The following is a 1,125,820-nucleotide window of genomic DNA, read 5'->3' as shown; positions in this document are numbered from 1 at the left end:
TGGCTATGTCACAGATGATTGACAGAGTGAGAAATCCTCTCTTCCATTACCTTTCTCAAACACATCCCAAGTCGATCCCCGTACTTCCACATCGGCTGCCCAACCGTAGTCCAAACCATCATCACCTCCCGCCTGGACTCCTGCAGTGTCCTCCTAACCAATCACCCTGCTCTCAGTGTTGCCTCCATATGTAATATATTCTCTACATCCAACAGCCAGAGTGATATTTATATATATTTTACTTTGAGAGAGAGAGAGAGAGAATCTCAAGAGGCTCCATGCCCAGCGCAGAGCTGACCTAGGGCTCGAACTCAAGACCTGAGATCACGACCTCAGCAGAAATCAAGAGTCAGCGCTTAAGCAACTGAGCTACCCAGGTGCTCCCAGAGTGATATTTTTGATACATAGATCATATCCTAATATTTTCCTATTAAACCCTATCATACTCAGAATAAAATCCAAATGATACTCTGTTTAAAAAGCCCTGCTTACTCCAGTCCCTGCTCATTTTCTTCTACTGTGTGCCTGTCTCCCCCCTGCTCCTCATGGTGCTCAGAGAGGCCCTTCCTGACTACTCAAGCTAATGGAGCTATCTGGGATTTCTCTACCAGAGAAAATGGTGGGGTTTTTCAAGTATATTAATAGAATTTAATTTTTAGAGAAGTTTTAGGCTTACAGAAAACTTGAGCAAAACGTATAGAGAATTCCCATATATCTCTGAGCACCCCACAACACACATAGTTTTTCCTATTATTAACATCCTCCTTTTGTTGTGGTACATGTGTTAGAATTGATGAGCCAATACTGATACAATATTATTAACTAAAGTCCATAGTTTACATTAGGGATCACTCTTTGTGCTCTGTATTCTATGGGTTTTTGACAAATACATAATGTCATTTATATGGCATTTCTAATTCTATGGCACACGTGCATCTGCCATTACAGTGTCATACAGAATAGTTTCACTGCTCTAAAAATCACCTGTGCTCCACTTATTCATCCCTCCATCCCCCTGAATCCCTGGCAAACCACTGATCTTTTTACTCTTTCCCTGTTTTTGCCTTTTCAATAATGTCATATTGTTGGAATTATATGGTATATAGCTTTTTCAGATTGGCTTCTTTCATTTAGAAATATACATTTAGGTTTCCTTCATGTCTTTTAGTGGCTTAATATCTCCTTTCTTTTTATTGCTGGAATAATGGAATATTTTAACAGTATTCCATTATATTCTGAGTTGAATGGTACCCCTCCCCCCAAATATTGAAGTCCCGATGCCCTGTGAATGTGACCTTATGTGGAAAAAGGGTCTTCACAGATGATCAAGTTAACATGAGATCCTTGGGGTGGGCCTACTACAATATGACTGCATTCTTATTTTTTTTTAATGGAAAATTTAGACACAGAGACAGAGGCACAGGGAGATTGCCACGTGAAGACTGGAATTATGCTTCCACAGGCCAAAGAATGTAGAAGATCACCAGCACACCACCATCAAGGAGAGAGACATGGAACAGATTCTCCCTCACGGCACTCAGAAGGAACCAATCCTGCCAACATCTTGATTTGAAACCTCTAGCTTCAGAACTGTGTGACAATTCTTGTTGTTGAAGCAACCCCACCTGCTCTGTGATAGCAGCTTTAGGAAACTAACACACATTGTAGAGATGTGCCGCAGTTTGTTAATCCATTCACTGGTTGAAGGACATCTTGGTGGCTTCCAAGTTTGGGCAATTATGAATAAAGCTGCCATAAACATTCATGAGCAGGTTTTTGTGTGGACAAAACTTTTCCACTCCTTTGGATAAATACCAAGGAATGCAACCACTGGATCTTATATTCAATTTTGTCAGAAACTGCCAAACCACTTCCAGACTGTTCCACCATCTAGCATCGCCGCCAACAATGGATGATGGTTTCTGGTGCTCCATGTCCTCACCACATCTGGTGTGGTCAAGTGTTTTGTCTTTTTAGCCATTCTAATAGGTGTGTAGTGGCATCTCACTATTGTTTTAATTTGTAACTCTCTAATGACATACGATGGAACGTCTTCTCATACGCTTCTTTGCCATCTGCATATTTTCTTTGGTTAGGTGTCTGTTCACATCATTTGCCCATATTTTAATTGAGTTACTTACTTTCTTTTTGTTGAGTTTTAAGAGCTCTTTGTATACTTTGGATACCACTCCATTATCAGATATATGTTTGCAAATGTTTTCTCCCAATATGTGGCTTTTCTTGTCATTTCTTACCAGTGTCTTTGGCAGAGCAGAGGTTTTAATTTTAATATTGTCCAATTTATTATTTTTTTCTTTCATGGATTGTGCTTTCAGTGTTGTACCTAAAAAGTCACCACCAAACCTGAAGTCACCTAGATTTTCCTCCATCTTATCTTCCAAGAGTGTTATGGTTTTAGACTTTACATTTAGGTCATGGACCATCTTAAGCTAATTTTTGTGGAAGATGTAAGGTCTTTGTCTAGATTCATTTTTTTTCTTTTTTGCGTGTCGAAGTCCAGTTGTTCCAGCACCAGCTGTTGAAAAGAACTGAATTATTTTTTCTCCTTTGTCAAAGATTGGTTGGCTGTTTTTGCATGGGTCTATTTCTGGGTTTTCTAGTCTGTTCCACTGATCTATTTGTCTATCCTTTCACCAATACCACACTGTTTTGATTACTATAAGAACCTATTTTTAACATGTTAAGCTTTTATATACTTTAATATTTTATTGTGTATCTACATTTTGATTATTTCTCATTTTTGAATGACAGCTATGAAAGCAGGGAACTCCTCTATTTTGTCTGTTCTGTGGTTCTAACACTTAAATACCTGGCGAATACAGAAGCTCTTAATTGGTATGTGGGAAGTAAATGAATAAGTGTTTTCTATTTTAACCTGCTAATTACCACAGTTATTTCCATAGTAATATATTGTGTGTGTACACACACACATACATGAGAAATTCTGAAATTTGGTTGCAATATTTTTGTTTCTTTAGGTCTAAGACACATTTGGTCAAATTCCACTAATTCTTCTACTTAAACTAAAATAATGCCACTATTATTAAACACTATTTGAACTCTTAGCTTCTCCCAAATTCCATGCATTGTATTCTGATTCTTGAAAAACTAACTATTGTAGAACCTATGGACTTAATTGCACTAAAGTATTTATTATTTGGTGGCCAGAGATTTGGCATTCTTAAGGATGGGACCCTCAAAAGACATTTGTTATCCCTCACACTGATTAAGTCTATCAAGCCAAAAGAGGTCTGGTTAGCAGAACTCAGGTTTTTCTGGTGCAGAAAACAACAGGGACCATGGTGGGCATCTCATATGGGCAGTTCCTATAGAGCCTTAGGTATATGAAATCCTCAAGTAGGATGCTGCAGAATCCTTGTAGTATTTTAAAAGAAATATGAAATCCATATTTTTATATAAAATCTAGTATTTAAATATTGGCAACTAATAGAATGTATTTTTTTCTAGACTATGAGAATTTTCAACAAGAGCACCATATTATGAGTGAAAGACAAATGGGAGAAGATATAGACAATACAGAGACACAATAAAGAACTCCCACCTACAATATATAAAGAACTCATATAAATCAATAATAAAGAATTAGAAAGTAAGAGAGGGACTTCAGAGACACTACACCAAGAAAGGTATTATATAGTCAATAAACATAAAAAATGGTCAATATAATTACTCATCATAGCAATTCAAATTAAAACAGCAATGACATATCGCTATACACCCTCCAGAATGACTAAAATTCAACACTGAGTATAATAACACTGATTAATATTACAGACATAAAAAATGAGCAAATGAATTGAGAGACAAGTGACTAGAAATTGATTCCTTTTACATAAAATTCAGGAACAGGCAGAAGTAGTCTACCATGGAAGTTAGATAGTGATTGTTTCTTGGGCAGAGTATATTCACTGAGAATGGATACGAGAGAGCCTTCTAGAGTCTTGCCAATCCCATCTTGATCTGGGAAGTGATTATGTGTGTGCAAATTTGTTTGTAAATATTCTTTGAGTTGTATACTGAAGATTCAATGAGATACTAGGACACGCCCACCCAAATGGCTAAAATTAAGGAGACTCCCAGTACCAAGAATTGGTAAGGCTAAGGAATAAGTGTAACTTGAATATATTATATGTTGAAATTAATTTAACAACTCTAGAAAACTGTTGGTAACATCTCCTAGAGTTGAGTGTTCATATAATTTACGACTAGCAATTCCATGGCACATACACATATATCACCAAAATACACAATGGACATCCAGTTGAACAAAAGCAGCCAAACCAAAGAAGTACCTAACATTTGGCACTATTTATGTAAATTCAAAAACTAGCAAAAACTAATTTATGATGTTGGAAGTCAGCTTGGTGATTACCTTTGGAGATTAGTAAGGGAAGGGAAACAAAGTTGGATCCTGGGGGGCAAGTATTATTCATCATGTGACGCTCACTGCCTCAGTGTAGGTTACAAAAATCAATCTTTAAAGTATATTCTAAAAATTAACACGTTTATTTTACAGATGAAGATACCAGGGCTCCGGGAAGCTTAAAAATAGGCAAGTCACACAAATTGGAAAGAGAGTTAGTCTCCCACTGCCTGGCTCTCTGGTGGGTTTTTTGTTTGTTTCTTGGGGTTTCCTCTCCTGTGACTAAGTTAGCTAGTTAGTTTATTTATTTAGGCTATTCTTCTGCCACAAGCAAATGGATGGAAGATCAGTACACTGCCCATGATTTGATACAAGTAAAACCGGTGAGCTTACAGTCCCCTGCACTTTTCTGATCCGTGCGCAGACCCGTGCTGTGGTCTCTTGTGCCTGGGCGGCCGTCCCTGGTTCTCTGTATTCACCTTCATCGCCATTGGGAAGTGGATTCACATGAGGGTTAGGAATAGAATATGGTTACCATCTCCCCAGCAAAGGGGCTGGACCTGATGTGAAAAGGGAGGTGAGGTGATGAACGTGGATGTCTCCTGCTCTTCAGGGAAGCGTTCATCATGCTCAACCCCAGCCCGAGAAGAAGGATGAAGCAGGTGAGGGACTTCCTCCTGGGAGCTGAGCCCTCCTCCCAGGGGACACCACTCAGCACAGGCTGTCCCCGCTGTGGCCAGACCAAGCTAGCAGCCCAGAAACCCAGGACCCAGGCGCTGGCGCCATGCTGACCCGGACCACTGCAGAGCCAGAAAGGAAAGCAGCTCTGCATTTCCTGGTTTCATCGTATGTGTACGTGAAAGAGACTACAGATACATTGTGCTTGTCTTTCATTAAAATAAATTATCATGGTAATAGAACTATGAAAAGCTATAAAATCTTTAAAACAAATTCTTCAAGCAAAACACTTTTTGAGAAAGTCTTCAGAAAGTACAAATTGTAATATAGCTTTTTGTTTCCAAAACATGCCTCCGACTAATTTCTTTCATTCTAAATTATCTTATTTGGTTTGCTAATTGCATTGCTTCTCTCATACTGGTCTTTTTTCACTTTTATAGGTCTGTTCCACTTTACCTCAATATTTAGCTTAATAGAGGTTTAAGGTTTTGAAATTTAAAAAAGAGAAAAGCAACATTTTTCAACCAGTTAATATCTAACTCAGCTCATGTCTCCAAATACAGCTAGTTATTCTTTGTATTTGCCTCTAATCAGTACGTGATTCTAACTCCAACCACAACCCCAGGGAACTGGCCGACCCATGGCCGGGCCAAGCTCACTGAAGGGCTCCAATGAGAAGTTTGAGAATCACCGAGTGCCTGATTCCAAGGTGCCCCAACTACATAGACCTCTTTTATCAGTCTCTTTTTTCCTAGGTCTTAACTGTTAGTGACATTTTCTACTAAGGATAACTGTTTCAAACTAGTTTCTTGCAGGCATAGTTTACCCGCAAGGCATAGGAAGTCACGGTAAACAGATGAAGACCTTTAGCATTTTCGCAGTCGTAAACCTGAGAGTAAATACAAACGTTCAGATGTGAAGTTCTATTTGTGCTTAAAGCATACCAAAAAAAGAAAGAGGGAAAGATTAGAAGGGAAGGAGGGAGGGAGGAAAGGAGGTGAAGAGAGAGAAAGAAAGAGAGCATTCTTTCCTTAGCAGCATCTTTAAAATCCTTATGATTGTAATATGCTCCCACTTAAAATGAACCCTACAGGGTTACAAAGTGGGTTGTGACTAAGTAAAGGATCCTGTAGTCCCTGAAGAAGAAGTTGTACTGTTTTCAGGACTGCCTCCTAGCAGATCAAATAACAAATACAGGGATGATTACTTAATCAGTCAAAAAAACAAATTAGGGGAAGCTTCCTTCAGACTTAGATTCCATAACTAATTTTGCAAAAAGACACCAGTAAGTCAGAGACTCTAAATTTATCCCATGAATTATGAGAATACAGGTCAAATGATAAGAAATCAAACTGACCCCACAGATTTATTTAAAAAGTATTACCAAGATATGCCTTCAGATGAAGAAAAAAAAAAAAAAAAGTGTCAGTTCAGAGCTTGGACTAATGAAAACCACAGCATGGAGAAACCCCACTGATACTGTTGTTGCCCCGAGTCATCAAAAGAAAGACACAGCATTCCCACAGTAATCCTGAAACTCATAACCAATCGAGTAAGACCTATCCATAAATGTCCCACTGTAAAGTCCCCAGTCCCGTTCGTTCCACACTCCTCCTCCTCCTCCTCCTCCTCGAGGAAGAGTCCCAGAAGCCCAGGAGGTGGAGAAAGATTCAGATGACAGAATCCAAAAGAAAGAGAAACCAGAGTCCCTGCTGTTTCCTTAGCATTTGGGTGTTCTCATTTCCCTAGTTCCAGAACGATGGTCCGGTTTGACAAAGCAGTGGAGAGAGAGGAGAACCTTGCTGCCAGCAAATGCCAAGAAATGTGGTCACCATCATGTCTGTTGACACTCAGAATCCCAGAAGAGTCTGGAAGGATGGTAGGGCAATTCACCGTAGCTGAGACCCTTTTCCAGCTTTTTCTGAAATTTTGCCATGTCACATTCAAGGACAGGAACCATTTATTTAAACATAAGGTGCCTTTTCTAAACTTTATTCTTTCTGATTTCCAGGGGCCACACTTTTAAAATACAACCTTATTGTGTGTACCCTTCAAATTTAAAATGAATCTCAGTACACCTGAAATGCTATAAAATCTGTTCTTACCACTTTGGAGATGATACTAGACAAAAAGATTTTTAAGACCAGCAGACAGAACAGTTCCCTTTTTTTCTTCCTCTCATTCTCACTCTGCATATTGAAAAAAAAAATAGCAAAAACTCACTATCAGCACAAATTGAGGGAAGGATGGAAAGAGAAAATATTTGTGGGAGTGCCACCCACAGGCCAGGTACTTTACATTCATTCAATCATTTCATCTCTATAACAATTGCTTTAATGTGGGTAATATGGCTATTTTTTTTTTTAGAGAGAAGGAGAGTGAAGCTCAGAAAATTTAAAGAGAATATTTAAGGTCACAGAACGAAGTGGTAGAGCTGGGATTCATGCACATGACGCTAAGTCTAGACTCTTTACGCCACATTGCCTTTTATCCTATATCACTCAGCCTCCTTGGAGGATCAAAGAAGGATAAGCCACAGGGGTTCCTGCTTTCATCAAGCTTGAAATCCTCTGGAGGAAAAATAGCAAATACAGACGTTTTTGCTAAATTAGAAGCATGAGAACCAAATGTAATGCATTATTCTGGACTGGATGCTAAGTTTTAAAAAATCTGTAAAAGATACTCCAGAATAACTAGAGAAATTTCCGTTAGAATCATATCGGATAATATTATTGTATCAAGTTAAAATATCTTGGATGGTACCCAGGTTATACAGGGGAATGTTTTTAGGACACACAAGCTGAATCATTTCAGGGTGAAATGACAAAATGTCTGTGACTTATTTTCAAATAATTCATAAGAAAAATGTATGTGCCTGTATGAATATACAGACAAAGCAAATGGTGTAAAATGGTAATGGTCACTAAATCTAGGTGAACTCTGTAAGAGTACTGACTGTATTTTTTTCTGTTTGGGGGGTTAATAGGAGATTATGTAAAATGGCTTGCAGTTGCAACAGCATTCACGCAGTTTCTAAAAGGAAAAAACTGCAAGAGTTGTAATCTAAAATAAGTGATGGGGATTAAGGAGTGCACTTCTTGTGATGAGCACCCGGTGTTGTATGTAAGTGTGGAATCGCTAAATTGTACACCTGAAACCAATATTACACTGTGTGTTAACTAACTGGAGTTTATTTATTTTTTTTTAAAAAGATTTTATTTATTTGAGAGAGAGAGGGCACAGAGGGATAGAAGGAGAGGGAGAAGCAGACTCCCTACTGAGCAGGGAGCCTAATGCGGGACCCGATCCCAGGACCCTGAGATCATGACCTGAGCCGAAGGCAGACGCTTAATAGACTGAGCCATCCAGGTGTCCCTAACTGAAGTTTAAATAAAAAACTGTAAAAAAAAAAATTATATTTCACCAAGAAAATAAAATAAATTAAAAGTCATAAGACCAGTAGAAAACCAAGCCAGTCTCACGCTTGATAATTTCTGTTTGTGAACCTTAAGGATAAGAAAGGAGAGAAGGAATAATAAATCATATATTTTCGCAGAGGACTGAAGTTTTTGGATTGAAGGTAACTGATAATCTTAATACAAGAGAGTCCTGGATACAGTATTTGGTTACAGGCAGGACAGCTCCATAATTTGCAGGGCCCAGAGCACAATGAAAAGGAGAGAACTCTTGTTCAAATATTATTAGTACTATGGCATTATTAATACCAGAACATTAAACCAAGTGTGGGACCGTTCATAGTGGGGAACCTGTGTGACCACACAGGTCTCATGTCCATGAAGCCCACCCTTATTACCTTAAAAAAAAATGCTAAATATGTCACAGCTTTCTTCCCATAATTATAAAAAATCCAGTCACTCAACCAGAATAAAGATTGTATTGAACCACTATACCTTGTGTCAAGAACTATAGTTGAAACAAATGAGCTCTACAATGCATTCCTTCCACATATAAGTTCCATATTTTATTAATATTATTTTGCATTAATAGTATTTATTATATTTTGTATTCCAAATATAAACTCATATGTTAATCATTCATATCACATGATCTGGGGCTCTTGTGTCTTATATTATATGGAGGATATATGAAAGCAGTTACATAACATAAGCCACATAAAAAGTCCTTTGTGAAGGCGCCTGGGTGGCTCAGTTGGTGAATCGTCTGCCTTTGGCTCAGGTCATGATCTCAGGGTCCTGGGATCGAGCCCCGGATAAGGCTCTCTGCTCAGCGTGGAGTCTGCTTCTCCCTCTCACTCTCCCACTGTGTTCTCTCTCAAATAAATAAACAAAAATCTTAAAAAAAAAAAAAAAAAGTCCTGTGTGAGTTATAAAATGGATCTGGTCTTCTCAAATGTGTCAATGAGAATGTAATCTAGCAATTGAGTAATAAATATACCAGAAGACATAGGTTTTTATTATGTTTATTTCCACATTTTCAGTTGTTCACAGATGAATTGGTTAGTAATGTTTGCATTTGTGCTGTCAAATTGTGCTGAACTGGTTATTGGTCTGTTACTTTGGGCAGTTTTTAGAAAGAAACGCAACTGCAAGTCTTTGTCTTAGAAAACTCATGCCAGAGATAAACAAATCAAACCAATGAACACTGGCTAATAAGTTTAGCTTATTACCATTTCACATAGTTATGTCATGTCACAAACTTCCAGTGAATAGGGGTTTCTGTGGTTGAAATGCTTACCCCAAAAAATGTTCTTTCATTAGGATAATTTTTCATCTTCTACCTGTTAGACTATTTCTTTAGTTATCATTAATCATGCTTTATGCAAATCAACTGCACAGGCAAACTGCCAACACAAAAAGGTCTTAATGAAAATTTTAATCTTTATTTTTTCATAAAATACTTTCATTATGAATTAGACCATATTGGTTGTAAGGCATAATATCTAATTAACGTCCCGATATAAATATAGTTCCACTCCTCAAAAAAAAAAAAAAAAAAGCTGCATTTCCTGACTTCTTGCAATATCAAACATTTCATGTTAACCCTTGAGCTTTGTAAGACATTGTATCAAATCTTAAAGGTTTCTGGACTTCCATATTAAAGGAAATGCAGGATATAAGACAAAACAGTTATCAGGGATGATGGGCATATATCTGGTGATATTTCAAGTAAAGCAAAATCCCACAATGTGTATGTATATTTGAATTTAAAAAAAAAGGCGAGCCTATTCATTTTAATTTTGTTTTAAGCAATAAATAATCATGTTTCTTAGTTTTCATTTAAAAAATACCTATTTTTCAAAAACAAAGAATATCAAGCTCATGGGTACAGAGAACAGATTGGTGGTTGCTTGAGGTGGGGGGTGGGAGAAGGGGGTCAAAAGTACAAATTTCCAGTTATAAAATGAGTAAATCGTGGGAGGGACCATAGGTAATAATACTATATTGCATATTTGAAAGTAGTAAGGAGAACAGATCTTGAAAGTTCTATCACAAGAAAAATAATTTTTAACTATGTATGATGATGGATGTTAACTGGACTTACTGGGATCATTTTGCAATATGTACAAATATAAAATCATTAGTCATACATCTGAAACATATAATGTCAATTATGTGTCAGTTAAAAAAAAAAAACCTGTTTTTAAGCAAAATACTCCTTGAAATTTTATGATTCTTCTATAATGGAAATAGTGATCTATTGACTAATATTTTTTAAAAGGTGCTTTTACGTAAGTCGTTCTGGGGAGTTGGTACAATGCCCACTAAATAAAATAGTTCCCAATTATTTTCTTGCCATTTAACAAAACTTTTTTTTAAATGAAAAAAAAAAAAAGAAAAAAGATTATCAAAAATATTTTTAGTAGAAAAACTGTGAGGCAGGACTGCCAACCCAATCAAATATCAAGTCACATTTTAAAACAGTGATAATCAAAACAGTATGCTACTAGAACAAAAAGTATGAAGATAAATAGAACATAGTGAAAATGTCTGAAAAAAGCTTTAACAAACATTTGTATTTGACATAGGCAACATCTGGAAATTACAGAGAAGAGAATATTCATTAATAAATAAATGAGAAAAATTCATTAGAATTTGTGGAAAAATTAATTTAGATACACAGTTCACACAGTCCACATCAATCTAGTTCCTGATGGATTGTTGAATTAGGTAAAAACAAATCTTAGAAAATTTAATTAAGTACAGATCACTAGAAGGATGACCTGCCTATAATATATACAATTTATTCAAATCAAGACCCTGACAGATAAGTGAACAAAGATAATAAATAATTTACATTACAGGAATTAGAAGCTCATATAAACTTCTGACAGAGAAGAAATGCAGTTAAATTAAAATTAAGGTAATATCTTATTTCCTTTATAATGAAAAAAACTAATGTTAATATCAAAACATAATGAGAGTGACTTTGGGGTCAAACTAGCTTATTCTGACGAGATGGTCTGTACAGATTCTTTATGAGAAGCAAACTACGATCTGTAGAACAACTGTAGGTTTATTGCTACCATTTCTCTGAATGCCCACATTTCCAAGAAATTCCTGTCAGAAAATAAATTAACTTTGGAAATATCTACGTACAAACTAGTTTATAACAGCAATATAACAATAAATAATTAGAACTATACATAAGGTTGAGCATCGGAGCGCCTGGGTGGCTCAGTCGGTAAGCGACTGCCTTCAGCTCAGGTCATGGTCCCAGCGTCCTGGGATCGAGCCCCACATCGGGCTCCCTGCTCTGCGGGAAGCCTGTTTCTCCCTCTCCCACTCCCTCTGCTTGTGTTCCTGATCTCGGTATCTCTCTCTCTGTCAAATAAATACATAAAATCTTTAAAAAAAAAAAAAAGAAGTATACAAATATACATAAGGTTTAATGATGAAAGAATGCTACAATTACTAATTTTACATCAGGTGCAGGCTTAACCATCTCCCTTAAGACTTTAGGAAAATTGGCAACATGATTGAAATGGTCATGTGGAAGAATGAATGTAGGAGAATCTCTAGAAAGTATTAGCAGACCTTTTCTAGTAAATATCAAAATTGACTGTAAATATTTGAGTATAGTCTTGTTTAGAAAGCATATGTGGAATATAAAACAAATAAAAACCCACAAATAAACACACAAAAAGCAGAATCAGCCCTGTAAGCACAAACTAATGGTTGCCAGGAAGGAGTGTGTGGTGGGCAACATGGGTGAAGGGCAGTGAGAGACACAGGCTTCCCATGGTGGAATGAGGAAGTCATGGGGATAAAAGGCACAGTATAAGGAACACAGTCAATGATACTGTAATAGTGTCCCATGGTGACGGATGGTAGCTACACTGTGGTGAGCATAGCATCATGTATAAACTTACCAAATCACTATGCTATACACCTGAAACTAATGTAACATTGTATGTCAGCTATACTCAAATAAAAATTTTTTTAAAAACAAAAGAAAAATAAAGTATCAGGGATATCCTCACTGCTTAGACTCTTAGAAATATACTTTAACAGTATGTATCAATGCTTCTAAAAAGTGTATCACTTAGCATAAAACAGCATTTATTAAAAGACCCTAAAATATGTCATGGCTCAAAACCAGTATTTTTCACTCTACTAACGCCTGAGATGAATGTTCCTGGTTCAGTCAAAGGGTAGCTCCCTCCACACGGTGGCTAAGGGGCACCGGTTTCTTCTGTCCTTCAGACCTCTTCCTCTCTGGCAGCCCAGAAGAAAGAGGACCGCGATGAAGTAGATTTGCTTGTTAATGATCTTAGCCCAGAGATGGGACAAATGAGTCCCACTCTTCTATGCCGCTGGCTAGGGAGCTCAGTTCCGTGGCCACCCCCAGCTGCAGGTGAGGCTGGGAAAGGACGCTCCTGGTTCTTAGGAAGCAGAGAACAGAGATCTAGGAGATGACTAGCAGTCTCTGCCCCAGCATATACATTTTATGAGCCAGCAGATTCATCTTTGAGAATTAATCCTGAAGAAATAACGATACACATTTATAACAATGTATGACAAAGTATGTTCATTAACGGTGCTCATTTTAATAGTGAAAATAATCTCCAATGATAATAATTTATAGAACATCAAAACAATGATATACTACACAGACATATATAATATATAGAATAATGACCCTAGTATAAAATAATGGAAAATGAAAAGTGCAACATAATATTAATTGGAGAAATGAAAAAGTCAAGTATAGAACAATACAGTATGGTTCAAGATTTGTTATAATCAAAACTAGAAATAAATGTGGATGTAGTTACAGGAATATAGATTCACATATACATATGGACATAATCACATGAGAAAAATTAAGGATGTGGCCCCAAACTGGTTGTTTTTTTTTTTTTTTTGGTCTGGTAGAACCAGGCAATTAATTTTTTCTTTAAGTTTGTGTTTTCTACAATGACAAAGCACTGCATTTCTTAAATACACTAAAAAACAAAAAAAATCATAAATTTAAATAATATGTTAAAATATTAAACAGAGTTTATTAGATATTAAGACTAAGCACAGTATAGACAGTTGTAAATCCATCATGATTACAAATATGTATTTTTACATATTCACATATATACAAAAAGACATAAAGGCATTCATGTAAATATGTACAAATTTGTATTTAAGTTTCTGTTGTAATTTTCCCTTATTTATTTATTTTTAAAGATTTTATTTATTTATTTGAGAGAGAGCAAGAACGTGAATGGGGGGCGGGGAGGGAAGGGGTAGAGGGAGAAGCAGACTCCCCACTGAGCACAGAGCCTGAAGCGGGGCTCCATCCCAGGACCCTGAGACCAGAGCCTGAGCCGAAGGCAGACGCTTAACTGATGGACCCAGCCAGGCGTCCCTAATTTTCCCATATTTAAAATGTTACATTACTTCAACCATTTATGATGGGTTGGGTCTTTTAATGAGAAGAAAAATATCACTTAAAAGCTAACTGTAATTTGCTCTAAAAGACCTAGAATTATTCTGGGGGGACAGAATCACTTTTGTCCTTTAAACTAAATTGGGAAAATACTTTCATTGCCTGCCTCTCATCGTGGAAGTTAAGGAAACAGGGAGTTTGCTCAGATCCAGCCTGTGCATCCGGATGAATGACAGGGCCTCCCCATCCCCACCAAAAAAAATAAGACCGTATCTTAATTCCTGGAACCTGTGAATGTTCCCTTGTTCAGACAAAGCGTCTTTGCCGACGTAATTAAGTTAAGAATCCTGAGATGAGTTCATCATCCCAGATCACCTACGGGTCCTATAACCGATGACAGTCTCCTTTATATAAGAGACAGAAGAGAAGACACAGAGAAGAGAAGGTGGCATGACGAAGGAGGCAAAGATGCAGTGATGCAGCCACAAACCAAGAACCGCCCAGAACCATTGGAAGCTCGGAAGAGGCAAGGCGAGGAATTTCCCCCGGCACCTTGGAGGGAGCGTGGCCTTGCTGACACCCTGATTTCTAACTTCTGGTCTCAAGAACTGCGAGAGAATAAAGTTCTGTTGCTTTAAGCCTCACAGTTTATGACGTTATTATAGCAGCCATGGGGAGCTAATCCAGAGTGGTTAGACAAAATGAAATAAATCACCCTGTGTAATCAAGTAGCAAGAACATAGAATATTCTGATCCTGGGAGAACATGCTTGGGGGTACCTGCATGGGGAGACGAGGAGGATGTGGGGGAAAATCTCCAGATAGAAAATAATCTGGCACAGAGTGGCCCACAGAACTGAGGTGGGTATGACCAAGAAGCCGTCAAACTAAATAACTTGGTTTCACTGTGATGTTATTATCTATGCTGTGCTGTTCTCTAGCTTAATCTCTATCCTTCATCCCTCCTTCTTTAGTGAAAGTGTTCTCTTAAAAGAATGGTGCTATGGGGACTGAGCAGGGTTTGTCTCGTATGCTACGGAGAAGTAGGGCGGGGAGGGAGCAGGACAGGGAAGGGGAGAAACAAAGAAGGACCCCAGAATTCAGCAGCAGCATAGGGACAGTAATGAGTAGTGAGCCGGAAACAAAAACCCGACAACCTGCAGGGCCCTGGAGGAGGCAGGGGACCTTCCATAGCAAGGCACCGGATCCAGGGAGTGTATTTAGACAGTCAAGTAGACATGACCGCAGAACTGCTCAGGGCAGCAGGAGTACAGAACAGCCACACAGAGAAGGCGAGGTCAAGGTCAATTTCAGCCAGAGTTAAATTCCAAGTTTCTTTCAAAACCAACCACTTGCGGCCCCAGCTCTGACCTTCTCTTTCCCTCTCTTCCCCCTCCATCTCTTCCCATGTTATGTTTGGGATTTTTCTTACTATGGTGTATGGCAGGAAGAGTCAAGTTCAGTTCAATAGAGTCAACACCAACGATGTGGTACCCCACTGCAGGACTGATACCGTGAACAAACAATCAAAGCACAGAGAGATCGTGAGGACTCCACACGAGGAAGAGTAATGAATTAAAATGCTGGTCTTTGAAACATCAAAGAGGGGAGGAAAAGATGACAAGGGAAAGAGAGGCAAGCAGAAGAGAACAGAAAAGTAACAGAAGCTTCTGGAGATGGGTGGAGAGATGAAAAGGTAGTATGATTCAGGAGTGAAATAGTAAATAGAAGTGTTGTAAAAATCAAAACAACAATGAGGTAAGGAAAGGTCATAAGAGACAGAGAAAGGAGCTCAGCAGGAATAAAAAGTAGGAGTGAAGAGGCAGAAAGAGAGCTTTGAATACAGAACACCATATCATCATAATAAGGCAGTTTATATTAAACAGGAATATTTTTAGAGCCTATATAAAATCATTTCAACTTTCTGGCTTTTAATGAGAAGTGTAGTCAATTTAAATTTTAATTTAAATAACACTTTCCAAAGACCATAAAATTTTGGACTCCATCAGGATTTATTACCCTCTAGGAGAAGTTAGGTACTTTAGAAATGCATTAATTCCCTTATGACATTTGGCTTTTGCCACAGAACCAGTTGCTGGCTAAATGACTCTGTGACCTAAAAGAGCTCATTTATTTCTCACAGTGAATATTCACTCTTAGGGAGCATCTTTCATATTAGGAGGCTCCAGCTCAGGTTTGTGGAGAAAGACTAATGATGAAACAGAACTTGACTGCTCCTATCTTGAATAAATTATTAGTCTTTTCTAGTTTCAGCATTAATTTTGTTATTTATGAGAATTAATATAAACTCTGAAAAACAAACTATTCCACATTATGAAGTTTGAAAAAAGTGACTTTGGAAAACTTACAGTCATCCATTTTAGTTTTATAGGAAAGAAGTTCTTTTCAAAATGATGAGATGTGAAGGTGATAAATATGTAATAATGTTTTCATACACTTGCCAATTTAATGTGTTTGCATAAATATTTAATACATCAATCTTTTCAAGAAGAACATGTTCTGCATTTCAATGTGTCTTTTCTTTTTCATTAGATTGACCTATTTCTAAAGTCCCCAGAGTAAATTCTATTATTTGGTGGACATTTCCAAGACAATGATCAATTCTCCTTGTTTTGTGAGTGTACAAGAAAATTATAATTTGTTTAGATTCTATGTGAAATCATCATTACATATATGCATATGTGGTTTATAAGAGTTAAATCTGTTCCCGTGGATTTGTATTATAAAAAGTATGAAGAACATAATTTGAATCAAAAATTTTAAATGAAGAAAATATGTTGAAATTATTTTAATTTTGAGTCAAAAGAAGGAAAATTTCTGGTAAATGCTGACACCACAATTTTGTCCAAGTTTGAGATACGTGTATAAAACAAACTTTTTTCATGAAATTTAGTATAGCTCCATTAAAATTATTATCTTTTTAAGGTCTGTTCAGCTAAACACAATTCCTCATTAAACCAATCTCTCTAAATCTCATTCACATTCAGTTTTTTTCCAGTGTGCCTTCTCAAATCATACATATGCCTGATTACTCTACAGATAGCTCCTCTCAACACCACCTTGCATGTGCTAGTTTATTTCTTTACATGTACTCTTTGAAGCTATATTTTATACATATGTGCTTGCTGCTTCATAAGACTATCTACCTTATCCCATGGTGTTGCTATTCTTATTTCTTTTTTCTCCATACATCTTCTACTGGGGTATTTAATTTTGAAACAATACTAAAAAGGTGTGTACAACAAAACCACAGACAGATATCAACTACTGAGCATCTGTCCAGATGTTCTTAAGCTTAAGAGGCAGTTCTCTCTCACGTTCAAGTTTTCTGCAAGTCCTAAAGGTCAGCAAGACACAGCCAACTCTCCCAGGACTCTGCACAGGTAGGTAGGCTTTACCTTCCCTCTGGGGAATTAATTCGCTGGTCTATAAGGCTGAGCCCCTCCCAGTGGCAGAGCATCCTTGCTGTCTCCTTCAACAAAGAAACAATTGAGGGGTGCCTGGGTGGCTCAGTTGTTAAGCATCTGCCTTTGGCTCAGGTCATGATCCCAGTGTCCTGGGATCAAGCCCCGCATTGGGCTCCCTGCTCAGTGGGAAGCATGCTTCTCCCTCTCCCTCTCCCACTCCCCCTGCTTGTGTTCCCTCTCTCACTGTCTCTCTCTCTGTCAAATAAATCAAATCTTTAAAAAAAGAAAAAACAAAGAAACAATTGAGAGGTGGAGAATTGAAAAACATTCAGGCTGCCATTTTCCTCAGAATCCCCTAGTAAAAGGGTTAGCTTAGACATTGTAATATTTGAAGATATGAACAGGGGAGGAAGGAAGGGAGGCAGGGAGAAAACTAACAAGAACATCTACATTTGAATGTAGAACATAAGCTTCGCTGGAGACAAAGATTTAGTCTAGTTTACTATTCCTCTGTGGTTAGAAATGAGCCTCGTGCATGCTAAATGCTTAATTGTTAGTGGTAAAATAAACGAATTAGAGGAAGACGATCATTTTAAAGGGAAAAAAAAATGACCAGTTCTGTAATGTACCATTTTTAAAATCAAATAATAAAATGCATCGCTAATGAATAAAGTGGATCGGGATTCAACAAGCCTAACTCTGAGGCAGGTTTGGTAAAACTCCAGAGGCTTGGTCTTCTCTGCGAAGATGATGCTACCACGCAACGACAATCTCCTTTTCTTTGTATTCAGGGAGCTTTGGTTTCCTATCGGTCTATTCAACAAACACTTCAATGTGAGATCAGAAGAAAATACCCAATTAAAGTAATTAAAGTTTACAAAATGCCTCTTTCTGACAGACTTTCTGTTAAGAAATACGTTGTGAGATACCTTTGAAACATTGAGGCGGGAAGGGGAGCAGTTCATAAAAAATAATAGACTTTTAAAGCAACTGCACAACCTAAACTATGTGTTACAAATGTGGTCTTCTGTAAATCACTTGGGATTTCAGGAAGATCCTGTAATTTAAATTAGTCATGTATTTTTTGAGTAAACATGGGAGTTCTGTTTCTAGAACTTAATGAGCACTGTATTGCAGGGACAGGTAAGACACACTCTCCAAAACTAGTAAGCACCCTGGTCACCATGAATTCTATGTATATTTATGGAAAGGGGCAGCAGTAAATTACTTTTTATTTTACTTTTACATTTTATATTACTTCTAAAGAATCAGGAGATGAAAGCCCCAAGCACTCAAACATGGCTTTGTAAACAAGGACAATTTACTGAATAGAAAAGTTTCAATTGTTTAGTTGAAAGGCTGCTAACTTTCCCACAGATTGCTTTTAAGTCACTCAAAAATGCTAAAATACGACTCTTGGAATTAATCAATGACTTTCATTAAATATGATAGAAAATGCTAGTGGCCAAAATAGCCATTAATGTATAATTCAACAATTGAGTAAGGTAATTCAACCCAATAGGAAATAGTTGTTCTCAAATATAATTAAAATATTCCATTGCTTATAGCAGATAGCGGAAGCCCATAAACGTTTTCTATAAATGATTAGATAGTTAATATTTTAGGATTTTGCGTCTTACAGCTTCTGTTGCAACTACTCAATTCTGTCCTTGTCGGGTGAAAACAGCCACAGCCATGCATAAAAGATTGACTGTAGCCATGTTTCCAAAAAAACTTTATTTACAAAGGCAATCAACAGTCCAGATTTGGCCCATAGATCACTGTTTGCCAAACCCATAATATGGCATATAAGACTCTTCAAAATAGAGCAAAACCTTACATTAAGATTCCACATTTGAAACACATGCAGCCACTCCCAAATTTACTACTTGTTCATATTCTCTCTTCCTCTTCCTGCCCTCCCCCTTCTTACGTTTCATTCCTCTCACCTTCTGCAGTAGTTCATCAACGGCAGGGGTCATAGTGTACAAAGGGACTAACCTTCCTCGAAGGGGAAGTGTATTTTTTGACTGATACTGTTTAAACTGCCAGCTCATGGTAATAATAAAAAGCAGACTGACTTTCAGTTGATTTTATTTTTTTAATTTATTTTATTTAAATTCAATTAATTAGCATATACCATATTATTAGTTTCAGAGGTAGAGGTCAGTGATTCATCATTTGCATATAATACCGAGTGCTCATTACATCACATGCCCTCCTTAATGTTCATCACCCAGTTACCCCATCCCCTCACCCACCTCCCCTCCAGCAACCCTTTGTTTGTTCCCTATAGGTCAGAGTTTCTTAGTTGATTTTACTCTTGCACTGAAAATTCCCTATCATTTTTACTGCCCATGTTGCCCGCTCTCAAGGCAGTCTGCGCCAGCATACCCAATGTTCTTCTGTATCTTAAATGGAAAATACAACTGCATATGTTGGACTTCTTTCTGAATTAATAAATGTTCTTTAACTGTTGTCTCGAGGTAATAGGATGCATCATAACTTAATAAAGCCTATATTGATACATATTTAAGCTATTTCCAATGTTCCCTGGTACAAATAATGCTTCACTGCATATATTTGAACACCCATCTTTGCACACTTGTGAGAGAGTTTTGTTTGAGTAAATTCCTAGCAAGTAAGTTCATGACACATTTAAAATTCTAACATATATTGTCACATTGCTCTTCAAAAATTGTGTCAATTTAAACTCTATCCAAGAATAATTGAGTACTATGAATAAATCCATACTCTCTCCAATACAGAATAAAATCAGTGTTTGTAATTTTTGCCAATTTTTAACTCAAATGTGATCTCATTTTATTTCAAATTGTATTTCTTTTCATAAATTATCAAGCATTTTTTTAAATTTTTTCCTCTGAAAATGCTCTTCAGTATATAATGCTGTGTAATTTGGGTTCAGTTAAAGGGAATGTCCACAAAGACAGTTTTACCAACGCATAAATAAAGTTTAATATATTCAAGCAGAATATGTTAAAATTGCACAGCTTGTTAACTTGGATTAGTCTTGTTAAGATTGATTATTTAGCCTCATTAGTTAAATGTGTTTGGACATTTCTGTCTTGTTACACTTAAAATCTTTCACAGGCTTCTCAATAAATTATTTGTATTCTTATCAATAAGAAATAGTCATCGATATTTTTGTTTGGCGTGTAGTGTTAGTAATTCCACTCTAATATGGGTATGATATTTCCAAAGACATATGTCCTCTTCAGGAAGCCATAGTTCTTTTCTTTGACTTACGAATGAGGACGGGGTAGATTCATACATGATCATCCATAATATTTAATAATAAAATATAAAATTTCTAATCTAATTTCATAGGTGTATAGTTTACTGTCTGTTTGTTATGAAATGACAACCTTAAACAAATATATGATGATCTTGAAACCCTTTTAGATGCTTGACTTTTAGGGGGAGAATGTTGAGCTGTTTTTAAGTTTTAAAGTACTACCTAAACAAGATATGTGCACTCAGCCTTCCTACTTTTTGGCAGTGGTACACCCCTCATCCTGGTTTCTTCCTTGTGGCCCTCCCCCTTAGCTTCTAGCCACGGCCCATCCCTATCCACTTAAAGAGGAAGCTTTATCTCTCTTTTCTATTTCCTCCCTGTCCCTGTCAAAAAATAGGGGCCTATTATTTTCCTAATTATTATGCATAAAAAGATAATATTTTATACCAGAAAAAAAGTTCTCTGTCCATATTATACCAACTCAGGCAAAACTCTTACACCCAGATAGTATACTCTGCCTTCTCCCTTGTTAGAATGAGTGAACTGTCCATGCTCTTATCTAAACTCAGGTGTTGCACTCATTCACTGGAGGCCATCTACTGTTGTCTACTCAAAGAAATAACTTCTGCAGTCATTCTTTCTCTCCCTCTTGTATCACTGTATGCAATGTTACCATGCCCAGGGCTCTGCCCTTGTAATCTTGGCATGTTGATCTACCTCCAACCCCTAAATGTTTTCATACAAACTCATGACTTCAAATACTCTTAACCTCCTGAAAGATTCCTCACTTATATCTCAAAGCCAAACCACACTCCTAAACTCTAAATTAATATATTCAAGCTGCTTATTTAACATCTCCAGCCACATTTAAACTAAGAGGCATCTTTGATATATTTTAAAACTGAGTTTTGACCTTCCCTGTATCTTTCCCTCTTATGGTTCCACATCACTGAAAATGACAATTCCATTGTTCCCAGGTGCTCTAATCAAAACACTGAAGGCAAAATTGAGTTTTCTCTTTTCTTTATAAATACATATAACCAACAACAAAGAGTCTCAACTTTTTCTTCAAAATATATCCATATCTAATAATTCTGGATAATGTAATTCTAATTATCACCATGGCTACAACTCTAGTTGAAACCACTCTTGTCAATCACTTCAACTATATGGACTCTCTCCTTCCACCTTTGTTTCCAGGCAGTCTGTTCTTCACACAGTAGCCATAGACAGATTATGACATGTCTCTCCTTAAGAATATCCCTTGGCTTTCCAGCTCCCTTGGAGTAAAAGCCAAAGTCCTTGCCATGGTTTACAAGGCATTGTGTGATCTAGTCCAACAAGATCTCTCTCTGATCTCATCTCTTACAATTCTCCACCTTGTTCGCTTCTAGTCTCTTACCATTCTCCACCTTGTTCGTTTCTATTTTCTAGAACATATCTGGCCCTCACTCATCCTAAGAGCCTGTGTTCCCTTGCTTGTGAATCTCCTTTCCATGTAGATCAACAATGCAGACTTCCTCACTTTCTTCAATTTTCTGTTAATTTATCATAGGGGTCGGATATAAAATAGAATATTAATAAAGACTAGACCACGCATAATAGTAAATGCTTGCTAAATCCATCATTAGATATTGTATGGAATCAGAGGTTACATATGATTGGAGAAACATAGTTTCAATGTATGATCGAAATCAAGAAAATTTAAAACAGAAGAAATATCTTTTATGTAACAGTGAAAGAGAAATACTAATAGCTAACACTTACTGAACGCTATTCTCCTGGACATCGTGTTCCTTATGCATATTAAATCACTTAATCATTAAAACTGCCCTGGGGAATAGGTAATATTATTTCCATTTTACAGATGAGACACATGCAGAGAGAAGTAACTTGCCCCAAATCACATAGAACAGGAGCTGTGATTTCCACCTAAGTGGTGCCTTCAGAACTATGCCCTTCACCACCACACTCTTAGCCATTTTCCAAACTATTTCCATAATTTCAGGTTTCTTTACAAAGTAAAATTCCTTAGGTTCATCCTTGGTAAAACCAACAAACAAAAAGTACCACCCCGAGGAGTGATGTTGTAATAAGGGGGGCCAAGCATGTGTGGCGGCAGGGGTTTTATGAGAAGTCGCTGTACCTTCCTCTCAAGTTTGCTGCAAATCCCTAACTGCTCTAAAAAACTCTTTTAAAAATTCTTTAGGAAAAAAAAGTTAAAAAGCCCAAATAAGTTGTAATATAAGATTACAAAAGTAAAAACAAGTATGGTAGGCACAATTCTAATACAGTGCCAAGATTCCTGCCCCTGGGTGTACACTTTTGCAGAACCCTCTCTATTCAGGGTAGGCAGGCTTTGTAAATACAATGGGATAGTCACTCCCATGACTGGGTAACACTACTTTGCACAATTGACCTTAAGGAAGAGAGATGATTCTCAATGGGCCTGAGCATAAGTGAGCATAAGTCAGGTGAGCCCTCTTGCTGGAAAAGAGATTCAAATTCTGGAACACAAACTTGATGTGCAGGAATTTTTCCATTGTGGCTTTGAAGATGGAGAGGGCTGCAAGGCATGAGCCTGAGAGTATGAGAGTGACCTTCCAGTGGGTTTCTATCAAGGAACTGAATTCTGCCAACAACTTGAAACATCTTGGAGGCGGATTCTGAGCTTCAGATGAAAACACAGTCAGCTGAGAACCTAGGCTCTCTGTGCTTGGATTTATGACCTACAGAATTATAAGATTATATATTGGTATTATTTGAAGTCATTATGTTTGCCATATTGAAATAGAAAACGAAGACAACAGGCATCATATAATTCATTCAAATTCATTCAGAAAAATAAACTAATTTCTCTGATTCAGTTTAAAGAAATAAAGAGGGCACCTGATGTGATGAGTGTTGGGTGTTCTATACAACTGATGAATTATTGAACACTACATCTGAAACTAATATGTTGGCTAATTGAATTTAAATTAAAAAAAGTAAAGAAAAAAATTAAATATATTTTGCCTTGAAGAAATAAATCTAAAACAAAATGCTATAGAAATGTTAAAAATATAAAAAAATAAGTTTCCCAAATTAAAGAAATAATAAAAAAATAAAAGTGCCAACATTAACAGAGTAGATTGAAAAAAAATTGCAGACGCAATAGGATTATTTATATTGACCAAAGGGTTATAATCTCCCATAATAGCTATAACAGCCATATAATTCAACGTGTTTGCTACATAAAATACCAAAATGAAACATGAGAAGTACAAGGTGAATTTGACAGAAAGATGTTTGTGAGAGTTTTCAATACATCTTTGTCAAGCTCAGACAAGGTTCACAGAGTTTGTGTGCTTAAGGGATCATGGAGGTTGGCGGCAGCAAGATAAGGGATCATGGAGGTTGGCGGCAGCAAGAACAGATGAGAAGCAGCATGGATAAGAATTACTGCTGATAATTTTTGCTTAATTTCAGTTATGGCCTTTGTTTAAGGGCAACCTTGGGGTGAGAGCCTGAAGGGACACCAACTTCTTGCTCTTTTCCCCATATCTGGTTAAAATATATTGAAAAACTTGAGTGTTTAAACTATATTCAGAACCTTATATTTCTTTGACTTAATTGTATACTTTATCCTGGCTATCATACAGCTATGTCAGTGTTTGGATGAACATTACTGACAAAATATTGAATGAAAAATATATACAGTGTGATTACTATTAATATGAAATGGTATTGTGACATTTGGTTTATTTTGGACTTAACCTACTTTTATTAAAATATGTATTCTTGTCCTGAAATTAAATACCTCACCTGTTAACTCGTTTTAACTGGACTGCAAAGTCCACAGTGTGGCATGGAGCTGTGATCTCCACACTAGGTTGGGTAAAAATACACCAGAAGGTACACAAAGACTTTCCAAAGGGTTAAAGTTTCCAAAGGACAATGCTGCTTTTTAGACCCTTAACTTCTGTGTGGCTTCTTTTCTAATACTTAACTGAGAAAGAATAGATTTTGCTGATTCTTCACTGCCAACTCCCCTTTCATAACCCTTTGTCCTACTTCACACAGGAAATTATTCTCTCTCATTATCTAGAAACTTGCTATGCAGTGTGTCCCTACCCAGTAAAAGTATCCCAGGCATCAGGAGAAGAGTCAGTTTGAGTGAAACACTGGTGTGGATGTTGACAAAGTGAAGGACTTTAGTGACTGTTTTAACCCCTTGTTTTGCAAGTCAGTTGGATTTAAATTCTTTGTTTTCAACAAAATTGATGGAATACCCAATAAAATCAATAACTATATTACTAAAAATAATTTTTGTGACTTTTGGCATATTTCTATAAAAACTTCAGGGAAACTGAATAATATTAATACTCCCACTCCCGTGCAGTTAAAAATGTGGAAAGGATTTTACATTCATAAAAACAGAAGCCAACAGACTTGACTGAACTCTGATTCTCTAACAATTCTTATTATTCATCCAGAGATAGATTAAAAGTTTACTCTCTCATTTAAAAATGTAAGACTGATCAATTTTGCCATATTTAATAATTATTTATCAGCCTCTTAACATGTTTATATTGTTCTGATCACATAAGAATAAAAACTTCATTGACAAATTAATTATGAAGACATGCCTTAGTACTTAGAGCCTTTTTATAGGAAATTTAAAAAATTAATTTGAATTATATACACATATTTGTTGTAGAGAACTATAATAGGGTGATCAATAAAAGATATCAAATATAAAAAATATTACATTAGGATAAAATTTTATGAAAGTTGTATAATAAAACTCAGAGATCTAGGATAAAAAATGTATTATGTAAAATTCCTAAACATAACAAGAATGTCTAAGTACTTTTTAAAAAATACATGATTGTGATCATCAAATCACTGTGTTATTTAGGTTCAATTGGACATTTTTAAGAGAGTTATCTGGCTATTAATTGTTCAATGAAAATATTTGCAGTATATCAAATTACTGACTATTTAAAATTTTGATTAAAAATTTTAGCTTTCAAAAAAAATTATCCATCAGTTTAAACATGCATGATGAGAAGCATATTTTTCACAGTTCAGTAAAGAGAATAGAGCAAAAAAGTTTGAAGGCATTACCATAGAGCAAGGGATTTTGGATTCGGCCATTCCTGGTATGTAATAATTTTCTGTACTACTTTCTAATCAAGAGCCTGTTTCATCAGCAATAAAATAGGATTAATACCACTTTCAGGATTGGTGGGAATAAACAAAATACTATTTATAACTGACTAACTCAGTACTTAGTACCAGTACCTTCCTCATATCTTCCACTACAGATAACATGGTATCTAACCTATGGTACTATTCAGTAAATGTATTGATTTAATTTCAAATAATCACCTTTAGCCATAACAATATCCATAGAGAAAGTTTCCTGCAATAACAAGAACTCTAGTCTCTCACCAATAGCTGAAGAGATGGATGTCATTAAAACAGATTAAAGCAAGATATTGCAAATTTCAGAAACATGGATAAAATTTTAAATTAAGGGTTTCAGTTTGTTTCCTGAGATTAAGAATTCCTCATATCAGTGAGGTCATATGATACATGTCTTTCTCTGATTGACTTATTTTGCTCAGCATAATACCCTCCAGTTCCATCCACGTCGTTGCAAATGGCAAGAGTTCATTCCTTTTGATGGCTGCATAATATTCCATTGTATATATATACCACCTCTTCTTTATCCATTCATCTGTCGATGGACATCTTGATTCTTTCCACAGTTTGGCTATTGTGGACATTGCTGCTATAAACATTGGGGTGCATGTACCCCTTCAGATCCCTACATTTGTATCTTTGGGGTAAATACCCAGTAGTGCAATTGCTGGGTCATAGGGTAGCTCTATTTTCAACTTTTTGAGGAAACTCCATACTGTTTTCCAGAGTGGCTGCACCAGCTTGCATTCCCACCAACAGTGTAGGAGGGTTCCCCTTCCTCCACATCTCTGCCAACTTCTGTCGTTTCCTGACTTGTTAATTTTAGCCATTCTTACTGGTGTGAGCTGATATCTCATTGAAGTTTTGATTTGGATTTCCCTCATGCCAAGAGATACTGAGCACTTTTTCATGTGTCTGAGGGTTGCTGGAGTGGTGGGGGGTGGGAGGGATGCAGTGGCTGGGTAATAGACATTGGGGAAGGTATGTGCTATGGTGAGTGCTGTGAATTGTGTAAGACTGTTGAATCACAGACCTGTACCTCTGAACCAAATAATACATTATATGTTTAAAAAAAAAAAAAAAAAGGAAAAAGATAGCAGGAGGGGAAGAATGAAGTGGGGGAAATTAGAGGGGGAGATGAACCATGAGAGACTATGGACTCTGAAAAACAAAATGAGGGTTCTAGAGGGGAGGGGGGTGGGAGGATGGGTTAGCCTGGTGATGGGTATTAAGGAGGGGATGTTCTGCATGGAGCACTGGGTGTTATACACAAACAATGAATCATGGAACACTACATCAAAAACTAATGATGTAATGTATGGTGATTAACATAACATAATAATAAAAAAAAAGAAAGAAAAAAATAAATTAAGGTTTCAGCAGGTCTTTCTAACCCAGGAATGACAGTGAGAGACAGATCATGCTTCTCTGGACCTTATCCCTCATGTTAGGAGGAAGAATAAAGAAATTTGTAACCCTGAGGAATGAAATAAAAGGAGTCAAATCTGTGGCAAAAAGGACTAAAATCATATACATAAACTGGCAGACTTATCGAATAGTGATTTTGGTCATAACAATCAACTATAATTTATTAGTTTCTGTAAATTAGGGCCCTTTGTAAATTAATCAATCTAAAACATAACCTCTGGAAATGGTTCATAGATTAGATTTCTGATTCATTATGACAGCTGAATGCCTGGGTCTATTTTTGATTCTCGTAGAATCCTTAAATACTTCTTGTTAAATATACTCTTGGCAAATAGGAATGAAAGTTTCCTAAGTACAATTGTGGCTTAAGCAGACAAAAGACAAGAGAAGACTATCCCTGCACCTATCCCCACACAAACAGAACAATACAAAATAATTTCCACTATCCTCCTAAAGTTTTTTTTTTAATGTAGACAAATAAAATTGGCCTAGAACTGTGGAGTTAAATATTTGGAAACAGATATATATATTTCTTTGATGAATCTGATTAATTATGATTCAATCTTAGTGAGGAGATTTATACTCTGCTTATGTCTAATTTTATTTAATCACCTTTATTCATGAATACATCTCTTTATTATCTTTGTCTTTAGGATTTTTATAAGAACTAACTGCTTATGCAAAAACGCAAACTTTTTTGAAAGCAGTCATTTAAAACTAAGCACTGGCAATCGAGAGAGTCAAGTGAACCATTCAGTACAAGCAAAAGGTTTATGCCCAAAGATTTTACAGTATTCATTTCTATGAAAATAAGTAAAATATATGTTAGAATATATATTCAGACTTGACTTTATGCACATGATGTGTTCTAATTATAACAATCTACTTTATAAACAATACATACTGTGGTTCTAACAGTAAGACTGTGATGAAACACAGAGTACAAATTTTAATTACACACAGTTCTAATACAGTGAGCACCGCAGCATTTCTGTCATCTTTGAAATGGTAACAGAATGAAAAAAAGTTTTTGAAATATGAGCATGAAGGTAATGAGATCAATAAATGTCAGCTAGAAAAAGTAATCACAACTCCTGAGACTCACTGACCTTTCTACAAATTCCAGAAATAATAGAGTAGCTTGGGATGAGGAATTCTTTAACAATGAGAAACTGATACAATTATAAAAAGAAAGGGAAGCATAGATTGCCCTAAGACAGCAAAAACATTGCCTATAAAGGTAATTTTGACACAATAATTTATTCCCTTGATTTTTCTTCTAAGGTCACCACCAACATTGATCACAAATCTTTGGTCTTTACAGAGACAAAATTCCCATTGAAGTCTTCTGAATACTGATATACCTGCTTCATAAACTTTTAGTTTGCTTTGTAATATTTAGCATCTTAATACAGGTTAATCATACAGTTAGTTAATTTAAATGCCCAAAGTGAAAAACATTCTATTTTGGTAGTTTTAAAATCACTCTATTAGTATCTGAATATAATTTGGAAAAATCCAGTTTTGGAAAGTGTTTGAAGGAGTCTTTGGAAAGATTTAATCATTACTAAATATTCAGCATTTGAATATAAAATGAAATGATATTATAAAACTCTGAACTATGATATTAAAATATTTTTAAAGTCCACAAAATTTTAGATCATATGATAAAATAAGGCTTCCAGAATGGCTAAGTTTCTACAGAACCAGAAGGGCCCAGAAAGGAGTAAATTTTCATTTATTGTGGCTTTTATCCCGAGGGCAGACTGGAGATGGCACTGTAAAAGTGGCTAAAATTTCAAGAGAAAATCTATAGTCTTTTTACACTAGGAGATTAGAGAAAAGTTCAGGGAAACCACAGATATTTAAAAGTGAAGGTGAAATCAAGGAAATAAGAAAGCCAGAGATATGAGCCACAGATTCTGCTCATATACTTGCCCATATGTTTTGCTGACCCCCTGAACTACATATACACTGGAAAAACTCAAAGAAGTATGGCTAAACACAAAATAACTGAGATTTAAACTGCCAGTCAAGAGGCAGAGTTTGCAACTTGATTCCAACCAAATTAATTACCTGCTAAAACAAGTCATCCACACACCTCTAAGAAATATAACAAAATCCAGAGATTCCACAACATGAAATTGATGATGCTCAGGGCATAATTAAAAATTAATTGACTCATAAAGAATCAGGAATCCAAAAATGAACAAACAAAATCATCTGAGACCCAACCCAAAAAAGAACCAGGTCTTGAAATTATCAGAAAGGATTTTAAAATAGCTGTTATAATTATACTTAATAGAAATATGATCACAGGGCACCTGGGTGGCTCAGTTGGTTAAGCGACTGCCTTCGGCTCAGGTCATGATCCTGGAGTCCCTGGATCGAGTCCCACATCAGGCTCCCTGCTTGGCAGGGAGTCTGCTTCTCCCTCTGATCCTCTCCCTCTCATGTGCTCTCTCTCTCTCATTCCCTCTCTCATTCTCCCTCTCTCAAATAAATAAATAAAATCTTAAAAAAAAAAGAAATATGCTCACAATGGAAAAAAGAAAACAAATCTTGGAGATAAAATAAAAAGCTATAAAAGAGAACTAAATGGGACAGTATTCTGAGAAGATGGTTAGATAGGAAATACCAGGAATCTGTTTCCCCAACTAGACAAAACTTATACTGGCAGAATCTGTCTAATATAACTATTTAGGAACTCTAGAGGCTATTGAAGGTTGCAACTTTCAAAGGAAGGCTTGAATACTAAACTGGAATTAATTTTAGTTATTCGCACAATAGCAGGTACCCATTCCACACCCCTAGCCCCATGGAAGGTACACACTTCCTAAAGCAGCCAGCAAACAGCTTGTGGGACCCGGAGTGAGCACATATATGGGATCTTTAATGAGTTTATCACCAGATTTCTCATCAGAAACTTTGGAGGCCGAGTCAAACTGCTAAAAGAAAAAAAAAAAAAATGTCAGCCACGAATCCCATATCCAAAAAAACTGTCCTTCAAGAGTGAGGGAGACATTAAGACATTCCCAGATAAACAAAAGCTGAGGGAATCCATTACCAATAGATCTGGCCTACAAGAAATATTGAAGGAAGTCTTGTGGGGTGACATGAAAGGACACTAGACAGTAACTCAAAGCCATATGTAAAAATAAATATCTCAATAAAAGTAAGTAAGTGGGCAATTATAAAAGCTAGTATTATCATAACAATGGTTTGTAACTCTACTTTTTGTTTTCTACATGATTTAAGAGACAAATATTTTTTTAATTACTAGTTTTAAAAGCTTGTATTATTGTTAACTTTGGTTTGTAACTCCACATGTTGTCTTCTACATAATTTAAAAGACCGATGCATTTAAAAGAACTATTAGTTTATGTTTTGGGACACACAATATATAAAGATATAATTTTGTGACATAAACAACCGAAAGGGGTAGGGATAGAGCCAGAAAGGAACAGAGGTTTTGTATGTTATTGAAGTCAAGCTGGTATAAATTCAATTTATAAAGTTATTAAAGTTATAACTTTAGGATGTTAATTGTAATTCCCATAATAATCACAAAGAAAATAGCTATAGAATATACGCAAAAGGAAATGAAAAAGGAATTTAAACAATTCACCACAAAAAAATCATCTAACCACACAAGAAGACGGTAACACAAGAAATGAGGAACAAAAATATGAGGCATATAGAAGCCAGATAGAAAAATGACATATATCTCTCCTTATCAGTAATTATTTCAAATGAAATGGATTACACTCTCTAGTCAAAAGATAAAGATTGGCAGAATGGATAAAATCATAATACAACTATATGCTATCACTTTACATCTAAAGACACAAATAGATTGAAAGTAAAAGGATGGAAAATGGTATTGCATGGAAATAATAACCAAAGGGGAATAGAGGTAGTCATACTAATATCAGACAAAATAGACTTTAAATCAAAAAAGTTTACAAGAGACAAAGAAGGACATTATATACTAGTTAAATGTTCAATATAGCAAGAAGTTATAACATTTATAAACATTTACATACCTAATAACAGACCAAAAAAATATATAAAGCAAAAACTGACAGAACTGAAGGAAGAAATAGAAAGCTCTATGAGAATATTTGGAGATGTCAATAACTCAATCTCACAAATGGATATAACAACCAGACATAAGTTAAGAAACAGAGGACTTAAAAATACAATAAGCCAACTAGGTCTAATAGACTATAGAGAACTCTACCAAACAACAACAGCATACATATTCTTCTCAAGTACACATGGGACATTTTCTAGGACAGCCCATATGTTAGGCCACAAAGTAAGTCTCAATAGATTTTAAAAGATAAATATCATAGAAATTATCTCCTCTGACTATAGTGGGATGAATTTAGAAATCAAGAACAAAAGTAAAACTGGAAAATTCACAAATTTTAGAAATTAAATAGCACACTATTAAACAACCACTGGATTAAAGAAGAAATCACAAGAGAAATTAGAAAATACTTACAGAAAAATGAAAATGAAAACATAATATACCAAAACTTAAGGGATGCAGTGAAAATGGTGTAAGGGAGAATTTTAAAGCTTTAAATGCAGAGATTAAGAGAGTTCCAGGTCAAGATGGTGATATAGGAAGATCCTGAAAGTTCCTCTTCCCATGGACACATAGAATCTACAGCTATATATGCAACAGTTTCTGCTGGGGAAAAAAAAAAAAAACTAAACTAAAAGCTTGTGAAGCAACCCCTTTATATCAAACAAACAAGAAGGAAACCACATCAAAGAGGGTAGGAAAAGCTGAGACACAATCTTACCAGAAACCCCACTCACAGTGCAGCAGCTCACAATCGGGAGGGAACACAAAACCTAGAGCTTCTCCCTGAGGACTGACGGATTCATACCCCACATTAGGCACCCCAACTTATAAGACCAGCATATGAGAGACAAGCCCCAAAACAACTGCCTTTAAAGACCAATGGAACCCACACCCATGAGAAATGTAGGGCTGTGGTGAACTGAGAAATAGCTCTTGAAAGACTCATCCACAGATTCAGCCACCCCAGGGCCCAACACAGAAGCAGCCCTTTGAAAACTGCCCAGACTTTATGTGAAAGGCTCATTTGCTAATTTTAAAACATTGGCCTGAGGCGCAGAGGCCTGCTGGGATACTATCCAGGGACAGAGGCTGGTGGGTGCCATCTTCTTGCTCGTAGCTTGCTAAAACCAACAGGTGCCATCTTTTTTTCCTTTTCTTTTATTTCTTTTTATTTATTTATTTATTCTTACCTTTTTCTTTTTATTTTTTGGGGCGCTGTCATCTTTGTATTCCCCTTCCGCCTCACTCCAGCCAGTGGGTACCACCCTCACACCCTCCCTCTGTCACACCTTAGAGTGCTGGTATCTCCTGGGGGGAGCTTCTACAAATGTCTACAAATGTCTGACTTTCTAGGTTTTATGTCTGGTTACCCAGTATCTATGGCTTCCATCCAGGGGATACCTCTTAATTGGCTCCAAAGACCAGGGAGGGACCTCTGTTCCTCGGTCCCATGAGACTATAACAATTGCAGAGATAATTCTTGGCAGACTACCAGTTCCAAGCATTGCACAGACAGCAGACTGAAACGTAATACCCCCGGATCTTTCTGGGAAAAGGTCTATTTTCTTGTGCAGAAGCTTCAGCCTAAGGGGGAAATTCTGCTTTGGCACACTTACAGGGGCTTATAGAGGTCCTCTCGGGGAACGTAAGCTGGCCCACACCATATTTTTAGTCTTCCTTGGCCTTATTCTAACTCACTGGTATCTTCCAGAGAGGAGCTTATACCCTTAACTGGTGCCATGATGTTTATGGCTGCTGTCAGGAGACACATCTACATTGCCTGGCTCTGGTGCCCAGCAGGGCTTACACTCACAGGTCCCACCGGATTGTAGCCAATGGAAAAAGAACTTTTGAACAGCTATCACCCTAAGGACAGAGCAAAAAGCAACAGACCCAGAAGCTCAGTCTTTATGTAAAAGAGGCCTTATTAGTTTATCATAATAGCTACCACCTGAGGGCACGCTTCTAATTAAACATACATTTAAGAACTGATTGTAAGCCCTTCTGAGACCTCAGAGGGCAGGTGCTATTCTGCCTTTTCCCTCTACTACATTACAGAACACCAGCATCTCTTGAAAGAGACCTCTTACAGGGGTCTGGTGCACCAGTCTTTACATCTGGTGCCTTGATTTTTGAAGTTGCCACCCAGGAGATGGTACCCCTTGATCACTTGGATCTGGTGGCCAAGAAGGCTTGTGTCCCTGGGGCCCATGGAATTGCAACAATGAGAAAGAGTTGTGGCAGGCTACCAATCCAGGGTACTGCACAGACAGCAGACTGAAACACATCTCAACCTTTCTGTAAAAACCGCCTACCTGATAATCCTAGAGCTTCAGCTATAGAGACAGGCTTCACAGATGGCACACATTCGGGGTTATGAAAGTACTGTAAGGGACCATAGGTTGGGGGATGCCATCACTGTGCTTCCCTTTGCCTCTCTTTGCTATGAGTATCTCCCACAAAAAAGCTTATGAACTCATCTGGAGTTCTGATTTTTGCAACTGCTGTTCAGGGGACACCTCCAGATTGCCTGGCTCTGATGTCCAGTGGGGCTTACACTGTGATCTCAGAGGACTAAATACATTTTCATTCTTTAAAAGCTGCTGCCAGGTTTGGCCTCCAATCAGCCGAGGTGCTGACAGAAATCTACCACTTTGGAATATTGACTGGCCTTGCACAGTCGCAATTACTGGGAGCTATTAAAAATTAAATAAGCTGCCTAGACAATCAAAGAGGTTAGAAATACAATCAAGATCTAGGGCAGGGTTGAACAGTAAGTTTCATCTCTTACATAAGGCCAACCCATCAAGACTCAGAGAGATGGGTGCTTCATCTAATACATAGAAACCAAAGAGAATCAAGCAAAACAATGAAACAGAGGAATACATTCCAAATGAAAGAAAAAAATTAAAGGTCAGGAAAAAAAAAACTTAAAACAGAGATAAGTAATTTACCTGTTAAAGAGTTCAAAATATGGTCATAAAGATGCTCACCAAACTCAGAAGAAGAACAGATGAACATAGTAGGAACTTCAACAAAGAGATGGAAAATATAAGAAAGTATCAAACAGAAGTCACAAAGCTGAATACAACAAATGAACTGTAAAACACACTAGAGGGATTCAACAGCAGATTGGATGAGGCAGAAGAAAGGATCAGTGAACTCAAAGGCAAGGCAGAGGAGCTCACCCAATCAGAGCAGCAAAAACAAAAAAGAATGAAAACAGTGACGATAGTTTAAGGGACTTGTAGCACAACATCAAGAGGAATAACATTCACATTATAGAAATCCCAAAAGGAAAAGAGAGAGAAAGGAAAGAAAATGTATTTGAGGAAATAATGGCTAAAAACTTCCCTAAGTTGGGGAAGGAAACAGACACCCAGATCCAGAAACCCAGAAAGGTCCAAAAAAGATGAACCCAAAGAGACCCACACCAAGACACGCTATAATTAAATGTCAAAACTTAAAAACAAGGAAAGAATCTTAAAAGCAGCAAGAGAAAAAAACAATTTGTTCTGTAGAAGGGAACCCCTATAAAACTAACAGCAAATTTTTCAGCAGAGGGGCGCCTGGGTGGCTCAGTTCTTAAGTGTCTGCCTTCAGCTCAGGTCATGATCCCAGGGTCCTGGGATCGAACCCCACATCAGGCTCCCTGCTCAGAAGGAAGCCTGATTCTCCCTCTCCCACTCCCCCGGCTTGTGTTCCCTCTCTTGCTGTGTCTCTCTCTGTCAAATAAATAAATAAAATCTTAAAAAAAATTTTTTTCAGCAGGAATTTTGCAGGCCAGAATAAAGTGGCATGTTATAGTCAAAGTACTGAAAAGAAAAACTTCCAACCAAGAATATTTCTACCTACCAAAGTTATCATTCAGATTTGAAGGACAGAGAAAGTTTTCCAGACAAGCAAAAGCTAAAGGAGTTCATAAACAGTCCTATAAGAAATGCTAAAGGGACTTCTCAGGCTGACAAGAAAGGGTGCTAATTAGTAACAAGAAAACATATGAAAGTATAAATCTCATTGGTAAAGGTAAATATATTGTAAAGTTAATGGATTAATCACCTACAAAGCCAGGATGAAGTTTAAAGGTAAAAGGGATAAAATTAACTGTAACTACAATAATTAAGGGATGTACAAGATAAAATTATCTAAAATGTGATATCAAAAACATAACATGGGAAGGGGTAAAAATGTAGAGCTTTAGAATGTGTCCAAACTTAAGCTGTTAGCAACTAAAATAAACTGTCATAAATATAAGTTGTTATACGTAAACCAAATGGTAACCACAAAGAAAAAACCTATAGTAGTTACACGAAAGATAATGAGAAAGGAATCTAAGCATACCACTAAAGAAAGTCATCAAACTACAAAAGAAGTGAGCAAGAGGAAAAGAAAAAAGAAAAGAGAAACAGAATAAATACAGAACAGGAAGAAAACAATTAACAAAATGGCAATAAGTACATACCTATAAAAAATTACTTTAAATGTAAATGGACTAAATTCTCCAATCAAAAGACACAGAGTGGCTGAATAGATTTAAAAAAAAAATAATAAGATACATCTATATGCTGCCTACAAGAGACTCACTTCAGATGGAAGAAATCATATCAACATCTTTTCTGACCATGAAGGTATGAAACTAGAAATCAATTAAAAAAAGAAAATGGAAAAAAATCAAAAATAGGTAGAGATTAAACAACATGCTACTGAACAATCAAAAGGTTGACAAATCCAAACCAGAAATCAAAAAATACCTTCAGACAATGAGAATAAAAATAAAACATACCAACAGTCATGGGATACATCAAAAGCAGTTCTAAAAGGAAAGTTCATAGAGATAAATGCCTATCTCAAGAAACAACAACAACAAAAATCTCAAATAAAAACCTACCTTTACACCTTCAGGAAATAGAAAAAGAAGAACCAATGAAGCCCAAAGTTAGCAGAAGTAAGGAAATAACAAAAATCAGAGCAGAAATAAATGAAATAAAGATGACAAAGAAAATAAAAAAGACCAATAAAACCAAGAGCTGGTTTTTAAAAGATAAACAAAATTAACAAACTTTTAGTTAGATTCGCCAAGAGAAAAAGAGAGAGGACATAAACAAATCAAATCAGAAATAAAAGACGAATTGTTACAACTAATACTACAGAAATACAAAGTATCATAAAAAACTAATATGAACAGTTATACACCAGCAAACTGGACAACCTAGAAGAAATGGAAAAATTCGTACATAATACAAACTTCCAAGACCAAACCATGAAGAAACAGAAAATCTAAACAGACTGATTTAAGACCTAAGGAGATGGGAGGGAGGGAGGAGCAAGATGGCGGAGGAGTAGATCTAAATTTCATCTGGTCCCAGGAATTCAGCTAGATAGGTATCAAACCATTCTGAACAACTACGAACTCAACAGGAGATTGAAGAAAAGAATAGCAGCAACTCTCTGAACAGAAAAGCGACCACTTTCTGGAAGGTCTCTTCTGATTTGTTTAGTGTATAATTTTCTGGGGTCATTGTTACCCTGTTAGCATTTTGTTTTCTCATTCATCTGTTCTCCTCTGGGCAAAATGATACGAAGGAAAACTCACCTCAAAAAAAAAGAACAAGAGACAGTACCATCTGCCAGGGACCTAATCAATACGGACATCAGTAAGATGTCAGAACTAGAGTTCAGAATGACAATTATAAAGATACTAGCTGGGCTTGAAAAAAGCATGGAAGATACTAGAGAAACCCTTTCTGGAGAAATAAAAGAACTAAAATCTAACCAAGTCGAAATCAAAAAGGCTATTAATGAGGTGCAATCAAAATTGGAGGCTCTAGCTGCTAGGATAAATGAGGCAGAAGAGAGAATTAGTGATATACAAGACCAAATGATGGAGAATAAAGAAGTTGAGAAAAAGAGAGATAGAAAACTATTGGATCACAAGGGCAGAATTCGAGAGATAAGTGATACCATAAGACGAAACACTATTAGAATAATTGGGATCCCAGAAGAAGAAGAAAGAGAGGGAGGGGCAGAAGGTATAGTGGAGCAAATTATAGCAGAGAACTTCCCTAATTTGGGGAAGGAAACAGGCATCAAAATCCAGGAGGCACAGAGAACCCCCCTCAAAATCAATAAAAATAGGTCAACACCCCAACATCTAATAGTAAAATTTACAAGTCTCAGAGACAAAGAGACCATCCTGAAAGAAGCACGGGACAAGAGGTCTGTAACCTACAATGCTAGAAACATTAGATTGGCAACAGACCTATCCACAGAGACCTGACAGGCCAGAAAGAACTGGCAGGATATATTCAGAGCACTAAATGAGAAAAATATGCAGCCAAGAATACTCTATCCAGCTAGGCTGTCATTGAAAATAGAAGGAGAGATAAAAAGCTTCCAGGACAAACAAACACTAAAGGAATTTGCAAACACGAAACCAGCCATACAAGAAATATTGAAAGGGGTCCTCTAAGCAAAGAGAGAGCCTAAAAGTAACACAGACTGAAAGGAACAGAGACAATATACAGTAACAGTCCCCTTACAGGAAATACAATGGCACTAAATTCATATCTTTCAATAGTTACCCTGAATGTAAATGGGCTAAATGCCCCAATCAAAAGACACAGGCTATCAGATTGGATAAAAAACAAGACCCATCGATATGCTGTCTGCAAGAGACTCATTTTAGACCCAAAGACACATCCAGATTGAAAGTGACAGGGTGGAAAACCATTTACCATGCTAATGGACACCAAAAGAAAGCTGGAGTGGCAATCCTTATATCAGACAAATTAGATTTTAAACCAAAGACTATAATAAGAGATGAGGAAGGACACTATATCCTACTTAAAGGGTCTATCCAACAAGAAGATCTAACAATTGTAAATATCTATGCCCCTAACATGGGAATAGCCAATTATATAAGCCAATTAATAACAAAAGCAAAGAAACACTTTGACAACAATACAATAATAGTAGGGGACTTTAACACCCCCCCTCACTGAAATGGAGAGATCATCTAAGCAAAAGATCAACAAGGAAATAAAGACTTTAAATGACACACTGGACCAAACGGACTTCACAGATATATTCAGAACATTCCATCCCAAAGCAACAGAATACACATTCTTCTCTAGTGCCCATGGAACATTCTCCAGAAGAGATCACATCCTAGGTCACAAATCAGATCTCAACTGGTACTCAAAGACTGGGATCATTCCCTGCATATTTTCGGATCACAATGCTTTGAAACTAGAACTCAATCACAAGTGGAAAGTTGGAAAGAACTCAAATACATGAAGGCAAAAAAGCATCGTACTAAAGAGTGAATGGGTAATCAGGAAATTAAAGAAGAATTAAAAATATTCATGGAGGAGGCGCCTGGGTGGCTCAGATGGTTAAGCGTCTGCCTTCGGCTCAGGTCATGATCTCAGGGTCCTGGGATCGAGCCCCACATCAGGCTCCCTGCTTGGCGGGGAGCCTGCTTCTCCCTCTCCCTCTACTGTTCCCCCTGCTTGTGCTCTCTTGCTCTGTCAAATAAATAAATAAAAAATCTTTAAAAAAAAAAAAAAAATATTCATGGAAACAAATGGAAAGGAAAACTCAACAGTTCGAAATCTTTGGGATTCAGCAAAGGCAGTCATAAGAGGAAAGTATATAGCAATACAAGCCTTTCTCAAGAAACAAGAAAGGTCTCAAGTACACAACCTAATCCTACACCTAAAGGAGCTGGAGAAAGAACAGCAAATAAAGCCTAAACCCAGCAGGAGAAGAGAAATAATAAAGATCAGAGCAGGAATCAACGAAACAGAACCAAAAGAACAGTAGAACAGATCAACGAAACCAGGAGCTGGTTCTTTGAAAGAATTAACAAGATTGATAAACCCCTGGCCTGACTTATCAAAAAAAAGGAGAAATGACCCATATAAAAAAAATCACGAATGAAAGAGGAGAGATCACAACCAGCACCAAAGAAATACGAACAATTATAAGAACATATTATGAGCAACCATATGTCAGCAAATTAGATAACGTGGAAGAAATGGATGCATTCCTAGAGATGTATCAACTGCCAAAACTGAACCAGGAAGAAATAGAAACCCTTAACAGACCCATAAGCACGAAGGAAATTGAAGCAGTCATCAAAAATCTCCCAACAAACAAGAGCCCAGGGACAGATGGCTGCCCAGGGGATTTCTACCAAACATTTAAAGAAGAATGAATACCTATTCTGAAACTGTTCCAAAAAATAGAAATGGAAGGAAAACTTCCAAACGCATTTTATGAGGCCAGCATTACCTTGATCCCCAAATCAGACAAAGACCCATCAAAAAGGAGAATTACAAACCAATATCCCTGATGAACATGGATGCAAAAATTCTCACCAAAATACTAGCCAATAGGATCCAACAGTACATTAAAAGAATTATTCACCATGACCAAGTGGGATTTATTCCTGAGCTGCAAGGTTGGTTCAACATCCGCAAATCAATCAGTGTGATACAATACATTAATAAAAGAAAGAACAAGAACCAGATGATCCTCTCAATAGATGCAGAAAAAGCATTTGACAAAGTACAGCATCCTTTCTTGATCAAAACTCTTCAGAGTGTAGGGATAGAGGGTACATACTTCAATATCATAAAAGCCATCTACGAAAAATGCATAGCAAATATCATTCTCAATGGGGTAAAACTGAGAGCTTTCCCCCTAAGGTCTGGAACATGGCAGGGATGTCCACAATCACCACTGCTATTCAACATAGTCCCAGAAGTCCTAGCCACAGCACTCAGACAACAAAAAGAAATAAAAGGCATCCGAATCAGCAAAGAAGATGTCAAACTTTCACTCTTTGCAGATGATATGATACTTTATGTGGAAAACCCAAAAGACTCCACCCCAAAACTGCTAGAACTCATACAGGAATTCAGTAAAGTGGCAGGATATAAAATCAATGCACAGAATTCAGTGGCATTTCTATACACCAATAAGAGGGACAGAAGAAAGAGAAATTAAGGAGTCAATCCCATTTACAATTGCACCTAAAACCATAAGATACCTAGGAATAAATCTAACCAAAGAGGCAAAGCATCTGTACTCAGAAAACTATAAAATATTCATGAAAGAAATTGAGGAAGATACAAAGAAATGGAAAAACGTTCCATGCTCATGGATTGAAAGAACAAATATTGTGAAGATGTCAATCCTACCTAGAGCAATCTACACATTTAATGCAATCCCTATCAAAATACCATCTACTTTTTTCAAAGAAATGGTACAAAGAATCCTAAAATTTGTATGGAACCAGAAAAGACCCCAAATAGCCAGAGGAATGTTGAAAAAGAAAAGCAAAGCTGGTGGCATCACAATTCCGGACTTCAAGCTCTATTACAAAGCTGTCATCATCAAGACAGTATGGTACTGGCACAAACACAGACACATAGATCAATGGAACAGAATAGACAGCCCAGAAATGGACCCTCAACTCTATGATCACCTAATCTTCGACAAAGCAGGAAAGAATGTCCAGTGGAAAAAAGACAGTCTCTTCAACAAACGATGTTGGGAAAATTGGACGGCCACATGCAGAAGAATGAAACTGGACCATTTCCTTACACCACACACAAAAATAAACTCAAAATGGATGATAGACCTCAATGTGAGGCAGGAATTCATCAAAATCCTAAAGGAGAACACAGGCAGCAACCTCTTCGACCTCAGCCACAGCAACTTCTTCCTAGAAACATTAGCAAAGGCAAGGGAAGCAAGGGCAAAAATGAGCTATTGGTATTTCATCAAGATAAAAAGCTTTTGCACAGCAAAAGAAACAGTCAACAAAACCAAAGACAATCGACAGAATGGGAGAAGATATTTGCAAATGACATATCAGATAAAGGGCTAGTATCCCAAATCTATAAAGAGCTTATCAAACTCAACACCCAAAGAACAAAGAATCCAATCAAGAAATGGGCAGAAGACATGAACAGACATTTTTCTAAAGAAGACATCCAAATGGCCAACAGATACATGAAAAAGTGCTCAACATCACTAGGCATCAGAGAAATCCAAATCAAAACCTCAATGAGATACCACCTCATACCAGTCAGAATGGCTAAAATTAACAAGTCAGGAAACGACAGATGTGGCGGGGATGCGGAGAAAGGGGAACCCTCCTACACTATTGGTGGGAATGCAAGCTGGTGCAGCCACTCTGGAAAACAGTATGGAGTTTCCTCAAAAAGTTGAAAACAGAGCTAGCCTACAACCCAGCAATTGCACTACTGGGTATTAACCCCAAAGACACAAATGTAGTGAGCCGAAGGGGTACATGCACCCCAACACTTATAGCAGCAATGTCCACAATAGCCAAACTATGGATAGAGCCAAGATGTCCATCAACAGATGAATGGATAAAGAAGATGTGGTATATATATACACAATGGAATATTATGCAGCCATCAAAAAAACAACAAAAAAAACACGAAATCTTGCCATTTGCAACGACGTGGTTGGAACTAGAGGGTATTATGCTATGTGAAATAAGTCAATCAGAGAAAGACATGTATCATATGACCTCACTGATATGAGGAATTCTTAATCTCAGGAAACAAACTGAGTGTTGCTGGAGTGGTGGGGGTTGGGAGGGATGGGGTGGCTGTGTGATAGACGTTGGAGAGGGTATGTGCTATGGTAAGCGCTGTGAATTGTGTAAGACTGATGAATCAGAGACCTGTACCTCTGAAACAAATAATACATTATATGTTAAAAAAAAAAAGAGAGAGAGAGAAGATAATAGGAAGGGAAAAATGAAGGGGGGAAAATCGGAGGGGGAGATGAACCATGAGAGACTATGGACTCTGAGAAACAAACTGCAGGGTTCTGGGGTTGGGGGTAGGGGGATAGGTTAGACTGGTGATGGGTATTAAAGACTGCATGTATTGAATGGAGCACTGGGTGTTATACACAAGCAATGAATCATGGAACACTACATGAAAAACTAATGATGTCATGTATGGTGATTAACATAATAAAATAAAATTTAAAATATATATATATAAAATAAAGTCACGCTTGTGAAAGAAAAAAAAAATTTCCCTTGGGGCTCCTGTCTAGCTCAGTCAGTAGAACATGCATCTCTTGATCTCAGGGTTGTAAGTTCAAGCCCCAAGTTGGGTATAGAGATTACTTAAAAACAAAATCTTTAGGGGCACCTGGGTGGGTTAGTTGGTTAAGCATCTGACTCTTAATTTTGGCTCAGGTCATGATTTCAGGGTCATGAGACTGAGCCCCCAGGTAGGCTTCACACTCAACACAGAGTCTGCTTGAGATTCTCTTTCTCTCCCTCTCCTCCTCTTCCTCTCTCTCTCTCTAAAATAAATAAATAAATAAATCTTTAAAAAGAAAATCAAAAACTCCCCAACAAACAAAAGTCCAGGACCAAATGGCTTCACTGATGAATTCTACCAAACTTTCAAAGAAGGAGAAGAACAATCCTTCTCAAACTCTTCCAAAAAACGTAAGAAGGGACACTTCAAACTGATTTTACAAGGTCAGCATTATGCTGATATCAAAACCAAACAAGGACAACATGAGAAAAAACAAATCATAGGCCAATATGCTGATAAACATAGGTGCAAAAATCCCCAACAAAGTATTAGCAACCAGATTTCAACAATACATTAGAAGGATCAGAAACCATGATCAAGTGGGATTTATTCCTGGAATACAAGAATGGCTCAACATCCACAAATCAATCATTGTGATATACCACATTAACAAAAGGAGAGAAATCATTGATTATCTCAATATATGCAGAAAAAGCATTTGATAAAATTCAACATCCATTTATGACAAAAACTCTCAATAATGTGTATATTGAGGAAATATATCTCAACATAATAAAGGCTCGCTATGAAAATCCCACAGCTAACATCATATTCAATGGTGAAAAGCTGAATGTTATTCCTCTAAGATTAGGAATAAGACAAGGATGCCCAGTCTCACTAATTTTATTCAACACAGTATTGGAAATTCCAGCTAGAAGCAATTAGACGAGATAAAGAAAAAAAAGGATCCAAATTGGAAAGAAAAAAGTTAAAACTGTCACTATTTGCAGATGACACGATACTATATATAGAAAACTTTAAAGTCCAACAAAAAACTATTATAAGTAATGAACAAATTCAGTAAAGTAGAAGAATGCAAAATTAACAATATATACAAATATCAAATTGTTACATTGTATACCCAAAAGTAATATAATGTTGTATGTGAATTGATCTCAATAAAAAATATGAAAAAATGACATTACAAAACAAGATCTCAAATCAACAATCTGCCTTTACAACTTAAGACTAGGTAAGGAAGAACAAACTAAACCCAAAGCTATCATAATTAAGGAAATAATAAGAACTAGAGCAGAGTTAAACAAAATAGAAAATAGAAAAATAGGGAAAATCAACGAAACCAAAAGTTTTATTTCCAAAAAGATCAGTACAATTGACAAACATTTAGCTAGATGGACTAAGGGAAAAAGAAGAGAGAAGATTCAAATTACTAAAATCAGAATTGAAAGTGTACATTTTTATTGATTCTACAGAAATGAAAAGAATTATAAGAGAGTATTATGAACACCTATATGCCAACAAATTGGATAAACTTGATGAAATGGACAAATTCTTAGGAATATAAAACCTATCAAGACTAAATCATGAGGAAATAGAAAATGCGAATAGACCTATAATTAATAAGGACCTGAATTAGTAATCAAAAATCTCCTGACAAAGAAAAGCCCTCAGCCAAATAGCTGCACTGGTGAATTCTATCAAACTTTAAAAAAATTAATACTAGTTCTTTTCAAACTTTTTCCAAAAACTGAAAAGGAGGGAACATTTTCTAACTCATTCTATGAGGGCTAGCATTACTCTGATGCCAAAGCCAGACAAAGACAATACAAGAAAACTGCAGACCAATAACTCTTCTGAACATGGATATGAAAATCCTCACCAACATACTAGAGAAAACCAAATTCAGCCTCATATTAAAAAGATTATACACAATGATCAAGTGGAGTGTGTTCTGGAATGTAAGGATGGTTCAACAAATGAAAATCTATCACTGTAATACACCACATTAACAGAATGAAGGGAAAATAACACATAATCATCTGATGCAGAAAAAGAATTTAACAAAATTCAATCCCCTTTCATGATAAAAACACTCAACAAACTAAAAGGAGAAAGAAACTTTTCCTACATAAAAAGCAATATACTTAAAATCCACAGCAAACGTCATACTAAATGGCAAAAGACCGAGAGCTTTTCCTCTAATATCAGGAACAAGGAAAGAATGCCCACTTTTATCACTTCCATTCAACATAGCACTGGAAGCTCTAGCCCAAATAATTAGGCAAGAAAGAGAAATAAAAGGCATCCAAATTGGAAGGGAAGAGGTAAAATTATCTCTATTCACAGATGATATGATCTTATCTGCAGAAAACCCTAAAAATTCCATACATAAACAAAAACTATTAGAACTAATAAATAAATTCAGCAAAGTAGCAGGATACAAGTTAACACACAAATATCAGTTGCATTTCTATACACTAACAATAAAAAATCAGAAAACGAAATTACAAAGACAATTCCATTTACATAGCATTAAAAAGAGTAAAATGCTTAGTAATTAGACAAGAAGGTGAAAAACTTGTACAATGAAAACACTGATTTAAAAAATTAAAGAAGATATAAATAAATGAAAACATATCCCATATTCATGGATTGGAAGACTTAATATTGTTAAGATGTGCATACTACCTAAAGCAATCTAAAAATTCAGTGCAACTGCTATCAAAATCCCAATGACACCTTTTGCAGAAATAGAAAAACCCATCCTAAAATTCATATGGAATCTCAAGGGATCCTGAATAGACAAAACAATTTTGGAAAAGACAAACAAAGCTGGGTGACTCATACTTCCTGACTTTAAATCTTACTACAAGGCTACAGTAATCAAGAGTGTGGTAGTGGCATAAAGACAGATAAATACACTAATGAAATAGAATAGAGAGCCCATAAATAAAGCACATATATGTTCAAATGATTTTTATCAAAGTTGCCAAGACCACTCAATGAAGAAAGGATAGTCTTTTCAAAAATGGTGCTGGAAAAATTAGAAATCCACATGCAAAATAATGAAACTGGACCCTTACCTAACACCACATACAAAAATTAACTAAAAATGGATCAGACTTAAATGTAAGACCTAAAACTATAAAACTCTTAGGAGAAAACAGGGCAAAATCTTCACAACACTGGATTTGGCAGTGATTTGTTTTGGATATGACACCAAAGGCACAGGCAACAAAAGAAAAAACAAGCAAATTGGACTTCGTGTAAACTTTTTTTTTTTAAGATTTTATTTATTTATTTGAAAGAGAGAGAGCATGCACATGAGTGGTGGGTGGAAGGGAACAGGTAGAGGGAGAAGCAGACTCCCCACTGAGCAGGGATCCTGATGCAGGGCTCAATCCCAGGACCCTGAGATCATGACCTGAGCTGAATGCAGATGCTTAACTGACTGAGCCACCCAGGTACCCCAGAACTTTTGAAATTTGTACATCCAAAGACACAATCAACAAAGTAAATTGGCAATCCACAGAATGGGAGAAATTATTTGCAAACCATATATCTGATAAAGGATTAATATCCAGAATATATAGATAACTCCTAAAACTCAATAACAACAACAACAACAACAAACAACCCAATTCAAAAATAGGAAAACGAATTGAATAGACATTTCTCCAAAAAAGATACACAAATGGCCAGTAAGTACATGTAAAGATGGTCAATACCACTAATCATTTGGGAAATGAAGTATCTAAATTACAATGAAATACCACCTCACACCAGTTAGGATAGCTACTATCAAAAAAAACCCACAAAACAACAAATGTTGGCAATTAGATCCTGTGCGCACTGTTGGTAGGAATGTAAAACAATACAGCTCCTGTGAGAAACAATATAGTAATTCCTCAAAAAAGTAAAAATAGAATTGCCATATGATCAGCAATTCCACTTCAGGGCATATATTCAAAAGAACTGAAAGCAGGGTCTCAAAGATATATTTGTACACTCATATTCATAGCAGCATTATTCATAACAGCTAAACATGGAAGTAACCCAGATGTCACTGAACGATAAAAAAAAATAAGCAAAGTGTGGTATATACATACAATGCAATATCTTTCAACCTTAAAAATTCTGTCATGCTACAATATGCATGAAACTTGAGGAAATAATGCCAAGTGAAATAAACCAGTCACAAAAAGATAAAAACTATATGATCCCATTTATATGAATTTCCTAGAGTAGTTAAAATCACAGAGATAGAGAGTAGAATTGTAGTTGCCAGGAGCAAGTAGCAGAAAGGAATGGGAAGCTATTATTTAATGGGTATAGAGTTTTGCTTTCACCAGACAAAAAGAGCTATATAGATGGATGGTGATTGCTGGTGACTGTTGCCCAACATTATGAATGTATTAATATACACTTAAAAATGGTTATGATGATAAATTTCAATTAGGTATATTTTACCATAGGAAAAAAAAAAATTAAAGAACCAAATGAAAATTCTAGAACTGAAAAGCACAACATCTGAGATTTTTCTTAAGAACTAGATTTACTGAAAAGCAGAATAGAGAGGACATAAAAATCATTGAACTTATAGACAATTACATCAATGATTATGATCTAATTATCAAATGTGAAGAAGAGAAACAAAAAAGATTGAAAAAAAAATGAACAGTATCTTAGGGAACTCTTGGACAAAAGGTAAAGGTCAAACATATGTGTAATTGCAGTCCCAGAAGAAAAGGTGATAAAAAAATGAAGCAGTATTTAAAGAAATAATTGCTCACAATTTTCCAAATTTAGTAAAAGACAAATTTACAGCTTCAAAATGTTCAGTGAAGCACAAATAGGATAAATATGAAGAGAACCATGCCCAAGCACCTCATAGCCAAACTTCTGAAAGAGAAAGGCTTGAAAGCAATCAGAGAAAACTGATAGAAGATCAAAAACTTGAATGGCCTATAATTCATCAGAAACCACTGAGGCCAAAAAAACCTTAAAAAGTACTGAAAGAGAAAACTACCAACCCAGAATTCTATGTTCAGTGAAACTATTCTTCAGGAATATAAAAGTAAAATAAAAATAATCAAAGATAAAATAAAACTAAGATAAATTCATTGCCAGCAGAAATTCACTACTATCAAAAATGTTAAAGGGATTCCTTCAGGCTGAATGGAAATGACACGATATGAAAACTCAGATCTTTGAGAAGGAATGCAAAACCTTGAAAAGGTTTTTAGAAAAAGCAAAGGAAGCAAATATAAAAGGCTGTACTTCCTCTTAATTTTTCATTAAAATCCAAAGGACCATTTAAAGCAAATATTACATTACCTTGTGAGGTTATCATGAGTATAAATGTAATACATATAATAGCTATAGCATAGATGATGGACAGGAAAGGGAGACCTACACAGTTACAGTTTACTACATTTGACATTAAATGATACAACATTATTTATAAGAAAATGCATATGTTAATCTCTAGAGAAACTTCAGAAAAATAATGCAAGAAGGATAGCTAAAAAGTCAATAGTCAAACTAAAATAGTATGAAAAAAACTATTCGAATAATCTAAGAGAAGGCAGGAAACAGGATAGAGGAACAAAAAAAGGGGGGGACAAAAAAGAAACAAATGGACTAAATATGCCAATTAAAAGGCAGATAGCAGAACAAATTTTTTAAGAGCAAGACTCAAGTATTCACTATCTATAAGAGATCCACTTTAATATAAGAACATAGATAAGCTGAAGATAAATAGATGGAAAAGACATACTATGTAAAAAGTAAACATAAGAAAGCTGATGTGGCTATATTAATATCAGACAAAATAAACCACAAGAATATTACCAGACACAGAGTCACATTTTGTAACAATGGAAAGGTCAACTCATCATGAAGACATAACAGTCATATATATGCATGTGCCGAAAAACAAAGCTTCAAGATACATGAAGCCAAAAGCCATAAAACAAGTCTCAAATTTTGCAAAATAATATGCCATTGAACTGGGAGTCAGGACACCTAAATTTAGCCATTTATCAGCCGACTGACCTAGGGCAATTCATATTATCTGAGACATTGTTTATTCCTCTCAGAGATAACAATAACACCTATCATCAAGATTTGTTTGGGGGTTTGAAATAATGAAAGTGAATGACCTAGGATAGCATCCAGCAAACAACTGGAACCTACAAAATGCTTATCACAGGTCTTGAATCAGAATTATTTTCCTTTCTTTTTTTAAGATTTTTATTTATTTATTTGAGACAGAGAGAGAGAGAGCGAGCACAAGGAAGGGCAGAGGGAGAAGCAGACTCCCCACTGAGCAGGGAGTCCAACGCGGGGCTCGATCCCAGGACCTGAGCCAAAGGCAGACGCTTAACCGAGTGAGCCACCCAGGCATCCCTTGAATCAGAATTATTTTCTATTCTCACCACTGCCTAAATCAAGGTAATAAATGAAGACTGAATAAGGAGTAAGTAAAATATTAAACAGTAACGCTATTGAAACACTTTTGCTAGGGCAGAGGGATAAAGGGCTTTAATAGTATTATTGCAGAAGCAACATGGCCCTTTTTACCTATTTCTCAGCTGAGATCCTAACCTAAAAGGGGCTTTTCCCAAGAAAAGGATCTTCCTGGTCACATCTGTCTGTCAGGAGCTAACAAAAGAGCACATATTTCAAATAAAATGAAAGCTGCAGGGCCTGACAGAAGCCAGTCGGGAGGTTAATAAACAAACAAGGGGGTTAATAAACCAGGCAGCCAGCATTTTCTAGGTCATATTAGCAGGAAGGAAAATCACCATAGAATTTACCTAAGTTATAGTATTTGGAGTCAATTTTGAATACTTGTTAATAAAAAATGAGAATTTTTGACAACTAATAATATAAATAATGACTATCACAGTATCAAAATGGAGTACAAGAATGATATGGGACACATATAAGTGGGAAGGAAAAGACAGAATTTCACGAGGAGAAATGCCACCTAAAAAAAATAAAGTTAAAAAATATTAAGTTACCTCCATAGCAGTATCATATTGAAAAGCTAAGAGGATACATGGGTACTGACGTCAGAAAGTGCCCTATAATATTCAAAGTTTGTTGCATATGTTTTCATATATATCAATGAATATTAAAGATTACATGTGTTTATTCCTACATACACATTCACTCTCAACACTATTTTTGTTCTCTTAATAAAGTCCCAAGATAGATAACTGAGCCTATTATTGATATATCTGGATGACCCTCTACCTGAAAACAGTAGGTAGATGTCTGACGCTCCGAGTATTCAAAGACAGTATTTTCACAGTGCTTGCTTCTTTCTGGGGGTGCTACACATGAATTTCCCCCCAAAAAAATATCTTTTTAACACAAGCTAGGATATTCCTATTCCACAGTCATGTCTGATATTTCTTATACTAGTAAAATGATGAAAATTTAGCATTCATAATGTGTAATAGCTTACACATTAACCAAATGTTCCTAGTGTTTCTAGACACTTAAAAGTTGTTATAAGGCAATCTCTACTTTTCTGTGGAAAAGATAATTACCTGATTAGATGCAACCTCTGAAAGACCTTGGGGACAAAAACACATACATCAACCTGTCACACTGTGATTTCCTGATAGGTCAAATTTCACTCCCAATGGCTTGCCAAGTGCTGAGCATATTACCACTTGCTATATAAGTATACAATAACATTAGTTTCAGTAATAACTCAGGCTCTACCTATGACTTTATAGAAAATCAAGCCCATGAAAACTTTCTCATGAATCTGAGTTACTAATTCAACGGGAAAATTGTAATTCTACCATAATAATTTATATACAATATATATTAATATTAATGATTCATTTCCCAGTAGTTAAACAATACTGCTTAAGTGAATGGTCATAAGCAAAAGAACAATGTAGTTCTGTCATTCATGCTGGTATTGTGTATCTTCTGTATGTCAGTAACTTAAAATCGTCTGAAAATAATGTATTTCCATATAATATACACATAGGCCACTGTGATTTTCTGCATCAGATATAGATACAAAATTACAAAATCCCTTAGAGATATTAATGTAAGACAAAAGGAACATAATGTGATGGTGCTCACCTGCTGAGTGATGAACTAAAGAGGGTGAACTAAAGAGGATATCCTAAATGTGGCCAACAGAGAAAATTTGTATTTTTCCTTAAGCTTAAAGTCCACCAATGAATCACTTGATCTCATTAACATTGTTGCTAGAAATTTTGTAAAAGTGGTACTAATAGACTATACTGGCAAACAGTAACCACAGATATGGTGGTTCTGTCTGAGTCTAAATATCAGGCAACCTAAGGGGCAGAATCAGTAGCACGTTAATAAGAACTCCACAGGTGCGAGTGAGGGTCTGTAAGCAAAGTGCTAGATTATACGTCACTCACTGAACACTTGAGGCCAACCTGCAGGAAGTATCAAAAACAGGGGCATTTCTATATGGACTAGCACCGTGTATGCATAGTTAAAATGTTACAGAGTTTTATAATTGCCATTTATAACATGGAGGAATAAGGTCAAGAAGAATTAAATGATTGTCCAATTTCACACAGCAAGGCAGTTATGAAGCTGAAACTAGCCAACAGGAGAGAAAATTTATAGCTTTCAAATACCCGAAATATATCTGACGTGGTATATAGTTGTTGCTTCATGCTGAGCTACTATTTGTTCTTTACTGTAGGACAGTAAAAAAACAAATAAATAAAAATTCAAAAAATGAAAAGGCAAAAGAAAAACATGCACAAACCTCCACCAAATGCATTATCGCCTTTGGATTTTAAGACATAACCACTGGAAATGTTTATTTCTACTACTTTCCTTCCATGTTCCCACTGCTTTTGTTTTGAAAAAGCTCTACATTTCACCATGGAAGAACCCTTAATTAAAGGAAATGCACACATTTTCCTTTGATACTTTAGTTCAAGTAGCATTAGGTATATAATTATTGTTTTTGCACATACTCCAGTAAATGTTCTCTTAAAATTTGCCTGAAAAAAACTATGTAGCATTTCATATTTCAAAAACGAAAGTTCTTTTTTTAAGAAGCCAACTAATAGTCTTTTACCTATAATGCCCGTGGGCAAATCACTTAGATTTAGAACTGAATTACGGTACTCTGACACTCTAAACTCACTTTTTTATATTGCTTTAATTCACTACATTTTAAAAATAGAGTAGCCAAAAGAAATATAGTTAGAAAATAAAGGGAAAAAACAACTTTCTTATAGCAACATTGTGTTTAATGATTGGATGATTTTTGGCATAAAAATAAGACTTTATAACCTTTACCTTCCATATAAACTATAAACATTATATATTTATTATATATATATAAACTATAAATATATATAAAATAGTTGCTATTCTTTAATTCACTAGCCAGTAGAGCATCCTATTATACTACTTCCTCCTTAAATTAGTACCTTAATGAAAATTATTTGCAATTTTTTATCCTATCTGATATAGCAAAGAACCACATTTATATATATGCAAAATGGAAATCGATTGTTTTCAAAGAAAATCATTTTGATAAAGGTGCATAATAGAAGCATGCATTAGTTTTTTTTTTTTTTATTTCTGACTAGCCACTTAAAATAGGTTTTCTCAATTACCAGGAATTATTTATTATATATCTATATTTGTAATTATAATTTCCAGGTTGAATATGTAACCCAGATTCTTTTTTTTTATAACCCAGATTCTTGAAAAATTTGTCATTAACTTGGTATCTCTAAAAATTATGTTTAAATCTTGAAAAATAACCGACGAGTAATTATTGATGAAAACATTATTTTATATACAAAGATGATGGACATATGCTTAGCACTTTGCAAACCATTAGTAGTAAAGTTTGACCTAGTAAGAAATCAAAATCTGACAGTTCAACGTATATCATCATTTCTTGAGCCATGTGGTATTTATTTTATTACAAATTAGGTAAATGCTATTCATGACTGATCTACATAGTATACTATACCTATTTTTCCTTTCTTGCACAAAACATTATTTTTTGGCCTAATAATCTATGTATTTATCACCCTTAGTCGTTAAACAATGCCTCAACTATGTAAATCTTCAGTCAATATATCTAAACACATCAGGAATCCTAACAATTCCATCTTCACAGAGACATCTCTGCCAGACACCTCTGACTTGCTCCATCTGGTCAAGTTGCTCTGCAGTTATCCTCCTCATATATTTCTTCTCTCCCATCCTGAGATTCCCTTCACCTCTCCTTGACTTAGGTCCCCCATTTACTGGATCCTAAATATTCTCTTTTCCTCAGTTTACTCCCTGCTTGGGGCAGAGCACATACTTCAGTAGTTTCCTAGAAAAAGATGCATGTAAGATTTTTTTTTTACATATCTTGCATGTCTGAAATGTCCTATTTTTACTTTTACATCTGATTCATAGTATAGAATTCTAGCTTGGAAATAATTTTCACTGGACATTTCCAAGATAGTCTTCTGGCTTCCAGCATTGCTGAGAAGTCCAATATAATTTTGCTCCTTAATCTCTTGAAGGAAACATATATTCTTTCTCTCTCTGAAATCTGTACAGTTCTCTTCATGGATCACGTGCTTTCCCTTGAACAGAAAAAAACAAGAAGCATATTGTGATCAATTGTCCCTCTAGCCTATGATTTACCTGTTTTGGCTCTCTCAAATTGCTTGTGTACTTAAAGGGAGAAGCCAAAGGAGTTAATTCATGTCTTAAATATCTCATAAATCAAAAAAGGAACAATCTCAGAAGGAACACATCCTGGCTAAGGCTCTAATTAGTATTTGTCCCAATTCTCCTCACCATCACAAACAGGGACTATTCTTCACTGGGCAGGCAAACTCCCACTAGGTTGTTACCTTGGGATTTCATACTCATTGGCTCATTTAATCCTAAAATCCAATCAGAGGAACAGAGGTCTATTTTGGGAGTAATGAACATTTCACTGTGCTTAGAAACACAAAGCTTAATAATACTGAAAGCCAACATTTTATTTCAGTGGCCAGGTCATGGTGACCAACTAAAAATAATCTCTAAATCACTCTAATAACAGTATGTTGATGATGACTTTCAGGGCCCCTTTTCCCACAGAGAAATATTCAGAAAGATTTTTCTTTCACTTTGCACATTATTTTTTATTGAAGTGTTGTTGACATACAATATTTTATTAGTTTCAAGTGTACAACATAGTGATTCGACATTTATAAACATTATGAAATGATCCCCATGATAAATCTAGCTACCATCTGTTACCAAAGTTGTTACATATTATTACACATTATCAAAAAGATTTTTAAAAACACACAGAGAGAAATTATAAAGAGCACCTAGATGAAGGCCCAGGATATTAGTCTGTACTATCCTTTCCTCCATTTTATCTCCAAAATTATGGATTTTTTACAGGGTTTCAGAAACTGCAAAAAATAAATCAATGTTCAGGGTAATGAACCAGAAGTTAAACTAGGCATGTCTTTGAGATTCAATATATTTCATTTGCTTTATTGACAATATTCTTTTTTAAAATTCCAGAGGTCTGAAATACATACCTGAGCCTTAATCCAGTGTTTTTATTATTAAGCATAATTTAAAGATATTAAACCATATTATCTTCTGTATATATTATCATGTTGACTTTGGGAGCGAAACAATGAACGCTGTTCTCTTAACAGTTTTGTGCAGAACTTTCTATATACTTGGTTTTCCTTATGTTTCACTGAAATCTTTATGTTCATGAGGTAATAGTAAAGGAACTCATCTGTGGTATTTTTTTCCAATTATCCAAAGAAAGAAGATCATTTTTCTTTTTTCTTAGTTGAACAAATAATACACAGTAGGCACACATCTTCATTTGTCTACCTCATAATATTTAGTTCTCACTTGACTACTGCACAATAAATATTTTTATTCACATTTTGACAAATTCAAAAACCTGAAGCTCAGAGAGATTAAGTAACATGACCTACATGCCAAAGTTAGAAGTAGCAATGTTAAGATTTGCATGCAAGTTTTCTTTTAACTCAAACTCTTATGCTTTTCCAGTTTTGATGAATAGATTTAAATGGAGTTTGATGATGTTTGCTTGGCTTTCACTAATAGAACATTCAAATGTTCAAGACATTTTCTCTCTAATGGGAAAAAAGGTGTAAGTTTAAAAAAAGGCTTGAAAAACTTTACAAGTATTATGAAAGTGTGGAAAGGTCCTTAATAATATTATATGGCCAAATATATCACTTTTATGAGAGAATGCATTTGTTTTAACTTCTGCTTCTAAAACTGATGAACCAGGTAATTTCGATAAGACCCTGGCTAAAGATCCAGACTGAGAACAAGCATCTTCTCCAGAGATTCTAATGAAATACAAGTATGGAAATAATCATCAGGAATATGGGTATGGGGTATCAGCAGTAGGTCAAGAAATTTAACACATTTCTGGGAGATGGAAAGCATACTGGAGCGTTTCCTTTTGATAAAAAACATGAGAGAGAATACACCATATAATGACCATAGGGCCAGAGTCACTTCCTTTATCTGGTGAAACCCCAAAGGCAGCCGATGCAATGGAGGGGTGTGGGGGGGGGAAATATGGGTCTGAAAACAGTGAAATTAAGTGAAGGTATGTACACAGAACAACTGGGGCAGATATCCCCTCATTCTTCTCCTCTATCCCAACTCAGGACACAGGCATCTGACACTTACCCCAGTCTTATCCCAATCCTAAATGGCTCCTTTCTAAAGAAATGATCAAAAAAGCTAGTGCATATACCAGCCCCCTAGAATAATATTCTCTTCATTCTCACATCTCAGGGCCTAAAGCCTGATCCCCAACTCTCCACTTGTTCATTCTGTCTGTCTAGAGTCAGTACAGGAAAGAGAAATCATTCTGGATTAGCTTTTTTTGGGGGGGGAGGATTAAATAAAAGAAATTTGGTGATTATAAAATCAATGGAAGTTATAGAGTAGCAAGTACAATCAGCTTTCAGATAGGACTGATACATAAGAACAGCTGTTACTTCTGCAAAAAGCAGAACTATGAAAACTATTGGGCTCGTGAACATACAGATCAGAAAATGGGAATCGGGAAAGAACTACTGCTTATTCCAACAAGCTCCAGAAAGCTGCAGATGAGAGCCTGGAATATTCCTGTGGAGGTGCACCTCCAGCACCTCAATGGCCAGCAGAAAATAGCTAAAAATACAGCAGGAAGAAGGTTTTTTTAATCTAATGTGCAGAACCAACTTTGCTCCCAGAATCCTGGCCGCTGGGGAGTCTCAGGGAAGAGATAGTTTCTTGGTTTCCAGTCAGTGCAAAAAGTAAGACTCCCTAGAAGAAGGTGCAACTAGACCATATCCCCCAAACTCATGCCCCAGAAGAACTTGTGAACACTGGCACTCCATGCCTTAGCCAACGGGAGCTCCCAGTCAGGATACCGATCACAGCAGAGACCTGAAAGGAAACCATACCTATTGCCACAATAGCAAAGAAACCCCCGCACCATCCACTCCTCCCTTCATGGAATCAGCATTAAGAACAGCCAAAGATCATGAGGCCTAAGAGGACAACCAACACTGTAAAAGAAAATGATGACCAAAATAAGAAAATAGGAAATTTAACATCACTCAGGAAGCAGAAAAGACAACTCTAACATGATCAAGGAGATTAACTAAAGCTAGGATTCTTGGGAAAAGGCTCAAGTAGAGAACATGAAACCATTCTTCGAGATTTATGTTTAAACTGCTAACATTGAATGGCATAAAATATTTTAAAGTGTAGAGAGGAAAATATGGACAGAAAATATAAATGAAAAGCAGTAAATAAAAGACCAGTCCAAGAGATACAGCCTCCAAGGAGCAGGGGTTCGAGAATAAGAGAACACCCTCAAATGTAGCCTACCCAGAGAATATCCAGTCCAGACTAGAGCAGGAGGATAGAGGGTCTTCAGGAGGAGAAAATTCTGGGAAAAGGAGAACTCCTCACACTAGGTAGTATAATATAAAACTAGAGAAGCTAGAAACACTTCTAAGAGCCATACAATTTTAGTAACATTGTTCCTATAGAAATCTCATCCCAGCACACTAGTTAACAATAAACAACAATATAAATGCTGCTTACTGATTCCTCACTTTTAGAGTCAACCCAAAATTACCCAGTTTTTAAATGTCAGCTCAGATGTATAAAATGGTACATGGGCCAAATAAAACACACATATGGGATGAGTCCAGGCCCCAGGCCCCAGCCAGCAACCATTACAGTCGTCAGTTGACAAAACCTTCAAAATGGTGGTCTTCAGCCAAAAGTTTTCTGAAGTTTTATTTAATTTGAGAAGTTTGTAGCTATTACTATGTTTGATCCAGAAAGTCAGGTGGGAGAGGAAAAGCATAGATAACATGGTTGTGGTTTCAGAAAAAGAATATAAATGTCAACACATTGAACAAAATAAAAATAAACCTATAGGTGACTGATCATGGAAGACAGAAGTGGGGAAAGGTGAAAGAAAGGGTAGGGACATTGGAGTCCTTGTCTTGTGAGTGGAAAGCCAGGAGATGCTGTTGATAAATTGAGAGCATACACACAAAAAATGCAAGTGTAAACATAGCATTAGAATTGCAGAAAAGATCAACAGAAGAATTTAAAATAATTAAACTATAAATATTTGAAAGGAAGAGGACAAAATGTGAGCCAAATCCTCATTTTTCGGAGAAGGTGTCAATAGATGCATATTAAACACCTACTCTGTGGGCTCCTAGCAGGCTCAGTCAGAAGACCACATGACTCTTGCTCTTGGGGTCTGTTGAGTTCAAGCCCCGTGTTGGGTGTAGAAATTACTAAAAATAAATAAACTTAAAAAAAAAAAAAAAATACCACTCTATGCCAGGCACTAGGCCAGGTGCTGAGGACACAGGAATGCACACAGGAGCAGGAGGGGGAATCTGAGCACGACTGAAGAAACAGAGGTAAAAATATATCATCTAGTGTTACGGAGGTAACCATTAAGAAAAATAAAACAAGCACAGTAGAACAAAGTTGCCTACGGGTCATGGTATTAGCAATGGGGGTATGGGGTTGTGGAGGAGGAGGCTGTTCCTTTCCTTGAAATGCTCTGTGTACTATCTAAGAGGCCATTGTGGCTGAAACTGCAATGTGGCCCCTTCAGTGACAGACTTGTACCCTGGCTGCTGGGAGTGCTGCTCACAGACCGCCTTTGGCCATTAGCCCCTTCGGCAACTGTCTCAGTTGCAGAAAGCCAATCCTCCCAGGTAGCCACACTTAATGACCGACTGATCCTGAAGTTGGGCTTGGCCCTCTAAACCCAACTTGGAACCGATAACTCTTCAGAGCCACTCTAGCTCCTGAGAGTCAGGGGATACTGCCATTGGGCCTTCCCTTCTACATGTTTCTGCTTCTCATCATTCCCTTCCACAAGGGTTAATCCAATGGTGTTCAGTAATAATCTATACACTACCCTCTGTCTCAGAACCCACTTCCCAGGAAACCTATCTCTATGACAACCATTTGGTGGAGGTACTATGTTGATAAATACAAGTTTAAATGCCAGCAGAGTACCAGTGATGGCTTATTCACTGTAATGTACAACAAATGAATAATTAGCCAGTAAAACAATATTTGTGACAATAGAATTTGTTTTCACTTTTATTAACATAAGTTTCACTTTGTCTTATTCCACTTTGTTCTCTTTTGTATTTTTGTCAAGGATGGACTCCTTTTTATCTAATATCTAACCCCAAATATGAAATTGGAGTATTATTTTGGATACACAGAAAACATTACTAGTTTTTAATTACTGTGCCTTTCCTTTCTATTATACACTTTAATTTCATCAATACTTTTCCTCATGACAAGATATTGTTACTGATTGGGCAAAAAAAAAACACATTTCAGTTATGAAATCTGTTAACTCATATGTATGTATGTAACTTTGTCACCGAATGATAGTAAATTCTTTTTTGCAGTGTATCTCTGCAAGGCAAAGATTGTATCTCCATTATTTATGTATCTGATTCCTAAATATTTCATATAAGGCAGATGGCCAATAAATTTTTAAAGCATGAGTGAATGAATGAATGAATGAATGGACTTGCTTCATACAATATTTCATCCAGAAATCTTTATACAATTATTAGCATATCTGACTTCCTGCTATGTAACTCATGACAGTCTAAGTTCTAGGTATGTCAATCTCCTTGCAGTTCCTACACACAAGTCTCAGCTTCTCAATCATTAAATTCCTAAGTACTTATTAAATAACTACTCTGGGCCAGGCAGTATGCCAGGTGCTGGTTTTGAGGATATAATAATGCTCGTGGGGTGGAAAGAGCAATGCTTGACCTGTATCTTGTTGTTGTTCACTCTCTCCCTTCTGCCTGGACTACTTTACGGTTTTGATTTTCAGGCAAATTTTTATTCTTGCAACATGAAGTGGTGGTTAAGAGCATGGATTCAGACCACCAGCATTCAAAGCCTTGTTCCACAGTTACTAGTTATGTGACTTTGAGCAAGTTCCTTAACCACTAAGTCTGCAATTTTCTCATGTTTAAAACATGGATAATAATTATATCTACCTCATACAGTTGTTGAAAGGATTAAGTGATGTAATCTAAGTAAAGGTCTCAGGTTAGTTCCTGGTTCATAATTGTTTAATAAATGTTAGTTATTATTGCCAATATTACTGTGTCCTGCTGCTAGAAAAGGTTGAATGCTGACAACAAATTCTAAGATGTATCAGCTGCCACTGAAGTAGAGTGACTTTAGATCATCAACAAATCTTTTACTATTTTTTATAAAAAAAATTTAATCTGAAAAAATAAAATATTATCTGGTATGTACAACAGAGCATTAATAATCAAGCTATCCTACCATATTATCCAGAAATCACTACAATGTTGTGGAAGCAGTGGGAAGAACAGCAAAATTTGGAAAGGAGCAAAGGAAGAGAACCCACATTGTTCTAGGTTTAAGGATGCAAGTGTTTCAAAGCATATCCATGTTGCTTTAATTGCTTCTTTCATCACTTCTGTGAAGCAAGCAAAGCTTCCACAATTTTCCTCATTGGAACTCTGAAGACCCAAGAGTTAGAAACATTACATAGGTCTCATGGTTTCCTTTTATTATGGAATAAAACCAGTACTAGAAACCAGAATGTATAGCTTTTTGTCAAATGTTCTTTCTACTATCCAAAGTTCTTACATAGGCACACACAGGATTTTAAATCAAAACTTTAAAAGGTTCTTTCATGGGTCAAACTTAAATGATCTAGATGGTGGGATGCCTGGGTGTCTCAGTTGGTTAAGCATCTGCCTTCGGCTCAGGTCATGATTCCAGGGTCAGGTCCTTCCTCAGCAAGGAGCCTGCTTCTCCCTCTGCCTGCCATTCCCCCTGTTTGCGCTCTCTGTCTCTCTGACAAATAAATAAATAAATAAAATCTTTAAAAATATGATCTAGATGGTTGGTCACCGTGGTATCACTTATGTGGAGTGCAGATGTGCAGACTCTCCACCAACACACCACAGATTTCCACAGGAGGGATGATGTGGGAACATGTGCTGTCAAGAAGACAGTGGATTGCTACTCCTTTCTGCCTCCTCTTCCAATCAGGCAATCGATCAGCAGCACCAATAATATGCTCATTCTGTAGGTAATCTAAGATGTTGAACCTGATCTTAATTTACCTGCAATTTAACTCAAGGCCAAAACTCTTCCCACGAAACAGTGAGTATTGTTTGGATGAATAATAGTTTTTCTACTCGGGGGTCTTGGATTCAAGTGCCTTACCTATAGGAACATCTAACTTTCAGAGTTGTTATGAGGATCAGTAGAGATACTATATGAAAGTCACCAGAGCACTGTCCAGCACATAACAAGAGCTTAGGAAATAGTAGCTAGTAGCATGGGTAATGTGGGTACCTGTAGTAGTGGACAGCTAAATTTTGAATAGTTTAAGCCTGTGGGTTCGAATGGTAATGACATGCTCATGGAAGCATTAATGTACATTAGTTTGATGTCCATTTTCAGAGGAAGAGCTAGCATCAGATTTTTTTTTTTCCTGAAAGAGCCTTCTGTATTCCTTTTTAGGGCCACCATTACAAAATACCACAGACTGAGTGGTTTAAAAAACAGAAATTTATTTTCTCACAGTTCTGGGGATTAGGAGTCAAAGATCAAGGTGTCAGCAGGTTTGATTTCTTCTGAGGCCTCTCTCCTTGGCTTACAGATGGCTGCATTCTTGTGTGTTCCCTTGGTTTTCTCTCTGTGCATGCATGTTTCTGGTGTCTGTGTGTCCACATTTCTTCTTCTTATAAGGACTCCAGTCATACTGGATTATGGCTCACCCTCAAGACCTCACTGTAACTTAATCACCTCTTGAAACACCTTACTTTCAAATATGGTTACATTCTGAGGTACTTGGGGTTAGGACTTCAATATATGAATGTGGGGAGGACACAATTCAGACCATAACATCTTTGCAAGGTAGAACAGCTTCACAGAGACAGATTATGTACAACAAGCATTATGATTGCCTTATCAAAGGACCCCAGTGGAAAAGAAAGGATAAGGGAGATAAGGGATCAGTCTCTGACCATTGCAGAAGAATGTGGCACACACCTAAAGTACGAAAGAGTACACTGACACTCTATGGATGGATCTGCAGGAGATTTAGTCCAGAATTTCCCTCAGTAGTTCTCAGTAGGTGTAACTGCAGGGCACAGAATGCAAACATGTCCTCATACCTCAGTGTCTGGAGAGATGATCATTAGAACAAGCCATCTCCTTCTTACAGGCCAGTACTGCTTTCTTTTCAGAGTTACCAGGCAACAGAGAAGAGGGTGCCTAATAGCATTTGTGGTGTCCATGCACTCAGGGTCTAGAAATGCCCCCATAAGATAACTATGCCAATACTTTAAAAATACACGTACATTGCTAAGAATGAACAATTCTGAAAGTGTCACAGCAGGTGTCACCATCAAATGCTATTTTCTGGAGCAACCTTAGGCACCAGCAACATGGTGGTGCTCCACAGAAGCTGTAATATGTAATGGTTAAGACTCCAGGCTCTTGCTCCGATGTTGCTGGCTCACTGTCAGAAGGAACACTTACTACTGGGTAGCTTTGGGCAAATTCCTTGACCACCGCTTCCCAACACCTTCATATCTAAAATGGGAATAATACAGATTCTTTCATCAATGGGTAGCCTAAGAATTACATAAGTTAAACTGTGTGAAGTGCTAAGAATATTTCATTACCAAGAAATCCAGAGCAAAGAACTCGATCTCACTAGAGGAGGGGAAAGTTCCCAAATGTTCATTGTCAGATACAGCAAGTAAAAATACTGGATGCCCAGTGAAAGTTTATTGTCATATAATAATGACTATTTTTAGAATAACCATGTCCCAAATATTGCAGGGACACTCTTATACTAACCATTTGTTTGTTGTTACCTGAAATTCCAACTAACTGGGCATCTTGTATTTTTTTATCAGACAACCCTAAAGGAAACATACTGAGTGATAATGGGAAAGAATATCAAAGAGCACAATACCTTGAATGTCATAGCTGTTTAAAACACACATGCCTTAGGGCTGCCTGAATGTTTTAGTAGAGCCAAGGGGCTGTCACATAGAGAACCTGTGATAGAAACAGAACATTTGGATTGACGATGCATTAGGAAAACTCAGTAGCTACTTAAGAGTCAAGGAGAAAAATGAATTAGTAAGCATCATGAAAGTATCCACTGAATTATTGTCTCAGTTCTCCACTAGAAGTTATGCATTTAGAAGGCATTCAATAAAAGCTCGATACATGAAATATTAGTGAATGATTAAACAAATAAAGAACAAATACTTGAATGAATGAAATTTTTGAGAATAGTGAATTAGAAAGTATAGAGTAAATGAAAGGAACCACGGATTTAGGGAGATAAGTTAGGAATGGCTTGAGGGAATCTAGCTGGAGGGGATGAAGAACAATCTAGAATAGATGGAGTTGAAATGGAGAGAAAAGATTCTAAAAACATTTCAAGATAAAAGTCACAGGACAGGGGAACTATGCACAAGCGTTATTATCATCATCCAGCTGTGAATACTCTCCTCAGAAATATGTTGGTTCAGTTGCTTCTGTAAGATACATTCTTGTGGGAAAAACATTTCATGTGAATCCCTCAAGGTTTTCCATTCCAAGGATTCTGGGAAGAGAATAATAACAAAACAAAACAAAACAAAAGTTGTTGCTGTTGTTGTTTGCTTTTTTTAAGCACAAAAGAAGTTTAATCATAATCAAAAGTAAATATTCATTAGACAATGAAGAGTCACACTGTCTCCAAAAGTATCGGTAGGATGTGTGTACATTAGCATTTGAGAGTCCCAATGTAAATAAGCTTCATCTAAGACTGTTGTTCCAGTATTCTGATCTGTATGCATACCAGACACTTCCAAACACTGTCTCCTCTTGAATATAATACAAGAGAAAAATATAATTCAACCTATTCGAAGTGGCAAATCACAAAGGATTTTCTCTTCTAACAGGTACACACTTAGTACTTATTGATGCTATATCATCACAACTGCTAATGCACAAACCAACAAAGGAATAAAAAGAATTGAAAGAAAGTAAAGTTGTCATAAGGCTTCTTTATATAAATGAAGTATGTCTCTCATTAGCACAGAGAGGTGTTGAATTTTTCAAATTGGTCAGAAATTAGTTGACATTTCTTTAAACTTGACAGCTATGGAAAATGTGCAACAGGAATAATTTTTATATTTATTAAAAATAAGTATTATCATTAATAGGATTGAGTGTTCTAGAATTCATGGAGAAATTACTGTGGTTTATTTTTTAAAAGATTTGATGGTTTTGGTATATCACAAAACAATTTTTAAAAGCATTGTTCTATAATCTTCAAGCTCATTTATTTAAAAAAAATGTAATCATGTTTCTGATGCAATTAACCCTAGCTCAAATTTTGAACACTAATTGGTCTCATTAGCACAGATTTTTTACTTCTAACTCAGAGGGGGACAAAAGCTTTTCCAAAAACTCCCAAATAGTTATAGGGTTGAACTTTGAAATTTTCTCTGTGGAACTTCTCACAGAAAAGCAGGTTGTCTGATACCACACATTTAGTTGGATGGCATGAAAGTATTGCTACAATCCCCAAAATGATCAGGCTTGACATTCACACTGTCCCACTTTCATCCCCCTCACAGTTTTGCCAAAGGATGTTGTTCTCTGACTGTCGCATATTTAGAAATCCAGTTTCATATTTCCTGAGTATTTTATAATCCAACAATTTAGGAGTACAAATGCAGCAAGGACAGAACAGAACTAGAGCTGAGAGCCAAATGGAAACACCAAGAAGAGTGTTCCCACCACTATTTCTCCCTCAAAAGCAGGGACCAATTAAGTCTCTAGCAGTGACATGAAAGTGGAACATTCAAGTTCAGCCCATATTCTACAATGAAATTAAGTATTGGCTGCTAATATCAGCCAACTAACAATAGCAATACTCAAAATGAAGATCTAATAATCAAAGGAATGCAAAGAAAAAATTCCTTTCAAATCCTTAGTCTTATAATCTCACACCTAATTAGACCCCACAAAATGTTGAGTTCCCTCAAAAAGGACTGATAATACTATTACAAGAGAGTCAGAAAGCGATAATAGCAATAAACCAAACTTTGTTTTTATTCACTCAATATTTATTAAACCATAATTCAATGTGCTAGAAATATATTAAGTATATTAATAGAAGTATATTAATTAATATATTAAGTATGGCACATAAATACATCTTAATGTGGTTTCAAGAAGCTATTAACATAACAACTAGTTAGAAGTACACACATAAGAGGCTCCTGGGTGCCTCAGTTGGTTAAGCGACTGACTCTTGATTTCAGCTCAGGTCATGATCTCAGGGTTGTGAGATGGAGCCCCGGATCGGGCTCCACGCTTGGCATGAAGTTGGCTTGGGATTCTCTCTCTCCCTCTCCTGCCCCACCCCTGTTTTCTCTCCCTCTCTTAAAAAAAAAAAAAAAGAAGAAGAAAAGAAGAAGTACACACACAGTGGTGGTCATGGTGCCACACCGTGAGTGCAGATGCTAAGTACTTCAACAAAGTTTAGTTCTTAGCCTGTGAAAACATCAGCATTAGTTATCTAAGTTAATATATCTTCCCAAATTAAACAATTTATTTTCTAATAGAAGTATTAGGTTCCTATGATATTAAGGACAATCAAACATAACAAGTCACAGGAAAAAATAAAGAATGAGACATTTTAGCTTGAAAAGAAAAAAAAAAGCTAATATTCCATATACCTGAAATCAGAATCATAAGTCTTGCTTCAAATGACTGTACAGTTCATCAGGGAAAATGACTGGTATCTAAAAAGCCACAATACAAGCTAGAACACGATTAAATGCCATAAAAGAGGACCAGAGTATGAGATGGTAGTTCAAAGAAGGGAGAGAAGGTATCCAGTTAGGAAATGTGCCATATTACATGGGAAGAAAGTATCTGACCCTTTGGGAGGGTTAGGACCCACTGGACTGAGAGGGAGTTCTATGTAGAGGAAATGACATAAGCAAAGCTGCAGAAGTGAGAAATTCTGAGACATATACCACCAGGTCCAGAGAACAGTTCCATTGGCAAAATTTGCTATATATAAAGGGGAAATATGAGTAATAATAGTAGGGAAATAGAACATATAGAAAAATAAAATTTCTCTGATTTCTCAGTGCTCCTATAAAAAAGCCTACCCTCTTGAGACATAGAAATTAAAAAAAAAAAATGTTTGTTTTCACTTTCCCTAGAAACATTTTACCTTCCATATACCATTAAGATTAGATCACCACTTATTTGTACAGTTAATTGCCCTGATCCATAATTATGATAGAACTTCTCGTACCTCCCCCCTAGAGAGCCAAATGGTTACGATGTAGATTAGGTCCCTAGATTAAATAATCAAGGTATCAAGAAGACTGTTTCCCTAGGAATTTATAATTCAAAGGGAGGAAGCTCAGAATTTGGATACATCCTTAGGTCATAAAAGCTGTGGAGTCCAGGGTTTACATGTTCTTTGGAAAGATGTATTTACATTCTAAAAGGTTGTGACAACCCAGAGTCCTTTCCATGCCATTTAAAGAACAAGGGTTGGTTTGGGTTTTTTTTTTTTTTTTCTCTCCTTTCAGAAGGGGAAAGGAGCAGCTGTCTTTCCCCTGAACAAATCCATTTTTCTCCATCTCTCCTCTAGAGAATGAAACTCATCACTTGCCTTGAAAGTGTCCATAGGAGCTTATGTTGCCTACAGTCTAGCTGTGGGGAAGCAATGTCACAATGTTACTGCTGATCTGGTTTTGAGCATCAGTACAGAACTCTTTTCCCTCAGCCAGATGCCTTGTGCTTCTGTACTAACATACATAATACACATGCATACATGTATATATGTCTATACACATACACAAATATGTAGATATGCACTATTCATGTATACACATACACACACAAGAGAGAATATCTCAGAACCTTCACAGTTTTTGACAAAACAGAGTCAGATCGTGAAGAACATTCACTGGCAAACCAAAAGTTTTAATTTTAAAATGCTTCCTTTTGAACTGCAGGAAACACCTTCCAAAAGCTGCAGGAAAGTGGTGCCTTATCCCCACAGACATTACAACTGCTTCCAGCATAACATCATTTCAGTGATGTTATAAAATGTCGCTGCAGCCCACAACAGAGAACGTAGAGACAGGTGAAAATCAAAACAGCAGTTGCAACCTAAGACAATTTAGTTCAACGAAACTCAATTCTATTTAGTTAACTCTCCTCTTGGGAATTTGAGGATACTAAAAAAAGATACTTTTCAAGATGGCTTCCTTCAAGGAATTGACATTTTTTTTTTTCTTTTGAGATAAGACAAATACACACTTGAACTAGACCAGTGCTAAGATTTTTAGTTTAGACAGTAGTTGCTAAAAATACTTAGGGAAGGAGAACTCAGTGCAGTTAAGAGACCATATTTCTGAAGGAGGTGTGTTCAGAAAGACTCTTCCTTCCCTACTTCGTAATGAGTCATTTCCTTATATTGTAGTTCCCCAAATGGAACTGGTAATTCTATACCTACCTGCCTGCAACCCTCTACATTCTCCCAAAGCACCAGACATCAATGAACATAAAGATAGGAAAGGCAGTTGACCAGATTCAGAAATCATTTATAAGAGCATCTAGAATTTGCTTGATTTTTCTCATTCAAGATCTTTGTACCTCTTGGCTTTGGAGTGAGATAAGTTTGAGTTTGATCTTGGACAGTTTACTTAATCTTTCTGAGATAGAGTTTCTCTTCTGTGCAATAATGAAGCCATGCAGATAAAATGAGATACCTGGGATAAAATGACCATCATATCATCTGACTCATAGACAATAAATATTGTTCTCTGCTTTCCTGAAGCCACTCCTCCCAGATATCCTTGATTCTAGAAATATCTTTCAAGTGAAATGTGAGACAACAGGGGTGTCATTGTGTTGGGCAGAGGTGGACAGTCAGCAGTATATAAGGACATAAAACTGCTTATGATTTTCAGCTTTAGTCATAAATATGAATGGTGACAGACATAAGAAAAATATTAAGAGAGAGTTCCCTATGGTATTACAAGCTGCAAAAATCAGGGAAAACATGGAAAGCAAGTGTTTGAATTTTTTCTGCTCAATGAAAAAGCAATAGAAATGACACATATAAGTGGGGAAAAACATGGATCTAAATGAATTTTTAAAATATGTAAACAAACAGGATTGTATTCAGTTATAGGAAAAGTATTAACATCACATAGGGTGATCAAAAATGTTTATAACTTAAAGGGCAAAAAAAATTAAGAATAAATTCATGATCTATTTTTGAAAATTTTAATAATGTAATTGGCTCAGATTTTCAATAAATTGCAAGGTTTTCTCAAGAGGAAAGAATAAAGAATAGAAATTAATCAGCTACCAAAAAGTGAAAATTACATTTAGTTGAATAACAAAAATGAATCTGAAAATGTGCTGGAAACTCAGGGAAGTTGATCCACTGTCGAGTTTCTTGAATGACTGCATCTGGATCACTCATCTTTTCTGATAATACTCCTTGTGTCTTTTACTTTTCAGTGTGTGATTGTTGCCCTCATTTGATAAAGAGCAATTTTTTAACTGGAGTAAATCAGTGTGTTTTCATGCTGCTACCTGGCTGCAAATCTGAGATGACATCAGGCAAAGGCTCTCTTTACTAATCCTAAAGTTTGGAGAAGGCAAACATCTAATTTGGTCTGAATATTGTGCCTTTGTTTTTTAAGAGAGACTATTGCTGTTTGAGTTTGTTTTATATAGTTTTCTTCTCAAAATGTGCTGATTTTACGCAAAGATTTTGCTTTCTAAATAGGGAATTCTGAAGCTTTTCCTTTCTCATCCGATGACAGCTTCACCCGTTGAGGACAGGAATTTCATGGCTCACAATTTTTCCCTACATACCATATATTCAATTCAATAAGATTCTTGGTCAATTTCCCTTCTAAGACTTCAAGTCCCCTTAATACCTGGAATGCATTCACTGCTTCCCTCTATCTTGAAAAAAATAGAAATAACAAATTCACTGTGTTAATGACTTTCTCAAGTATATCTACCAATTTGCATAAATTTCTCAAAAAAAATAAATTTTGCATTTTTTAAAATAAGCTTGCAAAGTTCCACTTAGAAACAATTTGCCAAAAATGACACTAGGCTGCTTTTAAATGCTGTGATTAAGGAGCAAAGGGGGACCTGTCCATTGAACCTGCTTCAAATGAAGTAATAAAATTACGATTAGATGAAATCAATGCCAAGGGAGGCTATGAGAGATCTTAGAACACCTGCTCCCACCTCAGGCACTTTTTTAACCTTTTTATTGAAATATAACATGTATACAGAGAAATATACAAGTTATTAGTATATCACTCAAAGAAATGCTACAAATTTAATCTGCCTGTGCAATAAATAGCCTCTTGTGACTGTTCTGGTCACTACTTCTCCCCAAAAGAAGAACCACTATTCAAACTTTTAAACCATAGATTTTGGACTTTATATAAACTGTTTTGAAGTTTATATAAATGGAATCAAAGACTATATGCTCTTGTGTACCATTTATTTTGCTCCATATTAGGTTTATGAGATTTATCTATGTCATTGAATATGGTCAATCCACCTCTTAGGCATGAAACTAGGTGTGGGCAAATCTGTATTTTCTGCCTCCCCAATCTGCCATATTTACATAGAATGCTTAAACCATTAAAGTAATAGTTTTAAATTCTGTGAAATTGTCAACTTACTGTGAAAATTATTAAGCATATACAAAAGTAGAAAGAAGAACAAAATGAACCCATATGTAGCTATCATCTAGTGTCAACAATTTCATCAACTCAGGAATTTTTTTCTTTAATATTTATTTATTTGAGAGAGAGAGAAAGAGAGAGTGTGGAGGGCGAGGGGCAGAGGGAAAGGGTGAGAAAGTCTTGAGCAGACTCCATACTGAGTGCTGAGCCCCACTGGGGGCTCCACGCAGGGCTCTAACTCACGACCTGAGCCAAAACCAACAGTTGGTGGCTTAATCTACTGTGCCAGCCAGGTGACCCTAGGAATTCTTGTTTCTTTCTTTTTTTTTTTTAATGTTATGCTTGTCTCTTTTTTCTATTTTTTTTAAGATTTTATTTATTTATTTGACAGAGATACAGCGAGAGAGAGAACACAAGCAGGGGGAGTGGGAGAAGGAGAAGCAGGCTTCCTGCTGAGCAGGGAGCCCGATGCGGGGCTCGATCCCAGCACCCTGGGATCATGACCTGAGCCGAAGGCAGACGCTTAACGACTGAGCCACCCAGGTGCCCCGGAATTCTTGTTTCATCTGCAATTCCACTTGCTTCCCCCTCTTCAATTCACAATATGGGATTATTTTTTAAATACCCAGTATCATTTCATCTATAAACATTTCAGTGTACAACTCAGAAAGGCAGGACTCATTTTAAAATTTAAATACTATTATCATACCTAAAAATAATTTCTTACTCAGTGTTCTGGTTAGCATTCAAATGTTCCAATTTTGTCATTTTCCCCATTTTTGTTTGTTTGTCTGGTTGGTTGCTTAAAGCAGCGTCCAAATGAAGTCCATGTGCTTTAAATGGTTAATATGTCCCATTTGATCCCTAGTCACCCCCATCCTGTTTTTTTCATTTTTTCCTTGCAACTCATTTTTTAAAAAATTTTAGAACTTATTTATTCTAAGTTTTCTCCCTTGGCAAGAGTGGTCTTGAAAATTTTACCACAGTACGAATTTTAATGCTTGCCTTCCCTTGGTGTATTTTTTTTTTCTTTCCTGGATAAGCTAGTGGTTTATTTTGTATATTTTTCTCCCAAGGAAATTAGCTTTTACATTTATTCATTACTTCCATTGTTTTTATGTTTTTCAACTTATTAACTTCTGTTTTATCTTTATTAATCTACTCTCTTTTAGTTTACTATTTTTCTAGTTTATTGAGCTGAGTGTTTAATTAATCTAGTTCCTTTTTGTCTTATGTATATAGGCATTTGTACTCTACTTTTTCCTTTGATACTCTACTGTTGTCCTATAGATTTTTATATGTTATACTGCATCATTGTGAAAGAATTTTGTAATTTTATTTTTTAAACTTGACCCAAAAGTTCCTTAACATTCTTTTTTCTTTCCTTTCTAAGTTGAACAACCTACTTGGTTTCCATTTTCTGGGTGGGTTGTTTTTGCCATTATTCTTTTGTTTTATAAGTGTGTCCCTGTATATTCTCCTTTGAATCTCTTGCATTTTATGCTTTATGAGTTATTGCTGTGTTAGCATACACATAAATATTAATAACTCTTAAATTTACTGTGATTTATAGCCTTTAATATTATAAAATATACTTATCTATCTCTGATGATTTTTGGTCTGACTTCTGCCTTGAAAGGTATGATTGTGAGCCCTTCTTTTGATTTGTATTCACCTAGCATATCTTTGCCCATCTTTTATTATTTTTAAGGCTTGCTGAGACATAATTTACATACACTAAAATTCACCCTTTTAGGTGTACAGTTCTATGAATTTGGACAACCATAAATAATCATGTTGCTGCCACCACAATCCAAACATAAAATGGTTCTATCACCACAAAAAGTTGTTGTTTTTAGTCAATTGTCAACCCACCTCCAACCTCTGCCAATTACTGATCTGATTTTACCTCTACCAAGTTTTCTTTAGCCTTTTTTAAAAAGTTTTTATTTAAATTCTAATTAGTTAACATACGGTGTTATATTAGTTTCATATGTATAATACAGTGATTTAACACTTCCGTACATCACCTGGTGCTCATCACAGCAAGTGCGCTCCTTAATCCCCATCACTTACTTCACCCATCCCCCACCCACCTCCCCTCTGGTAACCATCAGTTCTCTATAGTTAAGAGTCTGTTTCTTGGTTTGCCTCTCTCTCTCTCTTTTTCCCTCCTTTATACCCATTTGTTTTGTTTCTTAACTTCCACATATGAGTGAAATCATATGGTATGTATTTTTCTATGATTGACTTGTTTCACTTAGCTTTACCCTTGCTTCTATAATTTAGCATAAAGCTTTTGAAAGCTATCCATGTTGTTATATGGATCATTAGTTCATTCATTTCTGGTGTTGTGTACTATCTGTTTTGTGGCTATACATTTACCAGTTGAAGGACATTTGTGTTGTTTCCATAACTGGGCAAATAGTGAAAAAAGCTGCTATAAATATTCCCATTAAAGTTTTTGTGTGAATATCTTCGTTTTCCTTTAGTAATTACCTAGGAGTGGAATAGCTGGGTCATATGGTAAACATATATTTGGTTTTATGAGAAACTGCCGACTGTTTTCTAGAGTGGTTGCACTACTTTGCATTATCAGCAATGTATCAGATTTTCAGCTGCTATCAATTATGTGTTTTTCCTCTTTTTCCTTTGCTTTTCTTTATTTCCCTTCCTTGCCCTTTCCTCCCTCCTTTCCTTTCACAACTCTAATAGATGTACTGTGTTATTGAATTATGGCTTTAGTTGGCATTTCTTATTGATTAATAACACTGGTAATCTTTTCATGTACTTACTGGCCATCTGTAATTCTTCTCTGATAAATGTATGTTCAAATTTGAGGTCCTCTGTCATTTACTTTATATGGAGTTGTGAGAGTTCTTCATGTATTTCAGGTATCAGATCTTAGATGTGTGTTTTGCAAATATTTTCTTCAAGTCTGTGGCTTATCTTAATTTCTTAACAAAGAAATTAGAACAGCAGATGCTTTTAATTTTGATGTCCAATTTATCACTTTATTTTATGGTGTTTTTGTGCATGTGTGTTATATCCAAAAAATCTTTGCCAAATCTAAAGTCACAAAGACTTCCTCCTGTTTTCTTTTAGAAATTTTATAACTTAATTTTTACATATAGTTCTAAAATTCATTTGAGTTACTTTTTGTGTATGGGTGTGAAGTATGGTCAAGGTTCAATATTTTTGCATATGGATGTCAGGTTGCTCCAGCACAACTTATTAAAAGACCATTCCTTCTCCACTGAACTGCCTTGGAAATTTGTCAGTTAATTGACCATATTTGTGTGGGTCTATTTCTGGATACTCTAATCTCTTCCATTGTGTCTATCTTTTCACTAATACCACATTCTAATGATTACTGTTGCTTTCTCATAGGTATTGAAATCAAGTACAAACTGCTTGTTCTTCTTTGGGATTGGGATTGCATTCAATCTACAGATCAGTTTGGGGACAATTGATATATTAGTAATAATGAATTTTCCAATCCAGGAACACATTAATTTGTTCACTTACTGAAGTCTTCTTTGATGGCTATGATCAAAGCTTTATACTATTTAGTATAAAAAATTTCACATATTTTGATAGATTTTATCCCTATTTTATGTTTTTGGTGCAATTGTAAATGGTACTTTTTACTTCATTTTTTTATTGTTCATTGCTAGGATATAGATTTGATTTTTGCCTACTGTGCTTATATCCCATGACCCCACCCAAGTAGTAGCTTTTTTCAACATCCTTTGGAATTTTCTAACTCAACGATCACATTGTTTGCAAAGATAGTTTGATTTCTTCCTTTGTGTCCTTTGTTTCTCCTTCTTGCTTTACGACACTGGCTAGGAGCACTATGGGATGTGAATAGAAATGGTGAAAGAAGACATTCCTGCTTTATTCCCAATCTTGGGTGGAAAACATTCACAACTGAATATGATGTTAGCTGTAAGACTTTTGTAGAGGCTCTTTTTCAGGTTGAAGAAGTTCTCTTTTTCTCCTAGTATAATTCCATTATGGTCATAGGTCATATTTTGTAGGATTATAATCCTTCCATAACTATTTTTAGTGGCTCATAATATGGTCCATCTTGTTTAACATTCCATCATATATTTGAAGAGAGTCTGTATTCTCTTGATATTTGTTATTCTATAAGTACTGACTAGGTTAAGTTGATTGATAGTATTTTTCCACATCCTTAGTGATTTTCTGTCTGTTTGGTCTACTGATTACAGAAAGAGGAATATTACATCCTCCAAGTATAATTGTGGATTTGTTTATTTTCCCTGGTGAGTGCTATCAGTTTTTGCTTCATGTAGTTTGAAGCATTGTTGTTAGGTGCAAACACATGTAGCGTTATTACGTCTTTTTGGTGAATTAGTGCACTTGGTGAATTATTCCCCCTTTATCTCTGGTAATATTCCTTGTTCTGAAGTCTACTTAGTCTTAAATAAATATAGCCCTCCAGCCTTCTTTTTATTAGAGTTTGCATAGTACATCTTTTCCACACCTTTCAAAAATTCTTATTTTGAAATACTTTTAGATTTACAGAAAAAAAATGTTAAAAGAGTACAGTTTCCTTCCCCACCCATAATGTTAATACCATACAGAACCATAGAATATTTATGAAAGAACAGGAAATTAATGTTTTACAAAACTAACAACTAATACACAGCTCTATTCTTTTTTGGCTTTCATTTTTCCTAGTAATGTTCTTTTCTCTGGTACAGGATTCCATTCAGGATCTCAGATTTCAATTAAATGCTGTCTCCTCATTCTTCAATCTGTGGTCTTGCTTAGCCTTTTTTTTTTTCCTGTGTGACACTGACACTATTGCAAAGTACTGACCACTTATTTTGTAAAATTCCCCTCAATTTGACCGTGTAATATTTTCTCATGATTAGAATGAGGTCACTTATTTTTGCCAAAAACAAAACACACAGAAATCATGTTTGGCCCTTCTCTAACAATATCAAGTGATAAATGACGCTGGTATGATTTATTACCAATGACGTTAACATTGATCACTTAGTTGAGATGGTGGCTCTCATGTTTCCGCACTGTAAAGTATCCCTTTTCGTTTTTATATTTTTAAGAATCTTGTGGGAAGATATTTCAAGTTTATGCAAATTTCCTGTGTCTCATCCTATTTTGGCCACTAATTTTAGATTCTGTCTGTTACTATTACTACTACGGTGTTTTGTCTAATGGTGGTTTTCTATGTCCATCATTCCATCCACACTTATTAATTATATTCTACTATAAAAAATGTACCAGTTATTTATTTATTTATTTATTTAGTGAGTCATTTCTTTGTACCTGTATGGACTTACGTATATGTATTTTCTTCTGAGTTACAATCTAGATTTTTTTTCTCAACTTGTCCCAGATTTAGGCACTGGAAGTTGGAAACTTTATCCTATACAAATTCCCTCATTATTTTTCAGTCCTTTTTTATTTTCTGAAAATACAAAATGTTCCAGATTCATCTTATAATTTATACCATTCATATTTAAAATCTTCAAGGGGCCCTGTCCCTTTTATCAGGAAATGATATTTAGAAACCATGTCCTGCATGTAAGATTTGCTTGCTATTATTTTAATTAAGTGAATTTTGGTAATCACAATTTCTTTAGGAAATTATCCATTTCATCTGCATTTTCAATTCTTTTTTCATAGATGGCTGCAATAGTAATCTCATGATTTTTAAAAAATTTCTTCGGATACAATGCTTACCTCTTATTTTGTCTTAGTTTCTACCTTCATACTTCCTTTCTTCATCAAGTTAATGAGTGATATGTCTTTTTTGTTCACTTTTTTGAAAAAATAAGATTTTTGAATTACTAACTAGGTCCACTGTTTTCCTCCTCTTGACCTTGTTACCTTTTTATCCTTATTTTCCTTGACATTTGTGGTAGGGAGAATAATGTCCCCATCAAAGATGTACACATCCAAATACCAGGAACCTGTTACATAGCAGAAGGGAATTCAGGTTGTAGATGTCATTAAGGTTGCTAATCAACTGATCTTAAAATAGGGAAATTTTTCCTGGCTTATCTGAGATCAAGGTTTCTGCAAGGTTGATTCCTTCTGAAGACTTCTGGTGTCCTGCTGACATCTTTGACATTCCCCAACTCAGCCTTCATCTTCACTTGGTACTCTCCCAGTGTACCTCAATTTCTCCAAATTTTCCCTTTTTATAAGAACACTAGCCATACTTACTTAGGGACCTACCTTACTTCACTATGCCCTCATCCTAACTTAAGTAGTTACATCTACAAAGACCTCATTTTCAAATAAGTTCATATTCTGAGGTATGGAGGGTTAGGATTTCAACATATGAAGTGAGGTGTGGGGGAGGAGGCACCACTGAACACATGACAAGGGCAATCTTTTGTTTCAGATCTAGTCCATTTCTGAAGTTTTACCAAATGCATTACTTTCAGGGTGATTGCCAACTGATGGCTATAAATTTGAGGAGCTGATTTTGTTCTTTATTAAGCACCAATTTGATCTTGAGATGCATTCTGCTTTTTTTTTTTCAAAAATATTCAAATTCTAAAATTAAAGGATCAAGCTGATTCATAAAATTCATAATGCTATGTTGATTTGTTCTCATGACCTTGGAGATACTGATATAAATCTTAAGGAAGATTTGCCTAACGTATAGCCTAAGAAACAATATGCATAATAACTGGCATAATACCAGGCATCCAGAGTTAAAAATAAACATTAAATAAATTGTATTAAATACATTTAAATTATTTTGATTGCAATATAAATATGAATTTTATGTAAATATTAAGCAAATCATTGTACATATAATTAAACTGAATTAATTTAAAATTTTGATAATTACTTAAATTCTAATTAACACGTTATAAATTAATATTATAAATATTTATACAACTCTATATTGTCCATAAATATCTGAAAAGGGGGTCTGGGAATCAATAGGATTAGCTGGGGTTTCCCCAAATGATTTATTAAAAAATGTGGGTAGAAATGCCCAAATTGCATTCCCCTGTCAAGGAAGAGTAAATTTCTGTCATGAAATATAATATTCTGTCTTGGTTCTCTGTAATATATATTTCTCCAAGCCACTGTTCCCTGTGTAAGTGAAGATTCAGGATGTAAATTAATTACCTAATGGTCATTATATATTTCACTTTCTCAAAAATATCCTCCTCCTGTCTCAAAAGTTACATATGTGTATAAGGGTTGGTTATGAAATTCCTCCCATTTTAAGTGGTTGATTACTATATGGAAGTAACACAAGTAAAGAAGGATACAGTGGGGTCCTTTGTTCATTTTATTACGTTGCCTTCTATCTATGAAGCAAGATCTGGTTCAAACAGAACATGTGGCCTCTCCAGTTATAAGCAACCCCACTTAATTGTCAAAGAAACATGCTTGCCATGTACTTTGAGTCTTGTTGAACTCCCATGAATCATTTATCCATTGCAATTCTGTATTCATGCGGCATGGTGAACACTATATGAAAATGGAGAAGCAAGGAACACTACACATGTTAACTTGTGTGCATGCTCCCATCATTCTCTTACAAATCACAAATTCAAAGATAAAATTAAGAATGTCAAGATGGCAACAGTAAAGCATTAAGCCAAGCATAGGGTCCTTCTGACTGTGGAGTCCTGTGTAGCTGCTTAGGTCATATGCCCACGAAGTCATCTCTACTCTCAAGTTGGTTGTAATATACCCCTGACATAAAGTGATGAAAAAGGCACATCATCTGTATATTTTCTAAAAGCTCATAATCCCAGTCTAATGGTGAAAAATATACCAGACAAACGCATATTGAAGGAAACTCTACAAAATACCTGACTGGCACTGTCAAAACTATCAAAGCCATTGAATACAAGAAAAATCTGAAAAACTATCAAAGATCAGAGACACTAAGAGATAAGATGACTAAATGGGATATGACAGACTAGACTAGATTGTGGAAGAGAAAAAAAGGCATTAATTAAAAAACTGGTAAAATCCAACTAAAGTGAAGTATTTAATTAAAAATAATGTCCCAATGCTGGTTTCTTAGTTTTGACAAATGCAGGTGACAGTGGAAGCTGATAACACTGGGGGAAGCTGAAACTGGATGAGGGTTTTTAGCAACTCTCTGTAAATCTTAAATTATCCCCAAATGAAAAGTTTATTTTTAAAAGTTACTTTATCCCACTTTCCTTGCTAGCCATTATCCTCCCTCTTCATCTGACAAATAAATAATGATAATGATAATATTATGTTTTAAAAAAAATGAACTTTTCTCAGAAGAATTTTAATGGCAACTAAGCTACCAAATGGGAATATAAATTATAAATATTTAAAGATATTATTAAATTATGCAGAAAAGATAATATGTCACTGAAAGAAACTGTCCAAAACTTTAGTCTCCAAGACCCCTTAAATAAAGTCTATCAAATTCCTGGTTACAGAAAAAAATAACATTCATACAAGAAGCAATAGGTTCTGTTTAGGTAATAACTTCAGATCTGCAACACGTATAGGAAATTCACATTACATCTTATTTAGCATTCTCCCTCTTTGAAATGGCAAATTTCATGTTAATATCAAAATGTAGTAACAGTTCCTTAGACCATTTTCATCTATTTTTCAACAAAAGCTATTGAGAGAACTGTAATACACAAAGTACTGTTCAAGGTTAAGAAGAAAAATGTGGGATGAGGATAAAACCTTTGTGTCACCAAGTTTTATAGCTGATAGCAGATAGAAAAATACTGTGCAGACTTTCTCAAACTGGCATCTCAGAAATCCCTTGTGTGTGACTAACTGCCTTGATAAACTGCAATTACATTTGTAGCAAAAGGTCCTGGAGAGGAAAGGTATTGACCCAGGGAAAATGAAAAAATCCCAAGGCACTCTTTGAAGGCCATTTGTAGCCATACTTAAATAATTACAGTATAAGCCCAGCCTTTTTAACCATGTACCCTCTTACCTCTCGAATTCATGAGCCGAACCACAGGTGTGTAACATAGGTTAATACATCTTTTACTTAGTAAGAGTATAGCAAACAATTCAGTAAATGAAAATCAAACTGTTATGTAAAGATATTTTACTCATGCAAATTTTAAGGTCAATATAATTATTTGGATAATGCAAAATAGTTTCCCTTCTTGTGGGAAAATGGCATTTACAGGTGATCATTTAAAATTTTAGTTCAAAGTTTACTAATATCAACCTTACATGCGCACATAGTTTCAAGAGTCAAATAGATTATCCAAGGCTTCTCATACGAAACAGCAGGTCTGTGCTTGACTCCATCCCTTTTTCCCAATCTTGAAATAACCAAATTCAATTTTTTTTCAGATGATTCATTAGTATGTAATTCTGGTAAGGTTTTATATCTATATGCATTTATTTTATCTTAACGGTAATGTTAGGTTTCTGTATCAGAGGCAGACCAACTGTTTACTCACAGAATACCCTGTCTCAGTTCTCCATATTCCGTTTTATCCACAGAGCAATGATTTCTCAAGTTTTTGTTGCAGGCCATTTTGAGGAAACCCAATATAAAACAGGCTCTCCCTTGACTTCACTTGCAAGGGGTCTGTATTTCTGAATTCAGAAATTCTGAAATTGGGAGATTATACGGTGCTGTCACATCTGCCCCTCTCCCCTGCAGTAAGAGACACAGAGACAGAGACTGAAAGCCTTTCTTAGAGGAACAGGGGAAGGTATCTTCCCTCAAGTGTTAAGTATTTGGCTCTGGGGGAGATAAGAAGGTTTTATTAATTAATTAATTTATTTATTACCCTCTGAATGGTAGCAGATGGCTACTTGAAGGACAAGTAGTTATGGGTCCAACAGCCTTAGTGGTGTGAAGAACAAATGGGTCTGGCGGGGAAGAAGAGACATTCTCTCTCTTTATAGCATACTGATTTCCATTGTTCAGAAAGCCTCTACCATGCAAAAACATGAAATTTTTCATTTTGCTTCCTGATGTATTCTACATGTGTAACTACTACACTTGTATTGCTATTTCTAACTTTTAAAATTGTAGGCACTAGTTTTGGCATCTTATTCTTTCACACACACCCCCAATGAATATTCCCTGCCCCGACAACTCTCAATGTAGTTTTATCATAATCTTGGTTAGCTCAGTATTCAACATTTTTATTATTACTACCATGTAAATGATACTATTGCGGCACCAAACTATGATAGCTTTCCTTTATTGTTCAATAATAGTCTTCCTTGCAGCTAATAATGTATTTTTTCCCCTATTACTGAGTATTCTGTTCCCTTATCCACTCATCTAGGCTGACGCTTTCCCCTCACCCGTCCTTACTTATGTTAAAAAACCAAGAGATTCTCTCCAGTCCACCTTGTTGAGGAACTCTTCTGAAGAATTACGACTTGCAGAGAACGGCGCTGTAGGCATGACAGTTCGGGACCTGCAGCAGCCACTTGCGCTTTCTCACCTCAAATTGTCTCCACTTCTCTGATTTCAGCGGCAGCTGGGGTAGACTGTGCCCCGTGATCTCAGACTTACCTTGTTCTGGCATCATCCCATCTCAAGCTCTCTTTGTATGACTTTCTGCCCTCCCACTTGGTGCCTAGCCCACCCCCAAACATGGCCCAGGAGAGAGGAAGAGTTAACCTTCAGGCGTAAGTTCAAACAACTGGGATGGCAGCCATTGAATGAGAGGTGCGGCCTCCTCTCTTGCAAGGGAACAATCCTTGGGGCCACTACAGATGCTTCTCACAGTGGTCCTCTAGAATTGAGTCTTAGTTGCTCACTGTGGCCCTAATAAGGGTATTTTTATATTGCCTTTTCCTCTTTCTTTTTCTCACTCCCCCTGCCCCCCCACCGCATTCCCTCACTCCTGCTCCCTGGGATTATCTCCCACATGAACCATTACCAAGTTCTTGTTCTGAGGGAACCCAATATAAAACAGGATCTCCCTTCACCATCACCCTGGCAATTTTCTTCTCCTTTCCCTTGGGTTGGCATTCCAGCTCTATGGATCCTCCTCTTTCTCTTACCTTCTTTTTTGTGGAATACGTCCTTCAATAGTCTCCTGAGAAAGTATTTTCCTTAGAATTTTGAAGACATTCTCCAGTGTTTTCTGGCTTCCAATCATGCCGCTAAGACATTGAATGCTTTATATTAGATATTGTATTAAATTTATTTTCCTCTCTGGAAAGTTGCAGGATCTTCCTTTTTTTTTTTTCCATTAGTGTACTGGAATGTCAGTTATGTGGTTGTGGCTGTCATCCCTTCAGTTAGGAAACTAATAGAAAATTCTGCAATCTCATATTCCTATTCTAGAAAATCTACTTGCATTTGTTAATGATTTCCTTTCCTCCATTTCTTTTTCCCCCTTTCTAGAAATCCTATTTCACAAATGCTGGGCTTCCTGGAATAGTCTTCTAGTTTCTTTATAGTTCTCTTTATAGTGCTCTTCTATTGCTCATATCTTAAAAAAAAAAAAAAAAAAAATTACGTCCTGGAGAGTTCTTCAACTTTATCTTGCAATTCTTTCATTGAAGTTTTAGTTTTTACTGCATATTTAAAATTTCTAGAGCTCTTTTTGTTCCCTGAATTATCCTTTTTTATTTCACCATTGAATAAAGGTCTTATTTATGGACTCTGTCATCTTTCATTTCATTGCATATAATAATAACGGGAGCAGAGTGGTTTGTTTTTTCCTCCCTGATATTGCTTCCTTAAAGCTACTTTTTTTTTTACTTTCTCTCTCTTTCATATTTAATTTTGAAGCACTAGAAAGCTGACTGGGTCCTTCTGTTGGTTGCTCACAAAATTTTCTGTAAGGTCACCAAGTTGGTCATTTTGTGAGGGCATCACTCCTCTGGCTGACCCATGCCAGCACTGGAGTGTTGACCCTCTCCTGCCTGGAAGGGTAAGTCTGTCTGCCAATGTTCTGGGCTAGAGTAGGAGAAGAAACCTGGAAGTCTCAGACAATGCAGAAATTCTTCGTTTTACTATCTCAGGAGACTAAAACTACTCTGTTCTGCTAGAATGGAGAGTAGTAAGCCCGTCAGTGAAATGGGAGAAGGGAGCTTGTGTACCCAACTGTCTGTTAAAGAATCTTTTGAATAATCATTTTAGCCCCTCATTTATCTTTATCTCTATGGGTAACAAGAAGTAACCAAAGCTTGAGCCTCTTGGGAAATTGTATTTTTAAGTCAGTGACCTCACCACTGCTGATAGAATTCAGCATTCTCACATCTGCTAGGTCATTTGCCACATTATCTGCTTTCCAGTTAATAAAATTTTTATTACTTTCTCCTCTCTCCTCTCCAAATTCTTTGTCCATGTACCTTACACCATTTTAAAAGTCCTATTACTACCATTTTAGAGGTATTTTAGGAGGTGGTGATATACAACTGTGTGGAAAATGTTAGTTTCAATTGGATAGTCTATAGGTTCTCAAAGTTAATAAAATGTTCTTATACAGAAATATCTACTCTCTTTTCTTTTTTTTCTTAAACAGGGTTTATCATAAATAATTTTACCTTTTTTTGCTATTTTCTGGCAATGTGATTTATCAATTATATGATTTAGGTACAACAAATGAGATCCTCAAGATTTTATTTTGTAATATCTGAGGCTACTTATCCTAAATTAAGTAGCTCCCAAGTTTTTCTAATTTTTCTTAAGTTTTATACTTTTATTCTATGATTCTTTGGTTTATTTTTTTTTTTAAGATTTTATTTATTTATTTGACAGAGAGAGAGAGAGACAAGAGCGAGAGAGGGAATACAAGCAGGGGAGTTGGAGGGAGAGAAGCAGGTTTCCCGCCGAGCAGGGAGCCCAATGAGGGTCTTGATCCCAGGACCCTGGAATCATGACCTGAGCCAAAGGCAGACGCTTAATGACTGAGCCACCCAGGCACCCCTCTTTGGTTTATTTTTAACTAATCTTTGTATCTCAGTACTGACAGGATGAATTAGTGGCTTCTGTTCTACCTATTTTACACAAAATATGGAAGGCTAGAGTGGTTCTACTTTACAAAGGCGTAAAGTATTAAAAAAAAAAGGTTTTTTGACAGGTACTTTGTTGGAGGTCCTAGCCCTCAATTTTTCCCCTCTTGCTTACATTTTTAATATGACTGGTATTATTATAATAGAGTCTTTGAATAAATGAGGCCTTGTTGTACCTTAATAACAATAATAAAGATGATGATGATAATGCTAGTAATAATAATAATTTCTAAAATTTATGGAGGGCTTACTCTCAAGTACTATTTTAAGTGCCTTACATACATGTCTCATTACAATCTTACAAAGTACTAGTATTATCTGTACTACTGTACTGAAAAGAAAACAAGGACTAGAGAAATGATATTTCCTGTTACTAGAGTGAAAAAAAATGTGAATCTGGGATTTTACTTCCAGTCTGACTGACTCTAAGATCTCTGTTGTCCCATTTCCATGCTATCCTGACTCTGCAAAGCAGCTTAATAGATGCCACAAATGGACAATAGATATCACAAATGCATTTTTATATAATTTATAAAGTTTACATTGCAGGCTAAGATTAAATCAAGGACAAGCAGCTCAATAAGAATAGACATTGCGGTCACAGGTGAATACATGCGTAATGGCTGTGAATCCCCAACCCTGGAAGTCACAAGCTGGCTCCTGAGTGTTATATAGAATTTGATATAAAAGATGTATGGGGCGCCTGGGTGGCTCAGTCAGTTAAGCATCTGCCTTCAGCTCAGGTCATGATCCAGGATCAGGTCCTAGGATTGAATCCTGCATCGGGCTCCCTGCTTAACAGGGAGTCTGCTTCTCCCTCTCCCTCTGCACCTCCCCCACACTCATGCTCTCTCTCTCTCTCTCTCTCAAATAAATAAAATCTTTAAAAAATATTAAAAAATTAAAAATTAAAAAAAAAGATGTTTAACATCCACCATGATACTTCTTAGATCAAGGCAATATGCACTTATTAACAATTCACAGTATATGAAACTATGTGAGATAACTGAAAAATTAGGGACATAAAGAAAAGAAGATATATACCCTCTGCCTACAAGGGAATTATAACAGTCTAGTTGGAAATATAAAATTCATATGAAAATGTGAAGAATTTTACAATACAAGAAAAATTTGTGAAATGCATGCGGTACAGTGTTACTTCAGAAGAGAGAGCTCGGGTGGGGAGAGCTGGAGCTGACAGGTGGTGTGCAGGAGGGATGCTCAGGTAGGTTACGCAGCTTTCCCACTGACAATAAGGAGTTACAAGGTATGCTCATCATCAGATGAAAGGCAGAAATGAGAATTATACAGAGAGTTGCAATACAGAGAGGAAGGGAAACAGCACAGAGGATTCTCTACCTAGGGAGGGAAGTGTGAGCAATACAGTGAGAGAACAAAGGCAAGGTGATATAGTGTCATGTCTCACACAGGGAGCCATTCCATAAATACTAGTCAGAATTGAAGATACCTGGCAAATCAGGCTGAGGAATCTGGGCAGTAGCTTTTGGCTAAAGGGGAGATTTCTTAAAGTCTTTCTAAGAAGAATGACATAATGAATCCTTAGGAAGAATCATCAAAGTGGTAAATAACATGGAAAGAGGAAGAAGGGCAGGAGCCTCGCATGGCTGATAAGATATCGGTTAGAAGAAAACCACAGAAATCTGGGCTTGAGGTTATAATTGCTTAGATACACGAGAATGACGAAATGCAGAATGGGGGCCTACTTATCTATAAAGGAAGAACTGTCATGGCTAGTAAAAAAAAAAAAAAAAAGAAAAGAAAAGAAAAGAAAAAGTTAAAAATAGTTTTCAGGTTTTCAGATCCAGTTATCAGAAATATTTATGAAGCTCCCAATACCCAGGAATATAACATCTTAGTCATCCCCACTGAACAGGCTCCGTGCCCCTCTGAACTGAAGTAGTATTTTTGATTAGGGCCCAGCTGGTGGTTCCGGGACACTTGCCAGAGGATCTGGTGACCAGCTTAATAATTACATGTTGATTAGAATATGTAATTTATGAAAACAATTTGAAAAATGAAACCCAAAACTGCCTGGAATAAAAGAAACCTTATTACACACATAAACACATTTAATTTATTAATTTTATTCTACCCTGAAAAGGAAAGAGAATAAATTGTCATGACTATACAGAAAATCCAATAATTATTTACTCATTTAATTAATCACTCAATTAAGTGAGTAATATATCCATTCAACAAATATTACATGGAGCACCTACTACATGCCAGGCACTGTACCAGGTATTGAAGATAAAAATAATAGTAGGATAATATCCTTCCCCAAGAGGCTCACAGATTGGTCAAAAGAATAACTCAGGGTGTTGGGGAATCACAAAGGCATGGCAGTTCCCCATGTTACCTCAGAAAATGGCAGGACAAGGGGCACCTGGGTGGCTCAGTTGGTTAAGCAACTGCCTTCGGCTCAGGTCATGATCCTGGAGTCCCTGGATCGAGTCCCGCATCGGGCTCCCTGCTCGGCAGGGAGTCTGCTTCTCCCTCTGACCCTCCCCCCTCTCATGTGCTCTCTCTCATTCTCTCTCTCTCAAATAAATAAATAAAATCTTTAAAAAAAAAAAAAAGAAAAGAAAATGGCAGGACTAAAAATGGGCTGGACTGATGTGGAAGGGCAAGAGGTGTTGCATCATTTAAGTGAAATTAGCTTTGTTCTTTTACTCCAAGAGTCTTTTTTTTCTCTTACTCTAGAGTCATTTTTGATCTCCCTCTTTCTTTACACCCAACATTGATTCCATTGGCAAATTTTATTAAGTCTACCTTCACAACGTATCCCAAATTTGATTGTTCCGCATATGATCCACTACTATGTACGCAACTAATTCAAGTTCCACTTATCTCACATGTAAACTACTGCAATAGTCTTCTCACTGGTCTTCATGCCTCTATCCTGGCCCCTAGCGTCTCTTCACCCAACATTCACAGTAAGCCTTTTGAAGTTAAGTCAGATGGCATTACTCCATTGGTTAAACCTATACTCATTTAGAGTATAATGCAAAGTTCTAACAGTGCCCCATAGAACCCTACACAGACTATATTTGTCTCCAACCTCCTCCCCATTCTCCAGTCCAACTTCCCATGTGCTATATGGCCTCCTTGCTGCTCTCCAGCAAACCTAGTGCACTCCCACCCCAGGCTTTCATGTTAACTGTTCTCTCTGCATGAAATGCTCTTCCTTAGATACCTTCTTCTCATACTTCTTTTTGTCTTTGCATAAATATCACTTAATGTAGCACCTTCCATAAATCTTTAATGCTATTACTCTTTTATTCTTCTTGTTTATCACGTATGTTTATTGTTTGTCCCTCCCTGCTGAAATGAAAATGCCACAAGTGCAGAATAGTTGATATATTTTTGTTTGCTGCAGTATCCCTAAAATACGTGTAGCACAAAGAATGCCCACAAACAGTATTTGTTGAATTAGTGAGTCAAATGTAACTGTCATGGCTTAGGGCTTTTTCCTCTTTTCAGCCTACTTAAGTGGGCAAATAAACAAAGGATAAGTATTGAACAGATAACCCTCTTTTATAGTCTTTAACCTGTAACCCCTGTAAGGTTTAAGGAGCCCACAGGTTACTATTTTTTTATTTTAACATTTAGATAGGATTTTATAGAGATTTTGGACTATAGGTCATTTTATTTTATTTTTTTAAAGATTTTATTTATTTATTTGACAGAGACACAGCGAAAGAGAGAACACAAGCAGGGGGAGGGAGAGAGGGAGAAGCAGGCTTCCCGCTGAGCAGGAAGCCTGATGCGGGGCTCAATCCCAGGACTCTGGGATCATGACCTGAGACGAAGGCAGATGCTTAACGACTGAGCCACCCAGGTGCCCCGATATACAGGTCATTTTAGGAAATTTTTAAAAATAGGAAAGTATGCTTTAAAAAAATCACCTAGAAACTTATTTCCCCATGTTATCCATGGCTGACATCTTCATGTGGGTCTCATACTGTATGGACAATTTTACGCTCTGATTTTCATTATCTAATATTTAGGTTTTTCTTAGCATTAAGCAATTAAAGTTCTTTGAAACTATGATATGTGTGTGCATTTGTGTGTGTTTACACACAAATTGCTTTCCAGAAAGTATGTATCAGTATACACCTCAATGAGCAGACTTGGTGTCTATCCCTCCTTACCCATGCTGAGAACTCAGAGGCAAGGTAGTAGCATGGCTGAGAGCTCAAAAGCCAGGGGCATCTGGGTGGCTCAGTCAGTTGAGCATACGACTCTTGATTTCAGATCAGGTCATGATCTCAGGGTCCTGGGATCATCAAACCCCACCTTGGAGTCCACCCTTAATGTGGAGTCTGCTTAAGGTTCTCTCTCTCTCTCTGCCCCTCCCTACTTACTCTTTCTCTAAAATTAAATAAATAAAATCTGAAAAAAAAAAAAGCCAAAAAAAAAAAAAAAAAGCATACTGCCCAAGTTCCAATTCTAGTTTCACCATTTGCTAGCTTTGTGATGTTGGGAAACCTGTATCACCTCTTATTGCCTCAGTTTTCCTATCTATCAAGAGCAGACAACAATGATCCCAAGCTCATAGGTTTATCATGAGAATTAAGTTGAGTAAACATATGCAAAGTGCTTAAAAGATTAAGGTTACTTACTTACAAAGTGCTTAAAAGAACTATTGGGACTTCATTAAGATAAAAAGCTTTTGCACAGCAAAAGAAACAGTCAACAAAGCCAAAAGACAACTGACAGAATGGGAGAAGATATTTGCAAATGACATATGAGATAAAGGGCTAGTATCCCAAATCTATAAAGAACTTATCAAACTCAACACCCAAAGAACAAATGATCCAATCAAGAAATGGGCAGAAGGCATGAACAGACATTTTTCCAAAGAAGACATCCAAATGGCCAACAGACACATGAAAAAGCGCTCAACATCGCTCGGCATCAGGGAAATCCAAATCGAAACCTCAATGAGATACCACCTCACACCAGTCAGAATGGCTAAAATTAATAAGTCAGGAAACAACAGATGTTGGCGGGGATGCGGAGAAAGGGGAACCCTCCTACATGGTTGGTGGGAATGCAAGCTGGTGCAGCCACTCTGGAAAACAATATGGAGTTTCCTCAAAAAGTTGAAAATAGAGCTACCCTACAACCCAGCAATTGCACTACTGGGTATTTAGCCCAAAGATACAAATGTAGGGATCTGAAGGGGTATGTGCACCCCGATGTTTATAGCAGCAATGTCCACAATAGCCAAACTGTGGAAAGAGCCAAGATGTCCATCGACAGATGAATGGATAAAGAAGAGGTGGTGTATATATATACAATGAAATATTATGCAGCCATCAAAAGGAATGAAATCTTGCCATTTGCAACGACGTGAATAGAACTGGAGGGTATTATGCTGAGCGAAATAAGTCAATCAGAGAAAGACATGTATCATATGACCTCACTGATATGAGGAATTCTTAATCTCAGGAAACAAACTGAGGGTTGCTGGAGTGGTGGGGGGTGGGAGGGATGGGGTGGCCAGGTGATAGACATTGGGGAGGGTATGTGCTATGGTGAGCATCATGAATTGTGTAAGACTGTTGAATCACAGACCTGTACCTCTGAAACAATACATTATATGTTAAAAAAAAAAGAAGAAGAAGAAGATAGCAGGAAGGGAAAAATGAAGGGGGGCGGAAATCAGAGGGGGAGATGAACCATGAGAGACTATAGACTCTGAGAAACAAACTGAGAGTTCTAAAGGGGAGGGGGGTGGGGGGATGGGTTAGCCTGGTGATGGGTATTAAAGAGGACACGTTCTGCATGGAGCACTGGGTGTTATACGCAAACAATGAATCATGGAACATTACATCAAAAACTAAAGATGTAATAATGTATGGTGATTAACATAACATAATAAAATAAAAAAAAGAACAAACATAAAGATAGAAAAGAGAAAAAAAGAGTAAGCAGATACTTAGCATATATAAATGTTAGCTGGGACGGGACGCCTGGGTGGCTCAGTCGTTAAGCGTCTGCCTTCGGCTCAGGTCATGACCCCAGGGTCCTGGGATCGAGCCCCACATCGGGCTCCCTGCTCTGCGGGAAGCCTGCTTCTCTCTCTCCCACTCCCCCTGCTTGTGTTCCCTCTCTCGCTGTGTCTCTCTCTGTCAAATAAATAAATAAAATCTTTAAAAAAAAAAAAATAATAAATGTTAGCTGGGAATATGAAAGAATCAAAATTCAATATTGTATATGAACATTTAAAATGTGAGGGAAAAGTGATAATATCCCATGTATCTTTGATTATAAATATATTGACTAATTTTTGACTTCTTGACCATGTTTTCTTTTTGTAATTAGTCTACTTAAGTCCTTTTCTCATAATTTATTCATTTGTTTTATTTAGATATTGAGATGAACTTTTCACATATTTATTGAAAATATTCCTCTAATGAGTTATATCGTTGGTTCATTATTATGTATTATATTTCTAATGTACAGAAAATTTTTAACTTATATTGTCAAGTCTATCAGTTTATGCTTATGCTTCTATATTTTCTCCAGTATTTTATGACTTAAAATTTATATTTAGCTCTTTAATTCATCTGGAACTTAGTGTATGGTAGGATGTGAGAATTTACCTTAAAGTTTCTATGAAGCAAATTTTCTCAATATCATTTATTAAAAAAATTCATCCATACCCACTCTTTTATAATACTTCCTTTATATTATGTTTATATGTATGATATATATATTTATAGACACACACCTATATATATATATACACATATCATATCAAAATTAAATTCCATATCTTAAAGATTAGTTTACATTTTCTGTCAGTATTTATAGAATAAATAAATGAATCTGAGTTGAGTGGATAGTAAGGATAAAAATTGCATTGGCAGAGTTTTCCTTTGTTCTGTCCAAGTAAGGCTAAATATTTCCTTCATAGGGAACTTTTCATACTAAATTCCAGTTAAAGGTAAAAAGCAATGTGTGAGAACTTCCTGCAACTTTTGCTGCATGCAGATGATCTGTGTAACGCTAATAGCTTCATATACTCAATGTGATTGTGCATGAGCCTGTTACTAATAAGCCCACTCAAATAAGCTGGCTAATGTATAACACAATAAATAGAACAATTAGAAATGCCACAGTGTCAACCAAAGCATTTGTGAAATTCTAATCTTTGTTTCTAACCATTTGGGCTTGTTTCCCTGCTGTTGTTTCTAAAGCTCCCACTCTCATTAACACTAAAAAGAACAGAGGCTTTCAAGAGTTATGTAGAAGGCCTGCTGCTGATCACTTGCCCTCATCTTTTTAATGAGCCTGAGCATCTGAAATTAAATGAATTTTAAGTGCAGTGTCTTGAACTCACTTCAAAATGAGTACGCAGATCTCGTTTCTAGTCCTTCAGTTATTAGAAGTAAATAAATGAATGATTGAATGGATAGATCAATCAATCAATCAATCAATTAAAAGGCCTTCCATTGCCTGCCTTGTACTGTCGGACTAGATGACTGCAAGTAACTGTCTGAGGCCCCTCCACTAGGCAGGAAGTACAGCCTTCCTCTGGGTACACTGCAGGACAGATGCTGGGACTAAGGCTGGAATGTTTTGGATCACAACTGCGACCTCAGTGAGATAAACAATAAAATTAAGGACACTTGCATCCAAAATACTTTATCCTTTTCGATTTATTTTTCGCCAATCTTTCCTGGTCAGTGTTGCTATAGTAAGATGAGCCTGCCTCCTACATGATTTCTTTATGAGGTATAAAAGCCAATCCTAATGCTTGTTTTCATTTTATGGTGAAACATCCTTAGTGTTTTCAGTAGATTTAAGCATGTTGATAGGCATTATTGCTTGCTTGCTTCCTTAGTTTCACTTGTTTTTTTGCAAAGGTTTGTGACCAATTTGTCCAAAAGAAATGTAGCAATAAAGGACTTTACTTTGTTAAAATCTTCTTCGGCTTTTTTTGGTTTTCGTTTAATTCAACATATCATCATCTGATAACGTAAATAGACTCCAATTAGGGAAAAACATAGAGATTCTGTGTTAGAAAATAAGCATATACTGTATAAACCGATGCTAATATCCACCTTGCTAATCAGGAATACAGAGTCTCAAAGGTCAACTTAGAGAAATACATGTCATTCAAAACTCCCTACAAAATAAAGAAACTGCCATAGCATTGTGTCACATTTAATCATCAGATGATGAAGTCTATAGACAGCAGAGTGAGGTCCGTAATATTGCTACATTATATTCAAAGGGTCCATAGAAAGTTATGATGGAAAACTGGGACATTTGCAGATGTGTCAAATAGCTAGGAGAAAAAGATCAAAGTCTTTCAAGGTTGTGGTTGTGGAGACTCCTAATCCTGTGTTCCTTCCAAGTACAATCATATCATAGCTACAATGTGAGAATATTGGGAAGGCTTGGAGTGAACTTCAGATAAGGCTCTTACATATGAATCGTGTCCACAGGCTATAATCAATCAAGTATTTCATTTTCCCAGGAGAAATGTATTTAAATTATTAATCCTGCCCAACCTATGAAGGACTGGTCATCAAGACTGCTTCTACACATACTAAATTATCTCTCACCAAAGAATATTCCAAATTTAAATACCTCACAACTGAAAATCTGTTATCTTTTGCATGTTCTGATTTGTCATCAAGGCTTTCTAGGATTCTGAATATGATTGATTGTTTCAGTGAGGTGCTAATCATCAGAGTAACAAAAATAGAGAATGTAAGAATCATTCACAGAATCCTTCTGCACTTGACTACATCAGAAATCCAAGTGAGAAGAAAGAAATAGGAAATCAGACCTTGCAAGGGAATCTTTTTAATTAACTTCATCAGTGCTGCTGTGGTTCAGAAAATGTGGAAGATACACAGTTCCTTTAACATGTTTGCCATATTAAATATTTAAAACAATGATGAAGAGACTTCCAAGACCAGCTATGAAAAGCAAAGAGGTTAAAAGTTATCACACTCATCCTTAACAAGAGAAAGCTGGTCAAACTGAAAATCAATGACTTATTTTGGACCCATCAGAGAACTGACATCACAATACAAACTAAAACCCCATCATCTAAAGAGATATATACACCTAGAGACACAGGCTGAACCTGCTTAATTCAAGCAGAAGCCTCTGGAGCCATAGGTCACTAATTCTGATGACTTGCTAGAGGTTTAATACTCCTAACTTGTCAACTAATACACAGGGTTAGCTGTCATAAAATTCACTAATAACTCAAGTTTGCACATAAGGATCCCCTCGTCCTTCACTGATATTCCTTAGAGAGAGGTGCTTGGACTACAGAGCTAGACTTGCTGGTGGAAGGAACACAGCTCCATTCCACTTTACATGATAATAGGCTAGCTCAGGAGTGGGAAGAAAACATCCAATTTTCTGTGTAACAAGAGATCTCTTACCTCCTGACCCAGGAAATCGCCTTACAGTACTCAGGATCTCAATGTCTACACTGCTGACATAAGTCAGAAGCCTTGTTTTCCTTCCTAAACACAACTGTCAAGCCAACAAAATAAAATGATGGGAAGAGGGACCCATGGCCAAAGAGATCAAGAATGAACCTCTCCACAGGAACTTAAAAATGCATATCCATAACTTTCCTATCCCAATTAAACACACACACACACACACACACACACACACACACAGTGCTCAGGATCCTTGGTTCCAACAATGATGAACTGCTTTACTAACCACCCAAAAAGTTATTTCTTGATATTGGTCCCTCATAAAGAAAGACATTTTTTTCAAAATGCCAAGAGGTTGGGGCACCTGGGTGGATCACTCAGTTGTCTGCCTTCAGCTCAGGTCATGATCCCAGGACCCTGGATGAACCCTGTGTAGGGCGCCCTGCTTAGCAGAAAGTCTGCTTCTCCCTCTGCCCTCCCCCTGCTCATGCTCTTTCTCTCAAATAAATAAATAAAAAATCCTAAAAAAAAAAAACAACCAAGAGGTTATAAACTTTTCAGTCTATGCATACTACAATATATAATGACCACAAACAATTTTGCTTCATGGCACACAGAGAAAATCATAATACCTACACTATAAACTGGACTAAATTGGAGTATTTTTTGGAATAAGAAGAGGGAGCTTGGTTTAAGAAAATAATTATATGTTCTTTATATTATATAATTATAAAAATACATTATAAAGAATTAACAAAGAATCTTTGAATTTATATAAAACTTGCAAAGAAAATCTTAAATTCAAATTTAATGAGGAACATGAGGTTTTCTCATGTTAATAACTTTTTTAATGCTTGGAATGTCTACACACAATTCTTGATTAAATATTTTAATAATGATACCTTTAAATCCTAGGTAGTAAAGACTGATGAGAAACTTTTTTGCACACATGATACAAACTGCAGAAGTATATATATATATATTTTTTTTTTAAGATTTTATTTATTTGTCAGAGAGAGAGAGAGAGAGCGCGAGTACAGGCAGGGGGAGAGGAAGAGGGAGAAGCAGGCTCCCTACCGAGCAGAGAGCCCGACGCGGGACTCGATCCCAGGACCCCGGGATCATGACCTGAGCCGAAGGCAGCCGTTTAACCGACTGAGCCACCCAGGCGTCCCAACTGCAGAAGTATATTTATTGCTTTACTGTTTTATTGATGTATACTTCTTTTTTTCCATTAACATGATTTTGGATAATCCCAACTCTTGTCATTGTACTTTAGAGTATGATCATTCTTCCAATTTAAGAGTTCTTCCTTGTTTTTCATTTATATATAATGTTAGAAAATCTTGAGACAATTAAAAATAGATTTAAATTCCAATAGAAATTTTCCATATTGAATATTTAAAACAATGATGAAGAGACTTTCAGGATCAGCTATGACATGCAAAGAGATTAGAAGTTACCACTCTCATCCTTAACAAGAAAAAGCCAGGCAAACTGAAAATCACAATACTAACAAAAACCCATCATCTAAAGAGATATATATATACTCAGAGCCACAAGCTAGTTCTGTTTAATTCAAGCAGAAGCCTCTGGAGCAATATGTCAGTAATTTTGATGACTCGCTAGAGGTTGAATAGTCCTAGTTTGTCCATTATCCTAGTTAGTCCATTAAGATAACAATAAAAAATAAAATAAAATTATACAGTTTGGAAATTAAGAAACAAAACCATTTTTATTCAAATACATCATGATTATTCATGTAGAACATCCCAAAGAATCCCCAAAGAAACTCCTGGAACTAATAAGCAAGAATGCAAAATTTTAGGATACAAAGTCAAAATACAGAAGTCAGTTGCTTTCCTGTATATTAGGATTAAACAATTGGAATTTGAAATTTGAAAAGCAATTCCTTTTACAATAGCATCCAAAAACTGAAGTACTTTGGTATAAATCTAATACAGTATGTACAGGATATAGAGAGAAAACTAAAACAAACAAACAAACAAACAAAAAACTGAAGAAAGAAATCAAAGGGTCTAGCATAGACAATACGAAACTGAAGAATAGGGTTGGAAAACATACACTACTTGATTTCAATACTCACTATGAAGCCATAGAAATCAAGATAGCACATTACTGGAGGAACAATAGATAAATATCAGTGGAACAGAAAAAAAAGTCCAGAAATAAAACAGCAATTGAATGGAGAAAAGATAGTCTTTCCAACAAAGGGGCTGGAACAATTAGACATCCATAAATAAATAAACAAATTCTTAAGATTTTATAAAACTCTAGACCCAGACCTCACATTGTATACACAAAAAAGTAACTCAAAATAAATTTTAAACCTAAATGTAAAACACAAAACTATAAAAATTCTAGAAGAAACATAGAAGAAAATCTGCTACCTCAGGTTTGGTAGTGAGTTTTTGTTTTGTTTTGTTTTGTTTTTTAAAGATTTTATTTATTTATTTGAGAGAGAGAGAGAGCACATGAGAGAGAGAGAGAGAGATCATGAGCAGGGGGAGAAGTAAAGGGAGAAGCAGACTCCCAGCTGAGCAGGGAGCCCGACATGGGACTCGATCCCAGGACCCTGGGATCACAACCCGAGCTGAAGACAGACGCTTAACCGACTGAGCCATCCAGGCACCCTGGTAGTGAGTTTTTAGATAAAATACCAAAAGCACAATCCAATTAAGTAAAACTTGCTAAACTGGACTTTATTAAAACTAAAGCTTCTGCTGCATAAAATACACTAGTCAGAGAATGAAAAAGCAACTCATAGACTAGGAGAAAATTCCTGCAAAACACATATCTGATAAAAGACTTCTATACAAAATACACAAGAACACCTAAAACTCAACAATAAGAAAGCAAGCAATGCAATTAAAAAACAGCCAGAGATCTGAACAGACACCTCTCCAAAGAGGAAACACAAACAACAACAAAAGATCATCTGTCATTAAAGAAATGCAAACTAAAATAACAAGAGGTCACTAAACAACTATTCAACTAGCTAAAATACAAATTTTGACAACACCAACTGCTGAAGAGAATGTAGAGCAACAAGAACTCTCATTCCTTGTTGGTGGAATGCAAAATGGTACAGCTACTTTGTAAGATCATTTAATAGTTTCCTACCAAACTAAGTATACTCTTTACCATACAATCAAGCAATTGTGCTCCTACTTATTTACCCAAATGGTTTGAAAAAGTTATTTCCACATAAAAATCTGTACTAGAATATTTATAGCAGCTTTATTCACAGTTGCCAAAAATTCGGAACAGTCATGATATTCTTCAATAGATGAATGGATAAACAAACTGGTACATCCATATAAAGGAATATTAGTCAGTGATTAAAATAAATGAGCTATCAAGCAATGTAAATAATAAGGATGACCCTTATCTGCATATTTCTAGTGCAAAAAGCCAGTCTGAAAAGGCTATATACTGTAAGATTTAATTTACAAGATGTCCTGAAAAAGGCAAAACAATAGCATTGGTAAATAGATCACTGTTTGCAAAGGTTCAGTGGAAGAGGGTGCTGAATAGGTAGAACACAGGAAATTTTTTAGGATGATGAAACTCTTCTGTGTTTTCTGTAGTGTTATCTACACGATACTATGGATTTGTCAAAACTTACAGAACTTCACAGTCTGAAGACTGACCCCTAACAAGTATATATTTTTTTAAAAAAAATCATTTAGGAGGGATCTCCGGATGGAGTGCATCTGATGACAAAATAATCTAACTGTATCACAAGTGTATGAAACAATGTCACTGAAGTTGATGGGGAAAAACAATGTCTACCGAAGTAATTCTGGAAATGAGTGGAGACTGTAAGACTAAAGTCAAAAGAGATAGTACATAAGTACTATACCATAATTGATAGTTTTTTTCCCCCCACAGGAATACAGATTAACAATTTTAAAACTACTATACATATATACTTCACTTTAATAATTAGGTAAATAGATGGCAGATGGTGGGAGACAGGTTTCTCAAGGCTGAAATGGACAATTACAAATAAGCAAGAATGAAGACTAGAACTATCCATGTTATATTGGATTAGAGTTGGAGACATCAGTAAAATTCATGCCTAACTTCATAAAGATACAGATAAGAAACACATAGAAATATAGAAATGTAGATACTTGTAAATACATGGGCTAGGAAGGAAAATACAATGAAGGTATGTCAATGTACATGGGAGCCAAGTAAAAGAGCTCCTCATTACCAAAGATGGAACATTTTTTGCTACAAATAATGTGGTATTCATACTGTTAAATTATAACTCTTAAGTATAAAATAAGTATCTGTAAGCCCATACTAATAAAAATAAATTATTGACTAAAGAAATAAAATGGAAAGAATAGTTTCTATAGATAAATCCAAATAACTTATGTAGACACTGTGTGCTCAAGGAGCTGGAGCTTAACTTCCTACTCCTTAAGTGTGGGTGGTAAGTGACTTCTTTCCAAAGAGTAAAGTATGAAAAAGGCGGAAAAATAACTTTTACTGCAGAGAAATTTGACAAACACTACCTCAACTGGGTGATCAAAGATAACACTAATAATGAAAAGTCATCATGATAGTATGTACCCTTGAAATGATGTGATGATAACAGCGCTTTACCTCTGTTCTTCCTCCTAAAAACCCATACCCCAATCTAATCAGAAAAAGTTGATTAAGAAAGTTTCTATGAAATATCTGGCTAGTAATCCTCAGAACTGTCAAGGTCTTCAAAAATAAGTCAAGCTTAAGAAATTGTCACAGCCAAAAGGGCCTAAGGAGACATAACTACATATTATGTGGTATCCTGCCTGAGATCCTGGAACAAAAAGAGGACATGAAGTAAAAGGTAAGAAAATGTGAATAAATGTGGACTTTAGTGAATAATAATGCACAATATGGTGACAGATGGTAACTACACTTATTGTGGGAGCATAGCATAATGTATAGAATTGTCAAATCACTATGTTGTACATCTAAAACTAGTAAAACAATGTAAGCCAACTATACTTCAATAAAAAACACTCAAATATCTTTAAAATAGAAAAACACATATGAATGTACAACAAAAAATAATGAATTTCCAAAAAATAATAAGGTACAATCCTGGTTCATTAATTGTGGCAAATATACCATACTAATTTAAGATGTTATTAATAAAGGAAACTGGGTATGAGGTATATGAGAATTCTCTATACCATTTCACAAGTTTTCTATAAATCTATAACTATTTTAAAATTTGTAAAGTATTAATATATTTTAGATCTAAGATTAACTCCTTACTCAATTTATGGTCTGCAAATATTTTCCCCCATTCAGTACATTGCCTTTTCATTTGGTTGACTGGTTTTTCTTACTGTGTAGAAGCTTCTCAGTTTGATGTAGTCCCACTTGCTAATTTTTTCCTTTGTTGCTTGTGCTCTTGGTGTCATATCCAAAAAATCATTGCCAAGACCAATATCAAGGAGTTTCTTCCCTATGTTTTCTTTTAGGAGTTTTACAGTATAAAGTCTTATATTTAAGTCATATAAAGATTTAATACAACTCAATAATAAAAAATAAATAATCTGATTATAAAATGAACAGAGGAAATGAATAGATATTTTTCAAGAAGATATCCAAATGACCAACAGATACATGAAAAGATGCTTAACATCACTAATCATCAGGGAAATGCAGATCAAAACCACAATGATGTTATACGCAAACAATGAATCATGGAACACTACATCAAAAACTAATGATGTAATGTATGGTGATTAACATAACAATAAAAATAGAGTTTTAGGGAAAAAAAACACAATGAGATACCACTTCACACCTGTTAGAATGGTTATCATCCAGAAGACAAAAGATAACAAATGTTGGCAAGAATGTGGAAAAAGGAAACCCTCATGCTCTACTGGTGGGAATGTAAATTGGTGCAGCCACTAAGGAAAATAGTATGGAGGTTTCTCAGAAAATTTTAAATGGAACTACTGAAGGCTTTCATGCAGATGGTTTGGAGGGAACAAGGGCCTAAGCACCAAGCCTCAGCAGGTTCCTGTTTTTAAATGTGTTTCTTGACTATCTCAGTTTCTAACTTAAGTCTAGAGCAGCAACTACTTCATTGGTAATTATTTTGAGTAGAAGCACCTGAGTCTTGTCCCATGCATGGGTATTGGCCATCCCTCTCAGAAAGAAATATCAGCACAAACAATTCAGATTACAAAATGAGAAAATCCAAAACAAAAGCACGTGAACAAATCTCCCAAGTGTACAAAGTGGGAGGACATAGGATGGATGAGAAACATCATGAACAATGATTCAAAACATACATGAAATGACATGTTTGGAGGTTGAAAAGTCAAAGATCAAGGTGCCTGCAGACTGGTATGTCTGGTGAAGGCCACTTCCTGGTTCACAGATGGCCTTTTCACTGCGTTCTCCTCACTTAGATATTTCTTGGGTCTCTTCCATTTCTTCTCATGGGTTACAGACATGGTGATGAGCATGATCAGTGGGAAAACTCAACTATTTTTCTCTGAATTTGAAGAAGTTATCTATTGTGTTCTCTGTTATCTCCCCTAAATACTGTCCATGAATGAATACAACTCTCTACCCCTCAGAAATTGAGAACAGGAATATTATTATCTTTATGACTAATCCCTCCTTTAATTCTAAATATAGGCATCAAAAAGCTTATTACCATCAATGGTTTGGACTATAATCTATGCACAGTTTAAATCATTCCATATGAGGCAGAAGTACAATAATCACCCGCTGATACTAAGAATGATCTTAGAAAGCAATCAGATTTAAAAATGAGACTTAGCATCGCCTGGGTGGCTCAATCGTTAAGTGTCTGTCTTCAGCTCAGGTCATGATCCAAGGGTCCTGGGATCGAGTCCCACATCCGGTTCCCTGCTTGGCAGAAAGCCTGCTTCTCCCTCTTGTGTTCCCTCCTCACTGTGTCTCTCTCTGTCAAATAAATAAAATCTTTTAAAAAAATAATTAAAAAAAATAAAAATGAGACTTAATGGAAAAGAAAAAAAAAAGAACTACCATTGATCTAGCAATCCTACTTCTGGGTATGTATCCAAAGGAAATGAAAACTGAATTATCAAAAAAATATCTGCACTCCTAGGTTCACTGCAGCATTATTTGCAATAGCCAAGATATGGAAAAAACCTAACCATCAACAAATGAATGGATCAAGAAGATGTGTGATATTGTGATATATATATATATCTCACATATATATATATATATTTATATTTATATATAATGAAAAAGAAGGAAATCCTACCATTTGCAATAACACAGATGGATCTTGAGGGCATTATGCTCAGTGAAATAAGTCAAAGAGAGAAAGACAAATACTGTATGAAATCACTTACATGAGGAATCTAAAAAATCTGAACTTGTAGAAACTGAGATTAGAATGGTGGTTACCAGGGGCTGGGGGGATAGGGAACTGAGAAGATATTGGTCCAAGATTGTAAACTTGCAAGTAGAAGATGAATAAGTTCTAGAGATCTAAGGCATAACACAGTGATTATAATCAAAATACTATATTATTTACTTCAAAGTTGCTAATAGATCTTAAATATTCTAACCACAAAAAATAAATATTTATGTGACATGATAGAGGTGTTAGCTAACGCTATGGTGGTAATCACACTGCAACCAACACATCACATACCTTAAACTTATACAATTATATGTCAGTAAAAAGGTATTAATAAAATGCAGACAATATTGAAACTTTCCATGTAGCTTACATAGGTTTTTTTCCCCTCTAAATTTTCATAATGAGTCTTCAGGATTCAAATTCTAACCCAAATTAAATATTATTAGAAAGCATTTTAACTTCATTTTTCTGAAGTTTAATTTTGACTATGAAAACACAAACATTTTCAGTATGTATGTAGTATGTGTGTGTGTGTGTGTGTGTGTGTGCGTGTGTATAAAATTGTCTGTACTTTTCTGTTAATTTGGATGTTCCCACATTTCCATTAGGTAACTCATTTCTGGAAGCCAATAGATCTCTTTCAATAATATCTCTTAAAGTGAGAATCACACAGATGCATTTGCCCCCAACACAAACTCACAACAGTTCTTCTTTTAATTTACAAACTCTTGATGAATTTCTTTCTTTTTATAATCAGCATTATTTCAGTAGGAAATAGTAGACTATAGTATTCTGATCCTATTTCTTTAAGTAAAACTGAAAAGAGAATTGGAATGTTGAGACTTGAATTTTAATAGATTTATCATTTTGACATTATTTAATGTGGATTCCAGAACTCCAGGCAAACCTTTACATTAAGAGATTCTCTGTGAATAGAAAAATGTATTACTTCAATTTCAAAGTTTTCAAATTGAACTTAATGTGTAAAGCTTTTACACCTTCCTATCATTGCTGCAACACCATCGATATATAAACCTCTGCTGTGTTTCAATATGATTTTATTTTTTACAAAGAGTTCATCTCCCATGTGAATATGCTATCTCCGAAGTTTGTTTGTTCTTTCTTTCAAATCACTTAATGTTTCTCAGCATTTCTCTTAGGAGAGTCTAAATGAGAGGTAGGAAGAGTTAACTTTTTCTAGGCTGATCTCCTACAGACTGGTCTTTCTGAGAGGGTGGTGGCTGCCTGCTGAGGGACCAATTGGAAATGCAAACCACTCCACAGAAAAGAAAAACAAGTACTAAGGTATTCAATTCTGTGAGAATGCTAAGTCAGTAGTGGAGCAGGGTTGGAAGTCAATGATTTGTTCTGTCACAGAACTACAAGTTCAAGGCATGGACCCAAGTCCCTGATCATGGCAGAGAGGCTTGTGCTCTCCTAACCAAAAATACTGTGGCAAATCAGTGCTGATGGCTAAAGTTCTAACACATCATCGAACTGTGACTACAATACTCAGCCCACAGTCTAGGTCTAGCACTTAGAACCTGATATCTAGCTGTCTTATATTCCTGGGTGCTTCTGAGTGCCCTTTCAGGGAGAACTGCAAATCTACTAATCCTCCTGTATCAGAAGTTTCTCTCTATAAACATCATCCAGGTCTGATTTGTGTGTTATCGGGCCATTTATCCTAATTTGTTTGACAATTTGGTGCAGAAAGCTAGACATCTTGCCCCCAAACTCACCATAGCCTCCAAAGAGTGAACCAAGGGATTCGAGATCAAGAACATATGCAAGGAAGGTTAAGAAAGTAGTGTTCCAGGGATAATGGAGTCCATCAATGATAAGGATTTGAACTGCAGGTTACTAATTTGTTACTTATCTCTTGTACTGACTGGAGCACAAACCAGGGACCAAAGATAACATTCTTTTGTTATTATTAATGATCTTGAAGGGATTTTTCAAGAAGTGAGGAAGCTCCTTGAAGGGGAGAGGGAGATTAGAGCTACAATTTGCTAACCCATATGGGAGAAATGATGCTCTTCTGATTTCATTCTTGATTTTCTTCCCAAACCAAGTACATTAGTCCAAGACAGGATAGTACTGCTAGGGTGCTACATGTTCTGTTAAAGTAGAAATGAAAATAAAAAAGACCTAAAATACACAGCCTGCATGACTATCCCTCCCACTAGAAAAATAGGCACTATCCAAAGGTACCAAGTAAACCTAACAGGGTCCAAATATACTTTTTTAAGGAGTCTCCTTGTTGTAAGGGTGTAACATAACTTGTAGATAAAGAAGCCAAGTATGATGAGATTGATGATGTTCCCAACCCTAATATACATAAAATAAAATAATAAAATACTGGGAGGTGAGAATGGGGGCTTCCTTCAACTGACAAGAGAACTGGTGGAATTGCACTATCTACTTAACACCTAAGATATGGGATATCTAAAAACAGGACTCAGAACTTCCCAAAAATGGAGACAAAATTGTAGCCTCTCCCTATGAAATTAAGCTTATAAAGTGATTGGTCCAACCGAGTGGCCCCTGAAGAGTCACTAATCAGGGGCCTCTGATTTGCAGAAGCATTGCCTATCCAACTATGGATACACCCATATAGGTCAAGCACTGGAGATATTGGTCAATTTACCACTGACCTATCCAGATATCATCCAAACAAACAACAAAACACTCTTCAATGACGGGGAAACACAAGAGTCTAGCTCTGGTATGGATCTAGTATCATGCTCCATTTTAGTCACGGAGTGCAGCGCACAGGAGAAACTTACTCCAAAATCCTAGGAGTCTGTATTATGTTCTCTTTGGGAAGAAGGAGAGGCTCCATGCAGCATCCCTTTCTATCCTTTAAGTGCAATTGGATCTACTCAGTCAAAGCTCCGAAACCTCAACCTGTTGCAGATCCTTCTCTTATTCTGGGCCCCTTTCAAAATCTGCAATTTACACAGTAAATGAATTGAAAGAGCATCTCCAAATATGAAATATGTTCACTTTAATATCCAAAGAAGCCCACCAATTGTGATTCTTTCTTTTTATGGAGAAGTACAAGGTAGAACAACCTCTTTCATTTAAGGAACTATCCTGACATTTTTGAGACCATTCAATGATTAGAGACTTTACCAATGTGGCTGCCCCTGAAGTTTTATTTCCCATCCTCTGGTTTAGATGTTTCTTACTGAGATGCCTAGGTACTTGCTCATTTCCTGGTCACCAAATCCCATTAGCATAATGTCATATATGTAATGGACCATAGTGAGGATCTATAGGATGATTAAAGTCCCTTTATGATTATATTATGAACAAAATCAGGAGCATTGGCTACTTGGGGACAAAATAATAAATGTGTACTATTGATCGTGGGCAAAGGCAAATTGCTCCTGATTATTCTTACTAGTTGGAATGAAACAGCAAGTTTTTAGTAAGATAATATTTGTGTAAATCTGCCTTGGGCTGTATTGATTTGATATAATAAATATCATAAGAAACTACAATTGTGATTGGAGTCACCACTGGATCAATAAAATACAGACATTCTACAGGACTTAGGTGGCTTTTCAACAAACAAACAGACCTAAATATGGATATTTTAAAAATGACCACCTCTACATCTTTCAAGTATTAAGCCCATTATTCCTACTGAAATTAGGGAACTCAATCCATGGTAGTATCTTCCACAATATTTTTATTTACCCTCTGCAGTGAGTAACCAGGGCAAAATTTTTCAAGAATTATGGTACTCCATTCACCAATGTATTTCTTAATTCCTCAGTGAAGGGCATGTCTGCCAGACCTTCCTAGATATGTAGTTAGGGAATGACTGAACTAGTTGTATACTCCAATATTTCTATTTCACTAATCCCTGAGACTTGGTCCTCTAAAATATATAAAGAGAGCCCTTTCGTCTCACCTCACTCAACTGTGGGCAACAATTGTGTCCAAGCTTCAGTGAACCAACCCAATACACATAATCCCACTCCCAATTGCTAGATCCAACAAATCCTAAGTTCCAGGGAATATACTCACTGATAAATTCAACCTGGTACAGCTTCATGTTTTATACTCTTTAGTTTTTGTCTAAGACTATTAAAATCTATCTCCATATGTGTTCCCAAGTTACAATACTGTTGGCAGGAATCTATAACTCTTTTGGTATGTAGGCTACCTTTGCACAAATAGGCTTTATAATTATTCCTGTGAGATACAATGGTATTAAATACTTGCCATTGGCCCAGCAAGGAATGAAATACCAAAAACAAATAAGAAACAAATAACTTTTTGTTAAATCTAATTAATATTTGACTATAAAATTATATTAAATGAAAGGACTAATATTTTAGAAATAAAAAAGAAAAAATGAAAAGGCTTAATGAAAAATTAAAGTATACCTAAATTCTCATTTTCTTGGGAGGAATGGTGATATTGTAGGCAAATGTAGAATTTAAGAGAAAATATTATTTTTAAATCTGAGTGTTCAAAGAATGTAAGTATAACTATGAAAAAAATTCAACCTGTAACATCTAAACCAGCAGACGAAACAGAGTTTAAATAAGGAAAAGATCACCAGATTCACTTAACAGAATATTGGAAAGATGAAAACAACTTAAGAAAGAGCATGGTAAACAAGGAAAAAAAAAAACCTGGTGGATATAAGTCCATGTATATAAGTATAGTCATCCCTTGGAGATATTGTTAGTTCAGTTCCAAACCACCACAATAAAGCAAATATTGCAATAAAGTCAAATGATTTTTTTGATTTCTCAGAGCACATAAAAGTTATGTTTACACATACTATAGTCTATTAAGTATGCAATAGTATTTTGTCAAAAAAGCAAAAAAAAATTTATTGCTAAAAATGCTAACCATCATTTGAGTTTTTAAGTCATAATCACTGATGACATATAACCATAACAAATAAAATAATAAAGGTATTTGGAATATTGCAAGAATTACAAAATGTGGCACACACATGAAGTGACAGATTTGCAAGACACAGGGTTGCCACAAACCTTCAATCTGCAAAAAACATAATATCTGCAAAGCACAATAAAGCAAACACAATCAAATGAGGTATGACTGTAATAAAGATAAATGTAAATGAACTAATACTAGTTATGAAAGAACAAAGATCATTAGAGTGGAAAATTAATTAAATTATATCAGCTAGGAGGGAGGGCTATGTGCTATTCATGTCACTGCCATTAGGGTACAGTATAAATAACAAATATAAGTTGCAATGTTCAAAGTTAAGTTTGTCCAGAGAAACATTTTCAGGAGGTAAAAGAAGAGGAGGAGGAAGGGGAGAGGAGGAGGAAGAGGAGAGGAGGAAGAAGGGGAGAGGAGGAGGAAGGGGAGAGGAGAGGAGGAGGAAGGGGAAAGGAGAGGAGGAGGAAGGGGATAGGAGAGGAGGAGGAAGGGGAGAGGAGGAGGAAGAGGAGAGGAGGAAGAAGGGAAGAGGAGGAGGAAGGGGAGAGGAGAGGAGGAGGAAGGGGAGGAGAGGAGGAGGAAGGGGAGAGGAGGAGGAAGGGGAGAGGAGAGGAGGAGGAAGTGGAGAGGAGGAAGAAGAGAGGAAGAGGAGAACTATTAATCAAAGCCTCATTATCTCCTTCCCAATTAGTGGCAGTCAATATAATTCATAATTAAATTATTAAATTGAAATGCTGTTTAATAGCAGTTGCTACATAAATTTGAGTGTTGTACTAATTTGATTACAAATCTTAGCAAATAATAATTTCCTGGATCCAGTTACAGTGTTGTTGTTTTTTTTAAACCATCCACCCATTCTTCATCTTTCATACCTCCCCAGTTGTTGAGCCTTGTAGTTGGTTGTCTGTGTGTTAAAGTTTATAAATATCTACACATTAGCCTCTTTTGCCCATTTTATGTTATGTTCCTTGGAGTCGTAAAACATACATTGTTTTTTTTTATTCTTTCTAGTGCAGAGCTTTGTTAATAATGGATGCCTTTTTGCTGCTTGTAGAAGTGAGTAATAACAGCAACACTAACATTTGTGGTGGATGTCCACTAGAAAGCTTCATGCTCTGTAAGAATTGCCTTACTTTGTATGAGCAAGTACCACCATCACAATGATTTACTTACCTTGCCTCTACATGGGATTATACCCTGTGGGAATAAATATGCATTTAAAATCCTAAATAATGGCAGCGAATTTGCCTAGAAATTATGCATGTGGGTTGTATAATGTTTTGGCATGCCTCAAATTCATCATAATAGGTTTGTATACCTCTTCAGAATAATTTACTTAGAAAAATGCATTCAAATTTTCACACCCTTGGATAATGCAATTCATGTCAAGAAAAGGATTACTAATTCCCTTAATGATTCATTCTATACTCAACTCCAGAGAATGCAGGAGTCTAGAAGAAGGTATCATTTGCAATAAATGTCAAAAACATGTTTTATCTAAATAGCTCAACATACAGTACTAACAAAATTTAGTTAGAGATAATTTATACCCTTCAGTGGCCAGAGTAATCTATGGGTTTCTTCAAATTGCTTTTGTCTATAAAATAAACTCAATTTGCTTTACCACATGAAGCACAAATTTAAAGCATATTTCATAAATCTCTGTCACTGAAGATTAAAGTAATCTTTAATTTACAAATACTGCCATCAGCCTATGAGCTTTATGTTGCTGGGGTTTGAAAATTGAGTTACACAACATAAAACTGATTTTCAACCTCACCTGCTAGTAAAGGCAAGATATCTAATAAAATAGGAAGAGATAAGCCACTATTAATTGTCCCTAAAGATATCATATGTGCACTAATATGGTTCTAAACTCTTGTTTGCCTGAACAGGATTTTTTTTTATTATGTTACGTCAATCACCATACATTACATCATTAGTTTTTGATGTAGTGGTCCATGATTCATTGTTTGCGTATAAGACCCAGTGCTCCATTCAGTACATGCCCTCTTTTGTTTTAATAGAGCACTAGGGATAAGGCATTTAAGATGCATCCACAGTATCTGTCATAGTTACTCCACATGGTTTACATCTGCTTCATCAAGTCAAGGACCTACATAAGGTCTTTTAGCCCTTGTAGGAAAACACATATTACCAACAGACTCTCTGATCTAAAATGTTGGTTCAACAGTATATATCAGTCACAAGCCCAGTGTGAAATGTAATAAAATAAACTTTATACTAATATATATATATAAAATTTCCAGCAGGCTAGGGTCTAGCTACTTCAAAAACTTCTATTTCAAAAACAAATGCAAGAAAATAGTTCAAGATGGCAGCATAGGAAGATCCTGAACTCATCTCCTACCACAGACATATCAAATCCATAGCTACTTATGAAATAATTTCCTCTAAAATAGACCTAAAATGTAGCAGAACAGCTCCTTCACAATAAATAGTAAAAGGTCCATATCAAGAGAGGTATGAGCATCAGAGATATGGTTTCATCAAAAATCCAACCCCTGGCATGGTAATGCTAATCAAGGGAGAATCTCACAAATCTGGAGCTTCTCCCTGAAGAGTAAGAGTAAGGGGTTGTGTCCCATATCAGGGACCTACCTCAACTCTTAGGACCTATATGAGAGATGAGCCCCCAAAATGTCTAGCTTTGAAAACCAATGGGGCTCACAACCAGGAAACCCAAAAGGCTGTAAGGAACTGAGATACTTCTCTTGAAGGGTTCATGTACAAATTCACTTGCCCCAAGGACCAGCACAAAAGCAGCAGCTTGAGAGTACCTAGATTCTATGAGGAAATTCATTTGCTAATCTCAAAGCATCTGTGGAGGGGAAAGGGCAGGGATTTGTTGAGATGGAGGTGCTGGTGGGAATATTTCTGCATTCTCGCCCTACTTTGATGGTGCTGGCAGGAATATGCTGGCCCTGTCTGAGCTCTACACTGTCACACTAAAACTGGAAGGCACACCTCAGGCCTATGCTCTTCCACTACCTTGCTAAAGCCAGCAGGCATATGTAATCCAAACAGGAGATGCTCCTTAATCACCTGGCTTTGGTGGACAGAAGAGCTTGAGTTCCTGGGTCCCAAAGGACTATAACAATTAGAAAGACAGTTATTGGAACACAACCACCAACAGGGCAATGCACAAATAGCAGAATGAAACACATCCCCAGTTTTTCAGTAAAAAAGAAAGATCTTCAGCCTGAGGGTCAGACTTCTTGTCTGCCACACATCTACAGAGGAACTCTCATGGAATATAGGCAGGGAGACACCATCCTTGTACTTAGTCCCACTGTAGACTGTAGCTCACTAGTACCTCCCAGAAAGGAGCTTATACTCTCTTCTGAAGCTCTAATTATTGATATGTCTCCCACTGGATATCTCCAGATCACCTGGTCTGGAAGCCAGCAGGGTTATGATGTGGTCCCACAGGAACATATATATTTGCATACTTTAAAAGCTGCTGCTTGAGGGTGTGCCTTCCAATTAGCCTAAAACTAGGAACTGACTAAGAGCCTCCTTTTGTAACACTGACAGATCTCAGCACACCATCAACAACTGGGACCTATCCAGAATAAATAGGGATGCTTAGACAATCACAAAGGTTTGAGAGACAACCAAGAACTAGAGAAAGGTTGAAAGATAAGGTTCATCTCCTACACAAGGCCACTCCTTCAAGACTAGGAGAGAAAGCTATTTTGCCCAATATACAGAAACACAGAGAGTCAAGCAAAATGAAAAAGCAGAGGAATACATCCCAAACAAAAGAACAAGACAAAACCTCAGAAAAAAAACTTTAAAGAAACAGAGGTAAGTAATTTACCTGATAAAGAGTTCAAAGTAATTGTTATAAAGATGTTTACTGAACTTGGGAGAAGAATGGATGAACACAGTGGGAACTTCAATAAAGAGCTGAAAAATCTAAGAAAGTACCAAGCAGAAGTCACAGACCTGAGGAATACAATAACTGAACTGAAAAAAACAAAAAACAAAAAACACAAAAGGGGTTCAACAGCAGACTAGATAAAGCAGAAGAAAGGATCAGTGACCTAGAATACAGGTCAGTGGACCTTACCCAAACAGAGTAGCAAAAAGAAAAAAGAATTAAAATTGTAAAGATAGTTTAAGGGACTTATGGGACAACATGAAGCAAGAATAATACTTGCATTATAGGGGTCATTTAAGGAAAACAGAGAGAAAAGGGAAAAACTTATTTGAAAAAATACTGGCTGAAAACTTCTCTAACTTGGGAAGGAAACAGACATCCAGATCCAAAATCTCAGGGAGTTCCAAATAAAATGAACCTAAGAATGACCCACACCAAGACACATTAGAATTAAAATATCAAAAGTTAAAAACAAAGAGAGAATTTTAAAAGTAACAAGAGAAAAACAATGTGTTACATATGAGAAAACACCATAAGCCAACAAGATTTTTTAGAAGAAACTTTGCAGGCCAGAAGGGAGTGGAATGATATATTCAAAGTGCTGAAAGAAAGAAAAAAACAAAACAAAAACTTCCAACCAAGAATACTATACCTAGCAAGTTATCATTCAGAATTAAAAGAGAAATAAAAAGTTCTCCAGACAAGCAAAGACTAAAGCAGCTCATCACCTCTAAACTGGCCTTACAAGAAATGTTAAAGGACCTTCTTTAGGCTAAAAAGAAAAGGCAACAAAAAAACATGAAAGTGTAGATCTCACTGGTCAAGGTAAAATAAAGTAAAGGTAGTAGATAATCACTCATAAAGCTAGAATAAAAGTTAAAAGTAACAATAACTAACTACAATACTCAGTTAAAGAACATCCAAAATTTTTAAAAATGTAAAATGTGACATCAAAAACATAAAACAGAGCAGGGAGTAAAAATGCTGAGTTTAGAATGTGTTCAAACTTAAGTTGCTATCAACTTAAAAAAGGCTGTTTTGGGGTGCCTGGGTGGCTCAGTCGTTAAGCGTCTGCCTTCGGCTCAGGTCATGGTCCCAGGGTCCTGGGATCGAGCCCCACATTGGGCTCCCTGCTCCGCGGGAAGCCTGCTTCTCCCTCTCCCACTCCCCTTGCCTGTGTTCCTTCTCTCGCTGTGTCTCTCTCTGTCAAATAAATAAATAAAATAAAATAAAAAAGACTGTTTTATTCATATATATACATTTGAGCCTCATTGCAACCACAAGGCAAAAACCTCTAATAAATAAACAAAAGATAATAAGAAAGGAATCTAAGCAGAACACTAAAGAAAGTCATCATACCACAAAGGGAGAGAGCAAGAAAAGAAGGAACACAGAACTGCAAAATGGAAAACAATTAACAAATGGCAACAAGTACATACCTATCAACAATTACTTTAAATGTAAATGAACTAAATTCTCTAATCAAAAAATACAGAACGGCTTAATGGATTAAACAAACAAACAAACATAAAAACAAGATTCATCTATATACTGCCCAGAAGACACTCATTTCAGACATAAGGACACATAAAGACTAAAAATGAAGGAATAGAAAAAGATATTCCATGCAAATGGAAACCAAAGGAATGCTGGGGTGGCTAAACTTACATCATACAAAATAAACTCTGAAACAAAGACTGTGATAAGAGACAAAAAAAAAGTATTATGTAATGATAAGGGGATCAATCCAACAAAAGCTTCTATTTGTAAATATTTATGCATCCAAAAGAGGAGCACCTAAAATATAAAGCAAATATTACGAGACAAAAACAGAGAAATTGAGAATGATATAGTAATAGTAGGGGACTTTAATATACCACTTACATCAAGGGATAGAACATCCACACAGGAAATCAATAAGGAAATATCAAACTTAAATGACACATAAGACCAGATGAACTTAATAGGTATATACAAAGCATTTCCTCCAAAAGCAGCAGAATATACATTTCTCTCAAATGCACATGGAATATTCTTCAGGATAGATCATATATTAGGCCACTAAATAAGTTTCAATAAATTTAAGAAGAATGAAATCAAGCATCTTTTCTGACCACAGTAGTAAGAATATAGAAATCAATTACAATATAGGAAAAATCAAAAATATGTGGAGATTAAGTTCCATGCTACTGAACAACAAATGGGTCAATGAAAAATTAAAGGGGAGATCAAAAAATACTCTGAGACAAATGAAAATGGAAATACACCTTACCAAAATCTATGAGACGTAGCAAAAGCAGTGCTAAGACAGAAGTTCATAGCAATACAGGCCTATCTCAAGGGACAAGAAACATCTCAATAAGCATTCTAAAGGACAATTGAAAGAACAAATGAAGTCCAAAATTTGCAGAAGGAAAAGAATAATAAAGATCAGAGCAGAAATAAATGAAACTGAGGCTAAAAAGACAATAGAAAATATCAATGAAACTAAGAACTGGTTCTTTGAAAATTTAAACAAAATTGACAAACTTTTAGCTACACTCACCACAAAAAAAGGAGAACTTTAATAAATAAAATCAGAAATGGAAGACAAGTTACAACTAATACCACAGAAATACAAAGGATTAGGGGCCTCTGAGTGGTGCGGTCACTGGAGAGTCTGACTCTTGATTTTGGCTCAAGTCATGATCTCAGGGTGGTAGGATCGAGCCCTACGTCAGACTCCACATTCAGTGCAGAGTCTGCTTGGGACTCTCTCTCTCTCTCTCTCCCTCTTCCCCTCCCCTCCATGCATGCTCAATCTCTCTAAAATAAATAAATAAAATAAATCTTTAAAAAAAAAGAAATACAAAGGATTATAAGCCACTATTATGAACAGTTAGACCAACAAATTGGACAACCTAGAAGAAATGGATAAATTCCTAAAACATAAAATCTTCCAAGACTGACTTATGAAGAAGTAGAAAATCTGAATAAACTGATTACTATTAAGGAGATTGAATCAATAATCAAAGCCTCCCAACAAAAAAATGAAACTGCCAGACTAGACAGTTTTACTGGTGATTTCTACCAAGCATTTAAAGATGACTTAATACTTACCTTTCTCCAACTCTCCCAGAAAATGAGAGGGGAAAATACTTCTAAACTCATTTTATGAGGTCAACATTACCCTAATACAAAAACCAGACAACGACACCACAAATAAAAAAAAATTACAGGCCAATATCCCTGATGAACATAGATGAAAAAATCCCCAACAAAATATTAGAAAACCAATTTAACCATTCATTAAAAGTAACATACAATGATAGTAAATTGTATCACTATAGTGATAAAAAGATGGATTAACTTCCATTAATTTACCACATTAACAAATGAAGGATAGGGGTGCCTGGGTGGCTCAGTCATTAAGCATCTGCCTTCGACTCAGGTCACGGTCCCAGGGTCCTGGGATTGAGCCCCACATCGGGCTCCCTGCTCCGCAGGAAGCCTGCTACTCCCTTTCCCACTCCCTCTGCTTGTGTTCCCTCTCTCACTGTGTCTCTCTCTGTCAAATAAATAAATAAAATCTTAAAAAACAAAAAACAAAAAAACAAATGAAGGATAAAAATCATATGATAATCTCAATAGATGCAAAAAAAGCATTTGACAAATTTAACGTCATTTACGATTTAAAAATCTCGACAAAGTGGGTGAATGTACCTCAACATAATAAAGGCAATATATGACAGGCCTACAGCTAACATCACACTCAAAGGTAAAAAGCTGAAACATTTTACTCTAAGAAAAGGAAAAAGACAAGGATACTCACTCTTGCCACTTTTATTCAACAAAGTACTGTAAGTCTTAGCCAGAGCAATGAGGCAAGAAAAATAAATAGAAGGCATCCAAATTTGAAAAGAAGAAATAAACTGTCACTATCTGTGAACAACATGATTTTATATGTAAAAAAGCCAAAAGACTGTGCCAAAAACCTGTTAGAATGAATAAACAAATTAGGTAAAACTACAGAGTATAAGATCAACATGCAAAAATCTGTTGCATTTCTATACACTAGCAACAAACTACCATAATGAGAAATTAAGAAAACAATTCTGTTTACAAATGCATCAAACAGAATAAAATACATAGGAATATTTTTAACTAAAAAGTTGAAAGACCAATACACTGAAAACTGTAAGATACTGATGAAAGAAATTAAAGAAGACACAAATAAATGGAAAGATATTCTGTGCTCCTTGACCGGAAGAATTAATATTGTTAAAATGTCCATATTACCCAAAACAATATTCAGATTAAATGCAATCTTTATCAAAATCCCAATGGCATTTTTCACAAAATTACAACAACCATAAAATTTGTATGGAACCAGAAAGGTCCCAAATAGCCACAGCAATCTTAAGCAAGAACAACAAAGCTGAAAGCAGCATGCTCCTTGATTTCAAACTATATTACAAACCTCTAGTAATCAAAACAATATGGTGTTGGCACAAAAACAGACACATAGTTCTATGGGACAGAATAGAGAGCCTAGAAATAAATGTATCCATATATGGCCAATTAACTTACAACAAGGCAGCCAAGAATATATAATGGGGAAAGGGCAGTTTCTTTAATAATTGGTATTTTGAAAAATGGGCAGCCACATGCAAAAGAATAAAATTCGACTAACATCTTACACCACACACAAAAATTAACTCAAAATGGATATAGACTTGAATTTAAGACCTGAAACTATAAGAATCCTAGAAGAAAACATAAGCAGTAAGGTCCTTGACATCAATATTGGCGATTTTTTAATAATCTGACTCCAAAAGTAAAGGCAACTAAAGCAAAAATAAACAAATGGGACTACATTAAACTAAAACCTTCTGCACAGCAAAGTAAATCATCACTAAAATTAAAAGGCAACCAACTTGAATGGGAGAAAATATTTGTAAATCATATATCTGGTAAGAGTTAATATTCAAAATATATAAAGAACTCATACAACTCAACACTAAAACGATCTGATTTTAAAATGGGCAGGGGATCTGAATAGACATTTTTCCAAAGAAACCATAGAGATGACTAACAAGCAAATGAAAAGATGCTCAATTTCACTAATTATCATCAGAGAAATACAAATGAAAAGCACAGTGAGATTTAATCCCACACCTATTAGAATGGCTATCATTAAGAAGAGAAGAGATAACAAGTGTTGGTGAAGATGTGGAGAAAAGGGAACCTTCATACACCGTTGGGAATGTAAATTGGTGCAGCCACCATGAAAAACAGTATGGAGTTACTTCAAAAAATTAAAAATAACACTACCATATGATCCAGCAATTCTACTTCTGGATATTTATCCAAAGAAATTGAAAACACTAATTCAAAAAGATATGCACCCCTATTTTCATTGCAGCATTATTTACAATACACCAGATATGGAAACAACCTAAGTGTCCATCAATGGATGAACGGATAAGGATGTGCTATATATATATAATGGAAAACTACTCAGCCATAAGAAAGATGGAATCCTGCCATTTGCTACCACATGGATGGATCCTAAAGGTACATGAGGTTATGCTAAGTGTAATAAGTCAGACAGAAAAAGATAAATACCATATGATTTCACTCATATGTGGAATTTAAGACACAAAACAAATGAGCAAAGGGAAAAAAGAGAGAGAGAGAGAGGCAAACCAGGAAACAGACTCTTGACCATAGAGAACAAACTGATTACTAGAGGGGAGGGGAGGATGGGTTAAATAGATGATGGGGATTAAGGAGTGCTCTTGTTGTGATGAGCACTGGATGTCATATGGAAGTACTGAATCACTATATTGTACATGAAACTAATATTACAATGTGTGTTAACTAACTGGAATTTAAATAAAAACTTAAAAAAAAATGGTTGTACCATTTTTTATTCCCACTAGCAAAGAGTTAGAGGTTCTTTGGTTCCACATACTCCCCAGCATTTGGTGTTGTCTTAGATTTTAGTCGTTCTAATAGGTGGATAGTAGTATCTTATTGTTTTAATTTGCAATTCCCTGATGAAATATGATGTTGAGCATCTTTTTATAAGCTTATTTGCCATCTGTCTTTCTTCTTTGCTGAGATGTTTGTTCATGAGGTTTGCCTGTTTTTCATTTGGGTTGTTCATTTTCTTAATATTGAGTTTTTAAGTGTTTCTTTTATACTTTGGAGAAAATTCCTTTATTATATATGTGTATTGTGAAGATTTTCTCCATTCTGTGGCTTGTATTCTCATTTTCTTAAAAGAGTCTTTCACAGAGCAGAAGCTTTTAATTTTTAATGAACTCCAACTTACCATTTTTTTCTTTCTTGACTTTGGTTTGTGTATAAAAAGTCATTACTAAACCCAAGGTCACCTCCTATGTATCTTCTTTAAGTGTTATACTTTTCTATTGTATATTTAGGTTTATGATTAATTTTTAGTAAACTTTTGTTCAAAGTGTAAAATTCTGTTGTTCTTGTTGTTTGCATGAGAATGTCCAGTAGTTCCAGCACCATTTACTGAGACTAACCTTTCTCCATCAAATTTTTGTCATGAATGGGTGTAAGATTTTTTCATTGTCTTAGCTCCTCTGTCAAAAATAAGTTGACTAATTTTTGTGGCTCTCTATTCTGTTTCATTATTCTATTTGTTCTTCCACCGATACCATGCAATCTTGTTCATAATAGCTCTTCAATAAGTCTTGAAGTCAGGTAGTGTCAATCCTTTGAATTAATTCTTCTTCAATATTGTCTGGCTATTCTGGGTTTTTACATTTACATATAACTTTCACATCAATTTATCAATATCCCTAAAATAATTTGCTGGGGTTTTAATTGGGATTGTATTGAATCTATACATAACGTTAGGAAGAACTGACAACAGTATTGAATTTTCCTATCCATGAATGTAGAATATCTTTCCATCTTTAGATCTTCTTTGATTTTCTACATCAGCTTTCTAGTTTTTCTCTTGTAAATCTGGTATAATTTTGTTAGATTTATACAAGTATTTCATTTTTGAAATACAATTCGTGTTGTATTTTTAATTTCCATATAAACAATGTTTACTTTTTAATTTCAAATACAGTTGGTTCGCTGCTGATATATAGGAAAGCAACTGACTTTTGTATATTAACCTTGTGTCCTGCAACTTTGCTGTAATCACTTATTAGATTTAAGAGTTGTTTTGTTGATTCTCTGTGATTTTCTACATAACCAATTATGTCATCTATAAACAAAGATAATTTTATTTCTTTCCCAATCTGTATACTTTTTATTTCATTTTCTTGTTTTATTGCATTAACTAGAAATCCCTAGTTAATGTTGAATAGGAGTAGTGAGAGGAAACAACTTGCTTTTTTCTCATCTTAGGGAGGAAGTTTCTAGTTTCTAGTTATTAAATGTGATGTTAGTTGTAGGCTTTTTGAGACATTGTTTATCAAGTTGAAAAATTTCCTCTATCTTCCTAGTTTGTTCAGTTTTTGTCATAAAGGGATGTTATATTTTTTCAAATACTCTCTCTGCATCTATTGGTATAATTATATGATTTTTCTTTTCTAGCCTATTGATGTGATAAGTAATATTAATCAATTTTGGAATTTTGAACCAGTCTTGTATACCTAGGATAAATCCCACTTGATCATGGTAGATAATTCTTTTTATACATTATTGGGTTTAATTTGCTAATATTTTGTTGAGAATATTTGCACATAAAGTTCATAAGACATATTGGTCTAGAGTGTTCCTCCCTTTTAATGTCTTTGGGTTTGGTACTGGAGTATATCTTAAAACCATAATCTGACTTCAGAACCCATGGTTTAAACTACTATAGTCTAGTATCTGAATGGGTTAGCTACTATATTCTACTATCCCACTAAGGAAATGGATTTTAATCGCATTTAATTTTAATTACTTCAAATTTAAGTACCATATTCTACTATCTGAATGGGTTGTTTTGACACTTGACTTTCTACCATGAACAAGGCATTGTTAGGTATTTTCACACATATTGTCACATTTTGCTGAATCACATAGGAGGAGAAAAGATAATCCCAGCAAAAATAAGCAAATTTGTCTTATTTCTAAAATGAGTATAATAATAGTGTCCATCTCATGAGGTTTTTATGAGGAATAAACTATGCAATGAATGATAAACACTTAAAGTACTTAAACACTTCACATAAATGTGTTCTTGAAGTGACAGTGATGTCACAATTGAATTCTTTTGTGCTCTAAACCAGTATCTATACTATTATTAGGCATTTCTGCTTAGATGATGGATTAGTTCTTCAGAATCAGTCTTTCCAAAATTAAATCTCTACTTCCATTCCTAAAACCATGTTACCTTTCTCTTTTAACAGTTTATAAGCTGACCTAGATGCCAAGCCATAAAATATGGAGTTATTTTCTTTATTTCTCCTTTACCCAAAACAAATGATGAAATCCTGCCTTGGTTTCTTCCCCAGTTTTCTAGAACACTACTCACATCCTCTACTGTGGTACCATTTGATTTAATTAATTTTATTTATTTATTTTGATTTAATTAAATCTAATTTCTCCATACTGTTTCCCTTAACTATGGAAAGGGCTACCTAGGGCATCTCACTACCTTCATTGTTTCATTCAACTGATTTTATACCCTGCTGTTAGAATCGTATTTCTGACTAAGGTCAAGACTATATTTTAATAGTATAGTAATTTAATAGGTCATCTCATGACCTATTTTATTATAGCATTCAACAGATTTAGCAAGCTACACAGATTAGCCATACATCTATCCACATATCTTAACATCTTACAACTTCTACTCAAGCCAAACTATAATACCAGTCTTTCTCATTCCAAGTATATACTCCATATATGTATTCATGCTATTTGTTTTATACAGCATGCCTTAGCTTTCTCTCTCACTTTTAAAATATCCCATTCAGGGGCACCTGGGTAGTGCAGTTAGTTAAGCCTCCAACTCTCGATTTCAGCTCAGGTTGTGATCTCAGGGTCATGGGATCAAGCCCTACACCAAGCCCTGTGCTCAGCATGGAGTCTGCTTATGACTCTCTCTCCCTGTCCCTCTACCCCTCCCCTCCCTCTTTAAATTAAATAAATCAATCTTCATAAATAAATAAATAAATAAATATTATATCCCATTCATCCATAAAAGCCTGAGATGTCTCCTCTTTCCTAAAGATTTTATAGACATTAATATAGCTCTTTGCTCCAGGCTTCTATATATTTTCTTAAACAATACAGCATTTAGTACTCTGTTTTACAGGTTTATGTGCCTGCCTTCCTGCTACACATGAGTTTCGTGGTATCAGGAATTGCATAAATGATTTTTGTATCCACAGTGCTTAGCATAGTTATTGGCACAGCTGATACTCAACAAATCTTGTTAAATTGAAGGCATAAATATTGTAAATAATACTGTTAAATTTTATTTTCCTTTTTTAAAGGAAGTTAAGATTTTAAAATTAACTATTACTATTACAAATGGAGATGGCTAAAGGAGAAATAAAAAATCAATTATTTTAAGATGTAAAAAGAAAAGAGATGATCACATTTTCATGAAGCAAAATATGTACATGAATTTCAGTTGTCACCGTAAACATCAAATAAGATACCTTTTTTAAAGGAATATAAAGACCCTATAATCAATTCCACTTCACCATATTAAAGATGTAGAGGATGTCTCTTCAGATTAATTACAATGAGACTGCAACAGAGCATAGAAACTTTTCATCAATACATATCTTCAGTAATGTATTGATAAATGCCATGGATGAAAAGACTGATGCTTCTAGAGCAGTCATATTATAATATTATAATACATTTTTCTCAAATTCTGCCATCTCTGAAATAAAAGGATATGGCACTGCTCGCCAGTGCACTGTAAAGGAACTCTGCAGACCCAATCACATTCTTTAGTAGAAGCAGAAGGGGACCATGCCACTCACAGTTCTTGCTCAAGTTTCAACACGAGACGTAAGTACCTATTTTAGGACCAAACAAAAATTTTTACCCATGAACTAATTCTAACCTCCAGTCTTGCTATTCATAAGAAAAAAAGAAATGAGATACTCTAGAGCAGCAAGAGCAGAAGTAAACCAACTGTGTCCAGACTGTAGCCTATTACTGTATAATAATGCATGAGCTAAGAATGCTTTTGTATTTTTAAAAGTTTGTAAAACAAAGAAGAAGAAGAGGAGGAGGAGAGAAGGAGGGGGAGGAGGAGAGTTTAAGACATAGACCATGCATGGCCCACTAAGCCTAGAATATTTACTATGTGGCCCTATGAAAAATGTTTGCCAACCCTTCTTTTTGAGCAGCAGTGTCTAATAAAACTTCCTGTGATGGTGGTTATGCTCTATATGTTTGCTGTCCCAATATGGTAGTCACAAAACTCATATAGCTACTGAGTACTTGAAATGTTGTTAGAGCCATATCTGTCTGGGGGTTACCACACTGGACAGCCCAGCTCTAGAGCACACATCTTCCTGTTCCAATTGGTTTGAGCCTTCAAGTGCCATGAACAATGAATGGAATAGAATCCAAGCTGCTATCACCTGATCAGCTGATCAGTATTTAGTTATTTAGATAATCTAACTCCTCCCAAAACATTTTCCTTTCCTTTCATTTCATATCCTCGATTATTCTAATTCACCTATTTCCTTCCAATGCATCTCCGGCAACCTTGCTATCCCATTCTCTTGTTTTAAATTGGAAAGTAGAACACAAGAACAACCTAGGATCCTACTTCAAAAGCCAGATATACTTCTGTGAGACTAAATCAAAACTCGAAATCATTGTCCTTAAAGGAGTATCGTAGATGAAGGTTGGTTTTTTTTTTTTTTTTTTGATACTTGGCTGAATGATACAAATCTGACAGACACATTATGAACTGGCCTAAAGACCCAACCACAATGTATAATGTAATCCCTGTGGGAAATTTGATTCTGAGTTCCGAACACCTGACCTAAAAATTTACCACAAATTTTATGACAAATCAGGAATAAATTGTGTATAGTGTAACAATAAAAATCACTTACCAGTTGTGCAGTTCTATAAGTCATGAAGTGTTTTTACTTAAGTCCTATGGAAATTTTTACATGACTTCATATATAATACATATACTCTGCATTTAGAACTACCTAATGTCTTAGTACATACTCGCCCTCGACAGTCACCTCTATTCCAGGCAGTTTTATTCTATCAGAGTGACATTTCCAAAATCAAACAAATCCTCCTCAGCCTAACAGGTAAAAACATTTATTGAAAAAAGAACTGGAACATAATACCACCCTTAAAACATTTTCCAAAGCTGCATTCTTTTTAATATTTTACTTTATTAATCACAAGGCTCAGGACAAGATTCTCTGTGTAATATATGTGCATTATTTCTTAGAACTTAGAATTACAGTTTCAGTTTGCTGGTTCCCAAATTAATTCATTCAGAAAGTGAAAATTAATTTTGTGTTTTTGTTAGATTTTCTTTTGTATTGTAAGTTAGCCTATTTTCAAGGCACTTTGTTAGGCAAAAACATAAAGTGGGCAATAGATAAATGTTGAGAATATCATTCAATCATTTTTTTTAAAGATTTTATTTATTTATTTGACAGAGAGAGAGGGACAGCAGGAGACGGAACACAAGGAAGGGGAGTGGGAGAGGGAGAAGCAGGCTTCTCGCGGAGCAGGGAGCCAGACGTGGGGCTCGATCCCAGGAGCCTGGGATCATGATTTGAGCCGAAGGCAGACGCTTAACGACTGAGCCACCCAGGCGCCCCTCAATCATTTTTTTCTAAGTAGCTGTCAAAAGCTCTCTTTAGAAAGCTTCTGAAGGGGAAATGGCTATGTCTAGAGTAAATGATACCAAGCATCATAAAAATATGCCAAATGATTCTTATCTGTCAAAAATGGCTAGTAAAGGAAAAGTATAATTTCTGTCGGCGGGGGGGCAGGGGGGAAGATCTATTCCTCATAATCCTTTAAATGAGAGGTTTTTGTGCAGTCCAATTATAAGGGAAAATGAAGTGTGTACCAACATGAATGTCTGGGAACTCCAGAGTCTTTTTCGTTAGAAAGACAATGTACCCAGACAACTGGCTGATTTTTTTTTCAGGATATTATACTATCAATATTTAGCCAACTTGTGCAAAAAATGCTTAACAAAAGAAAATATTAAAAACCCAATACAAAATCTCTGACAGATGTAAAGAACTACTAATCTCTGGCAAATTATTGGGGAAAACCTCGTATATAGAAACATATCAATGATAATTTTGAGTTTAAAATTTTCTTATGGTCATGATCCCAGAGTTCCGGGATGGAGTCCTGCATCAGGCTCCCTGCTCAGCCAGGAGTCTGCTTCCCCCTCTCCCTCTGCTGTGCGCGCTCTCTCTCTGTCAAATAAATAAATAAAATCTTTAAAATAAAATAAATAAAATAAAATAAAATTTTCTTGAGGAACCTAAAATCCTTCAAAGTTCCCATGGTTTTACATTACCTGACATTTAGGAGATTTCATTAAACTGTGTACTATTTGGGTGAATAGAAGAATTCTTATTTTTGTTTTGCATATGCTCTGGACAAGGAAATTCAAGGCATGATACTTCATTTAATATTCTCTCACAGATTTTGTTCTATAAAAATGAGAAATTCAAATGAATTATAACTAGCATTCAAGGAATAATAATTGAATGGAAAAGCAGTAATAACTTTGGTTGGACAGATGGCAAATCTAAATACTCTGAGATTAAGAAGAGAATTAAAAAGGACCTCAGAGATCAAATAATCTGTTGTTTTACACCAGTACATTGATTTCTTCCATTTTATCTTATATACAGTTTCATTTCCAATACTTCAATTGACAGGGAATTTTCTACCTCCCAAGTCAGTCAATTCTACCTTTGGAACATTCTAAATGTTAGAAAAGTCTTTTGGCAAAAATATAAACTACCCATAATTTTCTCCTTATGTTTCTCTCTTTGAATTCTGGTTTGGCTCTATCAGGTGCCAGTAGTAATTCAAAGAATTAACCTGAAGCCTGAAATGGAGTGTCATATAGGTCTACCAGGAGGCCTAAAAGTCCACCATGAAAATGATGGGTTCTGAGGACTGGGGATACAAATATGGTTCATTTCATGACAGATAAAACCAATAAAAAGTATGAAAACACATTCAATGGATAAGCTTTCTTCTGTGTCTATAATTGTAGTTTTGACTTTAATTTTCACTTACAAAGTTTTCTGAGGAAGTTATTTTCTTCCCTCACACAATGTTATTATAAGGATTTGAGAAGATTAAAATTATTTTGAAAAATAGGTACTATAAAACCACTGACATTGTTATTTACTAAGTTACAGTAGTAGTGGCAGTGATGGGTTTGCTTTCTTAATGAAGATTTTCAGAAGAATAGAAAACATATTAATCAAGATATGGGGTTGGGAGAAATAAAAAACTGGGACCAGTGTATGTTAAATCAAAAAGTACACAGAATTATTTGGGACCTTCCTTAAATGCAGATTTTTTGTATGCCCCCACCCCTGACTGACCCTCACTCATTAATATGTATTTCTGTATTTTACTCCCAGTAATAGACCACATTTTGGGAATTATAAGTTTGGCTCCAAAATAAGAGTCTAACTCTAATGTAAAACAAAAATGTTACTGATGAAATATTATTTTGTAAACATTAGAAATAAAGAAGGAATAGGTGTCTGGGTGGCTCAGTCAGTTGTGTCCGACTCTTACTTTTATCTCAAGTCATGATCTCAGGGTCCTGAGATGGAGCCCCAGTGGGCTCCACGCTCAGTGGGGAGTCTGCTTGAAGATTCTCACCCTCTACCTCTCCCCCTGACTTAGTCATACTTTCTCCCCACCCCATATAAATAAATCTTTAAAAAAAAAAAAGAAAGAGAGGAGCAATTTGGGAAACATAAAAGTCTATTGATAAGAATAAATTTATACATATGGATGTATAAGAATATAAAGAAATATAAGCTTGTCTACCCATTTACAGATTATAACAATATATAAAGAGATCAAATGTCCCTTTAATGATCTTAATATTTGACAGGGATTTTGAAAAACCAAGTACACAAACAATTAGGGGGAATATCCAAAAGAGAGGAAGGACAACATCAGTAAAGCTAATGCTGGCTCATTTACTTGGACAGTATCACTTCAATAATAGGACAGATTTTTTCTCAAAGGCCCTCAAAAAACAAAAACAATCCATGTGCTTCAAAAATCACACTTCAGCTGAATTACAAGTAGAGAATCAGAGTAGTAGTACTTGGGAAAAATTTATATCCAAGGCTGGATATAGTTGTAGAAGTTAGTACTACTATTTGCTATCTATGTGACCATGGGCAAGTTGCTTAGCTCCCAGGAACCTCAATTTTCTGTCTTGTAAAAAGGGGATCATAGTATCTGTCCTTTTCTGCTTCAAGATGTTGTTGTATGGATCAAAAATGAGTGTACTTTTGAAATTTATAAACACTACCACATGGATGGTATATGGGTATATTCAAAGTCTTACTATATAAGCACAGATAAATCCATAGAGAGGCAATGGCTTTGGAAGAAATAATGGCAGGTTTTGGAGACACCTTTAATCTCATACATTTCTGTAAGAGGGGTGGGAACCAATGAGAAGTATCACTTAAGACATACAGGCACAAAATAAATTTTCACCTTCTGAATGGGTTTTGTAGTGACTTCTCAAGTGCAGTTAATGAGTATATCACCATAACTGTAACTGAGTCTGGGAAGAACAAACACTGGGGCACCTTGGCTACTAAATTCTGAAATGTATCCCAACCATCTGCCATTAGTATGAGGTTCTCATTATTCTTATCAGTTCTTACGACAGAGTCCTAGTAATACTTTTGGTGAACACAGCCTTAAAGTTCTCAGCTTAATTAAACTTTAGACAGGCTTATTTCTGACCCTAGTACTTTGGTCTTCCTTTTCTTGGAGCATTTACTTTAAAGACTTTGTAACTGCAAATTCCTTCGCTGCCCCCTTTGAGATGTAAATTTTTTTTAAAAGTTATTGTCAGTGTTACAATCCAGGACTACCTGTCTCCAGGATCTGACAGCCATCCCTTTGACATGTCAACATCAAGGAAGATAGTTCTCCTATCTCCCAATCTCTGTGGGAGGACAGGAGCTGAACTTTAGTGGATGCCCTACTCCAAGTTGTAAAATTACCTCCTATCACAAAAATAGGAGAAAATTTACTTTTCTTTTGGAAAAAGCAAATTAGCAAACACAGATGGCCTGTGTTTTCTCTCACCCCAGTGCTTACAAATCTCCTTACCCTTTGTTTCAGATGAAATGAATTCAGACTTTAGTCTGATCTCCCTCTTGACTATAATAAATAAAATCTTGAATAAAATCTTCCTTACCTCTTTAACTTCGTCAGGTGAAATTTTTGCTTCGACACTCAGGGACCTGTTTAGGACAGAAAAAAGACTTGTAATTTGCAATCATGGAAACAGCAGACCAGAAGGAGTGGTACCATTTGATAAAGATATAATGTAAACAAACTCTACTTTGTGAAAAGGTTGCTGTCAGTCATAGGAATTTGCATGAAGCTTGGAATCATACATTTAAACAAGTTCTAAATATAATTGGTCTTGGGCAAGGAAAATTTTTGTGCAAAATTACAGCACTGTTTAATAGAACCCGGACTGTATTTTCCAGATTGCCGAAACTCACTCAACACATGGCTGATAGCTGGAGCTTTGGCAAACATGAAAGAATGCTAAAGAAAATGTTGCCATCTGGTAAAAGAGAGAAAGGTGGTGGGCTGCAGTCTTTTTCTATTTTTTTATGAGACTTTACATATTCTGTTAGACCAAAATGAGCATATCCGGATAGGAAAAAAAAAAAAAAAAACCTACATTTTTATTTTAATAAATTTAAATATGAAGGAATTCATTAGGTTACTATGGTCTTACCACTCTTCCATTACTATTTTTAACAAGTTACATTTCCATGTAATATGTTAATGAAGACATGATCTGGCATATGCACTGGTCTGTGTGAGCACCGAGGGTAGCTGTAACTATTCATGAAGCATGTTGCCTTTCCATTACTGTAATTGTAGATGATCCTTCAATGAATGTATTCATGTATTACATGGCTGATGAGTTTTAACTAAGCCTAAATATACATCTCAAGTCACTTTAAAATTATCTTGTAAAACATCTATCCCTTTTTTTAAATTAGTGCCATACTGTTCAATCTCATTACTAAATAATGGCAGTTTGTCCACTTGAAAGTCATTTCACTTTGCCTCCTTCTGTCATGTTTGACGGCTAGGGAGAGTCCTATTTTGCAGTTAAAGACTGTGTGTGATTAATATCCATAATCATAAGATATGACTGAATTAAAATCAATAACCCTTTTATTTGCAATAGATCTCTCTTAAGCCTTAATTGCTGATTTAGTAGTTAATTGAGAAAATCCTTGTTAATGATCTGATGTAGCTCTGAGGGAATGTTGAATGAGTAAGAAATTGCTCTCCAGGAGGCATAATTTTCCCAACTGTGTATGGCTGACCCTGGAGAGAGATGAACAGAACAGGCCTTAGAATGAGCGGTTCAATTTCTCTCAGCACACAGTAACACATGACACACACACTAAAAATAATTAGGAATTACTCATCTTCGTGAGAATCCTGATCAGTAGCACTCAAATATACAGGAAAAAAAAAAAAAAAACAGAAAGAATAATATTCCCTAGAACTTATTTTTTTAGGAGCCCATGGAACGTACTTTATTACAGATGCCTCTTAGTTTGTATTTTTTAAATTCATCTGTCTTTTGCTTGTCTACTTCCTGCATGTGTGTCCCTCAGTGCTTACTTTGCTGCTGAGATAATTGCTCCTGGAAAGGAGATTGTTAATGGTTCTGGCGGCATAAATTCTCCAGAATTAAACATCTCATCTCATCTGCGTTAGCCTCCTTCTGCTAATTTAAAAATCATTGCCCTTCACAGCCTTTACAGAAGGATCTCTCATTTTAAGTATGTGTTATTTAGAAAAGAAATACAGTCAATTCCATGAGACAATCTCCTTTTAGAGAGGAAGAAGGGAAAAAAACAATATTCGGCGAAGCCCAAAAGGCACCACGTGTAGTCCTAGGTATTTCCAATACAACATTTACTCTAATTCTGACAGGCACAACGAAAGTGCTTATGACTATGTCCACATTATAGATTAAAAAACAGGAAGACACTAAGGCTCACAGATGTTGGGTAACTTGCCCAGAGACCAACTGCCAGTGAATAATGAAATAAGGATTTGAAACATGACTTCAAATTTGTGCTTTCTTCTTTGTTTTTCTCCCAGCAACAGGATGCATCGATAAAATAATCCGTATTTGGAATAAAAACATCAGTGTTGAAAAACATGTTTTGAATTAAGTACGCTTAGATGCAAATTGTAATGTGTTCAGGTCAAAACTCTTGGTATGTGTCAAATAACGTAAATGCATGTTTCCCAAACTATGCAGCTGCGCCCTGGGATGTCACAGCAAATTCACCAGGCACTGGGGTATACCTTAAATTCTTAAGAGAAACACGGCGATACTTGACATTTGTCAGATTGCCACAAACTAGTAGTTTGAGGTAGTTCGGTTTCAGGAGTACATTGTGCTAAAAGCCCTTCAATGGCATCTCTTTGCATAGCTGGATTTTCAGTGACTGCTGGGAAGAAAACCAAGTACTAAGCAAAAAAACGATGTGGAACACAGGTTAAATGAGGGTCCCAGTGGTGTCTAGGGTGGTGCTAATATCTTAGAGGTGTGCCATACTCAATAGATACATATATCCCATTTGTAATGGTGCTTATGTAAAAATTAAAATTCTCTTTTATAATTTATGTGTATTATTTTCTTCAGACATTTAATAAGTTGTTAGGACAAAAGTATTGACGGAGTTATTTGGACTTCACTGTGTAATAAATGGAACTTTTAACTATTTCTTTTGGTCTGAGGACACAGTGACAACATGAGTGAGGACTAAGGAAAGCGTGGGAATCTCAGAAAACATTTAGTATCTTCTTCCTCTGTAATAAAGAGGTATTGTACATGTAACTTAATCATATGAGCAAGCCAGAAATCAATGAAGATTTCTCTACTCATGCTCATCTGTCATACTTTAGAGCTAAAGTCAAGGTAATGTCAGAGAAGACCATGTTTCAAAGGCATATTTATTTCAAAACCTGTCTCAAGTTGAGCATGTGGCCACACCTTCGGAGGCTTTGTGACTGGCAAGTTTACCTTGTGAACTGGGTACGCCATAGGTGCTGTACAGTGTAAGGGACAGAAGACTTGAAACCCAAGTCCAGTTCTGTCATTTGCTGACAAAACTAGTCAAAAATTGGTCATGCTGTCCTCATCTGAGAATGAACAGAATTCAGTGAGAAGCCCTACTTCCTATACTTCTGTTGTGAGAATTAAAAATAATATGAGCCAATGTTAGTTCTAGGTAAAAACTAGATGCTTAATAAACATTACTGCCTTCCTTCTGAGTTCACCTTTCCATTGCAGAGAGGATCAGTAATTAATATTTATACCTCATACCAAAGAATTGCCAATATTTCTTTCAATTTTCTTCTACCCTGAATATGCACTACAACAGATTAGAAAAACTAGTCTCAGAGAATCTCTCAAGGCTTTATTCATTATTCATTATTCATTGAATAATGAAAATAATAGTTTATATTGATTCTCGCTGGGTCATTTCTAGCATCTCCCAAATGACACCCCATTCTTAGTCTACTTAATGATGTCCATCCCACAAATATTAAACCAATATCCCCAAAACACAAATTCAAATATATCATCTAACTCTACTCAAAACTCTTTAGTAGCTCCCTATTGTCTATAGAATTAAGTCCAAATTATTGAGTACAACATCATGGCCCTCCATTAGAGATCTCCCTATTTTAAAGCAACATAGTCCAAAGGTTAAGAGCAGACTCAGAGTTAAACTTCCTAAAATCAGAGCTTTGTGAGTTTAAGCAAGTTATTTATCCTTTCCATGCCTCAAATTCCTCATCTGAAAATGGGAAAAGTAACAGAACCTACCTGAAATGGTGGTTGTGGAAAGTAAATGAGTAAATGTAAGTACTTAGAACAGTGCTTGGCACAGAATAAATTCTGAGTGTTAGATTATTCCTTCTACTGCTCATACACACTTAATTTCAACAAACAAAACTGCATGATAGCCTCTGAACAAAGCCCACATTTTTGGATGTCTGTGATTTTTATGTTTTCCCTGTATTTAAATTCCCTTTCTAAGCTTATCTCCAGCCCAAATCTTTGCAAATTATATCCGCTTATCAAAAGCCTCTCTATGAAGCGTTCCCATATTTCTTTCTTTTGCTTCTTAAGGGAATTAATTTCTAACACTCATTTTACTGATCATATTCCCCCTTGTATTGTTATCTATTTATTTTCTTCACAGCTCTAATCATAATTTATAAGCAAATATTTCCTTGTTGACTAACTATAATTATATTATTGGTATATTATTAAAATTCCAGAAATCCATGTGTGTGTTTTGTTCACCTTGTACATACAGCTATCTTGCAGCAATACCGAAGTAGCCCTGTGCGTTCTGGTCAATGGAATGTCAACAGAATCAAGTGTAAAGCTTCTAGAACACGCCCTTTCTGCTGGCTGAAATGGGGATGCAGTGTTATAACTGGAGCAATCATCTCTTTCCATGAGATTATTTTGGGAACTGAGGTCTCTGCAGAGGAAAAAGAGAAGTACGTGGTTTTCAGACTCTGGAGTACCATAGTATATTTCAACTGACTACTTCCAGACTCTAAGAAAGAAGTAAATTTCTTTTTTTTTAAAGATTTTATTTATTTATTTGACAGAGAAAGACAGCGAGAGAGGGAACACAAGCAGGGGGAGTGTGAGAGGGAGAAGCAGGCTTCCCGCTGAGCAGTGAGCCCGATGCAGGACCCTGGGATCATGACCTAAACCAAAGGCAGACATTTAATGACTGAGCCACCCAGGTGCCCCAAAATAAATTTCTTATTCTTATTAAAACCAAGGTTGTTTAAGGAGGGCACATGATGTGATGAGCACTGGGCGTTATACGCAACTGATAAATCATTGTACACTACATCTGAAACTAATGATGTACTATATGTGAGCTAATTGAATTTAAATAAAAAAAAAAGAAAAGCAAGGCTCTGTTGGATTTTCTGCTATTTGTAATCAAACCTAATTCAATTAATACACATTCATAATCAATCAGATTGTTTTATTTTCTTTTACTTAGAACTTTGTAAATCTAAGATCAAGAGAGATACAAAGTCCCCTAAATACTTACTCATGATGCAGTTATTACATGACCTCCCAAAATATAATACAGTTGACCCTTAAACAATTGTGGAGATTCAAGGTGCCAATCCCTTGCACAGTTGAAAATCTGCATATAACTTTCTGACTCCCCCAAAATAGCCTACTATGGATTCGAAGCCTTCAATAACATAAAGAGTCAACTAACACAAATTTTCTGAGTTATATGCATATTTTACTTTGTTCTTACAATAAAATAAGCTAGAGGAAAGAAAATATTAAGGAAGAGAACATACATTTATAGTACTATACTGAATTTATTTTTAAAAAATCCACATATAAGTGGTCCCATGCAGTTCAAATACATGTTATTCAAGGTCCACTGTATTTTAAGATTTTATTTTGTTTTAAACTTGGAATATATTACCAACTGCCTGAATTAAATGAGATTACTTTGTGTTTTATTTAGTATATTTTAGACGTATTTTGCCTATTTCACAGTTGCATCTAGCAATTTTATTCAGAAGAAATATTGACTCCTGGTGATCTAAGCTGGACCAATAATAGTCTTTTCCCCAGCAACTAGAAGGTTGAGCAAAGGAGCACAAAGTTGGAAAGGGGTAGCTGAGTCATGCCAGGGCAGCACTGTAGCAAAGGGCCCCAGGTTCCTGCTGCTGTGACCCCAGGATGTTTATGTCCCTGTTGGTGGCAGAAATTTTTAGTTGCCTTTCTAGAATTCACCTTCCCTTCCCCAGTCCCAACAGTACCCTAATGTTCTATTCATGTAATTGGAATGGTATTATCTGATCTCTAGTCCAAGATGTGTCCTAATTTGCTGAAGGCAACAACATAATTCATCCCCATACCACAGTTTCAGAATTAGGGGTGCGTATGTAACCTAGACCCCAGCTTAGGCGTGCTGGAGCTAGCTCATAGCAGCTCCCCAGAGCCAACTGCTAAATTTCTTCAAAGTCTGCAAGTCAGTAGTCAAGACTACTACACAGAGTCATTATTAAAAATTAAATTATGAACTCATACTTAAATTATATGGAAATACTTAAAATACATCAATTCCTAATCATTTTATATTTTTTTACTACACTTTATTAGAATTGATATTCTTCAGATTTTGACATTTATTCTACCTGTATGGTGGAAATTCTATGTAATGGTGTGCTACTACATACTTTTTCCCAACTCTGTGGTCAGTGACAGCATGCTGGTAGCTAAATAACATATATTCTTCCAATACTTTCAAAACTATTGTCCAAATGAGCAAGTAATTCACTCACATCATCAATGAATGAATTGGTGAGGTTTCCCAACAGCTAGGATGTTTTCAAATCATTACTGGATTGCAACCATAGGTGGGCTATAGATATGAGAGTTCAGCAAAAGTTAATAAAAATATTCTGAGAGAATTAATTGGTCATACGGAATTTACATTGAAGAGTATTGTGTATTTTTTTTATTTGTGAATTGTGGGCTAGACATCCTTTCCATGAGTAAAATTTATAATGATCTTATGTACATAGATACATGGTTATATTTTTTCAGAGAGCCGATTTTAATCATTTAGCAGCAAACCAATGCCTAAGCCAAGTAGTTAGTGTATGACTTTCCATGAATGAACAAGTGCTAAAATTAGTCCAGTCACAGGGAAGCTTGGGACTTTTATTCAATGATAAAATAGACATATTTCTCTCTCTTTCTCCCTCCCTCAAACACACACACACACACACACACACAAACCACACACTCTCTCTCTTTCTCTCTCTCTCGGTATAAACCAGGAAGAATGTACCCTCAGGAGCCTATGGCTGCAGTCCTATGACACAGTAGAAGGAGTCAACTTTAGAGTGCTACAAAGGCAGGAGAGAAATCGAAAGAAGCTAATTTCTTGGTGAAGGTTTTGAGGTGCTGGATCAAACCAACACTGTAGCAGCCATATTAGTCAATGACTTTCCTCTTTAAGGCAGTTTGAGTTGGAATTTCTGTCCTTCACGAGACCTAATTAGCTAGCTATTTAATTTTATAAATGATGTCATTCTCCTTTCAAGAAACATTCCATTTTACCTCATTTTTTTTTTACCAAAAAAATTTTTTAACCAAAGTTTGTGACTCAGTCTTCTAAAAGATTAGGTAGGAGTTTTAGAGAAGGAAAGAACTGTGATATAGTGTTCTTATAGAAGGTACAATTATTGTGAAACATACAGAAGATACATTCTCAAGAGAACGTACTGGGAGGCACAAAGGTAAAAGATTCGGAGCTAGTGCTGCTTTTGAAGACCCTCCAGGTTGTTGTGGACAATATACTTAGGTTGGTAGAGATGGTATTCTCCTCCTCAGGCCCTAGATCCCAATGGGTCTTGGGTAGCCACAGGAAGGCTTCCCAGCCTTTTTTACCATCAACTTTATGTCCCTGAAATTATAGCATAATAATATTTTATGATTGTGAAATCACTTAGCAAGCCAGGTCACCTGTATCTAATACCCACGTTTCATGTACAATTTTACATTATGCCACTGTCTGCAGATTACAACGTAATTAAAATGCGTATTATTGTGTTTACCTTATATACAACATAGCTACATCATGATGGCCAGTCTGTGGGAATGTTACCTCAAAAGGCCCAGTCAGGTACCATCACAACTGCGTCTATTGCTGTCATCCACAGACACCTTAACAAACATGGAACTAGATACCGGAGTAGGGCAAGGGCCACAGATCCTTTGAGAAATTTATCTTTTTGAAATATGTTATATGGTTAACATGGAACAAAAGCACTGGGATACTTTCCCATTTTCCAGGATAGAAAAGTTCTAGCCCATAATGGTACAGAGCAGTGAATTAGCCAATCAAGTTACTGGTTTTGGTTACCAAAGAAACAACAAAGGATGAAAAATTCTAGAGCTACTACAGTATCTTTACTATATCTAATGGTACAGAACAATTTAAAGTGAGAATACCTTAAGAACAACCCTTGAAAACCCTACTACAAGACTTGGATTGATACTCAGTTCCTGTATGTTACAATGCTGAAAGAAAGAAAAGAAAAGAAAGAAAAGGAAAGAAAAGAAAAAGAGCCTTCTATCTTTTGTCACCATAGAGCTGAAGCTACTAAATATCAAATATAGAAATTGATTCTGTGGGGTGCTTAACTAAAGGACCCATTAAATTCACAACCTCACTAATTCTTTTATATGGAATATATACTAATAGGAAATTAAGGAACCGTGATCATTGAAATAAGGGTATCCAGAGCATTCAAAGGATCTGGAGCCTCCCAATTCCTCAAACTGCTCTGTAATGTTTCCATTGTGTTTTTCTTGCTGTACAGATCTAAAAATTTACCCAATTCAAACATTTATAACTTCTCAACTGCTTCAATTAGTGAAACACAAAATCAGAATAGAGAATAAAAGCATTATTCCCCAAATTTTGCAAACACTCAATCATGAAGAGCAGAGTATGATTTTGGATCAGGCTTAAGTCTTTGCTACGGGTGAACACACAACAATTTGGAATTCAACAGCTTGCGGTAACTAACTGTGATTCTAATAATTTGTTGGTTTAGTCAAAGCAAACCAAGATCAAAAGGTGACTCGTGCTAAGTAATATTAAAAAGCCAGAAGTCTGATATAAAAGAAGGAAGTCAAAGACTACAGGAGAAAGTAATGTTAGATTAGATCCATCCTGTACTTTTCACCCACATATCTCCTCCCTATTTTCATTGCCAGGGTCCAGACAACTCTTAAATATTCTTTCCAATTAGGAACAGACTAATGATGGAAGTCCTAGTTTCTCTGAAAAGTGCTTCACTGGGCTGAGAATTCTAGGGAACAAGGATAGAATAAGACTGTGATCCACGATCTCACTAGGGATGGAATAAGCCATGCCCAGCAGGGCCAAGTCTGTGTTATTACCCTCCAGAAACAAAATATCACCTGCCATAAGATTACACTGTTCCTATGACCTCCAATCTTCCAGATGTCTCAGTTCAAATTAAATCCCAGTGACAGTAAATTTGATTATTCAAATGTGGCCCTTGAGAATTAATCATTCAGTCATGGCTAGAAATAGGGCTTGGTTACAGTCACTGAGGCATCACTTTGAACATGATGGATCACTGTACTTTGATCTATTTTGTTCTTTTTTACTTGATTCTTAACCCATACACATACACACACACACACACACACACACACACACACACACACACACACACACACACACCTTGTTCCCTTAATCCAAAATGTCCCCACCTAATAAGATCTAAACTGTCCCATGCACATGTCCTTCCTCCCCACCAGAGCACAATTTCCAGTTATATCCTGCAACCCAACCAGAGTTCTTTGCCCTATAGAAATAACCCAAACCTTCCACTTTGCCTTCCCAGTGTAATAACTCATGAAAAATTAAAGGGAGCCAGTATAGGGATTTGTTATTGTCCTTGTGCTGGTAAATTGTTAACAACAGCTTTCTGGGGGAAAAATATATCTTGATTTGTAGTGTTTGTCAATTTCCATAAACACTTCCACTATGGCCACCTCTGAGCTACCAAAGTCAAGTTACTGAACTGCAGAGAGAAAGAAATGTACACCATCAACTCTGTAAGTAGATACAAAATGGCTCCAACACACCTATATAATTTTACAATCAGGAATTGGGGAGATCCTGGAGTTAGACACCCTACTGATTCTTGCCTTAGGCATATTTAGCTCATTTTCATTTATCCCCTTACCCTCAAACTCTCCCTTACTAATATAATTCACTGAGGTTCTGTAACATCAGGAATTAGTGCAAGTATTGAGCCAGGATCCAACAGTCTCCCCCAAACTTTTTTATCTCTCTTTCCCTATATATTTACTAAATTAACCCATCCCATTTGATGAAAGATTGGAACAATTTTCATAGTATATACATTTAGTGTTATAATAGCATCATTTTCTTAAGCTTCCCCTTTTTCAAGGGGGGGTGTTCTGCTCTGTTCAGAAACATAGGTAATATAGGAGTATCTGGTGGAGTCTCAGATCTCTCTGTCAGACTGTAATTCTTAACAGTTTTTCTGAAAATCCAGTAAAGCTTAGTTAATTCAATCAACTAGGGATAGTCAATTTTATTCCCTTTGACCATATGATTAACTGACTGCAGCAGACCTCTCTTGTCAGACCACGCACTACTCTGGGAGTATTGCACTGATCTTACTCCCCATCCCCATTATATAACCATATACTTATTTTCTTCAACTTATGATCAATATAACATAAGCTCCATAAAGGCAGAGGTGTTATATGTTTTGTTCCAAGAATAGTTTCTGGCATCAAAAGGAAGGATGAAAGTAAAAAGAGAGAGAAAAGAGAGGGAGAAATGTTAAAAGAAGATCTAATATGATAGAATCATTTAAACCTTAAAAGCATCTGATGTTATCTCATCCAACAGCTTCATTTAGAGATTAGGAAATGGAATCCTGGAGAGGTCAAAATATTTGTTCATGGATAATCATCTATAATTGCCAAATCAGAACACAAGTTTCCTAGAACATAGGTATCCTTATCTTATAAAAGGCAGGCTACTCTTGGGAAAGGCTTTAACACTGAGATTAAAAATGGACAATTGCCATGGAGATATACAGATAGATATATAGACAGGACAAGGAAAAGCAGAAGAGATTATTTTCTTACACATCCCGATTGTATAAAAAGCACTTTTTTAATTATGTTCAGTTAGCCACTGTATATAGCACATAATTAGTTTTTGATGTAGTGTTCAATGATTCATTAGTTAAGTATAACACCCAGTGCTCATCACAGCACGTGCCCTCAATACTCATCACCCTGTTATCCCCTCCCCCGCCCTCCTCCCCTCTGAAACCCCCAGATTGTTTCTTGGGGTCCATAGTCTCTCATAGCTCATCTCCCTCTCTGATTTCTCCCCCTTTGGATTTCCCTCCCTTCCCCTATAGTCCTCCGTGCTATTGTTATGTTCCACATATGAGTGAAACCATATGATAATTGTCTTTCTCTGCTTGACTTACTTCACTTAACATAATTCCCTCCAGTTCCATCCATGTTGATGCAAATGGTGGGTATTCATCTGATGTCTGAGTAATATTCCATTGTATATATGTACCTCATCTTCTTTATCCATTCTTCTGTTGAAGGGCATCTCAGCTCCTTCCACAGTTTGGCTATTGTGGACATTGCTGCTATGAACATTGGGGTGCACATGCCCCTTTTTTTCACTACGTCTGTGTCTTTGGGGTAAATACCCAGTAGTGTAATTGCTGGGTCATAGGGTAGCTCTATTCTTTTTTTTTTCTTTTCTTTTTATTAACATATAATGTATTATTTGTTTCAGGGGTACAGGTTTGTGATTCATCAGTCTTAATACAATTCACAGCGCTCACCACAGCACATAGGGTAGCTCTATTCTTAACATCTTGAGGAACCTCCATACTGTTTTCCAGAGTGGCTGTACCAGCTTGCATTCCCACCAACAGTGTAAGAGGGTTCTCCTTTCTCCACATCCTCGCCAACATTTATTGTTTCCTGTTTTGTTAATTTTTGCCATTCGAACTGGTGTAAGGTGGTATCTCATTGTGGTTTTGATTTGTATTTCCCTGATGGCTAGTGATGTTGAACATTTGTTCATGTGTCTGTTAGCCATTTGTATGTCTTCTTCGGAGAAGTGTCTGTTCATGTCTTCTGCCCATTTTTTGACTGGGTTATTAGTTTTTTGAGGGTTGAGCTTGAGAAGTTCTTTATAGACCTTGGATATCAGCCCTTCATCTGTAATGTCATTTGCAAATATCTTCTCCCATTCCGTGGGCTGCCTCTTAGTTGACTGTTTCCTTTGCTGTGCAGAAGGTTTTTATCTTGATGAAGTCCCAAAAGTTCATTTTTGCTTTTGTTTCACTTGTCTTTGGAGACATGTCTTGAAAGAAGTTACTGTGGCCGATGTCAAAGAGGTAATTGTCTATGTTCTCCTCTAGGATTTTGATGGATTCCTGTCTCACATTGAGGTCTTTCATCCATTTTGAGTTTATCTTTGTGTATGATGTAAGGGAATGGTCCAGTTTCATTCTTCTATATGTAGCTGTCCAACATGACAGGGATGCCCACTCTCACCACTATGTTCAACATAGTACTACAAGCCCTAGCCTCAGCAATCAGAAAACAAAAAGAAATAAAAGGCATCCAAATTGGCAAAGAAGAAGTCAAATCTCCCTCCTCACAGATGATATGATACTTTATGTGGAAAACCCAAAACACTCCACCCCCAAATTTTACTAGAACTCATACAGCAATTCAGCAATGTGGCAGGATACAAAATCAATGCACAGAAATCAGTTGCTTTTGTTTACACTAGCAATGTAACTGTAGAAAGAGAAATTAAGGAATCAGTTCCATTCATAATAGCAACAAAAACCATAAGATACCTAGGAACAAACCTAACTAAAGAGGTAAAAGATCTATACTCTAGAAACTACAGAACACTTATGAAAGAAATTGAGGAAGACACAAAAAGATGGAAAAATATTCCATGCTCATGGATTGGAAGAATAAACATTATTAAAATGTCTATCCTCCCCAGAGCAATTTACACTTTCAATGCCATCCCCATTAAAATACCATTGGCATTTTTCAAAGAGCTGGAACAAAAAAATCCTAAAATTTGTATGGAACCAGAAAAGACCCCAAATCGCCAAGGGAATGATGAAAAAGAAAAACAAAGCTGGGGGCATCACGTTCCCTGACTTCAAGCTGTGATCACCAAAACAGCATGGTATTGGCACAAAAAGAGACACACAGACCAATGGAACAGAATAGAGACTCCAGAAATGGACCCTCAACTCTATAGTCAACTAATCTTTGACAAATCAGGAAAAAATATCCAATGGAAAAAAGCATATTATTTTTTTAATTAGAATAGATAAAATGCACCAAAAACTCTTGGATTATTGCTTTCAGCTTCCTTATTCTGAGTAGACCTTAAAGTGATGAAGTTGACAACAAAGCTTCTTTTATCAAAAACACAGATGACGTTCCTCCATGTGGCTTCCAGCACATTCTGTGGGGAAAGCCCATTCCAATCCATGTTATTTTGGTATTGCTCTGTTTGGAGGGTCACAAACCATTCACAGAAGCAGGCAGATTCTACATGTGTGAAAGGCATGTAGTGAAAAGTTTTTTTATTATCTCTGTTATCTTCTCCTGCACTGCTCCTACATAATCCAAATTTGTATACCCCAATGGAAAGAAGAATGAATCATCTGATTCTATTCAGCAAGATCATTTTTTGAAACACGAATAATCTAATACTAAAACATCACTAAGAATATACTATAATAATAATAAAATAAAATAAATTTTGTTCCTGTATTTTGGTATGAATCAAAATCTTTATCTCAATGTATAAATTGATCTCTGAAGTATAAATCTTGCTTTATCAAAATGCTAAATTAAAGGAAAACAACCATGTGACTTTGAATATCAGAAAAGACTCAACTCTCTCAATCTCATCTGATCATGAAATGAACCATATTATCATTGCCGGGTAGAACATCCAATTAAGCTTTCTTAGAATTTGGAAGCTTCTGTTCTGGGGCATAGTTCTGTAATGACACTCAGTAGATGAAGCTTTCACTTTCCCTAGCTGAAAGCTGCTTTTTCTTAGAGAAGAAAATTGTGCCAATCAAATTTGAATTTTTCTAGAACAAGTAGGTGATTTAGGAAAAGGCCAATGTGTATCATTTGTAGCACTTAAAAAAATTATGTTATTTCAGTCATCCTTTCAATATAACTTTAGCTGCAAATGTACAAAAAGGGTCTAAAAAAAAAGTTACTAAAAGGGGTGGTTGGATAAGCCCAGGGAAGGAGTGAGTTATGGCTAATAAAGGTGACACACTGGAAGGAGTTTGAAAATTTGGGTAATAATTCACCCAGTCTTTCTGTGATCCAGGTAATCCAGTTTCTCATTTATGGAATGATGATGAAGAGAAGGAATGAGAAAGACTTATTAACCAAGCACATACTCTGCAAGGCGCTGGTAAGTTACAAATCTCTCTGACATTAATACATTATTATTGAGAAGATAGGTCAGAAAGACAAGATGCTAACAAAGAAGGAGCTTTGTAGGATGAAGTGTTTAGACAAACCTTAACAAGATATGTAGGATTGAACTAATCCTTGAAAGTTCAGCAGGGTATTTAAAACCAGTGAAGCAAAGGGAAAGGGTCATAATATTACAGCTTGGAGAAAAATAAAAGGGACACTATAGATCACACTTACATGGATTTGGAATCAGATGCAACTAACTTTGCCCTAACACAAGATACAGGAACCTAGGTACTTAACCTCAAAGTAAAATAATAACAATAATAATACCAGTTAATAAATACTAAGTGCTCATTACCTGCCAGTGATTGTTTTAAAGGTCTTTACATGCCTGAATTCATGAAATCTGTGAAGTTATTAGTGTATGATTATCTCCTTTTTGCAAATGCTGGAATTGAGACATACAGATGTTAAAAAATTTTGCCCAAAGCCCATTCAGCTAGGTAGTGGTGCATCAGGGATTCCAACACTCAATAAATGGAAACAGTTTTTTTTTTTACTTAAAATATTTTAAAATAGGGACGCCTGGGTGGCTCAGTCAGTTGGGCGACTGCCTTCGGCTCAGGTCATGATCCCGGGGTCCTGGGATCGAGCCCCGCATCGGGCTCCCTGCTCAGTGGGGAGTCTGCTTCTCCCTCTCCCACTCCCCCTGCTTGTGTTCCCTCTCTCACTGTGTCTCTCTCTGTTAAAAAATAAATAAAATCTTTAAAAATATATATTTTAAAATAGACTATAAAGCTCTATAAAACACTAGATACAACAACTTTCAAATTGAACAAACTTTGTAAACTCATCATGTTTTTATTGCAGTTTTCCCATTTTCTTCATTGAGATTAGTGTATTATATATCTTTTATATAACAACTATTCAAAGTCAGAGCAGGTTACATAGAAATGGAAATCAGCCGAAAATATTTGTTAGGCAGGAGTCATTGTTCTACTTGAAATTACTTGATATAGTAAATTAACCCAGGGCAGTATTGTACTGCTGTATTGAAATGATAAAAAATGTGAGTAATTTCATGAGTCATTTATCAAATGCAGCTGAATAAATTACTGAGAGTTCAAACAAACTATAGGCAACATATGTTAGGAAAAAATTAACAAATGCTTAAGAAAGAAAAGGTTCAATATTATATGTACATATATTGGTAGGGGGTAGGTACATGTGTGTGTGTAAATTCACAGCAATCTATATGTCCATTATGGACTGTCTGTAAATTTTCATATTTTAAATTCATTATAACTTACAGTGTTTGTGTGCTTGCTTCTGAAGTGCTATTTTGTTATTTTCCACCACATAAACTAGGAACATCAAGAGAAAGCAACTTATAACTCAATTAGATAAAAGTATGCAGAAAATATTCAGGAATATCCTAGTTATCTTCATCAGTTCTGAACAAGAGTTCCAAAAGTAGCAGTCTGCTCTTTTAACTTTCAAGTTTTATTCCTAACAAAGCTAAAATTTGTCTCTTCATTTAGGACACTTTTTCAAATTTAAGGCAAGGCTTACAGTAATTTCCTAGACATGTCAACTATCGTAGAACAGAATAGAGGTTATTTCCTTACTTGATGAGGTCTAAAAAGGATTTCAGTGTCTCTCTATAGCTTTCAGGGTAAAATGTGTCATCTTTATCTATAACTAATACCCCTCCAGGATCTGGTCTTCTGACGACCTCTCTTAGTTGCAGCTTCCGATACTCTCCCACCGTCATTTAGAGCACCTGCTTTGATGTATTATTTATACCTTCAAGTGTGCATGAGTATGGCACAAGCTCTTAGGACATTCTAAAAATTCTAAGCTTCTCCTTCTTATTAATCTAGCTAAGTCATTCTCATCCCTTTACCAGGGTCACCTTTTCCCAAAAGCCTTTCTTCATCAGTACAGTAGGATTCTGTCTATAACTCTAAAGAGTTTTATGGATCATACCACCTGTACTATGTGGCACCATAGTAGTTGATTTCTTTTCTTTTGGGGGGGGTCACCTTTGCAGAACTAAACTATTCAAGGACTTATGTCAAGGACTTTTATCTTACTTGACTTTGCCCTATAGGGCACCTGGCTGTTGAAGAATGACTTATTTACCTATTTTGATAATTCACTGTCTGGTTTAGTTTTTTTTTTTTTTTTTTATGTTCAGTTAGCCAACATATAGTAAGTATATCATTAGTTTTCGATGTAGTGTTCAATGATTCATTAGTTGCATATAACACCCAGCGCTCATCACAACACATGCCCTCCTTACTACCCATCACCCAGTTTAGTTCTTTATAACCAATCTACAGGGTTCAAGTTTTCTATGCATGTTTTTTAAATGGAGCCTTAGATGTCCATTAACTGGGTATGTGCACAAAAAGGGAAAGAGAGAAATGGTACCACATCAATTCCTCAGTCCTTGCTTCTCCACCATAACTCCATTTCACCCCTCCCATCCCTGATCGCATTCTTTGAGACACTAATGAGCCTGAGCATGCTGTCTGAGGAAAAGTTGTAACTAACAGGGGAAGTGACGTCAGTGGCTCATTCTTGGTATGAGGACCGATCTTCCTAATTGTAAAGAGAGTAAAGTTCTTTCATGAAGTATCACCATAATGGAATAAATGTAATGCCAAAGGCAGCTGACTTTTCTTAGGACACCTCAGAACTCTTACACATAAAAGTAGAATCTCAACCAGCCTCTCAACCGAATATTGTTACCTCAGAAGTAGCAGCTGAAATGCTTATTACTTTTTGATGCATTTCCTTTTAAGATCTATTGGTTCAAAAACTTTATCAGTGACTTTGAGAGACAGATTTAATAAATGGGAACATTCTTCCAGCTGGGATCTTTTGAAACAGCATAGTTATATTTAGTTCCTGAACACACTGAGTCAAAATATCCTTATTATTTAAATGTTAATATCATTTCTTCTGTCTTTCCTTTCTATCTTCTATCTTTTTATCTTCCAGAAAGAGATCCCTTACACAGGCTGATCACTGTCAACTTTTTCTCTGTAACCCCCAGAGTAAGATAATCAAAAACAAAATACACAGAAATATTATTTACCCTACACATATTAGATACCATTACTTTCCTAGATAATTTCTTCAGCTGTGGATGGGATCATAATACCTTCTGGAAAATCGTATCAATTTGGCATCCATATGGTTCTTGAATCAGTGCTTAATCCTCCTATGCCCTAAAAAAATCATTCTGGAACAATTTTTAAAACAAGTCTCACAACAGTTCCTTGTCAGTAATGTTGATATGGTTAGTATTAAATAATGCCTCCCCAAGTAGAGGAAGTGTATTTGCTCAAAAGGTGTATTATAAAAGATGCACTCAATAAATATTTCTTGAGTAAAACCTGAGTAAACTACCAGATAAATTATAAAGTAATTGCACTGTAATTCCAAATCCAATATATACAATTTTATATATTAGTTCTTAAAAATGTTTGTGATTAAATTTAACCATGCTTTGTTAAAGAAAATAAGGGCTTTTCAAAATTAAATGAATGTCTTTATGAAGCCAATAACTACTCTCCAATTTGTTTTCTTCATATAACTTCTATTCTCCATTCTTACATTTATGATTACTCATTCCCTCTGCTCAATACTAGGGCATAAGTAAACCCACAGGGAAAATAATTTCTGTTTGTCTTGTATAATTAGGTCAAGGATAGAAAGGTCATGAAGTTTTGGAAGATGGCAAAGAAAATATATATTAACATGGGCACTGTTTTTCTTTAGTGCTTGAGGACATGAAAAAGGAATTTATTGTATTTGGGTTGTGGATCAGGACATCTTTTTTCTGAATAGGTCACCATGCATCTTTGAAAGAGTTATAAAATTCTGGCACTTGAATGTCTCCCAAATGTCAGAATATTATCATCTGTTTCAAGCTTTATATACTATAAAACTTTTTCTTTTACATAATTTTTACAAGATAAAATTCTGTTACAACGCTGTCAATCACTTTAAATTTCAGTGATTATCATTCAGTCTCAGATTCTTACAGGAAATTTAGGCAAAGGTTAACTCTTGCCTGTCTAAAAATTTGTTATTCAGAAATGCCATAAAGCACACATAATGTTTTAGATAATTTACTTCAGAATAAGAGAAGAAAGGACCTCACTAATTAAAAGCTAACAGATCACAATTACATTGCTTAAGTGTAAATACTTCTAGTGGCTACCCAGCGACAGAAGGCTATGGATAACTTTTATTTTTTCTTATTTTTTTATTTATGTAGAAAATTACACCATTCTTATTATTCCTCCTCTTTAATAAAATTATTTCATTTCATTCTTTAATGAAAATTTGAAAATGTATGTTTTAAACAATGATCTCTTGCACTTAGATGATGAAAAGCAAACACAGGATTAGTGCATAATTTTTATGAGAGATGACATATTTTGAATCTGCAATAGGAATATTCGCATAGGTCTTTATCACGACTTTGATACTATATACACTGAGACACTAGAAACCATGTGGCAGATACTTGCATTAAGAAACCATCGAGTGGTCGAAAAACAGCAATAAGAAAACAGAATATTCAAGTGAAAAGTGAGTGTCCTTTGCAAATGTGTCAAGGTGACAATTATGTAGCCAAAATGCTAGATCTCAGTAGTTCGGAGAAATGTTGGGATCATTATGGCCACTCTAATCACTTTAACTCATATAAACTATAAAGAATTAATGCAGCAATCATGATAACTTTATTTTTAAAAATTGTTCAAATTACCAATTCCTCACTCTTAGGTTTTGGTTGTTTTATGTAAAGGTACATAGCTAAGGATTTAAAGACATTAATAAGAAAGGAAAGTATCATTTTAAGGGACATCCATGGGTCTTGGTTTCTGAACTGAAAAATCAAAAGCAAACATGGAGTTCAGAAGAAATGGTAAGGCTAAAAAACTTTAAAAGCAATCAACTCTGGGAAGAACATAAAGAATCCATAAGGGTATGAAGACTATGTTTTTAAAAGAGAAGAGAAAGTTGGGGGAAAAAAAGTCCTAAACAAAAATTAAACATTTTCTCTGGTAAACAGAGAGGATAAGATACTCCAAAACTGTTTACTCATATAATAATGGAATACAATGATGAAATTAATTTTCCCAACATGTTCAAATGGAGTGAAAGATCGTAACATTAGCTAGTCTTACAGCAAGTACAGATTTCCAAGGGGGGGTGAGTTATGGCTCTATTCCACAAAAATGTCTATCTATTAAACTTATGCTGTCAAAGCTGTTTTATCACCTTTTTCTCTCCAAAATTAAACTCTTCTGGCACAACTAAACCCAACTGGCACACATAGAAAGTGATTGATTTTAGTGTCAGTTCATATCTAAATATATAGAAGCAATGAAAATAGATGAAGAAACAACATATAGAAGGTTGCCTGATAGTTATAATAATGCTAATTATCACCTCTCCCTAAAAATAAGTAGCACCTGGAAACCTCATACAAACCCCCCCACATTAAGTAGTATGTGTGATAACCGTAACAGAAGATTTTCTTTCTTCAGACCCCACTTAGCATGATGTAGGCTTAATCTAACAAAATCAGTGGGATCCTTGAATGTTTAATTCGTGCTGTCAGAAATTTATTAGAAAATAAATGGCGTGTGATCATAGTTTTTAAAGTAAATTTGACAGGTATCAAAGAGAAAAGGTAAGATCATTTAATTAATGAATTAAACATCTCAAAATTATAGAATCATGAATTTTAGAGCTCAGGGGCTTTAAAAATAACTTGGAGCCAGTGTCCCCATTTTCTCAATGGGATAAAAACCAGAGAGGTAAATTTACCTTAACCCAATCACACAGTAACATTTTGTGCTTCCTTTTTTTTTAATTTTTTTTTATTATGTTATGTTAGTCACGGTACAGTACATCATTAGTTTTTGATGTAGTCTTCAATGATTCATTGTTTGCATATAGTACCCAGTGTGCTTCCTATACACTAAGACATAGTGATAATCAAAAAGAAACTAATCATATGGAAGAATCCCTTCAGATTTATCGCATTTGTTAGTTTACCTCTTTTTTAAGTTGAAGTCACATTTATGAACATCTACTTGATGGTGGCAATTGATATCACACAGATCATAATTAGAAAATTCAGAATGACCTAAGAGTAGATCTTAGAAGAAAGAACCTCTAACAGGAAAATCCGTGTGACCTAAGATCAAGACACTTCTAATCTGAAGACATCCTTCCTCATGTTACCTGTCTCTTCTGTTTATTCAAGAGGACCAAAGCTAATCATTGCAGGATGTATTATGCACTGCTTTAAAATATTAATTCCCACCAAAAAGTGTTTGTAAAAGTATAGGCAAAGAGAAGCCTTTACTGGGGCCCAAACTGAGATTACTTTTGTGGAGTCAACAACTTCTCAGGAATCTAGACACATCAACAATTTGCTTAAGAGGAAAAAGGATCTGTGATAAGATTAAGGCACGGGTTCTGTGGCCAGAGAAGAAAAAAGAGAAATGGAGACGACATCCCAGCCTCTACCCACAGTTCAGTCCCATGGACTGTGTCTGAAGTCTCAGGAGAAAAAGGCATGTATAAACTGGTTCTGATGCAGGAACTTGCAGGAAACGCAGCACAAGTTTTGCATCTCAAAGGTCTACAGCTTGGGAGTTGCAGGAGACCGTATCTGGACGGAGGGGCAACTGGTCAAGAGAAATAGCAAAGTTCTGTTGGATATGGTGGAGCTGAGGGTCCATGAGAGAGGTGTGGTGAGGAGCTCTGGCCATGGGACAGACCCAGGAACTTCCAGAAATACATGGGTAAAATTTTCAAAGAGCTGAGATCTGTTGTGGAAAAGTGGAAGAAATATGTTCAGTGAAATCGGGGTAGAAATACTAAAACAACCTTATCTGGTGAGGCTGGTGAAGGAGTCATATCCGAATAATACTAAAAAATGCAGGTTTATGACGACAGGTTATTAGAGCTGCAATGGGATTTACATGTTACCCAGTCCAGCCCCATCTGACTGCAGATGAGGGAACTGAGGTCTGGAGACATTATTTCCTCCTCAAGTTCACACAACTTGACAGAGCCAGAGCTTGTGATGGCTGCTTCCAGTGATCACGCTGCAGCTTTCTTTCACTGTTGGTCTGTTTCCTTTATTTAAAATAGCTCTGCATTTAGCATCTAGGGGTTCTTTAAATTTCTGAGAAGTGAGGATTTTTTTAATAGAATGTGAGCTTTGCAGTTTTAGAAATACTAGTTATTGTAAATACCAAATGTTTTCCCGAACTAGCTCTTTGAAAGAGCTTTGATATAAAAAGTTCTTTCTAAAATAACTCCTTTGTAATACCACAAAGGGCATCTGAGGATAATTTATCTTTTCTATGCCATTCATCTAATATCTTTACATTTAAAGTGCCAGTACAGAGTTTTGATTATAAGACAAAAATGTTAAAATCAAATGCATAATTGAGTTGAAAATGTGTCCAGTTCAATCTTGCTGCTGCCGCGGGCCTTTTTTTATACTTTCAGAATGAAAGCGTTTAAAGTTAGAAAGAGGAATGCCACATGCCGACTGGGAAGTTAATAATAATTTCAAATTAAGTATCATATGCTTATGTGTAGTTAAATATTGAATTGAGAAAGATGTGACCACCACTTATATATAGAAGCTCAGACTTCCTCTGTAATATATAATTAGCAGAGACCATCTTCCTTATCACTATTAGAATAAAAGAAAGAATTTTGAGATTTAATTTTAGCTCACTTTCTAACTGCTTGGTTTTCTAGGAGAGTATGTATGTAGAATTTCTTATCTAATATAAAATACAGTGCCACCGATATTGGTCCTGATTTACAAAGGCGACAGATGAGTTACTGACATCCAATATAATATGGAGTGGTATCATTCTCATACAGATTAAGAGCTGTTTTAGGTAACCAGGCAATGAGTAGTAGGTGTACCTTTCTTAACATTTATATTTACTTCACAGTTCAGGAGATGTGTTAACATCAAATCAAATAATATAATATATGTGGATGCTCCCTTTAAATTTTAAAATTCCATTGAGATGTAAATTGTTGCTGTTATTATTCTTATTAGCTACTGAATAAATGTTCCCATATAGCTTTTGAGGCTACTCTACTAGCAATCCCCTCCATCAGTGTGCTGTGACTTGCAGTTTGATAGCATTGCTCTGAGAGTAAATGAAAGGATAAGTTATTTCTATTTCATACTCAGTTAAGGGTTGCTGATAATTTGGCCAGTTTTATCTTGACTGAGAGACATTACTCCACTCTCAAAGGATCAATTCTGTGGTCACTTCTTCTCCAAATCCTAAAATCTGCAGCGGGGGTTTGAATTTTTAAAATTCTATTTTGCCCAACTCAGGTACCCACAGGGGAAGGGAAGGAAAACTGAATGGGAAGAAATCAGAGAGGGAAACAAATCTTGAGAGACTCTGGACTCTGGGAACCAAACTGAGGGTTACAGAAGGCGGGGAGGATGGGGTAACTGGGTGATGGGTATTAAGGAGGGCACATGTGGTGATGAGCACTGGGTGTTATACTCAACTAATGAATCATTGAACATTACATCAAAAACTAATGATGTACTATAGGCTGCTAGTTGAACATAATAAAAAAAATTTGTAAAAGCAAAAAAAAAAATTCTATTTTGGATAAATAACTAATAATTTTATCTCAAGACTACTTAAGAGCCAGGAGCAAAGGCAAAGATGGACCCCTCTAAAAGGAATGCACCAGACCCTATTGAGCGGGAGAACAACAATACCCCAACACAACACAAGGCTATAAGAAGAGAGAGGAAGAAGATATATCATCTTTTTTTTTCTAATTACTGGTTCAGAGGAAAGATAACCCATCCTAACTCCCAACACACACACACATACACACAATATGGTAAATCCAAACAATCATCAGCCCATGGCCTCCAAAGAGCTGACGAGAGAAGTTAAGAACTCTCCGGACAGAATTCCAAACTGACTATGATCCGCGTTTCTGCTCCATTTTGGAGTTGCTCTTCCTTCATTGGTCATCACCTGATACCTAAAGTACAGTTGGGAGTCCAGACCATTAATATCACTCTACAGACAGATGGTGTGCCTTGCCCATCTTCAAGGAGGGCATTTTCTCAATCTAAGTCTTCCTTGTCTTGACGGATGGTTTTTATTATGTACTACAAACAATTTTTTATCTGGCAATATATCAATATCCTCTTCATGCTTAACATTTTAGCCAACACCATGTTCTATCACCATTTGAGCAGTTTAGAAGACACCATATGCATAACACTTCCCATTCTGTATGGTATGTGCAGTCATGTTTTCTACAAGCATCGACTTGTTATCTTTAGTATAGTCCCAATGAGCCAGCCTGATTATCCTAAATTAATTTTCCTTCTTCATTTATTTTTTTAAGCAGGAGGGATGAAAAGTGGATGACAAGGAACAGTTAGCAGGCATTCTGCAATCTGTTGTCTATGGAAGAGAAGACTAGAAGAGTTTGAGCTAGATCTGGGTAGTGAGAGTAGAGAGAAGTTTACAGATTTTACAAATATTTAAAAGATAAGGTTCAGGGGTCAGTATCCTTAGCATCTCTTATCTCAAGTACCTGGGTAAAGTCCTCTTTGGGGATGCTCCCCAGCCCCAACCTGCTAGAGCTGGTGGACTATTTTTTAAATTAAAATATAATTAATGTACAGTATTATATTAATTTCAGGAATACAATATAGTGATTCAACAATTCTATACATTACTCAGTGCTCATCAAGATAAGTGTACACTTAATCCCCTTCATCTATTTTATTCATCTCCCCCACCCACCTCCCCTCTGGTAACCACCAGTTTGTTATCTGTATTTATGAATCCTTTCTTGTTTCTTTTTTTTCTTTGTTCGTTCATTTGTTTTGTTTCTTAAATTCCACATATGAGTGACATTATAGGGTATTTCTCTTTCTCCGACTGACATTTCACTTAGCATTTTACCCTCTAGGTCCATCTATATTTTTGCAAATGGCAAGATTCCGTTATATACATATTCCATTATACACATGCATACACACACACATATACAAACACATGCACACACATCTTCTTTACCCATTCATCAATGGACAGACATTGGAATTGCTTCCATATCTTAACTATTGTAAATAATGCAGCAATAAACACAGGGGTGCATATATTTTCTCAAATTAGTGTTTCCATTTTCTTTGGGTAAATACCCAGTAGTGGAATTACTGGATCATATGGTAATTTTATTTTTAAATTTTTGAGGAAATTCCATATTATTTTCCACAGTGGCTGCACCAATTTACATTCTCAGCTAGAGTTCACAAGGGTTCCTTTTTCTCCACATCCTCACCAACACTTATTTCCTGTGTTGTTTTTTTTTTATTTTAGCCGTTCTGTCAAGTGCAAAGTGATATCTTATTGTGGATTTAATTTGTATCACCACCCTGTGACACAAATATATAAAGGATAAATAACATGCTACTTAGCAATGAATCAGTCAGCAAAGAAATCAAAGAGAAAATCAAAAAGTACAGGGAGATAAATGAAAATGAAAACACCATGGTCCAAAGTCTCTGGAATGCAGCAAAGGCAGTTCTAAGAGGGAAGATTATAGCAATACAGGTTTACTTTAAGAAACAAGAAAAATCTGGGGGGCGGAGCAAGATGGCGGAGGAGTAGGAGACCTGGATTTCGTCTCCTCTCAGGAATTCAGCTGGATAGGGATTAAACCATTCTGAACACCTACAAACTCAACAGGAGATCGAAGAAAAGAATAGCAACAACTCTCTGAACAGAAAAGCGACCACTTTCTGGAAGGTAGGACGTGCGGAGAAGTGAATCCGAGACGATATTCGGGAGGATAGACGGCGGGGGAGGGGCCTCCGTCGGCCGCTTCTGGCAAGTGATAGGGCCGCGGAGCACAAAATCGGAACTTTTAGAAGTCGGCTCCGCTGAGGGACGTCACTCTGGTGGCGAAGTGGGGGGTGGAACCCTCGCGGGACAGTGTGGTCTCAGGACCCTCGGGGTCACAGAAAGACCGGGGGTGCCTGAGTGCGGCAGAGCTCCCAGGTATCTGAGCAGGGAAGCCGGCTGCAGAGACGGAGCTGAGGCGTGGGCTCTCAGCTCGGGGTTGCCATAAACCGTGATCCGCGGCACAGTCGGGCCACTGCTCCTCCAGCAGGGACCCAACAAGCGGCAGATCCGGGGAGACTCACCTTCTTCCCCCGGGAGGAGCGGCGCGGGAGCGCACCGTGGGGATCTGCTGGGTTTGGAGACTCCACCCGGGGTCGGGTGCCAGAGATAGAAACGCGCGGTCACAGGCCGGGTGAGTACCGAGTGCGGCCGGAGACCGGGGAGACGGGAGTGACTGACTGTTTTCTCTGGAGGCTCACTGAGGAGCGGGGCCCTGAGTTCTCGGCTCCTCCGGGCGGAGATTGGGAGGCCGCCATTTTCACTCTCCACCTCCAAAGCTGTACGGAAAGCTTTCAGGGAACAAAAGCTCCCGAGAGCAAACCCGAACAGATTACTTAGCCCGGACCGGGCAAGGGCGGGGCAATTCTGCCTCCAGCAAAGACATTTGGGAACCACGGCAACAGGCCCCTCCCCCAGAAGATCAGCGAGAACAGCCAGCCAAGACCAGGTTTACCGATCAGTGAGAACGGCAGAACTCCAGCGCTAGGGGAATACTGCACATAGAATTCATGGCCTTTTTACCATGATTCTTTAGTCTTTCAAAGTAAATTATTTTTTTCTAACTTTTTTTCTTTTTTATTTTTTTTTGAATTTTTCTTTTTCCCTTTTCAACCAACATCTTATCAATCCCTTTTTTAAAAAAACATTTTTATTTTTCATTTTTAGAGTCATATTCTATCCCTTCATAGTAGTTACCCGTATTTTTGGCATATATATATATAAGTTGTTCTCTCTTTAAAATTTTGAGATAGTTTCTTCTAACAGATCAAAATATACTCTAAATCTCTAGTGTATGGTTTTTTTCTACTCCCCTGCCTGATCACATTCTCTCCCTTTTTTCTTTTCTTTTTTTTTTTTAATCCTCTTCTTTCTTTTTTCAAACAACTTATCAATTCCTTTTATAAAATTTTTTATAATTTCCATCTTTACAGTCATATTCCATCCCTTCATCATATCAACCCTTATTTTTGTACATATATAAGTTTTTCTTTCTTTAAAATTTTGGGAGGCACTTTCTTTTAACAGACCAAAATACACCCAAATCTAGTGTGTGGCACTGATCTATAAACCAGCCTGATCATATTTGATCACATTCTGTTTTTGTTTTGCTTTGTTTTGTTCTGTTTTTGTTTGTTTTTATCTTTATATTTATCTTTTTCTTTTTTCTTTTTTTCTTTCTTTTTCTTTTTTCTCTCTTTCCCTTTCTTTTCCCACTGCTTCAGGTCTTTTCTGATTTGTTTAGAGTATATTTTCTGGGGACGTTGTTACCCTGCTAGCATTTTGTTCTCTCATTAATCTATTCTCCTCTGCACAAAATGACAAGACGGAAAAAATCACCTCAACAAAAAGAACAAGAGGTAGTACCGACTGCCAGGGACCTACTCAATACGGACATTAGTACGATGTCAGATCTAGAGTTCAGAATCATCACTTTAAAGATACTAGCTGGGCTTGAAAAAAGCATGGAAGTTATTAGAGAAACCCTTTCTGGAGAAGTAAAAGAACTAAAATCTAACCAAGTCGAAATCAAAAAGGCTATTAATGAGGTGCAATCAAATATGGGGGCGCTAACTGCTAGGATAAATGAGGCAGAAGAAAGAATCAGTGAGATAGAAGACCAAATGATGGAAAATAAAGAAGCTGAGAAAAAAAGAGATAAACAACTACTGGATCACGAGGGCAGAATTCGAGAGATAAACGATACCATAAGACGAAACAACATTAGAATAGTTGGGATCCCAGAAGAAGAAGAAAGAGAGAGAGGGGCAGAAGGTATAATGGAGCAAATTATAATGGAGAACTTCCCTAATTTGGGGAAGGAAACAGGCATCAAAATCCAGGAAGCACAGAGAACCCCTCTCAAAATCAATAAAAATAGGTCAACACCCCGACATCTAATAGTAAAACTTACGAGTCTCAGAGACAAAGAGAAAATCCTGAAAGCAGCTCGGGAGAAGAGATATGTAACCTACAATGGTAGAAACATTAGATTGGCAACAGACCTATCCACAGAGACGTGGCAGGCCAGAAAGGACTGGCAGGACATATTCAGAGCACTAAATGAGAAAAATATGCAGCCAAGAATACTATATCCAGCTAGGCTGTCATTGAAAATTGAAGGAGAGAGAAAAAGCTTCCAGGACAAAAAAAAAAAACTAAAGGAATTTGCAAACACGAAACCAGCCCTACAAGAAACATTGAAAGGGGTCCTCTAAGCAAAGAGAGAGCCTAAAAGCAACATAGACCAGAAAGGAACACAAACAATATACAGTAACAGTCACCTTACAGGCAATACAATGGCACTAAATTCCTATCTTTCAATAGTTACCCTGAATGTAAATGGGCTAAATGCCCCAATCAAAAGACACAGGCTATCAGATTGGATTAAAAAACAAGACCCATCAATATGCTGTCTGCAAGAGACTCATTTTAGACCCAAAGACACCCCCAGATTGAAAGTGAGGGGGTGGAAAACCATTTACCATGCTAATGGACACCAAAAGAAAGCTGGGGTGGCAATCCTTATATCAGACAAATTAGATTTTAAACCAAAGACTGTAATAAGAGATGAGGAAGGACACTATATCCTACTTAAAGGGTCTATCCAACAAGAAGATCTAACAATTGTAAATATCTATGCCCCTTACATGGGAGCAGCCAATTATATAAGGCAATTAATAACAAAAGCAAAGAAACACATCGGCAACAATACAATAATAGTGGGGGACTTTAACACCCCCCTCACTGAAATGGACAGATCGTCTAAGCAAAAGATCAACAAGGAAATAAAGACTTTAAATGACACACTGGACCAAATGGACTTCACAGACATATTCAGAACATTCCATCCCAAAGCAACAGAATACACATTCTTCTCTAGTGCCCATGGAACATTCTCCAGAATAGATCACATCCTAGGTCATAAATCAGGTCTCAACTGGTACCAAAAGATTGGGATCATTCCCTGCATATTTTCAGACCACAATGCTTTGAAACTAGAACTCAATCACAAGAGGAAAGTCGGAATGAACTCAAATACATGGAGGCTAAAGAGCATCCTACTGAAGAATGAATGGGTCAACCAGGAAACTAAAGAATAATTTAAAAAATTCATGGAAACCAATGAAAATGACAACACAACTATTCAAAATCTTTGGGATACAGCAAAGGCAGTCCTAAGAGGAAAGTATATAGCAATACAAGCCTTTCTCAAGAGACAAGAAAGGTCTCAAGTACACAACCTAACCCTACACCTAAAGGAGCTGGAGAAAGAACAGCAAGTAAAGCCTAAACCCAGCAGGAGAAGAGAAATAATAAAGATCAGAGCAGAAATCAATGAAATAGAAACCAAAAGAACAGTAGAACAGATCAACAAAACTAGGAGCTGGTTCTTTGAAAGAATTAACAAGATTGATAAACCCCTGGCCTGACTTACCAAAAAGAAAAGAGAAATGACCCAAATCAACAAAATCATGAATGAAAGAGGAGAGATCACAACCAACACCAAAGAAATACAAACAATTATAAGAACGTATTATGAGCAACTCTATGCCAGCAAATTAGGTAACCTGGAAGAAATGGATGCATTCCTAGAGATGTATCAACTACCAAAACTGAACCAGGAAGAAATAGAAAACCTGAACAGACCTATAACCACTAAGGAAATTGAATCAGTAATATAAAATCTCCCAAAACACAAAAGCCCAGGGCCAGATGGCTTCCCAGGGGAATTCTACCAAACATTTCAAGAAGAATTAATACCTATTCTTCTGAAACTGTTCCAAAAAATAGAAATGGAAGGAAAACTTCCAAACTCATTTTATGAGGCCAGCATTACCTTGATCCCAAAACCAGACAAAGACCCCATCAAAAAGGAGAATTACAGACCAATATCCCTGATGAACATGGATGCAAAAATTCTCACCAAAATACTAGCCAATAGGATCCAACAGTACATTAAAAGGATTATTCACCACAACCAAGTGGGATTTATCCCTGGGCTGCAAGGTTGGTTCAACATCTGCAAATCAATCAACGTGATACAATACATTAACAAAAGAAAGAACAAGAATCATATGATCCTCTCAATAGATGCAGAAAAAGCATTTGACAAAGTACAGCATCCTTTCTTGATCAAAACTCTTCAGAGTATAGGGATAGAGGGTACATACCTCAATATCATAAAAGCCATCTATGAAAAACCTACAGCGAAGATCATTCTCAATGGGGAAAAACAGAGCTTCCCCCCTAAGGTCAGGAACGCGGCAGGGATGTCCACTATCACCACTGCTATTCAACATAGTATTGGAAGTCCTAGCCACAGCAATCAGACAACAAAAAGAAATCAAAGGCATCCAAATTGGCAAAGAAGAAGTCAAACTCTCACTCTTTGCAGATGATATGATACTTTATGTGGAAAATCCCAAAGACTCCACCCCAAAACTGCTAGAACTCATACAGGAATTCAGTCAAGTGGCAGGATATAAAATCAATGCACAGAAGTCAGTGGCATTCCTATACACCAACAACAAGTCAGAAGAAAGAGAAATTAAGGAGTCGATCCCATTTACAATTGCACCCAAAACCATAAGATACCTAGGAATAAATCTAACCAAAGAGGCAAAGGATCTGTACTCAGAAAACTATAAAATACTCATGAAAGAAATTGAGGAAGACACAAAGAAATGGAAAAACGTTCCATGCTCATGGATTGGAAGAACAAATATTGTGAAGATGTCAATCCTACCTAGAGCAATCTACACATTCAATGCAATCCCCATCAAAATACCATCCACTTTTTTCAAAGAAATGGGACAAAGAATCCTAAAATTTGTATGGAACCAGAAAAGACCCCGCATAGCCAGAGGAATGTTGAAAAAGAAAAGCAAAGCTGGCGGCATCACAATTCCGGACTTCCAGCTCTACTACAAAGCTGTCATCATCAAGACAGTATGGTACTGGCACAAACACAGACACATAGATCAATGGAACAGAATAGAGAGCCCAGAAATGGACCCTCAACTCTATGGTCAACGAATCTTTGACAAAGCAGGAAAGAATGTCCAATGGAAAAAAGACAGTCTCTTCAACAAATGGTGTTGGGAAAATTGGACAGCCACATGCAGAAGAATGAAACTGGACCATTTCCTTACACCACACACAAAAATAGACTCCAAATGGTTGAAAGATCTCAATGTGAGACAGGAGTCCATCAAAATCCTAAAGGAGAACACAGGCAGCAACCTCTTCGACCTCAGCCACAGCAACTTCTTCCTAGAAACATTGCCAAAGGCAAGGGAAGCAAGGGCAAAAATGAACTATTGGGATTTCATCAAGATAAAAAGCTTTTGCAAAGCAAAGGAAACAGTCAACAAAACCAAAAGACAACTGACAGAATGGGAGAAGATATTTGCAAATGACCTATCAGATAAAGGGCTAGTATCCAAAATCTATAAAGAACTCATCAAACTCAACACCCAAAGAACAAAGAATCCAATCAAGAAATGGGCAGAAGACATGAACAGACATTTTTCCAAAGAAGACATCCAAATGGCCAACAGACACATGAAAAAGTGTTCAATATCGCCTGGCATCAGGGAAATCCAAATCAAAACCTCAATGAGATACCACCTCACACCAGTCAGAATGGCTAAAATTAACAAGTCAGGAAATGACAGATGTTGGCGGGGATGCGGAGAAAGGGGAACCCTCCTACACTGTTGGTGGGAATGCAAGCTGGTGCAGCCACTCTGGAAAACAGTATGGAGGTTCCTCAAAAAGTTGAAAATAGAGCTACCCTATGATCCAGCAATTGCACTACTGGGTATTTACCCCAAAGATACAAAAGTAGGGACCCAAAAGGGTACGTGCACCCCGATGTTTATAGCAGCAATGTCCACAGTGGCCAAACTGTGGAAAGAGCCAAGATGTCCATCGACAGATGAATGGATAAAGAAGAAGTGGTATATATATACAATGGAATATTATGCAGCCATCAAAAGGAATGAGATCTTGCCATGTGCAACGACGTGGATGGAACTGGAGGGTATTATGCTGAGCGAAATAAGTCAAACAGAGAAAGACATGTATCATATGACCTCACTGATATGAGGAATTCTTAATCTCAGGAAACAAACTGAGGGTTGCTGGAGTGGGGGGTGGGGTGGGAGGGATGGGGTGACTGGGTGATGGACACTGGAGAGGGTAGGTGCTCTGGTAAGCGCTGTGAATTGTGCAAGACTGTTGAATCTCAGATCTGTACCTCTGAAACAATGCAATATATGTTAAGAAAGAAAAAAAGAAGAAGAAGAATGTAGCAGGAGGGGAAGAATGAAGGGGGGGAAATCGGAGGGGGAGAAGAACCATGAGAGACGATGGACTCTGAAAAATAAACTGAGGGTTCTAGAGGGGAGGGGGGTGGGATGATGGGTTAGCGTGGTGATGGGTATTGAGGAGGGCACGTTCTGCATGGAGCACTGGGTGTTATGCACAAACAATGCATCATGGAACACTATATCTAAAACTAATGATGTAATGTATGGGGATTAACATAACAATAAAAAAATTAAAACAAAACAAAACAAAACAAAAAAAAAACAAACAAATAAAAGAGATTAAATTTGTATAAAGGCATACATGAGAATGACTTAAAAAAATTGTCTTTGTTCGGGCGCCTCAGTGGCTCAGATGGTTAAGCGTCTGCCTTCGGCTCAGGTCATGATCCCAGCGTCCTGGGATCGAGTCCCGCATCGGGCTCCCTGCTCCTTGGGAGCCTGCTTCTCCCTCTGCCTCTCTCTCTCTCTCTCTGTCTCTCATGAATAAATAAATATAATCTTTAAAAAAAAAAAAGAAAGAAAAGAAAAGAAAAGAAACAAGAAAAATCTCAAATAAACAACGTAACCTTACACCTCAAGGAGCTAGGAACAACAAACAAAAAAGGCTAAAGCTAGCAGAAGAAAGGAAATAATAAAGACTAGAGCAGAAATAAATAAAATAGTGACTAAAAAAACCCAACAGAAGAGATCAATGAAACCAAGAGCTTATTCTTTGAAAAGATAAACAAAAGTGATAAACTTTCAGTCAGACCCCCATCATCAAAAAAGAGGGAGAGGACTCAAATAAAATCAGAAACAAAGGAGAGGAAATAATAACTACCACCACAAATGCAGAGGATTATAAGAGAATATTATGAAAACTTCTTGTCAACAAATTGGACATTGTAGAAGAAATGGATCAACTCCTAAGAACATAACTTTCCCAAACTGAAACAGGAAGAAACAGAGAATTTGAACAGACTATTTATTAGCAATGAAATTGAATCAGTAATCAGAAAATTCCCTACGAACAAAAGTCCCAGACCAGATGGCTTTGCAGGTGAATTCTACCAGACATTTAAAGAAGAATTAATACCTATTCTTCTCAAATTACTCCAGAAAATAGAAGAGGAAAGGAAGCTTCCAAACTCATTCTATAAGGCCAGCATTACCCAGATACCAAAACCAAATAAAGACACTACAACTAAATCTGCAGGCCAATATCTCTGTTGAGCACAGATGCAAAAATCCTCAACAAATTATTAGCAAACTGTATCCAACAATAAACCAGAAACCAGAAAATTCCTAGAACATGGAGAATAATTTCTTTGACATCATCAGTAGATACATTTTTCTAGGAAACAAAAGCAAACATAGTTATTGGGACTACACCAAAATAAATACTCAAGTGGGATTTATTCCTGGGATGCAAGGGTGGTTCAATAATTGCAAATCAATGTGGTACATGACAATAACAAGAAAAAGGATAAAAACCATATGATCATCTCAAGAGACAGAGAAAAGGCATTTGACAAAAATACAATATCTGTTCATAATAAAAACTCTCAACAAAGTTCGTTTCAAGAGAATATACCTCAACATAATAAAGCTCATATATGAAAACTGACAGTGAGAATCATACTGAGAGCTTTTCCTCTAAGATCAGGAACAAAAGAAAAATGTCCACCCGCTCTGCTTTTAGCCACAGCCATCAGAAAAGAAAAAGAAATAAAAAGCACCCAAATTGGTAAGGAAGAAGTAAAACTCTTACTATATGCAAAGTACATGATATATAGATAGAAAACCCTAAAGATTCTACCAAAAACTACTAGAACTAATTAATGAATGCAGGATACAAAATTAATCCACAGTAATCTGTTGCATTTCTATACACTAAAAATAAGTGGCAGAAAGAGAAATTAAGAAAACAGTCCCATTTACAATTGCACCAAAAGTAATAAAATACCTAGGAATAAACTTAACCAAAGATGTGAAAGACATGCACTCTGAAAACTATAAAACAGTGATGAAAGAAGTTGAAGATGACACACAAAAAATGGAAAGATATTCCATGCTCATGGATTGAAGGAACAAATACTGTGGTCCATACAAACCAAAGCAGTTTTTCAAAGAACTAGAACAAATGATCCTAAAATTTGTAGGGAACTACAAAAGACCCCAAATAGCCAAGGCAATCTCGAGAAAGAAAAACAAAGCTACAAGTATCACAATCCCAGATTTCAAGATATACTACAAAGCTATAGTGTTCAAAACACTATGATACTGGCACAAAAACAGACACATAGATCATATGGTTAAATAATCTATGACAAAGGAGGCAAGAATATACAATGGGGAAAAGACAGTCTGATCAATAAATGGTGCTGGAAAACCGGACAGCTACATTCGAAAGAATGAAACTGGACCACTTTCTTACACCACAGACAAAAACAAACTCAAAATGGATTAAAGACCCAAATGTGAGACCTGAAACCAGAAAACTCCTAAAACATGGAGAATAATTTCTTTGCCATCATCAGTAGATACATTTTTCTAGGAAACAAAAGCAAACATAGTTATTGGGACTACACCAAAATAAATTTTAAAAAATTAAAAAAAAAAACTTTTGTACAGCAAAGGAAACCATCAACAAAACAAAAAGGCAACTCACTAAATGGGAGAAGATATTTGCAAATGATGTAACTGATAAGGGTTAATCTCCAAAACACATAAAGGACTTCCTTCACCTATTCTTAATGAATGCAAGCTGATCACAATCTTCAAAAAAAAGCAAATGAGAGATAGGAGATATCTCTATCATGGAGAAAGCAGGAAAATTGAAATTCTCCAAAATGGGTATTATAACTCTAATAGAGCAAAGGATCAGCTTGAATTCACCCTCTGAACTCTCTTGACACTCATTCTTCTGCTGTCCAATGTATTCTTTAAGGCTCAGTTCCTTGTGTACTTACTGTGTCTCATTTACCCGCCTCATGGACAGAGAGCAGATGTCTGTCATCTGGGTAAGCCTGCACAGAACCCAGCAGGCCAGGGCACAGGGTACTTGTTTGATAATTACAAATTTAACCTTTTGCACTTACAGTGAGTTCATGGATAAACAACTCCTTATATTGGACTTAACAACAAGGTCGCATATAAAATTATCCAGTAAAGTCTCTTATTAAATAAACAATATATAATAACTCAGGTTAGCCATATTTCCATTTGAAACGGCCATTTTATACGTTTCCAACTGTGAGTTTGGGTGAAGAATGAGATAATCTGCATTCAACTAGTGAGCCATTCTATCCCGCTTCTCATCCACACAATCAGTGGCAATGGAATATCCCAGGGGGGAAAACATAAAGCATGTTTGGATCCTGCAATAAATTCGATTACATTCACACCAAATTAAGCCTATTTTCATTTTGATATTATAAAAAAGCAGCAGGAGGTTTGACTAGATAACCTGCTTTTACTTTATTAAATTCCTTATGTTACAGTCAGCTGGATTGAGTGCTCCCTAGGAGTGAATTAAGAACATTTGGGCCTTGTCTTATTCAAAACAGTGTGGCTCCAAGTCGGGATTTTACAATTCACTTTCCTGGGGCCACCAGAGAGAAATTAAGGCGAGCTCCCTAGTTCCTTGGCTGTTTATTGCCTTCTTTATGCAGGAGGGATTTCCTCCTACTTTAGGGCATGAAATATCATGTGTCAGCATTAGGCAACAGAAGACTGACTTGTCCCAACAGGACCATCTTGGTTGTCCAGGACAAATGTTTTACAAGTATGAGTTGTCCGCATCTCTGGCCCTTTTAGAGGGTCCTAAAACCCAAAAGCCCTACCTCCTTTCAGTTAACACAATTTATGGCTGTTTTGCTCCACCTTAACAATGCTAATTAATTAAATGTTTGTTTAGTGGCCTAGAAGAGTTAGTGTACCTTCCAAAGCTTCAGACCAACACTAAAAGGATTTAGAGTCTGGTTATAAAGGAAAAAGTCATTTCTAAAATGTCAGAATCCTTCTTTATAATGCGATGCTGGTAAAAGGGCGGGGCGGGGGGGGGAGACACCTAAATAAAACCAAGTCAACTTTGAGCAGTCCTTAAACAGTTCATCCAGCTAACATCAAGCGTATCTCCATCGTCAGCCAAGTCTAATGAAAGCTCAAATGTGCAGCTTTCTAATGATTCTGCCACTTTCCCTTCTTGGCTTCTTGTTTCTCCTCACATTGTGGTGTTCAAAATCTATTTCTGTAGTTGGTTTAGGACATTTCGTTTCAGAGCAGTTGGCACGTTCTGCCTGACTGCAACCATGTTATGAAGTCAGCCACACATTATCCTGTCATCAATTGCCAGGGATGTGAATCTTCTCGTCTTTTGTTAAGGAATTGATTTCCTCTAGTAAAATGTGCTTTCCTGTGGCAGCTGCGTAAGCGCCTTCATTACAGCTGAAAAGGGAAGGCTGGGAGGCAGGATCACCTACCAGCTGTAAAGCAAAGGGAACACTAGCGAGTCCAATGGGGCACCCATCTTCCTTACCGAGGCACAAACAACATTTTTCTCCATGTGTTCCCTCTCGGTGCATGCCTTCTAGATTTTCTATAGGGCCAAATTCTGGCCTGAAGAAGAGGAAGGGGTACCTTCCTGCTCAAGAACAAGGCAAGAACAAATTTCTAAAATCATTGGTCAAACTGTAGAGAAAAGTCTCTTGACACCTAGTAAGACAGTCCATAAACTTATATTGAAAGAAGCACAGAAAAAGCAACCTTCAATTCTTCATAGCATATTTTATATGTTTGCAGATGGGATGCATTTAACCAGGAAAAGGAAACATCACTGATTTCAATATACATCAAAAAACGATTATGCATTGATGGGATACTTTGGATATATTATAAACTGTGTGGTGTAAGAATATTGATTGACATGAAATATTTTCACATTACACAAGAAAGTAGAATGTTCACTGTAATTGCTAATCACTCCTTTTCATGTCCCCTCCACTCTCTTGTTCTCTCTCACACCCGCTTGACATCACGTTAGCCCTGCTTACATCCACCTGTCTGCCTAATGCATGCCTGCCCCTGGGCATCAGAGAATTGCTAATAAGAAGCACTCAACCCAGCTGACAGATTTCCCCTAATATTTTTAAGCACAAATCTCAAGTAAACCGTCGGCATGTCTCCAGTTATTTGGTTCTCCCACAAACCAAGATGTTATTTCAGATCTCGTTCTTCAAATTGCCAATATTCCCTCCCCATTCTTTCCTCCCTCTTAGTTAAAGACCATCTTTCCATCACCGAATCTGCCTGTTGGCCTCTCTGCATGTGTATGTAAATGCTCTCCTTTCTCTCTGATTCTAATAAAAACTTACTTTCGCTAATCTTGTGTAAGTCCAAATACACTTCACCTGCCTGGATGCTCGCCTGTCCTTCCTTTCATTCCAGGACTTTGCTCCTGCATTTGACCTCTCATCCTCCACCATCATTCTCTCTTTCTCCATCTCTTTATTACCCACTCCCATGGTTTCAGTGTATCTATTCAATGACAATACAAAACACGATTACACAATTTCTGTCTTCAGCTCTGATTTCGCGCCTCAACTATACAGATTTGTCTAAATAAATAAGAGTCGTATTAGCTGTATTAACTAAGCACCTTTTATATGCAATGGGCAACTCGCAAGTATTATAACCAAAAGAAAATTATGTATTCTCCACTTCCCCCCAGACAACCTCCCCACTACTACTTCTTCTCAGAAGATGGTACTGTCATTGTTCCTGTGGCTCACACTAGAAAACCTGGAGTCATTCTTTACAATCCTCTTTTCCTCAAAGCCTAAGTCCAATTTGCTAGCAAGAATTGTATAGTTATGCAAAATATAGTCTAACAGCAGCCGCTCCTTACCTACCACTTAAGTTCAATTTATCATCATTTTCGTCTAGAATAACTTTCTCACTGGTCAAGCTTTTCTGCTTTTGTTCCCAAAGGTCACTTCTGCACATCCAAAGCAGTCTTTTTGTACAATGTAATTCAAGTTCTATCACTCACATGGCCATATTGTCCGATGACTTCATACTTGTCGAAATGTTAACCATTTAGTTGTACTTTTTCTTTTTAATAGAGTCATGGTCCTATGATACATATTGCTCTGCAGTGGTTTTTAAGATTAATTAAGTCATCCATTTAGCAAATATTTGTTGAATGTCTACAATGTTCCAGGTACTATTCCAGCCTCTGGAGATACAGGGATGGAGAAGAAAAGAATCCTGTAAGAAGTTACCCTATTTCCTTGGATGTCCCATAGCACATAAACATTTACTTTTCCTGTTGACAAAAATAGTGCATGTTCACCATATAAAATTTGAAAAATACAGAAAAACAAGTGGAAGAAATGCACTATACTACAGACTTCTAATATTATGTTCATTTTCCTCTCATGCTTTTCTGTATTTCACTTACTATATTATCCCTGTGGGCATAGCCTATGTTCTCTTTATTCTTTAGTATCCAGGTCAGGACACTTCATCCCTTTTGGGTTTTAGAAGTTACTGCACCCCTGAGCTGGCTTCTAAATGTCTAGATCATTCTTTCCTCATCAAGGTCCCCTACTCTGAAGGCCAAGCACATGTTTCTGCCCATCTTTCTAGAGAACCTGCCCTTGAGGTATGTATCACATCAAGCATCCAGTGGCCACACTGGATGTATCTCTACCTCTCCATCAGAAAAGCAAGAGCATCTCCAAACCTCATGACTGTATCTTATAGGTCTATTCATGTAACCTCCAGAGTAAGCAAAAGGAAGGACTTGGTAGTGGTCGTTTCTTTTGGGGGGGGGTGGAACAGCCCAATCAGAGATCCTAGGGAATTTTTTGGCTGATTCTAATAGTCAGCAAGTTTGTGGTGCCATTCATAAATAAGAAGAAATAGAAAAATCAAGCAAAAGCATGAAAGCTTCAAATAAAATCAAAAGCCCTATGAGCATGTCATTTTACCACAGAACTACTGCACAGCCTGGAATCATAAAGAGAAGCACCAGGGAGCTGATTAACTAGGACCATGGTGACAGTGAGCTAGAAAATACGTTTCTCTTCAAATGCAGAGCACCTGATGGTCCTGCAAGATACAGTACAATGCCACATACTTCAGGGACACCAATTTAAATCCAAGCAGGGACATTTGTCAGAGCAAAAGTCATTTGTGCCTAATAGCATTTTATTAGTCCATGTGAAATGTTTCAAAGTTCTGAACCTCGTTCTTAGGGGACGTGACTACATTATCAAGTGGACTACTCCATTTGCTCCCACTTCGTATCTCCAGCGATAAACCATGCCCACGCCACACAAGAGAACACAGGAGCAAATAACGGGTATCAGAGCAGTTCGGGTATCAGAGCAGTTCAATTTTATAATAATTATCACAGCAACAGCAACTGAAACACCTGGTATTTAGGTAGCACTTCACATTTCACAAAGCACTTTGATGTTTACCATTCATCTCTTTTAACAACCTTATGAAATTAACTAATTTACAAGGTATCGCCACTTTTGTTTTACTGAGGTGGAAAATTGAACTTCTGATTTGCTAAGTAACTTGCACCTTGATTTATCACTGGAACTCAAATCCTAACCATCAATAGAAGTGAACAAGGACTCTAAACCGGGCTTTCGGATTTCAAGTCTACCATCATCTCTTGGATAGCATGTGGTCTCTTTGTAAGAGTCTCTGTAATACTAAATTCTTTAGAACAAAGTAATTTCATCAGTGAACGATTTAGAGAATAAATGGTTGTCCAGATGTTTTTCCTGAGTGTAGAAATATATTATTTTATAGTAGAGCAATTATGTGGTACTTTTAGAATAATCAGTTGCGCATGCTAAGATTATTCACAGTGGAAGACTATTTGTTCTTTCTTCAAGTTTATAATAAAGCTAATAATTTAATAGCAGCCAACATTTATTGATTGCCTGACATGTGACAATCTTTCTTCTTCTTTTTTTAAGATTTTATTTATTTATTTGACAGAGAGAGTGACAGACGAGAGAGGGAACACAAACAGAGGGAATGGGAGAGGGAGAAGCAGACTCCTGGCTGAGCAGGGAGCCCGATGTGGGGCTCGATCGAAGGACCCTGGGATCATGACCTGAGCCAAAGGCAGACCCTTAACGACTGAGCCACCCAGGCGCCCCGACAATCTTTCTTCTTAAACCTTATACCAACTTAACAAAATGAGCATTATCCCCTATTTTTCAGATAGAAACTCAGGTATAAAAAGGTTAAGAAACGGGAACAAACCCAGAGAAAGAGTGGAACCGCTGGGATACAATTCCTATCAATCTGGCTTTGAAGCTTGCACTAAATCATTACACTTTTGCCAAGAGGATAAGCACACAGCAGAATCATTAAGGAACTTTCTCTGAGGAAGGTACAAGGCAAAGCAGACGTCGAAAACCTGCATGACTTTTTTAGGGTTCACTTGATCTAGAAAAAATACACAATACTGTTTTCTCAAGTACTATACTATTGTCCCAGGAAAATTATCAAAGGGTATATATTTTACAAACACAATTACTGTGATATGCTAACTCACAGAATTCAAGCGTGATACCCATTTAACAGCAAATATTCAATGAGTTAGTATTGACTGCCAAACACTGTGAATTCTGTGGTCTCAGCAGTACAAGGAATTCAGGATTTTAAAAAAGAGAAGAATAGACATACCTGCAGTCTTGGAAATCCCTCCATGGAATCATTGCAACTTACAACAAACTGCAAATAAAATACAAGTAGTGAGATCCATGGTTCTCAAACTTTAGTGGGCACTGGAATCACCTGGAGAACTTGTTAACAAGTAGATTCTTGGACCCCAACCCCTGAGTTTCTGATTCAGAAGGTCTGGGGAGGGTGTGAGTATTTGCATTTCTAACAAACTTCCAGGTGATGCTGATGTTGCTGGTCTAGGGACCACACTCTGAGAACTACTGTGATTTAGGTTCAACAGAATTCTAAGAGAGCATAGAGGAAGGTGTAATAAGCCTTCCAAAGCAGAAAAAAAAAAAAAATTCATGCAAAGCTTAGCCTTTTTTTTTTTCTTTTAAGGTTTATTTATTTATTTGAGAGAGAGAGAGAATGTGTGCGTGCACACACACCCTCCTTGGAGAGGGGGACCAAAGGAGAAGGGGAGAGAATCTCAAGCAAACTCTGCGCTGAGTGCAGAGTCCGACATGGGGCTCGATTTTACGACCTTGGGATCATGACCCTGAGATCACAACCTGAGCCCAAACCAAGAGTCAGGCTCTTAACTGACTGAGCCACCCAGGCATCCAAAGAGCTTAGCCTTTGAACTGTGCTTTGACAAAGGAGGAGAATTTCAGATATCAAGGGATAATGTACTTCTGTCTCAAAAGGAGACGTAATTCTTCAGACTCATCCTTCTCTCATCTTAGTGATTTGGTGGCCTCACTCTACTCTTGCAGAATGGAATGAAAATTATGAATCCATCTCTCTTTGCCCAACAGCTCAATATACATTGATATTTTCTTGGCTTCAACTGGGGTCCTGACATTTCAGAAAGGAATGAAAGAATAGTTTTAACACATTTTAAGCCCTATTAAATTCCTTCTTTGTTCCATTTCAAATGATTTCAATTTCCTCTGAAATCTTCACCTAATCTGACTTTCACATTTTAGTGATGATCAAGAATGTGAATGAGATGTTGGTCAAGTTTTCTTTTGTAGATTTGTTTGATTGATTGTAATGGCTGAAATAAGTCACAACTTCCTGAGTAAGTATCCTTCCTATTCTTATCCCAAAAGGCAAAAGAATAAATGGAAACAATTCTAAAACGCCTTTTAACTGTATGCTGGAGCTGGAGAATAATCAAAGGGATAATGTACTGACTCATGAGAATAGTTCTATTCCCCATTCCTCCAATCATTTTACCACATGACCCTAAAGAAGTCATTTAAATTCTCACTGCTTTAATTTTTGCATTTATAAAATGGAGATAATATTTGCCATGAGGTTTAGTTAATGCTTGAAAATGCTTTTGAGATCACTGGAAAAGGAGAGAATAAAATACTATTACTCTACATTGAACTTTGGAACTCAAACTATAAAACAAGAAGAATCTACAATCCTGCAGCAACCAACCAGTTGAGAAGGAATTTTCCTACAACTAAGCTGCTCACTGTCGTGACAAATGTATATTGGACTCCAATATTGTCAAGTGCTTTACGATCATTCCTTCTAATGGTTTTTCTTCATTGCTCTTGCAGATGGAACAACTAATGGGAAGATAATTCAAATGCTATCTGTCAGTCTAAGAGGAGAAAACCTTTTCGATAAGGGCCAGGTAGTAAATATTATACACTGCAGGCCACATATGAGCATGCAATCACATACGATCATGATTATGAGTCATGCTTACAACTGGGACAAATAATGATCACTAATCATTATCATTTTAAATTTTCCCCTTAAAAGCACTAGCATTCCTTTCCTCTTTCATTTTAGTTTATTATTCATTCAGATTGGGTCAGTAATACAGAGTTAGGGAAAATCTACTACCTAAATATTTGGGTTTTTAGTTTGAAAATGGACCATTTTTTCAAATAATACTGTTGCTTTCAAGTTCTATTTTCCCAAAAATAATTTATTAAATCAAGCTAGTTGATTTTAGGACCCCAAACACAAGCCATTCTGTTTCATTCACATTTTCTCTTTTGTTTTGCCTGCTGCTTCATTACTTGTGTTTCCTCATGAGCCTTTAGGGAAAATAATGTTATTCCTTTGGTCGTGCAAACTGAAAACCTATTTTTAAAGAGCTGTGCTCCAGCCATTTTGATTATCCTACATTCCATTCTCCTCTTCATTTATTTAAAAAAAAAAAAGAGACTATCTATAAGTCCCATGTCTCTCCTGGGAGTTGTAGAAGCCTGTTTTATTCTTATTAACACGTTTACACATATTTTGTTTTCTTATTGCAGTGACAGTTTACCTTCCTGTTTACTTTTCTGTTTATGTCTCCTTTAAGAAGTTTTGTCTAAAGTGCTCTATATAAAGATTCGTAATCAGGTCTCCTTTTAAAACTACATAAAGTAGAAACAACGAGTTTTACATCTTAAGTTACCAGAGTTTATAAAATGGAAAGTAGTTTAAAGATTTTTGCTTCCTTGTGGTTATAATTAAAATTTTTAATATTAGGAGTTTCTCCTTTAACTGAGATGAACTTCCACATAAAGTTCCTCATAAATCCATGTTAAGTCAATCAAACGTTTCTTATTATAGGTTACTATAGTTTCTTCTTATAGGTTAATAAAGCAATTATATTTAGTCTTATGTGATAGAAAATGAGAAAGGCACTTATTTTTAATCTATGACTATAATCTCACAACTTAATATATTTAAAGCCATTTTTTCTGGTTTTTCTTTCCCTGCGGTATGCACTTCTGAAATAAGCTTATCAGTCTTGACACATGGAAGTCGCACTATCCTGTTTTCCTCAGATTCATGCCATAATTAGAAATCAATCAATTGTAGAAATGTCTTCACAGCACTATGATTTAGCATTATGTCCTCAGCTTTTATTGAGGGCTGATATAATAAAGGACTCTATGAGGAAATTCTCTGTGGTTTTGATAAAACTGCTACTAAAGACACCACCCATTATATTATTCAATATCCCAACATGAATGCTCACATTTTATGTTTTTCTCAAGGTTCCAAGCAAGGAAAAAAATGTTTCCTCTTGATTCTATTTGCTCTCTTATAATTTAAAAAGAGTTTTAAACTAATAAATTCAGCACTAAGTCACAGTATACAAAATCAATATACAAAAATTAGTTGTATTTCTCTATGTTAACAATAAATAATCTGGAAATGAGGAATTTGAGAAACAAGACAGAGGATCATAGGGGAAGGGAGGAAAAAACAAGACGAAACAAGATGAAACCAGAGAGGGAGACAAACCATAAGACACTCTTAATCTCAGGAAACAAACTGAGGGTTGCTGGAGTGGTGGGGGGTGGGAGGGATGGGGTGGCTGGGTGATGGACATTGGGGAGGGTATGTGCTATGGTGAGTGCTGTGAACTGTGTAAGACTGATGAATCAGAGACCTGTACCTCTGAAACAAATAATACATTATATGTTTAAAAAAAAAGAAGATAGTAGGAAGGGAAAAATAAGGGGGGGAATCAGAGGGGGAGAAGAACCATGAGAGACTATGGACTCTGAGAAACAAACTGAGGGTTTTAGAGGGGAGGGGGATGGGGTGATGGGTTAGCCCAGTGATGGGTATTAAGGAGGGCACGTATTGCATGGAGCACTGGGTGTTATACGCAAACAACGAATCATGGAACACTACATCAAAAACTAATGATGTAATATATGGTGACTAACATAACATAATAAAATAAAATTAAAAAATAAAAAATAAATAATCTGGAAAAAAATTAAGAAAACATCCCTAGGGAACTACAATTCAAAACCACAATGATATATCACCTCACACTTGTTATGACTGCCATTACTCCCAAAAAGCAGAAAATAGCAAGTGTTGGAAGGATGGGGAGAAATGGAAACATGTGCACTGTTGGTGGGAATGTGAAATGGTGCAGCCACTCTGGAAAACAGTATGGAGATTCCTCCAACACTTAAAAATAGAACTACCACATTATCTAGCAATCCCACTTCTGGATAGATATCTAACAGAATTGAAAATAGGACTTGGAAGAGATATTTGCCCTCCCATGTTCAGTGAGGCATTATTCACAATAGCCAAAATGTAAATGACCTAAATATCCATCAGTGGATGAGTGGATAATAAGAATGTGGTGTACACATACAATGAAATATTATCAAGCCATAAAAAAAGGAAACCCTATCATATGTTTCAACATGGAAGAACCTTCAGGACATTATGTTAAGTGAAATAAATCAGTCAAAGAAGGACAAATATCGCATGATTTCACTTACACAAGTTATCTGTAAGAGTCAAACTCAGAAGCAGAGTAGAATGATGGTTGTCAGAGGCTGAAGGGAGAAGAAAGAAGGTGTTGTTAAATAGGTATCGATTTTTAGTCACACAGGATGGAAAATTCCTAGACACTAGCTATACAACATTGTGCTCATAGTTAACAATACTGTACTGGACATTTAAAAATTTGAGAGGGTAAATCTCATGTGTTTTTTACCACAATAAAAAAATTAAACTACAAAACTTCTAGAGGAAAACATAAGAGAAAATCTTTGTGACCAAGAATTAAGAAAATATTTCTTAGATATAACACCAAAAGCATGATTCATAAAACAAAAAATTGATCATTGAATTCCATCAAAATTATGTACTTCTACTCTTTCAAAGACACTGTTAAGGGGATTAATAGACAAATTGCCAACTGGGAGAAAATATTTGCAAATCTAATAAAAGATTTGTATTCTGAATATATAAAGAATTCTGAAAATATAAAAAAAAATGGGAAAAAAGTTTGAATAGACAGTCTACCAAACAAAATATACAGGTTACAGTGGAAAGTACACCAATCCACTGTACACACACACACATGCAAAATAAGCTCATAAATATATACTCAATAGCATTAGTCACCAAGGCAATGAAACACCACTATACACTTACTAGAATTCCTTAAATTAAAAATTTCCACTCTACAAAGTGATGGTGAGGCTGTAAAGTAACTAGAGAAGTAACTAGAACTCTCATATGCTGCTGGTCAGGATGTAAAATGTCACAAACACTTTTGAAAACAGTTGGGTAGTTTCGAAAATAGTTAAATATATACACACCACATGACCTAGCTATTCCAGTCCTTGTATTCACCTAAGAGAAGTGAAAAGAAGTTCATATAAAGACTTGTATCTCATTCAAAGAAGCTTTATTAAATCAAAACTCAAAACACCCCAAACGTCCATCAACAGGTCAATGGATAAACAAAACTGGGCATATTCATAGAATGAAATACGACTCAGCAATAAAAACGAATAGACTCCTGGACGAATCTTGATAAAATTATGGTAAGTGAAAGAAGTCAGAAAAAAAAAGACTATATACTGTATCATTCCGTCTATACAAAACTCTATGAAATGCAAACTAATCTAGGAAGCAAAGCAGTGGTTGCCTGGGAATGGGGCTGGTGTGCAATGGGGTGAGAAGGGCTAGAAGTGATTATAAGGGGGCACATAGGGGAACCCTTTGTCAAAGGGTTATTGGAGGTAGTGGTTATGTTCATTATCCACATTCTAGAAGAATCTGCAGATGTATACATATGTCAAAACTCATCAAACCTCACACTTCAAATATGTTTAGTGTGTTGTTTATCAATTACACATCAATAAAACTGTTAAAAATGTTCCTCATGCGGCTCTGAAGTGATCTGAGTCACACTTTGAAAGGGTGACCAAGAGGCAACATTCTCTAAGATAAAAGAAAGGCTGAGGCTAGGACTTTCACGAGGAGGTAATCTGCAATAGTCCTACAAGCGTTAATAAGAGACTGGGTTGGATAAATCGTGTGGGAACGGAGAACAGAGAAGAATGGACAATTCAATACTTGTTGGCTCACCTATGACAGTATTCCCCTACTCCAAAAGCAAAACCTGAAAACTATTTGGCCTCCAAAAGTCCATTGTAGTTTTATGAAGCATAACTATTTTTCTCCTTCAAGTTCAGTCTCAAGTTTAAGATAATTCTCAGAGTCCAGAAAGGCAGAGGAATACTGCATAAATTTCATCATATTTATTAGATTGACTATCATGTATTCAACCAACAAGTATCTTTTGATCACCTTCTAACTCTGTGCAAGGCTCCTGACTAGGCATCAAGATATAGGGAGTTCCACATACACGTGCTGGCAGATAGGGACTGCCAATACATTTAGCAGGATGAACAACAATTGAACGATTGCCTTTCAGAGTCAGAAGTGACTTACTGGCCTGGTGTTAACGCCCAAGGTCCAGATTTGACTTTTAATTCGTGTCCTATATGATTACACATATAATTTTTAGGGTATCATGCATGTACCAATTACTGTGTTGAGAGGTGTAGTCCAAAAGTCCAACATCTGTCTTGAGCTAAAGCTTTGTGCCCTACATCAACCTTTGTTCCTCATAGTCAGGCTGGCCTCGGGACAAATAAAATTACATATAAATGCACCCTGACTTTTATTTCCCCCATAGGTTCTAAATAATTTGGCTGTAACTCTTTGCAGATGGCATTCATGAAAAACCCTATAATCTTCGTTACTGTGTTTCTCAGCTGCAGGTACTTCCAAAGCTGTGATTTATCTAAATTGTATTTTTGTCAAAGGGGTTATAAAGGGGATAATGTGAAAAGTCTATTGGGATATTGTTAGTAAATTTATAAAATTACTTTCTGTATCCAGTTAGACCAAGTAATTTTTTCACTCGTTGCTTTTAGAGCAGGCTTATGTATCACTGAAGACTTCAAGGGAATAAAAATTAAGCACCCAAACTAAAGATTCTTTGTCTAAAACCATGTGTTAGAACAAGTTTATCATTTACGAAGCTCAAGGATAGTCTTTAGATGAATGAACTATCTGAGCCTAAAGCTACAAAACTGCATACAGATATTTTCAGAACTCTTCCTCTTGCCCACTTTATACTGTTCTTTCAGATCTATGAGTGAATTACTGGTCCCAGTGCCATATACCCACCACAGGAGCACATTCTCACTGCTGCTTGATCCAACCAAGGCGGCAGTCCCTACGCTGGGCTTGACTCCAAAGAGGTTTGTCTAATGTAATGGATGCTTCTGAGCACGGCTATGCCCTTCTGTAGTTGAAAGGAGCTGATGGTACAAAACGCTAAGGAGGGTCTGACCTCCTCTGGTCTTGTGCAGGTGAAGTCCTACTGTATTTGCAATGCCAGAGGGCCAAAGAATTTTGGAATCTCACCTGACTCCTTGATGGTGTTAGGTTGAGCAGTCAGTGAATATGAAACATTTTAGCTCCTTAGTTCTGTAACCTTTAACCATATGTCTGGAACCTTTTCATCTTAACCATCTGGTTAATTTCTATGGATCCAAGAGAAATGTAAAGGGCCTATGAGCCAGAAGTAGCTAGCATGAAGTCCAAAGTGAAAGCTAGCTGGGACTAGCGGCCAGATAACAGCGCACTGCAAAGCAACAAAGTTTTAGCAACAGTTAGAACATCAAGCTGGGAAAATAGCAACATGAGCGAGCAGAAGAACTATCAAAACCCAGCCTAATATCTAAGTTATATCAGTTTAGTCCATTTAGCTGCTGGGTTACAAATTTGAATAAGAGAAACAAGGAAAATAGTAACTTGTCCCAGCTCAGCAGAGACTAAGGTGACAAAGAACTAAATGCAATGTGGTGTCCTGGACTGATTCTGGAACAGAAGGAAATTCATGGGAAAACTGGCGAAATCTGAATAAAGTTTGAAGTTTAGTTCACAGTAATGTGTCAATGTTGATTTCTTAGATCTGCCAAATATACCACAGTAATGGAAGATAATACCCTTAGGGAAACTAAAATAGGTGGGAGCTTTATAGGGATTCTCTGCTCTGTCTGCAACTTTTCTGTGAATCTAACATTATTTCAAAATAAAGTTTATGTAAAAATGAGTAAGACAAGATTCTTATCCTGGAGTAGAGCATAATTGGAAAGATATTATAGTAAAGAGACCAGCTCCATTCTAACACTAAATGATTTAATAAAAAAAAATTCACAAGGCTCAATGGTCCATAGGACCAGCAGAGCTCCTCGTCCAAGCTAGAGTTTAATGAGAATACCTGAGATCGATTCTAAAGGCCTGGCAGGAAAAGGAAAGGGTAGCCAGAATTGCAGGTAGGAGGAAGGGCATGAGGCATATAGAGAACAGATAATTTGGAAGGGCAAAGGGTAAGATTAGAGATGGGACCAGATCCGACCGTGCGAGGCCAAGTGCCTGGATAAGGACCTGGAATCCACCTGGGGATGATGGTGAATAACATCATCAGATCTGCAACAGCATGCACATATATTTTTGGAGGCAGAGCTGAAAGTAGGGAGACAAATTAGGAATCTTTTGTAATGCAGTGAATTGAGAATTACATAGGAAGTAAAACAAGCAGTATTTAGTGAACCTGACCTGAGGCCATTGAGTGCAGAGGGAAATGACCTAGCAGACAAAAAATGTCTCTGGATTATCACTGTACAACAACATGATACAATAATTAATTGTCAAACACTAATAGCTGACTTGTGAAAAACAGTTGAAACTCTGCTTAGTATACAACTTCACTGTGGGTACGACACAAAAACTTTCAGTCAACGAGGCAACAAGGCATCAGTTCATGCTTTTAAAGCCCATACACCTGAAACAGAATAGTAATTGATAAAATATTAAAAGGGAAACCAAAACACACAGCTAGCTTGAAAATGTTAGGATCTCTGTGAACCAGAACGAAGACCCAAAAACTTTTCTTTTTTGTAAAAAACAAAACATTTCTAAAATACAAAGTTTATATTTTAAGAAAAGAAATAGGAACATGAGTTTCAGAGAAAACAATAAATCAGAATATGGGAACCAAAATCACAATATGCATTTTTAAAAGTAATAAATGAAAGAAGAAATTTTCAAATTTCAAACAACACAACATTTGACAAAAGCAAATAGAGCACCCGGGTAGAAAATGTTAGCTAGCGTTGTCTAACTGCAATTTTATATGTGAGCGGTCATATCCTTGTCTGCGTATCTCTTTGGGAAACTGGCCATTTCCATATGTGATCATTCTTTTAGGATACCATTGGTACTGGGATGTCTAACCGATAATAAATAAATGACTTCAGCAATAAGTCTCCTATTCCTTCTCTTGAAGTAAATAGTGCCATAAACCTAAGAATGCTACTATATGGGCATTTAAAGCATTTCCATAGTGCCTGGCATACAGTTAGTCCATTACTATTCCCGCAAGCATCAATGATATAATTTATTACTAGTATTACTATCATCATTATTCAGCACTCTCAGATAGTGTTAGAGATGATACAAGTTGTATCATCCCCTCTCCCTCCCTTCTATGAAGACCTACCTGCTCTTCTTTGTTCTGATTTCCAAAGACCTCTGAATAGTTCCCTTCTCATTATTTCACTTTCCAAAACACATTCTTTTTTTTCCCTTTTATTTATTTTCCTAATAATGGAAACCCTTTTGATTACTCTGTTTCTGTAAATAGTGCCACCATTATTCCAGGCTTAAAACCTCAAACTAATCTTTTAATCTTCTATCTTCTTGTTCAATTCAATTAGCCATCATCTAAAAAAAAAAAGAAGAAGAAGAAGAAAAAATGCGTCCTTTAAATCTCTCACATCTGTCCATTTCTTTCTGTCATCATCACCAGCTTTAAGGTTTTAGAAGTTCAGGGCTAGCTAGCTGTTATTACATCCCATCTGATTTGATTCCCCTTGTCTCCTCATACTAAACTTTCCCCTTTGCACAACAATATGTAAATACTGTATTCAGGGAGCTGGACTCAATAGGGTGCAAATGGAAAACAGCATTATTCCTTCTTCTACATTCAAACGTGCTCATGCACTAATTCTCTCCCTGCATCTGCCACAAGTCACAGGCAGATCAGAAAATTTTCTAGGCCCTTTGGTCACAAACAGTCTCAATCTGGTCCAAAACAATTTAAAAATCTTCCTCTCCGTTCTCCCACCTCCCCACCCCTGATAGGGTCTGTATCAGATGTAAGCCTGCAATGGAGGGTGGGGACTTCTTTGCTTCTCCTCTATTCCTCTGTCACTTTCTCCTCCACTTACGGCTGTTCTAACGGACACCTCAAGAGCCAGGACCCGGAAAAAATGTAATGAGAGATAGAAAGAATTGTGACAGGTGGTTAACAAAAGGCATTCCTCCTTTTGGATGTGATGGATGCACAAATACTGTTTTATTTCCATTCATTTCCCATTTGGGGAGCACTTTTTTTTTTAAGAGAGAGCATGCAAGCAGAGAGGGGCAGAGGGAGAGAGGGAATCTTAAGCAAGCTCCACGCCCAGCATGGAGCCTGATGCAGGGCTTGCTCTCACAACCCTGAAATCATGACCTGAGCCTAAATCAAGAGTCTGACACTTAACTGACTGAGCCACCCAGGCGCCCCTCCTTTGGGGAGCACTTTTGTAGGTTTTCCAAAGTGTCTCTCTCAGGACTGCTGACTGCAGTTATCAGGACACTGTCCATAGCGCCCCCTGTAAGGGCGATAAATAGACCCACAGGCACCCCTGTTCAGAGAAACTCCCTCGGGTCTGTTCACCCCCACACACTTAAGAGATGGAAGTGAGCATTCACGAGACTAAAAGCAATAGGTTTCCAATCTGCTAGCATGCTTTGCATAGTCCTGCAGGATCCAAAGTACATATTCAACCCCTATTAAAGTATTCTCAATTTCCACTGAAATTATGGTAAGAAAAGTTCCATTTTTATAGTCTGTTAAAACTAATGTTTTCAACTCACACTTTTATGAAAAGTCCTCATATGCTCATAAAGCCCATAGGCTATTTTCTTAGCCTAAGATTCTTAACCTAAAGCCCTCTCTAATCTTCTCTGACTGGTCATTCTAATCTATTCCCTACTACTGAGTGAATCCAGACATCCTGTGCTGCCCCAGATCTAATCACTGTTCTCTGAATTCTGGCCTTGTTGCATCTCTATTTACTCCACTTTCCAGCCCCAGTCAGGACTCTTTTTCAATCTCCATTTTCAATGAAACTGTAAATTTGATTAATTCACACAGTAAAGGAACTAATTGGAGGGATAGTGGAGTGTTCACAGAATCAACTGGAAAGCCAGAGAACTCTATGTGGAAGGAAATTAAGAAAGGAAGAAATCTATGCCTTAAACTTATGAGTAAGTAAAATAACAATTCGGGGTGACACCTGAGTCCTCACCGCTAATGTGAGATGAATTTGTGAGTGGATACAGGTTGCCCCTCAGGTGATCCGCCTACTTGGTAGGATGCCTGGGAGTCATGATCTGCCCGTCCCCCTTTAACACTGAAAGAGTAGACTGGTAATAAATTAATAATCGAGATTGAGAAGGTGCTTGTTTCCTACAAGTAATAAACAGGGTTAATCCAAGGAAGGAAGGAAGGAAGGAAGGAAGGAAGGAAGGAAGGAAGGAAGGAAGGAAGGAGGAAGGAAGGGAAGGAAGGAATCCAAGATTATTTCATAGGAATGATCTGTTGGGGAGACCCTCAATGTTATCAGTCATCATTACACTACTTGGCCCTCCAGTCTTCTGCAACCACAGCAAATGATCTCTCTCCCTGTCCTTTCCCATTTTTTTTTATTTCCACAAGATTTAAAGTCCCAGGCAAGAACACACACTTACCCATGGCTGACTCACGTGCGCACAACTCAAAAACCATGGGGCAAGGGAAAGTTACTTAGCATTAGAAATTAGTCAAATGTATTACTTGGGGCACATAATATCATTGTTTTTATAAAATCCCAAGAGACTATATTAAAAATAATTAGAATTCAAGGGAGATATCCACAAAGCAACTGCGCACAGACATATATGCAAAAACTCAATGTCTCCCTTATACAAAAACAAAGAAAACTGCAATGCCGAAGACATCAATCACTTAAAAGGGAAAAACAAATATAGATCCTTATGAAGAAAACTATAGAGGCGCCTGGTGGTTCAGTCAGTTAAGCATCCAACTTTTGCTTTCGGCTCAGGTCATGATCTCAGGGTCCTGGAATTGAGCCCTGCGTAGGGCTACACTCAGTGGGGAGTCAGCATGAGGGTTCTCTCTCTCTCTCTCTCTGCCCCTCCCCCCCCACTCATGGACACACTTTCTCTCTCAAATAAATAAATCTTCATTTTTTTTATTTAAATTCAATTAGCCAACATATAATACATCATTAGTTTCAGATGTAGTGTTCAATAAATAAATCTTTTAAAAAGAAGAAAACTATAAACACTAATTTAGATGTGTAACAGAAGAATTGAATAAATAAAAACATTCATTATTTTTGGATGGAGAGATTGAGTATTTTAAAATAACTCTTTGTTACTTTACCTATAATCCAGGATGAATCTGGATTAAGATTTGTAACCATGCCCCTCCTTACTGAACAACAGGTATTTAGTGTGTGAATTAAATTTAGTTAATTTGATTGAGCTTATTTATCTTTTATGTGGAGAAGGAGTGGGGTGTGTGTGTGTGTGTGTGTGTGTGTGTGTGTTCTGGAAATGATTTGAAATTGGCCTACAGACATAGATAAATAGAGAATTTACAGTTACTTAGACTAACATATTTGATATTAAACATGAAGTAATTAAACAGAAAAAAATATCTAAGTTCATGGCAGAGTCACAACATCCACATTTCTACCCAAAGAAGTGTTCATATTTTAAATCTGAAATCTCTCTAAGGAAATCATATTAACTTTTAGCTTATCTTCCAGACTGTCAACCATTAAATACGGTCACTTACTCATGGAAAGATCCCACTGTATCTTCCATCTTATCCAGAAACTAGAAAGTTAGATTATTCTTAGCTTTTTTGTGTCCCTTTGTCCTGCTATTAGGGGTCTGGGCAGATGGGAAGATAGGATCTAAGATTGTTAAATCTCATGTTAAAGAATCCCCCATCTAATTATCATGTTATACTCCAGACACAATGCCATTACTGATGGAGATTTGATGAAGGTTGGGAATTAAAGCAAAAATAAATAAAGTTGAGAACAATTAGGGAATTATCATCAAATTGCTGGCCAATACAGAGTATCCAGTTGATGTCTAGAACAAGACTTATTTTTTACTCCTCTGATACTAACAGCTTTCCTTTACCAACTCCTGTGACTGAAGAATATCAGAAGGTCAAAAGTCCTGTGTAATCATATGAAACCCTTAATCCTTGCCTGGTATCAATGTTCCTGTTCAGGTGCTTTTGCTGTACCTCCAAATCCTCACACAGTGTCCGCTTGATCTAGAGCCATTGGGGGAGGCTAACTAACCTTGTTCCACCCCAGTACGACCCAGTCCTCATGTGCTCTGAAGAACATGTCAGTGCACTCTCACCATTCATTTTTTATCTTGATATAGTGGTACGGATTTGTTTACAGAAAAATGAAAACAAAACAAAGAGACAAAACGGGAGCGTTATTCACCTAAACATTTCTCCCTCAGATACAGATAGACTCAAGTGGATCCATTGGTTACTTAGATCCTTCCTGGTAATCCCTCTCGACTGAAAAGATAATTCCTACATTAACTAAGAATGTTTAAGCTCCTTTTGTTTGGAGAGAGAATATAATGTAAAAAGCTATCAGAGCCAAGTCCCTTTCCAGTATTTCATGGTGGTCGAAGTAGTCCTTCATATAGAAAGGATGTCCCCCCACCCACCCACCCATCCAGAAAGACAAGGCATTCATTCACTCATTCAACAAATATTTACCGAACAAGTACTAGTGCCAAACACTTGGGGACTCAGGGGTGATAAAAAAAAAGACAAAAATTCATGTCCATGGACTTTTACACTCCAGTGGGGAGAGACAGACAATAAGCAAAATAAATAATAAGCCCTTCTCTGGCTCTACATCAGCCTATTTCAACCACATTGCTCCCTGAGGCCACAAAGATTATGGTGTCTACTGACGTTGGGCTGGTTGGGATCTTGTTTCTAGTCATTTTCTCTGCTACTTTTCCTTCTTACTGGTTATCTCTGCTCCAAGCGTTTTTCTTTGCTACTACATCCAACTCCAGAAATGTCTGCAATATAATGAGTTTCTGCTAAAAACAGTACTAACCCCAGCAAGGCCCATTAAACACACAGAGATGCAGAGACTGGAAAAGAGTCACTGTTTATTACATTTCTTTTCTTTTTTTTTTTAAAGATTTTATTTATTTATTTATTTGAGAGAGAGAGAGAAACAGCATGAGAGGGGATAGTGTCAGAGGGAGAAGCAGGCTCCCTGCTGAGCCAGGAGCCCGATGCAGGGCTCGATCCCAGGACTCCGGGATCACGACCTGAGCCGAAGGCAGTCGCTTAACCAACTGAGCCACCCAGGCGCCCTGTTTATTACATTTCAAGAAGAAATAAGCTGGGGTTGTACATTATTTATGAACTGTTTATGATGTCATCCAACACTACCATAAACACAGACTGACAAAACCTAATAAACACTCTTCCCTCCACCACTTCATTGTTCAACTCTTCTAATTGAGAGTTCAGGTTTTCAGTTTTTCACTCTTTAACCTTTTATGATACTGATTGACCCAGTAATATGCTAATCAATCCTCATGCCAGATCTCATTACATAGCCAGTTAAATACAATAAATCATACATTCAATATGTAAAAAGATAACACCTATTTTTGAAACAACTTTGTTAGGAAGCAAAGTTATTAAACTTTATTGGGCTCTGCAAATAAATTTGGTGGGGGTGAAGGCTCTAAGCTCTGAACTCCAAAGCTAAATTTCTAATTTGGCTTTTTTTTGAAGTGCTGGAGTTCCTGTCTATTTTAACACGCCTGGTGTGAAGATAAGTCTTTGCAGATTTAGAGATAAGTGAACATTGCTTTGGAAGTATTTGCACTTTATCTTTTTGATAAGTGTCTTTTAAGAACAATAAAGAGATTTATTTCTGTCAGGTAGTAGTGAAAATATTATGAAGGCCCTTACCGCTTTGATATTTCATGAAAGGCATGGTGTATCTATGGCAGTTGAAGCCCGAAAAAAGAGGAACTGGACAATGTCTATTGAGTTGAGCAACAGCTAGTAGGGCAAGGAGGGGAGCAGAAGGGAGATGACGTATCCTCTGTTTAGCTTTTCCTAATAGACAACGTATTTAGGAAAATCAAAATAACCATATATGCAAGAGAATGTCTATTTAAAAGAATTCATTGATTATGGTATTTTTTATAGTTCTAGCAGAAAGGGCAACCGTTTTTCAGGTTATAATTCTGTACTAAGAACTCTGCTTTATTGAAAATATGAGCTTGTCATAAAATGTTAACTGTAAATTTATCCTGACTATAAAATTAAGCATGTTATTTATTTATGATAGAGAAGCCACCAATGGCCAGTTAACTATTTAGGAGTTGGAAATGGGAGAGTAAATGTCATTCTAAAGAATGAATTTGGGGGCGCCTGGGTGGCTCAGTCGGTTAAGTGTCTGCCTTCGGCTCAGGTCATGATCTCAGGGTCCTGGGACCAAGCCCCACATCCGGCTCCCTGCTCAGCGGGGAGTCTGCTTCTCCCTCTCCCTCTGCCTCCCCCCTCTCCTGCTCTCTCGCTCATTCTGTCTCTCCCTCTCCCTCAAATAAATAAATAAAATCTTTTTATAAAAAAAAGAATGAACTTGTTCAAAATTATCTCTCTCTTCTGGGACACGAATTTTCAAAACACAGTAAGAGTTGATGTAAGTCAGCGCTGTCCACCCTGCTGCCCATGACTATGAGGTACAAGTCCACAACAGGATAGAAGAGGAACTGAGACGATGTGTTTCTAAACTTCTATAGTTATTTGAAAGTGTAATTTAATATCTATTTAATCTAATAAAAACTATGGACTTGTATTATTTATTTTGTACATTTCATTTTTCTATTAATTTATTTTACAAAAGTATCTCTCTGAAGAGTACAGAAATTAAAAATGAAGAAAATGAAGAGAAAGGACACACCTTCACCAAAGTTAGAAAACAAACAGAAAAATACCAAAGAAACAAAAAGAGTAGCTGTGGGAAAATGGAGTTTTGGCTTTGTTTCCTTTAATCTGTAAAGGAAAGTTTTTGACAAAAATTCTGTCACAGAGGTTAAGACAACTTCTTGGAGGACTTTTTTTTTTTATTTCCTTCCTCCTCTCCAGTCCCTGATATCCTTTAGAGTATAGGTATCTCGCTCTAGCATTGATTCGACTGGGTCAAATATATTGCTTCCATCAGCTTCAATAAAGCAGTGGGGTTTTTTTTTTCATTTTATTTCATTTGTTAATAATCTCAACAACTTTAATTTTTTCACATAGGCACATATTTCTAATAGAAGTTTAGGACTTAACTAGAGCCAATTTCATATCCTTGGTATTACAGTAGGTAATTGGTTGTTTATCTCTCTTTTTCACTCCTGCCACACATTTATCCATACTCAGTGAGTATCAGTTGCAAAACGTGGCTGCTCTTTGTCAAGCTTTCTTTTCATAGGCTTTCGGTGGGTTAGCATTGGAACTAATGGAAAAATTCTTACAGTCAAAGGACGATACTCCCACCACTATCACATCAGCTTCCTGACAGAGGCAAACAGTTATACATGTTGTTCGCACCTCTTCATCCTTGTGTATTGCCACAGCTGTCTGGACGTGGCAAGTATATTCAGGGAGCAAAGGAAAACAAGTGAGGAAGGCTAAATATTTCCCACCCCGTGAAATAATCAAGTTCTTTACCTAATGAGCAAATTCCTATTGTAGAAAGGACAAGTAGAAGTTAAAAGTCTGAAGGACAACTAAGAAAAACACCCTGACACAGCAGATCCTAATATACGAAAACTCAGGGAAAAAATCTACCCATAGTTTTTCCCCACTTTGTTTAAAAAATGCTCTAGATTGGCTTTACTCCTTTTTTCTGTTTTAAAACCTATTTTTGTTTTTTATTTTTTATGTATTTTTTCAAGTTTTTGTTTTAATTCCAGTTAGTTAACATACAGTGTTATATTAGTTTCAGGTGTATTATAGTGATTCAACACTTCCATATAACACCTGGGTATTCATCACCCAAGTGCACTCCTTAATCCCCATCACCTGATTCACCCATTCCCCCCACACACACACCTCCCCTCTGGTAACCAACCATCAGTTTGTTCTCTATAGTTAAGAGTCAGTATCATGATTTGTCCCTCTCTCTTTTTCCCCTTTGCTTGTTTGTTTTGTTTCTTAAATGGTTGGCTTTACTCCTGAGCACAGGAAGAATTACACAGGCTTTCAAAAGGCAATTCTTTAGTATTGGCAATAAAGAAGACTGAACTGCTGATACAACAACATGGATGAATTTCAGAAATATTATGCAAGTGAAAGAAGCCAGACACAAAAGAGTATACATGGATTGAATTCATCTATATGAAGATCAAAAAACCAAAACTGATCTCAGTAGTGAAACACATCACCATAATGAGTACGTCCTGAATGTGAGGGGTATAAGTAGGTGCTGACTTAGAACAGAACTTTTTGGAGTCATGGTAATATTCAATATCTTGATAGGAGTTTGGATCATGCCTGTGCATGCATTTGTCAAACCTCATCAATTGGTATGCTTGAGATGTATGCATTTCCCTGTGTATAAAATGCACCTTAAAAATAGGAACATAACAAGTATAAAACCCATTAATTATATGCATGGTGAAGTGTCTAGAATTAAGTGTACAAACGTCTATAACTCCCTTTGAAATTTCATTCAAAATCTGAGATAGATTGATGGGTAGATAGAGATAGGGACAGATGGATAGATAATGTGATTAAGTAAACATAGCAAAATATTAATTGTAGAATCAAGATGAGGACTATGGGTACTCACCATACAATCCTTTCAACCCTTCTGTATATTTGAAATTTTTTCATAATAAAAGGTTTGTTGGCAGAAAAGCAATATTTTCCTCTCTGAGCCCAAATGTATCTCCCCAAAACTCTGTCAGGTCCTCTGAAATGGCCCCCATTAAGTATTACAAGACTTGTTAGATCATTTTCCAGTATCTTGAAATGAAAACTTCAGGTGGGATGTAAAAAAAAAAAAAAAGAAAAATACTGAGAAGAAGAAACCCCACGATTAAACAACCATTCATATACCTGGTACTGGCAATATCTCATTTAATTCTTGAGAGAACTTCTTAAATCAGGTATTGTTTTGTAAGATCATGTTTTTAGTAACAGTAGCCACTTAAGTTCTATGGTCACTTAAAAGAAAACAGAAATTAGTGTTTCATACAACACTATAGATTTTATTAATGTCTTGATGGCTTTGGGGACAATAGGGACAAAAAAAAATTAAAAAGCTCCCAAATAAACATTCTGAAGAATCATTTTAAAAAGAGAAAAACACCTTCCCCTCATAATGCAATCCCTTCTCTTTGACAGGTAACGTCTTTTTTTTTTTTTTTTTTTTAAAGATTTTATTTATTTATTTGACAGAGACAGACACAGCGAGAGAGGGAACACAAGCAGGGGGAGTCGGAGAGGGAGAAGCAGGCTTCCTCCAGAGCAGGGAGCCCGATGCGGGGCTCGATCTCAGGACTCTGGGATCGTGACCTGAGCCGAAGGCAGACGCTTAACGACTGAGCCACCCAGGCGCCCCTGACAGGTAACGTCTTAAGAGGCCCTCTTCTGTCTGCTGGTGAGCCTCAGCAATGAACAACAGTTAAGCCAACATCTTGGTGCTCAACGATCCTAGTCAAGCCAAGTATTGATCTTTAAGATACAGAATTGCAATTGTACGATGTCTTTCCTCTGTCCCTATCTTAGACCCTGGAGAACTGCAACTGGCTCCAAGCAAAGGAGCAAAAGGAATGGAAGGAGTGATGTTCTGTGAAAAAACAATTTGGTTTGGGAGATAAAATGTCACATTCTTGGCTTAAGCTACTAAAACTGGGGTAAAGGATAGATTCTGAAGTTCATAGCTCTCCAAGTTGGATCTCTAAGGGTTCACCTCCTTCCACTTTAAGCCCATAAAGAGGTTTCACACAGAAATTTACAGAGAAAGCACAGTTTAGAGAGCTTATGGACTTGCCCAAAGCCACATAGCTAGCGTAGGGAACCAAAGCCCAAACACTGAACGGTTTCCTCTGCACCAAGTCTGGAGCTACACAGTGTGAACTGGTTTACTAGAGCAGTTTCTAGATATGTTACTGAAAATTGAGCACTGAGAACAAAAGCGACCTTCCCCTGAAGAAAAACAACAACAACAACATGGGAACGTGAAGCCCTCCCTGGAGATGGCAGGACCACATGGAGTGTCCAGAGAGCCAGGAGCACAGTGAGAGAGAAAACATCAGAAAAGGCCTAAATAGGAAAAGAGGAAGGCATCAAAAATCAACGTCACCCATTTTCCAGTTACACATTATTCTAACTGGTTATTTCCACAGCAGAAATGGGGTTACCATATACCGCAGTTTGTCCAGGATGGTCCTGGTGTGTTCCTCTTGTCCTGTGGATTATAAATTTCAGGAACACCTTCTTTAGAAAGCAGAGATTTATACTGAGAAATGATTCATTAGAAAAAAAATGTGTCTTATGAAAAGGGGCCTTTTTTAAGTTGAATGTGATTGTAATTAAATTGTAGCCAAAACTATTTTGTGTGGCTACCTTCCTAGTAACCCCACTGTTGACTCATTGGCATATTACCTTTTAGAGAATCAATACAATTCGGATGACGTTTTATGGAGAAGCTTTGAGTTCACAGAAATTTTGCTATTCTTCTTTCAAAAAGTAGACTCTGTGGTCTAAGCATATTGCCCAGATTCCCAGGTAGTTTTTCCCCATCTATCATACTTACATTATTATATGAATGTCTATTTCATGTTCAATATGAATTTTCATTTATACTTTCAAATATGATATGAAATCTGTTTAAAGAATGGGAAACCATCATCTCTGGTTCTTAAATTTTAGTCCCCAATTTACTTTGTACTTACATCTTATGTTATATATGTGGTGAAATAAATAGTCACGATGTTTTAAAGATGCAATAGACTGAAGGAAATCTCATTTAACTCCCTGCAAAAGCTGGATAACATTTCTAAGTTTGTTGAACTATTACATAGTGACAGTTTATTACAAGCCATTTATACTTCGTCCAACTGCTACAAAGATGTGTGTTATCTGCATCATGCAAAAGGATTCCTCTGGCAGAGTTCAAAATAAATTCGGATTGTGTATGCCATGTCACTGATAAGACTGATAGATGGAGGAAAGAAATGTGGGTGTGTCTCCCCCTAAGGAATCTTAGTAGGAACTGGAGCCTCTCTCCTGTGTACATCACAGCATCCTAACTATATAACCTCGGACACATCATCTCATGTCTCTAGACCTCAGTTCCCTTATTTGTAGAATTAAGAGGTTGGGTTTAAGACCTTCCCAGCTGTGAAACAATGTAATATTTGGATCACAATTTGGAAAAAAAAAAATCATTCACATATCTCAAACCTTTTGAATCTTAAACAACAAAAAAAGTAAATATAACCTTAGGACATACTGAATGCTCACTGTGATCAAACATTATGTAAGTACTTTCCTTATGTTGCAGCATTTGATATTTAAACTAATCCTGTGAAGAAGCTGAGGAGGAAAGACATACCTAAGGATAAGATGCTGAAGAACAAAATAGAACAAAGAGATTTAGAAAATCATCCAAGACCATATAATCACTAAGTGGCAGCACCAAGGGTCAAGGCCAGGCCTCTCAACTCTACACCACATATTACTAATCAAAATGATATCCTGCCTCCCCTCTCCTCCAACCCCCAATTGGGGCTCCAAAGAACAGCTATCTGTTGCTTTGACACTAAATAACTAAATTAACATTGACAAGACTTTTCCACCTGGGCCCCAGTTTCCTAATTTTTAAGTGACAGACTTAACAAGATGGCTTCCAAGATTTAACCATTTTTTTATTCCGTGGCTATCATTTGACTGCCTACCATGTCTAACCTCAAGTCCTTCTCTGATTCCCATAAAAACATGACTTAAGAAGTTACATAAATCAGGGCACATGGGTGGCTCCCTCAGTTAAGCGTTCAACTCTTGATTTCAGCTCAGGTCATAATCTCAGGGTCATGGGATCAAGCCCCATGTAGGGCTCCGCACTGAGCTTGTCCCTCTCCTTCTCCCCACTTGCTCTCACTCTCTCAAATAAATAAATAAAATCTTAAAAAAAAAGTTGTATAAATCACTTCCTTATTACAATGACCCACGCAAATAAGTAATAGTAGTTCAAAACTGGTTATCTATAGGCAAGATGGAGAAGAGTGAAGAAATTTGAGAGATCCAGGAAAAACAAAGTCTACAGAATTCAGTTACAGATTGGCTATAGAGCCTGAGAGAAATGAGAGGAGGACCCTTGGGTTTCTTGCTTTTATAAAAGGCTGATATAGTGTGATTCACAGTTGGCCAAGAGTATTTGGTAAAGGGACAAGAGTATTTAGTATAGACCTAATTTTCAATTTCATAGTTAAAAATTTGCATCTAATACAAGATTTGCTACTGGTCCTTCACAGTGAAAGAACAGCAGTTCTCATGGGAAAATACACTTGCATAAAAATCTACAGAAATAGAGCAGTAACGGGACCTATGAAATAAGAAAGAAAAGGTGTCTTAGTCCTTTCTCCTCTATCCATAGACATGATTATATAAATAGATATAGATCACATATACATGTCAGAGATCCATGACCGGAACCCTATGCACATGGTCCCTGCTCTCAATCTATATTCTCTCTACACCTCAGCCATCCTCATGTGCTGAGTATGTTCTTTGAATCTGGCACAGCCTCAGGCCCAGGCTGTCATGAAAGAAATGGGATTAAAATTTCACTAATGATGGGCACTTACTGGTGCTTGCCTTTTCTTCCACACAGCTCAGCTTACATGTTTCAGATGTCAGTTCATAATCTCAAATCTGTTTTCATGGGATGATGTTCTGCTGAGGAATATGCAAGAGGAATAAGATGGTTGGCCCACTATGACACGCAAAAAATAGGAAAAATCTCATAATAATGATAATACTGTCAAAATCCCTAAGTATCTATTTCAGAATTTCTCCATAAAATTCCCCATGAACATTTTTCTTCAATTCCATTCTCTTACTACATCCTTTATTTGGGCCAGGCATAATATAATAATTAATATTCAAACTTTGCAGCTGCTTGGGAAGGAAGGAGGATTTCACTCTGTAATTCGACAGCTGATATAATTGCTGCTACAGCAGTTCACTATTCCTGATTTTCAGCAAAATAAAGATTCATTACATAGATCATTGTCTCTTAGTTTTCAAATGTCACTTTTGATGGTGTCTAGAGAATATTTTTGAATTACACTTTTTAGAAGTTGTTAATGGGCAGAACCTAGTGGCTTATGATTCTCTTTTCTATAACTGCCAAGGGAGCATTAATACCAGTAGTGGGAAACAACACATAATGTTAACACACACAGTGTCATCGATACAGACACATTATTTTCCAAATGTATGTAAATTTATACCATCATCTTGTTTTTTTGCAATATTCATGTATACCTTTATTATTAATTTTTCTTTGACATAATATATTTATTCAATACATTTATTTATAAAGAAAACTATCACTATAGTTTAAGTGAAAACATGAGTTTTTTTCAAATATGTACTAAAATAAATTTATATCTACTTGTGTTAGACTGCCTTTAAAGATGGCCCTCATTGATCCCCACCTCCTGACATTCAAGCCCTTGTATAATCCCCTCCTCTTGAGTATGGATTGGACCTAGTGACTTGCTCCTATGAACAGAATACAGCCAAAGTGATGTGATGTCACTTCCATGACACCCAGGCTGAACCCTGACCAGCACAATTAAACCTGAACTTTAGGGGTGGGACCCAGGGATCAGTACTTCTTTTTAAGGTCCCTCAGTAATTCTACTTGCAGCGAAAGTTGAGAAACACTACCTGAAATTTAAGATTGTGCCAAGGAATGGCCTCTGAGCCTTCTCTTTTCTCTATCAACCATTATTCTTTTGGTGATCTCACCAGAGAGTTTCACTGCTCTAAGAACCACATAGGTGCCTAAGACTCATATTCTATACATCTGTATCTCCAGCACAGATTTCTCCCTTGAAATCCAGGCTCCTGTACCCAACTACCAACTCAAATGAATACCATTCCAAATAAGCATTTTAAAACTGTGCTCTTGACCTCACCTCCAAATTTGTTCCTCCATTTTCTTCCCCTCAATAATTAACAATCCCACCCTTCAAATACTCAGGGGGGTGGAAATGTGTACCTCATACGTAATCAGCAAATCCTGTAGGTTCTATTTTTTTTTTTAAGAGGGATTGAGGGAATGGGGGGAGAGGGGCTGAGACAGAATCTTAAGCAGGCTCTAGGACCAGCACAGAGCTCAACACCTAGCTTGATCTCACAACCTTGAGATCATGACCTGAGCTGAAATCAAGAGTCAAAGGCTTAACTGACTGAGCCACCCAGGTGCCCCAATGTAGGTTCCATTTTTAAAATATATCCATAATTCAACCTTCTCCTGTCAACTCCACTACTATCACCCAGGTCCAAACCACTGTTATATATCTCTTGATATACAGCAAAAGTCTCTTACCTGCCTCCATTGCTTCCTTTCTTTCTCCTTACACTCTGTGATCCACACTGCAACCACAGCAATCCCTTTAAAATATGTTAAATCATTTTACTTATGAGATCAATTGTTTCTACTCTCACTAAGAGTAAGTCAAAACCATTACAGTAAGGTATAAGAACCTATAAGATCTACTTTTCCCAACTGTGACCTCCGTGACCTCATCTTCTATTACATAACTCCAGCCACACTGGCCAACTTGACATTTACCACACACTCCAGGTCTACTGCCACCTCATCGCCTTTGCATTCTACGGTCATACTGCCTGAAACGCTCATCCTTCAGAAATCTGTGGGGATGTCCTTATTGTCTTCTAATCTCTGCTCAAGTGTCACCTTCTTGGTGAAGACTTCACAGACCCTATTTAAAGGTGCAAACCCCCCATATGATCCTTTCTCACTTACTTTTTCTTAATAGTTCTTATCACTATTTAAACATGCATACACACATACAAACACACGCTGTGTGTGTATATGTATACACGCTGTTGGGGAGAAATAATTTTCTCTACCCTTGAAGGTTTTTTTGCCTGGTCTAAAAATTAAACTGACACAAGACAGATTAACTGGAGAAAATCACATTTAATTACTTATATATGGGGAAGCCACATAAACACGAGAGATTCTGAAGACAGGCAAAATGAGGTATGTATGTTATTCTAGACTAAGGGGTAGGGGGTGGGGGTCTGGGACTTCAAAGAGAAGAAAGGAAATTCATAGGAAGATGAAAGAGAAACATTTGGGAAACAAATGTTCACTGGGCCATCCAGAAACAATGGGACATAGGACTTTGATCAAACTAGGTTCCTTCCTGTTTATCACACCTAGTTCATATTATACTGTCATTATCTATGGTGACAGCTCCTGCCTTGGAGCAGTTCCTCTGTCTAAATACTTTTAGGCAGTTAGATGGGGAGGCAAAAAAAAAAAAATCTTGAGTCTTCTGTTTCTTAAAAATAATCAGCCTAAAATAAGCCACAAGCCAAAGAGGCACATTTTGGGGTAACAGATTTTGCTCCCTTACAACACACATACAGACATACCCATCAATATTGTCTGCCTCTGTCCACAAGAATGTAGAGTCCTTAAGATAAAAGAGATTTCTGTCTGCTTTGTTCACTGTCCGTTTTGTTCACCAGAACAGTGCTTGACATACAGTAAGCACTTTATTAGTATTTGCTGTATTTTTAGTGATAAATCTTGTTTGCTGCAGGAAAAAAATATGTGATAAACATAATTTTGCCATTCCCCTAAAGAATGGCAATTACACAAACCTGGGTGGGGAGGTATTTTAGAATTTACAGATAGATTGGCTATGGTTGGCTGGCCCCTACTTTAAATCACTTTTGCAGTCTCCTTACAAATAGTAAGATTTTGAAAGACACCAGAGATGTCATTCCGAATACAATGAGAGTCACCCAAACATGCGGTTGTTTTGGGGGTTTTTGGTAAGAAATGACATACAGAAAGTAGAGCCATTTAAACCACAGAGTCGTGAAAAATGAACGAGGCAAGGAGCAAAGAGGTGGTAAAAATGAGAGGAAGAATTCTGGTGTCCACTTAACCAGCAGGAACTATGTCATTTATAAGATAATGAGAGAGACAAGAGGACACTTATTTTAAGCATCAGACACATTCAGAAACAGATCAGAAAGATAACATCGGTCACCTAAGGCCTAACTAGACTCCTTCAGCCAAGATGGCAATTAAATGATCCTTTTCAAATGAGCTAATTCAAATTCTTCATGCTTGGTCGTTAAAATGTACCTCAATAGTTAAAATGTACATAAGAAGAAAGACTACAGATCTGGGTGTTCTATTTTCCATCTACATCAGAAGACTGAAGAGGCCTCCATTTCTGGCAAGCCAGATTTTTCTCCCCTTCTTTTCAAAAGAATTTCTGCACCCAGCCCAGATGGCTGACAAGAGCAGAGGAAACCGCCCTTGCCCTCCCCACCCCCCAGGTAGGACCGAGGCAAAACCTTTTAACCTATCCACCACCTCACCCCCCCCCCCACTCCCCATCCACCTGCCAGATCCTTCTCCCTGTCCTCACAAAAGCTAACCAAGCCCCTCCCTCTCTCCAGCTTTCCTCTCTGTTGATGACCTTGTTGCTGTTTCACAGAGAAACTGAAGCTGTCAGGAGGAAGAGCCTTTAACTTCTTGCCCTCTCAGGGACGAACCTCAGGATCTAGTGCTTGCTCCTCCTTTCAAGTCTCAGAAGCTGAGATGTTCCTTTGTCTTGTTTCAGGCTAGTCCGTCCCCTGAGACCTCCCCCCATCCACCCCTCCCATCTGGAACAAGGACTTTGTTCCATCTCTCCTACCCTGTCTTCTATATTTGCAAATGTCCCCTCTTTCCCTGCTCCTTGCGCACAGTCTGTAAACACACCTGGCTCTCTCCGGTTGTAAACAAATTCATAAACCCGGATCCTCAGCACTGGTGTTGGCCTCCAGCTTCCCTCTTACCGTGCATAGCTAGCCTTCACACCCAGTCCCTCAGAACATTCAACCTTCTGTCCACATCCTCACCTCCCATTCACTCACCAGGTCCCCCACAGTCCGGGCCTACCATGGCACAGAAACATCTAGGGCAAATATCTCCAAGAACCTTTCCTCCTCTGCATGAAAGGTATAATTTCATTGTTATGTTCATGGAAAACTGTAAACATAATCCCCTATATTTTTAATTCTTAGGTTTAGTTTTACTATTTTTAAATTCTCATTAAATAATTTCAAACTGAAAATTATGTTTTCAAGGGGTCCTCATAAAACCTCTACTAAAATGTTATCCAATGAGAATGCAGTAAGTCCATTTCCATGTGTTTAAGATAAGTTGGGGTCTAAGTTGATCACTAGTTTTACCATAAGAGACACTCAAGCACTCATAAAAGCAGTGCTTCAAACATAACGCAAACAAAACACATTGGTTTATTTTCTCCTTTTTTTGAATTCTTCATTTTTCTGGGTTTTTTTCAGTAATAATTATAATTCATAAATGCAGGAAGTAAAAGCCTTTCCATACTCTTACCTCCACAAAACAGCTCTTATTATAATTGCCACAAAGCTGCCTAGACCTTCATCCATAAAGAACATATGTATATGTATGCATGCATAACCTGGTTAAAAATTCTAATTCTTTTCGGGTCTCATTTTATCTAACATCTTCTTAACATCTGACACAATTGATTCTTCTCTTTTCTTGCCACACTCCTCTTATTCAATGGAATTAATCTTAAACTATTAAACTCCTTCTTTACTTTAGTCCCATATTTCAAACACTGACCAAAATCTGCCAGTGCTACCACCTGACTATTCCTCTTACGTACCATATCCCAAGAGATTAGTTTAGGCAGTCACGTTATCTCAGCCAGACAGCTTCATTGAAATTCTCACTGGTCTCCCTGCTTCTGCTCTTGTCCCTAATATATATTTCAAACTGCCACGAACACAATATTTTTCCAATGAAATATGATCATGTCACTTCTCCAGTTGAAGTGCTCCTATGACTTCCTCATACCTACAGGATGAAGTTCATACTTCCCAACACAAAATGTCAGATCATATGTGATCCGGCCCCCATCTACCTTGTCAACGTTAGCTTTCACCAAGCCACCCTCTCATTAATCATGATCTAGCAAAATGAAACTGTAGTTCTTTGAACTTGCTCCTTCTACCTGGACTGCCACGATCATATCCTCCCCTAGCTCTACAGCCTGTGCAAGACAACTTATCATTCTTTTCTTTTTATTATGTTATGTTAGTCACCATACATTACATCATTAGTTTTTGATATAGTGTTCCATGATTCATTGTTTGCATATAACACCCAGTGCTCCATGCAATACGTGCCCTCCTTAATACCCATCACTGGGCTAACCCATCCCCACACCCTCCTCCCCTCTAAAACTGTGAGTTTGTTTCTCAGAGTCCATAGTCTCTCATGATTCGTCTCCCCCCCCCAACTTCCCCCCTTTCATTTTTTCCTTCCTCCTATCTTCTTTTTTTAAACATATAACGTATTATTTGTTTCAGAGGTACAGGTCTGTGATTCATCAGTCTTATACACTTCACAGTACTCACCATAGCACATACCCTTCCAAATGTCCATCACCCAGCCACCCATCCCTCCCACCCCACACCACTCCAGCAACCCTCAGATTGTTTCCTGAGATTAAGAGTGTCTTATGGTTTGTCTCCTTCTCTGGTTTCATCTTCTTTCATTGTTTCCTCCTTCCCCTATGATCCTGTCTTGTTTCTCAAATTCCTTATATCAGTGAGATCATATGATACTTGTGTTCCTCTGATTGACTTATTTCACTTAGCATAATACCCTCTCATTCCATCCACGTCGCTGCAAATGGCAAGATGTCGTTTTTTGTGATGGCTGCATAATATTCCATTGTATATATATACCACCTCTTCTTTATCCATTCATCTGTTGATGGACATCTTGGCTCTTTCCATAGTTTGGCTATTGTGGACATTGCTGCTATAAACATTGGGATGCACGTACCCCTTCGCATCACTACATTTGTATCTTTGGGATAAATACCAGTAGTGCAATTGCTGGGTCATAGGGTAGCTCTGTTTTCAACTTTTTGAGGAACCTCCATACTGTTTCCCAGAGTGGCTGCACCAGCTTGCATTCCACCAACCATGTAGGAGGGTCCCCCTTTCTCCGCATCTTCGCCAACATCTGTCATTTACTGACTTGTTAATTTTAGCCATTCTGACTGGTGTGAGGTGGTATCTCATTGAGGTTTTGATTTGGATTTCCCTGATGCCGAGCGATGTTGAGCACTTTTTGATGTGTCTGTTGGCCATTTGGATGTCTTCTTTGCAGAAATGTCTGTTCATGTCTTCTGCCCATTTCTTGATTGGATTATTTTTTCTTTGGGTGTTGAGTTTGATAAGTTCTTTATAGATTTGGGATACTAGCCCTTTATCTGATATGTCATGTGCAATTATCTTCTCCCATTCTGTCAGTTGTCTTTTGGTTTTGTTGACTGTTTCCTTTGCTTTGCAAAAGCTTTTTATCTTGATGAAGTCCCAATAGTTCATTTTTGCCCTTGCTTCCCTTGCCTTTGGCGATATGTCTAGGAAGAAGTTCCTGCAGCTGAGGTCGAAGAGGTTGCTGCCTGTGTTCTCCTCTAGGATTTTGATGGATTCTTGTCTCACATTTAGGTCTTTCATCCATTTGGAGTCTATTTTTGTATGTGGTGTAAGGAAACGGTCCAGGTTCATTCTTCTGCATGTTGCTGTCCAATTTTCCCAAAATCACTTGTTGAAGAGACTGTCTTTTTTCTATTGGACATTCTTTCCTGCTTTGTCAAAGATTAGTTGATGATAGAGTTGAGGGTCCATTTCTGGGCTCTGTATTCTGTTACATTGACCTATGTGCCTGTTTTTATGCCAGTACCATACTGTCTTGATGATTACAGCTTTGTAATAGAGCTGGAAGTCCGGAATTGTGATGCCCCCAGCTTTGCTTTTCATTTCAACATTCCTCTGGCTATTCGGGGTCTTTTCTGGTTCCATACAAATTTTAGGATTCTTTGTTCAATTGCTTTGAAAAAAGTTGATGGTGTTTTGATAGGGATTGCATTAAATGTGTAGATTGCTCTAGGTAGCATAGACATTGTCACAATATTTGTTCTTCCAATCCATGAGCATGGAACGTTTTTCCATTTCTTTGTGTCTTCCTCAATTTCTTTCATGAGTATTTTATAGTTTTCTGAGTACAGCCTCTTTGGTTAGATTTATTCCTAGGTATCTTATGGTTTTGGGTGCAATTGTAAATGGGATCAACTCCTTAATTTCTTTCTTCTGTCTTGTTGTTGGTGTATAGGAATGCCACTGATTTCTGTGCATTGGTTTTATATCCTGCCACTTTACTGAATTCCTGTATGACTTCTAACAGTTTTGGGGTGGAGTCTTTTGGGTTTTCCACATAAAGTACCATATCATCTGCAAACAGTGAGAGTTTGACTTCTTCTTTGCCAATTTGGATGCCTTTTATTTCTTTTTGTTGTCTGACTGCTGTAGCTAGGATGTAGTGTACATCCTAGTACTATGTTGAATAGCAGTGGTGATAGTGGACATCCCTGCCGTGTTCCAGACCTTAGGGGGAAAGCTCTCAGTTCTTCCCCATTGAGAATGATATTCACTGTAGGTTTTTCATAGATGGCTTTTATGATATTGAGGTATGTACCATCTATCCCTACACTCTGAAGAGTTTTGATCAAGAAAGGATGCTGTACTTTGTCAAATGCTTTTTCTGCATCTATTGAGAGGATCATACGGTTCTTGTTCTTCCTTTTATTAATGTATTGTATCACACTGATTGATTTATGGATGTTGAACCAACCTTGCAGCCCAGGAATAAATCCCACTTGGTCGTGGTGAATAATCCCTTTAATGTACTGTTGGATCCTATTGGCTAGTATTTTGGTGAGAATCTTTACATCCCTGTTCATCAGGGATATTGGTCTGTATTTCTCCTTTGTGATGGGGTCTTTGTCTGGTCTTGGAATCAAGGTAATGCTGGCCTCATAAAATGAGTTTGGAAGTTTTCCTTCCATTTCTATTTTTTGGAACAGTTTCAGAAGAATGAGTATTGATTCTTCTTTAAATGTTTGGTAGAAATCCCCTGGGAAGCCATCTGGCCCTGGGATCTTGTTTGTCGGGAGATTTTTGATTACTGATTCAATTTCCTTACCGCTTATGGGTCTGTTCAGGTTTTCTATTTCTTCCTGGTTCAGTTCTGGTACTTTATACTTCTCTAGGAATATATCCATTTCTTCCAGATTGTCTAATTTCCTGGCATATAGTTGCTCACAATATGTTCTTATAATTGTTTGTATTTCTTTGGTGTTGGCTGTGATCTCTCCTCTTTCATTCGTGATTTTATTTCTTTGGGTCATTTCTCCTTTCTTTTTGATAAGTCTGGCCAGGGGTTTATCAATCTTATTCTTTCAAAGAACCAGCTCCTAGTTTCATTGATCTGTTCTACTGTTCTTTTGGTTTCTATTTCATTGATTTCTGCTCTGATCTTTATTATTTCTCTTCTCCTGCTGGGTTAGGCTTTATTTGCTGTTCTTTCTCCAGCTCCTTTAGGTGTAGGATTAGGTTGTGTATTTGAGACCTTTCTTGTTTCTTGAGAAAGGCTTGTATTGCTATATACTTTCCTCTTAGGACTGCCTTTCCTGAATCCCAAAGATTTTGAACTGTTGTGTTTTCCTTTTCATTTGTTTCCATGAATATTTTTAATTCTTCTTTAATTTCCTGGTTGACCCATTCACTCTTTAGTAGGATGCTCTTTAGCCTCCATGTATTTGAGTTCTTTCCGACTTTCCTCTTGTGATTGAGTTCCAGTTTCAAAGCATTGTGGTCCAAAAACATGCAGGGAATGATCCCAATATTTTGGTACTGGTTGAGACCTGATTTGCGACCTAGGATGTGATCTATTCTGGAGAATATTCCATGGGCACTAGAGAAGAATGTGTATTCTGTTGCTTTGGGATGGAATGTTCTGAATATATCTGTGAAGTCCATCTGGTTCAGTGTGTCATTTAAAGCCCCTATTTCCTTGTTGATCTTTTGCTTAGATGATCTGTCCATTTCAGCGAGGGGGGTGTTAAAGTCCCCTACTATTATTGTATTGTTGTCGATGTGTTTCTTTGCTTTTGTTATTAATTGCCTTATATAATTGGCTGCTCCCTATTTAGGGGCATAGATATTTACAATTGTTAGATCTTCTAGTTGGATAGACCCTTTAAGTAGGATATAGTGTCCTTCCTCATCTCTTATTATGGTCTTTGGTTTAAAATCTAATTTGTCTGATATAAGGATTGCCACCCCAGCTTTCTTTTCATGTCCATTAGCATAGTAAATAGTTTTCTACCCCCTCACTTTCAATCTGGAGGTGTCTTTGGGTCTAAAATGAGTCTTGCAGCAGCATATCGATGGGTCTTGTTTTTTTAGCCAATCTGATACCCTGTGTCTTTTGATTGGGGCATTTAGCCCATTTACATTCAGGGTAACTATTGAAAGATAGGAATTTAGTGTCATTGTATTGTCTGTAAGATGACTATTACTGTATATTGTCTCTATTCCTTTCTGGTTTATGTTACTTTTAGGCTCTTTCTTTGCTTAGAGGACCCCTTTCAAGATTTCTTGCAGGGCTGGTTTGGTGCAAATTCTTTTACTTTTTGTTTGTCCTGGAAGCTTTTTATCTCTCCTTCTATTTTCAGTGACACCCTAGCTGGATATAGTATTCTTGGCTGCATATTTTTCTCATTTAGTGCTCTGAATATATCATGCCAGTCCTTTCTGGCCTGCCAGGTCTCTGTGTATAGGTCTGTTGCCAATCTAATGTTTCTACCATTGTAGGTTACAGATCTCTTGTCCCGAGCTGCTTTCAGGATTTTCTCTTTGTCTCTGAGACTTGTATGTTTTACTATTAGATGTCAGGGTGCTGACCTATTTTTATTGATTTTCAGGGGGGTTCTCTGTGCCTCCTGGATTTTGATGCCTGTTTCCTTCCCCAAATTAGGGAAGTTCTCTGCTATAATTTTCTCCAATATACCTTCTGCCCCCCTCTCTCTTTCTTCTTCTTCCGGGATCCCAATTATCCTAATATTGTTTTGTCTTATGGTATTACTTATGTCTTGAATTCTGCCCTCATGATCCAGTAGTTGTTTACCTCTCTTTTTCTCAGCTTCTTTATTCTCCATCATTTGGTCTTCTATATCACTGATTCTCTCTTCTGCCTCATTTATTCTAGCAGTTAGAGCCTCCATTTTTTATTGCACTTCATTAATAGCCTTTCTGATTTCGACTTGGTTAGATTTTAGTTCTTTTATTTCTCCAGAAAGGGTTTCTCTAGTATCTTCCATGCTTTTTTCAAGCCCAGCTAGTATATTTATAATCGTCATTCTGAACTCTTGTTCCTATATCTTACTAATGTCCATATTGATTAGGTCCTTGGCAGTCTTGTTCTTTTTTTTTTGAGGTGAGTTTTTCTGTCTTGTCATTTTGTCCAGAGGAGAACAGATGAATGAGAGAACAAAATGCTAAAAGGGTGACAACGACCCAAGAAGAATATACACTAAACAAATCAAGAGAGACCCAAACCAGAGGGAAAAGAAAGGGAAAGAAAAATAAAAGAATATGATCAGGCTGGTGAATAGATCAGAGCCACGCACTAGATTTCAGGCATATTTTGGTCTGTTAGAGGAAACTGCCTCCCAAAATTTTAAAGAAAGAAAAACTAAATGTATGTACAAAAATCAGGGTAAATACGATGAAGGGATGGAATATGACTGTAACTGAAAATTATAAAAGATTTTATAAAAGGAATTGATAAGGTAAGAAGTTGGTTGAAAAAAGAAAGAAGAAAAATTTAAAAAAACAAAAGAAAAAAAGGGGGGAGAGAATGCGATCAGGTAGGAGACTAGAACAAAGCTATACACTAGAGATTTAGGGTATATTTTGGTCTGTTAGAAAAAGCTGTATCCCAAAAATTTTAAAGAGAGAAAAACTTATATATATACAAAAAATAAGGTTAACTACAATGAAGGGATAGAATATGACTCTAAAAATGAAAATTAAAAATTTTTTTTCCAAAAAGGATTGATAAAATAAGATGTTGGTTGAAAGGGGGAAAAAGAAAAATTCCAAAAAAAATAGAAAAAGAAAAAGAATAAAGAAAATTTTAAAAATTAACTTTGAAAGACTAAAGAATCAAGGGGGGAAAAGCCATGAATTCTATGTGCTGTATTCCCCTAACATTCTCCGAGGAGCCGAGAACTTGGGGCCCCACTTCTCAGTGCACCCCCAGAGAAAAGCAGTCAATCACTCCTGTCTCCCCGGTCTCTGGCCGCACTCCGTGCTCACCCAACCTGTCACTGAGCATTTCTATCTCTGGCACACGACCCCGTTTGGAGTCTCCAAACCCAGCAGATTCCTGCAGCAGGCTCCCATGCCACTCCTCCCGGGGGAGGAAGGGGAGTCTCCCCTGATCTGCTGCTTGTTGGGTCCCTGCTGGAAGAGCAGTGGCCCAAATGTGCCGCAGATCATGGTTTATGGCAACCCCGAGCTGAGAGCCCACTCCTCAGCTCTGTCTTTGCAGCCGGCTTCCCCGCTCTGATACCTGGGAGCTCTGCCGCACTCAGGCACCCCCGGGCTTTCTGTGACCCCAAGGGTCCTGAGACCACACTGTCCCACCTAGGGTTCCACCCCCCCCCCCCCGCTTAGCCACTGGAGCAACGTCCCTCAGAGGCGCAGACTTCTAAAAGTTCTGATTTTGTGCTCCGCTGCTCTACCACTTGCCGGTAGCGGCTGACAGAGGCTCCCTCCCCCGCCGTCTGTCTTCCCGAATATCACCTCAGATTCACTTCTCTGCATGTCCTACCTTCCAGAAAGTGGTTGCTTTTCTGTTCAGAGAGTTGTTGCTATTCTTTTCTTCGATCTCCTGTTGAGTTCGTAAGTGTTCAGAATGGTTTGATCCCTATCTAGCTGAATTCCTGGGACCAGACAAAATTTAGGTCTCCTACTCCTCCACCATCTTCCTCCTCTGCTCAAGACAACTTACCTTTCAACACTCATCACCATTTTGAGGAATGCTTCCTTTTCCCCTAAACTCTCAGGTAAAATTCGTCATTCTTGTTCTGCAGTTTCTTATAATTTTCTAAAATTTTTAAGCCATCTACACCTAATGAATTGTAAGCTACTTGAAGGAAAAGACTGAGCCTGAGTTGTTGCTATATCCCTAACAAATTTTTTAGGGATACTGTGTTCATCTCTCTCATAATGGAGACTATTTATTGGGCATCTAGAATGATTTAGATATTATTCTAGACATTTTATATTCATTATCCCACCTAATGTTCACAATAATCCCCATCTCTACTTTACAGAATTTAAAGCTGAGGGATTATGTAGTCTAAATAACTCCACCAAAGTTACACAGCTAGTAAATGGGGAGCCAGAATTCAAGTATGTCAGCGCCAACATGCTTTCTTCTCCCACAAAATAGTTCTGACTTAGCATTTAATACTATTAGTATTTATTCTGTCCTATGTGATTTATTCCGAATTTATGCCCCATGTCAGTAAGAGACAATGGAGCCTTTGGCTCTCCTCTTTTGGCTTGAGAGATTACTCAATATACAATCTTTCTTTTTACCACATCTGCCTACATAGAAATCAAGAGAGATGAGTACTTCCTTTATAAATGCAAGACTGTAAATTACCATGTTCAAATTATAATTCTAAGGTTCTACCTTTGTCCTGGTTTGGCTCTAGTCTGTTCACTATTATTTTATGAGAAGAGTAGCTAAGTTTCTGGTACATGAAATATTTGTATTCAATTCATGTCATAATTTTGAACACTTTGAGGTTTGGATGTAGAGTAACTGAAACCATAGAAACTTCTCTTTACAACCTTCTTGGTGGTTTCTCTAAAATTATGTATTATCTCATCATTCTTTCTATCCCATTTAAATCATTCATAACATTGTCTACACATGTACATTTCCATGTTGGACTGTGATACTCCAGTATGGACATTAAATGTATTCATATTTATGGTACCAAAAAAAGATAAAGAAAGTATTTTTAGGGGCACCTGGGTGGCTCAGTCAGTTAAGCATCCGACTCTTGATTTCAGCTCAGGTCATGACCTCAGGTTCGTGAGATCAAGCCCTGAGTTGGGCTCCATGCTCAGCTCTGCACTCAGCGTGGAGTCTGCTTAAGATTATCTCTCTCCCTCTGCCCCTCCCCCCACCCTCTCTCTCTCTCTCCTTCCCTCTAAAAATAAATAAATAATAAATAAATAAAATCTTTTTTAAAAAGAAAGTATTTATATTTGCAAATGGGAATTACATACAGAATTGCCCATTTCCAATACTATGTAATATCAATGTGTCAAGAGAGCACCAATTAAGATCTAAGTATAAAATATACTCTGAGTTGGGCATTAAAACAATCCACCTTATTAATAAATATATAGTGAAGTAATTTTCTTTAAAATATAAAATTAAAAAGAAATTAGCAACTGTTCTTTTATTCATAAGAGAAGTTAACTATGTTGTGTGTGAATAAGAAGTTTAAGACAATGTAAACTCCATAGTATAAAGAGGGAAAATACTACCACCAGACACAGTGGATCTGGTCAAGCCTTACAAAACAATAGTTGTTTATATGTTATGTATGTTATATGTATCAATAAGTTGCGTATATGTAACCTCTTTGCCTCAGGAGTAGCCATTTTATTCTAGAGAGGCAATATATTTTGCCAGAATAATCTGTTTTCCATTATTGATCTAAAGAGATCATTAAAAATTCCTTATCCTTAAAACTTGGGCTTCCACATTCACTGAATAGTTTTTTATGTACATTTGACTTGTTACCCAACACATTACATCCACAACAATGACTACTGAATGCCCACTAAGCGTCTGGAATTTCTAAACCAATGTTTCTGTGTATTTCCAATAACTTTATGTTGAGTTCTGATTTTCTTTGATGTTGACTGAATGTCATCTCAATAGAAGACAACATAGTCAAAAGGTCCTTGCAGCTAAAACACTGGGGTCAAAATATCCTGCTTTGATCAACCACTGTGCACAGGCTAAAGTCACCATATATTATAAATCTTACTATCCCAGAGCCTTTAGTGTTGTGGGAGTGGAGAAGTAAGGAATTATGGAAGGTGACTATTACACAAAGAAAGAAGCAATCCAGATGTTGCTGGGGTCCTCTAGAATCATTAACCATTAATTTGACTGAGCAAGAAATTCTGAGCTATAATAAGAAAAATATGAAATAAAACAATTTTAAAAGCCACAATTATAGTCTCAAGCAGCCCTTTCATAGTAGTCTATTTCATGAGTTTCATTCAGCATCTACCATCAAATAATTCATTTACAAATCAAGAATTCTGGAAAAACTTTCTTAGTGTGTGGTATAAAAAAATTCTACTTTTTTAATAATCTAATTTTAAGAAAGTATTTTACATGCTGAGTAGAAAACATTTACTTCTCCTATGTGTTGCTCTTTTTCTTTCAAACTACTAACACACTCAAAACACTTCTGACACCAGATGTGTGGGATTTTTTTCCCCACACTAAGCAGTTCTCTGTGACACCAGCTGGGTATCCCACAATTTAATTCAATTCTGACACCAAAAAGAACTAGTGCAAACCCCACAGGTTAAGGGCTCAGTCACACAAAGCTGCCTGCCCCGCCCCCACTTCAGATGTCAATCGCAAGTAGTATGTCCCCAAATTATGCACAATTTCTGTCCAACTTGGTTCCGATGACCCTCCCCTTGGATTTGATTATTTGCTAGAACAGCTCACAACTCAGAAACCCTCCCTTATTTACATTTACAAGTTCATTACATAGTAAAGAATATGATAAAGGATACAAGTGGATGTCAGATGAAGCTAGATGAAGAGATATATAGAGTACAGGAGCTTTTGTCCCTGTGGTGTTGGGATGCACCACCATCCCAGCACATAGATGTGTTCACCAACCCAAAAGCTGTCTGAACCTCCTACTTTGGGGATTTTTATGGAGGCTTCACCATGTAGGCCTGATCAAACATTAACTCCATTTTCAGTCCCTCTGCCCTCTCTGGAGAATGCGGGATTGGAGGAAAATTCCAAGCTTCTGATTTGGCTTGGTCTTTCTGGTGACCAGCTCACATCTAGGAGCCCACCAAAAGTCACCTCATTAGAACAAAAGACACTGTTATCACCCAGGACATTCCAAGGGATTTAGGAGCTCTGTGTCAGGAACCAGGAGCAAGGAACACTATGTATAACTATTTCTTATTATTTCACACATGCCTAAACAAATTATTTTTAAGTCCCAAATCCATCAGCTAACAGATATACAATTCATACAAAGTCTTAATCACAGCTTTAAAAATAATGTAAAGAATACTCATTCTGTTCCTGGCACTGTGCTATGAGCTTTAGCTCTAACTGCATCTTTGAAACCCTGTAAGAACCGTATGAATTGATACCAGTACAACCCCAATTTTACAGGTAAGTAAACTGAGTCAAAAGGCAAAAAATGGTCTAAATTTGAAATTTGAACACAAGAAATCTCACTCTCAAAGCCCATGCTGTTAATCCAACATCCAAATGAGGAATACATAGAATGAATGAGTTATATGATGATAGATAGATAGAGAGATAGATAAATAGATAGGTAGGTAGATAGATAGATGATAGATGGATAGATAGATAAATAGATAGATAGATGATAGATAGATAGACATAGACAGACAGACATGCCTTCCAGGCCTTTAAATTTATTTATGAATTTCTATCATAGATACTGAGTTGCCAAGACCTATCAAATACTAGCTCCATACTTTATGATTAATAATATACTTGAGGAAATATTCAGTTTCTGCTTTTCTGAAAAAATCCAAAGATGTTCTGTTCTGTGTATTGTTCACGTGGTCAAAATTAATATTGCAAATGGAAATGTTAGTAACTATGTTTAAATCTATTTATATTTATTACTTAATAAATGTAAAACTCTACATTTCAAATATTCATTCACAAAAAAAAAGCTCTTTTTCAAATCTAGTATTTTGTGGAAAGAAGAATAAAAGAAGCTAGTCTCCCCCATATTAAATTGTTAGAGAATTATAATAACCAATGTTAGAAGCTATCTGAAAGTTATCAAAAATTAGCAATAAATGTGAGTTTTGGCTCGCTCTTAACAATGCCCCAAATTTATTTAAGGACCTAATGGAACAACTGAAATTTTGTTCTATTTCTTAGAGTCCTGTTTCATAACCCTGTTGCCACAGCTGAAATTAACAAAAGCCCTTCTAAACCTCATAGCCGTCATCACAGCAACTCTCAGAGTATGCTCTTGAGACCCCCATGACTGTATGTGGGGGTCGAGAACTCAAAACTATTTTCAAAATAATACTAAGACATTATTTGCATTTTTCACTCTCATTCTCTTCCAAATGAACAATGGAGTTTCCCAGAGGGCTACATAATGTGTGCTACCATTACAAACTAGCGTAGAAGGTAATGTGAAAATTCAGCTATCTTCCGTTAGCCAGAGACATTAAAGAGAGCCACAAAAATCTAAAACAATACCTCCATTATCACTATTTTTTGCTTTGAAAACTATACTTCTTTTTAATAAAAATGTTATTTATGTTAACAATGAATACATTATCATTTTAAAATTAATGAACAGGGGAGCCGGGGTGGTTCAGTCGGTTAAGCATCCAACTCTTGATTTTGGTTCAGGTCATGATCTCAGGGTCGTGAGATTGAGCCCCACGTCAAGCTCCATGCTGGGTGTGGAGCCTGCTTAAGATTCTTTCTCTACCTCTCCCTCTGTCCCTCCCTCCCCTTGCTTGCATGCTCTCACTCTCTCTCTCTCTCTCAAAAACAAAATAAATAAATATTAAATTATATTAAATTAATGAACATATAAATATGTGTTAAATTTTCTGTTTCAATTACCAATACAGCAAATATAGATAGATATTATAAATAAAAACTCTTTGGCATCTTCAATAATTGTTAAAGGGGGTCTTGAGAACCACTGATCTAAAGCACCCATCATTTGTCCTACTCAAATTCCTCACTCTTTATATTCTCTGAGTTTAGCTTATTGACTATGATCATCCCTGGTGTGTTGTTCCATTTTTGGTTGTCTATTACCTTACAAAATCTAAGACAGTACAGGGGCGCCTGGGTGGCTCAGTCATTAAGCGTCTGCCTTCGGTTCAGGTCCTGATCCCAGGGTCCTGGGATCGAGCCCTGCATCGGGCTCCCTGCTCAGCGGGAAGGCTGCTTCTCCTTCTCCCTCTCCCCCTGCTTGTGTTCCCCTCTCCCTATGTATCTCTCTGTCAAATAAATGAAAATCTTTAAAAAAAAAAAAAAATCTAAGACAGTACAAAGTCTTCTGATTCCAACTTTTGAACAAATTAGTCTCAGTCAATAACTCCATCTGAGAGTACGATACATCAGATGGTGCTATTCCATAGACAGACTTGACAGAATCTGTTCTGAACAACATCATGCTTTATCTGGAATACACCATGCCATCATGGAAGTCTGGGAACTTATTGTTGAAGAGAAATTGATTAAACTTCACTGTTAAACTTCTTGATGTCTGAGAATTTTCATGTTGCCATTGTGTAAGGTAATGAATTGTATTAAAATTGTGTAGACCCTCAGCATATCAGACTCCATACTGGGCCTTCCACAGGTTCAACAGGAGCTAAGGACCACTCCAGACCATCCATATGCCCTGCTTAAAGCCTGGCCTGAGTGGCTCAGAACAGAGGTAAAGGAACATCTCTCAGCAGCTCTGAATATTTTCTGCCAGTCTCTCCATTTTAAAACATTCTCTCCGTTGGGGTGCCTGGGTGGCTCAGTTGGTTGGGCGGCTGCCTTTGGCTTAGGTCATGATCCCAGGGTCCTGGGATCGAGCCCCGCATTGGGCTCCCTGTTCCGCAGGAAGCCTGCTTCTCCCTCTCCCACTCCACCTGCTTGTGTTCCCTCTCTCGCTGTGTCTCTCTCTGTCAAATAAATAAAATCTTTAAAAAAAAAAAAATTCTCTCCATTTATGATTATCCCACTATATCCCTCTGGTTCTACTCCTATCTCTAATTATAACCATCCATGCTCTAAACAAAAGTCTTTCATGGTGATTTCTCCTTAGCCTTTTTCTCTGCTCAACTCACAGGAGGAGACCTTCTATACCCAAGTGTGCAGGTATCATCTATATACAAGTGACCCTCAAATCACAAGTCTAACCTTGACTTTGCTTATGACTGCAAGGCCTCAATTCCTAATGGACTGTTAAATAACTCCAGATGGATGTTTTGCTAGCTCCTCGCATAACATACGAAACCCAACTCATTATTTTCCCCAACAAACAACAAAACTTAAAATTGCTCCTCTCCCTCTGTTTTACTAGTTCTCAGCCATAGTGATTTTTCCCCTCTAAGGAACATTTGCCAATGTCTGGAAACATTTTTTGGTTGTCACAACTGGGGAAGGGGGTACCACTTGCATCTAGTGGATAGGGCCACTGATGTTACGAGGTACCCTACAATGCATAGGACAGCACCCACAAAAAGGAATTATCTGGCCCCAATGTTAACAGTGCTGAAGTTGAGACATACTGCTCTATTTCCATCACTTGTCCATCCTCCCTCCAGCCAAGGAAGTTGACCCATGGCTCTGGCACAGATGGGGCTACCAGGAGCCTCACAGCTGAATTTGAAACAGAGCAGCTGGAGGTCATGGAGAAACAAGGGCCTGAATACAGTAGGATGGTCTCTAAGGTGAAGGTGGGTTCAAAAATCGAGTGGACGGTAACTGAAAGCAGTGTTAAGTTGGAAAGTTCATCTGAAATATCAGTATCTAATAAATGCTTGCATTGGAAAGGGGATGCTAGACTATATGACATTTTTCAAAAGATTGAGTTAATTATTGATCTCATGATTCTTTCAAAATATCTCAGCCATTTTAAAGGTTAAGAATAAGCATGACAGCAGAAATAAAGAGCATTTTGGTGTGGAAGATATCTTGAGGAGCAAGGTGGGTCCCACCTCTTGAGTAGCAAGGTGAAGGTGGGTTCAAAAATCCAATGGATGGCAGACTGGCAGATCCCTGCTCCTCATCTCAAGCTGGTGAGAGGGAGTTCATAGGGATCACTCAGAGTTCTACGCATCTTCTGTATTTGTGGAGATGCAGTAGCCTACCTTTTGACTTCTACTTGGGCAATCAAGACGTTGAAATGAGCCGGACAGCAGTTTTAGAAGCAGCACGCTGCTGAGTTAGGATAAATTTGTTCTCTTACAGCCTGTCTGGGTCAAGAATGTGTTCATGTTTCCCATCGACCAGATTAAGGTCAGGCAGCGTGCTAGCTGTAGTAGAGCCTCTCCTGTAAAGACTTCCTGTGATGAGCTCTCAGCAGACACATGCTCAAGATGCACCAGGGAAGTGCTAAGAGTTGTACAAAGTAAGTCACTAGCTGAAATAGGGAAACTTGCCTCTGCATCAGGGGAATTATAGGTGAGACACTCATAGATATGCAAAGGTCTCCAAAGACCCCAAGGCACTTACAAGAGAATCAACTTTAATCATCTGACAGGCTGCAAAGGCAGAGTGATATTATAAGGGTAGCAAAAAGTAACAACTTTTGCATCTCCCTGGTATCTCCTCCCTCCCATGGGTCTAACAAATTAAAGGAAGGGAAGCATGCCAGGGGTGAAGCTGCCAGCCGCCATTGCAAAGCAGGCCCCTGGCTTGGCAAGGGAGAGTGGGAGAAGGTTTTTACTTTCAATCACTTTCTGAGTCTTGCCACAATTTGACTGCACATGCTCCTTACTGAATTGGGACAAATTACTTAAAGCAATTATAATTTTTCCTCTTACCTAAGAATGAACAGAAAAGTTATGCAGTCTGCCCATGTTTGTATCCAGAGACAGGGAGAGTACTATCCCTACTGAGCAGTATAAAAAGATCAGTGGGACACTGCCTTTTAATGGGGTTACTATTACGATTACAGTTCCTACATGTAAATCAATTCTGAGGTATGGGCAGTGAGGCAAAACCTAGATTTGCCTGAAGTATCTGGCACCAGTCAGTCCAACAATATGGGTGCATTTGAAAGGAGAAAACTAAAGAAGGTATCAGGGACCTTCCCTGTATTTATGGGAGTCATTGAGCAACTACTAGATGAGGGGAATATAACCTTAAAATGCAAAGATTTAGACATCACCCAAGTTAAATCACCCAGTCTCCCCCTCACACTCCATATGTAATAAGCCACCAATCAAATCTACCTCCACAATATTCGACAACCACTCCTCTCCATTCCCACTATGCTGGTTTCACTTCCCAAGTTCTCATTCCTGGATCTCCCAGCTGGTCTTTCTTCCACAGGATCTAACCACAACCATTTTTGAGTCAGATTCAGAAGAGTAGAAATGTGGTTACCAGGGGGGCAGGGAGACAGAGGAAACGGGGAAATGCTAGTCAAAGGGTCCAAAGTTGCTGTTATGTAGGATGAATAAGTCTAGAGTTCTAATGTACAGTATGAGGACTATAGTGTATAATATTGTATTGCACTGGAAATTTGCCAAGAGAGTAGATTTCAGGTGCTCTCACCACACACACACTCAAAAAATGTGAGTAAATGAAATGCTAATTAGTGAGGTACCAGGGTGGCTTAGTCGGGCTGAGTCAGCTCAGGTCATGATGTCAGGGTCTCTCTCTCTCTCTCAAATAAATAAATAAAATCTTTTTTAAAAAAGAAATGCTAATTAGCTTGACTGTAGTAGTCATTTCACTATGTATATCAAAACATCAGGTACACCTTACATATATACAATTTTACTAAAAAAATAAAAGAGTTATATTCTTAAAGCACAGGTTTGAACATACCATTTTCCAACTTGACAACATTTTTGGGGTATTTATTTTGGAGAATAAAATCTAAACACCTTAGCATGACATTCAGGGCTCTCCATGGTGTAGCCTCAATCTCCTCTGCTGTACTCATCTCCTATTATACACACACAAACATACACACTGCGATGCCCTATCATTCTGGACTGTTTGCCATGGCCCAAATAGATCATACATTTTCCTGTCACTATGCTTCTTTTCATATTTTGACTTCAATCCCAAATACTCTTTCCCCAGCCCTACCTTCCACTGTCTTTCTCTCCTCCAGCTTTTGAAACCCTATGCGTTGTTCTGAGTCCAGCTTATGGTAGAGCTAGTGAAGCATTATCTGGCCTCCTTCCTCTGTGCCCCAGCTTTTTTTTTTTTTTACTACACTTATTTGTACCATTTGTTTTGACTCTAGCTTGTAATATAGATCACTTTTGTTTGTCTATCTCCCCCACCAGTTAGTAAATCTCTTGATGGCTTACATACAACAGACAATCAATAGATACTTGTTGAACTGAATTAAATGCTACGGACCAAAGTAGTTTCCTCCACACTTTTAATTTTTCTAGAATATACCATTCTCAGGTTTTATTATCTACTGGTCCTTCCTGTTTCAGCAAAAATAACCTAGAAGAAGCAATACATTTCTTTTGTAAAGAAGTCAGGACTATTTTTTTTTTTTTAAATGCATGGAGGTGAAACAGAATTGTTTAAACGAACCTTTTTAAATCAAGTACTGCTAATGGTAAATAGATGAATTTCTAAAAACAGTGACGTGCTTCACAATTTGAAACAAAGGTCTGTTCTTAGGGAAAAACAGCTTAAAAATAAATTATCTAAACCTGGTTTTAAAGATACCCAATAATTCTGACAGCACAGCAAAACAATTTCTTTCCCTTAATAGAATGAGCACATAGTCTTCTTTTGTTTCATCTTTTTTTTTTTTAATGGCTGACTTAGTTGTTACCTGTTAAGTGGATGAGGCAAAGATTATGTGATTAAAAAAACTCGGGCGCCTGGGTGGCTCAGTTGGTTAAACGACTGCCTTCGGCTCAGGTCATGATCCTGGAGTCCCGGGATCGAGTCCCGCATCGGGCTCCCTGCTCAGCAGGGAGTCTGCTTCTCCCTCTGACCCTCTTCCCTCTCGTGCTCTCTGTCTCTTATTCTCTCTCTCAAATAAATAAATAAATAAATAATCTTAAAAAAAAAAAAAAAAACTCAGTGACTTGAGAACTCCAAAAGACTCATAATCTACAGACCATTTCATATGTGCTATTTTCATTCTACCCCAGCCCTATCTTCTGTGGCAAGCATGGAACTAATCTCATCATAGTAGAGTTCTGTGTTCTTTTTCTCTACTGAATTGTGGATGCCTTGAGGACAAAGACTTCTCTATTCATAGTTGTACCTCTAGCTCAGTGATTAGCATTTTATAAGCACTCAAAATATAAGTGCTAATTAAATGAAAGAACAAAATGATGACAATGAAGTTGACCAGCAATCTGACATCATGGATAAAAGAGGGTCTTTGGAGTCAAAAGATTTGAGTATAAATATGACTTCAAAGTTTACAAAGCTTTTTTATATACAAAGCCCAAGAATCCTATGAAGTGATAGTATAGCCATTAGTACTTGTTGGCAAAATACTTCCCTCTCCTATATTTATAATAGAATTGCATTTCCTGGCACTCTTGGGGTTGAGTAGGACCATATGACCAGCCAATGAGTTGAACATGTAAGTGACATTTGTCATCTCCATACCAGAGCCCTTAGTTGACAATGCAAGATTTCTGAACCCTCTCTTTTTCTTCTGGCAGAGAAACAGGTAGCATTCCATATGCTCTGTGAGCTCAAGTCCCTGAGTGACTATGACAAGAACAACCCCACCCTCTCCAGCCAATCTTTAAAGAACATGTTGCTTAGGTGAGCAAAAATTTTAAAAAAGTTCTTGAAAGCCACTGAGATTTGTAGGTCATTTGCTAGCACAGCATAACCTACCCTATCTGACTGATACAGGCAGGCAAAACAATCACTGGTCTCCACATTTAATAGATAACAAAACTGAGCTGCAGAGAAACCAAGGGACATTTTTAAGATTGTATTAGTCAATAGCTAGAAGGGTAGTAAGTAGCAGAAATAGAATTCATTACAAGCACAAATAGAATTCATTGCCTATAAATGTAGGTAGGGCATTTGTATACCAGTTTTTAAGGGAAAAAATGTTTAATGTATTTATTTAATTGAATACAATTGTGTATGTATGTATGTGTGTGTGTTACATATATAAACACACATATACATAATTTTAGAACAGACGTAAGATAAAATAGAAGTAATCATGGCACCTGGGTGGCTCAGTCAGTTAAGCATCTGCCTTCAGCTCAGGTCATGATCCCAGGGTCCTGGGATCGAGCCCCGTGTAAGGCTCCCTGCTCACCTGGGAGCCTGTTTCTCCCTCTCCTCCCTGTTCATGCTCTCTCTCAGTGTCTCTGTCACTATCTATGCCTCTCTCTTTCTCTCTCTCTCAAATAAATAAAATCTTTTTTTAAAAAGTATCAAAATAATAAATTCTAGAATTACATTAAAATATTTTTTAGTTTTAGTCTTCTTTAGTGAAAACTTTTAAATTTATTATTAAACCTAAAATTGTTTATAATTTTAATTTACAAAAAAGCCTAAAATTTTAGAATTGTGTGTTCACACCACTATCTTGAGTTTTTGAAATTATGTCCTTGTTTAGAAAAAAATACAGATTTTTTTGTTTATTTGGAAAATGAACTTGATTTCTAATTAAGCTATCTTCAGATACTTTCTAGTAATTAGACACCTTATAATTATATATTCTTGTCAAAGTTGCTTGCATCTTTTGGAATTATTACCAGAATAACAAGAAATATTTTATATATTTAAATTATTAAACTGAGTATTGTGTGGATTATGAGCTAAAATATACTTTTCTGTTTTTGTTATATAATCAGAATTTGCATTTCTGTTGCTGAAATTCATTGTGCCTTTTCTTACTCTCATTAACTGTGACAAATATAAACAAGCTAATCTTTCTCTTGAACAATAAAAAGTATTTTCAAGAATGTTACTTAAATATCATTTGTACTGTGCTGCATAGGCTACCATCAATGTCCTTCCTTTTTCCATCAGCAATTACTATCTTTAGGCAACTGAAAACATTTCCTCTAGTTTTCATCTTACTCTTCAAGTACATTATACAAATGGACTGGGGAACAATGTACATCACTGAGAAGCCATTTCAATTCAAATATATCCATACACAAAACCTGAACCCCTGACTGGTTTTCATGATTACTGTATTCCCCTGAAAAATTTAACTACTTCATGATCTAGGATCAACTGACAAAGTACATGTTCAGATGCTTCAGAGAGGTAAAAATATCTACAAAACAATAATTATCAAATAAGGAATTTATTTCTCTACTACCATAATCATCCCCAGATAGACCAACGTCATAATGCTAGAAAAGTGTAACACTAGAAAAGGATGGTAGGCTGAATCAGTTAAGGATCTGTGACTGAATGCAAGAGAAAACAACCCTTGTTAACTTAAGAAAACTGAATGCATTGGAAGGATACTAAGCATCTCACAGAATCCCAAGGACAAGTAAGGTCTTGGGTAAAACAAGGACAGGTAGTTTGGGGTGCTTCTAGCCCATAACAAAAGGAGTTGTTACCACCACCGGAACGAATTGGTTCAAAATGTTTGCTTCCTTGTGATAAGGTCAAGACTCCTACAAGGAAAAATCTAATTCTTCTAGCCTCAATCACATGCACAAACTCTGGCCAGGGAGCAGGGCATGGCTCCTCCACTGACTGTCCTACCAAGACCAAGCCGGATGCGGTGGGGGGGGGGGGGGGAGTGGGCAGCGGATCCTTTTTCAGGGGACAATTGGCACGTTATTAGCAAAATAAGAGGGGATGGATGCTGAGCATTCAAAAAATCAGATGTCCTGCTGTTTTAGAGTTGAAAGCTGAAAGATGGGGGCGTTATTTTTGCTCCCATCTTAATCCCTTTGAGATACCAACAAAGTTTTGACAAATAAGACAGGGTAACAGATATGATTCAGGTACAGAGCAGGCTTATTTTCACACACACCTGCCTGATAAGATTCTACCTTCAGGATTCTGTAAAAAGTTAACAAAAGATATGATGAGTATCTTCTTTTCACTGGGTCAGTTTATCTAGTAAACTCTGGGATCCCAGCTGAGGAAGCACCTTAGCTTACGGGCAATGATCCTATTTCCAAGCAAGATCACATTCTGAAAACCTGAGAGTTGGGGGCACTTGGGTGGCTCAGTCGGTTAAGCATCCAACTCTTGATTTCGACTCGGGTCATAACCTCAGTGTCATGGGATCCAGCCCCGCATTGGGCTCGTTGCTCAGCGGGGAGTCTGCTTGAGATTCTCTCTCTTCCTCACCCTCTGCCCCTCCCTTCCACAAATAATAAATAAATAAATCTTTTTTAAAAATAAATAAATAAATAACCAAGAGTTAGGACTTCAACACATGAATGGGGGGGCATATACATTTGAACCCATAACAGCAGGATTCTGGCCTCATGATGTACCAAAGCTTATTTTGCTCATTATCCAACTTGCAGCAACTAACCTATCCTGACAGCAGATGATCTGTGGGTTCCGGTTCCTTGTATTTTTGACTGGGCATGAGCCAAGTATTAACATTTTACTCTTTCTAGCATTCCCACTTTATAAACCAGCTACCTCCCACAGCACTTTGCTGGTGTACATATACTGATACCCCTTAACTGCACCAGTTAAAAGCAAAGAGAAGGGTTAGGACTAGACTCAAGGAAAAGTATTCAAATTCTTAAGTGATGCTGAGAGAGATGTGACGTCTTGCCTATGAAAAATGTCTTAATTCTCCACAGTCACACAACATAGACATCAGGTGCTCACTCCTCTATTCATGTACAAAAACTACAGGCCCTCTCTGCTCAGAAATGCCCTGTTTCCCTGTCATAGCTGATGCTGTCACAGACTTCATAATCTCTCAGGGCTGTTCAGAGTCATAAAAATTACTGGGCCTTCATGCCAGTCTATAAACTATTAGAGTCGCTGCTCTAGAAAACAGCATATTAATATGGAAGAACATCATGAACACAGACATAAGTATACTCCATTTTTATTGATATTGACTTCATTGGAGAGAAAATTCCTCGCAAGTCCATACTTTGCTGTTTGATTCCTTTACTTGGCTCTTCATATAGTCTCTGACTTCATAACATGTGAATCTCTCTACTGGTATTAGGATGGTATCTCTAACAATATTGTTTAATTTATTCCAGTTGCTTAGAAATGGTTTCAGTGACCAATCATATTGGGAGAAAAAAAATTAATTTCTATTTTAATGTGTCGAATATCTTCTAGAACTTCTCCCTCCAATTTTTTAAATGTAATCTTATAAAATCACTTTTGAACTCCTTCGTGTGTAATTAATATTATGTTCAAAATTTGTGTGGCCTCTTCTAGGATTAGAAGAAAAAGGAGAAACACAACGAAGAAAATATTCTACTTATAATTAGATCCCAGGGAAACCCTTGCACTAAAACTCAGATTACTTGAAAAGATCCTTGCTTCGGCTTTGTAGCTGAATTTGAAATCAGGAAGACAGCTTCTGATTAGTTTTAAAATAGAACTGCAGGAATAATTGTTATATTCGCTAGAGTTTTCAAATGGGAAAAGTTCCACCAAATTATTCGAAAATGGAAAAGTATGGGAAATAGCATTTATTCTACAGGTGCCATTTATGGGGCAGTAATTGTAAGTCATCCTTGTCAAACACAAACATGAAAGATATTGGGGTCAGCTCAAACTGGGAATAATTTCATCCAGAGGCAATAAGAATTAAATCACCTAAATATATGTATATAACTTGGTTAATCAAATACTTTATTTTTGTGAGGTCACAGAGAGGTAAAGTGTATATTTAAACCTAATACCTACTTCATTTTATATTTTTTGAAGTATCTTGAATAATTTTCCTTAGTTATTTCTTCCCATTCAACCGTATAGAATTTAAATGCTTTCAACTTTACCTTTTCTTAAAATAAATAAGGTTGACAACATAATCATGGAATAAATTAATATAAGTTTCATCTTCCTCTCCAGATCCACTCTCTATTCATTTTCACTCTGTTCTGTGCAGGTAGGGGTGTGGGAGAGGGGTCACTGCCCTGGATCACTGCATTAGCATCTTCTTGTGGACTTGAGTGACATTAGGCACCATCAGCAGATGGCAGGAGGGAGTGGAATCGGTCACAGTACTTATTCCCCTAGTTCCCTCCTGCACGGTTGCTAAGGGCTGGCTGTATCTGCCCAACAAAAACCCAGTTCCTGTCAAGCAGCTCCCTCCATACTTGTACAGCTGTCTTCATCTCCAGGTGCTGGTAATCATATCCTCTCTTCACACTTCCAGGTCTAGGATTAGTAAAGAATCTTCTTGTTCCTAGCTCCAGCATGCTGTCCTCTTCCTTGTGGTGTACCTACATCCTTTCCATATCTTTGAAAATAGCCCTTTATGGGGCGCCTGGGTGGCTCAGTCAGTTAAGCATCCGACTCTTGATTTCAGCTCAGGTCATGATCTCAGGGTCCTGGGATTGAGCCCCAGTTGAGCTCTGTGCTCAGTGGGGAGTCTGCTTGAGATTCTCTCTCTCCTCTCCCTCTCCCTCTGCCCCTCCCCCCACTCGCACCCGTGCACTCTCTCTCTCTAAGATAAATAAATACATCTTTTTTAAAAAGATTTTATTTATGGGGCGCCTGGGTGGCTCAGTTGTTAAGCATCTGCCTTCGGCTCAGGTCATGATCCCAGGGTCCTGGGATCAAGCCCCACATCGGGCTCCCTGCTCGGCGGGAAGCCTGCTTCTCCCTCACCCTCTCCCACTCCCCCTGCTTGTGTTCCCTCTCTCGCTGTCTCTCTCTCTGTCAAATAAATAAATAAAATCTTTAAAAAAAAAAGATTTTATTTATTTATTTGACAGAGAGAGAGAGAGTACAAGTAGGCAGAGAGGTAGGCAGAGGGAGAGGGAGAAGCTGGCTCCCCTCCGAGCAGGGAGCCTGATGAGGGGCTCAATCCCAGGACCCTGGGATCATGACCCGAGCCGAAGGCAGCCGCTTAACAGACTGAGCCACCCAGGAGTCCTACATCTTTTAAAAAAGAGAAAATAGCCCTTTATTAATCTCTATTCAAAATATCCTAATGTGAGTATCCCATCCAATTCCTGCTGGAACCAGGACCGTATACTGTAATTCTGTAATCAATCTAACAAGATACATATACTGAAAAACTAGAGGAGGAATGGTTACTCGTTTAGGAAAGCTGAGAAAACTGAATCGTGAGCTGACAGTTGCGTAAACAACAACAACAACAAAAGATTTACATAGCAGAATCTTGAAATGTAGATGTAAAGATGACCAAAACTAGGAAGAAAATTTGACAAATTTGAGAAAGAACCATTTGGACTGCCAGATCCCATCCTCCCTCTCCAGGTAGCCTGGTAGCTGCCCCTCCTCAGCCAGACAGACCAGGGGTTTATGGAGATCACAGAGTCTCACTTAAAAGCATGTAGCACTTCATAGCAAACATAAGAATTTAGGGAAGATTAAGGGGCGCCTGGGTGGTTCAGTTGGTTAAGGGTCTGTCTTCGGCTCAGGTCATGATCCCAGGGTCCTGGGATCGAGCCGCATCAGGCTTCCTGCTCAGCCGGAAGCCTGCTTCTCCCTCTCCCACTCCCCCTGCTTGTGTTCCTTCTCTCGCTGTGTCTCTCTCTGTCAAATAATAAATAGAATCTTTAAAAAAAAAAAAAAAAAAGAATTAAGGGAAGATTAATACCCTGAATAATTAGGGTATTTCTTCTCCAATTTGGGTCCCAGAACCCTTCAGGCAAGAGTTTAGAAAATCACCTAGAGAATCCAAAAAGCTCCAGACACAAGAACCCAAAGACACTGAAAGCAAGAATTTCTTAAGGAAAAGGTAAATCTAGGATTATCCTATAGAGAATTCCATAAATGCCAAGCCCCATCCATGAGAACAGAGCTACCAATGTTTTTTAATGTCCCATTATTAAATATGAATATATCTAGTAAGCAAAACCAGATTTGATAAATGTCTCTACTGTGAAAAGCAAAGATCAAAACAACCTACAGAAATAAGCAATATGGAGATGACAAAAATGATGCATAGAAGTAAACTTTAAGAAAGCCTAGCAGTAATATCTTCCAATAGGTAAGAAAAGATCTTACATCCCTGAACAAGAACAGAATGCTATAAAGAAACATTTGGGAAACAAAAATATGAACACTTGGACATTTAAAATACAATAGCAGAAATAAAAACTCATTTGGAGAGTGTTAGAGGATGAAATTGATGAATTCCCCCTAAAAATATAGCAAAACACAAAGTGATTAAAAATAGGAGAGGAGGGACGCCTGGGTGGCTCAGTTAGTTATGCATTTGACTCTTGATTTCAACTCAGGTCATGATTTCAGGGTTATGAGATCGAGCTCTGTGTCAGCTGTCAGCGTGGAACCTGCTTAAAAGATTCTCTCTCTCCCTCTCCTTCTCCCTCTCCCTCTGCCCCTCCCCAATCCCACTCGTGCTCTCTTTCCCTCTCTCTCTCTAAAAAAAGAGAGAAAGAGGAAAAATTAAAAAGAAAACAAAGAGAGGACCAATGCAATAAGTCTAATATCTGCATAGTAATAGTTACAGAAAACAAAAAAAAATGCAAAAGCAGAAATTATCAGAGAAATAATGTAAGAAAATTCTCCATAACTGAAAGATACGAGTTTTCATACTAAAAGGAACACATTGAGTAACAAGATCAGTGGATCAGAAAGAGACCAAAGAACATTTAGAACACCAGGGATAAAGGGAAATCACTACAAACTTACAAAGCGGGGGTAAAGCAGTTATAAAGATCTCAAAAATTATGTCCTAAAACTCCTCAACAGCAATCCTGGATACCTGAATATAAAAACCAATTCTTTGAACAACATACAGGAAAATATTGTACAACTCATATTACTCAGCCATCAAAAAGAATGAAATCTTGCCATTTGCAGCAACGTGGATAGAATCAGAGGGTATTATGCTAAGCAAAATAAGTCAGTCAGAGAAAGACAAATACCGTATGATTTCACTCGTATGGGAATTTAAGAAGCAAAACAGATGAACATAGGGGAAGGGAAGGAAAAATAAAATAAGACAAAAACTGAGAGGGAGGCAATATAAGAGACTTAAATATAGAGAACAAACAGGCTTGCTGGAGGGGAGGTTGGTGGGAGGATGGGGCAATTGACTGACGGAGATTAAGGAGGGCACTTGATGTTTTTAAGCACTGGGTGTTATATGCAACGGAGGAATCACTAAACTCTACCTCTGAAACTAAATAATAAATAAATAAATAAATAAATAAATAAATAAATAAATAAATTTCTATATCTAGCCAAATTCAGACATTCAACTGTCTATAGAGGTGAACCAGTCTGGGTAGAAGCAGTACAGAATACTCTGAGAAAAACTTCAACAGGTGTTGCTGATGATATACCTGAAGGGAATGAATACCTCGAAAAGAGGATTAGATATTTGGCAAAGAATTTGAGATTGAATTATTGATCAATATGTTCTTCAAAAACTAAGCACAAACGATAGAATCATTAATACTATAGAATAGGTGAGGTTGTATTAGTGATATATATGTTTTAAAATTAAGCAAAAACAATACAATTAACTACAAATAAGCAAAAAATACTAAAGAGTAATCATAATTTACTACATGGCTCCACTCTAAATAATTTGCATATTCTAGGAAGATACACATGAATATTAATATAACAAAAATAATGACAGAAATATATTGGGCCACTGGAGAAATGGGAGGTGTGTATGTGAGTAGTGGCAGAATACAGGAGAATTTGGTAAAACAGAGTTAAATCCTTAGTGGAAAGTCAGAAGAGCCTACAATATTAAAAACAATAAAATAGCACTCTAAACATGTTATTTTATTTAGAGATATAGAGGTTACTACCAAAAATAGCAACTAATAAATCATTAAAATTTCAATAGCTGATTCATTATTCCCACTTTGAAATCCTGAATTAATTACTGTCTCAGCCTCTCTCATGCCTTCAGCCTACTCTACCACCTTTCCATCCTTCAGAACAAGCAATGGTTAATTCAACCCATGCTTTCCAACCCAAGTTTTATGAGCCTACATCCACAATGAAAGTGATTTAATTGAATTTATTCATTCATTAATATATTTGAATTATGAAAATGTATTTCTTCAACCTAAATTAGTCTCCGTGGTAGTCAAATATGGAGAATCCAGCCATGATTTCTGCCCTTTCCCAAGCTCTCTGCCCTCAGACTTTTCAGAGTTAGTATGATGTTATTTGGGAGTTGGCCTTGTTAACACGCTTTTCAAAATGTCCTAAGTTGTGAGAAAAACTTACAGCAGTCTTTCTTTCAATGCTAAGGGTTGGGTTTTTGTGTAAACATTTTTTGATGTTTGGCAAAGTTCTATCACCCTTCATTAAAAAAGTTTCAATATCAGAACAAGAACAGGATTATTCCTAATTCCCATACTAAATAGGATATTCTGTCATCTTTGAAGGGTTTTAACCAATAGTTAAAGATGAGAGGTTTCTTAAGAGGCCAAATGTCTCGGTCGTACACAAGTTACTCAATTCCCTGTCATCAGGTAGGAGTGTTACAGTGTCAGACTTCGTGAGCAGAAGATGAACAGCCAGGAATAAGCAATGCATAAGAACTTTCCCAGATGTATAGTCAACCCACTTTCTGCCTGCCCCTAATTCTACATATCTTTCCATAACTCTAAGACCTGGATGTAAAATGCAGAAGTCAGGGATATTGCCAAGATTTATGGTCTTTTCTGGAGCACTGGGGGACTCATGCCCTGGCCAAGGATTATAATCATTCATATATGTAGGGTTTCTTTTTCTCCCTCTGTGGCAGATGTAACACTGACTTCTTATTTCAGGAAGTCACTTAAACATGTTTCAAGCCAAAGATATACGTGAGAAACCTATTTAACTGTTTCTTAGCCCAAGTACAAAAAATACACTGAATGAAATGGGGGACATAAGATGGCTTTTGTAGGAGGTGGCAAAGCCTTTAATGAAGCAGCAACACCATAGTTTCCCTGGGGGCAATTACTACCAATGAATACTTTAACGTGGGGTTATATGCTTTAACTCCTAACAGTAACACGGAAGCTAGTGGAGGTGGGAGGAGGCAAAAGGGAGGGGGAGGTGGTAACTTTAGTGTTTGCCAGCTTCAAGTTCAAACCAAACATTCCACATTTCATGATATTCCCCTAAAAATCCCTGGGGCCACATTTATGGCACTTGTACATTCATGATACAGTGATCTGCAAAGAAAGCAAACACTGTATTGTTTAGTCCATTACGACTGATTCCAATTCCTCAACTGACATATCAATGACAGGCTCTGGTCTGGGCATTTCACATACATTATCTCAAGTAATCTCCACAAAAACCTTTGAGGTAGAAACTGTTGATACTTCTTCTACGTATGGGAAAAATCAGTTTTGTAGAGTTGAGTACCTTGCTTGTAAGTGTCATAGCCATGATCAGAAATCACTTTGTGGGCTGCCTGGGTAGTTCAGTCAAAGTGTCCAACTCTTGATTTAGGCTCAGGTCATGATCTCAGGAGTACCCAGTACTCCTCGCTGGGCGGGGAGCCTGCTTAAGATTCTTTTTCTCTCTCTCTCTTCCCCTCTTCCCTCTCCCCCAACCAAAATAAATAAATAAATAAATAAATACTTAAAAAAAGGAAAGAAATCACTTTGTTATATTGCCGACTCCTCACACACTCAGGATTTTTGTTTTCCTGAGTGAAGTCACATCTCCTCAGATTGCTGCCTTAGAAACCCACCTTAGAAAGAGATCTTCTTTCATCCCTGAATACCATCCCTCTTTTATCTTACAACCACCAGGAACATAGGATATGAGAAATAGAGGGGAAAATAAGGTTGACTGATACTAAGGACAGGGAAAAGGAGATGAGGGAGTAGGGTTTTAGGTTTTACTTAAAAATATGTACATAAAATAAAAATATGAAGCTAATATGGGAAACATTAACAAATGTTAATTCTAAACAGGTGGCATGTTGGTTTCTGTTATATAATCTTTGTACTTGCCTATATGTTTAAAATGCTTTATAATAAATTTTAGAAAACATTTATTTAAAATGAAAAGTAGATCTGGGCTAAATTTGGACCAAAATGTTAACACCGCACTGATGATTTAGACTGTGGTCTAAAAGAGGTAGTCACTGAAGTTTTTTTAGAAGGAAATGACAGTCTTGGGACTGTGATCACTCTCACAGCTGAGTGAAGAATGTATTGAAAAGGGGAAAGATGAGGGCCAGGGGAATAAGTGGCCAAAGCCACCAGCACAGTTATGAAAGAAGCTGAAAATGTGAGGCATGGAGAGGGCAGAAGGAATTGAGAGGGAAGGACAGAAGTGAGAAGTTTCTGGTAGTGAGTGCCCTGTGATTTTGTGACTAATGGGCTATCAAGGCCAGGGGTAGACAGAAGACTCAGACAGAATCCAAGCTTCCCAGGATAGTTGGTTAAACTGACATAAAACCAAGGAAAAAGTGGCACAGGTCAGGAAGGAAAAGTTATGACTTCAGTTTGGCACTCCTATTTAGAAATACTGACAGGATATCAGAAGTGAGACGTCCACAGGCAATTAGGAATGGGGGCCTAGAGCTCTAGAGAAAGATCAGGGCTGAAGACAGATAATCAAGGATCTTCTGCACAGATATGCTCATCTGGGCCATGAGGTAAATACAGCTGTTCAAAAAAGAGAGCAGAGCAGAGGAAAAAAAGCAAAATGATAGGGAATGGGGGAACAGTACTATACGGGTAAGAAATACCTGCCTCATGTGAACACACCCTCAGCAAGGAAACTCTCTACTGCCTTGAACACATCCTCAGGGAGCCAGGGCAGGAGAGAATTGCCAGTATATCCATTATGTCCCAGGAACAACTCTAAGTGTTCAATAGGATGTTACTTTTCCCTCACTACAGCCCTCCAAGGTGATAAGACAATGCCAGTTTTAGAAAAGAAAAACCTGAAGTTCAGAGATGGGTCAGAATTTACCCAAGTTCACACAGGAAACAAGGGGCAAAGCTGGGGTTCAAATCCACATTTGAATGATTCCAAAGCAGATATTCTTTCCTATGAATTCTGAAATAATCCACCTGGGGAGCAATTTATGTGTCTGATAGGTCATAACTCAGGTGTGCTAAACATATAGCATGGTTAAAATACTTTATTATTACTTCAGATAACCATTTATTTGGGTTTCAATTGAGCCTATGACTTAGTCATTTTTCTCTGTTGTTTTTTTTTTAAGAGGTGGCCTTTTATACAAAAAAAAAATGTTTGCATTTGGTCCAGATATTTGTTTCTCTAACAAGAGAATCACAGCAAAATATTTGTTTCAAGTAAGTTTTTCTTACATGCTGAAGTGTTCAGTCAAAGCAGTAAGTTAGCCACAAACTTTGGAAGCCTTAGCTCAGTCCGTACTGAGCTAAGCTCCATGCTTGCTGGCTGCGCAAAAGTAAGTGATGAGTAAGAAAATGAAAACGAAGGTCTCTGAATCGGGAGAAGGAAGTGGATGGACTGTGGTATAACCTGATCTTTAGCAGGTGCCCACCAAGGTTGCCAGCCACTTTAACATGCCCTCAACATGCTCTGCAATCCTTAGCACAGAGAACTGATGAGAAATATGCTTTAGAAACAGCAGTGTTAAGAGCTGTTTCTCACAAATAGAACCCATGAGTGCCTAGGCTTAAGCCAACAACTACCATTTACAATTTTGAGTCTCAACTCATTCCAGGTGGCTCACTGGTAGCTTCATAGTGCAGCAAAGGAGGTAAAACAAAAACCAAAATCAAAATCAGGACTATTGCTACCATGCTGTCAGTAGGGAAGGTATACCGAGGATCGAGGCTCTGAACAATCAAAAGACATAATGGAATGAGTTACACTCCAAATCTGTGGTTGGTTCATGGTACTGCCCAAGAGATGGGATAATATGGACCAGGTCTGAGCTCTCCACATCAGCACTCAATCAGTAACATTGTTTTTTAAACCCCAAATTTAAAAGAGTCCACTAAAGGATGTCCTTTTAAAAATCTGCCATACTCTGACAATGACTCCTTGATACTGCTTTGTGCTAAATATCCTGAAATACTGTAGTCACCTGTGTGGCTCAAGAAAACTATGACCCTTAGCCGACGTAGGCACAGAATGCATTTTGCATACAGAAGCAGAAAATATCCTGTACCTTGGTCGTTGACCTTGAAGGATGGAAGTTATGAGAAAACTAATGTATTCCATGGATTGCTACCAATCTATATTTGTTTACTGCCATTCTAAGTCAGCCTCATCACAAATAGCCTAGAAAATATTTAAAGGACATAGAATGGATCTAGCAGAAGACTATAAGACTGAACTGTTGCCAACACGATGTTAGTAAAGTACACAAATCTTTCCAGACAGACTAAAGAACTATGCAAACGTCAAGTCATTCTTTTCTCTCATCTGGTGTGGAAGTGATAAACAGACCGAAAATCAACCTTGTGTTGATTCCTCGCTTTAATGCACTGACTTGTTAATCTAATAGCTTAGTTTTATGGGCCAGCTATTTCAAATCAAGAGTTGCACTCCATGAGCCCATATTTCACAATACTAACTGTGCACCCGATATAAACAAGTACAGTAAGCACATGAATCAACGAGACACATGAATAAACATGTCCATGTGGCAGGAGACTACTGTTAAAAGAAAAGGAAACAGTAGTTGAAGAAAAAAAATAACTCTGCTTAGGAGAATTTATATTCAATCTTCCTCTCTTTAATGGTTTTGAAAATTGAAAGCAGAAAGATATGACACATTACCAAAATAGTAAATATTCCTGTGTGATGTTTTGCATAAAGTGTGTCTATTCATTTTGGTTCCCTTCAATCTCTTACTGTTATAAACACTGGCTCTAATCAAAGGAAATACCGACCCATTTGAGGTGTTTTGAAGAGCTTATTTTAATGTTTTAGCTTTACATTAATTACTTTCTGTAAACTATATGTTCTGTTTGAAGCCAATTCAGTAAACTATTGTGCACACATAGCCATGAGCACATGTTTTGAATATTAAAAAAAAAGTTCTGACTTGCCAGTGCCTTAGAAAAACATCAGAATTTGAATGTGGCTTGAAATTCAGCAACTTAATAGTGGTTTAGTTTCAGGACATAGTTCATGTCCATGATCAAGGAACACTTCTGAGGAATGCACAAGTCCATACTAATTTTCCAGATTTGGCTGATTTGAAGCAGAAGCCTATTGGTACTGCCAAGTAGGTCTGGGAAATCATTAATACAGCTCAGAAATATAGATGGTCTTGCCTGCTGCCTTTCTGGTTTAATCTCAAACTATCCCAACTCACGGGTGAAGGAAAAAATCAGACTCATCGATTTTATTACCATATTTCATCAATTCCAAGACATTTTTACATATTTAGCCTCCTGAAATTGTGATGTATCTTTAATCTACAGCATCTCAGAATTAATTAGAAACATTTTTCTTTCTTAATGGCATATAAAATAAATGTGTATGCTACTACTGTTGTCATTTTGGATTAGATGAAATGTGATATAGTTACATCTTACTATTTCCTAGTATAATAAATATCATTTCAAATTAATGAAAGCAAAAGATCTGAATTGTAGAGTGTTTTTAAAATACAGTTTTATTACTTTTAACTAGTCTTAATAGCAGTTTGCGACCTAAAAACCTTAGAGGAATTTTAAAGTATGAATTTGCTAGAGGGATTATATTTAAGTAATAACAGTAAATACAATAAGTGTTTCATATTTACCAAAGTCTATATTATAACCTTTCCAAATGCATTTTTCTTGTTTAGCCCTCTTAGCAACACTACTTGTCAAGGGATTTGAAGCGGACAAAAACCTCTCCCATGACTAAGTTATGAACCAAATGAAAAGCAAAACGAACAGTAAGAGAGATGGGCGATCCAAATACTACCTTGCTGTTGATAGAGCCAACGGGTGAGAACATGGCCTACCGGCAGATAACACAACTGATACAGAAGGAAACAGCAGGGCAGGAAAATACTCACCAACACGTATGAGGCAGGAATAATCGTATTCCCATGATAGAAAGGACAGTTGGGGGACAGTGATGTCTGACAGTCAGATGGTTAATGTGAAAACAAGAGTGACTTCGACGGGCTCTCCAGTCATTAATTTGTTCTTTTTCTTCACAAGGATGACTTTCATGCCTGCCCTCCTAATCGCTGAGAACACTGGGCAAGTTGCTTAACCTCTCTGTGCCTCCTTTCCTCATCTATGAAATGAAGAATAACAATAGGATCTACCGTCAAGGGATGTTATGAAGAAGATGAGGGATAACAGATGACATGCTTGGAAGAGTCTGACGGGAGTAAGCACTCAGTACCTACTGGCCACTAGTAAGTTAAACCATATAAACTTGCCTTTTTCAAGTCAAAAATGGCCAACCATGAGCAACGTCTTAGGTTTCAACCCACTGTCATCTGAAGGAACCACATTTGGCTAACATTTCAGGGTTAAACATGGACTCACTGGGGAATCTTTAACAGAAGTATGTCATATTTATGAAAACACTTCCGTTCTCTACAGTTCTTCAGAATAGAAACTGGCAAAGCCAGAGTTCAAACAAAATGAAAGAAGTTATTCTAATATAATACAGTCCCAGCCAAACACCTCACCAGATCATAAAGCTATTGTGATGATTAAGGGGACTGGCAGGAAGAGATGTGCAAGGAAGCCACTGTCCATACTGTGTTGTAAACCCTAACAACTTAATTAAACCACTAACAAGCAAGCATCACCTTTCCACTGAAAATTTTTTAGTGCTTCAAGTTTGGAAAAAAATCAAATATAAATGAGAATTTAATTTATTTTGCTCATCATCCTCAAATGTTCAGAAATAAAGTAGTAGAAAAAAAAAATTTTTTAAATGCTAAGAATGTACTTAAAGACCCCTCCCCTCAACTGCCCTTTTTGTGCAAATAGTGTTTGATTTTTAAAAATTTACTAATGTCCATTTCCATCTTCCAGGTATTTGTATTTCTTGTTTTGTTAGAATCTTAGAGACTGAAAACAACTCTCTTTTGACTATAGTGATCATTTGCATCTTTGACTGCTCAAGACAAGGTTACGCTCACATCACTTTCTTTGTCACAATATCTTTACCTGATTTTGTTATTTTCATTAATTCCTTCCCCCATTTCATTCATTTCATTTGTTGGTGTGGGGTGAAGTGTATTATAAATTTAAATACTGAAATACACAATGAATTTTTAAAATTTTTTTATTTAAATTAAATTTAATTTACATATACTGTATTATTAGTTTCAGAGGTAGAATTCCGTGATTCATCAGTTACATATAACACCCAGTGCTCATTACATCACGTGCCGTCCTTAATGCCCATCACCCAGTTACCCAATCCCCCGACGCACCTCCCCTCCAGCAACCCAGTTTGTTTCCTATAGTTAAGAGCCTCTTATGGTGTGCCTCCCTCTCTGACTTTGTCTTATTTTATTTTTCCTTCCCTTCCCCTGTGTTCATCTGTTTTGCTTCCTAAATTCCACATGAGTGAAATCATATGGTATTTGTCTTTCTCTGACTGACTTATTTCACTTGGCATAATACCTCTAGTTCTATCCACGTCATTGCAAATGGCAAGATTTCATTCTTTTTGGTGGCTAACACAACAACAAAATTTTTTAAGTATCCATTTCTTTGTGACTAGTAAATTCAGTATTAACTTAATGGAAAGGGATTCCATTTTATTTTATGCCTCGCTCCTTGTCATTCTGGTTGTCATTAGCCATATTTAGGTATCTGAGAGTAAGTGCCAAGGAAAATATTACACTAATACTCCCCCTTTTCAGTCCTCTAGATAAGTACATATTTCTTATTTTCTCTCCCAATATTTATCACTATTCATTATGGAAATATTTAAAAGTGGAGGCCTTAGAAAATTTATATTCCCCATGGAATGAGCACAGTTGCAGCATATTATATATGCTCAATGCATAGTTATATGTTCAATGCATAGCTGGTGAATGAATCCTCTCTCAAAAGATTCCGTACAGCTGAATCTGTGGGGGAATTTCACCCAATCTCAGTTCTGACTTTACAAGGTGACTTGAGGGTTGCTTTCCTGGTGGAAATGACCTTTCAGTGGTATTCCGAGTACCTGAAGAAGAAACTGAAAGCCAAACGTGGGAAAAAGAGGAGAAAACCATCTAACAAAAAAGTAACGAGAAAGACAATAGAGGCGTGAAAAAGTAAAAAATGATACTGGAATGAGATGGCTGGCTAAAAGGGTTAAAGCCAGGGCCATTATTTAGGAACAAATGATAAGGGGCCATGGAAGATGATGGGACAGGATCAGACAAGCTTACCAGATACCTAGAGGACTTAACACTTAGCAAGCACTAACATTCTTCCAGCAGCAGCATCCATACACTGAATGAATGCTGGGCTGCTTGGAATAAACACCCATCCATTTTACTGGAGCAACAACATGGCATTGATGACATAGTATGATTGATGGGCGCTGCCATCTGGACTTTACCACCGTCCTTTTGTTGTATATTTCTATTAGTATCTGTGTTTTTCTGCTGAACCCTCTCACACATTTTCTGTTGTGGAAGCTGTTTACAGGGGAAATTTTAGGAGAGGACTACTTCTGTCAGTTAAGTAACAAATTAGCTTTCCATATAGGGCTTTTTTAGATACAAAAATGCAAACCAGATTCTTTGGAAAAATTCTAGATATTAAGGCACTTACTGGTGTTGTAAAAGAAAACTCTTCAAGTTCCAACTTGAAACCAGGTTTTCCTATAGAGGATAGATATAGCCAAAGAACTTCTTATAATCAATTATCTAGAATGTCTAACATGTCCTTAGAGAAGCAATATGAAAAGACACATTCGATAAATACTTATAAATCATACAGTCTCATAAATTTGAGACATTTTACATAGGAAGTTTCTCTATACTAGGAAGAATAGTGCTTGAAGTATTCAAGAAAAAGGCTGTCTATTGAGAGCATTTTTTCTTCTTGTTGTATAACTCTAAATAACATGCAAAGTAGTGAGAAGTGTTGCTTACATAATGAATTGAACCAAAGACCTTCAGAAGCCAACTAAATTTTGAACCTCCCTCCACGTTAATGCATTTGGCTTTGAGGACAACGCGTATGTCTATATACCAACTATGTCCCCTAAATTTCATAAGGGAACTCATATGTCTAAATACATATAATAACTTAGCATGACAGCATGGTTCTTCATTATTTGTTTATAATTTAAATATAGTAATCCAACATGATATGAGACTAAGACAACAGAATTTTGAATGTGGCTGAGACGGTAAATTTGTGAGCCAAAACCCTTATGTATTATTTTATTTTTGTCAAACACAAAAATAGGAGAAGTAAAGTTACTCATGGCCTAAAGAGATGTTTAAGGTTGGCAAAGGAAACAGGATTTTGTAAAAATCACATCATTGTTCAACATCTATTTCCGTCTTTGTACTTAGTTTGCTATATAACTTGGCCAAGTTATTTAAGTTCCTTTCACTTTGGCTCTTTCTCCACCAAACAGAAAATTGGCAATTACCCTGTGAGCTAGTACTATGTGTTCAGCAAAAGAATTTGGGTTAATAAGTGGAATTTTAATCCTAGCTAATCCAGGGACCCTATCTCTGTGTATGGAGATTTTGCATTAGTATACGGAAGAACAACTAACTTTCAAAAGACAGATGGCATTAGATTACAAATAACACCAGACTCCTCTAAATAATGCATGGAGGTTAAATGAAAGGACAGCACTGTTTTAACTCTGATATCTTAAAAAGTCTCTGGAAATTAAGTGGCCAGAAAAAAATACCAGACACTTGTTTGAAATTTATATATTTCAGGAAACCTCAAAATACACTAGACTTCAGAGTTACTCACCTTGGTGTTATTTATTCAGAGACACTATGCTGTTTGTCTTTCTGATTGACCCTGTTTCTACTGATTCCAGGTGCCAAGCCTTGGCATGGATGAGTGTCACCATGGGATGCAAGCTCCAAATGAGCCTGTTGTGAGCTCCACCCATAAGGACATGATCTTATGGCTCCCTACCCAAATGCAAATTAAGAACCCACAATTTGCCAGGCCCTAGAGATGACACAGTCAATAAGGAGCTCACGTTTCAATACTTTCCTATATATTATTTAAGACAGTACTTGCCCTCAGCGAAGTGGCATGAAGAGGCTAGTCTGATAGCTGAGTGCAGACAGATATGAAATCATCTGAAACAGCTAAATCAAAATAGGCTCACTAATCACTGCCAATGAGAAAGGGGTCTCTCTGTATGGCCCCCCTTCCATGGGGTCATGCTACAACTTGGGGCTCTCCATGGCGAAATTGCACTGAAGATTCCTATTACATTATAGGCTCCTTTTATATCGAAACTGTGTCCTCTGTAATTTAATAAGTTTCTGCCCAGCCACATAAAATGCTGCTAACACTAGATGCTCCACACAGTCATTTTATAAACATCCACGGAGAGACTATGTGCAAAGCATAGTGCATATGCCAGGTTTGAGGACAGGGGATGCAATAAGGAGTAAAAGAGAGACCCCGAATCCTAAGGGAGTTACACTTAAAAGGGGAGAGACAGATAAACAATTATGTAATACAAGCTATTCATTATGGGATTATAGAGGAGAAAGCAATTATATTTACTTGCAGGGATTTATTTGTGGGGCAGGTTTATGAAAGCAACAGCACTGAACTGAACATAGGAGAAAGGGCAGAATTTTGCTAAGTAAATGAAGAAGGAGGACGTTCCAGGCAAAGAGAATGTCATAATTATATTCGTGGAGGTAGGACAGCACCAGATGTTTCCAGAGAATAAGAAATACCATATTTCCTTCTGGCTGGTTAGCAGCAAGAAAAGAATGAGATAATGCTGGGAATGCAGTTTGGAAGCAAAGCAGGAAAATCTGTGAATGTCATGCTTAGGCATATGTATTACACTGTACGGGCATTGGGAAATCAAAGCTAGAATCAATCTTTTTGCTGGGAGCATTCAGCCCTACCCCTCGTGGTAGAGACGAGGACACTAAAATCAGAGAGGGATCTGGCTGACATCACACAAATGATTAATAGTGGAACCACCGAACATTTTTTAGTACAAGGCCATAATGATCTGGTTCTGCTTCTGGAATGTTATTTTAGAACATATTATAGAATGAGGTAGAATAGGGAGAGATTGAGAATGGGAGAAACCAGTTAGAGAGATCTATCAGCCACTAAACAAGACATAATGAGAACCTGAAATAGGATATACATGAAAACAGAAAGGAGAATACAGATGACAGTGATGATGATGATAGTAGTGATTACTGGGCACTATTTGAAATCTGTTACATGTTAACACATTTCGTTGTCATCACAACCCGACAGGTGATGCTATTATTACCCTATTTTACAGAAGAGGGAATATAATCACAAGAAATAAAGTGATTGCCAAAAATGACAGGAATTCATTGGAGGATGGAGGATTCAAACCTGGCATTCTGGCTCTAAAGTCTAATTTCCAAGCTAATGGATGTGAGAAACCCCATGGACTACAGTCCACAGACAGAACTAGGTACTGATATTGGAGTCAAAAGAGGAGGATTCAAAAGCATGATAAATAAGGTTCAAATTTGGATGTGAGAAACCCCATGGACTACAGTCCACAGACAGAACTAGGTACTGATATTGGAGTCAAAAGAGGAGGATTCAAAAGCATGATAAATAAGGTTCAAATTTGGACGACTAGAAAAATCGTATCTCTTTAAAAATGAAAATAGGGTTGTCCCTAAAAGAGTATTTGAGATATGTTTGGTTTTAGATGCTGGTGTGATATCAAGGGAGAAAGGCAGGCATTAAGAAATGTAAGAGTTGGGGCACCTGGGTGGTTCAGTCAGTTAAGTGTCCAACTTTTGATCGCGACTCAAGTCATGATTTCAGGGTTGTGAGATTGAACCCCATGGCGGGCTCAGCAGGGCGTCAACTTCTCTCTCCCTCTCCCCCTCTGCCCCTCCCCATGCTCACACCCTCTCTCTCTCTAAAATAAATAAATCTTTAATTAAAAAAAAAAAGAAATGTAAGAGTAAAGCGTAAGAGAGTGATTTAAGAAGAGTATACACTGGAAGTGGCAGAGATAAACATTGGAAGTCAACCTTGGAGAGGTGAGAGTTCAAATCCCAGGCATGAGTGAAATCCTCAAGGAAAACGAACTGAAAAGAACTTATCACTAAGGAGTGAATGGAAAATGAGGTCATGAAAGATTCTGAGACCTTTTTAGAGAGTTGGGGAAACGAAGCAAGTGTGGTGTAATGGAATCCAGGAGTAGAACATTTTGAGAAAGGTCTTGTGCTGAGCAAAGACCAATCAAAGAAGGGGGGGATGAGAAAAGGTGATGTGATTGGTAACCAGAAGTCACTGGCGACCTATAATGGGGCTAGTATAGGACAGCTGTGGAGGTAGAAGTCCGTTAGGGACTGTTTAGAAGGGATAGGGAGACCATGATATTGGGTACCCTGATGATAAAGGGAAGACAAGGAGGAGGCTGATAACTTGAGAGCAGCAGAGAACGATGTGAGGTTTCAGAAACTGCTGAGAGCCACTCATTATCTGTAGACAAAAGATGTCTATATTGGCCATGTGATTTTTTTAATATCAGCATTAATATAAATCCTAAAGAAGGGACCCAAATTACTGAAAGAATTCAGAGAGAACCTAACATATCCAGAAAATTAAATAATTGTTCAATAAAACCACCAATGAAGTGATGACGATATTAATGCATTGCTTAAATGCAGAGTCCCTAAAGGAATTTTAATTCTGGGTCAATCAGTATTGTTTCTGCACAAAACAGGACATCAAGGAATATAATAGAACATGAAAATATTTAAGGAAGCAAAACTAAAATGGCAAATCATTGTACCGTCATCATCAGCAATATCACACCCAACACCAATCTAGGAAACTGTGTCATCTTTCCTCTCCACCTTGGACATTCTTCTAATACTGCACTCACCAACAATTCTACTTCTATTAGATTCTTGCTTCAAGCAAAAATATCTTCATTCCCATTTAGATACTTAAAGAATGTTTGCTAGATTAAATCGTGCAAATTACGGCAGACTAAGAAAAGACCAGCTCGGTGTTTGGGATAGAAAAGGTAAGAACCACAATTCCACCCTGCTGAGGGCTTTTATCCCATGGAAAGAAAAGATAGTACATAGCATTTAGGGGCATCAGCTACGGTATCAGAAAGACCTGGCCGCAAATCGCACCTCTCTTGTGCCTGTATAAGCAACCCTGGAAAAGTTATTTAACTTCAATAAGCCCCCAGTTTCCTTCTCTATAAAATAAGGCTAATGCAGTTAATGATAATGTCTTTTTTTTTTAAAGATTTTATTTATTTATTTGAGAGAGAGAGAGAATGAGAGAGAGAGAGCATGAGGGGCGGAGGGTCAGAGGAAGAAGCAGACTCCCCGCTGAGCAGGGAGCCCGATGTGGGACTCGATCCTGGGACTCCAGGATCATGACCTGAGCCGAAGGCAGTCGCTTAACCAACTGAGCCACCCAGGCGCCCCATGATAATGTCTTCTTGACAGGACTTCTGTGAGGACTCTATGAGGTAGTGCATACAGAGTGTTTAGCACAGATCCTCACACATTTTAAACTCTATCACCGTTAACTATTACGTTTTCCCCTTTGGCCTGAGAGTAATACTGGAACATACCCTGCATACCACTTCGATGAACCATCTCATCATATTTTTAAGGTTGTATTTATTTATTTACTTACTTACTTATTTATTTATTGAGAGAGAATATTTATTTATTTATTTATTTATTTATCTATCTATCTATTGAGAGAGAGAGAACATGCGAACCAGGGAAGGGGCAAAGGGAGAGGAAGAGAATCTCAAGCAGACCTTCCCCCCACAACCCTGCTGCTGAGCACCGAGCCTGATTTGGGGCTCCATCTCATGACCTTAAGATTATGACCTGAGACAAAATTAAGAGTCAGACACTTAAGCAACTGAGCCACCCAGGTGCCCTTCGTCATGGCTTCTTCTATCCTCTTCCTCCTCGTCCTCCTCCTCTTCATGCTCATCCTTCATTCTTTCTCCCCCACACCCCCACCCCCATTTTTCAAAAGGAATGAGTATCATAAGGTCTGGTTAAAGGAATAAAACAAAGTGCATTTGTTTGCTCAGGCTACTATAACAAAAAAAACACAGACTGAATGGCTTCAATGAGAAATCCATTTTCTCACAGTTCTGGAGGCTAGAAATACAAGAACAAGGTGTTGGCAGATGTGTTTTCTTCTGGGGCCTCTCTCCTTGGTTTGCAGATGACTGGGCCTTACAGCAATGTGGCCTTCCCTCTCTGCATGCCTCCCATGCCTCTCCCCTTTCTTAGCAGGACATTAATCATATTAAATTAGAGCCCACTCCTAGGACCTCATTTAACCTTCATCTCCTTTCTACAGACCCCATTTCTAAATATACTCACATTCTGAGTACTGGGAGTTAGGACTTCAACATACGAATTTTGGGGGCACACACAATTCAGTCCATTACAAAGAGGAAAAATATTTTCCATTCTTTAGGTCTATAGATTGCTTGAACTAACTTAGCTAAGACGAATGCCACTTTTAAGAAATAATGTTGGGGGCGCCTGGGTGGCTCAGTCGGTTGAGCATCTGACCTGATTTTGGCTCAGGTCATGATCTCAGGCCTGGGATCGAGCCCTGGGTCAGTCTCCATGCTCAGTGGGGAGTCTGCTTGAGATTCTCTCTCTCTCCCTCTCCTCTGCCCCTCCCCCTGCATTCCCTCTCTCTCTCTCTAAAATAAAAGTAAATAAATCTTTAAAAAGATAATGTTGAATATTGTTAAATAGATCATTTGTTTCCCTTTGGTCAATATCATTGTTTATAATATAAAATATACATACAAAGAGATGGAATATAATTTCTCTATTGTAAAAAAGTATCCATTTTATAAAATATGTTTTAATTTACTCTAGTATTTATTTGGAAAAAAGTTAGAATGGCATTAGCATATTTAGAACTATAACAAAGATATTGAGATGAATTCCTAAGAACATTGACTAGATAGATGCATTTCAATTCTACGTTGTTGATTAGTGGAAAGAAAATGCCAGTGTAAATACATTGTTTAAATATAAAGCATCAAAAAGGATTTTTTTATGTACAACAACTGGCAAAGTGTAAACACAGAATGTTGATGTTTTTCATGTTTCTCTTAAAATGCTGAATCAAGCTCCGTGCCAGAGGCAGAGGGCCAGGCTATCGGCTTTGACAAGCTCAGCTGAAGTAAAGCCTGCCTTCCAAATGTGAAGGGCAAGGAGCCCAGAAAAAGACCTCATTCCCGCAACTCATGAACACTTTAAGCACTTGACTTTTTCTTTATACTCATCAGCTTTGCAGCATATCTAGAGAAATTATTTTAATATATGAATATGCTTCTGTGAATCTTATAAATGTTCTTTGTATTTAGTAAAGACCAGGCATTAAGTCAGCGGGGACTATCCTTCTCACCTGAATGGGAAAAAAGAGATCTCCAATCCAACTGTTAAACTCTTCCACTATTTAATCAAAATTAAGTTTTTAATGCATAGTTTTCTTTAAATTCTACCTTGACTTTATTTAGTACTATATTTTGAAGAACATCTGAAAACAAATACTGGGATACTGTAGAGGATAAGGAGAAATCACAGAATATGTTAATCTTGATGGCTGCTTATTAATGTCAAAAGAGAATTTGGCACACAATTACAAGAACAACAACAAAAGAGAATTTGGCACAAAGCAAATTTAAAAAAGCAAATGTAAAGATGGTATTTTTGATGGTAGATTTTTTAAAAAATTGAACATCCACCAAGAATCTTTTTTAAAAAGTAGAAAGGTCTTAATTTGATCAGTTTCCCATATAAGTAAAATCATTCTACATTCAAGTGAAAAAATTGAAGAATAACATTAAATGACATAAGATAAAACTCAGCTGGGAATTAACAGTTTGCTGCAATAAAGCTACTACTATTAATTTAACTGTACCAAGTTAGGAAATTCAACTAGGCTACACATCTCCAAATAATTGAATATTGAAAGCTCAATTAGCAAAACAGATCAATTATTTAGTAGAAGAGTCATAACCTCATAACCACATTATCTCATCTCTCCATTTCCTTCACTAAAGCACTGAAGCTTTTCAAAGTAATTGGACTCTCCAAATGAGGAACAGAAGAAGCCACCTTTACTGACAGGTAGTAATCAGCCCAAATGGGATTTCCAGGTAAAAGTTTATCTGCCTCAATCACGTCCTTGATGGAGGCATGTAGTCTTGCAGTTTGTTTCACAGACCCAGCTATTGGGCCAGTAAAAAATGGAAAAGGAAACCAGACTGGGAGGTAAAGACAGGAACAGAAGGAAGAGGAGAGAAAAGCTAAGGCCAATCAACTCCAGATACCCAGAGCGAAATGACATGTTGAAAGAGCCTGAGTCATCCCCAGACTTTGATTTGTATATTCTCCAGGCTTGCTATGGTTAACATTTATAGAAATGGCATAGGATTCCCACTCGTGTGTTGCCAAAAGGCAAAACTGAGCCTCCTGGAAGCAATCTCTAATCAGCAATTATGCTCAGGAATGTAAAGAGGAGGGTATGTTAAAGCAACCTAGCTAATAACATGCACTCGCTCAATGATTTATAATAGACCAGTAACAAACAACACCAATTCAATTTGTTTAACTGTCTGTGTAGCTCCTCAGGGAAGGGAAGACTTACAAATTTTGGTAGGCTGATAAATGATTTGTACTTACTTGGAAGGCTGTGTTCAGTTGTGCATCATTATTTCCTCAGCTATTCGAATAGAAACGCCCTAAGCAAGTGCAATGCCTAGAATATTCTTCCCATCTTACACATATGAATTCAGGCTAGCTTGAAATTTGGCAAGGATGGTAAAGTAGATTAAACCATACGAGAATCACCGGAGCAGTGACCCTGATATACTAAATTTAACAACGTTATAGTTCCAAATAAATTTTCTAAATATCTGCCTATACACATTTATATTAGACATTTAAATAAAAACATACTTTCTTCATTCAACAAGCATCTATTAAACATCTCCTCGGTGTCACAGGAAGTACTGCTTGCTAGGAATAAATAAACATGATTCTTGTCTTCAGAGAAGGCGAAAGAGAAAGGAAACTATAATTTTCGTGCCCGATGTATATGAACACAACACTGTTGTGAAGTTGGTACTATTTTCCCCATTTTACTGATAAACTAAGGTTCAAGGAAACTGCTTGTTTATTATTAATTACCCAGTTAAATAACAAAGTATTTCAACCAAGATCTGTCAAACTGCAAATTCCAAGCTGTCTGCCAAGTTTCAGCAGAGAAGATGGGAAAGTAAACTCTTGTAATAAAAAAATTATAGTATAATGAAATGTGTTCAATATAAAGTAATAGCAAAAATAAGGTAGTAAATTGTGCTTGGGGTAAAGGAAAAGGATAAATGTCTAGCAGACAATATTTGAACTTTGTCTTTTAAAACATTATCTGCCACTATTGGAGCATGCACAGCTATGCCCCTATTAAACCTCTGCAATCCCCAAAATACACCATATTCTTCACCCTATTTTCTCTTGGCCCATACTGTGTGCTTTACAAGAAATATCTCATCTTTGTCTACCTGGTGAACTCCTACAGTGAAATCTAATCATCTACAGAAGTGAAAATTCGTAGAAAATTGCCCAACAATTTATTCATTCAGCAGATATTTATGAGTCCTTACTTATATACTGAACATTTAGAGACAAGAACCAACAAATGCTGACCTGCTGAAAATCTAGTCAGGGATATGGGAAATTAAAATGATGATAATAAAATACTCGCTACCTTAAAAGGAAGCACAAGAGATAGGACAGAACAGTGGAGGCCACCAAGGGAGTTTCCCCAGAGAACACCCTGGTCTGCATCTTAAAGCCTAAGTATTTGTTGATATGCAGAGAAAGAGAATTAAAACAAAAGAAACCTAACTTCTTGGTGTGTTTGTCTTGTTGGAAAATATCATGAAAGTCTTGGCAGCACTGCATTGAATTGTTAATTATGTAATGAACAAAAGAGTTGATTAAATGCATGAGACCAGCAATGCGACATACAATAACAGTCCCATAGTGTAATTCATGTCTTCCCTATTCACCAGCCAGGAGACATCTGACAATGATGTGTTCATTGGAGGAAAGAGAATTCTGAACATAAGACTCTATCATGCTCAATTTGCTAGCAATATCGATTTCCTGATATAATCTGCAAATGAAGGGAAATTTAGTTGATTGGCATCAAAGAGAAGAAATAATCATGACTACATTGACAAATGGAAAGATAACCTCATTCTCACCTGAAACACATGTCTATGGGAAGAACTTTTCTAGAACAGGTTAGCCCAACAAGAGGACATTTATTCTAGGTTCTGTGTTTTTCTCTCCCTCTCCTTCTCTCTCTCTCCCTCCCCTCTCTCGTTTTAATGCATATTATATAACATGCATATTATATATTGATATGTGCGTGCACAAATACACACACACACACAGACACACACCTTTCTTCTTCATATTCACTGAATCACTGCAATGAATCGTGACTGGTGTTGAACTATCTCAAGGTGGAACTGAGCTGGCATTTCCTCACTTTCCAATTTTCCCAACCAGAGATGTTAGCATTCACCTTACAGCTAAAAGGTCCACTTTAATATCTAGTGTATATGTTTTTAAAACTACTGATGCCTCTTATTTTAAAATTCAATAGTAAATAATAAGAAACATTTGGGAGGCACTACCTTGTTCTATAACTTTACTTTTGTTAATTATTTTAATCCACACAACGACCCTATTAGGTAAGTACCACTATGATCCCCATTTTACAAATAAGGACCTGAGCTACAGAGAGGTTAAGTGACTTGCCAAAAGTCACACAGCATTCACAAAGGAAAAAAAAATGGTAAAAAAAAATTGGCCATGGTGCTCATTGCCTTTCCCAAGCACTAAGTTCACCGAAGAGAAGTATAAGGACTTTGTGCTTTTTAAGGGGTTAAAAAGGAAAATGACAAACCGTGTTCTAGAAAGATAAACAATGTGTATCCTAACAACGATAATCTCCTTTGGACTTTTCTTATCACAACCTTATGTTAAGCATTTTAATTTTCAACATGCTCAGTCCCAAATAGCTTCTGGCTCCTACATCTGAACTATAAGAACAAGCCTGTGATTCACCTACCTTTGCAGTGAAGCATAGCTTAGCTTTGAGGTTTCTCACCTTTGGGTTTAGATTTTCAAATATGAGGATCTTACTTCCATTTTTTAGTGTTTTTTTTACTATCAATGAACACTATATTATTTTTCTGATCAAGCACTTTTCTAAATAAGTTTGCAAATTTATTTGCAAAAATACCAGTGTGTTATGACTATGGTAATGCCATTTCAATTATATTATAAATATCTTCATCAATTAATGATTCTGTATTCAGGTCTATGCTAACAAAGTAAGGTACAGTTATTTTTTTTTTTTTTAAGATTTTATTTATTTATTTGACACAGAGAGAGAGACAGCAAGAGAGGGAACACAAGCAGGGGGAGTGGGAGAGGGAGAAGCAGGCTTCCTGCCTAGCAGGGAACCCGATGTGGCACTCGATCCCAGGACCCTGGAATCATGACCTGAGCCGAAGGCAGACGCTTAACGACTGAGCCACCCAGGCACCCAGTAAAGTACAGTCATAAATCAATTAGTACAATTCAAAAAAGGGAAGGGAATGAATAGCATATAAGTGCTAGAAGGATCTTAAAGAAATACTTACAAAAAATGCATATTCTGCTTAAGATATCTGGATAATTGCTTCAAATCTTTGTTTTCATTGCTGACATAGACCTGCCCCATATAAGATCACTTCATATGATTTTTCATGAAACATCAATGATAAAATCCTCATTATTATGCATATTTTTTAGATATTTAAGCAAAAGGTAAAAATAAAAAGCCTCAATTTTAGGATTTCAGAAGGAAAAATTAGCTAAGTCGTCCAATTAAACAAGAAGTTTATTTTACATTGTTATATTTTAATAATGTGACACCTTGTTTGTTTAGAGAAAAATGTTCCATTATCAACTAGGCATTGAGGAACCAGTACAGAATTTAAAATCTGGGAGAATTTTCATAGGAAACTCAATCTTAATAAAGTGCTGGTATAGTTTCCCTTATAATTTTAGCACCAAAGTATATTATATACTCCCCAACATCTTCTATCTGAGCACTTAGACCCACATTCCTACTGATGTTCTTCAGAAAGACAAACTGAGACATGGGCTGACAGCTTCCTGGAAAGATGAAAGAGGCTTTGGAGCCCAAGCTGTGCACTGGCCAGATTCCAGATGAGTGATTTCTTCCTGAGATGAGGCTGAGTCAGCCAGGAATAGCCCAGAGGCAGGAACCGTGAATGGCAAATAAATAAAATGCAGTAAAATGACAGAAGATTAAGGGAAAACATAATATTTGATCTCTGATTTTATTAACAAAGACTGTTAATTATGAAAATCTGGTCCTTTGATTGTGTTTGTTGAATTTATGTTCTGAAGTGGTCCAAGGGAATGAGAAATGTGTGTTACACAGCAAAACTCAATGAGTTTTCTTCATTTCTTCAACATCCTTTCCTCTCAAAATGAAAAGATACTCATTCTGAGAAGCAAACATAAAACTGGTTTATAGGAGTAGGCCCATGGTGCCAGAAAAGAGTTTGCCTTCATTTTCCAAGATAGCTGTTAAAAAATCATCAGCATGTGTATTAGTCAGAGTTCTCCAGAGAAACAGAGTGGTACATATATACATATATATGTATAAAGAGCTTTATTATAAGGAATTGGCTCACACAATTAAGGAGGCTGACAAGTCCCAAGATGTGCAGTCAGCAAGCTGGAGACCCAGGAGAGACAATAATGGAAGTCCTTTCCGTAGGCCTGCAGACTTGAGACTCAGGAAGAGCTAATGCTTCAATCCAAGTCCACAGGCAGGGGGAAAAAAAAAAGTTCCAGCTCAAGGAAGACAGGAAGGAGGAAATTCCTTCATATTTGCAGGAGAATCAGTTTTTTTCTTCTATTCGGGCCTTCAACTGATTGGATGAGGCCCACCCACATTAGGGAGAGCAATCTGCTTTACTCAATCTACTGATTCAAATGTTAATATCATCCAAAATACCCTTACAGATATACCCAGAATAATGTCTGACCAAATGTCTGGACAGTCCACAGTCCCAGTCAAGTTGACAAATAAAATCAACCATTATATCATGGTAAGACACAGGAAGAAAATAAGACAATATCTCACTTAGTCAAACCTTTTTTTTTTTAATTTCTGAAAGCGAAGTCACTAGCTTATCAAAGGATTGAAGCTAGAATCAGATCACATATATGCCTTGACTCATAGAACTATGTAAATTACACCACACTAGCTTTCAGAAAAAAGTATACTCAAAACTCGAAATGTTCCCTTTTTCTTTCCTTTTTGATTTGTTCTCATTAAACACCAGAATACTTTCTCTAGCAATTTGAAACAATTTTAATCTGCTTTCTAAATTCACATTGACCATCTTTTAAAACTCAGAAAATGAAAACTATTGACAAGCAATCTCATTAGATCACTCCCAAACATCTCCTCTCACTAAGAAAGATAAAGTGCACTCTGACGCTACATATAACAAATGCTTGAGTTTAGTCTGCGGTGGTCTGTTATTCCAAAGAGATCAAGTAGCTCACAAGAGACAGAAAACCAATTTCAATATTTGTCTTTTGCAGACAAAAAACAAATGATGCAAACCCATGTGAACAAATGTCTTTATCCAAGCCTCAGCCCTTTCTCTTCCCTGGACGATAACAGTAAGCTATCTTACGAGAGGCATGGCCATGCTGACTTGAAGGAACAGGCCCACAACTCAGATTGCATATGGTTGAAATGTTACCCTCATGTGTTCAGTCTTTTCCTTTCTGCTGTCTACAGAGACAATAATCAGTTCCCAATACTGCCTAAAAATGACTGGCAGGCCTAAAGCACCCTTGCACAATCTGGACCTGGGATCTGCTACCCCCCTTCTACATGCACTAGCAACGGTGACACTGAATAGAAAAGAGTAAGCATATCTCCAACCCAGTAACCCCCACCCCATAAATTCCCTCATGTTCACCCAGGGCTGACCGTGCACGGGCTCCCGTATCAGCATTCATTCTGTACTTACTGCATAGAAACCTGAACGGTATCAGCTCTTAGGATGAAATAAAGTGAAACAGGATGCCCAAAAGAGGAGGATGTTTTTGCGACTGTTTGTATATTTTGAAGAATCAGAAGGCACAGCCTTATTCCTTACCTGGACATGAAAAACATTTTCAACAAAATCCCCTTCACATGGTCTAGGGGGCTCTTCATCATCTGGCCTGCGTCAGCTCCAGCCCCATTTCTTAGGAATCTCACCATCCCCTTCTCCTCTCCCACCACACCGGCCTCACCCGTTCCCACCTCAGGGACTCAACATGCTGCGCCTTCTGCCCAGAATGTCTGTCCCTCCACTCTGTAGCAGGGTGATATATTTTTAAATATTCCCTGATGGTATTTTTCCTTGTCTGCAATTTGAATTTTTCTCTGCAGCTTCTGTTATTAGGACAAATATGACTTTAGCACTTTTTCTATTGGGAGTGGAGGGCAAATACTTTCCTGGGAATCAGAAAGAGATGATTTAGGATCATCCCTGCCTGACAGGAAGAGAAAATGAAAAGAGAAGTCTGAGGGGAAGAGGGAAAACCCTACACAACCCTCCAACAGAGCTCCAGAGTCAAACAGGGAGATGGGGAGGGGGGGAGGAGAAAAAGTTGTGATTGTAAAATTTGCAAAGAGTTCAATAGAATTCTAGAATAAGGGAGTTTGCTTACATACCCCAACACAATCTCCAAAGACACACGTCTTTCAGAGGAACCTTGAGGGTGTCATGGGGACACTGTGTGGAACATGGTGCCTGAATGACAAGAACAGAAATGACTGAGGGAGGGGCCAGGTGGATGGGCCTGAAATAGCTCTCCATTTCCTCTCAGCCTGTGCATGGCAACAGAAATCCCTCTGTGACCTATTGATGGATTCAGAAGACAGGTGAAGCTCCAAGTTCCCTATGAAAGCTGTGATCTTCTAGCAGAATGACACATGCTCAGTTCCCCAAACCAGGAGCCGAAAGAGACTTCAACAATACTGTATTATGTACTTCAAAGTTGCTAAGAGATTAGAACATAAATGTTCTCACCACAAAAAAGAAATGATAATTATTTCAGGGGATGGAAGTGTTAGCTAATGCTTTGGTGGTAATTTTATTACAAAATATAAATGTATATCAACACATTACATACCTTAAACTTAGCATTGTACATGAATTCTATCTTAATAAAAAAATGAAAACATGGTAAGTAATCGGGCTGCACTATTAGCCATCCAAAACCTAAAACCTGTTCCGTGTCTGAGAAAATGAAGTTCCCTCAGTTTAAGCAATGTTTTGAGTTTCTGTTACCTGCAGATGAACTCATGTCTTACCCAACACAATAGCATGGACCTCTCATTGACTTTTTTTTTTTGTAGTGTTCCATGATTCATTATTTGCGTATAACACCCAGTGCTCCATGCAGAACATGCCCTCTTTAATACCCATCACCAGGCTAACTCATCCTCCCAGGCCCCTCCCCTCTAGAACCCTCAGTTTGTTTTTCAGAGTCCATGATCTCTCATGGTTCATCTCTCCCTCCAATTTCCCCCCCTTCATTCTTCCCCTCCAGCTAGCTTTTTTTTTTTTAACATATATTGTATTATTTGTTTCAGAGGTACAGATCTGTGATTCAACAGTCTTGCACAATTCACAGCGCTCACCATAGCACATACCCTCCCCAATGTCTATTACCCAGCCGCCCTATCCCTCCCACCCCCACCACTCCAGCAACCCTCAGTTTGTTTCCTGAGATTAAGAATTCTTCATATCACTGAGGTCATATGATACATGTCTTTTTCTGGTTGACTTATGTCGCTCAGAATAACACTCTCCAGTTCTATCCACGTCGCTGCAAATGGCAAGATTTCATTCCTTTTGATGGCTGCATAGTATTCCATTGTATATATATACCACCTCTTCTTTATCCATTCATCTGTTGATGGACACCTTGGCTCTTTCCACACTTTGGCTATTGTGGACATTGCTGCTATAAACATTGGGATGCACGTACCCCTTCAGATCCCTACATTTGTATCTTTGGGGTAAATACCCAGGAGTGCAATTGCTGGGTCATAGGGTAGCTCTGTTTTCAACTTTTTGAAGAACCTCCATACTGTTTTCCAGAGTGGCTGCACCAGCTTGCATTCCCACCAACAGTGTAGGAGGGTTCCTCTTTCTCCGCATCCCTGCCAACATCTGTCATTTACTGACTTGTTGATTTTAGCCATTCTGACTGGTGTGAGGTGATAGCTCATTGAGGTTTTGATTTGGATTTCCCTGATGCCGAGCGATGCTGAGCGCTTTTTCATGTGTCTGTTGGCCATTTGGATGTCTTCTTTGTAGAAATGTCTGTTCATGTCTTCTGCCCATTTCTTGATTGGATCATTTGTTCTTTGGGTGTTGAGTTTAAGAAGTTCTTTATAGATTTTGGATACTAGCCCTTTATCTGATATGTCATTTGCAAATATCTTCTCCCATTCTGTCGGTTGTCTTTTGGTTTTGTGGACTGTTTCTTTTGCTATGCGAAATCTTTTTATCTTGATGAAGTCCCAATAGTTCATTTTTGCCCTTGCTTCCCTTGCCTTTGGCAATGTTTCTAGGAAGAAGTTGCTGTGGCTGAGGTCGAAGAGGTTGCTGCCTTTGTTCTCCTTTAGGATTTTAATGGACTCCTGTCTCACATTTAGGTCTTTCAACCATTTGGAGTCTATTTTTGTGTGTGGTGTAAGGGAATGGTCCAGTTTCATTCTTCTGCATGTGACTGTCCAATTTTCCCAACATCATTTGTTGAAGAGACTGTCTTTTTTCCATTGGACATTCTTTCCTGCTTTGTCAAAGATTAGTTGACCATAGAGTTGAGGGTCCATTTCTGGGCTCTCTATTCTGTTCCATTGATCTATGTGTCTGTGTTTGTGCCAGTACCATACTGTCTTGATGATGACAGCTTTGTAATAGAGCTGGAAGTCCGGAATTGTGAAGCCACTGGCTTTGCTTTTCGTTTCAACATTCCTCTGGCTATTCAGGGTCTTTTCTGGTTCCATACAAATTTTAGAATTCTTTGTTCCATTTCTTTGAAAAAAGTGGATGGTATTTTGATGGGGATTGCACTGAATGTGTAGATTGCTCTAGGTAGCATTGACATCTTCACAATATTTGTTCTTCCAATCCATGAGCATGGAATGTTTTTCCATTTCTTTGTGTCTTCCTTAAATTCTTTCATGAGTATTTTATGGTTTTCTGAGTACAGATTCTTTGCCTCTTTGGTTAGATTTATTCCTAGGTATCTTATGGTTTGGGGCACAATTGTAAATGGGATCGACTCCTTAATTTCTCTTTCTTCTGTCTTGTTGTTGGTGTATAGGAATGCCACTGATTTCTGTGCATTGATTTTATATCCTGCCACTTTACTGAATTCCTGTACGAGTTCTAGCAGTTTTGGGGTGGAGTCTTTTGGGTTTTCCACATAAAGTATCATATCATCTGCAAACAGTGAGAGTTTGACTTCTTCTTTGCCAATTCGGATGCCTTTTATTTCTTTCTGTTGTCTGACTGCTGTGGCTAGGACTTCCAATACTATGTTGAATCGCAGTGGTGATAGTGGACATCCCTGCCGCGTTCCTGACCTTAGGGGGAAAGCTCTCAGTTTTTCCCCATTGAGAATGATATTTGCTGTGGGTTTTTCATGGATGGCTTTTATGATATTGAAGTATGTACCCTCTATGCCTATACTCTGAAGAGTTTTGATCAAGAAAGGATGCTGTACTTTGTCAAATGCTTTTTCTGCATCTATTGAGAGGATCATATGGTTCTTGTTCTTTCTCTTATTAACGTATTGTATCACATTGATTGATTTGCCGATGTTGAACCAACCTTGCAGCCCAGGGATAAATCCCACTTGGTCGTGGTGAATAATCCTTTTAATGTACTGTTGGATCCTACTGCCTAGTATTTTGGTGAGAATTTTTGCATCCATGTTCATCAGGGATATTGGTCTGTAATTCTCCTTTTTGATGAGTGTTTGTCTCATTTGGGGATCAAGGTAATGGTGGCCTCATAAAACGAGTTTGGAAGTTATCCTTCCATTTCTATTTTTTGGAACAGTTTCAGAAGAATAGGTATTAATTCTTCTTGAAATGTTTGGTAGAATTCCCCTGGGAAGCCATCTGGCCCTGGGCTTTTGTTTATTGGGAGATTTTATATTACTGATTCAATTTCCTTAGTGGTTATAGGTCTGTTCAGGTTTTCTATTTCTTCTTGGTTCAGTTTTGGTAGTTGATACATCTCTAGGAATGCATCCATTTCTTCCAGATTACCTAATTTGCTGGCATAGAGTTGCTCATAATACGTTCTTATAATTGTTTGTATTTCTTTGGTGTTGGTTGTGATCTCTCCTCTTTCATTCATGATTTTGTTGATTTGGGTCATTTCTCTTTTCTTTTTGGTAAGTCAGGCCAGGGGTTTATCAATCTTGTTAATTCTTTCAAAGAACCAGCTCCTAGTTTTGTTGATCTGTTCTACTGTTCTTTTGGTTTCTATTTCATTGATTTCTGCTCTGATCTTTATTATTTCTCTTCTCCTGCTGGGTTTAGGCTTTATTTGCTGTTCTTTCTCCAGCTCCTTTAGCTGTAGGGTTAGGTTGTGTATTTGAGACCTTTCTTGTTTCTTGAGAAAGGCTTGTATTGCTATATACTTTCCTCTTAGGACTGCCTTTGCTGTATCCCAAAGATTTTGAACAGTTGTGTTTTCATTTTCATTGGTTTCCATGAATTTTTTTAATTCTTCTTCAATTTCCTGGTTGACCCATTCATTCTTTAGTAGGATACTCTTTAGCCTCCATGTATTTGAGTTCTTTCCGACTTTCCTCTTGTGATTGAGTTCAGTTTCAAAGCATTGTGGTCTGAAAATATGCAAGGAATGATCCCAATCTTTTGGTACCAGTTGAGACCTGATTTGTGACCTAGGATGTGATCTATTCTGGAGAATGTTCCATGGGCACTAGAGAAGAATGTGTATTCTGTTGCTTTGGGATGGAATGTTCTGAATATATCTGTGAAGTCCATTTGGTCCAGTGTGTCATTTAAGGTCTTTATTTCCATGTTGATCTTTTGCTTAGACGATCTGTCCATTTCAGTGAGGGGGGTGTTAAAGTCCCCCACTATTATTGTATTGTTGTCGATGTGTTTCTTTGATTTTGTTATTAATTGGCTTATATAATTGGCTGCTCCCATGCTTGGGGCATAGATATTTACAATTGCTAGATCTTCTTGTTGGATAGACCCTTTAAGTAGGATATAGTGCCCTTCCTCATCTCTTATTACAGTCTTTGGTTTAAAATCTAATTTGTCTGATATAAGGATTGTCACCCCAGCTTTCTTTTGGTGTCCATTAGCATGATAAATGGTTTTCCACCCCCTCACTTTCAATCTGGGGGTGTCTTTGAGTCTAAAATGAGTCTCTTGCAGACAGCATATCGATGGGTCTTGTTTTTTTTATCCAATCTGATAGCCTGTGTCTTTTGATTGGGGCATTTAGCCCATTTACATTCAGGGTAACTATTGAAAGATATGAATTTAGTGTCATTGTATTGCCTGTAAGGTGACTGTTACTGTATATTGTCTGTGTTCCTTTCTGGTCTATGTTGCTTTTAGGATCTCTCTTTGCTTAGAGGACCCCTTTCAATGTTTCTTGTAGGGCTGGTTTCATGTTTGCAAATTCCTTTAGGTTTCATTTGTCCTGGAAGCTTTTTATCTCTCCTTCTATTTTCAATGACAACCTAGCTGGATAAAGTATTCTTGGCTACATATTTTTCTCATTTAGTGCTCTGAATATATCATGCCAGTCCTTTCTGGCCTGCCAGGTCTCTGTGGATAGGTCTGTTACCAATCTAATGTTTCTACTGTTGTTGGTTACAGATCTTTTGTCCCGAGCTGCTTTCAGGATTTTCTCTTTGTCTCTGAGACTCGTAAGTTTTACTATTAGATGGCGGGGTGTTGACCTATTTTTATTGATTTTGACGTTCTCTGTGCCTCCTGGATTTTGGTGCCTGTTTCCTTCCCCAAATTAGGGAAGTTTTCTGCTATAATTTGCTCCAATTTACCTTCTACCCCTCTCTCTCTTTCTTCTTCTTCTGGGATCCCAATTATTCTAGTATTGTTTCGTCTTATGGTATCACTTATCTCTTGAATTCTGCCCTCACGATCCAGTATTTTTTTATCTCTTTTTCTCAGCTTCTTTATTTTCCATCATTTGGTCTTTACATCATGAATTCTCTCTTCTGCCTCATTTATCCTAGCAGTTAGTGCCCCCATTTTTTATTGCACCTCATTAATAGCCTTTTTGATTTCGACTTGGTTAGATTTTAATTCTTTTATTTCTCCAGAAAGGGTTTCTCTAATAACTTCCATGTTTTTTCAAGCCCAGCTAGTATCTTTAAAATCATCATTCTGAACTCTAGTTCTGACATCATACTAATGTCTGTATTGAGTAGATCCCTGGCAGTCGGTACTGCCTCTTGTTCTTTTTGTTGAGGTGATTTTTTCCATCTTGTCATTTTGTCCAGAGGAGAACAGATGAATGAGAGAACAAACTGCTAACAGGGTAACAACGTACCCAGAGAATATACACTAAACAAATCAGAAAAGACCTGAAAGCGGGGGAAAAGAAAGGGAAAGAAAGAAAAAAGAAAAAAGAAAAAGATAAAAACAAACCAAAAAAAATAGAATGTGGGGCGCCTGGGTGGCTCAGTCGTTAAGCGTCTGCCTTCGGCTCAGGTCACGATCCCAGAGTCCTGGGATCGAGTCCCACATCGGGCTCCCTGCTCCGCGGGAAGCCTGCTTCTCCCTCTGCCGCTCCCTGCCACTCTGCCTGCTTGTGATTCCTCTCTCTCTCTCTCTGTGTCAAATAAATAAATAAAAAAATCTTTAAAAAAAAAAAAAAAAAACAGAATGTGATAAATATGATCAGGCTGGTGCACAGATCAGTGCCACACACTAGATTTTGGGCGTATTTTGGTCTGTTAGAAGAAAGTGCCTCCAAAAATTTTAACGAAAGAAAAACTTATGTATGTACAAAAATGAGGGTTAATATGATGAAGGAATGGAATATGACTGTAAAGATGAAAATTATAAAAGATTTTATAAAATGAATTGATAAGAAGGTTGAAAAAAGAAAGAAGAGGATTAAAAAAAAAAGAGAGAGAATGTGATCAGGCAGGAGACTAGAACAAAGCCATACACTAGAGATTTAGGGTATACTTTGATCTGTTAGAAGAAACTGTATCTCAAAATTTTAAAGAGAGAACAACTTATATATATATACCAAAAATAAGGGTCACTACTCTGAAGGGATAGAATATGGCTCTAAAAATGAAAAATAAAAAATATTTTTTACAAAAGGGATTGATAAGATGTCAGTTGAAAAAGGGAAAAAGAAAAATTCAAAAAAAAAAGAAAGAAAGAAAAGACAGTTAAAAAAAAATTAACTTTGAAAGACTAAAGAATCATGGTAAAAAAGCCATGAATTCTATATGCAGTATTCCCCTAGCTCTGGAGTTCTGCCGTTCTCATTGATCAGTAAACTTGGACTTGGCTGGCTGTTCTTGCTGATCTCCTGGGGGAGGGGCCTGTTGCTGTGGTTCCCAAATGTCTTTGCAGGAGGCGGAATTGCCCCGCCCTTGCCGGTCGGGGCTAAGTAATCTGCTCAGGTTTGCTCTCAGGAGCTTTTGTTCCCTGCAAGCTTTCCCTACAGCTTTGGAGGACAAGAGTGAAAATGGCGGCCTCCCAATCTGCGCCCCAGAGGAGCCGAGAACTCGGGGCCCCGTTCCTCAATGAGCCCCCAGAGAAAAGCAGTTAGTCACTCCCGTCTCTCGATCTCCGGCCGCACTCCATGCTCACCCGGCCTGTGACCAAGTGTTTCTATCTCTGGCACCCGACCCCGTGTGGAGTCCCCAAACCCAGCAGATCCCTGCGGTGCGCTCCCGCGCCGTTCCTCCTGGGGGAGGCAGGGGAGTCTCCCCGGATCTGCCACTTGTTGCGTCCCTGCTGGAGGAGCAGTGGCCCGACTGTGCCGTGGATCACAGTCTATGGCAACCCCGAGCTGAGAGCCCACTCCTCGGCTCCGTCTCTGCAGCCGGCTTCCCTGCTCCGATACCTGGGAGCTCTGCCGCACTCAGGCACCCCCGGTCTTTCTGTGACCCCGAGGGCCCTGAGACCACGCTGTCCCACGAAGATTCCACCCCCCGCTTAGCCACCGGAGCGACATCCCTCAGCAGAGCAGACTTTTAAAAGTTCCAATTTTGTGCTCCGCTGCTCTATCACTTGCCAGAAGCGGCCGATGGAGGCCCCCTCCCCCGCCGTCTATCCTCCCGAATATCACCTCAGATTCACTTCTCCACATGTCCTACCTTCCAGAAAGTGGTCGCTTTTCTGTTCAGAGAGTTGCTGCTATTCTTTTCTTCGATCTCCTGTTGAGTTCGTAGGTGTTCAGAATGGTTTGATCCCTATCCAGCTGAATTCCTGGGACCAGACGAAATGCAGGTCTCCTACTCCTCCGCCATCTTCCTCCGCCCTTCTTCTCTCATTGACTTTTTAACCAATCAAGAGTTTCATCAGTGTCAGCCGGCACTCTTGGCACTCGGGTGTGTGTGGATTTTATCAGTCCTGGGGGGCGCAACAGAAAGCAAAGTACAAGGATTTAAATACAACATCTGAGCCTGAACTCACTGAACGACGAGTTTTATTCTATCATTTTCCCATATTAGTGAAGCCAGATCATTTTAGGGGTTTTTATGTTCTTTCTAGATGCTATATAATTCTTTAGAGGAAGAACGCAAAATAATTTAACAGTCCACTAACTCTCTGACTTTCTCCAAGCAGTTGGTCATTTCCTTTCTTGTTACTATTATTATGACTATTATTACTATTAAGATATAAAGTTCTTATTAAATTTAATATGTTTCAAATGTTAAAACTATGCACTTTCAATTATCACCATCATTTAACAGATTTTTCTAATTGAGACTCAAAGAAGCTAAATTGTATCTAAGCTCATCTCTTCGAAAATTTCAAATGTGTTCAAAACACAAGACTTTTGGTGGCGCCTGGGTGGCTCAGTCGTTAAACATCTGCCTTCGGCTCAGGTCATGATCCCAGGGTCCTGGGATCGAGCCCCGCATCGGGCTCCCTGCTCTGTGGGAAGCCTGCTTCTCCCTCTCCCACTCCCCCTGCTTGTGTTCTCTCTCTCGCTGTGTATCTCTCTCTGTCAAATAAATAAACAAAATCTTTAAAAAAAAAAAAAAAAACACAAGACTTTTGGATCCTGGTTCCTGGATCCTGGGTTTTCCTTATTCCAAAGAATGCCTTAAAAGATCTTTTTAAAATATATTTTAAACAATTTGTATGAGGCTCAGTTCAGTCTGAGCATTTTCCCCATTATTACTAGTCATTGGTGGATATGCCTTTTACATTTATTGAACATGATTTTTTTACTTTGTTTTTTTGTTTTTTGTTTTTGTTTTTTGAGAGAGACAAAGAGAGTGGGGTGGGTGAAGGGACAGAAGGAGAGGGAGGGAGAAAATCTTAAATAGACTCCACACAGAGTACAAAGCCTGACACGGGGCTTGACCTCACAACCCTGAGATCATGACCTGAGCCAAAATCAAGAATGGGATGCTTAACCAACTAAGCCACCCAGGCGCCCGCCCCTTCACTTTCTGTTTATTAGGATGCTCACCACACATATATATCTTATATATTTAAGTGATTCAAATTTCTCCTGTCCGTGACCTGCTCCGACCCTAGAACTTTCTAAGCTTAAAAGTAACAGAGGACATCACAATGGAAATGGTAGATACAATTATCTACATTGAAAGTCTAAAATTATTTTATTCATTAACAACATATGAAAAGCAAGCAAAAAAATGAGAAAAATATCCTTATTTTAATATTCACATTAAAATATTTATATTAACATAGCAGGAAACATGGCATTATCCATAACAGACAAATAACTCATAAAATCAATTTAAAAAACACAAAGACCACACGGGATAAGCAGGCAAAAGAAAGAACAGATGCCTCATAAAATAGGACATCGGTTTGTGAAAAAAATATTTACTCAACATAGTAGGAACTTCTGGTTCCTGCCCATATGGCAACTTAACATGGGGCTTCTGGTTCCCTCTGTAAAATTAACCCTGGAATAACTATAGAAGTAAGAGGGAAAAGTATTTCAGAAACTAACCTTTCCATAGTGATACTAAGCCGATTTCAATGATGTGTTGAGGGAAAGTAGTTGTCTAAAGCTTCGGACAGAGGACAGCTGAAGGAGACATGGGAGGGTATGTTAAAATACAACTCTCTAAGTACTACGTTGGCCTTTGCTGGGCTGTGTTTGGGACAATCATTTCCTATGCCTGCACCATAAAAATCACTGGCAACCTTCCAGATGTCAATACACCCATGTTCCAAGATATTATCTATCATAAGATTGCAAATGTCCCATCAGGGTGTGTATTATATATAAACAGGTGCCCACAGAGCTGCTGCCCCCCACCAGACATTCACTTTTACCCCCTCCCTGCCCAATCCCCCGGAGCAGATGAGTTACAAATGAAGGAGGCAGCCTCCTATCGCTGTTTCTCCTTGAGGCCTTATAGGAGGCAAATGGGAGAAATCGGGAGTAATCATGACTGGGTCTGCTGTGCCTGAGGCTCTCCACACTGGGGTTCATCCCCTCCACCCTCCTCAAGTCCACCAAACCAGCAAACACTGGAAGCCGGTCTTCAACCCTTTCTTAACTCATATTACTAAACACAATAACTCATCTTCCAAGGGATGATGGATTCTCAGGTCAAAGTAAGAAGTGTAAGTATCTCAATGAATTTTTTTTTAACTGGATAAAATATGCCAAGTGAATTTTTTTCAAAAAAGTAGGCCAAAAACTTAAAATAAACTTGAACATGTATTGAGAAGCTACAGAAAGTGTCACCCAAATTTAAATAAAAGACTGTGGATTGAAAGGCCCTCCAGGTGAGAGAGAAGGGAAAGTGCTACAGAGACATATCAAAGTCAATGAGGCAACTCTAACCGTTTCCAGAAAGGGTAGATCTTTTACAAAGAAACAAGATTCACCTCGCCATCAGACTTCTCAACCACCTTCTCTGGATGCAAGAACACAATTGAGAAATAAATTATTAAATATTAAAAGAAGTTTAAACCTAAAATTCTATATGTATTATATCATTTACATGTAAGAGTTAAAAAAAAAAAACAGTATGAGAGCAAAATAAAAATAAGTTCAGGTATACGCCCTCAGATTTACTACCAAAAGCCCATACTGAAAATATTTTTGAAGGAAGTATTCAAATAAAACACACACACACACACACACACAAATCCAGCAGAGGCTGCAAAATGTATAGAAATTAGAGTTTCAATATCTTCATAAATTGAGTGCTATGTTTTTAAAGCTAAGATCAAAGAACAGGAAAAGAGAATATGTAAATAATAGCCACCAAATTGATTGAGATAGGGTTGGAGAATAATTGGGAAAATAATAATCATCTTCCAAAAAACTCCAATAGATATGAATAGGTAATTAAAAATGCACACATGCATACAAAAAGCTAGCAAGCATATCACGAGATGCTAAAAATCACTGATATTCAGAGAAATGCAAATTAAATCAATGAGACAATACATATTTTACCCTGGAAAAATTAGAACACCAAGTGTTGATGAAGATGTAAGTATACAGAAAACCTATTGTATTCCTTTTAGAAACAAATTCTATGGTTCTATTTAGTCAAAGTAACTACAGCAAACACAACACTCAAAAATTCCAGAGAAATTTTCAAAAAGGTCCATCTGGAACCAATATAAACAGGGTCATATCAAAGACACACGGGAGCTAACTTAAAGGAATTCCACTGATGAAAGATGGGCAATTGGATTATCAAAAAGAATATAAATTGTAGTATGAAAATGCATTCATGCATAGTGAAATTAGAAAAAGCAAAACACCTCTTTGGTCACCATTAGAGATTATTCAGGCATTAACTCATCAGAAAAAGTGAGAAATAAAGGGAAAGAATCAGAACTCATCTGTACAAACTATTGTCTGGAAAAACCAAACTGTTAGTGAGGGAAAGTTCTTGGTCGGTCACCAATGCAGAAGGGAAGGTAGAATTTGAAAATTAACATTTTGCAAACCCTAATGAAGTTATGGATCTAGCCAATCCTCATCAATGGATGTTAAAAGGATTTAAAAAGAAAGATTGAGGGCGCCTGGGTGGCTCAGTCAGTTAAGCGGCTGCCTTTGGCTCAGGTCGTGATCCCAGGGTCCCGGGATTGAGCCCCACATCGGGCTCCCTGCTCAGCGCGGAGCCTGCTTCTCCCTCTCCCTCTGCCTGCCTCTCTGCCTACTTGTTCTCTCTCTCTCTCTCTCTCTGTCTGTCAAATAAATAAAATCTTTAAAATAAATAAATAAATAAATAAAATAAAAAAATAAAAAAAATAAAAAGAAAGATTGAGGGAAGTTCTATTGGGCTGACAACACATGATCTATCTTAACATCACTAAATGGGGGCAACCAGATGGTCTGGGCTTCTGGCTGCAATGCAGTAAGGAGGAAACAACACAAACTATGACATATCCTTGACAAAAAGAAATTGAACCTGACTCCAATCAAGTCTCTAGATATAACTATTAGTTTACAGTAAATATAGGGGTGAGGGGAAGAAAAATCATGATGAATCAATCAGTCAAATCAAGAATGTGAAACACACTATGGGACAAATAACCTAGTCTCTTTCCAAATAAATGACATAAGAAGTGGGGGGCTAGGAGCTTGTTAGAAATAAAATGAGGTTTGACAAACGTAACAACCAAATTCAGTGCTGGCTTCTATTTTAAAAACCAACTGTTAAAAAAAGTATTTATTGAGACAGTTGGAGATATTAGAATATAAACTGAGTACTGCATAAATTAAAAAATTACTGCCACCTTTTTTAGATATGATAATGGTATTTTAGTTACATAAAAAACATTTATCAGATATATAGTGTGATTAGTTCCAAAACTTGGGCATTTGTTATACTGTTTCCTCTATTTCTATGTGTGTTGGAAAATAAACATTAAACTTTTTTTTTTTTTAATAATAAAATCAAAGGGGCGCCTGGGTGGCTCCGTCAAGTAAGTGTTTGTCTGCCTTTGGCTCAGGTCATGATCCCAGGGTCCTCATATCGAGCCCCGCCCATGTCAAGCTCCCCACTTAGCGGGCAGCCTGCTTCTCCCTCTCCCTCTGCCACTCCCCCTGCTTGTGCTCTCTCGCTCTCTCGTTCTCTTTCAAATAAATAAGTAGAATCTTAAAATAATAAAATTAAAAATAGTACATTAATTTAATAGCTCCATATTGCTATCCAAAAATGGCATTTTTATCAACTTTAATTATATGGTGAAATGTGTTTTCTATAATGCTATGCCTTTTAAAAAGGCTGAAAATAAAATTTTAGTATGTTCTCATGTATTTAACAAACAAATTCACATAGGAAAAAACGGCGAGCCCAAAAAGAAATCTAAAAAGTATTCCACCTTAAAATAGTAGGATAATGAGTAATATTTTTTACTTTTCTATATAATTCTCTATAGTTTCCATATTTCCAAATTTCTAACTTTTATCATCAGGAAACACTTTTAAGAATATCCTCCTTTTTTTTTTTTTTTCCTTATTGGAATGAATGAAGAATGTCCAATCAGGATTTTACTTCTAGAATTTCCTATCCCTCAAGAGCCATACACTTTTAAAAAAATCCTCATCACGGCAAAATACCTGTGTCTCTCAGACCTTTTTGGAACAGGATTTTCTAACGTCTCAGCTACAAGTCAAAGCACCTTTTAAAATCCTTTACTCAGTATACTGAGCTTCAAAATTGCCTGCTCATTCTCCCACATTTCTATTACTTCATAGAGCAAACCAGTTTTCCATAATAAGTGACTGAGCTACTGAAACACAATTTCTATACATTAATACCTGAGACACCAAAATTGCAATACAGTCGACCCTTGAATACATGTTTGAGCTGCACAGGTCCACTTAAACCTGGATTTGGGGGGCGCCTGGGTGGCTCGGTTGGTTAAGCATCTGCCTTCGGTTCAGGTCATGATCCCAGGCTCCTGGGATCGAGCCCCGCATCAGGCTCCCTGCTCAGCGGAGGGTCTGCTTTTCCCTCTCCCTCTGCCTGCCGCTCCCCCTGCTTGTACTCACTCTCTCTCTCTCTTTCTGTCAAATAAATAAATAAAATCTTTAAAAAAATAAAATTAAAATTAAATTAAATAAACCCGGATTTTTTTTCCATACATGGAGTGCAGTACTATAAGTATGTTTTCTCTTCCTTATAATTTTCCTAACAAAATTTCCTTTCTCTAACTTACTTTATTGTAAAAATATAGTATATAACACACATAACATACAAAATATGTGTTAACTGTTAATGTTATCAGTAAGGCTTTCAGTCAACAGTAGACTACTGGTTAAATGTGGGGAGAGCCAAATGTTATATGTGGATTTTCAACAGTGTGGGTGTTGGCACCCCAACCCCAGCACTCTTCAAAGGGGTCAATTATAATTTTTTTAGTTAGTATCATCTTTTGAGTCCTGGCTATATAACTAATATACAATGATTAAAATGTTATGTCAAGATAGTAAACATGACATCTGATAGAAATCCATTCCTGATCAACTGTCCTTCATCAAGAAATCATGTCAAGGGGTGCCTGGGTGGCTCAGTCGTTAAGCGTCTGCCTTCGGCTCAGGTCATGATCCCAGGCTCCTGGGATCGAGCCCCACATCGGGCTCCCTGCTCGGCGGGAAGCCTGCTTCTCCCTGCTTCTCCCTCATCCATTCCCCCTGTTTGTGTTCCCTCTCTCTCTGTGTCTCTCTCTGTCAAATAAATAAATAAAATCTTAAAAAAAAAAAAAAAAAAGAAAAGAAATCCTGTCAATTAAAACTTAAAATATATCTCAGGAGGGAGCGCTTTTATTTAGTTGTCTGAAGACCTTTCAGCAATGTTGGAACAGCACTAGTGAGAGAATCTGCACGATGAAAACCCTGCCATTCCCTTAGCCAAAAAAGTCCGGCCTTCAACAATTCTTTTCTTTTGCTAATAACTTCCTTGCCCCACCTCCTTTCCAATGAACACCTTCCATTTTGTGCGACTCTACTCAAGCATCTCTCTAATTGCTAGATGGGATGCTGCCCAATTCGTGAATCACTTAATAAAGCCAATTAGATCTTCAAATGTACTCATTTGAATTTTTGTTCTCTAACAGACTGTAGATGGCAGTGAGTGTGTGAAAATTTAAAATAGGATATTGTTTATGTTAGTCAAAACATACACATTTTACCTGTACTATATAAATTCTCCTTTCTGGGCTGCCAGAGAATAGCAAGAAAGGCATTAGCTAAAATACTACGTGAAAATATTAAGGCACTAGCTAAAATATTATACTATGATAAAAATGTTATTTAATAATATATATTATGTTATATATATAAAACATACATATAAATGTTAAGGAAACAATGAGCTTAGGAGAGAATGAGGGAAAGAAGTACCTAGAATACTGAGAAAATAGTAGGTTCAGCCCTTAAGTCAGAGAGGGAAAAAAGAGCAAAACAATTCTTGTTACTCGGTTGGTTCTGTCTCACAATATAGGCTCCTGGTTTTCATTTCATGTGCCAAATGATGTCTTTGGAGGGGTCTATTAGGATGTTCTGAGACCTAATTTCCAATTGGCAGGTGGGGGGGGCGGGGGATGCCTACACCAAAAAGTAATGTTCTGACATCAGCTGGGTGTCCTACAGTCCAACTCAATTCTGACACTATCTACCCAGAAGTAGCATCAGATCCCACAGATGAAGCGTTCAATCCTACAAGACTGTTCCCCCACTTCAGACACTAGTTGCAAGTCCAGGTTACCTGCACATAAATCAGAGGTTCCCACAAGCCCCTCCTCAATTTCCATTAATTTGCTAGAGCAGCTCATAGAACTCAGAGAAACATTTTACTTACTGGATTACTGGTTTATTACAAAAGGACATAATTCAGGAACTCCTAGATGTAAGAGAAGGGTAAGGTATGGAGCTTTCATGCCCTTTCAAGGTACCTTTCTCTCTCCACATCTCCATGTGATCACCTATTATTATTTACATATTTTTTATAATATATGTGTTATTTATATACTATTATTTGCTACCCAGAAGCTCTCTGAAACCTGTCTTTTTGGGTTCTGATGGAGGCTCCATTACCTAGGTCTGATTGATTAATCCTTGCCCATTGGACATAGAACTCAACTTCCAGCTTCCAACCCCTCTCCACTCCCCAGAGGTTCAGGGTGGAACTGAAGTTCCAACCCTCTAATCACTGGCAACCAGCCCCCATTCTTAGGTACATTCTAAAAATCACCTCATTCACCCAGCAAAAGGCTTTACTGCTCTCATCACATAGAAAATTCCAAGAGTTTTAGAAACCCTGTGCCAGAAATGGGAACGAAGACCAAATATATAATTCTAACTATAAATCACAAATATCACAGGGGATATAAAAACCATAAGCGATTCAACTCGGTGAGATCACTTTGAGACATTTTTACCTGCCTCCTTCCCTCCCAGAATTGTTCTACAATTTTTGTAGTTTCTGCGGCCTTTGAGCCCAAGATTAAGGAACACACACGCAGATATCTTGCCCTTCCACTCCCTATTTTTATTACCCTTCTCTATAAAAAGAAGAATGGAAGGGGGATATTACAGGGCTTAAAAATGCTTAAAGAAGGCTGAATCTTCATTCCCAAGTAGTAGAGGAGCAAAGGGTCATTTAGAAAGGAAACTGTATGCCCTATTTGGGATTACAGATTTTGAATTCAAATCCAGTTCAGGGGGACATAGAATATCTTTAAGTCAAAAGAGATGGGCAACCCAAGAAATCATATATCTTGCTTATAAGTATGTACTTTGATATGGTTTGAGATGTTTTGTTTTTGTCTGTCATTTAATTTGGTTTGATGTCCATGTGGGAAACAAAGGCAAAAGAAAAATTAAATTTCCTTACAGCTTACACCCCACTGACAAGTCCTTGAAACAAGCAGAGTGACCTTCCTCTAGGAACACAGCTGCCTAGATGTTCAGACTTTGATAGGGGCGAGAGGCAATCTTAGCCAGACCCCCATGATCCTATAAGTTTTTTTTAACATATAAAAAGTCCTTTGGAAACTTTCTTCATCTCTACCCTCACCCTCACCCCCACCCCCAGAGATATATGTTGGCACTCTGATGGCCCCAAGCGTATGGCCCACTGATATACATCTGAAGGGTGTCATGACCAGGGTTTTATTAGACAGTAATAAATGACCTTCTGCTAACAATAGCTAGCCCCCTCAGGATCCTGGAAACCTTGTTTCCAAAGTTCCTTAGAGATTTACATTATCCCTAACCCCTTCCCAACTTGAAAGTATATAATCAGTCACCTGTCACAACCCCAGAGCAGCTCTTTTTGCCCACGGGTCCTGTCCCCTTTAATAAAACCACCTTTGTGTACCAAAGACATCTCAAGAATTTTTTCTTGGCTGTCAGCTCTGAACCCCAACATTTTCCTACAAAGGTGTGACACTGTATAATGTTTAATAAGAGGTTTATTCTTTATCATGGGAATGGTCACTTAAGTTTATATACAAATTTAGAATAAACACACATCCACTTCTCTGAATTAGGGTATACCTGAGGGATGTTACTACCTGTAACTTTTGTACTCAGAAAATACCAATAAGGCAAAATAAGGCCAATCTGTGGGACCCAAGAATCTTTTAGAATTAAAAAGCATTTAAAGCCTAATTCCTACTTTCCAAAATTTTAAAGCAGGGCAATTTTTTCAGGGTATATTAGTTAAACCTGATCATAGTTTGGAATCAGTGTATGGTTATGGGATCCTTAAAATAATATGACCATCTAGGCTGGTGACACTGGTTTCATACTAAGATTACAGGGGAATGGCTGATTTCTGAACAGTGCATTTCTAATGCTGGAAAACCTTCAGGGTACAGCCAGCCTGGTGCGGTGACTGGGAACAATGAGGGAAAATGGCTAAACATGGTGGGTAAACTAAAGAACTGTGGTCCTGGGACAATGAATGCCGAGGCCCTTAGGTGGTGCTTAGCATGGTTGGGGGTGGAGGGGGGAGGGTCCGGGTGGATGGGTGGAGTTCAAGCTTTCCCCACAGAAAAACCACACCTGGACCAGTGTCCATGGGACCATAGAAACTAGCATCAGCAGTGACACTGTGATTAAGTGAGTTCTCAGGTTCCTGGAACAATATGGCAAAGGAAACTGTGCTCCTGATGGAAATGCTAGACACCCTGCTAGTATAAAGGTCAGGGGTCAATGAAGCATCTGTGACAATAAGAGGAGTGACTGTATTTGTTTCATAAGTTTGAGAAGCATTGATCATACACATAATTTTGACTCTTCAGGACTATTCAGGAGTCCTCAGAATTATTTTTTGGACACAACTGAGACTATCTTTGACTATAATTATCAGATCACAACTACTGGGACATGAATTCTATATATGATCACATAATTTATAGTATAATACACCAGCTGATTCAAATGAATCAATATTGGTAAAGACTGGAAATGTGCCAACACCTAGTAAGTCCTATATAAGTGTTCATTATTATTTGCTACATTTGTTTTTTCATGGTGTTATGGGTTAAAAGAAAACTGCCCACAATGCTCAATTAAGTCTTTGATGTGTTTTAAAATAGAAAGTCATAGAAAACCATCCATTGTGCCCTCCTTTTCATGTGCTGGTGAATATTTTTATGACTGATACAAGTGGAATTGAATGTGATATATATTCTGATACATCAGTACCCCTTAATAAAGTTTCATTCCATGAACTATTTGATAATGGGCACTGAAAAAAGTACAAAAGATTTTCAAATGATTACCTAGGCTACTTATGCTTTCAAAATGCACTAAAAATGTGTAAGAGAAGTGAGAAGCAAGCTTCTTACAAATTTTAAATAACTTACCCCAGAAAAAGAAAATCATCTTTGGACTATTACACATATGAACCACCTGTAAGAATCCTAAATGGATGTAACATCTGTGGTTCTAGATAAAAGGTTTCATCATTTATTGAAGTCCTAAAATGTCATGCACAGACCTAGTTTTTAAATGGTTTTCCATTGACAGAAGAATATTATTTCTCAGAAGTTTCTAAATGTTTGATAATTTTAAATAAGGCCCGGTCTAGTTATTTTGAAATGCTACTCCAATCTAAGAAAAATAGTCCTGGAGTATTAGAGATTCCTACAGTCATACACACAAGAAGAAATGTTCAGTATTTTCAGTAAAAATAAAAGAATTTTATTTTTCTTAACTAAAAAATATCTGCTATTACCACAGCTTGTCTTCAGCTTGAATTTGTAAGGTTGATCTTAAAACTAAAGTCCATACACAGGGTCAAGAATGCTATCTACATAACAATTAGTAAGATATATTTGAGAATAAAGAAACATTTCCAACCAAGATAAATTAACTTTATGTTCCTACCCAGAAGATACACATTTCTACCAAGAAGAATGTCACCAAAACCAATCAACAGTTCTTAATTTTCTCTAACTGGAGGGACAGCGGGTGCTACTCTCCTGCATGAACTTCTATAGAGTCCCCTTCTAGGCTCCCTGCCCTTATTTGTGTCCCCTGAAAAACCCCTTAGCTACACAGGTAAAGCGTCTAAAATGATAATCTGATCATGTCTCTCCTATTTCTAGGACGTCACTGGATTCCACTCCCCTGCAAACCAAAATCCAAATTCTTTAGCATTACATGTGGAGCCCATCACGATACAGACGGATGGATGGATTTTCCAAACTTAGCTCTGCACCCTTTTCTCACACTTTCAGCTCTAGCAATTCAGAACAGCGTACAGCATCTCAGGCATACCATGCTGTTTACACGTCCACATCATCAGGCAGTTCCGTCATTTACAAATCATGTTGCCTCTCCTGGAATGCTCCCCTGTTCGTGCTCTTGCCCCAAGCCACCCTCATACACGCCCCTGTGTTCTATCTGGATCATTCCTTTTCCAATTTCAAAATCCAAGAGCAGCCTCCTTCCAAAAGGGCTTTACTGTCAACTGCCTTCCTGGTAACTCAGAGGAGAAATAATCATTCCCTGCTCTATGTAACTTTGTTTTCTCTAGATACATTTCTTATTGCAGTTTTTTATGCGCTAATGAGTATATTCTTTCTCCTGCATTAGATCCTGAGCTGCCTGCAGGCAGGGCCTGTGCCTGATTTGTATTTACCCAGGACCTAGCTCAGAAGCACGGGGAAGGGCCCCGTCACGTGTCTGCTTGATTGACTAGATACAAAGGAACCTTGAAAGAATATTTTCTTGCTTTTGTTGGCTTCCGAGTCACAAAAGAACTTGGAGCCCTCAGCAGGCCCTGTTGTTCTGTAATTGATGATAGGCCTTTATCAATACTGAGCCATTGAACAAAGAAGCTCTTTCTGAAAATATTAGAACCGTCTTCACTTACTTAAATTTCCAGAAACTTGCAGTAGCTAGCCTACCAGCGGCCTCTGAGCAAATTACGCAAACTTATTTCCATTTCCGAACTTTCGTAATTTCTAAGGGCAGATGCAAGGAGAGAAATACAAATGCTTCTTCAGATAAAGGTTGCGAGCCTGCTTTAAATCACTTAGAAGCTCTGCTCTATGGGGCAAAAAATCACATTGAAACAAAATATTTTTACCAAGAATGGAATTTCTAAGATACTACATCCTTCAAAGTGACAACATAATGGCAAATTATGACCCACCAAACTCAGAGGAGGAATTTTATGTCTGAAGAAATACAGATCAAATCAATGCTAAGCAGTGAGTCTTTTTCATGGAAAATTAACAAGGTAATCACCCAGGCTTCTGGGTGCTGAATCACTTGCTACCTGATGGAGGACCAATAGTAACGAAGAGCAGTGAATTATCTTAGAAAGCCCCAGGCCAACCATGAGTTGGTGTATTGTGACAGGAGTCATCAATAACCAATATATAGGTGTTTGTGTATATATATGCTGAGGACTGCAGAAGAAAGGTCTCATGAATAATACCCAAATGATATAAAACCTAATCCCTGCTTTCAATGAGTTTATAGTCTGGAAAGGGAAATAAGGCTTAAACAGAGAAAATCAAATAACATGCAAAGGATGTGATTTTCAAACACAATGCAAGGTAACAAAAGATTAAGTTTCTGCTTGATTCATTCCACCAACATAGATTGAGTGAAACTGAATACCTAATACTTTGTGTCAGAGTGATACAGACCATAGGAACAATGAGATTTCAGAGGAAAGAGATGTCTATATGTGCACCTGTTGTCAGGAAACTCCAGGGAGAGATTTGAACTGAGGATTCAGAAGTAGGTAATATTTAGATTTGCAGAGAAAAAAAGGGAAATGGCCCAAAAGTAGGAAAACAGGTGTGAATCAAAGCACATTACCAGGTCATATTTTTAATTTTTATTCAAATTCTATAATGACTTGGGTTTGCTGTGTTTCAATTCCTGGACGCATGTATCTATACCCCGTACGACTCTCCATTCCTTCATGCTTAACACTGATTCTTCAACATTACTGTGCTCTCTAATTTCACCCACTTTCTTGCCTCCCTAACAACAGAAAAGGGACAGAAGAAACCTCTCCTGAATTAAGAGAAGATGCACCCTATAAATGACTCATGTGTGTGTTCATGGAGTATGTCAAGAGAGATGGACGCATGAAAATAATCTGGCTTGAATGCTTATTTACTGAAAATTTTAAACATCCTCTGTGGCTAATAGGCTCATCTAATAAACATATTCAACACCTCAATAAATAGCATATTTTCTATTTGCTTCTTGGCAATTGCTTTCATCCAACTTGCTCAAAGCTCGTCAAAGACAGGAAGCCAGACTTTCCACAGTTCTAAGTCACTCCCTGAGGTAATTTGGGTGGTTAAGGAGGCACATTAATTCTTTCAGGCCACAAGGGGTCCATTTACTGAATATATAGTGAAAAACCAAAAGAGAAACAAAATTCCCCTGAGCCCCAACAATGGGTAAGAACTCTTCTCCAAGCTTTTTGGCCACATCACGCTCCCCACAGCACGATGATTAGCACAGAGGAAGTAGAATTTTGCACTTTGGTTTTAGAAAACCCAAGGAGAATGTCCACCGATGACTGACTCTCTTATTCTGAAATAATTTCTTCACTATTTAAATCTTGTGTAAGAAGAACTTCCAGCTATGACTGTAGCAGCCTTTCAAAAACATCAACAATAAAGATGAATCAATACAACAATTTCAATGATAAATTGTATCCAAAGTTTAGAGATATCAATTTTTTGTTAATTGTATTGTTCCTACACATAGATTTTATTTTGCCTTGCTTAAATATGAGGCAGTTTGCAAAGACAATGACCTACCCCAAAGGCCTCCTACAGACATGTCAAGGGTTTAGAGACTTACTCAATTCTGATCTTGAAAACACCTTGGAGTATCATTTAGCCTTGAGAAAGCAGATCCCGACAAGTACCCACTGAGAGGCTAAAAAATTAAGATCCTCTTCTCCAGCTGGATTTGTGCATAACTCCTGCTAAAGCCAGGGCAAATTTGAATCATAATGAGAAGATCATGTCCTTCAACTAGTTTCCGGGGGCAGAAAAAAACATTAAGATTTATGCTTCAGCCTAGCCCACACCCTTGTCTTGTCAGATCTATTTTTAAAACTCAAATCATTAGAAAATGGCTATTAAGAATCTTTTCACTTAACTGCTTCAAATATTTATAAGCATTGGTGAAACTGCATGTAACTAGGGAGAATAAGGCAAGAATATGGAGAAAATTATGGGTTTGCACCTACTTTTTGTGATTTGTGATTCCACAGCATTTGGTTATCAAAAATCACTCTGAGTTTCTTAGCATTAAACTGTTCCATTTTGGAAAATATAATTTTGTCAAAATAACCAGTGACAAGACTCATAATTTATTTTCTATAAAGGTGATTAAAAGGCAGCTACAAATTAGGCTGATACAGTATATCATTAGGTTAAGATGAGGAAAAAGTAATTTAACCCAGGTAGCTCAAGAGAGGGTAACCACTTACAGAGATGTGGGAAGAGCTGAAAACAAGAAAAGTTAAGGCAACCAGAAAACAGGAAGTTGCTACCATTTTTAGGGCAGATGAGCAAAGAGAGCAGATGGTATTATCAGAAGCAGGGAGAGAAAGCCTGCACGCGTGAGCTGGAACCAGGCAGAAGCAACAGGAGGGAGAGGCTTTGTGACTGGATCTAGAACCTTGCAGGAGATGCAGCCTCAGTCTTAAGCACCACTAGAAGCAGGGCGGACTTCTTCCCGACCCCACTTGCCAATGTCCTGGCACTTCCTGCCTTTGGCCAAACTTAATCGGAAACCAGTGGGCAATGTGGCTTCCAGAAATTAGGCTCCTTTGTGAACCAGAGCAGTGTAGAGGAAGAAAGGGGAATGGATCAGAGAGTGACAGGCAGATGTTTAGCACCATGTATCCTGTCTGCTCTCCAGCAACCATCCTCACTCTGCTCTTGTATTGAAGAACTGCTCATTTCTGCCTATCATGGAGCCACCATCCTTCATACAAATGAAGATACCCTCACCCTCTGCAGAAAGAGAGAGAAGGTCTCCACCAGTGTTCATTTCTCATCTAACTCAATCAAAATCCTACCAGGGTATTCTGTAACCTAAAAACCAATTATAAAATTAAGTACAACACTCCTTTTTTTTTAAGATTTTATTTATTTAGAAAGAGAGCGCACGCATGCACATGAGTGGGGCGAGGGGTAGAGGGAGAGAGAGAATCTCAAGCAGACTCCACACTGCACACAGAGCCCAATGAGGGGCTCAATCTCAGGACCCGAGATCAGGACCTGAGCCAAAGTCAAGAGTCAGACACTAAACTGACTGAGTCTCCTGGGTGCCCCAAGGACAACATTCCTTGTGTGAAATAGTAGAAGAAGGGAAAAGAGGAAAAGAGGAATGGTTAATATTGTCCATGTCCTTCAGCCAAACACCACCAGTAAAACAAGTTAAATCGGGTTTATTACTCCCCGCATTGAGGGAGACACCAAGAGGTGTCTCAGTTAAGAGGATGTTAAAAAAAAATTTTTTTTGGACAGGATTTGAGTTTAGCTGGGTAATTTGGGGAGGGCTGAGGAAGCAGGAATTTACCTTAGATGGAGTGCTGTTAGAAAACAGCGGCAATTCCATGACCTAGTGTCTCAATAAATAGTATCTACAGGGAGGGCAAACTAGGATGAGGATAAATCTATAATGGAAAAAGCAGCAGTACTCACTCTTATTATCTGGGAGAGAGGCATGTGTGGTGGTTTGTGGCTTGATGAGTGTCCTTACTTTGATTATGGTCTCACAGTGACCATAATCTGACATTAACTTTCTGTGAGATTATATGCAACTGGAGAACAACATGGTTTCGCTATGAGCATCAGACCAGTTACCAGACGTCAGAAGCTCCTCTTTTCCTTTCTCAGTATACACAGAACTTATATTCATAATATATTTTTAAAGATGTAAGTAAAATATGTATTTATACCTAATATATATAATATGCATATTTTTTCTGTTCTTTCTTCTAGTATGTGATCATGAGTAGTAATTAATATTTTAACACATCCGTCTTCTAACACACATACCATGTTCATTCCCTTTGATCTTAGCTACCACCTTGACAGTAGAGATTCTCTACCTGGTACAGTGACCTATACATTATGCCCTGAAGAGGCTAAACTTTTGGCGGTCCAGCCTTTATTGGCTTGTCCTAATCTCCCATTAACTTTCACTATTGTGTGTGAAAGTACTAAGTCCCCAGTGAATCCTCTAAGTCCCATTAGTCTCCGTTGTAAGAGCAATCCAACTTTCCTTCATCAACTGGAATCAGTCATCTCACCCAGGTTAACAACCTCTTTCTCTATCTATTGTATTGGTTCAGTGGTATGAGGAGCCCCAAATGACCAGGTATTAATCTCAACTCCAATTCAACTCAAGAAAACCATCTTCACAGCACCTCCCACAACTCCAGTAGAAGCCTACTCTCTTGGTAACAAAATCCTCTGAGACATCTAAAACCAAGGTTGTGGGAACGAGAGCAAAAGTCACTAGAGACCAAAATTGTGAGGGAGGGAGTTCTTAGAAATAATAGTGAAAGGAACCATTCCTATGCTTCCCTCTTTGGCTATGGGAGAAAGGGCACTGGATATTAATGACCAATTCAAAGCACATATGGCATCTTGTAGGACAGCATCACCAACACACAGGCAGCTGGAGACATACTGGGTTTTCAGTAGGCCAGTTTATAATTCTATGAAGCCAACTTCTTCTGAGTGACAAGGTAAATGTATGACTAGAGGATTCTGTGGCCCTCCGGCTCACTTCTGCTGTGAATTATTTCCTTGGTCACGTACACAATTGTGTGGAATAGCTTTATTCTGAATGAGTCTACCAATGGAATACTGTCAGAAGCATTTTTCACAGAGAGACTGGATGATGTGCACAAGGAACTCCTTGTATTATTTTTGTAATCTTCAGTAGGCCTGAAATTAATTTGGAATAAAAAGTTTAAAAATAAAGAAGCCTAGGTAGGAGAAGAGGAGTTGTTCCTGCCAACAAGAAGACTCAGGAGGAAACAGAACTCAATGTTTAGCAGATTCAGGGAGAAATATGTTATATTAATCAAAATTGCATACCCTCTTTATGTTCAAAATAAGTAATTATTAAACACACTGATACAACATAGCATTTTAACTTATGTGAAATTATCTTGAATTACAGAATTTTTTCTTCCCAATCAGGCCTATTCAAAATATTATTTCAAGTATTTGGTTTTTTTTTTTTTTACTTATTTGGTTTATTCTTTTATTACCAGGGAACATCTTATCTATAGATTTAGTTCTGCATGCAGGTTTTTCTTAAACTTTTGAGAAGGATTATTTTTGACAGGGGCATATATTTTCCAAAAAGAGCTTAAAATTTAAATACCAAAACAAACTCACTCATTCCTAATGAATTCTTAAGGAACTTGTATTTTTTTCCCTTTTTAAAAATATTTATTTATTTATTTATTGTTAGTTAGTTATTTTTTTGTAGTTCGCTGTATTTCAGCTAACTGCTTGTCTGGTTGTTCTCTGGGTTGGTAATCTGCCCTATCACTTCAACTTGCAACTTGAATCTGATCTACCCATGAAAAAGTGCTAAGTGGATAAACCAGTGTGTAGTACCTGTGCTCTGTTATATTTTTATTTTCACACAAAGGCACTATCTCCTTTTGACAGAAGGAGAAACATTTTTTTTATTTTTGCCCACCTATGAAAGGAATTACACTTAGATACCTGAATTAACTGGTTCCCTATTTCTAATTTATTCTAATCACATTTTAGTATCTTCAATTGACTGGTACCTGGACTAGCCACCCAACTGACCTGCTCCTTAATTTGGCATTAGTGAAGAAGGAATCTAATTATGAGACTGAGACAGTCTAGTCCCTGATACCACTTGTCCATTTTTAAAAAATAATGCAATGCTCAGCTTGTGTTCACTTGAGGTTTCTTGGCAATCCAATTCTTAAGCTACAGAAGGATCATTGGTGAGTGAGGAGGAAGGTAGAACAAGAAAGCCAAGATGACCACATGATGAAACAGCCAGGAGACAATGCTAAATGCCTTGAGGAATTTAGATTTGAATTTGACGCACCGAGGAGCCAGGAAAGGACATCAGGCAGGGGAGTGGTTTGAACAGATTGGCATTTTCAAAACTTATTCAAAATGACAAGGTTCTTTTCAATATGCAAATATACTTCAGAAGTTAAGTCTCTGTCATTCAAACTTGCAGTGAGCTATTTTGATCTGCTAATCAGAGGGCAGCTGGAGAGGACTAGGTTTTGAGGATGTGGAGATGGACAGTGCCAAGAACAGATTTTGTCTAGAGATTGCTGTCTACAGCACATCACTCCAGAAAATTGTCCCCAGTCACCTGCAGCAAATGCTAGAAGTCGTATATATCTATGAGTTTAAGGCCGGTATGCACAATATTGCCCCAGGATATGGTCCTAGAAAAAGGCTTCATTTTGTTTAATCAAACTAATCTTGGGATTAGACTGATTGGAATGTGATTCAACCACGAAATATTATGAGTGAGGGGCCCTAGACATCCAACCTGTCTCAGAACAATACCTAATCTGACCAGCTCACACCACCTCTTCAAAAAAGTAAACCCTTCCCTGATAAAAAGCTACTAAATATACTACCAGTGTTCTTTAAAAGCAGGATTTCAAAGAACAAAGCCAGAACATGTGGAAGCCAGGTCTGAGGTCTTTTCAATCAGTTACTTTGCTGAACTTTAGGAAGGTGTAACTTACAACGGCGCCTGCCTGGCTCAGTCAGTAGAGGGTCTGACTCTTGGGTTTTGGGTTTTGGCTCAGGTCATGATCTCATGACACTGCATTGGGCTTCATGCTGGGTGGGGAGTCTGAGATTCTCTCTATCCCCGTACCCCTCCCCACCGCTTGCACTCTCTCTCTCAAATAAATAAATAAATAAATCTTAAAAAAAATTAAAAAAGAATCTGTAACTTACATTCAAAAAAAAAAACTTTCTTTTTTTAGCCTTTCTCTTTTTTTTTTTTTTAAAGATTTTATTTATTTATTTGACAGAAAGAGACACAGCAAGAGAGGGAACACAAGCAAGGGGAGCAGGAGAGGGAGAAGCAGGCTTCCCGAGGAGCAGGGAGCCCAATGCGGGGCTCAATCCCAGGACCCTGGGATCATGACCTGAGCTGAAGGCAGACACTGAACGACTGAGCCACCCAGGAGCCCCAGCCTTTCTCTTTCCGCCATCTTATGAGAATAGTGACAGACAGGCTAAAGGACAGAGGGAAAGGATGCTTGAGGGAAGGGCACAACGAGACAGAAAGGGTTTTTGAAGCTGTGTTTGGAAGCCTGTGCAGGGTGCCCACCTGTGGAGGCCTCACGGGAACACGACTCCTACCTAAAACAACAACTATGTCTGGAAGGCTGTGGTCCAAAGCCATTTTTGCTGGCTATACGCGGGCTGTCTGGAACCAGAGGGAGCACACAGCTCTTCTTAAGACTGAGGGGTTTTATGCTCTAGATGAAACTGAATTCCATCTAGGCAAGAGATGTGCTTCTGTGTACAAAGTAAAGAACAACACAGTGACTCCTGGTGGCAAACAGAGCAAAGCTAGAGTAAACTGGGGAAAAGGAACTCGTGCTCATGGAAACCGTGGCACGGTTCATGCCGAATTCCAAAGAAACCTTCCAGCTAAAGCCACTGGCCACAGAATCCATGTGATGCTGTACCCCTCAAGGATTTAAACTTACTGAAAAAATAAATAAATAAAGGTGTAGATTTGTTCTTTTGTTAAAAAAATATGTTCTTTTTTAATTTACTTCCATATATATATATCATTTCCTGAAAAAAGTAAAATGTCTCTGTGATACCTTTATAAGCAACTCTAATTTTGAACTGGTAATTTGGGCATCCAGATTATGCTCAGCAAAGCATGAATCATATAGATCCCATTATGTGATTATGCAAATGCACACTAAATATACAATTACAAGCATATATGGGCAGTGAGATTTAATTAATTATTATGACCTAGCTCACTTGCCCAACGTAGTTTTATTAACTAACAGTCCACAGATGTGTTTCCTCTCTTGATTCATTTACATTTTAATACCATGTAGAAATGATAAATTATCGTAACAGCAGATGATAAAAACAGATGGAATAAACATAATTGAACCCAAAATGATTTACATAGGTTTGAATTGAACAGTTTGTGTATTTAAGTCAGTATTAAATGCTTTATTCTTGTATTGTGGCTATTTAGGAAGAATTTCACAAACACAAACACACACAGAGGCATTCAAGCCAGCCAAGGGCATTTAAAAATGCATATTTAAAGGCTTTAAATAGCTTTTAAATTGAAGAGCAATCACTAATTATACTTAAAGGTATAAATATTAAAAGAAAAATGTGATCAAAAGGATCAGACAGAGTAACCTAGGGATTATAAAAATTATCAATAAACACTAATGCTAAGTGAAGTGAACATTTGACAAATTACCAGATATAATTGAAAATCTCAGCCACTTATAGATTACATTGTCCCCTGGAGGGCTTCATTCCAAACTTAAATAATTGATTATCTTCCTGAAGATGAAATCTAAAACCATCAGAATCACTTCATTCCATTCCAAAATAGTATTTGTATGTGTGTACGTGTGTATACATCCCCGAGTCTCTTAATGGGCATACATTTGAATTGACATACAAAACTATTACTTCTCTTTCTTTGAAATCCCATCCAATAAAACTGCAATTACATTAAAAAGTCAATATTTGGGGCATCAAATTTCTCTGATGTCAAAAAAGTGAAGAAAACTTGTTCTCATTTGTCAAAAAAAGATTACAGGAATAGCATAGGACAGGAACCGGTTACCAGAAAATGACTGCTCAGTGGTCCATGGAAAGCCATCCTTCCCCCGTTTATATCATATGATATTCCTGGCAGAATCCTCCTTTGGTGGGAAATAGAGGATTATAAATGTGTGGACTTCAAACTACCTTCACTCTCCTTGAACAGTTATTTTCACCATAATTCATCTCTCAGGAGGTATCCTCAACCTTAATACTTTACTTCTAGCTTTATGTGCATAGTGCTAAAAGAAAGAGCCTAAAATTGTGTCAAAAGAGAAGAGCATTTTCTTCTCCTTTTTTTTTTAAAGATTTTATTTATTTATTTGCCAGAAAGAGAGGGGGGGAGAGAGAGAGAGAGAGAGAGAGAGAGAGAGAGAGAGAGCAAAGGAGGGGGAGGGGCAGGCAGAGGGAAAAGCAGGCTCCCTGCTGAGCAAGGAGCCCGATGTAGGACTGGATCCCAGGACCCTGGGATCATGACCTGAGCTGAAAGCAGATGCTTAACGACTGAGCCACCCAGGTGTCCCAAGAAGAACCTTTTCTAAAATCGAATTATCTTAGAGTCAAATATGGAAATTTTTTTTTAACTTTAAGGATAGGTATTTCTATTCAGAGCTTCATCTTGCCATATTGCAGAAAAGAATTTTTTTTAGCCCTGGACTGCCCTTGGGATTCAGAGGTATTTGAGAAGTGGGTTGACCCCTTCAGGTTAAAAAGGCCAAGTTTATATGCCACAAAGTCATTAAGGCTGATCAATATTGCATTGCCAAGAAGTGGGCCTCGAAAGCTACACCATCTCAGGAACAAAGGACGAGTTGGAGACGAATCAGCTGTAAAGCATGAAGATCAAGATTCATCAGAAGAAGCAGAACTAAAGTGGGTGAGAACCAACCACTTGGCTGTCAAAAGAGGGATTTTTTTTGTTTTATGTTGAAACTTCCAAGAAATTAGAAAGCCAAGCAGGTACAGTAAAATAGTCGCACTAAAAAGAGAATGATAATTACTACTTACACAAGGAAATCACATATTGTTCTTTGGCCACAGTCATTGTTGCTGCCTGAGGTTAAGTATCGTGGCTTATTTTTTATTTCTAATTCTCTATCTGAAATAAAAAGATACAATGGGCTGTGGAACATGGATGCCCCGTCTCTCTCCATACCCACACCTCAATCTGCATTCACTGCCACAACCCCTTCCTGCACCATTTGTATGTTCTCAGCACTGTCAAGGAGCGTCTTCAATGGTTAAAAATAAAACAAAATAGTTGTGATGAATCAAGATACAAAAACTAGCTAACTTAGACCCTCACGAACAACTTAAAACCTGGTTATGTCTAGGCTTTATCTCTACCCTGCGTTCTTGCAAATACACGTTTATTAGCTTACCTTTCCTTGAATAACCATAAGAAGGTCTTAAAATCCTGATAACATTTTCTGGGAATTATAATACTTTTCAGTATTGTATACTATTAAGCCACTTAACGGTAGAGATGGAAATTTTGAATTTTCATAAATAAAAAATATTTTCACCACAGCAAGTCCTTTCTCTCTACAGTCATGCTTGATTTCTAGAAACTTTGATACCCATAATGAAGTAAGTAAATTACATTTGATAGTGATATCACACCACCTTTGTGCCACGGCTCAAAAGCTGGGCAAAGACCTCAAGCCAATGGCCTGTATGACTGGTGATGCTCGGAAGGGAATCATCAGAGTCACATTCTACCTGTACTGTCAACTCTGCCTGCATTTGCAGTAACAATAGCCATCCCCATTTTACATCGTAAAGAGCTGTGTTCAAAATGGTTTCAATGTCAATAGACCTACCCTATGACCCAGCAATTGCACTCCTGGGTATTTACCCCAAAGATACAAATGCAGTGATCTGAAGGGGCACATGCACCCCAATGTTTATGGCAGCAATGTCCACAATAGCCAAACTATGGAAAGAGCCGAGATGTCCATCGACAGATGAATGGATAAAGAAGATGTGGTGTATATATACAATGGAATATTATGTAGCCATCAAAAGGAATGAAAGCTTGCCATTTGCAACGACGTTGGATGGAACTGGAGGGTATTATGCTGAGCGAAATAAGTCAATCAGAGAAAGACATGTATCATATGACCTCACTGATTGAGGAATTCTTAATCTCAGGAAACAAACTGAGGGTTGCTGGAGTGGTGGGGGATGGGAGGGATGGGGTGGCTGGGTGATAGACATTGGGGAGGGTATGTGCTATGGTGAGCGCTGTGAATCATGTAAGACTGATGAATCACAGACCTGCACCTCTGAAACAAATAATACATTATATGTTAAAAAAAAAAAAAGAAGAAGAAGAAGAAGCTAGCAGGAGGGGAAGAATGAAGGGGGGGAAATTGGAGGGAGAGACAAACCATGAGAGACTATGGACTCTGAAAAACAAACTCAAGGTTCTAGAGGGGAGGGGGGTGGGGGGATGGGTTAGCCTGGTGATGGGTATTGAGGAGGGCACATTCTGCATGGAGCACGGGGTGTTATATGCAAACAATGAATCATGGAACACTACATCTAAAACTAATGATGTAATGTATGGTGATTAACATAACATAATAAAAAAAAAGACAAGAGTAACAAATGCTGGCGAGGATGTGAAGGAAAGATAACATTGTGCACTGTTGGTGCGAATGTAAATTGGCACAGCCACTATAGAGATTCCTCAAAAAATTAAAAATAGAACTACCATGTGATCCAGCAATTCCACTTCTGGGTATATATCCAAAGGAAATGAAAACAGGATATCAAAGAAATATCGATACCCCCATGTTCATTGCACCGTTATCCACAATAGCCAACACATGGAAACAACCTAAGTGTCCACTGATGGATGAATGGATAAAGAAAATGTGATATAAATACATAATAGACTATTATTCAGCCATGACAAGAAGGAAATCCTGCTATTTGCAACAACATATATGGACCTTGATGGCATTATGCTAAGTGAAATACATTAGGGAAAGACAAATACCGTATGATCTCACTTACATGTGGAATCTAAGACCACTGAACTCATAGAAACAGAGTGTAACAGTGGTTACCAGGGGCTGAAGCTGGGAGAAATGGAGAGTTGTTGGTTGAAGGGTACAGACTTTTAGTTATAAGATGAATAATTTCCAGGAAGCTAAGGTACAGCATGGTGACTAGAATTAATGCTATATTGTATACCTGAAAGTTGATTTGAGAGTAGAATTTTAATGTTCTCCTATAACAACTACAAAATAGTAATCACGTGAGGTGGATAATGTGTTAACTAAAACTTAAACTTACAATGTTATGTCAGTTATATCTCAATAAAGCCGGGGGGAAAAGATTTATTGCATTAAAGGTAAAAAAAAAGATGTGGTATATATATACAATGCAATATTATGCAACCACCAAAAAAAAAAAAAAAAAAACTGAAATCTTGCCATTTGCAACAATGTGGATGGAACTAGAGGGTATTATGCTGAGCAAAATATGTCAATCAGAGAAAGACAAGTATCATACGATCTCATTGATAGGAGGAATTTGAGAAACAAGACAGAGGATCATAGGGGAAGGGAGGGAAAAATGAAACAAGACAAAACCAGAGAGGGAGACAAACCATAAGAGACTTTTAATCTCAGGAAACAAACTGAGGGTTGCTGGAGTGGAGGCGGGATGGGAGGGATGGGGTAGCTTTGTGATGGACACTGGGGAGGGTATGTGCTATGGTGAGCACTGTGAATTGTGTAAGACTGATGAATCACAGACCTGTACCCCTGAAACAAATAATACATTATATGTTGAGTGAAAAAAAAAATGGTTTGGATGTCAACCATGGAAAATACTACCTTGCAAAGTCCCTGTTCATAGGTATATTTCCAAACATTATTAGTGAGGTAAATGAATGATCTCTATCACAGAATCCTGCTTTTGCCTACATTCATAGAAATTTAAAATACTGTCATTGCAGCACCTCTACAAATTTGATTTGAAACCTTGGTAGCCATGCCAGGATCCAGCAATCAAGCAATCAGACTACAGACGATATTGCATATACAGGGATGTCTGGGTGGCTCAGTTGGTTAAGCGTCTGCCTTGGGCTCAGGTCATGATCCCAGGGTCCTGGGACTGAGTCCCACATCGGGCTCCTTGCTCAGCAGGGAGCCTGCTTCTCCCTCTGCCTGTCGCTCCCCCCTCCGACAAATAAATAAATAAAATATTTAATATATATTGCATATACAGGTTCTCTGAGGCTCCATAGGTTTAATAACTTTGATAATTTGTTCAATCAGTTTTGTTGCTGTTTTACCTTCTAGTTCTTTGGAATCTTTGTTGATTTCTGCTCAGAGCAAACTGCTTTTTTGTTAGATATCTTAGCTCTACCTCTTCTATGATTTAATATGCTAGTTTCTCTTGGTTGTCTGAGCCCTTCAATTTATCAGCATTTTGAGACTTTTTTTTAAATCCCAAAAGGACCAAAAGAGATCCAACTCATCCATAGTTAGAGGTTTCTGGATTATATCCGCCTGCTGAGTTCGACATTAGGCATTTCCTTCTGAACTACTTGGTCCAAAATACCTTGAGGGAAACTAGGGACATAATTCTACCAACCTATTTTCTGTTTCAATTGGATGCATGTTCATTGGCTAATTCTTCACCTTCAACTCAGCCATAAACAAACAGTCCTGCCTCCAAAGTCAGTGATGTAATTGTTGTGTACAGTGTGCTAAAATGAGGTACCTTCCAGATCTGTGCTGAGTGTTTAACACGCCTCATTTTATGATCTGATCATAGACCATCTCCAGAATCCACCCCTCAGTGCCCTCCTACTGTGTTATGCTCCAAATCTCTGCGGCTGCTTTTCCTTCCTTTAACAAAGGAAGTTCATTCCTGCTCTAGAATCCCTGCAGCCACTCTTTCTAGAGCAGAGGCTCCAAAATCTTCCTGACTTGCACCTTCCTACGGTTTAAGCCTCAGATGGAATGTCAGTGGTGCCTTACCTGATTTATCATTCAGAATGAGTGTCCCCACCTCCTCATACACACAGTACACGAATAAGGAAGTTTCCAGGTGGTTCCCAAGTAGAAGGCAAGGATGACTAGCAGCCTAAGTTGATAAACAAGCCATTACTTTGTAGGGTCAAAGCTCTGAAAGTTAAACTTTTTCAGAGTTTCAGAAGTTGATATAAGGTTAAAGTCTTAGCCTTTTCATAATATAGTCTTGAAGTGCCTTCTGTAACAGAATGATAATCCATATTATTTTCATGAGGAGGCCGTTTGATTTCATTTTAATTGTTTGCAAAACAGCATTCTGTGTGAGAACTTTCATGAGATGAAGGATAAATCTGAAACGATTTGTGAAGGCACTTAGCCCTGTGCTAAGGACATAGCAGATGCTTAATAACACTTGTTGACTGATTACACATGTAGCATATTTAAAAATGACAATGACATTCTCTGACAGGTTACACAAGTCAACACTGTAATATGAACTAAGGACTGCTGAAATGAGGTACAGTGACAGACTCTCTCTCCCACTCTGCTGCTACCAAGAGTATGTCATTTTGAAGTCATTCCTTTCCTTTTCCATTAGGGAGCTCTTTTTGAAAGGCAAAGACTTCAGGAGATTATAGCAAACCACTGTTGGATTGTATATTCAGGCTCTCTTTGGCAAGAAATCCCCCCCCAACTTGACCCCACCAATAATGGGGTTCCTGAAGCCAAGCGTCTATGTGATTTTGCCCTAACTAGGCCAGTCAGACTTCTTCCAGGTACTTAAATTTCTGATGTAAAAGATAAAAAAACTGAGAGTTCCAAATACTGGTAACATAAACAGTGGAGTTCTACTTCTGTCCAACATAGGAGCCCCTGGTTGCAGGTGACTACTTAAAATTAAATTTCAATTTCTTTTTTTTTTTTTTAAGATTTTTTAAATTTATTTATTTGACAGAGAGAGAGAGACAGGGAAAGAGGGAACACAAGCAGGGGGAGTGGGAGAAGGAGAAGCAGGCTTCCCGCTGAGCAGAGAGCCCGATGCGGGGCTCGATCCCAGGACCCTGGGATCGTGATCTGAGCTGAAGGCAGACGTTTAACGACTGAGCCACCCAGGCGCCCCAAATTTCAATTTCAATTAATTAAAATTAAAAATTCATTTCCTCAGTTGCATTAGCCACATTTCAAGGGCTCAATATTACAGGTCATCTCCATCACAGATGATTCTATTAGACAGATTTGCTCTAGAAGAAGACTCAACAAAGTACATCCCACAGGTCAAGTCTTTTTGTATAAACCATGAGATAAGGTTTTGGTTTTGTTTTGTTTTGTTTTGTTTTCACTTTAAAATGGTTAGAAAAAAATTTTTAAAGAATATTTTCAGACGTGAAAATTATGTGAAATTCAAATATCAGAGTTCACAAATAAAGTTTTATTGGAACAGAGCCATGCACATTCATTTACATATTATAGATGGCTGCCTTCATGCTACAGTGGCAGAATTAAGTATGTGCAACAGAGATCATACAACCAGCAAAGTCTAAAATATTTATTATCTGGTCCTTTATAGAAAAAGTTTGCTAACTCCTGCTCTGGAGAGACATGCTAAGGTCTGTAAAGCTTTCTCAGATTCTGAGAATTTATGAAAAGACCAGATAATACTTACCCTGGCGTGCTAATGACTTTCAGATCTGTGGAAAGTCTTTTCATTTCTGTGATGGAGACTGGAAAGGAGAAGGACCACTGTTAAGAAGTGGGGTTGGAGGGAATAAAGGAGAAGAAGTGTCTTCTTCCCCAATACCAACAGACAGGTGCTAGAGCATTGTTATTTTACTGTGCTTACTTCAGTGTACCCAGGCCCCCCACTGCCTAAAAAGGAATGGAAAAAAAAAAGAAGAAGCCTTCACATTTCCCTCGTCTAAACCAGGGGCTCCTAGATCTCCCCTGTGAGAGTCCTGCTAAGTTCCCTTCAAGTGAACACAGCACCAATTCTCCCTGCAGCTGCACAGCTAGACATGCAGGCCAGAGCTGATGGGCATAATTAGGCCTCAAGCTGGGTGTAAGTGCAATCAGAGTGGAAAATACGCCACAGCATCCTTGGTGAACTGTGAACTCCTCCCTACACCGAAAGGAGGCACACTGGTTATGTGTGAGTGTTTCTTAAAAAGATGTCATTACATCAGGGTAATCACAAGTCAAGAAATGTCCAGGGTCATCACAGTGTATGAGTTATACTTTACAGGGACATGCCATAAATTGACAGAAGAAAAAGAATCCTAGGCAGAAGAATATAAGAGATCAAGACAGAATTCCTGAAATGGGTACAGATATGAAAGTGTCTAGGGGTTCGGAAGAAAGGCTGAGCTTCACAGAAATTCTGGGTCACTTGCTGTGACAAGTAATTCTCGACTCAGGACTCTCACAATAGGAGGCTTCAAAGATTCTTCTCTCTAATAATGAGCCTGACAAATCATGTTTCATTTTCTCAAGGAGGTGCCAGGTAATCATTTTGCCTCTAGTCTAATATAATCACTATGGGAAAGTGGGTTAGAGGACCAGCATGACATCAGATGACCTGAATTTGAATCCTGTCCCTACCACTAAGTAGCTGCCTCATTGATCTCAACTGTAAAATAAGATACCTACTTATGAATTTGTTTGGATGAATAACCAAGATATAGTTCAAGTGAAAGTGTTTACCACTGAAATAGGCAAGAGCAGTAAATATGGATGCTGATTTGGAAGATATTGCTAATGGCCTAGCCAATGCCCATCACTGCCACCACCTTCTTTGCAGATTCCTGAGAATATTCGGTCACTGCCTAGTTCCAAGCAATAGATCACGATCTGTTTAAATCCAATTTGACAACCTTATGCCACACTTTCCCAGCCTCCCTTGTAGTTAGGGCTTGTCAGGTGTTCCAATTCTAGCGAATGAGACCTTACTAGAAAGTGCCTGGATGAGGGATGGGATGGGGGCGGGGCAGGGGATGGGGGGAGGCAGGTCCGGGAAAGCTTTGGTTTTCTCAGATGGAAGGGGGCACACAATGAAGTAATACCTATGAAGAAAAGGCCACAAGAATTCCAGAGCCACAACCATAACATCCCACAGCCACCGGACCAGTAACCAATACTCCAGACTCCCCGTGCTGTTGAGAAAAATAAACCCCTAACCTATTAGGCATCATCTAACTTTCACCCATTCTTAAAAATGGATGAGATAGAATAAAGGTACCCAAAATGCCCTGATAAAATTTTTTTATTTCCCTAGAAATTTGCCAGTCACCAATATGGAAATGGGAAAAGAAAGAAGTGAAAAGTGTTAACTAGGATTTCTGTCCCTTGCAATTACCTCCTAGGGAGTGTGTCTTTAAGTCCTGATCCTCTCCTACCCCATTAGCAATCTACAATGCCACGGAGAGGTCACCGTGGATACCACAACCATCTAATGCTACTGGGAGACAGACACAAGGATGACAAAAAGTAGCTGACACCTTTCCAGTACTTACCAGATGTAAGGGACTATTCTGAGACTGTTATACATATTGACTCATCTAATACAATTATCCACTGACATCAGTGCTATTATTAACCCCATTTTAGAAAATGGAGAAACTGAGGCACAGAAGAGTTGAAGGACTTGCCTAAGGCACCACAGCCAAAAGACAATGGAACCAGGATCCAAACTCAAGCAAAATTTAAGCGCTACGTGCTAGCACCTCTCCCGCTGAGGTGGCAGTAAGCCTGAGGTTCCGCAAGGTAAGGATTTAGAAGGATTTGGTGAACTGATCTGGCAGACCTTTGGAAAACCTCCATCTCTTATTTTGCCAAGTCATCTCTTTACCAAGCTCTTCTCCCTAGAAGAGGTAATAGGGTAAAATAGGGTAAAAACAGGTCAGCTGGTTTAGAAAGTTAGCCAACCCAAAACGCCTACCAACGACTAGAAGAGACTAGAAGGTGTTTAGCTTTAAAAACAATGGCGAAGAGAGGCACCTAAGGGGGGAGGAGCTCCCCAGAATAGAGATATAAACGTAACGTTCCAGAATTTCGAAGGTAGGATGCCGTGAATCCCCTCCTGTATCAGCGCTCAGGCTGTCGGGATGTAGCTCTTACTCTCCCATCTCCCTTGACCCTGACACCAAGCTGACATCTGTCCAGCACATCTGTGTAGCATCTCAGCACCTAACCTGGGGAACTGCCTTCGGCCTGCTTACGCAACAGTCTTGAGGAAGGGCGATCGATAGCTTGTCTAATTTGACCCAGGCCTATCCCAGGGCAGCAGAGACAAAACGTTCGTTTTGAGCTAAGCCGTCCTTTTTGGGATGAATAACTCAGCTGAACAAGACAACTGTGACATTTTCTTTGCATATCATACCTGAAGTAAATTATATATAATTTCATTTTAAGAGAAAGGAATGGTTTAAGCGACCAGCAAAAGCACCTTTTGTTTCTACTGGTTTTGTTTCTACTGTAGCATTTCTAATAGAGCCCAAATTCATGTTTGCTTACGTACTCATCTGTTTAAGACACAAAGGACTGAGTTCTTGCAATGTGACAGGCATAATGTAAAATCATACTAACAAAGCAAGAGATGTGCCCCATACCCCTTCTATTTCTTTCTAGAGATTTTAGGAGGGGAAACTACATTTTATGCCAGTACATTAATGTATCTTGGATTTGCCTGTACCCCTAAAACAGAACTTTGAATTCTCTGATAAGCCTGATGGTAGCAGAGTACAGATAGGCAGCTCTTCTGGAGAGGGTCTATTTGGAAAGTGATTAGCATTTGAATTGAGAAATGATTGATGACTGAGGACAATAAAATGTTTAAGGCAGGCGTTCCAAAAGAGGAAGCCTGACTTTTAAAGCATTTGATAAATGCCTGACAGATTTTACCTCACAGATCCACTCTTTGTTATTCTAAAACATCTATTTCTTTCGTTATTCCAGGTCATCCCAACACTGTCTACTGTCCCCAGGGACACACACACACACACACACACACACACACACACACACACTCACTCTCAAACAAAAACTGTCACCCTCCACCCTCACCCCTTCCCCAAAAAAACACAGATTTAGGGAATTAAAAACTCTTTTCTCCTCACTTACACAAAACAAGTCTGCTGAATTCATGTCATCACGAAATTGCCTGTTTTGATGGGTGGTAATTGTTCTGAAGGAAACTGTCTGTATTTTATTGATCTTTAAGGAGCCCAGGAACCTACAGAATTTCAGCTACTTTTTCAGGAAAAGAAATAGGTCCTGATTTTGCAAATTATAAAAGGCCACACTCGGGCTATTTAAAGGGGGAAAAAAAAACACACTGCATACTTTAAAAAAAGGGAGACACCATCCAAGGTTATGTTTCAATTAGATAAAAACAGACAAATTAAACTCAGATTACCCCCTCCTCCTTTTTTAAGAGACAGAGAGAGAAGCAGGGGGAGTGGCAGGCAGAGGGAGAAGAAGATTCCTGACTAAGCAGGGAGCCCGATGCTCCATCCCAGGATCCCAGGATCGTGACCTGAGTCAAAGGCAGACGCTTAACCGACTGAGCCACTCAGGCGCCCTACCCCCCTTTTTTGGATATCAAGAAAAGGAAAAGAGTCTAGGGCCACGAACAGCACAATTACCGCCCTAGCCTGGAAGAATGACACCGGATGAGATGTGAAGAGACCATGTGGTAAGTCAGAATGCAAGTTTATCCTTAATCTGGGATGGATATGGATGTTGTCTTCACGGCAGCTCTGTGACCATTACTTAGTCCAAAAGCCTTACGATCAGGGATCACTTCCTAGAAGCACAGTGTAAAATGTTTTTTATACCAACTCAGTAGATTCTCTCCAGCACTCATGGAAATGAAGGAGGCAATTCAGGAAGAATGCTATAGGTGGTTACGTGGTTCACCTCTCCTCCAGATTTACAACAATTGCTTTGTGTTTAGGTTTTCAACCCCTTTGGCAGTTCCACTTGCCAGAAATCCTTAATAAAGCTGAAGAGAAGCAAAACTGTCAGCTGCAATAGAAGGCCGCAACAGATGAATAATATATTTCCAAATTAATTGAGTATGAACAGTTGGCCATGTCTGCCAGGTTTATTTTATTGTATGATTTGCAGGCTAATAATGAAGACTGAGTTCTTAATTATAAGATTTGCATTCCTCCACTCCATCATAAAGGCTCACATAAAGGCTGTTTTTTCCTTTAATGAAATAAGGATTTGAATGCATGATAAGGAAGGGATAGGGTTGGCAAACCAAAAGCCTTCCTAACTAGTATTTAAGGTCTAAAGGTCCCTCTCAAGTTACCAAAAATATCAGTAATAAAATTCAGCTCCTGGTCTCACAATTCTAGATGTTCCATTTTTTATACTACGGGCAGGAAAGAAAAAGTGGTATACTTTTTTTTAATATATCAAGAAACCCATGTTGGGGGAAGATGATGGAGTAGGAGGACCCTAAGCTCATCTTGTCCCATGGGTACAACTAGATAACACCCACATCAGTGTAAATAACCCAGAAAGTAACCCAAAGACTAGCAGAACAGACTCTCTGCAGCTAAATGTAGAGAAGAGGCCACATCCAAGAGGGTAGGAAGGGCAGAGACAGGGTCAGGACCTAAAGGGACTTGTGCGACCACCCATGGGAGGGAGGGACACTGCAGGAGCCAAGAAGGAAAAGAAACAGATCTTAATGCCACGTATCCAAGGCATGGGGAATCCCCACAACATTTGGCTTTGAAAACCAGTGGGGCATAATTTCAAGAGTTCTTACAATCAGCAGGTCTTCACACCTGGAACTTTAAAACTCAGCAGGCTCGGCTCTGGGAGAGCCAGAAGAGTGACAGGAAACTGAGTCCTTGCCCTTAAAGAGACAGCACAGGAAGCAGCCCTGCTGGGATACAGCAGACAAGCCACAGTTTGAAAAATGCCTGAGGTACCCCAAGAGGAGATTTGTTTACCAATGTCAGAGTCTGTGTTGGGGGGGGCAGGGATCACTGGGAAACTTCCCCAGGAACGAAAGAGCTGCCGGGTTCCATTGGCCTCTCCCGCCCCCAACCCCCCAAGCCTGGACACATGGACACCTGCGGGAACCAAGACAGGGCCAACCCTTGCTACTTAACTTACTAACAGCACACCCCGCCACGCATTCCCCCCCGCAGTAATGCCCCCTCCAGCCAAGCCTCAACTCTTCTCCCACAGCACGACTGAGCAAACCTTGCCAACAACCTGTGCCCTGCCTCTGCCTCCTCCCGCAGACCTGCCTCCTCTAGCGTCTTTGTGATGCAGCAAAAGTGGTCCTAAGAGGAAAGTCAATGGCAATGCAGGCCTCCCTCAAGAAGCAAGAAAAATCTCATATAAACAACTTAACCTGACACCTAAAGGAGCTAGAGAAAGAACAACAAACAAAACCCAAATCCAGTAGAAGGAAGGAAATAATAAACATTAGAGCAGAAATAAACAAAATAGGAAATGAAAAAATAGAACAGGCAATGAAACCAGGTGCTGGTTCTTTGAAAAGATCCACAAAACTGATCAATTTTTAACCAAATTCATCAAAAAGGGAGAGAGGATGCAAATAAACAAAATCAGAAATGACAGAGGAGAAAACAACCGAGAGCACAGGAACACAAAGGATTGTAAGAGAATATCATGAAAAATTACATGCCAACAAATTGGACAACCTAGAAGAAAGGGATAAATTCCTAGAAACATATAACCTCCCAAAACTGAGTCAGGAAGAAAGAGAAACTGAACATACTGATTACCAGCAACGAAATTGAATCACTAATCAAAAAACTCCTAACAAAAAGTCCTTGGCCTCGCAGGTGAATTCTACCAAACATTTAAAGAGTTAATACCTATTCTTCTCAAACTATTCTAAAAAATAGAAGAGGAGGGGCGCCTGGGTGGCTCAGTCGTTAAGTGTCTGCCTTTGGCTCAGGTCATGATCCTGGGGTCCTGAGATCGAGCCCGCATTCGGGCTCCCTGCTCCACAGGAAGCCTGCTTCTCCCTCTCCCACTCCCCCTGCTTGTGTTCCTGCCCTTGCTATCTCTCTCTCTCTGTGTCAAATAAATAAATAAAATCCTTAAAAAAAAATAGAAGAGGAAAGAAAGCTTCCAAAATCATTTTATGAGGCCAGGATTACCCTGATACCAAAACTACATAAAGACACCATGAAGAAAAAAAAAAAAAGAAAGAACTACAGGCCAATATCTCTGATGAACATAGATGCAAAAATCCTCAACAAAATATTAGCAAACCAAATCCAACAATACATTAGAAAACATCATTCACAAAGATCAAGTGAGGTTTATTCCTGGGATGCAACCTTCATTCAGTATTTGCAAATCAATCAACAGGATACATCATATCAACAAGAGAAAGGGTAACAACCATATGATCATCTCAATAGGTACAGAAAAAGCATCTGACAAAATACAAAATCCATTCATCCTCAACAAATTAGGTTTTGAGGGAACATATAGGAAAAACTTATAGCTAACACCATACTCAATGGGGAAAAACTGACTGCTTTGACAACAAAAAGAAAGAAAAAGCATCCAAAATGGTAAGAAAGAAGTAAAATTTTCACAATTTGCAGATGACATGATACTCTATATAGAAAACACTACAGACTCCACCAAAAACCTACTAGAACTGATGAATGAATTCAGTAAGGTCACAGGATACAAAATCAATACACAGCAAGTCATTGCATTTCTATACACCATTAATAAACTAGCAGAAAGATAAATTAAGAAAACAGCCCCACTTATAATTGCACCAAAAATAATAAAATACCCAGGAATAAACTTAATCAAGGAGGTAAAAGACCTGTACTCTGAAAACTATAACGCAATGAGGGAAGAAACTGAAGATGACACAAACAAATGGGAAGATATTCCATGCTGATGGACTGGAAGAACAAGTATTGTTAACATGTCCATACTTCCCAAAGCAGTCTACAGATTTGATGCTATTCCTATCAAAATATCAACAGCATTTTTCACAAATCTAGATAATCCAGAAGTTTGTATGGAAACATGAAACACCCCAAATAGCCAAAGTAGTCTTGAAAAAGAACAAAAACTGGAGGTATCACAACCCCAGATTTCAAGATATACTACAAAGCTGCAGTAATCACAACAATATGTTTGGGGCACAAAAATAGACACATAGATCAATAGAATAGAATAGAAACCTCAGAAATAAACCCACAATTATATGGTCAAATAATCTTCAACAAAGGAGGCAAAAATATGCAATGGGGAAAAAACAGTCTCTTCAACAAATGTTGTTGAGAAAACCAGACAGCTATATGCGAAAGAATGAAACTGGGCCACTTTCTTACACCATACACAAAAATAAATTCAAAATGGATTAAGGACTTAAATGTGAGACTGGAAATCATAAAAATCCTAGAAGAGAGCACAGGTAGTAATGTCTCTGACATCAGCCATAGCAACCTTTTTCTAGATATGTGTCCTGAGGCAAGGGAAACAAAAGCAAAAATAAACTATTAGGACTACATCAAAATAAAAAGTTTCTGCACAGCGAAGGATACAATCAGCAAAACTAAAAGACAAACTACTGAATGGGAGAGGATATTTTCAAATGACATATCCCATAAAGGGTTAGTATCCAAAATATATAAAGAAGTTATACAACTTAACACCAAAAAAAACACAAATAATCCAATTAAAATGTGCACAGAAGACATGAACAGACATTTCTCCAAAAAACACACACAGATGGCCCACATGAAAAGATGTTCAACCTCACTCATCATCATGGAAATCAAAATCAAAATCAAAATCACACTGAGGTATCACCTCACACCTGTCAGAATAGCTAAAATCAAAAACACAAGAAACAACAAATATTGACAGGCTGTGGAGAAAAAGGAACCTTCACACACTGTTGGTGGGAATGCAAACTAGTGTGGCCACTGTGGAAGATACTATGGAGGTTCCTCAAAAAAATTAAAAATAGAATGACCATATCATCCAATAATTCCACTACTGGCTATTTACCCAAAGAAAACAAAAACAGTAATTTGAAAAGATATATACATCCCTATGTTTTTTGCAGCATCATTTACAATAGCCAAATTATGGAAGCAGCCTAAATGTCCATTGATAAATGAATGGATAAAGAAGATGTGGTATATATACACAATGGAATATTATTCCAGAATTAAAAAGTCTGAAATTTTGCCATTTGCAAAAACATGGATGGATCTAGAGAGAATAATGCTAAGTGGAATAAGTCAGTCAGAAAAAGACAACTACCATATGATTTCACTCACATGTAGAATTTAAGAAACAAAAAAAAATTAACAAATAATTTTTAAAAAGAGAGACAAACCAAAAAACGGGACTCTTAACTACAGAGAACAAACTGATGGTTACTGGAGGAGAGGTGGGTAGGGGAAGGGGTGAAACAGGTGAAGGAGATTAAGAGTACATTTATTAGGATGAGCACTGTGTAACATATAGAATTGTTGAATCACTCTATTGTACACCTGAAACTAATATAACATTATACATTAACTGTACTGGAATTAAAATATAAGGAAAGAAATCTGAGCTATCTCACCATCACTTCTTGAGATAGGCACTGCGTCATTTCATGGTATGGATTTTAGTTTGAGCTACACCCCAAGTGTAAGTGATTTGGCAATTAGGAGGTGACAGGTTGAGAAGAAGGGATACTTCCCAAATTCCAGAACAGAATGGATATAACAGGTTCATAACTAAAGAGAATTCCGAGTGCTAACCTTGAAAGCCCTTTGGTACAACGTGCTGAATGACCGCGTACACCTCCACCCCCCATGCTCACCCACTGGCACACAAGCTGCAGCCTGACAAATGTGTGGGGTCGACCAGTTGTGGTAAACCAAAGTAAAGCATTGGCTATTGCCAATATTTTAGAAAAACACAAAGGGAAAGAAGACACAACTTACTCCTGGCAAGTGGATTTCTTTGGGACAGAGAACGGAGAGAGGCCACCACACAAAAAGGTTCTTGAGGAGAGAAGAAATTGGAGTTTGTGAAAGGCCTGGATTTTAAACTTTAGGTACTGGTCAAAGGAAAAGGTTGAGTAGAGAGCAAGAATCCATATGCTTCAAAGTGACTGAGAAACAAGAAGACTGGAATATTCATTTCAGTGGTTCTCGAACATGAGCATGCATCAGAATCTCTGGGCCCCACTCATTAGGAGGCCCAAGTGGAGGCTCAAGGGTGCACATACCTAACAAATTCCCAGGTGATGCTGAAGCCACTGGTCTAAAAACCAGACTCTCTGAGAACCACTGACCTACATCAGGGTTTCTTAATCTCAGTGTTACTGACATTTGGGGCCAGATAAGTCTAGTTGTGAGGGACTGCTCTGTGCATTGTAGGATGTTCACCAGCATCTCTGGTCTTTACCCACTAGATGCCAGTAGCGACCCCTGCACATGTGACAACCAAAATGTCTCCAAAGTTTGCCAAATGTCCCACAGCGGGGAAACTGCCCATTGAGAACCACTGATCCAGACAGATTGCAAAAGAATATCTTTTTTATCTCTGAATACAAATTTTTCTATTTTTTTAAAGTGAGGAGGTTTACCCTGGTCTAATTTTTATTTCTCTAGAAATCTATTTGGTAACTATAAATAATCCTTTTACTTAAAGGTCAGGCAGGGAGATGGGACAAATTTTTCAGACTAAGAAAATAAGATTGATGTCTCAGTCCTGATTTATTAGGCTACAGAGGACACAAAGCAACCTTTTCCTACTCATTCTATGACATATGGTCTTTCCCTAAATCTCAGATATTTGGGTATGATAGAGGTGTGTTCCTTAAGGTGTTTTCAAATTCAAATATTTTACTCAACCTAGTGTAATCGCTATAGAATAGATTCTGGAGTTACCTTAAACCAGGAAAATGATGCTGAACACAATCATGACAAAAGAGAATTAACATACTTAAAAAAAAAAAAAAATCCGGGGCGCCTGGGTGGCTCAGTAGTTAAGCATCTGCCTTCGGCTCAGGTCATGACCCCAGGGTCCTGGGATCAAGCCCCACATCGGGCTCCCTGCTTGGCGGGGAGCCTGCTTCTCTCTCTGACTGCCACTCCCCCTGCCTGTGCTCAGTCTCTCTCTCTGACAAATAAATAAATAAAATCTTTAATAATAATAACAATAATAATAATAATAATAAATCCCAGAATGAAAGAATATTATCAAAGGCAGGTTAAATGTCTAGGAGGGAAATAAGACACACTGACGCTAAAAGCAAATACAATGCAACAGCTCATACACAAAACTCTCTCTAATCATACATCTCTTTTCCTTTACTTCGGAGCACCCCTATTTCACAGTTTGCTCTATTTTCTATTATTTGTTTGGTCTGTTTAGTGTAAATGAACATGTTCAAGCCACACACAGAAAAGCCCTATAAGATTAAACAGCAAACATATCAAGCCAAGATTTCAAGAGATGCTCTAGAGCCTTGAGGTGTGCCTCTAAACTATAATATGGTGACCTTTTAAAGAGGAGAACTTGGGAGGGAAATTTTAATTTTTTTCCCTACATATACAGATTGGCCACAAGGCCCAGAAAGAGTGGTAGAGTAGAAGAGTGAGCAATGTGCAGAAGAAATTTGTCAGAACCTTGAGGAACAATAAATGAGAGGACAGAGGATCCACAGACCTCAATGGGCCTTGGACTTTGGACCCCACCTAACTCACAGTCTGGTGATATGGGATTGGAAGTCAAAACGGATTCACACTTATGGCTCAAGACAATGGTTATTAGTGTGGCAGGTGAAAATAAGGGTGGGAAGGTAGGAGGAACAATCTTCAAACTGCAAAAGACACTTTATATGTGCTGTGTGACTGAATTAGTTTTAAATATCTCATTTTATTAAAAAAAAAAAAAAACAAGAATTCTAAACAGGTGTTTTATCAGATGTGCCTGGACCTAAGTGGTTCCTAGTAGCCATCAGTTCACTATGTATTTTTTCACAGGTAAAAAAAGACTGCCTGTGTTAGCATCTACTTGTAACACTACTTACTAGATAAAAAGGGGATGTCGCAGCCAAAGAATTTACCTCCTAATTACATATGCACCAACAAGTCCGGTGTATAGAATATTGCTTGAATGCTTTTTGGTCTCTGAGTGTAGAATGATAGCTCCAAGGGATGCGTGCAGATATTGGGTAAAAAAAATAAATAAATAAAATAGTTGTATTTTCCCATGGAATTAACCTCTTTAACATGGAATGAACCAATTTAAACATATTTCTTTACTGTACAAGTTTTCAGACCTTTAACATCTCAATATTGCTTTTGACCCTGGAAAACACGGAAGGGCGTATCTTCAAGTGCATTTTATATTTCACTGCCATTTTCACTTTGGGGACAAAGAATGACAATAGTACATGTAGCATTCAGTACGTATTAGCCCCTATCCTTCTTCTTTTGTCCACGGAGGATTTCATCCGTGGCCTTATCCCGATATTCTTGGGTGTACAACATTAGTGCTGAAGAAAGTGAGAATTTTGTCTGTGTAAGGCTTTCTGGATTGGACCCAGAGGTTTTTAACTGCTTTAGTCAATTACTTGTTCCTCAAAGCCTGAGGCATCACACCGAAATTGTTTAATTGAGTTGAAAAAGGTTATTTACAGTATTTTCCACATAACTGACTTTTTCAGCCAACTGATTTGCATATAGTACAACATTGCTAATTTATACTAATGACTGAGAGAACACTTGAGATTACAACTTTAAGAATGAGCAAGTACAGTAAGTAAAAGCATGAAATTAAAAGCAATTAGAGCTGTCTCATCACAAAGGGACTTGATTAGTCCATGCTTATTATTTATGGTCATGATTTATAATTATCATTTTTTTTGTGACAAAACCTTCATGATGTGACATTTTACTATCAGCCTACAAGAAAGATGGACAAAGCTGCCAGAGAGTTGGTTTTGCTTGTCAGCTTTCCTGATTCATTCATTCTCTCGGCATTTACAGTACTATGCTCCTGCCCTATGCAAAGTCCCTTTAAGCACAGTTTTAATGGCTTTGGTCTCTTACTGTAAGACTAATAGACTTTCACTGGAACCTCAAAAGCATTGAAAATACAGAGAAGAAAACAGAAAAAGAGCACCAGTAATCTCATCCCCTAGAGGTGACCACTGCTAACATTTGCTATGTTTACTTCCAGTATTTTCCTCTTCATATATGTGAAGCAAATGTGAAGTATGTAAATATGTTTGCAGACCTGAGATCATACTTTATCTTTAATTCTGTATTCTGGTTTTTCATTTAGCTGTTGATGAGGACCTACCAAATCATACGCATAACTTAATTATTGCTGCATATTTAAAGCATACACATAACTTAATTATTGCTGCATATTTAAAGTGTATCTTAAAGTCATTTATGTCGGCCCAGTTAATACTTAAAGATCAGCCGTTGTTGAGTTCTAATTATTTGAAAATTAATTAAAATCATTCCGAGAGTCTAAACTGGTTTTGCATCCTTAGAAGTGCAGCACGTGTATATTTTTCTGAAGAGCTGAAATTAACTCAGTTTGGAAGACGAGGCGAATTCAACTCAAATGCAGTCTTACTCACACTTGCTACCAATCGCTCTCTGTGCAAGCAGCAGCAGGGAACAGGAACCAGCACTGTCTCAGTCCATATTTCCCCATCTCATGAAATCGGGCTTCCTCAGTCATTCCGTTGCATGGTAATTTCCATAGTCAATTTCAACCCACTTCTATCGTGGGGAACTTCCACATTATAAGTTCCAGAAAAATAAGTCTTATTTTCATCGTTACTATTTCTAGTTCACAGGTGAATTAATTGCAGCGCTAAATGGTAGGTGACTTTTATAGGACTTACCTAGGAATTGAATTTCTTGCCATTACTAAGGGTTTTTTTTATTTTGTTTTGTTTTTTAAATCCTAGACATCCTACACACTCTCTCAAATGAAGACTAAAGTTGTGCCTGAAGGAAATAGATGTGGTGCATTCTCAATTGAATGGCCACCACACGAGAATAATTGGCATTAATTAATGCATTTAACAGCTTTAAGCTGACGATGCATTTGCACAACTCCCTAAAAGCTTCCTAACAGCATCCTCTGAAGTGCCCCTAACAACCTCTTAGAAAGTCCCTTAAAAGTTCTTCAGTCATCTTGGTAGAAATATTTTGCCCAGCGCAATGAAAGCACATTCGTGTTTCTGGAATCCACAAGTCCCGTCTCTTCTATGTTCAATGCCACAAATCACCTCAAACCTGCTCACAGTAGGTTCTCAATAAATATGCACAATCGCATATTCTGAGAGGAAATTTAAATGGCTACTGAGTTCTTTTCTTCTCCAAAATTGACGATTTGCAGTCTTTTCATGTATATTCCCTGGAAAGTTGCTATAGTCTTGTAATTTCTATTGTAAATCTGAGGCATTCAGAGTTCATAAAAGAGAAGCAAGACGTTCTTTATTCCATTTCTTCTGGTTCATAAATTAATCTCTTTAGTGTATGTTCAGATATTCAGGCAAGTTAAATTCCTTTGTGATACCCAGGAAATAAAATAATAGGAGTAATGCAGAGAGTTCTCTCTCAAGGGAAGGAAAATTCACCCTTAGTGGTCCTGCTCTGTACCTGCCTTGGGCTGGCAACTTTACACTTCCTACAGAGCCCCACAATGACTTACAGTGGAGAGAAAGGAAAGCCCAGAGGTGTTAAGTCCAGGATCCAACCTGATCCTTCATCTATCTGACTTCAACCAGTATTCCTTCCACCCCAACATGGACTATTTTGCAATCACTGCATAACCCAATAGCTTCCCAATGCCACAATCTATGCCATGTGGCCATGAGGTCCAAGGATCTGGCCACAAAGGAGACCCAGCTCCCCAATAAGTACATTCTAGAACTCATGTTGCTTTACATGAATGCGAGGCCTAGATAAAGTCTGGAGCTTTTCCCATTCATTTGTTAATGCTAAATGTGTCAGATACTGTTGTAAAATCTCGGGAAAAAATACCTTGCAGTCTTCCAAATGAAAAACATACTGGGCCAGGGATCCCTAAAAGTCCCCCCACAATATTTGGTGACTCTCTCCATCAAAGAATCAATTTCAGCCCAGGAATAGATAGCCTGAAATCCCAAATGCCCCAATGTCACCCAAATCTGTAACTGCATACCTAGGACAACAAGGTTCCTAGAATCATTTATTCATTCAACAAATGTGTTTTGAGCATCCACTTTTTGCCTGGTACAATGGTAGGCACTCTGGATATTCTGTCAGTGAACAAAGCAAAAGAAGATTCTAGCCCTTGAGGAGCTTACCTCTGGCAGGATAGAGACAAGAAACAATAGATACAATAAATAAGCAAATTACACATCATATATCAGGAGGTGATAAGGGCTAAAGAGAAATATCCAGTATTGCAAGAGGATTTGGGAATGTAGGGGTGGCACAGTTTACAATTTTAAATAGGACAATTTTAAATAGGACAGTCAGAGTAGAAACCATTGAGAAGTTGATATTTGAGCAAAGTCTTAAGTGAAGTAAGGTGGTTAGCCATGGGCACTTCACAGGGAAAGAAACTTCCTAAGAGATGTACAAAAAACTTAGGACACAAGCATGTCTGACATGGCTGAAGAGTGTCACCAGAGTGGAGCGGACATGAGGTAGAGTAGAGTAAGAGAGAGAGAGGTGGGGTCAGACTATGAAATGCTTTGCACGACAGTGTAATGACTGGGCTTTATCCCAAGTGGGATCTATTGCTAGATTCTGAGCAGAGAAATGATATAATATGACTAACACATTAAAGAGACTCACTCTGGATGCTGTGTCTCAAGTAAGCAGTAAAGCAGGGGGAGGTGGTCAAGGGGATATGGGCTATAGCAGGAAGCCCATGGTAAGGCTGTTCTAGTAATAAGGGAAGGAGCTGATGGCACCCTGGACCAGGAAGAGCAGGTAAAGTGGTGAGAAGAGGTCAAATTCTGGAATACCCTCCAGGAAGAAGTAACGGTATGTTCTGATAAACCAGAGGTGGGGTGTGGAGGGGGTGACTCCTCTGAGACTCCTCTGATCCAGGCCTGAGCATACAGAAAGATAAATTTGCTATCACCTGATGGGGAGAGCAGGATTTCTTAAAAGGTAGGTCAGAAAGTTCAGTATTAAATACATTAAATTTGAAATACATCTAAGCATAAAAGAACTAAGCAGTCAAAAATACCACTTTGGGGGCCCCTGGCTGGCTCAGTTGGTGGCACATACAACTCTTGATCTCAGGGTTATGAGTTCAAGCCCCACATTGGGTGTAGAGATTACTCAAAAACAAAATCTTAAAAAAAAAAAAAAAATACCACTTTGGAACTAGTAAGAGATGTCTGATGTGATGATGCAAATGTGGGAGTGATTTTTCATTTGTTGGTTTACGTAAGCCACAAGACTGCCTGAGATCAGAGATGCAGTGAATGTAGACAGAGAAGGCATCCCTGGAAGGACTCCTCCCTGGGCACACTAAGAGGTCTGGGAGATGAGGAGGAAGCCATAAGGCAGCTGAGAAGAAGAAGTCAGTGAAACAGAAAGAAAACCAAGAACATGGTATCCTAGAAGCCAACAAAAGAAAGTTCATTCACAAGAAGAAAGAGATCAATGTGTCAACTGCTTCAGAATTAAGATGAAAACCAACCACTGTATTTAACAAGGCAGACATTGGTAACTCAGACAAGGGTAGTTGGGGACAATGGTGAGTATAAAAGCCAGACTGAAAAGAGATGGAAGGAGAGAAATTGGAAACTGAGTTTAGACAACTCTGCTTCAGAGTTTTGCTGCAAAGAAAATGGGCAATAGGTGCTGGAAGAAGCGAAGTCAAAGAAGAGGGTTTTTTTATTTCTGTTTTTGTTGGGTTTTTGGTTTTTTTGCTTGTATTTTTTTGCTCTGGATTTGGGTTTTAATATGGTAAAAATGGCCATGTGTTTGAATGCTGATGGTAACAACCCAAGAGACCAGTAAAACAACAACAAACTAAAAATTTCAGAGAAGGAGGAGAGAAGTTGTGGAGGAATGTCTGAGAGTAGGCGAGAGAAGATGGGACTGGGGGCTCGGCTCAGGGTACAGACTCACCTCCGATCACTGATAGGACGACAGAGTGTGCGGGTGCCCATGCTTGGAAGGCTTTGAAAGGAGGTGCCCTGAGAGGCTGTGGCAATCCTCTTCCAATGCTCCAAATGTCTCTGTGAAAATGAAGGAGGGGATGAATGTGCTGAGGCTTGGCAAGGAGGAGAGAGTAGAACGGGTGTCTAGAAGAGGAAAGAAGTGATTGGGCTAGCAAAGCTGGGCATGAGGTTGGGCCATCTCAGTGGGCACTCAGAGACAGCTGACATTCAAGGTCATGAATTTAAAGACAGACTAGTCAGTACGATTGTGTATTCTTCCTAAGCCATCTGGGTGCGGGCCTGGAGAAAATCAGAGTTGGATTTAACCAGAGTCCTGGTTTGGAGAAGTGAGTAAAATGAAGGGATGGGACAAAAGGGAGATTATAGCTACTGAGCATGAAGGTTCAACTGGACATGAGAGCAGATCACTGGTTAATTAATTCCTCCTCCTTGACGGGTTCTGAGAAGGAAACCCAAGATGGCATGTATTGCATTCCTGAATAGTTACTGGGGACCCTGTACCTTCAGGCTCTGGGACAAAGCCCCTGAGGGCCTGGACCGAGCCCACACAAGTTTGCTTCCCATCCACTATGCAGCTTTGCCTCAGTCATGTTATCTCTATGCACCTTTGTTCTTCCCATCTAGGATTTCGAAATAATGACTTCCTCATGCAGTTCTGAGAACTTAATGAAAACATAGGTAAAGATTCCAATCCTCTAGTGAAAGCGTAAGTATTATGATAAATTAAATTAAAAATTAAATCAAAATGCTCTTATATTTGCATTCTTTGCAAAAGTATGTTTTCCGCACGGTTTATACAAAAATGTTTTATCTTTATTATTTGTATACATAAATCTTACTACTGACATCAATTGTTTCAAGGGCCTTTCTTTTAAATTTCTTTCATTTTTGCCAGTTTAACATCTTGCTGATGCTGAGATGCCAAGAATCAAGTGCAGAATTTAGAACAGACATACTAGCTTCCTGCCAGATTTATTATATTAAAAAACAAAAGAAAGGGAAATACTAGTAAAAGTGAAGTACATGTTTAATATTCATTTTAATGTTCAAAGTGCTGCACTGGGTTTGCTATTATTATCAGCCTCATCTTACAATGAGAAAATTGAGCTCAGAAAGAGTAATTTGTCCAAAGACACATAAATTGTAACCGGTGAGCCCAGATTTGAACACAGTTATACATGATTCCAAATTACATGCCCTTTTATGTCATCCTATTTCAATACAACTCTAAATGTATCAAATGGATTAAAGCTCATGTGGTTCCACTTTACAAAGAATGTTCCCAAAATGTAGAAACAGGGAATTCAGAAGAACCCATGCTATACTACTCAGGGAAGCTTAAATTAAGTCCCCACACAGAATGAATTCTGATGGCCTCTTTCCCCCCCTTAGCTGTACCACCCATATCCTCACCACAGAGGAATAGGGTTCCCCGTGAATGGGAGAAAAGGGAAGTACTCATAGAAAGAAATTCACAGAAGTACTTACTACTAGTAGTATGGGAAACTGTAGGATTATTTGGTGGTCAGGCCGCACGCAGGAAAGTAAATCTAGATTTTGGTAAAGGTCCGGACTCTGGCCAGCGCTTAGCACTGCATGCTTAGTAAGGATCTGTTCCATGAGGGAAAGTACTGGTCACACTGGTGAAAAATGAATGGAAACATGATTTCAACCTGTGTGAGTGATTTGGGTGTTTCACAAACTGAATTCCATTTTGATTTTGTTTTCATTGTTGTCTCTGAAGGATGCTTTACGTCCTTGAATGTAAGGGCTCTGCATCATACACTAGTAAATAAAGGGGGAAAATGTCACACTCAGGGCCAGCCAGTTTCCCAAAGAACTGCAGCCAAATTGTGAAGTGCTTACAGTTGGGAGAAATCTGGCTGAACCAAGCGAGGTTGGTGATAGCGTAGCTTCGCCCAGCATAGTATTTCATAGTAATTGACAAGTACTTTAATAGTGTGTCTAATTCTTGAAAACCAAGACTCGTTTCCTGAAGCAACGAGCTCTCCCTAACAAAAGCACTCATACATCTTTCAGGTATCCATCAATTCCTAAACATTTTGCCCTAGAAGTAACAACATTATATCTTCAAAACAAAGTGCATGCATGAAAAGTAGATTCTCTTTGAATGAAGCAGAAGACCTGACACAGAACAAAACCAAAGCTGTCTGAATGCTTTTTATTTAAGGAGCATTAAGGTGAGAGAAAAATTAGAAGGATTTGGACTGCCAGGCTACTCCAGTTACATTCATTTTGTAAAACGAGAATTTCCTTAGGAAAGGCACTATATAAAATCACGACTTTACTACAGTCCTTGTCTGTCCCTAGAGAATATATTTTCTTTTATGTTAGAAGGTCCTGTAGAGCAAATCATCGCACAATTCTCCACAGGAGGGAAGGGATGGGGCAGGCGGGGGCTTAAACTGTGTTGTTGCTTCCCTGCCCCTCCGCGTAGACAAGTATCCGTCTGCCACCTCTCCTGGAGTAGCCGGGGACTGACTGTGTCAGCAAACACCCACTTGCAATGTTCACGTTGACCAAACAGACCGTTTTAGCCAGCCAGCCCAGAAAGAAAGAACCCGGCTTTAAGCCCAACCACATCGGCATAATTACCAAACCTTACGAAAACCCACAGTGAGGGATAAATGCTGAGGGTTCAAAACCACCATCTCCTCATTCTTATCAAATGCAAGGGTGCTTCTCTCGGGAACTCGTGCTCCACGCAAGAGAAGTGTCTTTTCAGCACATCCTCGAATTAAATCAGCACATCCGTGCAGGCAGCCCAGGGAGCTATGAGGCACCGCTTTGCCGTCCTCATCACATTCTCCCCCAAATAGATCCCTAGTGAGGCTTGAGAACACCACAAAACTGCTATTGCATTCAGCGTGCAGTGCGAAGGGAGTCCCTGTCATTAGAGAGGAGCATGTTCTCATTTCTGACCAGTTCCTCTGCATCCAAGGCCCCATTCTATGTGGAATGTCTATTATCTTGAGAGAAAACAATGTCAGCTTAGAACAGCAGAGGCTGTTTTCTGGGGCCAGCGGCAAATCCCAGTTTAGATCAGGTCTGGCCACCAAACTGGCTCACGTGCTCCAGGCAAAGCATCCCTGACGTTTATGCGCATTCCTTTCCATGCTCCATGTCACCGCACAAGCATATGGGTATGTCTAGGACCTACAGCTGATGGTGCGGATGCATACAGTGGGGAACGATGAGGTCTGGGAATACAGCAAGACCCCAGCCTCCACTCATTATGCCAGGCACTCAGGAACTGAAGGTTTCCCGTGGTGCTTTGTTGACTGATGTGTGTGATACTGTTTGTTTTCTAAGAAGGCACAGCGCAGTTGTTCTTTACCTAGTGAACAGATGATATAGAGTAATCTTGTATCACTGTCAAGAGACTTCAATAATTTAAGAGACTTTTCTTCATAGTCAAACAGTAGTTCACATAAAAGATAGAAACATTCTACCAAAGACTACTAAAAAAATTAATTTAAAAAAATTAAAAAAAAAAAACAAATATTTCCAAAGTCTTGGCTGACTCCTGGTGTAAATACCTACTGAAAGGAAAGAGGAACATCCCAAGATTACAGTAGAGTAGATAAGAGAAAGGACGCTGAAGAAAGTCAACTGTCGGAAAAAATCTAGCCCCCTAATCCCTGGACTCAAAGAAAAGAAAAGGAAAAAAAATACCTTAATATCACTCAGAAGTGACTGTCTTAGCCAATAAGGATGTGGCACTCGTGGACTTAAAATCAAATCATCTGCAGAAAAGATTGGATTATGGCAAAGAAATACTCTGAAGATAACGGGAAGCTGGAATAGGATGGTGATTCTCTGGAACAAAAGAAAAACTTGCCTGACTTCTCCAAAGAAAAAGCCAATAAGCACACGATGGATGAGCAGCCAGAGAATGTGGGTCTACAAAATGCCCAGAACTGCACGCCCAATTATTTCACCAGTATTTTGTGGCTTTCTTGTAACCTGCTGTTCTGAGGGCAGCAAACACAGGGCAAGGTATTTTATAGATAGATGATAATGGCTTTCATTGTTTCTCAAATTGGCTCAAAGCCTATACTGTGTAAATTGCTAAAAGCCCATATGTAATTCTAAACTTCTTACAGGCCCAGAGACTCTGGGTGCTGGTAATAATTACATCGACTGGATAATTAACTTCTGACATAAAAAGAAATGAAGGTGAGAGAAGAAAACGCAGACCTTATCAACTTTTACTTAAAGCAAGGGCACAAACTGACAAAAAAAAAAAAAACCGGGGCATTCATTTAGGAAAAAAAAAATCACTGTAGTCTGTCTCTCCAATGTTTTTCTACAAGAATGGGAAGAAATTTCTCCACATTCGCATGATTGTTCTTTTCGGATATTTCCCAGTGTTACAGTCTTATTCATTTTAATTTTTGTTTGGACAACGTTGCCTTATCAATTCTAAGACTTCTCAGAGAAGACATGGGCCCAAGGTACATGAGAGCACGGAATGTTCACACTCCCTCAGGGACGGAAGATTGAGCTCTGCCTGCAGTAAGCAGAGAAACTGAAATGGAACCCTCTGCATAATACACAATGGTGAAGAGCTGTCACTTCCATGAAAAAAAGAATTCGAAAAGCCTGGGAGAGAGCAAGAAGTCTGCCATCTGTCTAGGGCTCTAAGGGAGGATAAAAATAAACTCATGAGACATCAAACCCCAGGAATGCAGTGTCTCAATCTACACTGATGATAAGGTAAGGCGTCCTGAAGACAGGAAATTAAGATACAGCCCTCTCCACAACCACTGAAAATGTTAAAGCTCTGGAAGAAGTATCCATAAACTGCTCTCAGAATATTTTCACAACCAGGGTCTCAAGGGACTCCTATGGGGGAAAAGTAGCCCCGCTGAAGAGGCACTTGCAGCAAAAATTTGAAATCACCTAAGGAAAGGAAGTGCCATGAGGGATAGAACAGACTCCAAAAACAGGTGAGGTTGAGCCCTCAGAGCTGAAAAAGACAATAAAATAAGCTTTTTAGAAATATTAAGAAGCTAGAAGAATAAACTATAATGAAAGACCAGAGTACTATGAAGACAGCCCATCTGAGCTTTAATAAGGAAACAGGACTTCTGTAAACGTAAAAATGGAGTTATTATCATTTAAAATTCAATAGATGTGGGGCGCCTGGGTGGCTCAGTCGTTAAAATTCAATAGATGACAGTAATCTTCACAGCAGATTGGAAATACATATTTTCATGAGTGGAAATAACACCAAGGTAGAAAGCAGAATGGAGTGAGAGATCTCCTATGTAACAGCATTGAAAAAGATGAAATACCAACAATTAAATGTAAAAAATGCACAAAAGCATTATGAGCAAAACTTTAAAACACTACTAAATGACACAGAAGAAAACAGGAACAAATGGAAAAATACACCACGTTCTTAAGAAGAAAGACTCAATATCATAATTTTAATTCTCCTTAAAGAAATGTATAAACTTAACACAATGCCCCCAGATTTACTTTTCTTAACTAGATGAGTTAATCTTAAAGTTTATATAGAAAAATAATCAAATAGAATAGTCAGGGGAAAAGAGCTGAAAGAAGAAAGAGACCAAAGGGGGGATTATTACTACCAGATATTAAAACATTTTATTAAATATCATTAATCAACCCAGTGTTATAGTGGTACATGAATAGACCAGCAGTATAGAAAAGGATATCCAGAAAGAGACTCAAATATCTATGGTAATTCGCTGTCTGATAAAGATGGAATCCCACACCAATGAGGAAAACAGACTAATCTAGAAAGGAAATCATGTTGGGACAATTCAGTATTCTTCTGGAAAGAATAAAGTTAAATCTGTAATTCCCACATCACACTAGGGTAAATTACAAATGGAACAAAGATTAAAATAATTTTTAAATGAAGTAATAAAAGTAACAAAAGAAGACATGGAAGAATTCCATTATTCCATTCCAATAAAAGTAACAAAAGAAGACATGGAAGAATTCCATGACTCGAAATCCAGAATCTAACATGAGATAAGATCAATACATTTAATTACACACAACAAAACTTTAAAATACCTTTGGCAATAAAAACTATTAGCAAAGTCAAAAGACAACTGAAAAAGAAAAACAGAAAAAAACCCTTTTAATTCATATTGGAAACAAAGAATAACCTCTCTAATACACAAAAGGTTCTTAGAAATTGATAAGGAAAAGAAAAATTCAATATAAGAATGGCCAAAAGATATGAAAAGGGAGTTCACATAAATACAATGACTCTCAAACATATGAAAAGATGCTCTGCTCTCTTCAAGTAACAGAAAATTAAGACAGAAATACACTTAGAAACTTTTTCACTTGTCAGACTGGCAAATTCTCAAGACTGATCAAACTTTGGTTAGTAAAATTGTGAGGAAACAACGCACTCCATGTATCTCTTCAATAAGTTGGTACCACACCTAAAGAGGACAATCTGACAATATTTATCAAAATTATAAATGAATATACTTTCTGACCCAGCAAATTCACTGCCACACATTTGAAATGACTCAAAACCAGGTATAACAGCAAGAGTAAGGAAACAACCCAAATATCTACCAGTAGTGGCTGGTTACAGAAAGGAGGGCACACGTGTATCATGGAATACTATGCAGCAAAGAAAAGAGAAAAGGGACCTTTCTATCTACCGTTATAGAAACATCTCTGAGCTATACTGCTATGTGGAAAAAATCAAAGTACGGAATAGTGAACAAATATGCTAGCTTTGGTGTGTCGGGGGCATGGAGGGATAGAAATCTAGTGAAATACCAGCATGATATTCAAATATTCAAGTTAATAATACAATAATGAGCTAGGTCAGGGACAGTTCTGGAGCTCCTTTGAAGGTGCAGAGAAATTCAATAAAAATAGTGGTTACTTTTGAGGGGGTTGGAATTCAAGAATGCAGGAGATAATTTTCTTTTAAAATAATTAAAATGCTTTTAATACTTTTTGGTTTTTGAACAGTGTAAATGTATTACTATATTCAAAAAATGTTTAAACTCAGTGATAATAATAAAATTAAAATTCAAACAATGATATACTACCTATACCTATAAAATCTGGAATTATTGTTAATGACAAAACCCCAATTTCTGTTGGTATTGGCCTAACAGAAAAGGGCCAGCTCGTATACAGTGGCAATAATACAAACTGATACACTCTTTGGAGAAGTTCTGGCAAGATTTTAAATCCTTATACTTTCTGACTCATCAGGTAGGATTCTGGAAATGTATCTTAAGGGAAAAAATATGCACATGGATTAAGATTTGCTTATGAGAACATGAGAAGGGAAATGGAAATTGGAGAGGTTAGGATCCAAATGACACTTCCATTTTATCTATAACATTTTATTAAAAATAAAAGAAATATTAATTAAATACTGTAACATGGCAACACTTGTTAAATTCAAGTGATAGGTATCTGGGTACTTGTGATGTTATTCTCCCTACATTCTTGTACGTTTTTTGTTTTATATTTAACCTATTACACAAAATTACCCATGCAAGTGAACAACATAGTTTTTTAGTATATACAGTAAGAAATTTTACTCCAGGAGGACAAGAACTATGATATATGCATGTTTATGCATTATTTAATACTGTGTGGATATTTCTGAAATATTAAATACAACACTTAACACATTTAAATGTAATCAAGCAAAGAGAAACCAAATAACTTGAAATTTATGGAGAAGAGTAGAGGTGATCTAATACTATATATCTCAAAAACATTGGTGAACATCAGCAACAGTGTTTCTGTTAATTCCAAGGTCCAATATCTGATCTATAAAATCTGTTCTCCAGAAAGATGGGTAGGCAATATATTTAAAAATAACAAACTCCATTCCAAAGTCTGAGGCTCAGGGGTCGAAGGTATAGAATAGGGCTTCTTGAAGTATGGAAAAGAAACACACACCTCCAGGGCTTGAAAACACTATAGATTCCTTGATCCTACCCAAGATTCTTCTCATCCATCCCTCGGATGCCGGCGCCCTGAGAATCTGCTTTTTAACAAGTACCCAGGGTTATTCTGATACAAGGTTTTAGAAACACTGGGATAGATCATTGATTTTTTTTTTCTCACTTAGAAAGAACTGTGCTCAAGATACAGCTGGAGGGATGAGGGCTAAGTGTAAGGCAAGAACTAATTAAATGCCAAAAGGTGTTTCCAAAGGAGGTTATAAAATCTACTGTTCTGGAAATGCTGGAAAATGCAGTCTGGCTTAGTAACAGAAGGCTCTGGAGCTCTGAAAGCTTTCATAGCCCTATGAGGTTGGAGATAAATTAAATGCCCAAAGGTAAAGAAGAATAAGAAACTGAATAGGTTTGGGGACAATAAGTTAATAATACAATAATGGGCTAGGTCAGGGACAATTCTGGTGTTCCTTTGAAGCTGCCCAATGAGTTTTCAAAAATTTTAGGACCAAAGAAGTGTGTGAAAGCCAGTGTGGTAGCTGAAGCTTCTCGAATGACCCTCGAGAGAACGGGTGAGCAGAACATGTACCGTGCTTTCTTCCAGCTGCACAGCCTGTCCTGGCCTAGCTGATGCGGTCAATGTTCTCTCACCTTCCCCCAAGGTCATTACCTCCGGGGCCCAGCAAACACGGCGTACACAACTGGATCTAACATATGCGCGTGCACACATTCAGAACTTTCCCATGAACACAACTTCTCTCCAAATAAATCTGAACGGCCTAAAATTGAGAGAAGGAAGATGTTAATTTTCATTAAGCTCAGAGTCAAATTTTTTGCTGCCCTGCTGTGACTGTATAAAGGGGTGATCAGTTTCAAGCACCTTTTGACCCCTTTTCTAAGCTTTATGGCATCCATGAGCGCGCCCATGTACACACACACACACACACACACACACACACACACGCATACACACATACACCAAGAAGCACATTTTTTGAAAAACAAAAGCAACTGCATTGGACCGAAACAGCCAATCACATGTCCCTCCCAACCCAACTACTTTTAGTTTCAGAGACTGAAAATCTGAGTAAATTGTGTCATAAAGGAGACGAGATGGGACTTAAAATTGAAGCTCTGAGTTTAAATTCAGATTCTAGCCTTCACTGGTTGTCTCGTTTCTACCCTACTACGTGTGTGCAGTAGCTTTAAAATGCATTCAGTGCAAGATTATTTTCAAGAATAAGTGAAATGGAGCAAAGATAAAATAAGAGCAGAAAATGAAAAAAAAAATCACTGTTAGATCAACCCTCAAATAATGTCATTATTACCTTATTATTTTGTTATTATAGGTCACAAATTTGGTTCTGAACCTTCTGGAAAGCAAGACAAGTGAAAATGCATGCCCAGTCACATAATTTACAGCGTCCATAAGACCAAAACAAGGTTTTTCATTAGGAGTGCAACTATTACTGAATCCAGAGAGAAATTTTTCCCATTGGGTCTTTATAATGAGGACTAATGCAGTGAACAATGTCCTCCCCTCCAAAGAGCCTTAGAATAAACGCAAGAATGAGTTTCTTATCACGTACCTCATGTACCTTGATGTGAGCCCAAGTACAATGTTCCAAAAGCACATGCTTTAAAACCAGTTCTACAAAAGAGACTAAATGATGTGTTAGGTACGGTTCCCTGAGGGGGGCTTCAAGCGCCTGGAGTGGAAGTCACAGACGGGCAGAAAATAGGCTACATCTAGCCCACAGATGTATTTTCATGGGTCCCACTTTAAATTGAAAATTCCAAATAAGATCCGCATCCAAGGCATGCTTGATTTTACTTAGCAGATCTGCCCCACCGGGCCACATCCCCACCTGAGGATGTCACCAGAAACTGGAGCGCATCTATCTCATACTCACTGTCCCCTCTCTGACCACCTCAGTCATCAACTCCGCCTCCTCGGCCCCCAGAACTCACCTGAATTTGAAACTCCTCACCTGGAGGAAGGAGTGGAGTATATTTACACTCAGACAGTGCAGCCTCAATATTTCTCTCGCCAAGCTTTGAATAAGTATCGAGCAGCAACAAAATTCACTGTGTGGCCTTGAGCAAGTGATTTAATCATCTCTAGGCCTCCATTCCCTCATCTTAAGAAAGGAACTAATAATACCTACTTCTCAGAGTTGTGAGAATTAAATGAGATGTTTTCAAAAACACTTAACTGCTAATTACTATTCAAATGAACCATATTATCACCAGAAATGATCCACAATGCTAGTTTACCTCATCTCAATCATAATGGATTTTTAGGAATACTTTCTTCACCAGATGACTGCTGGCTTTTTCATAAATCTCAGTATTTTGTTACCTAGTAGAACAGATGTTGCCTGTGCGCTACTTCAGATCCTCCTGGTCTACCTTTTGCCCCAGCCCCTCCTGCAAGGACAAGTTCAGTGGAGGTTTCAGCAGCTTGGGGCAGGTACCACCCGAGAGCTCTTCACCTGGGATCTGTGGGACACACCTCCTGCTTCCCACCTCCACCAATATGCACCATAGGATGCCATCAGAAACCAGCTTGGCACTCATGCACATCCCAGAAGTTAATACCATTGGGACCACCCTTAACAAGTGGGTGATTGGGAACTGATAGCTAAATACTCACCCCTTTTGTCCACAGACGAACAGCTCTTGGAACACATTTTATAAAGTGCCTCAGAAAGTCCCAGCAACGATCAAGTGCCAGTCACCCATACCAGTGGCTACCTCAATTACACATCAGGCTTTTGTCTTTCCCTCCTTGTCCCATCTCCCCTCCCTCACTCTTGCTCCCTGAGATTCTTCCAAACAAATTACTGTATATAAGCTTTGTCTCCAGCTTCACTTTCAAGAAAGCCCAGGCTCAAACACCCTCCAAAATATGCTCTTAAATAGAAATTATCCTTCAAAGGACTCCATCAAGAAGATGAAAAGATAACCCAAAGAATGGGAGAAAAGTTTTGCAAATTATAGATCTGATAATAGATTTGTATCTAGAGTATACAAACAACTCTTATAACTCAATAATAAAAAGTAAATTAAAAAAATCCTAGACATCTTTCCAAAGAAGATATACAAATGGCCAATAAGCAAATGAAAGGATGTTTAACATCATTAATCATCAGGGAAATGCAAACCAAAACCATAATGAGACACTACTTCATATCCACTAGAATGGCTATAATCAAAAAGTCAAATAATTAAGTACTGATGAGGATGAGGAGAAGTCAGAATGCTTCCCTGCTGATAGGAATATAAAATGCTGCAACCACATGGGAAAATAGTCTAGAAGTTCTTCAAAGTTTAAAAACAGAGTTATCATATGATCCAACAATCCCACTCCTAAGAAATGCCCAAGAGAAAATGAAAAGGTATGTCCACACAAAAACATGTGCATGAATATTCATAGCAGCATTATTCATAATAGCCAAAAGGTAGAAACAACTCAAATGCCCATCAAGTGATGAATGAATAAAGTACGGTATATCCTTACAATAGAACAGTATTCAGCAATAAAAAGAAATCAAATACTGATACATATTAATACATACATCATGGATGAACCTTGAAACTTTATGCTAAGTGAAATAAGCCAGTCACAAAGGACCACATATTGTTTGATTCATTTATGTGGAAGGTCTAGAATAAGCAAACCTATATAGGAAAAAAAAAGCAGATTAGTAGCTTCCTAGTGCTGATGGGGATGGAGGATTATGGGGAATAGTTAAGGGGTACAAGGTCTCTTTCTGAGGTAATGAAAATATTCTAAAATTGTTTTGTGTTGATGCATGCACAACTCGGAGAATATAATAAAAGTCATTGAACTGTACACTTTAGATGGGTGAGTTATATGGAATGTGTATTGTATCTTAATAAAACTATTAAAAAATAGAGGTCACCATAATTTTTAACCTATGATAGCCTATAAATTGTGGTTGCTGGTCATTTTTACAAAACACCACTGAATTCTCCATTTGCCTTTTTCTTCACTTGCTGGGTAATTTTCAACTACTTCAAAGAGTAGTGTCCAGAACAGAGAAAATTTCTGCAATATCACTCATCTCTACCTTTCTAGTTTTCTCATAATCCTGTGGTATTTCTGTGACCTATTATACAGGACACCTGAAATTTGACACAAACTCACCACACACGATCCTAGCTGTCCGTTATACTCCCTAAACTAAAAGACAACCACATCTTCTCATCCAGCCCCCCTACCATGCCCACATGTCACCCATCACCGACCTCCTCTCTCACACTCCTGTGATTTAATTCATACTCACAGCTCCCTCCTCGCACATAATTAAATTCAGGTTTAGAATACTTTGAGACTATTTTTGCTGATGATCAAACCTGTAGAAGCGAGTGATAAGATAGCTACACACACAAATCCCAAAACATGAAATAAGCAATGTAAACATCCCCGTTTAGTCAATACCAGAAATGACATGGGAAGGATGGAAAGGGTGATGAAAAATTCATCCACTATATTGGTTTGACTACACATCACTCTTATACCTTGGATTCTACTTTGTATCTCATTCTCAGTGGAAAAGAAACAGTGAGTGTTCACCCCTTCTGGAAAATGATTATTTACATTTCAGCATAACAACACATATTTCTAGCATTTATCCTAGTCAGATCCAAATCTTCTGAAATTCCACTGATGAGTATTCTTAGACTTAAACTGGAAGAAATTTATACCAAGAAATTATTGTCACAGTACCAAAAATAGAAGATGTATTGCCTACAATCTTAGCTATTGGAAAAGAATAGCTGTACTCTTAGATAGTTTGAGAATGGCACTGGACCTAAATTTTTCAATTTTAATATCAGGAAATACTGTTCCAACAGTGATCCCACATATCCGATGAGTTAAAATGAGCTGACTTAACTGCTTGCTGTCAGCATGTAAGCTTGAACCAGGAAAGATGCTCAAGAATTATGGTAAGTTTCAGTGGATAACACTGGTTATTACTACTATTATCCCTAGTTTCTGTATTTCCTTCCATCTGAGCCTCAGGCCAGACCTGCTGGGAAACTATGAGAGAGGAGTAACAAAACTTGTTTATCATAATCTCTTTTCAAGCTGGGTATGGAGTTATCACAATTTTAGTTCAGCAATAGCCTAACTGAACTGCAGGAAGGAGGCCTATCCCTCACTTCATCTTTTCCAATCTCAGGCCAGGAGGGCTTGGAAATACCGTTTTTTACCTTTTCGACTTCTCCAAATTAAAAAAAAAAAAAAAAAACTCAAAAAAATTCACCCCATCAGAAAAATATTCCCTCACCCCACATATATAAATGTATTTATTTATAAATTATATATTAATTTCTCATATTATGTACACTATCAACAGATACAAAAGTAGAAATTATAAATGAAAAGGTTAATATGGAATACACAATATTTTTTATCTATTAATGGTACCAAACTGCTTCTCTCACACTAAAAATAATAATAATGTTTTAGTGAGGTACAATAAGGGTGGTGTAATCACTTCATAGTTAAAGGGAACTCAAATCACAGAATAGGAAAGTGTCTGCTCTGCCATATTCTTGCTGTTCATTTGTGTTGGGAGTACCTTCAATTCATAGTTGCTTTCCTAAAACATTACTAAGTTATTCAGCCATCTTATAAAACTTAATTTAGCTAAAACTAGAGAACCTAATCTGTAATTCTTTGTAACCAACACAAGCAACAAGCTCATTGTTGCAATATGCTAAAAACAAACCAAGAATGGAGGGTGTGACCACTAATCCTTCCATGTTGTAAAATTTTCCTTAGGATACAGGACTGTTCAACGTACGGAGCCAAGGCACCACAGTCAATTCATTAATTAGAGTAAATCTTAATTTCTATCTTATTATGTTATTATTAGAATTTTTAAAAGAAGTGTTCTAAATTTTCCTCCTATATCCCAATGTATCTTACACATACTGTGGTATATGCTTATTCATTTTGGAAACCACTGCTTTAGAGGTCAGTCTAGCTACAAAGTAACAACTCTTTGAATACATATCAAATCCTTAGAATAAATATACAAGTGTCATCAGAAATGGATGTTCCTGAATGTTACAAAATGCACAAAACAGTGTCTTAAACAAGACAGTTCATTTCTCTCTCACATAAACAAAGCCTGAAGATAAGCAGCCAAGAGCAACTTGGCACTCCATGATGCCAATCTCCTGTCTTGCGCCTCTTCCAACCCAACACATGCTTCCCTTCAAGGTCCAAGATGGATGCTGGGGCTCCAGACATCACCATTAAATTCCAATCATCAATGCAGAGAAATGAACAAAGGAAGACACTTTTCATAAGTTTCACACAATGGTCTGACAAGATCCCATTTGAGAGAAATTACTGCAAAGTCTACGCCTAGCTACAAGGAATCATCAGAGATTCTATTATGAAAGAAGACAGCCAAGAGGCTCAGCCACAATGCATAAAGATGTATCAATACATATACAAAGAAACAGAGGACAAGAAATGGTGACAAGGTTACAGTCTAAGAAGGCAACCTAGGAAGACCCTGAACTCACCTTTTCCACAGAACCCAACAAATTGCACTTATTTATAGCACAATTCCTCCTAAAGAAGAACTGAGGGCTGACTGAACAGCTTCTACACAACAAAAGATGGAACAGCAAAAGAGAACAGCAAGAGAGGAGGAGACTCAGTAACAAAGGGAATCTCCACCCCCAGTGCTGCAAACTACAGGGGAAAGAGATAGTACCGAGGGAACAGGAGCACATTCCTCTGTCCTTGGGCCAAGAAAAAAAAAAAAGCCACATTTAAAGGAGCAACTAGTGTATAAAAGATCCAGCCCTAGAACTCTGCCAAACAGTGGAGGAGCATCTACAACTCTCTCTGGGTCAGAGGGACTGGCGAGCAACATGGTTTACACTTCCCCCTCCACCTTAAAGAGTCAGACCAGAGCAGGGTCCAGGCACCCTAACCAGCCTGCCACCTCAGTGAGCTCCAGGATCCTAGCCTACACCAGCCCTAGCTGTCTCACTAAGGTGGCCACAGGTCTGGTTAGCATTCACCACAGCTCCAGACTTCACACCAAGGTAACAGGTGCAGATCACCCTGGAACACTCCCGGCCCACAGCACTTCTGCTTCTGACAGTTTGCTAGGACATGCCTGCAGAGAGCACTCCTGGACCTCCCTGGTGACACCTGCTTCAGATCCAGCACCCTGGAAACCTCAGCTCATGCCCGCTTTGGTTGCAGCCACCCTGCCAGGACACCGTACATGAAGTACCCTAGAACCTCCATCCATGCCAGCCTTGGCTCCAGTCACTTGGCCAAGACACCCCCTGCACTGAGCACCCGAGGATACCCCAGCTTGCACCATTTCAGCCTCAGCTATCCTGCCAGGGCACCCACTGCATGGAAAGCCCAGGGACCGCTTGGTCAGCACACTGCCTCAGCTCCAGCTGTCCTGCCAGGGCACCTACTGTGTGAAGCACCCCAGGACACCCCAGCTTGCACCCACTTCAGCTTTATCTGTCTTGCTAGGGTACCTGCTGCAGGGAGAGTCCAGAGACCACACCAATCTTGGCACACTTTAACTTTAGCTGTCCTGCCAAGTCACCCACTACATGGAGAGCCCCGGGACCCCTAGCCCATGCCAGCCACAGCTTTAGTCAGCCAGCAAGTCACTAAGCACACAGTCTACACAGGGAATGACCATACACAAGACCATTCCTTCAAGTTTAGGATAAGTGGCTGTACCACTGAATCCATAGAAACAAACACAGAAAGTCAAGCAAAATGGGGAGACAAAGGAATATGCTCCAAAAGAAAGAACAAGACAAAACCTAAAAATAATTAAATAATTAAATGTTAGGGAGATAAGCAACCTGCCTGATAAAGAACGTAAAGTAATGATGATAAAAAATGCTCATCAGGCTGGAGAGAAGAGTGGAAGAACTCAGTGAAACCTTCAAGAAAAAAATAGAAAATATGAAAACCAGGCAGAGTAGAAGAATACGATAACTGAAATGAAGAATACATTACAGGGAGTCAAAAGTAAATTAGCAGGTGCAGAAGAATATATCATCAATCTGGAAGACAGGGTAAGGGAAAGCATGCAAACTGAACAGGAGAAAGAGAAAAGAATTTTTTTAAATGAGGCTAGGTAAAGGAATTTCTTGGACAACATCAAGAGAACAAATCTCCACATCATAGGGGTCCTAGAAGAAGAGAGAGAATAGGACAGAAAACAGATTTGAGAAATAATGACTATAAATTTCCCTAACCCAGGGATGAAAGCAGACATTTATATCCAAAGAGCCCAGAGAATTCCAAATAAAATGAACTCAGAGACCCACACTAAGACACATAAAAATTAAAATGTCAAAACTTAAAAACAAGAAAAAAACCCTGTAAAGGCAGCAAGAGAAAAACAATTTGCTATGTACAAGGGAACAACTATAAGACAATGAGCAGATTTTTCAGCAGAAACTTTGCAGGCCAGAAGAAAGTAGCATGATATATTCAAAGTGCCAAAAGGAAAAAAACCTACAATGAAGAATACTATACCTGGCAAGATTATCATTCAGAACTGAAGAAGAGATAAAAGAGCTTCCCACAAGCAAAAGTTAAAGAAGTTTATCACCACTAAACCAGACTTAGAAGAAATGTTAAGAGGGCTCTTGAAGTGTAGCAGAAAAGACCATAATAGGACAAAGAAAATTATGAACAAAAAGTTGTAAAATATGACAGCATATACATAAAACTTGGAGGAAGGAGTAAAAATAAATACATAAAAGAAGTTGATTTAGAATGTGTTTGAATTTAAATGACGATCAACTTAATATAGACTGCCAATTACTTAGAAAGTTATATACGAACCTCATGTATACATATATATATATATGTAAAACCACAAATCCAAAACCTATAATGGATATACAAAAAAATAAAGAGAAAGAAAGCCAAACATAACACTATAGAGATTCATCAACCCCAACGGAGACAGAGGAAGACAAGAAGAAAGGAACAGAGAATAACTACAAAAACAACCAGAAAACAATTAACAAAATGGCAATAAGTACATATCCATAATTTCTTTAAATGTAAATGGTCTAAATGCTTCAATCAAAAGATATAGGGATGCAGGATGAATTAAAAAAAAAAAAAAACAGTTCCATCTATATGCTGCCTACAAAAGACTCACTTCAAACCTAAAGACACATACAGACTGAAAGTGAAGGAATGGAAAACATTTGCCATGCAGATGGGAGCAAAAAAAAAAAAAGCCATATCAGACAAAACAGACTTTAAAACAAAGACAGAGGGCATTGCATAATGATAAAGAGATCAATTCACAAGGAGATATAACAGTTTTAAATATCAATGCACCCAACATTGTAGCACCTAAATATATAAAGCAAATATTAACAGACATAAAGAGACAAATTGATAGTAATACAATAATAGTAGGGAACTTAAACACCCCACTATATCAATGGATAGATCATCCAGGCAGAAAAACAATAAGGAAACAGTGTCCTTAAAAGACACATTAGACTAGATGGATATAACAGATATATGCAGATCATTGAATCCATAAACAAGTGAATACACATTCTTTTCAAGGGTACAGTCTCCAGATCAGGTCACATGTTAGGTCACAAAACAAGTATCAATAAATTTAAGAAGACTGAAATCACACCATGCCTCCTTTCCGACCACATGGTATAAAACTAGAAATCAATCACAAGAATAACATTAGAAAAAAACATTAACACATGGAGGCTATGTAACATGCTACAAAACAACCAATGAGTCAGCAAAGAAGTAAACAAATACATGGAGACGAATGAAAATGGAAACAGTGCTCCAAAATCTTTGGGATGCAGTGAAAACAGTTCTAAGAGGGAAATACATAGTGATACAGGCCTAGCTCAAAAAACAACAAAATAAAGCTCAAATAAACAATGTAAACTTACACCTAATGGAACTAGAAAAAAAAAAAAAAAAAGAAAGAAAAACTAAGTTCAAGGTGAGTAGAAGAAAGGAAGTAATAATGACTAGAGCAATAATAAAGGACATAGAGATTAAAAAAACAACAGAAAAAAAATCAATGAAACCAAGAGCTGTTTCTCTGAAAAGATAAACAAAAGTAATAAAACCTTAGCCAGACTCAGCAAAATAAAAAAAAAGGACCCAAATAAACAAAATCAGAAATGAGAGAGAAATAACAACTGACACCACACAAATACAAAGAGTTATAAGGGAATACTACAAAAGAAAATTGTATGCCAACAAATTGACCAACCTGGAATAAATGGATAAATTGCTAGAAACACACAATCTTCCAAAACTGAATCAGGAGGAAACAGAAAATTCAGGGTGTTATATGTAAGTGATGAATCACTAAATTCTACTCCTGAAACCAGTATTACACTACATGTTAACACTAACTAGAATTTAAATAAAAACTTTAAAATAATTAGCTAATTAATTAAAAAAAAAAAGAAAAAGAAAATCCAAAGAGACAAATTACTAGTAACAAAATTGAATCAGTAATCAAAAAACTACCACAAAATAAAAGTCCAGGACCAGACATACTGACGGGTGAAATTTACCAAACATTTTAAAAAGAGTTAATACCTATTCTCCTTAAACTATATTTAAAAATACAGGAGGAAGGAAAGTTTCCAAACACATTCTATTAGGCTATAATTACCTTTATACCAAAACCAAGAAAACACTACAAAAAAAGCTACAGACCAATAATTCTGATAAATATAGATGCAAAAATCCTCAATAAAATATTAGCAAACTGCATTCAACAATACATTAAAAGGACAATTCGCCATGATCAAGTGGGATTTATTCCAGGAATGAAAGGATGGTTCAATATTCACAAATCAATCAATGTGATACAGCACATCAACAAAATGAAGAATAAAAATCACATGATCCTCTCAACAGATACAGAAAAAGTTTCTGACAAAATTCAACATTTGTTCATCATAAAAACTCTCACAAAGTGGGTTATGTTCCCTCTAAACATATTAACATAACATATTATGTTAATTAATAACATAATAAAGGCCAAATATGACAAAACCAAAGCTAACATGATCAGTGGTGAAAAACTGAGGACTTTTCCTCTAAGATCAGGAAGAAAAGAAGGATGTCCACTCTCACCACCTTATTCAAAATAGTACTTCAGTCCTAGCCACAGCAATCAAATACAAAAACAATAAATAAATAAGAGGCACTCACACTGGTAAGGAAGAAGTCAAACTGTCACTATTTGCAGATGACATGATACTCTATATAGTAAACCCTAAAAACTCCACCAAAAAACTATATGAAATAATAAATGAATTCAGTAAAGTTGCAAGATACAAAATTAATACCCAGATATCAGTAGCATTTCTATACACTAATAACAAAGTAGCAGAAAGAGGAATTAAGAAAACAATTCTACTTACAATTATACCAAAAATAAGATAATACCCAGGAATAAATTTAACCAAGGAGGTGAAAGATCTATACTCTGAAAACTATAAAACACTGAAGAAAGACCTTGAAGATGACACAAACAAATGGAAAGATATTCCATGCTCATGGATTAGCATGGTTAAAATGTCTATATTATCCAAAGCAATCTACAGATTTAATGTAATACTTATCAAAATACCAACAGCATTTTTCATAGAACTAGAATAAATAATAGTATAATTTGTATGGAACCCCAAAGACCTTGAATAGCCAAAGCAGTCTTGAGAAAGAACAAAGCTGGAGTCATCACAGTTCTGGAGTTCAAGTTACACTACAAAGCTATAGTAATCAAAACAGTATGGTACTGGCACAAAAATAGACACACAGATCAATGGAACAGAATAGAGAATCCAGAAATAAACGCACATATATATGGTCAATTAATCTATGACAAAGAAGGCAAAAATATACAATGAGGAAATGCAGTCTCTTCAATAAATGGTACTGGGAAAACCACACAGCCATATGCAAAAGAATGAAACTGGGCAACTTTCTTACACCACACACAAAAAATAACTCAAAATGGATTAAAGACCTAAGTGTAAGACCTAAAACCATAAAAATCCTAGAAAAGAGCACAGCTTTGACATCAGCTGTAGCAACATTTTCCTAGATCTGTCCCCTAATGTAAGAGAAACAAAAGCCAAAATAAACTATTGAGACTACACCAAAATAGCACAGCAAAGGAAACCATCAACAAAACAAAAAGGCATCCTACTGAATGGAAGAAGATATTTGCAAATGATACAGCTGATAAGGGGTTAATATCCAAAATATATAAAGAACTCACATAACTCAACGCCAAAAAACAATCCAATTAAAAAATAGGCAGAGGACCTGAATACAAATTTTTTTCTAAAGAGTACATATAGATAGCCTATAGACACATGAAAAGATACTCAACATCAGAAAAATGCAAATCAAAACCATGATGAGATATTACCTCACACCTGTCAGAATGGTTAAAATCAAAAACACAATAAACACCAATTGTTGACAAGGATGTGGGGAAAAGGAAAGCCTCATGTGCTGTTGGTTGGAAAGTAAATTGGTACAGCCACAGTAGAAAATATTTCGGAGTTCTTAAAAAAATTAAAAATAGAGTTATTGTATGATCCAATAATCACACTACTAGGCATTTACCTTTAAAAAATGAGAATACTAATTCAGAAAGATTATGTGCACCCTTATTTTTATTGTAGCATTATTTACAATACTGAAGATAATGGAAGCAACCTAAGTGTCCATTGATAGACAAATGGATGAAGAAGTGGGGTATACACACACAAAACACACACACACACACACACACACACACACACACACACACACACACTAGAATATTATGCAGCCATAAAAAAAGATGAGATCTCCCCATTTGCAGCAACATGGATTAATCTAGAGAGTATTCTGCTAAGTGAAATAAATCAAACTGAAAAAGACATATACCATATGACTTAACTCCTATGTGGAATCTAAAAACCAAAACAAATACATAAACAAAAATCAGACTCGGGCCTATAAATACAGAAAACAAAGTGATGGTTGTCAGGGGGCAGGAGGGGCAGATGGGCAAAGCGCATGAAGGGGAGTGGGATATACAGGCTTCCAGTTACGAAATGAATAAATCACAGAAATAAAAGGTACAGCATAGAGAATATAGTCAATGATACTATAATAGCACTGCATGGTGACAGATGGTAGCTATGCTTGTGATGAGCATAGCATCATGTATAGAAATACTGAATCACTGTGTTGTACACTTAAAACTAATGTAACATTGTTTTGTATCAACTATATTTAAATAAAAAATAATAAATTATTTTAAAAAAGAGAAACAGAGGAGATCTACCTTTTAAGTATCATCTTTTTACCCTACCATTGTGGTCTATCTGAAAAAAATCTTGGCCTGCAAAACCTGTCTAGCCAAAATGGCCTATGGACAAGGATGTCTCTCAAAAATGTAACAATCCAATTGTGAAATGATCAAATTCCACAAAATACATTTATAAAAGTTCTCTTGATTGCAGTTTAGTCTGAGAACTATGGAAGTATATTGTAACAGAAAACTTTTATTTTTCCCCAAAACAACCTTATAAGCCATCTGAGAGAGTACAAATCTCTGTTTTAATAAGCACCGTTCTGAGCTTGGATCTACAACTTTACATGTGGGAGTCAGGCCAAAACCGAATCGCTCTACAGAAGAGGGTAAATGTGCCAACTGAAGAATGGCAGAAGGCAGATTCCCGCAACGGCAGAGCAGAGCCCTGACTCAGAAATGGCCAAAGAGTCACTCCCACTGGCAGAACTACTGAGAAAGGACATTGCTTAAAATGGATTTTAAATTGTGTTCTGTGGGATGCAAGACATAAATCCCCTCCTTCTTTCCTCCTTCAGTAAAATCTACTTTGCTTACTTGTGCATTTCTTATAACTGAGAGAAAGTTGAAGAAGTTCTGAATTCTGTGTCCAGCTGATTTTGGGCTCCAATAGACACAGAAATTAGAAGACAAAGAAGGATCAACATGAAAATGACAATAATAATGTGAAAATAGAGAGCGTCACATTCTCATGAAAGCCAAATGTATGTATGATTAGGTAAAACTGGCAAGAGATTTTCTTATCCTCCATGTTCCCTCTAATAGATCCAAAAGTTAAATATAGATCTACTTATATGCTCTGAGACATTTTTAAATGCATTTAAAATTTACATTGAATATTTTGCTTTAGGTTAGAAAGCTTCACCATGCTATAAAATCTTCAGGGTTCATTTAAATGAACGCACTGTAGTTTAAAGCATTGAATAAGATTCCTATAAATAGGGTCTGACCAAACAAAGCAGAGAGAGAAATGGGTGGAGAGAAAATGAGGCTGATTCAGGACAGGAGGGAGCAGCATCATACTCATGGTAGGGAGAGAGCCAGGCAGGTCTGCACAAGTGAACCAAAAGTCTGAAAAGCCCACTAATCTGTGTAGGATCAGACAGGACCTTGGTCCCAGGAGAAAGATCGCTTCCAAGAGGGCTAAAATAAAAGGTCAGCATAGATGAGCTGACGGTTAGGACAAATGTCCCAGTACGTCAGGCACAGTGTCCATGCTGACACTGTTGGGTGACTAACCCAACTTAACTTCTATCCAGGGCACACGTATCTTATCCAGGGATTGGGCTAGTGGGATCATATGACAAGCCAGGAAGCGAGAAGCAGAAGTTGCTGGGTAGGGCTTTCAGAAAATCTTCCTCAAAGGGAAAGAAGCAGATGGTATGCACATTATCTTTCTCTTTCTCCCTTAAAAGTAAAAAACCCAAAAGCCATCTTATCATCATGTAAGTCAAAAGCACCTGTCAAGGATGGCAAAAATCACGAAGACAGACAGAGCCTGGATTACTGAGAGCGCCCCTGAGCAACTGCATTAGCCCTTGGGCTATGTATTTCCAGACACCAAAAACAAACAAAACCCTTACCTGTTTAAACCAGTATTAGTTTGGTTCTCCGTTACTTAACAGCTGAATGAATTAATAATTCCGATAGAATTTGGTGTCCAAAAGCAAAGTACTGCAAGTAACAGACCCTAAAATTGAGAAGTGCCTGAGAGGAGGTATTAACGGATGCTAGAGACCCAGGTATTCCAGGCTGCAATGCAGAGGGCTTTGTTACATGGGGGTAGCACACTGGACCAAACTTTATCTTGACCAATTTTGGAACACAGCCCTGGATTTCAACACAGGATGTAGTTTAAAAATGTCAGGGACATTTCAGAATGTGGACACATGATGGTTAATCCCTGCAATTTTCAGGCAAGTCCCACAACAACAACAAAAGGACAAATTCAGACTAGAGCAAGCCCTTCTGCTCACAGAAATGGAATGTAATACAGCATTACTGAGATACACTCTTCCATCGGCAAACAATCTAGATTGACTAAGAGCCCCCAGTTAGGATGCTTGCATGGGGAAAAAGCCAATTGCTTCTGTACCCCATAATGAAACTCTTACAAGCTGTGAAGGGCAGCCTTGACAGAAAATGAGGTTGGTGACCCTGGGCTTGCTAAGCACATTGCATTAAAAGTTCTCTGGCAGGAAAAAGGGGGTGTGGGGGGACAGGGGTAAGCCTACAGTAAAGGTGGTCATTCCACCCAAGAGGATATTTCAAATTGTCACAAAGCAGCGCCATTAAGCTAATGAGGGGGTTCAAATCACAGAAGCCAAAAGCCCAAAATTCTCAAGCTTCAAACTTAAACAAATTTACTGTAGCTCCTCACACTTAAATCTACTGGAAGTGGCTAGACTAGAAGCCTACTAAGTCTCTGGGGGATCCAAGTCTCTCTGGCAATACCAGTACCTATATTACTCTGATTATCAATCAATCACCAGGGCCATAAATGAGAATAGGATGCCATCAGCATAAACAAATTCAGGGAGGGGCGCCTGGGTGGCTCAGTCCATAAAGCCTCTGCCTCCAGCTCAGGTCATGATCTCGAGGTCCTGGGATTGTGCTGGGATCAGCCCCACATCGGGCTCCCTGCTCAGCAGGAGACTGCTTCTTCCTCTGCCTGCCCCTCCCCCACTTGTGCACTCTCTCTCACTCTCTCTCTCTCTCTTTCGTGCTCTCTGTCAAATAAATAAGTAAAATCTTAAATTTTTCAGGGAACAAGAGAGAGAGAGAGACATCTTTAAATTTCAAACATAATAACAGATTTTTTTTAAAAAATTCATTAGAAGAATAGGAAGATAAATTTGAAGAAATCAACCAGAAGAGATTTTCGTAGAAAAGAAAAAGACATAGGAATAGAAAATGGGATACAGAAAAAAATAAATACAAAAATGATAAAGTCCAGAGAGTCCGAGAATCAAATTATAGGAGACTCAAAAGCAAAGAACAGAGAAAGAAAAAAAGCATTAAAGAAATTGTTCAAAAAGTGCTGAGAACCAAAGACGGTACGTCCAAATTAGAAGGACCCATCAAGTTCTCAGCACTACATGAAAATAGATTTCCACCAACACATATCATTGCAAAGTTTTAATGCTGGAAACAAAGAAGAAAACCTCCAAGTGTCCAGACAGGAAAAAAAAAAAAAAAAATACAGACTATAGTCAAATGATCAGGAGGGAGAATAGCTTCAGATGAGTAACTGGAAGCAATGCTTCAAAATTCTGGAGGAAAAGTTATTTCCAACCTAGAATTCTCTATCTAGCCAAAAATTCAGTTAAGTGTGTAGGCAGAAATAAAGACATTCTCAAACTTGTAAAATCTAAAATTTTAACTTTATGAACCCTGGAAAGTACCAAGGATGCACTCCATCAGAAAAGAGGGAGTAAATTAAAAAAGAGGAATAGTTGAGGTATAGGAAACAAGAAATGCAACACCAAAGGAAAAAGAAATCACACAGATAAGAATAAAGCAAGATCCTAGGACACCATCTGTGCTCCAGGCACAAAGGGTACCTACCAGTCCGCACTGGAGGAGGTTACTCTCTGTAAAAAAAAAAAAAAGAAAGAAAGAAAAGAAGATGAATTTGATAGAATACCTCATATGAATGAGATTAGAAACCTGGAAAATAATTTGAAGTTGAGTTATTGATAAAGGCATAGAAAACTAAGCAAATCAGGAAAAAAGGCAAGTTTGAAAAAAAAAAAAAAACTTTCAACCAGGAGAAACAAAACACTGTGCAAGAAAGGAAATTAATCACCATTTGACACAAAATGCATAATCATAATAATGCCAACAATGAATAATGATTTAACCAAAATGATGGTGTCGATATAGTATGAGAATGGAGAGATGAACAGATGTGTGCTGGGGTAATAATGGGAGAAAAGAGCTCATCTTTGTATTCCATAGTGGAAAATCAATTGACTAGTATGTTTTAGAGATGTGGAAATAAATGCCAGAAAAATCAACTCTAATTAATGAAAGTGGTTGCCTCTGAGGAAGAGGAAGCAGAAGGGCAGGAAGATTGGAGACTATGGTCTTTAACAAACTATTCATTTAGTGACTCCTCAAACTATGTGCATATGTACCTTTGATTAAAAATAAATACATTAAAATTCAATAAGAAGGCAAACATCCTAGCAGAAAAATAGGTAAAGGAAATTGAGACATATCGCAAAATAAGAGCTAACATATAGATAACACTAACATTTTTAAACGTTCTCCGTCTCACTAGCAACTGAAGAAATGCTACGAGATACTTTTCATATTACTATATTAAAAAAGATCAACATCAACAATAGCCACTTTGCATAGGGTACATAGAAACACTATTACATGACGGATACAAGTAGGAATTGATGGGGCTCTCAGTAGAGTTCTTCAGCAATATTTACAAGTCTTAGAATGTTCATACCCTTTCACTCAATAATTCCAGGCACTGCAATTTATCCTAAAGAAATAATAAGAAATGTGACAAAGATTTATATACAAGGATGGTTATCACCACTTTGTTCATAACAGCAAAGAGCTGGAAATAATACACTCAACAAGAGCAGGATGTATAAAAACAATAAGAAAATGCAATATTTTGGGGCACCTGGGTGACTCAGTCGGTTAAGTGGCTGCCTTCGGCTCGGGTCATGATCCCAGGGTCCTGGGACCGAGCCCTGCATCGGGCTCCCTGCTCGGCAGGAAGCCTGCTTCTACCTCTCCCACTACCCCTGCTTGTGTTCCCTCTCTCCTGTCTCTCTGTCAAATAAATAAATAAAATCTTTAAAAAAAAAAAAAGAAAATGCGATATTTTATTTCTTTTAAAAGTGATGATGTAGATCATATTAGCCTGGAGAAATGTTCACACAAATTTTAGGTGAAAAAAAGATTACAAAATCATATACATAATGGGATCTCATTTTTGTTAAAAATAACTGTGATACTGCGTAAGTAAAATCAAAAGACGTACAACAAAATTCCCTGTGCCTCTGTACACAGCGTTTCAGATTTTTTTAGTTAATATATGTACAACACCTAAAATAGGACCCAATATATAACAAGCGCTACCCACAAATGTTGGCAATGACTAGCTATGATCATCTGTAGAAAAATCAGAAAATTTTTCTACAATGACTATTTTTCATTTAGGCATTTAAAACTATAAATGGAAATTTAAAGAAATAGCAAGGATGCCAGTAAGGGCATAAATGGCATTCCCACCTCAAAAATTCTGAGATCCCGATAGAACACAGGGAGTCCTATTGCATGAAGACCACAAAAGTCCACAGAATAAATGATGACTCTGACTTAGGGTAATCATGAGTCTCTCGAGCTGCACTAGAGAAGGTGGAGGAAAAGAAAGCAGTAGAAGAGAATACAAAAACAGATGCCTCGTCTAGTCAGACCCCTGGTAGGGAACAAAGGGCACAATCAAATGGAGAAATTGAGGACAGTTCATTAAAGCGATCTTTTACCAAGGTGTGGGCAAGGCTTAGGAAAACCAACAAGAACTGGTGCAGTGTCCAGGCCGGCAACAGCACCGTGTTACTACGACACTTCAGCCAGATGCATGACAAGAGGGAGCAGTTACCAGCACCCTGAGAAAATGGCCATCTGGAGGGGATCAACATCAGGAGCTGTGGCTTTGGGTAGAAGGTAACAACCAACCCACAACAACTTGGCAGTGATTTAGAGCCACCAGACCAAGTACAGTCGCTGCTTCTCCTCTGGTTCCTGACCATCTGATGGCGCCTCCTATTGCCCAGACTTCCTCAGACGCCAGAGATCAAGGCAACTCACACAGGTAGATTCCCTGTGCAGAAAGTGGCACAGAGAAGGATACAGAGCTCTACTGGAAGCAGAGCAAGTGTATTCAGCAAAGTCTCCCGTATTGGGGTTTGGGGTGCATTAGAGAGGAATGTACTTGTCCATCCCTCAGCAGCGGTATTAGTTGCCACCCTAACCCTAGCAGGATATATCAGATATCATATAAAAGAAATATAGTGGGGCACCTGGGTGGCTCAGCCATTAAGCGCCTGCCTTCAGCTCAGGTCATGACCCCAGGGTCCGGGGATCGAGCCCCACATCAGGCTCCCTGCTCAGCCAGGAGCCTGCTTCTCCCTCTCCCACTCCCCCTGCTTGTGTTCCCTCTTTCGCTGTCTCTGTCAAATAAATAAATAAAATCTTAAAAAAAAAAGATATACTTCCACGTGCCTGTTGTTTCTTAAGGGACATTACCGGCATCCTAATAGTCACCCCATTTGTTTCCCCATCTTTGCAGAAAAAAAAAACATTGATATCATTTCATTCTCATTAGCTTGCTGTAAGATCTGGTTACTCCCGGCCTGGGCCTCCAGTTCTTTCCCAGGTATACTTTCGTCTCTCCTCTTTTCATGGAGAATATTACTCCGAGCTCAGCTGAAATCTTTTACAGGTAAATGCCTACCTGACCCGTCCAGCCTTGTGCACGGGACCAGAACGCTCCCTCCCCTGCTGAATCAGCCAGGATAAGCTAAGTCGAAGAATGCCAACAAAAACACCAAAATCTCCATGGCTTTAAACCAGCAAAGTTTATTTCTTGCCCACTCCATCATCTATAAGCAAAGGAACTCTGCTCAATGTTATCACTCAGCAACCCAGCTAACAGAAGATTCTTTCTCAACATGTGTTTTCCGTGATCTCGGAGGCAGGAAAAAAAACATGGTGAATTATAAATGGCCCTTAAAGCTTCTTCATGGCAACAGCAAACGTTAATCATTCTGCTCACATTTTATTATCCAAAAGAAGGCACGTGACCAAGGCTAAGTTCAAGCTGGCAGAGAAAAAAACAAGCCCACTATATACACACAGTGAGAGGAATTTCATTTTTGAGCAGACCCTAATGACTCACTTGTATGTTCTATTTGTTCCATGTTTTTCTTCGGGGACCATAACATTGAAAAAAATAAAATAAAACCACACTGCGAGGTCAAAAAATTGTCCTTAAAGTAGCAAAGGTTATAAGAATTTATTACAGGTGTCAGCAAACACTTGCAACTGTGTACCAAGCTGAGAGATTTGTTAGAAGCTAGATAAGGTCGAAAGACCTTCACAAGCTAGTTCCTCCCTTCAGATTTCTCTTGAATGCAATAAATATTAACACAGTTGGTCATCCCAGGAAGCAGCAAATCATGGGAAGAAAATGTGACCTTAGAGAGCAGGCCTTAGAATAGAAACAGAGGGGGTCATATTATCCTCTGACTTAACAGGGTGAGGGAAATGTGGCCTCTCCCTCTCCGTGTAGCAATGGGACTTTCTTTCTCACTCTAGCCGTCAGTGGAAATGCCATTTGGTCAGAGACATCTAACTGGCCCACTTTAAACCCAACAGCATCCCTTCCTGCGATGCCCTCAATCTTTTCCTCTGCTTAATGTGCCTTGTCTTCATAACACTTATCACCAATTTATATGTTTCATATTTATCTCTTTCTCCTACCCACTAGAATAAACTGAGCGCAAGGATTTTTATATATCCTCAGTGCCTAGAAGACTGCTTAGCACATAGAAGATACTTATCAAATATTTGTTGAATAAATAAATGACTACGTGAGAGTTCTACCAGGTGTTTGGAGGAAAGGCTAGCCTTTACCCATGGGAGGGACACAGCAAGACCTCTTCCCTTTGGAGGAAGCACATGCAGTGGGTCTTGGGCTCATAGACTGAGTGCATCTATATTGGGCATCCCATTGTAAGAATTTCTGAAGTGGAAATTCTATACACTGATAATCCCGTGCCCTCACCAGGGCCTTGCTAAACTATTTAACCTGGTTTCAACTATTCCCTCTATTCTCTGGAGAACAGTGGAATTACAACATATGCTTTCACTACTCCATAGAAAATGGCTCTTGAGTAGAGCTAGGTCTGTAGCCAATGGCCCCCCCTTAGCACTGCACCCATTCTCCTACAACTTCCATAACACCTGCAATCTTTCAAGTCACCGGTGACTCACTTACTCAAGAAGCATTCTCTGAACCCTAAACTAGGTCAAGTGCCAGGACTAATGCTCTTCTTGTGCCTTGTAAACTTCCTCCATTGCGCATGCGTACTTGGCGCTCCGAGAAGCCAGAAACCAACCTGGTTGACCCCCTCTCTACACCCACAGCTTTACACAGTGTCTGGCATATAGCACATGGTCTGTCAATGCACGTTAAATGAAAACTTAATGCGATGAATGAATGAATGATGAAGAACCTAAAAGAATCCATTGTGCCTCAGACATTGTCTACAGACTGAATAGTTCCCTTACTGTGCTACTGTTAATCAATGTCTGGAGGTGCTTTTGACAGCCATGAAACACAAATTTATTTAAAAGGTTTATTGAATTGGGAATAACTTTTTGAAATTATGCATTTTTTCAATTAATGAACACTAAAAACACTACTATCATATGAGAATTCCAGGAATGTTTTGATTTTTTATTTTTTTAGAAAAAGATTATTATACTCCAAGAACTTGCAAAATTAGTGAGCCAGAATAAGACAATGAAATTTAGGGGTGCCTGGGTGGCTCAGTTGGTTAAGCCTCCTACTCTTGATTTCAACTCAGGTCGTGATCTCAGGGTTGTGAGATCGAGCCCCATGTCAGGCTCTGCACTCCGTGGGGAGCCTGCTTGAGATTCTCTCTCTCTCCCTCTTCCTCTGCCCCTCTCCCTCATACATGCACACTCTCTCTCTCTCTCCCAAATAAATAAATCTAAAAAAGACAATGAAATTAAATTCACATAGAGAAAGGTGTGATATAGGCTGAAAATATACTGATCCTACTAAGTATGCATACGCAGTTTACAGAAAACTAATTCAGTCATGATTTGACTGAGTCCGTGTAAATGGAGAAGCAGACTCATGTTAATTCTTCTCACAGACTATACACTTTCATTTCCTTTTGATGGGAGTCTCTCAGATGCAACACAGTTTTATATATTTTCTCCCAGTGAACGTAACGATCTCCTTTTCACCTCCACCACAGACAAACACACAGCAGCAGACTGTTAGGCGGTGTCGCGTATGTTAGAACCAAACACAAACTCCTAAAGCTTTGAATCTATAAAATGAGAGGATCTAGCCAAAGAAATCTTTAAGGTCTTCTTTTTAGGTTTAAATTTTATAAATTCCTAAGAAACCTACTTGAAAGGCTGATTTCACCATTCCTCAAGGGAGCTGATTAATTAAAGCAACTATAATAGGGTTAATCCAAAATTATTATAAAGCCCATGAAAATAACCCCATAGATTATTCATGAGCACTATTCTTGCCTTGATCCTAACAGAACTGAGTCATTTTTTTCAGAGAGGTGGGATATTTCTGCATCGGCAAGCTACTGCCAAACTGTGTAACTACAATGGTCTATTGGAGTAAAGCACTTACTAAGCACAAGTTTGGGATCATGCAAACCAAGACTGAAACCGACCACTCTGTCACTTATGAGCTATTGATTGTTAGACAAATCACCTAAGACCTCCAGGACTATTTCCTTCACTGTAAAATGGAGGTCACAATAGCTACCTCGTAGAATATAGCACAGCACCTGACCCTTGGGGAAAAAAAAAAAAAAAACCTAAATAAATGGCACCTTCCTACATACCTACCAGATATATTTTGACCTCATCTAGCATTTTACGCAGTCAATTCCTTCATTTCTGAGCTATAGAATATATTGCCACTTTTAAACCTTGAAATGAGTAATGGTCAGTTTTTAAGTTTCTCGTCAGTAAGTTCAAATTGTGTTAATTACAGGACCCTCCTCTGAACACCTGAATAAAAAGCTCTATATCATCATCCCCTGGATTTTATCCTCAGAAGACTCTAAAAAGAAGAAATTCCTTTTCTGGGAGTCTGATAGCTTATTATTGAGAGAAGGAGGGGAAAAAGTCCCTTGGAAGTTTTTACACAGGAGCCTAATATTTTACGGCATGACCTTAGCAAAGAGACAATCACTACGTTCATGTTTTGCTAATTATAAGAAGGCATACATCAAGTCACTCACAAAGGTATGTGATAGGTTGCAAACGCACTTTGTCTCTCCTGAGTAAAGATATATGGATTTTATAGCAAATTAATTCAGTCACAATTTTGATGATTGACTCCATGTAAAAGGAGACATAGACACTTGTAGAATTAAATGAATACTTATATTTTCATATCTCATCAACAAACTAGAAGATTATTTACTGAACTCTCTCTCACATACACACACACACACATTTTTCATTTTAAAAATTTTCCACAGTAGCCCATAAATTTCTATGTACAGGGGTTTGAAAACTAAAATACTCTAAGAGACAGTTGTACATCACAGGGATGTTTCTGTAATTGCTCGACTGAGGTCTTACAATTTGAAGCCACCACCGGAGGCCCAAAGTTACATAAAGGAATCAGGTGAGTGAAACCCTTTTTGCAGAAGGCTCTGGCCAGATGACGCTCATGGGAGAATCAATCTGAATTCTAGCCCCAAGGCTAGAAATGGAAAATAATAGAGCAATTTTTCCCTGGAGGAGAAAGCTTTTGATCCTAGCACCTATAAAATGCTATTGCCTCTGTTCTTTGAAGATTCTGATTTATCCAGGCTCTGAAAGGGCTGACTCTCAAACACAGATGAGGTAGCCAGGTTTATCAAATACCTGATGCTCCTCTTTTCTGTGCTATCTGCAGTCCACTGGGTTACTTTTAATGGGTGAAAATACTTAGGTGAGTTAAGAATAGATCCCAAGTTTATTTTGAGCCCAGTACTTTTTAGTTTGTTCCCTTCTAACAAATATATCTTCCTACCACCACATTCTTTTAGTTTTCTAACATTCATAAATATTTAATCAATTTCTAGTTATTCCAACATTGGAATTTGAGCAAGAAAATGAGTGTGTGAGTGTGTGTGTGTGTGTGTGTGTGTGGACTGTATTAAATGTACTCTAAAAAATATTCTAACATTTTAAAAGTGCAAAGCCCTCATTCTGAAGGAGAAATTCCATACAAAGAATAGATTGCTGAAGGCATTTAATAAATAGCAAAAAATGAGGAAAATCAGAGGACTGAAAGATGGGGACGTTGGCAAATTTGATTTCTCACAATTCGCCTCTAAGAGAGAGCTGGTCATTTTGCCAGAACAAGAATGTGTCGACGTCAGCTGAGTAAAGCAACTTCATAATAGAACACATGGAGAAGAAGGGGTCAGACTACTGGACAAAAGGATATTTCAGAAGGACATAAAACATTTTGAGGCCACTGATCAGTTATCTGAGTTTGTTTAATAGTTGTGTGATTGGTCATCAGATCTATCCTATCGGTTCTTATTCAGTTGGATTTTTAAGAAAAATTAAAATTTCAAATACAAAATATTCTTAAACATACTAGCTAGATAAAAGGGGGAATTTTTTTTGTATTGATTTCAGGGAGTATTTTTTGTATTGATTTCAGGGAGCCTATTAGAAAGGTTGTTTCATTTGAAACATTAATGAAAGCATACCATGTTTTACAAGGCTTCTACTTCATTATTGTCCCTTTTAAATGCAGTATTTGTGTCCTGTATAATGTATGAGTTGACTGCATTGTCAATTGATAGGCACACAATGTACCATATAATCATGCATATGACGTCTTCAACTTCAGTGAGTTATTTCCTAAACACTGTCCGCAATTTGCATTACCTAACTGTTCGATTTTAAAACATAGCTGTGTTCCCATAAATGTGTGGTTCTCATCATATAATAATTTCAAAATAAGGTACTGGTATCAATTGGGCACGACACTAGTGAAAATATACCTAATCTCCATTTCTATTTTAAAAGAAAATGTATGCATATTAAAATGGGTATATCAAATCTATGGATTTGAAACTCTGATGTCAGATCAACTTAAATTGAGCCAAGAACAGATCAGCATATCAGCATACTCAGTATGCATGCATATCAAACCAGACCTTTCCACCATGGCCACTGACCAGAGTCGGCAACATGGAAGCTCTATGAGAGCAAAGATTTATGGAAGAGATGGAATGTAACTCACCAATTTTCTACCCAATACTGTGTATTCAACAATGATCTTATTATTAAATACGTGGACATAGTTGAAGGTAATCTGGAGAATTACAGTTACCACTGCTTTCCTCACATTAGCTTGTCAGTATAACTAACATCCTTTAAATGTAGGCTTTTACTTAAAAATTTGGGTGATAAATCACAAAACAAAAATATTTTATATATTTCAGGGAAGTGGACATCAGGATACCCTGATCACTATTTGAATCCTCTAACCTTTACCTCCTTAAAAAAATAAAGTAAAACTCTTCTGTAAGTGGAGTATGAATATGGTGTGAGAACAGAACAGACGCATCTAATTATCATTTAATCTCTCAGGCAAACAGTCCCCTCAGAAAAGAAAGAAACTTTTGTCAAGGCAGCAAACCTCTATGGCAGAAGTTTAAAATTTTAGAATTTTAGAGGCGACTGGGTGGCTCAGTTGGTTAAGCCTCGACTCGATTTCAGCTCAGGTCATGATCTCAGGGTCGTGAGACTGAGCCCTGCATTGGGCTCCATGCTCAGTGGGGAGTCTGCTTAAGATTCTCTCTCTCTGCCCCTTCCCGCCCCCCCCCCGCCACTTGTGCACTCTCTCTTGCTCTCTCTCTCTTTCTCAAATAAATAATCTTTAAAAAAAAATAAAATAAGGGGTGCCGGGGTGGCTCAGTCAGTTAAGTGGCTGCCTTTGGCTCAGGTCATGATCCTTGGGTCCTGGGATTGAGCCCCGCATCAGGCTCCCTGCTCAGCAGGAAGACCGCAGCTCCCTCTCCCTCTGGCCCTCCCCCCAGCTCGTGCTCTAGCACTCTCTCTCTCTCTCTCTCTCAAATGAATAAATAAAAAAAAAATCTTAAAAAAATTTTTTAAATAAATAAATTTTTAGAATTCATCCCATCTATTGCCTGCCTTCTACTCTACTTATAGTCTGGTCTTATATCTAGTTGAGGCTCCCCAGCTTCCCCACATGGTCCTAATCTCTGCCCCTGCCCACCCGCATGCGCAGCCTGTTTCCTATGGTGTGAGTTACAGCACAGCCATGATCATCTCATATATCATTATCCAGAAGCAGAAGCATTCGTTCATTTGTAGTTCTCACCATTGAGTTGTTGAACATCTATGTATTTCACGACTGTTCTAGGTCAGACACTATTCTTGTCTCTGGAGACACAAACGTAAACAAGAAACCTCGACCTGCTCTAAGGGCACTTAGAAATGCCACCACTATACCGGCTGTCATGGCAGTGGGGCTGGGGAGGAAAGGGGAGAAGACAGGGGAAGTGAGGAGTGCAGCCAGAATGCCAGCCTCCACCTATGGTGCTGGGAAGTAACCTGTCATGAAGGGGCTGTCCCTGCTATTGGCCGGCTCTGTCCTTTTCATCCACAGAGCTGCCAGCCAGATTTCTAGCGCCCACTGGAAATGGCCTTTAGCAGGACCCTTACTCACACTCTGGATTTCCAACGCCAGCCATAATGCTAAATTTCAAATGTCAGGCATCTTCTATTTTCAACTTAATCTTTAAACCATGGCCTAAGAAGGAACGGAGTCTTCAACTTCTTTTATAACTTTCCAAACAACTCCGCTCAGTTCCCCAGGCACATTCCCCAGGGATACAATACACTTAACTAATTACATTTTTTATTGGGCTTAGTTGAGAAAAGGTTTGCCCTCATCTAGTTTTACATTTATTTTAGGAATCCTGGAATCTATCTGAAACAAAAATAACTAGTGAGTGCCTGGATTTTGGTCGTTGGTTTTGTGGGGGGGGGGGTTGTTATTTTTTTGTTTTTTTATGGTGTGTCCCATTTTATGACTCATGGTTACTTGAATTGAGCTGATAATATTATACATAATAGGAGTTTCATCCTGTGCCTAATCTGTGGATCTCTTTTGTTTTGGAATGGTCTGTACTCATTTAACCTGCTATTACAAATACAATGGATCCAGAGAGATGGATAGTTTGAGAACCACTATTCTTTCCCTAATGACAACAAACAACATTAGAAGTTAAGACATATGCATGGAGGACATTAGGAGAAGGAAGGGAAAAATGAAGGGGGGGGAATCGGAGGGAGAGATGAACCATGAGAGACTATGGACTCTGAGAAACAAACAGGGTTTTAGAGGGGAGGGGAGTGGGGGGATGGGTTAGCCCAGTGATGGGTATTAAAGAGGGCATGTTCTGCATGGAGCACTGGGTGTTATACGAAAACAATGGATCACGGAACACTACATCAAAAACTAATGATGTATTTTATGGTGACTAACATAACATAATAAAATTTAAAAAGTAAAAAAAATAAAAATAAAAATAAAATAATATAAGGGAAAAAATTGTTAAAAAAAAAAAGAAGTTAAGACATATGAAAAAACATTGGGGAATATGTGTACGTATCTCCTGCAGGCAAAACGACTAGAAATGCCTTAAAAATATCATGAGTGGGCCACTTATTTACATTCCCAGAATCATGGATGTTTTTAAACCTATGACAAACTTTACTTTGTGAATAAAAATAGGTGCTATATTCAAAATTTATCAACAATTCAAACAATTTACATGTATAAATGTTTCTAATTTGGGAACATCATTAAGCCTATTGTTACTGTATTCTAACATTGTGTTATTATCCTAATAACTTAAAATATGTAAGGAAATAGGACTTCAAAAAAACATATTTGAGCTTTCATACAATATAATTTAGCCAGAACATCTGTGCCAAAAGTGGCACAAAGGATATTTTTGCTTTCTTTCTTAGATTAACTTTATTAACCTATAATTTACATAAAATCAGATGCAACTGTATTATGGGTACAGGTCCTATATGTTTTGATACATGTGTACAACCTTGCGATCAGCTAATCAATATCACAACCCAGATATGGAACATCTCCATCGCACCAAAATTCCCTTATACTTCTTGGCACTCAACCCCCCAATCCCCAACCCCAGGCTACCACTAATCCACTATTGCTATAGATCGGTTTCACCTATTCAAGAACTCCATATACGTGGAGTCATGCAGCATGTACACTTTATGTCTGGTTACTTTTACTCAACATAATACTGTTGAGATTCATCCATGCTGTTGCATGAATCAGTAGTTCACTCTTTTTCATTGCCTAGTGGTATTCTATTACACAGTATGCCACAATTTGTTTATCCATTCACCTGTCGACAGACATTTTGGTTGTTAGATATTCTGTAGGGGCACACTGGCCATCGTTCTCCCCTCAGCTGTGTGCACACGCATGTGCATGTTGTACTGAAGTGAGGGATATGTGTGTGAGGGGTGTTGTGGGGTAGTGTGTGAAATGCAGTGTCTTTGGTCACGTATAGGCTAGAAGGAGAGTGAAAGAGAAGGAACATTTCTAGTTACTCTGTGGAGTTTCTCCCCCAAATTAGGCTCCTTGGGAAATTCCCTGACCTTTGATTTGTTTAAATAAACTCAGAAGTCTTTTCTGTTTTAAAAGTTTTCCAGTGGTTGTTCAGGAAGGCAGCTATGGATGACGGCGCTAACACCAAAGCTTAATATGCGCCAAGTCCTAACAGGGTGTGCTTGGATGATCACCCCGGCCCCCGCCCGAGATATTCACTTCTAGCCTGCCTCTAGTCTTTCGGGAAGGCTATTGGAGAGGGAAAAGGGGTTAGTTTTCCATGAAGAAATCTTGCCAAGGATCTGAGGATGCCCACAAGGTTGTCTGCTGACCTATAAGGCGTTTTTTCTTTCCTGAGACTCTTTAGAATAGGTGATGGTCAATTCACTGGGCCCACATCTAATTCCTAGGGCTGCTGAAACAAATTGACACACACTGAATGCCTTAAAACAACAGATGCTTACTTTTTCACAGTTCTGGAGGCTAGAAATTTAAAATCAATGTGTCGGCAGGGCGGCCCTCCCTCTAGAAGCTCCAGGGGAGAATCCGTTCCTTGCCTCTTCTCACTCTGGTATCTGTGTTGTTCCTTGGCTGTGGCCACATCTCTCTTGGCTCCAACCTCACATTCCCTTCTCTGTGTGTCTGTGTCATCTCTCTGCTGCTCCTGTCTCATAAGGACACATGCAATGGCATTTAGGACCCCCCCTAGACACCCCACAGGTATCTTAAGATCCTCAGGGTAATGACATCTACAAAGACCCTTTTTTCAAATAAGGTAACATTTAAAGTTCCAGGAACTAGAACTTCGTATCTTTAGTGAGCATTATTCAACCTACGGCCAAGGATACTGCATCCTTGGCCGGTTTTTCATCTCTCACAAAAGTCACTTGGCCTGGCTGAGACTCAGTGTTCTTATACACATAAGACAGTCCACATAGAGTGATTTACTCACCGAGTTAGGCTCCAAGTTCACCTGTTTATAGTTCCAAGTGGCCAGAGAAAGCTTTGCTTTTGCAGGCCCCAATGCATTTCTGCAACATAAGAGTTAGTTTGTACCTTCAGAGCTATATATACATAATCCCCTCCAAATATATTCTTTTCCTCCACGCTGCCATGTATGTATTAATTTATTAGTTCATTCCACAGACCCCTATTTGCCTGCTCTTTGCCGAAAACTCTCTGAAGCACCAAACAAGATCCCTGCCCTCATGGAGTTTATATTCTAAAGAAGACAGTCTCAAGGTAAATGTGCTCTCGTGCAATTAAGACAGAAAAGGAAAAAAAAAAGCCAATAAAAGGATGTAGTATTGGAGTAGCTGCTGGAGAAGTGGGGGCTCCCTTCTGCCAGGACTGTTTGGAATGCGTCCCCTAACTGTCCCCTAGAAAGACAAGAGCCTGGACCGGTTAACCACAGGCTCCTATCCACCATTAGGTGAGAGTTGTCTCCAGGGTATTAACTTCCTTGCACTTCGGGCTGCACCTGCTGCGTGAGCTCCTGCCAGTCCAGAGAAGCTCCGGGACAGAATACACGGCACTCCTGAGGGTGACACCAGCGTGTGAGGGGAGTCTGTGTCTGCACTGAACCGTCCACTATGGCTGCGACGGAAACGGAAATTGGACTGAGGGGACATGACGGAGACACCAGAGGCATCTGCTACACTTCTCTGACAGGCATTTGGCACATTCTCTCCGCCTCTGTGCTCACTGCACATGATGCAGTTAATCATACTTGCGATATACTCAAAACTAAGCACAAAGACTACACACACGATGGACTATGAACAACTACGGAGGACCAGAGGAGCTACACAGTGCACACCCACCATCGCCACCTGTTGGTGGAGAACAGAACTGAAATGCTTTTATTCTCCAAAGTAGCTCTGTTTGGATTAGGAAAGGTTTTTAATTAAAAATTGGTGAGGGTATGTGCTATGGTGAGCGCTGTGAATTGTGTAAGACTGATGAATCACAGACCTGTACCTCTGAAACAAATAATACAATATATGTTAAAAAAAAAAAAAAAAAGATACTAAGAAGGGAAAAATGAAAGGGGGGAAATCGGAGGGGGAGACGAACCATGAGAGACTATGGACTCTGAGAAACAAACTGAGGGTTCCAGAGGGGAGGGGGTGGGGGGATGGGTTAGCCTGGTGACGGGTATTAAAGAGGGCATGTTCTGCATGGAGCACTGGCTGTTATACGCAAACACTGAATCATGGAACACTACATCAAAAACTAATGATGTAATGTATGGTGATTAACATAACATAATAAAATAAATTTTTTAAAAAGTTGGTAAGCAGAGGAATTTCTGTGATTCTTTTATCTTACAGGGTTTTGGCGAGGCATAATATAATTAATGGGTATGCACTCTATTATAAAACATTCTATAAATGTTAGTTTTTACAAATTTACAGGAGGGTTTAAAGCCCCATCTCTGTTCCTAGCCCAGATAAAAGGCCCGTTGTAGCCAGATACCCAGCAGGTATCCCAAAGTTTATAAAATGCTGCTCTTATTTGTTGCCTTCTGCCTAAAGCATCCTTTCTGTGATATCCACTTGTTAAGAGTCAAAGTCCAGAGCAGATGTCACCCAAGAAAACACATCATTTCTTTCCATTTGTTCCCTTTGCATCATCACTAATAGAGCACTTACCATATCGCACTGTAGTTCATTATAAACATTTCTCCAGCCTCATTCAGTAGTGGACTTTTTTTCTTTTAAAGATTTTATTTATTTATTTGACAGAGAGAGAGGGAACACAAGCAGGGGGAGCGGCAGGCAGAGGGAGAAGCAGGCTTCCTGCTCAGCAGGGAGCCCGATGCGGGGCTCGATCCCAGGACCCTGGGATCATGACCTGAACCGAAGGCAGACGCTTAACAACTAAGCCACGCAGGTGCCCCTCAGTAGTGAACTTCTTGAAGGCAAAGACTTTACCTGATTCCTCTTTGTATGCCTAGCACGTAGCATTATATTTGGCATATAGTATGCATTCGATAAATGTTTGTTGAAATTGTTGAATTAATTTGCCATCAAGTAACAACAGCCTCCTTCCTACTTAGCTGTGTGTCACAGCAAGCAGCCAGGCCCAGCAGGGTGGAAGAGATGAAGGGAATTCATCTAAAATCAATTTATTTGGGGAAAAAATGTACTGTATTCAATGAAATGATTCAGTTTCATCTTTTTTGTACACAGCTTCAGAGCTGTACATGATCATAATTTTATGTCAAATATCAAGTCCCTTAAGTCATGTGGAGATATATTACTTTTTGGTATATAGTGTAACACTGTGAAAATAATACTAACAATCCCACAGGAACTAAATCTCAGAATTATAGAAAGTGAAAATATTAACAGCTCACCTGGTAATGGCTGGATTTTATATTGCTTAAAAAACAAACAAACAAACAAAAAGCTCCTACAAACTTATAAATACTTAGATAATGCACATACTCCTAAAATTATCAATGTTAAAGAACAGAAAGACATCTCTTCCAAAGGAGAGAAAAACCTACGGTTCATTTTGAAGTTGGTAGGCTCCATTTTAATTAAAAAAGATTGCAGGCCAGAAGACCACTTGAGATTGTTGTGATGACTTCATGAGATTCTCTCCCATCTTTTCCGAAACTAATGAGAAATACTCAGGATATGTCAAGCCATGGATTGGAAATACTCAGGATATGTAAACCGGACTGTGTGATAACAACTTTGACCTGGAGAAAGGGTTTGTTGGAATGAAGTGTCCTAATAGACTGGAATGACGCCCAAGAGGAGTTAGTTTAATGTAGCCATGCTACATTTTCTTACCAGGAGATGAAAACAAATGCCAAGGAGGATTTAGGAAACTTAAAAAAAAAAAAAATTTTTTTCCCTTTAAAGTTCAGTGATGGTCTTCTCTGCGCAAATATCAAGGCCTTGGCTAGTTCATTTGCAGTATCATTCTAATATAGGCAAAATCAATGGCTTTAGAGTAAAGAGTCACCCCATCCATCGGAGACAAAGCTGTGATGTAGCTGACCTTCTGTTCATGGCTCTCCCACCCTTGTCCTTCATCTGCCCCTCGGATTGACAGTCCTCCACTGAGGGGGTCAATGGCAAAGCCACCCCACTCCACACTCACTCCATTCCTTCTCCTACACATTCTGACAAAATAGGCTGACCTCATTCATGGTTCATGCCCCAGTCCCTTCCAACTTCCAGCTCCCCGCACTGGACACAGTATTATCAAGCAGGCATTCGCTCATGCGCTATTCCCTCAAAGACAACATTTATTTTTAATAAAGGTTTTTCTGGAAACCATCATTAGAGTCACTCTAATGACAGCTTCAGATCAAGCCAGTGAGGACGACATTTTCTGAAAGTCCTTTTAGCACCTCCTAGGTCACACCATAAACAGCCTGTCACTCTCCCTTCTCCCAGGGGAGACTACTTGATCAGCCAACAGGATGAACATTCTCAGGCCTTGAGGACTCTCCAGGAGCACTTTGGAGGAGGCCCTGGGATAGTGATTGCCATTTCCTTGTCTCTTTATTACTTTCATCCCACAATCCTTGCAAACTATTCATGAGGAAATAGTGAAGCAGCTCCTGAAAACCCGTTAATAAAATTACTGCCAGGAGTCAGCCAGTAAAATTCACAAGTAAGAACTCATTGTTGCTGTTTTCATAAAGTAACATTAGGAATGGCTTGGGGACAAGGGATACATACTCCTTCTTTTTCCCAGAGGAACAGAGGGAATTTATAGCAAATGTAACTATTCGGAAAATGTTATCAAAAAAACAAAAAACAAAAAAATCAGGAAGAGGGAGGATCCTTTTCTTTTTCCTCCCTGAAATCCCTCCAAAAGGGATGTATAGCTTACTCACAGCCCTGCTTGTGTTCTCTCAAGTCATCTAATTATCACCTGTCTTTCCTCTTCCTTCTCTGCAACTGCCTCTGCTTTCTTCACGTCAGCTTTCAGAACTTCTGGAAAAGGCTGGATGGGAAACGGAGTTCTGGGACTAAGAGGGACAACCATGACCTTCATAGAATATGTGCTCAGGGGCACCTGGGTGGCTCAGTCGGTTGGGCGTCTGCCTTCAGCTCAGGTCATGATCCTGGGATCCTGGGATCGAGTTCCGTGTCAGGCTCCCTGCTCAGCAGGGAACCTGCTTCTCCCTCTCCCTCTACCTGCTTCTTCCCCTGCTTGTGCTCTCTCTCTCTCTGTCAAATAAATAAAATCTTTAAAAAAAAGGATATGTGCTCAGGCCCAAGACCTCCACACATGTGCCCCTCCCACAAAACACGTTAGCCTTGCTTTGTCTAGGGTTTGAAGATTTCTAAAAAAAATGTCGACGAATGCGTAACTGCAGACACCAGAAACACCAAACTCAAACACAGAGAAATAGTTATCCTCTCAGGGAAAAAGAAGTCTGCAATTGTGTTGCACTAAACTGATGTTAACCAACTACATTCTGACCTTTCAGGAAAAAGGCTGAATATAAGATAGATAGTCAACATAAATAAGGAAGAAAAATGAAACCTGAAGAAACCGTAAGACCCTAAGGTGACAGTTTCCCAGCACTTTCCAGGTGAGGACACTCTGAATGTGACCAAAAGGAACACAGTTTTCTGGACAGTGGAAACTAATTCAACAAGCTTCACAGTGGTCTAGAATAAATATTTCCTTTTTTTTTTCCTGAATTCATGACCTCAAGCATTCTTTTGACAATAAAATTGATTGAATTTTCTAGGTCCCTCAATACCAGGAAAATAGATGCTCTGGGTAACAGACACAAGCATTCTATCACTGGAAAAAGTTACCATCCTTTGGGTGCTAATAAGTTAGCCATAGGGTTTATATATCTTCTCATGCAAGGTTGGTTAATTTATGGCTGTTATCATGATACTCTGATTTTGTACCATATGATCTCACTCATATGTGGAATTTAACAAAAAAAACAGACGAACATATGGGAAGGGAGAAAAATAAAAGGAGAGAGGGAAACAAACTATAAGAGACTCTTAAGAATAGAGAACAAACTGGTGGTTGCTGGAGGGAGGAGGGTGGGGGATGGGCTAGATGGGGGATGGACATTAAGGAGGGCACCAGTTGTGATGGGTGTTGTATGTAAGAGATGAATCACTGAATTCTACTCCTGAAACCAATATTGCACTGTATGTTAACTAAGTAAAATTTAATTTAAAAAAACGATACTCTGATTTTTGTTCCTATTTCAAAGCTGAGGACCATACCCCTATAACTTCCCCAACAAATAAAAAATAGCTATCATTTAACTTCTTCTTACTATATGCCAGACATTCTCAACGTTATTTATATACATTAACATAGTTTACCCTCACAACAACCCTATACAGTAGGAATTATTATTACTCCCACTTTACAGATGGGGAAAAATGAGGAACTTGCTTATGAGAACATAGCTGGTAAGTGGCACTCGGGCTCCCCATTCTGTGTCCTTAAGCCCCACCCAAAGCTGTCTGGGCCTCTAGCTAGTCCATTCAAGGGCTGTCCCCTTAAGATGTGCAGATTCTTTTTAATAAAAAGCAATTTATTAAATTTTGAGTAAATATTATAACTGACACAAAATAAATAAAACTTTTTCTCATGTTTTATGCAGTAATAGTTGATACTTACAAAAGAATATATGTAGCATTGTAAGTTATAAGCAGAATCATCCCCACTTAACTACAACAACCTTCACCACTGTATCCACCTGTGTTCTCCGTCTAGATTCTAGCCCCTTGTCTGGGGACCACCCCATAGAAGAAATCACTATGCCAAATTTTGTCCTTACAATTCCTGTCTTTTATATTGTGGTGTGTGTGTACACATATACATGTAAACACACACATTTCTGAGCTTTAGAAAATAGTATATTGCATGTATTCTTCTCTTTCCTTTTCCATTCCAACTTATTTCCAAGTTTCATCCACGTTGTTGCATGTATTTATAACACATTCAGTCCACTGACTTCCCATAACCCTTCCCCAGTTTGAAAAGTTAAGTATGAGAGACTTAAATACACGTTAACTCCTTTGTAGAGACTCTACCATGGAGGCATATCTTGAGCTGATTCTTAAAAGAGAGCTGATCTGCCTGAATGGAAGGGAAGAAGGTGAACATTTGAGAAAGAAAAAGAGAAGCATGAGAAAAGCACAAAGGCAGGAAAGACCTGTTGCGGTGAATACACACGTTGGCTTGGGACGGGATGTTGAGGCCAATAGAAGACAGTTAGCCAAGTGGACTGGCGTCGGGGTCCGAGAGCAGGCAGAGACGTGGTAAGAAAACAGGGAGTGTGGTGTTTTCGGAGCAAAGCGAGGTCTGGTTCAAGAAAGAAAGGAGATGGCCAACTGAGTTGAAAACTGAGGAGAAAAAAAGTACTCCTTGCCTTTTTCACCATGACCAGCAAGCCATCCATTTAACATTCAATTCTTCTACCGGCCCTCATGCTAATTCCTGGTTAGCCAATCACTTTCTGATTAAGAACTGATTTTCCATGTACTTCTTGTAGAAGGAGAATTCAGCAAGAACAAGGACTTCAAGGATCCCTAGTCCTTCTGCTAAGATACCTTATAATAAATGAATAAAGCAATTTCTGAATAGGAGTGCTTCCCATACATGATTGCAGGAGACTGAGTGGCTTTTAAAAAGATATTTATTTCTCACAGATCTGGAGGCTGAAAAGTCCAAGATCAAGGTCAGTTCAGTTCCGATGAGAGCTCTCTTCCTGGTTTGTTGGAAGGCCATGTTTTCTCTGTGTCCTCACATGGTAAGCAAGAAAGCGCTCTCTTTTCTTCTTCTTATAAAGCCACTAATCCCATCAGGCGGGCCTTGCCCTCCTGACCAAATCTAACCCTAATTATCTCCCCAAGGCCCATCTCCAAATCGCATCACTTTGGGGGCTAGGGCTTCAACATATAAATTTTAGGTGACTACAATTCAATCCCAACAGGGAGAAATGTGGGTATCCCCACGTGATCATAATAGTCTCAGTACAGGGGCACCTGGGTGGCTCAGTCGGTTGAGCATCTGACTCTCGGTTTCAGCTCACGTCATGATCTCAGGGCTGTGAGATCGAGCCCCACTTCGGGCTCTGCACTCAGCAGGGGGTCTGCTTGGGTTTCTCTCCCTTTGTCCCTCCCCTCACTCACAGGTGCATTCTCACACGCTCTCTCTCTCTCTCTCTAAAATAAATAAATAAATCTTTAGGAAATTTTTAAAAATTAGTCTCAGTACAAACTACTACACAGGCATCTATGTTCTAATCAGCACTGAATATATAATGTGAGTCCACCTCAAGGCCTGATCATTCATTTCTGGCAAAAAGCACATCTCTGGCCTCACAGCGTTAGCAAAAGCCTAGTGCTCAGCCCCTGAAGAGTCAGTACCAGGCGGGAGCTGGCCTGTCTCCAAACAGCTTCCCACAGGTTACAACCATAGGTGAAATCCACCTACTGGACTGCAGAGAGCTCCAGCTTCCCTGCATAACAAGACTTAAACACACCTCCTTATGTAGAAATGGCAATAGGACATACAAAGTTCTGAAAGTCGTTTCCAACTTCCATTCGAGAAGGAGCTGAAAGAGCCCTTTAGTCAACAGCAATCAGAGCTGACTTCACTCTCTGTCTGGATCTACACTCTACTTTCTGTGCTGGTGATCTTTTTTGTGGCCTTGTGCAAGTCCGATGCAAGTTTTCTAGCAAATTACACAAAATATTTCATTGTTGTGATGCTTACGCACTGTTTACAGTGAAACCACCAAGCACCAGGTACGCTCAGCTGACTTACACTTTGCCTTCCTCTAACGTGTTCTGTAAAACACTGTGTAAAACACTCCTCTACTTGCCAAAAGGAAAGGCTGAGTGAGTCAGTGACTTTGTTTTCTCCAACCAACCTCAGTACGTTTGGTCTTTGTTCTCTCTGCTGTGATCAGCATTAGCATTCTTCAGATTCTGAAAGTACCAAAGTATTTTTACCCTTTTTGCAGGAAATGTTACTTCCTGTTTGATGTCAAAACTGAAATGCTTTCCTCCCCATGGTGCAGTGCAGTGCCCAAGTCCTCATGTTAATCAACCCTCCGCCCACAACACCCAGCCCCACCCCACATCTGCCAACAGGGCTCATATGGCTCAGTAAGGTTTCATTTATATGATGTATGTAACAGATGAATGTTGTACATATGTAATACATATGTAACATATATATGTTAATATATATTCATATTTCATAATATGCTAATACATGTTCTTTATCTCAAAGAAAATAATTTGCTAATCATTGATTTAATAATTTCATTCCTAGACTCATGAAGGCTACTTCCAGGCATGTTCTCACAACAGCATGGTTTTGCACTTAGTTGAGCAACTTTTTTGTTTTTTATAAATTTCAATAGACTATTTCTGAATTTTTCTGCACAGAGCTTTTCATTTCTACATTTCACTCTTTGGTGGCTAACTCTCCTAAGTTTCTTTCCTCTCTGAGGTACAATATTTTGCTACTTCCTCAGGATCTACCTACAGCACAGAGCTGATCTGCCCATTTTTCATGCCTTCCATTCTGATGTGACTGCGATTTCTTCAACTCATCAAGTGCATCAATATTCCATTTCTCAGATATTTATCTGCAATATAGTGACATGTCAAGTCTATTTTGTCACTGCCAAGATTTGGTCATTGTGCAACTGATTTAGACCTACATGGTATCATTCATTTTGCAGAAGCACAGGGCTATGACAGTTTCTTGTAACAAAACTAACACTGCTTCCTGGTAAGAAAATCACAGATTATGAAATGCAGTTTCCCTTCCTTGACTCTAAGGATTCTTTTTCTTTAACTAAAAATCAACTATAAGATTTAATTGTTTATCTATCTTCTTAATTAAATGTATTCTTCCTTCATGATTTCAGCAATTGGTAAGCAAACTGTACTCCAAAGTAGTCTAGTTTTCAGAATATCTGTTCTCATAATCATACATCACCATGCTCATTCTAATGCTTGACTTCACTGAGAGGATATAATATCACCCAGATCCTGCTTTCCCAATACCTTTTCTGACTAAAAGGAACCAGGGATCCTTGCAGAAACAGCTGAATCTCACAACTAGAACTCAAAATGTATTCAGAATATCTTGTGCCAGAAAAAGGTGAAGCACTCACAAAACCATGAGGGAATAACCACAAGACATAGAAGCCAGCCTGATGAGACTCTCATAGTTAAAATCGAGGATAATTTTATCATTGAAGTAAACACACCAAAAACCAGCACATGGGTGTTTAGAGCAGCTTCATTCATAACTGCCAAAACTTCGAAGGAACCAAGATGTCTTTCATCAGGTGAATGGATAAATAAACTGTGATCCATCCAGACAATAGAATACCATTCAGTGCTTTAAAAAAATGAGCACTCGAGCCATGAAAAGACCTGAAAGAACCTTAAATGCATATTACTAAGTAAAAGAAAAACAATACAAAAAGGCTACACACTATATGATTCCAACTCTATGACATTCTGGAAAAAACTTAACTATGGAGACAACAAAAAGATCCGTGGTTGCCAGGGGATGAAGAGGGCAGGGAGGAATAAAGAGGTGGAGAGAATTTTTAGGGCAGTGAAAATATTCTGTAAAATACCATAATAGATACATGTCGTCATACATTTGTCCACACCCATAGAACGTACATCACCAAGAGGGAACCCCAATGTAAACTATGGACTCTGGGTGATTCTGATGTGTCAATGTAGGTTCATCAATTATAATAAGTGTCCCACTATGGTGAGTGATATTGATAATGGGGGAGGCTTTCTGAGGGGGAACAGGATATTTAGGGTATCTCTGTACCTTTCTCTCAATGTTTCTGTTAACCTGAAACTGTTCTTTAAAAAATATTTCAAAATAAAAATATAGAGGCTCATACATTATAACCTATTGAAATCAATAAGAATCACTAGGTCCCTGTTTATAACAAATAAATGAGTAAACAAACAAATGATAGAAACGAAAGCTCTTTCTTACAGTAAAATGCCAACTAAGAAGCAAGAACAGAGTTCAAAAAATCACCATTTTAATAACCATCATAGTAAAAACTGACCCAGGCAAGAATCATCAATGGGTGCTAAATCTACCAGCAAAAAATTTAAAAGGAACAGGTTATTTATCTGGTCTCCAAGTGTTTCCCCACAAAGTACATATACTAGCTTTAAAAGAAAAAAAAAATAAGAGGAGAGTGGGGAGACGGGCAACACCTAAGTGACTAAAAGTAACATCACCCGCTGAAGTGTGCTTTTAAATGTGAGAAGGAAAAGCAATTCACATGCAGTGCTCCACCAAAAATATATAACCTGGACATAACCAAAGGAAACAGCAAAGACATCCAAGTAGAAGGCCATTCTGTAGAATAATTGTCCTGTGTTCTTTAAAAACATCAATGGTATGAAAGACAAAGAAAAGCTGAGGAATTCTTCCAGTTTAAAGAAGATTGAAGACATATGACAACCAAATGCAATACATGATCTTGAACTAGGGAAAAAGTTCTCTAAAGGACACTGTATTTTATTAGCATTCTCCAGAGAAACAGAATGTTTCAGTGTGTGTGTGTGTTTGTGTGTGTGTGTGTGTGTGTGTGTGGAAAGAGATTTATTATAAGGAACAGGCTCAGGGAATTATGGAGGCTGGCAAGTCCCAAAATCTTCAGGGCGACCTGGCAGGTCGGAGACCCAAGAGAGCAACGGCATAGTTCCAGCCTTAAAACCTGCCTGCTTGATACCCAGGAAGAGCTGGTGTCTCAGATTGAGCCCATGAAAAAGCTGATGTCCCAGTTCCAAGACCATCAGACTGGACGAATTCATTCTTACTCTGGGACTGTGAGGATGAATTTTTCTTGTTTAGTTTAGGCCTTCAACTGATTGGATGAGGCCCACCACATTAGGGACAGCTCTATTCAGTCTACTGAGTTAGATGTTAATCTCATCTAAAAACATACTCACAGGAACACCCAGAATAATGTTTGACCAAATCTCTGGGCAGCCTGTGGCCCAGCCAAGTTGACACATAAAATTTGGACTATCAGAGACACTATTGGGGAAGTTGATAAAATCAAAATATGGTTTACAAATTAGATAAAAGTATTATATAAATGCTAAGTTTCCTTAATTTGATTACTGTAACTTGGCCATAGAAGAGAATATTCTTTGTTTAAGGAAATGCACACTGAAAAATTATTGGGTAAAGAGGCATGTTGTATGCAACATATTTTCAAGGCAACCAACCTATGGCACAGGAGAAAATATCTGCAGATCATATATCTGGTAAGGGGGTAATACCCAAAATACATTTAAAAATTCATTCAACTCAATAGCAAAAAATAAATGAAATAATCTAATTTTAAAATGAGTAAAGGCCTGGGGTGCCTGGGTGGCTCAGTTGGTTAAGCGACTGCCTTCGGCTCAGGTCATGATCCTGGAGTCCCGGGATCGAGGCCCGCATCGGGCTCCCTGCTCAGCAGGGAGTCTGCTTCTCCCTCTGACCCTCCCCCCTCTCATGCTCTCTCTCTCTCTCTCTCTCTCTCATTCTCTCTCTCAAATAAATAAATAAAATCTTTTTTTTTTTTAAAGATTTTATTTATTTATTTGAGAGAGAGAGAATGAGAGAGAGAGCACATGAGAGGGGGGAGGGTCAGAGGGAGGAGCAGACTCCCTGCAGAGCAGGGAGCCCCATGCGGGACTCGATCCCGGGACTCCAGGATCATGACCTGAGCCGAAGGCAGTCGCTTAACCAACTGAGCCACCCAGGCGCCCAATAAATAAAATCTTTAAAAAAGATGAGCAAAGGCCCTAAATAGACATATTTTCCAAAGAAGACATACATATAAATGGTCAACAGGTAAATGAGAAGATGCTCAACATCACTAATCATCAGGGAAATGCAAATAAAAACCACAATGAGATATAACCTCACACCTAACAGAATGGCTAAAATGAAAAAGACAAGAAATAACAAGCGTTGATGAGGATATGGGGAAAAGGGAGCCCCTGCTCTATTTGTGGGAATGTAAATTGGTACAGACACTATGGAAAACAGTACAGAGGTTCCTCAAAAATGAAACAATAAAACTACCATATGACCCAGCAATCCCGCTCCTGCAGACATATCTAAAGAAATGAAATCACTATCTCGAAGAGGTAACTGCACCCCCATATTCACTGCAGCATTATTCACAATAGCCAAGACATGGATACAACCTAAGTGTCCATCAGCAGATGAATGGATAAAGAAAATGTAGTATATACACACAATGGAATACTATTCGGCTGCACAAAGATGGAAATTATGCCTTTTCTGACAACACGGATGGACCTAGAGGGCATTATGCTAAGTGAAATAAGTCATACAAAGAAAAATATTGTATGTCACTTATATGTAGAATCTGAAAAAGCTAAACTCATAAAAATAGAGAATAGAATAGTGTTTGCCAGGGGCTGGGTTGTGGGGGACATGGGGAGATGCTGGTCAAAAGGTACCAACTTCCAGCTATAAGATTAATAAGTCATAGGATCCAATGTACACTATAATGATTATAATTAATAATACCATAGTGCATAATGGAAAGTTGTTGAGAGTAGATCTTAAATGTGATTACCGCAACAAGGACAAAATGGTAATTATATTAATGGATGGAGGTTTTAACAAACCTTATTGTAGTAATCATTTCACAATATATATGTGTATTATACCATCAAGTTGTACACCTTAAACTTATATATGTAACATGTCAAGAATATATCAATAAAGCTGGGAAAACATAAATTTTTAAAAAAAATAAAAATTGTCAAAATTAAAAAAATACATACTTTCAAATAGTTCAGAAAAAATATCAATATATATAGAGAGAGAGATAAAGCAAATGTTGTAAAAATGTAAAATGTTGTAAAAAAATTGTTGACTGTAGATTTAAAAAGTGTAATTGAGTTTTTGCAACTTTTCTATAAGATTTAAATTATTTCAAAACAAAAAGTTAGAGGGAAAGAGCCCAATCCCAGACCTATAGAAACAGTAACCCTAGAAATTCTTACATACTGATTTGGGGTGAGGCCTGTATGTGGAGTTTTTGAAAGCTGTCCAGGCGTTTCAAAAGTACAGCCAGACTTGAGAATCATGCAACTAAAAGGACCTAGTCTCACCTATAAAATGGTCCCACAATATGTTACAATGAGTTTAAGCACTAAATCTATTCCTCCCCACCCTCGTTTTTTTAATAAGATCAAGTGTCATTATTATAACAAGTATATATTGGCATATTACACTAATGAGGCAAATATCAGAATAGGCATTTATGGGGCTCACTTTATATATGAAATCTAGAGTTTACGCCCACCTGGCATCCGTGAGTCTTCCTCTCATACAACCCATGGGGTCATTACACACAGACTGAGCGCTGAAGCCACATGCTCTGTGTGGACTAAATTTCATTCCCGGGGAAGAAAATCACCTTTGCTTGAGACCGTGTGAGTGACAAGAGCTCATCTTCTTAAGCATGACAGTTAATCCTGAAACAACCAGCTGCAGACAACCTAGTGAGTAATGAACTCGAGCAGGTCAGTTGAGGACCACATGATTTACATTCATTAAAACTAATTAAAACCACAGGCAGGAACTAAAAGCTGGTGACTTTTATAATCAACAATTATTGGACTACACCACAAACTACTTCTAACAACTCTTAAAAACTTTCTTCTCTAATCAGTTAACTCTCTCTACCCCACACCCTAGACCAGATTTTGCATTGCATGGTTATTTAATTATTCTGGAATAGGGACCCTAAAAATCATGACATTTATCTCCAGGGTAAAACGCAAACAGTCTAATCAGAGATTTATGACTTCAACCTGATCCAATGGAGATGCGGTGTCTCACAAGTCCTGAACTTCATTCTTTCCACAAACATTATTGAAACCTACTCTCTGAGAAGTATAATATAGGTATATTTGTGATTTGAGAATCACAGTCTTTGAAAGGTATGCAGAGGAAAAGTATGGCCTCTGAAGCCATCCGTGAGGACCATTAGACCCACTTTTCAGTCAGTGCCTCAAAGTAAAGCTCTGATTTAATCTCTAACTCAACCTTATAATCAGTCCTCAAGTGAAGTTCTTTGACTAGGTAATAATAAACAGCACTTCCAACTCCAAAATCTTTAATGAATGTTGTGACATTTATAAACTCAAATGGTGCATTCCAGTAAGAAAATTGGGTGACATCATAGATCAATTTTTAATTCATTATTCAGTGATTATGATTCTGTATCTTTTTTTAACTAGTCAGGGAGTGGTGTAAGTGGTACACTGCAGGACTCCTAGATCATGTAGAAAGAGTCGTTAAAGAGGAGGGCCAAGCCCTTGGAGTTCCTCAAAAGCAATAAACAAGCTATGTTATAATTTACCACACACTGGACCTCACAGTTTCCTAACAGCTGTATGAACTGTCATACTTCCATTCCTTGACACATCCTATTCCTCAACTGGGAACCCCCTTTCCCCTCTCTCCCTGGACAAAATCCATCCCAAATGAAGTGAAGTCTCCTTATTTAAGGTACCCTTCAGTAATTCATGTTACACTTACCTGTTTGGGGTTTTGATTTTATTTGTTTGATTGTTAGGAGAACATGTCACCCATATAGTATTATCTCCTGTGGGACTGGACGGAGTCAAATTCAGCTTTATAACCTCATGTGCCCAACAAAGTTCGTGGCACAGAGTCAGGACCCAATAAATATTTGCTGAATTTGAATCAAACTGAAAGGAATACTGTTCTGTATTACTAAGAGAAAGATTTTTTTTTAAAGATTTTATTTATTCATTTGTCAGAGAGAGAGAGAGAGAGAGAGAGCTAGCACAAGCAGGGGGAGCAGCAGGCAGAGGTGAGAAGCAGGCTCCCCACTGAGCAAGGAGCCCGATGTGGGGACTCGATCCCAGGACCCCGGGATCACGACTCAAGCCGAAGGCAGACGCCTAACCGACTGAGCCACCCAGGCGTCCCACTAAGAGAAAGCTTTTTCAGGTCATTGAGCAGATGCTGTTAGACAAGAAAAACATTTTTAAAAGTACCTGCCCCCGGGGTGCCCTGGTGGCTCAGTTGGTTAAGCATCTGACTCTTGATTTCTACCTAGATCATGATCTCAGGGTCATCAGATGGAGCCCTGTGTCAGGCTTCGTGCTGAGCAGGGATCCTACTTAAGAGTCTCTCTCTCTCTCTCTTTCCCCCTCTGCCCCTCCCCCCATTCGTGCACTCACTCGCTCTAAAAAAAAAAGTATCTGTCCCCGGTGTTTGACAGAAAGACAAGGATGTGGTAGCAATTATTGCTACTGTTCAATACAATTAGCAAGACATCTACACAATACCCTACACAAACGCCGCTTTTAGAGACTCCTTAAGGATACAACTCCTTTTCCCAGGGAGATGTAGCATACAGTTAGCTTTAAACAATGGTCACACTGTGGTCTGAGGCAAGATACAGCATTTAATAACACATACACTGCAGCAAGTCACATCTTTTCAGCTTCAGGCTGCAGATTCAAATAAAGAAAATCAGTTCGGTGTTCCCCCTAGGAATTCAAAGCAAGTCAACATTATTAATAACCCTTTGGTCCTGGAATATTTACTGATGCGCCACTTCCCTTAAGTCAACAATAAATATTTACCTGGTCCCATAAAACTGACAATCAGAGAGTCAATCACAGCTCTGTCAATGGTCAGAATGGTCAAACAAGAAGCATCCTTTGCTTCTTTGTTTTTTTTTTTTAACCCTTGTGATTCTAGAGTACATACCCTATGACTGTCTCTTTAGCCAAAACTAAAGATGCTAGTTCAAACTCACTTCTGTGAATATTTTTCAACTTTTCCAAAAAAAGATTACATCCAAGCATTCATCTTTACTCTGTTATATTTCAAAGACATCTCCATGGCTAATTTAATGGCCTTCATTATTTCAAAACTAACACAGTTTTATAGAAAAACATCTTCATACAGTTTCAAAGAACCCATCTTTCAACTCCAGGTGAGTGTACTGGGCTCACTTAAGAAACCAAAGTCCAGTTTCTAGAGTTGTACCTGGTTAGATAATTCACATTGAGAAGAGCAAATAAAAACAATTCAAATGACCTTCAAAGATCTGGTATCATCCAATAATTCTAAACAAACACTGGTTATTCATAAATTTAGTTGGTGTCATTATAACCTGGTATAAAACATAAACTTATCTTGCAATCAAAATTTTTTAACCTGAAGAACACAAGGAATATGACCACTAAATGGCTTAAATGCCAATGTTTCAGATAAAATAAAACATTACTATAAGAAGAAAGCCCTGTTCTTTAACAATGTCATGCTAAACAATGTATGTCACAAATGAGAATTCATTACTGCATTGTGACTGGAGGAAACATTGAACTTCTTTCTTCTGTTCAATTATTTTAATGACCTAAATAGATCGCCATTCTTTTTTCCATCCATTCCACTTCTGCAAATCAGTATCAGATCATGGTGGGAAAAAAAAAAAGGTCTAGACAGAATGAGAGATGGAAACTTATATTCCTTTTTCAAATATACTTGTGTGCCCTTCCAGTTACTCTAACTTCCTCTAGTAATTCACACCACACAACAAAATTCAGTAATGAGAAAATTATATTTTATCCGTATAATTCCTATACATATTCTCACTTCAAATGTGAAACTGGAAAATGACCACTACAGTATTCATTTCAATTAGAAATTGGTTGAAGGGAGAGGAGAAAAAAATTTTTTTAACTAGAAATGTATGTGATTCTAAGAGTCACTGTCAATCAGAAGTTAAATTCTAGGAGAAAATATTCCAAGCTTAAATGAGCCATCATAGCTCATAATTTGTTTGAAATATTTGGCTAGACAGTATTTAATCCAGCATGATAATTAATCCAGCATGATAATAGTAATAACTGATCATTCTAAATGCCTCACAGAACCGAAAAAGGTATGCACTATCACTACTCTTGCTTTCTGCATAAGGAGACAAGTTCAGAGAGGCTAAATAACTTGCCAAAGGTTCGAAGGAGGAAGCTGAGATTCAGGGTCAAAGCACCTGACTCCAGAAACTCCACTCTTCACGGTTTTCTAAATCACTTCGGAACAGCACATGTTCAGATCCTGCCCCGCATCTCAATGCTGAGGTCCCAGATAGTAGGGCAGCAGGTACTAGGGCAAGCGCCCTTTGCAGAAAAAGAGGAGAAAGTCATCCACTTGTTTTGACTTTGACAATGCTAGCCTTAGATGATGTGAACCGAGAATAATTAATTGACTCAATTTGTTTTCTATCTCAAACCTGACTGCTCTGGTTCTTTCTGAAACCCAGGGTTCTGTGCAGTTCTACGGTTTGTGAAAAGGACCCCCTTTATTCATAAGAAATATTTTATTCCAAAAATCTGTGACTTATTGATCCAAATCTGCATGTGGGCAACACGACAAGAACTTGCCATTCGTGGGGAAATTCAACCCATCAAACTGCTGCTACAAAGAAGAGATCCTTTTTTTTTTTTTTTTAAGTGATAATTGAGACTAGTAGAAGGAAGGAGGGGATTTCCAGAGTTTTCAGGGCAGGGATAAGGAATAAGAAACAGATTTATGCTGATTGAGGTTACAAAGGAAGGGACCTTAGAGGGCCCCTTGGAATCCCGAGCTACTCTTGTTACCCGGCTGCAGTAATGGTATGAGATGTGTGAAAAAGTGCAGTAGAACAGAGAAAATAAATGGACCTGACGCTCATAAAGCTGCGCCAAGCATTTAATTTAATCCACCGCTGAAATTGACTATATCTCTTGGAATAGACAAAAGGGCAGAATAGATGGTATTTTTAAAACAGGAAAGAGAAAAACCGGCAGATCATTTCCTGACTCCGGCACTGTTGGTTGTTGCTAAATTAATAGAACATTTCGTACGTGAGCAAATTATCAAATCTTTAAATACAATTACGGTGCATTTTAAAATATCAGTTCTAATTATATTTTCTTTTGACAAAGTAATTATACTTCAAGAAACTGTGATCAGAACAAATGTTTTTGCTGCCAAATCTGAGAACAGAAGGTGGAAAAGGTACATTTAGATAATCTTACAAAAAGCTGGCTAAACTTTATATAACCTTCTTTCCTAGCCTTATGAAAGAAAGGCTTAAAAATAGACTAACAAACACAAATTTTAATCTTCTTTCAAGTCACTCATTGATTTGTAATTTCATGTTCTTTGGCACAATGGCGGTCACATACTGTAGCCTGCTTTTTCCCTCCACGGATATTTTTTGTTCATATTTAAAATCATAGGGTAGAGCTGGGAGCTTTTTTTTGTTGTTATTAGTCCAAAACAAATGAATTGAGCCCTGAGGCCTCTTGTTCCCAAGAGGAAGCAATACAATGCCCTCGGCTGGTACTTTAGACTTCAAAATTTCCAACAATATCTCTTCCCAGGACTCCATAACTGTTTCTTTCCTGCAGAGGTCTGCAGCCCCTTTCACTTCCTGTTCCCCTCAACTTATGTCTTAATGAATAAGTGTTTCTCTCTTCACCTGAATGGGATTCATTTTGCCTCTCTCTGCCCCGAAATTGCTCCCTCAGGATCCTATCTGGCTCGCCCGCAAAATCTTTTGCACAAAGGTTTAGGGACAGCCTACAGCTACAAGTCCTAATATTCCTTAGCTTTATCCTTCTGTTGGTAGTTTTTCTTCCCCCATAAGTGGAAAAAAAAAGTCCATAAAATGCAAATGTGCAATGAATAAACCAGAGTGCAGACGTACTGGTGAATTTTTGGCCCAGATTTTTCTTTCTATAGTTAGTGTAATTTCGAATTAAATTTACCAAGAATTTAGCAGTAAATATTAGGAATGATCTGCATCTTCTGAATTAAGAAGGCCGTTATGGAGCAGGGTAGGAGAAGCTAAGGCCACAGGATGGGGAAAGGAGGGAAGGTAAGTAAAAAGAAATGTAGGACAAAGTCTCTGTCCCCAGAAGCCTTGCAATCTGGAAGGGGCTATTTATACGTCCTTTGAAAAGGACAGAAGAGAGCATATAAAGTGCCAACTTATGCAATACTTGGCTCTTTCAGGTAGGTGTAGACCTGTAAATAAGCCTCCCTAAACTATCAGCTGCTTCAAGATTGAGAATGTTCCCTGATCAAGACAGGAGGAATTGAGGCTGACCTAGAGTCTGAAATAGAGGAGTGATTCTTATTCCAGGAACTTTTATTCCCCACTGAGAGCAAATCATTGGTCGGCATACCAACTGATTTACAAGTAATACACAGATCCTGGATTAAAAACTTTTCATTCCTACCCTGTTGGAGACCATAAGTGAAAATGCATTTTTTGTACATGGCTAAGAAGAAAGCATGCTGCTGGGACGCCTGGGTGGCTCAGTCGTTAAGCGTCTGCCTTCGGCTCAGGTCATGATCCCAGGGTCCTGGGATCGAGCCCCACATCGGGCTCCCTGCTCTGCGGGAAGCCTGCTTCTTTCTCTCCCACTCCCCCTGCTTGTGTTCCCTCTCTCACTGTGTCTCTCTCTGTCAAATAAATAAATAAAATCTTTAAAAAAAAAAAAGAAAGAAGAAAGCATGCTGGAGCTGGAAGGATGTGGAAAAGTGAGAGCAAGCAATAAACTTTGTCTTCTTATTTGATGGCCCCTAATCATCCTGGTAAATGAGTCTATTTCATTTTTTAAAAACCTCTAAGGATCATTATCTTTTTTCCTCTTTCCATAAATATTTAGAGGTGTTTTGTGCATCAGAAAACAATAGTATGCCCATTTTATGGAAATGTTGATTAAGTAGTTTGGTCTCTCTTATCCTGACAAGTCATATACTTTAGAAGACAATATTAAAATTTGAATGACATACTTACTTTTCTCCTCTTCTAACATTTGTATATAATTTGTATTCATGACAAACCATAAGGAAGTCCTGTTATTCATTTTTTTTTTAAGTCTAAAGGAGGAGAATCTTGCTTAATCTTATTTGTATTCTCTCTTCAATGCAAAGCACAGCCCTAAAAATTTCCTTGGTTTATGACAGTATTTTATTATATTCTGTGAGTTGGTCTCTTACCCAAAGGTTGAATGACTAGGCCATATAATTTCTCTCCTGGATAGTTGAGATGAGAAGAAACAGTCTCCTTTTGGTGGGCATCATGAATAGTGGGTGTGTCAAGAAAATTTTAGTGGTTTCAGGGATTCTTTTTTTCTACACATTCTGAAAAATCTAGCACAAGTCCTAAAAAATACAATTAACATTTTTTTTGTCCTTTACCCACACACACAAAAAAAGTTATTGACAATGCTAAGCAGATCAATTATCAAGAAGAATTCAGTGAGACAAGTTCTCAGGATACCTAAACTCCCCCAAGGTCATGAATCAGCCACCTAGGGAAGCATTCCGGATTCAGTTAAAGTACCTAGGCTGCTATACAGCAAATGGAAATGTCACTGTACTAACTAAAGGGTAGACTCGCCCCCTTTGACAATCCTACACATAGCTGTCTTTTCTAATACAATTCCTAACACGTGTTTGACACCAAGCATAGTACCTGGCATAGTTTCCCAGATTAAAGCTCTTCTTCCCCAAGAAGTCTTCCCAGGCTGAATCAAATACACTTATGGTGAACTTTCTCTTACTTTGAATTCCCACTGCACCTGAGGACCTCACCCTGCTCTTTACTATCAGGTACTTGCCTTGGACTCGTTCTCAAATTACTCCACAATTTTCTGTCTTGTGCTCCTCAATTAGACTGTCATGGGCAGAGAGAAATCATGACATCTTTTGTATTCCTCACAGATCCTAGCAGAATCTGGGACCAGCAGTCATGCTTCTGAAATAATGCATGAACAAACAGAACAAAAGGACCTATTCACTACTCTGAAGCCCCAGTATTTTAGTAACCTGGAGGAAAAATATTGCTTCTACTCATGCACAATGTACAACTGAAAAAGTCTGCTTTATAATACATTTTGATTTGTTTGGCTTTTTGTGTGTTTCATACTATCAACCTGGGTGGTGACAAACAATGGTTTTTGTTCGATCTTATCACCTTGCTTTGCTGTCCCCTATTAGCATTTATATACTTATGAGGTTTCCTATTGAAGGACGACACATGGTTGGCCTTTATGTTGGGTTAGACAATGATCAAATAACAGTAATCCCATGTGGTTCAACCTAAGAACTTTTCTTTAAGATCTTTATCAGTTTCAGACCCATCACACCAGCTGTGCAGTGTGTCTGTGTAGGTGTGTGTCCTAGAGATCAGGAGATAGGATGAGAAAACCTCATACTTGGCGGAGAGAAAAACTCAGAGGAGATATGAAGTGATCTGCCCAAATACTGCTTTGTTTCTAAAAATTTTTTTTAAAAAACCAACAGATGAACTTCTGTGATGGTCTGTTTCTTGAGCTGTGATTTTGTTGTTTGTTTTTATGTGTAGTTTTGCTTCCCCAAAACATTTCCATATTCAGCCTTTTTCCTTAGGATACAAGTCAAAACCTACTGGAGGAGAATTCACAAAGGGGGAGGTCTAGGGTCCAGAACTCTGGTGGGGAGAAAGCCCAAGGAGGATGTGGGAACTGTAGGAAAGGAAGACACGGAACTGGCGTAGAGCCAGCCAGGGTAGACCTACTCCAAAACTGGATTGTCCCTGCTGAACAGGGGTTAAAATTCTTTGCTGGCTATGTGAATGCTGTGACCATGAAACTGCTATTAATGGGTCAGAAAACCTATCTGAGTTACTGTAAGACTAAGGATTTTTAATTCAAAATGTATGTAGGCTCCTGAAGAAGACTATTCAATGATGCTTTGATAAAGGTAATTTTCGCTTTGAGTTTTTTTTAATAAATTAAAATGTGTTTAATTTAGCTTTGTTTCCTAAAGGACTCATTAATCATCATATTTTGCTCTTTTTCTTCTAGCTATAGTGTCATAAAATTAGTGTTAATATATTTATGGATAAGCAAAAATGCTATTTGATCTCATGGCGTTTTTTTAAATCATTTAAGCCAACTGTATTAGGATTACTTTAATGATCTTTAAATTCATTAGATGTTCTATTCCAAGACAAGCATTTATTAGAATTACTAAACATCATTCTTCTGTGTCTAATTATTGTCTAAATCAAACTTAAAATAGTATTCCAGGAAAATGGAGAAAAATAGGAATTCTTATTTAATAAAAGGGGACATAATCTACCAATTATCCTATTAAAATAAACAAAGAGAAAAGATGAATAAATTGCTGATTTGGGGAGAAATGCACATCTTCACTTACAACTAAACAAATACAAATCAAAATAATTTTAAGGTGCCACTACATAGTTATTAAGCTAGCAAAAGGGAAACAAAATTTTTTATTTTATTTTTTTTTAAAGATTTTATTCATTTGAGACACAGATATACACAGAGAGAGAGAGCATGAGCAGGGGGAGAGGCAGAGGGAGAGGGAGAAGCAGGCTCCCCGCTAAGCCAGGAGCCCGATGTGGGGCTCAAGCCCAGGACCCTGGAATCATGACCTGAGCCGAAGGCAGAGGCTTAACCATCTGAGCCACCCAAGCGCCCCAGGGAAACAAAATTTAAAAACCAACATCGGAAAGACTGAGGGAATGAAAAAGGTTGAGGGTCCTGAAAATTGTTCACTCTTTCTCAAGAGCAATTTGGCACATGAGACGAGACCTATAAAATTAAAAGGAGAAACCACATCTCTTTTATTTTAAATAATCACCAGCATATGCCCAGCAGCTAGCACAAGTTCTGATATATATCAGGAAATGAATAAATATTTGATAAAAGAATTAGTGACTAAAATGGTTCCTGCGCATTGCCTTGTTAAGTCCACTTTGGGGAATAGGGACAAAAGAATTCACCTACAAGACAAATTAAGACTTCTTACAGCTATTCATAATAGTGAAAAATTGGAGACATTCCATATGCCCAAAAATAGGAGAATATACAAGCCTGATTAAATGTTACTGTTGCATGGCATATAGACCATGTTTAAACAACAACAAAATGTGAGAATACATTAATATTGAGTGTCTTTGTGGAGACTGAGGGTGCAAAATGGACAGAGCCAAGGAGGGAGTCCAGGTGGGTTCTGTTTGAGTGTCCTGATAAGAAATGTCAATTACCCAACGAAATAAATTTGAAACATTCCAAAATGGCTCCAGGAAGTCTAGGATAGACAGGATGTAAAAACGTTGACATATGGAAAAGAAAATTTCTAATCACCGACGACAGAATGGAAGGAAGAAGTGGAGCATCTCCATGAGTCACATTACCCTGCAGATTATAAAGACTTCCTTACCTTTGATTACCTGCCTCTCTAAGTAAAGAAATTCTAGAGAGTTGAAAAGGAAATTTAAACTGAAAACTAAAATAGCACTGCTTAGAAGCTATAATCCACAATCAACTCATTACTGAATTTCTCTTTTGAGACAACAATTTGACTTTTGAGTCTGTATAAAGCAATACCTCAGGTGCTACAAGGAAGGCATTCATGGAGCAGAGACAATAATGCTCATGGCTAAATGTTAACAGTAATCTATGTAAAAGGGATGTTGATTCTTTTTTTTCAATCATTTGACATATTGAAGCATAACAATGGAGGTGGAGGCCAAATTTCAATTGATTTAATGTTACTGTAATTCCCAATACCTAAACAAATTTAGATAATTTTTTGTTATTTTTAATACTAAGATAATAAAAATATTTGAGTCTAACAATAATGGAACACTAAATGTCATCAGTATCATTAGCCCTCTCATCGTTACTTGGTATATTTTAGTTCATTTGAATATTAAAAGAAATTGATTAAAATCATTTTGTATACGATATATAAAAATTAATAACAGCATAAACATTTCTTTACAATGTTTGGCAGGTACTAACAGTCAAAATTCCACAATAATATGCTAAATAATAATTTTTTAATGTTATTTATTTATTTGAGAAAGAGATTGTGCATGGGGGAGGGGGCGGAAGGAGAAGGAGAAGCAGACTCCCTCCCCACTGAGCAGGGAGCCCAATCTGATGTGGGACTTGATCACACGACCCTGGGATCATGACCTGAGCCGAAGGCAGCCGCTTAACCAACTGAGCCATGCAGGTGCCCTAAATAATAATTTTTAAAATCACTTCAATTAAACCACCCAGACGATTCCTGAGCCCCTTAAAGAAATTAAAATATTTTACTCTGTTTCTTCAGTAAGTTAATGGAAATGATCTAATGAGAAATGAAAGTCTTTTGTTTATCTTTGCTAACCAATAGAAGAACTTACAAAATTAGTTTCGTTCAGCCATAAACACACAAATCACAGGTTTAACACAGAAGGTTAGGAAAAGAGAAAGCATTTATGAAATTAAACTCCAAGGCTTTCAATACTGTGGATTTTCATTCATGTTATGTTTGTTTCCTCAGGAGGGCAGTTTAATTGTTCCAATCTTGAGTAGATCCAAAGCGAAAGGGAAATTTCTGTCATTTTTAGTACCTGACTCCGATTTGAGAATAATAACTACTTACCCCAAAATTATCTCAAATCTACTAGCTTATAAAGATGGAAAGAACATTCTAAAAGTCAGAGGTAGAAGGAGTCATCTTAGCCAGGACTCAACCGCAGGTTACAGAAACCATTCTAGCACCATTCCATCTAGGAGTGGATATAATGTTGGGAATCGGGGCCTTACAACATCGTTGGAAGGATCAGAGGAGCAGGAATGACTCCCCAAACACTGCCACACAATTGCTCTGCCAAAGAATCTCTCACCACTGCTATAACCAAGAACAAGCATTTAGCAAACTCTTCAAAAATGCAAATGCAATTGATTATCTTTATTCATGGTAGTTATGTTCTGTAAAGTCACTATGAACACTGAAGTACGGAATGTTCCTTGGGAAAATACAGGGTTAGAGTCTTGCTAGCCTCTGATCACATTTTCAACAACCAATCAATACATGACCTTGTTTTATGTGTGTTTTGGTTTAAAAATACCTTTTTAAATGTATATTAATGATTCAGTAATGTAGAAATCACAGCCAACATGTTTGAATGATGTTTACCACACACACTGTCTCCATAAGGCTCATCATAGCCGCCTTGTACATAGGAACATGAGGCAGCCGTCCAACACTATGCTTAGGGTCCCTTTTAAATCACCAACAAAAATGCAAAACATATGGCTCTAAACAGACAAGGCAAAGGACACGTGGTCACAATATAAAAGCTAAGTCAAGAAGGTGAAGTATCGGCCTTGCTTGATCTCCCGAACATGTACATGGGCCAACTCAAATTTTTAACCCACAGGTCTATGAATGACCTCAACAGTGCCATGAGTATTGATTTTAGGGTTACGAATAAATTCTAATGAGTAGGAGAACTCACAAAAGGGGAATCCATAAATAATGTGGATCAACTGTACCTGGAAGAAAAGTAGAACCTCACCCTGATTTTCTAGTAAGTTCTCAAAACCAATACATAACTAATAAATTTTAAGAGCTAATCAAAAATACTTAGTGATGGTACATTAAGGGGACAAGAAAAAATACATAATTTCTGAGAAAATTTAAAGCTGAATCTCTTTTCTAAAGGCCCAGAACACAGTAACAATCGTAAGTACTTGTGGAATGAATGGAGTTGAGAAATGGTTTCCTTTGCCAATAGCCAGGCTGGTGGACTAGGAATGCACAATAAAATTGCATTATTTGGGGGCACCTGGGTGGCTCAGACAGTTAAGTGTCTGCCTTCGGCTCAGGTCATGATCTCAGGGTCCTGGGATCGAGCCCTGCGTTGGGCTCCCTGCTCAGTGGGGAGCCTGCTTCTCCCTCTCCCTCTGCTGCTCCCCCTGCTTGTGCTCTCTCTCTCTCTCCGTCAAATAAATAATTTTTTTTTTAAAGATTTTTATTTATTTATTTGACAGAGAGATAGAGAGAGAGCACAAGTAGGCAGAGAGGCAGGCAGAGGTAGAGGGAGAAGCAGGCTCCCCGCTGAGCAGGGAGCTGGACATGGGGCTCGATCCCAGGACCCTGGGATCATGACCTGAGCCGAAGGCAGACGCTTAACCGACTGAGCCACCCAGGTGCCCCAAATAAATAAATTTTTAAAAATTGCATTATTTGGGTCTCCCCAAAATTTGTAATTCACGTCTTCAGAAAAAACCATGTGAATAAGTTTTACCTTTAGATTTTCCATTAGAAAGGAATTTACAAAATAGCTTTAGTTTTAAAGAAAAAACCTTCAAAAAACACCTGGGAAATAGGAAGACAAGCTTTGAAAAATATTGTAGGTGTACCTGTTTATGTATTTAAAATGCTTATTCAGGGCGCCTGGGTGGCTCAGTCGTTAAGCGTCTGCCTTCGGCTCAGGTCATGATCCCAGGGTCCTGGGATCGAGTCCCACATCGGGCTCCCTGCTCGGCAGGAAGCCTGCTTCTCCCTCTCCCACTCCCCCTGCTTGTGTTCCTGCTCTCGCTATGTCTCTCTCTGTCAAATAAATAAATAAAATCTTTAAAAAAATAAAATAAAAAAAAATAAAATAAAATGCTTATTCAATTAATTCTGATTCAGTTGCCAAAGGGACAATGTTCCTAAATCTTTGTTAGTCTGGTTCCTTGCTCTATGTGAACTTTGAAAAAATAAGATGTCATTTAAAAAAATGATGAAAACATTAGGCTAATTCAGATTCATTGACTAACCACTGACTTAGAAAATGAAGCATTTCCCATATGATCTCCATACTCTGAAATCTGATGATTCTGTGATTTGTCCACATTAGTGAGGTCATTTTTACATTGATTGTATATATCTACAATAAGTCTCCATCCTCTGCACAGAAATTGCTTATTCTTTGTCTCTAGCCCCTGTGGGTAGGTTTACATTTAGAGGCATTTTCTCCTACTCCCCTGCTCCTTCTTTTTCTCCTCCTGTTACTCTTCCTTCTTTCCAGGTTAGAGATTAGTTCTAAAAGTGCATATCCATTTTCAAAATCTTAACTAGATTTCTAGTTTAAAAGGAAAAATCTACAGGTCACAAATTTGGTAACATCTGTAGTCTTATGAGATTAACTCATTTTAATAACAACCACTTTCCTTTATTAGATATATATATTATATGACATCACAACAATGCAGAAAGGTGGGTGATCCTCGTATCCCCACCCTATAGGTGACAAAAGTGAAACTGGCCTAGAAAGACTAAGACATTTGTTCTAGGCGCCACAGCTAAGAAGTGGGAGAATGCCCATAGGTTGCCAAGGCCACAGATTTAACCATTATGCTATTCTGCTTCTGGACAGACACAGGATATGGGCATTAAAGGGATTTTTGATCCCAGTGCTTCATTAACATTCCTCCTACTAAAGGGAACATCATGATTTTATCTCCTCTTAACATATTACTTACAAGGTTGTTTAAGTCCTTTAAAATATTAAATATTTAATTAGTCCTATGACAGCATCTCCCTGAGGCAAATAGTTAGCCTGTGTAATTGTTATGTTGGTTACAAAGAAGAGCAAAAGGAAGCTTGAGCATAAATTAACAATAATAAAACAGATCATTACATTTCATGCCCAGAGATTAACATGGATAGCTTGCTTCAAGTAAAATTGTAAGGTGATTATTAAGATTAGTCTTTACAGATGACCTTAGTCATTACACTTTAACTGGGTCTCCATGCAGTGAGAATGACCAGTCAGTCCATTAAATATAAGGTTACCATTCTCATCCATTATCTCTCTTGAGTGTCCACCAAGACTCCTGCTTTTGAATCCCCTGGGGATTTTGTTTAAAATGGAGATTTTGGTACTCAAATGAATTGTTTTTCTGCATTTTTAGCAAGCATTTCCCAGTGATTCTTGGTAAAATATCAACCAGTTTCTTAGGGCTATGTCCTTATTCAGAATATAAATTTATAAAACATTATTTATAATTAAATAATAATTAAGAGAGTTTTATTCCCTTACCAGTCTGCAAATACTTTGAGATTTGAGACTATACTTTATTCGATAATTATCCCACATTAATAAAGAAACTGGAACAAAACTGAGCCTCAAACTGTTTAATGCTGAATGACCTTCAACATGGTCAACTGGATTTTTTTATTTATAAAATCTGCCTTTAGGGAAGAAAATTATATGTAAATAAATACACACACACACACTCCATGTAGCCATAGTCTTTAATAGTTATCCATAACAAGTCTGAGAAAGATATTTGAGATTTGCTTCTTTCATTACAGGGTTTAAGACTCAGCTATATGCTCAGAAAATGGCCTCTTCCATTATTTCATCAGTAGAGGTTTGCAACAGTGAGAGTTCCCACTAAGAAGAGAACAACGCTTTTCACAATGGGATGTCAACATGCCTGGTATCCTAAGCCTCCCTGAACCAACAGTAGAACATTGTATTACCTTACCCACTTCTGAAAACTCAAACTTACTGAGATCTAGCACTTTCCAAAAAGCCCACTTCAGATAAACCTAATGCAAGAGGGAGGCTCACTTCAAGGGACATATTAAATTATACATTTAAATAAGGCTATCAAGCTCCTATCCCTGTATTCAGCTGTTTGATCATCAAGAAACAATAAAATATATATATATATATATATATATATATATATATATATATATGGGGAATATATATAAAAAAAAAAGAACAATACACTGCCATCATATTATTTTCATTCCCTCCCAAAAATCATTTTACAAAATCTAAATTTCATGACCTTAGCATTTTTTCAAGACTAACCTAAGAAAGGTATATTTTTAAAATGCATTTCATTTTCTTTTGCAAAATATGACACTATATGTTGTGTTGCTTTTTGAACTTTAATACAAAGGGATACCTAATATATTCCTCTTAGTATTCAGTAGCAGGAAAATGTGTTTCTCTCCAGATGAACATGAATGATCCTATTCATACTACTTTGAGAACTCAACAGCCCCTTACACTTCCCTGTTTGACTTTACTGCCCAAAAGATGAGAATTCAGTTTTCAACTACAGCAACTAATCATTTCATACGCAAGGCAGAAGCATGTTTCGCCTTCTTAAACTTGTTTCTATAATTTTCCCATTTTTCTATGTAAGCTAAAACTTGCTTGTTTTAAGTGGAGTTTATCACTGTAAGTCACTTCTAATGTTTTGAAGGAGTGGACAAGGAAAAAGCCAAAATTTTTTAAAGAATTAAACAAGTGAAGGTAAGTCTGGAGGGGAATGTGACAAGAAGATTACCGGGATACATGGAAAGATCAAGCAGTTAGGACAGAATCAGTTTTTCTTGTTTTATAGCCACAAGGCCATTTTAACTAACAATAATACCACAAAACAGATCACTAAGAAATGTCACAGAAGCCAGCATGACACATAATCCTTGTTAGACTAGCTCAAAGCCAGATGTAGGAGCAGAACAGGTGAAGGATAATGAACTATGATCTAACTTGTAATTAGGTACAAATCGTAAAGGCCCATAGATGAAAAGCATCACAAGTGGAATTTTTTTCAGTGTCTTGTACTACACTGGCTGAGACTATTGTTTTAAGAACCATACATCCCTTTTCATATTTTAATGTGGATAAAAGTCACCTGGCTATCTGAAAATGTAGATTCAGATCCCATAGTACTGAGGCCCAGGATTCTGCATTTTCACACACTCCTAGGAGATCCCGATGCAAGCAGGCCAAGGACCACGTTAAATCAATCCCAGTTTTACCACTTGAAAGCTGTGACATTGACCATGTCCTCTAACATCTCAGACCCTCAATTACCTTATCAGTTGTGTGGGCATAACAATATCTAACTTGTGTAGCCCTTGGGAGGATGGAAAGTGAGGTGATAAGTAAGGCCCCCAATAAATATTCTTTTCAGGAGAAGACTATCTTTATGACAGAACATCACCTTAGGATTTGGAATGTTATACTTTGTATTTAAGTAGGAAAATATGCAAGATGAAAACCCAGATTCTACCAAGTAACTTTTACATGTGAAAGGAGGATATGTGTGTATGTGTGTAGGTGAAGTTACACTTTAGAAAGCTAAAAGTTCCGGGGCGCCTGGGTGGCTCAGTCAGTTGGGCGTCTGCCTGCGGCTCCGGTCATGGTCCCGGGGTCCTGGGATCGAGCCCCACCTTGGGCTCCTTGCTCTGCGGGGAGCCTGCTTCTCCCTCTCTCCCCCCTTGTGCTCTCTCTCACCGTCTCTGTCTCTCTCTGAAAGCTAAAAGTTTCACACCCCCTATACCGATTACTATTATAACCAAAACCTGGGGTGCTGTCCACATTTTTATTTAATAACCAAGAATCTCTCTGTAAGGTAAAATGAGCATGACCTGGAGAATCACCAAAAAAGAAGGGTTCCATATTTGAGAGAAGAGACAGGCAGCACAGGCCGGAATGCAGCAAACAGCATCCTCAAACCCAGCATTGCTCTATTTGACTCTTCAATCCAAGTTCTCACCTTTCCATTCTTAGAGAATGAATTTGTCAACTTAAAAAAGGGGTTGTCAATTTAAACTCTTTGTGGAGCCAAACAAAATGTAAATCACTAAACGAATGAACGGAATTTCTAAAATTGCACAAAACCATATTAATAACTTAGGCAGTTTAAGAAATTTGTTAGGAATGACAAGAAAACTGTTGCAATAAAAGCTTTCTAACAGCACTCGTGACCAATTTTTGCTGGCTTTTCATTGATTTTTGACATGGGGTTATATTCAGGGCCCAGGAAAAACATTTTTTCCCTGCTTTTGAAAAACCAAACCTGGGTCTGAAGTAGACAGAAACCTTGGAGAGTTTCATTCTAACAAGCAGAAGTGGTGGTATTTTGCTACACACCTCAACTATGATGAAATCTCTAAAACTGCACAGCCAGAAGCAAAATCCTCATGAGACTAATAACACTTTAACATTTCCAGCTCACATGTGAATGTGAATTCCACTCTCTTTAAAGAGAACCACCGAAATGGCATTCATTAAGATTAAAGCCACATTACTATAGAAATGGGAAATTTATATGTACGCTTCCTATAAAATGCAAATATTGCCAAAGAATGGGTCTCCACTGGGTTCTCTCTACACCTCTCCTTTGCAAAGTTAAATCACACTGGGGAAGCACTTCATAAAGGCAGTAGGAAAGTCTTACGTAGCAGGCATTTGCTGCTTGGCTGCCAAGGCAGCCCTGCAGGCTGCGGACTGTTGTGTGTGCCCCGGATGAATGCCCACATGTGGAGCAAGCATGAGGCCCTGGTAATGGAGGTGGACAGGAGACATTTCAGAATTTCCCAGTCTGGAAAAGTGGAGGAGGCTCCTGCAAAGCAGAACTTCGGATTGGGGTTGTCTTGCCCTTGAATCAAATGTCTTCTGTGATTAAGTCCCTTGAAAAATGTGATTTGCAATGGCTTTTCTCCATGACTACCAAAAAAAAAAAAAAACCCCACACACACAAAACAAAAGGTTTTGATATGATAGAGCTCTATTTTTTCCCGTGTGTTTTTTCAAGGGAGTACTTTTAACAGGTTCAGTATTCAATTCAATATTCAAATTAATGATTAATTACTGGGACCGCTCCGGTCTAAGGGAATAAAAAGGAGAGAGGAGAAACAATGTAGATTTGAGGAGGGAGTATAGCATGAGAATAAAAATAAGGAATAACAGTAGGAGCTAACACTTAAATACTGCTTTATTTTTTTTTAAGATTTTATTTATTTATTTGAGAGAGAGAGACAGAGATAAGGAAAGAGAGCATGAGCAGGGAGGAGAGGGAGAAGCAGGCTTCCCGCTGAGCAGAGAGCCTGATGCGGGGCTCGATCCTAGGACCCTGGGATCATGACCTGAGCCAAAGGCAGATGCTTAACCCACTGAGCCACCCAGGCGCCCCAAAGAGTGCTTTATATATACTAACTCATAGGATTCTTCCACGAATTCTGTAACAGGAGTGAATTCTGCAACATCCTGATTTCCCATACAAGGAAACTGTGGCACAAGGTGGTCAAAGAGCTTCCATGAAGCCCCAGATGCAATCTGATTGCATACTGCTCGGCTGCTGAGACTATTCTTAAACACAACCCTCTAATGCCTCCCGCTCAGGGTAGCGCTGCTGGGTGCCGGTCACATAGCAGTGCTCAGTAAATACATGCGAAATGAATGACAGACTTTACAACCCTGTGGGCCATCATCTACTACACAGAACGTCCTTGAAAGGAAGAGCTTCTTTCCTCATCTTGTCCTAATCCCCAGCACCTAACATAATGCCATTCACACACGGCAGATGCTCAGAAGTTGTCTTCTGAATGAACGCATACAGATTCAAATACCTATAAACAATAGGAACCACAAATACACAGAATCACGTGGTAAAATGAGGGACGGTGGGGAGAGTCTATATCCTCTCACAGTTCCACGTGGTGGGCCAGAATAATGAACCCGACGATCAATTTTATTATCTAGTTTCTCCTATATCAAACTGCTAGTGGATACGGAATAGAAATTCTGAATTCCTCTTTGTAAAATTCACCCTCATGTTCATGATGTAGTAATAGCAGATCCCTGAGGGAGCTCCTGCTTTAAAAACATGATGGCATGATCCTTCCCACCAAAACGAAAACAACTAAGGAAATATCCAAATCAAAATTGAATAAAAAATTAAGTACACAGCCATGCTTCTCAACTCTGTCCAGTCACGTAACCGAGGTAGAAGAGGAAAGTAAATACCTTCCTCTGGGGCATAGCTAAAAACAGCCTGCTTCAGTGCAAAACTCCATTAGGGCTCATGTTTTAAGAATTCACCATTTTTTTTTTTTTTATTCTGAGGTATGCTTGTTTTTCTTTTACCACAAAAATAGGTTTTGATTATTCACTATTACGTAAAATGCAAAGGCCACCATCCTTATCCCTTAGCATTCAGTACCCTGTGGAATACGGTAGCCCATTTGAGAAACCAGAGACCACAGCACCTGGTACAGGTGCTCATTTTGAAGTCCAAACATTTAGAAGTAAATTACGACTACATGAAGTGAGATATGAATACAGACCCAAAAGGAATATAATGAAATCAGGATATTTTGGTGTGAGATATGGCATCTGCACACTTAGCAACTACCTTCTTAATAACTACCCTGAACAACCACATACAGAAGTACACAAACACTAAAGCTAGTTCTAATAAATACTGCTCATGCTCAGGAATATTTCTGTTTCTCCTACACAACATGCCAGTCCCTAAACCTGGCATGGCCATGTAATTTGCTGGGCCAGTGAAATGTTACTGGAATTCATCTGTGTCAACTACAGGTGAAAGCATTAAAGAGTTAACAATTTCCCAAGTTCTCTCTTCCTTGCCACACCATCTAACAAGGCCATATGATCCACACAGAGCAGCTGCAATATGGTGGCTCCTTCCTCAGCCTGGAAGGCTGAATTGTCATATATAGACAATCGTCTGGGATAGTCACTCAGATGCACCGTGAATTCCAAAGAAAAAATAAACCTTGTTGGGCTAAACCACAGAAGTGTTGTTACTGTAGCGTCACCTAGCTTGTACGGGCTCATCCTCTCCCACATGTTACACTCAAATTCAAATAGACAAAACTCCATAAATATTAAATAGCCTTACCATATTTCAGTTTTATTACTCTAGAGCTATAAAACAACAATCTATAAGCAGTATGGTCATTTGTATTCCCTGCCCAACAGTTCTGGTTAAATTGACTCATCAATGGCTCTTAAAAAAAAAATTCCTGGGGCACCTGGGTGGCTCTGTCATTTAAGCGTCTGCCTTTGGCTCAGGTCATGATCCCAGGGTCCTGGGATGGAGCCCCGGCATCAGGCTCCCTGCTCAGTGGGGAGTCTGCTTCTCTCTCTCCCTCAGCCCCTCCCCCTGCTCGTGCTCTCTCTGTTTCAAATAATTTTTTTTTAAATTTCTATCAAATTGGGTATTTACAAGTGTGTGAAGAAGCACTCAGCACACACTGTTCTTTTAAAACCAGTTCCATTGGTCGTAAAGGGAAAAACCCATGGCACACTACAAAGTTCTCTACTGACACATATTGGTGAATATACTACATTAAACATTCATTTTTACTTTACTACCAGCAAATCATACCACAAAACAAATAGAAACCATCAAAAACAATTTTTTAAATCATAGTGAATTTTACTGATTTTCAAAATTCTGATGTCTTATTATTTAACAGCTCAATCGATTTTGTCAATTGCATGAACTTTCTGTTTTTTCCAAGGTTCCATCCATCTATGCTAGGGCTCTTTAACTTGGACACTACTGTCACTTCAGGCGGGATGATTTCCATTGAGGGAGGGGGCAGTCCTGGGCATTAGAAGATGTTTACCAGTATCCCTGGCCTCTACATACTAGATGCTAGTAGCAACTTCCCAGTTGTGACAACCAAAAAAAAATGTCTGTGAACATTTCCAAATGGCTCCTGGGGTGCAAAATTACCCCCAACTGAGAAGCACTAATCTACCCCAATGGTCCATAAAAATAAAATGAGAATTCCATTCTATGGCCCCATTGTTGCCTCACTGAAGTGACCTGCTCTAACAAAATTTTACTTCCTTTTCTTATTGTGTAAAGAAGACACATATTAATTGTTAAAAGTTTAAAAGTAGGGCGCCTGGGTGGCTCAGTCAGTTAAGCGTCTGCCTTCGGCTCGGGTCATGGTCCCAGGCTCCTGGGATTGAGCCCCGCATCGGGCTCCCTGCTCGGCAGGGAGCCTGCTTCTCTGCCCCTCTCCTGACTCGTGCACGCGCACGCGCTCTCTCTCAAATAAATATAATCTTTTTAAAAAAGTTTAAAAATAAAAATGTGCAAAACTAACAAAATAATGAATAGCACCTATTCATTGTAATGTAATTACATTGTAATGTAATTACAGTGTAATCCCATCTCGATTAGCCTGTTTACAGACAGATCTCTCAGGATGCATTCACTCAACAGTTACTGAGTGACCGCTTTGTCCTGGGCACTGTACTAAATATCAGAGTGCTGAGCCAGACAGACAGATTCTAGTCCTCCCAGAGCTCACAGCTGTACGGCAGAAACAGATTAAGCACCATAAATATCCATGGCAAATAGTGATAAGCATCATGAAGCAAAGTGCAGGCTCCTACGATAGCGGTAAATTGGTCTAAGGTGGTGTCTCAGTGAGGCATCTTTGAGGAAATGACATTTTAATTGAGAACAGAAGGGTGTATAATAACAATGGCTAGCATTTGAGTATTGCTTACTACCTGCCAGGCATTTTCCTAAGATTCTGTATAAAATCACTCATTTAATCCTCTGAGCAACCTCATGAGATAACTGTAATTATCATCCCTGTATTAAAGATAGAACATGGGGGGAGGGGGGCTGGCGCCTGGTGGGCTCAGTCGGTTAGGAGTCCGACTCTTGATTTTTGGCTTGGGTCCTGATCTTAGGGTTCTGAGATTAAGCCCCACTTCGTGGAGCCTGCTTAAGATTCTCTCCCACCCCTCCTATTGCCCCTCCCCCAACTCACCAAAAAAAAAAAGAACATGGGTTCAGAGAGATTAAGTACCTTTCCCCAGCTCACAAAACTAGTATGTGGAAGAAAGAGAATTTGAACCTGGTCTGTGTCCCTAATGGCTAGGACAAGACCATCAGCACCCACACCCCCAAAGTGAGCCAGGTGGAGCGGGAAGAGGAGGGCTTTGGCAGTGGTGGCTGTGTGGCATTATCTGCCTAGGCAAGAAGTGACCTTCCAGTCACCAAAGAGAAAATGCTGAAATCCACCTCATTATATATTTATGGTAGTTTCCTAGTTAAATGCAGCCTCCTTAAATCCGTTCTTGGGAGGAGATGGGGCATAAATTATTTATAAATTAATTAATTATGACGGGAATTAAGCAACAGAATAGTCTACAACTGAAATTGAAAGGAGGTGGAAAGTTCCAAAAGGCTGAATTCACAACAGCAACTCACTCTAATCCGTATTTTTGATTAGTCAGGAGGTTTAACAGAATTTCTAGGCTAATAAATTACTATGTTCTGGGCTGAAATGAATGCTCTCATTTAGCTCCTATAAATTGCGTGTTTGCAAGAAGCTGAAGTGAACTCTCCTAACTAAAATTATTTCCAACAACTTAAATGATTTAAGTCACACAGTGTGATGAAGACACAGTTACTCTTACAAATCTAAGAATGGTTCAGGATGGTAAAAAGGATTCCAATGCTACTGAATATGTGCTTTTTATTATTGTTATTATTTGAGGTTACTGTTGGTTTAATTTCTGCATGACCATATTATATATGAATTCTAAATGTTACCAGGTAAAATAACAAAAGTAACTTCTTTGCTTTTTTTTTTTTTTTTAAGATTTTATTTATTTGCCAGAGAGAGAATGAGAGACAGAGAGCATGAGAGGGAGGAGGGTCAGAGGGAGAAGCAGACTCCCTGCTGAGCAGGGAGCCCGATGCGGGACTCGATCCCGGGACTCCAGGATCACGACCTGAGCCGAAGGCAGTCGCTTAACCAACTGAGCCACCCAGGCGCCCAACTTCTTTGCTTTTTAACTCACTTCCTATAAGGATGATACTTCTTTTCAGAATTTACAATATATATATAATTACCTGTTGGTTAGAACACTAAGCTAATAAAGCTATGTTTATGGATTTGATCCACACGTTAGTTTGCTCACTGAACATCGTCGCTTTGGGTAGTACGTCGACATAATCTATTATCAGATTTGGAAATTTCATATATGAGGCACCTTATAGGCACCAAAATCTCAGGCAACGAGCTACTCCGATTAATTGCATTTTCTAGATAGTTGAGACTTATCTAGAAAAGCCTTAGCATCTTATCCTTAGAGTTGAAAACATTGACAGAATATACTGTTAGATGTTCTTGCCTTAATAAATAATATTTTAATCTTTGTATGAGGATGGATGATACAAAGGGTGATCACATGGAAATTAAAAAATATTTCTACAATACTGTAAATGGAAGTGACAGAAGAGCACAAATTTGATCTGGATGTGTACTCATCTCCAAGCCTAGCCTAACAATTGCTTTTGAAAAAAATGCTAATGTTGATTCATTCTATTATCACTTATCCATTATGAAAAAATGATTTACAAAAAGAAAATGAGCTTGACTCTTTCTAGTGTTACTGCATGATGAAAAACTGAGAATGATAAAAAGAATATGATATTTTAATTCCCATGATATTTTTATTTCCTACAACAAAGAAAAATAATCTCTTTTCTATTACTATTATTAAATGTAATTCTCAGCTGTTTTGAAAATCACACAACAATCGCTACCATTATTCTGATATCACTTAAGTGTATTATTGCATATTTATCAGACAATTAAGAAGAAGCAATATACTGGGTTAAACAGTGGTGTATGTGCATGCATGTGTATTTTTAAACTAATTCACATGGGCCGCCTAAATTCAAATCTTGTTGGCATTTTTGATACAACTGTCTCTTGCTTTTACCCTTCTGAGTATTTTTTTTCTTTTTAAGGAAAAGGTATTAAATAATGTTGTTGAAACTAACAAAAGATGTTAGTTCTCTTTTTCTAGTGTGTGTTGTAACCATTTCCTACCTACATCTTACAAAAGTGACTGTGTAACTCATGGCAGTGGCATGTTTATAATTACTCCCTAAATTCATGAAGTTGAATGCAGGCACTTTTAGAGTCTTTAGCCCGATAACTCTCAAAGTCTAGCCCCTGGCCAGCATCATCACCGCTAGCTGAGAATTTGTTAGAAATGCACATTCTCAGGCCCCATCCCAAACCTATTAATTCCAGAAACTCTGGAAATGGGACCTAATAATGGTTTACCAAGCCCTTCAGGTAATTTAGTTTTCTCTAAATTCATAAGGATGGGGACCTGGTTATTATCCAGACTACCCTCTCTAATGATATGAATTTCCCCAAATAACTCTGAAAGAACTTGGTCATTCTCCTCACAGGTATCTCTCCCCCATCTACCTCACCGTGGATGCCTCTGCTAGAACCACAAGATGAAGATTTGCATTGCTGGTGCTGCCAGTGAGTGAAATTTGACCTGAGTTTCCCAGTTTGACCAGATTTTTTAAATATGACAAAATCATATGTGTATCATTCTCATTTACATTGTTTCATGCAAATAATATTGGCATTCCTAGAAGAATAAAATTTCACCAATAAATTCCGATCTACTTTAATAAATGGAACTGATTTTCCCAACAGAATTGAGAAAGGGCATAATGCTCTTTGTATAAACTGATCTTGAAATTGAGTCAGAAAAGGTTTTTTGACAGGTTGCCATTTCAATAAGTGACAAATAGAGTTATAAAGCCAGCCAGCTGAATGGTTTCCTTTCTTAACTGCTTTCCTCTTGCGAGTTGAAAGGAAGCATGGGATGGAGAGGGAGGTAAAAAGGCAGGATTCCAGGCCCACAGAGAAGGGGAGGCATGAAATCAGAGAGATTCAGGAACTAGGATGAGATCTGTTAATGGTGGGGGGTAAATTATGACAGGGGATCAACCAACCTCTGAGGCCAGAAGTCAGCAGGGACTTCTCAGGAAGGACAAGGCGAGGGCTTGTTCCAAAAGGTGGTCAGAATTCATTATAAGATCTTAAGACAGTGCAGTGATCAATCAATCTAGCATTATAGCACAATCACTCCGCCCACCAAGTGAGAGAAGAACGGATTCTAAGGAGAAAATACTGAAGATCAAATGCCGTCAGGAGAAAGGGGATAAGAAGCAAAGCCACAAGCAGTGTCAGTGGGAACAGAGAGGAGAAAATGAGTTCAAGGGATACGCAGATGGAGGCAGAATAACCAAACCTTCTGCTAGAGAAGTCTATGTAGGAAGCAACAACCAGGTGCCTTATAGCCTTCTCTCAGGAGTCCCTGCACTGAAAAAACTGCTTAAAAAAAATTGTATGTGTCTCTCTCTGTAAAATAAATAAATAAAATCTTTAAAAAGGGGGGGGGCACCTGGGTGGCTCAGTCGGTTAAGCTTCTGCCTTCGGCTCAGATCATGATTCCAGGGTCCTGGGATCGAGCCCTACATCGGGCTACGTGCTCAGCAGGAAGCCTGCTTCTCCTTCTCCCACTCCCCCTGCTTGTGTTCCCTCTCTCGCTGTGTCTGTCAAATAAATAAAATCATTAAAAAAAAAAAATTTTTTTAAATGTCACTCACTCCTCAATTACACTCACATATAAATATATGCTTGAAAGGAAAGGGGACGCCCTCTGTCAAACACAACCAGACTTGGAAGCCCAGTTTTGACTCAACTAGAGAAACAACTCCCCCTCCACCCCCCGCCGCGCACACGCGCACGCACACACACCTCTCCCAACTGTCTACACCACAGTCTGGGCATGCTCTTTCCTCCTGAGCCTCCCTGGCCCCAGACCTAGCCAGTCCTTCTGTGGTCTACGGGGACTTGCTTTCTCACTTGGCTTTGCCCGCCACGCCAAACATTGATTTTGATTACTTCCAGTTTAACTTTTAAAATGCCATGATTGCTTCAAAGAAAAGAACCCGCAGTGGGCATAATTTTTTTAATCCCTTTTCCCTTCAATTGCCTCCACTCGAGATTATGCCCTCCGTTTCTCCCTCTTCTCCATCTTCTAAGCCCCAGCGAGTTGTCCGGAGCTTCCACGGGTGAGAATGGGGGCAGTTTCCCTGTGTTCTTACTGTTGTGCTCTCTGATGGTTGAGTACTATTTGGGCAGCACTCATGGTTGGTTGCCAAGGCCTGGTTACCATGGTAACATCGCCAGATAACATTAGTTTTAAAAAAACAAACAGCAAATTAAAAGCTTGTTTTACATGAAATAGAGAGCAAAATAAGTAAAGCCCAGTCAAGAGTCAGATTACTACTAAGTCATTCCCCACTCGTGGGCACACAATATTTTTTTTTTTTTAAAGCAGCCATTCTCCAGGGGAACATTAAAGATAAATAGGCTGCTTGTTTGCTTTTGACTTCCCTCACTATGTATTTTTCAGCAGGGCAAGTTCCTGATTTTTCAGCAGTTAGCCTTTGGTGTGGAAGGAACTGTGTTGGTTCCCCCATAATACTGCTGGGGAAACCACAAGGTGTCTGAGCATTGGGTGGAATTCTGTAGGCCTTGAACCTCTCGGAGAAATTCGTTCAGCCCTTCACTGTTTTACCTACTCTCTCAAGAACTTACTGGCGGAAATGCCACTACAGTGAAACCCCAACAAGGGAGAATAAAACTAATGAACACGTCAGTCCCCTGGCAGCTGATACTAATAGCCGGGCTTATGCAAAACTAATTTCTTAAGTTGAAATTGGTTTATTGTGTGAATTATGGTATTACATAATGTAACATTTAGCTGTCCTGTTTAATAAGAATTGTTCCTATTCTTGGCAAGTAAAAAAGTTTCCTAATTAAATTACTCAATTTCTTACATGCCAAGATTCTAGAAAACCTGATTTAAAATATAAATAAATAAATAAGAGGATATTGCATTTTGTACAAGTAGATATTCCATGGTGATCTGAACTTTTTTTTTTTTGCCTTTTAAACTACATATCTTTTGAATGCACACGTGGACCACTCCTGCATTTTCATAACGTCTGAATTCTGAAATTCTAAGCAGCAATCAAAGCTGCAGGAGCTGACCTACTGCAATTTTACTGCCATGGCAAAATCAGCCCCTTTATTCTAAGCTACATATTTTCAAAGACAGTCTCAGCAGTATGCTTTTTTTATGACTCCAGTTTATGCAACTTTTCCTTAGGACCTTAGCTCATCCATATATCTGAGATTCCTAAATGCAGGGAGCTACCAAGTAGTAGCATTATTTTCTTTTTCATCAGTAAATTATGAGTACAGAAGAGCTTGCGAATAAATTGGGGTCACAGAGACATGCCAGGCCTGTATCCGCTATGATATTTTCATTCAGAAGTTATGAAAATGTCAGAGCGGACACTTGGACATTGAAGGGTATGTACATTCAAAAGGGAGAAAAAGAGTAAAAACCATTGCCAAACTGGGGTTCTTCGTGAATGAAGGGCAAGGAATCCTGATGGGCATTGCAGGCCAGAGGCTCTACACAGTGCCACGGCTGAAAGTAATAGCGATTTCTAAGCAAGACCTCCAAAAGGAATGATTCAAAAGAGGAAATCCAAGCTGCACGCATTCTTTTACTCCTCGCCAGAAAACCAGCGTCTTATAAACCCACTGAGATGTCCAATGAGAACACAAGTGGAATTTTTCCACTTGCAGAAAAATCAAAAATGGTCACGAGGACTGGAGGAGAAGGGGGCTGCTTCATCAAGGGGAATTGGACTGGGCAGGACTATTCAGGTCAGACAAAAATGTCATCCTTTTAGGGGTGACTGGGTGGCTCAGTCGGTTAAGCGGCTGCCTTCGGCTCAGGTCATGATCCCAGGGTCCTGGGATCGAGCCCCGCATCGGGCTCCTTGCTCACTGGGGAGCCTGCTTCTCCCTCTCCCTCTGTCTGCTGCTCTGCCTACTTACGCTCTCAATCTCTGTTAAATAAATAAAATCTTTTAAAAAAAATTTTTTTAAAAATGTCATCCTTTTAGTAATTATGTATTATCATGACCTGAGCCGAAGGCAGACGCTTAACCATCTGAGCCACCCAGGGGCACCCACGGTCCTAGGATCGAGCCCCACATTGGGCTCCCTGCGGGGGAGAAGCGGGGGGCCTGCTTCTCCCCCTTCCTCTGCTTCTCCCCCTGCTCATATTCTCTCTCTCTCTCTGTATCTCTGTGTCTCGAATGAATAAATAAAAAAATCTTTAAAAAAAAATTATGTATTATCATACGTATGGTTCCAATGCATAACAACATAATTTCTATACATTTTGGGAGACTTCTGCGTCTTTATCTTTGTCTTCAACTAAGCATTTAACTGGAAGTGTCAGTGTCCGTAGAATCCTGGATTATGAGCATAATCCCACTGCATGGAGGATTCTAGAGAACAATGAAAGGTATGGAGGAACTTCATTTAGCCCCTTCCACCATATGGCTCCTCACCTGCCACATACAGAACTGTCCCATAATTTGTGATTTCTGGAACACCAAGAAGAATTTCAAGGGAAAGGAGTTACTCATCAAACAGACGAAATAAACCTCCATTCAACCCTAGAGTGTGAGAGCTGAGCAATCCACTAGAGCAAGTAACTCAACATGTCATAATTTTCAAGGCAACCTGTAAAATCCAATTTCATCTTTCAGCAACATGTAGTTGACAATGCGTGCCACCTAGATGGCCTACAGATGTGTTTTAAGGATAAAAAAGACCCTGAATTTAATTTACATTTTTTCTCTAAAAACAAGAGAGCTCCTTCTGAAGTTCACAAAAAATATGACACTGAAAAAGAGAACACTTTTGCAAATACAGACGAATGTTAATCATATTAGCAAACCAAAGGAATTGTTGATCTATTTCAGTTAAAATAACTGTCTTGGCCTCGATTATGTACCACATACATAACTGGTTCGAATTTTTGAGATAGTAATTCAAATAACCGCTTCAGTTACCTACTATCTTTTATTGTTCATTTGCCCTAAAAGACTGCGAAGAATTTTAAAAATAATAGAGCTACCTGTTAACTGCTTGTGGAAAAAATGTTAACAATAAGAGAATCTGTTTTAGTTTCAGACATTCATTGCCACAATTAAATAGAGAAATTAAGAGAATCATTTGCCAATTACTCTTCTGCCATATATGTATTTGTGTTCTTTTGCTTATTACTTTAAACCAAAATATTTTATCACCCATCCTACCTGGTAAAAAGGATAAAGGCTATTTACCTTATGTTGGTGATTTATATTTCTACAAGAAATGAAACTACCTAATTCCAAAATGGACTGGGAAGTCAAAAAACCAGCTGAGTTAGTTTTCAGTTAGATGACTAGATTTACTGTATATAAAGTTTTGATTTCCCATGAATTTCAATAAAATCACTGATAATCAAATAAACTAAACACACACTAAAATGCTAGAACAAATATTGATGGGTTACCTATACAAATGCTACTTTCTCTAAAGCAAGACAATCCAAAATTGTCTTTAAATAAACATGTATTAATTGAGCACATATTCTATATGACAGTCTAACACACTATATACTGAAATTTATTTCTAATTAGAAAACCATGCTGGAGGAGGGCAATCATTGATGATTATTCTTGCACAAATATACAACTAAATAGACTAAATGCTTATATTGACCTTTCTTCAACTAGAAGGTATTTCTGCATTTCATAAAAGTATTTCATCTCACTTAAATACTGTGATGCTTTTGATAAATCGTGCTGTCATATTGAAATTAAAGGTCTGTAAACAAACAATCCTTTTTTAATATTACAAAATGAAGATTTTCATTCTGTATTTGTAGTATCATGTACGTGTATGTTTGCATTCGAGAACAAAAACTGAGCAGAATAAATTTTCAGAATTGACAAATTAAGTGATACGTCTGTCCAGACATAGAAACAAATTGTTGAAAACAGTGTTATTTACTACAAAAACTGCATCACTCATTTTGCAATCCTTGTGCTTGGGGAGGAAAGGGGGAAAAAAAAGGATGTATTAATTATACATGATGAATGACTTGACACTTCCTGGGTGTTAGGATGAAGATGAAGTTTTGAAAGGTTTTCCTGGGGGGTTGTTTCATGCTTCAGATAAATATGTGTTTCTTCATATTTTTACACTTTAAAGACCTTTAATAAAGATGACAGAAGCACATTATAAATTTTGGCTTATAGAAATACACACACACTCACACATGCATGAGTGTGCACACACACACACACACATACACAATTACTTATATCCGGTTGTTCTCAACATCCAAAGAGTCAACTCCCAAGTTTCTCTAAGAAAGACGGATGGCCCCATTTATTCATGTGCTTATGATAACCTAATGATTCTACTTCTCCCTTATGTTCTAGATGGAAGCTTGTACCTTGTTGGTATTTAATATCTCATTCAAAGAAACATGAATTACACACTGTAATAATAGGGATATGTACAGTAAGATTATGAGCACCTATAAGAAAGGAGATGAAAAAAAAAAATCTCAATTTGAAAATGTCATTATCCCAAAAGACTATTTCCAAGCATTGTATCAATATTGACCTTTATCTTAAGATTGCACTATTATAAGACAATTAAACGTATACATATATCTGCTACTTCCAAGACTGTAAATATGAACTATCCCAGAGTTCTTTCCATGATCACATATAAAAGTTTTCATACAATAACTCAGGAGACCTAAAATCCCCACATCCCCAGTTGAATTTTAAAAGTGAAATTTGTATCTCTTTCCTACGGTCTCATCTCAGATTTCAGAGAGTACATTGTAAAGACAGTAATGGACGTTCCCAACAGAGAAACACAGCAATTGACAAAAGTGGCCATTCCGAGCCATCATGGATACCACAGATTGTCCCCAATATCCCTGTAATTTCCTAATCAAGTAGATTGTAATATACAGGGCCCAACCGCCCACACTTTTGGCTAGAGAGGTTGTTCTGTGATGTGTAATTCTGCGAGAGAATCTTGAAATAATGTGTTTTCAGTTTCCTTTGAGTTTTCTTCCTTTTTTCTTCCCTCACCTCAGCACACCACCTCCACATTTAATCCATCACCGACCACCACAGTTCTCAAAGAGAATGGCTCCAGGAAAACAGCAGGCTCACCATATACAAGGTGTGTGGGCAATATAATCACCTCTTTTGTCTTTGCCCAACTCTCTTCCTTGAACATCTAAGAGCAGGCACCATGTTTTCCTCTATTTTGTATTGAATACTATGCACACAGTGCCTGGCACGTAATAGGCACAAAATACCTGCAATTTGAATGAATGAACTGAAGCCACTATTTAAAGTAGCAGCTACTGAAGCCTATGTAATATTTCCAGAAGTTTCAAAACCAAAGTACACAGGGATTGTTTCCCTTACGAGTAACTTGCCAGAGAGCACTGAGAAGGCCTCACTGGCCTGGGCAACAAGAGCAACTTTTGCTTCACACAGAGCGGTGGTCCCTGCTTCAGGTCCACGGGGACCCCCCCACCCTTTCACCAGGGAGGTGAGGAGGGAGAGGACAGGGTACAGGCCAGACTAGCAGTGCAGCGCAGAGACGAACAGGATGCACAAGCAGCCAGCCAAGCGCGGCTGCCCTGGAAGGCGGATCTGTGAGACAAAATACGATCCTGACCTGGAAAGGCTCCCCAACCCTCAAAGACGGCTGCTAACTCTGCCACGTGGGGGATGAGCAAAGAAGGCCCACATTTCCACACTTCTTCACTCCCCAGGGCTTGGAGAACAGGGTGTAAGTTAAATACTGGCACTTAGACCTGCTGTTGTTTCTACGTGAGAACCAAATGTGGGGTTTTTTTTCCCATTTTCAGGTAGATATATCCGTGGATACCTAGGAAAGTACTTACAGCTCTACCTCCTTTGTTTTCTAATAGCACTATGCATGTGCTTCCCAAGTAATTTTAGGGGTGAAAGTTCATTGGAAATGAAAAAAATTAAGCTGAAATATAGAAAGATGAGGAAAGTGGGATTTAAATAAAGATTTGCCTCTCACCCCTTGCTGCAATTATACTGGTTTAACATGTCATATTCTTCCCAGGAGGCCTCCATTTACATAACTATAACACATTTTCCTTCAATTTGTTACAGAAAAACTATTCAAAATATCACTTTCTGTGACTTCCCTATGATTCCTCTGGTAGGTGCTTCTTCAAGGCACCAACGTTCACTAGAATTTGGTATCATAAGGCTCTGTTCCTGGTACTAGGGAAAGCACACACCACCACCCCTTTCCTCTCCTCTTTGAAACTCCGCTGTTGACAAGATTGTTTATGCTGATTTTTAAGAAAGTACCAAAATTCTCCTACTGAGAAGCTATGTCAGAGCCGTGTGCTTCTATGTGCCCCTGAGCTTCGCATCTGTCAGAACTTTGTGACCACCAGTCCCTCCCCCAGCACATTTTGTCAGGGAGAAATGGAGATTAGGCACATCCTTTCATTTAAACAGCAACGTATGAGAAGTTGTTAGGATGCCTGGCCACTGCCCCAGAGTCCAGTAATGTGTCACATTCCCGTGACGCGTGTTGTTCAACGTGAATAAACCAATCGAATTTGTATGAGTACCTCATCAGGCTCAAATTCTGCCGCTTACGCAGCCCTTACTACGTGTCAAGCTCAGCGCCAAGTGCTTCACCACACTGGCGCCTCGCATCTCTACAACCGCCTACCGACATAGGCGCCGTGTTCTGCCCAGACTACAAACCAAAGCTCAGAGAGGTACCTACCTTACCCAAGGACACACAGCAAGTGTGGGAGCAGGGATTCAGATCCAGACCACTCCGAGCTCTGAATCTGAACCTTATCCGCTCTGCTCTCAGGCCTCTTTCTGAATGAAGGTCCTTTCACCGGCAAGAAAAAGCCATTGCTTTTAAAATACTGAAAGGCCTCCAATCCCAAGAGAGTTTTTTTCTTGTTTGAAGATCGACTTGCCATATTGGGGATCCTGCCCTCCGATATTTAAGTAACTATTTTAAGGGCGCACATACTGGCCTAAGTATAAATTAGGCATTTAGGTGGAGCGCGTAACTAATAACTTGGGCGAACGGGTGGGCCTTGCCCCCTTCCCTCGTGCGGGGCCCGCGGATCAGCGAGGCGGGCGGCTACTTCCGGCGGCGCGCGGCGGCCGGCCAAGCGCGGTGCTCCTCCGCCACCTAGAGGTTCTGCCCGCCACGAGCCGCCGCTGCGGACCGCCAGGCTGAGCGACGGCCGAAACGCACCCCTGCGCCCTCTCACATTACCCTCTTCTGAGATTTGGGTCTTCTCCTCTCCTCCTTTAAAAAGAAAATTGCTTTCTCCAGAAGCCTTCAAGCTTCATACTAACAAAGGCCAATTGTACTAAATAAAATATGATGTTGTTTTTGCATGATAATGTGAGAACAGCAATCATGGGGAAAATCCCTCATTAAAGAGCTCTGTGGTTGGCACAGTAATCTGTGCACTACTTTCTATACCAAGTGATCAATTAGCAGAGTGTGTGAGCAGTGGGATTCATCCCTCTTTGAATTCACCCAATATTTGCATGTTCACCGTATAAGTTGCCAGATGTTTTCAAATAGCAGTAAGAAATACATATTTCTCAAACACCAATAAGTAAAAAGAAAACAAACAGCAAGACGTAATTTCCTAATCTTTGCCTTACATGAAAAGATCAGAGGAAAAATTGCTAGTGGCTATTGTATCTGATCGTGCATTATACTAATCATAATGAAAAAACAACTAACATTTATTGAGTCCTACTGTGTTGAGATAGTTTTATATACGTATATTATTTCTAACCTCATAGCAATTTGACAGTTACTAGTATCATCATCTGAGAAACAAACTGAAGGTCAGGTAAATATAAGTTTGGTGAGTTACAACTGGTAATTGATGAAACTGGTATTTAAAACAAGACTCCAAACCCCCCCCCTTTTCCACTAAATCATGTTAAATTGAAAACAGAGATATTAACTATTTATCCAGAGTGACAAGTTAATATCATTAATCTAAATATTTTGCACTAAAGATAACCAATTAATTTAACTTGTTTAAAATCTGATTGAAAGTCATTGAAATAGGATAAATTTTTAAACCAAGTTTGCAATTTTTTAATTTATTTTTTTAATTCCAGATTAACATACCATGTTATATTAGTTTCAGGTGTACAATATAGTGACTCAACAATTCCACACATCACTCAGTGCTCATCACAAGTGCCCGCCTTAATCTCCATCACCTATTTCACCCAGCCCCCCACCCACCTCTGCTCTAGTAACCATCAGTGTGCTCTCTATAGTTGAGTCTGGCTTTTGTTTATCTTTTTTTCTTTGTGCATTTGTTTCTTAAATTCCACATATGAGTGAAATCACATGGCATTTATCTTTCTCTGACTGACTTATTTCAAAACTGCCATGGCACAAGAAATTGCTTAACCTGAAGAATAACCCAGGGTGAATATAATAGAGATGAGAAGAGGAGTTGGAGAATGCACAGGTGTGGGTAACTTGATAAAATGAGATTGTGTGATGTCCGTAAGCATCTTTCAGAAATAAATCACTACTTCCAGGTTCATAGGCAGGTAGCCTAGTTTCAGATAAAGAGTTGGACTATAGTATCTTCCGTCTGAGGGATACTGATCCTTCCATAGCGAGGGCCTAGATACTCTTAAAGAACATAGGCCATCATCACAATGTCTGCTCCTGACAGTCATTCCCCAGGTACTTTTGCCTTCTCCAGAACCTGTCTATTATTAAAGATTTCTGCTGAGATTTGTATTTTGTGACATTTCATTCACTTACAGATACTTCAACAAAAATATGCCATAAACGTTGAATATTTAATGTCCTAGGAGATTTTTAATGCAAATGTTTACATATAATGACAAATTCTAATATATCACTGTGGGAAATACATGTCCTGCTACCTCCAGATGGAAAAAGAATGAATATGAATCCTTAGAGAGGTATCCACAAAAGGGAGGGGGCGACAATTATTTTTGTTAGTATATAAATGTGGATTCTTGGGTATTTTTTTTAAAATTGTAAAAGTAGCATATGGGCATTATGATCTTAGAATGTCAAAACTAGAAGGGATGTAAATATCATCTATTCTAGTCAACATTACATTTCTCACAGATGAGAAAGCTGAGGCCCATAGAGATGAAAGAACTTGCTCAATACTCACAGCAAGATAAGGGCAAATCCAAGAATAGAACTCAGTGTCCCAATTGCCAGTCTTGATCTTTTGATAGATGGTACAGTATGTGCTGTCTCTGCATAGTCCTTTCTACCCACACACAATGTAGGTAAGATGGATGCATGCTCAAATGCCTGTCTTTGCTGGGCTGCAATAGACAATGGTAAGTTCTATAATAGTGCCTGGCACATAGTAGGCACTCAATGAATATTGGATGAATGTTGAATGCCTATATGGATACAGTCACCTGTTGACATCTACATCCATCTATATAAAAGAGAATGCAATGTAAATGATGATATCCAGCAGACAATTTTTGATAAGAAAACCCTCCATTTTTTCTTCTTCGTCTGATGGAAATGCAAGAAGAATTTCAGATTTGCCATTAATGAAAAACATTATTCTTTAGTCATAATTCCAAAGAACATACACAGGAAAGAAAAAGTGACATCATAAACGAAGACAAATGAGTTGATAAAACTGGTAATCTTAGAATATATAAATTATCTGAGAAAATACAAATTAGTAGTATGAAATTGTCATTTGACAGATAAGTATTGAGCTCGCTTTAAGAGAAATAGAGCAACACATGATGTGAGCTGTGTCAACTCCGACATCCAGACACAATCAGGGGTAGCTGGAGGGTCCTACATGGGGTCTTACCTTCTGAACAGCCTCCGGATGACTTCACGTTGCCTAAAATTGTGAGAGTTCAAGGGGCATAATCTAATAGGAATTCAAAAGACCCAATCAGGATTGAACAATACATCTCAGCTTCATTCATAAAGAGAAATGGGAATTAAAACTACACCATTTTTACCTACATATTGTTAGAACTTTACATTGTGATAACACTCTGTTGGCCAGGTTGTGAGGAAAGCGGCACACTCCTATGTTGCTATTAAGATTACCTCTATAGAAGGAGTTTTCCAATATCTATCAAAATTAGAACTTCACATACCCTGGGGTTCCTGGGTGGCTCAGTTGGTTAAGCATCGGACTCTTGATTTCAGCTCAGGTCATGATCTCAGGGTCATGAGATCGAGCCCCAACTCAGGCTCCATGCTGGGCGTGGAGACTGCTTAAGATTCTCTCTCTCCCTCTCCCTCCATCCCTCCCCAACTCTCTTTCTCTCTCTCTCCTTCTGCCCTCCACCCCCATCCCCCACCCCCATTGTTTGTGTGCATGAACGCATGCACATGCAGCGTGCATACACATGCACCCTTTCTCTCTCTCTCTCAAAAAAAAAAAAAAAATGCAGATTCTCCTTAGCCCTGCAGTTTCACTTTGTGGATTTATCATTCATATGTACTTGCACTTGTGCAAAAAATAATGACTGTTTTTCATTGCTGACTACTTAGGATAGTCAAAGAATGGAACAAACTCGAACATCCATCTACAGGGGAATGGTTAAATAAATTACTGTATATTCATATAAAGAATAATAGTTACAGCTATAAGAAAGGGTGAGCAATAAGCAAGTGCCTTGTGTACTACTATGGAAAGATCTCCCCAGTGCACAGCATATACAACATCTTCTCTTTTGTGTAAGAAATAGAAGAAAGTACAATTTGCTTGTGTGTGTGTGTGTGTGTGTGTGTACATATTTTTTTTTTAATTCTGGAAAGACACATAAGAAATTGACAACAGTGGTTAACAGTGACTGGGGGAAGATAGAAAATGAGCAGATGGGGGATAATAGTGGGATGCAAGATTTTCACAGAGTACTTTTTATTTCCTCTAAGCTTTGAAAAATTTGAATTGTCTTTAAGAAAGGGGGGGATGTAAGATTGATGGGAGAAAGTTAAGTGTACAACCTAACATATTGACTAGGGAGTCTGTCAGGATGTTCAGACTGCATGTGGGATAGCTCAGTGAGGAGCCCCGGGCAGATCAGGAGCTGGAAGAATAAACGGGTGCCCTGCTGGGCCCTCACAGTCCCAGAGCAAGGCAAACCACTGCATTCACAGCTGACCCCAGATTGAAAGGAGAAAGGAAGATGAGTGGCCTATTGTAATTTGGGCATATTCTGACTTCTGACATGTACTTTGATACAGAATCTGGATCTGGATGAGTTTAAACTGAGCAGGTCTTGGGAAAAAAACCTTTTCTTTTCAATAAACAATGTACCTGCTCTAAGTGGATGACATAGTGAGGGAGAGGCTTATCAATGGGCATAAAGATGAAGGCAAATGGGTGTCCTCCCAAGAACAGATACACACACACTCTCATGTATGCATAAAAGTCCAATCGTAAGGCTAATTGTTGTAAATCCTAAAGCCAGTATATTGTAAATCCATTTTTATTTAACTCTAGAGAAATATAAATAAATTTACCAAAACACAAAAGGAAAAACAAAACCATATACATGAAGCTTTGTTGACAGAAACATATTAACAATACCAATACTCTCAATCCTATACTTGGATACTATAAATAAGAAAATTATGTGACCAGGGGTGCCTGGGTGGCTCAGATGGTTAAGCGTCTGCCTTCGGCTCAGGTCATGATCCCAGGGTCCTGGGATCGAGTCCCACATCGGGCTCCTGACTCAGCGGGGAGTCTGCTTCTTCCTCTCCCTCTGCCTCTCCCACTGCTCATGCTCTCTCTCTTTCTCTCTCTGTATCTCTGTGTCTCAAATGAATAAATAAAATCTTTAAAAAAAAAAAAGAAAGAAAGAAAATTATGTGACCAAAAGGATGAAAACATGATTCTCCACCACAGCATTACCGAGCAAAGGCATAACTGTATTCCCATGGTTGCTGGCATAGTTAGGCGTACCTAGAGATTTCCCAAAGCTGCTGACAACTTGTTTCTCTCTAAATCTAAATGTTATTTTCTTTTTTGAAATGAAGTCAATATGAGAATTACACAATTTACACTTCAGTTACTTTATCCATAATTTTTAAAACATGCCATTGAATTCTAAGGGCTTGAAACCAGAAAGGTCTTGTAATCACTATTCCTCTAAGTGTGTCACTAAATCATAGCACAGTAAGTTTACAAAAAGACCTTTTTTTCTGGCCACTGTCTACCAGATATATGACACAGTTCCTTTAAAAAAAAAAAATCTTCTTATCAAAGATTACTGATCTTTCAAATATTCTACATAGGTAAATTTTGCTTTTAAATTGTAATACTGAACCTTAAGCACGAAATCCAGGAGAGTCGTGAGCGCACTGGTTCTCCACTAAAGGAGGTTTTGTCCTTTTCCCCATGCCTGGGATGTTTGACAATGTCTGGAGACATTTTTGATTGTCACAAATGGAGAGGGGGGAGAGGCTGGTGGTTCTAGCAGCATCTCTAGGGGGTAGAGACCAGGGAGCTGCTAAACACCCTACAGTGTACAGGACAGCTCCCACAGCAAATTATCTGGCCCCAAAAGTCAATAGTGCTGAGGTTAAGAAACCCTGATCCTGTGTTATCAGAGGGCTAATTATGTTTACATTTCTCAAATTAAACTTGGAATTTTGGCTAAAGCATGAAGGATTTTTTTTTTAGGGGTAATTTTTTTATTATATCAAAGTGTACTCATGCTATAATATGAAGAAGACAGATGCTTCAAACCACCTGCATTAAATTATATTTTTAATACAATTAAAGAGTATTTTTTAACCTGTTTGTAATCACAAACTAAAAATGTGTCATGTGCTTACCTCAGATAAATCATCATACATAAAGCTCAGTAACAGAAGGGTTGTTTTATGCATATGGTATTGAATATCTAAGTCCGTAACTCAGAGATTTTAAGTTGATCAGTTGCTATCAGTTTCTGTTATCAGATTCATTCTTAAGGTTGATTGTTGTTTTAAGTCTGTCTTGACACCAGTACTTTAGAAAGTGAAAACGAGATTGCGTTTTTTAATGTGCTTGAGGTTAACAGGTTTTGCTTTTTTCACCAGGAAGCACTTTTGTTTGTTCACAATTCTGACTCAAAGGATAATGATAGCCTTGGGAACAAAAGGAGAAAATAAAAACATGTTCTAGATTTTGCTCTTTTTTCTTCTCTGATACAAATCACAACCAGAGTTGTCTTTAGGTATGACACGTGTATCTGTACTGCTTTATAATTTGGCATATTATGCCAGATTGCACCCAAAACATTAGCCAGGTCTCTACAACCAAAACATTATCAGTCATTGACACTGACTGGTTCACAGAGTGGGAAGAAACATAGCCCTAATAGACCTGTTTTCTTATCATCATTGAAGCCACGCAGTGAAACTGTGATTGAACAAACTAACCATTTGGACTTCACTCAATCTCTCTACAGTTACATAGATAGAATTTTCAGATTCATTTTAACCATCCCCATAACATTACAGTTCCTTTTCAAACAATTCCTCCTGCCAAAAATCTTGACTTTTTAACCCAGGTCAAGTGGAGATAAAAAGTAAACAAACCAGTGACATGAGAATCCATTGACCTCTATTGAACTTGCTACACTGGGGAATCTGGAATTTACTAAATGAAGCCGGGGTGGGAGGGTAGGGCTGAATGTGAGAAAACCCAGGACTTCCGATCTCATGGTTTAGAAGTAATACCTTTAGTCAAATAGTATATGTTAGTAGTAATATTTGATTATTTTCCAGAAATAAGAGTTCATAAAAATTTTATCAAAACCCTACAATTTTCTAGGAAGGTAACTATGAAATGAGGGTGAAAGGGGGCTTTCACAATAATGTGGAGACACTATTTCAACCTAAATTTAAATGTGCTGTTGAGTTTGCATTAAGGTTCATGAATATCCATCATTCACAAAGCAATTTAAAATACATCTGTGACCATGTGTGCTCAAAACAATTCTGTTTTCTTTGGATTTTGTGTGTCATATAAAGCACTTCACGTGCCCAGGGGGAAACGAGCCTCACACACAGAGTCGCTTTTTTTTTCAAACTCCGTAAAGATCCCACAGACTGGTTTCTTGCCATGACTTTCTCACCTTATAAAAATGGATCCTGAAAGTCAAAGTGTATAAAGTTCAAAACGTAAGCTGCTGTCTATGGTATGAGTCACCTTGACAGTTGAAGACTCTGACCCAGACTCCCAGGGCCTCCGAGCTCTTTTTAATGTCCCTGTTCCTCCAGTACATGGGTTCCCATCATTGTCACTGATTGGTCTTATTTTTATCCCTCAAGGACAACATTTCTTTCATTTCTGTACCCTACAGCACAGCCCTCAAAGACTAAGCAGCAGCTCAGAATATGTAAGCTGAATTTTTTAAGCTCTCAAAGAGTGAACCCAAGGAGTCCAGACATCAATTAAAAAAACTTGGAAACATGATGCCCTGTACCTCTTAGAGGTTGGCCAGGAGAGATTTTGTAGGATCCTGTGTAAACCTTCCCTCGTCTTCTCAAGACTGATTAGACCAGGGGCACCTGGGTGCCTCAGTTGGTTAAGCGACGGCCTTTGGCTCAGGTCATGATCCCGAAGTCCTGGGATCAAGTTCCGTGTTGGGCTCCCAGCTCAGCGGGGAGCCTGCTTCTCCCTCTGACCCTCTCCCCTCTCATGCTGTTTCTCTCACTCTCTCAAATAAATAAAATCTTAAAAAAAAAAAAAAGATTGATTAGACCATGCCCATGTCTTACTGACGGAAAAAGCAACTTTGAAGAACAGTGATATTGACTCACTTTTTTCAGCAACTTATTATTTGCAAATGTCTTTCTTTCAATCCTCATAACAAGCACACAAATGAGGCATTACTTGCCTTTATCAATTATATTATTAATATTATCATTAATGTTATTTCTGTTGCTGAGAGGGAGCTCTAGTGAATTGGTCAAAATAAAGACTTAAGTTCAGAAGGTCTGAGACTGCCTTTTCTGTATGGTTTATCTATATAAACTCAAGCAAACTACTTTCATCTCTCTGAGGATCTGTCTATCAATAGAGTTGTCCTAAAATAGATATGGCATAGACTTCCAGGGGAAATTAAACAATAAACACAAGTAAAAGGGTCCTACACAGTGCTCACAACACTGCTTATTTAATCCAATTTTTTAAATCCCATTTTTTTTTTCAAATGAGGTCATGATGTCTCAAAGAAATTAGGGAATTTCCCCCAAAGTATCATGGGAGAGTATGGTAGAGCAGAACTGAGATTTAAGTCTTTGGAGTGGATGCTACGGTGAAACAGCCAGATCAGGAGTCAGGAGTAAAGCACTCATTCCCCCAGGTTCTGGTAGCACTGGTGGCTGAGAGCTCACTGCAGCAATCTTCTCCAAGCGCTGCCCTAGCGAGGCCTAAAGGAGCTGCATCTCCCGACAGGAGCCCCTCCCCATACCGGCCACTGCAGGGTACAGAGGGGTCTGGCCTCCTTGCCTCACTTCCCAATAATGCTGAAGGTCCACCCAAGCTCCACAGAACCCTGTAGGATGGGCTGAAAGACCTGTGGCAATTGCATCATACTGCCCCTTCTTCCTCCACCCAGTCTTGTTTCCTTCATGCCTCACCGGTACCAATCTCCAGGACACTCCCTAATAAACCTCTTGCCCATAAATCTCCATCTCCCAGTTTCCGAGGAACCAGATTTAATACAGTCTCCTGGCTCCAAATTCCATGTTCTTGGCACAGCAGTACATGTGAGAGTGGGCAAAAATTTCTTCACAATAAAACTATATCTGCCTGCCAAGTTATCAGCAAATCTCTTAGGAATGTAAAATAGAACCTGTAATTTTAGATAGCTGTGGGGCAGCTTCAGGATCATGAAGAACAGGGCCCGAAGCAAAAGTAAATACAAAAAATATCCCCTACCCTTTATTTTGTGCAAGGAGGTACAAAATGGGGTAAAATTGGCCCTTACTGTCAAGGACTTTGCAACCAAATTGCCCAGGGTATTAACTCTCCACAGAGAAAGAGACCAGAGATAGGGTTACTACCCATAAGCCCCTGCTTCAGGGGTCTGCCTCCATCAGAGTGCATAAACAAAGCACATGGGTGATTGCGCCCAGAGCAGTCACATGCCACTCCAGAGAAAGTGTCTATAAAGCCTGGCCTTTGGGAACCATGTACCTTACCCACAGAGGTCTTAGAGCAGTTGTGTGTTTCTACTGTCTTGTCCCCTTGACTAGAATTGATGGGTTCAGAAGATATCTGAGTTAAGCTGAATCAATCAAATTCTCTCTTCCAGTCATTTAGACTTTGAAAAAAAGGGACCCAGAGACTGTTGGTCTCCATAATGTGAAACTGCAGAGAAAGGACCACCACCGCTGCTAAGGCCCCTGGAGCAGCCCTGCTTCCCAAGGCCTAGATGGACCTCTTCCCTGGATTCTCCAAGATACACCATCAATTTTCGAATTGATGTTTGCTAAAGTAATCTGGGTTGGATTCTGCTATTTCAAATCCAAAGAAACTTCACTACTCCAAGTCCTCTGTAAACTTTTATATAAAGTCCCAGAAACTTTAATTACACCTTTGGCAGAGACAGAGCATTTATCTAATCTAAACTGTCTCCCACATGCTGATGTTGACAAAAGCGACAGAAAATTTGAAAAAATGTCCTGCTGTCTCAATGCCACAGGACAAGACCATGAAATTAGAATCAGAAAAAACCCACGACAGCAACCAAATGTTAATAGGTCACAACACTTCTTTCTCAAAAGCCTTCACTAGCTTCCTATCATGTTTAAAAAAATATCCAGTCCTTACATCAGCTGGACCCTACATTACCTACCTTACTTGACCTTTGGCTATCTCTGACCTCAACTCCCCCCAACTCTCCTCTTCACTTACTCCATCCATACACACCAGACTCTTTGTTCTTCTCAACCATACTCCCACCTCAGGACCTTTGCACATAGTTTCCCCTATCGGGAAATCTATCTATCCTGCAGATATCTCTATGGCTTATTCTCTCTCTTTGAGGTCTCTGCTGAAATCCCATCAGATAGACCTTCCCTCACCTCCTATCTAAAAGAGTAGCCTCTCCCTCTCCCTCTTTATCCTCATATTCCACTTAATTTTTCTTCCTAGCATTTGTCACTACCTACCACTACATTACAAAACTGCTGCATATTTGTTAATTATCTGCTAGATTTACTAGATTATAATCTCCATCATGGTCATGAATCTGTATACTTTTGTTCAGTGTGGAGTTCATACCCTTTAGAAGTACCTGACACATGGAAAGGTGTCCATTTATATTTATAAATTGTTTGAATAAACAAGAAATTAAAATCTAAGCACTGAGATATGTCTACTTGGAGGCAGAGTGTCAAGACTGTGGGTTCGGGATTATGAATGACTCTGCTTCAGTCCCTCACGTTTCTTGGGTTGAACAATGACGGGAGATGTGACTCCCAGGAGAAGAGTGTAGGCTGAGGTCCACAAAGGGAGTCACTTCAGCACATATCTGCTATGGGATCAGGTAGTGAGGGCCTTGAGCCTTTAGGAAGACAGAAGTCCTCTGTGAGGTAGAAAGCCAGGTGGTTCTAGTGGCTGCAACCCAAGCAAGATGGCAGTGAGAACTGACAAGAGCAATCCCAAGCTGGGGTGCAGGACAGAGAGACAAGACCTGGGGAGGAGGCAAAGAAGATGTCAGACTAGTCAACTCTATGAAGATATTTGCCCTGAAAATTGCAAGGTCTTTTCCTTCTTGCAAAATAGTTTTTCTAATAACTCTGTGTACATTAACTAAGCACATTCTCTTCTAGCTTTGAAATCTAGCCCAAAATGTGTACCTTCACCTTGTCTTACTCCGTAGTCTCACTTCCCTTAGGTTCAAAGAACAAATCAAGTTCCTATATATTAAATTTTATGACTTACCAAACGAATTTTGTTTGAGAGTTTTCTTTAAAGCCCATTTGTTGGGACGCCTTGGTGGCTCAGTCGGTTAAGTGTCTGCCTTCAGCTCAGGTCATAATCTCAGGGTCCTGGGATCAAGGCCTGCATTGGGCTCTCTGCTCAGCGGGGAGCCTGCTTCTCCCTCTCCCTCTGCCTGCCACTCCCCCTGCTTGTGTTCTCTCTCTCTCTCTCTCTGGCAAATAAGTAAATAAAATCTTTTTTTAAAAAAGCCCATTTGTTTGCAACAGAATGAGCCAAAGCAGTAGTATAAGTGCCATTCTGATTCACACAGCAATGGAGAATTGGACGGCATTATGATCTCTAAACAAATATGGGTGTGGTATGGCATGCTCTGAGACATTCACGCCACACAATGGCAGGTGTTTCCCTGCCATTCTTATACACTGGACACGGGTGAAGAACCAGGTTACCAGGGGCTCAGATGAGAAAGTGTGAGGATAAATCCATGACACATGTGTCCTTATGCTATTTTCCTCAATAGATAAGTAGATAGACAGATTGATCTTCATTTTACTTAGTGTTCGGGAATCAAACTAGCTGACAACTGTATATAAAATTCATGTTTCCAAGAGCAACAAAACTATTAAAATATACCCTTAGAGACTGAAAATAGGTACAATCTGTTTGAGAGAAAAATAGATCAAAAGCCTCAAAACTGTACTACTCTTTGATCTAGTGTTTTTATTTTTGGGAAATTAGACTAAGACAATCATCATAGATGTGCAGAAAAATTCAGTTACAAAGATGTCGGCATTGTATATAATCGTAATCATGAAAATTTGGAAGTGACATAGATGTCTAACAGCAAGGGCTGAGTAAAACATGCCATGAAGAGCCATGCAGGGAGATAGGATGAAGCCATTAACATGGTATTTAAATACTGAGGGGTTTTAAAAAGTAACTACAATATCGTTTTAAGGTTAAAATACATTATTATTTAAAAATAAAATAATTTTAATATACTCTAATGGCAATTTAGTTAAAAATAAATATGCATTTTTACTCAAACAAAAAGTTCTGGAGGGAAATACACCAAACATTATTAGTAGTTGTCCCTAACTATTTGAATTATACACAATTTTTATTTCTTGCTTTTTATACCCTTACTCCAAAAATCAGCTGTAATGAATGGATATTGCCTTTCAAATAAAAAAATGCTACCTATTTTTAAACTGTATGATAAAGAAAACACACTTTACGTGCATCAGAAGATTGGAAAGAAACGCAGCTCTTCATTGCAAAGGCAGAGAATAATTTGTGTGTTACCTCTTAGAGATATAGTCCTATCTTGCCACCTTGAAATGATAATAAATAACAAGCACTCTTACAATGAAGCAGTGTCAGAGTGCTACAATGGAAGCCAAAGTAATATTAATAGTCTCAAAGTCGTATGTCAAGCAAATGCAAAAGTTCCCCAGAGAGAGATGCTGGTAGAATAAATAATCAAGAATAGTAGACTGTACTTCCGGTAAATAGTGCTCTTTTGTGAGGTGGCATAAACAGAGGAAGTTTTAACAGCATTTAAGATATTAATCACTATACTAATTTTTGATGCATGGTGATAAGTATGTCAAGAGTGATGTTATTAGATTCATACAGTCACTACATAAAGAGTCTGTGAAAAGAAACATTTGGGAAATTTGGATCCACGTAACCACATTTAGAATTTATTTGTGTTAAAGCATTTATAAAATCATTGTATCTGCAAGTTTATGAATATATTAATTCTTCAAATGTAACTTCCTTTCTTAAATTTCTCCTTATCCCACCCGAGCTTACATACTCCCTGATACACACACACACATGCACGCGCACACACACACACACACACAGACACACACACACTCATTCTCATCCTATTGCCATGATAATCGAAAACAACTCGCATTTCTTTGCAGTTTTACCTGGCAAATTTTCTGCTGTCTGGTTATCCAGTTACAATAGAGCCTAAGTTTTCTATTTTTGCTACCTAGGGAAAATCCAGAGGAAATTGAGTTTCTTTGATTCATAAAGCCACTGCTAAGCTTATGAGCTTCTCTTTTTCATTCAAATCACATTGACAGTAAATTGATCAAAGAAGAAAGGTGTAGGAGTCAAGTTTCATAGAAATAGTCACCTTTTCCTTCCTCACTGCAGAGAGGAATTGTTCAACTCTGCACTTTCATTCCAGCCTAGGAGGACAATTTTTTCTCTATCTAACAATTTAGGAAGGATTCTCACTGTCTTGCTGGGGGAGAACAAAGAGCATGTATGACATTCTGATCTGGGGGAATCAGGAAGTTATGTCAGCAGAGCAGAGAAGATTCTAAACTGTGAGCTTTTCAAGGCAGGGAGCACTGTGGGATTGTCCAAATGGGCACAGTCTGGGCTTCATGCTATTTCTTGTCCAGTGTCACTTAACGGCTCACAATCCCTAAAGAGAAGGCCTCAGGAAAAAGACTTCACTGTAGGTAAAAATTAAATACAGAGCGTTGTGGTTTGGGTTCCCCAGGAAGTAGATCCTGAGGTAAGGATTTGAGTGAACATTTACTTGGGAAGTTCAGGAAACTCCAGCAGCAGAGTAGAAGAAAGATACAGGGAGGGGAAGGCAACAGAGGGTAAGTTGTTAAGCAAGTGCATTGGTTAGTTTGTGCCACATAACAAACCATCCCAATGCTTACTGACTTTAAAATGGAACGCGTGTAGTTTCTCACACTTCTGTGAATCATCCAGATGGTTCTTGTTGTCTGGGCGAGCTCAACTGATCGCTACATTCAGCGGGCTACTCTCCTGGGGCTAGATGCCTTCAGTGCTCAGACACACACTTCTAAAGGTTGGCCTAGGGAGCTCTCACTGGATAAGCTCATTTCTAAGTCACCTCTCATCTCCAAGAGGTGAGCCTGGGCTCCTTTAGGTGGTAGCCTCAAGTTCCAAATGCAGCAAGAAAACGAGTCCCAGCAAGCAAGCACTTTTCAAGCTTCTGATTGTGTCATGTTTGCTAATTTCCTGGTGGCCAAAGCAAGTTCACACAGCCACTAGATTCAAGGTTGGAGAAATGGATTCCACTTTTTGATGGGAGATCGGCAGTGTCACATGATAGGGGGGAGGAGGATTTGTGCTTATTTTACAACTCACCACCACCAGCAGCCATACTGGGAGGTTGGCATTTAATCCAGCGAGGAATTTCTGAGTTAACCTATGCTTCAGAATTAATGTGTCCTATGCAAGGTCACACAGAGGAAACTGGGGTACTTATATGCCAAATCCTCTAGGTCATTGGAGGCCCCCTGCAGGGTTGCTAATACCAGGGCAGCTATAACGGCTTAGTGTGCCTCAGACAAACTGATCCAGATACTGGCAGTCATGACCCTTCTGTCACGCCCAGAAGGAACGAGCTCTCGGGAGAATATGAGACTCTGTCTGTGAATGCTACATACAGCACATATTCACCATTCAAAGTGATTTGAAGCATCCAAGGTGAACAGCTTCAATCAGTTTGTTTCTAATTCCGACTGCTGTGTGTGAGGTTTCTGTTGCTGTTGTTGTTGTTTGAATTCCTGAGACAATACAATGCCTGACAAGTGGCAAATAACAGCCCTTATCTGATTTCTGGGTAAAACACTGGCATAGTTGTTTTCTGGGCCCCACTAGGCAGCCATTTACCAATTGGAAATGTCTGAGAATCTGAACTCAAAGTCAACTTGTTCAATGAACATTAAAGTGTTCAAAGATACCATTCCTCTTCACACAGAGAGGAATGAACTATAAGCTAGCCTAGTCTTAGACAGCATCACACTGCATCTCTGCACCACATCAGTGAGTAAGGATCAAGTCACTGGCAAATATTTTCTGAAATAGAATTGTCAGAGAAGAGTAGTGATAACATTACTTCAGTCACTTTGAATGAGGTGTTACCAAAGACTCAAATCCACAATGTGATACTAAAAACATTACATTTTTGGTTAACAAAATATTTCTGTTTCATATAGTGAGAGGTAGTACTGTGTAGTGGTCAAGATCATAGACTCTGAAGTCAGATACTTGGGTTGGAATCCTGGCTGGACCACATGTCAGCTACCAGCTCGAACAATTCACTAAAGCTCTCAGTGCCTCCACTTTTTCATCTGTAAAATGAGGATAAGAATATTGCCCATCCCAAAGAATTGTTGTAAGAATCAATACATATAATATTCTTAGAAGAATATGGGACAATATGATAAATGTTAGCTAACTTAGTAGTGAATTACCATTTCTATATACTGACTAGTGCTCTATTGGCTCAAGTTAACAAGAATTAATTGAAAACAGAAGAAAGCTGGAAACAGTTTACGGATTTGATTTAATTGTACCTAGATGTTAGTTAATACCTTGAGGAAATCAGACTCTAAAATCAGAAGCAAGCAGTTGTGACTTCAGTTGATTCAAACTTTTCTCAATGACTTCTTTGTTTTTAAGTCTTTTTTAAAATTATTTATTTATCTGAAAAAGAAAGAGAGAGAGCACAAGCTTGGGGGATGGGCAGAGGGAGAAGCAGACTCCTCACTGAGCAGGGAGCCCATCAACAGGACTCGATCCCAGGACCCTGAGATCATGACCTGAGCCGAAGGCAGATGCTTAACCAACTGAGCCACCCAGGTGCCCCTCAATAACTTCTTGGTAAGCAATGAATTGTCTATTGTACACAGACACCCATTTACAATACCCAGGTCCACACCACATACACATATATAAACAAATGTATTTGCACATACACACCTAAAAAGTGTTTCATGAAGTAGCACTCATTGTGATATTCTCTACTTTCTTTTATTTCAATTTATTAAAATGTTGATAGTAATCTATCATTGATTTTGCCATCATTAATGGGTCATGACCTCATATCTAAAAAAATTCTATATAACCAATCCTTTCAATGAGATAATTACATGCGAAAAATGTGTTCTCTTCCCATTTCTGGCTACTCTTCAGCCCAGTCCTGCCCTGTAGTACGAGGGTTAAGCTCTCCTTAGTACAAAGGGAAACAGAGACTCTTAAAGACTTTCTCGAAGATTCCCAACTAGGCCAGACTACCTCGATCTCTGGCCCTGTCATCAGCTACTGTCCCTTCTCAGCACTTTCTCAAACATGCAGGATGTGAGAAATGAAGGCTTCTGCCTGAGAAAATAAAGACAACTCTATGACCTAAAGTTCTTCTGCCTCTTGTGGACGTGGGAGACATGAGGTTGTAGCAAGAAGGGGTCATTAAACCTCTGGGGAGCTGTGAAGAGCCTCTTTCCAGCCCTAGAATAGAAATTATGACCGCTGCCCTATCATCCAATTTGTGACCAAAGAAAAACACAGTACAGCATCTAATCTAATCCTTGACAATTAGACACATAACAAGATTTTAGGAATGGAAATTCTGTGGCAACAAGGTCAGGTTGAGTATATTTTTATTTTTATTTTTAAGATTTTTTATTTATTTATTTGACAGAGAGAGACACAGCGAGAGAAGGAACACAAGCAGGGGGAGTGGAAAAGGGAGAAGGAGACTCCCCGCGGCGCAGGAAGCCCGTGCGGGGCTCGATCCCAGAGCCCTGGGATCATGACCTGAGCCAAAGGCAGATGCTTAACGACTGAGCCACCCAGGCGCCCCAGGTTGAGTATATTTTTAGATAAATGGTGCTTATCTCCTACCACAAAATCACATAAACCACAGTCCACTTGGTTTTTCCTCTTTTTCTACTCGTGCCAACTGCACATCATTAAATTCTACCTTTAGTCGTGATTCACATTTCTTATAAAGTAGTTCTACTCCTTGATTTCTACACCTGGTAGGTTGAACTGGAGATGTGAGAATTTCACCACATGAAGCAGTATCAAATAACAGTTCTAGAGATAGATGGAGGTGATTATGATGGCGCAACCATGGGAGCATACTTAATGCCACTAACCGGTACACTTCAAAATGATTAAGATGGTAAATTTTATGTTATGTGTATTTTACCGCAAATAAAAAAATAATTTTAAAAAGTATTACATAAAAAAAGGATTACATAGAAGTTTTTTTGAATTCAGGTTATATATTTAGACCCTCCTCCTACCTCACCCCCTCATTACTAAAAAAAAAAAAAGAAAAAAACACAAGCAAGTGTTACATTTTAGTTTGTTAGTCAAGAAATATTTAGTTAGCTATTTAAATCTTTAAATCTAAATGTCATCCGTCACCACTTGCTAATGTTTGTGGTTGTGCAGAATAACCAGAGGAAATGGAAATACCCCTCTTGATCTTACTCACTCAAAAGTTTCCACACATCCAACCACCCCATCACTGAAAAAGTTCTTCATAATAAACATGTATCCATAAAAGACTGATATTTTTGCTGATGCCAGAATTGACATATTAACTTAATCTTTGTGTCAAAACCTACTGACTCACTCAAATTGAGCAGTCAAAAGGAATAAAGATACATTCAAAGAATTGTATAAATATGCTAGTCCAAAAAATATGAAAATGGAGGACTTATTTAAAGTTTCTGCTTGGCTACACCTTGAAAAATCAAGAAAACAAGGACATTTTATTTGGATGCCTCTATTAAATGAGAAGAAAACCAGGGGAGCAGTTCATTGAACATGTGTTTCTCATTGACCTTGTGAGGCGTCCGTCCAGCATCTTTAACAAAAGAACACTGTGAATAAGTATACTCTCTCACTGTTGAATTTTGATGGCCTTATAAGCCACTAAAGCTTCACCTTCCTGGTTAATGTATCATCAGAATCTGTTTCTAGTCATTTTGTGGATAGCTTTGTTGTAGCTTCCAATTATAGTAGTATATACACTTCTCTCTCATGCTCACCTTATTACCCAAACCAAACATTCTACTTACTAAGAACAATCTTATTTCATGTCAGATTCATTTTCAAAATCTTCTAAGTTTAGCTTTTTATCACAACCCTTGAATAATGCATTTAATATCTCAGTCCTAATTCTGATCTTGAAATCTACCTCATTCAAACAGCTTTGTAGCACTCTCATGCCCTGCCCTCCCACCATCCCTGCCCCCCCAATTTTCCAAAATAATTGATTATACAGGAAATACAGTATGATTGAAACACTCTTCAATTTTAAGGCTAACTATGCAAATGCCTGTTTTTCAATAAACAGGTCTGCTTAAGCTAAAGACATAAAGTAAAGCATATTTTGTGGCACTGTCCTAATCTAGAACTAAAAAGAAGTTTTAAACATAAACAGCAAGTCCAAGTTTCAGGTCAAAAAATCTATTGTTCTGTATCCTATTTTGTAGTACTCGACCTATTCCGTAGTACATAACCAAAGAGTTGAAGAGGAGTCGTCAAATGTATCTAGAATTTCAAGAACAAACACTACAGATAGCTCTGGCAAGATCATGTTTCGTACAACTACCAAAGACCAAACTATATCAACAGCAAGACTTTTTTTTAATTGCCCAAAGAGATTCTGAAATTAACATAATGATCAAAAGATGAAGATTTATACAGACAGGCACACCTTGCAGTACAAACCTCTCTATAAATAAGGAGATCTCAACCTTGAAGCCTTGAAGTCCTAAATCTATAAACAAGAAAGTGGTTGCTCACCCAAAATGTAACTCGCACTTTATTTGCACTAAACAAAGAACTATCACATAGTGAAGAGGGGTAAAAGATAGCAAACACATTTCATACACTGGCCAACTCACATTTCTTTAATCTTTGGATACTTCTCCTGAAATCTTTAAGGCCCACATCCAGGAAACTCTTTCAAATGACTCATGTATATCAAACTCTTATTATCACAGTCTAGTTGGCTTAATCTATGACTTCCAAGAACTATTACTTTTTCAATGCCCAACCCTAGCCTTGTTATTAACCTCCTCCACTCAACTCAAGAAGAAGAAAAGACATGGGATCGGGAAAGTAAAAAGAGGAAGGCAGCAAGGAAACAAGGGGGAAACATGAGGAATCAATGGAAGGAAAAAAACAAGTAAAATCATGATTACAATAGGGCAAAATACCTCATTCCATTCTTTTCCTTTTCCCCAGTTTACTAAATTCAGTAGAAAACTTTTCTATATTAATAGATAATGTTTGCTGAGCACCTATTATAAGCCAGGCATTGCTCTAAGCACTTTACAAATATTATCTCATTTAATACAATCCAATGAGATAGATATTATTAATGTTCCATTTTACAGACAAAAAAGCCAAGGCACAGGGACCCAGATCACAGAGCTAGTACGTACCAGATCCAGGATTCAACCCAAGCAATCTAGTTCTGGAGACCATATTTTTACCCAGTAAGTTATGTGCAAAAGAACATGTTACTGCATCTACTTGTGGGTTCCATGTAATTCTGATGTGGGAAACAAAGGCAGAAGAAAAAATATTAAATTTCCTTACTACCTACAGCCCACTGACAAGTCCCTGAAACAGGCAGAGTGACGTTCCTCTAGGGACTCAGCTGCCTCAATATTAATACTTTGCTAAGGGCAAAAGGCAAAATCTTGCCCTACCCCCAGGATCCTGTAAGTCTACTTTAACATATAACAATTCCTTTGGAAACTTCCTTTATCTCTACCCCCCAAGATACATGCTGGCAATCATCCTCCAAGTATATGACCCACTGATATATATCTGAAGAGTCTCATAACTGAGTTTTTACTAAAACAGTAATAAATGACCTTTTCCTAACAATAGCTAGCCCCCTCAGGATCCTGGAAACCTTGTTTCCAAAAATACCTGGGAGGCTTACACTATCCCTAACCCCCTCCTAACTTGAAAGACTATAATGGGCCCAGAGCAGCTCTTTCTGCCTGTCCCCTTGCTTTAATAAAACCACCTTTTTGCACCAAAGACTTCTCAAGAATTCTTTCTTGGTCATTGGCTTTGAACTCTAACATCTTCCCTACATCAATACTACTTTGTAATACTACAAACTAGGGGGGAGAGAGACCCTAGGGATTCATTCCTTCAATAAGCATTTATCATGAACAGACTCTAGCTTTAACTTCTTGAAAGGAACACAAAAATGAACAAATCAGATTTCTAGCCTTAGATAAACTCAGTCTAGTGGAGGATATATTATTACAACACAATGAAAACCGTGCTTATAGAGCTTTGTCCAAACTGCTACTGGGGACATGGAATGGAATGACTAACTTCTTGGACAGTGAGGAGAACATATCAAAGAGAGGTGATACAAAATCTAAGTTAGTTAGTTAGTTAGTTAGTTAGTTATTAGGTAGACTCCACACTGGGCATGGAGCCCAACATGGGGCTTGAACTCACAACCCTGAGATCAGACCTGAGCTGAAACCAAGAGTTAGACATTCAACCAACTGAGCCACCCAGGCGCCCCCCATAATCTAAGTTTTTTAAAAGACAAACAGGAGTTTCCAGAAATAGGATGGAAGAAGTAAGTAGGTATCCATGTTTTCAATAATAATGAAGATTCATTTATTAATAAAAAAAAATGTTTTGGTGCACATAGCCCACACATGTGGGCTAAGTCCACAGAAGACATAAGAATAAATAAATTACAATTTCTTCTTTCAGTAAATGTATCATCTAAAAGGGGAGATAACACACAAATGAATATTACAAGGCTATATGGTTTTTTCTGAATGCTCTAGGATTTGTAGGATATGCCCTTTAGATGATCTAAGAGCTTCTTAGAATGAATCCACAAATTCTGGGGAACTGATGCCTATTCTGCTTCTATAAGCCTGAGTTCAGGAATGTGGCTGGATCAGCTGAACTATCCTCAAGCGTCTGAGGGTAATGGATAAGACTGCATATACTGTTTCAATCACATTTTGCACTCTATAATTTTGAGACTGATGACCTGGAGCAAGTGAGGAAGTATCAGCATGTATCCAGACTAGACAATGTGTAGGCCCTCTCCAGCTTTATGCATAAACACTGGGCATGGAAAGGGACAAATTACACTTCTAGAAAGACTTGCAATCTGCACTCACAATTACATAATCCCTGGTTAGAGGAGGGCACTAGGAAACTTGTATCTTTGTACTAGATGCTGCTACTGATCTTGCCATCATTTATCCTGACTGCATTCCTAAGTGAAATGTGTTTGATTTACTCAAAAAATGTCTCTGTCTTGTCTTTCCATCAATCCAAGCCTGCTAATGAAATTTTCCAGTATGACAGTTGACCAAGAAGTTGAACAAATTATACAGGAATTCAGAAGAGGAGGCAACTGTTGATTAAAAAACCAAACAGTTCTTGGGAGAAGTAGCATTGAAATTATGACTAACTGAATCAATCATCAAATAATCAAGATTTATGTCTGACTTACCCCCTTACTGATTGATATATTCACTCAATAAATAAGTTAATATAGTAAAGAAAATAGTAGAGTCTAGCCTTGCTGGCCATGGATACTTCCTGCCCTTTACAAGGACTAATTTTACAGTTTATTTATAAAGAGAATGTTTTTAATTCCCTTATTCCCATGTTCTTACACATATTTACGATACTAACCAAGTATGTTAACAATAACAATAAACATCTATTGCATAGTTCCTTATAATTTATATGGTATTTTCTGAGATTATTGTCTCATTTGATTACCTCAGTAACCCTGTGAAATATTAGTTAAGTTTAGTGACTTGTTTCTTAAATTCCACATATGAGTGAAATCATATGATAATTGTCTTTCTCTGATTGAGTTATTTCACTTAGCTTAATACCTTCTAGTTCCATCCACATCGTTGAGCATAGGAGAAGGGAGGGAAAAATAAAACAATTCAAAATCAGAGAGGGAGACAAACCATAAGAGACTCTTAATCATAGGAAACAAACTGAAAGTTGCTGGAGGGGGGTGGGTTGGGAGATGGGGTAACTGGGTGATGGGCATTAAGGAAGGCAGGTGATATAATGAGCACTAGGTGTTATACTGATGAATCACTGACCTCTACCTCTGAAACTAATAATACACTATCTATTAATTAATTAATTGAATTTAAAGAAAAATTTTTTTTTTAAAGTTTAGTGACTTGCCCCAGGCCACACAGCTAGTAAGTAGACAGGCAGCTTTTCTCTGTTATCCCACCATTGAGTCCTAGTTCCTGACTTTGGGAACTCTTGAATCAGTAACTCATGAATCATTAACCTCCTCTCCTTTCTCTGAAAATTGCCCCTCCTCTCTTATTCTGGTAGGTATACCCAGCCATGGGCAGCCATGTTGTACCATATAACATCTCCACTCAGGCCCTAGTTAATTGGACCTCAGGTATACACTGCACCGAGCCAGAAAATCAGATTCTCTAAAGGAAGACTTTGGGAATTGAAACCAAGATACAGAGAGTTTGTGTCTCCATCTGTCAGAAAATAAAGTATGTAAATTTAGGAGCTATGAGGGGCCATGTTCCACTTTGAGAACAAATGTCAGATGAGTCTACAAAGAGAGGGATGAAATAGAAGCACAAAGAGAATCAAGGAACAGACACAAAGAGAGTAGCCAGTGGTTCTGCCATCCCTGTTCCAGTGCTATGAGACCTACCTGTATTCTTAGCGCTGTATCCCACTTCCTTTCATCTAATTTGAGTTGGTTTCCATTACTTAAAACCAGGGTCTTAAATAGTAATATTGCAGAATCTGCAGAAGGCCAATTAATATCCCATTCACTAGGATATAGTGGCCAAAAGAAAGAAAAGGAAGGAAGAAAAAGAAGGAGAATGGGAAGACAGCAGGGAGGCGGGAAAGAAGGAGAAACAGAGGCAAAGGGGGGGAGGAAGGGGAAGAGAAAGGAGGAAGGGAGGAACAGATGGAGGGAGGGATAAGAGGAGAGGTTATTTTCCATATGTGCTATCTATAGCCACAATCCCTCAAGCCTCCCATTCTGTTCCATGGTAGGAAAGGGAATAGATTCATGGCCTGGGTCTGCAGCTATGTGCATGTGCCCAAGAACAATGAAGTTGGTGGGAAACAAACAAACAAACATTTCCAGACTAATCATAACAGTGCTTCGGGAAAATGAACCTGGTGAATGGGTTTGGGAGTGGGGGATGGAAGCTGGGGGGATAGATAAGAGAGATCAGTTGGAAATGGAGAATGAATCCTAACAAAGAAAAGCCTGTACAAATAGAAAGGGGAAGATGGTACGGAAAATGCTAAGAAAGAAGACTGGATGACCCTTAGCAACCAAATGGCTGTGCAGGATAATGGAGGAAAGCAGGAGTCAAAGGTAACTGTCCCAGGTCTGGGGCCTGAGTGACTTCAAGAGTTAAGTCCAGTAACTCCATCTGCAAGCAGGAGGAGCACTAGTTTAAGGGGCCGAAGCTCATGCGTACACAAGGTGTCTGCCTGGCCCTCATGGGGACGTCTACCAGCCCAGGAGAAAAGACGATCCAGCAGCCACAGATATGGGAGTTGCTCATCAGGGCTCACAGTTGACACGAGCTCATTTAGGCAGAGCTTTACAGGGAGAGAGAAAGAAGGACAAGCAAAGCCTGGGGGAGGAGCCACATTTGGGAATGGACAGATGGTGAAAATATGACTAAAAAACCCCAGAGAAAGCAAAGGAAATCAGGATAGCACAGTGCAGGGACACTAAGGGAGAAGAAAGAGTGCAGGAGGGGGTAGCCCGCAGTTTTAAACACCTCAGAGAGGTTAGGAAAAAAATTGAGAAATTTGAGACTAGCCGTCAAAATTCACCTTAAGAAGTCACTGAGCACTTTCAGTGGCTTGATGAGAGAGAATATCAAATGACAAAGTGACAAAGGTCCCAGGGGTAAGTAGGTAGGAGCATGTAAGGAGAATGAGATCTGCCAAGTGTGTCTGGGGAGGAAGAGAAGCAGAGAAGAGAGGCCTGATCACAAGTGTTTCCTCTTCTCTTTTGTTGTGTTTGGATGGTGGGTTTGGGGTATCATTGCTGTCACTGTTTTGAATATTGAACAACCTGCCTGTAGGGAGTGGGGAAGGGACCAGTGACCCCAGAGACTGAAAATGCATAAAAGGGCGTAAAATTGGTAGGAATAAGATCCTGGAAGGGACAAAGAGCATGAGGGTTCCTGAGGAGGAAAATCTGATTTGGAGAGGGAGACAGTTAAGCGAGCATGAGGTCTTCCATCCTCTGAAAAATCACAGGAGAGGCCTCCCGAGAGAAAGGACGAGGCCAGCATGTGAAATCACAGTCCACAGCACAGGCCTAGTAGTCAGCCTGGAACAAATGTTCGTCGAATGAATAAATGATTCTGCTACTCCAATATGGATGCATGACTGGAGCCACAGATGTGTTTGTCGCTGAAGGTTCTTAAAATTTAGTTCGGAGAACAGAGAGCATTCTATAACCAGGGGCCCTAAAGAGAGCCAGAAATAACAATAAGTTCCACTTGCCTTGAACATCAGAGAAGGGAAATGCAATTATGTGTCATACCCAAGTTAATCAGCCACACCCGTATACTTGGAAGCCACAGCATCAGCAGAATAATTTGCCATTATGAAAGGCAAAGTACTATAAACAGAGCATTTTCATTTCCATAAAGGAAACTCCATGACACCCTTCCACGTGGCCTGCCTCTAATGTCCCCTTTTTCCCATGAAATGACTTAGTGCCCTCCAGCACCAACATTCTGAGGGCAGCGTGCACCCCGTTTCCAGTGACCAGGCAAAGAAGGAAGGTCAGTACATGACCAAGGCAGAGCAAAGATGATCACGCATTCAGAATCAAAACTGAGAGCCGCAAATGACTAATGATCATAACCGAGTGTACCCTTCAGCAGAAAACAGAACAAAACATGCTCAGTGTGATGGGAAAAAAAAAAAAAAAAATCTGGTATGCAAGATGTAAATAAAATGTAAAGTAACTAAAAAGAAAAAGAGCTTAGTCATTTTTGGAAAATTGGAATGTTACTTACTGCCATTTATCGATGCCCTTGAAGGGAACTGTGCTAAATAACCTAGGTCTGCAGAAGCAAATGATTTAGGGGCCTCAGACCCTTGTTGTCTTTCTAAGAGCTAATGCAAGGGTTCTTAAATTTCCTGTGCCATCGACCTCTTTGGCATTCTGGTGAAGCCCATGGGCTCCTTCTCAGAATAAAATTGATAAATGTGTAAGTAAGTTTACAAAAGCAACTGAAATTGAATTATAATTGAGTTTCAGTTTGTGTTTCATAAAAAATAGGGAATTTTTGCTCTGAACCTGAATTCACAGACTCCAGGTTAAGAACATTTGGTTGTCCCTTTTATAAATAGAACGCATATAATTGGTGTTCACCAACTGCAATTATTACCAAAATAAACACAAGCTTTTACCTTCTAGAACTATTTGGACGTCAGTGAGTGATCAGACAGCAAAGACCCAGAACTGTGACTGCAGCCGGCACGGGAAAGATTAAAGTCCACAGATGCAGAGAATCTCTGATACACTCTGACAAGCAACATCCAAGAAATTCACTTTACTGCTAAACTGGCTCCTGGAAGGGCCCTGAAGAAAGATGAGCACAGTGGTGTTCCTTCAGGTATTCCAGCCTCACATGATTTACTCTCTGTGTCCCGAAAACCCATAATGTGCATATGACAATCTTAACTATCCAAGATCATGTTGCTAAGTATATTTCTCTCTGCAATATTTTGATTAAAATTCTACTAGAAGAAAGATTCATTTCACGAAAATTCTAAGTTAGGCATTGTTCATTAAAATATTTTAAAATGCATGATAATTGTAGTGTTTATAATAATATACATGAAATACTTACAAAGCAAAGCCACAGAAGTACAGATTTCTTTTTATTTACTTGGTTGGTTGATTGTTGTTGGTATTGGGTTGTCTTTATCGCAAAGGTTAGGAGCAACCGCCTTAACAAATAAGGTATCCCAGCAAAAGTGGACAACTGATGATCTATGAGACAGGAAATAACCATAAAAGAAGCAATAATCAGTAATAGGTGAGGATCTTCATGGCATTACTCAAGCCAAGAATTTGTTATTTTCCCACCTAAAACCAAGTGTATTAATTTCCTAGAGCTGCCATGACAAGTTACCATAGGACTGGTGGCATAAAACAACAAAAATTTATTATCTCACAGTTCTAGAGGCCAGAAGGTGAAAATCAAGGTTTCAATAGGGCCAGTTCCCTCTGGAAGCTCTGAGGCAGAACCTGTTCCAGGGCTTTCTCGCAGCAACCCTTGGCATCCCTTCACTTGGGTCTGCATAACATCCCTTTGCTTGGGTCTGCTTCTGTCTTCATCTGGACTTTTTCTCTGTGTCTCAAACCATTCTCTTACAAGGACACAAGTTATTGGATTTACAGCCCACCCTAAATCTAGGATGATCTCATCTCAAGATCCTTAACTACTTACATCTGCAAAGACCCGATTTCCAAATAAGTTCACATTCGCAGGGGACTCACAGGGTTGAGGACTGGGATATATCTTTTAGGGGGACACCGATTCAACTTACTACACCAAAGAATCTTAAAATTTCATACATGCTAGCTACTGAGGCTTTTGGTAGATGATGACAGGAAATACACAAAGTATAAAGCATTTTTTTCCTTACACACAGTCTCAGTGGATACTTCTGTATTTTTAAAAAACTGCACATCATAAATTCTTAGCACTGCAGATCTGAACAATAAACATGGGTAGTATATGTAGCTACAGAACTGAAATAGAGTTGGTGCAGACTGTGTAGTTGAAACAGAAAGTTAAGATATTTTAGGGACTTAACTTTGAGAAATTATAGACACAAACCAGAAACTCCCGGTAATCATCTCTGAGCTGTGCCCAGGCCAGTCCTGGAAGGTGTGGGCTAGTGTAGGATGGAAAAACAGGATGAAGACAGATGTCTCCTTAGTCACTGCTGCCTAAGGGTGTTCCTCGTTCTTGAAGGAAATAGGCTGAGTATCACCCACCCCGTGTTGGAGCTATGACTGAATTGTTTAAGATATGCTGTCTATATTTGTTCTCAAATTAGCACTTGGTGAGTTTTCAAAAATTTATAGTTCATCTAGTGGTATGTAGCCAACTCTGCTAAACTAAGGCTTTTATGTTTACATAAAGTCCTAAAAAAGTGGGGAAAAAGACTCTTAATGAGGTACTAAGAAAAATGGTATCTGAGCTGGGTAGACCAACTTACACTTGCATTCAGAAAAGGGAGACTGCTTGATGCCCAAATATGGAAATTCTTGTTTGGATCCAACACCCTTTATATATCTTAAGACTTTAAAAGCTAGGTGCCAAGGTATGGTGATATGGCCTTTGTCTACATATATAACTTCATGAATATTTTTCATGTCTTCAAAATAGAAAGAATACGGTCACTTAAAAACTAGAAGTATGCATTCAAAGGTGTAAATATTTTATCAATTTGTTCACCTACTTATTGATACTATATAGTCCTTGGTGGATTTACAGTTCTTAGACTTACTAAACAGATTAACCCCACCTTTCCAGAAAGGACCCAGTCTTATTCTTCTTTGGTATCTCCCGTGATGCCTAGCACAGTTCTTGGGGTATAGTGAATCCAAGATTAATGGTAGCTACAAGATTGCCTAATACTTCATACTAAATGTTTGTTCCTTCTTATGGAAATGACCACCTGCAAATGTGATGATCTGAAGGGATTTATGTTAGAGAAACACTGCTCAACATTTTTCCCACTGAAGCAACAATGAAACCTGAGTTTGGGAAACACGTAAGTGTGCTGGTACATTCTGTGCCTTAGTCTCCTCACCTGTTGTACATGCCTCAGAGGGTTGTTGTGAGGTTTAAATAAATTAATAGTTGAAAAGTGTCCAGAAGAATGTGTGGCACATCAGAAGTTCTATATAAGCATTTTTCTTAGCACAAATGTTCCCATCACTAGCCTTCCAGAAAAAGATTTGTTTGAACAAGAAAACACAGTAATACATCTTTCATCCGCATTGCTGGGGAACAATGTCTTCCAAATTATTGTAATTACTACCTTGAAGTAGTCAATCCAATCAATCCATCAGTCAGTATTTATTGAGCACCTACTGAATGCCAGTAACTGTTCTCCAGCAATACAGTAACACAGTAATGAAGAAGAAACGGTCCCTGGCCTTCAACAAGCTTACACTCCAGCGGGAAAAGAAACACATAAATATATCAATAAAAAGTTAGATACTTTCAGGTAACATGTACCATGAGGAAAATAAAACTATGTAATGCGACATACAGTGCCTACCTGAACGGTGGTGGATGGGAGAGCTAATCGGAGCTGAGAAGGTCATCAAAGGCAACAAGAAGAGAAGCTGAGCTGAGACCAGAATAATGAGGCAGTCACTTGTAGCTCTGAGCTAAGACCTTTCCAAGCAGAAGCCATAGTAACTACAACATGCAAACATCCCGCAAAGGGAAAAAATGCTCAAGGTTAGTGTATGAAGTCATTACTTGAACGCTATCAGCTACAATCCATTGAACAGGGATGGACTGAAGACTGGGAAAAGGAAGAAGATAATTGGAGGAGTGGTCTTTATGCAGGTAGCGTGGGGTGGGATCCAGAGCATACCTGGAGAAAATGGCCTCAAGGGCAAAAAGACCCGGCAGAGTGTGTGAGGATGAATATGGTGGGCTCTTAGAACTGGAGGTAGGAAAATTAGATCATGTTGACTTCATAACATCTGACTGAGTGGGGAAGAGAAGTGGAGATTTAAGGAGTCATTTCAGAGAGTTAGGCATTGAATATGTTTGCCAGGTACAGTAGGATGTCACTTAGTGTAATGTGCCATGTGTGGTCATGGTTTTGAAATGACTCCAGCCGGCACAACTCTGTGATTTCCTCCAGCAACACTTAGCTGCTTTGAGTAGAGGTGCAAAGTAGGCAGTTAGCTGGGGGAAACCAAGGTTGAGATTTTGCCAGATAAGGGAAATGCACAAAGAGATAGCCAAGGGAATCAAAAAGCATTTGCAAGAAAAGAGTCATAGTAGTATACAGAATCTCAGCTGGGTAAGAGAAGCGAAAAGATGGGGGAAGCAAGAGCAAGTGACAAATAGAAAAATAAATAAGAGCAGGAATTGGAGGTCTTGATGAAGTTAGAAGCTAGCAAGAGTGGGACAGACAGGGTGAGTGGACTGGATGGACAGAGGTCATGATGAGAAAATGAGAGTTTTGAAGTGAAAGTGTGGCAATTATTAGTTATGAAAAGGTGGATATGCTTGACTATGAGTGGTTTCTCGGGAAGGAGGGCGGGTCAGTATAAAAGACTGACTTTATGGGACACCTGAGTGGCTCAGTCGGTTAAGCGTCTGCCTTTGGCTCAGGTCATGATCCCAGGGTCCTAGGATCGAGTCCCACATTGGGCTCCTTGCTCAGCAGGGAGCCTGCCTCTCTCTCTGCCTGCCACTCTCCCTGCTTATTCTCTCTCTCTCTCTCTCCCCCCACCCAACAAATAAATAAAATCTTTTAAAAAAAAACTGACTTTATGACAATCATTTTGGATAGAAATGCCATTAAAATGGTTTTTATACCATTCTTTGTATGATTGAAGCACATTAACCATAATGTTTCTTGTTATAATAGGGCTATTAATATAAAGATTAACATATTATGACATATATGGTAATTCCCTTAGTATTTCCTGATTGTTTTGTTCCTACAATAAAGTATCCCAGACAATCGTACTTGGAGCCCTTGAGTCTGTTTTTTAGAGTTTTCCTGTCTCTTCCTTTTTCCCTTTCAGGCATAGTAGCCTCGAACCTGGACTTCTTAGAATTCACTAAAATGTCCCTGAGTGAGGACGTCTGTCATGAGCACGCTATGAAGGCACACACGAGTTGTGTCTTTCCACAATGTCAGCTGTATTCAATCGTAAAGCAAAGTTAAATGACAATTATAAAGCAGGTTCAGGATTCCAGACTCAATGACATCTCACCATGTGATTAAACTTGGCTTCTCACACAGCACACGGAGCAGGACAGAAGACAAACCACAAACACACAAGATAACAGAAAGGTGCAGGAAGTTAATGAACCACATGCGAAGTCAGTCTGCGGGCACGCAGCTAAGATGAGGCCTCGGTCAGGTCCGGGTCAGCTCTTGGCACTGACCGCTTCTGATGTTCCAGCAGCGAGGGATCCTGGTTCTGTTCGGAGATCCATCAGGCAGAGCCTTCGGCTGCAGTTGCCTTTTTTAAGTGGCCAGACATAGAGGGGTCATGTCTGAAGAGTCTGACAGTTTGCTACCCAAATCCTCTCCTTTGTAAAGGGATTTAATGGATCTCAGGCCCCCACAGACCTCCTCTGGTTCTGTTCATTATCAGTTCTGGGCTGTCAGCTGACACTGGTCCTGGGGATATCTCCTAGCTACAATACCTAAACTGCTTGCATCATTGCTTGACATGAGAGACTCCATTTTGCCCTCTACAGGGTCCTAATGGCGCTACAGTTAAAGTCAATGTACTTGACTGAATCTGTTTGGGTTTCTTAGGTGTGACCTTTACTTGGCTTCCTTCCTTCCCTCTGGTCAAATAAGGCTTTATTCTTTGAAGGGGAAAAAGGGCACCAGGATCAAAAGATGTCAATCCCTCCAAAAAATAGTAAGCCTTTATTTCTAGCAAGTGGATTTTGACGAGATTTGACAAACTTCTCTATTTAAATTTCTAGTGTTTAATTAAAATATGTCTCTTGCTTTCTTCTTAAGGAATAGCCATTAAGATAGGAATGGCCCTGGATTTAAGTTCAAAGTTAAAATAGTTCTGATCTAGGGTTTTAAGTAATTCATATTTGAGTGACATAAAAAATTATAACTTACCAGTCCACTGCCTCCAAGTATGCTTTCCTGCGTGGTCTTCCTCATGTATCAAATCCATTAGGTAATCACTGCTTTACAAAATGCAAGAAAGCACAAATTAAGAATATTCCAAATAGCCACTAGCCCCACCAAATCAGAGATCTACCTAAAGGGGACCAGGAGAACAAGCTATTTTGTTTTCCTCCACCACTTTTTTTTTTTTTTAATGATTCTAAATATTTTTTTACTTAGGCCATTTGAAAGCATCTGTCCAACAGCCCTTTTTCCTGCAATCGTTATATAAAAACACAGGTGACTGTTTTGACTAGTCCAAACCCTTTCAGCACCTTCTGTATGGTCCCCAAATGCGAAGAGGGTAGGCTCTCCTTCGTTTTCTATAATGAATGCTGGACATCCTCCCACAGCCTGTTTACAAGTGCTAACTGCTGGGACTTAGTGAGATATCTCACTACAAAGACGCTTTCAGAAAAAAGACCCAGAACTCCATTACATTTTCACAAAATGCTACTGCAAACATAGAAGATACAGAGCTGGGAGGGAAGTAATTAAATGAAAAGGTTATAGCTGAAAAAGAAGTCTGGGGGGGAGAAAAAAGCAGAACCCTGGCAATAGCAAGAGATAAGTAGCCAGAGGCATTGGCCTTTTCTGAACGATTTTAGCACAAAAATGTTTGGCAATCAACAGAGCCAGTTACTTGAGCTTTCCACTTCCGCTGGTGAAGAGCCGGTTTAATCACATCCATACAGTTTTTACATGAATGGTTTCAAAGATCTTCAATTTCTACATATTTCTCTATGGGTTTCTACCAGCGCATCATTTTTCCTTTGAAACACTCATTCATTCATTCATTCATTCAACAATATTTATGGAGAGCCTGCTACGTGCCAGTCACCATTCTAGGTGTTACATACACAGCAGACCACAAACAGCACAAAAATTTTTTGTCCCCATGGCTCCGGCAATCCAGGGGAAAGACAAACAATAAACATAGTAAATCATTCAATTACAATGCAGTAGAAAGTAGTGAGAGCTATGGAAACAAAGCAGAGAAAGGGGGGATGAAGGAAAGGGAGCTGGGCTGGGCATGTAGGGACATAAATTCAAATAGGCTTGCTTGACTGCTCTTTCTGAATGATCTCTAAGTTGCACTGTTAAGTGAAAAAAAGCAAGGCGTAGAATGTAACTAGTAGACTGTCACTTGGATTTTTTAAGACTAAATAGACATGTTTTCATATGCATAGCCTGTCTATGAAAGGAATCCAATAAATCATCAACAGGGTTGCCTCCGGGAAGGAGAACTCAATGTCTGGGGGAAATGCTTTCTCATGCACTGCTTTCAAATCTTGAACTTTGCACCTGTGCATCAATTTTTCAAATATTTTAATTAATCCTTTCAAATGAAGTTTTACATAACCAAAAACAATCTATAGTAGTGAAATCAATTGTTTGGCAAATAATTTATACATATAAAACAAATCATCTATATTTGGCATTTCCTTACCAGCATGATAAAGTTTTATAGTTATTTTTAAGGCAATTCAAGGAAGAAAAATAACTCTTAGAAAGTAATTGATCTTTATAAACAGTCAAAAGTATGTGGGGGAATAAAATGGCCTCATACTTTCATTATTCTTGTCCTTTTTCTCCTGCGGTCTGCTTTACACTCATTTCATTGCAAATTCTGTTTGAACAGAACAATGGATTAAGCTACATTCACCCTTTTCTTTTTTTTTTTTTTTTTTTTGTCTCTTCTTCAGTATATGACAATTCAACAGTTCAACTAATCTTCCTTACTGGCATCAGGCACAGATTAGCTCGCTGTACTGGATTCACCTTTACCAATATTTCCAGTACTAACAGGAGCCACCATCCACTGTTGAAACATGACTCTCCCAGCAACTTGACAATCAGCTTCTTTACCAGGAGGCTGAGATAAAGCTTATTTTCAGTTTTTGAATTACCAAAACAATATCTCCATTAATTTATCAAAACATGTATCATTTACCAAAAATTGCATTTACCAAAACATTAATTCCACTTCAATATTTCTTCATCTCTTCAGGCTTTGAAGATCTTGTTCTTTAAAAAAATATATATATTTATTTATTTATTTTAGAGAGAGAGAGTGTTTGCACTATTGGAGGGAGGGAGAGGGACAAGCAAACTCTGAGCTGAGCACAGAGCCCAAGGCAGGGCTCGAGCCCAGGACCCTGAGATCATGACCTGAGCCGAAATCAAGAGTTGGATGCTCAACCAACTGAGCCACCCAGGCGCCTCTGAAGATCTTGTTCTTTGATAGTATCATGGCCAAGTGAGCTCCTCTGAGATCAGCAGGTGTGGCCTGGGCCACATCCAGATTTCTCTTGGGGAAATCTGCCAAAGCACCACAGATCTTGTGACTCAGAGAGAGACTCAGATAAAGTGGACAGGGATTCCTTCCCCATTTCCAAATCCCAGAAGTAACTGCCCTTTACCTCTAGTCGGTGACTTTTTTAAGATTTTATTTATTTATTTGACAGAAATGGCAAGAGCAGGAACACAAGCAAGGGGAGTGGGAGAGGGAGAAGCAGGCTTCCCGCCGAGGAGGGATCCCGATGCGGGGCTTGATCACAGGACTCTGGGATCATGACCTGAGCGGAAGGCAGACGCTTAATGACTACGCCACCCAGGCACCCCTAGTCAGTGACTTTTTAAAGTATTATTATTCACTCATCTCACACACTCAACTCTTCCACTTTTACCTTCTCTTGAATTTCTAGTGATAGAATCAGGGTCTTTAGGGCATGTTTTATTTTTAAATTCTTTATTGTCATTCCTGACATCATTGCCTAGCCCAGTCTCCAATATTGTCAGTGTGTGGCATATTTTCCCATCAGAGCTTTTTTGGGTAATGGGTGGGTGGCTAAATGTTGTTGGGTTTTGCTTCCTGTTCTTTGTTGGCAGGAATTCTAGAGATTGGCATAGTAAATAAATTCAGGTCATGAACCCGGTTTTAGCCCTTTGCAGTTTCACAGTTTGGAGGGGAGAGAAGGTGGCTCTATTAGCCCAGGAGAGTAAGAAAGAAGTAGAAAAAAAAGTTGGCTGGAACAAGAAATTAAATTTCCACACCTACCAAAAAGTAGCTGAGAAACCTCAGGCAGAGGTTATTCACTCAAGTCCCAAATCTGCTACAAAAAAAAAAATTGTTTTTCCCCCCAAACAACCAATGTCACTCTCATTCTGGTTGCACGGTGTGATGAAGCCACCTTAGGTGGCAGTCTGACTGGAGAAGCAAGACTGAGCAGGTGCCCTTCTCATCCCAGTCCCACTTCCTTAGGCAGGACGGTACAGATAACAAACACACAATTACCGACACGTGGAACTCAAAAAGACCAGGGTAGAGAACGCTCTTCAGGTGTAGAGTTCCAACAACTTCAGAAATCTGTTCCTTCTCACTTCTTTTTTGTTTGTTTGTTTTTAAAGATTTTATTTATTTATTTGTTAGAGAGAGAGGGAGTGGGCGAGAGTGAGCAAGGTTACAAGCAGGGGGAGCAGCAGAGGGAGAGGGAGAAGCAGGCTCCCTGCTGAGCAAGGAGCCTGATGCGGGACTCGATCCCAGGGCACTGGGATCATGACCTGAGCTGAAGGCAGACGCTTAACCAACTGAGCCACCCAGGCGTCCCTCCTTCTCACTTCTTCACCCTCCTTTGCCTTGACTGGCTTCTTTCTCAGGCTCACTCTCTCCTCACAATGACCTAGCGTTTACCTTCTAGCAGCTCCACAACCTACTGTAAAGAACTGCTTCCTTCTGAGTTGTTCCAGGAAAGATACCTATTGGCCCAGCCTAGGTCACATGTCATCACTGAACCAATCACTGTGGACAAGACTGTGTGCTTTGATTGGCCAGGTCTAGGTCACGCGTCTATTTCTGAAACTGACACCGCCCAACCCCCCCAGTGCTGTTACTTCCACCTGGACCACAGGGACTGAGATTGTGCAAGGGTGTGTTTCAAAGGAAAATAAAGATGTGATTAGCATAAAGAGAAATGGATTCTGCAAGGCTAGGACAAGAGGAAGTCAGTGGATCACCAAGGGGCCTCACTTCCTGGTTCATGGGGGTCTACTTTGAGAGTGAACCCCTCCTCAAATGTTGTGCCCTAGGCTCCCCATTCATCTCACCCTAGTCCTGACCTTGGATGCTAGGCAAGCAAAAGACAAAATACTCATTATACCCATATTCAAAAATATCTCCCAGAGTGCCTGAAATCCATCCCCCCCTCCATTAGAGATTTATTTCTTTGGATAAGCCAGACATCTCCAGGAATGCTTCAGTTTTGTTTTGTTTTTCAAAAACAGCTAGAGGGCAAATGTTTAGGTCAACAAGAGTTTCCCAAATACATGCTAACTGTAGACTATTAAGTCAGTCACCTCTCGAGCCAGCCCCCTTGATAATGTGTGATACACTGTAAGGAAAGGCCTTGGGGAAGAGGGAGGAGTGGTCGAGACCTGTACAGAAAACGGCCCCTTAAGAGGAGAAAAACGACAAAGAAAAGGAGATACAAGGTTAAAGGCATACTTTCATTCAATCATTTAATACTGGCACTAGGCCTACTTCATCAATTTTCCCAAGTTCTGCCACATAGAGAAATGGAGAGAGCAGGCTGGCAAGGGAGGACATGGGAGAAGAGACTCAGGGCAGAGTAAACATGGACATTTCTAAACAGGAATGCTTGGGGTGTGCGAAACATCTGGGAAGGCTTACCTGGAGTTCTGATGATAAGCTTTCAGGAGAAGGATGAATTCTGCCAACAGCAAAGCCTTGGGTCTTCAGGTTGCTGGCATCTTTGAAAGTTTAATTTTCCTGACAGTAAGGGTTTAAGGAAAGACTAGGAGAGTTATGAATTTTGTGTCCCTCCTAGGACCAAAGGAAAAAACAATCTTTAAACCGCAAGATAAATAAATCAAGCACCTCTTAAGTTTAGTACTAATAAAGACAATATCTTCTATCCTTCATATTCTAGTAATTTCATCTTCCCTTTCTGGGACTCTGGTTGCCTTTGGCAAAGAAAAGAGCTTACATAACTGAAATATATCTGCTTCTCATAAAAATCGGGTTTTCAAATTTTTTGCCCACCTGAAAATAAGTATAAAAAGCAATGATTCTGTTATTAGTTGGAGGCTGCATTTGGGAATATGATTGTCCATATGTCGACTCATTATGGATCCAAACACCACCGAGAAACCAGAGTGACCTGGTCCGTAGACCCAGCTCCATGCTCCTGGTGGCAGATACGTCACCACGGTGTCAGTGGTGGATGGCTAGATGCCAGCAACCTTGGGATCTGATAACTCACTCCCCCACTTATAGAGCAGATTTCTGCATCAAATGGCTTCCTCAGGACATGTCTCCAGGGGAAGAATGTGATGGCTAGAACGTTCGGTGCCCTCAGCAACTGTATTTTCACAGTAATTATTTCCTTTATATTCCATTGACAACTAACAGATCAGCATTCTGGTTGTAAATGTCAAGTTCAGTGTGCTAAGAATCAAGTTTCTGTGCCCACAAGGCTTAAAGCCAGATGCTAGCCCAGGAGCAAGTCACCCAAACCCTGATGCTCAACCATGAGGCCTCTAAGGGACACACCAGGAGGCCTTCTTTCCTAGTTGCACCCCTTTCTCTCACCTTGTCAGTCTTCAAGCTGGAAAAATTGATGCTATAACATCAATGAATACCTTTTTAAGTTCTTCCTCGTCCAAAGAATACTATCAGATGAACCTTTTACAAAATATAATTGACAGTAGGTTTATTAATGAGTGCTATAAATACTGAGTACCTATTATAAGCAAAGCACTGTGCTAGGTGTGGTGGAGAATCCCAGGCTGAAAAGGATAGGGTGTCAGCCCCCGAGCTTGCAGTCCAGGAGAGGACATACAGACACAATAACTTTCTCAAGAGGCAAACCGTCCTAACTGCTGTATTGGAAGTATCAACTACACTGTACTGAGAAAGGAAAGTTTAATTGCAAGGACAGGCTCAGAGAAGTCTTCTTGGAAGATGTGAGGTCTGAGCTAACGCCACAAGATACTCTGGGGAGAGCTGCAATTCAGGCAAAGGAAGGGTTGGCTCAAAAGTGCTGGGAACAGGCCTCCATGTGGCTGAACATCTGGGTCTTAGCAAGTATGCCATGGAACTTAAGACCAGATGGCTGGGCAAGAGCCAGACTGGGAGGACTCCAGGTTCTAAACTGCAGAGTTTGAGAGTGCAGGGGTGCTTTGCCCCATAGGTTATCATGATGAATTAAATCTTTAAACCCCTTATAGCTATAGCTTTTGAGCTCCTCCTATACAGAAAGACATATCAATCCAATTGCATAATTATATATATTATTATTCAATATTATATAGATATATATCAACAATAAGGTATCTGCGTCATCATCCCTCCCTTTCCTTTGGCTTGTTTCTTTTGAACGATTTAATCTACCTAAATTAAAACCTCCAAATTCAAGATCACCAGCTATGGGCCCCAAGAGAACCCAAGGCTTCCAGACAGAGGGGGAAAGATGTCAAACTCTTAGGCTGAACTGAGACAAAATGGCAACTGGAGAAATGCCTCGAAGCCTAGACCAGGTAGTGTTTTCGCAGCCACTCAGAGCTGTCTGGCTCCTTCAGGAGACGTATCCTCCTCAGCCTCTCTAAACTTCCATCTGCCTGGAATACACAGATTCCAAGGACTCTGGGGAAAACCCTTGAAAACTCCCGCAGGCTGATACCATTCAGCAACATCTGCCGCAACCGCCGCGGTAGAGCGCCGGAAGTTCTGGTTCTTCCAGTTGCCCGGGATTCCCGGTTTGAACTCTTCCTGGAAACGCTTTCTTCACCGCTTATCTTGCGAAATCTAGCGGGCCCTCCCCTCCGCTCTCTCCGGCCTCTTATACTCTCGAGAGGCACCACCCGCAGCCCTGAGCGGAGCTGCAGCTGACGGTGGCCGCCTCGCCTCCCAAGCGCTTCCCAGCAGGTGGGTCCCGTCGCCGGCTATTGCCTCGTACCTTTCGCCACGCTGCCCCGCTGCCTTATCCGCTTCAGCCCAGCTTGACCCCCGCTTCCAGGACCTCACTCCCCCGCCAGCTCGCACCGGCAAGGAGGTGCAGGCAAACTCCCCGCCGCGCCCCCGCGCCCCTCTCCAGGAAAGGCCATCCAAGAGTGTCGCGCGATCAGTTAAGCAATTCAGCAAGCATCTAGCTTCCTGGAGTTTTATCTTTCATCCCTTCCCGAGGGTGCAGAGAAACCCGAAGGTGGAAGACTTAGGGTTTGTATTCCTCTCTGTACCTTACTTCTGGACGAGAGCAATCTTGTGACGCTCACCGAGAAGGGAGCCTGGAAGAATGTGGTTTTGGCAATCTCCGCAGTCTCAGATCTTCACCAAGAGCTGAAATTTGTCCTGAGACCTGCAACCACTTCGGTCCTTGACCTTGATTTAAATTTCCTTCTGTAATTTCGCGATTGCTTTTCCAGAGAAATATTGTTTGAAATGTAATTTATTGTGAAGAATAAACATAGCCTGGTTTCCCTGTTTGTCCAGAGGCAGCTAGAAAGTTTTTTTTTTTCCCTCCTGATGGTAATGTAGGAACTTTTTAAAAAGATGACCGGTGTAATGAAGGTGAATTGGATGGAGAATAGGGGAGGGAAGTTGGAGAATTCTACTCCTAGTTCTAACTAGCAGCTCACCACCTCAGCCTCCGTTTCCACATATGTAAAATAAAAGGCTACTGGACCAGATGATCCACAAAGTCCAACACTCTAACTCTAACAAGGTGAAAATCCATGACCAAAGACGCTTGCTGGTTTGAAATCTATTGAAAATCTCATTAATGCAATAAGCATAACTAAGTAATTGCTTTCTTCATAATAATGCAAGTTTCATTTTTATAGGGATACTACCCAGTTGTGGAGCATCTCTTCCCACCCAAGTATCTTAGACTTCTACCACATTTATCATTCAGAGAATATTCTCAGCTTTCAAACCCATTCTTCAGTCGTGCTATGTGAGAATGTCCTATTCCCTATAAATGGCAGTCATATAAATGTCACTCACATGAAAGAACATTTTTTCTGATACAGTAGGTGTAATTTTTATAAAATGGCACATTTATTTGAAGCAGTAACTTTTTTGAGATATGGCCTTTTGTAAGGCCCCGAGTTTTTCAGAATGCTGTGATTTAGCACAGGATGAAATTCCACCTGCATGTATCCTACCTGCATGGCAAACATTGCCAACCCAGAAAATGGGATGGAGCTTTCCCCTATTTATCAGGCTTCGAGGTTGTAAAGTAAATGGTACATGTGTACAGAGAAATTGGGTCATAGCACTTTCTCCATCGGCAACATTTATGGTCCTGCTGAAGTTCACATAGAAACTTCAGGTTCAGAAACCGATGTGTACAAGATGTGTCCCCTAACTTGAGAATAATTTCCAGACTTCCGCCTTGCTTAAGCTTGCTAACTGTTGTTAGACGTAACCAAATAAATTTGTATAAGCCTGTTAATAAATTGAAAACCCAGGGCCTTGCGCCTTGTTCTGAACAGTTTTAAGAAAAATAGATTCATATGTCATAGAATTTCAAAATGGAAGCAACCCTGGGCACTCTGCTCTTCCCTGTCCCCTGAAGGACCACCCCTAGTCACTCTACCATTGTTAATGCCATTATTAAAAGGACATAAATTCTCCTTTTAAAGTCTCCCAAGTAGCTGATTCTGCAGTCTCCCACAGAAAAACAATCCAATGTTTCATGATCCTCACCATCTGCTTCTAAGTCAGTTGGATCTTTTGTCAACTGCTGTTTAAAAATCATTTCCTTTTAAAATCTTAAGAAGGCTAATAAGCTATGGTCAAATATATGTACATAATCACCCTTCAAACTTGAAGACTTGCTAGGGTACCTTGTAGCTCGTTTCCTCTGGGTTGTCCTCCAAGAAGGAGGTTATTTGCTAAGTGCCTACACCCACATCTACCTATAATTCTTACTGTAAGATTCTACACAGGCTATGAATATGTAGTTTTCTGGGTGGGAGGGTTTTTTTGAAGTTATAGTTCCTCCAGAAATAACAGAAATAAGACTTTACAAATATAAGAGCTCTGAAGTCACCTATTACAAAGCTCTGTTCTTTGTAAATCCAAAGAAAATGAGTCATTAGTTAATGATGAAGACTTTCTGAACAGTTCTGCATGATGTGTTAAACCTACTCAAGATAATTTGAATGACTTTTAGGACATTTCCAAAATGATCTGAACTAACACTTGTTTTTTTGTTGACAAGAAATCAGTCCTGGAAGGAATAAAGCCAAGTAAGTAACTAAAGGATAATTAATGCTTAAAACAATGCATGATAAGAAAACATACTTTAGTACATTTTCTTGTCCTGTCTCCCAGGTAAATTATTGCCCATTCTTTAACATGGGGTTCACGGTGCGCCTTCCTGTGCATGGGTCCTTACACATCACATTATAGCAGTTTGATTCTGTGTCTACATCGTCCCCAAGACTGGAGCACAGCACAGCACCTGGCACAGAGAGTCTGTTCAAAAAGTCTACTGAAAACATGAAACCCTACCAAGACATTGATCAAACTGATTTTGATTTTTGGAATATGTGAACCCTTATGGCTGTAGCAGGTTATGAGCCTGGATGCCCCGTGTACTGTACTACTTAAGGTCAAAGTGTCCAGATTTCGACTACTTGCCATTTGAGAAGAAGCATGAACTTGCTGTGTACTGTACAGTACATATAAAATAAATAGTGTGAATTATTGTAAGTATTTTTAAAAAGAAGGAAGAAATTGCAGGAACCTTGGTGTTTCTTCTCATTAACCTTAATTTTAGTAACCTTATTATGTTGCTATACTGGGTAAGTTTCATAAAAAAAACTGTAACTATAATACTTTAGAGTCTAATTCATTTTAAAGAGTGATATAATACGATTAAGGCATTTGACTGAGGTCATGAAAATTGGAATATTGAATTTTTAACGGTTTTAATTAGTTTAACTTAAGTAAAACACGTTAGCCCTTCTTTAATACCTGAAAGCATGGCATAAGCTACAAAACCTATGAACAGTTCAAAAGAATTAAGTTATAGCAAGTCATTCTTATACAAAAAAAAAAAAAAATGATTATGCTCCCAGTTATTTCTTCATAGGAAAGGAAAGGATGTTGAGGAGAAAGCAGTTCGCAGGTTGGCAAACGGTTCAATTCAGTTAATGATGAAAGGTGCCAGTTGCCTCTGTTTTTCCCAGACTGTGATCTCCAGTTGTGCATTCTTGAGGCATATCTGGAAAATGGGAAGGTATGTGTTTGGGGATGGTAGTACACAAAGAGGCCCCTGTCTCTATCTCCCTGAGGGAAGCAGGAGTCTAGAAGAATCAGATTCCCAGCCAGCACTGTGTTCATTCCATGTGTGGGGTGGAGAGGGTGTAGGCCCTTTGCTGGGGTAAGAGGGGGCCAACACAGACCCTGTTTTCATTAAAGCCTAGGAGCCTTCTGAGAAGGGAGGCCCCTAAGGAAAGAGATTTAGGTCTAAGGTGCAGACAGGACTGGAAAAATGTATTATCCTATCAGCCAAATTATTTTCCCATTTCCCTGGTCACGTGCCATTCTTGGAGAGAGAGGGTGAGAGGGAGGGAAAGAGCCAGTGGAGTGCTGGTAAGTGGCTCTCTAAGGAAAAAAAAAAAAAGTCCTGATTTGTAGCATTTGCTGATTTCTGTGGCATGGAAACTCCCACCCATGGCTGAGTTCAAGCCCTCACCTGGCAAGCCAGTCTCTAGCCATACCATTGAAAAGAGCTGAGATTGAAAGCCAAGGAATTTAAAACAAGGAGCTGTCTCTTAAAAAAAATACTTTAAACTAGCACAGCTCTCGTGCTTGTGTATCAGAGTATAACAGAAGGAAGGGGGAGGGAGTTTTAAGAGCACTTTGTCCCCTGGGGTAAGACAAGGAGAGGCTGCAAGGCCAGATCCTGCCCTGAAGCTCAAGCTGATCAGTCTTGGCAAACATTAGAGGCATTATGGCCACTGGGGAGTCCTTGCCTCTCACAGCCAGCTTAGAAATAGAAGAAAATGATACCCCAAAGATGAAGGAGACTATATTCCTAAGAATGTGTAAATCACTCCCAGGAGATTTCTTTCTTTTTTTTTTTTTTTTTCGATTTATTTATTTATTTGAGAGAGAGAAAACACATGCACTCGAGAGCCAGGGGAGGGGCAGAGGAAGAGGAAGAGAATCTCAAGCAGACTCCACGCTGAGCACAGAGCCCAAGGGGGGTGGGCAGGGGGTAGGCGAAGGCTTGATCTCATGACCCTGAGGTCATGACCCAAGCGGAAACCAAGAGTTGGACACTCAACCAACTGAGCCACCCAGGTGCCCCAGCCCCAGAAGATTTCTAAAAAACGGTAAGAAGATAGATAATATGAAGCAGAATGGAGTTCCATCAGCAGGGACTTCAAAGTGGGATCAGATCCACAGCAAAATTCCTCTACCCCTAAACTAATTTGGCAATTATCAATATTCATATAATTCTCAGTGGCCTCAATATGAAGATAAATGACTATTCATAGGAAATTTACTGAAACAAAGTTCATTCAAAATTGAAATGATCAGGGGCACCTGGGTGGCTCAGTCGGTTAAGTCTGCCTTAGGCTCAGGTCACCATCTCCAGGTCCTGGGATCGAGCCCCAAGTAGGGCTCCCTGCTCACTGGGGAGTCTGCATCTCCTTCTCCCTCTGCCCCTCCCCCCTGCTCGTGGTCTCTCTCGAGTGCTCTCTCTCTTACTTTCTCAAATAAATCAATAAAATCTTCAATACAAAAAAATGGAAATGATCAAATCTCTTGCTAAATATCTCTGGCCACAGTAATCCTAAAAAAAGCAAAACCCACTAACTGACACTAAATATTAAGTGGGTTGTTGCAATCACCAAATTATCCAATAAGCAAATGCTCGTGTAGTGTGTACAAGCCAAATGCCACCTAATCAGTGAGATAGAGTTGTTTTTCTGATGGTGGCAGTCCAGGTTCTGTCCTGATGCTGAATCTTTGGTGAACTACAGATTCCTACGAAGTTGTTCAGTATTTAGAAGGTAAATAGAGGTCAAAGCAAATTAACTCAGACTAGACTGAACTCCTGACCTTGTTGTCATGAGCCCCAGGCTTTAATCAAATGAACTAACTAGCCTCGTCAGTGGATAATGAACCTACATGATAAAATTCTTGGCCAGGGAATCATAATACAATCCTCATTTATCTCAACAGATGCAGCTGAGATCTAAATGCGAAAACTTGTATTAATAAGATTTTTGAATGAACTAGAATTTCACGAAGAACTTAAATTAAAAATAAGTAATTTTTCTCTTAAAATACAATTAAGATAGATAACAGAGATCTGCATCTCTTTGCTGTCTTGGTAATCCATTGGGTGATAGTGAAATGTTACTAACAGAACCGCTGTAGTTATAGCACAGGCCAAAGCTAGTTCTAGTTATTAGCAATTCCTGAGGAAGTATATATCCCTATAGAACATAAATGTGAATGTTAGATTTAGTTATGCTCTTGTGACTTGATCAAACCATACAAGTTAAGACTACTGTTTCCTTTTGTATTATTCTATTGCCTAGCATAAAAACAAATCATCAGTAAACTTGGTTGCTATAAGATAAATAACATTTTCTTACAAAACAACCGAAATAATTTATCAATTTTTCAGCAACCAACCTGCAGTGGGTTAGTTATTTAGATGCTGGATATGTTAGTCTGTGACTATTACTAACAGAGGTACTTCTAATACAGAGGCTAAAATAAGAAATACACTATTATATTTTCAAATAACATATAGACACTGAAGACTGAATGTCAAAAAAGAAAACAATTAGTAGAAAAATCCATTGATTATAGACATGTTACATTTTTCATAAGCTGCAATCAGAGATCTTTTTAAGCCAAGGTCTTCTGATTTTGCTGCAATAATATATACCTGTCAGAAAAGGATATGGGCTTAAATGTGAATATGCTTGCTTTCCCTGAAGAACCTTGATCTCACTAAATACAGAAATAGCTCAATGAATAAATTGGATGGGTTCATGTGTTAGTGGAAGGTTTTAAATTTTTAAAAATATTTTTGCTTCCATTTGTCCCTGGGATATATTAAAACAAATGTTCTAATCACAAAAAGACTGGCACCATTGCAGAACTCCCTCCTGCCCCTATGCCTTGTGATGAAAGGAAATATTTGATGGATGGGCTTCATTCAGCTCATTACAAATATGTTGTCAAGTCATGTAGGGCTTTCAGGTTGAAATTCAGAAGGAATAATAAAACAGAAGGAAGGACTAAAAAAAAAAAAATCCCTGTTTATAGGCCTCAAATTAAAATGAAAAACTGCGTCACATCTTATAGTGTTTAAAAGTGTTATTTTTATTCTAACTCCCCAGAAAGGGCCAAGGCAGATCACTGGATTGTGTGTGCTACAACCCCAGTAGAAATGTACGCGTCCAGTGGGGATACTACCTGCGGAAGAATTCAACATCTTGGACGAACAATCGTTTCAGAATTCAAAGCTGAATTCTTAAGTGGGAAATATCTTTAATAATGATTCCATCCAAATGTTAATGAAGGAATGCGTGGCCCTATGTGAGAGTTAGTATTCAGGAGTACCCTAGGAGATCGGTGGGGGGATTTGATCCAACGGACTTTGTGGCTCATGAAGAACAACTTGTCAAGGTTTCCTTGAGATGGTTACAGAGCAAAGCCTACCTGACTCTGATACCAAGCCCTGAGTCTGGCTCCCTTGATTCTCTTCTTTGTGGGGCCTGCACACTCATTCTTACCTCTGGTTTTCATAAAAATAGGAATTCTCGCCTCTCAGACTCAGCCAATGACTATTTCGTGGAAAAAGTTGTTGTAAAACAGGTGAAATGTTCCTGCAACTCCTCACAACCTCATCAACACCCTGCTTTCTCTCTGCCTTTTCCTTCCCCACCATCCGTCTCCAAAAAAGATAGCCTTATCTTTTTTCATTTGTAGTGGTTCTCAGTCCTGGGTGCTCCTTAGAATTGATTGCTTGTTTGGGTTGGGGTTTTTGTTGTTGTTAGTTTGTATGTTTGTTTTCTTTGTTTTTTAAAATACAGATGTCTGGGCTCTACCTCAGACAAACTGATTCAGAATCTCAGAGGGTGCCCTAGCATTTAATATCTACCTAGCTGATTTAATGTGTGACCAGGGAAGAGAACCACTGTAGCAGGACATTAACTGAAAGCTAACAGGCCATGGCTCACAATCTTGGTTCAACAGTAGAATCATCTGAGGGAGTTTTTTTGGGGAAAAAAATGCCCAGGCTCTATCCTAGACCAGTTGATTGAGACTCTCCAAGAGTTTGGTCATCTATATTTTATAAAAGTTCTCTATGTGATTCTCATGTGCACCATGGTTGAGAACCACTGGTTTCTAGTGTAAACCTTTGTGGTGGTATTTGCATTTTATAAACCGTAGTGATTCTAAGAAGTTGCTTTGATGGTCGAACAAAAGTCTGGAGAGTGGCAGGGAGACATCTGTCTGTCTGTCTGTACCACCTCATGGCTCCTCTCCCTACATTCTAATCCAAACCAAATTCTATAAATGGGTCTTTCTTTGTACTTATAGTTCTTTATGGCTCCCAACACACTATTTCAATCACCCAAAATTGTGTTGTGATGATAGTTTTGTCTTTATAGTTCTTTCCATGATTACCTCCAAACCTTTTTAGAGAAACTTTTTTTTGCATTTTTAGTTTGTATAAATATGTAAAATTGGGTAAGCTAAAAAACAAATAATATAATACTGTGTATAACTAAGATTGAACTTTTATATAAAATAATTTACTTTAATTTGTATTTTCTATAAATTTCTCAGAATAGAAGATAAAAGAGAGGCGCCTGGGTGGCTCAGTTGTTAAGCGTCTGCCTTGGGCTCAGGTCATGATCTCAGGGTCCTGGGATCGAGCCCCGCATCGGGCTCCCTGCTCCGCAGGAAGCCTGCTTTTCCCTCTCCCACTCCCCCTGCTTGTGTTCCCTCTCTCGCTGTGTCTCTCTCTGTCAAATAAATAAATAAAATCTTTAAAAAAAAAAAAGAATAAAAGATAAAAGAGGGTTCATGAAGGTTAATTTTTCCTCTCAGGTCTATCTGCACCTGGGAGAGAGGGGGAGATTTTCCTTCCTCTTCCCATTTTTACAAATGGTCTTACATTCATAAGTATTTACATATTTTCCTCTTCACTCTGTGAAAACCTTAGGGGAAACAAATGGCCTATTTCCAAAAGAAAGACAAGAAAGTGCCCACCTTTTAGAAGTGGCATCCTCGGGTTGTTGATTCCTGTTCTTCTTACAAAGAGCAATGAAGAATAGGATCTATTCCAGGGCAAAGAGAGGGGAGAAAGGTCAATTTGCCTCTGGTTGCTGATGCACAAAAGACTTTAAAATTTTATTTTGATGCATTCTCCAAATGAGGGCTATGCATATACAGAAATATACTGCTTAGGATGAAAGTAAGTCCATTATACAACTTTAGATTTGTATATCTTTATCAGATAATTGTACACTGCTATTATGCTTTAACATGAATTAATATCATAATACAGACTGTGATTATCTCCTAAACAAACCAAATAGGTTGCTTGTATTTTTGGAATATGCCAAAAATCATTGATTTGTTAAGTATAAGCATTTAAAATATACAATTGTTTATAGCTATGGACAAGATTATCCTAAAACTTGTATTAAAAGGCAAAGGACCTAGAATATTTAAAATAATTCTGAAAATTAAAAAAAATAATAAAGTGGGAAGAATCAGTCTACCTAATTTTAAGTCATCAAAACTGGGTAGAATTGGCAGAGGGTAGACACACTGATCAATGGAACAGAATAGAGAGCCCAGAAATAGAGCCACACATGTGCAGGCAAATGATTTTTGACAAAGTTACAAAAGCAATTCAATGAAAGAAGGATGGTCTTTTAAACAACTGATAGGGAAGTAATTAGATATTCATAAGCAAAAAAAAAAAATGAACTTGGCTTAGACCTCAGACTTTATACAAAAATTAACTCAAAATGGATAATGGATTTAAATGTAAAATATAAAACTATCAAGCTTTGAGGAGAAAATATTCAGGACCAAAGGCTAGGTGAAGAATTCCTAGATATGAAATGAAAAGCACAATCCATAAAAGAAAAAAGCAATATATTAAATTTAACCAAAATTAAACACTTCTTCTCTGTCAATAACCATATTAGGATGATGAAAATACAAGCTACAGAGCTGGAGGAAATATATGAAGACCACATATCTGACAAAGAACTCATATCTAGAATATATAAAAATTCAACAGTGAAAAAACAAAAATCCAACTAGAAAATGGCATAAGACAAGATGACTCTTCACCAAACAGGGCATATAGATAACATATAAGCAAATGAAAAAATCCATACAGTGGACCACTATTCGACAATAAAAAGGAACCAACTGATATGCGTACCAACTTGGATGGCTCTCAAGGACATTATGTGAAGTGAAAAAAAGCCATTTTTGTTTAAAGGTCACATTTTGTGTGATTTCATTTATAAAATATTCCCCAAATGACAAAATTATAGATTTAGAAATAGTTTGCAGGGGTTAGGAGAGCAGAGAGGGGGGTAAGTATGACAATCAAGGGGTGGTGCCAGAGTAGTTCTGTATCCTGATTGCCCCAGTGGATCCACGAACCTACCTATGGGATAAAATGACATACAACTATCTGCACACATCACACCAATGTCAGTTTCCCAGTTTTGATATCGCTCTATAGCTGTGTACAATGTAACCATTAGAGCAAATGAAGGATGCACAGGAACCTTTTGTACTATCTTTACGACTTCCTGTGAATCTATAATTATTTCAAATAAAATGAGTCTTTTGTTAGTAGCACTGACTTGTTAAGTACAAACATTTAAAATACACAATTTTTCTTATCTTGTTTGGACATTTCCATGTTTTTAATATGCTAGAAATCTCTTAAGCTGGGAGTGGCCGGGGCCTCTCTAATTTCTGACCTCTGGGAGGTGACAGAAGTAAACCACAAAAGCCAGACCACCGCTAACATCCTCACGGGAGGCTTCGTTGGAATATCCCAGAAGACTGCCGCCTCAGGTTCCCCAGGCCTGGGGTGGGATCTGCACACCGAGGGTGTGGGATCTACATGACCCACACCTGATGCCCCCTCTTATGCCACACACACACACGTGCACACACGCACACATGCTTCTCTAGCAGCTGCTACCCTGGCACTTCAAAGTCATCTTCACCATCTTTGCATCTGTGCTGTTGGTTACCAATCTCCTAATCTATGTGAACACCCGGTGCCATCACTTTACCTATCTTGGCCGTCCTCTGGAGGAGCCTCTCTGGGAGATGCAAAATCGGTCCTGGAGATTTTCTGATCCAGGGGTATTCTTGCTGTGTTTCCTGTTACAGAACTGAGGTCTGTAAAGAGCAGCAGGAAAAAGAAATCACCGTGTTATGTTTTAACCTTCTGAACCCCCCTGTCCCTATAACTCTGCTTCCTGTGTACCACCTTTCTTATTTTCTTTATTCCTTCCTCCTACATCTAAGAGTAAAATAGGATTAGGAAACTTTTTTTAAGTCATTGCATAAGAAATCTTACTACTTCCAAAATCCATGTTTACACATGGGAGCTATTTTGAATTACAAATAGTCTGAAATAGGCGTAACTTCCTTTTTTATATAGTACTTACTGTAAAACGAACCCTCAACTTGATCTCCCTTGTGGTTTAGATTATGCATACATCTCATTTTTATGAACTCCTATTATTAGAATTTTTTCCAAGAGCTCAGAATGAAATTCTTCCAAAGAATTACTAACTTTTTATTTTTTACATGTTATTTCATCATCCCAGTTATGGGAACCTGAGGTTTGATCATTTTTCTTTTTCTAGAAAAAAAAATAATCAAAATGTTGTATTATCCTGAGTCGATTTGCAAGCAGAGCTGGTGACAAAGGTTTACCAAGGAAGTGATTCCAAGGAGCAGGAGTGAGGGGCATGGGACATAAACCAGCATCATGAGAAAGATCGCAGGAGAGAACATTAAGTTGGCACCCCTACAGAGGAATGGTGCTCTATTCCACTGGGGCTTTCTGAGGAGCCTCATAAAACGTGTCAGAACTGAGTGCCAGAAGATGAAAGGGTAAGCACTGATTCATGGAGTCCTGTTCCCCATTGGTCTATGGTGGCCGTATGGGTCATACATGCCTGAACGCTAAGCAGGCTCAGGTATCAGAGAAGCCTCAGGACAAGAATCAAGAGATAGAAGATGTGAGTCCCCAAAGTGAGCCTCTGTTAGGCAGCGGAAGTTCAGCAGAGCTCCATTACTACCCGGTAACTGGAAACATTACTACCCGGTAACTGGAAATAGAACCAGGAGGATTTGAAGAGGAGCTCAAGATGTGGCAAACACCATTATCAACCTTAGAACTTCTATAACTTGATAAGGAGTAAATAACTGCCCAATGGAATGACTATATTTCTTTCTAAGTCAATCAGTGATATTTTAATATCTCCTTACTGTCTTTGTACCTACAATTTGTCCAGTGATGTCTCTGAAAGTTTAAGAAAGTGAAAATAATTTCAATGGTTGCTACAACAGCCCAAGTGTGTTACACTGGATTGCCAAGCTGCATTGTAAGAGGGAAATGTTAAAATGAGTAAGAATTACAAATGAGAGAAATTCACACTTGAGCTGTTTATACATCTGTTTTGATAAACTCATATGTTCTAAAGCCATTTCATATATGGTTTTATTTATAAGAAATAAGTGGGAAAAGCAGAAACTTCTTAAGAATTATTGAATGCTATTTCAGATAAATTTTATATATTTCCAATAATCAGTTATAGAAGCATAATTAATCCCTAATTTATAGAATTTATATAAAGGTTACATTAATTAGGTAATCAATAGATTGGAAAATTAGAAAATCACTAGATTATTTGAATAATCTATTAATGAGAGCCAATTTACTGAGTACTTAACTATGTCTCAAGAACTGTTTTAAGATACATTAATTCATGGGGCACCTGGGTGGCTAAGTCGGTTAAGCATCTCACTCTTGATTTTGGCTCAGGTCATGATCTCAGGATTGTGAGATCGAGCCCCTCATGGGGCTCCACCTGGATGTGGAGCTTGCTTGGTAGTCTCTCCTCCCCACCCCTGCCCCGTCCCGCACCATCTCTCTTTCTCTCTCTCTCTCTCTCTTTCCCTCCCTCCCTCTCTAAGAAAAAAAAAAGATACATTAATTCATTTAATCCTCACAATGTCTCAAAAGTAGGTACTATCAATCTCTCATTTGAAAGATGATGAAACTAAGACACCAAGAGTTTGTGTAACTTACCCAAGCTGATAGTGCTAGTAAGAGCTGGGACAAAAAAATAGTGCTGTTCAGTGAATATCTCCATTTAAAAAAAAAAAAAAGTTTATGACAGGTTAGAATAAATTAAGGTAGTGGCCAAATCGTCAAAACAGACTCCGGAATCACTCTCTCTTTGCAATGATTAAGATGATCCAAGTGAAAATATGTCAATAAAGATATCATCCATCTCATTACAGAACACTGGTAACTTTATCAAATCTGTATTTTGCTTGCAAATGTTCATCTGAATGTAAGAGAGAGAAAAACAATATATGAGGGAAAAACACTGGATAAAAAGTGTGGGGATAGTCAGCCAACTAACATTCTTTGAACACATTCACAATAATCAAGGCATCATTCACCAGTTTGAGAGTTTGAGTTCTAACAAGTAGGTGTTTACTGATTAGCAACTAACCAATATAATATAAATTGCTAAACTAGTTTGCATTTGCAGATGCTACGAAAAATTTCCCTAAGGCCCAGCTATGTTTCCATATGAGAGGCCCTATATCATGCCCTTCTCTGACTCAGTTCAGGATATCACTCACCAGCTAGTTTTAAAAATGATTCAGTTGTGGTGATTAATTCAATTATTCAAAGAGTTTCTGTGGAAGTACAGGGAAGTCTTATATTTCCTGTCCGTTTCTTCCATACTTCTGATGACCTACAAAGCTCTAAATGGTCTGCTTGTGACACAGGTACACACCTTTGGATAAGCTCAGGTAAGAATATAGGTATTTTCTGTAGGCTACAATGGAAAGGGCAAATTTCTAACATCCCATTAAAAAGGGCAAGCTTCCTATGCTCTACAATCAGCATGAAATCCACCATGGAAGAACTGAAGAGTGACTACATCTGGTTTAAAATTCCACAGCAAATTCACTGAGGGTTACTTTAAACCCATTTGGGTGAAAGAAGTAGTCTTTACAACATCTTCCCGACTTCTCTCCTGCTCCCTTATTCTTCCCAGTGGTTACACTTTAATCACTCAATTTCCTCTTCATTATGTGCCCCACACTGTGCCTGGCACCCAGAGCAAACAGCTCCCTCCAACACCTACATTCCATCTTTCTAACATCACTCAACAAATTTTGTCAAGAAGTGCCTAGTCCATCATAGTCCATGCTCTTGTTAGCACGGGGCATATGTTACTGAACAAAAGAGACCAAGAAAAGAAAAGAAAGAAAGGAAAAGGTTAACTGAAAATTTACAGTAAATAATAAATGTTATTTAAAATAAATAATTTTTTGAGAAAAATTCATTACTGAAAGGAAAAATAATATTCTTCAGAATAACCTAAATTATTTTATTGGACCGTAGGAACTTTGAGAACTTTTATTTGGTTTGTTTTTAATTTAAATTTCAAAAGCTTTTAAAAAGTAACTCACATGCTTTATAACAGTATTTCAGTTTAGTTTTAACTTGCATTTCTTTTATTTTGGGTAAGATTAAGATTTTTTTTTTACTATGTTATATCACCTTAGGATGAAAGTCAACTTTTATCCTTTGCCCAATTTTCAATTGGGCAATTTTTTTTTTAATTTTTAGGAGTTAAAAATATTTTTTGCTGTTTGTTGATGATCTTCTGACTTTGCTTATAGTGGTTTCTTGCTTTGCAGGTATCATTTATCTTTACGTAATCACAGTTTTATGTAATATATATGATAATTTTTACTTTTAAGTTAGATATTAGATTTTAGGTTGAGAGATATACTTTGTATTTTTATTTATCCCTTTATTCATTAATGGTTTCAGGGATTTGTGGTACAGGAAAAGGGCCTTTTCCCTCTAAAGTCATAAAAGAATTCTCCATGGTTCCTTCTAGTTTTATTATAGTGCTACTTAAAATAGATACATACATACATACATAATTTAAATCTTTAATATATTTTAAAATTTACCTTGGAGGGGAGTATGACGTATAGATTCAACTTTTTCTTCCAATTGGCTATTTAGTTGTCCCAATATTTGCTCCTGAATAATCCATCTTCTTCTCACTGACTTGAGATGACATCTTTATCGTATGTGCTTAGGTCAATTTCTGAATTTTTTACTCTATTTCACTGAACATTTTCTATTCCTGTGACACTGCTATATTATTTCATTATTTTAGCTTTATAATATTTAAATATTTAATAAAACTAGCCCCCTATTCATTACTTTGTTTTTCAGAATTTAGAGATTAAATTAGAGAAAACTGACATCTGCATAAAGCTGAGCCTGCCCATCCAGGAACATGCTGTACCTTTCCATTTACTTAAATCTTCTCTGGGTCTTAAGGGAATTTTACATTTTTCTTCATATAGATCTTGTACCCGTCTTCTTATTGTGTTACATTTATTCCTAAATATTTTCCTTATTTTGTTGCAGCTTTAAGTAGGGCCCCTTCTATCAAATCTTCAAACTAATTTTTTTATATGTGAAGAATATTGATATTAATTGGTTTCCTAAACAAGATGTTGGATTGATTTTATATGTATGGTACTTCTTCAGTTGACTTTCTCGAGTTTTCTAAGACTACAGTTTCATCATTCACAACCCCTTTTGAATTTCTATACCTCGAATTTTTTTCTGTGGTCTAGTTGTGTTAGCTAGAATTTCCAAACAATAATAACTAAATTGGTCAAAGCAGATACGTTCATCTGGCTTATGGTCTGTCTGGCTTATCACTTTATTGGGAGTGTTTCTAGTCATTTTTTTTTTTTTTGTAATTTTCTTTTAAGTTAGATACTAGATTTTAGGTTGAGAGAGATACTTTGTATGTTAAGGAAATACCTATCTGTTCCTTTTTTTTACCGAGTCAAAAATAAACGTCAAATTTTAATATATGCCCATTTAGCATACATAAATATGACTATATTATTCTCCTTAGATCTTCTAATATGGTAAGCTATATTAACAGATTTTCTAATATTGAATTTACAGAACTCATCTTTACATTCCTAGAATAATCCCCATTTGATCAATGTGCATTTTCTCTTAACAAGCTGCTGGATTCTGTTTGCTAATGTTTTACTTAGGATTTTTTGTATCATGAAACATAAGTAAATGGCTCTACAGTTTCATTACTAGTGCATTCTTTGCTAGATTTTGCTCTGAGAACACTTGGAACTGTTAAATGTTGGACAAACACAGTATCATTGCAACACATGGTTTAAAGCATCCACCAATAAGTGTCCTGGTTTTTCACTGCATCTCTTTATCCAACAGAAGAAGTTTTTGACCAGTGATTTTGTTCAATCAGACACATATGAGAATATATACGACAATAATTTTTCCATGTTGAGCATTCATATTTTGTTGGCTATTTCTGTTATTATCTTTCAGTCATGGAAAAAACTTCTACAGATGCATTTCCTTCTACTATGAATTCTTCAGGAGAGCAAGAGACTGTATGTATTTTTGGAACTGGAGATTTTGGAAGATCACTGGCACTTAAAATGCTCCAGTGTGATTACTCTATTGTTTTTGGAAGTAGAAACCCGCTAAGGTCCAGTTTGCTGCCCAACGGTGCAGAGGTCTTGAGCTATTCAGAAGCAGCCCAGAAATCAGACATCATAATCCTAGCAGTCCACAGAGAGCATTATGAGTTTCTCAAGGAACTAACTGAGGTGCTCAAAGGAAAAATATTGGTCGACATCAGCAACAACCTCAAAATCAATCAGTATCCAGAATCTAATGCAGAGTACCTTGCTCAGTTGGTGCCAGGAGCCCACGTAGTCAAAGCATTTAACACCATCTCAGCCTGGGCTCTCCAGTCCGGAGCACTGGATGCAAATCGGCAGGTAAGATTAAATGATTAATTTATACTCAGTCTTTAAGAAGTGAATGTTTTGGGGCACTTGGGTGGCTCAGTCAGTTAGGTGTCTGCCTTTGGCTCAGGTCATGATCCCAGGGTCCTGGGATCAAGCCGCCCCACATCGGGCTCCCTGCTCAGCGGGGAGCCTGCTTCTCTCTCTCCTCCCCGCTCTTGCTTCTCTTTCAAATAAATAAATCAAATCTTAAAAAAAAAAAAAAAAGTGAATGTTTTAATGTGCACGTACCTCGAAGATGCCAAAATAGAATTCCAAAATAAAATACCCACTAAACATTTCTGATTGCTAATACGTGCCGTGGATAATTTTCTTGGGTTTAACCAAGTAAAGTAGTCGATTGTTGTGAGTTATTTCCCATTGTTGGCACCCTCAGCTTTTAGTTTGATGGAACCCAATGCTGTCAGGCTCCAGAGGCCTCATGTAAGTACTAAAAAATAACACAGTTAGATTGTTGATGGATATCCTTTCCATTCCCATTACATTGTATGAAACTGGTTCCATTTATTCATTGAAATTAAAAGTAATCCATAACTGATGTAGCACCCACGAATACAGAAGAAAAATCAAACCATTCACCCTGTAGAGAACCAAGTCCTATTTTATCAGTCTGATATGCTTAAAACCACTCTCAACTTCAACCCTGGTACTTAACCATCCAGCACATGTGTGCAAGTTTAAAACACGTTGCTTCTACATCCTTGTTTGAAAAGCATGTCCCTGTTCTGCATGGTGCTTACATAGATTTTCAAAGTAATGATTAAAGAAAGAATAAGTATTATTTAATTGTTTATTAATTGATTATTCTCAACCCAGGTGTTTGTCTGCGGAAATGATAGCAAAGCCAAGCAAAGAGTGATGGATATTGTTCGTACTCTTGGACTTACTCCACTGGATCAAGGATCTCTCATGGCAGCCAAAGAAATTGAAAACTACCCCCTGCAACTATTTCCAATGTGGAAGTTCCCCTTCTATTTGTCTGCTATTCTGTGTGTCTTCTTCTTTTTCTACTGTATTATAAGAGACATAATCTACCCTTATGTTAATGGCAAGAAAGATAGCACATTTCGCTTGGCTATTTCCATTCCAAATCGTATCTTTCCAATAGCAGCACTTACATTGCTTGCCTTGGTTTACCTCCCTGGTGTTATTGCTGCAATTCTGCAACTGTACCGAGGTACAAAATACCGCCGATTCCCAGACTGGCTTGACCACTGGATGCTTTGCAGAAAGCAGCTTGGCTTAGTAGCACTGGGATTTGCCTTCCTTCATGTCCTCTACACACTTGTAATTCCTATTCGTTATTATGTACGATGGACACTGAAAAACAGAACCATTACCCAGGTAAATCTCTATTTATTTATATTCTCCAATGTCTTAAATCAAAGAGAAATCTTGCTGCATCATATTCCATTTTACAATTATAGAAAATCACTCTCCTAAGCATCTTTATTTTTTAAGTACTAGAGCTCCTGTCAGGTTTTGGTTGTTTTCTCTTTTGTTGTTGTTGTTGTTTGTTTGGTTTGGTTTTTTATTGCTTGTTTGTTTGTTTGTTTTAATGAATTCAGTTGAGACCTTATACAACTATTGAGAATGAAAGTTAGATTCCTGGGCTCACTTGCATCCAGATGTGTATTCCCAGGACTCACTGGGATACTGGCAAACTGACAGATCTGGGGGCTCAGGAAACCTAATAACACTTACTTGAATTCCTCGGGGAGGGGTGCAGTCAATAAGTGTAAACCAATGTGTTTTCAAGCTTCTATTTTTATGCATGCTACTTCCTTTTGGAAGTCAAAACCAACCATCTTCTAAGTAAGGGGGCTGTTCAAACCTGTGTCACAGGAAGGTAAACAAATTCACAGAAGGGTGCTTATAGGGCGCCTGGGTGGCTCAGTTGGTTAAGCGACTGCCTTCGGCTCAGGTCATGATCCTGGAGTCCCGGGATCGAGTCCCACATCGGGCTCCCTGCTCGGCAGGGAGTCTGCTTCTCCCTCTGACCCTCTCATGCTCTCTCTATCTCATTCTGTCTCTCAAATAAATAAATAATAAAATCTTAAAAAAAAAAAAAAGAAGAAGGGTGCTTATAACTTCATTAATGTTTGACTTGCACAGAGCTGCCCTCAAGAACTAGAAAACTAAACAATTCTGAGCAAATGTCAAATACTATTTTCTGCATAGCCAAAAATTCAGAGAGAATTAGCTCAGACAGTCTTAAAGCAGTCCCAGAGGAAGTGCTATCCATCCGTTCTAGTTTGGAAATAATTGGTTTTGATCAATCTTACTGCACTCTCAAAGTTTATGAGTCGATAACTCATTGATGGTACTTCTGTGGATTTCTCTACATTATTTCCCTAAAAAATACAAGGGAAGTTCTTAGGTAAGAGTTCCATTTGAAGGGCCTGATTTTTCTCAATCTGTGGTGTGACAGACTTGATGCTATATTACAACAAAAATAAACATGAAAGAACCCAAACTTTGTGTTTGTGAATAAGCATACAAAGCAGAAAAACAGAATCCTGATACAATCATTTGAGAACATCAAGTTTTACTTGGGGAACAAGAAGCCATATGGTAAAGAAGGTTTAAGTAAATGTTTACTTTGTTTTAGAATTTATAGGGTCAATTAAAACTTTCTACACAACTCCAGGAGTCAACTATTATAATAAAGTCCCAGCAGAACCAATTACTTTTTCTACCAAGAAATATCATTTCCAAGTGTATTTTTCTCGACAGTTATTTTCAAGTGATTATTTTTTTTTTTAAAGATTTTATTTATTTATTTGAGAGAGAGAGAATGAGAGACAGAGAGCATGAGAGGGAGGAGGGTCAGAGGGAGAAGCAGACTCCCTGCCGAGCAGGGAGCCTGATGCGGGACTCGATCCCAGGACTCCAGGATCATGACCTGAGCCGAAGGCAGTCGCTTAACCAACTGAGCCACCCAGGCGTCCCTTTTCAAGTGATTATTAAGAAATACATACAATTTATCTTGAGCAAATATACCATGCAGAGGTATTTTTCAGTCCCCTTAAAAGTTTGGGCAGTTTGTAAAAAACGTAATATTTAAAAATTGCTTATAATTTTTCTTAGGCAAAAGCCAAGACAGAAGATCCATTTAGCACCTCTACTGCCTGGCTTAATGATTCGTACATAGCTTTGGGAATCCTTGGATTTTTCCTGTTTGTACTCTTGGGAATCACTTCCTTGCCATCAGTTAGCAACATGGTCAACTGGAGAGAGTTCCGATTTGTCCAGGTAAGGACTTCAAGATTTAATCTCCTTTATATTGCAAAATAAGTCCGGCTTTACAAATATTTTCATTTTTCTCTCATACCATGCATAAATTTTCATCTTGCTCCTTCACTTCCCTAGCAATGTCACAAAAATAGAAATTGAGCCAAGTTCAAGTGAGAAAATGCTAAACTCTGGTACCAAAAGGTATACCATAATAGTTTTGTTTCCTAGCTGGGCATCACTTGCCAAGATCACTGCTTACTCCTAGAGCCACAGGTAAGAGTAGAGAGTGAAAAATACCAACAACTATTAAACTTTGTGTGTAGGGATGTGCTAGGCACAACGTGAAGAGAAACCCAAAGACAAAATTTCTACCTCTGACAATCAACCTTAGTATATGGACATATTGATACAAAAGGGCATATATTAAATATATATATATATTTATATATATTTATATATTTATTTATTATATATTATATATTATATATATTATATATATATATATATATTTATATATTATATATATATTAAACTCAAGTTTAAAACCATCAAAGCAAGCTATGTTAGACTGTTATCATACCAGACCCAGTGCTGGTCTATAAAAGGGAAAATTGCTGTTTCCCACATATCAACCACCAGACACCTCACTAAAGGCAGTTAGTTACTATTCTTATGGACCAGTAATACTCAAAGTGTGGTACCTAGAACCTCAGCATCACCTGGGGTCTTACTAGAGACACAAGTTCCCAGGCTCCCCCCAGACTTAACGAATCAGAAACTCCGGAGGTGTGGCCCAACAATGTGTTTTAACAAGTCTTCCAGATTATTCTGATGCATGCTTGTTGTGAACCAGTATAATAATAGAAAAGACCATTAGTAACTGAAATCAGATTTGAATTTTATAAAACTATTCAAATTTCAAAAGTCTTGCAGTTTCTCCCAGAGAACAAATGCAGTCAACATTTTCTCATGTTAACACCTTTAGTAAAGACATTAAGACAGAAATAAACATTGAGCTTTAGAATTTAGGCCAAAACAAGCAAACAAAAGTAAAGTTTGCTAATTGTTCTTTATAGCAATAGAAATTAGCTAGCATCTGCTTCTAGTCAGTAACATAAACTAATGTGGTACTTCTTGAGGACATGCTGTGTCTTATTCATCTCTGGCCTCCAGAAAATTTGATCAAGGAAAAAGTTTTACCACTGGGGAAGAAGCCAAGGTATATTATTTATTCTAACCCAAAAAAGTTTACTCTTAGCAAACTTTCCCATCCAGCCAGGTTAAAATGAAACCACCACTTAATCCCCTTCACCTATGTCACCCATCCTCGGAACTGAGGTACAGCACAGGGAATATAGTCAATAATATTGGAATAATGTTGTATGGTGACAGCTGGTGCCTACACTTATCGTGGTGAGCAGTACAAAATGTATAGAATTGTCGAATCAAGATGTTGTACATCTGAAACTAATAAAACGTTGTATGCCAACTATACTTCAAGAATAAAAAATTTTTAGAAGGATGAAATCAACATATCATTTGTAAGCACAATCTTTTTTTTTTAATGCAATATTTATCATCCCAAAGGAGGGTTAATGCTTTCTCCAGTACTTAGCAGAGTGTTCTAAATATTTCAGATGTCAAAGGTTTGTGGTTGGTAATAAATATCTTTCATGGCTTAGAGTGTTTCACTTTAAAATATAAATGTAGGGCGCCTGGGTGGCTCAGTTGGTTAAGCGACTGCCTTCGGCTCAGGTCATGATCCCGGAGTCCTGGGATCGAGTCCCACATCCGGCTCCCGGCTCAGCAGGGAGCCTGCTTCTCCCTCTGACCCTCTCCGCTCTCATGCTGTTTCTCTCTCTCTCTCTCTCTGAAGTAAATAAATAAATAAAATCTTTAAAAAAATAAAATAAAATAAAATAAAATAAAATATAAATGTAGTGTTAATGTATACATATTTTTTTCTTGCTTATATAGTCCAAACTGGGTTATTTGACCTTGATCTTGTGCACAGCCCACACCATGGTGTATGGTGGAAAGAGATTCCTCAGTCCTTCGAGTCTCAGATGGTATCTTCCTTCAGCCTACGTGATAGCGCTCATCATTCCCTGCACCGTGCTAGTGATCAAGTTCATCCTCATCCTGCCATGTATAGACAAGACCCTTACACGAATCCGCCAGGGCTGGGAAAGGAACTCAAAACCGACATCAAATGGACAATATTTGAAGCAAAGCTCAATTTACCTGGACTCTCAACTATAGTATTGTATATTTAGGGAAGACTACATAATGGGCACAGTTAAGAAAGCGTTTTTCTCCCACCTTGGCCTGAAGTTTGTTAACAGAGAAGGAACTGTTGCCTGACTTTGAGAAATTGACAGATATGAATAGAACACCATTTAATCTCAGGTTAGTGATGAACCTATGTAGGTTCCTGCTTCTCTTCTTCCCAGAGGCAGCGGGCTGAGGTCACAGTGAGTTTTGTGGCTTCACACTAAAACATTTTTTTGTTATGGGCAACATGCATGACCTAATGTCTTGCAAAATCCAGGGGAAATACATGAAACTTCCTTCTCTGGTTCAAGGGCTGAGTGCAATGAAAAAGAAAACAGTAAGATGGTGGCCACTGATAAAGGCTTTCTGAGGTATGTCTGAAAAAGGGGGACAAATGAAGTAAAAGGAATGAAAATTTTTCTTACTGTTCTTTTTAAATGAAGGAGATCCTAAGTATCACCATAGTGAATTCTATAGTTAAATGTGCTCTTTGATTTTGCTTTTGCCAACATGGATGTGTACTGTGGAGAACTATTTTATAACACAACAAAAATATCACCATTGATGGGAAGTAACCATGGATTGAATACATGCAAATCTATTACCATTGTCATAAGATTCTTCCTCTACAAGGAATACGTGTAGGGAAGATTGAGTTCAAATTGAGAGATATCCACTGGATTTTTTCAATATATAATAAGCAAGGAAGGGTTGATAAAAGCCCTTGCACAATAAGGTGAAATAAGCCAGAATTTTAGATAGCAAGCTAAATAAATTTTGGAAAGTTGCACTATACAAGGTTTGTACGATTAAGGTATTATGGTATGCTTTGTGAATAGTATATTCCAAATATTGTTCAATACTAATCATTTATGAAATGGATTTCTAGTATAAAAAAGTAGCTTCTATAATTTTTCAGGGCTTATTTTAATTTTAAGCAGTGAAATTAAATGAATATGAAAGTATAAGTTTGACCAAGGCATAGATGAGAGAGAATTATGTAAAATCTTAGGGTAGAAAGGTGTGAACAGTAGCTGAAATATGAGACATCCTTCTTTCTCAGATCTTTGCTGGAATGCAGGATGGTTTTCTCTGTTTTTCCTGTGCTGATATTGCCATTTCCAAGATGACCTTCAGCAGGATTAGCCTTCCTGGCTCATGCATGGAGCTGAAAGAGCCTCGTGCACCGTCTTCCCACAAACTGAAATAACCAAAAGGCCTTGAGATTGACATTTTTCTGCCTGCTCTATAAAGGCCATCTATTTTTCTTTTTTTTTTAACCTTTATTATCATATATTCTATGTGATACAAAATGATTAAAATATATTAAAACATCACCCACCATCCAGAATATTTCTCTACAAAACTTTTTGAAAATAGTTTCATCTATACTGTATAGTCAATTTTACATCCTTCCTTTTTCACTTAATGTATCAGTGGCTTCGTTCTCTTACATGGTTTATGTATATTATTAGTGGCTGCAATATATTACATCAAATGGCCTTTTATTTAACCACTGCACTAATTAAACATATAGGTTATATCTGTTTTTTTACTAAAACAAATAACATTTCAGAGAATATTTTAGCACTTAATACTTTTTTCCATATTTTAAATTATTTCCTTGGAATACTTGGCAAGAATTGGGATTACAAAATTAAGAAACTCTTAATAGCACTTGATATATATTGCCAAATTATTTCTAAATTGACCTTGTCAATATCATTGGCATTGGATGAGGGTGTTGGTTTCATCATACCTTTTATAAATTTTGGTTTTTATCTCAGTTTGTGTTCACTGAGAAGGTACATAGAACACATGCTCCATTAATTTATCCTTGATCCACCTAAGCAAGGGTACAAAAAAACCTGGAAAACTGTGAGCAGAGCTGTGGTATATAGTGCTGACCCTAGAGCATCAGTGGGAAAAACAGGAAGAATGTCACTACTCATCCACTCCATTTTGTGCAAAATGGCCAAATGTGCCAGCGTTGGAGCCTGCTTGTTGTCTAGAGAATGGTTGCTTCAAAATTAAATACTACCCAGGCTGATGTAAAGAAAGTCTCTGGGGTTAACCATGTTCTTTGGTAAAGAGTTTTTACTGGGCCACAGTTCATCACTAAAAATAGAAAATGCCACACCTAGGTTAAAAAAAAAAAAGCCTATCTAGAGTAAAAATCTACTTTAATAACCTAGTAAAAATGTTCTGCCTGGGTAGTTAATAGAAGCCATCCACACAGCCAGAAGTTGAAGAACACCTCCAGTGGTTTTGGTATAACAATACCTTGGCAAACCTGACCCTCAGCATCAACCACAGGGGCTCCAAGCCCCACCAGTGGACCAGAGAAGCCAATTTCCTCCCCTTGTCCCTCTCACCATCCTTCCTCCCCAAACCATCAAACCAACTTGATCCTCCTAACAGCTGACTCCTCCAGTTTACCTACAGTTGGAAAGAATGAGTTTGGAACAGATGGAAATACTGAACTGTATTCCTTTTAACAGGTCCAACCTGTTCTCTATAAAAAAAAGTTAGACTAAACTGCACTGTATTCTAGGAAAATTTTTAAGCTCACAGACCTTTTATTTTTGTATGTTCTCCCCATGGTAAGGGATGACTGCTTCTGTAAATTTGTACTCATTAAATGTTATTTTAAAAATATGTTCCAGTTTTGTTTAATTCGTTTTGACTCATCAGCATTCCAAAAAAAAAAAGATTAAAAGCTTTTAAATCACAGCAGTTCCAGTATCTGGAAGTAAAAATACCTCCCTTCAGGCATAAGGAAAAGGAGAGGCAGTACATGAGCTTAAAAGCATATAAACAGATTTGCAGCTTCGTGCAGTATATGCTTGAGCTCAGCAGTGGGTGCACTCCAATATCCTCTGTGTCTCACTTTTACCCTCAGAGAGGGGAGAGCATCAGCTGGCCAAAACAGAGGTAGGGGTACATTATCCCACAATGGACTTTGGTAAGAAGTAGAAAAAAAAAAATGCTTTCCTTCGTCCAGGTAGATGCTGCCAGGACGGGGCTAATGACTTCACTAACGGACTGACTTCAGGTTGGATTTCAGCCTGCAGACCAGACATTAAATGTCCTGCACAACTGGACAGCCACAGCCCTGATGGGCATGATCATTCTTTCAAAAGCAAGATAAAAACTGATAAATAAATAGAGGTTAGCAAGCTAGAGAAAGCTAGAAGCGAATAGCAAAGCCCTTACTCAAAAGCTACTTCAATTACAAATTGCACTAAAAGCTCTTCATGCATTAATTGTTCAGGGACCACAAAAGAGCCATGATAATGATGAAAGTGTATAATGAATTTTACCTTTAGGATCCCAGAAGATTCTTGACCTCCTCCCAAAGTTAAGGTGGAATGGCCGTCAAGGTGCTGGTTTTATTCTCCATCCCCTGAACCAGTATCCACACCACCTGTCCACTGCACACTCACGCTCCAAACATACCCTTGCAGGATCCTACTCCAATTCTCTATAATAAGTTAAAATTACAATGTAGAAAAATCCTCTACTCTTCTAAAGATTTGTTCAGGAGAATTTAGGAAAAGAGTGTGTTAGTTACTCTCCTAGGCACTGCCTTTCCTCAAACTCAAGCCAAAGCCCTGAGCATTCTGGGCCAAAATGGCAAGCCGGGAGGCTCCTGAACTCACCTCCTCCCATGGACACACCACATCGATACCTGCACACAGTGCAATTCCCTCTGAAACCCCCCGAACTCCCAGATGAGAGGAAGTGAGAAGAAGACTACAACAAGGAGAAGCTGGATCAAGGGTGAAAGGGAAAGGAATGGACATTAGAGACAACAGCAATGAGGATGAGCAGGACCGTGCACCCCTGCCCTAGCCCAACAAGACAGAAGCATCCAGTTCTACATGTTTCCTGCTTCAAGGGGATCCCGCAAAGCTTTGAATAATGTTTGTTTCATGATACTATGGGCAAAGCCTGTGCTAAACTTCACATACTGTATCTTATTTAATCCTCCTGCCAATTCTCTGAAGTACGGATATTATCCCCATTTCTCAGAAGAAAAAACTGAGTCTTCAAAATGGATGAAAGACCTAAATATGAGACAGGAATCCATCAAAATCCTTGAGGAGAACACAGGCAGCAACCTCTTCGACCTCAGCCACAGCAACTTCTTCCTAGACACATCACCAAAGGCAAGGGAAGCAAGGGCAAAAATGAACTATTGGGACTTCATCAAGATAAAAAGCTTTTGCACAGCAAAGGAAACAGTCAACAAAACCAAAAGACAACTGACAGAATGGGAGAAGATATTTGCAAATGACGCATCAGATAAAGGGCTAGTATCCAAAATCTATAAAGAACTTATCAAACTCAACACCCAAAGAACAAAGAATCCAATCAAGAAATGGGCAGAAGAGATGAACAGACATTTTTCCAAAGAAGACTTCCAAATTGCCAACAGACACATGAAAAAGTGCTCAACATCACTCGGCATCAGGGAAATCCAAATCAAAACCTCAATGAGATACCATCTCACACCAGTCAGAATGGCTAAAATTAACAAGTCAGGAAATGACAGATGTTGGCTAGGATGCGTAGAAAGGGGAACCCTCCTACACTGTTGGTGGGAATGCAAGCTGGTGCAGCCACTCTGGAAAACGGTATTGAGGTTCCTCAAAAAGTTGAAAACAGAGCTACCCTACGACCCAGCAATTGCACTACTAGGTATTTATCCCAAAGATACAAATGTAGTGATCCAAAGGGGTACGTGCACCTCAGTGGTTATAGCAGCAATGTCCACAATAGCCAAACTATGGAAAAAGCCAAGATGTCCATCAACAGATGAATGGATAAAGACGATGTAGTATATATATAAAATGGAATATTATGCAGCCATCAAAAAAACGAAATCTTGCCATTTGCAATGATGTGGATGGAACTAGAGGATATTATGCTAAGTGAAATAAGTCAATCAGAGAAAGACAATTATCATATGATCTCACTGATATGAGGAATTCTTAATATCAGGAAACAAACTGAGGGTTGCTGGAGTGGTGCGGGGTGGGAGGGATGGGGGGGCTGGGTGATGGATATTGGGGAGGGTATGTGCTATGGTGAGCACTGTGAATTGTGTAAGACTGATGAATCACAGACCTGTACCTCTGAAACAAATAATACATTATATGTTAAAAAAAGAAGAAGAAGAAGATAGTAGGAAGGGGAAAATGAAGGGGGGGAAATCGGAGGGGGAGACGAACCATGAGAGACTCTGACAAACAAACTGAGGGTTTTAGAGTGGAGGGGGATGGGGGGGAATGGGTTAGCCCAGTGATGGGTATTAAAGAGGGCACGTATTGCATGGAGCACTGGGTGTTATACGCAAACAATGAATCATGAAGCACTACATCAAAAACTAATGATATAATGTACAGTGACTAGCATAACATAATAAAATAAAATTAATAAAAAAAAAAAGAAAAGAAAAAACTGAGTCTTAAAAACACTGAGTATCTAGGGGCGCCTGGGTGGCTCAGTCGTTAAGCGCCTGCCTTCAGCTCAGGTCATGATCCCAGGGTCCTGGGATTGAGGCCCGCATCGGGTTTCCTGCTCGGCGGAAAGCCTGCTTCTCCTTCTCCCACTCCCCCTGCTTGTGTTCCCTCTCTCACTGTGTGTCTCTCCATCAAATAAATAAATAAAATCTTTAAAAAAAAAAAAAAAAACCACTGAGTATCTTGCCTGGTGAAGGCAGGGCTGGAATTTGAACGGCAGACAGTGTGCCTCCAGGACCACTCCCTTTCAACACCACAGTATAATGGAGGATACCCATGCTGTCCTCCAAAATGTTCCTTTGAATCCATATATTAGGCTGGATAGACTGAACCATCTTTTTTGAAATACTTCTTAAAAAGGAAACTCATTAGCACTTTCAATATTCCTGATTGCCCATCCTTAACGCTCCACATTTGCCTAGTGTTGATTTTAGTGCACCCTATAAGATTGTAGTGACCTGCAACTCGCAGTTTCGGCATTGAGTTCAACTCTGTTGCAACTGCCATGTTCGTCTTCCCACTCCAGTCTGATGACAAGCTGTCCTACGCATCAGAGAGAGCTGGGTTCAGCTGGAGGCAGGCAAAACCCCTGGCCTGAGGACTCAGAGGCGTAGCCAAGGACAGTAGAGCTCTTTTCCAGGAGCTCAAAGACAAATGTTTTCTTTCTCTCAGGTTTCACCCTAGTGCTTTATGCACTGAGTGAACGTGTTTGTTCTTGAGAACCAGCAACTCACCTAGGAAATCTCATAACACTTTACACCTAGTATTTTAATACCAGGTGAGAAACTTTACTGGAAAAAAAAAAAAAGATTCTGTACCATTAGCTAGTTGAGAGTTTCTCAGTTTGCAGATTATAAAGAGCTGCTGGAATGGAACTCACAGTACTCCAAAAACTATTAAAACAGGATCGACTAGAATTAAACCTTCCCCTGTAATTTTTAGACAGTCAACAGGTTTTTAAGGGACATAACCAGCATATTAATTCCATTTTTACTAATCCTTTCTTGTAAAGAAAGAGAAGAAAAAGAAACAATTAGAGAAAGTGGGAAAAAAAATTACAAAACTTAGGGAAAGAGGAAAGACCATTTAAAATTAAAAAGAGAAGAAAAAGAATGACAGAGTTCCTGCTCAAATTTCATTAAGACAGAGTAATAGAATCTGTTGAAATGCAAGAGCTCTGCCATCAGGCACAGGATTCTTCCATCTCAACAGCCAGCCAGGCAGCCAAACAGGCTGCCTCTTCTCCCCCTAAGAGTGTCGACTGCCACCAACATGGATATCTCTTCCTGTTTTAGGCTCCCTGGGCAATTAGAAAATTCCCTTATATCTAAACAAAATTTTTCTAGTTGTACTTTCACCCATTGTTCTTAGTAGCATCATGTAAAGTAGTGCCTGTCCAACCACCTGAGGTAAAGGCCAGATTTTTTGTTTTTGTTTTTTGCCAATTCACCACAGATCACATGCTTAAATATTGTGGCAACATCAAATTGCTATAAAAGTTTCTTTAAAAAAAAAAAAAGATTTATTTATTTATTTTGAGAGAGAGAGATAGAGCATGGGGAGCAGGGGCAGAGGGAGAGGGAGAGAGAATCTTAAGTGGACTCCACGCTGAGCGTGGAGCCCGAGGTGGGGCTCGATCTAGAGACCCTGGGATCAGAACCTGAGCTGAAACCAAGAGTCAGATGCTTAACTGACTCCACAACCTAGACGACCTGAAAGTTTCTAAAGTTTCTAAAGTTTAAGCTCAGTTTCTGAATTTATCAGACTGGTAACAAGCGGGTCGCAAGCCAGCGCCATCTGCAGACCACACTTGGAGTAGCACTCAGAAAGTACTAACGACAGAGTGTGGCTGGGGTTCCTCCAGAAGCCAATGCTGAGGCAAGGATTCTACTGCACACAGTTTACTTTGGAAACGAAATCATTAAGCACTAGGAATGGAGTAGGAAAGTAGTGCAGAGAAGGAATAATATGTGGGTTTTCAAGCCAGTTTCCACTGTGGGCGCAACTCCACTGGAAACTCTGGAAGATAGTGTTAAATATATCTCAGATTTATCCCTATCAAGGGGAAAGGAAGATGGGGGTTTTATGCAACAAATCCCCGTTCGTTATTGGATAGAAGAAGCTTCTAGGGCATTAACTTCTGGCTCTTCTGACCTCTACTATCCTCTTGCCGCATATGGCACTGTGGCCAGAAGAAACGCCTGCAGGCAAAGTGTCACAGGTGTTCACACAAGCAGCTTTCAGTCTGAGGAGGTGAACGCCAGCAGAGGAGGGTACAACACGAACAGCCCCTACACAGTGCAGTTCAAAACTGTGCAGAGGGTGTGAACAGAGAGTTCAAGGGGGGAGAATGGCTCTCCAACATATGAAAAGATACTCTCCGACATTTATAAACAGATGCATGAAAACTGAAACTAGATTGAGTCTAAGAGTTTGAGCACACTCTGTGTGGGTGAGGCTGTGAAGACGTGTATTGGCATATACTGCTCTTGAATGTGCGAAGTGGGACCACCCCTATGGACAGCAATAAGGCAGTATCTTTCAAGATTAAAAATGCATAGTTGGGGCGCCTGGGTGACTCAGTCAGTTAAGCATCTGCCTTCAGCTCAGGTCATGATCCTGGGGTCCTGGGATCGAGCCCCGCGTCAGGCTCCCTGCTCAGCTAGGAGTCTGCTTCTCCCTCTGCCTCTCCCTACCTCGTGCTCTCTCTCACTATCTCTCTCTCAAATAAATAAAATCTTAAAATAAAGAAATAAGTTAATTAATTAATTAATTAAAAATATATGCATAGTTAAGTTTGAACCCAGGGGCCCCACTCCCAAGAATTTATCCTATGGATATGCCTGCAAGAATTCGAGGTGAAAAATAGGTATTGCTACTCATTTTTTCTTCTTTTTTCGTGAATAACAACATTGTAAAAATAGAACACGGGCAAGATTTCAAGCACTGATGTTTGGAACGGGTTATCTGTGATGCTTTCACAGAATGGAATTCTATACAACTGTCTAAAACAAATGAGGCACCTTCTATATATATGTGTGTGTGTGTGTGTGTGCGTGTGTGTGTGTATGGAAAGATCTCCAAAATACATTGAGTAAAAAAAATCAAGGTGCAAAATAACATGCATAATTTGATTCCTTTTGTATATGTGTATTTGCTTGTAATTGCCTAAAGAAACACTGTGGGAGGATTGAAAAGAAATGAATAAAAAAAAAAAAATCACACCGAAACAGGATGGGAGAACAGAGTAGAAACAGAAGTAGAAGCACTGATATCTTTTACATCACTTTGATTTTTTGATTATATAAGTAGTTTACCTAATTTTTTAAAATTAATTTAAAAAGGAATTGGTTGCATGTTTCTGCTAAGTCTTCTCTTGTTCAAGCTAAATCTCTCCAGCTCATCCAGTCTTTCCTCTTAGATAATAAGTTCCAAGTCTTTCATCACACCGTTCCCTCATCTTTTGGCCTCCTACAAACATTTCAATGTTCCCTGAACTAAAAACAGAACTCTAGATGAGGTGTAGTCAGGCTGGGGCACAATATGATTGTCGCTTCCTTATTCTGGATCATTAATGTACGTCTCTATTAATGTAGGCAAGCTTGTATTAGGTTGCCATTGTGAGGGTTTTTTTGATAGTCAATAACATGCCTAAATTCTTTTCACAGAAAATGTTAAGTCTAGTCTCTCCATGATCTGCCCCAGTAGCCCCATTTCAGCCCCCTCCACCACCAATACCAACCACCCAATACTGATCACCACAAATATTTTTAAACTTATATGTAAAGTAAAAGTAAATAAGCACTCTATACTATCTTCGCTATAATTCTGGAACTCTAAAACTGTTCTAAAATAAAAGGGTTATTTTTAAAAAGCAGACAAACAATCCACCCTATCCTTATTAAAGTTTATTTAGTAGAAAATAACCTATTCTTCTGGCCTGGAAGATTGTTTTAAATATTAATTGCACTTTCCAACACGTGTGCTGTCCACACATTTCCTAAATATAGCTTCCATGTCTTTATTTTAGTTTTTGATAACAAATATAGAAACATTTTATCCATAACCTCCAACTTCAACTGCAATATTTCATAGGCTAGATGAAGCCTAGAGATTATCTAATCTAATAAACTCATTTCACAGATGTGGCAACTGAAGCCCAAGGGGGTGAAGTAATTTCTGCAAGGTCACATGGCTACATTGTAACAAAGCAGAATTAGACGAGAGATGACCTGATTCCCAGGCTCAGAGTTTTTCTGGTCCTTTTGGAAGCACATGACTCCGTTGAAAAGAAATTGGCTGGAGATCAAAATCAAAATGTTCAAAAGGACAGAATGAACAGAAACAGGTATAGCCAGTTACTGATTTTTTACTTTTCAGTCAAGTGATGACTACTTTGCCTTTAGAAAAGTGACAAATAAAGACTAAAAGAACAGCATTATACAATCTAATAGTGATTTAGATTGCTTATGATTATTAGAATGCTAAATAATGATAAATGATATTTAACTCCTTTCACATTCTCTAATTAAAATAATATTAGAGCCTTAGTAGACATTTGAGGAATATCCAGCAACAAACATTATACATTATTAATCTCTGTTGGACTCTTTTCCCATATGAAGAAGATTTTGTCAAATTGCTTTAATATAAAAGAAATTTACGGTAAAAGTGTTTTTATGGCTAAATATATCAAGTAGACATCAGTGGCAACCATAGAGATATTCCATCCCATGGCCCTTCAAGAGAACCAGCTGATTGACAGCCTCCAGCTGCCACATCCTGGGATGCACCACCTCATCCACTCAATCCATGATCCACATTGAACCGGGGCTGCTCCTGGCCTGTGACTGAGCATGACAGGGACTGGACCCAAGCAATGACCGCTTCGTGCAAGATTTCGCTAATGGGCAAGTTTTGTTTGAGTATTTCCCATTGCCCTGCCCCACCATGAGTCTTTCACATCTGCTCCAGGATCTGAAACTCTTCCTACCTGATCTGTCACCTTCGCCTTTCACAGGTATGAGACCTGCATTGCAGTAGGAAGGCTCCCTCCCGCCTATTCCTTCAGGCATTTCCTCCAACGCATCTCTTGCTCTACCTTGCTGTCTGCTTCTTGGAGGACCAAACTGACAAAGCATCAGTGGCTGGAAAGCCACAAAATCAATTATTTTTATTATAATGCATCTTAAAACTCATAACATGTATTGTGTCTTTCACTGAAATAAACCCTTCCACAATTAGTTTCACGAACTCGTATATTAAGAGAAGACAAGCACAAATAAGACACGCGTAACAGAACATGCTGGGAAAGTGCTACTGGAGGTGGTATGGACTCTCCCAAGCTCCAATCTCTTACCCATAAAACAGAAGATAACATGTGTTCCTAAAGATTTAAAGACATAAAATATCCTGCAAAACACACAAAGGAAAAATATGTATTTCTATTTCACCGAAAATTATTAAACTGATGGTCTCAGAGAGGGGCTAAATGTGCTGGGGGGGAAGCGAAGGGAAGAAGCTTAGGCAAAAGAAGTTGAAAATGGCCAAATCTGAGTGAAAGGTATGAGTTTAGCCCCTCCTCTGCCCAGAGACTGAGGCAGCTGGAGGAATGAGGGTTGCGGAATGAAGCATCCCAAGTGATGAGATATGCCTTACTGAGTCTTAGTAAGACACAAAGGTTTTTGTAAGAATCTTCTGACAATGCAATGAAGTGCTCTAAGAAACATCTCTAAGGACCCTCCAAGCAAAGAGCCTAAATCAGACCAATTCTTAACAGCACTACCATGTAGCCAGAGGAACCAGAATGAAGATGCCAACCACCATGGGCACAGGAGCAGACCCCTCCCCATCTTCTAGCCACAAGCAATGATCAGATTCTGTTTTGATAAAAAAGTGAGGGGGCATAAGCCACAAAGAGTTACTTAGATTGAAAATTCTATTGGCTAGTTGAGTGGTAGCTCCATGAAGAGTTACTCCGATCTAAAGAATTAAAGAATTGTGGATTCCTTATACCCAGGAGTTGTGTATCAAAAGTTATGGAAAGATAAAAATGACAATTGACTGATGTCAAAAAGGAATTGGGAAAAAAGAGCAAAAAATGAGAAATATGAATAGATGCCATAAATGCATAGAAAGGGAAAAGTGAAGGAACTCAAAGATAAAGTTGTTGTTGTTAAGATTTAGGAGAAAGTACTAAAAATAGCCAGCAAACAAAGATCTAGTATAAATGCAATTGGAGAACTGTAAGATAACATCTAAGAAATGGAACAAATAAAATATTTACGACTGTAATTCAAGAAAAGTTTCTTGAAAATAAAAAGAAAAAAAAGTTTTCCCGAATTTAAAAGTTCTTGGATCTAGATCAAAGAGAAATGCTGTATTAATCTATAAATGATATATTTTATTGGACATATCTTAGTAAAATTATTAAACCTCAAAGATAAGGAAAAAATTCTTTAGGTAGTCAGAAACAATGAAAATCAGATTGTTATCCTTTTTTTTAAGATTTTATTTATTTGACAGAGAGAGAGTACAAGCAGGGAGAGGGGCAGAGGGAGAGGGAGAAGCAGGCTCCTCACTGAGCGGAGAGCCCGATGTGGGGCTCAATCCTGGGACCCTGATATCATGACCTGAGCGGAGGCAGACGCTTAACCAACTGAGGCACCCCAGTTCCCCTGTCACCCATTTTCCAAGCAGCAATATTTTAAGGTAAAAAATAATTGGATCAACATCTTTAAGATACTCAGTGAAAGAAAATGTGAGCTAAGGATTTATATCTAGTCAAACTGCTCTTCAAATATAAAGACCACAGAGGTGCCTGAGTAGCTCAGTTGGTTAAGCAGTTAAGCATGGGACTCTTGATTTCAGCTCAGGTCATGATCTCAGGGTCATGATCCAGCACGCCTCGGGCTCCACCCTGGGCATGGAGTGGAGCCTCTTAAGATTCTCTCTCTCTGGCGCCTAGGTGACTCAGATGGTTAAGTCTCTGCCTTCGGTTCAGGTCATGATCCCGGGGTCCTGGGATCATCCCACATTGGGCTCCCTGCTTCTTGGGAGCCTGCTTCTCCCTCTGACTCTCTCTCTCTCTCTGTCTCTCATAAATAAATAAATAAAATCTTTAAAAAAAAAAAAGATTCTCTCTCTCTCTCTCTGCTCCTCCCCACCACTCTCACTCTCTCTCTGTCTCTCTCAAAATAAAAAACAAAAACAAAATGAACAAAAAAACCTAAAGGCCACAGATAAAGAGCTGTAAACACATTAAAGCTCTTCCTGAAGAAGGTACTAGAAAACAATCCAGCACAAGAGGACTGCAGAAGCTTGAGCATAAGACTGACAGATTAAGTACTGAATATATTCACCCGTAGAACAAAGACTAAAAGATACGGATAAGGGTGACAAAGTAGTATATAAATTCCAAATGTTCTGACAACGTGTAAATAATCCATACAAATAGCAAAAATGGGAAGGGAAGGAAAAGAATATAAGGAAAGTAGAGCAGAAATTAGGTATGCACTTCCCAGCTATACCTTTTAAGATACCCAATGAAAGAAAATGTGAGCTAAGGATATCTCCTGAAGCTGATAAGCCAAATAGTAGTCATTTAATTGTACTTAAGAATATACAGACTAAAATTAGATAAAACTACCATGTTTTGTCTTTTTAATATTAAAGATCAAAATTAAGACAAAAAATGAAATTGAATGGTGAGAGGAAGAGTGGAGGAGAGGTAGCAGTAACCAACTATTTTAGGTACTGATTCTCATAGGAAGTCACCGGACAGGATCTAAGTCAGAGAAGACTAAGGACATTAGCAAAGAAGTAATAATAGAATAACAATGAAAAGTATTCCTAATTATGACCAGATATTAAGACATATTTTACAGCCACTATAATTAAAACAGTGTGGTTCAGACAGACACATAGAACAAAAAAGAGAGTGTATAGATAGGCTCAAGTATGTATAGAAACCCAATATCTGATAAAGGTGGCATCTCAAATTGCTGAGGAAAAAGATGAACTATAATAAATTCTGTTAGGACAACCAGACATAAATTTGGAAAATAGAATAAAATCAGGTCAGTACTTCACACCAGGAAAAAATCAAGATAAATCAAAGTTTAAATGGGGGGGCGGAGCAAGATGGCGGAGGAGTAGGAGACCTGGATTTCGTCTGGTCTCAGGAATTCAGCTGGATAGGGATCAAACCAATCTGAACACCTACGAACTCAACAGGAGATCGAAGAAAAGAATAGCAACAACTCTCTAAACAGAAAAGCGACCACTTTCTAGAAGGTAGGACATGCGGAGAAGTGAATCTGAGGCGATATTCGGGAGGATAGACGGCGGGGGAGGGGCCTCAGTCAGCCGCTTCTGGCAAGTGATAGAGCCCCCGAGCACAAAATCGGAACTTTTAGAAGTCGGCTCCGCTGAGGGACATCACTCCGGTGGCTAAGTGGAGGGGTGGAACCCTCGCGGGACAGTGTGGTCTCAGGACCTTCGGGGTCACAGAAAGACCGGGGGTGCCTGAGTGTGGCAGAGCTCCCAGGTATCGGAGCGGGGAAGCCGGCTGCAGAGACGGAGCCCAGGCGCAGGCTCTCAGCTCGGGGTTGCCATAAACCATGATCCGGGGCACAGTCGGGCCACTGCTCCTCCAGCAGGGACCCAACAAGCGGCAGATCCAGGGAGACTCACTTTCTTCCCCCGGGTGGAGAGGCGCGGGAGCGCACCGCAGGGATCTGCTGGGTTTGGAGACTCCAGACGGAGTCGTGTGCCAGAGATAGAAACGCGCGGTCACAGGCCCAGTGAGCGAGGAGTGCGGCCGGAGACCGGGGAGACAGGAGCGATTGACTGCTTTCCTCTGGGGACGCACTGAGGAGCGGGGCCCCGAGTTCTCGGGTCCTCTGAGGCAGAGATTGGGAGGCCGCCATTTCCTCTCTCAGCCTCCAAAGCTGTACGGAAAGCTTTCAGGGAACAAAAGCTCCCGAGAGCAAACCCAAGCAGATTACTTAGCCTGGACCGGGCAAGGGCGGGGCAATTCCAACTCCAGCAAAGACATTTGGGAACCACGGCAACAGGCCCCCCCCCAGAAGATCAGTGAGAACAGCCAGCCAAGACCAAGTTTACCGATCAATGACAACGGCAGAACTCCAGCGCTAGGGGAATACTGCACATAGAATCCATGGCTTCTTTACCATGATTCTGTAGTCTTTCAAAGTTAATTTTTTTTTTAACTGCCTTTTTTTTTTTTTGAACTTTTCTTTTTCCCTTTTTCAACCAACATCTTATCAATCCTTTTAAAAAACATTTTTATTTATCATTTTTAGAGTCATATTCTATCCCTTCATAGTAGTGACCTGTATTTTTGGCATATATATATAAGTTATTCTCTCTTTAAAATTTTGAGATAGTTTCTTCTAACACATCAAAATATACCCTAAATCTCTAGTGTATGGTTTTTTTCTATTCCCCTGCCTGATCACATTCTCTCCCTTTTTTTTCTTTTTTTTTTTAAATCCTCTTCTTTCTTTTCTCAAACAACTTCTTATCAATTCCTTTTATAAAATTTTTTTTAATTTCCATCTTTACAGTCATAATCCATCCCTTCGTCATATCAACCCTTATTTTTGTACATATATAAGTTTTTCTTTCTTTAAAATTTTGGGAGGCACTTTCTTCTAACAGACCAAAATACACACAAAATCTATTGTGTGGAACTCATCTATATACCAGCCTGATCATATTTGATCATATTCTGGGTTTTTTTTGTTTTGTTCTGTTTCTGTTTGTTTTTATCTTTATCTTTTTCTTTTTCTTTTTTTTTTCTTTTCTTTTTTCTTTCTTTCCCTTTCTTTTCCCACTGCTTCAGGTCTTTTCTGACTTGTTTAGAGTATATTTTCTGGGAACATTGTTACCCTGTTAGCATTTTGTTCTCTCATTATCTATTCTCCTCTGGACAAAATGACAAGACGGAAAAAATCACCTCAACAAAAAGAACAAGAGGTAGTACCGACTGCCAGGGACCTACTCAATACGGACATTACTACAATGACAGATCTAGAGTTCAGAATCATCACTTTAAAGATACTACCTGGGCTTGAAAAAAGCATGGAAGTTATTAGAGAAACCCTTTCTGGAGAAGTAAAAGAACTAAAAACTAACCAAGTCGAAATCAAAAAGGCTATTAATGAGGTGCAATCAAATATGGGGCGCTAACTGCTAGGATAAATGAGGCAGAAGACTGAATCAGTGATATAGAAGACCAAATGATGGAAAATAAAGAAGCTGAGAAAAAGAGAGATAAACAACTACTGGATCACGAGGGCAGAATTCAAGAGATAAGTGATACCATAAGATGAAACAACATTAGAATAATTGGGATCCCAGAAGAAGAAGAAAGAGAGAGAGGGGCAGAAGGTATAATGGAGCAAATTATAGCAGAGAACTTCCCTAATTTGGGGAAGGAAACAGGCATCAAAATCCAGGAAGCACAGAGAACCCCTCTCAAAATCAATAAAAATAGGTCAACACCCCGATATCTAATAGTAAAACTTACGAGTCTCAGAGACAAAGAGAAAATCCTGAAAGCAGCTCGGGAGAAGAGATATGTAACCTACAATGGTAGAAACATTAGATTGGCAACAGACCTATCCACAGAGACCTGGCAGGCCAGAAAGGACTGGCAGGATATATTCAGAGCACTAAATGAGAAAAATATGCAGCCAAGAATACTATATCCAGCTAGGCTGTCATTGAAAATTGAAGGAGAGATAAAAAGCTTCCAGGACAAACAAAAACTAAAGGAATTTGCAAACACGAAACCAGCCCTACAAGAAATCTTGAAAGGGGTCCTCTAAGCAAAGAAAGAGCCTAAAAGCAACATAGACCAGAAAGGAACACAGACAATATACAGTAACAGTCACCTTACAGGCAATATAATGGCACTAAATTCATATCTTTCAATAGTTACCCTGAATGTGAATGGGCTAAATGCCCCAATCAAAAGACACAGGCTATCAGATTGGATTAAAAAACAAGACCCATCAATATGCTGTCTGCAAGAGACTCATTTTAGAACCAAAGACACCCCCAGATTGAAAGTGAGGGGGTGGAAAACCATTTACCATGCTAACGGACACCAAAAGAAAGCTGGGGTGGCAATCCTTATATCAGACAAATTAGATTTTAAACCAAAGACTGTAATAAGAGATGAGGAAGGACACTATATCCTACTTAAAGGGTCTATCCAACAAGAAGATCTAACAATTGTAAATATCTATGCCCCTAACATGGGAGCAGCCAATTATATAAGCCAATTAATAACAAAAGCCAAGAAACACATCGACAATAATACAATAATAGCGGGGCACTTTAACACCCCCTCACTGAAATGGACAGATCGTCTAAGCAAAAGATCAACAAGGAAATAAAGACTTTAAATGACACACTGGACCAAATGGACTTCGCAGACATATTCAGAATATTCCATCCCAAAGCAATGGAATACACATTCTCCTCTAGTGCCCATGGAACATTCTCCAGAATCGATCACATCCTAGGTCATAAATCAGGTCTCAACCGGTACCAAAAGATTGGAATCATTCCCTGCATATTTTCAGACCACAATGCTTTGAAACTAGAACTCAATCACAAGAAGAAAGTCGGAAAGAACTCAAATACATGGAGGCTAAAGAGCATCCTACTAAAGAATGAATGGGTCAACAAGGAAATTAAAGAATAATTTAAAAAATTCATGGAAACCAATGAAAATGAAAACACAACTGTTCAAAATCTTTGGGATGCAGCAAAGGCAGTCCTAAGAGGAAAGTATATAGCAATACAAGCCTTTCTCAAGAAACAAGAAAGGTCTCAAGTACACAACCCAAACCTACACCTAAAGGACCTGGAGAAAGAACAGCAAATAAAGCCTAAACCCAGCAGGAGAAGAGAAATAATAAAGATCAGAGCAGAAATCAATGAAATAGAAACCAAAAGAACAGTAGAACAGATCAACGAAACTAGGATCTGGTTCTTTAAAAGAATTAACCAGATTGATAAACCCCTGGCCAGACTTATCAAAAGAAAAGAGAAATGACCCAAATCAACAAAATCATGAATGAAAGAGGAGAGATCACAACCAACACCAAAGAAATACAAACAATTATAAGAACATATTATGAGCAACTCTATGCCAGCAAATTAGATAACCTGGAAGAAATGGATGCATTCCTAGAGATGTATCAACTACCAAAACTGAACCAGGAAGAAATAGAAAACCTGAACAGACCTATAACCACTAAGGAAATTGAAGCAGTCATCAAAAATCTCCCAAAACACAAAAGCCCAGCGCCAGATGGCTTCCCAGGGGAATTCTACCAAACATTTAAAGAAGAATTAATACCTATTCTTCTCAAACTGTTCCAAAAATTAGAAATGGAGGGAAAACTTCCAAACTCATTTTATGAGGCCACCATTACCTTGATCCCAAAACCAGACAAAGACCCCATCAAAAAGGAGAATTACAGACCAATATCCCTGATGAACATGGATGCAAAAATTCTCACCAAAATACTAGCCAATAGGATCCAGCAGTACATTAAAAGGATTATTCACCACGACCAAGTGGGATTTATCTCTGGGCTGCAAGGTTGGTTCAACATCCGCAAATCAATCAACGTGATACAATACATTAACAAAAGAAAGAACAAGAATCATATGATCCTCTCAATAGATGCAGAAAAAGCATTTGACAAAGTACAGCATCCTTTCTGGATCAAAACTCTTCAGAGTATAGGCACAGAGTGTACGTACATCAATATCATAAAAGCCATCTATGAAAAACCTACAGCGAATATCATTCTCAATGGGGAAAAACTGAGAGCTTTCCCCCTAAGGTCAGGAACGCGGCAGGGATGTCCACTATCACCACTGCTATTCAACATAGTATTAGAAGTCCTAGCCACAGCAATCAGACAACAAAAAGAAATAAAAGGCATCCAAATCGGCAAAGAAGAAGTCAAACTCTCACTCTTTGCAGATGATATGATACTTTATGTGGAAAACCCCAAAGACTCCACCCCAAAACTGCTAGAACTCATACAGGAATTCAGTCAAGTGGCAGGATATAAAATCAATGCACAGAAGTCAGTGGCATTCCTATACACCAACAACAAGACAGAAGAAAGAGAAATTAAGGAGTCGATCCCATTTACAATTGCACCCAAAACCATAAGATACCTAGGAATAAATCTAACCAAAGAGGCAAAGGATCTATACTCAGAAAACTATAAAATACTCATGAAAGAAATTGAGGAAGACACAAAGAAATGGAAAAACGTTCCATGCTCATGGATTGGAAGAACAAATATTGTGAAGATGTCAATGCTACCTAGAGCAATCTACACATTCAGTGCAATCCCCATCAAAATACCATCCACTTTTTTCAAAGAAATGGAACAAATAATCCTAAAATTTGTATGGAACCAGAAAAGACCCCGCATAGCCAGAGGAATGTTGAAAAAGAAAAGCAAAGCTGGCGGCATCACAATTCCGGACTTCCAGCTCTATTACAAAGCTGTCATCATCAAGACAGTATGGTACTGGCACAAACACAGACACATAGATCAATGGAACAGAATAGAGAGCCCAGAAATGGACCCTCAACTCTATGGTCAACTAATCTTTGACAAAGCAGGAAAGAATGTCCAATGGAAAAAAGACAGTCTCTTCAACAAATGGTGTTGGGAAAATTGGATAGCCACATGCAGAAGAATGAAACTGGACCATTTCTTTACACCACACACAAAAATAGACTCCAAATGGTTGAAAGACCTAAATGTGAGACAGGAGTCCATCAAAATCCTAAAGGAGAACACAGGCAGCAACCTCTTCGACCTCAGCCGCAGCAACTTCTTCCGAGACACATCACCAAAGGCAAGGGAAGCAAGGGCAAAAATGAACTATTGGGACTTCATCAAGATAAAAAGCTTTTGCACAGCAAAAGAAACAGTCAACAAAACCAAAAGACAACTGACAGAATGGGAGAAGATATTTGCAAATGATGTATCAGATAAAGGGCTAGTATCCAAAATCTATAAAGAACTTATCAAACTCAACACCCAAAGAACAAAGAATCCAATCAAGAAATGGGCAGAAGACATGAACAGATATTTTTCCAAAGAAGACATCCAAATGGCCAACAGACACATGGAAAATGTGCTCAACATCTCTTGGCATCAGGGAAATCCAAATCAAAACCTCAATGAGATACCACCTCACACCAGTCAGAATGGCTAAAATTAACAAGTCAGGAAATGACAGATGTTGGCAGGGATGCGTAGAAAGGGGAACCCTCCTACACCGTTGGTGGGAATGCAAGCTGGTGCAGCCACTCTGGAAAACAGTATGGAGGTTCCTCAAAAAGTTGAAAATAGAGCTACCATATGATCCAGCAATTGCACTACTGGGTATTTGCCCCAAAGATACAAAAGTAGGGATCCGAAAGGGTACGTGCACCCCGATGTTTATAGCAGCAATAGCCAAACTGTGGAAGGAGCCAAGATGTCCATCGACAGATGAATGGATAAAGAAGATGTGGTATATATATACAATGGAATATTATGCAGCCATCAAAAGGAATGAGATCTTGCCATTTGCAACAATGTGGATGGAACTAGAGGGTGTTATGCGGAGCAAAATAAGTCAAACAGAGAAAGACATATATCATATGACCTCACTGATATGAGGAATTCTTAATCTCAGGAAACAAACTGAGGGTTGCTGGAGTGGGGGGTGGGGTGGGAGGGATGGGGTGACTGGGTGATAGACACTGGGGAGGGTATTTGCTCTGGTAAGCGCTGTGAATTGTGCAAGACTATTGAATATCAGATCTGTACCTGTGAAACAAATAATGCAATATATGTTAAGAAAAAAAAAAAAGAAGATGATAGCAGGAGGGGAAGAATGAAGGGGGTAAATCGGAGGGGGAGACGAACCATGAGAGACGATGGACTCTGAAAAACAAACTGAGGGTTCTAGAGGGGAGGGGGTGGGAGGATGGGTTAGCCTGGTGATGGGTATTGAGGAGGGCACGTTCTGCATGGAGCACTGGGTGTTATGCACAAACAATGAGTCATGGAACACTATATCTAAAACTAATGATGTAATGTATGGGGATTAACATAACAATTTAAAAAAATAATATCGAACGTTGAAAAAAAAAATCAAAGTTTAAATGTGAAAAACTGAGAACATGGGAGAATTGCCTTATCACCTGAGTTGAGTGAAACCTTACTAATTCACAATCTAGAAGCTACGAGAGAAAACACAGATAGATCTAATCATGTTCCTTTTCCTTAAAATGTTGGCATGACAGGACACAACATAAGGTAAAAGCTCAAAGGTAAATGACAAATGGTAAAGTGAGAAAACATATTTAGCCACTTAGATGGCTAATATGCTTAATATATTAAGAGTTCTTATAAACTGAAAAGAAACAGACTAATGACCTGATGGAAAAGTGGCCAAACGTATCAGCAGCCATTCCCAAAAGAAGAAATGGAGGGGCACCTGGGTGGTTCAGTTGTTAAGCATCTGCCTTCGGCTCAAGTCATGATCCCAGGGTCCTGGGATCGAGCCCAGCATCGGGCTCCCTGCTCCACGGGAAGCCTGCTTCTCCCTCTCCCACTCCTCCTGCTTGTGTTCCCTCTCTCGCTGTGTCTCTCTCTGACAAATAAATAAATAAAATCTTTAAAAAAAAAAAAAAAGAAATGGAAATGGTGCCTAAACATATGAAAAGATGCCCATACTCACTCTTATTCAGGAAATGCAAATGAAAACGACAATGAGCTACTATTTCTCATATATCAGATTGGCACACATCCCAAAGTCTGCCAACGTCCTCTATTGGCAAGGTTCTAGCAAACAGCCGAACTCCCAGGCAAAGGAATTTGTAAGATCTAAAAAAAAAAAAAGACTAGCAATCTATCTAGCGGTTTCACTTCTAGGAATCTACCTCCAAAATATTCCCACAAAAATAAAAAATGACATATAAATAAACGAATATAACACTGTAACAACTAACTGGACTTAAAAACTTAAAAAAATGACTTATATGAAAAGTATATTCTTTCAATGGCAAGATACAGAACATCATACATAGTATGATATCATCTAGATAAGAAAAGAGGAGATAATTAATATATACATAATTTTGTTGTATTTGCAAAAAGAGAAACTGATCAAAATGGTTATCACCAGATCAGTGGTCCTCAAATATTACCTAAAATTCACCTTCAGAGCCTGACTCCCAAAATTTCTGATTTAGAAGTTCTAAGATGGGGCTGGAGAATTTGTATTTCTAACAAGTTGTTAAGTGATGCTGAAGCAGCTGTTCTAAAAACACACTTTGCCTCCAAACTTAAAACAAATGACAACAAACTTATCAATATATCAAAATAATGACATTATAATACAAGAGACAGATTTATTTTAAGTGGTTTTTGAGGGCTTCGAGTGTACATCTTAAGTGGAATGTGTTCTAATTAAAAACAGAGCACCAATTAATCTTAAACTTAATTCAGTATCTTTTAGTATCAGTAGTATTAATTTGGAACTAGTATACATACAAATACACACATACGTTTAGGCATGAAGATAAATCAAAAAATAGTTCAATGCTGCTAAGAACCAAAATTGTTAGTGTAAAAGAGTTTAAAGGAATTAAATGAAAATTCTATGATGTTAAATTTGAATGGAATATTGATATTCAATATGAGTATTATTTCATTATTTTTCTTTTCAAACTATGTATTCCTTAGCTCTACAACTGCAAAGATCTTGAGGACAGTGACCACCCAACAACAAAAGAGCCCCCAGTGCCCACATTCTGGTGTCTAAGTAGCATTTCCCACTAAAAGCAACCACAGCTCTATGGCAGAATTTTGATTCTAGGTTTAGAGAAGAAAATGCATTAAATGAGTTTGTGGCAAGTTATGCCAGAAAACAAGGAGACAATCAAAGACTAATGGGACATATCAGAAGCAAACATAAACAAGCAGGAGCAAATATAAGGGAAGAATTCCACTGGCAAAAATATGCTAACAATGAAAAAAAATAGTAACTGAAATTAATTAATTAGAATTCATGATTTCATTCCATCACTTAAAAATAAAAAACCCCAATACATACACATACAAAAATCTAGTTGGTCACCATTGTGTTTAAAATATTTCCTTACTTTGAAAATTGGCAGTAGAAAGAAAAGAATTAGGCATTTATCCTGCCTTCTCTGTTCTACGCAGTAACTAAATAGCCCTAGTTGAGTTTATGTCACTCAACTAGGGCTATTTAGTTCTTTTCCACAGAAAAAAATCCAATTAAAGAAAAGTGGAAAAAAAAATTAGAAAACCACCATTTTGCCTAATGAAATAATTTGGGCAGTTTTCATCAGTAGATGAAATTTCTAGACACAAAGTTGACAGGTAATTGTAGCATGTTAGCGTCACAAAAGTGTGACGACTGAACACTAGCACCATGTGCTTTCTATAAAGCACCAGCACCACAAATGTTTGCCAATAGAGTTGAACCTGCATCTCATCAAGCACTGAGCGCCAGCCAACTTCAGTTAACAAGAAATACAAGGGATAGAGCAACAAGTTAAATGTCACCAACAGAAAGCACAGAGACAAATCCAGAATATGAAACATTATACAGGACACATAATCCAATCTTCTCGATAAATCAACAAGGAGGATGTGAAACCAGATCAAGAAATTTAACCAAATGCAGAGTGTGGTACCTTGTGTGAACAAATCAAATGTAAAAAGATATTTTTGAAACATTTGGAGAACTATAAATATATTAGAATATATGAAAAATTGTTCATTTTGTTGGGGTGATGATGGTTTCATGATTTTTTAAAGTCCATTTTTAAGCAGCACATACTAATATATGTCAGAGTAAAATAACACGATGTTTGGGATTTGCTTTAAAATATTTCAGCAAAAACTGGGCCACCTGGGTGGCTCAGTCGGTTAAGTGTCTGCCTTCGGCTCAGGTCATGATCCCAGGGTCCTGGGATTGAGCCCCGCTTCGGATCCCTGCTCAGCGGGGAGCCTGCTTCTCCCTCTCCCTCTGCCTACCACTCTGCCCACTTGTGCTCTCTCTCTCTCTGTCAAATAAATAAATAAAATCTTTAAAAAAAAATATTTCAGCAAAAAAGAATGGATGAAACCAGTTATGCAAAATGTTGACGGCTATTGAATCTAGCATATGAGTATTCGTTATGCTATCCTTTTTTTATGTATATTTTTATACATAAAAAAATTTATGTATATTTTTATGTATATTCAAAATTTTTTTGTATATTCAAAAATTTTTATGTATATTTTTATGTATATTTTTTATGTATATTCAAAACTCCAAAATACATTTGAGATAGTGGAATTGAAAAAGTGGACCCAAAGAACTGTCATTTTTCTTAAAAGTATTTCATGTTACTTTTACAAAGTGCAGAGAATCTAGATCACTAATAATTACTGCTTTCTAATCATTTAAGAATTTAATCTAGGGGTGCCTGGGTGGCTCAGACAGTTAAGCATCTGCCTTCGGCTCAGGTCACGATCCCAGGATCCTGGGATGGAGTCCCACATAGGGCTCCCTGCTGAGCAGAGAGCCTGCTTCTCCCTCTCCCTCTCCCTCTGCCTGCCGCTCCCCTTGCTGTGCTCTCTCTCTCTCTCTGTCAAATAAAAAAGTAAAAAAATCTTAAAAAAAAAGAGAATTTATGGGCGCCTGGGTGGCTCAGTTGGTTAAGCAACTGCCTTCGGCTCAGGTCATGATCCTGGAGTCCCTGGATCGAGTCCCGCATCGGGCTCCCTGCTCGGCAGGGAGTCTGCTTCTCCCTCTGACCCTCCCCCCCTCTCATGTGCTCTCTCTCATTCTCTCTCTCTCAAATAAATAAATAAAATCTTTTAAAAAAAAAATTAAAAAAAAAAAAAAAAGAGAATTTAATCTAAATCCCAGTGTAATAGAAAATGTCCTAGAATAAAAGTCCAGAGTGAAACCTGGGGCCAGTCCCTGACATTAATCTTTTGAATTTGCACAAGTCATTTAATCTTTTCAGATCTGGTGATATGTAAACTTAGGAAATTAGACAAGATAACTTTAAGTCTTATTTTTTACCTCCAATGACCAGAAAGTAACATGAATGTACCTTTATGGGTAAGCAGAGGGCACAGAATGAGGTAGCCAAAAAAGCAGGAAAGAGCTGTTAACCAGAATAACTTCCTTGAGTTCCCCTATGTGAAGTAAGTGGGTTAGATTATATTTTTCTAAGATGTCTCCTAGTTCTAAAATTCTATGAAACGTAACAGCTGTAGCCATAGTCCAGAAAAAAAAATGGAGAGTTTTGTATCTGATGTTAGCACTCAGTTTCAGCAAGGCTGTTCTGTACTCTAGATAACATGCTTATTTATCAACAGGATAGGAAAACAGGAATTGACCAGTAGGTTTCCAACTTTCTTATCCCTAGATAAAAAAAAGAAGAAAGAAAGAAAGAAAGAAAAAAAGAAGCCTATTAATGATGAAGAGGGAGGAAGTTAAGTTTTTTAGTTTTCTATGACAATATCTCAAGAGACACCTAGGTGCTCAGTGCCCCAGATGAGCATCCTTAAACATAGGCTCTCTTGGGATGCCTGGGTGGCTCACTTTGTTAAGCATCTGCCTTTAGCTCGGGTCGTGATCCCAGGTTCCTGGGATGGAGTCCCGCATCGGGCTCCTTGCTCAGCGGGGATCCTGCTTCTCCCTCTGCCTGCCGCTCCCCCTGCTTGTGCTCTGTCTCTTTCTCTGACAAATAAATAAATAAAATCTTAAAAACAACAACAACAACAACAAACATGGGCCCTCTTGGACAAACAAAAGTTAGAATTAAGACAGAGATTGAGGGGCGCCTGGGTGGCTCAGTCAGTTAAGCGCTGGACTCTTGATTTCAGCTCAGGTCATGATCTCAGGGTCATGAAATCAAGCCCTGTATGGGGCTCCATGCTGGGCATGGAGCCTGCTTATGATTCTCTCTCTCCATCTCCCACTGCCCTTCCCTGCTCACGTGCTCTCTCAAAAAAAAAAAAAAAAAAAAAAACGATTGATACTGAACTGGAGAGTGTAGAGTGTCAGCACTCCAAACAGAAGATCAAAATTAAAGCAATCTTGGGGCGCCTGGGTGGCTCAGACGGTTAAGCGTCTGCCTTCGGCTCAGGTCATGATCCCAGGGTCCTGGGATCGATCCCCGAGTCAGGTGCTGCACTCACAGGAAGCCTGTTTCTCCCTCTGCCTGTCGCTCCCCCCTGCTTGTGCTCTCTCTCTCTCTCTGTGTCAAATAAATAAATAAAATCTTTAAAAAAAAAAATAAAGCAATCTTGGTAAATGATTGAATCTTAAAGTATTACATTTGATGAGTTGTCCTAGTAGGTGGAAAGGGTGAGAGTAAGCTGTTGGCCATAACTGAGACTGATGAAATGAAAGTTATAGGAGACACTATTCACTAGCTTCTTTGAGCCTCACCTCCACTCTTTTATAATTTACAAAAGTTTTTAAAGATTTTATTCATTTGAGAGAGAGAGAGAGAGCACAGCAGGGGGAGGAGCAGTAGGAGAGGGAGAAGCATCTTCCTGCTGAGTGCAGCACCCCACTCGAGGCTTGATCCATGACCCTGAGATCATGACTTGAGCCGAAGTCATATGCTTAACCAACTGAGCCACCCAAGCGCCCCTAAATTCACAAATTTTATACATTGAATCATTCAGGCAATCATTCGACAAAGAGTTTTTGAAAGACAACTATGAGCCAGAAATCGGTAAATTTCTTTTCATGGTGTTTGTATTCTACCAGGAGGAGTCAGTTAATAAACGATTTTTAAAATTACATGTCACATGATCATTATGTTGTACACCTGAAAATAATATAACATTATATGTCAACTATAACTCAATAAAAAAAAAATAGGTCAGGTGGTAAGTTTTATGAAGAAAAGTAAGTGAATAGGGTGAAGAGGCAGGTATTTTAGATGGGGTTTCCAGGAAAGCATGTGTCATAAGGTGATACCTGGGCAGGAGCCTGAAGGAATTTGAGGAAGGGAACCGCATGGATATCTAAGGAGAATGAAGATGGAGGATGGAAGAGCACACACAAAGACCCTGAGGCAGGACAGTTTTTGGTACTCAAGGAAGGACAAGGACCCAGGTGTGGCAGGAGTAGAATGAACCTGAAGGAGAACAGGTGGAGACAGGTCAGACAGATAACAGCGCCACTCCGTGAGCCCAGGAACCCAGGGCAAGGACTCAGGCTTTTCACTACCTCTGCAAGGGAAGTCATTGTAAGGTTTCAAATGGATGAGTGCCTTGTTTCAAAAGGATCTCTCACTTTGCTGAGTGTAGAGTAGACTGTGAAGGGGCGAGGGAATACCGAAGGAGGAAATTAGAAGATAATAATCCAGGAATGAAATTATGGCGGTTTGGACTGGGGGGGGCGGGTTGTGGGGAATTCAGTCAGGCACGGTCAGGTGTGGGAGGAACAGGTTTGAAGGGAGGAAATTCCATTTTGGACATGTCAAATGTGAAATGGGATTAAATGAATCATCTGAGATGTGAGTGAGAAGAAATCAGGTCTAATGACAGAGACATGATGCATCCTAACTTTAGACAGTGAGAAGATGAGCAAGATTCAGTAAAGGAGATTGAGGTAGGCTGACAATCTTGAAAGACTGGAAAACTGGAGGCCACATGAAGAAAGTGTGTCAAGTAGGAGGGACTGATGACTACGTTAAGGGCTTCTGATATGCCCAACATAAGAGAGGCTGATAATTGGATTTGGCAATATGGAAATCATGGGTGACTCTAATAACCCTAATAAATCTGTATCCCTGAGAATATTTTACACATAGTATGTTTGAAAATATTTTATTGAATAAATGAAAAGATATAGCTAAATACCATAATTCTGAAGTTTCCCTAGAATTCTGCAGTTGAGCTACTTAAAAATACAGGATAAAATAAGTTATTTCTCTGATTTAGCAAGACAAAAGTACAAAAGAAATAAACTCTATACAAACAGGTTGCCCAAATGCTAGAGATGCACCAGTGAAATTCTTCACATATGATTTAAAATAATTTTTTTTAAGATTTTATTTATTTATTTGAAAGAGAGAGACACAGCTAGAGAGGGAACACAAGCAGGGGGAGTGGGAGAGGGAGAAGCAGGCTTCCTGCGGAGCAGGGAGCCCGATGTGGGGCTCGATTCTAGGACCCTGGGATCATGACCTGAGCCGAAGGCAGAGGCTTAATGACTGAGCCAACCAGGCGCCCCTTAAAATAATTTTTAATGCTGACTATTGTGTTTATTTTGATGAATAATTTTTTTCATTAAAAATATATAAAAGCGGGGCACCTGGGTGGCTCAATCGTTAAGCATCTGCCTTCGGCTCAGGTCATGATCCCAGGGTGCTGGGATCGAGTCCCGCATCGGGCTCCCTGCTCCGCGGGAAGCCTGCTTCCCCTCTCCCACTCCCCCTGCTTATGTTCCCTCTCTCGCTGTCTCTCTCTCTGTCAAAAAATAAATAAAATCTTTAAAAAAAAAATTTTTTTTTATTAAAGCAAAACTCACTAGATAGCCTGTGGAAGGAGACAGTAATGTGTACGATTAACATAAAAACATTAACTTCTAAAAGATAGCTACAGAAAGAAGTATCCTGCCTCCAGGGTGACCAATCAACCAGAGATCTCAAGGGAGACTTTCCAAATACCTGCTTAGAAACCGGCTTATTGGAGGAAGGAAAGATGGCGGAGGAGTAGGGGACCCTATTTCAACTGGTCCCCGGAATTGAGCTGGATATCTACCAGACCACTCTGAGCACCCACGAAAACAGCCTGAGATGTAAAAAGATCTGTATCTCTACAAACAGAATATCGCAGGTGGTTGATATCGAGGTACAAAGCGGGGAGCCCTGATTCCGCGGGCAGATATCAGAGGATAAACGGCAGCGGGAGGGAGCCTGGCTGTGGAGATCCTACACCGCCAGTGAGCGACAGCCTCATGCGCTGGGGACGGGGCAAGACTCCCAGACTGGTAGCAGCGGGAAAGGACTTTAGGGCACCCCAGGTCAGAAACCCGGAGCGGCGGGGTTGCACCTGCGAACTGCAGCCCCCGGGGCGGAAACCTGGAGCATTGGGGTCGTGAGCGCGCGCAAACTGGGAGCGGCTGGAGGTTTAAGAAGCACAAAGGGCAGAGACGCGACCCGAAGGCAGAACTGGGGGCACTGCGGAGGGGCGCACAACCCAGGACACTGCAGTTTATAGCAGCACAGACAGAAACGGAGACAGTGTGGCCTGGAGAGCTCACTGAAGAACAGACTGCGGTTCTTTGCTCTGCTCTCTGCTCTGAGGCAGAGAGGGTTGGAAACGGTCTCTTCTGCTCTGACTCACGGAAGAGACGCGGAAAGCCGCCAGGGAAAGCTGCCAGAGAACAAAAGCCCGAAACACTGATTCCCACTGAGCCCATCCCCCGCCACAGGGGGGCAGGGCAACTCCGCCCAAATAGGGTTGCCTGAGTAACAGCGCGGCAGGCCCCTCCCCCAGAAGACAGGCTGGGAAAACAAGAGGCCAGCAAACCTAAGGTCCCAAGAAAACAGGTGCATCTTGCTTCGGTTCTGGTCAATAATTTGGACTCTATACATTCCCTCAAACACCCATCAATAGAATGACTAGGAGGAGGAGCCCCCAAAACAAAAGACTTAGAGATTATAACTTGTGCTGCAGATTTACACATGGATGCAGATATAACCAAGATATCGGAGATGGAATTCAGGCTAGCAATTGTGAAGACAATGGCTAGAATGGAGAAATCAATTAATGGAAACATAAAGTCTCCAAGGGCAGAAATGAAAGCTGAATTGGCAGAACTTAAAAATGCTATCAATGAGATCCAATCCAATCTAGATAATCTAACATTTAGAGTAAGTGAGGCAGAAGAACGAATAAGCGACCTGGATGACAATATAATAGATAAAAAGGGAAAAGAGGAGGCCAGAGAAAAACAACTCAGAATCCATGAAAATAGAATCAGAGAAATAAGTGACACCATGAAGTGTTCCAATGTCAGAATAATGGGAATCCCGGAGGGAGTGGGGAGAGAGAAAGGACTAGAGGATGTATTTGAGCAAATCGTAGCTGAGAACTTCCCTAATCTGGGGAATGAAAAAAACATTCGAGTCCTAGAGGCAGAGAGGACCCCTCCCAAGATCAAGGAAAACAGGCCAACACCCCAACCTGTAATAGTAAAACTTGCAAATCTTAGAACCAAGGAAACCATCTTAAGGGCAGTTAGGGGGAAGAGATTCCTTACATACAGAGGGAGGAACATCAGAATAACGTCAGACCTATCCACAGAGACCTGGCAAGCCAGAAAGGCCTGGCAAGACATATTCAGGGTATTAAACAAGAAGAACATGCAGCCAAGAATACTTTATCCGGCAAGGCTGTCATTTAGAATGGATGGAGAGATGCAGAGCTTCCAAGACCAGCAGAAACTGAAAGAATATGTGACCACTAAGCCGGCCCTGCAAGAAATATTAAGGGGGGTTCTATAAAAGGAGAAAGACCCCAAGAGTGATATACAACAGAAATTTACAGGGACAATCTATAAAAACAAGGTCTTCACAGGCAACATGATGACAATTAATTCATATCTTTCAATAATCATTCTCAACGTGAACGGCCTAAATGCTCCCATAAAACGGCACAGGGTTGCAGATTGGATAAAAAGACAGGACCCATCCATATGCTGCCTACAAGAGACTCATTTTGAACCTAAAGATACATCCAGACTGAAAGTGAAGGGATGGAGATCCATCTTCCATGCCAGTGGACCTCAAAAGAAAGCTGGGGTAGCAATTCTTATAGCAGAAAAATTAGATTTTAAACTAAAGTCTGTAATTAGAGACACAGAAGGACACTATATCATTCTTAAAGGGTCTATCCAAAAAGAAGATCTAAGAATTGTAAATATCTATGCCCCCAACATGGGAGCAGCCATCTACATAGCCAACTGTTAACCAAAATAAAGAGTCATATTGATAACAATACGTTAATTGTAGGAGACCCCAATACTCCACTCTCAGCAATGGACAGATCATCTAAGCAGAAAATCGACAAGGAAACAAGAGCTTTGAATGATACATTGGACCAGATGGACCTCATAGATATTTACAGAACATTCTACCCTAAAACAACAGAATACTCGTTCTTCTCGAGCGCACATGGAACTTTCTCCAGAACAGACCACATACTGGGTCACAAATCACGTCTCAACCAATACCAAAAGACTGAGATTATTCCCTGCATATTCTCAGACCATAATGCTTTAAAACTGAAACTCAATCACAAGAAAAAATTTGGCAGAAATTCAAACACTTGGAAGCTAAAGACCACTCTGCTCAAGAGTGTTTGGGTCAACCAGGAAATCAAAGAAGAACTTAAAACAATTCATGGAAATCAATGAGAATGAAAACACATCGGTCCAAAACCTATGGGATACTGCAAAGTCAGTCCTAAGGGGGAAATACATAGCCATACAAGCCTCACTCAAAAAAATAGAAAAATCCCGAATTCATCAACTAACTCTACACCTTAAAGAACTAGAGAAAAAGCTACAAACGATGCCTAAGCCACGCATTAGAAGAGAAATAATTAAATTAAAGCAGAGATCAATGAATTAGAAACCAGAAACACAGTAGATCAGATCAACGAAACTAGAAGTTGGTTCTTTGAAAGAATTAATAAGATCGATAAACCACTGGCCAGACTTATCCAAAAGAAAAGAGAAAGGACCCAAATTAATAAAATTATGAATGAAAGGGGAGAGATCACGACTAACACCAAGGAAATAGAAACAATTATTAGACATTATTATCAACAACTATATGCCAAGAAACTGAGCAATCTGGATGAAATGGAGGCCTTCCTGGAAACCTATAAGCTGCCAAGACTGAAACAGGAAGAAATTGACAACCTGAATAGGCCAATAACCAGTAACGAGATTGAAGCAGTGATCAAAAACCTCCCAAAAAACAAAAGCCCAGGGCCTGATGGATTCCCTGGGGAATTCTACCAAACATTCAAAGTAGAAATAATACCTATTCTACTGAAGCTGTTTCAAAAAACAGAAACAGAAGGAAAACTTCCAAACTCATTCTATGAGGCAAGCATTACCTTAATCCCCAAACCAGGCAAAGACCCCATCAAAAAGGAGAAATTCAGACCAATATCCCTGATGAATATGGATTCCAAAATCCTCAACAAAACCCTAGCTAATAGGATCCAACAATACATTAAAAGGATCATCCACCACGACCAAGTGGGATTTATCCCCGGGATGCAAGGGTGGTTCAACATTCGCAAATCAATCAATGTGATAGAACACATTAATAAGAGGAGGGAGAAGAACCATATGGTCCTCTCAATTGATACAAAAAAACCATTTGACAAAATACAACATCCTTTCCTGATTAAAACTTTTCAGAGTATAGGGATAGAGGGAACATTCCTCCATTTCATAAAATCCATCTATGAAAAACCCACAGCGAATATCATCCTCAATGGGGAAAAGCTGAGAGCCTTTCCCTTAAGATCAGGAACACGTCAAGGATGCCCACTCTCGCCACTATTGTTCAACATAGTACTAGAAGTCCTAGCAACAGCAATCAGACAACAAAAAGAAATAAAAGGTATTCAAACTGGCAAAGAAGAAGTCACACTCTCTCTTTTCAGATATGACATGATACTTTATGTGGAAAACCCAAGAGACTCTACCCCTAAATTACTAGAACTCATACAGCAATTCAGTAATGTGGCAGGATACAAAATCAATGCACAGAAATCAGTTGCTTTCTTATACACTAACAATGCAACTGTAGAAAGAGAAATTAGAGAAACAATTCCATTTACAATAGCACCAAAAACCATAAGATACCTCAGAATAAACCTAACCAAAGAGGTAAAGGATCTATACTCTAGGAACTACAAAACACTCATGAAAGAAATTGAAGAAGACACAAAAAGATGGAAAAATATTCCATGCTCATGGATCGGAAGAATAAACATTGTTAAAATGTCTATGCTACCCAGAGCAATCTATACCTTCAAGGCCATCCCGATCAAAATTCCAATGACATTTTTCAAAGTGCTGGAACAAGCAATCCTAAAATTTGTATGGAATCAGAAAAGACCCCAAATCGCCAAGGAAATGTTGAAAAAGAAAAACAAAGCTGGGGGCATCACGTTGCCCGATTTCAAGCTATATTACAAAGCTGTGATCACCAAGACAGCATGGTACTGGCACAAAAATAGACATATAGACCAATGGAACAGAATAGAGAACCCAGATATGGACCCTCAACTCTATGGTCAAATAATCTTTGACAAAGCAGGAAAAAACATGCAATGGAAAAAAGACAGTCTCTTCAATAAATGGTGCTGGGAAAATTGGACAGCCACATGCAGAAGAATGAAACTCGACCATTCTCTAACACCATTCACAAAGATAAACTCAAAGTGGATGAAAGACCTCAATGTGAGACGGGAATCCATCAAAATCCTAGAGGAGGACATATGCAGTAACCTCTTTGACATTGGCCACAGCAACTTCTTTCAAGATACATCTCCAAAAGCTAGTGAAACAAAAGCAAAAATGAACTTTTGGCACTTCATCAAGATAAAAAGCTTCTGCACAGCAAAGGAAACAGTCAACACAACAAAGAGGCAACCCACAGAAGGGGAGAAGATATTTGCAAATCACAGTACAGATAAAGGGCTGATATCCAAGATCTATAAAGAACTTCTCAAATTCAACATCCAAAAGACAAATAATCAAGTCAAAAAGTGGGCAGAAGATATCAAAAGACACTTCTCTGAAGAAGACATACAAATGGCTAACAGACACATGAAAAAATGTTCATCATCATTAGCCATCAGGGAAATTCGAATCAAAACCACATTGAGATACCACCTTACACCAGTTAGAATGGCAAAAATGGACAGGGAAAGAAACAACAAATGTTGGAGAGGTTGTGGAGAAAGGGGAACCCTCTTACACTGTTTGTGGGAATGCAAATTGGTACAGCCACTTTGGAAAGCAGTGTGGAGGTGCCTCAAAAATTTACAACTAGAGCTACCCTATGACCCAGCAATTGCACTCCTGGGTATTTACCACAAAGACACAGAGGTAGTGAAAAGAAGGGCCATATGCACCCCAATGTTCATAGCAGCAATGTCCGCAATACCCAAACTGTGGAAAGAGCCGAGATGCCCTTCAACAGATGAATGGATAAAGAAGATGTGGTCCATATATACAATGGAATATTACTCAGCCATCAGAAAGGATGAATACCCAACTTTTACATCAACACAGATGGGACTGGAGGAGATTATGCTAAGTGAAATAAGTCAAGCAGAGAAAGTCAATTATCATATGGTTTCACTTATTTGTGGAACATAAGGAATAGCATGGAGGACACTAGGAGAAGGAAGGGAAAAATGAGGCGGGGGGAATTGGAGGGAGAGATGAACCATGAGAGATTATGGACTCTGAGAAACAAACAGGGTTTTAGAGGGGAGGGGAAAGGGGGGATTGGTTAGCCCGGTGATGGGTATTAAGGAGGGCACGTACTGCATGGAGCACTGGGTGTTATACGAAAACAATGGATTGTGGATCACCACATCAAAAACTAATGATGTATTGTATGGTGACTAACATAACATAATAAAATTTTTAAAATAAATGAATAAATAAAATTAAAAAAAAAAAAACTGGCTTATTTTCCCAGATCTATTCCTGTGGTTTTAATTAAGCGAAAGATCATATGGCTTACTTTATGTCATTTCATTCTGGGAAGAAGTTTAACACCGATACTGAGATGATGGGGAAATGGGAGAAGTGAGGGAATGAGTACAAAAAACTGGACCTGAAAACCTGTGAAGATTTTTCTAAAATATCTTCACATTTGACTAAGTATGCTGAGTACTCCGAAAATCAGAATTTATATTTTGGCAGTATCAATCAATTAACAAGTATTCAAATGACATACTATAGGAGATACCGAGAAATATAAAAAATGTTCAACTTATAATCACCTGATTGACAAATTGTACAGCTTATGTTAGTGTCAGTAATTTGAATATAACTAACACCTGAGCATCTTATATAGGCTAGAAAGGAAAACAGAAATGCGTAAGACCTTCCTACATCATCGCTTTATGAAGTAGCAATTATTTTTTCCCTTACTCCAAGGTAAGAGCAGGTTAGTTGAAATTGCTGATTAAGGTGAAGGGAAGTTGAGCAATTAGGCAGCAAGTCAATTTTGAGGGTTAGGAAAGGCCTTTCTTGATACCCTGGAGAGAGGACAAGGAAGCAGCATTAGGTTTTGTGATTGACAGAATTAAGAAAATAAAAGGGAAATGCAGTGCATAAGGAATAATTAGGCTAATTTGAATACAGACTGGGTATATAATTATTAGGAAATTGTTAATGTTAATGTTGTTGTTAATGTTAATAGGAAATGTTAATTTTGTCATATGAGACAGTGATACTGTATTTATATAGAAAATGTTCTTATCATTTAGAAATGTCATATGACATATTTGGGGGCAAAACATCATGATATTATTTATCTAAACCACTTCAGAAAATTAAAACACAAGAAGCAAAATGCAAGTGTATCAGATACTTTTGCCTATTATAAATATTTGTTGGGGCGCCTGGGTGGCACAGTTGGTTAAGCATCCAACTCTCGATTTGGGCTCAGGTCATGATCTCAGGGTTGTGAGTTCAAGCCCCACGTTAGGCTCTGTGCTCAGTGCAGAGTCTGCTTGAGATTCACTCTCCCCCACCCCGCCCCTCCTGCTCCTGCTCGCTCTCTCTCTCAAATAAATAAATCGTGAAAAAAAATATTTGTCTGCTTCAATCCATGAAAATTGGAGGAATTTTTGTCCCTGTTTCCCCATGCAACATATATCTAACTTCTGAGAACCACTGTGGCAGGATACAATCACAGTTCAGCTGAGAATTAAATGTGTTTTTAGGCTGCTACTCACACTGACAAAATGTGTTATATAAGCATATTTTCCTCTCATATTCAATATTAGTCTTTATGATGAAATAGACCTCACATTAAAAAATATATTTAACTTTTGGGGTACCTGGGTGGCCCAGTCGGTTAAGCATCTGCCTTTGGCTCAGGTCATGATCCCAGGGTGCTGGGATCAAGCCCCAAATCGGGCTCCCTGCTCAGCAGGGAGCCTGCTTCTCCCTCTCCTTCTGCCTGCCACTCTGCCTACCTGGGATCCCTCTCTCTCTCTGTGTCAAATAAATAAATAAAATCTTAAAAAAAAAAAAAGAAAGTTATACTCTATTGTAGCCTTACACTAAGAACCCAAAAGATGGAAACATGCTTATTTAACTTTTTTTTTTTAAGATTTTATCTATTTATTTGAAGGAGAGAGATATAGCAAGAGCAGGAACACGATCGGGGGAGTGGGAGAGGGAGAAGCAGGCTTCCCGCCAAGCAGGGAGCCTGACGCAGGGCTCAATCCCAGGACCCTGGGATCGTGACCTGAGCCAAAGGCAGATACTTAACAAATGAGGCACCCAGGCGCCCCCATATTTAACTTTTATAAAAGTTAATGTTTTCACTCTCCTTCTGAATAATACAAGTACCAAAAATGTTTTAACTCCAACCACCATCCCCTTCTACTTATATAGTCTTGTTGCTTGACTTATTCATGCCGCTTATTTACTGTCTCTCAGCTCCAATGCCACTCTTTTCTACTTTGCTCTGTGCTGAGACTCCACAAACTGTATTTCCCAGACTTTCTTGCCTGCTGAATTCCTACTGGGATGTTAAAAGGAAGGTGAATGGTCAGGAGAGAAGAGAAAATTTTTCAGTTCTGGGTGGCATCACCCATCAGCAACTTTGTTGGTCCAGCCCTCGGCTCTTCCCAGAAGTCCCAATACCAGCCTTGGCAGTCTCCCTCCAGCAGCCTCCAGGTGGACTCCCTCTGAGAAGCCCAACTTACTACAAATGGAAAAATTAGTAAGGGTGAAAATAAAAGGCAGGTTCCAAAATAAATATGATGTTACAGTGACACCCTGTGGATACTGGCAGTATAGCACTGACTTATCAGTGAAAAGTAGCATTAGATCTACAAAGATACTAGGTATTTTGGAACTTAAAAAACAAACAAATAAACAAACACATATAAAACAAAAAACATGTTTTAGTTAAACTAGAAAAATGAAAAACAAACATAGGACAATATAAAGTACAAGTTGGTGAAATCATGTTTCTCTTCCGCATACTGCACAACACTAAGTCACTCCTTTAAAAGACCAGCTTGCTTCAGTTCAGTTTACTGTCATTTTTAATTTCTCAAGTTTAAAGACCTAATTTTTTTCTTCAAATAAACCAGTGATCATCACCCTTTTCTCATAATTAATTTTTCCTATTTATTATATAATTTTTCTAGTTGTGTTCTGCAAATTTCTACCTTTTTCATTAAAATTTTCAACTTGTCCACAATACCCAAACTATGGGAAGAGCCTAGATGTTCATCAACAGATGAATGGATAAAGAAGATGTGATTATTTAAATATATATATATATATATATATATATATATATACACAATGGAATATTATGCAGCCATTATAAAAATGAAATCTTGCCATTTGCAACAAACGACATGGATGGAACTAGAGGGTATTATGCTAAGCAAAATAAGTCAGAGAAAGACAATTATCATATAATCTCACTGATATGTGGAATTTAAGAAATAAGACAGGATCACAGGGGAAGGGAGGGAAGAATGAAACAAGACGAAACCAGGGAGACAAACCATAGGAGACTCTTAATCTCAGGAAACAAACTGAGGGTTGCTGAAGTGAAGGAGGGTGAGAGGGATGGGGTAGCTGGGGGATGGACACTGGGGAGGGTATGTACTATGGTGAGCACTGTGAATTGTGTAGGATTGATGAATCACAGATCTGTACCCCTGAAACAAAAAATACATTATACGTTAATAAAAATTTTTCAACTTCTCAAATAGAAAAACTGAACTTTTTAAAATCTATTCTAGAAAATTGTGTTTTTGTGTGAGATGAAGACATTACCCCTAATATAATCATAGTTCATCCATGAATTTTTCTAATTTTTCTAAATTTTCCCTTTCTTAAGTAACTTTCTGGTTTTTAAAACCATCTGGGGGGCGCCTGGGTGGCTCAGCCATTCAGCGTCTGCCTTCGGCTCAGGTCATGATCCCAGGGTCCTAGGATCAAGCCCCGCGTCAGGCTCCCTGCTCAGTGGGAAGCCTGCTTCTCCCTCTCCCACTCCCCCTGCTTGTGTTCCTGCTCTCGCTAACTCTCTCTCTGTCAAATAAATAAATAAAATATTTTTTTTAAAAAACCATCTGTTACTCTGATGTGTATGCCAGCTATCACTTCAACAGAATATAATCACTTTCATGTTTTAAAATTAAATTAGTATGGAAAGAAGTTTAGTAGGCCACATTACATATTAGAAAGCAAGATACTGGGTTTCAGAAGACCCAAATTCAAGGCTAGCCTTTCCATTTATTAGTCAGACCAGGGCAAGTTACCTAACTTCATTAACCTCAGCCTTACAATCATTTGTAAAATGGGGATTACAACATGACTCAAAAATTTAACACTACTAAATAGGAAAATGTACATAAAATATTTATATATTTTAACTATTCTGTAGATTCAAATAGTTGAAGTAATATGCATTATGCTCAGTATTTTTATTCACAAGAGTCTATTTATTTTAGAATTTTGTCTGGAAGAAATTTTAAGTAGCCCACTACATGCATCTGGAAAATAATCATCACATAATTACTGAGAGTCTATTTTTTGCAAGATACTCTAAGAGAGGGGAGGGGGAAAAGATGGCGGAGGAGTAGGGGACCCTATTCCAACCCGTCCCCAGAATTGAGCTGGATATCTACCAGACCACTCTGAACACCCACAAAATCAGCCTGAGATGTAAGAAGATCTGGATCTCTACAAACAGAATATCATAGGCGGTTGGTTCCGAGGTACGAGGTGGGGAGCCATGATTCTGCGAGCAGATATCAGAGGATAAACGGCAGGGGGAGGGAGCATGGCCATGGGGATCCTACACTGCCAGTGAGCGACAGCCTCCTGCGCTGGGGACCGGGGCACAGACTCGCAGACTAGTAGCGGCGGGCAAAGGACTTTAGATGGAAACCAGAGCGGCAACATCGTGCGTGCGAACTGGGGGCGGCTGGTGGTTTTAGAAGCACAAAGGGCAGAGACATGCCCTGACCTGGAGGCGAGGACTGGGAGCACTGCTGAGGGTCGCACAACCCAGGATGCTGCAGTTAATAGCAGCACAGACAGAAACAGAGACAATGTGGCCTGGAGAGCTCACTGAAGAACAGACTGCGATCTCTCTGCTCTGAGGCAGAGGGTTGGAAACGGTCTCTTCTGCTCTAACTCTGGGAAGAGACGTGGAAAGGCGCCAGGAAAAGCCGCCAGAGAACAAAAGTCCCAAAAAAACGGTTCCCACCAAGCCCATCCCCCACCACAGGGAGCAGGGCAACTCTGCCCAAACAGGGTTTCCTAAGTAACAGCGTGGCAGGCCCCTCCACCAGAAGACAGGCTGGGAGAACAAGAGGCCAGCAAACCTGAGGTCCCTAGAAAACAGGTGCATCTTGCTTGGGTTGTGGTCAATAATTTGGACTCTGTACATTCCCTCAACTACCCCTCAACAGAATAACTAGGAGGAAGAACCCCCAAAATAGGAAAGACAGAGATTATGATTATGCCACAGATTTACAAAGGGATTCAAATATAACCAAGATATCGGAGATGGAATTCAGGCTAGCAACTGTGAAGACAATAGCTAGAATGGAGAAATAATTAATGGCAACATAGAGTCTCTAAGGGCAGAAATGAAAGCTGAATTGGCAGAACTTAAAAATGCTATCAGTGAGATCCAATCTAATCTAGATAATCTAACAGCTCGGGTAAGCGAGGCAGAAGAACGGATTAGTGACCTGGAAGACCATTTAATAGATAAAAAGGGAAAAGAGGAGGCCAGGGAATAACAACTCAGAATCCATGAAAATAGAATCAGAAATAAGTGACACCAAGAAACATTTCAATGTCAGAATTATTGGAATCACTGAGGGGGTGGAGAGAGAGAGAGAGAACTAAAAGATATATTTGAGTACATCGTAGCTGAGAACTTCCCTAATCTGGGGAATGAAACAAACATTCATGTCCTAGAGGCAGAGAGGATCCCTCCCAAGATCAAGGAAAACAGGCCAATGCCCCAACATGTAATAGTAAAACTCACAAATCTTAGAACCAAGGAAACCACCTTAAGGGCACTTAGGGGGAAGAGATTCCTTACATACAGAAGGAGGAACATCAGAATAATGTCAGACTTATCCACAGAGACCTGGCAAACCAGAAAGGCCTGGCAAGACATATTCAGGGTATTAAACAAGAAGAACATGCAGCCAAGAATACTTTATCCGGCAAGGCTGTCATTTAGAATGGATGGAGAGATGCAGAGTTTCCAAGACCAGCAGAAACTGAAAGAATATGTGACCACTAAGCCGGCCCTGCAAGAAATATTAAGGGGGGGTTCTATAAAAGGAGAAAGACCCCAAGAGAGATACAGAAAAGAAATTTACAGGGACAGGGTGCCTGGGTGGCTCAGTTGGTTAAGCGACTGCCTTCGGCTCAGGTCATGATCCTGGAGTCCTGGGATCGAGTCCCGCATCGGGCTCCCTGCTCAGCAGGGAGTCTGCTTCTCCCTCTGACCCTCCTCCCTCTCATGCTCTCTGTCTCTCATTCTCTCTCTCTCAAATAAATAAATAAAATCTTTAAAAAAAAAAAAAAAAAAAAAAAAAAAGAAATTTACAGGGACAATTTATAAAAACAAGGTCTTCACAGGCAACATGATGACAATCAATTCATATCTTTCAATAATCACTCTGAACGTGAATGGCCTAAATGCTCCCATAAAACAGCACAGGGTTGCAGATTGGATAAAAAGACAGGACCCATCCATATGCTACCTACAAGAGACTCATTTTGAACCTAAAGATACATCTAGACTGAAAGTGAAGGGATGGAGATCCACCTTCCATGCCAGCGGACCTCAAAAGAAAGCTGGCGTAGCAATTCTTATATGAGAGAAATTAGATTTTAAGCTAAGCACTGTAGTTAGAGACACAGAAGGACACTGTAACATTCTTAAAGGGTCTATCCAACAAGAAGATCTAACAATTGTAAATATCTATGCCCCCAACATGGGAGCAGCCATCTACGTAAGCCAACTGTTAGCCAAAATAAAGAGTCATATTGATAACAATACGTTAATTGTAGGAGACCTCAATACTCCACTCTCAGCAATAGACAGATCATCTAAGCAGAAAATCAACAAGGAAACAAGAGCTTTGAAGGACACACTGGACTAGATGGACCTCATAGATATATACAGAACATTCCACCCTAAAACAACAGAATACTCATTCTTCTCGAGTGCACATGGAACTTTCTCCAGAATAGACCACATACTGGGTCACAAATCAGGTCTCAACCGATACCAAAAGACTGAGATTATTCCCTGCATATTCTCAGACCATAATGCCTTAAAACTGGAACTCAATCACAAGAAAAAATTTGGCAGAAATTCAAACACTTGGAAGCTAAAGACCACTCTGCTCAAGAGTGTTTGGGTCAACCAGGAAATCAAAGAAGAACTTAAACAATTCATGGAAATCAATGAGAACAAAAACACATCAGTCCAAAACCTATGGGATACTGCAAAGGCGGTCCTAAGGGGGAAATACATAGCCATCCAAGCCTCACTCAAAAAAATAGAAAAATCCCGAATTCATCAACTAACTCTACACCTTAAAGAACTAGAGAAAAAGCTACAAACGATGCCTAAGCCACGCATTAGAAGAGAAATAATTAAATTAAAGCAGAGATCAATGAATTAGAAACCAGAAACACAGTAGATCAGATCAACGAAACTAGAAGTTGGTTCTTTGAAAGAATTAATAAGATCGATAAACCACTGGCCAGACTTATCCAAATGAAAGGAGAAAGGACCCAAATTAATAAAATTATGAATGAAAGGGGAGAGATCACGACTAACACCAAGGAAATAGAAACAATTATTAGAAATTATTATCAACAACTATATGCCAAGAAACTGAGCAATCTGTATGAAATGGATGCCTTCCTGAAAACCTATAAACTCCCAAGACTGAAACAGGATGAAATTGACAACCTGAATAGGCCAATAACCAGTAACGAGATTGAAGCAGTGATCAAAAACCTCCCAAAAAACAAGAGTCCAGGGCCTGATGGATTCCCTGGGGAATTCTACCAAACATTCAAAGAAGAAATAATACCTAGTCTCCTGAAGCTGTTTCAAAAAATAGAAACAGAAGGAAAGCTTCCAGACTCTTCCTATGAGGCCAGCATTACCTTAATCCCCAAACCAGGCAAAGACCCCATCAAAAAGGAGAATTTCAGACCAATATCCCTGATGAATATGGATTCCAAAATTCTCAACAAAACCCTAGCTAATAGGATCCAACAATACATTAAAAGGATCATCCACCATGACCAAGTGAGATTTATCCCTGGGATACAAGGGTGGTTCAACATTCGCAAATCAATCAATGTGATAGAAAACATTAATAAGAGGAGAGAGAAGAACGATATGGTTCTCTCAGTTGTTGCAGAAAAAGCATTTGACAAAATATAACATCCTTTCCTGATTAAAACTCTTCAGAGTATAGGGATAGAGAGAACATTCCTCTAGTTCATAAAATCCATCTATGAAAAACCCACAGCGAATATCATCCTCAATGGGGAAAAGCTGAGAGCCTTTCCCTTAAGATCAGGAACACGGCAAGGATGCCCACTCTCGCCACTATTGTTCAACATAGTACTAGAAGTCCTAGCAACAGCAATCAGACAACAAAAAGAAATAAAAGGTATTCAAACTGGCAAAGAAGTCAAACTCTCTCTCTTCGCAGATGACATGATACTTTATGTGGAAAATCCAAAAGACTCCACCCCCAAATTACTAGGACTCATACAGCAATTCAGTAATGTGGCAGGATACAAAATCAATGCACAGAAATCATGATTGTTGCTTTCTTATACACTAACAATGCAACTGTAGAAAGAGAAATTAGAGAAACAATTCCATTTATAATAGCACCAAAAACCATAAGATACCTCAGAATAAACCTAACCAAAGAGGTAAAGGATCTATACTCTAGGAACTACAGAACACTTATGAAAGAAATTGAAGAAGACACAAAAAGATGGAAAAACATTCCATGCACATGGATCGGGAGAATAAACATTTAAAAAGGTCTATGCTACCCAGAGTAATCTATACCTTCAAGGCCATCCCAATCAAAATTCCAATGACATTTTTCAAAGTGCTGGAACAAACAATCCTAAAATTTGTATGGAATCAGAAAAGACCCCAAATCGCCAAGGAAATGTTGAAAAAGAAAAACAAAGCTGGGGGCATCACGTTGCCTGATTTCAAGCTATATTACAAAGCAGTAATCACCAAGACAGCATGGTACTGGCACAAAAACAGACATATAGACCAATGGAACAGAATACAGAGCCCAGATATGGACCCTCAACTCTATGGTCAAATAATCTTCGACAAATCAGGAAAGAATATGCAATGGAAAAAAGACAGTCTCTTCAATAAATGGTGCTGGGAAAATTGGACAGCTATATAGAGAAGAATGAAACTCGACCATTCTCTAACACCATTCACAAAGATAAACTCAAAATGGATGAAAGACCTCAATGTGAGACAGGAATCCATCAAAATCCTAGAGGAGAACGTAGGCAGTAACCTCTTCGACATCACCCACGGCAACTTCTTTCAAGATACATCTCCAAAGGCTAGTGAAGCAAAAGCAAAAATGAACTTTTGGGACTTCATCAAGATAAAAAGCTTCTGCACAGCAAAGGAAACAGTCAACAAAACAAAGAGGCAACCCACAGAATGGGAGAAGATACTTGCAAATGACACTACAGACAAAGTGCTGATTTCCAAGATCTATAAAGAACTTCTCAAACTCAACATCCAAAAAACAAATAATCAAGTCAAAAAATGGGCAGAAGACATGAACAGACACTTCTCCAAAGAAGACAAACAAATGGCTAACAGACACATGAAAAAATGTTCATCATCATTAGCCATCAGGGAAATTCGAATCAAAACCACACTGAGATACCACCTTACACCAGTTAGAATGGCCAAAACTGACAAGGCAAGAAACAACAAATGTTGGAAAGGTTGAGGAGAAAAGGGAACCCTCTTACACTGTTTGTGGGAATGCAAATTGGTACAGCCACTTTAGAAAACAGTGTGGAGGTGCCTCCAAAAATTAAAACTAGAGCTACCCTATGACCCAGCAATTGCACTACTCTGTATTTACCACAAAGACACAGAGGTAGTGAAAAGAAGGGCCATATGCACCCCAATGTTCATAGCAGCGATGTCCACAATAGCCAAACTGTGGAAAGAGCCGAGATGCCCTTCAACAGATGAATGGATAAAGAAGCTGTGGTCCATATATACAATGGAATATTACTCAGCCATCAGAAAGGATGAATACCCAACTTTTACATCAACACAGATGGGACTGGAGGAGATTATGCTCAGTGAAGTAAGTCAAGCAGAGAAAGTCAATTATCATATGGTTTCACTTCTTTGTGGAACATAAGGAATAGCATGGAGGACGTTAGGAGAAGGAAGAGAAAAATGAAGGGGGGGGGAATTGGAGGGAGAGATGAACCATGAGAGACTATGGACTCTGAGAAACAGACTGAGGGTTTTAGAGGGGAGGGGTTGGGGGGATGGATTAGCCTGGTGATGGGTATTAAGGAGGGCACGTACTGCATGGAGCACTGGGTGTTATATGAAAACAATGAATCGTGGATCACTACATCAAAAACTAATGATGTATTGTATGTTGACTAACATAATAAAATTTTTTTAAAAAGTATCTATTTGTACATACATAAACTGCTGAAAGGGAAGATAAATAATTTTTTTAAAAAAAGATAATCTGAGAGATATAAAGGCAAATAATACCCAGTAACTGTCTTTAAAGTTTTATAATTTTTTGAGGATTCATGTGTACCTGATACACTAAATTACAAAAAGAGATTTAACTGTTCTTAAAGTGACATCACAAAAAAAGTGTTCAGCTGGATTTGGTAGAACATGGATGAGGAAGGAAATTTAATGATGGAAAAAAATGTGAACAAAGGAATACTTTGATTTTTCCTGTCTTAGCACTGCTCCCGTATTTACTGTTAATAAATGCTATTATTAACTTTTGGCTCTTAACTATATGTTTCTTTAACATATAGTTTTGGTTCCTAACTATAACTTTGGCTCCTAACTGTTTAATTTAGGATTTCTGCATGGGTGTTCAATTAAGCTTGGTCAATGATTTCTTTTACTGTTCTAATACTGCACTGTTACCAATGTCACATTACCTTTCTAAAAATGAATTAGTGTCTCATCTTTTTCCGTGTTCTCTAAAGTTTGTATAAAATGGGAACAATCAGTTATTTCAAGATTTAGTATCACATGCCATTTGATAGTGGCAAAACTTTGCAATATCCACTTTCCTTTTGTGACAATTTCTCTACTCAGATTTTCTATTTCTTCTTAGGCCTATTTTGTCCAAATATATTTCAAGAAAATTTATCTGTATTTTCTAGTTTTTCAAATTTATCAGTCACATAATATGCGAGTCAGCATACCTGCAATAATGTCAGGTAATAAACCACCCCAAATGTAGGGGTAGAAAGCAACATTTAATTGAGCTCACATGCCTGTAAGACAGTTGGGCATTGGCTGATCTCCGGTTTGGCTGAGCTTGGCTCCCTATCTGAGGCTATACCTCACATCTTTCTTGGACCAACTGGCTACCTAAGACATGTTCTTCTCACAATAATGGCAGAAGTACAGGGGGGATGCATAGAAATGTGTAATACCTCTTAAGACCTAGGTTCAGAACTGGCACATTGTTATTTCTGCTCATCAGCCAAAGTAAGTCACATGGCCCAGCCCTGTATCAGGTGGTGGATCTACTGTACCTTTACCAGAAGGAACTGCAAATATATATGACAAAGAGCAGTGATATAGGGAAGGATGAAGTGACAACAATTATGCAAAATACCATAGATTGTATTGTGTTTTGTGTTAAGCTGTATTTTTAAATTTCCTGTGTCCTTTTTTTATTTTTTATTTATTTTTTCTGTTCCTGTTCCTCTTCTTGATAAATCATACCAAAGATTCTTCTACATTATTAGACTCCATAAAGAATTAGCTTTTAATTTTGTTTATAAACTCATATTGGGGGCACCTGGGTGGCTCAGTCAGTTAAGCATCTGCCTTCGGCTCAGGTCATGATCAACAAAACAAAGATCGAGTCCCATGTCAGGCTCCCCACTCAGCGGGGAGTCTGCTTCTCCCTCTGCCTACTGCCCCCCTGCTTGTGCTCTCTCTCTCTCTCTCTCTCTGTCAAATAAATAAATAAAATCTTTAAAAAATATACCTTTTGTTGTTGATTCCTTTTTAATTCCATTGAGGTCAGTGAACAAGGTACATATATTATATTTGGGGCTTTTTGGGCATTTGTGGAAAACTTCCTCTTTGGCCGATTTTCAAAGAAATTCTATGTTGAAAACATGCATTCCCTTTTTGCTGGGTGCAGAGTTACACATGTATATTACACTCTGCTTGCTAATTATCCTAGTTTTCTCTATTCTAATTTTCCACCTACCTAATTTTTCAGTGTTGGAGAGATGTGTAAAAACTCCCAGTAGGCTGTATTAGGCCATTTTTCTTTATACTTCTATCAGTTTTGTTTTAAGTCTCACACCACGCTGCTCCTGCATAAAGGTTAATGACTATTACGCATTCTTGGTAGTCTGTTGGATTTTTTTCCATATAAAATAACATTCTTCAGCCTTTTTATCTTGGGAGATTAAGAGTCCAGAAGCTGGTTGTTACTGAGAAGAGCAAATCCTGGTGCTCCTGGGCATCTGTACTGAAAGCTGTGTAGAATAAGGGAGACTAGGAGATGCCAAATAGTGGCCTACAAAGTCAAGTAAGAAACCTTTCAAACTACATAGCAAAAAAATAAGTAAATAAAGATAAACCACCAAAGAGATTCAAGAGGGAAACAATTAAAAAAAGAGGGAAGAGGGAAACAATTGGAGAATTAGAGGATAAATCTAAAAATCTAATATGCAAACAAATGTTCCAGAAATAAAAAAGATACAGAAGGAACAGGTTATAATTAAAGAAATAATAGAAGAACTTTTCCCAGAGCTGAAGAAAGACCTAAAGTTCCCAGAAGGACTGATAAATACACACACACACACACACACACGCGCACACACACACACACACACATACAGCCAGAGGTAAATTCTAGAAATTCCTAAACTCCAAGGATAAGGTGAAAACCTTGTAAACATTCAGACAGAAGAAAAAGTTGCCTAATGAGACTGGAAATGAATGTCTCACTGCAACACTAGAAGACAAAATGGAGGGAAGATAGAGGAGTGGGAGGACCATACATTCACCTTGTCCCATGGATACACCTAGATAAAACCCACATCAGTGTAAATAACCCAGAAAATGACCCAAAGACTGGCAGAACAGACTCTCCACAGCTGACTGTAGAGGAGAGGCCACATCAAAGAGGGTAGGAAGGGCAGGGACGCTGTTGGGAACCAGGGTGATCTATAAGACCATCCATGGGAGGGAGGGACAGGACAAGCACAGAGGAGGCAGAGAAGCAAACCCCATATCGGGCACCCCAGGCATGGGGGAGCCAAACACAGAAGACAAATCCCCATAACATTTGGCTTTGAAACCCAGAGGGGCTTAACTTCACAAGTTCTTACAACCAATGGGGCTTAACATCTGGAACTTTAATATCAGTGACTTGGCTCTGGGAGAGCAGGGAGGAAGACAGGAAATAGAGTCCTCTCCCTTAAAGAGATCACACAAGAAACAGCCCTGCTAACATACAGTATAAGAGCAGTTTGAAAATTGTCTGGGGTATACAGGAGGGAGATTTGTTTACTAATCTCAGAGGATGTGCTAAAGGGGCAGAGATCTTTAGGAGACTTCTTCAAGAAAAAAAAGAGCTGGCGGGCACGATTCACCTCCCCCACCCCCTGCCTAGACACACGGACACCTACAGGAAATAGTGCAGCCCTGACACTCTCCACCTAGCTTGCTAACAATGTGCCCAGGCCCCATGCCCTTCTCTGGACAGCCCAATCCAACCCACCCTCAGCAGGAGTTTTCCCAAGTGGCTCCAGGTCCCCTCCCACAACAGACCTGTGCAAACCTTGCTAACACCCAAGCCCTGTTCCCTTACTCTCCTGCAGACCCACCTTCTCCAACCCACCCTCTTCGGGACTCCATTCAAAGTGGGCACCTCAAGCATGGTAGTATACAAGCAGCCCCAACAGGTGCCAGCACCACTCCAAAGTGACTCCTGCCCTGGGGAGAGGGAAAGATAGCCACACCCTCCAGTTTGACAGCAGCCCCAGCAGTGGGCTTGGGGAAGAATTTGGTCTGACTGCAGGCTTCACTCACCAAGGAAAGCTTCTCAGGGGACAACACAGGGAGAGCACTGTGCAGTTTGGTGCTACTGCAGCTCTGACAAACGCCCAGTGTGACCCAATTCAAACCCAAGTTGGCCCCAGTCTGGCCTATTAACTGGACCAAACCCTGACCACAACAGGCAAAGAGCCACTGCAGACAACTGGACTGAAGGAAAATGCAGCTCAGCCACAACAGCATGGTGTAGGTAACACATATAGGAAAAGTACCAAGTGCTGGTGAACAGGCGACATGCCACAACAGGACCTTTTCTTCATAAGGTCACTACTTTCAAGAGCAGGAGACATAGCTGACTTTCCTAACACAAAGAAACAGACACAAAGAGTTAGACGAAATGAAGAGACAGAGGAATATGTCCCAAATGAAAGAACAGGACAAAATCATAGCAAGAGAGCTAAATGAAACAGAGATAAGTAATATGCCAGATAGAGAATTTAAAGTAATGGTCATAAAGATACTCAATGGACTTGAGAAATGAGTGGAGGATCTCAGTGAGATACTCAACAAAGAGATAGGAAACATAAAAAAGAACGAATCAGAGATGAAGAACTCAATAACTGAAATCAAAAGTACACTAGATGGAATACACAGTAGACTAAAGGAAGCAGAAGGATGGATGACCAACCTGGAGGAGAGAGTAATGGAAAAAACCAAGTTGAACAGGAGAAAAAAAAAGAATAATAAAAAATGAGAATAGACTAAGGGAACTCAGTGATACTACCAAGCATAATAACATTTACATTACAGAAGAAGAAGTGAAGAGAAAAGGGGGCACAAAATGTATATGAAGATAAAATAGCTGAAAACTTCCTGAACCTGGGGAAGGAAATAGAAATTCAGATCCAAGAGGCACAGAGTCCCCAACAAAATCAACCCAAGGAGGTCCACAGCAAGACACACAGTAATTAAAATGGCAAAAAGTAGTCATAGAGATTTTTTAAAATAGCAAGACAAAAGGAAACAGTTATATACAAGGGAAATCCCATAAGGCTATCAGCTGACTTTTCAGCAGAAACTTTGCAAGCCAGAAGAGAATAGCATGACATATTCAAAGTGCTGAAAACTAAAAATCTGTAACCAAGAATATTCTATCTAGCAAGGCTACCATTCAGAATAGAAGGAGAGATGAAGAGTTTCTCAGACAAACAAAAGTTAAAGGAATTCAGTGCCACGAAACCAGCCTTACAAGAAGTGTTAAAGGGGATTCTTTGAGTCGAAAGGAAAGACCATAAGCAGGAGTAAGCACAAAAGTAGTAATGCAGTAAAATTAAATATATCTATAAAAATCAAGGGATTTGTATAGTCAAGGGATTCACAAAATAAAAGGATTTAAAGTATGACACCATATACTTAAAACATGTGGAGGAGAGGAGCAAAAGTTTAGTGCTTTTAGAATGGATTCAAACTTTTTTTTTTTTTTTTTTTTTTTTTTTTTTTTTAAAGATTTTATTTATTTATTTGACAGAGAGAGAGAGAGAGCTAGAGAGGGAACACAAGCAGGGGGAGTGGGAGAGCGAGAAGCAGGCTTCCTGCCGAGCAGGGAGCCCGATGCGGGCCTCGATCCCAGGACCCTGGGATCACGACCTGAGCCGAAGGCAGACGCTTAACGACTGAGCCACCCAGGCGCCCTGAATGGATTCAAACTTAAGCGACCTTCAACTTAATACAGATGGCTATATGCATAAGATGTTATATATAAACCTAATGGTACCACAAATCAAAAACCAATAATAGATGTGTCAAAAATAAAGAGAAAGGAATCCAAGTATATCACTGAAGTAAGCCAGCAAACCATGAAAGAGAGCAAGAGAAGCAAGTAACACAGAAGAACTACAGAACAACCAAACAGCAAGTATCAGAATGGCAATAAGTACACATCCATCAATAATTACTTTGAATGTAAATGGATTAGGATCGAGCCCTGGGTTGGGCTCTGTGCTTAGTGCAGAGACTGCTTAGGATTCTCTCTCTCTCCCTATGCCCCTCCCCCACTTATGCTCTCCAGATGAACGAATGAATGCATGAATGAATGAATAAATAGATAAATAAAATCTTTAAAAAAATACATAGGGTAACAGAATGGATAAAAAAGCAAGACCCATCTATATGCTGCCTACAAGAGACTCATTTCAGATCTAAAGACATGCATATTGAAAGCAAAGGGATGGAAAAGCATTTATCAGGCAAATAGAAGTAAAAAGAAAGCTGGGGTAGCCATACTTATACAGGGCAAAAAGGACACTATAAATCGTAAAGAGAAAAATCCAACAAGAAGATACAACAACTGTAAATATTTATGCACCCAAGATGGGAGCATCCAAATACATTAAGTATCTAATAATAAACCTTAAGGAAGTAGTCAATAGTAACACAATAATAGTGGGGAACTTTAATACCCTACTTACTCAATAGATCATCCAAACAGAAAATCAATAAGGAAATGGTGGCTTTGAATGACACATTAGACCAGATGGTTCTAACAGATATATTCAGAACATTCCATCCTAAAACAGTGGAATACATATTCTTTTCAAGTGCACATGGAACATTCTCCAGAATAGATCATATGTTAACAAATTCAACAAGTCTCAACAAATTCAAAAAGATTAAAGTCATACCATAATCTTTTCTGACCACAGCACTATGAAACTAGAAGTCAACCACAACAAAAAATCTGGAAAGACCACAAATGCATGCAGGTTAAATAACATGCTACTGAACAGTGAATTCTTGGTAAACCAAGAAATCAAAGAGGAAAGCAAAAAATACATGGAAACAAATGTAAATGAAAACACAATGGTCCAAAATCTTTAGGATGTAACAAAAGTTGTTCTAAGAAGGAAGTTTGTAACAATACAGGCCTACCTCAAAAAGAAAAATCTAAAATAAACATCCTAACCTAAAAAAACCAACAACAAACAACCTAACCTGACACCTAAAGGAGCTAGAAAAATAACAAACAAAACCCCAAACCAGTAGAAGGAAGGAAATAAAAACATTAGAGCAGAAATAAACAAAATAGAAAATAAAAAAACAATAGGACAGTGAAACCAGGTGCTGGTTCTTTGAAAAGATCAACAAAATTGATAAATTTTTAGCCAAATTCATCAAAAGAGAGAGAGAGATAAAGAAAGAGAATGGACTCAGAAAAACAAAATCAGAAATGAAAGAGAAGTAACAACCGACATCACAGAAATACAAAGGATTATAAGAGAATATTATAAAAATTATGTTCCAAAAAACTGAACAAACTAGAAGAAATGGATAAATTCCTAGAAACATAACCTCCCAAAACTAAGTCAGGAAGAAATAGAAAATTTGAACAGATTGATTATCAGCAATGAAAATCAATCAGTAATCAAAAAACTCCCAATGAACAAAAGTCCTTGACTTCACAGGTAAATTCTACCAAACATTTAAAGAAGAGGTAATGCCTATTCTTCTCAAACTACTCCAAAGAATAGAAGATGAAGGAAAGCTTCCAAATTCATTTTATGAGGCCAGTATTACCCTGATACCAAAACCACACAAAGACACCACAAAAACAAAAGAACTACAGGTCAATATCTCTGATGAACACAGATGTAAAACTCCTCAACAAAATACTAGCATAACCAAACCCAGCAATACATTAAAAAATTATTTACCATGATCAAGTGGGATTTACTCCCAGGTTACAAGAGTAGTTCAATATTCACAAATCAATCAGCGTGATGCGCCACATTAATAAAAGAAAGGATAAGAACCGTATGATCATTTCAAAAGATGCAGAAAAAGCATTTGACAGAGGACAACATCCATTCATGATAAAAACCCTCAACAAAGTAGATTTAGAGGGAAAATACCTCAACATAATAAAGGCCATATATGAAAAACCCACAGTGAACATCATACTCAATGGTGAAAAGTGGAGAGATTTTCCCCTCAGATTAGGAGCATGAGAAAAAGCTTCTGCACAGCAGAGGAAACAATCAACAAAACTAAAAGTCAACCTACCGAATGGGAGAGGATATTTTCAAATGACATATCTGATAAAGGGTTAGTATCCAAAATATAGAGAGAACTTATAAAACTCAACACCCAAAAAATAAATAATTCAATTAAAAAATGAGCAGAAGGTATGAACAGACATTTCTCTGTAGAAGACATACAGGTGGTCAACAGACACATGAAAAGATACCATCACTCACCATCAGGGAAATGCAAATCAAAATTACAATGAGATATCACCTCACACCTGTCAGAATAGCTAAAATCAAAAGCACAAGGAGAAAAAACCACAAGAAATAGCAGGTGTTGGTGAGGATATGGAGAAAAAGGAAGCTTCTTGCTTTGTTGGTAGGAAGGCAAACTGGTGCAGCCACTGTGGAAAACAGTATGGAGGTTCCTCAAAAAGTTAAAAATAGAACTACCACATGATCCAGTAATTCTACTACTAGGCATTTAACCAAAGAATACAAAAACACAAATTTGGAAAGACATTTGCACCCCTATGTTTACTGCAGTGTTATTTACAATAGCCAAGATATGGAAGCAGCTCAAGTGTCCACTGATTGATGAATGGGTAAAAATAGATAGATACACACACACACACACACACACACACATATACATATACATGTATGTATATTACTCAGCTATAAAAAAGAATGAAATTGGGCACCTGGGTGGCTCAGTCTGTTAAGCATCTGCCTTCAGCTCAGGTCATGCCAGGGTCCTGGGATGGAGTCCCGTGTCGGGCTCCCTGCTCAGCGGGGAGTCTGCTTCTCCCTCTCCCACTCCCCCTGCTTGTGTTCCCTCTCTCGCTGTCTCTCTCTCTTTCAAAAAACAAATAAAATCTTTAAAAAAAAAAAAGAAAAATGGGGCACCTGGGTGGCTCAGTTGGTTAAACATCTGCCTTTGGCTCGGGTCATGATCCTCAGGTCCTGGGATTGAGCCCGGCATTGGGCTCCCTGCTCAGGGGAGAGTCTGCTTCTCCCTCTCCTTCTTCCTCTCCCCCCTGGCTTGTGCACTCTCTCACACTCACTCACTCTCTCTCTCAAATAAATAAATAAAGTCTTAAAAAAAAAAGAATGAAATCTTGTCAGAGAGCTGAAGAGTATAATGCTAAGTGAAATAAGTCAGTCAGAGAGACAAATACCATATGATTGCACTCATATGTGAAATTTAAGAGACAAAACAAATGAACAAAGAAAAAAGAGACAAGCCAAAAAAGAGACTTAACTATAGAGAACAAAGGAAAGATGGGTAGAGGGGTGGGTGAAATAGGCAAAGAGGATTAAGAGTACACTTACTGTGATGAGCACCGAAAAATGTACAGAATTGCTGAATCACTATATTGTACATCTGAAATTAATATAACATTGTACATTAATTATACTGGAATTTAAAAAAATAAAATTTTAAATAAAATTTTAAAAATCTTTTTTAATTTTAAAATGAAGATAGATTGATATCATACACAGACGAGTGAGAAAAAAGAGCTGCATTCCAATTATCCCATTACGACCATAGATTGGTGGATAGGCAAAATTTTAGAAAAATACATCTGATTTAAGGAAAGATTTCCAACAACAAATGAATGTGAACAGAGTAATCAAGATAAGAGCCTATGAAGAAGAGAGGAAAAGAGTAATGTGCAATAAATCTTCCAGTAACTATCCTTTAAATACAGTTAAATTTAAATTAATAATGATAAACTGAGGATATGGAAAATAAAGAAAAACAAGGAGCACTGAAAAAGAAGAGACACAATGCCAGAGATATTTTAACAACACTTGTGAACAGAAAGCACTAAAGGTGCTCAGCAATTCCTCGTAGCTGGTGGTTGCGATAGGAAAGTAAAGGCATTATAAATAGGACCAGAGGAGGCTGGCTGCAGAGCAAGGATGACAAATGATTCTAAAGATCTCATCGTATTGGGGAGAACAGTGAGGAAAGTGAGCATTCTGGTGGGAGAAAGATTGGTTATCATGTTTCAAATAATAGAAGAGAAATAGATGTCTAATTATAAGTGCTGAAAATGGAAAAGTAGAGTGGCATTTACAAATTAATCAGGGGAAAAGAAACAGTAAATACCCAAGTAAAAATAAATCATAAGAATGATAGAAGAGATATCAAGAATATTGGTCAAGACATAATGCTCCTACAAATACTGGGGCCCCTGGTGGCTCAGTCGGTTAAGCAGCTGCCTTCCACTCAGGTCATGATCCCAGGGTCCTGGGATAGAGCCCCACATCGGGCTCCCTGCTGCGGAGGGGGGCATCTGCTTCTCCCTCTCCCTCTGCTGCTCCCCCGCCCCAGCTTGTGCTCTCTCACTCCCGCTCTTTCTCAAATAAATAAATAAATAGAATCTTAAAAAAATACTCCTACAAATACTATCAGGAAAGACACTCAGCCAGATTCAGTTGAAACAAAACCTGGCTGCAGGATGTTGATAAGAAAAAAACTAGAAAACAGGTAAAGAGAGGCTGAAAATAAAAGGAGAGGCAGAAAGACACCAGAAAAATATAAATTAAGTAAAACAGGGGCAGGACAGTCAATATTACTATTAGGAAAGATTAAAGTTAAAAGTGATACAGTGGTAGGTTATGTGTCCATATGTAGATACAGATATAAATATACATACAGAGGCACCTGGGTGGCTCAGTCAGTTAAGCGGCTGCCTTTGGCTCAGGTCTGGATCCCAGACTCCTGGGATCCAGCCCCAGGTCTGACTCCCTGCTCAGCGGGGAACGAGTTTCTCCCTCTCCCTTTGCCTGTCTCTCTGCCTACTTGTACTCTCTATCTCTCTGTCAAATAAATGAATAAAATATTTAAATAAATAAATATACATACAGACAGAGACATACACAAATTCTTACTTGTAAAAAAAATGTCCAATGGGAAAAATGTCAAAGGGTAGAAGTTGAAATTTTCACAAAGCAGCAAACGGAAACAGACTACAAACATTAAACAGTGTTTAAACTCTACTAGTCGGGGAAATACAAAGTAAACTATCAACAAAACATCAATTCACTCCCATCAGATTTACAAAAGGTAAACAGAACAATAGCACATTTCTATCAGGGATCTATGAAAACAGGTTTTTGGTTTTGCGGGTTTTTTTTCCTAACAGAATGAGTAGAAATGTGAACCACTACAACTTTTCTTGAAATCTGTCCGGCAAATCTCTTAAAAAAGATCTCTTAAAGCCTTTGATCCTGCAATCCTACTTCTGGGAATGTCTCTGTAGAAAGAAGAGTATTAGAAGGTAAGGATATATGTACACAAATGTTTATCATCACATCACATGTTAAGGCCAAGAAAGTTAATAAAGGAATGGTGCATTAAATATAGTATATCCACACCATGGAATATTATACACTTATTTTATTTTTGTTTTTTAAAAAGATTTTATTTATTTGACAGAGAGAGAGAGTGAGTGAGCATAAGCAGGGGGAGCGGTAGGCAAAGGGAGAGGGAGAAGCAGGCTCCCCTGCTGAGCAAGGAACCCAATGCGGGGCTTGATCCCAGGATCATGACCTGAGCCCAAGGCAGACGCTTAACTGACTGAGCCACCCAGGCGCCCCTTAAAGTATAAATTAAAGCTGTACTCATCTTGGCTTTCTTTCAAGGTAGTATTGTTAATTGAGAAAGGCAAAAAGCAGAAAAGTGTGCAAAATTCCATCCCACTAAAACACATGAACATTTAATCCTATAAGTATGTGTACAAATATGATTGTATGTATGATTATGCAAGCACGGATGAATTAGAAATAACAAAGAAACAAACAAAAGAACTTTGAATCCAGAGAATTAGATGGACACAACCCACACAGGCAGCTTCCCAGAACCTACAGGGGAGAAGCATCTAGAATAATCGCTTAGGTCAGGTCATTTGCAATGTTAAAAACGTGTGTGTTTGGGCTGGGGGTGGTAGGGGTGGTGGTGGTGAAGCTCCCAAAGAGAAAGAAATCTAGAAGCGATCTCTCAGACTTTTTAAGTCCCGGGTAAAAATAGCAGAATCAACTTGTTTTTGCTTTACAACAGCAACAAAGAATAAGATTTTGAATTTCAAATTTGTGGGCTGTAAGGGCATTTGCATCTGGGTCAGTGGTTCTTATCTTGGGTGATTTTGCCCCCAAGGTACATTTGGCAAGGTCTGGAGACATTTTTGATTGTGACTACTGGAAGGTGGGGAGTGTTAACTGGTATCTAGTGGGTAGAGGCCGTGGATGCCGCAAACATCCTACAAAACAGGACAGTCCCCCAAAATAACAAATTTTTTGACCCACCATGTCAGTAGTTCCAAAGTTGAGAAACCTTCCTAGAGTGACCAACTATCCTGGTCTGCCCAGGACTGCAGAGTTTCTCAGAACTGAGGATTTTCAGCTCAAAAACCAGAGAAGTCCCAGGTTACTGCAAATAAAAATGACAGGCAAAATAAGATACACTTTTGGACACTCAAGATACTGATCTAAGTTGGACTCATCTCTATCTCTACAGATTGCTTCACAGCTCCTTTAAAGTAAATTTGGAGCTACAAATATAAAGAGTTTTACTCCATTTAGAGAAAAATTTTCTTCTCAAATAAAGGCTGAAATCAGGACAATGTCCTTATAATTTTTTTACATGGTAAATGGTCATAGAGACTAATCCATAAAGAAGTATACATTTGTCAAAATAAAAACTATAGGGCGCCTGGGTGGCTCAGTTGGTTAAGCAACTGCCTTCGGCTCAGGTCATGATCCTGGAGTCCCAGGATCGAGTCCCGCATCGGGCTCCCTGCTTGGCAGGGAGTCTGCTTCTCCCTCTGACCCTCCCCCCCTCTCATGTGCTCTCTCTCAAATAAATAAATAAAATCTTTAAAAAAATAAAATAAAATAAAATAAAAAAATAAAAACTATATATTTAAAAAGTGGGGTTTTACTGTTTGTAAATTATACCTCAGTAAACCTGACTTTATAAAACGGAAGTCTTCTCTATATTTTTAAAATAAGTAATCCTAATTTACAAATTAATTCTTAGGTCTAATGTAGGTTTATTTTTTTAACAGATATATATAAGATAACTTGCCAAAACCTAAAAAATAAAATTATGGTTTAGAAATATTCTGTTTCTTATGGAAGATGTTTCTATGCTGTAAGTAACATTTAATACTGACTCTGAAGTGTGACAACTTTATAGATGCAGTAACTCAGTGGTCTCCTTATGTGCTCCGAGAGTCTGTTGGTGGATTTATCTTCAGAATAACAATAAAATAGATGTAACAATTACAGATAGCCATTTCTACTTATATCACCTTCTTAAAAGCAAGCAAATATTTTCTAGATGCCCCCCACATAACTTCCCTTCCAATCTTATTGCCAGAATTAGGTCATATGCTCATTTTTTAATTGTGGTTAAAAAAAATGCATACAGGCAAAAGACAAGGGTGCCCATTCCCAACATTCCTATTGAATTAACATGGTACTAGAAGTCCTAGCTAGAGCAATCAGGCAAGAAAAAGAAATACAATGTATTAGAATTGGAAAGGGAGAAGTAAAATTGTCTCTGTTTGCAGATGACATGATTTTATATATATAAGATCCTAAAGACTCAACCAAAAAAATTGTTAGATCTAAGCAATGAATTCGGTAAAGTTGCATGATACAAAATTAACATACAAAAGTCAGTAGCATTTCTGTACACTAACAACAGATTTTCTAAAAAAATAAATAAATAAATCTATACCATTTGCAATAGCATCGAAAAAATAAAACATTTAGGATAAATTTAACTACAGAGGTGAAAGATATCTACTCTGAAGACAAAACATTGATGAAGGAAATTGAAGGAGACACAAATAAATGGGAAAGAATCCCATGTTCATGGATTGGAAGAATTAATGCTGTTAAAATGTCAATATTATCAAAATCCATGTGTAGATTCAATGCAATCCCTATCAAGACTCCACTGGCATTTTTTAGTAGAAAAAACACTCCTAATATTTATACAGAACCACAAAAGACCCTGAATAGCCAAAGAAATCCTGAGAAAGAAGAACAAAGCAGGAAGCATCACACTTCCTGATTTCAAGCTGTACTATGAAGCTTTAATCATCAAAACAGTATGGTGCTGGTATAAAACAGACAAATGGACCAATGGCACAGAAATAAACCCAGGCATATACTAACTAGTCAACTAATATTTGACAAGGGAGCCAAGAATACTCAAAGGAGAAAAGATTGTCTCTTCAATAAATAGTGCTGAGATGATTGTATATTCACATGTAACAGAATGAAACTGGACCCAGATCTTACACTATTCACAAAAATTAATTCAAAATGGATTAAAGATTTACATGTAGAGAACTGAGACCATGAAACTCTTAGAAGAAAACACTGGAGTAAAGCTCCTGACATGGGTTTTGAGTAATGAATTTTTGGATATGACACCTAAAACAGAAGCAACACAAATAAAAAATAAAAAGTAGGACCATAACAAACTAGAAAGCTTCTGGGCGGGGGGGGGGGGCGGGGGGGTGGAGGCATGGAGGAATGGGTGGGAAATCAACAAAAAGACAACCTACAGCACAGGTATGGTTCATGACTCATCACCTACAGTGTGCCAGGAAAGCATTAAACACTTTTCATGCAAGCACTGAAACATTAATGATGGAAACTTTATTATCCCTTGAAAAGACTTACATAGTTACATGATTAATTGAGCTCTTATTCTGGGCAGTTAGAGAAAAAGGGTGTCTTTTATTCCCAAAGAATAAAAGATCCTAGTCTTCATATTTTTTCCCCAACAATCTTAGGAAAATGGAGATAGTATTTATTGGCGCCCCATGTTGCTATCAAACAATCATTTCCACATTTTTTGAGATCTGAGTTCTGTCTAAGGCAGAGGTCTTTAAATCATGAAGTAACACACCCAGATTAGAGTTAAAAGAAAACTGAGACCTTAATCCGGCAAATGTTATTGCTCATTTCTTCCTGATACGTTAGACGTGGGCTTAATCCAACTGCAGGAAATGGGGAAACAAGTACATTTACTGAGCTAGAGTGTTTCTTTCACCCCTTATCTGAGCAAAGAAGTACCCCCTGGATGCTCTATGGAGTACTTTATTTTCTTATTAAAGTATAGTTGACACACAATGTTACATTAGTTTCAGGCGTACAACACAGCAACTGGAGCACTCTATGCATGATGCTGCGCTCACCACAAGCGTAGCTAAACACTATTACAGTACCATTGTCCCTGTTCCCTATGCTGTGCCTTTCATCCCTGTGACATATTCATTCCATAACTGGAATCTACACACGTACTTTATATTAAATTTTTTCCAGAAACAAAGAGAGAGTCCACGCTGCCTTTTGGCTTGAAAACAGAATAAAGATGCATTGGGGAGGGTATACCACAAGAAAACGAGATCCTCTCTGAGAAGCATTTTCAGATAATGCCACAACTTTACTTGGAAAGAGTGAAATCAGGCTAGGGTTGGGCCTACAAGATCTTGGGCCAGTCCTTTACCTTTTCCCACCTTCTCCTACCCCTTCATCTTTTTCATGAAACAGCATGGTTAGAGATGATGATGGCAAAGGTATCTGTGATTGCAGTGACTTGCCAAAATGACAATGACCCATATTATCTATAAACCTCGCATAGCTCTCTCCCTAATCCATGTTGCTGCCACTCCCCTCAACCATTGTGGTATGGCTGCCTAATTCCCACAATCTTTTTTAGCACTTAGTAAATTAAGCCCAATAACAGTATTCTAGTTCCCCACACTGCCCATAGCAGTTAGGAACCCCTCTCCTTAAAGAAAAAAAAAATACATATATATATCTAGAGAGAGAGCATGAGCAGGGGGTGGGGCACAGGGAGAGGGAGAGAGAATCCCAAGCAGACTCTCCACTGAGTGCAGAGCCCAACTCAGGGTTCCAGAGATCATGACCTGACCTGAACCGAAATCAAGAGTCGGTAGCTCAATGGACTGAGCCACCCAGGTGCCTCAGGAACCCCTCTTCTAACTATATAGCTTGGGTGTTCTGTTGCTGAGTTTCTCTAAATAGCTGGGGGTTGCAGTGTCCATATCTAGGACTCTGTGATATGAAGGTATAAGGATGAGTTCTTATTCCACTGAGGTTTTTATTGGGTTCAAAATCAAAGTAGACACAAGGAACAGACTCGATTTCTCCAGGTTATATTTAGAAATGAAGGAAATAAGTAAGCATTACTCTGATGATTTGTGTGGTTGTGCCCAAGGCTGACACTTAGGACCTTTGGAGGGGTTTTCTACCTCTAAAAATTCTTTTCCTACAGTCCCACCTCTACCCTAATTCCTCAGGAAGCAGTACAATGAGGGAAAAAATTGTGAGTTTGGTTTAATATCTTTGTAATTTTTCATATCTTAAAATGCCCATGATTTTGAGTTAGGTAGATCAGAGGTCAGAGACGTGATATGTAACCTTGGGAAAGTTACTTATGCCTCAATTTCCTTGTCCATAAAATGTGAGTAATTGCATCTCCTTTTGAAGGTGATGTTCTTTTTTTTTTTTTTTAAGATTTTATTTATTTATTTATTTATTTGAGAGAGAGAGAGAGAGAGAGAAACAGCATGAGAGGGGAGAGGGTCAGAGGGAGAAGCAGGCTCCCCGCTGAGCCGGGAGCCCGATGTGGGACTCGATTCCAGGACTCCGGTTCCATGACCTGAGCCGAAGGCAGTTGCTTAACCAACTGAGCCACCCAGGCGCCCCCTGAAGGTGATGTTCTTTAAGTGCAATACCAGGAGGAAGTATCTAGTACAACATTTAGCAAGAACTTCAAAAAGTTGCTTATTTCTCCCTCCACTTTCACCCCTTCCTTTGGACTGAGTGTCAAAACCATAAAAGTAAATGGCCTGTATTCACTTCTATTTTTGTAGAGTTCCTATTGAATAATTTTTCCTGATTTCTGGGGGCATTTGACAATTCTCAGCCTATGAATAAAGGAACTCATGTTACATGTATAAACATTTAAAAGCTGGCTTGCATCCAGTTTTGTCCTTGAACAGGCCCGCTAGCTACTACTACACAGGGTGAGACTGACAACTTGGGGTTTCACAGTGTTCCTTTTGGTCCTCTTGCTGGACTACAGGGAAGACTCTGAAGAAGCCATTTTATACATCGGATCCTATCCCAGCGAGGTCATCATTCCTCAGTGTGACTCTGCCGCTGCTGCCCAAAGCTCTATCTTAAAAGCAGCAAATCATTTGCTAAGGTGCTATTCTCCCAGAGAAATAGCCAGAATCCTAGAGGGGTTCTTAGCAGTGGTTGGCAAACTACTACCCAAGGGCCAAATCTGGCCCACTTCCTGTTTCTGTATAACAGGAAGCTAAAAATGATATGTACATATTTTAAGAGTTGGAAAAAAATAAAATGAAGAATAATGTTTCATGATATATGAAATTCAAATTTCAGTGTCTATAAATGAAATTGCATTGAAACACACCCATTCATTTGTGTATTGTCTCTGGATGCTCACATGCTACAATGGCAGAAGTGAGCAGTTGCTACGGAGACTACATGGTCCACAAAGCCTATTATGTTTACTGTCTGACCTTGACAAAGTTTGCTGTCCCCTAGTGTGGAGCACAGACTCCAGAGCCAAGATGGCCTGGCAGCCTAGCTCAGCTCTGTGTTCCTTCCACTTGGGCAAATTGTCTCATCTACTCTGTTTCCTCAACTGTATAATAAGGATGATAATACCGTCTATTTCATGGGATTCCATGAGGATTAAGCAAATATATAAAGTGTTAGAAGAGGATCTGGTACATATTAAGTACTATATGTGCCTGTTGTTATTATTAGTTGCCACAATTTTTTTCATAAATGAAAGGAGGAGCAGCTTACAAATTTGTTACAGTAATTTAAAGAATTTTAAGGATTTCACCTGCAGCACTCCATTTAATTCTTTAGCAGTAGAGTAGTAGGAAGAAGTCTAAAGATGACTAAAATGACAATTAGCATAGTTACTTATCCATAAAGCTCATCCTGCATACTTACAAATATTTTATATGCTATATGCTCTTTCAAACTTGAGTCTTGAGAGAGTTTACACTCAACTTTGAGTTCAGTCCTCCCGATCTATTCTTTCAAAGCAGAGGTCAAGTAACAGAATAGAGAGCCCCCAAATAAATCAATGCATATACAATTAACTCATCTCCCATGAGAATGCCAAAATACACAACTGAGAAAGGATGGTCTCTTCAACAAATGGTATTGGGAAAACCAGATATCCCCACACAAAAGAATAAAATTGGACTCTTATCTTACAGTATACATAAAAATCAACTTAAAATGGATTAGACTTAATATAAGACTAAAACTATAAAACTCCTAGAAGAAAACAGGGGAAAATCTTCATGACATTGGTCTTGGCAATGACTTCATGGCTACGACACCAAAGGCAGAGGCAACAAAAACAAAAACAAGTAGGACTACAGCATACTAAAAAGCTTCGCAAAGCAAAGGAAACAACATGGAATGGGAGAAAAAAATTGCAAACCATATACCTGATTAGGAGTTAGTCTGCAAAATATATAAGGAACTCCTACAACTCGATAGCAAAAAAATAATAACCCAATTTAAAAATGGGCTAAAGAAGCCAACAGAAACATGAAAAGATGCTCGACATCACTGATCATCAGGGAAATGCAAATCAAAACCACAATGAGTTATTACCTCACACCTGTCATAATGGCTAAAATCAAATGGAAGAAACAGGAGCACCTGAGTGGTTAAGTGTCCAACTCTTGATTTTGGCTCAGCTCATGATCTCAGGGTCGTGAGATGGAGCTCTGTGTTGGGCTCCATGCTTAAGATTCTCCCTCTCCCTCTGCCCTTCCTCCCCTGTTTGCGTGTATTCTCTCTCAAACCAAAAACAAAAACACAAGAAACAAGTGTTAGTAAGGATGTGGAGAAAAAGGTACCTTCTTGCACTGTTGGTGGGAATGTAAACTGGTGCAGCCACTATGAAAAACAGTATGGAGTTTCCTCAAAAACTTAAAAGTAGAATTACCATCTGATCCAATAACTCCACTACTGGGTATTTATCCAAAGAATACAAAAACACTAATTTGAAAAGACACTTGCACTCCTTTGTTTATTGCAGCATTATTTATGATAGCCAAAGTACGGAAGCAACCCAAGTGTCCATAGAAGGATGAATGGATAAAGAAGAAGTGAGATATAGATATAGATATAGATATAGAATTTGTGGAATATTACTTAGCCATAAAATAAAATGAAATCTTGCCATTTGCAATGACATAGATGAAGCTACAGGGTATTATGCCAAGCAAAATAAGTCAGTCAGAGAAAGACAAATACCATATGATTTCACTCATATGTGGAATTTAAGAAACAAAACAAACGAACAAAGAAAAAAAGAGACAAACCAAAAAACAGACTCTTAAGTATAGAGAACAAACTGATGTTTACCAGAGGGGAGGTGGGTGGGGCATGGCTGAAATAGGTGAAGGTGATTAAGAGTACACTTATCCTGAGGAGCACTGAGTTATATATAGATTGCTGAATCACTATATTGTACACCTGACACTAATATAAACTAATTTAAGTATACTGGAATTAAAATTACAAAAACATTTAATGGGCTAAAGCATTAAATAAATATTTCTCCAAAGAAGATATACAAATGGCCAACAAGTATATGAAAAAATACTTAATGTTATTAATTATCAGGAAATAGAAATCAAAACCACACTGAGTTATCACCTCACACCTGTCAGGGTTACTATTATAAAAACAACAACAACAAAACAACAGACAATAATGTTGTAAGTATGTGGAAAAATTGGAATTCTTGCATATGGTTGGTGGGAATGCAAAATGGTGTAGCCACCATGGAAAATAGTATAGAGGTTCCTCAATTAAATTAAATTTAAATTTGAAATAAAACTACTATATGATCCAGCAGTCCCACTTCTGGGCATATATGCAAAAGAACGGAAAATGAGATCTCAAAGAGCTATTTACACAGCCATGTTCATTGGAGCATTTTTCACAAAAACCAAGGTGCAGAAGCAACCCAAATGTCCATCTATGGATGAATGGATTAAAAATGTGGCATATACATACAATAGAACTGTATCCAGATTTAAGAAGGAAGTCTTGTCACATGCTACAACATGGATAAATTTCAAGGACATTATGCCAAGTGAAATAAGTCAATCACACAAAGACAAATACCGCATTATTGTAATTATATGACGTATCTGAAGTAATCAAGCTCATAGAAACACAAGTAGAATACTGGTTGCTAGGGGCTGGAGGTTAGGAGTAAATGGAGAGTAGTTGTTCAAGGGGTATAGATTTTCAGTCACGCAAGATAAAAAGTCCTAGAGACCTGTTGTACCACACTGTGCATATAGTCAACAATATCATATTGTACTCTTAAAAATTTGTTAAGAGGGTAGACCTCATGTTCATTGTTCTTACCACGAAAAAAAGAAAAAAATAAGTAGGGAAAAAAAAAACAAAACCCACAGAGGCCAAAGGGCTCATAAAATGTCTAAATCTACCTTGATAATTGCTTTGGTATTTGAAAACAATAATCTACTTCCTAATTAAAACATAAGACAGGTAATCTATAGCTTTTTGATATGTAACAACAGGGACTATTAAAATTGTTCTCACAATCCAGGACTTTCATTTTTGGAGTCTGATTATCCAAAATGAGGACTTGGAAGGGAGTTACGCATAAGAGAAAAACAATGACCTTAGTGGGAACACAGCCCAGGAACGTGGAACAGAGGAACCGTGTCCCCCCCGGTGAACAAGCGCATCACCACACTCTGCAGGTGCTCCAATATTTGTTAGATGTTGATGACTTTCAATTTTTCCGTGCAACCGCCATAGCAAATACCGTGAATGTTGCTCCTCAGTGCATTTCTTAAAACGGATAAATTTCAGAAACAAACATCCTTTATGACTGCAATGACATGAAACAAAACCAAACGAAAATCTCACACCTGAATTGCTCTCATCAGACTGTTCAACCAGGTGAAAAAGAAAAATGAAGAGAACCATTTTCTGAATCTACCTAAGGGAATAGTTCTAACCTCTCACCTTCCTGAATAAATACTGAGCAGCACATTCTTAGCAATAAACTTTTCTTGTATAAAAAGGAGCCGAGTAATTTTGGAGAGAGCGATGGCTTCGCCTGAATCATCGAGATAATTCAAACAACTCATTTTCTAAGAACCTGGGCGGGGTTGCCCTGCCAGGAAGTGCCCTCTGTCCTCCCCAGGCCACATCACGTCCAGCTTAACCAGGAGTTGACCGTGTCCCCTAGCGAGGAAACACCCGGTGCCGTTCAGTGAAATGTGCAACCGCAAGCCAAACGCTCTTTTGCACACAGTTCCTGAAGTTTATTCCTGTTTTCCAAGGGCGTTTTCATATTTTTGATTTTTCAACGTCTCCTTCCCTCAAAGGCATCTAAGAGCGGCCCTACTGCATTCAGCCCCCTTCCTCACAAAACCGCACCGAACTTAGAGCCGGGCGGCCCTGACTAGTAAAGTTGTTTAAAATGTTTAAAAGTATCAGAATAGAGCGGAGTAGGAAGCAATAAAGAATCCCCGGGGCACCGTACCGGTGTTGGAATGTGCCATTCGTGTCGCGGGGAGGAAAGTCACGCTGAGCACTGCGCCGCAGGTCCCAGGCGCTTGCGGCAGCCGGGCTTGCGCACGACCTGAGCCCAGAAGGCGCAGAGGCACGCCGAGCGCACGCAGGAGGCCGGGGCCCGAGCGCAGCGCGGTGCGGGGGGCGACTCGGGCGCGCGTCCCCCGCCGCCCGCGTGGTGTGCTCCGGGGCGGCCCCGGCGGGAGGGCGGCGGCGGCGGCGGCGGCGCAGTCTGCACCATGGCGTACCCAGGGCACCCTGGCGCCGGCGGCGGGTACTACCCAGGCGGGGTAAGTGCAGCCCGCGCGGGCTCGCGGCCCGGGCGCGACCCTGGGACACCGAGGACGCCGAGAGGCCACACTGGGCCGCTCCGCCGGGGCGGCTCCCCGGGCGCCTCCCGCCCCCGGCTTCTCCCTGCCCGCTGCCTCGCCCCTGGCCCCTGCCCTTCGGCCTCATCCTGGGGCTCCCTCCTCTCAGTCCCTTCGCCCTGCGGGTGGCTGCGTGGGGCCAAGGCGCGGGTGGGTTTTGACCCGAGAAGCCCACCCTGTGCCTGGGATGCGCGGCGTGAAATTGTGCGAATTGGGGATTGGCTTCCTCCCCCTCCCGGTTTCCCCTGAGAGCAACAGCCATTTTAATCTCGAATGGTCCGGGGATCCACCTCCCCTCTTTAAAAGCAAGTGAGAGGGAAAAAAAAAAAAAAGTCGGGAAAGACCGCGGGGGTGGGGGGGGGGGAAGCCCTCCGGGAGGAAGACCACCTCTCCAGGAGTCTGGGATACGCGTCGTCGTGGGAACTGTTTCCGAGACGGAATGTTCCTTCTGCGCGCCTCCCCGCCCAGGTGCTCGCCGCCGCATGGTCCAACCGAGACACCTAAGCCCGGCCTGGGCTACACCTGTCTCAGAACGCTTTGAAAAATACCATAAATGCTGTGAAAGTAAAAGGAAAACAGTTCCGAGCCCTGCGCTTAAGTTGCTTCACTTATGTAGATGTCACTTTCAGGACAACTCATTTTGGTCCAAGCTGCTAGTTTTTTCTAAATTCTGCTGGGGTGGGAATGGAAGAGAAGGGGAGGAATGATTGCAGTCAAAGCGTGCCGGGTGGTGGGGAGGTGAACCACCCGTGTGAAGGGCGGGCAGTTGCCTGGCTTTGCACAAAAGCATGCAGTGGTGAAAGAATAAAACTGGATTCAGCGGAATGATGCTTTTGTGTTTGTTTTACAGTATGGAGGGGCCCCCGGAGGACCTACTTTTCCCGGACAGACTCAGGATCCGCTCTATGGTTACTTTGCTGCTGTAGCTGGACAGGTTAGCTTTTCCCCTTAATATTAAAGAATTGTCAGAGTCTACGTTTGTATTAGCTACTGTTAGAGTGGGATGGAAAAAAGAACTTTTCCTCTGGAAAAAAATGCCTTTGCTTCTGTAAAAGAAAAAGGAGAGAAGGAACTGTGTAGTCAGTTATTTATTTCTGAATATTCAGAACAAATTAGGACTGTTACCTGTATTTATGTAGGTTCACTTCAGAACTAAATTTGTGATTGAATTAGGGTCTGGTTAAATAGGAATGGAGGGCTGTAAATATACTGTGAAGATCTGTAAAGTAGAAAGATGTTTTTAGAACTATGAATTGTCAGGGTCCGTGGTGGTTTCCAGAGAAGAAATTCCACATCTGGTGAACACCTAAACCTTTGTTTGTACTACTTAAAGACACGTACCAGTAATTATGTAGTTAGATTCTAATGGACACTTTCTTTGGGTTGAATCTGATTGTTAAATCAGTTACCCCCTAGGAAATAGGTACTTATGTTAAAAACTTACCAGCTTCATAATAAGAAAGTTACTGCTCCTTTAGTATCAGGAAGTTAATCTTGTGGACAGTTTAGTTTCTCTTTGATGCTGATGCTGTTCTGGGTCAGCTCTTCATGTCCTTATAAGGTGTGGTGGCCTGCTGACCGAGAGAGAATGAAGGTTCCCTCCCTCTGGAGAACTTTCAGTTCTCCACCTTGAGTTGTAGGACAGGTGGTGGTGTACATTGGTGTACATGGTAAATCAACTGCTGGTATGACCCATTCCAGAAGCGATGTTTGCCCTTATGAATTCGAGTTAGCTTTGTGTTGAACAAAAGCAAGAAATAACACAATCTTCATGTGAAGATGTTGTCCACTATTATGGGATAAAAACCCAAGACCACCTTTCAGAATAGCATTCTAAGAAATGTAGTTCAAGAAATTGAGTGCCAAATTGAGTCTAAAACTGAAAGAGCTTCCCTTTAAGTATCTGCTTCATCTGTGAATGATCTGTATCTTTGAAACCACAAGACTGGGCAAAGCTCAAGACTTGAGTTCTTAGATTGCCTTGCCTCCCGCCCTGTAAGTGACCCCACCTGCTTAGCTTGCAGCGGTCCCGGCCTACATCAGCATATCCATTGTCTTTCAAATTATTGATTCTGCTTCTCACTTAGAATTGAGGATTTGGGTATTTTATTTTTAAATCCCTAAAAATAACATCTATCTGGTTCTGAACTTGGTCAGCCAATAAATAGGCCCTGGGACCTGTATCTTCCAGATATAATTGTGGTTCTGGAAAAACCATTCACCACAGGTGATCACGAAGGCCTCTCTTTGTTTCATCCAAGCGTATTATTTACGAATGTCAGCTCTGTACCCTGTTCTGCCCTCCCTCCCACCCCCCCAACAACCAAAAGCTAGAAAGAGGAATAAGACTTTTAAGCAACTATATAAATAATTTTAAGTGCTTAACGGGCAGTTTCCTAGCTCAGACTAAAAGAAGAGTAAGTTCAAGACAGAAACTAGTTTTATTCGTACATTAAAAAATATGTATCATTGAAGAAACTGAATTCACCTCAGTGTTTTATTGAAAAGAGGAACCTTGTACTTGAAAATGTAATGCCAAATCTAATTGAGGAATTTAGAGGAAAGGATGAAAGATATTGGTAATACTAAAGTATAGGTGTAAGCGGCTTTCCGACTTTGTGAATTCTTATGTAATAATTATTTAAAATAGAGTCTGAGGGCGCCTGGGTGGCTCAGTTGGTTGAGCGACTGCCTTCGGCTCAGGTCATGATCCTGGAGTCCCAAGATCGAGTCTCGCATTGGGCTCCCTGCTCAGCGGGGAGCCTGCTTCTCCCTCTGACCCTCCCCCCTCTCATGCTCTTTCTCTCATTCTCTCTCTCTCAAATAAATAAATAAAAATCTTTAAAAATAAAATAAAATAAAAATAAAATAAAATAGAGTCTGAAATTGAATGCCGACTTTACTTAGGTATCGAGAAATGTATTTTTTGTTTATGGCCCTAATTACGCATTTGTGGAAGAGGACTTAACGATTTGTTTTTCTTTCATTAAATTATTTTTGAAAGTAGAACTGGGAAAGGAATACCTGTTTTTGGAAGGCATTCCTTTTAAAGAAAAAGTCTCATGCATGAAAATGTTCGTTTTCTTTGTCATTATTGCTGAAATAATATACTGAAAGCAAACAAAAAACTAGAAGGTACAAAGCACTATTATGATTCCTCTGCCCTTTATTTTCCCCCCCAACAGGATGGGCAAATAGATGCTGATGAATTGCAGAGATGCCTGACCCAGTCAGGCATTGCTGGAGGATACAAACGTGAGTTGACAGTCCCAGAGTTTCTCTAGAAGTACTCTTGTGTTTCATATTTTAACTGTTACTTAGGATGATAACCTTCAAGGAAACTGGGCTTTTCTGATCTAGCAAAAATTAGAATTTCCAAAGCTAATTTCGGTTGTTTATTATTACAAGATGTTAACTTGAAAACAGTTGTTAATAAGTCACGCCACACTACCTGCCTGCCAGTTGAGTGGGTCTCTTGGATTGGGAACGCGTGGAAGCCATGAGATAGTCTCTGTGGCCTCCCTCACAGAGGACGAGGTAAGGTGCTGAAATGAAATCCGCCAGGTCAGGTGTCATCAATGACAGGAGCTGACATTTACGGCTGTTTGCCAAAAGTTGACTCTGTCCTGAGCCTCCTGGCACTTAGGATTTTGGGTGGCTGGTCCTGTGCGCTGGTCCCTGAGTAACCTGCCCTGCACGCCTAGTTCTGAGTGTTTGGTCCTGACCCCCTTCCCCGAGTGGCTGGTTCCCCCCCCCCCCCCCCCCCCCCCCGGTCCTCAGGGAGCCACTTTGCACTCCTGCTCTCTGAGTATGCTGCTGGCAATGTGAATGCTTGTCGTGACACCCCCCAGGGCTTGCTTCATTTCCCTTTCCACTTCAGAGAACGTGTGCAGGCTAAGTTGGAAGTACCCTTCCTAATTTCCAAACTCTTTGCACTAGTCTTCCTTCTCCTTTCCTCCTCAGTTCCTCATAGCCTAGATCTGCTGCACTTACATCACCTTCCTGCCTTTTGAAAGAGCTCTTTGCCCTGAGTTGCAGAGGTGCTACATCCGGACGGGACTTCTCATCATCCCACACACTACCACATGCTTCTTTTCAAATCAGATCTTGATCATGACAAACACGCAAGGTAGAGAATAGTGTTTTGACTTGCCAACTTAGCCAGTGGTTAATTGAGACAGAACATCACCTCAAAGCCTTAGCTGTTGGTAAACTGTGGATTAAAATGCTCAGACCAGAAGTCACACCTGAAGATATATAGTGGCATTTTTTAACTGTTTGACATGGCATACTTACTAGATGGCTCTCTTTTTAAACTATTTGCATTTATATTTCAATCATCCTTTCTTTTATGTGACTTCAGTATCCTATTAATATTTCCTAGTTGGAGAAATTAATATGAAAGAGGAACTTTTTGCATTTCTCATTTAATTTGGTCCTTTAAAAAAGAAGCACTTTCTAGATAGGGGATTTTTTTTTTTTTTTCCTGCTGTAGGAAATACATTTAAATTGTTCATTGTTAACCTCAAGCAGTTGGGGCTAGTGAACAAAGAATTCTGGTTTAATAGCAGGGTTTATGAAAATGAGCTATGTCCCAACATAAACTATTATTTTGTACCCTTTTGGTAGAAGAGGTGTGGCAGGTTTTAAAATCTGACTAACAAATGGGTTGTATATCCTTGGAGAATAGTCCTTTTAAACATTTCATATGCGGAAATCATGGTTAGTGATGGTCTTAGATCACTGAGTTCTAGGGAAGACATTTCCTGAGTCATCAGAACCATGGGATTGAATTTATTTGCTTATTGTCATCTGGTTGTGGAGGCTCTAATGAACCACAAAACCATCCTGCTTGTGAGGAGTCACGGTGAGTTTTATGATACAGAAGTTACACAACCATTGGTGTTTTTTAAACCCAGCTTCCAAACCAAAAAGCACAGATGGAGGTGAGGTGAGGGGCAGAGGGATATTCCAACCTAGTACCTACAGGCAGCTTCTCCAGGTTAAAAGGAAGCAGTCATACCCAGAGGTGGAGTTGATAGGAGAAGTTGCTCTAGTCTGTGAGAAAGTAATTCAGCTTCTTATTTTCCCTTGAGTGTAGTTGTTACTCTGTGGTAAGGTTGAGAGAAACAACTGAAGGTGGGGTTTTCCTGCTGGGTCCATTACACTGTGGATTTCTACTAGAAGAAAAGATGTATCAGGGCGCCTGGGTGGCTCAGTCATTAGGCATCTGCCTTCAGCTCGGGTCATGATCGCAGGGTCCTGGGATCAAACCCCACATCGGGCTCCCTGCTCTGTGGGAAGCCTGCTTCTCCCTCTCCCACTCCCCCTGCTTGTGTTCCCTCTCTTGCTGTCTCTCTGTCAAATAAATAAAATCTTTAAAAAAAAAAAAAAAAAAGATGTATGAGCATTCTAGTAGAATGAACAGGAGAAGGGAGACAGTAAAAGTAAAATTATAGCAAAGATTCTTCTAAAATTATTTAAAATAGAATTAGCATTAATAAAAGCTATTTCTGGGGGAAAAAATTCAGCTAAAATTGAGCAAGAGTTTTCCCTATCCAAACTTACTAGACATCAGTGTTCTAGTTCATCAGAACTGTCTGGACTAGTGAATTTTCTGTTCATTCACTTTCGTTCACTGCGCATCTCATTCCCTCTCTTAAATCCTTCTCACAAAAGATGACCAGATTCCTGGGCTTCCTGGCACCACTGGCCGTGGTGCTGTGCATAGCCCTGGGACACAGGGCAGGTGTTCGCTTCACGGCCCCTCAAAGCCCTTGATTTAAAGTCAAACACAGGTGGGTCTGCCTAGTGTCTGTCAGGCCCTCCCGAGCACTGGTTCTTCACCTTCAGCGGCGTCAGCATCACTGGATTGCTGAGCCCTGTCCTAGAATTTTTCATTCAGAAGGTGTGAGGTAAGACCTGAGAATTTGCATCTCTGACAAGCTTCCAGATGATGGTGGTCCCAATTGACTAGCTTGTTTGTATGTGAATATAAATCACCTGGGGATCGTATTAAAATGCAGATTCTGATTTTGTTGGTTAAGGGCTGAGATTATGCAGCTCTAAAAGCTCCTAGATGATATTAACATGGCTGGTCCAGGAATCACACTTTGGGAAGCATCCTTGGCTGCTCACTGGAATCATTTGAGAAGCTTTAAAAAAATAGTCACGCCTGGGTTCCAGGCTCAGATATTTTGATTTAATTGTTCTGTGATGATGATGACTATATGTAACACTGTGTTGTGTAGTTGAAAATGGCTACGAGAGTCGATCTTAAAAGTTCTCATCACACACATGAAAAAGTTAACTGTGTGGGGTGATGGATGTTTTAACCAACCTAATTGTGGTTATCATTTTGCAGTATATATGTATATCAAATCATTACATTGTATACCTTAAACTTACACAATGTTATCTGTCAATTATAGCCTAGTAAAGCGGGAAAAAAAAAAAAAATTGTTCCGAGGTGCAGCCCCGGTTATCAGGATCTTTTAAAGCTTCCGGGTGATTCTGATAAGCATCCAGGGCTGAGAACCATTGGTCTGGATTAAAGAAACTTCATACCTCCACACAACTTAAAAGAATGAAGAATCAACCAACTCTTTCTTAAAAGTGTGGAAAAGTGTTGGCTCCTGTCACTTCAGAGAACTGTATCTGTGGATTAGATGGAGTCTGAAGGGCCAAAATAGAAATAGTTCCCCACCTTTTATCTCAGGTTCCAGGATATGCGAAACACAGGAATCTGTTAAAAGTGGAAAACCTAGGGTGCCTGGGTGGCTCAGTTGGTTAAGCAACTGCCTTCAGCTCAGGTCATGATCCTGGAGTCCCGGGATCGAGTCCCACATCGGGCTCCCTGCTCAGCAGGAAGTCTGCTTCTCCCTCTGACCCTCCCCCTCTCATGCTCTCTCTCTCTCATTCTTTCTCTCTCAAATAAATAAATAAAATCTTTAAAAAAAAAAAAAAGTGGAAAACCTATGGTTTGTACGATCTGGAGACATTACAGTACTAAGAGCTCAGATGTGTCTTAAATTCAGTTTGGTTGGAGATAAATATGAAGCTAGTAAGAGCTATAAAATTGTTAGTTCTGTGTGCCTTTTCACATACCTGCAGAATTTATGCCAGCTTCGCCCACATGACCCTGGTCACTTCTGCCTTCTAGCCTTACATCTTCTTTGTACCTAAATATTTCCCCAGTCATCAGTTCCCATGAACACAATGCAAGATGCAAGGAATTCTTTATTTGGAATTTGCTAATGCTTAGGTAGATCATCAGTAGGCCCATTAACCAATATGTATGTTCTACTTTGGTTTTCTAAGTGAGCTATAGAAATTCCCTCGGAATACGCTCGAGCTGTACATAAACTCAAAAGGCTTCTGAACAGTGGCCACCCCTGAATTGGTCATCGTATCTTCCTCCAGAGTGCTCTTATTTAGCACAGTTCTGGCAAGCATATCTATCTGGTTTCATATATAAACTTACTGTATGTGAAAATAGGTCATAGGCTCTTCGAGGTAGGAGGTTACCATTCAGTGTGTGACATTAAAGGGGAAAGAAAGATACATGAACTAATGTAATAGAATTAGCAAAAACAGCTATTTATAGCCTATTAGGAGTAGGAACGAAGTAGCCCTATCTTCCGACTCACCATGGTGAATTGAACTCAGTATATTACAGTTTCAAAGGCAAGAAGGTATATAAAACTTCAGAAAGATTATATTATAGAAAATGTTACGTGTATCCAAGAACAGAGATAATGGTGCGGTGAACTTCTATGCACCTGTCACCCAGTTTCACCAGTTGGCAGTGTGTTACCATTCTTAGTTCATCTGTAATCCTGTCCATTTTCTTTTGGAGCAAACTCTAGATATCTTAACATCCCCCCCGCTCAACTTCAAAACCATTATCTACCTAAAAATATTAACAGTACAATGTAATACTTTTTAAAAAGATTCCTATTAAAGTTGTTAAAATCAAATTGGGTTCTACAAGGAATCCTCTCTATCTGGAAAAAATCTTCAAAGCTCCATGTAATTTAGTTCCACATAAATTGAATAGCATACAAAAGTAGGAGTGTATAAATAGTTACTTTTCTAATTAATTTGAATATATGCAATGTAATGTGAATTTTTGAAACTTGTATTGATATGCATGTACTTTTCTTAACAGCTTTTAACCTGGAGACTTGTCGGCTTATGGTTTCAATGCTGGATGTATCCTTTACCTTGATTGCTGTCTGGAGGGTTTTTTCCTGATCAAAAAAAAAAAAAAAATTTTCTTCTTAAAAGAATTCATCCAAGAATTAATACCCAGTGAACACAAGGTGACAAATGACCACAAAAAAAGTTTTCTGAAATCATTAGCTTTTAAGATGTAACTTGGTGTGAAAAAGGAAGGGAGCTTAGTAAATCGAACATTGGTTATTCAAGAATTCATGGAAGCATCGAAGAAGGGCAAGTATAGAAATCAGGGTGGCAGGGAAGTTTTTTTGCCTTGTCGTTGTTTGCTCTGCATGATTCACACCTGACCTTCAAGCAATGGAATTCTTCACATCACAGTTGTTAGACTTGGTTCAGCTGGTGCTGACCCTGCACCGCCTTCCATCCCATCTCTTTTCCAAAAGTGAAAACCCTGGGTCTGGAAGGGCCTACCGAAAGGGAATGTTAGGGTGAAGACCCCCCAGCACCCAGCAGTATAGCCCGGGGCCCCCAGAAAGTACAGCCCAGTTCCAGAAACAAGAGTGCTTTTCACTGGTTGCTCACCCGTGGTCACCTTCCTTCCTTGTAATCACATCACATCGATTCTCTTCCCACAGCGAAAATACGTCCCCAGAGCTTTTTCTCCATAGGCCCTTTTCATTACATCACACTAAGAAGAACATACAACATTTTTAACGTTTTTAGCCAAAAGAACATTAAATTCCTTTATCCTTCATCTTTGATTTATTCGTTAGAAAATGTTGCAAAATAAAGAAGCTCTAATCCTTGACGACAGTTCAGAGAGATATGTCAGGCACAATGGGTTTCAATGAATTTAAAGAACTCTGGGCTGTGCTGAATGGCTGGAGACAGCACTTCATCAGTTTCGACAGCGACAGGAGCGGCACGGTGGACCCTCAGGAGCTGCAGAAGGCCCTCACCACAATGGGTGGGTACAGCCGACTCCAGCCACCTGGCCGACGTTCTTTTTCATTTCTGAAACTGTTACATGAAGGCAGTTTCTGTTGTCTAGAAGCAGTGTATATTCATAACCAAACACATATAATGCCTAGTGCATAGTCACAATTAAAATGAGTACTCCCAGGCTGAAAGAATTGTGATTATTTTTAATGGTCTTTTGTTATCCTTTAACTGTTTCCTTCCTCAGGCTTTCGATTGAGTCCCCAGGCTGTGAATTCAATTGCAAAACGCTACAGCACCAATGGCAAGATCACCTTCGACGACTACATCGCCTGCTGTGTCAAACTTCGAGCCCTGACAGGTGTGTTCTTCGAGGTGATGTCGACAGGGCCAGGAACACACAGTTCGTGTGACGTTTCATTTTCAGTGTTTCTGAACTTCTGTTGTCCGCAACTTCTCTTGCTTCCCCTAACTTCAGGGGCTTTCTAAACACTGCTATTAAACGTATCTAGCAGAATAATTGTGTTTTTTCAGAAATCCTTTCAGATTAGTGGTAAATTGCTTTTAAAATAATCTTAACTAAATTTCACAAAAACGTTCCAAAACGTGATCACCTAATTTGTGCACTTTTGGTCAGAGTATGAGCGGTTCTGTGATTTCTCCCTAGAATGTAAACTATTTGAAGAGAGCGAAATTACTCATTTGTAGCTCTCTCTCCTAAGTCCTCCTGTTGGAAAGTAATTTAAAATGGTCATTTGTTTCAGAGGTATGGACTTCTTAGATGAGGGTATATGAGTAATCTCTATTTTCTATGCCCTCTTTTCTTTTTCTTTCTTTTGTATATTTTTCTTGTTCCATCCCTCTCTTTAGTCTTTTTCTGTCTCTTTCTTTTTTAAAGTAGGCTCCATGCTATGTGTGGAGCGAGGCTTGAACTCATGACCCTGAGATCAAGAGTCAGACACTTAACCAACTGAGCCACCCAGGCGCCCCAATCTTTTACTCTTTTTAATACCTGGGTTTGTAATTTGTTTGCATCCTAACAAAAATATGAGGGCAGATTTTTTGTTGTTTTTATTTAAGTAAATCCTTTTCAGTAGCACAGAGCTTAGACAGGTGGAATATTTGATTACAGCCCATTTGCCATATTAGGGACTCCGTCCATCCATTTCCTAATTAAACACTATCTATGTGATAAAGAAGTTTGAAATTCTGTGTCTTCATTTCAACTTAGTAATGGCCTCAGAAGTCACATGGCTTTTACTGACTTTGGGATAAGGTGCTTTCTTCCAGTTCCACATTGAAAAAGACAGTTGGCTGACTTCTGCGTTGGTGTATTACTTTGTTGTATATTAAATCTATTCACATTCATATAGTTGGCTTCTTTGCTGTGGGCTTTTGTTTATGTTGGCTGGTTTTACAAGTTTTACAACTCAGATGTTACTGTGGTTTGAACCCAATGCCAAAATAATTACCTGTTGTGATTTCAGGTGTTAAAAAATAACCATAAATTTTACTGTGGTGTTTTACAGATAGCTTTCGAAGACGGGATACTGCTCAGCAAGGTGTTGTGAATTTCCCATATGATGATGTAAGTCTCTAAATTCAGAACTGAGTAAGATGAATAAGATGTACACCAATTGGGGATTCCCTTTTGAAGTTAGCCATTAAGAGCATCTTAAAGATGCTGTAATGAAGGATTAAATGATCAGGAGTTACCATTCAGAATTTATTAATTTCATTTATTACTAGTCTTATTCATAAACCACTGTTTGATTTGCATTGAAAGACTTGGTTCAAAGCCCAGCTGGTCTCCCTTCCTGGCTGGGTCACGGAGGCAGGTTTCTTCATTGCTCCAAGACTGTTTGAGGAGAGGAAGTAGTAATGCCTTCTTCCCTGGGCTCTTGGGAGATGTCAGTCAGAAATGTCCTTGGAAAACACCATGCAGATGTTGTGTCTGTTTTTGCCTTCGTTGAACAAATATCCCTGTCACTTACAAGTCCATTGAAAAGCTCAAAGCTGTACTTGACACACCCATGTTCTTGAGGATGTAAGGCAGAGACTTCAGTCACAGTTTCAAACAGCGTATTTATTAAACCGTCACACTAAATGAGATTGGACGAGGCCACATGACCAATGTGAATGTAGCCAGGTGCCATCTTGGATAGCCTTAGTTGGATATACACAAGAAAGCTGGGGAGAGGTTCAGTTGTTTTTCTGTTCTTTGCTCAGCCATGGATTTTAAAAAACCACGTTCAGAATGGAAAGCACTGTGATAACTGAATGCTCTAAAAGGTTTCTCTATTACAAACTGCAAGGGTGAACATATTTTCAGTTTGGCAGCTGCCACAGTTCTGATAATTTAAAAAGGCATATGTGTAAATATGTTTATTTCTTCTGCTTAAAGGTGTGTTTTCATTCGTGTGCATTAGCGTGTCTGGTGACAGTCCCGGCCCTGTTTCCAAAGATGGAGAGGCGGCCTGTGTAGTGGAAAGTGCCCGGGCTTTGGCCTCCCACGGGGTTCCATAAGAGATTTTAAATGTCTTGATCCTCAGTTCCCCTTTACCTGAAAGGGATGATCAGCTTGGCTTTGTAGGAGTGCTGTGGGCATTAGCACACAGTGCCTCCCTGGGGTCAGAAGAATGACAAAGAAAATTGCTAGAAAAGCAGAGCCTATTGGGGCTTAGAGTGAAGCAAACATTTCACAGCAGAATACTGATGGCGTCTAAACCTGGGTTTCTGAATTGCCGAGAAAAGGTCATATATTCCGTTTCTGTGCATACATAGAGTTTCATGCTTAGGATTTATTTTAATAAAGCAGATTTTAAGGGAATAAACTGTTGAGGGTGCTCTGTGAGTGGTGGGATAATACTGTGTCGTCTGGAGGCCCCCGTGTGATGGAACTGTTAGTTCTGAGTAGGAACCTTTCACCGTGGCCATTTCTCGAGTCTGAGATATTTGGAATTTAAATAATTCTTTATCCATTGAAGTAAGATCTGCTTTCTGTAAGAAGAGGAATCCACTGGGTTTTATATTAGACGGCTTCCCCTACAAAATGAACCTTTCCGCCCATCATGTACTCTGAATTTTAGAACGGGATCTCTCGCGATCCAAAATTCAAATTAGAGAAACAAAACATAAACAGCCTAAAAAGAAGCTACAATTTGTTGCGATGTTCGCCGGATAACGTGGACCTTTCTCTCTTTCAGTTCATTCAGTGTGTCATGAGTGTTTAAATCAAGAGGAAGCTGTATGAACATAACCAACATTCCGACTGGAGTTCTCCTTTGCTCTTACCCTTTGCCTTCAGTAACGTGTGTAACCTTGCGGCGCTGTTTTTCCTTAATAGCTGTCATAAAGGTTTACTCCTTGATGTACAATAGAAGTTTTTAGTATTGATAATAAATTCTTTGGGATTTTACAAATAGAAGGTCAGGTCTCTTAACACCATTTGGAACTTCCTTGAGCCTTTGTCAGTGATGCTTATCTTCTGGCTAAGCCTCTTTTATGTAAATTTCGGTGTGCAAAATGTTTAAGTCACATGGTATATTTTTCACTGTAAGATTCGTAAAAATCTTCTCATCAGACTACAGCTCCTGTCTCTTCCTAGAAGAGCTTTTATATGGTATTAAAAGCTTTATGCATGGAGTGTTCTTATCATGTAAATGATTTATATTCACTTGGATGCAGACGGAAACAAAAACCCATGGTAATCCACGTCAGGGTTCGCTTTAGCGGAAACTTAGCACCGGCATTTTCAGGCTTACACATTTTTGATGGCCACATCATTGTACAGGGAGCGTAAGTGATTATTTTCTCCTAAAAACCCACTGAATCAGTTGTGTGGCAAATACGATCTGTCGCCAAGTTCTTCTTTGTCATCATCCACCTAGACCTTTGTTAGCTCTACTTAAAAATCTTACAAATTACGAGCTTTGCGATGTAAAAAAGAAAACTGATTTAAAAAAAAAAAGAAAACCTAAGGGAATATAGGAAAATATTAACTATGGTCATTTTTGGCTTATGAGATTCCAGGTGACTGTAATTTCCTTTATGGTTTTCAGTACCTTCCAAGTTTTCTATGCTGTGTGCGCTTTCCTGTTAAAATCAGAAGATGATAATGTTTAAAATACTGATCTGTCCATTTCGATATGCCATGTGTTCACACTCACATTAAAAAATATTACACAGCAAAAGGACCGGACTGAGAGGACCACGATGTTGGTGCTGCCACCAGTGGGAGTCAGGGTCAGGAATTGCTTTTCTTCCTTCCTCCTACTCTTCCAAATACCCTCTGATAAACATATTACACTTGTAGTGGAAGACTTTTTTTTTTTTTCTTACAATTTTTAAGCCATGTGCTTTTAAGATCTGGATTCTCATCCTGGCTGTGCCTCTTCCTGAATAATGTGATTTAATGATCTTAGATATTCTCAGAGCCTCAGCTTCCCCATCTTCGAGAAAGAGGTTAATGCTTACTTCATGGGGTAGTTCTCAATATGAAAAAACGTGTTGGTATAATAAGCACCAGTAATGTTTCTGTTTGTTAAATTTAAAACTGGCCTGGTTTGCTCTTTTTTGCAAGAGCGTAACAGATGAAACCATGAAATTCGCCTCTTTTCTCCCTGCCAGCAGATTATGTGTCTTACACTTCAGGAGCGTTACCATTCAGATGATCAGTTCGTTGTCAACCAATGAAAAAATAAAACATTTCTGAACATCTTCTGCCTCATTTCACTTGGTTATTTTTTTTCAAATATTGCTAAAATATATTAATTTCCTAAGTATTCAACCTTAGCGTATGTATGTGTGTCAAGTATTCACACCTGGGCTGCATTATCAGACCATGAGGCAGCCTGCTTTCTATTAGTGCTGACTCTGGGTTTCATTCCAGATACACTGTTTGTGAGGCCACAAAACTTGCTTGAGCCTGAGAGCTGTCCCACAACGGGCCAGAGAGGACTCAGGACAAGGAGGGAGGGAACTCACCCTCAGAGTCCCAGCACCTGCTGTTGGCTTCCGACTCACCAGAATCCCATGAGGAAGCGACAGTTTAAGGAAATGGTAATCCCCTGGGTGACTAATGTGGTAAGGAAGAAGGCCCTTGCTATCCCAGTGTTATGGACCATATTTGAAATATCCTACCGCTTTGGTTAAGTCCCAAGGTATGCTGCTGCATCAGTCTTGGTTCTGAATTTGCTTTTGGATAAATGCCGAAGTATCAACAAAACTGTGTCCCTGGAAATATTCAATTAATTCCATTTTAATTACTGATACCTCGTAGCAAGGCTCCTTATCTCCTCCACTTCTGCTTTCACGGTTTCTTTCTCAAAGCATGGAGCCTAGTTTTCAGTATGTCCCTGCCCTTAGAAAGTTTCCTTCCCCTTGACAAATTTGACATATCCGTCCCCTTTAATTACAGCCAAAGTCTTCGTTACAAGTGAATCTCGGGTTGCCCCATTTCTATTTTATGTTGGGTTCTGTGTTTCATTCATGATATACTTTCAGTGCAGCCTCACCCAATTCTTAAAACTTGTTTCTTGGTCTATTCTTCTTAAAGCATCTAGCTGGAGCATGGTCAAGCTGTGAGCCCAAGCTGGACTACTTCAGTTATTTGGAGATTTAAGTTCCTCAAAAAATGCCAACTCAAAGCTTTAATTTTAATTTTGGAGATGTGTGCTTTTAGTCCTGTGTTGCAAGAGATAAAGTACCTATATGTAACCCTTTTCAAGCACTCCGTAGGGATGTGGCTACAGGAAGCCAGGTGCTTCCTTGAGGACAACTGGCATAGATTTGCACCCCAGCAGTCCTATAGGATTCATCACAGCCTGCACTCCCGCTGAGCCAAAGTGGAGGGGGACTCCCTTTTCAACATGATGTTCCAGATGGTGCCTTTGGTCCGTGAGGGGCAACGTGAGCTAAAACTTCTGCTATCCCAACTGACTTTGCTTTTCTTAGCTGAGTGTTTTACTGTTTCAGTGTTCACCTGAATTATTCTGTGCCTAAAATGTTATAAGAAATGCAGCTATATGTAATCAGAAATGTTTTTAAATCTCATAATAAACATACAAATCCTTAGTCAATGACTTCTCTTTTTCTCACGTTAAAACAAACAGTACTTTGACGACCTGTAACTAATTTTGTCCTCAGCAGGCTGTGAGCTGAAGACAAGAAAACTAAGGGCCAAGGTGAAGACCAGAGGATGAAACGGCTGTGTGAGAGGCAGACAGCTGGGTGGACCAGTTTTTTTAGGCAGTGGACTTATGAAGCTAGGCGGAGTCCGTCCAAGGCCCGATGCTTTAGAGTCTGACATGGGTTGAGCCACCGCCGGGGCTCTCGGTCAGGATACAGGGAACGGATCCATCGGGGGCCCGGGGGGAGGAAGTGCCTATGAGGCAAGGCAGGAGACTCGGCCTGCCACCCAGCTGAGGAAATTGTCCAACAGAGTGAGCGGCCAGCCTTTGCTAAAGGGTCTGTTGTTTCTCATCATGCTGATGGGCCCTTCCCGGGCAGCGTGGACGAGAAAAAGAAGAAACAACCCCCTAACAATACCTGACAGGCTTCCTAAAGACAAACGGTGACAGGGAGAACAACAGGATTGAAGGGAGCCCGGCATCAAAATAACATAAAATCTTTTATTGAAAGTCACTTCATTGGTGTTACAATGACAGTAACATAGAAAACTGTGGTATCTTTTCAGCTTCAGAAGTGAGTTACTAATAAAATGGTGCCAGAAATTTGAACAAGTTACAGCGACCTTTAAAAACAGTAAGATTTTGTTTACCTACAATATAAGAACAACTTGATAACTTGAACAGCCATAAAACACATCACGCCTGCTCAGGAAAGCAGTTGCCATATACATTTCAGTTGGTGATTGCCCAAACCCAGTTAACTTTTAAAATAGCTTAAGAACCTGAAGTGCAGAGGAGCAGAGAGAATATATTAAAATGAAGCCAATCTTAAGTATATACACAGGATCACCTGGTTACCAAAAGTGAAATCATGCTGCTATTGACACTTGCCCACGAAGTGGCTTCCACTCTGTAAATGGGTATCACCCCTTAGAGATGATGGTTGTGGGCAACACTAGCGCAGACCTACCTTGGCTAGCCTATAAACTGCTATGTTTAGGTAGAATGCCCAGTTTCTAAAAGAAGTTGTCTTTTTGGGGATGCTAGATTGGAGGGGCACGTCTCTTCCAGCAGGTTAAAAAGGGACATACGTGCTTAGTTACCCTGAATAAACCTTTTGTTAAGCACTTTTGAAGTTAGTGTTAAAAAAAAAAAAGTTTTCCATATAAAACAAAGGTGTTGGGTCGTTTTTGCCCATTAAAAAGACCAGCTGTAGAATCACAGTTGGATATTGTGCTGGATTAGAAAAGAAAAGTGGGGTTTCTAATCAGGCAGTGATATACATGTATAATTTAGCAAGAATTCTTGTATTATTACTGAATAAATTATTAATTCATATCAGCACTTTCCATAATGTGTTATCTGGTATAACTTAGCACCGCTGTGTTTAAAGATTTGAGGGCTAGTCACATTATTTTAGAACTTGAACATTAGAACACAAAAATCCACCTCTGAAACTTTTTAACTGGAGAGGAAAATGTCCTTCATAAACTCTTTGAAAACTTTACTGATGATTTTGTAAGTGCCTTAAGATCGCTCGTCTCATTGTATGCCTTTTTGTAAAAAACAAAAACACCCTACATTTTCCCTGGTTTTGATTTCAAAGATACCCGAAGACATGAAATGATGCTGTGGAGCAAAACTCTGCCAGCCTTGCTTGAAGCACCTCTCAGTACAATACAGGTTTTATGAATAACGCAGCAGGGACGCACCAGGCAAGAATGACTGGCCCATCTTGGACTGGCCCATTAAGTATTTATAGAGCCAACCACTCAGGAAAACTGCAAAGCTCACGGGTCTATTGCAGGCACTCGAGTAGCCCCCGTCTCCACCGCACCCCCAGTAACCACCTTCTGCACGCCTGGCTTCTGAGTTCATGCGCGTCTCCATTCTGCTCCTATGCCAGGACTAAATGCCCCATGACCTCCCAAGGCTTGCTTCCTATCCCCTCCCCATCCTGAAACACACCTGAGGACCAATCTCTCTGTGACTTCTGAAGTTGCATAATCCACGCCCAGTTGCCAAAGGGAGGAGACTAAAGGTGCCTCTCTCCCCCCTATTCTGCACCCCTGTGGTTCTCCCCAGTGCCAGTTTAGCTGGGAAAAAAAGGGACTTACCTCCATGACAGTGACAGTTCCTAGTCAGAAGAAAAGGGCTGACAAGGTACTGGTGGGGAACAACTTGGGAAGTGGGAAGGGTCTGGAAGCATCTCTCGAACTCCATAGAGAGGATGCTTACTGTTCGTCAGGCCCTGGATATAAAGGACAAAAAGACTAGGCAGGTTCTTGTTTTTGAATGTTTTGTTTTTCTACTTATAAACTGAACCAGATGGCACTCCATTTTGGGGGCTCTGACAAAGCCATGAATAAAATGTGGACAGAAATACTATGCCCTGATTTCTAAAGTCTGCATCCAAAATCAGAGTAGTTTTATCCATTCAGAAAACAACTGAGGGGAAAAGCAAAAAAACTGAACCTCAAATTAAGCTCTATTCCATACAGATGTTTGCTTCTTATATATATTTAAGCTAGCAGAATGAGAAATTCACCTTGACTCCACTGAACAACAACAAAAACGTGGGTGACGGTTTTAGGGGATCACCTAAGAAGTGAAAGGAAAAAGACCATTAGGACCCTGAAACGTAGACGGTACGCCCGCCAATGCAAGTCAGAGCATTTCCTGGAAAACTGATGGGAACTTACTGGCAGGGTGGCATTTCTAATACGCTGCGCACGGGAGCGCCCTTGGCAGCGGCCAGCAGTGGTGTCCTGGTCAGGCTGTGGCTGCGCTGGGCTGGCCGTTCTTCGTCCCTTCACTCCCATCATGCGGTGACACATCTCTGTGCCCCCTGGCCACTCGGCATCCTCCCAATGAACTACCCTTCCTTCACGCAGAAGTAGAATAAAATAAAATAGTCTTCTCTTCAGGTAAGGATTTATTATCATGTTGAACAACACAAGGGAATATTTAAAAACACTAAATATATAGGTTAAAACAGAACTACGTGACAACAGGAAATGAAGGATGGATGAAATAAATAAACAAGCTTGATTTCAAAACACTTAAAGTGAGTAAAAATACCGTATTTCCTCTGGCCCACAGGTAATTATAAGAAGTAAAGAACAAAATCTAAAAAAGCAAAAGGTAAAGTCGCCACAAGAGACCTGGAACAATGGGCAGGAATAAATTATGCAAATCTGCAAGGGAATCAATGGAAAAAAAAAAAAAGAAGAAACGTAAGGCTGTTATGAAATTCAGATATATATAGTCCCTTTTTGGAAGTGCACAAAAGATCTAATTTTATCAGCAACTTCTTTTAGAAACCCTATCAATCTTATGTTCAGAAATCTACACTAGACTGACCTTATATATAAAGACAATTTTAAAAGCCTTTTTAAAGCAAGGGGAAAATGAGAGAAACTGTAGTACCACTTCATAAAGCACCTATCTCAAACTAAAAAGTATGTTTGGCAATTTAACCCTACATTTACTTTATTAGTCAATTTTTTTTTTTAAGGAACATCACTGGGTTTCTTATAGAGCAACGACACTAAACTGAAAACTCTCGCGATGCTGCACTGCTTGAGTTTACTCCTTTCCACAGATTTGCAGGTGACCGGGGGTCACTTTCCAGGTGGGAGACTACAGAGGACGATGCCACTTCCTGACTAAAGAAAGAGTTGGCTGGACACAGACCAGTCAGTCTGACCCATTTGTTCCTTCAGGGGCTCCCTCTTCCCCCCATCCCCCTTGTTGGCATTCTTAATATAGAGATTTCAATGTTGCTTTAAATCCGAGTTTGCTCTTCTGCAACGTCTATGGACAAACGGAACATCTCAGGCAGCAGGCTGTTAATCTGAAGTTTTCTCTAAGCACACAACTTTAGAAAGAGAAGAAAAAGGCATACAATGGAACAGAAAGGCCAAATAACTGCTCTCCTCTGCTTAGTAGAATGGTCCTATAGTTGTCTGGGGGCTATAAATATTAGTTGCATAATACAAACTGCAATGGTGACCTCAAAGTTCCTCTCCAAAAGAGATAATAAAAAAATAATAATGCTGTGCTTCTGTTTGGTGCCTTAGGTCCATTTTCCCTGCCTCGGTGGATGAAAAGTCACAAATATTTAGATTTAATACATCTAAATACCAACCATGACTACACATGGAAGTATTTCTCAAAACTACCCATTGAGATTATGAACTTGTCAAAGAATTCTGCAAATGGCTGTAAGAATGTTCAAACATTCTTCGACAGATACCCAGAACATTAAAGCTACTCTAAAACCATAATCTCCCTGCAAATAAAACAAATGCTTTTCATTCAGTTCCATATGAACGTTATTATCAAGGAGGATGACTATAAACACCCATGTCTCTCAAAAGGGATGTAACAATAATTTTCACTCGGAATAATAATTTTCATGTAAAAATAATTGAGAAAGCAAGGAAAGGCGGGGTGAGGGGATCTGTGGACAAGTAGCTCACCATTTGTGAATTCTTTCAAATGAGGGTTTGTGTAACCATAACTAAGAAGCATATTTACACAAAGTATCTTACATTCAAATCTATAAACTCTTTTATAGTCAAAATAAACCTTATAACATTAGCATTTTATACACTCAATACCAGAAAACATTCAGTGCACATGAAAGTGATCTTGGTCAAAAGCCACTTTATTTGCTACATTTTCAAATCTGTCTGCCCTCCTGTCCCTCACTTGAGCTCTGTGGCATGGTCACCCAACACTCACCCAAATCTTAATCTGATGGATCATTTTATTGTAGAATCGATGATCACATCCCCTCCTGCCATGAAAAATGCTCTTTATACTTTATAGTTTCAAGTGATTAAATTGCTTGTCAAACGTTTTTAAAGACTTTCAGAAGAGAGGTCCATTACGGAAGACATAAATACATAGAGGATCAAACACTGCCTCTAACATGGCCCTTCAGTTCGGGCATCTAAGATGACTACACATGGAGATGAAGTGGATTTTGACCATGGACACGACTGGGAGAGATCCAATTTAGAGGATATTTCTGAAATCTTGTCTGCAGATTCCATTCCTCTCAAGAAAAAGGAGAGAAAATGAGGAAATTCAGAAGTACTCTTCACATCAAAGCGTCGGATTGATTCCCAGCAATTTCTGAGTTCACTAGAGTAGCCTCCCCAGGGAAGTTTTCTTTTAGAATGACAGAGCTGCATTATAACAGCTTATTGAACTTTGGCTTTAAAGAAGGGACTTGAACATAGATTTCTTACTTTTCTAGGAATTAAAAAAAAATAAAGAGTTCAAAACCTCAGATTCCTTTCCCTGCCAACTGTTGGGGTAACTTCACAGTTGCCGCACACTTATGTGTTAGGATTCTTCAAACGCTCAATGGCCCGGAGAGGCTTCCCAGCCCAGACGGTAGAACCCTCCACCATCTTGCTTCCACATCAGGGTGGAATGACCTGCCGGACTCACTGATGATAAATCTCCTTAATAAACAGTGTAAAAGTTGGTTGTATTAAAACAAGTCATTCATTTTACAGGTAAGGGTGGCTAAAAAGTTTTGTCAAAGAACAAAAATTTAGGCCAGAAAGGGTTGGAGTATCGGCAAGTTGGAAGCTACCAGGGTATCGGCGGCCCATGGTCTCGTGTCTTTGGTGCACCTGCTTCATCTCAGCAGGATGTGCTGCCGAGGGGCTCACAGGCCTCCAGGGTGAACCTAGCAGGCCTCTGGCACTGCAAGCTAACAGCTGCTGCGTCAGGCACTGTAGCCCCCGGAAGGAGAAGGGGGGCAGGCTGCAGGGGTCCCAGGGAGTGCCCATCAGCATCGGAGTGCCTGGAGGCGGGCAGGAGAGGAGCCTCACCCCTCAACCCCTGCCCCAGCCAGCTGTGCAGGCTGGGCATTTTGTTCTCTGGTTCAACTAATTACTCAATAACACTGCCTCCAGACTGTGCACAGTTTAAAGGGATATCACATGGTTTGGACGCATACCAATGATGGAGAGACACTTTTACGCATTGACCACTATATTTACAACATCACCTGCTTATCATCTTTAGAGACCATCTGATGGATGATGACGATGTGGCTGTGACTATTTTTAGGCATTTGGCAAAATATACTTGTGTGTAACAGCTGCTTTCTTTTATTTTAAAAATGTTTACATATGTACAATTCTCCTTGTATGCTGATATAAATATGAAAAGTAAAAAAAAAAATAATAAAGATACATGTTCAGAGTTAGCATATGGGATACTGGCCTCTCAAAGCTTTGAAGTCCTGCAGACAAATCCTAGATGCCTTAGCCTTGCATGCTAGTTTCTATTATGGGATGTTGTTTCCTTAAATGTGGAAATTGCAATAAACAGAAGTTTCATGCACATAGCATTACTGTCTACAATTAGGATGTGCTTCAGAATGTCAGTTCTGAATCCACTATTGTCCCTTAGGAAACTTGCTACATTTGGGTCATGTGAGTTAACTTTCGTGATATTTCTACATATATGTGTCATGCGGATTACCCAGGAGCATTGACCGGTACCTTTACTGTTCCCATGTTATAGTGTAACATTTCAGTAGTTCTTTTCAGGGTTCACTTAGATCCTAAGCCAATGACAAAAAGAAAATGGTATCCGGATGTGAGACTCGGCTTCCTCTCCTCTGGGGCATCTCAGAGGGTCTTTGTATTGTCTGAAGAGCAGATAGATTTGCAGTGATTCCGTGAGGCTGGGTTTCTATAAAAGTTGAAGTAAACAGTTTTGATGTATCACATGTAAACAGTGGATCTTAAATGGAGGTCTCCCATAGCTGCACAACAGAGAAAAGCAAAATTGCACACTGTGAAAGCAGGAAACAGGCATATTCTGAGCTATGAAGATGAAAAAGAGTTGGGTGATTCCATCCATACTTACGTGGTTGTGGAAGCACACTCTTGTCAAGTCGAATAAATGGATACAATAAACACTCTCAGTTTTAGCTTTCTCTTTCCTCTAAACCTGTGTCTCAACCTTTTTAGCAACTGCCACCTTTTAATATAAAACCCCTCACATCTTCATTTAATGTTACTCAAGAATTTGAATAAATTAAATATTACGTCACCAATGAAATAATTTAAAATATTATTTTTTAAAACCACGCACGCTCGTCTCTTCCCCAGGATCCTGATAAAGCTCGCTAGTGCAGTGGTTCTCAACCCAGCTGCACATTTCAATGATCTGGGGAGGTTTTTAAAAATCCTACAGCCCAGACAGCACACCAGACCAGCTAAATCAAAATCTCTCTGGGTGGGACTCTGGCATTAGCATAGTTTAAAAGCCCTTCAAACAATTCCCATGTGCAGCCAACACTGAGAAGTACTGACCCTGGGCAAGTGTGCTTCTGTCAGTTCCGCCACCAACCCCTTAGAAATCTCTGCTGTGTGCCTACGGCCAGGCCATCCGCTCTCCAAATCCATCACTACCTCCTAGAAGACTGTCCTCCCTCAGGAGACCCATCAGAGTAGAATGATGCACCCAAGGCAGGATGTCCGTTCTTTGATTCCCTCACCTCCTGCCTCTGCCAGCAGGTCTGTACCCTGGTCCTGTTCATATCTAATTTCTACATGTTCAGTAATTGCTTTAATGTACGGTAAACAACCTTGGCATGATGAAATATGAATGCAACTCCGTTCACCGGGGGACGGCCAATTAAAAAAAAAAGGGGGCGGGGGAGATCAAGCTGATAAAATTTTGTTTCCAGGCAATATGATTTGGGTATACTTTTATAAACATGAACAAAGAAAGTCTAAGACTGGTGTGACTTAAATTACATCCAAATTCCATTTTTACTGAAAATCTGGGGCATGTCATTGTATATCTGAGTTTCTGGGAAAGAAAAAGCAGAAACAGCTAAGGGACTATGTGGATGTTTCTGTATAGGCTCCCTTAATAGGTTCTCTTGAATCTTCATGGAAATCTTGTTCTGCATACCCATGATGGCTCCAGCCTCCACAAGGACTGTGGTAAAGCCGCCTGTGTTCTCACCCTTTGGAGACCAAACCTCTCAAAGGTAAGGATGTTTGTGTGTGAATGACCCCTGTTGGCGGAGACTAGTGAAAACAAATGGTTAAACGGGGCGTCTGCAGGGTGCCTGAGGGAAAGAGGATCTGGACTGATGCTCAGATGATGGTATGGAGTAGTGAAGGGTTCAGACTTCAGCTTCAGTGAGCCCAGCGTTCTTACAAATGATTATAAAAATTAGTGACAGCTTGCAGAAAGGGGAACAAAAGGATAGCACTGGGGGAACCAGAAGATCACCATTATCCCAGGGAGGAAAAAGGAGCAAAGAATTGCCAAGCCATCACTTTTAGGAACAGACATGACTGGCCATTTCTAGGTGGAGGGGATGCTCATAAAAAGATCTGCTTGTTTGATTCTCCACAGCCCACAAAGACAGCCCAGAGACAAGGGCTGCCTACTCTGCAGGATTCTGCTACATGCTCCTGTGGATATTCCATGGTGGATGGAACCATCTGACCTTTCACACCACTGTCCCAGGGAAGAGGCCATGGGCCAGCCACTACTTCTGGGAGCTTCCATTTTCATGGGCTTTCACGTGGGAACATTAATAACCTGCAGCCTGGCATGACATCGGCTGAGAGAATATCCCCAACTAGATAGAGCAATACAGCAATGTAGACAATTTATCAGAAGTAAAAACTGGGCTGTTATACTTGGACCATTCCCTGAGGAATGCCATCAGCCTTGGATTTCATTACAACATACTCATATCATGGACAACTGGATGCCAATTAACAATTCTGTTTTTTAAAACCAGAAAGCTGAGTGCTGGGAATCCGAATTTTCTTCTTACTTTCCATCTTTTACCATTACCCGTGTTAACACAGGAAGATAATTCTTCATGTAATTAACAAAACACCACTGACTGGTTTTCAAGTCTTTTTGATTATAGTAATCTAGTCTGCTTTTTAACAAGTTGTGTTTTCTTACTGACTATGAGTTGATCGAGGTAAAATTTGAATGATCTATGATTACCTTGAACCCCATTATTTAAGTTCAGGATCAAAGAGTCTCTGAAATATCTTTCAAAACCAAAAATCCTAGGAACCCAAGACCCACTAGCAGATAAATCTGCCCAGGCTTTTAAAGCTTTTTTATTTTATTGCAAAATTATTTCTGAGAAGAACCACATTACACTGTAACTGACCACAACAGAGTCTAAATATCAATAAAAGTAATTATTCTTTAGTTATATCTTTCACTTAAGCCTCTGAGGGCTGGTCTGCCTCTCTAAACTCAACTGTATCTCCATTTCACATAATGGATGTGTTCCGGGAACACTGTGAGGCTGAGTAGATCCATAATTAAAGTATAAAAGAGGACTCAGTATTTCAAGAAACTTCTGGCACACCTGAAACTAATATAACACTGTGTATAACATATGCTAAATTATATTACTATATTATACTAATATAATTCCTCAATAAGAAAATAAAATAAAAAGGAATTGGTTCTTCTATGCAAAGGCCCAATGACAAACTAAAAAAAGTAAATAAAATAAATAAAATTTCTGATGAACCATATTTTTATATAAATAACAAACTTCATGGGGCACCTGGGTGGCTCAGTCGGTTAAGCGACTGCCTTCGGCTCAGGTCATGATCCTGGAGTCCCGGGATCGAGTCCCACATCGGGCTCCCTGCTCAGCGGAGAGTCTGCTTCTCCCTCTGACCCTCCCCCTTCTCATACTCTCTCGCTCTCTCATTCTATCAAATAAATAAAAAATCTTTAAAAAAAAAAATAAAAAACTTTTACGTGTTTATAAATCTGGCTTTTTAAAATATAAAAGGTTGCTAAATTTTACCATACACTTTGCCATATTTTTTTATTATAGATTTTCATATGTATCCAAATTCATTGTATCCAAATTCCATCCTTGTATCCAAATTCCATCCCGTCTCCAAGACACTGGTCTAATTTTCTATCAGAGGTTCTGATTTCTAAAGTGTTATTTGCCAGTAAGAGGAAGTAAATCAGACATGGAAATGAGGTTCGTTTATTTAATTTCTGGCATTTCCAGGTATATTAAAAAACTGATAAAGCAAAATACATTCTCTGCTTTATTTATTTCAGACTGTAATATATTAGCTACAATGTATAATAAAAGTTATATAGCAATGAATGATTAAAACATACCAAATATCTCTAGCATTTCTCAATGCAGTAATTAAGCTCATTGGCAAAAATAAATCTGAGCCCCCCCAGATCTTCCATTTTTCAATGGAATCTTGCAAATCTTCCATTTTTTTATAAACAGAACAGGAAAGATGGCTCTTTTAAACTATGAACTCATAAATGAACGATAATGATCGAGGCTGTTAGCATATAGCAGTTTCCACGTACCCTGGCACTTTGTCGGTTCACTTTCTTCTCTTCGTCAGGAAGTGGAGGCATTGGGTATGGGTATTTTCTGCTGGAGGCAATAGACCCAGTTGATGAAGAGGGAGACTTGGCAGGAGACAGAGTCCTGAGACGTTGAGAACACATGACATAAATATTATGTGATTGCCTAACATCTTTTTCAAATATCTGAAAAGTGGGTTCAGAACAAACCCTCTGATTCCTATTTTCACAGGCCACTAGTGCAAAGGTTTAGCTATGGGGAGATTCTCTGTCCTTCACAACACTGGAATGCTGGAATTTTACCTTCCTAATGTCATAACTGCAATGGACTGTTCACATGTTAGCACACAGAATCAGACTCTTCAACTAGAAAGCCAATAATGACGTTTCCTACACAAATAGACAAAAAGCTAAAATGGAGAAGGGATAAAATGATTCTAAGAGCTCATAATGGTAAATTAAGTGTACAACATATTAATATTCTGCCTTATTTTTATCACTTAATGTAAAAAATGTTTTAGTACGGTAATTCCAGTTATATTTTTAAGATCTGAAAATATAATACAACTGATACATTTATTAGTTGCTAAGTCACACACCAGTTCACACAAAACTCATGCATTCAGAGGCCAGTGTGTTAGTTGTGAAAGAACAAAGGCAAATACGGGGGTTTTAATAATAAATTAGTAAACATGCAAGCAGTAAGGAGTGCAGAGTTCCAGCCAAACAAAGAGTCTGATGAGAACACACAAAAATGGTCTGATTAGTCCCTACAACCAGCATTTCTGTACAGGGGAGGATTCTGTGCCATCAAAGTAGATCTTAATAATGCATGGAGGGTACACTCGTCCTGTCAATAAGGTGGCTACACCTTATTGACTGGAATGTTACTGAAACTAAAACAAAACACAACAGAAACCCTCCCTATTTAGATAACATCTCCGTCGTGAAGATATCCCGTATGAAAGAGATGTGCGAGCTACGCTGTATTATGCTGTTCTTGTTTGATTCTGCACATGTAGCGGCAATATTTGTGACTAGGCTGAGCTCACAGGAAGAGCCCACATCTGTTCCCTTGTCCTTGAAGTGGAAAAAGAAAAAAAAAAAACAAAAACAGCCAGGAGTTTTTCACTCGCATCGTATCAAGGGGAGAGAGTGGTGCTAGTTTTGGCAGCACCCACCCATCCACAAATGTTACCACTACACATCCATGACTGCTCCGTTCTGCGGCAAGGTGGCTCTGAGCCACGTCACGGAAGGGGTTACTTCCAAAACGGGTCCTTATTGCCGGGGGGCGGGGGATGCAGCTCATCCGCTGGGAGTTTAGGCGGGGGAGGGGGGTGCGCTGGGCAGGGGCAGGGCCACCGCGCTGCATGCAACAGCAACAAGAGGTCTCTTTTTTTCCCCCTTATTCTAAATTTTGGCTCCCAACCATATGTTACGCTTTGCTCTAGTTCTGTAGTTTTCAAATCAGTTCCCATCTATGGACACCAAATATAAGTTAAGGTTTGAAAATATTTTTTCCTACAAGCCCTGAGATCCAAGTGAACGTTCTTGCTCAATTTTAAAAAATCAATAGTGGCTTAATTGGCTTTTAATCTGTAACTCCTAACATTTCCTCTGTCTTTGGAAAACGTCTAGGACCACTTCTTAGCATGGACTGTTAGAATATTACAGATATTTGACTTCTCTTGTGATAATGCTCTCCGCCACAGAGCCGATAGGTAAAACTAAGAATATAAGTACTTCAGGTCCTCCGAAGGGCTATTAAAGCAGTGTACTACTGCAGATTTTTCTAATTCAGATATTAAGGATGTTTTTAATTTTAAGAAAACATTTCCAATATGTCTGTGACCTTTAGGAAACAAATTCAGTATGTGTAGAACGAGGATAAACTTTTGTACTTAGTTAAATACATCTTTCTAAAACAAGGGATAGTAACCTGGCTTCAGATTTTTAGCCTCATCACTACTGGTTAAGATGTCCAAGTTCAGGAAAGCTCGTCAGGTACACCAACAAAGAACCAAATCTTGTTTACTTTAGGGGATCGTGCAAAATGGGTCTTCTTTTTAATTTGCTACAGTGTGTATGTGTTCCTAGCAAGGCTGTAGTCAGTTGGCTTATAGCTTCCCAGACACGCCAGCCATTCACTTGGCCAGGAGTCCAAATGACCAGCTTTGCACACATACCAGGCCATTCCAATGAGAGGTGCTGAGTTTGTCTTTCCTCCAAATATTTTTTGCACGGCCAAATCCAATACTGAGTGAAAACAAAAGCAGGAGATGTTCTCCAGACCTCCCCAAGAAATCTGCACCTGTCTACCTCTCACATGAAGACACCAGTTAGCTGACACTGTGGACTGAGCCTGAGGGGAAGAGAAGGCAAGCAGCGTGATTTTAGTAGGGGCGAGAGGCATCGTGTCCTGGAGGTTGGGCGGTGTGTGACAGCATAACAGGGATTATCTGGAGGGGATGTTCAGCCTCAGAATGAGAGAGCAGAGAACAAGATAGAGTAAATCAGTTGAGGGAAATACAAACAAACTAAAATTTGGTCACAGATGTCTAAGAGAGTCATTTCTTGAAAACTGCCTCCAGGCCCTTTTCTGGCCCTGGCTACTTGCCTGCTAGCTCCAATCTGGCTTTCACTGAAAACCAGGCAAAGGCCCAGCTCATTCACTCACAGAGTAATCTTTGAACCAATGTTAACCATTGTCATTACAGCACCTTTAAAAACCGTAATAAGCCTAGTGGGTGCCATTTAAGGTTACACAATGAAGGTGTGCCCGTGTGCCAATGGATTGTGGTCCGTCCTTGCTGGGCCGGCCTTTTGCAGACATGCCTGGAAGGCCAAGCTCAGCTCCCTTCTGCCCCCCGAGACGTGGCTGAAACCAGGCCCGTCACACGTGAGAGGCACAGGTCCCCCTTCCTCCCTTGTCTGGGTTCAGGTGCAGATTTTATAGGAGCCTAATCCAGAAGGATTTATAAAGTGTCCTAGGATAGGATTTAAGTAGTCCATATCCACCCCGCTATTCTTAAGTATTACAGCGAAGTGGAAAGGGAATAGATTTTGAAGTCAGAGCCAAGCTGTTAATTCTGGTTCTGACACTTACTAGCTATGCTACCCTGAGCTACTCTGTGTGCCTCAGTTTCCTCCATCCGTAGAAAGGGAGTAAGAATGCCTACATCTCATGAGGTGGTGAGAAATAAAGGTACGTGGTAGGCACTCAATACAGGATAATTATTATTAGTTTCTTTTCAGAGTTACTGCATTTTCCATAAGATCATGGAAGTGGGACTCAACAACTTGATGAAGAGAGTAATCGAATGCATAATACTCGAGTGGAAGTTGAGTATTGAGCTTGTAAAAGCACTGTCACCAACTGCCCCCAAGATCTAGGTGTGGGGAGATAATGCTCTTGCCCAGCTTGATGCAAATATATGCTGGCAATCCTTTGAGCAACCACTGTGTGATACAGAACTAGGCGAGGGAGCACAGCTGAGGCATTATGATCACTCAAAACCTTTCGGCATTTGCTTTGCTCCTCACAATGATGTGGATATAATATTTTAAATGCTGGGCTGTACTTTGGACCAGTTTACTGCAGTCACTACGTCCCCACTGCATTCTGATAAGGAGGCCACAAACCCCACACAATATGGACGATTAATAAAATGGCCTTTGCCCTCATCGGTGGTTTTGGCAGGGGAGGTAATCCTGAACAACCTGGTGGCTGATGAAGCAGATCTGAGCTTAAGCAGAGGGTTGGCAAAGCATAAGCCAAGGTGTGGATACACTTTGGGCCTCCCTATGTAAGGACTGGCTTGGATGAAGGGTGGATGAAATTCTGTTGTGTGAGAATCACTGTTAAAAGCTCTGGGGTATCTTAATGATTCACAATTTTCACAGAAATTGTGTGTTGGTTTTCAACCCTTACCAACATAACCCTGATTAATCCTAAAATGACAGTTCCATTATAAACCTCCAGTGAATTCTATCTAGCCTTTAAATACAAATATGGATTTTAATAATTAATTCTTAAGTTGACTATCCACTGTGGGAACTGACATCTCATATTAAAAGAGGAGATAAAGGAACCCTCTAAAACTGCCCTTGCAGCTTTGCACGTGCAACCAGGGGGGCTAAAGCATTTCCCCATCCAAATTGCGTTTAGTCATGCAGCTTCTGGGCAGACCTGGGCGCTGAATCTAAGAAATGTGAACTCTTCTCTGGGAGCCACGTAAACTACTCAGCTGACCCAGGGGACGTGAAACAACTCTTCCGGGGTACCATTTCACAAATTATTGGTGCAAAAAAATGCTAAGTCCATTGAGGTATAAAAGCCCTAGCCCCTATGGGGCCAAAGTCATTCTGTTTTGGTGCCATGGCTGATACAAATTACAATCTGCCCACAAGCCTGAGGAAGATAGACAGGAGAAATAGGACTGCAGGTGAGCCAAGATTCCAAATAACATTCAAAATAATCTTACCTGTCTTCCTGACGTTGGCCATCTTGAGAGCTACAGGTGAGGGTGGGATGTTCGAATGTGAGTGTATGTGTATGAGGTTCAGTGTGGGGAAGTGACAGAAGCAGGGGAACAGGGCAGGAGGGAAAGATGGGGCATAAAAGCAGGATATATTGTTGTGAGCAGGCAGGGTTATGCTTTCCTTGGGATATATGCAAATGTATGGATCAAATTAAAATGCAAATAGGTCTAATCATTTTCTCAAACTATACATGTCTAAACTAAATGGTACACTGGAAGAGAAAGTCCACCTTAGATGGGTGCTGAGAGTTAAGTACATATACATATTTTGATATCTGTTAAATGCTGACCCAAGTCATGGCAAAAAGTAATCTGAAAGCTTATTCTGTTCAGAAGAGGTAGCAACTGAGTCCATATTTCTTCTTTACATTAGTTGTCCACAAAGTAGTCATATATACACTGGACATTTACCTCTAGGAAATCACTTTGGTATTACAGAGAGTGAAAAAAATGCCATAAGAGCTCTTGGGAATTCTCTCTGACCTCTGAAGTTAGACTGAGCTACAGTGGATTGAGTAAATTCTAGAGTTTCTAAAATATAGGGATACTCAGTCTGCTCTTTTGTGAATCGAGAACATGTTTTCTCTCTGCTTCCTGCTCTGTGTGAAATGTGAGACAACAACCATCTTCCTAGCATAAAAAGTTCCTCGGATGTTTTGTTGAGAATCTGTAAAACACTTCTCAGCATAGCCCTTGTCTGGTGGCGAGTGCTTGTACTGAATAAATAAAACCTAAACTCATTCGATCCCACTCTCTTGTGGTCAAGATTCTTTCAGTAATTTTAAGTTCCATTAAATCACTGTTTTTACTCGAAGTGAAATTCTGCTACATTTCATTTAGTTTCTTTTCATGTTTTCCCTTAAGTTTTTTCATATGCACTATGCACTCTTAAGGCAGGAAGTAGGAAAAATGCACTATAAAACTGCTAAATTCTAGAAATTAAATTGTTCAGGTTAATAGTGCTTCTTTATTAGTGGAAAGTATGTTTCATGCCCATAGAACACTACATAGCATAAAATGAAGAGAAAGCTACTAAAAAGCTCAAGATGGTGATGGGGGCATGCACTAAATGGTAACCCTTTCAAATGGCTTCATTTGAAACATTCAGAAAAGAACTAGACTTGCTCATGAAGCCAGAAACAGAGATTAAAAGGCAGCAAATAAACAAGGACCCTTTCCACTTATGGGAACTTGTATTTGGGAGATACAAGCTAGAGAGCCAGTCACACTACAGTATTTGTATGTGCTGGGAGAGTTTGAAAAGGATATAAAATTAATGTATAAAATACCTAAAGTATGGTCCTTCAGTGTTTTTATTCACATCTTCTACCCACTTAGCTACATTATAGTCTCTTTTGAACCATGGGTTTAAATACCTGCAGAAAGCAATGGAAGGAACAAAGAAAGCAGAACAAGATAGAAAATCTGAAAATACACAGCACAAGCTTAGCAAGGATGTTCTTCACCCTCCAAATGCAAGTGACTATGGCAAATAAACCAGGATGGATGCTGGGGATTATGAGGCAGTCTGTACGATGACATGAGAATAAACTCAGCTACAACGAGGCTCGAGGCATTCTAGAATGTATTCAACATTTCAGGGAAAGCCTTGGCAGGGGTTTCCCCAAGGGAATCAGAAGCTGTCTTCCAATCATAGCACTGTCAGAGGTCCCATTCACCCACCTCCAAAGTGGCTTTTTCCAGGCCACCTCTCATTTGGCTCCTTGGTTTTCAAATGATAACGATGCTTTTTGAGAATATTCAGATGGCTGCAATTCCAACCTGGTGTTTGGGTATATAACACCCCAAGAACAATTAAAAGGAGCAACGTTCTCTTTCCAATATGAAAAAAAAAAAAAAAAAGACTTTACATGGCTTCCGTCTCACTCCAGATAGCAGACCCTAGGCTGGAGTTAACAAGAAAGGTGCTCCAGTTGGCTATATAGAGAGCAGGAAGGGTCCCGCTCTTCTGATCCCGGAGCCCCCATACACATTAAGTGTGGGTCAAATAGGTCTCCAGGATCTTTAGGTTGGGTTCAGCAATTTAGTTGTAGCTGCAATATTCCTTCTTCCTTTTATGCACTCCAGACTAACGAGTTTGTGTTTCCATTAGGAAATGGGCCTCAGAAGTTGCCTTCTGAATGTCTGATCATGAATTATGTGAGTCACTGCCAGAAAATACAAATGACCTTCATTAGCATTTCCCTGATGGATCTGGCAAAGTCTCCATCGGAATTACTGCGCAAAGGAAAATTTAAAAGATGGTAAATTGGGAGTGCAAGTTGTTGTTGTTGTTGTTGTTGTTTTTCCCCTTTGATTTGAACCCAGGGAGCCAAGCAAAAACACATCCCCTTTCAGAATGTGCTCTGTAAAATAAATACAGATTCAACAAATCCAATGTTGGAACAATTTGGAGGTTGTACTGAATTTTCTCATTTAAAAAAAGTAACTTCTAGAGACACTACAGATAACGAAGATACAAGCTCTATCAAACTTTGCAAGTTATTTGGAAAGAAACCAGGGGAAAGATAAAATACACTATTCGTTTGGGGTTAAACTTTGCTTCTTTCCGCCATATTTGGTTTTAGTTTGTAAATACATTTAAATCATGACCACATTTCTGGTTATATAAACAAAATTAGACTACTTTTTCCATAGCCCTTTCCCTCATTTTTAGCTATAACCAATGCAGCTCCCTCCTAAGAGAAGGGTTTAGTTGCTTTTTATGTCTGTAAGACCATTTTTGCTAAGACAGTGTCCCCTGCCTCGGGAACAACTCAAGCTAGTTTTGCCTTTACCCACAATCATTGCCAACTTGCACTTTTCACAGAGATAGCCAATTAAAACTTGCGTAAAAACCTCCGCTGAGCCTTTGAACAAAAAGAAAAAGTCAAAACGCAAGTGCAGCCAGAGATGAAGGCCAGTGAATGCTCCGGCCTGGGGAAAACCCGAGAAAAAGCCCATGCAGCTGTTATCAGGTGAAACATAGCCACACAGCAAACTGAGTCACCCACAGGCAGCTTCCAGGAGGAGACGTGTGTTCCTTTCACTGACAATCTCAGAAGCTCAAAGGGCGGATGCCATGGCTGTTCCATGAAACCTACAGCTGTATGGCTTGGCTTGCATGTAATGGACCTTTCCCTCCATTTCGGGGAGCATCTCAGAATGCTGTGATCACTTCACTAGAGGTCACTGAAGAGAGGTCTCAATGGTGGTTCCTTCTGGGGATCTGCCCGTGAAAGTGTCTTCACGGTGGGCTTCCTAGCATCTCTAGGTGGTGGGGGTAGAAGTGATGGGATTTTATCGCACCGCTCTAAACCTGCCTACGTGGCTTGAGTTGGAAGTAGCGCAACATGCAAAAAAAAATGCGTTAGACGGGAGAGCTCTTTGTGTTCTCCAGAATGGGTAAGGCAGAGGAAAACTAGCTGGTGCTGGCTGGACCAGGACCATGTCCAAGCAGACGTTGGGGGTCAGTCAAAGATCAAATGACCCTGTTCTCAGCCAAGGAAGGGACTAGGAGGGAGATTAAGTGGCAGCCCAGAATGAAGGGGCAGGTGGAGACTGACCTGTGATCCAGACTCCCTGTCTGGGGGCTGTCAGAGCCCCCTGGGCTTATGCCTTGGGATGGGACTGTCTGGGCGAGGGAGTGCCCAGGCTCAGGTGCTTGGGGCTCCCTCCTGTAAAAACACAATATATAATACAAAGTCTAAGCCAAAACCTTTTTTCACATCATGTACAACAGTGAGGAAGATGCAAAAACTTTGAGTGGAAAAAAACAATACAATAAACAAGGACACTGTAGGTTGTTAATTAGCAGAGTATGCATTTGTGGTGAACGTTTTAATTCATGTCCTGATGTTTCATCATCCTTTGGGATGATGGGTACTAAAGGGGATGTTGAAATAATGGACTCGATGATACCTTTTAATCTAAAAAATAAAAAAGAGGGTCATTCTGCTCCTCTTATAGTCCCACAAATTATAATGTCATATCTGAAGCAAAAGGGATTATTTAGCAAATATGGAAAGTATAAGAAAAGACTGTCAACATAACTCCTGATATGCTATATATTAGGATTCTTTTCAAGGAAAAACAAAAATATATAGATAGGTATATAGTGCCCATACGATAAGGTACGTGAAAATAGTGGTCAACCTCAAAGACTTGGTTCCATTTAATTAACATGAGTCATGTACCCAAATCTGAAAAGTCTGAAAAATCTGAGGGAGTCCTTAATACTTCTTCCTCACAAAGACGATTCCACCATGACATCTTATTAAATACTATAGTGTTATCTCATAGGCAAGAAATTCCATAAGGGCTATCTAGTATTATAATTTTTATCATATGATATGAGTGGGAATTTTACATAAGAGTTTTAAAAAGTAAGTGACCGTGCTAGAAAATACTGTATGAATCTTGCTAAACACCAAGTGTCGTTGGGTCCTAAATACATAGCTTTAATATAACATTGGTTTATTTTCACGGGAGTTTTCAAAGCCCTATTATAGGAAATGCTGTTAAAATGCTAACCAGTACATCAAGGAAGTTCTGAAGAACATTTTGCAGTTTTATCTGTATTCTTGTGAGTAACTGAGATGAGCTAAGGCGCTATTTACCAGGTGACCTCATGCAAAACAAATCAAACAACATTCCAAGAGTTTATCTACAATGAGCCCTAAAGCATCCAAGTGCTTTGGGAATGTAGAAGATAAACTCGAACAGGTTAGTTATTTATGATGGAGTTCTATGATGTCATTCTGGACCATGCAATGGTTATCACTGAAACCTATCTATTGTTTCTAAAATAAAGTATCCTCTAGCAAACTTTTGACAAGCCACTTACAAGACAATACCATCAGCAGGAAGGTCCAAATTTCAGGGCACTGTTTTTATTCCTGGACTGAAAAAGGCAGGGTATATGATGGAAAAGCTAACATAAGTTTCGGACAAGCAGTTAACAAACACCTGCTATTCAGATTTTTTTTTTTTTTTTTTTTAAGTATTAAGGCATGAAGAGGCAAAGGTGATCCTAAAAACAATAGCTAGCAATGCAGTGAGAAAGAAGTTAAAAAAAAAGTTTAGGTAGGTCCAAAAAGTATGGTTAATTAAAACCTGGTAGCAAGGTCCAGAAGGATACTGAGGGTGTGTTTGATTCCTCGACGTGGGATAAAGGTTTGAGGAAGCTTGGTTTTGCTGTACTTTCTTAAGTGAAGAAACAATAAAAAAAAAAGTGCATGGTGTTTACCTCATTAGATAACTTTAAATGTAATTTCTGATCCCACACTCCCCCCTTAAAAAAAAAAGTGTGGCTATCATTTAAAACAGATAGTGTTGCAATTAGTGACAATGATTCCGTTAAAGAGCAAGTTTTGATAAGTGCCCTTTTAAATGTCCTCAGAAGGAAGATTTAAAAGGGAATACATATTCCATTAGTCTGAGAGAATGCTTAGATTGCAGCCATGAAGCCCTCCGGGCGGTGGTTCCACACTGTGAGCAGTCTCATGCTCTAGGACGGCGGGAATTTTCCCCTGATGCTTCTAGGCTGTGTGAATACTGGGAAGAGGAAGGGTGACCCTCTGGAATGGCTGGACCCCGGGTGATGAGAAGAAAGGAATGTTATCAAAATTCCCTTCAAAAGGAACCAAGACACCACAATGGCAGGTTACTGGAGGAAAAAGCCTGCAGCGAGGGTGGGACCCCCCACTATCAGTGAATATTGGTTTGGGTACAGTTGCGGAGATGCCTATGTAAAAGAGAAAAGCCATGGTTAATTTTAAAACGGCAAAAAGGAATTAAAAAGACAAAACCAAGACCAGAGGCATGGTTTACAGTTCTTTGATGATCTCGTTACTTAACCCTGCACACTAACTGCACAGGACCTTGGAATGCCTTTCTCCATTAGAGGTTTAGACTTACTCAGTTGAATTAGACCGAGGTCTAAATCGTTTGCCTCTGATTTTCTTTCTGTTGCCTCCCAGGTTACCTGAAAAAGACAGTTTACGGCTAGATTTGAATGTAAACAAACAAGGTCACATGGGTAATTACAGGGTACTTCAAGTGGTGTAATCACAGCCAGCCCCTCCCAGGACCTAGGGCTACAGGTAGGGTACTCTGCATAGCCTTCTCTCACATTGGTGCTACCGAATCCCGTCATTTCCCATCCAAGAATAAAAGAAAGAAATAATAAATGCCCTCTTCTCTGTTGGGAGAAGAACTAAAGAGCATACATGAAGAACAAATCTTTACAACCAAGAACCACAAAAGAGAATTGGGGTTCTGCAAACAGATGCACTAGCTGTTCAGAAGGCCACAGTATACCTTGCCAAGAGTTGCTTCGAGGTCGTCCATTTTCACAGATGTCTGAAATATGTTTTGTGTCCGGGATCCTTTCACTCCAAGAATGAGAAAGTCCATTCGACCTGAAATTGAAAAGGTGTGTATACTGTTCAAAACTACAATCAAGTGAACTTAGTTTTAAAATCAGTAAGCAAAATTTCTAAGCATTACTGTGCATTAAATAAATCAAGAAAGAAAAAAATCTGAAATGAAAGAATGAAGAGACCATGAAAGTCTTCATGAAGAAGGCAGAATTACACAACATTCAATTTAAGAAAAGTCAAATACAATGGAACCCCATTACAATAGTGTATAATGGAAAAGTATCAGCATACCGTGCAAGCCAATTACATTCCCAACAACCACAATGAGCAAATGCACTTCATAGTTCAGTTATGTAACTCGAGCAGAAGAGTTATAATGGGGTCCCACTATAGATGTTTCTTAATTGTAAAGCAATGGTTTTCATTCAGATATTATGAGAACATGGACTTCCAAGAGATTTCATTAAGATCTGTTCAATTGAACCGGTCAACCTTTATCAAAGTAATATTTAGGTTTTCTTAAACAATAAAACTATTTTCTGAGAATTGGCATTTTCTCCACAAATATGCCCCCCCCAAAATGTAGTACTGTTAGTTAATTGCCCAATAACCAAACTGAATCAAATGTTTATCATGGAAGTGTCTCTCACAAAGCCCATGTACCATTGAGCCCTTGTCCTGTGTCCTACCATCTTAAATAAATTGTCTACAAGAAGCAAAACTTACACACCTACCTGTACCACGTAAGAAAAGTGTTTTGACAAACTACATGTATTTAGGAGGAGTCACATAATTTGATACCATTTCTAACTACTTAAAAGTCATAACCCACTCTTCTAATATCTGGGAATTATTCAAATCAGTATTTTAAGCTCTTCTTGAGGTACTTTAGACAATAGCACTATATTTAAAATCTTTTCCACACATCATTCCAGTTAATCGCTAATAATGTCTATTTTAAAAGGAGCCTTCTAATGATGAATGAAAATAAATGGAACTCAGCACAATTATTACACATTAATTCCCCAGATTAGGAGTTTTACAACATAATTTGCTAATTATAGAATGAATCCTATTTTGTCCAGAAGGACAACAGAAATTCTGCTGGAATCCATTGATTTCTCTGTCTATTTACCATGTTATTTAATTTAAAATTAAATATTTGACCAAGAAAATATTTATATACAGAATTTAGATAAACCTTATTATCTTAGCCAAAAATACCCCAATAGAAAGAATAAAAATTTTTGAACATCCTTCTATAGATCTGTACTCCTTGTGCAAAAACTAATATTTTTATTTTTCTCTAAGCTATGTTATCTGAGTAAAAACAATCCTTCATGCTTAAGACAGTTCCACATAAAGAAGAGTTCCCAGATCTACTGATTCTTTCTTTTCTCCTTTGTGATTATTTACAGAGTGAGATCCGTTGTAGAATTTTTACAGACGATTCACTCCATATAGAATTCCAGAAGAGATCACGTTTCTTCTAAATAAACTAGAAATTCCCCTTCAGTCTCCAAAGTGCCTACTGTGCCCAAAGCAATGTACTAGGCTATCAAATCTTTTTTTTCTATACATTACACCCCTATCACCAATTTTAAAGAAACTCTTCCACAGGAACATTTTAGCTTTCTTCAATGTGAATGTAGGTCTCATTTCCTAAAACATTCCAACTATTTATTTCTTCTACCAGTTTATTTTATTAAGCAATTATAAAGCATGCAGAATTTTAAATGGTCTTATACACCTTAAGATCCTGGAGCAAGAATATAACATCAAAGTTTAAGACATATAAATAATATATTAACCCCACTTGTCCTATTATAAAATTCAGGCTAATATTAAATATACTTAATTTGGCAACCGAACTCTAAATTAGAAAGTCTAGAAATAATCATTCCAGGAATAAAAGGCAAAATCATAATATTCAAATATATGATTCACAGAGAAGCAATCTTTTTTTCACAGCAAGCTTAGCTTTGGTATATTTAAAATTTAAAAATATTCAACGCAGCATTTATAGTACCAATTTAACAACTGCTTTACTGAAGCATGACAGTAACCTTTTTCTTTGACTACCCAACATGACATAAAGCTCACCATTTAAAATGTCATAAGTTACTATGTATAGTTTCTTAAGCCATATAAGAGCAAGATTGAAAAACCCTAGGATTTCTATGTAGATTTAGGATTGTTATTGGTTTGGTTTAGTTTTGGTTCAATTTCTGGCCTGATTTGCTTAACAAGTGGTTCTGAGCATATGGCATTTGGAAGCGCAGTAATCAAAGAACAAAGGATACTATTTTTTAACATTCAAGAAAGAAGGAAGAAGTAATCAAACCTGCTGCAAAATAATGAAATGTTCTGACTAATGGAATAATGTGTGATGGAACAGGTAGAAATCTGAAAATGCGACAGAAAAGCAGACCTCTTCTTAGAACTAGATGCTGAGTTTGTGCTGACTCCAGGAGGAATGTCGCTATAAAAAGAGTCGCCATCTCCAGGCTTTTTTACATAATCTCCCTGGGGTAACTGTCTAAGGCATAATAAACATTTCAGAGTCAGAAAACAAGACACACACATGAACACAGACATATACAAATATTCTTTTAGGAAAAAAGAGGTAGGGATAATGATCTACATGAATCAAATCTATAACAACATGTAAGATTATATTTAATAAATGTGACACGTTAAGTCATTCTAACTGTAGAGGTCAAAAATGCAATCAGTGAAGTCTATACAGTCTGGATGAATAAAGCCTTGCTTCAGGAGAAAAATATGGAAAGATGAAGTTTCTCATTGTAACTTTATTATACTTGGAGATGTTGACTGAAGTTTTGTCTTTAAAAAAAAAAAAATGGTGCTGAAGGAAACATGTTGGGACAGACCGTCCTTGCCCCAGATAAGGCACAGTTTTTTTTCACTGTGGTCAATAAACTATTCAAGATTTCCAAACATTATATAATGTAACCCCAAGACCAATTAAGTCCTAAAATAACGGAAGGATTTCTAAGCCATTTTCTATAATTTAATCCAATTAAATTCTTATTAATCTGTTCAATCTGGAGCTTCACTGTTCATTCAGGAGAAATAGGAAGAAACTGAAAGAGATTCCAACACCAATCAAAAATGTAATGCTATAACTACACAGTAGAATATGTAAAGGGAGATAATTCTGCAAGAGGAAGAAGGGGTTGAAAAATAAATGAATTCTTGCTGAGACTATAGGAAGATACTTATAGGTAGGTTGGTGGGTGACCTCGGTTCTCTATCTCCACTGTAGAAGGAACACAGCAAAGGAAGATCCATTTAATCTGTACTATTATTGACCCCACTTGCTCTGGTTTTGAATTAACTAAGGTTGGAACAGATTTTTATTACTTTTCCTAACGGAGGAGGGTAGAAAACTCTAGAATGGACCACCTAGCCAACCTCAACAGCTAATCTGATCACCTGCCAATGCCTGGCCCCCAAAAAAGCCACCTGCATCCAAAACTTGATTCAGTTCCATTTGGTACCCTTGTGGGAGGCGCTGGATTGAGAATTTTAAACAGAGTTATACTTCAACAGGTCTCCAACAAAGGCCAAATTTGCTAACTCCTTTTTCTACTTGGTTTTTCCTTAGTGAGCATGCTTACCTTGGTTACTTGCTCATGCTAAATTCTATCTTAAAAAATGCCACTTTCAGATGTTTGCTTGCTTGTACCAATTCCTATTCTGTTTGAAACGCTGACAACACTTGGTCATTTGTTCTTTTGAATTACTTGAATACCTCCCTCATATTATTTCAATCCTATATACTCACACATTTCCACAAATCTAAAAAATTTTTTTCAACCCATAGGAAGCACATAGATAAATTTGTGTGATCCTCCCCTTTGAAGAAAGTCAAATTTCTCATTAGATTTGTAAGACTAATTTTAGAACTCTGTGATATTCTTTCAAAATATTTTTAACCCCTTAAGTGGCTTCAGCTCATAATTGTAACTTTTTTATTTTTCCCAGTATATTATGAAACATTAATTTTATACAAAAAATAGTACAATTTCCCCATATTCACAGTGTTAATAATACAGGACAAATGATACATATTGTTATGCAAGAGATCTTTAATCTCTGGAATCACATTTTCTGCCTTGCCTGCTATGAGTAAAACATTCTGTCATGTTTGGAAAAAAAAATGATCTCAAGAAACTCAGAGTTCTGTATGTCGCCTCAGGGTGGAAACTTTCCTTTTGGATCATATTAATATTTATAAAAGAATACCATCAACATCATCTCCAACAATAATCTTTATGGTTAACAAATCCTTTTTCTCATCATCACCTTTAATAATAATCTCTATAAGCTGATAAGATGTGCCTCACTAAATTCAAATTAAGTGAAGACAAATTCCAACTACATCTGACCCTTCCCATTAATCTATCCCCCAAATTACCTTTTCATTACCTGGTTCTGGCATTCAGGCATTTACCAAGGGCTCCCTTGGCTGAGGCTGCAGGCTTAAATGGACTACCTCTCACGTGAAATAGATGGGCCTCGTTTTGTTGCTGGTTTTGTTTTTTGTTTTTTTAACTCTGCACATTTTACCACTCCTTCAGTGTAATTTCTCTGCAGGGCATGGTCATCTTTCACACAATGCACAAAAATTCTAAACACCAAACATATCATAAACCATGGGCTTCAGTCAAGGGGTTGGAAGGGAGTTTAAGCTTAATGAACTTCTGGGGTGTGGCCTTATTTTTATGGTGATGAGCAGATTAGATTCTTAGCTATCTCTATTAGGAAGGCTCCAAAATAGAGAAACTACTCTGTATTCCCCTTAAAATCACATAAGGAATGCATGTAACTTTCTTCACATAGTAAATGAATAACAATGTTAATGACAGATTAAGAATTTTGTTAAAGATCTCTTAAGAATGATATTTAACATTCTTCACTGTCCAGTGAAGAATCATGTATCCATTGCCGATTACAACAAACTCACTTCTTCTTGTTTAAACTTTAGTGAAGATAGAGAATATCAGGTCCCCATGATCAATAAAATAACATTTCATCATTTCTTATATAAGATCATTAATGACTAAATGAGTCTTTAAATTTTTTAATTAAATTTCTTTTTCTAGTCTTTATGGCTTTCTTCTTAAATTTTTATCATCTCATGGAATTTTGACTCACGAAGTGATTACTACATTAGGTGGCTTGACCAGCACCAAGTTTTGTCATGGGATCATTACCTCATATCTCCCACATTATATGCAAATATGTAGATACACACACGAATTTTTATAAATAATGACTAAAATAAAAGCTTATTTAACTAAGTTCTTTTTCCTCAGAAAGGAACCCTGTTATGAGGGTAGTCTGGTCTTTCCTTAAAGGGTCCAATGAACCATAATATTTAACTTTAATCCTTACACAGACTCAAAATGAGAATACAATGAAAAAAACTTAATTAAGTCTTAACCTTAATGCTGAAGGAGGCATTTCTCCAATGCTTTGTTGGTGTCTGGGCTGTCTGATATTAGAATTGTTACTTTACTGTTTTAAGAAATATTATATAATATGTACCAAGTCACACTGACAGATGCATGAATATCACTTAAATAATAATAATAATATAAAAACAAACTAAGATAGGTTTGAAAAAAAGGAGGGAGGGAGGTTCACAAGCAGAAAATAAACTGGCTAAAACAGGTGAGAGAGAAATGAAATGGGGAAGGGGGTTTCTGCTTAAGGTACAGATCAGGAAGATATGATCTAATTATTTATTCTATTTCACATTAATCATAATGATGTGTGTTCATTTCAGACAAAGGAAGAGAATATTTCAGCTGAATGTGGATGTTATATAAATCCAAGTTCAAATTAATGTTTTCTTATTCTATTGCTACTTGCAAACCGATCTGAAAACTAAAGCTCAAACTTATAATTCTTGTATCAAAGTATACAGTCGCTGGGGCGCCTGGCAGGCTCAGCTGGCGGAGGGTGAGACTCTGGATCCTGGGGCTGTATGTTAGAGCCCCATAGTGGGTGTAGAGATTGCTTAAAAATAAAATCTTAAAAAAAAACAGACACACAGAGTACACAGCTGCTAAGTCCTAAAGCAATTATGATAGCATCAGCTGAAAATAATATGGAAGCCTTCGTCCCTGAAAATTTTAAAGAAAAAGATCAGCCATCCTTCTGACTACATGATGTATAAAAGAACTCTCCATGGTTCCTAGGTTACATGGTTCTCCCCTGCGTAAGGTAACACTGGCAGATTTAAAGTGATACCATTCATGCATGGGGTTCTGCTACTGTGTCCAGAACAGGGCTTCTGTTTTTATGAAGCAGTTTGTAAACAAAAGGGAAACAAAGGGTTGACAGACTTGCAATTAAACCTATCATGCCAGGTTATCAAGCTCCTTCACAGAATTACTTGCCTGACTTCTCTAATAATTTGAAAGTTATGTCTAATGGCTATCATTAATAAGAATCTGATAACTGGCTATATGTTTAATATGGTCTTGCATTTAGTGTCAGAGCAAACCTTTATGTTCACCCACACTTGCACCAGGTCAACCAGCATGTGTGGGCCTCATTCATGCGGATGAATGCTGCCTTTCTCTGTGAGAACAACCACATTCACCTCCTTCGTCTGAAGATCAGAGAAACACAAAGTCTTCAGAGACCACATACTAAGAACTTCCCTCACTATGATGCTTCACAGATTACATAGAACTTTATCTGATTTAAAAGTCGTGGGAAATTTAAGTGATTTCCCAAGAAATCACATCCTAGCAAGTGAATTTCTGATTCCTCGTCACTTAGTCCTCCCACCATGGAACCTCAAAGGAAAACCTTTAAATTTAAAGACAAAGACAACTCAAAATTCTTATTTCTATTTCCTAGCATCCTTCGGAACTGAACACATCTTTCTGAACATCTGAAAATATTTTTATAAGACTATACATTTCTTAATGCATGCTTTGGTCCACTGGCCTTGCCCTACCTGCTCTATCACCGCTGACAAATATTCTCAAAAAGGAAAATCCTTCAGAAGATATTTATTAAAGTCCATTATTTGCTACTTCTTCATTTTGAGAATTATTCTACAAGTCTAAGACTCATTAGCTATAGACAAGGGCAAAAATAAATAAATATTGTAATGAAATATAGCAAAATACATAAAATAAATATCTGTCGAAGATGTGACCACTCTCAAAATATGAACTAGATTCCAAAATAGTAACCAGATTGATAAAATGATGACTCAGTAATGCCAGGAGGCATGAAATTATATCAGACACATAAAGGAAATCCTTAATGCAAAAAATGTTCTCAACTGTAACCTATGTAGATCCCGAGTTAGAATAAGAAGTTGGTACACAGTTTTGCATATTAATAATTTTTTGTAGTGTCGGCAATTCCCTTATTCTGGATAGTACTCCAGGTGAGAATGTGTCTTAGAGCACTGCTTTAGGTTTGCTTATGTGGCTTATATTTGTGACATTTTACTTTCCTTTTTATATGTAAGCAATATTAAATTACCTTATAGCCTTAGCTACAACGGAAATGGGGCTGAGTCATCAATATTTGATCTTATTAGCCTAATTTTGTTTTTCATTGGAGAAAGCCACCAAACTTAGATTTCTGATATAACTGATCAAATTCTATCCAAGAGAAAGCTTAAATGATTCCAGCTCTTCTCCAGTGATTAGACACAAGAGTTTTAAACATGTCAAAAAGAAATCTAGTTGTTTTTAAAACTTAAGTCATTTTGTCTCAGGTTTACTTTTTCCATTAATGACGAGTTAGTTAGTTACCCCAGGACTGGATGAATATTTTCTAATATCTATGCTAACTGACCAGGATCTTAGTTGGTTCAATATGAGCACATTTATAGAGACTGTAGACACTTATGGCTAAAGTCTTCTTACAGGAATTTTAAATTACAACATGGAACAAAACAGAAAAGTAAAGTTCAAAATTTTAATTTGTGAAGAAATGAAAGCTAGTTAGGGCCTGAAAAAGTGTTATCATGTTGATTACATCTTATTCCCAATCTGCCTGACATTTGATGCAACAGTGGGGAAAGTTAAGTATGAATCTGCACAGTTATCTTGAGTACAAAACTAGTATTACATGATGCATAAGACCCGGTCTTCCAGGATATTTTAAATTTTTTGTATAATAGCTAAGAGCATTAATAATTTTTTAAATGTGAAAAGTGAAGGGGATATCTCAAAATGGGTTAATTTAGATTTAGAAAAAAATAGGCATTTTTATAAAACTACATGAGTGCTCTGCACCTCTTTTTATGCTGATGGTTAAACATAGATTTTAAGGTTATGATGAACAGGGTGTCTGGCTTTATGGCCTTTACACTAGACAATCTGACATTCCAATAATGAAAATTATTTACCTACACAATTACCTAATCAGTACAAAAATATTTCTTATGCAGAGGTAAACAGGCCCATCAAGTACCAGGACATTCTCCTGATCCCAGCACTGTGCCCATATAAATTTTATCATTTTTGTATGGAAGTTATTAATATAACAATAGTAACAAATAAAAAATAAATTCTTTCAGAAAGTACTAGGCAATAAGATTGCTAAGAAGATGAAGAAAAGCCAATTAACTAATGTAAACACAGGTGATTCCTTAACATAGAGGAAGTTTGTTTTAGATGGAAAAAAGTTCATTTCCATATACATTACTATACATTACTATAATAGTAGCACAAGTAACTTCTATTATTATGGTACTGTTGGATGAAAGAACCATTAAAATTAAATAATGATAGATCTATTTGTAAATAAATAATACATTCCACAGCACCATTATTAAAATTATCGTTTCAAGGTCATGAAAAACAAGATTGCTCTATGATCACAGAAACAAAGTCAACATTTATAACTTTTATAACTGCATGTATGAATTCCAAGGATGTTAATAGGATTTAAACCTTTCAGTTATGTGTTCAGATTATTCTCATCACATACCTCTGTTCTCGATAATTTCTTTTCATGGACAAGAAGAAAAGGAAAAAAAAGAAGAATTAGTTACCTATGGAAGTATATTCAGAGAGAGCAATAAACATGAAAGGTCTAGCATTCATTGAAAGGTTTCCACTAGAGGATTTCTGAATTGCAAAACTAAATGGGTAATACACGGTGCCTGGGTGGCTCAGTGGTTAAGCGACTGCCTTCAGCTCGGGTCATGATCCCGGAGTCTCAGGATCGAGTCCCTCATCGGGCTCCCCGCTCGGCAGGGAGTCTGCTTCTCCCTCTGACCCTCCCCCCTCTCGTGTTCTCTCTCACTCTCTCTTTCTCTCTCAAATAAATAAATTCTTAAAAAAAGTAAAATAAAATGGGGAATACAAACACAGACTCTCTTTCACATGATACACACACACACACACACACACACACACACACACACACTCTCTCTCTCTCTCTACTTCATCTTTAGAAGCGACACCAAAGGGTTAGTGACAAAATTTTCAAATAAATATTTTTAACAGCATAAATAAGCTTCAGTTATGAAAGAACACCTGTTTTCCCAATATCAATTGTACCATATTAAACATTTAGTTAGTAATGTTCTAAAGTCAATCTTATTCAAGTTACTTCTATAAATTAACTGCTTTCATAGAAATAAAAATCATAATTCATTCCTTTTGGAATATATATCCCAAACTAAAGCTCTTCCTAAGAATTTCAAATGGGAAAACATGATTGGACACGGGAACATCTTATTTCATCATGTAGGATATATTAGAGTGAGTTAATTCACAGCTGTTAGGGACCTTCTAAGTGATCACTACTTACTGAAACTTTACACTGGAAATACTTTGTTCAAACTTTAGTCTCTCTTTTTCATTTGGCCATACACTAAAACAAAATTACATGAGTTTTAAAACAAACCGATATTAAACAAAAATGTGTTCTAGAGGGTGTAATAGTAAGGCACCAGTGACTTTTAATTTACAACTCAAAAGACTTAATTTTTAACTTTCTATCATGACCTAATTAAGTGTTAATATTCTGAAGACATGTTAGAAAGGTCAAGCAACTGAGTACTGGGCTCCTTCCTCCCCACATCAAGGATAATGTTTCCATATCAATTTTGTTTGTAGCACCTTTATCTGCCTATCTATTTCATACACCCTGTAAGTATCTTGGTTTAATAATGAGCTCATGAGAGTAAAAGTGCCAATTTGTTATTTATATTTTTCATAGTTGAAACCATCAGATTGGGGGAGGGGGAGAATAAGTCCCAGACTCTTTCTGTTCAGTATGTTTAACTTTTTATTCCCTCCATCTGACTACCTAGTGGTCCATCAGTTCCAAATAAGTATTCCTCATTGCCTATTCCGCCATTCCCTCACTCCAAGGCTTGGAGAACGGGCAGAAAGTTTAATTGGAAGCATTAATGAGGAAACAAGTTCTCAGGTCCTAAATCCATTTTTGAATTTCAAGTAGAATATGAATTTCATGAATTTAACTCCTGTATTAAAACTTCTACATTCTCGTTCTATTCTTAAACATACTCTGAATTAAGTTTAGTAGCACTAAAACTTTCATCACTCAGGTTCAAATTTATGAAGAGGATTCTGTGGTATGAATAAGATTTGTCTTTTTCCTTAGCGAATATGCAAAGTACATATATTCAGAAATGAAAAAAAAAAACCAGTGAAATCTCAAAAGAATTTCATAAAAATAAGAAATGACAAACAGAAAGAAGTACTTTCATTCTAATCATTAAAACAAATGGACATAGGTAATTTCATTAGCAAGAAAAGTTTAGATTTCATATTTTCTGAAAGGTAATTTTTTTCCAAGATTGCAAAAACAAGAAATACCAATTTGCATCAGTAGGTGGCAGAAAATCACACACAACAGAACTAATAATTTTGCCTTCCCTTTTCACATGACCAATGAAACCACTGAGCTACTTCAAAAGATCAAAGCTTGTGATGGCAATTACCACATAGGTCTTAAATCAGGGAAGTCGAGGAAATAGCGTTAACTCCAAGATGGGGCTAATTTACCTGAGGTGTGAGGCAAGGTCATATGATAACTATTCAGAAAAGCCTTCCTTTCAGACATGTAATTTTATAACTCCAAATGTTATGATGAAATCAGCCCGTGCAAATGGAAGTATGCCATAGAGCTAACGGCCTGCACATCAAAGAGGCGCATAGGTACTGATCATCTATGAGCTGGTACAGGGCTAGGTACTCATTTAATCAAGGCAAAGCTTTCCGACTGTGCTGTGCCCTCTTTTGCTGCTCGATGCCATAGTTACCATGTTATGCTAAACTTTACTGTCTATGTTGTCCGTGTTACTTGTTAATAAACAGCCTTCCACAGATGCCCTCATGTATTTTAATGCTTTCAGTATACAAAGTTTATCTTGGCAGTAAGCTAACTGCTCTTTCTTTTCCGCCAAAGAAACTCTTTCAGGGTTCTGACTTCACAACAAACAACAGCCATATATACTTTTAAAGAGATTTCCTTCAAATGAGTGGGTTTAAGACCATGTCAGGTAATAATAATAATAATAGCACATAATTACATAGTGCCTAGTCTATTGAACAGTTTGGGGTAATTTTGAAGCCTAAAATATCCTAATTCCCAAGTCTGTCAGTGAAGTAAGTCAGGTGTATGTGGGGGGGGGGAGTACTATAAAATGGGGTAATGGCCAGAATGCCTAGAAAACATTGTAGGCCCTTCAAATGGAGAAAAATTCTAGGGCCGGGGTACTGAAACATCATCATGAGAGATCAGCAGAACAATGATTTTAAGTTGAAATATTAAACAGAACTCAAGGTTCACCATATTTAAGTTTCAATTTATTAAACTTAAATAAGTTACTTGAATACTAAGGAAATTTTTTACATCGTTAATATCGAAGTACTTCAAAAGGAAACTGAACATATTCAAAAAATAAGTAAGTTTGGAATGCCTGAAGTCATCTCCTTAGCTACATGCTCAAGGGGTTTCAGTATTCAAAAGTTACGTAATTTGTAACTTTTTAAAAATGTATAAATAAGAACCCAAAACTTCTAAGCTGAACTTGAAGCTTAAGAATTACATATTAAAAGCAGTAACTTAAAGTTGACTCTGAATGTGAACAAATGAAGTCTCTGAACAGTATTTTCTTCACACACAAACACCCAATAGTTAAATACTAGTGCCCCCTTCGTACTGGGTATGAAGAGAAAGAGGCTCTGCCTCTGGCATGATGCCGGGCCACGGCAAGTGCTCGGTCACACATCTGCCGTGGCTGTTCTTGCTGAGAATTGACGGCGTCACTGCTGTTGGTACTAAAGCATCATGCTCCCTATGGGACCATCTTGCCTAGATCTCTGGGCGTGGGTTTAAGTCAAGAGAGCCCGTGTCACTCAAGAGCAAACCAACACCGCCTTCGCATTAAGACACGATTTAGATTGATTTTACTTCACGTAACAGTTTTAAAACAATATTCTTTACTTTTAGAATAGAAGGGAGTTACCTCAAAATCTAAAAACATAGTAAATTATTATTACCTCTAATCATGCCAAGACTATTCACTGATTGCCTGTGGAACAAGACTGATTTTCATTGCAGGTATATTTATCCAATGATACACAACTTTCTAGGTGCTTAATTAATTTAAATGAAATGTTTTAAAGTCTATTTTGATAGTAACAATACTGAGACATTTCACTTACTTATAACCCCATGCGGTTATTCCTAATATGAGGGCCAGCACTAAGATGGTGCCAGCGATTATGCCTATTATGATATTGGTACCAGCGACACCTATGGGGGGAAACAGAAAACAATGAAGATCAGTGTATATAATTGAAATTTTGATACAAAATTCTTTCAGGAACATTATTCCCCATATTTGTAATCACCACACTAACAAAATTATTTGTTTTACAAAGTGGGTATTTTTTCCCTTTAAATCTTAATCTTAGAGAACACTTTTTTAATTTAATTTTCTTGAGCTACACTTGACATAAGGTTGTATTTGTTTCAGGCGTACAACATAATGATTTGATATCCATACATACTGTGAAGTAAAAAAGTGGGTGTTTTTTTAAAGGGACGAAAAATCAAGCATTACTTAGCAATCCGAATCAACTGTTTGTTTACATAATTCTTTGTCTACATTCCCTTTTCATTCTTGTCCCAGTATATTTTGCACAGTTTTATTTCCCACGTAATTTTCTGAAAAATAAGATGAGGTCACTGAACTACTAGAAGGAAGAGTAAAAAATAAAAAACAAAGGGAGAGCGACTCTACCATATTGCCATAGCACTCTTTGGATAGGAACGTGTAGAAATCCATGTTCCTTTTGACCCTGACCTCTTGCTCAGGAATTCCAGAAATGTGACTGTCCATATCCTTCCATCCTGACCACTAACGCAAGGTCCTTATCGCCCTCGGTTGTACGTGTGATATTTTGTCTCTCAAATGTAAGCTCCTTGAGAGAGAAAATGTGTCTACGGATTTATATAATGAGTGCTCAGGTGATCAAACAATGGGCTTATAGTTCCCAGTTGGTAATGGTGGCTGTGGGATCCTAGAGAAGGAAAGAAACCAAAGGAAAAGAGAGTGTGTGGCGAGCCAGAGACTGGTGCTTGCCAGGCACGAGAGCCAGGCGGCAGCAGACCGGCAGAGGGCCAAGGCGAGGCCAGTGCTCAGGACTCGGTAATGGCACTGTGTGTCAGCATCTGCTGTCAGGAAGGCAGAGATGGAATCCTTAGGGGGATCATAGCAGTGTGAGTGACCCCATAAGTCAAAGGCTCGGGCAAGAGACTCAAGGGAGGGCCCAGGAGCAGAAAAGGCAGATCGGAGGCCTGGCTGCTTTGCTGATAATGATTTATACCAGATGCTTAAATCACCCAGATCTGTTTCACTCAGAGCAACTCAGGTCTCTCTTGGTCTGCTGCACTCCCGAAGCATCTTTCTAGATGTCAACAGTTTGTAATCACGGGCAACTAGGGCAGATCGCAAATCCCCATGACAGAAGCAGCCGCCTCCCTGTATGGGAGGCCTCGGTAAGTCGCATCCTGCGGCAGGGCATCCGAGGAAACTGGCAGAGCCCGCCCTGCACACATCCTCTGTGGGATGGGGGGATGCAGATGCCAGAGGACCCACTGGGGCACTGGGGTTTTCCTACTCTAGGGCCTAGCATATCTGCCTTTTCTTTTCTTCCAGCAATTTTTACAGGGATCAATAAACTTGGAGGCTTAGCCTGGTTATTTCTAAGTAATGACATGACTTCTGACAAGTCATTTAAATCCAGGGACCTGAATAGCCTCATTTCTGCATTCACTGCTGGAAAAAGCTCCATACTATCCTTGCTAAGACTGAGGACACCAGAATCTTCATCATTCTCTGACTTTCCTTGCTAAAGTCATTGTGGCTAAGATTTTTAACCTGTCTGGATGATTACAATGAACAGGAAGATGAATGGACTTCAGGATTTGAACATTAATTAACACTCAATCATGAAAAATGATAAAATAGGGCGCCTGGGTGGCTCAGTTGGTTAAGCGACTGCCTTCGGCTCAGGTCATGATCCTGGAGTCCCGGGATCGAGTCCCACATCAGGCTCCCTGCTCGGCGGGGAGTCTGCTTCTCCCTCTGACCTTCCCCCCTCATGCTCTCTCTCTCTCATTCTCTCTCTCTCTCTCAAATAAATAAACAAAATCTTTAAAAAAAAAGAAAAAGAAAAATGATAAAATAGTTTAAAAGGGGACATCTACCTCCAAGGCATGTGTTCTTACAACTATCTGCATTTAATTTCTACCTCTCCATTTGGGCCACTGTAGCTTTTAGATCTGCACCCGTTGTTTCTTATCTATGTCCTTAATCCCCTTCTAGACACCTCGGCCAAGGTTACTACTTCTAGAATTATCTACAGTTCAGGCTACAGAACTTGGGTTGAATAGAGATGGGATTCTATAATAAAAAAATATTAAAGCCAACAAGATATTTAAAAGTCAATTCTTCAGAGGTGCCTGGGTGGCTCAGTCGGTTAAGTGTCTGCCTTCGGCTCAGGTCATGATCCCAGGGTCCAGCCCCAGGTCAGGCTTCCTGCTCAGTGGGGAGCCTGCTTCTCCCTCTCCCTCTGCCCCTCCCACTCCCTGCTCGTGCTCTCTCTTGCATAAATAAATAAAATCTTTAAAAAATAACCCAGTTCTTCAAATTGTTTTTTTTTCTATGTATTCAATCCCACAATATAAAATTCTCTCCTTAAATTCAGAGAGTTAAGAAATAGGACTACTTTCTTCATTTAAAAGAAATGCTAGGGTTTGTTGTCACCACCCCCCAAACAGAATACTTGAAAAATCTCAGTCTGATGTAGGACAAGATAAGGCTAAATCAGTAGACTAAGTTATATTCAATATTACACATGGAAATAGAAATGGAAAATATCAGTTTCATACTGTGGATCCCAGTTCTATATTATATTTGAGCTATAACAATAATCCAAATGAAACTCTCTGAAGAGCAGTTCTCTCTCATTATGTATAAAAACTACGTAATGGCAGTAATCAAGTACCTACCATTGCCAGACAGAGTTATGCCAGTCTTTGCATCATCATTGTGAGGGAAGTATGTGCTGCAGTCCGCACCAGTCCAGTGTCTGTTACAGACACACTTCAGCTCATTACTGCACACCTGAAATCCAAAATCAGTCAAGAGTACAGGTCAACTCTCTGATACAGAAGCATGAAAAATAAGCACTAATTTCTAACTGTTATATGCCTAGAATTTGATGGTACTGAAAAACGATCAGTACTTTCTTCTAAAGACTAATTTCCTTATTTCTTTTTCAAGTACCTAAAATAGTATTTTCTAGAGATCAGCAGTTAGACTCAAAGGGAATAATGAATTTTAACAGGGGAAATGAATATACAGTCTAAAAAGAAATCAATGAAATTATTGTTTTGAATTTCATTAACTTAAATTTTATAGGAGGGAGTTTTAAAACTCAGCAGAAATACAATCATTTGCTGATTATGCAATATAAAAGTTTCTTCCAAAGAAACGGTCTTTATACCAAAGTTTTATTCATCTTTTAGGAAGCATATAAGATAAAGAGCAATCCAGTGAAGAAGAGGGAAGGCCTGACTGGGCTAAGAAGAAAGTTTCACAAAGCTATAGCCCCGGCACCTCAACCCAAGCGACAGAGATGGACGACCTCCACGTCATGGAAACCGTGAACCCCTCAAACAAAATGTAAGGAAAAATTTCACATAAAATGGCACCAAATTCTTAAAAATTATAAGACAATAATCTATCTTCACTTATACGTACAGGAAACGGAATCTACACCTAGATCTTATACTTCAAAACAACTTTCAATGGAGTGGGAAGTGGGGGAGAATTCAGCTAGGTTTAAGGTCAGAGAAGTTCTTCAGGGGACAGGCTGTCAGTGGATGGCTTTCTGTCTTCTGTCTGATCTATGACATACATCCACATCTAAATGTAACTACAGGGGCGCCTGGGTGGCTCAGTCGTTAAGCATCTGCCTTCGGCTCAGGTCATGATCGAGCCCTACATTGGTGTCCCTGCTCGGCGGGAAGCCTGCTTCTCCCTCTCCCACTCCCCCTGCTTGTGTTCCTGCTCTCGCTATGTCTCTCTCTGTCAAATAAATAAATAAAATCTTAAAAAAAATGTAACTATAAAATACGATTAAGAAAATGCAGATTTCAGATTAACAAATCTCTGCAGATTGACAAATACGCAGGAAGAAAAAGGTTGAGGTTTTTTATTGTTACGTTAATCACCACACATTACATCATTAGTTTTTGATGTAGTGTTCCATGATTCATTGTTTGTGCATAACACCCAGTGCTCCATGCAGAACGTGCCCTCTTTAATACCCATCACCAGGCTATCCCATCCTCCCACCCCCCTCCCCTCTAGAACCCTCAGTTTGTTTTTCAGAGTCCATCGTCTCTTATGGTTCGTCTCCCCCTCCAACTTCCCCCCCTTCATTCTTCCCCTCTTGCTATCTTCTTTTTTTCTTTCTTAACATATATTGCATTATTTGTTTCAGAGGTACAGATCTGTGATTCAACAGTCTTGCACAATTCACAGCGCTTACCAGAGCACATACCCTCCCCAATGTCTATCACCCAGTCACCCCATCCCTCCCACCCCACCCCCCACTCCAGCACCCCTCAGTTTGTTTCCTGAGATTAAGAATTCCTCATATCAGTGGAAAAAGGTTGAGGTTTAAAGTCAAAAGGCCTGGCTGTGAGTGCCCATTTCACCGCTGTCTTATCAATGGGTTTTAAGCAGGTCCAACTCTCAGTCTCCACAGCGCACAACAGTGACACAGTGACAAGGACAGTGACACCAGTGTACAGGAATCACAAGAGAGTCCTAGCAAACATCTATCCAACACTCACTATGCCTCAGGCATTGTTTTAAGTATTACATATAAGTTACAAGTATTAACTCACTAATTCTTTTTTTTTTTTTTTTAAGATTTTATTTATTTGACAGAGAGAGACAGTGAGAGAGGGAACACAAGCAGGGGGAGTGGGAGAGGGAGAAGCAGGCTTCCTGCAGGGAGCCAGATGTGGGGCTCGATCCCAGGACCCTGGGGTTATGACCTGAGCCGAAGGCAGACGCTTAACGACTGAGCCACCCAGGCGCCCCTTAACTCACTAATTCTTCACAACAATCCTGTAAAGCACACAATATTCTTCTCATTTTACAGGGGAATAAATTGAATCACATAGAGGCTAAATGAGTTGCCAAATCTCACTCAGTTAGAAAGAAACAGAGATGGGATTCAAACTCAGACTGATTCAAGCCCATACTCTTAACTATACATAGACAGTATCTACTGTATTCTCATTTTAATTTTTATTGTATATTTAGAGTTACTGTGAATTAAAAATATATAGGATATAATGTCTCTGTATTATGCATAATTACTGCAAATGATTTGGATGATATTTGCCACCTGAATTACTTGTGTCTATCAATTTATTCATTCGTTAAACAAATATTTTATTAACAAAACTGTTTGGTCTCCGTGTTATATACTTCTAGATGAAGAAGACATTGTTATCATTAGCATGAATGATCAAGAAGTAATTCCAGTTTTTGCCCTATCCCCCCAAAAAAGCATTTCCCCTTAACATCTTCTCACTTATTCAAGAAAGAAGACTTAGTAGACCCCTTTGTAGGAGCAGAACTACTTACTACCTGCCTTCTCTATTTTCACTTGCCATAAGAACTCCTATCCTTTGGCAAAGAGTTACAGTTGGTAAGACCTCCCTAAGAAAATTCTTGGCATATCCCTGGAGGATCTACATGGAATGACCAGGATTGAAGGCTTACAATTTCAGGACAGGGATCCTTTACCTCAACTAGATAATATGACCAGCTCAAGCCAAGAATCTAGGTAGGGTTTTAAAAAAAAAATCGTAGTGCATGGCAAAAGAAAAAGAAGGAAAAATTATTTTATTAGTATAGGAATTCCTAACAGAAAATGACCAAACTGTGATCACTATTGGGGCATGTTTATCTAACTTATAAACTTACTTATATAGGACCTACATTATCAGATATGTGACTGAAAAAATAGAATTTAGTCTTTTAAACAATGCTATTCTTTCTATTCATCTGTGATAAACATTTCTCTGACTTATTCAGTTTTTATTTCTAGGAGTTATCCTTGACTGATACGCGCTTGGTGTGGCTACAGCAGCTATTTATGACCTGTTCCAATTGGTCAGTGACTAGACCATACCAGTTGTTAAATATTGTGGCCAATGCCCTTTTCTACACCCTTTTTAAAGTCCCATTAGAGTTTATTAAAACTTCTCTCCCAGGGGCGCCTGGGTGGCTCAGTCGTTAAGCGTCTGCCTTCAGCTCAGGTCATGATCTCAGGGTCCTGGGATTGAGCCCTGCATCGGGCTCCCTGCTTGGTGGGAAGCCTGCTTCTCCCTCTCACACTCCTCCTGCTTGTGTTCCCTCTCTCGCCGTCTCTCTCTGTCAAGTAAAAAACAAAAACAAAAAACAAAAAAAACTTCTCTCCCAGATCACTTGTAGAAAACCAGCATTATATTATATGAGATCACATTAACATAATGTGAAAGAAAAATGGAAGAATTTGATTAGGAAGATTATACTTTTTCTTATTCCCAGGCTTGCACAGATTACACAACAGAAATATTCCAATGACTATGACCAAAGAACTGTTTACAAGCCAGCTAGAAACACGGATAAGCACATTTTCGATTTTTACAAAATAAGCAAGTTAGGGTCATACCTGTTTCTGTGATATAAAAGAATAGAGGAGTTTCCCTATGGCAAGGTACTGAATACTTACTCCATTTCCTGAACAAACAGTGCCTTCTTTATTGCTTAAGCAAGTACTAAAGTTGAAGGAAGCCACAGGAAGACACCTGTGTTCTAAGCACATCATTTGGGGACCACAAGGTGTCCCATCTTCCACATAGCCAAGATCGACATCTTCTTCAAGCTTCACATGCCCACCACTAAAAACAGAGAGCAAAAAGAAAACAGGATTCCATTAATTCACACTCATTTTGAGAATCTGCTTAAAAACTAAAAAGTGGGTTAAGTGTCTGACTCTTGAGTTCAGCTCGGGTCGTGACCTCAGGGTTGTGAGTTCGAGCCCTGCATCGGGCTCTGGGCTAAGCGTGGAGCCTGCTTGGGATTCTCTCTCTTCCTCTCCCTCTGCTCCTCCCCCTCTGCTAGAACGCACACACTCTCTCTCTCTCACTAAAAAACACTAAGCTAAACTAAAAAGTGGGCAATAATACTTTCTCTATTTTTCTATTTATTATCTAATAAAAACAAATAGCTTGTTTTTCAGAGTCCATCTGATGAGGGTTCTAGAGGGGAGGGAGGTGGGAGGATGGGTTAGCCTGGTGATGGGTATTAAAGAGAGCACATTCTGCATGGAGCACTGGGTGTTATACACAAACAACGAATCATGGAACACTACATCAAAAACTAATGATGTAATGTATGGTGATTAACATAACAATAAAAAAAATTTTTAAAAAACCAATAGCATAACTATTTCAACCTCTAAATGGAGAAAGCAATTAAATCTTTTGATCTGATTCTTTCAGAGATATGGATATATTTTAGGATTTAAACATAATTATTATAACAAGGGCCTGAATTGAAATAGCTTTATCATTTTGCCTTGGCTATCATGTAACAGTCAAGTGAGCCATTATTACTAGTATTTGGTTTGATAAGTGGGTAGGTCTCAAGATTTCAAACATGTTTCAAACAAGGACGAGAACTGGTCTGGGTTTACATTTCCCAAGAAGACTGCTAATTTAAAAATGATAATTGAGAATGGCTATATTATTAACTTCACTATTCAATATAGCAAGCCTAAATGTTATATAGGAATAAATAAAACAGAACACGGTTAAAATGTAAATCCTTAATTTAGTCATATGATGCCATGTCAATATCAGCACATCAATCTCCATTCTTTTTATTTATTTATTTTTATCAAAATGACACATGCAGGAGCGCCTGGGTGGCTCAGTCGTTAAGCGTCTGCCTTCGGCTCGGGTCATGATCCCAGCGTCCTGGGATCGAGCCCCACATCGGGCTCTCTGCTCCGCGGGAAGCCTGCTTCTCCCTCTCCCATTCCCCCTGCTTGTGTTCCCTCTCTCGCTGTGTCTCTCTCTGTCAAATAAATAAATAAAATCTAAAAAAAAAAAAAAAAAGACACATGCATATAGTTTAAAGAGTCAAACAGACAAATCGTTTTTTTTTTTTTTTAATGCAATAAAGTGGTTCAGTGCCCTCTCCTCCACCATATATCCCTCCTTGGAGGAAACCACTTTCTACTTTTAATTGATTCTTTTGTTATTTATGTACATATCTTTAATTAAGAGTTTGTGTTACTATTTTTTTATTTTTCCATTTCAGATACTACCAACTGACTCCCCTCTATGGAATTTGAAAATTTGTATCTTTCTCCTATCCTCCCATCATAAATTTTGTTTAATCAATACTCAAATCAATAATAAAAATGTACACTTTTAGGACTATGTAAATGTTACTCAGTTGAGTGATACAGTATGCCATAATTAAACCTTTTCTTTTCCTGTACAACTTTTCATTTTCCCTCAGATTAGCAAGTCTCTTATTTGTTTGTTGTCTTTTTGCCTACTTTTCTAAGAATTTGTCACTAATACGAAACTAATCAAACTCTGTTGACCCCCAAATCCCCAAGATGTGTTGTCTGAGCATCAGTTCTTCTTCCTGCAGAAATCTCTCCTGGAGTTTCTATCTGGAATATACCCTGCTCCTGTCTGATCTGGCTGTCCGCTGTACCCTGTACGGGACTGTAGGATCTGGGATTTTCCCTCACCGTTCACTGGAGGGTTGCCCTGACTCTTCACTCTACGTGGTGGGTATCTTGTTTCCTATATGACCAGCCTTTCCCTTTCTTACCTTATGCTTTCATTTGAGTGGAACACAATTTCTAATAGCTTCCTGAAAAAGGGTATGGGGGAGTACATTCGCGGGGAAACCTGCATATCTAAAAGTGTGTCCACTTTCTCCCTTCACACTTGATTGATATTTTGCCTGGGTACAGAACTTAGTTCAGAAATCATGTTTTCCATTGTATTCTGGCTCCCAGGGCTCCTGCTGATAGATCCTAAGCCTGATCTTTTTTTTCACCTCTCTGAAGACATTTGGGATTCTTTTCTTTGTCCTAAGGTTCTGAAGTTGCATAATGACATGTTTAGATGTGCCTCGGAATTCACTCACTGCACCTGCACTTGGTGAGCCTGTCAATGTAGACGCTCAAGTCCATCCTTTGTAGACAATCTAAGTCACTCATTGACGATTTCTTCCCTGCTATTTTCCCTGTTCATCATTCCTATTCCACCTTGGTGAGGTTTTCTCTTTGTTCCACTCCTTTCCTGCTTTTGCCCTACTTTCTGGGAGGTAATTTCAACTACTGGGTTTAATCTCTACCTCCATATTTTTAATTTCCAACAGCATTTGTTTCTATGAATGTTCTTCATTTGTTTAAAAAAATAGCACTCTATTCTTTTTCATGATAGAAGTATCTTATCTCGCATAAATATTGACAGGTGCCCTTTTTTCTGGTTGTTTTTTATCTCTTTGTGTATGTGTGTTTGAGCCTTTCTTCACATGTCTGATAAACTGCTCATATTTGAGTTATCAGATAAATGATAGGAAATTTTAGGGCTTTCTGGCTGAACATCAATGAGGCTGGTCCACTTGCACACACCCTGGTATCAATATTGCCGGTTGTCCTTCAGTTCGGAAACCTGTTTATGTGTAGAATGTAAAGCTCAAAATCTTCCATGAGAGGGTGAGCAATCCCCAGTTTAGGTGAGTCAGGAAGTAATCTGTTGGCAGACTTTTCAACTATCTTTTCTATTTTAGCCCCTCCCTGTCCCTGAATCCTTTTACTCTGTCTTCCAGAAGTAGATGCTCCTGCCAATTTTTGAGTCTTTGGGGAAATGACTTTATATACCAGGTTAGCTCTCCGTTTTCCCCATTACTGACTTAGGAATTCAGCTTTCTTAGTTTTGACAATCATTTGCCACACATCCATATGCTCTCCACACTCCCAAATTTTGTTGCTGTTGTGTCCTCTCCCTTTCTCTACTGCCCTGTGGATACATGAATTCCAAAAAAAGATCGTTACTGTCATTTTAGTGGGGGTTCAGAAGGGAGTAAAGGAAGATGCATATATTTAATCTACTGACTTTACCCAGGAGTTCTGACTCATTTTCCTTATTAGGAATGAAATGCAAACTAAACCCTACAAGATATTCTCGACCCATTAAACATAACTCCATCAACCATAGTCAACTAATTCTTAGCTTCTTTTCAACCCTTTTGGTCACCCCTATGGGCTAGATTCTGTTTCGGCTTGCTAACACGCATGGGAACTGAAAAAACCAAAGTAACTCTATGAGGCACTCCTCGGAAGTAAGATGACTAATGTTCTCATAGAATGGGGAAGATGATTACCTGCAGTTTAATGTCCTTCCCTGCTGCACAACCAAAGTAGATGTGATTTCACCATCAAGTTCTCCAAGCCTGGGGATATTACCAATATTGGTGCACAAAAGGTAACCACAAAGCACATCCCTGTGTTAAAAGATACCAATTATTTACTTTTTTCCCCAAATAACAAACCATGTACAGTTAGAACAGTAATCTTATCTCATTTTAGCATTTCTTTTTCATCCACTCTATTTTATTTACTCAAATTATAATAAGCTAAATAAGCCCAAATTAGTTTGCCTCCTGCTTTAAAAAGTGTCTTCTCTGAAATTGTTATCCATGTACCAAAATCCCAAACTGTTTTCTAGATTTTCCTTTACTGTCCATTAGTTCAAGTATTTCTCTAAAGGAAATTATCCAACAAAAAGACTTCTTTTAGATCAGAATCTCCTTCCCTAGAACACACCACTGGATATGCTAAAACATTTTTTTTTAGTATTTGACAAGTGAATAAATGACCTTTGGATGAGTACTCTTTTGGAAGACAGCTCTTTCTTCAACCTTTTGCCCCAGATTTAAATAATTTTATGTATATTTTATATATAGTAGATTTTTACTTTATATATATATAGTAGATTCATATTTTATATATAGTAGAATTTTATATATGTTTTATATATATATAGTAGATTCTCAGCCACATAGATTCACGATCCCTTTTTCAATATATTCCACTAATCCCCCAACTACCGCATATAATTCTAATTTAACATATAAAACATTTCCAGTGGTATTATTATCTGACATATTTTCTATATCTAGCACATTTTAATTGCTAATATACATAATATTAAACACATACACTAATAAGTATCTTGTCAAGAATGATTAGTAGACTAGCAAGATTATATATGAAAATATTAAGCTTCATCAGATAGAGAAAAATTAGAACTTACATCTATCATCAACATAGAAAAATGTATTAATTCATCCTTAAAAAATAATTTTTAAAGGTTATATCATTTTATTATAGCTATCACAAACAAAAATGCTTTCTTAACACAGAAGAGATATTCAACATTTTTATAAGTGTCATTTATGTGCATGGAGCTTACTAAGTACTTTAGGATATATAAAGAAAAAAAGACACGGTCAAGGAAATAGACTCAGATGAGAAGAGAAATCACACACATAAACAGCTATAAAACATGGAGGGGCGGGAACAAGGGCCACAGTAATAGTACAAAAGGCTGTGGGAATTCAGAGAAGAGGGAAATGATTTATTTCTAGAGTAAATCCAGAAACAATTTATACAGCGTTGTCCAAGTGGGACTGTGACTGGTAACGGAGTGAGGATAAAGGGTGCTTTTGGAGGAATGAGCAGCACAAACAGAGGTACGGAGGTGAGAGAATAAAATGCATGGACTAGGAATGACAAGGTTTGCTAGAATTTGGAAGAGTAGAGAAGAAAAAAACAAAACAAAACAAAAAAATGAAGGTTGAGGGCAAATTGAGGAGGATGTAAAGGGTCAAGCTAAAGTTCCATTTTGTTCATTAAACAAGACAGTAGGACATGCCACAAAGTGGTTAAGGGAGAGTTCTGAAATCAGACTGCCACATTCTAATTCTGCTTCTACTGCATCCTAGCTACATGACCTTGGTCAAATGAATTAACTGTGCCTCAGTTTTTCCTCCATAAAATAAGGAGAACTGCCATAAAGACTAAATAACAGAGCTTATGTAAACTGCAAGATAGTGTGCACAGTAAATGTTGGGCATTATTCTTACTATTAATTAGGTATGTGGGACCAGTGACATTTGAACAAAGAATTGACAGTCAAAAAGATTCAGCAGATGAATATTCTGATGGCAGCATGCTAGAGATTCCTGGCTTAAGACACTCTTAAGAGGCCTCTGTAACAGTTGAAGAATTAATGTAGGTCTTAGTTGCGGCAATGCAATAGGAAAGGAAATGAAAAGATCACTTAAGACAAATGGCCGTGTTTTGGTGTCTGGACAATGTGTCAGAGGGACAGTGGAGTCAAGGGCCATTGCAAGGCTTCTAAACTGAAGGACAGTGAGATATTAAAATCTTTGACAAAAATGGTGGTTCAGAAAAGTCAGAGCCAGTTAATAGAGTATATATTCTGGTGGCTTTAATTTTTGTTGTTTTGAAACGCTAGCCCGTGCTTTCTAGGTGAGAAAGTCCTGAGGCAGCTGCAAGGGTGGCCTGGGCCTGAGGGGAGAGGTCAGCATACGTGTTAAGACTCAGGAGCCTTCCGCAGGGTGGAGCTGGAACGCTGGGAAAAGATGAGGAGAGCAGGCAGCAGAAGGCTCTGCGGGACGCAGAGAACAGGAACGTCCTGGTGGCTCTGAGAGTAACACCTGCAATTAACTAAGGGATAAACTCTGCGCAAACTTCTCCATCTCACCGTTTGTTGCACTGTATCCATGTGTCTTTGTCTTTCCCACAGTTCCCCTTCTCCGTCCCTTCGATATTCAGTTTCTCATAGCAGTATTTGTCCGATGCCATCACCTCTGAAGCAGAAAAGAGTTTTCTATCGGTGAGAGATTGAACACATGAGCTGCTCAAAATGTTCACAGTAATGGAAAGTAGCCATTTAAGGACTCTTCTTCATGACAATGGTGCCAATTCCAAAGACTGTCCCCATGGTTCTCAAGAGTTGTCCTTTACCACAGACATCCATGACTCAGCTACATTCTTCATGACTGCTCATTGGAAATTTGGAAAACAAATCTATGGAGATCTTTGATGGGATTGAGGCTATAGGTTCCAAGAACAACACTCCTCAGAATGTGGCCAATAATTAGGGGAAGATGCTACCAAATTGTTCCTGGAATAAATACTCCACACTTTAATCTCAGTGCCAAATGTAAAGTACAAATTTCTCACTTGGCAACTTTTATTAATCATAATGACAAGTTTATTAAAATAACTATGCACTATAATTAAAGATTCAAAAAACAGTAGTATAATTTCTACCTTGTTTACTAATTCTTAACAACTATTAAAAAACAATTTAATTTTATTCTGTTTTTAGACAAGCTTGAATTCATGCTAAATCTAAGAGAGTCAAATAACATTTTAAGCTATGTCAGCATCTTTGTCAGGACTTTGTTTTGGCTAAAGCCAAGGCTGGTTGATGGAACTGTCCAGGAGTTAAATCAAAATGACCTCTGCAAACTAATCAAAAGATAACTGTTTGTGTATATTTTAAAAAAATAATCAGGTTTTTTTCCTACTTCTTGCTGTAAGCAACAGTTTTTCTCAAGTGGGGGAAACAAAAACTGTATCTCTTTGCTCAGAGTACAAATCTGCATTTCCATATTCTCCCCCATTCTCCAGTCACTCAGAAGAGGGCGTACACTTGCCCCCTCAGAAAGAATGTAGCTACTATGTGTGACAAAGATTATCTTTATCTTTACAGCTTATTTCCTAATACAAACTGTCTTCTGAAAGAGTTTAAAGCAAAAATTGCCTTCAAAAAATATATGGCACAATATTTAAATACACATTTAAACAGAGATATAATTTAAATAATATGTTTTAGATATAAATATTATACATTGCCCTCCGAAAATCTGACAAACTTTGAAAGCAATAACATTAAAATTTTTTTCTGATGTGGCACAGCTACCTCAGCAGAGGGTCACCTGTAATTAGGAAAGCGAGCTAGACTTTAAGAGAGAAAGTTGAGGAAGAAAAAGCAACTCTAGCTGAACCGCTACAGTGCTAAGCCAAGGGCGCCCAATCCAGGGTCCACGCCCATCCCACATGGTTGTACAGGTTTGGTTAAGGACACTCAGCTGAGGGAAGTGTAAGTGGAGCTGAAATCCGGGTTTGCTCTATTCTCCGGGCTGCACAGGCTGGAGTGGACTTCATCTGCCTGGCACCAAAGGCACCTTCTTTCTTGTCCAATGGCACAACCAACCAGCCAAGTGTCTTCTCAAAGGAGGTGCCTTTCTCTAATGTCTACAAAAGTGCCACTACTAAGACCTGCAGTGTCTTTGAGAATCCCTCAGTCATAAAGTGGTTGAAAATTTACTTCCAGCTCACATCATGTGCTTTGACCTGATATCATACTTTGAAAAGGATCAAGCCACACTATTTACTTACTTTGCCCCCAGATGTATTTGCATTGCCTATCCCTGGTTTTACATCTTCCTCCAAAGCAAATCCCCTAAAATGGAAAAGCATACACCTATTAACGATGCAATGTCTGCTTATGTTGGATCACTGAAAAAAGAAAATAGGACTGGGAAAACTAGTAGATGAGTATTATAAAACCTTTTATCTTCAGAATTGATTACACAACATTTAAACTGATTTTCCTATTTTGGTAAGATTTCAGTATTTCTTTCATGCTGGTACACATGAAAGATTTAGGTAAAGATGAAATAACCTACCTGAATACCATCACATGAATATCCATCCATTTTATGAATATTTGGGGCACACTAGGAAATGAAAACAGAACTATGAACCAAGTACACAGCAAAATATCCGGCTGAGCTAATCCCTGTAATGTTTTCTTTTCTTTCTTTTCTTTTTTTTTTTTTTTGAAAATAAAAGTCTGATAATATGGCTAAGTCTCTTACAACATCTGAAAATAAAAACAAAAAAGATCAAGAGGAAGCAGAAGGAAATACAACAATTGATGCACTTTCCCCTAAAAATATGGATCTACTAGAGGCAAAAACAGTTGATTACACTGTAGCAAATAAAAAGAACCTACAGCTATGACTCAGCCAACCCTAACCTTTCAGAGCATCTCGCTTTATACAGATACACTGTTCCTCAGAGCAAGAAAAACAAGAGCACAAAACAAAAGCAAGGAGGATGCCAACAAAAATGCAGCAATAACTAGGTTCCTCTTTTTTTACCATGAGAAGCACCACAGCCCTTACTCTTATAATGTCTCTTGAGCGGAAGTCCACCTTGGGCACATTAGAAAAAAACATGCTTTATAGCCCCGTTTTTCCCTTGTAGCAATTGCAGAAAATTGCAAAGCATTCTTAATAAACAGTATTTTTAAATCTATTATACATTTTTTGTATCTTTATAATAATTATATACTCACTTCGGAAAACTTAGGAAATGTAAAAAAAGTAAAACAAACAAACAAAAAACAAAAGACAAAGTCTCTCATGTTCCCACCACCCAAAGACAATTTTTTTATATTTTGGTATATTTTTTCTCTACCTTTTTCTACAAAATTTGATTTTTTAAAATATGGGTATATAATCATGTTACAGATGATATTTTATATCCTGCTTCTCTTTACTTTTTCGTCACGTGAATCTCCTCAGGTCATAATAAGCTTTTTTGTAGGTATCATCCTTAATAGCTATAATATACTGCATTGAGCTAACAAACCATATAACCAATGTACTATAATACTCACTTCTAACTATCTCCAGTTTATGCTGTTACAACTAATTCAACAAAAGCATCTTCGTACATCATCTTTGGATTTTGGATTCTTTTTTAAAACTCCTGCTTATGGTATAATCACATTCCAAAGAAGTCGCTCTAATATACTTTCCCTCCAGGAACACAAGGCAGTCATTCACTGTATCCTCATCATCACTAAGTGTTAGCTTATAGAAACAATGCTAATTAGATAGTAAGGAAAGAAAATACTTTTACATGAAAGATCTCTCGTCTCTTAGGATGACTACCTTTAAAACAAAACATTTTTATGATTAATGCAGGTATACCACTACTGAATCCCTCTTCTCTAGAGGAAACACATGTAGGCTGTTCTTGCTTTGCATAGCTCCCATATACATGGATTTCAGATACCATAGTTTTGTGACATGACATCAGTACCCCAACAACACAGTTCCAATTTCAGCTACCACAGTGTATTAACTGTGAGTAACTGCATAAGGCCCACATTTGCTACTAGCCTTTCAGTTCCATTATCACTAGGTATCTAACAGCTGCCCATCATGGGCACTTGTCACCTCTTGCAAAGTCCGCCAGTGACTGGCCACTGCCCGTGTTCATTTAGTTCATGCACAGACAACAGAAGGTGTAGGTGTGTTGCCTCTGTCTCTGGGTAATAGCATGTGACATTTTACAAAACTGGGTAATTGTTAAGAGGGGCTTGGTCAGCAAAGATGAAAATGCAAAAAGAAATGAAAAAGGATGGCCCTAGAAGTGAAATTCAAATCAAATATAAATTGAGTCACAGCAAAAAGTCACTGACTGGGCGTGTTGATACTGCTATTTGGCAAAAAACCTCACATTCACACCTTCACATCTCCTGAAGATATTTCGTGACACTGAAAATGCAAAGGATAAAATGTTGAAAGCTGATGCAAACTTAGAAGGGAGTCAATTCAACAAGGCACAGAGAAGATGCTTACTATGGATCCTAAGGTTTGTGGCCAGAAGGCATGCACAGCCCAAACTGCTCCTGATGAGGATTTTACAAACAAAACTTGTAATTCTCAATGTTTCTGTTTTTAGTGTGCTAAAAAAATATGTTTTTCATTTCCCTATTCACTTAAAACCAAGGCTGACAACATTTTTTAAAGATCACGGAACAATTGTAATTTTTGCACTGATTATTAAGATGACCTTACACGATTTTACCTTGCACGGTCATTGCTAGGGCCCTGCGCTACCCTGCAAACTGGGGACGGCCTGTACAGACAATGACCATGGGACTCTGTGAGCCCTCACCAAAGTTCATCAGCTTCCTCATCTTCTCCATTCACAACCATATGACATTAAATTCAAGAGCAGTTATTAATGGGTGAGGTGACGCAGGTGGTCTCAGAAAAACAAGAGTCAAGGCAGAAGAATAGACCCCTCCTCAGAACTCAGTGCTCTGTGGGTCTCTCTGCCTTGGCTGGTTCCTGTTTCCACCAACTGGAGAGAAAACAGGACAAAAAGCAATGCCTTCCATTCTCTACTTAGAACAGAAACAAAATAGTTAAGGCACACGTGCAGTCTGAGGTTAGTTCAACGTTGAGATAAAATGATGCTGCACATCCGCTCAAGCTTCGATTACTGAAACTGAAATCCCCGAGAAGTAAATAAAGAGAGAATGAGAACTGATGTGAAAAAGGCATGACCTCGTGTCCCTTTACGTTTTGCCTGGGGGACACTGCACTATAGCCCCCTACTCTTTCCCGTCAGGTTCAGAGTAACGATTCTGTAAATTACCTGGCTTGAATTTCCTGAGCACGTTTCACGAATATCGCAATCGTTTACTGCTTCTCGGCACACGGTCCCCATGGGCTGAAACTAAAGTGAACAAAAATCAATGTGCAAAACTGCCAAAGGAAAAAAAAATCTCTTGTGGCATCATCTCAAAAAAAGGCAAAATGATTATTTTTGGATAGGAATATTGCAAGCAATTTTAAGATGCCAGTCTCTGAAAACCCCATTACTGAATGAAATGTTCATTTAATAGTTTTCAGCGAGAGTTTCTCATGTATGAAAAAATCTGCAGAGTCATCACACATAAGTCTTACGATAGCTACTAAAATAGGATAGGTCTGGATGATCCATCTCCCCAGAAGGACAAGTCAGTCCAAGTTCTAGTAATTCTTCCTCCCAAAAAAGGTTTTGGATTTACACTTTACTCTTCATTCTTACTGGCACCTTCATCGTTTTGCTCTCTTTTGCCTCATCTGCCAAAATTCTGAACGTTGTTACATCGTAGGCTGAATTGCAAAAGTTAGATTTTCTGGCAAAGCGATTTCCTCCCATACTGTGCTTTAGCTCCTGTCTCATTTTTATATATAGATCTATGGCATGGTCTTTTATTCTTGTCTAATGTTTCTATTATTTGTACCTGTGTATGGGAGGGGTTTTTCTCTTTTCTTTTTTCTCTTGCCTATTTTCAACCACTTCAAATATTTCTTGCAAGTGTAGGGAGTTACAAATAAAATTTTAAGCTCACTGAATTTATAAATTGCCAGGGTCAGGGTATTCATTATAAAAAAACAAACAGAGATACACAAAGTCATTATCCTTCCCCTCTCTTCTTCAATCCCATTCTCTTTCCCTCCCCAAAATGCTAATATCAGGGGCTGGATCCTTCCACGCTTTTATGTCTGCTCACACAAACAGACCCATTATTCAGGACCCCTCTCCCAGACCACCTTTCATCTTCTCTCCCTTGTTCATAACCCTCCAGGCACCTGAGTTTCCTACTGTTCTGAGAACATGAACAGCACACTGCCAACTCCAATCGGGATTTCAACAGATATTTTTAGGAGATCCGAAAAAAATTTGTGTTCATTCATTCATCAACTATTTATTAGGCACTTAAAATGTGCCAGGCACTTTCTGGCCACTGGGGACTCAGTGGAGAACAAACCACAAGAATCCTGCTTGCAAGGAACTCACATTTTGGTGGGGTAAATAGACCATGAAAATAAGGAAATAAGCAAGATAATTTAAATTCATATACTCTGGTTCTCTTCCTTCCAATTTCTTGGAATTGGGGTAAACTACAATTTTAGAAAGTCTGAGGTAGAAATATAAGCAGATTTAAGATGGAGTTTATATGAGAGTGTAAATGTTCAAGAAGTGCCAAGAAACTTCTGAAAGAAAGCATAGTGAAGGACAACTTGCTCTCGGTGCTGGGATCCAGCAGTAGATAAACTGACCCAAATCCCTGCCCCCTTGGAACTTACATACTAATGAGTGAACAAAAATAATAAACAAGTCAATGAGCAATGTTTTACAGCAAGGGTTGGCAAACTATGGCTTGAGGGCAAAAAGTGGCTGGCCATCTGTTTTTATAAATAAAGTTTTATTGGAACACAAGCACGCTCATTTGTCTCTGTATTTTTGATGGCTGCTTTCAAAGGTAGAGTTCAGCAACTGAGACAGAGACCTCATGACCCACAAAGCCTAAACTATTTACTACCTGACCCTTTACCCAAAATGTTTGCCAACTCTGACTCACAGATGCTTTAAGCATAAATACACATAGGAAAAAAACAGAGATACGCAGCATTTCTCAGCCTGTTTTTCTATTCCCCCTCCATTCACTCTCCTGCCTCTGGTTCCTCCAGGGGTTTAGGATGGGGGTAAAAACTGGGGGTGAGGGATAGAGAAAGTGGCAAAAAGCTCTTACTTGACTGGTATAGCTGCAGCTTATTTTGTGAGATAATTAAAATCATGACATTTTCCTGTATATATTGTAATTCTATTATTTTGTATTTGTTCTTTGAAATGTTCATGTTCATATCACAAAGGAACCCTTTTTATGCAGGTGGAGAAGCTGACAGACTAAATAGATGATGCAACCCAAATCTTAAAGTGTCTGTTTTGTATTTGATTTAATCCTCCTTTTTTGAGAGAGTGCTTTCAGAGGTCTCTGCCAGGGCCTTGCTTGTCTTAAAAAGCTGCCAGAGACATAGTGGCAAAGTAGTAAAATTGCTGCCAGCAGATCTGGGCTGTAACTTCACATCTATTCCTTAATAGCTGAACGAGCATATGCGGGTTATATCACTTCCTTGAGACCAGGACTGCTCAAATGGAAAAATAAGGGAAATAACGCCTGTCCCAAAAGTGTGGTTGTGAACTTTATCTATGACAGTGGTCTCAACCAGCAGTGACTCTGCCCCTGAGGGGACACTGGGCAATGTCTGGAAATATTTTTGGTTGTCCCAAGTGGGAGGGGTTGTGCTTGTATGAAGTGGGTAGAAGTCAAGGATTTGCTAAATAACTTAGAGTACACAAGACATACCCTCAAAACAAAACAATCATCCAGCCAAAAATGTCAACAGTGCCAGCACTGAGAAACACAGATACATGATGATATAAATTAAAAGTGCTTAGCACAATCTCTGGCACTCAGTAGATACTCACTATGATAGATTCATGTCCCACTCTCCTTAACTCATTAGACTTAAGTTCGTCAATCAGCAAATAATCAATAAAAGAGTGTTGTGCATCTTTATTTATCCATTCAACAAATATTTACTAAGGACCTGTACCAATTACTGGGTAAGTCCCAGGCACTGACTCCATAAAATGTACATACTAAGGTGGACACTAAACCTCACAGCAGCTGATGTAGAATATTGTACCAGGTTTTATATGAGAAGAGAAAAAAAGAAATAGATTTCTTTGAAAAACGTAAGCCTCAAATAACTTTTAGTCATGATGTTAAGGCTTAAATATTTGGAGACAGGTATAGGATGCTATTGGGAGGATGAAAACAATGTGCCTAAAGATGCATTCCAAAATCTCATGCATGGTAATACATGTAAGATGTTATCATGTCTAAAAGTATAGCTTCTGGGGCGCCTGGGTGGCTCAGTCGTTAAGCGTCTGCCTTTGGCTCAGGTCATGATCCCAGGGTCCTGGGATCGAGCCCCACATCGGGCTCCCTGCTCAGCGGGAAGCCTGCTTCTCCTTCTCCCACTCCCCCTGCTTGTGTTCCCTCTCTCGCTGTGTCTCTGTCTGTCAAACAAATAAATAAAATCTTTAAAATAAAATAAAATAAAATAAAAGTATAGCTTCTGCTCCTTCAATAGCTAATGCAAGAAATACACCAAGCAGGGCAGCAAGAAAAGAAGAATCTGTTGAATATCCACTTGGCTTTACAAAGAAAGGAAAAACCTCATTTGAAGGTTAGGAACACCTGGCTTCAGTTAATGTGCATGTCCCTCAGGTAAGCAGTAATGAGAAGACAAACTGGGGAAATTAACAAGGTCCAGGACCCAGCTCTCTGACTTACTTGGTACAAGACCCTGGGCAACTATTTACCCACTGTATGCCTTAGTGTTCTCAACTGTTCGATAGGAATAAAAATAGTAACAAAACATCACAAGATTTTGTGAGGATCCTATAGAGCACCTGGCAACTTAGTCACTTAATATATGATAGGCACTACTTTTGTTATTACATCATATTTGCCTAACCTTAATGATTTAATCAAATATGCCCTCTTCTCTGTCAACTAGTCATTACTCAACATTTATTTACCTTGCACTTTTTACAACAAAGACCATCACTGCATTGAGAGTCTTGAGTCAAGGTGCATTTCTTACAACATTCTGCTCCTTCAAGGACACACTCCTAAGGAATACAAAGATTTTCAAAACATCAGAAAATGGTGTCATTTTCTAAAAGTACCAGGATATTTTTTTAAAATAAATGTATAACCCCACAATAATAATCTTTCTTCCGTATATCCCGTGAAATTTCCAGACATAACACCAACTCTGTATGTCTCAGTGAGTGGACCTGGAATGACCCTGAACAACCTAAAAAAAAAAAAAAAAATCATCAAAACACCCAGAGACTTACTGCCGGGGTCCCACAGTCACACTCCTCTCCAGTTTCAATGAAGCCATTTCCACACTCAGGAGGATCAAGAAGCTGTGGGATGAAACCAAAGGGATAAAATATGGATAAATCAAGATCAAAGACCTTATGAGAGACCATAAGTACCACAACCATACATCTGGTATACCTGTCAGTCATTTCCAAGTATATTTTTATTTTCCTAAACTTGAAAGCATAACTCTAGAACTTTAGAACTGGGAACTTGAGAACAGAAGTGTCTACTTCTGTTTCCATTTCAGATTGGAAATTCAGATTTACATATGTAATATACATATGGATTCCAGTAAATGCCACCAAAATAAAAGATGATCTAGCCATTGACTGAACCCAAGCCAGACTGATTCCTGAAATTTCATTTCAAGCAGGAAGCAAGGGATTTGGAGACAGAAAGTGTGGGTTCAAATCTTGGCTCAGCTACTTTATCTTGGGCAAACGGCTTGTCATCTCAGAGCACAAGTGCTTTAATATTTAAAGCAGGAATAATAATAATATTATCTGCCCATCTACATCAAAAATTGTTGGAGGATCAAATTCAATCATCTGTGAAAGCCATTTACAAACTATATATCCTTGTGAAATAGCAAGTTATTTCATAGACAATTAGGAAAACATCACAAAACTTAATAAATCCACTGATTTATTTAACATAAAATATAGCTTCTCCAATTAACGTAGCTTTGTGGAACGCAGTAATAATAACTGGCCCCAGAGATAGAAGTAACTTTTATTTTTTTTTTTTTTTTTTTTAAAGATTTTTTTATTTATTTATCTGAGAGAGAGAATGGGAGACAGAGAGCATGAGAGGGGGAGGATCAGATGGAGAAGCAGACTCCCCGCTGAGCAGGGAGTCCGATGCGGGACTCGATCCCAGGACTCCAGGATCATGACCCGAGCCGAAGGCAGTTGCTCAACCAACTGAGCCACCCAGGCGCCCCCAGAGATAGAAGTAACTTTTAGCATGTACATTTGAAGACTATTTTATTTTTCAACTCTCCATCAATTTCATTATCTTTTGAGCATAACTTATCTTACGGTGATAGGTAAAATTACCAAGTAGCTGTTATGTCCCAGTTATATAATATTCATTTAGAAGTTCATCAAAGTTTACATATTATAGAATGGAATGGAACACACACCTATCAACAGACACAAGCCCACACACACACCTTCTTAACTAACTAGAGGGGGGGAAATACCAATTAAAAAAGCAGCAGCAATGACAACAACAAAATCCCCACCTGATTTCAAATATTCTCTCCTCTCCTACAAAATAATCAACACATCTCTAGATTCTATTTTCAGCTGAAAGGGATCATAACAAATGAGACAGCTTTGAAAGCCAAAACTAAAACTTATCCAGATGAAAAATCCACTTATTATTTTACTCTGAGCTCAGAATAATCAGTTATTTTTGTCAAAAGACTTGAATTGATTTTCATTTATAGCAGCAGGGAGTTAGTTCAAATGCCCCTTCTGAAACTTTTGCAAAGAGTCTTTAAAATGGTCACTTTGCTTTTCAAAGCAATATGATACACTTTCTAAATTTCACTGGAATAGACAGGGAATGAAACCAGGTAAATGATGATAAAGGCAACACCACACATCACTGTGGTGAGCAGAAGAACGTAACAGTTCACATAATTAACAAGAACCAAGAATTCTGCTTTAACATGCTGACTTTCAAATCCATGAGGAAGATCTGCTTTCAAGTCAGTAACCAGAGTTTGTTCTGCAAGTTGGAAAGGCCTCTGACAAAAGTCTAAGTACACAAAGACTTCCTCCTTTTCTGCTTTAAGCAGCCTTGGCTTTCATACTGAGAAGTAATAGCAATTTTAATCATACTGCTCATTCTGAAAGGCACTGACAGGGAGTTATGAGGGGGAGAAATGCCCCCTTTCTATCAGTATGAGCTGTGATTACATATACAAACAAACAAAAAAGGAACCAAGAAAATGAAAAAGAAAGGCAAATGAAACCATCTTTGCAAGCTAATCATTTTTCAGAAAGCACACAGTCTTATTTCTACCTGCTTTCTATTCCCATCACAACAGCCCAAAATGCCGGGGTGCTTGGGTGGCTCAGGGGATAGAGCCCTGAGTCAATTCCCCTGTTGAGCTCTGCGCTTAGCATGGAGTCTGCTTGAGATTCTCTCTCCCTCCCTCTGTGCCCCTCCCCCAACTCACACACAAGCTCTCTCTCTCTCAAATAAATAAATCTTAAAAAAAAAAAAAGAATAGCCCAAAATACCAAAGATTAAAGCTGACTTTAGAATGCAGATATTTTGCATATCTAACATATGGACATAAAAGCCAAGTTGGAGAACTTTCTTTTTGTAAGATCCAATGGCTAGAAATTTACGCTTATAATACCTTAGGAAAGATTAATAACTAACAACTCTGATCACACTTAGTACCTTAGAAGGTTTGTTGAAAAGACAGGCACCACCTCCACTATTCAGGAAGTCATGATACTCTTCAATACTACACTGGGTGAACTTTTTAGGAAGATAATACCTGTAAGACAGAAGAAAAGCAGTAACCGGATATAATTTTAGTCCCCCTTGTCTGTATGTTAGTCTTAAACTTGAACATTGTTAAAATTGTAACGTTATTCTTAAAAATGAAAGAATGAATTCCACGTATGTACAGCATTTGTGTTAAATCCCTAAGACTTTGATTCTACCAGCATATTTCTAAATTCTTCATTTGGTGATTAATAGTGACTATGGGCTGTTCATTATTAGCATATGCATTCAAAAGAAACACACACATACCTATATTTTCAATCAAAGAGCACAGGAATAATGAGTCTTTCTTAAATATAAAAACTGGATCCCAAACTGCAGAAGATTTTACAAAATTACTGATTTATAATCTATGAATGTGTCGAAGTCATGAAAGTCAAAGAAAACTGAGGAACTGTTTCAGACTGAAGGAAGATAAGATTGATTCTGAACCATCCGTTAAAGTGGCATTTTTTGAAATACAGGGCTAATTTTGAGTGAGGGCTAAAAATTAGATAATTTTATTGGTTGCATTGTGGTTCTGTAGGAGAATGCACTTGTTTGTAGGCAATGCACACTGAGGTGTTTGGGAGCGATGAGGTACAATGCTAGTGACTTATGAGTCAGAGGACAAAAACGTTCTTTGTTACTATTCCTGCAACTTTTCTTAATTATAAGATTATGTCAAAATACAAAAAAAAAAGTATACCAAAAAAAAGTAAAAAAGGATCAGAAGAAAAAGAAATGTGGCTAGAGAACAATTTGGCAATATGTATGAAGAACCTTCAAAATGAGAAATATCCTTAAATCTAGTAATTCTACTTTAAGAAATTTTTCTTGAGGAAATAACTAGCTATGTATACAAAGATGAATGAACAAAGGAACTTAGAGCAGCACAATTTGTAATAGCAAATGCCATGAAAATCATGTAAATGTTTAGAAGAAAACTATTAACTGTGATATATTAATAAAATAGAATACCATGGAATTATTAATAACGTATCTATTATATTCAATGCTTTCTCAAAATTTTAATTTCTATACCTTTAAGTAGGACTGGTTTTCATTTCAACATGCTTTCCAACACGTAGCAGTGCGCAGAGACTTCAGAAAGTAGAAACGAGAGGGGAGGTGCCCACAGGAAATACAGGTCCGTAACTAGTACTGTTGCGTGATGCCTGACGCAGCTCAAATCATATAGAGCATCACGCCAGACAACATTTTCTTTAAAAAGCTTTTCTCTTGGGTGCCTGGGTGGCTCAGTCGTTAAGCGTCTGCCTTCGGCTCAGGTCATGATCCCGGGGTCCTGGGATCGAGGCCCGCATCGGGCTCCCTGCTCCGCGGGAAGCCTGCTTCTCCCTCTCCCACTCCCCCGGCTTGTGTTCCCTCTCTCACTATCTCTCTGTCAAATAAATAAATTAAAAAAAATAAAAAATAAAAAAAATAAAAATAAAAAGCTTTTCTCTTGCACACATCCATTTGATGTAAGAGGAGTTCTAATGCAAAGAGCTATGTACGTTTCTGAGTGTTGCCATTTGATTTTGCTACACATTATGCTTAGTCTAGGCAGATTGCCTATAAAATTTTGTTTTTAGTAATTAAGCAGAATAATCAAACATAACATACTAAATAGCTTTTAAAAGACGAGAACCTCTAGCTTGGAATTTAGTAAGTGTTAGAAAATTACAATTATGGATAAGGACTTTTATCATTCCCTTTTATTACTAAACAGAAAGTCCAAAGATATTTTGAAAAATATTTTAATACATGTTTGCATATACATTCCCTCTATCATTTATCTTCCTTGTCATACATTTCTTGGGAGCTCAAAATGCAAATATCAATAAATATTTATTGAAAATCAAGTGTGTCAGGAGATTATGGTGTGAGATCAAACAGAAATACCTATTAGTGTAAGATGTAATCCTCAAAGATTCACAACTAATTGGTGAGGCAAAGCATAAGGACATACGGAATTAAATTACAATGCAGGAGTTAAAATTATAATAAATCTCAAATGGTTAGAAATGTGGTTAGAGAGAAATGAGAATTCCAAATGAAAAGAATATATCAACGGAATCAAAAGAGGCTGGAAATTAATGTACATTTATGGTGAGCAAATTTTTAAGAAGCTTAAAATCCATGTAGGATTATGGTTAGAAGATCAAAAAAGCTGGAAACCCCTGTATGACTATCATAATAAGCAAACCAACCATGAACAGCAGGGGAAAACGAGGTTATAAATGAGGATGAAGAAGATTATGCATAACCAAGTACCGGAGGAAGAACTCCAAACCTTATTCTTCAGACAACAGAGTCTCAACAAAAGTTCTGAGCAGGAAAATGATATGATTCGTGTGCAGAAAGAGGAGAATGGAGGAATTTGTGCTGTATACATTCAATGAACTAGAACTGTATATTATCAGCATGGATAAATCTTAAAAACATAAAGATCAAAAACAGCAAATCACAGAAGAGTACATATAGTATGACTCCTTTCATATAAACTAAAAACATGCAAAGCAATGCTATGTATTACTTCAACATACACATATAAACAATAAAAGTATTAAAAGGGGCTTGTGAATAATATGAACCAAATTCAAGACAGTAGTGACTTTGGCTGGGATTGGGGAGCAATAAGAGAGAACAGAAGGGAGATTTAATTATGTAGGAAGTATTTTTTTAGGCCGGGTGATGGTATACAAGGGTTCACTCTTCTACTCTTTATGCCTTTTCAGTGACGACAGAAATGGAATTCAGGAGGGGAGAGAGGGAGGCTGAAATCTGCCTGGGTATCTGGAATGTTATGAAGATAATAAAAGCTCAAGATGATAAAAGTTGAAAGTAAGGAGTAGTGATGATCTTGGCATGAAAGGAATGGTTGTACAATTTACTAAGAAAAAATAAATACAAGATTGGTGCCTGACAGTGTGTTGAAGGGTATAGAAATGAAAACCTTTCTCAGGAGAGCAGAGTATACACATCTCTTCCACACTCTGGCAGCTTGAAATCAGCCATTGTAGGAGTACTTACACCACAAAAATCAGAGAAAGCTACAAAGCCACGTTCTTTTCTTGTTTTTTATTTTGAGAATCAGCTTACCAGCACACTACTGTTTACAACCCATTTAATTGGAATTGAAGAGACAAAAGAAAAGAAAATTAGTAGGTAAGCCATGAAGAACAAAGCTGTTCCTCACTTATTATTTCTAGCCTAGATGAAAGGCTAACAAAGTCTTTGGTCTTCTATCTTAACTAACAACAATTGTTTTCATAAATAAGAGACTATTTTATGAAAATATTTTATAATAGAGAGCCACTGAGAAAATCTACATCCAATTTTCTTTTTAATGTCGATGGTGAGGTTCCACGCACTAAGCTGTTGGTGTCATATTCCTAAGGAGACAACAGCACAGCAGAGAAAGTAAAAGTGAGTTATTTTCAAATAGAAGTGGCTTACCCAGTGTCTCCCATTATGCATCCAGACCATGTGTCCTCACATCTACACTCACCTAAGAGAAAATGAATACAAATGCCTTTTTATAAAGTGAAAACAGGTGCATTAGAGTAGTTTTTAAAGGTATATCTTCACTTTATTCCTTAAATACCCTTAAGAAGTAATACCTGCTTTCTAAGTTTCCTTATATTTGAAGATTTGCATGCAATTCATAATAACAAAAATCTACTTTGACCATATCAAGATTATATAATTTTTACTAAATTAAAACCTTGATACTTTAACAAGTGGCCTTATTTTTAAAGCACTCATTAAAATGCTTTAAAATGGCTTAACAATCTAATACCAGTGAAATAGCATCACTATAGGATTCTGGTTTCACAGTCCCTTATGGGAATTCTTACAATTTCTTGTCCAGTTTTAAAACCTCTGCACCAAAGCTGCTGATAGAAGGCAATATAGTATATTGTTTCAGCAGAAAGGCTTAAACTACCTGGGTTCAAAACCTGGACTTGCCACTTACTATATGAGTAATCTTGGAGACGTTACCCTTTTAACATCCAGTCACCTTATTCTGTAAAATGGGGCTAATTGCAGGATTATCTTGAGTATTAAATGAGTATCTAGATGTAGATAATACTGGCATTCAATTATCTGTCTTTTAATGGGCACTTCATAAATGGTAATAGTTATTATTAATATAAACAATCATTTATATTTGTTATTAAAATAATAAGATAAATATGATTCTAATCAACTTACTCCAAATACATGACGTTTGACTATTCCTGGTGAATTAACTTTACCTACTTGGGAAAATGTATTCTTCCTAGATGCTAGTCCCAGCATAGTTTACCAGAGCCCTTTAGCAGGCAAACTCTCCTCTATGGCCATACTAAGAGATGTTTTAAATAAACCATAATAAAACAGTATACCTTGAACCTACATGCCTAGGATTCTCTACAAGACCATTTAAAATTACCAAACTGAGGTTATTTTGTCCTTTTTTAAATTCAACAATGAATTTATCATCACATAGCTTTAAATGTTAATTACACATGGAGACATCTTCACCTACAGGGCAAACATTATCTTGTATAACTTTTGAAGAAAATATTATATGCCCCAGCTGTTTATCTTATACCATCACCCAAACTCATTTGATCAAGGAACTGAATTTAAAATCTCATTCTCCAAAATATTTATAGAGAGTCTACTTTAAATACAACTAAACCACAAGGGTGAACTTACCACTTGCTAACTTTCTTTTGTCTGAGATAATACCAATATTATGGGCTAATGACTGGGCGAGAGTAACTGCCATTAAATCAGTTTTCCCAAACTGAAAAACAAGAGCAAAAACAAAATACACGTAAATGGGAATTATTTTTTATTTAAGATGGACCAGAGAAAAATGACACAATATAATTGGAAATAAGTAATTTCTAAGCCTCTTATTTAGTAGAGGTTAAACATACAGTAGCTAAAGCTGAACGATGGAGCATTTGAGAAAAAAGCTGTAAGAAATAAACCTATGTTTGATTCAATCTGATAGGGAAGACTAGAAGCCAGGGAATCACCACCTTTTGGGTTTAGAAAATTAAGTCTAATTCTGAGTCCAAATTTCACTAGTGACATTTCTGAAAAACTTAATACTTGTATACACATAAGTCAGTCTTTTAGAAAATAATAGAAGTAAATGTGTAAATTATTTGGAACTTGTTCATTTTTGTATGTCTACTTGCATGCCCCAAACTTCCCCAAATTAAATAGAATGTGGCTTCAGAAAACAAATGGTATGAGTAACAGGAAGTGGTAATGATCTGTGGGCAAAAGAAACTTGAGACCTAAAGATACTTTTTTCAATATGTTGATTCAGGTATTTTTCTTTCAGATCACTTCCATCAGACTTAGTGCCTTAGGGGTAAAAGAAACTCTTCGGAAAACTTAGTCTATTTTTTTCTCCAAAACTTTGCCAAATATTGAAGAAGGAAGAATATTTCCAATTGGGTTGTTAGGTAGTAAGCCAATGCTTCAAGAATTACTCAGTTCTTCAGGAAATCAGCCAAAGCATAGACAGGGCCTTATTTTCAATAAAGATAAAAGTAAAGATTTTATCTATATAATTTGTAAATAGCTAAATTTGGAGATTATTCTAAGTAGAACATGAACAGAATTATCAAATATTATCTTCCATTATTTTCCTATTCTCTGTCCTCCGGTCATATTGGTTGTGAATAAAACAACCTAACATCTAGAGAATAAGGAATATGAGAGATTATCTCTTAAATATTAGGAAAACATTTTCAGCCATCATACCACTTTGTATTGTACAGATGTTCACACCTACTTCATTCACGCCTCCTCCTTTCAGCAACGAGCAAATCCCACCAATATAAGCTGCCCCGCTCCGGCTACTCTCAAATTGACTTCCCCTTTTAGAAAAGGAAATGAAAAATGCTTACTGTTCAAAGTTCCAAGTATCACTGCACCTTTCATTATTAATTTACCACACTTACGTTCTCAATGCAAATACATTCCTATACTGTATATTCCTGAGGTAAGGGAGGAATGTGAATATTATTTACACACATAACCAAAGAGTTTCTGAGGGATGTTTCCCCATATGAGCAATAATACCTTCAACAGAACTATACCTGTTTTGAAAAAATCACTAATACGGTATACTCTGAGGAGGATACAAAATCACCTCTGTGGTATTTCTGACCAAAATGTCTAACTTGAATCTCTCAGTGGGAAAACATCAGACATGCCCACAATGCGGAACATTCTATAAAATAACTGACCTACACTCTTCAAAAATGTTAAACCCAAAATAAACAAAGAAAGGCTGAGGAAATCTCCCAAATTAAAGGAGACTAAAGAGACAGGACAATTAAATGCGATGCATGACCTTGTGTTGGGTCCTGAATGGGGGAGGGAATTAGCTATCAAAGACATTGTCCAGACAATTGGAGAAGCCTGAATATAGGTTACTTAAAAGTATTGTATCACTGTTAAATTTTCTAGTTTTAATAATTTAATTTAATAAAAATTTTAATAAAATTTAATAAATTTAACAAAATTTTAATTAATAAAAATTCAATAATTTACTATGGTGATATAAGAGAATGTCTTTATCTTTAGGGAATATACATGTATTTAGTAGTGAAGGCCCAGTAAGTATCTCCAACTTGCTCTCAAATGGTTCAGGAAAAAAAAAAATTGATAGATAAATGGATGAAAGGAAAAAGGAAGGGAGGGAGGGAGAAAGGGAAGAAGGAAAGAAGGAAGAAAATCATAAACAAATGGGGCAAAATGTAAATAATTAATGAATCTGGGTAAAGAGCATATATTTCCTTGTAGTATTCCTGCAAAGTTTCTATAAATTTGAAATTGTGTAAAATATAAAAGTTACCCAAAAATATACTCTTTTACTTCCATTTATAACTTCCTTCAACAGATCTTACTTTACATAATATGTTTTTTAAATGCTATAATAATATATAGTTTGCTATTATATCAAATATGCATTTACCCCCCCAAAAAAACCATGAAAGTGAGAAAAAATTAAAAGTAAACTCCAGAAATACTAAGGTCTTACCTTAGGACCAAAGGAAAGGTGACATTAACATTTAAAATATAGAAACTTTAAAGAATATAATTAATCTGTCACGAATATTCTTTATGAGTATTAACAGTACTTTTACTCAATAAATGCTCTGATTAAATCTCTTGAAAATTAAATAAAAATATACATGCAATAATAAAATAACTCAAAACTAAACCTCTTATACTTTCATGACAGCTTCAAACAATCTATACTTTAAAACTTCTTCCAAATGTATCTGCCATGTCAAATCCTAATTGCATTATACTGGAGAAAGGCTAAATTTTGCCAGATTCCTATCCCAAATGTCACAAGTAATAGAGAATTCAACAGGGACCAAAAAAAGTAATAAATCGTAAGTTACGTACGAAAAAAGGTGAACTGCATCACTCTTCTCTTTGATAAAATCCCTCCTGTATTTCATAAACTCACGTAGAGTGATCAATGGATTTTCAGATATGGCGAACTTGTTGTCAGCTGCCCAGGTTTCCATAGCAACCAATACTATCCTTGTCTTCAGTTGGTCTTTATATATCTGGTATATTAACAAAAGGAATACACTAGCTATTGTGGTAAAAGAAAATGATTTATGAACAGGATTATAAAGCTCCTCTTATGAAAACTCTTTGAGTTCTAGTTAAATGTAAAAAACTATTGTCTTTAAGGGAGATCATTATTTTTCTAATTCACATGCATTTTCCTTGAGTAACAGAGAGTCAAACTGTTCACAACTAATACCCAAAGAACAGAGGACTAATTAGAAATAAAAGATCACTTTTTGACAAATATTTGCACCCTTTTTCAAGGATCTCCCTGAGTCTCTTTTCTGGCACCCTGGAGAAAGAATTCACGCATTTTTGGGTTTCCCAAGAGAAGAATGGAACAACGAAGACTCCCCTAGGATATAATTTCTATATAACCTGACTGGTCCCAATTAAACTCATGGAGAAGGTACCCACATTGCCTCGTCAGGCAGAAAGGAAATATAGTAGGATTACTAGTGCATCATTCACACACAACCAGGCACTCTCTCTAAAACAGCACAACCACCTCTTTCTCCAATGCTGGAAGTACACAATGAGTATCTTCGTTAAGGATTAGGACTCAACTTTTTATTTTTCAATGTGAAAAATACAAGGAGAAATTTCAAGCATCAGTCCATGGGTAACTTTGACCACCTCCTTTTATCCTCTTCCCAGCCAGAGATCAAAATCAATAAAGTCCACTGCAAGGTTACTAGGGACTTACGTATGGGACACCTTGCCTAAAGTGCAATTCAGAGCACCGAAACTATAAGAACCATATCATCCATTCTGTTAGCAATCAGGAGATGAAATTCCTCTATGGCAATATTGAATCAAGTTGATACTTACTAAATCTGCCATGTTCACCACAGATTTCGCATATGTATTGGTATGTACAACTGAAAGCCGATGTTTTTTAAACTGAAAACAAAACAAAACAAAAAAAGTGAAGGGCTTCCAAATAATCACCTCAGCAGAGAAAACATAGTGTAACTGAAATACCTCTATGGCTTTCTGTAAAAAAATTATAAGAGCTGAGAACTAGTTCTTTATATGCTGTGTAGTCTGAGGAAAGGTTCTTAAGAATTTGAGGCCTCAGTTTACTTAACTGCCAGAGGAAGTAAAAAATACCTATTCCATCCATTTCACAAGTTTATTTTTAACACAGAATTGTTATTCAAAATGATAAAACGTAGGAAAGTTGTCTATGAATTGCAAGACATACAAATATAAGTAAGGCGGATAGCCAGAAAAAGTGTATGTGAATAGTGTGAAATATCACCACGAAATAGCATGTAAAACCTGATTTCTGGCTTCCCTTAAAATTAGCATCCCTCACGGTGATAACTAGCAAGTACTGAGAGGCAGCCACTCCCATTAGACAGGCCATGTATCTTTTCTTTTGCCACGGCCTCACCCCTCCCTATTGTTTCACATCTGGCTTACTTCATTTGTGCTACCTGCCTACAGACCTCTGCAGGCATCTGAATGTGCACTATCCTAAAAAGTCGAAATAGTATGTTCTTACAACTTACTCTGATCATGTAAAAATCTCAGGAAACAGTAACATTCACTGACTTCCAAGAGGTTAGAAAGATAAAACTTAGTTCTAGCCTGAACAAAGAAGCACTCAATCTGGATTTTATTATTATTATTATTATTATTATTATTATTATTATTGGCAACAATAGGTGATCGATGTTTGTTTAATCATATGCAAACAAATGACACATTTTCCCTCAAATAAATCACTCAAAGTAAATTAAAATGTACTTATCCCTGAAATTAAGTAAAATTCAGCAATGCGCATCATGGAACATGTTTAGTTTAAAACTGAGGTTACATAGAGCAGTTAACATTACAACTCACTGCTGTGCTGTAAATGTAAGCTACTTCCTGCAACATGCCCATGCACTGAATATACACACTCTGGGTCAAAATAAATGACTCAGCAAGAAGGAAGTTTTGCCAGATTCCTATCCTAAAGTCTTCACTGCTTGCCTATATATAAACATTTCCATATGGTTTGTTGCATAGCAGGCCAGAAATTGAAAAACTGCTTTTCTTTTATCAGGATAAAGCTGTATGCTGCAAACTAAAGTGTCCCATTACTGGTGCCTCACTGATTTCTTCAAAATACAAATATTCATTAAGTAAATCCGAAGGGCTGACTAACTCTAAGTCAAAGAAGTATTTCTGGAATGTCACAAAATACTGCTAGTTACTTCCACCTAACAATGTTTCCAATTTAGAGGTTGTTACTCGCTAACAAAATACATTTGGCTACATACACAAATCTCTTTTCCAAGTTACAATTTTCTGGGTTTCTTGTTTCTTCTAAACATATTTCTGTATCCACCAGTTTTACCCCTTGGCACACACAAGTTCAAACGACAAAAAATTTAGCACATCCTACCATTAGATGATCGTTGACAATCATCAGCTCAATATATTTGGTCTCCTCCTCTATGTTACGAGGATGTCGACGAAGCTGCAATATGGTAAAGGAAATAGCACCTACATAAGCCCCCTGAACTTGGCTGTGGAAAACTAAAAAATATGTTACATATTATGTTGCATATTATACTGTACCCTTTTTCCAAACACTTCTGATTTCCACACTCACAGCCCCTGGCAACCACTTTTCTACTGTTTTGTGAGTTTGATTTTTTTTTTTTTTTTTTTGGTTCCACATATAAGTGATACCTTGCAGTATTTATCTTTTTCTGTCTGGTTTATTTCATTTAGCATAATGCCTTCCAGGTTCATCCATGTTGTCACAAATGATAGGATTTTCTTCTTTTTCAAGGCTGGATGAAACTCCACTATATATATACACACCACATTTTCTTGATCCAGTCATTCGTTGATGGACACCAACATTGATAACACTGTATTATATAATTGAAATTTGCTGACATAACTTAAATGTTTTCACCAAGGGAAAAAAAAAGGTAAATATGTGAGGTGATGGATGTATTAATTAACTCAATGGGGGGGTTCCTTTCTCTCTCTCTCTCTCCTCTCTCTCTCTCTATATATATAATCATCCTATTGTATACTTCAAGTATCTTAACAATTTTGTCAGTTAATTATACTACAATAAGGCTGAAAAAAGTGTTTTTAATTAAAAAAACTAAAACATATGAGAGAAATAAACATTTCCACTTTTATTCCTTCAGAATTTTTTTTCATTTTTGTCAATTTTACTCAATTTTTGAACAGGTAATAAATTCATATGATTCAAAGATTAACTAAAGAACTATAAAGAGGTTCAAGATCAAAGTCTTCCTCTCACTTCTGTTCCCCATCTACCTAGTTGCTAACCTTTCTCCCCACAATGGGTATAGCACAGTTACTGGTTTCTTCCAGAAATATTTATGCATATAAAATCAAACATAACATATATTTTATTTAGTACTTCTATTTATTTCACTAGCTTTTGCATCAGGCAAAATCAGGTTATTTTCACTTACCAGTATATCTTGGAGATTGTAACACATGAAGTGCATTCTTTCTGGTTGAATTTAAGCTTCTGAGGATCTCTGAGAGGATACAGGGGTGTCTAGGGGACACTTTTATTCTCTAATCTCCAGATCTGGGATTGAGAATGCCCTTTCTTCCTCTGGTACAGTTCAAGGGATCCCCCAAATGATGTAAGAGTTTTATTAAGATAGTTTTGAGAGCTTCCAGGCAGTTTTGGTTTATCTATTACAGCTATGTTATATCTATCTGTTCAACAACGAATTTTCTCCACCTTCAAAATCATGATCAGTGGATGCTACTGGTAGGAGAAACTAAGGCAGCCATATGCCTTGGTTCCCTGCAGTTCATCTATAACACAGTCTTTAACAAGAGCTGTAAAATTAACTTTTTCCATTATGCCATGCTTATCATATGATCTCACTTGTATGTGGAATTTAAGAAACAAAACAGAGGATCATAGGGGAAGGGAGGGAAAAATTAAACAAGAGGAAATCAGAGAGGGAGACAAACCATAAGAGACTCTTATCATAGGAAACAAACTGAGGGTTGCTGGAGGGGAGGGAGTTGGGGGATGGGGTGACTGGGTGATGGACATTAAGGAGGGCACGTGATGTAATGAGCACTGGGTATTATATAAGACTGCTGAATCACTGACCTCTACCTCTGAAACCAATAATACATTATATGTTAATTAATTGAACTTAATTTAAAAAAATAAAAAATTTGAAGAAAAAATAAAATTATCCTATTCTCTGATCTCATAATTCATGAAAAATAAACACTATTTCAAATTAAATCTTGTTGGCAATCTTCATTTACTTAACTGGGCCTCAATATATACATATATTCACAAAATACATAAAGCTCCTGGTAGCAATTCATGGAACCCAGAGCCTTGTGAGAGGCAGTGTATAAAGCATATATGGTTATAAGCACTTCTCTGAGACCAGACTTTCTAAGTCAGAATCTGAACTCCACCACTGGGTAACTCACTATTACCCTGGGCAAGGCTCTTAAGCTTCTTATGCTTCAATGTCCTTAGCAGTAAAATGGGGATAATAATAATACCTTCCTCATAAGATTATAATGAGGATTAAATGAGTTAATACAATTAAAATTTTTAGAACAGAGCCAGGCACAGGTAGCTGTGCTTCAATAAAACAAACAAAAACCAATTATTATTCACATTAGAAATGTGCCTATAGAGTTATTTTATTTCATACTTATTAAACATATTTTATACAGAAGATAACTGGTTTCTTACTAGAAATCTTACTAGAGATCCATTTCTCTCATCCTGTGTTTTTTATGCCAAACACACACACATAATACATGATATCTTAATTCTAATAACCAGGGTTCTGTTGTTTCCTTTTCTTTTTTGAGTACACTGGACACACGACGCTACATTAGTTTCAGGTGCACAACCTAGTGATTCAACTTCCTACGTTACTCTGTGCTCACTGCAAGGGTGGCTGCCATTTGTCACCAGACAACACTCTTTTTTTTTTTTTTTTTAAGATTTTATTTATTTATTTGACAGAGAGAGAGACAGCTAGAGAGGGAACACAAGCAGGGGGAGTGGAGGAGGGAGAAGCAGGCTTCCCGCCGAGCAGGGAGCCGGATGCGGGGCTCGATCCCAGGACCCTGGGATCATGACCTGAGCTGAAGGCAGACGCTTAACGACTGAGCCACCCAGGCGCCCCCAGACAACACTCTTAAAATATCACTGACTATTCCCTGTGCTGTGCCCTTTACCCCCATGACTTACTCATTCCCTACCTGGAAGCCTGTGTCTCCCACTGTCCTTCACACATGTTGCCCATCTCTCCACTCACTTCCCTCTGGCAACCACGTTTGTTCTCTATATTTACAGATCTGATTCTGCTTTTTGTTTGTTTATGCATTTTATATATCTTAGACTCCACAAATGAGAGAAATCATATGGAATTTTGATGACTAGAGCTCTTATTCTACCTCAACCATTTCCCAGCTCTACATTTCTGGTCATTTTCACATTTCAAAGACATCATTTTTTTTTTCCCGTGAAAGGGGATTAACAGTACCTACACTTCATGTGGTGTAAAGCAGGATACAAGGACTTAGTATTTTTGCTAAGTCCAAGATCCACTGAACATTCATAAAGTGGACATCCTGAGTTTATATCCCAGACTCCAACGTAGCTCAAGGGTGACAAGAGCATTCTGTGGCTTTAAAACCTGATGGAGTCCCTCTTAAAGGGGTATCTTTATAAGTAGACTCCATGACGTGATACAACATACAACCCAGGCAAGAAAAGAGGTCTATGATAGAAAGAACCGGAGATGCCATAGCTAGGGCCATAATCTGCCTGTATGATGAATAACCATATTATCAACACTATCATGAGTCCTTTTTGAGTCTATGAAACAACATGGCCTCCCTCCACGGCTCCTACAGATCGGTCATCTTACTGTTTACCACACCTTGACAAATGCCTGAACTAAGACTTAACCCTCTTACAGAGACTTAATGTAGAGTTAAACGACTGGCAGTTGCCAAGTGTTTTTATTTTTTATTTTTTATTTTTTTTTATTTTTATTTTTTAAGATTTTATTTATTTATTTGACAGAGAGAGACATAGCGAGAGAGGGAACACAAGCAGGGGGAGTGGGAGAGGGAGAAGCAGGCTTCCCGCAGAGCAGGGAGCCCGATGTGGGACTCGATCCCAGGACCCTGGGATCATGACCTGAGCCGAAGGCAGTCGCTTAACCAACTGAGCCACCCAGGCGCCCAGTTGCCAAGTGTTTTTAAAACATCATGGAATAGGGCGCCTGGGTGGCTCAGATGGTTGAGCATCTGCCTTTGGCTCGGGTCATGATCCCGGGGTCCCGGGATCGAGTCCCGCATCGGGCTCCCTGCTCCTTGGGAGCCTGCTTCTCTCTCTCACTGCCTCTCATGAATAAATAAATAAAATCTTTAAAAAAAAAAAAAAAACCATGGAATATACCTGTGAATACATACCTGCCGTTTACTTCTTTTTGGTCTTGGCTTCAAAATAAATTTTGGTGGAGTGATGTGTACTTGTTGAAATTCTAAAAGGAAATAAAAATAAATGAATTCAGTGCATTTCCCAGGTTTCTTTCAGACAGGGCAAAGTTTTACTATCCCTTCCTCATATAAATTGTATAATTATATTCAATTTAGTTATTAACTATTAGCAATTATTATAGTTATTAATAATTAATATAAAATCATAACTTATAAATGATATAATTATAACTATATGGTTATAAAGTTTATAATGTATGTTACACTTAAAGATAATATAGAACATTAATCAAAAAAATTGTGTTCATATGAATACTAAATAAAATATCATGAATGAATAAAATTTTAAAAATTTATCTCCAAATTTTAATTTATCTCCAAATATTTCTCATATTTTTCCTATAAATACCACCACATTCTTTATCAAGAATCTTTTGAATAGCCAACCTAGCCTTCCAAGACTGACCTTCATTAAAGAATGACACACCAAGTGCTGGTGAAGATGTGAAACAACTGGGTATATCAGATAGTGCTGATGAGAGTGTCAAATGGTATAACCACTTTAAGAAAAAGGTTCAGCAGTTCTCATACAGCCGGAGTTCTCAGAGTGCAATCCAAAAACTAAAGACATCAACATTACCTGGGGACTTGTGGGAAATGCAAACTCTCATAACCCATCCACGATGTACTGAATCAAAAACTCTAGAAACTGGTACAGCCACTATGGAAAACAGTATGGAAGTTCCTCTCAAAAAATTAAAATAGAAATACCATGTGATCCTGCAATCCCACTTCTGGGTATACAGTCAAAGGAATTGAAATCAGGATCTCAAAGACATACCTGTGCTCCCATGTTCACTGCAGCATGATTCACAATAGCCAAGATACAGAAACAACCTCAATATTCATCAGTGGATGAATGGATAAAGAAAATGTGGTATGAATATGCAATAAAGTATTATTTGGCCTTAAAAAAAAAAAAGAAATCTTTCCATTTGTGACAACACGGATGAACCTGGAGGACATTACACTAAGTGAAACTACCCAGACACAAAAGGACAAATACTACATGATACCACTTATATGAGGAATCTGAAATAGTCAAACTCCTAGGAGCAGAAAGTGGAATGATAGTTGCCAGGAGCTGAGAAAAGGGGGAAGCAGGGAGGTATTAGTTGAAAGGCACCAAGTTTCAGTTGTACAAGATGAATAAGTCCTAAAGATCTACGGTACAGCAGAGTGGCCAGAATTAATAATACTATATTGCATATATAAATTTTGTTAACAGTGTAGATCTTACGTTGTATTCTTTTCACTACTACTACTAATACTACAATAACAATAATAAAGACAGTGGAAAGAAATTTTGGAGTTAATGGGTATGCTTATGGCATAGATTATGGTGATGACTTCATGGATGTACATTTATCTCCAAACTCCTCAAGTTGTATACATTAATTACGTACAGCTTTTCTCTAGTGTCAATCATATCTCAATTAAGGGGCTTGAAAAAGCCCACCAGACATGGAGCCAGCAGCCTGTGATTCTCTGATACACTCTGCAGTTTGAGAAACACTATTATACAGTCAAACACACACCTACCTTAAGACCCGGTATTTCCACTGCCAGGTATTTGACAGAAGAAATGTAAACACGTGTCCACAAAACAGATTTTTATAAGAAGGTTTAGAGTCCTTTTATTCGTAATAGCCAAAAACTGGCAACAACCCAAATGTCCATCAACAGAACGGATAAAAGACTGTGGTAACTTTAAACAGCAGAACATACTCAGTAATTACAAAGAACGAACTGTTGCTAACCTCTGACAACATTAATCTTCCTAGGCACATGCTAAGCAAAAGAAGCTGAACACATGTGTGATTCCATTTGCATGAAGATCTAAAACAGGCTAACCTAAAAGTCAGAAAAGGGATTGCAGAAGTGTGTGGTGCTGACTGGGAAGAGGCACGAAGGAAGGCACCAGGATGATAGGAATGTGCCAAATCTCACCAAGGGAGTGCACGTGTGCCAAATCATCCAATGGTATACAAGATTTATATATTTCCTGGTAGGAATTTTAAAAACAGCCTGTGCTAAGGGGTCTGTAGGAAATAAATAAACTTCTCTCCAATGTTTTCTTAGGGGCACTAATCCTAAGAGACGTGTCATATAAAACAAAAGGTTCCACAAGTTAAACAAGTTTGGGGAACATCTGATCATATTCTATCTCTAGGAAATACATAATGCATAGCAAGACAAAGGTATTGATAATCCAGGACCCAGGAAAACTTTATTAAATCTAAAATAAAAAAGCTTACTCTTGAGCTTATTTCACAAGAATTTTTTTTCTAATTTATCATAAATCCAAGCATCTAGAAAGACAAATAACACCCTTAAAACTGACAGCGCCAACTTCTGGTAAGAAAAGAAAACCAGAAACTAACTGAGACAGACCTGAGTTTTGGAAGAAGATGTTGAAAGTTAATTTTAATGACAGCAAAACTGCCAAGTCATCTTTAAAGTTTCTGTGGGAGAGTAACCCTGAACAAAGTTTTTTTAAAAATTGTATGATTAGGGGCGCCTGGCTGGCTCAGTCGGTAGAGCATGCAACTCTTGATCTCAGTGTTGTAGGTTCAAGCCCCACGATGAGTATAGAGATTACTTTAAAACAAAATCTTAAAAAAAAAAAAAAAAAAAGAATCCACTACGATGGAAAACATTTCATTCTAAAAAACAAATTGTACAATTGGATTACATTAAAGTCCTTATGGGGATCCTTATTTATTACTTTAAATATTAATTAATGTCCATTGCTTCCAATAAGACCTATTAGATTGTAGCTTTATACTCAGGCAGCTAGTCATGATTTACTTTCCTCCCATAATAGGGATTGTAAAAAGTTTCATAAGGTAACTGAAGGAACAGCCTAAAGTGTCTGTGTAAAGTAAGAGCATCTATATGCTTATTTGCAGATTTTTCAAAATAGTGAGTTCTGTAAAACAGGATCCTCTATCCCTTTTGCAGCAGGAGAGAAGAACTGCAGAAGATCAAGGAGTTACAAATCTACTTTAGAGAAGGGACCTTAGCAAACACTCATTTTTTTCCAATGAGGAAACAATGTAAATTTTCTTTCTTAAGTTTTTATTTAGGTAATCTCTACACCCAATGTGGGGCTTGAACTCATGACCCCGAGATTAAGAGTCACATGCTCTTCTGGGGCGCCTGGGTGGCTCAGTCAGTTAAGTGTCTGCCTCCAGCTCAGGTCATGATCCCAGGGTCCTGGGATCAAGTCCCGCATCGGGCTCCCTGCTCCACAGGAAGCCTGCTTCTCCCTCTCCCACTCCCCCTGCTTGTGTTCCCTCTCTCGCTGTGTCTCTCTCTGTCAAATAAATAAATCTTTAAAAAAAAAAAAAAAAAAGAGTCACATGCTCTTCCAACTGAGCCAGCCAGGCACCCCAACAATGTAAACATTTGAGTGGTTTTCCTAAGCAGTAGTTTATAAGGATGTGCTCTCGGTCGGATGATTCTACCATTTCCCCTGCACCTCTCTCCAAGCACACATTCTCACACTGGCACAATCCACACCCTGCTCAGTCCCAGACTAGCTGTCGGACCCTGGAAAAGACAGGCTGGCTGAGCCTATTTCTTCATCTACAAAATGTGAATAATTATATCAATCTCACAGAGCTATAGCGAAGATAAAAATGAGATTAAAAATCAGAATGTACTATAGCCATGGTCAGGGCTCACTGAGTAGGAAAGGAAGCTTCTCCACATTAGACATTCTGAGTGTGTTCTACCTTCAGTAGGAGAAAACCGGTAAGTCCTACAGAGCCAAAGACCAATGCACTCCATACAATCACCGCTCCACTAACGAGCAAAGTGTAAGTACGCTGCCCTACTTGTCATGTGAAGATTTGGAAGCAACTCAAACTGACACCTATAAACAAATGTAAACAAACACACATGAGAAGCAAAGACTAATTTCACAAAAAGGCACATAATAATAAAAAGCATTAGGGGCACCTGGGTGGCGCAGCTGGTTAACGGTCTGACTCTTGGCGTCAGCTCAGGTCAAAATCTCAGGGTTGTGAGATCGAGCCCTGTGTCAGGCTCCATGTTCATTGGGGAGTCTGCTTGAGATTCTGTCTCTCCCTCCCCTTCTGCCCCTCCCCCTCTCTAAAATAAATAAATAGATCTTTTTTAAAAAATAATAAGAAGTGTTAATCTATAATCGTTCTTTCTTAAAATGGTGAGGCAAAAAGAGATAAGGAAAACAAATAGGAAAATGATTACAAGTTCATCCCTATGTTAACAGAATCAGTATCTCACTGAAAGTGAAGTTTTCTATATTTTGTCTATGCAGACCAATTTTTGCTCTAACATTATTTCTCCACTCAGAAATACCTTGCTCTTTTTCTAATTTTAGAAAGTCTTCTTCAATGTGCTCAAGCTGTATCTTTCCAAACTCATCCACTACAAACATGAAGTCAGTTTACATTTTATTCTCCCTCCTGATGTCCTTGACTTGATGTCCCTTTCTCTCTAAAATTGTTATGAGCGGTCATGAGCTAAGGGTATTCCACATATAGATTAGCTCTAAAGCATTCAAATGAATTATTAAAGTTGACTTTTTTTTCAAAGTCATAATATGAATATCATACCAGATGGAAGATCATCCAAGGGAAATTCAAACAGTCTGGACTTGTAAACTGAATGAAAATGGAAATCCTCCTGAAAGAACACAAATAACCAAGATTAAGCACATGCAACCAGTTATCTCCAGTCTTAGGCAATGAGAGCTGAAGAAGCTGAGACTCCTAAAATAACCACAGCTTGACTACGCACTCTCCTGGATTTGAAAAGGCAATGGGTCAGGGCGCCTGGGTGGCTCAGTCGGTTAAGCGGCTGCCTTCGGCTCAGGTCATGATCCTGGGGTCCTGGGATCGAGCCCCACGCCCGGCTCCCTGCTCAGCAGAGAGCCTGCTTCTCCCTCTCCCTCTGCCTGCCACTCTGCCTACTTGTGCTCTCTCTCTCTCTGTCAAATAAATAAATAAAATCTTAAAAAAAAAAAAGAAAAAGAAAAGGCAATGGGCCACCGCACAACCCTCTCCTGCTCCCAGATTCCCCCAGCACCAGAGAGCTCTCCTATTAGAAACAACATGCCTCTGCAGACAGAGAAGCCAAAGCCTGTAGTAATGGAAAATAAATGAATGAACCTATTTCCCCAAGGAGAAGTAAGACATCTGGGAAAATGGGCTAATGCTTTTTATAACTGGTTCCTTTCCATGGATCCCTGCACCACTTTTAGAGCCAGATAGTTTTGCCAGGCAAAGACTGCAGAGCTCACACTCGTCTCGTATCGGGGAGTAAGATGACTGGTATAAGTAGATGCCCAAATGGACCTTGCTCCAAAATTCAAATGTCATACAAGTTCTGTGACAAACCAATAGACAAAAAGCCATGTTTCATCTAAGAAAAATTAATGAACATTCAAATAATTATTTCTGGCTCCTTTCAATCAAAAAAAATAGAATGTCATAAACAGTCAAGTTTCATGATATTGTTGTAAAAAACTTCACCTGTCCAAGCAAAGTGATATAAAAGTCAACAGTAAGCATCCAGAAAATACAATACAATACAAATAGCTTCCCCTGGGCACGTGGGTGGCTCAGTCAGTTAAGCGTCTGCCTTTGGCTCAGGTCATGATCCTGGGGTCCTGGGATTGAGCCCCGCATCGGGCTCCCTGCTCAGCGGGAAGCCTGCTTCTCCCTCTCCCACTCCCTTTGTTTGTGTTCCCTCTCTTGCTAGTCTCTCTCTGTCAAATAAATAAAATCTTTAAAAAAATAATAAAATAAAAAAATAAGAACAACAACAACAACAACAAAAAAGCTAAAAATAAATCACTTCCCTTTATGGGAGGCAAAACAGTGTATATTTTTAGAAATTACTTGCCTAAGTGAACAATGTTGAATACAAGGAAGAATATCTGTGTGCACAGAGCAAGAATGGAGTATATTATGTTTCTCTGCAGTCTACAATATAAACTCAATGCTTTTCTAATTTGTGGAAAATGCATGTTGCAACTAAAAGGAAGGAGAGAATTAAGAAAACTTAGATTTCCCTACATTTCATCAGCACAAGGCCCTACAGACAAAGGGCAACAGAGAAAAATCTGAAATCTAGAAAAGAGAGGTGGAAAATCACATTTCTATTGAGTTGGTCTGTTAGAGACTGAATGTTTGTGTCCCCCCGCAAAACCATATGTTTAGGCCCTCATTCCCAATGTGACTGTATTTGGACAGGACCTATGAGACGGCAATAAAGGTTAAAATAGGTCTTCAGGGTGGGGTGGGGCTGGTGCCCTTATAAGAAGAGACACCACAGCTCTGTCTCTCTGCTATGTGGGCACACAGCAGGAAGGAGGCCATCACAACCCGAGGACAGTGCCCTCAACACACACAGACCCTGCCGGCACCTGGATCTTGGACTTCCAGTCACCAGAACTGTGCGAAAATAAATTTCTGTTGTTTAAGCCTCCCACTATATTGTTATGACTGCCTGAGCGAACTAAGACAAATCATAGCACATTATAGTGGAGAAAGAACAAAAATGGAGGCTTCAGAACACCTCAGAAAGTATTTCCAATATACAGAGTAAAACACAGACTTAAAAAAAAAAAACCCACTTGTGATTTTGACTTAGTCAGTATTAATTTTATATATATGGGATATATTTATATTTATTATCCTGACTCTAAAAATAAGAAAATAAAATAGAGACAAAAAGAGGAGGAAAAAAGAAGGGGAAAAGCTCCCAATATCAATTTTTACATTTGCCACAGAAAACAGAAGGAGCACTTACTTGGGAGGTGTCATTTTCTTCTGGTTCAATGAGATAGGTGTGGTTCCCATCATAGAACATCCCGCTGCCAAGGACAAGAAAATAATTACGCATGGCTATCGACTCTTGCCTCAGAACGAGATCATCTTAAAATCAGCCGCTGCCAGAGAACTAATTTTTTTTTTTTTTAAAGATTTTATTTATTTATTCATGAGAGACAGAGAGAGAGAGAGAGAGAACGGCAGAGGGAGAAGCAGGCTCCCAAGGAGCAGGGAGCCCGATGCGGGACTCGATCCCAGGACCCTGAGATCATGACCTGAGCCGAAGGCAGATGCTTAACCATCTGAGCCACCCAGGCGCCCTGCCAGAGAACTAATTTACTTCTCAACACTCACTTCCCAGTCCCACCCATCACCACCAGATACACACCACATACCATACATACACAGACACACACACACACTCCACACACGCACACACCACATACAGATTACATACCACACACCATACCACACACATCCCCAAAACTACACCCCACATACGCATAAACACTGCACCATACCATACACATGTGTGCACACACACACACACCACTAAGAGGGAAAGGCCCCTCCCTCTGACTCCCCATAATCATGACCCTTCCCCAAGTTCAGGATTATCATTCTATAATTGTGGTCCATTATCCTCCCTCCAACACATAATTCTAAAACTTTAATATGCAAATAGTCATCTGGAGAGCTTGCAAAAATGTAAAACTTTCAGGGCCTTCCTCAGATTTCTTGGCGAGGGCCCAGGAAGCTGCATTTTAAACAAATCCCAGGCAGTTCTGATGCAGACCGTCAGGGCTCTATCGAGAATTGCCTTCCTACCACACACCTAGAAGATGCTGTCGTCACAAGAGGTGACACATCTCAACAGCTTACCAGGAGCTGAAAACTTTACACTCATTTCATCTTTTCCACAAATGTGTGAAGGAGGTACACTCATACATTTGCCTATACTCGTTTTACAGGGAAGGAAACCAAAGCCCAAAGAAATGAAGTAACTTGCCCAAATTACATAACCGGGAGGAAGAGAGGCAGGGAGAGAGCGAGCCCAGGCAGATTGGTTCCTGAATTGCCCATCTGCAATTGGCTGCCTCTTCACCCGTTTGCTCATTCAGCGCACACTTAAGCACCTACGATGCACGGCTCTAGGTGCTAGGGATACAGCAGTGGACAAAAGAGACCAATTCTCTGCCCTCATGGTGCTGATGTACATTCTAGGGTGGACAGACCAAAAAAAAAAAAAAATATCATCAACAACTAAATATATATGAGGTGGTGAAAAATTCTAGGGAGGAAAATAAAGTAGGTTAAGGGCAATAAATGGTACCAGAGGACTGGGTGTAGAGACCAAGGAAAGAAGATTGTTGATTTATATAGAGTTTTAGAGAAAGGCTTTCTAGAGAAGATGGCATTGAACAAAGATGTGAAAGAAGTGAAGGGATGAGCCATAAGGATATCTATGCAAAGACCATGTCAGACTTGAGCCCTTATCTATGCAAAGACCATGTCAGACTTGAGCCCTAAGTGTGCTCCAGGAACATCAAGGATGCAGAGTGGCTGGAGGAAGGGGATGAGGGGAGGGCCACAAAATGAGATCAGAGGAAGAGTGGGGACCACATGAGGCAGGCCTTCTAGGGGCGGTAGCTTTTACTCTGAGAGACATGTGGAGTCACTGCAGGGGTTTAAGGAGAGGTAAACACAATCACTCTTAAATTTTAAAATAATTGCTCCAACTGCTACGTTACAATAGTCTTTTGGATGGCAAGGATAGAAATGGAGAAGTTATCTCGGTAATCCAGGTGAAAAAAGAGGGTAACCACCTAGATCACCATGGTATTGATGGAGATGATGAGAACTGGTTGAATTCTGGATACTTTTCAGAAGTAGAACTAACCAAGAGGATTTATTGGCAGATTTGAAATGGAGTATGCAAGAAAGAGTCATGTCAGTGAAGACTCCAAGGTTTTGACCTGAGCAACTGGTGAGAGAGAATTCCCAGTTAATAAAATGGGAAAAGCAGCAGGAAGGACAGAATGGGCTAGGCACATGGAAGCAGGATGCAGGGAGGGGGCATAAATCTGGAGTTGGGTTTTGATCTCTTAGGCTGGAGATGACTATCAGCCAACTGAGGAATCCTCTGGAGGGCATTTTAATCTACATATGGCTTCAGCTCCACCCAGAGAGATCCCAATGAGCCACTCCTTTTAAAGAACACGGTTCTTCTACTGAGATCAAGCCCCTTGTGATGCTAAAGAAATGTGTCTTATCATTCAGGCATTTGAGGGGGGACAAGGTGGGATCTTCTGGAGTCATTTTTCAGTGTTCTATGGAAATGACTGCCTGAGACCCAAACTGTTACGCATAAAATAGTATTTATCTTTCACTGACGGCTTAGTGAAATCAGTTGATTTCCCTGAGCTATAATTATAATGGCCTCCAGCTCTGCCTCTATCCAAATTCTTTCATTCCTGCTGTAACATCTTCCACATGTCCTCAACTTTCATATACCCTTAGAACGGCTACTCTCACATCTGTAAGATTTTCAACCAAAGTACACTTTTTGAATTTGGACGACACTGCATTTGGAATTTAAAGATAAACAGATGCACTTTGTAAGATATTACTGACAATACATGCCTAAGGAATCAGAGTTGGGGCGAGTCTTTTCAAAACAGTAGACCAAATACAACAGTAGACATTCTCTCTGCCCTGCTAAGAACTGGCCAGACTCATCCAGAAAATTGTACAGTACCATCACCTTTTGCCAAAGTTCACATGGCTATGCTGATTAAGTGGCAAGCAGATCATTTTGTTTAAATAATACAGGGTATTTCCTCTTGCATTAGGTCAGTGTCGAATGTGAAAATCAGTGACTTTTATTGGGTTTAAACATCATGATACACAGTGTAAAGAAAGCAAAATCTGACACCATATGGATCTAGAAGATTCTGGCTCCCTACATGACAATGTGCCGTTAGTAATTCTTTAACTATTAAAAAGTATATGTTTTATTTACTTTGTTTGAGGGTTGACACCTTTCTGTTATATTTATATAAATTCCAATAAGTGCAGTGAGTCCACACAGAGCATATATTCGATAAAAACCTGCAGCTAGGAGGACCTACTTATTATAGGCCAATTGAGCTGAAATTTTAAAAGGATGGATCAAAACAAGATTTTGAAAAGAAACAGCCATTCTTACAAATTGCCACAAGAGGGCAATGAACTTACATTTGATTCCATTCTTTTGGGTTCCCATAGTTACAGGATTTTTGTCATAACATCAAACGTACCAAGACCAAAATATTGCCCGTTAGTCCTTTGAATTTGAAAAACAAAATGTGCATTTGCAGGTTCTTTATGGAAAAGACATAGAAATCTGATTATTTTTTCCCTTTATGTTCTTTAACTGAATCCAGTAAATCAAGAAAAATGAAAAATCTCCATATGTACTTGGTAATTTATAAAAGATGAGTCATGGATGAAATAATCTATTTCATATCCAAATCACTGTAATTGAGACAACATAAATTATTTAATATTTAGGTAATATCCTCTAAAATAGTTCTGTCAGGATTTTTGTTCAGAAGGTAAAATCAACATAAGAAGTAATAATTAATAAGTAACAAGAAGAACAAGAGTAAATTTATCCAACACACTCATAAAAGTCTAAGAACACCCAAATATGCTTATATACAATCCTGACAGTGTTCCTAGACACATGGCGCATTTTTCTATTTGTTTCCTTTTGTTTAGTTTTAAATGAAAAGGTTTCTCAAGGCAGAGGTAAATTTTACTTTGTTAAAACAACTGAAGCTGGCTCTGGGTTCTACTCCTGATCTAGTCACTAAAGTTTCCTTACAGTTACTTTTCCATCCTCTTTCAGATACCTATGCAGGATGAGCAGCAAGCTCTTGGTCTCAGGTTCTCAGGTCTACCAGAGCCCTTGGAGGGCAGGGATGCCTTCTCACAAATAGGGTGTCAGTTTGGAAAACTGGAAAGCAAAGTGGACTACGTCCTGCGCAAGATGCTTACATGGTAACTTTGGGTTGAGATTTTAAGAGGAAGAGAGAGGGAAAAACGCCTCTTCTTTTTTCTATCACTATCACACATTTGCTGTCACAAATGTGGATGGGCCCAGGGTACTATTCTTAGCTGAAAGCTGCAATCATCTTGAGATCAGATAGAACAGTTTTATTACTGAAGGGCACGTCAATGTTTCCTTCTCCAGATAAGAAAACCAAGGCCCTCAGATATGAGGCATGGATTCCTGTTTGTAAAAATGTCTCCTTAGTCAAAGAATTTATTTAAAATAAGTAAAAGTCTTTTAGAACCAACAATAAGCGGATGGAGGCCTTTCATGCTCTCAGGCACCTGGCCTCCTTCCTCTGGCTATGTAAGTTACAGAGTTCCCACACTCTCTCCATTCTGCCTCTGACTTACTTACTGCCCGAGCTTGACTGGAGGCACCGCTTACGCAGACTAGCTCGATTTTCCAGGCTGTTCCATTATTTCTATTTCCTAGCTTCCTTGAAGACCTCTCTGCCTAGCCCTCTCTCTTGGAAGACTCTATCAAAGCCTGTTCTAGGGCCCACTCTAGCTTCTTCAGGTGACATTTCTCTGGAGACCTCAAGCACTACCTCATTTCTCAGTGCCCACTCTCTTCTTACATTTTCCTGTTACTTACTCTCTCAAAGAAAACAAATACACCTATCGCATTCCCTAGTAGGAAGCTGAGCTAGCTTTACCTGCCCCCACTGGACTCTGAGCTGCCGGGGACAGGAGTCATGGTGTCATGGCCTTGATTTTCCTAGTGACTGGCTCACAGCAGACACTCAGTAACGGCTAGCTCCGTGGAAAAGCCAGATCTCGAACTTGGGAGCTGACAGGATGCATTTTCAAGTTTCCAAACAAAAATTTAACAAAACTAAAGTGCCGACTTGTTCTGTGCCCCAAAAAGTAAAACAAACAAGAAACAACTGAGATGATTTCGCCTAAGTAGAATGCAGAGGAATGACACGGCAGCTTTATAAGGCGTTCACAAAATAAATAAGAGACGGCCACCTGTGAATCACCATTAGCGACAGAATGGAGGAAGTAGGTGTATTCCCAAGTTAAACATCAGCAAACATTCTTTGATAATGAAAGTTATGAGAAAGGAAGCAAGGCCCCGAGAAAGGATGAACTCCGTTCCTTGGAGATTTCTGAGAACAGAAGGACCCTCCCACAAGCTTGCTGTGGGTTTTAGGTGGGATTCAGCTAGAACACATGAGCTCTTGAGGTGACTTACAGTCTGTTGTCTTTGTGCAAGAGTCAAGAGTTTCCACCTACTGAAATTTCTGTTATTCCATAAAAACTAACATCAGGAAGGAGTAGGGGCAGAGCTGGTACCAAGAGGCTAAGCATCCAGAGAACCAACATTACCCAAACCACTCTTGTCACAACTTGGATGAAACTACAAAAAAGCTTCAAACATCACTGTACGGTATCATATCATAATTCCAAAGACCCTGGTCTGTTTCTGCGACTCTAATTTCAAAATCTGCTCAGCTTATAAACCTCAAAAGAGAAAAAGATCAGACCCATCACTGATTTAAAATTATTTCTCGGAGCGCCTGGGTGGCTCAGTCGTTAATCGTCTGCCTTCGGCTCAGGTCATGATCCCAGGGTCCTGGGATCGAGCCGGGCACTGGGGCTCCCTGCTCAGCGGAAAGCCTGCTTCTCCCTCTCCCACTCCCCCTGCTTGTGTTCCCTCTCTCGCTGTCTCTCTCTGTCAAAAAAATAAATAAATAAAATCTTTAAAAAAAAATTATTTCTTGACATAAAATAAAGATTTTGATTACAGTGCATTAAAACTAAAGGAAATAAGGGATCGAAAGAATGGATGGTACAAAAAACTGGGGACACTTACTGAAGTCCGTGGCATGTGGACAATGCAACAAATGAAGCAGGGTTTCCTCGGACGTGGCCCTGGTAGTAGCAGTGTTCTCCTCCCTGGAAACAGAAACAGAGAGCATCAGCCTCAGCCATCACCAGGAGAATCACCAGCATCATTTCACCCGTTCCTGCCCACACCACAACTCCACGTATAAAGCTCTGAAGAATATTTCCTTATTCAGATTAGCGTTATCAAACCTGTTCTAACAGAATTATTCATAAACACTCCTGGTGAGCCACCTCCAAATCAAAAGCCGGGGAAATAAAAGTTGACTAAATTTATGCCTTTTATGTAGGTGACGAGAGAAAGAACAAAGAAACAGATACTGAAAAACCCATGTGGCCCCTGCATGAGGATCAGCTGAATCCTCTATTCCACCCCGCCCCCCGCCCCGCATCATGAGAAACTCAACCTTGAGCAGCACCAAGATGATACTCTTTCATATAAGCTAAGTAAAAATGTATATAAATCATTTGAGAGTCACTAAATTAAACTGAAGGAGGAAAATGCTTATTTTTATAGTGTTTATATCAAAACTTGACAAGGTTATACTATTCTGTTCTCCAACCATGAACGGTTTTACCAGTAAGCAGTCCGGGTGGGGCTTGAAATTCCAAAGTTTCTTCTGGCAGCTGGTTACATTAATTCCCATGAGACTCATTTCTTTGGATTAAATGTTCTTGTAAGAGGTAAGAGGGTAAATCCTCTGCCATCTCAGGGTGGTGCCTCAGTCTTTAAACACCTGCCACTCAGAGTGTGGTCTAGAAACCAGCAGTGCTAAGACACTCGGGAGCTGGTCAGAAATGCAGGCCCCACCTATCCACTTACTATAATCGGCATCTTAACAAGGTCCCTGGTGATTCATACGCACATTAAAGTTTGAGAAGCATTGTTCTAAATGCCTTTTCCATTCCCCCCACTAACCTCCTATTTCTTCAGAAGCTAAAAGCTGGTAATTCAACTGACACACTGAGATAGGAAAGAGTGAAATAGGAAGGACTAATAGAATGGGCGGTTTAAAGGGGCAAACGCGGCCGGCTTTCCAGTCTGCCTTACGGATTAATCCTACCCCAAATATTCAGCGCTTGACAAGAGGGGAGAGAACAGGAGCAAACAGGATGTAACAAGGCTGAAGACGGTTTCTTCACTGGAATTCCAAAAAAGCAGCCTGGTCTGTGACTACTGTTTCTCATGAGATAAACCTACAGGATCGAGTGAACCCCAGTTCTGAGGAGGTGGCAGAGAACAGGTAAAAGGGCTCTTTTACCTGTGACACCTCCAGATCCCCAAGGGAGTCACTGAGCATCATGAACTGAGGACTGCAGGTGGATGTGATGGAGGGTAAGAAAGAACAGGGTGGTAATCCACCTGTAAGCCTGACAGGGGGTGTAACCCAGTAAAGCACAGACTTCAGCACAGAAATAAAGTCAGACACTGACTTTCTGGGTGGGGCTGGTTTGGTGAAGATGTTAACAGCATGAGCTATCAGCTCCTTCGTTTACTAGCTGTGCAATCTGAAGCAAGTTACAGAACCTGCCTGTGTCATCTGTCAAATGGAAGTAAATTTCACAAGGTTGTTCAGATGATTAAAAGAGGTAAAATGCATAAAGAGCTTAGAATAATGCTTGGCACTTAGTAGGCACTCAATAAATGTTGGCTACTACTATGCTATGTATAGGGCGCCTGGGTGGCTCAGTGAGTTAAGCATCCTACTCCTGATTTCAGCTCAGGGGCTCAGGCCATGATCTCAAGGTCGTGAGATCGAGACCCTCCCCCCCACCCCCACCTCCACCTTGGGCTCTGTGCTGAGGTGGAGCCTGCTTAAGATTCTCCCTCTCCCTCTGCCCTGCCCTTCCCCTCCTCACCTCCCCCACCAGCTCACACACTCACTCATGCACTCTCTTGTGCACTCTCTCTCTTGCTCTCTAAAAAAAACAAAAAATTACTATGTGTTAATTACTGTTCTATGCGATTTACATACACAATCGCCTTAAATCCTCACATCAATCCTATAAAGAAAGATTGCTGTCTCTCTTCTACATAGGAGGTCACAATCTCCAAGAGCCAAGCTTGCCCACCTGGGAAGTTGCCAAGTAGGGATGCAAACTTTTTGTGAATATGTAAATGCAAGGCCTGTGTCATTTCCCCTACACTACTTATGAGTTGGGGCCAGAACCTATGGGGATCTAGTGCAAATCTAAACTTTCCCCCAGGCTGATTCTTTGCGGGTTTTGTTTTGTTTTATTTTTTGAGAAGGGCTGGGAGTAAATTTAACAGAATTTAAAATATCCTCTGTTGGGGTGTTGGACTGGTGAATTGTCCATAAGATTAGATTCTAAATTAGAGGTCATTATATTTCAAAAGACCTTCCTGAAAACATCTAATTGGACCAGAAATCAACACTCTAGCTTTCTGTTAGAGAGACATGAGGGGCCAACAGTCAATGAGGTAACTTGGATAGAGTAAGATTTCAGTGTGAAAATATTTCCCTCTACTGGATAGTGACTAACCAACCCCATCAGATCTCTTTCTGAAGTCTCAGACTCACAGTGGACAGCAGATAGAAACACAGTAGAAGAAAAAAGATAATAGCAAGAATTATGGTACCAGATTATGGAACAATGGAAGTTGACAAGTCACTGTAAGTGGGGAAAATATGTCAGAGGCAAAGGTATATAAGAAATGTTTTATAAATTACTCAAATTTTCTTTAAAATACCAACTTTGGAAACATGTTATATTAAATCATAAAAAGAACAAAGAATTCATGTTTTAAAACAATCGTCCAATATACCAGGACTAAATAGATGATTAGATAATGAAAAACAATCTTTCACTAATTTCTGATTCTGAAAAATAGGAGTGGATCCAAAAACAGCATATGATCAAGACCCATCTGCACAAAAGCCTAACACTGCAAATGAAGTGAGGAGCTCAATATGGTTCACTCATTATCGAATGTTTCCATGACACTTCAAGAGAAGCACAAACAACAGGGGGATAAAATCTCTTCAGTTGGGCTATTAGAATTCCAATGTTGAGGCTCTCAACTGGTGGTATATGTAATTCTTCTAAATGATGGGAATTAATTTCTGTGTTGTGAGTTTTTTAAGGGATTCACCATATGGCAATAATTATTTAAACCATGAATTAAAGTAATGAAGTTATTACATTGAACTTATTGATTTATTAATTATTAAAATAAATAAAATTTAATGGATTTTGAGTTTATATAACTTTTTATCCAGTATTTTAAAAATAATAAATGCTTATGGAAACATTTCTAAGAATTCAGGATGCACATGGTGAAGAGTAAAAAATACTCCCTTCATACACATTGTACAGCCTGAAAAGCAAGCATTTTTGACAGATTCTGTGTACCACGTCAGGAATAGTCTATATGGTATATTTAAGGAAATACATAAATACACAGGTATCTGTTTCAGTCCACAAATGGGTTTACACTGTACACACTGTTCTGCCACTTGTTTTTTTTCCTTAAGGTAACCTTGACATCTTTGTATATCAATATCTCATTCTTCCCATGATAGCATAATATTCCATTATAGGGGCGAACCATAATTCATTTAAACATCCCGTGCCAGCAGACATTTAGATTATCTCCATTTGTTTGGTCATCATAAACAATACTTCAAACATCCTTTCACATATTTTTGTGCAATTCTGTCGATATGTATGTAGAACACATTACTAGATGTGAATCTGGCAGGTCAAAAAATATGTGCCTTTTAAATTTAATACCTATTCTAAGAGACAAATAAAATTATTTCTTGGCCCTTATATCCGTTTTAAAAGATGCACTGCATTTGACAATAAGAAACTGCATTTTACTAAAAATAGTATACTGCAAAAAAGATCACTACTTAAGCCAACTTTGTTGAGTCTTACCAACTTATAAAAGTTCTCCATATCTTCATACAACTTTCTTGAGGAACCAGATGCTTTCTGAAAGTGGGTATTATATATAATAATCTAAGACAGATGTAGGGAAAGAGAAAAGCCAGCGGCACATCCTAATAGAGTTCGGTTCTTTTTTTTTTTTTTTTTTTTTTTTAAAGATTTTATTTATTTATTTGACAGAGACACAGCGAGAGAGGGAACACAAGCAGGGGGAGTGGGAGAGGAAGAAGCAGGCTTCCCGCTGAGCAGGGAGCCCGATGCGGGGCTCGATCCCAGGACCCTGGGACCATGACCTGAGCCGAAGGCAGACGCTTAACGACTGAGCCACCCAGGCGCCCCTAGAGTTCGGTTCTTTATCCGACTGCCAGTCATAGCTTCATTCCTTAAAGTCTCTTTTGCTCCAGAAATAAACCTGCTGTCATTGAAACCTTCTTCATACTCCTTGATTTAATAACACAATCACCATAGTACAGATGTTTATTTTTAGCTAATTAGATAGTTAAGAGTTAAAAAAAACTACCCACCTCTCTAAAAATGAACTGTATGATAGTTCCAATGTCTACTGGTTTATCTCCCTGGTGGACAAAAGGCTTATTGCAATTTTTATTCTAGGGAAGTTAAAATAATCATTTATTTGCAAAATTCAAAGACAAACTGCATTTTTATTAAAGAGCCAGAAAGATCCCAAAAGAAAAACAGAATTTATTACAAATATGATACACTCAAAGCACAAAGGAAGCTACACAGACTGGGTTATAAAACTAGAAAAATCCAGTAAAGGGAACCAGGGGGAGCACAGCAGCAAGGCCACCGTCATCTGCCCTCCATTCAGGCCCTCAAAGGAAATTCTACAACTTTATCAGTTCCAAGATGAGCCAGGGCCACAGCCTCCAAAGAGCCTGCTCTGATTTCCTCCTCCTCCCAAATTACTTCTCATTTAACCTCTGTTTCTCTGAATGTTCATATACTATCAGATCTGTACTGCACCTCTTTACACTTGCATTCCTGTTTCTGTCCTACATCCTCCCCTAGCCTGTGGTGTCTTTTCAGGGAAGCACATGTACCTAATCTATGTTTGTATTTCCAAGCGTGCTGTTAGAAAACTGTCGATCTCAGTTTCCTCATCAATAAAATGGGATTAATATCTACTCACACTGCTAACAAGAGTATTCAAGGAATCCCATGAGATAACAAAGTCAAGTCGACTGTAAACTACTATATAAACAGGTGAGGGGTGCAGTCAGGGAATATTTACTCAATGAGGGATTCTATCATGTCTCTTGAGCTAGGATTCTCTTAATTTATTTGCTAAGAGTAACAATTCAGGGCTATTGATTAATAATGCAGATTACTATGTTTCTGGCCCTGAAAGTTTGTTTAGGCAGCTCAGAAGTGAGACGGAGAATCTGCATTTTTACAAATACTCCATGTTTTTCTTACTCTAGGAATACACCAGAACGGTGGTTCTCAACCTTGGTTGCATATCAGAATCACCTGGGGAGCTTTTAAAATCCCAATGCCTAGGCCAACCCTCAAATCAATTAAATCATTATCTCTGGAGATGGGACACGGGCATCAGCATCTTTATAAATGCTCGAGATCATTCAATAGAACTGCAGAGATTGAGAATGCCTGCACTAGAGAATGGTTGCTCATAGCAGGGATTCCCAAAACTGCTCCCCAAGCTAGAGCCTCATCCTGGTGGCCTTTGTAAACCAAATGATTCCCAGGCCTTCCCTCAGATCTATGGAATCAGAATCTCCAAGGAGGTAGGGCTTCAGAGTTTTTAGAGCTGCAAAAATTCCCCCAGTGATTCTGAATACTGTATTTGGAATTACTAACCTAAAAACACTCAGTCCAATACCAAATCATCTCCATGTAGAGGATACCAGAAAGACTGGGATCTTTCAGAGAATGAAAGTATCTTCCAGAACCTAGGCATTCTGTTTGGTGATCTTAGTGATTTATGAGAGAATTCATAATGACTGATGAGGTAAATACTTCACAAGTGAGAAAACACGGATTAAGAGAGAACCTTCCTACTTACTTAAACTTGGGTATGCCAGATGCCCAGTCAAGTCTCTTTACACTGGTGGCAATCAAAGAGCAGTTTCCAGCACAATAACATGTGCTTGTTAGAAATTCAAATTCGCAGGGCGCCTGGGCGGCTCGGTCGTTCGGCGTCTGCCTTCGGTTCAGGTCATGATCCCAGGGTCCTAGGATCGAGCCCCACATCGGGCTCCCTGCTCAGCGGGCAGTCTGCTTCTCCCTCTCCCACTCCCCCTGCTTGTGTTCCCTATCTTGTTGTGTCTCTATCAAATAAATAAATAAAATCTTAAAAAAAAATTCAAATTCTCAAGCCTCACGCTGGGATGTGGTTCAGCCACCTGTGTTTTAGCCAACCCTCCAGCCAACCTCAATGCACTCTAAAGTTTGAGAGCAACTGCTTTACACCACCCCTGTCCCTGCATTCTAGAGCTCCTCATTGCTGAGCTCCCTGAAATCCTACACTGGTTCCTCAGCAGATTCTTAACAAAAAGGACATAAACTGTCATAGCTCTTCTCCACACCTTTTCTTGTTTGACCCAGGCCAGCCGGCTTTATCGGAAACAATATGGAAGGCGAAAGGTGAGACAAGACTATGTGAGAATTCTACCATGGACAGAGCCATGAAGAGCAGTGCTACTTGTAGGTGCTGGTGTGCGGGACGCCTTAGCCTGCATTAAAGGGACCAGCATGGTCAACCATCCGGCTAGCCTCGGACCAAGGGGTTTCGCAGGATGCAGGTTATTCAGTGCTACATCCATGAAAGCCCCAGGCAAATCAAGATGATGTGGTCACCATAAAAAGGACAGGGCCAGTGTGACACTTACAGACCAAATCCTCAACCCAGTAACCCATGTGTTCCTTCTCTGCTCACTGGGTCACAGTCCTCTCCCTCTCTCGCTCCATGGGCACCAGTCCCAGGACCAGCCTTCTGCCCTGCAGGCTGGGGTTTACACCAGTTATTCTCCTCCATGGGCGACATCCCTGGTCATTCTAGCACAGTAGTTCTGAGCCCTGGAATACCAAGCTTTATTCCCTATCAGTTATATTAGAATCTCTAGGGGTGGGACCTGGCATTTTTAAAATCTGTCCAGATGATCCTAATATGCTACCATGGTTGAGAAGCTATGCTTTAGTCAATACCCCTTTGCAAGAACTGAAGCCCTGCCCTTGACCTCTACTGTATACCAGATTCCTTCCAAGCATATGTACTGCCCAGACTTCTGTTTGTGGCCACATGGCTAGAGTCCACTCCACCAGGCGCTTGCCTACAATAACCTCTTCCCAATTTCCCCTTGATTGACACTGACATGAGAAACCTGCCCTTTTCTTACCCTTCCCCTTCCTCCCTCCCAATGGTGACAAATGGCATTTTCAGGCATTACTGAGTCAGGAGTAAACCAAGTCTCCCTAGGGCCATTTGCATCAAGGAAATCCCTAGAAAAGCAAAATCTTATGTTGGAGAGGATCCACCAACCCACCCTGATTAAAACTCGTAACTTGAGATTACAAAGAATCAGACTGGATTCACAGAAGGGACATAGGCTAAACATCTGTTCAGGTAAAAGTATAAGAGTTATCTGATTCTATGAGCTCTCTAAGAAAAGTGGAGAGAAAGGCCATCGCACCTCATTTTACAGTAAATTAAAATTAAATAAAGCTATCACATGGTGGTTCCCAAATGCCAATAATCTATAGGTCTATACTAACGTATATCAAAATCTTTACCAGTTCATGTCAAAATGAGAAAAATAAATACAGTGTAGTCAGTCTTTCATAAAGCTAAATGTATTTCATTTTTATACAACTGCCCTTTGTTTTTGAGATTAGTTCTTTTCTTCTCTTTCATTATTAAAGTTATCCATTTTTAAATTTTTAACAGAATGGTTATTTTGGAGCAATGTTAGACTCACAAAAAAGTTGCAAAGATGGCACACAGAGTTCTAGCATACCTAATCACCCAGTTTTTCCTCTGTTAACATCTTACATTACCTGAGTACATTTGTAAAAACTAAGAAATTGACCTCAGTACATTACTATTTACTGACTCTGAGCATTTAGATTTTAGCAGTGTTTCCATTAATTTCCTCTTTCTGTTCCAAGACCCAATCCGGGATACCATAAGGCATGAGTTGTCATATTCATTTCTCTGTATGTTAACAATGGTAATTAGAATTTAGGTATTTTAAAAGGGTTGTTTCCCTATATGGTGAAAATGAAAAGACTGGCAACTCTGTATTAATCCCTAAAATTTGTTTTGTTAGTATACTGGGCTACGAAATATAACTCTAGTCAAGAGTATAAGTGAATACTTCCTAAATTTTAATTTCACACTACAAATTTTCAAACGAATTTTTAAAAACACCCTAATGTAAAAAGCTTAATTTAAGTGATTAGAAATAAATTCTGGGGGTACCTGGGTGGCTCAGTCGTTAAGCATCTGCCTTCGGCTCAGGTCATGATCCCAGGGTCGTGGGATCAAGCCCCATGTCGGGCTCCCTGCTCAGCGGGAAGCCTGCTTCTCCCTCTCCCTCTGTCCCTGCTTGTGTTCCCTTTCTCAATAACTCTCTCTCTGTCAAATAAATAAATAAAAATAAATAAAATAAAATAAATTCTGAAAGATTAGTCAATAACACTTTGCTGTAACAGAAATCTAGGACTCCTTGTTTTCTGAGGACTACCTTTTCAAAGATGTTTGTATAGTAGACGGCCTTGAAAAATGGAGATATCTCCCTCTAAAGCAAAAAACAAAGCATGTTTACTGCCTATTATAAAAGATTTAGGTTTCCTAAATTCAGAATTTCTCTCTAGGAACACAACACACTGTGTATGCAGGTCACCTAGCCCTTCCCTCTGTTAGTGTCTGGAATCGAGGCTCGAGAGACAAGTATAAGAAAATGTTGATGTTCTGGCTACTGCTACGGCTATGAGTATTAAAGTCCTTTGTCTCTAACCCAGGAGTCTCCTGTCTTCTGCCTGCAAAGATGAAATTCCAGCAGGCCAACTTGTTAACTTGCAAATAAGATAAAATCTCAGACCTTCACAGTTCTGGAAACTTGGATTTCCATCTTCCCCTGAAAATTAAGAGATTTGCTAAAAGTGAGCCTCTATTCCCACATTTCCATCTTCCTATAGGACAAAAACCAGCTGACGATGAATAAGGCCCATTTTATCACAACTAGCCAATCTTTCATTTATACTATTGGTTGATAACTTTGGATATTTGTGTTTGCTACCCTATTCAACAGTATAGTTTTTTAAGCAGCAACCAAATTATCAGCTTACTCCAAGATGTAGAACTAAAAAGTATCATTCAAAATCTCTGCACTATTTCAATACTAACTGATAAGTGCTAGGATCTTGTAGCATAGTCATCAATCAAAAAATATTTTAAAAACTAATAGACAAATCTAGTTGATAAAAAAAATGATTTCATTTAAAAATTGCATGGTTCCTGTTAAAGAGAAAAAGATGTATAAGAATATTATTGTAGCAAAAGTTTCTACAAGAAAGGAACAAAGAGCCAGAACTAGAAAGTCACTGGATATAAATAAAGGTGATAAGGAAGGAGTTAGTCCTAATGGAAGATGGTGAACACCACAGAAAATGAGGGCTATCACTTTCTTATGAGCTCTCAGGTTTTAAAAAAAATCCCACCAGGGACCTAGTGAGCTTAAAATCTATTTTTATTGTTGTGCAGGAGTCTTTCCTTATACTGATTTCCCCTGGGTGATGTCAGCTAAGGAAAACAAAGCATGAAAACTATGATAAGTTCTCAGGAGTTCCAGCTCACAAGCACCGTAAGTGAACAATTGTTAGTCTTTTGAGATGCAATGCATTTTCAAAATGTATAGACTTACTCCCTTCTCTTGTCTCTCAGCCCAGGCACCTACAGCACATATTCTAAATGTTTTTACATTAGTTATAATCAAAATGCCTTCTGTGTTAGTTTCCTAGGATGGCTGTGACAAATTACCAAATTACCTGGATGGCTTAAAACAACAGAAATTGATACTCTCACAGTGCTGGAGGCGAGGTGTCTGAAATCAAGGTGTTGGTAGAGCCATACCCCCTCTGAAGACTCTAGGGAAGAATCCCTCCTCGATTCGCCCTAATTTCCAGTGGTTGCCAACAATCCTCCTCACTTCCTGGCTTGTAGACACACCCCCTCCGATCTCTGCCTTGTCTGCACATTGCTTTCCCTTTGTGTGTTTGGGTCTCTATGTCTAAACTTCCCTCTTATAAGGACACCAGCCATTGGATTAGAGCCCTCTTTGTAATTTGATCACATCTGAAAAGATCCTATTAGGAAAAAGTCACATTCACAAGCAAGAGGGGACATAAATTTTGAGGGGACACTATTCAACACAGTACAACTTCCCATCAAGTGAATGTTTAGATTTCTAAATCCAGGGATTTTGCTTCTAAGAAGATTGGCTTAGTGGAATAAACTGGAGGAGTCTAGCTTCATTCATCTAATAAGATTAAGGTCTATCTTAATTACCTCCAGCCAGCCATTCATTGTAGTTTCCCATAGCTTCGTTTAAAAATATTCATCATTATTTTTCCACAAATAATAGGATAAATCTGACCTTCGGTTGAGAGCTTCCCAAATTGCTTATTTTTAACCAGAAAAGAGGCAAGAGAAACTATTTTTCAGCTGCCAGGTAACTATGACAGACCCATCAATATAACAATGTCTTATTAAACTACTAAAAAATTTTAGGTTCCTACAAAGGAAGGGTACTTATCAGGTGCTCTGAGATGCAGTTCTAAATTGGGAGACTGGAAAATCAATGTGGCCCGCATACAGTGACTATATAATTACAAACTCATGAAATTATAACTCTTTCCAGGAAATTATTACATCATTGTATCTTTTTACAAATAACGGAAGTTTAAATGTATTGCTCTATATGAATTTTTTAGCGTAAAAGATGTATACCATCTAAAACCTTATTCTCTAGTTGATGTCTGAACATTAACAGGGAGAAGTATAATTGATCAGAAGATAGTTATACAGAAAGAAAGCATATCAGAAGATAGTTATACAAAAAGAAAGATAGTTATACAAAAAGAATGATATTTCTATCATTCTCCCAACCACTCCTTTTGTGAAGAAGTGAAGATAAACAGGGAACACTTCTAGCTGCTGAAAGAAGACTGCATTGCAATATCTCCCTCCCTCTTATACCCTGAGCCTCATGCACTGTGCCCAAGAACTCAACACCAGTGTTCAGTGTTCTTCCCTGGATGATTCTGAATTAGCCCAGGACTGATTTAAATGTACAAACAAAGGGTTGACTTCCTAAGGAGGAACTTCTCAAGCAATGCCCTTCAGAAAGACAAACTCGCATTTAAGGCTGTATCTGATAAAAAGTGGGGTTTTTTTGTTTGTTTTTTCCAGCAACTGTTACAATGGACACAGGTTGGTCATTTGCCATTTTTTGTTACTTATTTTCTTATAAAATGAAGGAGGGAGTTAAATTAAGTGGTATCTATGATTTGCAATCTATTTGTTGTTGTTGTTTTTTGCAATCTATTTTTACTTTATTTATTTATTTATTTAAAAAAAATCAAGGGTTACCAACTTTTTTCTTTTAAATACCAGGCCAACTTCTAAAAAATCAGTATCTTATACACAGCACTTAGCATAAAGCAACAAAATTGAAAACCAACAACAAAGATGCTCATATGTTTAGGACTTTTTAAATGTTTAATATAAAAATTTTAAACAAGTTATAAATTGTTTCTAAAATCTAAATAATTTATGAGTCATATAAAAGTCATGTATAAATTACAGAAAAAATATATATGGACAACAACAACAAAAAAAATCTAGGTATCAGAACTTCATGGATGCTGCTAAAATACTACCAAGAGTAAATTTTACATTTCTAGACACTTATAGAAAATAGAATTGATAATGAATAAGTTAAACATTTAACTCAATGAGTTATGAAAAGAACACAAGCAAAGTGCTTTTAAAGTAAAAGGAAGTAAACATTAGTAACAAAGGTAAGCTGATTCTTTGAAAAAAAAAAGTATTTAAAAAAAGTTACAGGACTGACCAAGTAAAAGAGTAAAGGCATAAATAAAGTAAACAGAAATGAAATAGGAGACACTGATACAGAATTAGACTTTAAAAACCTTGAGAAGATTTGAAGCAAATATAGCAAAAGACTAACATGTTAAGTGTACACATGGATATGATATTATATACAATTTTGAATGTTTTAAATATTTCACAACTATAGAAATTTCTATTCACAGGTCATTTGCTGGTATTTTATGCCTTGAAATTTAAAATTAACTTAGATGTGATTCTAATATACCTTAGAGAGAGGAAACAAATATGAACATGAGCCTCAGCACAGATGATGAACTTAGCATTAGGTGAGCAGATGTGAGGCTCACTATGTGGTTTTTAGATTTCCTGTTTATATTTACTGCATCTTTCTATAGCAGGGGGAATTACTATGCTCTCAGACCTGTTCAAACTGGACTTCTCACCACACAGTGTTGGGTGAATGGGAGAAACTACCCAATTTACTGATGATAGGCTTAATTCATTCATTTATTTTTTTTTTGTTCAGCAGATATTTATTGTCTTCTGGGTACACATAATGCTGAATGCTACGCACACAGGACAAATTTCCAAGAGAGCTTACTCTTGGAGTAACTTCTCATGGAATTTGTAGTCTAGAGGAACAGATGATCATTTTATCAGGAAGCAGATCGTGAAGGACAGCTTTTGTTGATCCTGCCGTGCCTCCTGTGTCCTCCGTAGGATCAGAAACTAGCAGAAAGAATGGGCAGAAGCCACCAAAGGCTTAGCCAGAAATTTTTTATGAACTGCCACTTTCCCTTAATAATATATCAAAACTAGTATTTATGGAGCATTTCCCATACCCAAAGCTCTGGGTACATGTTTGTCTTCCTCATTTAATAGATGAGGACAATGAAACACAGAAGGAGTAAGTACTGTCCAAGGCCATACAAACACGAATTGGCAGTGTCAGGATATGAATTCTGGTCTGTCTAGCCCTAGCAGTATGGTCAGTCTTTATGTTTTCCTGCATCCAAACTAAAGACCTGTCCTGGACTTGAAAACAAAACAAGTGCTCAGTTACATCTGTTAACACTACTCAAGAAAATTTTAAAAAGAAATTTTTTTTCTTAATCAGAAAAGTAGTATGAAAAAGCTCAAAGACACAGCACTTAACTCTGCACAAAAATCTAATTGCTATGTGGAATACCTATTGACCCCACTCAGAATTACCAAAGCAATTATTCTGCCTTCCAGAGACAGTTAGAAGTAGTCTTCCAGATTTTTGAGAACGAGAAAAGAAAGAAATCAATGTGTGAAGTCCAAAGGTGGGATTGGCTTGACTCCTGTAGGTCACACCTGGTTTCTTTGAGTTGAGGCTCTGGTCAAATACCATACTCCTGCTTTGATCCTGTCTCCACTTCTTATTCTGTCCACTCTCTCTGATCTCTATTTCTCTCACACACCAAGATCCTGCAGCAAGGCCTCTGGACCCTTACACATACTCATTTCACTGCCTGAGAAGCTGTTCCCCTCCCACTTACCATGCAAACTTCAGAATTAATATCATTTCCCTACAGAAGTCTTCCCTGACCAAGCGGACTAAGCCAGGTCTCCCATCAAATGCATTCAGGACAATGTGGACTTAATTCCCTGTACAGCACTTTCATAACTGTCATTTAAAAAGCCCTTTTGGTAGCTATTTTCATTATGTCTGTCATCCCTATTAAACTACAAGTTTTATGACAGTGAGAGTTGCATCATACTATTCATAGCTACCTCCCTGAGCTAATGGCAAGCATTCAATACACAGCTATCGAATGAAGGACGACTGAGAACACAAGTAGGGTGTCTGAGAATTTAGGCTTTTTTCTAATCTGTCACAAATCTCTAATGTCAGCTTTCCTAGTCATTTAAACTCCAGTTGCTTAAATTTTTTAAAGTTTTCTATAGGGATAATCAAGTCCACTTGCATCTACCTCCTTTTCTACCTCTTACATGTAACAAAAAGGATGCTATGATAAAACATCAGTGGAGGCCTGAACATTACCCCCCAAAATGGCTATAAACACTCAAAGCACTCAATGCTGAGGTACTTTATACTCTGGTCTTTATTACCTGTTTTTTTGTTTTGTTTTGTTTTTTCGGGGGGGGGGGAGGGAGGGAGGGAAAGGAGAGGCAGAGGGAGAGTGAGAGAAACTCTTAAGCAGACTCCAAGCCCAACGCAGAGCCCAACTCGGGGCTCGATCTCAGGACCCTGAGATCAGGACCTGAGCCGAAATCAAGAGTCCAATGCTTAACTGACTGACCCACCCAGGCGCCTCTATCTGTTCTTATTTTTATAGTGGCCATTTATTCACTGGAAAATAAGAGGGTTTTTTTTTATAAATGAATAAGAAAATAGCACTAATTACAATACCAGAGAATAATCTATGATTTTTTTTTGCTTCAAATGAATTTCAAACTTGTCAAAAACACTTCCACAACTTCTTGTACAATCATCGTTATCTAATAGTTCACTCTACTTCCAAAAAAATTTGCAACAGTCGATTATATGACACGGTATAATGAAAAAATAATTCTATAATTAGAATTAAAGTAGGGACGATATTCTATTACAAAATAGTTAATTGGTTCCAAACATAGAATACCATTAGTTAGTGCCACTTTTAATTTTGTTTTAATTTATGGCTGAACGTGTCTTTTTAAGTTTATGGATAACACCTTGAATATTAACAGATGAAATAATTATTTCAATACTTAGTTGGAAAAAAATCTTACACTAGAAAGAAAATAAATAGGACTTTCTACTCAGATTGGCTACAGAGCTTTGAAACAGAACTCACGCTGACATCAGCTGTCACTTTTCATTTTTCCCTGCTCCCAGCACTAAGATACCTGACCTGTATAAACTGGTAATGGGCCAATATATTTTCTTCAGGCTACAGAGTTAAGACTACTTGGAATCTTAACAATGCCATTAAGGTAGCTGATGCATTATACATGATGATGGACCTAGAGCAACCTTGCTTCAGTCCCAAGGGAAAGCAAAATTTACTTAATCCCCACAGAATTTTCTCCTGTAATGCAAAGAGAATCAAGTCATGAAATCTGAGACCTTCCTGAAACCACACTGATTACAAGATCACAGAGGAGCATATATTTGCATAAGCCTGCCAAGGGGAAAACGCACACACTGTCCAGCTCGTTGAAGAGATGCCAAATAGATGACTAGCCGTGGCTAAAAAATAATGCCGGGAGACATACCCAGAAGAACTATTACATACGAGGAAGAAACAAACACTTTACCAATTTTTATGTGAGACTTGTGTAGCTCTTTTATTCTTCCTGTGTGTGTGTGTGTGTGTGTGTGTGTGTGTACACATGCTCGCACGTTGCGGAAGACAGGGGGATGGGTACTTTGAAGCACCTTGGCAGAAATACAACCAAATATCTTCTAGTCTGTTGGCAGGATGATGATGTGTTTTAGCTTAGTTACTCTTGACCATAAAACTTCACATTTCTTCCAGATGCAAATAAAAATACACATAGGCATAAGATGGGCATAAGAATTGAAGCATGTGTCTACCATGTGCAAAACAGCTACATGTTTCAAACAGTTATAGCTTAGGAGTCATGGCAATTCCCCGCGCTGAACAATACTCAATCCAGCCTTTATGAAGAACAAAGAAGGACTAAAAATAAACCCCAAGAGAAAATGGCTGAAAAAACAAGGCTTCCTGAGAAGGCATTTGGTTTTCTTTAGAATAACAGAAATTTTCTATTTAGAATAATCGAAAATCACCTCAACCAAATGATGATATCTTTTCAATGTATTTCTTACTAAAACAAACTGCTAATGGAGATGTAACTGCAAATGGTAAATTGGGGTGTTATGACTTAAATTATGTGCATTCTGATTCCTCTGGTATTGTGATCGTTTCCATAGAGAAGGCAGACGATAGTGGATTAAAGCAGGAATTCTGGCACCAGAATGCATGGCTTCAAGTTCTCGGGCAAGTTAGTTGCACACAAGTTCTCAGGCAAGTTAGTTAAACTTTCTGTGCCCTAGTTTCCTCGCTGCAAAATGAGGACAGCAATGGTACTACGGGAGGACCAAGTAACTTAGCATATGAGATGAGTACCCAGCACATAGTAAGTACCATCCCAGCATCTGCTGCTTCTCCAACTACTACAAGTACTTCTACTCTTTCGTTCCTCAGTCCAGTTACCAGTACTGATCCCATCAGGATATCACTAGGATTCAAAAAGGTATAGAATGTATGAAACAAGAGATCCCTGACGGTGAAATGAACACTTAGGGGCTCATAATAATTAATTGGCAAAAATGCCAAATTTTGAAAATGATATATAACAGAAGCACAACGAGTCGTTTTATTTTTTTTATTTTTTTTTTTTAAAGATTTTATTTATTTATTTGACAGAGAGAGACATAGTGAGAGCAGGAACACAAGCAGGGGGAGTAGGAGAGGGAGAAGCAGGCTTCCCACAGAGCAGGGAGCCCGATGTGGGACTTGATCCTAGGACCCTGGGATCATGACCTGAGCCGAAGGCAGACGCTTAACAACTGAGCCACCCAGGCACCCTATTTTTTTTTTTTTTAATTCCGTTAAGGTGAGTGCAATTAGCTGGAGAGAATATGCCACCAATAGTTTTGAGAGAGCAAAACGAGTTTAGCTCTATAAGGAGAATTGGTTAACTCTTCCAAGGAGCGAACATTCAACCACCAGCAGCAGTTACTCGCCACGAAGATTTAGCCCTACAGACAGCAATGAAAACAGACTTCATACAGGACAGCAACTCATGGTAATTACCAATCAACCAAGTCAGCTGACTAGGATTCCCATACACTCCCCATCAAATATATGGCTCTTCCAGCTACACTTTTGCTTATGATTTAAAATACTTACGTGTGGATATCATGGCTCTGGCAGTAACAGAGAAAATTAATGAGTCCTCATTCTGATATAATCCACTATTTAAAAATGGAAGTATTTAAAAATGAGCAGCAGCTCAAACCCACTGGACCAGAAAAACAAGGTTTCCTGGCTGGATCTCTTTGCAACTATAGAGTCATCTCTATACCAGGAGATCCTAGAATTGAATCCCACTATATCCCCCATTACTCACTTCAATAATTTCTTATGAAATTACTGGAAGATTAACCTTACACACACACACACACACACACATATATAAGTCTAGAACTCATTCTTGTAGAATCCTTACATCCTGAGATTTTTTCAAAAAATTATTTATGTCAGCAGTTAGAGGCTAATGAAGTCATTAAATATAACAAAATTTAAAACTAGTTTAGCCACAGTTGGTTACCAAATATTCATGGATAAGGAAAATACATAGAACAAAAAATTTTTAAAAGCCATTCTGGTTTTACTACTAGTCAGACTGATGTTAACTCATAACTCATAACTCTGTCTCAGAGAATTGTCTCAGAGAATTCAGAAGAGATTTCTAGAAGTCATCTAATTTTAAAAATTGTGTATTTGTGGTGAACTTGGTTTTTATTAGTGTAAAAAGTTATCACGTCTGTAGATATGACATCTGAAAATGTTCCCTCTGGTGAAGAGAACCAGTGTGAGGTAACTGCATGCCCAGCCCACGACTTGTAACACCTGCACCTGAAGCTGTCCTTCATCCTGCACCTGAGGGTCTGCTCCAGAACGCAGGTGCAGTGGTGAGAGTCCTTAACCTAAACCTCCCAGCCAGTCTAGCAAGAACAACATAAATACACATTCTGACATATGGGTAATGGCATCTGCCAAACATACTACCATTGCTTCATTAAATTGTCATAATTTTAATCAACTCTATTTATATACACCCAATTTAAAAATCTCCCTAATAGACAAAATAGAGACCAAAACCCACTTTGGTTTATGGCAAATGCACTGTATCTCAATAAAGCTGTTAAAAAAAAAAAAAATCCCTATTACCATGGCAGCAGGACCCACCCCCCACCCCCCACCCCCCACCCCCAGCCCAAAAGGACCAACTAAGGGTCTTTGATAGTCTGCCCCTCAGCCATCCTTAAAATGCACATCACTGAGTTTACTTTACTAGATAAAGGCCTTCCCCATTTCCCCAGAGCCAGGGGAAATGCCTGAACCTTGGATTTTAAATTAAAGGCGATACAGCTAAGAGCTTACATGACAACTTCTACAAACAGATCCATTTAAAAAGAAATCCTCTCTAAAAGCATCTTCCCAGACCATGTGACTTGATTACTGTCTAGGTAACTAAGGATTATTCCCTTATCCAAGAGGCTCTGAAAAAGCTACTGTAGTGAGAATTCAAGATAGAGAACATGTTCCTCAAATGTAAGGGAGAGTTGTTAATAAGAAGCACATTATGGGGGCGCCTGGGTGGCTCGGTCATTAAGCGTCTGCCTTCAGCTCAGGTCATGGTCCCAGGGTCCTGGGATCGAGTCCCGCATCGGGCTCCCTGCTCCTTGGGAGCCTGCTTCTCCCTCTGCTTCTCTCTCCCTCTCTCTGTCTCTCATGAATAAATGAATAAAATCTTAAAAAAAAAAAAAAAAGAAGCACATTATGGATGAGAAATGCTGTTGGTGAGTCCTCCTAAAAAAAAAAAAAAAGGAAAACCAGATCTCAAAAAGCTTCTGCACAGATTACTTGGCAACAGTGGCTGTCGCTTGCATTCCATGTCAAAGGCAACCTCAAAATAAAGAGATTACCTAAAAGCTATTTGAAAACAAAAACAACACGAGTCTCCACTTCAGAAGATTCGTCACCGATGGAATGGCATGGATGGCCCTGTACTAATGCACACAGCAAAACTTATTGCACACCCACGCCTGGTTTTCCTTTTCTTCTTAATCGCTTACTCTTCTTGCTTCTAGAGAAAGAACCAAGATTCTGGATGGTAATGCCGTTTTGAGAATCAGTAAGGAAACCTGATATCCAGGATAAGCAAAAGCAGATTAACCCCTTTGTGCGTCTTCTCTGCTGCTATTAATAAATATGTATAGTGACACTTTGGCAGTTTCATAGCTATTCTTGTGCTCCGATGGCCAAAAAAGAAATAGTTCAAGCATTTATGTACGCTTCAATTGTATGCAACGAATTCAAGAAAAATCTCTATGTCATAAAAGGATTTGTCAAGGTCTTGTCATTATAAAAAGTAGAGGATGCAGAATGCAGTCACTAAACTATAACCTATATTTTAAATAAAATAAATAAATTCACTAATTACAAACTGAGAACATTTTTTACTTAAGAAAGAAGTCCACAATATTTTATACCACCATATAATTATTTGAGGGGTATTTTTTGCAAACAAAGTAAGTTAAATGATATCTTAAGAAACATTATTCGTGGGGCGCCTCGGTGGCTCAGTTGGTTAAGCGTCTGTCTTCAACTCAGGTCATGATCCCAGGGTCCTGGGATTGAGTCCCGCATCGGGCTCCCTGCTCAGCGGGGAGCCTGATTCTACCTCTCCCACTCCCCCTGCTTGTGTTCCCTCTTTCGATGTCTCTCTCTGTCAAATAAATAAATAAAATCTTTTAAAAAATAAAGAAACATTATTTGTTTAATATGTTGTACAACTTTTAAACTATTCAAGTGTTGAGCATTATGTTCACCATGGAGAAATCAGAAAATGAGACATGAGAAAGCTTGAATACAACTCAAGATAACAAGCAATTATCTATGGATACTGTTCAGGCTTATAGGAGCTACAAAGTTAGCATAAGCCAGGAAGGTCTCTGTTGTCCTGACAGTCATCATATTTAATATTTTCTAAGTGATCTCTTAAAGCTGTTCTCCACTAGAATATTTTTCCTGTCTTTGACACAGTCATTGTAGAAAAGAAAAAGATTAAGGCAGGATAAGAAAAAAAAAGGTACCTCTTTTTAAGTGATCTCTTAAAGCTGTTCTCCCTAGAATTTTGTTCCTGTCTTTGACAGAGTCATTGTAGAAAACAAAAAGATTAAGGCAGGATAAGAAGAAAAAAAAAAAAGGTATCTCTTTTTCAAGAAAGACAATGAGCTAGAAATCTGACTTAGAAAAATGAGTGCAAAAGAAATCCAGAGATTCTGCGTGTAGCACATGCACCTGCTGGGTAAGCTGGGAATCCTTCACGGAGCTTCAACCCCAGGAAGGGAAGATGGATGTGAAGAGCAGGAGAAAACCTATCTGGCAAAAAAAAACAAAAAACAAAAAACTCAGGCTTTCTCCTTGCTTCTATATCAACTTCACCAACATTCTATTTCCAGAAGTAACAGCGGCTATTTCAATTTTCTTAGAAAATATTTTTAATGAAAATTACACCACCATTCCACTAGAGAAAAAGGTTCCCTTGAGTCACAATAACTTCTCCCACCCTCAGGGAGACACTATCCCCTCTGGCAGCTATAACCCAACACACAGCACTCTCTCCAATTCCTTTACCTATTTCTAGATTTCAACTTTGACCCATACTCCTTTGCTCTCTTACCATCTTCTTACTGCCCCTGTGGACATAATTTGAGACAATGATCCTCAAGTGCACTCAATTCACTTAAATGATGGGCAGTAACCAGCTGATCACCAAAGTCAATGCTGTATAACGGGCATCTCTGCACACACCCATCCTCAAGGATTAGGATTTTGATCCAAAGACAAGCTGGGAGTGCTCACATACAGTAGATGAGAAATAATCTGAGCTAATTAGACACTTGGCAGCTATTACTTTTGATTATTATCATAAGACATCAAAAAATCAGACCAAAGAAAATACCGTTAGAACAAATGATACTGGTGACTGGTCATGGTCTTTCATTGGTAATAAATATAATAAACCATATCTCTACCAAGATACCTATTTTTACTTTTTCATCCAAAAGAATTCTGCCTCATCCCACATCTATACATATTCTTGGTATATATAAAGAATTTAGCCATTCCTTTCCTAATGTTCTAAAACTCTTACTATGGCTATTTTCTTGAGATGTGAAAAGTAAAACAGGCTTTGTACTGGATGTGCCTCTACCATATTTTGCCCAAAGCAACTGACATTACTGACAAACTAGCCAAACACATAACCAAATTTGAGAGAAATACATAAAGGGTCTTTGGGTAGACCACCACTTCAGCTTAAGAATAAGACTTTATAAAAGAGTGATTGCTAGATACGTCAAAAACTAATTAGGTATGCATAAAATAAGTCTAAATAAAATACATTCCAGTTTTCCTGGCTATCCTATCATACATAATATAGAATATATGGTAGATAATATGGTGTGAGAGTCAGCTCGGGAGTTAAGAAACCTAGATTTTAACCATGGCTCTATTGTTCCTTACTGTGTTACCTTCAGCCAATTATATAACCTCTCTATACCTCAGTTTCCTGTCAAGTTTCATAATAATTATATTTATAATCACAGGTCGTTTTGAGCACTGAATACATATAAATTCATGTGCCTGTCCCATCATGAACAATAAATATCATTGGTTACTATTATTAGTATTACAATACCGATTAACTAGAGCCTATTTCACTGGCAACCAATTAAGCTGAAAACTGGCAGCCTTCAGCTCAAGACCAAAAAAAAGCTAGCTACCAGTAAAAGAGTGAACTGCATGGTTTATACTTATTTGCTGCTACTCATCAATCCCAGGTCACCTTGTCTGAAGAATCTAGATCCACAGTTTGTCACAGTCAAAATGAAAAGATTTTGTTCCCGAGATATTCTGATCAGTTGAAGCTTAATGTTACAATTCTTTTAAAAGTTCGTATCAAACACATAAAAGTTCTTCCTAAACTAAGGGGCAAATTTAGAATTTAATTTTTAAATGAACTGGAAATAAATGTAAGTGAAAGATGAGATTAACATGTCTTACTAAGGGAACAAAAATATCTTTTTTTTTTCTGCTTAAAGCTTTTATCTTTGTAACCTTTGAAGAAAAGTTTTTAATAGAACTTTAAAATCAGGATTATGTATCTATCTGACTGGAATAAAACTACCTTCAACAGGGCACAGAATGTCCTTGCAGATAATACAAATCACTATCTTAAGGAAAGATCACAGACATAGATTTCATTTTACTCTAAATATAAAATTGCAGTTGACAGCAAAATTCACACTGTGAGAATCCACATAGGATAAACAATTTATTTGTTGAAGAAACAACATATAAATTGCAGGGGAGAGGGGGGCGCCTGGGTGGCTCAGTCAGTTAAGCGTCTGCCTTCAGCTCAGGTCATGATTTCAGGGTCCTGGGATCGAGCCCTGCATCGGACTCCCTGCTCAGCGGGAATCCTGCTTCTCCCTCTCCCTCTGCCCTGCCTCCCAACTCATGCTCTCTCTCAAATAAATAAATAAAATATAAAATTTAAATTTAAAAAATTCTAAAAAATATAATAAATTGCAAAGGAGAATAAAAAAAGAAAGATATGAAGAAACCAACAGATTAGAAGAGACTTTTTAAAACTCATTAAAAAAACTTCAAATAGGGCGCCTGGGTGGCTCAGATGGTTAAGCGTCTGCCTTCGGCTCAGGTCATGATCCCAGGGTCCTGGGATCGAGTCCCACATCGGGCTCCCTGCTCCTTGGGAGCCTGTTTCTCCCTCTGCTTCTCTCTCTCTCTCTCTGTCTCTCATGAATAAATAAATAAAATCTTTAAAAAAAAAAAAAAAAAAAAAACTTCAAATAGGCAAATTAAACTGCAGGGATACAAGCTCAGGTGATAAGACAATAAACAAAAGTGAAGAAATTATAACCATAAATGTCACAATACTACTTACAAGTCTATAAGAGGAGGAGGGAGGGGCTCGGGTTTGGGAAGCAGCACACAGAAGAGCTGGTCAAGCTTTATTTCTTGAATTGGATAGTGGTTATAGGGTATTCACCTTAGCAGTTTCTGTGCCAGCGTTATATTTTACAACTTAAAAAGGTTTTAGGGGCTCCTGGGTGGCTCAGTCAGTTAATCCTCTGCCTTTAGCTCAGGTCATGATCGGAGAGTCCTGGGATCCAGCCCTGCATCGGGATCCCTGCTCAGCAGGGAGTCTGCTTCTCCCTCTGCCCCCACACCCCCACCCCCGTCAGGCTCCTTTGCATGCTCTCCCTCTCAAATAAATAAAATCTTTAAAATTTTTTTAAATTTAAAAATAATAAATAAAAAGTTTTGAAAAAAATCACAACCTAAAAGTAGCTATTTCATATTTTTTATGCAAATGTATTCCTTCTCCCACATTCATACTCACACCCTTAAATAAATGCATTGCACCTGAGTTTCACAAATAAAGGTTCTATGACACCTGAGCAGAGTCATTTACTAGATTGGTATCTAGCCATTGTTTAAATCTGGCCTAATGATTTTTTTTTTAAGATTTTATTTATTTATTTATTTGAGAGAGAAACAGAGAGACCACAAGCTGGGTGAGGGGCAGAGGAAATCTCAAGAAGACTCCTCGCCCAACAGGGAGCACCATGGAGGGCTCAATCCCATAACCCCAAGATCACGACCTGAGCTGAAATCATGAGTCAAATGCTTAACGGACTGTGCCACCCAGGCACCCCGATCTGGCATAATGATTTTGATTTTGATTTTATATCATCAAAAGAATTAGAGTTTTGTCTTGATTTCATATACCCTTCATTTATTTCACTTCCAAAAGAAAAGCACAAGGGCACCTAGGTGGTGCAGTCCATTCAGCGTGGGACTCTTGGTTTTGGCTCAGGGTCATGATCTCAGGGTCGTGAGATGGAGCCCTGGGTGGGGCTCCATGCTCAGTGCACTCAGCATGGAGTCTGCTTGAGATTCTCCTCCCCTTTCTCTCTGTGCCTCCCACATGTGCTCTCTCTCTCGCCCTCGCTCCCTCTAAAATAAATAAATCTTAAAAAAAAAAAAAAACAGCACTCTTAGGAAAGGCATTATGGGCTTAATTTTATTCCTCTAAAATTCTTATGTTGAAGTCCTAACCCCCCAGTATCTCCAATTGTAACTGTACTTGAAGACATAGTCTTTAAAGAAGTAATTAAGTTAAAATGAGGTTGTTAGAGTAGGCCCTAGTCCAACATGAAGAATCGTCTGTTTAAGGAGAAGAAATCAGAGGGCTCCTGGGTGGCTCAGTCAGTTGGGTATCTGCCTTCGGTCATGATCCCAGGGTCCTGGGATTGAGTCCCGCATCGGGCTCCCTGCTCAGAGGGGAGCCTGCTTCTCCCTCTCCCTCTACCCCTCTCCTCCTCATGTGCTCTCTCTCTCTCTCTCAAATAAATAAAAAAGAAGAAGAAGAAGAAATCAGAGCACAAACACACACAGAGGGAAAACCTTGTAAAGGCATAAGGAGAAGGCACCATCTACAAGCCTCCGAGGAGACCAACCCAGCTGACACCTCGGTCTTGGCCTTCTGGCCTCCAAAATTTTAAGAAAATACATCTCTGTTGTTTAAGCCACTCTGTGGTACTTTGTGATGGCGGCCTTAGCAAAATAATACAGAAGGTAAAAAAAAATTTTTTTGAAAAAGTAGTAGAAAGAAGAGGAAAAATATGAAATGCTTCAATTTTAGCTCCTAATGTATAGTGAAAAGAAAAGTGTAAGAAAATTCTGAGTCATTGGTAAAGAAAAGAGAACTAACAGATTCCATGTAAAAAGAAACACCCCAAAGAGTGAAGCACAAAGGGCAAGACACAAGAGAACCAGCAGGAAAATAACTGGCTACTAACTGAATTGATGGGGCAGGATTCAGAGCTTTCAATGTGGTTCCTGGAAAAAACCCAGAGGAGAATTTTGAGTTAGATTTTTAAAAGGACTAGAAACAAATGGAGGTGATGGGTGAGATCCAAGTGGTTTTCTTGAAGGGAGAAACGTCTTCTGGCCCAAAGGTTTGAATGAAGGTTGGATTTATTATTTCCCTGGTTTAATAGGCTTGGGGGGTTAGGCAAACCATCAACCAAGAAAACGCAATTCTCAGACTAGAAAATCAGCAAAGATTGTGCAGAACATCAGAGCTCTAGGTGTTATATATACCCGTGTTGTGTAATGATCTCAGAGTGGAGTAAGCTTTGTTGATGAAGTTCAAGTCTCCTGAAAAGGGATATTACTGTAGCAACAGAAGATAGCTTTTTGCTAGGTCTGCGCTCCACGCTCATATATGCATTTCATTATCCCACTGACAGGTATAAATGGAGATTGATAGTGAAATGACTGTTTCTTTTCCTCTTTAATTTAACAAAAGAATAAGATATACTCTGCATTCAGAAAAGCATCCTACAAAATAAGGAAGTGAAGCCAAATAAACAGGGAAGAGAACAGAAGCCCAGAGATTCTAAATCTCGGTAATTTTTTCCAACTCCAAACAAAATGGCACCATTCTCCTATGTCATACTGGAAAAATCCTGACATCCTTTCTGCAGTAAGACAGTGCAATAAATCAACCAACCATTCAATCAGCCAGTCTTAATAAATTTGGAGTAACTTTCTGGAAGTACTGGTATAATTATTATAATTAGTTCACTTATAAAAATTAACAGATTTTGTTTTAAGTCTTTATCAGAGATGTCTATACATGATATAGAAATCTTGCTTACTATACTGCAGGTTATCTATGATAGCAACTATATAAAAAAATTAAAATATAGGGGCGCCTGGGTGGCTCAGTCGGTTAAGCGTCTGCCTTCAGCTCAGGTCATGATCCCAGGGTCCTGGGATCGAGTCCCACATCGGGCTCCCTGCTCGGCGGGAAGCCTGCTTCTCCCTCTCCCACTCCCCCTGCTTGTGTTCCCTTTCTCGCTGTGTCTCTCTCTGTCAAATAAATAAAATCTTAAAAAAAAAAAAAAATTCTAAATATGTGCATAGGACAAAACAATACTAAAAGGACACACAACAAAATGAAAACAAAGTTTACCTCAGTGATGAATTTAAGGGTGATTTTTCATTTTTCCCCCCTTTTCTCTCCTTTAAGTTTACTAAAATGAGTCTGTGTCAAATTTATATTCAGAAAAAGAAAGCAAATATATATAAATGGCATTATAATTCTTATAAAGCAAAACAGGTAGTCCGACAGTTTAGAAGAAAATAAACACATGGTTAAAACATCATACTATACAATGGGCCTAAAGAAACCCCTGGGTGGGATTCGGTCTCACATGTCCTCAGATGACATCATCAGTAGACTGGACAAAAATATACATTCCTATGCCTATAACTGGAAGAGGCTTTTATTTACAAGTCACCTTTTCAGAGCTTACCTGACAAGAACCAGCGTCCTGCGATTTCTCTCACCAGGGATTTAAAAACCCCCGGGGCTTTCCCTGTAGACCTAATAAATTTACCACTTTACCAGGGAAATGTCTTTTTCAACTGAATGCAAAGTCATGTATCCACCCTGGACCCAAGATTTTACCTCTTGTTTCTCAGGGCTAGCCTTAAAGGCAAATTCAGAAATTATTTTCTGTGACATATTCTAAAAAAGAACCCCTTGTGCTACATTAATCCCATAAAACCTAACTCCAACAATTCCTACAGTACACTAAGAATTCTTTCTCTGATAACTAAAGGTTTTTATTCACAAGTGGGTGATACACTTTCTTGAAGAATTCTGAAATATAAAAACCCCAAGACTGTTCATTAGAAGTATCAATGAAAATTAAAATCAGAATCAGTATTTTAAAAATTCTCAAAAAATTTCCCCCAGAGGAAAACAATTTTACTTAACTTTTTTTTTATTATGTTATGTTAATCACCATACATTACATCATTAGTTTTTGATGTAGTGTTCCATGATTCATTGTTTGCCTATAACACCCAGTGCTCCATGCAGAACGCGCCCTCTTTAATACCCATCACCAGGCTAACCCATCCCCCCACCCCCTCCCCTCTAGAACCCTCAGTTTGTTTCTCAGAGTCCACAGTCTCTCATGGTTTGTCTCCCCCTCCGATTTCCCCCCCTTCATTCTTTCCTTCCTGCTATCTTCTTCTTCTTTTTTTTTTTTTAACATATAATGTATTATTTGTTTCAGAGATACAGGTCTGTGATTCAGTTTTACTTACTTTAACTTCCACCGTCTTCCCTCCATGTTCAACGTGTCTCTCTACGTATTCAGAGGACAGCAAATCACTGTAACAAAGAGAAACGATGATTAAAGAGGACCTTGAAAATGTAAATCATCTGAAAATTGCCAAGTTTACACATACCAGCTTTATGATTCTTTAGCTCATTCTTTAAAACAAAAAAAAAAAAAACTGTATAGGTCTCTTTCTCTCTCTTGCTCTCTCTCATTCTCTCTTTCTCTCTCTCTCTCTCTCTCTCTCTCACACACACACACACACACACACACCCTAGTACTTCTAAAAAAGGTTAAGTCACTTCTATGAGGTTAAGTCACCTGTCACCCCATTGCTTACCAGAGCTTATTCCTCTGACCTAGTTCAGTTCTAGGAAATTATCATAAGCTCACCATTATTTGCAAGACATCTCATTCTTCCCATTTTTACTTTAGCTTTTATAAAATAGTTCTGATTTGCTATCACACTCTACCATTTTTAATGTGTGATTTTTTTTTTTTTTAAAGATTTTTTTATTTATTTCCTTGACAGAGAGAGACACAGCGAGAGAGGGAACACAAGCAGGGGGAGTGGGAGAGGGAGAAGCAGGCTTCCCGCCGAGCAGGGAGCCCGATGTGAGGCTCGATCCCAGGACCTTGAGATCATGACCTGAGCCGAAGGCAGACGCTTAACGACTGAGCCACCCAGGCGCCCAATGTGTGATATTTTAATCTAACAAAATACTCCTCTCTATCACGAAAACATTAAAAGGGAGCAAAGAAATGTAGAAGAAATGAGAAGGAATATGCTTTGAGCATTTTTAAATAATCTTTTTTGAAATCTCTCCTAAACAACCTTCTTGTACCATTTAAAAATGTTTACATTTTCTTAAATATGCTTCCCTTTAATTCCATAGATGTGAAAAAATTCCCCTTTTAATGGTGGTGCCTCGAGACACAACTTCCGTAAGTCTTAAAGTCTTAAGATTTTTAAAGCACTAAAATATAAATAAAATTAACATCATTAAATAAAAATAATTATGAAGCTATGCATTTCTTTTTTTAAGATTTTATTTATTTATTTGAGAGAGAGTGCAGAGTGAGAGAGAGACAGCGCAAGCAGGAGGTAAGGGCAGAGGGAGAGGGAGAAGTAGGCTCCCCACTGAGCAGGGAGCCCGACATGGGGCTCAATCCCAGAGCCCTGGGATCATAACTTGAGCGAAGCAGACTCTGAACCAACTGAGCCCCAAAACTTAAATTTCTAAATTTACTCCATCAATAGATGTTCAGCCAACTAAAAAATCTTTTTCACAGTGCTCTGAAGTTCACCATGCCAAAAGTATCCCAATCATTTAAAAAATGTGAATTTCTGGGGCACCTGGGTGGCTCAGTGGGTTAAGCATCCAACTCTTCTCCCTTGATTTCGGCTCCAGTCAGGACCCAAGGTCGTGAGATTGAACCCTGTATCGGGCTCCATGCTGGGTGTGGAGCCTACTTAAGATTATTTCTTTCTTCTCCCTCTGTCCCTCCCCACACCCTCACCCTGCTCTTGCATGCGCACTCGCTCCCTCTTTCTCTCTTAATCTGAGTGCATGCCTACACTTGCTTGAAAGGTAAACAGAATGATCAAGCATGTGTTATATTAACACAGGCACCATAATCAATTTCCTACAGTATCTGATCCCTACATTACCATTTAGGAAATCTATAATTATAGTCTAACTCCTTGTTTCATTCATCTTTGGAATACATTTTCCTAATGATGTTATGGGGGAGCCAGCTAGGATGCTCAAAGCTGCAAGATGCAGAAAACACAACTAAAAGTGGCTTAAATAATTTATAATTTGTTTATAGGACATTTTTATCTTATTTCTTGTTAGAAATTCCAGGACAGGTGTAATGTGAATTTGCTTCTGCTAATCTCCAGGTCTGTTAGATGAATAAATTTGAAGTTTACAAAATATACGCAAACACTTCTAAGATGTTTTAAACATAGATAAGTAACTAGTAAACAAATTTTGTTAGATGTGGCAGAATGCATAGGATGGGTAAGTATAGCTAAGAAGATCATGTATGCATTACACATCGATAGAGAGGGATGGGTGACCAAATGATATCTAATATTCATGAAGCACCTGGGTAATAAATGTTCATGATATAATAAATACACAAAAGATACTAAATATCCAGGATACACTATACATAAATACTATTTATGACTTTTTTTTTTTTTTTTTTTTTTTTTTTTTAAGATTTTATTTATTTATTTGAGACAGAGAGAATGAGAGAGAGAGAGCACATGAGATGGGGGAGGGTCAGAGGGAGAAGCAGGCTCCCTGCCGAGCAGGGAGCCCGATGCGGGACTCGATCCAGGGACTCCAGGATCATGACCTGAGCCGAAGGCAGTCGCTTAACCAACTGAGCCACCCAGGCGCCCTATTTATGACTTTTTAATTCAATCACCTATTGGTGACACAGAGGGCTTCTCAACTTCCACAGTACTGACACTTTGGGCCAGATAATTCCTTGTCTTGGGGAGTATCTTACACACTGCAGCAGGTTCAGCAGCATCCCTGGCCTCTACCCACTAGGTGCCAATTGCATCACACAGACACACCAGTCATGACTATCAACAATGTCTCCAGACATTGCCAATGTAGACTCGGGGGTAAAACTGCTTTGGTTAATAAACTCTGCTGACACCCATTTCTGCCCCACGTTTTCTTTGCCCAAAAAACACAAATAGAATTCATGACTGTTCATCAAGCTAACCGGCAATTTACAGCTCCCGACCAAGCCTACTTATCTCTGTGTAACTCAGAACCAGAAAATGGGTGTCATTAGCTTGAACTACCTTCCACCTATGGAGCTTGCCCAAACCTCCACTCTGGTCCTTGAAAGCACATCATCAGCAGGGAGGGCAGATGCAGCAGAGAGAGAAGCAGAACTTAGGAACACTGCGTACCCCAGGTTTAGCTGGAGGGATCCTTCCATCCAACTTGCACCCTATACTAAGGTTGCTAACCCACCCATTTCTTTCTTCTTGCTTCTCACCACGTCCTTCAAATTAATTTAGCAAACCATGTGACTTGAAGATTTTAATTTGGTCTGTGGGGGCTAGCTTGCCTGGTAGTATACTTGTGAGCTACTACCTATTACATCAAAGTAATTTCCCACCAGACACCAGGGCAGTTCCAGAGTTAGTTGGTGTGCTGGCTCAGCACATGCATGTGACCAGGCATAAGTTCACCTTTCTGCTCCGCCACCAACATGGTGAGTGACCTGTCCTCTTCACTGCAATTCTAAGCATCTCACGTAGATAAAAAATATCCCAAGGTAGAAAAGCCCTGAATTTCTTTAAAGGAATCCGTAAACTCTTCACAAAAAGCCCCTAGCATCCATCTTCTCAAGTATGTTTTGCCAGAATTACCTTACTGGGCCTCACCAAAACAAATCCTTTGGCCATGCCTTTGAACAATCAAGTTTTCCTTCTGCAGAGCCTTGCATGAATATCATGAGTACTCAGAGCCGAACAGTGTTCAGGGCAAGGAGCGCGGTGGAGAGAAGAGCTACTGTGCAGCCGACCAACAGTTGTCTTTCTTTTCTTGTCTTTTCTTTTCTTTCTTTTTTCTTTTCTTTTCTTTTCTTTTCTTTTCTTTTCTTTTTTCTTTTCTTTCTTTCTTTCTTTCTTTCTTGCCTTTCTTTCTTTCTCTCTCTCTCTTTCTTTCTTTCTTTCTTTCTTGCCTTTCTCTCTTTCTTTCTTTCTTTCTTTCTTTCTTTCTTTCTTTCTTGCCTTTCTTTCTTTCTTGCCCTTTTTTTCTTTTCTTCTCATTGGGATATGAGATAGTATTTCACAAATTTCAAAGGACTTCTAACAAAAGTGAAGCTGCATGACAGAAATCTGCCTCGAGCAAAACATGTCACAGTTCCAGCATCCACATCTCGCCCAGTTACCCACAGCCATACCCTACACAGGAGAGGTACCAGCCAAATGTTTGCGAAGGACTGGCTCCCAACCTTGTATGGGTCTCAACTTCCCAGAAGTGGGGGAGGAAATGTGCCATACACAGGCAGTGTTTATTAGCAGAACCAACTATTATTCCCTCTCTTGGGAATCTGAACAAGTAAATTCACAAAAAAATCATTCAAGGAAAGAGAGGCAGAGAGTCAAAAATGAGCAGACACTTGAAAGAAATGGAGGTGTGCCAGTGGGGAATACCAGAGCAAAAGCCCCCAAATCTCTGCTGCTCAGGTCCTGGGATCCAGAACAGCCCATTCCTGATGCTGAGTATCTGTGGGATCCTTTCTGCATCAGTCACATGAGTAAATCCCCATCATTGGAGCTAGTTTGAGCGAGATTAAAAGCAAATAGGTATAATATCATTTAGAGAAGTCATAGTGGTAGTAGAAATAATAACAATAATTTTTAAAAAACAACTTTTGAGTCTTCCAGGTTTGAAAAGTTCAAGGGAATATTTTCCTTTGAATTATAAAATCTAGGAATTAAGAGAGTATGAGTCACCACACGAATATAATTACAGCAAAGAAAACCCTCTGCTCAGGAATTATGCAGCTATTTTAATCAAGCTTCTACACCTACAAGTAGTGTTGGAAAGGGCTCCATGTAATTTAAACTAAAAACAGCCCAGCCAATTGGGTTTTGTTTGTTTGCAGTATTGTGGAAGTCTGCTAAGTATTGTTATTTTAATTATTAGGCTGAAAAACCTTCTATTTAAAATGTCACTCTTCCTCTACTAAAGATACCTTAGGAAGATCTACCATCTACTTAGAACCTAAGCAAATTTTCTTGAAGCTCCTAAGGTAGAGATAATCAAAATCACCTTAAGTTCTTTTCCTTAGATTGTCATTGTTTATTGTTAAGTAGGGATCTACTTAAATAATTTCAAGTGTAGGAAAATGGAGGATGATCTCCTTAACATTGAGAATTTTTATTTTACTGTAAATTGATAAGGTAGAATTTACTCCATGTTAACTAACAGCTTACTCAAAACTGATGTGTGAATCCTAACTTGTGAATTTTCAAAGATGAAAGTGAAAATCATTTTCAATCAAATTCTAAAGGCCACTTGTTTTATGAAGAAAGTAAGGAGATGTTTTTAAAATTAGAAATGTATTCTGAGGCCTTTTTTTCATTCACATGCCATAATAAGCCTGGTGTAAGCAAAACAAACACAATGTAAACATTCTCAGTCGTAATAATGATTACTCTTTGTCTAGCGGACAACTGTCATGAATCAGAGGCAGCTGGTTTAGTACAAAGATGCTGGAGCTTAAAAACAAAACTAATTATTTTGATTTCCTATCCAAACTCTGCCATTTACTTGCTGTGTGACCTTGGTCAAGTTATTTAATCTCTATGACATAATTTACCCATGTCTAAAATGGAGATAATATGAAGCTGGTAGGTATTAAACCAGAACGTAGATGAAATCCCTCCCGCATCCTGATTTCAATCACTCCAACCCCCATTCACCATCTCCTATCCATCTTTCCTTAGAACTTTCACTGTAACTATTTGAAGACTTTTAAACCATGAACCCTACCTACCACTTTTTCACTGTCCTACCCTCCCTCCTGTCCACCTAATTGAGTTTATCTTCCATGCCCTGTCATGATAATCACTCCCTTGTATACACTCAAAACTTCCTTACTCCTCTCGCTCTGCTCTCTCCACTATGCTCACTTGGCCAAAACTCAACTATGAGAAAAGTTAACTCTTCTCATAATCAGTCTGTCCTCGAAAAGCAGAACATCCTGAATGGTGACACGATGAACTTATGACAGTTATCAAGTGGTCCCCCTTAGCACAACACTGCCCATAAATCCACTAAATTTTCCTAGTCAATTTACTCTAAGAAGACCTTCCCAAACCTTTCTCCTCAAAGTATTCCTTCACGGTCACTGATGTTGATGATCTCAATTCTGCACTCACTGAGAAAATAGAAACAGAAAAAGACCACTTCATCTTCCAATTGACACAGCAACTTGCACCCCTGTTTCTGAACTAGTCTCTCCAAGGATGTGAAAGAGGCTTCTTAAACTCAACATGGCTACTGCATAACTCTCTCAGCGAAATCCCAATATTCAATTCTGCCTTCAAAATAGTAATACATTTACAGTAAAGAAAACTAGGGCACCTTAATCAAGGGATCAGTAAACATCATCAATAATGGAAGAAACCAAAATCTTGTGCTCCTGAAGTAATACACTGAGAAGGACACATCATTTACAGCATCCCCACTAAAAACACCAAAGGAAGAAACAAATGAATGAAGAAACCTGAACCAGCATTAGATTTTCAAGAAATAGCCTCAGAGCAAAGATCTAATTGAAGGTACTGCCAGTAAAATGTGACCTCGGGGTTGAGATCGAATCAAAGGATATGGCTGTAAGACCCTCTGTTAAGACCTCAGAAAGACATAAGGCTGTTTTGCCTGGACTATATCATCTATATAAAAGAGTTCCTAAGATTCTCAAAGGCCTGCCTACCAGATCCTCAGCTACACAAAAGAGTTTCTAAGAATCTTAAAGGCACCGTCTCATAGCATCTTACCTCAAAGTCCAAAATAAGGAGGGGCCTATCCCAAAAAGATGTGTGGCTGTGGTTTTGTTCAAATGGGGTAAATCCCAATGAATTCACATAGAACCCACCAATGGAACAGCCACCAGCTTCAGTCAAAATGGACAGTCAATTCAAATTTTTTACAGTCAGGAAGCAGACCTAGAAAGATACTTACGTTAAGGCGTAGCCCTATTTCTTAGGGAAAAGCAACGGTGACTCAAAGACTACAGCCAACAACCACAGGCAATCACTCCCAGGAAGCAGAATAGAGCCTTAACCACATATTCCCTTTCCCCAAAACAGGGGAAGCTGGTGACATACACCTGGCTGAATATCAGAATTTCAGTGGACTGGTGAAAGCTAGGTTCCTCCTATTTCCTCCCTTTTTATTTATTTATTTTTTTTTTTTAAGATTTTATTTATTTATTTGACAGAGAGACACACGAGAGAGGGAACACAAGCAGGGGGAGTGGGAGAGGGAGAAGCAGGCTTCCTGCTGAGCAGGGAGCCCGATGTGGGGCTCGATCCCAGGACCCTGGAATCATGACCTGAGCTGAAGGCAGACGCTTAACAGCTGAGCCACCCAGGTGCCCCTCCTCCCTTTTTAAACAAGAGTATTCATTGCAGTCGTCCTGTCCTTATCTCTCCTTTGTAACTCGAGTGTGTGTAGGACATACAACTTGTCTTTCTAGTTCAAGAGTCTGTTCCTGAGTCACGTCATCTAAGAAGTGGACTGAACCCCAGGACCTGATTCAGATGATGAGAACCTGAGCCCTGAGTTTGAGCCTGATACTATAATGGAATGAGAGTTTTCAGGAGTGTTTGGAGGAATTTACCGCATTTGCATTTGTGAGAAATATAAATAATTTGTGGTCCAAGGATGGACTGTGGTTATTTAAAGATGGCGACCAATTCTTTGTCACTCCTCTTACAGCCAAGTGGAGACCATTTCTCCTCCCCTTGAATCTGAGCTGGCCCTGTAGCAAATATAATGAGGCAGAAGTGATATTGTGTAACATGTGAGATTCCCAGCTTCTACTTCCATGCATGTACAATTCTCCAGCTTTGAATCTCTGAATCCAGCCGTCATGCCCCGAAGAAGCCTAAGCAAGCACATAATAAGATGCTTGTAGAGAAGAACCAGAGTCCCTAGCTGACAGCCCCGGCTGAATTCCCAGCCAACACTGGCACCAATTTCCAACCATGGGATTGAGGCCATTCTGGATTCTCCAGATTTAACAGTGGCCCCAGCTATTACTACAGGAAGCAGAGCTTCCCAGTCAACTGAAACAATTATACAAAATAATACTCTAAGGCAATAGGCTGGTCATGTCTGCTTATTCTAACCATTCAGTAATTGTTAATGGTGTACAAAACTAACATCATGTTTTCCTTGGAACAGGCTCCAAATGAGCCCAGTGTAACTTACTTTGGGTAATATAAATACAAAAGTATCATAAAAGTTTCAAATATGAGTATAATCCATCCAGTAAAATAGGGAAAAGCTCCATCGAGTCACGATTGAAAATTAGAGATTTTGTTTCGTTTCAAAACTTTTCAGAAGAACAGAATTAGGAAAATGGAAGATTTAAGAATTCAAATTTCAGGGGCGCCTAGGTGGCTCAGTCAGTTAAGCGTCTACCTTCGGTTCAGGTCACGATCCCAGGGTCCTGGGATCGAACCCCGCATTGGGCTCCCTGCTCGGCAGGAAGCCTGCTTCTCCCTCTCCCACTCCCCCTGCTTGTGTTCCCTCTCTCTCTGTGTCTCTCTCTGTCAAATAAATAAATAAAATCTTTAAAAAAAGAATTCAAATTCCATTATCTTATATAAGAGGTATAAGAAATTAGAAGCTTAGGAAAAAAAATGTTCTTCCAATTCTCTCCACTTTATGCATTCCTCCTCCCATTTCATCTTCTCTTTTGTTTTCTTACTCATGTAGCCAAAAATTAGCCTCCAGATCCTCTTTGAAAACTAACGTCTTTGCTGAGAATCCTCACTACAGAAAATGGATAAATGTCCTGGCTCTTCATATCAGTGAGAATTAATCATCCATTCTTCAGCCCCAGTTTGTGCCAGAACTGTTGTCTATATCCTCAATATGTAATAACTAGTATTTAAAATTCTTATTTTGTTTAAACTAAACTAAAGGGAAACAACAAAAATAAAAGCTTACTTAAGATCTGCCTTTTGGATGAAAGATTCATTTTGCTCCTTTCCAAATTATAAATATGACAATTCCTTCTTGCTTATGAACATACAAGGGATTTTCTTTCTACCCTGTGCCTAACGGTGAGGCTATTTTAGTTAGGCTCTACTGAGGAAGTCATAATCTGATGAAAATTTCCAAGCAGCTTTCTGTGTATATCAGGACTAAGGCATTTAGACTAAATGTGATTAGGTCACAGTTGAGTTGGGCACTATTATTAATATTCCTCTTTTTATAGACTCCTTATTCCTACTAAGGCAAATGTTTCCAGGCAAAGCCTGGCTTTGCCCCAGAATCACAGGATTTTTGTTTTAAATTGCCTGGGAACCACCCCCAACCCACCTACCAAGTCAAAGTCTCCTAGGTATCTCCTGACATACAAAAAATGTTACCAGGGCATAGAAGTATAATCAAATTAAGTCTACAAATAGTCTAGTAAAATTCTATTAATATAACAGTATGTTGGTATATTCTGATCATTGTGACTCATTACCACACTGAAAGTCAAAGATACTAGGGAACACATTGCAGCAAAGCAATAAAAAGCAGTCTCTGGTGAATCTTATGGCACATTATCAACAGAGGGAGACATGAAAGCCAAATCAAGAACTAATTTTTTAAAAAGAAAATTGACAGAATTACTCCAAAATTTACTTAGATTTCCAAGAGCATCCTAGAAATGAAAGGTTTTGGTATTTTTAAAAAGCTGTAGTTCTTAGATGTTGTTCAAATAAAGTACATTAATTAAAGATTTCCATTTTTATAATATTACTTGAAAATCATACTCAACAAGGTAGAGCTTGCCTCAAATTCTCTATTGCTATCTGCCTAATCAGCATTTTTACCATCTTTGTCTCCTTCCCCTCCACATCCATATGCTGGAAATAAGACCACATCCCTCAGCCAGACTCCATTGTCAGAAATAAAGAGCTCAGTGCTAAAAGTGAGACTGTTCCCCACCCCTTCCTATGTGACCTCATAAGCTGGAGTCTAGTGGGAGTCCCAATTCTGCCTGTTCCTAGCAAGACAGCATCTACCTACCATCAACCCACACAGCCTCATCATGGCCATATGCTCTCAAAATCATTACGGTTAACCTAATTAGGGCTATTATCCTAGTTCATGTCTGTTACCTAATGTCTGGTAGGTTCCCAAATCATCCCTCATCTCCAGATCTCTAATCCCCATATGGCTCTGTCCCCTCATCCCACCACTCCCCACCTCCAGATGCCCTTTGATGATGCCCTCTGGAACTCACAAACTGCCACTACCAAAATCTCCAATCTCTTCCTTGAACACTTCCTTCACCATCTCCCTCTGAGAATCAGTTCTCCACTGCAGAAACTGCTTTTCCTGCACCCATTTAAGTGGGGGCTGTACATCATAACTAAGGGGATTCCGTGAAGAGAGGGGAAAGACATCCTCCATGTTTCTCATTGCCATGTCATACCATTCTCACCCATATCACTAAAAATCACCCCTCTTTGTATCTCCTATTATCAGACTATCACTGATCCTTACAGCAATTTATTGATTCCTGGTCACTTTCCCTCACTCCCTGAAGATTTTAGCTTCTAGTTTATGATCACATACTCAAACACTACTCCTGTTGCAATTATTGGTGATTTTGATATTTACCTAGGTGAACCTTGTAATTCTTCTCAGCTCCTTGACCTCATCTCCTCTAATGATCTTCTCCATTCTTTTACCTACCATATTCTCAATTCCAAGGCTCTCACTCTCTGACCAACTTCTATCCTAGGCTTTCTCCTTCAATACTCCATTTCAATTCTTTGACCCCAATGAGACCTAATCCACTGAACTTGCTACCATTTCACCATCCCTCACCTCCCTCATGTCTCATACCTTTCCCTGCTCAGCTTCAATTCAATCTTAATATTTACTGCTTTGTAAATTTCCCTACCCATCTCCTAACACGTGATTCTTTCTTGGCTAAACCAATGCCAGTTTAAAAAAGCTCTAGAGGCACCAGACCTACTCAGTACAACTGAATGAAGCTGAAGAACAGTCTATCATCATGTAGACTGTGTTCACGTTACAGTGATGAACACTAACCTCGATGGGTCTCCTAAAACACTCTGGCAATCATATTTTATTTTCCTAGGACATTTATTCTCCCAACTGTGCCACAATACCTTTTCATACCTTCTCTCTTTCTCTTTCAAACCTTCAAAGTCTATTTTGAGAAGATGACTTTGCTGCCTATCAAAAGATAAGTTCCAAAGATTCCCACCACAGCTCTGCACCTACTACCATCTGCACTCATGCTCAGACTTCCCTCCTGTTCTAGGGATTAGCTGGCCAGGTAATTATCCAAAGTCAATCCCCCTATTCATGCACCATAATCCATCCCTTCTTGCCTACCCAGGGACACGGCACCAGATATTATTTCCTCCTGCGCCATCAAATTCTCCCTCTCTATTAGATCTTTTCCATCACCATATAAACTTTGTTAGTTCTCCCATTTACAAAAACAAACAAATAAAAGAATTCTTAACATCATTTCCCTGTCCAACTGCTGCTACATTTCTGTCAATTAAGCAAAACCACTCAAGAGAATTACCCATAGTTAATATCTTCCTTTCTCCCCCTCTTACCTCTTGAACCCATCTAATCAGATTTTTACCCCCCCACTTCACCAAAACTGCTCTTATCAAAGTTACTCATTACCTACCTCCGTCTTGTTAAATCTAATGGTTGATTCAGTCTTCATCTTACTTGACCTGTAAGCAGCATCTGACACAGCTGATCACCCTTCCTCTTGGAAATATTTCCTTAGATTTCCTCCCAGGCACCACTCTTTCCCGGTTTTTCTCCTACTTCTCTTGCTGCTTCTTCTCAATCTTCTTTGCCAGTTTCTTCCCATTTCCCCAATCTTTAAATAATGTAGTGGCTGCAGGGCTCAGTCCTTGGTCCATTTTTCTTTTTATACTCACTCCCTTGGTGAGCTTATCTAATGACTTCTGTTAAATAACAAGTATATTTGATGACCCTCAGATTTATGTCTCCAGTTTAGAATTCTCCTCTGAACTTCAGAATCATATTTCTAACCACATGGTCAATATCTCTTCCTTAACAAATAAGCATATCACACTTAACTATATCCAGATTTGAGTTCCTGATCTTGCTTGACAAATGTGATTTTCCTATAGTCTTCCCATTTTCATAATAGCTACTTCATCTTTCCAGTTACCCTGGCCAAAAACCAAGGTGTGATCACTGACTCCTCAATTTCTCTTGTATCCCATATCCAAGTGATTATGTCAACTCTGTTTTCAAAATATATCCAGAATATGACCACTTCCATTGCCACCACCCTGGTCTGAATCACCATGGTATCTTGCCTAGATTATTATAATACTTAAGATCTATCTGTCAACCTGTCAATATTTTCCTAATCATTTGTGTGAAGAATATCACAGTCCCTTCTTTAGAGAGAACACAGATTAATAGGCTTTAATATCCACTGGTAATGATGGTCAATTATTGCCCTCTTTTTTAATTGAAGTATAATTAACATACAGTAGTATATTAGTTTCAGGTGTACAACATATTGATTTGATAACTTGATCTATTACTCAATATTCACCACAATAAGTGTAGTCACCATCTGTCATTATACAACAGTATTATAATATTATTCACTATATTCCCTCTGCTATATTTATCATTTCCATGACTTATTTTATAATTGCGATTTTGTACCTCTTAATCCCCTTTACCTATTTCACCCATCCTCCCACCCACCTCTCCTCCGGCAACCACCAATCTGTTCTGTTTTTAAGAGTTTGGGATTTTATTTGTTTTGTTTTTTATATTCCACATATAAGTGAAATTATATATTCTTTGTCTTTCATTCTCTGATTTATTTCCCTTAACATAACACCCTCTAGGGTTCATCCATGTTGTCATGAATGGCAAGATTTCATTTCTTTTTATGGCTGAGTAATATTCCACTGTATGTATGTGCTACTTTTTTTTTTTTTTTAAGATTTTATTTATTTGACAGACAGAAACACAGTGAGAGAGGGAATACAAGCAGGGGAAGGGGGAGAGAGAGAAGCAGGCTTCCCGCTGAGCAGGGAGCCCCAATGCGGGGCTCAATCCCAGGACCCTGGGATCATGACCTGAGCTGAAGGCAGACACTTAACGACTGAGCCACCCAGGCGTCCCTGCGCTACTTCTTCTTTATCCATTCATCTATTGATGGATACTTAGGTTGCTTCCGTATCTTTAATCATTGCCCTCTTCTGAGAAAGCAATCTTTCAAAATTTAATAAAAGTCTTAAAATTCTGATACTCTTAGCACACAAGAATCTCATGAAGGAAAATAACTATAAATATAAAAGGTATTTTGTGCCATTTAAAAAATAGTTATTACTTAAAAACTTAGTGTTCACAAGGCCATTAAGGAACCACTAACACAAACACCGTGAACACAGAGTTTTTTTAAAAAACTTTCAAGGAGGGCAGTTAGACAGTACATACTGAATGTGTATCTTTTTGAACCTGCAATTTCGTTTCTAGAAATCTAACCTAAGGAAATAATTTGTTACTGCGCACAGATATTTAGCCATAAAGACTGCCAATATAGTATCATCATGGAGAAACAGTAGAAATAACAAGAGAAGTAACTAAATACCATAGGGTACAAAAACTTACCACTGAACACTGCTAACACTAACATGTTACTGAAGATGATAAAAGATGTTCATAGCGTTCATATTAAAAGATGTTCAGGGGCGCCTGGGTGGCTCAGTCGGTTAAGCATCTGCCTTCGGCTCAGGTCATGATCCCAGGGTCCTGGAATCGAGCCCCGCATCGGGCTCCCTGCTCCGCGGGAAGCCTGCTTCTCCTCCTCCCTCTCCCCCTGCTTGTGTTCCCTCTCTCGCTGTCTCTCTCTGTCAAATAAAATCTTTAAAAAAAAAAAAAAAAAAAAGATGGGGGCACCTGCGTGGCTCAGTCGTTAAGCATCTGCCTTCGGCTCAGGTCATGATCTCAGGGTCCTGGGATCGAGCCCCACATCGGGCTCCCTGCTCAGCGGGAAGCCTGTTTCTCCCTCTCCCACTCCCCCTGCTTGTGTTCCCTCTCTCGCTGTGTCTCTCTCTGTCAAATAAATAAAAAATCTTTAAAAAAAAAAAAAAAAAGATGTTCATAACATGTCTACTTAAGAGAAGCTCCAGGGGCACCTGGGTGGCTCAGTCGATTGAGCCTCTGACTCTTGATTTAGGCTCAGGTCATGATCTCAGAGTCATGAGACCAAGCCCAGCTTCAGGCTCCCCACTCAGCATGGATTCTGCTTGAGATTGTCTCTCTCCCTCTGCCCCTCCCCCTACTCCTGTGCACGTTCTCGCTCTCTCTAAGTATATAAATCTTAAAAATAAAAAATAGAAGTATGCTCAAACTTATATTTCTCTATTGCTTTAAGTATTAATAGCAATAATAAAAATAGCAGTTTATAATTTTGGGTCTGCACACACATTAATATAATCTTTATAACAATTTTGTTAAGTAGGTATTATTATTATCTCCACATAGGTGAGGAAACTGAAGCACACACAGGAAAGTAACTCGGTCAAGAGTACACAGGTAATAATAAGTGATAGAGCCAAGATTCAAACTCAGACAGCCTGACTTCAGCGCTCAGGCCCTTGACCAACTAAACCCAACCCAACATGTACTTTCCCTTCTCCCATCATTTTCTTCTCTTCTTAATTAGTTTTCTACACATGTCACTAAATTAGCCCCAAATGTCCCCCACAGAACTACAGAGCCTTCAATATGGTCAAAAACATCAGGTACTCTATCAATTTCACTTTTTTCTTCGCTGTGTCCTTCCTGTGGCCTTCTGTCCTCCCGCTCCTATCTGGACTGACTGCACTCCAGGCTGTGGCCCAGATGTCATCCTGGACTTTCTCTTCACCACGATCCTGAGAACTCCCTTTGATTCTCTCCTCATTGTAAACCTGTTTCCTATTTCTCCCATCTTCATCTTTCTTGATGTCCTCTCATTTATTGTGGGGGGATTCAGCTCCTGTACCTTCTAAACAAAGAACGCGTCATATGATGTTCATTTATTTTAGACCTTGCCTGTACATTTTTTGAGAACTTGCCTTTGATTGATGGTTTGGATTTGCAAGTACAGAAATCCTTCAGAATTTACACAGCACTGCTCCACTTTCTCTAGTGCCTAGCATTGCTAATGAAAAATCTGATGTTATTCTGATTCTGATCCTTCCAATGTGACCTGGTTCTTCTCTTGAGAAGCTTTTTGGACCTTCCGTTTCTATTCTAAAACTTCAAAATTGTATGTCTTTAATGTGGGTCTTCTTTCATTCACTGACCTGGGCACTCCATATTCCCTCCCTTTCAATCATGCGCCTCAGCTACGAAGAATAATCTTTGCTAATTTCCGTTCTCTGTCTTCTCTCTACCCTTTTATGGAATTCCTGTTACTCAGCTGTTTAATCTCCCAGACTGACCCTCTTACAGTTTTTATCTTTTCTTCCCTACCTTCCATTTATCTTTCATCCTGTTTTCTCGCAGACATTTTCCCCCCAATTTTATCATTCAACCCTTCTATCAATTTTTTATTGTTTCTCATATTTTTTCTAGTTACTTTTCTCTGTATTTTTAATAGCATTTTCTTGTTTCCTAGATGCAGTATTTATCTCTCTTTATTATTATTGGGTTGGGTTTTAAAAGATTTTCTTCTATTCCCTGCATATTTTTGTTTCACCTGAATTCTTTCCATTTGTTTGTTCTGATCTCTTTCTTTCTCTGTTAGGTGTTCTCCTCAAATATCTGGTAATCCATATTATAAGCTTCATGCTTTTCAAACCTGCTTTTTTCCCCCAACTACTGGAATTCCAATACCTAGTTTTGACAACATGGGCCCATCCAACAACAGCTGACCCTTCAACAACACAGGTTTGAACTGCATGGGTCCACTAAATTTGTGGATTTTTTTTCAATACATGCAGGGCAATACTGTAAATGTATTCTCTTTTCGTTATGATTTTCTTAACACTTTCTTTTCTCTAGCCAATTTTATTATAAGAATCCAGTATATAATACATGCAACATACAAAATCTGTGTTAATCGATTGTTTATTTTCTCAGTAAGGCTTCCAGTCAACAGTGGGCTATTAGCAGTTAAGTTTTGGAAAAGTCAAAAGTTATAAGCAGATTTTTGACTGTGTGGGGGGTCAACAACCCTAATTCCCATGTTATTCAAAGGTCAACTGTATTGGTGAAAAAAATTCTGTCAAGATAAAAGGAAACATTCCCTCTTCTACAGTAGCAGGAAAGCAAATACTAATCTATGTTATAGAACAGTTCTTGGAAACGTTATTTCCAATAATAGATTCTTATCCAGAATCCAGACATGAAGAAGCGTTGTATGTCCTATGAAAGTAAATGCAACCTCTCAGAAGTCTGTAATTCTATGTGCTTTCCTTACTTACTAAATGTTATTCTATTAATAATATTTAAACAGACTGTTTTTTTGTAAAGCATAAATAATTGCTAAGCCAAAAGAGTATTTTGTTGTTTGCACTTGTACTTTCTCCCACGTTAGAGATGTAAAACAAAGTAAAACTGTGACTGTCTGATTTCCCATTATAAAACAGTTTTAGAGTTTAATATCTTCTTAAGTTAATATAATCTACCTTTTCTCTAGGCACCACACCATAGCCCAATTTCCTGAGACATCCGGTGCTTCCTTTTCCAGAGCCCTTCCCAGGTTCTGCTTCTTACTGCAATCAGAAGGCAGGTTTCTTCACGCAGTTACGTCAGTTACACTTTGTCCATTTTTGTGACATCTTCCAAATTTTTATTGATGTCACTCATCTACTTTGTTCTTGTGAGTTTATTATGCCCTCACTGTCATTCTAATGGAGGAAAGATGCATGTGAGGGTTCAATCTACCATATCTAACCAGAAATATGGAGGTCATTTAAAATGTTTATTTTCCAATCATGATCATATAATTTTTATGATGGAAAGTTATTAGATTAAACCTGAGCCAGGGAAATCTAAGGAATATGGGCATGAAATAGACACTGGAGAGTAGATAATTACATCTCACCATTTGTCTCAAAACTAGCAATACTTCCATAATGGGTGCCCTTTCTGCTCTCACACATTCCGTTCTATTCCATTAGCTGTCATCTCCTTACCTATCGTTCAACTCCAAGGGCCACTTCCAGCTAGTGTCAGCCAACTTACAATGATTTTGTTAGGAGCAAGTGGTAATTGCACCAAGTCAAACTATCTTGTTTCCACTAAAACGCCTTTGTTTCTTCACAATGCCAGAATGCTACAATTAATAATGAGTGGTTTTTAAAAATTATAACAGAACTAAATAGCCAGCTGAATTTTGTCACTTTCAAAACCATCATACTGAGGTCATTTTCGCCTATGACAGTGATACTGCAATTGCTCAAAACTCTGTTAAAATTTTTCCTTCGGAATTTCCTTCAGAGACAATTTATGTGACACATAAGAAAACCAATCTCATTATTTCCTAACCATATATTCTAAATAATAAGTAGGCTCATTACCCATACTAGTAAAAAGATGATGGTGAATGGCTGTTGGCCACATCCAAAACTCAAATACATACTGATGTTATGCCAGTATTAAAAAGGTTCCAAAAATGTGCTATAGACTTTGATAGAAATCCTCCTGAAAAGATCTAACATTACCTTGAGCAATAGAGCTGTTATTGCTCTACATGTCAATGCCCTCCTACAGTGACAACTTTGAAGGGTACAACTCACTCGGCTGTACAAGTTTTAAAAAGTTTGTTTAAAGCGAGTTTCATTACCTCATTATCGCTACTCAAACTAGCTTAAATGAGTAATAAAAAGAAAGAAAACTAATTAAGATCCTGACACTCTGACCTGACCCCGAGTTAGTTTCTACATTCTAAAAGCTAATAATCAAAACATAAAACTGCAAACATAAAAGTTAAATAGGCTTTGCTCTCATAGCCTCTTAGATTTTACAAAATTAGCTCTAGGAAAACCTTTCTTGTGGAAAATTACTGACATTTTTGCATTTGAAAATCTGCAAAAGCAGACAAAAGGAAAAAAAAAAAGAAAGCATCCTATATATTAGTCGTGAGTATCTACACTCCAGACACAGAGGATTGATTATCTAAGGCCTCTGTGTGTGGCACCTCTTTCCATAATTATCTGATGAACCATTGTATTCCTCTCAATCTAAATTCAGCCACCAACCCAGGAAAAGGGAAACCAGTGTTTTCATTGCTGCTTTTCAGTCATAAATTTCAAATTATGTTTTTACAAAAGAGAAATCAATGCATAATGTAAGGCTATGATGTTCAGCTACTGGGAAATCAGCAGAGATCCTGAAACAAAATAATCTCTATTATTTCGAATATCTAGGGACTCAAGATATATCTACATGACTTGAAATTCCTCCTGATGCTGTCCCAAAATATGCCAGGCTGCATACTGATTATTTTGAATTAAAGCTACTTAAGAAAGAGCCAGTGCAAGGTCACTCTGACCCTCCTCCGTCTCCCTGAAAGTAGGAAATAAATCTTCCATGTGAAAGGTACCTCTGCTGTACCAGAAGGTAAAGAGACATCCTCATCACCAGACGCAGGGAATTTAGGAATGAAAAGGCTCTATAAACAAACCCTGTTACTTCTGGGCTAATTTACTACTCCAAGCCCAAACTTCTTTGTCATGTCAATTCTTCACAAATTTATTGTTTCTTTGTCTAAAAGGTATAAAAACTGCCTGCTTTCATCACTTGTTTGAGTCTCATATTTCTATGAGCTCCTGTATGTACAAAATTAAAACTTTGTTTTTTTCTGTTAATCTGTCTTGTATCACTTTAATTATTAGAGCAGCCGAAGAAGCTAGAAGGGAAGAAAGGAAACGATGTCCTCCCCTACATTTCCATGGCTCTCTCTGGGTTTTGCTCTAACTTTAGGTTTCGGTATCAAAAGAATTAGGCATTCAGGGGGAATGTTTTAATAAAATCTAAGCATTTCTCTTGCCTATTAAATAAGGAGGACGGAGAAGAAAGAATCTATGAATATTCTATGCAGATGTACCAAGAAGGATAAAACTATGAGAGTTAACAGGGACTCCATAAATAATAAAAAACCTCAATGAAATGAAATGAAATTCAAGTGGGGACTAGGGATTGTACAGGACTAAAGGAATATTTCCCCAAATGCTGTCAGTCATAGACAGTTGTTCTAATGCGCAGACTTCTGGGTTGTGAGGATTGAAACTAGGGCTGGGAAAGCCTAAAATGATTGGCAATCCAATCAGCAAGTAAAACACTTGTCATGGTCATGGCAGGAGGTTGGAGACTAAGAAGCCTGGGTTATTACAGTTCAAGAAGGCAGAACCAAAGGATGTGGGGAAGAATACAGAACACCTAAAAAAGGTATGTGCAAGAGACAGAGCATACAACGGAACATGGGAAAGCTCATGAAAATGCAAGAGGGAGCCTCTTTCCGTACAATACACCTTGTTTTCATGTTGGAGGATTGGTGATTCTTTCAGTGATTGGTGATTGGGATTGGTGATCAGGTGATTCTTTCAGTGATTCTTTCTTGGATTCCTACCCTTCTCCCTGTCTGAAGGAATGAGCTGACCTGGTCAGGAGCAATAACTGGTCCATGTTCCTGAAAGGGGTACAGTTAATCTTTTAAAAGTTTGTAAACACTGAGGACTGTCTCTCTTTTCCTCCCTGCTCCAGATAAATGTGAATATAGAGATTACGAGAAACTGTATCTGCACTACACACCCAATGTTCCCTAAATACCAAAGTCTAGACTTTATAGGAGGAAATGGAGACAGGAAGCACAAATAGGATCATGTGGCCTTCTCACGAAGGCATGATGTTTTTCAACTGTCTTATCAGTAAAACAGTAATCCTTTGCTCTCCAAATTTCTGTCTCTCAGTGTTTCCAAACTTGGGCAGGTCACAGGAAACTTGTTCCAAGCAAGGTCCTGAAAACAAAGGATGACTGAGTAATAAAAGAAATGTCAAGAAACAAAAGATATGTCTTTGATAGTTGTTGAGTTTGAAGAAACAACAGCAAATTCCATTATAAAAACCCTACAAATCATGGACTGGAGGACTGGAGTACTGATTTGAGCCCAGAGAAAGAGCTGTAAGTGAAAAAACAACTGGTTTTAATTTTTTTTTTAATTTTTCCTTAAAAAACAATGAATTGCCTAATTTTTTTTTTTTTAAGTGGGCTCCATGCCCAGCATGGAGCCCAATGCGGGGTTCAAACTCTTAACCCTGGGATCAAGACCTGAGCTGAGAACAAGAGTCAGATGCTTAACAGACTAAGCCACCCAGGCACCCCATGAATTGCCTAATTTTTAATTTAAAACATTAAAATTAAGAACGCTATTTCTCACTAATAAAGTGAAAATGTTGGATGAAATGATCACTAAAGTCTCGTCCAACCTAACTTCTGACATTGATTTATTTTAATTCATTCAAAAACACATTTACTGAGCTTCAACTACATGTTGGCATAGGAAAGTGTTTTGGACAAAGAGATGAAAATGGCGGAATAGAGATCAGCTAAATGGAAGTACGAGCAAAGAACCACTAAGGACAATTCTGGGTGACCAGCACTGTAACAGAAGTGTGTTATGTTTACAAAGGAATCTTACACACACGAAGAAAAGGGTACCAAAATGGGTCCAGAAAGTTCTAGGGGAAGAGAGCAGAACAGTGGTAACAGAGCAAGGATGTTTCCAAGAGAAATTTATGGTAGAGCTGAGTCTGAAAGGAAAAGACAGACTGGAGGAAGGGAGGGGGCTATGGTGGGGCAGGGGTAACTTCCCAATGGCTTAAGAAAGGGCAAACTGAAAAGAAAAGCATGAAAGGACATGACCTTCTCAGGGTCCTCCAGGAAACTCAAAAACAGCTTAAGTAAAGCTGCATGTGATGGACACTGGTGTGAGGAAACAGGGACTATCACATGTTTCTGGTGAGAATACTGTATATTCACTTTGACTCAGAAATTTTATGTCCAGAATTTATCCTACAGAAATAATCCCACATGTTCAAAAGAATATGTTTACGTGACTTATCACAGTAACATCTGTAATAATAAAAAACTAGAAACAACCTAAATGGCCCTCAACAGAGAACTATTTAAGAAATTACAGTAGGGGCACCTGGGTGGTTTAGTCAGTTAAGCATCTGACTCTTGATTTCAGCTCAGGTCATGTATGATCTCAGGGTCATGAGACTGAGCCCCCTGTCGGGCTCTGCACTCAGTGGGGAGTGTTCTTGAGATTCTCTCTCTCTCTCTGCCCCTCCCCCTGCTCACACACATACACCCTCTCTCTAAAATAAATAAATCATTTAAAAAAATTACAGTAAATTCATCAAATGGCAAACTATACAGCCCTTCAAAAGAATGAGGTAGCTCTGTCTATATATATATATATATATATATTCATATGGAAGGACCTCCAAACATATTGCTAATTGAGGAAAGAAAAGCCAGAAGGATACATTTAATATGCCAACAACTATGTAGAAAATATGCAATTATATATGTAGGCATATCTCCTTTTCATATGCTTCAGAGATACTGTGTTTTGTACAAATTGAAAGTTTGTGGCTACTCTGCATTGAGCTAGTCTACCCGCTACATTTTCCACATCATTTTCTAACTTTGTGTGTCTGTGTCACATTTTGGTAATCCTTACAATATTTCTAACTTTTATCATCATTATTATTATTTGTTATGGTGATCTGTGATCAGTGTTTATGTCTCACTGAAATTTCAGCTCAGATGATGGTTAGCATATTCTAGCAATAAAGTATTTTTTTATAGATTTTATTTATTTATTTGAGAGAGAGAGAGAGACCATAGGGGAGGGGCAGAGGAAGATGGAGAGAGAGAATCTCAAGCAGATTCTCCCTGAGCGGGGTTGGGACACGGAGCTCAATCCCACAACCCTGAGATCATGACCTGAGCTGAAATCAAGGGTCTGACGCTTAACCGACTGAGCCATCCAGGTGCCCCTAAAGTAATTTTTAGTTATGTTATGTACCTTTTTTTAAAGGACATAATACTACTGCACACTTGTGAGACCACGGTATACTGTAAATATAATTTTATATACAATGGGAATCCAAAAAATTCACCTGATTCACTTTATTGAGATCCTGACTTTATTGCAGTGGTCTGGAACGAAACCTGCAATATTTCTGAGGTCTAGGCAGAGACCTGTATGTGTGGATGTGTGTTAGTACATGCAGGTATGAATAGGCTACCTTGGGAAGGACACACAATAAATGTAATAATGAATGCTGCAGAGATGGTTAACCAGCCAGCTGGAGAACAGGGATGTTAAGAAAACTTTCTTTTAAATTCTGCACCGTATGCCTGTATCATCTATTTAAAAATAAATATATTTTAATTCATAACATAATTTAACAAAAGTATAAAATTAAAATCCAAGTATGATTTTAAAAAAAAATTTTTTAAATAATCCCACATATTCAAAAGAACATGTGTACGTGATTTATCACAAAACCATTTGTATCAATAAAAAACTGGAGAGGGCACATGGGTGACTCAGTTGGTTAAGCGTTTGCTCCAGCTGAGGTCATGATCCCAGGGTCCTGGGATTGAGCCCCGCATCAGGCTCCTTGCTCAGCGGGGAGCCTGCTTCTCCCTGTACCTCTGCCCCCTGCTTGTGCTCTCTCAAACAAACAAACAAATAAATATAAATTTAAAAATAAAAAAAAAACGAAACAACCTAATGGCTCTCAATAAAAAAGAAGCTTTTACATGAATGATGGCAGCTGAGGAGGAGTCTGAGGAGAAAAAGTATTCAGTGAGGAGAGATCTGAAAGAGCCAACCCAAGCAAAGAGCAACAGAGTTTAAAAGCAGAGTTTAAGAGGGAGGAAGGAAATGCGAAAGTTAACTTTTTTCCTCAGTTAACCACAAGGAAAAGAAATTACACATGAGTGAATAAAAGACAGAGTAAACAAAGAAACTATCACAGAGGGCCTCCATCGGTTAGAAAAAACATGCAACATCTTCATAGTGTGAAATTCGTACCGAAATTTTAGGTATAGGGCTAAAGATTCTGAAATTGTGCAATACTGGATAATCTGATCAAATGGCAGCATTTAGGGGTTGGTTTTTTTGTTGTTGTTTCTTTTTTGTTTTGTTTTTTTAGTAGCAAAGACCCAGGATCTTTGTTTTCTTCATGGATACTCAGCTACCTTCCAATGTTCACAGAGTGAAGTGAGCAATGAGGACACTTGAAATGGTGAGCAGTAAGCGGCCCAAATGAATGATGAGTGAAACGAAACACATCAAAGTTGCAATAAATGATATATTTGGAATAAGCTCAATTAAGAGAGAGCCTCAAGCAGTTTCACAGCTAGCAGGTTAAACCTAGCCCAAACTAGTATTCTGAATTTCGGTGGATATTTGCCAATCTCTTTTTGAAAGGCAATGGTAAAAATCTAAAAATTGAGCATCTATATCAAAATAAAAAGAACCTTACCCCATGACTCCCACCCATTAGGCACAATATGTCTGGTCTGATAAGTTCCTGTCACTGGTCAACAGGAAATGACATTGTAAGGACCAAATTCAAAGCCAAGATTCAGTAAATCTTGTTAACAAATAAAAGAAGAAAATAGACTACTGGAGATCTAGCCACATTCTTTTTATAGAAAAATCAGATAAGGTTTTCTCCAGCTCTGACTTCAATGACCATATCAAACAATTTAATCATTTTCTTTGCCCAATGCCTTTTTGTTGTTATCTTATTATGATCTCTAGGACTGACTCTGGTCATTTTCTCTTCTGTTTAACACTATAATTTTCTCAAATATTTAAATTATATTTAATAAATAAAAATCATTTGGAAACAAGAGATTTTTATTTTTATTTTTTTTTAAAGATTTTATTTATTTATTTGACAGAGAGAGAAAGCACCAGCAGGGGGAGCGGGAGAGGGGAAGCAGGCTCCCCGCTGAGGAGGGAGCCCAATGCTAGACTCGATCCCAGGACCCTGGGATCATAACCTGAGCCGAAAGCAGACATTTAACCATCTGAGCCACCCAGGCACCCTGGAAACAAGAGATTTTTAAATAGAAACTCAAAATTAAAACTGTTCTATATCTGTACTGGATCTATTTTATTTCTGAGTTGATCTTTCCTTGTATTTTTTTTGTAAAGTACACATTACTATGTCCTCTTCTGATAGCACTTCGTATTTCAAAGTTTCTGTTATAAAAAGCATTTTATATAAAATACCGTATTTCATCAGTTTAAAATAAAATCTGCTGGCCAAAAATAAAAGTTATATGGCACTCACCAACTCTAACCTTAGATTTCGCAATTTATGATCAATGTTACAATAAACAAATCCCATTCACCCCAAAGAAGTATCCAAATGTCACATGGAAGACTATACACAGAAAAGTTCTATTACAGATCTAATAAGATGTCAAACCCTGGACAAGTTATTTAGTCTCCATGGGTTAAATAACTTCAATCTGAGATGAGAAATAATTTACCTCCCTATTTCATAAATAAGAAAACTGAGACTCAGAGACGCTAAGGGAAATGTAACCCGTTAGTAGCCATAAAAACTTTAGGTAGAGTCCTACACCCAGAACAACTGGCAGGCTTTTTGGAAGAATTAAACTGGAACCTTACTTCACATTAATACTTATGTAAATTCTAAGTGGGTTAAATCATCAATTATTACAAATAAAATAAAAGTAGTAGTAGAATATTTGGATGACTGCTTCCTCAATGAATAGGACCTTTATAAAACCAAAACCAAAAGTGAAAACAAAACATATAACAGATTTGTCGACATAAAAATTTTCAATTGTCCCTTTGACAAATAACATTAAACTTGGTTAACAATAAGTGACATGCAAGGGGTAAAGAGTGAAGGGAGAATTATTTGTAGAATATATAGGGTGGCCATAAATATGGAAACATAGATAATATAAATTGATCATTAATTATAATACCTATAAGTCATTTATTATATATTCTCCTGTGTTTCCAGACTTGATGATGACCCTATATATCAGATAGCTAAATGGCAAGAAAAAGGCAAACATCTCAATAGAAAACAGAGTACGCGAAGAAGTAATTCATAAAAAATGCCCACAAACGGCCAATAAACATTTCAAAAGATATATTCAACCTTTCCAGAATCAAAGAATAAAGAAAAGAATATTAAAATAAAAAACTTTTAACTTATCATAGGCAAGGATTTTTAAAGATTTTGTTTATTTGACAGAGAAGGCGAGAGAGGGCAAGAGAGCACAAGCACGGGGAGCAGCAGAGGGAGAGGGAGAAACAGACTCCTTCCCACCGAGCAGGGAGCTCAACATGGGACTCAATCCCAGGACCCCAGGATCATGTCCTGAGCTGAAGGCAGCCACTTAACTGAATGAGCCACCCAGGTGCCCCTCACAGGCAAGGATTTTAAAAGATTAATGAAGGTATAAAAACAGACTAATCTTGAAAGAGAAGCTGGTATAACCGTTACAGACAGCAGTTTGACAAAATGCATCATAAATAAAGGCTGTATTATCAATCGCCCAAGTGCCCCTCCTAAGAAGAGGTACAAAAAAAGTAAGTGGCCAAGAACACTAATATATATAAACAAGGGTATTCATATTAGAAAAAATCTAAATATTCACTAAGAGGCAATTAAATAAATTATAGAGCAACTATATATTGGCATACTACATACATTAAAAATGATAATATGGATATACTTAGTAACATGAAAATATTTATAAAATTAGTGAAAAAAAAAACAGGCCGCAGATCAGAACAAATACTATCTCTTTTTTTATGTGTAAAAGGGAACACAATTATTTTTTCTATAGTTGGTAGCAGACCAGAAACAGGGCAGGACATGAAGAGGAAACATGGCCAGAGAAAAACTGCAGGAGACAGAGATGTTCAAGGGACTTCCATTTTTACTTTTGTTAAAATAAATATGAAAAATATCTGTACTCCCATGTTCACTGCAGCATTATTTACAATAGTGAAGACATGTAAACAACCTAAAGGTCCACTGATGGATGAATGAAGATGTGGTACATACAAACAATGAAATATTATTTGTCCATAAAATAAAAATGAAATCCTGCCATTTGCAACCACATAGATGGTCCATGAGGGCATTATGCTAAGAGAAGTAAGTCAGACAGACAAAGACAAAGACTGCATGGTCTCACTTCAATGTGTAATAAAACAAAAACAAAGCAAGTTCTTTTCCTCCCGTTTTTATCTTTTCATCTTCTTAAAAATGCGTTTAATTTTTTCTTATGCATATATACACATAAATAATTTTAAGTGCATAGTGTTGATACATTTACATATTTGACCTATTTATTTATTTATAAATACACAGTGCCCTACATATGAATAATATAATATTTTACTTTTTTTTAAGATTTTATTTATTTATTTTATTTATTTGAGAGAGAGTGAGAGAGAGAGAGAGAGAACACAACCAGGGAGAATGGGAGAGGCAGAGAGAGAAGCAGACTGCCCGCTGAGCAGGGAGTCCTACGTGGGGCTCAATCCCAGGAACCCAGGATCATGACCTGAGCTGAAGGCGACGCTTAACTGACTGAGCCACCCAGGCGCCCCTAAAATTTTACTTTTAAAGAAATCTTTGCAAAAAACTCTGTCAAAAGAAATGACAAGAAAACATTTCTACCTAAATATATTACAAACTCATATATTCTAATAAAAGTGTTAACAACTAAAATATTTAGTAGAATATTGTTTTCATTTGCAAATACATGCAGTTAATGATAAACAACACAAAATCATTAAAAAAGAAAAAAGTTCAACTCATGCTTGCATGTTCAATTCTTAGGAAGATGTGAGAATTTAAAGGGCACGTGATCTGATGGAACTCTGAGTCTTGTTTTGGAAACAAGAAAATAGAACAGAGCTCAACACAGTGTATGACTGAGAACCATGATAAATGGAACTGATGGTACGCACTGGGAATCCACAAAAAGAAAAGACTCTGTGAATGAGAATAATCAAGTCAGGTTCATGAAGGTGTAAGACTTCACTCTTAGAAGACAGAACATCAGCAGGTTGGAGAGAGGCAGAGAAGGCATTCCTCAAATGATAAGAATAACAAAAACAGAGTTGTAGCAGGGAAAAAATTATAAGTGACTGCAGAGGTAATGAGAAGATAAAACCTGCCTAGGGCTGAGGGTTCAATGTGAGGGAATAATACCAACAGTCAGCATTTGTGGAGGGTTCACTGTGTGCCAGGCACTGTGTTAGGTACTTTAAATGCATTAGTAGCTCACTGAAATACACAACCCACCACTAAGGCAGGCATCAACATGATCCCATTAGGTAGACAAGGAAAGAGAAGCCTAGAGAGGTCAACTAACAAGCCTGAAGTTACCCAACTGGTCAAAGAGAGTGGCAAGTTCCAAGTTCCCCAGCTGGTCAATGACAGCACCATTGAGTCCCTGCTCTGAACAACCACCACATCCCTCAATTACCAGAAAAGGGTAAAAACAGACTGCTGAGGATTGTACTCTATAACAACAATATGGCCAATAAAACACAAAAGGACAATTCAAGACAAAAGCCCTACTAAAAATAACCAAACTACAGTAGGTAGAAAGGATTAGCAAGAAGATTCATGATAAAAATGTCTCCATTACATGAATGTAGAATGAATTTCTCCAATTCAGGGTAGATTAGTGGACAATTCCACAAATACATCCATCTGTATACTAATATAAGAACATCTAACAGAGTAGGTAACATGGCAGTTATGAGCATTCTAAAAAAGCCATCATCCTCATAATCACAGATGATATGTAAATGAAATATTCATAATATAAAAGGGAAGAATAACTTCTAAGTTAATTTTAAATCACTTTCTTCAAATAACTCACTAATTGCTTAATAAGAACAAAGTTCCAGTGTAATATCTGAGAGTTGTAAAGGGCAAATAATAGGACTACAGTTTTGACAAACATTTAAAATACCTACTTTTTAATAGATTGCATATTGCTTAGCTTCCCTATTTTAATTTCAAAAAGAAGTACTTCTCTTTGGATTTAATATAAGCCATATTGTAGTGATGAAAAGAATGGTATTTGATTTATATAATGCACATACATTAAGTAGATGAAAAGAAACATCTTTGATGCTAAGAATGAAATTATTTTTCCTGAAATCTCTTGTACTTTTAAATAGTATGCATACTGATGGAAAACTCTCCACAATTTTCACCCACCATATCAACATGTGTAGATGGGCATGGATGTATCTGACATCATGTAAATGTTCTACTTTTTGGTATTTTGCCTATACCTTTATTCAGTTTTTTTATTTATTCAAATAGGAAATGAATGTAAATTTCTAAGTGTACTTTTTTAATAATACAGAATGCTATAAACTTTACCAGGAAGAGTAGAACATTCCTTATCCATATGTTCAAATATCTGTGCTAATGTACATATTTAATAAAATAATGAACTGAATCATTCATTACTTTTCCAGTGATTACTTCCCTGATATCTATGTTTCAGATAAGAAAAGGCAATACCATTTGAAACTAAAGATTGGAAGTATGCAACTAGCGTCAAAACATTCATGAAAAGAAAAAAAACAGGTAAGCTACTTGAAAAGTGACCACTGTGCAGAGGAGGGTGTTTTATTCACCTTTCTGCTACTGACAGCAACAAATTTATGCTTCTACAACTGTGGTATATATATTCCTTTCCTTAGAAGGCTATGAATATTGTCAAAATTAGATCTGGTATACCCAGGAAGTAAGAAGAAACACTGATGGATGAACAAGGTAACTATGGTCTAAGACACATCAAACACCTTGAGATTAGGTTAGAAGCACATTTTAATGACACTCAAGAACAAGACATTATCTTGTGAATTCATCTATCAAGGCTCCTTTAATTGAGGCAAAAGGTCAACCTGACCAGAACAAGTTTCAAGAAAGATTTGAATTGAAAGATGAATACAAATACTGACTGAGCCATGAATCTTTTTTTTTCCCCCTAAGACAAAGAGATACGCTAAGTCAATAAGAGAAATGAGGACTGAATGCATAGGTAGGCAGAGATAAGTATATTAAATTTCCAATTTCATGTTAAACTCCTTCAGATCAAGCACAGTGCTTGGGGTCTACAACAGAATCATCTATGAATATATATGTAAAAGACTATTCCACATAATGGTCTTGATAGCTATAAGCAGCTCCAAATTAAACAAAAAACAGTTAAGTCTTCAAGTGTCAGTATTTAATGTTATATCAACTAAATACCATAGCAACATAACCCACTGATTTGAAAATAAAACCAAAGTTTACTTCTTCCTTTTGTTTCCTATAAAATCCTCTAGCTAATATACCATATTTGTAAGAAATCATGTAAAGTTTTGAATCCCAGCCTCTGTAAATAGAAGACTGAATATTTCTCCTTCCTACAGCCGATTGAATAAATAAGCAAAAATTGGGAATAGGCTCCAATTTATGCAAAATGAATGAAAAACAGTGGCTCCCCTAAATAGATACTTTCTTTTTAGACTAGGGAAATGGCTTAGGCACTAGAGCATATAATACAAAATAGATAGGACTCAAAGAAAAGCTCTATCAATTTTAGCAACACAAGCAGAAAATAATTAACAACAAATCTCTATATTTATGTAGCAACAGATGCTATTTATAAATATATTTTAGGAAACCAGAACAGAAACACTATTCTCTTTATTCAAATAAGAAATCTACATTTTTATTTCTTTTAACAGATTTGTTCCTAAGAAAAGTAACATCCCAAACGCAGTTTGGCTCACACACACACACACACACACACACACACAAAAGCAACTAAAAATAAGAGGAATGCTGTTCCTCCAAAGGTCAGAGGGCAAAATAGGATGAAAGCCATAATTTGATTATTCACCAGAAGCAATTATCCTTATATAGGAGGATTGATAAAGACAGTCATAAGACCTCATATTACACCTTACCTGGCCTAGCTAGGGGGGAAAAGCATGTATAATTGCCCAGAATTTTATAACAAAGAATAAGGGCAAAAAGTACTCACATATACCTCAATAAAAACATAGTTCCAAAAATAATCTTAAATTTCACATTCAAATATGGTTGAGTTGTGGGATATATTTACTAAAAAGCATCAAAGACAGATTTAAAATACAGTTAGTGTAATGTAGATGAGTAACTATTAAAACAGTTTCTAGGTATGTTCTTTAAAATATCTACCAGTATAGATATATGATCACTATAATTTTTCATAAGCACACATACACATATACTAATGAAATTTATTTTATTTATTTGAAAGAGAGAGCGTGTGAGTGGGGGGGGAGGGGCAGAGGGAGAGGGAGACTCCCCACTGAGGAGGGAGCCTGACAGAGGGCTCCATCCCAGGACCCAGAGATCATGACCTGAGCCCAAGGCAGCTGCTTAACTGACTGAGCCACCTGGGCACTCCATACATATGCTAATGAAACTTTAAACTGGTATTCTATTAGTACCACCTATGTTAGCATAACTCCCTTAATGTCATCACTTAAATAAAGATGGCACTCTTACCTTCCTTGCTTCCACCTATCTTGTAGTAAGATAAGTCCCCAGGATTCCCACCCCATGGTGTATACACCCCACACAATCCCTTCCCCCTGGGTGTGGGTGGGACTGTAAATATAATGGGATATCACTCTCATGATTATGCTACCTTGTACGGAAAAAAGGATTTTGCAGATGTAATTAAGGTCCCTTATCAGCTAGGAAAAGGGAGATTCTATGGAGCAAGCGGGTCTGACATAATCAGATGAGCCTTTATTCAGGTCAGAAAGCATCAGCAGAAGCTCTCCTGCAGGCCTAGAAAAAACATGTTAAGAACTGCCCGTGGGAGGGATTATGTAGCCAGTACTTGGGAGTGACCTCTAGGAGTCGAGAGGAGAGCAAACAACAGCTAGCAAGAAAACAAGGACCTCAGTCATATCATCACAAGGAATTCTGAATTCTGCCAACAACCTGAATGAGCTTGGAAGAGAATCCTGAACCTCAGATGCAATCAACTTCCCACCCAGCACCCTAGGAGAGGACGCAGCTAATCTGAAAATGGTCCCCTGACCTACAGAAACAATGAGATAATAAATCTGTGTTGTTTTAAGCCACTACATTCAAGGTAACTTGTTAGACACCAATAAAAAACTAACCCTAATCAAAATTCTAACTTTTTCTTCACCACATCATCTGCAACAGATCCGTAATAAGCCAGGATGTCTGTGGAAGCGGTAGAGCCATGTAGAGATACGTGAAAATCCTGAAAAGGCCTGTCCAGGGGAAAAGCTGATGAGTTTAGCAAGAGATGTGTTGATCTTGCAGTGACTGCAGAACACGTGTCCGTTGAGAGGGATGCAAGAGAAACTGGAGGTGTGGGGAGAAGACTCATGAAAGAGGTCAGGTTTAGGAAATATCCACAGAAACAGAGTTGAGTTCTGATGGTGCGTGGGAGAATAAAAAGGGCATGGACTCAGGCTTGGATATGCCCACATTCAGAGAAAGAAGTTACAACATTTTTTTAAAGAGAGAAAGAGGAGAGAGTAGGGGGAACAGAGGGAGAGGGAGAGAGGGACTCTCCAGGAGACTCCCCGCTGAGCACGGAGCCCAACTCGGGGCTCGATCTCACAACCCTGAGATCATGACCTAAACTGAAATCAAGAATCAGACACTCAACTGACTCAGACACGCAGGTGCCCTGAGAAAGAGGTTATATTAAACAAACAGAAGGATGAATCAGTATTAAGACAAGAGTTTTGAGGATGAGATAATCAACTTTTTTGAGTACTTACAGAGCAACCAAGGATTAAAAAGGTCATTAAAGTTGAAGGTAAGTATGTAACTGGTAATGTGGGTAAAAGCAGATTCAGTAAAATAACACTGGCAAAAACCAGACAGTAAGAAAGTAAAAAAGTAGTTCATTCTCTTTTCTTTTTTTAGACAGGTAATAAATACTGGATGATAATCACCAGTGACCATTCTAAAAACAGAAAATACACATACACACAAAGAGCAAAAAAACATTTCAAGTATAATCCTATTATCTATTCACGTTCTTAAATTCTTCATTTGGAAACAAAATCAGGATCAGATTATAGCTACCCTGTGGGAAATCATTCATCTTCTAATTTAGAATTCCTTCTCATAAACTTGATTGTGGCTACCGTCCTTTGCAAATCCACAGTCCTGGGAAAAAATTTGGAACTGTCCAGTTGGATTAAGAAATGTGTTAACAGAATTACTGGGTAGAAAAACAAAGATGCATCTTTCTGTTTAAGTGATTTTGGAGCTAGCTTAAAAATGGAAGTTCTAGTCTAGGTTTTCATGCAGCGATTTTATAGTTCACAGTCAATGAATATGTCTGGCAATTATAAGCCAATATTTTCTGAAATTTATACTGTATGTTAAAATTTTTGGCAGAATGAACTAATTTTTTGTAATATTTTATCCTAAGTGAAAATAAGCCAATTGTTCATGGACCTTGTCCCCTTATGGTCTATATTCTGTCCCACAGAATGCAATGGAATATACTCATCTCTCCATGAGATGTGGAGAATGCTAAGTCATACTTGCCAGCGACTGAGCTAGGTCTCCAGGACACACACAAACACACAAAAATATAAGATGTTACCTGATTTCCCAAGACTGAAAATCAAGTAGCTCACAACTCCTGAACAATTCCATGCCAGCTGAGATATATCACAATGTCCAATGGCCACAGGGTGAAAAAAACTGCTAATGCAGTACAATGTTCAGAATTAAGCCATTACTTTTCGTTTTCCAAGCTGTCCAACAGGTATTTAGGACTTCTATTGACACAAAGTTTACCACTGAAAGTGTTAAAGAGATGGTATGTATGATTATACCCATCACAGAAAATTAAAGAGATCTAGTTTTACAAAAAATTCCAGAACAGAGTGTGTATGTGGAAGGCGTGGGAGTCGGGTAATCATCCAAAAGCTTCTTGTAAAGGGAAAGATGGTGGGGAAATATCAAACCATCATTCTTCACTAACCATGACTGAGTTTAAAGGTTAACACCTACAGTCATGAAATAAGCTCTTATCAATAGGCAAAAAAAAAAAAAAAAAAAAAAGCTTATAAAAGAAATCGAAGTAGACCTAATGGAAATTAGGCAGCAGGTTGAAAAGAACATCAGTACAAGTCCCCTCACCTTTCTCTCTCCTTTCTTTCTTTCAAATATGAATCTATGCTTTAGGTTTTCATTTTTTTTCCCCACATAACACAGTAAAAAAAGGAAATTTGGTAGAACACGTGGGATGGAGCCAATGAATAATGAAAACTACATTCATATAAACTTCAATTTTAAAATACAGTACTATAACATTATAACTACATATTTCCAAATTTTGAAAATATCTCAAATTCACTGTAAGATTATAAAAAATTATTCCACTCTTTGATCCACTAACCCCATTACTTAGAGTTTGTTTTTTTTTAAATAATGTCAAGAAAGATACATTCTAATGAACAAATATGTATGGTCTTAATAGCAACATTTATAAAGTTCAAGACCAAAATTAACATAAATGTCCAATAAAATGTTAATTCTTTTGCAAGTTATGGAACTATGCTTTAGGTTTTCATTTTTATGAAATCAAATGAAATTACATTGAAATCGTCAAATAAATTGCATAAATTAGATTTTATGTAGCCAAACTAGATGTGTAATACATGTAGATGTTTATGACAAATGTTAAATGAAATGGGTAGAATACAAATGCTAACTAAGTATGATGACAATGACATAAAATATGTACATCCCCAATGGGAAAGGACAAGAAAGAAACGAAAAGGGAAAAATCAGTTGTTTTCTTTGGATGGTAAGATTCTGTAGAAGGATGTTCTTTTCTTTTTATTTCTGTTATTGTTGCCATAAATTGTGGATATTTTTTATAAAATAACCTTTCAAAATATAGGTGACTAAATCAAGAGGATTTTTCATTTTATCCTAATTTACTTCTCATCCTTTAGGGAGAGAGGAGAGATGAGGAAGAATGGTTATTAAAATCAAAAGAAACTAAGGATGTGCTCAATTTATCCAAAGATTTTTACATCAAAGGAGAGGAAATAGCTATTCTAATGAACTGCTAAAGTCATGGTAAGGAAACTTTATCATAACTTAAGCCTGCGGTGGTTGTGTATATGGCTGACTGTACTGTTAATGTATTGTGGGGTTTTTTGGGTTTTTTTGGTTTTTGTTTGTTTTTTTATATATACATTTTTAAAGATTTTATTTATTTGAGAGAGGGAGCACAAGCAGGGGGAGGGGCAAAAGGAGAGGGAGAAGCAGACTTTCCGATGAGCAGGGAGCCAGATGTGGGGCTCGATTCCAGGACCCTAAGATCATGACCTCAGCCGAAGGCAGACGCTTAACCAACCGAGCCACCCAGGTGCCCCCCCTTTTTTTTAATTTAAATTCAATTAACCAACATATAGTACATCATTAGTGTCAGATAGTGTTCAATAATTTATCAGTGCTCATCACATCACGTGCCCTCCTTAATGCCCATCACCCAATTACCCCATTCGCCCACCCACCTCCCCCTGTTTTTGTTAATGTGTCACAAGTATAATAAATTACAATAATGTGGTGATAAAATAAATTGCTATATTAAAACTGGGATTGTGAAAAATACTATGTATCTTTATTCCTTTTAGCATTTGTACCCAGCCCTAATTAGAATGCTGCAGAGAAAGTATTATTATTTTTTCCCATCAAAAGAGTTTAAGAATGAAGACATTCACCCTAGAGGATTTCTGAACTTTGGCAGGGGCACCAAACCTTGCAACAATTATAACTCTTGAGTCTTCATTCTTCAGTGATGTTTTTTAGCAATTTCCAAAAGGAAAAAAAAAGGGGGATTATAATGGAGAAATGAGCAGTGCCTTTTGTATTCAAAATACCCATGCAAAAATTATTTCCAAATGTGTCAGAAGCATAAAACATAATGTGCTACTTATTTTTCATCTGTATTCATATTTAATTTTACCAGCCAGTGAGCAACTTAAAAGCCTTCTGCAACAATAAAGATTATACGGTGATTATATTTAAGTATTATCTACTTGACATTCTTCTGTGGAAAGACCAAGACCATGTGGAGATCAAACACATCCATACTTTTCCAGGCTTTGTCTGTGCCTTTATAGTTAAAACAGAACAAGCAGTTTAATTCTAAGCTTATAGAGTACAGAGGATGGTATTCTAGTTACTAATTCAGCCCCAGGATTTTCTGACACATGTATACACTAATTCATTGTGCTGGATAGGCCAGCCCAGCCACCTTGCCCTCTTACTCAGGTAAGAATATGCTTCCCCTTCCTTTGGGAAATGGCCCCACCACTGAATGAATCCACCAGTAATCATGGCATAGGCAGCTGATACTATCCCATGATCCAACAACTGGACATATGACCCAAGCAAACCCAATCAAGTTGATTTCCCCTGGAATTTTATACATTTTTAAGTGAGGAAAAAGATGTTTTCTTCCCACTTATTTGCTGGTGGGAACGTTATAAATCTGGATCTTCCTATAACCATAGTGCCTTCTCAGCATGAACAAAAATTGAATTAAAAGAGAATGAAGCCGACACAGACAGAAGAAGAGCCAAGAAATAAAAATGAAGACACCTGATGTAACTGAGATCCTGGATCAAGCCATGCCTCAGGCCAGTCCACCTCCACTGTTATATATATAATTCATATAAATAAAAATAAATAAATTCCCTGTTTTGTTTACATTAGCTGAGCTTCACACATTTGTAACCAGGGTCATAAGGAAAAGAAAAGTGAAATGAGTATAAGTAAAGGATTGACTCATCGAATCTAGCCTAACAATGCTTTAACACAATGCAGCAGGAATTATTTTGCTCCAATAATTGTTTCAGGACTTTGTGTGTGCCTTACGAGAGAAAAAAATTCCTTTAAACGCTGTCAGAAAATGTTATCTTGAACTCACTCAGTGATTTTTAATATTAAATTAAAATTTTTTTCTCAGAAAAATATTTGGCTAGAGGACAAAGTACATGAACCAGGAATGCAAAATTTGGTAAACCTTTGAAATCATTCACATAAAAGAACAATAATTTAATGATAAAAATCTTAATAATGAGTGTACTTAGCTTAATTTATCAAGTCTACTTACGGGTATGATAAAAATCAATGACAATTTTCACACAACAGAACATACCATAAAATTCCTGGACAATTTTATGTGGAAAGAAAAACAGTATACAACTTTTTCATTGATCCAAATCTTCTCTCCTATTACTTAACCAAAACATTTTTCTCTTGCTTAAATCCAAATGAAATATTCTCATTGCACATAAATCATCTTATTAGCTGGCCATAAAGGGATTTCTTGACCAGGATCACACTGTTTTGTATTTCCAGGATCATTAGCACATATTAATCCATCACACTGGAGAATTTTCACTTGCAAGTTACTGAGAGCATTTTTTTTAATTTAAAGATTTTATTTATTTATTTGACAGAGAGAGACACAGCGAAGGAGGGAACACAAGCAGGGGGACTGGGAGAGGGAGAAGCAGGCTTCCTGCTGAGCAGGGAGCCCGACGCGGGGCTTGATCCCAGGACTCTGGGATCATGACCTGAGCCGAAGGCAGATGCTTATCCCAGGACTCTGGGATCATGACCTGAGCCGAAGGCAGATGCTTATCCCAGGACTCTGGGATCATGACCTGAGCCGAAGGCAGATGCTTATCCCAGGACTCTGGGATCATGACCTGAGCCGAAGGCAGATGCTTAACGACTGAGCCACCCAGGTGCCCCTACTGAGAGCATCTGAATCTCAATGTCATGAAACATCCGGTATCATTCATTTTGTCCAAGCTACTGAACCCTAAAAATGCAAAAGTCACATTAAAAATATGTAATGGGAGGAAGAAGGAATTCCAAATGAATCAAACGTCCTTTTAGACCAATGTTTTTAGTCGTTTATAACACAAAGACCTCTATGAAAATCTGATGAAAACCATGGCCCTGCTCTCCTAAAAAATTCACGCTATATGTAATTTCAGGGGTTCCTAAAATTCAGGATCCATCCATGAACAGCAGGTTAGGAAACTGTGTTTTGGATCCACTGAAAGAGGCTATTTAAGGCAAAATGCTATAATCACTTGTCTGAAAGGAGCCAGTATATTTTTACATGTTTTATTTCTAGCCAGATCACTAATAAGAAACACAAGGCAACAATACGAAAACTTAACCTATTTAGCATTTTTAAAGCCAAAATGGACCATACAAAGCACCCAGAACCCAGGAACAGGATATGCGTCATATTATCGTACATGACCCTCAGCAAACCTTTGGCACACATCAGGAGATCCTTCCCAGTAACAAGATTTGCTTTAGGCAAATTTTGAAATCTGTGAAAATAATCCGTATCCCTCAGATTACTTACAGAATAACAAGACTTAAGATCTCTGGAAGAGGAGCCCTGGTAAATGGTTGCTTTTGCAACTGGGGAACTGAGTGCGGGGCAAGAGAGAGTCACTTGCATGTGTCACCCTGCCCGTGCCGCGGGGAAGCTGACCTATATGGTTGGCATCAAGGGTTTCCTGCCCTCTGGCTGAGTTGGACAATGAAAAGCAGAACAGAAGATCAGTGGGAGGGAGAAGAATGAGGACAGAGTATTTATCTCAATCCAAGGTCCCCTGGAGTTGGCTGTCTCTCTGCAGGAGGTTATGGCTTCTCAAAAGGGCAACTCTACAGTAGGACTTGCCCCCTCAGTTCTGGTCCCCACTCCCTCCCCTCATCCCTAACTGGGCTGGTACTAACAGCCAGGTTACTGCATTAGCCCTTGGAGTCTCCCCTACCCCCATGCTTTTGTAAATGGTGTCACTGTAAATAAACCCTCCTGGAATAATCCTATTTTTAATGCCATCTGTTCCCTTCCAAGCCCCCGACTGATTCACTCTTTTTCATATTCTGAATTACATACTATATGAATACAAAATAAATAAATTTTCAATTTTTAAAAATATGTTACCTCGTAGTAAATATCTATCTGCAGGACTTGGTGACTACCTGAGCCTACTGCATTGGGAGGCTATGGAAGGAGTCAAAGATTTAAAGAGAATTCACCTGCTTTCAGAAAGCAGTAAATTTCAGCAATACTGCCAAGGCAGGCTGGGATAGTGAAGGAGGAAGAGAGACCAACATCAACACAAAATGGAGGAAACAAACCAGGACAACAGTGTTACCTCTACTCTCCTAAGGGCAGCCCAATGACAGGAAGTACGAATCACTGACTCATGCACTTGGCAGGCTGGAGTACTCCTTTAATAAAGGGCATTTGCATGGTGAGGGACAGCGCTCCAGGAGGAGTGCGGCTACATGTGGTTATGGCACTAGCCTCTCCCTTTTTGGCACACCACGGGTAGGGCCATTTAAAACCCACTGCATCAGGGTTAGGCAGCCATTACCAACTTCCAACTGAAGGAGACTACGGTTCTGACATAAAAGAGGCCCCAGGAGAAAAGATACTAAGAAGTCTGTCATCTTCATTGTCAAGTTCTTTCACACTGGCAGTTAGAACACCTTGGGTAATACTTAATGTCTGCTCATTAACACCACACCAGTACTCAAGAGAATGGGGTAAGTCACAGGTATAAGAGCAGAGCCTTTTCTGATTATCATTAGTGTTCCCCAGAAAAAAATTTACTATCCATATAAAGAGATAACTTTCATTATTCTTTGTGAACTCTTATACAGTTCCAGGAACTTAACATTTATTTCATTTTCATCAGTATTATGGAAGATGATACCACTAGTTTTTCATGGTTTAATCGTTCAAAGAACAAAATATATTTAGAAGTAAGTTTGCTCCCTTAAAATTTTCAAAATCAGTAAGTTAAACTTTAAAAAGGTTAAGTGTCACTATGGAAAACTGTAGGAGGCGCCTCAAAAAATTAAAAATAGATGGGATGCCTGGGTGGCTCAATTCGATTAAGCGTCTGCCTTCAGCTCAGGTCAGGTCACGATCCCAGAGTCCTGGGATGGAGCCCGCTTCTCCCTCTGCCTGCAGCTCCCCCTGCTTGTGCTCTCTCTCCCTCCCTCCCCCTTTCTCTCTCTGACAAATAAATAAAAAAAATCTTTTAAAAAAATTAAAAATAGAAATAGCATTTGAACCAGTAATTCCACTTGAGTATTTACCTAAAAACAAAAACACTAATTTGAAAAGATATATGCACCCCTATGTTTACTGCAGCATGGAAGCAACCTAAGTGTCCATCAATAGATGAATGGATAAAGAAGATATGGGATGGGATGTGTGTGTGTGTGTGTGTGTGTGTGTGTGTGTGTGTGTGTATAACACGAGTATTACTCAGCCTTAAAAAAGTATGAAACCTTGCCATTTACTACACAGATGGACCTAGAGAGTATTATGCTAAGTGAGTAAGTCACAGAAAAAGACAAATACCACATTATTTCACTTATATGTGGAAATTAAAAAAACAAAGCAAATGAGCAAAAAAAAAAAAAAAAAAAAACCAGAATCAAACTCATAAATACAGAGAACCGATAGTTGCCAAAGTGGAGGAAGGTAGGGAGATGGGTGAAATAGATGAAATGGATTAAGAAGTACAAACTTCCAGTTATAAAATAAATAAGTCATGGGGATGAAAAGTATAGCACAGATAATAAACTCAATACATAATATTTTAAAAACTTTGTATGAGAACAGACGGTAACTACACTTATCATGGTGATCATTTCCTAATGTTCTAATTGTTGCATTACTATGTTGTACACCTGAAACTAATATAATGTTGTACATCAACTGAACTTCAATATGAATAGATAGTAGAGCTAATGTGTCTTGCCCCTAGCTCAGTACTATATTGCCTGAAGAGCTACATTTTTTCCCACCATATAAAAATGGAATGCTATTGAAGTTAATCATTTCTAGTTTAGTAGTTTACGCATTTTTAATAGAGTTCAGAACAAAAATCCATTAGGTATGACATATCATGCTCTATAGTATACCATGATATATATTTTGATATTATAACTAAGCTCAATCTTTTTTATATCAAAAAAGGCAACAGGGCTCATATCTTAGCTACCAAAAGGCATCTGATACTACCTTTGTCCAAAGCTTTATGTAAACACTGTTACATCCTATCATTCCTTGCAAAGTAATCATGCAGTTTGCTTTCTAAGATTACTATGTTAAGAATCAGAGATAGTTATTGCTAAGAAGGCATTATTCACTGCTAAGGAACCATTTAAATAACATTTGACCTCCAGGGGTTTTCATGTTCCAAGTTTGTGTGCCTGTAACAGGAAAACAGGAAGTGAACACACCACTGGGAGTCTTAAAAAGTGAGTTCAGTTGGAAAATCTTTTCGGATTTTTTTTCTTTCTTTACAACGAGGCTTATTGTCAATGCACGTTTGTGGATAAGGAAAAAAAGCAGTCCTTTGTATTTCTACCCAAATCCCATTAATATCACTTTATTCTATTAGATTTGGCTTCCTTTTTATATACACACATACCAGTGTTTTTCTGTTAGTGTGATTATGCTAATTTGATAGAATAGTCTGATGGGAAAAAATCTAAAATACCTAATAGAATTTACTTATAAAATAGAAGGTCCCTTATAGAGGAGTTTATTAATGACACTGCTCCGTAATGGTTTTCGACCATGTTTTAAGGGGGAAAAAAATGATACAAAAAGAGCCTGTGGCATTTAGAACAATCTGAAAAAACAGGTAAAACGGTGGTGTGTGGTTGGTAATCTGGGTCTTATACTTTCGGAGGACAAAAGGGAGGCAAAATTCTTTTTTGGGCATCTGGCATCAATACTGTTTGGATAATCTACATATGAGTTATCAAACAAACAAACATAATACATGGTGTTACTTCTTAAGTACTTTCCTATAACACAGAGTAGCAAATACCAGCCCTGGACAACAGTTCTTTATTAAAGAGTCCAGTCTGGATACCTGAAACAAGAGGACCTAAGAACAAAATAAGCTATAAGCTCCATGGAACCATCTCAGTCTTTGGGGAGATGGGAGAAAGTGGAAGTATACGAGGCTTCTCCATGATATTCAGTATACAGGGAGGGGAAAAGTGTGGGAAAGAGATGCAGAGCAAATGTATTTTTTATTTTTTTGTGAAAAAATCAGAAGAAACAAGAATATATACACCTCTACACTTGCATTTATAAAAACAAACAATGAAAGGAAAAAGAAAAGGAAAAAAAGCCAAAAATTAATAAAAATGATGACGGTATATGAGGAGAGGAATTGGAAACTGGTGGAAGGAACAGAGATATAAGTGCAACTTCTTTGAGTATACCCTTTATATATTTTATTTTTTTTTAAAGATTTTATTTATTTATTTGACAGACAGAGAGAGACAGCGAGAGAGGGAACACAAGCAGGGGGAGTAGGAGAGGGAGACGCAGGCTTCCCGCTGAGCAGAGAGCCGGATGCGGGACTCGATCCCAGGACCCTGGGATCATGACCTGAGCCGAAGGCAGATGCTTAACGACTGAGCCACCCAGGCGCCCCATTACACTTTATATATTTTATATAGCTTTGAACACATATATGCCTTACATGTTTCAAAAATTAAATAAAAAAGAAAATGTGCTGGCCCTATTTAAAAACAAACTGAAACAACTAACCTACAGATATACCAAACTGGTAACATAACTAAACAGAGAAAATAAGTAAAATGAACTCAGAGTATAGTACTTTGACTGTACTTCATAAAAAAATATTCTAGGACCCAAAGAAGATATAAAGATACAAAGAAGAGGTGCCTCGTTAGCGCAGTAGGTAGTGTGTCAGTCTCATAAAGATACAAAGAAGATATATAAAGATACCTTAAACATCATTAAGCAGTTTTATGACTAGCAGGAAGTAACTGTGTTACTGTTTTTAGGAACTATGAATTTTAGCTTAAGAAAAAAATACATATATATAACACACCGTAGTAAACCTATTGCTATTTCTAATTTAAAAATAACTCACAGTTTTTAAGTCTGTCCACTAAAAGGGCCTTGAAGCAAGACCCCAATAGCAATAAACACTTCTAGGACACAGATTTCAGTCTCGAGAGCCATTCTCCACTTTTGTAGGAGTGAACTTGCTATCTTGTCCTGTTTGTATTAATATCATTTAAGTTATAATCTTTGTTAGGCAGGACGCTAACCACCTGACAACAAGTAGGAAGACAGAAATATAATTAGAAAATGTTATATTCCCAGGGCGCCTGGGTGGCTCAGTCGGTTAAGCATCTGCCTTCTGCTGAGGTCATGATCCCAGGGTCCTGGGATGGAGTCCCGCATCCGGCTCCCTGCTCAGCGGGGAGCCTGCTTCTCCCTCTCCCTCTGCTTCTCCTCCCTACTAGTGCTCACGCTCGCTCTCCCTCCCTGTGAAATAAATAAAATCTTGAAAGAAAGAAAAGAAAGAAAAGAAAAGAAAGAAAGAAAAGAAAGAAAGGAAAGAAAGAAAGAAAGAAAGAAAATGTTATATTCCCTGGCAAAAATCAAGAAGCTTTAGGAAAGCGACTTTCAAACTCTAATTTGCATCAGGATCACTTACAGGCAGTTTAAAATACAGATGCCTAGGCTACACACCCCAGTAAAGCAGACTTATTGGGCCTGGAATGGGACCCACTACTCCTCATTTTTATTAATCATGCCAGCCAATTCTGATGACAGTGATCAGAGAACACATTTGGAAAAACACAGCTTTAGGGAAAAGCATAATAGACATTCTCTAGTTATACCATTCCTTCTATAGTTATTACATATGTGGAAAAGTAAGAAAGAGTTGACAGGGGTTGCCTTGGGAAACCTGGGTGACTCAATTGGTTAAGCGTCCAACTCTTGCTTTTGGCTCAGGTCATGATCTCAGTGTCATGAGATCAAGCCCAAGTCAGGCTCCCTACTCAGTGCAGAGTCTGCTTCTCCTTCTCCCTCCCCCTCTGCCCCTTCATCCGCATGCTCTCTCTCTCTCTCTCTCAAATAAATAAATAAATAAAATCTTTAAAAAAAAGGGGTTACCTCATGGGAAAGGAAAGTGTACAACTACCCAATTCATTTAAATATATATATTTTACATAACTTTGATCAAAAATAAAAACTCAAGGGTACCTGGGTGGCTCAGTCAGTTAAGCGTCTGCCTTCAGCTCAGGTCATGATCCCGGGATCCTGGAATCGAGCCCTGGGTTAGGCTCCCTGCTCAACAGGGAATCTGTTTCTACCTTTCCCTCTCTCTACCTCCCACTCAAGTTATCTCTTGCTATCTCTATCAAATAAATAAATCTTTAAAAAATAAAAATTATTAAAAAAATTAAAACTCAAAGGGAAAATCAAATACCTCTGCTCCACCACACAAATTTCACTAGTGCAAAATGAAGCACAGATTTTTAGATTATTAATGAAAAAAATAATACATGAGAACTAAACTTTAGCATTTGCTGGGACATGGTGCTTGCAGAAAAATCCAAGCTGCCTGGCTTCAGAAGTCAAGCTTTTAATATTTCCTGGGCTTTGCTTGGCTTTGGTAGGAAGACATTTAATGTACTGAGATGAAATGTGATGGTTGGAGGTCTGGTTTCATTTCCTCCTCCAGTTTCATCATGCAGCTGTTTTATTTGATCCAACTATATTCCTTTTACAACTTAGCTTCTCTGAACCTCTTTTCTGAAACCAAATGCTTGCAGTTATGCATGCCTGTGATGACCGATTCCACGTGTACAATGAAGGGTGTCAGGGATGGTGGAGACAGCCTAATTACACGGACAGAGCCAGAATCTACAGTTGCTTTACTCTGCTTGATATCACATAATATGGAAATTATTTAGGCATTTTATTACTCTCTTTCTACCTCTTTAAAAACAGGACAAGACTTAACCTACTTCATAGTCAATCAATGTTTAAGTACTTCTCAATGTCTTCCTTAGTCTGCTCAGGCTGCTATAACAAAATACCAAAGACTGGATGGCTTCAACAACAGACATCTATTTTTCAGTCTGGGAGACTGGGAAGTTCGAGATCAGGGTTGAAAGTTGAAAACAACTTTTCCTGGCTGGCAGATGGCCACTTTCTTGCCGTATCCTCATGTGGCAGAGAGAGCAAGCTCTGGTTTTTCTCTCCTGTTATGAGGGCACCAATCCCATCATGGGGGCCCCACCCTCATGACCTCATCTAAACCTTATTACCCTCCAAAGGCCCAACGTCCTATTACTATCACAATGAAGGTTAAGGCTTCAACAAATGAATTTGGGAAGACACAGACATTCAGTCTATATCATCATACCCAGAAAACATTTATGAGGGTTCAAATCAACTCAACCAACTTTAACCCCTAACTCCTTCTGAGATAGTTTTTAAAGTTCTTTTGAACTTCAGAAGAATGGTATATTCAGTACCCACAATCCATTTCTTTTTCTTTTTAATTAAATCCTTGGTACTTACTTTATTTAAAAGGAGAGGAGAAGAGTGTCACAGTGTATGTTGAACTACTGGATGAAATTTCTACCCCATTCCAATGATCACTGCACAAACCAGAACATACATAGTCATAGCTCTGTATCAGAATCACCTGGGGAACTCTACAAATCTAGACTCCCAGGTCTTCCTCACCAGATGGGCTGACGTAGAATCCCTCTGGGTGGGACTTGGACTGGGAATCATTTCGCCTAAAGTCTACACCAAGCCTTAGCTTCACCCACTGCAGTGGACAATGATAGTTTTGTCTTTCCAAAATGATACTCCGCTTCTCTGGGGGAACCTGCTCCTCCCTCCCACAATCACATGGCAATCACAATGCCCCACACCTTGCTAGTCCCATGGAGAGGCACAAAAAAGTCACTGGTTCAAGAATCCTTTGGCCTCTCGGGCCCCAGAACCCTATACTGCCTGCAATCATTTTTTAGAAAGAGGCTATTTTCAGGAACAGAGAATGAAACTGACATAGAGAAATAGAGATGGAAAAAGAAAGAAATCAAGGAACAGATATGAAGCTGTTCAAATCTCTAATCCAGGTGACCCTCAGGCTAGTTCCAACCTGCTCACCTTCAATAGTTTGTTACCTGAGCCAACAAATTTTTTCTACTAAAGCCATGACCAATTAAAATTGGGGTGTCTGTCAACCTGCAACCAAAAGAGTCTTGAACCAAATTCATAAATGTACAATTCAGACTAGAAATGTCCTGTAATTTCACTTGAAACACATTTGAAATTAGGCCAGTTTCTGGCATCCTCTAGCCAGTGTCCTATGATGTGTCTTCTCACTGCTCCCCTACGTGATTTGTCCCAAGTGAAGCGCAGACAGAGGCAGGTTTACCCTGAACCCAAGAATCCCTTCCAAGCACAATTCCCTTTCAAGTACTACAGGAGACTCTTGTAGTATGTTCACGGGGCCTTACATTTTTCTGTACTTGCAAAAGGTACTTAACCACAATGGGTTGGAATAGCTGTAGGCATTTTTGGCATCTAGACAAAGGGAAAGTAAAGTTGGAGGAATAGTTATGTGGTTCACATCACTTTTGTGTATAGGGAAGCTACTACTAGACTTAGTGGTATAGGAATGGCATCCAGGCACACTCCTAACGCCCTCTGCACCCACTTAATCACCAACATGACAAGAAGGCACACAGCCAAAGTCCTATCACCACAGGGCTGGGCCTTCTCATGCCCGACACTGAAGGACACAGGTAGTGGAGATGAAAGGTTTGAAATAAAAGCTAATCTGTCCAAAGTTTTTCCAGCCACCAGATGCCTGAAATTATAAGCAGAGGATTCCATTATCACTGATGCCTAGTCAAAATTCAAAGTGCTCTCCGGTCAGAAATATATTCAATATAAATGCACTATACTGTTTTTTTTTTATGGGAATGGCACATTTTTATAAAGTTTGACTACACCATTTTAACTGCAATTTAAAAAGACATTTCAATAAAACAAGTGAAAAGTTATGATGCCTGATTTGGATATATACAAAGAATACCTTCTTTTGTCATTTTTAAATTTATTAAACAACTAAAAGGAAACTCAGATAAAAAAATTAATGAATCTGCAGCAAAAGTGACAAAGAACAGTCATGTAACCAATTTAAATTGTTTTGACATTGAGAAACAAATGTTATCATTTTTTTCAGATTGTACCAAAAGCAGCAATCCATCAAAAAGAAATAAAAATAATGAATAGGCTCCTGGGCTGCTTAAAAATCTAATTACAAAGAGGACTTAATCATATGATCATACTAGAAAAAGATCTAAATTTCTTACTAATTTGACATGAAATAGTGGTATCAGTAAAGGTAACGCAAAGCTCACAGTGTGCCAATGAATGAGGACACCGATGGCAAAACACTTAACAAGGGTTATTAATGCAGAGTATTTAAGATGAGTCACTGTCCCTCTAAAACTTGAAATGCCATAAAATCTTACAGCACATTATAATAGAGATTTTCCCAAATTTTGCCAAAAATCCCCCAAATTCACAAGGCATTATTAACAACAAAATGAAATGCTGGAAGTAATTTTTCTAAACTATCCATAATTGAAACTAAATTCCAATCAACTATACTACAGAAAAGACTGAATTATCTCCATTTCTCTCTACAGAAAATTATATTTCAAAATGATTATCATATTAAGAGAGGTAATTAGAAAGTACGCAGCCAAAATATGGTGACTAAAATACAGTATTAAAGTGGTCTGCTGGAGAATTCATTTTTTAAATGTTATTTTTCTGGATTTTATGATATTTGTTAGCTTTTTTAAAATGTATAATTTTCTTTTCTCATCCTATATAAATATTCATATCCATACCTAATTCTGTATTTATGATTTTGTATTTTTTTCTTTAAAAGGGCCCAGAAAATTATACCTACCTTTCCAGGACTTACAGAACCCAGAACCAACCATGGATGACTCGGCCCTATGTCATATTAATAAAAACACTTCCACATGAAGTCAACCATTAGTTAACATATGGTTAACATGGGTCACCTCAGTGGCTCAGTCTGTTAAGGGTCTGCCTTCAGCTCAGGTCAGGATCTCAGGGTCCTGGGATAGAACCCCACGTCGGGCTCCCTGCTCAGCAAGGAGTGTGCTTCTTCCTCTCCCTCCGCCCCTCCCCACTGCTCATGCTCTCTCTCTCAAATAAGTAAAAATCCTTAAAAATATATGGTTAACATGGCAGATTTAGCATCCCTCTCTGCCTGATCCCTTCACCCACACACCCACACACATCTGCATATAATAGGAATTCACTGGCAACTATGAGGTTCATGTCCATCTAGACCTAGAACCAAGATCTGAGCCTGTCAACCAGTATACTGATACAAACCTCCATAAGAACAGGTTGGGTCTGAAAATAGTTCTATTCTAGTGTCTTTTTTTTTTTTTTTTAAAGATTTTATTTATTTATTTGAGAGAGAGAGAGAATGAGAGACAGAGAGCATGAGAGGGAGGAGGGTCAGAGGGAGAAGCAGACTCCCCGCCGAGCAGGGAGCCCGATGCGGGACTCGATCCCAGGACTCCAGGATCATGACCTGAGCCGAAGGCAGTCGCCTAACCGACTGAGCCACCCAGGCGCCCTATTCTAGTGTCTTAAAGCTGCACTTGTTTGAAAGCACTTGATCCCATGGTGATGGTAACAGCACTGGGCCCGCAGCCTCCAAAATCTGCCTTCTCAACAGGAACTGTCTGCTTATTCAGACAGCTTCTACCACCCCTGCAAGGCGCCAAATGCCCCCCACCTCCCCAGGCTCTGACATCAAGAAGATAGCCACAGTGTATTCCTGTAAGGTTAAAGAGCTGCCCTCTTCCTATCTCCTTCCTCCATGCCTAGTCTCCTTGACACTTGGTCATCAACAACTTCCTGGCTAACATCAAATTCTCATTCAATCTGAGCCCACTATTCACAATCCCCAAAGCCTTGAAATGTACCCTCCTGGTTAAGGACTTTCATTGAAGATGGGAATGACCCACCCAAATATAGATTTGGCTTTCTCACCAGAGTGATTTTCTGCACTGACATTTCCTTAGAACATGCTGATTCCCTTCCCTTACTTCACCAACCTGGCCACTGGCTCAGGCAGTCTCCTATCCTTATAATATATAAATTTAATAGGAAGTGAGTAGGTGAACAGAGGATACAATTATTATTTTATAGTAATATAGCATAAAATTCTCACATTCAGTGTTGGGGTATCCAAAAGTCAAACTACACTGGTGCTTAGGGCTCTAGAAAATCAAGACCTTCCCCAACAAAAAAAATGAGAAAAAAATATTTTTTAGCTAAAAAGCATCCAAGTTATTAATCCAAGAGGCAGAATTTCACTGTTTAAGAGCATAAATGCTGGCACCAAACTGCCTCATTTTGAATCTCAGTTCTATCACAAACTCCATAGGTGGCATTATGCAATTTACTTAATCTCTCTGTGCCTCAGTGGACTGTGGTGAGTTTTGAACACATTTATGTATGTGAAGTGCTCACGTGGCATGCAGTAAGTGGTAAATGCTTTCATCATTTAGAAAACTAGAATTTTGTGGGATTTCCTTACCTTATTTTATAGCTCGGTGTTTTTATTTTGGGTTTGTCTTTTTTTTTTTTTTTTTTAAATTTTAAGTAGGCTCACACCCACCGTGGAGCCCAACATGGGGCTCGAACTCACAACCCTGAGATTGAGAACTGAGCTGCAATCAAGAGTTGGATGCTTAACCCACTGAGCCACCCAAGTGCCCCTCAGTGTTTTTATTTTGAATTACATTTCACAAGGCCACTGTCCTTCAGTGCTTCAGGCATCAAAGCTCATAATTTGACCCTAGTCATACCTTGGGTCTTTATTCCCTTAACTGTGATCAAGAAAATATTAATAGGTGTTTTCACACACACACACACAAATACATGATCAAGGAAGTTTGAGAAAAGCTGAGTTAAGCAAGTTTCTTTACCTCCGGGCTTCTCAGAGCCTTTACCATGTGGCTATTTGTCACCGAGCTGACAGACAGTCAGGAAAGTATAGGAAAAAGATTCCGGGTCTCCACGTGTGAAGAGGCTTCTCAGGGCAGGCTACACAACAGCATTCTCAGGAAGAGAAGTCCGCCTCCCAAGCCTTCAAATCCGCAAAAAAGCCCCAGCTGCTGAAATTCCCCCTTAAATAAAGATTCATTCAGGTTTTCAAGTCTTTTTTTAATAAATTTTTTTCTAGACTCTTAACTGTTCTAACTCAGACCTTGTATCTGCCTGTGTGCTAGGTGCAAGCAACCAGTAACAAGTCCATTTTGTTCCTCAGTGCTCGCTGGAGACTCCCCAGAGCAAGAGTGACTTCCCAGGTGCCATACGCTTAATCTACATATGAACTCGACAGGTGGACATAAGGCAGAGCATTTCCCAAACTTCTCTGATCATAGTAACTTTTCTTAGGAACGCTGAAAATCATCTCCAGAAACAACAATAGTTGTCTTTTGGCTTAGAGTTCCATTTTCTTAAAGAACAAGATTTCTCTACATGTGGAGACTATATTCTGTCCTCTAATCACTTCCCAAATTTGAAATAGCCAAATATTTTGTAATATCTTAGTTAACTGGGCATGCCACTCTGTCTTTTTGGAAAGATTTTTAAAGTGATTCTCAGGATATATCTAATCTGAGGGAACAATGCAGATGAATACAGTCCGTTCTAACTCCTAACAAGCTGTACGTAATACTTGAGTCTCAGCAGGACCACCACCCATCCATCTGATTGCCCCACCTCTAATATTGAGCAGCTGTAGATCCTTGGGCAAGTTATTTCACTTTTCTGAGCTTGAGTTTCTCCATATGTAAAAAAGAATTATCATGAGGTTTAAATGAGATAATGAATATAAAGTTTCTGGAACAAAGAAGGCCATTTTAAATGGTCGATTTCTTTCCTGAGTTAATAGCTGTTCAACTTTCTGTCTCTCGAAGTCTCCTTGAATTTGTTTATTCCAGATTGTTGAAGACTCCCCGTTCTCCACAGCATGCCTCCTGCAGCTGTCTGCCTTTCCCCAACAAAATTTTGAGTTTTCATAATTTTTCCTGTTTCATCTCTTTTCATTTTGACCCCACTGAGTCACTGAAAATCAGCATCAATTTTACAATTTGTGCAGCTACTTTTCTGGCAATAACATGTACACTTGTGACAAAGAATTGGTTGTTCTAACTAAAGGTTCCAACACTTCACAAATTACATCCTCTTCTTATTTCAGCCAAGGATGAGTTTCTCCTAACCCTATTCCTTTGGGCTGAGCCCAACCTCTTTAAAACTGAATTGTTTCTTGGGTTAGGATCAAGAAGGAAGTAAAAACAGTCTCATAAAATGGCCATCCAATAGGGTGGAGGGCCATTCTCACTAGGTATGATGCTTCTCATCCAAGTTGCATTAAAGGAGGGGGTTCTGCCTCACCCATATCATTGTACTTCTCTGTCCTCAATACATTTCTGGTCTTTTGTCCTCTCTGGTTCATTACAGAAAAGTTCCCTTTGAAATCTGGTTTGTTCTTGACTTTTATGAACACCCATCAGTTCTTTCTTAACTTTCAAGCCATTAAATATTCTTCTCATAGAGAAGAAAATAACAGTATCTTGTTCAGTGGCAAGTTGTTCTCCTGACACAGTATACCCTGAATTTGGTAAGCGTGCCCTGGAATCCTCCGCCCTCTCCACACTGGGGCCATGTGCTTTGAGAGAGATCAATTCCACTCCCCGCTCCAGGGGTAGGTCCAGACTGGCCCCCGCCACTGGATACGTCCTATTTCCTGGTTATGGTGCCTCGTTCAGAGATGGGCATGTGACTCAATTAAAGCTGGTGGAAGACAGTGAGACTCCCTGGGATAGAGGCAGGCAATCCTCCCTACCGGACCGAACTTGAAGGACATCAGCTACCGTGGCCAGAGAAATACGCTGGGTTAGAAACTCAAGACGGAGAGGAGCAGAGCTGAGATGGTCAGCAGGCGAGCCCTGAGACAAATCCAGGCCTGCCGCTGGTCTCCAGTAAATCCCTTGTTCCTTTGCAGAGTTGAGTTAAATTTCTGTCATTTGCAAATGAAAGATTCCCAACTGATACACATCATATTTGATAAGGCGGCAACGTTTGTAGCATAAGCTCTTCACAAAAACGCTCCCAGATCAAGCAGAACAAGAACACTCATCATTTTAAGGAAACTGACCTCCAGAGAGATTACACAGCACAGCCGAGGTGACGTAACTAACTAGTACATTACAGAGCTACAGCTCAAACCTGGATCTTCTGAGTCCCTGTGCTGCCGTGGTTTTTACTTTTCTACAAATGTCACTACAGACACTTCCAATGCACTTGCTCCTGCTTGTCTCACCTTGCTAGTTCTTCACCCAAGTGGTAGAGCCTACAAGACTCACCTGCTGGTAATGAAGAGAATCGCAGACATTGTTGGGCAACACAGAGAAACAATGGGGAAATGATCACTGTCTCCTAGACTCTAAGCCTGGCCTTGGAAATACAAGGTTACTAAGCGGCAGCACACAGGGTACCACACGTCAGTTCTACCATTAAAACTTGCTACCTCCCTCAACCCCCGCCCCTGGCTTTAGACTGAGCAGCAGACTCCCCACGTATAAACACAAGCCTATAAAATCAGGAAATCAGAGAGCCTTGGTCCGCTGTCTAAAGGGACAGGGAAATACTGGATCTCTAAACAAGAGAGAGTTATTTATTCCTAAACATCTTAGCCTTTGAGTTTTCAATGTCTTTCATGCATACATTTCTATACCTTCTGGCTGAAAGATAGGACCCAGAATATAAAGTCTTCTTTAGCAACTGATGAATCACTGAACTCTACCTGAAACTAATAATACACTATGTGTTAACTAACTGAATTTAAATAAAATACAATTTTAAAATAAAAATAAAGTATCTTCTTTGGATTATACCACTTAAAATCTAACCAATCTCAATTTTTCTGAGCCCAAAAATGACAGAAGCAATTCCAAGATAATACAATCGTACTGCCTGAGCTGGATTTTTGTCTATAAAACGAAGACAAATAACAAATGGCAAACAAAAGAGATGGTGAGTAACCTTCCTCAAGACCAAGGTTAAAAAAAAAACCTAGTTCTCTTCTCATTCCACTTCTTAACTTCTCAAAATATCACAATTAAAACTGTATTTATCCCTACTGAAAGAAATATGAAAGAAATATTTCCTAAGCTTTAGTCTAAATGGATAAATATTCAAATAATCATATTTGGTATAGGCATCTCTCTCAAAGCTTCATTTGTAAGGTAACATTTTTGTTAAATAATCCATGTTATGTAACATAAAATTTATTTTGTTGAATCATAAAGTTGGTCCTTAGCCAAGATTTGAAAAATTTTATCATAATAAATCATGCTAAACTAGAATATTTTCTTTGTGGATATAAAAACAAAATAACAGGAACAGAATGAAAACATTACGAAAATCTTTAGTCTTTGTTTGATACTTATTTTTCAAAGTAATGCACAATCGTGAATATGCATGCCTATTCCAGTTTTTTTAATCCCCTGTGACAATCATAAAACGGAAAATAAGATTATTTTAGTAACAATTTGAAACAAATTCCTACTCAGACACTTATTACAGCTGTGTTTCTTGTGTCTTAGCTAAAATACTTCACTTGAAAACTACACTGTGATTTGCTGTTCTAATTGATGCATATTTTTATCTCTCTGTACAGTTGCTTTCTGTCAACACTTTACTACATAGAGAAAACAGAGACCAAAACAGCAAGGAGAAGTTTAAAGAGAATCAGTAGGGGAGCTATTTACTTTTCAAAAGAGAATATTTTATAGAAAAAGAACAACAAGCTGGATATCTAAACTTAACAACACCAAATGTTATGAAATGTTCCAGTATTGGAAAAGTATGTTATTATTTCTAGCACTCAACAATGACTGTTAAATTGATAAACAGTGTCATTTTGAGAGATGGCAATTTATGGCAAATAATTTTTAATAAAGGATTCATCTAAGAATAAAATACTCAAGAGACTCTACTCTTAAGATTTAACCAATAATAAAATGATCCTAAAATACTGGAAATTTGTAATCCTATATAACTGGTACCCTAAATACAAATTAATTTTGGTAATAAGACAATTTTAAAATTTATTATAAATTTATTTTATTAAAAATTTAAATTTCAGTTAGTTAACACATAGTGTATTATTAGTTTCAGGTAGAGTTCAGTGATTCATCAGTTCTAAATTGCCCTGAAGTTTCAAATTTTTTTAAATATTTCTAAAAAGCACTTGTAAATCTATAATTATGAATTAAAAACAACTATTTTAACAGGGTAGGACAGAAGGCTAGTGTTCAAATCCCAGATCTTCCAAATAGATGCTTCTTTGATGAGTGGAGAAAGCAGACTTTGAAGTCAGAACCAAGTTCAAATTTCAGTTCCACACTGACTAGCCATGTGACCCTGAGCAAATTAAATTATGTGTGTGTGTGTGTGTGTGTGTGTGTGTGTGTGTTGTGTGGCTATGTAAAGTTAATAGTATAATGTATAATAAACATTATTATCTCCCATCCTTTTCCTTCTTATCTATAATATTCATGCCTCCTTCTGAAACTTTAATGATTTTATCTTGAAAATCCCTTTAAGTATGAATCTTAAAAACATATTCATTTCCCTGTTCTCAAGTACCAAGTGTTACATATGTACCATCCCATCACATTTTAAAATATAATATAAATATAAATGCTTTTTAAAATATCTTTCACTAGTAACTTTTTATTATAACTCCATAATCTCTTCAACAACCCTAAGGCCAGCTGTGTTTTACAGTTGAGAAATTTTTTTAATTTTAGAAAGGTAACAATGTGCATATACTGCCTAATTCTCCCAACAGGATCAAGGACAGCAAGCTATAATCAAACATATTGATATTTCTGCACCAAATGATAGTCACCCTATAAGAAGGATAGATAAAGACTATTCAATAATTGGGCAGGCACAGTTCTCACAATGTCCCCCCAAGATTCCCATTCTCCGGTTGGACAATCAAATGCTAATCTAGGTCATGAAGAGACTTTGCAGATGGAACTAAGGTTACTAATCTGCTGACTTTAAAACAGAGAGATTATCCTAAATTATCTGGGTGGCCACAGTGTATCACAGGAGGGAGCTCTTAGGAGCAGAAGAGGAAGGCAGAAGAGTTGGTCAGAGAGATATGATAGAAGACAGTGGCAGAGAAAAGATAAGGCAGAAAGAGGAGGTCAGCGTGATTCAAAGGCTGAGAGGCGCTTGGCTGGTATTGCTACTTCTGCAGCTGGAGGAAGGGGCCACTAGCCAAGGAACATGGGCAGCCTCCAGAAGAACAATCCATGGCTACTGGCCAGCAAGGAAGTGGGACGTTAGTCCTACAATCTCAAAACACTGAATTTCGCCAACAACCTAAAGTACTTGGAAGTACATGCTTCCCCAGAGCGTTGAGGAAGGAGCACAGCCTGGATGACACGTTGACTGAGGCTGTGGGACCGAGCAGGGGATCCAGGTGGGCTGAGCAGTACCTGCACGTCTGACTCACAGAAACTGTGACATAATCAAGTTGTACGGTTTTAAGCCACTACATTTAGGGTAATTTGTTAAGGCAGCAATATAAAACTAATATGTGTATGTTCAAGTGAGGTTTTAAATGCCAAAGGAGTTACTGCAAATTTACAAAACCTTTCTGTGTTCAGAGTTGTGGGGTTTCAGAACGGCACATGAGGATTCAGAACTCTTTCTGTTATTTAAATATGTTCAGTGAGCTAACCAAGTCAATGAATACTAATAAGGCTTTGGAACTTTCATTAAAACCTGGTTCGTTAGTTGGTTAGACAGTGGTGGGAAGGGCACAGGGAGAGGGAGAAAAAGTCTCAAGCAAATTCGCACTGAGCACAGAGGCCGACGCCGGACTCAATCTCAGGACCCTGAGATCATGACCTGAGCTGAAACCAAGAGGCAGATGCTTAACGGACTGCACCATCCAGCCACCCCATTGTTATTTAATCTTTAAAACAACAACAAACAAACAAACAAACCTCCAACAGTAATCTCAGCTCCTAACTCCCTTTTATCCTAAAGTTTAAAACTTAGCCAGTCCTTTCAAGACAGCTGACTTCATAGCGAGTCTTTAAAAGAAAAGTGTCTGTTAGCTAAGAATAGTTAAACATTGACAGAGCACCTCTACGTGCCAGTCATTGTTCTGGTCTTGGTATGCATTAACCCATGTAATCTGCCAATCACCCAAGAGAAAATACTATTATCATCCCTGTTTTACAGATGGAGAAACCCAGGCACTGAGCAGTTAAGTGACTTGCCCAAGACCCCACAGCTAGTAAATGGCATAGACTTTAAACCCAGGAAGTCTAGCTACAAAGTCTATGCTGCTAACCACTTGACCATGTTGCTTCTTTGTTGGTACACATACCATTTAATCAAACACGCACAACAGGCACAATAAATACAGAGTATCTGCTACTCCAGAATTTACAGGCTAAATCTTTTTCTATACAAACTTGTGCACTGATCCCTCAAATCCTTCAGGAAACACAGTACATTATTAGCCAGCCAACCAGCCCCATCTGCTACCCAGGGTTTCCCATTGTGCTACCTTTTCTCTCCTATTACATCGTGAACTTCTGGAATGTCCTGTCTACTCCTAGATCTAAAATCCCAAAAACTTAGTCTCATGGTCATGTCCCTATTACTGCAAAATAAACACATGGTGACTGACTGAGTGGCCAAATCACCATTTTGCAGCTCAATATAATACCTCAGGTCAGAACAAGCTACACAGGGCCCAGTAGGGAGTCTTCTTCAAACTAATTTGTAATAGCCAAGCTTGTTAAAAAAAAAAAAAAAAAAGTAACAGCAACAATAAAACTGGTCATAGTTTTCAATAGGACTTATCCAGAAGACATTACCTTTTTTATAATATGAGTGGAAACAGTTTTTAATTACTGAGAAACTTCACCAAAAATGTTCCTCTTGGGATATATATAAGGGGGTAAGTGGCACATAAGTACAGGGTTGGATTGGGGTCTGGACTATATCAAGATCATGAGAAAAAAATTAATGGCATGAGGCGAATGTCAGAGGGAAAAAACACTGGATCAGTGGTTCTCAAACTTGAATGTACATCCAAATCACCCAGAGGGCTTGTTAAAACAGTTTCCTGGATCCCACCCACCAGAAGTTCTGATTCAGTAGGTCTGGGTAAGGACACTGAATGTTCCTTTCTAACAACTTCCTAGATGATGTGGATGCTGTTGGTCCAGGGACCACACTGAGAAGCCACTGAATACTGAACACAGGTACTGGTAGCCTTTCAAACTCCCCAGGTAATCGTCATATGCAGCGAGAGCTGAGATCACCGAGCTTTGGAAAATTGTTAATGAGGAAGACAGTAATGCAGAAACTGATTTCGAGTAGCTGGGATAACCTTGGAGGTAAGATGTCCTTGGGAGGCGGGGTTTGCAGGCTAGTTTATGACCTGTGTGAGAAGTGCCCTTTCGGACATCAAAAGGAGAGCTCTTCTGGATACTGCCCAGTAGCAATCAACAGTGTACGTGAGGGAAAACCCTAAGCCTCTCCATCCAGGCCCTGTGATTCCCAAGATCATTTCTGCAGAGGGAGGAATAAATGCACATCTGTTATTTCTCTAAAATCCTCTGGTATTCATCTCCATAGCCATGTGTTACTAGTTAACTAAAAGGCCTTTAAAAACCTACTGCCAAAGGGCTGCTTCTGCTTCAGAACCACGTCCCCACTTAGGCTTTGAAGACTTATCTATGCACATGGTAATTTTTAATTAGCAAGTTTGTGTGATTATGCACTTTAAACGCAGAGTACATAGCAAAGTGAGAACTGGTATTTTCTGTGACGTCTACTGAGGTTTGTTTTCTGCTACAATCTCAGCCACAAGCTTTAAAAGAGGAACCAGAATGGGATCAGAGTCAGAAAAAGATGCTTTTTTAAGAAGATCTATGAGTTAGATCCACATCAATATTAGATACCAAGAGGCAGAAAGAAATGGGGCCAAAAGATTACCCAAGTGACAAGAGATACTTGATCTCCACTAAGTCTGGTTGAAGAATAACAACCATTTTCACTGTGAAATTCACTTTAATTAATAAAAAACTATTCAAATAATTTTTGTAAAAAGAGTTTTCTTAATATGTTATTGTATATCAGAAAACTTAGAAACTTCCATTATTAAAATGGTTTTCTGTTCTTCCTCTAAATGGTGATTGTGTGAGTATCCACCACGACCAAGTGGGATTTATCCCCGGGATGCAAGGGTGGTTCAACATTCGCAAATCAATCAATGTGATAGAACACATTAATAAGAGGAGGGAGAAGAACCATATGGTCCTCTCAATTGATGCAGAAAAAGCATTTGACAAAATACAACATCCTTTCCTGATTAAAACTCTCCAGAGTATAGGGATAGAGGGAACATTCCTCGAGCTCATAAAATCCATCTATGAAAAACCCACAGCGTATATCATCCTCAATGGGGAAAAGCTGAGAGCCTTTCCCTTAAGATCAGGAACACGTCAAGGATGCCCACTCTCCCCACTGTTGTTCAACATAGTACTAGAAGTCCTAGCAACAGCAATCAGACAACAAAAAGAAATAAAAGGTATTCAAATTGGCAAAGAAGAAGTCAAACTCTCTCTTTTTGCAGACGACATGATACTTTATGTGGAAAACCCAAAAGACTCCACCCCCAAATTACTAGAACTCATCCAGCAATTCAGTAATGTGGCAGGATACAAAAATCAATGCACAGAAATCAGTTGCTTTCTTATACACTAACAATGCAACTGTAGAAAGAGAAATTAGAGAAACGATTCCATTTACAATAGCACCAAAAACCATAAGATACCTCGGAATAAACCTAACCAAAGAGGTAAAGGATCTATACTCTAGGAACTACAAAACACTCATGAAAGAAATTGAAGAAGACACAAAAAGATGGAAAAATATTCCATGCTCATGGATCGGAAGAATAAACATGGTTAAAATGTCTATGCTACCCAGAGCAATCTATACCTTCAATGCCATCCCAATCAAAATTCCAATGACATTTTTCAAAGTGCTGGAACAAACAATCCTAAAATTTGTATGGAATCAGAAAAGACCCCGAATCGCCAAGGAGATGTTGAAAAAGAAAAACTAAGCTGGGGGCATCACGTTGCCTGATTTCAAGCTATATTACAAAGCTGTGATCACCAAGACAGCATGGTACTGGCACAAAAACAGACATACAGACCAATGGAACAGAATAGAGAACCCAGATATGGACCCTCAACTCTATGGTCAAATAATCTTTGACAAAGCAGGAAAAAACATGCAATGGAAAAAAGACAGTCTCTTCAATAAATGGTGCTGGGAAAATTGGACAGCCACATGCAGAAGAATGAAACTCGACCATTCTCTAACACCATTCACAAAGATAAACTCAAAATGGATGAAAGACCTCAATGTGAGACAGGAATCCATCAAAATCCTAGAGGAGAACATAGGCAGTAACCTCTTTGACATTGGCCACAGCAACTTCTTTCAAGATACATCTCCAAAAGCTAGTGAAACAAAAGCAAAAATGAACTTTTCATTTCATTATTCATCAAGATAAAAAGCTTCTGCACAGCAAAGGAAACAGTCAACAAAACAAAGAGGCAACCCACAGAATGGGAGAAGATATTTGCAAATGACACTACAGATAAAGGGCTGGTATCCAAGATCTATAAAGAACTTCTCAAACTCAACACCCAAAAAACAAATAATCAAGTCAAAAAATGGGCAGAAGAGATGAACAGACACTTCTCTGAAGAAGACATACAAATGGCTAATAGACACATGAAAAAATGTTCATCATCATTAGCCATCAGGGAAATCCAAATCAAAACCACACTGAGATACCACCTTACACCAGTTAGAATGGCAAAAATGGACAGGGAAAGAAACAACAAATGTTGGAGAGGTTGTGGAGAAAGGGGAACCCTCTGACACTGTTGGTGGGAATGCAAGTTGGTACAGCCACTTTGGAAAACAGTGTGGAGGTTCCTCAAAAATTTAAAAATAGAGCTACCCTATGACCCAGCAATTGCACTCCTGGGTATTTACCCCAAAGACATAGATGTAGTGAAAAGAAGGGCCATATGCACCCCAATGTTCATAGCAGCAATGTCCGCAATAGCCAAACTGTGGAAAGAGCCGAAATGCCCTTCAACAGATGAATGGATAAAGAAGATGTGGTCCATATATACAATGGATTATTACTCAGCCATCAGAAAAGATGAATACCCAACTTTTACATCAACATGGATGGGACTGGAGGAGATTATGCTAAGTGAAATAAGTCAAGCAGAGAAAGTCAATTATCATATGGTTTCACTTATTTGTGGAACATAAGGAATAACATGGAGGACATTAGGAGAAGGAAGGGAAAAATGGGTGGGGGGAATTGGAGGGAGAGATGAACCATGAGAGACTATGGACCTGAGAAACAAACAGGGTTTTAGAGGGGAGGGGGGAGGAGGTATTGGTTAGCCTGGTGATGGGTATTAAGGAGGGCACGTACTGCATGGAGCACTGGGTGTTATATGAAAACAATGAATCATGGAACACTACATCAAAAACTAATGATGTATTGTATGGTGACTAACATAACATAATAAAATTTTTTAAAAATCATAAATAAATAAATGGTTATTGTGTGAGTGTTCGGAATCTCTCAGTGAGGTGTGGTGTAAATCAGGGATCATGGGCTCTAACTATCCTTTGAATTGGGCTAGTTCTGTGCATATCATGCTTTTTGTGCAGTAAAAGTTAAGAGATGTCACAGTGGTCAAAATCGTTCCCTGTCTTCCTAGCTGGCCTGAAATACCAACATTTAGAGTCAATCCTTTGAGTAACCCCAAAGAGGCAGGAACACCTCTAAAAAGTCACATGCATGGACCAAGAATGGAACTAGAACCAGCCAACGCACAATCATGGACTAATTTGTTGGCGAACAGGTGATTAACAGGACCAAGGTAGCTGGATGACCATCCAACAGGGGCAGGACATATTGCATGTGACCAGTAAGGTTGGAAGGGGCTGTAAAGCAAGGCTGCAAAGGCCCGAGGCACCGTAGCTTTCCTATAGAGGCAAGCTACTGGCTCAGGTGGGGGGCCGAGCCTGGCAGCCGGAGGGCTAAATTTCACAGCATGCCTAGAACTATTCTTGGGCAACCTGACATTCAATACCTCTAATCTGATTATTCGGCTACTTAGGCAAAAATTACTAAAATGAGGAAAAAATTAAAGCAATCTATTACAAGGTCTCAGTAGACATGAATAATAAGATATACATGGGATTACCAAAACCAATGAATAAAATTCAGTAAGGATTCCTAGGTTTTACTGTCATGTGATGTATTACTTTTTTTTTTCCATTTGATTAAGATATTTATTTGTTGTTTTTTATTTTATAGGGAGCTCCTCTTGGATCAAGTATAAAAGGGTGTGCGTTTAGATTGGAGGGCTCTCATTTCAGCAAGTCTGTGGAATGAACGCAGCAGAAGTATTACAATAGCACTGCAATCTATTCTTTGAAGGTCACCTTCAACAAAAAATTCTTTGGCAGATCCTGTTGGCTATCTCTCCAAAATCTACCCCGTATGCCACTAGCTAACAGAACCCGGAATGGGTCAGATATCCTACCTGCTCCCATGTGACAGGGGGGAGAGGAACTCACCCTATCTCCAGGGTGATCCTGATTAGTATCAACTAATCACAGAGATACCTTTACCTTTGCCAAAGACCGGTTAGCAAAAGGTTTGACGCAATTCTGGCCAAGAAGACTTTGGAAGTTTCAGTAAAAGGTTTCCTGGTTCCCTACAGTGAGAAAGAGGATGAGGTAGTCTTTTTGTCTTTTCCAAAGCAGCAAAGCTAGAGCCACAAGGGTGGGGCTGCCCAGCCTTTAGGTTTATAGTTATGTGAGATAATCTTCTACTATGCAAATCTTTGACTGTTTTTTTCTTTCACTTTTAGCCCAAAGCATCCTAACTAATCCATTATCAAAATGTGCCATAGGAAAACAGTTTCACAGCACAATAAGTAAAATCACCACCTATGGTGTACCTAAAAAGTAATACGACCTATGGGAGTCAGGAATTATTCTAAAAATCAAAACCACTACTACAAGAAAACTTCTTATTGAGTTAGCTCAAAACATACCGGGTTTTTGTTTTCATGATTAATGAAATTTCCATACTACCATCAATGTTTTCTTTCATAGTACTGACTTTCAGACTCAATCATGTAAAAAACTGACAGTCCTCCATTACCAATCAGATCAAGTCCCTAGGGTAGCATTTCTGATCTCACTTAGTGAAGCCCCATCTAACAAAGCAGTTTGGCCTCCTAGCCCTCCTCAGCTCCCTGAGCTTGATGCAACTCTGCCCAGAGGACTCTGACATCACCATATCATTGTCCTCTTTTTCTCTCCTTTACATAATCCCTGTCCTCCCAAAATATTGCACAGCTTAAAACTCATGAAAAAAATTTCCTTTTTTTCTGTGAAGTTTTCGCAGAAGCCCTTTCTGGGCAAGATTGTCCATTCTCTCCCTGGGTTGACATCACTAGAAACAGCTTTGATCATTTTGCACTGTCCATCACTGGATAGGTCTCTGCTTCCTCCACATGGTCAAAGGTACCCTGAACAATAAAATCATTTCTCTCATCTGAGTTAAAATTGATTAAGGTGTACAGATTTCTAATTAAATCTCTTTTGGTTGGAAGAGAAAAAGACATTAAGAATTTCACTCGGGGTCGGGAAACAAATGTAGTTCCTTTTTAATTGACTATTTCAACCTTGGGGATACTAAGAACTCAGTTCCTTAGAACTCCAATGTTTCTTCAAAATCCTATCACTTCAACCCCCCCATATGATTAATTACCATGACATTATGAAATAAAAGTTATATCTGAGATCTTTTATTTTGCTTAATTTAATTATTAAGTGTAAGGCAGTCCTCCCCAAAGACATGCCATTGAAATGCTTTTGTCATTGATTCAGGTGTTGGTTCAATATTTGATTAAAAATAAGAATAAGTGATAGCTGTCAGTCTTTGGCTTTTCTGTGTAATAAGATGATGATGACATACAATCAAAATAGCAAAATGAAGGTAAGTGTCAGTCCATAAACCAGTCACCATAAAAAAAAAAAGAAAAAAAAAACAACCAGAAATCTGTTCTAAAGTTAAAATGAACCTGGTTGTCCCATAGGCAAGAAAGCTTTCTTCTTGTCCCAGGAGGCAAAGGAGCCCTTAAAAATTAATGGTCATATCAAAAGGACATAGGAGCCAAAATGAAAGGGCTCCCACTAGCCAACTTCGGGACAATTTGAGCATCACAAAGAATAGTAACTATAACTGAATGTAAACACTGCATAAATAAAAATCCACAAGTCCATCCTACATTCAAATTTTTTTAAAAAGAGAGATGTACCTTTGTGTTTAGGGATGCATAAAGTAGTGATAAAACTATAAAGAAAATCACTGAAATGATTATCAGAAAAGTCAGGGTGGTTGTTTCCAGTGGTGGGGAAGGAGAGAGTATGCTATAGGTTTGGGGAGCACTGGTAACATTCCATACCTGGGTAGTGGTTAAACTGCTATTCTCTTTATAATATTTTTAAATTGCTGATATATGTTATTTGGACTATTCTAGTATGTGTATTACATTTCAATATTTTAAAAACACTTAAAGTAAGTAAAAGTTTTAATCAGTCACAATATAAAAACATGGAACTAGCCAACAAGGGTTGGTGTCTATAGAAAAATTACCAATAAATATCTCCAGCAAACAATATCCTTCTGTTCAATAAAGTTCTGTCACACAACCATTGTCACTGTCCATACCTGTGTCATGCCCTTTCATACACCGTCCATCACTGTCTGCATCTGCACCTAGTCTCGTCTATCATGTTTTTGAGGCCAGGGTCCTTAACCTTCTCATTTCTCTATCCCTAAAATCTAAGTGTCCAGCACGTAGTGAGTGAAATGCTGGATGGACATATGAGTGAATGAATAAATAAGTGAATAAATGAGCAAACAGTATAAAACAAATTCTCTTCTGATACTTTCAAGCTTCAAGTCACACATACAAGTAACAATCAACACTGATACATTGATTGGAATAGAAGTTCATTTTTTTAAATGATGTATTATCTCTGATAATGATATCAGTAATAGCAGCAAAGAAAAATAAATGTAATTAGTTTTCTATTAACCAGGGAATAGCATGTAAAGGGGAATAATACTATATTTAAATACACTGATACTTAAACATAAAACAGTCTGATTTTTTGGGTTCTGTTTCTTTTTTTCTTTTCAGGATTTTATTTATTTATTTGAGAGGGAGAGAGCATGAGCTGGGTGAAGAGTAGAGTGAGAAGCAGACTCCCTGCTGAGCAACAGGGAGCCCACTTCAGGGCTTGACGCTGGGTCTCCGGCATCTTGACCTGAGTCCAAGCCGAAAGCTTAACCGACTGAGCCACCCAGGTGCCACTTGGGTTCTGTTTATGAAGAGATTTTAGGATCTTAGAGTGCTCCAGGCCAAACATAGGATTAAGAATTATCACCACACAATGTTATAAATATAAGCTGTTTAAAAGATCGTGCCCAGGGGCGCCTGGGTAGCTCAGTCGGTTAAGTGTCCGACTCTTGGTTTCGGCTCAGGTCATGATCTCAGGATGGTGAGATCGAGCCCCACATCAGGCTCTGTGCTCAGTGCAGAGTCTGCTTGAGATTCTCTCTCCCTCTGCCCCTCCCCCGGATCCCACGCATGCTCTCTCTCTCTCTCTCTCTCTCTCTAAAATAAATAAATAAATCTTAAAAATAAATAAATTAAAAGATTGTGCCCAGTCCATACTGGCCCTCTAGATATACAATAGATGTTACTTTAGTTAAATTTAAATTCTTTATGTCAACTTTCCTTTCTTTTCTTTCCTCTTTTTTCTTTTTTAATCATTCAGCAAAAACGAGCCAGGATTAAAAATTAGTTATTTAATAACACCGAGTGATGTATGGAAGTGTTGAATCACTATACTGTACAGCTAAAACTAATATTATACTGTATGTTAACTAACTGGAATTTAAATAAAAACTTAGGGGCGCCTGACTGGCTGAGTCACTAGAGCATGCAATTCTTGATCTCAGGGTTATGAGTTCAAGACTTACGCTGGGTGTAGAGATTAGTTAAAAAAAATTTTTTAAATCTTAAAAAATAAATTTTAACCAAAATTAATTAATTAGTTAATTAATTAAAATTGTGAGGGGGAGCTGGCCTCAGTCAGTAGAGCATGTGACTCTTGATCTCAGGGTCATAAGTTCAAGCCCCATGTTGAGCATAGAACCTATTTAAAATAAAAATTAAAAAATATATAAATAAATAAATAATAAATTATAAGGCATACTATATTGATTCCTTGTTCATGTTTCATAAAATAAACAGGGCTCATAAAACAAAACTGAATGGAATAATTGTTTTACACATGATAGGAATAATCTCAGCTCTAGAGCTTGTGGAAATACCTACTTCACACATGAGTAAGTCAAAGATGGAAAAGACATGTATGTGTGAGTGATTATGAAACACAATGATGATTTAAATAAAGTTCATTTTAGGTGTTTTTATTTTGGGGGTTTTTTTGGTTTGTTTGTTTTAAAGATTTTATTTATTTATTTGACAGAGATACACAGCGAGAGAGGGAACATAAGCAGGGGGAGTGGGAAAGGGAGAAGCAGGCTTCCCGCGGAGCAGGGAGCCCGATGCGGGGCTCGATCCCAGAGCCCTGGGATCATGACCTGAGCCAAAGGCAGACGCTTAACGACTGAGCCACCCAGGTGCCCCTATTTTTTGTTTTTTTTAAAGATTTTATTTATTCATTTGTCAGAGAGAGAGCACGCACAAGCAGGAGGAGCGGCAGAGGGAGAAGCAGACTCCCCATTGAGCAGGGAGCCCAATGCAGAACTCGATCCCAGGACCCTGGGATCATGACCTGAGCCAAAGGCAGACACTTAACAGACTGAACCACCCAGGCGTCCACAACTTTAGGTGTTTTTATATATGCACTGAAAAAAATGAGTTACTTAAGCTTTCCATCTGTTTCTGTTTAATAGACATGCAAACTTCCCATAACTGTTGTTTTTTATCCAAAAATGTTTTGATTAAAGAGCCCACTCATAAATGAAAGCCTGATGGTATAAAAGTTCATTGAAATATTCTACATCATACACTTCTCCTTAAAGAACCAAACTTAAAGTCTCATGTGGAAAGGCATCTGATTAAGGTGTAACAGCTTGACTGTTTTTAACTTTTGACTCTGGTAATAAAGCATAAGCGAAGAGCAGGATTAATCATTCATTTGCTAATTCTTCTTCCCTCGGGACATAAGCAGAGAGAATACAATAAATGGATTTATTTTAGGGGAATCTTCCATTTTTGTTTTTGCACGACAGTTTCTCTTTTAAAAGAATCTATCAGGGAAGCTAAATTCTCTAGGCTAGGACTAAAAAGAAGTTATCTCTAACACCTATTTTATTACATCTCCTGGAGAGCGATACGTATGTTTGTGAATTGAAGAGGCCCATCTGCTGTTTCAACCATGGCTAAAAAGGACTGTTGACCCTCTGAGAAGCAGAGTAGAAGAAGAGCAAGGCAGCACCGAGAATAACCTCCAGAGAGACTGCCTATGTCCTGTGCTTCTATTGGTCTCACCTCTCCAATACGTCTGAATTGGATAAAATTGAAGTTAATGTGAGCTAATGATCACCGTACGTCATCATAAGGTTTTCTTAAAACAAAAGATGTAAAGATTACCTGAATTTAAATATGGAATGCCTATGTAAACACTTTGCCATACACACTAACCTAATATGTATCCTACCACACGTTTCTAATTTTCTTCCCTGAGAGCTAGGGATGCGGCCCAGCCAAAGGTCCTGCACAGGGTTATTCCAGCATGGGACGTACACAGGTGCACTCCAGTTGCGGGAGCACTGACAACACTGACTCCATCTTTGGCCCTCCGTCTTATTCATGCTTGTGCAGGATTAAGGTCTGGACGTGGAGGAGAATAGGGGTGGAGAATAGCTGTGTACTGCCTGGATCATCCATCCACCCGATTTCCCCCATCAGTAAGTTACCCTGAATAAAACTATGTAAACGGTATGGAGTGGCTTCCTTCATTTTTCAGTCTCAAAGTGCCTTCTCACTTTGGAGTATATAGTACGGACCCTCCTCCACCTTCTAACACCAGGGCCTTTCTCTCCAAATCCCCTAGCTTTATAACAGGCACCCATAGTTCCTTCCAGCTACTGTTCATATGACTGCAACCAGCCACCACGCTGCAAAAGTATTCATGACCCCTTCCTATCATCACACCATGAGGCCATCCCTTGCTGCCTGTGCATTCTCATCCTACAATTCTGGGCCATTTCCTGGAAGTAAGTTCAAGCTGATCTTTATCTTCGACCAGTTTCCAGGGAAAGCCTTAGCCTCTATAAAACTTTCAGTAGCCAGGCTATTAACGTTTCTTTGTTTCTTAGGATAGCATGCCTACCACTATCATTCTACACCATTCGAGGTCAAAACTATTCAGTTTTAGACTAAATAAAGGAATCGCCAAAGAATAACATGGCCACGCTCCCCAAGAATGGTTATAGTCAATCTCATGGGACACAAGAGTACAGTACAACCTTCCACACCAGATCTCATCGGCTGAAAACTTAGGCCAACAGCTGAAGCATGAGAAAATACATGCATATTCACAGTGAGTGATAACAGATTGATATATACTTTTTGCAAGTGTGAGAAAACTATTTCAGAAGAGACCAAGAGCAACAAGCCAGTTCTAAGCAGATGGCATCACCTGGGCTAAGCATGTACCTTATACCTCAACCTAAAATACAGGCTTTACATAAAATAAATATCGCTATTACAGAACAAGTGTCTGCTTACTCAAATTGAGTCTTTCACCTTGCAAAGATTTTGTCCACCCAACATGTTAATAGCTGTATCATAAATTTAAATTTATATTAAATATGTCTAGGGAACCCAATTAGTTGTGCCTGCAAAGTTCCCTGTAGTTGGACTATATATCACTACCACTGCTAGGAAATTTAGCAGAGTTCAATAATTTGGCAACTGGGAGAAAAACAGCAGTGAACTGTGGTAATTTAATCTTCAATGTGTCTCCTAATCACTGTAAAAACTCCAAGGAGTTTTTATGCAATTATGCAAAAACATTTATTACTAGTTTCATTATTGCACATTAAAAGTATTTACTATATCAAACAAATCACATAAATCTATAACAGAGAAATATACAGTAACCATTTTAACTATAAAAATAGTACTTATATGGTTATTTCCCTTGAGAAACTAAGGGCCATAGACTTGGTTATATTGAATAATTCTGTGATTATTCTATCTACAATTTAAATAATATACTCATAAATGTGTTGAAATCTCGAGATCCCCCTATTAAAAAGAGCAGGTAATGCTAAAAACATCTCAAGGTCATATTAAACAATCAGATGAAAGACAATGAGTCTGCACTAAGGCTGTACTTTTAAAAACAAACCAGAACACAGAAAGCTTAAATAGACCAGTAATATGTAGGTGTATAGGGATCTGACCCCCATCTGCTCAGCTCTGATCCATTTTGTAAAAGGACTAACTTGACCCTTGCACAGCTTTCTCCCTACCCATGAGTTTGGCCTTCTGAACCCTTTAAAAGGCTCCAGCCCTTGGGGTCCTGTCTCCTGTGGCCTCTAGAATTCCTCCCAGATGCCCCCTCCAAAACAATTTCCGAGGTCTCAGCTTTAGTACTGGATCACTTTCTGGCTCTTGGCCAGGCATATCTAATGCCCCCTTTACTCCACCCACCCACCCATTCTCCTTTGCTGTGGGCTCTACAGCCAAGGCTAAGCCCAGGAGACTTTCTGCCTATGAAAAAAAGTTATAAAGTCTAGTGTTAGAAGTCACAGTTTAAAACTACCATTTTTCAACTTAGAACAAAAGAGCAGAAATGAAATATGATTCAGCTGTGGTATAATAAATGTGTGGTCTATATAAAGTTCCTATATAAAGTACTAATGGTAGAATCTTGTCCCTTAAAAAGTGTCAAAAGCTCAATATGTATTTCAAAGGTAGCATTTTATTATGAATCAAAGAGCATAAGATCATAACCATAAGAAGTATGTCTCCTTCCAGACTTGGAATGGATATGGAACTGAAAACAAAAAGCTTAGCAACTACTTACACTGACACCACCCCTCTTGCAAAATAGAACTTATAGAAAAACAGCTGTTACTGTACCATTTAAAAACGAAAAGTCCACTCTGGAAAACAGTTCAGCATTTCTCAAAACAATTAAACATAAAACTAAATGAAAATTTAAATCCACAAACGACTTCCACGACTTCTACGTGAATGTTCACAGCAACATTATTCATAATTGCCAAAAACAACCCGCGTGCCCATCATCACGTGAATGGATAGACACAATGTGATGTATCTATAAGTGAAATAATACTCAGCACTAAAAAGGAATGAACTGTGGACACACGCAACATCACAGATGAACTTCAAAACATATCAAATAAAGAAGTCAGACTGAAAAATGCATATTGTGTAATTCCCTTTATATGAAATGTCCAGAAAAGGCAGATTTATAATTACAAAAAAGTAATTTTTGTGCCTGGCCAATCACTGGAGGCAGGAATGGGAATTAAGTTCAAATAAGAATGAGGGATCTTAGCGGACAACTGGAAAGTGTTTTAAAACTGATTTATGGTGATGGTTGCACCACTCAGTAAAGTTACTAAAAAAAAAAAAAATCATTAAATTGTACACTTGAAAGGAGTGAATTTTATTACATGTAAAAATGCCTCAATAAAATTATTTTTAAAAATCATGTCATTTAGGGGCGCCTGGGTGGCTCAGTCAGTTGAGGGTCCAACTCTTGGTTTTGGCTCAGGTCATATCTCAGAGTGAGACAGATCCCTGCGTTGGGCTCCACGCTTAGTGGGGAGTCTGCTTGGATACTCACTCTTTCCCTCTGCGCATCACCCCACTCACATGCACATGCTCTCTCTCTCTCCTCTCTAAAATAAATGGATAAATCTTTTTTTAAAAAAATCATGTTGTTTGGGGCACCTCGATGGCTCAGTTGTTAAGCGTCTGCCTTTGGCTCAGGTCATGATTCCAGGGTCCTGGGATCAAGCCCTGTATTGGGCTCCCCGCTCAGTGGGAAGCCTGCTTCTTCCTCTCCCACTCCCCCTGCTTGTGTTCCTGCGCTCACTCTCTCTCTCTCTTCTGTCAAATAAATAAATAAAATCTTTAAAAAAAAACAATGTTGTTTATGTGGTAAATATGTTCCAAAAAGTTTGTATACTTGAGGTTATACCTGATAAGCACAAATAAAAGTAGCACTGCGAAAGAGGACATAACAATAGGTACAGTAGAAATTTTAAAAGTTATTTTCTAAAAAGCACACACAAATACACACCCATTAAACGTAAACACTCCATGATGTGCACAATTCTTTGGTAAAATATAATCTTCCAAAGTTGGCTTAAAAACAAGTAGACGAATACATTAATATCCATCTGAAATTATTGTTTATCAAAGACCTATCTTTTAAAAGGTTGCTGGACTCACCAAAATAAGGACTTCTAAACACTAAAAAATATAGATGTGAGTCTTACAGTCCAGAATATAATGTTTCAAGGAATTTTGTTGTAAGTAAAAAAAAAATTTCATTTTATACAGCTTTTTAACTCTGACACAATCTCATTCATTACTGCTGGTATAAAAATTCTAATAATATAACAGCATATCTATTTTAGTAGCTAGTAATGGGGTATCTAAAGAGACTGGATCTTAAAATTCGAAACTAGAAACTATCTTAAAATCAGCTGTCACATTCTAAAATAAAAACCAGAATTGGTAATTGGGCAATCCTCCCTTTTTGGGGGAGCAGAGCCCCCCAGTAAATCCTTGCAGTTCTGTGAACTCTTCGGAAGGTTTGAACCAATAGAGAAAAGCAATTACACTCTCCTCAAGGTGTTAATTGCAGAGCTGTGCCACAACATGTTTGCTGTTTTTCAGCCTGCCCCATTCCGGAAAACTGTCTATCCTTGTCTAAGCACTGGATCAGGGAAAATTAGGAGCCAGAGCTAACGCAGGAGGGCTGTACAATCCTAATTTATTCTTCACCTTGTGCAGGAGGGAAGACTGTGACAAGGAAATGTACTTGGTGTTCTGGGCTATAGTCATCACACACGGAATACTGTTTAAAGTTGAATCAGCCATACTTTGGCAAAGATACTATCAAGCCATGGCAGTCAGGTCAGATCATAACTCTGAGAGTAGGGGTCCAATTTCATTTTCTGAGAATGGACGTCCCCCCTGCTTTTCACTCTGAAATAGAACGTCAAGTGCCTTGGACCAGAGAAAGAAATAATGTGCCCTTTTCTCTGCCTGTCTCTGAGCAGAGGCTATGTCTGTGCCCTCCCACTGCTGGCACCAACCCTCCACAAGAAGGGCCTGTGGATGGGTTTGGGCTTGTGGGTTCTTGGAGTGACCACTCCTGGCCAATGTGAGCAGCCATCGCTGGTGTGCCCAGCAAAGCAGCCCTCATGAGGTTCACTGCAGGGGATCTATCAGAGGTAGAAAGAGAGTGGCAAGGTAACAGACAACAACAAATCTCATAAATAGCTGAGGGACACGCTTGGAGATGGAGGTAACTTAGAGCAAAAAAGCCAGCAAAGGCTTGTGCCGTAATAGTTTACATAAAAACAGGAGGTGTAATTCCATTCTGTAGTCACAACTAGAAAGGCCAGCAACATATGGGCTACAACGATGAATTATGCAACATGACAAAGTTATTAAATAAGAAAATCAGTATGTTCACTCAAATTGACTAGAAAGGGATTCAATAAAATCTAAATCTCATTCCCTTAAAAACAAAAAAAAAATTATTAAACAAGATTTGGGATTGCTTTATCATGATAAAGACTAGCTCTCAAAAATCAATAATCAACATTTCTGCTTAACAATGAATACTAGAGATATACCTATTACCAAAAGAACTAAGACAAAAATGCTATTATCACCAAGTAATAGAGTTCAGGAACTTCTAGAAAAAGCATCAAGGTGGACAATAGTAATACGAAGTATCATTTTGGAAAGAAAAAAAGAAAGCTTTCATGATTTTCTAGTCATATTACTGTCAAACTAGAAAATCCAACAGAAACAAAGAAAAACCACTAGCATTATTAAGGAAATTAATAAAGTTCAACACAAATCACTGATTTTCCTTATGTCATCAATAACTAAATTATAAAATATAGAAAAATATCCACAGTAGCAATAAAAATTACAATTTCCATGAAAAGGTTCCACATGAAATGTTCATATAAAAACCAAAGTACTACTTAATTTTACTGAAAGACAAAATAGATGTTAAAATTTATTTTTTTTAAAGATTTTATTTATCTGTTTGTCAGAGAGAGAAAGAGCACAAGCGGGGGAGTGGCAGGCAGAGGGGGAAGCAGGCTTCCCGCTGAGTAAGGATCCCGATGTGGGACTTGATCCCAGGACCCTGGGATCACGACCCAAGCCAAAGGCAGATGTTTATCTGACTGAACCACCCAGGCGTCCCATAGATGCTAAAATTTAAAAGAAAAAAATACACAATGGTATTGGATGGAAAGACTCAGTACCTATAAAACATATACTTTTCCTAAATTAAAATCTAGGTTTAGTGAGAGTCCAATTAAAATTCCAAAAGGAGAATGACGAAGTTATTCTAAAATTCCATATTAGAAAAGGCAAAAATATATAAGAAATTTTACAAAAGAAAACTAATAATGAAAGAGTTTTCCATGCTAGATATTGAAACACTTATAAAGCTACAATAAGTAGTATGGTGGTACCAGGCCAAATAATTAATGAATAGATCTTCAGAAGAGATTGCTCTGGGAAGACATTAAAATATACAGTAACTAAATATGATGAACACAGGATGACAAGTCAGTGGGGAAAGGAGTAAACACTACAAAATACGGTGTAGGGAAACCAGCAGCCTCTGCTTAGACTATCACCCAAAGCCTTTTCTGTGGCCTAGGAGGCCCTACATGATCTGGGTCCTGCTACCTTTCCAACCTCATTTAATAACTACCTTGACTTACCGTGTTCCAGCCTCTTATGCCACCTTCCTATCTTTTAAACATACTAAGCTCATTCCTGCCTCACGGCCTTGACACCTGCTATTCTCTCTGCCTGGGGCCCCTTCAGTTCAAACGTCATCCCTTCAGAGACAGCCTGTCTCTGACAACCACTGCTCAAATAGCACCCTCACCTCTAAACCAGGCGCTGTCACCCTGTAAAATTTATCTGTTAACACGTTGTCTTTCTGACTAGAATACAAGCTCCCTAAGAGTAGGGTCATTCCTTCCTTGTTTCTACCAAGTCCTCACAGTCTAGAAAAACTCTTAGCACTTACTAGAGGCTTAGAAATTTACATATATGTGCGTACATATGGATGCGTGTATACATGTATGTGTATGTATACATTGTGTACATACATATACATGTGTGTACACATGTTTAAATACATATATGATATGTTTATATGATGAAGATAAGGACCCTTATTGGCAGGGACCATTCAATACAGATTTATATTCTACAGAATAATTTTGCTTTAAATGTACATATAAACAAATATTTGCCATAATGAATTTAGTTAAACAGTAAGATATTAAGTTACAGATTTATTAATAATAGTGAAAGACATATTATGTTATTTAGTATCATCACATAACATCATCATTTAATTATAATCTAATCCCCATCGCTTATTTTTATCCACACTGTAAATAGAGCAGAGTTAAGGAAATGAGACTTCCAGACCTAAATTCCAATTCCAATTGGAGTCACACCCTATCTTTTGCCCACTGTGATTTCTACTTTTCCTGCAAATTCAAGAGTGATAATACAAAGCAATCAAGAGGTGACTAATTGGCAAATGATTCTGCTAAATGAGAGAAGACAAAACTGAACTTGCCCAGTTGAACAGAATTTGGATGCTTCTTGTCTGATCTTGTTCCTGCTTCTCCCTCTCCCCCCACCCCAACCCTATCTCTACACCACCTCCCATTCGGCATGGGCAACCCCATCTGCTGACAGCCATCATGCCTGATCCCTAGCTGTCCTCCCCATCCTTCACTGTGAAATAGGGAAAAAAGACACTGACATAAGGATCCTAAGTTAGAGAACTATTTTTCTTCTTATTGGAATAAGAAGAGGGAGAAAATGTGTAAAATACAATCAAAATTTAGGAGTAGGATCATCTAAGATCTCCAACTGTACCGCAGACTCCCTTACCAAAAACAGGCTATAAAAGATGGGTTCTTTCTTGCTAACTCTATGTTTCACATCCTAAAATAACTAATCACATCCATGTGGAGTATTTGCTTCTTTGTGGGGTGTGTGGGGATGGGTATGTGGGGGTATGGGTATGCCCACATGTGTGTGGTTTGTCAGGTCACCTGTTGTAAAAGGATCAAGGAGATATTGAAAGGAAACTTTTTCAATATCTGTGCATCACCCTGGGCAGTTTAATTATCCACTTTTTGAAGAATGGGAGAGAGATGTACAGGAAAAGAATTGCTCCAATAATACATACATAATATATATATTATTATATATGTAGTATATGTATAATTACATATATATAATAAATATATATATATATATATATATATATATATATATATATACACACACACACACACATATATATAGTATAAAAACATCTTCATTGAGTCTTTCTCTTTCTCAGGAATGTTTCACAATAAAGTATAATACCAGTCACTGATCTCTGAAAAGGTCCAACGTGGACTTGGGACTGGTTTGACCAGGCCAGGCCATATGTTTGGGTTTTTTAAATACCTCTCTCCTAAAGAGTGAAATTCCACAACTGTGTGACCCCATGAAAGAACTAAAAATCGCTTGACAAAACAGGAATTGGCTGTGCTTTTCATGTGTAAACATTCCATATTCTTTATCTGCCTTCTGTAGAAATTACAACCCAAAGGCTGAACTTACATAATTTGGTTACAGATAATTTTGTGTACCAAACACTCAGAAGGAATATTATGTAATGATACTTTTCCTTCCATTTCAATCTAAAAATATATATTACTGAGTCCATTCTGCAACTGGAATCCAGCTACACGTAGACTTACTTAATTTGCCTCTGGTTTAAAACAAATTAAAGAACTCTGGGCGCCTGGGTGGCTCAGTTGGTTAAGCGACTGCCTTCGGCTCAGGTCATGATCCTGGAGTCCCGGGATTGAGTCCCGCATCGGGCTCCCTGCTCGGCAGGGAGTCTGCTTCTCCCTCTGACCCTCCTCCCTCTCATGTGCTCTGTCTCTCATTCTCTCTCTCTCAAATAAATAAATAAAATCTTTAAAAAAAAAAAAAAAAAAAAAAAAACAAATTAAAGAACTCTACCAGTTCCACAGCCCTAGAACTGCTTCATAAGAAAAATAGCTTTTAAAGAGTATATTCAGGGGCGCCTGGGTGGCTCAGTCGGTTAAGCGTCTGCCTTCGGCTCAGGTCATGGTCTCAGGGTCCTGGGATCAAGCCCCACTTGGGGCTCCCTGCTCAGCAGGGAGCCTGCTTCTCCTTCTCCCTCTGCCTGCCGCTCCCTCTGCTTGTGCTCTCTTTTTCTCGCTCTCTCTCTCAAATAAATAAATAAATAAATAAATAAAGAGTATATTCAATTTTTCACCTTCCTGCTCCTTAACTAACACAACCCCAAGACTATATATAAACTGAAACCATGAAATAAAAACATTCTTCACAAAAATTAAAAAAAAAAATCTCTGTATCAAATCATCCTGGCTCTTAAAACTTAAAGAAACCAGCTACCTGCCACCTATGTGTAACAAAGATCCCAGGAAAAAAAAAAAAAAAAAAGTACTTTGTATATTCTTCAGCCCAGCAACCTCCATTTATGTTATTATTTTATACTCTGCTTCTTTTTTATATATATATGTTCTGTACTTCTTGCAATTTCAAATTTTCACTGCAATAAGAGAAAAAATGCCCAATGGAGGTTTTTGCCAGTATCTCAAAAGAAATTCTGCTCTACCCTTAGTCTTTCAGAGTATCCATGCTCTGGTAAGTATGGCCCATATGTGTTTCTCCTTAGGAACAGAATGTTTTGGGGCTGAGATTTCTCCAAAGGAATGAAGTGGTTTAGGGTAGAATGGACATGAATAAATATCCTTTCTTTGTCTGAGAACTGAAAACCAAGGCTTTACAAATGTCAGGAACCAGAAAGCAAGGATGAGCTATCCACAGGAATAGTGATTTAAAGGAGGGATGGGAGGGAATTTCCAGGTGTGGACTTCCCCTACTTATGCTATTAAATTTGATTTTCTCATTAAAAACATTAAATGAAATTTAAAAAATAAAGGAGGGATAGGAAAGAGTCAATGAACTAGAAACTTAGAAATCTGAACTTTCCAAATCACACCCATATACAGATGCTCAGCTTTTGGAAGCTAGTCCCAAACACTTAACCTCTGTTTCTTTTTTGCTGTTTGCCTTCTCCCCAGTTGACAGCCTCCATCTTTATCTGGTCTCCTCTGTGTCCTAGTGGATTCCGGCCTCTGGTTTCTAAGTTTATATGGCTTCCCAGGCTGGAATTTAGTATCTATTCTGCACAGCAGAAGAAGGAAAAGATAGTAAGGAAGGAAAGAAAATCTCTGCCCTCAAGGTGCTTATATTCTAGTGGGAGGAAAAAGATAATAAACAAAATAAGTAATTAAAATATAGAATATTAATTGATCATATGACAACGCTGGTATATTTGAACTTCTTGACCTGCAAAAATGGCGATTTCATATGAGTCAACCTCTGTATTAAATGGCGATGAATATTATTTTAAAAATGAAGTAGGGGAGAATAAGTAATAGGGTTGATGAAGGATGACAGCAGAGAGGGTTACAATTTAAAATAGGGCAATCCGGGGTCCCTGGGTGGCTCAGTAGGTTAAGAGTCCGACTCCTGATTTCAGCTCAGGTCATGATCTCAGGGTCATGATCTCAGGGTCCAGAGATCAAGCCCCACAACTGCTCTGCACTTGGCATAGAACCTGTTTAAGATACTCTCTCCCCCTCTCCCTCTGCCCCTCTCCACCCTCCTGCTCATGAGTTCCTGCTCTTTCTTAAAAAACATAAAAATAAAAAAATAAAATAGGGCAATCCATTCCTATGGGGCACAATTATGTGAGACTGTTTTTGCTACTTTATCATTATTTTTCTAAGGAGCATGCATTCCTTTATAATGAGTTTTTTAAAACTTTATAATATCAAGCTTGCTGAAAAACCGCAATGAGTCACTTAAACATGTAAATTTTAGGGCACTTACATCAAGTAGGAATATAAGATACAAATCATATTAACACAGTCTTATGATCTATGAAATTAGATTAAATCCTGTGTGGTACAAAGAATCTAATTATATATGTTTTAAGCCATTAATTTTAAAAACAAGCAATAAACTGTATTTTAATGAGCATAGTAGAAATACAATTTACTTTTTTTTCTTTTTTTAAAGATTTATTTATCTATTTTAGAGAGAGATAGAGAGTGTGTGCATGCATGAGCCGGGGGAGGGCCAGAGGGAGAAGGAGAGAAAGAACTCCAAGCTGACTCCCCACCAAGCATGGAGCCCTATGCGGGGCTCAATCCCATGACTCCAAGATCATGACCAGAGCCGAAATCAAGAGTAGGCCACCCAAAGAATTTAGCCACCCAGGTGCCCCTATGTTACATTTTTTTAAAATTTATGTTACATTTTTAAAATACACATGATCAAAGAACAAACAACTCCTATTAATGGATCACCCAAATAGTTTCCACCTAAAACAATGCGTTTCAGCATTTAAATTGTGAACTACAAAAATGTGAGGAGAGGAGAGAAATACTTATAAAAGGTATCTATGAGACAGCTTAATTAAAAAATAAACTATGAGTGCCTGGGTTGGCTCTGTCAGTTAAGCGACTGACTCTTGGTTTTGGCTCAGGTCATGATATCTGGGCTGTGAGATCGAATCCTGCATGGGCTCTGCGCTCTATGCTCAGAGCATCTCCTGCTTGAGATTCTCTGCCTCTCCCTCTCCGTCTGCCCCTCCCCCACTCTCTCTCTCAAATAAATACATAAAATGTAAAAACTAAATAAAAAATGAACTAATACATGGCTTAAACATTAACATAACACAAATGGAATTATAACACTTTGTAAATAAATTCCACAAAAACTAGGATACTAGTAAGACTAATTATTAAATTAATCCATTGGACATGGCCTGGAATCTAAAAGGAAGATGTGAATTCTCCTTCCAAATACTAACTGACCCAGCTCAATAATCTGTTCATATGTGCCCATTCCCCAAAAGAAATCTAAACCAGTACTGCTCAACAGAACCTTTTGCAGTGATGGAAATGTTCTGCCTTGTCCCTAAGGTAACCACTAGCCACACATGGCTAATGAACACTTGAAGGGTGGCTAACAAAACTGAGAAACAGAATTTCCAAAATTATATCATATTTACAGAATAATCACAGTACCCTAAATCTCAAAAAAATTGACTCCCAAATCAATGCATCTAATGCCATTATTAGGGGTCACACATCATGCAGCTAATCCTCTGAATCATTGAGCAAAAAGGGTAACTCTTTTCTGCTGTTCTTAAGAAAGACATTTTAATACCCAAAATATTATTTTCACAATTTACTGCATTCATAGGAACTTAGGTCAGATATATTCTTATGCAAAATATTAGAGTAAGTCTTGCCCTCCACATTACCTTCTTAAATCTGTTACAGCTGTTCAATTTCAAACGGATATCCATTTCCTATTATTTGCCAGACTTTATAACTTACAATCAATAGATACAAAAGTTTTAAATGTAGTCATTTAACAGATAGGGGAAGATGAAGTAAAATACAGTAAGAAAACAAAACCTTACAAAAGGTTATAAAAGTGGATTGAATGTGTATCTGACAAAATGAAGTACAGCTCAACCAAGACTTACTGGTTTAGCACGACGTCAAGAATAAAGGATGTTCCAAAGGCATCAACCTGGAAGCTTGCCTGGTCAACATGAGTCAACTGCAATATCAAAAAGATAAAAGGTACTTATTATTCAGCCACTGCAATCAGACAATAAGCATTTCTTATGATGATTCAGAAACGTTTATAATATTACAAATTAGAAAAACGATTCAACATGGAGATTAAATTTAAAAAAGTAAAATCCACACCTTTTTATAAGCCAAGCATTCACCAATCTGAAGTAAAGCACCACCTCACCCAAGAGGTTAAGTACCCTACCTTTCTGGTTTATCTCAAATGGCTAAACAGTTCATTTCCAAGAAGACTACACTTCATTCATTTTACTCTATATTAAATGACTGGCTCCTTTAAAATTAAACTTTGTACATTAAAAAAGAGGGAAAAATATGTTCAATTCAAGAGTAAAATACTAACAAGGAAGATATCTAAACCTCCACAAAAAAAAATTTTCATCCTACCTGAAATATACTTTAAAATTAATATTTCAGTTCTAATTTGCCAAACATAATTTTATAGAAGTTTCTTCCACATCTTCCTAGAGCAAAACTGAATCTCTGCTATCTACTGAAAATATCGCCTATGAAAACTTGTTTGGAAAAAAAAAAATCACTATTTCTTATGCTATTCTAGGAACTCCCAGAGAAAAATCACAAGGGACTCTAAAAAAAAATGTAATGTTACCAATAACACTAATATTAACATATTGAACAATCATGTGCATTAACTGAAGAGAAGGAAACAAAACCATTTATTCTGTTTGATTCTCCAAATATTAACTGTAGCTCTAGCTAAGCAGTAGAACCATGAACTAAGTTTTTTGTTTATGTTTCTCTAGTATCCAAAATTTCTAAAATAAACATGTATAATTCCAACAGTGAGAATAAAAGAATCTATTTATCTATTATCTATTTTATAGATAAAAACCATCTGAGCAACCGTATTTAAGTAGTATGTGAGGCAGATGGTGTTACTGTTCCCAGAGAACCAGCACATCTTAAAAAAAAGAAACATCCTAGGATTCTGAGGGCCATTAAGGACACCTCAATCATCCCTGGGATTTTCACACATAGTAAGTTTATGGTATTAGGTGAAAGGAGAGAGAGAGCGCTTAATTAATAATAATAAAGCTTTTTGGAAAGAAAAAACAATTCTTATCTTTAAAGTATTTGAAAGAAGTAGGGGTAAGAGAATGTAATACCTCAGGTGCTAACACATTCCAGTCCCCATGGAACCCCAAGAATGAAGAACTATTTGGATACCTCTCAGCCTCATTATTTCATTAACCATTCAACTTTAACTCCTGGTTCTTCCCAGGTAACACCAGGCTATCACCAAACTCTGGCTTTTTTTCCTTTTTATAATTTTTGAAGCCACACCTTACTCTTCATTCCCGTATCTGCCACAGATCATATTCTCCCTGATCTAAAATTGACTCTTTACCAAAACCCAAATGTAAGCCCCAGATTTTCTACTGTACCAAATACAAACTTTCTCTCCCTGGATATCAAGATCCTCCACAGACACCTCTCCCCACCCCAGACAGAATGGTACACAAGTCTCCAAGGCCCCACCCGTACCCTATCCGTGGTCAGTTCTCCCTTCTCTTTAATTCATCAAGCTGGGTGCATTCCAACTGTTTTTGTGGCTTTCATTCATCACTTCTGTGGAGTGCCTTTCTGAACCAGACCCTTGGATAATGATCTTCACCAAGGCCACTTCCCAGAAATGGCCCCTATCCATCCTTCAAGATGTAGCTCAAGCTCCTCTTCGTATCAACCTCTTAGGGTTGTCCTAACAAAGTACCACAGACTAGGAGGCTTCAACAACTGAAACTTACTTTCTCATAGTAAGGCTGGAGGCTGGAACTACAAGATCAAGGGGTAGGCAGATTTGGACTCTCCTGGGACCTCTCTCCTTGGCTTTTCACTGTCCTCACGTGGCCTTTTCTCTATACCTGGCCCACCCTAATGACCTCATTTAACCTCAGTTACAGCTGTAAAGGCCTTATCTCCAGAGTCACAGCAGGGGTTAGCGCTTCAACACAGGAATTTTGGAGGAGACACAGTTCAGTCTAAACACTCCTCTTCCTTGAAGTCTTCCCAGTCTTTTCCAACCTCCTTCTCTCCTCCTCCTCAGTACTGTTCACTATGATACGAGGGCCTCAGGACTGACCAGCATCAGGGACTCAGTATTTCCTGATTGACTCATTTTATCAGTCACCTGGATACATAAACGAACAACAATGGAACAGCTATAAATTACCTGCTTACAGAAGTGCACTCCTTCCATCAAGGTTGTTCTTTTTTTTTTTTTTTTTAAAGATTTTATTTATTTGAGAGAGAGAGAATGAGAGAGAGCACATGAAAGGGGGGAGGGTCAGAGGGAGAAGCAGACTCCCCGCCGAGCAGGGAGCCCGATGCGGGACTCGATCCAGGGACTCCAGGATCATGACCTGAGCCGAAGGCAGTCACTCAACCAACTGAGCCACCCAGGTGCCCCATCAAGGTTGTTCTTAATGCCACGTCAGTGGATAATGTCTTTACTTTTGTCTAAAAGCTTTCTGAGTTTCCGGAAGTGCTAACAACCATGTTTTGGAACAGCCTGAGGATAGCGCTGCTTCCCAGCACTGATGTCTCCATTAAAACCTCTCTTCTCTCCATTCTTTCTTGGTACTTAACGGGGGTGAACGGGGCAGAGGCCCCATGTTATTCATCATGGTATCCTGATTCAGTGTAGGGATCAAGATAACATCACCGTTCTTTTTCAGCAAGATACTTACTGTTTATATTAATTTCATCTAATTCTTATGTTTTGTTTTTCCTGCAGCTTCAGTTTAAAACATCTAGTATCTTATTTTATTGATCTCGCATGTGTCCCAAAGAGAAACGTATTACTTAAATTCAAATCTACTGACAGCAATGTTTAACTGCTGTTTAGCAAAAAACATTTGCATTATTGATAGTAATAGGAACAACAGTATATTAATATTGTTTTAATCTAAAGCAAGCTTCCTTAGTCTGTATACAGAGTGATTCACTCAACAAATACCTTCTGAGAGTCTCGCAAGTGCTGGGAACTATTCTGATTTGGTGAAGAAAATAGACCATGTTTCTCTGTTAGTGGAGCTTATTTTCTAGGGGAAGGAGACAGAAAGTGACAAATAAAATGACAGAAGATGAACAATAAAAAATAAACTGAGAAAATAAATACACTATTCCCAGATTTAATAAAACAAGGTAAACAGGTGACCAGGGTGGATGGGATTCTAGGTGGTCCTGGAAGGCTTTGGAAGGAACTGGCATCTAGGTGACACATGAATGACTAAAGGAATCCGTAGTAGATAGAATAATGACCCTACAGATGCCCACACTCTAATCCCCGGAACCTATGAACATGTTACCTTACATAGCAAAAGGGAATTTGCATTTGTGATGAATTTAAGGATCTTGAGATGGAGAGACTATCCCGGGTTATCCAGGGGGGCCCAATTTATAAGACCAGAGTCTTAGAAGGGTCAGAGTCAGAGAAGGAGATGTGATAATGGAAATAGAAATTAGAATAAGGTGAGGCAAAAGCCATATGCCAATGAATACTGGAAGCCTCTAGATACTGGAAAAGGCAAGGAACAACTCTCCCCTAGAGGAACACAGTATTGCCAACACCTGCATCTTAGCTTTGTAAAACCCATTCCAGCTTCTAATCTCCAGAACTGTAAGAAAATTAATTTTTGTTGTTTTATAATATTAAGTTTGTGGTAATTATTACAGCAGCAATGGGAAACCAATACAGCATTGCTGGCATTATTCCTCAACGTTTAGAAAAGCAGCTCCCATGAAGAGCTGATTTCACCAGTGGTTCAATGTCATTCTCCTCCGTGGATTGGTTAAAACCAAGGCGCTCACAGCTGTAGCTCAGACATCCACGAAGGCACGAGGATCAAACTCCAAACACAAGGCTGCCCAGCCAAACCAAACTTGCCGTGGTGACCGCTAAAATAAATGTTAGCATGGTTTCCTTGCATTCTGTGTGGCCTTCTCTCTTTCCAGAATCTGCCTTCCCCATGTTTGACTTAAAAAGCAGGCCAAAGAACTCTGACAAACAAACTGAGGGTTCTAGAGGGGAGGGGGGTGGGGGGATGGGTTAGCCTGGTGATGGGTATTAAAGAGGGCACATACTGCATGGAGCACTGGGTGTTATATGCAAACATTGAATCATGGAACACTACATCAAAAACTAACGATGTAATGTATGGTGATTAACATAACAATAAAAAATTTTTTAAAAAAAGCAGGCCAAAGAGAACAAACATATTTACGTCTTTAGGTTATCTTGGAGAAACAATTAAGTAGAATTTAACTGACTTCATGCTATATTAACAATCTAGCTTCTTAGCCAACACCATCAATGGGAGCCAGGATGGTTCTCAGAAAGTTAATCTTAGACCCTGCCTTTTTAGTTCAAAGGAAAAGTAAATGTTTGAGAAGAGAGAACTAGTATAATATCAGGATTTTCCTCTTTTTGGGGGGGGGGTATGCTAACATATATTGCCAAACAAAAATTCTAATACTTATTAACTTTCATTTGAATGTTAAAAGGTAGTAATGGCTCTCAGAGATATGTAAAAAGCGTAATTTTGCAGAAATGCATTCTTTCAAATTACTACATAAGAATGATTTGCGATTTTGGGTGCCTGGGTGGCTCAGTCGGTTACGCATCTGCCTTCAGCTCAGGTCATGATCCTGGAGTCTGGGAATCGAGCCCTGCTTCGGGCTCCCTGCTCGGCGAGGAGTCTGCTTCTCCCTCTGCCCTTTACCCCGCTCATGTTCTCTTTCTCTCTCACTCTCTCTCTCAAATAAATAGATAAATCTTAAAAAAAAAAAAAAAATGATTTGCGATTTTGAAAACAATCAAACATTTCAGTATCATACAATAATATGGAGAAAACTCTTAGAGCTCATATAATACAACATCTTTATTTTACAAATAAGGAAACAGGCCATTGTGGGCAAATGTCATTTGCAAAGTCACACTACTCGGTAGAAGAGGCTGTTCACAGCACGCTTCATCCCAGCTTTCGTTCTGCAGCTTGGAGGTGCTTGCAGGTTTTACTGAGTTCTTAGGAGTAATTATTATAATAGGAACATTATTTTAGAGTCATTAAAATGCTCTAAAGAGCATTTTTAAAGCATATGAAAAGAAAATTAAACGATGAAAAACAATGTTTAGAACTCTGTTTTCACCAGAAAAGTCAACAGCGTTACCACATCTGACACAGAGCACATGTTCTGAGGCCAATTTGATTAAAACCTAAGAAATTAAGAATTAGTTTAAAGTAGACATGGAAATCCATCTTTTAATGAAAAAAAGTTACACAGACATGGTAAAGTGTGTGAGTGTATGCGTGTGTTTTAAGGACTGAGGCTGACATCAAAAGGAGCTGTGAAACAAAAGACTGAGGGAAAAACATGGAAAGATATAAAATAACTATCCAGATGGCAAGAAAACTTAATAAATGAATAAAATTATGTAAGGATAATTTTAATTTCAAATTTCAAAAATGAGTCATAGAATTTTAGGACCAGAAGAACCTGCTATAAATTCCCAGATTGAGGCTTATTTATTATTCATGGGTAACAGCTGAAATTTAAATGTGAAGCTCACATAACTCCATGCTCCTGTGCATTTTGCCTCCCGGCAGCCTTTTTCTCCTTGCATCTCCTAGAGCCCATGAACCAGGGCCAACCTACATATCCCAAAGATCAAATAAGTACAAATGAACTTTTCAAGACTGCGTTATTCATAACCATTTTTTTAAAGCTAAGTTGACACTAAAACTTTCATGGGAGAATCACAACTTTGACACAGAGAGAAAGACAAGGAAGTTTGGGTTTTTAGTTAAGCCCAACTTGAATAATGATTCAATGAATACCAATGGATGGGAGTATTACCAGTCAAATAGTATTGTGTAACCCAGTAACTGTGAAAGTAATTAACATTATTAGAAAGAAGTCTTTAATGCACGTAACAGAATCTTTAGCTTTTCTGCATCCTAAATACTTCTTTGCTCTTTGATTGCGTCAAGGTAGTTAAAAAAAAAAAATACAAGTGTACATCTGAGCTCAGTAAAAAACAAAATACCAATAATCACTTGCATATATTATCCCTTTTTTTTCTATAACAGAAAAGGCCAATTGAAAAATCACCATAATCTCACTATAATTACTCCACGGCCTTATGTGAACTTCTGACAAAAGAGCTCAAAGAGACACATCTATTAACACTAAGATTCCTCATTCTACAATTTGTTGGGGCCACATCAGCAGGATAGTGTTCCCCTGGCTAGGGGGTTAAGATAGGAAAATAATTCCATGAAGTGGAATTCTGTGCAGAGCTAACATGTGTGAGCCTAACGCGTAACCAGTTCCCATGGTTTTCCCCTTTAGTTGAACTTGCTCTCCAACTCAAATGCCAGTTCTTGCACTGACTTTATTTGATGTGAAAAATTTTACAATTGAGGCAAACATGTTCAATCGATGGGACATACCCTTGTTTTGGGATGGATGACCCAAGGGCAGATATTATGCCATATAAATCTCTGCACCTAGGAACCTCTAGGTGAAGCCGTATACATCACAAAAAGAAAAAAAAAAGAAAAAAGACTTTCTTTAATGAGTTCTTGACAAGCATTCTCTGAATTCGCCTGGCTGACGCTTCCAGTTCTGGTGGCACTGGAAGCCCTAAAGGCTGTGATTCCCTGGTGGCCAAGGGTCCTTCTCTCCAGGGGCCCCTGCTCCCACAACTAGAGGCAGAGAGACTGTGCTGACAGGCACCAGCTCTGATGGTCTCATCTTCATTCAGGAAGTCAGGCAGCCTCATTACCTATTTATGCTCCAGCTATCTTCTGATAAATCGGTCTCTCCATCATCTTGGCCATTAACCGCCCATTACTAGGCCTTCATTTAGAGCCTGAACAAGAAACGCTTACTCGTATAATTCTGAAGTCAGAGCAGGCCTTTAAGATCTTTAGTAGCCTGAGAACAATATAATATGTAGTGTTATTGAGCCGTAATTAAATCTGAGTGCAAGGAACCCCAACGTTTCGTTGCAACAAAATCAGCAGACGAAAGATGAATCAGCCCTGGAAAAAGGATACTCTTCCTTACTGCAAAAAAGTTGGGGAGAAAGATGACAGGTCTTCCTGGCCTCACTAGTGACTCAATATTTAAGAGTGAGTTATGAAACCTTCCTATACTTTATCTTGCTTTCCCCCAAATGTGAACTGAAAAGAGTATTAATTATAGAATGCTGTGAGAAAAACACTTTAAAATTTTTGTTTATGGTGAAAGTCTATAAAAGCTTGTTACAAAGAATAATGTAACTACTGCAAGCTAAGTAAAAGGTAAAAAGAGCAGAGGAGGGAAAATCAGTAAACGGTTAAGCTATTACATTATCAAAAGAGTAACTAGTCAGTTCGGCTCTAAGTCAGATCATTTTAAAAGCAGGCCTTGCAATAAGGGTTGTCTCTTGCCAGCTGGGTCACAGTCTCTCCTGGAGGCAACATCGGAAACAGGCCAAGTCCAAAGAATAAAATTAAGAATGGTGAGTTCTTCACATCAAGATTCACTTCACTCAGTGCTGGCATGTCAATGGACTTTTGTTTGCTTGCTTGCTTAATTTCATCTTTTTTACAAAGATATTAGAGATGTCCGAGAGCTATGACTCATTTCCACTAAAGGGCCAGCTCCAAGCATTCAAGGAAAGAAAAATCAGAAATAACACTGAACAAAATCCCATGATGAATAGCTGGCACATAGGAATTCCATAGCATTTTCCTTGGGAAGCAAATTCACATGGGATAAAAAGGATTTTTCTCTCCTAGAACTAAAGACTAAAACTGGAGGGCTTTCTGCTTACACATAAACATAAACTTATACATACATATACTAAACTTCAAGAGGACCAGATTCCTAACTTCCTAACATATCTCAACTGTCCACAAATTTTCCAAGAACATAGTGAAGAAATAATCCAGTAAAATATTGCAAGAACAAAGCTCCCACTTAAAAGAAGAAAAAAAAAAAATAGGCAGTAAGTTTCTAATGGCAAAGATATTCAAAAGATGTTTTTCATCTATAACTTGACAGTCACCCACCAAGGGCTTTCTTCATTAGGACACCAAATGAGAGAATTCCAGAGACAAGAACCCCTGCAAAAATATTTCTTTTTTGTTTGTTTGTTTCTCAAGTAGCTAGAATGAAGATTGATATGAAGAACAAAGTAGCTATCTGAACACAACTAGGAAGGAAAGGAAGAAATGCAAATTTGTACAAGAGAGAGAAAAAGAAAACATTACCAGCCATCTCGGAGGAAACCATGTCTCAAAACCATGGAATTTTCCCAGGCACGCATAGGTTAGAACACAGCAAGAAGCTGTTTCAAAGATTCAGTATGACATGAGTCTACCCCCCAGATTCTTAAACCGAAGGGCTTTCCACATACTACCAGCTGACGTCTCCAAACTGCTTTGAAGAATAACTCCTTGCCCTTACGTTACAGGAAAACTTTCAGAATCCATCCATGATGCATGTTTGAGAGAAAACACAAATACCCCAGAAGAAAATTTTTGTTATGTGTGCTGCCTTACATGTATCTAGTCTATAGTCTTTCTGGGATGCTAACTTCAAAAGCATCAAAATCTAAAGAAATTAAGTAAGTATAATTTTTCAAACATGTTACTAGGAAAAATCAAAGAGGTAACAAGGGGCGCCTGGGTGGCTCAGTCTAAGCGTCTGCCTTCGGCTCAGGTCATGATCTCAGGGTCCTGGGATCGAGCCCCGCATCTGGCTCCCTGCTCAGCGGGAAGCCTGCTTCTCCCTCTCCCACTCTCCCTGCTTGTGTTCCTGCTCTCGCTTGTGTCTCTCTCTGTCAAATAAATAAATAAAAATCTTTAAAAAAAAAAAAAAAGAGGTAACAAAATAATGAAATTATTCTGTTGAAGAAGGGTAATGAAAGAAACTCCAGAAATTTTACTTGTACTTTTTTCATTTATTGGAGCCAGTCACTATTAGCCCTAGCAATAAATAGATCATTCTTGTCACCTAATCTTTAGCACTAAACACTTTCCCTAGAAAAGTGAAATGCCTTCTATAAATATATTGACTATAAATAATCTCTGAAAGCAAGAAATTCTAAAAGATACTGTTATTAGGAGAGACAGAAAAGCTCAACAAATCAAGTCCTATTATCCACTGTACATCCAATAAGGCTTGCGTATGCATTTCTGTGCATGTGTGTATACGTCATGGCAAGGAAAGTTTGTAGCCAACTGTAACCTAGAAAGTAATTACTACTAGATACAAGCAAAGTGTATAAGCTGGTGAGTCTGACTCCAAGAAGCCTGAATAAAAGGAATACCTGCTGCCCTACAAGAGGGAGATAGGACACAGGTCATCACTAAAGGGTCTTCGAGACTAGGACAAGCGAATGGTGTCTAATGATATAAAGTCAAAATCAAGTGTAGAGTATCCTTTGGCCCTGAAACATAAATTCATGCAAGAAAAAAAAAAAACCACAACATAATATTGGAGATTTCCAATTATTTTTATGACTTTGTGTCTAAATATAAAAAGAAATAAAATTCTTAGTCCCACCACTCTTTTCTTCACTGGCATACACTCGGCCCTTGCTAGAAACAACTTCATATCAAAGGCATGAGTGGCTCAGTTGTTTAAGCGTCTGCCTTTGGCTCGGGTCATGATCCCAGGGTCCTGGGATTGAGCCCCGCATCAGGCTCCCTGCTCAGCGCGGAGCCTGCTTCTCCCTCTCCCTCTGCCTGCTATTCCATCTGCTTGTGCTCTCAATCTATCAAATAAATAAATAAAATCTTAAAAAAAAAAAGAAAGGAATGGTAGAATGTGACTCTCTCTCTGTAAGAAACAGAAAGTATAAGGAAGCAGAGTTATAAGCAGCCATGGCCTCCTTAGGGTGGGCTGGTGGAGCTGGGGAGCCCCCAGCTAGAGCAGAGCCATTTTCTCTTCCTTCTGTTTAAACTCTTGGCCTTAACAAAGGAGCACACATGCAAGGGCGCTGGATGGTTTCTGATGTTCCATAAATGACCTGGGTCTCTATGCTGCGGATGTGTTTTGATATGAAGCTGAACAAACTCTCTAGCTGTTGCCTCTACTGAGCACAAATTAGAGCCTAATGAGGGCTTCGTGCATTTGACATGCTGGGTTAAAGAAAGGATTCCTGCAAGACATCTTGATTCTCTTTTACAAAGGAAACAGCCTGGGCACGGCCTTTCTATCCATTTTATGATAGTTTTTTTAATGGTTGTTGCTCGGAAGCAAATGAAGCAAATGTTCCCCATATCAGCATCCTCAGAGAACTGCCACCAAGCCATCCCCTTTCTCTGTCTCTGGCCTTCCCTGCATGGGTCTACCATCTCCATACCACCACCACCTCCTGACCCCTTCCATGGGCAGGGAACTGCAGGAGAACCACAGAACACTCGGAGGAAATACAGTCTCTGTCCACAGATTTTAATTGTCTGCAAGGATACTTTACTACTATATAAGGGAATAATCCAGCGCTAACGTGTTTTATCCTAAAGAGTTTCCCTCTGTTTTTTTTTTTTTAAGATTTTATTTTTTTATTTGACAGAGAGAGACAGATAGAACAGGAACACAAGCAGGGGGAGTGGGAGAGGGAGAAGCAGGCTTCCCGCCAAGCGGGGAGCCTGATGTGGGGCTCAATCCCAGGACCCCAGGATCATGACCTGAGCCGAAGGCAGACGTTTAATAACTAAGCCACCCAGGCGCCCCAAGAGTTTCCCTCTGTTTTAAAACTGTGCGCAGTTTCTTATGAAAAGCTGCAGAGGGTACTAGCTAAGACCCTAGATTCTAGAGCCAAATTTCCTGTCTCAAATTCTACCTCCACCCCTTCCCCAATTAATGATCTTGCACAAGTTATTTAAACTCCCTGTGCCTCAGTTTCTCCATTGGGTAAATGGGAACAACAGTCCCAACCTCAGGATTGCTGGGAAGACTGAGTATGCGTAAGGTGCACAGAACAGTCTCGCTCCATCAGTGCTGTCTATCATTGTACCACATGGGTAGCACAAGTCTGAGTACATGTAAATCGAATTTTGTTTTACATCCAGGACTCAGAATTGTTCTCGAGCTCCCCATTGTCCCTTCCAGATGACAATTCCTCCGTCCCTCTCTGAGGTCCATGCCTTACGGCTACATCACCCTCCACTCTCTGTACCAACTGCCCATGTATTCCCAACACTTAGCACTTTGCGTGGCACAAAGTATGTGCTCACTTATGAATTTAAAATAAAATGACAACTGTTCTCTGACAATAATATAAATAAAAGTTATTTTGCAAATTGGAATTAGCTGAAAACAGGAAGGAGCTCTCAGGAATATAACCATAATAAAGGTTGCTTTCATTTAGTTTAAACTATTTTATTGGCTTCTTTTAGTTCTCTAGTGGTTACAAACACTATCATTGCTAAAGAGGGTATAACTCTTCTTAGCACGTGCATTCCACTGATGGCCCTTGAAAATTTCTGACCTGTATTCCACGCCCAATTTATTCAACCAATATTTGTTAGTGAGAGTGGTAGTCATTTGGCTACATGACTTGAAATACGCATTATCCATAGGACAGAGGGAGAAAAATGGGACTTAGAGTTTTAGGGAAACTCAGTGACTTAAGTGATTCATTTCCCACCTGTTAGGAAAAAAGTATCTATTCAAAACTATTTTGAGGTGCCCCTGGGTGGCGTAGTCTGTTAAGCAACCAACTCTTGGTTTCAGCTCAGTTGTGATCTCATAGTTGTGAGACTGAGCCCCTCGTTGGTCTCCACACTCAGCACGGAGTCTACTTGAGATTCTCTCCCTCTCCCTCTGCTCCTCCTGCTCATGCTCTCTCTCTCTCTCTCTCTCTCTCTCTCTCACAAGTAAATAAATAAATAAATAAATCGTTAAAGGAAAAAAAACTATTTTGAAAAAATGATTGTTGAGCCTATTCTATAAGTTCTTGAGATAGTGACTCAACCCCTATTTGTGGTCTGTTCCAATACTGACTCATCTTATTTTCCCTCTTACATAGCTAACAAAACTCTCTTAATGCAATTTAGGCCTATTGCCTCCATTTGTGAAACAGGATATGTTCAAAGATCGGTTGGAAGCATGCCTCTCATCTCTTAGGCACAGCAGAAATTATGTACTGCTCTGTAAGTGTTACGGCAGGCTAACACCAAAAATATCTACCAACCACACAGAATAAAACATCCTGCAAAGAAAGAAAACCACAGCCATGCATGTACTTAAACATCAGAGAGAAATACATTTAACTGCATGGAAGTAATATTGTCTTGCAAAGAAGAATCCAAATGCGTAATATTGTGGGGAGGTGGAGGGGGATATATCTGTAATCTGTATGGTCTTCTTTGGTGAGAAAATGCAATCCTTTGAGAACACAGGATACAACTGAAAATACTGCCAGACACATGGATAATTCCAAATATTTACCCCAGTACAGTTTTCAATGAGACCTTCCAACACAAATCTTTGGAGTAACAGCCCTGTTACTCATAATTTACAGACACGCTAGTCTTGGGGTCATTCTACTGGCTGTTCTTTCATCCTGGAATGCTCTTCCTGATATAGATCCCTGGCTCACTCTCCACTTCCTTCCAGTTTTTTCCCAATGTCACTTCTCTGTGAGACATAGTGGACTACCCTATTAAAAATTACAACCTATGATACCCACACACACCTATACTCCCAATCCCCATTACCATGCTGTATTTTCCTCCTTTTCCATAGTACTCACCACCTTGTAATACACCATATAACTTATCATTTATTATATGTTTATCTACCTGCTAGAATATAAGTCCCATGAAAAAGGAAATCAGGTTTGTTTTTTTTAAAATTAACTGATGTATCCCAAGGGCCCAGAACAGTGCTTGCCATGTAGTAGGCCCTCAATATTTATGGAGTGAATTTTTAAAATGTCAGTTCACAAATATAATCACACGAAATAATTCCATCTCTCTTTTCCTCTCTCTCTCTCTCTCTCTCGTCTACACACACACACAAACCCGTTATTAAGCCTTAATCTGAAAAAAAAAAAAAAACAACAATGGAAAAATTTTAATTGCAAAGCTGGCAAGTTTAAACTTCATAAGAAAAAGAATCAAAGTCTATTAAATATTTGCAATCTTCTCTGTTCCCTCATTATTCAAAGATAGGATGATGAAAGGAGAGATCAAGAATCTCTAGTTCTAGTGAAAACACGCTGCAGAGAACAGGAGCTATAAAAAGGCATGATTAATAGCTCAAACATAACTAAAATACCCAAGTGCACCAGGGCTAGAAGGTACAGAGACAAGTGTAGCTGTTTCTCTCATCAAGTAGAATGTGAGAACAAAGCCCCATGGAGACGGGACGGTCTGCAAAGACTCTCCACACAGACACACACACACACACACACACACACACACACACACACACACCGTGCTACTACCACCGGCAACAATATCTGCACTTGGGAGTTTTTCTCCCCCTGAACACTTTCTGCAGTGAGCATATGATGCTAAAATAAAAGCATACGGATTTCTTCTAACCTAATTATTTCTTGAGAAAGAGAAATAACACAATCATCTTTGAAATAACAGATTCTGGAAAGACTGTTGAAAACTGTTGGAAATTGAGAAACACATGGTTGATTGATTAAGTGTTAAAATATTTATTAAATATGGAAATCCACTGCAAGAAAATGGAAGCTCTTCCATTGCGCTGAAGGTTATGTCTAAGGCTGGGCAGAGTCATCTCAACAAGAAGCTCAGCAAAGGGGCTTATGATCACAGCTTATGTACAATGGGACCCAAAACAACAGAATGATAAAAAGGGAAGAGCCAGAATATAAGAAAAAAGATAACTGAGAATGACTAAAAGTTGTATTAAATGCCACTGCTAAAAGGTACATGAATTTTATGGTACATGAATTCTATCTCAACAAAGCTGTTATTAAAAACTATATGAAGGGGCGCCTGGGTGGCTTCGCTGGTTAACCGTCCGACTCTTGGTTTCAGCTCAGTTCATGATCTCAGGGTGGTGAGATTGAACCCCACATTAGGCTCCGTGCTCAGCACGGAGTCTGCTCGTCCTTCTCCCTCTGCTCCTCCCCCTGCTTGTGTTCTGTCTCTCTCTCTCTCAAATAAATAAAATCTTTAAAAAATTTTTAAAAATAAAGTATAAAAACTATATTAAAAATTAGGATTGTTGTCATAAACGCATTGCAAATGCAAAGCTTTCACAGAAGAAAAATAGACTTTGTTATAAAAACTGCTACTTTGTATAAAATTTTGGGAGCCATTTCTTCCTCAATGGTCTGTTCGTTTAGATTTTTGCCTTCCGAGGCTCTTCAAGTAAAACATGTTTTTTAAAAAGAAAACAAAACAAGCTATTAAAATAGAGCATCTTATCCTCTAATCCAGTCCTATATACAGATTCCAACACTCAGCCTGGTTTAGGAACCCAGAGTCCGACCTTTAATCCCACTGCCTGTTAGCCTCTGTGTCCTGCTTTCCTTTCAGGCCTCCCATCCCAAAGTAAGGAGGCTGCACTGTTACTCATTCAATTTTAAGAAAACAAATCCCACCTGATGTCTGAACTAATATTATGGAAACAAAATTACACAGCACAGAGAATACAGTCAATGATATTGTAATAGCCTTGTATGGTGACAGATGTTAGTTACCCTTGGGGTAAGCACAGCATAGTGTATAGACTTGTGAAATCACTATGTTGTACACCTGAAACTAAGGTAACGTTATGTCAACTTTAATTCAGTTTAAAAAAAAAAGAAACAAGATTAACTTGTTCTGTTAAATTCCCTGGAAGAATTCAATGACGCCAAAGCTGGAACCCGGCATTACCACCAGGGTCCAAACTGTCCTACCCTCCTGGAACATCTGAAAGGAACCACAGCTCTCGTGAAACAATCCAAGAAACCCAGTGATTTTTGTACACAAGAAACTGGGCACTGATTTCATACCAAGAAATAATCATTATGGAAGCTAAATAAAAAAAAAAAAGGAGCTAACATTTATTGAGTTCTTACTATATGCCAAATGTTCAGCCACAAGCTTTATGTGTATTATCTCCTTTAATCCTCACAACAACATATGAGCTAGGTACTATTCTTAATTGGTGTAAAAAGTTAAATGTGTGCCAAGTTCACACAGTGAGCTGGTGGCAAAGGCAGGTTTTGAAAGCATGCAGCCTAATTCCAGGCCCTCCAACTCTTAATCACTATCCTATAATACTTTTTTTATTTTTTTTTATTTTTTATTTTTTTTTTTTTTTAATTTTATTTATTTATTTGAGACAGAGAGAATGAGAGAGACAGAGCACATGAGAGGGGTGAGGGTCATAGGGAGAAGCAGGCTCCCTGCCGAGCAGGGAGCCCGATGCGGGACTCGATCCAGGGACTCCAGGATCATGACCTGAGCCGAAGGCAGTCGCTTAACCAACTGAGCCACCCAGGCGCCCATTTTTAAAAACTATATAGGGAATGGGACACCTGAATGGCTCAGTCGGTTAAGCGTGTGCCTTCGGCTCAGGTCATGATCCCAGGGTCCTGGGATCGGGTCCCGCACTGGGCTCCTTGCTGAGCAGGGGGCCTGCTTCTCCTTCTGCTGCTCCCCCTGCTTGTGCTCTCTATCTCTGACAAATAAATAAATAAAATTTAAAAAAAAAACTATATAGGGACTTATTTCACTAAAAATTAAGACATGCTCTTAAAAAATCGTGGGTTTTACAGTAGTAAAGTAGTAAAGTAATACACAAAGAACCATAACGGGGCTATCAAGCATAACATAAAAAAACTGTTAATTTTGCAACAAGATACCATGAGAATGGCTAAGCCATAATAATTTTTAAAAGTATTTGCAATAACCAATGATAGAAAAGGATCCAGAATATATTTAAAATGCCATACATTAGTAAGAAAAAGACAAATACCCCAACAGAAAAATGGGGGAAATATATAAATAGACCATTTAGAGGAAGAAATATGATCACCAAAGGCGCTCAATCTCATTAGTCATCAGGGATATGGAAAGTAAAATAATTAGACACCATTCACATCCATGTTTATAAGTTTTTAAGTCTTAGGGTTCCAAATGATTATGAAGATGGAGAAATTCTCATGCACTGCCGGTGGAGTATAAACTGGTGTATCACTATATAATATGGCATTATGTCTCTACATAATGTTGAAGTTGAAAATGCACAAACCCTAAGAATCAACAATTTCACATCAAAATATATGACCCACAGAAACTCTATCAATGGCAAACACTGCTTATAAGAGCAAAAACTTGAAAAAAATCTATAAATACATTAACATAAAAAGAAATAAATGATGGTAAGTTTATAACACAGAAAGCCAGACAACAATAAAAAGGAAAAAATTCAATTATTTTACCTATACCAGCACAAGAAATTGAAAATCAGTATTGAGAAGTAGCAAAAGAATATATATGATACCAAATATGTGCATGTACAAAATACACAAAATAGTAATATATATTGTTTATGGATAAATATTTATGTAGCTCAAGTATAAAAAAGCCAGGAAGGATGCACACTAATTGCAAGATAATGATTTCCCCTGAGAAGGATGAGGAAATGGAAGGCAGGGGAGCATCAACTGAATCTATAATGTTTATTTCTTTAAAAAAAAAAAAAACTATTAAATTTGTGTTGATTCTGTGTAGTGAGTACAAGAGCGTCTATCACATTATTCTATCTACATTTTTTGTATGTTTGAACTATTTCAAAACAGGAGCTTTTTTTTTTTAAGACTTTATTTGAGAGAGAGAGAATGAGAGAGAGAGAGAGAGAGCACATGAGAGGAGGGAGGGTCAGAGGGAGAAGCAGACTCCCCGCTGAGCAGGGAGCCCAATGCAGACTTGATCCTGGGACTCCAGGATCATGACCTGAGCCGAAGGCAGTCGCTTAACTAACTGAGCCACCCAGGCACCCAACAGGAGCTTTTTTAAATTAAAAAAAATAATAACAAAAGTTGTCCTAAGGAAATTTTTTTTTTTTAAGATTTTATTTATTTATTTGACAGAAAGAGACAGCGAGAGAGGGAACACAAGCAGGGGGAGTGGGAGAGGGAGAAGCAGGCTTCCCACCGAGCAAGGAGCCCAATGTGGGACTCGATCCCAGGATTCTGGGACCATGACCTGGGCCGAAGGCAGATGCCCAACGACTGAGCCACCCAGGCGCCCATGTCCTAAAGAAATTTTCACAAGCACCTTCACATGATCAATTTCGTAGATGCCACGTAACAGCTAAGGGATGAATAACACACATGTGGAAATGTCTCTACTACTGTGGCCAGAAAAACTACAAGAAATAAAAATTAATGGCTGAAAGCTGCAGGGAGGTTAATATTGACTCAACTTTCTAAAACCTTGTAAAGGGGTGTCTGGGTGGCCCAGTGGTTAGCGCTGGACTCTTGATTTCGGCTCAGGTCATGATCTCAGTGCTGTGAGATGGGGCTCCATGCTCAGCACAGAGTCTGCTTGAGATTCTCTCTCCCACTCCCTTTGCCCCTCGCCCCGTGCTCCTCACACACTCTTTCTCTTAATCTCTCTCTCTAAAATAAATAATAAATCATTTAAAACCTTTTAAACCAGAGCTGTCCAAATGAAGAGAGTCCAGAGAGGAGGGGCAAAGAGAGAGGGAGACTCTTAAGCAGACTCAGCTGAGCACAGAACCCAAAGCAGGCTCAATCTCACAACCGTGAGATCGCGACATGAGCTGAAACCAAGAGTTGGACGCTTAACCGACTACACCACTCAGGTGCCCCGAGATGATAAAAATGTTTTAACACCGGGGCGCCTGGGTGGCTCAGTCATCAAGCGTCTGCCTTCAGCTCAGGTCATGATCCCAGGGTCCTGGGATCGAGCCCCGCATCGGGCTCCCTGCTCAGCGGGAAGCCTGCTTCTCCCTCTCCCACTCCCTCTGCTTGTGTTCCCTCTCTCGCTGTGTCTCTGTCAAATAAATAAAAAAAGAAAATGTTTTAACATTGACAGAGGGGGTGGCTGCACGACTATGTGAATATACTAATAATATTTTGAGTTGTAAACCATTGCTAAATGGGTGAATTCTGTGGTATGCAAATTATACCCCAATAAAGCTCTTATTAAAAATATATATACACAATTAAAATATACATAATTTTGTTCCTGAGATTACAATGAGTCAGCTGAAGTCATGAGAACTGCTAGAGTTCATTTCTACGGGCCAGCTACTTGATCCTAAGATTTTGACGTGACCTCCTCACCATCCTATGCCTTCACTTTCCTTTCTGGTCTTAACCCTTTCAGATCCTTCATTCACACTAACATGTATGTGCTTAAAAACAGCTCAGAGTGCCATCCCTCTCTGGGGTCTCTACTTATACTAAAGGAACTATTCTCTAGCGGTGTTTTTTCTGATTTAAATCAGATGTGCAGGTCTTTTAGCATCATGGAGATTTCATGGAGTAACAGTCCTATGTCGGTAATATCTACCTCCTAAGAAATAAAGTAAATATTTTATATTAACTTGTTAGGCCATAAAACGGTGGCAAAAACTGGAGAAAAAATGAAAATAATAGACAAGAAAGTATCTGGGACTTAAAGCAAAAAAAAAAAGATATTATACTTAGTTTAAAACCCCAGTTTAAAAAAAAAATCAAAATTCCAAGAATATCAAGGGAACCCCTTGGTTGAATATGTCATCTGAGTTCAGATCCATCAAAAATACTACATGTCACTCTCCCAGAAGACAAGCATCATTGTCTTAAAGAAAATGTAGCTCCAGGTACCAAATGGCAAACTCCGGTGAACAAAGTCACACACAAAGGTTAAACAGCTTGGATTTATTTTTATTGCGAGAGATGAGGCTATAAACTGACATGAGTGATTTAGTCACAGTGATTAAAGTGGCAGAGGGACTGCAAGGCGGCCTTAGGTGGTGGGATGTCTGTATGCCAACCAGTGTCCAAGTTCCCACTGCTATCTCTGGTGTTCTCCCTCCTCACCATCATGGCCCTGCCTTTCCTAATAAACCCTGCCTCAAACTTGAAGCAAGAGGGACAGCTATTTTAGTTCAGATGCTCACAGTGATGGGATCCTCACAGAAGGTGGGCATACTATATACAGGGTGTCTCTGTTGGGTTAACAAGAAGAGATGGGGGAGGAAGAGGTCACAGAGAAGGCAAAGATGTGGAAGGAAGCCCATGCTGTCCCAACAAAACATTTTAATAATCTGGAAGAAAGAAATACTGTAATTGTTGGAAATACATCAAAAGTACATAAAATTAGGAGCACCTGGGTGGCTCAGTCAGTTGAGAGTCTGACTCTTGATTTTGGCTCAGGTCATGATCTTGGGCTGGTGGGACTGAGCCCCGTGTTGGGCTCTGCACTCAGCACAGAGTTTGCTTGTCCCTCTCCCTCTGCTCCTCCCCTCCACCCTGCTCTCTTTCTCAAATAGATAAATAAATAAAATCCTTAAAAAAAAAAAAAAAGTACAGGGGTGCCTAGGTGGCTCAGTCGGTTAAGTGTCTGCCTTTGGCTCAGGCCATGGTCCCGGGGTCCTGGGATCGAGCCCCACATCAGGCTCCCTGCTCAACAGGGAGCCTGCTTCTCCCTCTCCCTCTGCTGCTTCCCCTGCTTGTGCTCTCTCGCTCTCTCTGTCAAATAAATAAATAAAAATGTATTTTAAAAATAATAAATCTTAAAAAAAAGATAAAAATTAAAATTAAAAAAAATTTTTCAAGTACATAAAATCAGTAACATGAATGGTCACAGAACTTTTTTTCATCTTTGAGACAGAAAATTGAAACAAAGGCAGACCATAAATATTTGCTGAGCATCAAGTATGCATCAGGCACAGCACTAAGCAGTGAACAAACAACAATGAATTTGAATGACAAAGTCGCAGCCCAAGGTTACACAGTCTCTCTCATGGGGATACCTTCCATTAACACACCCAATTGTCAGTTGCTCTAATCCCTCCCGCACCAACACACATGTACCCAGAAATAATTTTATGGCAAGCCTCTGAGGCAAGTTTTACTCTTACTATACCTGTAAAAGTGCCCCATCATTTCTTAATACTGAGTCTGAATCCTGGCAATATAGTCCTGGATCACTCAAGAAGAGTGTGAGAAGGGTCATGCTCAGCAAGTGCAGAGGGTGGACTGAGCACATAACTCAAAGTTTAAATCCAGGGAATGACGAGCAATGAGAACAAAAAGAATGATTTTAGGAAGGCAATTAGTCCAGCAGTAAAGAATGGAAGGGACACCTCACTCCACATCCAAAGAAGAGAAGGAATGAGGGACAACTAAAGGGAAACAAAAGAAACAAACAGAAAAAAGAAAAACCACACCAAAAAAACAAAACAAAACAACAACAACAAAAAAACAGGTTTAAAGGTAAGTAGTAAAATGGGAAAGCTTGTTGAACTCGAACACATTTTCCAAATGGCAAAATAATTAAGTCCAGCAATGTGCACAGAGGATGGTTTCCAACACTGAACGTAAATAACCTTTTGGAGACTTGTTTTTTTCTTTAGCTGCTGAGAGAAAAAAAGGAACTTGACAGAAATAGAGTGGGGGAAAAATATGACAAAATAAACCAAGGGTCATAGGGAAAGTGAACAAAGCAAGACCATGCTCATGGGAAAACACCAAATGGAAAGAGGTAACAGGAAAGGGACAGAACCTGTACTGAGAGATGAAGAGAAAAGAACTGACCAGGGAAAACCTGACCTCGCAACAGGGGTCTGGGGACATGAGAATGGAAAAGGGCTCTGTAAAAGTCATGGCATCAATGACTTCACCGAGTCAACATTTGCTTGTTGAGCACTTGCTATGTACAAAGCTCTGGGTCAATGCTGGGAAGAAATGAAAATGAAGATGAGGATGCATGCCTTCACTCCTTGTTTTTCCATACAATTAAATTAAAATAATTTTTACCCCATCACCCTAGGAAAACTGCAAACTTCATGATTTCATAGCCAGAACATTCAGGAAATGTCCTAAACAACTCATTAATCAATAACCTCAAGTAGATTTCACATGAAATGGTTAAGCTATAAATTAATAGCATTCACTCTCCCTTCATTAATCATGAGACCCTTGTCTAGGCAAGATCATTAAGAACTATAAGAACATCATGCTAAGTCATAAAGTGGGAGAACAGTTTTGGGGTCCTGAAAAATTCCATCACCTTCAGGGATGCTGAAGTTTCTATCAAAGTCAATAAAAATCTTCCTAAGAGGGGCGCCTAGGTAGCTCAGTCGGTTAAGCGGCTGCCTTCGGCTCAGGTCATGATCCTGGGGTGCTGGGATCAAGCCCCATGTCCGGCTCCCTGCTTAGCGGAGAGCCTGCTTCTCCCTCTCCCTCTGCCTGCCACTCTGCCTGCTTGTGCTCTCTCTCTATCTCTCTGTCAAATAAATAAATAAAATCTTTAAAAAAAAAAAATCTTCCTAAGAAATGATGACTTAATTATTTAACATTAAGGTAAATTTATAAATGCATCTGTAGAAAACAAATTCCCATACTTCTTATTAAACATTTACCTAAAGTTTTCTTGGAAAACACTTGAAAGTACTACTAACTACATATAATCCTAAACTCACCATGAAAATAACCCACTATTTATGGGAAACAGAGACTGATACCGTCACCAGCATGACCCTACGTGATTGACCTCAAGACCTGACTTCTACTGCATGGACCCACCGACCTTTGTCCCACATTTTCCTTAAGTTTTTTCCAGCTTATCTGGAACAAAGACCCAACAGGCAAAGCATCCCATGATGGCAACTGAAACTATTCTCTCAAGCAGTAACAACTGCCCGAAGACCTCCAGCTGGCCCAGACCATCCAGATCAGTTTGAGCTCAACCACTGGCTCACACCTGTGCACATGGACCATGGAGTGACAGTTACCTCGACCTCATTATACTGCTAAAACCTCTGTCCAAAAAGGAGCACAAACCTCACTAACGTAACACACAACATATGTATAGGCATGTTTCCTTAAGGTGCATGTGTGACCGTATGCCTGCCTCTACAAATGAGGACAAAACTCCCCTTTCTGGTATTTATCCTAACCTTAAACAAAAGGAACCCATTCACCCTTGCTCAGGGGGTCATGGCTTTGAAAGTTATTCCCTGGGACCTCCTTATTTGCTGCAAGTCAACTTTCCTTTGTGTAACAACTCCTCCTGGTATAGCTCCTATCTATAACTCACCAAGGGGTGAACTCATGTTAGTTCAATTACAATACCAAAATTACCCATCTAAATAAAACAAATTTTCCAAATTCCTACTTAAAAGGACTCTTCAACCATTAACATACCTTTATTTAATGAACACAACATGGCATTCAAAGTGAGCCTGCTGCTCATTTTGTACAAACTAAGTGCGATTTTTCAGAGCATGAAAAGCAACCAATCTCGTCTTCTGACCCAGGAAAGGCAGCGTCTACAGCCCAAACTACATAATGGGGCAAAGAGTGGGCCCGGTGAAGTCCTCTCCCACCAGTCTGCAGACATTTAAAAATGACCAAGAAAGAGGAAGATGGAGGAAGAGGAGGAAGAAGAAGGAAGGAAAAATAAGGAATAAAGAAGAATAAGAATAGGAAAAAGAAGAAAAGGAAGAAGAGGAGGAGTGGGGGAAGAAGAAGAAGAGATATGGTTCTTCCCTCTGAAACAAACACTTAAAACTCACAGGAGGATGGGGCGCCTGGGTAGCTCAGTTGGTTGAGCGTCTGCTTTCGGCTCAGGGGCGCCTGGGTGGCTCAGTTGATTGAGCAACTGCCTTCGGCTCAGGTCATGATCCTGGAGTCCCAGGATCAAGTCCAGCATCGGGCTCCCTGCTCAGCAGGGAGTCTTCTTCTCCCTCTGACCCTCCCCCCTCTCATGCTCTCTCTCTCATTCTCTCTCTCTCAGTATGTTCTAAAGGCATTAAAAATCCACTAGTGAATTCACAAAAACCTACAGAACCCAGTTTTGTGAAGTGCCGGCTGCATGTGCGGCATCTCGCTATCTAGCTCAAAGAAAGAGAAACCGCTTAAAGAAAAGCTTAAGCTGTGACCAGGAGTACCAAACTGCATGGACCAGCCTGACTCCAGCCTCCTGACCTCACTAGTGGGAAATGAAGGCAATTTCTCCCAACCCAACCTATTTAAAAGGCAACCTGAAAAAAAATAAAAATAAGAACAGCAATTGACCAACTAGAGGTAAAGGCTACAGACGTGAGTCAGGGCCAAGTAGAATAAGTGGTCTAAGAAGATTGCCAACCAGGAGTTCTCCTGCCTCAGGTAGAAACTTTTAAAGCCGCTTGCAAAATGTGAGCTCTTGAGGCCCATCTTCAGGAAAGCCTCATTGATTTCTCATCTTCAAACGGTTATCTAATGTTCTTGAGTTGGGACCAAAAAAAAAAAAAGCAGCAAAAGGGCAACTACTGCTTAGTGCTAAAATCCCCTGGTACAAAATTGATTTTTAAAAAGGAGAAAAATGTTGATTTACCCTTGCTGATACACGCATATGATTCTGAAAAATTTCTTCAATATAAACAGACAGACTGCCAAGGGTGGGGGTCAGGAGGTGGATTAAGTTGTTTATTCCTTCCCTTCCCAGTGATAACTGCTGATATTTCTGGGTCGTGGTATGGCACTTTTTTATTTTCTAAATCAAATTACATGTAATAGTCTGTTCTAGGAAAAACAAAACAGATTTTGATCTTAAAAGCAAATCAAATGATGAAATCAGAAATACAGGACCACTAGAAGTCTAAAATAATTGTTTCATATATGAAGTATTTATATTTTTTAAAATACAGCACATTAAAAAATAAGTAAAAAATAAAAATACAGCACACTGAACTCTATTTTATGTGTGAAATAATTATAATTATCAAAAGGGACTATAAACTCAATATTTGAAGACTAAAATTTATGCAGGTATTCATCCTTTTAACCCAGTTCCAAAGAGGACTTTGGGATGTTTATATGGACACTTATAAGATCAAATATAAATTTTAAGCAGATGAGGAACCTGGGGAGAAAGGAAAATTTATCATTTCAAGAAATATTTATTAAGTACGTACTCTGTGCCAGGGTGGAGATGTGTGGTGAAGAAACAGACAAGATCACTTTTCTCATACACTAGTCTCATACACTATTCTAGTGATGACACATTGGAAGAAGGACAATAAGTCAAACGTTAAAGAGAATGTCATCAAGGGGGTTCAGTCAGTTAAGCGACTGTCCGACTCTTGATTTCGGCTCAGATCATGATCTCATGGTCATGGGATCGGCCAGCGTGGGGCTCCTTGCTCAGTGCTGAGTCTGCTTCAGATTCTTTCTCCCTCCCCCTCTGCCCCTTCCCGCTCACACTCCCTTGTACCCCCCACCTCTCTCAAATAAATAAATAAAATCTTAAAAAAAAAAAAAAAAGGATGGCAAGTGCTAGGAAGACAACAGCATAACATGCTGTGATGGGGGATGGGGGGTGGGAATACTTCAGAAAAGTAGATGGAGGAAACCTGAGATTTCTTTTTCCATGCCTGAGTATTTATTTTAATCCAAGGATAGCATGCATAATGAAAATGTGTACAGGTATGACTTTTCCTATTGATAAATTAACACAAATCAAGAGATATTTCAGATGACTCTTGAGCTGAAATGGGGATGATGAGGAATACGCTGATGAGCTAGGATGAAGCTGCTAGGAAAACTCATGTTGTGACTTTGGCTTTGGAGGAGGGCCCAATTTGCCTCTAAACTTCTGGCATCCAACTCAAGGAAGGAAAAAATTACATGACAAATCTCTCCTCTTGGTCCTGATAAGGCACCACCCATAATGTTCTCCAAGACTTCAATTAATACTGTAACTGGTTTCTCAGGAATATTTCTTACAATGTCCTTCAAAATATCCTTTAGAAAAAGTCTGGTGAATTATTGAAGAGGTCAGGGATGCAAATGAGAAAACTGGTATCAATTCAGATATAAAACTCTTGTGACTAACTTAAATCCAGAGAAAGATGTAAGCCATTAAAAAAAAAAAATCTCTTAAATCTTAAGGCTACACAGAGCTCCTCAACCCTACATATAAATTGGAAATCTACTGGGGAGATTTTTAAAAAATACCCCCACCCCAGAATCTCAGTAGGTAAGGCCAGTACTCTATGGAGGAATAGATGATAATTCCCCATAAATTGTTTCTCTTTTTTCCCCCACAAATAGTTTCTTGTGAGTTTCTCGCAGATAAAACTCCAACAAGCACTCAGAGTACAGATACTCTCTGCTGCCATTTAGATGTAGATTCAAATATTTCTATGTAGTTAAAAGAATAACTGAGGTAGAAATAGAAATTATAACCATTTCTAGAAATGAAAACATAAAACAAGTGCTGAACATGATATCAATTCACTCCTGAATGAAGTTAGCAACCTGAGCAGGACCAAGAGTTTCTCAAAGAAATGTTAGGTTGATTCCAACAGAGATGAATGGGTTAAGTGTTAAATGTTAAATGTTAAATAAGTAGCATTTATTACAAAAGGATTATTTTATGTGGACCTCTAACATTCTCTTTGAGAATTCTTTTCCCAACTCTACTGCTTACTGGTTGTATGACCTTGGGCAGGTTAATTAGCTTCCTTAAGCCTCAGTAGCTTCAATTATAAAATGGATATAGCAGCTACCTCAAAATGAGAGATTATGCATGTAAATCACTCAGCACAGCACCAGGTACATGGTAACTATTCAACAAATACTAATTCTAATTTTTCAATTCTCTCTCTCAATATTTGCTTTCAAGGGCTTTTATTACCAAAAGTAAACACATCCAACTAGATGTTCACAGAAGCTATCATTTTGGTTATTACTGATTATGTATCTCTTTCATCCTAAGGCTTTGACATTTGGGACTCCAGAGCTACTTGCTCTAGGAAGCCACAAAAGATATTCTGTACCTTTTTCTTTTGAAGAAAGGTGTATGGATCCCCATTTAGCATTTAATGTTTCTGGTTTACGAAACTTTGAGTATACATAATTTTGGTATTGGCTGTTGAATATTAAAATCTTCAATTTACAAAGAAAGATTATAACAATAAGTATACACATCCAATTCCAAAACAGAACCCAGGCCCTTCAATATGTGTTTTTCACATTTTAAATGTTAAATATCTTTATGCAGTCCATTCTCATTCTCAAGTTAGTAGATATGATGCATTCCTCCTGAGTTCTGCAAGCTGCAAGAAATATATAGTTCCAATGGGACAAATGGAAGAAATCTTTGACCTCACTGCCATTGAATGACATCTAGAGAAATGTTCCTGGCCTGCTACCATAAGGCCAGTTAAGCACAGAGTTTAAGCCCAGGCGGTGCCGTGGAGTTAAAGTGCCAGGGTTCCCATCCTTTCTCAACTACCTACCAGCTTTGTGGTTTCACAGCTGGTATTTCCTGTCATATGATTCTTGTGAGACTGCAGTGAGTTAATGTGTACCAAGTACCAAGAAAACTGCTGGGCACATACAAAGTAACCACAGAAGTTACTATACATTAAGTATTTTAGTGTATCCTATCACATACATGGTAACCCTACTATAAGCACTTCTCTCTTTCCTGTTTTGTTTCCTTCCTCCTTCTCACCACACTCCTTATGTCCCTTCCTCTTCTGCTCTTCCCCTTCCTTTAATTAGCATTCTTTTTCCCTTTGAAGCTTATTCATGAAACTTAATGATAAATGTGGCCTGATCTGAGCCCCACTGGAGCGACTGAGTACCAGTGACCTTACAGATTCCTGCTCTCACTGCGCCATGACAAGAAAGCAGGCTTCCCTCCATGTACTTTTAGGAAGGGTCCTGTCATTAAAAATGATAGAACACTTGGCATTTGAAATTTGAGAAAGCAAATAAAAGTAAGAACGATTTTTATCAACCCCTAAGCTCTTAGAGTCATTCATAGTTTTCCAGGTATAGCTGTGAAGAAGTGATGAAAGATGGGTTCTTTTCACACACAGTGAGATCATTAAGCAGAACTCCAAAGATGCCCAAAAAATATATATACAAATTGGGATCTCATAGAGTAAAACCAAGACCTAAAGAAAATTTCCACAATCCTGAATATAATTTTCTTTTAACTATTTAATTGTAAGAGAAGCATGTTGATAGGAGAATAAAAATATGCTGGAAAATGTCTCCTTCCTATTTATAGCAGAAGAACAAAGTTTTGATGGGTGGCAAAACTTTATCAATATTGAGTTACTTAGGTTTAACAAATGCACATTAAGAAAAAAAAATTGTTTGTGCTATCCTTGCAAAATACTTCTAAAGCTATTAATTCCTAGGAGCCCTTTTCCACCAGCGAAGCAAAGCAGTACTGCAGACAATTTACCGTGAAGCTGACTCAGTGCTCCCAAGTGAAACAGCACAATTTTAAGTACAGCTCATCCAGGCTTAGGCATATGTATAAACATAGTCACAAAAATGGAGCACATTACCGCTTGCCATCTTGCTACCAGCTTGTATTACTGATTATCAAAACTATGATAAATTACAGATCTATGTTTTTGGTACCTGACCACTTAAGAAGCTACAACACGATCCAGGGAAAGAGACAGAAATAAGTAGCCCATCTCTTCACTGACAGCAAAGACTTCTGACAAAAAGAGATTCTGCTATTTGCAGAGAAATATAATCAATGGGTGAAAAACAAGTCATCAAAAATCTATGAGGTGAACACACAACAAAATAAACCACCAAATAACCTATCTGATGCTACAGTAAATGTCATGCTTGGCTAGCAAAAAAAAAGAAAAAAGAAAGAAAGAAAGAAAGAAAAGTAGCCATTAAGGTGCTTTTTCTTAAAAATAGCAATTAAGTGATTATCAGTATCAAACTATCAATAAGGCTCAGTAGGTACTATCTTGCTCATATGGATGCCCAGTTAAAAATGTTTTATCCATTGATCTGCAAACACACAATTCCTTCAGCACAAATAACTTCAAGTCAGAAGAAAGAAAGACTCTGGATAATTTACTCTAGTTCTGAGTGCTATTTTACAAGACTGAAATTACTTCAGAATAGGGAGACAACCTTGAGGATAGCAAGGTTACCCACAATCAAGTATGATTTCTTTGACTATCATTTCTAGAACTTTATGGCAAAATAACTTTTCATTAGGGGCTGATCATCCCACTTAGGATAAAAATAAAGTATGCATTCAAGTAACTGGCCATGTAGTAAAGAAATCTTTTATAATATGGATTATTATCAACAGAATTATTATTTCACCCCAAATTGTCAGTATTTCCCCAGAATCATAAGAAAAATTTCTTCCAAAAGTATGAGTATTCTTTTCCATTTAGTGATTGAAAACTGAAACAAGGACACATTAAGAGTAAAATTAAGGTGTTTTATACTGTCACAGTTCTTGCGAGCTTTCTGAAACATTAAGTAATACATTGCTGGTTTCCTTACTCTGGGGCAATGGCTTTATCTTACCAGGTGAGAAGTAATTCCTGAATTAGGTTAGATGACCTACAAGGTCTCTTCCATCTCTAGGACTGTTAGATTCCACTTAGTTGTGTAAATTTTAGCAATTTGTAACTTACTTTTGGGAATGTGTTAAATTCAGGTAATTAGGGCAACATATTGCATTAAAGTGATGTCATAAAATTTCTAAAGAGTACTCAAGCAGTCTGAGGGAGTAGATGTTATTTAACAAAAACTCATATAGTGCTTATAATATCCCCAGCATTGTTCTAAGTGCTTTATAAACTCATTTATACAGTATTTTCAGTATACTTAGTAACTAAATTCTTATGAAGCTTAATGAGTATGTGAATTAGCATTCACCAATAAATTAAAGTGAACAACCACTTTCACTTACCCTTTGAAATTAAAATTAATTCATTTCTAACAATTAGGATGATCCTGCAATATTATGAATCTGGTCAGTTAACTCTCCTTACCGAAGTCCTTCAACTGCCTTCAGGACAAAGTCCAAATTCCTCCACCAGTCATGAAGGTACTGAGGCATCTACACTACTCTCCTGTTTTGGCTCAAATGTACCTTAAATCCTAACTATTTGCACTTAACAAAAATATGTCCTGATTCCCACCTGCCCACGTAATTGCTGCCCCTTTGGTTTGATATGCCCATCACCTTCCTTTAACCTGGCCAATTCCCACTCACCCTCAAAACACAGCTAAGACAGCACCTCCCCATGAGAGGCCCCCTGACTGCTCACCTGGCTTAAATACTGTTTTCTCTGCTTCAACAGCTTTCTGTGATCACCTCCAGAAAACCACACAGAAGGGCAGAGTATAACTGCTTATCCATTCATACATCTTCCCACTTGTCTGTAAATTCCTTAAAGGCTTGAACTGTGTCTTTTATCTCTAAATCCCCAGAGCCTTGTACAAAAATTGGTACACAGTATGAGCCCAAGTAAATAAATGCCTTTTAAATACACAAATGAACAAATGAATATAGAAAGCCATCCCAATTTTATTTCTGAAGAAGAAAGGAAATTGCTAAAAGTATCTATGAGTAGCTAAGATGCCATAATTTTATCTATTTAATTACCAAAGAAATGATAAGGGCCATATATAATCAACTTGAGTTTTTAGGTCCAATGACAACTCTCAATGAAACCAAAAATGCAAAAATGCAGGAACACTCCTTAGTTTCCTAATTGCAGGAAAATTTGGCATATGGCAACTAAGTCTTTACAACTGTAATTGGCAGATTCAAGACCTAGTAGTCAGCAATTTCTAGTTTAAAGAGCATGTAGTTTAAAGAGCATGGTAAACTGCAACAGCCTCCCAGGTGATCCAGACATCCAACCACATGTACTGTGGTTACCGTACTACGTGCCAGGCACTGAGATAACTGCTCACAATAATTATTTTGATGAGGAGCGCCTGAGTGGCTCAGTGGGTTAAGCATCCGTCTATTTTTTTTTTTATGTTCTGTTAGTTTTTTATTACATGTATTTCCATATTTTCATATACATATATATATTTTTTTACTAAAACAAGATCATAATGTTGTAAATAGTTTGTTTTCTTTTCATATCTTTCTCTTTCCCTGTCAATAAGTTTCCACAGCCTCTAATACCTCAATCATACTGAAATTACCCTAATTGTCCCACAACTATTTTCCCAAAGCTAGTTTATCCAAATCACGTTTTAGGTCTGGAGGCTGCATTTTATCCAGCTTGTATATCCCTTAGGTGTTTTCAATCTAAAACAGTCCTTTTCTTCACCTGTTAATTTTCCTGCTCGATGTTTGTCTGATCACTTCCTCATGCTGTCACTTAGCCTGCTCCTCTGTCCCCTGTATTTCCTAGAAATCAGAAGGTATATCTAAGAGCTTGATCGATTTATGTTGATAAACTTTGTCTAGAATACATTTTGGGTGCCACTGTATGTTTTACATGGCTTTTCTTCAGCAGGCACATGCCATATGGTTTTACCATCACTGAAACTCAGACTGTCCTCTGGGTCTCGTAATGGCTGCCCGAACTGGCTGCTAGACAGTGATGTGATGCCCCTGTGACCAAAAAGTATTCGGTATGGAGTTCCTTTAACACCACACAGATGTGTGGTTTCCCCTCAGCCATTCACTGCATGGCCAGTTCCATTTGACAGCCCTTGCCTGAATTAACATTTGTTAGAAATCACAAAATGATGATTCTTCTAATGTTATCATTTCTCCTACGTTTATCAGCTGCCACTCCTTAGTGAAGAAGAGCTTTCCCTAATCAACTAGATCCATTTGGTTACTCTGAAAACCATTCAGACAAGCATCCAAGCCTTGATTTCAGTTCAGGTCATGATCTCAGAGTTGTGAGATCGAGCCTGCATAGGGCTCTGCCCTGGGGCATGGAGCCTGCTTAAGAGTCTGTCTCCCTCTCCCTGTGCACCTTCCCACCACTTGCAGCATGCAAGCGCAGTCTCTCTCTAAAAAAAAAAAAGGAAAAAAAAAAGATATTTAAAAATAATTACTTTGATGGTAAGACAGCATTTCACTTTCAATCCTGATGTGAATAATCTATTCATGCTGTTCAACCTAAATCCTACCAGTTCATCCATACCCCACCAAAAGCCAGTCATTCTTCTCAACTGTGAGGTTTATTATTGTAAGAAGTAGAAACTGCATAGGTCCAAGGTATCTTCTGCCCCAAGTGGAAAGGCCTATGATCCAAAAACTGCCGAAGTCCTGCTCCATAAATGGAGAGAAAAGAAGGAAGACTGGCCTGTTTTCCAAAGGTGGTGGTCTTTCACCAACACAGTGAAGGGCAGGGGGTACCTGAAGACACGACCAGCATGAGGCAGAGACTTGGAGCTTCCAGGTTCAATTCTGCAGTTTTCTTTTTCCGCATTTCTATTTCCTTCTGTTGCCCTTCCCCTCTGAGAAAGTCTTCGTGATTTGTTTTAAAGCACCGGCGCTATCAGCAAAAATTCAGACTGTAAACTACAGGATGAAAGACCCCCTGTCTTTGATGAATAAATTGCAAAGAAAAAATCAAGGAAATGGAGAGGAGGAAACTACGCATTAGAGACTCAAAAAAATAAAATAATTGCAGTCTATAGACACTATTTGGATCCTGAATCAAACAAACAAATTTAAATATATATGTATTACATTTATATATATTTATCAAATATACTTACATATATTTAACATATTTATATACTTAATTTATATTTATATGTTAGGTATAATATCATGGTTACATTTTTAAAAGACTCCTTTTAGAAGTGCAGAGTGAATTTTTTATGAATGAAATTATATACTTGCTTCAAAATAATATGAGGAGGGAAGAAAATAGGTAGGAGATAGATGAAACAAAATTGGCTATGAGTTGCTAATTGTTGAAGCTGGAGGTTCATTATAATATTCTATTTTGTGTGTATTTGAAATTTTTCATAATCAAAAGTTGTAAAAGTGTGTGAGAATATTCCTCCACAGAAATAACTTTCATTTACTAAAAAAGAAGAGTGTCCCCTACTTCTACTTCTTCAGTTTTATTATGAAAACAAGTCAGAATGAAAGAGGAAAATAGGTATTTATCAAAAGTTAATTCAAATAATGGGATCCTTCATTAAAGCTTGGCACATCAGATTTTCTACTACAATAATCAAACTTTGATGGATATTACTGTAGCCCTTTAAATTAATTTCTTACACGAAAATTTCAACAGAGCTAAACCTTTGGCTACAAATACAGATTTAAATAGCATTTTTCTATTTTTACATATTTTACACATATAGATCAAATACTATGACTTTCACAGCATCAACGTACATCTTAAAGTATTAATAAATATATCTGCACATGTGAAAATGTTCAGCCTGCCTTTAGGTCAGTGAAGTTTACAACATTTTCAACCACATGAACAAGTTCTACCTTAATACGTACTTACAGATGAATGAACTGTTTGCCAGGCTGATGTACATAAACACAAAAACTGTTTACAGAGCCCCAAAATAATTACCTAAATTAATAAGTTCAAAATACTTTTCAGTCATTAGCTGTGGATGTGTGTTATTGATCTAAATATGGGTAAAAGGCAAACTTAGGTGTTTTTTTTTAAAACATAGTTTATAAATGCCCAATAAACAACACGGCTCAAATTACACTAAAGGACTGCTACCAACGAAGAAATGGGGGAGGAGACGCCTTTTCTGAAAGGTAGAGGTGAATGGGTACATCTCTGGTGTCCACAAATTGAGTGAGCTGAGAACACTGCAGTTGAGCTTATTTTTACAGTTTGAGTTTAGTTTGGCATGTCTAGGCTTGTCTTTTCATTTTTTCTACAGTACCAACCTTGGTTTAAATCACGTATAAAGTCTTTTTGAGGATTAAAACAAGCACCACAATGATGATGATGCAAATCCTGCCAATATTATATCCCCTCTTGCTATGCATGGCACCTGACAGAGGTGAGAGGGGCTCCGGCCCTTCGCTCAGGATGCCGCACTGCCGAAGACATCCCGCACAAACTCCTCTCTAGCAAAGCTCCGGCCTGTACTTCTTTGGGGGGTTCTGTCCCTCCCCCCAACCCCCGCCCCGCTCCCTTCTTTTTTGCACAGAGAGCGCCATGCATGACTCGCATTAGGACTGCGCTCATTTCACCAAAGACACTGCATCTCCAGGGCGACGGAGAGCAAACGCGGGGTAGGGTGCGCCAGGCCGCGCCCAGGCCCACCCCCCGGACCCCGCCTCTCACCTGCCCGCCGCCGGGGTGGCCCCGCACCCGCGTGTCGAGCGCGTCGTGTCCAGTTTCGTCTTCGCCGCCCGAGCTGTAGAGGAGCCGGAGTGGCACGATGCTCTGGCGCTCCAGGAAGCGGTTTTCGTTCCTCCTCTCCAGCTCCGTCAACGAGGCGTCTCCTCCAGGCAGGAAAAGGGTAAGGAGGGAGTGGGGAGAAAAGGAGAAAATAATGACCCTGACCCATACTCGTGCCTTCTGCGGTCCGACGTCTCCTCTATGAAAATCCCGCCGCCCCCTCCCTCCCGGTCCCTATCTGAGAAGGACGCAGAGACACCAGCCGGAGAGCCCTGGACCAGCTCCTCTGAGATCATCCAGGATCGGGGCCCAGAAGCACAGCACCCCTTTCCGATCCTCCGCATTCCTCCTCTTCAGAAGAGGAAAAACAGGCATTTGACCGAAGGCTTCTAATGCATCCGCGCGCCCCCACACATGTATTTTTGCTTCACTTCTCACCACCCTTCTAAATAAAAAATCTCCCCGCGCACTCGGGAAAGGGGGATGCCCGTTTCCAGTGCGTTTGAGGGCTGCAAAGACTCCCGGAAAATGGTACGTCCCGAAGCCACAGAGGGTGGCGAACTTACCTGCCCGGCCGCAGCGTGCCGGGGGGCAGGTCCCCAGGGCGCAGAGCAGCAAGAAGGGCACCGACGCAGCCGCCGCCGCCTGCATGGTGCTGCCGTCAGCCCGCCTCGTTCGAGACGCTCAGCTCCTCATGCCCGGGCCGCCGGGTCCGCTTCCCTCGGCCCGCGCCCCCGGGCTCGCCTCGGCCGCCCCCTCCCAGCCCCGGCCGGTGCTGCGGCGGCCGTGGCGCTGCAGCCTCCGCCGCGGCGCTGTCTCAGTGCTGCATTGTGCTCCGCGGGCGCTTCCGCTAGCGGGGGGAGCGAGCGAGTGCTGCATTGGGCGGTTGGCTGTAGCTAAGTGGTTTCTAGCGCCTCCCACCTCATCCCATGGCAAAGGCTCCGGCGGGCGACGAGCGCTCGGCAGGGAGCGAGCGCCTGGTGCACTCGCCCCCCGCGCGCGGACAGGGGCGCGCGCCGGAGAGTCAGCTGGGAAATGTAGTTCTCGCTCCGCATGCCGCTCGTCTCCACGAAGGTGCGGACTGTCGCGACCTCGTGACCACGGAAGACAGGAAGGGGGAAGAGGGCAGAAGAGAGGTCATCGCTGGTAGGCCTCCTGGGCACCGAAATAGCCCAACTGTGCCGCTGCGAGAGCCAGTATTCCTTCACTCTGTGCGTCCGCAAAGAACCGTAATAATGTTTTCCACAGATTCAGTAGTTACTTAAATTATTGTCAAGGAATTACACCCTCAAGAGTACGTGGTAAGTTAATCATGCATCAAATACTGATTGAGGACCTACTGTGTGCCCGGTGGCTGACTAAGCAGGGGGACACAACCATGAACGGCACGAGTGTAAGAGGCACGTGCTCTCAGATAGAGTAAAAACACCGTTTTTTACATTACAGTGTGAAAGTGCCCTGGTAATGCTTAGAGGAGGATCATTAACTCAGCCAGGCGGTCAACGCAGACACGGGAAGGATGTCTTGGATTTAGCCCAAGTGTCCAGGATGTTTTGTCCTTTCTCTGATCTCTGCCTGTCTCAAATCTGTTTGTGAAAACCAGGCTTGAGGAACTCGACCTTCTCAGGCTGCTAATTCCATTTTTCTCTAATTCCAAATGTTAGAAACTCTTGAGGATAAGACAGTAATACAATTATTATTAATTATCACCATAATTAACACTTATGTAGCATGATACAGTTTTTTCTGAGGTCACATAATGCCGTTTGAACTTTGGATCAGCAATTTGGTAAGTATTATTATTCCCATTTCAGAGAGGAGGAAATTCAGGCTTAGAGCTGCACCTTCCAAGTACTGTAACCACTAGCTACATGTAGCTATTTAAATTTAAAGTAATTAAAAGTAACTAAAATGTAGGGCGCCTGGGTGGCTCAGTTGGTTAAGGGACTGCCTTCGGCTCAGGTCATGATCCCAGGGTCCTGGGATCGAGTCCCACATCGGGCTCCCTGCTCTGCGGGGAGCCTGCTTCTCCCTCTCTCACTCCCCCTGCTTGTGTTCCCTCTCTCGCTATGTCTCTCTCTGTCAAATAAATAAATAAAATCTTTAAAAAAAAAAAAAAGTAACTAAAATGTAAAATTCAGTTCCTCAGTCACACTAAACACATTTCTGTACTGCCTATGGCTAGCAGCTACTGTATTGTAGAGCAAAAATATAGAACATTTCCATCATTGCAGACAGTTCTATTGGACACAAGTGGCTTAGAGAATTTAAAGGACTTTTCCTAAGGTTCCATGGCTAGTTATAGAGTAGACTGGATATCCTGCTTTCAGATCTGAGTCTTCTTCCACAGTTCCCTGGTGGAACCTGTGTTTTTATAACCTCCATCCTGATTCTGGTCCTGTAAAGCATGCAGAAGAATCTTACACATGATGCTCTGTGGAGATGTTTTTTTCCTTCCCCACTGGAAAAAAAAAATTTTTTTACCCCTGCCTCTTGTGACATGGTTTCAGGTTTCCATCATGATGATTTGAAAACACACTCCAGTATGTCAGTGTCCCAGCTAGAGTGTGGTATTCAGTATTAAATACAACTTAGACATGGTTTTACAAGCAAACAGTAGAGAGGGACTCTTCTCCCTTGAAAGAACCTTCTATCATATTTAAGTAACCACATCTCATTGATCTTATTGTCATTTCAAAAAAAATTTCCCCAGATTTTCAAATAAATAAGACACTTAAGAATTTTATATATGACACTTAAGAATTTTATATATGACGATTATAGCCTGAATAGGGGCTAAAAGATTTCAGTGGTACACTTTACACCTTGATGCAAGAGATTTCACAGTAAGCTACAGTAAAAGAGAATTAAAACCCAAGGGCCTGGAGGCACCCAGGTGGCCCAGTCGGTTAAGTGGTGGACTCTTGGTTTCGGCTCCACTCATGATCTCAGGGTTGTGAGGTCCTTGAATGGTATTCGTGGTATTTCTGTTGGTTTTGTACATTTTATTAGAAAGCACTATAAAATAGCCACACCGACACTTTAGTTCTACACTATGCAAGTACAAATAAGTTGTAATATTAGGAAAACTTTTGTTTTAATGTGAGAATGAGCATATCCAGTTTCTGCTGTACAGTATTGAAATTTTATTTACAGAGCTAAAAAAATTGCATGTGTTCTTTGGAAAAGTTTTTATTCAGTTCCTCTGCCTATTTTCTAATCAGATTGCTTGTTTTGCTATTGATTTGTGTGAGTTAGTTATATATTTTGGATATTAACCCCTTACCAGAAATATGATTTGCAAATATTTCCTCCCATTCAGTAGGTTGTCTTTTCATTTTGTTGATGGTTTCCTTTGCTGTGCAGAAGCTTTTTAGTTTGATATAGCACCACTAATTTATTTTTATTTTTGTTGCCTTTGTTTTTAGCGTCAAATCAAAAAAGTGATTGCCAAGACTAATGCCAAGGAGTTGATGTCAAGAGTTGTGGAGTTGGTTAATAGAACATGGTTCCTGTAGGAGCAAAATGGATAGAAAATAACAAGGTAATTTCTCAACATGTACCATTAAAATAAATCAGCCTCAGGAGGCTGTGGGAAGTTGCTCCAATCAAGAATCATGACTTCTATTTCCAGATTTGAGTCAGTTTTTCAACCCAGAAACCACCAACTGAAGAAAAGGTCATGTCCCCAGGAGAAGGACCCTGCATCACATGTCACGTACACATGGTAACTATTCCCTTAGCTCTTCCCCAAAGGGAATTATCTCCATTTACCTAGGTAACTGCACTGGAGAAAGGGGTAAGAATACCCAAATAACTGTTGGATGCAGGGTCTGGACTGACAGTGATACCTGGGACCCAAAGCACCTATTATAGTGGGGACATGTGGGAGCCAGGTAATAAATGGAGTCCTGGCCCAGCTTTGGCTCATAGTGGGTCAATAATGTCATTTGCTTAGCCTCTGAATGTTTTATTAGAAAATACTTAGTACTTCAGTAAATCACCCACATTGTATTTCTGACCTATGGGGTAAGAATTATAGTGGACAAGACCAAAAAAAAAAAAAAAAAAAATTGAAAAGAAGAAAAGACCAAGTGAAAATCTGAAACTGCCTCTATCTCTCAGCCAAAGAATAAATCAAAAACAGTATCTTAATCTGGGGCGATGCTGGTGGTAATTGATGCCTCTGTTAAATATCTAAAGATGGTTGATTCCCATCCTATTCACCTGGGTTATAAAGAGTAACAGTAGATGGGGGGGGATGGGTTAGCCCAGTGATGGGTATTAAGGAGGGCACGTACTGCATGGAGCACTGGGTGTTATACAAAAACAATGAATCATGCAGGGCGCCTGGGTGGCTCAGTCATTAAGCGTCTGCCTTCGGCTCGGGTCATGATCCCAGGGTCCTGGGATCGAGCCCCGCATCGGGCTCCCTGCTCAGCGGGAAGCCTGCTTCTCCCTCTCCCACTTCCCCTGCTTGTTTTCCCTCTCTCGCTGTGTCTCTGTCAAATAAATAAAATATTTAAAAAACAAAACAAAACAAAACAATGAATCGTGGATCACTACATCAAAAACTAATGATGTATTGTGTGGTGACTAACATAATAAAATTAAAAAAAAAGAAAAAAAGTAACAGTAGATAGCCACAAACTGCACCAAGTAGTAGCCTCAACTGCAGATGCAGTGCCAGATGTGATATCCTTTTCATTGCGAATGAACATAGCCTCAGATACATGATATGCAGCCACTGTTTGGGCAGATGGATAATTTTCCATCCCGGTCAGAAAAAAATCAGGAACAGATTGCATTCAAAGGGAAAAGATTACAATATACATTTTACTTCTCCTCCGTTAAAATTTGAAGAGGATGCCATTGAGAACATCACATTAATCCATTATATTGATGATATCATATTTATCAGACCGTATGATTAAGCAGTTGCTAACAGACTGGAACTTTGGTAAGGCACATGTCCTCCAGGGCGTGAGACATGTACCCTAATAAGATTCAGGGACCTGTCACATCATAACATTTTTAGAGTTCCAGTGGTCAGGGGCATGCCAGAAGATCCCATCCAAAGTAAAAGACAAATTATTGCATCCTGAACTTCCCAAACACGAAGGAAACATAATGCTTGGAAAGCCTCTTCAGATTCTGGAGGGAGTCTATTCCAAATGGGAGTACTACTTCCACCCAAGGGCATGAAAGGCTGCCGGCTGTAAGCAAAAAATAGCTCTGCAGTCATATAACCAGGCAGGTTCAAAGGTTTGAGAGGCCTCAGTGGTAGGAAAACTGGAGTTTATGGAAAGCCCCAATAGGGAAATGACAACTTTCCCTGGGGGCTTAAAGCTGTGCCATCTTCAGTGGAGAATGATGTACTTTTGGAAAAATGAAAATAGTTTGTTGTAGATGATGACATAGGAGAGACGAAGTGCCTGTCTGTGGGGCAAAAACCATCATGTGGTCACAACTGCCAGTCATGAGCTGAGGTTGTCATTAGATCTATCAAGTCATCAAATTGGGCAGGTGCACCAATAATCCATTGTAAAATGGAAGTGGTACATCCAGGATTGAGCTAGAACAAGACCAGAGAGCTCAAGGAATGAGCAGGCAGCCCAGCTGCCCATGTCATCCACTGCTATTGCATCAGTTCCTTTCCCTTAGGTCACATCTACAGGTGTGAGCCATCCTTTGGACCAGATGGAGAAACCCTAATTTAATCAGGGGATTAGTTGCTTCTGTGGGTGCAAGCTGAAAATACATGGTAGCTGCCCATACTGCTCCACTCAGTGGTGGCACCGAAAGCCAGTTACAAGAGATCTTCCTGATGGGCAGAGATTCAAGTGGTATACCTCTTGTCATCACCTTTGTATGGAAAGAAAACTGGCCCAAGTTTAGAATATATATGGACTGCTGAGAAGTGAGAAATGACATGACTGTCTGCTAAGGGACTTAGGAAAAAAAGGTCTAAAGATTGAGTACAAGGGGTAGAGGCAGATGGCATATGGGGGTGGGCATGAAGTGTAAGAATCTTCATATCACACGTTAATGCTACCCCAACGCTGGCACAATGGGTACATGAGGCAAAAGGATTATGGTGGCAGGAAAAAAGTCATGTATAGGCCTGACAGCATGGGCTCCTATTCACTGAAGCTGAAGTTTCTGCTGTTGTCAGACATGTTCAACCTGCCAGAAACAAGAGATCAACGCTGACATGGCACAATCCCCCAAGACCAGCCAGGCACCAGATGGCAAGCCGATCACACTGGGCACAGTAACAAACTAAATTGCCATTTGCTATACATTTAAGCACAACCACGTGAAATGAACTTACAGGGACTCTGATAATTTCCACTACTTTCTTCACAAAGGAATTGTGACATCCTTTAATAGATATGGCTGTCTTAACCTGGTTCTTATTATTCAAATCTTTATTGTTTTGGTCACACACTAGTCTCCGTGTTCAAAATTAGAGTATGTTTTTCTTGCTTGAGTAACACATTTTGTGTCAGATTCTTTTTGCATTTTTAATTGCCCAGGGCTCCTCCTAGACTTTTCCTGTTTTTTTGTTTTTTGCATAGTATTTTAAGGCTACTTCTAATATTGCTTACAAAATTAATGTTAATGGCCCTTGTTTGCAAGGGTCTAAGTTCTGCTTTTTTAACCTGACTTGGGCAAAATCACAGTTTTGTATAGTCATGTAGGTGGGCATAATACTGCCTCTTTATGCAGAAGGCTTTTTGGTTGGAATTCATGGAAACATGGATGCTATATTACTTTTTGTGTAACAGCATTAAACATTCCCAGTAATTAATGCAGCTAAAAGGCTAGAGTGCCCTTTCATTTGATCTTTGTCTTTATACTATGCCATTCCTTCTCCCCAGTTCCTGCCCCACTCTTCATGACAAATAATGTAATCACAGCATATGGCTAATGCATTACATTATTGGTCATAGCAAAGACGTCAACATCAGCCAAGTCTATAGCAGCTGATATCTAACTTAATTTGGCCTCAATAGCTCTTAAGTAACCTACTGCATAACCAGCATTCTTTCAGATCTTTGGCAATCCCAGGATTTAAGATCTAGCTAGCCCAGTGAGGGTTTAGTTCACATTATGTTTAAAAATCTTTCCAGATCTCTCTGCCATACCTGGGTGGATCAGTTAGTTAAGCTTCTGACTCTTGATCTTGGCTCAGGTCTTGATCTCAGGGTCGTGAGTTCAAGCCCCACGTTGGGCTCCATGCAGATATAGAGGCCTACTTAAAAATTTTTTTAAAAAAAATCTTACCATCTCCTTTGGGAGAGGCCTATCATCCTTACTTTTCACTCTACTAATGAAACATAGCATTGGAATGATTCCTAACTGAAAAGTGAAACATAAAACTTTCTTTGGTCTCACATTAATCAAACTGCATTTATAGAAATTGATAGTATTTAAATACATTTTAATATATTCCGTAGATAGCAGAATAGTATTAACTACACATCCAAGCTAGCACCGAAGTGTTAAAAAAAAAAACTGAATTTTTATCAGATAACCTATAATCTCACATTTCCAGAAATAAGGATTCAAGTTCAGTGGTTGTAGGTTAAAGTGTTAAACCTAACAGCTTGTTTCCTATTCCTTTTAAAAGTAGGTAGATTTTGTCTTGACATGCATCAGGGTTCTCTATAAACTATAACGTTAGAATTATTAACATCTATACCTGGTTCCATAAATTAATGTCCTAACCTATATATGCAAAGAAGTCACTGGCTTCAAAAACCATTTAAAAGATTCTATTGACACGTAAAATACTCCTTTGCTACAACTGCTTGTTACTTGGAAAAATAAACATTCATTTTAAAACACAAAACCACATTGTCTTCACTTGCCCCTGTTGGTGGCTACTCCTGGAAAAAGACCCACCAGCTTTGCTACACTATCTGTTGCCCACAGCTGAAAGTTAATTAGGGTATCTTTTTTTCTTTCTTAACACCACTTCAATGCTCTTGTTATCACGGAAAACTTACCATGTGCTTGCTGGGATTTGTTTGTCTAGACCCTTTTGGCAGAGCCGGTCACTTTCTATCAAACAAACCAAGTTTTCTATCTGCCCTGCTGAGGATCTTTGAAGCTTCCTACTTCTTTTTTTGTTTTGTTGTTTTTTTTTTTTTTGTGGTTTAGGTTTTATTTCATCATCATAAACTGAACTCTGCAATCCAGCTAGACCTGGGGATAAGGAACCATGGAGCCCGCAGAACTGCGAGAGCACAGAGATTCTGGGGTATTTCGAGCAGGTGGGGGCGGAGGGATGCTCTCCTGAGCTACAGAAGGAATGGTCTGGTAGTTAAGATAAAACACAAGTCAGATTTATTAGATCTGTCCACAGTCAGCAATGGTGACCTTCTTGCTGGTCTTGCCGTTCCTGGACCCAAAGCGCTCCATGGCCTCCACGATGTTCATGTCTTCTTTGACCCTGCCGAACACCACATGCTTGCCATCCAACCACTCGGTCTTGGCAGTGCAGATGAAGAACTGGGAGCCGTTCGTGTTGGGTCCGGCGTTGGCCATGGACAGGATGCCAGGACCCGTGTGCTTCAGGATGAAATTCTCATCATCAAACTTCTCCCCATAGATGGACTTGCCTCCAGTGCCATTATGGCATGTGAAGTCCCCCCCCTGGCACATAAATCCCGGAATAATCCTGTGGAAGGAGGAACCTTTATAACCAAATCCTTTCTCCCCAGTGCTCAGGGCACGGAAGTTCTCTGCTGTCTTTGGGACTTTGTCTGCGAACAGCTCGAAGGAGACGCGGCCCAAGGGCTCGCCGTCCACGGCGATGTCGAAGAACACGGTGGGGTTGACCATGGCTGAGCGGCGAGGGCGGCTCCCAGGTGGTGGCGTCTGCAAGGCCGAAGCTTCCTACTTCTTAAGATGCCTTGCTCCTTTAAAGATTAAGTGTCCTTTGGTGAACAAATCTGGGAACCAAACCACAGTTAAGTGCTTAGGTAAACACAACCCCAAAGGCACCTTGACAAGGTAACCATGTGCCTTGCTAAAAATTAAGAAAAAGTATTCATGCCTCTACGTGGACGATGTCATTTGCCACGGCACAGTACTCACTGCGTACTGGAGGCTGCATTCTCTGCTTGGTTGGGCGCCCATCTGCATAACACAACCCACACAAATTCTATGTGGTGGTCCTGCTACCACCAACTGAAATTTAAGCATTTTTTAAAATGTGAAATACTTATTATGAAGATCTTGAGGGAGGGTGTTTTAAAGTCCAGTGTTCAAAATAGTACTTCAGAAATAGTGTGAAAATAAAGTTTAACAACTTTTAACTACTGGAGGGGTTCAGTCTGAGTCTTTTACTCCATATTAAATACAACTAAGGCAAACAGTGCCACTGCAAATTGAAGAAACTGTCACTCTGAAGTACAAGGATCATAGAGCAAGTTTAAATACCTTTCAATTATCTGGAAAAGGGAAAAAAAATACCTTCTACAAATAATTTTCCAAGTTGCATCTATGTTTTTAGAAGGCTGTCTGTAAAATCTGACTATATACACACATGCATTTGTGAAAGAAAATTCTAATTTACAATGGAAACAAGGTTTGCATGGATGCACTCTAAAGAATATTTCAGTGACCCTAATTAAAGTACTGGTATGACTGACTATAAAGTTGTTGAAAAGCTAGTATTTCTCATTGAGACTGTCCAAACAGTCAAAATACACACATCAAAACACATGAACTAATATATTGGGAGCCATACAGGGTTTCAAAAATTTAAGACTGACAAAGTTAAATTTTAAGATAATATATTCATAGAATACTCAATGGCACCAACTTTCATTGTGAAAAATGTCATTAGCTGTAAATGCCTCACTCCTGTAAGAACACACTCAAAGGCAAATGCCTCTACCAACTAAAGATAACAGTTGAAATCTTTCTTATATTTGAATACTCTTTTCTAAATTATTGCGTTGCCAAGTGCCTGATCAAAGGCAGTATTCACATGTTTCAATACTTTTATTTAGAGGTCAATGCCATCCTCCTTCTTTCATTTCCTGACACCAAATTAGGGGATAATAAGTCATTTTTGGAAGACTTTATTTCTAAAGGTAAATAATTAAGAACATTGAAAAAATTGTTTTATTCCATGTAGTATTCTGGTTAAGTTTTTCTTTCATGGCTTCTATTTACCCCTGCAAATAACCTAACTCCTCAGTGCCAACACACCAGTATGGTCCAACTAGGTCAAATATCAAGTACTAATGATTTCCAGAACCTAAACACAAAAATTAGTATTTTTTCCTTTAGTATGAAAATCAGATTTTTAAAAGCAATATTCTCATGTTATCATGGTAATCTATTTTATTAATAGACTTTAGAAAGAACTAGACTGTCTAAATTTATATTAAATATTGATATTCCCAAAATTTCACTTGAAATTAGTTTTCAGTGACATAAAACAATTATTCATAATTCCTAAAACATAGTATGTAAAATGAGCCACAAGTTTATTTTATGATTTTTCTATAATAAGTATCCAATTCTGTAGAAAAATGCAAACATCACCTTTATTAATATTTACACTTGGTTCTGTAAACAAAGTTGGCAAAAAAAAAAACTAAGTATTTCCATACATATTTATAAAAATTTCAAGAATATGATCTTCATCACTTCTGAAAGGTATTTAAGTCTAAAAGCCAGTAAATGTAGACGTTGAAGGGGAAGAGAAAAACACTGACAACAAATTATTTGAATTTTCTTCTTCCCAAATATCTAAAACATCACATATACCGCTGTTTTCGGTATAGCTTGTGAAACCCAAAAATTCTGACTTCTCTTCACTAGTCTGAAACAAGTCTAGTAGAGATTGTACTGGGGAACTACAAATCCTGTTTCCTTCTTGTGTAATAAGAAATTCAGTTCTTTTCTTATCTAATTCCACATTTGGTTCCAGATTTTCTTTTTTATTTCTTCCTAATAATATTTTCACTTTCCGATGGATCGTACCAGAAGGTAAACCATCCATATTGTTAAAGTTGCATTCATTGGGTTCCTCAGGGGGACTTCGGGATGGAGTCTTTGTCTGAATTGTTCCGTGCTCCTGTGACCTGTTTATTGCTAACAGACCAGAATCATGACCAAATATTGAATGAAGGTCCTTTTTCTTCAGATCCTTTGCTGGAAAAAGCACAATATCTGACTTTGGTTTTGGTTGAGATGCAGTATTATCCATACTGACGTTAGAAACTTGTACAGACGTCTGTAGCCGACATGGACAATGATCTACCCTTAGTTCTTCTAAGTCACTTTCATTTGTCATTAATTTATGTTCAGAAACGTCAAGGAGGCATTCCTGTTTATTTTTATGCGGAGGTAGATGTGTAAAATTTTGTTTTATGTCATTTTCAGCTGGATTTAACATGGAACATTTACTAGTTACTTTCTCAAGTCCTCTCAATTCACTTGAAGGGTAGGGGATGCATTCTGAAATAAACAGAAACTTCTGTTCAGGTTCCTGGATTTCTTTATACAGGAAATGCTGCTCAATTACCTGTACATTATTTTCCTTGAAATCTTTCTGAGGAATACGCTGCAATTCTAGCTTTTCTTTTGGTTCAGACTTTTTCAGCACACTTGCAGTAATAGGAGAAAGTGATCCAATACTGTATTTTATTCTTTATAAAACAAAAAGAAAACATGAAATGGCTATAAAAAATTCCTGAGTAGTTTAAAGTCAAATTAATAATCTTTTAAAACTATTTATGAAATTTAAATTTAACTTAGAAAATATTACAAAAATACTAAAATCTTAACAGCTAAATATATTTCAGATGTTTTTCATAATAAAACTTTACAGATACAGCTGAAAACTCTAGTGTACCCCCTATTCTCATCCATATTCTTCCCCTTCCTCCCAGAGGCAACCACTATCTTAAATATGGTGTCTAAAACTACTTCAACCATATAACTCAAAGAAAGATGAGAGTAAAGGGATTTGGTTTTGCTCCCAACTTTGTTTTCATTATCCTGAAAAATATCCTAACTTCTAAGCTTTCATTTACATTAATATCGTCTCATTTTGCTTAACAATGTAAAAAAATGAGTATTTAGACAAAATAGTAATCCTGAAGTTTCACACAAGTATTTGACCTGAAAACCTCTTCATGGATCTCTTAATATCCTTGGAACACCAGTTTGTATTACACAATCCTAAATTATGTATTACCAGCTCACTACTGATGTTTCATGTTATACATGTCACAGATAACACTATAGGAATATAGAATTCAGTCTGCCCTTTCAAAACCAGCATGGACACTTGTATATTTAGTTTATACTTTCACTTAAGATTCCTCTTGAACAAATGGAGTATTAAAAATATGAAAATACTAGTCCAACACTGCCGCCTCTCTCTTTCAATGTCTAGAGATGCTTAGTTGACTTGTACACAGATAAAAATTGTGCAGATAATATAATTAAGGAAAAACCAACTTATATATTAAGTACTAGTTCAGAATTTTGCTGCAGATTAAATTTTTAGGGAATTCTAAATTCTTACAGTAGCCTATATAGTTTTAATAGTTGAAAATATGCCTCCTCTCCAAATATCGTATTATTAAGTCAGTCAAGAACAACCATTCTGAATGTTACAGAAATAAGAAGTTTAGAAACTGTTCTACCTAGATACCGTCAAAAGACTTTCCAGTTAATTTTCAGAAGCTATACCTTGGTATCCTATTTCTAGTCTTTATGCCCCAAGATTAGTCTAAAAACAGATACAAGGACTGAATAACCTAATGATTTATCATCAATTTTAGCATTTCAAAGATTTTTTTTATTTTGGATTTATGGGAACAATCTAACCAGGATCATTTAGTCAATGTGCAGTAAACTGTCAATGAATAGCACTGTATTCACATTTAAAAGTCCTGTCAGTACCATTAGTAAGCATTACTGGCAAGTAGAATTTAAGCAAAAGTATTCAGTGAAAGTGTAAAGACGACTTAATGGAGGTTAAGTGAAAGAAGGTTTATTTAAACTCCTGAAGATTAACTAAAAATTCTACTTTTTTAGTCCAAGTAAATAGTAAACTTTACGGCCCTAGACCAGAGGTTGATAAACTATATAGCACATGGACCAAATCTAAAGTTTTACTGGAACACAGCCACACCCATTCATTTACATATTGTCCGTAGCTGCTTTCATTGTACAATGACAAAGCTAAGTAGCTCAGATATGTTATGGTTCACAAAGCCTAAAATACCTACTGTCTTGTTTTTAATAAAAAATTTGCTAACTCCTCTTCTAGACTATAACGTTAAGATGAAGACCTTAATAGTAATCTTAAAGTAAGCACTTTTGGTAGTGGAGAGGGGGTGAGAGTAGAGAGAAAAGAAGTAGTAAGTTCTTAACCAAATATACATTCTAAAAATATATATTCCTTCTAAGAACAAAACTTTGGATTTATTTTTAGTTTAATGAAATTGTTTAAAATTCTGGTAAAATTTAAAACTTAGGCTGATAAATTACCTTTTCTTTTTAGGCATGTCCCTTTCATATTCCACAAAATCAAAAATTAACTTAGATACAATATCATCAACAACTTGATAGTGATTACTCTGTGCAAAGTTTCTGTGTTGCTCACTTAGAAGATGCTGAAACAAAAACAAAAAAGCACATAAAATCATGTAATTATATATTCTTAAACCAAGAGATTCCTTTTTAAAAAAGTTTTCTAATATTTTCATGCCCCAAAAATTAGGTTTCTAATAATTACTCCAAAGAAATATCCTTTACTACAATTTCAAAGGATGTTAAGTAAAATAAATTTGTGGTTTAAATGGAACTGACAACGAATGAACTACATCAGGAAATGAAGATAGAGAAATGCAACAGTAACATTTACAGTATGCTAATATTGAGAAAATCTTCCTCTTTATCTTTATACAATTACCACTAAATAAATATGGTAGGTCTTATAAAATATTAAATAAATGAAATGTTATAGTTTAACATATAAGATTCCAAAACAAGAATCCAGAAGGCAGATTACAAAAAAATGAAGTACAATAAATGCTATGAAGTAAAAAAAAAAAAAAAAGAAAAAAGAAGAAAAAATTCATTATTGAGAAACACATTTGAGAATGAGCAAGTAAATGATCTCAATTACCCAATGCTTATAACGGAGAATATAGAAGTTATTCTCAGTCTTTCTTTTTTTAAAAAAATTGAACTAGTTGACAGTTATTCAGTCTAAGAGTGAAGAACAAAAGTAAACAAGCTCAGTGTACTGGGATAAAACTCAAAAGAAATAAAGTTCCTGCTAAATAGGTGGACTCTCCAGGCTAATTCTATTACTTGTCAGCTGATCAGGGAACTGCACCTAGAAGGCTGTACCAGGATGATCACGCAAGAATCTCATTTCTGTTTCTCTAGTTTCATGTAACTTTTGATGATTTATTTCCAAAAACTGAGTTCTCCAGTGATCACAAAAAATAGTATTCTGGACTATTACTTCCTTACTTGCAAAATTTACCACATACAAATTATCTATGCCCAGTAATGTTAAATAAATGAGAAATAATTAAAATTTAGAAAGAAACATTAACTTTCTAAGTTCAGATTCCATTTATACATGTTCTTCAGGAGAAATCTCCAACTTTTGTGTAGTTGCCCCCTACCTCCACCCGCCTCTTATCATACATCCTTTTTTATGTCTTGCCTTAAATGTTACTTTCTCCATTGAGTTTTCTATGTCTCTCATCCTACCTTAAGTACCCTCTCATTATTATCATTGTACTGTACATTCTACTTTTGTGACACTATCACTATCCTACTTGTAAATGCATTGTTTTGTATCTGTCTCCTCTGTCGAACCGTAAGATATCTAAGGGAACAGAGTATGTCTGCCTTGTTTGTTGTTGCTTAATCTCCAGTAATCCAATTTGCTAAATGAATGCCTTGATACACGTGGAAATGAAGCACTGTGAAATCTAAGATTCAAAAAACAAAAGAATATTTTATTCTCAGAGACTAAGAAACATAGATTAAAAGAATGTAATAAAAAATGATTTTAAAATATCAATCCCAACATCTACTACTAATTTTCCTTCCTTGTGTCAATCAGTGACCAAGGTTTTCATTTTTTAGTTCCAACATTCTCTGAGCACTAAATTAGGATTACAAATTGATATTAAGGAAAACATTCATTATAAATTATTCTATTGTAGCAAGAGTAAAGTAAAATTTTGGGACGAATCTATAATTTAAATTTCAAATGACTTTTGGGAAGGGGAAATATTTGAGATAGTTTTAGTTCCTTTATTATATAAACAAAACACAATAAACTAATAAAAAACACTAATATACTTTGACTTATAAAACAATCCAACTTGGAGTCTAAAGAGAGATAGTTTATTTCTTAGGTATTTATAAATATTATTCTTTCTCCTTAACTTCCCCACCATCTTCTACAAACTGAAACCAAGCACTGAAACATACGTCTCTACTGAAATTAACTCAAATAATAACAGCTAAAATTTAATAAGCACAGAGCCTGCCACTGTCCAAGGTCACACAAACAGGAACCCAGGATTCAAACCTGGGCAGCATGGATCCAAAGCTCTTGTTTTTTGTTTTTGTTTTATCACTTTACAAACCATAAATAGTTCCCATCTTCAAAACTGTATCTTCATTGAATGTCCCCTTCCAACTATTCTATTTCTCTTTCTGCTACTTCAAAGAGTAATCTCTACTTTCTTCTCATCCTACCATTAGTAGAGCATATGCCCATTTTTTTAATTGCTCAGGCCTGAAGCATCTTCTACTCACTCCCAACTTCCAACCCACTGGCAAAGCCTCTTTGCTCCACTTTTAAATTATATCCACAATATGACCAAGTCTCATCACTTCCACCAGGCCACCACCATTAGCTGAATGGTTTCTTTAATCCCAACAATCAGTTTAATTTAGCACTTTTGCAATGCTATTTCAATATCCGCAAGTCATGTTCCTTCACTTCCTAGGTTTCTATTCAAATATCACTTTATCAGTTAGCTATTCCTTGTCTAAATAAATATCTACACCCCCATTCCTGCTTTACAGTTTCTTAATGAAGTGATCTAATGTTCTCTATATATACTTAATTACTTTCTTACTACGTGGTTACGTATCTCTCCTCCCCTTTCATAGAATGTAATTTTCATAAAGGTAGGGAATTGGCCTCTTTTGTTCAATGCTGTTTGTTCAGAGTAGTGACTGGTACAACACAGGTACTTGATAAAAATTTGTTGAATGAATGAATAAAAATTAAATTTTCAATAAACATTTTCCCACCTTGGGTTCCTAAAATTTAAGATAATTCTATCAAAAAGAAATATATACTACTTAGTCATTATCAAGTTGTAAGCCACAATCAAAAAATCAAGCTAAAACTTACATAGTAAATATTCATATTTACTTAGAAATATCAACCCCCTAAATATAAAATCATATTTACAGTTTCAAGATCGTCATATTTCTGCAGGCAACATTCACAATATCCTTTTTTTTTCTTCTCTTTCAATTGGAGTTGAATTGGGATGCCACCACATTTATTGCCATCCGTTTGGATTCTGATAGAAATATATGATAAAAGAATTAATTGCTGAATATTAAGAATTTATAAAATGTACAGTCCTCACCTATCAATCTGCCATAATCTCCACAGATGTTTATATCAACAAATACTTTTAAGTATATTTCTTTTCAAGAAATTGAGAAGCAAACTAAAAATGTAGTTATTTTTCTGGAGAATATTTCAGATCACTTAGGAGAAATAACACATTTTAATTACTTGTAAATATTTGCAAGCCACTCCTCAACTTTAATCTATTGATCCTAACATACCTAGTGTGACATACTTAGGAAAGATTCAGACTTCTAATCCAGCATTAAAAATATACAGGTGGGAAAACCATAACAGTGATCACACACACACACACACACACACACACACACACACACACATCCATACAGGTGGGAAAACCATAACAGTGATCACACACACACACACACACACACACACACACACACATCCATCCACCATAGCATTTAATGAATTATTTTAACGTTTGCTTAAAAAGAAAATATTACTAGGAAAGATTCAGACTTCTAATCCAGCATTAAAAATATACAGGTGGGAAAACCATAACAGTGATCAAACACACACACACAGGTGGGAAAACCATAACAGTGATCACACACACCCATCCATCCATCCACCATAGCATTTAATGAATTATTTTAAACGTTTGCTTAAAAAGAAAATATTACTTGAAGGTTAAACAAACCTTAGTTTAACCTGAGTTTGCTTTTGGATGCTAGATGGCTTATCTACATCAAATGGACTGGAGGGCTTCTGAATAGAATAATTTATAAAAGGCATATTGGTCAGCTGAAGATAAAATGGTCTATAAAGTCTAAAAAAAATAAAAAGACAAATACATGAGATTCTTTATGATGAAAAAATACAACTGAAATCTTATATTTCAAATCATAGAATTCATCTGGAATCTGAAGTAAATAATATAAATCAGTTAGGCTTCCTTTCCCAATTCCTAGACCTAGTATCTTTTTGTTTAACATAAATATCTTTTTTTTAATTATGGTAAAATACCCACAAAATTTACTATATTAAACTTTTTTTTTTTTTTAAGTAATCTCTATGCCCAAAATGGGGCTTGAACTCCAAAACTGACATCAAGAGTCACATGCTCTACCAAATGAAACAGCCAGGTGCCATTTTTAACCATTTTTAGGAATATAGTTCAGCTGCATTAAGAACATTCAGTGTTTTCCAACCATTATCATCCATCTCCAGAACCCTTTTCATTTTTCAAAACAAAAACTCTGTATCCATTAAATAATAACTCCCCATTCTCCCTTCTCTGCCCACCCCTGACAACCATCACTCTACTTTATGAATCTGACTACTCTAAGTACTTCATCAACTGGAATCTTGCAGTATTTTTCCTCTTATTTCACTCAGCGTAATGTCCTCGAGGTTCATCCATGTTGAAGAGCATTTGTCAGAATTTCATTCCCTTTTTTTAAGGTTGAATAATACTCCATTTTATGTATATACCACATAATCCATTTATCTATTGATGGACATACGGACTGCTTCTACCACTGGGCTACTGTAAATAGTGCTGTTACCAATATGCATTGTGCAAGCATCTCTTCAAGACCCTGCTTTCAATTATTTTGGAAAAATTACCAGAAATGAAACCGCGAGATCATATCATAGTTCCAATTTCATGAAGAACCTCCATACTGCTTTCCACAGTAGTTGCAGTTATTTTACAATCCCACCAAGAGTGCACAAGAGCTCCAATTTCTCCAATTCCTTGCCAATACCTATTATTCTAGGGGTTTTTTGTTTGTTTGTTTGTAACAGCCATCCTAATCGGTGTGAAGTGATAGATATCTCAAGGTGGTTTTGACTGGCATTTCTGTGATGATTAGTGATGGTGAACATCTTTTCATGTGTTTGCTGGCAATCTGTACATCTCTGAAGAAATGTCAAGTCCTGTAACCATTTTTTAAATCTGATAAATTGAGGGGTGCCCAGGTGGCTCGGTCAGTTAAGCATCCGACTCTTGGTTTTGGCTCTGGTCATGATCTCATGAGTCTTGAGATAGAGCACCGAGGTGAACAGCGGGGTGTTTGCCTGAAGATTCTCTCCCTCTGCTCTTTTCTGTACTCAAGTGCACAAGGGTGCTCTCAAATAAATCTTAAAAACAAAAACAAAACAAAAACAAAAAAAAACAAAACAAAAAACAAAAAACCTGATAATTTGATTTTCTGTTGACTTTATATTTTTTTTAAAGATCAGATTTTTGAGTTCCAGTATAGTTAACATACAGTATTATATCAGTTCCAGGTGTTTATAATACAGTAATTCAACAATCCCCTACATCACCCAGGGCTGTTCCTGTTTGCCCCAGGCATTGTTCAAGCTATAGCTTCCATGTTGCCTCTCCATATAGGCTGCTGTCCCTTTAAGGGTAGGGACCCAGCTATCATTTGCCCTCCCAGCTCACCCAGTGCTGAGTCAGCAGACTTTTAAAGCTCCAGAATCCAAGCCTGACTGGTTATACAAAGTTAGGGATTTCACCCCTCTGGTTTTCAAAGCCAGACATGGGGATTTACCTTCCCTTAGTGGGCTCCCTGGTGCTTTCACCTCTCTGAGCCATAGCCTACAACTCTCTCCTTCCTGCAGACAGCTCCCAATCACCATCTCTGCCCTTCCTAAGCTCTCAGATGCAGCTTCTTCTCTACATAGTTGTTAAGTTTGTTCTGCCAATCTTCACATCATTTTCTAGTTTATTTGGATGCAAGTGCTAACTAGTTGTAAACAAGGGAAGGGGTGAGCTTAGGGTCCTCCTAGTCCAACATCTTCCCAAGCTCCCTCACATATTACACTTTATTAAATATATGTGATTTACAAATATCTTCTCCCATTCCATGGTTCCATCCCATTTCACTCTGTTGTGCACACAAATTTATAATTTTGTTGCTTGTGCTTTTGATGTCATATCCAAGAAATCACTGCGAAATCCATTGTCATAAAGCTTTTCCCTTGTTTCCTTCCAAGAGTTTTATGGTTTTAAGTCTTTCATCTATTTTGAGTTAATTTTATACATGGTATAAAATAATGGTCCAACTTCATTTTTCTGCATGTGGATATGTAGTTTTCCCAATACCATTTGCTGAAGACAGACTGTCCATTCCCCACCGAATGATCTTGATATCCTTGTCAACAGTCATTTGACCTAAATGTAAAGACTTATTTCTTAGCTATTTATTCTTTTCCATTGGTCTACACATCTGTCTTTACGTTGTTAACAAGCTGTTGTGATTACTGAAGCTTTTAGTAAATTCTGAAATCAGGAAAGTTTAGATCTTCAACTTTGTTTTTCCTTTCAGGATTGCTTTGGGCGTTTGTGGTCCCTTGCGATTTGGTATGAATTTTAGGATGGATTTCTCCCCTTCTGCAAAAAAAGTCATTGGGATTTTGACAGGGATTGCTCTGAATCTATAGATCACTTTGGGCAGTACTGACATCTTAGCAATATGAAGTCTTCCAATCCATGACATTGGATGTCTTTCCATATACTGCCGCCTTCTCTAGGCCTAATTTTGAACTGCAATTTTTTTCATAATAATACATTTCATAAAAAGAAGCATTCAATACATCTTTGTCACTTCAGTGAGTACTCAAAAGAATTAATCACACGTCTAAAGGAAGAATGTCAAGAAAAAGTTACTGAATTCTTCCATGCCAAATTAATTTACTTGTATCTGTAGTCTTAAGATTACCCTATAAACCTTCAGAGTAAGTTCAGGAAAACTACTAAATTAAATGTTATACTCAAATTTTGTACTTCCAAATAGTACCTACTAATATATTTCACAAAGCAGAAGCAATCTTTAAGTAGTAGTTTTAATCATATGGTATTCCATTTAGCTAGTAAATGGTTATTTGAAATACTACAAAAATGAGTTGGTCTCATGATTGCTCTAAAGTAGATATTTCAAGGAATTATCACCTATAGCATACTGAAACTAAATTAAGCTAAAAATTGCTTAATTTTTGAGCAAAAATTAATTAATGCTACTTTCTGCAACTTGTGCCACCTGCGTATTAGTATAATATAAATCTAACATAAAGAGATCTAATAGTATTAGTGGAGATAGCTTAATTAATTAGATTTTCTCTTTTAATATTACATTTAAATTACCAATTGAACTTAGATACTTACTGGCTCATATCTTCCACCTTTACAAAAGGTTTTTTGAGTCTACCTGCTTGAGAACATACAAAACATATTATTAGATATGTACAAATCCAGGAAATTAAAAAAAAATCCCACCAAACTATGTACAGATCTTCCTCAATTTACAATTAGGGTTACACGTCGATAAACCCATTATAAGTTGAAAACATCGTAAGTTGCAAAATCCATTAAATACACCTAACCTATCAAACATCACAGCTTAGCTCTAGCCTAACTTAAAACATGCTCAGCACACTTATATTAGCCTATAGTTGGGCAAAATTATCGAACACAAAGCCCATTTTATAGTAAAAAATGTTGAATATGTGATGTAATTTGTTGAATACTGTACTAAAAGTGAAAAACAGAATGGTTTTAGGTATATTGGTTGTTTACCCTTGTGACCACGTGACTGAAAGGGAGCTGCAGCTCATTGTTGCTGCCCAGCGTCAGGAGAGTTTCATATGGCATACTGCCCACCCAGGAGAAGATCAACATTCAAAATTCAAAGTACAGTTTCTACTGAATGTGTACTGTACCATTGTAAAGGTGAAAAATTTAAAGTCAAACCATCATAAGTCAAGGACCATCTGTATCCAGTATCCCTTTCATTTCAATTCAGTTTTAAGTCTCAGGTGAGGTATTTCACAATAATCAGCCCATTTCCAAAATGACAGAAATTCTGTCTACATTCTGAGATTCTTAAAATAAAGGGATTCCCTGCAAAGGATCTATGAAGAGAATTCAGAAGAATCATGAGCTAAAACAGGAAAAAAATCCAACTTTTATTTTCACTGATCTCTAACCGAAATTTAACATTTCCTCTAGTTATGCATTTAAGCAACAGGATCACAGTGGTATTAGCAGTGCCTGTAATTCTGAAACCAAATGAAAGAAATACCTTCATATCATATTAGCTATTACAGATCTCAAGGCATCATTTATGCTCACCACTTCAAAATTACAGTAGAATCACTGCTAGCACTTGTTTTAAATGTGTAAAAAAATCAAGTATATCACCATTTCATAATTAAAAATTTTCTGACAACTGAATTTCATTTACTGACCTTCTCGGTAATCTAGTAATTTTTTTATATGTTTTTTAAAAACATTACTCTGAAAAGGGGTCCATAAGCTTCACCAGACTCCCACAGGGGTCCATAGTCTAAAAAAAACTAAGACCTACTGAACACGTTCCCTGCAGCGTTGTTTACATGATTTTTCAGAGGATTTTTATAAGATCTGTTCTATTTTCTAAAAGCAAATCAAATACAATTAAGGATGTCAAAATACTTACTTCTTGCTTTCTGTGTGCCAATACCTACTCTTTTCCCCTAAAAAAAAAAAAAAAAAAGGTGAAAAGACTGGGTTTGAAAGTACAATGAAACCAGCAACTGCAACTGCTCATTTTTATCCTGAAGGTAATCATATAGGAAAAGAACTATATAAAAGAAGGATGATTACTATAGTTTTGTGGGGGGAAAAAAAGAGAAAAACTTGCTTTTAAAAATCAACTCAACCGAAGAAATCAAACAACGAACACAATACAAGCTCACTTTTACAATACACCCAGCAAATACCTTGCATTCTGGCTATAACTGTTTTTGTCTCTACAGAAAGAAATCAACCAATAAGGAAAAGGTACAGTTAATGAAATAATCTAAAAATAGTCCTAAAGTTATTTTTATGCCCTTACTGAGTAAACTTTTGTGATAGACTGAACAAAGCAATTATTAAAATATTTATTACAGTCTGTCGATTCCTGTCCAGGTGGAATATGTCCAGTATGGTCAAACAATCCCACTGATTACAACTAAAACTCTGGGAAAAATACAATAAGCAACTATATGAGGACTAAAAAGTAAGCAAAAGCAGGCATATTGTACAAGGAAGTCAAACCCTGAGAAACCAACTTTAAGAGGGTAGATTTCCCATCCTCTTTTTCTCACAATGTTGCCTGAAGGATGAACCTCTAATTACAGAGCTGGCAGAAAGTAGTGGAGCCAGTGGCTAAAACTCCTATATAAATCACATATTTCTGGCTAAAACAAAACAAAACAAAACAGGAAAGAGGTTCCTGTAGTCCAAAGAGTACAAAGGGAAACCATGGACTATTATATCTTTCTTTTCTCCCACAGTTCTATACCGAGGGTGGACCCTAGTTATGAAACTGCAGGTGTAGGTACCACAGGCAGCTAAAATTGAGGAACCCTAACTTTCTGAACAGGAACCCTAACTTTCTGAACAGAAGAACTAGGGAAAGGGTCATTGTGGGATGGAGAGTGAAGGGGAAACTGCAGAAAGTAGCAAACTGGAAAAGGGGATCCCTAATTCCCTATATAAACCCACGTAAGTGCCAGACTTAATTTCAAGCCTTTGAAAATAGAACTAAAATTTACCCACTGCCCAAGTCTTAGACTAACCTATAAATGATGCATGTGCAGAACAAACAGCTACATACAGATCCTTGAAAACCAAAACTGAGAGCGGAACTGCCATGTAAAGAAATTGAGATAGAACTGACAGTTTGACTCACACACAACACACACACACACACACAACAATCACGACAGCAACAAAATCAGCACTCTCCAGAGTACTGTGATAATTCTGAAGTCTATACAACATTACATTTAGAATATTTAATATAAATCAAAAATTATTTGACATTATTAAGAACCAGTAAAAACATCATCAATTCTTGAGGGAAAAAGATAATCAGATGCCAACCCCAAGATGTTCCTGATGTCAAAATTATCAGAAAAAGACTCTAAGGTAAGGGCAAACAGACTTAAAATGATGGAAAGATACAAATTCTCAGCAGAAAAACTATAAAAAAAGGAAAACTGTAGAAGTCTAGTGAAGACTAGTATAGAAGTCAAGTGAAAAATACATGATTTGAAATACAGAATTAACTAGATGGGCTTGAAAACAGAACACAGATGACAAAGTGAAGTGTCAGTGAGCTGGAAGACTGATGAAATCTTTAATTAGAAGAACAAAGAAAAGAATGGGAAAAAAAAATGAACAGTGTCTCAGGGACCCAATAAGTACTTTGTATTCTAGCTATAATTAATATAAAAGGCCTAAATTAGTATTACTGGAAATGTAGAAATAGAAAAAAAAAGAATGGTGAAGAAAAAGATTTTTAACAAAATAGCTCACTTTCCAAACATAAACTTACAGTTTTAAGAAGCTTAGTGAACAATAAACAGAATAATCTCTAAGTAACCCATGCCGAGGCATATCACAACCAAACTGTTGAAAACTAAAGATAAATTAAAAATCAGATTCTAAGTACATAGAGAAAAATGATCATTATTTATAAGAAAACAACAATTTGGGCGCCTGGATGGCTCAACAGGTTAAGCGGCTGCCTTCAGCTCACGTCATGATCCCAGAGTCCCAGGACGGAGTCCCGCATTGGGCTCTCAGCTCAGCAGGGATCTGCTTCTCCCTCTGACCCTACCCCCTCTTGTGCTCTCTCTCACTCTCTCTCTCTCTCCCTCAAATAAAATAAAATCTTAAAAAAAAAAAAAGAAAACAACAATTTAATGACTGCAGATTTTTCATCAAAATCCATGGAAGCCAGAATATAGCTATAGAACACCTGTAAAGTACTGACCTAAAGAATAAAGAATTTTTTATTCCTAATTCGTATCAAGTGAAAAGATCTTGCAGGAATGAAGGCAAAATAAAGACATTCTCACATTCTCTTCTACATGACTTTTTCGAGGAAAAAGGTTAACACTGGCTCTTGGGTTTTTCAATAAATAAAAATGTAACAAAAATAACTATACCATAAAGACTGGTGGGGGAGGATAAAGGGCTCAAAAAGTTTTAAGGCTTCTACATTTTATTTGAAGTAGGTAAAATATTAATTCTAAATAGACTGTGAAAAGTTACATAGTTATAGTTTAACCTAAGCAACCACTAAAACAAAAACATGGATATAGCCAAAAAGCCAATAGATAAATCTGAAAAGCAACAGAAAAAGGAGAAAACAGAGGAATAAAATGCAGAGAACACCAAAAGAAAAATATTAGTATATTGGCAGGCCTAAATTAAATGATACTAATAATTATTAAGTGTAAATCATTACAACATACCAATTAAAAGATAGAGATCGCCAGATATGATAAAAAGACAACTTTCAACTATCTATTAAGAAACCCATTTTAAAAATAAACACATAGATATGTTAAATGTAGAAGGAATAAAAAAGACCATGTAAACATTAATCAAAAGGAAGCTGGGGCGCCTGGGTGGCTCAGTTGGTTAGGCGACTGCCTTCGGCTCAGGTCATGATCCTGGAGTCCCTGGATCGAGTCCCGCATCGGGCTCCCAGCTCGGCAGGGAGTCTGCTTCTCCCTCTGACCCTAGCCCCTCTCATATGCTCTCTCTCATTCTCTCTCTCTCAAATAAATAAATAAAATCTTAAAAAGAAAAAAAAAAAAGGAAGCTGGAGTGGCTATAGTATATTCAGAGACTTCAGAACAAGGAATACTAACAGGGACAGAGGGACATTATATAATAACAAGGTCAATTCACCAAGAAGACAGAGAATATCAGATGTGTGCACATCTAAGGAGGCTCAAAATACACAAATCAAAAACTATGATAGAACTAGAAGGAAAAATACACAAACCCACAACATATTTGGCAACTTCAATACTCCCCTCTCTTTCCATAATGGCTAGAATAAGACAGAGTATCAGTATGAATACAGAAAAGCTATACAATTTGACCTATTTGACAACTATAGAACATTCTACCCATTAACCTTAGAATATATGTTTTTAAGTGCACATGGACAGACTATATTCTGGGGGCACGTGGGTGGCTCAGTGGGTTAAGTGTCTGACTCTTGGTTTTGGCTTAGTTCATGATCTCCGGGTTGTGAGATCAAGCCCCGTCTTGAGCTCCACCCTCAGTGCAGAGTCTGCTTGAGATCCTCTCCCTTTACCTCTCCCTCCCTGTCTGTTCCTCTCCCCTCTTCCTGCACAACATGTGTGTGCTCTCTCTCAAATAAACAAAATCTTAAAAAAAAGACAGACTGTATTCTGGACAATACAAATCTTGACAAACTTAAAAGAACTGAAATCACATGAAGTATGTGTTCTGACCATAACAGAATTACAAAAGAAATCAGTAACAGCTCATTCATTGCTGGTGGAAATGCAAAACAGTACAGCCATTTTGGAAGACAATTTGGCAGCTTCTTACCAAACTAAACATACTCTTACCATATAATCCAGCAATCATGCTCCTTGGTATTTATCCAAATGTGTTGAAAACTCATGTCCACACAAAAACCTACACATGGATGTTAATATACGTAAAATATGCATAATGTCAAAGCTTGGAAGCAGCCAAGATGTCTTTCAGAAGGTGGATAAGCTGTGGCAAATCCAGACAATGGAATCATTCAGCAATTAAAAAAAAAAAAAGCTATCAAGTCATGAAAAGACATGGAGAAATTTTAAATGCTTATCACTTACTGAAGAAGACAATCTGAAAAGGCTATATATTGTATGGCTCCAAATATATGACACGCTGGAAAAGGCCAAACTATGAAAAAGGATCAGTAATTGTTAGGAGTAAGTGAGGGAGGGAGGGATGAATAGATGTAGCATGGAACATTTTTATGGAAACTATTCTGTAGGATATTGTGATGGCAAATACATGTCACTATTCATTTGTGTAAACTTACACACTGTATAACACTAAGAGTGAACCCTAATGTAAACTATGGACTTTAGTGAGGATGACTTGTCAATAAAGATTCATCAATTTGTAACAAATGTACCACTGTGGTACAGGATGTTGACAGTGGAGGAGGCTGTATGTATACTGAAAGGCAAGGGGTATATGGGAATATCTGTGCCTTCTACTCAATTTTGCTATGAACCTACAGGTGCTCTGAAAGAGTGAGTGTGTGTGTGTGTGTGTATAGACACACACACACATATATATAAAGTTTTACATAAAATGTGTGGAATAGCAGTAAAGCAGAGCTCAAAAAAGAATTTACAGTAGAGCTGGTTCTTTGAAAAGATGAAATTGAAAAACTCTAGCCCACCTGATCAAAGAGAAAAAAAAGGAATAATGATCTCAGGAATGAAAGACATCATTCAGATTCCATTAAACATTAAAAGCTTAATAAGGGAATATTACAAATACTTTTACCATCAATTTGACAGTTTAAACAACAAGTACAAATTCCTTGAAAAACACAAACTACTGAAGTGCACTCAATAAGAAATAAATAACCTAAATTTCTTTTATCTAATAAAGAAACTGAATTCATAGCTGGGAATTTTCCAACAACAAAAAAAATTATGGGCCCAGATAACCTTCCTGGTAAATACTATCAAAACTTAAGAAATAAAAGCAACTCTACAAAAACTTTTCTAGAAAATATAAGTGGAAATACGTCCCAGCATCTCATGAGAGCAGCATTACCCTGACACTAAAACCAAAGATATCAAAAAGTAAAAGACTGGGGTGCCTGGGTGGCTCAGTCGTTAAGCGTCTGCCTTCGGATCAGGTCATGATCCCAGAGTAGTGGGATCAAGCTCATCAGGAAGCCTGCTTCTCCCTTTCCCACTCCCCTTGCTTGTGTTCCCTCTCTCGCTCTCTGTCAAAATAAATAAATAAAATCTTAAAAAAAGAAAAAAAAAGTAAAAGACCAACATTCCTCATGTATACATACACAAAAAATCCTCAAAGTTTCAGGTAAAATAAGAAAAAAAAAACTCCAAGCACTTTAAATAGTGAAACAAAATACATTCATTCAATTTTTTAAAAAAATAAATGCTAACAAAAGTATTTAAGAAAATATAATTACTGTTTTAAAATTTATGCCTTTAGTGTGCTTAAAATTATACATGTCCATTCAAGACTCAAGACCCACAAATGCATCTTTATTGAAGAGTTTTATGTTTTAGTACTTGACAAACTAGAAATTTTCCAAAAACATTTTCTTTTTACAGATATAAAATTTTCAAGTAGTAGAATCAAATTGACCAGTGATACATCCTGGATTACAGAGATACTTGGTATTCTGATCCTTTTGGTTTTGAGAGAAAAGTAAGATCTGTTTCACGGCTATTTATCACACTTCTCATTTTTTTTGTTTCATGAGGGCAAATACTCCTAGTGCCTGGCACCTAATAGGACTGAGTATCTGTTGAATATTGATGGTTGCATGTGTAAACAAAATATTCCTGAATACTTTTTTCTTTTTAAAGATTTTATTTATTTTAGAGAGAGAGCACACAGTGTGGGGAGGAGCAGAAGGGGAGAGAGAGGGAGGGGGGAAAATCTCAAGCAGAATCTGGACGTGGGGTTCAATCCCACAACCCTGAGATCATGATCTGAGCCGAAACCAAGAGTTGGACACCTAATCGACTGAGCCACCCAGCTGCCCCTCCCTGAATACTTTTTTTTAAAAGACTGTTAACGTTCCATGCTCATGGACTGGAAGAACAAATATTGTAAAGATGTCAATGCTACCTAGAGCAATCTACACATTCAATGCAATCCCTATCAAAATACCATCCACTTTTCTCAAAGAAATGGAACAAATAATCCTAAAACTTGTATGGAACCAGAAGAGACCCCAAATAGCCAGAGGAATGTTGAAAAAGAAAAGCAAAGCTGGCGGCATCACAATTCCGGACTTCAAGCTCTGTTACAAAGCTGTCATCATCAAGACAGTATGGTACTGGCACAAAAACAGACACATAGATCAATGGAACACAATAGAGAGCCCAGAAATGGACCCTCAACTTTATGGTCAAATAATCTTCGACAAAGCAGGAAAGAATGTCCAATGGAAAAAAGACAGTCTCTTCAACAAATGATTTTGGGAAAATTGGACAGCAACATGCAGAAGAATGAACCTGGACCATTTCCTTACACCACATACAAAAAAAGACTCCAAATGGATGAAAGACCTAAATGTGAGACAAGAATCCATCAAAATCCTAAAGGAGAACACAGGCAGCAACCTCTTCGACCTCAGCTGCAGGAACTTCCTCCTCGACATATCGCCAAAGGCAAGGGAAGCAAGGGCAAAAATGAACTATTGGGACTTCATGAAGATAAAAAGCTTTTGCCCATCAAAGGAAACAGTCAACAAAACCAAAAGACAACCGACAGAATGGGAGAAGATAATTGCACATGACATATCAGATAAAGGGCTAGTATCCCAAATCTATAAAGAACTTATCAAACTCAACACCCAAAGAAAAAATAATCCAATCAAGAAATGGGCAGAAGACATGAACAGACATTTCTGCAAAGAAGACATCCAAATGGCCAACAGACACATGAAAAAGTGCTCCACATCGCTCGGCATCAGGGAAATCCAAATCAAAACCTCAATGAGATACCACCTCACACCAGTCAGAATGGCTAAAACTAACAAGTCAGTAAATGACAGATGTTGGCGAAGATGCGGAGAAAGGGGAACCCTCCTACATGGTTGGTGGAATGCAAGCTGGTGCAGCCACTCTGGGAAACAGTATGGAGGTTCCTCAAAAAGTTGAAAACAGAGCTACCCTACGACCCAGCAATTGCACTACTGGGTATTTACCCCAAAGATACAAATGTAGTGATCCAGAGGGGCACATGCACCCTGATGTTTATAGCAGCAATGTCCACAATAGCCAAACTGTGGAAAGAGCCAAGATGTCCATCAACAGATGAATGGATAAAGATGTGGTATATATATAAAATGGAATATTATGCAGCCATCAAAAGGAATGAGATCTTGCCATTTCCAACAACGTGGATGGAACTAGAGGGTATTATGCTGAGCGAAATAAGTCAATCAGAGAAAGACATGTATCATATGACCTCACTGATATGAGGAATTCTTAATCTCAGGAAACAAACTGAGGGCTGCTGGAGTGGTGGGGGGGGGGAGGGATGGGGTGGCTAGGTGATAGACATTGGGGAGGGTATGTGCTATGGTGAGCACTGTGAATTGTTTAAGACTGTTGAATCACAGACCTGTACCTCTGAAACAAATAATACATTACATGTTAAAAAAAAAAAAGGAAGAAGATAGCAGGAAGGGAAAAATGAAGGGGGGGAAATCGGAGGGGGAGACGAACCATGACAGACTATGGACTCCAAGAAACAAACTGAGGGTTCCAGAGGGGAGGGGGTGGGGGGATGGGTTAGCCTGGTGATGGGTATTAAAGAGGGCATGTACTGCATGGAGCACTGGGTGTTATACACAAACAATGAATCGTGGAACACTACATCAAAAACTAATGATGTAATGTATGGTGATTAACATAATAAAAAAAAAGATTGATTAAAGATTGATTTGAGAGCAAGTGAGCAGGGGGAGGGGCAGAGGGAAAGGAGGAGAGAGAGAAAATCTCAAGCCGACTCCCTGCTGAGCACAGAGAATGACAAGGGGCTCAATCCTATAACCCTGGGATCATCATGACCTGAGCCGAAATCAAGAGTCAGACACTCAACTGACTGAGCCACCCAGGTGCTCCCCTGAATACTTTTTAAACTATGAACTGTGACCTATTAGCAGATTTAATATCAATTTAAGAGTTGTGGCTAGTATTTTTTTAAAAATGAAAACAGAATACTATAGAAATACTGGCATGAATCACATTAAGGATAAGCAATGTCTCATGAAACTTGTTTCAAATATATATTTATATACACTGCATATAGACAGAAATGACATACTGGTGTATTCTGAAACCATAATGTCCTTGTGAGTTTACATTTTCATAAATTTATTTCTATATACAGTCCAAAAAATCTCTAAAGTGCAATAAAGATAATTTATATGTATTTAGCCTACTTCAATTAAGAAATATTCACCCAGTATTTTATAAAAATTTATAAATATGCTATCTACAGCAATTGAAAGAAGTATATTATACATATTAGAAGCTTTCATGCAATAAGCCAATTATGATTTCCTTCAGAATGAACTAAAGTAGCTGGTTAAAAGCAGCAGCAACCAAAGAAGAAAAAATAAATAAAACTATGCCATCCTCCCAGGAACAACTTTTACGTCATGAGGAAATCCTAAAGTTAAATGATACACGATAATTTATTCAAATAATGGAAACATGAATACAGCACAAAGGTTTACCCTTAGGATATTCTGGAAGTAATACTTTCTACTTGGTAAGAAAAATTTACAGATTAAAAAAAAAAAAAAATCAACCTTGATCACTTTCTTTAATTAGTTTAAAAGTTAAGGAAAATAACATACCACATCTCTTACAGAAGTGCTTGATTTCTTGAGTAAATATAGTTCTTTTTTCTTCTGTTCAATGTAGTATCTAATGTCTTCATTAAAAAAAAAAAAAAGGCTTAAGATTAGCATTTTTACCTCTGGAGTTAAACACTGCTATTTTCTTCATACTAGATTTAGGTGAAAGAATTACCATTATAGGTATCTCTTGCTATCAGAATTCTCCCTATGTAAAATCAGGAACCAAAGAGCACAAATTAATACTTTTAACAAATACTGTCAAAAAAACTGATAACATCCTTACCATCAATATGAAGAATTTTTACTCCCCATGATAAGGCATTTGATAATATACTATTTGAAGAAATAAAATCCTGTAAAATAAAAAGAGGCTTAAGAGTTTTTCTAGAAAACTATGAATTTAAATGAGCTAAATTTTAAAAATTATTTGAAGGTTAATGTTACTGAGATGGGTATTCAGAACAGACTCTATATAGTTAAAATAGCAATCACTACATCAGTTTTTCCTTTTGGAATTTATAAATTAACCCTGTTTAATATATTCCCATATGCTTGACAATTAATGCAACTGTAGTCTTACAGTTAACAGTTTCAAGAAATTTCATTTAAAAAACAAAAATGCCAAAAGCTTCATACATCTCCAGCAATATTTTAAAAGGCCACAAGATGGAGACGTTTCTTCATGAAAAGGAGATTCTGTTCTTTGTAAAATGAGATACATGCTGATATTTAGGCTTTTTCTATTAAAAATGAGAAAAGGAAGATTTCAGAAACATCTCCATTTCCACTTGAGTTCTTAATAGAATATATACAGTAAAATTTTATATTTCATACTTACATGGTCCTTGATAGCTTTTTCAACTAATAATTTTCCTCTGCTCAAACACACCTATAAAAAAAATGTGCTCAAACATTAAAAAGTTGTAACACAGTGCCTCATTGGAAAAAAACTTAAAAATATAAAATAGCTAAAATAAATTGATAAAATCTATAAATTTTAATATAAAATTTAAAATAGACAAAATTTATTTGTACAAGTCTTAATGACTATCAACACAATAAGGTATAGTAAAAGGTGATTTCCTTTGGGTCTTTGTAATAACATCTATTAAAAAGTTTTCTTCTTTTTTTGATAGAGCAACTAAATAATTAAATGATAACAAAGTTCAGTTCTGTAGTAAATTGTCTATAATTAACAAGTTTAGATTCTAATTTTGTATCCAGATGAAGATTTGAGAATATGAGTAAATTGTATATACACATACATATGTATATTTTGGTATTTCCCATTTTAAATACAACACTGGAAAAGCAATTGAAATGCTGAGAGGAACAACTAATTTGGAACTAGTCACTAGTGTATAATCTCATTCCTCCAAAAAAGCATTAAAGTGAAAAAATACATGAGCCTTCCTTGACTTTTCTTCTTGTATGTCTTTCTATTTTTCCCCCTCCCCAATTTATCCTTCACTGTGTCTTCTAACTTGTCAATGGAGTAACAGAGATGTGATACCAGTACCTAAAACAGGGGCTGGCAAACTTTTTCTGTAAAGGGCCAGAGAGCACATGTTTTAGGTTCTACAGGCCATATAGTACCTGTCCTAACTATCCAGTACTTCCTTTACAGCAGGAAAGCAACCAGTTAATATGTAAATGAACAGGTCTGGCTGTGTTCCAATAAAACTTCATTTACGGACATTGATATCTGAATTTTGTCATAAAATAGTCTCAATTTTTGCCCAAGCATTTGAAGATGTGAAAACCATGCTTAACCCAAAAGCTGTAAAAAAACAGGCAGGCTGGACTTGGCCCATGCCATAGTTTGCTTACTCCTGCTGTGAAACAAAGAAAAGGTTTCCATTTCTACTTTAAATAATGATCTGCTGTTACTTTTTAGTTGTAAATAACTCTTAAAAATAAAAGCCATCCCCAAAGGCAAAAAATATTATTTTAGCAGAGTATGACCCCAAAGTATTAGGAGACAAATCACCTTTCTATAGAACAGTAACGTTATCGATTGGAAAGCCACCCATAATGTAAATACTGTTCTACCTAAGTGAACTCTGCTGCCAGTCTGCTCTTGAAAATCATGAGATCCTCAGGCTACAGCCTTTCTGAAGGTCTCAAAGCACATTTAAGAGACTTACTGAATCTGGAGATTTAAATGAACTTCCATCATGGCTGGGATGAGGTGAAGTGGTTTCTGCAGTATATGCAGATTCTGGACTTGGTACAGGAGAAATTCTTCCCAACGTTTGTGCAAATTTAGCTTCCTTTTTATTTGAAATTAGGTAACTGATATCTTTGCTGAGAAATTCTTCAACTCGCTAAAGGAAAACAAAGTATTTTCAAATAAGCCATATAAACCATAAACTATTTCATATTTCAGGTACAATGTAAAATACCAATTTGATGCATTTCAATATTTTGAAAATTGGTGGTTTTTATACTGTGTTATTCTGAATCTGAGTTCTGAGGAAGTACAATGGGCATTCCAATAACAACCAGCATATGTTAAATACTATTTTTAAGTACTTCATATATCCCAATTAATTTAACCCATATAACAACACCATGGTACTAATATTGCTAATATCCACATTTTGTGGAAAAGAAAATTAAAGAGAAGTGACTTGGTTGAGGTTGCATGAGTAGTAAATAACAGAATATGAATACAGATATTCTGATTCAAGTCCATGCTCTAAATGCACTACTGTCCAGTAGAACTTAATGTAATGGTTAATGTTCTTTATCAGCATTGTCCAATATGGTAGCAACTCGCCACATGTGGCTGCTCAGCTCTTAAAATGTAACAAAGGTAACTAATATGACTGAGCAAGTGAATTTTAAGTTTTCTTCGATATAGTTAGTATTAATTAAATTTAAATAGCCACATGTACCTGATGGCTATTATACAGGGCAGGACAGTTCAAAATCAGTTAAGATCTTACCATAAGACTGTAACAAGAAGAAGGGGACCCTTACCCTTAGAGTGTAAGACTGAAGAGGATTTCCCTACTAAAATGTTTGAAAACCACTGCTTAAATCCTGAATTTATAAACCCAAGTACCAGATGTCAATGTTATCAAAGATCATTCCCATCCAAGGGCAGGAAAATTAAAGTAGAAATAAATACTAGTAATCATAACTATTTTCATAAATGAAATATTTCCATAATATTTTAAACAGCTATATTTAGTTTCTGTAGTATCTCACAACATAAAGGGGAATAATAAAAAAAAAATGAAGCAAAGTATATAACAAATGAATTAATTCCATCTAAGCATTAAGCAGAATTTGCTGCTTATACCAGTGGCCCCCTTGGTTAAGTGTAAATCATTACTTCCCTTTTTTATGAGCAGCATTTTCATCAACCAGTAAATAAGATATCCACATTTATTTATTTCAGGGATTACCAACTTAAATGCTTACAAGGGCCAGCAGGGATATAAATGCACATTTTACACATCAAATGCTTTCTTCATTTTCATAAATACGTGGCCTTAGCATTGCCAGAGTTTCCAATTTTTCAAAAGGAACATACTCTCCTAAACATTTTTTAAAAATTGTGATGAAATACATATTAAATCGATCATTTTAACCAGTTTTCAGTATGCAATTCAGTGACAGGAAGTACATTTACAATGTTGTGCAACCATCACCACTGTATATTTCTAGAACTTTTTCATCATCCTAAACTGAAACTATCCATTAAATGTAAATCCCCATCTCCTCTTTACAGCCCCTTTTAATCTGTGTTCTACTTTGTTTCTATGAATTTAACTATTCTAGATAATTCATATAGGTGAATTATATATATTAAATACTATATTTGTCCTTTTGTGTCTGAGTTATTTTGCTTAGCACAGTGTTTTCAAGATTCATCCATGTTTTATCAAGGGTAAGAATTTCATTCCTTTTCAAGGTTGAATAATACTCCATTGTATGTATACCCATTTTGTTCATCCATTGATCTGTTGATGAAAATTTGGGTTGTTTCCACTTTTTGTCTATTGTGAATAATGCTGCTATGCACATGAGTATATGAATATCTCTTCAAGGCCCTGCTCTCAATTCTTTTGGGTATAACTTCTGTTTTCCATAGCAGCTGTACCATTTTACAATTCCACCAACCCAAAAAGGTTCCAAATTCCAAACATTCTTGCCAACACATATTTTTTTGATACTGACCATCCTAATAGATGTGACATGGTATCTCCTTCTGGACATTAATACCCTATCAGATATATGATCTGCAAATTTTTTTTTTTTAAAAGATTTATTTATTTATTTGAGAGAGCGAGAATGAGAGAGAGAGAGAGAGAGAGTACATGAGAGGGGGGAGGGTTAGAGGGAGAAGCAGGCTCCTCGCCGAGCAGGGAGCCCAATGCGGGACTCGATCCCGGGACTCCAGGATCATGACCTGAGCCGAACGCAGTCGCTTAACCAACTGAGCCACCCAGGCGCCCCTGCAAATATTTTTTCTTCCCATTTTGTGGGTTGTCTTTTTACCCTCTTGATATTACCCATTTATGCACAAAACCTTTTCATTTTTATGAAGTCCAATTTATCTATTTTTTCATTTGTTCTCTATGCCTTTGGTTTCATATCCAAGGAATCAACACCAAATCCAATGTCATGAAGCTTTTCCGTATACTTTCCTCTAAGAGTTTTAGCTCTTACGTTGAGAACTTGACCCATTTTTAATTAATTTTAGCATATGATGTGCAATAATGGTCTAACTTCATTCTTCAGCAGTTTTCCTCGCATCAGCTATTGTAAGGATTGTCCTTTCCCCACTGAATGGTCTTGGCACCCTTGCTGAAAATCAATCGACCATATATGCGATGGTTTACTTCTAGGGTCTCTTATTTTGTTGCATTAGTCTCTGTGTCCTTATGCTAGTACCACACATTTCCTTTGGTTTTCCAGTTCCTATAGAAAGAGTTATAATTCTTCAGTAGTAAATAAAACGTCTTTCACAGTTTAGCCCTGATATAACATTGTTTCTTGCTATTTCTCCCCATCTAAATCCCAAGCTCAAGTCACATTATAGTATCAGTAGTTGCTCAAATTATACTTAACTTTAAATATATTCTTCCCTCTATTTAGTTTGTCCATTCTATCTGGTATATTTCTACTAGACTTTCAAGACTTAGGTTAAGTTCTATCTCTGTTATGATTCCTAAAGGCAAAGCTAATCATTTTCTTCTCTATATTCTTTTTTAAGTAGGCTCCATGCCCAGTGTGGAGCCCAACGTGGGGCTTGAACTCACAAACGTGAGATCAAGACCTGAGCTGGGATCAAGAGTCAGATGCTTAACCGACTGAGCCACCCAGGCGCCCCGCTTCAATGTATTTTAATGGCAGTATCTTCTGTTAAAGCACTGACCTATACAGTAAATGATATAAGTGTCTGATGTTCCCACAGACTGAGAGCAGTAGACTACATCTTATGTATTTTTGCATCCCCTGTAGCTAAAACAGTGCTAGCATATTAAAGACGCCAGTGGAGTAATTTTTGAATAAATTTACACATGCACAAATCATAATCATCCTTCAAAGCTGACTTCAAATTGTGTCTGTACAACAGCTTCCAAGATTTCTTAATTGGAAGTAATTTCTCCCTCTTGTTGATATTACATGTTGTGTTACAATTAATTGTATCCATGCAATCTCTACCTAGATCAGACGCAGGATGGACATAAGATTCATTTTTGAAATCTACCAAAACAATACCACACCCCTGAAGTGCTAACTTAGTTTCACTATGGTCTTCAATTTATTAGCTATTGTTGAATTTAGGTCTTTTAAAGAGTAAACCTGAAACATTTTTGAGTCACTCAAGGTTACAATGAACAAGTAACTCTGTCTTCAAGTTCATTTATGGCAAGGCATTTACCCTTACATCTCTATTCTTCTCCAACTGCCTTATTTTAGCCTAGAATTTTAAATATGGACCTAAATATGGTTGGTTCCATGTCCTTTTTAGATGGTTTTGTAACAGCTACATTCCTTGCCACTATTGAAAGATATTTCCCTATGTCAGACTTCACTGCTGTGTTTTCAGTGGTTGAATTTGTCAGAAGCATACTCTCCAGGAAAATGGGGGTATGTTTTCATTAAGAGTAGAGAAAACAAATGCACAAAGTAGACAATTACAGAAAAAGACAACACTGGTTATAATCTGAAGATAAGTTACAAAATGATAAAGGGCCTAAGTAATCCTAGAAATTAAGTAACAAGAATCATCCTTTTAAGGAATATCTATTCAACTAAGTATTTCTTAAAGTTGAACCCTAAAACTCTTAAGTGTTTAGAGATCAAGATTCCTTTATAATTTATGTAACAGATCATCAGAAAGAAGTCTTTTTATTTTAGGGATAGAGATGGTAATATCATAAGAACAGAAATCAGGACATCACTAAATTATTGGAAAAATAGTGTGGGGAGGGATCATAATTTGATAAAAAAAATTTTAAAAAGAGAAATTAAGAAGTACAGTTAACAAGTCAAATTCAGTTGAAAATCCACAGCTCGAAGAAAAAATGTGAAAACTTATGTTCTTAATATGCTCTTCACTTCATTGGTCTACTTCAAACCATTTTATGGTAAAAATTTGAAGTGTATAAAACCAAAAGGTCTCCCAACTATTATCAAATGCGTAAGTTAATTCAAAATTTGTTTCTTGTAGTGCCTCAGGAACTGCTGTGGGAATGAGAGAAAAAGGGGGCAGAGCACGCATCCCTGTACTAACTAGAACTGCTATTTTATCTTAACAGTTTCCTTTTTACCGGCTTTATACATTAGACTTCTAAATGATTTTGCTTGAAGAGTTCTACTGCTAAAAATACAAATCTAAAATCACTGATTTACTTTTTTTAAAGATTTTTATTTATTTGACAGAGAGAGAGAGAGAGAGAGAGCGCACGCGAGCACAAGCAGGGGGAGCAGCAGTCAGAGGGAGAACCAGGCCCCCAGCTGAGCAGGGAGCCCGATTCGATTCGGGGTTTGATCCCAGGACCCTGGGATCATGACCTGAGCCGAAGGCATATGCTTAACCAACTGAGCCAACCAGGCACCCCTGAAATCACTGATTTAGATCATAAAAGGTTAATGGGTTATTCATCATATTTGAGAAAGCTGTGAAACCATTTTGTAGCCATTAATTGCTAGAGGAACAAAATGGTGTAATAGCGTATTAGGCTGGGAATTAAGAGGCTAATCCTACACTGGGCCAGTCATTTTACTTCTCTGGACCCTTAAGCACTTACTTTCTAAATGAATAAAAAAAAGGACTCTTTATTCAAAGGTGGCTGGCCTATAAAACATGATTTTTAGGAATGGTCATCATGATATGATAGGATATACTGCTATGACAATGTGACAATGTTTTAAGAAAATGAGTAACAAGGGGCGCCTGGGTGGCTCAACCGATTAAGCGTCTGCCTTTGGCTCAGGTCATGATCCCAGGGTCCTGAGTTCCAGCCCTGCATCTGCTTTTCCCTCCCCTTTGCCCCCCCCAACCCCCGTGCCCATGCTCTCTGTGTTGCGTTCTCTTTCAAATAAATAAATGAAGATCACACCAATAAACAACTCTAAGAAATTTGTTACATGTTCTTCTGCAAAATTCTATTCCAGGAATGGCAGATTATTCAAAGATTATTCAACAAATTCAAAGTGTAGCAAAAACGTTTTTAAATAGGAAGAATTAGTAAAGAAATTAATAAATTCTTAACCTCACTTGCTAAAACCTACCCAACGTTAATCTTACTCGTAAGAAAATCTTAGAATTTTACTCAAATTTTCTAATTTCTTAATCATTTACTCAATGTATAAGTTAGGAAAGAGAGCTTTCAATATTCTTAACCCAAATTCTGTTCCCCAACGACATTCATTCTGTTGAGACTGTTACCACTCAGAGTAATTTAACTCTTTGTGGTTCAAAAAGGTTCTCCTTGTTCTGCAAATAACATTCTTACTGTTATGCTAGTCTAGACAAATTTATGTTCCCCAATAACCACTATCAAGGAGTTCCTGCTATCTGGAGGACATACAAACATTACAATGAGAAGGCAATCAGAGGTTCCACCAGGACAAAGGAGGGAGTCACATTTCTCACACTTTGTGAACTTTACACTTGACTAAAAATCACAGAAACCTGAAAGTCCTATTAGGCTACAAAAGGTTAAAACAAATAGTTTTTCATTAATGTTAAACAGCTGATAAAAGTTTTAAACTTGGTGCTTATATGGTTGTTTCCCAATATGATAATCTAAAATGATTACATGTTAGAAAGTACTAGTTACAAATTTTTCCTTTTTTGTCAAAGTGTATATATAGTTTTGACTTACCCCTCCCAGATCCTGAATGTCTTTTTGCAGTTTTTCAGATATGGTGACAGAAGGTAAGTCAATATAAAATATTTTTCCCCACAGCGGCTTATATTTGGATTTTTCTGGTTTGTTATCAGTTTTCATAGATTTTAAACATCTGTTTTTTTCATTTTTGCCTTGGATTCCACCTGTTGTTTAAAAAAATGTAGAATTAGATAGTTTTATGCAGACAAAAAATTTCTGTTTTAAAAATATTTTTTATACAGACATCATATCACAGAGGGAAAAAAATCTTTATAATCCCACCAATTAAAAACTCAATAGCATTTTAATGTATTTCTTTGTAGTACCACTTCGGATAAAACCAAAATACCATACTTGTTTTAACAAATACTATATTGTAAAATAATTATTGTTCAGAGCCAATAGTTGAATTTGCAGTAAATATTTATGTATTCATGTTTTTATGTATTACAGTGGAAACTAAAACCTTTTTGAAAGATTTTCCTCCTTACGATGTAAACTCCATGGGGTATTTACTCAGAAATATTTATGGAGCATCTGCCATTCTGCTGAACACTCAAAACGGGCTTAAAATGTTAAAGACTTACCTATACAAGAAACCTGTTACACATGATGACCTAGTCCTCAAAAGTTTCCAAGGTTTAGTTTCCTACAGTCTGTCTATGTATTAAGAAATAAATGGTCCATTTAAGAGCCAAATCACCATTCACTTCATTATTTCCTTTGAAAACAGATCTGAGATCGAAACAACTGCTTTAAAAATCAACTTTCATAACACAATCTGTTCATACGTTGAAAATTCCTATATATATACGACATATATATTCTAGACATATTAAAAAAGAAAAAACACTTGGAAGCTGTAATGTCTTACCATACAAAGTAGTCGAAAATGGAAATGTGCTTTCGTTTCTGTCTATAATGTTGAAAACAGCAATGATGTGTTTGAAATACAAATACTACCCCTTAACTTTATGAGTGAAGAAAAATAAATTTAAAAATAAGGCCAAAAACCCACCCACAATCACCCAATTTAATTATGAACCTAAAAGCCACGAGCACCTCTGCTTTCAAATTGAGGATAGAGCTGCAGCCTCAAAGGGCCTGAGCTGAGTCTCAGCATCTGTCCGAGGCCCGGCCAGGTCCCGGGTCCGCACATTGTTTTCTAGTTTTACAACCTCCGGCAATGCTGGGCCGCGGCTGGAGCGTGAACCGCGCGAGGGGCCCCGCTGGGATCCTCTCCCTTTCTGAGGCAAAGCCCTGGACGGAGCCTTCCTTCAGGCCAGAGAGGGACGCACAAGCCAGAAAAGAAAAGGAGCAGGGACCTGGGGGGAAGAACTAAAGAATCAATGGTGGAACCACGAGGGGAGGAAAGGATTAAAGGGACTGCAGCGGAGGAGGGGCTTCATACCCTGTAAATGTCCTTTGCTGTGGATCCTCATGGCTCCGGAGTTCATGGCAGCCGCCCGGCACCTACATGCTGGGTTCGGGAGAGTGTCGCGCCGGGCGGCCACGAAAACACAGCTCGTCGAGGCCGATTTATCAGCCGGTCGCCTCTTCCCCTTCCGCAGACTACCACACCCACGCAACAGAGATGCCGCGTCTACCGTCCGGGTTTCCGGGGCCGGATTCGACTCCAAGGCGCGGAGGAGGAAGAGGTAAAGCACAAACGAGTGGGCTGCGGCGGTTGAAGATTTGAAAACGCGTCACGCGGCCGCGGCGCCCATACGCGCGCCCCGCCCTCTCTCACGCCGCGCGCCGCGCCCCGCCTCGCGTTCGCCCCCACGTGCCCGCCTCCTCGCGCCGCGCGCCCCGCCCCCACGGGCCGCGTCTCCGCCCCCTGCGCCTGCCCCACGTTGGTACCTTCCAGGCTTCAGGTCCCCGCTCTTCGCCCGTGCCTTCGGGTCCCTTCGCTCCCCTGAAGAGTCCTTGTGACTCCTGTTGACCTAACATAGTGAATGCAGTTAGCCCCGGAGGCTAGCCCGCCAACAGGGTCATTCCCGCCTCTTAGGGTCTCCGGGACCGCGTGCCCTCCAGCCTCCTCCTTCACCAGGTACGCTTCTTGCCCACGGGTCGGCTGTCCCGGAGGCTGAAGGCGCGGCGGCTGCGGCCCAACTAGGACTCAGCCTCCGGCCGGGCCGGCCTGCTTGGCCGCGAGAGCCCCCGCCCAGCACGCCCCGAGGCGCGGAGCGAGGTTTTCCTGCCGTCACCGCCGACCTGGCCGGCCTGGGACAGGCAGCAGAGGGACTTCCAGGGCGGGAGCGGCCTGGGAGGGGGGCGTCGGAGCGAGGGTCCGGCCAGGCGGCCCCTCCCAGCCTAGAGCGAGTTCAGGTCGCCTTGGGCCATTTCACACTTGGCCGTGTGCTGCTCCTTTGACCTCCGTTGTGCACAAACCTGTTTTCGTTTTATTGTGAAGTTTGTTTCAACAATCATAGAAAGAATGGAATTTTAAATCTCACGTCCTAGGGTTTGGGGTCTAGACCTACCACTTTGCAGCACGACTCTGATTAAATTACCTAATCCCTTTGAGTCCCAGTTTTTTCACTTGTAAAGTGGGGGTAATAATGGGATTATAGTAAGGATTACATTAAAATATTTTGTAAAGTTAGTTTTGTTTTGTAAGTGGGAAAAAAACGCTTCACAAAATTGTTTTGGGTTTGTTTCTACTTATAGACTTGTGAAAGAGGAAGAGGATTAAATCTTGTGGGATTTTGCATTCATCAGCTTTTGGCCATAATAGTCAATCATTGTTTAATGGTTTATATATTTATTTATTTTTTTAGAGAGGGAGGGAGACAGAATGTTAAGCAGGCTCCAGGCCCAGCGTGGAGTCCCACCCCTGGCTGAGCTCATGACCTGAGTCTAAATCAAGAGTCAGAAGCTTTACTGACTGAGCCACCCAGGTAGCCCTAATAGTTGATTTTTGAACTAGTAGAGATCAGAGAAGTTAGTGCCAATATCACTGTTTCACGAATAAGTACATTAAAGCATAGACAAGGATGGATTGTAATAACCCTTAACCAAAATGGAGAATCCAAAGAGGTAGGTAGTTCAGGTTTGCGGAAAGGAGAGTTTAGTTGTGGATGACTTTAAGTTGAAGGACCAAGGGAGAGAAGCATGGAACTATCCAGTTGGTAATATTTGTCTGTAACTCAGAGCGATATGGGGGTGGGGTGAAGAGAGGAAAAAGATTGATTTGAGAGACATACAGACCCTCAGCCACGGGGTGATGCATAGGAGGGTATCAGATCTTGAGAGACAGGAGGAGGTGTAGTTTGAACAAAACATATTCAACGTTAGATGTTCTATCTGGGGAAGACAAGCTATTTTCAAAATGTAAGACTGATGAATCCCATACCTGTACCCCTGAAACAAATAATACGTTATATGTTAATTGAAAAAATAAAAATTTTAAAAAATGTAAACTACAGAAAGAGCGCAAAACTTTTTGTTTATAAAAAGCTTTAAGATTGAGAAACATGAATATAGAATGAGGTTAAAGTCATGGAAGGAAATGAAATTGCCCAGGAGAGCATCTGAAATAAGAGAAGCAGTGATGAGTAGACGATGATGAAATAGTGAGAAAGATGGAGAAAAGGCCAGAGAGTTAGGAAGAGAACTGGGAACAAAACTTAATATCCAAAGTCACAGAATTACAAACATTGGGATCATGCAGGCTTCACTGTCTGGCTTTGGGTAGTTTTGAGTCTCAATTTTAATCAATGAAAGGGGGGTAATACTTCTCAGATGTGAGGATGAAATGAAACATTTTTGAAAGCTTAATTAGTACACAGAGTGAGAGCTCAGTGAGTATATCCTTCTGGTGGCCTCTACACCAGCTCCTCCATCTTCAAGAGTTCAAAAAGGCCAAGATTTGAAAAATAGGCCTTTGATTCCGGTGTTTAAGATGTCATTGTTTTCCAGGGCACCTGGGTGGCTCAGTGGGGTAGGCGTCTTCCTTTGGCTGGGTCATGATCTCAGGGTCCTGGGACCGGGCCCCACGTTGGGCTCACTGCTCAGTTGGGACTATGCTTCCCCTCTCCCTCTGCCCACCCACCCCCCTTCGTGTGTGCTGTCTGTCTCTCTCTTTCCCTCTCCCTCTAGCTCTCTCTTTCTTTCAAATTAATAAATCTTAAAAAAAAAAAAAGATGTCATTGGTTTCCTTAGTGAGAATTTCAGTAGATGACTAAGGTATAAGTACTAGATAAGAACAAGGGACTCGAAGTGGAGACAAGTTGAGTGTACACTTGAAAAAATTTGTCAATGTAGCGAATTAATAGTGATAGGAAGGGAAGATAGGGTCTTTGGAAGGTTTAGGGGATATGGGAAAGATTTAAACATATCTCTATTGAACATAAAAAATGAAAGCTCCTTTTATGTTCCAGTGAAAGCTGAGTTACCTCTCATATTTACTATAATGAGGAAGCAGTAACATAGATGTACCCTATGCTTTTAGACACACCCTTGACTGCATTATAGGTGATAATGCCAATCTGTGAGTAAGCAGAAAGTCTGTTTTACTGGTCACTGTTAATAATTTTCTAATCTGTAACTCAAGATTAATTTTAAAAAATATTATTGGAATTCAGATCTTTTAGTAGCTATAGGAAAGACTTGGTCATGTATCTATGACCTGTACTCATAGAAACCCCGTTACCTATCATGTCAATAATCAGGACTATTGGTAAGATAATAAAATTTATGTTAAAGTATATCTTAAAGTATGCTTCAGGTGAAGGATATACATTCAGGAAGAACTGAATGGGGGAAGGGACAAGATTATTTTTGGTAAGAAGTTTGTTTATGGGCACTTGGGCGGCTCAGTCGGTGAAGCGTCTGCCTTCGGCTCAGGTCATGATCCCGGGGTCCTGGGATCGAGTCCCACATTAGGCTCCCTGCTCCTTGGGGAGCCTGCTTCTACCTCTGCCTCTCTCTCTCTCTTTGTCTCTCATGAATAAATAAATAAAATCTTAAAAAAAAATCAAGAGTTGTATTAAGCAAAGTTAGAGAACATTGAGCAGAATCATGGTCTAAGTAAATGAACATTTGGCTGTAAATCAGGAGAAATGAATTTCATTCAGTACGGGCTTTTTTCCTAAGAAGTTTTATTACCTTGGACAATTTCACCTCTTATAGTTAAATGAAGACAGTATCTGCTTATTCTACCCCACATCTTTTTGTGATTATCAAATGAGGCCTTAATCTGCTTTTTCAGACTTCCTCACACATATATCCAAATTTAAATTTTTTGCTCTAGAGCCTAGAAAAATGAATGGATTTGTTCATTTTTCTGTAACATCACTTTCCTATTGTCTTTTTTTTGCTTAAGCCTCTCCACCTGTTCCTCTCCCTGTTCAGAGCAAGCCTAGCTTAGATTGAGCTTTATCTCCTGCTCATTTAGGGCTTTTCATAATATCCCTGTTTGATTCATATGCTAACTATTGATATATTATCTTCTGAAATATGTTCTCTTGCTATTTTTTAAATTTAATTTTCACTTCTTATAGTCTCAATACCGTGGTGAGTTGGAGGACCTAAGGGTTTTCGAAGGTTAAGTTGTTAGTTTTGCAGGCTAAACATATGAAAAGATAGCTGTGGCACTGAAGTCTCTGTCTCAGGTGCTGGTGGGCTCAGAAACCAGGGAAAATTCAGTGTATCAAGACCTTGAACACAACCTCAGTGAAGAGTAAAAAGTGGAGAATAAGCAAGACAGGAAGATTCAGAATTTGAAAGTGGTTTCCCATAAGACAGTATGATTCAGAGGCTGCTATGGCATCTGTGGGAACTGTTAAAGATAATGAGCTGGTTCAGTGGTGATATGTCATTCTGAACTATATCATAAATTCCTTAAGGGTGGTAAAGAATACATACATACTATTGGGCCATGACTATAAAATAATCTACCTAGTTACCCCACTTCCTTCTTTCCTTCTGCATTGATTGAGCACCTACCATGTGCTATGCTCAGTGAGATTGGTTTTACATAGAAATCTCATTATGTAAATTTTAAAAATTTCTAATAGAATAGTCCCTTCTTATCCCAGATTTCAGTTACCCTCCATCAGCCATGGTCCAGAAGCAGATTCTGACCTATTGTCAGAAGGTCAGTAGTAGCCTAATGCTACTTCATTCACCTCACTTTACCTGATCACGCAGGCATTTTATCATCTCACATTATCACAAGAAGGAAGGTGAGTACAGTACAATAAGATATTTTGAGACAGCAAGAGACCACATTCACATAACTCTTATTATAGTATATTATTTTAATTGTCTTTGGTTACTATTAATTTCTTAATGTGACTAATTTATAAATTAAACTATCATAGATGTGTGTGTATAGGAAAAACCATACATTGAGTTTGTTACTATCTCGGGTTTCAGGAATCCACTGGGAGTGGTGGAATATATCCCTTGGCAGTTACAGTCCCATAAAATGGACCCATTTTAAGTGTACAGATTGAGTTCCAATAAATATGTATATCCATGTAATTACTACCACAATCAAAATATGGAACATTTCTGCTTCTCAGAAGGTTATTTCATTCTTCATTCCAGTCTCCCATCCCATCAGAGGTAACCACTTTTCTGATTGCTATAGTTTGATTTATATCTGACTGCTACAGTTTTTCCTATATTTCAACTTAATATAAGTGAAATCATAAAATTTATGTTGTAGCTCTGCATTATTTTGCATAACATAAATAAACCTTTTATGATTCATCCATGTTGCTATAGATATCAGTAGTTCATTCTTTTTTATTGCTGGGTAGTATCCCATGGTGTGAATATACCGTACATGTAGATTTATATTTGGGTGGTTTCCTGGGTTTGGCTGTTATGAATAATGTTTCTATGAACGTTTGTATACAGTTCCTTTTGTGGACCTGTGTTTTTATTTTTCTTAGAATTGCTGAATCATATATTTATTGAATGTTTAACGCCATGGAAGTTACTTAAATTTTTAACCCTGACCCCAGCAATGTATATAAGTCCTAGTTGCATCCTGGTCATTCACTGAGAGTGAACTGGTATCTCACCTAGGTGAAATTCACATAATATAAAATTCACCATTTTAAGCATTTTGAAGTATATAATTTAGTGACTTTGGTTGCATTCACAATGTTGTGCAGTCATAACCACTATCTAATTGCAGGACATTTTTAACACCTTAAAAAGGAATCTAGTACCCATTAAGCAGGCATTCCCCCAACCCCCTTCTCCTCAACCCCTGGCAACCTCGAATCTGCTTTCTGTCTACAGATTTGCCAATTATGGACATTTCATATAAGTAGAATCATAAAATAGGTGCTTTTTGTGTCTGGCTTCTTTCATTTAATATAATGTTATCTCAAGATTCATCCATGTTGTAGCATGTATCAGTACTTCATTCTTTTTTGGTTTTTTTTTGGTTGAATAAAATTTCCTTGTAGGGATACACCACATTTTGTTTATCCATGCCGCAGTTTAACATTTGGTCGGATTGTTTCCACTTCTGGCTGTTACGGATAATAATGCTCTTTCCACTTCTGGCTGTTACGGATAATAATGCTCTGAACATTTCTGTACAAGGTTTTGTTACACTGTATGTTTTTAGTTCTCTTAGGTATATATCTAATACTGGAATTGCTGGGTCATACGCAAATTTTGTGTTTAACGTTTTGAGAAACTGTCCAACTTTTCCACAGTGGCTGCATGATTTTACCTTCCCATTCGGTGTATGTAAAAGGTTTCCCATTTCTCCACATACTCATCAACACTTGTTATTTTTTTTCTTTTTCTTTTTTTAAAATTATGACCTTCTGTGAAGTGGTATCTCATGGTATTTATATAATATGCTATGCTTACCACAAGTATAGCTACCATAAGATATCATAGAACCCTATTACAATACCATTAGCTGTATTCCCAATCCTCTATACCTTTTATCCCAGTAACTTTTTTTTTTTTAGATTTTTATTTATTTAACAGAGAGAGAGAGAGAGAGCACAAGTAGGCAGAGTGGCAGACAGAGGGAGAGGGAGAAGCAGGCTCTCCGCCGAGCAGGGAGCCCGATGCGGGGCTCGATCCCAGTACCCTGGGATCATGACCTGAGCCAAAGGCAGCCGCTTAACCGACTGAGCCACCCAGGCGCCCCTCCCAGTAACTTTTTCAATCCGTAACTGAAAGACTATCTCTCACTCCCCTTCACCCATTTTGCCTATTCCCCCACCTCCTCCCATCTGGTAGCCATCAGTTCACTGTACTTATGGGTCTTTTTATGCTTTTTGTTTGTTTTGTTTTTTATGTTCCACATATAAGTGAAATCATATGGTATTTGACTCTACATCTGATGTATTTCATTTAGCATAATACCCTCCAGGTCCATCTGTGTTGTTGCAAATGGCAAGATATCCTTTTTTTATGGCTCAGTAATACTACATTATGTATATTTAAATATATACCACTTTTTCCTTATCCATTCATCTATTAATGGATACGTGGGTTGCTTCCATATCTTGGCTATTATAAGTAAGGCTGCAATAAACATAAGGGTGCATATATCTTTTTGAATTAGTGTTTTTGGGGGTTTTTTTTGGAAAATACACCACAGTAGAATTACTGGATCATATGGTATTTCTATTTTTTCAGATTTTGAGGAACCTCCATACTATTTTCCACAGTGGCTACACCAATTTTACATTCCCACCAACAGTGCGCAAGGGTTCCTTTTCCTCCACATCTCCTCCAGTGCTTGTTATTTCTTGTCTTTTTCATTCTAGCCATTCTAACAGGTGTAAGGTGATATCTCACTGTGGTTTGATTTGCCTTTCCCTGGTGATATCTGACTTTGAGCATCTTTTTGTAAGTCTATAGCCATCTGTATGTCTTATTTAGAAAAATGTCTATCTGGGTCCTCTGCCCATTTTTTAAATCATATTATTTGTGTTTTTGGTGTTGAATTGTGTGAGTTCTTTATATATTTTGCTTCCACTATTATTGGATAATCATTTGCATATATCTTCTCCCATTCAGGACATTGCATTTTTCTTTTGTAGATAATTTCCTTTGTCACAGGTAAAAGCTTTTTATTTTGGTGTAGTCCCAATAGCTTATTTTTGCTTTTGTTTCCCTTTCCTGAAAAGTTAGGTGTAGTCCCAATAGTTTTATTTTTGCTTTTGTTTCCCTTTCCTAGTTCCCTCTACAAAAATGTTGCTCTGGTTGATGTCAAGGAAATTACTGCCTACATTTCCTTCTAGGAGTTTTATGGTTTTGGGGCTCACATTTAGATTCTTAATCTATTTTGAGTTTATTTTTGTGTATGGTGTAAGAAAGTGCTCCACTTTCATTTTTTTGCGTGTAGCTGTCCAGTTTTCTCAGCACCGTGTATTGAAGAGACTGTCTTTTCCCCCTTGTTTATCCTTGCCACCTTTGTCATACATTAATTGACCACATAAGTCTGGGTTTGTTCCTGGGCTGTCTGTTCTGTTCTACTGATCTATGTGTCTTTCTGTGCCAGTGCCATACCATTTTGATTACTACAGCTTTATAGTATATCTTGAAATCTGGGATTGTGATACCCCCAGCTTCATTCTTCCTTCACAGGATTGCTTTGGGTATGTGAGATCTTTTGTGGTTCCATACAGATTTTGGTATTATCTATCTAGTTCTGTAAAAAAGTGCTGTTGCCATTTTAATAGGGATTGCATTCAATCTGGAGATTGCTTTGGGTTGTATGGACATTTTAACAATATCCTTCCAGTCCTTGAGCACGGGATATCTTTCTATTTGTTTGTGTTGCCTTCAATTTCTTTCATCAATGTTGTATAGTTTTCGGAGTACAAGTCTTTCATCACCTCGGTTAAGTTTATTCCTAGATACTTTATCCTTTCTGGCATAATTATAAATGGAATTGTTTCCTTAATTTCTATTTCTTCTACTTTGTTATTGGTGTATAGAAATGCTACTGATTTCTGCATGTAAATTTATATCCTGCAGCTTTACGGAATTCATTTATTCTTTTTTTTTTTTTTTAAGATTTTATTTATTTATTTGACAGAGAGAGACAGCCAGAGAGGGAACACAAGCAGGGGGAGTGAGAGAGGGAGAAGCAGGCTTCCTGCTGAGCAGGGAGCCTGACACAGGGCTCGATCCCAGGACCCTGGGATCATGACCAGAGCTGAAGGCAGACACTTAACGACTGAGCCACCCAGGCGCCCTGAATTCATTTATTCTAATAGTTTTTTGGTGGACTCCTTATAGTTTTCTGTGTATAGTATCATGTCATCTGCAAATAGTGACTGTTTAACTTCTTTACAAATTTGGATGCCTTTTACTTCTTGTTTGGTTCCTGCGGGCTAGGACTCCAGTACTATGTTAAATAAAGGTGGCAAGAGTGAACATCCTTTTCTTGTTCCTGAACATGAGGAAAAGATCTCCATTTTTCACCTTTGAGTATAATGTTTGCTGTGGGTTTTTAAGTCTTCCTGTATGGCCTTTATTATGTTGAGGTATGTTACCTATAAGCCCACATTTTTGGGGCACCTGGGGGTGGCGTGGTCGGTTAAGTGTCCAACTCTTGATTTTAGCTCAAGTCATGATCTCAGGGTTATGAGATCGAGCCCCGCATCAGGCTCTGTGCTGGGTGTGGAGCCTCCTTAAGATTGTCTCCCTCTCGGGCGCCTGGGTGGCTCAGATGGTTAAGCGTCTGCCTTCGGCTCAGGTCATGATCTCAGGGTCCTGGGATCAAGTCCCGCATCGGGCTTCCTGCTCCTTGGGAGCCTGCTTCTCCCTCTGCCTCTCTCTCTCTCTGTCTCTCATGAATAAATAAATAAAATCTTTAAAAAAAAAAAAAAAAAAGATTGTCTCCCTCTCCCCCTCTCCCCCCTTAAAAAAAAAAACACACTACTTTTTTGAGAGTTTTTATTATGAATGAATGTTGGATTTTGTCAAATGCTTGTTCTGTATTTGTTGAAATGATCATGTGATTTTTATCATTTGTTTTGTTGATATGGTGTATCACAGTGATTGATTTGTAAATATTGAGCCATCCTTGCATCCCTGGAATAAATCCCACTTGATCATTGTGAATGATCTTTTTAACATATTGTTGAGTGTGGTTTGCTAATATTACGTTGAGAATCTTTGCATTTGTGTTCATGAGAGATATAGGCCTGTAGTTTTCATTTTTTTGTAGTATCTATGTCTGGTTTTGGTATCAGGGTAATGAGGGTCTCATAGAATGTATTTGGAAGCTTTCTTTCCTCTTCTGTTTTTTGGAATAGTTTGAGGACAACAAGTATTAACTATTCTTTAAATGTTTGGTAAAATTCACCTGTGAATACATCTGGTTCTGGACTTTTGTTTATTGGAAGTTGTTTGATTACTGTTTCCATTTCATTACTAGTAATTGGTCTGTTCAGATTTTCTATTTCTTCTTCATTCAGTTTTGGAAAATTGTATATTTCTAGGAGTTTATCCATTTTTTGTAGGTTATCTAAATTCCAAGCATATAATTTTTCATAGTATTCTCTTAGATTTTTTTTGTATTTCTGTGGTGTCAGTTGTTACTGTTTTTTGTTTCTCATTTTCTGTCCTCTTTTTTTAGTAAGTTAGGCTAAAGGCTTATCAATTTTGTTTAAGAACCTGCTCTTCGTCTCATCAATTTTTTTTCTTTTTCTAGTCTCTATTTCATTTATTTGTTCTCAGATCTGACATATTTCCTTTTTGTACTCATCTTGGGCTTTGTTTTTATTCTCCTAGTTTCTTTAGGTGTAAGGTTAGATTGCTTTTTGATATTTTTCTTCTTGAGGTAGGCCTCTGTCATTTAAATTTATTTCTTAAAACTGCCTTTCCTATGTCCCAAAGAATTTGGGCCATTATATTTTTATTTGTCTAGATGTATTTTTTTTAATTTCCTCTGATTTCTTGGTGTCCATTGGCCATTTAGTAGCATGTTGTATAGCCTTGATGTGTTTGTGTTTTCTTGTGTTGTTTTTTTTTTTTTTTCTGATTGATTGATTTCTGGTTTCTTACTGTTGTAGTTGGAAAAGATGCATGATATTTCAGTCTTCTTAATTTATTAAGGCTTGTTTTGTGGCCTTCATGTGATCTATCCTGGAGAATATTCCATGTGCACTTCAAAAACAGAATGTACGTTCTTTTTGATGGAATGTTCTGTATATATTTTTTAGGTCCATCTGGTCTAATGTTTTGTTCAAAACACTGTTTCCTTATTGATTTTCTGTTTGGATGATCTATCCATTGATACAAGACGTATTAAAGCCTTTAATGTTTGCTTTATGCATTTAGGTGCTCCAGTGTTAGGTTTGTGGATATTTACAATTGTTAAATTGTAACAGTTGTTAAATTCTTGTTTGAATTTGCCCCTTTATCATTATATAAATCCCTTATTTGTGTCTTATTACAGTCTTTGTTTTAAAATCTATTTTTTCTAAGTTTTTACACCAAAGAGTTTTTGTTTTGTTTTGTTTTTTGTTTTGTTTTTGCTTCTCTGTATGGTATCTTTTTCCATCCTTCCACTTTCATTCTTTCTGTGTCTTTAGGTCTGAAATTAGTTTCTTGTAGTCAGCATATAGATGGGTCTTGGGTTTTTATCCATTCTGTCACGCTATGTCTTTTGATTGGAACATTTAGACTATTTGCGTTTAAAGTATTGATAGGTGTGTACTTACTGCCATTTTGTTAATTGTTTTTCGTAATTCTCTGTTACTTTATTTTTCCCTCTTGCTCTCTTTCCCTGTGATTGATGTCTGGAGTGTTTTGCTTGGCTTTCTCTTTATTTTTTGTATAAGTATTATAGGTTTTTGGTTTGTGGTTACCATGAGATTTATGTATAAAATCTTAGATATATAGCAATCTATATTAAATTGATGGTCATTTAAGTTCAAACACATTCTAAAAGAACTTTTTTGCTCCCTTTTCCATGTTTAATGTATATTTTGTCATATTTTACATCTTATTATTCATAATTTTTTTGCTTTTAAGTATCACCTTTTCCACTTAAAGAAGTTCCTTTAACAGTTCTAGTAAGGCTGGTTTAGTGGTAATGAACTCCTTAACTTTCATTCATCTGGGCAACTGTCTCTCCCTCAATTCTGAATGGTAACCTTGCTGAGTTGAGTATTCTTGGTGGCAGGTTTTCTCCTTTCAGCTCTGAATATATCATGCCACTCTCTTCTGGCCTGCAAAATATCTGCTGAAAAATCAGCAAATAGCCTTATGGGGTTTCCCTTATCTGTAACTTTTTTTGTTTCTCCTTTGCTGGCTTTAAAATTTTCTGTGTTTAACCTATGTCATTTTAATACTTAGGTGTCTTATTGTGGACCTCCTTTGGTTCATCTTGTTTGGAACTCTCTATGCTTCCTGATCCTGGATGTCTGTTTCCTTTCCCCATTTAGGGAATTTTTCAGCTATTATTTCTTCAAATAAAGTTTCTGCTCCTTTCTCTCTCTCTCTTCTTTCTGGGAGCCCTGTAATGTGAACATTTGTTCACTTGATGTTGTCTAAGAGATCCCTTAACCTATCCTCATTTTAAAAATTTTTTTTTCTTTTTTTTCTGATGCTGAGTTTGGGTGCTTTCCATTATCCTGTGTTGCAGGTTGCATAACTGTTCTTCTGCATCTGCAAATCTGTTGATTCCCTGTGGTACATTTTTCATTTCAGTTACTGTATTTTTTAACTTTGATTAGATTTTTTTTTTCTTATGTTTTTTATCTCTTTGTTGAAGTTCTCACTCAGTTCTTACTTTTCTCTTTAGTCTGGGTAGTATCTTTGTGATCACTGCTTTCCACTCTATATCTGGCATATTACTTATTACTGTTCCTTTTTTTTTTTTTTTTCTCATTCCTTCATTTGGAGCATCTTCTGTCTCCTCATTTGCTTGACTTTGCTGTGTTTATTTCTATGAATTGGTGAAATTAGTACTTTTACACTTGAAGAAATGGTCTTGTGTATGGTCAAATCCTGTGTGGACTGTGTGTGCCTGGTGACTTTGACTGGCTGGAGCTGTGTCTGGCATGTGCTGGGGGCCTGGAGTACTCCATGTTGGGCTGCCCTGGTGGGATGACCAGAGCTGAAGCAGGCATGGTAAAGGGCGGTTCCAGGGCTCTCCATGAAGAAGGCACCCTGGCAGGATAGCCGAAGCTGAAGTGGGCTTGAGCTGGGGTGGTCCCTGGGCTTTCCACTCAGAAAGTGCCCTGGGAGGACAGCTGAAGCTGAAGCCTGGGTGTCCAAGGGTGCTCATTGCAGAGTGTGTCCTGGCAAGGTGATTGGAGCCAAGGCCAGCATGGGCTGGGGTGTCCTGGGGCACTCCATGAAGGGGATAGCTTTCCAGGGTGATTGGAGCTGAAACAGACATGAGCCAGGAGGTCCCAAAGTGCTCTGTGCTGGGGGTGAAATGTTGTAGGAGCTGAAATGATGTAGGCCTGAGGTGTTCTGGGGTGCTTATATCTGTGTCACCTTGGCATGACAGCCAGAGCTGTAGTGAGCACCCACCAGGTGGGTATATATTGCACTGGGGCTACCTTGGTGGGACTGATAGGTCCAGTGTGGGCTGGGACCTGGGGCTCACTGAAACTGTAGGGCAGCTGTGGCACCCGGACCTTGTTCCTGTGCATGCTGTTAGTGTGGAGGGGAATATAAACCAGGGTGCTCACCAGCACCACTGACCCAGAGAGAATTCTAGTAGCTCCCTCGCTGTTTAGTAGAGGTCTGGGACTGGATCTTTTATATTTTAGTTGCTCTTTTAAACCTGCATGTTTTTTCTGTGTCCCGGGGCATCCAGAGCTATGGCAGGGCTCACTAAGGTGGCAGGCTAGCAATGGTGCCCAGAACTCTGCTCCAGTCTGCATTATCAGGGTGGAGGGTGAACATAAACTGTAGCACTCACCAGCCCCTCCAACCTGAAGAGAGATCCAGCAGCTCCCCCACTGGTGGAATTCTAAGGCTGGATCTTTTAAACCAAGACTTTTTTTTTTCTATGCCCCAAGGCAGACAAATCTGCTCTAGGTTCCTCAGTACTATCCCTTCCCTTTTTGAAGGTGGGGACGGACAGTAAAGTCTCCCCCAAACTGAAAAGGTACTTTGAGACCGAAAAACAAAGCAGGCGATTTTGTACAGTTTACACAGAGTTTTATTCAGGGTAACTTACTGACAGGGGAGGTTTAGCTAGAGGATGATCCACGGCAACTGCATAGTTTTTCTCTGTAAAGTCTGGACCTTAATCAGCAGATTTTATAGAATAAGTGGACATGCAGAAGGGCACTGTAGTGAGGTTAAAGGGTTCACGTGTACCTCAGAGGGTTTGTGTGCACCTAACTGACAGCAGCCTTTAATTAGATCTTGTGGCACCACCTGTGTATCAGGAATGGGAAAGACTTATCTTTCACAGATTCCTGGGAGGCCAAAACAAGCCTTCCCCTATCGTGACCTTGGCAGGCATTTCTAAGGTATGTGGATTAGTCTCCCAGGGGCCTGGAACACATAGCCCAAGAAGGATCATCGAGTGAAAAGAACAAGATGGAGGTCCAAAGATGGAATCAGTATTGTCAGCACTCCTACACTTCCACTACAGTTCCCTGCATTTGGGGGTTCCCTTCATTACCTTCTCTCCATCTCTCTTGCTGTCCTCTATGTGGTCTCTTTAGCCTTTCTTTATATATTCTGTCTTTTTTTGTGTGCAGAAGCTTTAAGAGGAACTGCTCTATAAATAGGTGTAGATTTAGTGTGTCCAAGGGAGTTCAGGGTCTTTGTCACCATCTTGGACCAGAACTCCACCTCTTCTAGTACATTTTATGGATGTGTGGTTTTTTTATATTTGGAGGGTTTTTTGTTTTCTTGTTTTTTGGGGGGGGTTTTGGTGGTTTCTGAGGTGATTACAATTAGTATTTTAATTTATAACAATCTGGTTTGGATTAATACCAGTTTAATCTTAGTAGTATACAAATATTTGTTTTCATAGAGCTCCATTCCTTACCATCCTTCTTTGTGCCTTTGTAGTCATACAGATTACATCTTTTTTTTTTTTTTTTAAAGATTTTATTTATTTATTTGATAGAGACACAGCGAGAGAGGGAACACAATCAGGGGGAGTGGGAGAGAGAGAAGCAGGCTTCCCGCTGAGCGGGGAGCCCGATGTGGGGCTCGATCCCAGGACCCTGGGACCATGACCTGAGCCGAAGGCAGACGCTTAACGACTGAGCCACCAGGCGCCCCCAGATTACATCTTTATATAGTGTATGCTTATCAGCAGAAATTTATTTTATTGTTTTATCCATTTTCTTTTATATTTATCCTTGTTACCTTTGCCAGTGCTCTCGTTTCTTTATGAACTCCAGTTACTCCATGCTCATGGATTGAAGGAATTAATACTTTTATGTTAATATTTTATGTTAATATGTTAAAATGTTTGTACTATCCAAAGCAGTCTACAGATTCAATGCAATCTCTACTTAAATACCAATAGCATTTTTCACAGAACTGAAACAAATAATAAAATTTTCGTAGAACCACAAAAGACCCTGAATAGCCAAAGCAATCTTGAGAAAGAACAAAGCTGAAGGTGTCATAATCCTAGATTTTAAAGTATACTATAAGTTTTAGTAACCGAAACAGTATGGTGAAACAGGAGTGAAACAGGAAAGATCACATGGATCAGTGGAACAGCCCAGAAATAAACTCACACTTAACATGGTCAATTAATCTGTAACAAAAGAGGTAAGAATATACCATGGGAGGTGACAGTCTCTTCAAAAAATGGTGTTGGGAAAGCTAGATGGGTACATGCAAAAGAATAAAGCTGGACCACTTCTTATACCACGTACAAAGATAAACTCAAAATGGATTAAAGACCTAAATGTAAGACCTGGAACCATAAAACTTAACAACAACAACAACATAGTAAACTTTTGGATGTCGGTCTTAGCAATATTTCTTTCTGGATCATTCTCAAGGGAAAAAGCAAAAATAAACAGGACTATATGAAACTAAAATCTTCCTGCAGAGCAAAGGAAACCATCAACAAAACAAAAAGGCAAGCTAGTGAATGGGGAAGATATTTGCAAATGATTTTTCCAATAAGAGGTTAATATCCAAAACTTACAAAGAACTCATACAGTATCAAAAACATAGACAATCCAATGTAAAGATGAACAAAAGATCCAAAAAGACCTTTTTCCAAAGACTTACAGATGGCAGACACATGAAAACGTGTTTATTGTCACTAATTATCAGGGAAATGCAATTCAAAACTACAATGAGTTAACACTTTACACCAGTCAGAATGGCCAGTATCAGAAAGACAAAAAATAAATGTTGATTAGATTGTGGAGAAAAGGAAACCCTCATGTACCATTGGTGGGAATGTAAATTGGTGCAGCCACTATGGAAAACATTATGGAGGTTCTTCAAAATTTAAAAATAGAAATATCATGATCCAATAATTCCACTGTGGTGTATTTACCCAAAGAAAACAAAAACACTAATTTGAAAAGATATATGCACCCCTATGTTTATTGTAGTGTTATTTTCAATAGCCAAGATATGGAACCAACCTAAATGTCTATCAACAGATGAATAGATAAGGGAGATGTAGTATATATTTACATTGGAATATTATTCAGCCATTTAAAAAAATCTTGTCATTTTTGACAACATGATTTGATCTATAGGGTATTGTGCTAAATGAAATAAATCAAATAGAGTCAAATATTATATGATTTCACATATTTGTGGGATCAAAAAAGCAAAACAAATGAAGACATTGTAAAGAAAACCCAAAAACTCCTATGTATAGACAACAAATTGGTGGTTGCCAGACGTGAGAGCAGTGGGGGACTGGGCGAAATAGGTGAACAGGGTTAAGAGGTACAAACTTTTAGTTCTAAAATAAGGCAGGATGAAAAGTGCAGCATAGAGAATATAGTCAGTAACATTTTAATAACTTCATAGTGACAGATTATAACTATATCATGACATTTTGTAACATATATAATTGTCCAATTACCATGTTGGACACTTGATATATTCTGTCAACTATACTTCAATTTAAAATGTTTAAAAGATAAGTAAAATTTAAAATGTGATACATGTGTATATACATTGCAATATTATTCAGCTATGAGAAAGAAGGAAATCCTGCTATTTGGGAAAATGTGGTTGGACCTTAAGGTTATACTATGTGAAATAAGCTAGACAGAGAAAGACAAATACTGCATGGTATCACTTACATGGGGAATCAAAAAAAAAAAAAAAAGATGAATTGTGTGTAAAAAAAAAATAAGTATCAGAGCAAACATTATCCTAATGTGGAATCCTAGAATTTTTTTAAAAATTCAGGAATGGAATAAGAATACTCATTTTTACCACTTTTTAATATTATGTTGAAGATCCTAGCCTTTACAATAAGAAAACTAAATTGTAATATGCTGAGTGTGAAGGGCAGAAATTAAACTTACTATTTGCAGACAATGTAAACTTTTACGGGAAAAAACTAGAGTCTATAAGTCAATTACAATCAGTGGTTTTTCTTTAGTAAGGTTGGCTGGATATAAGGTTAATGTACAAAATTATTTCCATATCTTAACAGCAGAGAGAATATATAATTAGAAGGAAAATACTGTTTATATTAGTATTAGCGACTACTGGATAGCTAGAGTTGATCTGTCACAGCAATGGCACAAAGGTATCTGTACAACAAATTTTAAAACTTCTCACAACGTTAAGGAAGACTCGAATAAATGTAAGAAGAGACTGTATTCATAGATATTATCTTTATCTATAGATTCAATGCAATTCCAACTAAAATCCTAAAGAGATTTTTCAAGGAACTTAGAAGATTTTTAAACTTACGTGAAGGACCTGAGGGCCAAGAGCAGCCATGGCACTTCTGAAGAACAGGTGGGGTGGACCTACCCTACCAAATATAAGGGCTTGTTAGGACTCCATAGTAGTACAGTCTGATACACTTTAAGGATAGAGAAGTCAATCAGTGGAATAGAATAGAGAGCCTAGAAACAGTTCCACAAAGGAATAGAATTTAGGTATAACGAAGTAGTTATCAGTTTAGAGGATAAAAGAGGGATTATTTAATAATTGGAGCTTGGGGGTGCCTGGGTGGATCAGTCATTAAGTGTCTGCCTTTGCCTTGGGGTCATGGTCCCAGGGTCCTGGGATCAGGTTCCACATTGGGCTCCCTGCTCAGCAGGGGAGTCAGCTTCTCCCTCTGCCCCTCCCCCAGCAGACAACCCCCCCCCAAATAAATAAATAAAATCTTTCTAAAAAATTGGAGCTTGGAGAAAGTATTTGTTTTCACATGGGAAAAAATGAACTTGGTTCCCTATTTCACATGCTATTTTAAAAATTCTGCATAAATTAAGGATTTAAAATTTGTCAGGAGCACAACTTTAAAATACATAGGGAGAGAATGTAGGCAGGTATCTTCTGGACTCTTGGGTAAAGAAAGATTGCTTAAAGAAGAATCCGAAAGGTGTTGTCTATAAAGGGAAAGACAGATAAACTTCACTACATTAACAATAAGAATTTTGACCCGGGGCGCCTGGGTGGCTCAGTCGTTAAGCGTCTGCCTTCGGCTCAGGTCATGATCCCAGGGTCCTGGGATCGAGCCCCGCATCGGGCTCCCTGCTCGGCGGGAAGCCTGCTTCTCCCTCTCCCACTCCCCCTGCTTGTGTTCCCTCTCTCGCTGTGTCTCTCTCTGTCAAATAAATAAATAAAAAAAAAAATCTTTAAAAAAAAAAAATCTTTAAAAAAAAAAAAAAAAAAAAAAAAGAATTTTGACCCTTCTCTCACACCACACACAAAAATCAATTCCAAGTGGATTAATGGCTTCACTGTAAGACCTAAAATTATAGAACTCCTAGATGAAAAAATAAGGAAGAACTTCATAACATTGGTGTTGGCAATGATTTCATGTATATAACACCAAAAGCACTGACAGTAAAAGCAAAAGGCAGTTTTGACTACATCAAACTAAAAAGCTTCTCTACAGCTACAGACAAAATCACGAGTGAAAAGACAGTCTATGAATGGGAGAAAATATTTACAAACCATACATCTGATATGAGATTAGTATCCAAAATATGTAACGAACTCCTACAACTCAGTAAGAAACAAATAACTAGAATAAAAAATGGATAAAGGACATTAATAGACATTTTTCCAAAGAAAACATACAAATGACCAACAGGAATATGAAGACACTGAGCATCACTAATTACCAGGCAAATGAAATCAAAGTCACAGGATGTCACTTCATACTTTTTATGATGGCGATTATTAAAGACAAAAGCAGAAAATAAGTTGATGGAGACGTGGAAAGTCAGAACCCTGTGCATTGTTGGTAAAATGGTATGGCTGCTATGGAAAATGGTTTTGGTTCTTCAAAAAATTTAAAATAGAGCAACCTATGATTTAACAATCCCATTTCTGGATATTTATCTAAAATTATTGAAATCAGAATCTCAAGATATTTGAAATCCCATGTTCATTGAATTATACACAGTTCAAGAGGTGGAAACAGTCTAAATTTTTTGCCCAACAATAGGTGAAATGATAATGAAAATGTTGTATATACATATAATAGAGTATTATTTAGCCTTTAAAAAATTTTTTTTAAAATATTTTATTCATATGAGGGCTCTGGGTGGCTCAGTTGTTAAGTGTCTGCCTTCAGCTCAGGTCATGATCCCAGCGTCGTGGGATCGAGCCCCACATCGGGTTCCCTGCTCAGCGGGGAGCCTGCTTCTCCCTCTCCAGCTCCCCCCGCTTGTGTTCCCTCTCTCGTTGTCTCTCTCTGTCAAATAAATAAATAAAATCTTAAAGAAAAAATATTTTATTCATTTGAGAGAGAGCACGTGCACACAAGCCAGGGGGAGGAGCAAAGAGGAAGGGAGAAGCAGACTCCCTGTGGAGCAGGAAGCCAGATGCAGGGCTCTATCCTAGGACCCTGAGATCATGACCAGAGCCAAAGGCAGATGCTTAACCGACTAAACCACCTGAGCACCCCTAGCCTTTTTTAAAAAGTTTTTATTTATTTTAGAGAGAGAGAGAGGGATGCATGAGCAGGGGGAGGGGCAGAGGGAGAGAGAATCTCAAGTAGACTCCACACTGAGCATGGAGCCCAATGCGGGGCTTGATTCCATGACCCTGGGATCATGACCTGAGCTGAAACGAAGAGTCAGATGTGTAACCCACTGAGCCACCCAGGTGCCCCTATTTAGCCTTTTAAATGAAGGAAATCCTGTCATATAATACATATTTAAACTTTTAGAGTATTATGCTGGGTAAAATAAGTCAGTCACAGAAACAGAAATACTGCACATTTCCACTTATGTAAGTATCTAAAGTAGTAAAATTCTTGAGAAGGTAGAATGGTGGTTGCCAGGTGAAGAGATGTTCAGCATCATTTACTGAGCAGGGGAAGGTAAATCAAGACTATGAGATTGCATTTAACATAAATTTGAAAAAACTAAAAATTCTGATACAAAGTGTGTGTGATTTACTATCTTCTGACTTGGATATTCCCCTAATCCTTTCTTGTTTTTCAATTTTTATTTAAATTCTAGTTAGTTAACATAGTGTGATAACTGGTTTCAGGAGTAGAATTTAGTGATTCATCACTTATATATAACACCCAGTTCTCAACACAAGTGCCCTCCTTAATACCCATCATCCATTTAGCCCATTGCCAGCCCATTTCCCCTCCATCAACCCTCAGTTTGTTCTCTATAGTTAAGAGTTTCTTATGGTTTACTTCCCTCTCTTTTTTTTTCCTTATGTTCATCTGTTTTGTTTCTTAAATTCCACATGAGTGACATCACATGGTATTTGTCTTTCTCTGATTTATTTTGCTTAGCATAATACACTCTAGTTTCATCCACATCATTGCAAATGGCAAGATTTCATTTTTTTGATGACTAATATTCTATTGTGTGTGTGTGTGTACATATATGTGTGTGCATATATATGTGTGTGTGTGTGTATATATATATATATATATATCCCCCACATCTCCTTTATCCATTCATCAGTCAATGGACATTTGGGCTTTCCATTATTTGGCTATTGTTGATAATGCTGCTATAAATATGAGGGTGCATGTGCCCCTTCAAATCAGTATTTTTGTATCCTTTGGGTAAATACCTATTCGTGCAATTGCTAGATCATAGGGTAGTTCTATTTTTAACTTTTTGAGGAACCTCCGTATTGTTTTCCAGAGTGGCTGCACCAGCTTGCATTCCCACCAACAGTGTAAGAGGGTTCCCCTTTCTCCACATACGTGCTAATACCTGTTGTTTCCTGTGTTATTAGTTTTAGCCATTCTGGCAGGTGTGAGGTGGTATCTTATTGTGGTTTTGATTTGTATTTCCCTGATGATGAGTGAAGTTACAGATCTTTTCATGTGTCTGTTGGCCATCTGGATGTCTACTCTGGGAAAGTATCTATTCATGTTTTCTGCCCATATCTTAACTGGATTATTTGGGTTTTGGGGGGTGTTGAGTTTGATAAGTTCTTTATAGATTTTGGATACTAACCCTTTTTCACCTATGTCATTTGCAAATATCTTCTTCCATTCCACAGGCTGCCTTTTAGTTTTGTTGACTGTTTCCTTCACTGTTCAGGTTTTTATCTTGAAGTCCCAAGAGTTCATTTTTGCTTTTGTATCCGTTTTTCTGGCTTTAGTTCAGGTTTGAGCATATCCAGGTGACAACTTTGCTTGAATGGATGTCAAAATAAAGCATTGTAGGCCTTTTTACTTTTTACTTCTGGAGAAGGAGTGTACCCATATTCTAGCATATGTATATTATTTTCCCACTTAACCATGTTCATATAAACGAATGTTAGAAGTATTTTCTTAGACCTAAAGATTCTACTAAGTTTCACAAACTAAAAATCCTGGTGTTCAAATTTTTCCATATACAGAAAAATAATAGAACAGTAAAAATATTTATGGTATACTTACCACCTAGATTTAGCAGATTGTTAACATTAGAATATTTATTTTTTCTGAAGTATTGTGAACTACAACTATTATAAAATTTAGCCCTTAATATTTACAGTATGAATCTCTTAAAAAAGACACTTCCATTATAACTGGTATTAAACTGATATTGTTATAATACCATTATCTCACCAAAAAATAATAATTTTTAATATTATCTAATATCCAGCCCATGTTCAGATTTATGTACTCTCAAACTGACTTTTAAAATTTTATTTATTTGAACCAGGATGTATTTGGTATGTAACTCTCAGAAGATTCCCTTCTTCTAGAACATTTCTCCCTTCCTGCTACCTTTTTCCCACTTTAATTGTAGTTGTTGAAGAACCAGGACAGTAGTCTTATATCGTATTACAACTTATCCTGTTTTGTGGTATCCTTTACCCTGTTACTTTAGTCTCTTAATTTTCTATAAATTGGAACTTAGATCTAATGGATTGTTTAGATTAAAATTAAAGTTTTTTTTTTTCCAAAAAAAATACTTCATAGATAATGCTGGTTACTTAATTTTGTGTCTCAAAATCTAATTGACTCATGATACCAAGATTGATCAGAGTGTTCAGCTTCTAGAATTTTTTGTTTTGTTTTGTTTTTTTAAGTAGGCTCCATGCCCAGTGTGGAGCCCAACACCGGGCTTAAACTCATGACCCTGAGATCAAGACCTGAGCTGAGATAAAAGAGTCAGACACTTAACTGAGCCACCCAGGCACCTTGAGAATTGTTTGTTTTTTAAGCAGAATAAATTTACTGGGACAGAGTGGAGTTTTATAAATGAAGTTTAATAAATGAAGTTTATTATACTATTTTTTTTTTTTAAGATTCTATTTATTTGAGAGAGAGAGAGCAAGCACAAGCAGGGGGAGGGGCAGAAGGAGAGGGAGAAGCAGACTCTCCTCTGGGGAAGGAGCCCAACGTGGGGTTTGATCCCAGGACCCTGGGATCACGAGCCAAAGGCAGACGCTTAACTGAGCCACCCAGGTGCCCTTTAGTTTATTATACTAAATGAAGTTTTGTAAATGAAGTTTAATAAATGTAATGTGAGCATTTGTGGAATGCTCTTCATATTCCTAAAGCACTTAATAGGAGGTATTTCAGTAAATATTTGTTGATTTGTCTTTTAAGGTTTTTAAATTTTTTATTTATTTATTTTTAAAGATTTTATTTATTTATTTGACAGAGAGAGAGACAGCAAGAGAGGACATCCAAGCAAGGGGAGTGGGAGAGGGAGAAAGCAGGCTTCCCGCTGAGCAGGGAGCCCAATGCGGGGCTCAATCCCAGGACCCTGGGATCATGACCTGAGCCAAAGTCAGACGCCCAATGACTGAGCCACCCAGGCGCCCAAGGTTTTTTTACATGCTCCTTTCCTTTAGGTTCTCCATTTCTTGTGTGAAAAGATAAGACAATTACTTTCATTTTTCACTACAGATTTTCAGCTACTGATGCTACAAACAATCAAATACTGGAGCATAGAGTTGAGGAAAAGACTTAAACCAGGTGAGTAATAATAAAAGTCTAAAGAAACAATAAAACTACCATTCATTTTTATAAAGTTCATTATTGGGATAATTGATAAAATTGGAATATAAACTATAGAGTACTGAGTTTCCTCAATTTGATAATGTTACTGTGAAATACAAGAATATTCTGAGGTAATTATAATAACAGCATGTGTTATATGCAAACTACTTTCAAACTGTTCATAAAAAAATAAGTGGTATGTAATGAGAGAGAGTTTGGTGAAATTCTGGATTAATAGGAACTCATTTATTTCCAGTGGAAGTGTAAATTGGTCCATCCTTTCTGGAAAGCATTTTGGCAATTTGTCTCAAGTTTTTAGTTGAGCCTCACAATCTTACTTTTTCTTCTATATAGTAATTCTAGGAAGACTACAAAAAGTTGTGTATATGGAGATACTTATATAAGAGTATATGAATAAATGAATAAGGAAGATTTGACAGTAACATAAATATCTAACAATATGAGACTGATTAAATATAATCAAAAACTGTATTAAAAATGATAATGTACATCTATATTTATTGATACAGTGTCTGTAATATATTTTTAAGTGTCCACTCTGGCTACTAAACAATAGGAATATTTATTTTTTTAAAGATTTTGTTTATTTGAGAGCGAGAGCACTTGCTTGCGAAAGTAGGGGGAGGGGCAGAGGGAGAGGGAAAAAGCAGAAAATCTCAAGCAGCCTCTGCACTGAGCATGGAGCCGGACATGGTGCTTGGTCTCGTGACCCCTGGGATCATGACTTGAGCCGAAACCAAGAGTCAGATGCTTAACTGACTGAGCCACCGAGGCATCAGAACCTATTTATGATTTTTAAACAAGATTTTTTTTTTTTTTTAAAGATTTTATTTATTTGACAGAGACACAGCGAGAGAGGGAACACAAGCAGGGAGACTGGGAGAGGGAGAAGCAGGCTTCCCGCGGAGCAGGGAGCCCGGTGCGGGGCTTGATCCCAGGACCCCGGGATCATGACCTGAGCCGAAGGCAGACGCTTAACGACTGAGCCACCCAGGCACCCCTTTAAACAAGATTTTTTAAAAAGATGCATGTACACAGATCTATGAATGTTTGTACATACTTGATCAGTTATGTAATCTGCATGTACATGTGTGTCTGTATATATTATATACATATGGACACACATATATATGTATTTGTGTGTACACAGACATTTGAAAAGATGACACCCTTATGTTGCTAGTGGTTATAGTAACTGGCTTTTTACAAAGGAGTATATATTTTCTCATCAAATTTTTCTAAGATAATGCTTCTTTTGAAGATTGTATGTTTTTATTTTGTACCTTTGTATCAGCTTTTGGTATGCAGTACAAATGGTGATATATTTGCTAACTCTCCATTAGAGTATCTGAGTAGTTCTCCTGAGGCTAAACACACAAATTCTGAGACTTACTGGTCAGGTGCCTTCATTCTCTTACATGGCCAGAGTCTGTTTTCTTTTTGCTCTCTTACCTGTCTTACAAATATGTTGCTGCTCACACAGCTGAAGTGCATTGTTGTTTTTGGAAAATCAGAGTACGTATTTTATTAATGATAGTTGTGTATTGCCTTTGTATTTATTTTTGATACTGGTCAACAACGTGCTTCGATACTAATACTGGTTGTTGTTTTTATAGTTTATTTAATTTATAGCAATCAAACTTATGGGCATTTTCATTAAACTTTTATTTTACATCTTTTCCTTAACAGATTTTTCTTCAGTCAGTTAAAAATATGGATCCTGAATCAGAGGGGCCACAGATTATCAAAGTGACCCCTCTTCAGCAAATGCTCGCTTCTTGCACTGGAGCTATACTGACTTCACTAATGGGTAAAATAATGTTACTATTGTAGCTGTGTAACTGAATGATTGCCATTTGAGGTTACCATCTGTGAAATAAATCTAAAATTATCATTCATGCTGCGTCATGTTCTCTCTCCATGAGCATGATAACATGAAAAGAACCTTGGACAGAGATTCAAGAGACTTGAATTTTATCCCTTGCTTTGCCGTTCTCAGGCTGAGTGCACGTTGGGATAGTCCCTACTTCTCTCTGAATTTCATTTTTCATCTATAGAAGTAGGGGCTGAGACCAGGAGTTCTTTGAGGTTCCTGTCAATATTGACCTTTTATGACTCTATTAGCCTTTTTAAAAACAGAAAACAAGAAGATAGAATAAAATATTAGTATAATGAATAATACAGAATTGGGGCAGCTTATAATAGAAACAAATACAAATTATGTTTTCTTTTGCTTGCATTAACAGTGAATTTCTTAAATTCCTCTGGGCCGCATTTTTGTTTTTTATAGTCCATTTCTTTTAGAGAAAGACAAATGACTTAGGTGATAGTTTTTAAGTTGGCTAGTTTATTTAAATAAGATAGATGATTAGAACAAACAAACGTATTGCTTTCGAGTGTAGTATCTTACTTCAGGTCAGAATGTTAGTGTTGTAAAGATTTTAGAGATCATCTAATATGACCTCCTCATTCTCAGATGAGGAAAAGTTTTCTTAGAACCACCTTTTGGCACTTTTTTCCTACTTGGATAAAATAGCATACAAATTAAAACCATTCTCCTTTACTGTGCTATTCCTGAATGGAGTAACACTGTGTGGTAGTAAAGATGATTTATGGCTAGCTTACTCAAATCTTCATTATGTATAGTTTTTATTTGATACAGCTGAATTTAACAGATGAGGAAGACTAATATTGTTTGATTACTGATTACTTGTAATGCAGTTATTCTCAAATTTTTAAATAGACTTCCAAAACATTTATTCTTTACCTTAGATGATGTATTTTCTTTAAAATACTAGTATTTTAGTTTTAATGCTAATGGAATTATTGTTGTAGAAATATAATAAATGACAGTTTAGTAGTCATGAGAGAAGTAATTACATTGTCTTCTCATTGATCCTCTAAACAGAATTCAAGGGCAAAAAATGAGAATGTTACATTTAAAACCATTTGAAGATAAATAACCTTACTTATTATATAGTCATGAAGAGGGATTGATTTGACGTATTTTGTGATTTTTGGACAAATGTCTGTACAATTTACAGGTATCACTTCCTAATTGAAATTTATGTTTCTTCATAGTGACACCCCTCGATGTTGTTAAAATTCGACTCCAAGCCCAAAACAACCCATTCTCCAAAGGTATGTGTACTAGTTATCCTGGAAATGTTATAATAGGCTTTTAAATTTTACTTTATTCATTTTTGTTTGAATAATTTTTTTTGGTTAATTTTTAAAAGTTCATACCTCCTTATACTCATGCAGAAATGTTTTTTCAGTACTTAGTTGTACATGATGGGTTCTAGCCAGAAAACAAATATATATAAAACAGTTATAACACTTTTTTTTTTTTTTTAAGATTTTATTTATTTATTTGACAGAGAGAGACACAGCGAGAGAGGGAACACAAGCAGGGGGGGTGGGAGAGGGAGAAGCAGGCTTCCCGCTGAGCGGGGAGCCCGATGTGGGGCTCGATCCCAGGACCCTGAGATCATGACCTGAGCCGAAGGCAGATGCTTAACGACTGAGCCACCCAGGCGCCCCAAAACAGTTGTAACACTTTTATGTACCTAATTAAAGCATAGGATGATTTAATATTTGAGTATGTGCCTCACAAGTAAGAACAGAATTCTAAGCATAAGGGGCCTTAGAATCTAGCTTCCTCCATAGTCCAAGAGCTGTGCCCATTCTAAAACATTCATCCAACAGTCATCTAACTGTTGCTTGAATATAGTGGTAGGAAATGATTATTTTATCGGGCAACTTCGTTAATTGTTGGACAGTATAGTTTATATGAATTTGAAAACAGTAGTTATACATCTTTATTAGATGGGCAAAAATAGCAATTCCTCGATAAATCTTTTACAGTGTTATAAAGATAATGACATTACAAACATGTATAAAAAGCAGAAAACAGACTGCTTGGACTGTGAGAATGTTGGCTCAGACATAGAAGCCACTCTGATGAACACAGCACTGAGATGGAATGAACAACAGTCATAATTCAGATGGAGGACAGGATAGATGGATTGTAGGAGAAGACTAAAAGGAAAGCAGTTTCCTACACATTTAAGAAATCCTTAAAAGCAGAAGGAGACACTGGACTTATGTATTACGAGACTCACAAATATGGTCGACCAGAAAAGATAATTTTGGCAGCCAGGGTGAGTCCAATAATGGGAAAGAGTTGCTATTAGGGAAAGTTGAAGTAAATTAGCTGGGAGCTGACGAATGTCTAGAATGAGCAGTACAAATACAGAGAAAGAGACAGCATAGCACTGTTTACATTGATAGAGAAGCACTTTTTTTAATCATCTATTTTTCTAATTGAGATATAATCTACATATAACATTGTATTAGTTTGAGGTGTGCCATATGATGATTTGATGTATGTATATATTGCAAAAAGATCACCACAGTAAGTTTAGTCGATATCAATCACATCACACAATTATTTTTTTTCTTGTGAAGAGAATTTTTAAGATCTACTCTCTTAAGTTTTAGATATCCATTAGATTTCTGCATATATGTTTATATATGTGTGTATATATGTATATGTATGTTTCATGTATGTATAGTTCAAAAAAAATTTTGTCTGAATTTCCCTTGGGTACCAGAGTTTTCTTCTTGTCAAATGGAGAAGCTGTACACCCATGTTCTCTTTTCAAAACAGGTTTTCCTCCTTTATATTCCTTGTGCATTCCCTCAAATACCCTAAAAGAATTTATTTCTGTGTGCATTTGCTTACTATATTTCTGAAAACATAAAATTCATCAATTTACTCACTTACTTTGACCACTTTGAGTTTAGAGGCCAGTGCTTTGTCATTAAGTAAATCAATTTATGTTTTTTTAATCCTAAAAGATGAAAACAAAGTTGTATCTCTTTTCATAATTTTCTAGTCCACTCATTGTACTTTGAACTTGTTCCTCTGTAAAAATAGTACAGTTGTGTGAAATAATTTTTGACTGTTGGGACCTTCTTTGTTAGGAAAATGTTTTGTGTATAGTAATGGACTTATGGATCATCTATGTGTCTGTGAAGAGGAAGGCAACAAAGCATGGTATAAGAAACCAGGACGTTTCCAGGGTACATCGGTAAGGAGATTATGTTATTTATAATCACATTATGTTTTCTGTTTTTATATTTAATCTATGTATGAAAGATTTTCCAATTGCAGGAGAGTATTAAGTCCATGATATAGTTAGCACACTTATTCACAGTTAGAACGTAGATGTTGAGGCAGGAAAAGGGAGGTACTTCTTTGCTTTTAATTAACTTGTTATTAACTTTCATCTTCTCATGCTTTTTTATGTGGAAAGAAAAAACGGAGTCAATTTTTTAAAACATTTTTCTTTTTTAAAAAATATTTATTTATTTATTAGAGAGAGATTACACGGATGCAAGGGGGTTGGAGGGGCAGAGGGAGAGAGAGAAAGAAAATCCACAAGCAGACTCCCTGCTGAGTGCGGGGCCTGACTCTGGGCTTACTCCCACAACCCTGAGATCATGACCTGAGCCAAAATCAAGAGTTGGCTGTTTAACCAACTGAGCCACCCAGGTGCCCCTAAACTATTTTATTTTGACATAATTGTAGATAATATGCAATTTTAAGAAAAATATACAGACAGATCCCATGTACCTTTTTCCTCCTTCCCCCCAGAGGTAACATCATATAAAAGTAGTACAATATCATAACCAGATATTGACTTTGATACATTAAAGGTGTAGAACAGCTCCATCACCACAAGCATCCGTCCTGCTTCCCTGTTACAGCTACCACCATTTCCTTTGTGCTCTCAGCTGCTCCTCGACTCCTGGCAGCCACTAATGTGTGCTTCATTTATATCATTTTCTCAGTTCAAGAATGGAATCAACATATATAACATTTTTGAATTAGTACTTTTCACTTAGCATAATTATCTGGAGATTCATCCAAGTTGTTGCATTTATCAATAGTTTGTTCCTTTTATTGCTCACTAGTTCCATGGTATTGATGTACCGGTTTGTTTTCTGGGTTGTAGCCAGTCTTGAGCTGTTTCAAGTAAAGCTGCTACAGGGCGCCTGGGTGGCTCAGTCGTTAAGCGTCTGCCTTCAGCTCATGTCATGATCCCGGGGTCCTGGGATCGAGCCCCGCATCGGGCTCCCTGCTCAGCGGGGAGACTGCTTCTCCCTCTCCCACTCCCCCTGCTTGTGTTCCCTCCCTCTCTCTCTGTCAAATAAATAAATAAATAAAACCTTTAAAAAGATAAATAAAGCTGCTACATAGATTCATTCTCGGGTTTTTGTGTGAAAGTAAATATTAAAGTAAATATTAAATGTGAAAGTAAAAATTAAAATTGTAAAAAACAACAAACTACTCACTGTTTTTCTCTGGGAACACTCTATTTACAACACTTCTAAACCAGATATGTGGGTTTTTTCCTCCGTGCCAAGCAATTCCTCAGTTATCAGTGAACACCAACCAGGTATCCTACAGTTTAAGTCAATACTGACGCCATTAAGACTGCTCCCATTTCAGATGCCATTCACAAGCCAGGTTGTCACCCGTGTTTCTGATAACTGGCTATAAATCAGAGGTTCCCATAACCCCCTTCCTGGATTCAGTGGGTTGCTAGAATAGCTCACAGAACTCCAGAAAACAGTTTACTAACTAGATGACCAGTTTTTTATGAAAGGATACAACTCAGGAGTAACCAGTTAGAAGAGATGCATAGGGCAAGGCTTGGGGGGTGGGTGTGGAGCTTCCCTCTCTTGGTGTGTCACCCTCCTTGTACCTCCGTGTGTTCACCAACCTGGAAGCTTCCAGACCCTGTAGTTGAGGTATTTTTATGGAGGCTTTCTTATATAGACGTGATTGATCAAATTTATTATGAATAACAAAAGATACTCTTTTCACCTGTATTCTCTGGAGCTATTTTAGGACTGAGAACAAAAGGCTGAATATTATAACAAAAGATGCTTCCATTGCTCTTTATTAATTAGGAAATTACAGTGATTTTAGGAACTGTTTGCCAGGAACCATGGACAAAGACCAAAATGTATTATTTCTAATTATAAATCATACTATCAGCATAAGTCTTCATTTCTCTGGGATAAATACCCAGGAGTGCAGTTGCTAGGTCATATGGTAGTTGTATGTTTAGAGTTTAAGAAACTGTTTTCTAGACTGGTGGTACCATTTTACATTCCCAGCAGCAGTGTGTAACTATTCTAATTTCTCCACATCCTCACTAGCCTTTGATGTTGTCACTATTTTTATTTTAGTGGTTTTGAGAGATGTGTAATGATAACTCACTGTGGTTTTAATATGCATTTCCTTAGTGGCTACTGATATCGAACATCTTTACATATGCTTATTTATTAGTATATCCTCTTCAGTGAAATGGCTCTTCATGTCTTTTGTCCATTTTCCAATTGAACTGTTCGTATTTTTACTATTAAGTTTTGAGAACTCTATAAAATCTAGACAGTAATCCTCTTGAGAGTGGATTTGCAAATATTTTTTCTACTCTCTTTTTTTTTCATCCTCTTAAACAGGGTCTTTCATGGAGTTGAAGTTTAATTTTGATGTTCAATTTATCATTTTTCTTCTTGCTTTAGGTGTCAAATCTAAGAATGCTTTATTTATCTTTAGACTGGAAGATTTTCTCCTGGTTTTTTTCCTATAAGTTTTATAGCTTTATGTTTTATATTTAAGTCCTTGATCCATTTTGTTATTGTTATAGGAGGTATGAATCTGAGGTTGACCTTTTCATTGTTTTTGTTCATTTTGCCTGTGAGTATCCAGTTGCATTTGTTGAAAGCTGTCTTTCCTCCAGTAAGGTGCTTTTGCACATTTGTCCACAATCAGTTGGACATACTGGGTAAATCTGTTTTGGGGTTCTTTATTCTTTCTCATTTATTTGTCTATTACCTATATCAGTAGCACACAGTCTTAATTACTGTAGATACATAATAAGTCCTGAAATCAGGTAGACTGATTTCTCCCACTTTATTCTTATTTTTCTTGTTCAAAGTTATTTTAACCATTCCTAAAATTCCTTTTTCTCTTCATATAAATTTTAGAATAATGTTTTTATATCTATAAAAAAGTCTCGCTAAGATTTTTATAGAAATCGTGTTAAACCTAAATAACATCTTTACTGTGTTGAGAATGAACTGGGTTAACAGGAGAAAATCAAAGTTAACTACATATGTATTTCTCTATGAGAAAATGTAGCCCATAGGCAGGCAGTTGAGGTTTATTTGTCATCCACAGTTAAAAAGGGGAAAGGGTCTGGGGTTTCAAGGAAGGAAGACAATTCACTGCAAGATGAAAAAGTAAATGTTTGGCAAACAGATGTGTGCTGGGCCACACAGAAACAGTGGGACACAGGAATTTTAACAGACAGTTTCCTCCCTACCACACCTAGTTTATGTTACACTATAGTTATCTATGGTGATAACTCCCTTCCTAGAGCAGTTCCTCTTTGTAAACTCTTAGAGGGAAGGTCAAAGGTTCTTCCTGAAGCTTCTGTTTCTTGAAAATATTCAGCCTAAAATAATCTACATGCCAAAGAGTTGCATTTTGTGGTGCCAAATTTTGCTCCCCTATAAGAGCATAAAATTGAGTCATTTTTTTTAACTACTCTGTCAGTTTTTATCTTTAGTTGATGTATTTAGACTATATTTAATAGAGTTACAGGTACTGTAGAACTTAACCCTCGTTAAAAAACAAAATTCAGCTGAGTAAATTTGAAGATCTAATTGGCTTTATTCAACAATTCATGATTTGGGCGGCATTGCATCTAGCAAGTAGAAGGGAGCTCTGAGGAGACTTTATAGGCGGAGGACTTTTATAGGCAGAAGAAGGTGGGGCAAAAAAGTTATTATTCTAGCAAAGAGTGGATTGTTACAGGCAATGTAACAATCTTCTGAGGGAATTTGGGGGTCTCTCAGGCAGATTACCTCACTACTAACTTGGTAATTACACATTGGTTAAGGTCATGTTCTTGGGAGAGGCTGAAACTGCAGTTAGGTTACGTACTATGTCAGTGTGCTGACGTGGGGGTTAGCATAAGTGACTCCATTTTGGGCCTGTTGTCTCATTGTTAACAGCCTGCCATTTCCTTTTTTGGTTTTGTTTTTTTTTTAAGATTTTATTTGAGAAAGAGAGAGGGAGGGAGGGAGTGAGAGAGTATGAGTGGAAGGAGGGTCAGAGGAAGAGGGATAAGCAGACTCCACGCCGAGCAGGGAGCCCAATGCGGGGCTCAATCCCAGGACCCTGGGATCATGACCTGAGCCAAGGGGAGATGCCTAACTGACTGAGCCACCCAGGCACCCCTTCTCTTTGTTTTCTTTTGCTGTTTTATTTTTCCTCCCTTCTATGCGTTACTTTAGAATTTCATCTTTATAGAGTTTTTGTGTGTATATTTCTTTGCTGAGGCTTCCTAATTTTTCATTTGTTTTGGATGTGTTCATAAATGATCATTCAGTGATTTTTATGTTGACCCCTTTAAAATCTACGTCAGATAATTTTAATACTCTATCTCGTTGGCGTCTGTTGTCTTTTTTCATTTAGTTAGACATCTTCTTGGTTCTTTGAATGACAAGTGATTTTTTTATTGAAACCAGGAAATTTTGCGTATTACATTGTGAATCTCATTTAAACATTGTTTTAACTGGCTTTTTTGACACTTACCTCAGAGGAAGAGGGGTGCCACCTTGTTAGTGCTGGGTGTAGCTAGAAGTTCAGGTTTTTCACTTAGCATCCACAGACACACTGTGTTGTGGAGAACCTCTTTACTGTTAGACAGGTGCTATGATCTGAATGTTTGTGTCTTGTCTACCCAAAATTCATATGTTGAAATCCTACGGCCTGAAGTGATAGTATTAGGAGGTGGAGCTGAAGGTGATTAGGTCATGAGGGCAGAGACCTAAGGAATTAATGACCTTGTAGAAGAGGCCCAGAGCGTCCTTGCCCTTCGACCATGTACGGATACAATAAGAAATCAGAGACCCTGATCTGGGACTTCCAGCCTCCAGAAATGTGGGATATAAATTTCTGTTGTCTATAAGGTACTTGGTTATAGCAGCCCAAACAGACTGAGAGCAGAGAGGGAGTTCTGGCTTACTTTATCGTTTGCACGGACACTGGTGGGGTGATCCCACTCCTCCCTGTTCTTCCCCCGCCCCTCTGACACTACCAGTAGAATGCTTACCGTATTCATCTTAGTTATTTAGATTCCCAGTCTGATACTTCTAAAATCTCTGCCATATATGAGTCTGGTTCTGACACTTGCTCTGTCTCTTCAGACTGTGTTTTTTTGCCTTTCAGCATACTTGTAATTTCTTTTGTTGAAAGCCACACATGTTATATTGGGTTAAAAAAAACGGAGGTCAATGCAGCTTTATTGTCAGGTGATAATGTTTATCTGATTACAGGTAAGGCTGTGTTAACTGCTTGTCGTAGCTTTGTTGTCAGAGAATAAAATTCCCTCTGGTGTCCTCTTTTTTGTCTTGCCTGTTATCTTTGAGTTTCCCTAGAGACTGCTCAAACAGAATCTGAGGCTTATGGGTCGTCAAATCTATGATCCTCTGTTGTTTTACAAAAGCCCTAGAGATGTGGTGTTAGGTATGAAGAGAAATATTCTTTGGTTCTGTGATTAGGTCTTATTCTTTAGGAACATGAGTTGGGTGTTTCCCTTGCCCCAGGTTGGTTAGATTTTGGTAAAACTGCAGTGGTTTAGGCTCTGATAATTTTCCCTTGAGTATAGGCTTTATTAAGGAGAATACAGGTTTGGGGTATATTTCAAAACTGGTTACATTTCCCCTTCCCCTGGTGGAAGCAGGAGGAGATTTTTCTCTGATCATCACAGTGAGAATCTGGTAGGACTCATAGAGCTAAAATTCATGAAAGTGGGGAGGCCCCCCTCAGTTTTTGATCCTCAAGTTAATATACACTGAGCTTTCAGCAATTTGTATGTATAATTTAAAGCGTAGTTATTAACATTGGTTCTAACTGCAGGCTTCCACTCTAGTAAGCTGTGAGTCTCTGTATCTGTTTATCCAGTTTTCAGGGTAGCAGTTTGCCCTGTGACTTCGATTATTTTATAAATCTAAGAGGAGTTGTTAATTTTTCAGTTTGTTGAGCTTTTTTCTTGTCCTGAGGACAGAAGTGGCAACTATGTCCTTCAGGGCGCTAAATTTGATGTATCCCAATTTTTTTTTTTTAAGATTTTATTTATTTATTTGACAGAGAGAGACAGCAAGAGAGGGAACACAAGCAGAGGGGAGTGGGAGAGGGAGAAGCAGGCTCCCCACCTAGCAGGGAGCCCGATGCGGGGCTCGATCCCACGACCCTGGGATCATGACCTGAGCCGAAGGCAGACACTTAATGACTGAGCCACCCAGGTGCCCCTGATGTATCCCAATTTTTAATATCAGTCAGTTGAAATATTTTCTAATTTCCCTTGTAATTTCTTTTTTTGCCATGGTTATTTAGAAGTGTAATATTTAATTTATTAATAATTGGATATTTTCTAGAATCCTATTGTTTCTGATTTCTACTTTTATTCCACTCAGAGGAATATACTCTGTAAATTTACAGATTTTTGAAATTTATTGAGTTTTGCTTAATGGCCCTACTATGATCTGTCTTGGTGAATATTTTATGTCCACTTTAAAAACCTATATTCTGCAATTGTTGGGCATATAGTGTCCTGTAAACTATCAGGTCAGGATGGCTGATACTTCATTTAGATCTTCTAAATTCTTACTGATTTTTTTCTTCAATTCTGTCAGTCACTGAAAGAGGATATAAAAATCTTCAATTATGATTGACAGTTTGTTTCTTTTCGCTTTGAGTTCTCTTGGGTTTGCTTCATCGGTTTTGAAGCCATGTTTTAGGGACATATACATTTATACTTGATACCTTTTTCTGATACATTTTATTTTAATGAAATGTGTTTCTTTTTATCACTGGTAATACTCATTATCTTGAAATCTTTTGTCTGATAGTAATGCAGCCACTCCAGCTTTCTCCTAGTGTTTATAAGGTATATCTTTTTCCACCCTTTTTCTCCAAGACAACATACAGCTGGGCCTTGTTTTTTTTAGTCCCCTCTCTGACAATCTGATTTTTTTTTTAAGAGTTTATTTATTTATTTGACAGAGAGACAGAGAGACAGCAAGAGAGGGAAAACAAGCAGGGGGAGTGGCAGAGGGAGAAGCAGGCTTCCCGCAGAGCAGGGAGCCCGATGCGGGGCTCGATCCCAGGACCCTGGGATCATGACCTGAGCCGAAGGCAGACGCTTAACGACTGAGCCACCCAGGCGCCCCAACAATCTCTGATTTTTAATTGGAAAACTTAGTACTTGCCTTTAAAGGACTTCCTAACGTGGTTGGGTATCAGTCTCCTATCTTTGTTTTTTGCTATTTGCTCCCTCTGTTGTTGCTTTTTGGTTTTCTTCTCCTTTCTTGCCTTCTTTTTGATTAGTTGAATTATAATATTACATTGATTTCTCTATTCCCATCTCTAGGGAGACAATTCTCCCAAGTCTTTCACGTTTCTACGTATCTTGTGAGCAAGGTGCTGACTGCCCTTAATATTCCTTGCCATCTTTTCCAGGATGTTTGTATAGTGAATAACCTTGGAAGATACAGTGTCTCCCTCTAGAGCAAAGGGAAGGTGTCCTCACTCCCATTACAGAGGATTTGGGTCCCCGCAGGTCAGATTTCCCCTGCTGTAATGCAGGCCGCTGTGTGTTCAATGTCATCCAGACTCCCTCATGTGTCCTGTGGAAATTGGGGCTCAGGAAACTGATACAGAAATGCTGGTATTCTGGCTACTCCTGTTCCTGTGAGTAATAAACTGTCCGTTACCTCTTCAGCCCGAGATTCTTGCCTTCGGCCAGCTCTCATGGTAATTTGCAAGTAGGGTCCATGTACTTAGACCCCGCATGGTTCTTGACAGCATTCTCTCTGTCCTTTTTCTTGGTGCTGTGGCTTCATGTACATTACAGATTCCGCAACTCACTGTTAGAATTTTTTTATTTAAAGAGTCATAGCTTTTAAAGTAGTTAAAAGAAAGGGGAAAAATAAATTTTTTTTCATATATAACTGTATATTTACCATTTCTTCTTTACTTCCTTCCTTTTTTGAAGATCTTAGTTGCTTTTTGTAGCATCATGGACCTTTTTCCCAAAGAGCTTTTTTTCAGCATTTCTTTCATGCAGGTATTTTGGCAGTTTTTCTCTCAGTTTTTGTTCTACTGAAATGTCTTTGTCAAGCATTTTTGAAGCCTATTTTGGCAGCATACAAAATTCTGGCATAGTTTTTTTCAGTGCCTTAAACATGTCATTCATTACATCATCTTGGGACCTTCCCTGTGTCTTATGAGAAGTTAGCCTTCATTTGTTTCATCCGTTCTCTAGATGTGTTTTGTCGTTTTGCTTTTCCTTTTCTGTTTTCATTGTCTGTTTTTATTTTGCTTGGGATCTTTTCTGATTTGGGGCTTTGTAAATTGATGTCTTTCACATATTTGGGGAAGTTTTTGGCCATCATTTCTGTAGGTTATTTCCTGTCCTGTTCTCTCTCTTTTCTTCTATGATTCCAAATAAACCTGTTTTACCACTTGATGTTTCCCATCAGGTCCCTGAGCTTCTATATTTTTCTTCATTCTTTTTCCTCCTCCTCCTTCAGACTGAAGATCTGTCTTCAAGTTCAGTGACTCTACTTGCTGTTTCCTTTCTGCTGTTAAGCCCACTTAGTGAATTTTTCATTTCAGGTTTAGAATTTTCATTTGGCTGTTTTTTGTGGTAACTATTTCTGTGCTGAAATTCCAAATTTGTTCATTCATTATCTATATATCATCTTTTAAGTCTTTGAATATATTTATAATAGCTCCTTTAGAATTCTTGCTTGCTAGTTGTATCATCTGAAATTTCAGTGTTGGTTTCTCTTGACTACTTTTTCTTTATGTATGGGCACATTTTCTTGTTTCTTTTTATGTCTTAGGAATTTTGATTGTATAGTGGACATTATGAATGATGCATTGTAAAAACTCTGGATTTCTTTTATATTCTTCTAGAGAGTCCATTTTGTTCTAGAAGGCAGTTAACTTTGGCTGGATTCACACTCCAAAGTCAGGCTCTCCTGTGTTGGTTTGCAGCTGAAATTTCCACTCAGCCTTTAGCTGCTGCTTTTTTGTTGTTGTTGTTGTCTTTCTTTGTTGTCTTGCTCTGGGATTGCATAATTTATTGGTGAGCCAAGTTTGGTGGCTGATTTTGTATGCAAACTTTGGGGCTTGTGCTTTCTGTAGTGCCTCCTTTTCCTACATAAGTTTCTGAATATTCTGTCAGCCTGGACTCTGTGTTTGCCATCTCAAGCAAGTAAATGTGCTGTTCTTTGCCACTTCTACAGACAAAAGCTGCAAATTTGCAAATCTCACTCCTTGCTCTTTGTCTTTTAACAACAGACTTCCCACTGATTTTTACCTGCAGTTTGATTCCTCTCCAGAGATTTCAAGTACTGGGTTTAAATAATTTTTTCTCAGATTCTGTAGTTGGTCAAGAGAGTTAATCTGACCTATTCTCTGCCATTACTCAATTTCCTTTTTATAATAATCCCTTAAAAACTCGGCATCTAAGCCCTAAGTAGAATACTCTATAGCTGAGTAACATAAATTTTATTCTGTGAACAGCAAGTATCATTCAGAAATGTTTTACTTGTATTTGAAAGTTGAGGAAAATTTTTTTTTTTTTTTTAAGAATGGATATAACATAAATCTGAGAAGCTCACATTTTGGAAATAAATGCTTGAAAGAATAAAAGTACCAATCATTTATCAAAAAGTTTATATATCCGGTTCAAGGATATATTTTGACTACTATTTTCTATTATAATTTTAGGATGCCTTTTTGAAAATTGTTCGAAATGAGGGCATTAAATCCCTGTGGAGTGGCCTTCCCCCTACCTTGTAAGTTGCAATTTAATATTTTCTCACTAAATGATGGTTGCTGTTTGTTTTGCCTTATAAGTGGCATGGTTGGATAAAATTGTGCATTTATAATATTGGGACTTTTTCATTTTCTGAAGCATTGTTTTGTGAGTCCCACAACCACCCACACATTTGATGATTTGTTAGAAGGACTCACAGGACCTAAAGAAGGTTATACTCATGTCTGTGACTTATTACAACGAAAGGCTACAAAGCAGAATCAGGAAAGGAAAAGGCACAAGAGTAGCTGACCAGGCAGGCATAAGGCTTCCAGAGCCCTCCGGCGACATCCCATAGGACAGGCTTATTCTTCCAGCATTGAACTGCAGTGGCATGTGCAAAGTGTTTGATGGCAGAGTCTGGTGCTTATATTGGGGATTGATGACATAGGCAGATTCTTTCTTTGTGATCACCTGTGATTACCAAGACCCAGACCCCCCAAAAGAAAGCAAATGTTTAGAGGCGCCTGGGTGGCTCAGTCGGTTAAGCGGCTGCCTTCGGCTCAGGTCATGATCCTGGGGTCCTGGGATCGAGCCCCACCAGCAGAGAGCCTGCTTCTCCTTCTCCCTCTGCCTGCCACTCTGCCTATGTGTGCTCTCTCTCTGTCAAATAAATAAAATCTTTAAAAAAAAAAAAAAAAGCAAAGGTTTACCAAAGTCACATCATTTGCACAAAACAACCTAGACAAGTTGATTTTGTGCTCCAGACATACCAAAAAAAACCCTTATTATATGGAATATTCCAAGGGCTACATTCCTTGGAATTGGCCAAAGGTCAATCATGCAAAAGGTCCCCCTGAAGATAAAGAAGACTTGAGCAACCAGGCCTGCTGTGGTAAGTCTTTGGTGCACAAGCGTAATTTTTTTTTCATTTTCAGAAATTAAGAACTTGGTGTTACTTTTTTGTTTGTTTTACAAAAATAATAAGAGATACTGTGACATATATACTTTCCCTTCTTTGGATAATTTAAGTTCTCTACTAACTAGCTATTATGTGAGTTAATATGATAAACTAGTAAGGCTGAATGTAAAAATCCCAAGTAATACCTTTTTTTGCTTCATTTCTTTTTAATGTATCTTTTTTGTGGAGCAATTAGTCACTTTGAGGCATACTTTTTTTTTTTTTTTAAGATTTTATTTATTTGACAGAGACAGCGAGAGAAGGAACACAAGCAGGGGGAGTGGGAGAGGGAGAAGCAGGCTTCCCACTGAGCAGGGAGCCCGATGCGGGGCTTGATCCCAGGACCCCGGGATCATGACCTGAGCCGAAGGCAGATGCTTAATGACTGAGCCACCCAGGCGCCCCTGAGGCATACATTTTAAACAGTGCCTAAGGTTATCAAGTTAGTGGCTGATCCAAGACCGGCAGTCAATTCTATTTCTAAATTCTCATCATCAGACTTCACTATGGAACATTAGGCATTTCAAAGTATGGTCTGTGAATGTCCCTTAGTCAGACCATAAACATAAACTGGTTTCTTGTGGTATTAATATGTATAACATGACAGTGCCTGCAACTTTGTGTTTAATTTTATTAATAATTCCCTTTTGATGATTTCATTTGAAAGAATATGTCACTGGAATTTCCTCAAAACTATATATATTCTGGCAACATTAATTGTAATTTATTTCTAGATACAAGCAGATATGATGCTCTGTCCAAAGTTCAAAAATATTTTACAAATGCTCTTGTATTTTTTACTTCAGGGATTTTCATATTACAGTGAATGTGATTAGGAAGGAAGATTTTTGGGAGACCAGAAACAATAGAACAAATCCAGGAGGTAGTCTTTAGTCTTTTCCTATTTATGACCTGAGCAAGTGCTCTGTAACTTATCTTTACAGCTAGACTCTAAACTTCTATAGGGCAGATACTATTGTACATCTTTTTGTTGCCTAAATTAAACACTAATAATTTTAAAATAAAAGAAAAATCGATCTCATTGGCTGATTTGTTATGGTTTTCAGCTTATATACAATATAAGGATATTAGCTTATATTTAATAATAATACATTTAAGCCTTTTGACAGTTTTGTATAAATCTTTTTGTTGGTGTTTTTCTAACAGAGTGATGGCAGTTCCTGCCACAGTTATTTATTTTACCTGCTATGATCAATTATCTGCTCTCCTGAGATCAAAATTAGGAGAAAATGAAAGTCATATACCAATTATTGCCGGAATTGTTGCCAGATGTAAGTCATAAACTTACTGTATTTTCATTTTGATTTCTGTTTAAAACTTCTTTTACAATTTTGACAGTCACAGATAATTTTGTAGAAAATGCAGAGTGTTGGTACATTTTGCATTGTAGCTTGTACTAATTTGTTAATACCTATACTCTAGAAGTCATATAGTATGTAGCGATTGCCATCAGTATAAGATGGAATCAACCCATCCCTATTGAATCTTGGACAGAGAGTTTAGACTTTAGATTCTAGATTTTAGAATGACATCAGATGTCAGATATCAGATGTCAGGTTGATGTCAAATTGATGCCCAAGTCCTGAATCCTTTTCCTTATAGATAACTCTGGGATTCAGAGTTTAATGAGAAGGAAATTTGCATCTGTGCAGAAAGATATTTTTCTCTGTGCTGTGGGAGTGAGGTTTTATAGTAGTTTAATTGATGTGTAATATTTCTGGAACTGCTCGTGAAAGAGTTGAAACCAGGGGTGCCTGGCTGGCTCAGTTGGTGGAGCACGCGACTCTTGACCTTGGGGTTGTGAGTTCGAGCCCCATGCTGGGTGTAGAGATTACTTAAAAAAAAATAAAATCTTAAAAACAAAGAGTTGAAACCAGAAAGAATAAGTTATATGAAAGCAGGCTTTTAAGAAATACCTTTATCAAGGAAAAAAAATGTGCACCAATATGTTGGCATCATTAGATATTTGATTTTAAGGTTTGCAGACATTTCAGAATGAAAGATATATATATAAAATGCATGAAATATTTTTGCATGTGTGTTTGCATAGTACATGGCTTTGTTTTTGTTTTCTTATATTTGCTTGTTTATATTAGTTGGTGCAGTAACTGTGATAAGTCCATTAGAATTGATTAGAACCAAGATGCAATCTAAGAAGTTTTCTTACAAAGAATTGCATCGATTTGTCAGCAAGAAAGTATCTGAAGATGGTTGGATTTCCCTTTGGAGGGGCTGGATTCCTACTGTTCTTAGAGATGTACCATTCTCAGGTAGGATTTATCTTAGTATCTGCTAAATTTTAGGTAGCGTTGTCTTATGTATATATCACTTTTATTTTTTTTATTTTTTTTAATTCAATTAGCCAACATATAGTACATCATTAGTTTTTGATGTAGTGTTCAATGATTCATTATATATATCACTTTTAAATTAAGTAAATTTGAAGCCCTTTAAGGCTAAAGGTAAGTTATCTTCTTTGGTGACCACAAATTCCTAGTTCAGTGTTGGGCCCTCATGTCTTTAGGAGTCTTTATTGGATGAGTAGTTTCTAATTCAAGCCTGACTTTCTGTTTTCCTTCTGTTTCATTTTTTTAAAGCTATTAATCGGTATATATTCACATTTAGATAAAACAGACTACCTTTAACATTACCCTAAATGCGATAATTACTAAGGTAAGTGAACTACTACAAATCAAAATATAAAATGTTTAAGAGCTCCTGTGAATTATATTGATTTCTACTTTTTCAGTTATTAGAGATAAAAATCTTCCCCTTTAAATGAGTATCCTGTAAAATACTATTATAAATCAGAGAGGAGATTGTGCTAATTATTGAATTGTGAAGGAGGGAGAAAATCATGAAAAAGTGCAAAACTAACAAATAACTTATAAAATGTGCATGCTTCAAAATTCCTTTTTTTTCCCCTTCGAATTAATCCTTTTCTTGTGCTCTCTTCACATCTCTATGCATCTTGCCCTTTCCATTAGTATTCCTCTTCAGCCTTTTGTGTTTAGTTATGTGATTTAAAAATACAGATTCCTAGGCCAGTTATTTTTCTTCATTTTTTTACTATATGATATTTGACACATAAGAAGTAACGTAGTATAAATTATGAAGTATATTAATAAAACGAACACTTGTGAGGTCACCATTCAATCTCTGAACGAGAACACTGCAATTTTTTAAATCATGAAACCACATATATTCATTCAGCTCCGCTGTCAACATCTCCAGTGGTAACCACTGTACTGAACTTCATCTTCATTTGATTTTTAAAGAATAGTTTTACATGTGTATTATTGCCAAACAGTATGTTACTTAGTTTTGCCTATTTCTGAGCTTTATTTTTTTTTTTAAGATTTTATTTATTTGACACAGAGCAAGAGAGAAAGAGCACAGGCAGGGGGAGGAGCAGAGGGAGAGGGAGAAGCAGGCTCCCCACTGAGCAGGGAGCACGATGCAGGGCTAATCCCAGGATCTGGAGATCATGACCTGAGCCAAAGGCAGACGCCCAACCCACTGAGCCACCCAGGCGCCCCTATTTTTGAGCTTTAAAAAATGCTTATTTTACTCAAAAATCTTAAGTTTCATTTTTGTTTTTATGTGAAACTTTTTTTTCATTTTTACTCATTTATGAGTAAACAAAGTGCTATTGTGAATATTTTTAATAGACTCTTCGTGTACACATACAAGGATTTCTCCAGTATTCAATTTGCTAGTTCACATAAATATATACATTTTAATTATTACATAATGTCAGATTCTTTTCTAAAGTGACTATATAGATCAGTACACCTACCAGCTTCCTGTTCCTTCATTTCATACCCTCACTAGTACTTTTACTGTCAAAGCTCTTAAGTTTTGTTTCTCTAGTAATTTAAAGTGGTATCTCACTTTAACTTATATTTGCCTGCCTGTTGATGAGGTTGCGCACCATTTCATTGGCCATTTATCCATAATTGATTTGCAGTTAAGAACTGAGATAAATGTTCAACTTTATCCCCCCCCATATGGATGGATGGTTGTCCCAGATCATTTATGAATCACCACGCTTGCTCCAGGGATTTGCAGGGCTACCCGTCAGAGCTTCACGTATGCGTGCACCTGTCCTGCTGGCCAGTGTGTCTGAGCCTGTGCTGATACTGCTGTTCTCTCAACTACTGGTGCATCATTAAAAATCTTGATGTGACCTTATTTTTTCCCCAAGAATGTCATCTCTATTATATAATTTTTCTTTAAAGTGTGTTTAGTAGAGTTTTAAATTTTTCTTCATAAATACTATATATAACCTTTTTTTTTTTTTAAGATTTATTTATAGTTACACCCACCTCCAATTTTGGTAGCTATTTTAAAAGCTCTATTAAAATAAAAATTCCAAATCTTAGGCCAGTGCAGTGTTAAAATTAATTTTCCTGTGTTAGATTATATTTAATATTCAGCTACTTTTAAAACTATTATTAATTTTACTTTGCCTATCTTTTGGATTTCCTATATAGACATAAATATATAAATTGTAACTATTTTGTTTCTTCATTTTTAATTAACAGAGCTTTTATTTTTTTCGTATCTTACTATGCTTCCTAGGACAGTTTTGAATAATAGCAATGATGTTGCATCCCTGTCATTTTTCTCATTCTTAAGGAAATAATTCTGTTTCACCATTAATTACTTTTGCTAAGGGTTCTTGATGTATATCCTTTTTCTAGTTAAGGGAATTTCCTTTTATCTCAAGGTTTCGAAGAAATTGCTTTGCTTTAAAAATGAAAATGGGTTGAATTTTATGAAATGCTTTTCCATCAATTTTAGATGATCCCATGATTCTTTTAATGTGGTGTTTCGCATTTAAAGGGTTTGTTAACATTTACTACCTTTGCATTCCTCTTATGATAACCCAATTTAGTCATAGTATATGATGTTTTATGAAATACTTCTGGGTTTGGTTACTTTTTTTTTAAGAATTTTTATACCTGTGTTAATGAATGAGATTGAATTATAGTTGTCCTTTCTTCTATTGTCCTTGTCAGGTTTTAGAATTAAAGTCCTACTTTACTGTGGTATATTTGTTTATAAGGCTGCTAGAATATATCTGAGGACTTGGTTCCATTTTTTTTCTTTGAATTTTTCAGTCTCACCTAGTATGTGTGTCCAAGCAGAAAGTAGGATGTATCAGGGTTAGACTTTCCCTTTTCCTTTAATATATAACCTTATATACTTAAAGTCCCCATTTCACTTCTAAATTATGTGTTCATTTCATTTTCTGTTTTTATAGCAATGTACTGGTATAACTATGAAGTTTTAAAGAAGTGGTTGTGTGCGAAATCTGGTTTATATGAACCAACATTTATGATCAACTTTACTTCAGGGGCATTGTCTGGTTCTGTAAGTTGATATTCTTTTCTTGTTAATATTCCAGAATAACGGTAATTGTCTTATTAAAACACAATGAAAGATTATATAGCATTTCATATCTATTGAGGTATCACTTTTGGGCTGCACTGCTTTAAAAATTTTCTAAGTATTGACTATCCTATTTTGAGGAAATTATTTAGCCACTAGATATTTTATTTTTTGAAGATTTTATTTATTTATTTATTTTAGAGAGGGAAAGAGAGAGAGAGGGAGAGCAAGCATGAGTGGGAGGAGGGGGAAAGGGAGAAGCAGACTCCCTGCTGAGCAGGGAGCCCGATGCGGGGCTCGATCCCAGAACTCCGGGATCATGACCTGAGCCGAAGGCAGACACTTAACAGACTAAGCCACCCAGGCACCCCTAGCCACTAAATATTTTTAAATGTACTTTGTGTCTATGTTTTTATTATATTACAAATACATTATGTTTTTCTGAAAATTTTTGATTTGTTAGATCATTACAGCTATGGTAATATTTTAATTAGTGCTTTATTATTTACCAAATATTTGTCAATTTGTTCATTAAATTAATGCCAGTAGATCTGGTTAGGTAATATTTCATGGAGTGTTTGTTATTTCATATATATAATCAGATTGAGTAGAAGTCATTTCATCCTCTGCTGCTAATTCGTTTCTTTGGGAACATTTTGGCTAAGTATTTCTTAGAAGAATTTTAACAGAAAAAAAAAAGAAAAAAACAAAGAATTTTAACAGAAATTAGAGTCAGAAGGGAGGAATCTCAAATGACCATTTTTAGGTAGTAGAGAGTTCACTGTTTCCACTCCTCCACATAATGTAAAGCTGTGTAGTGGTCTTTTATGCAGGTTCATATCATCATGATCTTGGCCACAGAGTTTTCTTATTTCCACATACTTACAAAATGAATTTATGATGACCTAGAGTGAGGTGCTGACCTACTGGAACCAAATGAAAACTTCTCTTTGAATATGTCTGGTTTCATCTTAAGTTTCAGTTTAGTTATGATTCCATTCTTTATCCTTCAATAATGTGCTACTTAGAAGAATATAAAAATATTAAGAAAAAATTTAAAGGTAGATTTAAATTAATTGTACTTTTTGATAGTTTGCAGCTGTTGCAACTTTGCCATTCGATGTGGTAAAAACACAAAAGCAGACTCAACTTTGGACATATGAAAGTCATAAAAGTAAGTTTAAGTAATTTAAAACATTTTCAAGATGCCATGATTGTTTTTGTTTTTCTTTCCAGATGGGACTATCTAAATAAGAAAAATAAGATTTTTTTTCCTCTGCTGCTTTAACTGAAACTAATATACTGTTAGAATGGAATGCCCAGAGAAAAAAATACTCTCAACCCCCTTCAAAACTTAAGAAATTTAAAAATCTATATATTTTGCCTGCCATCAGTTAAGTCTTATACCTGCTAAAGAGAAAACTACGTACTATATTAGATAACTATTCTTTCAAATAAATCTAGACAAATTAGGGTGACAGATAGGAAGTTAGTGGGAACCCTTTTTCTCTTGGTGTGTTTTGTTTCATTAGTTTGTTGTATACATTTCATTCTTAACGTTTTTTAGCTTCCCTTCCTTTTGATACGTTTTTTTCCTACCTGTTATCCTGTGTTTACCTCTTTATAACCTGTAATTTCTTCTAGAACAAAAGTGCACTCTAAGGTGCTTCTGCTAGATTCCTTCTGTCATTATTTATTATCTATAGAAAGTGTGGCAAATCCTTTGGAAATTATCTATTACAAAAATGTATCATTTAACCTCGTGATTGACAAATCTATTATAATAATGTTAATAAATTGTTCTGGTGTTCAAACCCACCAGCATATTCTGCATACAAGTAAAATAAATAGGTATTATAATTGTTGAAAGAAACACTGTTTACAAACAACTGAATCTGATGAATATTAGTGACTACTTTGTCCTTGACCTTCCAGACTCCTAGTCCATTCTTGTAATAGGAGCTAACTAAAACCTGGAAAGTAACAAAGTTTATTATCAGGGTTCTTACCACTTCCGTTTTGGGTGGGACCCTTCTAGCTGCCTCAGCTTATCTATTCTCCCCTGATAGTTCAAAATTATTTTGTTTTATTCTCCCAACTCATCAGAATTCCTGTTTCCTCAATATTATGTGAAGTGTTTAATATAGTAGGAATATGCTCTTTGGTGTGATTCATGACTCATGGTGATAGTGAGGGAAAAGATGGGAATCTCTACAGTTAGATTCTGATGCTAAGGTTTGAGAGCCACTTAACTGGAGGCACCTGGGGTGCTTTTTCATTACATCTAAGGTTGGGCACCACCGCCAATGGACTGTCATTTAATAGACCTAATCTGGGGCTCTAACTTGTGTATTCTGAAAATGTTCCCTAGGTGATAGTGATTGTACATCCCCCTTGAGACTGGCGTCAAGGAGGCATCTTCTTTCGCTAGATTCAACTCTTACCTATCAACTGGCTTTCTTCTAGTGTTTCTCCAATAAACCCCAAAGGAGAAACCTTAAATAAGCCTTAGGTCTTAATTTCGTATGATTATCATTGGTCACTTTTACCTGTTACTCTGCTTCAGCTACGAACCAGGTATATTTAGCAAGATACGCTTTTCCTGCAAACTACACTTCTGATTTGAGTGATAAACAGCCCATATTTTTTCTCATTTTATCATATATTATTTACCCCACCAAAGAGTGGAGGCTTTCTCCACTCTGTAGCTCAGCTACACCAAATCCATTATCTCTAAGCAAAAAGAAAAATAAGAAGTGTTCTATAGAGAATGATGCTGAGTTCCTTGTAAGAATATGATCTCTGTAGCAGCGCACTTTGACCATGTCTTCCACCCATTAGTCGACTCCTGATTCGAGTGCACCATGCTGGTCTATACAGACTAGTGAGGCCATCTCTAAGTCCTCAAACAGCTCATGATGTAATGGAAAAGAAACATATTAGGATGTAGTGAGTGCCAGATTTCATAATAGAGATAACTATTTCCTCACTTATGAGTCCATCATTTATAATTTAAAAAAATTTAATGTCACCTTTCAGCTTTTTAAACCTAGCTCAGATCCACCTGCTTTCGACAGTTCAAGTTTTTTTCTATGAACATATTCAGTATTTTAAATACTTCAACAGAAATTTTAAAACCATTAAAAAATGGTTATATGTGACAAATTTGTGAAGAAAAGCTCCATCTTAGTAGTCATGAGGACAATGCCAACCACAAGGGCAGTGAGAGGACATTTGATATGCACTGGGTTGTTGGTGGGAATGCTCATGCCGGGCAGGTGAGTCTTAAATTTGGAAAATAATCTGGCAGTCTCAAGAAAGACTCTTTGAACAAGCAGTTCCACCTTTGATATGTGCCCTAGAGAAACGTCTGCGCGTGTACAAGCATTCTTAATCCCAAAAAGGTAGAAATCACCAGAATAGTCCCTGGCAAGGAAATGGGCAAACTGTGATAATCCATATAAAAAATAAATCAAATATAGCTGTACTTGCCAATATAGATAATCCTAACGTATAAATGTGCAGTGTGATAGCATTTATACAAAGTTTAAGAGCATGAGAAGCAAGAGTATATATTATTTATGGATATGTTCAGATGTAATAAAGTTTAAACAGAAGCATGAGAAAGATAAAGGAAAAAAGAAAGACAAGAGTGGTTACCTCTCAGGAGATAGGAAGAAGAATACTGAGAGGGAATATATTTGCTGTACAATTGCTAGGATTTGATAAATGTGGATGGTCAGTAAATAAGTGTTTTTTTTATTGTTGTCTATGCTTGAAATATGAAATAACCAAACAGTGTTTCCTTACAATGTAAGAAGTTACTTATTACCTGTAGGCATAGCTCTAGAGTGTTGGAACTTTTGGCAGGAGATACTTTGGAGATTCGATTAGAGTGTGACCTGGGCTTACCTTCAGCTGGTAATGCTTTCTGTCCATTCTCTTCTACACTGACTGTACCCTGCTGTTTAAATAGGGACCACTTTGGGTCTTGAATTCTACAGTATCAGAAATACCTGGCTACTTGGCTTCCTTTCTTTCACTATTTGTTTCCAAAATGTAAATGGAATAATTTAAGCATTAAGAAGTTGCCGACTTGTAATATAAAATTTTTGTCATTAACTAAATTTCATTCATAAATACTTTGTTCTTGGTTTCAAAAATGTCTCCTTCCTGTTGGATTGCTATAGTATAGTTATTATCTTTTATGTTACAGATTTATATTGATCATATAGCATCCTAAATAAATCACAAAGCCTCATTTATCTTCATGGGTCAGGGAATCTGGTATTTCTACAAATGAGATTTGAGATAATGAGCCCATGCCATTAAGTGGTAAAATTCTAAAAAGCCATTTTTGAAAGCTTTCTCCAACCTTTTCTTTTTTTCCCTGGGCATGCTAAATAATACATAGCTTAATCTTTCTGAAGGACTCAGAGCTGTCATCCACGTTCACATGGACTATCATAGTCTTATAAATGCAGCTCTGAGCAGCTGATGAGGCTACTGTAGCAGTGTTTGCCTCTCACCCAGCTGATCTCAAACCAAGACTTTGACAACCTCAGTGTGTCAGCGGTCACAGTGTTCACGTGGTAGTGTGCCTGCTTCCTAGCAGACTCCTTTTGTACTTACTGCATCTAGTAATCTGTGGCCTAAGGCAGCTGCTTAGAATCACTGTGTAAAATGAAGGTAAGTAAACTTTGTGCGTGAATAGCTCATTCATAGCTGTATGTTTGAACATCAGTGACATCTATTTTTGTTGTTTTTAAAAAATAGTTTTTTACTTTCAGATATTTGAGTGGCTGCAAATAAGAGAGACGTTACTGTTAATTAAAGGCTGGAGATGCCAAATGTACTTCTAGTGACTGTACAGTTTGAAATACTTTTTTTACCAAATTTTATAAAAATGCAGAATTTTGTTTTAAAAAAAGGCTAAGTCTGCCCTTTGGAGGAGACAAGATTGATATAATTTATATCAAGACTGGCACATCTAGGGGCGCCTGAGTGGCTCAGTCATTAAGCGTCTGCCTTTGGCTCAGGTCATGATCCCAGGGTCCTGGGATTGAGCCCCGCATCGGGCTCCCTGCTCTGCGGGAAGCCTGCTTCTCCCTCTCCCACTCCCCCTGCTTATGTTCCCTCTCTCACTGTGTCTCTCCTCTGTCAAATAAATAAACTTTAAAAAAAAGAGAGAGACTGGCACATCTATTCAGAAAGGTTTTAATAAAGGCAGACAGACCTCCCTAGGGAGAATGAGCTATTCTTTTCATAACTTCTTAGGAAAAAAACATTTTTTTTAAAGATGTGCAATAAAAATTTAATGAAAAATGGTTATCAGGGCTTCTGTTTGGCTTTGGGAACCCCATGAAAATTTCTACACATCTTTTAAATTTTTCATTTTAAGGCATGGAAATATGTATAAAGGATACTACCCACCACCAAGCTTAAGAAACTTAATTCAGAGAATCCATCTGCATATTCGTCCTTGATTATATCCAGTTGTATACACCTTAAAGTTAAGACCTTTTTCTAATTCTTCTTTTTAATGAATCCAATTGTTAGAAATAAGATTTTGGGTAAATTTTAGGTGAATAGATCTGTTCTTATTATAATGATTATACACGCCCAAAGGTCATAAACATTTTTATGTGTATTATGTGTATTAGAAGTTATTAAGTGATAATTTATAATGTATCATTTCTTTAACATTTAGTTTCTATGCCTTTGCCTATGTCAACCTGGACTATCATGAAGAACATTGTTGCTAAGAATGGATTTGCAGGATTATTTACAGGTAAAAATACGTGCTTTACCAAATTGTTGAATAAAATGGTTACTTTTACATCTGTCATCTTCCTAAATTAACTTTAAGCAGGAAATTATTGAAAACATTCCCCATTTATGAAAACATACCACATTTATGATATTAAGGCAAACATCTTAGGGACGCCTGGGTGGCTCAGTCAGTTAAGCCTTCAGCTCAGGTCATGATCCTGGAGTTCCAGGATGGAGCCTGGCGTCGGGCTCCCTGCTCAGCTGGGAGTCTGCTTCTCCCTCTCCCTCTCCCTCTGCTGATGCATGCGCATGCTCTCTCGCTGTCTAATAAATAAAATCTTTTTTAAAAATTACATTTTTTAAACATAAGGTAAAATTTGTTCTGATTTTTTTTCTATTCTCTTTTCAGGCCTCATTCCCCGTTTAATTAAAATTGCTCCTGCTTGTGCTATTATGATCAGTACCTATGAATTTGGGAAGGCTTTTTTCCAAAAGCAAAATGCTCGAAGACAACAATACTAGTGATGCTGTTTCAACTTGAATTAACAACCAAAGCCAAATAATAAGATGGAGACTCTTAGGCAAGAATTCTTTCACCATTATCTTAAAATTATTTTATATATTTCTTTCTTATAATTTAAATGAGCAGTAATTTCTACTTTGCCTCTGAATCATAATCCTAATTTTAAAATAAATTGTTAGTCTGATTTTTGAGATATTGAAAAAGATACTCCAGAAGTCACACCATTAAATGTTCCTGTAAAGAAAAGAAAAATTATTCCTTAGCACTGAAAGTGATAATCTCTGAGAGTTTATTATAGATTTCGGTATAACGTCATTGGGAATGTGTCAGATACATCAGAACATTTTGAATTGTGTGCTGAATGATGTTCAGAGTCTAGAAGAAAAATGCCTGTCTCTAACACACACTTAAATCATGCACATAGATATTTAAGTATTCCAATAAAGTAGATAATAGATGGCAGTCTTTAAATAACATTATTCGCATTTATCTAATTACCTGTTAGATTTTCTTTAATTCAAATGCATTAGTTTTTTGTTTTATTTTACACCTCCTCTTGCTGTGATAAGGCTTCACCTGTATTAGGATTTCTCCGCCTAAAGGTATGGCTGTTTTATCTTTATGAACCAGAATATAACTGTTTATGTGATAAAGATACTTTTGGTGACTAAAGACTCTGTATTATCTACTGTTTCTACAAGAGAGAAGGAGTCTTTACTGATTGCGTTAAATGTTTGGCACAGTGAATCTTGGGTGTGCATTATATTTAGAGTGGTAAAAAGAACGTTTCAGCCTGGGAAGGGCCCTGGTTTCAGCCGTCTTGGAATCCAGGTATCACTGTTTGTGGAGCTCTCAAGGTCACACGTATTGTCTTCTTCTAACAACACTGAGATTAACACAATATAAGCCACAAGTACTTCCACAATGTCCCTTGATTGTACATATCTCATGTTAGTATGCTACATCAAGAGACTGAAGAGGCCGCTGTTTCCTTGAAGAAACAGCTTTATTCACTACAGGCTAATGGCTCAGTAATGTAGCTCGTGGCTGTAGGAATGAAACAGGACTATGCTGGACGGACGGAAATGTTCTGTTATTTTTGTTTTTGATTTATTTTCTCAGGATCTATATCCTATAAGAAAAAGCACTTTATTGCAGTCTGTGTGTATGCTATGACAATGTGAAGTTGTTTTTCTTTTTCCTAAAATAGAGTAATATAGTTAGGTGACAGATCTCTAGTGTTGGTAGAGGAATTATGTATTTTGTATTTTAGTAGAAAAGAGTTCATAAGTTTCGTCAGAAATAAACTATATAGGGTTTGTATGTAATCTTTTGTGTTTACTTTATCCTGTGTTGATTTACCTTAAATTTTTAACACACATATCTATAAAATCATAAATGTTTATGCTTTCTTAAAATTATCACTGTGCTTCAAGCTAAATATTTTCATATAAAATCATTATGTTAATGCTGTATTTTATATAAGAAAGTTTATCTTGAACAGTGCTGTTTAACAGTATTAAATTTAAATTTACCTTTGTTCTGTTATGCTTCTTTTTGGTAACTGGTAGAAAAGAGAAAAATTTAAATTTATAAAGAAGCAGTCACATATTTCAACTTAATAGAAACAACCAGTAGGGAAATCCCCATCGCCCTTCCACCCCCAAAACGGACTGCACTTATGGAAAATTCTTACCATTTATGCCTAAAATAAATCTAATTCCCTAGTAGCTTTTCTAGTACATATTACAGCCATGTATCTGGATGAAAAGGGTGAATTGAAGCTTTCTTTATACTTAAGTGGTAAAGAAGCATTAATGCTTTATTTAAACAAAAAAAATAGTAGCAACTGAAAAGCACTTGGCTAGAAATTATATTCTTGGTCATGTTTCTGAAAGCAAATAGTTTCGATCTACGTGAAATTTTCTAACAAATACATTTACTTCCTTATGTGTATATTTTTAAAAAAGAAATGCAAGTTTTACATGTTTGCTACCTTCCATATAATACACATTTGACTTTTTGAACAAGTAGATATGAAGTTAAAATAAATTTTTTATTTCTAGGAAACTATTCACTATGCTTATTTAATCACATGACTCCTTTAAATTCTTCCCTCTTTCTGGAGCATGAATTCCAGGGATATGGGAAAGTTTAGTGTATCAGGTTTTAATTTTTTTTCCAAAATAAACTTTTTAAATAAATTTTAACCTATCACTTGACATCTCCGATCTTTTCCGTGGCCAGCTCAAGTTTAAGAAGCACTGGAGATAGGAAGTGCTTCAGATACTCACTGGCTATAAAGCTGGCGGAGCTGTGAGCTGTGATTGACAGAGGGCTGCAGAGGGAGCGCTGGGAGCGCTGAGGGATTCTCCACTGAGCTTGCGGGGAATGTCAGGAAATGCTCCTAAGATAAAGACAATTAAACGTACCTGGACAGGGGAGTCTCAGTCAGGCAACGGAAGTTAGTCCCTCGGAAGGAAAAACAGGAAGGCAACTGGAAACCAAGCATTTTTGGCACAGGTCTAAGAATTATAGAGTTGGGTTTGGTGGTTTTGTTTTTTGTTTTTTTTCCCCAAGACCAGCAATTATTTTAACTGAAAAGAGGGTAACATAGTTTAGTACAGCACAGCACACACCAGAATGTGTCACGTGTAGTAAGGCTGAGTCTTATGTAGTGAAACTTTGGCTTCAGTTGGGTTTTAGAGAAATCATCAGCACTATAGAAAATGGGGACTTATATAGTAAGGATTGGTTTGTACCAGAATAGACTTTGAAAAAGGACCATAATAACATTGATGTGATTTTTATCTGCCCCTTCCTATCATCAGTTAAAAAGAACTAATGCTAAAAAATAAAAATTGCTTTGCTTCCAGAAGAACAAAGGGAACCAATTAAAAAATACTTAAGAGCCCTGATGTTCAAAGCAGTTGTGTGACATTTCAGAGGGAATCCAACATTACGGTAGGAACTTTGACCAAGAATTTCCCTAAGTTGTAAATTTGAGACACACTTTTAACCACTTGAAAACTTGTGTGTAAATCTAATAAGTACGACTTAAATAAAAACTTAGTTTATATAATTTCATTTAATGCTGACATCATCTTGATGCCATCATAGGTTCTGAGAAGATGATGATGTTTCCATTTTATAGGTGAGAAAACAAACATGGCTCTTACATAATTGTTAGCAACTACCAAAATCACTACTGTATTGTACAACTTCAACAGATAACTGTGTATTATAAAGCAGATCATGTAATTTTTTTTTAAATAAAAGGGTATTTGAGTTGAAATAAAGATTTGTCCAAAACCTTTTGTCGTATTAGTATTTTAGGTGTTGAGTAATATACATTTACCATATTTGCTAAAACAAAAAGTTCAGTGTACAGCTTGAATCCAGTAACTTGTCTTGAAGGTAAAAATATAAGCACTAATGCATGGTACAAAACGTTTAATATACATGCAACAAATATAGTACATCAAGGCAACAAAATACACATGGAATTATTAGCATATAATTCAGCATTCTGTTTTGGGTAGGGTGTGTAAACAGTAAACACTACCATCTAAAATTAAAGATTGAGACATACATTGTTTCCTCATGCAAACATTAACTACATGTATAACTAGTGTGAAAATTTCTGAAATGTATTAGAAACCTGAATTCACATTAGCAGATGAATTTTATACCAAGAGCTCCAAGAAAGGAGGAAAAGTCATGATCCTCAGATGTCATGTTTAAATCTGCATTTAGCAGCATGTTAAGATGCACAAGTTACTCTATGCATTAGACAAATCTGGAAAATGTTATCAATTATGGAATCTTGAATTTCCTTCCTATATTATAAAAATGTATGGAAAAAAATTTAACAATGATTTTTTTTAATTACTGAGGAAAATAAATGTCAGTTGAGAGTGGACCATGAATGATAAAGCATTTTAAACATTCTGATCGTTTTTTAGGAAAGCAGCAATTGCTTAAGGCCAACCTAAAAATTTTCAAGTTCCCCTCTTAGCCACTTCCTACTCCCTCCTCCGAAGGTTTCCACTGTCCTCACTTTGTATCTTCCTTCCATCCCCATGCTCATTAAAAATTGCTTTGGATACCTCACTCATAAAAAAGTATACAGAATTAAGAGTAGGTATCAGTAAATTGTTAAAGGTACCATTTTTCAAGAATATTTGCATTTTTACAAGTACTAAAGCCTTAAGCTAAAGGAATAAAGCTCTGAGTATGTTCTGGTACATCTAGAATAACTTATTTTAATGGCTTCCAGGCCTCCTTTGTCCCTTAAATGACTTTGTTTGAACTGTCTTGCATATAAGACTGGCCTAATTATTACCTATTATCTTAAATCCCGAATTATGAGAATAAAGCTCTAAATATTGCAGAGAACCACCACACTCCTACATTTCTAATACAAAGAATGATGTAATAAGTTCAGCGCTCTTGCCTCCTCTGAATAAAATAAATTGTTGTAGGGGGAACACTGTTCCTACATGTCCAAGCTACTGAGTTTGAATGTTTTATTAATAAACAAAAATAGCACATGAAGTCCCATTAAATATTGTGTCCTCTTCATGTAAACAATGTATAAAACTTCTTTGGCACAACTGATCATATTTTCCTCATAGCACTATTAGAAAATACACTTCATACATTTTCTCTTTCAATATGGTTGGATTTTGATGGATGAAATATATAGTTCCAAAAACTGCAAAAAGATTTTATAGTGCATAACTTTTTTAAAAAGAAAACTAATTTTTTTTTTACCTGTAGATGTGTAGGGATTTCGAACATTACATCAGTTTTTAACATTAACATGGCATGATTCATTGCTGCGCACAAGGGAGAACAAAACAGCACTGTATGTCAGACATATTGTTGAGTATGGTGAGACTCTACTGATCCTTACTTGAAGGTTCTCAAATCCTTAAATGAACTCGGAATCTTTCCTAATAAAATACTTTCCAACATCTGTTCTACGTTTTTAAATGTTTCCAACTACTGAGGAATATTTGATATTTTTAAAATAACACTTTAAGAAAATCTTGGGAAAACAATTTATTCATTTTACCAAAATGGTGTAAAATACTTTCCCTATGACCCTGACAAATTTAGTAATGGCCTAAAGACACATTCCTACAAAATTTATAAAATGTTAATGGAATGTTGTACCAAATGATAACTATTAAAGAAAAACTGAGTAAGCCACTATGAAACCAGCTGAGAACCTCCTCCTCATATGAAAAACAAGTTATTTAAACATCAGAACCTAGGAAGAAATGAATGAAAAATGAAATTAACAAGTCATTTTTAGAAAATGTAATCTTTGAATAAAAGAGTAAAAGAAAATACTTAGCTTATATCTCTGGAATAAAACCTTGAACTCAGTCTCTAGCAATTATGGTACATTTAAATATATGAAAATCAGCTGAATAATAAATATACATCACAATTTGCAATGGATTATTAATTTAGAGGATATTTGAAAGTTTTTTAAGCCTATCCATTTTTAAACTTCCTCAGTGACAAATATAAGAATCTTAAAATGGCAGGATCATTTTCACTCAGAAGGGCACGTGGAGTGGACTGAATTCTCTAACAGAAGCAATAGAATTCCAGACATATGCCAGAACAATATAAAATTCCAAAGGTTTTCCCAGCAGTCAAACTTATGTAAATAGAACATTTGCAACATAAAAACTTCTGGCTCTGACATAAAATTTTTCAGGATGGAGTTAAGCCTGGACTCGTCATCTCTGTTGTGGGACTTGCAAGGTAGTCATTAGATTTGAGACTTGTTAGAGATTTGTAACTTGCCACTGAAGTTAGAGATCCACAGAGACCAAGTAATGAGGGAGTGTCTTCTTTACCTGAAAGTTAAGATAAAATAACAAATATTTAATTGCCCTTGAAGAATGATACCAAAAGATCCTATAAAACTAAAAACTTACATAACGTCACAAAATACTGCGAACATACCTAATTATGTATTTCCGTAGCTTCAGTGTCACCCTTCAAAAAACATTACCAGAGGAGTATGTGTGCTCCTCATAACGGTTCTAGATACGGAAGTTTGAGATACCATGTTTTAGGACAAAAATAAAACTTTTTTTTTTCCAGAATATGTTCATGTTCAGTTACTAAAGGATAATAAACTAACAGTACCAATGCCCAGGCCACAGAAATACCAGGAAATCCTATGTAGGTTAAGTAATGCAGCAGAAGCAAAACTGGTTCAGTTCAGGAGGAGCTGCATTGGGAGAGCTTCAACTCACTCACTGAACATTTACTCAGCAGCTACCTTGCATCAGGAACTCTGTCATGTCCTGGACTTCGGTTCGCCCATGAAGGAAGACTGGCAGATCTGTTTTCACAGCTGGGAAACATGAGTTCTTTCCAGAGCAGGTTAAATTTGCAAATACCAGCTAGAAGTGGCTGGTTTGAGGCTGTGAATGGCTGAGGTCTTTGAAAATTAGCAGGTTCCCAAAGTAGGAAAAAAGCTTAAGTTTTACTTACACAGTTACTGAAGTATAAAGTGAACCAGATAGCAGGTGTTTCTGAATGCTATCTATTGTTTCAAATGGCCCCTCTGAAGTGTTCTCATAGTCCTTTGAACTCTAACCCACCTAGTTACACTGTATGATAATTGCCAGGCTCTCTTTTCTTCTAAACTATACACTGAGAAAGGACATGGAATCTGTTGTGTTGTTATATTCCCAGTGCCTAGCACACAAGAGATGCTCATTAAATAATTATGTAATTAACGAGTCATGATTCAGTAAGAACTGTACTGGGACCCAGGAGAGCTCCTATGTCCCTTTTAGCTGTATGACCTTAGTTAGGAAAGGCATCTTCTCTAAGCCTATCCTTTCCTTTGTAAAATACTAAAGATGACTAGCTATGTTAACTTCATAGTTTTGGTGACGAATACAATACAGAAAAATATAACAAGGTTAGAAAAAATATGGAAGAGGAATTGTTAATTTCCAATTCAAAATGTTTATCGTGTTATTTCGGGGTCAAAACATTTAGATGTTTCAAGGACCCTTTTAATCTTTAAGCTTAGAGACATTTCAGGCCAGAATTAACTTTCTGGAGTTCTTGTTAAATGCTCCTGGAACTCAACTGCTTTAGATAGTCTTTCCAAATTTCTACTTTAAGTGTACAATTCAGTGGCATTAATTACATCCACAGTATTGTGCAACCATCACCACTATTTCCAAAGACTGTATCACCCCAAATTATCTACCAATTTAAGCAATAACTATCTGTTGTCCCCTTACCCCCAGGTCTCTGGAAACTAATCTACTTTCTGTCAGTGAATCTGCCTACCATACATCGTTCTTACAAGTGGAATCGTATAATATTTGTGCCCTTTTGTGTCTGGCTTTATTTCCCTTAGCATGTTTTCTACAGTTCATCCATGTAGTATGTATCAGAACTTCATTCCTTTTTTATGGCTGAATAGTATCTCACTGTGTGTATACACTACTTTCTGTTTATCCATTCATCTGTGTGGACACTTGGGTTGTGTCTACCTTAGTACTCTAAATAATGCTGCTGCAAACACACAAGTATCCGTTTGAGTCTTGTTTGCAATTCTTTGGGAATATATACTTAGAGAACATTTTTTAATATAAAGATTATCATACAGTAATGCACAAGACGAAACAATCTAAATGTCTAACACAGTTACACAATGAGGTACTATAGGGCTGTAAAAGGGATCAGAAGGATCTCTATGTACCTCTAGGTATTTCTAGGATATCTGGAAATTTCACTGTCAAGTGAAAACAAAGTGCAGAATAGGGTATAGCATGCTGCCTTTTATCTAGAAGAGGGGGACATAAATTATTTGAATTTACTTGTATTTAAAAAATAAATAGATAATTCAAAAACTAATAAAACTGGTTAACTCTGGGGCGCCTGGGTGGCTCAGTCGTTAAGCATCTGCCTTCGGCTCAGGTCATGATCCCGGGCTCCTGGGCTCAAGCCCTGCATCAGGCTCCCTGCTCAGCAGGAAGCATGCTTCTCTCTCTCCCACTCCCCCTGCTTGTGTTCCCTCTCTTGATGTCTCTCTGTCAAATAAATAAAATCTTAAAACACACACACACACAAACTGGTTAACTATGATAGTGGAAGTAAACAGAATTGAGATGAACTTTAAGCACAGTAATTTGACTCTGGCATATATTCTCAAGATAAAATGAGAAATCCTAAGCTATTTTGAGTTACCATATTTTAGTAATATACTGTTATTTTGAAATTAATATAGTAGGAAAAAGTAAATAAGTGATTATGTTCATATAAATGAGGAATCAGTAGTGTCATCATAAGATATCAAAATATAAAATCAAGTACATAGAAACCCTGAGTCTTAAATTTGAATTGTAAAATAAATTTAAAGTATATTTTTCTTTAAAAAAATTCCTAACTCTTCCACGGGCTAGAAACAATGACCATTCCAGTAACAAGAGGCACCCCTCTAAGCCTAAACTACAGTCTCTAACATTTCCCAGTATAAGGAAGTAGGACTTGAAGAAATAGCTGATCCTGGGGGTGGGCATGAAATATACCAAAGTAACCCAAAACATCTTTTGTACCACAAAGCAAAGAAGGTATCACAGACTAATAGAGTGTCAAAAGGACACAGGAGTCATCTTTAAGTGTCTTTCAATGCAAAAAGGACAGTGACCTCCTGATAAGATGTGCTGACAAAGACGCATTATTTACATACTGCAAATATGTTTAACCTGAATATGATAATAACATAAGACAAATCTAAATTTTTGAACGTTTAACAAAACAACTGGCTTGGGCTCTTCAAATATATAAATGTAGTGAGAGATAAAGGAAAGTACTCTGCTAGATGAAAGGACCCCAGAGAGATTGAAAAGTAAATGTAATATGTGATCCTTGACTGGATCCTGAACGAACAAAAAAGGCTTTTAAAGGCTATTACTGGACAAGCTGAGATATGAATATTAAATTATCAGGTAGTATTGTACTGATGTTAAATTTCCTAAGGGTCATATGGTTTAGCTTTTTAAGAAGACATCCTCATTCCTAGGAGATACATGCTGCTGTATTTACAGATGAAGTTTATGAAACCTGCAATTTACGTTCAAATGGCTGAGCGTGACAGGAAAGGCAGACACGAGTAAATGAAGGGAGCATGTGCCCACAAGACACATGCAAGTGTGGCAAAATAGTAACAGTTGGTATGCAGTGGTAAAGCACACAGGGTGTTCATTCTTCTGTTCTTTCAACTTTTCTGTAGATTTGAACTTATCAAAAAAAGGTGGAGTGGGGGAAGAAGACAAAAGTACATGAAGTCTTCAGTTGTGCCTCAGGGAAACACACCATAGAGCAGAGCTGAGGGGGGCATATCCAGGAAAGCACTGGGGCATAGGGATGGATCTACCTACAAAAGCCAGCCATGGGGCACCTGGGTGGCTCAGTCGTTAAGCATCTGCCTTCAGCTCAGGTCATGATTCCAGGGTCCTGGGATCGAGCCCTGCATTGGGCTCCCTGCTCAGCGGGAAGCCGGCTTCTCCCTCTCCCACTCCCCCTGCTTATGTTCCTGCTCTGGCTGTGTCTCTGTCAAATAAATAAATAAAATCTTTAAAAAAAAAAAAAAAAAAAGCCGGCCTTCAAAGACTCAAGGCCGGCCTCTGAAAATACTGTCACTGTGGAACGTGCTGGGCAGTGTGGTACCCTCAAGGAAGCCAAGAGAGACTTCATTGTAAGCCTTCATTTAAATATAAAAGGGAAAAATGCGCAGAGGACTCCAAGATGGTTATGTTAATTGTGATTGCAGCCATGCAACTATAAAAGGAAATAAAATATAAAAAGGAAATAAGCAAAAGGAGATAGGTGTTAAAGCAGAGAATGAGAGGTTACTCCAAAATATTCTTGAATATTGTTGTGATGTCAACAGTAACTCACATATGTATGCGTATACATAAACACATAAAATTATCAATGGATTAAAAATAAGTATGTTAAAATCAGTATTGATATTTTAAAAGCAATTTTTTGGTACAGGAGCAAAGAACTAGTCAAGATTAACTAAAATTTTCTAGCTTAGATAAATGGAAAAGTGGTAGTTCCTAGCAGAAGCAAATTAGTCATAAGAAGCAGCAAACAGATTTTTTTTTTAAAGATTTATTTATTTGAAAGAGACAGCATGAGCTGGGTGAGAAGGAGAGGGAGAAGCAGGCTCCCCACTGAACAGGAAGCCCAACACGGGGCTTGATCCCAGGACCCTGGGATCATGACCCGAGCCGAAGGCAGATGTTTAACCAACTTAGCCACCCAGGTGCCCCCAGATTTTCGTTTTATAGCAAGAAAGATGCGTTTTGTTTTAAATTTATTGACATAGAGTCTGGACTCTACAAGTCTTCAGATGGCACTGCTACAAATGTTACTAAGTTAGAAGTTATTCATTCGGCACAATGCCAGACATCATGATAAAAAATAAAAAGTTAAGAACTACTTCTTGCCTACAGGGAACTTAATGTAAGGTAGAAACAGACGTCTACAAACAGAAAATTGTAATAAAGTGCAGTAAGAACAATTAAGTAAAGGTGAGATCACCAACCCAATAAGGAAGTCTGAATGGGGAGGAAGGGGTCAATGAGGAAGCGAAGAGGCAGTGAACTGTATCCAAATTTTAAGGAATTACTAGAGATTCCTTAGCCACTAGCATAAACCCATAAACATGGGGAAAATGTTCTATTAACCTGTTATGTAAGCAACAGGTTACCTTTTTGTGATCAAAGATCAAGAAAAGGGGTGGTCATCATTCTGTGCAATAAAATTTTAAACCACTGGAGCCACTGCGTGTGGTACTCGTGGCTGGCAAGGAGGCAGTACCCTGCCCGTTGTTGTGGCGTGTCCATGTATGAACTGGGCCCAGGTGTCCATATGGTATCTCTTCAACTGAGTGACTCATATTTATATACTGCTTAAAATGCCTTCAAAAATTATAATTTTCCTTTAAAATTAATAGTTGTTTGTTCATAGAAAAGCATGAAAACAGATAGTAGAATGTAAATTTCACTGAAGCAAACACCCATAACAAGAATTACTGCAGTTCACACACTTCCTGGTAAAACAAAGCACTTAGGAAAAACCCTACAAGTAGATGAAGCTTGGCAACATCTGCAAAAGGGACTGCGTATCACGCACCCAGTGCACAAATGGAAGCAGAACACATTCCTTAGACTAGATAAAAAATTTTAAAGCAACAAGCAGTTGGTATGACTGATTCATGCACCATGCAGGATTTCTGTTAAGATGTGAAACCTCAGGGGGCGCCTGGGTGGCTCAGTTGGTTAAGCGACTGCCTTCGGCTCAGGTCATGATCCTGGAGTCCCTGGATCGAGTCCCGCATTGGGCTCCCTGCTTGGCGGGGAGCCTGCTTCTCCCTCTGACCCTCCCCCCTCTCATGTGCTCTCTCTCTCTCTCTCATTCTGTCTCAAATAAATAAATAAAATCTAAAAAAAAAAAAAAAAAAAAAAAAAAGATGTGAAACCTCAATTTGTCATGGAATTCCTGCGGCCTTTGAAGAGAAGCTTTTTAACTTCTAGAAGTGTTTGATTTGAGGAAGAAAATGAAACTGTAAGGCAAGTAGAAAGTGCTCACGTAAAAATGTGCAGGACACTTGGTAACTTGAGAGAAAATCCCTGTATCAGCAGAGGATTGTTTTAGGAAATGGTTCGCTGTTGGCACAGACAATGATATACTGTGAGCAGACACAGCCAATGTCTTTTGATGAAATGATTCAGAAGAGACTGACTCTGAATATGAAGTTCTTTACAACTGAATTCACTTTTCTTTTCCTTCTTATAGATACAGAGGAGTGACATTAATTTTTTAAACCTATGCTTAAAGTCTAATAATAAAAGCAGCAATGAATGACCGGAACATGAAATTAAGAAAACAATTTCATTAACAATAGAATCTAAAAAAATAATATACTTAGGAATAAATTCAAATAAAGAAGTTCAAGAGTTGTACACTGACAACTACAAACTATTCTTGAAAAAAATTCAAGGTTGAAATAAGTGGGGAAACATCCCATTTTTCCATGGATTAGAAGATAATATTGTTAAGATGGCAATATTTCCCAAATTAATCTACAGATTCAGTGTCATCCCCATCAAAATTCTGCCTTTTTTTCAGAAATGACAAGTTGATTCTAAAATTCATATGGAAATTCAGTGGAGCCTGAACAGCCAAAAATCTTTTTCTTTTTTTTTTTAAAGATTTTATTTATTTATTTGACAGAGACACAGTGAAAGAGGGAACACAAGCAGGGGGAGTGGGAGAGGGAGAAGCAGGCTCCCTGCTCAGCAGGGAGCCCGATGTAGGGCTCGATCCCAGGACCCTGAGATCATGACCTGAGCCGAAGGCAGACGCTTAACGACTGAGCCACCCAGGCGCCTCTAGGTGATTTTTTTAAAGAATAGTAATTTTGTATACATAGGAGGGCTAGCTGATTTGGCTGGTTTGTGAAATTTTTAACTCAAGGGCACTCTCTTGTATCAGTGTATCAAAGTATGGTTTCCTTACCATATGGCTTCTATGGGAGGGCGGGAAGGATGCTATGGTAGAAACAATGTGTGTCCTTCAAGTTTTAAAAAAGTTTCTTTAATGGGACACCTGGGTGGCTCAGTCAGTTAAGTGTCTGACTCTTGACTTTGGCTCAGGGTCATGATCTCAGGGTCATGATCTCAGGGTCATGAGATGGAGCCCCACATTGGGCTCTGCACTCAGGGCAGTCTGCTTGAGATTCTTTCTCTCCCTCTGCCTCTGCCCCTCTGCTCCCAAATAAATTAATCTTTAAAAAATAAAAAATTTTCTTTAGTTTTACACTACCCTAAATACATTACAGCTCTTTTTTGTTGCTGGGTTTCAGTTGATGCATTTTTTGGCATATATTTATTTTCTTTTTCTGATCATTTTATTAGCTATTTGGGTAGGGAAATTCTGTTAAGTAATACTTAATCTGTTAATTAACCTTAAATTCTGAAAGCTAATACTTCTCTCCCGCTCTCTCTCTGTGTATTCACACACTTTATTTTTTAGAGTAGTTTTAGGTTCACAGCAAAATTGAACAGAATGTGCCAAGATTTCTGTATCTCTGTACAGAGCCTCCTCATTATGAACATCCCCCACCAGAGTGGTACACTGGTTACAACTGATAAACCTATACGATCACATCATTATCAACCAGGGTTCACTGTTTACATTGGGGTTCATTCTTGGTGCTGTACATTCTATGGGTTGGACAAATTTATAATGACATGTATCCACCATTTTAGGATCATACAGAATAGTTTCACTGTCCTAAAAATTCTTTGTGCTTCACCCATTCATCACTCTTCTATATTTGTTTTTATAGTATAAAAATTACCCATTATCAATCTTGACCTATTACTATTAATATGCCTATAATGATAAACTGATTTAAATCCTAAATAAATGTGTCTTTTACATAAAGAGTCATCACAAATAAATCCATTAACAGAATGGATTAATTTTTAAAATATACATATTCTAAATTATGACAGTGAATTCAGTTTACTCTCTTCCACCTACATCCGTGCTGCTAGGATACTCTATTTTGCTATCTTTATTATCCACATGATCAAAAAAAGATTCATTTTTAGTCAGTATACACTATTTACTAAACTATTAAAATAGACTTAAGGCCCTCTGAGAACATTTCAACGACTATTTTAAAAGAAGCAGAAAATTCAGCTTAACATAATTTCCCATTGCCTAAGCCTTCTTGTTAACTGAATTTTTACTTTATACTGTCTCTACCTTGTTCCTCACATTCTGTGACATTCATTCATTATATACTTATTCTATCAACCAATATTTAATAATTGTTTATAATGTGACAGGCTCTGGTAATACACTGGTAGAAAATATGGGTAAGATTCCTTACCGTCATGAAGCGTACACTTTAGTGGGGAGTTAAGGACAAGAATCATACTATAACAGAGGGCAATGTGACAGGGTGCCTGGGGTGGGGCGGACATGGATGTGGAGATGATGTTTACTGAAGGTATGGCAGTCAATGAACACTTCTTTAAAGAGATATTCCAATAGAGATTACCATTCAAAGACCTTAAGAAAGAAGTTTCAGGGCACTAAGGAAAAGCAAGTGCAAGGATAACTGAGGCAGGAGCCAACCTGAAGGAACGGCTAGGAAGTCAGTTTGCTGGGGTGCAGGGAGCAAGCAAAAGAACGGTGTAAGTTGAGGCAGAAGCTGACAAGGACACAATCATTCAGGAGGCCATGATAAGCAGTCTGGACTGTATTCTGATTGTCACTGAGAGCCACTGGAGAATTTTAAGTTTGGGTATAATATTTTCTCATTTATTTTTTCTAAGATCACTGATGACTATATGGAGAACGGACTACAAGGGGACAAGAATGAGAGAGGAAAGACCCAAGAAAGAGCTGTGGCAGGAGTCCATCCACGAGGCTTGCTCCACGTGGCATAGACGAGGGTTTTAAGAGTGAAGATGATGATCAGTGCAGACAGCATGTGTTGCAGGGGGCGCTGACGAACGGACGTTGTAAAGGGGAAGAGTAGAATCTAGCAATGCCTGTGGTGGTGCCAGCTACTACAGTGGAGAAGAGGGGAGAAACCGGAGACCCAGAGGAGTGCAGGTCCCCCTGCGGTAGGGAACTCTTCCCCAGCCCCCACCTCACACATAGCGGCTCGCGTAGAACTGGGACCCAGAGATAAGGGATGTGAGCGCTGTATCATATCGGCACCACTCGTCCAACCCAAAGTGCTGGAGTCACGGCCCGAGCCTGTGCTGGGGCAGGAGAGAAAGTAACTCTGAACCCGCTAAGCTACAGGAGTTTAAAAATGCACAGGTGAGTCTTAGAAAATGAAATGTGATCACTGAAAATGGCCTGAAAAGTTTTGGAATGGAACCAAGGTGTTGTTCAGGAAGATGCGACACAAGGGAAAGAGGGGTGGACAGAGCACAGCCGAAAGCAGGAACAGGAAAAACTAAAACTCTTTCATATTTGTTCCCAAGGTTTTCAGAATACCCAATAAATGAGGTACCAAAAGTGACTCAAGAATGAGGAAGTGGTCAGCTGTATCCAAAGCTGCTGAGAAGTTTAACAGAATGAAGACCAATAACCGACTTGAACTATAAGTCAGCAGTGGTTGAACACCTTGATAAAAGTCGTTTTAGTATGGGAGAGAGACACAGAAAGCCCAGTTGGCATGGGTTAAAAAAACCAAAAAACCCAAAAGCAAACCTTTTTGAATCCTACCGCAGCTCCATTCCCAGCATGCTTAACAGAAAGTCACCGCTGTTCTTCAGCATTCTGCACCCACAGCACACACAGTGCAGGAAAAAGTAATTTCCCGATAAATTTTGTTTTTCTTACCTTCACTGATTAAATTTAATGTGTCTTGCTTCCCATCTCCTTCTTGTGACTGACCTAGATCCAGTGAAGTCTGAGAAAGGCTAACGTCAGCTGATAACTGGTCAAGACTTTGATAACTTTTTCTGTAAAACAAGGGTGAAATACTACTTGGATTTCTTCTCACAAAACAGAATTTCTAGAGACATTCTTTAATGATTTGCTTCAGTTTATTGAGTTTCTGGTTTATTTCTCCCCAGTTCTTCCCCTAAACTCTGTCTCTATTGTGGCTGCAATATGACCTCCATTATACTTTTCCCTCCACACTCTCTGGAGGTCTGTGTGTTTAATCTATTAAAAAAGGAAAAGAGAAACAATCTGTCAAACTAATTTAAATCCTTACACCAATTTTTGATTATTTAGCTAGTGACAAAATGGGGACCTTCTGGTTGTTATCAATTTTGAAAGGAGCAGATAATCTAGATTATTCTTAATGCAGAAACCAAAATGACGTAACTTAATAATGACCTAGTATCTCCTAGGCACTACAAAATTCTTCGATGTCTTGATATATTTACAGATGGTTTTTACACAACAGTAATTACAAATTATTATCAAAATTCCTGTAATTTAGAAGTTTAAAAATGTTGGATAATAAAATAGCTGTTTCTGTTAATACACTATCAAGATAATTAACCTCCTTCCCTCGTGTATTTGCTACTGTGAGCGCAATTTCCATTAAACAAGTTAGTGAGAAATGAATTATAATAGAGGAAAAATTCAGTTATAAATGGAAAGTTAATAAGGTTTATTATTAAACCTTCCTCATATTTGTTTTGTCAGGATAAAAACAACTCAAAAGAGGTATGCAGCTTTGGTGTTGACATTTCAAGGAAGAAAATGGAATTCACTATTATTTCCAAATACATGTAATCCAGGAGAAAGAATACGCTTTTCAGGTTTAACATCTATTTCCCAAGGTAACCAAACCCTAACTAATTTCCTAGAAATATCATATATTCTATAATAACATTACAGGAAAGTGTATGTAATTTAAATGATCTATTCCAGAGCTATTCTCTATTCATACACACAGAGCAAACTTATGAATTTATTGAAAGCATATATATTATGTATGAGGAGATATATACAACAGTATCTATTTGTTTTTTTTTCATCTAAGAAATGAAGGATGAGATGATGGAATAACTTTACTAGTTTACAATGTAGGCAGTGTTCTCACTTTATAACATGATGACTTTTTAAATGTCCAGTATAAGAGTTCTTAGATTTTTAAGTAGCAGAAAATTCTATTATAGGAAACTTCTGATAATTATTATAGTAGATAAAACATATATGAGCTATACAACATGTAATAAAGAAGGATGCCCAGTATTTATATAATGCTTACCAAATGCTAAGTCCTGTCCCTACACATTTTATATATATTAACTTATTTAATCCTCAAAACTACCCTAAGAGGCTGGAATTACCACTATTCCCATTTTATAGCAGAGTAAACGGACACAAAGAAGAGATTAGATTTGAACCTGGTAGCCTGGCTCTAATTCTGTCCCCTTAACTTCTATGCTATCTCCTTCTCCAGTACAGAAAGAAAAAATTTAGTTTTCTGTTTTATTAAAAACCTTATTAAAGAACAGCTTGTGTCTGAGACTGACCATGTAAACTATACTGTACTGAACTGTATCACTGAAAATTTCACTTGACTTTCATTAAAATTTTATTTCTTTAGCTATAGAAGAAAGCAGGAACACAGGCATTCAATAAAGGAAGTTATAAATTTCTTTTCCAAATTATTTTTCTGTGCCTAATAGGTAGAAGGCTTGTTTTTAAACTTTTGGCTTTAAATGAGTTTCTGACACTGATTTTTTCATCGTAAGAAACTTGTTGGTTAATATTATTAAATTTTAAAAATTACAGAAATATTTACAAACAAAATACCCAGAAGCAAAAAAGACATAAAATTCATTTAAAAATTATAAGGACTGCGAGCTCATCGGCACACATTTACAGCAATCCAGGACTGTCACTAGTTGGGGGGAGGAAAGCCTATAAAAGCTGCCTCTGATAAAAGCTACACAAAATGAGTTTTCTGCATTACCTACCAAAGTTCCTTTTAGATATCACATTAACAAATGGAAAGTGATTGTGGAAACTATCTACCCTTCAATTTGTTACATTTAGTGAACAATCCTATAGTTTACAGGCTTCACTTAACCAAATGCCAATGAATATAGAAACAGAACTTGGTAGACAATGATTTCTGAAGCAATAATAAAAAATCCAAGCCAAAATGAGGCCCCTTATTCAAAAGATAGTCATAAGAGTACCATGTAATATCTTCCTTGCATGAAGGTAATTTATAGATCCACCACCTGGGAGAAGTCTAGTTTAGCTGTCTGCAACTATGAGAAGAAATGGGTTTTCCACATTCTTACCTGATTGCCAATACAACTGGTAGCTCCCTCTGACAAGCATGTTGTCCTGGAGTAAACTATCTATGGGAGTTCTGTCTTTAAAAGGTCACCACTAAGTCCTATTTTAGAATTCTAGACTCCTTAACATCATACTGTAAGATTCAAACGTAACCCACCAGGCACATCAAACCAATCAACAGTCTATTTCCTGGAGCATATTTTTTTAAATAGCAATATCTTAATCAAAGTAAGAACCCCAGACAGTAAGACAGGAATCATAACAAGTGTCATAAGCATCTGGGACCATAATAAAACCCATTGTATTCAATATCTAATTATTTAAAATTTTAAATCACTCAAATACAAGCTACTATACAAAGAAACTAGATACCAAATAAAGGCAAATTAAAAGAAACTGAGCAAGAGGCCTGAATTTACTTATTAGTAAATTTTCTACAATCTTACACTTTGTATTAATGATCAGAAGTCAAGATATGGAGAATCTGTATCACCTATTTGCCCAATAGATGTACTGAGGTCAATAATAATTTATATTATCTCGTAGTCATTGGGCAAAAAAGAGTGTTAGGCTCAGGAGACGTTATCCACATGAAGAAAATAAAAACACAGATATGCACACTGTAGACATAGAGGCACATGAATGTGCATGGAACCAGAGATGGGCTGTTCTTTTTATTCTTGGTCTGATTTTCATAGAAATGTGTTTAACGAACAAAATAAGCATTTCCTTTATCAGAATATCTATATCTTCTTAATCTACTAAAATTAATGGAAGGATGCAAGGGAGCCTGAAAGGGAAGGCATATGTGAGTGAGGTCAATGCAAACCTTACAAGCTGTAGAAGATTTTTTTTTTTTTAAGATTTTATTTATTTATTTGACAGAGAGAGAGACAGCGAGACAGGGAACACAAGCAGGGTGAGTGGGAGAGGGAGAAGCAGGCTTCCTGCAGAGCAGGGAGCCCGATGCAGGGCTCGATCCCAGGACCCTGAGATCATGACCTGAGCCGAAGGCAGACGCTTAATGATTGAGCCACCCAGGTGCCCCGCTGTAGAAAATTTTTGAAGCCTCATTACTTCAGGGAGTTCTGCTCCAAAAATACTGGAAAAACACACATGGGAAAGAGAACCTATACACATCAGAAGTAATTATATCCATTCATAAGTCATCAAAAAAATTAGTCTACATAGAACTTGAAGGGCATATAAAAGCTCATAATTCTCAATAATTTTGTGAATGATAGTCAAATTAAAAACAATGATAGGGATGCCTGGGTGGCTCAGTCGGTTAAGCGTCTGCCTTCGGCTCAGGTCATGATCCCAGGGTCCTGGGATCGAGTCCCGCATCGGGCTCCCTGCTCTGCAGGGAGCCTGCTTCTCCCTCTGCCTCTGCCTCTCTCTCTCTCTCTCTCATGAATAAATAAATAAAATCTTTAAAAAAAAAAATTAAAAAAAATAAATAAATAAAAAATAAAAACAATGATAAATTTAGAAGATTAAAAAAGCTTAAGTAGAAAATAAAAATATGATGACAATGAATCTGATCTTTTAGGATGGAAATGAGTGGGTTAGGCAATAATCTAACAAGATTATATAACATATACTCTAATACGTTTATATAACTACTATCTAACAAGGTCATGTGGCCTAGACTTAACATATAAAAAACACTAAACAGAACTTATTGGAAACAAAAAAGTAACCAATTGCTCTATGTGTATGTCTTATATACTTATTTATTGTTGAGTTTTTACAGTCAGCCTGTAATGCTTTAAACAATTTTAACATGATATTCCTATGCTTGAGATAAAGGAAAGGATATAAAATCCAGCATAATTAATTAGACCTTGCCAGGTCTAAATAATCAAGAAAAAACTGGAAGTGATATTTTTAAAGTTTTATAAACAGTACAGTAAATGAAAATAAATGTAAGATCTTCTACTGTGAAAAGGATTCTTCTATGAGTAGGTAACAACATAGCCAAGTTACCCTACATCACTCATTTTAAGAAATGTCAGCTAGACCAAGAAATTCGTTAAATCAAACAGCACATTATCATTCTTTTCAAAGCTAACTCGACAGAGCTCCTAGAGAAATACAGACATCCCATATTCTTAGAAGGAAATTATAATATCATATGATAACTAATTATAGGGCTAGTTTCTTTCTCCAAATTATCAAGAGCACTAATATTCCTTATTTAGGGATTTTAGCCACCTCTTCCATAATTTATAGGTTCTTGATAAATGTTTGTTAAACTTGCTGAAGACACTGGTCAAATTAAGAGGAATCAGTGATGAGGTTAGTTCAAGAGCTTTGGATTATATTACAGATTTGGGGGGGAGCAAAAACTAGATCCTGAGAAAAGCTATGATTTGTTTCAAACATGATTTAAGGAGCACTACTCTATTCTGGAAATCCAAAGTCTCCATTTTTACATTAAAAAGTTGGGATTATTTTTTCAGAACAACTGGGGATCTGCTGGTCATTTTAATCTTACATAAATTTTACAAACTCTCTAACAAAGTAGAGTTTAGGACAGTGGGTGAGTGTATATTCTCCAAACATGGAAGATAAAAAGTTATTTAAGAACATAAACAAAAGAGATTATATAGAATATAAATAAAGATCCCCTGAGAAGTAGTAGGTGCCACGCAATTTATTACTGACTTGAATAGGCATTACCCCCAGTATTACATGTACAGAAGGTAAGAGATGTTGCTTAGTGTTGTTACACAGCAAGTAGGGTAGCAGAGATTACTCTCAAGTCCTGACCCTAAACTCTGGGTCCAGGGATCTCCATACTATACCCTAGCTGCATACATTTTGTTCAGGAATATAGCCATTCAGCAACAGGGCCATCTAAAGGCAGCACCAACATCGATGGTAAAGCCAGATGAAAGGAGGGTGCTGAGAAGGCAAGGGGACGCCTTCTTCAGCTAATGGTGTAGCTGAGTCAAGGAGTATACAGTCTGGATCCATGCTAAACAGACCAACAGGCAGTTTTACTACTTTCTTTTCTGACACTGCAAATACTTCTGCTGCTGCTAGAATACTTCGTAAAAGCCAGTCATTTTTACCACCACATGCAAAGGTAAACTCGAAATAACTCTTCCACTTAGACTCACTGGTTCCTCAAGACGTAGCTCTACAGGCAGGGCTACATACGGGTCTTTTAGCTAAAATATTTTACCTCCTACTATCTAAAGCGACAATGTTATTGCAACAAAAAGCATCCTATTGTCTTTTAACTTGTCAGAAGTTAATGTTATAATATTTTTGCAGTTATAAAAGCAGGAGCATCTCACGTGTTAGAGAGAGATAAGTGGACCAATTATTGCGATGGATTCCGTTTTTCAATCATATATCAGAAATAGTAATAAATATTCTTTTATTACTTATATATGTCATAGAAAAATAAAATTATAGACCAACATAAGAAGATATACTCTAGTTATTTATAACTCTCGGAGGGTATATAAGGGAACTAGATCCAATCCGTGAAGGACTCAGTCAACACCTTGAATCATACTAAGCAGCATGGTTTAGTAGATGTTGAAGAGAGTTCTACTGATTTATTCTATAAATAGTCTGCTCACTTTCCCCTGCCTATCTCTAGCAATCAGTGACACAAACAAAAAAAAGCATTTTTTAGCAACAGAAGGTCAAACTTATTTTGAGTACTCCCTTTGATAAATGAAAAAAAAATCACACAGTAAAGCAGGTAGAAATTATGTCTATGCTAAAACAATCCCTGTAGAAATGTCTGGCTACTAACTACCTAGGGAAAAGCACCGTAAGAAGCACAGATAGAAGTGTGTGGCTCTACCAGTGAAGTTTATAAATAAGGACTCTAAAAGAAGAGTGGAGAAGAAAAAAAAAAAAGGGAGGGAGGGGAGAAGGGAGAAAGAGAAGAAAGGGAGGGGGAGGAGGGAGGAAAGGCAGAGAACAGAAGGGGATGGAGGGACAGAAGGAAATAATTAGAAAACTAGCTGAAGATAGGAAAATAAAGATATTGAAAGAGTTATCAAGATGGGAAGATCAGCTAAAAGCCAAAAGAAGGTAATACAATTTATAAGTTTCAAAATGAAGATACTCTAAAGGAATGCAGCCTAAGATTTTGCAGCTCTCTCAACATTTTGACACTATGACTTAATGAAATAGTCCTAAACAGTGGGAGAAAGAAATACAAAAAGAATCTTATGGCCCACAGGTGGGGTGATTATATCTTCTATAGCCTCCAAAAATTAGATTTATTGAAAATGAACAAAACTCCCTCTGACCCACCAAGAACAAGTATCTTTTCATTCTTTATGAGATGGAATTTTGTGTTTTCTAACTAGCAGGAAAATTAATCCTAAGGCAAATACAAATACCAAAGCTAAAATTCAAAAATAGATGGCTCATTAAATACGAGCTCATGGACTTAACTGAAGGACTGGCTGAAGACTTAAGGGAGAAGCAGGTAGCTGGTACAATACTGCATAAGAATTTCTTAGATATTTTACTTCCCCAGGGTGCCTTGGCTTCAAAACGTTAACATATTCACTGCCTTAATCTGACTTTATCAAGCCAAAGTAGTCTTAAATTCTACTTTTGCCCTAAGGTAATAATGATTTCAGAAAGAAGAATAAGTGAGAAACCAAAGTGGATAACCGTATGTTTTGGTACAACTAAATTTGTAATTAGTTGGAAAAAAAAGTATTACACTTACTCATACCACTGTTTATTGTGTTTTCGGTAAAGCAACGTATCCAAGGCAACAGCATTGACATCCAGAGCTCCTGGGGAAGGCCACTGGTTGGTGAGGTGGGCAGTTAACTCTTGTCTTGATCTTAAATCATTATTCTTTAGCACAGTCCTGTGAATATTAAGATGGTGAGTGCTTTTGTCTTCACTGTTCTGCAATGGCAGAGGAACCTAATGGTATCAATCGGGCCCCCAAAATTTATCTCTTTAAAATGGTATGCTAACAGATTGTCAACAGAGCTATAGGAAGGCTGGCTGGGGCTAGTAAGGTCTCCTACAACATGTGTTTTTCATTCTTTCTCTAAAGGCTACAACAAATCACTAACGTGTGAAATTCAGATTTCCTATCTTTTCCACAGAGATATTACTAAAGGACTAAAGCTGCGTTTTACACCTTACCTAAAAAATTTTGATATCTTAAAGTTATAATCAGATTCCAGTTAAAGTAAGAAAAGATTCCATGTATATGATTTTCTAGCATCAACATTCACACTCTAACTCAGTAAACAAAAAATTAAAATGAATTAAGAAATAAAACTAAATGCAGAAAAATACTAAAAAACCCATAAGATTTCTGTAATTTTTTAAGAGAAGTGACTACCAATAAACCTTTATGAAAATAATTAAATCAATGATAACTGGACTGAACAATATAACCCACTGGAAATCTTTCATCTACAGAATGAAGCCATTGTAACAGCTCATGGTTTACTTTCGTTTTTGTAGAACTGCTAACTCATTAATAACGACTTGCAAAAGAGCTAACTTTTGGCCTAAATTTAAACCTCACAAACCAATTAATCACTGTCACAGGACAGTGAACCAGTGAATCATTGAACCATGATTCAAATGGAAAAACCCCATTTAAATGTCTCGAACAGGCTACCTGTGAATATTTCTGATTTTACAGGATATCTGTGTATGTTTAAAAATACTTGCTCCATCTATGTCCACAAGGAAACATTATTTGATGTAAAGACTAGATTCTACCCCAGGATGGAATACTAAAAAAGTGAAATAGGCAGAAGCCTGTGAGAAGGTACTACATTAAGATATTCTTGTAGGCTACCTGTAACAATTTCATTTCACTGGAAAAAGAATGAAAATTTTAAAAAGGACTTTTAAGGTACTTTAACATGGGTTTTTATGAAAACAGTAAAGAGTTCAGAAAAACTTCAAGAGTGACAGAAAAATCACGTTAAGCAGAAATGGGTAATGCTGGCCAGAGAATCTATTAAAATAAGTCACCATTATTTTGGCTTCTCTTATTAGACTTCTCTTTCACATATTCACTCTCTCTAGGGTCTCCAGTGCATGTCACTGGAAAACTCAACTTCAATATCATCACTGGTTTACAGAAAATATTCAGAGCACAATGCAAGAAAGGCAAATGTGCATCTGTGAGGAAATGACATTGGAAAAATTCAGTTAATGTCAGTAATTGAACAACCTCCCATTTAGAATATATTCTGGGAAGTGAGAAGTTTTACACTGCATAAAACAAAAAAAGGAACTAAGTTTCACAAAAGTTTTTACACACTACTTGTCCATGGCAAATTTTTGCCTAATGACAACTTATCGTATTGTGTTTAGGCTTCTGTGTTTAGAAATCCCAGTTACACATTGTTTTCGGTGGGCAGCTGCCCAGTCCTTGGACACGGGAGATGGAGACTGCAGTATACTGTGTCATCTGTGCTGCACCTGCTTTCCACTCTGTGACGAATGTGGACACGGACAATGCTGGCTCTTGCCTTGCCACTACGAAAGGGAAGGGTTCCTGGAGAAGCCTTGGGTAAGGCCCTTTCTCTCATCACTCTAGTACACTAAGGGGCAGGCAAGGAGATTAAGGCACGTTGAAAACCCCACCCCTGAATTCTGAATCTTGACTCTGTCTATTTAGAAAATGCAGAGACAAAGCGGTTTATTCATTCTAGCAGTAGGCCCTGACCAAAACATACCAGCAAAGAGACAGGCCTGAAGTTCCTACGTGCTAATCCTCTGAAGTAGCTCGGCCTACCGCTCTCCAAGCCTACTTTTCCCGTCTTTCTTTCCATTCCTTGAGTTGGTGATATCAATCTAATGAATTCCACTTATGCTTAAGAGTTGACTCTGCTTTCTTACCATCAAAGAATCCTATTACTCACTGAGAACAAGCAAAACATACCTAGAGTTAACTTCAAGAGCTACACAAAAGTAATCTAAATGAGGTTAATATGAAAAATGAGGATATTTTTCTCATTGGCCAAGCTTAAAAATAGGTTCATCTTACTCCACAATTACTGTTACTTCCTAGTGTGAAATCAGTGGCAATTTAAGGTAAAATTATGTGATATTCACCATTTAACTTTAATTAAAACTCTAACCAATGTTAACACTAATAAGCTAATCTAAAAATTAAATCATTCTATATGAGATAGATTCTACTTGTAACTTCTATCTATGATACAAGTCTCTCATTAACAACTGAACATCTCTCATTAAGGTAATAATTCTACAGAAAGATACAATACAGGAAATTATTACAAAAGTGGCAGTAACATACTTATCACAGCTAATTTTAAGAACTTTCCTATGGTATCTACCCTTAAATTGCTAGATAGATCATTTCTCTTTAGATTTTCAACAGGGATTATGCAAGAAGTTGGCCACAAAAATTCTAATTCAATCCCCCCACAGCTTTACTGAGGTAGAATTAGCAATTAAAAACTGTATACATCTAAAGTGTACAACTTGATGATTTGATAGACATATACAAAGTAATCACCACATTCAAGCTAATTAACATATCCATCACCTCACAGTTACCTCTTTTGTGTGATGAGAACACTTGAGATGCACCCTCTTAGAACACTTCAAGTATTCAATACAGTATTAAGTACAGTCATGTTGCTCTATATTAGATCTCCATAATTTATTCATCTTGCATAACTGAAACTTTGTACTTTTTAACCAGCATCTCACTTACCCCTTTCTCCAGGCCCAAACTGGTAACAACCATTCTACTCTCTGATTCTCTGAGTTTGACTATTTTAGATTCCACATATAAGTGAGATCATGTACTTTTTGTTTTTCTGCATTTGGCTTATTTCACTTAGCCTAATTTCCTCAAGGTTCATCTGTGTTGTTTCAAACGGCAGGATTTCCTTTTTTAAGGTGGAATAATACTCTATTGTGTGCATGTGTAGCTATAGACACAGGGTCTTCATATATCACATTTTCTTTATCTATTCATCCATCCATCCATGAGGTTGCTTCCACCTTTTGGCTATTGTAAATAATGCTGAAGTTAACATAAGGAGTGCATATATCTTTTTGAGATTCTGACTTCATTTCCTTTGGATAAATACCTAGAAGTGGGATTGCTTAAACATAAGATAGTTCTATTTTTAATACTTTGAGGAACCTCCTGTTTTCCAAAGTGGCTGTGCCGGTCTATAGTCCCATCAAAAGTGCATGAGGGTTCCCTTCTTTCCACAACCCCAGCAACAGTTGTCATCTACCATCTATCTGATAATAGACATTCTAAGTAAGAAGATATTTCACTGTGACTATGATTTGCATCTCCCTGATGATTAGTGAAGTTGAGCATCTTTTCATATACCTATTGGTCATTTCTATGTCTTTTCTGGAGAAATGTCTATTTAAGTCCTTTGCCCATTTTTAAATTGAGTTAGTTTTTTGTTATTGAGTTGTATGAGTCCCTTACAGATTCTGAATATTAACTCATTATCAGACAGATGTTACAAATATTTTTTTCCATTCTGTAGGTTGTCATTTTACTCTATTGAATGTTTGCTGTGCAGATTCTTTCTAGTTTGATTCAATCCATTTTTCTATTTTTGTTTTTATTGCCTGTGATTTTGATATCATAGCCAAAAATATCATTGCCCAGAGTAATGTCAAAAAGTTATTTCCCTGTTTTCTTCTAGTAGTTTTACAGTTTTAGCTCTTTAAGACTTAAATCTTGAATCTATTTTGAATTGATTTTTGTAAATGGTAAAAAAGGAGTCTAATCTCATTCTTATGTATGTGGATATTCAGTTTTCCCAACACTTGTTTATCAAAGAGACTCTCCTGTTCTGATTGTGTGTTCTTGGTAAGCTTGTCAAAGTTATCAGTTGACTTGTAGATGCATGGATTTACTTGGGGGCCCACTATTCTCTCCCAGTGGTCTATATGTCTGTTTCAGTGCCAGTACCACACTGTTTTATCATAAATATAAAATATATTTTGAAATCAAGAAATGTGATGTCTTCAGCTTTGTTCTTCTTTCCAAAAACTGCTTTGGCTATATGGGGTCTAAACTATGAATTTTAGGACTGCTTTTTCTATTCTCGTAAAAAATGACATAGGGATTTTGATAGGGATTGCGTTGAATCTGTATATCATTTTGGGTGCTATGCACATTTTAACAATATTAATTCTTCTTCTAATCCATGAACATGGGATATCTTTTTTTTTAAGATTTTATATTTTGAAAGAGAAACAGTGAAAGAGAGAGAAAGACAGACAGCACAAGCAGTGGGGAGGGGCAGGAGAGGGGCAGACGAAGAGGGAGAAGCAGGTTCCCAGTTAAGCAGGGTGCCCAACGTGAGGCTTGATCCCAGGACCCTGAGATCATGACCTGAGCTGAAGGCAGATGCTTAACCAACTGAGCCACCCAGGCACCCCAGGATTTCTTTCTAAAAATATTTTATTTATTTTGAGAGAGAGAGAGCATGCACACGGGGTGAGGGGGCAGGGCAGAGGGAGAGGGAGAGAATCCTAAGCAGGCTCCATGCTCAGCACATGACCCGAGCTGAAATCAAGAGTCCGAGGCTTAACCAACTGAACCACCCAGGTGACCCAGGGTATCTTTTTGCTCATCTGTGTCTTAATTTCTTTTGTCAATGTCTTAAAATTTTCAGGGTACTAATCTTTCACCTCTTTGGTTAAATTTATTCCTAAGTATTTTATTCTTGTTGCTATTGTGAATAGGATTGTTTTTTAAATTTCCTTTGCAGATATTATTTGATATCCAGAGATTAATACACACACACACACACCTTCCTGTTGAACTGACCCTTTTATCATTATATAATGACCTTCATTGCCTCTAGAGAGAATTTTAGACTCAAAGTCCATTTTGTTCAAGTGCAGACACCCTGCTTTCTTTTGGTTACCATTTGCATAAAATATCTTTTTCTGTTCCTTCACTTTCACCCTATGTATGTCTTTAAATCTAAAATGAGTCTTTCGTTAATAGCATATCACTGGATCTTACTTTTTTAATTCACTCAGTCTCTCTATGCCTTTTGATTGGTGAGCTTAATACTTACTATTGCCATTCTGTTAATTGCTTTTTGTCTGTCTCTTGCAGTTTTGTCCCTCTCTTCCATTCTCACTGTCTTCCTTTGTTATTTGATGATTTTTTGTAGTGATCTGTTTCCATTCTTTTTATCTTTTGTGTTTGTACTATAAGCTTATTCTCTGTGGTTAGTTTGAGTCTTGAATAAAATTGCATGTAGTTATAACTTTCTATTTTAAGTTGATAACTTCAGATGCATACAAAAAAACACTCCGTGTAAAGCACTTGGAGAGTGCTTTACTATTTTTTAAGTACATATGCCCAAGTTCAGTTTTAACCAGAAATTTAAATTAAATCTACAAAATATTCCCAGACAGTATTTTCATGAAAATTGAAAAAAACATTTTTATAACTAATACCAAGTAAATGTATTAAGTAGGTCATGGAAGATACACTTAAAATGTATAAAGAATCAACAATCTAAAAGTACCTGTGATTATCATATTTTTTCATAACCATTCTCAAAAGAGGAAGTCCAGAAAGTACAACTTAAATTCTCCTCTTATATTCTACTGTTCCCAATTACTGGCTTCTAGATCTTTGAAGAATCTTTGTCTTGCTTACATAAAGTTATTTTACTTGACGTTTTAGTAAAAACATACCATGTGAAAGTAAAGTTTGATTCTTTTTGTGTAACTATGTTGAAATATGCATGATTATTAATTTATCAATTGACCTTTTCATAAGCCCTTTGAATATAACCTCAACTATCTGACCGAGCATATCTTTGATGGATACATAAATTCAAAATACCATGGATTTATAAACACAAAATCTCTCTATGAAACAGGGAGTCCAGCTCTCCTGTGAAATAGTTTGAAACAAAACAGTATAGCTTTCAGTTAAAGTTCAAGGAGTTGTTTTATTTTTCAAAGGAAAATACCTCAGTATTAAGCCCTCCTGGGCATGACAGAAATATTCGATGAACACAATTTATTCTGTAGTACCTAGCTAAAGCCTGAAAAGTTCCTATACTTCCTAACTATGTAATTTGCACTATATATAATTTGCCAAAACACATTATTTTTCTTAACTTATCTTAAGTAAGTACAATATAACACAATATGACTCTGGATTGACTACAAACACCACAACACTACTTCACTGTGAATCCTCTGTGCCTTCCCAGGAGGAAATTGTTTCTCAATGTTTTTAAAGAAAAAACAAATCTAGTAAGAATGCATTGTTGCTTACTGTCTCTTTTTAAAATAGCATTCCATATCCACATTGCTCATTAAATAATCTGCTAAAATCCAGTTTTGAGAATTTGTCACATGAATATGAAACATCAAGAGAGTATATTTAGGTGACTTCTCAGGAAGATGGCCTGTAGGACAATCCTAGGCTCACCATGTCCCATGGATGTACCTAGATAATACCCACATCAGTATAAATTACTCAAAATATGACACAAAGACTAGAAGAACAGAATCTTTACAGCTAATTGTAGGGAAGAGGTCACATCGAAAACAGTAGGAAGGGCAAAGATGTGGCCAGACACCAAACTGACCCGCAGACTGTCCATGGGAGGGAGTGACATCAAAGGCACGGAGAAGGGAAAGGGACAGATCCCACACCAGGCATCCTAGGTACAAGGGACCCACGCTGGGAAGACTAATTCTCATAACATCTGGCTTTGAAAACGAGAGGAGCTTAACTTCTCGAGTTTTTACAATAAGTAGGCCATAACACCTAGAACTTTAAAAAATCAGTGCTCGGCTCTGCTAGAGCAGGAGGGGGATAGGAAACTGAGTCCCTGCTCTTAAAAAGCCAGAATATCCACACTGAGATACAGCATAGAAGCAGCAGTTTGAAAAACACTTGGGATATATGGGGAGGAGATTTATTTACTAATTTATTTACTAGCAGAATGTGTGCTGGTGGGATCTTTAGGAGACTTGTCCAAGAACAAAAAAGCTGATGGGCACCATTTCCCTACCCTGTCCCCCAGCCTGGATATGCAGACACCTGCAGAACCAGTGCAAACACTCTCCATGTAGCTTGCTAACAGTGCCTCCCACCCCTGCGCTCTCCTGTGGGTTGTCCCCTCCAACGTCCCCTGAGGAGCTCCCCAAAGTGGCTCCAGCTCCCCTCCCATAGCTGACCCACTCAAACCTTACTAAAAGTGTGCCCCACCCCTGCATCATTCTGCAGATCCACACCATCCAACCTGCCCCAGGCAAGAATCCATCCAAAGAGACGCCACAAGTCTAGCATTGTGCAAGCAGCCCTGACAGTGGTCAACAGCACTCCAAAAAGACTCTGCCCTGACGACAGAGCAATATACCCACACACCAGCTCTGCTGCAGTCTCAGCAGTGGGCTGGGGGCAGATACCCAGTCCAACTGCAGGCCCTGCCCACCAATGAAAGTCTCTCAGGGGACAACAAAGAGAGAGTAACCCGCAGTTTGGTGTGACCACAGCTCTGGCAAATGCCTACTCTGATCCAACTCAAGTCCAAGGCAGTCCCACACTGGCCCACTAACAACACAGGGATAAAACACTGCTTAAAACAGGCAAAAAGAGCCATTGCAGATGACTGAAGGGAAAAGCAGCTCAGCCACAATAGTAGGGGGCATGCAACACACATAGGAGATGCCTCTGAAGCTCCAGGTTCTGGTGAACAGGGGACATTGCACTGCAGGGCACTACAGGACCTTTTCTTCATAAGGCCACTACTTTCAAGAGCAGGAGACTTACCTGACTTTCCTAACACACAGACACAGATACAGAGAGTTAGACAAAATGAGGAGATAGAGGAATATGTCCCAAATGAAAAAACAGGGAAAAAAATCACAGTAGGAGAGTTAACAAAACAGAGATAAGCAATATGTCTGATAGAGAATTTAAAATAATGGTTATAAACATAATCACTGAACTTAAGAAAAGAGTGGAGAACCTCAGTGAGACCCTGAACAAAGAGACAGAAAATATAAAAAGGAACCACATAGAGATGAAAAAAATAACTGAAGTTAAAAATTCACTAAGAATAAAGAGTAGACCAGAAGAAGCAGAAGGATGGATCAGTATCCTGGAGGACAGTGTAATGGAAAGCAATCAAGCAGAACAGGATAAAGAAAAAAGAAAAAGAAAAAAATGAGGACAGATTAAGGGAACTCAGTGACACCATCAAGTGTAATAACATCTGCATTATAGGGATCCCAGAAGAAGAGAAAAAAAGGGGGCAGAAAATGTATTTAAGGAAATAACAGCTGAAAACTTCCCAAATCTGGGGAAAAACACAGAAATCCAGATCCAGGAGGCAGAAATCCCCCAAAGAACTCAACCCAAGGAGGTTCACACCAAGACACATTATAACTAAATGACAAAAAGTAGTGATAAAGAGAAAATCTTAAAAGCAACAAGAGAAAAGAAAATAGTTACATACAAGGGAAACTCCCTAATGCTATAAGCTGACAGAAACTTTGCAGGCCAGAAGGAAGTAGCATGATATATTCAAAGTGCTGAAAGGGAAAAATGTGCAGCTGAGAATAGTCTACCCAGCAAGGATATCATTCAGAATAGAAGAAGAGATGAAGAGTTTCCCAGACAAAAATTAAAGGAATTCATCACCACTTAACCAGCCTTATGAGTAATGTTACAGGAGATTCTTAGAGTAGAAAGACTATAAATAGGAGTAAGAAAAGTAAGAAGCACAAAAGCACTAAAATTAAGTATATCTACAAAAATCAGTCAAGGGATTTGTGAAATAAAAGGACGTAAAGTACGACACCATATATGTAAAAACATGGGGGGCAGGAGGTAAAAATGTAGTGCTTTTAGAATAGGTTCAAATCGAAGTGACCATCAACTTAATATAGACTACTATATGCATAAGATTTTATATATATAAACCTAATGCTAACCACAAATCAAAAACTGGTAATAGGGGTGGGGTGGGAGGGATTGGGTGACTGGGTGATGGACACTGGGGAGGGTATGTGCTCTGGTAAGCGCTGTGAATTGTGCAAGACTGTTGAATCTCAGATCTGTACCTTTGAAACAAATAATGCAATATATGTTAAGAAAGAAAAAAAGAAGAAGAAGAATGTAGCAGGAGGGGAAGAATGAAGGGGGGGAAATCAGAGGGGGAGAAGAACCATGAGAGACGATGGACTCTGAAAAACAAACTGAGGGTTCTAGAGGGGAGGGGGGTGGGAGGATGGGTTAGCCTGGTGATGGGTATTGAGGAGGGCACATTCTGCATGGAGCACTGGGTGTTATGCACAAACAATGAATCATGGAACACTATATCTAAAACTAATGATGTAATGTATGGGGATTAACATAACAATAAAAAAATTTAAAAAAAATAAAATAAAAAATAAAATAGATTAAAAAAAAAAAAACTGGTAATAGGTAAAAAATATAGAGAATGGAATTCAAGTATATCACTAAAGAAAGCCACCAAACCAGGAGAAGAGAGCAAGAGAAGGACCTGAGAAGAACTACAAAAACAATCATAAAGCAAGTAACAAAACGGCATTTAAGTACATACCTATCAATACTTACTTTGAAAGTAACTGGACTAAATGCTCCAATCAAAAGAAACAGGGTGACAGAATGGATTAAAAAGCAAGATCCATCTATATGTTGCCTACAAGAGACTCATTTCAAAGCTAAAGACACATGCAGATTGAAAGTAAAGGGATGGAAAAACATCATGCAAATGGAAGACAAACGAAAGCTGAGGTAGCAATACTTATATTGGACAAAATATACAGGTGCCTATGCTGGCTCAGTCCGTAGAGCATGCAACTCTTGATCTTGGAGTTGTGAGTTCAAGCTCCATGGTGAGGACAGAGGTTACATTAACAAAAATAAATTTTAAAAATTGGACTTTAAAACAAAAACTGTAACAACAGACAAAAAAAAAAGACAATGCATAATTATAGAGGGAACAATCCAACAAAAAGAGATAATAATTTTAAATACTTATGCACACAACATGGTAGCATCCAAATACATAAAGCAGCTAATAAAAAACATAAAAGACATAAATGACAGTAATACAGTAATCGCAGGGAACTTTAACACCCCACTTACATCAATGGATAGATAATCCAAACAGAAAATCAACAAGGAAACAGTGGCTTTGAATGACATACTGGACCAGATGGATCTAACAGATATATTCAGAACATTCCATCCTAAAACAGCAGAATATATATTCTTTTCAAGCGCACATGGAACATTCTCCAGAACAGATCACATTTTAGGCCACAAAACAAGACTCAACAAATTAAAAAAGACTGAAGTCATACCACACATCTTTTTTGACCACAACACTATGAAACTACAAATCATCCACAAGAAAAAATCTGGAAAGAACTCAAATACATGGAAGTTAGATAACATGCTACTAAACAATGAAAGGGCCAACCAAGAAATCAAAGAGGAAATAAAAAAATACATGGAGACAAATGAAAATAAAATGGTCCAAAATCTTTGACATACAGATAAAGCTGTTCTAAGAGGGAAGTTTACAGCAATATAGAACTACCTCAAGGAGCAAGATAAATCTCAAATGAACAACCTAAACTTATATCTAAAGGAGCTAGAAAAAGAAAAACAAACAAAACCCCAAACCAGTAGAAGGAAGGAAATAATAAAGATTATAGCATAAATAAAAAACAATAGAACAAATCAATGAAACAAGGAGCTGGTTCTTTGAAAATATCAACACAATTGATAAACCTTTAGCCACATACATCAAAAGAGAGAGAGAGAGAAGACTCAAATACAAAAATCAAAAATGAAAGAGGAGGAGAAATGACCAACACCACAGAAACACAAGCAATTATAAGAGAATATTATGAAAAATTATATGCCAACAAATTGGACAACCTAGAAGAAATCAATAAACTCCTAGAAACATATAACCTCCCAAAACTGAACCAGGACTGTGGTCCCCATCACCTATTTCACCCATCCCCTCACCCACCTCCCCTCTGGTAACTATCAGTCTGTTCTCTGTAGTTAAGAGTCTGTTTTTTGGTTTATCTCTTCTTTTTCTTTGTTCTTTTGGCATTTTTTTTTTTTTTAAAGATTTTATTTATTTGACAGAGAGAGAGCGAGAGCAGGAACACAAGCGGGGGAGTGGGTGAGGGAGAAGCAGGCTTCCCGCCGAGTAGGGAGCCCAACGCGGGGCTCGATCCCAGGACCCTGGGACCATGACCTGAGCCGAAGGCAGATGCTTAACGACTGAGCCACCCAGGTGCCCCTTGGCATTTTAATTTTTAATAGAGACTCAGCTCAGGTAAAAATGTATAGTCCCAGTAAAAGATACTTCAATGTTTCCAGAAAACCTATTTGCTTCAAATACTTTAGTTAATATTTTATTATACTGATCTGCCTCATATGTTTTGTACCCATGTTTCCATACGTGCTTTTCTCTTTACCTAGAATAACCTTCCTCTTCTTCCTCTCACCTGGTCACCTAAAGAGCTCCTGAAAAGCCCTATTCAAACATCAATGTCTTAGTGATGCTTACCCTGGACCACTATTCCTGTTCTACTTCTGTGAAGTCCACATACTTTCATTGCTATACATACATATACATGTTCCTATATGCTCATCACATCATTTGGATATCAGTCAACTTTGATATCCTCAAGGTTGTCTTATTCACATTTATTTTTTAACTTTTTAAAAAAGATTTATTTATTTATTTTTAGAGGGGAGGGAGGGGGTCGTGCATGAATGGGAGGTAGAGGGAGAGGCAGAGAGAATCCCGAGACTCCATACTGAGCATGAAGCCCCACAAAGAGGCTTGATCCCACGACCCAAACCGAAACCAAGAGTCAGGCGCTCAACCAGCTGTGCCACCCAGGTGCCCCCTTATTCACATTTAAATTCTCAGTATCTAGCACAGTTCCTACGAGGATGTAGGTACTCAATAAGTGTTTATACATTAGAAAATATTATTTCAAAGGTTTATCTTTCTAAAATGGAAATCTGATCTGATGTGATACTGGTAACTCCACAGAGCTTCTTAGCATGGCATATAAAGTCTTTTCTCATCTGGCCACACATACATACATGCTTGCCATGGAGCCACATCCATTTCCCTATGTTTGCTGGACTCTTTAATCTCTTTTTGCTTTTGTTGTCTTCTCTGCCTGGGAGGCCCATCTTTTCCCATAGTAGTCTATCAGATGACAAAAACCACTCTAAGTAATTAGTATAAGCATCTAGTATAACCTTCTTAAACCCTTCCCAGTTCATTCTCCTTTACAATGAAATCCTTTGTTTCCCACTGTATCCCATACACACCTCTATCATAGCACTTGTGACATCTTATTGCTCTTACTGTTTCTATGTCTGTGGCCTCCATAATCACTATGAGGACAGGAACTAGAACATATTTATTTCTGTATTTTTAGCACAACGACAAGTACCTAGGACAGAAGAGGGGCTCAATAAATGTCAGCAGAATAAACAAATATTGAACTATAAATCAGCAAATTTTATCATTATCAAAATAAGCTATGGCCTACTTTTTTTGAATCCAAAGGACAACACAGAATCTTAAAGAAAAGGAACCTTGAAAAATAATTTAATCTGCAGGGGAAGATAGCAAATACAGAATATATTCTACTTTAAAACTATTAGATTTGTATTTCTCTGATGCCAAGTGATGTTGAGCATTTTTTCATGTATCTCTTGGCCATTTGTATGTCTTCTTTGGAGAAATGTCTGTTCATGTCTTCTGCCCATTTCTTGACTGGATTATTTGGTTTTTGGGTGTTGAGTCTGATACAGCCACTCTGGAAAACAGTTTGGAGGTTCCTCAAGAAGTTAAAAATAGAGCTATCCTAGGACCCAGCAATTGTACTACTAGGTATTTACCCCAAAGATACAAATGTAGTGATCCAAAGGGGCACCTGCACCCCAATGTTTATAGCAGCAATGTCCACAACAGCCAAAGTGTGGAAAGAGCCCAGATGGCCATCGACAGATGAATGGATAAAGAAGATGTGGCGTGTGTATACACACACACACACACACACACACACACACACACACACACACACAGAGGAATATTACCCAGCCATCAAAAAGGATGAACTCTTACCATTTACATCAATGTCTATGGAATGAGTGGGTATTATGCTGAGTGAAATAAGTCAATCAGAGAAAGATAATTATCATACGGTTTTACTCATATGTGGAATATAAGAAACAGTGCAGAGGAGGGGTGCCTGGGTGGCTCAGTCGTTAAGTGTCTGCCTTCGGTTCAGGTCATGATCCCGGAGTCCCGGGATCGAGCCCTGCATCAGGCTCCCTGCTCAGTGGGAAGCCTGCTTCTCCCTCTCCCACTCCCCCTGCTTGTGTTCCCTCTCTCGCTGTGTCTCTCTCTGTCGAATAAATAATATCTTTAAAAAAAAAAAAAAAGAAACAGTGCAGAGGATCATAGGGGAAGGGAGGGAAAACTGAATGGGAAGAAGTCAGAGAGGGAGATAAACCATGAGAGACTCTTACCTCTCAGAAAGAAAGTGAGGGTTGCTGGGGGGGTGGGGTGGGTAGGGGGATGGGGTAGCTGAGTGACGGGCATTAAGGAAGGCACGTGATGAGCACTGGGTGTTATATATAAGTGGTGAATAACTGAACTCTATATCTGAAACTAATGATGTACTGTATGTTGGCTCATTGCATTTAAATTAAAAAAAGCTGTCAGAAATTAAATGCTAATGCATCTTTCTTGTTTAAAATAACAAAACATTTGGGTAGCTTTAATGTCTAGGGAAGCAATTAAATTTCTGTTAAGAGCATAATAAGTATCATTGTGCTTTACTAAACATCATAACAAAATTCTAGTCTAGTGGTTCTCTACCCTGACTATATATTCAAATAACTGGGGAAGCATTTAAAAAATTCTGATACCTAGTCTCATCTCAGATCAATGAAATGAGATTCTACGATGGTGGGGTCCAGCCAATGCCACTTTTTAATGCTTCCTAAATGAATCTAATATAAATATTTTTCTCTTGCAAAATAATAATAAAACTCCTTATCTATCTGGCTGTTCCTTCTTGGTCTCAGTGGAGGTACCTTCTTCCACTTAATCCTTAAACGTTAGTGTTCCTGATTCCTTCCACTTCTATTCTCAAATTCCTAAGATTCCTTGTAAATACAGAGTACCCTGCCTTTAAAAATGAGGTTTTATGTTTTCAGCCCTGAATATAACATTCATTATTTTAAAAAAAGAGAAAAAGATAAGATTTCCACAGTTTGGTCTTTTTCCTTCCTTTCAGAGATTAGTTTCAAGTCTGCTATTACTTACAAGTTTTGCAAAAGATCTAGACTTCCATAATCTCTATTTTGATAGTAGTATTTAGTCAATTCAAAGTTATTCTTTTGTTCATTTGTTCAATCCTTTGGCTTGTGTCTCCAAACTTGAGGGTTATCCTCGCTCCCTCACTTTGCTTCTTTCTCACTTACCTCAGAGGCTATGCTGATGCCCATGAGGGTATACTTTTGGCAGCTGGATATATAAGGCATATGACCCTTGGCACTTAGGATTTAATATCTGTGATTCCAAGTATTCCTAAGCAACCCCAAAGATGAGTGATATGAAGCAATTTTTAATTTGGTAAGGCAACACATTTGAAGCCCATTGCTATGAGTTCAGTTCTGAGAGTGAGTAACAAAATTTCTACCACCACTGCAGCAAACCTTTGCTTTGTTTTCCACTTATCACTTATTGTCAGATATGCTGTAATTCTTAGGATATACTCCAGTGCCATATGTGACATGGCATACTGAAAAAAAAAAAAAACTGTAATCATCATGAAAATAAAAGATATATCATGACTGTAGAATGCAGAATTTTATGCTGATGGACAGAATGGCTGCACAGAAAGCCCTGAAGGTCAAAGAGAAAGCCACTAAACACAAATATAAAGAAGTTTCCCCTAGACAAAGATGGGAAAATCTGAACATCAGAATGAAAAATAAATGTAAGCCGACAGAAGCACACCAAATATGAGAATTTCTGCTAGAATGCAGAAACAAAATAAAGTGTTCTGCAATATCACATTCCAAATAACTGGCCTTATGAGAAGAATAGAGTTAGGAGCTAACAATTCAAAACCTATTCAACTTTCTAACTAAAACATTAAGAAAAAGTGACAATACTAATAAAATTCCAAATCAAATTTAAAATATTGGTTAAATTCCTATTAGGTAAAGAAATATTACATTAATTTTACAACAACTTTAACAACAACAACAAAGTAAAAAGCCATCTGGCAGAAAAGAGTGGAGGGAAGGGTTGAGGCTGCTGAGGTTGAGGCTTGCAATGAAGGCAAGGACAAAATCACAAAACTGGGGTAACTACAAAAAGAGCTTCTTTAAGGTGAAGTTCACCTGAACCAGAGGAATGCACGGTGAAAGAGTAACACATACAGTGAGAGAATGCCACCTACTGGTGTGTTGCAGTATTTACCCATATTGGTGTATTTTGCATTCTGTTGGGGTTTCTTATTGAGAAACATTAACCTCCAGGAAAAATCAGCTATGACTCAAGGTGATTTCTTTGCTATGCTGACATCATCCCCTTATTTGTGAATCCTGTATGAGTTAATTCACACTATAGAAGTGATTATATAGCAAGTTCATATTCTCAAAAACAAAAGAAAACAAAACAAAGAACAAAATCATTTCATTGGTAACTAAGAAAGGCACCAGCATCTTCTTCTGAAAGTGAACAATATCCTATAAGGACTAATACAATATCCTATAATAACTAATAATATCCTATAAGAACTAATAATATACTATAGTCCTAACTGGTGAGGGGAAGGTCTTGCGTACAGATTCCAGCCAATGTGCATGGAGGGAAAAGAATTAGGAATCACCATTTTACAAATCCTATTGAATCAACAGCTCCAGGTAATGCTCATGCTCATTCTTGGTTCAAGCCACTAGATGAAAGGCTGATAGAAACTGTTACAAAGGAGAAATAAAGCTGTCACCACCTGAATCCACTGTTCAATGTTAGGGTTGTTAAAAGTGGGCCTGGTTCCCATTATGAAGTCCACAGGACCACCTACAAAACATTCTTATCACAAAAGTTAAACTCATTTAACCAGCCTCCCTATTAGGACACTGGTTCTCAACGCTGACTGCACATCAGAACACCTGGGCAGCTTTTTACACTTTCCTGAGCCCCACCATTGACCGATTAAATTAATGTCTCTCAAGGTGAGGCTCAGTCAGGTATCCTTATTTTTCAAAAAATATTTTTAAAAAGCTCCCTGAGTGCTTCTAATATGCAACCAGAGTTGAAAAACCACTAATCCAGAGTTAAGAGGATATACTTTACAGGATATACAGCACAGAGCAGTGATTCTCAAACTTTAATGTGTCAATGAAACCCCTGAGGATCTTGTTAAAGGACAGATTCCCATTCAGCAGGTGTAGGGAGGGCGCCAAGAATCTGCTCCCTGATGAGGCTAAAGCAGCCAGTCCCCTGTGAGTAGAGAGGATACAAACCAGTGCTGTCCAACAGAAATATAAGAGTGGCATACATAATTTAACATCTTCTAGTAGCCACAGTAAAAAGAATGAATTTTAATAATGAACTTATTTAGCCCAATATGTCTAAAACATTACCATTTCAATATGTAGTCAATATAAACAGTTTTTAATGAGATATTTTAAATTCTTTATTTCATGCTGTCTGATGTGGATTTTACACTTACAGCACATCTCAGTCCACACTACTCACATTTCAAGTGCTCACCAGCCACATGCAGCTAACGGCTAATGTCCTGGACAGCACGGGTAGAGAAGAACAAATGAAAGAAAGCTCAAAGAACTAACACTGGACATTCTATAGGAAAAGTCTGCAAATAGATAATGACAGGATAAGTACAAATGGGGGACACTAAAGTCTTCAGAGACATAATTATATGTCATGTAGGACTTTGATTCTTAATTCAAAAATGCAACTATAAAAAAGGTTTTTTTTTTTTTTTTTTAGACAATTGGGGAAATTTGTTACAGATGAGCACTTAGATGATAAAAAGAATGTCCCTAATTTTATCAGGTGTGATTATAAGATTATGTGAGAAAATGTCCACTTTCTTAGAGATGTGCAAAGAAGTATGTAGGAATGAAAGGACAGGATTTGCTTCAAAATAGTTCAGCAAAAAAACAAAAGGAAAATGAAAAAAGATAAAGCAAATGTGACAAACGCTTGGTAACTAACTATTCAACCTAAGTGATGGGTAATCAGGGCTTTATTATACAAATCTCTTTTTTGTGTACACTTGAAAATTCTTTAATAAAAACTTTAAAACACAACAATAGCATTAGAATTTAAAGGCTAATTTTATTTTTTATAAAGGTCAACTACATGCTAAAGAATGGAAATAAGTAAACAAAACAATAGTATTTATGTATTAATAATGATATGTGTGTTATTTACAAATTGTACTTTAAGGAGGCTTCCTTTCTTTATGTACTCAGCGTAAAACTTTTACTAAATAAGGATGCCAAAAGTGAGCCTCTTTTCTAGTCTGAGTCACTTCTTCTATGTGAAAAACTGTAGTAGTCCCAACTGTTGCTAGGCCCCTTGCCCAAATATACTGACATCTGCTCTACTGAAGAATCCACCAGCAGTTTTAATCAAACATCATGTCTAAAGGCAATGAAATAACATCCATATCAAATCAGTATACCCTTTCTTGTTGTAATATTTAATTCCCCATTATCACTCAAGAAAGTACAATACAATGTAGTTTGACTAACTATCTGGTAACTAGCTTTTTTCTCTTCCGGATGCATCTTCTTGACTTTTCTGTGTTTATATGGATAACAGAGTGTGCAAAATATATTGACATGATGTTAACTCTTAATAATAATTGTTACCTGCCAAAAAATATACATGATCAGGAATTATCATAATTTGTCCATTATTAACTGGGCCAGGATGACATCATTGCATTCTCTTGTTAGGATCTATACCACTCAGCCTAAACCTTGTGAAGCAGGGTACTACAGCATCACTGACTTATGGTTTGCAGGCTGACAGATCACACCGTCACTACTCACCAGGAACTACACAAACATGGCTGTTGAACTATAACAATGCCCCAGTTTTAACAATGCATGATTCTTTACTTCTGTTAGCTAGATTCTACAGTTCCTTCACGAGGGAGCCTTATAGGACATGTTACTATTCCTATAGTTTTTCACACCATAAATAGAAAAACTGCATCAGCCAAATAGCAAAAACTCCTTTTTATAAATTTTACTGGTATTAATCATGACAAAGGTATTTAGATTTTACTCACTGTTCTGTATATCTTTCTTATTCTCTGGATTCTCGGCACTCTCAAGCGCAGAAGTATACATTTAAATAAATGTTTACTGAATAAAACTAAACTCAAAAATGAAAAGGTTTCCCACCAATTAGCATAAATGACAATAAGTTTTTTATAAGGCCATAAACACTACATTTCATAATCTTAAGAGAGACTTTCCATGTAATGATTCAAAGTATAACTAAAACCTTAAGCTTGTTTTTATTTTATTGAATGAAGTTTAATATGCCAGCAAAATTGAATTAAAACTTATCTCAATAAAATAAAGGTATGCCACAGATTTCAATAAAACTATGAAAATAAAAACCTAGAATGATGCTGTATTTCTCAATGAAATAATAGCATTATTCCTAATCATTATTTGGAGATTTAAAATTACTTGATACTTTAAAATTCCACCAACATAAATGTAATCACTCAAATACACCTTAGTCAAAGACTAATAATCCAAAATAATCCAAATTAGTATTGTATCAGTGATCGATGAAGAAAAGAACTATAGTTAAAACTGGTACCAGTAAAGTAGTAAGTAGCCATGTATGTCTTCCTCCTAATATACATGAATCTATACTGTAATTATAAATATTAACCCAATATACACAAGTCTGTACTATAAATATAAATGTTAATCCAAATGCCATTTGGAAACTAGATCTGAAAAACAAATTTTTTGAAACTTGGGGATAATACAATCAGTCTAAATTCATTTGTCTGATCTGTAGCATTTGGGCATAATAAAGTAAAACATTTTAAATTTACCATTTATCCAAGTGTATTTAACAAGGATATTTTAAGGTTTTTATAGACCAAAAGAGAGGAATAATCTTTATATATTTTCTTTGTTCTAACTATATTATACATGATAGCATTTAATACTCATAGTAATCCATAAGGTAAGTATTATCTCCAGTTTACAGATAAGGAGACAGAGGCTCCAAGACATTAATTAAGATTGAACTCATAATGATAGGCAAATATAAACCCAGTGTCTGAACATAGTCCATATTTGTAAGAAAGCTTTAGAATGCTCCTCTAGTACACCACGCTCACCTATACTCTATTCAAAACTATAGGATGTTCACATTTTATGAGTATTCAAAGAATTGAAGCATACTTTAACAGTTACTCAAAAATACATCTAAGCATTGAGAAATATATAAAAAGAATAAGGTAAGTGACAAAGGATTTGTATCAACCAGGAAAAGATGATTAACATAATGTGAAAGCAAAGATTACACGCTTCATAAACCATTTAATAATCCTCTCCTGACCTTTTCCTTTACACATTTAAAATTTTAATCTTCTCAGGGCCACTATTGTCTTCTCAGGATTAACAAAGAAAATTCCAGTACCCAGCTTTCATTGCAGGCCGTCCTAACTGTTGATAAAAAAAATCTCAGCAAGAAAAGAAGGAAAAAAATGTCCACTCTCTCCCTATAGCCACAAATATGCCCAGAGTACTCTGTACCTTACAGATAATTCAGTTAATGTAGTGAATTGAGAAGATTCTCAAAGGAATGTATCTTACTCTTCTGTTCAGTATCCTTGTAAGTGGTTTTTGTACAAAGGAATCTTGTAAGATACCAATTAACCTGGCTAAAAGTGTGGCCATGTTATGTGAAAGTACATCTTTGACCCTAAACTCAAGAAAATAGCCTAATCCAGGTTGGAGACCTTCATTATTTATTTTTTTCTCTGGTAATATTTAGTTGAAATCTCCTTAAAGGCATTAAAAAAACTCTAAGTATCAATGATACTCTTCTATCATAGAAGTATAATAAAACTGTAAGTCAGATTCTTTTTTCAAACTAAAAAGTTTGAGTCTTCTCCTTTACATTATCAAAAGTACAATAAATGTGATACATTTTATTTTTCAAATGAAAATATCTCTTTGATGAAATAAAAACTGATTTCACAATTATTTTTAAGTTAAAAGCATTGAGACAAATTACAAGTATCAGCTGCAAAAGAAAAATTATCTTCTACTCTTTTAGCTGTAAGGAAATAACTAGAAATCTTTATTGTTTGGCTCTGGATATTTTTCTCCCTGCTTATAGAAGCAAAGAGTTATGGAAGGTATTAATTTGCCCCTCAATGAGTGATATGCCACAGGACAAACTCTCAGTAAAATATTAGAAAAAAAATAAGAAAGAGTATGTGAACATAATTCTTTTCATTGAGATACAAATTCCTAGAAAACACTGAAATTTTATGTTAGTTAATAAAAGCTTTTTATTTAAAAAATCATATATGCAAACAATGAATCATGGAACACTACACCAAAAACTAATGACTACTGTATGGTGACTAACATAACATAACATAATAAAAAAAAAAAATCATCTTTCATGTTTACTAGGTCTCAAAGGATCTCCCTGGAAATTACATGTTAATTACAAAAGGAACCACAGTAACTATATCGAGAGAAAAACACCTTAACCAAATGATTAAAATTAATATCAGTAATAAAAGGCCAACAAGCTCCATGGGCCTCTGAATATGATATTCCCAACACTGACAGACATACCACTTATATTCTAACCACAAATGGATAAACTCATTCTAATCATGAGGAAAAGCAAACCAACTCAAATTGAGGGCCATTCTATAAAATTACTAGCTTATATTCTTCAGAAATATCAAATTCATACGAGACAAAGACTGAGAAACTGTTCTAAGTTAAAGGTGACTGAAGAAACGAGACTAAAGAAATGAATAACCAAATGCAAAACATGATTCTGGACTGGATCCTGTACCAGAAAAACCAAAGCTGCAATAAGAGACATTATTTGGACAACTGATGAAATTGGAATGAGTTATGGATAAGATGAAAGTATTACACTGATTTGAATTTCTGAAGTTGATAGATAATCTGTGGTTATATAAGAGAATATCTTTGGTCTCAGGAAAGACACAACTGAAGTATTATGGGGTAAAGAGTTGTGATGTATGCAAGAGGGAGAGAATTATGAGTAAATATGGCAAAGTGTTGAAATTTGGTAAATCTAAGAAACAGCCTATCAGAATTCTTTGTACTATCCTTGCAACTTCTCTGAAATTTTGAAATTATTTCAAAATAAAAACTTTTAAAATCATCCTTTAAGATTAAATAAATATTAATGTGAGAAGATTTTCACCATAAACAATTAATTGATAAAATCAAGTCTGACGAAATGGTATGATTAGTACAGGTGTTTTGAATAGTGACAAATTAAGGAGGTTATACCAGAGTGTAGGTTAATACACACCTTTCTTCAGCAAAACAAAAACAAAACAAAACAAAAAACAAAAAAACTACTGCTATGGAAAAAAGCTATACTAAAGTGTGCTTAGTGATAACACGTGGGGACAAACACTGCACCATCATTGTACTGTGAGTGGTACTGGTCTTACATCCCATCTTTTGAATCAATCAATTAATTAGTCAATCAATGACTAAATAAATACTTCTAAAATTATGTATATGCATTTGAGAGAATACACATCAAGTCATAGCAGTTAACTCTGGGTAGCACACACGTGAAGACCGTTTCTATTTTCTTCCTGTATTTTGTAATATTTCTGCCATGAGCATGGATTACTTTTATAATGATAAAAGGAAGAGTAAACTTTTTAAAAAGAGTAAGTGAAAAAGAACTTAATAGCAGGCAGTCAGATTTCTCAGAATTTGAATCCTATGTCAAAACATGACATTTTCTTATGTTTACATACGGCCAATATTTTCCCAAAAGGATCTCACTTACAGCTGATCTTGAAGCTCCACAATTATATATTCTAATTGTTCCTTTTCCAATTTATGGGCCAGGTCAGAATCTTCAATCCTTTGAAGTAGTATTTTATTCTGGGAGACAGACTCAGACAGCTGGTTCTCTCGAAGTCGTAAGAGTTCTTCAAGATAACCCTGAAAATACAGTACCAACAAGATAAAGCTACTGCAAAATTCTAATGTATCTCTTGAAGATCAATACTGAGTAGGTTAAATGCTATTCTTTCCAAATTGTAATGAAACAATCTCAAAGTATTACTGATGAAATAGTAAAAAAATAATTATTTTAATTGAATACAAAAATTTAACCTATATCTTCCATCCCTTAAAGCCCTTTCTGAAGTTTAATAAGAGGTTTGCTTGCAGTGGGTAAACTGGAAGTTTGTACATTTTGACTCCCTTCACCTATTTTACCCATCTCCACCATGTTCACATTCCTGGTGAACTGGTTCTTTTTTTTTCAAGAGCAATGTATTTCTTTAGTCTTAATAGTGCTTTTGCCTTAAGGTCCATATTGAATGGCATTAACATAAAATTTTTTTTTCATATTTGTCCGCTTTACCTTTACCCTCTTAATAAATGCTAAAATCTCAAACATATAAATGAAACCACATACAGAAGAATAAATGGCTTATTTTTTAATTTTTAACTTTTTTTAGAGGGCGGGGGGGGGCAGAGAGACATAGAGAGAGAGAATCTTAAGCAGGCTCCATGCTGAGACGCTCGAGGGCTCTATTCCATGATCCTGAGATCATGACTGAAATCAAGAGTCGGATGCTTAACCAAATGAGCCAACCAGGTGCCCCTAAATGGCTAATTTTTATGTTAAAACATAAAACTAGAAGAAGTTGAAAAAACAAAAGCCTCTTTTAAAACTTTGCATGATTTTTCATTAAGAGAAGATAATAATAAAAAATAAATAAAAAAAAAAGAGAGAGAAGGACAATTCAAGAACAGAAAGGAAGTAGCAATTGGTCAACACTTACATTCAGCTAAAAGATCTTTTGGCAGTGACAGTCCAAAGGCAATAATGAGAATCAGATTAAATGACTTTTGGCAACTGATAAATACCTTCTGTTCCAGGGTTAGCTGATACTTTTGTTTAACTCTCTTACACTTGTTGAACCAACTATTCTCATCCATGATGAAAGGAGGCCCGACATTCTCTGGAGTGCTGCTTTCACTACCACTGCTTCCCAAAGTTCTCAGCTCTTCCTCGTCACTGCTGATGCTGTCAGAACTGGGAAGATTAAGATTTTAAAAATAAAGTTATTATGTTTCACTCCATTAAGAAAACTTCTCTATTCTGTAAGCTACTGGTGAGCCAACTGCAAAATATTTAGCACTCCATATACAATTATAATATGATATTATAAAGACTTTAGCTTCCTGAAAAAAAATGACAATCTAGTATAGACTGCCGACTCCCTCTCAGAGAGTCAAGCCTCAAGATGCTGCAGAAGTTCAACTGAGGTTTATAAACCTAAAGAATTAACATAAGAACTGTGAGAATGTTCTGAGAAGAGAGAAAGGATTTCCAGAGAAGAGAACCAGAAAACCTAGATGTATTGGAAAGAACTTTCCAGATGAGTTTTTTTACTGTCTCAGGTAGATGACTGCCTGTCCAGTATCCACTGCTGTGCAGACAAACAGCACGACCAGCCTAATGTCAGTGGGGTATAATAGGGCAATGTTTGAGGTCAGCTCAGCTTTGGCAAAGAAGGGATAATAAGAGGTTCAGAAAAACTAGTCACTCCTAAGCATTTTACGTTGGGGAAAGAAGGAGAAGCAGAGGTAGAGGAGAGGAAACATTGTTTACAATCCATATCTGAAATTCCTAATGATATCCATATGGTAGAACAGGACAGAATAAGGTTAAAAAAAAAAAAAAGAAGAAGAAGAAGAAACTAAATGAAGAAGTGCACTAAAACGGGTATCTGGTTTAGAAGAAAGAGGAGGTGTTATTACACTTAAAGAAGAACAGGGGAAAATACACTTTAAAATATAAGCAATGGTATTAACATAAGACAAATAGCATACAAATATTCTGTATAATCTTCAAAGTATTAAAAAAACCTCTGACCTATCAAATGGAGAAGCAAAATAAGAAAATACAGCAAATTCAAAACAAAAAATAAGATGGCAGAATAATCCCTAATACAAAATAAGTTACAAAAATCTTAAATGGGTTAAACTCAACAGCAAGAGCCAAATGTTTAAGTTTAATTAAGACAAATCAGGACTGGAGTGTTGTGGGTGGCTCAATCGGTCCAACTCATGATTTTGGCTCAGGTCATGATCTCATGTGTCAGGGGATCAAGCCCTGCATCAGGCTCTGTAATCAGTGCTTGAGATTCTACCTCTCCCTCTCCCTATGCCCCTCTCCCTCACATGCTCTCTCTCTCTCTAAAATAAATAAATAAACCTTAAAAAAAGACAAATAAGGACCAACAATAAGTTGTCTACAAGATACATATGAATACAGAACAATTGAAACTAAAGAAATGGAAAGCACACCAAGAAAACATGACTCAAAAGAAATCCAGGTCAGAAATAATAATTTCATAGGTTTACAGAGATATTATGTAAAATATCATAAGGATCAAAGAAAGATACATACTTCACTTTCTGTGATCTGTGTTTACACCTGTTGGGCTCCAGAGTCTAGGGACCAAGTATGTTGCAAATATGAATCAGAGACCTCTGCATAAGGAAAAGTCCTACCTCCAAGGAGACACTCTCAGTCAGTGATCTAGGTCACAAACCAGTAAACAAACACATACCAAAGGAAATTTGCCTGTCACAGCCATGGCTTTTAGTGGACTAGAGAAAATAAAGCAATGGCTGATGATAAACGTCCAGCTCTGAAAAACAGACAAACAGAACTTTTAAAAAAATTATACTGACATTAAAAATTAAATGGATGAGCTAACAGACAGATACAGCTGAAGAGGGAATTAATAAAAAATATGAAGAAATTACAATTACTTACTAAAGATTTTCCAAATGCTAAGAAAAAAATAACTGCTATGCTCAGTAGCAAATCCAGCAAAATTATCCTCCCAGAAAGAGGGCAGTATAAGCGCACATACTCAGAAAACTAAAACCAGAGAGCTGTACCAAGAAATTCTCCTAAAAGAACTAATGATCATACTCCAAGAAAAAGGAAATGATCCAAGAAGAAACAGTGAGCAAAGAAAAATTTCAGCTTATGGGTAAACCTAAACAAATACTGAGAGCATGAAACACTAACAATGATGCCTGCTTTGTGGAATTTTAAATACATCAATGAGAGACCTAAAATTCTAGACAGTAATAGCATATGTCAAGAATGAAATGACTAGAGTTAAAACAATGCAAAGTCCTCATTTATATGGATAGGTAGTAAAGATATTAACTTTATACTTTGTTAACTTTTAAGTATGCATATTAAAATTAATGGAGTACCAATACAAGAAGAGAAGTATAGTATGTAACTTGTAAACTAGTAGAGAAATAAAATGGGAGGAGAAGAAAAATCAATACAGAAAGAAAAGAAAGAGAGAAGGAGAAATAGAGAAAGGGTAGAAAAAGAAATGCAAAAAATGTAGAATAGAAAGCAAAGAGTAGAGGGGTGCCTAGTGGCTCAGTCAGTTAAGCGTCCAGCTCTTAATTTAGGCTCAGGTCATGATCTCGGGGTCATGGGATCAAGCCCCATGTTGGGCTCCATGCTCAGCAGGAAGTCTGCTTGAGATTCTCTCTCTCCCTCTTCTTCTGTCCCCACCCCCTCTCTCTCTAACATAAATAAATAAATCTTAAAAAAAAAAAAAGAAGGCAAAGAGTATAATGGTAGGTATCAATCCAAATGTATCAGCAAATGTCCAAATCACCTCAGTTTAATGAGAACTGGGTGTTAATTGCAAATGATGAATCACTAAATTTTACCCTTGAAACTAATAATACACTATGTTAACTAAATTGAATTTAAATTAAAAAAGACAAAGCCTTTTAGACTAGATTTTTTAAATTCCAGTTAAGTATATCTTGATGAGCACTGAGTAATATATGGAGTTGTTGAATCACTGTATTGTACACTTGAAACTAACATAACGCAGTATGTTAACTACATTGGAAATAAAAAATTCCAGTTAAGTACTACTTTAAAAAGATATACTTAAAAAAACAGGACACAAAAAGGAAAAGCACTGTATTTCATAAATTCCTGCTGTACATTTTTTATATATTAACATACCTGAAATCAGGATACAGCTTACAATTGATGATATCTTACCTGCTGTCAAACCATTTTCTCACATATTAATGTCTCTGAACTGAGATGCATTTACAATGGAAGGCATGTCAGGTTATATGAAATATGGTTTAAAAAAAGATTAAAAAATATACTAAAAAATACTAACCTAAAGAAAATTCGTGGGGCTCTATTTATATCAGACAAAATGGGCTTTAAGGAATAAAAAATTACCATTTATTTACAGCTACTACATAGTGACAAAAAAAATTCATTATTTCAGGAAAATCTAAGAATTCAAAACTTAGGTGCATCTTTTAAGTTAGATTCAAAAACCAGAGAGCAAAAATTGAAAGTACCACCTGAAAAAAACTGAAAAAATCGGATACCACAATGAAAGAATTTAATTCATCAATTCAAAGAGAAAAATAAGAAAGGTTATAGAATATCAGAACAACCATTATCAAGCATAATCTAATGAATATAGGACCCAACCATTGTAATATTGATCAATTCTAGGCCATTTTTCAACAAATTTCAAGAAACTATTATTATGTGGACCATATCGCCAATCACAACTATAACAAAAGCCCTGAAAATGTTTGAAAATTAAAATTTACATTTCAAATATTCTTTGGTCAAAAAAATTATAATGGATATCTTACTTAAAACAACTAAAATAAAAACAACTTATCAAACTTATAAGATACAGCTAAAGTAGTACTTCAAGGGATATCTGTAGTCATACGTCCTTATAAGAAAAGAGGTAAATTTAAGTACTGAGAAAGAAAAAAAAATCATAAAAATTCTCTATAAACTGGGTATAGAGGGAACGTATCTCAACATAATAAAGGCCATATCTGACCAGCCCACAGCTACTTTCATACTCAATGGTAAAAAAGCAGAAAGCCTTTCCTCTAAGATCAGGAAGAAGACAAAGATACCTACTGTCCCCCCTATTATTCAACATAGTATTGGAAATCCTAACCAATCCTAACTTGGAAAGGAAGAAGTAAAACTGTTTGCAGATGACATGATATTGTATATAAAAAACCTTAAAGACACCAGCAATAAACTGATAGAATAAATGAGTTCAGTCAAGACACAGAGTACAAAATCAATATACAAAATAAGCTGTGTTTCAACACAGTAATGACAAACTATCAGAAACAAAAATTAATAAAACAATCCCATTTATAATTTCATCAAAAAGAGTAAGATACCTTGGAATAGATGTAAAAGGGGAGGTAAAAGACCTATACACTGGAAACTGTAAGACAGTGATGAAAGAAACTGAGAAAGGCACACATAAACTTCAAGACATTCTCTGCTCATGAACTGAGAAAATTAATATTGTTAAAATGACCATACTACCCAAGGCAACCTAAGGTTTAATGCAACACCTATCAAAATTCAATGGCATTTTTCATAGACCTAGGACGATCATAAAATCTGTACAGAACCACACACACTAAACAGCCAAAGCAATCTTGAGTGAGAACAGAGCTGGAGGCATTGCACCTATTGATTTCAAAATACATTACAAATCAACAGTCATCAAAAGAGAATGGTACTGGCATAAATGCAGACACACAGATCAATGGAACCTAAGGGGAGTCCAGAATAAACCCACACATATTTGGTCAATTAATTTATGACAAAGGAGCCAAAAATATACAACAGTTAGAGAATAGTCTTGTCAATAAGTGGAGCTGAAAAAACTGATCAGCCTCATGTTAAAGAATAAAGCTGGAACCCTTATTTACACCATACACAAAAATCGACTCAACAAAGTAGATTAAAGACTTGAATGTAAAACCTGAAACTGTAAAACTCCTAGAAGAAAACAGAAAGTAAGCTCCCTGACATCAATCCAGACAACAATTTTTGGACTTGAGGCCAAAAACAAAGGTAAATAAAAGCAAAAGCAAAAATAAACAAATGGGCCTACATCAAACTAAAAGGCTTGTTTAGCAACAGATGGGCCTACATCAAACTAAAAGGCTTGTTTAGCAACTAGCAACAGAAACCACTGCAAAATGAAAAGGCAACCTACTGACTGGGAGATAATATTCGCAAATCATAAATACAATAAGGAGTTAATATCCAAAATAGAAACTCAACAGCAAAAAGACCTATAATCCAATTTCAAATAGACTAAAGACCTGAACAGACATTTATCCAAAGAAGATATATGAAAAGCTCACAGGTACATGAAAAGATGGTCAACATCATTAGTCATCAGGGAAATGCATATCAAAATCACAATGAGATACCACCTCACACCTGTTAGAATGGCCATCATCAAAAAGACAAAAGATAACAAATGCTAGTGAGGATGTGGAGAAAAGGGAGCCCTTGTGCATTGTTGGTGGGATTATATATTTGATAACAGCCACTATGGAGTTTCCTCCAAAACTTAGAAATAGAACTACTATATGATCCAGAAATTCCACTTCTGGGAATATATCCAAAGAAAACAAAACACTAACTTGAAAAGATATCTGCATCCTACATTCATAGATGTATAATAGATGTATAATAGATGAGATGTGGAAACAATCTAAGGGTCCATCAGTGGATGAATGGATACATATACAATAGAATATGAAATCCCACCATTTGCAACAACATGAATGGACCCTGAAGGCATTATGCTAATAAGTGAAATAAATCAGAGAAAGACAAATACTATATGATTTCATTCATATGTAGAATCTAAATACACACACACCCCATACACAAAACTAATAGAAAAAGAGACCAGACTTGGGGTTACCAGAGGCAGAGGGTAGAGGGAAGGAGGACCTGGAGAAAGGGAAGGGGAACTGGAATAACGTGGTCAAATGGTCCAAACTTCCAGTTATAAGATAAATAAGTTCTAGGGATGTAATATACAAAATGATGACTAGAGCTAACACTGCTGTATGAAAATAGGAAAGTTGTTAAGAGAATAAATCCTAAGAGTTTTCATCACAAGGAGAATTTTTTTTTCCTTTTTCTTTTCTTTTCTTTTTTTATTGTGTCTATTTGAGAAGATGGGTATTAGCTGAACCTATTGTGGTAATCATTTCACAATTATGTGCAAATCACAAACCTTCATTCTGTACTCCTTAAATTTATGGTGGCTCAGTCAGTTAAGCATCTGCCTTTGGCTCAGGTCATGATCCCAGGGTCCTGGGATTGAGCCCCGCTTCGGGCTCTCTCCTCAGCAGGAGAGTCTGCTTCTCCTTCTCCCTCTGCCCCTCTGCCCCGCTCATGCTCTCTCTCTCTTGTTCACCCTCTCAAATAAATAAAATCTTTAAAAAAAACAAAATTGAAAAAAACTATAAAATTGACAAATCTTTGGTAAGAATGATTTTAAAAATTAAGCAAAAAAAGGGCTATGAACACAAAAGGCAAAAGGTAACACAACTAGAAATGAAAAGAGATTTAAGAGATATTAAAAGAAATCTCTGATCATGATATATATATTTTTTTAATTTTAATAAAATATAATTTACCAAAACTGAATCAATAATAGAAAATCAGAATGATTATATGATTACCAATGAAATTAAGTTAGTAATTTTTTAAAACTTCAAAGAGTAGAAAGGGAAGACTGATAATAAGTTCCTTGGAAGGACAAGAAAGAAAATAAATAATTTTCCACAGTGACTCCAAGGAACTATATAAACACTTCATATACATTATCTCATTAATCTTCATGATAACCCCATGAATTGTTGCTCTACTACTTAACAGATTCATCCAACAAAGGAAGATAGTAAGAATAAGAGATAATTAGTTTGCTCAAGGTCACCCTATAAGGGAAACTGGTATTACATTACAAAGTTTTTAAACAATATTACATTGCCTCTGAACATTTCAATGACCAATAATCCTATAGCTGTTCAAAAAAAGCTGAATGGATGGTAGACAAATAATATGGCTAAGAAGGTAAACTGATGCCAGGTCACGAATGGTCTATATGTTTTGCTAAAACTTATTTTATCCTATGCACAATTATAAAAGTTGATACTTATAAAAGTATCTCTTATTCTAAAAGATATAGAAATTCTGCAAACATTTTTGGTGGGAAAATGATACTTAAGAATTTCAGAAACATTCCTATATTCTAAAGAGCAAAATGGTTTTAGAATTTTTACTGAGACAGTGAAGGAAATATCAGTGATATAAAAGGAAAAATCATTTACTTTTACCAAAAATCTTTATAATGCTTTATTATTTATAATTGTTGATAAGTAAGAATTATAATCAGTCACCTTCTTTATTCCTTTACTTCTAATAATTAAACATTTATTTTTAACAAAGATAGACAAAGAAGAAATAATGGATCTTAATTTAAGGAGGTAAAAGTGATGGTGCCAAAGGGTTTGCTGATGGATCCTATGTGGATATGGCAGAGAAAATTCAATGATGATATCAAAGTTTTGAGCATAAGCAGCCAGAATGACAGAACTACAATTCTTGGAATGGGAAAGGCTAAAGGAAGAAAAGTTGGGAGGAGAGAAAATAGGAGTTCAACTTCATACATGCTCATTCGAGGTGCTTATCACACATTCAAGTGGAGATGGCAAGTTGGCAGCTAGATGTCTAGAGTTTAGGGCAGTGTTCCAGGTAGAAGTATACATTTGGGAAAGAGTAGCATAAAGATAATATTTAGAACCATAAAACTGGATCAAACTACTTAGAGAGTGACTACACATAGAAAAGATTATTTGGGAATGATCTCTGAAACAGTCTAACATTCAGAGGTTGGGGAGATGAGGAGAAATGGGGACAGGAAGTAAGGAGGAGCCAACAGGAGGGAAACTGGAGAAGTGCTGAAGAGAGCAATCACGTGTATCAAACTGCTCAAAGGTCGAGACAGATGAGGAAACGATTAACCACTGGATTTGGCAATGAGACATCACTGCTGACTTTGACAACAGCACTTTCAGGGGTAAGTACTAAAGCTCAATTTGAATAGTGCAAGGGAGAATGGAGGCAAAAAAACAAACAAACAAAAAAAACCTGGAGACACAGTTTTATAATAAAGGAGAGGTGACTGAAAAGTAGCTCATAGTGACTATGCAGAAAGTTTCTCTGTTTTGTTTTTTAACATGGGGAAAATAACACTGCTTGTATGCTGTGATGTGTGGGAAGATCTAGAAAAGAGGGAAAATAAATGGAAGAGGACAACTATTGGGGTGAAGACCTTAACATAAGAGAGAAGATGGGATGTAGTGTACAGGTCAAAGGACTGGTCTTCCATAGCAAAATGATTATTTTATCCCTACAAGAAGCGAAGGAAAGGCAGACTGTAGGGGACAGAATGTCTAAGAAGGGCAATTTAACAACATACAGGACTTAACAGTCTCTTTAAATCAGCCATTTTGTTTGTAGAAATTTGCCTCATTAAGGAAATAATCCTGTTTAAGTACAAAGACTTAGCTATAAGAATGCTTATGACAACATTATATTTAAAAGCAAAAAACTGAAGGCGTCATAAGAGACCAACAATAATTAGCTACTGGACTTTTCAGGCCTAAAATCCATTCAAGAAAAAATGTTTAAAGTTATATCAAGATGTAACTCAGAAAAACTGAGTTTCATCTCACTGGTACACAACCTAAAACTAAAAACCAGTTTTAAATATGAAATATATTTTAGGATGTCTTCTATTAACATATTTCATATATTTAACTTTGAAAGGTAACAACACTCCATTTAAAAAGACTAATGTCTAATAAACATTTTTAAAGTTCAGTGGCACCAGTAATCAGATAAATGCAAATTAAAACAACAGGAAAAAAACCCAATAGGATATCATTTTTCACTTAAAGAATTGGCCACATTTTTAATGCTTAGTTGGCAATGGGGGTAAGGAGGCAATCTCTCATGTTGCCTATAGAAACTAAACTAGTATGGCCGCTCTGGAGGGCAATTTGACAGCATATTTCAAAAGCTTTAATAAATAATATATATGGTTTATTCAAGAAATTTTACTTCCAGGAGTTTAACTTAAAGAAATAATCATGGTCTGTATAAAAAGATGTAGTTACAAGGTTATTAACTGCAATAGTGCATGTGACAGCGAACAGCTAACTGAATGCATCCTAAAGGTCCAACAATAATCGGGTAAACATGTTATACAGATAATTAAATTAAATTCATTTAGGGAAGTGAGGCTGTGGAAGGATAGTTAATGACATGCGAAAATGTCCATTATACAGTATTAAGGGAAATAAGTATTACATGTACATTACGATTCCATTTTAATTAAAGAAAAAATATATCTATGCATAGAAAATGCCGGAAAGCTACCCATCAAAATGTTAATGCTTCTAGCAGCTGCTTCTTAAAGGTAAGATTATGAGTGACTTAAACTTTCTTCTATCTACCTGTCTTTATTTTCTAATTTTTCTATAATTAATACATATTACTTTCCAAATAAATTAAAACCAGAAATTTTGTTAGGGATAGACTTTTACAGTTTCTTTTTCTTTTCTTTTTTTTTTTTTTAAAGATTTTATTTATTTATTTGAGAGAGAGAGAATGAGAGACAGAGAGCATGAGAGGGAGGAGGGTCAGAGGGAGAAGCAGACTCCCTGCTGAGCAGGGAGCCCGATGTGGGACTCGATCTCGGGACTCCAGGATCATGACCTGAGCCGAAGGCAGTCGCTTAACCAACTGAGTCACCCAGGCGCCCGACTTCTACAGTTTCTTAAAATTAAAACCCAATAAAGCTTTTTAAAATGTGTCTAATACAGGCATATTTCATGGAAGCAATTGACTGTTTAAAATACTGGTTCTTTATGACAATCAGGATAGTTTAAATCTTTCTAAAAAGAAGATCTCCATGGTGAGTAATGCAAACGTGCTTATGACTAGGTTGAACTGATATTTCCCTTCTCATTTTATTATTCTTTTTATAAGATAGGAGAAATCCCTCAGCATATAAAGCAGAGGAAGCTATACATACATGTTTGGATTAGTGCATCAGAGAAAGAGGAAGTTGCATAAAAATTCAGACAAAAAGTGGTTAAGCAAGTTGGAGACACAGAGCATATATCATCAAATTCATTCTAAGGGGACCAGTTGAGAAGGTTCCATTATTGTAAAGTGTTGTAATAATTAATACAGACTCTTATATAAGTAGGAGAGAAAAATTAGTATTCACATTTATCTTTATATTTTAATTTAAGTCACTTCCTAAATCACTAAAAATAGCCTTTCCACCTACATGTTAATGGCCAAACCCCTAATGTCCAGCTGTCATCTTGCTCTGTAATTCCAGGCCTGTGGCACACTCCACACAAACTAGCTGTATGACTATGGACAAGTTATTTAACTGCTCTGCATTTCAGTTTTTTCATTTGTAAAATTAAAATAGTGGTTTTAATGTCACTGGCTTTTGAGGATTAAATGAGTTAATAGAAGGAAAGCACTTTGAACAATGCCTGATATATAGAAAGCATTCAATAAGTATTATCACTATCCTTTTTACTAGTATTATTTTTGAACTATTTGTTACCTTCATAAAATGTCCTATAATCCAATACATCCCAAACAGTGTAATTTTATGCCTGTTCAAAAATTCTTGCCATAATTTTTTTATAGATCTAATGTACTAGAATTATCCCTTTTTCCAAGTGATCCATTTACTCAAGTTAGAAATCTTGGTAGCATAATACTGTGTTACTTCTCCCTCACTACCTGAAGTATCTTCACAGTCTTATCTCTCCAATAGTGACTTCTCTCATCCTAGAGACAAGGACTATACTTCTTCTCAGAATTTCATGAAGCACCTACACTCTTGAAATCTATGTATCCCTGGCAGTTAGGAAAGTTTCTTTCTTACATTAGGTCCTCAATAAATGCATCTTTAGTGTGTGTGTATGTGTGTGTGTGTGTGTGTGTGTGTACATATATTACACATATACATATATTTCTCTCTTTCTGTTTCCCTTACAGCTCTGACCTTACCATAACATTTTTAAAATATATGAAGACGATCATTCTATTCAGGAAACCAATTATGCAAGTAGAATTTCAAAAAAATCCATAGATTTCATCTGATTAATTTTCAATGCTGATGAGATTGTAGGAAATTTTTAACTCTCACACAATTCTGGTAGTAGGATAAATTGGTACAACTCTTTTATACCGACACACTTTAAGGGCCATAAAATTTTTCATTGTATTTGCCTGAGTAACTGTAAATTCACAGCAAAAACAAAAAGAAAATTGATTTGCACAAAATGTTCATTATTCTTTCCTTCATAATGGAAAGAAATTGGAGAACAATCTGAATGATGGATTTCAGTTTTGAACTCTCAATGGACTATAATAGGGCTACTAAAGTTATCATTATAATGACTATAGCAATAGAAATACATGCTGTTTTCTAAAAACTGTATTTATGCTGGAATTACAATTAGACAAAAAGTGTATTTACAGAAACACTAAAATGCAAATTGAGTTTGTATTTTTGAATGATTTCTGACACTGAAATAAAAACAGTCTTAATCAGATGAATATATTACACATGATATCCAACTATAAATTAAGATTTCAATAACATATTTCAAAACGTCAAATACCTTTGGGTAAACTTCAAATATGGTGTGTAGTCTATTACGGCAGGAAAGTTTCCATCCAATCCTTCTCCCTTGAGGCAGAAGCTAAGACAAGAGACAATAAATATGTCACATAATACATAAACTTTTAAACTGATGCTAAGTGTTATAAACAATCTCTTGTTAGAGACATTTCTTTCATCAAATTGCAGGTAAATTTTTTTATTTACATTTTATTCATATTTAATTCATACATTACTTGTTACAAATGAACACCTTAATAAAGATACTCTACTTTCACTACCAATGACAAAGGATTGCACAAGTTAATACCCTCTAATATGAATATATCATGCAAAAGAAAAACCTTCTGAGAAATCTGTTCAAAAATCATTTATCAGACACTACCTTGGTCTTCATTGGATTTTAAGACATTACTAGAGGATTTTCAAATGAAGACTTGTTCACATTTTCATACAAACTCTTATGTGACATTGACTAACTCCTTAAAAGTTCTGACTAATTAGAAAATGAAAGTTTTTCTAAACTATTTGAATAAGTGAAAGGGCTTGGATCTTAGACTTAAGAAGAATGCTAAAAAAAACCCCTTTTAATCTTTAGTCAATCCTTTTTGAGGCCATGGCAACAGGAAAAGGTTGAGATTTGCCCAAAGTCATACTGGGAGTCTCATAAAGCCAGTAAAGAAACCCTAGATCTCCTGGTCTCCCAATCTAGTCATCTTTGTTTTGTATGATAGTATATCCAATTGGATAATAAAAAAAAAAGACGTTTAGTTTTATTATTACTATTATTAAAAGAAAAAAGTACATCTTCTAGGAACATAAACAAGAACATTTACAAGATGTAGGTTATCTTTTAAAAAACAAATTCATCTATGAACTCCCATCTTCTGGTTTCTTTGGGAAGTTTGCCTCTTGAAATACCATTCTAATATGTTAATATCAAGGGTATGTACGTACTTTTTCATACTTGAATAAGGAGTGAACAAAAGTGGCCACACTTGATAAGAGCTTTCCTTCATTTACAAAACTATTACTAATGTTATCTTTAAGACATTTGCTTTCACAGCAGCATGACAAGTGAAAAATTAACACACATAGAAGGATAAAAAAAAAACAACCTCCATATTGCATCTATCATATTCATATTCTGAATAATTCATCTAATAATTGAATACTTTATTAAATCTTAGAGGAAAATTATACTGACAAAATGAAAATATTTTGAAAAGGAAGTGATTTACTAAAAAATGGTAACCTCAGTGGAAATGAGCAGCATTATTTTTTGATTCAAGATCTAACAGATTTTCATTTAAGTTTTATACTTATTTTGTTGATATTCTTGGATTTTTAAGTGATATTTTTCAAAAAAATTTTAATATTTCCATCATTCTTATGTTTGAGTTCTTGTTATAAACAAACCTTTTACTTTTTTTTTTTTAAGATTTTATTTATTTATCTGACAGAGAGAGACACAGCCAGAGAGTGAACACAAGCAGGGGGAGTGGGAGAGGGAGAAGCAGTCTCCCCGCTGAGCAGGGAGCCCGATGCGGGGCTCGATCCCAGGATCCCGGGATCATGACCTAAGCCAAAGGCAACGCTTAACGACTGAGCCACCCAGGCGCCCCAAACCTTTTACTTTTAGCATAATGTAAAATCTTGGATCAATTAAAGAAATGCAAAAAGATACTCTTATAAATCTATGAAAAACTTACATTTACATTTTTAGTACTTATAACCTTAGTCTGAAATCAATTCATCTTGTTGATAATAAAAGCAAATGTTAACAATATTTTTGCTGGTCTAGATATATAATACAAACATAAGATACCCAAGATATGCCAGGATCTTTTTTATTTCAATACATGAGATAAAAATCTTTCTGGCTCTGAATCTACTTTTAGTGCATCTCTTTTTATTTTAAAGCAGGAGCTAAAAATACTAAGAGATAAGATCCAAAAATTTCTTCCAGTGCTACCAGGATATATAATTTTTCTGCTGGGGAAATGCAGTCTCGAATTGTTTTGCCCAAGCTAGAGAGCAAACATGTCAGTTAATTCCTTAACCTGAGACAGCCTCTTTTCTGAGAGCAAACTCAGAAAGCCGATGTCGCTGGATAGGGAACAACATGAATCAAATATCAATATCCAGCCGTGTGCTTTACTTATTAGCAAACCAAGGAAAAAAACCTAAGTAGAAACTATTATGAGGTCGTATAACTTAAAAACTGAATACACTTAGATTAAGTACCTGAAATCAATAGCATTTAGTCCAAGCAGCATGCCAGCAAGCATATTTGCTTCCTCACCCAAGACAATTGCTCCATCTTCATAAAATCGCCTAAAAAATTAAATGGGTAAATATGCAAATATTAAAAGCAGACTGAAGTTTCATCCATAGAAATTATTTAGAGACCAAACTAAAGTAGAAAGAACTAAATTTTATTTATCAAAATAAAAACTATCCGGATCACCCAATTCTTGTAGATACTTAGAAAAAAAAAAATCCCAGCATTAACAAAAAAAATCATTCTAAGTGTTTCCACTTCTCTTAAAAAGAATCCCTGAAGTGACTCTTTCAATGGGCCAAGATTGTCTACTATTTTTCCCTAATAGTGAAGCAGTATGAATGTAATTTGAAAGATGGCAAACTCACAGTCATTTATACTGGTCTCTTTTTGAAACTATGTAGACTATTGTGGTATGCATAGAACAAACACAAACACACATTGTTTTTCTGTAATTCCAAGGGTTATTAACTAAATGAAGAACTAGAAAGATGCGACCATTAGTAATTCATGCTAACCTTTAACACTACAATACTAATGGGCTAGCAGGGTGATTGTGTATGAAAAAGAAAGTGTTCATTATCTCTGACAAAATATGAATATGAATCTATCAGTGTTAATTCCTATAAAGCTTTCTGTTTCAGTTAATGTTAGTTAAAATACTAAAATTTTATCTTTTTTTTTTTTTTTTTAAGATTTTATTTATTTATTTGAGAGAGAGAGAATGAGAGACAGAGAGCATGAGAGGGAGGAGGGTCAGAGGGAGAAGCAGACTCCCTGCCGAGCAGGGAGCCCGATGCGGGACTCCATCCTGGACTCCAGGATCATGACCTGAGCCGAAGGCAGTCGCTTAACCAACTGAGCCACCCAGGCGCCCTAAAATTTTATCTTAATATACTTAAAATACTTTGAGAAAATATCATGATATGAGCCAAAAGGTATTTTTCCACAAAAGAATGTAAGATCATTGTAATCATTGTATTTACTTTCTTTAAAAAATAATACTGTGCAAAAGCTAGTTTATGTTCAGTAAGCAGGGATCATTTAATTGTTATATCTATTTATATTAGATATAGACAGTAGATGCCACTCTGTAAGACCCCACTAACTAGAAGGAAAACATTTTAGTAAATGAAATGTCTTACTCTTTTCAGTAAAAAAGATTTTAATATGCTCATAATCCCACTGCCAATTCTGCATAGTTCACAGTTTAAAAATACTTTTACAAACATATCATTTGATACTTGCTCAAAAAGCCCTGAAGCAAAGGTGGAAACAACTATCATTAATTTCAAATTTACCATCAAGAAAAGTTAAGAATTAGGTTAAAACAACTTGCCCAAGCTCATGCAGATAAACTGCTCAAGAAAGAAACCTAATTCTTCTTACTTTAAGTTCTATATATTTCTGTTAAACCATACCACTTCCTATAAAACAAAAATATTTAAAGAGAATTTAACCTATGTTATAGTTCATAAGGAATTTTAAGTGAATAAAAAGTACAAAGGAAAATAAGAGACCACTATTCTACCCTCTGTCAGATATAAGGCTACAAATAAATATGGTGGGAAGACTGGCTTGGAATAGATGTTTTCTGTTTCCTTGGAAATATGGGAATTGCTTTTATTGACTTATACAGAAAAGAGAAAAACTAAAGACTTCCAGTCTAACAAAGATTAATAAAATAAATGGAAGGAATTTCTATATATTTAACTAAGATATTTCACAAAAAGATAAAGATATTTAAATAAATCTATATACCTGAGATTCTGTCACTGTCCCGATAGCTAAATTGGCTGTTGACAGACTATTCTGACTCCTAGAAGAACTATGATTACAATGGCTCTAGATCCCCAAATTCTATGGAACATATGGCTTAGAAAGAATTCTGGTTTTTGATACTGGGAATCACCCATTATTCCTAGTATTTCCCTATATAAGAAAAGTTCTACTTTTTTTTCCCCTCCATCTTGAGGCCACCATTTTTAAAAGTACATTCTAAAAATCAGATCAAAACTATTTCTGCTTGTTTCCTAATGTCAAAATTGACTTAGGGACTGTTGAAGAATATCAAACACACACACAAATCTAACCAATTTTAGAGATTTCTTAAAGTCTAAAGATCTTACATATGTGTGTATATAATATTGTTTTGAGGAATTTTTTTGGTTTTAGTTTTACTAATAATTTTTGAAGTTAAACAATATAAGTGAAACACTTGCTACATGTGAAATAATTCCAGTCAAATAAAACTATACCTGAAGTATAATGTTGTAGAGACCTCATTTACTATAACCCTTTTTTTACAAATTCATTTTTTTATTTTATTATGTTAGTCACCATACGTTACATCATTAGTTTTTGATGTAGTGTTCCATGATTCATTGTTTACGCATAACACTCAGTGCTACATGCAGAACGTGCCCTCTTTAATACCCATCACCAGGCTAACCCATCCCCCCATGCCCCTTCCAGGAAACTATTCTTAATCCAAGGCCATGAAGATTTACATTTATGTTTTCTTCTAAGAGTTTTCCATGTAAGTCTGATCCATTTTCAGTAATTTCTGTATATGCTATGAGGCAGCAGTATACAAGCAACTTTTACTAATGGTTTTCATCTTAATAATGTAAAACTTTTAAACAGATTCAGATTCCAGAAGTCCTTCTTAGCTCTTGAAAGATATGTTATATTGTTCACTATCTACTTTTCTGTAAGTGAGAAAAGTATTTATCAACTCCTTTTTCACTTTGTGAGACCTCAGTAATTTTTGAAGTTTTATTTTATACTTTACTCCTTCCTTTTCTTAGTCCTACTATAGTATCAAGAAAATTGATATTTCTTCTGAGCACAACTTCTGTCATTATAAATTAAGTACTGTGGTACAATTTTAAAGTATTAAGTAGGTCTCCATAAAACTAATTTTATCTCTTCTTTACATTTTCCATGTTTGCTACTTCAAATTCTTATCAGAATGTTTTCAATCTTGTTTGAAGTGTCACATTTTTGCTTCTTAAACTTTTCTAATTATTTTTCAGTCTGTGGGTGGGGAGAAATTAAAACTCGGAGCAAATTAATTCAGTTTCTCCCTTACCTACCTTATCTTACTCTCTATTTCTCAGTCTTCCCAGTAAACTACCAAAAACAATTATCCACTTTTTTTTTTTTTTTTTAGCTTGGATTCTAATCTCAAATCCACCAACCTCCCAACTCTGGCTATTTCCCAGTTAACACCTCAATCCCTAAACCATGAAACTCTGCAAGGGTTGTTTTCAATTGCTCACTAAGACATCCTCCACCTTAGGAAAAAAAAAAAATCACTTGATGTCTCTAATACTCTGGAGCCATGTGATGTACTCCTACCAGAGGATTTACTGTATTTCTCATCCCCATACTTCCTCCACCCAATCTTATCCTTGGATTTCCACTGATTAGTATTCTCAAGCTTGCCTATCTTAGCCCATGTAGCTCCTCCTTCTGTACTTGGGTAAACACTTGTATTACCAAAAGTCATTACTCTTTATCTTTGAAGAGTAGAATAAGAAGAAATTACTTGATTCAGAAACTCTCAAGATTCCTAAAGGATCAGAGATCATTTCTCATTGTTCTACAAGCACTTAATCAGGCAGCATCCAGACAAAAGGTAAGGTGTAACTATTCTTTCCGATAGTTTGCTTGTATTTTACAAACCTAATCTTCCAAATAATAGTTATGCTAGGGCTAGAGGTTCACAATCAAGTTTACTTATAAACCAAGAAGTTTCTTTGTTTTGATTTCAGTAAAAACAAAAAACAAAAAACAGTATAAATAGTTTAAAACAAAAAAAGGAAGACTTTGCAACTGCATTTTTTGGTTAACTTCTAAGATGAGAATTCTGAAATAACTCCTTACTTCCTTTCCTGGGAATTAGAGCCATTATATTCACATTTAAGTACTGTGTATATGTATATATGTAAACATTATATATTTGCATGTATGTATGTATAAACATTTCTTAAGCCATGTTTCTGTTTGAATAATGTATGCTTATATATTGTTACAAAAGTATTTTTACTTGACGGACTTTTTTGAGCTGAATCATTTCCTTTTTTTTTAAAGATTTTATTTATTTGACAGAGAGAGACACAGCGAGAGAAGGAAAACAAGCAGGGGGAGTGGGAGGGGGAGTGGGAGGGGGAGTGGGAGAGGGAGAAGCAGGCTCCCCGCCGAGCAGGGAGCCCCATGCGGGGCTCGATCCCAGGACCCTGGGATCACGACCCGAGCCGAAGGCAGACGCTTAACGGCTGAGCCACCCAGGCGCCCCTGAATCATTTCCTTTTTCTCAAAAAGGACAGCTAACACCTCAGAACAAGGCAAAAAGCATTTCCCTTTAAATATTTGAACTTCTCATTCTAAAAATAATTTGAGAATTATTTCTGCCCCACCCAATTGTCTAAGAAACAAGAATAACAACTAAGCTTATTAATGCTTTAATTTTTACTCAGAAGACTACCATAACCTTAATGCAGCCTGGTTATTGAACAGAAATGATTTCTGTGTAAACTTGGTTTTGATTTCATTAATTTAGGATTTTTATGTTTGATCTATGAGATTTTGATACTATTATTTTCAAAGCCTTAGTATCCTTAATATTAACTATTTTTCATAATTAAACTTATTTACTAGTGATAATAAATAAAAGAAACAAATTTTTCATTTCATGAAGTTCACCTCAAACATCATTTTCACTGCCTATCTTTAGAAATATCCCTAAAGAATATTGCTATAAAAGAATTCAATAATTATATATCAAATAATTATGTGCCATGATAGAGGTGTTAGTTAATGATATGGCAGTAATCATTCTGTAGTACATAAGCATATCAAATCAACATGTATATCTTAAACCTACACAGTATGTCAATTATATCGAAGTAAAGTGGGAAATAAAACAAACAAAAAAACAAAACAAAAAAAGAATGTATCATAATAAATGCCAAAGTTTTCTCAAAATCCAAAATGCCAAATATTGCATCAGGACATGGAAATTAAGATTCTTCCAGATATATGATTTCTTTATCTATGGACCTAATTTCCTCTATCAAAACTGGTTTATAGTTGTCACTCTCTTCTTCTCTTTCACAAACATGATTTATGAGGTAGAAATCAGTATGGTAATTTAGAAGTGTCTAAGGCAGTGTGGTCCAATAGGTTATGCATCTGTGCTGTGCAATTTGGTAGCCATTAGCCGCACATATCTACTGAACACCTGAAATGTGATATGGCAACTGAAGAAGTGATTTAGTAATTTTACCTACTCTTAATGAATATTAATTTACAGAGTGGCATGTGGTTAGTGGCCACTGTGTTAAACAGTACATGTTCAAGGTATTGAAATTATTGGATATTTTCATTTACAAATACTTTTGAAATGGAGAAAAGCAGTTTCCTAACAAAAGCTATAAACAAAGATTAGACAACCAGGATTTTATAGGAATGCCTGTTGTCTTAATATGAATCTTTTTTTCTACCACCGTAAAAAAATAATAAAGTCCTGTTTTTCACACGGCACAGCATGTCATCTCTTAAGTGCATACAACCTATGAAAAACAACACTCGTATAGCCTGCCCTAAAAGACAATTGAGCGATCATTAGTTACATATATGAATTAAAACAAAGAAATAAAATGTGGAAAGAGTAAGAATGCTATAGAAATTTCATAGTTAGATTTTCCTTCAAATTAACTGCTCAGGGAAAAGTCTGTGGAAAGAATGAAATTTCAGGTATTGAAAGTGTAAGAAACAGAAATGATTCAGAGAAAAGATATTCTAGGCATAATGTGAAGCCTCAAAAGATAAACCAAAGTAGATGCCTGTTTAGCTGATGAATGGCATTTTCCTGAGAAGATAGTGGATTTACCTGAACAGTACAAAAAAGACGAAATAAAATAGTTGAAGACTTTAGAAGGGAATTAATCTTCGTTCTATTTTTATTTCTAATCTTTAGGTGATTGTTTTAAATACATATTTGAAAATCAAAAGGATGTTTAAACCTGGTTGTTTTGAAGTCTCTCAGAGCTGTAGAGATGTATTCAGATAAATGCTTCTCCATGAGTGCTACTCTGATCCAGGCTCTACCCTAAAAGGAAGAAGAAAGAATCAAATGTGAAAAATAATTACAAGTTAAAAATATATTTTGCCCAGTGAGTCATCAAAAATATAAGCATTTTAATATGTGAAGAACAACTCAGTCAAAATATACATTTGATAAAGGCTAAAAAATATTTAAGTAGGTAAAAATGGGTAAATTTGATTACATATAGTATACCTTTGTTCTCTAGAGATATAGGATACAGTATATCATACTTTCTATCCTCTGAAGGGACATAACTATTAATATTGGATCAGAGATTTCTTTTCATAACTCTCTGCCTCAATGCCCAAATCAACATGCTAATTAAAATGAGTCTCCTTATAAAACATGAACAGAGTCTATTCTCTTTTAAAAAAGATATCACTGTCACACCACTTGTTTAAGAAAATTTCCCACCTATCCTTCCAGAGGGAGGTTTTAGATAACTAATAATGAACCAAATTTCATTATTTATCATGCATCCAAATCATGAATTACTGAGTTTGCACCCAGGACATTCTAAAAACTATTACTGAATATTAAACCAAAAAAAAAAAAAAAAACTCACAGCAAAATTACTCAGAACCAATTTCTAGCAGAAAATCACAGAAAAAGACAATTCTGACTAAATGTGAATAATTTTATTTTTGAAAGGGGTAATATCATTCAATAGTTGAGAACAGCCAGTTATTTTTTTTTTTTAATAATCCAAAGCATTTCTCCTGGACTCTTTGTTTAGAATGAAAGAAAATAAGAGGTCATATTTGTAATGAGAATTTTTTAATTCGATTACTTTCATTTTCACTCAGCCCTCCCACAAATCTCCAGAAAATCCATGAAGATTAATGAGACAGAGAATCAAAACACTGCAATGACAGTTGAGAATAAAGGTGACACTAATCAATATATATGATGGCTGACTACCCATATGGAGAAAAAAAGCATTCTTTAGAAATATCTACAACTTTAGTGAATTCACCAAACTTCCGGATAGGAAGGATCAAAAAGCGGTCAATCTATAGACAGTGGTAAAACCTGACCAACTAGAAGCAGCAGTATTGTTGGGAAATAAAGGAATGATATGGGTGTGATTAGCATGGCAATTTGCCCATCAAGCTCAAAACCCCTTTAGCCTGCACAGTGTTCAGTCCGTTGTTTTCTGCAGGGTAAGCCTTGAGGAACCTACAATTAGCTGTAGCTGACCTAACAGGAAGGAAGAGGCAAGCCACTGGTCAGCAATCCCAAGTTTCTCTCTCGAAATTTCCTTTGAAAGACAAGGAGGCTGGTAGTAGTAGCTTGAATCAGAAGGCTAAGATTTCACCAGAGCAGAAGCCGGGAGAGTTGCTCTCCAGAGAAAGTTAGACACAGGAGACTGTGCTGTTGCTAGATAAGAAATGGGGGGAAAGCCCTGCTTCCTCATTTATTAATTTCAATCCATGCAAAACTGGGCTGTACTTAATTTCCTGTCCTTGGATGTTTGTGGAATTCTCTATTATATTATAATAATACACTGCGCTAATTTTAACAGTTTCTTTTCTTTCAACAAAAGAACTTTTACTAAAACAGAAGATAAACAGACTTATAAATGTTGGGGCCATGAAGTGGGGAAGTCGAAAAACCAGGTTTAAGATTTTAGACTTTATCAAAGCTGGATAACGGTGAACCACTTAAGGTGTTTTTTTTTTTTTCCTCCAGGGACACAACTATTCATTTCTTTGTCATTGAAAGTTTTTGAAAAATAAATAAATAAATAAATAAATAAATAAATAAATAAATAAAAGCAGTTAACACTTCTGAAGGCTGTAATTAATATATGCTTGGCCCTGTTTTAAGATACATTAAAATATTTATATACATTAGGATATTTAATCTTCCCAGGGTGCCTGGGTGGCTCAGTCAGTTAAATGTCCAACTCTTGATTTCAGCCCAGCCCAGGTCAGGATCTCAGGGTCGTAAGATCAAGCCCCCTTTGGGCCCCATGTTCATCGGGGAGTCTGCTTGAGATTCTCACTCTCTTCTACCCCTCCCCCTGCTCACGTTCTCTCTCTCAAGTAAATAAATCTTTAAAAAAAAGATATTTAATCTTCCCAAGAATTGTGTGAGTTAGGTTACAATACTATCCCTACTCATCTCTATGAAGAAACAAAAAAATAGACAAATCAAGAAGATAGGAAACATCTCACCACCAAACCAACCAACCTAATTGAATAAAAACCTATATACTCTACCTTCCCTCCTGTTTCAGAGGATGAACTGTAATCATTTAAGAGAACAAAAAGACAAATTACAGAGTAGGCAAAGATATCTGCATTACATGCATCTGACAAAAGACTCATTTATAAAATAGAAATAATTCTTACAAATCCATAAGAATAAATTAAAAATGGGGCCTGCAAGGGGAAGACTTCAACTATAGATTCAACTTCTTTAGTAGCTATCAGGATATTCAGATGTTTTCTTCCTTTTTATGTTAGTTTTATGATTTTTTTCAAAGAATTTGCCCATTTAATAAGTTTAAAATTTATAGGTATGAAGTTATTCATAATATCCTTCTAGGATTTTTAATGCCTGTAGGGTCTATGGGGTTCATTGGCCTCTTCTTTATTCCTGATACTGGTAATTTATAATCTCTCTTTTTCTCTTTATGAATAGTCTTGCTAGAAGCTTATCAATTGTATTAATCTTTTTAAAACCACCAAGTTTTTGTTTAGTTGATTTTCTTCTAGTGTACATTTTTTTCACTTAATTCAATTTTTGCTCTTCATTTCTTTCCTTCTTTTTCAGTATATTACTTTTTTTTAATAGCTTTTCAGATGAAAACTTTGATCACTGATTTTTAGCCTTTAGTCTTTCATATACATGAGAGCCTATATTTAAACCTATTTTCCTCTAAGCACAAGTTTTTACATGTTATATTTTCATTTTCACTACTTTCCACGTATTTTTTCAATTTCAAGTGTAATTTCTTCTTTCAACCATGAGTTATTCAGAGGTCCTTCTCAATGTTGACTCACCTAAGCATTTTCTAGTTATCTTTTTGTTATTAATTATAGCTTAATTCCATTGTGGTTAGAGAACACACTTTAGATTACTTCAATCTGAAATTCACAGAGATGAATTGTAACTCAGCCAATGATCAATTTTTGTGTAGGTTCTATGTTTGGTATGAATTAATATTTTATAGTTTTCTATCTACACTTTATTATATACTCCAGTTCTCTGGTACTACTAGTCCTTATTTATATTTTCTACTACAATTAGTTAAAAGTTCATTACCTGCCTCTCCCATAGGTCTGTTCCAATTGTCTTTTTTATATTTCTTAGTTTTGGTCATTTGATCTTGTTTCCTGATATGTGTGGTGGTTTCTGATCCAATATTGTACACTGCATATAAAAGTTTGTAGCTGCACTAATGCCATCTTTCCTTTGAATAGATTTATTTTTCTTCAAGTAGGCAAGGAGTGTACTTGAAAATCACTTTGCACTATTTAAGGACACCACTTTTAGGCCTTTTTTGGGCTGGTCTTCATCTGAATTTCCCTTACTCCCCAGGTGGAGCCTTTCTGGGATCTCAAATAAAAGCCTAGAGTATTTTACAGGGCCCTGCCAACTTGTTCGGCCTTGAACTCTAACCTCTGTCTCCAGAACAAGACTGTGAAATCTTTAATCAGCTTTTTTCGCCTCCTACCTGCTGCTTTCAGCTTGGTTTATGAAACTTCTGCTCTGTGCTTAAGGTAGCTAAGAGTTGGCAAACAGCTCACAGGAAAAACTGCATGTCTAACCTCAGACACATGTCTGCGGTTCTCTCAATATTTTAAGTCCTGGTTTCACTGGCAGTTCCCAGCTCCCACTTCTGTTTCTCTAGCTCAGGGAAACTAAAAGAGCCCCCAGAACTCTCTGATTAGCCTCTATACCGATGATGTGAACAGACAAATGCCCTTAGGCTAAAAGCCAAGATGAATGTGGGGCTACCTCAACTACCATCCTTCTCTCCAGTACTGTGGCCACTGCAGTCCTCATGACTTGGTTGTTCTATTAGGTCTTAAATTTGTTGCTCTGCATATTTTATCCAATCTTTATAGCTGTTCTTGGCAGAAGGGTTGCTCTAATATACACTACTCTGTCATCACTAGAAGCAGAAGCGGGTTCATTTCTCACCTCCAGGATCATCTGGGTTTTTTGACTCAAGTTATACCCTTCTGACATAACTCTCTCTCCCTCCCTGTGCATGCTCCATACTGCACTCAGTGGATCTTTTTGAAAAGTAAATGATTATAGTACTCTATTGTTCAAAAAAAATTAAAAGATACCCTCAAGTAGCACCTCATTGAATTGAGAATAATATCTCAACTGTTAATATGCCTTGCTTCCTCTGCTCACTATTTGCACAGCACATTTCTTCCCATAACTCACATCCTGGCTCAAACGTTGTTGCCTTACACTAGCCTTCCCTACCTACACTATCTAAAAGAGTGCTTTCTTCCACCACCCTGATCACCTTCTAATCTCTTAAACGGTTTCATTTTTCACGGCCCCATCCAACCCAAAGATTGGATAAAAGACTATGGGAGAAAACTCAAGCAGGTAAGTAACCTGCTCATTGCTAGAACGCGTTAGAGGCACCACCCACAAGTGGGGAAAAGGAGTGATGTGAGCAGAGTGGCATTTTATAAAGACTCATATGAAGTTAGTATTTAAAATGGAGAGAGTATAAAACAAATGGGCAGAATCAGAATATGTCTGGTTTCTGCCTGGGAAACTGTTCCTTTATTTTTAAAGCTCGCCAAGTATGTCTGACATTCTTCCAGGTTGGGAACTATCACAACAAAAGTCTAGGGGTAGGAAACGTCAAGTGGTTGTTTAAAGAGGAGATAGATTTGTGAGTAATAGACAATGATCATAAAAATGGCATCTCCACAGATCTATACCTTACTGTAAAGTTCTAGTATCTGTTAACTCTGGTGTGTATGTGATTAATAACCCCCTGCCCCCACCTCAGCCTCTTCCCATAGAAAATTTGGCTAACCTGCCTCTAAGAAAGAGCAGTGACAATGTCAGCTTTTGAACAAAGGAAAAAGTGAACAAGAGGATGAGACCCGAAAAGACCAGGAGGGATTAGGGATTTCTGTCCTAAGAATGTTGAGGACTATATTCACAGTTCTGACACGGTATAGGTGCTCAATAAAAATTTATCTGATGGAGAGATGCATGAATATATGAATGGCTGATGGGACCAGCATATTCAGAAATTGGTCTAACATGTTAAACTCAAGAACAGAACAAATGTACAGGGTAAGCAACCACAAACTAGGAAAGCCTAACTCAGCCACAAACAAGAGCTGTTCTTAAAAACAAAGAAAAAGAAAAAAACTTCGTAAGATATACAGGAAGGCAAGAAGAACTCAAGAACAGCGCAGAGCTCATATTCGGGACGCCAAAACCAACAACAAAAATGAAAGGAGGAAAAGGATTTCTTGAGCTTGAAATCAGTGGGAATACTAAGAAAATTCAATGGAAATATCTGTAAGATAAATAACAGTAGTAACTAAGGATCCAATTAGGGGAGTTTTGGTCAGAAATCATAGATTATGCTTATAAGTAATCACCCCAAGAGCAGATGGGAAAGGTGGATGTGTTCAGAAGGGAGTGAAATAAATGCCTGCTGAGATGAAGTTAGTTTTCTAAGAGTGCTAGTTCTAACCTGAAACCTAAATAAGAAATCCCATGGGGTGCCTGGGCAGGTCAGTTGGTTAAGCATCTGCCTTCAGCTCAGGTCATGATCTCAGGGTCCTGGGATCGAGCCCCACATCGGGCTCCCTGCTCAGCAGGGAGTCTGCTTCTCCCTCTCCCTCTGCTCCTCTCCCTGCTCATGCTCTCTCTAATAAATAAATAAAACGTAAAAAAAAAAGAAAAAAAAAGAAATCCCATATACAGAAATCCCATTCCCAGAACCTCTGCATATTGTAGAAAGAATAGCTGCCAATGTATCTGAGATGTGAAATAGAAAGATTACAGACATGATCTTCAATTCAAATATTCTATTCCATTGTTAGGCTTTGTTTAAGCCCTGGAAAATAGGCTCAGCTGGTCATGGACTGAGCAAAGAAAGGGACTGTCAGCATTTCATAGATCTCAGCTTAGCGATTAAGTATCAGATCTCCCATGGTGGCAAATTTCTATGATGTGAATCTAAGTTATACAGTAGTTCTAGGACACAGACAATCCTGATTCAATCAAAACTAAATTTAAAGAATGTTTCTATACTGAATTAGTCATTCTCTATAAGGTACCTTGTCTTCCACTGCTTAAAATGTCATCCACATAGCCCGGAAGGTGTAATAAAAGGTATTCTGCTTCTTACATAGAATTCAAAAATGAAGATCTGTTTGGGTCCCAAGTGTATGGAGTTGCACAGTTTAGCAGGTAAATTTGGTGCTGTGGTTCTGTTTTCATAAGTGTCAAGGCTGGATGAGATGGATACTATATAGGCTAGTAGTCACTCTAGAAAGCAGCTCAAAGGCTCAATAACCCAGCCATCCGAGGTATTTGCTTAATCCTTCAATCCTGACAGTTGGCAGGTGTGATTTACTGAGTAGATTAAGTACTTTGCTCTGCCTACTGCAATGAATAAAGACAGAAGTAATCTTTGCTCGCAGACTTTCCCCAGCATCACCAGACAAATCATAGATCTCTCTTTCCCCACTAAATGGAATCTGTTTGAGGCCCGAGCAAAACAAAGATATAAATGCAGGATTTGGAACATGACTGTTCTGTGATGTTTTTATACTCAACACTGGTTTTTTACAGAATAAGTATTAACTCTCTCTGCTGGGCAGCATCTTGCTACATACGGCTTAGTCCCAAGAGTCTCATTAAGAAGGTGGTCAAGGGGCGCCTGGGTGGCTCAGTCCGTTAAGCGGCTGCCCTCAGCTCAGGTCATGATCCTGGGGTCTTGGGATCGAGCCCCACATACGGCTCCCTGCTCAGCGGAGAGCCTGCTTCTCCCTCTCCATCTGCCTGCCACTCTGCCTACTTGTGCCCTCTCTCTCTCTCTGTCAAATAAATAAATAAAATCTCTCTAAAAAAAAAAAAAAAAGGAAAAAAAGAAAGGTGGTCTGCTGGGGTTTGCATTTCTGCACTCCACCCAGGTCCAAATGCTACATTCCTAATGTTTGTTAACTTCTCAATTACCTTTTGTATTTTGGTATATGCTAGTTCTATAAATATATTATCTCCTATATTGAAGAGGCTTAGAATATACTTGTCATGTTAATTGTTCCTTCTTTTAATTTGAAAATAAGAAAATAAAGTTTATGTGCCAACTGGGGTACCTTCTATCTGTACAGACTTGATTCATTCAAATTATAGCTTGCCTTTTAATCTTAACCTACAGAAACCAAGATATTATTCTTAAACCATAAGGAAAACATGAAAGGAAAAATGATATAAACTCAATGAAGATGCAAAGGAGAATTCAGATTGCACATTTTTTAAACCTGTAGTCAATCAATTAGAAAGTAAATAAATGCATAAAGTCAAGAGTTTGAGAAAATAGAGGCCAAAGGACTACTAAGATAATATTATGGCTAAGAAGAAAGGTGTTAATATAAAAAACAAGATTTAAACAACTATAAGAAAAAATATTTTTAAAAATCTAGCTATGATTGACTTAAAAATGAAGGCATTTGGCTTGAAAAATGTGTGACTCAGAGAGGAAAACTGATTCAATCTAAAAAAGTTAGAAGACACTGAAACAGGAAGTTAACTATGGCTCAGACAGACCCCTGGCTGGACTGGCAGAAGGCAGTCACGGAGGGAGTGGCAGTTTTAGACAGTGAAATCCAAGGCTTGAGTCTTCACAAGGTAACAAAAATCATAGCTATCAACTTTACCCCAAAATACACTTCCATATTATAAATTTTAAAATGTTTAGCTATGTTTCTAATCATCTCACTAAATTTAAATATTATAAATCTCATTTTTAAAAACTTAATCAGTTTTTGTTTTACAAAATATTTAATTTATTTTTTTTTCAAAATATTTAATTTAAATATACCTTTATCATTTATAGTAACCAGTAATTTTCCAGAAGAAAAAATATCCTAAATAAAAACAGATGCAGGAACAATAAACTCAAAAACTATATACTTTTGAAAGATGACTTTTATACTTTCATTTATTATAAACACATAATTTTTAAGTTTGTAACTATAAAATAATGAATTATGTCTTGATCTTAAAACTGTACATATCTATTTTCAATCTTTATTTTCTACTTAGATTTCATTCTATACTTAAGTGCCAAAAATAGTAAGGAACCTAGTATGACAATCCAATTAAAAAAATAAAACTCCTAAACCAAAGCTGATACAGTTTATATGAGCAGCTCAGACTTTTATAATCTTAAAAACTATTGAAGACTCCAAGTGCTTTCATATGGGCTCTATCTATTCATATTTACTGTATTACAAGTCAAAACTGAAAACTAAAATATTAGGTAATTAAAAAAATAAACCCACTATATGTTAACATAAATAACATATTTTATGAAAAATAACTATCTTTTCCTAAACAAAAATATTAGTGACCAAAGTGGGTCTGTTTTACATTTTTTCAAATTCTTTTAATGTATGACTTAATAAAAGAAAACTAAGGATCAGCTACTACATTTAATCTGTTAATAATGTGTTGTTTTGGATGAAGGCTATCTAGCCTCACATAGATACATAGTTGCAAAAGGGAATCTTTTATAGCCTTTTCAGATAATTGTGGACATTCTCCTTTAATTCTCCATTAAAACTCAGTAACTAATAATTTCTAAAAGGCTAATTGCAACATGGAAAATATAACCGTATCAATGAACTTTTCATACTGTGTTTCATTAAATCCATTGGTCTGAATAGATCTTATACCCATGCAAGATTTTATAATTCCATGCATCGATCATTGGAATTATGAGTTTTGCAGGTTTACCAAATGCTAACACATTTCATTAAACAATTAAAAAATGCATTTGCTAATATCAACATCATTGTTATGAGAAAAGTCTATATGTACAGGAAAACTATTAGGCTTAAGATGGTGAATGCAAGTTTTCCAAGATTCTAATTTTTACTTGAAAGTTTTAATTTTACCATTGGCAACCAATGCTGTCAGCTGTTTCCCTTGAATTAACAGGCTCACTTTGTTCATTTTTATTCAAGAAAATTCTACCAAATGCCTCAGTCTAAAAAACTATAGTTTGTATGCTTTTCTTTTAAGTAAAAATAGTATTACGTGACAAAAGCGTCTAATTTAGCTCACAATTCAAACTACATGAGTACTTCTCCTTGAGACAACCATCATATTTCAGTATGCTGCAAATGCTTTATGCATACTTTCCATTTTATTACTCAGGATATTAAAAAGATAGGCACTCAAAGGTTGAAATTTAATAAAATTAATAATGTTTACTGCACCATCATGGACATTTTTAAGAGGAACTAGCTTTTGGGAAGCCACGCTCCGGATGCCCCACTCTGCTCTGCTCGCTAGGCCCACCGGCCCACGCCCACCATGGCCACGATTCATCAGCCGGTAGGAAGATGGAGCTTAGTGGAAAGCAAAGGCTTTGACGAATACGTGAAGGAAGTAGGAGTGGGAATGGCTCTGCGAAAAGTGGGTGCGATGGCCAAACCAGATTGTATCATCTCTTCTGACGACAAAAACCTCACCATAAAAACACTTTGAAGAGCACTTTGAAAACAACACAGTTTTCATGTAACCTGGGAGAGAAGTTTGAAGAAACTACAGCTGATGGCAGAAGAACTCAGACGGTCTGCAACTTCACAGACGGCGCGTTGGTTCAACATCAGGAATGGAATGGGAAGGAAAGCACAATCACAAGAAAATTGGAAAATGGGAAATTAGTGGTGGAATGCACCATAAATAATGTCACCTGTACTCGGGTCTATGAAAAAGTAGAGTAAAAATTCCATCATCATTTTGGACAGGAATTAGCTGTGAGGATGAACAAGCTCAGTTCAATGAGCAAATCTCCATACTGCTTTTTTTTTTCATTACTGTGTTCAATTATCTTTATCACAAACATTTTACATGCATTTATTTTAAAGTGTTGATTTAATTAGGATCATCCCTTTGCAAACAAAATTTGTGCTAAAAAAAAAAGGAACTAGCTTTTCTTTTTTCTTTTCTTTTTTTTTTTTTGACTAAGTGCAGTGGGAAAAACTCAATGATTACTAGTAGTTAGATGCCACTGCCTTAATTCATGCTAAGGAACCAGCAATTTTGCCACCATTGTTTCTGTATCAGCAGTGCAAGTGTCAACACAGTGAAAAAGGCAAATAACATCATGGTACTACACGAAAATACTTTTGACATTATGAACCCCCAGGGTTCCTCAGGATACTGAGAGCCACTGGTTTGGGTAACTCAAGAAATGTAGAAACTTCACAGAACAGGAAATATTTTATAGTGCTTCTCAAAAAAGAATTCATAGTGACTAGCTTCAAACCTTCTTGCTATTCATAAGGCAACAAGGAAGATTCAAGAGCATTCTATATAACTATATGCAACTAAAAAAAAAATAGAAACCTATAAAAGATTTTAAACATGGTCAAGTGCTAAATCCCAACCAAGAAAAAAAATTGTACAGCAAAGAGCTCAGAATTTTCTATTTGAGTCAAAACTGTGGAGGATTAGATTATACACATGGCATTTTATTAATTATGTCTTACCTTAGCTCTAGAGGAACTGACATTTTCCATATTTTCAATGCTGCAGATACAATTCTGTGAAACTTTCCGGCAAGCCACTCTGATATAGTCCCAGAAGCTACGAGGGCTTTCATAACCAAACCAGGTTACTTGACCTTCAGGAGACAAATTGTAATACAAAATAAAAGAAAACTAGACTAGAAAATTCAAAATGCAAGAATAAAATTCTGAAAAATAAAAGACAGCCTAGTGTGCCATAGTGAAAAGGGCACTAACCCAAGTGGCAAAAAAGCCTTCAATCTAGTCCTGCTCTATCTTTAACTAGTTGTGCTACTGTGGACATTTATTTAATAGACCTGGATCATAGTTTTCTCAACAACAAAATCAAACAAATGAAAGAAAAAGGGACCAGACACTAAAAAAAAATCTCTTGCAGTTTAATATTCCACTATTCTAAGGCAGTCTTTTAGACAGCTCCCAGAAAACCCTCCTTATGGTTCTAGTTAACCATTAATTCACGTTCTAAAGCTTCCTCTACTTAGAGAAACAGAAAAAATAATAACACAACACTTTTCCTCCTCTTCGTAAGGAAACTTCCAAGAAATGAAATGCTGTGGTCTATCTTCTAAGTAAACATGATGAATGAGAATGCTATGTTCACTGATCAAACATAATCTACCCAACATTCTCATCTAGAAAGCCAATAAAGTTCTTCTCTGTCATTCACCTGCTCTCTTCTAGTTGGCAACCCATGGAAAGTCCTTCAGGCCATTTACCATTATAACTTTTCAGATTCGGGTAATTATGTGTCTACTCATGAACAAATGTTCTTTTGCGTGTTATCTTACATCAGTATTAATATTTCTATATGGGACTCTGAGTGGTGGTCCATGGGCACCATTTTGTACTCTGAGCATTTTTAAGTAGGATATAAGAGACATCTTAATTCTTTCTTTAGTTTTCTGGAATGATTAGTCTTACCTAGGGAAGTTGTTTAATCTTAAAGTAGAAAGATCTGCTTTTACATTTTAAGTCTGGGCTTCCTTAATTATTTATCTTAAATCTCCCTATCCCCAGTAATAGCTTCTCTGTAGCAACATCAAAAGTATTCTTGTCAACAAGCACCATTTTAGGAGTGATGTCTCAAATGATAGTACAGTGGTTTCCAACCACAGTGGCCTGTAACAATAACTGAGCTGCTTTTTAAAAAATACCTATGCCTGGACTCCATCCCAAGGTAAATAAGCAAAATCTTTAAGGGTGGGCCCAGGCATAGGTATTTTTTAAAAAGATCCCCTTGGTATTTCTAATAATGTATTTATGGTTAATTAACCAATAGAAACTGTACATATCATTTTGGTAACTCCTATTCATTATTCAGGACATTTTTAAAGTCCTTTTCTTCTTGTAACCCACATACGATCTCTATAGCAGGTCAATCCCTCCCTATGTGCTGACATAGCACCCTATGCTTATCTATCCTTATAACTGTTTACTTGATTATCTTACATTTTAGGTGGTATAATCAGTAAGGCAGGGATTGTGTCTTGTTTTACTTCAAATCAATCTCCAACACTTCATGCTTGGCTCATAGTAGGCATTCAGTAAATATTTGTTAAACAAATCAACCGGTAAATCAATACAAAACATCATCTTAATTGCAAGGCACATAAAATTTGAATTTTAAAAATCTATCTTGTTATAGTGACAGTTCAATGACAATCTGGTATTAAGAAATGTGCATCCTAGATTACAAATGTCAAACATTCCGGACAAACATACCTTTGTCTTTATAAATAAAAATACAAAAGCTTCTCAAATCCTTATTCAACTCAATGTCTCTAAAATCAATGTTTCTTTAAAAATCAAATCTTACTACCTACAAATAAAAATATATAGGAATACTTATAATCTCCCTTCTTCCTCTCAATCTCTCCCTATCACTTTCTTTTGCCCCCTCTGTTCTTTGAGTTAAAAAAGGTCCGTCCTGGTACAGTACCTTACTATAGTTTGTCTTTAGGACAATATTCATGTCATTAATTTGTTAGCCATTTGGAGAGGAGGCAGGATGTCTACTGGTTAAGAATATGAGTTTTGAATCAGAGGGACTTTCTAGCTATGTGATCGTGAGCAAATGAGTTAACTTCACTCTATCAATCAGGGTTTCTTCTATGAGTTGACAATAATGGCAGTACCTACCTGATAACACTGTTGAGAGAATTAGATGAGATAATCTATGTGCAGCAATTAGTTTATAGCCTGGTACAGATGTTAACAATTATTACCACTATTATCGCTATTATCATACAAATAGTTAAGAGACCCAAGCTCCTCTGTACTGTAAACAAAGTGGGAATGGGATGCAAAATTAAAATTTCCCCCTTACTTGCTCAGAATCTAGAAAAATGCTTAAAATTTACTCCCTAATGCAACCTTTTCCCATATCAACCATTTCAAATTTACCTCCCCAAGATATTTCTAGTCTCAACTAATTTTCTTTGGCTTCTATTAATTAAGATCATTCCATAATTTAAAATGAGAGGTACAGCCAGACTTCCATCAAGAAAGGATCTTAAAGAAAGGGAACATCACAAGTTTTCTCTGTTGACTTTATTTTAAACCTTCTCATGAGTTTGACATGGTTAAGGAAAATAATTTATGAGAAGTTTTAAAATAAAGCTGTCAAAAAATCACAAAAGAATATAACAAAGCCCCATTTTGGAAGAGAGGAAACAAAGATATCAAAAAACAAAATCTAGGCTAAGGTTAACAGAGAAGGAATGGGCACTAAATCCTTGGGACTCCTGCTGTGGGTAAGGTATGCTGTCTATAAGACTTTACCCAAGAGACCATGGCAAGATTTCCCAGATTACAAACTGAGAAACTGAACAATTAACAGAATAACATATCATAATTTGCAGGCCTTAAATAAATAAACCTGTAGTATCTTCACAACACTATTATCAACTTAGCAAACTAGATGTGAGGATGACTTGGCTTGATTATGTCTTCCTTCCTCTTCCATGTACATCATTTCCAAAGTGAAGTTCTGAATTCAAGACACTGAATTTTTCACATTCAAAAGAATCTGCTTTGATTAAGAGAAGGTGTATTCCCTTGTTAGGCCTCCAAACAAACTCTCTTGAAATCATAGATCCTAGAATTTTATGTAAATAATAATTTCTGCATCTATGAAAGAGTTAAATTTAATTAAAAATAATGGAAGCATTCAATTGGTTACTTGAGATAGTATTTGAAGATCATTTTTACTTAAGCACAGATTAATAGCAAAAGATGTACTTAGGCTATTAGTCTGTAATCACTATTCAACAGAAAAATTAAAAAACAAAGCTAAAAGCTGATCGTGCCTTTTAAAATAACTATTGAAGCAATAAACAATCACTCCCCAAATATTTTCATTTCCTTTAAAAATAACCATAAAAGCAAATCACACAGCAAGGAAACAACTAGTCTATATCTTGAAGAAATTTTATTCTGGAGAAGAAACATCCTGTCACTAACAGAATTCTTTTAAAAGCTATTGATAGGTGTATAATATGCTTTCTGCTACATGTTTTCTTAGAAGTTAAATTTTACCAATGATGAAGTTAAACAACTTTTTCAAAACTTATTGACATTCCATCAATCTGACTCTAATTCATTTTAAGGCAAAGAAAGAAAGGGTGAAAAGTTTGCTGGACTAGGGGCGCCTGGGTGGCTCAGTGGGTTAAGTGTCTGCCTTCGGCTCAGGTCATGATCCCAGGATCCTGGGATCGAGCCCCGCATCGGGCTCCCTGCTCTGCGGGAAGCCTGCTTCTCCCTCTCCCACTCCCCCTGCTTGTGTTCCCTCTCTCGCTGTATCTCTCTCTGTCAAATAAATAAAATCTTAAAAAAAAAAAAAGTTTGCTGGACTAAAAGGTAATGTACTACTGACCAGCTATGTGATATCTTTCCCACAAAACTGTCTTATTTTCAGCACCTAAAAATGGCCTGTGATCTCTAAGGTCTGAGGTTATTTTATAATAACTCTTCTAAAAAAATTAAAAAATAAAATAAAATTACTCTTCTATATTTCTTAAGTTAGACGTCTGTTTACATCATGCAATGTATCTGTGTTTTGCTTATATCTTAGTTCACAGCTGGAATGAGACCTTCTAAGAACAAGGACTAAATTTTCTAAAGTGGTTCTCTACTTAGTAGTGACTGACACATCATCTTTTGATAATATAAAATATAAATGAATCTGTTAAGTGACTTCCTTTCTCTACTCTTTGTATAAGTGCTTACCTATGTAAAGAACAAATGAAAAACTCGTCCCCCAAGCTGAAGTTCGTGTTACAATGCATCAGCTAGATGGCAGTATCAAAGACTCACCTTGGAACTGCTACTCAACTAGACAAGCAATAAAAGACAGTCCCACTGAATTTTAATTAACCACTCTGGTATCACTGTAAAAGTTTTCAGATACTTAAAGGAAGATGGTTACAGGTGGATTGATTGTTGCCAATATATTAGTATTTAGATGAATTCAACTTTTAACTTTTCACTTTAAATTTTCTAACAGCAATCTTGAATTTCTTACTGCTAATTTATAAAAGTCAGTTTAATATTTTCTATTATATTTTTGCTAAGCAGAGAAAACTCCCATTTCTGCAAGAGAACAGAGTCTTTTCCTTTTTTAAAAGAAACCACTATTTTTAGTTGAGGTTCATAATTATTAGACTACCAAGCTTTGAAAGTAAAATAATGACCTTGATTAATTTTCTAAGTAAAATTTCGTATTAATATTCTAGAAAAGGAATCTAAACACTTTAAAAATAACTTTAATTACATATTAAGCTGAATCTTAAGAAGTAGGAGTCTAGATTAGATACTCACTTGTACTTCTATTGCTAGCTTTGTATGTTACTTACAGGACATCTCAAGTAAATCATTTAACAACTATGAAGCACAGTTACTAATTTACAAAACATAATTATTATTCTTTGTTACTGACAATGTCTTGTTCACTGGTAAGGAATTTATCACAAATATCTATAATATGTATCTAATACCATAAAAATGAGTCAATTCGTAATCTTTCAAGACAAAAAAAATCAAGATAACCAGGTTCACCAAAAATCTGAAAATTGAATTTGACTTAAACTTTTTATCCAGTAATTTTACCATCTTTCCAAGTAGAAGACAAAGATTTTGTCTTTTTCTTCTACCAGCTTTTTAACAAAAGGCTTAGAATACTGGCAGACTGAATTAGAGTTCCAAAGGCTGAACTCCATATAGAGAACAACACATAAATGTGAGCCCTGAAGAAATCAAGCATAATCTGTTTCCGTAGTGATTAAGGCTATATATAGAGGACATAAAACAAATGAAACTGTTTAAAATGATTACTTGTGGGAATGAGGGTTGAGGAAAAGAGGCTTGTTTTCTACTTTCCATCTTTTGTCTTAATTGTAATCCTTAGAAATAATGACTATATATTTCTTTTCTAATTAAAAAAAATATAAAAAAGGCTAGTCCATTAAGTACAGACTAGCAGTATTTTGCAGACAGGAGGAACTTTCAATTAAAAAGTTTTGAGTAAGTGAATAAAGGCATGCATTCTACCTGGGAGAAAGAAAACTAAGGAATATATTCCCACTAATGATTCCAGAATGGCAAAGCAGTTATTGATACTGCCCATGAATGTTTCACTGAGTGACTCTGGAAAAATCACACATCTTCCCTAAGCCCCCAGTTTGCATGTAATACAAATATTATTATACAGCACTTACAAAATTGAGGAGATAACTAATAATTCTTATATTGTTAAGAGTTACAATAAAATGTAATTGCACAGATACGCATGATTAATAAAAGTGATTAAAACCATGGGAACTTAAAGAAATATGGAGGGGGTCACATGAGAAAAGAAGGAGAGTAAATGGATTATTATATTGTGTGGGTTTACAACAAGATTTTAATTTAAAAGTTAGCATAAGCATATTTGTGCCCTCTGGATTAACAAAAGCAAAAACAGAAAGCTTTGCAAAACCCATGCAATGTACTAAAAGAGATCACTTAACTGATACAGCCCTCCCCAGTAAGTCAATTCCATGCTCCCGCGCAGCTCAGTGGCGGGAGACATCACCAGCATAGAGTACCTTGAAGAGGTATTTGGAGATGAGCCAGCCATCTGCAACTTTGGGATATCTCTTTAAAAAAAATAAACAACAACAACAACATACAGATATTTAAGAAACCTGCCATCAAGTTTACAATTGCAAACTGAATAGCCCAAATAAGATGGCTACACATTATCTGGATGCAATAAACACTACATTTACCTAATAAATAAAATGAACTCAGTTAAGATGAATTATGAGGTATACTCAGCACGTAAATCAAACTGGTCCCTTGTCACCTATTCTACTGGAGAAGGGAGGGTATCTATAAGTCACAGAAACAGGCTCCCTGTTTGCTTTCAGGGCCATCATTCTTTCCCAAACATGATAGGCTGATGATGACAGGGCAAAAGGAGCAAAAGCTTGACTGAATTTGCTAGCTTTGTACCTCAGAGTTTATAAGATTGGTTAGGAAAATTATTATTAAACTATATTTCTTATAGTTTCAACTTTAAAAATAAATACACTTTTTTTACTGTTAACTTTTCTAGAAGTTGTAAGAAAATTCATTTTGAAGAACAGCTCTTATTTTTTGGGCCTAAGAAGAGTTAAAATTTTTATGTTTTTTTCTTTTGTGAATTATGAGAACAGCACTTAGATATCAAGTAGAATGTTCTTCAGTTTAACCAATGTTGACTGAATGCCTACTTCATGCAAAATGCTGTTTTATTTCCTACAGCTTCCAATCATTGTTTAACAACCACCATCTGGAAAAGTACTGTAAATCCTTGCTATGTTGTTTGGAAACTCCTAGTATAATTATACAGGAAAACTCCAAAGCCAAATTTCTAAAGTCACATTCCCCAAAAATGATCTTCTCTCATAACCAAACACTGAAATCTCCAACAGGACGTGGTCCCATATACCTTGCCAATTATTTATACCCTTTCTGAAACCAAACAAAACCAACAGCACACACAGTCAGTAATGTATGAAAATGAAAGAAGAAGATGTAGATAGTTTGTGCTATTGGCTACATATATGTGTTGACCATTCACTCTCTATCCTCCTACTTCAATGTATAACATTTTTAATGACTATTAAATTTGGAAACACATATTCAAAAGGAACTATAATTTGGTATTCTAATTGAACCCACATTAGAAGATCATGTTGTTGCTACAACTACTACAAAAATGAAAATTTCTCAGCATTGAGATGCAAATCAGAATAGAATGCTTTTCATTGCAAATATTAAGACAATTCTTAATGTTTAAACCAATGTTTACTATCTCTGCCCTGACAACAAAGTTATGTATCTTATTTGTAGTCATTAATATAACCAAAAAAGTTATCAGAGTAAAAACAATGTCCATGGAAAATCTTACTTAAAAGAATTTTACTTCAAAAAATGTATTAAATAGGGGGCGCCTGGGTGGCTCAGATGATTAAGCATCTGCCTTCTGCTCAGGTCATGATCCCAGGATTCTGGGACCGAGCTCCGGGTAGGCTCTCTGCTCTGCAGGGAGCCTGCTTCTCCCTCTCCCTCTGCCTGCCTCTCTCTCTCTGTCAAATAAATAAAATCTTTAAAAAAATGTATTAAATAAGATATATCATGTCCAGATTTATGTCATGACTTAATCAATCCCTGGTATAAAGTGAGAAACAATTACTAACTCTATTATAAATCACAATTTATAGATTAGTATTTTTTTACAGCTGTTAGTATGTTAGCCTTTATGTCTTCATTATGCAAATGGTTTTTATTTTGGCTGTAAAATACCACATGAAAATTTTAAAAAATTAAAATGCTTTCACTTATTTGTAGGCCTTAATTGCTTTAATCATAATTTAGTATCTTACTCTACATCAGTTATAAGGAACCAGGAGCATCCAGACCAAGGAACAATCCACTAGATTCCAAATTATCTGTAATTAAATTTCAACAACTCTTTTATTTTATAGATAAGAAAGCAGAGGCCCAGAGAGAGCATGCCTATACCATCTCTGTTTGCTGTCACCTCATGCTGATCTACTCATGAGACAAGATTTGACAGAAGGAGGAGAATCAGTCAATTGGTTTTCCTGGTTGGTTATGAGTTCTCACTGACAGCCCCAGAAATAAGAAAAACAAAACAAAAAAATGAGCAGTAAACTTATAGTGTGACTGGGGTGAATATTTTTCTTATAAAATTTAAATTCTTAGCATAGTTGCTGCCAAAAAAGTAAATGAATAAGTGAACTACAAAGCTCACATTATTTCAGAGTGGCCCAAGGAATTGTTTGGAGAAAAGGGTCTCATTTGCAACTGAAATAAAACCCTTTGTTATAAAATATATTAATGTTAAGAGAAACAGTATTTTACCATTAAGCAGCGCAGAAAAACAGTTTCAACAAAACTAAGTATACCAAACAAAGTGTTTTGTTAAAAAACAAAATTCATTCAAATGTACCATTACAATCATATCATATATAGTTATAGTAGGTGTTAATTTCTGAAATTTTAGTCAAAAGAAGAATCTACTCAGAAATGGATACAATAAAAGAATGTTTAATCATACTAAAGATACAGTATTTTCTGACCCCAAATGAACTTTCAAAAACAACTGAAAATAAATCCAACTATAATCTTTTTATTAATGTGGAAATTGGCCTTCATCCAGAAAAGATCACTGACCACAAATCTGCCTTGGTGATAAGACTGAATATAATTCTAATTCATGAATATGCCATTTATTCTTCCATTTTTTTTCAAGTTAGTTCTTGTTCCAACTTTAGCTTTCTATTCATTTTGATTTCTTTGATGACTAAGCTACATTAATTATCATGATTGATATAATTTGATAAATGCAGAAGGTGAACATCTGCCTTCGCTATATTCTAATTTTTTCTCTTTCTCTGTGTATGTATTTTTCTAATAAAGTTACAGGTAGATGACTTTATTTTTAAATGATCCAAAGATGGATTCTAAAATAAGATCCTTAAATGGATTTGTAAATTGCCATTTGAAAGGCAAGTAACAAAACTGATTATAAATTATCAGATAGTAATTCAGAATTTTCACAAGTTTTTTTTTAATTGGCAATACCAAATAGAATATATTTTATTTTGTCACTGATAATATTCATGCAAGTTCTTATTGTTTGAAATTTTGGATCTTCAAGCCATGTATAAATATGTAAGAGAAAAATCATTCAGTGAAGCAATATTTACAACTGTAGTATGTACTGTATTCAGCTAACAATGAAACAATATTATCTTTCTTTCTATGTGGTAATTTTTCATCTCTTAAGATTCTGAAATTAAATTGTACCACCATATAAAACTTATCTTAAGCTTTCAAAAGACTGCTTTAAAATGACATTTATAGGTAGATGGTAGATACATTAGAAACAAAAGTATTTGTTCACTGATTCAACAATTTTTAAAACCTGAGTATCAAAAACATGAAAATATTTTACATTTTAAAAGTCATAGTGACTTTAAAGGAAACACATGTAGGAAGAATTTTAATAAAATATTAGGTTATATGAATGAACAACTCTTGAAATTAGAAAATCAGAAGACATAGGAAATGAAATTATGATGCCCTCCAAAAATGACCTAAAGTTCATTAAACTGTGCAATCTCTTCCTTGTTCTATAAGAATGAGAAATATTTGAGCATTAAAAAATGCTGAATTTACATAACAAAAAATTTAATGAGACAGCAACTTTCCATTACTGAAAATAAACAAAATATAATTTAATAATTATAAGTACTGTAAGATGCTCTATGCTAATTCCACAAAAATCATCAGATCAAACTGGAAATGTCCAATTATTTTTCTGGCAGAAATGCAAAGGGCTACAAACACAGATAAATAAACATAAGAAAGAACTTCAGAGACCGTCAATTCCTCCTAAATCCAAGAATCTGTATTACCTGGTAGAATCACAAATTTCTTTACCTCTCTTATACATTAAAAAAAACTTTCAAAAATATCTGAGGCAAGGTTATCAATGGTAGATATTATTTAAGTATTTTAAAAATATTTTCTTCTGGTGGTATGCCCTTTCAGAAGTCAAATCTAGATTAGATTCCTTAATTTGAAAGGATTTGGGAAGTGAAGTTCATGTAAAATAAATCTAAAAATACTCCAGAAATAACAAAGTTGAAAACCACTAGTAAATCTCTCATTCTATAAATAAATAAATATTTAAATTGGGGGATTAAAATGACTCCTTGAAAATTCTGATTTGGTTATAAAACATAAAGACCATATATCCAAATAAGTACAAATACTGAAGACATTTTTCTTGTTCTTCACCCAGAAATGCTTACAGCAAATACCATAATTAAGAGTACTACTACAATCCTATGGCTCCAAACAGAAGCAAGTACCTAAGTATGTGGAGATTGCGTTTTAGAATTTTAAACATGCACAAAATTATATAAAATCTTATAAAACTAAGACAGGAAAAATATTTCAGATGTTTCAAAACAAATAATAAACTCTCAAGTGAAAAATGATAAGCATAAAATGAAATAATAAAATACCAATAGAAATCATGTAGAAAGACCAATATCAAGGAGGAAAAAAAGAACCATTATTGATCAAAATGGGCTACATAAAAGCTAGTTCTATGTGATGTAAATAGTTTTTTTCTATTTAAGGGTAATTAAGAAGACTCCCTCCACAAAATAAATAGACAAAGGTCATAATCAGGAAATTACAAAAAAAATTTTTTTAATAAACATGAAAATATCCTCAATCTCATTTGCATATAAATGCAAATTAAAATAACAGAATATTTTATGTATTTCATATTAATAGAAGGCCAAAAAGATATTTTCCCCTATCAAATTAAAAATTTTTCATATTAGAATTTTTTTAATATTAACAATAATACAATGAGGATATGATAAAAATAACAATTACATACATTATTATTGGTACAACTTTTCTGGTAGACAGTATAGCAGCATATATTAAAATAATAGTATATATATCAGAATATGCATACGCTGTATTTCAGTAATTACAACTCTAAGAATTCATTAGCTACTACCATTAACAGGAAATAATTTTAAAGAAATTAGAAAACCATGTAAACATAAATGTTCAGGAACTTAACAGCATGTTTATGAAAGGAAAAATTAGGAGAAAATAAATAGGAAATTAATTACAGTTAATTCATGCAATAGATTATGTACTTGGTTAAATATGAAATGGAAACATATTCAAGAAAATAGAAAACATTTGTTCAAACAAAACCTTATACATAGATGTTCACAGCAGTCTTATTTATGAGAGAAAAAAAGCAGAAACAATCGAACGTCCATTAAATAGATACACAAAATGTGGTATATCCATATAATGGAATATTATTTAGCCATAAAAAAGAGCTGCTGATACGTGATACACACTACAACATGGATGAACCTTGAAAACTTTATGCGAAGTGAAAGAAGCCAAACACAAAAGGTCGTATATTTTATGATTTCCTTTGCATGAAATGTCCAGAATAAGTAAATCCATAAGGACTGAAAGTGGATTAGTGGTTGCCAGGGGAGGGGGGTGGAGAGAAAAGAAGTGACCACTTAAGGGTATGGAGTTTCTTTTTAGGGTGATGAAAATGTTCTGGAACTAGGCAGTACTGGTAATTGCACAACATTGTGAGTATACTAAATATCAATGAATTATACATTTTAAAATGGTTACAATGGTGAGTTTTATGATACATTAGTTTAATCTCACTTAAAATTACCAAAAAATAAAATTAAATGGAAAATACAATATGGCCATGAAAAGATGCCTACAATATACTAAGGGCAAAATATAGATCATAGCAAAGGAAATACAAATACATACACATTCATATGTACATATATATGTGACAGTTATACCAGCTGCAATTATATCTACAATTTCTGGAAGATTTTATTAATATTCCTGCAGCTCTAAATTTGAATCTCTGGTCACTTTTATGAGGAGTAGGAGGGAAGAGGGAAGGCAAAAAACGGTAGCCCAAGAAGATAAAAGTATATACAGAACAATTAAAAGTCAAGTCAAGTCAAGTAGATTATATACCAGCTATGGGATAAAATCTTAATGTGAAGAATGAGGCTTTCATTTTTTTTAAAATTTTTTTTAAAAGATTTTATTTATTTATTTGACAGAGAGAGACACAGCGAGAGAGGGAACAGAAGCAGGGGGAGTGGGAGATGGAGAAGCAGGCTCCCCGCAGAGCAGGGAGCCCAATGTGGGGCTGGATCCCAGGACTCTGGGACCATGACCGGAGCCGAAGGCAGGTGCTTAACGACTGAGCCACCCAGGCGCCCCAAGAATGAGGCTTTTAAAAGGCAACAGAAAAAAAAAAAAATCAGGGCTACAAGTTTAGTATTAAATGAAGTATAGGAATATAACTTTAATTGAAAAAGATACACGAAGAATAGGAAAATTTGAGTGACACTTAAATTTTTCAGCTACTTTTTCCATCATACTTGCTTTACAAACTAAGGCTTTTTATCTTTAGAATCTATTTATTTATTTACTACTAAACTTAAATTTACTATATTATATAGAGGTTAATTTTATTCCCTATACAATTTAAGACACTAAACCAAATTTACCACACTACATATAACACTGGGTATTTCAAGAATTACTTTAATATTATCATTTTCTGAGATACAAAATCTGCTCAAGCTTTCCTAAATTTCCAAGCACATAACTTAAAAGGATGTTTCTCAGAACGGCCTTGTCCATTGTCTAAAAGCCAAATTCTGGTAACCTTCAGAGCCACTTTCTTATCTCTTATATCATGTTTTGGCCTAAGAATATGAGTTTTTTATTGGGTGAGTTGCATTCATATGTTACTACAGAAACAATTCCAGTCTCATTTTGTGTGCAAACCAAAAATCAAAAGTTGGAAAACCTTCAAAAATGAACAAAGAAAATTCAAAAGCCAAATGAACAGGTTTATCTTTATCCATTGTTTCTAACAGTGTTTATACTATACTTCAAAAGGTGGCCTCATGGGGAGGTAACTATTTTAATCACCGAAGTCAGGAAGAGCTTTGAGGTTCAAGCCAGTGTTCCTGAGCAATGCTTAGTATCATAACAGTTCAAGTGGACTGGAGAAATTGTAAAATGTTAAGTCACAGGCATTCTAACTTATTTTAAGAATCTGAATCCAGATGTTATTGGGAGAAAAAAAACCCAGAGATTATGCTTGCATCAAGGATTCTATTTTCCAACAAATACTCACTGAGTGCCTACCATATCCCAGGCACTAGAGATCTGGGATACATCAATGAACAAAGCAGACAAAGATCTTTGCCCTGGTGGAGCTTACATTTTAGTGGTGGTAAAGACAGACCATTAATGAACAATAAACATAATAAGTCAGTCACATAATACGTTAGAAGTAAACACTTAAAAAATAGTGCAGGGAAGGGGCGCCTGGGTGGCTCAGTCGTTAAGCGTCTGGCTCAGGTCATGATCCCAGGGTCCTGGGATCGAGCCCCGCATCGGGCTCCCTGCTCAGCGGGAAGCCTGCTTCTACCTCTCCCACTCACCCTGCTTGTGTTCTCTCGCGTGCTCTCTCTGTCAAATAAATAAAATCTTAAAAAAAAAAAAAAAATAGTGCAGGGAAAAGAGGACAGGAGTGCTTGCGGATGAAAGGAGAGGAAGTGAATTATAATTTAAAATATGGTGGAAGGGTTTAGGCATCAAAGAGAAGTTTTGAATGGATGGGGGAGTTAACCATTCAGATATCTAGAAGTGTTTTCTGTACATAGGGAACAGACACTATACTAGTGGACTCTGGCAGGAATTTGCCTGGTGCAAGAAAGCAAAAGACCGATGAGGCTAGAACACAGCTATCTAAAAAGAAAAAAGGGATCCACTGCACCCAAGTACAACCATAAAATAATATCCAGAATCAAGGAAAAATCTAAATTGAATGTGAGTCAGCAAGCCCAATGTTAATAAGTAAAATTAGTAGATTCACAGGAAATTTGACACTGTCTCATTATACTTGATCATTTTTTTCTTTAGTAAGTAGTATATTACTATTTGATTACCCTTTATGATGCTCAGAAACTTTTTCATTTTAATCAGTTATATTCCATATAACCTTTACAAAATTCACTACTGTATCCCATCCCCACACCACCTAGCTGAAGTTTACAAGACTGTTTCTGACCACTTTACAACTAAATTTCATATTGTTCTTAAACTGTCTATACTACTAGTCTATAATCAAAGTCACAGGTGACATTTTAAAGAATTCAATTTTAATTTGAGCCACTTTTATGCTTCTTTCCTGTATAAAGCCTTCCCTGACCTAAGCAGAATGAGTTATTCCTTCTTTTGTGCTACATTATGCTCATTAATACTTCTGTTATGACTCAGTGACACTACTATACACTATTATTAATGTATCCTCCTTCTGCCCTCCAAGACAGACTTTCATGGGAAAGCATACCTTAACTAATCTCCCAAGACCCTAGCACAGGGTCTAGACTGATTACTAAATGAGAAATCAAGTGGGACAAAGAGAATAGGGTATGTATGTGTAGAAACAATCAGGGGGAACAAGGTAAAGTTGGGGGGGAAGAGGAAAATATAGGTGAAATGTCAGTAAGACACATACTCCAGAAAAAGAACAGGAAACTCATGCTATGATTCATTTCCAAAGAAGAGGAAAAGTAAGTTACGTTTAGCCAAGAAAAATGTGGAAAGGTAATGGTAAAAGAATGTTCTTTGGGGTTTCTTTTTAGTGTTCTATGACAAACTACCCAACTTCCTAAAGTAATTGGAGATCAAAGAGTGGGAATTTTAAGTATTACAACGAAAAAGTAGGATCTTTCCCCCATTTTAAAATGGTTTAATGGGAAGCAAGAGAATTTGGATGAGTCGTATTTTTAAATTCACAGTAAATTTAAATGTTGTACAGTTCTATGATTTTTGAAAAATGTCAGGAGTAATGTAATGAAGACCATAAGATACATAACAGTTTCATCATCAAACACACACACACACACACACACACCAACAACTCCTTCAGGCTGGTGCTATATAATCAACATGCCCCACCAACCTCTAACATCTGATCCTATTCTCTGAAACTATAGTTTGGGCTTTGCTAGAATGTCATATAAATGTAATCATATAATATCTAACTTTCAGAGTCTCACTTCTTTCACTTAACATAATGCATATGAAATTCATCCACGTTGCTGTGTGTAGAAATAGGTTTATTCCTTTTTATTGCTTAGTCTGTCCACTGTATGGATAGATAACAGTTGGTTTACCCATTCACCTCATGAAGGACAGTTAGGTTGTTTCCAGTTTTAATGATTATGGATAAAGCTACTATAAACAGGTCTTTGTGTAAGCATAAGTTTTCTTTTCTCTGGAGTAAAGGACTGGGCTTGCTGAGAAACCATTTTACATTCCCACCAGTAACATATAAAAATTCCAATTTTCCCACATTGTCATCAGAACTTCACACAGGTGTGTTGTAGCACTTGACTGCAGTTTTAACTACATTTCCCAGATGACTAATGATGTTGAGCATCTTTTCATGTGACCACTTGGCATATTGTATTGTCGTCTCTGGTAAAGTATCTGTTCAAATCTTTTGCCCATTTTTAAGTTGGGTTGGTTGTTTTCATATTATTACATTTTTATAGTTCTCTGTATATTCTGGATTCAAGATGTGATTTGCAGCTATTTTATCCCATGACTTGTCTTATTCTCTTAATAGTGTCTTCTGGAGGACAAAAATTTTTAATTTTGATAAGGTTCACTTTATATTATGTTTTTGCTTTTATGGATTGAGCTTCTATTGTTGTATCTAAAATCCATTAGCCTGATTGAACATAAAAAAGGTGTTCTATATTTTTAAAATTTTTATAGTTTTATATTTTAAATTTGGTCTATGATCCATTTTGAATTAATTTTTATATATGGTGTGGGGGATGGGTCAATGTTCATTTTTTGCATATAAGTATCCCACTGTTCCAGTACTATCTGTTGAAAAAGACTATCATTTCACCAGGGAATTGCCTTTTCATCTTTGCCAAAAACCAAGCAAGCATCGTTGTGTGGGTCTACTTCTGGACTCTATTCCTCTCTTTCTATCTCTTTACCTACCTACTACTATCTAAGCTTTCACTAATAACACAGTCTTACTCACCTATCTTGACAGTAAATCTTAAAATCAGATAGTTTGAGTGCACAACTTTGTTCTTCCTTTATGAAACTGTTTGGCCTATTTTGTCTGGCCATACAGAGAATTAGTTTGATATCTACAAAAAAGCCTGCTAAGACTCTGAGATTGAATTGAATCTATAGACCAATATGGAAAGAACTGACATCTTCATGTTCAGTTTTAGAATTATCTTGTCCAAAATGTCAATAGTACTAAAGTGGAGAAACCCTGCTGTATACTTTTCCATAGATGCCTACTACAGACCAAACATTTGTGTCCACCCATTGTTGAAACCTAATCCCCAATGTGATGGTATTTGGAGGTAGACCCTTTGCAAAGTAATTAAGTCATAAACCCTCATGAATGGGATTAGAGCCTTTATAACACAGACCCCATAAAGCTCCCTCACTTGTTCTGCCATTTGAAGACAAAAGCAAAAAGATGGTAGCTATGAACCAAGATCCAGGCCCTCACCAAACACATCTACCAGTGACTTGATCTTGGACTTATCAGTCTCCGGAACCATAAGAAATAAATTTCTGTTGTTTATAAAAGCCACCCAGTCTATGGTATTTTGCTATGGCAGCCCAAACTAACACAATGCCCTTTAAGGAAATTCTCTTCTAAAACCTGGTTGGTAGACAGGTTTTACGATAAATAAATGTTGAAACTTTGTCAAATGATCTATTGAGATGATTCTGTGATTTTTATTCTTTAATCTGTTAATAAGATGACATACATTAATTGATTTTCGAATACTGAACTGCCCTTGCATTCCAGGGTTTGATTTGTTAATATTTTATCGAGGATCTAGGTCCACAAAGAGTATCAGTATATAGTTTTCTTTTCTTATAATATTTTGTCTACTGTTACATCAGGCTAATGCTGACTTAAAATGAGTTGGCAAGTGCTGTGTCTTCTTCTGGGGAAAAGAATGAGAAGGATTACTATTATTTCTTTCTTAAACAGTTGGTCACAATCAACAAGTGAACCTATGTAGGCCTTGAATTTTGTTACAAGGTTTTTAGTTACTAATTTAATAAATATGACTGGTCAGGTTATCTATTTCTTTGTAAATTTTGTTAGGATTTGCCTGTCAAGAAATTGGTCCATTTTATTCGAGTTGTCAAATTTACGGTCAGACTTGTTCATAATATTCACTTATCTTTTGAACACAGGGTTTGTAGTAATATGCCCTCTTTCATTCCTGATACTGGTAATCTGTGTCTTCTCTTTTTCTTGGTCAGTCTAAGTAGAGGCTTATGAATTCTATCAATGTTTTCAAACAACTAGCCTTTCATGTCATTGGTTTTATCTATTGTTTTTGTATTTTTAAGTTCACTGATTTCTACATTTATTTATTTATTTATTATTTGCTTGCTTGCTTGCTTTGGGTTTTTCTTTTTTTAGTTTCTTAAGGTGGAAGTTTAGATTACTGACTTTAGACTTTTTTTAAAATTTTTTTATTAACATATAATGTATTATTTGTTTCAGGGGTACAGGTCTGTGATTCATCAGTCTTACACAATTCACAGCGCTCACCATGTAGTACATACCCTCCCCAATGTCCATCACCCAGCCACCCCATCCCTCCCACCCCTCTCCACTCCAGCAACCCTCAGTTTGTTTCCTGAGATTAAGAGGCTCTTATGGTTTGTCTCCCTTTCTGGTTTTGTCTTGTTCCATTTTTCCCTCTCTTCCCCTATGATCCTCTATCTTGTTTCTCAAATTCCTCATATCAGTGAGATCATGATACTTATATTTCTCTGATTGACTTATTTCACTTAGCATAATACCCTCTCGTTCCATCCACGTCATTGCAAATAGCAAGATTTCATTTTTTGATGGCTGCATAATATTCCATTTTGTGTGTGTATACACACACACACACCACATCTTCTTTATCCATTCATCTGTTGATGGACTTCTAGGCTCTTTCCATAGTTTGGCTATTGTGGACATTGCTGCTATAAACACTGGGGTGCATGTGCCCCTCTGGATCACTACATTTCCATCTTTGGGGTAAATACCCAGTAGTGCAATTGCTGGGTCATAAGGTAGCTCTATTTTCAACTTTTTGAGGAACCTCCATACTGTCTTCCAGAGTGGCTGCACCAGCTTGCATTCCCACCAACAGTGTAGGAGGGTTCCCCTTTCTCCACATCCTCGCCAACATCTGTCGTTTCCTGACTTGTTAATTTTAGCCATTCTGACTGGTGTGAGGTGGTATCTCATTGAGGTTTTGATTTGGATTTCCCCGATGCCGAGTGATGTTGAGGACTTTTTCAGGTGTCTGTTGGCCATTTGGATGTCTTCTTTGCAGAAATGTCTGTTCATGTCTTCTGCCTATTCCTTGATTGGATTATTTGTTCTTTAGGTGTTGAGTTTGATAAGTTCTTTAGAGATTTTGGGTACTAGCCCTTTATCTGATATGTCATTTGCAAATATCTTCTCCCATTCTGTCAGTTGTCTTTTGGTTTTGTTGACTATTTCCTTTGCTGTACAAAAGCTTTTATCTTGATGAAGTCCCAATAGTTCATTTTTGCCCTTGCTTCGCTTGCCTTTGGCAATGTTTCTAGGAAGAAGTTGCTGTGGCTGAGGTTGAAGAGGTTGCTGCCTGTGTTCTCCTCAAGGATTTTGATGGACTCCTGTCCCACATTTAGGTCTTTCATCCATTTTGAGTCTATTTTTGTGTGTGGTGTAAGGAAATGGTCCAGTTTCATTTTTCTGCATGTGCCTGTCCAGTTTTCCCAACTCCATTTGTTGAAGAGACTGTCTTTTTTCCATTGGACATTCTTTCCTGCTTTGTTGAAGATTAGTTGACCATAGAGTTGAGGGTCCATTTCTGGGTTCTCTATTCTGTTCCATTGATCTATGTGTCTGTTTTTGTGCCAGTAACATACTGTCTTGATGATGACAGCTTTGTAATAGAGCTGGAAGTCTGGAATTGTGATGCCACCAGCTGTGCTTTTCTTTTTCAACATTCCTCTGGCTATTCAGGGTTTTTTCTGGTTCCATACAAATTTTAGGATTATTTGTTCCATGTCTTTGAAAAAAGTGGATGGTATTTTGATTGGGATTGCATTAAATGTGTAGACTGCTCTAGGTAGCATAGACATTTTCACAGTATTTGTTCTTCCGATCCATGAGCATGGAACGTTTTTCCATTTCTTTGGGTCTTCCTCAATTTCTTTCATGCGTATTCTATAGTTTTCTGAGTACAGATTCTTTCCCTCTTTGGTTAGATTTATTCCTAGGTATCTTATGGTTTTTGGTGCAATTGTAAATGGGATCGACTCCTCAATTTCTCTTTCTTCGTCTCGTTGTTGGTGTATAGAAATGCAACTGATTTCTGTGCATTGGTTTTATATCCTGCCACTTTATTGAATTCCTGTATGAATTCTAGCAGTTTTGGGGTGGAGTATTTTGGGTTTTCCACATAAAGTATCATATTATCTGCAAAGAGTGAGAGTTTGACTTCTTTGCCGATTCAGATGCCTTTTATTTCTTTTTTGTTGTCTGACTGCTGAGGCTAGGACTTCTAATACTATGTTGAATAGCAGTGGTGATAGTGGACATCCCTGCCATGTTCTTGACCTTAGGGGACAAGCTCTCAGTTTTTCCCCATTGAGAATGATATTCACTGTGGGTTTTTCATAGATGGCTTTTATGATATTGAGATATGTACCCTCTATCCCTACACTGTGAAGAGTTTTAATCAAGAAAGGATGCTATAGTTTGTCAAATGCTTTTTCTGCATCTATTGAGAAGATCATATGGTTCTTGTTCTTTCTTTTATTAATGTATTGTATCACATTGATTGATTTGCAGTTGTTGAACCAACCTTGCAGCCCAGGAATAAATCCCACTTTAGACCTTCTTTTCTAATATAAGCTTTTAGTGCTTTAAATATCCTTCTAAGCATTGCTTTAACTGCATCTCACAAATTTTGATATGATGCATATTCATTTTTCATTCAATTCAAAATACTTTCTTTATATTATATAATTTATTTATTTTAAAATTCACCCATTTCTCCTACCCTCCCATCCTTCACCTCAGGCAGCACCAATCTGTTCTCTGTATCTATGAGCTTGGTATTTTAAATTTTTTATTATTTTTTTAGACTCTGCATGTAAGAGCGATCATACGGTATTTGTCTTTCTCTGACTCACTTCACTTTACGTAATTCCCTTGAGCTCCATGTGTGATGTCACAAATGGCAAGATTTCATTCTTTTTTTTAATGTCTGAATAATATTCCACGGTGTATATATACCATATCTTCCTTATCCATTCATTCATCGATGGACACTTGTTTCCATAACTTGACTACTGTAAATAACGCTGCAATGAACATGGGGGTGCAGATATCTTTTAACACAGTGGTTTTTTTTCTTCAAATAGCCAGAAGCAGAATTGCTGGATCATATGGTAGTTCTATTTGCAATTTTTTGATGAACCTCCATACTGTTTTTCATAGTGATGGCACCAATTTACATGCCCACCAACAGTGCACAAGAGTTTCCTTTTCTCATCAATACTTGTTATTTCTTGTCTTTTTGGAAACAGCCATTCTGACAGGTGTGAGGTGTTATTGTGGTTTTGATGTGCATTTCCCTGATGATGAGTAATGCTGAACATCTCTTCATGTACCTGTTGGCCATCTCTAGGTCTTCTTTGAAAAATGTCTATTTAGATGTTCTTTTTTTAATTTTTATGTATTTTTATATGTTCTGTTAGCCAACATACAGATGTTCTTCCCATTTTAAAATCAGATTTGTTTTTGCTATTGAGTTGTAGGAGTTCTTTATATATTTTAGATATTAACCCCTTATCGGATATATGACTTGCAAATATTTTCTCCCATTCAGTAGGGAGTAGTAGTAGTAAATGTCTTTTCATTTAGTTAGATTCTTTGCTTTGTACAAACTTTTAGTTTGATGTAGTTTATTGGTTTTTTTGCTTTCATTGCTTTTGCTTTTAGTGTCAGATTTCAAAAACCACCACCAAGACCTAGAGTTCACAGCCTATGTTTTCTTCAAGGAGTTTCTTCAGGTCTTGCATAAATCTTTGATCCATTTTGAGTTAATTTAATTGTGTATGGTATAAGAAAGTGGTCCAGTTTCATTCTTTAGCATGTGGCTGTCCAATTATCCCAATACCATTTATTGAAGAGGCTGTCCTTTCCCCACTGTATATTCTTGTATATTGCTATAAATTAATTGACCATATATATGTGGGTTTATTTCTGGGCTCTCTGTTCTGTTCCACTGATCTATGGGTCTGTTTTCATGCCAATACCATACTATTTTATTTAATATAGCTTTGTAAAATAGCTTGAAATCAGGGAGTGTGATGCCTTCAGTTTTGTTCTTTCTCAAGATTGCTTTAGCTATTTGGGGTCTTGTATGGTTCCATACAAACTTTAGGACTGTTCTATTTCTGTGAAAAATGCCATTGGATAGGGATTATTTTGAATCTTAGATTGCTCTGGGTAGTATGGACTTTTTAACCATATTAATTTTTCCAATCCATGAGCACAGAATATTTTTGCATTTGTGTCTTCTTCAATTTCTTTAATTTTTCCAATCCATGAGCACAGAATATCTTTGCATTTATTTGTGTCTTTTTTAATTTCTTTCATTATTGCCTTATAGCATTCAATATGTAAGTCTTTCACCTCAAATTAATTCTTGGGTATTTTATTCTTTTTGATGTAACTGTACATGGGATTGTTTTCTTAATCTCTCTTTTCTGATAGTTCATTATTAGTGTATAGAAATAAAACAGATAGGGGTGCCTGGGTGGCTCAGTTGGTTAAGCATCTGCCTTCAGCTCAGGTCATGATCCCAGGGTCCTGGGATCAAGCTCCACATCACATTGGGCTCCTGCTCAGTGGGGACCCTGCTTCTCCCTCTCCTCTCAGCTCATGCTCTCTCTCTCAAATAAATAAAAACATCTAAAAAAAAATGAAATACAAGAGATTTTTGTGTACTGATTTTTTATCCTGCAATGCCACTGTTGTTTATTAGTTCTAATCGTTTTTTTAATGGAGCCTTTAGGGTTTTCTATATATAATGTCATGTCATCTGCAAACAGTGACACTTTTACTTCTTCCTTTCTAATATGGGTGCCTTTTATTTCTTTTTCTTGCCTAATTGCTCTGGTTAGGACTTCCAATACTTTGTTGAAAAAAAGGGGTAAGCGTGAGCATTCTTGCCTTATTCCTTATCTTAGAGGAAAAGCTTTTAGCTTTTCACTGTTGAGTATGGGGTTGTGGGCTTGTCATATATGGTCTTTATTATGTTGAAGCATGTTCCCTCTATATCCGCTTCATTGAGAATTTTTATCAAAAATGGATGTTAATTTTGTCAAACATATCTGTGAGATAATCATGATTTTTATCCTTCATTTTGTTAATGCAGTGTATCACACTGACTAACTTGCAAATGTTGTAGCAGCTTTGCATCCCTGGAATAAATCCCACTTGATCATGGTATATTATACTTTTAATGTGTTGTTGAATTCAGTTTACTAATATTTAGTTGAGGATTTGTGCATCTATGTTCATCGGGGATATTGGCCTTTAATTTTTTCTTGTGACGTTCTCTTCTATGATACATTTTCATTTTTCATCAACTTAAAATACTTTGTAATTTTCCTTGAGACTTCCTCTTTGACCCATGAGTTATTTACAAGTTTGTTTGTTTTTTTTTTAATTTCCAAATATTTGGTGATTTTTCAGATCTTTGTTTATAATTTCTAGATTGTTTATAATCAGATAACATACTTTACATGATTTCAATTCTTTGAAATTTGTTAAAGATTTGTGTGCTATGACTCAGAATTAGATATTTTTGAATATTCTATTTGCCCTTGAAAAGAATATACATTCTGCAGTTGTTGAATAAGTTGTTTTGTAAATGTCAATTAAGTCAGTTGATTGATAATATTGTTCAGATCTTTTCTGTCCTTACTGCTTTTAGGTCTACTTGATCTATAATTATGAAAGGATTGTTGAAGATGCCACGTGTAATTGTGAATTTTTCTATTTTTTAGTTCTCTAGTCCTATCAGCTTTTGCTCTTTGAAGCTCTGTTGTTTAGGATTTGTTTTATCTTCTTGGCAAAGTGACCCTTTTTATTATGTAAATATTCACCTTCAATCCCATCAGTTTTCCTTATTGTAAACTCTACTTTGCCTGATATTAATATAGTCACTCCAACTTTCCATTAGTTTTTGCATGCAATATCTTTTTTCTATCCTTTTACTTTTAACCTATCTGTATCACTATATTTAAAGTGGATTTCTTTATATATTGAGTCTATTCTTTTTACCCAATCTCTTTCAATTGACACATCATTTATATTTAATGCAATTTATATTTCCAATAAATAATGTGTACTTAATGCATTTACTAATACGGCTGGATTTAGGTTTACTATTTTATTGTTTTTTGTTTACCCCTTCATTTTTTCCTCCCTTCTTTTAGATCATTTGAGTATTTTTAGCATTCCATTTTAATCTATTTATTGGCTTTTCGGCCAAATCTCTCAGTATTTTATAGTCACTGCTTTAGCACTTACAAAATCATACCTAATCTTTAACAGCCTACTTAGAGTTTTTATTTTACTATTTCAAGAAAAAGAGATGACCCTTTACTTTCTGCTTTTTATTTTAAATGTCACTTTTACATGAAAATATAAAACCTCCCAACCAGTGTTGGTAATTTCACTTTCAATAGTCATATATTAAAGATCTTGAGAAATAAAATTTGCTACTTGATTTAGATATTCACCATTTCTGTTGTTCTTTCTTCACTGATGAAGTTCCAAGTTTCCCTTTAGTACCATCTCCCTTTGTAAAGGGAAGAACTTTCATTAGCGTTCTTTTAGATCAGGTCTTGTAGTAACAATTCTAGTTTTCCTTCATCTGAGTATTTCTTTGCCTTTACTCCTAAAGTATGTTTCCAATGGATATAGAATTCTGAGTTTGCAGTTATTTTCTTTTAGAACTTTAAAGATACTGTTGCCTGCTGCCTGCTGTGTCTTTTGCTATGGTCCAATAGGTCTCGGAAGCTCTGTTCTTCAGACTAGGTAATTTCTATTGATCTATTTTCAAATTCATAAACACCTCTACTATCTCCATTCTGCTACAGAGCCCCACATAGTGTTTTCAGATATTGTACTTCTGCATTCTTAAATTTACATTTGTTCTTTTTAAAGGTTTGTATTTCTCAGTTCAGAACTTCTGTTTTTTTTTTACTCATTTCAAGAATGTTTTCATCATGAAGCATGGTTATAATGGCTGCTATAATATCTTTGGTAATTAATCTCAGGATTGGCATCTTTGATTGTCTTCTTTTGAGAACTGGTCATATTTTCCTAGTTATTCAAATGTGAAGCAATTTTGGGTTTTATACTAGATGTTTTTAATATTATCTTTAAACTCTGAATTCTGTTGAAACCCACTGGAGTATGTTGATTTTTGTTTTGCTTTTTTTTTGGGAGGCAATCGACCTGGTTAAATTCAGATAGCCAAGTTCTTTCTTACCTCTTACATGGGCAGAGGTTCCAATATTCAGTTTGCAAAGTCTTTGCTATGATTCTTTGGGTCTTGCCCATATATACATGCCATTCTGGGACTTGGGCAGTATCCTAGCTCAGTGCTCAGAATCTTGGGTGTGAAGCCAGGACTCATGCTGCTCATTAGCATACAGAACTAGGACATTCTTTTTTCTAGCTCTCTCTTCCCTAATTTTCAGTGTCCAGGTCCTTCCTTTATTAATTTCTCTAGCCTGATGAAAGGTTTTTCCCTTTTATCAGAACTTTTTTACCTCTCTCCCCCACTGTCAAACAGATTTGGGCAACTTAAGCTGCACTTGGGTGGAAAGCAGCAAGGAAAAAGAGAAAAAAAAAATGGGAAGACTCCAACACTCCCCGACTCCTTATCCTCTGGCCAGAAAGAGAAGGTTACTGTTGGAGTTTTTGCTATCTGCATCCACAGGGCAATTAAGAACTGAGGCCAAAAAAGAACTGAGGCCATCTCGGGTTAAAGCCCGAGGATACAGGAAGGAACAAAAATACACAGGACACTCACTCCTATAAAAATTCCTCTTCAAATTTTGATATCTTTCCTCAATCTGGCTGCTACTGTTTATTTTTCAAAGTATACAAGTGGCAGTTTTCTGTATTCTGTCCAGAGTTTTTAGATGCAGTCAGTGGGAGAGTGGTATGGACTGAATTACCTCCCTCTAAAGTCACATGTTGAAGTCCTAACACCCAACGTGATTATATAGGTAATTAAGGTTGAATGAGGTCATAGGGTGGGGTCCTGATCTGATTGGACTAGTGTCTTTCTAAGCAAGGACATCAGAAAGCACTCTTTCTCTCTGCCATGTGAGGGCACAGCAAGAAGGTGACCATCTACAAGCCAGGAAAAAAGTTCTCACCAGAATCACAATCAGCTAGTACCTTGATTTTGGATTTTCCAGCCTCCAGAACTGTGAGAAATAAATTTCTGTTGTTTAAGCCACCCAGTCTGTGGCACTTTGCTATAGCAGCCTGAACAAACTCTAACAGTTTGTATCATAGTGGGCTTATTCCATCTTGGCTAGAACTGTAAATTCAGTTAGGTTTTTCCACTGTAATTTTTGAAGGCTATAATATGGTAAAGAGTACAGTATAGTAAAAGACGTAAGATTAAATAGAACCCATGCTGCCTGAAAAAGGATACAGTAGAAAAATAAGGGAAGTTTTCTTAGGAAATTTGCCAGAGATACGAAGAATGAAATGCAAAGTTCAGAATGCAATAATAACAGCAGAGGAAAGAGAAAAACCATCTGTAAGAAAAGCTTATTAAAAACCGGCTGGAAGGGTGCCTGAGTGGTGCAGTTGGTCAAGTGTCTGACTCTTGGTTTGAGCTCAGGTCCTGATCTTAGGGTTGTGAGATCAAGTCCCGAGTTGGGCTCTGTGCTGAGACTCTCTTCCTCTCCCTCTCCACCTCCCCCCTTGCTCTCTCTTTTTCTCTAAAATAAATAAATCTTAAAAAAGAGAGAGAACTGGCTAGAAAGAAAGGAATAAAAAGGAAGCAGAAGAATGCAATGGAACTGGAAAATGAAATGACTACTCAAATAAAAGCTTCAATGGGTAATAAGCAGGAGTAAACTTCATGCTCTAGTAGAAAAGAACCCTGCAGACTCCCTGCTCAGTGGGGAATCTGCTTCTCCCTCTCCCTCTGTGCACCCCCTGCTCGTGCACATGCTCTCTCTCTCTCAAATAAATAAAATCTTAAAAAAAAAAAAAAGGAACCTTGCATCCAAGGGGAAAAAAAAAGAAATTAAAACTCAAGACCACAGAATGGAAATAGGTGGATTTATATAAATAGAGGGACACAGGAAAAAGGGGGTGTCTTAACTTAAAAAAATATAATACATTATATACTATATCACACAAACATTAACATATATAATAAACTGATTACATATTAAAGCATATATGATATATACTGTACAAATATATATACATGCCTGAGTGTTTTGTTTTTTTTTTTAAGAGGGAGAGAGAGATTGAAGGGCAGAGGGAGAGGGAGAGAGAGAAATCTCCAGCAGACTCCCCACTGAGCACAGAGCCCTATGCAGGGTTCAATCCAGGGACCCTGAGATCATAACCTGAGCTGAAATCAAGACTCCAACACTTAACCGACTGCACCACCCAGCACCCTTGAGTATTTTTTAATGAAAAATATTTTTAATCACATGATAGTAGAGACTATCTAAAAGGAACTAATGAATACTTAAAATAAGGGCCGCAGTTGTTTTATTTTGATGTTACATACTTTGCCCATTAAGTTTAGCTATTCACTCACATCAACAACAAAGGGCAAGGATAATTTTCAAGGAAGAAGAGAAAGTTTTGGAGCTCTCTTTAGAGACAGCAATAATTTATCTATGGAGTGGGAAACATGGAATTTTAGGAACATCCTCTTGCTACGCAACACAGAACAAAAGGAAAATTGGAAATGCTGGATAAAATATAACAAACACACTTAAAGATATATAGTTAGCACATTGAGGCGCGTGGATGGCTCAGTCGGTTAAACGTCTGACTCTTGGTTTCTGCTCAGGTCATGACCTCAATGTAGTGTGATAGAACCCTCCTCAGCTCCAGGCTCAGCTGGAAGTCTGCTTCAGATTCTCTGCCTCTCCCTCTGAGGGAGCACATGAAAAAAATCACAGAAATCCTTAAGAAGCCAAAAATGATAAAGAGGAAATAAGGGAATCTATAAAAATCCTAAAACTGAATATACCAAAACAGACTCAAAATAGAGAAAGCAAAAACAGATCTATAAGAGTAACTTGATAAATCCATCAGAATAATAAAAGTTTCAAATTTTTAAAGTGTCAAATTATATGTATTTTTCAAGTTTTCAAATTTTTAAGTTATTAATAGATCAAGCTATCAAAAATGTAAATAACACTTCAGGAACATAATCAACAATTAGAGAATACACATTCTTCTCAAGATGAAACATTTATTAAAACTAACCATAAGGTAGGCCATTAAGCAGAACTTAAAAATTACAAAAAATCTGCCATGCAGACCAAATTCTTTGATAATTTCATTAACATAGAAGTAAAAATGAAAAGGTAAAATTCTTATTTCCAGTAACATTAAAAACTAACTTCTAAATAACACATAAGCTAAAAAATAAATAATAATGAAAAGTAGAATTTACCTTAAAATGAATATTAATAAAAATATTACATATCCCAGCCCATACATGTAACCAAAGCATTACTTGGAGAGAACTTTGAAAAATAATCTGCTAGGAGCCCAACATAACAAAATAGACTCAAAGAAAATATAACATAAGAAATAATATGATTAGCATACATAAATGATCAAAAAAGCCATAAGTTAATTATTTGAAAGACTAATAAAATTAACAAATCTCTGGCAATATTGTTTATGAAAAAAAAGAGAAAAAGAATCAATAATATTAGAAATGCAAAAGGGTACCAACTGGCCAACAATTGCATGGAAGATAATAGCACCAGGTATCCACTGATGGAATTTTCAGTCCTTAAGAGCAACATAAATGAAACACATCATATCCTTCAGAAGAAGGGGAAGATGGCTCACACATAATGAGGGTAGGGTATAAGTTTTTTTAAAAAAACCAGAATCTCAGTTTTAAAACAATGTTATAAAGATGAATATGTGCCATAAGTTTTAGTCTTTAGATCTCTTCAGTGAGCTTCAACTTTTTAAAACCATTTAAATAAATTTAGCTATTTTAAATGTGTTACATTGAAAGGAAAAACTGCAACTAACTAGGGATTAAACAATTAAGAGGGCATAGAAAAGAAAAAAACTGATAGTGGGAAAGAATATAGACGAGAAGTCGTCAACAACCTAAAGAGACCTATAAGCACGTACATACCCCACCTGGCCCAGGGTTTTTACTGGCAAAATCTAACAGACAATTCCAAACTTAGGGAAATTCTTACAAAGAATGAAAAAAGATAAAACACCTCTGATTCATTTAGTGAAGATAATATAATCTTGATAACAAAAACCAAAACAAGTACAAAACAGAAATTACATAGAACCAAAACTCCTACAGGATTAACAAACTAAATCCTAAATCTGGCCAAGTGTATTAAAACAATACATGAGGCTCAAGTTGGATTTATCCCAAGAATATATGGATGACTTAACATTAGGAAAACTATTGATGTAGTTCTTCACATTAAAAAATTAAAGGAGAATTCTGGTTCCAGACAAGATAAAGTAGATGTACTTTCCTTTTGCTAAATACAACTGCAAACTCTGGACATTACACATAAAACAAGTATGAGAATATTCTGAAGATGGAGAATAAAAGGAAGACTGGTTAGGGACCTTGGAAGCCAAAAAATGACATAGCAGGTACGTTTCCTTGTCTTGTATGTCCCAGACTCTGTGCTAGACACATTAGCAACCTGAAATAGGCTGGCCTTCTCCTCTTGAGTGTTCTCAGTTAAATTTAACAGTGGAAACAAAAATTATAACACTTTAATGTGGTTCTAATCTTTTGTAGGGGGATATTTAAAGTAATTATATGTATTTTTCAAGTTTTCTATTTTAATTCCAGTATAGTTAACATACTGTTATATTAGTTTCAGGTGTATAATACAGTGATTCAACAATTCAATATATTGCTCAGTGCTCCTCATGATAAGTATACTCTTAATTCCCCTACCACCATTTCCTCTCTGGTTATTATGCACTTGTTCTCTATAATAGTTAAAAGTTTTTTTCTTGGTTTATCTCTTTGTTTTTCCTTTGTTCACTTGTTTTCTTTGTTAAATTTCACATGAGTGAAATCATATAGTATTTGTCTTTCCTTGACTTATTTTTTTTAGCATCATACTCTCTAGCCCCATCCATGTTTTTGCAAATGGCAAAATTTCATTCTTTTGTTTGTTTGTTCTTGTTAGAGAGAATGATAGCTCAAGTGCAAGTGGGGGCAGGGAGAGGGGCAGAGGGAGAAAGAAGTCTTAAGTAGGCTCCATGCCCAGTGTGGAGCCCCTAGCGGGGCTCAATCACACCATGCTGAGATCATGACCTAAGCTGAAATTGAGTTGGACGCTTAACCAACTGAACCAACCAGGCACCCTATTTTTTCTTGTGGTTAAATAATATCCATTATGTGTGTATGTGTGTGTGTGTATATATATATGGCACATTTTTTAAAAGATTTAATTTTTTATTTGTCAGAGAGAGAGAGAAATAGAGAGCGAGCACAAGCAGGGGGAGTGGCAGGTAGAGGGAAAAGTAGGCTCCCTGCTGAGGAGGGAGCCCGATGCAGGACTCGATCCCAGGACCCTGGAATCATGACATGAGCTGAAGGCAGACGCTTAACTGACTGAACCACCCACGTGTCCCAATATACCACATTTTTCTTATCCATTCATCTATCAATGAACACGGGCTGCTTCCATAATTTGGCTATTGTAAATAATGCTACAATAAGCATAGGGATACATATATCCTTTCAAATTACTGTGTTTGTATTCTTTGGATAAATACCCAGTAGTGTGATTACTGGATTATAGGGTAGTTCTATTTTTAATTTTTTAAAGCAATTATATTATCAATGGAGGAGAATGAAGGGAAATGAAGAAAGGTATGGCTTTTAAATTTAAGACTGGAAATTGATGACATTCATAGACTGTGATAAATTATGGATATACAAAGTAGTCCCTGGAGCAACCACTAAAAATCTATACAAAGAGATGCACTCAAAAACAATATAGATAGACAAAAATGGAATTCCAAAAAACATTCAAATAACCCACAGGAAGACAAGAAAAGGAAAACAGAGAAATCAAAAACAGAACAGAAAACTAAAAAATAAAACGGAAAGCCTATTGTATTTACTGTGTTCTTTCTTGCTTCTTTTATCATCTCATTTCTGCTTGAAGACAGTTCTCTAGCCAGTCTACTGGCAAAAAATTCCTTAGTTCTCCTTGACTTGAGAATGTCTAGATTTTCTCTTTATTACAGAAGGATAATTCTGCTAGATATAGAAGTCTGTTTTGGCATTTTTCTCTTAGGAAGTGCTTCCATGGTTTCTGATGAGAGATCTGCTGTCATTCAAATTGTTTTCCCCTTACAGACAGGGTGTAATACTTCTGCTACTTTCAACATTTTCTCTTTGTCTTTATTTCTCAAAAGTTTAATTATAATGTGTCTTGGCATGAATTTCTTTGGATTTACACTATGATTCACTCAGTTTTTCAAATCTGTATGTTTACATCTCTTGACAAATTTGGGAATTTTCAGCCATATATTTTTAGCTCATTTTCAGTCCCTTCCTCTTTCTCCTCTCAGAGATACTCTGATGAAAAGAGAGATCTTTTGTTATAGTCCCACAGGTCCCTGAGGTCTATTTTTTTTTTAAGTCCACTTTTTAATTTTAGATTATTTTTAGTCTTTGTTGTTTAGACTAAAAAATTTCTATGTTTTTGTCTTCTAGTTCACGGATTCTTTTTTTTTTTTTTTTTTAGATTTTATTTGTTTGACAGAGAGAGACACAGTGAGAGAGGGAACACAAGCAGAGGGAGTGGGAGAGGGAGAAGCAGGTTTCCCGCTGAGCAGGGAGCCTGATGTGGGGCTCGATCCCAGGACCCTGGGATCATGACCTGAGCCGAAGGCAGACACTTAATGACTGAGCCACCCAGGCACCCCGACGGATTCTTTCCTCTGTCCCCTCCATATTCCTGTTGAGACTATCCATTGTGTTTTTTATTTTGGTTTTGTACTTCTCAGTAACAAAATTTCTATTTGGTTCTTTTTTATATCTTCTATTTCTTTGGGGATGTTATCTACTTTTTTGTTTGTTTTAAGCATGTTTGTAACTGCTCACTGAAGCATTTTTATCATGACCAATTTATGATTTTTGTCACTAATACTTAGTACCTCTGACATCTCAGTGTTGCTATCTATTGATTGTCTTTTATCATTCAATTTGAGATCTTCCTGGTTCTTGGTATGACGAGTGATCTTCAAATGAAACCTGGACATGTTCATATTATAAGTCTCAGGACCTTATTTAAAACTTGTTTTCACTGGCTTTCTCTGACAGTTCTAGCAGGGGAAGGGCAGGTGTAGGGGGCACCACTTCATTACTGCCAAGTGGAGGGAGAAGTCCACTTTTCCCAGTTGGCCTCCACTGACATTTGAGTGTGGGGAGCCCTCACTACTGCTGGGTGGAGGTGGGAGTCCAGGCTTTCTACATGGTCTCCATTGACAATGCACTGGGAGTAGCCTTGTTACTGCTGGGTGATGGTGAAAGACACAAGTCTCCAACAGGTCTCTTCTGACACAGCCTCAGGATGGCAGGGAAATGACCCCTCATTACTGCTGGGTGGGAATGGAAGTCCAGGTTCTTCATTAACATGGTGGGGGTGGGAGGTAAAATGGGAAGAGAAGGCTCACCATCAGCCAGGAGGGAAGAAGTCCCAGTTCTCTGCTTGACCCTCTCTGATACCATTCTGATGGTGGTGGTGGGACACTCTGTTATATCTCATGAGGAGGGAATTCTAAGTTCCCCATTTAGCTTTTTCTGGCCTAGGTGGGGGTGGTACCACACTTTTTCTGCAGCATTTGGCTAAAGTAGAGGAGGGAATGTCTAAAAGTCTTCCTCCTTGGGCCACCTGGGTGACTTCATTAAGCATGTGACTCTTGGTTTCAGCACAGGTCATGATCTCGGGGCCATGAGATTGAGCCCTGCGTCGGGGTCTGCGCTCAGTGTGGCGTCTGCTTGAGATTCTCTCCCCCTCTGCACCTCCTGCTCATGCTCTCTTTAAAATAAATAAATCTTTAAAAAAATTAAAAATAAAAGTCTTTTGCCTTGCTTTCTGTACCTGATGTTTATAATCTATTGGCTTATCCAGTCTTGGCTATACAAGGCAATCAGAAAATTCAAAGAACCCATCAAGTCATTCCCGAAGTCTTACAGTCCCTAGAAAGTCTCCTTTCTTCCCTCTAACCTTTTGGAGTCTTCTTTTATTTGTTTTATATACTAATGTCCAGGGTTTTAGATATACTTAGTGAGAGAAATAGGGAAAAGTATGTCCCCTTCATCTTTAGAAGTTCTCCTAAATTTCTTTTTTATAGCCAGTTCATCCATCTCTAAAGTGGATGACAAAGGAAATAATACTGTATTTATCCCTAGCAAACTTGTACACAGGCAATTCATTAGAGAACTAATTAAAACATAAAATAAGGAATAGTTCCATTTTTAAAAAACTACGGGATTTGATGGTCTTAATTTCAATGTAAACCAAAAGTGTGATATGGGAATCAAAATGTCAGTGTAATCTTAAGTTCTGAACTAATACAGAGTTCACCTCTCTGAAGCACTTTACTCAGCTCTGAGTATCAGATTTTAAGAGCAATACTAATAAACCAGTGATAAACCAGAAGAATAAGATAGTGGTGGTTCCAGAATGTTGAAGGAAGTAGAGATACATTACCTAGAAAAAAGGGGGACTGAGGAGAAAGGGCTATATAATAGCAATCTTTTCATATTTATTAGGCTCAATACTGAAAAAAGTGGCAGAAAATAGATCAAAGCTAGTCAGATAGGTTGGCTTTATTTATATAAGATTTTTCTAAGAATCTAAACTGCCCCAAAATGTGATGAATTGCTTTACTATCCTAAGTTTCCACACATCAGAAGTATTAAAACAAAGACTGTACGTCCACCAATCACAAATATCGCTGCGTGGATTGCTTCAGGAGAGAGCCTAGAATAATTTTTAATGTGCGATTCATGGCGCTACCTGAAGTGGTGCTATGGAGTTGCAGGGTGGGGTACAACTGCTGCTGAGCAGGTAAAATGCCCAATTTCCCCAATCCGCTTCAACAAGACATTCCACTTACACACCCAGCATCTATAGTTGCTTTTATTAGTGCAGGTGCAGATGGGGTGGAGAGAAGGATGATACTTTAAAAAAAATAAAAGTCCAAAAATTAGTGAAGATCTGAACTGAGGTCTCTTTGAATTCTGTATTTTCTGATTAGTTCCTAGTTCTCAGCTATATTCCAGGAAAGTAAGATCATTTTATTGCATAATAACTGCAAACAGGATTAATGCATGTCATTTTAAAAGCTTCCTTTTCTTCAATTACGGGACTTTTAAAATGAATAAAGAAATAACTGTTTCAAGTTTTCCACATTACCTGTGTCAATAGAGCCTATTTTGTGTCTGGGGGTGGATTTTATCTTTCTCGGAAAAATTTAATATTTAAACTAAATGCCCTTTTATTTAAAAAATAAAAAGTAGCTGGAGAAGAGTGTATCTCACAAACCCACAAAGTTATATATTTTAAATTTGTACTTCTATAAAGACAAACATTGGAAAAATTAGTTGTTATATACTAAATTTTAGGTGTACTATCAAAATAATCATATAACTTCTCCAAAAATAAAAGCAATTTGTTATGTGCTAGAATACTAAAATAATATATGGAAGTCTGTAGACACTTGAGTCTTTAAAATACTTCATCTCAAAAGTTAAAGATCAATTCATGATTCATATCTATACTAACCACAGCGACCACTAACCACAGTGACCACATTAGTCAATCTACAGAAACTTTTTTTAAAAGCATATTTTAAATTACTAATTTTACTTAGCTTAAAAAATTAACACAAATTCCACTGTATCATCATTCTTACTGTCTTAATCATACTAGTGGAATTCTTATCCATAAATCAACTAGGGATTCTACTTTCAATATGGTAGTTCACTGGCTTCTCAGAAATGACACTCACTGTTAAGTAATTCTAAAGGTCTATCATCTAGATTTTGCTGAGGCAGGACTCAGAAGATGGCAGGCTAGTGTGCAGGAGGGGTCCATGTATGTGGTCATGAGTCTGCCCAATCACTCAGTATGGATATCTCAACATGGCCTGTTTTCTGCTGATAGCTGCTTATGTATTTTGTGAGTGAATCATATGCTAAATGGTATACTGAATTAAGGGAATTGAAGTATTATGATAAAATATTTGTGAACATTAAGGTACACCAAGGTCTACTGTGTTGCATGTGTTTTTTAGTCATGTATTATTTATAAATTTATATGTAAAATTTTTAAATATTATCACCACACAATATAGTAACCCAGACAATATCTCAAAATACTCTCCTATCCTTTGCTTTTATAAAAACTTATTTTCATATAAAAGGTAACATTAATGGCAGAAAATTTAGGAAATACAGAGCAGCAAAAATAAGAAACATAACTTTTTAAATGCAAAATAACAAACTTTTAACAGAAAAGCATCAGTGATTTTATGGACCTCATTTTAAATTGCAAAGGGCTGACTGAATCCAGATTTTGTTTTCCCATGTAATTAAATTCAACCCTTTGTTATAGGCCCACAGGACTGCTCAACGGATTTAAACACTTAGGAGTAAAACTTGAGGCTTTCAGCATCAAAAAGCATAGAAAAGAATTATCCTTTAGCTTAAATTTGAGATTCTAATAAGTTATATTACCAAAGCAGATTACTGATTTTAAACTATACCATTAAGGTAATAAAGATAATAAAAAGTTAAGTGAAAACATCTGATGATCAGGTTTCCTTTAGGAAGACAAGATAATGGAATTAATGTAATAAAGTTATTATTTATTACTACTAAGAATTATGCTACATAATATTTCTTGGTGTTATCATCTATATTTTACAGGTATTTTTAGTAAACATATTTTATAATTCTGAGAGACCACGGCTCCCATCTTACCTTCTAAATTTTAAGAGATTTATCTTTCTAATGTAAATATATTTACTGATTTATTTTAAAACCACAGTTAAGCATATTTTTTTACATACTTCTTTTAACTATGGTGAAAAATTTTTCAAAGATTCCGAAGTTTAATGAAGTAGAGATTAAGCAAACAAACTTAATGCCTGGATGTTTCTTTGTAAGTTGGTTAAAATACCATCCAGTAACCTTCTAAGATGGGCTACTTTTTAATTTAAGCTTTCATTTTAATTACTTACGGAAAGTGACTCTGCTCCCTGTATATGACACTTAATGCACTCAACATTTTTAATGCACCCTGGAAACAGGCATAAATTGGAGAACAGAAATTCATTTCCAGGGACAAAGGATAGGTCAAAAGATTAGGCATTCCAAAATCAGTTTTATGTTTCTCAAGATGAAATATGGCTATTATCTAAATTATACCAAACTGTATGGATTCTAAAATTTCAAGCTTATAAAAAAGAAAGTTGTTGTGAGACTAAAAATACATTAATTCTGTTACCTTTTAGCCGGTGACTTAGAATCTGTTCCAAAATAGCTGCAAAATTGTTAAATTCAGGAGAAGAATCATCAATTGTCTCAAAGCAGGACCGATCAATCAGGGTCTTCACAGAAAACCTGTGAAAAAAAGAGTTAATTCATTCACCTAAGTAGGAAAAATGGAAAGAAAGCCATCTGGGGAAGTCTTATAAAAATACTTTATAAGTATTATATATACTGAAAACTCTACTTATTAAAATTTTCTCTGTGAATAGAAAATTTTACATAAATATCAGGCTTTTAGTTATATATTTACTATCTACTGAACACAATAAGACTTAGGAGTAGCTCACTGTCTTCACAGACATTAAAATCAGAATTTAAAAATGACCTAAATTATTAAATCCAAAACTCAAAAGCTACCATACTGCTTATAAGAAATTTAAGTGTCAGATGCAAATGCTCTTAAGAGTTTGAGCACAAAATTGAATGAAACAGGATGCAAGTATGCATGAAGTGTAGATCCAAAGTTTTTATGAGCTTTATAAAAAGGAAAAATTACACATCTGTAAAGTGTGCTATATTTTTCCTTCTTATCAGAATGTCCTTTGTCTGTTTTTGACTGTCATAATCAATGTGTTTTCCAAGACAGCTCAAATGCCACCTCTTCAATGAAGAATTATCTTTCTCCACATTCCTAGCACAAGCATTTTGTTTGTATGGACCTTTAAGAGACAATTACAGTTTATCTTACTGCTGTTATCTGTAGTATCTATCTCACTAGAATATAAATTCCTTCAGGGACATACATATAAATGTGCAGAAACATATCTTCTGCACATTTTTATCTTCCTCAGCTTCAGCACAGAGGACAATGCCTTGAACACTGTTGTCAGTAAGTACTTGTTGATTTATTTGTAAGCACTATTTTGAAAGAATAGCAAAGAAACATTTACATGCCAATACCATGGCAAGACAAAAAAAAGTTTATGATTGTAAACATGTAACAACATTCAGTCACCAGCATCAAAGTTGGGATACAGGACAGTTCTGTCATCTCAAGCAATTGCCTCATGCCATCCCTTTATAGTCATACCCTATAAAGGGTGACAAATGAGTGCCTAAGTAAAGACAATCAGTGAGGAAGGAAGCAATGGGGAAAACTATGAGAGCTGTTAAGTAATTAGAAATGTAAACTATGAGGGAGATAAAGGAGTACAAACTATTTCTTAGGTTTTAGGCTTGTTGGTTATACTATTCAATCGGGACAGAAAATAGAGGAGATAAGTATAAAGGGTAATATAAAGAGATTTGGGTATATGATTACATCTAAAAACTCTACACTAAAAACTCTTTTCGTCGCCAGTTATAATGTGTAGGGGAATGAAAAAAAAAACAGTAAAACACTTACATAGTATACTATAATTTAAAACATTAGAAATACTGAGAATTTAAGGGTTTTCTTTGTAAAAAAAAAATTTACCAACAGTAGTTTGAACAGTGCTTGCGTTCTTACCGTATAACTTAAAAATAGGGACCGAGCATATTTTCTATGCCTTGGCAAATTATTCCTTTCTAAGTGTGGACCAGTTTCCAACATTTTATCCTTTGCACTTTCAATTGTGAAAATCTCAGAGAGGCCCCATAATGTGAAGTAGCTTGCCAGCACCACTTCTGCTGGGACCTCCTTTTTGTCATAACCACTCTGCTCATTTATATCAATACATTCACCTTTACTAAGTTCCTCTGGCTGCATACCTAAATTCCCTTGAATAGCAGCAGTGTCAGTATTCCCATGATTAACTCTTTCTTTCTTTCTTTTTTTTTTTAAGATTTATTTATTTATGTTAGAGAAAGAGAGCACCAGTGGGAGGGGCAGAGGGAGAGGGAGAGAGAATCTCAAGCAGACTCTGCGGGGCTCGATCTCAGGACCCTGAAATCACAACCTGAGCCAAACATGATGTTTGTAAAACATCATGTGGGTTTATCACCAAGACACAAGGAAGCAACACAACTACAGGTTTTGATTTCTGTGCATGGACTAATAACACATGAACAGTGACCAATGCTAGGCAGACTTAGAAAGAAGTGATGTGACTGGTCACTGATCATGATGTGCATTTGTTATTAACACAGTGATTTGTAGACTAAGGTGCCAGCAACAAAATTTTATTTTATGCAATTACTCACAGTTAATATATCCTGGTAGTCAAACTCGAACTGTGTTATTATAGGGCTGGTATTAACTGAATTGTAGTAACTGAAATAGTACATACTGGAACTGTGCAAAGTGAGGACTGCCCCATTTATTAACTACAAACAGAATAATTCATTACATGTTAGCATAAATAATGTATTTTATAAAATGTCTTTTCCAAAACAACTAAAAATTAGCAAGAATAGCATTGTTGTACCTCTTTGCAAATATCTTTAATGTTGTGTTGAATAGAAGAGAATAAATCCTCATATCTGTTTCTGTATTCAAGCTATTTTAATATTATACACCATGTAGCCTCTGGAAAACTCCACTGCACACTTGTTAAAGAATGGGAACATAAAAGGCAAATACTGTCTTAAAACTGTTAAGAAAATAATCTCTGACCTTTTGGACCTCTGAAGGGGTGAAGGTCCAGGAGTACATTTTGAGAACCATGACCTAAGGCATTCTTAGTATGTAAATAACACTTCTCTTAGAATACTAGTAATTATATATTCTTCAGAGCACTGAGAAAATAATTATTCAAATAATTTTCAGTCTTCTTTGGTCAGGACAAATAATTTTGACAGCGGTGGATTAACGTTCAGTACATGGTATTATCTATAACTACATCTAGGACTCAAAAGCGGAAGCCATTATGTAAAGAAAAAATAAGAACAGCTAAGAAAGAAGCAACACTGATGAAGTGGTCTCTGGTACCTAAAAGATAGTCAAGTTAGATAAATATCAGATGTAATGCATGAGTAAATGAATAGAAACAAAAAGAAGATAAATAGATAAACCAGATTAAAAGGGACTTGAAAACTTGTTTTTGTTTCCTATGTCCATCTCATTGGCAATACAGGAGAAAAATGAAATGTTGCCATTCCTTAGCAAACTTTTAATAAGAATAAGTAAGTATAATGTTCTTATTCAGTAAGAGATTGAAAAATGTTCCTAAAATGAATAAGCAAAACCCCTAGTTTGGTTTTCGACCTAAATAAAAGGAAACTTTGTAATGTTTTAATCTTTCCCTCCAATCTTCATTAGGTAGGACTCTACAATCACATTCAAGGCAGAAGTAATCTATTGCTTTAAAAAATTATGGCATTTAAGATCGTAATGCACATCAGTGAAATGAAGTGAAAATTTTACTTAAAGATAAAAATAACAGTACTTATTTCATCAAAAAGAGCTAGGTTTGAATGTTCAATTTCTTTTTTTAAAATAGATATTTATTTATTTGACAGAGAGAGAGAGCACACGCAAGCTGGGGGAGTGGCAGGCAGAGGGAGAAGCAGGCTCCCTGCTGAGCAGGGACCCTGATGCGGGACTCAGTCCCAGGATCCTGGGCTCATGACCTGAGCCAAAGGCAGACGCTTAACCGACTGAGCCACCCAGGTGCCCCTGAGTATTGAATTTGTACATATAACAATCTGATAAGATTTTAGTCGCTAATGTCCTCCAGGAATAATACAAAATCCTAACAAATTATCTACACTGTAAATTATAATGGGAAGAAAGGCCATGGGTATTAATACATATATTTTTGTAGCACCAAAAGCCATACACGCATCAATCGTCAATAAAATACATGCATCTTTTTATCACGTTATCAGTAGCTTGTATTCCTACAGAAGACACTATTTGCATGACAAAAACCTAAAATGGTAAATCTCAGAGTACTAAATTACTTTTAATCCAACACCTGAAAAAAAATAAAAACAAAAATAAAAACAAAGTCCAAATATCCTAAAGCATACCTTTAGACACAAGTTCTGTTATTTCCAAGCATGAAGATATTTAAGGGTGAGAAAGCATTTTAAATATTCTATTATATCAAGGTTGATAAGGAAAAAAAAGAAACGTTTCCTGCCTTTGCTTCATCATTTATATCCTACTCTCCTTCTACCAACACAAATCAAACTTTCAGAAGGTAACTTAGTTCCTTAGAATCCATGTTTTACTTCTAGCTAGCCAAGTCTTCCCACTCAACACTTATTTCTCTAGAATCATGTAGCTAGCTCCATTATGCCAAAATAATGAGAATTTTTTCCTCCATAACACAGTAACTAGCTAAGATGTGCTATAAAAACCAAACCTGTAAAAAGAATTTCAATACATCTAAAAAAATATCACACAGATGCTGAGCTATTTCCTGATAATGATGACATTAATATTAGTCATCTATTTCCTGAAGAGGACTGATTTTAAAATAATGAAATGACAATTTGATGAATGTCTAAAAATACCAAATCAAGGCTAAGTAACAGCTTTTACATAAGAATTAAAAATTCAAAAATGTTCATAAAAGGGTTGTATAATTAAGCACAGTTTTTAAAATGTCTCTGTCTAAACAGATTCTCTTTTCCACTTTCAATGCCCAAAGAAAATATTTGTTGGGTCAGAAATAGACAAGAATGATTGTGAATAAAACCTTCAAACCTAAGAAAGCATTAACTTCCTTTTTCTCTTTGGCAACATACCAAGAAAAATGAGAGAGTTACCAAAACTATGTTTAAAAAATCTTCATTACACTATATTAAACTAATTCCTCCCATGTCATAGATTTGTAACATAATTTTAACTATAAATAATTAAAAAGTAAAAATGTGACAACAAAATAAAAAAAATTATTACTCTGTTAAATTTCTACATTATTGGAAAGAAACTATTAAAAAGTGGAAATCCACCTTTAATATTTAAGGCTCTGCATTAGTAATACATACATATATATTTACATATATGCAGAGTGATCGAGTAGGAAAAAATATATTCCCATCCCCTTACAATAAGCAAACATGCTTCAAAAATCGTAAATTTCAGGGTGCCTGGGTGGCTCAGTCAGTTGAGCGTCTGACCCGATTTGGGCTCAGGTCATGATCTCAGGGTTGTGAGATGGAGCCCACCTTCGGGCTCTGTGCTGGGTATGGAGCCTACTTAGGATTCTCTCTCTCTCCCTTTCCCTCAGTCTTCCCCCTACCCCCCGCCACTCTCTCTCCCTCTTAAAAAAACAAAAAAACCATAAATTTCACACAAAACAGATTTTTTTACCTATACCATTAAATCTCTTTACCACAGAATTATATCTGAAGATAACCAAAGTACATAAAAGCATCTAGAATCATCACATTTCAAAACTAAAAGGATTTCAGAAAAGTCATTCATAAGTTGTATTTTTAAGTAGAACATTACTATCCAAATCCTGAGACAGAATTCTTTCCACTATTTCACACCAAAATTACAGAATTCCTTATAAGTTTATCACTGCTAGTAGTCTCTATCAAAGGGGCAGGTAACTATCTTCTGCCATTAATATAATATCCATCATCAATAATCAAAAAGGACATGGATGCTGGAAACAGGATACAATTTACCTAAATATAATTTATATCAGTAACTGTAGATAATAGCTTATTTCCTCTTTTTTTTTTTAATTTTATTATGTTATGTTAGTCACCATACAATACATCATTAGTTTTTGATGTGGTGATCCACGATCCATTGTTTTCGTATAACACCCAGTGCTCCATGCAGTACGTGCCCTCCTTAATACCCATCACCGGGCTAACCAATCCCCCCTCCCCCCTCCTCTCTAAAACCCTGTTTGTTTCTCAGAGTCCATAGTCTCTCATGGTTCATCTCTCCCTCCGATTTCCCTCCCTTTGTTTTTCCCTTCCTTTTCCTAATGTCCTCCATGCTATTCCTTATGTTCCACAAATAAGTGAAACCATATGATAATTGACTTTCTCTGCTTGACTTATTTCACTTAGCATAATCTCCTCCAGTCCCAGCCATGTTGATATAAAAGTTGGGTATTCATTATTTCCCTTCTTATATTTTACACCAGAAACTCAAAAAATCTTTTAGAATCAGAAATTTGCCTTTTTTTTTTAAGTATTATGAAAGAATTCCCAAAAATCATGTATATTTCACTCTTTTATTTTTCTATAATTTTAATCTTTTTATAAGAAAAAAATTCTTTATACATATAATTGTAGCAAGAGTCTGCAACTACTACCACAGGCCAAATCCAACCTGTTGCCAGTTTCTATAAATAAAGTTTTATTGGAACACGGGAAAAAAAAGTCCCAACCAATTTCTCTGAAATGGTAACCTAAGTCTCTCTCTTATTAGTATTTACTATCTTTAAAATTTTTACCCTATATAAAAATTTTTAAAAAAAGTATATTTTAAAATATTTTCCCCACCTGTACTGACAAAATTTCTTTTATTTTTCTTTTTTTAATTAAGCACCTGTGAAGTGCACTATTTTATTCATTTATTTATTTTTATTATATTCAGTTAGCCAACACACTACATCAAAAACTAATGATGTACTATATGGTGACAAAATTTCTTTTAAAGAGAATTGTTAAGCTAAGTACTTTAAGGATGAAATACTACATAATTAACATCTTGTATTGCTATATAAGCAGATTGATAACAACAGACTGCCCAACATGAAGAATAACATTAGATGCACTATCTTAAAAAAAAAGGCTAAGACAAAATTTTCCAAAAAAATAAAAATAAACATCTAAAATTAGAAAGCTATCAAACCAAGAAGACTTCCCATCTTAACATAAATTAACTCATTAAATCTCTTATATGAAAGAACTCCCAATTAAAATCATTTTAATAAAGAATACTTTATACCCTTGGACCACATATCCTTCTGGAATCAAATGCTCTTTATCCAATAACAGACAAAAATATTCAAGTAACATATTTTAACATCGGTAAACTATCTAGTAAACTAGATACTCACAGCAGCAATACAGCAATAGGAAGAACTGGGACTTTAATATCAGAAGGTCTTGGATTCACACCTGGCTCTGCTGTTATCCATTCCTGTCAAGACACTTAACCTCTCTGAACCTCAGTTTCCTCAGTAATCAATTACCAAATTGTTGTGAAGATTAAAAGAGATAGCATATATAAAGTATTTAATTTTTAACTTACACAAAAATTACTAAATGTTAGCACATATCCTCTTTCTTTTTAGAGCATCAGCATTTCACTGAATAACATCTAAGCACAGAAAAAGAGGCAAGAATTTCAAGTGTCTGTATGTAAACTGATTTTCTAAAGGACTTAATAGGTAGCAATCATGGTTTATGAACACCAGAAATGCTAAGAAAATGAAGGTTCCCATTTTCTGATTCTATGGCTCAAATACAAACACATAGACCCACACGTGATTTAGAACCAGTTCATATGTAGCCACAGACACTGAAGGAAGCACATAAGGAGAAAGAATAGGTTTTGAAATCAGATATATTTGGGTTTGAATTCTAGCAATGTTAGGCTTAACTATAAAATAAATCTGATTGAAATAGAAATTGCTTCAATTAAATTAAAGAATTTTCATTACTAGTCATAAATGCTCATCTAATATTTTTCCTCCAAAAAGCCTATTCTGCATGCATGACATAAATTAATATATTTTCCGCATATGTTAAACACAGATGTTTTATGTTTTTAATTTTATTAAAATTTTAACATATATATGTGTGTGTATATATGTGCGTGTGTATACATATATGTATATATATATATGTATATATAAAGTTTTTATTTATTTGTCAGAAAGAGAAAAAGAGCACAAGCAGGTGGAGCTGCAAGTAGAGCAGGCAGAGGGAGAAGCAGGCTCCCCATTGAGCAAGGAGCCTGATGCAGGACTCAAACTAAAACTCTAATATCATTAGAGATTAATCATTAGGGTGACTTTTAAAAAATAAGTGATGATTCTTCAATTCAACCTTCGACCTTATTTTGGAAATGGTCATCCACTGCTATTATTCTTCAGTAGTTATAATTACCTCATTTGATAAACATGCCTACTCTGTACTAAATGCTGGAAATAAACTAGATGCTGAATAAACTATGATTCCAGTGTTTGAGAAATTCACATTCTAGTAAAAGACAAAAAGATAATTAGATTACAGCATAATTGGTGCTATATTTATTTATAGAACCTATTCCAGAAAAGACTTCAGATTGCTTATGAGGGCATATAAAATACCATCAGTTGGCTGTATAAATTAAAACTGGGGAAGATGAAAAATGTGGGAACAGACTAAGGAGGATGGAGTAAATGGTGGTAGACCAATGCTCCCACAGAGTACAGCAAGAAAAACTGGGAGAAGGGGGAGGAATTACAGAAATCATATGTTTGAAGCCTGCAGAGAGAGAGAGTGGCTGAAACAGTATGAATTACAGAGGTAAAGACTCCAGAAAGAGGAAAGCTCAAAAATCAGTGGGCTGCTATAGTTGCTTTTACCCAGGAATATCCGCCAATTCTGAGTGTGGCAGGGTCTAACTCCCACAGAAGACTGCTAGCAGGGAACAGAAAAACCAGGAAAGCTTTTGAAGGAGACCTGGGAAGGCCTCAAACACCTTCTTGTCATCAGAAGACTAAAATCCTAATCACAAAGCCTCTGATTAACAGAATAAAGCATCTGGTAGTTCCAGAAGACAAAATAATTGTTTACGACTACCAGAGAAAGGGTGCTGAAAAATATACCAAACCTAGGTTGAAAACCCTGGATGGTCAGGGGCAAATGAAAGGCTGAGCAAGACTTCCCAGGGTTGATATCCAGCCTGGATTCGGCACCATCCCTGACTAGATGAAGGTGATCAGCTATCACTCTATCTTCCCGGGGAAGATAACATTAGTAAAGAAAGTGAGCACTACCCTGTATTATGAGCAATGGGCACTAGTATGCTTTTGACCACGTTTTCTTCAAATTGACAGGTGCACTCCACCTGTTTACTCCTCTGTGGTCTTTTTCTACTATATGTTATGTTTTAAGGAATACTTTTGACATAATGGTTGACAAAAGGGTAAGTACAATAGCCCTTAGAGAACAACAGAAGTGCTGAAAAAAATTTAATACATACTATCTGGCATTCAATTAAAAAAATCTAGATATGCCAAAGAATAAGACTACATGACAAAAAGAGGAAGAGAGAAAACACAATAATAAGATGTAAGATGATACAAATATTCTAAATTAGTGATAAGAACTTTAAGGTAACTATGATTAATATGACCTAGGGAAGACAGGAAAAGATGGATATAGATAAAAAGATAGTATTTTTATAAGAGGATTAGAATCTATTAAAAAAGAATCAAATAAAAATTCTAAAACCATCTGAAATTAAAAACTCATTTAATTTACTCAGATGAGAAACAGAAGACAAGATTAATGAAAAGGAAAAGAAGTCGATAGAATATATACAAACTGAAGTAGAGAGAGAATAAAGAAGAGCAGATACAGAAAAGAAAGAACATAAGTCAAGTGGAGCCTGGTAAAATTTAACACACATGTAATTGGAGTGTAAAAAGATAATAGCTAAAATTTTTCCAAATCTGATGGAAGAGCAACGACAAGGGTAAATATGTAGGTAAATGCAAATGTGTATTGCCTGAATATCAAGTATAAAATACAGCAATAAAAGAATCTTGCAGAATTTAAAATATATGTAGACTTAAAATGTCCAAGATGAGAACGAATAAATGGTTCTAACACTACTGGGGAAGCAGATGGAGTTAAATTTATGTTACACTGTGATAAATCAAGTGTAACTGCAAAAGCATAGGAATCTAACATATATACAGAACAAGAAAAAAAATTTATGACTAAAGTTCATTGAGACAAAAACTGGAATAGTGGAATAAATAAAAAATACTGATTCATAAGAAGGCAAGGAAAGAGAAAAAAGTAAACATAAAACAAAGAGTAAAATGGTAGCTATAAACCCAAACACAGTAACATTAAATGTAAATGGGCTAAATACTCTAAATAAAAGATTAGATGAAACCCCAAACTCAATTCTATCCTGCCTACAAGAGACACTTTAAATTTAATAACAAAAAGATTAAAAGTTAAGGATGGAAAAAGATACACCATACAAACATTAACTGAAAGAAAGCTGTTTTAACTATATTAATAGCAGACAAAATAAACTCTAAGGCAATAACAGTATTAGAGATAAAGAAAGACATTTCATGCTGACAAAGGAATCCAACCCCTACGAAGGATCACAATTCTTTTTCTTTTTTAAAGATTTATTTATTTATTTGAAAGAGAACATGAGCGGGAGGGGCAGAGGGAGAGAGAATCTGAAGCAGAGCTGGATGCGGGGCTTGATCTCATGAGCCTGAGATCACGACCTGAGCTGAAACCAAGAGTAGGATATTTAACCGAATGCACCACCCAGGGACCCCAAGAGATCACAATTCTAAATCTGCACACACCCAGTAATAAAGCAACAAAATATTGAAAGCAAAAATGACAGAACTAAAGGATGAAATAGACAAAGACACACTCAGAGACAGACTTTAACACATCTCTCTCAAAATTAGATACACTAGGCATATAAAAAACTAGTAAGGATAAAGAAGATATGAATAACACAATTAACATACTTAGATACAATTAACATAGACAGAACATGCAATCAATGACAGAATATATATATTGTTCAAATGTACATGAAATATTTATCAAAATTAACCATATGCTATATCATAAAGCAAGCATAAACAAAATTTCAAAAGTTTGAAATCTTTCAGAGTATGTTCTCTATAAGTATAGTGGAATCAAGTTAAAAATCAGTATCTAAAAATAACTAGAAAATCCTCCACTGTTTGAAAGTTAAATAAATTTTTATTTTTTTTATTTTTTTATTTTTTTAAAGATTTTATTTATTTATTTGAGAGAGAGAGAATGAGAGAGAGCACATGAGAGGGGGGAGGGTCAGAGGGAGAAGCAGACTCCCTGCTGAGCAGGGAGCCCGATGCGGGACTCGATCCAGGGACTCCAGGATCATGACCTGAGCCGAAGGCAGTCGCTTAACCAACTGAGCCACCCAGGCGCCCGAAAGTTAAATAAATTTTTAAATAACCCATGAGTCAAAGAAATCCCAACAGAAATTAGAAAACAGGGTGCCTGGGTGGCTCAGTTGTTGGGCGTCTGCCTTCGGCTCAGGTCATGATCCCAGGTTCCTGGGATCGAGCCCCGCATCGGGCTCCCTGCTCAGCGGGAAGCCTGCTTCTCCCTCTCCCACTCCCCCTACTTGTGTTCCCTCTCTCGCTGTGTCTCTCTCTGTCAAATAAATAAAATCTTAAAAAAAAAAAAAGAAAAGAAAACATTTTAAACTAATTAATAATAAAGATATAACACTTCAAATCCCAAAATAATGCCAAACAGGGGCATCTGTAGCTTTAAAAGGCATATATTAGAAAAGAAGAAAGACTGAAGAACGCTGATCTAAATTCCCATCTCAAGAAGTTAGAAAAAGAACAGGAACTTAAAGTCAAAGAAATAATAAAAAAAACCAATGAGTTAAGAAATAAATGTATGGCAGAGAAAATTAACAAAGCCAAAAGCTGACTTTTGAAAAGACACATAAAATTCATAAACTCCTGGCCAGAAAAAAAATGGAAAAAACAGAGATTAGCAATATCAGGAAAGAAAATGGAAAATTACTATAGCTTTTTTAAACAATAAAAAGATATTAAGAGGATATTTGAAAGATCTTAAGAATAAGTTTGGTAATATACCTGAAAAACTCACTGAAACCTGATTCGAGAAGAAAGAGGAAATCTGAATTGTACAGTGTCTGTTACATAAATTGAATCTGTTACTAAAAGACTTCCCACAAAGACAATTAGCAGTTCAGATTTCTTCCCTGGTGAATTCTTTCAAAAGTTTAAGAAAGAAATAATCTAATGTTATACAAATTCTTCTACTGAAGAGTATTTCCCAACTTGCTTTCTAAGGTCAGATAATCTTTATGACAAAACTAAACAAGGACACTGTAAGAAAGAACAATTACAGATAAATCTCTTCCATGAACATATATGTGAAAATCCCAAATGGAATATTAACTCATTGAATGCAAAGATATGTAAAAAAAGATAATACAGTACAACTGCTTTTATTCCAGAGTAGTTTAACCTTCAAAAGTCAATCAATATTAATCACTACATAAACAAAAAAAAAAAGGGAGATAAATTATGTTTATTTTGATAGAAAAAACATTTGATTGCAAACATCTACCTCATGGTAAAAATTCTTTTTTAATTTTATATTAATATGTTATGTTAGTCCCCGTATAGTACAGCATTAGTTTTCAATGCAGTGATCCATGATTTATTGTTTTCATATAACACCCAGTGCTCCATGCAATACATGCCCTCCTTAATACCCATCACTGGGCTACCCCATCCCATCACCCCCTCCCCTCTGGAACCCTCAGTTTGTTTCTCAGAGTCCACAGTCATGGTAAAATGTTTTCTGCAATGCTCTGGTTCTAGCCAGTGCAGTAACACAAGAAAACAAAGGCATGAAGTTTTAAATAAGTAGATGACATGACTGTATTCAGAGTTTAAAAAAATAAAAAACTGCAGAAAATCTGTTAGAATTAATAAGTAAATCTGGTAAGATTACTACAAGACAAATATTTTAAAAGGTTGATTTTATGTCTATATATCAGCAAAAAAATAATAAAATTTAATGTTACAATATAAAAATACAAAAGAATAAGTTTAAAAAGGGATGTATATGTATATTCCCAACTACAAACACTTTTGAGAAAAACTTCAGAATATTTAAATACCTGAAGGGTAATGTTCTTTTTCTTGACCTGAGTGTTAGTTACAATGTAGTGTCCTCTTCACAAAAATTCACCGACCTGTACACTTATGCTATGTGCACTTTCTGTATGCAGATTATAAATCAATAATAATTTATATGAAAAATGTGGAAGCAAAGTAGAGCTAAGAATAATGCTAAATGCATTACTCCCATGTTCTATGTATCTTTTAGAGCTTGGCCACAAATTTAACACTAAAATTTCTAAAGCTGTATAAGAAAAAAGAAGTTGTCAGTTACACATTTGTGTCCAGTCCAATTGCCTAGAGATACAATTCTTGGCACTAAAATAAGACAGCTATTTCTCACAGAAATCTTCACAAAAAGAAGACACTTCTTGACATGATAAACAATGTCCTTGACAACAGCTTCAAGAAGACCTTCTGTGACGGTTTCTTCTGATGACACACAATATAGGCTGATGGAAACTTACCAAGGCACAATTGTGAAAAAGCAACTGGTGATAGGAGGGTGTGAAGCAATGCTGTCTACATACCCAGCTGCTTTGTGATGATTTGGACCAGCTCAGATATATATCTCCTAAACTTGTAAGACTGAATACATGAGTGGATAAGCGTCACATATTCCCCCTTGAATATCCCATCTTTCATCTGAGCTTCTGACATTTATCAATCAGCAGTGAAGTTAAGATAAGCAGTGAAGTTAAGATAAGCAGGGAAGGGGCGCGTGGGTGGCTCAGTTGGTTAAGCGACTGCCTTCAGCTCAGGTCATGATCCTGCAGTCCCGGGATGGAGTCAGGGAATCTGCTTCTCACTCTGACCTTCCCCCTTCTCGTGTGCTCTCTCTCAAATAAATAAAATCTTTAAAAGATAAGCAGGGAAGTTACATGTGTGGAGGACAGCTATTCTCCCGAAGTTGAATACGAATCCATTTTAGCTAGGGGAAGACATAATGACCTTTTATGAATGCTGAGAAGCTTATCCAGGACTAATAGCTGAAAAGATGATCATGCTACCTCCATCATGAATACCTACTATCAGAGCTCTTAACAATCCTTAGAAATGATACTGAACCTGCTCCAAAAGAATGCAACTGAAAATGTTGATCAAAGACCAAATCCAAAGTTCTGCCACACCCAGCATGACTAAAAGAGCTTTAGCTAAAAATATAATCACTGTAGCCAAGGTATGAACAGTCTCACGAGGCATACTCAAGCAAATAGTAACAAGGAAAGTAAGTCACTCAATTTGAAGTTCTTTAAAGGATCATATTGCCAATCATACTAACATTTTACGAATCTGCAGTTCACCCACCAAGTTCAAACATAGGAAGAGACATTTTTTCTGATTATTCATCAACTAAAATGTTAAGTTCAGAGTGCTAAAGCCCACTTACTTACCCGAGGCCTCTGGTTGCCTTTTTTTTTTTTTTTTAAACACATGATAAATTTACTTATCTGCTTTCCTAGTCACAGCCAATTATAGTAAGCACGTGAGGATAGGAAGCACAAAGGAAAGAGCTGCTAGAAACAGGCAGAGTTGTACGAAATACAGATAACTTGGTGGGAAGCAACAGTAGAATGCAAAAGCAGACAAAAAACTTTAAACACACAATCTTCTGGGGCCATGTCGCAAAAAGCTCTATGCATCTCAAGAGTCCTCAAGGGTAGCCACTGCATAGGACATATTCACAGAACCAGATTCAGAGTGAAGTCCTCAATAAAGATTCTATTATTCTTTAGAGAGTCTTTTTAAAGAAGGTAGAGAAATGTGTAATCCATTTTTAAAAGTGATTCACCCAAAATGTTTTAAATATTAATATTTATTGTGGCTTAAACACTTAAATTATAAGCTTCAGTTATGCAGAAGATTGCACTCCACAACTAATGCTGAGTAGAGCACTATAGTTGATGGGAGAATTTTAAGCTTAACTCAAACATTAATAACATGGAAAATAGAAGTACCTCATTCCCTGACTACACTGGAAAAATAAGGCCCTATTGTTACTTGAAATAACATTCAAATTATGAAATAATATCTTCACCTACAGAAAACCAAGAATAACTATGTACATCTTATTAGAAGTACTTTAATTTAGAAAACCATCATTTGTCTCCACTCATCACACTTTCTCCTTAAGTGGCTCTTGTAATCCTTTCTATCCACAAGACAGGAAAATTATGACTGTGTGAGGAGTTTCTCTTAAGGAATTGATGTAAAGGTTTAACAAATGTTATATTAAAATCTGATTATGCATATATAAACTATATACTTTAATAACTTTCTCATAAAGCAATGTTGACCTACAGAAAGAGACTTTCCATTTTAATTCTCTTTGTCAACAGAAGTAAAATCAAAAGAATATGTAAGTTTTTCAATAAAATGTGGAGCTTAAAAATGACAGAAAAAATGACTAATGTACCTGATTTTCTATGGATGAAAAATAGAGATTTAAAAAAGCCTGCAGGACTTTAAAAATTAATTTTTCAAAATTCTAAATGGTAATGAATATGCAGGGAAAATACTAGTTGGTACAAAGAGCCAAAATCAGTCTACGAATATTTTGGAGTTGAATGTGGAATATTTAGAGGCCTCAAATGACCTACTTTCTCTCCACCACAATCTGTAAAAAAGCATGATAAAATAGTACTTACTAAGTACCATACAAGTATTTTTAAGGCTACAATACATAAATGTTCAATAGAACAAAAACAAGAGATGAAAGAATTACATACATAATCACAATGAATCGAAATTAAATTCAATTCAGGTCCTGACTATCTTACCTAACCCAGCAACCCACTTCAAAAGTTCCACACCATAACAATACTGTTCTTGTACAAGGCTTCAAACCTAAAGAATTGCTTAGTTACATAATAAGGCTTTAAAACTAAGCTGAGAATATGCCTAAATTGTGTAAGGGGTAAAGAAAAGCATTATCGTATAAATATCATAGATACAGTAGAATGATATGAGGTGGTTGGGGGGTTATTTTGTTTTGATTTGCTTTGGTAAACTGTTGACAAGTTTTCTAGAGCATCAGTAGGGAAACATAAAATGGGAGACAAAGTTCAAAATGTTTTTCTTTAGAGAGAAAAAGGCACATACCTCATCTAGCTACCATTAAACATGTCTACTATTACCCTGCTCATATTTGGGGAAATTCAAAAGAAAATATCAACACATTTTATTTGAAGTCTATTATTAGTTTTAGGGCTGTTATTGAAGGTTACTAATGATGTAGGCTAAGATGATTTTACAGATGTGAAAACTAGATAATGAGATGTTTGCATGGCTTGTTAAAGAACACAGAACTCAGGGCGCCTGGGTGGCTCAGTTGGTTAAGCGACTGCCTTCGGCTCAGGTCATGATCCTGGAGTCCCAGGATCGAGTCCCGCATCGGGCTCCCTGCTCGGCAGGGAGTCTGCTTCTCCCTCTCCCACTCCCCCCTCTTGTGCTCTCTCTCTCTCTCACTCTCTCTCTCAAATAAAAAAAAATTTAAAAAAATCTTTAAAAAAAAAAAAAAGAACACAGAACTCGTTAAGGACAAAGTAAACTTAGAACTCAAACTCTAAACCAACTTCTTCACAACTTTAAATATCAAATCACCTCTAACTTGATATATAAAAATTAAAAAATGAATTCATTAAGAGACAAGGGTAAGATACCACAATTTGGTAACTCTTGAAAGGCAAAGAAACATAAATGCATAAATATTGATTTGTTCTGGCAGAGCTACTTAAAACATACAAATGGCCTAGAATGACTTTTTTCCCAAAAAGTAAAAGCCTTTTAGACAAAGCCTATCAAACAGATCCCATTACTATTGAGATGGATGATAATTTATATAAACCATCAACTCTTCATACATGAAGAACAGCCTTAGTAGTAAATCCACATAAATACACAAGTTGAAATCTAAGCCAGAAATTGACATTTATTTTAGCTACAACACTAAATTTATGTGTAAATTATACCTGAGATCAGCATTTATATTCATTTTGCAATAGAAAACAATAATTATGCAAATAAAATTAATGAAAATACAGCAAGCCCGGGACAGCTGTCCACACAAATCAGTGTGATATGACTGAAATTACTTAAACATAACTTAAAATGTTATTTAAATAAGATTGAGATACAAGTCCTTTCTTCTGGCCTGCCTCAGATGAGGGAGCAGATGAACATCAAGTAACCTAAAATCAGCCAGGACAAAAATGGAGAAGCAAGAGTACCCACCACTGAAATTATTCATTCAATAAATATTTGCTGAGCATCAGATGCTATAGTGTGAAGAATTATTTAAAAAAAAATTAAAAAGACAATTGAGCAAAAAACTGTCCTGTGAAGTTTAACTGTGAGGGAGCTTTTATGAAATATATTACCCCAAGAATGCTGGATCCTGCTTGAGATGATCTTTTAAAAAAATAAAATAATAATCTTTAATATATGTAAAAGAAATCAGCTTTGATTATTGTTCTATTTTCGTAACTTAAAAAAGGAAGATTTTCCTGGATTTAAAAAAATTTAATACCTGTCTTCCTCAAAAGGTTGCATCCTAGACAGCACAAGTGGTAAATTAAACCAAGTCCACATTATTTTACTGTTTACAGCTCAAAGTGCCATACAGTTAGTGAGGCAGGTCTTCCTGCTATTTAGGCAAACATCTGTAATGGTCCAGGTTAAAAAAAAAAAAAAAAAAGTCCCTCAAAGTTATTGAATATAAGTCCTAGCATAAATATCTGTGTGCTGCGACAGACGCTTGACACATTTTTACACAAGAAGAAATACACAGAAATAGAAAAGGTGTCATCATTTCTTAATTCTTAGAGGACTACCGATGGTTGCTGCTGAGGTGTTTGGTGAAAAATCAGTTATTTCTGAATACAGATACTAATTATTCCCTTTATGTTTCCATATTTCCTAGAGTAAAGGAATACTACATTTATAATTAGAAACTCTTTAAGGAAAGGCAGACTTGGAATAAAACATTGACACGAAGACTAGGTATCCTCCACAAGTCCCACTCTTTATAACAACTGCAGAAACTGCACTAGCTCTGCAATTTAAAAGTGGAGAGAAAACACACACACACGCACGGTAGGCTTGTAGTAGACACTCAATACTGGTGGAATGAAATAACTGAATATATGCGTAAACAAGCCAAAACAAAAACAAAATGCATTCCGATTTTGAAGCAACACAGTAACGACTTTACCAAAAGCTGGCTGACAGCTTAATGAGCACTAAATGAAAGAGCTTTTCCTTCCTGTCCTCCTCTCTTACTCTGACACTAGAAGACACATTCAAAACAAATCCTCCCCCAGCCCCGCCCCAAGCCTTATCCTCGCTCGTCTCTGAAACTGTCGGAAAGTCCGGGGCCTCGCGGTGCCCAGACCCGGGCCCCTCTCAGGGCGCTCGCGCCCGCGGACACACCCGGTGCTGCAGAGCCTGGGGCCACGGCCCCCCAGTCTGCGGGACCCCCCGGGGGCTCACGCCCTCAACCCTCAGCCCTCGGCGCCGGCGGCCCCCTCCCCTCGCTGCGAGCTGCGGGCCGCGCCGTACCTGCACACCGTGATGAGGTTCCTCCTCTCCACCGCAGCATTGCGGGCGCTCAGGCTCTTCTTGCCGCCGCCGCCGCCGCCGCCGCCGCCCCCGCCGCGGCTCCCGCTCAGGCCCCCCAGGCTCCGGGAGGCCATGGCGGGCTGACCCCCGCGCCCCTTTTGTCTGCTGCGACCCCTCCCGCCCCCCACACCTGCTCCCCAATGCTCTCGCTCGTTTTGCGACCGTGGGGGCACTGGAGGGTCGTGGGGCAAGGAGCGGGGACCGACGGAGGGTGTGGAAGACCGCGGGGGAACTCGTACCGGGGCACTGACGGCTCGCGCTCCGCACCCAAGCTCCACACACACACACACACACACTCACACACACTCACGCGCACACACGCACGCACCTCCCCCGCCCTCGCGCGCGCCGCCGACCGCAGGGCGGCGCGTGCGGGGCGGTGTCGGGCGCTCCCCTGCGTCCCGAGGGACCTCGGCTGCCAGCACGCGCGCGTGCCCGCCGGCCCGCACGCCCTACCACCTGCCTTCGGCCGCCACTCGCGCCCCAGGCGCGACTGCTGCGGTGAGGCCACGGGCCTCGCGTGCGCAGCCCCGCCCTCCCTGCACCTATCAGGCCAACGCAGTCCACCTGGAGCCAATCGTGGCAAGCGAGGGGCGGGGCTGGCCGCGTGGCTCTTTAAAGTAACGTGCTCGAGCACCGCCCCGGCGCGTGGGCAGCTGTCAAGACGCCGGGCTCGCGCTCGCAGCCCGCGTGCCGCAAGCAGCCGGCACGCAGCGGAGCAGCGCTGCAGTTTGCACGGGGATTGTGGGATGCGTGGCGCCGGAGAGCTCCGGGAGGAATGCTGATCGTTGCCGGGAGCCCAGCTTTAACTGCTGGGATCGCTAGCTTTAGCGGCTGATCTTTTTCACGCCGGAAGCCTATTCTCGGGTCCACAGACCCAAAGATGCAGCAGCCCGGCGCTCGCAACAGACCCAGGATTTGACTCCCAGGAAAGGAGCAGGGTTCCTTTTGTCCTAACTCCCTCTGTCTGGAAAACAGCCACAAATAAGGGGAGGGAAACTGCCTGTAGAATATCCCCCTTGGGCGTCTGATGGTGGGATTTCTTGACCGTCCACGCCACGTAGCTCCTACCTTAGCCCCAGCACGTCCTGCAGACAGGACTGACCGCCCACATGAGAACGAGCGCGGTGCTGTTGTGCACCCTTCTCCCGGCCTAGGCAGAGACCCCGGAACTGGGTGAGCAACAGTGAGTCTAGGGGCAGTTTGGGCCTTGGCTTCTCTGGGCTGCTCCCGGAGAAGAGTGCCGCCCTGGTCGCGCGTGTTTGGAATCTAGCGCCCACTTTGCAACGCTTCTTCACCCTCCGGCCTTACCAGCAGGAAGGTCCTAGCCTCTGCCGCCTTCTCCCGCACTCACCTAAGTGGCCGTCTATCTCCCTGTGCTCGGATTTCAGAGTGAAACCCCTAACTACTGTCCCTGTGGAGCCTAGCATGGTACCCCAGGTTCTCAGTAAATGTTCGTTAACTGTAACTTGAAGTTACATTTAGCATTATTTTACTGTAATTTTACAATTTTGGTAGTTCCAAAATCCTTATTCCACCTCTGGTTTTGAAGTTTCTGTCAAAGAAGATCGTTATAGAACATACAGTTTAGTATAGATATCCTTGTATTTAGTGTATATTATACAAAGGAGGGACTGTTGCTCTATGTTGAACGCTTAAAAAACAGTTTTGTATAATAAAGCTGTAGATGACTAATATTTGAGTTTGTAAAAAATTTTAAATCTCTTAAAATCATTATGGCAAAAACAGCCCCTTTCAGCTACTAAGTCTAATCGTAGTAGAATAAAGATCTGTGTGGGGAAAAAAATAATTGTCTCAACTAACTTACTGCAATAAACATTAACACATTAAAATTAGAGAAAATAACTTAGACTTTAAACTTTCTCTTTCACAATAATAAAAGCCAGGAGGGTTTTCTATGTCGGTGTACTTGTTTCCAAACATCTCTTGTCTTCTCCATGGTAACATGGACGCTTTTAAGGAGAGTTGCTGTTCTAGAAGCTCCAATTAACTTGTTTCCTCTTGCTACACCAACAGTTTGAATTCAGAAGTAGCCATCAGGAAACAGATGCACTAGCTACAGAGGCAGTCTCTAAAGTATTTGCACTGGCAATGACAAATACGACTCAAATTGAAATTTTTGTGGTTTAAACACAGATGAAAACTGCATAAGGAAAAGAGTGGAAAGCCATCAATTACCAAGAAAATTCCTAGACACCTATGCTGGTTTGTCCCGTGGGAGAGAGAAGACACACATCCTTCATACTTATCAAGAAGACAAAACCGAGGCTGCCTGGGTGGCTTAGTAGGTTAAGAGTCTACGTTTGGCTCAGGTCGTGATCCCAGGGTCTTGGGATTGAGTCCTGCGTTGAGCTTGCTTCTCCCTCTGCATGCCTCTCTGTCTCTCATGAATAAATAAAATCTTTAAAAAAAGACAAAACCAAGTGGTCATGTCAAATACAGAAGAGTAAGGTGTCATTATTCTCAAAATTGGCTTTCTAGTCTCAAGTACATTTTTTTAAGATTTTGGGTTTTTTTTATTTTTTAAAGATTTTTATTTATTTATTTGACAGAGAGACACAGCGAGAGCAGGAACACAAGGAGGGGCAGAGGGAGAAGGAGAAGCAGGCTTCCCTCGATCAGGGAGCCTGATGGGGGCTTGATCCCAGGATCCTGGGATCATGACCTGAGCTGAAGGCAGACGCTTAAAGACTAAGCCACCCAGGCGCCCCAAGATTTTGTTTATTTAGTTGAGAGAGAGAATGTGAGAGAGAAAGAGCACAAGCAGGGGGAGGGGCAGAGGGAGAGGGAGAAGCAGACTGCCCGCCCAGCAGGGAGCCGGACTGGGCCTTGATCCCAGAACGCTGGGATCATGACCTGAGCCGAAAGCTGACGCTTAACCAACTGAGCCACCCAGGCACACTCAGGTATATTTTCATGTTGTTTGTGCTATAAATTTATATTTATGACTGAAGACTTAGTAAAACTTCATCTTAGATGATTAGGTAATAGAGTTTTCAAATGCTACTTTTCAGGGGATTCAGTTGACATAGGTATTTGCTGAAAAAGATTTCTCGTTAAGAAAGGCCATTTTTTTGTATGTACAGTGAGTCATTAAGCTGCCACATGGGGGCCTTATTTGATAATGGTTTTTCTTAATTGTCCTGAGCAATATGTCCAGGGTCTCCTTCTTTCTCTAGAAGACAAATCTGGAAATTATATTCACTACAAAGCATAATACTATTATAAAGCCACATGAGTTTTCACGCTACTTTTTCCACTTTTTCCGGCACCCGTGGCAGTTCTTTATTTCATTTATCTGAGCATTTGAACAAAGATTATTTAGAGATGTAAAAAGACTCCCAAGAAAAAGAATAAAAATAGTAGATGCCTAATTTAAATTATAAGAATGCTGTAGAACTGAATGCGCAGGCCATATTTATTCACCATTTTCCCAACCTCCTCTTTCTCCCCATCAAGAAAGACAGTATTACAACAGTAACATATCCTCACATCTAAATAGCCTCAGTTCTAAAATGCTATAAGCAAGAGAGATTACCAAACCATTGTTTATTTTAATCTCAAAGAAGTAGCCTTTCTAAGCATGCCCATACATAGGAGCCAGACAGAAAAGATGGATAAATTTGAAGGCACAATATTTTTTAAATTCTCTCACAAAGTGAGAGAAGGGGATGTGAAGACAAAAGCAGAGGTTAGAGAGGAGAGAAGACACTCACACTGCTGGATTTGAAGATGGAGGGAGGGGGCCAGGAGCCAAGGAGTACAGGGGGCCTATAGAAGTCGGAAAAACAGCCCTCACAAACAAATACCCTGGGTAATAGTGGAGACCGATGGGCCCAATCAGGCATGGAAGCAAGAACTCAGAGAAAACTTGACAGGGTAGCCCGGGAACATGGACTCCGCGCTGCCAGGGCACTCCTGTGGAGGCCTCAGCCGTGCAGCGAGGATCAGCCACGTTTCCTTCTCATAGAGCCTTGGTATGGATGGAGGCACAGTTCAGGGCCGGAGCGTGTTGAGGGGATGAGGGGCCACCCCAAAGTGGAAGACAGTGAGTGAAAAACTTAAAGTCCTTTGGCAGAACTGGCCAATGGCAGACCAGGTCTTTCTTCTCCTCAGAAAACATCAGAGGAAGGGCCCGACAGTAAGGTGTGGCTACCACAATTGTCTCAGGGTTTCCACATCCTGCTGAGGACTTCCTGCAAGAAAGCAGAGACTACTTTCCACATGGCTTATGAGTCTCGGTCTCATCCTTCTGTGGTCTCTGAACTGTTTTCATTTGCCTCACGAGCCAGTCCTCAAAAATATTTATTGGATGAATACAATAAAAGAGCAAACGAACAAGTGAATAAATAGACAAGTTAAAAAGAACCAAATGTTGTCACAAAATATCACCATTTTTCTTAGCATGGAGGTGCAGAGCTGGCAATGAGATGGAGATTGGAAAGGATCCCTTTTTTCTTTTAATCTCCCTAGGAAGGACCTGAATAAACACATCCCTTGCTGCAGTCAGACGTACTGGCAGGTGTCCTGGGGCCCAGAATAGAAAGGTGCGGCAGAGGGCTGTTGGCCGCTGTAATTGGCATGCAGGCAAGCGCTCCCAGCGCCTCTCCCAGCACATTAGAAATCTGAGGGGGTGGGTGCTAATAACCCATAATCAGTGTTGCATTTGCCAACAGCCAAAAGAAAAATGAACCTTTAATTGAGCGAGATTTGGCATCAATCAGTGATGTGACTTTAGTCAGGCAAAACCGACAGATTACTGAGTCAGACATCCAACTGTGAGAATTGTTCTCTACTGGGGTGAAGAATGCAAAAATGTGAATAAATGGCATTTCTTACCCACCCAGGACCATAACTCACTGTGAAAAAAAATAGTCTATATTTGTTTTTAAATCTTCTTGAGTTCCTTTTTTAAGTTACGTTTTAGCAGAGCTTAATTTATTTTGTAACTCCAAGCCCCTTCACAGAAGTGTGTATTATTATATGCTGATGCTCGTTTCTTTCTTTTTTTTTTTTTTAAGATTTATTTATTTATTTGACAGAGAGAGACACAGCGAGAGCAAGAACACAAGCAGGGGGAGTGGTAGAGGGAGAAGCAGGCTTCCTGCTGAGCAGGGAGCCCGATGCGGGGGCTCGATCCGAGGACCCTGGGATCATGACTTGAGCCGAAGGCAGACGCTTAACAGCTGAGCCACCCAGGCGCCCCCTGATGCTCGTTTCTAAGAGACAACTGAACATAATTAAATCAGCAGCTACCTAGCCAGAGAGCTGAGGAAGGAGCTTGAAGTAACAGTAGCAGACCTGAGAATTCTGGCAGGTTGGTGGTGATGGGTCAGCAAAGGTTTTGGATCTTTTTGAAGTCCCACACATAAACAGAGCTACTAAGGACCAAGAAACCCGGCTGTGGACAACATTTACCACAAAACTCGCTGATGAGATATTCCCATGAACCCCAAATGCAAAGAGGTTGGGATAAACCACCAACAGCAGCAAGCCCTGGGTGCTCTCAGCAGCTGTGAGAAAGCAGAGGGACGCTACAGGGCATCTACAGACCTAGAACAGGAAAATCCCAAATAGCCAAAAGGTGGGAACGTTTGCAGGCCTATGGAGAACTGTGCAGGTACTAGGAGAGGTTTTGTCCAAATCCAGTCAGGGAGTGGGAGGGGCCTGCAGTCAGCTCTGAACTATGAACTTTCCAAAATGACCCACCAGGGTTCCCCTCCAGGACAAGACCCCAGGTCAGGAAATCGCAGGGAACAGAATCAAAACTGAGCAGGACTGGTGCTTTGGCCTGACAGCTGGCCCACAAAAACGGGTGAAAATCCAGCTGCAGACACTTGTGCTGATGATGACCCTGCCTCCGACCAACTTCAGGCAACCAGGCTGGTTCTCTGTTGCTCTGGGTCTTTACTTTGTTGAGCTATCTGGACACAGTTCTGCAGCTCAACACTTGTCACTCTTTTAGACTGTTTTGTATTAACCATCTGGGTACATCATAATTTCAATCAATTAGTCCTAGTTCTGCCCTCTGGAGTTATAAAGAAGTCTCCTCCCTCCTCCGTATAATGGGTTTCAAATATTTGACAACAGCTACCACAGACCCTCTTAAAGCATCTCTCTTTCAGGCCAAACATCTCTAGTTTCTTCAAAAGCTCCTTCTGGAATATGGCTTCCAGAATCCTCAATCTTGGGCCCCTGCCTCTGGGCTTATTACAGTTCAATTCATAGTATAGTAAGAAAAAAAAAAAGCCAATCCTGGAACCAAAAAGCTTATATTTAAATTCTGGAAGCTCCACGTCCTAGCTAGTCTATTATCCTCTCTGGACCTCAGTTTTCTCATCTGTTATATGGGGATAATGGTACATTATAGATTTATATTGAGGATCAGTGAGATAATAAATGTAGCTACTTTGAGAACTTTAGAGCATGGACAAAATATACATCGATGTTTGGGCACAATTTCTCAAAGATGTAGTATCACTGGTACCCCAATGTGCATTTCTAGAAAGAGATCGTTCCAGAAGTGATCTGTTGTAAAGAGGATGTGGTGGGGCTATCTTCTCCCTTATTCTAGTCTCTAGGTTTTTCTTAATACAGTTGGAACTGGGCAGGCATATCACATTGTTGGTCCTCATTAGCTGGCAATAAGCTGAGGAAGAGCCACTCCATTGACTCTAGTTTTCTTGATTGTCTTAGACAAGGTCATAGCAATGTTACACAGCACTTTAATGAAGAGCGCTGCTTTCAGCCCCACACAGAGGACTTTTTATGCTAAATTAGCCCAGGCTGTCATTCTTTCCCCAACTCAATCTTAAGGGATATTTTTTCTAAGGGAGGGAATGTACAGAAATTTCTGCACCTTTCTCATTTAAAAACATTTTAAAAAAATTCACAAAGCAAGTTTTTCCATAAACAAAGCAAAAGAAAAATGACAGACTAAGAAAACATACTTGAAAACTAATACCATGGACAAAAAGCCAATTTCCTTTATATACACAGTACTCCTGCAGATCAGTAAGCACTGTTTCAGTGGAACAATGAAGGTGGAAGCCAAATGAAAGGGGAGAGAACGAGGGGAGTGGCATAGAGGAATATTAAATAGAGGGATGTTGGTATTTCATCCCAATTGTCGTGTTGTTCTTTTCACCAAAGTGACTTCAGCACATTTTAAAGTTGACAGAATGAATCCACTAGGAAGGAAAGGAAGGAATCCACTAGGAAGGAAACAAGAGAGAGAAAAAGTGATCAGAAGAGAGAATGCAGAAAAGCCATGGGTTCCAAGGCACAGAAGGAGGGACTGAGCTTTGGTTAAAGGCACCAATTTGCAGTTGTAACCAGAGAAAAGAATGGGAGTGTTAGTGCAGATGTAAGTAGTTTTGAGCTTTTATTATTAGAAAGTCCAGGAAGTTCCCACCTGAGAGCTTCTGCATTATCTATGAAATGAAAGACATCACCAGTTGAGAAACTGAAATAGTCCTTCTAAGAGTGAGTAGTATAATAAGTCGGCTAATGAAATCTAGGACTCCTGGTCAGTGTTTGAGGATCCATTTGAGGGTGTGATGGTGAAATCACATTGAGACACATCCACCCTGTCAAGTGATTTTCTTTGGTATTGTTATTGTCCTAGACATCTCATTTGGCTGCCATAATGAAATACCATAATCTTGCTGGCTTTAAACAATAGGGATTTATTTTCTCAAAGTCCTATGCTGGGAAGTCCAAAATCAAGGTGCCAGCCAATTTGGTTCCCGGTGAGAACTCTCTGGCTTGTCGGTGGCTGTCATCTTCCTGTGTGTTCTCATGACCTCTTCTTTGTGTGCAGAGGATGAGGTTGGGGAGTGGAAGAGAGAGAACAAGCTCTCTTTTCTTGGAAGGGAACTAATCCCATCATCAGTACCTGCCCTAATGAGCTCATCTAACCCTAATTACCTCCCGAAGGCTCGTCTCCAAATATTATCTCATTGAGGGTTAGGGCCTCAATGTATGGATTGGGGGTGGTGGTGGGGGGAACACAAGCATTCAGTCCAGAACAGTTAGAATGCTGGCGTGCAGGTAATAAGGAAGATACTGATTTCAAGCAGGACTGAGATTTTATGGGAGGGTAAAAGGAAAACATAGAAATACAAGGAATTTGTCTTAACAAGAGTATGACTCTAATGCTCTTAAAGTCGGATATAGAGGGAGAGAAAAAAGGAGGGAAGTGATGAGGTGGAGAAGAAGGAGCAAAGGACTGGATGGTCTGTTGAGTTTGAAGAATAATCATAATGGGCATAGTTAAACAAGCAAACTGGGAGAAGAGATTGGATATTGTGGTCAGAGAGCACTAGGTTTAAACTGGCAGTTTTGATTACAGCAGTTATGGGATGACAAAACCCAAGGTTTGTAATCATGGTATTGTGTGGCAACGGAGGAGTATATGGATAGGTCTGATGATGAGAGCAGGTAAAAACATTCGGAAGTCAGAGTGTTGAATGGTCATTTATGTTCTTATGAAGTCACCCAGAATTATGGCAGGATTTAGAATACACAGCAGCTGTTGTATTATCTTACCTCCAATAATTTAGGGGGGATAAGTGGAAGATTAGTAGATGATGGTACTGTCAAATTACCTAAACCTCAAGGATTGAGAGCAAATTTTTTGTTTTCCTTGCTTTTTACAAGAGAGTGGAGAAATAATGGTCTAAAAGTGGCAGTAGAAACCAGCGGGGATGCTATTCTTCTGGCTCTAAGGTATGAAAGGGATGTAAATATTTCAAAACAAAACAAAACTAAACAAAACAAAAATCTGTTTGAGAGTACAAGGGAAGCAAGAGTCCTCAGGGGAGATCCAGGCTTCCGTTGAGGAAAGAGGGTAGAAAGACCAAAGAGCAAAAATTGAGAGGTCATCATGGAAGGGGTGGCAGACAAGGTCAAGATCAAAGAAGTGCAAAATATGTTGGTACAATAAGGTATGGATGGTGAGGCTGGCGTTACGGGCTGTGTTGAAGAGTACCTTGACAGGTGTCACAAATTGTTTTTTTTTTAAAGACTTACTTTTTGGGTAATGGCTGATCAAAACAAGGTGAGTTTTGTCTTAGTTTCCTTAAGGAGGCAACATGGACCCTATTTCAGAGGGCTTTTTCTTCCTTTCCTTTCCTTTCCTTTTTCCTTTCCTCTCCTTTCCTTCTTTCTAAATCTTGGAGAGGGTTGTTAACAAATGAAAAATTACCGACTCCAGACATTGCTATGGATTATACCAATTAATCTTGATATAGGGATTCTGAAGTAGGTACTGTTATATTCTCCCATTTACAAACAAAGAAACGGAGACTTAGAGAGGTTAAGTAACTTGCAGAAAGTCACACAGTAAGTCGCAGAGCCAAGATTAAAATCTTGATCTACTTGATGCAAAATGGATCTATTAGATCCATTCTTTTTTTTTTTTCATTTTGTCATCCTTTTTTTTTTTCAATTGAAGTATAGTTGACACACAAAGTTACATTAGTTTCAGGTATACAACACAGTGATTTGACAAGTTTATATGTTATGCTATGCTCACTACAAGTGTAGCTACTACGTGTCACCATGCAAACCTATTGCGATATTATTGACTGTTTTCCCTATGCTGTATCTTTCATCCTTGTGACTTATCCATTCTGTAACTGGAAGCCTATATCTCCCACTCCCCTTCACCCATTTTGCCCATCTCTCCCCTTTGCCCCTCTGGCAACCATCAGTTTGTTTTTTTGCATTTATGGAGCTGTTTCTGCTTTTGTTCACTGTTCTGTTTTTTAGATTTCACATACAAGTAAAATTATATGGTATTTTTCTTTCTCTGTCTGACTTGTTTCACTTAGCATAATACTTTCTAGGTCTGTCCATGTTGTCACAAATGACAAGATCTCATTCTTTTTATGGGTGAGTAATATTCCATATTATACATGGGTGAGTAACATTCCACATTTTATATATAAATATATATATTTTTTATGGGTGAGTAATATTTTATATATATGTGTGTGTGTGTATATATATCTCACATCTTCTTTATCCATTCATCTATCAACGGACTTAGGTTGCTTCCTTATCTTGGCTATTGTAAATAATGCTGCAATAAACATAGGGGTGTCTGTATCTTTTTGAATTAGTGTTTTCATTTTCTTTAGGTAAATACCCAGTGATGGAATTACTAGAGCTTGTGGTATTTCTGTTTTTAATTTCTCGAGGAACCTCCATGCTGTTTTTATCAGGACCATTCTTTTCCCCTAACATATTTTGCTACCTTTTTAAGAAAGTAGCTCCAGGTGAGGCTAAACACAAAACCTCTGCTTTGCACACATCATGCTTAAGAATCAGGAGGAGTTGTGTGTGATGACCAGTTGCATCACTCATTGAATGTGGAGTCTCCAGAGTTGACAGCAGCAGAGCTCAAGCTTCCATAATGCTTTATAAGAAAAGTAGGAAGAGTTTCTTCATTGGAGCTAGCAAGAAAGTCAACTGATTAATGTAGGAAACACAGCAGTCTTTTCATTTCTTTCCTCCATCTTACCTTTCCCTTTGCACTAGAGCCTTAGCCTCATGTTGTACCAGATTGACTGATTTTACACCAAAGGGAACCGTTGTCAGCATTCTCCAGCCCATTATTTTGGGTTTTTTACCCACTCCCCTCTTCTTCTGTGTTTCTAATAAGTATCATCAACATTTTTAAAAATTTTATTATGTTATGTTAATCATCATACATTACATCATTAGTTTTTGATGTAGTGTTCATCAGTATTTTCTATGTCCCCTTAATGACAATAAAACTCTTCTACAGCACCATAATAACAAAATAGTGTTCCATGGTGTACTTGTATCATAATTTATTCCATCAACCCCACATTGTTGAACTTCCAGCATTTTTCCAATTATGTGATTATACACAGCATTAGCACTACAATATCTGCATATCCATGATTACTGCTTTAAGAGAAATGGTTGCATACACTTTTTGACTCAGGAGGTATTGTTGAGTCAAACAATATGAAAAATTTTAATGGATACAAATTAAACGTTTCTCTAGAGATGTCTTACCAATTTACATTCCTACTAACAGTACATAAGAGCATTTTCTTATAGCCTTTCTCACTCTGGGAGCTATCATTCTTTTTGTTTTGTTTTGTTTTTTTATAAAATAAGCAAAGAGCATTATCATATTTATATTTTAATTTTATATTAGTGAAACTGCACATTTATTTCATGTACTTATTGGTCACTTATACTTTGTCTTTGGGTTTTGCCTATTGGAGCCCTTTGCTTATATATTCTAAAAGAGTATTAGTCTTTTTTATAATGGCTTTTAATCATATCGGTCTACTATACATATAGCAACTACTTTTTCTTGTTTGTTGTTGCCTCATTTATGGTGCCCATTAAGTTATTATATACAGAGACATTGAAATGTTTTATATAAATGAATTTGATCAATCTTTTCCTTTATTGGTTTTTCCTTTGGTCATTTTAGAAAGGCCTTTGCCACTCCCAAGATTATACAGAGATTTCATCGTTGCTTTTTTCTATCAGAAATAGCTCATCTATTGTTCTTATTTAAAAACATATTTCTGTAAAATTTTATATGTGCTATGGCCCCAGGAGGAGAGATATCATGTTCATTATGTTTAACATCTGGTATATCTTTGTTAGCATTCAACGAATATTTTTTGAATGAAAAAAAAAAAACATTATCTATATGGATTACATGAAGATGTGAAATTAGGATATAACTTTATTTTTTCCAAATGATTAGCCATTTGTCCAATTCTACTTATTAAATGATCCATCTTTTCCCTACTGATTTGATATATTAAACTTACCTTGTAATAATTTTTAAATAGTAATCTGCACTTGCAATAAAGGTTTGTGTTCTTGATAATAAATCCACGGAGACAACTAACATAAATATTTCACAGCAACTTTTTTCAAGATATCTCTCCAGGAATACAACAGAGATATATGTACTTAATTTTACCCAGATGGGCTCATGCTACATATAGTTGATGTATATTTTCACCATCTGTCACTATTTGTGTTTGTTTATAATGTTTCTTCCTTTCAAAAATTGTGTATTTTTTGCAGCCAAATATACATATTTTCATTTTTATGGTTTCTGAGTTTTCATGCTTAGAAAAGCTTTCTGTTATGCTTAGATTATAAAAGTTTACATATTTTTCTGTGGTATGTTTATTTTTCCTTTTTTTGGCATTTGTATATTTGATACAGAATTTATCTTGATGTAGGAATCAATTAGTGTAAAAGTCTAACTTTTCCAAATGGCCAATATTTATCCAATAGTGGTATTAAATAATGCATTCTTTTCCACTGATATGAAATGCTACCTTCATCAGGTACTAAATATTTCTATATATTTGCGTTCATTGCTGGCTTTTCTATTCCGATCCATTGATTTATCATTGTGATCTGGTGGTACCAAAACTGAATAAGTACTGAAGCCTTATAATTATTTTACTTATTTATTTTTAAATATTTTATTTATTTATTTGACAGAGAGAGACACAGCGAGAGAGGGAACACAAGCAAGGGGAGAGGGAGAGGTAGAAGCAAGCTTCCCGCAGAGCAGGGTGTCCGATGCGGGGCTCGATCCCATGACCTTAGCCAAAGGCAGATGCTTAACCAACTGAGCCACCCAGGTGCCCCGCCTTATAATTATTTTAAACATATAGTAAGACTAGTATCTCCTAATTATTTCTTTCAGAATATTCTTGGGTAATTCTGGAATGCCTATTCTTTCATATAAACATTAGAATCATTTTGACATATTCTCCCCCCCAAAAAAAAGCCTATAGAAATTCTGATTATAATTGCTTTACAGTTCTAGATTAGGTAATAAAAAAATTAACAACTTTATGATATTTGCTTTGTTCTTATGACCATGGGTATGTCTCTTTATTTCCTTGCATATTCTTTTATTTCATTTGGTGGAGTTTTATAGTTTTTGTCATAGAGTTCTAGATTGATATTATGATTTTTTTTCTTCCATTGTATTTCTGAGTAGATATAATTTTTATACAGGGAAACTACTCATTTTTTTTAAAATTTTATTTATTTATTCATGAGAGTCAGAGAGAGAGAGAGGCAGAGGCAGAGGGAGAAGCAGGTTCCCCGCCTAGCAGGAAGCCTGATGCAGGACTCGATCCCAGGACCCTGGGATCATGACCTGAGCCAAAGGCAGACGCTTAACCATCTGAGCCACCCAGGAGCCCCGAAACTACTCATTTTTGCACAACTACCTTTCTAAGTGTGCTTATTGCTTTTAATAAGTTTTCAGTTGATTCTATTAGTTTTCCAGGTAAACAATTATATCATCTGAGTTTATTCATGTAGCACTCATAATATTGACAGCCACTTGTTAAGTATGCAATAAGCATTACATGGAATTATTATGATTCCTATTATTATTTATCTTAGTAAGTTATCAGAAAGACTAAATTGTCCATGATGAAGTAAGTAGGTTTACATCTTTGGATCTTGGAAAAGTAATTCTAAATTTCACCTGTAAGTATAAACATGCAAATATAGCCAAGACTATATGGTAAAAGAAAAGTAACAGAAAAGACTTGCTTTATTAGATATTAAAATATATTGTAAAGTATATAAAAACATATTATAAAAAAGCAAGACACTAGCTCAAAAACAGAAAGATTAATAGTGAGTTTAGTACAGTAACAGAAATCTCTTTAACATCAAGAATTTATTTTCATAGCTAAAAATATGTGAATACCAATTTTACAAATTCTACAAAGTAATTTTCAATAAGTTATCTAGGCAACATATTCAAATGTAAGCTCTTAAAAATAATCATCTTGGGGATATTTTGGCAAAAGCTAAACATTGGTGAGAAATGGGTTACTCACAAATTTCTAAATAGGATTTTAAGCCATGATGTCAAGGAAAAGAAGAATGCTATGGTCATCATTCAGTTCTTTACCAAGCTTATGTTTAATTTATTATGGTTCATATAATTGATCTTGATAATGAGGTTAATATCCTCTCAGATATTGGTTGGCAGACTTTGGAAGCCAATGCTTAGTGGTTATATTAATTTTCTATTGTCATATAACTACGACGAACTTAGTGGCTTAAAAATACCCATTTATTAATTCACTGTTCTGTAGGTGGCTGAGTTCTCTGCTCAGGGTCTGATAAGGCTGAAACTGTGTTAGCCAAGCTATGTTCTTATCTGGAGGCTGTGGGCAGAATCTACTTATGAATTCATTCAGGTTGTTAGCAGAATCCAATTCCTTGTGGTTGTAGGAGTAAGGTCCCTGTTTTCTTGCTGGCTGTTGGCTGGAGGTCACTCCCAACTCTTAGAAATCACTCTCAAATCCTTTCCATATTGCTTCCTCCATCTTCAAATCAGCAACAACACATGGAAACCCTCCCATGCTTTGAACTTCTCATTTTCTCTTCTGCTACTGGCAGAGAAAACTCTGTTTTAAAAGGGCTCATGTGGGGGTGCCTGGTGGCTCAGTGGGATAAGCGGGTCCAACTCTTGGTTTCAGCTCAGGTCATGATCTCATGGGTCACAATCTCATGGGTTGTGGGATGGAGCCCCATATGGAGCCCTGTTGAGCCCAAATTGGGCTCTGCCCTCAGCGGGGAGTCTGTTTGAAGATTCTCTCCCTCTGCCTCTCCCCCTACTCGAGGGCTCTCTCTCTAAAATAAATCTGTAAAAAAGTAAAAAGTGTGGGTGCCTGGGTGGCTCAGTCAGTTAAGCATCCAACTCTTGATTTTGGCTCGAGTCATGATCTCAGGGTTGTGAGATTGAGCCCTTCATCAAGCTCTGTGCTCAGTGGGGAGTCTGCTTGAGATTCTCTCTCTCTCCCCCTCCCTCTGCCCTTCCCCCTTGCGCCCTCTCTCAAATAAATAAATCTTTAAAAAATAAAATAAAGGGCTCATGTGATTTGGTTTAGCCCACCTAGCTTATCTCCCTATCTCATGGTCAACTGATTAGTAACTTTAATTATATCTGCAAAATCCCTTTTGCCATGTAAAGTAATGTAATCACAGGCATAAAGGCAGAGAGCTGAGATCATAAGGACCGTTTTAGGACTTTGCCTACTACAGTGGTGAAAGAAGCAATGCATTCCTTAAAGTCATTTATTTTGTTAAATGTTTGTTAACTTGGTGTTTTCCTCCTGGCTCCAAACCATTTCTATTGCTGTTCTTATAGGAATTTTGATATGGTTAACTTCAAAGAGACCATCAACCCACTGGGGGTCTCCAAGTCTTGGGAAAACAACATTTGTCATTTTTATTCACTCAATACATATATTTTCAATTGCTGCATTAGGGTCCTCCAGAGAAACAGAACCAATAGTATGTGTATGTATATAAAAAGACAGATATGGGGTGCCTGGGTGGCTCAGTCAGTTAAGCGTCTGAGTCTTGGTTTCAGCTCAGGTCATGATCTCAGGGTCCTGAGACGGAGCCCTATAGCAGACTCAGCATGGAGTCTGCTTGAGATTCTCCCTCTCTCTCCCCTTCTGCTCCTCCCCCCCTCCCCACACACGTGCTCACTCTCTCTCTCAAATAAAAAATCTTTTAAAAAAGATAGATATAAGAGGAGATTCATTATAGCAAGGAACTCATGCAATTATGGAGGCCAAGAAATCCCAGGATCTGTCATATGCATGCTAAAGAACAGGAAAACTAGTGGTGTAATTCAGTCCAAGTCTGAAGGCCTGAGAACCAGGGAGTTGGTGATGTAAGTCTGACCCCAAAGGTCCAAGAATCTGAGGGTTGATGGCGTAAGTCCTATTCTGAGTCCAACAGGCCTGAAGACAGGAAACAGTGGATGTTTCTGCTAACAGAGAAAGATAATTCACCCTTTCTCCCTTTTTATTCTGGTCAGGCCCTCAGCAGATCGGATGATGCTCACCCAAATCAGTGAGGGTAGGCTTCTTTACTCAGCCTACTGATCCAGTGTTAATCTCTTTCACAGACACCCTTACAGATGACACATGCAGAAATAATGTTTTAGGACCTATCAAGGCATCCCTGAGCCCAGTCAAGTTGACACGTAAAATGAATCATCACAGTTGCCCATTTTGTGACAGATACTGTGCTAGGCTGTGAGGGTGCAATGGCAAGCAAAAATTCTTGGTTTCTTTGAGTTTAAGGTTTAGATGAGAGAGAGGCATTAATACAAACTAATGAAATAAACACATATAAGCTTATGTAAATTTATGGTAAATGCTCCAAAGGAGACAAAACCCTATAAAAGAGGAAGTTGGAAACAGGACTCCAGGAGGTACTATTCCCATAGAATATGACATCAACAGTGCTCCCAGAGTTGAACGACCCTGTGTCCCTGCAGGGGTGTCAGGGAAGAAATATAATAGAGCTGAGGTGTGAAGGAAGAATTAGGAATTAATTAGGGAAAAGGGATTATGGTGGGAGAAAGCATGTAGGCAGAACGAAGAGCATGTACAAATGACCTATGACTGGAGGAAATACACTGTGCCTGAAGTCAGTGTGGCTGGAGCTCATAGTGAAAGGGGGACTGGAAGGGTATGGTAGGACATAAGACCAGAAAGGAGGATAGGATTTGCTTTACACAGAGCCTCATGGATCACGTTAAGCATTTTAATCTTTATCCTAAGAGCACTGAGAAGCCCCGGAACTGTTTGTATCAAAAGGCTGACAAGACCCTATCTGAGTTTGGACATGATCACTCCAGCTGCCATGTGGAGAATGGTTGAAAGCAGCAAGTTACAAGTGTTGCTGCATTATGATTTGACAACACTCAGGATGCAAGCCTTCATTAGAGTTTCACTAATAACTTAGCGTCCTAGGCATTGTGATTGAAAACTCCAGTTCTCACTTGAAAACCTTAATAGGTCCCTAATAACAGGTACCCATACTGTGCAATCTCACGCACTGGGCCAAATTGTACTTTGTAGAAGAAGAAGAAAAACAATACCAAAAGAGAAAAAAACACAAAGACCTCCACTGCTTTTGCAGTAATATTCCTGTAGTGTTGCCTCAGATGGGAAGCCTACATGTTGTTATTCTTCAGGGTTTTCTAACCGTCAACAGTGTGTGAGATTGTTGTTGGAAAACCCCTTCTTTATAATCTATGGGAATCCCCACTTGACATATACCTCATCAAGGTTTGGTTGTTTGGGTCATTATCATCTATCCAAGAAAAAATAAATTAGAGAACAGACAAGAGTGTGAGAATTTCTTCAGCACAATGAATAATTTTTTTTTAAAGATTTTATTTATTCATTTGAGACACAGATACAGAGAGAGCGCATAAGCAGGGGGAGAGGCTGAGGGAGAGGGAGAAGCAGGCTCCCCACCGAGTCAGGAGCCCGATGTGGGGCTTGATCCCAGGACCCCGGGATCATGACCTGAGCCGAAGGTAGACATTTAACCATCTGAGCCACCCAGGCGCCCCCTTTTTTTTTTAAACAATTTCCTTTAGACTCCATTGTTAGGAGGGCGATCCTTCCCTTGAAGGATATATATACACATATATATATCCTTAGATGTTATATATATATATATCCTTAGATATTAGACCATTTGTATATATATATACACACACACACACATATATATATTAGACCATTGGTCTCTTTATATTCTATATGCCAGGAAGTTCAGAATTAATCATTAGTCTGAGGTATAGTAACCGTGTAGGTCACAGATCGAATGTTTGTCTTTTTATCAACTCACAGGCTATACCCCATTGCTTTCTGATTTTCCACTTGTAGTTTTATGATAGAGATGCTACACCTGTCCTGCCCTGATTCACAGGGAGAATCCAAACTGGTTCTAACATGTGCTCTGGTATGGAGTGAGGATCTCTCCTGCCCATAGCCCCACACAGGTATCTATGACCTCAGCCTTTGTGCCCAAACCATGTGATGGAAGCTTATTCGTGGGAAGTGGGTCTGCTAGTGTGGGATGGAGACAGGAGGAAGCTGAGCAGAGCCTGTGCTTGGCAGATGATGTCTGGTGGGTGGAGGTCCTTGTGAGAGACAGTCCATTTCAATTCAGTCCCTTGATCCTCAGGATGCCCAGTCTTTCCCTTGACCCATCCTTACCCAGCCTCAAGGATGCTGGCTCACTCATTCTTTCCTCTTTATTTATTTTTTATTATTTTATTTTATTTTATTTTAACTAGTGAATATTTTTTTTAATAGACACTGGGGAGGGTATGTGCTATGGTGAGCTCTGTGAATTGTGTAAGACTGTTGAATCACAGATCTGTACCTCTGAAACAAATAATACATTATATGTTAAAAAAAAAAAAAAGAAGAAGATAGCAGGAAGGGAAAAATGAAGGGGGGGGGGATCGGAGGGGAAGACGAACCATGAGAGACGATGGACTCCAAGAAACAAACTGAGGGTTCTAGAGGGGAGGGGGGTGGGGGGATGGGTTAGCCTGGTGATGGGTATTAAAGAGGGCACGTTCTGCATGGAGCACTGGGTGTTATATGCAAACAATGAATCATGGAACACTACATCAAAAACTAATGATGTAATGTATGGTGATTAACATAACATAATAAAAAAATAATAAAGGCAATGACTGAGTGCAGAATTGTCCTGGTTATGCCTCAGCTACCCCCCACTTAAGTGAAATTTAGCAATCAGACCAATGTCTTAAACCATTTAACAGAACCCCAGGCCATCAGATCTAGATAATCTTATTTTACTGATTTTGTGAATTCCAGTTTGCAAGGTTGGGCAGAACTCTAATAGGATAGACTAAATTAGAACATATAACCTAAATCAGTCCGTATCTCATTCCTATGGGCTTGTCCCCTGCTCTGCCTTACCACAGATACACTTTCTCTACCTCTATCAGTCAGGGTTATGCAGAGAAACAGAGCCAATAGTGTGTGTGTGTGTGTGTGCGCGCGCTATCGTATATATGTATGTATAGTATTTTATATATATATAAAATAGTGTATATATATACTATGTATATATATACTATTGTGTTATATATTTATGTAACAGTATATAGGGGCGCCTGGGTAGCTCAGTTGGTGAAGTGTCTGCCTTTGGCTCAGGTCATGATCCTAGGGTCCTGGGAGTGAACCCCGCATCAGGCTCCCCGCTCATGAGCTCTATGTCACCTTGGGGAACTGACATTTCTACGTCCTTCAGTTTTCTGATCTCTGAAGTTTGTATAATGATGACAGTACCTATTACATAGGGTTTGGAGGAGATTAAATGAAATATGAATGAAGCTCTTAAAACAGAGTGTATAGGAAGTGTTTAACAGGTGTTAGCTATTATTATTAATTGTTCTTCCTGGAAGAAGGACCAGAGCATCAAGTCTGGGTTTAGCCAGTATCCCCGCTCAGTGGGGAGCCTGCTTCTCCCTCTCTCTCTGCCACTCCCCCCATTCATGCTCTCTCTCTCTCTCTTCCTCTCTCAAATATTTTTTAAAAATAACAGTATATATAAAATACTATATTATACAACACTATATATAATCTATGTTGTGCATAAAATATTATGTATATAATATTATATAATAAGGATGAGGTGGGATGAAATGAGAAGTCCCAGCTCAGCAGTGAGGCAGGAAAAAGAAAAGATGGTGAATTCCTCTTTTCTCTACCTTTTGTTGTATTCAAGCCCTCAGTGGCTTAGATAATGCCCACTGACATTGGGGAGTGAAATCTACTTTACTGAATCCATCAATTCAAGAGCTAATCTCATCCAAAACATTTTCAAAGGCAAACCCAGAAGTAATTTTAATCTGGGCACCAAATAGCCTGTCAAGTTGACACAAAATTAAGCATTACTCTATTTAGTCCTCCTTAACAATATATGTGGATTTTCTTGTTAACTCTCAAAGGATACAGTGAATATGGTATACTGAGCTCTTTTCAGACAAATTCTATGTGCCCTTACTAAGAAGTTGTGTAATAACTCTTGGCTCTGTCCTTCATGAGCTCTGTGTCACCTTGGGGAACTGACATTTCTACGTCCTTCAGTTTTCTGATCTCTGAAGTTTGTATAATGATGACAGTACCTATTACATAGGGTTTGGAAGAGATTAAATGAAATACGAATGAAACTCTTAAAACAGAGTGTATAGGAAGTGTTTAACAAGTGTTAGCTATTAACTATTATTATTAATTGTTCTTCCTGGAAGAAGGACCAGAGCATCAAGTCGATTCAGCCAGTATCTCCGAAACTGTATTACGTGGCTTGGCAAAGGCTTGTGAAATTGACCTTAATATTGTTTTCTTTCTTTCTTTCTTTTTTTTTTGAACACAAGAAATTGTGTCAGTTCCAGATTGGGCAGAAGATCTATCCTTCCTTATCAGACATTTCCTCTTCTTCATAGTTTTATAAAGAATGTTCTCTAATTGTCCAGTTTGCCCAATTGGTTATTCTGAATCATCTTTGTCCTTTTCTTCTATACACTCACGCTGCACAAGACCTCCAAGACCTCACAAGGCAGAAGTCACAACAACTCAGTAACAGCTCAGGATATGCTCATCCTTAAGATGCCTTATTATTCCAAGTAATAGAAAATACCAAATATAAGATATAAATAACACTCAGGTACATAAGTTTCAGGGCAGATGCTTCTTATTATTTTATCCCATTACTATTACATCAAAGTTTATGTTAAAAATCTACTCTCCTTGGGGCGTCTGCCTTCAGCTCAGGTCATGATCTCAGGGTCCTGGGATCGAGCCCCGCATCGGGCTCCCTGCTCAGTGCAGAGCCTACTTCTCCCTCTCCCTCTGCTGCTCCCCTGCTTGTGCTCTCTCTCTTTCTCTCTGTCAAATAAATAAATAAATAAAATGTTTAAAAAAATCGACTCTCCTTAAAATGTCTTATACTTACTTGGAGCAATAGCCATAGAGATACAAATTACACGTTCCATTTACTATGAACATACTTATTTTTTTTTAATTTTATTATGTTATGTTAATCACCATACATTACATCATCAGTTTTTGATGTAGTGTCCCATGATTCATTGTTTGCGTATAACACCCAGTGCTCCACGCAGTACCCATCACCGGGCTAACCCATCCCCCCCGCCCCAGAACCCTCAGTTTGTTTCTCAGAGTCCATAGTCTCTCATGGTTCGTCTCCCCCTCCGATTCCCCCCCTTCATTTTTCCCTTCCTACTTTTTTTTTTTTTTTTTAACATGTAATGTATTATTTGTTTCAGAGGTACAGGTCTGTGATTCAGCAGTCTCACACAATTCACAGCACTCCACATACTTATTAACAAAGCCAAGAACGAGGTTAATTGTTAGGCTCTCTCTCAATGCTCTCTTCGGTAATCTGAGTATCCTTCAGCCCCACCAGCCAAGGAGATTTTGTAGATCTGTACTTTCTGTGGTCTGTATTGAAAAATCTTTTTTCCCCAATATAAAACTAGATTAAATGTACCTTTTCAAATTTATCAACCTTGGAAATTCTGATATGACCACTTGCCCTTCTTCTCCTTCCTCCTTTGGTCACTTCTACAATCTTGCTGGCAGTGTCTTCAAAATATATGGAGAATCTGAACATTTCTCATTACCTCCACTGCTACTCCTCTGGACGGGCTTCCTTTCTGCCCTGGGCCTCCAACAGTCTCATTTCAATTGAGCAGCCAGTGATGATTATGTTACTCCTCTGCTCCAAACCCTCCAGTGGTTTTCTCTCTCCAAGTGAAAGGCCCTACGGGATCTAATTATATGTCACTGTTAATTCTATGACATGCTATCCTACTGCTCATGCCCTTTGGTCATTCTGCTCTGGCCGCGCCAGCTTCCTGCTGGTCCTTGGACATTCCAGGCATGCCTCGGGGCCTTAGGGCCTTTGTACTCTTGTACCCCAGATAAGAACAGGACCCTTCTCTTTCTTCTTTCAGTCACCTACTCAGCGAGGCATCCTGATACCCTATTTGAATTACAAACCCTATTCTTCTGAATTCCCTATATTTTTCTTTTCACTGCTTTGTCTCTGCAGCACTTATCACCATCTTAATACTATATTATTTTCCACTCATCTATTTGTTCCTTTTCTATCTCTTCTCACTATGACATAAAATTTCACTAATGCAAAAATTCTGGTGTTTTGTTCACTGATGTAGAACAGTATTTGACATTTGATAGTTGTTCAATTGTTACTTTTTGAATCAATGAGACCAGCCTCAGCTTTCCTTTCCTACTTTATCTCCCTTTTTTTCATTCACTCATCCTTGATGAGCGCTTGTATTCTAAGTATTTTGCTGGCGTTACAAAAATTAGTAAGACAGCTTCTTCCCTCCCTCGAAGTGCTTGGACTGTGACAGCAGTTGAGAATCATCAAACTGTTTTAGTCAGAAGAGTACCCCGGTTAGATTTGTTTTTCTATCAACCTTAAAAAGGTCACTCTGGTGCAGTATAGAATTTGAATGGGAGGGGATTGAGATTGGGGGCAAGGAGCAGGTAGATTATATTACAGTAACTCCCCATTTTTGCCTTCTTCATTTCTAGGCCTCTCATTAACTCCGTGGAGTGAATGCACAGCCTAACCTTATTCATTCATTAAGTCAACCAGTACAGATGAAGCCCCTATTCTGGGCACAGCACAGGCTTTGAGGAATTACAGAAGTGGACAAGATACAGAGCTCTTTCCTTAATGAATTTACAGTGTAGCAGGAGAGACAGGAAACAAACCAGTGATACAAATAAAAGGTGAAACCAATAGTTTAATTGTTGTAAATATCTAAACTGGCTGACTTTTAACACACCATATTTTGCTTTATTTTGGATTGCAATGCTCTTCTTACTTAATAAGATTTACCTCGAGAAATATGGTTATTTGATCTGATGCTTTGCAATGCAAGGTCATGTGTGAACTTTGAAATGCTATAAACTGGGAAATGTTGTAAGCTACAGTACATCAATATTAGTCAAGTTTTTTTTTTTCATATTATAATTTTATTTTTTGGTTTGGGATAGAGAACTAACTTCATAAAGTAAAAGAATTATTACAGTATTTAGAGTAGCTTGGTTAAAATGAGGAGCAAGCAAGTAAAGGAAATTAGATATTATCATGAACCTAAAGGATAGAAATAGCTGTTTTTACAGGTTAATAAACAGAAATAAAGCTTTCAAAGTTGGCAATTTCCCATTTCAGAACTAAAATTTGACTGAAAGAAATTCAGGTTTTATTTCTGAGCAAAGAATATTTAAAATAAAGTTTCTGTAATGTAGTTCAGATATCGCTGGGAAATAAATTACAAAAAGACAAAAACAAAGAGAAGAAAAATAGAAAAGAAAGTTTATGTGGAATAGTTGTGTTTGAAGTATTTGCTCTGTTCTTAAGAGCTGTAATGAAGTTTTCCTACTGAACCTGGATATCAGATTGTCCTCTGATGGTACAATTTTAAAACCTACATGTAATGACTCAGAATAAAAATATACCAAAACACCCTAAAACCTATGGAAAGCAAGATATATTCAATATATATGGAAGTATTAATAAGGAAAAAAATGGGAACAGTTAGTACCTAGCTTAAACAGCCCTGAAAGCTGTTTTTTCAAGTGTTGGCAGAGACCAGTAGAGACCCATTCGTGTGAGGAGTGCCCTCACTCAAGGTGCCTCTTTGCCCCTTGGGACAAGTAATTCTCCACTGTGCACCTAGACATAAGATATGTGAGTTTCAGTTAAACCTAAATGTAATAGTTTCCACATATCCTCATTCACTGTCTCCATGAGCCTTGACATACCAACAGGTAGGCATCTCAAACTTAGTCTTATGCTTCAATAACTCAGAACCAAAGTTTTAAAGGGTGCATTTCTCCTGTACTAAATTCAACTATAAAAAAGAAATCTTATTATATGGCAAGACTTCATTTATTCTACTAATTGTGAGTTTCTTAAAGCCAAGAGCAAATTTGTATTCTTTTTTATCTTTTTTATCTGAAACATGGGCCACAGAGCACAATGCCTTGCCCATTACATAAAATCAAATATTTAAATGGGAAAACTGACATTAAATGGGCTTTTAAAAATATATAAACTCTTCATTTTAAATAATAATCCTTTATATTCTGATAATACTTTATAAAATTCAAAAGCTAAAAGCATAAGTTTTTCTTTCAGTAAAGTTTTACTTAAAGTTATATCAGGCTTCTCATAAAATAATAGTACATGCTTATTTTTAAATTTTGGAAAGAATAATTCACATTTTCTTTACCCAAATATTCAGGGCTTTTTTGTGTGCAAAGATTATTATACAATTGTAATCATATGCTAAAAACAATTCTATATCCTGTGTTTTTTACTTACTTGGATCGTAAACTCTTGCTGTGTTATTTCAGAGTCCTTTTGTATATGAAAGTGGTCATAAACCATAATTTATTTTTATATCCTTATTGTAGGATAATTAATTTCCAGTGCACTACTTGCACTTCAGATAATACTGTGATAGTCACCTTTGTCATAAAGCTATTTTGTATTTAGCATTACTTTTCTCAAACCATTATCTAGTAATCTAATTACTAGAACAGATGTTAATATTTGTAAGGTTGTTTTTTTGTTTTTTTTTTAAGATTATTTATTTGAGAGAGAGAAAGAGTGGGGGTTGGGGGGAGGGTACAGGGAGAAGGAGTCTCAAGCAGACTCTGCATTGAGCGTGGAGCCTGATGCGGGGCTTGATCTCACAACCCTGAGATCACGACCTGAGCCGAAACAGAGTCAGAAGCTTAACTGACCGTCACCCAGGTGCCCCACTTGTAAGGTTTTTGTTTATGTCTTTTGGTTTTTTTTTTTAAGCCAAATTGTTTTCCAAGAGATTTACATTAATTTGCAAATATAATGGCAATGCTGGAGTGCCTGGGTAACTCAGTTGATTAAGCGTATGATTCTTGATTTCGGCTCAGGTCATGATCTCTGGGATGTGAGATCAAGTCCCACCTCGGGCTCTGGGCTCAGCAAGGAGTCAGCTTGTCCCTCTCCCTACCCCCCGCCCCTCCCTCCACTCTCTCTCTCTCTCTCCCAAATAAATAAATAAATAAAATCTTAGAAAAACCCCAAAAACAAATACAATGGCAATGCATAAAAATGCATGTTTCACCACACCTTACCAGTTAGATTACTTTTAAAAAAATCTTTCCATAGAGGACAGGCAAACACAAAACAACAACAAAAAGGCCAAGTTATTGTTACTAAGTACCAATTATTATTTTGCCCTTGGATTGAATATTTCTATCTTTTAAAATGTCTAATTTTGTTTAGCCAAGAGCCACATGCCATGTATCTAGTGTTATCTCAGCACTGTAAAGTCATTAATTTTCTTTATATTTGTATAATGGGAAACTAAAAATAAACTCATTAGTTGCTTACTATGTGCTAGGACTTGTACATACATTATTTCATTTAATTCAAATAAAAACCCTATAAGAGACTGTTGTATCTCCATTTTGCAGATGCAGACATTGAGACCTAGTAGGAATTCTCTATAATAGAATGTTCACTGGTCAGTAAAGATACTGATTTTTGGTCTTTCATGTCTGCTGTAAACATTTTCTCTAGTCTGGCTTGCCTTTAAATTATTTTTACCCACAGAGGTTTTATGTCTTTATGTTGTCAAATCTGTCAATCCTTTCTTTTGTGATTTTTTTCTATTACTTCTAAATTTACAAAGTTCTCTCTTTGGAAGTTTGATACATATCTAATTATATCTTCCAATTTATCTGTGCTTTCTTTTTTATTTACTTTAAAGCACGTGTCCAAAATAACCTTGGTAGGTGGTATGAGGTAAAAATCTAAATGGATCTATTTTTACATAAATAGCCAATTGCTCAAATAAAATTTATTGAAAAATCCCTCTTCACCATTACTTGTAATGCTTCTTTTACTACATGTTATTTTCTAATATACAACAGAGTTAATTTATGAGTCACCACACTGTTGTCTTCTGATTATTCAGTTTGTGCCAGTATCATCTTTCGGCACTATAAAGAAAATAAAGCATTGGGGCACCTGGGTGGCTCAGTCGTTAAGTGTCTGCCTTCGGCTCAGGTCATGATCCCAGGGTCCTGGGATGGAGCCCACATGGGGCTCCCTCCTCGGCGGGGAGCCTGCTTCTCCCACTCCCCCTGCTTGTGTTCCTGCTCTTGCTATCTCTCTCTGTCAAATAAATAGATAAGATCTTTAAAAAAAAAAAAAAAGAAAGCATTAATTTTTTTAAGTGCTTCTCTGAAATTCTTTGATCTATGCAGATTTGGCTTTTGGTTTTGTGTACATTTTGCAAATAAAAGAATCAGGACATGAGGTTTCATGAAGAAATCATTTTTGATTTATGACTACATAAATATGTTACAGAGGTATACATTAATCATGTATAGTTATGCATATAATGAATTACCTTTATTGAAGAAAATTACATAATTTGGAAGGTTTTTAGATATTCTGGTATGATCAAGATTTGACCAGTATTGGAAGGAGTTCCTTGCTCTTTGCCACCACATACTATGCCCTGGTAATCTGATCCCAAAGGAAATACATTATTTTAACATTTTTTAATAGAATGTTGCAGATGTTCCCGGAGATCTAAGAATCCTGTAACAACAACATTTGACAAATATTTATTGAGCAATTGTACTGAGCACTCTGGATACAAAGAGAAATGAGTTAGTCCTTTCCCTCAAAGGAGCTCCTAATGCGTTTGAAGGAAGGAAATAAAAATAATGACTAATATTTTTTGAGCTATAAATCAGGTGTTTTTTCACACAATCCTGACACAAGCAGGGCTATGATTATATTCATTATAAAGAAAGGGAAATGAAGATTCGATGAAATTAAAAGGCTGTATAATACCACACAGTGAGTGAGTGGCAGAACAGAAATTTGCATCCAGGATCCCAGAAAGAAATTTGAATTCTAGAATCCATATATTTAACCACCTCTCCATGCTTCCTCAGGTTCAGAACATTACATGTTTAAGAAACAGAATTTAAATTTTTCAGACAGCTAGTGTACTACTTAAGGACATCTTTTTTTTTTTTTTTGAGAACCCATATTTCCATGTTTGATTTTTTTCCCCTAAGTAGACCACATAAGTTAATACGAAATGTAACTACATCAGTTTGAGAGGATAAATATTCGAGGTGCATTGTTTTGTTGTTGGAAGGAGAACTTAAAATGGTCTTCATCAAGGTGCCAAGGAAAGCAATTTGAGCTCGTGAAGACTTCAAGCCAACCTGAACTAATGATTGTTATGTATTTTCAAGCTTCTCAAAGGTAAAATTAGGCCTAATAAAACTAATAAGCTGGAGTATATTTGAATGATTTGATGAGTTATTTTCAGAGTTAGTTTCTGGATGACATGGCACTCAGGATAGATAGCCTTGGGACATGGGAAGATCGGTAATTAAATCCAGAAAGGTGTCGTCAGAGTCTCTGTGAGTGGAGTGTGTGTGGGAACAGTTTTTAATACTGGGAGTAATGGCCTGGGAGTAATGGCATGGAACCTTAGTCTAGATGTTTGATTTGTACAATTCCATGTATTCCTTCATGTCTTCTTGACTGAAAGAGTAGACTAAAAGAGTATCATGTATGATGACTCTAGGATGGTGAAGAAACACCAGTATCCTACTTTAATGGTTTTGTGGTTTTTAAATGTTTTCTTCTACAATTTAAAGAAAGGGTGTTTAAGAAGCAAAATCCTGGAGAGTTAATCCCTAGTGGATCTAAATGTCAGTTTGATCAAGGTATCCTTCCTAAAGTCCTTCATCCACAATACTAGGGTCAGGGCAGTGTTTGTAAGAAAGCATAAAGGAGTTTTCAATCTATGTGGCAGTGAGAAAATTCTACTCCAAGAACCTCAATCTTACAATTAAACTTTATGAAAATTTGCCTTATCTGTTCTGATGAGGCAGTTCAAATCAGGATATAAATTAAAAGTTAAACTTTACAAAAGAACAAAGCCCCTCTTCTTTCTAAAGTCTTCTCCATCAAGAGGGTTACAGGATTTATGCAGTTATTTCCTTTAAAGGAGGCAAGGGAAGTGTCTGAGAAATTGGGAATAATTGGGATAATGAGGAAAGACATAGAATGGGAAAGTATGAATGCATATGTTTTAAAATCTTTTTTCCCCTCCACATTCTGACATTCCGTAAGCCCATAATTTTTAATAATGAGTTGATGGAAGATAATGGCTTCACATAATACAGTATTCAGTGAATATTATCACTGTTATCACTGTCCTAAACATGGTGTGTAAGAAAGAAAACTTCGGCCAGAAGCATAGACCTTTTCTCAAGGTATATAAGAGTTACTATGATTTCTTAAAAGGAAAGTTAATGACGAGCTATTCTACACTCAATGAAATGAGAACATTGCCTTTCTAGCTGATTTTCTGTAGTCAGGTGGTCAGTGAATATCTTATCTTTCAGAGCTTATAGAAATGCTAAAACAATCTGTTTTAAGCATCATCTAAGAGGTAATACTCAGATACCATGCAATTGATATTTGAGATGTATTTGTTTATAGAACATCATTTAGTTATAAAAGGTGTGTACATGTCACTTAGTTTCTATCCACAAAACTTACATACTACTTCAAACCCTGAAGATGGAAGATGTCCAAATCTAATAACAAATATTAAGGAAGTATTAGCATTTCCAAGTATAATTAATTCAACATGTACCTAAGCCCAAAAAGCAAATCTCCATAGATCCAAGAATTTCAGACATGCTCTAGCCAATTTTTTAAAAAAATACTAATGTGTTACTTTCTTCCTAGTCTCAAGAGATGGGGCTCTTTCTGAGGATGACAAATGAGAGTAGTCATGTTGTTTGCCAGCTAAGACCTTGTAATATTGTTCTACAAATGTGGAATGAAGATTGAAAAACAAGGGTACCCAGTAGGATATAATGAGGGGGAAATGAGGGGAGCTAGCAATGATATTAATTTAGTCATTCCTTCATTCAAACAAATATTTATGGAGTGCACACTGTGCTTTATTTGCTGGGAAACAGAAGAACAAAGCAGAGATAAATTGTGCTTATAGAGCTCACATCGGAATGGGAAAGACACATTTTGTAATGAGCGGAAGTTGCGATTGTGATGTGAGAGAAATATAAGATACTTGATGAACTACTATCAGGGGGCCCAAATCTAATCAGGAAGCATAGGGAACATTTCCTTGAGGAAGTGATTTTTACACTAAGCCAGAAGAATGAATGAACATCAGCGAGGTGATGAGATGTGTGTGTGTGTGTGTGTGTGTGTGTTCATGCAAACACATGTTGGGCAATTGGGAGGGTAGGAGAGGGTACAGAAAGACTGTGTCAGGAGTCCAGGCAGTAGGAACACAGGGCACAGCAAAGCTCCAAGGAGTTGCCAGAAGGCCGCATGGCTGGATCCTGAAGGAGCAAAGAGAGAAGTAGCCTGAGTCTAGAGAGATGAGCAAAAGCCAGATCATGGAGGGCCTTCACAATAGAAACTGAGGGCAATGGGAAACCATTGCCAGTCTTACCTGGGGGTGTAACATGGTCATATGTGCATTTTTATAAGTTGTTTTGGCTGCTGTGTGGGGAGTGGATTAGAAGGGATCTAGAATGGAATTGGAGAAACTAGTTAGGAAGCTCTGATAGTGGCCCAAGTAAGAAAGAATAGTGGTTATAGTGGTTCGGACAAGGTTATTGTCACTATTGAGAAGAAGTTGGATTCAGGAACTGGACAGAGAAAGCAGGGAAAAGGGGTTCCAAGGATGACTCCTGTCCACCCCCAGGTTTCTGACACAAAGTAAATGTTGCGTATTGAGATGTGCTCACTGAAAGAGAAACCAACTTGGGGACAGGATCAAAAGTTTAGTGCTCAACATGAGACCTGTTGAGCCACCCAGGTGGCAATTTCCACAGAATGAGCTTTAGAATTTACTATCTTTAATGGTAACAAAGATGACTGGGGATGAGGAAAACTTGATTACAGAATAGTAAGAAGGTTTGCCTTTGCCATATGATGAAATTATAGTTGGCTTGGGTGAGCACTATTTGATTTTAATGCATAAATGCATAGTAATCAGTAAAATAAAAGGCACAAAGCTAGAAATGATAGCAGAATATTAATTGCAAACTCTATTATCAGTTCCCAGAAAAAAGCACTGTAATATGAATGGCCAATTAGAAGGAACACAATAACCACAATGTCATGCCATGCCATATCACGCAACAGAGACAGGACAGTCAAATATTTGGCAGAATTATAGAATACCTCATTGGGAAGGACTAATGCAAGGGAAATTAAAAGATAAGAATCAGATTTCATCAGCATATCATGAAAAGGTCACACAATAAAAGTTTTACGATTTTTTTACGTTATTGTGGTTAGCATCATCCCCTCAATTTATGTGTTAATACTGAAGGTATTTTCATAGATCCTCTTATTAGTAGTTGCAACAAAAATGCAACTTGTAATGAGTGATATTTTTTTCATCTTTTTCTAAGTTTTGAACAATAGAATAAACCTCAGGCCCAAAATTTTACATAATTGGACTGCAGACACCATTAAGGCAAATAAATAGAATGCACTCTGGAACTGATAGCCCTTCTCCTGGGTCCTGAAGGATGGTAATTTAAAACAGACTACTCTGATTGATCAAAGGCAAAAACAAAATCAAAATGAGAGAAACTTTACTCAAATATGAAGTAAAACAGCCAGAGAATATGAATGTACCTGTTCCCCTAACGTGTATCCCATACTAACCAATCTGAAATCCTCACCATCAGAATCCCCTCTCAATACGTTAAAAGAACAGCAAACTCAGTGTCAGAAAACCTATGTTGTTGGCTCGATCCTTTTTCTAACTGATTGTGTGGCCTTGGTCAAGTGTCTTAGCATTTTATTTTTTATTTTTATTATTTTTTTAAGATTTTATTTATTTATTTGAGAGAGAGAGAGAGAGAGAATGAGTGCACAAGCAGGGGGAGCAGCAGAGGGAAAGGGAGACCAGGCTCTCCACTGAGCAGGGAGCCGGATGCGGGACTCTATCCTGGGACCCTGGGATCATGACCTGAGCCGAAAACGAGAGTCCAGTGCTTAACCGACTGAGCCACCCAGGCACCGCAGTTTCATAGCATTTTAGAGACTTGGTATAATGAAGGAACTTCATGCAGTGACCTCTACTTTCTCTTATAAACCTTAATATCCATGAATCTAGAAACACTGGAGCATGAGAATTACTCTACAATAGAAACCATTTTACAGAAATAATTTTAAGTGTTAATATTCAAGGATTTCCAAGAGTTTAACTCCTTACTCACATCTTTCCTCATTTCTAGCCTGTCTTGGCTCAAATGAGGTCATCCTACTTAAAACTGTGATCTTTCCTTGACAGGTACACCTGGTCTCCTTCTGATCTGTTTTCCCCGTAGCACTGTCCACATTTTAACATACTAAATCACTTATTTTGTTTTATGCTTTTGCCAATCTGCCTACCCCCATCATCAAATATAAGATCTACCCGGGCAGGGATTTTTTGTTTGCTTTGTTCATGGCTACATGCCAACCTAAAATAGCACATGACATACAGCAGGTGCTCAAATACTAGTGTTGAATGAATGATTGAGTGAATTCCCAATATAAATTTAAAATAAAACATTCCTTAACTTAGGTTATAACTGTAAAAGCAGATCTAACCAACCATACATTGGTCTATTAGCAAAATGTGCCTTACATATGGAAGTGTATTTTAAGTAGATGTGAAATAATACAAACCTTAAAAAAAAATGAGTGAACATCAGCTCATTGAACTGATTTGACCTTGTTCCCAGGAGAGAGTTCATTTCAGATTAGACAAGTTCAAAGTCAATGAATCATAAAACAATTAAAAAACCAAAAAAGGAAATGACTTTTTTTTATGAACTCTGCAAATTCAAAAACCATTTAAGGACATGTTATTATTTTTATGTTAGGAATTCCTCAGTGCTGATGTGTGAGGGCAAAAGGTTTGGCTGTTAAGTAAGACAATGATTAAATAGATACTATATACCAGGATTGATCTAACGATATAAGTATTGAACTGCAAAAGAATTTCCCTTTAGGAAGAATCTTTAGAACAAATTTACCAAGCACACAAGAAAATTGGGCTCATTCCCTGATAGCAATATTTCATTTTTCAACTGAAACCTCTCTCAAGTAAGTCCCTTACTAGTCTAATAATAACAATAATGAAGAGAACAATAGAAGTAAACGTTCAAAACTTACACATCCGGGTACTAAGCGAACTGCTCTACATTCACGATCTCATTTTACAATTGAGGAATTTCACTTGCCCTGAGAATAAATTGATGGTTCAATGTCAAATGACCAGAACTTAAACTCAAACTGTAATGGTAAAGCCCACGTTCTTTGCTGCAATGCTAGATTGTCTCTTGTTTCTAAAGCTTAAATTTATCAGTAAATTACAGAATTTGTTACTTTGAGGACATTCAAAACATATTTCTGCAGATTGTGAAGACAAATTTTTAAAAAGCTCAAACGACTTTATTTCTTGGCAGGCATCATTAAATTGGTTCATAGCTTCCTTGGGTGTTGACATTGAAAAGGACAGTGATCATTTTAGATGTGAAAGTTCAGTTTTGTTTGTAAAAAAACAAAAACAAAACTATTACTGTAAATTGCCCTGTACACTAAAATTACAGTAATAGTTTTCACCCCTGAAAATACACACACACACATACACACACATATACACACACACACACCTTGACAGACATTGTGCCCGTTTATCTTTATATCATCAGCATCTAGCAGAGTGTCTGCCGCATAGTATTTGCTGTTTGCTCCCTAATAAACAGCAAACTCCACTGAGAGATGGATGACAAGAACTGGGATCCTGGACCCACTTCCTTACCCCCATCCACAAGCTTTACACAATATTTCATTTAATTGTTTATCCATTGTAAAAATAATATACTTTCATTTTTTTATGTAAATTCTAGTTAACATAGGGGGCGCCTGGGTGGCTCAGTCAGTTAAGCATCTGCCTTTGGCTCAGGTCATGATCTCAGGGTCCTGGGATTGAGCCGCATGAGGCTCTGGGCTCAGCTCAGTGGGGAGTCTCCTTCTCCCCCTGCTCCTCTTCCCTGCTCAAGTTCTCTCTCAAATAAATAATCTTATTAAAAAATAAATTCTAGTTACCGTATAGTGTAATATGAGTTTCAGGTGTACAATATAGTGATTCAACCCTTCCATATAACACCTGGTGCTCATCACAAGTGCACTCCTTCATCCCCATCGTTTATTTCCCCCATCCTCCCACCCCCTTCCCTCTGGTAACATCAGTTTGTTCTCTACAGTTAAGAGTCTGTTTCTTGGTTTGCTTCCCTCTCTCTCTCTTTTTCCTTTTGCTAATTTGTTTTAATATAGAAAATTGGAAAAACAGAAAAGTATAAAGGAAAAAAACTGACGTAACTTCCATCATTTAAAAAAACCACAAAAAACCATTCTTCACATTTTCATATATTTCTAGTATTACAGCAACTGATTTGCTTTACACAGTTAATATCATGCTGTTGCAATTTTCCCCTGCCCTTTTCCTTGAATATTAACATAAGTATTTTTGAATGTCATTATAAATTCTTTGTGAGCACATTTTATATTATACTTTCTTTAAGTGAACATATCATAATTTATTCAACCACTCACATGTAGTTATGTACTTAGGTCACTTCTCATTTTACACTGTTATCAAATAAAGCAGCAATGAACATCCTTCTGCCTGATTTTTTTCTGTACTTTGGATTATTTCTTTAGGACAGATTTCCTAAAACTGAATTGAGTCGGACATATTAAGATATATGCTGCCACATTGTTTCTTTATTCATTTTTACAATTTTCACTTCCTACCTATTTTACTTCACTTTCGTGAACACTTAATAGTCTCATCTTTTCAAAAAGTCTTTGCTGTTTTAATTTGCATTTTTTTATAGTTAGTGTGAACATTTCACTCCATCGCTCTTTTTTCACCAGTGTGCTGATGCCTTTTTCGCGCAAATTGCCTTTTTGCGTCTTTTGCCCAGTTCTATTTCAGCCTTTGAATTTTCTTATCAATTTATATGAGCTCTTACTATATTAAGAATATTAACTCATTGTGATATTTATAATGAATAGCTATTTGGTTAGTTGCTGCCTTTAAATTTGAATTTCTTCAATATAATTTTTATGTTCTTTTTAAGCTTTATTTAAAACAATTACTTATAATTATTTCCATATAATTGTTTTCTTTTACGCCCATCGCTAGCCTTTTCTAGTCACGACGCTTTTGCTCTTGAGTTCTTAATTTTTACTCTTGTCTTGGTAGTTCCTGGATCATCTTTGTTAGGATATCTGAGTAAAAATCCTATTTACGCAATACCAAACACTTTTCAAGTCTTACTTCTTACACAAACCTAGGTGGATTCTCTTATTGTCTCCCTTTTCAGGAGGGAGAAGTCAAGGTTTTGAGAGGCTGAGTAACTTGTCCAAAGCCACTCACCTGATAAATGATGAAGTTGGAATTCAAACCCTCCTGAGCCTCCCTTCATTCTTACCTTTCCCTTCATCCTACTCCTTTTTCCTCTCTCCCATTAATTCTGTTATTCATTAAAAAAAAAAAAAAAACACCTCTTCTTGTGCTATTATGGTAGATTAATTTTAAGAGAGAACAATGACTCAGTTGTAAGGCTGGTAGAGACTATAGAATTTTCAAAGGACCTTAATGGTAACCTGGGCAGTTAGCCTGCTGGTCTAAATCCTGTAAAACTGTCTCTGACATCAGACTCACAACACTTAATATTTTCAACAAGCATTTATTTTGTGTAAGTTGCTGTACTACTAAATTATTTTAAAAGTCCCAATCATAAATGACATTAATGATAAATATCAAATAAGAGCTACAGATAATGAACAGCTGGATTAGGGAGGGGGAGAAATCACTTCTGGCTGGTATAGACAGAGAGGGGTTCATAGAGGGTTAAAATTCAGGCTTCTATTTGCCATTGACTGAAGCATGACTCAATAATTTATTTTTAAGTCAATTTATTATCACCTGGTCACTATTTCAATGTTGCAGCTTTGGCTAAATGATATTACCAGAAATAACCTCTTTGGAGATGAATAGAGTCTGTTAAGTGTCTAGCTTTTTGCTTCTTTGCTTTTGTTTTTAGAGCAGTGGGGGTGGGGTGGGGACAAAGGGAGAGGGAGGGAGAATCTTAAGCAGCTTCCAGGCCCAGTGCAGAGCCTGACGTGGGGCTTGATCTTACGACCCTGAGACCGTGACTTGACTCAGATGCTTAACCAACTGAGCCACCCAGGTGCCCTTGTTTTTGTTTTTTTAAGTGCACATGTGCATAGAAGCTATCTGAGATAATCCAATGTGAGTTCACATACAGGCATTCAGTGTCCCTTGTCATTAAGACAGTCATGTGTTTTTCATACATAAAAAGCAATTGCACCCAAATGGATGGAGAATATGTTCACCCTTTATTGTTATTGCTACAACTGAGTCATTTGTCTTGATCTTTGGACTGGAAATTTCAGGTATGTTCTTTCTCTGACTCAGGTCAATTAAGTTCATTGATATGAACTTGTATTTCTTCTTTCACAATATTGAATCTTCAATTCAGACTCAGATTGGCGAAATAGGGGAGCCAGGAGAAATAGAGGACATGAATTATTGGAGATCAGGGAGAGAAACACACAAGATTTATAACAAAAGAGGGATGGGAATAAACTTCTGAAGAATTAAGAATTCCCTTCTTAGGAGAAGAAGAGAAAGTAGGTGAAAGCATAAAAGACAAATTTTAAGAGAAGCTTGGGAAAATAATAAAGGGCTGAAGGAGCTAAGATACAAATATTTATCTGAAAATACAACCAGAGAGCCTGCACTTCCTTCACAGTACATTTTTACTCAATGTTTGTTGATTTGTAGAAACACATGTAATGGATTTTCTATTCAGGCAGAATGTTAAGCTTTTGAAAATTTCACATTTAAGAAATATAAACAATTTTTTGCAACACACTTGCAGAAACTAAAAAGGAAGGAATTAGAACTAAGATTTATTTGTGCATTGTTTAACAGGCTGGGAGGTAAGGAGAACTAATGAGAGTAGCTAAAACACTGGTAGGCCTTCCACATCTAACATCTAATCTTTTAACGCACCAGGAGAAACTCACTGCTTATGGGACTTAACATGGCAAGTACTCTTAACTTGTAAGATTGAGTTGTTTGGTAGATCTCTGCATACTCGTTTGCTTGAGGGAGGGTAGAAAGGTATGTTTCCAAAGAGGTTCATGTTACTTGGATGGCAAACAGTTTCAAAGAAAACAAGGCAACTAGCCTGATGATAATTTTTATAGAACCTCCACCCTTAGAGAAGCACTATACTGACTGCTATTCAAACAAACAAGTAAAACACACAATCCCAGCCCATCTGGGCCAGCCAAACATCTACAAATAAAATAATCTACACTCTCCCCAAAGGCAGAATATAATGTTTAAGTCATCCGTCACTATAATCAGCACAATGTTTGGCATACAGCAGGCGCTCAGTAAATGTTTGTGGAAGAAATGTTGACTGAACTGAAGCCCAGATCTATGAAGAAACATTCCAATAAGCATAATTATTTTCCAATAATTAGAAACATTTTAAGAAGCATACAATTTAAAAACAATGTTCTATCTTAGAATCAAAAGCTTTTATATAATTGTAGACTTAGTCCACATGTTCCTGAGTCAAGTGGCTCATTCATTTTTTTCATTCATTTATTTAACATATCTTTCATGAGCATTTACCATGTGCCAGACACTTTCTAGGTGCTTCAAGCAAAATAGCGTGACATTTGAGTAAAGACCTGAAAAAAACGAGGAAATGAGTCATGCTATATAGCTGTCTTAGGGGAAGAGAGTTTACGGCAGACGTATTGGTAAGTGCAAATGCCCTGAGGTGGGAGCATGCTTGCATGTTCAAAGAACAGAGGCTGATGAGGGGCGCCTAGATGGCTCAGTTGGTTAAGCAGCTGCCTTTGGCTCAGGTCATGATCCTAGGGGTCATGATCCCAGGGGCCTGGGATCTAGCCTTTCTTTGGGCTCCCTCTCAGCGGCAAGTCTGCCTCTTCCTTTCCCTCTGTCCCTCCCCCTGCTCGCACTCTCTCAAACAAATAAAGTCTTTGAAAAAAAAAAAAAGAACAGAGGCAGATGAGAGACACCTGAGTGGCTCAGTCGGTTAAGCCTCCCACTCTTGGTTTCTTCTCAGGTCATGATCTCGGGGTTGTGGGATCAGCCCCCTGGGGCCCTGCACTCAGTGAGGGGCTGGCTTCCCCTCTCCCTCTCCCTCTGCTCCTCCTCCCACTGGCTTGCAAGCACACACATACTCTTTCTCTCTCTCTCTCAAATACATAAATAAATCTTTAAAAAAAACCCACAAAGAACAGAGGCCAATGAGACTGGAACAGAATGAGGGAAGAGTAATAGGAGATGAGATTAGAAGCGAGAGGGGGCCAGACCACACAGGACTTACAGGCCACAGGAAGTATTTTGGATTTTACTCTGAGTACGAGAGGAAACCATGGGCTAGTGTCAGAATTTGACTTGACTTAGTCTTAACAGTAGACTCTGTGGGGGAGAGGGTGGAGTAAGACTTTTAGGAGTGAAGGTAGAAGTAGACCAGTTCTGAAGTTAGTGCAGTATTCAATATTCATGGTGACAGATGCTGGGGGGAGTGGCAATGAAGGTGTGCAATGGGATTCACACCTGGATTTCCTTTCTCTATTACTCTACAGAAAGTAATAGAGAGTAAATAAATGTAGCTACATACATGGGTGCTGAAGAGTGCCAAGGAAAGGCAAAAATCAATTGAGAAGGGGTATTATTACTAATTCATAGCAATTGGTGAGTATTTGGGGCTGTTTCAGGCACTGTACTAGCCTTTTAAATGCACAGATGGCCTAATCTTTCAATGACAATATACAGTACCATTACTACCCCCTCTCCACCAAAGACGTAACTGAAGGACAGAAAAGTTAAGTAACCCGTTCAAACTTAGGCAGCAAGAACAGCAGAAATGGGTATTGAATCTGTTTTCCTGACTCTAAATCCCCAATTGTTTAGTGGAGTCAGACACCGAGGATGGAAATTGTTGTAAATCAATTTAGTTATAGATTTACATGTGGAAAGATTCCCACTTAGAATGAAGGAAAAGAGCCAATCGTCTGAGGCTGAAATGGAACAAATGTGTATTATGTACTGGGGGTAAGGGAGAGAATAGAAAGAGGTGAGGTAGATGAAGATGGTCACAGAGCTGATGTGTTGCTGTCTTTCAAAGCTACGTGGAGACTCTGAGATATGATACAGGGGGTGGTAGGGAGCCATTGCAGGTTTTCTAAGACGGCGTCATAAACGAAAATGTTTCATGGGGCCCAAAAAGCCAGTAGAGTGGAGTGCACTATAATAGCGTTCGGCAGGGTAGAGTTAAGAGTGTAATTAGGAGGGCTGGACTACTCTGAGGTCCTGGGTCAGCTGCTAATGTAAACCTCAGTTTCTTCCCTATAAAATGGGAGCAACAAATAATAGTCCCTACTTCACAGGATTAGGATTCTTGTGAGGATCCCACGAGTTCATCTCTTTCAAGTGCCTGGGCAGTTCCTGGTACATGGCCAGTGCTTAGTATACGTTAGCTAGTATTATTAATCCCACAGGTGTGTGCAGGGACACAAATGTTGAGTGTTGGGAGAGCAGAGACAAGCTGGGGAAAGGACTGCATGCCGGTGGAGGACAGGAAGGTGCAGAATTATGGGGAAGCACACTTCTAAAAAGAAAAGTAGCTGCTTGTTTGAAGGTGTGTGAGGGAAGACTTGGGTTTCACTGGAAATTAATGAAGCTCAAGAAGGAACTGCCAAGTTCAGCTGTTTGATATTACCAGGAGTGGTGGGCAGAAATGCCTGCCAGGAGTCAAAATCTTTAAAGAAGTCAAGACTGTGGTTTAGAAGTAGTTAGAATAGTCCATTGTTTTACGTCCGTCATATTTTATATCCGTATTTTCATGGTAGTGGAGTGAAAAAACTCAAAGATATATATATAATAGAAAAATAGAGCTTTGTTAAAAACTCTCTGGGCTACAGATGTCCATCAACAGAGGAATGGATAAAGAAGATATGATATATATAAATATATATATATAACTGAATATTACTCAGCCATCAAAAGGAATGAAATCTTGCCATTTGCAACAACATGGATGGAACTAGTGTGTATTATGCTGAGCGAAATAAGTCAGAGAAAGACAAATACCATATAATTTCAATCATGTGGAATTTAAGAAACAAGACAGATGAACGTAAGGGAAGGAAAGGAAAAATAAAATAAGATGAAAACAGAGAGGGAGGCAAACCATAAGAGACTCTTAACTACAGGGAACAAACTGAGGGTTGCTGGAGGGGAGGCTGTGGGGGGATGGGGTAACTGGGTGATGGGCATTAAGGAGGGTACTTGATGTAATGGGCACTGTTATATGCAACTGATGAATCACTAAATTCTACTCCTAAAACTAATAGTACATTTAAAATGAAAAAAAATTCTTTTAAATTTAAATTCAATTTAGTTAACTAAATTGAATTTAAATTTAAATTTTTTTTAAATTAAAAATTAAAAAATTAAAAAAATACTCTCTGGGCTATTCTAATCCTTAAACTACTTATGTTCTTGATAGAGGTTTTCACTTGAAGCTCAAGCCTGTAGGCATAGTATTACCATAATATTATACTTAAAAAAATATCCTGCATTATTTTAGGGAGGATTTAAGGCCATTTACATGGATACATAAAATATAACAAGACCACATAAGCTAAAGCTGGGACAAAGGAAAACAACAGTGGAAACAGAGAGCAGAGTCATGAATCAGATTAAAAATGGATGTGACAAAGGTGAAAGCTTTATATATTTGCCCCAGGTGGACCATAGGGTTGGTGATAGACCTTTAACCAGTGAACCCGTGCTGTTCACACGCATATCCAATTACAACATAGAGAAAATTAGTGGCCTGTTAGAAAATCTAACTTATAGCTTGTAAAGAAACTTGACAGTATGGCTAAGAAAAAAAAAAAAAATCAAGGTAGAGGATATTTGGTAAAAGGTGAAAGATTTATACAATCTAAACAGAAACCAGAGTATGGCGTGGAATATTTGGAATAAAAGATGGAAAGAAAATTAGAGCTTTGAGGTATGATTTTCTTAAAGAAAGTAGGGAAAGTACACTATGCAGTAAAATAAATAAAAGGTTTTTCTTCTTTTAAACTTTTGCAGCTAGCTGAGAGGCTCAGGTGTAGGTGAGAGAATGAAGACTAAAGGTGACAAAAACATCTATTTCCCCTAGGTTTATAAGAAGAAAAGCTCTGATGTGAGTTAACACTGCCTTATGAATTTTTACTGTGAAGATTGCACTTACTTTTCATCAACGTGAAAAAACAGTGGACAAGAAAAAATAGTAAATGGTAGCAGTAAATATGGAATTAGATTACAACTAAAATAATATGTTAAGGTACATGATCCTTTTTTTTAAATAAGCCGAATTAAAGTATGAGTTTAGAAATGCCTTGGGGAAAACGTGGGCATTGATCTGATGGCTACAATCTGTAAAGGTCACATACTTTTGAATATAATTTTTACCCTGAAATGTCCATTTCCATTTACATACTTAAAAATCTCCCTATTTCCTTCCATTTATCTTCAAATAAAAGATGAACAGCTACACCTCAGAAACTGCCAAACATACTGAAGAAACACTTGCAGAAAATTTTTGCCTGGCTTTTTTTACAGGTGCTGCTAGAAAGGAAAGTTTAACTTGAGTTAACTACAGAATGGGCGAGGTCAGAGATTGTTTTATCAACTGTATTAGATGCAATGGCAAAGAAAATTTCTCTTACCTACTGGAGACGCATGGAAACAATTGGGTTTCACTGGAAATTAACGAATATAAGGATTTCCATGGATATGGAGCGTTATGTAGATATGTAGAGACACGACTCTATAAATGTTAACTGTCCCCCATGATTCAGCTGATATGCATTTCTCTCCTGGCTCTTCCACTGAGGAACAACAGGAGAGAACGTCCTGCAGCAGGAATGTCCTCTCCTTTCTGTTGATATGCTGATATTCAGCTGATATGCATATTCAGCTGATACGCATTTCTCTCCTGGCTCTTCCACTGAGGAGCAAGTCCTGCAGCAGGAATGTCTTCTCCTTTCTGTTGCTCCTCAGTAGAAGAGCCAGGAGAGAAATGCGTATCAGCTGAATCATGGGGGACACTTAACATTTATAGAGTCGTGTCTCTACATATCTACATAACGCTCCATATCCATGGAAATCCTTATATTCGTTAATTTCCAGTGAAATCGAACCATGAGAGAGGATGGACTCTGAAAAACAAACTGAGGGTTCTAGAGGGGAGGGGTGTGGGAGGATGAGTTAGCCTGGAGATGGGTATTAAAGAGGGCCCGTTCTGCATGGAGCACTGGGTGTTAATACGCAATGAATCATGGAACACTACATCAAAAACTAATGATGTACTGTATGGTGATTAACATAACATAAAAAAAATCCAACCTGTTTGGAAACTTGTCTTGTAATCAGCATTCAGGCGAGCAGGGCCGGGAGCACGCGGAAGTGGTGAGGCTGATTGGCTGGGCACAGGAGCGCCAGGGTGTGGGCTGTGCCCTCTCCTCTCACTCCCAGGGACGCAGGAAACCAGGGCGCATTCGAGCAGCGGCTCCTCCTGGCTCTAAGAAGCCGGGTCCGCTGTTCGCGTCCGCCGGGTCTTTCCTTTAAAGTCAGACTCTCTTCTTCCAAAATTCTCATCTTGGTGGATGTTCTGAGGGAAAGCCCGAGGTAGGGGAGCGCGAAGCTGAGGGCTAGATGGGGACAAGTTCGCAGGAAGGGTCGGGCTCCCCAATTTCCTGAGCTTGGTCCCTGTGGGAGAAGGGCTTCGGAGGGGAGGGAGGGGGAGACTCCTCTTGGCCAGTCCCCCGGGGAGCTCCTGGAGCACCCCAGCCCACAGTCTTCGCGCTCGCCACGCGCGCACTGGGTTATGCTGCCCGGGACGCGTAGAGCCGGCGCGGTGCGGAGAGCGGCTCTCGGAGCGGGCGGCAGGTGCCCGGGGCAAGCATCACCGCCCCGAGAGGAGCCGGGACCCAGAGCCGCACAGGCGGCGGCCAAAGTCCAGGATGGGCCGCCGCCCTCCCGCGGCCCGCGTGGAGCGTCACCTCCATATCCTGCGGGTTCCCCATCTGATCGATGGCCTGTGGTTTCTCCTCAGGTCACGATGGATCTTGAAGGAGGCCGTAATGGAAGAGCAGAGAAGAACTTCTTGAAAATGGGCAAAAAAAGGTAGCCAGTTTGTTTCACTTTCATACTTTAAGTGGCTTGAGAAATTTGGGTGATGTATTTCTAGTCTCCAGCTCCGAAGTAAATGAAGACGGTATTTTTAACCTTAAACGCAAGTGGTTTTTCGGCAGAAGTTCACTGGCTGAGTGGAGGACAGCGTTTACACATTCCCACGGCCTTGGTGAGCTTCTTCCTCAGGCTTACTGCCCCCCACACGCCAGTGCTCTTACATCCTTCTCTGTGGTTTAGGAACTTTCTGCTTTATGAGCGCTGTTGATCGCCCACGTCCCGGGACATGGGCTGCTTGCGCTGTGCTCCGCGGTCCAGTCTCTTGCTTCTGGTGAAACAAACATTCTGGACATAGAAACACTGCATGTTTGTGGCATGGCAGATGGGACAGAAGGCCAAAACCACATGTAGGTGTTAAAAAAAAAAAAAAAAAAAGGCAATGACTATCTGACCGTGTAGAAGACATTCTGGAAAGAGAAAACTACAGTACCAAGGACGCTACTAGCATTGTGTGAAATTATTGGTAATGGAACCACAAAGGGAAATGGTAAGCAAATTTTGATCACAGTGCAGTGTCCATACAGGAAATTTTAAACTTCGCTCAATAGGTTCATTCTTATTGTAAATTGTAATAAAAATTAAAAAATGATGTAAGTATATTAATATTATTAGGAACCAAGCTTTTCCGTGTAAAAGAAAAATACAAATAGGGACATCAAATAAGTTTTTAAAAATAATGTTAATACAAATAGGGACATCAAATAAGTTTTTAAAAATAATATTAAATTTGAACCGGACTTCAGTATGCACTCATGATTTTTTAAATAGTTCACTTTCTATCCACCGAAGGGGACAGTAGCAGTGAGTACACTTATTGTCAGATCTTGGTTTCTGAATACCATTCCTCACTAAATGGAATCTGTAGTCCATGGAGAAGTGGCTAATTACAACCATGGATGTTGGGATTGGGGGCAGATACAAAATGAGCTTGGACTATCTTGTTGTTCAAAAAGAGCACAAGAGCTGGCATCACTGTGCTTGACTGTGAAATACTGTATAGAGTATAGTCCATGAATCTTTAATACAATTCTGAAACGAGGAAAACAAAAAAGGTGGGAAGAGGTAGGGAGAATAAAGGAGTATTTTTTTTTATAGAAAAATGCTATCGTATTGGAACCTGCGTTGTTATCATTGATTCAGGCAAGGATTGTTATGGATCTTAAACCATTCAAAGAAAAGTTGTATCTAAGAATTATCCCAGATTTTTGCTAGGAAAAAAGGAAGTGGGGATTTTCACTGGAGAGATTTTTGCAGTTAGCAATCTTAACCAAGTGATCAGACCTGGCATCACTCATGGTGGAGTCCTGTGTTAGTGACATGACACCACCTGGGAAGTATGTTTGCAAAAACGTTTAGTCTGAATCCTATCAAGCTTCTAGACTGATGCTGTCCAATAGAAATACAATGTGAGCCCCATTTGTAATTTTTAATTTTCTAGTAGTAACATTAAAAAAAGTACAAAACAAGTGAAATTAATTTTGAAAGTATATTCTAAAGAAGCCAGAATATTTAAAATCTTATTTCCATATGTAATCAGAATTATTAATGATACAGTTTACATTCTCTTTTTCATACCAAGTCCTCAGATCGGCTGAGCATTTTATACTACTGCACATCTCAATTTGGACTCAGCTTGACACTGACATATCCAAGATGCAGGACAGTCTACAAGACATCTTGTTACTACAAAAAGTCAGTGTGGGTGGAGGGGCAGAAGGACGTCTGGATTGAAAAAAGAGACTGAAGAGACAAAACCATATAATGTGTAAACCTTGATTACATCTAAGTTCAAAATCAAAAAAGGAAAAACCTATAGAAAACATTCTTGGGAAATTTGAAAGTAGGTTGGATATTAGTTGATATAAAAATTGCTATTAGTTTTCTGAAATGTGAAAATGGTAGGAAAATGTGAAGTGCCATGAAAGTTTGCAACTTACTTTCAAATGACTCAGCAAAATATTAACAATGATATTGTATACTTACATAGATAAAGAACATAGGGTCAAAATGTTAACAGTTGTTGAATCTAGGTGAATTTTGTGTGGGTAGTCATTATTAGTGTTCTTTCAATTTTTCTATTTGAAAGTTTTCATAATGAAAATTTTCATATACACAAAAAGACTCCGTATAGTGGAAGGGAGATATTGCCCTTTTTGTTTTTAGGTTGTTTGTTTTGTTTGATACCTTAAAGAACTATGTCCTTAATACACAAACACTTAGGGATATCGTAGTAAGAAGTACTGAGGGTATGTGGAAAGAAATGGTAAAGAAATTCGTTGGAGCCTGCTCATACCTTCATTTTATTATTGATTCTTACCATGCCTACAGACTTCTTTTAAACAAAAAATTGTTTTTTTAGGTAAGTAATTCTTATTAAGCTGTCCTCATCATCACTGATTTAAATCTGTTCTTAGTACAACTATATATATTTTCCCTAGTCTTACTGAGGTATAATTGACATACAGCACTATGTAAATTTAAGGTATACAGCATAATGGAGTGACTTATACATATTGTGAAATGATTATCACACTATGTTTAGTTAACATCTATCATCTCATACACATACAATAAAAAGAAAAAGCAAAAAAAATTTTTTTCTGCTTGTGATGAGAACTCTTAGGATCTATTTTCATAACAACTTTCATATGTATCGTACAGCACTGTTAACTGTACTCATCATGTTGTACATTACACCCCTGGGACTGCCTTATCTTTGTACCTTTGGCTCAAATTCCTCTAGTAGCCAGCCCTTCTCAGCTTCTGATAACCACAAATCTGATCTCTTGTTCTATGAGTTGTTTTTTTTTTAACTATATGTTCTAAATTGGAATTATAAAGAAGCATGTGGCTTTGCTAATATATATATAATACTCAGATGATAGTATCATTTGGAATATATGTATTTCTAAAGGTCTGATAAGCGACTTGCCTTTTGTAAGTCCTGTGTTTCAAGCTGATGAGGATAAATTAATGATCTAGTAGGGATGAGAGATCAATGTGGAAATGCATTTCTATATAATGCATTATCTTAGAAGTCTGAGGTTGTACTGAATAATAGCTTAGTGTTTAGGGAATAGGCTTTTCCTTTCAAACTTGGCTTTGTTCCAGCTGTGTGACCTTGGACAAGTTCGTGAACTCTGTTCACCTGCAGTTTTCTCAGCTCTGACAGAAGGACAAAAATGTGCCTGCCTCATAGAGATCGAGATAAGATTAAATGAGATTGTGTTTGGGAAGTGTTTACTTAGCCAGTATTTGAAATATTATAAAATTTCCAGAGTAGGAGCAGTTTTAGAGAATGAAAAAATAAATAAAAGGCTTGGAGCTAAAATTCAATTATGTGTGACTGCTTTTTTCCTCTCATCCTGGTTCCAGAGATACTGAAACCATGCTTTAGTGGGAATAGGGTGGGACCAATTCTGAAGAGCTATGTTTGTGTATTTTGTGTGTTTTCATGTCCGTCTAACATCACTTTAAAGCCAAGTATGGGGTAAGCTGTGGATTTTTTTTCCTTTAGAAGTCTCTTCAATTCTTTGACCTCGCTTAGCGTAAAGAACAAAGACAAAGATGAATTTAGTTTTGAACTTGAAAATCTGTATAAAAATAATGTGATTCTTCTCTGGAATAGTCTTTCATTTGTACATATGAAAATAAAGATGCAGAGGCTGCTTTTGGTCAGTTTGCTTGCATGCTCTAGGTGGCCGTCACACAGAGTGGAAAACAGTTTATAGCTAGAGTCATTTGAATCTGGACTCAAAATAATAATTAGCCTTCTTATTCCTGAGGACAGCTTTCTGATAGTTTACAGACCATCTTTTTTGATTATAGCTTTTCTAGATTGGAATTTATTGCCATAATGATACATTTAGGGCTCCAGACATCCTTTCAGAATTAGATTGGCTCATAGAGAATGATTTAATTACCTTTCTTCTTAGGTTAGTTTATCCCCAGTATCTGATTGCCACTACTCTCCATTCATAGAATGATTAAGGATAATATGTAGGTAGTATGTAGATAGAATATCTACTGCTAGAATTACTTAGATGATAATTAAGAGAATTAACTCTGGAGAACATGAATGATTTTGTAATTACAGGTCTTCCTTAACTTACCATAGGGTATTTCCCCATAACCCCATTGTGAGTTAAAAATATCGTAAGCTGAAAATGCCTTTAATACACCTAACCTACTGAACATCATAGTTTAGCCTAGCCTACCCTAAACATGCTCAGAATATTTACATTAGCCTATAGTTGGGCAAAATCATCTAACGCAAAGCCTGTTTTATAATAAAGTACTGAATATCTCATGTAATTTATTGAATACTGTACTGAGAAACAGCGTGGTTCTATGGGTACAGCATGGTTTTGAGTGTATGGGTTGCTTACCCTTATGATCTCATGGCTGACTGGGAGCTGTAGGTCACTGCTTCTGCCCAGCCTCACTAGACAGTACTGTGTGCATATTGCTAGCCCAGGGAAAACATCCAACTTCCATACTGGAAGTATAGTTTCTATTGAATGCATAACACTTTCTTACCATCCTAAAGTCAAACCATTGTAAATCAGGGACTGTCTGTAGAATAAAAACAGGAAGCTCTCTTTTATTATTATTATTTTTAAAGGTTTTATTCTTTTGAAAGAAAGAGCACAAGCAGGGGGGTGGGGCAGAGGGAGAGAGAGAAGCAGACTCCCTACTGAGCAGGCAGCCCAACATGAGGCTTGATTCCAGGACCCCGAGATTATGACCTGAGCCAAAGGCAAATGCTTAACCATCTGAGCCACTCAGGCACCCCAGTATTATTGTTTAATAATTGCAAAAGTTGTATGTCTGTGTATTCATCATAGAAAATTAGGAAATACCAAAGGTACAAAGAAGAAAATATTTTGAAAGAAATCTTATACCCAGTGATAATCACATTCACAGATTTCTAAGATACATGTAAATATTTTTAAACTTCGTAAATGGGATCATACTATTAATGTATATTTTTATGGAATAATATAGACATGTTTCTTTGTCCTATTATTAAATGTAGGATTTATGTTAATACGGTAATTTAAAAATTTACATAATTTTAAAGGTTTTGTGTAATCTTGTTGCTGTTTTTCAGTAAAAAAGATGAGGAGAAAGAAAAGAAACCAACTGTCAGCACATTTGCAATGGTGAGTCTGAATTTATTCAGTGTTCAAAATGCTTTGGAAATTTGACGTCTTCCCTAGAAAAGAGATATTTCATCTGGTATAATCTTTTCTTGGAACGTATGTTAATGGAGAGATAAAATGAATAGGTTTAATTTAGCTTGTTTTCAGCGGAATGCCAATCATAATATGCCATGTAAATTGAGCCTCAACAGCCACTCTTCTTGGCCTACATTCCAGTATTCTGCTAATTTTTTGTGTGGCCAGTGGTCTGTTATCTATGCAAGCACTTGTCCCTGTGATGGTCTCAGCCATCTAGATAGAGGAGACCAGCCCCAAGGGAGTGTGGTTCTAAAAGGACACAAGGTCCCTTGTCATCAGTGGCTCTCAAATTCTGGCAGGTTTGAGGTCAAAGTCGCAGGCACCCAAAAAATAGAAGTTAACAATGCATTATTTATTACTATGAACTTAGCACATGTCATTATTCCTCTTTGCTGAATAACTAATAATCTCAAATTTGAACCTTTATATAATTCATCTCACTTTCTGGTTGCATGGTGGTTGCTTAGGATCAGGCTTGGAATAAGACAGGGATTTTATAGGTGTGGCTGGATGATGGTCTCTCTCTACCTGGATCCTTCTTCTTTTCTTTCCCAAGAACCTGGAACACTACTGAACCACTTAAGTCTGGCAGTGAGTGCATACTTTATAATTCAGTCATAACACACCAGATAATTTTTAAATGTTGGTGGTGGGGGAGGGATAGGCTATCTTGTAAAATGGATATTAGCAAATGGATTATAAAAATAGTTACAGGCAGGAAAAAAACAGTTGCCTGACTTTGACACTGGGGACTCTGTTGTTATTTTACATGATCATCTTCTTGCGCTAAAGTTGCTCTGGCTATGGTTTCACCTTTTGTCCTATCACTCCTCTCTTTGGAATATTTTGGGAACGAGACTACATGTTTAGGTCATTCTCAAAAAGACTCCTCGGGAGGGTGTGTGCCTGAGTGGTTCAGTAGGTTAAGTGTCTGACTCTTTATTTCGGCTCAGGTCATGATCTCAGGGCCGTGAGATTGAGCCCCATGTCGGGCTCCGTGCTCAGTGCAGAGTCTGCTTGGGATTCTCTTTCTCCCTCTCCCTCTGCCCCTCCCCCTGCTCATGCATTCTCTCTCTCCTCTCTAAAATAAATAAATCTTTAGGAAAAAAAGCCTATTCAAAAGGGGCAGTTTTTGTTTTATATTTCATTCTTATTTATTAAAAGAACGTTTTATGTTAAAGTAGGGTTTATTCCCAAGATTTAATTTCAATTTTATCATTTTGAGACCAAAACGTTTCTGTCTTTTGTAGTTTAGTTTTTATGATTTGTAGCTTACATTTTTTTTAAAAGTCTTGTTTTAGAAAATCTAACAGGTCTAATATAGAGAGGTAATAATATCAATACAATTTAAACCACCAAAGAATAAAAATCTGGAGTTTAAATGTGAGGGAATAACAACACATGCAGTACTATATGCCATGTGTTGTTCTAAGGATATAGAACTCATTCAACTGCTGCAACTCCCTTTGAGATAGATACTATTATTATTCTAATTTTACAGATGAAGAAACTGAGGCCAGACATACTAGTTTGCCCACCTGATACACAGCAGGGCCAGGATTCAAACCTGTAAAGTTCATGTTCTCAATCACAGTGCTCAGGATGGCACAGAAGGAATATACTGTAAGACTTTTGAGGAAGAGAAGTACTATTTATGTGGCTTTTCTTCATGTCTTTTTCCTGAGAAGTCTGACATGGAAAACGAAACTGGACTTGTATGTCAAACCTATAATAGACATGAGGACACATTCAGAACGTTTAACAGTTGGGCGCTGATGTTATCAGCTAAGACAAAAATTCATGTGTCGGGGCTCCCCAAGAACCCCAGGTTCTAAGATTCACTAGGAAGAGTGACTCTCGGGACTCAGCATATTGTCATACTCTTGATACTCATGGCTAGGATTTATTACAGCAAAAGGATACAAAGCAAAATCAACAAGGGGAAAAGGAAAGAGGGAAGCAGAGGTCCAGGAGAAACCAGGCATAAGCTCCCGGAGGCTTTGCCCAGTGAAGTCACACTTAACTCTCCCAGCAATAAATTGGGACAACTATGAAATGCTACCAGACAAGCTCATTAGAAACTCAGCACTCAAAATTTGTACTAGGGGCTGATCACATAGGCATGGCATATACCAGAATTCCAGACTCGTAGAAGGAAGGCAGGTATTCAGCATAAAGCACTTTGTTTGTCCAAATAATTTGGCCATTTTTATCAGTTAGGCGACGTTAACCCCTAACCCCAAATCCAAGTTCTAGATGCCCACCAAGGGCCAACCTTGAGCACAGGTCTTGTGAAACAGCATGTCTCAGGCTTACAACGTTAAGTTATTTCTACTATGAGACTTCCTGGCAGTCTTGACAAAGTGATGAAAAAAGAGGTAAGTAATTTCAAGTTTTTCTATGAGCATTTTTTAAAAATATTGGGCCTTGTTTCCAAAGAACAAGAAACATAAAAGTAGAATAAAAACTAAAGCAAGTAAGGAGGGCGCCTGGGTGGCTCAGGTGGTTGAGCGACTGCCTTCGGCTCAGGTCATGATCCTGGAGTCCCGGGATCGAGTCCCGCATCGGGCTCCCTGCTCGGCAGGGAGTCTGCTTCTCCCTCTGACCCTCTTCCCTCTCGTGCTCTCTGTCTCTCATTCTGTCTCTCTCAAATAAATAAATAAAATCTTAAAAAAAAAAAATAAAGCAAGTAAGGAAATGGGACAGATGGAAATCAGGACAGGAAAAATACCAGTGGGGCTGCAGTTCCTACACAGAGCAGTCCTGAAAGGTAGCACGCCCTTGCCAGGAGGGTGCTGCAGATTCAACTCTGAGCATGCTACTTCATGTATCTCATTGAAAAATTAATTTTTTTCAGAATAGTTATCTATCATTATCTATCGTTATCTATCATTATCTACCATTATCTATCTAGTGCTCCCTCTGTGCCAGGTACTTGTTAAGCACAGTGACCCCATGACATAGGCGCCTGTACTGTTCTTACAGTAGATGATAAAACAGAGAAGTTAAGCAATGCATCCAAAGTCCCAGACTGATTTAGCTAGTAAGAGGGCGGGCCCAGAATTTGCCACAGTCTGCTTACTCCAGAGCATGAGCACGAGCAGGGGGAGGGGCAGAGGGAGAGGGAGAGGGAGAAGCAGACTCCCCGCTGAGCAGGAAGGCTGACTTGGGGCTCCATCCCAGGACCTTGAGATTATGACCTAAGCCAAAGGCAGATGCTTAACCCACTTAGCCAGCCAGGGGCCCCTCCAGAGCTAGAGCTTTTAACAACTTTAATCATTTATGATAGTTTATGATCGGTTAAGCTTTTATCTGCTTGGAATTAAAGAGTTCTCTTTTGCTGCTGTGGTCTTCTGGCCACCTGGTCATTCCTTAGTCATTGAAGATTTTACCACCAGGTTCAGTGTCTCCCTTTCCACACCCGGAGCTCCTACTATCTTGGGTAACTTTTACGGTGTTCTGGGTAACAGGTGCTCCGTGACCTTCACAGGCGCAGTCATCTGTTTCTCCCCTTCACCCCAGCCATCTGCCTGTATCCTCACGTCCTGAATTGTATTGTGTTTTGAAGCTGTTGTGCCTCCAAAGTGACCACCTGAAGCAGCAGCTTAAATCAGTCAGCTATCTCTTTTCTTTTCAATCTGCTCACTATTCTCTCTGGATATTTGGCCCATTGACCCATCACTTTTCCATCAGCCCCTTCTCTTGCCCAAACTATAAACATCCTTTCACTTGTCATCCCAGCAAAATCACCGTCTGCTTTCTTTCTTGCTTTCCTTCACCTGCTTGTTGTAGCACACCTCACAACAGGGTGTATTCCCAGCCGAAATCCTACTCTTCTCAGTGACTATGTCAGACCTCTACACTTTTCAGATTTCCCACTTCTCTTCTTCCCCCTCTTGTGGATGAGCTCTCCTTTTATTTCACAAACAGAATGGAAGCCACCTGACAAAAGTTCATCCTCCCAATCTACAAGCATATCTCCCCCTGGATTAGATCCTTCTTCCTTCCCTCCTGATGTACCAGGAAGAATCTGGTTCTTAAAACTAATCACTCATTAGGGGCACCTGGGTGGCTTAGTCGGTTAAGCATCCAACTCTTGATTTCAGCCCAGGTCATGATCTCAGGGTCATGAGATCAAGTCCCATGTCAAGCTCTGCACTGAGCTTGGAGCCTGCTTAAGATTCTCTCTCCTTCTCCCTCTGCCCCTCCCCTCCCCGCCCCCACATGCACTTTCTCTCACACTCTGTCTCTTAAAAAATATGTAACTCACTCATTTGTACTTTGACTCCCACATCCTCTGCCTTCTCAAGGACCTTACATTACTATTATTATTATCCTTTCTCTTCTGTATCTACAATCTCTCCCTCTCTATGGGGTCTTTCCCATTGGCATTTTTATGGGAGGTATCTTCAGTTCCACTAACCATCCTTCAAGCCACCCCTCTCTTGCTCGCTTCACACACAGGAGCTGCCTTTACTTGTGTCAGTTTCACTTTGCATTCACTTCTTTTTTTTTAAATTTTTTTATTGTTATGTTAATCCCCATACATTACATCATTAGTTTTAGATATAGTGTTCCATGATTCATTGTTTGTGCATAACACCCAGTGCTCCATGAAGAACGTGCCCTCCTCAATACCCATCACCAGGCTAACCCATCCTCCCACCCCCCTCCCCTCTAGAACCCTCAGTTTGTTTTTCAGAGTCCATTGTCTCTCATGGTTCTTCTCCCCCTCCGATTTCCCCCCCTTCATTCTTCCCCTCCTGCTACATTCTTCTTCTTCTTTTTTTCTTTCTTAACATATATTGCATTATTTGTTTCAGAGGTACAGATCTGAGATTCAACAGTCTTGCACAATTCACAGCGCTTACCAGAGCACATACCCTCCCCAGTGTCCATCACCAGTCACCCCATCCCTCCCACCCCACTCCCCACTCCAGCAACCCTCAGTTTGTTTCCTGAGAATAAGAATTCCTCATATCAGTGAGGTCATATGATACATGTCTTTCTCTGTTTGACTTATTTCGCTCAGCATAATACCCTCCAGTTCCATCCACATCATTGCAAATGGCAAGATCTCATTCCTTTTGATGGCTGCATAATATTCCATTGTATATATATACCACCTCTTCTTTATCCATTCATCTGTTGATGGACATCTTGGCTCTTTCCACAGTTTGGCTATTGTGGACATTGCTGCATTGGGGTGCACGTACCCTTTCGGGTCCCTACATTTGTATCTTTGGGGTAAATACCCAGTAGTGCAATTGCTGGATCGTATGGTAGCTCTATTTTCAACTTTTTGAGGAACCTCCATACTGTTTTCCAGAGTGGCTGCACCAGCTTGCATTCCCACCAACAGTGTAGGAGGGTTCCCCTTTCTCCGCATCCCCGCCAACATCTGTCATTTCCTGACTTGTTAATTTTAGCCATTCTGACTGGTGTGAGGTGGTATCTCATTGAGGTTTTGATTTGGATTTCCCTGATGCCGAGTGAAATTGAACACTTTTTCATGTGTCTGTTGGCCATTTGGATGTCTTCTTTGGAAAAATGTCTGTTCATGTCTTCTGCCCATTTCTTGATTGGATTCTTTGTTCTTTTGGTGTTGAGTTTGATGAGTTCTTTATAGATTTTGGATACTAGCCCTTTATCTGATATGTCATTTGCAAATATCTTCTCCCATTCTATCAGTTGTCTTTTGGTTTTGTTGACTGTTTCCTTTGCTTTGCAAAAGCTTTTTATCTTGATGAAGTCCCAATAGTTCATTTTTGCCCTTGCTTCCTTTGCCTTTGGCGATGTTTCTAGGAAGAAGTTGCTGCGGCTGAGGTCGAAGAGGTTGCTGCCTGTGTTCTCCTTTAGGATTTTGATGGACTCCTGTCTCACATTGAGGTCTTTCAACCATTTGGAGTCTATTTTTGTGTGTGGTGTAAGGAAATGGTCCAGTTTCATTCTGCATGTGGCTGTCCAATTTTCCCAACACCATTTGTTGAAGAGACTGTTGTTATTCCATTGGACATTCTTTCCTGCTTTGTCAAAGATTAGTTGACCATAGAGTTGAGGGTCCATTTCTGGGCTCTCTATTCTGTTCCATTGATCTATGTGTCTGTTTTTGTGCCAGTACCATACTGTCTTGATGACAGCTTTGTAGTAGAGCTGAAAGTCCGGAATTGTGATGCCACCAGCTTTGCTTTTCTTTTTCAACATTCCTCTGGCTATTCAGGGTCTTTTCTGGTTCCATACAAATTTTAGGATTATTTGTTCCATTTCTTTGAAAAAAGTGGATGGTATTTTGATGGGGATTGCATTGAATGTGTAGATTGCTCTAGGTAGCATTGACATTTTCACAATATTTGTTCTTCCAATCCATGAGCATGGAACGTTTTTCCATTTCTTTGTGTCTTCCTCAATTTCTGTCATGAGTATTTTATAGTTTTCTGAGTACAGATCCTTTGCCTCTTTGGTTAGATTTATTCCTAGGTATCTTATGGTTTTGGGTGCAATTGTAAATGGGATCGACTCCTTAATTTCTCTTTCTTCTGCCTTGTTGTTGGTGTATAGGAATGCCACTGACTTCTGTGCATTGATTTTATATCCTGCCACTTTACTGAATTCCTGTATGAGTTCTAGCAGTTTTGGGGTGGAGTCTTGGGATTTTCCACATAAAGTATCATATCATCTGCAAAGAGTGAGAGTTTGACTTCTTCTTTGCCAATTTGGATGCCTTTGATTTCTTTTTGTTGTCTGATTGCTGTGGCTAGGACTTCCAATACTATGTTGAATAGCAGTGGTGATAGTGGACATCCCTGCTGCGTTCCTGACCTTAGGGGGAAAGCTCTCAGTTTTTCCCCATTGAGAATGATATTCGCTGTAGGTTTTTCATAGATGGCTTTTATGATATTGAGGTATGTACCCTCTATCCCTATACTCTGAAGAGTTTTGATCAAGAAAGGATGCTGTACTTTGTCAAATGCTTTTTCTGCATCTATTGAGAGGATCATATGATTCTTGTTCTTTCTTTTGTTAATGTATTGTATCACGTTGATTGATTTGCGGATGTTGAACCAACCTTGCAGCCCAGGGATAAATCCGACTTGGTCATGGTGAATAATCCTTTTAATGTACTGTTGGATCCTATTGGCTAGTATTTTGGTGAGAATTTTTGCATCCATGTTCATCAGGGATATTGGTCTGTAATTCTCCTTTTTGATGGGGTCTTTGTCTGGTTTTGGGATCAAGGTAATGCTGGCCTCATAAAATGAGTTTGGAAGTTTTCCTTCCATTTCTATTTTTTGGAACAGTTTCAGAAGGATAGGTATTAATTCTTCTTGAAATGTTTGGTAGAATTCCCCTGGGAAGCCATCTGGCCCTGGGCTTTTGTGTTTTGGGAGATTTTTGATGACTGCTTCTATTTCCTTAGTGGTTATAGGTCTGTTCAGGTTTTCTATTTCTTCCTGGTTCAGTTTTGGTAGTTGATACATCTTTGGGAATGCATCCATTTCTTCCAGGTTATCTAATTTGCTGGCATAGAGTTGCTCATAATATGTTCTTATAATTGTTTGTATTTCTTTGGTGTTGGTTGTGATTTCTCCTCTTTCATTCATGATTTTGTTGATTTGGGTCATTTCTCTTTTCTTTTTTATAAGTCTGGCCAGGGGCTTATCAATCTTGTTACTTCTTTCAAAGAACCAGCTCCTAGTTTCGTTGATCTGTTCTACTGTTCTTTTGGTTTCTATTTCATTGATCTCTGCTCTGATCTTTATTATTTCTCTTCTCCTGCTGGGTTTAGGCTTTATTTGCTGTTCTTTCTCCAGCTCCTTTAGGTGTAGGGTTAGGTTGTGTACTTGAGACCTTTCTTGTTTCTTGAGAAAGGCTTGTATTGCTATATACTTTCCTCTTAGGACTGCCTTTGCTGTATCCCAAAGATTTTGAATAGTCGTGTTTTCATTTTCATTGGTTTCCATGAATTTTTTTAATTCTTCTTTAATTTCCTGGTTGACCCATTCATTCTTTAGTAGGATGCTCTTTAGCCTCCATGTATTTGAGTTCTTTCCGACTTTCCTCTTGTGATTGAGTTCTAGTTTCAAAGCATTGTGGTCTGAAAATAGGCAGGGAATGATCCCAATCTTTTGGTACAGGTTGAGACCTGATTTATGACCTAGGATGTGATCGATTCTGGAGAATGTTCCATGGGCACTAGAGAAGAATGTGTATTCTGTTGCTTTGGGATGGAATGTTCTGAATATGTCTGTGAAGTCCATTTGGTCCAGTGTGTCATTTAAAGTCTTTATTTCCTTGTTGATCTTTTGCTTAGACGATCTGTCCATTTCAGTGAGGGGGGTGTTAAAGTCCCCCACTATTATTGTATTGTTGTCGATGTGTTTCTTTGCTTTTGTTATTAATTGCCTTATATAATTGGCTGCTCCCATGTTAGGGGCATAGATATTTACAATTGTTAGATCTTCTTGTTGGATAGACCCTTTAAGTAGGATATAGTGTCCTTCCTCATCTCTTATTACAGTCTTTGGTTTAAAATCTAATTTGTCTGATATAAGGATTGCCACCTCAGCTTTCTTTTGGTGTCCATTAGCATGGTAAGTGGTTTTCCATCCCCTCACTTTCAATCTGGGGGTGTCTTTGGGTCTAAAATGAGTCTCTTGCAGACAGCATATCGATGGGTCTTGTTTTTTAATCCAATCTGATAGCCTGTGTCTTTTCATTGGGGCATTTAGCCCATTTACATTCAGGGTAACTATTGAAAGATAGGAATTTAGTGCCATTGTATTGCCTTTAAAGTGACTGTTACTGTATGTTGTTTGTGTTCCTTTCTGGTCTATGTTGCTTTTAGGCTCTCTCTTTGCTTAGAGGACCCCTTTCAAGATTTCTTGAAGGGCTGGTTTCGTGTTTGCAAATTCCTTTAGTTTTTGTTTGTCCTGGAAGCTTTTTATCTCTCCTTCTATTTTCAATGACAGCCTAGCTGGATATAGTATTCTTGGCTGCATATTTTTCTCATTTAGTGCTCTGAATATGTCCTGCCAGTCCTTTCTGGCCTGCCAGGTCTCTGTGGATAAGTCTGTTGCCAATCTAATGTTTCTACCATTGTAGGTTACATATCTCTTCTCCCGAGCTGCTTTCAGGATTTTCTCTTTGTCTCTGAGACTCATAAGTTTTACTATTAGATGTCGGGGTGTTGACCTATTTTTACTGATTTTGAGAGGGGTTCTCTGTGCTTCCTGGATTTTGATGCCTGTTTCCTTCCCCAAATTAGGGAAGTTCTCTGCTATAATTTGCTCCATTATACCTTCTGCCCTTCTCTCTTTCTTCTTCTTCTGGGATCCCAATTATTCTAATGTTGTTTCATCTTATGGTATCATTTATCTCTCGAATTCTGCCCTCGTGATCCAGTAGTTGTTTATCTCTCTTTTTCTCAGCTTCTTTATTTTCCATCATTTGGTCTTCTATCTCACTGATTCTTTCTTCTGCCTCATTTATCCTAGCAGTTAGCGCCCCCATATTTGATTGCACCTCATTAATAGCCTTTTTGATTTCTACTTGGTTAGATTTTAGTTCTTTTACTTCTCCAGAAAGGGTTTCTCTAATAACTTCCATGCTTTTTTCAAGCCCAGCTAGTATCTTTAAAGTAATGATTCTGAACTCTAGATCTGACATCGTACTAATGTCCGTATTGAGTAGGTCCCTGGCATTCGGTACTACCTCTTGTTCTTTTTGTTGAGGTGATTTCTTCCGTCTTGTCATTTTGCCCAGAGGAGAATAGATTAATGAGAGAACAAAATGCTAACAGGGTAACAACGTCCCCAGACAATATACTCTAAACAAATCAGAAAAGACCTGAAGCAGTGGGAAAAGGAAGGGAAAGAGAGAAAAAAGAAAAAGAAAGAAAAAAAGAAAAAAGATAAAGATAAAAACAAACAAAAACAGAACAAAACAAAACAAAACAAAAACAGAATGTGATCAAATATGATCAGGCTGGTTTATAGATCAGTGCCACACACTAGATTTTGGGTGTATTTTGGTCTGTTAAAAGAAAGTGCCTCCCAAAATTTTAAAGAAAGAAAAACTTATATATGTACAAAAATAAGGGTTGATATGATGAAGGGATGGAATATGACTGTAAAGATGGAAATTATAAAAAAGTTTATAAAAGGATTTGATAAGTTGTTTGAAAAAAGAAAGAAGAGGATTTAAAAAAAAAAAAGAAAAAAGGGAGAGAATGTGATCAGGCAGGGGAGGAGAATAAAGCCATACACTAGAGATTTAGAGTATATTTTGATCTGTTAGAAGAAACTATCTCAAAATTTTAAAGAGAGAACAACTTATATATATATGCCAAAAATACGGGTAACTACTATGAAGGGATAGAATATGACTCTAAAAATGAAAAATAAAAATGTTTTTTTTTTTAAAAAGGGATTGATAAGATGTTGGTTGAAAAAGGGAAAAAGAAAAATTCAAAAAAAAAAGAAAAAAGAAAAAAGAAAAAAAAGACAGTTAAGAAAAATAATTTACTTTGAAAGACTAAAGAATCATGGTAAAAAAGCCATGAATTCTATGTGCAGTATTCCCCTAGCGCTGGAGTTCTGCCGTTCTCACTGATCGGTAAACCTGGTCTTGGCTGGCTGTTCTCGCTGATCTTCTGGGGGAGGGGCCTGTTGCCGTGGTTCCCAAATGTCTTTGCCGGAGGCAGAATTGCCCCGCCCTTGCTGGTCCCGGCTAAGTAATCTGCTCGGGTTTGCTCTCGGGAGCTTTTGTTCCCTGCAAGCTTTCCGTACAGCTTTGGAGGCGGAGAGTGAAAATGGCGGCCTCCCAGTCTCCGCCCCGGAGGAGCCGAGAACTAGGGGTCCCGCTCCTCAGCGAGCCCCCAGAGAAAAGCAGTCAGTCACTCCCGTCTCCCCGGTCTCCGGCCGCACTCCGCGCTCACCCGGCCTGTGACCGCGCCTTTCTATCTGGCACCCGACCCCGGGTGGAGTCTCCAAACCCAGCAGATCCCCGCGGTGCGCTCCCGCGCCGCTCCTCCCGGGGGAGGAAGGTGAGTCTCCCCGGATCTGCCGCTTGTTGGGTCCCTTTTGGAGGAGCAGTGGCCCGACTGTGCCGCGGATCACGGTTTATGGCAACCCCGAGCTGAGAGCCCGCGCCTCGGCTCCGTCTCTGCAACCGGCTTCCCCGCTCCGATACCTGGGAGCTCTGCCGCACTCAGGCACTCCCGGTCTTTCTGTGACCCCGAGGGTCCTGAGACCACACTGTCCCGCGAGGGTTCCACCCCCCACTTCGCCACCAGAGTGACGTCCCTCAGCGGAGCAGACTTCTAAAAGTTCCGATTTTGTGCTCCGCGGCTCTATCACTTGCCAGAAGTGGCCGACGGAGGCCCCTCCCCCGCCGTCTATCCTCCCGAATATCGCCTCGGATTCACTTCTCCGCACGTCCTACCTTCCAGAAAGTGGTCGCTTTTCTGTTCAGAGAGTTGTTGCTATTCTTTTCTTCGATCTCCTGTTGAGTTTGTAGGTGTTCAGAATGGTTTGATCCCTATCCAGCTGAATTCCTGAGAGGAGACGAAATCCAGGTCTCCTACTCCTCCGCCATCTTGCTCCGCCCCTCTCACTTTGCATTCACTTCTTAACATATTATAACTTGGTTTCTGTTTCTACCACTCATCAAATTCAGTAGACAGGTCTGGATTCCACCTTGACTTTTAAGTCTCCACCGTATTCTTTCTTCTCTTTGCTTCCATGATGCTACAGTCTGCTGATTTGGGTCTTATCTCTCTTTTTAAATTTTTTTTAAAAGTTTTATTTATTTATTTGACAGAGAACATGAGCAGGAGGAGGGGCAGAGGGAGAGGGAGAAGCAGACTCCCCACTGAGCAGGGAGCCCGACGCAGGGCTCGATCCCAGGACCCCAGGATCGTGACCTGAGCCAAAGTCAGATGCTTAACTGACTGAGCTACCCAGGCGCCCCTCTCTTATCTCTTTTGTTCTTTTGTCATTTTAGTCTGTGAAGTTAGAGTTCCTTAACCCCTTATCCCAGGACTCAGTGATTGTGTTGACATTTTCATACTTTCACACAGACATTTCCAAATTGTTTTCATGCAAAACTTCTTTTTCATTTGAGTTTCATTCCACACAGTTTTAGTTTCTATCCATTTGCAGTGGTTTCCTTTACCAATTTGTAGTTACTTTTGTTCCTCCATTGATGAAGTTGGCATGTAATTGCTTCTACTTCTCTCAACTATGCTCTCATTCTTCTTCTATTTGGGTAACCTTAATAATGACTCCTAGGCCTGATGTTCCTTGACCTTTTCAGTTCCAACAACCTTGACTCCTGCTCCTTTAGTAAATTACACTTGTGAACAAGGACCTTGGGTTTATCACCTGGGTGGACTCCCATCTAAGAAGCTGTAAACTCAAAGGTGTCAGTCTTCAACTTTTCAACCTCAATTTTTTATTCCTTCTAGCTTAGCCTTTTAACTTTATTATCTTTTTTTGGACTTTGTGTACTCATTTCCTATTGCTATTGTAATAAAGTACCACTAATTTAGTGTCTTAAACAACACAAATTTATTACCTTATAGTTCTGGGGCCAGAAGTCTTACTGGGCTAAAATCAAGGTGTCAGCAGAGCAGGATCCCTTCTGGATGCTCTAAGATAGAATGTTTCTTCCCCCCACCCCCACCCCCAGCTTCTAGAGGCTGCCTGCCTTCCTAGACTTATGGCCTCTTCCTGCATCCCTCCAGCCTCTTCAGTCATCATTTTTCCTGCCACTGAGTCTGAACCCCTTGGCTCCTCTTGTAAGTATCCTTGTCATTACATTTGGTCCACTTGGATAATACAGGATAATCACCCTATCTCCAGACCCTTAACGTCTGTAAAGTCCCTTTTACCATGTAAAGAAACATTCACAGCTTCCTGGGATTCGCATATAGACATGTTTATGGAGCAGGGGCCTTATTCTGCCTACCACACCTAGTCAAGGCTTTGCTTTCTCAACCACTCTCTATTGCTGGTCCCCTTACTCCATTTCTGCTCTTCTAAAAAGCCATTCTATCAATAGTAGTCACACCAAATCTCCTCAGTTCCTGCCTTTCCTTTGCATTTAGTTGGGAAGTTTAGAGTAAAACCCAGACTCCCTCCTCTGGCTATAAAGGCCCTGTGTAATCTGTCCTCTGGCTCATCTCTGACCTCACTGCAGAGAAATCTCCTGCACTCTGCTCTTGCCACAGTGGTAATTCTGTTTGATCCTTGAGATACCATTTGTTTCCTTTATTCTGTAGGATGTTGGATGTAGGATGTTGTCCATTTCGGTTTCCTTCCTGTATTTTCACCAATCATCTCTGTGACTGATGTACCCATAAACGTGTGAGACGTCATTAAATAGTCCGTCCTTGATGTTGCTTCCTTGTCTGGTGCCCATTCTCTTGCTTTACCTTTTGCCCCAAGATCATCAAAAGGACAGTCAACACGCTGTCTCTATTACTTCATTTTCAAATGATTCTTAACCCCAGTCACTCTTTTTCTCTTCCTGGATGATCTTATCCAGCTCCCATGACTTCTGCAATATATGCTAGTATCATGAAACTGCATTCCAAACTCTGAATTCTCTCCATGTGCTTCTCAGATAGCACTTCCAGGATGAGCCATCAAATAGCACAAAATGAGATTTCCCTGTGTCCATTCCCTCCAAACTCTTGCCTCCTCTGGTTTGCCCTAGCTCAATGAAGGGTGCAAGGTCAATCAGCTTTTTATTACTGCTTCTACACCTCATACCCCAATCTTCTCTGAGCATACTGTTCTGCCTACTGTTCTTTCTGGCTAGAATGTCTTCCTTCTTGTTTCTGAATATATGCCAAACTTGCAAAGCTGGGAGGATGCAAAACGTCCTCTGTGAGGCTTTTCCACAAAGGGGGAAATGACCATTTGCTCAGTTCTATGTCTGCTTTACTGCATACACTATGTTGTCTTAGCATGCAGAATATATATTGCTTATACTTCTTTGCTTTGCCTTCCTCCTTCTCTTTAAGCACTTTGAAGGCAGGACATAAACCTTTGGTATTTATCTGTCTTTTATCAGTCATTAGGTAGGCATTGAGTAAATATTTATATTCATGGCCTGCTTGTTTTTATTATGGCCAGTGATTAGTTTTGGAAGTAAAAGATCCTGTGGGAGTAGGGAGAAGTGGAGAGAAATCCTTGTATAACAACTCTTTTCTCTTCCTCTACTGAGGAATTTGATATTTTATCCACTTTAATGGAGTCTCTAAGAGAACATGAATGGCTTCTGCCTATCTATTCCTCCTTATTTGTGTTTTTTTAAATTTCTATTTATTTTTTATTTTTATTGTTATGTTAATCACCATACATTACATCATTAGTTTTGATGTAGTGTTCCATGATTCATTGTTTGTGCATAAGACCCAGTGCTCCATGCAGACCGTGCCCTCTTTAATACCCATCACCAGGCTAACCCATCGTCCCACCCCCCTCCCCTCTAGAACCCTCAGTTTGTTTTTCATAGTCCATCGTCTCCCATGGTTCATCTCCCCCTCCGATTTTCCCCCCTTCATTCTTCCCCTCCTGCTATCTTCTTCTTCTTCTTTTTTTTTTTCTTAACATATATTACATTATTTGTTTCAGAGGTACAGATCTGAGATTCAACAGTCTTGCACAATTCACAGCACTTACCAGAGCACATACCCTCCCCAGTGTCTATCACCCAGTCACCCCATCCCTCCCACCCCAGCCCCCGCTCCAGCAACCCTTAGTTTGTTTCCTGAGATTTAGAATTCCTCATATCAGTGAGGTCATATGATACATGTCTTTCTCTGTTTGACTTATTTCGCTCAGCATAATACCCTCCAGTTCCATCCACATCATTGCAAATGGCAAGATCTCATTCCTTTTGATGGCTGCATAATATTCCATTGTATATATATACCACCTCTTCTTTATCTATTCATCTGTTGATGGACATCTTGGCTCTTTCCACAGTTTGGCTATTGTGGACATTGCTGCTATAAACATCGGAGTGCACTTACCCCTTCGGATCCCTACATTTGTATCTTTGGGGTAAATACCCAGTAGTGCAATTGCTGGGTAGTAGGGTAGCTCTATTTTCAACTTTTTGAGGAACCTCCATACTGTTTTCCAGAGTGGCTGCTCCAGCTTGCATTCCAACCAACAGTGTAGGAGGGTTCCCCCTTCTCTGCATCCCTGCCAACATCTGTCATTTCCTGACTTGTTAAGTTTAGCCATTCTGACTGGTGTGAGGTGGTATCTCATTGAGGTTTTGATTTGGATTTCCCTGATGCCGAGCGATGTTGAGCACTTTTTCATGTGTCTGTTGGCCATTTGGATGTCTTCTTTGGAAAAATGTTCATGTCTTCTGCCCATTTCTTGATTGGATCATTTGTTCTTTGGGTGTTGAGTTTGATAAGTTCTTTATAGATTTTGGATACTAGCCCTTTATCGGATATGTCATTTGCAAATATCTTCTCCCATTCTGTCGGTTGTCTTTTGGTTTTGTTGACTGTTTCTTTTGCTGTGCAAAAGCTTTTTATCTTGATGAAGTCCCAATAGTTTATTTTTGCCCTTGCTTCCCTTGCCTCTGGCGATGTTTCTAGGAAGAAGTTGCTGCGGCTGAGGTCAAAGAGGTTGCTGCCTGTGTTCTCCTTTAGGATTTTGATGGACTCCTGTCTCACATTTAGGTCTTTCAACCACTTTGAGTCTATTTTTGTGTGTGGTGTAAGGAAATGGTCCAGTTTCATTCTTCTGCATGTGGCTGTCCAATTTTCCCAACACCATTTGTTGAAGAGACTGTCTTTTTTCCATGGGACATTCTTTCCTGCTTTGTCAAAGATTAGTTGACCATAGAGTTGAAGGGTCCATTTCTGGGCTCTCTATTCTGTTCCATTGATCTGTGTGTCTGTTTTTGTGCCAGTAACATACTGTCTTGATGATTATAGCTTTGTAATAGAGCTGGAAGTACGGAATTGTGATGCCGCCGGCTTTGCTTTTCTTTTTCAACATTCCTCTGGCTATTCAGGGTCTTTTCTGGTTCCATACAAATTTTAGGATTATTTGTTCCATTTCTTTGAAAAAAGTGGATGGTATTTTGATGGGGATTGCATTGAATGTGTAGATTGCTCTAGGTAGCATTGACATCTTCACGATATTTGTTCTTCCAATCCATGAGCATGGAACGTTTTTCCATATCATTGTGTCTTCCTCAATTTCTTTCATGAGCATTTTATAGTTTTCTGAGTACAGATCCTTTGCCTCTTTGGTTAGATTTATTCCCAGGTATCTTATGGTTTTGGGTGCAATTGTAAATGGGATCGACTCCTTAATTTCTCTTTCTTCTGCCTTGTTGTTGGTGTATAGGAATGCCACTGATTTCTGTGCATTGATTTTATATCCTGCCACTTTACTGAATTCCTGTATGAGTTCTAGCAGTTTTGGGGCGGAGTCTTTTGGGTTTTCCACATAAAGTATCATATCATCTGCAAAGAGTGAGAGTTTGACTTCTTCTTTGCCAATTTGGATGCCTTTGATTTCTTTTTGTTGTCTGATTGCTGTGGCTAGGACTTCTAATACTATGTTGAATAACAGTGGTGATAGTGGACATCCCTGCTGCGTTCCTGACCTTAGGGGGAAAGCTCTCAGTTTTTCCCCATTGAGAATGATATTCGCTGTAGGTTTTTCATAGATGGCTTTTATGATATTGAGGTATGTACCTTCTATCCCTATACTCTGAAGAGTTTTGATCAAGAAAGGATGCTGTACTTTGTCAAATGCTTTTCCTGCATCTATTGAGAGGATCATATGATTCTTGTTCTTTCTTTTGTTAATGTATTGTATCACGTTGATTGATTTGCAGATGTTGAACCAACCTTGCAGCCCAGGTATAAATCCCACTTGGTCGTGGTGAATAATCCTTTTAATGTACTGTTGGATCCTATTGGCTAGTATTTTGGTGAGAATTTTTGCATCCGTGTTCATCACGGATATGTGTCTGTAATTCTCCTTTTTGGTGGGGTCTTTGTCTGGTTTTGCGATCAAGGTAATGCTGGCCTCATAAAATGAGTTTGGAAGTTTTCCTTCCATTTCTATTTTTTGGAACAGTTTCAGAAGGATAGGTATTAATTCTTCTTGAAATGTTTGGTAGAATTCCCCTGGGAAGCCATCTGGCCCTGGGCTTTTGTGTTTTGGGAGATTTTTGATGACTGCTTCTATTTCCTTAGTGGTTATAGGTCTGTTCAGGTTTTCTATTTCTTCCTGGTTCAGTTTTGGTAGTTGATACATCTTTGGGAATGCATCCATTTCTTCCAGGTTATCTAATTTGCTGGCATAGAGTTGCTCATAACATGTTCTTATAATTGTTTGTATTTCTTTGGTGTTGGTTGTGATCTCTCCTCTTTCATTCATGACTTTGTTGATTTGGGTCATTTCTCTTTTCTTTTTTATAAGTCTGGCCAGGGGTTTATCAATCTTGTTACTTCTTTCAAAGAACCAGCTCCTAGTTTCGTTGGTCTGTTCTACTGTTCTTTTCGTTTCTATTTCATTGATTTCTGCTCTGATCTTTATTATTTCTCTTCTCCTGCTTGGTTTAGGCTTTATTTCCTGTTCTTTCTCCAGTTCCTTTAGGAGTAGGGTTAGGTTGTGTACTTGAGACCTTTCCTGTTTCTTGAGAAAGGCTTGTATTGCTATATACTTTCCTCTTAGGACTGCCTTTGCTGTATCCCAAAGATTTTGAATAGTTGTGTTTTCATTTTCATTGGTTTCCATGAATTTTTTAAACTCTTTAATTTCCTGGTTGACCCATTCATTCTTTAGTAGGATGCTCTTTAGCCTCCATGTATTTGAGTTCTTTCCAGCTTTCCTCTTGTGATTGAGTTCTAGTTTCAAAGCATTGTGGTCTGAAAATAGGCAGGGAATGATCCCAGTCTTTTGGTACCAGTTGAGACCTGATTTATGACCTAGGATGTGATCGATTCTGGAGAATATTCCATGGGCACTAGAGAAGAATGTGTATTCCGTTGCTTTGGGATGGAATGTTCTGAATATGTCTGTGAAGTCCATTTGGTCCAGTGTGTCATTTAAAGTCTTTATTTCCTTGTTGATCTTTTGCTTAGACGATCTGTCCATTTCAGTGAGGGGGGTGTTAAAGTCCCCCACTATTATTGTATTGTTGTCGATGTGTTTCTTTGCTTTTGTTATTAATTGCCTTATATAATTGGCTGCTCCCATGTTAGGGGCATAGATATTTACAATTGTTAGATCTTCTTGTTGGATAGACCCTTTAAGTAGGATATAGTGTCCTTCCTCATCTCTTATTACAGTCTTTGGTTTAAAATCTAACTTGTCAGATATAAAGATTGCCACCCCAGCTTTCTTTTGGTGTCCATTAGCATGGTAAATGGTTTTCCACCCCCTCACTTTCAATCTGGGGGTGTCTTTGGGTCTAAAATGAGTCTCTTGCAGACAGCATATCGATGGGTCTTGTTTTTTAATCCAATCTGATAGCCTGTGTCTTTTCATTGGGGCATTTAGCCCATTTACATTCAGGGTAACTATTGAAAGATAGGAATTTAGTGCCATTGTATTGCCTGTACGGTGACTGTTACTGTATATTGTCTGTGTTCCTTTCTGGTCTATGTTGCTTTTAGGCTCTCTCTTTGCTTAGAGGACCCCTTTCAAGATTTCTTGTAGGGCTGGTTTCGTGTTTGCAAATTCCTTTAGTTTTTGTTTGTCCTGGAAGCTTTTTATCTCTCCTTCAATTTTCAATGACAGCCTAGCTGGATATAGTATTCTTGGCTGCATATTTTTCTCATTTAGTGCTCTGAATATATCCTGCCAGTCCTTTCTGGCCTGCCAGGTCTCTGTGGATAGGTCTGTTGCCAATGTAATGTTTCTACCATTGTAGGTTACATATCTCTTCTCCTGAGCTGCTTTCAGGATTTTCTCTTTGTCTCTGAGACTCGTAAGTTTTACTATTAGATGTCAGGGTGTGGACCTATTTTTACTGATTTTGAGAGGGGTTCTCTGTGCTTACTGGATTTTGATACCTGTTTCCTTCCCCGAATTAGGGAAGTTCTCTGCTATAATTTGCTCCAGTATACCTTCTGCCCCTCTCTCTCTTTCTTCTCCTTCTGGGATCCCAATTATTCTAATGTTGTTTCGTCTTATGGTATCGCTTATCTCTCGAATTCTGCCCTCATAATCCAGTATTTGTTTATCTCTCTTTTTCTCAGCTTCTTTATTTTCCATCATTTGTTCTTCTATCTCACTGATTCTTTCTTCTGCCTCATTTATCCTAGCAGTTAGCGCCCCCATATTTGATTGCACCTCATTAATAGCCTTTTTGATTTCAACTTGGTTAGGTATTAGTTCTTTTATTTCTCCAGAAGGGGTTTCTCTAATAACTTCCATGCTTTTTTCAAGCCCAGCTAGTATCTTTAAAGTAATGATTCTGAACTCTAGATCCGACATCGTACTAATATCCGTATTGAGTAGGTCCCTGGCAGTCAGTACTACCTCTTGTTCTTTTTGTTGAGGTGATTTTTTCCATCTTGTCATTTTGTCCAGAGGAGAATAGATTAATGAGAGAACAAAATGCTAACAGGATAACAATGTCCCCAGACAATATACTCTAAACAAATCAGAAAAGACCTGAAGCAGGGGGAAAAGAAAGGGAAAGAGAGAAAAAAGAAAAAGAAAAAGATAAAGATAAAAACAAACAAAAACAGAACAAAACAAATAAAATCAGAATATGATCAAATATGATCAGGCTGGTACATAGATCAGTACCACACACTAGATTTTGGGTGTATTTTGGTCTGTTAGAAGAAAGTGCCTCCCAAAATTTTAAAGAAAAAAAAACTTATATATGTACAAAAATAAGGGTTGATATGATGAAGGGATGGAATATGACTGAAAAAATGAAAAATATAAAAAATTTTATAAAAGGAATTGATAAGAAGTTGTTTGAAAAAAGAAAGAAGAGGATTTAAAAAAAAAAGAAAAAAAAAGGGAGAGAATGTGATCAGGCAGGAGAGTAGGAAAAAACCATACATTAGAGATTTAGGGTATATTTTGATCTGTTAGAAGAAACTATCTCAAAATTTTAAAGAGAGAACAACTTATATATATATGCCAAAAATACGGGTAACTTCTATGAAGGGATAGAATATGACTCTAAAAATGAAAAATAAAATGTTTTTTAAAAAAGGGATTGATAAGATGTTGGTTGAAAAAGAGAAAAAGAAAAATTCAAAAAAAAAAAAAGACAGTTAAAAAAAAAATTAACTTTGTAAGACTACAGAATCATGGTAAAAAAGCCATGGATTCTATGTGCAGTATTCCCCTAGCGCTGGAGTTCTGCCGTTCTCATTGATCGGTAAACTTGGCCTTGGCTGGCTGTTCTTGCTGATCTTCTGGGGGAGGGGCCTGTTGCCGTGGTTCTCAAATGTCTTTGCCGGAGGCGGAATTGCCCCGCCCTTGCTGGTCCGGGCTAAGTAATCTGCTCGGGTTTGCTCTCGGGAGCTTTTGTTCCCTGCAAGCTTTCCCTCCAGCTTTGGAGGCTGAGAGTGAAAATGGCACCTTCCCAATCTCCACCCCAGAGGAGCCAAGAAGTTGGGGCCCTGCTCCTCAGTGAGCTCCCAGAGAAAAGCAGTCAATCACTCCTGTCTCCCCGGTCTCCGGCCGCACTCCGTGCTCACCCGGCCTGTGAACGCGCGTTTCTATCTCTGGCACCCAACCCCGCGTGGAGTCTCCAAGCCCAGTAGATCCCTGCAGTGCGCTCCCGCGCTGCTCCTCCCGGGGGAGGAAGAGGAGTCTCCCCGGATCTGCTGCTGTTGGGTCCCTGCTGGAAGAGCAGTGGCCCGACTGTGCCGCGGATCATGGTTTATGGCAACCCCGAACTGAGAGCCCGTGCCTCGGCTCCGTCTCTGCAGCTGGCTTCCCTGCTCCGATCCCTGGGAGCTCTGCTACACTCATGTACCCCCGGTCTTTCTGTGACCCCGAGGGTCCTGAGACCACACTGTCCCGTGAGGATTCCACCCCCCGCTTAGCCACCGGAGCGATGTCCCTCAGCAGAGCCGACTTCTAAAAGTTCCGATTTTGTGCTCCGCGGCTCTATCACTTGCCAGAAGCGGCCGACGGAGGCCCCTCCCCCGCCGTCTATCCTCCCGAATATCGCCTCGGATTCACTTCTCCGCACGTCCTACCTTCCAGAAAGTGGTCGCTTTTCTCTTCAGAGTTGTTCCTAGTCTTTTCTTTGATCTCCTGTTGAGTTTGTAGGTGTTCAGAATGGTTTGATCCCTATCCAGCTGAATTCCTGAGACCAGAGGAAATCCAGTTCTCCTACTCCTCCGCCATCTTGCTCCGCCCCCTTATTTGTGTATTTTTTAAAGAGGTGGATGAATGCTTAGTTAAGACAAAGTAAATAATGGCAAAATTTAGCCCGTGTTTCAATGAAATATGAAAAAAATGTCAAAAACATATTTTCCCTGTTTTAATTTGTAAAGAAGAGGATGTTATTGATTATGGTTATGTCATTAACTCAAACTTGAGCTTACTTGATTACATTTTTAAGAGCTAGAAATATCTTATTTTATATATTTTTTAAAAAAATATTTATTTGAGAGAGAGAGAGAGAGAGGTCTTTATGCTCTGCCCCTCTTGGGGCAGAGGGAGAGAATCTTCATGCAGACTCCACACTGAGTGTGGAGCCCAGTGCAGGGCTCAGTCTCACGACCCATGAGGTCACGACCTGTTCTGAAACCAAGAGTCAGATGCTTAACTGACTGAGCCAATCAGGTGCCCCTAGAAAAAATTTAAATGCAAATGCCTAAGTATATATTAGATGTTCTTCTTACACCAAACTTGAATTTTTGCTAATTTTTTCAAAAAAGATTTATTTATTTATTTGAGAGAGAGAGAGAGAATGAGAATGCATGGGGGAGAGGCAGAGGGAGAAAATCTTCAAGCATACTCCACACTGAGTGCAGAGCCTGACTTGGGGCTTGAGATCATGACCTGAGCCAAAACCGAGAGTTGGATGCTTAACCAATCCACCTAGGCGCCCTGAATTATTGCTAATTTTATAACTCAGCTTTACTAGTTCTTTCCTACTTCATGGACTGCCAGTCACTACTGCCAAGAACCATTCTGCTCTTTATTTCTCCAGTTGTCAATTTAATACTTACTTCTACTTGTTACTACTGTAAGTTCCTTTTTAGCTAACTTTAAGATTGGCTTCTGTCTCTTTGTCTCTAAAATCTTTCTGCTGATATGTCTTTTATGTTGCCTGATCTTGATCTTTGTTTGAGTTTATGTTCCCTGACTAGACCTATGATTTTTTTTTATTCACTCTCCTCCCTAGCTTACAAACCTGCTGACTCTACCTCATGCATCCACAGGACAGCCACCTGCATTGGGTTTTATCCACAAACCCCCACAGAAGACTTCATCTGTCTCTGGTGCTTTTTTGTTTTTTGTTTTTTCTGTTTTCTTTCATTTGTTTTTCTTTTGGTCCTTAACTAGTTCCTTGAATTATACAGGAGAAGTATTGATTGCTTCTCAAGTGGACTGTTAAGAGCCCTGAGCCCATTCCCCTTACTGTGTCTTCTTATCATCACTTTCTGGATGCAGAGAAGTCTGTCTTTACTTTTGACTTGCCTAGGATTAAAGAGATTATGCACATCTCCACAAGTCAGTCATTATGGCCATATTCTATCTTTTCAGGAAATCTCTTTTTTGGGAAGCGTGCAACTGATTCTTCCTTTCTCCTTCCTTCTTACTATTGAGGCCTAATTGCATTCAGATCATTTTACATTCATGCTAATTTCATTATGCAGCAGATCTTTTCTTTTACTCAAGCCACTTTCATAAAGCAGCAAAATATTTCCTCAGTGGTGTCCTCAGAGGGGCCTTTGGCAATCAAGATTTTTTCTGGGTCAAAAAAAATCTTGAGCTGAAAAGTGGTTTCTATTCTTGGAAATCAGAGCAACAAATACATATTTCTATAGTTGTACCATTAAAGACTTTTTCCATTTCCCACAATGTCCCATCCATCTCATCAAACCTCATATATAAGAAAAGAAGACAAACTGAGTCCAATATGAAAAAGTAGGTCAGAACTCAATAGAAGAGTCAAATGCCCATTTCTAATTAGGTTATTATAATTGTTTAGGTTGGGCCAGGATGGTAGTAGTAGTAGTTTGAGAAATGTTAGGATTTTGGATATATTTGGAAAGTAGAGCAAACTATCCACGAAACTGTGCTAATTGGTCCTATTCTTTATGTTTTCTTTCTTTCTTTCTTTCTTTTTTTTTAAGTTTCGCTATTCAAATTGGCTTGATAGGTTGTATATGTTGGTGGGGACAATGGCTGCCATCATCCACGGAGCTGCACTCCCCCTCATGATGCTGGTTTTTGGAGACATGACAGATAGCTTTGCCAATGCAGGAATTTCAAGAAACACAACTTTTCCAAACACAACTAATGGAAGTAAGTATTATTTGCAGCACTGATTTTATTGGAAACTCAAAGAAAAATCTGTTACTTAGAAGCGATGTTTAACTCTTATGAAATACACTAGTGGGTTTACTTGTGTGGGAGATGGAGGGATCTGAGCTATAGTTCATACTGGTAATGAGTTTGAGAAGATAATATTCACAAACATTAGAATCCACATTGGAAGTGTTGGCAGAGATATGTAGAAAAAGACAGCTCTGTTAAGTCAGAAAGATCCCAGGAAGTTTCAGAAGAGGTAAAAGAACCACCTAATCTAGACGTCAAATGGTAAGTAGGAATCTTATTCTCTGACATAATGGATATGGGTGTCAGAGACAGGAGTCTAGGATGATTCTAAAATTTGTAGCCTGAGAAACAGGATAAACTGGATGCAGTTACAATCAACTGAGATAAGGAGGGTGGAGAGAGAGTAGGTTTGGGCAGTAAATACCAGAAACTTAATTTTGGGTATTGTCACAGGTTGGGCTCTTTGGAGAAATATGGCCAAGAGAAGTTGTGTGGGTGTGTGTGAATGTGCATGTGTGTGTGTGTTTTAGGATGGAAGAAATAATAGCTTGTTTGCATGCTAATGGAAATGATCCCAAAGAGAGAAGAAAATGATGCTTTGAGAGAGAGGGAAGAGATTTGTTTGCATGATGTTCTTGACAAAGGATGGAATATGATGCCCAAAAGGAAATACTTGCTTTAGGTAGAAGCATGGATAACCTTATCCAGAGTAACGGGTGGAAAGAGAGAGCATGTGAGTGCCAGTGTCCAAAGCTGAGTTGATGAGGAGGTGAGAATTTGTGGAAGTTTTCTTGGGATTACTTTAATTTTCTCAGTGAAGTAGGAAGTAAGACACTTGGCTGATCAAGAAAGGAGATCTAAAACAGTCCTCCAGGAGAGTGGGAAAGTGAATGGACTATTGAAAAGATTTGGGTGTCACACACACTCTCACATTCACAGTTGATTGAGGAGGGACTGGTTGATAGCTCTGAGCTCTCATGTCACCTTTAGTCAAGCCTCGATTGATTTAAACTCAGCTTCCCAAAGACTTACAACCTGGTGGGTGCTCAAGGGGTAGAACTTTTGAAAATGCCTATTTGAGAATACACTTGAGAATACATGGATATTCACATAGCTTTTTCAACTTTTAGTCCCTGATGAATGTTATAAATCCTTTCCCCAAAAGTGTGCATATACATATTCATACCATTTTGAGGTATTTATGGATCCTAGAAACCCCTCTTTTGTAATTCTGAAGAACACATTGTTTACCCTGAGGCAGGCTTACTTCAAATCTGTGAATGCAGGTACGAGTTGGGCCAGAAAATTTTATAGTATGTTTGAACTACGTAAAATCCTATGGATTTATTATGTCCCTTTATGGCATTCAGAAGAAGCTGCCAGAAGATGTACCACCTTGGAATGGCCCCTTTCTTTTATACCATTCACCCAAAGGAAGTTCTCGGTGCTCTCTAAATTTATTGGTTCCTCCGCATGCTGTATTTGGCAATATTCTTTGGAGTTAGTTCTCCTACCACATTACAGTGGAAGAATCAAATCTTAGAGCACTCTCTGGTAGGCCAGCAGACCTTATGTGTACATCTGTTCCCATTCTTTTTTAAGATTTTATTTTATTATTTTTTTTGAGAGAGAGAGAGAGCACACAGGAGTGGGGCAGAGGGAGAAGCAGACTTCCCGCTGAGCAGGGAGCCTGATGTGGGGCTCAATCCCAGGACCCTGAGATCATAACCTTAGCCAAAGGCAGATGCTTAATCGACTGAGCCACCCAGGTGCACACATCTGTGCCCATTCTGATCCTCAACTACTGTAATGTCCAGTGGTCTTTTTTTTTTAAACTGCATTAACATTTTTATACACTGTATCTCCATCACCCAGATATTAATTGTCTCTTACTTTATGAAAAAAGAATTTATTTCTTTAATTGGGAGTACTAATCATTACTATGTCTACCTCCTGTAGACATGTTGAGATGGATAGTATTCAGACTCAGTTATCTAATAAGCATGTATGAGTTCCCAGGCAGTGGTCTGGCTGCAGAGACTAGCTCCCTGAGAGGCCCATGTTTCTGCCTATTGATCAGTCTCCCGGGCTGGAGAATGGCTGCACGGTCTGGTCACAGCAGGCTTCTTCATAGATGCCTGCATCACATGGTTTCCAGCTGGGGTTGTAGTTCACGTTGCATTCCTTGCCCATCTTCCCATTTTTCTCACTCTTCTAATCTTGGGAAAACTTTGAAGTGTGCTTCTGTCAAGCTCTTAGGAGGTACCATATTTAACTGTTAGGAAGCAGGCCCTGGAGTTGGACTGCCTGGCCGTAAACTGCACCCCCCTTACCATTTTTTAGTTTTGAGTTTTGGGGGATTTCTTCATACTCTAATTTCCTTATCTATAAAAAAGTTGACTAGCTGTAGAACCTACTTCATGGAGTGGTTGTGAAAATTAAATGGATTCGTCATTTAAGACTCATAGAACAGGGTCTAGATATTAAAAAAGCACTCAATAAATGGTCATTGCGGTGGTTGTATCATCAGTAAACTCATGCTTCCATGTTCCTCACAAATGAACCTACATAACTTGCCATGATGATACTGTTCTTTATATCATTTCATCTTTATAGAACTCTGTGATACTCAATTTTTATTATTGTTTAAAGCTTGGGACATACCTAGAGTTACTCAGTTATAGATGTGGATAATTGTCCCTTTCAGCAGCATTTCCTTTGTAACTGTGGACCACTAGCCATGCCTTTCTGGGAAGGTAAGGGTTCTCAAACGATGGCCCAAGGGAGGCCAAATCTGGACTGTTGCCTCATTTTGTACTGCTTGTGAGCTAAAGGATGGTTTTCTATTCTTAAATCATTGGAAAAAATAATCATAAGAATAATATTTTGTGACACGTGATAATTACATAAAATTGAAATTACAATATCTGTAAATAAAATTTTAATAGAATACAGCCATGCCCATTCATTTGCATATTTTCTGTGGCTGCTTTCACACCCCACTGGTGGCAGTACAATAGTTATGACAGAGACCATATGGTCCCCAAAGCCAAAAATATTTACTTTCTGACTCTTTTCAGTAAAAGATCACCAGTCTCTGAGGTGGGGCATTGAATAGGGGGGGGTTATTATCTTCAACCATTACATCAGTAAATTTGTGTTAAGCTGGTCCATGTGCCAGGCACAGTACATGTCCTAAGTATTCATTCCCAACCCCCAAGAAACTTAGTAGAGTGGGAGGAATGAACACATGAACCAACAAATGTAGTTGGATATTAGTACTGTGATACAGAGATATACAAAATACCTGGGAAAGGAGAGAAAGGGCTCCATATATAGGAATCATGGGAGGCGTCCAAGAGGAGGTGATAACCAGGTTTGGTCAGCATCGTACCTCTCTCCTGCACAAAATAAACATGTCCTATGTAACAAGTGAAATTCTTTTAAAATAAATATTAAGTAAAAAATAAGTTAGTATCCTTCTCTCAACACCACCCCTTACTGTCACTACCCTGCTGTTTATCCTTCCATGTCTTTTCAAAAGCAGTGTGTAATCTGTACTGTAATTTTTAGTCTGGAACACTCAGTTCTCTGTCACTAACCTGCTTGTCTGCAGATTCAGATTTCCAGATATCAGATCATTTGTGGGGACAGCCTCAAAGGTTTTGATGCTGGTCCTAGAGATGAGAGCAAATGAGCTCTCTGAGGTTTCTGGAGGGAGAGCCTATCTACTGAACTCCCAGGACCCCTGATGCTCTGACCTTTCTTCTTTTGCCCTCCCCCTGTAAAACCTCATTACCTCTCCATCGGGGTAGAATAAGGACCAGATCCTCCTTGTTGGACAAGAAGTATTCCTTGTGTAGAGGAGGCTTGGATTTGCTAAGGCTCTTCAAAGCCTGAGGGTTTTACACTAAACGTTGGATTTAACTAGACAGCTCTAAAAAACTTGGAGTGAGCAGATCCTTGTCTGCTGCTACAATAAACCCCTATGAGGGGTCTTTCTTTTCTCCTGATGTCTTGTCCTGATTATCAGACACTGGTCTTTGTCCTGCTCTTTTTGTTGTGGACCTGATTTCTTGACACCCTACTCCCATCTGTCTTTATCTTGTTTTTAGAATTTGCTTTTGCCTGAAAATCTCTGATGACTTGGGCCTAGGGAACTCTCTGATCCTGCCATACAACTTTGGTGAACAGCACTTAACCACTGCTGAATTTTTGTGGTATTTTGTGAGTTCTCATCTTCCTCAGGAGACTGACAACTCTCTGGAAATGAGCCCAGATAAAGACAATTGTGATTTTAGACATGCTGTGTTGAAGGCGACAGGTTGGGTGCAAGTGTAAATGACAGCCAGGCAGTTGAAGAAATAAGACTGAATCTTGGCCTACAGAAAAGGACTAGAGAATTGGCAATATTTTAGTGAAAGGGATCTTAAACCTCCTGGGATAGGATGTAGAGAAAAGTAGAAAGAGTGGGAGCCTTAAGCCTTGAGAAAAGACTCAATCGTTTGCAATAACTAAAGCTAACGTTTATTGAGCATTTAAGATGTGCTGTTCTTAGTACATTACATGTATTGACTCCTTTATTCTTGACAGATTAGGACAGGGGTCCAGAGGGTTGAGTAAATTTAAACTGCCTCTGGTCATAGAGTTGGTAATGAGGATTCGAGCCCAGGTAGACTGGTCCCAAGCCCAGGCACTGAAGGAAACAGAGGGACACCCAGAAAGGAAGACACTGATGACATGCTGATCCAGAAATTAAGGGACATGGAGGATATTTTCCATGTCTTGTGGTAGTTATCAGCCCGAGATACTCTTTCAATAAACACTTGATTATTTATTGTCTCTAATGCTTCCATTTATGGTACATCTACACTGATGGTTTTTTTTCTTTCTCCATAACTATGTTATGGTTGGCTCTGTTTAGTCTCCTACCACATTGTGGGCTGAGGAATAGAGAAAATGTGAGTCACTCAAAATCTAGTACAGTTTCATAATTCAGACAAAAAGCAGAAAAGTGGAAAGAGCTTATTTTCATATATATCATTATATTTATCATTTCCATTTCCCTGCTCTAAAACTCATGAGGAACATAAAACTATCTGTAAAATTATCCTCAAAATAATATCTGTATTTTGCTGCTTAAACTATGAGTGTATAAATCATGTACAGATCTTGAGTGTGTGTTTCAAGACTTTGGTGTACACAAAGAAAACATTGCCATGTGTGCCCTCAAGGCCACATTGTGTATGCTCCAAAATAGAATGATAGATAATATTTGAATTCTAAGTATTTCATAAAAATTTCCATAATGGATCTGTTGTCTTGCATTTGCTCACGGCTTTCTTCTGCCCCTAACCATTTCACTGGAAAAATTCTTAGATGTAAATTTCTGGAAAATTGATTACCCAATATTGACAACATATTTGGAAGTATACTGTTCAGTGTGGCAGTCTTTGAAGTTTGTATTAACACTAAAGATATGGCTAGTTTTTCTAGAATAGTAGTACAATGTAGCCAGATTTTTTTTTTTTTTTTTGGTTATTATTAGGAGAATGCTTTTTCAAGCCAAAAAGTAGATTAGCTATGATGTCATCTCTACAATATATAATAAAGACAGCATAAAAAAAGATACACAGATAATAATTGACCTTTTTTAGATACCTAAGAAATGGGATGAACCTAATGAAAGATTGAATCGTGGGATTTTGTAGGTGAAAAGAAGCCTAGAACTTGGCTCAAACCCATAATTTTATAGATGTAGAAGGCAAGGCCAAGGAAGTTGAAGCAATGTAGCCGTAATGGAATTGCTTGCCAGTTGGCAGAGCTGCCTTTTAATCTGATATTTTGTCCACTCGACTAGTAGTGGTTTCAAACTTGGCCTAAAATTATGGCAGACAATCTTTCTCTTGGTCTTTTCTCTGCCTAAGACGCCATTCTGTAGATTTGCTTACAGGTACGTCAAGCAGGGCGGCCATGAGGTATAGCTCTTCAGGCCAGGCGTGTGAAAACAGCACACCTGAGGAAAATGTCGCTCCTGGAGTCACCTGTCACCTGCAGTAAGCCCAACCTCACTGCGTGGCAGGCTTTAGCCTGGGCCAATGCCAGAGGGATTGACCATCTAGGTAAAAGGTCCAAATTCCTCTTGCACGTGGTTGACGGAGCTTCCTGTACATGAAGACTGGAAGAATTGGACTCCTACTGTTCTTGAGCGAGGATGCACCTTGTAGATCATCTCACTCTGTGGTTTACTGACTCTTCTTTCATCATACCGCGCCCCCACCGCCGCTGGGTATATAATGTCTCTCATGGAACTTCTTTTTCATAGACAGGCTTCCTTGGTTGAAAGAGGCGGAGGGAGCTCAGAGCCAGGATCTCTGCTAATTGCTCTGCTACCACCTGGCCACAGTGCTGAGTTCACTCCGTGTAGAGCCCACCGCACGTATCTCTGGCTGTAACCTGTGCACAGAGTCAGCCTCGTTGCTGCCTACACGACTCTAACTTCCTAACTCCACTGTTGCCCAGCTACATCCAGTTCTCCACACACTGTCACAGTGAGCTTTTACAAACCCAAGTCAGGTCACAGCTCTCCCAGTGGTTTTCTGTTGCATGGAATAAATAGAAATTCCTTACACTGGCCAGTATGGCGCACGTGACCCCACCCCCTCCTGCCCATCAGTCTCATTGCTTATTACCTACTCAGCACAGCCCACCCGTAGCAGACTTCTCTCTGTTCTCTGAGCACTCCCGGCTCCTTCCTGGCTTGGGGTGTTGCAGAAACTGCCCATCTCTCTGTAAGGACTTCTTATCATTCACTTCTCCCTCAGAAAGAGCTTTTGTCCCCAACCCACCTGAAAGTCACTCTAGCCTTGTCGCTTGCCTCGACAAGATTTATTACTCAAAAATTATCTTGTTGATTTATTGGATTACTTGTTTATTACAGCTTGTCAAGTGGGAAGAAAGGCATAGAGGGGAAAAGAGGAAGTTCCTGGGAAGAGCTATCTTAGAAATTTCAGCAGTGGTGCCCCGTCACATGAGGTTTGGGCCTGAAAGTAAAAGCATTTCCTGCTTGCGCAGAAATCCACCAAGATTAGAACAAAATGGCTTTCTCATGCTAGGTTGTGTCCCCAGTGTCTGAAGCAGTGCCTAATGTGAAAGCTCTATGGGAGATGGTCTGACAATCACCCTTAAAACACAATCTCCTTTTACCACTTAGGAAATCGCAAGTGTATTTATGTCTCATACTTTTTATTCATACTGTTCTTAAGTGTTTGGTAGGTAAAATTATTAAACATATTGAGATATTTGGGTCAGATAAAAATGCAATGTAATGTGATCCCTAAATGGTATGGAGTCTTTAATCATGGTGGTGGGCACTGTTCAGTTATGGTTTCTTTGAGTCTTGCTTGCGTAGTAAGGTACTGGTTTAGTGCATCTCTCTTTTTTTTTTTAATTTTTTAAAAAGATTTTATTTATTTATTTATTTGACAGAGAGAAACAGCGAGAGAGGGAACACAAGCAGGGGGAGTGGGAGAGGAAGAAGCAGGCTTCCTGCTGAGCAGGCAGCCCAATGCGGGGCTCGATCCCAGGACCCTGGGATCATGACCCGAGCCAAAGGCAGACATTTAATGACTGAGCCACACAGGCGCCCCTAGTATATCTCTTTTTAATCTTATATGAGATACTTAAATACAAAACAGAATGATTGGATGGAATATTTTGGGCAGTGGTCTCCATGTGTGGTGGGTCTGTGAAACCACTTGTAAGCCTTTGGGACGGGCTAGGTTACAGCAGTTAGAGCAGAGGCTGTGTACTGGGGAGACAAAGGTGACCAAGACAGTCCAGTTCTGCAGGGGCTCACGCCAATGGGAGTGGGAGGAGGAGATAGATATCGACCCCCATACTTCTAGCATTGACTTAGTAAATTGAATCATGTGTCAGTTACTCTGGAGTTCTGTGACAAGATGAATCACTCTACTAAGGGTAAGCCATTTGAGAGGAGGTCATATTTGAGCTTATTCATGGAGGAGGAATCATTATCAGAAGAAAAAAATGTGGTAAAAGGCATTCCAGGTAGAGAGAGGAGAATGAATAAAAGCTTGGAGGAAGAAAGCTGTCATCACTTCTCTACTGAATCTCTTCTCAATATGTGGAAAATATTCTTTAGTCTAAAAGGGTGGAGCTCAGCCTCATGACATTTAATCAAAATACTTTGTCATGCTCTGTGTACTTTCTAGTCCCCAAGGGTAAAGGTTTCAGGAGCACAGAAACCAAGAAAAAACTTAGGCACTATTTTTTTTTTTTTTTTGCTGCAGCAGACCTCCCTCCAGACAGTGACTGCACAACGCCCTAGTACTGAAATGAGAAAGGTGTGGGGGTAAAGACAATGTTTGGAAAATCATTTGTTGACCTTTTTTTTTTTTTTTAAAGATTTTATTTATTTATTTGACAGAGAGAGACAGCAAGAGAGGGAACACAAGCAGGGGGAGTGGGAGAGGGAGAAGCAGGCTTCCTGCCGAGCAGGGAGCCCGATGTGGGGCTCGATCCCAGGACCCTGGGATCATGACCTGAGCCGAAGGCAGACGCTTAACGACTGAGCCACCCAGGCGCCCCATTCATTGACCTTTCAAAAATGTTATCCTGCCAGGGATATATTGTGGCAAGACTGAAAAGGTGCTAATATGACATGTTATGGATTTTGGACTTTATCGTGGATGCAGCGACTGTCACTGAAGGCTGTATATATAGATTATATATATATTTAAGAGAGAGAGCACGAGGGGGTAGGGGGAGAGGGAGGAAGAGTATTTTAAGCAGACTGCATGCCCATTGTGGAGCCCGATGGAGGGCTCGATCCCACAACCCTGAGATCATAACCTGAGCCCAAATCAAGAGTCAGACACTTAACTGACTGAGCCACCCAGGTGCCCCAATATGATTATATTTTTGTTTGCAAAAATAAAATCTGATGACAATGACCTGATTGGGTAGAAAAACCAGTTAGGAGCTCTTATTAGAGTAGAGGTAAGGGATGATGTGGCCCAGAACCAGAGCACTGACCCTGAGGAAGGAGAGGATTTGAATAGCTCCAGTCCAGATATGGGAATCCCTAAAGCTGTGGAAGTGGCTGAGGAGTGCGCATGGAGTTCTGGGAAACACCAGCTTGTAGGGAGAGGGAGAACACGAGGAACCAGTGAATGACACTAAAAAGGATCACAGTCATGGAGGAACCAGGAGAAGGAGGTTCTGGAAGCCAGAGAAGGAGAAGCAAGAGTCTAAGCAAGTATTTTATTAAAACAAAAGGCGCACTTAAATATTTGGCTTTCCTGTACTCATTATTTGGTTGATACTGTTAGGTTTACACACACACACACACGTTATATAGAGAGTTTCTGGCTTTTCCCACTGAAAAACAGTATTAATATTTGGATACTATTTAAACATTCTTCTTTATAACTATCGGTTTGGGCAATAACCCTTGAGATCCATAGAGTAAAAAGTCACTGGACTATAGGATCTCTCCTGTTAATTTCAGCTTTAAAGTTTTGATTTTGTGGGGCACCTAGGTGGCTCAGTCGGTTGAGCGTCCAACTCTTGGTTTCGGCTTGGGTCATGATCTCAGGGTCATGTGATCTAGCCCCATGTCAGGCTCTGTGCTCAGTGGGGAGTCCACTTGAAGATTCTCTCCCTCTGCCCGTCCCTCCACTCATGCACATGCTCGCTCGTTCTCTCCAAAATAAACCTTTTTAAAAAAAGTTTTGATTTTGTGAAGGCATGCCTAAGGATGAGCCTTTTGAGAAGCTCATAGAGGCAGGAAAAATCTCTGGGGCCAGAGAGCTTTTAATTAACAAGATTTGATCGGAGGAAAAGAAAAGTTGGTTGGAGGGAGTCCAAAGAATGTAGCATTTTTATTTCATTGGTCAGTAGAGATTATCTCCATCAGATGATCTGAATGCTCCATTGTTATCCTGACTGGTACAGTTTGACCCTACTGAAGCACAAGTAAAAGGCACTTGGTGCTGAAGTTTGAGTCTGACGACTGAATCTATGCATGCGTATGCATATACATGTAGAGATACATATATACACACATATATTTTATGGTATTGTACATACAATGTACATTGACTCCTTTATGTTTTTGTACAATACATGTGTATGTATTGACTCCTTTATGTTTTTGTACGATACATACATGTATCGTACAAAAACTTTTAAAGGAGTCAATTTTGACCTTTAACATAGTTTCTTACTTTTCAAACAGTCTAAAGTGACCATGGACCTAGAAGCCATCATTACCAAAGAACATTTGTTTAAATTCTCTTGGTTCCTTACCTCTAGAATTGAGAAAACTGGTAGTAGCAATGACTAGAAAACAGACTTCGAGTTAGATTTGGAAATTTGTCTTGCTTTGGGAGTAATACACGCTAGCAACAATTAATACCAGTTAGAAACATTTCCTGGCTAGATAGATAAAATTGAACATCCTTAATGAGGGATCTTCTAAGACTCATGCGGCGAAAAACCCTCACTCAGCTAGCTATTTAATATTTTATCCTTGAAAATACAGAGCAAAAGCAATCTCATAACTCATTTAAAAAATCAATCCAGACACATGTTATTATTGCCTTGCCAAAGGCAATATGGAGCAATCCAGGTTCTCTGCTATGTGCTTTGCGCGGTGGCCTCTGCATCTTTTTATTACTTCCTTACTTTCTGTATTACCCCTAAATGTAAATTCCCCAGGGTTCTGTGCTTGGTCACCCTCTTCTCCTTAGCCCCTACCCTGTCCTCGCATGTAAGGAGAGATGGCTTTTTTTCTTTCCTGAATTTAGCTCTGGCCTCCAGCACATGACTCCTAAATCATTCAGATCAGAACTCTCTCCACAACGGGAGCACTATAGTCTAAGTAGTTACTGGACATCTTCAGTTGAATGTTCCGGATACCACAGAATAAAAATCTTCAAAACTGAACCAATAATCTTCTCACATCTGACCAGACCTGCTTTTATTTATTTATTTACTTTTTGCTGACTTATTTCCCACCATGATACCACCACGCTCCAGATGCTTAGATCCTGATTGTTTCAGCAGTTCCTAGAACCTGTAACTTCTTCCCTGAATCTTATGGGTACTTTCCCTCTTTTCTGTTCTCATTTAGACCCTCTGTGCTTATGCAATTGCAGTAGCTCACGTTGCTCAGTCTCTCTCTAGTCGTTACTCTTATACATCGCTACCAGGTGCATTGCGTCATCCTTGACCCCGCCTCTAATCACGTCCTCGTCTGCTCAAACCGCTGAGTGACTGCTAGTTTTATATGCTTTACCTGTGGGGCCCAGATGATCTTTCTAGCCCCATACCCACCTTCTCCCATCCATACAACACACCCACACCCCAGCCAAACTGGCTTACTCCCTTTTCAAACATGCTGTGGACTTTTGTCCACATTGCTCCCTTTGCTAGAAAAACTTTTCCTCCCTTTTCCCATGCCTGTCAAAATCAGACTCATCCGAACGAGGCCCTTTATATTATGACCTAACTTTTGAAATGACTATCAGATTTAAAGTGTGCTTCCCCATTGGTCCAGCAACCTTGATTATGATAATTTATCCTATAAAAATATATACTGTACATTCCTATATAATATACATGTGTGGGGATGTTTAATGCCTGTAACAGTAGAACACTGGAAACAACTGAAATAGATCCAACTTTGAAAAAATGGAGATACACGTTTATACACACAGATTGACAGAAAATTGGCCAATGATTGTGGGCCGTGATTTTTTTTAAAACAAGCATGTATGTGCATTTATGTGTGAGTAGACATGCATACAGTTAAAGAAACAAAAAATACACACCAAAATATTGAACAGTAGAGTGTGTGTGTGTGTGTGTGTGTGTGTTGGATGGGTGGTGTTGAAGTTTTAATGTACCTTGTCTAAAAATGTTGACATTTGCTAATCTTGCATGATGAGCTTGGTGGTGCTTATTATATAAACTTTTGTGTTTTATATTTTTTAAGTGAGAATAAAAGCTGGAAAAATGCAGTGTTAGATTTTAAATGCTAAGTGCTTTAGTGTCAAGTATGCACTGATATTTAATTATCAGGATAGAGGCCCTAGGGAAGAGTTTTCTCTGTGTCATCTTAGAGTGGTATTTCATAAAATATTTTAATTCATGGACACCAGTATTCTGGCTGACACAGTGCTTCTTAATAAATGTGGATTTCTTCTTGCAAAGAAGCTTCACTGAATTAAGTGTGTGTGTGGTTGCACGTGACCAACAGTGAAGCATTTGAATGGATGCCATAATGCTTTCACATAGTTAAAACATCAGTTTGACCTATTTTTGTGTAAATTATTAAGTGACACAAGTTTGATTCATTTTTATATGCTTATTTTTAATGGAGAACAAAGAGACATAATGGTATATGTTTGTTTTGTGGTGATATAGGTATTATGAACGATGCACCTTTCATCCACCTTCTGGAGGAGGAAATGACCACGTAATTAGACATTTTCCTTACTATTGTTAAGCTTTTCTGTATCCAGTTGTAGCATTGTATTTTTGTAGCATAAAATTTTGCATTTTTATAATAAAGAATCAGACTTTTAAAAATAATACCACTGTTAGTTTTCTAGGAGGATACAGTATAAAATTTTTTATTTTTTTAAGAAAAGAATTTGCTACATGAGTTGTTCTCAAGTTAAGGTTAAGCCTAGATTAGATTTATAGATTTATATATGCATTGTAAATATAGAATATCATAACAGGGAAATTAGAGGAGTTCAAAGTGGCTTTTAAAAATGTAGTTAAATTAAGAATCACATATTGGCTTTGTAATTATTAACTTGCTTCCTGGACTTTTTTAGTCATGGTATGATGAGGCCAGTTAACACAGTTTTTTCTTTAACACAGCATCAAATTCTAAACAATGAAACAAAACATCCCAGAATAAATATAGTCCCTCTGACCTTTATTTACCCTGGGAAGCTTTTGTTAATGATTTATATATCTTGAAGTTTGCTCCCCAAAACAGCTTATAGGAGATGTCCAAAGGTACGAGTTGGTTAATCAGAAGGTGATGATTCCACATTATCCTGTAAATTATCTGTTAGGTTTGAAGAAAATAGAGACTCCTGATCATATTTTGAAAGATGAGAAGTACATATTCCTATGGAGAGTCTTTTTTTTTTTATATTGAGGAAGATGAAACAGTGCCTTGTAATCATCTTACAAATGCTTAAATATAAATATATTTTGTTTGAATTAATGTGGACTGATGGTTTAGAATACATTAACTCCTCAAGCATTCTACTTGTTAAGTGGGGTTTCTTTTGAGCTATTTCTTGCTATATCATTAATGCTTGGATAATAATTACTGAATTATCTATTAGCTAAAATTTAGTATTCTCATTACATCATCCCAGATAAATACACTGTAGTCACAAGGAATAGCTTGGGGGAGATGTGTTTACCAAGATGCCTGCCGGGTTGAACACCGTCTTGTGAACAGTAATATCCATGACTCTCTGGGTATTATGTAGTCATTTTTATAGCTTCTGCATGGCTTGGCTCATACCAGCCTTTTTATTGGAAGGTGGCAAGTAGTGAACTTGTAAAGTTGGGAATATTGAATCCCATATTTCATTTTAGAATGTTTGTCTTTAACCTAAAAATGAATTTGCTTAGTAAGGTGCAAGACTTGTTTGCTTTTTGTAAATATAAGGATTCAGAGCAACGAAACATAAATTCACTATTTCTAGATGATCAAGGGTGGTTTTAGAAGATGGTCAAGCTTTTTATTGTTCGAGTTTAAACTTAAAGGTGTGCTATTTGATTCATTAAGCATTTTAGGGTAACTCACGAAGGCTAGTTGGGCAGATGATGTAAAAATACTTTTTATTTGGCTTCTGTGTTCTTCCAGAAGGCCAAGGGACCATTTCCATCTCTTGGTTCCACTTTCTTTTCTTTCTTTTTTTTTTTTAAAGATTTTATTTATTTATTTGACAGAGAGACACAGCGAGAGAGGGAACACAAGCAGGGGGAGTGGGAGAGGGAGAAGCAGGCTTCCCGCCGAGCAGGAAGCCAGATGTGGGGCTCGATCCCAGGACCCTGAGATCATGACCTGAGCCGAAGGCAGATGCTCAACGAATGAGCCACCCAGGCGCCCCTTGGTTCCACTTTCTGACAAGTTCTGTCGCTTCTATCTATTCTCCAACGTGCAGTAACCACCTCAAAGTGCTCATCAACTGATCCCAAGGCAATATAAGTAGACAGGAATACAGCGGTTGGTCCTACTTGGTGCTGTGATGCTTGAAGGCACAAACAAGTCTTTCACAGTAACTGGCATATCCTCTGAAGCTTACTAGGTGCCGGGCACTGGCCTAAGCTCATGTCACGCACTGCTGCCTTACTACTCTTATCCGCCTTTCACTGCAGATAAGAAGTTAGAAGACTGAGCTTTAGAAAGGTGAAGCAGCTTGCCTGGGATGATAAAGCAGTTAAGTGAAGAGCTGGGATTTGAGCCAAAGCCAAAGCCACACTGCTAACCATCCCACTCTATTGGTGTAGACGTAGTTGGATGCCAACCACCAATTCTGCCTATCACCACTCCTTCTAATTTAAGGATGGCAAGGTAGCCAGGTGACTGAAAACATAAGTATGAGTGGTCTGTGGGGGAAAGCTGCAGGGATCGGAAAACCGCGTCTGTGGAGTGTTCTTGTTGCTTTGCAGGTATGCCTATTATTATAGTGGGATCGGGGCTGGAGTGCTGGTTGCTGCTTACATCCAGGTCTCCTTCTGGTGCCTGGCCGCTGGAAGACAGATACTCACAATTAGGAAACAGTTTTTTCACGCCATCATGCGACAGGAGATTGGCTGGTTTGACGTGCATGATGTGGGGGAGCTTAACAACCGGCTCACGGAGTAAGTACCTCGTTTTATGTTTAACTCAGACATGGTTCTTATTCTTACTTAGAAGAGATATCATCAGATCTGTTCAGAGATGTTAATGAATAACTCAGAAGTTATTATGAGACTGAATTCCTTCTGAGCAGCAACTATGTCTTACACATCCTTTGGTACCCACTACCCTGGCAGGGCATGAGGGGACTTGCATGATTAGCAATGAATGAGGGAGAACTGCCCGACTCAAAAAAGTCATCTGAGAGTGGTGTGGGAGAGCAACAATGTGATATTTTCTGAGGAAGTTTCTGAGCAAAATCCTGGATATAAACTAATTGTCCCACACTCAGAACACAACAGCTGAATGGATTCAGTTCTCTGTTTACAATTCTCATGTTTATTTCTAACACTGCTGTTCTTTTAGTGATGTCTCCAAAATCAATGAAGGAATTGGTGACAAAATTGGAATGTTCTTCCAGTCAATAGCAACGTTTTTCATCGGTTTTATAGTGGGATTTACACGTGGTTGGAAGCTAACCCTTGTGATTTTGGCCATCAGTCCTGTTCTTGGACTGTCAGCTGCTATCTGGGCAAAGGTGGGTAAGGCATGTAAATCCAGACTTTATACTGTGCCCACTTCACCCCCCGCCATGGTGGAAGTCTGTTTTTATATCACATGATGACCTAGACTCTATACTTGATACTTGGTTTTATTTTATTTTATTATTTATTTTTTTATTTAAATTCAAGTTAGTTAACATATAGTGTAGTATTGGTTTCAGGAGTAGAATTTAGTGATTCATCACTTACATATAATATCCAATGCTCATCACAAGTGTCCTCCTTAATACCCATCACTCATTTAGCCCATCCCCCTCCTACCTCCCCTCCAGCAACTGTTAGTTTGTTCTCTATAGTTAAGTCTCTTATGATTTGTCTCCCTCTCTCTTTATTTTATTCTTCCTTCGCTTCCCCTATATTCATTTATTTTGTTTTTAAAATTCCATATATGAGTGAAATCATATGATATTTGTCTTTCTCTGACTGACTTATTTTGCTTAGCATAATACACTCTAGCTCTATCCACGTCATTGCAAATGGCAAGATTTCATTCTTTTTGGCAGTCGAGTAATATTCATATATATATATACACACACACACACACACACACACACACACACAAACGCACCAATTCTTCTTTATCCATTCATCAGTAGATGGACATTTGGGCTCTTTATAATTTGGCTATTGTTGATAGTGCTCTATAAACACTGGGGTGCATATGCCCCTTCGAATCTGTATTTTTGTACCCTTTGGGTACACACCTAGTAGTGTAATTTCTGGGTTGTAGGGTAGTTCTATTTTTTTTACTTTTTGAGGAACCTCCATACTATTTTCCAGAGTGGCTGCACCAGCTTGCGTTCCCACCAACAGTGTAAGAGGGTTCCCCTTTCTCTGCATCCTCACCAACGTCTATTGTTTCTTGAGTTGTTAATTTTAGCCCTTCCGACCGGTAGTATCTCATTATGGCTTTGATTTGTATTTCCCTGATGATGAGTGATGCTGAGTATTTTTCATGTGTCTTTTAGCCATTTGTATGTCTTCTTTGGAGAAATGTCTGTTCATGTCTTTTACCCATTTCTTAACTGGATTATTTATTTTTTGGGTGTTGATTTTCATGAGTTCTTTATTGATTCTGGATACTAGCCTTTTATCTGATATGTCATTTGTAAATGTCTTCTCCCATTCCGTTGGTTGCCTTTTAGTTTTGTTGATTGTTTCCTTCACTTTGTAGAAGATTTTTATCTTGATGAAGTCCCAGTACTTCATTTTTGCTTTTGTTTCCCTTGCCTCTGGAGACATGTCGAATACGAAGTTGCTGCAGCCGAGGTCAAACAGTTTGCTGCCTGTGTTCTCCTCGAGGATTTTGATGGATTCCTGTCTCACATTTGGGTCTTTCGTCCATTTTGAGCCTATTTTTATGTATGGTGTAAGAATATGGTCCAGTTTCATTCTTCTGCATGTGGCTGTCCAATTTTCCCACCACCATTTGTTGACGAGACTGCCTTTTTCCCATTGGACATTCTTTCCTACTTTGTTGAGGATTACTTGACCTTAGAGTTGAGGGTCCATTTCTGGGCTCTCTGTTCTGTTCCATTGATCTATGTGTCTGTTTTTGTGCAAGTACCATATGTCTTGATGATTACAGCTTTGTAATACAGCTTGAAGTCTGGGATTATAATGCCTCCTGCTTTGCTTTTCTTTTTCAACTTTCCTTTGGCTGCTCAGGGTCTTTTCTGATTCCATACAAATTTTAGGATTGTTTGTTCTAGTTCTGTAAAAAATGCTGGTGGTATTTTGGTATTTTGATCAGGATTGCATTCAATGTGTAGATTGCTTTTGGTAATATAGATATTTTAACAATATTTGTTCTTCTGATCCGTGAGCATGGAACGTTTTTCCATTTCTTTGTGTCTTCTTCAATTTCTTTTGTAAGTGGTCTATGGTTTTCAGTGTACAGATATTTTACCTCTTTGGTTAGGTTTATTCCTAGGTATCTTATGGTTTTTTTGCGCAATTGTAAATGGAATTGATTCCTTGATTTCTCTTTCTACTGCTTCACTATTTGTGTAAAGAAATGCAACAGATTTCTGTATGTTGATTTTATATCCTGCAACTTTGCTGAATTTGTGTAAGTTCTAGCAATTTTTTGGTGGAGTCTTTTAGGTTTTCTACATAGAGTATCATGTCTTCTGCAAATAGTGAAAGTCTGACTTCTTCCTTGCCGATTTGGATGCCTTTTATTTCTTTTTGCTGTCTGATTGCTGCGGCTGGGACTTCCAGTACTATGTTGAACAACAGTGATGAGAGTGGACATCCCTGTTGTGTTCCTGACCTTAGGAGAAAAGCGCTCAGTTTTTCCCTGTTGATGATGATATTAGCTGTGGGTCTTTCATATATGGCCTTTATGATGTTGAGGCATGTTCTTCAATCCCTACTTTCCTGAGGGTTTTTATCAAGAAAGGATGTTGTATTTTGTCAAATGTGTTTTCTACATCTATTGAAAGGATCCTTTCTTTTATTAATGTGGTGTATTATATTGATTGATTTGCAGATATTGAAACTTCCCTGAAGCCCAGGAATAAATCCCACTTGATGGTGGTGAATAATTCTTTCAATGTACTGTTGAATTCAATTTGCTAATATCTTGTTGAGAATTCTTGTATCCATGTTCATTGGGGATATTGGTCTGTAATTCTCCTTTTTAGTGGGATCTTTGTCTGGTTTCGGAATCAAGGTAATGCTGGCCTCATAGAATGAGTTTGGAAGTTTTCCTTCCATTTCTATTATTTTGGAACAGTTTCAGAAGGACAGATATTAACTCTTCTTTATTTTATTTTTTTTCTTTTTTAAAGATTTTATTTATTTATTTGCGAGAGAGAGAGTGAGAGAGAACATGAGAAGAGAGAGGGTCAGAGGGAGAAGCAGACTCCCCACTGAGCAGGGAGCCCGATGCGGGACTCGATCCCAGGACTCCAGGACCATGACCTGAGCCGAAGGCAGTTGCTTAACCAACTGAGCCACCCAGGCACCCCAACTCTTCTTTAAATATTTGGTAGAATTCCCCTGGGAAGCCATCTGGCCCTGGACTCTTGTTTGTTGGGGGATTTTTGATTACTGCTTCAATTTCTTTGGTGGTTATGGGTCTGTTCAAGTTTTCTGTTTCTTCCTGTTTCAGTTTTGGTAGTTGATATGTTTCTAGGAATTTTTCCATTTCTTCCAGATTGCCCAATTTGTTGGCATATAAGTGCTCATAATATTCTTTTATAATTGTTTGTATTTCTGTGGTGTTGGTTGTGATCTCTCTTCTTTCTTTGTAATTTTATTTGTTTGGGTCCTTTCTCTTTTCTTTTTGATAGTCTAACTGGAGTTTATCAATTTTGTTAATTCTTTCAAAGAACCAGCTCCTAGTTTCATTGATCTGTTCTACTGTTCTTTTTTAAATTTCTATATCATTTGTTTATGCTCTAATCTTTATTATAGCATTTTTTATTTTGGCCTGAATAGTTTTTAGGTCTTTTATCTCTACAGCAAGGTTTCTCTCGTGTCTTCTATACTTCTTTCAAGCCCAGCTAGTATTCTTATGACTATTGTTCTAAATTCTTGCTCAGATATATTACTTACATTGGTTTTGAGAAAATCCCTGGTTCTGATTTCTTCTTGATCTTTCTTTCATTCTTTCTTTCTTTCTTTTTTGATCTTTCTTTTGAGGAGAATTCTTCTATCTTGTCATTTTGTAGGTTTCCTGTTCCTGAGAGTAATGCTATATTAAGAAGGTATCATACACTGTCCAGGGTCTGGTGCATTAGGAAGTGTTTGTGGTGTATGCTGTGCGCACTCGGCTGTTATGTTTTGGCTGTTCTTTCCCATAGGTCAGTCCTCTGCAGAGTTCCTCCTTGCTCATAGTGGGGGCTATTTGGACTTTTAGCTAGGTGTGCTTTGATTTATTTGTTAAAATAAGCTACTTAGGAAAATGTCCAGGAAAACTGCAGCAAAGCCCCGTCCTCAGCTGGTCAGGTCCGTCAGGTCCTCCCTGAGAACGTGGTCTAAATTGTCCTGAACCTGTAGGAGCACCTCAATTTGTTCAAATCAGTGGGAATAAGTGGCTGTAACCTCACTAAGTCCTACCCCTGCCAGGACTCCATGCTGTCCTGTACCATGTGGTTATTTGAGAAAGGGATAAGCTAGAAAGAAGTAGCTCTCACATCTCATCCCCTGACTTCATATAAAAGGCATGCTCAACTCTTTTTTTTTTTTTTAAGATTTTATTTATTTACTTGAGGTGGGGAGGCAAGCAAGAGAGGAAAAGCACAACCAGGGGAGGGGCACATGGGGCTCGATCCCAGGACTCGGGGATCATGACCTGAGCCAAAGGCAGACACTTAACTGACTGAGCCATCCAGGGGCCCCAAGGCACACTCAACTCTTAAAGAGCTGTGTACTTTGTAGAAAATTCCATATTCACAAAGATTCAAGTTCACTAAACAACACATATGTCCCATTCAGCTAACATTATTGATTTTAATGTTTTTTAGGTTTTGTTTAATTTGTAAATTGATTTAACAGTTGTGTCAGTGTTATAAATAGTTCTCTAATGTTTAACATATTTAAATCCATTGGTATGAAAATAATTTTCAAAACATAGATACTTTCTAGTCCCCTATGCATGTAAATCCAAGCCTGCAGTTTTTTCTCCCAATCACGAAGGCAAAACAGTATCATTGGCCCTCCCCACCTCTGCACACAGGCCTCTGATGATCTTGTAAAACTTATTTTCCCTTTCAAGGCTGGGTATGGTGTTCATTTTAAACTGATTTGATGTAAGAGTGGGTGGTGGTAGAGATTGGTCCAGTTTGTAATTTCTGTTGGGTTCACCACAACTTAGAGAAAGCATGACAAATTCATTTGGCAAAAGCATATAAGATACTGGTGGGCCAACCAAAGTCAAGCCTAACACAAAATAAATAAGATGGTAAATACTAAGAAGTTGTAAAAATTTTACCCTGTAGGATGGATATTATTTTGATATTACAAACAATAACTACCATTTATTGAACATCTACTATGTCAGGAAAGTACATATTATCCTTCTGAAGTATAGGTATTATCTTATTTAGCACAGGAAGAAATTGAAGTTCTGAGGACTCTGTTAATTTGTTACTGAGAGTAACAGTGTGTAAATGATATTCTAGGTGGTTAAAATGCATTTCTCTATTGGTCAGCTGAAATACTTGGCAAAAGCTTATGTGCTAATCAGTTTTTCTGTTTACTCTTCATGTCAGTATTTATTGAAGAACTGTTTAATATGCATTGATGTCTGTTCTAGTTAAGTTAGGAAAACAGACAGAAAGTTAATCTTTTAATAACTATGCATTGCTTCGGATACTATTTATTTCATAAATGGAGCTGTGGGCTTATTGCTGGAGACCTAAGTTTTAATCGTCATTCTGCCATAAAGTTTTGTTATGATTTCAGACTAATTTCCCAAGTTCTCTGGTTAGCAGCCATGTTAAAAAAGAAATGTGGCCCAGCCTGGGAAGCTTCTTTGTCCCTGTGACCCTTTGGCTCTTCTCTCTAACAGGGGCAAGAAGGAAGAACAAGAAGGGACCCAGTCACAGTAAGCTTCCTTTCCCAGTAAGCAGCTTTAGACCAGTATGCTGGTGACTGGTGTCTTCCACCCAGAGACACTGGGGCAGCCAGAGGGCACAGGCAGGGGAAACCCCCACACACTGCCTCCACCGAGAGATAGCTGGTAGGCTGACCTTTTAGAATCCATTTCCACTCCCTCAGGTAGCAGAAACAGAGGCTGTTAAGAGTACTTGCATCTCAAGATAAACCATGCTAACCAAAATAATGCACAAAGGCTCTGAATAGGAAACTGCCACTGGAACCACAGGTCACACAAGTAGGCCAGGAATTTCAAACTAAGCCCACACAAGGTGACGGCTTGCTAAAATTCAGGATTTAAATAGGACCCTTTCTCCTAGCATACCAGACAAAATGTCCAGGATACAATAAAAAGTCACTTGTCATACGAAGAACCAAGAAAATCACAACTTGAATGAGAAAAAAAACAAAAAAACAAAAAACAATGAACTGACACTGAGATAAGTCAAATATTAGATTTATTGGACATGGATTTTGAAATGGCCACCATAAAAATGTTTCATTAATCAATTACAAATTCTCTCAAAATATAAGAAAAACTGGGCAATATCAGCAATGGAGTAGAAGATCTAACTAAAAACAGGATGAAATGAGGGTGCCTGGGTAGCTCAGTCGGTTAAGTGGCTGCTTTCGGCTCAGGTCATGATCCTGGAGACCCAGGATCGAGTCTCACATCGGGCTCCCGGCTCAGCGGCTGCTTCTCCCTCTGACCCTCCCCCCTCTCATGTGCTCTCCCTCTCTCTCATTCTCTCTCTCTCAGACAAATAAATAAAGTCTTTAAAAAAAACAGGATGAAATGAAATGAGAAAATGGAAAGATACAACAGCAAAACTAGGGGTCACGGTGGACTGTCTCAGTCTCCCTGAGTGGAGAATCTGTACCTGGAGAGAGAACAGTGGAATTCACTGACCTCTGAAACAGAGAGAAAATGAAAAGAGCTTCAGGGATCTGTGGGACAATAACAGAAATGCCAACATTTGTCACCAGTGGAGTCTCAAAGGAAGAGGAGAAAGAGAGGAGGGTAGAAGATGTACTGAAACTAACCATAAATTAAAACAGATCTAAACCTTCAGTCCATGAAAATAATATGCCAAAGGAGCACGTTTTGGGTGGCAAATTCTGCTTCCTTTTAGTTGCTTTGAGACGTCAGGAAGGTCTAGTGTGTAAGTGGGTTATTGCTTTGGGTACCAAAGAAGATGGGTACATGCGGCACCGTATCTGCACATAGAACATGGTTAATGGATGTTCACTTGCCTTCACCCACGCATTCTTGTTACTGGACAAGGGTCTGTTGCCTGATGGGCTGCATGCCAAACACGGACACCGCTTTTGTGGCAGAGAGAAAGGGTTTTATTACGGGACGCCAAACAAGGAGGTGAGAGAAAATTTCTCAATTCTGCCTCCCTGAAGGGTTACTGTGGGGTGTATTTAAGGATAAGGGGTTAAGATGTCTCAGGGTGTGTAGGTTGAATGGAATAAGGTGATTGGACCTAGGGAAAAAAGGAAGTGTCCTCCTTTCCAAGTGTGTGCATTCAGGAATCATGCCTTCTCATGGGACACATGTTCATTAAATGTCAGCATAAGAAGGACGGGGGTGGAGGTGGGGAGACCGTGGGGTGCATCATCAAAGAGGTTCCTTTTTTTTCACTCTTGATCCCTTTTGCGCCCCCGCAAGAATTCTTCCTTGATTTGCTCTTGTCTCAGCTGGTCTTACCAATCGTCTGTCAACCTCTGCAAAACAGGCTCATAAGTCAGTCAAATTAACCACAATTTCCTCACAGAGTAGTCATGTATTTGTTAACTCAGCAGCATCAGTTTCATTCTTAAATCTATCACATCTCCTTTTACATTCACATGCAGCAAAAGAAGTGCACTGTTAAAATCAAAACAACTTTGAGCTTTTTACTGATACTACTTGTATAAATGAGTACGCAAATCCTTCGGAATTACTTATTGAAAGAGTGTAATGCTGTTTAATTAGAACTTCATTATCAATTGCTTGCATGTAACCCTTCGGTGGCTGACTACATAGGCATTCCAGGTACAAATAGTAACATCGTCCTCTGCACATGCTAGTTGATCCCATTTTCACAACAGGGCCCTCTGGGAGCCCAGGTCATATGTCAGTGCGTGGTTGCAGATAGAGAGAGGTTCGCGCTCCTTCCTGTCTGTTAATTCAGGCTTTGCAGCCATATGGACTCACCCTTGAATCTTAGATATTTCACTTAGTATCAAATTACTTTAACTTTTTCACCCCTTCATTTCCTCATATGTAAAGTAGGGAAAATAATATCTACCTCACTGTGCAGCTGAGAAGAGTAAATGAGATCCTGTGTATATAATCTACCCTGTACTGTTCCACAGAATAAACACTCAGGAACCAATCAGAAGGATCAAAGAGCATGCATGAAATAAAGACCTCCCTGGTGGCTGAGTATATTGTTTTGCTCAGGAGCTCCAGCAAAGGGGAACACTCTCTTTCCCCCGGCCTCGGGAAAACCTTGAAATCCAGGGACCACATGGTGCTTGGTCCTCTGCATTTTTCTGGTCTCCCACCTTGACACTGCTGATCCAGAGGACAATTAGCAATTGCTGTGTTCAGCTCATACCGTCTTTCCTTGATGTAATTAATGCCTTTTTTCCCTCATTTTGTTTATGATTATAGTATATACCTCCTTTTCTGAAATTTAAGATCTCCCCAAAGTCCCAGTTTTATTTATTTAGATGAGGATCCATGAGAATTGGTGAAAAAATAAGAATTTTAAATTATTGTATACCATCTCAGTCCAAAAAGAATTTGAAGTGGCTAACAGCGTGAATATATACATATATATACTTAAAAACAGAACATCATGACCAAAATCAAATTTATTCTATAGATACATTAGCATACACGGATCATTGGTGTATATATTTATTTTTATTTCACAAAAGATAAAATTAACTTTGTAAAAAATTTTAAATGATCTGAAATTGCATTTTTAAACAGATACTGTCTTCATTTACTGATAAAGAACTGTTGGCATATGCAAAAGCTGGAGCAGTAGCTGAAGAGGTCTTAGCGGCAATCAGAACTGTGATTGCCTTTGGAGGACAAAAGAAAGAACTTGAAAGGTTTGAGTTTTTTATTTTAAGTTGCTAGTAATTTTAAATTGTTTCATTGTATATGCCCTTCATATTCTGGAAAAGTTGTAATTTTAGTTGTACTCTTCTTATATCTGCTAATCCAAAACATTTTCTAGAATGTTCTAGGTGGGTAGTGACAATAAAATAGTTTCTTAAGGCTGAAACATATTTTATAACTGATGATAATTTTTCCCCATTAAGTCAATTCTTCGTTCTCTAAGACTAAATGAGTATTTTGTATAAGATCTAGGGATACATTTTAATCTGTGGTTTGTTTCCCCTCTTGCTGGGGCTCCTCATCAATTGGGTTATGCTCCATGATTTGGAAGATAAAAATATAACTGAAAAGCACATTTGTACAAAATTTCAAAATCTTTATTATGTGCTGTTTAGTATTTTTTTTATAACTGTCCCCTTTTATTAAATTTCTGAGAGTGTAGATGGTAAATTTATTGCAGTGTATAATATGCATCAGATCCACTGATTTCTGAACAGTGACAGACTCTATTGAATATATGTTACAATTGAATATATGTTATAATCTGATATAGTATTTTAATGTTACGAATGTATGAGTATTTGGATATTAGGAAATACTAAACTGTATTTTTTTGGAACATTATACATTGTTGGTAGAGCCATAAGGAAAACAAGGGAATTTTGATAAGTCAGAATGATAGTTACTCCTGGGGGAGAAGAGGCGTGGGTAATAAGAGTGAGACACATAGCGGGGGTTTCTGTAGTTGTGGTGTAGTATTTTGTTTCTTGACCTCAGTTGTGCTGACATGGGTGTGCACTGCATAATTATTTTTTATACTGTACCTGTGCATTTTTAGTATACTTTTGTTCATATGATTTATTTCATACCCACAAAGATGTCCTCTGAGAATAATTTGATGGCTAAGCACCATAGTTCAAAGGAGAGTAATAACTATGTTCTCTCTCAATTCTTTGCTTTTGCCTTAAAATATGTCTGACTAATAAAATGGGAAATCTTGCTTAATGATCAGGCAAGCATCCAATCAAATACAACCCTTCCTCTTTGGAAGTTAAATTCTTTCAAGGGGAGGGGAAGGCTAAAGACAACCGCAAATAACAAACTACTATACCAGTTGGGTAAATATTATTTGGGGATATAAACAGTCTTTCAAAGTCAGGGGGGTACTATTTAGATGATTCAGAAAAGTCTTCTCTGAATAGTTTATGTTTCAGCAAACAGAGAATGAAGTTTTGAACTCAGATTCTTTTGCAGTTTTTCTCAGTGGAAAGGTGGACCAGAGAAAGAATACGTCCACCAACACAAGGAGACAAATAAAACTTTTCTGCTTCTGCCTAGTTTCTGAGCTGGGGGAGAGCATCTCCTTATAGAAATCAAAATCTCAGGCCTCACCCTCAGGTGCACTTAGGGCCTGAATTTATTAAACTCTGTGAACAAGGGAGTGCTCTCTCCCCAAAACAAGATTTCACATTAAAAATGAATCTTAGTCCAATGAAACCACTAGGGTGTCCAGTTGAAGAAATGAAAACTTGCTGAAAATTAATTAAGCACCCAAATTAAGAACTTAGAAAAAGAACAACAGAGTAAAAGAAGTATAAGGAGGGAATAATAAGTAGCAAAAATTAACAGAATAGAAAATAAATGTAAGAAAGCAGAAGCTTGACAAATCCATAAACTAATTCTTCAAAAAGACTAATAAATAACCAAGTATTTGCAAATTTAATCAAGAATTAAAAAAGAATAAATAAGGAAAAATTGCTACAGATAAAAAAATTTTATTTTAAAAAAAGTACAGCTTTATACCAATAAATTTTAAAACGCTGATGAAATAGACAATATCCTAGAAAAATATAGGCTAAAACTCTCACTTAGGGGGAAGAAAACTTGAGTAGACCTACAATTGTTAAAGGAATTAAATCCAAAGTTAAAAATATCCACCTTCTGCCCTTATATACACAGCAAAACCCAGAGAGTCCAGATAATTTTACAGACAAGTTCTCCCAAAACTTGAAGAAAGAGATAATCCTATGTTATAGAAATTGTTTCAGAGAATGAGAAAAAAATATATTGAAAGTTGTGAATTCATTTTATGAGGCCAGTGTAACTTTGAAGCCACAATCAGGCAGATATATGAGAAAGGAAAATTATAAAGCAAATTCACTTAAAACATAGATGCAGAAGGTCTACATAAATTATTAGCTAAACAAATCCATGTGAAAAATATCAGATTAAAAAAAATCTTGAACTTATTAGCTTTATCCCATGAGTGCAAAGATGGCTTAGCATTAGGAAATCTATTAATATAATTAAGCACATTAACAGATTGAAAGGAAGAGACGTTTTGTATTGATGGGTGGGGGGGGAAACATTAAATACATATGATTTACTCAAAACTAGGAATAAGAATTAATTTTCTTAATATAGAGTATATACCAGAGATACATAAGGAAACATCATACTTAATGGTGCAATGTGCAAAGCATTCCTTAAAATACTGAATGAAACAGATATATCTGCTGGCATTATTTCTACTTAGTGTTGAACTGGTACTAGATAATAACACCAACAAAACAGGTAAGAGTAAGAATAATAAAAATAAAACAAAAAAGAAATAAAAGCTAGAACGGTTGGAAAACAAGAAGCAAAATTGTCATTATTCACAGATGATATGATCGTACGCACAGAAATTCCAGTAGACTCTGCAGACTAACAAGGCTCAGTGAGATCTCTGGGCATCTGATCACAATTCAGAGAAAATTGCTGTGAAACCAGCAATGAATGATAATAAATAGAACTGCATTGATTCTAACATGCACATTTTTCTCTCACAATGCTGAAATTAAGATAAATTCTACAATCAGTGCCATCTTATAATTGCTGTGGATCTGGATTGAAGTCAGTCCTTACAGGCAGGATTTGTGTTTGCTTGTGCCATTCACTGGGGATGGTATTAACCTAAGACCACCTTACGTGAATTCTTTGTCTAGGAGTTCAGACCTGCATGCGTATTGTCTGTGGTTCAGATTCTCAGGGAGTTGTTTTTTCCTCCCTTTACTTGATGCCAGGGTTGAGACACACGAGTTTCCCTGCTGTCACTCTCCCTGGGGCGTGTGCTTATTATACTGAGGCCGTAGTCCTTTGGATCCCAGCTGTAGATTGATTATCCTACTAAACTCCTTAATCCTACAAAAAATAACAGAATAACACTAACTTCTCCCAATTAATGACATCCTAAATTTGATGAATATGATCATTTTTAAGAGGGAATATTATTAGCAATAAAAATTATAATTATGTATGGAATATAACATTAGTAAGGAGGGAAAAGACATCGTGGGAGTTAAGTCTGGTCTTCAGAACTCAGATAAATCTGATCATTTTAGTTCAGGAAAAGTTTAAATGAATTGAGTTTTATTTTTCCTAAAGAAGATGGGGATCAAATTTTTATTATAAGAATAAGCACATGGGCGCACACAACTCTATTCAGAGATGCATTTTCTGTGTCGCATCATTTCTTCAGAAGAGATTAGTTATTGGGATGTGTCTTTGAAAGGATATTCTCCCCTGGTGAATTGGAAATTAGTTTTGCCTTTAAATCAAGAGCAGATTTGGGACTACAACATGCTCGCCTCATTTTCTTTCCAGGTTGGCCATTTCTTGAAAGTTCATTCATTCAACAGACAGAGCCAGGGTCTACCACACGTACATGCTACGCTCTGGGTTTTCAATAATTAATTTTACTTTACGGCAGTCAGGGAAGGGCTCTCTGAGGAGGTTTCATCTAGGCTGAGACTTGAAGGATGAGGAAACGCCTACCCTGGTGGGAGTAGGGATAGAAGAGTCTTCCACATTTCCCAAGGTGGCAAACATTGGTGTGGTCTAGAAGATACCGTAAGGCTTGTATGCCTGGAGCTCTGTTGAGTGAGGGGAGATGGAGAAGAGAGGCAGTTGAAGGTGGTGGGGGCCATGGAGGAGTTAAGATTTGACTCCAAGGGCACAGGAGGTTGAGGGTCTTAAACAAAGGAAGGAGTATCCACATTATGTTTTAAGATTATTTCTCTGCCTGTAATTGGTTTGGTGAATGAGGAGAGGAGTTAAAGATTGGAGGCAGGGAGACCAGTGGAAAGGCTGTTGTAGCCTGGGTGAAAAGGCTTATGGTGCCCTGATGTGGACTGCAGGCAGGAGAGGGGAGACAGCTATCTAGATTTCAGATGTAATTTGGAAGTAGGATTGCTAAAACTATTCGTAGGCCAAATGTAATCTTCAGTTTTCTTTTTAGTTCTTTCCCTTCCTTTCTCTGCTTTTGCATGGACAAGTAATTAAGGTCTTAGTCTGACTTTCTCTTCCAATTAACAGGTGCAGGAGGAAGATGGCTCTCTTGGAATGGAAATTTAACCAGAATTTAGAATGAATTCAATTCCGTAGTATAAGAATAGCTTTATTCTCCTTAATTTTAAAATGATATTTTTCTCTCTTGTGTGTGTCTTACCGCTTAGTATTGATTTTTCTGCCTAACTAAAATTGTTTCTTGCTCTTGTAAGTGGTTGTTTGTGTCACTGATAAATATTTTCATAATATTTAAGAAGAATTTTTTAAAAACATCACTGTTTTTGTTATGTATCTTTAATCCATTTTAGGAACTGTGACTTTAATTACCATTCTTATACTAATGCTTTTAATGAGTAGGTGGTTTTAATTGGTGATTTTGTAGTGTGGTATTTTTTATCAAAACACCAATCAAAAAGCCTGTGTAAAAGTAGTATTGTTGATGTCTCTTTCCTCCTTACCCTCTTCCTTTTTTCATTTATCTTTTCTCGTATCTAAATGATTTTCTTCCTTGTTGCTGCTTCTTCTGAAAATGTTTCTTCTGGCTGCATGGTATAACAACATATCAGTGAAGTGAGTTCTGCATTAGTCTAGGTAAGCAAGAACTGATAGAAAGTAACAATAAAGGTGTGAGTCATATGCATTAAAGTTCCTTATTTGTAATTATGTATTGTGGATGCCTCCTAATACCTTTTGCCTCAGGTCAACTCAAAAAGTGGGAAATAGATCAACCATTGAAACACGTTACTCAAAAATAATTTTTTTGCACTAAGATTATAACTGGCAAGTTAGGGACACACATTTTTGCAGAGAGAAACTCTAATAGTATGTTACTATTTTATCACTCTAAAGTTCTGTTTGAATTTGGCCTTTAGTGGATATAGGAGTCATGTAAGTTTCATTTGGCAGGCTTTGAACTGGTAAAGCAGCTAGTTAAAAAAAATCACGAAGGCAAGAGGGAACGCATACTTCTACCTGAGCAGAACTTGATCTCTGCTGCACATTCCAACTGGGGTGGGGGGGTATTCTTCCAAAGAAAATTAATATAATACTACATATTTGTATAGTCATGCTTTTATGGGTCAAAGACCTCAAAATATTAATTTTATATGGAAGTAAGTTCTTTCTACAGTTATGAACTTTTTCTTTCTGCAAGGTAATGTTCTAAGTTCCAGGGAGATGTGATTAAGAGGATAAAGAGTTTAAGACTCAATTATAATCTGTTCTATTTCTCTAATAATTTTACCTCAATTCTATATTTATGAAGATTCTTCTTTTTTTTTTTTTTAAGATTTTATTTATTTATTTGACAGAGAGAGACACAGTGAGAGAGGGAACACAAGCAGGGGGAGTGGGAGAGGGAGAAGCAGGCTTCCCACGGAGCAGGGAGCCCGATGCGGGGCTCGATCCCAGGACCCCGGGATCACGACCTGAGCTGAAGGCAGACACTTAACGACTGAGCCACCCAGGCGCCCCTATGAAGATTCTTCTTAAGAGATACAGAGATAAGCTAATGGGGCCCACATTAAAAAAAAAAAAGAAGAAAGAAAGAAAGAAAAGAAAAAGAAAAAGAATCTTCCTTAACGTTTCCTTAAACATTCAGTGGTTTAAAGACTTTACTTGTGGGCGCCTGGGTGGCTCAGTTGGTTAAGCGACTGCCTTCGGCTCAGGTCATGATCCCAGGGTCCTGGGATAGAGTCCCACATCGGGCTCCCGGCTCAGCGGGGAGCCTGCTTCTCCCTCTGACCCTCTCCTCTCTCATGCTGTTTCTCTCTCACTCGCTCTCCAATAAATAAATAAATAAAATCTTTAAAAAAAAAAAAAGACTTGTGTTGAGAACTTTTTAGCCTTATATCTGCTTTTTATTATTAAACTTAAAAGGCATGCAGATTTTAAAGGGAAAACACGGATATTTTCGTGGCTTCTTTTTGTCTTGCCTACGAAACAGTGCAAGTTCTGGAAGTTTACTAAACATTATTTCATGTATTTCATTATTGTTAAGGCCAGAGAAGAAGCTTTAGAATACTTTCCCCAAATTATTTAATCTCTGTAGATAAGTAAGCCTCAGTTTACTCATCTACAAGAAGGGATTAAAACAGTGCTAACACCACAGGGTCAATGTATGAACAAAAGGAGAAAATGCGCGGTAAGCACCTACAACAGGGTTGGGCACATTCTAAGTACTTAATAACCATCATGCTATCTCGGCTCATTTCATATGATTTATGAGTATATGTGATAGTTTTTGTTACTTCTCCCAGGTACAACAAAAATTTAGAAGAAGCTAAGAGAATTGGGATAAAGAAAGCTATCACAGCCAACATTTCTATTGGTGCTGCTTTCCTGCTGATCTATGCATCATATGCTCTGGCATTCTGGTATGGGACCACCTTGGTCCTCTCCCATGAATATTCTATTGGACAAGTACTCACCGTAAGTGGTGTTATTTTAAGAAATGTGTCTCTCGTAAAAATTCCAATGAAGTTGAGTGGTGTTGGCTGGAGTGATGTTAGAGAATAGGTATTGAAGAACTATTGAATAATACAAAGAGCCATGTGCTACTAGATTAAAAAGTGGAAAGGAAATTAGATGTATTGAGCGTCTTCTTTGCAGATCCCTTGCACAGTTTGTCTTGAAGCCTAAATAATATTAACATCACTAATCCCTATAGCATGAAATCTCATTTGTTGAGATCATTTCTTTGTGGCAGGTTCAATGCTAAACATTTTATTTTTATTTTCTGGTTGACTATTCACAATGACAAATGACAAAATACACCATTTAACTATTTTTCAAATTCTTTTGAATGACAGCTAGTCCACCTTGCAAAGTTATGGAAGTATTAATTGTTACTCTTCCTTAAAGAATATTCTATTTGGAGGTTCTTGGCCTTATAGAACTTTGTACAAAACCAGAAAGCTTGCCATTTGAGCTATCCTCTTTTATTTCAAAGTGGTGAAATAGTTCATAAACAAAGCCCAATCTGTATTGTGATCTAATAAAGTACATACTGTTAGAAGGGTCACTCAGTTCCTTTTTCATAGGCTAATAAGCACAAGTATATTGTTGGTGACAGAATTTTGTTGAGTCCCTTAAAACAGTTCCCTTTCTCAGGAACCAGATTTGTAATGTGGATATAAAAAACAAGACCCATCAATATGCTGTCTGCAAGAGACTCATTTTAGACCCAAAGACACCCCCAGATTGAAAGTGAGGGGGTGGAAAACCATTTACCATGCTAATGGACACCAAAAGAAAGCTGGGGTGGCAATCCTTATATCAGACAAATTAGATTTTAAACCAAAGACTGTAATAAGAGATGAGGAAGGACACTATATCCTACTTAAAGGGTCTATCCAACAAGAAGATCTAACAATTGTAAATATCTATGCCCCTAACATGGGAGCAGCCAATTATATAAGGCAATTAATAACAAAAGCAAAGAAACACATCGACAACAATACAATAATAGTGGGGGACTTTAACACCCCCCTCACTGAAATGGACAGATCGTCTAAGCAAAAGATCAACAAGGAATTAAAGACTTTAAATGACACACTGGACCAAATGGACTTCACAGACATATTCAGAACATTCCATCCCAAAGCAACGGAATACACATTCTTCTCTAGTGCCCATGGACCATTCTCCAGAATCGATCACATCCTAGGTCATAAATCAGGTCTCAACCTGTACCAAAAGATTGGGATCATTCCCTGCCTATTTTCAGACCACAATGCTTTGAAACTAGAACTCAATCACAAGAGGAAAGTCGGAAAGAACTCAAATACATGGAGGCTAAAGAGCATCCTACTAAAGAATGAATGGGTCAACCAGGAAATTAAAGAAGAATTAAAAAAATTCATGGAAACCAATGAAAATGAAAACACGACTATTCAAAATCTTTGGGATACAGCAAAGGCAGTCCTAAGAGGAAAGTATATAGCAATACAAGCCTTTCTCAAGAAACAGGAAAGGTCTCAAGTACACAACCTAACCCTACTCCTAAAGGAACTGGAGAAAGAACAGCAAATAAAGCCTAAACCCAGCAGGAGAAGAGAAATAATAAAGATCAGAGCAGAGATCAATGAAATAGAAACTAAAAGAACAGTAGAACAGATCAACGAAACTAGGAGCTGGTTCTTTGAAAGAATTGACCAGATTGATAAACCCCTGGCCAGGCCTATCAAAAAGAAAAGAGAAATGACCCAAATCAACAAAATCATGAATGAAAGAGGAGAGATCACAACCAACACCAAAGAAATACAAACAATTATAAGAACATATTATGAGCAACTCTATGCCAGCAAATTAGATCATCTGGAAGAAATGGATGCATTCCTAGAGATGTATCAACTACCAAAACTGAACCAGGCAGAAATAGAAAACCTGAACAGACCTATAACCACTAAGGAAGTTGAAGCAGTCATCAAAAATCACCCAAAACACAAAAGCCCAGGGCCAGATGGTTTCCCAGGGGAATTCTACCAAACATTTAAAGAAGAATTAATACCTATTCTTCTGAAACTGTTCCAAAAAATAGAAATGGAAGGAAAACTTCCAAACTCATTTTATGAGGCCAGCATTACCTTGATCCCAAAACCAGACAAAGACCCCATCAAAAAGGAGAATTACAGACCAATATCCCTGATGAACATGGATGCAAAAATTCTCACCAAAATACTAGCCAATAGGATCCAACAGTACATTAAAAGGATTATTCACCACGACCAAGTGGGATTTATCCCTGGGCTGCAAGGTTGGTTCAACATCTGCAAATCAATCAACGTGAAATAATACATTAACAAAAGAAAGAACAAGAATCATATGATCCTCTCAATAGATGCAGAAAAAGCATTTGACAGAGTACAGCATCCTTTCTTGATCAAAACTCTTCAGAGTATAGGCATAGAGGGTACATACCTCAATATCATAAAAGCCATCTATGAAAAACTTACAGCGAATATCATTCTCAATGGGGAAAAACTGAGAGCTTTCCCCCTAAGGTCAGGAACACGGCAGGGATGCCCACTATCACCACTGCTATTCAACATAGTATTAGAAGTCCTAGCCACAGCAATCAGACAACAAAAAGAAATAAAAGGCATCCAAATCGGCAAAGAAGAAGTCAAACTCTCACTTTTTGCAGATGATATGATACTTTATGTGGAAAACCCAAAAGACTCCACCCCAAAACTGCTAGAACTCATACAGGAATTCAGTAAAGTGGCAGGATATAAAGTCAATGCACAGAAGTCAGTGGCATTCCTATACACCAACAACAAGACAGAAGAAAGAGAAATTAAGGAGTCGATCCCATTTACAATTGCACCCAAAACCATAAGATACCTAGGAATAAATCTAACCAAAGAGGCAAAGGATCTGTACTCAGAAAACTATCAAATACTCATGAAAGAAATTGAGGAAGACACAAAGAAATGGAAAAACGTTCCATGCTCATGGATTGGAAGAACAAATATTGTGAAGATGTCAATGCTACCTAGAGCAATCTACACATTCAATACAATCCCCATCAAAATACCATCCACTTTTTTCAAAGAAATGGAACAAATAATCCTAAAATTTGTATGGAACCAGAAAAGACCCCGAATAGCCAGAGGAATGTTGAAAAAGAAAAGCAAAGCCGGCGGCATCACAATTCTGGACTTCCAGCTCTATTACAAAGCTATAATCATCAAGACAGTATGGTACTGGCACAAAAACAGACACATAGATCAATGGAACAGAATAGAGAGCCCAGAAATGGACCCTCAACTCTATGGTCAACTCATCTTTGACAAAGCAGGAAAGAATGTCCAATGGAATAACAACAGTCTCCTCAACAAATGGTGTTGGGAAAATTGGACAGCCACATGCAGAAGAATGAAACTGGACCATTTCCTTACACCACACACAAAAATAGACTCCAAATGGTTGAAAAACCTAAATGTGAGACAGGAGTCCATCAAAATCCTAAAGGAGAACACAGGCGGCAACCTCTTCGACCTCAGCCGCAGCAACTTCTTCCTAGAAACATCACCAAAGGCAAGGGAAGCAAGGGCAAAAATGAACTATTGGGACTTCATCAAGATAGAAAGCTTTTGCAAAGCAAAGGAAACAGTCCACAAAACCAAAAGACAACCGACAGAATGGGAGAAGATATTTGCAAATGACATATCAGATAAACGGCTAGTATCCAAAATCTATAAAGAACTTATCAAACTCAACACCGAAAGAGCAAAGAATCCAATCAAGAAATGGGCAGAAGACTTGAACAGACATTTTTCCAAAGAAGACATCGAAATGGCTAACAGACACATGAAAAAGTGCTCAACATCGCTCGGCATCAGGGAAATCCAAATCAAAACCTCAATGAGATACCACCTCACACCAGTCACAATGGCTAAAATTAACAAGTCAGGAAATGACAGATGTTGGCAGGGATGCGGAGAAGGGGGAACCCTCCTACACTGTTGGTGGGAATGCAAGCTGGAGCAGCCACTCTGGGAAACAGTATGGAGGTTCCTCAAAAAGTTGAAAATAGAGCTACCATATGATCCAGCAATTGCACTACTGGGTATTTGCCCCAAAGATACAAAAGTAGGGATCCGAAAGGGTACATGCACCCCGATGTTTATAGCAGCAATGTCCAGAATAGCCAAACTGTGGAAAGAGCCAAGATGTCCATCGACAGATGAATGGATAAAGAAGAGGTGGTATATATATACAATGGAGTATTATGCAGCCATCAAAAGGAATGTGATCTTGCCATTTGCAACGACGTGGATGGAACTGGAGGGTATTATGCTGATTGAAATAAGTCAAACAGAGAAAGACATGTATCATATGACCTCACTAATATGAGGAATTCTTAATCTTAGGAAACAAACTGAGGGTTGCTGGAGTGGGGAGTGGGGTCGGAGGGATGGGGTGACTGGGTGATAGACACTGGGGAGGGTATGTGCTCTGGTAAGTGCTGTGAATTGTGCAAGACTGTTGAATCTCAGATCTGTACCTCTGAAACAAATAATGCAATATATGTTAAGAAAAAAAGAAGAAGAAGATAGCAGGAGGGGAAGAATGAAGGGGGGACATCGGAGGGGTTGACGAACCATGAGAGACGATGGACTCTGAAAAACGGACTGAGGGTTCTAGAGGGGAGGGGGGTGGGAGGATGGGTTAGCCTGGTGATGGGTATTGAGGAGGGCACGTTCTGCATGGAGCACTGGGTGTTATGCACAAACAATGAATCGTGGAACACTGCATCTAAAACTAATGATGTAATGTATGGGGATTAACATAACAATAAAAAAAAAAAAGAATGCCCTAGATGTGTGCTTTATCGTTTACAAAATATTTTCGTATGTACTGTTTCATTTGATACACTCTAAGGTTGCCAGTTCAGGAAAACAGATAGACTCCTGCCTAGTTTGGCAAATGAAGAAATCAAAGCCTGGAGACTCTAGGAGAGTTGCCCGAAGACATATAGCCGGTTAGGGCTTATCCAGAATTTGGACCTTGGTCTTCTGACACTCATTTTGATATTTGTTTCCCCTATGCCTTGATGATGATCTAAACCAAAATGATTAGCTCTTAAATAAATATAATAGAATATATATTAAAATAAAATAAATAGAATATATTCTGGTCCCGTGGAACTTGTTCCATTGTTTCACCGAGCAAGTAAGATTAATTCTGTAGGGTAAATCAAAAAGGATTTAAACTTCTAAAATGTTTTTAACACCCAGGACTCATAAGTTGACTTGTCACTTTAAAAGTTAATTAGCAAAAATAATACTACTAATAAAATTTAATTAGCTATGTTAGAAGAAAGATGTATGAAAAAAATGTAATAAATACTACGTAACTTGATGATTTTCCTTCACATCCCTCAGGTCTTCTTTTCTGTATTAATTGGGGCTTTCAGTATTGGACAGGCATCTCCAAGCATTGAAGCATTTGCAAACGCAAGAGGGGCAGCTTACGAAATTTTCAAGATAATTGATAACGTAAGTCTGGGCTAGTCGTTTATCCATGTAAAAGTTTTTCTTTTTCTTTTTTTTTTTCAGACATCATAAAGGCACATTTTTAATGTTGCTCAAAAGGAATCATGCTACTTAAAAGTTTGAGAAACATCAGTTCAAAGCATTACTAGAAGAAAAAAATGCATAACACCATTTTTAAAAATCCTTACACATGAGCCTCTTCCCATACTCATGTAAAAGTTTTTCTAATTAAAAGTAAATTCCTTTATCGCTTTATCCAACTCTCCACAAACGTCACTAAAAACAGCCCTTGTAACCTAGTCATCTTCTGAAATTTTATTCTGTTTAGAAACCAAGCATTGACAGCTATTCGAAGAATGGACATAAGCCAGATAATATTAAGGGAAATTTGGAATTCAGAAATGTTCACTTCAGTTACCCGTCTCGAAAAGAAGTTAAGGTACAAAGATACGTGATTAATCAGTGATTCAACCACGTATTGGATGAAGAGTTTCTGATACTTTATTTTAGTGATTTTTTTTTTTAAATGTGTATGTAAACCTCGTTTTGACTTGAACTGTCAGTTCATAGTCCCAGGATCTGTGTATTGCCCTTATGTTTATTTCTCATTTGTCCTGTTAGATCTTGAAGGGCCTCAACCTGAAGGTTGAGAGTGGGCAGACGGTGGCGCTGGTTGGGAACAGCGGCTGTGGGAAGAGCACGACAGTGCAGCTGATGCAGAGGCTCTATGACCCCACGGACGGCATGGTGAGGTGGCTCTTGCTGACGGCGATGCTGCAGGAAGCAGCAGTCACCGAGGCACATCTCACATTCCAAATGGGCAATGCATGGAACTCATGCTTACTTTTTATTTCAGGTCTGTATTGATGGACAGGACATTAGGGCCATAAACGTAAGGCACCTTCGGGAAATTACTGGTGTGGTGAGTCAGGAACCTGTGTTGTTTGCCACCACGATAGCTGAAAACATACGCTATGGCCGTGAAAATGTCACCATGGAAGAGATCGAGAAAGCTGTCAAGGAAGCCAACGCCTATGACTTTATCATGAAACTACCTAATGTAAGTCCTTCTCGATCTTTGCCATGCTAGAGGTTCAAAGACTAGAATGCCGGCTTAATGCAGAAGAAGTTAGGAATCTACTATGCATTAGAGGAGACTCCTAAGAAGAGAAATCACAATGACTTCAGATTTTGAAGCTCTAGCACCATCAACTCGTAGTAGGTATATTTGTAAAAATTGGGGTTGGTTATTGCTGAGTTTTAAGGAACTGGATCGTATTGCCTGTGGGTTGTTTGTGGGATTACTTCCCATCTTAAAATGTAGCTGACATAGCTTGTTGTTTTGCTAACCACCACCCCGCCCCCTTTATTTTCTGCGTTGTGTTGTAGAAATTTGACACCCTGGTTGGAGAGAGAGGGGCCCAGCTGAGTGGTGGACAGAAGCAGAGGATAGCCATCGCTCGGGCCCTGGTTCGCAACCCCAAGATCCTCCTGCTGGACGAGGCCACGTCAGCTCTGGACACTGAAAGCGAAGCAGTGGTTCAAGTGGCCCTGGATAAGGTCTGTGAGCCTCAGTTCAAACCAACCTAATTTGTAAGCATAAGGACATCCCACTGTTAATTCTTCTTGATATTATTTTTTAAAAAGGACATTTCTGATAGCTCTGAAAGTGATCCAGTCAAGCATCAAAATCACATCTCCAGTCCTCTTTGGATCTGTTCATTTAATTTCTATTTACTTCTGTTTGTTTTTTTTTTAAATAGAAACAAATAAACTTTCACTGAAAGATACTTGCAAAATTTTTAAATTAAACGACGAGAAAGAGAGATTCAAATGAAAATTGGTCTTCGTTGTGATCTTGAAAACTTGGCTGTAGAGATAACCCTTTAGGCTTTCTGTTTTTGCTGTTGTCAACAAGAGGAAAATATAATGAAGGTTCACATTTTTTTTTTTAAAGATTTTATTTATTTATTTGACAGAAAGACATAGCGAGAGAGGGAGCACAAGCAGGGGGAGTGGGAGAGGGAGAAGCAGGCTTCCCGCTGAGCAGAGAGGAAGGTTCACATTTAATTTCCAAGATGTTAAATACCCATTGAAGACCCTATGGGAAATGACAAAAACTTCTTGTCCTCAGGAAAGGGGAAGAGAATCGATGATGTGGGAAGCTTACCTGGTCCATGAAATGTCCTTGACTGTCAGCAGAGTCTGACCTTCCTGCAATCCTTGAGTTCATGTGTCTCATTCACCAAATCAGATTTGAGTGCTTACACTGTGCTAGGCACTGTTTGCTTGGTCTCTGGCATGTATTGATAACCAACCTAGTTCTGTGAGGACAAGGAATATGAAGACCTCTTTTTTTTTAAGTTTTTATTTAAATTCCAGTTCGTCAACATACAGTATAATATTAGTTTCAGGTGTACAATATAGTGATTCAACACTTCCATACATCACCTGGTGCTCATCACAAGTGTGCTCCTTAATCCCCGTCACCTACTTCACCCGTCCTCCCACCCACCTCCCCTCTGGTAACCATCAGTTAGTTCTCTGTAGTTAACAGTCTGTTTCTTGGTTTGCTTCCCTCTTTTTCTTTTCCCTCTGCTTATTTGTTTTGTTTCTTAAATTCCACATATGAGTGAAATCATACGGTATTTGTCTTTCTCTGACTGACTTATTTCACTTGGCATAATACACTCTAGCTCTACCCATGTCATTGCAAATGGCAAGATTTCATTCTTTTTATGGCTGAGTAATATTCTCTTGTATACATGTACCACCTCTTCTTTATCCATTCATCAGTTGATGGACACTTGGGCTGTTTCCATACTTTGGCCATTGTAGATAATGCTGCTATAAACATTGGGTGGCGTGTATCCCTTTGAATTAGTATTTTCGTATCCTTTGGGTCAGTACCTAGGAGTGCAATTGCTGGGTCATAGGGTAGCTCTATTTTTAACTTTTTGAGGAAGTTCCACACTGTTTTCCATAGTGGCTGCACCAGTTTGCATCCCAACCAGCAATGCACAAGGGTTCCTTTTGTCTACATCCTCACCAACACCTGTTGTTTCTTGTGTTTTTGATTTTAGCCATTCTGACAGGTGTGAGGTGATATCGCACTGTAGTTTTGTAATTCCCTGATGATGAGTGATGTTGAGCAGCTTTTCATGTGTCTATTGGTCATATGTATGTCTTCTTTGGAAAAATGTCTGTTCATGTCTTCTGCCCATCTTTTATTAGATTATTCATTTTTTGAGTAGTGAGTTTTATAATTTCTTTATATATTTTGGATACTAACTCTTTATCAGATATGTCATTTGCAAATATCTTCTCCCATTCAGTAAGTTGCCTTTTAGTTTTGTTGATTATTTCCTTCACTGTGCAGAAAGCTTTTAATTTTGATGAAGTCTCAATAGTTTATTTTTGCTTTTGTTTCCTTTGCCTGAGGAGACATATCTAGAAAGAAATTGCTACAGCTGATGTTAAAGAGGTTTACTACCTGTGTTTTCCTCTAGGATTTTTATGATTTCAAGTCTCACATTTAGGTATTTAATCCATTTTGAATTTATTTTTGTGTATGGTGTAAGAAAGTGGTCCAGTTTGATTCTTTTGTATGTTGCTATCCAGTTTTCCCAAAACCATTTGTTGGATATTGTCTTTCCCATGGGATATTCTTTCCTGCTTTGTCAAAGATTAATTGACCATATAGTTGTGGGTTCATTTCTGATTTGAATAAATACCTATTGAAGACCCTATGGGATCTTTTTGTTGAGGCTAGGACTTGCAGTACTATGTTGAACAATAGTGGTAAGAGTGGACATCCATGTCATGTTCCTGACCTTAGGGGAAAAGCTCTCAGTTTTTCCCCATTGAGGATGATGTTAGCTGTGGGTCTTTCATATATGGCCTTTATGACGTTGAAGTATGTTCCCTCTAAACCTACTTTGTTCAGAGTTTTTTTCATGAATGATGTTGTCCTTTGTCAGATGTTTTTCTGTGTCTATTGAAATAAAAGGAAAAGGTTCTTATCCTTTCTTTTGTTCATGTGGTGTATCATGTTGATTGGTTTGAGAATATTGAACAACACTTGCAACCCAGGAATAAATCTCAATTAATCGTGGTGAATGATTTTTTTAATATATTGCTGGCTTTGGTTTGCTAGTATTTTATTGAGAAGTTTTGCATCCATGTTCATCAGGAATATTGGCCTGTAGTTCTCTTTTTTAGTGGAGTTTCTATCTGGTTTTAGTATCAGGGTAATGCTGGCTTCATAGAATGAGTTTGGAAGTTTTCCTTCCTTTTCTATTTTTTTGGAATAGTTTGAGAAGAATCAGTATTAACTCTTTTTTAAACGTTTGGTAGAAATCACCTCTGAAGCCATCTGGCCCTAGGCTTTTGTTGGTTGAGGTGTTTTGATTACTGATTTAATGTCTTTGCTGTTATGAGTCTGTTCAAGTTTTCTACTTCTTCCTGTTTCAGTTTTGGTAGTTTATATGTTTCTAGGAATTTATCCATTTCTTCCAGGTTGTCCAATTTGTTGGCATATAGTTTTTCATCGTATTCAATTATAATTGTATTTTTTTGGTGTTTGTTGTTATTTCTCTTCTGTCATTGGTGATTTTATTTATCTGGGTCCTTTCTCTTTTCTTTTTGATAAGTCTTTTTTTTTATAAATTTTTTTTTTTTTTTTAAGATTTTTATTTATTTATTTGACAGAGAGAGAGAGTACAGGTACGCAGAGAGGCAGGCAGAGGGAGAGGGAGAAGCAGGCTCCCTACTGAGCAGGGAGCCCGATGCGGGACTCGATCCCAGGACCCTGGGATCATGACCTGAGCCGAAGGCAGCCGCTTAACCGACTGAGCCACCCAGGCGCCCTTGATAAGTCTTATTAGAGGTTTATCAATTATCAATTTTTTCAAAGAACCAGCTCCTGGTTTCATTGACCTTTTCTATTGGTTTTTTGTTTGTTTGTTTGTTTAGTTTCTATATCATTTATTTCTGCTCTAGTCTTTGTTATTTCCTTCCTTCTCTTGGCTCTAGGCTTCATTTGTTGTTCTTTTTCTAGCTCGTTTAGGTTATTTATTGAGATTTTTCTTGCTTCTTGAGGTAGGCCTGTATTGCTATATACTTCCCTCTTGAGACTGCTTTTACTGTATCCCGGTATCCAGACTGTTTTGTTTTCATTTTCATTTGTTTCCATGAATTTTTTTTATTTCTTCTTTGATTTCCTGGTTGACCCATTCATTCTTTAGTAGCATGTTGTTTAACCTCCATGTATTTGTGGTCTTTCCAAATGTTTTTCTTGTGGTTGATTACTAGTTTCATTATGCATGCTCAGAAAAGGTGTATGGTATGATTTCAGTCTTTTTGTATTTGTTGAGGCCTGTTTTGTTGCCCAATATGTGATCTAGTCTGGAGAATATCCCATGTGCACTTGAAAAGAATATGTATTCTGCTGTTCTAGGATGGAATGTTCTGAATACATCTGTTAACTCCATCTGGTCCAGAACATCATTCAAAGCTATTGTTTCCTTGTTGATTTTCTGCTTACATGATCTGTCCATTGATGTGAGGTGTTAAATTTCCCCTACTATTATTGTATTATCAATTAGTACCTTTATGTTTTTAATTTTTTTATATATTTGGGTGCTCCCTTGTTGGGTACATAGATATTTATAGTTGTTATATCTTTTTGTTGGAATGTCTTTATGATTATATAATGCCCTTCTTTGTCTCTTTTTATATTCTTTGTTTTAAAGTCTAGTTTATCCAATATAAGTATTGCTACTCTGGCTTTCTTTTGACATCCATTTGCATGATAAATGTTTCTCCATCCCCTCACTTTCTTTTTTTTTTTTTTTTAAGATTTTATTTATTTATTTGACAGAGAGAGACACAGCGAGAGAGGGAACACAAGCAAGGGGAGTGGGAGAGGGAGAAGCAGGCCTCCCGCATAGCAGGGAGCCCGATGCGGGGCTCGATCCCAGGACTTTGGGATCATGACCTGAGCCGAAGGCAGACGCTTAACGACTGAGCCACCCAGGCGCCCCCATCCCCTCACTTTCAATCTGTAGGTGTCTTTAGGTCTAAAATGAGCCTCTTGTAGGCAGCATAAAGATGGGTCTTGTATTTTTATCCATTCTGATACCCTATGTCTTTTGATTGAGCATTTAGTCCATTTACATTCAAAGTAATTATTGATAGGTATGTATTTTCATTTTATTACTTGCTTTGTCATTGTTTGTAGAGATTTTCTCTGATCCTTTCTTGTCTTTGTTACTCTTGGTCTCTCCTTTACATTAAAAGAGTCCCCTTTAATATTTCTTGCAGGGCTGGTTTAGTGGTCACAAACTCCATTAGTTTTTATTTGTCTGGGATATTTTTTAACATTCCTTCTATTCTGAATGGTAGCCTTGCTGGATAGAGTATTTTTGGTTGCAGATTTTTCCCATTCGGCACCTTGAATATATAATGCCACTCCCTTCTGGCTTGCCAAGTTTTTGTTGAGAGATCTCCAGCTAGCCTTACGGGTCTTCCCTTGTAAGTTAAGGACTTCTTTTGTCTTGCTGCTTTTAAGATGTCTTTTTAAATCACTATATTTTGCAAATTTAATTAAAATATGTCTTTGTGTTGGCCTGCTTTTGTTGATTTTGATGGGAATTCTCTCTTCCTTCTGGATCTAGACATCTGTTTCCTTCCCCAGATAAGGGAAGTTTACTGCATTGTTTCTTGAAATAAATTTTCTGCCCCCTTTTCTCTCTCTCCTTCTTCTAGGACTCCTATAATATGAATGTTATTACGTTTGATGGAGTCACTGAGTTCTCTCAGTTTATTCTCATGTTCCATAATTCTTCTTTCTCTCTTTTGTTCAGCTTCATTATTTTCCATTATTTTGTCTTTTAGATCACTAATTCATTCCTCTGCTTTTCCCAGTCTGCTGTTCATTGCATCAAACCTGTTTCCAATCTTGTTTATTTCATTCTTCATCTCTAATTCTTTTTTAACTCCCTTATCTTTGTGGTAAGGGTCTCCTTGGTGTCTTCTATTCTTTTCTCAAGCCCAGTGAGTATCCTTATGATTATTGCTTTAAATTCTCCATCAGGCATGTTACTTATATCTGTTTTGCTTAGTTCTCTGGCCGTGGCCTTGACTTGTTCTTTCATTTCAGATAAATTCCTCCATCTTGGCATTTTGTCTAAGTCTCTGCCTTCTTCCCTGTGCTACAAAAGCCATTTATGTCTCCTGCTTCTGGAAAATAATGGCTTTATGAAGAAGAGGTCATGTAGTGTCTATGGCCTGGCACTTCAGCGAGTGTCTCTGGTGTGTGCTGCATGCGCTCTGCTGTTGTGTTTTGGCTGCTCTTTCCTTCAGGCCAGTCATTTGCAGAGGCTCTCCTTGCCTGCTGTAGGCAGTATTTGGCCCCTGGCCTGAATGTGGTGAGTTTTAACTAGGTGTGCTCTGGTCTGCTTGTGAAATGAGACTTGACACCAACTCCACCAGAACTGAGGCCCAGTAGAACTCTCTGGTGGGGAGACCTGGAGTGGGCAGGGGTTTGTGCTGGGCTTCTGGAGGAGGGGCTTACCATGCTCCAACTGAGGCAAGCCTGACTTAGAAGGGCAGTCCCACCAGAGCACAGGAGGGTGGGGCTTGGTTTAAGCAAGTTAGACAGCCATTGTCTGAGCTGAGCTGCTTTCTTCAGGTGGCTGGCTTTGTGTTTATGCTGAGGGCTGGGGAAGGGAAATGGTGCCAGCCAGCTCCTTTGTTCCCAGAGAGGTGTTTCCTCAAACACTGCCTCTCAGGGATATGCTTTGTAAAGAGTGAATAATATCCCCCCAGTGTACCCCAAGCATTTTTCAGATCACTGTTTCCACGCTATCCACTCCCAGGTTGTTTGTCTGCCTTCTTTCCAAGACCAGTGCAGTGCCCTCCAAGATTTATCCCAGCCAAGCCCACTGACCTTTAAAACTCCAGGCTTTAAGCCTGATGGTTGCAAGAACTCACAAAATTCAGCCCATCTTGTTTTCCAAGCCAGTGGTTTTGGGGAAATATTCTCCTGTGTGCTCCTCTCTCTCTTTCTTTCTCTCTGTCACATGCCCTTCTCTGCAACCATGACTTCCCTCCCCACTGCAGCTCCTGTGACCTGTTTTCCCCTAAAACACATCTCCTCACTTCCTGCCTTATTAATGAGGCCTCTTCTCTCTCCTTAGTTGTGGAGTTTGTTCTTTCAGTCTTCAGGGGGATTTCTGGGGTATCTAGGTTGATGTGATAGTTATCTAGCTGTTTGTGGGAGGAGATGAACCTAGGGTCCTCTTACTTTACCACCATCTTCCTCTCCAGAATGTGAAGACCTTTTAGCCCAGAAGTGCCCTGAGTAGAAGTGTCACCGTAGAATTCAAAGATGAACATATATTTGTTCCAGCTTTCCCTTTCTCTAATAACAAAATGACACTGGATGTTCTTTTATACATCCTGTCAGTGTGTTGAATAGATTGTTGAGGAAGGGAAAAGCAGGTTACTAAAAACTGAGTGAACCAAAATAGAGGCAGATGGAATTGTGGCTGCTATTTCCCCCTTCACTTTGCTTATCTGTAATTTTATGTCTGTGTTTTCTTGTTATTTTACAATGGAAATATGCATTAAATTATAAATAAAAATGATTTTAAAAGGTTGCATTAAAAATACTTTTTCTTTAGGAGCACCTGTGTGGCTCAGTTGGTTGAGCATCTGACTCTTGATTTCAGCTCAGGTCATGATCCCAGGATTGTGAGATCAAGCCCTGTGTAGGGCTCTGCACTGGGCATGGAGCATACTTAAGATTCTCTCTCCCTCTCCCTCTGCCCCCCCCAAAACATTAATTATTAAAAAATGCTTTTCCTTTAGAATGTAAATTTTGGAGGGAGAATTCCACATGCCCCCCTTAAAAATATCCAAAGAATTGATCCATTATCTTCTCTACCCTCTGTTTGCTACCATCTAATTTTTCTACATGTATCGTTTTTTTCTTGTCAGAGTTTTCCACTTCTCTTCTTTATATTGATCAATATGCCTCTTGTTAGTTTGAGGATTTTATTGCTAGTTCCTGGAGAGAGATACAAAGTCACAAAAGTCATAAGCCTTGGGGAAAGTTACAGAGGTGAAAGAAATCTCAGAAAGTTCTGGTTCCATATTAAACTATGTTAACCTCTTCCATATTAAATAAAAATGACACTGGGCATTTAAGAACATTTGCATAGCTCTTCAGTTTTTCCATAATGCTTCTACCTAGGAATAAGTAACTTTCATTAAGTACTTTTGTATATATATCACAATGCTTTGTGTACATTATATTATTTGGTCATCACAACTATTTGAAGAAATGAGTACTAATACTATCTCCATTTTATATGTGAGTAAACTGAGCCTCACACAGGTTAAAAGATTTGGATAAAATTGTGGAATTCATAAATGGCAGAGCTAAGATTTGAGTTCAGATCAAAGTGGCACTGAAGACTGGACTTTGCTGCCTCACATTGATTATCCATCTTAATCATCCAGAAGTCCTATGAGGTGGGATGCTAGGAGTCCCAGACTGGTGCTATCTAGTCTGTACCAATACCACACACTGGCCTGGGTCTGCTCTGATTGGCCAGTGCCTGGACTGTAGCGTTTTTTACTTCGTATAAGCCCCTGATTATTACTGTAAACTTGGGCTGATAGAGGTTAAGTAAAATTCTTAGAAGCTTACCTAATATTAATATGTGATTTGTGTTAATATGTATTATATTTTTGGATTCACATTTGTGTTAATATGTATTATAATAAAACATCATTTTAATTTGTGTTACATTTGTGTTAATATGTATTATAATAAAACATCATTTTAAACCATTATCAATTGACTATACATTTATTGAAGACAGAGACTACCTTATATAGCTTAGATGGTTTTACAGTATCCAAGGCATTGGCATTCAGTAAATATAAATTGAATGAATTTTTGCCTATAATTGTCCATGTATTCAAAAACCTAATTTTTCTCTCTTTAGGCCAGAAAAGGCCGGACCACCATTGTGATAGCTCATCGTTTGTCTACGGTTCGTAATGCTGATGTCATTGCTGGCTTTGATGATGGAGTCATTGTGGAGAAAGGAAGTCATGATGAACTCATGAAAGAGAAAGGCATTTACTTCAAACTTGTCACAATGCAGGTATTGTCCAACTCCAGAGTTTTCCTGAAATATCTCAGGTAAAAACTGATTTGGTGTGATTAGTACTATAAATTAACGTTACTTGACTTGATTATCTTGAGAGGTGAGAAAAATACTTGGGGAATTCAGACCAGATTTTTCTTCCCATTGAAAAGGAGGGAAAATAAAGAAGGCTAATTAGAGAAAAATAAAATTTAAAAAGGTTTAAAGGTCATCTATCCATCATACTATCCAGTATCCATCTATCTACTACTATCCACTGTAGTAGCCACTAGCCTCATGTGGCTATTGAACGCTTCAGTGACAGTTATTCTGAATTGAAGTTTTTAAAGTAGAAAATGCATTCCAGATTCCCAAGACGTGGTACAAAAGAAGAATGCAAAATACCTCAGTAAGTTTTTATGATGATTACATGTTGAAAAGCTAATATCTTGGATATATTAGGTTAAAGTAAAGAGTAAAAATGGATTTATCTCTGACATTTTTTAACGTGGCTACTGAGAAAATTTTAAATGACAAACGTGGGTCACAGAATGGCATGCAGCATATTTCTGTTGATAGCACTGGCCCAAAGCAAATAATATCGAGTCCCAAACACCTACAAAAAGGAGATGACAAGGTAAGATACAAGGAAAGGACGTCATGTTATTTCAGCATATTCACAGGCAATCCCCATTCAGTGGTTTTAATTTTCAAATATATCACACATTAAAAAATATATATATATTTATATATATCACACATTTACACACAACCGCCCCTGCAGCAGTTTAACTTTATCTTTTCCTACAATGATGTAAATTACCACTTTCCTTGATAGCTGATGTTTGACAATTTTCATGTTTTCTGAGCCTAACCTGCTTATGCTTATTTCTTGTTTATTTTAGACAAGAGGGAATGAAATTGAATTAGAAAATGCAGTTGGTGAATCCAAAAGTGAAATTGATGCCTTGGAAATGTCTCCTAAAGATTCGGGATCCAGTTTAATAAGAAGAAGATCAACTCGCAAGAATATACATGACCCACAAGGCCAGGACAGAAAGCTTGGTACAAAAGAGGACTTGGTACGGAGAGGATGTAGAGTTATGTCTTCAGCCCTCCCTCTGGGCTAGCACTGGGGTGGCAGGAGTAGGAAGAAGAAAGAATTATCCAGAATCCTCCTGTCCTATTCCCAAAACATTCCACAAACCAAAATCTCAACATTTGAGTCTCAGGTTGCAATTTATGAATGAGTTTATAAGACAAGAATTTTAGAATTACAATTTATAATGTAAAGATATTCTTTTTTTAAGATTTATTTATTTCTTTGAGAGAGAGAGCGCATGCACAGGAGGTGGGGAGTGGCGGGGAAGGACAGAGGGAGAGGGAGAAACAGACTCCCTGCTGAGCGCAGAGCCTGACAGAGGGCTTGATCTCAAGACTCTGAGATCATGACCTGAGCCGAAATCAAGAGTTGGATGCTTAACTGACTGAATCACCCCGGCGCCCCTATATTATAAAGAGATTCTAATGGGGACACTTCTGTTCTTTTATCCCTACTTGTAAATTTTCCAAATGTCAGGTAAGTGTTAAATGTTTGTGGAAACATCATTTATTTCTTAAAATATAAAGGAGCAATATAACAGAATCTGTCAACACTTTTTAAAAAATTAAATAGCCATCAGTTCATAAGAAAACATGAATAAGTATCTTCATGTAAAAATTTTGGTACAGGGGCACCTGGGAGGCTCAGTCGTTAAGCGTCTGCCTTCAGCTCAGGTCATGATCCCAGGGTCCTGGGATCGAGTCCCGCATTGAGCTTTCTGCTCAGCAAGGGCGTCTGCTTCTCCCTCTCCCTCACATCTCCCTCTCCCTCTGCCCCTGCTCATGTTCTCTCTCTCTCAAATAAATATATAAATAAAATCTTAAAAAAATTTTTGGTACATACTGAAGGACTGTGCATCATTAAATTGATAAAAAGTATCAATTCTTTTTCTAACTAGCCTGTTGTAATATTTTGCTTTCCAGAATGAAAATGTACCTCCAGTTTCCTTCTGGAGGATTCTGAAGCTGAATATAACTGAATGGCCTTATTTTGTGGTTGGTATATTTTGTGCTATTATAAATGGCGGCCTGCAACCAGCATTTTCAGTAATATTTTCAAGGATTATAGGGGTAAGTGTTTATGTCTATTTTTTGGATTTACCTGTGAGTCCTGAGTAAAGAATGAGCTGTTTATATTTGTAGCTGGATACATAAGCCACAAAAAAATAATGTACCTTTGCGTGAAACTCAGCAACTTGAAGATGTAAGTCTGTTTTGGGGTAAGAAGGCTAATTTTTCAAGCCTTCCTGTGTCCTTGCAGTTAGTTGCTCCCTTAGGGCCCAGGTTCCTGAAATAGTCCATGAACCTGATCTGATGAGTATCTCTCGCCTGCCATCACTGGGCTCTGAGTAAACCTCATGAAAAGTCCTATCAGTGGTGCAGAGAGAGTTCATGGTGTGTTTGTCAGACTGGCTTGAGACCAAGCTCTTGTGTGATATATGCACTTGTCAGGATGTGGGCAGGCTCGGCATGCTGCCCCTGTAAGACATCCATCCCACTTGTTAAGATGAAAACAAAAAGGAATGGATTCTGAAAGTTTGACGTATGTTGGTCGTACCTGCTTTTACTGGTGGCATTTTTAACAGTAAAGCTACCACCTAGGCAGGAATGCTCTCTGTTTCGCGGTAGATGTTCAGCTATCAAGCTGAGGATACCCTTGCCATAATGGCTGAAAACATAACGGAGAAAGGAGTTGCTCCCTACATGGAAGAGGCCAAACATTAACTTTTGATGTACCCCAAAATACATAAATATGCAGGTCTCCCCATGCCTGGCTAACTGATTTCTTTTTGGTATCTGTACGTTCAATGTATTCATTCAAGAAATACTTTTTGCAGTGACTGTTCTGTGCCACATACTGTTCCAGGTGGTAAAAAAAAAAAAAAAAAAAAATGCCAAGAAGGAGATAAAGTGTCTGATAGCATGGAGCATATGTTCTAGGACAGGGGTTAGCAGACTTTTTCTATAAAGGGTAAGGGAGTAAACAGTTTAGATTTTGAGCGCCATATGGTCTCTGTTGCAAACACTTAGCTCTACTGTTGTAGTACAGATGCACCCACAGTGCAGAAACAAGTGAATATGGCGCTATTCCACCGAAGCTCTATATAAACATTTGGCTGGTGGTCCACAGGGAACTGATTCCTGGTCTAGCGTTTGTTGTATAGGCAGGGAGGTAGACAGTGGCATCATCAGGAAAAAAAAAATGGAAGTGGACTATTTAGGAATGGGTTTAGCTGGGTGTAACAAAAACTCAACCTAAGATTTTATATTTTCTTCGTTCCTCATGTAACAGTAGGTCTGGAAGCAGGTGAGCCAGGGTTAGCCCACTGACTCCTAGATATTGGTTAGGCAACCAGTCGTCTGCCTCATTGAAGGTTTGTAACACAGGGTTTAAGGTTGTGGGCTCTGAGTTAGATTGATCGGGTTTAAATCTTTGGGTCATCACTTGCTGGCTGTGTTACCTTGAACAAGTTAATTAACCTCTCTGTGCCTCTGTGTAAAGTGGTGATGATAATAAACGTTAGGAGGTGATTGTGAGGATAAAAGGAATGGTACACATGAATTTGTGTAGAATAATATCTATCACAGAATAAGAGCTCACTGATTGTTTGCTATTTTTGGGTGGAATAACTAATCAAGAAAAATGAATTTTATCTCCTCCAAAGGGCTTTTTTTTTTTTCTTGTACAAAGGATAAAGTTTACTGGGTTGGGTTAGGAATGTAGCTCTGTTATAAGACAATTTTGACCCACTATGAAGGGAGTTGTTTGTTTTCTCTCCCTGTGAAGTATTCTCTATGTTCTCTAAGCCCAAGACATCCTGTTAGCCTTCTTACCATCTCCGGAAAGGTCTCCATGTGTGGTACTGGGTCAGTTGGCTGTCTAACTGGCCATCCTACAAAAGTGGCTGGCTCAAGGAGGCTCCTTTCTTACTGAGGGTCTGGGCTGAGTGAATGACTGCCTCTCTCTGGTTTACCAAAACAGCATCGGCAGGTTTGTCTACAGCTGGAAGTGTCCAAATTGTAAAACAACAAATTGCCATACAATGTAGTTTCCCACCAAAAGAGGACAGTATTTATTCTCATTTCTACTTTACATAGCTGGTGTGGCCCTTGTGACACTCATTACTCCGACAGGGAGTATAAGCAAAAAAAGTATTGGGACGCTTTAGGAGCAACAGACCCATTCTTGGCCCTTAAGGCCACACCTTTAGGTTTGGCCTTAGGGAAACCAGCCCTGACTTCCATTATACTAAGCCTATCTTAACCTCCAAATGTTGTGCTTGATGGGAAATGGGTGACTTCCTTAGTCTTTGAACTGAAAAACCTTTAAATATTTTCTCAACAGGTTTTTACCAGAGATGAGGATCCTGAAACAAAACGACAGAATAGTAATATGTTTTCTTTATTGTTCCTAGTCCTTGGAATTATTTCTTTTATTACATTTTTCCTCCAGGTAAGTGTCTGCATTTTCCCTTTATTCATTTTGGGGAATGCATTCTTATTCAGCTGGGGAAATTTCTAAGCATTTATGTAATTTGCTCTATTAACTGGACTATTAGCAACCAAGTTTCTTTGACATATTTAAAACAAAAATGTTTTGGGGCACCTGCTTGGCTCAATCAGTGAAGTGTCCAACTCTTGATTTTAGCTCAGGGTCATGGGATTGAGCCCCAAGTCAGGTTCTGTGCTGGGCACGGAACCTGCTTGATTCTCTCTCTCTCCCTTTCCCTCTGCCCCTTCCCCCCGCTCACACACACTCTCTCTCTCTCTCTCAAAAATAAATGAATGAATGAATAATAAATAAATAAATATTTTAAAAATAAAAATATTTTAAAACAAAGATGTTTTGCTTCCACTGGAGCACTTGCTTACCTTCTCCTCCCCACCATCACCTCCCCCAAATGAAATAGTAATGAAATCAGAAGGAAGAGGGTGTTTGATCTAATATGATGACTAGAAATGAAAGCTGGGGACTCAAAAATGGAATTCAGGGGAACCCTGGGCTTAAGTTTGGATATAAGTACTGCCAGTCAGTTTAAATACTCAGAATGTCTAGGTATGACCTGAAAACAACAAAAAGCAAGACACTGTAAGCAAGTCACACTTGATTAAAAAATGTTTGAAGAGTTTGTCATTCACCTTTTGCTAAAGGAGAAGGAACCTTTTTGATGATGGAAGAATGTCAGTCTTAAACAGAAACTGCAGACCCACTTGTAAAGAGTCAGATTATACAGCTTGCGCATCATTTGGCGGGAACAGAATTGTAAAGAAGTTAAGGGCTCTAAAAGTTTAGTATGGCAAGGCAGCGTTGGTTTTGGTGTTAGACTTTGGTTTGTGTATGCGTTGCACCAGTTCCTAATTTTGTGGTGTTGGGCAAATAAATAATTTAAACTAAGCCTCGGTGTCCTCATCTGTAAGATAGGGATATTAGTACCTTCCTCTTGATGATTAAGATGCATAATGTGACCGGTGTCACGTGCTCTTTCCCTGGGGCGGAGCATCGGAGCGGGAGCCGACCGAGCCCGGCCGAACCTCCGAGCCAGGCTGCCGAGCAGCGCCGTGGGACTGCGCATGCCCAGAGCCCTCCGCTGCCCTGGCCGGGCACGTCCCCACAGGCGAGGGATCCCTGGCTGCCACCGAGGTCGGTGTCCTCCGAGAAGGTCATTCATAAGGACCATTCTCTCCCCAGCCCTAGCTAGCGCAAGGACATGAGACTCCTCTTTGACCAGCTCATGAAGAAAAGTGAAGACAGCTCCTGGAAACGTTTGTCCTCATATAAATGTAAAGCTACTCGGAGGATCAAGACTTCAAAACCTTTTTCCGTGACGCAAAGCCTATGAAAGAGAACAAATGTCATAGACCCAGCTCTTTCCCAGAAGCCTTGAACACACAACGTTCCATAATCAGAAAGGCTCGTTTGCGTATCGTAAGGAGGTCCTTATCTGCAAGGAGCTCCTGGATTCCCTCACGGAGGTGCCATTGCAACCAGGATTGATGCTACTGTTGGTATGTCTGCGATTATAGCCGGGGGAATCGTCATGACTGCCAGTCTCAACATCAGTTTTTAAAAGGCCTGTCGCCCTTTGTTCTTTTGTGATAAATAGTCCACTTGATAAAGCTGAAGGAAGGAAATTGTTTCCTGTAACGTTTGAAGCATGGATGAGAGGACTCCCATCCCCAGAGGCAACAAGCTTATTTTTAAAGCTAGATCCTGAAAAAAAAGTTTGACCTAGAAGAGCTTCTGGTGCATCCTACACCAGTCTCTTAGGTTTTCCTTTCCTCCAGAAGAAGCTGTTGTCCCCAGCCCGTCTCTCCTTACTTGCCATTGAGTCCCCCAGAGGGTGAAGCCTGCTCACACCAACCTTCCTGAACAAATCTTCGGAGTACAACTCCAGGACCGCTTTGCCCCTTCTACACTCTCTAACACAGAAGCACTCCTTGTGAGAGTACCAGCAGTTCTTCATGTCTTCTTAGGATAAGTGCCTGGTTCTCATGAATTTGAATGGACTCCTTAAGGTTGCACAAGCATGGTGTCTGCCCCATTGCAGACTGGAGAAATAATTCATATTGGAAACTTTTACCACAAACTTAGGAATGCCAGAAAAATCAAAGGAAGGAGTGTGTGCGTGTGTATTATAAATTACAAAGCTAGCTTTATTGTATCCAAACAAATCTTTCTGGCTACAGTAGGAAACACAACTAGTTCCTGTAGGAATGGATACCTCAAATCAGGATTCTAGGAATTAAACAACTGCACCATTAAGAAAGAGAGAGAGAGAGAAAGGAAGGAAGGAAGGAAAAGAAAGAAAAGAAAAGAAAAAAAAAAAAAGAAAAAAATGATGTGATCAAGTTCCCAGGCCTGCTGTGTGAGGCAGTAGCAAACACTCAGTTACTTATAGAAGGAATAGATGTTAGCCATGTGTAATTTTTTAAGATAAAATTCTGAATAGGTGTCTTTATTTAATGTGTTGTAAGCATGTATTAATTTTTTTTTATATAGACAGAAAGGGTTTTTTTTTTTGACATTATAAGAAATACAAAAGAAAAATGACTGAATGAACTCTTTCATTACTGAGTACTTAAAATCTTATTGGGTAATTTGACCTAAGCATAATAGATGTAACACTTTAACTATATGCAAGATTGCTGTGGCAACTGTTAATGCCATAGAATGTAAAGATTCCTGAGTGTGAAGTTGGTTAAGGGATTTTGAGGGTGGTAGGCTTTGAGCTGCTCCCTTAAACTTTGGACATTTGAACTAGTTAAGCAAAGGCAGTGAAAGCAATAGCTTTTTTTTTTTTTTTTAAGATTTATTTATTTATTTATTAAATCGAGAGAGAGAGAGAGCATGAGAAGGGGGAAGGTCAGAGGGAGAAGCAGACTCCCCGCCGAGCAGGGAGCCCGATGTGGGACTCGATCCCGGGACTCCAGGATCATGACCTGAGCCGAAGGCAGTCGCTTAACCAACTGAGCCACCCAGGCACCCCTTGAAAGCAATAGCTTTATAACATGATGATGCTTGGGGAGACAGGAGCCTGACTTGCCTGGCAAAACTGAGTGGAAGCAAAGGCTCTAAATTATAGGACCTCAGAACTGTAGAGATGGCACAGCGGTCAACAACATTAGAATGCCCAACCCCTCATTTAGAAACAAAAGGAGGGAGCTCTGTGGGTGATAAAATTTCAGGCTCTGGGTTCCCATTCTAGTTAGGATTCTCATACACCCAGATTCACGTTCCACCTCTGCCAACGTACAATTGGGTCCTCTGGCAACTAAACCTCAGTTTCTTTTGTAAAGTGGTGATTATACAGTTGTCATAAAGGTGACATTCTTCCATCACTAAAAGGGTTGTCCTATGTATACATATAGGTACTTTATTATATAAAGTACAGTGTCAGACTAAGCACTCAACAGCCAGGTCTCAACAAAAATAATGGTAATATTCCTGTAGTGAGCAAGATAATTCACATTTCATTCAGTCTAGTAACAGAAACCTTAATCTGGCCATTTCTAGGTAAATTAAATTGTTTTAGTAATTTCAGGGTTTAATTCAATGAATCTAGCATTTCTCCCTTTCCTTCTTCTCCTGGATCGGTGTCTGTGTTAGCAGAAGGGTGCAGGGGGGACGGTCTGTGGACATTATGTGCCTGCCTGCTTCATGCCGGCAGCTGGTAGGGCCCACCTGGCTGTCCTTTATCAGAACCAGTTAGAAGAATTGGCTTTTTCTTCACTTGTGCTCTTTGCCTGTGTTTCTTCCCTCTCTCAGTAATGTCCACACACTAGTTGGGTGCACATGTAACTGCCCTTTTCCACATCTCTGATTCTGCAGGGAATTGGGCTGTTATTAGGACCTCTCCTCTTCTGATGCGCCATGAGCCATTTCCACTCGGCTTCCCCCATGCCATTGTGTGCGAGCCTTATCTGTAGACTGCCACTTCCTGGGGCGCCAGAAAGACGGGGAGCACTGTTTCTTCCTAGTCCTGTATCCCAACACCCATTGGGATGAGGGTTCTGTTGCCCTTCCTCCCCGGATGTGGCTGGGCATGGCAGCACACTCACATGGGACTCTTTATTTCCCAGAGTAGCTCCTCCCTCCTCCCAGACACAGAAGGTTAGATCCTTGGGGGAAGGGGAGGTGCAGGGCAGAAAATTCTCTCTTGGTCAGCCTTCTTCCCCAGCCTATTTTGCTCCTAGACTTTAGTTCTTTTTAACTTGGAAACTAGGAATTTGGTATCATTGTTCTCTGCATCCTTTATGGCTGGAGTGGCTGAATATTTCTGTTTTCCTGGATGACATCTCAGGTCCTGGTGTATTTCTTAACAGCATTCTTTTGGCATTCTCAAAAGTGTCCTGGTTTGGATGACACGTAATACAGCCACCCTGCTTCGAGTGCCCTGCCTTGGAAACAACTTGATCTTCCTGGGTGGCAGACCCTGGCTCACTGGGAGAAATAACAAGGATAGGAGTAGGGACAAAGAAACACACTTACTAAAAATCCCTCATCAGCCTGCCAGTAACGGGGGGGTGGCAGTGATCATTTCAAAACTGGGCCCTCCTGGCCACACTCCCAGTGTGGCTGTGTACCATGATACCCAGTGACCGAAACATAGCCACGCCTGACGTCGGCCTTTCTGACCTTGTCTCGTGTCCTCTCAGCAGTGACATCCAGTCTCCCTCCTTCTGTGTCATCAGTGGCGGGGTCTCTGACAAGTCTCCTTTCTTGTGGCATGTTCTCATTCACAGGGCTTCACATTTGGCAAAGCGGGGGAGATCCTCACCAAGCGGCTCCGATACATGGTTTTCAGATCGATGCTGAGACAGGTATGTCTGTTGAGGATTGTGCCTGGGCTGTGCAGAGCTCCCTACTCGTACCCATGGTCTCATGTAGTGGGAGTGCGGTCAGGTTACTCAGAGCAAGCTCCTGTGGTGGTCTTCCCTCCACCTCCCTTCAGAGATGTGACTGGACCGCCCCCCAGGTCTGGCTCAGAGGCCCTGCTGTCTGTCCACTGTGGGCGGGACAAGGAATGGGAATGCCACAGACAGTCCCCAGAGCAGGTTCACCCCCAGCCTTTGTCATGGCAACTGGAGGCAGAGGAGGGAGCACCCCTCATCCCTTTTCTGTCTTCCTTTCCTTCTTTCCCCTGGGAAACCCAAGACATGTATGTTTCTTCCCACTAAGAGATGCCACCTGAACCCTGTCTTTCCACAAATCAAAGTGTATCCCCACTCCCTAGTTTCTTTGCTGGGGTTAGATTGATACAGGAATTCACGCCCTAGTAACAAGTTGGTAAGGGCTTAATGGAATGCCTCTTACATTTCAAACCTTCAGAAACCTAACAACAGGCAGTTGTGAATGTTTTCCTAGGGAAAGGGGGAAGGAGCTTCTGGGAATGTCACCCAAAGCAGCCCAGTTCAAAGAGAAAGTTTCTCTACCAATCCTGAAAATTTTGTATGTGACTTTATAACTTTCTATTTTAAAATCACTGATCACTTGCCAGTGAATAAAATGAGGCTCCAGAAGGATGACCTGGATGTGCCAGGAGTGCTGGAACCCTAGCTGAGAAGCATCGGTTTGCCGTGTTAGGATTTCTAGATGACAGTTACATTTTCCAGGCTGTCTTTGGTTCCTCTATCCTTTCTCACCAGTGCCACCGTGACTTAAAAAGAAGCATATTTGTGGGAATTGCTAGCCAGTGATTGACAGAGCCAGGACTGACTTGAATGAGTAACAGAGCACTATTTGATGGTGGCCCTGTCCTAGGACTCTGAGTCGAACCGTATTTATAACTGAGATTCCATTTAGGATCGAGGCTGATCTTGGTCCAAAGCCAAATGCCCCATTACCCTCCCAACCCCCAGGCCGACTCCTGGGTCCATTATACTTTAGAAGCTGAGTTGATGGTTTGTATAATGCCCTCTCCATAAATTATTAAGTCTGGCAAATACATATTAAGGACCTTCCACTTCAGAGCCATAATATGAAGTATTGTCAGGTGTTCAAGCCTCAACAGTCCCTGTCTTCAAGGAAGTTATGTGATACATGCTATAATAACTTAGAACTCTTTTTTCTTAAATATTTTGGGAAAAATGATAGATATTGCTTTAATTGCAAATCACCAGTACATATAACAGGACCATAGTTTTTTTTCTTTTTATTAAGGATATAAATTCATGCTTCAAACTCACAATCTTTTTAGTACTTATGTATTTAAAAAGGTAAATGGACAAATGGCCAACAGACCCATGAAAAAATGCTCCACATCACTCGGCATCAGGGAAATACAAATCAAAACCACAATGAGATACCACCTCACACCAGTCAGAATGGCTAAAATAAACAAGTCAGGAAATGACAGATGTTGGTGAGGATGCAGAGAAAGGGGAAACCTCTTACACTACTGGTGGGAATGCAAGCTGGTGCAGCCACTCTGGAAAACAATATGGAGGTTCCTCAAGAAGTTAAAAGTAGAGTTACCCTACAACCCAGCAATTGCACTCCTGGGTATTTACCCAAAAGATACAAACATAGTGATCTGAAGGGGCACCTGCACCCCAGTGTTCATAGCAGCAATGGCCACAATAGCCAAACTATGGAATATTACTCAGCCATCAAAAAAATGAAATCTTGCCATTTGCAATGACATGGATGGAACTAGAGGGTATTGTGCTAAGTGAAATAAGTCAGTCAGAGAAGCCCAATTATCATATCACTCACTTATATGTGGAATTTAAGAAACAAAACCGGGTCATAGGGGAAGGGAGGGAAAAATTAAACAAGATGAAATCAGAGAGGGAGACAAACCATAAGAGACTCTTAATCATAGGAAACAAATAGGGTTGCTGGAGGGGATGGGGTAACTGCGTAGGGGTTAGGGGTGGGGTAACTGGGTGATAGGCATTAAGGAAGGCATGTGATATAATGAGCACTGGGTATTATATAAGACTGATGAATCCTGACCTCTACTTCTGAAACTAATAATACGCTCTATGTTAATTAATTGAATTTAAATAAAATTAAATTAAAAAAATTAAAAATTAGGGGCGCCTGGGTGGCTCAGTCGTTAAGCGTCTGCCTTCGGCTCAGGTCATGATCCCAGGTTCCTGTGATCGAGCCCTACATGGGGCTCCCTGCTCGGCGGGAAGCCTGCTTCTCCCTCTCCCAGTCCCCCTGCTTGTGTTCCCTCTCTCGCTGTGTCTCTCTCTGTCAAATAAATTAATAAAATCTTAAAAAAAAAAATTAAAAGGTAAATGGCTTTACCAAAAAATCCTGTTTTATGTTGATCTTAAATTTTAATCTAGATTTCTTTTGTTGATTTTTTAAAACCCAGTTCATTTATTCTGCCCTGAACTACAGTTACCTAAACTGCCTATTCAGCCTCTCTATTTGGATGTCTAAGTAGGGGCGCCTGGGTGCCTCAGTCATTGGGCATCTACCTTTGGCTCAGGTCGTGATCCTAGGGTCCTGGGATGGAGCCCTGCGTCAGACTCCCTGCTCAGCGGGAGGCCTGCTTCTCCCTCTCGCACTCCCCCTGCTTGTGTTCCCTCTCTTGCTGTCTCTCTCTCTATCAAATAAATAAATGAAATCTTTACAAATAAATAAAATGGATGTCTAAGTAGCAGGCACTCAAAAAATTGTTTTGACAAATGAAATTATTTATGTGTTTGTCTGTTAAGTCCCTTTATTGTCTATTGAATGTCAAATCCTGAGAGCTAAATGCAAGGGATAGAAGTGATAACAAACCTGACCCTGTCCTTGCCCTCAGAGCTAAGGGTCTCATAAGTAGAGCTTTAAGATAATAAAATCATTTTCTGTGCCACAGGATGTGAGCTGGTTTGATGACCCTAAAAACACCACTGGAGCATTGACAACCAGGCTTGCCAATGACGCTGCTCAAGTTAAAGGGGTATGTGCCTCCTTTCTGTTTGTCTTAATTGGCCATTTTGGATCTCAGCATGAAATTAATTTTCTCATTATAGGTGTTCTCATTATCATTAAAATATTAGATAAATATTTAACACAGTAAGTCATGTGCCTCTTAGCAAAAATGTTAACTATTTAAACATAAACTGTATAGGGTGTATGTAATTTACAAGCTTCTTTTGTTATTTACTAGTTAGACCTGCTATTAACAGGATACACATGGAAGGATAATTATTTATAAAAGGCAGTATTTATCAGCGTATCATGCAGGATCAATCTGAACAGAAATCAACAGAAAACTATAATTGCTACTAAAAAAAGAATGTATGTAGTTTCTGTATGAATGTTTAGGAGCACTGTAGTTTAGAAGAAAGGCAAGAAAAATCTAAACACAGGTTGAGGGGCATTTGGGTGACTCGGTCAGTAAAGCATCAGACTTTTTTTTTTTTTAAAGATTTATTTATTTGACAGAGACACAGCAAGAGAGGGAACACAAGCAGGGGGAGTGGGAGAGGGAGAAGCAGGCTTCCCGCTGAGCAGGGAGCCCGATGCGGGGCTCGATCCCAGGACCCTGGGATCATGACCTGAGCCGAAGGCAGACGCTTAACGACTGAGCCACCCAGGCGCCCCTAGCATCAGACTCTTGATTTCGGCTCAGGTCATGCTGTCAGGGTCTGAGATCCAGCCCCGCATCGGGCTCCCCGCTGAGCGGGCATGGAGCCTGCTTAAGATTCTCTCTCTCCCTCTCCCTCTGTCCCTCCCTGCCCACCCTGCTTGTGCATGTGCTCTCTCTCTAAAAAATAAAAAAAATAAAAACAGGTTGAAAGAAATGAGAAGCACATCAAAAAATTAAAGCAGTGGTAGAAGGAACAACTTTATCAGGTTATAAAGCTCCAATTTTACTGCGGCATGACTCTCTTTAATTGCTCTAACTAGAAACTATTGAACCAGGAGGTGTTGATTTGTGGAGGGAGTGACAGTTTCTTCTACAACTACAACTGTTGGTAAAAAAATCCACAAGATGATGTAGGATTTGAAAAAAAAGCAGGTGATCTCTACCATGTCTTTCCCTCCCTTGAACCTTATTAATCTTTTAGTTTTGCTATATGGTAGCTCTATATTAAAATTTGTTCTATCAAATACATGGGGCTTCTGTAAGTAAAAATTAGGTTATGAATGTGGAAGCACACAGTTTTAAATTACAATATAAATCTTGGGAATTGTTTTAATACAGATTTCTTTGCTTAAAGCAAACAAATCAACAAACATTGAGGTTTAGACCAAATTGTATAGAACCTAGAAGGGCCAAATATGCACTGCTTGAAATAACTTTGAACTTCCTAAAGCAGACAACCCTGGCCTTATGGCATCTACACAGTAGGTCAGATCATCATTAAGTGCTATGGGAAAAAAACAGCAGCAGGAAGTATAGGTAGGGGCTTTCTGGCTGTCAGGTAAGGAAGGCCTCAAAGATAAGGTGGTATATGCCAGAGGCCTGAATGAGGGCAAGGGACTAGCCCTGTAGATGTGTAGAGGGGTATGTTCTTTTTTTTTTTTTTTTTTTAAGATTTTATTTATTTATTTGACAGAGAGAGACACAGTGAGAGAGGGAACACAAGCAGGGGGAGTAGGAGAGGGAGAAGCAGGCTTCCTGTGGAGCAGGGAGCCCGATGTGGGGCTCGATCACAGGACCCCGGGATCATGACCTGGGCCAAAGGCAGACGCTTAACTGACTGAGCCACCCAGGCGCCCTGAGAGGTGTGTTCTAAACAGAAGGATCAGCCAGTGCTAAGGACCTGAGGCTGGAGCATTTCCATAACTGTTCCCAAAACAGTAAAGAGGATAGTGTGGCTGGAGTAAAGTGAGTGAAAGGAAGAGTCATAAGAATTGAGATCAGCATTATATCTGGAAATAGATGGGAAACGATTGTAGGATTTTGAACACAGGAGTGATGGGATCTGAAAGTTTTAAAGGCTGCTGTATTACTAGGCTGAAGGGGGCAAGGGTGCAGGCAGAGACTCTATTGCCATAAATCAGGGGAGGGATGATAATGTTTTAGGCTGGGGGGTCATTGTGAAGGTGACAAAACGTTAACAGATTCTGGACATAGTTTGAAGGTACAGCCAACAGAATTTGTTGGTTATAGGTAGGGTATAAGAGAATGGAGATATAGAATGTCCCCACAATTTTTGACCTGCATCACTTAAAAAATGGAGTTGCTTTTTAATGAAACTGGGAGCCTGTTGAAAGAACAGATTTGAGGGAGAGTTTTGAGAGTTCTTTTTGGAACATGGTATGTTTGAGATCCCCAATGAGATGTCCAAGAAGAGATGTCAAGAAAGCAGATTAGATGTGCAAGTCTGGAGCTGAGCACAGAAGTCTGGTCTGGAAATAGACATTTGGAGATTTTTCGGTGCGTTGGTGGCTTGTAAACCAGGAGACTGGGTAAGATAGCCAAGGAAGCATATGCAGGTAGAAAACATGGCAAGTCCTGGGCCCTGAGGTCAGGGCTATGAGGATGGACCTGCAAAGAGGACTGGGAAGGAGCAGCCAGTGAGGGAGGAGAGCAGTGTCCTAGAAACTACATGGAAAACGCATTTTCAGGAGGAACACTTTAGGATATCAGATACTGCTGATGAGCTTGCAAGGTGATTGAACATCTTACCATGCTACAGCCGCACGGAGGTGCTGATGGTTCTGACAGGAACTGTTTCAAGGGTGTGGTGGGAGCAAAGCCTGTTGGGAGTGGGATCAAGAGAAAAGAGAAAAGAGGATGAACACAATTGGATACATTGTTAAAGGACTTTTTGGGAAATGGTGGAGGGAAGTGGGTGGTAGGTAGAAGACAAAAAGTGTTAGTTTCTTTCTTTCTTTTTTTTTTTTTAATTTAAATTGGCATGAGAATCAGTCAGTGAGCTTGGGGTCAATCCATTTTGGTCCCTCCCTTCAAGAGCCATTCTTGGGGATCATGATCAGTGTGGACAAATTGTATCCTGAAATTTCTGAAATCCAATTTTCCCTAAACTTTGCCGCCATCACTTTAGTACGCCCTTCACAGAGACCTGGTTGTATGTGCTCGTGGGCTCACACGGACACACATGTCCCATACCCCATTTGGTGTGGAGGACACAGCCTAGAGGAAACGCTGACTCCGTCCTGGGTGGCAGAACCCTGAGCAGACACAGTGTGGGCATTGTGTGCTCGCAGTCCTTCTTCCCTCCCCTAAAATTCCTCTGGGGTTATGGCCTGTCCTAAGCCACAGTCCCTTCCTGTATCTGTGGGACTGGCAGCCAGCCCTGTCCCCTACTGTTGTTTGTGAGCTCCTCAGGCCCTGGCAGGAGCTCCGGTAGCCCCCGATTGCCTCCTGGTGTTGACCGGCTGCTTTCCATTTGTTTCTTCAAACTCACGCTCTCACAGCTGCGCTAGCCTTCACACCCCTGTGTGAGCCACTGGGTCAGAACTGTTCTCCAGAACTTCACACAGTGGCTCACCAAAAAGGACCAGGGAAGAGGAAGCAAGTAGGTCTGTGAGTGCCATCAGAAGCACGGAAGTCCCATGTAGCCGTTACCATAAATTGGCCAAGACAGGACAGTTGTATCCACTTAATGCTACCAGCTGACTGGCTTATGATGGGGCAGATGTGTGTAGTGTGTAAATATATATACACACACACACACACCTATATACATGCATATACAAACATACACTTACATTGACCTGTATATATATGTGTACACACACACACACCCATCTCTGTGGGTATCTCTATTCCACAGTGGGAAGTAGTGAAATTAATTTTTTATATAAAAAAATACCCAAGGTAAGCAGTACTGTCAAAAATCATTCCACCCAAGGCAGGGCTAACTCAAGTTTGTGTGTATATAGTTAGTGATAACGCTTATCTAGGTTAAATTTTCTTCATATTTAACTTGACCGTCAATGAAACATTTTCTCAGATGTATTTTTTAGTCAGTAGCATAATTCTGCTAGAAAGAAATCAGGAGAAAATATATCTCAATATTTTGCCTATGAAATAGTGAGCTTTTAAGTTTTATTTTGGTTTTAGGACTAGAATTCTGCAGGGAAAAAAGCAAATGAGAGCCATGTAGAGATCAAAAGCCACTATGTACTTAAGTTTTTTCCCCCGCCCCCCCTTGGAGAAGGTGGTTGAGGAGAAGATAAAGTTATAAATGTTTCTAATTTTAGAAAGAGGCTCAGGAAATAGGATTTTTTTTTCAGTAAGCACAAATGTTTCAAATTAGATTTCAAGCAATATGGCCGTGTTTGGAAGCAGAGGAGGAAGTAAGATAGAATTACTTGAGTATATGGTGGGGTGGGGTGGAGAGGTAACGAGGGTTCTTAGTGGGTTTCAAGTGCCAGGCTATTTTTGTCTGACCCTGTTTCACACTTAGGCTGTGGTTTTGGGGAGTGTTATCTTCTCTCAGCTCTACTTTTTGAAATGAAAATTACCAGGCTACTAGGAATCTATGCTGTCCCATTCATTGTGATCTGCAGAACTCTAGACTCCTACTCTGTGTGAGGAATAGATGTGGAACCGTGTTAGTCTTTAGAATAAAGAATGCTACCAGTGCCATGACCTCTAAGTGCTAAATCAGGTAAAGCCAAAGACCTTAATCTCCCCATACCCCACCAGCTTAAGGTTCTTGATCTTTCGTTCACCTTTCATGTACAGGAGGGAAGAATTTGTCATCTCTGATCCATTTTACTTATTTTCATGGCCTTGACTATCATGCAAACCTGGACATTCATAAGTCTGAAAGGTTCATGCGCTAGAACCATTCACCTGCCATGAACTTGGGGGATGTTCTGAGCACTTCTCTCAGTCAGTTGCTGTGGGAAATGAGTTCTGGGTAGGACTTGTAGATTCTGAGAACAGGAGCAGTCTACATTGTCCCTGTGCCACAGACTCTGTCTGGGTTGTAACCTTTGACTTTCAGGTTGAAAATATGCAAGGGGCACCTGGGTGGCTCAGTCGGTTAAGCATCTGCCTTTGGCTCAGGTCATGGTCCCAGGGTCCTGGGATCGAGCCTCTCTCATCGGGCTCCCTGCTCAGAGGGAAGCCTGCTTCTCCCTCTCCCACTCCCCCTGCTTGTGTTCCTGCTTTCACTATCTCTCTGTCAAATAAAAAAATGAAATCTTAAAAAAATTAAAAAAGTGTGCAAATGCAGAGAGCTGGCTCTGAAATCCACTTCATTTTTGACTTAAGCCAAATTTGGTTAAGCGTCCCTTTGATATAAACTCAGTGACTGTATCCAATAAAAAAAAAACAACTGCTCCATTATTCATGCTGTCTGGTGCAATTCCTGGTGTAGAATTTAACGTACAGAGGCTCCTGGTAGTTGTAATACCCTTGCCTCCTAATTACGGGTCTAGTGTTTCTATCACACAAGTGTTGAATGATTTCAGTGGGTTGATACTGGAGTGATGCAGAAGGGGTTATAAAGGATTCTGTCCTTAACATTTAGGGCTGAAAGACGTTTTGGTTATTAATCAATGTATTCGCTCATTTTGAGGGTTGAGAGAAATTTGTCAAAAGTCACAGAGGAGGTTGTGACCAGTCTGAACTCCACTGCATCGTAATCTATACCTGAGTCTGGTCCCACTCAGGCAGAGGGAACTTTGGGAGTGGAAAAAACATGGGCTATTTCCAGATCTGGGCACCATAGCTGGACTTTGGAATGGATTGAGGGCTTGGGTGTTTCTAACGTAGAGGAGAGAAGTACGGTATGGAGTAGTAGACTGAATTGACTTAATGGTTTGACTTCTGGCTTTAGAACTGGAAGTCACAGCATGCTACTGAAAGTCATGCTTCACAACCCCTCTGGCATTCAAACTAAAGGCTCTGTTGCCCGATTACTATCTAAATTAAATTCCATTACTTTCAGCTTTGTGTATTTTTTCCAAATCAACTGCAGGTTAAATTAAACACAATAAGCATGTCAAATAGGCCCAGATATATTTGCATATCCATTTTTTTAAAAAAATATTTTATTTATTTGAGAGAGAGAGAGAGCAGGAGCAGGGGGAGGGGCAGAGGCAGAGGGAGAAGCCGACTCCCCACTGAGCAGGGAGCTCGACTCGGGGTTCGATCCCAGGACCCTGGGATCATGACCTGAGCTGAAGGCAGATCTCAACCGACTGAGCCACCCAGGCATCCCATATTTGGATATCCTTAATGACAAATATTAGGCTTAACTTATGAGTAGTTTTGCATCTCATGTTGGAAATTTCCAACATTTCCGGTGCAACTGCCAGACAATTTTGTCTTGTTGATTTGAAGAGCTTGCTTTAGTGATCATGGTTTCATTGATTAATGAAAATTTTCTTGGTATTAAAAATTAGAAGAGAGGGATGCCTGGGTGGCTCATTTGGCTAAATGTCCGCCTCTTGATATCAGCTCAGGTCTTGATCTCAGGGTCGTGAGTTCAAGCCCCACACTGGCATGGAGCCTCCTTAGAAAAAACAAATTAGAAGAGATAGAAATATGTAATTTAACTCTGAATTATTGATCTTCTTCTTTCAGTATTTGCTCTGAAGTCATGGAAATCTTCATTTTAGAAACCAAATAAACTTATAAGCAAACCTTTCATTTTTATTTTGTAACTGAGAAGATAATTAATAGAATTTCATGAAGCTGAATTGTCATAATCCTAAAGAAAATACAGGCATGGGTTTTAAAGAGAATATGAAATTGTTTCTCTAATTTGTTTTGTGTCTTTTTTTGTAGGCTATAGGTTCCAGGCTGGCTGTAATTACCCAGAATATAGCAAATCTTGGGACAGGCATTATTATATCCTTAATCTATGGCTGGCAATTAACACTTTTGCTCTTAGCAATTGTACCCATCATTGCAATAGCAGGAGTTGTTGAAATGAAAATGTTGTCTGGACAAGCACTGAAAGATAAGAAAGAACTGGAAGGTGCTGGGAAGGTGAGTCAACCTAAATACAACTGCTGATCTAATAGAGTAAAATATTCTAATCAGTGTTGTTCTGTTACTACTTACTATGCTTGGAGAATGTTTTTATAACCATTCCTCAAAGCAGTCTCATTGCACTGGAAGAAGATTGGAAACTGAAGAAAAGGAGCCAGACAAATTCTGAGGCTCACAGGCTGACAACTAATTTTATTAGGCTTTTCTCATTTCAAACCATCGTCTTCATGCTCTTCCTTTACGCCCTCTCTCCCACACCCTCCCTCTCTCTTTCTTCCCCTCAAGCAAGCTGAAATCCATTCTTTTATTGAGGAAAGCAGCCCCATTTAATTACATATGTTGAGGGGGAATTAAAATATGGAAAAGTCCAGGTGCCTGGGAGACTCAGTTGTTAAGCGTCTGCCTTCGGCTCAGGTCATGATCCCAGGACCCTGGGATCGAGCCCCACATCGGGCTCCCTGCTCAGCGGGAAGCCTGCTTCTCCCTCTCTCACTCCCCCTGCTTGTGTTCCCTCTCTCGCTGTGTCTCTTTCTAGCAAATAAATAAATAAAATCTTTTTAAAAAATGTGGAAAAGTCCTAAAGGTATTAATTCTATCAGGCTTAAATTATTAGCATTCCTTCCTTTTTATCATGCCCCCTGCTGGCATCTTATTTCTGTTTATCTTTACTCTATAATGGATAGTGCTGCTACTACTACTTTTTCTTCTTCTTCTCCTCCTCCTCCTCCTCCTCCTTCTCTTCCTACATACTTGTTTATTTGTTGTTGTTTTTAAACAAATACTTGTATGGCATTTACCTTGTTTCCTCCACAATGTTTTACTCCTCATTGTGACCCTAAGAGGTAGGCTCTATTATTAGTTCCTTTTTCAGCCGAAGCTGAGGCACAGGTGGGTCATGGCCACAGTGCCTTAGAGCTGATAAGCCTCAGAACCAGGATCCAAAGTTGTGCCTCTGTGAAGAAACAGGGAGGTCTGCTGATGGCCAAACAAATCCGATAGCACATGGTTTGTATCATTGCGGAAATACAAGTGGTCAGAGCATGACCGACCCCCAAAACTGGGTAGGGATACATCTATTAGTGGACCCTCCAAGGTTCCTAAGAGTTGGGGCAGGGACCCAGAAAGATCCAGTGGCTCTGGCTCTCTAGGCCATGTGTCTGAAGTACTTTGTTTTGGGACCAGGCGCCGCACCAGAGAATAAAGAATGATGAAGAGGGTACTTCTTCATGGAGGCTGATCATCACCACTGACACTTTGTCTTCTACCTCCCAGACATCTCCTCAGACTTTTTATCCTGTTTCCTTAGAATTCCTTCCTGAATTCCTTTGGACCAGTTTTAGTGCTTCCTAACTAGTGTCTATGGGAGAAAGACCTCATGTGAGGCTTCCCTTCAGGCTATCAGAGGCCCAGTCTCGAGCTTCAGCAGGCATCAGGTTGTGGGTTGGCCCCTGTCACATCGGCCCCTGTCAGGGAACATGTTCTGTGACCAATCACTTCATTTCATACCCTACTGTCTTGTTTTTTCTACCTGTGGTGTTGACTTTTCATGTGAGGAGAAGATGGAAAAATCTAGGACAAAATGTATAAAAAGAAAATGTATTAATATTTAGTAGTTTCATCATTTCCTGAGGGGTTCAGAATGTCCCAGAGAGGAGCCTCAGGTTGTTTAGAGGAAGAAGGTGATCAAGATACTCAGTTATAAGATAATTCATTAGACATCACAGGTTAGCACTTCTGAGGTGGCCCATCAGATTTAAGACTCTTGGAGTTCTGTCCCAGGGTGGCAAGGAAGTGGTGCAGATGGACATGGGTATGTGCGAATGTGGCAGGTTCACTGAGCAAAGGTCGGAGGTGAGATAAATGCTCTCAGTGGTGTTTCATGAGACTGGCAAAAGCAGGTAGGGAAAGTGGTGGTTGCAGGACCGTCCGGTCCATGTAGTTTTGAAAATCAACTCCCAAAACTCCCCATTCCAACGTCTGCATTGGTGGTATAGTGGTGAGCATAGCTGCCTTCCAAAACTCCCCATTCCCAGGTTACCACTAAGTATTTATTATATGCCAGGCATCATGTGAGGAGCTCTGCATGCATTTTCTCATTTGATACTCTTAATCACTCCTTTGAATTCTTCTTATTAGATGATAAAACCCACAGTTCAGAGAAGTCAGGTAACTTGCCCAAATCACACAGCAATAGTTCTAACTGATCTCCTTGCTTCCACTCCTTCCTTTCTTGTCTACCCACTTTCTACATTCTTCTCACAGAAGTCACACTGATCTCTTACAAACACAAATAAGATCACGCTAACTGGTTACCAACTTAAAACTCTCCAGTGGCTTCTGACTGATCACACTTGGAAGAAGATCAACATTTTACCCTGGTTTATAAGACTCTGCCTGACCCAGCCCCCTCTGACAACTTCTATGAAAGCATCTTTCACGACTCTCTCCCATGCCCACTCCGCTCTGGCCTCATGGGCCACCTTTCAGTTCCTGGAATGTTCCAAGCTGGCTCCCTCTGATCTTCCGATGGCTGGTTCCTTTATATTATTCAGATCTCAGCATTATGACATCTTTGGAGAGGCCTTTCCTGACTCTTGAATTAATTCATGACACTTCTCAGCACTTGATGTTTCTCTATTTCTTTGTTTATTGATTAGTGGACTGTCTTCCCTACTAAGACAAAAGCTCCATAGGGAAAGGACTGTGTCTGTTGGTTTGCCCTTACAGGGACAGAGCAGGCCCAGGATTCCAGAGCAAGATTGTGTGGTGGCAGCCTGCTCATAACCTCTACCCTGCCTGTGCTCTGTAGATTTCCGTCACATTATTATTGACTAGTGAATATCTTAATAAAATAGATGCTTTTTCCTTTTCAGACATAAAAGCCATAATCAAACTTCAGTTAATTTGAGGATAGGGAGAGAAGTGCGAGGAGGGTTTTTTTTTCTTCCTAGAAAAAAAAAAAAAAAAAAAAAAAATATATATATATATATATATATAATTTTTCTTCAAAATTATTTAGCTTATGATGGCTACTGAAAAAAACTCAATGCTATTTATTCTTCTCATATTAGAAGTTCTCTTTCCTTGGAGCACCTGGATGGCTCAGTCTGTTGAGCGTACGAGTCTTGGTTTCGGCTCAGGTGATGATCTCATAAGTTGTGATCTCGTGGGTCGTGAAGTTGGAGCCCCAAGTCAGGCTCTGTGCTGGGGAGTCTGCTTGAGATTCTCCCTCTCCCTCTGCCCCTCCCCTGGCTCTGTCTCTCTCTAAAATAAATAAATAAATCTTTAAAAAAAAAAAAAGTTCTCCTCATAGTGGTTACTGAGTTTCTATTTAAAACTCTTGGAGAAAATGAAGCTGTGAGGATGCAGAGTACTAATTAAGCCTTTTCCTAATTGCTTCATCATGAGGCAAGATAAAGATGGTTGTGAAGTGATTACTATATTGTTTTACTCACTATGCGAGGTCTGTGACTCATAAACTCACTTGTATTGGGCTGTTTACACCCTCTACGAAGTGATCACATTTACAGACCAAATCACAAACAAAACACACTTGCCTTAGAAAATGGTGCACAGAAAATATTTCTTAGAAACCACATTGAAATTTACAGTAAAATCTGTTTTTCAGCAGACTTTGTTATAATTGGTTGAATTTCCTTACTAATGCAAAGAACATTTCCGTTTGTTTGGAGCATTATCACTGAAAATATTTCTAACATGGGTCTGAACAAGGATTGTGTGCGGGTTTGACTGGAGGCAAATTTGTTCCTCTTTTTATTCTGTACTGTTCTGTACTGTTCCTCTTTTTGTTCTGTACTTTTAGGATTTTCTAAAATGAATGTATATTATTTTCATAGTGTGTACAGATTTTTATAAAGTATTTTAACATGAATTGAATCTGGACATTTTCCTATCTTTGTCAGTAGTTTATGGTAAACATAGGTCAATATTCTTGGCCTAGTCGGGTCAGAGTATGATATTTTTAACTTTATTTTTTAAATAAGTTTTTGTTTTTAAGTACATGGTATTATTGTTTTTCTTCTAATAGCTCTTTGCATTACTCTTTAAAACTGACTTATGTTGTATCAAATATTTGCTTTTCTCTTTGAAGTTAGGTAGTTTGTATAGGATTTAGTAAGAAATAAGTGAGGTTTCATGTTTATGATTTTTAAGCTGTAAATCATTCAACTGTAAATGAATGTGTCCTTATTAGAGTCACTTCTAAACATGGGGCACTTGGGTGGCTCAGTCTGTTAAAACATCTGACTCTTGATTTCGGCTCAGATCTTGATCTCAGGGCCGTGAGATCAAGCCCCATGATAGGCTCTGCGCTGGGTGTGGAGCCTGCTTAAGACTCTCTCCCTCTCCCTCTGCCTCTCTCCCAGCTCTAAAAAAAAAGAAAAAGAAAAAAAATCCATTCTGACCAGTGTACAGACCAGAGAAAGGAAGAACATCTTCATAGAAGAGTGATTTCCCTTACTCACTGATTTATAATTTAGACTTACAGTTTTAAAAGTTATTTCTCTTAGAATTACAGAGTTAAAAGGGACTTCAAGACCCTCTTGTCCATCCCCCTCATTTTACATATGAGGAGACCAAGACACAGAGAGATATTTCAAAGTCCCATGGCTGATGCAAGCTGAAATCTCATTTTGTGCACTGGAAGTTTTCATGTTTTCCACAGCCCTTTGCCCAGACTCCAAGAGGATATATTTGTCCTAATTACAAAGACTTGTTGGAAGTTGCATTCAATTAAAACAATAACTGAATGAGAGAAACTTTCTGGAAAACAAATGGATGATATGTGCCACGTTTCTTAAGAATTCGTTTATCCCCTTTGACCTCGTAATTTCACTTTAAGAACTTCTCTCAAGAAAATAATTTACTTTGGACAAAGGTTTATGTGTAAGGATGTTTATCACAGCATTATTTTTAATAGGAAGAGAATGGAAAACCTTGTTCAACTGTAAAGGAATGCTTAACTAGCTGGGATATTGTGTGGCCCATTAAACATCTCATTATTAATGTATATTTAATGACCTTGGAAAATGCTCTTGATATTTATTAAGGTAAAAAATAATGATGTAAAAGCCAAAAAGAGAATTTGGTCCCAATTTTGTTAAGTACATATATGCTTAGAAAAAATATATATATAAGCTAATATATAAGATACACATATATGGAGCTTTTTATTTGCCTTTTTTATCTTTTCAGTATTTTCCAAATATTCCTCAGTTGTCATGAATAATAATTATAAAGAGAAAAATATAAGCATCACATTTAAAATATATGTAAAATAATCATAAACCTAAAATGTGACTGTCATAGAAGAAAGAGCACTGTGATAAATGTAAAATACTGAGTTCTCAGGTGAATTTTGCCCCTATAAAGAAAGCAATGTGGCTTTAGCTAAGTGTCCCCATCTGTTTAAGCCTTAGCTTCTCTCTCTATAAAGAGGAGACTGAATTCGCCAATCTTCTTTCCAGATCTAAAATTTGATTTGATAAATTAGTTTCAGTGAAGAAGCCCATAGGTCATAATAAATGATACGTAATAATAAAATTAATTTTATTAATCTCTTTTATGGAATTCACACTGATCACCACTATTCATTCACCTTTGTGCCTGGGGGCTCTTTGTTACAGATTGCTACTGAAGCAATCGAAAACTTCCGAACTGTTGTTTCTTTGACCCGGGAGCAGAAGTTTGAATACATGTATGCACAGAGTTTGCAAGTACCATACAGGTAATAACCACTGAAGAGTGGGAGGGGAGTGTGGGGAGGCTTATCAGTCATCAGATTTGTTTTCAGAAAGGTTACTTTGGCCAGAAGGTAGGGAACAAGTGGAGAAGCTACTAGAAGGGGACCAACTGGGAAGCCCTCGTAATTATCCAGGAGAGAAATCACAAGACCCTGACCTCTCCGAGGTAGATCCTGTAACAGCAGGCAACTGATGGGAAACAGAGGGGGAGAGGATAGACAGACAATGACTCTCTGATGCCAAGTTTGGGTAATGACCCGATTATTTGCTCTCAGTGGGGCTGAGTTCTCTATGGAACCTGAAATGTGATGCATCTGTGGGGCCGGGGCAGAGGAGGTGGTGCTCCTTGAGTATGCCTTTCCTTTCTCTCTTGAGGCTTCTCTAGTGGAGAACTTCCGTATTTCCTTTAATGCACTTATCCAGTGACAGTTCTAAAAAGTAAGCCCAACCTCTCTGAGTCTCAGTTTCTTATATAGTAAAAGGAGAGAGCTGGACTTGGTTGATGGGTTTTCAAACATTTTTTTAAAATAGGAGTCTTTTTTTCTGAAGATCTTTTCATTTGAAATCCCAATATATGAAACAGATGGAAATGGAGTTGACGTGGTTGAGGCAGAGGTAGGAGGCCCACAGGGCTGCCCACTCACCAGCCTGCTCTTACCTCTGCATCACCCAGGTCAGGTGGCTCAGAAAATCCACCAACATTGACGCCTTTGTGATGCCTTCTCTCACTCCCCCAGAGAGTTCAGTGTGTCCTCCTTTCTTTCCCTAACATGTTATTTATAGGGTACCTTCACTGCATAATTACAGGCAACTTGACTGGTGGGTCCCCAAAGACAAGAATATGAGTGATTGCTCTGTGTCACCAAGCATGGTCCCTGCAGCTTGTAGGTGTTAGGTAAATGTGTACTGAATGAACGTTGACTCTAGAGTGCATATATTTTGTATGTGCAAAGTGGGGGGAAAGGGAAGGAACTTCCATTTATGAACCCCTAACAGGCTCTTCATGTTTTCCTTGGCTTATTTTAACTTTACCTCAACACTTTGAGGTATAGTTAATCCTCTATTAGGAAGTTTCCTAAATTTTCACAAGTAGGAAAGTGAGGACCAAACTTAACGTTTTTGGAAACTGAACCCATTTTTGTCTGCCACGCCCCACTGCTGATCTAGCAAATGTTATGTTTTAAGGGTTGAGCGATGAAAGTCAGGTAAGTTTCATTAACGTCTCCTTTCCAGAAACTCTTTGAGGAAAGCGCACATCTTCGGGATCTCATTTTCCATCACCCAGGCAATGATGTATTTTTCCTACGCTGGCTGCTTCCGGTTTGGTGCCTACCTGGTGGCAAATAGATTCATGAACTTTTCGGATGTTCTGTTGTAAGTACTGGGTTAATATTGGCAGTTGAACTCTAGAAATAAAACTGAGGTGAACATGCTTCATGCCTGGATAGAAAACCTTACTGTAAAGCTTCATAAAGAGATTTTGGTGAATCAGAAGGTGGAATTTTGCCGGAGTCTCTGTGTATTATCACGGAAGTACCCCATTTCTTTTGCGGAATCAATGACTGCCCCTCTCCCCAGTGCTGACTCATACATTTGGCCTTTCTGAATCTGTGGCTCAGTGGGGTAGTGAATCAGTGAGAGGTTTCCAGGAGGTTTTGGCATTTGGGAAGAAGCCTAACCCTGCACCAAGGGCCTGGCTCTTTTTAAAGAAGTCTCTGAACAGAGCAGCTAAAGAACAGGTGTGGGACACTGAGTTCTGCAAGCCCTGGGAGGTTCTAGGATAAATTCGCTTTCCTTGATACAAGAAGAGCAACTAGAAGGTAAGAGCTGACGAAATTCAGAAATGACAAAGGAAAAGCTAGACTGGGATTTCTGTTCCCTTGCTATGAATGCAGAAAATTGTACTTCAGGGGAAGACAGACCTGAACTTAATTATACTTCTGAAGTACTCAAATGTGCAGTTGGGTAGTGAAAAGTATGTATAACCTTTCTGAGCATCTAGGTTTTGTGATGGGTGAGACTCTGCCCTTTGATAGCATACCATCATTAGTGGTAGTACAGTTTTACATTTAAACCAGAATCATCTCAGCCTGGCTAATCTAAGGTGTTAGTGTAATGTTTCCATTCTATTGAGACGTTTGCTTGTGCATGCATTATAGTTTGCTCAGGACGACCTCAACAGAGGATTTAAAATTTCTACCTAATACCTCTGTCTGACAAATGATATGCAGGAACTATTTATGACTTGGACCAAAAGATCAAAACTAGGCATCATTGTCATTGGGGCTTCGATTAGATAATTATTTGATATATTGCTTTACTTCAAGGTAAGGCATTGAACTGATGAAAGTTGCTGACACATGGGCATTTAGATTGAGAAAATCAATCTTCCAAGTGAAGGAAAGGAGAGACCTGTCTGAAGAGTAGTCCATTTTTAAAAGATCTCACAAGAGTAAATGATGACAAGTTGGAGATAAACCATTTGTATAATTTTCTAGAGTCCAGGGGAGAGGATGTGATGGGCTCACAGTATTCTTCTGGGAGGGTTACCAAGTACTATGTTAGTTCCAGGCCCACTGTACACACACACACAACGGAATATTACTCAGCCATAAAAAAGAATGAAATCTTGCCATTTGCAACGACATGGATGGAGCCAGACAGTAAAATGTTAAGCGAAGAAAAAAGTCAGAGAAAGACAAATACCATATGACTTCACTCATCCGTGGAATTTAAGAAACAAAACAAATGAACATAGGGGGGGAAAAAGAAAGGCAAACCAAGAAACACTCTTTTTTTTTTTTTTTTTAAAGATTTTATTTATTTGACAGAGAGAGAGATAGCCAGAGAGGGAACAGAAGCAGGCTTCCCGTGGAGCAGGGACACCGATGTAGGGCTCAATCCCAGGACCCTGGGATCATGACCTGAGCCGAAGGCAGACACTTAATGACTGAGCCACCCAGGCGCCCCCCAAGAAACACTCTTAACTACAGAGAACAAACTGGTGGTTGCCTGAGGGGAGGTTGGGGGGGGAATGGGTGAATTCAATGATGGGGATTAAGGAGCTCACTTGTCCCGATGAGCACCGGGTGTTGTTCGGGAGTGTTATGTTAACTACCTGGATTTTAAATAAAAACTTGGAAAGGAAAAAAATATTAAAAATAAAATAATAAAAAGGCATATTGAGAAATGTGTCCAGAGGAGAGCAACTGGAATGTTGAGAGGGAAAGGATTTACCAAAGAAGCAAAGGGCCTTTTTGACAATATTCCAGATAAGGGCTGGATTATGCAAAAGGATGTACACTTTTCTTCCATTTGAAAAAGAACTTGTTAATAATAGACTTAATCAAACTTGCTACTTCCTAAAACAAAGGATGGAAGCTGACTTAGGGGAAGTTGCCCAGGGAACAAACATTGAGAACTGGACTTGATACCCTGTAGAGTCCTTCCCAGCTTTAAGCTGCTATGATTCTCATGTCATAGGTTAAGCATGTGGATTGCATCTTGCGAGGAGCATGATACCTGTCTCTCTAAGGAGCTCACTCTTTGCTGTACAGCTCCCATGTTTCCTAAGAACCCCAGGTAATTTCAGCACCACTGCCCATATCTGTTATTTTTTTTAATAGTTGACACACAATGTTGCATTAGGTGTGCAACATAGTGTTTCAGGTGTGTTTCAGGTGTGCAACATAGTGATTCAGCTTCTCTATACATTATGATATGCTCACCACAAGTTCAACTACCATTCCTTACCATACAAGGCTATTATAATATCATTGACTGGATTCCCTATGCTGTACCTTTTATTCTCATGATTTATTCATTCCCTAACTGGAAGCCTGTCTCTCCCACTCCCCTTCACCCATTTTGCTCACCCACTCCTACCCCCTTCCCCTCTGGCAACCATCAGTTTGTTCTTTGATTTATAGGTCTGATTCTGCTCTTTGTTTATTCATTTATATTTTTAGATTCCACATGAGTGAATTCATATGGCATTTGTCTTTTTTTTTAAGATTTTATTTATTTATTCAACAGAACAGCAAGAGAGTACAATCAGGGGGAGCAGTAGAGGCAGAGGGAGAAGCAGGCTTCCCGCCGAGCAGGGAGCCTGATGGGGGCTCAATCCCAGGACCCTGAGACCACGACCTGAGCTGAAGGCAGACACTTAACCATCTGAGCCACCCAGGCGCCCTGCATTTGTCTTTTTCAATCTGACTTATTCCACTTAGCTTAATATCCTCTACGTCTGTCCACGTTGTCGCAAATGCCCCCATCCATTATTGACTGCCACAATCACACTGCATAACAACCAACATGAAGGCCCAGTGACACACAATAATAAACATTCATATTTGCCCACAAGTCTGTGGGTCAGCTGGGCAGTTCTGCTGTGCTGGGTTGGACACAGCAGATCTTTACTAGGCTCACTCGTGTGTGCGGTGGACTACAAGCCAGTTGGCTGGAGCTCACACAGCTTGCCTCCATCTGTGCCTTGTCCTCTAGCAGGCTAGCTGGGCTTGTGGTGGTGCCGGGGAGTGAAGGCACACAAAGCCCCCCGAGTCACAGGCTTCAAACTGGCATCAGTCACTCCCACCACATCCTGTTGGCCACAGCAAGCCAGATTCAAAGGCTAGGAAAACGAATTCCCCTTCTTAAACAGAGGAGCTGCCAAGTCACATTACGAGAAGGCGAGGAGAGAGAAACAGATGAAAAATGGGGCCATTTTACAATGTATTACACTGACGTGAACTGTATGAGGACAACGGTTTGTTTTATTTTTTAACTTCTGTTTTCCGTTGTGTGAGGCAATGCCCTGTGGTTGTAGAACTGTCAGCTGTCTAGCATTATGCTCCTAACTCTGCACATGCTTTGTCTGTGTTTTTGCAGGGTATTCTCAGCTATCGTCTTTGGTGCCATGGCGGTGGGGCAGGTCAGTTCATTTGCTCCTGACTACGCCAAAGCCAAAGTCTCAGCAGCCCACGTCATCATGATCATTGAAAAAACCCCTCTGATTGACAGCTACAGCACAGGAGGCCTCCAGCCGGTGAGTTTGATGTTTTGACGATAAGATACACTCCTAACGGATGAGTGGAAGTATTCTAAGAGGAAATTTAATAAAATCTGTGGGGTTTTTTTATCTGCTGGGAATAAAAAGAAACCTCCTAGATCACGAGGTCATTTTAATAAATGCTAATCATGTATGTTAACATCCAGTACTTTTGTATAACAAGGCTACTAAGGAGATAGGTAATACTGCCCAATTTATAAGCAAATCCTGTTTATCAGGTTTTATTATGTGTAGGTTACTGTATTCTTGGGGAACATATTTGAGTTAGCATATCTGTGTTGTATTAACAATACATGCTATAAAAACACTGACTCTTTTAGATCTTATGGATTGCATTCCAGCAGTTCCAAATGCAGCCTAATTGTGATAAAAGTTCACTGTCTTTGGATACCTAGTGGTAGAGGGGGTTCTCTGTACAGTGAGTTTTCGGGATTGCAATAATCATCTTTTTGTTACTGTTCTGATCTTAGAATACGTTGGAAGGAAACGTGACATTTAATGAGGTCGTGTTCAACTATCCCACTCGGCCAGACATCCCCGTGCTTCAGGGGCTGAGCCTCGAGGTGAAGAAGGGCCAGACGCTGGCTCTGGTGGGTAGCAGCGGCTGTGGGAAGAGCACGGTGGTCCAGCTCCTGGAGCGGTTCTATGACCCCTTGGCTGGTACAGTGGTGAGCACGGTTTCTTACCTCATTTTAACTTTTTCATCATCTAATTATATTTAATGTATTTAATTCTTGACTCTAAGCCATAGTTTTCCCAACCTTTAAACAACAGTCTCACTTAAAGTCTGACATCCTACCTATGGACTCCAAGCTGTGTCTTTCCCAGGCAGCTTCTCCAGCCTCTCTCAAACTGCCCCTCCACCCTCCTTCACGAGCAGCCTTTTTATCACCCCTCTCCCTTCCCTTGGCTAGGTTCCTGCTTACATGAGAAGATCTAGCAAAAAATGTAAGAAGCCAGAAAGATAGAGGAGGGGGAGAGGTGCTAAGAGAGACAAGTAAGGTGGGAGCCAAGGATGGGGACTGTTTCAAGAAGGAGAGGGTAGTCAGCAATGACAGATGCTGTGGACAGGTAGGAAGATGAAGCCTGAAAAGACATGATAGGATTTGGCAAGGAATGGGCTACTTGTGACATTTTAAAGTATTCTCAGTAAGTGGGGTGGTGGTGGAATGAGTTTAGTGTGGCTGAGGCACGGCAGGAAGGGGAAGTGGAGATTGAGTGCAGACTATCTAGAAGATCAAAGGTGAAAGAATGACTATCAAGAACAGCAGTGTGAGTGAGGAGGCAGAGTCCAGGGGAGAGGTTCAGGAGGGGGAAATCTGGAACATTTTTATGGCTGAGGATGCGATAAAATCATTAAGAGAGGGTATTGAAACACCTTCTAAGGAAAAAAAAAAGCGAGATCAACAAATTTAGGGAGCAGATAAAGAATATAGAGGGATTCCCTTTCCTTTCATGAACTAAAAGAATAAATGAAGGGTCACGTATATTTGTTCAACATTCAACAAACATTTACTGAATGCCTGTCAGGGACTATCTTAGGTCCTGAGATGAGATAGGAGTCATGAAGGGAGTGGTGAAAGTTTAAATGGCTACAAGAAATAGGAAAAGAATCAAATTAGGAAGGAATAGAAGAAATTTTTATTATGTAGTTATGTAGTTATTGGTTGTACTCAGAGGTGCTATTAAAAATATTTAACGACAAGGGGGCCTGGGTGGCTGAGTTGGTTAAATGTCCCGAGTCTTGATTTTGGGGCAGGTCATGATGTCAGGGTCATGAGATCAAGCCCCACATTGGGCTCCGTACTGGGCATGAAGCCTGCTTAAGATTCTCTCTCTTGCTCTCCCTCTGCCCCTCCCCACGCTTCCCTTTCTAAGAAAAAAAAAATTAACTACTAGAATGTCATGGGCAAACAGAATGGACACCTCTTCTGTAGTCATATTGATGCCCCAGCTCCATATGGGCCCCACTTGCATTAATGACTTTCATGAAAATAGAGCTTTCAACCTATAGTCCAGGGCTCTTTTTAAATTCAGTCACGCTTAGTCATAAATATTTCTTTATTGTATTCTGTTCGGTCTGTTTCTTAACAGCTACATAAGTTTTATCACTTATTTTTACTTTCTTATTTTATATTTTCTGTGAATTCTGATTTTATGCTTCAGTTGTGCTGTTAAAGTTTGAACAGAGGACTCTAAAGAAGAGACAAAAGAAGTAATTGCAGAAGGAAATGTTAGCTCTCAGACACTGATTATGGCCCTTCACAGATGTTGAGTAAGCAGTGTATTAAATGTTGAGCTCTAATGAATTATAGGTTATGATGTCTGCACTCCAAGACTTTACCTGAAGAGATGGGGCATATACTTCCATGAGTTACATAAAAGAAGATAGGCCTAGAGCTGGCTCTTAAGGGATAAGTAGAGCTGGTTGCCTGAGAGTGAAAGAGTGAGCAGTCAGGAGGATGTCATTTGATGCAAGAGACAAACTGAGGGTTGCTGGAGAGGAGGTGGGTGGGGGGATGGGGTAACTGAGTGGTGGGCATTAAGGAGGACACGTGATATAATGAGCACTGGGTATTATATAAGACTGATGAATCACTGACCTCTACCTCTGAAACCAATAATACATTATATGTTAATTAATTGAATTTAAATTTTTAAAAAATTTTAAAAAATTTAAAAAATAAATACTAAAAAAAGAATAAATAAATTTGAAGTGGAAAAAAAAAAAGAAAGAGAGATAATGTGAGCTGTGGTTGATAGTTGATTTGCTCCCAATGTCCTTATAGCCTATTTTGGCTGAAATAGCAGATTTAATGAGAGTTGTGATTCTTAAACTTTTAAATTATAACCTATTTAGGAAGAGCAAAAAAAAAAAAAAAATCTCATGACCTCGCCACTGCACTCATAGTCACATGTGTTAGTTTAGCACTGCTACTAAAGAGAATCAGCCTCTGCCTTCCAGATTTTGCACAGTGCATCTCGCTGGTAGAACCACGGTTACTTCCAGAACCAGAAGGGAATCTGGGAAATAGTCTTTAGCCTTCCACTCCCTTTGTATGTGGAAGGGTAGACAGAGAAGAATATGGAAATGAATGCGGAGTGCACAGGGCAATAACCGTCTCAAGACGGTACTGAAAACGCAAGGAAAACAACGTGTCCTTGTCTATTGTAGGAACACTGTTACCTGCTCCTGTACATTTATTTGTGCTAGAGCTTTGAAGTACTGCCAAGTGGTCATAGCAGCCAGCATTCTTAGCGGAAGTGTCCTTAAGAAGCACGAGTAAACGTGCCAGGTTTTGTTTATGACTATCAATTAGTACCCCTTAATAACCCAGTTAGTAGGTGACTAGTAATTAGTTCTTGTTGCCATGTAAAACTGAGTGTGGATCTGAGCATGATCGCTCATAGTAACTGAAGAAAGATGGGACCCTGAGGTCAGGACGTCCTCATGAGCATCAGTGGGCCTTGAATGATACTTTGAGACATACTGACTGGAGCTGTGGTTCTTGGAACGACTAAAGAACACAGCCACCCTGGCTCATTCCACTCTGTCAGGATCTGGCCTGTTAATTTTTACAATTTTCCCAGATGGATTCTGATGCCAGCCATCGTTTGAGAACCACGGAACTGATAAATTTGAAAGGTGTAGGTTAAATTGTGGAGAGTGTTGAAAAGTGAAGCTGCTGAGTTGTACAGAGGGGGCATTCCAAGTTTTGTGGGGCCTGCAGGTTATAGGTTTCTAGGGACTCTACTTAAAAAAATACAAAATTATGAATGTAAAATTAGGCACAAAAGTGAATATTTACTTCTAACAAAACAAATCACAACAAAATATTGAAACCTTAAAGATTCAGGTCCCTTTTCTCATTTATACATTTATTTATTTGAGTGGGAGAGAGAGTGAGCACAAGAGAGAGCATGAGTTGGCGGAGAGGGAGAAGCAGACTCCCTGCTGAGCAAGGAGCCCGGACCCTGGGATCATGACCTGAGCCAAAGGCAGACGCTTAGCCGACTGAGCCACCCCAGTGTCCCTCAGGTCCCTTTCCTTTTTAGGCTGATACATAAATACTCACCTGGAAGAGCACCCTGACGTCAGCCTGGCCTCCCTCCCCCGGAACACAGTTCAGCTGTCAGCAGTTACCTGCAGTTCAGGACCCTTGAAGCCAAACTTCATTACCTTCCTGTTAAATCGCCTCTGATCTAAGTCTTCCCCGACCTTTCCTCTCTCCCCTCCAGTCTATCGCATGCAGAAGTCCTGTTGTCATAGTCTGGGTATTACCAGGTGGGCCCCTGAGCTAACATGGGGCATTCCTCTGTGAGGGAGGACAGAGAGTATTTTTCAATTATAAGGCACTTGTGTTACCAAAACCCAACCTATACTGTATAAATTCAATCCTAGCTCCCCTGGTTACTGTGTGATCTTGTGTAAGTTACTTAACTTTGCTCATTTTTGAATCTGTAAAATGGAGATTAAAACCACACCTACCCCAGGGACGCCTGGGTGGCTCAGTCAGTTAAGCGTCTGACTCTTGGTTTCAGTTCAGGTCAGGATCTCATGGGTTGTGAGATGGAGCCCCAGGGTCGCTTAGCGGGGAGTCTGCTTGGGTTTCTCTCCCTCTGCCCCTCCCCCCACTCACCACACACACTCTCGCTCTCTAAAATAAATAAATAAATCTTAAGAAAACAAGAAAAGACACAGCTACCTCACTAGAGTTGTTGTGAAGATTAAACAAGAGAATGCATGAGACATGCTTATCACTGGACCTATAATGTAGTCAGTGCTCAATAATTTATCTGTAATCATGATTTCAGAGTAAATACGTAGAGCAGAATAATACATATTTTTAACATTTGATTGTGCTAATGAAGGCAGCAGTGCATTTAACGATCTAAGATAGAGATAGCTAGTCATTTAACCTGGTTTTACCTTATTATTACCAAGGTGTTTACTTTTCTGGTTAAGTTTTATTTAGGTCAGTATCTTTTGAACAGTGTTCACCAATTCCCCAAATATCCTTGGTCTTCCCTCAGACCATCACCCATGCCTCAGCCAAAGAACCTCTGCATTGGTGTCTTTTACATTTAGGCTTCTAAACATGTTTTCTCTACAGAAAGGATGCTTCAGCTAGCACAGGCTTTAAGTATTTGCAATTCCAGTGCATCATGTGGGCATGAGGAGGGCCAAGAGTGTTACTGTATTCAGCGTGATAGAGAAACTCATTAAAACGTGATGGGATCCTTCACATTTGTCTAATCATATTAGTTACGCAGTGTCTGTTTGCCTCCCAGGAGCATAAGCTTGGAGAAAATTATGCTACTCCTTCCCTGAACTTTCCATTTCTCAAGTACAGTGTTCCACCTCACAAGATCTGCTGTTTTGCCACATTCTTGTCTGGTTTTTACTGCCTCTCTCCACCCTCTACTTCCCACCTTCACTTAACACTGTAAGGAAGCCTAGAACATAGATGCTGAAAGAGTCTCCATGGCAACTGGGCTGGGTACTAATAAGGTCGTGACTGTGTTTCCTATCCCTGCGCTTACCAGCTTTACAAACAGAAGCTATGTTCCCATGGCAAAGACTGTACCTTACCCCTGGCTAGCTGTCTCCCGGGGACACCCAGCTGGGCACATGGGATCCAGAGAGTATATATAGCACGGTAGACACTCACCAGCACTATGGGAAAAGCCTGAAGCTGAGTCACTTGCTTCTTCAGAGGGGATGAGTAGCTCTCTCACTTGAATACCAGTTCTCTTGCAAAGTAGATCTTTTGGGCAGACTTATGTGCATCCGAGCAAGGCTAGAAGGAGCACTCCCCAGGCTCCTGCAGGGTAACCCCAGGAGCCAGGTCATTAGAGAAGAGGCAGCTTCTCCTTCCTATTCCGTTGGCCCAACATTGTAGATGTCTGTCCATCATTTCGGCCGCCCAGCCTGCGTCCAGCCACTGTAGTTTTAATGACAGCGACACAGAGTTACCAATCTGTGGCAGTCTTGGAGCACATACCTAGTGCCCAGCACTGTGCTGAGTGGGGTCTAGACATGATCTCATGCAGGCCTCAGTTCTATGAGTTTAGGAATTATTATCATAATTCCCATTTTACCCACAAAGAAGCTGTCAGAGACATTAATTCATTTCCCCAAGATCAGCAACTACATGGAGATACAGGCACCACTTTCCCACACTTGTTTTCCATTTAACTGCTCCATCCCATTCGTCCAAAACCTGGTTCTTAGAAACCCGACCTGCAAACCTACTATGTGCTCACAGTAGTTACTGATTTCCAGTCTAATCTCAGCTACTTTTCTTGTGAAAAACTGATATGTAAGAAGAAGGATGCCGGCAAATTTCATGGTATAAAACCGTACAAACTTATTATCTTACAAATTCTGGAAGCCAGATGTCTAGAATGGATTTCACCAGGCTAACGTTAAAGTGCCACCAGGGCGGTGTTCCTTCTGCAGGCTCTAGGGGACCGTTCTCTTCCTCTAGCTCCGGGCCCCTTCCTTGAAGCCAACAATGGCTCATTGAGTCTTGGTCATATTGCACCGCTCTGACACTGTCCTGCCTCTCTCTTGCACAGTGAAGGACCCTCATGATTACACTGGGCCCACCTGGATCATCCAAGATCATCTTATTTTGAGATCAGCTGATGAGCAACCTTATACCTTAACTCCCTTTGCCATGGGATGTAGCACTCAGAGGTTTCATGGATTAGAATATGGGTATCTTGGGGGTGGGGGCATTATCCTGATTACCACATGCATATATCGGAAACCAGGGTTAAAACAGAAGGAGCATGACAGTTCATCAGAGCATACAATTATGACCTTGTTCAGTTGACTTTGACAACCCAAACTCAACAGAACAACAAAAATGTTGTCCCATGGTAACTTGACAATTTTAGTGTACGAGATAACGATGCTGATGTTGCTAAATTAAAAATGTGCCGGTCCTGAAGTTACCTATGTACTCTCGTTTTCAGCTAATTGATGGCAAAGAGATAAAACACCTGAATGTCCAATGGCTCCGCGCACACCTGGGCATTGTGTCCCAGGAGCCCATCCTGTTCGACTGCAGCATTGCGGAGAACATTGCCTACGGAGACAACAGCCGGGTCGTGTCACAGGAAGAGATCGTGCGGGCGGCCAAGGAGGCCAACATACACCCCTTCATCGAGACACTCCCTGATGTAAGTCTTCCTCCAAATTAGGAGCCCAAGAGCCTGTGGCAACCTCCCTGGCCTGCACTTTGATTTCTAAAGGGCTGGTTTTCCAAAGGTGAAGAGAAGTGAGCAACCGAAATGCACACCTGTATACAACGTCTCGCTGTACTTCCTATCCCCATTTGATACCGTGTTTGCATGATCACCCGACTGGCTCCATCTCGCTGTACTTCCTATCCCCATTTGATACCGTGTTTGCATGATCACCCGACTGGCTCCGTCTCGCTGTACTTCCTATCCCCATTTGATACCGTGTTTGCATGATCACCCGACTGGCTCCGTCTCGCTGTACTTCCTATCCCCATTTGATACCGTGTTTGCATGATCACCCGACTGGCTCCGTCTCGCTGTACTTCCTATCCCCATTTGATACCGTGTTTGCATGATCACCCGACTGGCTCCGTCTCGCTGTACTTCCTATCCCCATTTGATACCGTGTTTGCATGATCACCCGACTGGCTCCATCTCGCTGTACTTCCTATCCCCATTTGATACCGTGTTTGCATGATCACCCGACTGGCTCCATCTCGCTGTACTTCCTATCCCCATTTGATACCGTGTTTGCATGATCACCCGACTGGCTCCATCTCGCTGTACTTCCTATCCCCATTTGATACCGTGTTTGCATGATCACCCGACTGGCTCCATCTCGCTGTACTTCCTATCCCCATTTGATACCGTGTTTGCATGATCACCCGACTGGCTCCATCTCGCTGTACTTCCTATCCCCATTTGATACCGTGTTTGCATGATCACCCGACTGGCTCCATCTCGCTGTACTTCCTATCCCCATTTGATACCGTGTTTGCATGATCACCCGACTGGCTCCATCTCGCTGTACTTCCTATCCCCATTTGATACCGTGTTTGCATGATCACCCGACTGGCTCCATCTCGCTGTACTTCCTATCCCCATTTGATACCGTGTTTGCATGATCACCCGACTGGCTCCATCTCGCTGTACTTCCTATCCCCATTTGATACCGTGTTTGCATGATCACCCGACTGGCTCCATCTCGCTGTACTTCCTATCCCCATTTGATACCGTGTTTGCATGATCACCCGACTGGCTCCATCTCGCTGTACTTCCTATCCCCATTTGATACCGTGTTTGCATGATCACCCGACTGGCTCCCCCTGTGAGCAGGCCTGACCAAAGAGGGCATATTTGGAGGAAGCCTTTCCCTCTGAGCCTAAGTACAGCACCCACAGAAGCAGGCACCAGCTCCTCCACCCCCATTTCTCTCCTGACCTTCCTCCTGCCTCCTTGCTGCTCTCTCCCAAGCTGCAAACCTACCTCTGTGGAGTCGGGCCAGGCTGGGGAACTGAACCCATGTCAGAAAGAAGGCTCTCCCTCAATAGAGCCGAGCCCTTGGAGTGAGTGTGGTATTATGTAATCTCTCATCATTGCACATTTCATGGCCCCCAAGCTCTGCTTATAGGGCTGATTCTCAAAACCTTCCTTGGGGCTCCCTGAGCGGTTGTCCATGATGCCCCCTGAATTCTTCCTGGGAAATTAGATAAAAGGAACCTCTTGCCCTCTCTTAAGCCCCTTAGGTGCTGCATTTTGAAGTCACCTTGACCTGGCTTGTCTATACACCCTCCTATTATCACCAGTTAGTTTCTTTATAATAAGGAAACACTCCTCAAAAATAAAGCTCAGTAGCCTCAAACCAGCAGGGAAGGCAATTTCCTTATGGGGAAGGATGGTGATACCAGCTGGCCCTAACTCTTTCCCAAACTTCCTTTTCTTGAGGCTCTTCTTCTGATAACTGCTGCCACTACATCATAGACCCCCAGGAGGAGGAATTGTTCCTTTCCCCTCCATTTAACCCTCTTGCCCAGCTGTGGATAATCGGTCTTTCCCAAGGCTAGAAAACTTGAAAGATAAAGCTTCAATCCCTTTACTAATGATCTCAAAGTATGGGCCTGAACCATCACATTAGAACCTGGGGGATCAAAAACGTTGGAGGTAGAGTCTAGCAATCTGTGTTTTAACAGCCCAGATACCAGGCTGCAGTGTGAGCACCACTGGGCTAGGGGTTAACAAAGACAAACACAGAGAGTAAATATTAACTTGCTTATTAAATATACCTTGCCCCTCTGGCATTCATTTGTCTGCCACAGGGACCCAGCCTTTCTGGGCCCCCGGTCTTGAGCCCTGTTTTCTGACCAAGGACCCACTTCTTTACCTGAGCGATTCCTACTAGAATTTAGCTCACCCTGCAGGAAGCCATTCTGGTTACTGACTTCCTTCAGGGTTACAGCCCTGCCTTTACCTGCTGCAAGAGGATCATATGGTCTCAGTGCAGCCTGGGAACCCCTGCCCTCACATGGGACACACAGTGCTCCTGCCTCCTGAGGCACCTGCGGCCCTGGGGTCCTGGGACTCCACCTGCAGGTGCAGATCTCAGTCTGACTGCTATTGAACTAGGGCAACCAGATATAGCCAATAAAAATAGGCAATCCTATATAGAACATAAATTTTTAAGTGAAACTCTGGGGGTCAGAATCAGAGCCCATGATTTGACTAAAATTCCAGCCTGGCAAGGGGCTGAAAATGATGATAGTATTGTTCTCTAGGTTACACCTGCTGTCACGTCTTGTTCCTGCTCTCCCCTTCATATCCTTTTAACTCCTGTCCCTGTCATCCTATTGAGTAGTTAATGACAATTATCTACTGTGGGACACAATATGTGAAGAACTTTGGGAGAACTCTAAAATCAAAAAATTAAAAAAGGAGATTTTAGCTTTTAAAGTTAGATATCAAGATGGAATTCCTTAGCATCCATTAAAATTTTTGAAGTCTTAGAGATTTATAAAAACAGATACCCGAAGGCTAGCTAGCATCCCAAGAAATGGCTTCCCTTCCTGACTTCAGTATAGAGAGCACCACCTGCTGGTTGTAAGTAAAATGAGCTTCATTTATTGCATAGCCCGTTCAAGTCCTATTTCCTTCCTCGAACCAAACTTGTCCCAAATGTAATGAAACCAGAAGACTGGAAGAGACTAACATTGTAACAGTATTCTTCCTCATAAAGATATTGACTTGTTTACACTAAAACATAGCTCTCAGACCAAAATGTTTATTTTATTTTTTTAAAAAATTTTTTTAAAGATTTTTATTTATTTGAGAGAGAGAGAGAGAGAAAGAGAGTACATGTGAGAGCACCAGCAGGAGCAGGAACAGAGGGAGAGGGACAAGCAGACTCCCCCCTTAGCAGGGAGCCCAACATGGGGCTCGATCCCAGGACCCCAGGATCATGACCTGAGCTGAAGGCAGATGCTTAATGGACTGAGCCACCCGGGTGCCCCCCCAAATGTCTATTTTCAAGAAGAGAGATCAGACCTGCCATTTAGAGCTACATTTTTGATGTTTAAGCCTCTATGAGCCCATTCGTAGCTTCTGAACCAAAATTTGTCTGTTTATGGACGTAGTCATCCTATTTTCTGTGAGCAAACTCTTTTTTAGGATTATCAGTTCTCTGTTTCATAATAACAAAACCCTATTCACAGAAATATAACACCAGAGTAGGAGACAAAGGAACCCAGCTCTCTGGGGGCCAGAAGCAGCGCATTGCCATAGCTCGTGCCCTTGTTCGACAGCCTCATATTTTGCTTTTGGATGAAGCTACATCAGCTCTGGATACAGAGAGTGAAAAGGTAAGCATTTAAATTGGATTCATCACCCTTGAATTGGTTGTCCTTAAATGCTTCTGTCTTCCACAGTAGAGAACAAAATTCAGCCCAGATATGTTGTTACTTACATCAGCTTTCCGCAGAATGTGGGCACTTTCTGTAGCTGTTATTCAGGAGACCTAAGACAAAATAAGGAAAATCAGTCTTAGAGCACTCAGGCTCCAAAAAATAGCCTTGGATCAGTTTGTATTGACCAAAGACGCCATGTTCAGGAGGCCACTTTCCCATTTCTACCAGTGGCATCTCCAACTCTAAAGAAGTGGGAGGTTAATACACTATAAAAGCTGACTCTACCTTAAGATAAATATTAGTAATCATTTTCAATTGGAGAAAAAGTTGACTATTCAGGTATCTGAAAGACAAATTAATTCTTTACTAAAATCCCAAAATTCAAGGAGCCTGTGTTCAGCCTGTGCTCAGTCTCCCTGGATTTGCTATAGAGCTGGACCAGAGGGTGGCTCTGAAGGATGTTGTGTGGGTGGGCACACCAGTAAATGTCTTCAAATGATTGCACAGACTGTATTTATTGTCATAACTTCAAGAGTAGATGACTCCTGCCTCAGAACTAATCCAGACTAGGATTCCCTTATCTTCCAATACGACAAATTCTTTGCTTTGTGAATTCTGTGATATTTCACTGATCCCGTCATTAAGGAAGGACCTATTGTTGGAAGATTGTGGGCCTTATTATGGAGGAGGAAGGGAGAGGACAGTTTTTATCAGAATTAATTTATGTGGTTATTGCTCAGGTTGTGCAAGAAGCCCTGGACAAAGCCAGAGAAGGCCGCACCTGCATCGTGATCGCTCACCGCCTGTCCACCATCCAGAACGCAGACTTAATAGTGGTGTTTCAGAACGGCAAGGTCAAGGAGCATGGCACGCATCAACAGCTGCTGGCTCAGAAAGGCATCTATTTTTCCATGGTCAGTGTCCAGGCGGGAGCAAAGCGCTAGTGAACTGTGACCATAGGAGCTGTTAAATATTTTCTAATATTTGTGTTAAAACATGGCATTTAATCAAAGTTAAAAAGTGAGCGCTTACTGGAAAAACTCTGTAGAATTACCTGTTTAACATTTCCTGCCACAACCGAAGATTATTTCACCAAGGTCAGAGTCTTCAGATTTTATAATTAAAGGAACCAAAAGAAACATTATCAAATGGAATAAAATACTGGTGTTAATTGCATTATAAAACTTATAGAATAATTCAAAGTAGACTTTGTTAATAAATTGTATAGTTTTTGTTTACATTTTCTTATTTGTAACTTACTGCCTTGCTGAAAGATTATAGAAGTGGCAAAAAGTACTGAATGTTTGCATAAAGTGCTATAATAAAACTAAACTTTTATATGACCAGAGTCATCTTTTTTTTTTTTTTAAAGATTTTATTTATTTATTTGACAGAGAGAGACACAGTGAGAGAGGGAACATAAGCAGGGGGAGTGGGAGAGGGAGAAGCAGGCTCTCCGCCGAGCAGGGAGCCTGATGTGGGGCTCGATCCCAGGACCCTGGGATCATGACCTGAGCCGAAGGCAGGCGCTTAACGACTGAGCCACCCAGGCGCCCCATGACCAGAGTCATCTTGTCTAAAATGCTTGTAAATACATCATCTCCCAGTTGGAATATTAAAGATTATTTCTGCATTTGAAAGACTTCTTTAAAAACTTCCATTAATTTTTGTGAGAATGGTTAAATAGTGTAAATAATTCCCATTGCACATGTCTTTTCACAGTGGGTCCTGCTGAACCACCAGTCTTCATTCTTTGTGGATGTGATCCTGCTGGTTCTTGTGCTTCTACATTATGGTGGCTCTCAAACCAACCACACACATCACTGCAGAATTCTAGGGGTTGGGGTAGAGCCCAGGATGTGCAGTTGTGAAGTGTATACTCTGATGTACGTCAAATATTTTGCCTTGCTCTTATAAAGGGCTCTTACAGGATTTTAATATTTCTGCACTTTAAAAAATATAACAACTCTTATTCTGTTTTGATAAAAAAGACACAAGCTGGGGGTAGTATTTGCCATATTTATTGCAAACAATTGCTATCCTTACTATCTAAAGAATTTTAAAAGGAAAAAAAAAATGCTATCACCTCCAAAGAAAAATGGGCAAAGGACATGATCGTGACCAAAGAAGAAATATATTAGAAAAAAAAAAAAGAAGTGCACAATCTCAATAATGCAAGAAATATAGATTAAAAGAAGATACTCTGGAGGAGTAATAGCAGCCTCATGGGGAAATAAGATTTCCCTTGTTTTTGTCCTCCCCCCTCAACGACAATAATTTAGCATCCATCAACAGACAGAAGTGCCTGTGTGGGAGCTGTGGGATCCAGCACCATAAGCCAAGGGTCCTGAGAAAAGTCTCACCCACCTGTGTGTTGGGTAATAGGCATACAGACTTTGGTCCTGGCTATGGACCCTGTGAACTGGCTCCAGGGCCTCTCAGCCACAGCTCTAGAAAAAACTGTGTTAGA

At 38.1% G+C, this 1,125,820-nt stretch overlaps 8 protein-coding genes, 1 non-coding gene and 3 pseudogenes across 46 annotated transcripts; 7 read left to right on the top strand and 5 right to left on the bottom strand.

Annotated features, from left to right (window-relative positions):
* The first annotated feature begins 174,369 nt into the window (after window positions 1-174,369).
* On the top strand, window positions 174,370-174,519 carry LOC118544459 (U12 minor spliceosomal RNA). Its single transcript, XR_004921598.1, has one exon. It is a non-coding gene; the product is annotated as a U12 minor spliceosomal RNA (small nuclear RNA).
* A 239,176-nt stretch (window positions 174,520-413,695) lies between these two features.
* STEAP4 (STEAP4 metalloreductase) lies at window positions 413,696-438,217 on the top strand. Its single transcript, XM_036106268.2, has 5 exons — window positions 413,696-413,782; window positions 429,564-430,021; window positions 430,865-431,392; window positions 433,139-433,303; window positions 435,263-438,217. Exons 2-5 carry the CDS (start codon window positions 429,566-429,568, stop codon window positions 435,545-435,547), a joined length of 1,434 nt encoding a protein of 477 aa, XP_035962161.1. The 5' UTR covers window positions 413,696-413,782; window positions 429,564-429,565; the 3' UTR covers window positions 435,548-438,217.
* Window positions 416,777-501,660, bottom strand: LOC144379563 (uncharacterized). 6 transcript variants are annotated; one of them, XR_013442740.1, is made up of 8 exons: window positions 501,521-501,660; window positions 500,648-500,860; window positions 431,167-431,368; window positions 429,926-430,236; window positions 426,219-426,242; window positions 424,186-424,294; window positions 422,120-422,187; window positions 416,777-417,089 (listed from the first exon to the last, which is right to left on the bottom strand). XR_013442740.1 is itself a non-coding variant. In XM_078059232.1 (5 exons), exons 2-5 carry the CDS (start codon window positions 424,622-424,624, stop codon window positions 417,016-417,018), a joined length of 309 nt encoding a protein of 102 aa, XP_077915358.1. In that variant the 5' UTR covers window positions 424,625-424,763; window positions 426,219-426,234; the 3' UTR covers window positions 416,777-417,015. The 6 variants fall into 6 exon arrangements, 1 of the variants encoding a protein (XP_077915358.1); XR_013442739.1 differs by having other exon boundaries at window positions 426,219-426,232; XR_013442741.1 differs by having other exon boundaries at window positions 429,926-430,003.
* Window positions 501,661-501,678: 18 nt separating this feature from the next.
* SRI (sorcin) lies at window positions 501,679-515,756 on the top strand. The gene is made up of 8 exons (XM_036106269.2): window positions 501,679-501,839; window positions 502,768-502,851; window positions 505,103-505,172; window positions 510,088-510,131; window positions 510,918-511,065; window positions 511,285-511,398; window positions 512,567-512,625; window positions 514,244-515,756. The coding sequence occupies exons 1-8, from the start codon at window positions 501,789-501,791 to the stop codon at window positions 514,268-514,270; spliced, it is 597 nt and encodes a 198-aa protein (XP_035962162.1). The 5' UTR covers window positions 501,679-501,788; the 3' UTR covers window positions 514,271-515,756.
* Window positions 515,757-517,649: 1,893 nt separating this feature from the next.
* On the bottom strand, window positions 517,650-741,833 carry ADAM22 (ADAM metallopeptidase domain 22). 21 transcript variants are annotated; one of them, XM_078059217.1, is made up of 33 exons: window positions 741,505-741,833; window positions 740,882-741,042; window positions 707,500-707,576; window positions 629,345-629,411; window positions 602,274-602,356; window positions 596,337-596,400; window positions 594,137-594,206; window positions 589,446-589,516; window positions 585,373-585,447; window positions 583,806-583,877; window positions 582,801-582,967; window positions 581,173-581,257; window positions 580,074-580,164; window positions 578,826-578,877; window positions 575,274-575,373; window positions 572,822-572,893; window positions 572,498-572,590; window positions 568,712-568,792; window positions 565,939-565,989; window positions 565,649-565,712; window positions 563,943-564,048; window positions 561,535-561,654; window positions 557,849-558,017; window positions 554,058-554,172; window positions 551,204-551,294; window positions 547,488-547,505; window positions 540,832-541,026; window positions 538,426-538,526; window positions 538,024-538,090; window positions 535,671-535,781; window positions 532,048-532,077; window positions 527,561-527,684; window positions 517,650-523,894 (listed from the first exon to the last, which is right to left on the bottom strand). In XM_078059217.1, the coding sequence occupies exons 1-33, from the start codon at window positions 741,587-741,589 to the stop codon at window positions 523,757-523,759; spliced, it is 3,066 nt and encodes a 1,021-aa protein (XP_077915343.1). In that variant the 5' UTR covers window positions 741,590-741,833; the 3' UTR covers window positions 517,650-523,756. The 21 variants fall into 21 exon arrangements, with proteins under 21 accessions (XP_077915343.1, XP_077915344.1, XP_077915347.1 ...); XM_078059218.1 differs by lacking the exon at window positions 535,671-535,781 and adding an exon at window positions 533,394-533,480; XM_078059221.1 differs by having other exon boundaries at window positions 540,919-541,026.
* A 7,437-nt stretch (window positions 741,834-749,270) lies between these two features.
* On the bottom strand, window positions 749,271-749,857 carry LOC118544456 (peptidyl-prolyl cis-trans isomerase A pseudogene; annotated as a pseudogene).
* Window positions 749,858-751,482: 1,625 nt separating this feature from the next.
* Window positions 751,483-782,136, bottom strand: DBF4 (DBF4-CDC7 kinase regulatory subunit). Of its 6 annotated transcripts, none has more exons than XM_078059212.1 (13): window positions 781,802-782,136; window positions 781,453-781,715; window positions 780,385-780,554; window positions 774,178-774,357; window positions 772,869-772,919; window positions 772,314-772,383; window positions 772,028-772,104; window positions 763,061-763,097; window positions 761,749-761,794; window positions 758,272-758,400; window positions 757,440-757,554; window positions 754,472-754,596; window positions 751,483-752,616 (listed from the first exon to the last, which is right to left on the bottom strand). In XM_078059212.1, the coding sequence occupies exons 2-13, from the start codon at window positions 781,547-781,549 to the stop codon at window positions 751,632-751,634; spliced, it is 2,082 nt and encodes a 693-aa protein (XP_077915338.1). In that variant the 5' UTR covers window positions 781,550-781,715; window positions 781,802-782,136; the 3' UTR covers window positions 751,483-751,631. The 6 variants fall into 6 exon arrangements, with proteins under 6 accessions (XP_077915338.1, XP_077915339.1, XP_035962164.2 ...); XM_078059213.1 differs by having other exon boundaries at window positions 761,749-761,791; XM_036106271.2 differs by lacking the exon at window positions 781,453-781,715.
* A 74-nt stretch (window positions 782,137-782,210) lies between these two features.
* SLC25A40 (solute carrier family 25 member 40) lies at window positions 782,211-834,077 on the top strand. Of its 2 annotated transcripts, XM_078059211.1 has the most exons (13): window positions 782,211-782,443; window positions 804,585-804,750; window positions 804,833-804,901; window positions 806,636-806,756; window positions 808,028-808,087; window positions 809,936-810,042; window positions 819,837-819,904; window positions 821,993-822,117; window positions 822,943-823,116; window positions 826,116-826,225; window positions 827,336-827,417; window positions 831,954-832,034; window positions 832,425-834,077. In XM_078059211.1, exons 4-13 carry the CDS (start codon window positions 806,660-806,662, stop codon window positions 832,535-832,537), a joined length of 1,017 nt encoding a protein of 338 aa, XP_077915337.1. In that variant the 5' UTR covers window positions 782,211-782,443; window positions 804,585-804,750; window positions 804,833-804,901; window positions 806,636-806,659; the 3' UTR covers window positions 832,538-834,077. The 2 variants fall into 2 exon arrangements, with proteins under 2 accessions (XP_077915337.1, XP_035962171.1); XM_036106278.2 differs by lacking the exon at window positions 804,585-804,750.
* Window positions 834,078-835,976: 1,899 nt separating this feature from the next.
* RUNDC3B (RUN domain containing 3B) lies at window positions 835,977-964,627 on the bottom strand. Of its 5 annotated transcripts, XM_036106272.2 has the most exons (12): window positions 964,043-964,627; window positions 945,676-945,791; window positions 915,681-915,731; window positions 909,559-909,692; window positions 898,743-898,828; window positions 892,674-892,763; window positions 890,428-890,508; window positions 878,683-878,851; window positions 877,589-877,746; window positions 855,130-855,276; window positions 847,983-848,104; window positions 835,977-838,417 (listed from the first exon to the last, which is right to left on the bottom strand). In XM_036106272.2, the coding sequence occupies exons 1-12, from the start codon at window positions 964,174-964,176 to the stop codon at window positions 838,272-838,274; spliced, it is 1,434 nt and encodes a 477-aa protein (XP_035962165.2). In that variant the 5' UTR covers window positions 964,177-964,627; the 3' UTR covers window positions 835,977-838,271. The 5 variants fall into 5 exon arrangements, with proteins under 5 accessions (XP_035962165.2, XP_035962166.2, XP_035962168.2 ...); XM_036106273.2 differs by lacking the exon at window positions 915,681-915,731; XM_036106275.2 differs by lacking the exon at window positions 855,130-855,276 and having other exon boundaries at window positions 964,043-964,626.
* LOC118544457 (fatty acid-binding protein 5 pseudogene) lies at window positions 908,378-909,015 on the top strand (annotated as a pseudogene).
* A 41,106-nt stretch (window positions 964,628-1,005,733) lies between the features above and the next one.
* ABCB1 (ATP binding cassette subfamily B member 1) lies at window positions 1,005,734-1,124,693 on the top strand. 3 transcript variants are annotated; one of them, XM_078059206.1, is made up of 28 exons: window positions 1,005,734-1,005,782; window positions 1,006,429-1,006,499; window positions 1,011,679-1,011,730; window positions 1,035,153-1,035,324; window positions 1,047,811-1,047,862; window positions 1,050,094-1,050,285; window positions 1,050,689-1,050,860; window positions 1,059,482-1,059,606; window positions 1,066,204-1,066,375; window positions 1,071,838-1,071,951; window positions 1,072,277-1,072,387; window positions 1,072,570-1,072,695; window positions 1,072,805-1,073,008; window positions 1,073,338-1,073,508; window positions 1,081,968-1,082,129; window positions 1,083,017-1,083,193; window positions 1,084,137-1,084,283; window positions 1,086,559-1,086,666; window positions 1,091,457-1,091,534; window positions 1,094,534-1,094,617; window positions 1,101,383-1,101,586; window positions 1,107,235-1,107,335; window positions 1,108,585-1,108,725; window positions 1,112,239-1,112,395; window positions 1,112,890-1,113,087; window positions 1,119,404-1,119,610; window positions 1,123,159-1,123,305; window positions 1,124,091-1,124,693. In XM_078059206.1, the coding sequence occupies exons 2-28, from the start codon at window positions 1,006,435-1,006,437 to the stop codon at window positions 1,124,292-1,124,294; spliced, it is 3,843 nt and encodes a 1,280-aa protein (XP_077915332.1). In that variant the 5' UTR covers window positions 1,005,734-1,005,782; window positions 1,006,429-1,006,434; the 3' UTR covers window positions 1,124,295-1,124,693. The 3 variants fall into 3 exon arrangements, with proteins under 3 accessions (XP_077915332.1, XP_077915331.1, XP_077915333.1); XM_078059205.1 differs by lacking the exon at window positions 1,005,734-1,005,782 and adding an exon at window positions 1,005,828-1,006,001; XM_078059207.1 differs by lacking the exons at window positions 1,005,734-1,005,782; window positions 1,006,429-1,006,499 and adding an exon at window positions 1,006,968-1,007,052.
* LOC118528256 (acyl-coenzyme A thioesterase THEM4 pseudogene) lies at window positions 1,086,694-1,088,640 on the top strand (annotated as a pseudogene).
* Window positions 1,124,694-1,125,820: the final 1,127 nt, after the last annotated feature.

The sequence above is a fragment of the Halichoerus grypus genome, chromosome 12 (genome assembly GCF_964656455.1).
Source record: "Halichoerus grypus chromosome 12, mHalGry1.hap1.1, whole genome shotgun sequence".
In the NCBI taxonomy this organism is placed as follows: Eukaryota; Metazoa; Chordata; class Mammalia; order Carnivora; family Phocidae; genus Halichoerus; species Halichoerus grypus.
Note: the sequence above shows the minus strand (reverse complement) of the source record. Positions and strands in the feature narration are given on the sequence as shown.

Coding starts and splice junctions, on each gene's coding strand:
- SRI (XM_036106269.2), top strand. CDS start 501,789: ATGGCGTACCCAGGGCACCCTGGCGCCGGCGGCGGGTACTACCCAGGC. Junction 502,852..505,102: donor TTGCTGCTGTAGCTGGACAG/GTTAGCTTTTCC, acceptor CCCCCCCAACAG/GATGGGCAAATAGATGCTGA. Junction 512,626..514,243: donor TGAATTTCCCATATGATGAT/GTAAGTCTCTAA, acceptor TCTCTCTTTCAG/TTCATTCAGTGTGTCATGAG.
- ABCB1 (XM_078059206.1), top strand. CDS start 1,006,435: ATGGATCTTGAAGGAGGCCGTAATGGAAGAGCAGAGAAGAACTTCTTG. Junction 1,094,618..1,101,382: donor ACGCTGCTCAAGTTAAAGGG/GTATGTGCCTCC, acceptor CTTTTTTTGTAG/GCTATAGGTTCCAGGCTGGC. Junction 1,107,336..1,108,584: donor AGTTTGCAAGTACCATACAG/GTAATAACCACT, acceptor TCTCCTTTCCAG/AAACTCTTTGAGGAAAGCGC.
- ADAM22 (XM_078059217.1), bottom strand. CDS start 741,589: ATGCAGGCGGCGGCGGCTGCGTCGGTGCCCTTCTTGCTGCTCTGCGCC. Junction 707,577..740,881: donor GCCACCCCGGCGGCGGGCAG/GTGAGAGGCGGG, acceptor TTGATATTGCAG/TTGACTCATGTTGACCAGGC. Junction 527,685..532,047: donor GGCCAACGTCAGGAAGACAG/GTAAGATTATTT, acceptor TCAACGTCTCAG/GACTCTGTCTCCTGCCAAGT.
- RUNDC3B (XM_036106272.2), bottom strand. CDS start 964,176: ATGGCCTCCCGGAGCCTGGGGGGCCTGAGCGGGAGCCGCGGCGGGGGC. Junction 890,509..892,673: donor CTAAATGCTATTGATTTCAG/GTACTTAATCTA, acceptor CTCTTGTCTTAG/CTTCTGCCTCAAGGGAGAAG. Junction 848,105..855,129: donor CACAATAAACAGTGGTATGA/GTAAGTGTAATA, acceptor CTTGTTTTACAG/AAAAAGTTATCAAAGTCTTG.
- SLC25A40 (XM_036106278.2), top strand. CDS start 806,660: ATGGATCCTGAATCAGAGGGGCCACAGATTATCAAAGTGACCCCTCTT. Junction 806,757..808,027: donor TATACTGACTTCACTAATGG/GTAAAATAATGT, acceptor GTTTCTTCATAG/TGACACCCCTCGATGTTGTT. Junction 808,088..809,935: donor AAACAACCCATTCTCCAAAG/GTATGTGTACTA, acceptor CTTCTTTGTTAG/GAAAATGTTTTGTGTATAGT.
- LOC144379563 (XM_078059232.1), bottom strand. CDS start 424,624: ATGAGATGTATGCATAATCTAAACCACAAGGGAGATCAAGTTGAGGGT. Junction 424,295..424,566: donor AGTTGAGGGTTCGTTTTACA/GTAAGTACTATA, acceptor TGCTCTTTACAG/ACCTCAGTTCTGTAACAGGA. Junction 422,188..424,185: donor CCAGAGGACGGCCAAGATAG/GTAAAGTGATGG, acceptor GCCCTGGAATAG/ATCCTATTCTTCATTGCTCT.
- DBF4 (XM_078059212.1), bottom strand. CDS start 781,549: ATGTGCGGACCCGGGACCTGGCCGGGCCTCGGACAGATGCTGAGACTC. Junction 772,384..772,868: donor AAAAAGCTATCAAGGACCAT/GTAAGTATGAAA, acceptor TTTATTTTACAG/GATTTTATTTCTTCAAATAG. Junction 772,105..772,313: donor AAAAATTCTTCATATTGATG/GTAAGGATGTTA, acceptor TTTTTAATGAAG/ACATTAGATACTACATTGAA.
- STEAP4 (XM_036106268.2), top strand. CDS start 429,566: ATGGAAAAAACTTCTACAGATGCATTTCCTTCTACTATGAATTCTTCA. Junction 431,393..433,138: donor AAAACAGAACCATTACCCAG/GTAAATCTCTAT, acceptor AATTTTTCTTAG/GCAAAAGCCAAGACAGAAGA. Junction 433,304..435,262: donor GAGAGTTCCGATTTGTCCAG/GTAAGGACTTCA, acceptor TTGCTTATATAG/TCCAAACTGGGTTATTTGAC.